Source organism: Tursiops truncatus, chromosome 13 (assembly GCF_011762595.2).
Source record: "Tursiops truncatus isolate mTurTru1 chromosome 13, mTurTru1.mat.Y, whole genome shotgun sequence".
Taxonomy (NCBI): domain Eukaryota; kingdom Metazoa; phylum Chordata; class Mammalia; order Artiodactyla; family Delphinidae; genus Tursiops; species Tursiops truncatus.
This window is the reverse complement of record NC_047046.1, coordinates 50,562,119-51,537,357: the sequence shown is the minus strand read 5'-3', so window position 1 is coordinate 51,537,357 and position 975,239 is coordinate 50,562,119. Positions and strand designations below refer to the sequence as shown.

The following is a 975,239-nucleotide window of genomic DNA, read 5'->3' as shown; positions in this document are numbered from 1 at the left end:
AAGTCCTGGCCAAGATGACCCAGCATCAGGGTTCCAGCCCAGGTCTGTCTGCAGAGCTCTGCTCTTAATGTCAGCATCTTGTCTCCCTCAGTTGTAAATTCTCTGCACAGTCGCTCCCCTCCAGCCCTTCTCTTGTGTCTCCCATCTCCTTTCCCTCCTTCTCACTTTTTTTCCTCAATAATATCAATTCTACCTTTAGGGAATGGCATCGCCCCTACTGACTTAGGTACCTGTCCTTTTCTTCCCTCCTCTCCTTGATTATCTGGGCTGGTCCGGAGCTCTTAAAGGTGAGGGAGTGCAGGTGACTGAACGTGACCCTCCCCGCCTGTTGGTGAGGACAGAGGGAGCACGTGGAGGGAGACAGAAAAAAGACCCGGTTAAGCTTTTATTATGAACAAGGAGAGGAAATTAAATTGAAATAGATGGAGAATTTGTTAACATTTTATGCAGCTACCTGAAGTTCAAAACCCTTTTGAGCTGTGTCAGCACGATTTTCCCCAGCACGGTAAACTCTGGAAAAAACTACAAGCACATTGTTAAGATCAGTGCAAACTCGTTCTCCATCACTAAAACTCAAGGGGAAATTGTAGCCAATCCTGAATGCCCCACGCTCCACTAACTGAGGCGTGAAGATTCCTCTCGTCTCCAGAATCTCCACGTGAATCATCTTTGCTGTTGCCCTTCTCTCCCCACCTCCTCCTGGGGCCTGGCTCCGGGAGCCGTGGGCATGCGGGTGGCAGGAAATCCAGCGCAGCCAGGTGCTGTCAACCTGCATCCCTTCCGCTCCCTGAAGAGGGGCTTCGGAAGCAAGGCTGCCATGGGGCATTTTCACTCTGCACAGGCAGCTCCTGGGAACTAACACGAGGGCCACCAGACAGACCCACCCCCTGCCCCACTGCACTCCAGCCCTGCTCAGGGCCTGGGATCCCATGCTTAGTTAGGCCTTTTTCTTTGGGTGAGACTTGGGCCTCAATTAGTTCTGCTTTTTTAATGAACATCACCTTGGGATGGGGGTGTACATGTTTCCGCACCTGCTCAACCAAGTGCACATACCAAGTGCCAGCTGGGGGTGAGGATCCAGGGGTGGGGTGATGACGACATACACACGCAGCTGCCTCTGGGCACAAGGCCGGGTGTGTCGTGGGTGAGCTCTCTACTCCCGGGAGCCGTCCTGCAGGGTGCTGCCAGATGGCCAATCAGAGGCTTGGGGAAGGTAAGTAACTTGCCCCAAGTCACACTGCAAAATCAGCTGCGCTCGGGCTTCCCCGGTGGCGCAGTGGTTGGGAGTCCGCCTGCCGATGCAGGGGACACGGGCTCGTGCCCCGGTCCGGGAGGATCCCACATGCCGCGGAGCGGCTGGGCCCGTGAGCCATAGCCGCTGAGCCTGCGCTTCCGGAGCCCGTGCTCCGCAACGGGAGAGGCCACAACAGTGAGAGGTCCGCGTACCGCAAAAAAAAAAAAAAAAAAAAAAAAAAATCAGCTGCGCTCACCCCTCCCGTGGGGTTTTCTGACAGGTAGAAGGCAGCTTCAGGACGATGTGATAAATTGCGCAGGGGCCCCAGGGTAGCCCCGAGGAGGGAAGCCCAGTAGCCCAGGCTGGGGAGGAGGAGACCCTTGGGCCGAGTGTTGGAGGGTGTGCAGGGGTTAAACAGACCCCAAGGGAGGGGGACATGGAGGAGCAAAGGACCCCAGACCTGAAGGAGTGCAAGATGTCTCAGGTAGGTGGGGAATATGCTGGGGAAGACACAGGGCCTTGTCTAAAAAGACTCCATTACTGATTGCCCAGGCAGTGTCCCGGCTACTTCACCGACACCATCCCAGTTAACCCTCCCAAGAAGCCTTGACCCAAAACTAAAAATAGAACTACCATAGGACTCAGCAATCCCATTACTGGGCATATACCCTGAGAAAACCGTAATTCAGAAAGATTCATGTACCACAATATGCATTGCAGCACTATTTACAATAGCCAGGACACGGAAGCAACCTAAGTGTCCATCGACAGATGAATGGATAAAGAAGATGTGGCACATATATACAATGGAATATTACTCAGCCATAACAAGAAATGATATTGAGTTATTTGTGGTGAGGTGGATGGACCTAGAGTCTGTCATACAGAGTGAAGTAAGTCAGAAAGAGAAAAACAAATACCGTATGCTAACACATATACATGGAATCTAAAAAAAAAAAAAAAAAGGTCATGAAGCATCTAGGGGCAGGACGGGAATAAAGACGCAGACCTACTAGAGAATGGACTTGAGGACACGGGAAGGGGGAAGGGCAAGGTGTGACGAAGTGAGAGAGTGGCATGGACGTATATACACTACCAAACGTAAAATAGATAGCTAGTGGGAAGCAGCCGCATAGCAGAGGGAGATCAGTTCGGTACTTCGTGTCCACCTAGTGGGGTGGGATAGGGAGGGTGGGAGGGAGACACAAGAGGGAAGAGATATGGGAACATATGTATATGTATAACTGATTCACTTTGTTATAAAGCAGAAACTAATACACCATTGTAAAGCAATTATGCTCCAATAAAGTTTAAAAAAGAAAAAATAAAGAGAAGCCTTGACCCTGTATTATAGGTGGGCTTAGTGATGTGCTGGAAGTCACATGGTTTGGCAGAGCTGGGGTTTGAGCCCTGGTCCCCGATAGGAGGTTCCACGCTTGTAATCACTGTATTACTTTGGAGGGGGCACAAGTGTAAGAGCTCTTCGCTTGGAAGCCTCTTACTGGCTATATTTCCAAGCCTCAAACAAAGACGCACAGCCTAACTACAGGACAGGACAGTGGAGGCGGGACTGGCCTGGAAGCCTCAGACCCCTGTGCCTCAGTTTCCTCCTCTGCAAAGTGAGGTCTCAAGGATTCGGCACAGCGCCCACGTGCCCAGAGCTCTCTGCTAAGTGCCAGGAGGGAGAAGAGGGAGGGCAGAGGAGGGATGCCCCGAACGCCCTCAGTCAAGCTCTCGAGATGAGAGTCACCTGGATGAGGGAACTGAGCACCTGGGTGAGCAGTGCTTTACCCACCCCGCTGTTCCACTCTCGACTGGCAGATGACACGTGCTACCTTGTCCCGAGTGCAGGGTGACCTGGAGAGGCCTCTGGGCTTGAGGCATCCTCTTTAATCAAGAACCACCTGAGAGCATTTTGTACTTTTAGCACCGAACTCAGTGCCCAGCACAGAGCCGATGCCCGATGACGTTTGCTGAATGGACGAGAAGAGGTGCAGGGTTGGGAGACTGCCTCTTGTGAGCCCCTTCTGAAGCACCCAGCGCCTGCACCCTCTCGGCAAGGCCCCTCTGCCCTACCTTGCCCAAACTCTGACCAGAAATCAGAAGAAAGCCTGGTCTTCTCAGTACCCGGGGAGCTCCCGGGATGACAGGGGTCCTCCTGGGATGAGGGTCCTACCGGGGCCCTCAAAGATGGCTTAGGACACAGATTCTCCTGTTTTCCCAAGTTTCTGACCATTCAAATTCTCCTGCCCTTAGTTCAGGGACCGTCTGCTCCAGGGGGGCTCCAACTCAAACTGAGCACCTATTTTCTGACTTCCTGTTGCCCTCAGAGTGGGGACCACTTCACTGGGCCCTTGTTCACACTGTTCTCCGTTGCTCTGAGTGTGTAGCTCCCTCCTAGCTGAAGGCCCTGAGGATAAGCATTGTCTCCTTTTCCAACCTGTCTCCTAGTGCTGGGATGGTCAAAGAGGGCAGTGGGAACACAGCAGAAGACTACGGACTTAAATGGAATGTGCCCAGTCGTCCTCAATGCATGCTGAAACTCGTGGGTCAAAGGTAGATGAGACATGGTATTTACATAGTCTCAAGTAACCCCCTCCTGACACACACACAAGATTCTTATAAATTACACAGGGAAAGGTAGTGATTTTACAGTGGAGTGACCTGGCAGACATCGCTTTAACCTGGTGATCAAAGTTAATATCACCTGGAATGAAGGAAACAGCCATCATGGGCCTCCTGGTATAATCACTGAGAAGGACACAACATCACCTATTCTTGCTGAAAATGCACAGCTGAATTTGGCCATAAGAAAATAAACAAACCCAAATTGGGGAACATCCTACAAAATAAGTGGTTTGTACTCATCTAAAGAGACATGATGACTAAATACAACTTTTTTTCTTTAAGTTTTTATTTTATATTGGAGTATAGTTGATTAACAATGTGATAGTTTCAGGTGTACAGCAAAGCCACCCATACATATACATGTATCCATTCTCCCCCAGACTCCCCTCCCATCCAAGCTGCCACACGACATTGAGCAGAGTTCCCTGTGCTATGCAGTAGGTCCTTGTTGGTTATCCTTTTTAAATATAGCAGTGTGTACATGTCAATCCCAAACTCCCGGTAACTATCCCTTCCCTTCCCCCTTCCCCCTCGGTAACCATAAGTTCATTCTCTAAGTCTGTGAGTAAGTTTCTGTGTTGTAAGTACGTTCATTTGTATCATTTCTTTTTAGATTCCACATATAAGTGTTATTATACGATATTTCTTTCTCTTTCTGACTTACTTCGCTCAGTATGACAATCTCTAGGTCCATCCATGTTGCTACAAATGGCATTATTTCATTCTTTTTTATGGCTGAGTAATATTCCATTGTATATGTGTACCACATCTTCTTTATTCATTCCTCTGTCAATGGACATTTAGGTTGCTTCCAAGTCTTGGCTATTGTAAACAGTGCTGCAATGAACATTGGGGTGCGGTGCATGTATCCTTTTGAATTATGGTTTTCTCTGGATATATGCCCAGGAGTGGGATTACAGGGTCGTATGGTAGCTCTATGTTTAGTTCTCCATAGTGGCTGTACCAACTTACACTCCCATCAACAGTGTAGGAGGGTTGCCTTCTCTCCACACCCTTTCCAGCATTTATTGTTTGTGGATTTTTTGACGATAGCCATTTTGACGACTAATGCAATTTATGATCGCAGATTTGATCCTGGCTAGATTTTATTTTTCTTTTGTCGAAAAGGATATTTGAGGGAAGGAAATTAAAAAGTTAAAAAGGAAAGTTGGAAAAATTTAAATATGGTCTGTAGATTAGATACTAGTGCTCTATTAATGTTCATTTCCTGATTTCAATCATGGTCCTGTGGGTATGCAAGAGGATGTCCTTGTTTTTAGGAAATACATACTGAATTATTAGGAGAAAGAAGAGTATTATGTCTGCAATTTACTCTCAAATATTTCAGAAGAAAAGTAATAATATGTGTGTTCGTTTATGTATGTGTGAGAAAGAGTGAATGATAAAGCAAATGAGTTAAAATGTTAACACCGGGGAATACGGGTGAAGGGTGTACAGGAGTTCTTTGTATTATTTCTAAAACTTTTCTGTAGGTCTGACTTCAAAATTAAATGTCTGAAAAAAAAAATGTGGCCAGTTTGAGCATTAGCTGGGCCAGCCTGGGGACAGTTGTCAGCCGTTTGGACAGGGTGCTCCAGGGACCAGCACCCCTCCCACCCCTTCTTCCCCTGGAAACGTCCCGGGGATCTGAAAGGAGAAGCCCTCCGACATGGACATGAGCAGCTGGTGTCACGGCCTGCCTGATGGGGCCACTGTGGCTCCTGCCTGTAGGTCACTGAGAAAACACTAGCCAGCCCTGGCTCCTGGCGGTGCCTACTCCCACCCTCATCGCCAGGAGCAGCCTGACTAGCAAAACAAGAAAACAACATCATCTTCAGTTCTGAAGGGAGACGGGACAGATTTGAAAATACTAGAGGTGGAGAGTGGAGACGGGCGGAGAGTGGAGACGGGCGGAGAGGGAAGGGCTGCGAGCCACTCACAGGCGCCCTTATGGAGGCGGGCGGACCGCAGCCCCAGGGACCCCTCTAGAACAACTCTTGACTCTGTCTGTTCCAGACAGCTCTGAAGGCTGGGATCTGGAGAGTCAGGGCTGTGGAAGCAGAGGTGGCCAGGACGCTGCATAGGGTATGAGGTGATGAGAGCACAGTCCCGACCCCCAGGCTGAGGGGAGAGATCGAGGTAAACAGTATTCTGAAGTAGGCAGGTGTGCAGTGTGCTGCCCTGCTGGAGACCAAGGAGGGGGGGCTGGGAGCATCAGTGAGGTGGGGACCTGCAGCAGGTAAGCAAGACGGTGGGGGGCTGGCCATCCTAGGTTTGCCTGGCTGCCATGGAACCCGCAGTTCTCCGTGCTCCGAAGGGGCCCGCTGCCCCTTGCCAGCCTTCAGATAAATGACAAAAGCACCCGATATGTAGAAAGTGCTTCTCAGTGGTTTACTCAGCAGATGCCTGAGCATCCTTTCGCCGCATCCCCATGTCGTCTGTGGGCCAGCCGTGCACGAGTGTGCTGCCCTACATTTGGCAGGTAGAGGCACTGAGTTTGCACTGGTGAAGGGACTTGCACATGTCACACAGCTACGGTGGCACAGCAAGGACCTGAACCTCAGCCTCTGACGGAGCACTAGGTAAACTGGAAAACTGTTGCTGAGTAACGGAGTCTACACAGTTCTCTTTCCACTGGGCCCTGCTGCTCTCCAAGTTTAAACACTAGGCCTAGCAATGAGCTCATTCATCTTGGGGTCCCTGTCTCCATGCCTTTGACACAGTGTTCCTCTGTCCGGGGCACCTTCCTTCCTTCCTTCCTGCCCTGGCCCAGCAACAATATCTTATCTTCCAGGAAATTCTGATTGAAGTCCCCCTCCTAGGGGCTACTGTTCAGGCCTCTGGGGCTGCGCCGACTTCTGGGCACTTTAATTGCAGCTCGACACAGTTCCTGGGTGCTGCTGGAGGCCAGGAACCACATCACTGGACTTTGTCTTGTACCTAGTGGACAGTTCAAAGACGCTTTAGAGTTTCCTGAAGACCAGTGATTCCTGAACTCTTTGGATTACAGATTCCTTTGAGAATCTGATGAAAACTATGAATCCTCTGGTCCAGCCAAGTGAGGAGGGAGGTGAGACAGGTAATGAGAGAGGGCTGTACGCAGGGCAGCTCTCTAGCCAGACTAATGCTTTTGGAAGGGATTTCACATCATGGGAAGAGAGAGTTTTCATTTCTAATAGAGCCCCACTCTAACACCGCCCCCTGGACAGGACAGAACAGAAGGCCGCTGGAGTCCCTGGCCGCATTTCTCCGTTCAGAGGCTCAGCTGGCAGATTTCAGGGAGGCGCCCCTAGCCAGGCCCTCTCGGGCTGCGTCCGCACGTGCTGCCCTTCCTGTCGGGTGAGAAGCAAGCAGAGAGGCGGGGAGAAGTTCTGCTTGGGGGTCACGCTCTCAAGTCCCTTCTCAGACTCATTGCTACTCAACTTTCTTTTTTCTCCAACTCAGTAAATCTTCTATTATTCTCCAAGTTGATATAGTAAGCTGTGTCATTTTGAGAAGAAATACACAATGGTATATTAGAGGAATCATGGATCTCCTCATTCATGCTTAGAAAAAATTTATTACAATGTAAGAAAGTCTGAATAGCATGAATTTATTATAATGATTTAACACTCCTGCACTTGAGTTAAAAATGCCCCTCCATAAATAACTTTCCCTGGAAAACAGCAAATTTACACAGTTTACCATTCCTCAGTGTTATATAAATCCAGCAAGCTTAAATCACTTCCAGCCGGTGGGTGAACACCACCCACTGGGGCCGAAGCTCATCCTGTCTCAACCGGCAGCCACAAGAGGCAGGAGAGCAAACTCCCCTTCCTGCAGCCCCTCCTCTCAGCACCAGACAAGCCCACCGCAGAGCTTAAAGTGGCTCAAGTATGCGGAAGAGAGGGACAACCAGGGGGAAAACCAGAGTTTATAACTGCTGCACAGGTGAAGGACAGTGGGCCCTGGGCATCCCCGCAGCCGTCAGGCCGTGGGCCGTGGTCTGCGTGCCGGTGCCAGGGCGGCGCCTGCCAAGGCCGCCAGCCGTCGGCTGCGGAGGAGGGGGCGGGAGAGGCCAGCGCCACACGCTGCCCAGACCTCAGACGGGGCCTGGTCTTCTGGCCAATCACCTCTTCAACTCCTCACAAACGCAGCCCTGCGCTTCCCTCCTGGGCCTCTGGTTCCTCCTGTTCCAAGGAGCCCCTCTCAGAGCCTCCTCTGGCCCCACTGGTCGCCCTGCCTGCCCTACTTTCCTGGACGCTTTGGCCTCGTCATTCTGGCTTTCCTCTGGGCTAGTTTCCAGGGCTAGGTCAGCATGCCAGGCCCCAAACTTGTAAGGTAGGGATATCATCTCCATTTTTGCAAATAATTTTCTAAGTTATTATACCTGAGGCTTAATGGGTATGAGTAACTTGCTTAAATGTACACAGCTCTCAAGTGGTAAGGCTGGGTTGATTCCAAGGTCAATATATGCTGTATTTAGACACTTAACATTCTAATAGGGAGGACAAACGGTGCACAAAACAGTGCAGCACGGTTTGAGGTGGGCTGTCACAGAAGGGCTCTACAGGGTATTGTTGGAGCCCAGAGAAGAGCTGATACTGATGTCTGGGGGAGGGGGGCGGAGAGGAGAACATGGCAGCTATGACGCTGGAGCTGGCTCTGGGAAGATTCATCCCAAAGGAAGGGCCTGCAAAAGCCACGCAGGCAGGAAAGAGCGGCGCACCTTCCGGAGACACCAAAGGCTGTGAGGTGCCAGGGAAGCAGAACGAAGGGAGGGCGGTGCAGGGGAGGGGGATGTGGGCCAGGCGCGGGGAGCCTGGGACGTCCCTCTCAGGCGTGTGCTCCTTGCCCGAAAGCACTGCTGAGTCCTTGGATTTTAGGCAGGGAAGTTACAAATCTCAGATTTGTTTCGGAAAGAAAAGCCTAGTCAGTGTGGGGACGCAGTGGAGGCGTCCCAAGCCCCACTCTCCCCCAGGCTTCTCAGCACGGTCCTCTCTTCCTCATGAGAGACTTGCAAGCAGCCTGGAATAGTGCCAAGAGTGCTGGACTTTGGAAACACAGCTCTGTTTCATTTCTTCCCTCCCTCCCTCCCTTCCTCCCATGCACCTTACCTATCCATCTGTCTGATAAACAATGAATGAGAGCCTGCAATGTGCCAGGAACCATGCTAAGCTCTGGGGAGTTAGTGATAAATGAGACCGACAACTTAGTCTGACTGTATAGTCTAAAGGAGGAATCAGATATATAGGTAACCCAGCACAGTAAATGTTACTGTGTGCAAAGGGATAAAGGATGCACAAAGGGCTAAAAGAGCTCATAAGACAGGAAACGAACATTACAGTGCCTTTAGGAACTAAGAGAAGTTCATGGTGGTTGGAGGACAGAAGTCAAGAGAAAGAAAGCAGGAAAAAGGGGCTGGAGGTCTCCAGACTGCAGTGGAGCCTGTGCACTGCGCTCGGAAATCCAAGCTCTCTCTTAAGGGCAATGGGAAACTACCTAACATGCTAAGCCGGGGTGTGACATAATGACGACCCTGGTAGTTTTCTGGAGAATGGTAATAACAGGTAACCCATATTGAACGCTGATTTATTCTCTGCTGAGCACTCTTCACACATTAGTTCATTTAACCTTCACAGTAACCCTGTGAGGTAGGTTCTGTTATGGTCTCCATTTAAAGTTAAGAGTGAGGCAGAGCGAGGTGAGGTCACATACTGAAGGATGAATCCAGGCCACCTGACAGGAAGGTCAGTGAAGAGACTGTTGTACTAGAGAAGCGTCAGCAGAGACAGAGAGAGAGCAGTGGGCAGGCTGAGAAGTAGGAGGACTTGGTGCTACTTGGAAGCTGAGGGGAGAACGGAAGGAGTGAGAAATGACCCTCCCAAACCCCCGTTTCTGAGTCTGAATTCCATTCATTTGGAATGGTCTAGCGGATGACCTTGGTTAAGTCTTGGTTAAGTCTTTCATTATTGGTGCCAAAGATATCACCCTCAGATTTTAGGTGTGCATCGATGTAGCCTAGCCTCATTCCATAAAGGATTTGAGGTGGCTCACAAGAAAAACCCCATATAATGAAATGATTTTTTTTTTTTAAGTATGAAAGGAGGCCCGTCTCATAAGGATTGAATAAGACACACAGGGCCAGCCCAGGGTCTGGTGCCCAGTAAGTGCTTTGTGAGTTTCTGATGTTTTCCTGGCACCCATCGGCCTCTACTCACATGCCTGATGTTCTGTATTTATTCCTCCCTTTCTGGGGCAGGGTCTGGGTTTCCATCCGTCTTTCCTGGCTCATTCTGTTCCTCCCACGTCATCACCCTACAGTGACGTTATTTTTGTTCCCCATCTCTATTTCTTCCTATCCATGGCTTTGTTCTCCCCTTTGTTTGTTGAAAGTAGTCCCTGATTTTTGCATCTCCAAGGAGCCCCTTTGATGATACCCCCATGTACCCCACGTTGGGAAACGATCTGTTTCCTGAGACGCATATATAGATTTATCTACCCGTTTTTATTAAGCACAGATTAACGTGTTGTGCATATAGATATGCCAACAAATCAGAGGTGACCCCCCCCGCCCCAATAACTGAGGTCATCACAACTTGATAGAGTGATTTCCAGTTGAACAAAAAGAAGTAATGTTACAGTTGGCCTGTGCAGCTTTTCTCCACAGACATGCAAGGTTTCCATCAGTCTTTCTAAAATCATGAAAACTGCTCACGGATTACTGGTAACCCCTGTGGCGACCAGGCTGGGAATCAAGGGGAGGCCCCCACCAAGTTGGAAGAGTGCCCTGTAGCCAGCCCGAACTTTCACTTCCATCAACCATTCTGGTCTCGCCTTCCTTTCACAGGCTGATTTCTAAGATAAGCGGTCCTGGACTCACTCTCCCCTAACACCTTGCAAAATGGCTTCACCCAAGCTCAGTTCAGAGCCATAGTGATCAGGTGTTTACTCTTGACTTTCCAGCACTCCTTGGCTGGCCAGCAACCAATGCCCATAGACACTTCTTCTGTGATAGCTTTATGAGATCTAATTCACATACCATACGATGTAGCAATTTGAAGGGTACAGTTCAGTGGTCTTTAGTATATTCACAGTTATGCAACCATCACCACAATCAATTTTTAGAACATTGTCATCACCCCAAAGAGAAACCCCATACTCTTTAGCAGTCACTCTCCATTACCCCTATTTACCCCTGCCCTAGGCAACCATTAATAGACTCTCTGTCCCTGTAGATGTGCCTATCTGGACATTTCATATAAATGAAATCATACCATGTGTGGTCTTTTGCGACTGGCTTCTTTCACTTAGCATGATTCATGTTGTAGGACATACTTCATTCCTTTTTATTGCCAAATATTCCACTGTGTCTATATGCTACATTTTGTTTATCCATTAATCAGCTAATAGACATTTGGGTTGTTTCCACCTTTTGGTTATTATGAGTAATGCTGCTATGAATATCCATGCAAAAGTTTTTGTGTGGACATATACTTTTATTTCTCTTGGGTATTCACCTGCGAGTGAAATTGCTGGTCATATGGTAACTTTTTTTTTTTTTTTTTTTTTTTGCGGTACTCGGGCCTCTCACTGTTGTGGCCTCTCCCGTTGCGGAGCACAGGCTCTGGACGCGCAGGCTCAGCGGCCATGGCTCACGGGCCCAGCCGCTCCGCGGCACGTGGGATCTTCCCGGACCGGGGCATGAACCTGTGTCCCCTGGATCGGCAGGCGGACTCTCAACCACTGCGCCACCAGGGAAGCCCCCATGTGGTAACTTTATGTTTAACTTTTTGAGGAAATTACAGACTGTTTTCCAAGGCAGCTGTACCATTTCACATTCCCACCAGCAGGGTATGAGGGTTCATGGACATTTCTTACTTTCCTTTAAGATCTTCCCCTTTGACACTACTGGGGTTTAGCACCTTATCAACCCTCCTGTCTACTGCTTCCGTGAAGGGAGCTCCACTGGAGCAATTTCTGACTTCTTTCCGTATCTCCTGCTCATCGCTCCCTCCTCGATGCTCTATTATTTATCTTTTCAGCCAGTGGCAATCTGACATTTGGTGCACATTCTCAACTGAAGCAAGGCTGATCTAAGCGCTGCATTCGAGGTCTTTCTTTCCAACTCAGTCCCGGGCATGTGACGTGGATCCTAGGTTGTCTGATCTGCAGCCCCTACCTCTCCTTTGGGTGGGTCGTCACAAGGTCCACACTTGGGAGGAGGTATTAGCAAGCCTGATGGTAGCGGTGTATCAACTCTACACCCTTCTATCCAGTCCTGCGGACGAGGGGTGGCAATCTCTCAACACCTCACCTCACCTGACCTATGGCAACAGCTTTGTAACGATTGGTGTCTCTGCCTAAAGTGCCACCCGCTTAGGCTGGAGGAAGGCTTGTACAGTAGAAAGAGCACAGCTGTGGAACTGGACAGCTCCAGTCTCCAGGCCACTTACTAGCTCTGCCATTTAGCAGCTGAGGCCCAACACCTAGCCTCTCCAAGATCAGTTTCCTTACCTCTAACAGGGGGATACTGCCACCTATGTTTTGGGGTTGCTGTGTGGATTAAATGAAATAAGGTATCTATGGACCTTGCTCAACACTTAGTAGGCACACAGTAGATGTTTCCTTCCCAACCTTATCCCATCCCCTCTGATAGAGCCTGACACTACTGCAAGGTAGATATTTCTAAACAAGTAATTCCAAAATAGTTTACGGATTTTGTTGCTTGAAGGATGGAACTCCGCTGCCTGACATTTAACATTCTTCACAATTTGGGCCCAGCATATTTCTCTCAGTGTAGGTCGATGCCTTCTCTTCTGGAACCTCACCTACTAGCTGTGATCTCCTCACCTTTCTTTCAAAACACATCTTGATCGTTGTTGCCAATGAACACTCAACTTCTGCACTTTCCCACCCCCCAAGTCCTTCCCCACTCTCCATCCATCTTAGATACTCTAAGCTACTCCAAAGCCTAGGTCAAATCTCCCTCCTTTTACTCCTTCTCCCACAAATCCTAAGTAAACTCAGCCCAGCAATTTGCTCTCTGAAACCATAGTGTTTACAGCTTCCTACCTGTTGCTGGAAGACACACTGTAATGGCTTCTGTTTTATTATTGTTAAAAATTTGAAGTACAAAGCTTTGTCTTCTATCTAGTCTGTAAGTTAACTGAGACACAAATGATAATCATGATAGCTACCATTAGTGGAACACTTTGTATGTGCCAGGTACTATTCCTAGGCCCTTCACATACATTATTTCACTGAATTTCACCCTTACAACCATCCTATGATGTATGCATTATCATCCCAATTTTATAGATTAAGAAATTTAGGTTTAGTGTGGTTCATATATTGCCTAAGATTATTCAGCTAGGAAGCAGTGTAACTGAGATTTGTATAAGGTCTACTGAGTTCCACAGCTTGTGCTGTTAACCTCTTCCTTAGTGGGATCAACAACATCTAACACAATGCTGGGCCCAGGGGAGCCACTCAACTGGCCAACAGCACTGATGAAGACAAGCCTTGGGTTCTGGCAAGTCATGGTCAACGCGGTAGCCCCACTGGCAACATATGATATAGGTCATTCCTGCTGGTTTTACTAGCCACCTCCCCTACCAGTTGAAGGTGTGCCTCACCCTAATTTTGGCCACTGTCTTAAGAAGTCTTAACTAGGGCTGTAACAGCCTGTATTATTTAGAGAAGACAGTGATGTCCATTATGCCACCTGGAGAGATTTACCTTTTTCCCAGGGATGTTTCTTGAGACAGCCTTCCCATGGCCTCCGCCTCCACAAACGGAAAGCAGCTCCAGACGGTGGCACCTGAGGGTTACTGACCTAAACCCCCCGAGGAATGGACACGCTGCATTTTTGCCCCCTTGGCCCGAGTGGTTTGTGAGAGATCACTTCTAACAGATGGTGGTAGAATGTTCAGTCCTAGTTGAGATTCTTAAAAATGTTCATCTTGGAACACCAGATCAAGGTAGTGATGCCCTGCAGTGGGGAGGGTAACATCTTGGCAGCCAGACTGGCCACTGACAGGATGAGAGCTCACCTTTCTCTGAACTTTATTCATCTGTAAAATGAAAGTGATGGATTCCATGGGCTCTAAGGTCCAATCCAGCCACAGAATTCTGTGACTCTGGAAGGTGATGGGATTATGGGCGGGGGGCAGTAAGGAGTGGAGGTAGAAAAGGCCCTGAGCATTTTCTAGGTGCTCACTCAATTCTGAGTGTGAATGTGGTGGAGGTGGATGGGAGGGAGAAAAGCTATGGAGCTGAAGCCTGAGAGGGTAGAAAGTCCCAGTCCTAAATGGAACAATGGAGCCCAAGAGGCTCAGGAACAATCCACTTTGAACAGCAACTCTGAGAAGCTCTGAGGAACTGTGTAGCTGGCTACTCATTTATGAACCTGGCTCTCTGGCTGCCAGGTTACTCTTCCTCTGAGGACCAGGGTGTCACCCTCACCCTACTCATCTCTAGCTTTGTTCCTAGACTCAAGGGTTATCTTATTACAATCGGGGCAACGATTACTTAGCTCATTTTCAGCTTGGGAGCCAGCTGAGTGATTTTGTCCTTGCCACCTCTGTCTCTGAGGGGAGCTGCAAACCTCCTGGCTCAGGGGAAGGTGTCAGGCTGACTGCGGGAGCAGGGGCAGGACAGGGTCTCTGGCTGTCTTGGTTGAATCCACAGAACTGGCTGTCTCGGTGATCTCAGAACTGGGCATTTCAGGTACCCAAGCCCTCGCCTATGTTCTCCCAGCACTGAAAGCCAACTAGGCAGCACTATTTTTCCTGTGTCAAAGTGCCGAGACATTTCGTTGCTAAGCAGTTTTGGGGAAAAGCACAAAGAAGGGACTCAGAGGTGTGCAAAGATGAAACCTCCCATTCTAGTGACCACACAACCTAGAGGAGGCTTGGTGTTCGTGTGATGGGAGTGAACCGGACTCAGCCATGTAGGACGTGGCAAACTACTTCCTTTCTTTCAACTGACCATAGGTTCCTGTTGTTTTAACAAATACTGAGAGAAGTAACATTTTGATAACCTGAGGCTCTTCTCTTGCTTTCAAGCTATACTCCACTTATCCGATGGGGGATGTTCAAGGAACAATTCAATATCCAAACCACATGGGGAGGGCTTCCCTGGTGGCGCAGTGGTTGAGAGTCCGCCTGCCGATGCAGAGGACACGGGTTCGTGCCCTGGTCCGGGAAGATCCCACATGCCACAGAGCAGCTGGGCCCGTGAGCTGTGGCCGCTGAGCCTGCGCGTCCAGAGCCTGTGCTCCGCAACGGGAGAGGCCACAACAGTGAGAGGCCCGCGTACCGCAAAAAAAAAAAAAAACACATGGGGAAAACAGCCACTGAAACATTGGCTATGACGTCAGACTTCGTCCAGCTCTGCTCCTTTAGGCCTGTTCCCTCCCCAGAGTTTCTGACCAGCAAATCTCTCATGTGGACAATGGTGCTGAAAACAGCGCCAAGTGGAAGGAACGGCTCTGGGGGAGGAGAGAGTCCCTCCATCCCCATGACATTTGGGGAGCTCTGGACAATTCCCCTCACGGAGGTCAGGTTTGTAAACACAAATGTGCCTCCTGGAAGGGCGGCTGTCAGAGAAAGCGTCTCCTTGACTGACTTTGGTCTTCTAAATCAAGCACTTTGGGCCCTGCTTAAGGAGCTTCCATGGGCGTTTGTCCTGCCCCGTTTTGTAAACACTGATTGGTCTTTCTCTCCCAGAACAGTGGGAAGCAGGGTAGGCGATGTGGTAACACAACCTGCAGCATCGCCAACACGTGTCCCGTCTTGCTTTGGGGAAATGGCTGGAGGCTGGGCAAGCGCATTACAGCCACTCACTGTTGGGAGCGCTTAACAGGGAGGAAAGGCAGATTCCTGTGTGCCAGGCCCTCTCCCTTGGTAGGTTAGTCTTCAATTAGGTCAAGCCTCTAGGCTCCACAAAAGCCTCGAGGCTCTAAAACAACCTTTAATACATATATATAGATCTCAAAGTGAGACACAGATTAAAATGTTAACATATATTGTTCAATTCATAATGAAGATGTTAGACTAGACACAAATTCACATCCTATTGCCCTGACGACCAGAAAATGCCTACAGGATAGAGAAAGGCAACTGGCGGGGGCAGGGAACGTGGCATATGAAAAATAGGTTGATTGATGCTCTGCTGAAAATCCATCTTTGCTCTTCCAAATTGCTCATTCAGGAGAGGCAAAGAAGCAGTTAAACTCCATCTTGTGGCTTGTGACCCCCCAAAGCCTTTACTTTAGGTCCTGTTTATAATTGTTCTAAGGCAAACAAGCTTCTTGAAGAAATCACAATCCTTTTCTTGGTCTTTCTGGCATCCTCTTACTCCAGAGAGCAGTAAGGGCACTGGTGTCCAGAATAGGAAAGTGTGATTATGGATGATCCGAGGGAGCTGGGGGTACTTAAGGTGGTCATGACACGTGGGGCAAGGAAAAGGTAGCTCTGGAAACCTAACTTTAACTGAGAAAATGGTCAAGGGCTCTCCGTTTGTTTTCACCCAGTTTTTGGCCACACCAAAGAAAGCTCTATTTTCCAAAGGCTTCTGGAATGGGATGAAACTGATTCAGTTGCTTTCTTAGGGGTGAACTGTAAGAGGAAATTGTAATCTGCAATAATTTTCGACCCTTCAACTGAATGACTACAACTGGTTTGTCCTGACCTGATATCTACCTCAGATTAAGAATATAGCATGGACATATATACACTAACAACCGTAAGGTAGATAGCTAGTGGGAAGCAGCCACAAAGCACAGGAGGATCAGCTCGGTGCTTTGTGACCGCCTGGAGGGGTGGGATAGGGAGGGTGGGAGGGAGGGAGACGCAAGAGGGAAGAGATATGGGAACATATGTATATGTATAACTGATTCACTTTGTTATAAAGCAGAAACTAACATACCATTGTAAAGCAATTATACCCCAATAAAGATTAAAAAAAAAAAGAATATGGTATTGGTAGGCTATATTCTTCTCTCCTCCAAAGAACAAAAAGACCCAAGTGAAGGAAGGTTGGGCAGAGGTGACAGGGCCTCAGTCTGAAGAGACAATGAGATGTGGATTTACCCAGACAAGGAAGTTGCTCCAGAAGGCTCTTGCAGGCTGAAGTAATCTAGTTTTGATAAAGACTTCAGGGAAGCCGTGCAGTCTCACTAAGTGCCGGCTGCCCTGCATGGTCTGACGTTAGCTACCAATAATGACTGACAGGCCAGGGGTTGGTGAAAGGGAGACAGAAAAAAGCAACCGCTCCACACCAAATAAAGTCATCAAGTGATGCATATCTTCCCCTGGCTTCCAATGACTGGCAAGTGTTAAACTCACTGGCTCTACCAGGCTCATCATACTGCCCACAAGCTTGAGACGCCTCTAGAGCCCACTGTAAGCTGAGGGACCCGTCTCAAGAGCCCTGCCGAACAGGAGAGCAGAGAGTACGTTTCGAGTGTACTTCTTCCACAGGCTTTCTCTGTGAGGCCTAGTGCGAGAAAGGGGGAGACTCTGCGTGGGGTGGTGGAACATTATCTGGCAAGTGGAGGTGGTTCTCTGGGGCCATGAGACAGTGGTCTTGAGCAGAGCATGCGCAAGGCCTGGTCAATCAGGGCCTTGACTCCACATGGGGAGAGAAGGGAGGCCAGGGGAAGTCTGTCAGCCTGTAGCAGCTGATGGGAAGTTCACCAGTAAAACAGACACTTGGGGCAAGAAAAAATACTGAGAGAGTGCTCTTATTTACCCTGGGAAATGGCCGACCATAGGACAAGCATTTCAGGCCAGTGCCTCCCCTAGGGCAGTACTCGCTTGTGCAATCTAATGCTGATTTCTAAGGGTTGGGAGGGCCTCCCTCTTGCTCATTAAGCCCTTTTGGTTATAGGGTGGGCAGCGGCCAGGCTGATGACTGCTGAGACTGACTCACAATTGGCCCTCAGTGTTGCTTGTGGTGGGAGAGGCACCACCAACTCTAACTTCTGAATTAACTGACTGACTTAGAAAGAGGTAGGTGGTAAGAGAACAGGGTGGAGAGGTAAAAGGGTCTATCTTTCTGAAATTGCTTATGTTACAAAGGGGCTACGTTTAAACTAGAGGGATCTCTCAATGGAAAGGTTTTCCTTGTGTACAAAAGAGAGCCAACCTTTTCCAGCAAAATATTGAGAAGGAAACACTCTTGAATGAGGCTGAGTATGCAAAGGCCTCTGCCATGCAGAAAGTGTCCCATGTTAATGTTCTAATCTCTGCTTGGCATAGAAAAGCTACTGTCCTCCACCCCCATCCATCCTTAATGTGTTGTCTACTGATTGGTCTGATCAGAAACACCCTGGGTTGTTAGAATGATTTCTATATTCGACACGTAACAGGATGCTAGTGAGATAGGTCCCTCCCTGTGAAAGGAGAGACACAATTACGTTGCAGTCAAATAATTAAAAATCCTGGATCAGTATATAAAAACACCCACTCATTTCTGACGGAAATTTTGCAGCATGTGCTTCAGTGTCAAATGAAAAAGATATCTTCCAGAATTTGATCCTCCTCCAGGTCTTCAGGGGTCCTGCCTGCCCCGGTCTTGTTCCAGGTTGATTTCAGAGGACTGAGTAGGCAAGTACTGTGATGCCATGACCCATCTTCTCTGGAGCGATGGGGCCGCGGTTTGGAAGCAGTCTTGGGACTCAGAGATTGAACCAAATCCAGTAGAGATGTCTCATACCTGTTAACACATACAACCCAGACAGAAAATGATCAGATCAGTAAAACATTAAAATCCAAAAAGCCCACAGATGGGCTTCCCAGGGCAAGAATCAGACCACAGATCACATCATACGCAGGAGGGCCTTCTAGGGGAACTTTAGGGAAGTTCAGAGGGGCTCTGCTGTCTGTCTGTCTCTAAGCTCTTCTTTTCTGCTGACTACTAACATTCTTTTCTAACCTGTGAAGACAGACCGTGGGGTGGACAAAGTAATCATGATAACAATAACAGTATTAGTAGCAACATTTATCGCAGGCTTACTAAAGCATCAGGCACTGTTCTCAATGCTTTACATGTATTTCACTTTCATTTAACCGTCTACATAATCCTATGAGGTAGGTCCTGTAGTACTCTGATCCCCATTATATACACGAAGAAAGCAAGGTTCAGAGAAGTAACGTGCCTAGCAAGAAGAAGACACTACACGGCAGGGTCAGGATTTGAACCCAGGTCATTTGCTTCCAGCCCTTGTACACAGGACACTATGCTGCCTCTCAACTTCTTTGCAGCCAGACAGACTTGGCTGAAATCTCTGCTCTACCATGTGCAAGCTCTGTGACTTAGGGAAAGTTATTCAGTCTCTCAGTTCAGTTTGTCATGTGTAAGGGACCAACAGAAATCCTGTTAGGATTAAATTAATGAGTTGGTATAATTAACCTGTGATAAGTACTCAAATGAAATGAACCACCACCAACCACAACAAAGACCGGTTTTCACCCAAAGAAGGTGATGTTGTGTATATGGTGGGACTGGAAGGGAGTCCTCTATTATGAGCTCCTTCAGGAAATCCAAACAATTGATTCCAACAAGTACTGCTCCCACTTAGACCAACTGAAAGCAGCACTCGACAAAAAGTGTCCAGAATTAGTCAACAGAAGATGCATAATCTTCCATCAGGATAACGTAAGACTGCATGTTTCTTTGAAGACCAGGCAAAAACTGCTACAGCTTGGCTGGGAAGTTCTGATTCATTCATCGTAATGGAAAATATTTCAATTCCCTGGAAGACTGTAAGAGGCACCTGGAACAGTTCTATGCTCAAAAAGATAAAAAGTTTTGGGAAGATGGAATTATGAAGTTGCCTGAAAAATGGCAGAAGGTAATGGAACAGAAGGGTAAATACGTTGTTCAATAAAGTTCTTGGTGAAAATGAAAAATGTGTCTTTTATCTTTACTTAAAAACCAAAGGCAGAGGAGAGGGGGAAGACGGCGGAAGAGTAAGATGCAGAGATCACCTTCCTCCCCACAGATACATCAGAAATACATCTACACGTGGAACAACTCCTACAGAACACCTACTGAATGCTGGCAGAAGACCTCAGACCTCCCAAAAGGCAAGAAACTCCCCACATACCTGGGGAGGGCAAAAGGAAATAGAATAAACAGAGACAAAACAATAGGGATGGGTTCTGCACCAGTGGGAGGGAGCTGTGAAGGAGGAAAGGTTTCCACACATTAGGAAGCCCCTTAGTGGGAAGAGACTGCGGGTGGCAGAGGGAGGAACTTAGGGGCCGCAGAGGAGAGCACAGCAACAGGGGTGCGGAGGGCAAAGCGGGGAGATTCCCGCACAAAGGATCGGTGCCGACCGGCACTCACCAGCCCGAAAGGCTTGTCTGCTCACCCACCAGGGCGGGCGGGGCTGGGAGCTGAAGCTCGAGCTTTGGTCGGAGCGCAGGGAGAGGACTGGGGCTGGCAGCGTGAAGGGGTTAGTGCGCCACAGCTGGCCGGGAGGGAGTCTGGGGAGAAGTCTGGACCTGCCGAAGAGGCAAGAGACTTTTTCTTCCCTCTTTGTTTCCTGGTTAACAGCTGATCTTTCAGCAGAAACTCTGCAAGCCAGAAGGGACTGGCAGGACATATTTAAAGGGATGAAGGAGAAAAACCTACAACCAAGATAACTCTACCCAGCAAGGATCTCATTCAGATTTGATGGAGAAATTAAAACCTTTACAGACAAGCAAAAGCTGAGAGAGTTCAGCACCACCAAACCAGCTTTACAACAAATGCTAAAGGATCTTCTCTAGGCAAGAAACACAAGAGAAGGAAAAGACCTACAATAACAAACCCAAAACAATTAAGAAAATGGGAATAGGAACATACATATTGATAATTACCTTAAATGTAAATGGATTAAATGCTCTCACCAAAAGACACAGACTGGCTGAATGGATACAAAAACAAGACCCATATATATGTTGTCTACAAGAGACCCACTTCAGACCTAGAGACACATACAGACTGAAAGGGAGGGGATGGAAAAAGATATTCCATGCAAATGGAAACCAAAAGAAAGCTGGAGTAGGAATTCTCATATCAGACAAAATAGACTTTAAAATAAAGACTATTAAAAGAGACAAAGAAGGACACTACATAATGATCAAGGGATTGATCCAAGAAGAAGATATAACAATTGTAAATATTTATGCACCCAACATAGGAGCACCTCAATACATAAGGCAAATACTAACAGCCATAAAAGGGGAAATCGACAGTAACACATTCATAGTAGGGGACTTTAACACCCCACTTTCACCCATGGACAGATCATCCAAAATGAAAATAAATAAGGAAACACAAGCTTTAAATGATACATTAAACAAGTTGGACTTAATTGATATTTATAGGACATTCCATCCAAAAACAACAGAATACACATTTTTCTCAAGTGCTTATGGAACATTCTCCAGGATAGATCATATCTTGGGTCACAAATCAAGCCTTGGGAAATTTAAGAAAATTGAAATTGTATCAAGTATCTTTTCCAACCACAACGCTATGAGACTAGATATCAATTACAGGAAAAGATTTGTAAAAAATACAAACACATGGAGGCTAAATAATACACTACTTAATAACGAAGTGATCACTGAAGAAATCGAAGAGGAAATCAAAAAATACCTAGAAACAAATGACAATGGAGACACGATGACCCAAAACCTATGGGATGCAGCAAAAGCAGTTCTAAGAGGGAAGTTTATAGCAATACAATCCTACCTTAAGAAACAGGAAACATCTTGAGTAAACAACCTAACCTTGCACCTAAAGCAATTAGAGGAAGAAGAACAAAAAAACCCCAAAGTTAGCAGAAGGAAGGAAATCATAAAAATCAGATCAGAAATAAATGAAAAAGAAATGAAGGAAATGATAGCAAAGATCAATAAAACTAAAAGCTAGTTCTTTGAGAAGATAAACAAAATTGATAAACCATTAGCCAGACTCATCAAGAAAAAAAGGGAGAGGACTCAAATCAATAGAATTAGAAATGAAAAAGGAGAAGTAACAACTGACCCTGCAGAAATACCAAAGATCATGAGAGATTACTACAAGCAACTCTATGCCAATAAAATGGACAACCTGGAAGAAATGGACAAATTCTTAGAAATGCACAACCTGCCAAGACTGAATCAGGAAGAAATAGAAAATATGAAGAGACCAATCACAAGCACTGCAATTGAAACTGTTTTTAAAAATCTTCCAACAAACAAAAGCCCAGGATCAGATGGCTTCACAGAAGAGCTAACACCCATCCTCAAACTCTTCCAAAATACAGCATAGGGAGGAACACTCCCAAACTCATTCTATGAGGCCACCACCACCCTGATACCAAGACCAGACAAGGATGTCACAAAGAAAGAAAACTACAGGCCAATATCACTGATGAACATAGATGCAAAAATCCTCAACAAAATACTAGCTAACAGAATCCAACAGCACATTAAAAGGATCATGCACCATGATCAAGTGGGGTTTATTCCAGGAATGCAAGGATTCTTCAATATATGCAAATCAATCAATGTGATACACCATATTAACAAATTGAAGGAGAAAAACCATATGGTCATCTCAATAGATGCAGAGAAAGCTTTCGACAAAATTCAACACCCATTTATGATAAAAACCCTGCAGAAAGTAGGCATAGAGGGAAATTTCCTCAACATAATAAAGGCCATATATGACAAACCCACAGCCAACATCGTCCTCAATGGTGAAAAACTGAAAGCATTTCCACTAAGATCAGGAACAAGACAAGGTTGCCCACTCTCACCACTCTTATTCAACATAGTTTTGGAAGTTTTAGCCACAGCAATCAGAGAAGAAAAGGAAATAAAAGCAATCCAAATCGGAAAAGAAGAAGTAAAGCTGTCACTGTTTGCAGATGACATGATACTACACATAGAGAATCCTAAAGATGCTACCAGAAAACTACTAGAGCTAATCAATGAATTTGGTAAAGTAGCAGGATACAGAATTAATGCACAGAAATCTCTGGCATTCCTATACACTAAGGATGAAAAATCTGAAAGTGAAATCAAGAAAACACTCCCATTTACCATTGCAACAAAAAGAAAAAAATATCTAGGAATAAACCTACCTAACGAGACAAAAGACCTGTATGCAGAAAATTATAAGACACTGATGAAATAAATTAAAGATGATAAAAATAGATGGAGAGATATACCATGGTCTTGGATTGTAAGAATCAACATTGTGAAAACGACTCTACTACCCAAAGCAAGCTACAGATTCAATGCAATCCCTATCAAACTACCACTGGCATTTTTCACAGAAGTAGAACAAAACATTTCACACTTTGTATGGAAACACAAAAGACTCTGAATAGCCAAAGCAAGCTTGAGAATGAAAAATGGAGCTGGAGGAATCAGGCTCCCTGACTTCAGACTATACTACAAAGCTACAATAATCAAGACAGTATGGTACTGGCACAAAAACAGAAAGATAGATCAATGGAACAGGATAGAAAGCCCAGAGATAAACCCATGCACATATGGTCACCTTATCTTTGATAAAGGAGGCAGGAACGTACAGTGGAGAAAGGACAGCCTCTTCAATGAGTGGTGCTGGGAACACTGGAACACATACTTTTACAGGTACATGTAAAAGTATGAGATTAGATCGCTCCCTAACACCATACACAAAAATAAGCTCAAAATGGATTGAAGACCTAAATGTAAGTCCAGAAACTATCAAACTGTTAGAGGAAAACATAGGCAGGACACTCTATGACATAAATCACAGCAAGGTCCTTTTTGACCCACCTCCTAGAGAAATGGAAATAAAAACAAAAATAAACAAATGGGACCTAATGAAACTTCAAAGCTTTTGCACAGCAAAGGAAACCATAAACAAGACCAGAAGACAACACTTAGAATGGGAGAAAATATTTGCAAATGAAGCAACGGACAAAGGATTAATCTCCAAAATTTAGAAGCAGCTCATGCAGCTCAATAACAAAAAAAACAAACAACCCAATCGAAAAATGGGCAGAGGACCGAAATAGACATTTCTCCAAAGAAGATATACAGACTGCCAACAACACATGAAAGAATGCTCAACATCATTAATCATTAGAGAAATGCAAGTCAAAACTACAATGAGATATCATCTCACACCAGTCAGAATGGCCATCATCAAAAAATCTAGAAACAATAAATGCTGGAGAGGGTGTGGAGAAAAGGGAACACTCTTGCACTGCTGGTGGGAATGTGAATTGGTACAGCCACTATGGAGAACAGTATGGAGGTTCCTTAAAAAACTAAAAATAGAATTACCATACGACCCAGCAATCCCACTACTGGGCATATACCCTGAGAAAACCAGAATTCAAAGAGTCATGTACCAAAATGTTCATTGCAGCCCTATTTACAATAGCCAGGAGATGGAAACAACCTAAGTGTCCATCAACAGATGGATGGATAAAGAAGATGTGGCACATATATACAACGGAATATTACTCAGCCATAAAAAGAAACGAAATTGAGCTATTTGTAATGAGGTGGATGGACCTAGAGTCTGTCATACAGAGTGAAGTAAGTCAGAAAGAGAAAGACAAATACCATATGCTAACACATATATATGGAATTTAAGAAAAAACAATGTCATGAAGAACCTAGGGGTAAGACAGGAATAAAGACACAGACCTACTAGAGAACGGACCTGAGGATATGGGGAGGGGGAAGGGTAAGCTGTGACAAAGTGAGAGAGTGGCATGGACATATATACACTACCAAACGTAAAATAGATACCTAGTGGGAAGCAGCCGCATAGCACAGGGAGATCAGCTGGGTGCTTTGTTACCACCTAGAGGGGTGGGATAGGGAGGGTGGGAGGGACGGAGACGCAAGAGGGAAGAAATATGGGAACATATGTATATGTATAACTGATTCACTTTGTTATAAAGCAGAAACTAACACACCATTGTAAAGCAATTGTACTCCAATAAAGATGTTAAAAAAAAACAAACAAAAAAAAAACAAAGGCAGTTTTTGGCCAACCCAATAAAATCTGATGGGACAAGGGAGCATGTGCGTGAACAGAGGAGATATGCCAGGCATGTATATGTGGGTTCTGGCCCACAGCACAGTGTGTATGCCAAACAGTTGGCTGCTTGCTTGGTATGCACATTCATGCCAGAAGCAGCCTGGTGTGGTGCAGGGCCCCAGATTAGTGATGGTGATGGTGGCAGAAGCAGCAGTGGTGGTGGCAGTCGTGGGAGGCTGGCTTGCCTATCTTCCCAGAGCTCATCCCCAAGGCAAAAATATTAGCTCTCTGGCCTGAGCACTGGGATAAGAACTGCTAGTGTTTAGGCAATAAACGTCAATAAATTATTACAAAATAAAAGCATACGCATGGACATTATAATATAGCATATCAAAGAGATATCAGAAATCTTCAAAGAGTTTAGAATCTCTGGTTTTAAAAACTGCTGCAACATTGCAAAGCAAATATCCACAGGCTGAGAAACAGAAATTAAATATAAAGATTGTTGCATTTGATGGAAAAGAACATTGTTTTTATATACAGCTTCAAATGAACCAATTAATGAGGAATACAGTTTTAAAATTATTTTTTTCTTTATAATTTAAGATACAGTAATAGAAAGCATAATAGGCATTTTGAATTACCTACAAACCATTAGGTGACTTTCGGTTTCTCATATGACCTCTACAAGTTACAGAAAATGCCAGAGAAAACATTAAAATGTCATTGTACAAATTTAAATTTATACACATACATGAAACTATGTGTATGAATAGTTAAATCTTTTAAAAAAATTGTTCCATAAGAACCATCAGTTCTAGATATACCAAAATATACTATTTATATTTGTATAATATACAAAATATACTATTATATTTTGAAATAATTTATCAGAAATCTCTCCGAATGTCACAGCTTATAAAATATCCTTAACAGTTCCAGTGTCAGTTGCCTCAGCAGAAAGATCTTTCTCAAAATTAAAAATTACCAAAATTTATCTTTCATTTGCCAAGAGCAACTAATCTGCTTTTAAGTATATCACTTAAAATAAAGTTGCTAAAAGTATAAACTTTGATGATCTAATAAATGAATTTGAAAAAACAGGAACCAGAAAAATCTTATGATCAACCAAGTTATCACATTAATAAAGTATTACTATTTATTATATTATAAAAAATTATAACATCAAAAATATTTTTTTTGCTGTCTGCAGGTTTATATTACTCATGTATCACCTGTTATTTTATAAATTTCTTCTTAAAGGAAAATGCTTTGTAGTTTAGTCCCTTTAACTGCATTTTTCATCCTACCTTTTGAACAAGGGATTTTCATTTTGCACTGGTCTTTTAAGTTATGTAACTGACCCTGCCCTTAAGTCCCAGGCAAGACCCTGAAATGAAACAATTTCAAGGTCCAGTGCATAAGCTGCACTGGATGAAAAGCTAAACATGATGCAGGAGCTTTCCCTTCCCACTCTCTTTTTTCACCTTTGGTGATTTCAGTAGACCTCTCCCGATTACCCTCCTCTTCTCTTACCTTTTAAATGATGGAATGTCCCAGGGCTTAATCTTTAGTTCTCACGTCTTAGGTAATTCCATTCATTCTCATGACTTTTAATAACAGCAATATGTCAATGACTCCTAAATGTACAGCTCTACCATCAGCCTCGCTCTCGAGCTCCAGACTCATAACACCCAACTGTTGCCTGATACCTCCACTTGGATGTGCGATAGGTATCTCAAACTATCTAAAACAGAACTATTATTGTTTTTCTCTAAATCCCACTCCTCTCCATCAACGCAGCTGCTCAGGGTTGCCAAAAACCTGCTGGTATGCTTGATCCCTACCTCTGGGCCTGTGCGTGTGTTGAATCCTCTGCTTAGGATGCTCTTCTCTCAGATCTTACTTGCTTTTATCTTTCAACAGTTACAAGAGTAGGGTCATTATTTTGTTTATGTTATTATCTCCAGTGCCAAGAATGGTATCTGACCCAAGGTAGGAGCTAAATATTTGTTGAAAAAATGAATGGTTCTATGGTTCAAGTTTTAGCCCCTTCCTCCATAGGCAGCTTTTTAGATCTTTGGACAGCTAGTCTTTTAAAAAATTACAATATATTTCAAACAGTATGGAAGTATTACTCATCCAATTATTCTTCTTGTTCTTTTATAAAAAAGGATAATATACATATGGATTGTATAAACTACTTTTTCACTTAATATATTGGGAATATTTTTTCCATATCAATTTTTTGTAACATTATTTTTAATGATTTCAGATTACTTTGTCTCCTGGAAGCACTCTTAATTTAGTTAACCAATCCACTATTGAAGAGCACTTAGGTTAGGTCCAAGGTCTTTTGAGACTAAATCAGCTATGTCTCTCATTCCTTTTTTCAATCAGTCAATGCCCAAAGGGTATTCTCTACCCCAATTCATCATAAATTAGCAAAGTACTGCTATCCCTATTACGTTCTATAGTTTTACTCTCTTTTTTTCCCAACACTTCCCATCTCCTATTTTAACTGAAACTTGATTTTCCTTCCTGAGGTCAATGTTTCCCTTACATCCTTCTCAGTGAGAATTGTTAATACTCAATATACCTTATATATTTCAGGGCCAAGAGGTAGTATTTGGATCATCACTGCTTCCATTTTTGCTTTTTGATCATTATTTTCCCTGTCTCTCATTAAACTCCCAGTGCTCTAAGGATTCTGTCATCTGCTCTACCACCTTCAACTTCTCTTCATCTGTAACATCTATTTACCCATTCACTCTCAATCACTGATGATAACACTTGATTCAGTTTTCTCCTTCAACTGTTACCATCATCCCTGCTAATGTCAACATTACATGAATGACACTCAACCAACACTCTGACTTAGTTCTTTGACCTCTCAGGTCAAATACTTTCTCAGTAAGTCTTTCTTTTTATATCTAGGAACTTGTGACCAATTAAACAGCATCTCTTCTGAATTCAGTAATTCAAACATCCTACTACTTCCTGATGCCCACATCTTACCCTCAAGCTTGTTTTTTCAACTATTCCCACTATCTCTGCCCATTGGTCTCAACAAACCATTAATTCAAACAATCATTGCTCTAAGAACTGGGAGTGAAGTGGTGAATAAGATAGCTCAAATCTCTGTCCTGTGGGACCATTAATAGCTTACCTTCTTCCCAACCCTTTACTTCTTATTGAACTTGAATTTCATGGTCCAGCATTCCAAACACTCGTTTAACAAAGCTCTTAAAAACATGTCCCCTGTATATTTGTCCCCTCCCCTAAATCTGGCAAAATCATAATACTGCATGAATCCAAATGTCTGCCTTTTCTGTGAATTGTAGTTGGGAAACTTAGTGTAAATAAAACAAAATCAAAGAAACAAGAAAGAAACAAAGAGCAGATCCAATATAGATTCCTAGTCACTAACCTTAAATGGGTGCTAAACATTTTCTTTTTTTTTTGCGGTACGCGGGCCTCTCACTGTTGTGGCCTCTCCCGTTGCGGAGCACAGGCTCCGAACGCGCAGGCTCAGCGGCCATGGCTCACGGGTCCAGCCGCTCCGCGGCATGTGGGATCTTCCCATACCCGGGGCATGAACCCGTGTCCCCTGCATCGGCAGGCAGACTCTCAACCACTGCGCACCAGGGAAGCCTGCTAAACGTTTTCTGACAGAGCTACTGTATTTCTCTAATCAGCTGTTCTGCTCTCTTCATTTCCCCTTCTCGCAATTTATGCTAAACAGATGGCCTTGCTTCCCACATCAGAGAAAGGAGGTCATTAACGAGAAACTGTCGTCACTTTGTCACAAGTCTTTCAGCACCTATCATTTCCTCCTTTTACACTGAAGGAAGTGATCCTTCTCTTAGACAAGGCTAATCACTCCATTTGTGCTTCTTAGGAACCTTTTAGTATTGACTATCCACTCTAGAACCTTCAATCTTTTCCTGTTTACTAGATAACTAAGAGCACTTAAGACATTCTTTCATTTCCATAACCACACCATTTCTCAATTTTTTCCAACCTGGCTTTCATCTTCTGTACTAAAATTGAACTCACCAAATTTCACCAGTGACTTCCATGCTGCTAAATCCAATGGACATTTTGTAGTCCTTGTTTTAATAATGTCTCGTCAGCATTCAATGTGGCTGATTGCTTCTTTATAAACTTTAAACTGTTTTATTGGGGTAAAATATGCATACATAAAAGTACACCTATTTAAAGCATTCAGCTCAGTGATTTTTAGTTTAACAGAGTTGAGCAACTACCATAATTTAATTTGAGAACATTTCATTCCCCGCCTCCCTCCCCCGCCCCGAGAAACTACCCATTAGCAGTCACTCCCTATTACATTCCTTTTTTTGCCAAATAATATGCCACAGTATGAATATACCACATTTTATTTACCTTTCATCACATGATAGACACTGGATTGTTTCTATCTTTTGGCTATTGTGAACAGTGCTGCTATGAACAGTCATGTATGTGTTTTTAGTAAACATATGTTTTCATTTCTCTTGGGTCGATACCTAAGGGTGGGATTGCAAATTCTATGTTTAACCTTTTAAGGAACTGCCAGACTGTTCTCTAAAGTGGATTTGTCACTTCATGTCGGTATTTGGAGGTCTTTTTTCTGGGACTATTAAGCTTCTTCAGAGAAGAATCTTTCAGTATTCTGGGAGGGAGATGTGGTCTACTTCTGGGACAGGGAAGGAGGTCGACTTTTTCCATTTTTATACTTTGAATTCATCCCATTTTCAGTGCTCATCTAATCTTCCAAAGTACATGACATTCCTGTGTCTTCTCTTCTCTGTTGAATTTCTCCAGAGAATTCATCTCCAGTCTTTTTGTCTGGGACTAATATTCCATATATGGCACTGTGGCAGGAGTACTGGGTTTTTTGATTCTTGCTTCAAATGTCCACCTCATTTCTAGTTCTACCTCATATCACCACTCTTTACTGTTCATGTTGCTTCCAATTCCCAAACTTTTACAAAGTTCTGTGACATCAATCTCTTTTCATTTGAATACCCTTCTCAGTGCTTTCTATGTGGTAGCTTCCTCTGTCCTGTCTAGTAAGTTACTAACCCTACATTCATTTTCCATTTTCCAAAAATGTGTATAGATGTCAGGTATATTGATGACTCTTCTCCCATTTATTCTTGTGGATTTACACCTTTAAAAACATTAATTTACTCTCATCTTACTGGTGTCTCAGGAAACAGAAGAGATAAATACAAGTTCTCAATCATCTTAGCTAGGAAATACATTTGCAGAAAGGTTCCATAAATTTCTAGGTTTATTATTAGAAATTTCTGAGTTTTTTCATCGCTATTACAAATGAATTTCCCCCTCCCCACTTTATCTTTCAAATAGCTAATGTTGGTATCAAGATTTATAGTAATTGAGTTTTTTGATTTTTTTTTTTTTGGCCACACCACACGGCATGTGGGATTTTAGCTCCCACGTACTCAGCACTGGAAAAGTGGAGTCTTAACCACTGGACCACCAAGGAAGTCCCTACAGTGATTGAGTTTTGTACATTATTGAACTCTCAGTTCTTTATTTTTTCAGTTGATTTTTATGGGTGAACAATTACAAACCTTATAATCATAAGGTTTATGTGTTCTCCCATATTTGTATTATTTTTTCTTATATTATTGTATTGGCTAGAACTTCCAGGGCAATACAAGTTTTATAGCCACCTTTGTATAATTCTGATCTAAACAGAAATTATTCTATTTTATCACTATTAAGTATTTCTCATCTAGATACTCTTTATTATATTAAAAAGTATTTTCTCTTTTGGCTTACTAAAAGCAGGAATGAAAAATTAATTTTACCAAGTAACTTTTAAGTATATACTGAGACGATAATACACTTTTTCTTTTTTGGCATATTGTTAAGAAATATTCTATTTTTGGCTTCCAAAATAGTAGGCATATTTTAATTATTAGAATACATTCTTCCTGGTTATATAGTATTATTCTTTATATTTACTCAGATTTTTATGATTATTTTAGGGTTTAAAACATCTATATTTATAGGAAATATTTGTTCATAATCCTTCTTATGGTTCTTTATATCCCTATATATTAGTCTTACCTCAGTGGGAGAAAAGGAATAGTACCAATTTAAGAAAGAATGAATTTATAAAGAAGGTAGAAGGATAACCAATTACCACACTGGACTAGGTGACCTAAAATAGGTCATCTCAGGAATCCTAAAACAGTTCCTCTCAAAAGTTTCCTACTTTTTAATTGCTAAAGCAAACCTAGACTGGCATTCAGGTTTCTGAAAAATAGAAGATATTGCATATTTTATAAGTGCTTCCCAATCATCTGTCAAACATCACCAATAGGTTAGTTAAGAAAAAAGCGTGGTCTTGAACCTGCCTATGAGGCTGCAGATCTCATAGAAGAACTACTCACATAGATGGAGAGAAAGTCAGATATGTGCAGACACAGAATTGAGGGTAATACTCAGAAAGTTACCTTTCTATTTCTTGTTCTCCATTCAACAGAGGCGCTGTCACAAAAGGACTCTGCTAATCCTAATTTAATATATTTCTTCTTGAAGCGCATATAAGCCACAGAGTGAATACTATGCAAAGTCAGTGCACCTTGGAGGGAGGCTAAAGAATTTACCAGAAAGTCGACGGGTATACGGGAGATCCTCTAATCAAGAACAATTTTAATATAACATATTAAAAGGCACAAATAACAGAGTAAAATCTTTTAGTCATGTTATTATTTTATATTTTTGTATAATATTTACATTTTTATCTAAGACTCCGTTTCTTACAGGGAAGAAGAAGGAACCACAATAATTGTAGTATATTGTGTGTAGCCACAATAATTTTGAAGAAAAGAACAAAGCTGGAGGGCTCATATAACATGATTTTAAGACTTACTGTAAAGCTACATTAATCAAGACAATGTGGTATTAGTGAAGAATGGATAGACAGATCAATAGAAAAACAGACAGAGTCCAGAAATATACCAACACAAATATGATCAACTGAGGTTTTTACAGATGTACAAAGTAAATTCAGTGGAGAAAGGATAACCTTTTCAACAAATAGTGTTAGTGTCTAGTTTCAACAACTAGACATCATATGCAAAAACAAACTTTAGCATAAACCTCATAACTTATACAAAAATTAACTGTACATTCACCAAGACAGAACACATTCTGGGCCATAAAACACATCTTAACAAACAGAAAAAAATAGAAATCATATAAATCATACAATGTCTGCTATTAGACCACAATGGAATTAAATTAGAAATCAATAACAGTTATCTTTATAACTGGAAAATCCAAAAATACATGGAGAATAAACAGCACACTTCTAAATAACAAATGGGTCAAAGAAGAAATCTTAAGATAAACTTAAATATATTTTGAATTAAATAGAAATGAAAACATAATTTATCACAGTTTATGGGATGCAGTGAAAGCAGTGCTTAGAGGGAAATTTATAGCATTGAATGCATACATTAGAAAAAAAGAAAACTAAAATCAATCAGAAATTTATAGCATTGAATGCATACCTTAGCAAAAAGAAAACTAAAATCAATCATCTAAGCGTCCACTTTAGGAAACCAGAAAAAGAAGAACAAATTAAATCCAAAAAGAGGGGATGTATGTATATGTACATCTGATTCACTTTGCTGTACAGCAGAAACTAACACAACATTGTAAAGCAACTATACTCCAATAAAAATTAACAAAAAAACCTAAAGTAAGCAGAAGAGAAGAAATAATGGGAAGTAGAGCAGAAATCAGTGGGACTGAAAACAGGAAATCAACAGAGAAAAATCAATGAAACCAAAAGCTAGTTTTTTGAAAAGATCAATAAAATCGATGTCTTTAGCCAGGCTAATTAAAAGCAAAACAAAGCAAAACAGATGGCACAAATAACTAACATTAGAAATGAAAGTATATCACTACAGATCCTATGGACATTAAAAGGATAATCAAAGAGTTCTATGAATAACTCTATGCTCATAAATGTAATAACCTAGATGAAAAGGAACAATTCCTTAAGACACAATTTGCCAAATCTCACACAAGAAGAAATAGACAATCTGAATAGGGCTTTATCTATTAAATAAATTGAATCAATAATTAATAACCTTCCAAAATAGAAAGCAGAGGCCCACATTGGTTCACTGGTGAACTCTAGCAAACATTTAAGGAAGAAATTATAAGAATTCTCTACAAACTTTTTCAGAGGACAAAAGAGAGGGAATTCTTCCTAACACATTCTATGAGGCCAGATTACTGTAATACCAAAACCAGACAAAGAGATTACAAGAAAAGAAAACTACAGACCAATATCTTTTATGAGCACAGATGGAAAAATTCTCAACCAAGTGGGATTTATCTCAGTAATGCAAGGCTGATTGAACATTTTAAAAATCCATTAATGTAATCCATCACATCAACAGGTTAAAAAAAACCACATTATCATATCAATAAATGTAGAAAAAGTATTTGACAAATCCAACACCCATTCATGGTAAAAACTCTCAGTAAACTAGGAATACAGGGAACTTCCTCAACTTGATATGAACATCTACAAAAAACCTACAGGTAACATCATACTTAATGTTGAGAAACTTGTAGCTTTCCCACTAAGTTCAGATACAAGGCAAGAATATCCTTTCACCACTCCTTTCCAACATCATACTGGAAATGCTAGCTAATGATTAAGATCAGAAAAGGAAATAAAAGGTATACAGATTGGAAAGGAAGAAATAAAACTGTCTTTGTTCACAGATGACATGATTTTCTATGTAGAGATCCAAAAGGATCAACAAAACCCTCCTGGAACTAATAAGCAATTATAACCAATGTTGCAGTATACAAGGTTGACATACAAAAGTCAACTGCTTTGCTATATAGTAGAAATGAACAGATAGAATTTGAAATAAAATTAGCACCCCCCAATGAAATGCTTAGGTATAAATCTAAAAAAATGTATAAGATTTATATGAGGAAAACTACAAAACTCTGATGAACAAAACCAAAGAAGAACTAAATAAATGAAGAGGTATTCCACATTCAAGGATAGGAAGACAATATTGTTAAGAAATCAGTTCTCCACAAGTTGACCTACAGATGCAACATAATCAATCCCAATCAAAGTCCCAGCATGTTATTTTGTGGATACTGACAAGCTGATTCTAAAGTTAATGTGGAGAGGCAAAAGATCCAGAATAGACAACACAAAAATGAAGGAGGAGAAAAAAGTTGAGGAGTGACTTTACCTGACTTCAAAACTTACTATAAAGCTACAGTAATCAAGACAGTGTGGTACTGGCAAAAAAAAATAGACAAATAGATCAAAAAAACAGAATAGAGAGCCCACATAAGTATTGATATAATCAATTGATCTCTGAAAAAGGAGCAAAGGCAATGGAGCAAAGATAACCTTTTCAACAAATGCTCAAAGATGGCCTGGAACAACTAGATATCCATATGCAAAAAGATGAATCTGGACACAGACCCTACACCTTCCACAACAATTAACTCAAAATGTAAAATGCAAGAGTATAAAACTCCTAGAAGATAAATAGGAGGAAACCTAGAAGACCTTGGGTATAATGATTACTTCATAAATACCACGCCAAAGGCACTATCCATGAAAGAAATAATTGATAAAATGGACTTCATTAAAATTAAAAACTTCTGCTCTGCAAAAGACAATCTCAAGAGAATGAGAAGACAAACCACGGACAGGGAGAAAATATTTGCAAAACCCACATCTGATAAAATACTACTAACCAAAACATACAAAGAACACTTACAACTCAACAATAAGAAAACAAATGACCTGATTAAAAAATGGACCAAAGATCTTAACAGACACCTTTCTGAAGAAGATACACAGATGGCAAATAAGCATATGAAAAGATGCCCACATCTATGTCATCAGGGAAATGCAAATTAAAACACCAATGAGATACTACTACACACTTATTAGAATGGCCTAAATCTGTAACACTGACAACACTAAATACTGGGGAGGATGTGGAGCAGCAGAAACTCTCATTCATTGCTGGTGGAAATGCAAAATGGCACAGCCACTTTAGAACACAATTTGGCAGTTTCTTACCAGACTAAACATATTCTTACCCTATGATCCAGTAATCATGCTCCTTGACATTTACCCCGAAAAGCTGAAAACTTATGTCCACACAAAAACCCGCACGTAGATGTTTATAGCAGCTTTACTCATAATAGCCGAAACTTGGAAGCAGCCAAGACGTCCTTTAGAAGGTGAATGGACAAATAATGATGTGAATGAATGTGGGACATAAAGACAATGGAATATTATTCAGCACTAAAAATAAATGAGCTATCAAGTCATGAAAAAACATGGAGGGGCTTTACATGCATATTACTAAGTAGCCAATCTGGAAAGGCTACATACCAAATGATTCCGTCTATATGACATTCTGGAAGAGGCAAAACTACAGAGACAGTAAAAAGATCATTGGTTGCCAGGGGTTGGGGAAGTGGGATGAATAGGCAGAGCACAGAGGGGTTTTACGGCAGTGAGAACACGCTGTCTGATACTATAATCATGGATACATGTCATTATAAATTTGCCATAACTCATAGAATGTACAACACCCAGAGTGTACCATAATGTAAACTATGGACTTTAACTGATTATGATAGGTCAATGTAGGTTCATGCATCAGTTGTAACAAATGTACCTCTCAGGTAGGGCTTGTTGATAATGAGGGAAGTTATGCAGGTGTGGGGGCAGGAGATATATGAGAAATTCCTTTATCTTCCTCTTAGTTTTTCTGTGAACCCAAAACTGCTCTAAAAAAATAGTCTTTTTAAAAAGTTAATCTAAATGGATCATAGGTTTAAGTGTGAAACATAAATTGTAAAACTTTTAAAAGAAAATATAGGAAAAACATCTGTGACCTGAAGTTAGTCAAAGAAATTTTAAATACGATATCAAGAGCACAATGTATAAAATAAAAAATTAGATTTTATCAAAATTAAAAACATTTTATCTGTGGAAGATACATTAAGAGAATCAAAAGACAAGTTCTATATTGGAAGAAAATACTTGGAAATCACATATCAAACAAAAGACTTCTATCCAGAATATATAAAGAAGTCTCAAAATGATACCGGATAGAAATTTGGACGGACACAAAGTGGTGTATACATATGTATAAATTAAATGTATAATAAAAATAGCACAAAAGCTGGGAGGGGGGAAAGTGAGAGTATACTGTTGTATGGGTCTTATACCATACATGAAATGCATGATGTTACTTAAAGGTAGACTGTTGCAATTATATGGAACTATCGTGAATGGCATTGTTGCATTAATTTCAGTTTCCAATTGCTCTTTGTTAGTAAATAGAAGTACTATTGAATTTTGTGTGTTGGCCTTTTATCCTGCAACCCTTAATAAAATCATTTAGTTCTAGGAACCTCTCTGTAGAGTACATGGGATTTTCTATTGGGATACTCTGTAGAGTACATGGGATTGTCTATTTTCTAGACATCATTTCATCTTTGAACAGGGACAGTTTTATTTATCTTTTCCCAATACTTCATCTGAAGTACTTTTAGCGTTTCTTTTAGAGCAGGTCTGCTGTTGATGAATTCTGTTCCCTTCATCTGAGAGCTTCTTCATCTCACCTTTATTCGTCAAAGATATTTTCAATGGAGACAGAATTCTGAGTTGAGAGGTCTTTTCCCTCAGCGTTTTATAACTTCTACTGTCCTTGATTTCTGATGAGAAATATATAGTCATTCGAATTGTTGTTCCCCTGTATGACATATGTCCATTTTCTCTGGCAATTTCCAGTATTCTTTCTATATAGTTTTCACAAGTCTAATTACGATGGGTCTAGGAGAGATTTCTTTGAATTGATCTTGCTTGGGTTTGCTGAGCTTTGTGAATCTTGTGTCTTTTACTGAATACATTTTCTTCTAATATTTTTGTACTTTATGTTTTTTCTCTTTCTAGTATTCTCACACAATTTGATGAGGCTCTGTTTCTATATCTTTTTCAATCTTTTTTTTTTCCTGTCTGTTGTCCAGACTAGATAACCTCCAGTGATTTATCCACAAGCTTACTGATTCTTTCCTCTGTCATTTCTATTCTGCTATTAAGCTCATCCAGTGGATTATAAATTTTCAGTTACTTTACTCTTTATTTATTTTTTTTCCAGTACGCAGGCCTCTCACTGTTGTGGCCTCTCCCATTGCAGAGCACAGACTCCGGATGCGCAGGCTCAGCGGCCATGGCTCACGGGTAAAGCCACTCTGTGGCATGTGGGATCTTCCTGGACCGGGGCATGAACCCGCGTCCCCTGCATCGGCAGGTGGACTCTCAACCACTGTGCCACCAGGGAAGCGCCCAGTTACTTTACTCTTTTAGTTCTAAAATATGCATTTGGCTCTTTATATTTTCTATTTCTATGCTGATATTTTCTATCTTTCCATACGTTTGAAGTCTGTTGACCCTTACTTCATGAAGCATGGTTATAATAGTTGCTTTAAAGTTGTCTGATAAATGCTACATCTGTGTCATCCCAGGTTTGGCATCTATTGATTAAAAGACAATCAAACTCTTGGGAGAGGAGATTTTCAAGGTTCTTCATATGCTGAGTAATTTTAGACGGTATCCTGGACATTTTGAATATTTATGTCACCTAGGTATTGTTTAAATCCTAAGGAGATTGCTGATTTTGTTTTGTTTTGTTCTATTGTAGCAGGCATTAAACTAGGATTGGTTCAGGACACAGTTCCAAATGGTTTTCTTAGTGTTGCTATAATGTCAGTTAAGTTTTCAAAGTATTTGCAGTGTTATTTGGATAAGTCCTATCTGCATCCTACCCAGCAGACAGTGTGGGATCTGGGCAGTGGACAGTACTCTAGTCCAATGCCTGTGATTGGCTGTCCATGGGAGGGGTCAGACATGTTTTTCTGTAAAGGACCGATGTAAAGTAAATATTTTAGGCTTTGTTGCCAAGAAGCAAAATCCATGAGAAGCTTTTCTTACATAACAAGGGAGAAAACAAATTCCACGAAGTTTATATTGGCAAAATTAAAAATAGAATAATTGAGTATACTTGAAAAATTTTTCATTCAGGTCCACTAATGAGAAGACTAGAATTCTTCTTTTTTGGAGGGGGAGGGGAAATAATTTCACTTAATTAGGGTTCAAAGTTAATGTTCCCTATCATCCAAATTGAAAATGTTCATCTGTTAATGCTGATCTGTAATGAGATTTTTAACATTTTAATATACATATAAATATATATGAAATATATTTAATATATGTAATATATTTTATTAAATATGTTATATAATAAATATATAAAACATTAAATAATATTAATATTATATTTAATTATATAAGTATAATTATACTATAGTTATATATAATTATAATATATAATACATAAAAAATGCATAATATATAAAATATAATACATATAATATATAATATTATAATATATAATTATTATAATTATATATAATCATAACAAAATTTATAATTATAATAAAATTTATTATTAAATTATATACAGTTATAATTTATAATTGTATATAAAGTATAAAATATATAAAATATAATACCTAACATATAATAATATTATATATAATACTATATAACATATTATATATTATATATATTATAACATTCAAAATTACATATAATATATTATATATTATACACTGCAATACATATATTATTAATATGATGCATATAATGTATTATATACATTATATTTACTATATTATAATATATAATATATATTATGTTATATATACATTATATATAATATATTACAGTATATATTAATATAATGTGTATAATATATAGCATTAATATTATTATCAATATGTTATATAGTATTATATATAAATAATATATTTATATGAAATAACATAATTATTATATATTTATAGTAATATATTTATATATAATATATAAAGAATATATTTATAATATTAATGTTATATATGATATATATTATTATATTAATATATATTAAAATGTATAATATATATTAGTATATTAATATTATACATTATGTGTTATATAATATATAAACTTGAAAATATATAATATATTGTTATTAATAATATATAATATACACCATATATTAATAATTATATAATACAAATAATTATTATATTATTAATTATACAATAATTAATAATTATCAGCAATATATTAATATATTATACAATTTAAATACTAATATTTACTATAATATATAAAATTATATTTATATGTTATATTTAATATATAATATATATTTAAAATATATGAAATATATTTTAAATATATTTCATATGTGAAAATGCAGACTGGTATTGTCAAATAGTGATATTAATCCACAAGCATATGATTTTAATTTAATATATATAGAATTCTATTAGACTCTTCTCTTAATATTTGCCTTTTAGCATGTCATTACGTTGAAGACTAATCACTCCAATTGATGGTTAGGCAGAATGGCACAGTTAAACGAATTTTGCAATGTAGAAATATCCTTTCTCTGCATTTGCATCCAAGTCACAAAAACGTTCCCAGAAGTGTAGGTTGAGCTCAGAAATCATATCCATGACAGATTTTTATGAGAATGAACGTCTCACTTCTTTAGGTTTTGACAGCATGAGAAGCCATAATTCAAAAAGAGTCATGTACCACAATGTTCATTGCAGCTCTATTTACAATAACCAGGACATGGAAGCAACCTAAGTGTCCATCAACATATGAATGGATAAAGAAGATGTGGCACATATATACAATGGTATATTACTCAGCCATAAAAAAAAACGAAATTGAGTTATTTGTAGTGAGGTGGATAGACCTACAGTCTGTCATACAGAGTGAAGTAAGTCAGAAAGAGAAAAACAAATACCATATGCTAACACATATATATGGAATCTAAAAAAATACAAAAAAAAGGTTCTGAAGAACCTAGGTGCAGGACAGGAAAAAAGATGCAGACGTAGAGAATCGACTTGAGGACACTGGGAGGGGGGAGGGTAAGCTGGGACTAAGTGAGAGAGTGGCATGGACATATATACACTACCAAATGTAAAATAGATAGCTAGTGGGAAGCAGCCACATGGCACAGGGAGATCAGCTGGGTGCTTTGTGACCACCTAGAGGGATGGGATAGGGAGGGTGGGAGAGAGATGCAAGAGGGAGGGGATATGGGGATATATGTATACGTATAGCTGATTCACTTTGTTATACAGCAGAAACTAACACAACATTGTAAAGCAATTATACTTTAATAAAGATGTTAAAAAAAACTGTGTAAAAACAACAACAAAACAACAACTTGATATTACTTGTGATTCACAAAAGGTTAGTTCACTGAAATGACTATCACAGTACAAATTTCTATATAAGCATCTGTTTTGCCTTTTAAGTTTAGGTTGAATTTATTAAGAAACATTGTCAAACCTGCAGCAAAAGCTAATTTTCAAAGTGAATCTCAGTAATAGAAGTCAAAGGGGATTTTTCTCGTTCAGAAAAATTTCAATTTCAGTCCTCAAAAAAATCACAAAACTGGGCTTCCCTGGTGGCGCAGTGTTTGAGAGTCCGCCTGCCGATTCAGGGGACACGGGTTCGTGCCCTGGTCTGGGAAGATCCCACATGCCGCGGAGCGGCTGGGCCCGTGAGCCATGGCCGCTGAGCCTGCGCGTCCGGAGCCTGTGCTCCGCAATGGGAGAGGCCACAACAGTGAGAGGCCCGCGTACCGCAAAAAAACAAAAACAAAAACAAAAAAAACTCATGGAACTGATGATGGTTAAGACCATGAGGACAAATGAAGTTTGCCATTGACACTACTGATTTAATAACCTGTAATAAATTAAAATATGTTCCTCAAAGTAGCTGCTGATGAATAAGGTGATGAATAACAATAAGCTTTAAATACCTTACATTTTTCACAAGCTTTATAAATTGGGTTAATTAAACCTTTGTCTGCTCCATACATAATTTTGCCACCATCAGTTGTAATACTAGAGGATTCCACTTAAGGTTGTACTGAAAATATATTTTCTCAACTTCCTTGAAAATATTCTTGCCTGTAATTTTTCCACATAGACTATTCACAGAAGGTAATTCTTCAGTCACTGGTACAAACTTGGCACTTGGCACTGACTCCAACAGAACCCAATCTGTAATATGAGTCAACTCATTAAGAGTCAAGGAAAACCACCTGAAATCATTTGCCTTGTTTTTAAATTGACTATTGATGCTCCTTCTAATGTTAGCTTTTTAAGCAATTTTAGACACTACAGATATCTACAGCTCTCTCTTTTTGTAGCTCTCTCCTGTTCACTCCTCTGCCCTGCAAACACTAGCCATCTTGGTATCCTCAGACTCCCAGCTCTGCCTCCTCAAGTCAGTGAACTTGCTGGGCTCCACGGAGGTTCCTGATTTGTGGCCTAGAAATGTGATTGTAGAGCTAACCTCATTTATTTCTCCTCTTTCATGGATAACTGTCCTTGACGTACAATATCTGAAAACAGTTGTTTCATGTATTTTGTCTGTTTGTTTTCTTGTTCAGGTGGGGGAATAAATCCAATCCCTGTTACTCTATCTTGGCTGGAAAAGGAAGCACCTTGATAGGACCTAGACTTGAATTTTAAGAGCAAGCTTTAAGAATATGCTCTAAGTCACATCATAGACAAAAGTAAACTCAAAATGGATTAAAGCCTTAATGTTAACACCTGAAACCATAAAACTCCTAGAAGAAAACATAAGCAGTACACTTTTTGACATCATGCTTAGAAATTTTTTTTTAGGCAAGGGAAATAAAAACAGTTAAACATTTTTTTGATATTTTGATTGATTAATATAAATCAATGAATTAAAATTGCTTGTATATTAATTTAAAAAATAAAATCAATTGCAAGATTAAAAAAAGCAAATATAAACAAATGGCACTACATCGAAATAAGAAGCTTTTGTGCAACGAAGGAAACCACCAACAAAAGGAAAAGGCAGTCTCCTTAGTGGGAGAAGATATTGCAAACAATATATCCAATAAAGATTTAATATCCAAAATACACAAAGAGCTCATGTAACTCACCTAATTTATGACAAAGGAGGCAAGAACATACAGTGGAGAAAAGACAGCCTCTTCAATAAGTGGTCCTGGGAAAACCAGACAGCTACATGTAGAAGACTGGAATTAGAATACTCCCTAACACCATACACAAAAATAAACTCAAAATGGATTACAGACCTAAATGTAAGGCCAGACACTATAAAACTCTTACAGGAAAACACAGGAAAAACACTCTTTGACATAAACCACAGCAAGATCTTTTTTGACCCACCTCCTAGAGTAATGAAAATAAAAACAAAAATAAACAAATGGGACCTAATTAAACTTAAAAGCTTTTGCACAGCAAAGGAAACCATAAACCAGACAAAAAGACAACCCTCAGAATGGGAGAAAATATTTGCAAATGAAGCAACGGACAAAGGATTAATCTCCAAAATATACAAGCAGCTCATGCAGCTCAATATTAAAAACAACGAACAACACAATCCAAAAATGGGCAGAAGATCTAAAGAGACATTTCTCCAAAGAAGATACACAGATTGCCAACAAACACACGATGCTCAACTTCACTAATCATTAGAGAAATGCAAATCAAAACTACAATGAGGTATCACCTCATGCCAGTCAGAATGACCATCATCAAAAAACCTACAAACAATAAATGCTGGAGAGGGTGTGGAGAAAAGGGAACACTCTTGCACTGTTGGTAGGAATGTAAATTGGTACAGCCACTATGGAGAACAGTATGGAGGTTCCTTAAAAAACTAAAAATAGAACTACCATATGACCCAGCAATCCTACTACTGGGCATATACCCAGAGAAAGCCATAATTCAAAAGGACACGTGTACCCCAATGTTCACTGCAGCACTATTTACAATAGCCAGGACATGGAAACAACCTACATGTCCAACAACAGATGAATGGATAAAGACAATGTGGTACATATATAAAATGGATTATTACTCAGCCATAAAAAGGAACAAAATTGGGTCATTTGTAGAGATGTGGATGGACCTAGAGTCTGTCATACACAGTGAAGTAAGCCAGAAAGAGAAAAACTAATATCATATATTAACGCATATATGTGGAATCTAGAAAAATGGTACAGATGAACTGGTTTGCAGGGCAGGAATAGAGACACAGGCATAGAGAATGGACATGTGGACACAGGGGGGAAGGAGAGGGTGGGACGAATTGGGAGATTAGGATTGACATATATACACTACCATGTGTAAAATAGACAGCTAGCAGGAACATGCTATACAGCACAGGAAGCTCAGCTCGGTGCTGTGATGACCTAGATTGGTGGGAGGGAAGTCCAAGAGGGAGGGGATATAGGTATACATATAGCTGATTCACTTCATTGTACAGCAGAAACTAACACAACATTGTAAAGCAATTATACTCCAATAAAAAAAAATAAAGGAAAAGGCAGCCTCCTTAATGGGAGAAGATATCTGCAAACAATATATGCAATAAGGATCTAATATCCAAAATATACAAAGAACTCATATAACTCAACATTGAAAAAAACAAACAACCCAATTAAAAATGGGCAGAGGATATGAATAGACATTTTTCCAAAGAAGACAAGCGGATGGCCAACAGACACGTGAAACTATGCTCAACATCACTAATCATCAGAGAAATGCAAATCAAAACCTCACTGAGATACCACCTTACACCTGTCAGAACGACTATTACCAAAAAGACAACAAATAATAACTGTTGGCAAGGATGTGTAGAATGCTGTTGATGGGATTGTAAATTGGTGCGGCCACTATGGAAAACAGTATGAAGGCCCCTCAAATCATATGATCCAACAATTCCACTCCTGGGTATTTACCCAAAGAAAACAAAAATACTAATTTGAAAAGACATATGCACCTTAGTGTTCACTGCAGCATTATTTACAATAGCCAAGATGTGGAAGTGACCTAAGTGTCCACTAATAGATAAATGCATAAAGAAGACGTGGTATACATATACAATGGGATGTTACTTAGCCATTAAAAAAAATAATAAATTTGCCTCTAGCGACAACATGGATGATTCTAGAGGGTATCATGCTAAGTGAAATAAGTCAGACAGAGAAAGACAAATACTGTATGATCTCACTTATATTTGGAAACCAAAACCAAAACAAAGAAAACAAAATGAAAACAGACTCAGAGATACAGAGCACAAATGGGTGGGTGCTTGATGGGAGGAAGATGGGAGGATGGATGAGATAGGTAAAGGGGATTAAGACGTACAAACCTTCAGTTATAAGATAAGCCACGGGGATGTAACATACAGCATAAGGGATATGGTCAATAATATTGCAGTAACTTTGTATGGGGACAAATGGTTATTAGACTCACCGTGGTGATCATTTCATAATGCCAAATCACTATGTCCTACACCTGAAACTAACATGATATTATACATCAACTATATTTCAATTAAAAAAAATAATATGCTTTAAGAGGGTATCCTGCTTCCTTATGGTATTTAGGTTTTGCCACTGGAGGTATTTAACCGTGCCTGCGAATGTTAATTATTTTGCTTAAAATAATTACTATTTTACTATTTACTATGATTTTACTATTTCCAAGAGTAACACTTTTGGAAATATACTTAGCATTTGCATTCTAGAGGTGCCAGAACATAATGCAGTTATTTCCCCAAATACCCAGATTAAAGTTACAAGAAAAAAGCTGCATGAATTCATGTAATGGCAATCCACACTTCCAGTTTCTCAGGGACCAAAAGGATAAGTAAGACATTCACAGGGTGAAACAGATCTCAGAGGCAAACAATCACGTTTTCAAAAATGTATATCAGTGTGATCCAAATCAACATCAAGAATTAACTAACAAGAAGAATCAGGCTAAGGTCTCAGGAAGGAACAGAGAAAACACAGACAGAACTGTATATTGGAACAAATTCTTGATTTCTTCTTCCATCAAAGAGATTAGACAGCTTTCAGGAGTTCCTTTGAAAGGTAAGATTTCTAAGAAAAAGTAATTTTAGTTTGAGGGCTCCAATAAAGCCATTGGCATTACAGGAATTTTCACAGTTTTTTTTTTTTTTAAAGTTGTCACTAAACATAAAAGCAAAATTAAAACTTTTGCTCCCCTACTTCCTTCCCCCAATTTCTCCACCTCCTAGTCAATGACTTTGCTGTGTACTTCCTTGAAAAAATATAACCACAGGGAACTAAGGAAACTAAATTACTCTTCTGATCACCCAATTACCAACTTCCTTGCATCTGCATCTGTCTTGTTTCTTCCCTCCCTTACAATGGAAGAAGTGGACCATCTCCTAACAAAAGCTGATCCTTCCTTAACTGCTCTGAATCCCATCCCCTGTCACCTTCTTGGGGATCATCATCATTTGATCATCTCTTCTCTCTTCTTCAGTATCAGTTTTTCTCTCTCTACTAAATCATTGCCATCAGCATTACCTGGTACCTTCCAAAATTAAAAAACATCCTTAAAGTCCTTCTTGTTTTAGAAAAATCGTAGCTTATAAATGAAGAGGGAATAACAATAGAAAAACTGTCATTTTGCAGCCCCTAATCTAGTTAGCAGTCATCAATGGCTGCTAAATTCCTAAGTGAAAGGTCAGTAGTGACCTTTATAATAGATGGATCAGGATGACATCATCTAAGCACACTGATACATCTTAACATCATGAAAATAGGACAACCAGTAATTATTTTCTTCCTAATATACTACAACAGGAAGTACACAGCATCACCTATGAAGTATTCTTACTATAGAACAATTAGACTTTAAACTAATCAAACCTCTCCATCTACTTTGTCAATTTGCATGAAATGCAAAGTACAGAGGAAGAGGCTAAATGATATAAGGATGTCATTATCTAAGTCCCAGAATATGTGAAATTCTACAAAACAAATGACTCAGCTACTTCAACAAATAAATGTCATTACAAAAGAAGGGAAACCTGTTATAGATTAAAAGGGATTTAAGAGATCCATCAGCCAAAAGCAGTAGGTAGACTTTAATTGAATAGTGATTAAAAAAATCAATGATAGATACGTATGTTTGAAACAAATGGGGAAAAACTGAATATGGAGAGAGTACTAGATGATATTAAAGAACTTTTATTTTGTTGGGGGCGTGTTAGTGGTATTACGGTTATGTTTTAAAAAATAATTATCTGTTAGAAATACATATTGAAGTATTTATTGGTAAAATGATATGATGCCTCGGATTAAGAGGGAATAGTGAACACTGAAGGTTGCTGAAACTCAGTAAAGCATATGGGTCCATTATATTCTCTCTATTTTTGTGTGCATTTGAAAACTTCCATAGCACAAAATTAAAAAGAAATCCTCCCTTAACTCATATTCCCTTCTGCTTCTTTCTATAACAAGCTTTTTCAAACAGTAGCGCGCACTGTCACTTCTTCCTCACCTCTCATTTGGTCAGCAATCACTTCAACTTGGCTTTCTCCTGACCACTTTCTTGAAACCATTCTTCCCAAGGTCACTAAAAAACCTCCATTTTGTCAAATCCAGTGGACATTTCAGTTATAATATTTTGACCTCTTAGATTCATTCTACAGAATTGACCATATCCTCCTCCTTGAAATACTTTTCTCTCTGTTCTTGGTTTCCATGACATTACAAACTCCTGAATTTCTTCTGGCCTTTTGGGCCGCTTCTCAAAATAATTTGCTAGCTCTTTTTCTTCCATCCAACTTAAAAATACTGACATTCCTCAGGGCTTAGGTCAGAGGTCTCTTTTCTGCTTTTCTCCTTTTACTCTTCCTTTTGAGCCAACCTCAGTATTATATAACATCTCCGTGCCAATTCTTGAATTTATTATCTTTAGTCCAAGATCCAAAATCCAATCATTTACATGATGTCTCCACTGGACATCTCAAAGCATCTCGAACTTAACTTTCCCTAAACCAAAGTCTTCATCTTTGCCTCATACCTACCTTCTCCTCATGGCTAAATTTGCTTCCTCCTCTCCCCGTTTTCTCATTTCAACAAAAGCTCTTTCATCCACTCCATTACTAAAGCCAAAACCTAAGAATCATCCTCGACACCTCCCTCTCTTTACTGCCCTCTCCCCTGTAAGGTCCTGTTGGTTCTGCTTCCTAAATATATTATGGCTTGATTGTTCTTATTCCATTTCAACCTTTGGGTCCCAGTTCCTATCATCTCCCATCTGTATTACTGCAACAGCCTCAATGGTTTCCCATTTTACTCCTGTTCTCTTCCACAGAGCAACCAGAGTGAACTTTTACAAAGTCACAATGGATCCTGTCAATCCCGTTCAGGGACAGCCCCTTGCACTTAAGTATAAAATAGCTAACAAGGGCAGTGTGATGGGTAAGTTATGTGTCAACTTGGCTAGGATGTGGTACTCAGTTGTTTGGTCAAACAGCAGTGCAGAAAATATTTTTTAGATGTAATTAACAATTACCAGTTGACTTTAAAGCAAATTATCTTTGCTTTAAAGCAAAAGATATCTTTTGCTTATCTTTGTGTGTGTGTTCTTAAGGGCGGCCTTAAGAGCAAGGATTGAGGTTTCCTAATGGAGAAGGAATTCTGTTTTCAGACTGCAGCATAGATATTCTGCAGGAGAAGGAATTGTCTTAAGACTGCAACATAGATATTCTGCCTAAATTTCCAGCCTGCTGACCTGCCTTACGGATTTCAGTGTTAAGACTGTAAACATCAACTCTTACTGAATTTCCTCACAACTCATGAATTCCTTACAATAACACCCTCTATATCTCTCCTAATTGGTTCCATTTCTTGGGAACAAGACCCCGAATGTCCTGTCTCCTGCCCGCTTCTCCTTTCTCATTTCACATATGACTTTCTGCTTCACTCATTACAATCCAGCTACAATGGCCTTCTTTCTATTTCTGGAATGGACAAGTTATTTCCTGCTTTAAGACCTGCATATTTGCTCTTTCATCTGTTAGGAATGTTTTCCCTCTCTCATTCTCTTTCCTTTCTCTCCCTTTTTTTACTTTTTAATACAGAAGAGTGCATATAGTATTTTATGTATAGTTAAGAATAATAACAAGATAAACACTTGTATATCAACTATCTACCTATTTTTCTCCTGTAAAACTGTAATTCATCCTACTGGATATCAACTGAAATATCACTGCTTCAGAAAAGCCTTCCTTAACTCCACTATCTAAATTAGATTGCCCTAGTTATTTTTTTCTCATAATAATCTTTTTTTTTCTTCCTAGTATTTATCACAATTTGTAATTATTTATTTGTATGTGTTTATTTGTTTAATGTCTGTCTCCCTCATTACACTGGAAACGAGGGCAAGAAACATTATATTCTTGGGCTTCCCTGGTGGCACAGTGGTTGAGAGTCCGCCTGCCGATGCAGGGGACACGGGTTCGTGCCCCGGTCCGGGAAGATCCCACATGCCGCGGAGCAGCTGGGCCCGTGAGCCATGGCCGCTGAGCCTGCGTGTCCGGAGCCTGTGCTCCGCAAAGGGAGAGGCCACAATAGTGAGAGGCCGCGTACCACAAAAAAAAAAAAAAAAAAAAAAGAAACACTGTATTCTTAATGTAAAGTATACAATAAATAACAAATGAAACTACCTTGTCACAATTGTTTTCTTAATTATAATTGCTCAAGTAATATGAGTATGTTTTCATTATAAAAATTCAAATATATAGAATTATACAGAGAAAAATAAAATTCCCTTCAACATGTTATCTCCTACCAAAATACAAATCCCATTCTGTTTCCCAGAAATCAGTGTAAATAGTTTAGTATATATCCTTCCAAATCTTTTTTATACAATTACATGCTTATATGTGCATACACAAATAAACATACATTGACACACATGTATTGATATTTAAAAACTTAAATTGAGCCATGCTTATGTGTTATGATCTATGATCTGCTTTTTCACTTAACAGAATGTTTTGGAGATCATTCCACAATAATGCATATAGATCTACCTAATTCTTGTAAACTACAGCAGTATTATATTTTATGGAGATGCCATCGCTCTAATTTTATTAAAGAATCCCCATAGCTTTTATTATCTTACTCTAGCTATATTTTGTATTTATTCTGTTATCTGAAGAAAAAAAATCAGTATTTGGTCATTAGTGTTGATTTAAGGACAGTTTGCTTGAAAATATTTCCTTTAAAGTATGCTTTTCTTAAACTTCCTTTCTACTACCTTCATATAAGATAATGTCAACATAACTTGCTTTAATGAGCAGAAATAAGATGAAAAGACACAATGAAGGGTTCAGGAAATCTCAGCTAAAATAGTTCTAATTAGGTTTGTTTTACCATGCCATAATCTAGCCAGGTTCATAAAGATCTAGCTAGCATCTATCTTCCTTTCTGAGATAGTGAATTCAGACAGGCATCAGTGATCCGCATGAGATAAGTACTTTTTTCTCACATTCATGCCAACCAGTCCCCACAGTCTATAAGCAAGGTGTGCGGAGCCCAGGCATCATTCTGGTACAGGCACTGGAGAAATTAAGAGTTCCTCCAGGTTCTCTTCTGCCTTCTTAATGCTGTTAGTTCTATAGTATCAGTTAAACTGAAATTATGTTGGCTGAAAAGTTTAACTCCTATTTCGTGATCTCAACCTCTAGATCTACAAAGTCAATATTATCTGTTGTGTTAGGGCTTTTAAAAGTGAATCCAGTTGATGAAACTGTTACTCTGATAAGTCATTACCACTTAAATAAAGTTGTAGCTAGAGACTTTCAGCAAAGTAGAAAAATTCAATGGGCTAAATTCATGAGTATATATACTTCTAATAGATGACAATTCTATTTTATCTATTTTAAATGGCATGGCTTTTCAGACACCAGTGGGAAACAGGCAATAACAAAGTGAATAAATATGGAAAAATTTGGAAATCTTCATGCCCAAGACTTTTCTATTCAAGGAGAATAATATCTTAGACCTCCTTATAGGGCTGAGCATAATCCTACTATAGCATTTCTGGTAATATCTCCAAATTTATATTCTTTATTAAAACACTTCATTCAAGGTAGTGGTAAGAGCTCAGGCTCCAAAGTAAAGATGCTGTATTTGAATCCTGGTTCTACCAATTTCTAACTAAGTGATTTGGAGCAAGTTGCTTAGTTTTTCCAAGCTTCAGTTGCCTCACCTTTAAATTGGGGATAAAGACAATGTTTATCTTTGGAATTATGATAATGTATGTAAAGTGTTTAGCTCTATGCCTGGCATATAATAAGTGCTCAATTAATGAAAACTATTACTATTACTATTTTTTTTGAAGTATTGTTAGGAAGCAGGATATAGGCAGAGAAAGGGAGACTAGCTAGAAAGATTAGAAAAGAACTCTGGATAAATGTGCCATTAAAGCTATCATAACAAACTATTACATGAATGAATGCAGAGTGAAACGACTGAAGACAAATTAAAGGTAGAATCAGCTGAAAGGGTCGTGAAAAGTAATTTGTATGGGAGAGTTTTCTGCACGGGAAAAAATGCCATAGAACCCAAGTTAAAAGATGAAAGAGAAGCTGGGAAAAATGTTTGTAACATGTTACAAAAATAACTACATTTTTTCACATATAAAGAAAATGACTAACATATTAGTGGAAAAATAGATAAAAAATAGAACAATAGTTTATAGAAAATACAAATGACTCAAATATAAAACTTCACTCATAACAAGAAAAATGTAAATTATAACTAAAAGATACCATTTTCATCTCTCAGATTGGCAAAGAACTAAACTTTTTGATTATACTCTTTAAAGTATAATAAAACAGGCACTTTCAAATATTGCAAGTGGGAACATAAGTTGTACAACCTCTATTAAAGCAATTTAGCAATATCTATCAAAATTTATAATGAATTTATCTTTGACCCACAATTACATTTCTAGGAATTTATCTTACAGATATCCTCACACATTTATAAATGACATGTATAGGAATATTCATTGCAGCATTATAGTCTGCAATCATGAAAGACTGAAAATAACTCAAATATTCATTCACTAGTGGGCTGGCTAAATGCACTGTGGTACATTCATACAATGGGACATCGTATGGATTTTAAAAACTGGGGTAGTTTTACAGTGCACAGATTCATATACATAGTCAATATTGTATATGTATAACTATCCCTGAAAAGACACACAGGAAACTGAGAGAGGTTACATCCAAGGAGGGTGCTTTGGCTGGCTGGGAAACTGGGGTGTGAGAAAGCCTATTTTCACTAAATATCCCTATGAATTTTTATTTCTTGAATATGACAATAATTATAAAAGCAATTTAGTTCAGTTCTCTGTCTCTGAAGGTGAATATTTAACCCAACTGGATTTGAAATTCCTTAATGGGTTCCTCCTGAAATCTGTATAGCCTTTATCTAGGAGAACAATATGAAGATATAAGTTAGAGAAAAGCAGAGACAATGCCTTTTATGGAGATTCCTGAACTAGGAATAAATAAAATAAAATGGTGATGTGGGCCCAGAATCCTTATCTGTAATTGTGATATCTTTTTTTTTTTTTTAATTTATTTGGCTGCACCGGGTCTTAGTTGTGGCATGTGGGATCTTCACTGTGGCATGCGGGATCTTTAGTTGCAGCATTCAGGATCTTTAGTTGCAGCATGCTGGATCTTTAGTTGTGGCATGCAGGCTCTTAGTTACAGCACGTGGGATCTAGGATCTAGTTCCCTGAGCAGGCATTGAACACAGGCCCCCTGCATTGGGAGCACAGTGTCTTAACCATAGGGAAGTCCCGTGAAATCTTAAGAGTAATGAAAAGTGAAAGTTTTTTTCATAACCTTTTTGGTAGCAATATCTGACCTAACCCAAATCTATTTGGTTGTAAAATCTGACCTGAACTGATATGAGGCTATTTATTTACTGTTTATTACATTTAATGTGAATAATCGTACATCATGTTGTATCCCATATGGTATGTAAACCATGTTAGCTTAAAATTTTGTTAATTCTGAAATACGTTTGGCTCTAAGAATTTTGGATGAAGGACTGTGGACCTGTAGATTTTCTCTCCTGGCTGTCAGTCCTGAGTTAAATCTTCAAACAAAAATATTATCATTACCAGAAAGAGCCTTCTGACAGTTATCCAATCCTCTTCTTCAACAATACCCACCACTCAAGGTTTATGAGATGCCTACTTTTGGCTTTTTGTTCTTACTCTTTGGGAGTTTTGGTTAAAGACTATCACTATGCAAGCAACATACCTGATCTCAGAGATTCTGATATGGAAAGAAAATTTGGGCAAATCTGATAATTTATGCAACTATAAAAATGAAATTCTTTAAGAAGAATATATTTTCTTTCTGTCATTGTAGCAAGAGTTACACACAGGTTAAAAAGAAAATTACCACCCCCCTCCCCATGCCTGTACTTTTCAGTATTGGGAAACTTAAGATATCTTAATTATTTTCTAGTGTCTTAATCATTTTGTGAAATCATGAAGTTGGATAATGGTCATTTAATATAAAAATGTTCTATTTTCTGTGGAATTGTAGCTTCTTACTAATTATGAATTAAAGTCTTATATAATATGGCTGGAAGCCAGAATGACAAGTGAAATTTAGAGACCTCAACCTTGGTTATCTTGAGAGAAAAGCACTGTTAGATAGTTTGGAGTCAAAGAATGTTACCTTCTAGGCTCCAGTTGCAAAAGCAGTAAGCTGACTTCCGGAGAACACAATGCAGAAACCAAAACCGAGAGGAGAAATACCTGCTTGTGAACTCTACCAGGCTGAAGTGATGCAGGTTACCCTGTTTATTAGCCTGCAGTTTAGAAAATTCAGGGCACGTATGGATATGCATTTATTCCATTGTATGCTACACATTACTGAAAACACATTCTACAATATAACATAATTCATCCACGCATTGTTTGAAATTTAAGATTACAAAACTAAATGGTAGTGTTTTGTTTTATGACTGCCTGTACTTTCAAAAAGAAAGACGATATGGGTAGATTGACTTTATAATTTTTATATGCACCTATTAGGGAGAACAACACAACAGAAAAGAAACAACCCCCAGCCCCCCCCCACACACAGTTTCCCTATGTGTGTGCCACAGGCTGTTACCTTTAGTTTAGGTAAAACCAGGTGTTCAGGGCTGTGTTAGTGGGGAGAGCATGAGCTGGAGATTAAGGTGTTCTGCTTGTTCTCTGTGCCACAGCTGAAGCTGGGAGACTTGAACTGATTGGAAGCAAGTTGGAATGGAAGTTCTTTGGAAGGAAGGGACCTCAGATTCTTCCAGTTTAATATAGCAGATTATACTCTTTCATCCTTTGGTCACAAAGAAGGTGATACAGGTTTGGCAGAGGGCAAAGTCATGAAACAACAGAAACTGGAGGACATACAGTTAAAGAGCTCACGCACTTTGTTGATAAGTATAGGTAGCTCCCAGAAGAGTCACTACTTAAATGGTTTTTCAGGATTGTGGACTCAGACTATTTCCCTAATTCTGGACACAGCTGCATAAAGAGGCATGTATTTTTTTTTTTTTTTTTTAACATCTTTATTGGGGTATAATTACTTTACAATGGTGTGTTAGTTTCTGCTTTATAACAAAGTGAATCAGTTATACATATACATATGTTCCCATATCTCTTCCCTCTTGCGTCTCCCTCCCTCCCACCCTCCCTATCCCACCCCTCCAGGCTGTCACAGAGCACCGAGCCAATATCCCTGTGCCATGCGGCTGCTTCCCACTAGCTATCTACCTTACTACGTTTGTTAGTGTGTATATGTCCATGACTCTCTCTCGCCCCGTCACAGCTCACCCTTCCCCCTCCCCATAACCTCAAGTCCGTTCTCTAGGAGGTCTGCGTCTCTATTCCTGCCTTACCCCTAGGTTCTTCATGACATTTTTTTTTTTTCTTAAATTCCATATATATGTGTTAGCATACTGTATTTGTCTTTTTCTTTCTGACTTACTTCACTGTGTATGACAGACTCTAGGTCTATCCACCTCATTACAAATAGCTCAATTTCGTTTCTTTTTATGGCTGAGTAATATTCCATTGTATATATGTGCCACATCTTCTTTATCCATTCATCCGATGATGGGCACTTAGGTTGTTTCCATCTCCGGGCTATTGTAAATAGAGCTGCGATGAACATTTTGGTACATGACTCTTTTTGAATTTCGGTTTTCTCAGGGTATATGCCCAGTAGTGGGATTGCTGGGTCATATGGTAGTTCTATTTGTAGTTTTTTAAGGAACCTCCATACTGTTCTCCATAGTGGCTGAACCAATTCACATTCCCACCAGCAGTGCAAGAGGGTTCCCTTTTCTCCACACCCTCTCCAGCATTTATTGTTTCTAGATTTATTGATGATGGCCATTCTGACTGGTGTGAGATGATATCTCATTGTAGTTTTGATTTGCATTTCTCTAATGATTAATGATGTTGAGCATTCTTTCATGTGTTTGTTGGCAGTCTGTATATCTTCTTTGGAGAAATGTCTATTTAGGTCTTCTGCCCATTTTTGGATTGGGTTGTTTGTTTTTTTGTTGTTGAGCTGCATGAGCTGCTTGTAAATTTTGGAGATTAATCCTTTGTCAGTTGCTTCATTTGCAAAAATTTTCTCCCATTCTGAGGGTTGTCTTTTGGTCTTGTTTATGGTTTCCTTTGCTGTGCAAAAGCTTTGAAGTTTCATTAGGTCCCATTTGTTTATTTTTGTTTTTATTTCCATTACTCTAGGGGGTGGGTCAGAAAGAATCTTGCTGTGATTTATGTCATAGAGTGTTCTGCCTATGTTTTCCTCTAATAGTTTGATAGTTTCTGGCCTTATATTTAGGTCTTTAATCCATTTTGAGCTTATTTTTGTGTATGGTGTTAGGGAGTGTTCTAATTTCATTCTTTTACATGTACCTGTCCAGTTTTCCCAGCACCATTTATTGAAGAGGCTGTCCTTTTTCCACTGTACATTCCTGCCACCTTTATCAAAGATAAGGTGTCCATATGTGCATGGGTTTATCTCTGGGCTTTCTATCCTGTTCCATTGATCTATCTTTCTGTTTTTGTGCCAGTACCATACCGTCTTGATAACTGTAGCTTTGTAGTATAGTCTGAAGTCAGGGAGCCTGATTCCTCCAGTTCCTTTTTTTGTTCTCAAGATTGCTTTGGCTATTCGGGGTCTTTTGTGTTTCCATACAAATTGCGAAATTTTTTGTTCTAGTTCTGTGAAAAATGCCAATGGTAGTTTGATAGGGATTGCATTGAATCTATAGATTGCTTTGGGTAGTAGAGTCATTTTCACAATGTTGATTCTTCCAATCCAAGAACATGGTATATGTCTCCATCTATTTGTATCATCTTTAATTTCTTTCATCAGTGTCTTATAGTTTTCTGCATACAGGTCTTTTGTCTCCTTAGGTAGGTTTATTCCTAGATATTTTATTCTTTTTGTTGCAATGGTAAATGGGAGTGTTTTCTTGATTTCACTTTCAGATTTTTCATCATTAGTATATAGGAATGCCAGAGATTTCTGTGCATTAATTTTGTATCCTGCTACTTTACCAAATTCATTGATTAGCTCTAGTAGTTTTCTGGTAGCATCTTTAGGATTCTCTATGTATAGGATCATGTCATCTGCAAACAGTGACAGCTTTACTTCTTCTTTTCCGATTTGGATTCCTTTTATTTCCTTCTCTTCTCTGATTGCTGTGGCTAAAACTTCCAAAACTATGTTGAATAAGAGTGGTGAGAGTGGGCACCCTTGTCTTGTTCCTGATCTTAGTGGAAATGCTTTCAGTTTTTCACCATTGAGGATGATGTTTGCTGTGGGCTTGTCGTATATGGCCTTTATTATGTTGAGGAAAGTTCCCTCTATGCCTACTTTCTGCAGGGTTTTTATCATAAATGGGTGTTGAATTTTGTCAAAAGCTTTCTCTGCATCTATTGAGATGATCATATGGTTTTTCTCCTTCAGTTTGTTAATATGGTTTATCACATTGATAGATTTGCGTATATTGAAGAATCCTTGCATTCCTGGAACAAACCCCACTTGATCATGGTGTATGATCCTTTTAATGTGCTGTTGGATTCTGTTTGCTAGTATTTTGTTGAGGATTTTTGCATCTATGTTCATCAGTGATATTGGTCTGTAGTTTTCTTTCTTTGTGACATCCTTGCCTGGTTTTGGTATCAAGGTGATGGTGGCCTCGTAGAATGAGTTTGGGAGTGTTCCTCCCTCTGCTATATTTTGGAAGAGTTTGAGAAGGATAGGTGTTAGCTCTTCTCTAAATGTTTGATAGAATTCGCCTGTGAAGCCATCTGGTCCTGGGCTTTTCTTTGTTGGAAGATTTTTAATCACAGTTTCAATTTCAGTGCTTGTGATTGGTCTGTTCATATTTTCTATTTCTTCCTGATTCAGTCTTGGCAGGTTGTGCATTTCTAAGAATTTGTCCATTTCTTCCAGATTGTCCATTTTATTGGCATAGAGTTGCTTGTAGTAATCTCTCATGATCTCTTTTATTTCTGCAGTGTCAGTTGTTACCTCTCCTTTTTCATTTCTAATTCTATTGATTTGAGTCTTCTCCCTTTTTTTCTTGATAAGTCTGGCTAGTGGTTTATCTATTTTGTTTATCTTCTCAAAGAACCAGCTTTTAGTTTCATTGATCTTTGCTATTGTTTCCTTCATTTCTTTTTCATTTATTTCTGATCTGATTTTTATGATTTCTTTCCTTCTGCTAGCTTTGGGGTTTTTTTTGTTCTTCTTTCTCTAATTGCTTGAGGTGCAAGGTTAGGTTGTTTATTCTAGATGTTTCCTGCTTCTTAAGGTGGGCTTGTATTGCTATAAACTTCCCCCTTAGAACTGCTTTTGCTGCATCCCACAGGTTTTGGGTCGTTGTGTCTCCATTGTCATTTGTTTCTAGGTATTTTTTGATTTCCTCTTTGATTTCTTCAGTGATCACTTCATTATTAAGTAGTGTATTGTTTAGCCTCCATGTGTTTGTATTTTTTACAGATCTTTTCCTGTAATTGATATCTAGTCTCATGGCGTTGTGGTCAGAAAAGATACTTGATACAATTTCAATTTTCTTAAATTTGCCAAGGCTTGATTTGTGACCCAAGATATGATCTATCCTGGAGAATGTTCCGTGAGCACTTGAGAAAAATGTGTATTCTGTTGTTTTTGGATGGAGTGTCCTATAAATATCAATTAAGTCCATCTTGTTTAATGTATCATTTAAAGCTTGTGTTTCCTTATTTATTTTCATTTTGGATGATCTGTCCATGGGTGAAAGTGGGGTGTTTAAGTCCCCTACTATGAATGTGTTACTGTCAATTTCCCCTTTTATGGCTGTTAGTATTTGCCTTATGTATTGAGGTGCTCCTATGTTGGGTGCATAAATATTTACAATTGTTATATCTTCTTCTTGGATCGATCCCTTGATCATTATGTAGTGTCCTTCTTTGTCTCTTTTAATAGTCCTTATTTTAAAGTCTATTTTGTCTGATATGAGAATTGCTACTCCAGCTTTCTTTTGGTTTCCATTTGCATGGAATATCTTTTTCCATCCCCTTACTTTTAGTCTGTATGTGTCTCTAGGTCTGAAGTGGGTCTCTTGTAGACAGCATATGTAAGGGTCTTGTTTTTGTATCCATTCAGCTAGTCTCTGTCTTTTGGTGGGAGCATTTAGTCCATTTACATTTAAGGTAATTATCGATATGTATGTTCCTATTCCCATTTTCTATATTGTTTTGGGTTCGTTATTATAGGTCTTTTCCTTCTTTTGTGTTTCTTGCCTAGAGAAGATCCTTTAGCATTTGTTGTAAAGCTGGTTTGGTGGTGCTGAACTCTCTCAGCTTTTGCTTGTCTGTAAAGGTTTTAATTTCTCCATCAAATCTGAATGAGATCCTTGCTGGGTAGAGTAGTCTTGGTTGCAGGTTTTTCTCCTTCATCACTTTCAGTATGTCCTGCCACTCCCTTCTGGCTTGTAGGGTTTCTGCTGAAAGATCAGCTGTTAACCTTATGGGGATTCCCTTATGTGTTATTTGTTGTTTTTCCCTTGCTGCTTTTAATATGCTTTCTTTGTATTTAATTTTTGACAGTTTGATTAATATGTGTCTTGGCGTATTTCTCCTTGTATTTATCCTGTATGGGACTCTCTGTGCTTCCTGGACTTGGTTAACTATTTCCTTTCCCATATTAGGGAAGTTTTCAACTATAATCTCTTCAAATATTTTCTCAGTCCCTTTCTTTTTCTCTTCTTCTTCTGGAACCCCTATAATTCGAATGTTGGTGCGTTTAATGTTGTCCCAGAGGTCTCTGAGACTGTCCTCAGTTCTTTTCATTCTTTTTTCTTTATTCTGCTCTGCAGTAGTTATTTCCACTATTTTATCTTCCAGGTCACTTATCCGTTCTTCTGCCTCAGTTATTCTGCTATTGATCCCATCTAGAGTATTTTTAATTTCATTTATTGTGTTGTTCATCGTTGCTTGTTTCATCTTTAGTTCTTCTAGGTCCTTGTTAACTGATTCTTGCATTTTGTCCATTCTATTGTCCATTCTATCTCCAAGATTTCGGATCAACCTTACTATCATTATTCTGAATTCTTTTTCAGGTAGACTGCCTATTTCCTCTTCATTTGTTAGGTCTGGTGCATTTTTATCTTGCTCCTTTATCTGCTGTGTGTTTTTCTGTTTTCTCATTTTGCTTATCTTACTGTGTTTGGGGTCTCCTTTTTGCAGGCTGCAGGTTCGTAGTTCCTCCTGTTTTTGATGTCTGTCTCCAGTGGCTAAGGTTGGTTCAGTGGGTTGTGTAGGCTTCCTGGTGGAGGGGACTAGTGCCTGTGTTGTGGTGGAAGAGGCTGGATCTTGTCTCTCTAGTGGGCAGGTTCACGTCTGGTGGTGTGTTTTGGGGTGTCTGTGGCCTTATTATGATTTTAGGCAGCCTCTCTGCTAATGGGTGGGGTTGTGTTCCTGTTTTGCTAGTTGTTTGGCACAGGTTGTCCAGCACTGTGGCTTGCTGGTCGTTGAGTGAAGCTGGGTGCTGGTGTTAAGATGGGGGTCTCTGGGAGATTTTCGCCGTTTGATATTATCTGGAGCTGGGAGGTCTCTTGTGAACCAGTGTCTTGAAGTTGGCTCTCCTACCTCAGAGGCAGAGCCCTGCCTCCTGGCTGGAGCACCAAGAGCCTTTCATCCACACGGCTCAGAATAAAAGGGAGAAAAAGTAGAGGGAATTAGTAGACGTATGAGGAAAGAAAGAAGGAAAGGAGGGAAGGAAGGAGGGAAGGAAGGAAGGAAGGAAGGAAGAAAGAAAGAAAGAAGCAAAGAAGGAAAAAAGGCAAGAAGGAACGAAAGGAGGGAGGGAGGGAGGGAGGAAGGAAGGAGGGAAAGAAGGAAAAACAAAAAGAAAAAAGATACAGTAAAAATAAAATAAAGTATAATAAAGTTATTGAATTAAAAAATTCTTAATTAGAAAAAAAAAAAGGACGGATAGAACCTTAGGACAAATGTTGGAAGCAAAGCTGTACAGACAAAGTCTTACACAGAAGCGTACACATACACCCTCACAAAAAGAGGTAAAGGGGGAAAAATCATAAATCTTGCTGTCAGAGACCACCTCCTCAATTTGGGATGATTCGTTGTCTAAAGGAGGGAAGGAAGGAAGGAAGGAAGGAAGAAAGAAAGAAGCAAGGAAGGAAAGAAGGCAAGAAGGAACGAAAGGAGGGAGGGAGGAAGGAAGGAAGGAGGGAAAGAAGGGAAAACAGAAAGAAGATACAGTAAAAATAAAATAGAGTATAATAAAGTTATTGAATTAAAAAAATTCTTAATTAGAAAAAAAAAAAAAAAGGGACGGATAGAACCTTAGGACAAATGTTGGAAGCAAAGCTGTACAGACAAAGTCTCACACAGAAGCGTACACATACACCCTCACAAAAAGAGGTAAAGGGGGAAAAATCATAAATCTTGCTGTCAGAGACCACCTCCTCAATTTGGGATGATTCGTTGTCTAAAGGAGGGAAGGAAGGAGGGAAGGAAGGAAGGAAGGAAGGAAGAAAGAAAGAAGCAAGGAAGGAAAGAAGGCAAGAAGGAACGAAAGGAGGGAGGGAGGAAGGAAGGAAGGAGGGAAAGAAGGGAAAACAGAAAGAAGATACAGTAAAAATAAAATAGAGTATAATAAAGTTATTGAATTAAAAAAATTCTTAATTAGAAAAAAAAAAAAAAAAGGGACGGATAGAACCTTAGGACAAATGTTGGAAGCAAAGCTATACAGACAAAGTCTTACACAGAAGCGTACACATACACCCTCACAAAAAGAGGTAAAGGGGGAAAAATCATAAATCTTGCTGTCAGAGACCACCTCCTCAATTTGGGATGATTCGTTGTCTAAAGGAGGGAAGGAAGGAAGGAAAGAAAGAAAGAAAGAAAGGACGAAGGTAAAGTATAATAACGTTCTTAAAATTAAAATTGATTATTAAGAAAAAAAATTTTAAGAAAAAACCATGGACGGATAGAACCTAGGACAAATGGTGGAAGCAAGACTATACAGACAAGATCTCACACAGAAGCATACACATACACATTCACAAAAAGAGGAATAGGGAGAAAAATCATAGATCTTGCTCCCAAAGTCCACCTCCTTAATTTGGGATGATTGGCTGTCTATTCATGTATTCCACAGATGCAGGGTACATCAAGTTGATTGTGGAGCTTTAATCCGCTACTTCTGAGGCTGCTGGGAGAGATTTCCCTTTCTCTTCTTTGTTCTCACAGCTCACAGGGGCTCAGCTTTGGATTTGGCCCTTCCTCTGCGTGTAGGTCGCTGGAGGGCGTCTGTTTTTTTGCTCAGACAGGACGGGGTTAAAGGAGCCGCTGATTCGGGGGTTCTGGCGTACGGAGGCCGGCGGCGGGGAGGGAGGGGCACGGAATGCGGGGCGGGCCTGCGGCGGCAAAGTCCGGCCACCAGCCCGAGGCCCGCCGTGGGCTCTCCCGGGGAAGTCGTCCCCGGATCCCGGGAACCCGGCAGTGGCGGGCTGCACAGGCTCCGCGGAAGAGGGGAGTGGAGAGCGACCTGCGCTCGCACACAGGCCCCTTGGTGGCGGCAGCAGCAGCCCCAACGTCTCCCGCCCGCCTTGGGGTCCGCGCCTCCAGCCGCGGCTTGCGCCCGTCTCTGGAGTCAGCGCCCTCAGCCGCGGCTCGCGCCCGTCTCTGGGGTCCGCGCCCTCAGCCGCGGCTCGCGCCCGTCTCTGGGGTCCGCGCTTTCAGCCGCGGCTCGCGCCCGTCTCTGGGGTCCGCGCTTTCAGCCGCGGCTCGCGCCCGTCTCTGGGGTCCGCGCTTTCAGCCGCGGCTCGCGCCCGTCTCTGGGGTCCGCGCTTTCAGCCGCGGCTCTCGCCCGTCTCTGGGGTTCGCGCTTTTAGCCGCGGCTCGCGCCCGTCTCTGGAGTTCCTTTAAGCAGCGTTCTTAAACCCCTCTCCTCACGCACCAGGAAACAAAGAGGGAAGAAAAAGTCTCTTGCCTCTTCGGCAGGTGCAGGCTTTTCCCCGGACTCCCTCCCGGCTAGCTGTGGTGCACTAACCCCTTCAGGCTATGTTCAAGCCGCCAACCCCAGTCCTCTCCCTGCGCTCCGTCCGAAACCGAAACCCTAGCCTCAGAGCCTCAGCTCGCAGCCCCGCCCGTCCCGGCGGGTGAGCAGACAAGCCTCTCGGGCTGGTGAGTGCCGGTCGGCACCGATCCTCTGTGCGGGAATCTCCCCGCTTTGCCCTCCGCACCCGTTGCTGTGCACTCCTCCGCGGCTTCGAAGCTCCCCCCTCCGCCTCCCGCCGTCTCCGCCCGCGAAGGGGCTTCCTAGTGTGTGGAAACTTTTCCTCCTTCACAGCTCCCTCCCACTGGTGCAGGTGCCGTCCCTATTCTTTTGTCTCTGTTTATTCTTTTTTCCTTTTGCCCTACCCAGGTACGTGGGGAGTTTCTTGCCTTTTGGGAGGTCTGAGGTCTTCTGCCAGCCTTCAGTAGGTGTTCTGCAGGAGTTGTTCCACGTGTAGATGTATTTCTGGTGTATCTGTGGAGAGGAAGGTGATCTCCGCGTCTTACTCTTCCGCCATCTTCCCTTACTCTCCAAGAGGCATGTATTGGTTAACATATGACCCCTAACTAGTCAACAGTCTGTGATGGCTTGGATGAAAATTAGAGATGGGGGAACATCTAGCGTTTTGGGGTGACTAAGGGCAACAACAGAACACAGTATGTATCCTGAAAAAGGCAATTGCCCAACTCTCCTACTAAATGGAACACCACTGGTACAGCAGCTGATATGCTGTGAATGCAAGTCGTGTTGGACTGGCGTTACTGTAACCAGGATGTTCTCCTAATGAAGATGCCTGTGACCCAGACCACCATAAGAGATGTGATTAGAGTACACCTAATGTTCTTCCCATATTGCTTTGTTACTGGGGGGTGGTGGTGGGGAGGCAGGTATGGATAAGAAATAATGCAAGAAACTATGTCTGATTTACTGTTCTAACTTCTTTCAATGGGCTTTACTGATGCTAGGAAAATTAGAATGATTCAGTAGAAAGAGAGGAAAGGAAGGGGAGTCAACAGAGGAAAGAACAAAATAGGATGAAAATATTTCAGTTGCTGTAAACACATGGAATGGAAAAAGCAGAAACTGATGGGGAAGAAACCAGAGTTTTGACAGAGCATTAACAAGACTGGGGAAGCCACTGGCTCCAGCAGTAACAAGACCCAGACAGATCAACTATCTATCCCAGTTTGGAAGAATTTAGAAAATTGGATGACAAGGAAAAGCACAATAAATTTGATATTGAAATACAAGAGGTGTCAGTAAGAAAGACTGAAACTGATGAAGACTGATGGGAAGGCCAGGATCTCCTGGCTCATTAGAGCTGGCATGGAGCCAGTATAGTAACTGAACCTGACGTCCATTGTTTGGGTCAAAGTTAATGATAAAATGTAGGAAAGGAAGTAAGAGAATAAATAAATGGTGTATGCTAAGGTGAAATCCAACCTTACTTTGGTGTCTTAAGAGAGGCTAAGAGCAAGACAATAATATTCTTTCTTAGCTCAAACTCCAGATGCCTGGAAGGTAAAGCAATATGGCTTACCAAAGCTGCCTCTGCTTCTGAAAACTTGCAAAACAGCATGGCGACTGGCAAATAGGAATGGTATCCTCCAGCAAACACCTTTGTCTCGCATTACTCCTAACCAGGAAGATTACATTTAATCACTCTTTTTTCCTCTACAAAGAAATTCATTCTCACAGTGTGATTTAACTTTAATACATATTTTTCTCATCTAAAAGGTAGACATGGGAGTCATGTTTAGAATATACCATACGTTTATAGCAGTGATTTATACTTCTGATTAAATTTGTGTATAGATCCAACAAAGAAGAAAAAAGGAGGGCAGTTTTATTGGAAACACAATCACATTGTAGCACCCCTAAGGTAACTTATGAGAGAAACATGTACATTCTCATTCCAACAATCAACCTTGCTAACAGGTCTATCTATGCACTTTTATTTAGCACTGCTAATTCTCGCCTACCTCTTTCTTATTTATTCATGGAATGGTTAACACAAAGAAGAGTTTTTGCTTTTTAAACTTCCAGATATTTCGCAATTTAGAAATAGTCTAAAAAAAGGAGAGGTATATAAGAAGTGAAAGAAAAAAAAAAGAATTAGAAGGAAATATACCAAATACTAAACTGTTAACAGTGGGTAGAAGGATTATAGGTGGTTTAAAATATCACTTTTAAAGATATATATTCCACCACAATTGTCCCAAGTAAGCACAGGTGCTTAAGCAATTATTGCCAATTCACTGGTGTCAGTTTCTTTAAAAACAAATTAGCAGAGAGCAACAGCCAGCACTACCCACCACCAGTCCCTCCCATCAGGAAACTTGAAGAGGTCTCTTAGATAGCCTCAAACACCAGAGGGCAGACAGCAGAAGCAAGAAGAACTACAATCCTGCAGCCTGTGGGAAAAAAACCACACTCACGAAAGATAGACAAGATGAAAAGGCAGAGGGCTATGTACCAGATGAAGGAACAAGATAAAACCCCAGAAAAACAATTCAGAATAATGATAGTGAAGATGATCCAGGACCTAGGAAAAAGAATGGAGGCAAAGACTGAGAAGATGCAAGAAATGTTTAACAAAGACCCAGCAGAATTAAAGAACAAACAAGTAGAGATGAACAATAAAATAACTGAAATGGGGCTTCCCTGGTGGCGCAGTGGTTGAGAGTCCGCCTGCCGATGCAGGGGACACGGGCTCATGCCCTGGTCCGGGAGGATTCCACATGCCGCGGAGTGGCTGGGCCCGTGAGCCATGGCCATTGAGCCTGCGCGTCCGGAGCCTGTGCTCCGCAATGTGAGAAGCCACAACAGTGAGAGGCCCGTGTACCCAAAAAAAAAAAAAAAAAAAAAAAAAAAAAAAAAACTGAAATGAAAACTACACTAGAAAGAATCAAAAGCAGAATACCTGAGGCAGAGGAATGGATAAGTGACCTGGAAGACAGAGTGGTGGAATTCACTGCTGTGGAAGAGAATAAAGAAAAAAGAATGAAAAGAAATGAAGACACCCTAAGAGAGCTTTGGGACAACATTAAATGCAACAACATTCGCATTATAGGGGTCCCAGAAGGAGAAGAGAGAGAGAAAGGACCCAAGAAAATATCTGAAGATATTCTAGTCAAAAACTTCTCCAACATGGGAAAGGAAATAACCACCCAAGTTTAGGAAGCGCAGAGAGTCCCATACAGGATAAACCCAAGGAGAAACATGCCGAGACACACAGTAATCAAATAGGCAAAAGTTAAAGACAAAGAAAAATTACTGAAAGCAGCAAGGGAAAGAAGACAAAAAACATACAAGTGGGGATTCCCTGGTGGCGCAGTGGTTGAGAGTCCACCTGCCGATGCAGGGGACACGGGTTCGTGCCCCGGCCCGGGAAGATCCCACATACCGCGGAGCGGCTGGGCCCATGAGCCATGGCCGCTGAGCCTGCAGCACGTCCGGAGCCTGTGCTCCACAACGAGAAAGGCCACAACAGTGAGAGGCCCGCGTACTGCAAAAAAAGGAAAAAAAAGAAAAAAAAATACATAAAAGGGAACTCCCATAAGGTTAACAGCTGATTTCTCAGCAGAAACTCTACAAGCCAGAAGGCAGTGGCATGATATACTTAAAGTAATGAAAGGGAAGAACCTACAACAAAGATTACTCCACCTGGAAAGGATCTCATTCAGCTTTGATGGAGGAATCAAAAGCTTTACAGACAAGCAAAAGCTAAGAGAATTCAGCACCACCAAACCAGCTCTACAACAAATGCTAAAGGAACTTCCCTAAGTGGGAAACACAAGAGAAGAAAAGGACCTACAAAAACAAACCCAAAACAATTAAGAAAATGGTCACAGGAACATACATATCAATTATTACCATAAACGTGAATGGATTAAATGCTCCAACCAAAAGACACAGGCTGCCTGAATGGATACAAAAACAAGACCCACATATATGCTGTCTACAAGAGACCCATTTCAGACCTAGGGACACATACAGACTGAAAGTGCGGGGATGGAAAAAGATATTCCATGCAAATGGAAATCAAAAGAAAGCTGGAGTAGCAATACTCATATCAGAAAAAATAGATGTTAAAATAAAGAATGTTACAAGAGACAAGGAAGGACACTACATAATGATCAAGGGATCAATCCAAGGAGAAGATATAACAATTATAAATATAAATACACCCAACACAGGAGCACCTCAGTACATAAGGCAACTGCTAACAGCTAGAAAAGAGGAAATCAACAGAAACACAATAATAATGGGGGACTTTAACACCTCACTCAATGGACAGATCATCCAGACAGAAAATTAATAAGGAAGCACAAGGTTTAAATGACACAATAGATCAAAGAGATTTAATTGATATTTATAGGACATTCCATCCAAAAACAGCAGATTACACTTTCTTCTCAAGTGTGCACAAAACGTTCTCCAGGATAGATTACATCTTGGGTCACAGATCAAGCCTCAGTAAATATAAGAAAATTAAAATCATATCAAGCATCTTTTCTGACTATAACGCTATGAGATTAGAAGTTAATTACAGGGAAAAAAACATAAATAAAACAAACACATGGAAGCTAAACAATACATTACTAAATAACCAAGAGATCACTGAAGATATCAAAGAAGAAAACAAAAAATACCTAGAGACAAATGACAATGAAAACACGAAATCCAAAACCTATGGGATGCAGCAAAGGCAGTTCTAAGGGCTTCCCTGGTGGTGCAGTGGTTGAGAGTCCGCCTGCCGATGCAGGGGACACGGGTTCGTGCCCCGGTCCGGGAGGATCCCACATGCCGCGGAGCGGCTGGGCCCGTGAGCCATGGCCGCTGAGCCTGTGCGTCCGGAGCCTGTGCTCCGCAACGGGAGAGGCCACCACAACAGTGAGAGGCCCGCGTGCCGCCAAAAAAAAAAAAAAAAAAAAAAGCAGTTCTAAGAGGGAAGTTTATAGCAATACAAGCCTACCTCAAGAAACAAGAAAATCTCAAATAAACAACCTAACCTTACAACTAAAGGAACTAGAGAAAGAAGAACTAACAAAACCCAAAGTTAGCAGAAGGAAAGAAATCATAAAGATCAGAGCAGAAATAAATGAAACAGAAACAAAGAAAAAAATAGCAAAGATCAATAAAACTAAAAGCTGGTTCTTTGAGAAGATAAACAAAATTGATAAACCATTAGCCAGACTCATCAAGAAAAAGAGGGAGAGGACTCAAATCAATAAAATTAGAAATGAAAAAGGAGAAGCTACAACAGACACTGCAGAAATACAAAGCATCCTAAGAGACTACTACAAGCAACTCTATGCCAATAAAATGGACAACCTGGAAGATATGGACAAATTCTTACAAAGGTATAACCTTCCAAGGCTGAACCAGGAAGAAATAGAAAATATGAACAGACCAATCACAAGTAATGAAATTGAAACTGTGATGAAAAATCTTCCAAACAAACAAAAGTCCAGGACCAGATGGCTTCACAGGTGAATTCTATCAAACATTTAGAGAAGAGCTAACACCTATCCTTCTGAAACTCTTCCAAAAAATTGCAGAGGAAGGAACACTCCCAAACTCATTCTATGCGGCCACCATCACCCTGATACCAAAACCAGACAAAGATACTACAAAAAAAGAAAATTACAGACCAATATCACTGATGAATATAGATGCAAAAATCCTCAACAAAATACTAGCAAACAGAATCCAACAACACATTAAAAGGATCATACACCATGATCAAGTGGGATTTATCCCAGGGATACAAGGATTCCTCAATATATGCAAATCAATCAATGTGATACACCATTGAAGAATAAAAACCATATGATCATCTCAATAGATGCAGAAAAAGCTTTTGACAAAATTCACACCCATTTATGACAAAAACTCTCCAAAAAGTGGGCAGAGAGGGAACCTACCTCAGCATAATTAGGCCATATACGACAAACCCACAGCAAACATCATTCTCAATGGTGAAAAACTGAAAGCATGTCCTCTACGATCAGGAACAAGATAAGGATGTCCACTCTCTCCACTATTATTCAACATAGCTTTGGAAGTCCTAGCCACAACAATCAGAGAAGAAAGAGAAATAAAATGAATACAAATTGGAAACAAAGAAGTAAAACTGTCACTGTTGGCAGATGACATGATACTATAGAGAACCCTAAAGATGCTACCAGAAAACTACTAAAGATAATCAATGAATTTGGTAAAGCTGCAGGATACAAAATTAATGCACAGAAATTCTTGCATTCCGATACACTAATGATGTAAAATCTGAAAGAGAAATTAAGGAAGCACTCCCATTTACCACTGCAACAAAAAGAATAAAATACCTAGGAATAAAACTACCAAGGGAGACAAAAGACCTGTATGCAGAAAACTATAAGACACTGATGAAAGAAATTAAAGATGATAAAACAGATGGAGAGATATACCATGTTCTTGGATTAGAAGAATCAATATTGTGAAAATGACTATACTACTATTGCAAATGACTATGCAATCCCTATCAAATTGGCAATAGCATTTTTTACGGAACTAGAATAAAAAATCTTAAAATTTGTATGGAGACACAAAAGATCCCAAATAGCCAAAGCAGTCTTGAGGGAGAAAAATGGAGCGGGAGGAAGCAGACTCCCTGACTTCAGACTATAGTACAAAGCTACAGGAATCAAGACAATGTGGTACTGGCACAAAAACAGAAACATAGATCAATGGAACAAGATAGAAAGCCCAGAGTTAAACCCACGCACCTATGGTCAACTAATCTATGACAAAGGAGGCAAGGGTATACAATGGAGAAAAGACAGTCTCTTCAATAAGTTGTGCTGGGAAAACTGGATAGCTACATGTAAAAGGATGAAATTAGAACACTCCCTAACACCATACACAAAAATAAACTCAAAATGGATTAGAGACCTAAATGTAAGACTGGACACTATAAAACTCTTAGAGGAAGAACACTCCTTGACATAAATCGCAGCAAGATCTTTTTTGATCCACCTCGTAGAGTAATGGAAATAAAAGCAAAAATTAACAAATGGGACCTAATGAAACTTCAAAATTTTTGCACAGAAAAGGAAACCATAATCAAGACGAAAAGACAACCCTCAGAACGGGAGAAAATATTTGCAAACAAATCAACGCACAAAGGATTAATTTCCTAAATATATAAACAGCACATGCTGCTCAATATTAAAATAACAAACAACCCAATCCAAAACTGGGCAGAAGACCAAAATAGACATTTCTCCAAAGAAGACATACAGATGGCCAAGAAGCACATGAAAAAGCTGCTCAACATCACTAATTATTAGAGAAATGCAAATCAAAACTACAATGAGGTATCACCTCACACCAGTTAGAATGGGCATCCTCAGAAAATCTACAAACAACAAGTGCTGGAGAGGGTGTGGGGAAAAGGAAATGCTCTTGCACTGTTGGTGGCAATGTAAATTGATACAGCCACTATGAAGAACAGTATGGAGGTTCCTTAAAAAAACTAAAAATAGAATTACCATATGATGGAGCAATCCCACTACTGGGCATATACCCAGAGAAAACCATTATTCAAAAAGACACATGTACCCCAATGTTCATGGCAGCACTATTTACAATAGCCAGGTATTGGAAGCAACCTAAATGCCCATCGACAGATGAATGGATAAAGAAGATGTGGTACATATATACAATGGAATATTACTCAGCCATAAAAAGGAACGAAATTGGGTCATTTGTTGAGACGTGGATGGATCTAGAGACTGTCATACAGAGTGAAGTAAGTCAGAAAGAGAAAAACAAATATTGTATATTAACGCATATATGCGGAACCTAGAAAAATGGTACAGATGAACCAGTTTGCAGGGCAGAAATTGAGACACAGATGTAGAGAACAAACGTATGGACACCAAGGGAGGAAAGCAGCAGGGGGGTGGTGGTGGTGGTGGGATGAATTGGGCGATTGGGATTGACATGTATACACTGATGTGGATAAAACTGATGACTAATAAGAACCTGCTGTATAAAATATAAAATAAAATTCAAAAATTCAAAAAAAATACATTCTGGAGTAAATTTTATCATCTGTGAATTATATCTCAATAAAGCTGCTATTAAAAATCGAAACAAGGGCTTCCCTGGTAGCGCAGTGGTTAAGAATCTGCCTGCCAATGCAGGGGACGCGAGTTTGAGCACTGGTCTGGGAAGATCCCTCATGCTGCAGAGCAACTAAGCCTGTGCACCACAACTACTAAGCCCGCATGCCTAGAGCCCGTGCTCTGCAACAAGAGAAGCCACTGCAATGAGAAGCCCGTTGCACTGCTCCCGCTCGCCACAACTAGAGAAAGCCTGCATGCAGCAACAAAGACCCAATGCAGCCCAAAGTAAATAAATTAAATAAATAAATTTTTAAAAAAATTAAAAAAAACCCCGAAACAAAACAAAAAAAAAACAAATTAGCAAACATATCCTTGAATGGCTCTCCCCTCGCCCCTACCCAACAGCCCTCTAAAAGGTTACAAAAATAAATAAATAAATAAAAAGGATTAGAGTTGGCATGATGAGGGAGTGAGAGTTGGGTGCCTGTGTCATAGCCAATTGATCTCATTCAGTAGTTAAACCTGACTGGACTATAGGCTGCAGGTGGTGGCAAGAAGGTAAATTTGAAAGAGTTCATTGTAGGCCACACAGTATTTCATAATTTTTGTAAAGGCTAAATGAATATATCTCTTAGAAGTTAATGTTAAATAATCTATGATAGTAAGCTACAATTCTAATTCTGTGATATCTTTGATCTTCAACCTCTGATATGGAAAGCTTCAGGAGGTAAGCTTTTTATTTCATCTAAAAAATTCGTTTTAATCAAATATCCAATTTAAATAATAAGTTCCGATTTGTTTCCACCTGGTTTGCTATTAACTTATTCTAGACATTTCCTTATACTGACAGCTTCCTCTACTACAATGTTTCCTTTTCTCTTTCAAATAAATAGTTGCGTGAAGGAGAAATTTTGATTTCTTTGCCAGCAATGACTAGCTAAAAAAAGATCTTGGGGACTTCCCTGGTGGCGCAGTGGTTGAGAGTCCATCTGCCGATGCAGGGGATACGGGTTCGTGCCCCGGTCCGGGAAGATCCCACATGCCGCGGAGCGGCTGGGCCCGTAAGCCATGGCCGTTGAGCCTGTGCGTCCGGAGCCTGTGCTCCGCAACAGGAGAGGCCACAACAGTGAGAGGCCCGTGTACCGCCAAAAAAAAAAATGTATAAAGGATGAATTCTCCATGTACGCTAAGAAACACAACTGCCCGCAAGGCTTTTACAAGACAAGCAATTGTATACAAGGTTGGTCTGCTTTCTAAATAACTTGCCATCCTGGTATGAGGCTGGAGCCTTCTCGGCTCTAATGATTGGCTCTGGTTTTCAAGTAGCCCATGTCCTGTGACAGGGAAATCCTGAAGCAGCGTCCCTATTCTAATACAAGTCACAATCCACCTCAGAATCTTCCAGCTTTCCCAAAGGAAGAAACAGCCTCTCATGTATAATAGTAATTACTCTCTCCTTGCTGGCCAAGAGGCTTACATTCCAGACAAGTTGATCATTTTATAGCATTTAAGGACAAGTACAAAGCAACGAGATGATGCGCTTTCAATCTCAGTAATAGTCTTACTTTAGTATGCACCCACGACAGAAAGAAAATCAACGAAATGCTTGGTAAGTAAACAGGTAATGCAATGGCCAATTACTCTTGAGCTTCAAGACCAACTTGGACTCTTTCTTTCATGGATAATGTTAGGATTTGTACAGCAAGTGGCTCATTCATATTCCCTATAAAGATATAGAAGACATATCCCAGAAGTCTTAAGGCTAATGAAAATAATTAGCCTTAATTACACATAAACACATAAATTAACTACACATAAATTATTAGCCTTAATTACATATAAATAAACACATAAATAAAATATTTAACACATAAATAAACACATAAATTAATTACACATAAATAATTAGCCTTAATTACACATAAATAAACACATAAATAAAATATTTATGTGTTTCCCTTTATTATTTACAAATAACTTTCATATGTACCTGTCTCTTAACCTGTCTCTTGTGGTTAAACTCACAAAAGTTTACAGGTAATACAAAATGTTAAAATGAATTTCTCCACAAGAAATAAAGAGAAGGTAGATTGAAAGAAAATAAAGGACTGTCATATCTTTTTGGGGGGCAGCTTATTAATATCAAAAGCAAATAATTTATGGGGAAAATATGAAAAGTGTTAAATATGTTAAAAGTGGTATATATACACATATCAATACATATATTTGAATATATAAACAGTGTACAAAAGTGTCCAACTGAGCTGAAAATGCATTATTAGTCAATGACCATTAACTACTACATTATTCTGTTCTCTTCACTGTAAGTATTCTCATTGATAATGTCTTTGATTTACTCAGTGGCATACTTGGCACTATCATGCACGATCCTGACCATTCTTTTCCTAAGGCAAAGCATGTAGCCTACACTAATATACAGTAACCTTTTTCAATATGACTAATGACCTCAATTTGGACTTCAAGGGGGACTAACTTCTTTCTGTTTTTCTCCTAGTGTCCTTCCTAAAGTAAAATCTAATGTTTTCCAGACACAGTTTCGTTTAAACCTAAAAATGAAAAAACCTTCAGTAAACGCATGTTCACAGAGCATAATCTCAGGAAACGTAAATTATACCTGGCCCCCTGTCAACTGGGAAGGCCAAAGATATCCGAGGAATGGCTCTTCCCTGTGCTATGAATGACGTGGTGCCAAGTTTGCTCATCTACTTAGCATTTCTAAACTACCGGCCAGCGGAAAACCCAGAGATTTCAAAGAGAAGTTTAAACCATGTTATTCTGAAATCAATTACTTAATTTTTTAAAATTAATTAATTGTTATTATTATTTTGGCTGTGTTGGGCCTTTGTTGCTGCGCATGGGCTTCCTCTAGTTGCAGCGAGCAGGGGCTACTCTTCATTGTGGTGTGTGGGCTTCTTATTGCAGTGGCTTCTCTTGTTGCGGAGCACGGGCTCTAACCCGTGTCCCCTGCATTGACAGGTGACTCAACCACTGTGCCACTAGGGAAGTCCATATTTAATTATTTTTGAAAATACTCATCTCTTTATTATTTTCTCCTCAAAATGTGTAAATTACTCTGAAATCGAGAGATAGATGTACATGTTTTCATTTTGATTTCATCTCTAAACAAAGGGTATGGTTCAGACATAGGATGGACAGCTGGAAAACTGAGGTTCCATGTAGTCAAGGGACTCTGCCAAGGCTTTGCTACTGCTAAGCTGTGAGGCAGGATGAATACAGGTCTTTGGACTTTAATTCTCAAGGCCTTTCCTGTAAGCCATGTTGCCTGTCTACATGCAAGGATTTTTAATTTGAGAAAACCAAAACAAAGAACTGGCCATAGGCCTAAGTAGAAGAAGCTCTATGATACGGCTGAACACAAGATAATGGAGTGGTATATATTCTATACTAAGTGAAAACAATTGTGAGATGTTATCTAAGCAATCAAATCCCAATGCGGGGACTTCCCTGGTGGCGCAGTGGTTGAGAATCCGCCTGGTTCAATTAATCTGGTTCAATGAATCCAGGTGAGGCCTAGAAACAGGTACTTTGTCAAAGGTTCCTAAGCGATTTCAATGTGCAGATAGAACCACTGCTCTGAAGGGAATTAAGCCCTTTCAGAATTTTTACAAAGAGCTAATTATGAGAAGAAATCCATTATCAATAACTTTGAATGCAGGGTTATTCAGTTTGCTTCTAAGCCACATTTCTGCACAACACTGTCACTCAGTGCATTTGGCAAGGGGGAGCCTGTGTCATTCACATGTACTGTGCTCCAGGTGCCCCCCAAAATCTTGTTGCCCAGAGCATAGAGAAAGAAGCTAACACTGAGGGCACACTGTGGCCCAGAACCAAGTTAAGGCTTTGGATACCTAGTCACGTTTAATCCTCTGAGCAAATTTGCAAGGCAGTTACTAATACTCTTATTTTCGCATGAGGAATCAGGTTCAGGCATGTTTGCAAGCATGTTTCCATGGTGAATATTAAAAAATACAACCCTATCGCCCACCTCTGAGATGAGTCTAACCCTATTCCTAACCTTTTGTCAGGGAACGCACATAGAGTTTAGAATTACAATAGCAAGGTCCAAATCTGAGCTCTGTTTCTTATTGCTTGTACGGTCCTAGGAAGTTCTACAATGACAACTACTATTAGCCAGGTACCAAGACTCTGCTAAGTACTTTATATAAACTATGTTGCTTAACCATCATGACCAGACTATGAGGGAGATATTATTACCCCCATTTTATAGATTAAACTAAGTGATTTGTTCAAAACCACATAGGCTAGCATTCAAACCTAGGCCTATAAACCTAGGTGTTATAATTATTACCCCTGGGCTCTTAAATGTTCTATTGCCTCTCTGAGCTTTGTTTTCTCATGATTGTGAGGATCACATTAGGTAACATACATAAAAGAATTTTTTTTTTTTTTTTTTGCGGTACGTGGGCCTCTCACTGTTGTGGCCGCGGCATGTGGGATCTTCCCGGACCGGGGCACGAACCCATGTCCCCTGCATCGGCGGGTGGACTCCCAACCACTGCACCACCAGGGAAGCCCCCATAAAAGAATTTTTATAAAAGCATTTAAGTGCCTAGGACAGCAAGTGGCACTCAACAAATGTTTCTTAACATTGAAGTGAAGGGAATTTGATAATCTTGGACCAAAGGCACAAGTCTAAAACAGCGTTGACGAGGCCAAAAACTGAAATGATAGCAGGGACTGGCAATACTGAACAGATGTCACTAATTGCAGCATTTTCCAGAATTCAGTGCCCTGGAGAAGATCCACCAGGAAGCATAATCCTCACCTACTGCTGGCTCAACAAAGAACATAATTATGTCTTATGTTCCAAGGGTAACCTTAGATTTTTTGCAACTACTTGGAACTACAGAGCATAAAATTTTGAAATGGGTTTACCTCCTATAAATGTGTGCCCTTTGTTTCTTTTTAAATATTGTTTTTAAAACTACGTAATACATTGTTGTTATAGAATATCTGGAAGATATAGAAAAGTGTGAGCAATAAAATAGCTCCTATAATCCCTTCCCCTAGAATTTAGAGAGATTTCCTGAAGCCAAGGACTAGAACTCTAAGTGGCTAGTAAGCATAAATTGTTGTAATGTACACTTTCCCTACTGTAAGTTCATCCTATGTCAAGAGTGTCTTGACAAGATTCCTCAAACTGAATTCATTTCTTGGAATTATACTGTGTCTTTATTATTTCTACTTAGCCTATTTGTTTCTGTTTTCTTAATTCACACACTCTATAAGCAGTGTTTGCAAGAGGAATGGATGATTATATTAACGGCTTTTAACAGTGGGAATTATTACAGTAACACCCCCAAATCATGGCTTAATTAAAAGGAACATCTTTTCATCAAACACCTAAAAATTTCCATGCATTCAGCTGTTCTTGGTAGTAATGTACCTGCCAGCAGGGAATTTCAATTTATCAACCTAGCTTCAATAAAAATCCTTTTGAATGGCTGGACTTTTCATCCTCCTGATATGGAAGACAGGTGTATTTATAACTTGATATTTTCTTTTACATATTCAACCAATTATTTTCTGAAGTTTTTGGATTATCCCTTTTTATTGTCATCATTTATGTGCAATATATCATTCAATTTTGTTTTAATTTTGTTATTTGCAATATACACAAAATGGAAAAGTTATAGTAAATAGCATTTTGATTGTGTGTAGTGTGTAAACTATTATTCGGAGGGCATATAAAGCTAAAATGATAGTTCTTGGCCTAGAAGCCCACACTTGTGGAAATCATTTTGAAAAAAATCTAAGAAGAAAATCTATCTAATACTTTGAAAATGAATTTTAATAGTCATTAAAAAGAGCTTTACAATGATACGTAATTTGTATAAACATATATTGTGAAAGGACATAGCTGAACTTGCCCAACACAAGATCTGATACATAATAGGCATTCAGTGAATAGTAGCCAGTATTGCCACATATGGTCACCACTCATGTGCTCTATTGTATAGCAGCAATGAGTTCTGCTATTCAAACCTACCACATAAACCCAAGTAGTGCCTGTAAGGCCCTAGTTTGAGGTTTGGGATTTTAATTTAGTTCCTCTTTCTCTACCTTGGAAGGATAGCACATTATGTGCTAGGCACATGAGGGGATCTGGTTAAGTTCTAAAAATATTTGTGTGAATGTACAGGTGAGAAAAAAGTCTGATTTTTTAAAAAAAGGATTTTGTTACAGTTAGGATTCTGGGCACAAGTGCAAGAAAGCGTTGCAATTTGGCTGTTGTGTGTAATAGAAACACAGCACTTCCCCTTCTGTGTAAGACTAAGTTTCTTCCTATCAAGTTATAAAAACAAATTCTAGGGCTTCCCTGGTGGCGCAGTGGTTGAGAGTCCACCTGCCGATGCAGGGGACGCGGGTTCGTGCCCCGGTCCGGGAAGATCCCACATGCCGCGGAGCGGCTGGGCCCGTGAGCCATGGCTGCTGAGTCTGCGCGTCCGGAGCCTGTGCTCCGCAACGGGAGAGGCCACAACAGTGAGAGGCCCGCCTACCGCAAAAAAAAAAGAAAGAAAAAAAAAAAAAAACAAATTCTAACTCTTAAAGTAAGCTTGTCGGATTCCTACTCTAAATCAGAATTTTATAGGCTTAGTGCCTACACCTAAGAACAAAATTCAAGTTTCACACAGTGTGAGAAAATGAAAAAACAATGAAATTTGGGATGAGAAGAAAGAAAGAAGTAAAAGACATCCAAATAGTTAAGAAGTAAAATTATCTCTTTGAATGACATGGTTTTATATGTAGGAAACCCTAAAGACTCCACACACACAAAAAACCTGTTAGAACTAATAAATGAATTTGGTGAAGCTGCAGGATACAAAATCAAGATACAAAAATAAGTTGTGTCTCTTTACACCAACAATGATCTATCAGAAAAGGAAATCAAGAAAAAAAATCTCATTTATGATAGCATAAGAAAGAATAAAATACTTGGGAATAAATTTAATCAAGGAGGTGAAAGATTTGTACACTGAAAACTATAAAACATTGAAGAAAAGAATTGAAAAAGACACAAGTAAATGGAAAGAGATCCTGCGTTCATGGATTAAAATAATTAAAATTGTTAAAATAACCATACTACCCAAAGTGATATACAGATTCAATGTAATCTCTAACAAAATTCCAATGAAATTTTTTGTAGAAATAGGAAAAACAACCTTAAAATTCATATGGAACCACAAAAGACTCCGAATAGCCAAAGCAATCTTGAGAAAGAAGAGCAAAGTTGGAGGAATCCCACTTCTTGATTTCAAATTATATTACAAACAGTATGGTACTGGCATAAAGAAAGACACATAGACTCACTGGAGAGAGTCAAGTGCCCAGAAATAAACCCAAGCATAAATGGTCAGTTGATTTTCAACAAGGGTGTCAAGATATGCAACGGGGAAAGGATAACCTCTTCAATAAATAGGACAGCATGTGGGAAAACTGAATATCCACATGCAAAAGAATGAAACTGGACCCTCATCTTACACTATACACAAAAATCAACTCAAGGTGGATTAAAGCCTGAAATGTAAGATCAGCGACTATAAAACTCCTAGAAGAAGACACAGGGAGAAAGCTCCTGACATTAGCCTTCAAAATGATTTTTTGCGTGTGACACCAAAGGCTCAAGCAACAAAAGCAAAAATAAACCAGTGGGACTACATCCAATAAAAAAGCTTCTGCACCGCAAAGGAAACATTCAACAAAGTGAAATGGCAACCTACAGATTGGGATTCAAATATCTGCAAGCTATACATCTGATAAGGGGTTAATATCCAAAATATATAAGGAACTCTTACAACTCAACAGCAAAAAGCAAAGAGTCTGATAAAAAATGGGCAAAGGACCTGAATAGACATTTTCCCAAAGAAGACATAGAAAAACACTGTCTTCCAGACAGAAGTTTAAGTTTTAGATTGCAGGGTACTTGGATCCTTCCAGCCTGGGTTGGCAGAGTGTGGTCTCAGGTTCCCAATATTCTGAGCCTGGGTCCCTCAATCTCAAACTCAGTGGGCAAGGAGTCTCCACAAGCCACCTTCAAGTCAGCCGTGTGTGAACAGTTGCCTGTGAGCATGACTGTGCACTGGGAATTGCTCTATAGAAAGCTCGGCAAGGTGGAAACTCACAGCAAAAATTTCAGAACACATAAAGCGTATGGTCTGACAGCAAAGGAACAAGGTCTTAAAAAAAAAAGAACAAATTAAGCTATTATTTTTTAAAAGTTCCCCAAATAAGCTATTAAGTCCTTCAAAGCACATACACAAATATTTTCCAACCTCCCTCAACAAAAAAAACAAGCTCTACAAAATCATCCCTCTTGACATAGCTCAAAAAACAAACCAAACAAGTAAAACAAAAAACATCAACTTGGTGTTGTGATAAAAACGAATCTTTCTGAAAAAACCTAGAGTAGTGAGGTGAACAGTGCTTCCTAGAAATAGGCTAACTACAGTTCCAGTTCCAAAAATTCACTAATTGGGCATGATTTGGTGAGATCAGTCTTTCTCTCTTCACATCTCACAGGGAAAAATAAAAAAAGAGGTCAAGAGTACCAGTCTTAACTCTTACGAGTCAGGAAAGAACAGAGAGAAGGAGCCTTAGTAACCTTTTACTTCAGGGGCTGAGCGTGTAAGCCTGCTGCTGCAGGCCTGGTATTTGCCTCTGTCTATCAGTTTGGAAGGAATCATTATTGCGCTGTCATTTGACTGAGAGATAGAAACTCCACCGGTATTTTAAAAAGTGACAAGATATCTGTTTCACTGAACAATCCCAGAAGATAGTCTTCATTTTAATATAAAATGTTCCAGATTTACATATCTGAATAGAAAAAAGACACCAACATAGAAAAAATATACTGCATGCAACAGACTTTTCTCCTTGGTCAAATTTGAAATAAAAGATTTGAAGATCCAAAGCTACCTTAATGCAAATATCTGCCTGTTGCAAGTATACTGTTTGATGAAATTGGCATACATCAAGTACAATTAGAAAGCTTATTTATAATGAAGAAATACATAATTCTGCATCTTAATGGGGATGACAATTACAGCTGATGGCTGTTAATTAACGTTAACTTCTTTTGCTCTGGGTCTCAGAGATTTCTTATAAGGTCTGTATGCCGGCAATGGACACAACTAATTCTGCAAGGTACAAAAGGGGTAATTATCAGCAACATTTGTGCTCATAACAAATTCATTGGTAACTTGCCCAGCTCTGGCTCCACACTGGAGACCTGAGGATCAAGTAGAATTGGTAAACTCTGACTCAGTGTCATGGCAGGAAAGGTATTTGTTCAACTTTCTGAGCAAAGGCTCACCTACCCACCAGGTGTTCAGAATGACAGAGAAAAGCCCCTCCAGTTCTCTCTCCTGGTGGAATGGTCTGTGGGTGTTGCCTGTTCCAGGCAAGCAGAAATGCAAGGCATTGTTTAGTTCAGTGGTGCCACCCTCCTGTACCGAGATGCCCACTGTGCTTACTTTCTTGGACAGCTCAGGGGTGTGTGATCAGTATTGGAGGCCGGAAGTAAGATGGAAAGGGAGAAGCACTGCAGGTCTCAGCACAGAAAACTATTATAAAGCCCTCTTTGCTTGTGCTGTAAATTACATATTTATTTTGTTAGCATGAGATAGATGAATATTTCCACATACAAAGGTGCCCTGCTAAAATCAGGATAAGTGATATTAATGTCCTCTGGTCAGTATTATCGAACCTCAAAAGCAATAAACTTTATGCGTCAATAAATATTACATTTGCAACATAATTAACATTCCTTTACTGTCTCTAGCACTTATTACACATTGTAACCACAAGTCTACAATACATTATTCACATTTGGGGTGTCACCAAGTGATGGATTGCTGTAGGAGAGGCTGTCCTTTAAATAAATCAACAAATAAAAATGCAAATGTTAACATTTTCAGCCACAACTTCTCCCATCTTGAATGCAGAATGAAAATTTCACATTACATTGACACGCAGCAGAGAGAACAATTAACAACGTACACTGTGAATGAGAAAGATGACTTTGCCAAGCTAGGTTTTATCACCTGCACATGGACCCACATGGGACTCTTATAGATGCCAGCACTTTTCAGAGAACAAAGGAAACCTGTCGCCCACTGGCATCTGTCCCATCCCCATCCTTTTCTGCAGGTCTTGAAAATTCTTGGAATTTAGGGTGGACAGGGAAAGTACTTTTATTCTTGCTCTCTTCAGTACTTTCAAAGGTTTCTTGGAATGAAGAACAACAGGCTTTCCTCTTGTGTTAAGAGTTTATATGTAAAAGCAGTCTATAAAAAATGCCTTTTCTACACTTTGAAATAAAAATAAATCAAATAATCTTGATTCTGAAGTCTGGAAAGCAACCACTGTGCCTTCCTGCTAACTGATTTTCATAGTACTGAATCTTATTCTTTCAACTCTGCACTTTGTATAATAGACCTATAATAGGCCATCAAGCACTTCTAAGGATAAAATCTGGTGTGCTGCACATTGTTTTGTTTAGCCAAATGCTCATTATTTAAGAAGCTTCTGAGAATCTGTATTTAGCTGAACTGCAGCATTAAGAACTAATAGATAAAGAATCCTTTTTTTAAGGTTTGTAGATATGAGTCTTCACAGCAATTTTAACCTGGGCTTGTAAAACTCTACAAAGTTGATATGGCCATTTCAGAAAATGTGTGCTGAGGATGTACTATAAAACGCTTACTGGGGAAACATTTTATTCTTTTTCATGCTTTCCTCTAAACTGAAGTGCAATCATCAAAAACACATTAGAGTAGTGTTAAAGATCTCATTGAAGATCTTAGGGTCAAAGATAGGAAAATTCATTAAGTTTGAAAATCCAGATTGTCTTTCCTCTTTACCTATAACTCCTCCAAAGAAATCCCTCAAGATGAGCTAGGATGGATCCTGTCTGAGCACAAGCATTCATCCACAATGTTAAGTGGTCCAAGGTGGAAGCCCCATCAACCTTTCAGAGCCACAACTCACTGTAGGTCTTTGGCAAAATGCCATGCATGGTAGCATTAAAAATAAAGGAGTAATGGACAAAGAATGTGGTAAACTAGCTAAATTTTCTTTTGACTGTGGGTGGCTTCCAAAATAGGGACGTTGTCATTGTCAACTATTATAATATTTAAGATCATGGGCTTTGGAGTCTGAAATGCTGGCTCTACCTCTTACTAGCTATGTGACCTTAGGCAAGTCACTCAATCTCTCTGAACCTTAGTTTCCCGATTTTTAAAATGAGTATGATAGTAGTACCACCTCATAGGCTGTGATGAAGATTAAATCAGATAATGCGTACAAAGGGCTGGGCACATAGTAGATGCTTAATAGATGATAGCCATTATTATTATCCTCTGTGTTAAGAGTCATTTCCCAAAAGTTCTTAATTAAGTCTTAAAATCTGTATTTATTTGATAAGATGCTAGGAATTTAAGTGCTCAATCATATGCCCAAGGAAACATAAACCAAGCCCTTTTGGTGTTGATGTTTATATATTCAGCCTTAAATGTATAATATGGGAGTTGGCTTATTAGATATGAGAAATTTTAATAATGTAGTTCTTTTCCTGACTCCAGAAAAGGCTGGTCAAAGTATTAACTCCTCAAATGTCTCTGGTATAAGTAAATGTTGACAGTCACTTAACTGTAGTACAAAACCCACTACAGTTTTTAATATCAATGAATTCAGTTAGTTAAGCTTACAGTCCAAGTGTATAACCATTCCATGATAAGTTGGGAAGGACCTGCTGCTAAACAGATTTTTTGATGAAAGGCAGGATTAGCTTTGTGTTTCTGTGGAAATCCTTGTCAATTGCCATTATCAATTAAGGAAAAGCATGCATAAAGGAAAGGGCTCCATGAGTTCAACCTGGTCATATCTAGATGCTTCCAAATAAGGGCCTTTCTCTTGAGTAGGAGGCATTAACAATTTTCAAGATTTTTCAATACTTATTAAATAACTCAAAAAAAGTTCTTATCTGCAGAATATTAAAACAAAGAATCCCTGAAACTTACCGGGGAGTGTCATGTTGCAATGATGCTGTGGTTGTGATTACAAGCTCCTTTTGGCTTCCTGTTGTCATAGGAGATGTGGACGCATCTTTTCTTACTTCTGCCGTTGTCCCTGCATGAACAATAAAGGAAATAATTTGGGCACTTAATAAAAGGAAAAGTCTATTCTGAGTAATATATTCGTATAGGAATCCCCAAGCTTTAGAAGCAAGCCATTTTCCCCCATGAAATGAAACAATGGCAGATGGAAAACTCGGTGAGTTGTTTCGGTTTTGTAAACATCAGTGATACATAATATCTTGTTTTTAAAAAAGTGCATTTGTGCAATAACAGACTAACTAGAGATTTTGTTTTTAAACCTGATGGCCTATCAAAGTCCTGCTGATTTGGGTTTATTGTAAAAATGCCCAAGGAGGTAGACTGGTTTATTTTGTTCCTTTTAACTATCAATATCATAAGAAAAGTTCTTTCCTCTCTTTGACAAAATTGATAATTCCAGCACTTTGTACTTCTACACCCTCCAAATTAAATTGATCCTAACCCCAGAACTTTCAAGGTAGACATAAATCTTGAATATTTCTTTTAAAGAACTCAACATGTAAGATGCTAAACAAGTAAGATGCAAAAACAAGTAAGATGTTAAAACAAGTAAGATGCTCAACTAACCATTCTAGGGTTGATTTGGCCTTTGTTCCTTTCTAGCAATAAATGTTTAGTTGATAATTACTTTCTTCTTCTGGAGTGCTCAAGACTAAGATGGCATGGACAGAAAGACCTTTTGTTTGTTTTATAATTATTATTATTTCTAATAATAAGAAATTTATCCTCCTTTTTAAAAAAAATAACAAAATTGCCAACTTTTTATTCATTAAAAATACAATAAGGCTTTTTCACATATCAAATTCTCATGTTATAGCTGGAAGAGACCTTGGACATCATCTCATCCTGCTTCTTATTTGATAGATGCTTTTTGTAGGATGAGCTTCAGTAATGTTTTATTTTTTAAAAAAATTTTATTGGAGTATAGTTGATTTACAATGTTGTGTTAGTTTCTGCTGTACAGCAAAGTGAATTGGTTATACATATACATATATCGACTCTTTTTTAGATTCTTTTCCCATATAGGTCATTACAGAGTATTGAGAAGAGTTCCCTGTGTTATACAGTAGGTCCTTATTAGTTATCTATTTTATATATAGTAGTGTGTATATGTCAATCCCAATCTCCCAATTTATCTCTCTTCCCTGCCTCCCCACTTTCCCCCTTGTAACCATAAGTTTGTCTTCTACATCTGTGACTCTGTTTCTGTTTTGTAAGTTCATTTGTACCATTTTTTTAGATTCCACATATAAGTGACATCATATGATATTTGTCTTTATCTTTCCGACTTGCTTCACTCAGTATGACAATCTCTGGGTCCATCCATGTTGCTGCAAATGGCATTGTTTCGTTCTTTTCCATGGCTGAGTAATATTCCATTGTATATATGTACCACTTCTTCTTTATCCATTCCTCTGTCAATGGACATTTAGGTTGCTTCCATGTCCTGGCTATTGTAAACAGTGCTGCAATGAACACTGGGGTGCATGTATCCTTTTGAATTATGGTTTTCTCAAGGTATAAGCCCAGTAGTGGGATTGCTGGGTCGTATGGTAGTTCTATTTTTAGGTTTTTAAGGAACCTCCATAGTGTTCTCCACAGTGGCTGTATCAAGTTACATTCCCACCAATAGCACAAGAGGGTTCCCTTTTCTCCACATCCTCTCCAGCATTGGTTATTTGCAGACTTTTTGATGATGGCCATTCTGATTGGTGTGAGGTGAGGTATCATTGTAGTTTTGATTTGCATTTCTCTAATAATTAGCAGTGGTGAGAAGATTTTAATGCGCTTTTTGGCCATCTATATGTCTTCTTTGGAGAAATGTCTATTTAGGTCTTCTGCCCATTTTATGATTGGTTTATTTGTATTTTGATAACGAAGTGCATGAGCAGCTTGTATATTCTGGAGATTAATCCCTGGTCAGTTGCTTCATTTGCAAATGTTTTCTAACATGTTTTGGGTTGTCTTTTCTTTCTGTTGATGGTTTCCTTTGCTGTGCAAAAGTTTTAAGTTTCATCAGGTCCCATTCATTTATTTTTGTTTTTATTTTCATTACTCTAGGAGGTGGATCAAAAAAGATATTGCTGCGATTTATGTCAGAGAGTGTTCTGCCTATGTTTTCCTCTAAGAGTTTTATAGTATCTGGCCTTACATTTAGGTCTTTAATCCATTTTGAGTTTATTTTTGTGTATGGTGTTAGGGAGTGTTCTAATTTCATTCTTTTACATGTAGCTCTCCAGTTTTCCCAGCACCACTTACTGAAGAGACTATCTTTTCTCCATTGTATGTTCTTGCCTCCTTTGTCATAGACTAGGTGACCGAAGGTGCATGGGTTTACCTCTGGACTTTCTACCCTGTTCCATTGATCTGTATTTCTGCTTTTGTGCCAGTACCATACTGTTTTGATTACTGTAGCTTTGTAGTATAGTCTGAATTCAGGGAGCCTGATTCCTCCACCTCTGTTTTTCTTTCTCAAGATTGCTTTAACTATTCAGGGTCTTTTGTGTTTCCACACAAATGTAAAATTTTTTATTCTAATTCTGTGAAAAATGCCATTGGTAATTTGATAGGGATTACATTGAATCTGGAGATTGCTTTGGGTAGTCTAGTCATTTTCACAATATTGATTCTTCCAATCCAAGAACATGGTATATCTCTCCATCTGTTAGTGTCACCTTTAAGTTTTTTTTCATCAGTATCTTATAATTTTCTGAGTACAGGTCTTTTGCCTTTTTAGGTAGGTTTATTCCTAGGTATTTTATTCTTTTGGATGCAATGGTAAATGGGATTGTTTTCTTAATTTCTCTTTCTGATCTTTCATTGTTAGTGTATAGGAATGCAAGAGATTTCTGTGTATTAATTTTGTATCCTGCAATTTTACCAAATTCATTGATGAGTTCTAGTAGTTTTCTGGTGCCATCTTTAGGATTTTCTATGTAAAGTATCATGCCCTCTGCAAACAGTGACAGTTTCACTTCTTCTTTTCCAGTTTGTAGCCCTTTTATTTCTTTTTCTTCTCTGATTGCTGTGGCTAGGACATCCAGAACTATATATCTTCTTCATGGATTGATTCCTTGATCATTATGTAGTGTCCTTCACTGTCATTTCTAATTTAAAATTCTATTTTGTCAGATATGAGTATTGCTACTCCAGCTTTCTTTTCATTTCCATTTGCATGGAATATCTTTTTCTAACCCTTCACTTTCAGTCTGTATGTGCCTCTAGGTCTGAAGTGGATCTCTTGTAGACAGCATATATATGGGTCTTGTTTTTGTATCCACTCAGCCAGTTTATGTCTTTTGGTTGGAGCATTTAATCCATTGACATTTAAGGTAATTATTGATATGTATGTTCCTATTGCCATTTTCTTAATTGCTTTGGGTTTGTTTTTGTAGGTCTTTTTTCTTCCCTTCCTCTTTTGTTCTCTTGTGGCTTGATGACCATCTTTAGTATTGTGTTTGGGTTGCTTTTTCTTTTGTGTGTGTGTTATCTATTGTAGTTTTCTGGTTTGCATTCCCCATGAGCTTTTGAAATAGCAGTCTATATATATACAAGGTTGTTTTAAGTTGCTGGTCTCTTCATTTCAAATGCAATTCCCATTTCCTGCATTTGTACTCTCCTCTGCTCATGGCTGCTGATTTAGATATCATATTTGTGTGTGGATGATTTCCTCCTTTTACTGTATTTTTGCCTCTACCAGTGAGCTTTCCCATTTGTGATTTTCTTATTTCTAGATGTGGCCTCTTTATTTTCCTCCCTGCCTAGAGAAGTTCCTTTAGCATTTGTTGTAAAGCTGGTTTGGTGGTGCTGAATTCTCTTAGCTTTTGCTTCCCTGTAAAGCTTTTGATTTCTCTGTTGAATCTGAATGAGAGCCTTGCTGGGTAGAGTATTCTTGGCTGCAGGTTTTTCCCTTTCATCACTTTAAATATACTGTGCCACTCCCTTCTGGCCTGCAGAGTTCCTGCTGAAAAGTTAGCTGATAACCTTATGGGGATTCCCTTGTATGTTATTTGTTGCTTTTTCCTTGTTGCTTTTAATATTTTTCCTTTGTATTTAATTTTTGACAGTTTGATTAATATAATACAATATAATATTATAATTAATATATAATCTCAGGCCCTTTCTCTTTCTCTTCTTCTTCTGGGACCCCTATAATGTGAATAGTGGTGAGTTTAATGTTGTCCCAGAGGTCTTCATTTCTTTTCATTTGCTTTTCTTTATTCTGTTCTGCAGAAGTGATTTCCACCACTCTGTCTTCCAGCTCACTTATTCGTTCTTCTGCCTCAGATATTCTGCTATTGATTCCTTCTAGTATATTTTTCATTTCAGTTGTTCATCTCTGTTTGTTTGTTCTTTAGATCTTCTATCTCTTTGTTAAACATTTCTTGTATCTTCTCAGTCTGTCTCCATCCTTTTTCCGAGATTTTGGATCATCTTCACTATCATTACTCTGAATTCTTTTTCAGGTAGATTGCCTATCTCCTCTTCATTTAGTTGTTGTTGTAGGTTCTTTATCTTGCTTCTTCGTCTGCAACATATTTCTTTGTCATCTCATTTTGTCTAACTTACTGTGTTTGTAGTCTCCTTTCTGCAGGCTGCAGGACTGTAGTTCCTCTTGCTTCTAGTGTCTGCCCCCTGGTGGGTGAGGTTGGTCCAGGGTCTTGTGCAGGCTTCCTGGTGGGAGGGAATGGTGCTTGCCCTTTTGTGGGTGGAGTTGTGTCTTGTCCCTCTGGTGGGCAAGGCCATGTCGGGAGGTGTGTTTTGGGATGGCTGCAAGCTTAGTACGACTTAGTACGACTTGGACAGGCAGCCTGTCTGCTGATGGGTGGGCTGTATTCCTGTCTTGCTGGTTGTTTGGCCTCAGGCATTCCAGCACTGGAACCTGCAGGCTGTTGGGTGGGGCTGGGCCTTGGTGCTGAAATGGGGACCTCTGGTAGAGCTCATGCCAATTAATATTCCCTGGGGCCTCTGATACTAGTGTCCTCACCCCCACGGTGAGCTACATCCAACCCCTGCCTCCCCACAAGACCCTCCAAGACCCCTAGGTAGGTTTAGCCAGGCTCCTGTGGAGGTACTGCTTTGTGCTGGGTCCCAGTGCATTTGAGACCTCGTGTGTGCCCTCCAAGAGTAGAGTCTCCATTTCTCCCAGCCCCGTGGAGCTCCTACACTCAAGCCCCACTGGCCTTCAAGGCTAAATGCTCTGGGGGTTCTTCCTCCCGATCCCAGACCCTTAGACTCTCTTGAAGGGCTATTTTTATATGGGAACATCCCTGTGTAGCCTGCATGGGTTTGATATATATATATATATATATATATATATATATATATATATATATATATATTTATTTATTTATTTATTTATTTATTTATTTATTTATTTTCGGTGCAAGGGCTATGTTTACTATGGATGTCTGCTCCCTCTTTCCTCAGTGTATGCTGGACGTTATCCCCTTGATAGGGGTTTGACTGGTGTTGTGGTGACTAGAGCCTGCCCTGGGTATTGTGTGGGGCCTCCCCTTTGCTCTGTGGTTGTCGGGGTGGGGTCTGCTCCCTAGTTGGAGTAGAGACCCCAGATCTGTTTCTTAGCTGTGTTTCTGATCTGTGATGCGAGGTAGGTGGGATTGGAGCAGTCCCACTGGAAGAGAAGCCACTGAGTATTCCTCCTCTGGAGCTGTTCACCTGTGAGCATGCTATGTTGTGTCACCTTCCACCTGTTGTGCGAGCTCACAAGTTACTCTGTTATTGGCACTATTCTCAGCCCCATCTTAACTGTGGGTATGCTGGCAGTTGGCCCTGGAGTCTCTCAGGCGTTGTTTTTACCAGGCCACCAACACAGATACACTGAAGTCACGTCCCAAGATTGCGGTAATCCTGGATCTGGACCCACTGTGGCGCTATGGGCGCTATGGGGGCAGCTCTAACTCTGACCTGGACTAACCCCTGCATGTACGTGCCCACAAAGTTCACACCTGCTAAAGCCAGACCCACCTCAGTTGCAGGAGCACTTGTTGTCTGTTCAGATGTTCTGCAGGCACTGAGTTTACCAAGCCAGTTGCAGGGTTTTAATCTGTGGTTTGTGCAGGTAAAAGGAGAGATTTCAGCTCTTCTTCCTTAGTCACACAGCCCCTGGGGCTCAGCTTTGGTTTCAGCCCCACCTCTGCATGTGGGCCATCCATAGGCATCTGCTCCCTGCCCAGTCGAGAGTGGGTGGAGGCGGTGACGGGGGTACACTGGCATGCTTTGGTGGGAGGGGGCAGAGGTGGCGACTGATGGGGACGTGCGAACCCGCTCCAGCAGGAACCCCTCCTACTGCCTCTGGGGGCGGGGGCCGGAGGGCGGGGAGAGAGACTGTCATGGTGACCCTGCCCTTCACATGTCATTTAACAATGGCGCTTCACTTCCATGGTGGTCTGGGCTTCCTCCAGGAGCATTCCCAGTTGTGGAGTTCCTCACTCCCATCCCTTCAGGCTGTCTCCACACAGCCCACAGCAATTCTCTCCCCAGTTCTGCTCTCCAAACCCCACATTCCAGCATCTAGCCCCTGTCCACACCAGCAGACACACAACTCAGGCTGGGGCATGCAGGGCTGTGTCATGGACCATCTGTGTAGGTCTCACTCTGTCCTGCCTGCCACAGACTGGCTGCTGTGCTCTCCTTCAGGCCCCTGACGCTCCCCTTCTGTCTCAGCTGATCTCCCCACTGGCAATGGGGGTTCCCTGGGTGCAGGGACCTCTCCTCTCCTTCAGCTCCTCCCAAAGCCCCCACAGGGTGCAGGTCCCGTCCTGCTTCCTCTTTTCTTTTTTTCCTTTTCTCTTTTCCGTCCCCCCGGTTATGCGGGGATCTTTTCTTATCCTTTTCGGTGTCCGAGGTCTTCTGCTAGTGTTCAGCAGGTGCTCTGTAAGAACTGTTCCATTTGTAGATGTATTCTTGATGCCCCTGTGGGAAGAGGTGAACTCTATGTCCTCCTACTCTGCCATCTTCTCCTTCTCCCCACTGCTTCTTAATATTATTTTCCACATAACACAAAACATTCCTGTCTTTTTCTTGGAAGACTATAAAAATCTCATTCACAATTTTCTTCTGGTTCCTAGGAAACTGTTGCCCAGGCTACTGAAAGAAGTTATTTGGGAAGAGTCACTATTTCTTTGAGAAAAGGGTGAATATTCAAATGACCTGAAATCAGCTTTGGCTCTGGAATACCAGATCAAGAATACCACGTGCTAACTCTGGGAGTGGCACAGTTTAAGTGTGACCAGAGAAAATCAGGTCTGGAGAAGGCAAGAGTCTTATATCTGCAGAGATTAGCATCAAAACAATCACCAAGATCCTTGGTATTCAAAAGTCACACTCAATATTGACTGTTCTCTATCATGTAGAGATATAAAAGACCAGTCATCCAAATGTACAATTCAGACTTATATACAAACCTGTGGGACCTTCAACCTAAACCAGTACTTTCTCATACTAGACACAAACTCCATTAGTTCATACAATGCATTCAGTCAGTAAATGTTTACCAAGTACCTAATGATTCACAGGGGCTGGTGCTAGGATTAATCTCAGGCTTAGTTTATGGAGAGGGGAAGGAAGATGTGAGAGTAAGAAATGAGATACTGTGAACAATCTGGTAAAGAATCATAAATAACTCAAGGCAGTACAAGGTAATAATAACCGCTAACAGATATAGTATGCTTAGTATGTGCCGGGTACTATTCTAAGCCTTTTCCATATACAATGTATTCTCTTAAAAAAAGTAGCTTTATTGAACTATAATTTGAATACCATAAAATTTATGCCTCTTAAGTGTACAGTTTGATAAATAGTAGTAAATTTATACAGCTATGAAAGCATGGCCACAACCCAGTCTTTAATATTTTTGTCATGAATTTACTTATTCACTTTTGTAATTCAGTTTTAGAATATTTCATCACTTCAAAAAGTTCCCTCATGCCCATTTGTAGTCAATCTCTTCTCCCTGTTTGGCCTGCTCCCATTACCCTCCAGCTCTATCTTTATAGTTTTGCCATTTCCAGAAATAGATACTATTTCTTAATATATAATTTACAGATAAGGAAAATAAGCAGTAGGGGACTTAAATGACCTGCCCAAGATCACAAAGCTAGTAAGTGACCAGCAGTCATATCCAGCCAATCTGATCCCAGGGTTTTTACCATTATGCTATACTGCTGTAAAAAATAATAGGAAAAGTCTGAGGAATTAAGAAGTGGGAGAGATCACATCTGGCTGTAGGATTAGGGAAGATCTGATGCAGGAGGTGAACTTTTGAAAGAAAGGAATAAGGAGCATGGAATTAGCAAAAGCATTAAATTAGAAAACCTTAAGGCTAAATAATGTATTCAGGAAATATTTATTAAGCATCACTATGTCCTTTTAGCTTGCTAATCAGTTTAAATCACTTTACCTGCATTATCTCATTAATCTTTATAGCAGTCCATAAATTATATTATTGTCCTCAATTTACAGATAAGGAAGTGGAAACTGTGAAAAGGTCAAGCAGCCTGTCCAATATCACATAGGGGCTGGTCGGAACAAGGCTGGGCTTTGAATGCAGTCAAGGTCTATTTGCCTCTGAATTGCAAACTCTTAAACATTGTGTTAGTTGAGCTCTAAAATAAAACAAAGCAGCAACAACAATTAAAAAACCCAAACTGGGACTTCCCTGGCGGTCCAGTGGTTAAGACTCTGTGCTCCCAATGCAGGGGGCATGGGTTCGATCCCTGGTCAGGGAACTAAGATCCTGCGTGCCACATGGTGTGGCCTAAAAAATAAATAAATAAAAATTAAATTAAAAAACAAATAAATGAATAAATTAAAAAAACCCAAACTGATCTTTGGGGAGATTATTCTTGTGGCAGAACTTAGAATAGAGTGGAACAGAGACAATGGAGGCAGGCAAAGCAGTTCACTACGACTACAACTGCTGGGTGGAATCTTGGGTGACAGAAGGGGAAATTAAAATAGGTAATAGGAGGAGAAACAACTGGAAGGGATTTGTGGCTGAGGTGAGAGGGGAGAAGAAATGCCTGGTAGTGAGAAGAAGAGAAATATCTTTTTAGTCACTATCATGGAAAACCTGAACATCAGTCTTTTTTTTTTTTTTTCTGTTTTGATACTTCTGTCAAAAACTTGGTTGAGACAATTGATATTTGATGGGGAAAATTTTAAAAAGAAATTTTAACAGAGCGTGCAGGGACTTCTATGTATTTCAGGAGTACGTAGAATTATGAGGAATCCCTCATAATTGCAGGCACAATAATGTATGTATACATGCTAATTCATTTTTCTGGGTAAAGAGACCATAGTTTTCATTATATTCTGAAAGGAACCCCAAAAAGTTAAGTATGATTGCTCTAAGGCATAGGGCAAGTTTATTCCTTTTTCTTAATTCTATAAGCTCTATTCCTTATTAAGTTTCCAGAAAGCTATATATCAGCTTTTAATTATATTTGTTCCTTCTATAAAATTTGATTTAATATTAGGTATACCAACAATTACATAGATAATGATAATGCATATTCATAGAATGACATATCTCTCTATATTTATACACACACACACACACACACACACACACACACACAACCACACACACACAAACACAATGTACACATTTTAAAAATAAAAGTGCTGGTAAGACTATCATCCACTAAGCAGATAAATCTCATGTATAAATGCATATGTTTATATATATGTAAATATATGTGAATATATTTATGTAAATAAACACACATATATTTTTGCATACACAGATGGAATTGAACATAATGGATCATGTCCCATTTATATAGAGCTGGTGGTATGTCTGCTCATCCATCAATCGACATCTCATGCTAAGAGAACTTCTTAGAGTTAACATTGAAGAAAACTCTGTTTCTTGACCCTTTGTTTCATTTTGCATTTTTAAAATAGCTAGCTATATTATAGCATTCAGTTTAGTTTAAAGAATAAATGATAAAGAAAATACCAGGGTGAGCCCTTTCTAGATCAAGAAATAAAATACTGGCAGCATACAACCTGGAAGCATCACCAATACCCATTCCTGATTACAATCTCTTCTCACATCCAAGAGCCAGCCACTATTCTCCTAAGTACTCCCTTTCTATTCTCTATAGTTTTACCACTTATGTGTGCATCCCAAAATGTGATTTAGTTTTGACACTTTTGAACTTTATACAAATAGAAATATACTGTATATATTCTTTTTGAGACTTTTTTTGCTCAGTATTATGTCTGTGAAATTGACCTGTGTTGATGATCTACGTAGCTGCAGTTTGTGTTCTTTGCTATACAGTATTCCACTGTATGCATTTATGACTTTTTATCCACCCTGTGATTGATGGACATTTGGAATATTTCTGGTTTGGGGCTAATGTGAATAATGCTGCTGTGACAGAGGCCGCTAGTTATCCACCAAAACACACTCTTCCCTTCTTCCGGGCTACACAGCTAGATTATATTCCTCAGTCTTCCCTGTAATTATGTACGGTCAGGTGGAAAACTAGTGGGCACTGCGTGGGCCATTTCAGGCCTGTCCTATAAAAACCTTGAAGCCTTTCACGTGCACTCTTCCATACCCTTCCTACTCTTTGTTGACCTGCTATGGCAGGGCCAACAGTTTCTTACACAAACTCTTTTAGAAAACAAAGGAGGAAAAAAAGACTTCCTGACTCATTAAAAAAGAAAACTGGTGAAATACACATTTACCATTTTAATCATTTTAATGTGTACAATTCACTGGCAATAGGTGCATTATAATGAATGTTGTAAAACCATTGCCACGCTCTAGTTCCATAACTTTTTCATCACTCTAAATGGAAACCCTGTACCAATTAAGCAGTCATTCTCCTTTTTCCCCTCCTCCTGAGCCCCTGTGAACCACTAATTTTTTTTGTCTATTCTGGATATTTCATGTAAGTAAAATCATACAACATGATTCCATCAACATGGCCTTTTGTATCTGGCTACTTTCACTTCGCAAAATGTTTTCAAGGTTCATCCACATTGTAGCATATATCAGAAGTTTATTCCTTCTTGTGGTTAAATTATATTCCACTGTATGTATATATTGCATTTTGTTTATACATTCATCTGTTCATGGACATTTCTGTTGTTCCCACCTTTTGGATATTATGAATAGAGTTGTTATGATCATTTCTGTACAAGATTTGCTTGAAAGCATTTTGTCAATTACTTTGGGTATAAACTTATGAGTGGAATTGATGAGTTATATGGTAATACTGTTTAATGTATTGAGGAATCACCAAAGTGTTTTCCACAATAGCTCCATAATTTTAAAGTTCTAGCAGCAATGTATGAGGGTTCTGCTTTCTCTGCATCCTCTCTAACTTATTTTACATTTTAAAAATTATAACAATCGTAGTGGGTGTTAAAGTGGGTATCTTATTTGATTGGATTTCCCTAACAATTAGGGATGTTGAACATCATTTCATGCTTGTTGGCCATTTGTACATCTTCTTCAGAGAAATGTCTTTTAATGTACTTTGCCCAGTTTTTAAATGGGTTGTCTTTTTGTTTTTGAGTTGTAATAGTTCTTTATATATTCTGGATACCAGACCCATGTAAGATACATGATTTTCAAATTTTTAACCCACTCTGTGGACTATCTTTTCATTCTCTTGATAGTGTTCTTTGGCACAAAAATTTTTAATTTTCATGAAATCAAATTAATCTATTTTTTCTTTTGGTTGCTTGTGTTTTTGGTGTCAAATCTAAGAAACCACTGCCTAATCCAAGGTCCCGAAGATCTGTACCTATGTGTTCTCTGAAGAGCTTTATAGTTTTAGCTCTTATACTTAGGTCTTTGATTCACTTTGAGTTAATTTTTATATATGGTATGAGGTATACAAATGAAGGATCCAGCTTCATTTTTTTCACATGTGGATAGCCAGTTGTCCCAGCATCACTTGTTGAAAAGACTATTCCTTCCCTATTGAATTGTCACAGCACTCCTGTCAAAAATCAATTGTATCAACTATCTATCTATCTATCTGTCTACCTACCTACCTACCTATCTATCCATCTCTAGCTATCTCCTTATATCAGTACCACACTGTTTTGATTACTGTACCTTTGTAGTGAGTTTTGAAGTGACGAAGTTTGAATCCTCCAACTTTGTTCTTCTTTTTGTTTTTGCGATACATGGGCCTCTCACTGTTGTGGCCTCTCCCGTTGCAGAGCACAGACTCCGGATGCGCAGGCTCAGCGGCCATGGCTCACAGGCCCAGCTGCTCCGCGGCATGTGGGATCTTCCTGGACCGGGCACGAACCCGTGTCCCCTGCATCGGCAGGTGGGCTCCCAACCACTGCGCCACCAGGGAAGCCCTGTTCTTCTTTTTCAAGACTGTGTTAGCTATTGGGAACCCTTGCAATTCTTTATGAGTTTTAGGATCAGCTTTTCCATTTCTGCAAAAAAGTGTTGTTGGGATTTTGATAGGAATTGCACTGAATCTGTAGGCCAACTTGCGGAGTACTGCCATCTTAAGAATAGTAAGTCTTCAAATCCATGACCGTGGGATGTCTTTCCATTTACGTCTTCTTTAATTTGTTGCAGCAATGTTTTGTACTGTTCAGTGTACAAGTCTTGCACTCAGTTAAATTTATTGCTAGGTATTTTATTGTTTTGATGCTGTTATAAATGGAATTGTTTCCCTGTTCTTTTTCATTAGTTCATTACTAGTGTATAGAAATACAGTGGATTTTTGTGTTAAATTCTTTGCTGAAACTTTGCTAAATTCATTTATTAGCTCTAAAAGTTTTTGTGCAATTAGCTGTAGTAGTTTTTGGTTTTCTTCTGCATTCTCTAGGATTTTCTATATATAAAATCATGTCATCTGCTAATGCAGTTTAACTTCTTCCTTTCCAACTTGAATATGTTTAATTTCTTTTTCTTGCCTAATTTTTCTGTCTAGAACTTCCAGTAAAATGTTGAATAGAATTGGTAAACGTGGGAATACTTAGCTTGTTCCTGATCTTAGAGGAAAAACTTGCAGTCTTTCACAATTGAAAATGACATTAGCTGTGGGTTTTTCATAGATGCCCCTCATCTAGTTGAAGAAGTCCCTGCTACTCCTATTTTATTATTGTTTCTATCATGGAGTGTTGAATTTTGTCAAATGTTTTTTCTGTGTTAAGATGATCATATTTTTTCTTTTTATTAATATGGTATATTGTATTGATTGATTTTCATATGTTGAAGTAGCTTTGAATTCCTGGGCTAAATCCTACTTGGTCATGATATATAATCCTTTTAATATGTTGCTGCATTCAGTTTGTTATCATTTTGTTGAGGATATTTTCATCTATATTCACAAGGGATTTTGGTCTGTAGTTTTCTTGTGATGTCTTTGGCTCTGGTATCAGACTAATGCTGGCCTCATTTTAATGATTGAGTAAGTGTTCCTTCCTCTTCTATTTTTTGGGAACAGTTTGAAAACAATTTGTGTTAATTCTTCTTTAATATTTGGTAGAATTCACCAGTGAAGCCATCTGGTCCTGGGCTTGCCTTGTTGGGAGTTTTTTGATTACTGATTTAATCTCTTTACTTGTTATAGGTCTATTCAGATGTTCTACTTTTCTTGAGTCAGTTTTGGTAGTTTGTGTATTTTTAGGAATGTTTCCATTTCATCTAGGTTTGTTGCCTTTTGGTTGTCTACTGTTTGTCTCAACTGTTATTTTTTACCCCAGGCGGCAGTGCTCATTTGGCTTTCAGTGTTTTCAAAGAATGTCCTACATGTAACTGCTTCTCTGTCCTGAAAAAGTCCAGAGGTAGGAAAAACAAAGGCAGTCTCCTTGTATCAGTCTTTTGGGAAATCCACAGACAGGTTGAAACAGACAAACACAACTCCTTGAGAACAAGGTCTGCTTCCTCTGGGACCAGGTACTCACACCTGGAACTTGGCTGCCATCTACAAGACTGCTGCCATGCTGTGGAAGGGGGCAGGGCAAGGATAAATTAAAACTTTATTAAGTTCTCCTATCATGTTTCAGTGGCCTTTTTTTCCGGTTAAGAATTTGCTTGGTTTCCATAAATCATTCACCATCTTTCAGAGCTCTGATAATGTTGGTTCTGACAGTATGTGCCAGGTTTTTCAGTGTTTCTGGCAAGGGACAAGCCCCTGGAAGTCCCTACTCTGCATTTTTGCTGACACGCTTCTGACTCATTTATGACACTAGTATAACTCTGATACCAAACCTGACAAGGTCATTACAAAAAAAAGGATATTACACACCAATATCTCCCAATCAGTGTAATTCATCAAATTAACAGAATAAGGAAGAAAACACATGATCATCTCAATAGGTGCAGAAAAAAAAGATCTGATGAAATTTAACACTCATTACGACAAAGGCTCTCAGCAAATGAGGATGGAACTTTCTTAACCTGATAAAAGGCATTTACAAAAAGCCTACAGCTAAAATCATACTTAATGGTGAAAGACTGTCTGCCTTCCCTATGACAGTGGGAACAAGGCATGAAGTCCACTTTTACCATTTTATTCTACATTGTAACAGAAGTCCTAGAGAGTACAGTGAAATAAGAAGAAATAAAAGGCATAAAAAGATTGGAAAGAGAGTAACTGTTATGGACTGAATTGTGGTGTCACCCTCCATCCCCCCAGCAATTCATATGCAGAAGTCCTAACCCCCGGTACAGCTCAGAATGGGACTGTATTTGGAGACAGGGCCTTTAAAGAGGTAATTAAGGTCAAATTAAGTCATATGGGTGGCCCCTAATCCAACATGACTCTTTGTCCTTATAAGAAAAGGGAGACACACCAAGAATGCACATTCACAGCAAAAAGGGCAAATGAGGACACACTGAGAAGGCAGCCATCTGCAAACCAAGGAGAGAGGCCTCACGGGGAATGACTGGAAAGGAACGTGAGGAAGTTTTCATGAATAATGGAAATGTACTATTTCTTAATTATGTAGGTATATCCAATTGTCAAGGCTTATTAAACTGTACTATTAAGTTCTGTGCAATTTTATTGTATATAAATTAAACCTCAATTAGAATAAAAGAAAATGAAAAAAAACCCACAGTTTTCTTGCCTCTCAAGCAGTGCTGTTTTTAAGACCCCACTCTACTCACTTTGACATTACCAATCAATCAGCATTAGGACTTTGAAGGGACCAGCACATACACTTCTTAAGCCACTAGATCATTGCAGGGACTGAGGTCAAAAGGTCTAATTGATTAGATCCTTGTTGTGGGAAAATGGGGCAAGGACACAAAAAGAAAAATTAATATTTATACAGTCAACCCTTGAACAACGTGAGGGTTAATGCGAGTGTAACTTAGAGTAGGCCCTCCGTATAGGCGGTTCCTCCACATCCGTGGATTCAATCAATCATGGACTGTTTAGAACTGCAGTATTTACTACTGAAAAAGCTCCGCATATCAGTGGACTCGGTAGTTCAACCCTGAGTTGTTCAAGGGTCAACTGTAATATATTAATTCATTAAACAAATACATTACAAAACAAAAACATTAATACCACATGTTAAGCAACATTCAAGGAAATGGGGAAACAAAAGTGAACATAAGGAGTTCTTATATTCTCATGGGAGAAGACACAAAACATACATAATAAGCAGGTAAATTATATAGTATTTTGAGATACTTGTATTGCAGAGGATAGGAAATGTAGAGCCTCTGGTTCAAGTTACTATTCGATATATAGCAACTTCAACTCTGAATTTTAGTCTCTTGCGTATGAAGTTTTTTTTTGAGTGGGCTGGGCAGGACGATTTAATCTACATGTTTAGGTTTATTCATAGCTCTGTACTATGCTTGTCTGCTGTGTTTTAATGATAAAGGTATCAATTTTTAACAAATCTTTTAGCTCAGACTACTGGGAACCAGAAGTAATATATTGTGGTATCTTTTCTAATGATTAAACATATAATGATAATGCTAATGCTAATAATAAAAGAAACATAAATAAATGTTCCTTAGAGGCAAGATGGAAATGGTTTCTGTACTTTAGATACTCCTACTTGCTTATTTCTTTAATCAGGACTGCAATATTAATCCAACATGGGCTACAAATAACGCTCACATCATTGCAAGCACAGGCTCACGTAGAGGAACAACTAGGAGCTTCAGAGATTATTTCTCACTTCAGATCATTCCTTCATTTCCAGTAAAAGAAAAATGTGTTTGGTAGTCTCTCAGGGAGTCTCAACCAGTGACAGCTGCTGTATGTTATATAACCTATAAAACCCCGAAAGACAAAATGAAGGGCATGGTCAATACCATCCGGTAAATCCAACTTACTCTAGGTTCAGCCTCTCTCATACCCTCTCAAAGTGTTAAGGGGAGTCAGAGATTGATGTCAGAGAAATAAACAGGAGGTAGCTCTAAATGTAGTATTGGGCTTTTAGTATTGGGTTAGTATTTTCCTAATTAATTCTGGAACATGCATGCTCAGTGGCCTCACAACCTCTGCCAGCCCATCAGCATAACAGGAAAAAATATTCTCCCAGCTTTGAGGGCTCTTATAAAAGAGAGTCAGTGATTGTTCAGGAAGGGGAGGTTCTAGGCAAGCTAGGAGAGAATAAAAATACTGCTGTGTAGGGAGGAAAAAAGAAGAATGAAGATTGGGTATTTTTAGATTTATGCCTTTGGCTTAAAAGTTCTTGACGCAAGTTTGGATTTTCCTAAGTAATGTCTCCTTGTTCCACAGAGCTCAATAAAAGCAACTAAGACAGAACATTCCAAGCATCTATGACTGGAAAACAATTTATATTTTAAGCATAATTCTGACAATACTGTACTGTACTGATATTTTTGCAATCACAAGGTTATTTCTTGAGACAAGAATCAGGTCTGTTTTTTTTTTTTTTACATGTTTAGTATTAATAAAGTCGACAGAATGGTGAGGAGGATAGGAGAGGTAAAGGAGAAAGAGACTGATAATAAAGATTAATGGTCCTTCAGTAAATGTCCTATGTAGTACTTAATGATTAAAGGACAACAAAAGTAACAAAGGATATAAAACAGAATAATAACATATTTTAAAACTTAGACATACTAAAGAGAGGAAAGCAATTAAGGAGATGCTAAACCAAGCAGTGTAACTTAGGTAATTGGTGTCAGGTCATTGACTCATGCTAAACAGGGGGTCCAATCCTGCTACAGCACACCTTGGAAAGTTGGTCTCCCACAAAAAATGCCAATGCAATAACTTTGCCCTGTACTGTGATCTGTGTATACCACCAGCTCTGCAACGGGCAGAATGGCTCAAAGGGGCAGTTTTAGCTCCTCAATGATCAGGTATACCATAATTTTGCTAATGGCTCCATATTAGAATAAAAGAAAAGAAAAATACAAGATAGCATTTCTTATTAGTAGAAGAAAAAGTTAATAGTTGCTGTGAATACCTTGAAACAAAACCCTTTTAAAAAGATGAAAAATTTTCCATTTTTCTCACTATAATGCTACAACCCTCCCCACCCCCCAAAAAAAGAGAAGGGAAAAAAAAAAAAACTAATGAAAAAAAATAAAACCATGAGTGAAAACTGTTCTTGAAAACTGCAGAATTATAACAGCTTTCTGTTGGTTAAATTGATTGGTATAGTAACATTATAAAATGACTATTAGGACTCATTGTGCACAACAGAAAGTGCTGAAATGTCAGCAGACTACACAGCAAAAAGTAATGGGTTCTGAACCCCTGTTAGTCAAAAATGATATTGTTTCAAATTAGAAATTGATTTTTTTTTTTGGACAAAAGCCCTTTCTAGACTTCTGGCTTCTGTAGCTGGGCCTGGGAGAGATTAACCTCCACCATGGCCAGGGCTGGCCTGATGATACCTTTCTCAAAGTGCCTTTTCAATTGCAGTTTTCTAATGTTGCTGCGGTCTCAACCAATAACACAAGTTATTTGTCCCTTTGCTATCACACTGTATTTTTCTCATTTTGCTATTTTATTTTACTGCTGACACACAATACAAATTTATTGTCAAGTTAATAGAAGACTATGTTGAGCCTTGCAGTGTAACTACCACACCAATTCTGACTGGTTCTCCACTCTCCAAAGTGCAATGACTAAGAATAGAGGGAGCCAAAAGTAAGAGTTTCCCATCTCTGAAGGACTATTAATAGAGAAAGTAGAGAAGATGCCATCTCAGATACTAAGTCTCCTCAATTTCAGTTTTGTTTCTGTTAGCAAAGTCTAAAAAGACAGAAGTTGTTCTAAGTTGTCCTAAAACAACAGAGGTCTGCAGAACTTTTACCCTATGTCAAACAAAAATGTACCTTTGCTTTTGTTTCAAATTGTGGATAGTCTCCCTTCTGAAGCTTGGACTAATTATCATCTCTCAGTTATCTGGGAGAGGACTAAGCGATTTCTAGATTAATCATAATTAAAACCAAAAAACATGACAAAGTTGGCAGCTCATGAGGAAAGGTAGAGAGTAGTATACCTGTAAGATCTCATAAAGCACTGCTCAATTCTCAAATAAATAAATGTGAACGTGGTTAGAGAGATTATGAAAAGTTGGTTGATTACCACTAGCAGTGGGCAGTGCTAGCTAGCCCAGTAAAATAAGAGGTAAACAAGGAGGAAATCAGGGTAAATGGTTGTGAGCAGGAACAAAAGATGTCTGGGAAAGAGGCGTGAGCAGAAGGGGGCTCTGAGACCTTTTGTGCCCTTTGTTTTCTGTACATCATTTCTGACTGATGAAGCTCAGACTTGTTCCATTCTGTCCCAGAGTCCCTCCTTTAACGATTCCAGGAGAGATTTAAGCCAAAAGTCACTCCAGAAACAACTGAGAAATGCAATTAAATTTGACTGCCTCACTCAACCTTTCACATAGTTATTTATAATTGATTTCTTTTAAAATATCTACGATATATAAAATAGGAAGGATTATTGGCACTTCAAAGACTGCTAGGCAATATAGGCTTAAGACGTATGAGATTCTGTTTTAGACGCAATGACCTCTCCTCCACCCTCCTTTTATTTCCAGTTAATCGAGGATTAACTGTAGTTATTAGAGTTTACTTTCCCAGCAAAGACTTATGTTCAGTTTCTTGTCCTCTTTATTTGCTTTAAGCATTATTTTATGTCTATGACCACATTTACTGCTTAATAATTCTTGCAGTTTGCTGTTTGCAAAAAGAGGGACACATTAGACAGTTTCTCATATGAGTGTTCTAAGAGAAATGTTGATGCAATTCACTGATCTAGGTGACGTGCTACCTTTGGCCTTGCAGGCCCATGTCAGTCTGTAACACATTTAACTCTTGTTCAGGGTTATAGGAAATCATCTGGAGCTCATGGCTAGCAGCCATCAGCAACCAACTGCCCCCAAGAGCTTCCTGTTTTGCTACTACAGATGCTGAGCTTACCTCTTTGGGGCTGATATGCATCTTTCTTTTGACCTGTCCACAGGTCATCATCTTCCATATGTGACTGAAACCCAACTGTCTTCTCCTTTCTATTCTCTCCATTATTAGTGAAGTCTTGGTACTTTTTGCTGGATGATGATGTTCCAAGCGTCCAGACATCACATTTTGACTTCAATAAACTGAAAAGAATAAACATTTATGAGCTGTAGGCAGCACAGCAGGGGGTATAGATCACACAAAGGCATATACATTCAGTATGAATTGAAATGCAATTCATGGCAATAGAAACTTTCTTTTTCTTATCTTTTATTGATGTATAATTTAAATAATTTACTGAAGGTCTATTTTGTGTTCTGCCAAAACAATTTTGGAGAAGAAATGGTTTTTATCCTCAAAAAGTTTATATTTGGGGTTGGGGAAATGAGACTCAGACCCTAAAACTGCTAATAAAGCCATAGAGTATGACTGAGAACCAGAGTATCTGTAAAAATAAAAAGTATGCTAAAAGAAGACTTGCATAACTAAAATGTTTCCGAGTACTAAAAATGAATGAGGGATGAAAATATCACCAATTTGCTTCAAAATGTATTTGTGTTTCTCATTTTCAATTGTTATAGTATTTATTATGTACTCAGGGTATGTGAGGAATAGTACTATAGTGCTTGTGGGAGAATTCGTCTCTGTCCTCACATAATTTCATTATAAAGTCAACAAGGCAGATATGGAGTAAAAGAAATTTTAATGAAAATAAACACATGTGCATATGTTTTTCTCTCCAATGGACTATGTTCCCACCATTAGCACAATTCCTCTTATAACATTTTATTTTTTAGAGAGAAATGTTATGATGATGTGTATCCCTTACTATTCTACCAGCCCCTTCCTTCTAATTTAAGTTCACCATAGACTCATGATACTTCAGTTTTGTCTTCCCCATGACCATAAACAAGGTGAAAATTAAAATGAAGAAAAATAATTTATTCAAAAACTAACATTCTAAAAACTAGGATATTTAAACTCCCCAGCAGCAGAGGCAATCTCTAGACAAGAATAGGTTGATGGAATATTACTGGATCCATTATGAATGCTAGGTGGCCCTTGACCAGGATTGAAATCACATAAACCCATCAAAGTCACTGGGCTCCTTTTGTGTGGATCAGAATTTTTAGTAATGTTTGCTCACATCATAATTTATTAATAAAAACCAATACATTAAATGGTTTTATGTTCAGAGTGGTGAAAAGAAACAAACTATTAGCTGTATGGCTTTACAGGGGAATAAAGCAGTGTATTAAGTTTATACACTTAAAATTTTTTTTACCAGAACCCAAGGATCACTTTCCCTTGTGGACCTACCAGTGGGTGCATATCTTAGCTAATGTAACTTCTACTCATGGGACAGGAAAATACAGAGAATAAAACTGTATTACTGTTAATGAAAGATAAGTTTACCTCAACCCAGAAGTCCCAAACCCTGGCAAATCCAACAACGACATCTCTACTTGTTCTTACAGAAAAGTTAATGTGACCAAGACTACTGGGTTTCCCAAAATCATACATTCTCAGGTCAGCCAAGCTCCCAATACTAGCCAATGTTGATCACTCCCAATACTGAATAGTTCCCTCCATTTTACACAGAAGCTTGTCTGTACCTTTATTCCAAATCCCATCCTGGGAACCTGGGTTCTAATTTCCCTGAAATAAAGATGACTATATAAAAAAATTTCTTCTTTCATTTATTTCCAACTTTACCCATCTACTATTCTTCTATTAACATCTCAGAAGGAAATCACACCTTTTACTCATACTCTTGATACCATTTTGGCCCCTTCCCTCTGTGACTATGGCCTGCCAATCATCTCCTTTTCTTATAACTTACAAACTCCTCCTCTCAAATGAATTCTCTCCTAGGATTACAAATAAGATCAGCCTTTCCATTAAAAATCAAAACCTAAATCTAAATCCCAAAACTATCCCTTAAGTGGAAAAGTATAATAATACTCAGTGTCAGTGAGAGTGCTGGGACAGGAGGATTTTAGTATAGTACTAGGGAAACTGCAAATTGGGATAACTCTTCTGTGAGTGATTTGTCACTACAAAATAAAAGTGCACCTAACCTCCTACAGTTTCACTTTTAAGAAGTTACCCTATAGAATTACATAAACAACAGTGGAATTAGAAAATTTTCTCACACTACATACAAAAATAAATCCAAAATGGATTGAAGACCTAAATGTAAGACTGGAAGCCATAAAACTCCTAGAAGAAAACATGGGCAGAACACTCTTTTGACATAAATCATAGCAATATTTATTTTGGATCTGTTTCTAAAGGCAAAGGAAATAAAAGCAAGAATAAATGAATGGGACCTAATTAAACTTAAAAGCTTTTGCACAGCAAAGGAAACCACTGAAAAAATGAAAAGACAACCCACTGAATGGGAGGAAATATTTGCAAATGACATGACTGATAAGGGGTTAACAATCAAAATATATAAACAGCTCATACAACTTAACATCAAAAAACCCAAACAACCCAATTTAAAAAATGGGCAGAAGATCTGAATAGACATTTTTCCAAAGAAGATATACAGATGGTCAACAGGCACATGAAAAGACACCGCTAATCATCAGAGGAATGCAAGTCAAAACTACGATGAGATATCACCTCATACCTGTCAGAATGGCTATCACCAAAAAGACAACAAACAACAAATGTCGGCAAGGATGTGAAGAAAAGGGAACCCTTGTATACTGCTGGTGGGAATGTAAATTGGAGCAGCCTCCATGAAAAACAATATAGAGACTCCTCAAAAAGCTAAAAATCGAACCAACATATGATCTAGCAATTTCACTCTTGGGTATACATCTGAAGAAAACGAAAACACTAATTTGAAAAGATGCATGCACCCCATTGGTCATAGCAGCATTATTTACAGTAGCCAAGCTATAGAAGCAACCTAAGTGTCCATCAACAGATGAATGGATAAAGAAGATGTGGTATATATATACAACGGAACACTACTCACTCATAAAAAAAGAATGAAATTTTGCCATTTACAACAACATGGATGTACCTGGAGGGTATTATGCTCACTGAAATAAGTCAGACAGGGAAAGACAAATGCTATATGCTATCACTTATATGTGGAACCTAAAAATTAAAACAAATGAATGCCTATAACAAAATAGAAACAGATTCACAGATAGAGAGAACTAGTGGTTACCTGTGAGGAGAGGGAAGAGGAGAGGGGCAGGATAGGGGCATGGGATTAAGAGGTACAAATTACTATGTATAAAATAAGTAAGCTACAAGTATATATTGTACAACACAGGGAATACAGTCTCTTTTATAATAACTATAAATGGAACATAATCTATAAAACTTCTGAATCACTGTCTCATACACCTGAAACTAATACAGTATTGTAAATAAACTATACCTTAATTTAAAAAAATAAATAGGGACTTCCCTGGTGGTGCAGTGGTTAAGAATCCACCTGCCAATGCAGGGGACATGGGTTTGAACCCTGGTCAGGGAAGATCCCACATGCCATGGAGCAACTAAGCCCATGCTCCACAACTACTGAGCCTGCACTCTAGAGCCCATGAGCCACAACTACTGAGCCTGCGTGCCACAACTACTGAAGCCCGGGTGCCTAGAGCCTGTGCTCCGCAACAAGAGAAGCAACCGCAATGAAAAGCCCATGCATTGCAACGAAGAGGATCCCCCACTTGCCACAACTAGAGAAAGCCAGTGTGGAGCAATGAAGACCCAATGCAGCCAAAATAAATAAATAAATAAATACATTAAAAATAAATAAATAAATAAAATCCTACTATCATCATTTATAAAATAAATAAATAAAATAAATGAAAACAGAGAAAAAAAGAATGAGGTAGTTCTCTATACTACTGTGAATAAACTTCATGACATACTATTAAGTAAAAAAAGGGCAATTTGCAATAATAGAATATATAATATGATCTCATTTTTGTAAAAACAAAAATATACAAAAAATATTTTTTAAGTTCTGGATGGATAAATAACAAATCAGAAAAGTAGAACAGAGTTACTGAGGGAACGATTTTTATAATTTAATTTATATACTTCTGAATGTTTAAATTTCTTCCAATAGGCATGCACTTTCGTAATTATAAAACAAAAAATTTCACCATCTCCTTTATGTTACCATCTTCTCTCCTTCCCTTCTTTGCCAAACTTCCAGAAAACAATAATTTTAACAGATATGCCTACTAAAACTATTTTTTAAAGAACAAATTTAGTGGCATATTCTCTTTCAACCATCTTGCTTGTTATAAGACTACTTCAAGGCAACTGACTCCTTCCTTAAAACTTATTTCCCTTGGAGTTCATGACATATATCTTGATTGGTTTTCTAGTTTTAGGAGGCTGCTGCTCATATTCTTTTATTGGGAGCTCTTGTACTTCCCTTCCCCTAAATGCAGACATTCCTGATGATTCTGTCCTTGTCCTTCTTCTCTTCCTCCCTTAGCACTTTCTTAGTGATCCCTGTCACACCACTGTATCTTCAATTATGATTTCTAAATAGATTCATCTAGCCCACAATGTTCTCCAAAACTGCTGACCTCTTCAAGTATCTGTTGAAAAGCTGTGAAGAGATGCCTTGTCCTACCTCCCAAAATCAACTCAGGCTAAAGCAATGAATAATCTTTATCTTGAAACCTGTTCCTTTATCTGTTTCCATTCTCATTTAATGTATCACCATCCTCCCTGCTACTCAGATGAAAAACTTCAGCTGTCTCAAATTCTGCTTTCCTTATTCTTGTTCAATAAATTGCCAAATCAATCATTCATTTATATATTCCTTAGATATTTATTGAGGACATACTCATATGTATGAAGGGGCTGGGGTGGGCAAATAGGGAAAATAAATATTTACTGAGGACTTGTTATGTGCTAGGTGCTAGGTATACAAACCAGCAAGACCTGGTTCCTGCTCTCCAAGTGATTTTAATGGCGGAGACAGACATGGAAACAGATTTTTTTTTAATATGATATGATACAAGTTATGACTCAGGAATATGTGTGGTGTTTAAGGGAGCACAAAGGCAGGGCATCTAACTGTATTTGAATAACTGAAGGGAAATTCCTGAAGCTTTCAAACTAAGTCTTGGTGGATAAGCAGGGGATAAGGAAGGATAGTAGGATGGAAGGCAGAAGAGAATAGTGTTAGCAACTATACTAATTAGTAAAACTTCAGCATATATTTTGGGCAAGTTAAATCATTTGGTATACTGTTAACTGTTATAGCATTGAGTTTGGGGTATTGGGTGGGGATAAGTGTGAGATGAAGCAAGACAGATGGGCTGGGTCAGAACATAAAAGGTTTGGTTTTCCATGTCAAGGGGCTTGAACTTTATTTTGTTGGCAAAGCAAAGTCATTGAAGGGCTCTAAGGAGAAAAATGACATGATACAACTTGAATTTATGAAGAATTGCCCTGGCACAATTTAGAGAATGGATTGGATGAGTGGGAAGGCTGCTGAAATAGCTGTGATGAGAGATGATGAGGGTCTAAATAGAGAAGCAGTGGTAGGAATGGGAAGGAGACAACTTTTAAAATACACTTAGGATTTAAAATTGGCAGAATTTGATACGTGTTTGAATGTGAAAAGTGAGGGACAGGAGTGAGTGAGAATGAGTGGCAGAATTTGGGTGGATAAGCAATATAGAGAAGGTGGTGGTGGGGGGATTAAATGTAGCTTGAGGTGCCTATGAAACATCTGGAAAGATATTTCAAGAGAGCAATTGGATCAATAACCCTGCAGTTTTTTGCTTGTTGGCTGACTGACTTGAGAAAGCATGTGCTTTACTTTCAATTTCATTGGTGAAGGAGGAGGTAAATTCATTCCTGTAGGTGAAAGAAATGGGTATTGAGAAAAGTGATGATTTAGAGAAGGTATTTAGGGAATTCAAGGTAAAAATGACCAAGAACAAAAACAAGACTGTCCTGCAACGTTTAGGGCTATAACAGAATTAGAAATCATAAATTTGTATCTGGGCTCAGGTGCACAGATGTAAAAGCAGAGAAAGCAGCCTGAGAGCTTGATCCAGGGTTAGGATTTTTTGTATAGGGTGCGGCAGACTAGAGGTCAAGGGAAACTTGTACGCTAATAAGGGAATAGTTTAGGTCAACCATTTGGTCCAGAATGTACATGGGGAAGAAAGTGAGACAAAGAGGGGCCCGAAAGACTGGAAAAAAAAAGGGGAGAAATGAAGGATTTAGAGGTCTCTTTAAGATAAAACAAAACAAGAAAAACAAACAAAACACTTGGTATAGTCTATATGAGAAATGAGAACATGAACAGACCCAAGTGAAAGAGGTGAACTATGAAGGGGGTACCAGCCAGCGATTTCTGAGATGGAACCACAGCAGGGGAAAGCAAGCTCCGGATGGGGCCAGGGACAATACGGCTAAAGAAAACGAGTGAACCACGGAAGACAAATCTCTTTAGCTATGGCAACGGAGAGATCAACCACGTGAATACTGGAATCTCACAGAATGGGGTTAGGAGATGTCGGGGAGGAAGTGACTGAGTGGATGTCAAGTTCCTAGTGAGATCACAATGGAAAACAAAGAAAAGGAAGGATGGACTGTAAGGCCAGATACCCTGAGATTCACATAAACAAGGAGGTTCACTAGAGAGTAAACTAGTTAAAAGTTTGAGATGTTGGAATGAGGAGAACAGGAAATGCTGGCACTACTGTCTCTGTTGTTTGCCAAATGTGACAGAAAGAATGGCCTGGATAGTAGCATTCTCAGAAAAGATGCCAAATTTAGGCAGTGATTCACAGCCTGCTATACATTAAAATTACGTGGGAAAATTTTTAAAAGAGCGATGGGCTGTCCTACCCATTCTTAGAAATGGAATGAATCCATCTGGAGTGAGCTGCATTATGTGCCTCCCTCTCTCACCCTCTCTTGTCCTTTTTTCTTAAAGCTCCACAGGTAATCCCAATGTCCAGTCAGTGCTGAAAATCACTAACTTATGGCCAAGAATGAAAATATTTTTTGTGTGTGAAAAGGCTGAGGATGAAAAGAGTTTATTTTCTATGAAATAGGTGTTTGGTAAGGCACCTTTAGGAAATCCTAGGGGCAGCAGGAAGGAAAGGGGTGTTAGGGAAGGAAAGGTAGACTTTTAAGAGAATGAAAGTACAAGAGAGAAAAATCAATACAAATTACTCAGATTTTGGCATGAGTCACTTAACAAAAAATGAAGGGGAACACGTCCTCGATTTAGAAGACTATAAAATCTAGGATGGGGAAACATGTATTAAATCTTTCCTTCCTTTTTCCAGTGGCCAAATTTGGGCGCTAGTCATGCCATGTCTAAACAATTGCTGTATCATCCAGTTTCTGGCTCAGTCATGGAATCAGCCATTTCTTCAAGGAGATCTAGTATCTTTTAGTTAAAAAAAAAAAAAAAAAAAAGAGCTAATGGAATTGGATTATCACTCTGCCTAAGTTCTCACAGAGCAAGAGACTATATGCATGTAGGTATGTATATACACATATGTTTGTTTATATATCTAGAAATATATTGAAAATCATGAGTTTACACTAATGTCTTCAATTCCAAACCAACAGGGTTCATTTTAGTTTTCTACCTTTCCGTATATGTAACTCCATTCTGTAACAGTGAAAAAACTTGGCTACTGTTTTCCTTAATACAATTACTTACTCATTTTGTATGAAAACCGTATTCCATCACCACTGCCATGATCCCTTCCCCTCCCTCCCTTGTCAGTCACCACCACATCGCTCCAGGTGTTTCTGCCAACACACCTCTGTATAGGCACTCTCCCCACTAAGCTCTGAGTGGGCTACCTCTGCTGTGAGAAAGCCCTCCTATCTCAGGCTCTCAAGACCCCATGCATGGCTGACCTCCACATGGATACCATCCTCATTTTGTTCAACCTCCAACACCCTACACCAATACAATCACCAGGATGAAAGCACTCCCCACCCTGCACAAGCTCTGACATTCAGTGCCAAGCTGCCCTCCTCTGTGGATCAAGCTCCAACCCCATGATCAAATAAATTTGGGGTATGATGTTAGGCTGGGTTCAAGGTTAATTTTTTTCATATCTATATGCAGTATATCCAGCATTATTTATTTAAAAGACTTTCCTTTTTCCACAGAATGCTTCATACCTTTGTCAAAACGCAGTCAAACATATGACTGTGTGAGTTTATTTTTGGACTCTATTCCATTGATAAATAGCTAATATATAGCTATCATATGAAAATAAATTTGATTTTTATACATTGAACTTGAACTCTGTGGTTGTGTTAAATTGACTTAATAATTCTAGCAGTTTTGGGGTAGGTTCCTTAGGATTTTTCTATGTAGACAATCATATTATTTAACAATAAAGACAGTTTTACTTATGTATTTCTAATATTTTTCATGCCCAATCACATCAGCTAGGACTTCTAGTACAATGCTGAATAGAAGTGGTAAGAGTGAACATCCTTACCTTATTCCTAAGTGTTCATCACTAAAGAGATGTATCTTTATCTATATGCTCTATCTGATTTCTAGCTTTATAAGAAGTCATTTTTAAAAAATGAGCATTGGAAGAGTTTTTTGCATCTGTTTGAAAAGGTGTTTTTCTTCCTTACTATGTTAACATGGCAAATCACATTGATTGATCTTCAAATGTTAAGCCAACTCTGCATTCCTGGGATAAACTCTGTTTAGTCAAGCTGGATTATATATATATTTATATATTCCAGGACTTAATTTGCTAATATTTTGTTAAGGAACTTTTTTTGTTTTGCATTTATGTTCATGAGGAAGATTAGTCTGTCATTTCTTTTCTTCTCATGCTTTTACCTGGTTTAGGTATCATAAAAGGAGTTGGGAAAAGTTCTTTCTTCCTCTAGTCCAATGGTTCTCAAGTGGGGTAGAAGAAGAGGATTTTGCCACACAGGGGACATTTAGCATTGTCTGGAGGGTTTTTGATTGTCACAGTTGTGGGGGTTGCTAATGGGTAAAAGAGAGGGATGTTGCTAAACATCCTGCAATGTACGGGACAGACCACCATCACCCCACAACCTCACCCCAAGCTATTATCTGGTCCAAAATGTCAAGAGTACCAAGGCTGAAAAACCCTGCTCTAGTCTTTGAAAGAATTTGTGTAAGATTGATATTTCTTCTTTAGGTGTTTGGTAGAATTCATGAGTGAAGTCTTATGGGATTGTGACTGTAGTTTTATTCATGGGACATTTCTTAATTAAAAATGAAATTTGTTTAACAGAGGGCTATTCAGATTCTCTAATTTTTTGGTATCAATTTTGGTATATCATCAATTTCAAGGAATTTATATCATTTAAGTTATCAAACGTGCTTACAAAAATTATTCATAATATTCTTTAATTACTTTAAAAATATTGTTAGAATCTATGGTGATAACTTCTTTTTCATTCCTGATACTGATAATTTGTTTTCCTCTCAATAATAGGTTGATCATCTTGAAAAGGCTTATTGATTTTATTTACATTTTCAAAAAGTCAACTTTTAGCTTTACAGATTTTCTCTATTGCCTGTTTTCTTTTTCACTGCAAGACTTAACAAACATTGGCTGCTACAATGATGAAAGCAGAATATAAATACAGAAATAATACAAATTGGGCAATGCTGAGAGAAACTGGAGTTCTGACCCAGAATGGAAGATACTGTTAATGTCCCCTGAGACACTAGAAAGTCCATATCCTGGATAAAGGCTTACTGTAAAGCTCTAACAAAGCCCAAAATCAAGCTATAGCAAAATGCACAGGGACAAAAAAGTTTGGAGATTGATTCTTACCAATTTAGAGGGGCTTGGGAAGCACTTCAGGCTTTCCAGAGAACTGTCCTTACAAAGTATATAACCAAACCTATCCAAGTTCAAGGTGAATAGGAGGTGATTGAATTGCTGAGAAGAGCAAAAATCAACATTCTTTAGAGAATGATAATAAAATCCGCATCTCTAAATGTATCATCCATAATACCCAGAGTACAATATAAATTGTCAGACACAAAAAGAAAAAATATGTGATCCATAGTTAAGAAAAATATCAATTAAAATCAACCAAAAGATGCCCCAAATGTTGGACCTAGCAGATAAAAGACTTTATTTAAACCAGCTGTTATAAATATATTGATGGACATAAAGGAGAACATGGTTTAAATGAATGAAAAGACAGGCAGTCTTAGCAGAAAGAGATAGAAACTCTCTGGCTGGAAATTAAAGTGACCGAAATAAAAATTGGAAAATGGAGATGAGAGGTTAAAGAATAAGTGAAATTAATGGAAGAATCAACAAAAATGACCCAATTTGAAGAACATAGGGAAAAAAAGATTGAAGAAAAATGATGAGTCCCAGAGATTTTAGAGACAATATTAAACTGCCTAACAAACATAACTGAAGTTGCAGAAGAAGAGACTGAGAATGGGGTAGAAAAAATATTTGAAAAAATATATGTCAAAGAAACAATGTCAGAATATTTCCAAATTTGATGAAAAAGTTTGACCCACAGATCACAGTCAAACTGTTGAAAACCAAAGATAAAGACAACCTTGCAAACAACCAGATGAAATGTCAATTACATAAAAAATAATGATTTTAACAGTTAACTTCTCATAAGAACAATGAAAGCTAGAAGATAGAACAATATCCTTAAAGTGCTAAAAGGAAAAAACAAAACAAAACAAACCCAAAGTGTCATCCTAGAATTCTGCATCGCATGAAAATAACCTTCAAATAAAGGAGGGAGAAACAACATTTTCAGATAAACAAAAACAGGGAAAATTTGTTGTTAGCAGACCTGCACTTTTGGGTTGAAAGAAAATGATATTAGATGGAAATCTGGATCTAAGAAATGAAGAGCATCAGAAATAGTACATATGTGAATAAATATAAAACTCTCTATGTTCTTATTCTTCTCTTAATGTCATTAAAAGATATATGAATGTTTAAAGCATGGGATTTATAATGCACTTAGCTGTAATGTATATGACAATAATATCAAAAAGAACGGAGAATATACCTATACAGTATAAAAGTTCTTACAGTCTACATAAAATCACACAATGTTAGTATTATATAATAAGACTTTAATAAGTTAGGAAAGCATATTATAATCCCTACAGAAATCACTAAAGGAAATGCAAAAAGGTATAGCTAATAAAATATTAGAGGAATTTTTAAAAAATTGAAAAAAATTATTATTCTCCCTTTCCCCTCCCAATAAAAGTAGAAAAGGAGAAACAGGAACAAAGAATAGATATGATTAGCAGGAAGGAAAAAAAGAAAAGCAAAATGTTAGACCTAAATCCAATAGTTTCAATAATAAATTAAATCAGACTATACTACAAATCTCCAGTAATCAAGACAGTACGGTACTGGCACAAAAACAGATATATAGATCAATGGAACAGGATAGAAAGCCCAGAGATAAACCAACGCACATATGGACACCTTATCTTTGATAAAGGATGCAAGAATATACAGTGGAGAAAATACAGCATCTTCAATAAGTGGTGCTGGGAAAACTGGACAGGTACATGTAAAAGTATGAAATTAGAACACTCCCTAATACCATACACAAAAATAAACTCAGAATGGATTAAAGACCTAAATGTAAGGTCAGACACTATCAAACTCTTAGAGGAAAACATAGGCAGAACACCCTATGACATAAATCACAGCAAGATCCTTTTTGACCCACCTCCTAGAGAAATGGAAATAAAAACAAAAATAAACAAATGGGACCTAATGAAACTTCAAAGCTTTTGCATAGCAAAGGAAACCATAAACAAGACCAAAAGACAACCCTCAGAATGGGAGAAAATATTTGCAAATGAAGCAACTGACAAAGGATTAATCTCCAAAATTTACAAGCAGCTCATGCAGCTCAATAACAAAAAAACAAACAACCCAATCCAAAAATGGGCAGAAGACCTAAATAGACATTTCTCCAAAGAAGATATACAGATCGCCAACAAACACATGAAAGAATGCTCAACATCATTAATCATTAGAGAAATGCAAATCAAAACTACAATGAGATATCATCTCACACCAGTCAGAATGGCCATCATCAAAAAATCTAGAAACAATAAATGCTGGAGAGGATGTGGAGAAAAGGGAACACTCTTGCACTGTTGGTGGAAATGCAAATTGATACAGCCACTATGGAGAACAGTAAGGAGGTTCCTTAAAAAACTAAAAATAGAATTACCATACGACCCAGCAATCCTAATCCCACTACTGGGCATATACCCTGAGAAAACCATAATTCAAAAAGAGTCATGTACCAAAATGTTCACTGCAGCTCTATTTACAATAGCCAGGACGTGGAAGCAACCTAAGTGTCCATCAACAGATGAATGGATAAAGAAGATGTGGCACATATATACAATGGAATATTACTCAGCCATAAAAAGAAATGAAATTGAGTTATTTGTAGAGATGTGGATGGACCTAGAGTCTGTCATACAGAGTGAAGTAAGTCAGAAAAAGAAAAACAAATACCGTATGCTAACACATATATATGGAATCTAAGAAGAAAAAAGAAAAAGGTCATGAAGAACCTAGGGGTAAGATGGGAATAAAGACACAGACCTACTAGAGAATGGACTTGAGGATATGGGGAGGGGGAAGGGTAAGCCGTGACAAAGTGACAGAGTGGCATGAACATATATACACTACCAAACGTAAAATAAATAGCTAGTGGGAAGCAGCTGCATGGCACAGGGAGATCAGCTCGGTGGTTTGTGACCACCTAGAGGGGTAGGATAGGGAGGTTGGGAGGGAGGGAGATGCAAGAGGGAAGAGATATGGGAACATATGTATATGTATAACTGGTTCACTTTGTTATAAAGCAGAAACTAACACACCATTGTAAAGCAATTATACTCCAATAAAGATGTTAAAATTAATTAATTAATTAATTAAAGTGAATTAAACACTCAAATCAAATGGAAGGGAGATTGTCAGGCTAGAGAAAAATGCAAATCCCAAGCCATATGTTGTTTACAAGAGTCATACTTTATTTTTATTCTTTTTAACATGTCTATTGGAGTATAATTGCTTTACAGTGTTGCGTTAGTTTCTGTTGTATAACAAAGTGAATCAGCTATATGTATACACATATCCCCACATCCCCTCCCTCTTGCATTTCCCTCCCACCTTCCCTATCCCACCCCTCTAGGTGGTCACAAAGCACCAAACTGATCTCCCTGTGCTATGCAGCTGCTTCCCACAAACTATCTATTTTACATTTGGTAGTGTATATATGTCAACGCTAAGGAGTCATACTTTAAATGTAAAAGAATAAATAGGTTGACATAGAGAATGGAAGGTGATAAGCCAAGCAAACAGTACACATGGAAGGCTAGAGTGATTATATAATGTCAAATAAAGTAGATGTTAAGAAAAGGAGTAGAACCAGAGATAAAAAGATATATTTCATCATGATTAAAATATTTTATCATGATTAAAGGGGCAAATCATGAAACATCCCTAACAGCCCCAAATATATGTATCTAAAATAGTTTCCAAATACACATAGCAAAACTCATAAGGGTAAAGAAGGAAGTAAAGAAATGCACAATCATATTTGGAGATTTTAACATCTCATTATCAATTGATAGGAAAAAAATGAAAAAAATTTAGTAGGCTACATAAGATCTGAACAACACTACTTGTCAATTTGATTTAATTGACATGTACAGAACATTATACTCAATAGCAGAATATGAATATTTAAAAGTGCACATGGAATACTGACCAAGATAAATCATGTTGAGTCATAAAATAAATTTTAATATATTTCAAAAGAATAAACACTTATAGAGTATGTAACCACAATGGAGTTAAATTGAAAATAAAAAACAAGATATCTAGAAAAATCTAAAGTATTTGGAAGTTTTATAACATACTTCTAAGTAACTCATGGGTCAAAAAAAATCACAAGAGAAACTAATAGCATTTTGAAATGAATGATAACGAAAATATAACCTATTAAGATTTGAGGGATACAGAAGGCAAGTGCTTAAATACTTTTACTAGAAAAGAAGAAAAGTTTAAAGTCAATGACATAATGGAACTTCCCTGGTGGTCCAGTGGTTAAGATACCATGCTCCCAATGCAGGCGGCACAGGTTCAATCCCTAGTCGAGGAACTAAGATCCCACATGATGCACAGCATGGCCAAAAAAAAGAAAGTCAATGACATAATATTCCATTTTATGAAGCTAGAAAAATAAAAACACACTAGATATAAAGCAAGTAGAAAGAAGGAAACAATAAAGAGTAGAAATCCATGAAATAGATAACAATAAAAATACAAAAGAAACATAAAAGTCAGCTCTTTGAAAATATTAATAAAATTGATAAACTCCTATCCAAGACAAACTAAGAAAAAGGGAAAATTTATGAATATCAAGAATCAGAGAGGGGATATCATTGTAGATGCTACAGATAGTAAAAGAATATTAAGGCTATCTCATAAACAACTTTATGCCACCCTATTCAATAACTAAGATGAAATGAAATGCACACATTGCTTGGAAAATATAACTGGTTAAAACTGACTCAAGAAGAACAGGAAATATATGAATAGCCTCATATCTATTAAAGAAATTAAATTCATAATCAAAACATCCCCACAAAGAAAACTGATCAGATAGCTTCACTGGTATATTTTATCATATTTAAGGAAGCGATACTACTAATTTTAGACAAGTTTTCAGTAAATAGAAGAGGAGTGACCTCTTCTCAACTCATTTTATGTTACCATGTGATACCAAAACCTGATTAAGCTATTACAATAAAGTAAAATTACAAACTAGTATCGCTCATGAACACAGACATAAAAATCCTCAACAAAATATTAGCATATCAAATCCAGCAATATATAAAAGGTACTACATCATGGCCAAATGAGTATTTTTCCAAAATGTAATGTTGGGTTAACATTAAAAAAAGTAAATCCACGGAAACTGTCACATTAAAAGAATAAAGGTGCAAAACCATATGATTATATCAATAAATGTAGGAAAAGCATTTGACAAAATAAAAACTCAGCAAACTAGGGAACTTATTTCACCATGAAAATTCTGTCATACATTACTAGTCCTACAGTTAATGTGTACTACCCTTCTTGAATGTATTTGGCAATATGTAGGTATCAAGAACTATAAAAACATTCACATAAAAAAAAGGAGGTGGAACTTACTTTAAGCTGATAAAAGGCATCTATCAAAAATTTATATTTAACATTATATTAATTGGTGAATTACTGGATGCCTTTTCCTTGAGAACAAAGCAAGGGTGTCTTCTTTAATCATTTCTCTTTAATATTGTATTGAATGTTCTAGTCAATGCAACAAGTTAAAAATAAGAAACACAAGGCACGAAGCTTGGAAAGGTTTAAAGCTGTTATTATGGCTGTTCATGTGATTATGAACTTGAAAATCCTAAGGACTCTACCAAAAAAACCCCCCAAAACAAAAAAACCAAAACAAACAAACCCCCTGCTAGAATACATGCATTTAGCAAGACTGTAGTATATGAGGTAAATATTTAAAAAATCAATATTCTTTCTATATACTACTAATAAATTCAATGAAAAAAGTGCAAGATTGTTACACTAAAAACTACATAATATAACTGAGTTAAATTTTTAAAGATCTAAATAAATTTAGAGATATACCATATTCATGGATTGTAAAACAATATTTTTAGGATGTAAACTCTCCCCAAATCGATCTAATCACAATTCCACTTCCTTAATAGAAATCAAAAACTGAATCTAAAATGTAAAGAAAAGAAGTTGGAATAGCAAAAAGAGTTTTAATAAGAAAATTATTTGGAAGACAATCTAATTTCAAGATTTTTCTATAATGTTAAAGTAATCCAGATTGTGTGACATTGACAGAAGAATGGACATGAAGATGAAGGGAATAGAAATCCATAAATGTGTGTCCATGTGTGTACATATCCAACTGATGTTTGAAAAGGCATCAGGCAATGAACGAAGAAAAAATAGTTTTTTTCAACAAACGGTGCTAGAATAATGGCATATCTGTACAGATAATGAATGAACCTTGAGCCCTATCTCACACCACACAGAGAAATGTATTTGAAATGGATCATAGACTTAAATATAAAGCTATATAACTTCTATAAGAAAATATAGGAAAATATCATTTTAACCTAGATCAATAAAAAGTTTTGCTCTTCAAAAACACCATTAAGGAAATAAAAGAGCGAGCCATGCCCTGGGAGAAAATATTCACAAAACATATACCTGATGAAGGTTTCATATCCAAATATGCAAAGAATTCTATGTGCAATAACTGAGTTGTTTACCCAATTAAAACTGATTAAATAGAGACTGGTTCAAGATGGCGGAGTAGAAGGACGTGCTCTCACTCCCTCTTGAGAGAGCACAGGAATCACAACTAACTGCTGAACAATCACTGACAGGAAGATACAGGAACTCACCAAAAAAGATACCCTACATCCAAAGACAAAGGAGAAGCCACAGGAAGATGGGAGGAAGGGCGCAATCACAATAATATCAAATCTCATAGCTGCTGGGTGGGTGACTCACAAATGGGAGAACACTTATACCACAGAATTCCACCCACTTGAATGAAGGTTCTGAGTCCCATGACAGGCTTCCCAACCTGGGGGTCGGGCAACGAGAGGAGGAATTCCTAGACAATCAAACTTTGAAGGCTAGTGAGATTTGATTGCAGGACTTTGACAGGGCTGGAGGAAACAGAGACTCCATTCTTGGAGAGCACACACAAAGTAGTGTGTGCATTGGAACCCAGGGAAAGAAGCAGTGACCCTATAGAAGACTGAACCACACCAACCTGCTAGTGTTGGAGGGTCTCCAAAAGAGGCAGGGGTGGCTGCATCTCACTGTGAGGACAAGGACACTGGCAGCAGAAGTTCTGGGAAGTATTCCTTGCTGTGAGCCCTCCCAGAGTCTGCCATTAGCACAAACAAAGGGCCTGGGTAGGCTCCAGTTTTGGGTTGACTCAGGCCAAATAACCAACAAGGAGGGAACCCAGCCCAACCCATCATCAGACAAGCAGATTAAAGTTTTACTGAGCTGTGTCCACCAGAGCAACACCCAGCTCTACCTACCACCAGTCCCTCCCATCAGGAAACTTGCACAAGCCTCTTAGATATCCTCATCCACCAGAGGGCAGACAGCAGAAGCAAGAACTACAATCCTGCAGCCTGTGGAACAAAAACCACATTCACAGAAAGATAGACAAGATGAAAAGGCAGAGGGCTACGTACCAGATGAAGGAACAAGATAAAACCCCAGAAAAACAACTAAACAAAGTGGAGATAGGCAACCCTCAAGAAAAAGAATTCAGAATAATGATACTGAAGATGATCCAGGACATCGGAAAAAGAATGGAGGCAAAGATTGAGAAGATGAAAGAAATGTTTAACAAAGACCTAGAAAAATTAAAGAATGAACAAACAGAGATGAACAATACAATAACTTAAATGAAAACTACAATAGAAGGAATCAATAGTAGAACAACTGAGGCAGAAGAACAGATAAGTGACCTGGAAGACAGAATGGTGTAATTCACTGCTGAGGAACAGAATAAAGAAAAAAGAATGAAAAGAAATGAAGACAGACTAAGAGACCGTTGGGACAACATTAAACGCACCCACATTTGCATTATAGGGGTCCCAGAAGGAGAAGAGAGAGAGAAAGTACGCGAAAAAATATTTGAAGAGATTATAGTCGAAAACTTCCCTAACATGGGAAAGGAAATAGCCACCCAAGTCCAGGAAGCGCAGAGAGTCCCATACAGGATAAACCCAAGGAGAAACATGCCGAGACATATAGTAATCAAATTGGCAAAAATTAAAGACAAAGAAAAAGTATTGAAAGCAGCAAGGGAAAAACGACAAATAACATACAAGGGAACTCCCATAAGATCAACAGCTTACTTCTCAGCAGAAACTGTAAAAGCCAGAAGGGAGTGGCATGATATATTTAAAGTGATGAAAGGGAAGAACCTACAACCAAGATTATTCTACCCAGCAAGGATGTAATTCAGATTCGATGGAGAAATCAAAAGCTTTACAGACAAGGAAAAGCAAAGAGAATTCAGCAACACCAAACCAGCTCTACAACAAATGCTAAAGGAACTTGTCTAAGTGGGAAACACAAGATAGGTACAGGACCTACAAAAGCAAAACCAAAAACAATTAAGAAAATGGTAATAGAAACATACATATCGATAATTACCTTGAATGTGAATGGATTAAATGCTCCAACGAAAAGACACAGGCTGCCTGAATGGATACAAAAACAAGACCCATATATATGCTGTCTACAAGAGACCCACTTCAGGGCTTCCATGGTGGTGCAGTGGTTGAGAGTCCGCCTGCCGATGCAGGGGACATGGGTTCGTGCCCTGGTCCAGCAGGATCCCACATGCCACGGAGTGGCTGGGCCTGTGAGCCATGGCTGCTGAGCCTGCGTGTCCAGAGCCTGTGCTCTGCAACAGGAGAGGCCACAACAGTGAGAGGCCTATGTTCTGCAAAAAAAAAAAAAAAAAAAGAAAAGAGACCCACTTCAGACCTAGGGACACATACAGACTGAAAATGAGGGGATGGAAAAAGATATTCCATGCAAATGGAAATCAAAACAAAGCTGCAGTAGCAATACTCATAGCAGAAAAAATAGACGTTAAAATAAAGAATGTTACATGAGACAAGGAAAGACACTACATAATGATCAAGAGATCAATCCAAGAAAAAGATATAACAATTCTAAATATATATGCACCAAACACAGGAGAACCTCAATACATAAAGCAACTGCTAAGAGCTAGAAAAGAGGAAATCGACAGTAACACAATAATAATGGGGAACTTTAACACCTCACCCAATGGACAGATCATCCAGATAGAAAATTAATAAGGAAACACAAGCTTTAAATGACACAATAGACCAGACAGATTTAATTGATATTTATAGGACATTCCACCCAAAAACAGCAGATTACACTTTCTTCTCACGTGCGCACAAAACATTCTCCAGGATAGGTCACACCTTGGGTCACAGATCAAGCCTCAGTAAATTTAAGAAAATTAAAATCATATCAAACATCTTTTCTGACCATAACACTATGAGATTAGAAACCAATTACAGGGAAAAAACCGTAGAAAACACAAACACATGGAATCTAAACAATACATTACTAAATAACCAAGAGGTCACTGAAGAAATCAAAGAGGAAATAAAAAAATACCTAGAGACAAATGACAATGAAAACAAAACAATCCAAAAACCTATGGGATACAGCAAAAGCAGTTCTAAGAGGAAAATTTATAGTAATGCAAGCCTACCTCAAGAAACAAGAAAATATCAAATAAACAACCTAACCTTACACCTAAAGGAACTAGAGAAAGAAGAACAAACAAAACCCAAAGTTAGTAGAAGGAAAGAAATCATAAAGATCAGAGCAGAAATAAATGAAACAGAAACAAAGAAAAAAATAGCAAAGATCAATAAAACTAAAAGCTGGTTCTTTGAGAAGATAAACAAAATTGATAAACCATTAGCCAGACTCATCAAGAAAAAGAGGGAGAGGACTCAAATCAATAAAATTAGAAATGAAAAAGGAGAAGCTACAACAGACACTGTAGAAATACAAAGCATCCTAAGAGACTACTACAAGCAACTCTATGCCAATAAAATGGACAACCTGGAAGATATGGACAAATTCTTACAAAGGTATAACCTTCCAAGGCTGAACCAGGAAGAAATAGAAAATATGAACAGACCAATCACAAGTAATGAAATTGAAACTGTGATTAAAAATCTTCCAACAAACAAAAGTCCAGGACCAGATGGTTTCACAGGTGAATTCTATCAAACATTTAGAGAAGAGCTACCACCCATCCTTCTCACTCTTCCAAAAAATTGCAAAGAAAGGAACACTCCCAAACTCATTCTATGAGGCCACCATCACCCTGATACCAAAACCAGACAAAGATACTGCAAAAAAAGAAAATTACAGACCAATATCACTGATGAATATAGATGCAAAAATCCTCAACAAAATTTAGCAAACAAAATCCAAGAACACATTAAACGGATCATACACCATGATCAAGTGGGATTTATGCCAGAGATGGAAAGATTCTTCAATATATGCAAATCGATCAATGTGATATACCATATTAACAAATTGAAAAAGAAAAACCATATGATCATCTCAATAGATGCATAAAAAGCTTTTGCCACAATTCAACACCCATTTATGATAAAAACCCTCCAGAAAGTGGGCATAGAGTGAAACTACCTCAACATAATAAAGGTCATATATGACAAACCCACAGCAAACATCATTCTCAATGGTGAAAAACTAAAAGCATTTCCTTAAGATCAGGAACAAGACAAGGTATCCAGTCTCACGACTAGTATTCAACATAGTTTTGAAAGCCCTAGCCACAGCAATCAGAGAAGAAAAAGAAATAAAAGGAATACAAATTGGAAAAGAAGAAGTAAAACTCTCACTGTTTGCAGATGACATGATACTACACATAGAGAATTCTAAAGATGCCACTAGTTTAAGTACAGGTAATCAATAAATTTGGTAAAGTTGGAGGATACAATATTAATGCACAGAAATCTCTTGCATTCCTATACACTAACAATGAAAAATCTGAATGAGAAATTAAGGAAACAATGCCATTTACCATCGCAACACAAAGGATAAAATACCTAGGAATAAACTACCTAGGGAGACAAAAGGCCTGTACTCAGAAAACTATAAGACACTGATGAAAGAAATTGAAGATGATACAAACAGATGGAGAGGTATACCATGTTCTTGGATTGGAAGAATCAATATTGTGAAAATGACTATACTACCGAAGGCAATCTACAGATTCAATGCAATCCCTCTCAAATTACCAATGGCATTTTTTAAAGAACTAGAACAAATATCTTAAAATTTGTATGGAGGCACAAAAGACCCCGAATAGCCAAAGCAGTCTTGAGGGAAAAAAATGGAGCTGGAGGAATCAGACTCCCGGACTTCAGACTATACCACAAAGCTACAGTAATCAAGACAATATGGTAGTGGCAGAAAAACAGAAACACAGATCAATGGAACAGGATAGAATGCCCACAGAGAAACCCACGCACCTATGGTCAACTAAGCTACAAGAAAGGAGGCAAGGATATACAATGGAGAAAAGACAGTCTCTTCAATAAGTGGTGCTGGGAAAACTGGACAGCTACGTGTAAGAGAATGAAATTAGAACACTCCCTAACACCATACACAAAAATAAACTCAAAATGGATTAGAGACCTAAATCTAAGACCAGATACTATAAAAGTCTTAGAGGAAAACATAGGAAGAACACTCTTTGACATAAATCACAGCAAGATCTTTTTTTGATCCATCTCCTAGAGTAATGGAAATAAAAACAAAAATAAACACATGGGACCTAATGAAACTTAAAAGCTTTTGCAAAGCAAAGGAAACTACAAACCAGACAAAAAGATAACCCTCAGGATGGGAGAAAATATTTGCAAACGAATGAACAGACAAAGGATTAATCTTCAAAACATATAAACAGCCCATGCAGCTCAATATTAAAAAAACAAACAACCCAATCCAAAAATGGGCAGAAAACCTAAGTAAACATTTCGCTATAGAAGACTCACCAATGGCCAAGAAGCACATGAAAAGCTGCTCAATATCACTATTAGAGAAATGCAAATCAAAACTACAATGAGGTATCACCTCACACCAGTTAGAATGGGCATCATCAGAAAATCTACAAACAACAAGTGCTGGAGAGGGTTTGGAGAAAGGGAACCCTCTTGCACTGTTGGTGGGAATGTAAATTGATACAGTCACTATGGAGAACAGTACGAAGGTTCCTTAAAAAACTAAAAGTAGAGCTACCATATGACCCAGCAATCCCACTACTGGGCATATACCCAGAGAAAACCATAATTCAAAAAGACACATGCACCCCAATGTTCACTGCCACACTATTTACAATAGCCAGGTCATGGCAGCAACCTAAATGCCCACTGACAGATGAATGGATAAAGAAGATGTGGTGTGTATATATATGTGTGTGTGTGTGTATACACACACACACACACACAATGGAATACTACTGAGCCATAAAAAGGAATGAAACTGGGTCATTTGTAGACACGTGGATGAATCTAGAGACTGTCATACAGAGTGAAGAAAGTCAGAAAGAGAAAAACAAATATTGTATATTAACGCATATATGTGGAACCTAGAAAAATGGTATAGATAAACTGGTTTGCAGGGCAGAAATTGAGACACAGATGTAGAGAACAAACATATGGACACCAAGGTGGGGAAGTGGCTGGCAGGGGGTGGTGGTGGTGGTATGAATTGGGAGATTGGGATTGACATATATACACTAATATGTATAAAATGGATAACTAATAAGAACCTGCTGTATAAAAAAATAAAATTAAATTTAAAAATACTGATTAAAAAGTATCTTAATGGATACTTTGCAAAAGAAGATCTATGAGTGGCCAATAACAACATTAAAATATGTTGTTCATCATTAGTAATCAGAGAACTGTGTGTTAAAGCCACAATAAAGTACCATTTCACATCCACTAAAATGGTTAAAATGAAAAAGTCTGACTATACCAAGCCTTGGCAATGACACGATGCAAATAGAATTCTAATACTTTGGTGGTAAGATTGTAAAGTTATACAACTCTGTATAATAGTTTGGCGATTTCATATATAGTTAAGAATAAAGTTAGAATATGATACAGTGATTCTACTCCTGTCTGGTTACTTAAGAGAAAGAAACCATGTCTACAAAAGATTGGTATACAAATGTTTATAGCAGGTCAGTTTTTCTGTTTTCTGCCCAAATCTGGAAACAATGTAAATGTCCATCAACAAGTGAATTGATAAACTTGTGGTATACTTATACAGTGCACTGCTACTGAGGAATAAAAAAGTAATGGACTAATGAAACATGCAGCAACATGCATAAATTTCCAAAACATATGGTGAGTGAAAGATGCCAGTTACATGCATACTGTATGATTTCATTTATATGAAGATTTAGAATAGGCAAAGGTATCTTAAGTGATAGAAATCAGATCATTAGTTGCCTGGGCCAGGGGTTTGTGAGGGGATTTACTGGTATCCATCTGGGACAATGAATGGATAAAGATGAATGGATAAAGTATCCATTTCCATCTGGGACGATGGATACTTTTTATATTAATTGGAGTGTTAGTTACACAGGTAAAAACACATCAAACTTCTTGTACATTTTATTAAATGTGTATTTCAATAAAGTGGATCAAAAAAATAAAGTTAAAAGAGTAAAAAAAATTTACCGAAGAAACTTTTTGACATGCTGAGAGAAAATCAAAATTAATAGCTATATTTTATTTCCAAACTTACACAGAATCAGGTACTAAGCTGAAGAACCATTCACTGTCCACATACTTTGTACCATTCATTCTCTATGTGAGGCACCATAAAGTCAAAACCTAATTGTCAGATGATCAGTGTTTCTCATCACTTCATACAGTCCAGACAAAATGTGTATAAAATTCATTGAGGGGCTCTAATCTAAAACATCATTTACTGATATGATGAAATTATTAGAAATAATTTTCTGCTATTCTTATCTAGTATCTGTTGGAGCTGTTAAAGTGATAGTAAAATGGTGAAAATCAAGATAGCAGAAGAGGTTAAACTCATGGCATTTAGGACTGCCACACTGTATAAGTCACTCTTAAGGTACTAAGATTTTATTGAATTATATCTCCATATTTTAACATTATAAATTACTAGATGGGAAACTTTGGTAGCCCTGATTTAGGATGGGGAAATAACAAAACATTTTCAGTTCTTCAAGTTCAATAAAATTCTAATAATCCAAAACTCCTTGAACTTTTCTATTTTGCCCAAATCTAATATCGCGATAGTCTGTCTGAACTTGAATAGTAAATTGTAGATGTCATTCAGGACCAACTGAATAACACTTGTATTTGCATTCCTTAAAAAGTAGAAAAACATTAACCTTTTGTTTTATTGAATTAAAATGCCACGGAAATGCTGATGTATTCTTGAGAGACTGGAATACTTTTACAAAGAAGAATAGCTGTCATTTATTAAACACAAAGAACAATTACTTGATAGGATGCCTTCTGACAAAAAGCAGATTGGTATTCTCATCATAGAAAAGGCATTATAAAAAAAAAAATCTAGCCCAGACCTCTGAGATTTGAATAATTTAAAGCTGCATTTGGTGCAATTTGAATTTTTCTTTAGGGAGGCAAAGTTAAATACCTTTAATTTGTTCTAATTATTTCAAATTTGCAAGTTAATTATGGCTGATCATTAAATAACAAAAAGGACTATCGTCTCCATAGAGTTTTACCTCCTACCCTCTGAATTACTTAAGCTAGATTTTAGTATGCATGAATTAACTTTCTAAATAATCACAAGGTTTGACTAAGTGGCTCAGTAAAATGAGCTCTGATCCTCAGAATAGGCATTAATGGACATTAGAAATGCTATTGGGACTCATGTTACTTACATTATAAGTATTTTTAATGGGGCTTTATTTACTAATCTTTATGTACTATTCAAGATAGAACACCAGATAGATACATTATTCTGCTTTACTGGAGGAAAAGTTCAATCTTTGAGACAATAAAAACAAATGTCCATTTAATACCAACTAAATTCATTTTAAAATTATGCAGGCATGTGACGATGGATTTTAACTTGTTTTAGCTGTTCATCTCAATGAATCAATCCAGCAAAAATGGTCTGCTTGGTCTGTAAATGGACTATTATGGATCTACTGATGCGCTAAGTAGCAAAAGGAGGTCCAATAAGCTAGTATTTAATTCCACCTGCTACTTCCAAAGAAAGAATTCATGATTTATTGTGTTGTGAGTTTCTAGTTATCATTTCTCTGCATACTTGGCTACCAACGAATGTGAAGCCAGATGGCACATAACCCTAATGCTTAGAACTCTTAAAAGTAATTTTTCTAAATGTCCCAACTAAATCTTTACACTCCCCAGAAATGGACCTGTCAATGAACAAAATATTCTGAGATCAAAGAGTTTAAAGAATAAATCTTCAAAAATGAGATATTCCATATACTGTCAGATCTTTATATTTTCCCACTCCAAATTATTAATACAAATTTTATTTCCATATATCCAATAAATATTATCTGAGAGCCCACTGTGTGTCAGTTCTGTGTTTGGGTATGGGAGTACACAAGGGAATAAGTGACTATACCTTTGAATATTTGCAAGTAAACAAGAAGAGACAGCTAGCTCGACAATGAACATACAATGGCAGGTGTCATGATGGCAGTATAAGCAAAGTGCTACATGGAGCTGAAAAATGTAACAGGAAGCTTGCAAGAAGGGAATAAGGGGTCATGAAGGGGATGAGGTAAGAAAAGTCAGTTAAAAGAAAAGATAAGTTTATCAGCGTATAATATAGAAAAGGCACTGGCCTGGTCCCTGGTTCCAAAAGTTGTAGCCATCCTAGTAAAGAATTTACTTATGAAAGGATGCCAAATCTCTCAGGTATGCTGGGTAGAATAATGGTGTCCAGAAGACGATAGGTGAGCAGAAAACACCTAACTTAGATGTGTATGGCACAGGAAAGAGAGAGTCTGACCCTAGTTAGCCCCGTGTAATAGTTCAGTATATTAGTTTGGGTCAGACAGAACTGGGTACTCTAGAGCTATTTATAAGTTCTTATAGATGTGGTTTCTTAAGCAAGTTACTTAAAGTTACTGAGCCTCATTTCCTCATTTATAAAATGAGATAAATAACAGTGTGTAGGATTGTTGTGAGGATTAAATGAATTAACATATGTAAGATACACAAAAGAGTGCCCAGCACATAAACACCACCTAAATGTTAGCTTCTATTCTTATCATTATTTCTATTACTATTAAATGAAGCAACACTTAAAAGACTTAGAGCAATATCTAGTACTTTGTAGTTGCTTAATAAGTTATTAGAGACTAGCTAAATAAATGGATGGTATAATCGCTCAGAATTATGGAGAAGGAGTAGGTCACTGGGGCAGTGGGAGAGATAACTAGATTAGATTTGAAAACCTTGAATTTGAGGGACCCTAAGTCATTTGGGCTAGATAATATTAATATTATCATGCAGTTATAAGGACAGGTTTGGACCTCAGGAGGGAAAAGCTGAGACCGGAGATAAAGATTCTAGAGTTATCAGCATGGAGATACGATCTAAAGTCATGGGAATGAATTAAATTTCCCACAGAGATATCTATTGAGAAGAGGGAAGAGAATGGAATTGTCACTACTTAAACAGTAGGTAGAGGCAAAGGAAACCATAAAATACTCTGGGGAGAGGGGAAGCAAATGCCAACAGGGAGAGAGACTCTCCAACAGGGAAATAAGCAGAGAAAGAAAGAATAGTATCTAGAAAACAAGTGAATGAAAGGTATATCAGAAAGATTAGCTGTGTTGCTAGCTATTGAGAAGTCAAGTAAGATGAGGATCGAAAAGTAGTAAAAAGATTTAGGAATTAGGAGGATACTTGTGACCATGGGAGCAGGGTTTTAGTTGCATGATACAGTAGAAGAGGAATAAATGGACGATGAGGAAGTGGAAGCGGAGACAATGTAGATTATGTTATCAAGAAGTTTGGAAAAAAGAAAGAGCAGTGCGGGGTTTTTGTTGTTTTTTAAAGAAGGATCTTTGAGCATATAGAAGAAGAACCCAAAGACGTATGAGAAGTATTGATGCAGTGAAATCGTTGAGAAAATGGGAAGGGGATGTGAACGAGGCACTGATGCAGGAGGTATGCGGATTTGAGATACACTGTGGGACCACTAAGCAGTAATGCTGTTGGGCACTTTAAACTATGAACTCTGGAGAGACGTCAGTGTTTCACACAAAGATGGGACCCTCACCATATAACTAGAAACGAGGGCAGACCTCATTTTTAGTGAAGGCACACTTTGTACTTAAAGATGTCACTAGATTGTAATTTGCTCCCTCACCAAAGGGAATGTAGCTGGATTTTCATTAATTATAATATCTTTATTTTAATTCTTCTCAGAAGCAGCAGCAACTGAGGGAGAATCAGGAAAAAGAGAATGGTGATGAAGCTGTGCTAAATAAAACACTACTGTATTCATCACCAAACCACTAATTTAGAGTTCTGTTGCTCTGATCCTAGAAATGCCTTCAGAATTTCTCTATGGCCTTCAATAAGGAAAATAGCTCTTTAAGCTAATTAATGCACATTTTAATGTAGATTGTACACTTTTTAACTTTTTAAAAGTATGTTTTTACATACTTCTACAGTCTTCTTTTGAAGATTGACAGTTGGGAAGATGAAAATGTCAGTTCAATATAAACTAAGAAACACAGGTATAAACAAAGATTGACTACTACACAATCAATTTCCTAAGGGCAGATTCTGTGCCCTCCTCTTCTTTGTAACCCCAGCAATGCCTTCTATGGGGATGCACACAGAGAAGAGGCCCCACATACATCTACTGAAGAAATGGTTATAATTTGGAAGGCATTTGTGGAATGAAAACAACAGAACTCTGAGTTAGTTAACTATTACCTCTTCCTTGCATTGTGGACCATTCATAGTCATTCCTAGATCTATAATCCATATTTTAATTTCATCAAAACGTGCACTTACAAAACTTCAAAAATCTGGTATAAGATGAGATTTGCAAAAATGTAAAGCAATGATACTCTTTTCACTAAATTTTTTTGTTTTGGAAAATATAGTTTTCATAAAAGTATATTATTTATATCAATATGCAATGGGTTTACTATTATTTTTAAATGAATAAATATTTAATTTTTCTGTTTTTATTTCTAATACAGTAATAGATATAATCCACATTAAATAATGTACATAAAAGCTCCTGGGGGAACTCCATAAAGTTTAAGAGTGTAAAGGGGTCCTGATATCAGAATATTTGAGAACTGCTACTCTATGTAGCATGATAAATGATGAGTCCATGGAAATAATTACCAACATGCTCTTTCAGAAGTTGAATTTGGCATCAATATGGAAGATTCTAGAGAATCAATGACAGGAATAAATTTTCCTGCAAAAAGTTTTAACTTAAATAGTATATAGTAAAATTGACTTTGGGGATAAGGTATATTTTCTGTGAATCTTAACACATACATAGATTCTTTAAAGCATCACCACAATGAAGATACAAAATCGTTCCATCACCCTAAAAAACTTCCTCTACTAGTCCTATGTAGTCACATACTCTTCCCATCCCTAACCCAACTCTGGCAACCACTGATATGTTCTCTATCACTATGGCTTTGTCTTTTCCAGAATACCACATAAATAAAATCAAACAGGATTTGGTTTTGTTTTGTTTTTAAGATTGGCTTCTTTCATTCAGCACATCTTTGAGATTCATCTAAGTTTTTGTATATATCAATATTTCATTCATTTTTATTTCTGAGTAGTATTCCATTGTATGAACTTACCACAGTTTGTTTATCCATTCACCCACTGAATAAACCATTGTGTGGTCTCCAGGTTTGGACTATAGTAAATAAAGTTACTATGAACATTCAACTAACTAAAGGTAGCTCCTAAATTTCAGTCAGAGGATACAGTAGGAAGTCTTCTGGCTCTTACCACTGATAATAGTATGTATAAAAAGGAGCCCTGTTCCTGCATTCTCAACAAAAGTTTTGTGACAAATTTCAAAAATACCATCCAAATTTTCCGAGATCAGACTACATCGTTTACATGAAAGGGAATTCCTATTCTCCATTTATTGCCTTCCAATAAACACCTTGAGAATTTATCACGAGTTCCAATTCCAATTTGCCCTTCCCTTTTGTCCATTTAAGAAACTCACATTAACCTTGCCTGATCAACAATCATCATGAAAATAACCCATTTTCTGGCATTTACAGAATCATGTGTTTTGGGGTCTGACTGCTGAGTAATACCAATTAGCAAGAGGTCAACAGGCTTTCTCATCTCCTTGGACCAAACAGAATGAAGAATCTCCCTCTAGAGCTTTGATTATTATATAAGGGGAAAACCAAACTGGCAATGTGAGACTCAGAATCAAACTTTCTATAAAAATCCTGGGCACATCAGCATGCTACAAGATCTTTTATGTTTTCATACACTCAATATGACCATAAGTATATACACACCATTCTCTACCACAGGGGTCTCAGAACTGGCTCACAGCCACTGACAGCAGGAAGCTTTGGGTAAATGAATAGCAATTTTGAAGTCCCTCCCCACCCCCCTTTTTTTTTTTTGCCAGTGGGTCCTATTCATAGAACCATCACCCACTGAAGTAAATGAGAATGTAAAAATAGAAAGCTGGCAAATAGAAAAGATAGCATTTTAGAGGGGTTTAAAGAAAACACTGAAAAGGACCCATAATTAGAGCAGCCAGCTTTGAGCTATAAAATTGTGGTTTTATTATAGTTTGTATGGGCCATGGCCTGGCACCCATTTGACCCAGAACCCTCCAACAGTATGAAAAGCCCCAGAGTATAAGGATAAAATGAAAGCCTTTAATTACCTCAGTATGACTCATTTAAAGGAAATCAATCATGCTACCTTAATGTTAATAGTTATATATAATTTACACAAAGACAGTCCTTTTTGCATGTTTTTCTCATATAACGTTTCTTGCTATTGGTGTTACTATATAGTTACCAGATGAACCATAGTTTTAAAATTCTGCTAAAATTTAAAATTGATCTCGGTTGAGTTGTGCTGTTTTGCAAAGGCTTCTGTGCAGTATGTTTCATCAAAAACCTTACTGCTAGGTGTCATGCTGAATCTCTTGTTGGCGATAAGTGAGAGGTCAGAACAGGGAGTTGCTAAGTATGAACATAGCATAACCACTTGGCCATGAAAAACAAATCATGACAGCTTATTATGTCTATCAGCTCATTCATTTAGAGATGCAACTTCCTTTTACATTGCTCAAAGGCTGTGCAAGCACAAAATCAACGGATGAGAAGCCATGGTTCAAAAAAGGTTGACTTCAGATAGCACTACTCAGCCACCTTTGGCACATACCTGTTCTGGAAAGAAAAGGCAATTCTGATACAGCTTTGAATCTCTAGTGGTCATAAAAGTATGTAAATACTATTTGCTAAAGATAATGACAATAATAGCATTATAATAAAATGTTTACTGTTCATCAGTTACATTATAGTAGGACATGTAAGAATTATAAAGTAATTCACGTAACAAGCACAACCTGAGCATAGAAAGGATTTTTCTCTAGTTGGTTCCCAAACTAGACAGCAGAATCTCCTGGGAGCTTTCTGAAAATACAGATTCCTGGGCCCCATCGATGGATACCGTGATTTAATAGGCTGGGGTTGAATATCCTTAGTTTCCTCCGTTATTTCTCCTGTAACATGGATTTTAGTTCCCATACCTCCATGAAAGGACTAAATAACACCTATCTATAAGATTACCTCTAAACACTGTTTTATCTGCATCCCACAAGTTTTAATATGTTGTGCTTTTACCTTCATTTAGTTTTATATTTTCAATTTTAACTGTGGAGTCAGCTTGCTTTACAAAACAATCTATATTTTCACCAGATATCATATTATAATTTTCCCTGCAGCCCTACAAGCATGGGTGTTATCATTCTTTAATTTTTATCAGTATACAAAATGAGAAGTGACAGTTGACTGCTTTTTCCTTGATGAATAAGAAGCCAATCATGTAAGAATCTAGGAACAGACCATTCCAGGCAGAGGAACCTGCCAGTACAAAGGGACTGGGGTGAAAATAAGCTTAGCATATTTGAGAAACTGAAAGGCCACTGTGGCTGGAATATCCTGAGCAGAGTGACAGCTGTATACAACGAGCTCAGAGAGGTACACAAGGACCACTTCGTGTAGGGCCTTGCAGCGTTTGGATTTGTATTTCAAGTATAATTGGAAGCCATTAGAGGGTTTTCAGCAGAGGACTGACATGATTCTGACATATGCTCTAAGAAGGATGGGTTGTAGGAGTTTCAAGCAGAAATAGGAACATCAGTCAGCAGGCAACTGCAATAATCTGGGTGGAAGTGGAAATGGTGGTAGTGTGGATTAGAGTAGAAAATGGAAATGGAGGGAATTTGACAGAACGTGGATAATTTTAGAAGTAGGGTCAATAGGACTTACTAATGAACCAGATATGGAGGGTGAAGGAAGAAGGGAAATAAAGTCAAGGTGGTTTATGTAGTTTTTGACTTGAGCAACAGGACACAAATCTACTTGAAATGGGTAAGAAGAAAGGTATAAATGTGGGTTTTCCAAACAACTCTTTTGGTCACCTTAGTGGTATTCTGTAGGAGAGAGTGGTAACCATGTATTCAATCTAATTTCTTAGATCATAAATAATTTTATAATTAAGAATCATGTTCAGAATCAATGTCTAGTTCATTGGCATATGATATGCAGAATCCATCGTTTTAAAAATTTTTTTTACTGAACTTTAACCGTCTAGCCTCCTGGTACCTCCAAAGTTTTCCATAAATCTTCAAGGTTACCAATTAACATTTAGCAGCCTTATTTACAGGAACTTTTACTACCCTGAGATGTATATAAACTAAGCTGGAAGAGTTGAATTTATACATCTATATCCAAGTATGTATGTAAACTCCTCACCTATCTTTTGCTTCAGTTTTCATGTACGAACCATTGTTCTGCTCTTTCTAGACCAAAGATCATTCATCTTGTGAAGAAAAATAGTAATGGGGTAGTGTAATAATAATACATAATAATATTAATAATTATTATTATAAAAAATATAGTAATAGCAACTGGAACACTCTTTGCTATGTGTTAACACATCATAGGTCCTAAATAATAAGGCTGTTCTTGATTTGCCCTTAATCCTTTAAACAAAATCAAATAAGCTACTCCAGTCATTCATGACATGTTTTAAAATCTTAAACGTATTTTGGACTTTAGTATATTTTACAGTATTCTTACTGTTCTTTGAAATCCTCTTAAACCTTACCCTTAGACATATCTTCCTATTTTTGCAGTCATGATCTAAAGAATCCTCTCTTAATTCCTCAAATAATTACATTTGAATGGTTAGAATTATACTTTTGATAGTTTCCCAGCTCTTTCAACTCTTATACTTTTGAATTTCAGATCAGAAGAGCATGCTTCTCTTTTCTCTGCCTTTCTTAAGTTTTGGTTACATAACTAATTATTATGAATTTTTCATTTGTCAGAAGTAGGATGACTATGTCAACTCTACTGGTTGTCTTCATCTCCTTTTAGGATATGAAATGCTAACATGAGGCAGTCAAGACATCTTAGAGTGAAATAAAATTTCCAGGGTCCTTTCTCTTTGATTTTAACCAAATGCTCTCCAGTATAACGACAACAAGTGAGAGTGCCTTTTCTCTTAAATCTGACCTATAGTCATACTTTCACACAATGAATAAATAGATTTGAAAAGTCTCAACGGGTTTATTTTTAATAACAGTATAGACAGAGGTTCTAATGATAGCCTACTTTCTTATGAACTATGTCAATTCTATATACCTCCAAATGAATATAAGAGAATCATCAACTAACCTGATGAACTCTATTCTCATAGAAGACAACAGTAGATTTTCTTGATCTGCTAGAACTTAAACATTTTCTTTACTGCTTTTGTGATTTAAAATTGTTGGACATATACCTAGTGGTAACTGAATTTATTCTTTCTCAAATTTCTTTATTTAGTTTACACACTGATAAAATGAGATTTGGATTATGCTTCTACAGGTTCTTTAAGCTCTAAAACTGTAAAATTCCATCTTTATACTCTGGTTTTTATTATTTACTTATAACTTTTCAAGAAGCACAATTTCTCTCTCAAAAAACTAAAAATAGAACTACTGTATGACCCGGCAATTCCACTCCTGAGTATATATCTGAAAGAAACAAAAACACTAACTCAAAAAGATAGATGCATCCAATGTTCATAGCAGCATTATTTACAATTGCCAAGATATGGAAGCAACCTAAGTGTACATCAACAGATGAATGGATAAAGAAGATGTGGTGTGTGTGTGTGTACATATATATATACTCACACATATACACACACACACACATATATATATATATATATATACAATGGAACACTACTCAGCCAATAAAAAAGAATGAAATTTTACCATCTGCAACAACATGGATGGACTTGGAGGGTATTATGCTAAGTGAAATAAGTCAGACAAAGAGAAATACTATATGATATTACTTATATGTAGAATCTAAAAAATACAACAAAATAGTGAATATAACAAAAAAGAAACAGACTCACAGATATATAGAACAAATTAGTGGTTACCAGTAATATATAATACTGTACATCAAGTATACTTCAATAAAAATAATAAATTAAAAAAAAAACCCATAGGAAAGCCAAGGTAAGAAATGCTATCTGACTCACTTAAAAAAAAAAAAAAAAAGGAGTATAAACATATTGATTGCCTCCAATTCTAAAATATACATTTTAACCTTAAAAAAATGTAAAATTTCTACTGTATAAGTATGGTAGAACAGAGATTGTTTTTCCTCTTTATATGGACATATTTTTCTACTTGCCACCTACCTGATAGTGCTTTTCACGTTAAGAAAGGAGGAAATTTCTAAAATCTACATCCTTGCTTGGAATCTTATATTTCCAGATTCCTTTTATATTAGTTTCTTCTTTTTTTTTGTTCTAGAAGCTCATCAAACTTTCTAATGAGGTAGAGTTTAAAATGGTATCCTTTTCTACTTTTGCCTCAAAGACACTTGCTTTCACATAAAACACTTATGATTGAAAGACAAATAGAGCAAAATTTCTACAATTTATCAGAATAGTAAACAACCTCATGCCTAAAACTTTCACTTTCAAGCAGAACTAGAGCCTTTTCTGGTTCTCTTTATGAGTTCCTGGGCTGGCTCTCTGGATGAAATGCAAGACCTTTTGATTTCTTGAATAAAACCATTCCTTTCTTACACCATCCAGAATTTTTGCCCTTTACTTTACTAACAAAGAACAAAGATTATATAATCCCTTTACCAAGCCACAAGGAATTAGAAATAATTACTCATCTTTCTCATTCTCCATGAGCAGTAAGCTCAAGTTGTGCTTTTTTTTACCCTTCCAGCTCAGCCAAACTAATTTCTGTGTATCATTTTACAAGTAAGCAAATAAGCAAATAAAAACCAAAACACTTTACATTAATATTCTATGGAGGGCATTTTAGTAAGTGTCACTGAGATTCAGTGCATTGAAGTTCTGTTTACAATCCCACGTTTTCTTATTGCTAAAGCAGTGCAGCTACCATTAGATCACACTAAGAAGTCATGGACTAATTAATACACTGTAAAACCAAGATGAATTTTTTTTTTAAAACCTATGCTTTCTGGAGGGTTTTTATCACAAATGGGTGTTGAACTTTGTTGAAAGCTTTTTCTGCATCTATTGAGATGATCATACGGTTTTCCTCCTTCAATTTGTTAATATGGTGTATCACATTGATTTATTTGCGTATATTGAAGAATCCTTGCATTCCTGGGATAAACTCCACTTGATCATCGTGTATGATCCTTTTAATGTGCTGTTGGATTCTGTTTGCTAGTATTTTGTTGAGCATTTTTGCATCCATGTTCATCAGTGATATTGGCCTGTAGTTTTCTTTCTTTGTGACATCTTCATCTGGTTTTGGTATCAGGGTGATGGTGGCCTCATAGAATGAGTTTGGGAGTGTTCCTCCCTCTGCTATATTTTGGAAGAGTTTGAGAAGGATAGGTGTTAAGCTCTTCTCTAAATGTTTGATAGAATTTGCTTGTGAAGCCATCTGGTCCTGGGCTTTTGTTTGTTGGAAGATTTTTAATCACAGTCTCAATTTCAGTGCTTGTGATTGGTCTGTTTATATTTTCTATTTCTTCCTGGTTCAGTCTTGGAAGGTTGTGCTTTTCTAAGATTTGTCCATTGCTTCCAGGTTGTCCACTTTATTGGCATAGAGTTACTTGTAGTAATCTCTCATGATCCTTTGTATTTCTGCAGGGTCAGTTGTTACTTCTCCTTTTTCATTTCTAACTCTTATTGAGTCTTCTCCCTTTCTTTGTTGATAAGTCTAATGGTTTATCAATTTTGTTTATCTTCTCAAAGAACCAGCTTTTAGTTTTATTGATCTTTGCTATCATTTCCTTCATTTCTTTTTCATTTATTTCTGATCTGATCTTTATGATTTTTTCCTTCTGCTAACTTTGGGGGTTTTTTTGTTCTTCTTTCTCTAATTGCTTTAGGTGTAAGGTTAGGTTGTTTATTTGAGATGTTTCTTGTTTCTTGAGTTAGGATTGCATTGCTATAAACTTCCCTCTTAGAACTGCTTTTGTTGCATCCCATAGGTTTTGGGTTATCGTGTTTTCATTGTCATTTGTTTCTAGGTATTTTTTGATTTCCTCTTTGATTTCTTCAGTGATCTCTTGGTTATTAAGTAGTGTATTGTTTAGCCTCCATGTGTTTGTATTTTTTACAGATTTTTTCCCTGTACTTGATACCTAGTCTCATAGCATTGTGGTCAGAAAAGATACTTGATACGCTTTCAATTTTCTTAAATTTCCAAGGTTTGATTTGTGACCCAAGATATGATCTACCCTGGAGAATGTTCCATGAGCACTTGAGAAGAAAGTGTATTCTGTTTTATAGGATGGAATGTCCTATAAATATCAATTAAGTCCATCTTGTTTAATGTATCATTAAAAAAAATTTTTTTTAATGTATCATTTAAAGCTTGTGTTTCCTTATTTATTTTCATTTTGGATGATCTGCCCATTGGTGAAAGTGGAAAAAATAATAAATAAATAAATATTGTTACTCATTGGGGGGGAAAAACTGATAAATTTGACATTAAAATAAAAAAAAAAACCACTTTCTCTGATTCATTTGCATATTATTATGTCTTTATACTTTCCTGTTTTAAAAAATAAAGTTTTTAGCTTGGAATAATTTTAGATTTCCAGGGGAGTTTCAAAGACACACAGATCAATGGAATACAATAGAGAGCCCAGTAATGAACCCACACTTATATAGGCAATTAATCTATGACAAAGGAGGCAAGAACATAGAATGGTGAAAAGACAGCCTATTCAATAAATAATGTTGAGAAAACTGGACAGCTACATGCCGAAGAATCAAACTGGACTACTCTTTCATACCATGCACAAAAATAAATTCGAAATCGATTAAAGACTTAAATGTAAGACCTGAAATAATAAAATTTCTAGAAGAAAACATAAACAGTATGCTCTTTGACATCAGTCTTAGCAATATTTTTTTTCGGATATGTTTCCTCAGGCAAGGGAAACAAAAACAAAAATAAACAAATGGGATTTTATCAAACAAAAGCTTTTGGACAGTAAGGAAACTATCAGTAAAATGAAAAGGCCACCTACTGAATGGGAGAAGATATTTGCAAATGATGTATCTGATGAGTTAATATCCAAAATATACAAAGAACTCATACAACTCAACATAAAAAAAACAACCCAATTAAAAAATGGGCAGAAGACATGAATAGACATTACTGCAAAGAAGACATACAGATGGACAACAGACAAATGAAAAGATGCTCAAAATTACTAATTATCAGGGAAATGCAAATCAAAACCACCGTGAAATATCACCTCAACATGGCTATTAATAAAAGATGCCAAATAACAAGTGTTGGCAAGGATGTGCAGAAAAGGGAACACTCATGTAGTATTGGTGGGAATACAACTGGTGCAGCCACTATGAAAAACAGTATGGAGATTCCTCAATAAATTGAAAATAGAACTACTATATGATCAAGCAATTACACTCCTGGGTATATATCTGTAGGAAACGAAAACACTATTTGAAGAGATACATGCACCCCTATGTTCATTGCAGGATTATTTACAATAGCCAAGATATGGAAAACCCAAGTGTCCATCAATAGATAACTGAATAAATAAGCTGTATATATGATGGAATGTTACATAGCAATTAAAAAGAATGAAATCTTGTCATTTACAACAACATGGATGGACCTAGAGAGTATTGCGCTTAGTGAAATAAGCCAGACACTGAAAGACAAATACTGTATGATTTCACTTATATGTGGAATCTAAAAAACAAAACAAATGAACAAACATAGCAAAAGAGAAATGGAGTTATAGATACAGAGAACAAACAGGTGGTTGTCAAAGGATGGAGGTTGGGGGAAGAAATGGGTGAGGGAGATTAATACGTACAAACTTCCAGTTCCAAAATAAATGAGTCACATGTATGAAATATACAATGTGGGGAATCTAGTTAATAACTATGTATGGTGACATTGTAACTACACTTGTTGTGGTGCTCATTTTGAAATGTATAGCACTACCAAATCATTATGGTGTGTAAGAGGAACTAACAGTGTTGTATGTCTATCATACTTCAAAGTAAACAAAGAAACAAACTCTTAGATCAGATTTGTGGTTCCCAGAGGAGGGAGGTGTGTGTTGGGGGGAACTTGATGAAGGCAGTCAAAAGGTACAAACTTCCAGGTAAGACAAACAAGTACTAGGGATGTAATGTACAATATGATAAATATAATTAACACTGCTTCATACATAACACCATATGTTATACATGAAAGTTGTTAGAGTAAATCCTCAGAGTTCTCATCATAAGAAAAAATTTTTTCTATTTCTTTGAGAGGATGGATGTTCACCAAATTTTTGTGATAACTTCATGATGTATGTACGTCAAATCATTATGATGTACACCTTAAACTTATACAGTGCTGTATGTCAATTATATCTCAATAAAACTGGAAGAAAACAGCAGCAACAACAACAAAGCTATATTAATCAAGATAGTATGTTAATAGTATTAAGAAATTGATCTAATTTAACAGAATACAGTTCGGGGGAACATAAACAAACAAACAAATAAAAGGTTTTTAAAAGTTAACATCTTTTGGTAGTATATATAAGTCCATGCCACTCTCTCATTTCAGCTCCGTTCTTTGTGACCACCTAGACAGGTGGGATAGGGAGGGTGGGAGGGAGATGCAAGAGGGAGGGGATATGGGGATATATGTATATGTATAGCTGATTCACTTTGTTATAAAGCAGAAACTAACACACCATTGTAAAGCAATTATACTCTGATAAAGATGTTAAAAAAATGTTAACATCTTACAATAGTATGGTACATTTGTCGAAACTACAAAAACAACATTGGTGCATAACTATTAACTGCATCCTAGACCATTTGGATTTCACCAGGTTTTACACTTACTGTTGTTGTTCCAGGATATTCCACACTGCATTTAGTCATCATGTCTTCTTAGTTTCCTTTGGCCTGTGATAGTTGCTCAGTCTTTCATGACTTTACTTGACCAGTTTTGGGGGGAAATGGTCAGGTATTTTGTACAATGTTCCTCAAATTGGACTTGTCTTTGTTTCCACCACCATAAGTACAATTGTATTAGTGTTTGGGAAGAAAACTACAGAGGTGAAGTTCGTTCCTTATCACAACATATGAGGGGTTACATGATATCTACATGACTATTCATTGGTGATGTTAGTCTTGATAATTTGATTAAGGTAGTATTCACCATATTTCTCCACTGTAAAGTATGGCTTTCCTCCTTTCCAAATCCTTCTTATTCCTTGGGTGTGAGTCACTAAGTTACACTCAAGCAGAGTGAAGTTCAAGCTCTACATCCCAGAGAGGGAAGTATTTACTTAAATTATTTGGAATTCTTCTGAAGAAAGATCTGTCCCTTTTCTTTCATTTACTTATTCATTGATCATCCATTTATATCAGTATGGTCTCATCTACGGTTATTTTATACTTTGGGTTGTAATCTAGTATCACACTATTTGATTTGTTGATCAAATTGTTCCACTTTGGGCCATTGGAGGCTCTTTTAGGTTAGCTCCTCTGTCCCCTTGACATTCCATCATCCTTTTGATTTTTGAGTACTTTCTTTCTTTCTGGCTTCAGGCTCATCTTTTCTTTGTCCCATCCTTCGAATTAGGCATTTTTCTTAGGAGTCTTGGTTTATTTTACTGGAGAATGGTATTTAGAAACCAAGACCTATGTGCTGGGTGTGCTCATTGCTACTCTGTATCACTGCTTCCAGCCAGGACCTCTCAGCACGGGAAATATATATTATGTATACTAACCTATATGTGTATGTGTGTGTATATATATATATATATATATATGTACACATCCATCTCTGTGTGAACACACACACACACACACACACACACACACACACACAAAATGAATTATGTCCCCCTAAAATTCATATGTTGAAGCCCTAACCTCCAATGTGATGGTATTGGTATTTGGAGATGGGGGCCTCTGGGGAAGTAATTAGGTTTAGGTTATGAGAATGATGCTCTATGATGGGAGTAGTGCCATCATAAGAGGAGACACCAGAGATCTTGCTCACTCTCTCTCCACCATGTGAGGACACAGTGAAAAGGCAGCCATCTGCAAGCCAAGAAGAGAGCCCTCACCAGAACATGAACATGCTGGTACTCTGATTTCACACTTCCAGCTTCCAGAACTGTGAGAAAATAAATTATTTTTGTTTAAGCCACCCAGTCTTTGGTATTTGGTTATGGCAGCCTGAACAGACCAAGACAATACATAAACATGTATATATACTAATGTCTCCAACTCTAATCTAGTACTACAGTATTCATTCTAGCCTTATGCTTTTGTTTATGTTTAATTTTTCCCTCTATCTTTTTTCAAATTATAGATTGTAGGTATCTAGTATTAGTAGCTGTCAGGGGGCTGGAGATATATCTTACTGGAATAGACATTTACTCTAGATATGGATTTGTCTTCTGTGCCCACATTGCTTATACCAAAATTACCATCCATGGATCTACAGAATGGTTTATTTATCATCATGGTATTTTACACAGCATTGCCTCTGATAAAAGAACTTACTAAAGGGAGGAAAAGTATTCATTGTATATCAGTCAAGGTCCAGTGAGGAGAGAGACATTATAGAATTATTTGAACAGGAAATGTTTAACATTAGGAATGATTAATTATAACATGGAATTGAAGTCATGAGTGATTGGCTAGCAAGAGGTACATGGAACTCTGGAGAATATAGAAAGAGTAGATAGAAAGAGCAGTTACCACCCCTAGGTGCTGAGCTAGACTCATGAAGATGAAGCCTTCACTCACAGAGGTTAGATTCATATTTTATTGGAGGGAGCACGGCCAACAGAACTTTCTGGAAATCTGACCTATGATCTTGCTAGAAATCCATCTTCTCGGACAAGGCTTGGCAAACTTTTCTGTAAAGGCCAAATGGTAAATATTGTAGGCTTTGTGGGACATACAGTCTCTGTCACAATTACTCAGTTCCGCAGTTGGAATGCAAAACTTCCCGGTACTGACTAGAGGAATGGCTGTAGCTAGGTTTCAGTGAAACTTTACAAAAACACCTGGTGGCTCGATTTGGCATGCAGGCCGTAGTCTTTCAATGCCTCCTCTAGAGTGTCTGGGAGTTCTGTTCAAAGGATGATGTCTCACCAGAGGAACTCTGCTACAAAACAGCCTAGAGGGGAGAGGGGAGTATTGGGGAAAGCTGCTGGCTGCTGAGTGCTGCTTGGAGCCTGATGCTCGAGAAGCCCACATTGCTAAGGGAGCTGGGTGCTGAGGAAGCTGTGCGTGATGCAGGAATCACTTATTTGTCCAGTGCTCCCCCCCCAAAAAAGGGCCTTTAGAATTCTATTATAAGTTTTATATTTACAGTATTTTCATTCCTATAATACATTTGTCTCTCATAGCTCATGTTTATTAATAAATTATTAAATATTCCTTCAAAAAAAAAACTTACTTCACAGCAAGTTAAATAGTACAATATGCCCATGCTTATGGAATTCACTTGTCTTAGCATATCCCCCATTATCCTGAAACAGCTATCCTGAAGAACAATGAAGTGGCCTTTAATGACTTGCAACAATGCCAGCTTGGAGGCAATACCTTGTGGGGCTGAAGAAAGGTCCTCCAGGATGCTCTAAATATGCTTTAAATCAGTATCCAGTATGTGGCGCTGTTTCTCCCATAGCCGTGATTCACAAGTCCAAGAAAGAAGATGGAAATGGAAGTAGCCCACTCACCACTGACCAGAGTGATCCGTTAGCAAGTTTTTTGCTTTCCTTCCCCATGAACTTAGGGTCTATTGGTCTAGAGGTCTTAGTTCCAAAGGGAAGAATGTTTCTACTAGGAGACACCACAGTGATTCCACTGAACTGGAAGATGACACTGCCACCCAACCACTTTGGGCTCCTCATGCCTCTGAATTATCAGACAAATAAAAGGGTTACTGTACAGGCTAGGGTAACTGATCATAACTACTGAGAGGGAAATGAGCTGCTATTACACAATGGAGATAAGGAGAAATATGTTTGGAATACAGGAGCTCCCTTAGGGTGCCCTGTGATTACAAGTCAATGGGAGGCTATAGAAATCCAATTCAGGCACGACCGTTAATAGTCCACCCCTTCAGGAGTGAAGTTTTGGGTCACCCCACCAGACAAAGAACCACGACTAGCTGAAGTGTTCGCTGACAGCAAAGGGAATATGGAATGGGTAGTGGAACAAAGTAGTTATAAATACCAGCTACAGCCATGTGGTCAGTTGCAGAAATAAGGACTGTAATAGTTGAATATTTCTTCCTTATTTTGTTATAAATATGTTTGTATACGTATATTAACCAAATATTTTTGTTTTCTCTCCTATCTTATCCCTTTATCACCTAAGATGCGTTAATAATAATTAACTTTACATCACAACATTGAAATGAAAGGATATCAAGGAGAAGAGTGACCATCACCGAAGGACTTCACAGCCTCTTCTGGGGAAAGGATGTTCTGAGTTGTATTTGGGATAGTTGTATCACATTATGTGGGAGTACTCCTTTTTTATTATCTCTATTTAGAGATTAAATACAGTTTAAGGAGATGTGTATGGGTGCCAAGTTGACAAGGGGTAGACTGTGATGGTCTTATTTATATGTCAACTTGGCTAGGCTACAGTTCATAAATCAAACACTAAACTAGGTGGTGTTGTGAAGGTATTTTACAGATGTGATTAAAATCCATAAAATCTTAGGTAATCTTGATGGGTGTGATTCAATTTCTTGAGAAGCCTTCAAAGCAGAGTTGAGGCTTCCCTGAAAAAGAAAAAAATCCCCACTGTGGACAGTAGCTTCAGCCCTTACCTGAGATTTCCAGCTTGCCCTTACTGATAGCCTGCCTTATGGACTTCAGACTTGCCTTAGCCAGTTCCTTGCAATACATCTCATAATACATACCTCCTACTGGTTCTGTTTCCCTGGTTGTCCTTGACCTATACAATCCTTCACCATACCACATGATATAATAAAGAAAGATTCTCTTTCCATCAAATAGCTAAGGGTTCAGATTCAAGGTTAAAGGATTAAAGCTTGCACACCCTATTTACCAAAAGAGAAAATGCCAAATAGCAAAAGCAACACAGAAATCAATCCTTTTCACCACTGGAGAAAGAGAAAAACAAATGAGTTGAGTTCAATATAAAATTTTTTTTCTGTAGATTATCAAAAATTAGCACCGTTTCATATGTAATAGCCAGTTCTTCTGAGACAGGCATCCACCTACAGCAAACCACCACAGGATAATCAAGATCATAACCATATCCGCAGACACTTTATGATCAAAAGGTATGCTCAGAAAGTCATTATTTCTTTTCATCTTACCTTCAAATAACCCCCTAGTTACCCGATCTACCCAGAGTTCCTGAATACACACTTCTACAAATAAAAGAATGCCTTGATTTTTAAACTTTTGCATTTATATGTGTTTGTCCTCTGCATATTCAATTGTCCTGAATCCAAAAATCAGTTTTTAAACTATATCCAGGCAGTTAGAAAAGCCACCCGAAGCTACTGTTAATTAAAAATAAAAAAACTTTTACGGCACCTAAAACCTTTACATCCTTTCAGAGAGAACTGTTGGGACTGCTGAAAACAAGAATAAATAAATTGACCTAATAATCACTAGCCTTAATCTTGCTGCCTCCACTCTTTTATAGGCATATAAAAGTCTTATATGCCATGGTGGGGGCTTCCCTGGTGGCACAGTGGTTAAGAATCCACCTGCCAATGCAGGGGACACGGGTTTGATCCGTGGTCCAGGAGGATCCCACATGCTGCGGAGCAACTAAACCAACACGCCACAGTTACTGAAGCCCGTGCGACTAGAGCCTGTGCTCCGCAAAGAGAAGCCACCGCAATGAGAAGCCCATGCACCGCAACGAAGAGTGGCCCCCGCTTGCAGCAACTAGGGAAAGCCCTCTTGCAGCAACGAAGACCCAGCACAGCCAAAAATAAATAAATTAAAAAAAAAAAGGTAGCATGATGGTGTACTAAGGACACAAAGAAAATAAATCAGAATCAGTCTTTTAGTTATTTATTCTCTACCTGTGTTTCATTGTTTTCTTAGAACCTTTTTTCCAATTGATTGTGTAAAATTCAATGTATAAAATTTAAAAAAGGACATTTAATGTATCTTTAAAAAAAAAAGTCATATGCCAATGTGACGCTTTTGGTAAAATGCTTTTGGCTTCCATTCATTTTGTCTTAGCTCTTACTCCCTCTTCCCTCTGCAAAATATCTTATGTGCAAATACTTCAACTGTACAGATGAAACACAGATTCCTTTCATAGAAAAATATTATGTATTTGTAGAGAGATTCACAGATTCCTTTCACAGAAAATATGTTCACAGATTCCTTTCATAGAAAAATATTATGTATTTGTAGAGAGAAAGAAGGACTCAAGAATGGACATATTTTATCAACTAGGTAATAATATCCAGAAACAGTCCTTTGTATTCTACCAAAGATTTGATATGATAATTAAATCTGCATTTGTAGGCTTCATACTAATCTCCATTTATTGGGGCTTGCAAAAAATGCTAAAAAATAAATGATATTTTTAAACCAACTGACACCTCTAGCACAACTGTTTTTCTCTCTCTCCTGGGAAACAATGTTCACTATCCAAGATGCCACCTCTGTTCCATATTGTGACAAGAACCCATATGTTTCAGATTGGAACAGGACAGGCAGTTACTGTCTAAAAAGAAATCAAATAGCTCTTATTCTAAATAAATCTGGGAATGAGGTTATCAAAGCAAGCTGCACTGAAACTTCCAATTCCCCAATCCCGCTAATATTGTTGGCTGTGAGAAAATTATTTTCACAAAGATTTGTGTAAGTATGTTAAAGCAAAAGGTGGAAAACCACCATGTTATTCATTTGTGTGCAGCTGATAAAGTGTAAATATTTATACAATTTGTTATCCAGCTCCTTGTATTTAACCAGTGGTAGGGGTAATATTCTTCAGATTTTTCTAATTTCTATAGATGATGCTCTCTATCCTCTACCCACATGTACATATAAACCAGAGCCTGGGAAAATGCTATGCAGCCAAATAATCTAACACCCTGAAAAATCGATGACTTGCCAGTTCAGAAAATACTTATCCCACAAATTCATTATGTTCTAAGATGACAAATGTGATTTAAATTATCCAGAGCCAAGAACATGTAGATATCACACATGAAGAAGCTAATTCTAAGGATATGCTATACAAGGGGCAAAGGTTTGTCTTTTCCTATTTGAGTGCTATCAATCTGCAAAGTAACAAAGCATGTGCAGACAATAGCTTGGGAGAACTCTAAGTAGCCTTATGTTTCAATCTATAGCTATTATTTGAAAACCTGTGTTTGTGCTAAAGGTAGAGAAGGGAGGACACTAGTATGGAATGTAAGAAGGAAGCTTTGCTCTTGAAGGCTATGTAAGGTCATGGTAAGGCACGGATAGAACAGGCACCAGACTGAGGGATGTGCTTCCATCCCCATAGTGCTTAAAATTAAGAAAAAGGAAAACTTGGTTTAATAAATTATATATTTATCACCAGTTTATCTTTTAAAAATGTTTGGTTATATAGTTTTTTAAAACAAAATTGTCATTCACCAGGAAATAGGTCTCATAAATAGAATTTGAATAGTATTTGCTCCTGCTTGTCATATCATTGTATCTGTTATAAATAAAGAATGGGATGCCATCTTGGAGAACTAAGTTTTAAAAAGCAATTCCCAAGTACAGGAAGGGGTAAGAAAAATCTTGAGGAGAAAGACAGAAAGGCTGATGCAGTCTGAAAGCAAACAAAGCTTTGTACTATCTCTTTTGTTCTTAGCTATCTTTATTTTGAATATTGAAACATACTAAAAATGGAAGACAATTTTTTAAAGTTTTACTGAGATAAATTTAAACATATACTATAAAATTCACCCATTTAAAGCAATTCTTAGTAAGTTTAGTAGGTGCACTTAGTAAGTGCAACCATCACCACAATCTAACTTTATAACAGTTCCAACACCCCAAAAAGAAACCTCATGCGTTTTGCAGTTCCTCCCCATTCCCACCACCCGCATTAGGCAATCACTAATTTACATTCTTTATTTATAGATTTGACTTTTCTGGACATTTCATATAAATGGAAAGACACAATTTGTGGTCTTTGTGATGACCTTCTTTCAGTTAGCATGTTGTCAAGGTTCATCCTTGCTGTAGAATGTATTAATATTGTGTTCCTTTTTATTGCCAAATATTACATTGTATGGATATATGACATTTGTTTACCTATTCACCAGCTACTGGACATTTGGCTTGTTTTTACTTTTCGGCTATTCTGAATAATGATGCCATAAGCAGTCACGCAGAAGTCTTTGTGTGGATGTATGTTACCTGGGAGTGGAATTGTTGGGTCATATGGTAATTTTAAGTGATGATTTTTATATTTATCAAAAAGGTGAAGGATTTAAAAAGATTAAAATGTGGGTCTAGAAGAAAGTACTGAAGAGGAAAGAGATTTTTATATTATAGCTCCAAAAAAAATTGAGAGAAGATATGAAGATCACAGTCTAATCCCTGAAAATTTCTCTATTATCAAAGCTATGTAATATTCAACTAATAGGACAATTTTTTCTCATTTTACTTTAGTTATGCTTTATGCTGCAATGTCTCTGAGCCCTATTTTATAGTTTTACTGATGATGTCTAATGTGTCTAAGGTAGACAGCAGTGATCCCCACCCACGTTAGTCAGACATGTTGTTAAAGAATTTTAAGAGAGATAAATGTTCTCTTTTTGCATGAGTAATTCTTTAGGCCAAAAGGTTATCTATGAGTTACAAAGAGCAAAGAAATGAAGAGAAGTTAGAAGGCAGGGGAAGATAATCAGAAGGGGGGTTGCTATGCCAAAAATAATTGTAAAATGATATTGCCAAATTGACCACCAAAGTGGCTCTAGCAATTTGCATTCCTACCAGCAGTGTATCAAAGGGCCTGTTTCCCCACAGCCTTGTTAACACTTGATATTATTAAACTTTTCAGTTTTGCCAATTTATTGATTTAAAATCAGTTTAAATTGATCTTAAAATTTTACTTTTGCTGTTTTTAATTTTCATTTTTCCAAGATTAGTTGTGAGAAGATTTTATATATGTACTGGCTATTTGAGGTTTACTTTTTGGAGAGTTGCCTATTTGGGGTAGTTTATCTTATCAGATAAATCAGAAATTCGAGGGAATTTCTACATTATAGATGTAATACTTCTTATTCATTATCTTTTGATGACTTCTTCCTATACCTTCTTTTGAGGCTATTCCAAGCATCCTCCTACCAGATGCTATCCTTACTGTCACCATTTTTAGTAGATGATCTCCCTTCTTACTTTACTGAGAAGATTGGGATCTTTAAAAAAACCCATTCCACAAATATTTTATAAGCACCTACTATATGCTGAAGATACAATCTGCATAACATGTATAAGATATATCAACGGTAACACATATTGTGATCTATGCACTCATGAAGCTTAAAGTTGGGTGTTGGTGTGCGGGACTTCAGAGTACTGAAACAGGGAGCAATGGGAGACATGCTTTTTACATAGGGTGATCAGGAAAACACCCTCTCAGGAGATGATATTTAAGCTCTCATCTAAATAGGTTAATAGAAGGAAGAACAGGGTTAAGAGTGCTGAAGGCAGCTACACATATGATGCAGCATGCACTAGAAACTGAAAGAAGACCAACGCCAATGGTTGGAACATAGGATGCAAGGAAGAAAGTGCAAAGTCAAGATAGTAGAGCATAAAGGGCCCTAAAGGCCATGGTAGGAAGTTTGAATTTTAAGTAAAATGGGTGTAGGGATGACTACGTGTTTAAGACACAGAGTGGTATGAGATGAGATAAGTAGAAGCCAGATCATGTAGAACACTCTAAGCCAGCCAAGGAGTTCAGATTTCATTCTTTGTGCACTGAGGGCTTTGAAGAGTTTAAAGCAAGAAAGTAGATTGATATTTTTGAATGATTTTTCCAGCTGCTGTGGAAAATGGATTATCGGGGTGGTAAGAACAGAAATAAATAAAGTGGACTACTTAGGAAACCTCTGCAGAAGTCCAGGCTTGGACTGTGGTGGGAGGAGTGCAGATATTTTGGAGGTAGAATAGAAACAAAAGAATGCTTATACATTGTTTGGAGGGGAGAAGGAAGGAAGGAGAGAAATCAAGAACATTTTTTGACTTGAGCAACTAATATTAATTCTTGAGATGGCGAAGTCTGGGATGGGGTGAATGTGGAGTGGATGGTGGAAAAAGGCCACAAGATTTGTTTTAGCTTTGTGATCTGTGAGATGTCTATCTGTGAGACAGTCTAGTGGAAGTTGTGTGGACAAGATCTGTGGGTTTAATGCCTTGAGGAAAGGTCAGGCCTGTAGAGATAAATTTGGGAATTATTAGCATATGGATGATATTTAAAGTCAAGGGCCTACATGGGAGAATGTGTAGAAAGAAGAAAGAAGGTATGGGTCCAGGTACAAGCAGAGAAAGAGAAGCCAGCACAAATAATTGAGAAATTGACAAGTGATTTGAATTGATCCCCCTACCTTTTCTAGGACTACACTCCATTAATTACGGAATTTCTGTAATCTCTTCCTTAACTAGCCACTTCCCCAAGATTATAAAAACGTTTAGGTCATTCCTATTCTTAAAATTATACTCCCTCAACCAAATTTCTTTCCAAAGTACCATTTCTGCCTTTTCTCCTTTGTCTCCATGACACTGCCCCAGGCTGCTTCTTTCTCAACTTTTCACATTGTCACTCTTCTTCTTTCAGATTCCCACATGTAGGCATTTTCTAAGGTTCTGTTTACATTTCTCTATAAACTTTTTCCCAGAAATTAGTATCTTTTCTCACAGGTGCAACATCAATGCAGATGACTCCCAAATTTAAATCTTTAAATTCAATTTCTTTTAGGAAATTTAGATCCAAATTTCTACTTATATCCTCCCCCACTCCTGCCCTTCCTCCTCCCCCTCCTCCCCCAGGCAAAGATAGCTTTGCTGGAAACCTGTTTAATAATCATGAACTGTTAGAGATGGAAGAAACTCTTAGTAAAATCCAGTTTAACTCTCATTTACAAGGCAAGAAGATTGAGGCACACAGCAATATTTTTAAAGCCACACGGCTAATTATTAGAAAGACTAAAACCTGGAATTCTTGATTCTTATTCCAATGGTCTTTAAATCAACTTAATCTTCTTCATCACAAAATCAGTTCTTTTTTCTTAGTTTTTTATTATTCCAGTCACACAGGTCCATAATCTTTGGCCTGAGAGTAAAACCCTTTCATAATCTAATCTAATTTACTAATGTAATCTTTGGTTTCATTTTCCCTAACTCTTCTGGTCATACTAAAGCATACTTACTGCTGTGCCTCATTGTGTGATGTCCTTCCTTCACTCAGACTGTTTCCATGTCTTCTCCCATCAGAAACACACACATACACACACCTCTATATATATCCCATAGCTTATCAAAATTCTACCCTATATTTTAGGACTTATCTTAAATATTACCTCTTAGAAAATCCTTTTTCTTAATTTCTTTGTATTTCTTTCATAGCTCTTCTATTCTTTAAAGATGATAAATATTTGTATATTTGCCTTACTCTACTGTTAGGGGCTTCTTACATTTCCTACAGTACTTAGCAAGCCAGATTTTTAAAAATAATAGGTGTTTAATAAACTTTTTGTTGAATTGCTCATTATTACATGAAAATACAAAAATGGTCATATTTTTAGAAATCTGCAGATTTACAAAACTAATGTTAGTTTATAAGGGTCATCTTTGCATAGCTGACGAACAAACATCAAGCAAACTAAAAAACAAACCAGAGAACCTATGAGCAATCAGAATTGCTCATGACTTTTTGAGTCTTTACCATCTTTCATGTGACAGTTACCTTCCAATGGTTTGGCTCAGCTGTGCTCTACTATTTGCTCATATTTGTCATTCAGGCCTCACATATTATTGATTCTCATTCTATAGCATTAATGCAGGAAAGCAGCAATGTGAGCTCCCTTGACTGTGATTCTTCCCACAGATAATAGAAAATAAGTTGCAATTAGATTTTGCTAATTGTATATAATTAACTCAAAATGAGCTGTTAATTATAAAAAATGTTTTTCACTTCCTCATTATCTCATTTATTTTAGTTCCAAATTCTTAATGCCTCACTTGAGTGATTTAATATTTTAAATACACAGAGCATTTTTAATACTGAGATAATTTAAATTTCCAAATAAAGAAAATTCAGCTTAAAATTAAATTTTATCTAGGGAGTTCTACTGGCAAAATCAAAGAGCCTGCAAGGTAGAAAAAAGGTCATTTCCCATAACAATTCTTGATTACATTTTTTAAAGTCAGCAGACATTTTCATTTAAATAATTCTACAAAGCCTGCTCAAGGCTGTACACTATTCTCCCTGGACTCATCCCTACCTCTTTCTTAGGTTTGGCTATCATTTCCATAGCCAAATGAATCAAGAAGACAAATGAACTCATTGTCTCTACTTCTTTTAATCTCACATTAGATTAAGTAATTTAAGGGCTGCTGAGTGACAATTCTTGGCTTCCCAATGACCGTCAGACTTCGGAAACAGTTGCCAGAGTTTCTTCAAACCCTTATACTACATATTAAAATTTTAAAAGATCTATGATCTTATCGAAGACATATTAGGGAAGACATTTTTTGGAAGCAGTGCATAGTCTTACCTTATTTTTGTCATAATTATTTGAATGTAGGACATGCATGCCCAGATGCACTAAAGTTTAAAGCACGTCCATCTCTTAGATTGGAGCACTAGTTTCTAAAGCATTTAATACATCTACCTGACTAACAGTGATGAAAACTTTCATAAATTGCAAGTGTGAGTATGAATTGCTATAACCTTTTGGAAAAGAAAGTTAGCATGGATTATTATAATTGTAAATTATATAAAATAGCCTAACATAAAAATAGCCTTTGACCTAGCAATTTCATTTTTGGAAATTTATCCTAAAATAATAAAAGTACCAGAACACAAGAATGTAAGTACAGTTATGCTTATGACAGCATTCTGTGCAGTGGTAAAGAACTTGAAACAATATCAATGTCTGACAATAGAAGTGCTGAATAACTTACAGTGTATATTATTTCATGTTTCTATAGAAACCAGGAATGATTATCCATTTATAGGAAATAAGTTAGTATTTGTATTAACTTTGTATTGCCAGTATAACAAACTACCACAAATTTAGTGACTTAAACAACACAAATTTATCATCCTATAGTTCTGTAGGTCAGAAGTCTGACACAGATCTCACTGGGTGAACACTGAGGTGTCGGCGGGTCCTATGTTCCTTTCTGGAGGCTGTAGGGGAGGATCTGTTTTCCTTGCTCATTCAGGCTGTTGGCAGAATTCCGTTCCTTGCAGTCTGAGGACTGAGATTCCCACTTCCTTGCAGGCCAGCAGATGAGAACTGTTCCAAACTTCTAGAAGCTACTTATATCCCTTGGCTGGTCATACATCCTTCCTCCATCTTCAGAGCCAGCAAAGGCAGGTTGAGGCATTCTCTGCTTCATATCTCTCCTCCTCCTTTGTCTTACCTCTCTGACACAGCAAGGGAAGGTTCTTCATTTTTCAGAACTCATGTGATTAGACTGAGCCAATACAGATAACCCAGGATAATCTCCCTCTCTCAAGGTATGTTCCCTTGATCATAACTGCAAAGTCCCTTAGCCACGTAAGGTAACATATTCAGAAGTTCCAGGGATTAGAACACTGATGTCTCAGAGGGACAATTATTCTGCTTACTACAGTTCTACATCTAAGAACCTGACAAATGACCATTAAAGCACCATTAAGTGGAATAAAAAAAGATTAAGTGTGCCCATCAGGACCCGGGGAAAGGAGCAGTCATGCCATAGGAGACTGAACCAGACCTACCTGCTAGTGTTGGAGGGTCTCCTACAGAGGCTGGGGGTGGCTCTGGCTCACCGTGAGGACAAGGACACTGGCAGCAGAAGTTCTGGGAATTACTCCTTGGCATGAGCCCTCCTTGAGTCCACCATTAGCCCCACCAAAGAGCCCGAAGCCTGCAGTGCTGGGTCACCTTAGCCCAAACAACCAACAGGGAGGGAACTCAGCCCCACCCATCACCAGACAAGCGGATTAAAGTTTTACTGAGCTCTGCCCACCAGAGAAACAGTAAGCTCTACCCACCACCAGTCCCTCGCATCAGCAAGATTGCACAAGCCTCTTAGATAGCCTCATCCACCAGAGGGAAGACAGCAGAAGCAAAAACTACAATCCTGCAACCTGTGGAACGAAAATCACATTCACAGAAAGATAGACAAGATGAAAAGACAGAGGGCTATGTACCAGATGAAAGAACAAGATAAAACCCCAGAAAAACAACTAAATGAAGTGGAGATAGGCAACCGTCTAGAAAAAGAATTCAGAATAATGATAGTGAAGATGATCCAGGACCTCGGAAAAGGAATGGAGGAAAAGATCGAGAAGATATAAGAAATGTTTAACAAAGATCTAGAAGAATTAAAGAACAAACATCTAGAAGAATAAAAGAGCAAACAAACACAGATGAACAATACAATAACTGAAATGAAAAATACACTAGAAGGAATTAATAGCAGAATAACTGAGGCAGAAGAACGGATAAGTGACCTGGAAGACAGAATGGTGGAATTCACTGCTACAGAAGAGAGTACAGAAAAAAGAATGGAAAGAAATGAAGACAACTTAAGAGGCCTCTGGGACAACATTAAATGCACCAACATTCGCATTATAGAGGTCCCAAAAGGAGAAAAGAGAGAGAAAGGACCTGAGAAAATATTTGAAGAGGTTATAGTCGAAAACTTCCCTAACATGGGAAAGGAAATAGCCACCCAAGTCCAGAAAACACAGAGAGTCCCATACAGGATAAACCCAAGGAGAAACACAGCAAGACACACAGTAATCAAACTGAAAAAAAATAAAGACAAAGAAAAATTATTAAAAGCAACAAGGGAAAAACGACAAATAACATAAAAGGGAACTCCCATAAGGTTAATAGCTGATTTTTCAGCAGAAACTCTACAAGCTAGAAGGGAGTGGCACAATATATTTAAAATGATGAAAGGGAATAACCTACAACCAAGATTACTCTACCCAGCAAGGACCCATTCAGATTCAATGGAGAAATCAAGAGCTATACAGACAAGCAAAAGCTAAAAGAATTCAGCACCACCAAACCAGCTTTATGACAAATGCTAAAGGAACTTCTCTAAGTGGGAAACACAAGAGAAGAAAAGGGCCTACAAAAACAAATGAAAAACAATTAAGATAATGGTAATAGGAACATACATATCAATAATTACCTTAAATGTGAATGGATTAAATGCTCCAACCTAAAGACACAGGCTGCCTGAATGGATACAAAAACAAGACCCACATATATGCTGTCTACAAGAGACCCACTTCAGACCTAGGGACACATACAGACTGAAAGTGAGGAGATGGAAAAAGATATTCCATGCAAATGGAAACCAAAAGAAAGCTGGAGTAGCAATACTCATATCAGATAAAATAGACTTTAAAATAATGTTACAAGAGACAAGGAAGGACACTATATAATGATCAAGGCATCAATCCAAGGAGAAGATATAACAATTATAAATACATATGCACCCAACATAGGAGCACCACAATACATAAGGCAAATGTTAACAGCTATAAAAGAGGAAATCGACAGTAGCACAATAACAGTGGGGGACTTTAACACTTCACTTACACCAATGGACAGATCATCCAGACAGAAAATTAATAATAAGGAAATACAAGCTTCAAATGGCACAGTAGACCAGAGAGATTTAATTGATATTTATAGGACATTCCATCTGAAAACAGCAGATTACACTTTCTTCTCAAGTGCACACGGAACATTCTCCAGGATAGGTCACATCTTGGGTCACAAATCAAGCCTTGGTAAATTTAAGAAAACTGAAATCATATCAAGCATCCTTTTTGACCACAATACTATGAGATTAGAATAAATTACATGGAAAAAACCATGAAAAACACAAACATATGGAGGCAAAACAATAACCAAGATCACTGAAGTAATCAAAGAGGAAATCAAAAAATACTTAGAGACAAATGACAATGAAAACATGATGATCCAAAACCTATGGGATGCAGTAAAAGTAGTTCTAAGAGGGAAGTTTATAGCAATACAATCCTACCTCAAGAAACAAGAAAAATCTCAAATAAACAATCTAACCTTACACCTAAAGGAACTAGAGAAAGAAGAACAAACAAAACCCAAAGTTAGTAGAAAGAAAGAAATCATAAAGATCAGAGCAGAAATAAATGAAATAGAAATAAAGAAAATAATAGCAAAGATCAATAAAACTAAAAGCTGGTTCTTTGAGAAGATAAACAAAATTGATAGACCTTTAGCCAGACTCATCAAGAAAAAGAGGGAGAGGACTCAAATCAAAAAAATTAGAAATGAAAAAGGAGAAGTTGCAATGGACACTACAGAAATACAAAGCATCCTAAGAGACTACAAGCATCTCTATGCCAATAAAGTCGACAACCTGGAAGAAATGGACAAATTCTCAAGTAACGAAATTGAGACTGTGATTAAAAACCTCCCAAAAAACAAAAGTCCAGGACCATATGGCTTCACAGGCGAATTCTACCAAACATTTAGAGAAGAGCTAACATCCATCCTTCTCAAACTCTTCCAAAAAATTGCAGAGGGATGAACACTCCCAAACTCATTCTACGAGGCCACCATCACCCTGATACCAAAACCAGACAAAGATATTACAAAAAAAGAAAACTACAGACCAATATCACTGATGAATACAGATGCAAAAAACCTCAGCAACATACTAGCAAACAGAATCCAACAACACATTAAAAGGATCATACACCATGATCAAGTGGGATTTATGCCAGGGATGCAAAGATTCTTCAATATACGCAAATCAATCAATATGATACACCATATTAACAAACTGAAGAAGAATAACCATATGATCATCTCAATAGATGCAGAAAAGGCTTTGGACACAATTCAACACGATTTATGATAAAAATTCTCCAGAAAGTGGGCACAGACGGAAACCATCTCAACATAATAAAGGCCATATATGACAAACGCACAGCAAACATCATTCTCAATGGTGAAAACTGAAAGAATTTCCTCTAAGATCAGGAACAAGACAAAGATGTCCACTCTTGCCACTATTACTCAACATAGTTTTGGAAGTCCTGGCCATAGCTATCAGAGAAGAAAACAAATAAAAGGAATAGAAATTGGAAAACAAGAAGTAAAATTGTCACTGTTTGCAGATGACATGATACCATACATAGATAATCCTAAAGAGGCCACCAGAAAACTACTAGAGCTAATCAATGAGTTTGGTAAAGTTGCAAGATACAAAATCTCTTGCATTCCTGTACACTAACAATGAAAGATCAGAAAGAGAAATTAAGGAAACAATCCCATTCACCACTGCAACAAAAAGAATAAAATACCTAGGAATTAACCTAACTAAGAAGGTAAAAGACTTGTACTCAGAAAACTATAAGACACTGATGAAAGAAATCAAAGATAACACAAACAGATGGAGAGATATACCACGTTCTTGGACTGGAAGAATCAATATGGTGAAAATGACTATATTACCCAAAGCAATCTACAGATTCAATGCAATCCCTCTCAAATTACCAATGCCATTTTTTACAGAACTAGAACAAAAAATCTTAAAATTTGTATGGAGACATAAAAGACCCTGAATAGCCAAAGCAATTTTGAGGTAAAAAAAACAGAGCTGGAGGAATCAGACTCCCTAACTTCAGTAATCAAGACAATATGGTACTGGCACAAAAACAGGAATATAGATCAATGGAACAGGATAGAAAGCCCAGAAATAAAACCACACACCTACGGTCAGCTAATCTATGACAAAGGAGGCAAGGATATACAATGGAGAAAAGACAGTCTCTTCAATAAGTGGTGCTGGGAAAACTGGACAGTTACATGTAAAAGAATGAAATTAGAACACTTCCTAACACCATACACAAAAATAAACTGAAAATGGATTAAAGACCTAAGTGTAAGACTGGACACTATAAAACTCTTAGAGGGAAACATAGGAAGAACACTCTGACATAAATCACAGCAAGATCTTTCGTGACCCACCTCCTAGGGTAATGGAAATAAAAACAAAAATAAATGAATGGCACCTAATGAAACTTAAAAGCTTTTTCACAGCAAAGGAAACTATAAACAAGATGAAAAGACAACACTCAGAATGGGAGGAAATATCTGAAAATCAATCAATGGACAAGGGATTAATCTCCAAAATATATAAACAGCTCATGCAGTTCAACATTAAAAAACCAAAAAACTCAGTCAAAAAATGGGCAGGGGCTTCCCTGGTGGCGCAGTGGTTGAGAGTCCGCCTGCCAATGCAGGGGACACGGGTTCGTGCCCTGGTCCGGGAAGATCCCACATGCCGCAGAGCGGCTGGGCCCATGAGCCACGGCCACTGAGCCTGAGCGTCTGGAGCCTGTGCTCCGCAATGGGAGAGACCAAAACAGTGAGAGGCCCGCGTACCGCAAAAAAAAAAAAAAAAAAGGGCAGAAGACCTAATAGACATTTCTCCAAAGAAGACATACAGATGGCTAAGAGGCACATGAAAAGATGCTCAACATCACTAATTATTAGAGAAATGCAAATCAGAACTACAATTAGGTATCACCTCACACCACTTAGAATAGGCATCATCAGAAAATCTACAAACAACAAATGCTGGAGAGGGTGTGGAGAAAAGGGAACCCTCCTGCACTGTTGGTAGGAATGTAAATTGATACAGCCACTATGGAGAACAGTATGGAGGTTTCTTAAAATCCTAAAAATAGGATTACCATATGACTCACTACTGGGCATATACCCAGAGAAAATAAGAATTCAAGAAGACACATGCACCCCAGTGTACTTTGCAGCTCTACTTACAATAGCCAGGTCATGGCAGCAACCTAAATGCCCATCGACAGATGAATGGATAAAGAAGATGTGGTACATTTATACAATGAAATATTACTCATCCACAAAAAGGAACGAAATTGGATTATTTGTAGAGATGTGGATGGACCTAGAGACTGTCATACAGGGTGAAGTAAGTCAGAAAGATAAAAACAAATATCAGATATTAATGCATATATGTGGAATCTAGAAAAATGGTACAGGTTTGCAAGGCAGAAATAGAGACACAGAGGTAGAGAATAAATGTTTGGACACCAAGGGGGGAAAGCCGGGGTGGTGGGGTAGTGGTGGTAGGATGAATTGGGAGATTGGGATCGACATATATATATTAAGAGGGATAAAATAGATAACTAATAAGAACCTTCTGTATTAAAAAAATAAAATTAAGAAAAAAAGATAAAGAATCAAACTGCACCAAACTTCTTAATGCCAACACTAGAAATTAGAAGATAATGGAACACAACCTTCATTCCCTTCTGAGGAAACTTAATTACCAACCAAGAATTCTATATGCAGCTAAACTATACATTAAATGTGAAGATACATGTAAGGCACTTTCCAGGGGCATGAAGTCTCAAAAAATTTGTTGCCTCTGTACTCCTTGTCAGTAAGCTATTGAAGGACATGATTCAGGAAGATACGTATAAACCTAAAAGAGGACATGTGATCCATCAAAAGAGGAGGATAGCGAGAAAATTAAAGAAAATTTCCAGGATGATGGATAAGGAAAATTTCAGGATGAAATCTCTAAATAGCAAGCTTAGAGAAAAATCAGACTAGAGCAGAATCATAGAGGGCTCCAAGAGGATATATTTTAAAAAATGAAGAGATATGACAGAATAACTGATATATCTGAATATATTCAGATAATTATACTTTTCTTGGGTGAGTTTGTAAATGGAAAGACACAAGAATTCTGGCCAGAAACTTTGGTGTTTTGTTTACTGCTATATTCCCCCAAAGTCTAGAAAGTGGCTAGCACATGGTGGGAAACTTTATAAATATTTGAGTGAATTAATAAATTAATGAGTGCATGGAAAATTAAACAAGGCTTTTCTAAACTCTGGAAAAACAACTTATTATATAAAAATTAAATTTAATAATTATATAGTAGATGGCTCAGCTGTGTAGAAATTATCTATAGTTTTATTGTAAACAAATTGTGATAGCTATATTGAGCTATATTGAGAAGACAGAAGAAAGGAAATAGCGTGTGTGTGAGTATGTATGTTAGAGAGAGAGAGGAAGGGGAAGAGAGAAGGAGCGAGAAGAAAGAAGGGAGAGAAAAATGAGAAAAGAGGGAGACAGAATGTAGATCGTTATCTGTGAGAGCTAAGTCATCTTTCATAACAGAAAGTCAGTACTTAATGCTACTTAAATCTGATGTTAACAAACATGGATACAAATAGTAGAATAAACAGATTAAAACACATCTAAAACAGTAAAAACTTTTATCTCTAAAGAGTGGAAATTTGGAGTAGGTAGGAGTTGTAGAGGAGGCCACTATTTTTGCATAAACCTTGTTGAACAACTGACTTTTTAAAACTATGTACATGCTTGATTTTAATAGTAATAAAATTAAATTAAACTATAGCAAGTCACAAAAAGACAAATACTGGGAACCTACCTCAACATAATAAAGGCCATATATGACAAACACACAGCTAACATCATACTTAACAGTGAAAAGCTGAAGGCATTTCCTCTAAGATCAGGAAAAAGACAAGGATGTCCACTCTTATCACTTTTATTCAACATAGTTTTGGAAGTCCTAGCCACAGCAATCATAGAAGAAAAATAAATAAAATGAACCCAAACTGGCAAAGAAGAAACAAAATGATCACTGTTTGCAGATGACATCATACTATACGTAGAAAATCCTGGGGTTTCCCTGGTGGCACAGTGGTTAAGAATCCTCCTGCCAATGCAAAGGACACAGGTTCAAGTCCTGGTCCAGGAAGATCCCACATGTTGTGGAGCAACTAAGCCCATGCGCCACAGCTACTGAGCCTGTGCTCTAGAGCCTGCGAGCCACAACTACTGAGGCTGTGTGCCACAACTACTGAAGCCCGTGCACCTAGAGCCTGTGCTTCAGAACAAGAGAAGCTACCACGATGAGAAGCCCTTGCACTGCAACAAAGAGCAGCCCTGCTTATTGCAACTAGAGAAAGCCTGCGTGCAGCAGCGAAGACCCAATGCAGCCAAAAATAAAATAAATAAATTTATATGTAAAAAAAAGAAAATACTTAAGTCGTTACCAGAAAACTGCTAGAGCTCACCAATGAATTTGGTAAAGTTGCAGGATACAAAATTAATAAACAGAAATCTGTAGTATTTCTATACATTAACAGTGAAAGATCAGAAAGGGAAATTAATGAAACAATTCCATTTACCATTGCATCAAAAAGGATAAAATACCTAAAAATAAACCTACCTAAGGAAACAAAAGACCTGTATTCTGAAAACTATAAGACACTGATGAAAGAAATCAGAGATGACACAAACAGATGGAAAGATATACCATGTTCTTGGGTTGGAAAATTTAATATCATCACAATGACTATACTACCCAAGGTAATCTAAGATTCAATGCAATCCCTATCAAATTACTAATGGCATTTTTCACAGAACTAGAACAAAAAAAATTTTACAATTTGTAGGAAATACAAAAGACTCTGAATAGGCAAAGCAACCTTGAGAAAGAAAAATAGAGATGCAGGAATCAGGCTCCCTGGATTCAGACTAAGCTACAGTAATCAAAACAGTATGGTACTGGCACAAAAACAGAAAAATAGATCAGGATAGAACACGATAGAAAGCCCAGACATAAACCCATGCACCTATGGTCAGTTAATCTATGACAAAGGATGCAAGAACATACAATGGAGAAAAGACAGTCTCCTCAATAAATGGTGCTGGAGAAACTGGACAGCTACATGTAAGAGAATGAAATTAGAACATTCTCTAACATCATACACAAAAATAAACTCAAAATGGATCAAAGACCTAAATGTAAGGCTGGATACTATAAAACTCTTAGAGGAAAACAGGCAGAATATTCTCTTACATAAATCGCAGCAATATCTTTCTGGATATGTCTCCTAGAGTAATGGAAACAAAACAAAAGTAAACAAACAGGACCTAATTAAACTTAAAAGCTTTTGCACAGCAAAGAAAACCATAAACAAAATGAAAAGACAACCTAAAGAATGGGAGAAAATATTTGCAAACAAAGGACCAACAAGGGATTAATCTCCAAAATATACAAACAGCTCATAAAGCTCAATATCAAAAATACAAACAACCCAATCAAAAAATGGGCAGAAGACCTAAATAGACATTTCTCTAAAGAAGACATATAGATGGCCAAAATGCACATCAAAAGATGTTGAACATCACTAATTATTAGAGAAATGCAAATCAAAACCACAATCAGGTATCACCTCACACTGGTTAGAATGGGCATAATCAGAAAATCTATAAACAACAGATGCTGCAGAGGGTGTGGAGACAAGGGAACTCTCTTGCACTGTTGGTGGGAATGTAAACTGATACAGCCACTATGGAGAACAGTACGGAGGTTCCTTAAAAAACTAAAAATAGTATTACCATATGACCCAGCAATCCCAGTACTGGGCATATACCCTGAGAAAATCATAATTCAAAAAGACACATGCACCGCAATGTTCACTGCAGCACTATTTACAATAACCAGGTCATGGAAACAACCTAAATGCCCACCGACAGATGAGTGGATAAAGAAGATGTGGTACATATATACAATGGAATATTACTCAGTCATAAAAAAGAACAAAATAATGCCATTTGCAGGAACATGGATGGACCTAGAGACTGTCAGACTGAGTGAAGTAAGTCAGACAGAGAAAGATAAATATCATAGGATATCCGCTTATATGTTGAATCTAAAAAAAAGGGTAAAAATGAACTTATCTACAAAAGAGAAATAGAGTGACAGATGTAGAAAACAAACTTATGGTTAGCAGTGGTTAGGGGTAGGGATAAATGGGGGGACTGGGACTGACATATACAGATTACTATATATAAAATAGATAACTAATAAGGACCTGCTGTATAGCACAGGGAACTCTACTCAATAGTCTGTAATGGCCTATATGGGAAAAGAACTTAAAACAGACTGGAAATATATATATATATATATATATATATATATATATATATATATATATGTATAACTGATTCACATTGCTGTACACCTGAAACTAACAAAACACTAAATCAACTATACTCCAATAAAAATTAAAAAAAAATATTAACAGAAAAAAAAAAGAAAGAAAAGATACGTGTACTCCAATATTCATTGCAGCACTATTTCCAATAGCCAAGACATGGAAGCAACCTAAATGCCCATCGACAGATGAATGGATAAAGAAAATGTGGGGTCTGTGTGTGTGTGTGTGTGTGTGTGTGTGTGTGTGTGTGTGTGTGTGTGTGTATACACACAGACACATACATATACATATATAATGGAATATTACTTAGCCATAAAAAAGAATAAAATTATTTTTATTTACAGCAATGTGAATGGACCTGGAAATTATCATTCTGAGTGAAGTAAGTCAGACAGAGAAATACAAATGTCCTATGATATCACTTATATGTGGAATCTAAAAAATGATACAAATGAACTTATTTACAAAACAGAAATAGGCTCACAGACATAGAAAACAAACTTATGATTACCAAAGAGGAAAGGAGATAGGGATGGATAAATTAGGAATTTGAGAGTAACATATACACAGTACTATATATAAAACAGATAAACAACAAGGACCTACTGTATAGCACAGGGACTATACTCAATATCTTGTAATAATCTACATGCGAAAAGAATTTGTAAAAGAATATATATATATATATATATATATATCTGAATCACTTTGCTGTGCACCTGAAACAAACATAACATTGTAAATCAACTATACTTCAATAAAAATAAATTATTTTTATTTATTAAAAAGACAAATACCGTATGATTCCAGTTATATGAGGTATCTAGAAAAATCAAAGTGTAGAAACAAAATAAAATGGTGGTTGCTAGGGGATGGAGGTAAGAGGAAATGAAGAGTAGTTATTAATGGGCACAGAGTTTCAGTTTTGTAGGATAAAAGAGTTCTGGAGATTGGTTTCACAACACTGTAAATATGTTTACTATTATTGAATAGTATACTAAAAAATGGTTGAGATGGTAAATTTTATGTTATGTGTATTTTACCACAATTTAAAAAATTAATTATGGCAAAATTGTGCTAAAATAAGAATTCTTGGGTTCTGATAATGGCTGAGTAGCTCCTATAGGATCAAATCTACACATAACAACTATAAACTCTGGGAGGAAAAAAATAACTTGAATGCACTGAAAAGTGGCCAAAAGGAAGCAGAAACTGTAAGAGGATTAGCACTTAAAAGAAAACAGTGGCACTGGAAGAGTTCCTGACTTTTTTTAATGGCTTTTAGCTGAAAGTAGGCTTAAAGAACCAGAGGATAGAGTCTAGGTTGACCAAAGTAGCTAAAAAGTGAAAAATCTTGGAGTGGAAAGAGAGAAACAGGAAAGCCTCAAATTCTATGCAACAACCCTGCCAGTTTGGGCTGACCCCTGAACTACACATGAACTACACATGAACAGGGCAGACTTAAGCAACCTAATTAAAGTTAAAATAACTCAATAGTGATTATCGCTGCCACTTACTCCAGGGAGATAGAGCTTGGAATCTGAGTTCAGTTAAATTAACTGCCCACTAGCACACAGAAAATTAACATTGTTCAGAGAAATACAGGCATACCTTGAAGACACTGTAGTTTTGGTTCCAGACCACCACAATGAAGTGAATATTGCAACAAAAGGAGTCACACAAATTGTTTGGTTTCCCAGTGCATATAAAAGTTATGTTTACACTATATTGTAGTCTATTAAATGTGCATAAGCATTATCTCTAAAAAAGAACCCCACCTTAATTAAAAAATACTTTATTGCTAAAAGATGCTAACCATCATCTGAGCTTTCAGCAAGTCATAATCTTTTTGCAAAGTAAAATCAAAGATCACTGATCACTATAACAAATATAATAATAATGATAGTAACAACAATAATAATATTAGAAATATTGTAAGGATTAGGAAAATGTAGCATAGAGATACAAAGTGAGCAAATGCTGTTGGAAAAATGGTGCCGATAGACTTGCTCGACACAAGGTTGCCACAAGCCTTCAATTTGTAAAAACCACAATTATTTGTGAAGCATGATAAAGTGAAGCATAATAAAATGAGATATACCTATATAACTGAATTCTAGAGTTACTCACAATGACCAGGAAACAATCCAAAATTACTAAACATACCAAGAAACAGAAGAACGTGACCAACACTCAATAGAAAAGTCAATTAGTGGAAACAAACCCCAAGATGAACCAGGTGTTAGAATTAGCAGACAAGGATTTTAAAGGAAAAAACACACCTGTAACGAATAAAATAGAAAATTTTAACAGAGAAATAGAAATTATAACAAAGATCCAAATGGAAATTCTAAAACCAAAAAAACCAACATCTGAAATTAAAAAAAATCATTGTATGGGCTTAATGGCAGATTAGAAATAACAGAAGAGAGTTGATGAATCTGAGGATAGATCAATAGAAATTATTCAATACGAAGAATAAAGAAAAATAGATTTTAAAAAATTAGCAAAGAGCCAGGGACCTCTGGGACAATAAACTAAAGCTCTAATATACATGTAAACAGAGTTCCAAAAGGAGAGGATAAAGAGAATAGGGAAAAAATATATTTGAAAAAACACTGGCCAAAAATTCTTTATATTTCATGAAAACAGCATTCTCAAACATTGATTTTGGGGTGTAAACTGATTTAACTTTTTATGAAAAGCAATTTGGCAATGTGAACCAAGAATCTTAAAAGGGGGGAGAGGGGGAAGATGGCGGAAGAGTAAGACGCGGAGATTACCTTCCTCCCCACAGATACATCAGAAACACATCTACACGTGGAACAACTCCTACAGAACACGTACTGAATGCTGGCAGAAGACCTCAGACCTCCCAAAAGGCAAGAAAGTCCCCACGTACCTGGGTAGGGCAAAAGAAAAAAGAATAAACAGAGACAAAAGGATAGGGACGGGACCTGCACCAGTGGGAGGGAGCTGTGAAGGAGGAAAGGTTTCCACACACTAGGAAGCCCTTTCGCGGGCGGAGACTGCGGGTGGCGGAGGGGGAAGCTTCGAAGGCACAGAGGAGAGCACAGCAACAGGGGTGAGGAGGGCAAAGCAGAGAGATTCCTGCACAGAGGATTGGTGCCGACCGGCACTCACCAGCCCGAGAAGCTTGTCGGCTTACCCGCTGGGGAGGGCGGGGCTGGGAGCTGAGGCTCAGGCTTCCATCCGCGCGCAGGCAGAGGACTGGCGGCGTGAACACAGCCTGAAGGGGTTAGTGCACCACCGCTAGCTGGGAGGGAGAACGGGGAAAAGTCTGGACCTGCTGAAGAGGCAAGAGACCTTTTCTTCTCCCTTTGTTTCCTGGTGCGCGAGGCGAGGGGATTAAGAGTGCTGCTTAAAGGAGCTCCAGAGACGGGCGCAAGGCGCGGCTAACAGCGCGGACCCCAGAGACAGGCATGAGATGCTAAGGCTGCTGCTGCCGCCACCAAGAAGCCTGTGTGTGAGCACAGGTCACTCTCCACAACTCCCTTCCGGGGAGCCTGTGCAGCCCGCCACTGCCAGGGTCCCGGGATCCAGGGACAAATTCCCTGAGAGAACGCACGGCGCGCCTCAGGCTGGTGCAACGTCACGCAGGCCTCTGCCCCCGCAGGCTCACCCCGCATCCGTACCCCTCCCTCCCCGCGGCCTGAGTGAGCCAGAGTCCCCCAAGCAGCTGCACCTTTAACCCCGTCCTGTCTGAGCGAAGAACAGACGGCCTCCGGCAACCTACATGCAGAGGCGGGGCCAAATCCAAAGCTGAGCCCTGGGAGCTATGCCAACAAAAAAGAGAAAGGGAAATCTCACCCAGCAGCCTTAGGAGCAGCGGATTAAATCTCCACAATCAACTTGATGTACCCTGCATCTGTGGAATACCTGAATAGACAATGAATCATGCCAAATTGAGGAGGTGGACTCTGAGAGCAAGATTTATTATTTTTTCCCCTTTTTGTGAGTGTGTATGTGTATGCTTCTGTGTGAGATTTTGTCTGTATAGCTTTGCTTTCACCATTTGTCCTAGGGTTCTATCTGTCCGTTTTGGTTTGTTTGTTTTTACTTAAAAAATTTTTTTTTCTTAATAATTATTTTTTATTTTAATAACTTTATTTTATCTTACTTTATTTTATTTTCTTTTATCCTCTTTCTTTCTTTCTCCTTTTTCTCCCTTTTATTCTGAGCAGTGTGGATGAAAGGCTCTTGGTGCTGCAGCTAGGAGTCAGTGCTCTGCCTCTGAGGTGGGAGAGCCAACTTCAGGACACTGGTCCACAAGACACCTCCCAGCTCCACATAATATCAAACGGCGAAAATCTCCCAGAGATTTCCATCTCAACACCAACACCCAGCTTCACTCAATGACCAGCAAACTACAGTGCTGGACACCACATGCCAAACAACTAGCAAGACAGGAACACAACCCCACCAATTAGCAGAGAGGCTGCCTAAAATCATAATAACTTCACAGACACCCCAAAACGCACTACCAGACATGGACCTGCCCACCAGAAAGACAAGATCCAGCCTCATCCACCAAAACACAGGCACTAGTCCCCTCACCAGGAAGCCTACTGAACCCACTGAACCAACCTTAGCCACTGGGGAAGACACCAAAAACAATGGGAACTATGAACCTGCAGCCGGCAAAAAGGAGACCCCAAACACAGTAAGATAAGCAAAATGAGAAGACAGAAAAACACACAGCAGATGAAGGAACAAGATAAAAACCCACCAGACCTAACAAATGAAGAGGAAATAGGCAGTCTACCTGAAAAAGAATTCAGAATAATGATAGTAAAGATGATCCAAAATCTTGGAAATAGAATAGAGAAAATGCAAGAAACATTTAACATGGACCTACAAGAACTAAAGGTGAAACAAGCAACGACGAACAACACAATAAATGAAATTAGAAGGGATCAATAGCAGAATAACTGAGGCAGAAGAACGGATAAGTGACCTGGAAGATAAAATAGGGGAAATAACTACTGCAAAGCAGAATAAAGAAAAAAGAATGAAAAGAACTGAGGACAGTCTCAGAGACCTCTGGGACAACATTAAACACACCAACATTCAAATTATAGGGGTTCCACATGAAGAAGAGAAAAAGAAAGGGACTGAGAAAATATTTGGAGAGATTATAGAAAGAGATTATAGAAAACTTCCCTAATATGGAAAAGAAAATAGTTAATCAAGTCCACGAAGCACAGAGAGTCCCATACAGGATAAATCCAAGGAGAAACACGCCAAGACACATATTAAGTAAACGGTACAAAGAAAACATATTAAAAGCAGCAAGGGAAAAACAACAAATAACACACAAGGGAATCCCTATAAGGTTAACAGCTGATCTTTCAGCAGAAACTCTGCAAGTCAGAAGGGACTGGCGGGACATATTTAAAGTGATGAAGGAGAAAAACCTACAACCAAGATTACTCTACCCAGCAAGTATCTCATTCAGATTTGATGGAGAAATTAAAACCTTTACAGACAAGCAAAAGCTGAGAGAGTTCAGCACCACCAAAACAGCTTTACAACAAGTGCTAAAGGATCTTCTCTAGGCAAGAAACACAAGAGAAGGAAAAGACCTACAATAACAAACCCAAAACAATTAAGAAAATGGGAATAGGAACATACATATCGATAATTACCTTAAATGTAAATGGATTAAATGCTCTCACCAAAAGACACAGACTGGCTGAATGGATACAAAAACAAGACCCATATATATGCTGTCTACAAGAGACCCACTTCAGACCTAGAGACACATACAGACTGAAAGTGAGGGGATGGAAAAAGATATTCCATGCAAATGGAAACCAAAAGAAAGTTGGAGTAGCAATTCTCATATCAGACAAAATAGACTTTAAAATAAAGACTATTAAAAGAGACAAAGAAGGACACTACATAATGATCAAGGGATCGATCCAAGAAGAAGATATAACAATTGTAAATATTTATGCAACCAACATAGGAGCACCTCAATACATAAGGCAAATACTAACAGCCATAAAAGGGGAAATCGACAGTAACACATTCATAGTAGGGGACTTTAACACCACATTTTCACCAATGGACAAATCATCCAAAATGAAAATAAATAAGGAAACACAAGCTTTAAATGATACATTAAACAAGATGGACTTAATTGATATTTATAGGACACTCCATCCAAAAACAACAGAATACACATTTTTCTCAAGTACTCATGGAACACTCTCAAGGATACATCGTATCTTGGGTCACAAATCAAGCCTTGGGAAATTTAAGAAAACTGAAACTGTATCAAGTATCTTCTCAGACCACAATGCTATGAGACTAGATATCAATTACAGGAAAAGATCTGTAAAAAATACAAACACATGGAGGCGAAACAATACACTACTTAACAATGAGACGAGCACTGAAGAAATCAAAGAGGAAATCAAAAGATACCTAGAAACAAATGACAATGGAGACACAATGACCCAAAACCTATGGGATGCAGCAAAAGCAGTTCTAAGAGGGAAGTTTATAGCAATACAATCCTACCTTAAGAAACAGGAAACACCTAGAATAAACAACCTAACCTTGCACCTAAAGCAATTAAGAGAAAGAAGAAGAAAAAAACTACGAAGTTAGCAGAAGGAAAGAAATCATAAAGATCAGATCAGAAATAAATGAAAAAGCAATGAAGGAAACGATAGCAAAGATCAATAAAACTAAAAGTTGGTTCTTTGAGAAGATAAACAAAATTGATAAACCATTAGCCAGACGCATCAAGAAAAAAAGGGAGAGGACTCAAATCAATAGAATTAGAAATGAAAAAGGAGAAGTAACAACTGACCCTGCAGAAATACCAAAGATCATGAGAGATTACTACAAGCAACTCTATGCCAATAAAATGGACAACCTGGAAGAAATGGACAAATTCTTAGAAATGCACAACCTGCCAAGACTGAATCAGGAAGAAATAGAAAATATGAACAGACCAATCACAAGCACTGAAATTGAAACTGTGATTAAAAATCTTCCAACAAACAAAAGCCCAGGACCAGATGGCTTCAAGGCGAATTCTATGAAACACTTATAGAAGAGCTAAGACCTGTCCTTCTCAGACTCTTCCAAAACATAGCAGAGGGAGGAACACTCCCAAACTCATTCTACGAGGCCACCATCACCCGGATACCAAAACCAGACAAGGATGTCACAAAGAAAGAAAACTACAGGGCAAAATCACTGATGAACATAGATGCAAAAATACTCAACAAAATACTAGCAAACAGAATCCAACAGCACATTAAGAGGATCATACACCATGATCAAGTGGGGTTTATTCCAGGAATACAAAGATTCTTCAAAATACGCAAATCAATCAATGTGATACACCATATTAACAAATTGAAGGAGACAAACCATATGGTCATCTCAATAGATGCAGAGAAAGCTTTTGACAAAGTTCAACACCCATGTATGATAAAAACCCTCCAGAAAGTAGGCATAGAGGGAACTTTACTCAACATAATAAAGGCCATATATGACAAACCCACAGCCAACATCCCCCTCAATGGTGAAAAACTGAAAGTATTTCCACTAAGAACAGGAACAAGACAAGGTTGACCACTCTCACCACTCTTATTCAACATAGTTTTGGAAGTTTTAGCCACAGCAATCAGAGAAGAAAAGGAAATAAAAGAATCCAAATCGGAAAAGAAGAAGTAAAGCTGTCACTGTTTGCAGATGACATGATCCTATACATAGAGAATCCTAAAGATGCTACCAGAAAACTACTAGAGCTAATCAATGAATTTGGTTAAGTGGCAGAATACAAAATCAATGCACAGAAATCTCTGGCATTCCTATATACTAATGATGAAAAATCTGAAAGTGAAATCAAGAAAACACTCCCATTTACCATTGCAACAAAAAGAATAAAATATCTAGGAATAAACCTACGTAAGGAGACAAAAGACTTGTATGCAAAAAATTATAAGACACTGATGAAAGAAATTAAAGATGATACAAATAGATGAAGAGATATACCATGTTCTTGGATGGAAGAATCCACAGTGTGAAAATGACTCTACTACCCAAAGCAATCTACAGATTCAATGCAATCCCTATCAAACTACCACTGGCATTTTTCACAGAACTAGAACAAAACATTTCACAATTTGTATGGAAACACAGAAGACACCAAATAGCCAAAGTAAGCTTGAGAACGAAAAACAGAGCTGGAGGAATCAGGCTCCCTGACTTCTGACTATACTACAAAGCTACAGTAATCAAGACAGTATGGTATTGGCACAAAAACAGAAATATAGATCAATGGAACAGGATAGAAAGCCCAGAGATAAAGCCACGCACATATGGTCACCTTATCTTTGATAAAGGCGGCAGGAATGTACAGTGGAGAAAGGACAGCCTCTTCAATAAGTGGTGCTGGGAAAACTGGACAGGTACATGTAAAAGTATGAGATTAGAACACTCCCTAACACCTCACACAAAAATAAGCTCAAAATGGATTAAAGCCCTAAATGTAAGGCCAGAAACTATCAAACTCTTAGAGGAAAACATAGGCAGAACACTCTATGACATAAATCACAGCAAGATCCTTTTTGACCCACCTCCTAGAGAAATGGAAATAAAAACAAAAATAAACAAATGGAACCTAGTGAAACTTCAAAGCTTTTGCACAGCAAAGGAAACCATAAACAAGACAAAAAGACAACCCTCAGAATGGGAGAAAGTATTTGCAAATGAAGCAACTGACAAGGGATTAATCTCCAAAATTTACAAGCAGCTCATGCAGCTCAATAACAAAAAAACAAACAACCCAATCCAAAAATGGGCAGAAGACCTAAACAGACATTTCTCCAAAGAATATACACAGATTGCCAACAAACACATGAAAGAATACTCAACATCATTAATCATTAAAGAAATGCAAATGAAAAGTACAATGAGATATCATCTCACACCGGTCAGAATGGTCATCATCAAAAAATCCATAGACAATAAATGCTGGAGAGGGTGTGGAGAAAAGGGAATACTCTTGTGCTGCTGTGGAAATGTGAATTGGTACAGCCACTATGGAGAACTGTATGGAGGTTCCTTAAAAAACTACAAATAGAACTACCATATGACCCAGCAATCCCACCACTGGGCATATACTCTGAGAAAACCATAATTCAAAAAGAGTCATGTACGAAAATGTTCATTGCAGCTCTATTTACAATAGCCAGGAGATGGAAGCATCCAATGTGTCCATTATTGGATGAATGGATAAAGATGATGTGGCACATATATACAATGGAATATTACTCAGCCATAAAAAGAAACGAAAATGAGTTTATTGTGGTGAGGTGAATGGACTTAGTGTCTGTCATACAGAATGAAGTAAGTCAGAAAAATAAAGACAAATATCGTATGCTAACACATATATGTGGAATCTAAGAAAAAAAACTGTCATGAAGAACCTAAGGGAAAGACGGGAATAAAGACACAGATGTACTATAGAATGGACTTGAGGATATGGGGAGGGGGAAGGGTAAGCTGTGACAAAGTGAGACAGTGGCATGGACATATATACACTACCAAACTTAAAACAGATAGCTAGTGGGAAGCAGCCGCATGGCACAGGGAGATCAGCTCGGTGGTTTTTGACCACCTAGAGGGGTGGGATAGGGAGGGTGGGAGGGAGGGAGATGCAAGAAGGAAGAGATATGGGAACATATGTATATGTATAACTGATTCACTTTTTTATAAAGCAGAAACTAACACACCACTGTAAAGCAATTATACTCCAATAAAGATGTAAAAAAAAAAAAAAGAATCTTAAAAGGATTTATACGTACTTTAAGCTAGTAGTTCTGCATACATTAAAAATGTATGTACAGAAATGTTCCTCAAAGCATAATTTATTGTATAATAGTAAAACCTTATATTATCCAATAACAGGCTTATTGATAAATATTGAGTAATATTCGTCACATGATAGATATTGGTTAAATGAATTAATATCATGTTTTCATAAAAAAGGACATCAGAAACTGGGATACACAAAAAAAAGCAAAAAATAAAATTCTGTATAAGCATAATCCCTATTATGATATAGAAATTATTATTATGAAAGAGAGAGGGGAAAAGGCCTCATAGGATTGTCTCTGAATGGTAGGATTATGAATGATTTTTATTTTCTTCTTTACACTTTTCTATATTTTTCAAAAATTTATAATGTGAATATATTTATTCATATGATCAGAAAACTGGATTCACCAATATGAAGCTATACATATATACCAACCATATCCTTAATATCTGTGTGCTACATATTTTGCCTTCACCGACCACCCAAGTTTACCTTGGTCCAGAGCCACTCTCATTCATATCCAGCCTCAGCTCTCGGGGTGTAGTAATGTCTTTATTAGCAACCAGTTCTCTTGACTTAAATACAGCTTGAGTTCTTAACCTGTAAAAATAGATTTAGACATAGAAATAGAACAACCAATACTAAAATTTGTATGGAACCATAAAAGACCCTGAATAGCTAAATCTTGAGAAAGAAGACCAAAGTTGGAAGCATTACATTCTCTGATTTCCAACTATATTACAAAGCTATAGTCAAAACAGTACTGGCATACAATTCAACACTAAAACACCAAATAAACAGGTTAAAAAAATGGGCAGAGGATCTGAATAGACATTTGTTCAAAGAAGACATACAGATGGCCAACAGGGACATGAAAAGATGCTTAACGTCACTTATCATCAGGGAAATGAAAATCAAAACCATAATGAGATATCACCTCACACCTGTCAGAATGGCCATTATCAAGAAGACAGCAAATAACAAGTGTTGACAAGGATGTGAAGAAAAGGGAATCCTCGTGCACTGTTGGTAGGAATGTAAATTGGTGTAGCCGCTATGGAAAACAGTACGGAGATTCCTCAATAAATTAAAAATAGAACTATTATATGATGTAGCAATTCCACTCCTGGGTATTTATCTGAAGAAAACAAAAACGCTAATGATTCAACAGAAAAGATACATGCGTCCCTGTGTTCACTGCAGCATTATTTACAATAGCCAAGATACGGAAGCAACCTTAGTGTCCGTCAACAGATGAATGGATAAAGAAGATGTGGTATATGTATATAATGGAGTATTACACAGCCATACAAAAGGATAAAATCTTGCCATGTGCAACAACATGGATGGACTTGGAGGGTATTATGCTAAGTGAAATAAGTCAGACAGAGAAAGATAAATACTGTATGATTTCACTTATATGTGGACTATAAAAAACAAATGAACAAACATAATGAAACAGAAACAGAGTCATAAATATAGAGAACAAATAGGTGGTTGCCAGAGGGGAGAGGGGTCAGGGTAGGTGAGAAATAGGTGAGGGAGATTAAGAGGTACAGTACAAATTTCCAGTTGCAAAATAAATGAGACATGGCTATGAAATGTACAGTATGGGGAATATAGTCAATAATTATGTAATATCTTTCTGTGGTGACACATGACAACTAGACTTATTGTGGTGATCATTTTGAAATGTATAGATATATCAAGTCACTATCTTATATACCAGGAACTAACATAGTATTGTAGGTCAATTATACTTCAAAAACAAACAAAGAAACAAACTCATAGGAAAAAAAGGTGAGGTTTGTGCTACCAGAGATGATAGGTAGGGAGAAGGGGAATTAGATAAAAGTAGATAAAAGGTACAAACTTCCAATTATAAGCTAAACAAGTACTAGGGATGTAATATACAACATAATAAATATAATTAACACTGCTGTATGTTATATATGAAAGTTGTTAAGAGAGTAAACCGTAATGGTTCTTATCACAAGGAAAAAACATTTTTTTCTATTTAATTTTGTATCTATATAAGATGATAGATATTCACTAAACTTATCTTGGTAGTCATTTCATTATGTATGTAAGTGAAATTATCATGCTGTACACCCTAAACTTATACAGTGCTGTATGCCAATTATAGCTTAATAAAACTAGAAGAGGGGCTTCCCTGCTGGCGCAGTGGTTAAGAATCCACCTGCCAATGCAAGGGACATGGGTTCAATCCCTGGGCCGGGAAGATCCCACATGCCACGGAGCAAGTAAGCCCGTGTACCACAACTACTGAGCCTGCGCTCTAGAGCCCACGAGCCACATCTACTGAGCCCATGTGCCACAACTACTGAAGCCCGCACGCCTAGAGCCTGTGCTCCGCAACAAGAGAAGCCACCGCAATGAGAAGCCTGCGTACCACAACAAAGAGTAGCCCCAGCTCACCGCAACTAGAGAAAGCCCGTGCACAGCAACAAAGACCCAATGCAGCCAAAGATAAATAAATAAATAAATAAATAAATATATTAAAAAAAAAACTGGAAGTAAAAAGAGTAAATCAGAAATAAATAGAAGTGAGAAAAATACTAAATCAAAATACAAAATCAAATGAGTAGACACACCCACACATACAAACTGACATATAAACAGTCACAAAGACCAATAAAACAGAATAGAAAACCCGGAAATAAACCCTTGCATATGTGGTCAACTAATCTTTGATCAGGGCACCAAGAATACACAATTGGGAAAGGATAGTCTCTTCAATAAATGGTTTTGGGAACAATGGACAGCCCCGTGCAAAAGAATGAAATTAGACCAGTATCTTACGTGTTACACGTCACATAAGAATTAACTCAAAATGGGTTAAAGACTAGAATGTAAGACCTAAAACCATGAAACTCCTAGAAGAAAACATAGGTGGTAAGCTCACTGACATAGTCTTGGTGATGATCTTTTGGAGCTGACACAAAATATAAAGGCAACAAAAACCAAAAATAAATAAGTGGGACTACATCAAACTATAAAGCCTCTGCACAGCAAAGGAAACCACAAACAAAATGAAAAGGAGACCTACCAAATGGGAGAAAATATTTGCAAATCATATATCTGATAAAGGGGTAATATCCAAAATATATAAAGAACTTATATAATTCAATAGCAAAAACCCAAACAATCCAATTAAAAAATGAGCAGAGGATGTGAATAGACATTTTCTCAAAGAAGGCATACAGATGGCTAACAGATACATGAAAAGATGCTCAATATCACTAATCATCAGGGAAATGCAAATCAAAACTACAATGAGATGTGACCTCATACCTGTTAGAATGGCTATTATCAAAAAGACAAGAAACAACAATTGTTGGTCAGGATATGGAGAAATGGGAATCCCTATATATTCTTGGTGAGAATGTAAAGTGGTACAGTCATTATGGAAAACAGTATGGAAAATCCTCAAAATTTAAAAATAGAACTACCATATGATCTAGCAATTGGGTATTTATCTTAAGGAAATGAAATTTGTATCTTAAAGAGATGTCTGCATTTCCACGTTCATTGCTGCATTAATCACAATAGCCAAGATATGGAAACAACCTAAGTGTCTATTGACAGAAGAATGGATAAAGAAAATGTGAGATACACACACACACACACACACAAACATACACACAATGGAATATTATTCAGCCAGAAAAAAGAAGGAAATCCTGCCATTTGCAACAGTATGCATGAACCTAGAGGACATTACGTTCAGTGAACATACCAACATACCAAAATATGTGAGACTAACAGTGCTGAGAGGGATATTTATGGCCCTAAATGCTTCCAGTAAAAAAGAAGAAAAGTATCAAATCAATAATCTAAGCTCCCACCTTAAGACAGAAAAAAAGAACAAGATAAATCCAAAGCAAGCAGAAATAAGGAAATACTAAGAAATGAATCAATTAAATAAATGAGACCCGTATTATCTTGATACCAAAACCAAAGCCAGTATAACAAAAGAAAACTACAGACCAATATCCCTCATACATATTGATGTAAATATCCTTAACAAAATATTAGTAAATAGAAATTTGTAGTATATAAAAAGTATTATACACTATGACCAAGGAGATTTATTCCAGGGATACAATGCTAGGTCAATATTAAAAAGAACTGTCAATGCAACCCACCATATTGGCAATCTAAAAGAGAAAAATCAAACAATCACGTCAATTAACACATAAAAGGTATCTGACAAAATTCAACAGTCATTATGGAAACTTTATATCATCTACAATAAAAAAAATCAAACTTCATCAAAATTGAAAACTTTTGCTTTGTGAAAGATCCTTTTTGAGACTGAAAAGACAGGCTACAGACCAGGAGAAAATACTTGCAATCCACCTATCTGACAAAGGACTTATATCCTTTGAATATATAAGGAACTCTCAAAACTCAACAGGAAAACAATTCAAACAATCCGGTTGGAATATGGCAAGAGATATTAAAGGGACAATTTACCCAAAAGGATGGAAGGAGGGCAAACTAGCAAATGAAAAGATATTCAATATCACTAGCCATTAGGAAAATGCAAACTAAGACGACAATGAAATATCACTACACACAGATTAGAACATGTCAAATAAAAACCTGTGACACTATCAAATGCCGGAAAGGAGGTGGAGAAATGATCTTTCATATGTTACTGGTAGAAAAGTATTTTAAACTTAATGTGGTATAAGTTAAGTATGATCTTATCATAAGATTTAGCAATCTTACTCCTAGTTTTCATTTGTAGAAACAAAAACCTTAGGCCACACTAAAACTTGTATTAGAATATATAGCAGCTCTATTTGTAGCAGAAAAAAACTGAAAACAACCAATTGTCCTTTAACAGATAAATGGTTAAACATATCATGGTATATCCATATCGTGGAATAGTACTCAGAAATCAAAAGGTACAATATATGCGACAACCTAGATGGATGTCAAGAACATTATGCTGAATGAGAAAAGCCAATATCAAAATTTCACATACTGTATAATTCCATTTATATAACATTTTCAAAATAACAAAATTATAGACATAGACAACAGATTAGGAGTCTCCAGGGGTTAGGGATGGGGGCGCAGAGAGTGACTCTAACAGGAGAGTACAAAGGAAATCTTGGTGGTGCTGAAATAGTCCTGTAGTTTGATTGTGGTGGTGGTTACACAAATCCACACATGTGATAAAATGGCATAGAAATACACATACACACTGTACCAATGTTAATTTACTAGTTTTGATAATATATTACAGTTGTATAAAATGTAGTCATTGGGAGAAGCTGGTTTTTGCAACTTCTATCAATCTAATTATTTCAAAATAAAAAGTTTTTAAAAATCTCTATACATATGCATAAACGTTTACAATTTATATACACAAAACTTGTTCAAAATCTGTGTTTCATAGCTCTTTCATCTAAGCTGGGGTGATCAAGAGAACAATAAAGACTTTATTATCATTATGCAGCACTATTTGAACATACAATCCTGTTCAAATGAACATGATGCCTAGTCTAAAATTACCCATTCTCCCCTGCTAGACTGTGACCTCTTTAAAGACCGCACTTGAAATTTTTTTTACCTATCCCAAGTACCTAGAACCATTCCTCACATAATATAGGCATTCGATAAATGTTTGTTGAATGAAGTTCTCAGGAGAGACTACACATTAACTGGAGTATTAGAGATTGGGGTCATAAAATTGAAGCAACATTTCAGCCTTTGGTTACAATCTTGTTACAAGAGACTTCATTTTCACTTCCTTTAAAAGCCTCCAGGTTTCAACAATGAAGAATAAAACTGATCATGAAGAGAAAGAGGAAGACCACTTTTGCTTCCTAGAAGAGTCAGTATTACACTGAGGGAAAAATGTCAAGATGGAACTTTCAAAGAAATTAAAATTTAAAAAATATTAGGCAAGATCTGAAAATGAAAGAAAATTAACTCCAAGAAGTAAAAGAAAATAACACTAGTATTAAGTGTGTCTGTATAGGATCTATGTGTCTAAGAATGCGTACAAAGGGGAAATGGTATGTTTGACCAAGGAGGAAATGGCAGGGAAAGACACGCACACACACACACACACACACACACACACACACACACACACAATTCCCTATGAAAACTTGAAATTTACTTTTTAAAAAAGACATAAATGCCATATTTTCTTGTGTTTAAAATACAATTGTGTCTGATTTATTACTATTTTTAAACTAAGATAACAAACTTTATGACTCTGCATGTAAAACTATGCTGAACACTACATGATATAAAACAGGACTTTAGCTTTTGAAGCATTGTTCTCAGGGAAAAATTGTTAGAGGAAGAACAGTTTAAATGTGGGTAAGTGTATAAGAAACTGGTTATTGAACAGGCTATGCTTCATGACCAGAAAAGACTGAATTTAGAAGGTTCCCATCATTCGTTGCATGGAATGATGACAGCTAGCCATGCTTCGGTCTGATTTCACATCCTGAAATCTCATACTTTTACTTAATGGTAATATTCTCTACAATGACATCAAACAGCAAAGGATTTTGTGTAACGGTAATATTTAAAAATACTGTCTTTCGAATCCAGCAAAAATTATACTGGACTGCTGAGAAGTAGATATTCTAAGCTAACATTTTGGAAGACAAGGTAATCTTTCAAGTCTTCCCCAAAAGACAGTGCAATTTACTTGCAAGTCATAGCTGCTGTGCATCTTGAGCAAACCAAAGTCCCGAGGAACTTCTGTTCCTACACATCTGTTATAGTAACACAGCTGTCATTTTATACTGTGTTTTCCAAGCTATAGATACTGCTGAAAGAACAGGTAGGACTCACCAGTTATAGTCCAGTCGAGACTGATGAAGCTGCTCCTGCTTTAGGAGTAGTTTTGTCTCCTGCTGGGCCAGTAGATGCTGAAGGCGTTCCTTTTCAATTTCCAGCTCCATTTTCTGAAGCATGAGTTGCTGCCTTCTATCTTCTGAGAGCTGCTTTTTGACATCAGTTTCACTAGGCTGCAGTGCCCCTTGGCCACGCATCTGAGATGCCCAGGAAAGCCCACAATACCTGCATGATTCCAGATGTGTCTTGGAATATTCAGGGACCATGTTTGTCGGATGGCTCTCACGAACATGATCCGCATTTTCAGAAAGTCTGTGACCACAACACTGACTAGGTGGAGTAGCCTTACGGTGTTGGCATTCCTTCACGTTCAGGTCCTCTGGTGGAACTTCCTCTGTAGGGACTGCATCTACTAGTTTTTTCCCTGGGGATCCATAATTACATGTTCTGGTCTCTGATGGCACCTTGTCCACATCCTCTTTGGGATAATGAAGGGCTGCTTGTTTCAAAGAATTATTCCTAAATTCCGCAAGGGATTCTGAAGCTGAGTCCTGATTTGCAGACTTAGGCCTTTGCTTGGTTTGAATGTGGGTTTGTGGTTTGGCTACACTCAAGTAGGAACCATCCAGTTCCACAGATGAAGACCAGAGAGTGCTTTTCCTATCGGATACCTAAAAGGAATCGCAAGATCACTTGTCAAATAAGAGCACAACAGGAGTTCTTTTGACTTTTCAGAAATCAGTGATATATGTTTACCAAGACAAAGCTGTGTTTTTGTCTTCTTAATTAATAAATGATAGTAGTCACATAGCTAAACAGACATGTGCCATAAAGCTAATCTCATTTTCAAACAATCTACATTTCAGTAAATCCACAAGGATGAGAAAAAGAAAGTGTTGCTGCTCGCTGCTTAAGCAAGATTTCAGGAATTGCAAATAATGAGGGGTATATAGCATCAACTTTGAGAAGAAGAAAAACATTGAATGTTAATGCCTTAAAATGTTTAATTTTGAATACTAAGCCAAGAAATCCATTCAGCCACCTTAAATATCTTTCGATTGGCCATTACATAGCATGAGGTTTGATGTAGAACATTTCACCTTATACTGAACAGGATGTTAGTTACTGCTAGAAATTTGATGAGTTCTTATAAATATCTTTACAGCACACAGACAAGACCAAGCACTTTCCACAAAATATGATTCTAATCAAAAGCGGTTATTTAAATACAAAACATATTTAATTTCAGCTGTAAACGTAACTGATTTTTCAATTAAGCTGTTCAAGTGATTATAGTCTGATAGAACTCAGGCAGAAAGGAAGAGTTGCAAACTACCTTTGACAGGCCAGTAGAGTGAGCTTTCCCAGCATTTTAGCCTCAACCCTGTTTCATCAAGGAGAGCAAAACTTAGTTTATATCAATGACTCTCAAACTTTAGGATGTATCAGAATCACCTGGAGGGCTTGTTCAATGTGAATTGCTTGGCTTATTCCCCAGAGTTTCCAATTCAGTAACTCTAGAGTAGAGTCAGAGAATCTGCATTTTTAACAAGTTCCAATCTGGAACCACACTTTGAGAACCACTGGTCTGTACCATGGGCCATTGGACTGCCCCTTTGTCCCTCTTTTAAGGACCACTTTGATTACATCGGGCCTACCCATGTAATCCTGGCTAATTTCCTCATCTCAAGATCCTTAACTTAATCACGTCTGTAAAGCCTCTTGTCATACAAAGTCGTTTGTGCCATATAAAATGACATTTACAGGTTCCAGAAATTAGGACATGGACATGTTTGGGAGGCTATTATTCAGTTTGCCCCAACTTCTTTTAAAGTAAGAACTAATTCATAAACAGTTGAGATGGTTATGTATTCCAGAGACATGTACTCTAGAATGAATGAATAATTGAGATCCCTAGCAGAGGGGGAAAAAAAAAATCCCACCAATTTACTTTGCAATAGTTGAAAATGATGAACTGATTGGTAAAAAGTGTCACCTAACATATATATAGCAATACAATTTTTCCTCTCCTATGATAAAAGGGGGCTATTACAATGACTCTTTTAAGATTTTGAGTTTCTAAAGCAATGTTAAAGGAGTTCTGTTTAAATTAGAATGAGCCACATCTGGGGAGATGACTTGGGCCTCTTCAAAGAAGCCATGTAAATTTATATGCTGAGCAGATGACACTGAGCAGATGACAAGCTACATAAAGGGAACTAGTCCTAGGGCAAACTTTATGATAAACTACCTCATTAAAAAAATTAACCTTATTTTACACCTAAAGGAAAACTCTAGTCCACATTCATCTCCCCTATTCTGAACTTCTGTAGCACTTATTGTCAACAGAAATATTTAACATTTATCACCTGCTATTTTGTATGATAAACCATCTTCTTATAGATTATACTTTTAAAATGAGAAATAAATTTTTTAAAAGTCCAGAAACTTAAATCAACTATTTTATATCATCTTAGTTTCTAATCCATGTATCATTAATGTAACAGTAGATATAGCATGTATATATTATTTTATATTCTCATTTTTGTTCCTTAACATTATTTACATATGTGCATTTTTAGGTATTTATATAGCTTACACTTACTTTAATGGTGTTGAGTGTTACATTATTCACAAATGTCAGGTATTTGGAATATTTCTAAAATATTTCGTACTTAGCTTTTATGTTTTTGAGAGGCACTACAACTTAATGATTTCCATGCATGCTTTGCTCAAAGAGAATACTGCTTTGTCAATTACCTGCTGGGTGACTGTGCAACTTGGTAGACCGAGTTCTAAGATGGTCCTCAAGATTCCCATCCTTTTGGTGTCCCCACCCTGTATTATCTCCTCCCCTTAAGTGAGGGTAGAACTTGTGAATATGATCAGATCAATCCTGTGGTTATGTTACCTTATATGGCAAAAAGGACTTTCCAGATGTAACTGAGGCTCCAGCTGACTTTGAATTAATAAAAAGGGAGATTATCTCATGCGGGCCAGACCTAGTCAGGTAAGCCCTTTAACAGAGGGTCTGGTGCCCTCCCCAAGATCAGAGATTCTCCTGCTGGCCTTGAAGAAATAAGCTACTGTGTGGTGGGATGGTGGGAGGGCTTTTTTTTTTTTTAAGATTTTATTGAAGTAGAGTTGATTTACATGTTGTGTTAATTTCTGCTGTACAGCAAAGCGACTCAGTTACACATATATATTGGGTTGACCAAAAAGTTCGTTCAGTTAGTGAATACATTGTTCCATAAAATTCTTGGTGAAAATGAGTCTTTTATTTTTACTTAAAACCGAACGAACTTTTTGGCCAACCCAATATATTCTTTTTCATATTCATCATGGTTTGTCACAGGATATTGAATATAGTTGCCTGTGCTATACAGTAGGACCTTGTTGTTTATCCATCCTATACATAATAGTTTGCATCTGCTAACCCCAGACCCAGATATAGAGAACCGTCTTGTGGTTGCCAAGGGGCGTGGGGGTGGGGGGAAGGAATGGGAGTTTGGGATTAGCAGAGGCAAACTATTATACATAGGGTGGGATGGCTTATGGAGGGGCTCATGTGGCAATGACCTCTGGAGCAGAAGGCAGTTTCCAGACAACAGTGAGCAAGAAAATGAGGCACCTACCATACATATGCAAGGAAATAAATCCTGCCAACAACCCACTGAATGTAGCCCAGCTGGCATCTTGATTGCAGCCTTCTAAGACCCTGAGCATAGGACCCAACTAAGCTGTGCCAGACTCCTGAACCACAGACACCGTGAGATAGTAAATGTGTGTTGTTTTAAGCTAAGTTTGTAGTAATTTGTTACACAGCAATAAAAAACTAATATAACATTATTATCCAACTTGCCTGAGCCTCAGGTTCCTCATCAGAAAACCAGGGATTAAAAATAGCAGCTACATCAAAACTGAACGCGGTGGTGAGACAGAAGAGCAGTTATCAAGGGTGCTAATTTATAAGGGTACTAATTTACAAAAAGGAAACACAAACCTTATATTTACCCAACTTCTTTCAAGGAGAACATTGTGGTGTATGTGTGCGGGGGGAGTGGGGTGGGGTGAGATCACCAAGGGGCACATTCAGTTACAACAGATTATCTCTGAACTGTCTTCAAGGAAAATGAGTTCAGTTATCTATCTTCATTTTGCTACAGCGAGGTTTGTAGTTGGGCCAGAGTTGAATTGCTTGAGATAATAGAGAGGTTCTTCATCTTTCTCCTTCATATAAAGGATGTCAGTCTTAACACTAACATCTTGCACTGCCTCTTAAGGTTGCTGTGATGATTAGATGAGATAATTCATATAAAGTGCTTTGGATGGGGCTTAATTTGCCTTTGCGACACACGGAAGTCACAGTGGGCTTAAATGAAACTGATGCATTTTTCTTTCTGGGGCTGCTCCATGCTTTCTATATGATATTTACAAATATAACTTCTCTTAACTAAGGCTTAGTTAAGCCTTAACAAATCTTAACAAATCCCAAACTGCTGTCTCTGGTATATGGGTTTGACATGCATTTTTCAGATATATAACACTAACTTAGAAACCATTAGATATTTTTTTAAATGGAGGCATAACTTATACATAATAAAATGCACATACCTTAAGTATACAGCTTGATGAATTTTTATACTTGCATTTACCCAAGTAATCATCACCCAGATCAAGTTATAGAACAATTCCATTACCCCAGAAAGTTCCTTTGTGTCCTTTCTAGTCAATATCACATCCTCACACTCCCAGGAGTAACCATTATTCTGATTCTTATGATCATAGATTAGTTTTGCCTATGTTGAACTTCATATAAATGGAATCATACAGTATGCTACCCTTTTGTACCTGATTTCTTAAGCTCAACATAATTTTTGAGTATCTTCTGTGTTGTTGTGCATATCAATAGTTCATTCTTTTTTACTGCTGCATAGTACTTCATTGTATGAATAAAGCAAAATTTGTTTATCCTTTTATTGGATTAGGTTGTTTCCAGTTTAGGGCTATTATATATGAAGCTGCTATGAATATTCTCATACAAGCCTTTTTTTTAGACATACACATTTGTTTCTCTTGGGCACAGGGTAGGCATATTTGACTTTATTAGGAACGCCAGTAAGCTTTCCAAAGTGGTTATTCTGTTTCACACCCCCATCCGCAAATTAAGAGAGTCCCAGTTGCTTCACATTCACAGCAACACTCCCTAGTGTGTTTCATTTTTAGACAATCTGGTGCCTGTATAGTTAAATAACACTGTGGTTTTATTTTCCATTTCCCTGATATGTAATGATATTAATGAACATATGCTTGATGGTCATTTGGATATCTTCTTTTATGAAGTTCTTGTTGAAACTAATATATTTAAATAATTCAAAATAATTTTTAAAGGAGTGAAGATGAGAAATGAAAAATGAAGGTCAGGGAAGACAATGTCATGCAAATTGTTTCTGATGAGATAACTTGGCTCTAAATGGTCACCTTCATTGACCACTGAATGCAGAACATGCTCCCAGAACACCCTGTCACTTTGGCTGCTCTCAACTCAGAGTTTACCATATACTGTGCTAAATGTTTTACATATTCAACCTATTATTCTTAACAACAATTCTGTAAGGTAGTTATTATAATTAGCATTTTACAGATGAGAAAATGAAGTTCAAGGAATCAACACAACTTTCCCAAGGTCACATCAATACAGTATGTGAGACATGGGGCTATGCCTCACTCCAAATCCATAATCTTCCATTGCTTCCTGCTGTAGATCTTTTTAAAAAAATTCTTTAATATGAAATACATGAAACATAGAAAAGTACACAAAACAGTTATGAGCAAGGCAATGCCCAATGTAACTACCATCCAAGATACAGAAGACGACCCTTGTCTTCTGTACTCAGAAGACCCTGATGGCCCTGAGCAATCACCACTCTCTACCTCTCTTGCCAAAGGGAATGACTACCTTGACTTTAATGGGAATCACTTCTTTGCTTTAACACTTCTCTGCTTAAATATCCATCCTAGAGTTCAGTTTTACCTGCTTATTTTTAAAGTATAAATGAAATCATATGATATACATTCTTTTGTGTTTAACTTCTTTCACCCAAAGTTATATTTGTGAAGTTCATACATAGTGCTGCATGTGGCTGTATTTTCATAGCTTTATAGCAGGGGTCAGCAAATTTATTCTGTAAAGGGTCTGACAATAAACATTTTAAACTTTGCAGTCCATACAGACTTTGTCATAACTACTCAGTTATGCTTTTGTAGTGTGAAAGCAAGAGATAATACATAAATGAATAACTATTCTAGGAAAACCTTATTTGTAGACACACTGAAATTTAAATTTCATATAATTTTCCTATTTCATGAAATATTCTTTTTTTCCCAACCATCTAAAAAGCTAAAACCATTCTTAGCTCATGAGTTGTACAAAACGATACAGTTATCTAGATTTAGCATCCCACAGTTTGCCAAGTGAACTTGATAATTACGTTGCGTGCTCTTCCATTTAAAGGAGTCTATGAATATCCTAAGATATGGTCAAAACTCAATAAGCAAACTGAACAATATGACTTGGGATGTGCTATCTATTTACATGTTTTCTGTGTGATGAAAATGAGTTGGACTGAGTGCTTAATTAGAAATAAACATAAAGCATGTAGAAGAATATACCTGGGCAAGTCACACACATTGTATAAATTAAAAAAAAAAAAGTTTAGACAGAAAATGATCTATGGAAAACAACAGATAAAAATGTTAAGTTCAAAATGGTAGCATATTAGGATTTGTCTTATATAAAAGGTACCATAACCTTGGCTACATCTTTAGACTCTAGATGTGGCAGAAATGAAGCCATAAAATCTTTGACAGGGTATGCTGTGGGATTTACTGTACAAAAGAAAGATGAGGAGAAAATGCAGGCAATACTTGGCTTATGACAGAGTAGAAGCATAATATCTCTTAATTTGGGTAGACACAGGCCAATGACTAGATAAAAAAACACCAATGAGAAAAGTATAAGGTTTTAAAAAAAGTGTGAGAGACTTATCTTGGACACAAAGAAGAATTTTCTGATACTGAAATTTAGTAAATTTCTGAGTTGGAAGGTTTTCAGAATCTTTAAGATACTCTTTTAAAATATGACAGATATTTTTAAAAGACTTCATAGAAAATAAAGGATGTCTATTTTATAAACATTTATGATATGATCTTGTATGCATGCATGGAAGCACACACAGGTGTGTAGGTACATATATGAACATACACATTCCTATGGTAATCTAGGGCTTTCTGGTGTTCTCACATAATAAAAAATAACTGCAGTATTGCTTCGTGAAACACCATCAACAAGTAAACAGTGATGTTTTATAAATTTCTGCAAATCATTTTTGCAGGCCTGGCCAATCTCTGCTATGAGCCGTAAGGAGAGAGCCAAACTAAACTGCAGTAATTATTTCCTGCAACAGGTTGTTATTTATATAATTAGGAAGAGATTACTTACAATGCATTTATGAGTTGTTAACTACAGGATTAGTCAATAGCACCAACAGATCTTATTGGTATTCATTTCTCTAATGGTAAATAATAATTTACGATCCTGGCAAGCACCCTATTAAACAATCCTCATATTCCCATGGACAGCCTTATAAGAATAAAAATCTCAATTTTGTAACTTCAGAATTTCCCCCTATCCTCTTTATTTTATGATGGAGTCAGAAATTCAAGAGCTAGATAAATATTTCTAAACCTAAACTACTGTGTGTGGGGCAGGTCATTGTATTACCCAGAACATTTGGAGTTAATATAAAATAAGGCACAGAATGACAAGCTGCATTTTTAGTCAAGCTTACATGAACCAGTTGTCAAGCTGACAGAAGCTACGTAATGCAACAGCTGCACTGTATGGTTTGCCAAAGTCTCATCCCAAATAAATGTTCATTCTCCCCAGTGCAATTAACTCTCCTATACTGGCAGATTTTGCTAGATCATCAAGGTAGATTACCTTCTAGTGTTATGAACTAAATACTTACAGGTGTTATATCATCAGTTATAACTTACAAACTTTGGCATTTAGCAAGACATCCAGGCAAATGAATCATCTAATTTATGAATTATTTATAAGAAATTCACAGCATGCTCCTGGCATCATCCATGGCCTTTTCCAGGTCATATGACACCAATTAGAGCTGAATTTTAAATTATTCAATAACCTGAACTCTCTTGTCATTTAACATATAGATATCAACGCAGCAAACAAGTTAAATCTAATGGGCCCTCGAGGTTTAAGCTTCTCCACTGCACAATCGCTAAAGCTGTAGGCCATCAACGGAAGTAACAGAATGCAGCAGTCAAACACATTTGCAAGGCTCTAATAACTTTTTCTATTTCCCAGGGACTGTGGCACAATCTAGGATTATTGAATCTAAAAGGCACTGAAGCCAATAATTATGAGATTTAAAAAGTATAGGCACACAAGATTGTACAAAAGACAGAATATTAGCAACAGATACCAAATGCGGTACCAACTCTTAAGATACATACACTATAGGCCTGCCAAAATTTTTAACAGTAATTACCAGACTCAGAAAAGGCTAAACCTCATATTCTTTAATCATTACTACATTTCCTGAAAGCTGGAATGTGTTGATTTGCTATAAAAATGAATACAGAGCACAGAATAATTGACAGTATACTTAAGGTCAAAATACCTTGATTAGAATTCCAGTACAGCTACTTGGGAATTCTATTATTTTGGGCAAGTCATTTTACATCTCTTAGAGGCAATTTAGATGTTAGTAAAATGGTTGGGTTTGATAAGCTCTATAGTTTATGCTATCCTTAAGTGCTGAAAAACCCTGGGATTGGGTTGTTGTACCCCAAGGAAATGAGAGAAGAGAAAAGGATAGATGAGAAATTATACCAATCAGTAAATGTTCACCTATCAACTAACAGACATACTAAAAAATTACTGAATGCCCCTTGGTTCTATTTCCCCTAGCAAATTCTGTGTTTTAACATTACTGCCTTATATGACTCACATGCTCAAGAACTTAAATCAGCATCTTAATTTATCTATCTGGTCACTAAATCTGAGAGAGACACAAATGAAGATTGAGTAAGACAAAAATACAATTGTGAGGAGAGTCCTAAATATTTGATGGGATTTAAATATTTTGATGGGATGGGACAATCATTCACCATAGAAATACATAACAGTAGTACTGATTCAAATCACTTCCACGTATATGATCATAATTGCTAAAAGAAAAAAAAAGGAGCTTTATACATGGTTTTCTAAATCTACAAGAGGAAACAGATACCCAAGGCTAGCTTTAATTATTTAATGAAGATCAGAAAGAAGCTAAAATAATTTTTATAGAGAAAACGAGACAAAGACAAATTAGAAGTGGTGAGGACAATCTTCACAGGTACAAATGAAAACAAGACATATTGAATAATAAAGCCAAGGGCACTTGGATTCAGTTAGGGATGCAGCACATGAAAATGATCCAAAAGAGCTAACACCAGTTTTCCCCTGCCACTCCCTTGGCGCTACGTTTGGACAAAGTATCCTGGGGCTCACTGTCCTCTCATATATCCCTCTAGTAACAGCCAGGCTCAAGGATGGAAACAAAAACTGCATGTAGGCAAGATGTTTCAATGCAGTTTTTCTTCTTAAAGGAAGCAAACAAGATTAGTTTGTGTCAAATGAAGGAAAGCTTTAACAAAGTATTCTTAATACACCTTCTAGAAAACATAAAGTTAACACTATTTGAATGTGACCAACTCTCCCTGAAGGGGAAATCAGAATGCATTTATGTTGTTGGTTGAGGGGAAAAAGTATTTGTGTTATATTTTTGAGACTAGAAAATAAAAATAAACTCTCTTGAAAAAGAGCATTTACAAAATACCAAGAAATATAACCTATAGCCTACTTGCAGGAAATAGGAGGAAGGTAAAACTAGGCTCTTTATTATATCAAGATGTCCCAAAGTGAATCACAGCCCTTTTACTAAAGATTAGTGTCTTCCATATTCATTTCTTCCCTATATAAATGGCTGCAGACCGGAAATGTTGAAGAAACCTATGAGAAGCATTTCTGAATGAACAAAAAACTACCAAACCAAAGAGGTGGTCACCCTTAAAGGGCAAGCTCTCCCTGGGAGCTCAAGATTTTTTAGAATTCTTAGTCCTTTAATTATATAGTACCAAATCCCGACTTTTAAAAATTTAGAACATTTTTTACTAGCTATTTTAGTTTACTGTAAAAAACCAAGAGAAAAGATTTCATGTAGAAACTGATAAAAGATAAAATGAGTGATGCAATTTCCTAGTACTCAAATGCCCTAACTCCTTTTTCTATGCTTTGAAAGTCTACTCTTGTTTTAAGGCTGGCTTAGTACCACTGCCTCCCACTGTAGTTCCCTCACTTCCCAAGCACAGATAAGCTGTGCCTTCGCCAGGAGGCACCCAAGGACAACTCTGTTCAGTCCTTTATTGTCATATTTATTTCATCCTGCTCTATCACAGTTAGCTGTTTTCACATCTTTAACTTTCTTTGTGATGTGTAAGAATGTACATTTCTCCTTGTGAAAATTGTGAAACCTTTGAGGGCAGTGACCTCAAAAGATACCATCACTTTCATTCATTGCTGTATCTCAATAAGAGATAATAGGTGCTCAATAATTTTTTTTTTGCATACAGTTTGGCCCCTCTCCAGTACACGTTGTACGGAACTTGAGGAGAGGGGCAATTTCATATTTCAATGACACTGGTCTTTATAAATAAAAGATACTTAAAGTAATAAATATTTGTGGAATGAACCAGTAAGTAGGAAGCAGGAGCAGAAACAGCTAAATGACCTAATTTGTATCCTAAGGAATTTGATAACTTAGTTTTACTTATTATAAAATATATTGTACTTTTTGCAGGAGCCACTTACTTCTTCTATAAGTACTTTTTTCCAATAAGTCTTTAAAAGTTAATAAAAATTCTATAAATGCAGGAAAAATTCCAACTATATCTCTATATTACACAGGGTCAATAAACATAGGAATCTCAATGCCTTATTTGGTTTGGATCTATGAAACAGTAAATTACAAGAGCACTTTTTGCTTTTCAGATGAGAATCTAAACTTAAAGCACACCATTATATTACTTTCTAAAATGTTCAATGAAATGGTTTTAAAACAAGAAACTATGTTGAAAGACCACAAAATGTGTGCTTTATCAACTTAGATTAGGGATAGGCAAACAGACTGGTTGTAAGACACACCTGAGAATAAAAGGCAACTAACTGCCTCAGGATTCCTACTTTGAGTTATTAAAAAAATATGTCATGACATAATTGACTTTCATATCATAAACAAGGCTGACATATTTTGAGAGAGACAACATTAAGTTCAGAAGGAAGATTTATGAAAATTTTGGACAAGCAGGGCTTTCAAAAATGTAAAGTTAATTGTGTTTTCCCTCAATCCTTTTTCAGTTAAGGGTGTCCTCCAATTTGTAAAAGATACTCCCAAACAAATACAGTATAAAAAAATACTTAAAATAATACATTATTAAGCAATATACATAATAAACAATAATACGTAAATAAGCAAAACTTTTGCAGCTAAAAGTCAAATCTTGCGTATTTGTTTAACAATAGAAGGGAAGAGTATATATAAACGAAATACTATGGATAAACACATTTGGTATTATTATCCTCCTCCTGCTCTATAATTTTACCCAAAGGTATAGGCTGTCACCTTGGGGTGAGTGAGGAGGACGGGCATCTGGAAGTGTCCGTGAGATACTGTCCTAGCTGCCGGGAATACAAAGTTTGATGAGAATCCCAACATTCATGGCTCTCAAATTTTGGCTAAGGAGGAAAACATTTTATGTGATAAGAGTGTTATTGCAAAGAGTTGAGGACCATTAGTGATGCGACCTTTGCCTTTAGTGGGGGGAGGGGAAGTTGGGGCATTTTCATAATAGAGGGGACATTTAGACTAAATTATGGAAGATTGGAGTTTATTAATGATAAAGGTATATGTGAAGGTGTATAGTTTATGTAGGGTAGGACATTTCAGGCAGTGGGGAGAATATGAGTAGAAAACCAGAGATTATGAAAATAAATATGTATGGTGAACTCTAAGTAGTCCAGGGCATGGTGGACAGGGTGAGGCAGAATGAATGAAGCCAAAATGTCAGAGAGGTGGCAGAGTACAAATGGTGTAACTGCCATGTTAAAGAAGTTTCACTTTAAATTGTTTATGCCCACCTAATACAGAAGATGGCCAATAAGCCATCTGTGGTGGGCAGTTGGAAGCAAACGAAATAACAAAAGGCGAGATAATCTACTCAGTACTTAAAGGAATCGAGACATGAAATATAAATGGGAGATAGTAAAAGACAAAAAAGGAAAGGAAGACCTATCATAGACCAAGACATTAACTAAACAAATTAGTATAATTAAAATTAAAGTGTTTAGATCTACATATTATATTGAGTGATCTTTATAGAGAGTAAGGGGACTCGGTAGAGAGTAGGTGCCTAGCCAAGGCACAAAAAGGAACTATAGCAGGAGGAAGTTACCAACAACCTTTCTACAATTTGTTGATTAAGTACCCTATAGAACTCCATCAGGATCCAGTACCTCCAAATTCTCAAAAGGGTTGGACAGAATACACTGTAGATTAGTTTGTTTTAATCCTCCCTTCATGAATAACTATGAGAACAAAATATATTTAAAAATCTGTTTGAAGGCATTGAAGTGTTACCAAGGTAGTGAGGACATGAAGGGGTCAAGATCCCAGATCAAAGGTAAACAAGAAGGAAAGAAAAAAAAAAAAAAGACAATTGCTCAGCAAGATAACCCCTCCCCCCAAAAAAAAGGTAAACAAGAAAAGTTAGCTTTACATTAGTTGCCACTCTTCTGTTCAAGACAGAAGGAAGTGCTGGCTGAGAAGCTGAGAAGAGCTTTAAGCAGTGTCACAGGGGTGGAAACAAAATTTAGACTTCAGAGCCTTCCAAGAAAGAGGTCCTGTCAAAACCCCCAGACTCTCAGTTGAGACCCCTAAAAAGCTAGTAATAAGAATGTAATAGAAAAGCCCATACTACAATTGGACTTCAAATCCACTCAGTCTAAAACTGGGTTAAGGTTATTTGAACCATGCTAACTGCCTGCAAGAAGCAGCAGCAAATTCTCTCTGGAGAAAGATAACATCAAACAGAAACTCATATTATATCTAATTTTTCCACAGACAATGTCTAACATTCAATAAAAAATAATGAAGCATGCAAAAAGATAAAAATAACAGACTTACAAGAGAAAAAAAAAGTCAATAGGAATAGAGCCACAAGAGGTTTACATATTGACATTATCAAACATGGACTTTACAATAATTGTGATTTATGTGATTAAGAAATTAAACGATATGATGAAGATATTGCAGAGAACTGGAAACTAGAAAAAATCAAATGAAAATTTTAGGACTGAAAATACAATGAAAAACTTATCAGCAGATGAGATATATCTGAGGAGACAATTAGTAAACTGGAATAAAAGTCCAAAGATAATATCTAGACTAACATGAAGAGATGGACATAAAAGGATGGAGAGATATAAAAGAATGTGTGAAACATGATGAAAAGAGCCTAAAATAAATGTAATTATAATACTAGAAGAAAGGAAAAAGACAGAATGAGGAGGAAGTAATATTTGAAGAGATAATGCAGAGAAGTTTTCAAAACTGTTATCAAGCCACAAATTTAAGAAGTAGCGTGGGGCTTCCCTGGTGGCGCAGTGGTTGAGAGTCCGCCTGCCGATGCAGGGGACATGGGTTCGTGCCCTGGTCCGGGAAGATCCCACATGCCGCAGAGCGGCTAGGCCCGTGAGCCAGGGCCGTTGAGCCTGTGCGTCCGGAGCCTGTGCTCCGCAATGGGAGAGGCCACAATAGTGAGAGGCCCGTGTACCGCAAAAAAAAAAAAAAAAAAAAAAAAAAAAAAAGTAGCGTGAATCCAAAGGAGGATAAATACAGAGAAAGCCAAAATCCACCACAGAGCACAGCATAGTAAAATTGGTAAAAATCAAGGACAAATAAAAAATTCTCAAAAGCCAACAGAAAAGCAGGCACTTCACAAACTTCAAGGAGACAATAATAAAACTTACAAATGACTTTTAAAGTTAAAATAATTCTATTACCTAACAAAAATATTCACTAAAAATGAAAGCGACAGATTTTTGCTTCCAGTCCTGAGTAGGTCAGAAATTAACCTCCAAACTGAAACAAGAAAAACTGATCTCAAGAAAAGAAGAAAAACCTATCTCAAGAGTAGGAAACAGGTAGCAGAGATTGTGTTGTCTGAGAGAAAAGAATAAAATTCAGTGAATTCAACAATAGTCTATGTTTTTTGCCTGAAGGGAACTTCTAAATTGCAGCACAGAGGAGGAACACAAATGGAGCCGAGCAATCTCACTGAGTTGAGGAATCAGAGATTAGAGTTGGGGGAAGCAGAAATGGCTAGTATATGAGGGACTAAGTATCCAAGGGAAGGGAGCATAAGGGTCTGCTTGAGTCTCTGGCTGAATACCAATCTGTGCATGTGCAGGATGAAAACTCATGAGGAACTCCAGGGAAAGAACAATTACGGGGAAGCTGCAAAAAGAACAATTCACAAAACTCAAGAGATGGGGAATTCATACCAGTCAGAGTGGAGAGGTCTCAATGAATACAGCAGCATTCAAGACAGATCACAAAAGGGCCACACCTTAGGTGTGTGGCAAAATTAACCCTGGAGTAAAGGCTAAGCTAGAATTACTCTAAAACTGCTTAAATAAAGGCCTTGAATTGATCAAACTAATCTTAAAGCAAACTTACTGCTGTCCAGAACAAACCTCAACACTTTGTAGAGGAACAAAACCAAATTCAGCACTGAACAACAGAAAATTCATAATGTATGACATTCAATTACTAGACAAATGAAGAAACAAAAATGTGACCCATAACCAGAAGAAAATCAATCAATAGAGGTTGAAAAATAACAGAAATGATGGAATTATTTTAAAAAGACCTAAAATGAGCTACTACAAATATTTTCAAAGATATCATGGAAAACATGATAAGGAGAGAAATGTAAGAAATATGTTTTTAAACATGGAATTTCTGGGGAAGAGAAATATAACATGTTAAATGAAAATTTCACTTTATGAGATGAACAGTACATTAGATACCTGCAGAAGAAATGATCAGTGATCATGAAGATACAGAATGACAAATTATCCAAAATGAAGCAGAGAGAAAAAAAGATGAGTCAGTGAAAGAGAAAGGGGAGGGGAGGGGAGAAAGAAATAGAATATTGGTAACATTTATAAAATATGAAACAATCTAATGTTTTTATGTATGAATATTTGTGTTTCTATATATATACATGCATATATGTATACATACATGTGTACATACTCACACATACTAAAGTGCCAGAAGAAAACAATGGGGGTACAACAGAAAATATACTTGAAGGGATAAAAGCCTAAAATTTTTCAAATTTGTTAAAGAAGCTCAATAAAGCTTGTGTGGGAGAAATATAAGGAAAACCACATCAATTCACATCCTAATAAAATAACTGAAAACTAGTGATAAGAAAAAAAATCTCAGTAGTAACCACAGAAAAAGGAAACATTACATATAGAATATAAAGAACTATGGCAGACTTCTTACTAGAAATTATGCATGCCAAAAAACAAAGGCATGATATCTTTAAAGAGCTTATAGAACTATCAACCTAGAATTCTATATTCAATGAAAATATCCTTCAGAAATAAAGAAGAAATGATTTTTTTCCCTCAGAAAAACAAAAGCTACGATAATTCACTGACAGCAAATCTGCACTGCATTAAATGTCAAAGAAGTTTTTCACACACAGGCAAATGACACCAGATAGAAACCTGGACCTGGTAAAAGAAAAATAAAATGTTACAAATAGTAAGTTAGTTACAAATGATCACCAAGCAGATAATATAAAAGGCTTTTCTTTGTCATTAATTGATCTCTTTAAAAGATTGTTTAATGCAGTAATAATAACAATGTATCGATATTTTAAATATATGTAGAAGCAAAATGTTTCACAACAATAGCACCAAGGACAAAAGCATATTGATATAAGGTTCATATATTCTATATAACACGGAATGATAGTATTTGAAAGTAGAATGTAGTAAGTTAAAGGTTAACATTATAAAACTTAGAACCACTAAAAAACAAAACATAGAAGCATAGCTAATACGTCAATAGGAAATCCCAAAACATAATCAATTAACCTAAAAGAAGAGAACAAAAAGAAAAAGTACAGATGGGACAGAGAGAAATTAAAAAGCCACATGGTAGATTGAAATACAAACATATCAATGATTACAACTAATGTAAATGAATTTAATGCCCCAAATCAAAGGACAAGATTCTCAGACTGCATAAAAAATCAAGACTGAATTATATGCTATCTACAAGAAACTCACACAAAATATAAAGGTGAGGACAGATTAAAAGTAAATTGAATAGAAAAGAATGTACTATTCAAACATTAGTCAAAAAAAGTTGGAATGGTTGTTAATTTCAGACAAAGTAGACATCAAAACAATAAAACTGCCAGGGAAAATGCAGACATTTCATAATGATAAAGGGTTCAGTTCATCAAAGCATCAAAGTAATCCAACTGAGTATGCACCTAACAACAGAGTTTAAAAATATATGAAGGAAAAATGACAGAATGGAAATGAAAAATAGAATAAAAAACAATAAAAGTTAGAGATTTCAACACTCTTCTGTCAGTAAGCAATAGAGGAAGAAGAAAAATCAATAGGGTTATAGAACACAAATGAGACTATCAACCAATTCAATCTAATTAACATTCATTTTAAGTGCACATGAAAAAGCTACCAATATAAACTATATGCTGAGCCATAAAACAAGTGTCAGCAAACCAAAAAGAACTGACATTGAGACAAAGAAATTAAACAAGAAATCAATAACAGAAAGCTATCTGGAAAATCACCAATTATTTTAATATTCAGTAGCACACTTCTAAATATACTATGGGTCAAAGAACTCATAAGGGAAATTAGAAAATATTTTGAACTGAATGAAAATGAACACATAACACATCAAAATTTAGGGGGTGCAGTTAAAACAGTGTATAGAGGGAAATTTATAGCTCTAAACACCTATTTTAGAAAATAAGGAAGATCTCAAATCAATACCGTGTTTCCATATTAAGAAACCAGAAAAAGAAGAATACACTAAACCCCCATAGCAATCAGGACAGAACTAATAAAGATTAGGGCAGAAATGAATGAAGTATAACATGGACAAACAGTGAAACAATGAAAACAAATCCTTTGAAAAGGTAAAACTTTAGACAGATCAAGAGAGAAGACAAACTACAGTATCAGGAATCAAAGACAGACACCACTACACATCCTAGTCATTAAAAAGATAAAGAAATATGCATAACTTTATGCCAATAAATTTGACAACGTAGATAAACAAATTGCTTTAAGGACACAAATTACCAAGACAGATCAAGACATAATAGAACACTTATTAGCTCTAAATCATTTAAACAAATTGAATTTGTAATTAAAAACTTCTCATAAAGATAGCTTCAGGCTCAGATGGCTTCACTGATGAATTCTCTTAAAATTTAAGTAAAAAGTAATACCAGTCTACACAAATTCTTTCATGAGGTAGAGGAAAGAGGAACATTTTATGTGGCTGATTAAAAAAAAAAAAACCAAAGGGTTTACAAGAAAAGTATAAACCAAAATCCTTTATGAACATGAATGAAAACATTCTTAATAAAATGTTACCAAACTAAATATAGCAATATGTAAAAAGAGTAATATAAAATGACCAAATGGGATTTATCACAGAAAAGGTAGATTAGCCTAACAATTGAAAATCAATCCACTATATTGATAGAAAAAAAGATAATTATATGATCACATTGATATAAGCAAAAAAAGCATTTGAGAAAACTCAACAACCATCTAGCAAGTTATAAAAAGAAATTTCCTCAATTAGATAAAGGGTACTTACGCGTAAAAACCATAGCTACAATTAGACTTAATGATGAAAGAAATAATGTGTGCCATATGAGATTGGGAAAAACCCCAAAATGCCCACTCTCAGCACTTCTCTTTGCATCTCCTCTGTATCGTATTGGAGATCTTAGCCAGTGCAATAAGGAAAATGAATGAATAAGTGAATGAATGAATGAATGGCATAGAGTTCAGAAATTAGAAAATAAAACTGCCATTATGTATAGACAGCATGATCATATATGTAGAAAATCATAAGGAATTCAGAATATCAAAATTACTTATTAATTTTAGCAAGCTTGCAGGGTATAAGGACAATATATACAAATAAGGTATATTTCTATATTAGCAAATAGAAATTGAAACAAAAATAATATTTATAGTAACATCCCAGGCATGAAATCACTTAGAGATAAATTTAACAAAATATATACACTATTATACAGTGAAAATTAAAAAGTACTACTGAGAAAAATTGAAAAAGACCTGAATATATGGAGAGAGAGATTGTGTCCATGGATCAAAAGACTCAATATGGTTAAGATGTCAGTTTTCCCCAAATTGATTTATAGATTCAGTGAAATCCCAGTATATTCTTTTGTAGAAGTTGACAAGCTTAATCTGAAATCTATATAGAAATTCAATGCAACTAGAATAGCAAAAACAATTTTGAAGACAAAGAATAAAGTTGAAGAATTTACACTGCCTAATTTCAGAATTTCTTATAAAGCTATGTAATAAAGACATTGAGGCACTGGTATTAGGATTAGAGAGATAACTGGAAAAGGGTAATGAGTCCAGAAATGGACTCACATATAGGTGATCAATCGCCTCTTGACAAAGGTACTGTATTAGCTTTCTAATGTTGTGCAACAAATTACCACAAAGTTAGAAGCTTAAAACAACATACATTTATTATCCCACAGCTTTTGTTAACTGGGGTCTCTGCTCAGAATCCTAAAAGGCGGCAATTAAAGTGTTGGCTATGGTCAAATATGAAGCTTGAAGTCGTCTTTCAAACTCACGTAGTTGTTGGCAGAATTCATATCCCTGAAGTTGTGGAATCCATGGAGGCTTGCTTCTTTAAGTCCAGCAGGAGAGCTCTTTACAGAGAGGGCCCTACTCTCTCTTTCAAGGGCTTCTGCTTGATTAAATCAGGTTACCTAGGTTCTCCTTTTTGATTAACTCAAAAGCAACAAATTTGGGACCTTAATTCCATCTGCAAAATTCCTCTACCTTTGTCACCTTCTGTTGGCTAGATGCAAGTTACAAGTTCCACTCCCATTCAAAAGGAAGGAATTGTACAAGGACATGACACATTAGTGGTCACCTTAGTGTGTGTCTGTCACAGGTAGGAAGGTAACTCAATGGGGGAAAAGATAGCGTATTCAACAAATGATCCTGGACAACTGCACAGCCATAAGGAAAAAATAAAACTTCAATCCTTACATCACTCCATACACAAAATTAACTCAAAAGGAGAATATAAAAAAAAGAATGTCCATATGTGTATAATTGAGTCACTTTGCTGTACAGCAGAGATTGGTACAATATTGTAAATCAACTATACTTCAATAAAAAATAAATTTAAAAAATAAAAGGAATTATAGACCTAAATATAAAAGCAAAAACTAAAATTCTGAAGAAAACATGAGATAATCTATGCAACTATATAGTAGGCAAAATATGGTTTCCAGATTTAGCAAATAAAAATACAGGACTCCCAGTTAAATTTGAAATTTAGATAAACAACAAATAACTTTTAGCATACATATGTTACATTACATAGGACATACCAATATTTTAAAAAATCCACACATGGGTTATTGGTGGGCTCGGGTAGTTAAATCGGACACAGACTATTCCAGGTGATTTTGAAATCATGACTGAGTCATGAGCTGCAGACTAGTTTTGTACTAAAACCATGGTATAATGTGTTATATTTCAAGAATAGTTTGTCATTTTTACCCCAAAATTGTATTAAAATCTGAGAAAATTTTTTAATTACATGATTTTTACCTATAATAACTGAGTTACTGTAGTAATACTGTTTTAATCCTTTATTTTTTTTGGAGTACACGGGCCTCTCACTGTTGTGGCTTCTCCTGTTGCAGAGCACAGGCTCCGGACACACAGGCTCAGCGGCCATGGCTCACTGGCCCAGCCGCTCCGCGGCATGTGGGATCTTCCCAGACCGGGACACGATCCCGTGTCCCCTGCATCGGCAGGCGGACTCTCAACCACTGTGCCACCAGGGAAGCCCTAAGCCTTTTTTTAAATAAATTTATTTCATTTATTTATTTTTGGGTGCGTTGGGTTTTCATTGCTGCATGGGGCTTTCTCTAGTTGTGGAGAGCAGGGGCTACTCTTCCTTGCAGTGTGTGTGCTCCTCATTGCGGTGGCTTCTCTTGTTGCGGAGCACAGGCCCTAGAGCACGTGAGCTTCAGGATTTGTGGCACGCGGGCTCAGTAGTTGTGGCTCACAGGCTCTAGAGTGCAGGCTCAATAGTTGTGGCACACAGGCTTAGTTGCTCTGCGGCATGTGGGATCTTCCTGGACCAGGGATCGAACCTGTGTCCCCTGCACTGGCAGGAGGATTCTTAACCACTGCACCACCAGGGAAGTCACAATACTGTTTTAATTCTTAATCAATCCTGTTTCTAAATTGTGATTTTATATTATTAAATTAGGGAAGTAATATTTTACTTATTTATTTACAATTTTATTTTATATGTAGTGAAACAAGCTTCACTGGACTTTTTGGTCAAGAAAAGACATCCCTTTTTTTTTAAAAAAAATTGAAGTATAGTTGATTTACAATATTGTGTTAGTTTCAGGTATATAGCAAAGTATGGTCACATATGTATTCTTTTTCAGATTCTTTTCCATTATAAGTTATTACAAGATGATGAATGTAGTTCCCTGTGCGATACAAAAAATCCTTGTTGTTTATTTTATATACAGTGGAATGTATCTGTTAAACCTATACTCCTAATTTATCCCTCCCCCCGCCAAGACATCCCTTTTCTGAATACAGAAGTAGTTTATTACTATAAACCAAATGATGATGATGGAAGTGATTCTAAAGAAATAAAGGCCAAGGGGTCATACTAGCTTTACTTCATGCTAGTTTTACTTAGAAGTGTGATCCCTCATATACTGAGTTCAGTTTTGTGGCCATAAATGACAGTAAAGTGCTAAAACCACAGTGTGTTACCCACCGATATATTCTGGCTAAAGAAGCAATGAAATTATCAAAACTTAAGAAGCATTTACATACATACATAAAGAAATAAGGGATTTTGAAATAAAGAGTACTGATCCAACAGAAGCAGTGTACAATATTCACATATAATCATTACTATTTTGTAGGCTTATAAAGTAGCAATTTGGTTTGCTAAGAACACAAAGACCATGTACAATTGTTGAAACATTAGTTCAAGACTGTATCAAAGGTGTATGCGTGATGTTGGGTAAATTTGTAGAAAAGAGAGTAGCTCAAGTACTCTTTTCTCATGACACTATAGCTTGATGTGGCTATGCAGGAACTAGCTAGTAATTCAAAAACAACTCCATATAATAAAACTAGCAAAGTGTTTGTCATTGGAAGCTGAAGAATGCAAATATTCCACTAACATGGCAGTTTTTCTAGTACACATGCATTTTAAAAATCATAACGATATGAAGAAAGAATAGCATTTTTTGGCCTCATTGACAACAAACATAACCAATTTTGAACAGTATAAAACTATGAAGGCTTACATTATCCATAAATGTCGTTTGACAGCACAGCAGCAATAGGAAAATATTCTGGACCATGAACCAAATTATAAATAAACATATTAATTCCTTCATCTAGAATGTTTTACTATTTAAAAAATCAGGTGAATTAAATAGTGTGCTTAGCAACATGTTAAAAATGTGGATTTTATAAAGGCAAATGCATAAAATTTGAGTTTATTCTATTTATTTCTAATACAGAAGCCAACCACTAACAAATTACATGCTGAGGCATGATGGCTATAGAAGGGAAAAGTTTTGTTGGGAATTTGGAACAAATCTTAAGTGTTTCTGCAATGTAAGAAACTAATTTGGTCACAATTTTTATAAGATAGGAACTGGAGAGCCAACCTGCCTTATTTGACTGATATTGTTATTTTTTTTAACTGATTTTTAATACTTCTTTGCAAGGTTGAAATCCAACATTGTCTTCAATGGCAGATCAGATTGAAAAGCAAAAATGAATGGCAGTACTTTGGAAGAGCAGCGTCACTATGTATTTTTATGTCATATTCCATAATTTCAATAAAATTCATTTGTGATGATTTTTTTTTTTTGGCCCCACTGTGTGCCATGTGGGATCTTAGTTCCCTGACCAGGGATCGAACCTAGGCCCCAGCAGTGAAAGCGCAGAGTCCTAACCCCTGGACCACCAGGGAATTCCCTATTTATGATGATCTTGATACTGAACATCTGTGAAAAATTATCATTGAACTCCTCTCAAATTAGATGTTTCAAATTTTATTTTCCATCAAAATAAGATCCATGCATAGAAAATCCATTTCTTTCATTGAAAGAATTTTAAATTTAACTATAATTTTAAAGAATTGTTGAAACTGGTTAGTGATAAAGGGCTAGAGACAAATTTTGAAAACATACCACCACTTCCTTCATTTTGGACAAAAAGTTAAAAGTTTAGAATGAATAATCAAAGCCTATTGAAACTGCTTTAAAATCTTTTCCATTCCTAGCAATATACTGTTGTGATATTTCTCTATGTGAGTGTTAATAAAACAAAACAGAAAGAGTTTAAATATATATGTTATCACCTGTGAGTATCATATCACCTCTCCAAACAAGACTGCACAGGTTATAAATGAAGGAGCAACCTTGTGTATCACATTAAAAACTTTCAATGTTAACATACATAGTACTACTGATATAGCTGGCGCTCATTCAAAGTGTGTACAGGCACTTATTCTGGGGGAATTGTGATTTCACACATACTTTTTTTTTTTTTTTTTAGTTATGATTGCAAACAAGAAAAAGTTATGTAATAGTCATTCTCTGTATTAATCACCTGTATGCATACTTTCAATGAAGCTTTTTATCATTTTTTCCTATGTTGTGTCTGTTCAGATTATGTTTATTAAAATATAATCTGCCTATTGAACTTTTAATAAAAATGTTGTCACATTTCATTTTATAGTATTTAATTTTTAATAAATTTTTTAAAAGTTTTAGTCCATGGAGATGGACAAAAATAATCAAACCTGGTTCTTCACCACAGATAATTTAGGAAGCCCTGACCCAAATCATCTAGAACACAGTGAGTCTATTAGAACACTACTTTGAAAAGATGGATTTGTTCCAACATGATTTATATATTAGGGAATAATCTGAAAATAATGCAAACTTCATGTTTGCTCCTGAACAGTTCTTTTTATGAAACACACTATGTGAACACAGAAAACTGCACCCAGCTGAACTGGTCCATGTAGGAATTTACACAATGCACACACCCACACACCTGAAACAACCATCAGTTATCTCAGTTCCTCAGGAATGTAACACTACAAGGTTGTGCTTTGCTATCCTTTTACATTGTGAACTTTTCAATATAAGAAAACAATCTCCTAAATGTCTAAGCATCCTAGTTCAGAAACATCAAGCAGTACATGCAAAAGCCAAGTTTCAAGTATTGAGGAGAAGCTTGATATAATAAAGTATTTGGAAAGAAACATGGGAATGTGCCATTCCCTGAGCAACGAGCATAAAGGAATCCACATTGAGGACCATCAGAGACAATCTGCAAAAAAGTCTATGGCTGATATAACTTCAAGTGCTACAAAGTCATTAAGAACACCGCCTAAAGAAAAAAAACAATGGAAAGACTGGTGAACATTTAGATTGAAGGCCAAACAGCAAAATAACCAAGAACAACCTTTTTCACAAAGAGAAAGCAGTATCAATATACAATGACCTTCAATGTGAATCACCCAAACCTGTAGAAGTGGCTCCTTTTCATGCTAGTTATGGCTGGCTTAATGCTTTCAACTACCACTTTATCTGTCTCACAAAGCTCATAAATCCAGGGACTATTGCTATTTATTTTAAAGAAATTGAAAAGGGATACTTTGCAACTGAATAATGATATGTCTGAGAATTCCTCCTTTCCTCAAAAAAGTAAATGCTAAACAGTTTTAAATAAAGTTAGAAAGCAAAATGCGTGAAATGTTATAGTGCATGAATTATGAAGTTAAAGGTCAAAACTACTACCCATTTTGTTTGAGATGTCTTCAAATATGGTACTTGCTTCCTATTTTGAGGGATTCACCTTATACAATCAAGCATATGGAACCAACAAAGGTGCCATTTTGCCTGCCATTGGTAGCTTAATTTTAAAGTTTTTTACATTACTACTAGCTTAGAAAATAGCAACATGAAAAGGCATGGCAGACAGTGAAAGCATTCCCCAACTCACAAACATCCATTGGCAAAGGGTGGAAGCCATATTGACTCAAGGTATTTGAGCACAACCTATCAACAATCATTAACTATTTGCTAATTAAGTTATGTTGACTCAGCACTGTCCCCTATGAAGCTAGATTTAAAAAGAAAACAGGAAAAGGTTGAGCAGAGACATCAGTGGACACACATTGAAGGGAAATATATTCTACAGAATTAACACAGGCAAGTCACAAAACAAACAAACAAAGAAAAGGACAGCAACAAAAATAGCCTTCAATAAGAAGCCAGAGTTGCTACAATATATTACATAAAACGTCCAGTTTTCAATGAAAAAATTACAAGAATTTCAAAGGAATAGGAAAGGGTTACCCATGTTAAGAAAAAAAAAGTCAACTGTCTCTGAAGGGTCCCAAATATTGGACTTACAAAGCTTTCAAAAGAGCTATTATAAATATGTTGAAAGACCTAAACAAAAACACATTTAAAGAATTAAAGGAAAGCACGATATTGACAACAAATGGAGAATCTCAGCAAAGAGATAGAGGGAAAAAATATATATGAAAGAACCAAATGGAAATACTGGAATTGAAAAGTATAATGAGTAAAATGAAAAATTTAGTAGAGGGGCTCCTCAGCAGATGTGAAATAGCAGAAGAAAGAACAGTAAGCTTAAAAGTAGGTCAACAGAGATTATTTAATCTGAAGAGCAGAAAAAGAAAAAAAGGGATGAAGAATAATTAGTCTCAGAAACCTGTGGGTAACCAAGAATACCTACATAGATGAAATGGAAGTCCCAGAAAGAGAGAAAAGAGAAATGGGGGAGAAAAATATTTGAAAAAAGAAATGACAGTCAAAATATTTTTATTTTGATGAAAAATATTAATCCACAGATCCAGGAAGCTCAACAAGTTCCAAGAAGGATAAACATAAAAGATCCACATTTAGACAAGTTATGGTCAAGCTGTTTAAAGCTAAGCAAAAAGAAAATCTTCAAAGGAGTAAGGGAAATGATTTATTACATATAGGGAACAAGAACACATTACACACACTACACACACACGCGCACGCGCGTGCGCAAAGTAATCAAGGAAGACACAAATAAATGGAAAGATACTGCTAAAAAAAAATATTAACAACTAACAGCTCATCAAAAACAGTTGAACAAAAAGGCAGTGAGATGGTACAAAGTCCTAAAAGAAGTAAACTGTCAACCAAGAATTTTATATCCATCTAAACTATCCTTCAAAATGAAGGCAGAATAAAGATATTTCTATGTTTAAAAACAAAGCAAAGCAAAACAAAAAGACTTAGAGAATAGTTGCTGGTAGACCTGCTCTATAAGAAATGTTAAATGAAATCCTTTAGGCTAAACAGAAATTTACACCAGTTACTTCATTGTACAGACATAAAGGACACCAGAAAAGATAATCTTGTAGGTAAACATATAAGAATTTGTATATGTGTGAATTCTTAACTGCTTTATAAGACAATTACATAAAAATCACAGTTATAAAACAGTATTATTGGGCTTTTAACATGAAAAGATTATATGTATGACAACAATAGCATAGTAGAGTAGGGAGGAAATGTTATATTGGAGCCAAGCTTATATTTTACTGGAATACTGTTAGAATTCATTTTAAGGAGATTATGGTAAATTAAAATGCATATTGTAATCACAAGAGCAATGATTTAAAAAATAGCCAAGGAATTAAAATGTTACACTACAAAACATTTATTTAACACAAAAGAAGGCAGTGAAGAAGCAGCAGAGGAACAAAACCACATGAGATATAAAGAAAAAAAGGAGCAAAATGCAGGATATAAATCCAACCATATCACAATTACATTAAATGCAAATGGATTAAACTTTCCAAGAAAAAGGCAGGGATTGTCAAACTAGATAAAACAACAAGATCCAAATGTATGCTATCTATAATAGCCACACTTTAGATTCACACATAAATAGCCTGAAAGTAAAAGGATGGAAAAAGATATACCATACACATAGTAACATAAGAGAATTAAAGTAGCTATGCTAATATCTTTAAGTAAAATATATTACTAGCGATGAAGGACATTTCCTATTGATAAAATGATCAATTTATAAGAAAAAAGTGATTATAAACTATTATATGAACCTAACAGCTGAATTCTCAAGGCACATGAATCAAAACTTGAAAAAAAACTGAGGGAGAAATAAACAATTTAATAATAAGAAATGGGAGACTTCAATACTCCATTTTCAACACAAGGTGGAATAATTAAACAGAAAATCAGCAAAAACATAAAAGAACGATAAGTCAACCAACCTGACCTGACATCTATAGAACATTCTATCTAACAACAATAGAAATCATATGAAACATTCTTTGGGGAAAAATTTTTTTTTGCTACAGCATAAAACAAATCTTAACAAATTTCAAAGGGTTGAAATTATGTGAAATATATTTCCTGTACATAATGAATTTAAATCAGAAACCAACAATAGAAAATAATTTGGGAATTCAAATGTTTAAAAATTAATGCATGTCTAAATAAATCATGGATCTAAGAAGAAGTCAAAAGGTGTTACTACTATGATTATGTTATGTTATATGGCAAAAGAAAGATCATCTGGATGGGTCTAATCTAATCATAGAAGTGCTTTAAAAGGAAAGTTTTCTTCAGCTGGTAGAAGAAGGGGAAGTCAAAGAGATTTGAAAAAACAAGAAGAAATCAACATGCTGTTGTTGGCTTGAAGATGAACAGGGCCAGGTGATTAGAAATGTGGGCAGCCTGTCAAAGTTGAGAGTGGCACCCAGATGACAGTAAGCAAGGAAAAGGGGACCTTAGTCCTACATTGCAAGGACCTGAATTATACCAAAACCTGAATGAATTAGGAAGTGGATTCTTCTTCAGAGTGTCCACAGGAGAGCCCAGGCCAGGGGACCCCTTCATTTCAGCCTTGTGGGACACTCAGCAGAGAACCCCATCAAGATCAACCAGGCTTGTGACCTACAGAACTGTGAAATAATCAGTGAATGTTGTTTTAAAGTGCTAAATTTATTATAATTTGTGACACATAAATAGAAAACTAATAGAACTCATAACTAATAAGGAAACTGAACAAGCAATAAAAAAAATCTTTCCACAAAGGAAAGTTCAGGCCCAGATGGCTTCACTGATTAATTCTCTCAAATATATAAAGAAATAATAACCCCCATTCACAAACTTTCAGGAAGTAGAGGAGGAAACACTTCTCAACACATTCTATGAGGCTAGTATTACGATAATATCAAGCCAAAGATATCTTAAGAAAAACAAGGATCAGTCTCTCTAAGAATGTAGACCTAAATATCATCAACAAAATATTAGTAAACCAAATCTCACATAAGATAAAAGAACTTATACACAATGATCAAGTGAGATTTATTTCAGGAATGTAAGGTTGGCTTAACATCAAAAAAATCAAGTAATACAGTGTATTCATAGAATGAAAAACAAAAACCAAGACCACACAATTATCTAAACAGAAGCAGAAAAAACGTTTGACAAAATTCAACAACCATTCACAATAAAGACTCTCAGCAAACTAGGAAGAGAACTTTCTTAACTTGATAAACAGTATCTATAAAAAAACCTATAGCTATAGGTTTTATTTAAGAGTACTTAATGGAAAAAGATCAAAACCAAAATATGCATGTCCACTGTCATCTCTTCAAGTCAACACTATACTAAAAGTTTTAGTCAGTGCAATAAGGCAAAAAAAAAAAAAAAGACATTATGGAAAGAAAGGAAAACTTATTTGTAGACGTCTTGATCCTTTATGTGGAAAATACTGAGGAATCTACAAACAAAACAGAAAAACTACTAGAATAGTTAGTTCAGCAAGGTCACAAAATACAAGATCCATATACAAACATCAATTTTACCCTTAAACAACACAGGGTTTGAACTGTGTGGTTCCAGTTACACAAGGATTTTTTTTCCATGAGAAAAATAACTCAATTTAAAAATGGGTAAATAAATGGGCAAAAGATATAGTAGGCCTTTAACCAATGAAGACATACAAATGGATAATAACCATATGAAAAGATGCTCATCATTATTAAACATTAGGAAAGCTAAAATGAATAGCCTGGGACTTCCCTGGTGGCGCAGTGATTAAGAATCCGCCTGCCAATGCAGGGGGACATGGGTTCGTGCCCTGATCTGGGAAGATCCCACATGCCTCAGAGCCACTAAGCCCGTGCACCACAACTACTAAGCCTGTGCTCTTGAGCCCGTGAGCTACAACTACTGAAGGCTGCGCGCCTAGAGTCCGAGCTCTGCAACAAGAGAAGCCACTGCATTGAAAAGCCCACACACCACAACAAAGAGTAGCCCCTGCTCGCTGTAACTAGGGAAAGCCCGCACGAGCAATGAAGATCCAACACAGATGAAATTAATTAATTAATTAATTTTAAAAAAATAAAGTGAATACCCTGTTAAAACCAAGGAGAGAAAGTACTTCACATCTACTATAATGGTGATAATCAAAAATATAGAAAATGAGGAGTTGGAGAAACTGGAATTCACATATACTGTTGGTGAGAATGTAAAATGATATGGCCATTTGGGAAACAGTTTAGTAATTTCTTCAAAATTTAAGCATAAAATTAACATACTACCCAGCAATTTCTCTCCTAGGTACCTATCCAAGAGAAATGAAAACATATGTCCACATAAACACTTGTAACACAAATGTGCATGATGACACTATTCATAATAGCCAAAAACTGGAAACATTCCAAATCTCTGTTAACTGGTGAACTGTGAAACCAAATGTGGTGTATCTCTAAAATGGAACAATAAAAAGAAGTATTCAGCAATAAAAAGAAGCAAACTACTGATACATGCTCCAACATGGATGAACCTCAAAAAATGATGCTAAGGGAAAGAAACCAAATGTAAGTGGCTCTCTATTGTATGACCCTATTTATATGAAATGTCCAGAAAAGGCAAATGCATAGAGACAGAAAGCAGACTAGTGGTTGCCTAGGGCTGAGGGTAGTAATAGGAATGACTGCAACAGGGCATGAGGGATCCTTCAGCAGGCATGGTCCTTAATGGACCAATGCTGGTTGGATGTCATAAAACTGGATTGTGTGATGGTTGTATATTCTATAAATTTATCAGCATCATTCACCTTTAAAATGGGTGAATTTTATAATAAAAAGACAACATTCATTCATTCACTAACATTTACTGAATGCATACCTTGTACTAAATACTGATCTAGGTACTACGGAACCATCAAACATAATGAGCCTGCTGTAATGAAAATCCACATTTTAGTGGAAAGAGACAAATTAGTAAACAAACTAATTACAAGGTCATTTGTCATTTTTTAAGTAGTATAAAGACAATAAAAATCAGGCTTTTTGATGAAGAATAACTGGGGTGAATGACAGAGGCTCAATGAACCCTTTCCACTTCTTTTACTTGCCTCAAGATTTCTTTACAAGGTCCCTTCTGCTATGATAGACAACATGTCATTAATACAGGAGATCCACACTTCGTCTTGTTTCAGGTGGGCCTTTAGAGCCTATTGGCTGGAAAGTAACTTGATTTGGGAGAGATTTATTACACAATGCCCTAAATACTTAATGACAACATATAATTAGAGAACAATACAATTTGTAGAAAACAGGTGGAAAGAGGTAAAGTTAACTATAATGACAACAAAAAATACAAGTGGGGCAGATGTTGCTTACTTCACTGCTGAGAGGGAGTGAAGATGAATACTCAAATCAAAAATTAATCACTGCACAATTTATAATATATAGTTTCTTTAGGGCCTGAAAATCATTATGATATACTGTATACTGATAACTTTTGGACATATTTTGGCTGAGATCATGATTAGGATGATTATTTAAGCTTGAAACAGTCTAAAGAGCACAAAAACTTAAATTAGTTCTTTAGACTAAGTCTAGAAAGTAGGAGAAGCCCTGCTCACAGACAACTGTCCTAAAATGCTGCTGTGGAGGAGGGAAGGGGTATGGGTAGCAACAACACAAACCTGAATTCTCACAGCACTTTTCATGTAGGATGGAAGGGAGTGAACCCAGGCATTTAAACCAGGCCATTACTCTTGGCAATGATTCCAAATATTGGCTTGGCAAAAAAGTTCGTTCGGGTTTCCCATAACATCTTACAGGAAAACCTGAAAGAACTTTTTGGCCAACCCAATACAAAAAGCAGGTACCTGTGAGCACAGACTGGCCTACTCGCAACAGTCTTCATGTTTCTACACGTCTCAACAAGAACTAAACAAGTCAAATTGTATGGAATATCTGTGCATGCCATCATCTGTTCAACACAGCCGATCCATCTAAATGACCTGTATGTAAAGGGCTTCCACCAATAAGTCTCACCTAGGAAGACTGGCACAACTTGGGTAGGCACAGACAGCATCCTCAGTCTATCAGGTTTATTAGCGGAGTCCTAAACACCTAGTAATTTAAATGACACCACAGTCAACGTGATTTTGATTAATCTCTTAGCGAGAAGGACAGGACAATCGGCTTCTTCCCAAGAAGTATTCAAACCTGGAAGTCTTGCTCATTAGTATAATATTAGTCATAGTTATAGTTCCTCTCCCAGTTAATATTTTTCAGGCTGGTGCAATGGGTGTCCAGCATAAAGTGGCTGCTAATCCATAAGGTATTTAATATATTTCTTGGAAATACAAATAAACAACTGTACATGTTTGTTAACTTGGCTATGAAAGACTGCTCAATCAGCCTACTTTAGTCCGCAAGAAAGGCATTTTCCTTAGTTGTCACAATGTTGCCTTCCAACGCTCTCTGGAAATCACTCTGACCAAGTGTGGTTTCTTTCACAGGGCAGCCAAAGTTGCTAGGCAGCACCAAACACACCTGCAATCAAGTGCTTACAAAACAGAGTGAGAATTTTTTTGGCACTATTAAGAAAACAGAAACAGTCATTAACATAAGACCTTCCTAATATTCGTAAACCCAAACCTGACACAGAACCTCTCTTCTCCTCGGAAGGCATACTTTGAGGGAAAGGCAGAGGGGAGAAAGCTGAGGCATCGTGGAGAAGTAGAGAGGAACAGAGGGGAGCAGAGAAGAGTAGAGGAGAGAGGAAAGGAAGAGCAACACTGAAAAAATAACACTTTAGTACAGTTCATACAGGTTTTTAAAAACTATTTTAAACTCAAAGGACTCATTTTTGTGTTAAAAATTGCATATTTGATTACCTCACTCCAAACCAAAATTAGTTTAAATCCTTCTATCTACACAGAAAAATCATAGAAAAAGGACATAAAGAATGGATAGAAGTGATGATAAAGAGACTTGTCAGTTTCCATCTTATAGACTTTTCCTGTTTTCTAGTACTTGTGTGATTAAGCACACTGATCATTTCTTCAGACAGAAAATATTTCTAACCTATCTGTACCAAGAAGATAATTCAGGAAGATGTATTTATAAAACACTGCATGTGATAGGACTCACCAGCAGTTTGATTAACAGAAGACATTTATTTCTATTACACTAGCATAAATATTCTCCAACTTTAGTGTTCATAAGAATCACCTGGAGGGCTTGTTAAAAATGCAGATTTCTGGGTCCCACTGCCAGAGTTTCTAATTCAGTAGGTATGAGTTAGGTCCTGAGGATCTGCGTTTTTAGAAAATTTCCCAAGTGATGCTGATGCTGCTGGTCTAGGAGACACATTTTGAGAACCACTGTGCTACCAAATGCCTCTGACTTGACGAATGTGTTCCATCTGGCTGTGGGAAGTCAGTGTTCAGGTATTTTTCATTCCCTTACCTCATACAATGGGCCAAACACAATTTCCTTTCCTGCTCTGGTCTCCTCCTCTATGACTGGTTTATACCTAAACATTTATTATTTATCCTCTTTTTGTGAATATTGGAACAAATAATTCTTTCCCATTAAAGTGGGTACCTTCTGTCCATAAAGTATCTTTTTCTCAAAAGTCTCTGTGTGTTCTATATGTAACTAATAGAAGAAAAGTATATTTGGAGTTCTTTTCACTCCTTTTGCTCTCCCCTTTATTCTTATTTTATATCCATTACTTTTCAGCATCTTTTAGTTCTGCACAGTAGCAGATGAACCTCATTCAGCTCTTCTGTTCAACAATGTTGATTAAATTTTCTACTTCCTACCTTATCTGAATTTGCTTTTATTTTAAGACCAAATCTACTGACAAGAGCACACATAAACCTTTGGGATGCAGAGGATAATTAACCTATCCGTAACTACATTTCATTTCTCTATCCTTTCAGGGTATTAACAGATTTTCACAAAGTACTGCATCATACAGAAGGCACATGGGATATACCTGATAGAGCACCTTTTAGTGGGTGAAGTCACAGTTTATTTCATTTTATTTTTTTAAAGAGAATTCTTTCTTTATTTATTTAATTTATTTTATTTTTGGCTGTGTTGAGTCTTTGCTGCTGCATGCGGGCTTTCTCTAGTTGTGGAGAGCGGGGGCTACTCTTGGTTGCAGTGTGCGGGCTTCTCATTGCGTTGGCTTCTCTTGTTGCAGAGCATGGGCTCTAGGCGCATGGGCTTCAGTAGCTGTGGTGTATGGGCTCAGTAGCTGTGGCTCACGGGCTCTAGAGCGCAGGCTCAGTAGTTGTGGCGCATGGGCTTAGTTGCTCTGCGGCATGTGGGATCTTCCCAGACCAGGACACGGATTCCAGTGTCCTGCATTGGCAGGCGGATTCTTAACCACTGCACCACCAGGGAAGTCCCCAAAGTTTATTTTGATTAAGAGTTAAATCTGATTCCTATAAGGAGATGTTAATAAAGCTCAAAGACATGCCCAAAGTAACTGAATCTAGAGCCAAAACCATGAAGTTTGGTTTCCAGCGTGAAGGCCAGATATTTATATTTCTGTAGTTCTTATTTAAATCTCTATTTCTCTTTTATTACTTTGGACCCTCAAAATAAGTATTCTTTACAAGATTACTATTACACATCAATTTGGGCTTTAATTACAAGTTACAATAAATCTGACAACAATGTATCTTCTCTTCCCTTAAATTTTCTCATTTAAGTATTTTTCTGGTCCATAAGGTTATATTTTTACCTTCTTTAAAAGAGCAAAAAGCATTCAATACTGTATCTCCTATAAGGTTTTGTTACTGTGCCTTTGTTATGCTCACAATACACTTTCTCCCTCTCATAAAGCCTCTTTGTTTTCTTAAGAATACCATTAAATTTGTATGCTAAAATTTAAAAACTACATTTAAAAGATAGTTTCAATGAAAATTTCCATTTTGGGGTATTATAGAGGGGGATACACTTACCTGTCCACTACAAACTAGAAAAAATCTATAAAACAACTGTTTTCAGACATTGGACAGCAGCTAGTAAAGGTATATGATCCCTGGAAGAAGGCAAACAAATGAGCTAAGCCATACAATGGTCCTTCATTTCTGTTTGGACAAACATCCCAGACTACGCTAGAAGGAGGGTAGTCCTAAGCAGAACACAAAAGTCTTGGTGAATTACGGAGACAGAGATCGGAGTTCAGGGAGGCTGAGGTGGCTAGAAGTTACAGAACAGAGTCCCAGAGAAGAGAGAGCTATTCAGAAAAATAGCTGAGTAATCGGCACATAGGCCCGTTTGAGTTTTTGCTGAATGCCAAGACTGCACATGTGTAGAGTTAAACTGCGATAGCCTGGGAAAAGAACAACCAGGGAGTTGGAAGTAAAACAGTTCCCAGAAGTCACACAGAACAGGGAGGTGTACAAGTTTTGACCAGTCAGAATGAGAAAGTCATAGCTGATCCCAGGATACTCAGTCCTATTGAGAACCCAGAAAGAGCTAACTAAATTGTTGTTAGAGAAAAATCTAGCCTACAGACTAGTCCTAATAAAGCCTAAACATAAGCTTCTAAGAAGTCAAGATCTACCAATAACTTAAATGCCTGCTAGTACACTCTACAAAGGAAGACAACAAAATCTAGATACTCATTAGTGTAACATACAAACTAACGAACAGCCCATAAAAAATTACAAGACATATGATGAAATTTGACTAGTCAATCAAGAGGAAAAAACCCAGAAATGACAAATTAGCATATGAGAATTTTAAAAAATCTATTATAAATAAGCCCAACGTAATTAAAGATTTAAAGAAAAACATGAACATAATAATAAGATATAAAAAATAACCAAATGATAGTCAATAGATGAAAAATGACAAATCTAAAATGTTAACTCCATGCAGTAAAAGTTTCAGGAGATTAGATGTTGCTTAAGGAACTTGAAGACATAAAAATAGACACTATCCAAACTGAAACACATAGAGAAAAAAATTAAGATTGGGGAACAAAGCCTTAGTAACTTGTGGAATGATACAAGTGATACATGTAATTGCAGTGACAGCAGAGGTGAAGATAGAAAAAATATATGAAGAAATGATGATTTAAAATATTAAATTTAATAAAATCTATAAACCCACAGACCCAAGAAGCTCAATGAAACTCAAGCAGAAAAACACAAAGAACACAAAGGGGCACCGTTATCAACTTGCTAAAAACTAGTGATAGAAAGTTCTTGAGCAGGAAGATTAAAAAACACATGACATACAAAGAAACAGAATAAGAATGAATCTTATTTAAAAATCTCATTAGAAAAAAACATACCAACCAGAAGAAATTATAGAATATTTTAAAAGTGGTGAATAGAAAACAAAAACTAAGCCAGAAGTGTATAAAAATTTCCTTTAAATTGAAAGTGAAATAGATATTTTCACACAAACAAAAGATAGAAGAATTTATTACCAGATAATCTGTATGGCCATAAACAAACAAACAAACATATATCTTCAGGTATAAATAAAATAATACTAAATGGAAACTTGGAAACAAACGAATAAAGACTTCCAGAAAATGGAAATATAAGCAATATCTTTTCATATTTAAAATTTACCTAAAACAAAGATAATGAACCCAAGCTTTTCCCATAGGAGCCGCCAGGTCGAGAGGAGCGTAGTCTTCTCCTCTCACTGCCGTGGCATGTGCTCATCCACTGATATCAGTGTTCTCTTAAAAGGAGGAGTCATCTGGCATAAATGTCACTTTACCTGCTGTGTTCAAGGCTCCTGCTCAACCAGATATTGTGAACTCTGTTCACACCAACTTGCACAAACACAGCAGATAGCCCTATCCTGTCAGTGAATTAGTAGGTCATCAAACCAGTGCTGAGTCTTTGGGTGCTGGCTAGGCTCTGGCTCAAGTTTCCAGGGTTCGAGGCAGTTGGACTGACTGTTCTGGCCAGGGTGCCTTTGGAAATAAGTATCATGGGGGCCACATGTTTGTGCCAACCAGAACCTGGCAACATTGGCACCGCAGAGTGAACACAACACAGAAGCGATATGCCATCTGCTCTGCCCTGGATGCCTCGGCCTTATCAGCACTGGTTATGTCTAAAAGTCATTGTATTGAGGAAATTCCTGAACTTCCTTTGGTGGCTGAAGATAAAGCTGAAGGCTACAAGAAAAACAAGGAGGCTGTTTTGCTTCTTAAGAAATCTAACAGGCCTTCTTAAGGCATGGAATGATTTCAAAAAGGTCTATGGCTCACAGCAAATGACAGCTGGCAAAGGCAAAATGAGAAACTGTGTCATATCCAGGGTAGGGAACCCTGCATCATCTATAATGAGGACAACGGTATCATTGAGGCCTTCAGAAACATCCCTGGAATTACTCTGCTTAGTGTAAGCAAACTGAACATCTTGCAACTTACTCCTGATGAGCAGCACATGGGACATTTCTGCCTTTGGACTGAAAGTACTTTCCACAAGTAAGATGATCTGTATGGCATTTGGCGTGAAGCTGCCTCCTTCAAGAGCAACTACAACCTTCCCATGTGCAAGATACTCAAAACAGACCTTTGCAGAATCTTGAAAAGCCCAGAGATCCAAAGAGCCCTCAGAACACCACACAGATTCATCTGTGAGTCCAGAAGAAGAATCCACTGAAAAACCTGAGAATCACGCTGAAGCTAAACCCATATGCAAAGACCATGCACTGGATGGACATAATTCTTCTCTAGGAGAAGAATCACAAACTCTGGATGGATAAGGCAGCAGCAGCGTTAGCAGCCACATCGAATGAGGAAGGGGTTCCAGGCAAGAAGCCTGTGGCGGAGAAGAAAGGAAAGAAGGCTGCTGGTGTTAAGAAGAAGGCTTTTGTGGGGAAAAAGGCTGCAGTGACCAAAAAACCACCAGCTGAAAAGAAGCCCACAGAAAAGAAACCCACCACAGAAGAAAAGAAGCCTGCTGCATAAACTTTAATTTGTGCATTCCATAAAGGTCAGATCATTTCGGACAGTTAATTCTGAATAAAGACCTGATCAAAGAGGCAAAAAAGAAAAGAAAACAAAAACAAAAAAATGAGCCCCAAGTAGAGATAATGCTAAAACTGTTGACATATATACATTACTATGTATGAAATAGATAACTAATGAGAACCTACTGTATAGCACAGGAAACTCAGTGCTCTGTGGTGACCTAAATGGGAAAGAATGGGGGACATATGTATATATACAGCTGATTCACTTTGGTGTACAGAAGAAACTAATACAACATTATAAAGCAACTATACTCCAATAAAAATTAATTTAAAAAAAGGCAGGAAAAACTAAAGAAAAACTGAAAAATTGGTGAAAAACAGAAAATAAATTACAAGATGGTAGATTTAAACCCAACCATATTGGATAATTAATCAAGTGTAAAAGATACTAACACTCCAATAAAAAGCCAGGGACGTCAGACAGGATTATAAACCAAAGCCAACTACATGCCAAATCCAACTATGAGAACCCTACTTTAATTATAAAGACAAAGATAGGGAAAACTAGAAGGATGGAAAAGAATATACTCTACAAATTCTAATTATAAGAAAGCTGGAGTGGCTATATTAATATCATACAAGGTATTTCAGAACAAGTAATATTATCAGGGACAAAGAAGCATGTTACAAAATGAAAGAACTTAATGCACCAAGAAGACATTACAATCCTAAATGCAAAGGCATCTGATAACTGAAATTCAAAATATGTGAAGGAAAGATAGAAATAAAAAGAAAAATAAATCCATAATCATATTTGGAGCTTTCAAAGCTCTCAGTTAATGACAGAAAAAACAGACCCCAAATCAGTAAGTATATAGAAGACCTGAACAAATACTATAAAAACATTGACCCTATTGCTATATATTGACTACTCCATCCAATAATTGTAGATTAGGTTACTTTTACATGTGGATGAACTATTCAGCAAGATAGGTCGTATCACAAGATATAAAACAAGTCTCAATAATTTCAACATATTGAAATTGTGGAGACTCCATTTTCTGACACAGAGGAATTAAATTAGAAATAAATGTCAGAAAGTTATCTGAGAAATCTGCAAAAATTTGAAATTAAGAAAAATTTATAAATGATTATAAACCGTTCAAAGAGGAAAACACAAAGGGAATTAGAAAATATTTTGGGGCTTCCCTGGTGGCGCAGTGGTTGAGAGCCCGCCTGCCAATGCAGGGGACACAGGTTCGTGCCCCGGTCCGGGAAGATCCCACATGCCGCGGAGCGGCTAGGCCTGTGAGCCATGGCCACTGAGCCTGCGGTCCGCAATGGGAGAGCCCACAACAGTGAGAGGCCCACGTACCGAAAAAAAAAAAGAAAATATTTTGAAAAAAAAAAAAAGCACAACATAAGAAAGTGTGGGATGCAGGTAAAGGAGTTCTCAGAGGGAAATTTATAACATTAAATGTTTATAACTTTAAATGTTTAAATGTGTAAATCTGTAATTTTAAATGAAAAGAATAAAGTCCCAAACCAATGATCTAAATGTCAATCTTGGAAGTTAGAAAAAGAAATGCAAATTAAAACTGAAATAAATAGAAGGAAAAATTAACATAAGGCCAGAAATAAATGATATAGAAAACAAACAATAGAGAAAATCTAATACAAGCTGTTTTGTTAAAAAATCAATAAGATTGATCAAGAAAAAAAAGATACAAATCATCAAAATGAAAAAGGGGCACACAGATGCAATGCCACAGACATCATCAGGTTGAAAAAGGAACATTATGAACAACTTCATGCTACTTATATGACAACTTATGAAATGTACAAATCCCTTAAAAGACAGAAATTACCAAAACTGACTGAAGACAAAAGAGAACATCTTAATACCTCCATGTCAATTAAAGAAATTATAATATCACAAAGATAGAAAATAGAAAAAGGAAGAAACAATTTCCAATTCATTTAGTGAAGCCAGAATTACCTTAATACCAAACCAGATAACTACTAGGAAAAAAAAAAAACCTACAAATAACTTCACAAAACATAGATGATGTTAAAATGTTGGGGAAATAAGAAAAATAAGACAATGCAGAGATAACGAAATGGTCAGTTGCTCCTTGCCAACTGCTGCCACAGTCTCCACACACAATCACTGTCAGCTGTAAACAAATTAAGCCCAGTGGTTCACAGGTGTTCACAGTCATAACACAAAACTGAACCTTCCTTCAGAAATGTAGCATTTAAAAGTTCTGAGGTGGAACTAAGAAAGATAAAAACCAGAATCAAGTGTACTGCTTGCTACCTTATGCTTCACTCCAACGCAGATTTTAAGCAGTCTCCTACTGGTATGAAAAAATATGATAACCATCTGCATTTAAATGTTAGCAGTGGTATTCAAAGAATGTATTAGAACTCGCTTGTTTACTGTTAGAGTCGTACAGCAACATGATCAAATTATTTGCCTGATGGACTATGGAAACTTTATCCTAAGCCAGTAGAATATGTATGATGGCTTAGACTTCCATAATTATTTTTTCATCTTAACATAACTCTCATCTCCCAAAACCACTTCTTAACAATTTAATGAGAATAAAACCACAGTAAGATAATCTCTATTTCTTACATTCAGATTAAAAATATAAAACGACAGAAGTAAAGGAGTAAACTTGGAATTCCAACCAGTCTCCAGATTCCTTAAACTGCCATGTGATGACAATACTGTGTACCAAGCAAAAGCGTAAAGTATGTTTTAAGAGATTTTCCACTGGAAAATATACACAATTTAACATTCAAAGGTCTTTAATTTCCCACGGCATTATCAAATAGCAGCCTTTTCTCAAGGCACTTTGCTATCTAAACAGAAGACAGCAACAGAAACAACCCGCCAGTCCCTGAGCAGTGAAGTTCTCCTAAGACTGCAGTACCACCCTGAGACTTTAGCCACCTTTGAATTTAAAGCCGTCATTCTAAAATTTTAATAGGGAGTATAGTGGGTGATAGAGGATTTAAATCGGGGCTCACTCCTAGTAAATTCTCATTATTATATGAATTTTGAAAAATTAAAATTATATCCTCTATCTATACTCCATTAATAAATTTAACCAGAAATTCTACACGATCAGAAGAGAAACTGGTAATTCTTATACTCCTGAGTGTCAACAGCAGCTCTGACCTCAATTTCACTGAAGCACACACCTGGGTGGGTCTCTGCCAGGTCAAGTGCCAACTAAATTCTTCAATTATTAAAAAAAAAGCGTTTAAGGAACATTTATGCACTCACTGCTGCAAGGTAACTTTCAGGAAACTATCTTAACACCAAAACAAACACAAAGAAATCCTACCAAATAATTTTTAGAAACTGTGAAATGCCATCTCTAGAGTCAGAAGTTGGTAGTTGGTAGCTGTGTTAAGGACATTTTTCCTCCTTAAAAAGAAGTTTCTTATACAATAGGTTTCATTACAGGAATGTATTGATTGAAACTAGTTTCACTACCACTAATGTTCTGCTTAATTTTAAAGATAACATAATACTGAACAGAATAATGTGTTCTATTAATAACATTTTATTGAAACAGTAGACTGATTTATTGCATGTTTGTCCAAATAAACACCCAGATCATTTGCCATAAATCTTCTTGAGTCTAAACAGAAGGCTGAGATGCAACTTGATAAAAATAAAAAGTTATCATAAAACATAATGAAAAATCCAATCTGAAAATTAAACAGTGCACTGCCCAGCTTCATGCTTTGTTTAGGGTCTGATGCTTGCAATGAAGATGAAAGAATTGCTCTAGTTTACTTAAAATGGCTGTTGTGAGTCTTCATTTGGGAAAAACTATAAAAATAATTAAAATCTGTTAGAGGAAGTTTGGCCATTTAGTTTCTGAGGCAATTCACTCTAAGCGCATTGCTCGTACACTTTAAGATAAAATAGCTTATTTTTTATTTAAAGATACTTTTTAACTTGAACTTTATTTTGTGGGGGTGAGAGAGGGCCGAACTTAACAGGCTTGTGTTCACGAACTAAAATACTTCTCCCCGGAGCTTTAAGTTTACAGTGAGTCTACTCAGACCCATTCCGGTGGTGTACGTACACACAGGAGTGTGCATGTACACCAGCGATGTCGTAGGTGATATGTGAGAGGATGCCATCAGGGCATTCCTCTGAGAACAGTGATCCACATGCCACTTGGAAGGCAACATTTGCATTTCACAGCCAAGAGATAAGGCTGTGTTCTACTACATATTCTACATAAACTTAGTCCTTTATCTGTAGCTGATCTGCCTCATGTAGAGAGTTGTTAAAGATCTCTTCTATATTATTTACCATTTCAAAAAATTCTTGTTTTCTAAATTTATGTATGGCATTCTCGATATTAGGAAGCCTAACTTGTCCTGTAATCTTTCAAATTAATTTTGAAAAAGAGAAGTTATTTAACTATCTTAAAGAAATAGCAATGTTTGCTACACAAATTTAAAAGTAGGATTATAGAAACTGCAATATATTGACTTCAGTACAGTTAGATGTAAGAGTTCTATATTTAAAGCACCAGAATTTATTAACCAAGACTCAACAGTGCAATTATATACTCCAGCTTACAGAATACCCACCACCTGGGTAAATCCTTCATCTACTGTATAACATATCATAATTCATTAAGCAGTCCCTTATTGATGGAAGCTTAGATATTGTGCTGACCACTGATGCATGGCTTACTCCACCCTCCATTTAATTATAAAATGTGGGAAACTACAGACTCCCTTCTATTAGCCAGAGCTCTGGATGTCAATTAGGTTCTGCTTATTTCACATGATTTTGGGGGTCTTCTTTGTTTGTCTCTGCTGGCAAGGACAATGGTGAAAACATGAGAATTCTCTCCAGCATTAACAAAATAGGGAACATTTTTCAGTTTTTGGGGGTAAGAAGCAGCAGTGTGGCAGCAGCAGAAGCACCAATGGCTTGTTGACCTGGCTTCCTAACCTTTTGGTCTCACTGGTGGGAATCTGTTCTGTGGTTTCCTGGATGTCCAGAGACCAGTGCAGCAGCAGTAGATGCTTTGTTCTGGATTCCAGCATAGCTCCAGTGATGGTCTCAGAGCATTATGCCCTGAGTATATAAGTTCTATATTGTTCTGAAGTCACCACCCGAAGTCCAACATAAAATCGCTTCTTAGGCCCTTCCAAAGCTTTTATTCCTACTATATAAAATTCCTTCTTGTTTAAAATATCTTGAATGGTTTCTGTTTCCCACACTGAACTCTGACTGACAAGTCTGCTATTACTAACAATGAATTCTTTTTTTTTCTGAATTAAGATACAATTTATGTACAGTAAGATTCATCCTTAAGTCTATGGTTTTTCAAGTTTTAAGAAATGAGTACAGTCGGGTAAGCACCATAATAATCAAGAAAGTTCCATCATACCAAAAAAACTCCTCATGCTTTGTAATCAGCCCTAAAAATTCTTGATTTGCTTCTGTCTCTGTAGTTTTCCTCTTCAGGAATGTCATATAAATGGACTCACTCTTTGAGTCTCGCTTCTTTCACTTAGCATAATGCATTGGAGATTCAGGTATGTAGTGTGTATGTTAACAGTCCGTTCCTTTTTTTGCTGAGTAGGGCCATGTGGATTGTTTCCAGTTTTTAAGGAATATGAATAAAGCCACTGTAAATACTCACATATAGGTTTTCATGTGAATATAGGTCTTCATTTCACTTGGGTAAAAATCTAGGAGGTAATCCTGGTAAAAAGTGGACCTGAACTAGGGTGGAAGCAGTGAAGGTGGTAAGCAATGGTATTAGTTGTGATATGTTTAGAATGGGCTGGATTTGGTGATGGATTGGCTCTGGGGGTGAGAGAGAAAGAAAAATGTCAATTATGACTTCAAAGATTTTTCCTGAGAAACAGAAAGAATAGGAATGCCATTTACCGAGCTAGGCAGATGAGAGAGTTACAGGTTTGGAAGGGAAATCAAGAGTTCAATTTTAGTCACACTAATTTTGAGATGTTAGTGGACAGACCCACTATATGTTTACTGTTAGCTTCATTAGATTGAAACCCTTTAGGGTACAATCTGTATCTTTTACTGATATACAATTTCCCACAATAGTAAGGGAATGGATTAGAAGGTTTGGGGGTGTTTTTCACCCCTAGAATTCTGCAGTGAGAATCAGGCTGTCACAGGTATAAATTTACAAGTGCACTAAGTTTCCTGTATTCCACAAATGGCTACTTAAAGGGTCCCTATAATTTAGGTAAATATGGCATCGCTCTGCGACAGCTTCAAACCAGCATTTTTAAAGCAAAGAAATACCATTTTCTGGAGAACATGAGGCAATTTCATGGTTAGGGAATTTTTTATGTTGAATCTTCCATTTTTTGTTTCCATCAATTATTGCTATACCTCTATCCTAGTTTTGGTCAGAACAAACAGCTTTAGTTCCTTAGATCTTAGTGTGGCATGATTTCAAATGACAGCATCATTTTAACTGAATTCCAAGGCTAGACATGGTGTTTTAGCTTTGATGTTGCCCCCATAATCAGAAAGGGATCCCCCAAAGCTCAACCAACATTACCTCTTATTCTTCCATAGTATATACAATGCTTAACCTCCATCACTTTCCCTTTAGTGGATCTGCAACCCCAGGCAATGGAGACTCAAGTAGTTAAGTCCCTATGTGATCCAAGCTAACCACAGATCTAGTGGAAGCTGAGGAGACCAAATTCTGGCACTAGAATGAAATATGTTATAGTAACAACAGAAAAGTTCTTCATTAAAAAAACCCACAGAATGGTACAACTCCCTTCAAGATAATCTTTAGAAAAAGATACTTTCTTCAAATGCCTCTTTGCCCAGATAAACATAAGCTCTTCCTTATTCTTTTCAATACCTAAGACCTCTTCATTACTATTTATATTTTAGCTGCCCTAATCTTTATGACTAACAACTTCTAAATAAACACTCTACCAGTTAGTAAATGAGTAAGGAAAGAGAAATCCATTAGCTTAAATAAATTAGGTGTTTTCTTTTTCTTGTAATGAAGCCTCTGGAAGAACACAGTCTGCAGCTGTTACAGCAGTGTCACAATGTCTTCAGGACTTCAGTTCCTTCTATATTTTTGTTCAGACATGGACTTGCCACCTTCTACTCACAAAATGGCTATTTAATCTGCAACATCAGGTCAGCACTCCATAGAGCAAAGCTTCTCAATCTGGCCTCTTGACATTTGGACAAGATGATTCTTTGTGGTGGGAGACTGTCCTGTACGCTGTAGGATGTTTAGCAATACCCACGGCCTCTACCTGCTAGATGCTGCTAGCAACTGTCAGTTGTAAAAACCAAAGATGTCTCCAGACATTGCCAAATTTCTCCTGGGGGTCAAAATCATCCCTGGTTGAGAACCGCTGCCATAGAGGAAAAAGAGACTGGACAAAGGATGAAAAGAGGCATAAAATCGAGTGTAGCAGACAGTGGAGCCTGCTACACTCCCACCCCACCCCCACCCCCGGGCCCTCTTAAGGGAGTTTCTTAGAAACCCCATGGCACAAATTCTACTTACATCTCACTGGCCAGACCTGTATCCCAGTTACACCCCATCTGCAAAAGAGGCTGGGTAATGCGGGTTTTATCCTGCGACACTGTTACTCTCAATATGACTGGCATTCATTTAAGAAGGAATAAGGGAAGAATAGATAATAGGTAGGCAACTAGCATTCTCTGTGACAGAAAATGTTTCAGTACTTTATTTGCAAGACAATTTTGTGCAAACTGACATTCTTGAGCATATCCTTGCAAAGGCTCCCAAGATTTTAAAAAGAAAGTTTACCTTGATTTGTGTCTTACATAAAAGACTTACTCTTTTTTGGCAGAGGCTGCCTTCTCCCTTAAGAATTGGTTATTCTTTCCAGCTTTTTGTACGTAATCTTTTTCTTCCTTCTGGACATAAGTTAGGTTTTAAGGCTCTGTTCATTTTTTTCCCCAATCTTTCTTTTTTCTTTCTGTTTTAAAAGTTGAAAAATATCGATTGATCTATCTTTAAGTTTACTGACTTTTTTTTCTGTCACTCCACTATGTTGATGAGCCCACCCAGTGAATTTTTTATTTCGGATACTGTATTTTTCTGGTTCCAAAATTTCCATTTGGTTGTTTTTAATAGTTTCTATTTCTCTACTGAGAAATTAATTTAAAGTGTTTACATTTATGCCACGGAGAATTGCTATAAAAGCTTCTTCAAAGTCTTTCCCTGATAATTTCAAAATCTGGGTGACCCTGGGGTTGGCATCTCTCTTTTCCTTTGAGAATTGTTTATAATTTCCTGGATTTTTTGTAGGCAGCATAATTTTGAATCATACCCTGGACATTTTAATGTTATGCTGTATTGGCTGTTAGTCCTTTGATCTTTTATAATCTGCTAGAGGATTTGTTTGTCTGTTTTAACAGGCAATCAGGTCAGTTAGGTTCAGACCACAAGTTCTTCCTCACCTCCTCTGAGGAGTGGTTCTAACTGAAGGCCAGTTCTCAAAGACTGTGGTATGCTGTTGTGGGTTTGTCTGACACATGCACAAACTAGTACTTGTGCTGGTTATACACAAAATGAGGGGACACCCTCCCCAGCTCTCTTTTTTTCTACGATGTCCTCCTTAGTCTTCATCACAGATGCCCCTTTCTGGGTTATCTGGCAGGAAAGACAGGGTTTCTCTTGTAGCACTTCTACTATAGCTGCAGCCTTGCAACTGGGTCTGTCTTAGGAGCAAAGCTGGGAAAGGTAGAAAAAACATAAAGATCCCTCCCCCATACTATTAAATGCAGGACCCATTTTCTTGATTTCTCTGGATAGAAAAATGAGGTTTCTATCAGAGTTTTAATTGCCAGAGCCACTGTTGCCCAGCTCCATAACTGGGGGCAAAACCACGGGAGAAAAGAAACAAAACAAAATAAAACACTAGGAAACGCACCCCAAACTAGTTGCCCCTCCAGGTTTTAATTTCCCAGCACCAACTGTCTGCTTTTGATTATTTATGTAGTTGCTTTTATATTTTGTCCAGAGTTTTTAGTTCTAATCAGCAGGAAAGGTAGGCTATAGGGGGCTTACCTCAACGAGGCAGGAGTATAAACTTTCTAAAATGTCTTTTATGAGACACAGAAGTATAAGCTTCTATGAAAGTCATAGGAACTAGCTGCACAAATCACAAAACCTTAGCAAGTTAATAACAAAAAATAAAGAGCAATTAAATACATTCATTCTTAAATCAAAAGTGTTAAAATAAAACAATAATCAGGATGAAAAAGGAATTTTTCATAGCCAAGTGTCTGAACTAATAAAGTCAGATTGTCAGTGGGTCAATCTGGTTATGGAGAAAGAGACCAAAATACTTTTATTATTCTTCCTTTTAAAGCAACTTTTTGGGAGAGGGAGTGAGGGGAGAAGGGGACAAGCCTAATAAGAAGCAAGGCATTTAATACGGCAAAGTCAAAGCATCATCCAGGAACCCTAGAGTGGCTTCCTCCTATATGAATGTCTTACAGTGTCACAGACATAACAGGAAAGCAAAGCCAGTGTGTATGTCCAGGTTAGACACAGGCAGTACTCGAACAGATCGAAATGTCTAACTCTAGACATAGGAGTTTTCTCCTAAAACATTGCCAAGATAATGCATGCTATCTTCAGCCTCTTGGTATAGTTAAGGATGGATGAAATATATATTATAGTCTCTCTTGGAATTACAAACAACATTAAAGAGTACAGCAAAATAAACAGGGTACTTCAGAGAAAATTCTTGAGCTTTTCTCAGTCTGCAAATGTTAATGCCAGAACTCTAATACAAAAACACCTCCCCTTTCTCCTGCTCCCCCACTATTTAATTACGTTTTCTTGGTAAGGGTTGGTATACTAACTAGAAACCTTAAGCTGTGGCAAGACGTTTATTGCTTCATGTTATCTTCTCATAGCTTTAAAGAAAAAAGAACCCAAATATTTATTTACTTTCTGTTTTTAAAGTTTAGAGCCCTTTTAACGGACTCAGCAATCAATGAGAACAAATATAAACATTCTCATCTACTCCAATAACAACCAAACAACTGTCTTAGAATCCTGGTCCACATCACTATAGCCGTAACTAATTGACCTTCAGCAAGTTACTTACTCTCCCTGACCTCCATAGAAGAGGATAATGATGGTGCTTACCTCATAAGGTTAAGGGACGAGAATTAAATATGTCAATATACATAAAGAGTATAAAACAGCATCTAGTAGAGACTATGTGCTATATAACTATCGGCTATCATTGTTGCTGTTATTAAAATAGTATGAGTCTAACAAGGTGGAAAAGTGGGAAAAGAATGGATTTTAGAGTCATTTGATAATGTGCCCAACACTCACTGTGTAACCTTGGGCAAATTACTTAACCTTAGAAAAGTTATTTCATCCTTTGTAAAAAGGAGTAAATAATAACTACTTATGGTAGTTTGAGGATTAATAAAAGACACTGTTTATAAAATAAATTGCACACAGAAGCAATCAATAAATAATAGTAATTATTATTATCACCATCACCCAGCTTCTCCCCAAACAATAAGGAATTCTTCTGCCCTCTGTAGAAATCACACATTTTACTTTGACTTCTTCAAAAGAAACCAGAAAGATGCAACTTTTCTTGCATTGAAAACCACTAGAACTTTCCTTCATTCCAAAAAAGGAGAAGTAGGAGAAAGGTGTATTTAACTAAAGTTTTTGCCAAATCCAATCCTCTGACAAAAGAATGATTCTCTTGTTAGAGGTCTAGGTCAGAACATATCAACAAAGCAGTTTCATCATTATGCACGTCTCATTTTAAGAGCAGTCACTTCATGTTGTTGCTTTACTAATGCATCAGTGATTATTCTGGTATGGAATGGTTTTTTAGTTGACACTTGTAAAAATAAAACTGGACCTTAGATTAAACTTGGTGGATTGAATAGTAGAGGAATGGCAGGAAAGGAATATAAAAAGGTATAGACATACTGAGAAAAAAACTGGAAAAGATACCAACCAAATTTTGGATGTTAGAAAGCAGGTGGATGAATCAGTAACTGATTTAGCATGAACAAAGCAGAAACCTCACTCAGAAGCAGGCTGACTGGTAGTAGCTCAGGAATAGGAAACACTGGGTATTACCAAAAATGAGAGAAGAAGTGAGGCTGAAAAGAGAAGGACTGATAGAAAATCTCTTCAAGGATACACTAAGTTTTAGGAGGAGAGTTTTTAAGAGTTCACTCAACAGAAACCCACTGAGAGCTTTCCTATACAACATCTTAAAGCACATCAGGGACAGGCATAGAAAAATAACAGTATGAACTTACTCCACTCATGAATGTCTGTCAAATGAATGAATGTATCCATGTATTGTCATGAGTTGAATTCTATAATTCAAATTAAGTAGGTTTATTTCTTATTAAACTACTATATGGTATAAACTTTCTTGATATGGAAAGTTTATAAATGGACTCATAAGCTATATAACTAACACCCCTAAGTCTATCATTGTCCCACTAACTGATTTGACGTTGATATTGCTGTTTCCCACAACTGTCTTAATTATCCCATCATGGAGTTATAGCTTCAGCTTTCCTTTTTTAATCTATTTTCTATATTATTTGGAAAGTAATCAATAAACACAGAACTAGAAATACCAACATTTAAAGGAGGAAATAAAATGAAAAATAAAAACATCTCCATTCCCTACTACCAATCTCACTCCTCAGAGGTAAACTTTCTTCTCTATTTCTGACTTCAGTTATTCAGTGTTACCTCCAAAACTTTAAATTATATGTTTAGACCTCTATTTCTTCTGTAATTACAGTTACAGATTTGTTAAGGAAAATCCAGTATTTTCCTCCCTATGAAAGATATACAATTTAGCTCATTTACACTACATCCTTTAAAGTTTTTCTTAGCCGTGTTTTTATCTTTAGTTCTTCTGTACATCACCTTTCTAACGTTGAATAATAATTATAATCTCTACTTGATCCACTACTTTAGATTGTATCTCTGTAAAATGAGAAAGTCAGTATCCATACTTTCTTCCACCTCCATGCATCCCCTTCCCTATCTAATTCTAAGGACCAATGAATAAATGGAAAGAACAAATATGAATGAGGAGTCAGGGAAACTGTTAATTTTTTTAAGTTCTAGAAATCACTATTAACTGTTTACACAAGGAGCTACCTCAAGTGAGGGCAAAGCAAAGCCTGCCATTCCCACTGTCAGTATCTACTATTAATGTTATGAGTTACTTTTTTCTCTCAACAAGCACCTCTGATTTCTCAGTATCTACCATTTAAATTTTTTTTTATTCTTTGAGCACACATTTCCACTTTAGGGAATAGAACTTGCAAACGCATTCAAAATTATGTGTACAAGGATATTCACTGCAGTATATTTTGTAATAGAAAATTACAAATAACCCAGACATGTATCAATAAGGGATTGAATAAATAAATTGATATATCCGCACACTAAAATGCTGAATGAACATTAAAAAGGAGGCCGTTAATATATACATGTAATCCCCTGGAAAGTACAGGATACATATTATTAAGTAAGAAAATAAAGTTGTAAAAATTATATGTATAGTATTAACCTACTATCCTAAAAATTAAAGTATTAGATCTGCATAGAAAAAAAAACTGGAGTAATATACAAAGTTAACTAGTTACTGCTGAGGAAGGAGAATACAGAGGACTTGGAATTAATACACCGTACATTTTTGAATTGCATGAATATTCTAAGGCCAGAATATATTTGCTTAACAATAACAAAGAAACAATAAACAACCTTAAAATACAATATACTAACAATAAACCATCTTTAAACATTTTCTGTTTTTCCCGGCTCATGTTCACAATGACTAAATACTAATCTCCCCAGATATTTCTGGAGTTCTTGGGACAGAACCTCTTTCCTAAATGATTTAAAGAAACCAAAGGGGGCTTCCCTGGTGGCGCAGTGGTTGAGAGTCCACCTGCCGATGCAGGGGACGCGAGTTCGTGCCCCGGTCCGGGAAGATCCCACGTGCCGCGGAGCGGCTGGGCCCGTGAGCCATGGCTGCTGAGCCTGCGCGTCCGGAGCCTGTGCTCCGCAATGGGAGAGGCCACAACAGTGAGAGGCCTGCGTACCACAAAAAAACAAAAACAAAAAACCAAAGGGCCATGCTGGAATGAAAAGAAAAGCACAAAAGTATTAAAAAAAATTTTGGGTGAGGCTTCTGTTAGTTCTTGTAGATTTACCCATGTTCTCTCCTTGAGAACCTATCCAAGAGCAAATGCTAGTCTAGATGGACCACAGATCTAAGCTTAGGCAGTAATTCTCAGGAACTCAAATAACAGTTGAACATAGTAATCCATTTTATAAAGCACAATTTTTCCTTGTGCTTTAAACCAAATGAATACTGGTGGCTACAAAAATTTTATTCCTAGAAGATTAAAAAAAACCCCTTTATTCATCAATCTCAATTTTATTCTCAAAGTGCTCAATCTGATGAATTCAGTACCTCAGGACCAACAGAAATGAAAACCAGGTGTGATAATCCCTAAATTGACATAATAATTCTGACTGAATGTCATAAGTACAAAAGATGAATAACTAAACATAAGGTCATTCCCAAACACATGATATTTTTGGTTTCCACCAGAACCTACTACACAATCACAATAAAATCAATTATAACAATAAATGATGATACCAACTGGAAAGCTAACTGTTATATATTACTTACTGCATGCAAGGTACAGTTCTACTTGCATTTATTAACTTTTCAATCCTGAAAGATAATCTATGAGCTATATTCATTACATTTTCCCCATCTTTCAGATGAAGGAATTGAGGCTTACTGATGTTAAATAACTTGCCAAGGTGGTAGAGTTTAATATATAGAAACCCAAGCATTCTGGATCCAAAGTTCATACTCTTAACTGGCATTCAGAAAGAATCCTTGAGGAATGAGCAGAAAAATATCTTGTCCACCAAATAGCAAGCCCTAGAGCAAGACTATAATTATAAGTAAACATCCCCAAATATGGCTTAAGGAAGTAGAACGCTGTAGCTTATCCAATGGTCACTCAAAATCTTTCACACCCACACAATATTTAAAGGCCATGAACTATATTCTAGGGTACAGCCAAATGCCTAACATTTCTAACTCATGGTGATGGTTGTCTATTTATTGGTCAGGAGGGAAGTAATTTATTGCAGAGTAAACAATGAAGTGTGCACAATACCTAGCTATATCATGTTAACAGTCATGGTAAAAAAGAATTGAAACATGGAAATTTCAGGTTTTATAGCTACTTCTTCAATCTATATTCACTTATATAAAGATGTCACAGTCCAGGCCTAGTCCTCTGTTCTCTGGGGGCCCCCGCCAGGCCATGTGGACCCTAGGGGTGCAGGAGGGAGGTGGGGGGCAAAGAGGAATGGTGGGCAGGGAGGGGCTCTCCAGGATCAGAGGATCAGGAGAGGTGTGGAGGGCCTCCAGAAAGTGGGCAGAGACGGAATATACCTCAACATAATAAAGCCCATGTAAGACAAACCTACAACTAACACCATATTCAACAGTGAAAAGCTGAAAGCATTTCCTCTAAGACCAGGAACAAGACAAGGATGCCCACTCTCGCCCCTCTTATTCAACATAATTTTGGAAGTCCTAGTCATGGCAATCAAGGAAGAAAAAGAAAGAAAAGGAATACAAATTGGAAAAGAAGAAAACTGTCACTGTTTGCAGATGACATGATACTATATATAGAAAATCCTAAAGATGCCACAGAAAACTATTAGAACTACTAATCAATGAATTGGTAAGGTTGCAGGATACAAAATTAATGCACTGAAATCTCTTGCATTCCTATACACTGACAATGAAAAATCAGAATGAGATATTAAGGAAACAATCCCACTTACCATTGCAACAAAAAGAATAAAATACCTAGGAATAAACCTACCAAAGGAGGCAAAAGGCTTGTACTCAGAAAACTATAAAACACTGATGAAAGAAATCAAAGATGACATAAACAAATGGAGAAATATACCATGTTCTCGGATTGGAAGAATCAATATTGTGAAAATGACTATACTACCCAGAGCAATCTACAGATTCAGTGCAATCTCCATCAAATTACCAATGGCATTCCTCACAGACTTAGAACAAAAAATTTTACAATTTGTATGGAAACACAAAAGACCCTGAATTGCCAAAGCAATACTGAAAGAGAAAAACGGAGTTGGAGGAATCAGGCTCCCTGACTTCAAACTATACTACAAAGCTACATTAATCAAGACAGTATGGTATGGCACAAAAACAAACATAGATGATTGGTACAGGATAGAAAGCCCAGAGATAAACCCACACACATATGTTGACCTAATTTATGAAAAGGAGCAAGAACATACAATAGAGAAAAGACAGCCTCTTCAATAAGTGGTGCTGGGAAAACTGTACAGCTACATGTAAAAGAATGAAAATTAGAACACCACCTAACACCATACGCAAAAATAAACTCAAAATGGATTAAAGACCTAAATGTAAGACTGGACACTGTAAAACTCTTAGAGGAAAACACAGGAAAAACACTCTTTGACATAAACCAGAGCAAGATCTTTTTTGACCCACCTCCTAGGGTAATGAAAATAAAAACAAAAATAAACAAATGGGACCTAATTAAACTTAAAAGCTTTTGCACAGCAAAGGAAACCATAAACAAGATGAAAAGACAACCCTCAGAATGGGAGAAAATATTTGCAAATGAAGCAACGGACAAGGATTAATCTCCAAAATATACAAACAGCTCATGGAGCTAAATATCAAAAAAACAAACAACCCAATTAAAACATGGGCAGAAGACCTAAATAGACATTCCACCAAAGAAGACATACAGATACCCAAGAGGCACATGAAAAGCTGCTCAACATCAATAATTATTAGAGAAATGCAAATCAAACTACAATGAGATATCATCTCACAGTGGTCAGATGGCCATCATCAAAAAATCTAGAAACAATAAATGCTGGAGAGGGTATGGAGAAAAGGGAACACTCTTGCACCACTGGTGGGAATGTAAATTGATACAGCCACTATGGAGAACAGTATGGAGGTTCCATAAAAAACTAAAAATAGAACTACCATATGAACCAGCAATCCCACTACTGGGCATACACCCTGAGAAAACCATAATTCAAAAAGAGACATGCACCACAACGTTCATTGCAGCTCTATTTACAATAGCCAGGATATGGAAGCAACCTAAGTGTCCATCAACAGATGAATGGATAAAGAAGATGTGGCACATATATACAATGGAATATTACTCAGCCATAAAAAGAAACGAACTTGAGCTATTTGTAACGAGGTGGATAGACCTAGAGTCTGTCATACAGAGTGAAGTCAGAAAGAGAAAGACAAATACCATATGCTAACACATATATATGGAATTTAAGAAAAAAAATGTCATGAAGAACCTAGGGGTAAGACAGGAATAAAGACACAGACCTACTAGAGAATGGGCCTGAGGATATGGGGAGGGGGAAGGGTAAGCTGTGACAAAGCAAGAGAAAGGCATGGACATATATGCACTACCAAACGTAAGGTAGATAGCTAGTGGGAAGCAGCCGCAAAGCACAGGGAGATCAGCTCAGTGCTTTGTGACCGCCTGGAGGGGTGGGATAGAGAGGGTGGGAGGGAGGGAGACGCAAGAAGGAAGAGATATGGGAACATATGTATATGTATAACTGATTCACTTTGTTGTAAAGCAGAAACTAACACACCATTGTAAAGCAATTATACTCCAATAAAGATGTTAAAAATAAATAAATAAATAAATAAATAATAATTAAAAAAAAACCGCAATGAGGTGTCACCTCACACTGGTCAGAATGACCATCATCAAAAAATCTACAAACAATAAATGCTGGAGAGGGTGTGGGGAAAAGGGAACCCTCTTGCACTGTTGGTGGGAATGTAAATTGATACAGCCACTATGGAGAACAGTGTGGAGGTTCCTTAAAAAATTAAAAATAGAACTACCATATGACCCAGCAATCCCACTACTGGGCATATACCCTGAGAAAACCATAATTCAAGAGGACACATGTACCCCAATTCATTGCAGCACTATTTACAATAGCCAGGACATGGAAACAACCTAAATGGCCAACGACAGATGAATGGACAAAGAAGATGTGGTAAATATATACAATGGTATATTACTCAGTCAAAAAAAAGGAACGAAATGGGGTCGTTTGTAGAGATGTGGATGGACCTAGAGTCTGTCATACAGACTGGCATACAGTGACGTAAGCCAGAAAGAGAAAAACAAATATCGTATATTAACACTTATTTGTGGAATCTAGAAAAACGGTACAGATGAACCTATTTGCAGGGCAGGAATAGAGACTCAGACATACAGAATGGACATGTGGACACAGTGGGGAAGGGGAGGGTGGGACGAACTGGGAGATTAGGTTTGACATATATACACTACGATGTGTAAAATAGATAGCTAATGGGAACCTGCTGTATAGCACAGGGAGCTCAGCTCACTGCTCTGTGACGTTCTAGATGGGTGTGATGGTGGGGGAATGGGAGGGAGGTCCAAGAGGGAGGGGTTATAGATATACATATAGCTGATTCACTTCATTGTACAGCAGAAACTAACACAACATTGTAAAGCAATTATACTCCAATAAAAAATTAAAAAATTTTAAAAAAAGATGTCACAGTTAAAGACATTTAAAACTCAAATTATCTGGAGAAAAGATTCATATAAAATTTATTTTTAGAAACTGATATTCAGCCTTTTGCTATCGGAGTTGATTGCTCTTATATGTAAACTTCATTTTAGTTTTTGCACATTTGAAAATACAAAGACTGACATTTAAAGCCTGTGTAATGTGTCAGTAAAAAGAAATTCAAATGGGAACATTTCTACTTTGTCAGGAATATATAGTTTGTTAGGATAGTGGCTATACTAACTGCTTACAAGTTTGAGTACTAAATATATCATGAACTGTTAAGTATATTACAAGGGAAAAGATAAAGCTGAAACAGGGCTAGAGAATTTGTTCTGATCCCAATGAGGCCAGGCAACTAGAATGTTAAAGGAAGACCATGCAGTTTTCCAAAAAGATGCTTTATTGAGGTATAATTGACATGTAATAACCTCCACATATCTAAATTGTACAAACTAATAAGTTTTGGTATATGTACATACCCAGGAACCATCATCATAATCAAGATAATGAACATATCCATCACCTCCAGAAGTCTCCTTGTGTCCCTTTTTTTTAAAATTAATTTTTATTTCATATTGGAGTACCATTTATTTACAATTGTGTTAGCTTCAGGTGTATACCAAAGTGATTCATCTATACCATATACATATATCCATTCTTTTTCAGATTCTTTTCCCATATAGGTTATTACAGAATATTGAGTAGAGTTCCCTGTGCTGTACAGTAGGTTCCTGTTTCCTGTGTCCCTTTGTAATCCTTTCCACTTACTCCCCTACCCCTGCATCTGCCCAACCAGACAAGCACTAATCTACTTCCTGCCATTAGAGATTATTTTGATTTTCCTAGTGTTTTATATTAATGGGATTATAGTATGTAATTTTTTAAGTCTGGATTCTCTAACTTAGCTTAATTATTTTGACATCTATCCTTGTTGTGTGTATCAGTAGTTTCCTCTCATTGCCAAGTAGTATTCCATTATATAAGTATACCATAATTTATCAATGCACCTGCTAATGACATCTAGGATGTTTCAAGTTTGGGGCTATAAAAAATAAAGCTGTGAAAATTAGTGAGTGGATATATGCTTTTACTTCTTCTGGATTAGTAACTAGTAAAATGGATGGAGCACATAGTAAGTGTATGTTTGGCACTTTCTTAAATAAACTTTTGTAAGTTGTACAATTTTACATTCCTATCAGCAGTGCATGAGAGTTACAGTTCCTCCACATCTTTGTTTGACAGGGCTTTTAACATTTTGACCAATAGCCAAATGTTGAATAGAACATTTTGACCAATAGCAAGCTTTTAACATTTTGACCTATAGCAAGCTTTTAACATTTTGACCAATAGCCAAATGTTGAATAGGTGTGTAGTGGTATGTTATTATGATTTTTATGTTCATTTCCCTAATTACTAATGATATTGAGCATCTTTTTAAGGTGCTTATTTGCCATCTGTACATCTTCTTTCATGAGGTATCTGTCCAAATATTTTTCCCATTGTTTTAATTCAGTAGTTTGTTTCCTTGTTACTGTGTTTTATGAGTTCTTTATGTATTCTGGATGAATTTTTATCAAACATACTTTTTAAAATATTTATTTCTTTAGGCTGCTCCAGGTCTTAGTTGTGGCATGTGGGATCTTAGTTGCGGCATGCAGGATCTTAGTTGCGGCATGCGGACTTTTTTTTATAAAAATTGATATACTTTATTTTTTAGAGAAGTTTAAGTTCACAGAAAATTGAGCAGAGTACAGAGTTACCATATACCTCCTTTCTCCCAACCTCAGTTTCTACTGTTACTAACATCTTACATTACTATGGTGCATTTGTTACCGTAGCTGAACTAATGTTAATACATTGTTAATAATTAAACTGCATAGTTTACGTTATGGTTCACTCTGTTATACTGAAAGTTCTATGGTTTTGACAAATATATAATGACAGTTATCCACCATCACAGCATCATAAAGAATAGTTCACCGTGGTAAAAATCACCTCTGCTACCTATTAATTCCTTCCCTGAACTCCTAACAAAGAGTGATCTCTTTACTAGTAATCTTTTTACTATCTGTAAGTTTTATCTTTTCCAGAATGTCATATAGGCAGGATTATATACTATGTAGCATTTACTGACTGACTTCTTTCACTAAGCAATATGCTTTTTTTGTTCCTCCATGCCTTTTGTGTCTTGAGAGCTTGTTTCTTTTTATTGCCTATTAACATGCTCTGGATGCACCACAATTTACTTATCCATTCACCCTCTGAAGAACATCTTAGTTAATTTTAAGTTTTGCAAATTCTGAGTAAAACATTTACGAACATTTATGTGAGCGTTTTTGTGTGGACATGTTTTCAGCTCATTTGAGTAAATACTTTGGAGCATGATTGCTGGATCATATGGTTAAGAGTATATTTCATTTTTTTTAAAACTACCAAGCTGTCTTTCAAGGTGGCTGTGCCGTTTTGCATTCCCACCACCAATGAATAAGAGTTCCTATAGCTTCACCCTCACCAGTATTTGGTGCTGCCAATGTTTGCAGATGTTCTTTAGCAAATTGAGAAAGTTACCCTCTATTACTAGTTTGCTAATGTTTTTATTATACAGCGATGTTGCATTTTGTCAAATGCTTTTTCTACATCAATTGATATAATCATGATTTTTATTCTGCATCCTGTTGACAGGATGCATTACATTGATTGATGTTTGAACATTGAACCAACCTTGCCTACTTGAAATAAATGCCACTTGGCCATGATGTACAATTTTTTATTCATTGTTGTATTTGATTCACTAATATTTTGTTGAATATTTTTGCATATGTTTATGAAATATTGGTCTGTATTTTTCTTTTCTTATAAAGTTGTTGCTTGGTTTTAGTATTAGAGTAGTGCCGGCCTCATAGAATGAGTTGGAAATTGTCATTCATCACTGCTGGGAGAGTAACACATCTATGATTCTATGGAGTGAAGGCAATGGGAGTCCCATATTTGGTAAATCTTCTGGATTCTGTCCTAGGTGCTTACTCTCTTGGCTGATTTGAATCTGTATCCTTTCCTTGTAATAAAACATGTAATAAAATTATAACCATGCTTTTTAACAGCTTTCAGTTATTTTTGTAGTCTTTCCAGTGAACTGTCAAACCTGAGAATGATTTGGGGAATCCACTGAACTTGCAATTGGTGTCAGAAGTGAGGGCAATCTTGGAGACTGTTCTCTCTAACTGCAGTGGGCCTAAACTCTATACACCTTCTTTTTTCATGTAAAAGCTTTTTTTAAAAAATAAACATACATATATTTAAGGTGTAAAGCATGATTATTTTATATGTGTAGTTTAATGACTGACACAGTCAAGCTAATTTTCATATCTTCTCACACAGCTACCATTTGTGTGTGTGTGTGTGTGTGTGTGTGTGTGTGATGAGACAACCTGAAATCTACTCTCATAGCAAATTTCTGGTATTCAACACAGAATTATTAACTACAGTCATCGTGCTGTACATTAGCTCTCTAGACATTCATCTTACATAACTGCAACTTTGTGCCCTTTGTCCAGCATCTCCCTGTTTCCCTACCTCCCCGCCCATGATAACAACTGCTCTACTCTCTGCTTCTATGTATTTGACTTTTAAAAATTGCACATGTAAGTAGGATCATCTTTTTGTTTATGCCTACCTTATTTCACTTATAATATTCTTTTTATTTCTCTTTTGGCTAAACAAACATTTATTTCTCAAAGTTCTTGTCAATATCTGTAAGTCTGCTTCTACTTGTTTTATTCACTACTTCACTGTATATTTTAGATTCCACATATAAGTGATATTATACAGTATTTGTCTTACTCTGTTTGACTTATTTCACTTAGCATAATGCCCTCCAAGTCAATGCATGTTGCTGCAAATGGTAAAGTTTCATTCTTTTTTATGGCTGAGTAATATTCTATTACTTACAGTTGGGTGCATGTATCTTTTTGAATTAGTGTTTTTGTTTATTTGGGTATATACCAAGGAACGGAGTCGCCGGGTCATATAGCAGTTCTATTTTTAGATTTTTGAGAGACCTTCATATATTCCACAGTGGCTGCACCAATTTACATTCCCACCAACAGTGTAGGAGGGTTCCCTTTTCTCCACATCCTCACCAACGTTCGTTATTTGTGTTCTTTTTGATTATAGGTATTCTGACAGGTGTGAGATGATATAGAGACTACTACAAACAAGTACATGCCAACAAAATGAACAATGTAGAAGAAATGGACAAACTCCCAGAGAGGCACAATCTCCCAGAGTGAACCAAGAAGAAACAGAATATATGAACAGACCAATCACCAGTAATGAAATTAAATCAGTAATTTAAAAACTCCCAACAACCAGAGGTCCAGTAACAGACGGCCCCTCAGGCAAAATCCACCAAGCACTCTGAGAAGAGCCAACACCCACCCGTCAAACTACTCCAAAAATTTCAGAGGAAGGAACACTTCCGAACTCATCCCACGAGGCCAGCATTGCCCCAGTTATCCAAACCTTGTATTTGTCAAAAAGTTCTTTTTATGAATCTTCTTGAAGATCTTTATTTTACAAGAGCATCAGAGTAAAACAATAATTGTTCTCATCACCCGCTTGGGCATTAGCACAAGGTGGGAATCAGCTGCATTCTTTATTTATCCCTCTGATTTTTCTGGAACCTTTCCTTTAAGGAGAAATCACTGGGTTCTGCGGAAACTGTGAGTGGTGACCATCAGGTAAATCTGAGACCAGACCAAGTTCAACCAAAGTTGTCATACTTACTTCCCTTGTAGGATTCCACATGGTATTAAGAGGCACTGTGGGAAGAGCATATTAGTAACTGCCATGTCTTGGGTCCTGTGGATTACCTCTGCCCGGGGAGAAATTCCAGTGGCAGGTATGGGTGACACATGCTCTTCCTTAGCAGATAGCAGCCTGGGAACTCGTCTGACACTTTGACCTCCACATGGAAAAATCTTTTCTTTTTGTGAGTAAAGGTGGCCTTGGAGGTCCAGATTTCAGGGAACTGGCCCACAGTCCCCAGGAGGGTCGCGGCTTCAGCCGGTGGGGCCTCTCCAGAGCCGGCAGTGTCGTGAGGCCGCCCTGCCCTGGGGCTGCAGGGCAGCCGGCATGCGGACTTCTTAGTTGTGGCATGTGGACTCTTAGTTGTGGCATGCGGACTTTTTAGTTTTGGCACGCATGCGGGATCTAGTTCGCTGACCAGGGATCAAACCCCGGCACCCTGCATTGGGAGCAGAGTCTTATCCACTGGACCACCAGGGAAGTCCCTATCAAATATTTGTATTCCAGATGTTTTCTCTCAACCTGTGGCTTGTCTTTTCATTCTTTTTAACAGGGTCTTTTGAAAAACAGAAGTTTTACATTTTGATGAAGTCCAATCTCAATTGGTTCTTTTATGGATTGAGCTTCTGGTGTTGCAGCTAATAAATTTATAACTGATTGCAAAGATTTTCTCCTGTTTTTTTTTGTGGGGGGAGTTTTGGGTTTTTTTTTTTTTTGCAGTACGCGGGCCTCTCACTGTTGTGGCCTCTCCCGTTGCGGAGCACAGGCTCCGGACACGCAGGCTCAGCGGCCATGGCTCACAGGCCTAGCCGCTCCGCAGCACATGGGATCTTCCCGGACCGGGGCATGAACCCGTGTCCCCTGCATTGGCAGGTGGACTCTCAACCACTGCGCCACCAGGGAAGCCCGGGGGTGGGGGAGTTTTATAGTTTTAGGTTTTCATTGTTAAAAAGGAGACAACCGGCTCAAAATGAAGTCACTTGTCCAAAACCCAGGTCACCAAACTGAGACTTAACACCTAACTTTTACAGTTTCAACCTTTCCCAGGAGAGGACTCTTAATCCAGTCAATCCAAAATTACCTATGAGGGGACTTCCCTGGTGGCACGGTGGTTAAGAATCCACCAATGCAGGGGACACGGGTTCGAGTCCTAGTCTGGGAAGATCCCACATGCTGCAGAGCAACTAAGCCTGTGAGCCACAACTACTGAGCCTGAGAGCCACAACTACTGAAGCCCGTGCACCTAGAGACTGTGCTCCGCAACAAGAGAAGCCACCACAACGAGAAGCCTGAGCGCTGCAATGAAGAGTAGCCCCCGCTCACCGCAACTAGAGAAAGCCTGCATGCAGCAGTGAAGACTGAACGCGGCCAAAATGAATAAATAAATAAAATAAATTTATAAAAAAAATTATCTGTGAGGTAATGCACCTGATAGATCCCTGCCCTCCCCCAAAGGATGGTGACCTCACCTGAAACAATGCACTCTTTACTAGTAACTTTCTTGTCCTGCTCCCTTCTGCCTATTAAGAGTCTTCCATGTTGTATAGCTCCTCAGAGCTCCTTTCTATTTACTAGAAGGGATGCTGCCCAATTCATGAATTGTTGAATAAAGCCAATAAGATTCTTAAAATTTACTTGGTTGAATTTTGTTTTTTAACAACATTTAGGTCTATGATCCATAAGACATGATTTAATGGGAATACTCTACCTAATGCCCCAAGAATTATAAATTTTATCCCTCTGGTTGATAGGAAGTTACTACTCCCAGTTGTTATTTTACTAATATGAATTCTAAAATGAAATGGTCACTTTCTCTGAAAAGTTCCTATCACTTGTTCCTCACCAATTAGGTTTTCCTTGTTAGTTGGAATTAACTCAAAATAAGAGTACTTCTCACTACCTCCTTCCCTTCATCTAGACCAGTCAAACATCATTACATATTCCAAACTGACAACAGTGAGTGTTCTAGCATGTACCCAATATTATACATTTAGAGCCCCTATTGCTATCTTATTTCTATGCCAAACTTTACTGTTTTTTTAGGGCAGCATTATCTACTTCCTATTCTGTGGACTCCCACAATTATATCACTTCCATATTTCTTTTCTATTGTCTTTACCCAAATGCTCTCAACTATGATTCCACCTGAAGAATAGAAAGGTTTCGTTATTCTTAAATTCTTAAATCACTTGGAAGTATGACTTGACATTGATTTAGACTTGATTTAAAGGCCCAATTTATATTTCTCAGTCTGCTCATATACTGGCTACAGTTTATATCCATGATAGACACAAGGGCGTCTCTAAGATGCTGCAGTTCAATTCTAAGGTTTCTAAGTCTCAAGAAGCATATCGATAGGCATTCATGCAATACTAGCCTGGAGCTTTAGGGGAGAAAGAAATCTGTGGTTAAAGGCTCAGATGCAACTTTGAGACCATACTCTTGAAAAAATGAGCAAAGCAAATCCAAAAAGAAAAAAAAAAAACAGTGGCAAGGATCAAGAGGAAAGAGGATTAGGTGCTCTAGCCTACAAGAAATTGAAATGGCTCCATTCGGCAAAAGTAGGTGTGTAGTACACCACATTTCCATTAATCTCTAAGTGATCTAATGATCAACAAAAAGCCAGTAAAGAGACTAAGAAAAGTTAAAAACAGATTAAAAATTCCAAGTCTGAATGGTGACCGACGCATACCCAGATGCAGAAGAGAGTTAACGTAGCAGGCTTGAGACTGCTCTCCTTAGAAGAGCCTACTTACAAGGCTGGCCCTTGGATGGCATTTGGGAAATTGGATTTGGGGAATATGCCCACCATGTCCTAAGTGATAAGAGTATTTTATTGTGCCTAAATTGTTTATACAAGCAATATGGTTTATACTGAATAAAACTGGTACATGCTAGACAGAGGATGCCAGCATGACCAGCTTCCAATGAAGACCTTGGGCACTGAGTCTCTAATGAGCTTCCCTGGTAGAGAGCACGTCACATGTTTCATAATTAGATGCTGGAGGAATTAAGAGTGTAAATAAGTTAGCAGGTCCCCTGAGAAAGAGAACCAGGAATGGCTTTCTTGACATAAGAGAAGCCATTTTGGCCTAATTCATTTTGTTATCTAAGCCCAGCCATAATGCCTGCCCTTGAACAGGTCTCAGTAATTAATGATCGTAAGGGAACAAAGGAACGCAGGAACAGAGAAAGGGCAGCCAAACAATAGTGCAGTGATGAAGCAGAGTCCCAGTTCCTCCTCAAGGGATATACATAATATATCTTTGAGTTCTGCAGGAACAAAGGTCCCCACCCAGGTGGAAGATGGAATGATGAAGTGGACCTTCCTGACTTCAATCTACTAAAGCTTGAACTCTGTCGACCTCTGCTCCAATTCTCCTGTGCTCAAGCTCTTCATGAATATGCATGTACCCTCAGCTTAAAGCTTGCCCAATTTTGCTGTTCAGTGAGACACTGCTTTGGTCAAGATCTCTGGTGTTCTCCTTCCTTGCTGCAAGCAATAATAAACCCTTCCTTCTCTTGATCTTTGGCTTGATTGTGTCTACTGGCTCAACACCCACCAAGAGGTGAACCCAGTTTTCGGGTAACAAGTGAATCTGGTGTGACTCCACTTCGACAAAATTCTTATAAGGCTGTACATGATTTTCTCCAGACTTCACCCCATGTACCTTTTCCCTTTGTTGATTCTGCTTTGTATCCTTTCACTGTAATAAATCTTAGCCGTGAATATGACTATATGTAGAGTCTAGTAGGCCCTCCTACCAAATCACCAAATCACCTAGTGGGGGTGGTCATGGGAACCTGATACACTCAGTTTCTGAGTTTAATAGATTAATATGGTCCCTTGCTTTAAAAATAAAAAAGAGTGATATGAAGGTGGCACATAGTTCCAGCTGGGTGTGAGTGCTGTGAGAACTCAGGCAAATGCTGAGAGCAGAGGTGCCAAGCAAGAATCATTTATGTAGCAGAGTGAGGGTAGATGGAAAAACAGCAGTCACTCAGCCTGCCAAGCAGGTGGCTTTCATCAAACACTTACTTCATGCCCAAGGCAGAGCAAAATGTTTAAGCCTACACATCTTTTGAGAACTTTGAACACTGTGCAAAGATTTAAGCCACACAGAGCAATAGATTACAAATCAACAAAGCATTAAACTTAAAAAATTAATACTTTGACTCAGTCTGGAAGGAGAAATGAAGCTACCAACATGTTTAGCTAACCACCTAGAACAGTATTACCTCCCAATGCCAATGTAAGGCCTTACTGATACACAGTGAAAGACAGGAACAATGGACTGAGAGGTTCAGTGCTTAAATAGTGCTGTATTTGGGAAGACACATAGGTTACCATTTATGTTCATACCTCCTTCTAGCCTATTCTCTCAACATGTTGCCTCTATAAGTAGTATATTTATATCTGACTGATTAAAAAGCATGCCTATCACTGTTTAGAAAGCTATTAAAGTAACCAGGAAGATACCATACTCTAGAGAGTATTTATCAGAGCGTTCTGTTAATCAGTACATTGGTTGAAATGAAATAAATTTACTTAGCAATACAGAAATCATTCATATAGTATGGGAGATTACGATCATATAACAACACCAGTGAAACACTGAACTCCAAATCCTAAACTAATCTGACTGCTCCAGTCTCAGAGATTTCCTCCTGCTCAATATTCTTCAGATTTAGCATCACAAAAGTTAGAGCAGGGAAACAACCTTACGTAACATCAGGTCTGTTCACATTTGATAAAACAGACTTAATATAACCCTCCTGTGGCATTTAGAATAGAATATCTTGCATTGTTTTCTTGTCCATCAGACTATCCATCTTTCCTTCTCTTCTTTCCTCCTTTTCCTCCCTATGTATCATCTGTTAAGTCTCTTTAATCAGAGTAAGTCATTAAAAGGGAAGTCTTGCATCTACTTTGGGTTTTTGGTGGCAAATGCTGTAAACTGTAAAATGAAGACTTGCAATAATTATACTTAATTTTGACATTGAAATTTTCATTGGGTTTGATTCACTATTGTTCAACAGTAAATTTTTCTACTCGTATAAAGGTATAACATATGCAATAACATATCAGAGAATCTTTCTGAAAAGGATGGATCTTACTTAAGCTAACAAGCCCAGCAGTATTGATCTCTTTAAATAATCAGCTTATTGATTATGGGAACTTATAAACTTCTCGTATCCAGGCATTAATCACCACTCCCGAACTGCACTATTTAAAATGGCAGTCACTAGCCATGTGTGCCTACTGAAACTACACTAATTAAAATGAAAAGTCCAGTCTCATTACCCATATTTCAAGTGCTCGATAGTCACACTGATGATGTGTTACCATGTTGGACAGTGCACACTAAGAACAGTTCCATCAGCACAGAACTGATGGGACAGTTTTATGGGACAGAACTGCTCTAGGAGTTGTTTTACTTCTTCTATTAATAGGGAACTTGGATTTACAACAGATTTCTCAGTCTCTCTGTCTGCTTTACTTATATTCCATGATGTGCCTAATCCAGAGGCTTTCTATCATGAAAAACAGTAAGCATATATGTATCCTTACATAAAAAAATCATAGTTATAGAAATAAACAGAGTATTTAAAGTAGCCATGTCATAGAACTTTAAAACTATTATTTCTCTAAAAGATACAGGATTGGCCAGTGATTCTGCGATGGACAAATGCTTTAACTGGTCTTAAACATTTTTTTTAATTGGAAAAGTTATTTAGAAACTATCATTTGGTTGAAGGTGGTCAAAAAGGACAAACTTTCAGTTACGAGATAAGTTCTGAAGATATAATGTACAACATAATATGGTTAACGAGACCATACTGTATATTCAAAAGTTGCTAAGAGAGTAGGTGCTAAATTTTCTCATCGCAAGAAAAAAAAATGTAACTACGTGAGATGATGGATGCTAACTAAGCTTACTGTGGTAATCACTTTGTAATATATACATATATCAAATCATTATGATGTACATCTTAAATTTATATTATTTTTATGTCTTTATATCTCAATAAAACTGGAAAAAAAGAAAGAGAAAAAAGGGAAACAATATCAAACAACAAAAAAGTGTAAAAATAAGGTATATTAACACTCATATGCCCTTTTCCCAGATTTACATACTGTTTACATTATACCCCATTTTACCATTTGTACAGATATTTGCACACATACATATGTAATATTTTTCTGAAGTATTTGAGAGTAACTTACATATATCATGACCATTTATCCCTAAATACTTCACTGAGCATTGCTTATGAACAGGAATTTTCTTACATATATAACTACAGTACAGTTATCAATTTCATAAACTTTATCTCACCTATCATCCACATTATGATTTTATCAGTTGACCTAATAATATTTTTTATATTATATTCCTCCCAACGTGGTTAGACACTGCATTTAGTTTTCATATCTCTTAATTCTCTTTTAATCTGAAATATTGCCATAGCCTTTGTCTTTTATGACATTTCCATTTTTGAAGTATACAATTCTTTTCCTCCTTTATTTAGAAGAAAGTTTGTCAATTTGTGTTTGATGTTTCCTTGAGATTTAGATTCAGGTTGTGTACTCTCACTGGGAACACTGAATAGGTGATGTGTTCTCAGAGTTTAATACCTGCAGACATCATCTCTCCATGCTGTATAATTACTGTTTTCTTTTTCTTCCTTACAATTAATAAACAGTCTTAGAGGAAACACTTAAAGACCGTGAAAATATCCTGCTTCTCCTCCTCATTTCTCCCTAGATTTAGCAGCCACTGACGACTCTTGCTTGATTCAACCTTTTCTATGATGGTTTCAAAATAATGATTTTCCTACTTTAGCACTCCTTCCACATTTACTAGCTGACCTTGCAAAATTTTACTGTAAATAACAACCCTACTTCCTCCCCAGCCACCCACACATATATGTATATATGTATCTGCCTGTCTGTTTGTCTATCTATCTATCTATGTCTCTATCACTGATATACACTCATGAATGTCTATTTTCTCCCCAAAGTATATAATTAATTCATTACTGTTCTTAATTATTTAGTTTATTTAAGTAAGTTCTTATTAAGTAAGATAGTTCCTATATTTGGTGATATTATTTAAAAATGAAGCAATGACTGGGTTATTAACACAATGCCAAACTGGCTGGAAATGTCAGGCCTGATGCCTGACCACAAGGAAGTGGGGGAGGAGGAGAGGAGGGTAAGGGAAATGGAGAAGGCTGGATGGTGTGGAAGTGTTCCCACGTGGACATCAGACTCACGAAAGAAGGGTAACTAGAATTAAAGCAGCCACAGGCTTTCCAACTATACCTGTTAGTCGCAAATGGAAATGTCCTATTTTACATTTTGAAAATTGACTTCCCTTTAAGGGAAAACATATGGTTAATGACTTAAGCTTCTGTGCAAGAAAATTCCTGAGAAATTGTGATGCACAAAAAAATGGGGCTAAAATAAATGTAAAAGAATGACAACAGTGGCAGCACTAGTTGAACATGAATAGAATCAGGACTACAATTAAATATAAAAATATGGTTATAGCTACTCTTGTAATTCAGCATCTCCACAATTAGTTTTTTCCTCACTAGGACTAAAAAGTATGCAGTGCTGTCTTGCATCCTCCCCTCCACTATCCAATTCAATCAGTGCTCAGAGATCCTAAAGAAATGTGATTTTTTCCAGTGGTTAATTTGGAGCTGTTGCAAAGGGCAGACTTATCATTAAATAACTACCCTTGAATAAAAGAAATCTCAGGAAGTAAAAGAATGAGAAGACAACTGTTTCTGCATGTGAAAATTTAGAAATAAGTTTTCCAGCTAGGTATGTTCAAGATGACAATCATAACAATTGATTTTCAGTTTTAGAGTATGGTGTGCTTTAAAGACAGAAAAAGTAGAACTGGAGTGACAATCCCACTGGTGGGAGGACAGGAAAACAGGGCTGCGGCCAGCAAGGAAAGCTTACTAGGCAATCTTCTGAGAGTTTGTGAGGTACATATGTCACTCAATAGAGACAACTTTCATACAACAACTTGACTCACAGGAGAGTTCATTGATGGTAAAAAGAGAAAAAGAGGGAGAAAAAGGTTGAGCAAGGGGCAGGAAAAGTGAAGGAGAACTGAAGGATAAAAAATAATAGAAAGTTAGAATGAAAAGGGCTAGGGTCTTTCTTCTTTCCTTCTACTTTCTCATTTTCTATCTGAGAAAATGGAAGATGAGAGAAATTAAATGACTGAACCAAGTTCACACAACTGAATAGTAAGAAGAGCAAAAATTAGAGCTCCAAACTCATTTTCAACCAAGCAGCTGAGGCAGAATAGAAAGAGCACTGACCTTCAGATTACAGAGTCTGGGTTTGAATCTTTACTACCACTGGCTCATTCTATGGGCCTAGGCAAAGTCATGGCATTTCATGAACACTTTGAAGAAACTCATTGGCAGTCTAAGAAAAGTGAGTTAACAGAGATTTCTGTGAGTGGAGACTAGGGTAGCATTAGCAGCTAGCTGTTAAGTCAATGTTAAGAGGTCCCCAACACTGAACTCTGAAATGTAAGTAGTGAGACCTATAGAAACCAGAGAGAACCTATTACCTCAGTGTACACAAGAGATAAAATTCCAAATAGTACTGAGGATATTTTAAACAGGGTGAATTTGGAAAAAATACATTTGCATTTTCTTCTCTGTTCTCTCTGCCTTTGAAACCCAACAACAAAGTTCTAGAAGTAGTAAAGGGCTAGACTCTTAGTTTCTCTTCCTAATATTGAGTTTTGAGAGTTCTTCATATATTTTGGATACAATTTATTTTTGAAATTTTGAATTTTATTTTTTTTTACAGCAGGTTCTTATTAGTTATCTATTTTACACATATTAGTGCATAATGGGATACAATTTTATCAGATGTGTGATTTAAAAATATTTTCCTAGAGTCTGTGATTTGAATTTTCACCCTCACCACAGTACCTTTAGAAGACTAGTTCTTAATTTTGATGAAGTGCAATTTATCAATTTTTCTTTTATAAATCATGCTTGTGGTATTGATTCTAAAACATTTTCCCTTAACCCAAAGTAAAAAGGTTTATTTTTTTTCTTTTGGTTGGTTTTTTTTTTTAATGTTTTCTTCTAGAAGTTTCATAGCTTTAGGTTTCACATTTAAGTTTAGGTATAATATATTATATATAAGTCTATATATAATATATATATTATATATATATATATATAATATATATAATTAGACCTTAGACCTATATAATTAGACCTATATATAATATATATAAAGTCTAACTCTGGATGCTGTATTCTGATGCATTGATCTGTTTATCTTTACCATATTGTCTTAATTACTGTAATTTAAAAATAAGTCTTATTTGACTCTTTGGATTTTAAAATGAATTTCCAATTCAGCTGTCTATTTCTACAAAAAAAGCATGCTGGAATTTCAGCTGGTATCAGTTGAATCGTTAGGTCAATTTTGGGAGAATTGACATATTAACAATATTGGTTTTCTGATCCACAAACACAGTATATCTTTCCAATATGGGGTGTTAATCTTTTGCAGAGCAGCTATCAGAGTACGAGTCACATTTATCCCTAAGTATTTCATATATTCTGATGCTATTATAAAATGGTATTTTAAAAATTTAACCATTTAAAATGTTTTTAAGTTTTAACATCCTACTTTGTTGTTAACATGTAGATATACAATTGATTTTTTAAACTTTTTGGGGTAAATACACATATGATTTTCCATCTTAACCATTTTTAAGGGTACAGTTCAGTGGTATTAAATACATTCATAATGTTGCATAACCAACACCACCATCCATCTTCATAGCTGTTTTCACCTTGTAAAACAGAAACTCTGTATGAATTAAACAACAGCCTCCCATTCCCACCCTACAGCCCCTGGCAACAACAATTCTACTTTTTGTCTCTATGATTTTGACTATTCTCAGTACCTCATATACGTGTTATACAATTGGTTTCTATAAATTGATCTTGTACTTTGCAACCGTCCTAAACTCATAACTTCTATTGGCTTTTTTTGTAATTACCTGCAAAGTCTGTTTGTACACTTATGGTTTATGGTTTACATTTTGATCATGTCACCTTCAAATAAAGATAGTTGTAGTTCTTTTACAATCTGTATGTCTTTTTCATGACTTACTGCACTGGCTAGACCCTCCAATACAATGGTGAATAGAAGAAGTGAAAGAAAATAACCCTGTCTTATTCCTAACCTGTCACCATTAAAAGTATTATGCTAACCACATGTTTTTCTGAGATGTACTTAATCAGGATAAAGACATTCTCTTCTATTCTTACTTTTTGAAGCTTTTATCATGAATGGAAGTGGGTTTTCTCAAATATCTTTTTTGCATCTACTGAGATGAGCATATGTTTTTTCATTTTTAGACTGCTAATATGGTAAATTACACTGACTGATTTTCAAATGTCAAATCAACTTCACATTCCTGAGGTAAACACTTAGTCATAATGTATTATTAGTTATATTTTTTGAATGAAATTGCTAAAACTGTGTTGTATTTTTGCATCTATTATAACTGAGAAATATTGGTTTGTAGTGTTCTTTCCTTGTAATCCTCTTGTCTGTTTTTTAATCATAGTGTTGGCCTCATATAAGGAGTTGAGAAGAATTACCTCTTGAATTTTCTGGAAAATGTGTGTAGAATTAATACTATTTCTTTTTTTTTTTTTTGCGGTACGCGGGCCTCTCACTGTTGTGGTCTCTCCCGTTGCGGAGCACAGGCTCCGGATGCACAGGCTCAGCGGCCGTGGCTCACGGGCCCAGCTGCTCCGCGGCATGTGGGATCCTCCCAGACCGGGGCACGAACCTGTGTCCCCTGCAACGGCAGGCGGACTCTCAACCACTGCGCCACCAGGGAAGCCCAATACTATTTCTTAAATAAATAATAATGTTTGGCAGAATTCACCAGTGAAGCGATCTGAGCCTAATGTTTTCTTTGTGGGAAGGCTTTTAGCTACAAGTTCAATGACTATTATAGGGCTATCCAGTTATCTATTTCTTCTTAAGTAAGCTTTGGTAGTTTGTGTCTTTCAAGGAATTTATAAGTTGTTAAATTTATCAACACAAAGTTGCTCATTATACATCCTTATTTTCCTTTTAATATCTGTAGAAACTGTAGTAATGTGACATATCTCATTCTTCCTGCTGGTAATTAGCATCCTCTCTTTTCTCTTTTAAATATTTATTTATTTATTTTTGGTTGCGTTGGGTCTTAGTTGCAGCACGTGGGATCTTTCGTTGCAGCACACGGGCTCTTCACTGCGGCATGCAGGCTTCTCTCTAGTTGTGGCACGTGGGCTCCAGGGCGCGCAGGCTCAGTAGTTGCAGCACACGGGCTCCGGAGCATGTGGGCTCTGTAGTTGTGGCACGTGGGCTCTAGAGCACATGGGCTCTGTAGTTGTGGCATGTGGGCTCCTAGTTGTGGCGCATGGGTTCAGTAGTTGTGGTGCGTGGGCTTAGTTGCCCCACAGCATGTGGGATCTTGGTTCCCCGACTTGGGATTGAACCCGCATCCCCTGCATTGGAAGGCATATTCTCAACCACTGGATCACCAGGGAAGTCCCACTTCTCTCTTTTTTTCTTGAGCAGTTTGCCTAGAGGTTTATCAACTTCACTGATCTTCTCAAAAAACCAGGTTTTGATTTCACTTTTTTTTAGTTTTCTATTTCATTGATTTCTGCTCTAATCTTTATCATTTCTTATCTTCTGCTTACTTTGAACTTAATTTTCTTATTGTAGTTTCTTAAGGCAGAAGCTGAGGTCATTTACTTGAGACCTTTCTTTTCTGATATAGATGGTTAGGCCTATATGCTTCTAAGTACGGCTTTATCTGTATTCCACAAATTTTGATGTGTTTTCATTTGCATTCAGTTCAATATACTATCTAATTCCCTTTGATTTTTTCTATGACCCATGGGTTATCCACACTTTTGTTATTTGCTTCCAAATATTTGGTGATTTCACAGATAACTTTCTGTTATAGATTTCTAAATTAATCCTACTGTGGCCAGAGAAGTACTTTGTATAACTTGAATTATTTTAAACATATTGTGACTTGTTTTATGGTACACAATATAAATTATCTTATTAAATGCTCTGTGTACACTTGAAAGAATTGTATTAGATTATTGTTGGGCAGAGTTTTAAATGTCACCTTAAATTGGCTGATGTAATTCTACTTTTTTACATCCTTACTAAATTTTCTGATGAATTGTTCTGTCAACTGTTGAAAGAAGGATATTAAAATATCTGACTAAAATTGTCAATGTGTCTATTTCTCCTTGTAGTTCTATCATCTTTTGCTTTACATATTTTGAAGCTCTGTTATTAAGTGCATAAACATTTAGCATTATTATATTCTCTTGATGAACTGAACACTTTATCATTATGAAGTGGTCTTCTTTTTCTGCAAATATTCTTTGCTATGAAATATACATTGTCTAATATTAACACAGCTACTCCAGTTTTCTTTTTATTAATGTTAGCATGGTATATCTTTTTTTTCCCCATCCTTTTAATATTGTTTTTTGTTTCCTAGGTGTCCTTTCTGTTCTTTGTTCCCTTTTCTCTCTTCTTTGGCCTTCTTTAGGATTATTTCTCATGATTCTAATTGATCTACTTTGTTGACTTATTAGCTATAATGTTTGTCTTATTATTTTGGGGATAGATTTAGAGTTGCTAGCATATATCTTTAACTTATCAATCTACCTTCAGGAGATATTATGCCACTTCAGACATCATGTAAGAAACCTTACAACAGTATAACTTATTTATCCTCACCCAGTCTTTGTACTACTGTTATACATTTCGCTTCTACATACCTTATATATTCCACATTATATTATTTTTTTTAAATGTGTAAACTGTCTTTTACACTTAAACAGACATAAATAATATGAAGAATATTATTTTATATTTATGTTTAGTGCCTTTCTTCTTACTGGCTTTTCTTTCTTCACACAGCCATCTTGTATCTCTGCTCTGCTTTTTATATTGTTCTCAAAAGGCTCATTCATGTATGCCCTGCCCAATTATTTATCATAAAGCACTTGTCATTATCTGAAATTTCAAAAATTTAATTTCTTTTATTTTTTGAGATTATAAGGTTCATGAGGGCAGGATCTGTACCCACATAACTCAGAACAATGAGCACATAGTAGGTGCTCTATAAACATTTGCCAAATAATTCCATCTTTACCTATTTGTTCCACTTATCTTTCTTCCATATTAGAAAATTAATCTTTACACACTGACATGAACATTAAAATCTCAAATCAGATAATGAGCATTATAACTGTAATGACAGAATTAATCAAATAATGTACCAAGGCTCAAAATCACATTCATTTGAAGAAAAGCAACAAACAGGCTAGCAAAGGTTCAAAAACAGTTAATAATTAAGGGAAGAAATAATTTAATGTTCATTGAATAATGAAGACAATAAAAATCAGGTGGCAAAAGTATCTGAAATTTAATTTAGCTAACAGGCACTTGAAGGAAGATAAGTTATAAGAAGGTTTGACTCCATAAACAGAAGCACAGTCAAATGTTACATTTTTGTGTTTACCTGCACGGTGCCTGTCAAATTGCTTTGTCAGTAATGCCTGATATATGAATTTCAATATTCCCATACAAAATGGGGGGAAGAGTATTTAGGACTTCTTCCAGTTTAGAGAGGCTCGGATCAACAGCTTAGCTTTGAAAGAGTCCAGATGGATACCAGGCGATGTCAATATAATATTGAAGAGTGGGCTAGATCTCACGCTCTGATTTCTTATCTCAGCATGCTGATGTTAACTCTGCAAAATCAAGTACTACTAATGTGGCTGCTTATATACCACAACAGAACTGGTTCCACATCAAGCCTTTCTGCTGCATGAGTAAACATTCATTCATACTTTGGCTGAGACAATCTATCTATTTATTTTTAATTGTGGTCAAAACCACAAACATAAAAGTTATCATCTTAACCATTTCTGGTCTGCAGTACAGTAGTGTTAACCATATACATTGCTGCATAACAGAACTCTAAATTTTTCATCCTGCAAAAGTAAAACTGTCTATTCATTGAAAAGTAACTCCCCTTTTCCCCCTTCCCCAGCCTCTGTCATCCACCATTCTACTTTCTGTTTCTAAGAATTTCACTATTTTAGAAACCTCATATAAGTAGAATCATTGAGGCAATCTGTTGAGTACTAGATTCCCTTTCCTATCCCATGATGCTCTATGACAGATGGCGCAGTCTTAGAGCCAAAGCTCATTTGAAATAAATGAACAACATAACTAGCTTTCTGTGATCTAGGGTTGAGAATCAATATCAAATAAATAGTCAAATATAAGGACAAACATTCTTGACTCCAAAAAGAACGATCATGAATCTAAATTTGTCCTACACAATTTAACCACTGTATCCCAGTCATACCTAATGTAGAGAACATACAAAGTTTAATATTATTAGTATCATATTATCAGTTTAAACACCTTTCAGATTTCATTTTGAATCTATAAACTACTAGTATAAAACATATTTCTTCAAGTCAATAACCAGGTATCAATGTCTAGACTGCATTTTTCAATAGATTTTATGGTTTGAAAAAATATTTGTGGAATATGCAAGTATATATAAAACTGTGCACCCAGTACCAATTTGATTTGAAACAATTAACATTAAGACAATAGTAAATACATGTCTAAAATGTTGATTTGGTTTTCAGCTATTATGATACTTGTAGTATGTCACCAAATAATTATTTATTATTATTAAATTTAGCCTGATTCGAAGATCTGGAGTAGGTACGCATGACTTTCATTGGAGTTTACAGAGGCTTATCCCTTCTCTCACACTGGTAGCAACTGGTCTATAATAATTTGTATAAGTGTCCAAATAAATAATAAAAAGGAGATGATAAATAACTGGTAAAACATACAGCAAAGTAAAATATTTAAAACCTAGTAAGAATAATTCATTCTGCAGACTGGTCAGCTACCACGACAACATCTTCAACATAAAATTCCCATACAGTTGACCTCTGAACATGGATTTGAACTGCGCGAGTCCACTTCTATGTGGATTTTTTCAATAAATATATTGGAAAAATTTTTTGAGATTTGTGACAATTTGAAAAAACTCACAGAGGAACCACATAGCCTAGAAATATTAAAAAAAAAATTAAGGAAAAGGCATGTCATGAATGCATAAAATATATGTAGACGCTAGTCTATTTTATCATTTACTACCATGAAATATACATAAATCTATCACAAAATGTGAAAATTTATCAAAATTTACACGAACATACTGTACATGGCACCACTCACAGTTGAGGGAAATGTAAACAACAATAAAGGTTTAGTTTTAAATCATAACTGCATAAATGAACTATACATGCTGTAGTACTGAATAACTTCTCAGCCACCTCCTGATGCTACTGCGATGAGCTTGTGTTGCAAGTATGAGTATCCGCTTAAAACATCATGTGACACTTATCATCTCTGCATGAATAGGTTGCCTCTCCAGTAAACTGTGTAACTCAGTAAAAAAGTGATCTCTTGTGGTTCTCGTGTATTTTTCATTGTGTTTAGTGCAACACCATAAACCTTGAATAAAACCATGGGACCCATACAAAGTACCACTAGCAATGCTGGAAGTGGTCCCCAGAGGCAGAGAAAAGTCATGACACTACCAGAAAAAGTTGAATTGCTTAATATGTACTGTAGATTGAGGTCTGCAGCTGTGGCTGCCTACCATTTCAAGATAAAGGAATCCAGCATAAGGACCATTGTAAAAAAAAGAAAAGGAAATTCGTGAAGCTGTTGCTACAGCTACTCCAGCAGACACAAAAACCTAACACTTTTGCGAAATATCTTTTTATCTCATACTGAAAATGCAGCGTTTATATGGGTGCAGGATTGTTATAAGAAAGGCATACCAATAGACTCTAACATGATTTTTTTAAAAAGTGAAGTCATTATATGACAACTTAAAACAAAAGGAAGATAAAAGGTCTAAAGCTGGAGAATTTAATGACAGCAAAGGATTTTTTTTTTTTTTTTTTCCGGTACGCGGGCCTCTCAGTGTTGTGGCTTCTCCCGTTGCGGAGCACTGGCTCCGGACGCACAGGCTCAGTGGCCATGGCTCATGGGCCCAGCTGCTCCGTGGCATGTGGGATCTTCCCGGACCGGGGCACGAACCTGTGTCCCCTGCATCGGCAGGCAGACTCTCAACCACTGCACCACCAGGGAATCCCCAAAGGATGGTTTTATGACAGAGCCAATCAAGGAAATCATGAAAGAGATTGTGGATATGGAGGGGAAAAAGGTGGGGGTGTGAAGGGTTTTAAGACAAAGATCCTGGAAAAATTCAAGAGATAACAGACAACACACCAGAGGAATTAACAGAAGACAATTGGATGAAGATGAGTGCTTCTGAACCAGTGCCAGATGATGAGGAAGAAGACATAGAAGAAACAGTGCCAGAAAACAAATTGCATTAGACAGTCTGGCAGAAGGGTTCAAATTATTCAAGACTGCTTTTAAGTTATTTTATGACATGGACCACTCTGTGATACAGGCACTGAAACTAATGCAAACAGCAGAAGAAGGACTAGTACCATATAGAAACATTTTTAGAGAAATGAAAAAGCAAAAAGGTCAGACAGAAATTAGGATGTATTTCCATAAAGTTACACTGAGTGTGCCTGCCTCCCCTTCTACCTCCTCCATCTCCCTCACTTCTGCCACCTGAGACAGCAAGACCAACCCCTCCTCTCCCTCCTCCTCCTCAGCCTACTCAACATGAAGACAAGGATGAAGACATTTATGATGATCCACTTCCACTTAATGAATAGTAAATAATCATCTGAGTTAATAAACAAACTAATCTGTTGGATATGTGTGTGTGTTCCTGTGAAAATCAAATAAATGTACAGTAAGAACTGTGTGAGACCTTTTTGTGTCACCATCATAATCACCTAAGTTTTCATGATATAGAACATCATGTGCAAGACTTGTATTGAAGTGGATAGCCTTTCCTTACATAGGCATAAGGTGAGTGATATTTAATATAAAATTAATAATGTTTTAGTTTTCTTACTGTCTTACAACTTTGCTTTCAAAGAATTACATTACCATACAGTATGCCTCTCTCATACTTCGAGTAACTGTGTATCAGTCTATCATCACGGGTAAGTGTTTTTTTAAAAAAAGTAACAATGTTTCCAATACTATATTATGAATATGACTATAATACTGTATGCCATAAAAATTTTATTTGACAATGATTCATTCATTAGTGTATAGGCTAGGCTACCTTGAAGCAATTGTTATCGATTATACTAGGCTACCATAAACAATTGTATTGTTGTTTCTTCATTACCAATGGATAAGTCGTTATACCTGTAAATAAAGATGAATTTCTTTTTCATTTTGATTCCAGTGCTAGTGTTATATGTATAACATCTACAGGGTTTTGTATCATATAAGACAATGTTTATATAGGTACTGAGAGACAGCCAATTCATCTTGTAAACAGATGACATAAACTTATGGTATTGATAAATACAGTACAGTACTGTAAACATATTTTCTCTTATGATATTTTTAAATAATATTTTCTTTTTTATAGCTTACTTTGTTATAAGAATAGGGTATATAATAAATATACAAAATATGTGCTATTCAACTGTTTATGTTATCAGTAAGGGTCAACAGTGGGCTATTATCAGCAGTTAAGTTCAGGGGGAGTCAAAAGTTATATGCAGATTTTCAACTGTGTGTGGGTTTAGCACTGTTTCTAACCAAACAAACTTGGGACCAGGATATAGAGAGTAGGCTATGGCCAGAGCTACAGTGGGTCTGCCCTGGTTTAAACTCTGTTCCAGCCTAACAAGGAAAAATTGGCTGGTTTGGGGTCTCTGCCTTTGCCTTTAAGTCCTGATGTAACTTTCTTCCCCCAAGGTTCCTAATTAAAGAATAATAATAAAAAAAAAATCCAATCCCCACATTGTTCAAGGGTCAACCGTATTCAGATATCAGAGAAATCAAGTATTTAGAAAACAGGAAATAAAGATGTAAAATTCCATAAAACAAAGTAGAATCTAACTAGAGAAATATGTCCTAAGAACTAATTTCCAAATACTCAAATACCACTAAGGCATACAATTTACTTAACTTTGCCTCCTGTGGCAGGCAGGCAGCTTCTCAGATGGCCCCAATGATCACAGCCTGTCTCCTGGTACTGGTGCCCTTGTGTGTGAACATCTGCCCCGGCATGTAGGCAGGACCTGTGACTTGCTTCAAATACAGCAAAGGTGATGAAATGTCATTCCCACAATTAGGTTATACAAAACAGCAACTTCTATCTTGCTAGTAGACTCTAGTGCCTTCTTGACTCACCTGTTTTGATGAAATAAACAGCCACACTGGTGAGGTCTATATGACAAGGAACTGAGGTTGGCCTCCAGCAAAGAGCCAGGTAGGAATTGAGGCCTGCAGTGCAAAAGCCCACAAGGAACTGATTCTTTCCAACTACATGTAAGAGTGGAAGTGGATCCTCCCCCAGGCTGTTAACACCTTTGTTGTAGCCTGTGGAAGACCCCAAAGCACAGAAACTAGCCAAGACTTGACTGGATTTCTGACCCACAGAAACTGTGTGTTAGGTGTGCTTTAAGCTGCTACTTTTGTAGTAATTTGTAACAGAGAATAGAAAACTAATACACCATCTTTAAAGTAGAGATATCTCAGAGTCTTATGACATTAATTAAATGACTTATTGAAGATGGCGGAGTAGAAGGACATGCTCTCACTCCCTCTTTCGAGAACACCAGAATCAAAACTAACTGCTGAACAATCAACGACAGGAAGACACTGGAACTCACCAAAAAAGATACCCCACATATAAAGACAAACGAGAAGCTGCAATGAGATGGTAGGAGGGGCACCATCACAATAAAATCAAATCCCATAACTGCTGGGTGGGTGACGCACAAACTGGAGAACACTTATACCACAGAAGTCCACCCACGGAGTGAAGGTTCTGAGCCACACGTCAGGCTTCCCACCTGGGGGCCTGGCAACGGGAGGAGGAATTCCTAGAGAATCAGACTTTGAAGTCTAGCAGGATTTGATTGCAGGACTTTGGCAGGACTCAAGGAAACAGAGACTCCACTCTTGGAGGATACACACAAAGTAGTGTGCGTGTCGCGACACAGGGAAAGGAGCAGTGACCCCATAGGAGACTGAATCAGACCTACCTGCTAGTGTTGGAGGGTCTCCTGCAGAAGTCGGGGGCAGCTGTGGCTTACCCAGGGACAAGGACACTGGCAGCAGAAGTTCTGGGAAGTACTCCTTGGTGTGAGCCCTCCCAGAGTCTGCCAGAGGGCAGACAACAGAAGCAAGAAGAACTACAATCCTGCAGCCTGTGGAACAAAAACCACATTCACAGAAAGATAGACAAGATGAAAAGGCAGAGAGCTATGTACCAGATGAAGGAACAAGATAAAACCCCAGAAAAACAACTAAATGAAATGGAGATAGGCAATCTTCCAAAAAAAGAATTCAGAATAATGATAGGGAAGATGATCCAGGACCTCGGAAAAGCAATGGAGGCAAAGATTGAGAAGATGCAAGAAATGTTTAACAAAGATCTAGAAGAATTAAAGAACAAATGAACAGAGAGGAACAATACAATAACTGAAATGAAAAATACACTAGAAGGAATCAATAGCAGAATAACTGAGACAGAAGAACGGATAAGTGACCTGGAAGAAAGACGGGTGGAATTCACTGCCGTGGAACAGAATGAAGAGAAAAGAATGAAAGGAAATGAAGACAGACTAAGAGACCTCTGGGACAACATTAAATGCAACAACATTCGCATTATAGGGGTCCCAGAAGGAGAAGAGAGAGAGAAAGGACCCGAGAAAATATTTGAAGAGATGATAGTCGAAAACTTCCCTAACATGGGAAAAGAAATAGCCACTGAAGCCCAGGAAGCACAGAGAGTCCTATACAGGATAAACGCAAGGAGAAACATGCTGAGACACACAGTAATCAAACTGGCAAAAATTAAAAACAAAGAAAAATTATTGAAAGCAGCAAGGGAAAAATGACAAATAACATACAAGGGAACTCCCATAAGGTTAACAGCTTATTTATCCTGAGAAAGTCTACAAGCCAGAAGGGAGTGGCATGAAATATTTAAAGTGATGAAAGGGAAGAACTTACAACCAAATTACTCTACCCAGCAAGGATCTCATTCAGATTCGATGGAGAAATCAAAAGCTTTACAGACAAGCAGAAGCTAAGAGAATTCAGCACCACTAAACCAGCTCTACAATAAATGCTAAAGGAACTTTTCTAAGTGGGAAACACAATAGAAGAAAAGGACCTACAAAAACAAACCCCCCAAAATTAAGAAAATGGTCATAGGAACATACATATCCATAATTACCTTAAACGTGAATAGATTAAATGCTCCAACCAAAAGACACATGCTTTCTGAATGGACACAAAAACAAGACCCATAAATATGCTGTCTACAAGAGACCCACTTCAGACCTAGGGACACATGCAGACTGAAAGTGAGGGGATGGAAAAAGATATTCCATGAAAATGAAAATCAAAAGAAAGCTGGAGTAGCAATACTCATATCAGATAAAATAGACTTTAAAATAAAGAATGTTACAAGAGACAAGGAAGGATACTATGTAATGATCAAAGGATCAATCCAAGAAGAAGATATAACAATTATAAATACATATGCACCCAATATAGAAGCATCTCAATACATAAGGCAACTGCTAACAGCTAAAGATGAAATGGAGAGTAACACAATAATAGTGGGGGACTTTAACACCTCACTTACACCAATGGACAGATCATCCAAACAGAAAATTAATAAGGAAACACAAGCTTAAAATGACACAACAGACCAGATAGATTTAATTGATATTTATAGGACATACCATCTAAACCCAGCAGATTACACTTTCTTCTCAAGTGCGAATGGAACATTCTCCAGGACAGATCACATCTTGGGTCACAAATGAAGCTTCAGTAAATTTAAGAAAATTGAAATCATATCAAGCATCTTTTCTGACCACAATGCTATGAGATTAGAAATCAATTACAGGGAAAATAACGTAAAAAACACAAACACACGGAGGCTAAACAATACGTTACTAAATAAGCAAGAGATCACTGAAGAAATCAAAGAGGAAATCAAAATATACCTAGAGACACATGACAATGAAAACACGATGATCCAAAACCTATGGGATGCAGCAAAAGCAGTTCTAAGAGGCAAGTTTATAGTTATATAAGCCTACCTCAAGAAAGAAGAAAAATCTCAAATAAACAATCTAACATTACACCTAAAGGAACAAGAGAAAGAACAAACAAAACCCAAAGTGAGCTGAAGGAATGAAATCATAAAGATCAGAGCAGAAATAAAACAAATAGAAATAAAGGAAACAATAGCAAAGATCAATAATACTAAAAGCTGGTTCCTTGAGAAGATAAACAAAATTGATAACCATTAGCCAGACTCATCAAGAAAAAGTGGGAGAGGACTCCAATAAAATTAGAAATGAAAAAGGAGAACCTACAACAGATACTACAGAAATACAAAGCATCATAAGAGAGTACTACCAGCAACTCTGTGCCAATAAAATGGACAACCTGGAAGAAATGGACAAATTCTTAGAAAGGTATAACCTTCCAAGACTGAACAAGGAAGAAACAGAATATATGAACAGACCAATCGCAAGTAATGACTGAAACTGTGATTAAAAATCTTCCAACAAACAAGTCCAGGACCAGATGGCTTCACAGGTGAACTCTATCAAACATTTAGAGAAGAGCTAACACCCATCCTTCTCAAACTCTTCCAGGAAATTGTGGAGGAAGGAACACTCCCAAACTTATTCTATGAGGCCACCATCACCCTGATACCAAAACAAGACAAAGATAGTACAAAAAAAGAAAACTACAGACCAATATCACTGATGAATATAGATGCAAAAATCCTCAACAAACTACTTGCAAACAGAATCCAACAACACATTAGAAGGATCATACACCATGACCAAGTGGGATTTATCCCAGAGATGCAAGGATTCTTCAATAAACGCAAATCAATCAATGTGATACACCATATTAACAAATTGAAGAATAAAAACCATATGATCATCTCAATAGATGCAGAAAAAGCTTTTGACAAAATTCAACACCAATTTATGATAAAAACCCTCTAGTGAGTGGGCACAGAGGGAACTTACCTCAACATAATAAAGGCCATATATGACAAACCCACAGCAAACATCATTCTCCTTGGTGAAAAACTGAAAGCATTTCCTCTAAGAATAAGAAAAGGATGTCCACTCTCACCACTATTATTCAACATAGTTTTGGAAGTCCTAGTCATGGCAATCAGAGAAGAAAAAGAAATAAAAGGAAAACAACTTGGAAAAGAAGAAGTAAAACTGTCACTGTTTGCAGATGACATGATACTATACATAGAGAATCCTAAAGGTGCCACCAGAAAACTACTAGAGCTAATCAGCTTTGGTAAAGTTGCAGGATACAAAATTAATGCACAGAAATCTCTTGCAATCCTATACACTAATGATGAAAAATCTGAAAGATAAATTAAGGAAACACTCTCATGTACTACTGCAACAAAAAGAATAAAATACCTAGGAATAAACCAACCTAGGGAAACACGAGACCTGTATGCAGAAAACTGTAAGACACTGATAAAAGAAATTAAAGATGATAACAACAGGTGGAGAGATATACCATGTTCTTGGATTGGAAGAATCAATACTGTGACAATGACTATACTACCCAAAGCAATCTACAGATTCAATGCAATCCCTCTCAAATTACCAATGGCATTTTTTACAGAACTAGAACAAAATATCTTAAAATTTGTATGGAGACTCAGAAGACCCCAAATAGCCAAAGCAGTCTAGAGGGAAAAAAACGGAGCTGGAGGAATCATACTCCCTGACCTCAGAGTATACTACACACCTACAGTAATCAAGACAATATGGTACTGGCACAGAAACAGAAATATAGATCAATGGAACAGGACAGAAAGCCCAGAGATAAACCCATGCACATACGGTCTACTAATCTATGACAAAGGAGGCAAGGATATACAATGGAGAAAACACAGTCTCTTCAATAAGTGATTCTGGGAAAACAGGACAGCTACATGTAAAAGAATGTAATTAGAACATTCCCTAACACCATACACAAAAATAAACTGAAAATGGATTAGAGACCTAAATGTAAGACCGGACACTATAAAACTGTTAGAGGAAGACATAGGAAAAACACTCTTGGACATAAATCACAGTAAGATATTTTTTGATCCATCTCTTACAGCAATGGAAATAAAAAGAAAAATAAACAGATGGAACCTAATGAAACTTAAAAGGTTTTGCACAGCAAAGGAAACCCTAAGGATGAAAAGACAACCCTCAGAATGGAAGAAAATATTTGCAAATGAATCATCAGACAAAGGATTAATCTCCAAAATATATAATCAGCTCATGCAGCTCAATATTAATAAAACAAACAACTCAATCAAAAAATGGGCAGAATGCAGTGGTTGAGAGTCTGCCTGCCGATGCAGGGGACACGGGTTCGTGCCCCGGTCCAGGAAGATCCCGCATGCCGCGGAGCGGCTGGGCCTGTGAGCCATGGCTGCTGAGCCTGCGCGTCCAGAGCCTGTGCTCCGCAACGGGAGAGGCCACAACGGTGAGAGGCCCGCGTACAGCAAAAAGAAAAAAAAATGGGCAGAAGACCTAAGTAGACATTTCTCCATAGAATACATACAGATGGCCAAGAAGCACATGAAAAGCCGCTCAACATCACTAATTATTAGGGAAATGCAAATCAAAACTACAATGAGGTATCACCTCACCCCAGTTCGAAAGGGCATCGTCAGAAAGTCTACAAACAACAAATGCTGGAGAAGGTGTGGAGAAAAGGGAACCCTCTTGCACTGTTGGTGGGAATGTAAATTGATACAGCCACTATGGAGAAAAGTATGGAGGTTCCTTAAAACACTAAAAATAGAATTACCATATGACCCAGCAATCCCACTACTGGGCATATACCCAGAGAAAACCGTAATTCAAAAAGACACATGCACCCCAATGTTCACTGTAGCACTATTTACAATAGCCAGGTCATGGAAGCAAACTAAATGCCCATCGACAGATGAATGGATAAAGAAGATGTGGTACATATATACAACGGAATGTTACTCAGCCATAAAAAGGAATGAAATTGGGTCATTTGTAGAGACATGGATGTATCTAGAGACTGTCGTACAGAGTGAAGTAAGTCAGAAAGAGAAAAACAAATATTGTATATTAACGCATATATGTGGAACCTAGAAAATGGTATAGATGAACCGGTTTGAAGAGCAGAAATTGAGCCACAGATGTAGAGAACAAACGTATGGACAGCAAGAGGGGAAAGCGGCGGGGGGTGGGGGTGGGGGTGTGCTGAATTGGGAGATTGGGATCGACATGTATACACTGATGTGTATAAAATGGATGACTAATAAGAAAATAAATAAATATTGAAAAAATGACATTAAATAAGTAAAACTAAATTGCCTAAAATACAGATATTAGATGGTTAGTTCTACTCATTTTCTAGTTAATTAACTTGTGGCATTCCAACCAACAGCTGGAAGAATATAGTTTGTTTAGAATATAAAACAAATTTTGGTAGCAAACAACTTTATAGTAACTTAAACCCTGTACTTTATTTTCATTGTATTTTTAAAATTAATAGACTTTTTTTTTTTTTTTTTTTTCCGGTACGTGGGCCTCTCACTGTTGTGGCCTCTCCCGTTGCGGAGCACAGGCTCTGGACGCACAGGCTCATGGGCCCAGCTGCTCCACGGCATGTGGGATCTTCCCGAACTGGGGCACGAACCCGTGTCCCCTGCATCAGCAAGCGGACTCTCAACCACTGCGCCACCAGGGAAGCCTCAAAATTAATAGACTTTTTAAGAGCAGTTTTAGATTTAAAAATTGAGCAGACAGTTCCCATATAATCCCTCTCTCCCCCTCATGGTTCCCCTGATTTTTAACATCTTCCATTAGCGTAGTGCATTTGTTACAATTGATTAACCAGTATTGATGCGTTATTATTAGTCCATAAAATCCATAGTTTAATTAGGGCTCACTCTTTGTGTCTTGTGTTATACAGTTAGTTCTATGTATTTTGACAAATGTTCTAGCTATTCATCCCTCATTCCCTCTCCCTGACTGCAGGCAACTACGGATCATTTCACTGTCTGCATAGTTTTGTCTTTACCCTACACTTTGGGTTGTGATCTCCTACAGTAATATAGCTTACTCTTTCCACCAGATAATATACAATGAGTCAGAGCCAGTAAATGTGACTCAGTATTCATGCTTCTCATGTTCCCTATTAGAGTTATTCTCATGTTCTTTATTAGAGTTATCCTCATTTACATTTCAGCTAATTCTTCTGCATTTTGATAAAGCATTACCTTCTTTGGTCAGTCTCTCTCTCTCTCTCTCTCTCGGAGAGAGAGCCTTAACTATTTTCTTACAATAAATTGTTTAAATTGTCACATTTTAAGTTTACTTTCTGGGTAAAGGACATTACAGTAGCAGACAAGCCAAAATTCTATGCACTGGGCTTAAGAATATATTTGATTGGGGCTTCCCTGGTGGGGCAGTGGTTGAGAGTCCGCCTGCCGATGCAGGGGATGCGGGTTCATGCCCTGGTCCGGGAAGATCCCACATGCCGTGGAGCGGCTGGGCCCGTGAGCCATGGCCGCTGAGCCTGCGCGTCCGGAGCCTGTGCTCCGCAACGGGAGAGGCCACAACAGTGAGAGGCCCGCATACCGCAAAGTAATAATAATAAATAAATAAATTTTAAAAAAAAGAATATATTTGAGTGGTGGTGGAGGGAGACACAGAACTGCCTTTCTAACTGTTTGTTTAGCCCAATCCTCACAGTTCACAGTGACACAGAAATTCAATAAGCATAATCATCTTAGGATTCAGAATTCATATGGCACAGTATGCTATACGCATACAACAGGGCCTTGCCTGCACCCAAGACCTTCATTATCATTATGACTCATGCCACTGGATCACATTTTAAATAAATCTATGTCAAAATGAATCCTACAAACACTTTTAATATTAATTCCTATTAAACTGAGAATCTTTGCAACATAACTGATATAATACCAGATTTATTAGGTTCACCCATCTGTGAAGAGTAGCATTTCCTTGGCTATTAAAAGTATATATTTTATTGACTAGGATTGTTTATTGACTTAAGGGTACAGCTGTTAAAGTGATCTGGCAATCGATCCTACAAGCACACTGAATTTATCAGCAAGATACCCAGACATTCGGAAATGGTCTTAATATTACGGCTCCAAAAAGCAAAGCTTCAGGCACTATTCTAGGATCTCTTGAAATTTGTAGTTACTTGAATACCAGATCATTCACTGGTCTTTTTTTTCTTATTAAAGATTTCATGTACCATAAAAGTAATACTCTATTCTTTTTTTTTTTTTTTTTTTGTAGTTAAATAAGTTGGATTTATTATTTGCTGCAGCGAGGGGAAACACACACCTTGGGGAAACATGGATGTGTTAGGAAGATCCTACTATATAGGATTTGGGCTTTGACTGAGTAATTTGAGGGAAGCAGGTGGGAGTTTGCTCTAGATTGGATGCTGTCAGAAAACAGGGATGATTCTATGAGTGGATATTTCAATAAGTTTTATCTTTAGGGAGGGGAGACTCACAAGAGGATAAGCTATAATTGGTAGAGAAGTAGCAGTCACTCATTTTGGCCAAAAGAGGGGATGTATGGTAACTTGTGGGCTGCACAGTGACCTTGGTTTTGTCTGTATTTAGATATAATTATGAAGTGGCCTTGTTTTGTCTTATTTTATCATGGTCTCAGAGTAACCTTGCATGGGGTTAGTGTTCTGTGAGATTGTTTCTGTTCAGTAGGGGAATAACATGGCCCACAGTGAGTGCTAGGCCAGTTTTCAAGTGTCACGTACCGCCCCCCTCCTCTTTTTTTCCTTTCTCACAAGTTCCAGGTGATGCTGATACTACTGGTCAGAGACCACCAGCCTTTGAGAACCACTCTCTGAGAGGGTAAAGAGACCTGAGACCTATGTTTGGAACAGGTACATAATAAAGTAATACTGTATTCTTCTTAATTAAAGGCAGTACTTCTGGTTACTATTAATTACATAAGACTAAATGAAATACGGCGATCAATGTTCAAGTTCAGGTGGTCACTGTAATATTCATAAAAAACACTGTACCTAAAGAAGAACAAAAACTGGTACTGAGAAAAATCAATATATGAAGTTAGGCTTCAAAAAGGGTGTCTTCAATGTTGGAATAATGTTGAAGTTAATTTTTGTGCATGGTGCAAAGGGTCTAAATTTATCTTTTCTGCATGTGTCCAATTGTCCTATCAATGCTTGTTGAAAAGATTATTTTTTCCGCATTAGCACCTTTGTTGAAGATCAGTTGACCATAACTGCTAGAGTTTATTTCTGAATTCACAATTCTGTTCCACTGGCCTAAATGTCCATCATTATGGCAGTACTACATTCTTGGAAACTGTAACTATTAGTTTTCTATTTCTGTATAACAAATTACCACAAACATAGCAATTTACAATAACACAAATTTATTACCCCACAGTTCTGTAGGTCAGAAGTTCAGGCAGGCTTGGCTAGGTTCTCTGCTTAGTTTCTCACAAGACTGAAATCAAGCTATCAGCTAGGCCAGGTTCTAACTGGAAATACCTGAGGAAGAACCTGCTTCCAAGCTCAGGCTGGTGACAGAATATAGTTCCTTGTGGCGGCAAGACTTAAATCACTCTTTTCTTGCTACTGGTCAGAGACAGCTCTCAGCTCCTAACCCCTTCCATCTTCAAAGCCTGCAATGGTATGTTGAATACCATTCTTATGCTTTCAATCTCTCTTTCTCTTTTGCTCCCAGCTGGGGAAAACTCTCTGCTTTTATCATGTAATTAGGTTAGGCCCATCTAAATATTATCTCCTTTTTATTATATAACATAACATATTATGGGAGTAAAACCATTTCGGCAGGGGTCAAAAGTCATAAAAGTAAGGTTAAAATTCTATCTACTATACTGTACCTTTAGAGTAAACATTAAAATTAGAAAGAGTGATCTTATACTTTACTGTTCTTCCTCAAATTTTTTGGCTATTAGTATTACTCTGCATTTCCATATAAACTTTAGGATCATCTTATCAATTTCTGTAAAAATGAAATTATCAAAATTTGCTGGAAATCTGATGGAGATTGCAACAAACCTATAGACTAAAATTTGGGGAAAATTGCCATTTTAATAACATTGAGTCTTGCAACCCATGAACATGGAATAATATCTTAGATCTTTATTTCTCTCAGAAATGTTTTGTTATTTTAAGTGTTTTTATTGCACTGCTTTTATTAAATATATCCATTTTTGAATTGTTCACTGGAAGTAAATAGAAATAACATTGACTTGCATACTGATCTTGTATCCTGCAACTTGGTGAACTTATTTATTAGTTCTATCATGTTTTTGTGTGTGTATGTGTTTGTGGATTTCTTAAGATTTTCTACATATAGGACCATGCTGTCAATGAATAAAGACAGTCTTATTCTAGTAATATAGAGAAAATTTTCTCCAACAGTTCTGCCTTCTGTCCTCCTCCCTTTGTGCAAGTACACATACACACACACACACACAACGTCTTTATATCTTAGAAGCTCAACAATACAGTTTTATAATTATTGTTTTATTCAGGTGTCTTTTAAGTTTTCTATTTAAGAAAAGAGAGATATGCAATTACTTTTACCAGTGCTCTATTTCTTTATGTGAATTTGAGTTGCTGGCTTATGTCATTTTCTTTCATCTGAGCAGACTTCTATTAGTATTTATTGTAAAGCAGATAAGCTAGCAATGAATTCTCTCAGTCTTTATTTATTTAGGAATGTCTTTATGTCACTTTCATTTTTGAAGGATAGTTTTATTTGATTGCCAGTTTTTTTTTCCTTCAGCTCTTTGAATATGCCATCCCACTGCCTCGTTCCTCCACTGTTTCTGATGAGAAGTCAGCTGTTAATCATATCTTTGTTCTATGTACAAATCTTTTATGCCACAAGGAGTTTAGTAGTACATTTGAGTCAGACATATAACATATCCAAAGGGCATAACATTTTTGATTTGGCTTCTTTGTCAGTTAGAAGTGTGGTGACACTTCTGGACTGCCAAGCAAATCTGGGCTTCTTATAACAGACTCAAAGATAGCTTAGTATAGATAGAATTAAAATAAATATTACACAGTAAATACACATTAAAATGCATAAGTAGGTTAGACAGAATTAAAATGGTAAGGAGCTCTATTAGCACATGCCTACATGAGGCAGTTAAAAAATGTTTAACCAAAAGAATACATGAAAATAATCACAGAATAGGAAATAGTCCCAAGACACTGTGGCCCTAAGCACTACAAAAACTCTTTTAACAAACTATAGAGACAATAGTAATGGAAACCACCCAGAAACAATTAAACATGCACTCAGCAATGATTTACCTATTATAATTCAGATTCTGTCCAGTCCATGACCTAGACCTAAATAAAGACAGAACAAGTAATCATAGGAAAAATGGAAATGTTTCTATAAAAGGCCTTTTACTAGATCAGAACAGCATGGATTCATTAATATCCATTGCCCATGGCTGAAAAGAAATGATGATTTTATCCATTTTAGAGAAAAGGGGGAAATCTCAAGATGAATCCAAATCTACCTTTTTATATCTACTTGGCAAAAACATGGAAGAGTTAAGAAAAACATTAAGGCAATCTTGCATAGAGACATTTTCAAACTGCAGTGGGAAAAGCTACTCAAAGTGCTGCCTAGGCTTTCTCTTAATATAAAGAATACTGTGGAAATACCATACCTCTCCTGAAATGATACAGCCTATCAAATAAAATTAAAATAGAAGTTATAAGCATCAGAGTTTAAGGTGACATTATTTAAGTTCAGATTCACACACACACAAAATAGTAACACTCAACTGTGACAAGAAGAGCTATATTCTAAAATGTACTCTGGTTAAAACTATGGTTACTAGATACTCCCATGTCCAAGAACAAGGTTATACTGTGGGTAAGTATTGTTTCTTAAGATAAGGAAATGGAGTAACAGACACACATCAGTGAGGTATCTCAGTCTAAATAGAACAAGTGAAAAATCTTTCTAGATTCCACAATGAAGAACTTGTAATGCTGAACAAATTACAAGATGAATGGAGAATGCATTCATCTTTGAGGCAAAGCAAGAAAGAGGATGGGGGGAAAAGCAAGGAAAAAATTCGCTCTGTAAATGGAGCAACTTCTTTTCAACCAAATGGCAGAAGTAAAAAGAAAACCATAAGCTAGCACATTCTTCTGAAGAACTGCAAATTTAATAAAATTATAAACAAAACCTATAATGAGCAAGTTGAGCCACATGGCAACCAACACAATGAAGAAACAAAAGAAGTCTCTTAAAGTCAAATGAATGCCTCATGAAAAATGAACTACTGCATCTCTATCACAAAATCTGAAGGTGAGTTTAAAAAAACCTTATTTCTTTTTGCTTTTTATCTATTTATCTATCTATTTATTTATTTATTAAACATCTTTATTGGAGTATAATTGCTTTACAATGGTGTGTTAGTTTCTGCTTTATAACAAAGTGAATCAGTTATACACATACATATGTTCCCATATCTCTTCCCTCTTGTGTCTCCCTTCCTCCAACCCTCACTATCCCACCCCTCTAGGTGGTCACAAAGCACCGAGCTGATCTCCCTGTGCTAAGCGGCTGCTTCCCACTAGCTATCTATTTTACGTTTGGTAGTGTATATATGTCCATGCCTCTCTCTCACTTTGTCACAGCTTACCCTCCCCCCACCCCATATCCTCAAGTCCATTCTCCAGTAGGTCTGTCTTTATTCCCATCTTGCCCCTAGGTTCTTCATGACTTTTTTTTTTTTCCTTAGATTCCATATATATGTGTTAGCATATGGTATTTCCTTTTCTCTTTCTGACTTACTTCACTCTGTATGACAGACTCTAGGTCCATCCACCTCACTACAAATAACTCAATTTCGTTTCTTTTCATGGCTGAGTAATATTCCATTGTATATATGTGCCACATCTTCTTTATCCATTCATCTGCTGATGGACACTTAGGCTGCTTCCATGTCCTGGCTATTGTAAATAGAGCTACAATGAACATTTTGGTGCATGACTCTTTTTGAATTCTGGTTTTCTCAGGGTATATGCCCAGCAGTGGGATTGCTGGGTGGTATGGTAGTTCTATTTTTAGTTTTTTAAGGAACCTCCAGACTGTTCTCCATAGTGGCTGTATCAATTTACATTCCCACCAGCAGTGCAAGAGTGTTCCCTTTTCTCCACACCCTCTCCAGCATTTATTGTTTCTAGATTTCTTGATGATGGCCATTCTGACTGGTGTGAGATGATATCTCACTGTAGTTTTGATTTGCATTTCTCTAATGATTAATGATGTTGAGTATTCTTTCATGTGTTTGTTGGCAATCTGTATATCTTCTTTGGAGAAATGTCTATTTAGGTCTTCTGCCCATTTTTGGATTGGGTTGTTTGTTTTTTGGATATTGAACTACATGAGCTGTTTGTGAATTTTGGAGATTAATCCTTTGTCAGTTGCTTCATTTGCAAATATTTTCTCCCATTCTGAGGGTTGTCTTTTGGTCTTGTTTATGGTTTTCTTTGCTGTGCAAAAGCTTTGAAGTTTCATTAGGTCCCATTGTTTATTTTTGTTTTTATTTCCATTTCTCTAGGAGGTGGGTCAGAAAGGATCTTGCTGTGATTTATGTCATAGAGTGTTCTGCCTATGAAAAAACCTTATTTTGAGAACAAATAAAATTTTATGTTTACCTGACATTTTGGCTACTCACAGGAAAATCAAATAGTTTCCCACAATCTCTAGTGTATTTGTGCTCTGGCATTCAAAAAACTGGATTTCAGATTAAGATCCAAAAGAGGGTTGGTCATAGAAACAAGGGCTTGTAAAGCAAATTTTCAATATTTTTTAGCTATCTCAAAGTTTTCTTGTCTTTCTCTCTTCAAGAAAATATGGAGTCAGACTGTTTAGGTTCATATCTTGATTTCCTAACTTGCTACCTGGATGACAAGGCAAGTCTCTTTTTCTGCCTGGGATTCCTCCTCTGTAAAATGGGGATAATAACTTCATTGGGCTACTGAGGGACTAAACGATTTAATGTGTGTTAAGAGCTTAGAACAGTACCTGGAGCACACAGTATTTACCATATTAAATTTTGTTAAATAAAAATTAAAACTTTATTAGGCCAACCTATATTAGGTTCTGAGTATAAAGAAACCAACAGGATGCTGTTTTTAAGAAAGCTTGGTGAGAGAGGTGGATGAACAAACAATGATTACAAAAGAACAAGAACAGTGCTATGATACAGATGAGTAGTCTATTTGTGAGCACATAAAGAGGACCTCTAACTTTACCACATCCTCATCCAGAGTGTTCACAATGATGCCCTTCCTGACAGGAAGTAGATTTGTCCACCAAATCCACCCAATTCCCATGAGGGTGAGTGAGAAGGTGCTTACCTTTGCTTAGCTAAGAAAAGCCTGTCACAAAGAACAAATCAGATAACAAAGGAAACGGGTGACAATCTCCACTTGGTATTCAACAAGAAACTTATTTTTCCTCTCTAGGTTCAAATAGCAGAGTCTACAAGTGCTCTCAATTTCATTTTCATTGTATGTACAATATAATCTAAAGTCTGACCACCGGGCACTTCCTGAAAACATGGTTTTAAAATTTTCTCATGATTAAGTCAAAATGAAAATTCAAAAGTATCTCCTTTTTTTTTTTTTTTTTTGCGGTACGCGGGCCTCTCACTGATGTGGCCTCTCCCGTTGCGCAGCACAGGCTCCGGATGCGCAGGCTCAGCGGCCATGGCTCACGGGCCCAGCCGCTCCGCGGCATGTGGCATCTTTCTGGACCGGGGCACGAACCCGTGTGCCCTGCATCGGCAGGCAGACTCTCAACCACTGTGCCACCAGGGATGCCCCCCAAAGTATCTCCTTTTGAGAGTATACTTTCTCCATACCTGTGACCAACAGTTTCTTCCTAGTATTTGTAATTTTTTTAGTTTTGCTCCTCAGGGTTGAGGTTAAGAGAGGCAGTGTTAACTATGATTGGTCTCTAGGGAAACCTCTAAGAATCACTCTTTTAAACATAAAACACTACCCTTTAGAAAGTTTTATTTTCCCCTCATTTCAGCAGTAGATAGAAAAAGGGCTAGGCCTCCTTATCTAGATGTCTTTAAACTCCCTAATGACTATTTCTTGACTCTCAGTCTATATCCTTAACTACTGGCAATTGAAAAGTCCCTCAGCCTCTCCTTCACTACCCTTGGCCAACGTTTTTGTGCCCTTTAACATCTGTCATAGAGACAGAGGGAGTGGCAATGTAAAGACTAAAGTCAGAAATCTGATCGTCATGTTATAATTTTCTCTAACCCGACCATGAGAGCATTAGGAAAGTGCCACCTTAAAAACTGCCTGCCCTTTTCAAAGTGGCAAAACAAATCCAGATAAAAGTATTAGCTTCCACCTTCCTCTGCCTCATTTTATAGCACAGGTTTTCAGAAAACAGAACAAAAGAAAGTATTTCCAGTTAGAATACAAATTAACCATTCATACTGTGGTTCTTTCTTATAAATATTGTGACTTCAAAAAAAAAAAGGGAGGGTACGTTAAAAGTCTAAGCTATGCCACATTCCAGCAAAATTATTATTCTTTCTTTTCTTTTTACTTTTCCATATGTCCAAACTTGAGGTTTAAAAATGGATCTTCTTAGCCGAAACTCTTAACCCATCTGAGACAGGTGCCTCTAGGTTGAACAGAACAGTGTTCTTTAGAAGGTTACAGAAAACCATTCAAGACCTGCTACTATTCAAAGGGAGAGGATAACCCTTTAGTTAGTACATTATCCATGTTTTAATAATAATATGAATGACTCTGACACTCTATATAGTTTTTTCTACAACATTTTAATATGAAAGCTATCCTCATCCATTTAAATTCATTTGGATATGAAAAAGACAACCAATGTCACTTGCTAGAGGGCAAGAAGTAAGTCTTCAGAACTTGTTTCACATCACAACTGGCAGGGTTCTGAACTTTCATTTAATTATATAATATATACTATTTGATGATATGTATATAAATGTTAATATGCAAACACTCTCATATATACTTATGTGATTAATACATATATACAAACACAAAATCATGCTAAATGTTCCAGTTTTCTCCAGTTAAAGCTTTTACAATTTGCCAAGACACTTTCATTACTCTAAAACTCTAAACATGAGTTAGAAGAGGCTTATGAGTAAAAAAAAAGAGCCCACCTGACCTTCATTAAGTAACAAGAGCAGTGGGTTTTCTTTATCACTCCTGCTGTGCTTTCATACAACCAGGAGCTTCCCTCCTGACCCAGAGCCTGCTTCAAGTAATCATTCCTGACCTCTGGGCCCCAGGAACAGAAGAGGAAAGGGAAACAGGGAAGTAAATGAAGCCAACTCAATCACATGCTGTAACTGTAGGTCTAAAGACAATGTTGTATACAGTGAGACAAAGTAAAAGGCAGATAACTCTTCTGACATCTTGCTGATCCATTAAAGACAAGAAAAGGTAAGAAAAAAGATGCTTACCTGTTGTTCCTGAATTTTAGCAGCACCAAGTTCTGAGAGAGACACAGTGAGCTTCTCCTGCTGTTCTGATAGATATTTCTGATAGAGGCTTAGAAGTTCTTGGCATTCTTTATACTGTAGCTGAAGAGGTGAGATTGCAAATTAAGGGAAAAAGCTAATAAATGGATTTAAACTGCATATATTGGTATTGTTTTTCAGATTTCAACAAACAAAATAGAGACAGAAATGTAACCATACTTGGTGAGAGTGCAGGTAAGCTATAGTCTTCAGATGAACACAGCATATGTGCCCCCCTCAAAATCATGAAACAATAATTCACAGGGAGTAACAATGTTTATCCTATTAAAATTTTTCTTTCTCAAGTCTTTAAATTTGATAAAAACAAACACATGCACAAGAATGAAGGTGGACCCCCATCTCACACCATATATAAAAGTACCTGAAAATGGATCACTGACCTAAATTTAATAGCTAAAACTATAAACTTTATAAAAGCAAATCTTTGTGACCTTGGATTAGGCAATGGTCACCTAAAAGCACAGCAATGAAGAACAAATAAATAAATTGGATTTCAAATTTTAAAACTTTGTGCTTCAAAGGACACTATTAAGAAATTGAAAAGACAACCTCCAGAATGAGAGAAAATATTTGCAAATCATACAAATGATAAGGTCTGGTATCCATATATATGTAAAGATGTTATGTGACTCAACAATAAAAACTATTACCTAATTAAAAATGGGCAAAGGACTTGAATAGACATTTCCCAAAATAAAATATACAAATGGCCAAGCAGCACAAGAAAAGATGCTTTACATTGTTAGCCATTAGCTACTAGGAAATGCAAATCAAAATCACAGTGAGATACCACTTTGCATTTACTAGGATGGCTATAATCAAAAAGACTGACAATAACAAGCACTGGTAAGAATATGGTGAAATTAGAACCCTCCCACATAGCTGATGGGAATGTAAAATGCTGCTGCTTTGGAAAATAATTTTGCAGTGCCTCAAAAAGTTAGACACAGAGTTACCATATGACCCACAATTCTACTCCAATGCCCCAAGATAATTGAAAATATAGTTTCACATTAAAAACTTATACATGCATATTCAGAGCAACATTATCCATAACAGTGAAAAAGTGAAAACAATCCAAATGTCTATCAAGTGACAAATGGATAAACAAAATGTGGTATACCTATAAAATGGAATATTATTCAGCCATAAAAAGAAACAAAGTATCCCTACATTCTACTATATGAGTAAAACTTGAATATATTATATGCTAAAGAAGCCACACACAAAAGGCTACAAATTCTATGTATGTTGTTGTTTAAAATACCTCTTCCAATGAGCCAGGGAAAAGAATACTTAGTTCTAAGTATACCAGATCACAAGTAAGAGTTACATTCATCCATGTTCACTTTCTGTCCTCCTCTCCAATTTTCTGAAGTACCCATTATGTGAGAAAAGCTAAATGGGGAAAAAAAGAGAAATGTCCAGAACAGGCAAATCCATATAGAGAGAAAGTATATTAGTGGTTGCCAAAGATGGAGAAGGGACACAGGGAGCACTTGCTGATGGGTATGCGTTTTCTGGGGGAGGCAATGAACATGATCTGGAAGTAGAAGGCTGTCTTTGCACACCTTTAGGAATATACTCAAAACCGTTGAATTCTATACTGCTAAAGGGTGATTTTTATTGTATGTGAATTATATCTCAATAAAGCTGTTACTAAAAAATTCAGGGTAGAAGTGATGATACTGTTCTGGTCAAAGTAATTACTGCCTAATTTACATAGGAGGTTCTAACTATATTAAACATAACAGGAGCCCGCCCCTGGTGGGGGAGTTGGACGGGAGGAGTGGGGGAGAGGAGAAACGAATAACTGAAGTCTCTCCAGTTTACAGCTTTAAATTTATTTATTTTGACGTGGATCTACTCGGCGCCAACTTGTTGGTGCTTCTCCCGCTCACCCCGGGCCAGGGCGTGTATTGACTTCAGTGTTGGCCTCGTGTTGTTGGTATTCACTATCCGATCCAGACAGGGAAGTGGTCAGTGTGTTTGTTGGGTGGGGTGGGAGGGTTGAGGGTGGAGAGGTACAAGTGGAAAAAGATGTACTGAAGGCCTGGAAATTTTCGCAGCAGGAAGTCAGGAGATTGACTCAGTCTTGCAGCGAGGCTCGGAGCAGACCAAGGTCGCAGGTAGAGGTCACACATGTTGAACCATGGGAGAAAGGAAGCAGGAAAACAGCTGGCCAAACAGGGATGTGCAGAGGGGTTCAAGGTGTTGGGACAGGAGGAATTGTTTCTACAGCTTTTTGCCTGTTATACAAATTATTTACTCTGAAGTTAACTCGCAAGCAAGTGATGGGTCTTATAACACACACAGACTCTCCATATATTAGAGCCCTTGGATTTATGTATATAAGGTACACACAGCCCCCTACAGATCTATGGGATTGGTTTGAATCCTTCCTTCATGATGAAGAGGACCTAGATGTGAAGGCTGGTGGAGGCTGCGTAATGACCATTGGAGAAATGCTACGGTCTTTTCTCACAAAACTGGAGTGGTTTTCCACTTTGTTTCCAAGAATTCCAGTTCCAGTTCAGAAGAATATTGATCAACAGATTAAAACCTGACCAAGAAAAATCAAGAAAGATGGAAAGGAAAGCGCTGAGGAAATAGACAGACATGTTGAACGCAGGCGTTCAAGGTCTCCAAGGAGATCACTGAGTCCACGGAGGTCCCCAAGAAGATCCAGAAGTAGAAGCCATCATCGGGAGGGCCATGGGTCTTCTAGTTTTGACCGAGAATTAGAAAGAGAGAAAGAACGCCAGCGACTAGAGCGTGAAGCCAAAGAAAGGGAAAAAGAAAGGCGAAGATCCCGAAGTATTGATCGGGGGCTAGAACGCAGGCATAGCAGGAGTAGGGAAAGACATAGAAGCCGTATTCGAAGTCGTGATAGGAAAGGGGATAGAAGGGACAGGGATCGGGAAAGAGAGAAAGAAAATGAGAGAGGTAGAAGACGAGATCGTGACTATGATAAGGAAAGAGGTAATGACTGAGAAAAGGAGAGGTCAAGAGAACGGTCCAAGGAACGGAGAAGTAGGGGTGAGGTAGAAGAAAAGAAATATAAAGAAGACAAAGATGATAGGCGGCATAGAGATGACAAAAAAGATTCCAAGAAAGAGAAAAAAACATAGTAGAAGTAGAAGCAGAGAAAGAAAACATAGAAGTAGGAGTAGAAGTAGAAATGCAGGGAAACAAAGTAGAAGTAGGAGCAAAGAGATATCAAGTAAACATAAAAATGAAAGTAAACATAACAGGATTATGATTAGATTTTTGTCCTATTTGTTTGGTTTTGCATAATGTCAATTTAGTCAATATTTCATTAATAAAAGCATCATCAGGAAATTTTCTGCCCATATACCTCCCTACATGTTTTACAGTCTAGTATGAAGAACATAGCAACCTAACTTGGGGTACCCTCTCTCACAGCTCCTCAAACTTGCAAAGTGCTCAGGAAGAAGATACTAAACTGCACAGATCGGGTGTCTGGAAGACAGGGAGCTCTATCCAAGGGAGAGTTCTCTGTTCCTCATTTCTCACTGTGGTAATTTCTTCCCAAGGCTCATTCTTCTCTCAGATCATTTCTGAATCTCCCTGACACCTAATTATATATGCTGTTGTATAAAAATTACTGTCCAATAAGATTATTCTGTATAAATACTTTTATAACAGGTCACCATGATTAAGGGTGGGAATAGTATTTCTTAAATGTCAAAAATGGTGACTGGCTTCAGTGTTCTTCTTAACATTTTCATAACCATATCATTGCTTCTGGGCAGATTCCTATTCTAATAACTTTTGCCAATCCTGACTGAATAAATAACCAATTGCTTCATTATTCTCATTGTTAACCTTTAACAAAAACCAGAGATGGCTTGTAGAAGAGGAGCTGGTTCATAATGAAAGGATAGGTTACTAAGCTAAACAATACATTAAGTAGAAGAGCATGTTTAATACTCAGCATCTTAAAAACAACCACAACAATACAATGAACAGTGGTCTAGATAAGCTAATATGTTTTCAAAGCCAATCTATATCAGACCAGGTTGGTTTTACATCTCCATGCTTTTCCTCAGCAAGTTCAAAAAGACAGGAATGATTTGTGGTGGTCCCAAGAGCCTCTGCCAGCTATGATGTATATAAAAAGAATTTTTTATTCTAGCTGTTACCATAGGCAATAATGTCTGTAATAGGTGAACATATTAGCCTGGACACAGAATATGAATTTGTCTCGAAAAAGCCAGCACAATTATACAGTCTAAGAGTTAAATGTCAGCATTTGAAGACAAATTATAGGCAAATTCATTTAAACACATGCTATGTGGCAGAATATAAAAACAAGCAGTCCTATCTTTATCAATTTTTTATATCTGTATTGATTCACCAGATTTTGAAATGCCCTCCCCTTTCCTGTAAAATCCAAAATATATGTACATGCAAAACAGTAATTTTCCTTCCTCCTTAGCACAATGAGACTTCAACCCTCCATCTGGAGAGAGAGATTTATGTTAGGAAAATGTACGTAAAATGCCTTCTTAACTGATTTGGGGGAGGGAGTACAGTGAGAAAGAAGACATATTTAACTCAAGCCTGGCCAACTGACAGAAAAGAATGCAACAGATGAAGGAAATTGAACCTAAGGGAAGGTGTGCACCAACCATGATGTGAACCTAGCATACTGCTGGTCTGCCCAACGACCATCAAGAACTGAGAGAAACTGCAGTCATCACAGCCTCATCAAAGAAAGCAAGCTTCGTAAGATAACAGAAATAAATATAAATTAATATTGAGCAACATCACATCAAAACCTAAACATATCAAATTAATTAGCTGAAATGGATGTTGGAAATGGTCATTTTGCAAAGCTTAAAGCCTTAACTCCAAAATGCATTATATAGAAAAATAAAACTAAAGATTGAAGCAGAATGAATAGGGAGATGAAAGAATAAAAACTGTGTGAGAAAAATCAGGGGTGGAAGTAGAAGGACCAGAAGACAGAATATACTAGTAGTATGCTGTCCAAGTGATTGTCTTAAACTGGAAGAATTCCTCTGGTGGAGCAGAGACCACTCCCATCACCCCATCTCACCCTTGCCTCAGGTATTTAGGATACTTGAATCTGGTAGTTTACTACATAAATCCTGATCTAATACAGAATGAAATGAAGAAAGGTCTCCATGAGAGGAGAAAAGGAAGAATAATCAATTTTTTTAAAACAACTCCATTTTGGGAACCGACTCCTCAGAAAAATGGCTGATTCCCATTCTGGGGTAGGGAAAGTACAAAATGAGCTTGAAATTCTTGTTATTTTAATGTAAGAAAGTGTTTAAAGACGAATAGATGAGGGCTTATCAAAAGGAATAGCAGCAACCCTGAAGGGGACTCAGCCAAATTTGGGACAATCTGAGCATCAAAAGGAATGACTCTAATTAATAGCAATTTAAATAAATAAAAATCTACCAGTTCAGAGTGATACTTCAAAAGAAGGGAAGAGTGAAAGTGGAAAAAATTGAAGTTCTTCTTTATAGAAAAATGCTAATTATTTAGAAGGAATGGTCAAATTTTAAAAATCACCACTTTGCAATCCCCAATGTAATAACTAATTCAGGTGAGGATCATTAATTGATATTAAAACCAGTACGTAAAAGGTTAATAAATAACATATTCATAAGGTGTCAAGATTAGTTATTTATAGCAAAGAAGAAAATGTACCTTTAAATGGTAAAATCTGGTAGTCATCACCTAAACAAAGTAAATTAATGTAGGATTACTAATAGTGAAAAAACCAGACATTATGTACCTCTTAATGTCTGAAGCAGGCAACATCACCTAAGAAATATTCTTGCCAAGAATGTTTTACCTGAATCAAACCAAATCTGTAAATCTAACTCCCACTGCACAGGAATTAAAAGAAATAAAGGAACAAATTATATTATACCACAAGGAAACAATCAGACAAATCCATAATGTGGGAGATTTTGCAAAGCACTTGACCTGAACTCTTCAAAAAGTAAAGTCATGGGGGAAAAAAGTGGGTAGGCCTATTTTAGATTAAGAAAGCAAAGACACAACCAAATGTAAGCCATGAATCAGACTGAATCCTGGCTCAGGAAGAGAAACAGCTATAAAAGACATTCTTGGGACAACTAGGGGAATTGGAATAGGGACTCAATACCAGTTGATATTATAGAATTACTGCTTATTGTCTTAGGTATCATAATGGGGCTTATAAAGATTCTTATGAATGTGAAGTACTTAGGGGTGACATATGACACCAGCCACTTTAAAGTAGTAAAAAAAAATAAGCAAAATAAATTTTATATATGTAAGTAAATAAATTTATTTACTTATATAAATTAAACATAAATATGTATATAGATTTGTATATATATATACATATATATGAGGAGGCAAAGCAAATAGAGCAAAATGTCAACAACTGTGGAATCTAGGTAGCAGGTATATGGTGGTTCATTGCATTATTCTGTCAACTTTTCTATATATTTGGAAACTGTCAAAATAAAAAATTGTAAAAATACTTTTTTTTGTTTTTGTTTGTGTTTTTTGTGTTTTCTTCTTCCTACTATTATTCAGTCACTTCTTGTCTTCCTACTCCCACCATAAGTTATCATGAAAGAAGCAGAAACCTAAACATCAGGTCAGACTCATAAGAGCTCTACAACTCCATTTATCTGTGGTCATTAAGTCAGGTGACTAACTCTCAGTATGGTCTAATGATACACTAACTGGAACCGGTCATTTGAGCGAAGAATAGGCACATCCATGGCAGCAAAAGGCCATATAAAAAAGGCCCATTAAGGTTTCTTCCAGTTATTTAACAAAGGTACTAAGGTAGAATGAGTAAAAGCACAGACTTAGGTGTCATCCAACACTCTTGGCTCAAATCTTAATTCTGGTACTTAGTAATGATATAACTTTGACAAGAAACTTCTCTGACACCCTCACCTGGGAATAATAATACCTACCTCACTTCACAGGGCAACTATGAATATGAATGAGCTAATAAAAGAAAAGAATTTAGTATAGGGCAGAGCACAAGCATACATTCAATAGACTTTTTACATCAAGGGAACAAGAGATAACAAGTGCTGGTGAGGATGTGGCGAAAAGGGAACCCTTGAAAACCACTGATGGGAATGTAAATTGGGGAAGCCAATTTACAGTATACTGAAAAACAGTATAGAGGTTCCCCCCAAAATTAAAAATATGATCCAGCAATTCCACTTCTGGGTATATACCCGAAGGAAATGAAATCACTATCTTGAAGAGATATGTACACCCTCATGTTCATTGCAGCATTATTTGCAACCGCCAGGACATGTAAACAACCTAAGTGTCTGTCAACAGATGAATGGATTAAAATGTTATACACAAACACACACACACATATACATGTATACGATGCAATATTATTCAGTATTAAAAAAGAAGGAAGTCTTTCCATTTGTAACAACATGGATAAAAACTTGAGGGCATTATGCTAAGGGAAATAAATCAGACAGGGAAAGAAAAATACTGCATAATCTCACTTATATGTAGAATCTAAAGAAACTGAACTCATAGAACGGAGAGGAGACTGGTGGTTGCCAATGGCTCAGGAGGGTGGGGGAAATGGGTGAGCGTGGTCAAAGTATACAAACGTACAGTTTTAGGATGAATAAACTCTACGGAATGTAATGTACAACATGGTGACTACAATTAACAACACTGTATTGTATACTTGAAAGTTGCTAAGAAAATACATCTTAAATGTTCTCCACACACACACACATGTAATAGGTGTGTTAACTAATCTTATTGTGGTAATCATTTCACAATATATACATATTACACCTTAAACTTACATAATGTTATATGCCGAATACATCTAAATAAAGCTGAGATAAAAAAGACATCAAAGAGTTTAGAGAAAGATTTAAATAAATAAGGATAACATGTTCTGGGAGAGACATTTAAACAAAGGGTACAATGAACTTTTTTAAATGGGGGCAAGTAGTCACTTTGACAACACTGAGAGGAAGTCAGAAAATGTTTCAGAGAAGATGTGACCCTAGAAATGAATTCTGGAAGAGGAGTTTACAGATGCACTGGGTAGGAAGGGAAGGGAGTACCCTTGGCTGAAAGGTCATCAGGGGCAAAGGCATGGAGAAATGAAACAGATTTGCACATTAAGGGAACTGCAAATAGGACAGTATGGATGGTCAACTGGTGGTGAGTAGGGAGAATGAGTGAAGAGGCTGCAGAGACAAACAGGGGCCAGATCTTGAATGTTACACTAAGTTGTTTGGATTTTATTTCTATATAACCCATTGATGTCTTACAACCTATTTGTATGCTGTAAAGATACCTTTGGTCAGAATGTGAAGGGTGGAGTGGAGAGCTTAAAGAGAGAATGAAAGCAACCAATTAGAAAATGGCTATAACAGTCTAAAGCTAGAGATGAGAGGGGTCTGAATTGAAGTAATAACGGTAGGAATTAGGAGGTGACTGAGTTGAAGAGGGAAATTTAAGACAATGTCAAGTTATAAATTGGGTAGCAAGATGTATGACCAGTTGTATGATGCACAGTTCCATTTACCAAGACAGGGAATGAAGAACAAAGAAGAGGTATGGGGGAAGGGGTGCAGCTTTAGACACACTGAGCTGGAGATGCTTGGGGAGCATTTAGTTGAGATGGCCAGTTGGGACATTTGAATCCCTAGGCCTGGAATTCAAAGAAGAGGTCTCATTAGAAACAGATTTGGGAGTTAATCACTTTGTAAGTGGTGGCTGAAGACACAAAAGTGTTTAACATTGTCTAGGAAAGTATTCAGTTTTGTTTTTTTGTTCATTCTTTCATTCATTCAACAAATAAGCACCGTTAGGCCAGGAATATTTGTCTGTTTTGTCTACTGCTGAATTCCTTAGCTTACATAATAGGAGCTCAATAAACACTGAATAATATTTACTGAGTACATTAACACCAGAGACTGTGCCAGGTGCTAGACATACAATGATGAACAAGACCAACACTGTCTCCTGCAGGGAGCTTACCTCCAGCAAGGAAGGCAGGTAATCAAGCACATACTTAAGATAACAAATGATGAAAGCAATAGCAAGAACACTGATGTAGTTCTATGCAAGCACTTCCTAAGGGGACCCAGATGATGGAGGAGCCAGGGAAAGCCTTTTGGAGAAAAAAATGTTCAAACTGAGAGAAGAGAAGAGGGCCAATGTAACAACATGTAAAGGGCAGGCAGAGAGGAGGAATCAATAGAAAGATGTAGTCAACTGTGCCCAGTGGTGCAGAGGCCACACTAGTTAAAAGATGACATTGAGGACGCTACAGTGACCCTTGCCAGAACACAAGTTTGTTCACCATTTCCCCCACTGTTTGGCTAGATCCTGTTTTCCCATCAGAGAGAAGCTCCTGAACAGAAAGAGCTATTTTATTCAGGGTCCCTCAAGGTAAAGACAGCTGACCATGTGCCTCCCACTCTCACGCAGTCCATTAGTCATGAGGCTCTCAGGGGATCTAGAACTCAAAGAGCTTCACTAGGGCAGGTCCTCCTTTTACTCTGAACACCTACATACTACTTAATATATAAAGACAGCACATACTCAGTATTCTGCTTCAAATGTTTTGCCTACCCCCAGTCCTACGCAATTCCTACTTATCCTTTCAAATTTAGCTGTATGTCAGCTCTTCCTCCTAACTTTGACCTCCATGCAGAATTAAGCACTTCATTATAGTAAACAGCATAGATAAAATTATTTGATTATGTTACTATCACCTGAAGTGGCCTGTGAGTTCCTGAAATCATAGTATATTAACCTTGATCTCTCTCTATCACAGCAGGCACTTTAGAAATGAGAAATGAATAAAGGAATAAAACTAAAGGAGCACCTACTGAATTTCATGTGAGGTTTGGATTTGGAATCAAAGCAAACCAAAGATAGGCTATGTGGTCTTTAGCCAAGAAGACACCTAAAAATACCAATTCATTAAAAATTTTAAATTGTTCTAACCTCACAGATTTTCCTCTCTTGAAGCAAATAAAGTTTCTGATCATGTTATATTTGTTACTGCACAATCATTTCCTTTTTTCCCTTTTCAACAAAAGAACGTATTTTCTGAGATAAACAGTGAGGTCCAAATTATATATCTAGTTTGGCACTCAATGACAATATGTGCAACTGAAAACAGATTACTGGTAAAAGAAAAACTGATACCAAGATGAACTGACTAGCAGAGCTAGACAAGAATTTCATATGAATGTTTATACTCTTTTATTAAGTTGTGATCTGTACGGGGGTACAAACCACTGATACAAGTCTGAAATTATCCATTTAATTAAAAGAGGAATTTATGGGAAATTTCCGGACAACAGTAACCTGTTGGGAAGGGAAACAAATCTCCAAATCAAACAGGGGAAAACTCAATGCTCTGGACCCTTACAAAGGGAAGAAGAGGTAAATGCCTCACCCATCTTCTTCTGGACTCTACTCATTCTGTTTGAATAATAGCAACAAAACAAGAAGCCATGGAAAGATACCTAATTAGAATATATAACTAGCTGTATAAGAGTTTTCTAAGCCTTACGGTCTTTACCTTGTTTCTTGCAGAGTCACAGAACAACATGGGGCAGAAACAGACTTGGAACTAAGATGCTTTACATCATGTATTTCGCTCAGATCATTGAAGCCTGAGGTTTTCCAGGAAACCAGCTATACAATGGAGACACAATATTTATTTCTCCAACTTTAAAGGCAAGGACCCTTATTTAAAAGTTCATATGCAGATATCTTAAAAAGCAGGCTATCAATGTAGCAGGTTGATTAGAATTTTGAATTCTTTATACTAGTTTCCTTTCCACATAACACTCTAAGGATATACATTTTTTCAAGCATTCATAGTAGATGTTAAAGACAAGGTTACAAAAACATTTCTAATGAAAGTCATGCATTTTATCTTGCTTCTAACCTGCCTAAAAATGTATCTTTTGCATAAGGATCCCTGTTTCAGCTAGACCTGAAGTATTTTCTCCATTTGGAAGGCTGCTTTAAATCAATACAACCTTTTTTTTTTAACATCTTTATTGGAATATAATGCTTTATATTGCTTTACAATATAAATATTGTATATAATGCTTTACAATGGTGTGTTAGTTTCTGATGCATAACAAAGTGAATCAGATATGCATATACATATATCCCCATATCTCCTTCCCCTTGCGTCTCCCTCCCACCCTCCCTATAGCACTCCTCTAGGTGGAGACAAAGCACCGAGCTGATCTCCCTGTGCTATGGGGCTGCTTCCCACTAGCTATCTATTTTACATTTGGTAGTGTATGTATGTCTATGCCACTCTCTCACTTAGTCCCAGCTTACCCTTCCCCCTCCCTGTGTCCTCAAGTCCATGATCTACGTCTACATCTTTATTTTTGTCCTGCCCCTACGTTCTTCAGAACCATTTTGTCTTTTTTTTTAGATTCCATATATATGTGTTAGCATACGGTACTTGTTTTTCTCTTTCTGACTTACTTCACTCTGTATGACAGAGTCTAGGTCCATCCACCTCACTACAAATAACTCAATTTCGTTTCTTTTTATGGCTGAGTAATATTCCATTGTATACATGTGCCACATCTTCTTTATCCATTCATCTGTTGATAGACACTTAGGTTGCTTCCATGTCCTGGCTATTGTAAATAGAGCTGTAATGAACATCATGATACATGACTCTTTTTGAATTATGTTTTTTCTCAGGGTATATGCCCAGTAGTGAGATTACTGGGTCATATGGTAGTTCTATTTTTAGTTTTTTAAGGGACCTCCATACTGTTCTCCATAGTGGCTGTATCAACTTACATTCCCACCAAGAGTGCAAAAGGGTTCCCTTTTCTCCACACCCTCTCCAGCATTTATTGTTTCTAGATTTTTTTGATGACGGCCATTCTGACCAGTGTCAGGTGATACCTCATTGTAGTTTTGATTTGCGTTTCTCTAATGATTAGTGATGTTGAACATCCTTTCATTTGTTTGTTGGCCATCTGTATGTCTTCTTTGGAGAAATGTCTATTTACGTCTTCTGCCCATTTTTGGATTGGGTTGTTTGTTTTTTGGATATTGAGCTGCACGAGCTGCTTGTACATTTTGGAGATTAATCCTTTGTCAGTTGCTTCATTTGCAAATATTTTCTCCCATTCTGAGGGCTGTCTTTTCGTCTTCTTTATGGTTTTGTTTGCTGTGCAAAAGCTTCTAAGTTTCATTAGGTCCCATTTGTTTATTTTTGTTTTTATTTCCATTTCTCTAGGACGTGGGTCAAAAAGGATCTTGCTGTGATTTATGTCATAGAGTGTTCTACCTATGTTTCCGTCTAAGAGTTTTATAGTGCCTGGCCTTCCATTTAGCTCTTTAATCCATTTTGAGTTTATTTTATTGTATGGTGTTAGGAGGTTTTCTAATTTCATTCTTTTACATGTAGCTGTGCAGTTTTCCCAGCACTACTTATTGAAGAGACCGTCTTTTCTCCATTCTATATTCTTCCCTCCTTTATCAAAGATAAGGTAACCATATGTGTGTGGGTTTATCTCTGGGCTTTCATCCTGTTCCATTGATCTGTATTTCTGTTTTTGTGCCAGTACCATACTGTCTGGATTACTGTAGCTTTGTAGTATAGTCTGAAGTCAGGGAGCCTGATTCCTCCATCTCTGTTTTTCTTTCTCGAGATTGCTTTGGCTATTCAGGGTCTTTGGTGTTTCCATACAAATTGTGAAATTTTTTGTTCAAGTTCTGTGACAAATGCCAGTGGTAGTTTGATAGAGATTGCATTGAATCTGTAGATTGCTTTGGGTAGTAGAGTCATTTTCACAATGTTGATTATTCCAATCCAAGAACATGGTATATCTCTCCATCTGCTGGTATCACCTTTAATTTCTTTCATCACTGTCTTATAGTTTTCTGCATACAGGCCTTTTGTCTCCTTTGGTAGGTTATTCCTAGGTATTTTATTCTTTTTGTTGCAATGGTAAATGGGAATGTTTCCTTAATTTCTCCTTCAGATTTTTCATCATTAGTGTATAGGAATGCAAGAGATTTCTGTGCATTAATTTTGTATCCTGCAAATTTACCAAATTCATTGATTAGCTTTAGTAGTTTTCTGGTAGCGTTTTTAGGATTCTCTATGTATAGTATCATGTCATCTACAAACAGTGAGAGCTTTACTTCTTCTTTTTCGATTTGGATTCCTTTTATTTCTTTTTCTTCTATGATTTCTGTGGCTAAAATTTCCAAGATTATGTTGAATAATAGTGGTGAGAGGGGGTAACTGTGTCTTTTTCCTGATCTTAGTGGAAATGGTTTCAGTTTTTCACCATTGAGAATGATGTTGGCTGTGGGCTTGTCATATATGGCCTTTATTATGTTGAGGTAAGTTCCCTCTATGTCTACTTTCTGGAGGGTTTTTATCATAAATCGGTGTTGAATTTTGTCAAAAGCTTTTTCTGCATCTATTGAGATGATCATATAGTCTTTATTCTTCAGTTTGTTAATATGGTGTATCACACTGACTGATTTGCGTATATTGAAGAATCCTTGCATTCCTGGGATACACACCACTTGATCATGGTGTGTTTTCCTTTTAATGTGCTGTTGGATTCTATTTGCTAGTATTTTGTTGAGGATTTTTGCATCTATGTTCATCAGTGATATTGGCCTGTAGTTTTCTTTTTTTGTGATGTCTTTGTCTGGTTTTGGTATCAGGGTGATAGTGGCCTTGTAGAATGAGTTTGGGAGTGTTCATCCCTCTGCTATATTTTGGAAGAGTTTGAGAAGGATAGGTGTTAGCTCTTCTCTAAATATTTGATAGAATTTGCCTGTGAAGCCATCTGGTCCTGGGCTTTTGTTTGTTGGAAGATTTTTAATCAGAGTTTCAAGTTCAGTGCTTGTGATTGGTCTGTTTATATTTCTATTTCTTCCTGGTTCAGTCTCGGAAGGTTGTGCTTTTCTAAGAATTTGTCCATTTCTTCCAGGTTGTCCATTTTATTGGCATATGGTTGCTTGTAATAATCTTTCATGATCCTTTGTATTGCTTCAGTGTCAGTTGTTACTTCTCCTTTTTCATTTCTAATTCTATTGATTTGAGTCTTCTCCCTTTTTTTCTTGATGAGTCTGGCTAATGGTTAATACAACCTTTTTTGAGTTACAGAAGCTAGCCTAGAATTGTAGAAGAAAAGGCTGTTATCACACCCCTCCCCTCGTCAGAAGCTACTTTATAAGGCAAACTGCAGTAACAACGATTAACAGTTGAAAATTTCAAATTTCAATAGGGGTAAATTCCTGACAACACAGACCACTGAAAATGGTCTGCACACTAAGCTCTCTAGACTGTGAAAGGCCAATAAGTGAAGTTAGGTGTATAATGCTTTGTGAAGCTGGGCTAAACATACCAAGCCAGGGCCTACTATCTCCAGCCATGAGGAACAGGGTAAAAGCACCTTAGAAAGAAGTCATCTCATTCTGCTCCCTACCTTCAAGAAGAAGAGTCTTGTTCTTGTCATTAAATTAAAACCCTTCATCAACTATCAATATCAATATATACAACACCTCTCTCTCTTCATACACCTCTATTTGTGTACTTGAAGTATTTATGCTGCTGTGTAAGATCATCCATTTCTGAGTGGAAATGTAAAATGAGTGGAAGAGGTCCCTTAATCTTCTCTTCTCCAAACTAAATAATCCAGGGGCATTACGCTTCCCTCATATAGTTCATCTTCCAGCCCTTATCAGTTTTGTGCTTGTCATCTCTTCCTTCTTCAGTTCCTCATTAGAGTTCTTTTGTAAGAGTCAGACCACCATCGCCTACTAAACAATTAAATGTTTATCACCAGGAATAGGTACCTGCATTAGAATATCTGAATATGGCTCAGTATAACCTCTACTTGGGGGTGGGGTACTTCTAAGTGCTTTAAATAAATTATATTTAACCCTCATCAAAAGAAAAAAACATAAAGTACTATTATTACTATCACTTTACAAATAAATTTGCAGCACAAATAAATTTGCAGCACAGAATGGCTAAACACTTATGCAAGGTTAGTTACTCTGCCAGTGAGCTGGGATTTGGAGTATAGTATACACAGGTATCACCTGTGAATCTCGTTAGAAAGCAGACACTGATTCAGTAGATCTGAGGTAGGGCCTAAGGTTCTACGTTTCTAACAAGCTTCTGAGGGATGCTGATTGCTGGTCCAGGGACCACACTTTCAGTGTGCATAACACCTCCCAGAACCCTCCCTACTCCATATCAGTGGGAGGAGGCCCATCCTCCTTCCTTACGTTGAAGTGTAATACATTATTGGACTCTGTTGCTTCCTCCCTTTAATCTATCCTTACAAATGATGATGCTTTTTCTCTTTTTTGGTCAACTGTTTTGTTTTGGAAAGAAGCATACAGAAATACATTTCTATTGTGGCTGACTACTGAAGTCATAACAATTAGCAAGTATTAACTGTAAGGCTTGACAATCTATATTGGGGAAGAGTCCACAGGAAAAAACAAACAACCACATTTTGTCTCTTCTACTTTCAAATAGATATCCAACCCCTACCTTGCCCAAGCACACTTTTAAGCCTAACTTTATAGTATAACTTCTGAATTCAGTTTAACATTGCAGACCATTAGCCTTGGGGAATAGCACTCTCACCAAAGTTGCATGCACTTTTTAGTGCAGTATGAAAATATGACCAATATAATAATTCTAAGTAAAAAATCAAACAATTTCCATAAAATAGTATTCATAACTAGAGTAAAAAAGGAGAGTTCTTATAGAATAGAATCACATCTAACATTTTAAGGTTAAATTGGAAGAAGCAGCAGGAATATCTCATTTCTTCCCTCTTTGAAAATGACTAGGGCTACTGCTCACAAATGTAAATTACTGCACAGAGAAAAATTAAGTAACATCTATGTGCAGGTTTATTATCTAAACCCAGCAAATGCTGCAAAAACCGAAGGTAATAAAGCATTTTATGAACAACTTCACTTCACTGGTTCCTAACCTAATTGAGCTTACGTGAACTGTTTAACAGAATGATATTTAAAAACCTGTTAAAGAACCAGATTATTTACTTGACCCTCCACTCAAGAAAAGTTATAGAGAAACAGCCCAAAATATTCAAGGAGAAAAGTTTTACAGTGTCATTAAAATCAAGAAGTTAGGTTTTTGACTTACTATTTTTTAACAATATTGACTATGAAATAAATTAATCCAAGAGGCCACATTTAAAAGAACAATCCCTGAGACCTGTGTTTTTATCCACATATGCTTAACAGAGAATTGAAATCTACCATAAAATTCAAAAGTAATGAACTGAATAGCCAATGATTTATATTCTATTTTTTGACTAGTTTAAGAAATTCTACTAGGAGGCAGAAACTTTATATATTTAGTTTCTGTCTAGTAGTGATATTTTTTTTTGAAAAATCAATTTTAGCTAAATCAATTCACCCATGTCTGCACTGGGAGGGAAAATATCATCTTATGGACTAAGGTAAAGTGTCTAAATACAATAGGATATGTTCAGAAAATTGAGTCAATTTAAGTAGCCAGAAAAAAAATTTTAAAGAAAAAAGTAAAATAAGTATAATGGGATTTCTGGTTCCAGAGAAGATGGCGTAAACATAATTTTCCCTATCTCTTTCACTAATGGTAGTTAAAAGTCCTGGTCATGATATACAATATAAACATAAGAAGACTCTAAAAGATGGAGAGGCGGTAGAATGGCTAGGAGTCTCAGAATCTGGTGAACAACACAGAGGAGAGCTGCCTAGTTTTGTTTTTAACCTCATATATCCAGGACTGAGTGCTGGAGAAAACAACAACCCAGAAATGGCAATGGACACAGACAAAAAGAAAAATCCAAGAGAGGCCTGCTTTCACCAGCCAAAAGAAAAAATGGCGGGGGGGGGGAACCTAGCAAAATGTAAACCTTTTAGACAAGAACTGCCTTAATCGAGCCAAACACCACAGAAAAGATTGCGACACTACCCCACCTCCATCAGCAAAGGCTCAGTGAGGAACTTAGACTTCTAGGTGTCCCTCTATTCCCCCACCCCTCTCTGCTGGGGTGGTATCAGAGAAGACTGAATGGGGAAGACTGATGGTAATGACTCCCTCCCCTACCTCTTTCACCCTCATGATTATCAGCAGAGGTCTCTTAGTTTGGACTTCCACTCCCATCTACCTTTAATGAGGTATCCTTCCCTACTGGGGTGGTGTCAGAGGAAGCTGAGTGGAAAGCCAAGAATTTCATGACATATCAGCAGTAACAGTGGAGGCCATTTGGGAAGCCCCTGTCCAAGCCAGGTGGTGTCAGCAGAGGTCTAGTACAGCACTGAACTTCTATTCCCCACCCAGCAGTAATTAAGTGCCCACCTCACCCTGGGTGTCAAAAGAGGCTGAGTAGGGACCCTGGACTTCCACCTTCACCTAAATGTAATGAGGTGGAGCCTCCTCTTTCCCCACTAGTGTGATGTCAGAAAAAGTCTGCTAAAAGAGATGATTTAAATAAGACCATAACATAACACTCAAAATGTCTAGAATACAATTAAAAATCACTTGTCATACCAAGAACCAGGATAAACTTGAATTAGAAAAGACAATCAACAGATGCCAATACTGAAATGACACAGTTGTTGGAATTATCTGACAAGAATTTTAAAGGCGCCATCATGAAATGCTTCAATAAGCAATTACAAACACACTTAAAACAAATGAAAAAAGTCTCAGCAAAGAAATAGAAAATATAAAGAACAATCAAATGGAAATGTTAGAAATGAAAAAATAATAACCAAAATAAAAAGCTTACTGGATGGGCTCAACAACAGAATGGAGGGTACATAGGAAAGAATTAGTGAAGTTGAAGATAGAACAATACACCTTTTCCAATTTGAATATCAGAGAGAAAACAAACAGACAAAGAAAATAAACAGAGCCTCAGGAACCTGAGGGACTATAATAAAAGATCCAGCGTTCCAGTCACTGGAGTCCCAGAAAGAGAGCAGAAAGAGGGTGCAGCTGGAAAAATATACAAAGAACCAACACCTGAAAATTCCCCAAATTTGGCAAGAACCATAAATCTACAGTCCAGAGGTCAAGCGAGGGACTTCCCTGGTGGCGCAGTGGTTAAGAACCCATCTCCCAATGCAGGGGACATGGGTTTGATCCCTGGTCCAGGAAGATCCCACACACCATGGAGCAACTAAGCTTGTGCACCACAACTACTGAGCCCGTGCTCTAAAGCCTGAGAGCCACAACTTCTAAACCCACATGTCACAGCTACTGAAGCCTGCGTGCTCTAGGGCCCCTGTGCCACAACTACTGCACGTGCATGCTGCAACTACGAAAGCCTGCACCCCTAGAGCCCATGCTCTGCAACAAGAGAAGCCACCACAATGAGAAGCCTGTGCACTGCAATGAAGAGTAGCCCTTGCTCGCCACAACTAGAGAAAGCCCGTGTGCAGCAATGAACACCCAATGTGGACAAAAAAAAGAAGTCAAGCAAACCCCAAACAGAATAAACCCCAAAAAAATCCACGCCAAGAAATATTATAATCAAACTTCTGGAAACTAAAGACAAAGAAAACCTTGAAAGCTAAAGAGAAGCAACACCTCATTTAAAGAAGGAAAAAATTGAATTATAGGACTTCCCTGCTGGTACAGTGGTTAAGAATCTGCCTGCCAATGCAGGGGACACGGGTTCGAGCCCTGGTCCAGGAGGATCCTACATGCCGTGAAGCAACTAAGCCCGTGCTCCACAACTACTGAGCCTGTGCTCTAGAGCCCGTGAGCCACAACTACTGAAGCCTGTGCGCCTAGAGCCCGTGCTCCACAACAAGAGAAGCCACCGCAATGAGAAGCCTGTGCACCGCAACGAAGAGTAGCCCCCGCTCGCTGCAACTAGAGAAAGCCCGCATGAAGCAAAGAAGACCCAACCCAGCCAAAAATAAATGAATTAATTAATTAACTTAAAAAAATTTTTTTTAAATGAATGACAGTGGATTTTCATCATAAAACATGAAGGGCAGAGGAAGTAACACATTCTTCAAGTGCTTAAAGAAAAGAACTATTGACCCCAGAATTCTATATCCAACAAAAATATCCTTCAGAAATGCAGGAGAAATCAATAAATTCTTAGATGAAAGACAGCTAAGAGAATTTATATCTATTCTAAAAGAGTAGATAAAGATTCTCTAAATAGGAAGGAAAAGATGAAGGAATTTTGGAACATCAAGAAGGAAGAATGGAAAGAATACAAATATGGATAAACAGACTTTCCTTTCCCTCTTAAATTTTCTGAATTATGTTTGACAGCTGAAACATAACATTGTCTGATGTGAATTTAAAAAGATTTATAATGGAATGGTAATGCTTTAAGCAACTGTGTCTGGAAGCAAAAAACTTACTCATTTTTAAGTACATCGTATTTCACTGAAAAGGCAGATGGCCAACATGACCTTATTAAATATCCCCAACTTCCATCTCAACACATCATTCCCTCAGGTCTTGGCATTCAATAAATGTTGAAAGAACGAGTGAATGAATGAATGCTTTCTAAGACAAACTTCTCCATCTGTATTTCTGACTTCACCTTCTTCTATATCATTCAGACACTGTCCTATAAATTATACTATCTTTCTCATGGTCTCAACAGATTTTGGCTCCTTCCCATAAGTCTTCAACTAAGTGCATCTTAAGAAACTCCCTCCTCAAATAAACCTCCTCCTTGAACAGCCAACATCTCTCTCTCCTCCCCATTACCAAAACTCTAAAAAATTAATCCATATTCATTATCTCTATTTCTCATGTCCAATTTAATTTTGGCCCAAAACAATGTTTCCCTGTCTTCTCAGTTTATTTATACTGTATTCTTGACAAATAGCCTCTAATCTATTAATTTATAAATATAACACCCTGATTTTATCTTCCTTGCTGGCCACTTTTTCCCCTCTTCAAAGGATCTCCTCTTCTGGTTTCTGAGCTACTGGCCCATTCTACTTTTTCCTTACTGATTTCTCCTTTTTAAATCTCTTTCACTGACTTTCCCTTGCTTATCCTTAAATGCAGATATTCCCTAAGATAATGTCCTAGAACTTATTCAGTACCTTTTCCCGTGACCCTATATAATACCATAGCTTCAAATTCAATATATATGCTGGTGATCCCCAAATTTCTGTTTTTTAGCTATTCAAGAGAAGTGACTATGCTTCTATAGCAGTCCCATGTTACAAACATGATTATTATCCAGTAGAGTACATGCACATACTTGGCACTATGTTTTATAAAATATAGGTAAGATATTTGTTAAACTTCTAATTTCTGAAATCATTTTCAGTATTTTCAAATCATAATGTTGAGTTTTCATATTTAAATAACCAAAGTTAGTGCTCCAAAAAAGTTTTCACATCCTACTATCATTTAGAGCATCATCATTATATTGTTGAAGGATGTCACTTTATTATAAAGTGCTAATACATACCAGTTTCATTTGAAGGAAACATGAAGTTTACTTTACTAGAGAATAATATGGCACAATCAGTTCCTGACTTGATTACCCTTTGAAATGAATCCAAAATGACATATGCTATAATACAAGTGAATTAAGTTAGGGTACCATATACAACAAAAAAGAAATCACACTGAATAAAATTAAGGACTATGTTATCCATCAATATAAAATTTTTTTCTTTTTCTCCAACTGGTGTCAATAAGATTACAGTAATATTCAGGTTTCTAACCCCCAAAATTAATTGTTTTCTAATTTCATCTATACCACTTGTGCAACAATTGTTTTAAAATGACTTAAAAGCAATGAAAAATGCTAAATAACTCCCCACTCTGATAAAATCACTGATATGACTTATTTATACTAATGGAATAAAGATCACAAGCACTACATTACTTCACTGAATTTAACATTTTCAATGATCAAGCAGTTTGTGTGTATCTTCTCCCCAGTTCCGGTAATGGCCCTGAATATACAGACCACGTAAAAATGATAGGCTGTGTTTTAAGATACAGAGATCACCATATGGGTATCAACAGGTATTAATGCTATGCAAGCCAAGAAAATATGTAAGGAAGACTTAATAACAAACGAAATTGTGTACTTAAATAAATACTACAAACAAAATTTGCCTTTACTCAAGGCAAATCCATTGTTTTATAATAGAGATGTATTCCAAGTTGGATACCTGTGGAATTTCACACGAGTGTTAGGTACTGATTTTCTGACACTCCCTTTGAATATACAAGTCCCAAACAACCAAGGTAGGCACTCTGAACATCTTTTCCCTGGCATGTTCCTTCAATTTAAAAAAGGGTTGTATGTATAGATGCCAATGGGCCATGATGCTTATAACCAGCAAGCACTCTAAGTAGCACTGTACCAAATCCTGTTAGCGCTCAGGGAAGTAAATTTGCTTTGGCATCATTTCTAGGGATGCCTCCTGGAATAAAATTTGGGAATGTTCTGTCTCTAGGAAATGGTGGAGGATTTTTAAATTTACATATTTTTCAATCTAATTGCCAGCAAAATCTCCCTTTTAGTAAGCAGTAAGAATTATGATAATGCAGCTGAAAACAACACTCCCCAGAATACAGACATAACCTCTCAGCTGTGTGCTTCACTTTCTATCATACACAAGAGATCCGTTAAAAATGAAATGCTAGCTCCACTGGGTGGCACATGACTAAGACATAAGAAGGGTTACTCCTACTACTAAAAATTATTCTGCCTTTTGTTTCCTCATGAAAAAAATATTTAGATTACCAAATTAAAACAAATAAAAGTAACACTGCATAATTTAGCTGTCGTTTTCTACCAAATTGCTTATAACTGTAACCATAAAATGATAATAATCTACCATATGTGCAGCTGCAAAACTAAGAAAAGCACTGGTCAGTGCTGCTGAGAAGTGTGAACCTACTACTCTCCCTGGTGCCTGTGCAACTGAATTGCAATAAAATCAAAGTTTCATTTCTCCAAGTAGGAAATTTTATATACTGTCAGTTCTGCCATAAGGCTTGTTTTGAAAATACAAATTTGTTTCAGTGCATTTGATGTATCTGAAAATAATCTGAGCAGAATGTGACTCTCAACTCATAAGAAATGCTAGGTGCAGGCAGAAAATGGCAGCCAGCTGACTCAAGCCCAGTAGGAATACACAAAAACACACCCACACACCTCACACCTCAAACATCTACCAGCTAAGGTAGTTCACCCTGTGTTATGGCCACACACACACACACCTAGTGTTAAAACTTTCTATACAATCTCAGTAACTCTTCTTCTACCACTTTACAATAACTCACAAACTGCAACCCTTTTCAGTATCCATTTCCATCAGCATACTTCAGGTATTTTCAAGGTAAAGCACCATGTTTATTGCAGTATTTATGCGTTTCTTAATTAATATTTGTAAAACTGTGCTATCATTTTTATTAGTTTCCTTTAAAAAAGTGTTGCAATGATGAAGTTTTGAGTGTTGTGCCCCTAAACACATTTTTGCCATAAGTGGGGTTTTGGGGGCATGATTTTGCAGTGTGATTTTTAGGAACATGTATGTCTCCTTTTAGCAGAACTAATTGTATAATAAATAGTAAAATGTATGCCTCTACTATATTTGTGTATAGGACAAGAGTAAATATAAATAATTATTTAAATTTTGTAACTTAAAAAATGTGTTTTATGTGTTTATTTTCATGAGAGTATTACTGACTTCTTCTATCTCCTTTTAGAAAATCTCTTTTCTCAGTTATAGACCTTTATAAGAATTCAGGAAGGAAAAAGTTTTACATATATACATAATACAAAATTTATTATGTGTGTGTGTGTACACACACACACACACTGCCACTTTTCCCATTCAAGCTATTAATCATACCAAATAATTTGTGCTCCTGCTATGACTTGACAACCAAATTCTTTCCAGAAGTCTGAGGTGAGAAAAGGTCCAAATGACTCAGAAAACAGACAGGATGATTCCTTGTTTTGTGTTCGTATGTCACTTAAAACCGGAATTAACCAAAAAGTTGCATAAGAAAGTAAGCAATCCATTAAGGAGAGAGACTGGGGTTCAAGGCAACACAAACAGCCCAAAGAGCTGTTCTCACCAATGATAAATGCAGTTTCTTATAATAGGTTTTCCATTTTTCTGAAAAAATACCCGCATTGTATTCAGATAAAAGGGAAGTCACCATAACCTTTAGGAATTCATAAGCCTTCACTTAGTTAAATACTCTTGCTTACATCCAATGCTTCTCAATCACAGCAAGGTTTGTCAACTGCATACCTTCCTTATCAGAGTATATACTTCAACATTAGCAGTTTGTTCAAGGCAACACAAACAGCCCAAAGAGCTGTTCTCACCAATGATAAATGCAGTTTCTTATAATAGGTTTTCCATTTTTCTGAAAAAATATCCGCATTGTATTCAGATAAAAGGGAAGTCACCATAACCTTTAGGAATTCATAAGCCTTCACTTAGTTAAATACTCTTGCTTACATCCAATGCTTCTCAATCACAGCAAGGTTTGTCAACTGCATACCTTCCTTATCAGAGTATATACTTCAACATTAGCAGTTTGTCTACATCGGGTTTAACCTTTTCACATTATCAACCTACTGTAAATAAAGAAAAACTTACTGTCAGGCAGGAAAGTCTAAGTGTGGGGCATGGAGCATCGGTATCACCTGGGAGCTTTTAAGCAATGCAAAATGCTGGGCCTCTCTCCAGATATGGCTTAGTCTGCATTTTATCAAGCTGCATAGGTGACTGATGTACACATTAAAGTCTGAGAAGCACAGGTCTAAACTACTGTATGACAAACTCCCAGGCTCCATTTCTGCCTGTTTTGCACTTCTATGAAGTTAAGAAAAACAGATTTCCTGACACCAAAGTATAAGTCTTTTACAGTGAATTAACTGGAACGCTAATTTACAAAAAATATGCTGCCATTTTGTTAGTCTTTCTAACCTTGTTAGAACACAATCTGTTTGGATCACAATGGATAAGAATGGAGAGTATGGCCACAAAAGATATGTGAGATAAAACTGATTAAATATGACTAAATATTAATGCCTAAAAAGGCAGAATTTTATATATAAGTATATACAAAACATTTTTTTTTCATTTTTACATGCAAAACAGTAGACATGTGTGCGATAAAAACGCTAGCAACTCATGCTTATGTCATATGCCTAGGACATATTTCATTAATTAGACAAACATTTAAAAAACTACAGAGAGTTAATGTTTCTTCCCCAATTGTATATAAAAGCACTAAATTGAGTGACCTGGTTACAATGAATTAAAACCTACAGAAGAAATGGTTTAATAATGGTACCTTTATACAATTCAATGTGATAGGACAATTTATCACAGATTTTTACTGAAAACCAGTATATAGCTCATTAATACATGCATATTGCCATATAATTTTAAGTGCTAAGCACCCAGAAATTCTCTGGTAAAATGTCCCCTGTTATCTCAGTCTACCTCCTTTGACCTCTAAATAGGCACACACACGGTATACATTTGACACAGACTAGCCTGGCTGCTTCATTAGGACAAAGGGCTGCAAAGTGCTGAGGGATACAGCCTCCACTTTCCCTATTTTTGTGTGTGTGTGTGTGTGTGTGTGTGTGTGTGTACGCATTTATTTTTTAATTGAAATGTATTTGACATATCACACTGTAAATTTAAGGTGTACAAAAAACATGTTAATTTGATAATTTATATATACTGCACCAATATGATTGCATTACAGCGAGAATTAGCACCTCTATCATGTCACATTATCATTTATTATCATTTCTTTTTTGTGGTGAGAATATTTAAGACCTATTCTCTTGGCAAGGTAATAATTATAATGCAATATTGTTATCTATATTCACCATACTGTGCATTAGAGTTCCAGGACTTGTTTATCTCCTAATCGCAAGTTTTCCTCTCTCCTTGATCTGTTTCTTACAAGTCCATGACAAAACCAAACCAAACTAAAACCAAAATCCCAACTACGCAAATATATGGTTCCAGATAACATAATGAATCAGATGGTCATATGCTATCTGGGATGGCAAAGATGGCATTATCTGGGCAGCTATTCACGAGCAGGGGAGATGCCCTTTTCCTTAAAATATAAACTGAAAGGCTTATACCAAAGGAGCTCCAAATTTGCTATTTTTAGTAAGTGACTTCAGGTCTGGGTAAGTGGGGAAAGGGAAAAGGGAATAGGAGAATAGAATAAAGGAAAATGCAGCAAGGAAGAAAATATGTATGCTCAGGCAAACAGACTAACCAGTAAAGGTCAAAAACAAACAAAAGTGCAAAAAATAAAACAAAAAAATTTCTTCCTAATTCACTGGGAGAATTATAATGTCTTGCTTTCCTCAGAAAGATAAGGGTACAAATTCTTGAACTGATATGTTGGAATTCCAGATATAAGTAGTATTAAAAATCAGATTCAGCAAGAGAAGAAAGACAAAATAAACTATGCTAGCTAATAAAAGCACAACAATAGAGATTAAGACAAAAAAGGGAGACCTGTTTGGATCTAGAGATTTCATTTAGGATGGATGCTTTCCACCCAAACATTGGCAAACTTTTTTTAAAGGTCCAGATAGTATTTCATGTTTTGCGGGCCATACTGTATCCCACAAATGAACAACTCTGTGATTGCAGTGTAAACATAGGTAATACAGAACCAAGTAAGCATGGCTGTGTTCCAAAAAAGCTTAATTTACAAAAGTAGGCAGTAGCTTGGATTTGACCTGTAGGCTGTAGTTTGCAAGTACTGCTATAGCCTAGCTTAGAACTAGAAAAACTATGGCTGCAACTTTCCTGGGGTTTTATGAGAAACAGAAATGATGAGTGAGAGTCACTTGGCCTCCAGCAGGAAGTGGTCTCTAAGATCTCTGTCACTGATTTTGAGAGTGATTAGCCCTTTGAAAACTAACTTGGGCTAGTATTTATATAGTTATTACAGACCTTGTTCTATCATATTGCAGTGACATATACTTTTCCTTTCCCTAAGCTTCCTTCTTGTTATTTTCATAATAATAAAAAAACAATTTTCCACTGGAAGTGCTAGCCAGAGCAATTAGGCAAGAAAAAGAAATACAGTTGGCTGTCCATATCCACAGGTTCTGTATCTGAGAATAGAGGGTCAACTGTACAACTGTACAATACCCATCTTGAGGCAGACTCAAGATGCCTATTAAAAATATGCTCCTGGGCTTCCCTGGTGGTGCAGTGGTTGAGAGTCCCCCTGCCGATGCAGGGGACACGGGTTCGTGCCCCGGTCCGGGAAGATCCCGCATGCCGTGGAGCAGCTAGGCCTGTGAGCCATGGCTGCTGAGCCTGTGCGTCCGGAGCCTGTGCTCCGCAACAGGAGAGGCCACAACAGTGAGAGGCCCGTATACCGCAAAAAAAAAAAAAAAAAAAAAAAAAAAAGCTCCTATCCTTTCATTTCAGCACTGCTACTACTATTTTAAAACGTACTACTATTAGCCTCAAAGTTAGAAAAGGCAGTTCTATATGTGATGTATTTCTTCTTAGAGCTCTTTAACTCATATATAAAAGATAGGTCATGATTATAAGGGAGGTCCACTCTGCTTAGAATGTAGAAAGTCTCAAGAGGTTACTCCCACACTAATGATGAGAAAGAGCCAGAGAATCTGTAGACCTTTTTTGCACCCATCACAGTTCATGTCACAAGAACTGAACTCCAAAAGTGACAAGCCTCTCCAAGGAGAGACAGGACACAGAACTCAGAGGAAGAAGTGGTCATCATAAAAGGCAGATAAGAAAAAACAGCTGAAAAATTATAAAATTTTAATAAAGGCTGAGTGTGGGCTAATATGACAGCTTACACATTCCTGGGAGCATCAGACATAGAAGACATAGGAGAGTATGCATTCCCTCACCAGATTTTTCTCACAGGCCCCTACCAGGGGCTTATAGGACATATAATGAAGCAAGAGACCTAAGAGAATTCCCATCAGTGATGCCTATGTACAAAACTCTGCCTACTTCTTGGATCATTCTCTTATAGAAAGCAAAAGCTAGAAGTTTCTATGAGGTCAGGAAACACTGCTGCCCTACCTATACCCAGAGAGACCAGGAACACTAGGAAAACCCTGCCAGTACTCCAGAACCCACAATAAGCACAAGGTAGCAGAAGCCCTCCACTAGAGAAATTTCAAGTCTGGTGCACTGAGGATAACTACAGTAATAATAAGACACGAATCCAACTGAACAATTGACTAGAATGACTCAAAGCACATACTAACTGCCTGCCTGATAGAGGAGAGAGGTGCCTTTTCTGAGCATAAATACTATTGACCTCAATCTCTGCTGTTCTTTAGCACACAATATCAGGTATTAAATAATAAATAAAGAATTCCTTGGATGGCTTTATCAGCAGACTTGATACAGCACAGGAAACAGTCAACTTGAAAGTAAGGCAGCAGAAATTAGCCAAAATGAAACACAAAGAAGATAAAAAGAACAGAGCATCCCAGATCTGTGGTACCATCGCAAACATGTAATACCAGAATCCCAGAAAGAGAAAAGAGAGAGAAGGGGATGGAAGGAATGTCTGAAGAGATAATGAATGGTCAAGAACTTTACAAAATTAATGAAACACAACAAACCACAGACAAAAGAAGCTCAAGGAACTCCAAGCAGGATAAACACACACACATACATACATACACACATACATACATACACACACACACATCCCTCCCTAGACATATCATGGTCAAATTGCCGAAAACCAAAGCCAAACACAAAATTTTGGAGACAGCAGGAAAAAAGCATTTTAAAGTATTTTAAAAAGCATATCACAATAGCAACCATATTCCACATTTGTGACTTGATAGTTATAAATAATAAAACAGGAATATCTAACACTTACTGAGTACTTATTACATGTCAGAAACTAAGTGTCACAAAACCCCTATGAGGTACATTTAATATCTTATTTTACAGATGAAGAAACTGAGATCCCAAGAGGTTAAATAAATTGCTGAGGGGCTTCCCTGGTGGCGCAGTGGTTGAGAGTCCGCCTGCTGATGCAGGGGACACAGGTTCGTGCCCCTGCCCGGGAAGATCCCACATTGAGCCCGTGAGCCATGGCAGCTGAGCCTGCGCGTCTGGAGCCTGTACTCCGCAACGGGAGAGGCCACAACAGTGAGAGGCCTGCGTACCGCAAAAAAAAGGAAAAAAATTGCTGAGGATCACAGTTAGAATCTGTGGAATCAGGGTTCAAGTCCCAGCAGTCTAGCACCAGGGTCCATGCTCTTAATCAGTATATCATTCTGTTTTGGTCAAGATCTTTATCTCCACCCCATTAGGGTACCATTAACAACAATAATTAATACACCATGACTACCACCACCATCCACATTTTGCCCTGTCGGTGCTCCTAAAAGAGAAAGCAACACTGATGTATGGAAGAACAGAAAGTTCTTCTATCACTACTGCGGTTGGCAGTGAATGTTAGTATAGTTTACACAGCTCCTTCTAAATTAGGTAAATACTTCTGGGCAACAAGAAATCTGGACTTTAAATGTACCGCATGAATATATTTTGGTGCTGAATTGCACCTACTTGTCCTTACAATGGCACTCCCATTTGAAACCACTTTTCTCCTTTAGAGGACAGTGAACATAATATCAAGGAAAAAGTTATTACTATTTCTAAATTGTCTCTGCTCACAGCAGGCAGTCTTCAGGCAGCAATTTTGTCATAGCATTATGATTAATTTATTTTCAATAGGCTTTATTTTAGAATAATTTTAGATTTATAGAAAAGTTGAAAAGACACTCTCCTCCAATTTTCCCTATTGTTAATATCTTATATCACTGTAGTGTATTTGTCACACCTGAGAATCCAACACTGTTACATTACTATTAACTAAACTCCAGAGTTTATTCAGATTTCACTAATTTTTCCATTAATGTCCTTTTTCTATTCCACAGTCCTATTCAGGGTACATTGAGTTTATCATGTCTCCTCAGTTTCCTGTAGTCTGTGACAGTTTCTCAGTCTTTCCTTGTTTTCCATGACCTTGATAATTTTGAGAAATACTGGCCAATCTCCAATCTGAGTCTGTCTAATGTTTTTCTCATGGCTGGAGTGGGGTTATGGATTTTGGGAAAGAATGCCACAGAGGCGAAATGCCATTCTCATCCCATCACAGCAGGGGTATCTGAGAGCCACAAGATTTTGGTGATGTTAACCTTCATTACCTGGTTAAAGTAGTGTTTGCTGGGCTTCTCCATTGTGAAGTTATTATTTTTCCTTTCATTCTCTATTCTTTGAATGCAAGTAAGTGAGACTATCTCAGGAGCAGAGGATGGAAATTAAGCTCCACCTTTTGAAAGGGGGAGTATCTACATTTATTACTTGAAATTCTTCTATAAGAAAGAGTTGTCTCTCCTCCCCCATTTGACTAATTTATATTTAAGCTATTGTTTAACATGGGTAAAATGATCATATAAAGTACATGTTTTTAGCTGAGATTTCACTCTATCTTAAAGCCAACGAACAAGCCCCTAGCCCACTTTTCAGCCCAACTGAAAAGAAACAAATTTAAAGTGTCACAGTTGAGTAAACAATTTTGCCCAGCATCTGTATAACCTTAGGAAAGAAGCAAAGTTCATTCAGGGTATGCTTTGAATGGAGGAATATGGAACAGGACTTGGTATTCTCATCACTGAGCAACCAAAGTCTGTCTCCATTCCTCCCTCCTTCCCTCTCTCTCCCTTCTCCCCCTTCGGAGTAGAGGTGTTCCTCTTTCCTAATAATAACACAAAGATGCCTCGTGCTGGCATCTGCTAGATGCTGCTAGAATTTATATCTCTAGAGGCCAAACAAGGCATGATAACCAGATATATTAAAATAAGAATTTCAATTATTCTTGGTTAGACTATAAATAATTTCTCAGATAATCTATCCTTCATCCTATCAGTTAGACCCCAGGAAACAGAACTCCTTGAGCAAGGAGCTCACCTCACGGTAAAATGAATGTGAAACTGCTTAGAAAACCGCATACCCAGAAGACCTACACTCAAAAGCTACAAGAGCTGAGGGTTTCAGACAACAACAACTAAAACAGTAATAAGAAAAAAATAAGGGTTCAGAGAACTTTTAAAAGAAGAAGAAATCAAAGGGGAGAAGAGAGAGAAGAAGAAAAACTAGATGAAATCAATATAACCCTCGAAACTAAATCATTGGTAAGAAATACATAAGAGTCAATTTTTTTTTTTTTAAGCAGGCTAAATTGTAACTAATGTAACTAGCATGAACATATCTAAGGAAGAGTGACCTGTTTGCACAGTACAAAAAAGGCTTCAAACTTGTTTAGTGTATTCTAGATCTGCCCAGGAAGAAGGCATTCAGCCAAATGGTCCGCTAATCACAAATATTCTATTTCTCTTCCTCACTCAGTCCAGCCTTACTCTTTTGTCTCATAACTTCACTGTTCATACGATTCTAATTGGTCCTCCAGAATCTCTAATATTCTACCAAGATATGTCTTGGTGTCTTCTGGCTTTACCTAAAATCCTCCCTCCCATCTTCTTAACCTTCAATTAAACATAGATTTCACCTAAAAGTAATCACAATTCTGTAAACTTAAAAAATAAACTTTAGAGTTTACAAAATACTTTTTCTCTTATTCCCTCACTTGATCTTTATAATAATAAAAACACCATGGTATATTATCATCTTACAAATAAAGCAAGGGTAACTTACATGGTTGAAGTTACCCATATCAGTTCTGTTACTCCCAATGACCCTTTACAAATTCACCTGAAGTGAAGACCTGAATTCACTTGGTAGTTCAGCGTACTGTAATTCCTAAAGGTCCCTAGTGACTTCTTGTTCAACGAATCCAATATATACTTTATGGTTCTCCTTATATGACTTATCTGTACAAGTAACTCTCTTGAAATGCTATTTTCCTTCAGCTCCTTCTGACCCAACTTTTTATTAACACTATTCCCTTGTCTCTATTCCTTCTCATCCTCATTCTAAGGCCCTATCCCTTTACACCTAATAAATGTTAGGGTCTGTCTTTGGCTTTTATCTCTCTTCATGTTGTATGTTCTTCCTGGGCAATCTCACCCAAACTCTAAGCTTCAAAAGACAATTATATTCTGACTCCCAGAAGTACATATCTAGTCCCAAATTTTATTCTCAACTCCAGACTCTTATCTGAATTAGACTGGGCCTATCTTCTAAGTTAATGTGGCCAAAATTAAAGTCATAACCTTTATCTCTTTTTAAAACCTGCTTTTCCCCATATATGTCCTATCCCATCTCCCTACATGCCTAACCCAGAAATCAGAGCCACCCAGATTCTGTTAGCTCCACAATCATCACACCTACTCTACCTCTAAACAGCTGTCAAGTCTGTCTCCCCCTTTCTATCCTCATCATCTCTGATTTAGCTCAGATTTTAGCATCTCTCCCACCTGGACTACTGCTCTACTACACAGTAAACTTCTGAACACTAATTTCACCCTTTCAATCGGTCTTTTGTCTTGCTGCCTAAAAGATTCTTTTACGACACCAATCAGATCAATTCACCAGGCCCTACCTTCAATTATCAAAAGTAAACACCAAACGTCTCCCCTACCCCAAGCTGATAAGGGTAAGCCCAAATACCCTGGCCATTCAAGACCCTCAGTGATTTGGACTAAGCTTACCTTTCCAGCATCATTTCCCTCCACCTTGCCTTTGCAACTTCAACCTCACCATTGCAACCTGTACTTTCAGTAAATCAAACTCCTGAAATTTCCTAAACACATTATGACAGTGCTGTCCAACAGAACTTTCTGTGATGATGTAAATGTTCTATATCCATTCTATACAGTACCAGTCACATGTGGGCATTTGGGAACTTAAAATACGTTGTGGTGACTAAGGTACCGAGTTTTTTATTTTATTCAATTATAATTAATTTAAATTTAAATTGTCACATGTAGCTAGTGGCTTCCATATTAAAGAGGGCAGCTCTATGCTCTCTATAACTCTATATCTTGGGATGCCCAGAATGTTCCTTTCTTTACCCCTTACTTGCAGGCATGGTCATTTTCTATTCACCTTTCAAGCCTCAACTCAATGACTATTTTATTCAAAGTCTTCTTTGCCCCATCAACTCCCACAATCCCTTATGCCAAAAAAAAGTACCATTTATCATATTGTGTATATTGTGGTCATTCTTTCAAGAATTATTTACTCAGGATCTGTTATGTGTTAAATGCTGTGCAAGACACTGATGTCACAAAGAATAAGTAAACATTTTGTAATAAGAAATTCATTGTTCACTAGGACAAACAACTGCAAGCTGATTAAGAGCTGCTTTACTGGAATTATCTGCCAATACTGTTCTCTGAATAATGCCATGCTTATTTACATCTTGATGCTTTTTCACATGCTTTTCCTTTTGTGTGACATTCCCTCCTTTGCCTTCTCTATTTGATAAATTCCTTTGTGCTTTAAGATTCAGATCAAGAGTCAATTCCTCTGGGAAGTCTTCCTTAATCCCTAGCCTCTCCTCTGCTCTCTGAAATCTCACCCTGCAAATATCTCTATCATAGACTTAGCACACTGCATTACAAATATCTTGTTTGTTTCCCCCATACAACATGTCAGACAGTGCCTAGTACATAGCTGGCACTCAAAAACTGTTTGTAAAATATATGTCTACATACTAAATAAGATATTATCAATTAATATTATTCTTACTTTCACTTCTGCCAATAATATATATATACACAACTCTGACTTTTCACCTGAGCCTTATAGGCAAATTTCCATTTACTACTTTGGTAAATGGACATATTCCGAAAGACCTACACACTAGTCAAACTGAACACATCCAAAATTTATTTAACTTATCCCAAACTACCTGAGCCTTCTCCTGGGTCCCTGTCTCTTCAGGGGACCAATACCTACAGGGAAAAAAAAGGATTTTAAGCATTTTGAAACCAAGTACAATATATGTTAAACATGGTTCACCTTTACTCAAAACACTACAATCACCTAACACTATTTTAATCTTGCACCACCTCTCCTCTTAAATCAAACTAAACAACTTAAGGATCACAAAATGGCCATTTTATAATTTTGGTTATATATGCTCAGAAGAGTTTTAAATCAAAATGGCATTAATATCTTCCAGAGAGTTTCACAGAGCAAAACCAAAATTACTCAAAAGAATATATATTACTTTTATTCTTTATCCCATTATCCACAATTCCTATTTAAATATGAAATTAAATAAAATAAATGATAATAAAACAGCAGGGGAAAAAAAAACCACAGGAAAAGAAGTGTCCCACCAAGAAAAATAAAAATGTATTTGTTGCACTTAAGTATTAAAGTTCCATACATATGTGAAAGTAAAGAATCATAAATCAATTTAAAATGATGATTTGGAGTTCTAATTCCAACTACCAGCCTTGCTTCTAATCTTAACTGGAAAAGTATAAAATCTTCACATTTAAGTATGAGTGTAAATTTTTCATAAATACCCTAGAACAGGTTGAAGAAATTCTATTTCTAGTTGGCACAGACACTTATAAGAAAGGGATGTTGAATTCTGTCATATTTTTTTCTCCATCTATTGAGATAATCATATAGGTTTTTCTTTTGGTTTTGGTTAATATGGTGAATTGCACTGATTGATTTTTGAATGTTAAACCAGTCTTTCATTCTAGAAAAATTTGGTTATGATATATTATGGATTTTCTATATTGTTGGATTTGATTTGCATATATTCTATTGAGAATTATTGCACCTATAATAATAACAAGGAATGCTGGGGACTTCTCTGGTGGTGCAGTGGTTAAGAATCCACCTGCCAATGCAGGGGACACAGGCTCGAGTCCTGGTCCGGGAGGATCCCACATGCTACGGAGAAACCAAGCCTGTGCGTCACAACTACTGAGCCTGCGCTCTAGAGCCCGCGAGCCACAACTACTGAGCCCGTGTACCACAACTACTGAAGCCAGTGCACCTAGAGCCTGTGCTCTGCAACAAGAGAAGCCACCACAATGAGAAGCCCACGCACCACAATGGAGACCCAATGCAGCCATAAACAAACAAACAAACAAGGGATATTCGTTTGCAATATTACTATTTCTTGTAGTATCTTTGTCAGGTTCTCCTATCAGGAAACTGTAGGTAATGAGTTGGGAATTTTCAGAAATATTTTCAGAAAAAGTTTGTGTAGGACTATCTGCAAGGCTTGATTTGCTCAAATCTTGCACATTTCCAGAAGTGCCTGATTTTGTGACTGGCTCTTGGCTGACTCTTGGGAACTGAACTCTTAGAATGCTCTAAAAAAATTGTTTTGCACGTTTGGAGTCTTGAATGGCACTGTACCAGTATGTCAATTTGTCTAGATAGTTTATGCAAACAATGTGGTTTATAGTGAATACCTGGCTTTCAGTAACTACAGTGGTCACACAGGCACTGCGTGACTGATCTCCAGTAAAAGCCCTAGATTATTAGGATCAAGCAAGATTCCCTGGTAGACAGCACTTATACATATCACTTTTGCTTTGTATCCTTTTGCTTTTTTAAAAAAAATGTCCCTATGAGTATGATGACTTCTGGGTCCTAGGGATCCTTGCAGCAAATCACTAACCTTAGAGGTGATCTTCGGGACACCCAATACAGTGTGATACTGGGGACCACTGAAAGACACTAGTAGTATTTTCTCCTTAAACACTTGGCATCATTTACCAGTGAAGCCATCAGAGCTTGATATTTTCTTTATAGGAAATTATTTTCCTCTCTTAATTAACAGACTTTATCTTTTAGAGCAATTTTAAGTTTATAGAAAAACTGAGCAGAAAGTACAGAGAGCTCTTATACAGTGCCCCCCACCCCCAGTTTCCCCTAGTATTAACACATTGCATTAGTGTGGTACATTTGTTACATTTGATGAACAAATCTTGATTATTTCTAACTAAGCTTAATAGTTTACATCAGGGTTCACTCTTTATGTTGTACAGCTCTATGGGATTTAACAAATGAATAATGTCATGTATCCACTATTACCTTATGATACAGAATAGCTTCACGGCCTTAAAAAATCCCCTGTGCTCCACCTATTCATCCTTCCCTCCTTCCCGACCCTGGGTCCCTGGCAACTACTGATCTTTTTACTGTCTCTATACTTTTGTCCTTGCCAGAACTCATATATTTACAATCATTCAGTATGTAGCCTTTTCAGATTGACTTCTATCACTGAACAACATGTATTTAAAGTTCCTCCATGTCTTTTTGAGGCCTGAAAGCTCATTTCTTTTAACAATGAATAATATTCCACTGTGTAAATACACCACAATTTGTTTATCCATTCACCTATTGAAGAACATCTTGGTTGTTTTTTTTTTTTTTTTTTTTTTTTTTTGCGGTATGCGGGCCTCTCACTGCTGTGGCCTCTCCCGTTGCGGGGCCCAGCTGCTCCGCGGCATGTGGGATCTTCCCGGACCGGGGCACGAACCCGTGTCCCCTGCATCGGCAGGCGGACTCTCAACCACTGTGCCACCAGGGAAGCCCTTGGTTGCTTTTTAAGCATTAGCAATTATGAATAAAGCTGCTATAAACATCTCTGCGCAGGTTTTTGTATGGATGTAAGAGTTCAATTCATTTGAATAGCAAGGAGCATGATTGTTGAACCACATTTTAAGACTATGTTTAGCTTTGTAAGAAACTGCCAAACTGTCTCCCAAAGTGGCTGTACCATTTTGCACTGCCATCACCAATGAGTGAGAGTTCCTGTTGCTCCACATCCTCATCAGCGTTTGGTGTTGGCAGTGTTTTAGATTTTATCCATTCTAATAGGTGTGTAGTAGTATCTCATTGTTGCATAAACTTGCAATTACTAATGACATATAAAATTGAGCATCTTTCCATATGCTTATTTGCCAAGAGTATGTCTTCTTTGGCGAGGTGTCCGTTCGTATCTGTTGCCGATATTTAAAACTGAGTTATTAGTTTTCTTACTGTTAAGTTTTAAGAGTTCTTGATATAGTCTGGGTATAAGTCTTTTATCAGATAATGTGTTTGCAAAGATTTTCTCCCAGTCTATGGCCTGCCTTTTCATTCTCTTAACTGTTTTTCACAGAGAAGTTTTAAATTTTAATAAAGTCCCACTTGTTAATTTTCCTTTCGTGAACTGTGCTTTTGGTGTTATATCTTAAAACTTATCACCCAACCCAAGGTTACATAGATTTTCTCCCATCTTCTAGAAGTTTTGTTGTTTTGCATTTTATATTTAGGTCTATGATCCATTTTCAGTTAATTTTTATGAAAGATATAAACTCTGTGTCTAGATTCATTTCTTTGCATATGGTTGTCCAGTAGTTTCAGCACCATTTGTTGAAAAGACTGTCTTTTCTCCATTGAACTGTTTGTGCTCCTTTGTCAAAGATCAGCTCACTATATTTGTGTGGGTCTATTTCTAGGCTTTCTATTTAGTTTCATTGATCTATTTGTCTATTGCCAATACCACACTCTTTTCATTACCATAATTTTATAGTAAGTCTTGAAGTTGGGTAGCATCAGTCTTCTGACTTCATTCTTCTTCAAAAATGTGTTTGCTATTCTGGGTCTTTTACCTTTTTGTATAAACCTTAGAATCAGTTTGTAAATATCTACAAAATAACCTGCTGGGGTTTTGATTGAGATTGCATTGAATCTATAGATCAAGCTGGGAAGAACTGACATCTTCCAAATGTTGTCTTCAATATCTGAACACAGAATCTCTCAAGTATATTTAGTTCTCCTTTGCTTTTGCTCATCAGAGTTTTGAAGTTTTCCTCATTTAGCTCTTGTATATACTTTGTTAGACTTATACCTAGGAATGTATTTCTTTCCCTTTCTCTCTGGCTGTGAATATAAATGATGTTATATCTTTAATTTCAAATTCAATTGCTCATTGCTGGTATATACGAAAGCAATTGACTTTTGCATATTAACCTTGTATCCTGCAACCTTGCTACAATTGCTTATTAGGTTCCAGGAGTTTGGGACTAGATTCTTTAGAATTTTCTACAGAGACAATCATGTCACCTGTGAACAAAGGCAGCTTTTTATTTCTTCCTTCCCAATATGTATACCCTTTCTTTTCTTGTCTTATTGAACTAGTAAGACTTTTAGTAGGACATTCTGTAAGAGTTTTAAACTACAAGTTCATTTTTAAAAATAGATATAGAGCTTGGTAGAAGTCACCTGTGAAGCCATCTGTTCCTGGACTTTTGTTTGTTGGGAATTTTTTAATCATGGATTCAATTTCAGTACTTATAATTGGTTTGTTCATATTTTCTATTTCTTCCTGGTTCAGTCTTGGGAGATTGTACCTTTCTAAGAATTTGTCCATTTCTTTTAGGTTGTCCATTTTATAGCATTTAGTTGCTTTTTACTTATGGCATATAGTTGCTTAGTAGTCTCTTGTGTTCCTTTGTATTTCTGTGGTGTCAGTTGCAACTTCTCCTTTTTCATTTCTAATTTTATTGATTTGGACCCTCTCCCTTTTTTTCTTGATGAGTCTGGCAAAAGGTTTATCAATTTTGTTTATCTTTTCAAAGAACCAGCTTTTAGTTTCATTGATCTTTTCTACTGTTTTCTCTATTTCATTTATCTCTGCTCTGATCTTTATGACTTCTTTCCTTCTACTAGCTTTGGGTTTTGTTTGTTCTTCTTTCTCTAGCTGCTTTAAGTATAAGGTTAGGTTGTGTATTTGAGATGTTTCTTGTAAGCTGTCAAATTTATATGCATAAAGTTGTTCACAGTAATCCCTTATTCTTTTAATAACTGTAGAACGCAGAAATGAGACCTATCTCATTCCTGATCTGGCAATTTGTCTCCTCTTTTTCTGCCTGATCACCAGTATGACTAATGTTTTATCAAATTTATTATCTTCTCAAAGAAACATGTTGGCTTCACTAATTTTTCTCTATTGTTTTTCTGTTTTCTGTTTCATTGATTTCCTTCCTGGTCTTTATTATATTATTTCCCCTGCAAAGTCCTGATTTTATTTTTTTTATTTTTCTACTTTCTTAAGGTGAAAGCTGAAGGTACTGACTGGAGACTTTTCTTCTTTTCTAACATAGGTGTTCAGTGCTAAAAATTTCCCTCTAAGTACTGCTTTAACTGCATCCAAGTAATTTTAATATGCTATGTTTTGATTTTTGTTAAGTTAAAAATACTTTCCATTTGAATTTCTTCTCTGGCTCATGGGTATTTAGAAATGAAAAGCAAGAAAAAGGGGAAAAAAACCTCAGTCATAAATGTCTTCATTACTTTTTGACATAGAGGAAGCACCATCTCTTCTAAAAAACAAGGTTAAGAATTATATTCCAAGGGTTGATATAGTTTCCTTCACTATAACAAGTTCTATATCTAAATGTTATACATACACTTTAAACCAAGAGATATCAAAGGCATTTGTGCTAAGTACCACTTAAATAGTAAAAGATTTGTAATAGGGGACAAATGAATGAAGCAGGTAATACTGCAGACTGAAAGAAAGAGATCAAAGAAGAGTGCAAAAATATCAGATGAGTTTATTCGATGGGCTGCAGGGGAGGGGGATGACAAAAGGATATTCTTTTTGGGGGGGGGGGGGCTACGCAGTCCTCTCACTGTTGTGGCCTCTCCCGTTGCGGAGCACAGGCTCCGGACACGCAGGCTCAGCGGCCATGGCTCACGGGCCCAGCCGCTCTGCGGCATGTGGGATCTTCCCGGACCAGGGCAAGAACCCGTGTCCCCTACATTGGCAAGTGGATTCTCAACCACTGCACCACCAGGGAAGCCCCAAAAGGATATTCTTTCAAACTAATTTACATATATGAGAATAAAAATGGGAGTAAGATAAATGTCCAGCAATCGATCTATAAATATATTAACATATATATTGCAATACTATGCAAATAATAAGAGTAGAATTACGATAGCAAACCAAAAGGCAACAAGATTCCTCTCAGGGAAGTGTGTAAAATGTTCCCCAAATAATCTCTATTATGAGAAACACATTTCCAACCTAAGTGACTTAAAGGATGAAACCTGAGTATAGTCATATGCTCATTAACCCAACACTTGTGTTCTCTATAAAATATGAAACAGTCTACCTTTTTTAGACTTCTATTGAGCTAAAAAGTTTTTCCCTTTTACAAAGGCATGCATAAAAGGAAGAAATATTACCTCAACAAGTCCAAATGTAAACATTTTTAGATGTAAACAACTCAGAAGGGCATTCACAGGCCAGCCTACTAAATTTGAACTAATGAAAAAGCAGCCTATTAAGTTTTAACAGAGAACCACATTTAACCCCTGTGGCAAAATACCAAGAAACTTCTCAATACCTGAATCAGAAGGATAACATGTAACATGATGGATTCTTCATGACTGAATTTCCAGGATGATGCAGACCCCAAATATAAAATCTTAAATTACTGAAAAATAGCTCACCAACTCCACCCTTAACTTAAAGAGGCAACCAAATTGCCAACTGAAAGCTGGGGTTAGGAGAGGTAGGCAAACATGTTTGGACTAAATCAAAGTATGGTACCATACAGAGGATGAAAGGAAGAGAAAGCAGACCCTGCCTACTCAAGGATTCTATGATCAGGAGGTAAGTGTAGACAATTAACATTCAAAACACAGCAAACAAAGACAATGGCATCAATGCCTGAAAAAAACCTAAGAATGGTGTTAAATGCTATCCCTATCCTGCTGAGATCTATGTAATCTTCTAAAATATAAAATAAAATGAAATGCTATGACTTGACTCAATAATACAGGTTGTCTCTATTAAAAAGTATTCAAAAATTTCCAAACCACATCTGAAATAAACTAAGTGTAAGTACTTTGATAAAAACGTGAATAAGGGAAAATGAGCACTAGGAGTGGGTTCCTAGAATAAAAATGCAACCATAATGAGGCAGCTTGTCAAAATCCAATAATTTATATGAATCTTGGAAGATTCTGATAGTGAAAAGAATGGACCAGACAAGTCATACTAAACTTGTAAGCTGGATATCTGTTAAATTTAAGACCTTAGATGACCTAAGGTAAAAATATATCTAGTATTTCATTCAACCTGAACTACGAAAAAACTCTCTGGTTATCATGACCATAAAAACTGTCTTTTCAGGGACTTCCCTGGTGGCGCAGTGGTTAAGAATCCATCTGCCAGTGTAGAGGACACAGGTTCGAGCCCTGGTCCGGGAAGATCTCACATGCCGCAGAGCAACTAAGCCTGTGCACCACAACTACTGAGCCTGCACTCTAGAGCCTGCGAGCCACAACTACTGAGCCTGTGTGCCACAACTACTGAAGCCCACGCACGTAGAGCCCATGCTCTGCAACAAGAGAAGCCACTTCAATGAGAAGCCTGTGCACCACAACGAAGAGTAGCCCCCAACTGCTGCAACTAGAGAAAAGCCTGTACACAGCAACGAAGACCCAACGCAGCCAAAAATAACAAACAAACAAACAAACAAAACCTGTGTTTTCAGGAGCTTCTGCTTCTACCCATGAAGGAAGGGTTGGGACAAAAATTGCCCTCCTGTCATGAGTAATTAGAAAAGAGGACAAAATATATGAAATAACTGTGTTCAGATGATGGACAATGGACAGAGCAGGATTACAGTGCCAGGGAAAAGATTTTAAGTTAGGTAAGCCCTATACTTACCTAAGCCTTCTGCTTAAAGGAAGTTGCCAGGCCACAGCACAGTGAGAGGAAATCCCTATTGAACACGGCAGGCTTGCTGAGTTAAGTAAGAGACTGACATACAGGGAGGCCATGGATGCTAGTATTCACATGGTTAGTACCAGGGAAGAAGAAGCTGCACAGAGAGAGTGTTCTGGAGAGCTGCAGAGGGATGCAACCTTTGGCTGAGTACTAATCTGCATACTGATGAAGTGAAACACCATGAAGTCAGTGAAAGAACCACTGGGAAAGCAGAAGGCTGGACAATCCCAGAGATCACACAGGGATGAAAACAGGCAGCATTCCCATCAGCCAGAGTAGAGAAAATATGTAATACAAAAGGTATTTGATAGGCTCCTCAGAGAGGTCACACCTTAATAATGGTGACTTAACCCTAGAATAAAGGTTGACATAAATATACTCTAATAAAACTTAAAAGCAAGATTTGAAAGATGTAAACTATTTCCAATAACTTATTTTAGTGTCTGAACAAAGACCAAAACTTTTTATGATCTACAAAAACTGAAACAAATTAACGTACACAAGGTAGAGCGTAAATGTTATTCTACTTTTGCAAGGTTCCTTTAACAAGAAATAGTACAATATTAACTCTATGTAGATTTTGATAATTTAATGTTCATACTGTAATCCCTAGAACAACTTAAACAATAATGTAAAGTGGTAAAGCTAAAATTCCAATAGAGAAATCAATACAATATACTGAATATTCAACTAACTCAAAATAAGGCAAGAAAGCTGCCTCAGAGACAAAACACAAATATAACAAAGGGTAAGCCAACAGCACAATGGAAGACCTAAATTCAACCATACCAGTAACTAAATAAATATAATAGACTAAGCACTCATGATTAAATACAGAGATTGTCAGACTGGATAAAAAAATACCCAACTATATGCTATATATAAGAGAGGCACTGGAAATAAAAGTAACAGATATTATAGATTGTAAGTATGAAGAATGAATAAGATATATTATGGAAACAGTAAGCTTAAGAGAGTTGTGACCATATCAATGTCAAATAAAATAGATTTCAAGAGAAGAAGTATTACCACAGATACAGAAGAAAATTTCATAATAATAAAAGGATAAATCCATCATGCACATATCACTGCTTCAAATGATACCATCAAGCACCTTGATCCAACTGACAATTAAACTGAAAACACTGTAACAACAACTGTAAAATATATATTCTTAACAAATGCACATAGAATGTTCTTCAAAATATACTACATACTGGGCTGTAATACAGGCATACCTCAGAGATACTGGGGGTTTGGTTCCAGACCACTGCAATAAAACAAACATTGTAATAAAGCAAGTCCAACAAACTTTTTAGTTTCCCAGTGCATTTGAAAGTTATATTAACATTATACTGTAGCTTATTAAGTGTGCAATAGCATTATGTCTAAAATAACAAAGTATATACCTTAATTAAAAAATACTTTATTGCTAAAAAATGCTAACCATCATCTGAGCCTTCAAGAAGTCATAACAGTAACATCAAAGATCACAGGTCACCATAACAAATATAACAATAATAAAAAAAGTTTGAAATATTGTGAGAACTATCAAATGTGACACAGAGACATTAAGTGAGCAAATGATGTTGGAAAAATGGCACTGATAGACTTGCTCGACGTAAGTTTGCCACAAAACTTCAATTTGTAAAAAATGCAATATTTTTGAAGCGCAAAAAAGCAAAGTACAATAAAATGAGGTATGCCTGTACAAGTCTCATTACATTTAAAAGGGTAAAATTATACAGAGTATGTTCTATAAGCATAAAGGAATTAAATCAGAAATCAATACAATACACTTCTAAATAACTCACATGTCAAAAAAATATTTTTTTTAATTCAAGAGTATTTCAAACTGAATGATAATGCAAGTACAGTATTTCATAATTTGTGGAATGCAGCTAAATCAGAGCTTAGATGGGTATCTATGTATTTAAATGCTTATGTTAAAAATGAATGAAGGCTTAAAAACAACGATCTCAGTTTCTATCTTCAGATGCTAGAAAACGATTAGCAAATTAAGTCCAAAGTCAGTGGAAGGAAAGAATAAATATAAGAACAGAAATCAAGAAAATAGAAAACAGACATGAAAGGAAATTAAGAATGCCAAACACTGGCTTTCTGAATATTAATAAAATTGGTAAGACCTTTGCAAAACTAACAGAAAAAAAGTAAAAACACTAATTACCAATATAAGGAATAAGAGAAGAGGTGTCACTATAGATGTTACATAAATCAAAAGGAAAATAAGGAGAATCCCACTTCCCGTAACAGTGAGGTAGTTTGATTTGAACCAACCCTCCTAGAGATAACAAATTAAAGCTCTAAAATTAGAACACTCCCTAACACCATACACAAAAATAAACTCAAAATAGATTAAAGACCTAAATGTAAGACTGGACACTATAAAACTCTTAGAGAAAAACATAGGAAGAACATTCTTTGACATAAATCACAGCAAGATCTTTTTTAACCCACCTCCTAGACTAATAGAAATAAAAACAAAAATAAACAAATGGGACCTAATGAAACTTAAAAGCTTTTGCACAGCAAAGGAAACTATAAACAAGATGAAAAGACAACCTTCAGAATGGGAGAAAATATTTACAAACGAATCAATGGACAAAGGATTAATCTCCAAAATATATAAACAGCTCATGCAGCTCAATATTAAAAAAAAAAAACAACCCAATCTAAAATGGGCAGAAGACCTAAATAGACATTTCTCCAAAGAAGACATTAGTGATGGCCAAGAGGCCATCACTAATTATTAGAGAAATGCAAATCAAAACTACCATGAGGTGTCACCTCACACCAGTTAGAATGGGCATCATCAGAAAATCTATAAACAACTGCTGGAGAGGGTGTGGAGAAAAGGGAACCCTCTTGCACTGTTGGTGGCAATGTAAACTGATACAGCCACTATGGAGAATAGTACAGAGGTTCCTTAAAAAACTAAAAATAGAATTACCATATGACCCAGTAATCCCACTACTGGGCATATACCCAGAGAAAACCATAACTCAAAAAAACACATGCACCCCAATGTTCATTGCAGCACTATTTACAATAGCCAGGTCATGGAAGCAACCTAAATGCCCATAGACAGACGAATGGATAAAGATGTGGTGTATATATATACAATGGAATATTACTCAGCCATAAAAAGGAACGAAATTGGGTCATCTGTAGAGGCGTGGATGGACCTAGAGACTGTCAGAGTGAAGTAAGTCAGAAAGAGAAAAACAAATATCGTATATTAACGCATATATGTGGAATCTAGAAAAATGGTACAGATGAACTGGTTTGCAAGGCAGAAATAGAGACACAGATGTACAGAACAAATGTATAGACACCAAGGGGGGAAGTGGGGGGTTGTATTTGTGGTGGGATGAATTGGGAGATTGACATATATACACTAATATGTATAAAATACATAAGTAATAAGAACTTGCTGTATTAAAAAAATAAAATTCAAAAAGAAATAAAGCTCTAGACATCAAGATTCTAGATATTAAAAAACAAAACAAAACAAAAACACTATCTCAAGGCACTAGAGGTTAACCAGAAGCAGAAAAAATGGAAGGGGAAATGACAATCGGAAGAAGGGTGCACTGCGTGAGCTTCCTGTTCTTAGGAAAAATAGCTTAGGAAAAAGCTTCTTAGGAAGCTTTTTACCAGAGTGCAAGTCCCAGTAGATGTTCAGCAGAATTGATAGATTTTAGAGAAATCATCTTATCTGTTATTAAATTAGAGAACAGAATTAAGGATGATTATGGCAGCTTGAAACTGAGGAGGAATATTCCAGGAAGGAGAAAGGAAGTGCACAAATCCTATGTATTAAACTCTGTTTAAATCTCTGGGCTGACACCTGAACTACACATACAGTCTCCAAGCAGCCCAGCTAGGACTAAACGAACTGAGCAAGGATTTCAGCTACTGCCCAATGTTGGAGAGTTTAGAGTCCTAATTCAGGCAAAACAAAACAAAACAAAATTCAAAACTCTTTAGAGTAATATGATAGAATACTAACTGTCTACAATGTATCATTCATAATATGGAGGAGATAATCCAAAATTATAAGAAAATGTGACCCATAAAGGCAATCAATGCAGATCTTACCCTAAAATGACCAAGACATTAGAGTTATCTGACATGGACTTAAAGTAGCTATTATAACTATGTTCATAATTAATAAACAGATGAGGAAATCTGCACAGAGGAAGAGAAAATGCAAAAATTACAAAACAGATGTTTTAGAACTGAAAACTTCAATATTTGAAATGAAAATTTCACTAAATGGGCTTTAAAAAACAAATTGGAGATGTCAGAAGAATGAGTCAGTGAGCTTCAAGACATATCAATATCTATCATCTAATCTAAAAAGCAGAAAATAAAAAGATCTTAAAAATAAACAGAGATTCATTGGACTTTGACACAGTAATAGAGGGACACATACATGTAAACTGAAGTCCCAGGATTAAAAAAAAGTGAAAGAAAAAGTTAGAAAAATTTTTTGAAAACCTAATGGTTGAAAATTTCCCCAATAATTGAAAAATATAAATGTGTATGTTCAAGAACCTCAGTGAACCCCATATAGGAAGGAAAATCACACCTAGACATAGTACAGTCAAACTATTTGAAAAACAGAGAAAGGAAAAGAAAACATTACATACACGTGAAAAATGACATCAATCATAACTTACTTCTTATGAGAAACAATGTAAGTCAGAAGAAAATAGAATAACATCTTTAAAGAACTGAAAAAAATGAATAACGTATTATGAACTACTTATGCCAAGAAATGCAGTAAAATAAAGAAAAAGGAAACTCCTTAAAAACACAACTGACAAAAACTAAAATAAGATGAATTAGAAAATATAAATAGTTTTTAACATATCAAAGAAATTTAAAATTTTTTATTAATTTTAACAAAGACAACTTCAGGCTAGAAAGCTTCACTGGTGAATTCTATCAATGATGTAAAGAATAAACACAACCAATCTTACACAAACTTTTTGGGGAAATAGATGAAGGAACTTTCCCTACCCACTGTACTGACTTCCATAACAATAAAACCAAAACCTGAAAAAGATATTATAAGAAAACTATAGAACAATATACTTCATATGTTAGAATAAAAATTCTAGATAACTTTAATCTGGTGATATATGCACAAGACTCTCCATCATGATCAGGTAAGGATTATTCCAGGAATACATTTCAAATTAATATTTGAAAAATCAATCAATGAAATCCACCATATTAACTGAATAAAAGACAAAGACTATATGATAGAATCAAATAAATGCAAAATAAGCCTTCAAGGTAGTTTAATCCATTCACAATAAAAATATTCAGAAAACTAGAAGTTATTCAACCTGATAAGAAATCTATGAAAAGCTTACAGCTAACATCATAGTATATATTATGAAAGACGGAATGTTCTCACTAGTATCAGGAAGAAAGCAAGAATGTCTGCTCTATTCAACACTGTACTGAATGTCCTGCCAGGAAAATAAACTATGAGGAAAATTAAAGGCATACAGATTGGTAAGGAAGAAATGCTTCCATCTGTAAACCATTTAGGTAGAACACCCCAAGAAATCAACAAGTAAACCTGTTAATTTCATTTAATCAGTTGAGGAAGGTCTCAGTATACAAAATCAATGGACAGACATTACTTACGTTGTTCTTTGCTAGCAGCAAACTGGAAAACAAAATTAAAAAAAAAAAATCTTTCACATATAACAGTATCAAAAAACCAAGTACTTAGGAATACATTTGACAAAAGGTATGCAATACCTTCACACCGAGAACTTTAAAACATTGCTGAGAAAAATTAAAGAATAACTACATAAATGGAGAGATGTAACAATTTTAGAGATTGGAAGACACAATATTAAGATGTCAATTTTCTGCAGATTAATTTATGGATTCAAGTCTCCTAATCATAATCCCTGCAAAGTTTTTTCTTTTTTTAAATAGAAAACAACACGTTGATTCTGCAATTTATATAGAAATGCAAAGACCTAAATAGCCAAAACAACCTTGGCAAAGAACTAAATGGAGGATTTGCATTACCTGGTTTAGACATTTACTATAAAGCTACAGTACTCAGCACAGTATTGTACTGGCATAAAAATAAAAAATACATCATATGGAGTCCAGAAATAAACATTTATCATCAACAAAGATGACATAGCAACAATGTGATAGATATTTGCATGTTGATTTTGTATCCTGTAACATTTTAAACTCATTTAATAACTGTAGTTTTTTTAAAGACTCTGTGAGATTTTTATGAAAGTAATCAAAGTATTAGAGCTTAACGCTAATACCTAATCCTCTCTTCCACCACTATGTCCAGGATTTTTTGCTGTCTCATCAAAAGGCCTTCCTTTATGGATCACATGCTTATGTGCTTTGGCACACAAAGAAAGAGACCGACTCAACTGAGCAGTCTTTGTTTCTTACATTTCTTTACTACATCTGTATTATACTCTAAAGATATTATGGTAGGAAAATGAAATGCTCAAGTGATTTCACAAGATCACCCTAAGAATTTATCATGAGACAACCTTCCTGTATTTTTTCAGCTAAAATTTATACTACCTGGATGGTATAAGATGACATTCCAGATTATACAGAACACCCAAAAGGGACCTGGAAAAAACCCCAAATCTACTTTGGAAAAACCTAACATTATCACAAACAAATCTCAAAGAATTCCCCAAAATAAAATTGCAAAGCAAATAAGTAATTCACAGCCCCAAATTCAGTAACTACACAGCAATAAACACCATGAGTGAGAATCAGCAAAACAACAGACAGCAGATATACACCTACAAAGGCTTCACAAGGCTTCACATTTTGAAATTATTTCTCAAGGAATGTAAAATAAAACATATTTAATAAGCCTAATAAAAAAAATGAAAATATAAACAGAATAGAGAAAACGATTAAGAATACCCAGAAAGACTTGAGGACCTAATAACACTTTTTAGCTACGAAAATATAATGACTGAAATTTAGAATTTCAATGAATGCATTTAACACAGTAGCTTCGACAGAAATAAAAAGAGAAATAGGTTTTAAGAGAGATCTGAAAAAGTTAGCTAGAATGCTGCATAGAAAAACAAAGAAATAATATGAAGAGAGATGAAAGTATAAGAAGGATGGAATGAAGTGATCTAAAATATATCTACTCAGTTTCCTGAAGGCAAAGAATGAAATAAATGAGCAACAGTAATATATAAATAATTAACTAAAAATTTTTCGCTAGCAATGAAAAAAAATCTACAGATTTAAGATAACAAATGAATCCTAAGTAGAATAAACAGAAGGAAATTCATACCTAGAGTCATCACAAAGACGCCACAGAACAAAACAGATAAAGAAAGGAGAACTGAGAATTATGCAAACAGACAGCTCTATAAGAACAAAAATAGAAGCCATAAGACAGTGGAGTGTTATCTTCAATGAGCTGACAAAATGTAACTGTCAACCTAGCATTTTAAAAATGAAGGTAAAATAAGAACATTTTTAGACAAAAGTGTAAATGAACACCAGGAAATCCTCACAAAAAGAAATGCTAAACAACATACTTGAAACAGAAAGTAAGTGATGCCAGGTAGAAGGTCTCAGATGGAAGAAATAATTTGTGGGAATGTTTTTTAAGCTATAACTCAAAAAGCTTTTAAAAAACCCTATAACTCAAATTATGTAACAATGACAACATATAACTCGAGAGCAGTTAAGAGAATTAATGTGTTCTATTGAAGAAGGAAAATGATTAACTTTAAACTTTGATAAGTCAAATATATATGTGAAAATCTGTGGAGGAACCAGTAATAAATAGATACTTAAAAACAAAGTGCAGAACTTTCTTTTTTCATGAAAAATATTTATAAGTGCACACAATTTAGTATAAATATTTATAATTAATAAAGAATTTCAAAATAAGGGCAAAAACATCTCCTAATAGTGTGAATTAGGGAACATTAATTTCTTTGGTTAGTAGGGGAGAGACTTAGCTTGACAGAGAATAAACAGTGTTGTAGCACAGAAAACAGACAACATGAATAAATAAAAGGAAAGAAAATGGGTGAACTAACGAGAAGACCTGTTTTAGGATAAAATGGCTACGTAACATGGGAGTCAACTAATGCAAAGACAAATTGCCAGACAGAGCATAAATAAAAATAAGCCAATGAAGTATTTGAAACTGTGTAAAACTGACTTTTATGCTCTTAAATGTACTAAATGACTATTTGTATATAATGGAAAGATTACAATCTGTAGCTGTCAATATAGAAGAGACTGCCACTTAAACATTAATCTTTGTAGTAACATTGGAAATTAGAGGAAACTCTACTTAAACATTATTTTTTTGAGGCATGCAAAATAAAAAATATATATACAGATATAATTATAACCAATTAGACCACCTTAATTCAATACAATACATAAAATACGTTACCTTTTAAATTTTTCATCTCAAAGCCAACTGCTTCTTTAGTATAAAAGTGTCTCTGGCAGAGGGACCTTCAAGATGGCAGAGTAGTAAGATGTGGAGATCACCTTCCTCCCCACAAATACATCAGAAATACATCTACATATGGAACAGCTCCTAGAGAACACCAACTGAACACTGGCAGAAGACCTCAGATTTCCCAAAAGGCAAGAAACTCCCCCACGTACCTGGGTAGGGCAAAAGAAAAAAGAAAAAACAGAGATAAAAGAATAGGGACAGGGCTTCCCTGGTGGCGCAGTGGTTGAGAGTCCGCCTGACGATGCAGGGGACACGGGTTCGTGCCCTGGTCTGGGAAGATCCCACATGCTGCGGAGCGGCTGGGCCCATGAGCCATGGCCACTGAGCCTGCGCATCCAGAGCCTGTGCTCCGCAACGGGAGAGGCCACAACAGTGAGAGGCCTGCGTACTGCAAAAAACAAAAAAACCCAAAGAATAGGGATGGGACCTGCACCTCGGGGAGGGAGCCGTGAATGAGCAAGAGTTTCCACACACGAGGAAGCCCCTTCACTGGCAGAGACGGTGGGTGGGTGGGGGGGAAGCTTTGGAGCCACAGAGGAGAGTGCAGCAACAGGGGTGCAGAGGGCAAAGCAGAGAGATGACTGCACAAAGGATCGGTGCCGACCAACACTCATCATCCTGAGACACTTGTCTGTTCACCCGCCAGGATGGGTGGGGGCTGGGAGCCTGAAGGGGGCTAGTACACCACAGCTAGGTGGGAGGGGGTCCGGGAAAAACTCTGGAACTGCTTAAAAGGCAAGAGACCACTGTTTCGGGGTGCATGAGAGGGAATTCCTTCCCAGTCTGCCCACAGAAGGCAGAGCACCACCTACGAGCTCCAGAAATGGGCACGAGATGTGGCTGTCAGCTCGGACACTGGAGACAGGCATGAAGCTCTAATGCTGCCACTGCAGCCACCAAGAATCCTGTGTGCAAGCACATGTCACTATCCCCACACCCCCGGGAGCCTGCGCAGCCCACCACTGCCAGGGTCCCATGATCTAGGGACAACCTCCCCAGGAGAACACACGGTGCGTCTCAGGCTGTTGAAACATCATGCCGGCCTCTGGCGTCACAGGCTCGACCACATTCCAATTATAACTACAGTAGCCCTCCCTCCCCCCATCCCCCCACATGAGTGAGCCAGAGCCCCCTAATCAGCCGCTGCTTTAACCCTGTCCTCTCTGGGCAGGAACAGATGCCCTCAGGTGACCTACACGCAGAGGCGGGGCCAAACGCAAATCTGAACCACAAGAGCTGTGCGAACAAAGAAGAGAAAGGGAAATTTCTCCCAGAAGCCTCGGGAGCAGCAGATTAAATCCCCACAATCAACTTGAGGTACCTGCAACTGTGGAATACATAAATAGACAACAAATCATCCCAGAATTGAGGAGGTAGACTTTGGGAGCAACGGTAGACTCATGGATAGCTGTCTGTGACTGACTTGTTTCTGATTTTTATATTAGTATAGCATTTAGGGCTTTTTATCACTGGTGGATTTGCCTATTCGTTTAGTTGCTCTCTTCTATTTTTTTTTAATTATTATTACTTTTAAATTTTTTTATTTTAGTAATTTTTAAACATTTTTTTTATTTTAATAATAAAAATTATTTATTTTTTTTTTCTTTCTTTTTTTTCCCCCTTTCATCTGAGCTGTGTGGCTGACAGGGTCTTGGTGCTCCAGCCTGCTGTCAGGCCTGAGCCTCTGAGGTGGAAGAGCAGAGTTCAGGACATTGGACCACCAGAGACCTCCCGGCCCCATGTAATATCAGTTGGCGAGAGCTCTCCCAGAGATCTCCATCTCAATGCTAAGACCTAGCACAACCCAACAGCCAGCAATCTTCAGTGCTGGACACCCCATGCCAAACAACTTGCAAGACAGGAACACGACCCCACGAATTAGCAGAGAGGCTACCTAAAATAATAATAAGGTTACAGACACCCCAAAACACACCACCAGACGTGGCCCTGCACACCAGAAAGAAAGATCCAGTCCCACCCACCAGAATACAGGCACCAGTCCCCTCCACCAGGAAGCCTACACCACCAGTGAACCAACCTTACCCACTGGGGGCAGATACCAAAAACAACGGGAAGTATGAACCTGCAGCCTGCAAAAATGAGACCCCAAACACAGTAAGTTAAGCAAAATGGGAAGACAGAGAAATATGCAGCAGATGAAGAAGAAAGGTAAAACCCCACCATACCAAACAAATGAAGAGGAAATAGGCAGTCCACCTGAAAAATAATTCAGAGTGGGCCTCCCTGGTGGTGAGGTGGTTAAGAATCTGCCTGCCAACACAGGGGACACAGGTTAGAGCCCTGGCCCGGGAAGATCCCACATGCTATGGAAAAACAAAGCCAGTGAACCACTAACACTGAACCTGAGCTCTACAGCCCACAAGCCACAACTATTGAGCCCACGTGCCACAACTACTGAAGCCTGCGTGCCTAGAGCCCATGCTCTGCAATAAGAGAAGTCACAAAAATGAGAAGCCCGCACACCGCAACAAAGAGTAGACCCCACTCACCACAACTAGAGAAAGCCCGCACACAGCAACAAAGACCCAACAAAGCCAAAAATAAATAAATAGATAGATAAACAAATTTATTATAAAAAAATAAAGAATTCAGAGTAATGATAGAAAAGATGATCCAAAAATCGGAAACAGAATGGAGAAAATATAACACACGTTTAACAAGGACCTAGAAGAACTAAAGAGCAAACAAACAATGATGAACACAATAAATCAAATTAAAAATTATCAGAAAGGAATCCATAGCAGAATAACTCAGGGAGAAGAATGGATAAGTGACCTGGAAGATACAATAGTGGAAATAACTACCACAGAGCAGAATTAAGAAAAAAGAATGAAAATAATTGAGGACAGTCTCAGAGACTTCGGCGACAACATTAAATGCACCAACATTCAAATTATAGGGGTCCCAGAAGAAGAACAGGAAAAGAAAGAATCTGAGAAAATATTTGAAGAAATTACAGTTGAAAACTTCCCTAACATGGGAAAGGAAATAGCCAATCAACTCCAGAAAGCACAGAGTCCTATACAGGATAAATCCAAGGAGAAACACGCTAAGACACATATTAATCAAACTATCAAAAATTAAACACAAAGAAAAACTATTAAAAGCAGCAAAGGAAAACCAACAAATAACATACAGGGAGTTCCCATAAGGTTAACAGCTGATCTTTAAGCAGAAACTCTGCAAGCCAGAAGGGAATGGCAGGGCATATTTAAAGTGACGAAAGGGAAAAACCTACAAACAAGATTACTCTACCCAGCAAGGATCTCATTCAGATTCGATGGAGAAATTTAAACCTTTACAGACAAGCAAAAGTTAACAGAATTCAACACCACTAAACCAGCTTAAAACAAACGTTAAAGGAACTTCTCTAGGCACAAACAACAAGAGAAGGAAGTCACCCACAATAACAAACCCAAAACAACTTAAGAAAATGGTAATAGGAACATACATATTGATTATTACCTTAAATGTAAATGGATTAAATGCTCCAACCAAAACACATAGACTGGCTGAATGGATACAAAAACAAGACCTGTATATATGCTGTCTAAAACAGACCTGCTTCAGACCTAAGGACACATACACACTGAAAGTGAAGGGATGGAAAAAGATATTCCATGCAAACGGAAATCAAAAGAAAGCTGGAGTAGCAATTCTTGTATCAGACAAAATAGACTTTAAAATAAACATTATTACAAGAGACAAAGAAGGACACTACATAACGATCAAGGAATCAATCCAAGAAGAAGATATAACAACTGTAAATATTTATGCACCCAACACAGGAGGACCTCAATATATAAGGCAAATGCTAACAGCCATAAAAGAGGAAATCGACAGTTAAAACAATCATAGTAAGTGATTTCAACATCCCACTTTCACCAATGGACAGCTCATCCAAAATGAAAATAAATAAGGAAACAGAAGCTTTAAATGACATAATAAACAAGATGGACTTAATTGATATTTATAGGACATTCCATCCAAAAACAACAGAATACACTTTCTTCTCAGGTGCGCATGGAATATTCTCCAGGAGAGATCATATCTTGGGTCACAAATCAAGCTTTGGTAAATTTAAGAAAACTGAAATCGTACCAAGTATCTTTTCTAACCACAACACTATGAGACTAGATATCAATTACAAGAAAAATACAGTAAAAATACAAACACACAGGGGCTAAGCATACACTACTAAATAACCAAGAGACCACTGAAGAAATCAAAGAGGAAATCAAAAAATACCTAGAAACAAATGACAATGAAAACACGACGACCCAAAACCTATGGGATGCAGCAAAATCAGTTCTAAGAGGAAAGTCTATAGCAATACAATCCTACCTCAAGAAACAAGAAAAATCTCAAATAAAGAACCTAACCTTAAACCTAAAGCAATTAGAGAAAGAAGAACAAAAATCCCCCAAAGTTAGCAGAAGGAAAGAAATAATAAAGATCAGATCAGAAATAAATGAAAAGAAGAAATAAAAGAAACGACAGCAAAGATCAATAAAACTAAAAGTTGGTTCTTTCAGAAGATAAACAAAATTGATAAACATTTAGCCAACATCATCAAGAAGAAAAGGGAGAAGACTCAAATAGAAATGAAAAAGGAGGAGTAACAACTGACACTGCAGAAATACAAAGGATCATGAGAGATTATTACAAGCAAGTATAGGCCAATAAAATGGACAACCTGGAAGAAACGGACAAATTCCTAGAAAAGCACAACCTTTTGAGACTGAACCAGGAAGAAATAGAAAATATAAATAGACCAATAACAAGCACTGAAATTGAAACTGTGATTAAAAATATTCCAACAAACAAAAGCCCAGGACCAGATTGTCTCACAGGTGAATTCTACTGAACATTTAGAGAAGACATAACACCTATCCTCCTCAACTCTTCCAAAATATAGCAGAGGGAGGAACACTCCCAAACTCATTCTGCGAGGCCATCACCCTGATACCAAAACCAGACAAAGATGTTACAAAAAAGAAAACTACAGACCAATATTGCTGATAAACATAGATGCAAAAATCCTCAACAAAATACTAGCAAACAGAATCCAACAGCACATTAAAAGGATCATACACCATGATCAAGTGGGCTTTATCCCAGGAATGCAACGATTCTTCAATATAAGCAAATCAATCAATGTGATAAACTGTATTAACAAATTGAAGGATAATAACCATATGATAATTTCAATAGATGCAGGAAAATCTTTTTACAAAATTCAACACCCATTTATGATAAAAACTGTCCAGAAAGTAGGCATAGAGGGAACCTATTTCAACATGATAAAGGCCATATATGACAAACCAACAGCCAACATTGTTCTCAATGGTGAAAAACTGAAACCATTTTCTCTAAAATCAGGAACAAGACAAGGATGCCCACTCTCACCATTATTATTCACCATAATTTTGAAAGTTTTAGCCACAGCAATCAGAGAAAAAAAAGAAATAAAAGGAATCCAAATTGGAAAAGAAGAAGTAAAGCTGTCATTATTTGCAGATGACATGATACTATATATAGAGAATCCTAAAGATGCTACCAGAAAACTACTAGACCTAATCAATGAATTTGGTAAAGTAGCAGGATACAAAATTTATGCACAGAAAACTGTTGCATTTCTATACACTAATGATGAAATATCTGAAAGAGAAATTAAGGAAACACTCCCATTTACCATTGCAACAAAAAGAATAAAATACCTAGGAATAAACCTACCTAAGGAGACAAAAGACCTGTATGCAGAAAACGGTACGACACTGATGAAAGAAATTAAAGATGATACAAACAGATGGAGAGATATACCATATTCTTGGATTGAAAGAATCTACATTATGAAAATGACTATACTACACAAAGCAATCTGCAGATTCAATGCAATCCCTATCAAACTACCAATGGCATTTTTCATAGAACTAGAACAAAAAATTTCACAATTTGCATGGAAACACAAAGAACCCCAAATAGCCAAAGCAAGCTTGAGAAAGAAAAACGGAGCTGGAGGAATCAGGCTCCCTGACTTCAGACTATACTACAAAGCTACAGTAATCAAGACAGCATGGTAGTGGCGCAGAAACGGAAATATAGATCAATGGAACAGGATACAAAGCCCAGAGATAAACCCACACACATATGGTCACCTTATCTTTGATAAAGGAGGCAAGAATATACAATGGAGAAAAGACGGTCTCTTCAATAAGTAGTGCTGGGAAAACTGGACACGTACATGTAAAAGAATGAAATTAGAACACTCCCTAACATCATACACAAAAATAAACTAAAAATGGATTAAAGACCTAAATGTAAGGCCAGACACCATCAAACTCTTAGAGGAAAAGATAGGCAGAACACTCTACGACATAAATCACAGCAAGATCCTTTTTGACCCACCTCCTAGAGAAATGGAAATAAAAACAAAAATCAACAAATGGGACGTAATAAAATTTAAAAGCTTTTGCACAGCAAAGGAAACCATAACAAGACTAAAAGACAACCCTCAGAATGGGAGAAAATATTTGCAAATGAAGCAACTGACAAAAGATTAATCTCCAAAGTATACAAGCAGCTCATGCAGCTCAGTATCAAAAAGCAAACAGCCTAATCCAAAAACGGGCAGAAGATCTAAATAGACATTTCTTCGAAGAAGATATACAGATGGCCAACAAACACATGAAAGGATGTTCAACATCACTAATCATTAGAGAAATGCAAATCAAAACTACAATGAGGTATCACCTCACAATGGTCAGAATGGCCATCAACAAAACATCTACAAACAATAAATGCTGGAGAGGGTGTGGAGAAAAGGGAACCCTCTTGCACTGTTGGTGGGAATGTAAATTGATACAGCCACTATGGAGAACAGTATGGAGGTCCCATAAAATAATAAAAGTAGAACTACCATATGATCCAGCAATCCACTACTGGGCATATACCCTGAGAAACCATAATTCAAAAAGAGTCATGTACCACAATGTTCACTGCAGCACTATTTACAATAGCCCGGACATGGAAGCAACCTAAGTGTCCATCGACAGATGAATGGATAAAGATGTAGCACATATATACAATGAAATATTGCTCAGCCATAAAAGGAAACAAAATTGAGTTATTTGTAGTGAGGTGGATGGACCTAGAGTCTGTCATACAGAGTGAAGTAAGTCAGAAAGAGAAAAACAAATACAATATGCTTACACATATTATGGAATCTAAAAAAAAAAAGAAAATGGTTCTGATGAACCTAGGGGCAGGACGGGAATAAAAATGCAGACGTAGAGATTGGACTTGAGGATACGGGGATGGGGAAGGGAAGCTGGGACAAAGTTAGAGAGTAGGACTGACATACACACACACTATCAAATGTCAAATAGACAGCTAGTGGGAAGTAGCTGCATTGCACAGGGAGATCGGCTCAGTGCTTTGTGACCACCTAGAGGGGTGGGATAGGGAGGGCGGCAGGGAGATCCAAGAGGTAGGGGATATGGGGATATATGTATACATATAGCTGATTCACTTTGTTATACAGCAGAAACTAACACACCATTGTAAAGCAATTATACCCCAATAAAGATGTTAAAAAAAAAATAGGCCACAGATATTATCAGACACCTCACCAGAGAACATAGGTGACAAATTAGCATATCAAGACATGATTAAAATCTAATGTCAGGCTTCCCTGGTGGCGCAGTGGTTGAGAGTCCGCCTGCCGATGCAGGGGACACGGGTTCGTGCCCCGGTCTGGGAAGATCCCACATGCCGCGCAGTGGCTGGGCCCATGAGCCATGGCCACGGAGCCTGTGCTCGGCAACGGGAGAGGCCACAGCAGTGAGAGGCCCGCGTACCGCAAAAAAAAAAAAAAATCTAATGTCATTAAGGAAAGGCAATGAGCTACCACTGCATACCTATTAGAATGGCTAAAGTCCAAAAACACTGAAAATAACGGTACTTGGTGAGAATGCAGAGCAAGAGTAACTCTAATTCACTGCTGGTCATAATGTAAAATGTTGCAGCCATTTTGGGAGAGAATTTGGCAGTATCTTACAAATCTAAACATATTTTTACCATTCAATCCAGCAATCATTTTCCTAGATATTTACCTAATTGTTTTGAAAACTTATGTCCACACAAAACTTGTCTGTAAATGTTTATAATAGCTTTATTCATAATCACTAAAAAACAGAAGCAACCTAGATATCCTTTAATAAATGAGTAGATTAACTAACTGTGGTACATCCATACGATGTAGTACTATTAAGTGATAAAAAGTAATGAAGTATCAGGCCCTGCATAAACATCAGTAAGTACTTACCAGCAATGATGAGATGTTATTCAATAATTTGCAGATATGGGAGTCAGTGAATGAGCTGTGCTTAGAGGCAAAAAGGAAGGTGGTCAGTAAGACAAAGGGCAACGACGGCTCATTGGTAGAAATGACTGTGTAATGATAGCAGAGCAACATTTTTAACGAACTTAAGGGAAAAAACTTTAAAAATGAAGGAAAAACAAAGACTTTTTCATATATTCAAAAACAAAGAATTCATACCAACACTAATTGTTAATGGAAGTCTGTCAGGCAGAAGGAAGTCGTAACAGAAATATGGACTACATGAAGAGCACTGGCAGTAGTTATAAGGGTAAATATATGTTGTCTTATTATTTAAACCTCCTTAAAGATAACCGATTTCTAACACAAAAAATAAGGTATGGGTATAAAATTAAAATGTATCTTGACAACTGTACAAAGATCAGGGAGTGAGAAATGGTATTACACTATTGTAAGGTAGTTAAAATGGTATAATCCATCATTGGAAGGTTGACTGTTAATAGTTAGGTGAATATATACACCTTAGAGCAACCAATACCAAAAAGAACAAAGTGATAACTAATAAGCCAACAAAGGAGATAAAAATTTTTAATATTCAATTAATCCAAAGGCAGAAAAAAAAGGAAAAGAGGAACAAAGATCAAATAAGACAAATTGCAAAATGATAAACTCAAAACCAACATATCAAGAATCATAAAATGTAAAATGGTCTAAATACCCTAATTAAAAGGTATATATGTCAGATTGGATTAAAAAGCAAGACTCACCTATGTCCTGGCTACAAGAAATGTGCTTTAAATATAAAGACACAATTAGGTTAAAACATAACGGATACAAAAAATATACCATGATAACACTAATCAAAAGAAGCTGGAGTAGCTCAAGAAATATTAGTCAATGTAGATTTCAGAGCAAAGAATATTACCAGGAATAAAGAAGGTCATTTCATAATGATAATGAGGTCAATTCATCAGGAAGAAATAATCTCTAACTTCTGTGCAACTAAAAGCAGATCTTCCAAATACATGAAGCAAAAACTGAAAGAACTTCAAGGAGAAATAGATAAATCTACAATTATATTCAGAGATTTCAATTCCTCTTTCACAGTAATTGATAAAACAAGTAGATGAAAAATCAATAGGCATAGAGAAGCTTTACAGCACACATCTGACACTTGTAGAATAACCCACCTAACAGCAGCAGAATACAAGTTAATACAATACACTCCTCTCATATACACATCCCTTCATTATCCAAAGATATTAATTGGAAAGTGAGAACTGAGAAAAGAGAGCAAAAGCTTTTATTTATCCACTGCTCATATCTCTTACACTAAACATTCCTTATTGAAAGAAATTAGTACAAATACTACTATACAGGGGTCTTGTTAAAATGCAGATTCTGAAAAAATAAAATCTGGCATGAGGTCTAAGACTTTGCATTTTTTTTTTAAGATTTTTTTTTTTTTTTGATGTGGGCCATTTTTAAAGTCTTCACAGAATTTGTTACAATATTGCTTCTGTTTTGGTTTTTTGGCTCCGAGGCATGTGGGATCTTAGCTCCCCAACCAGGGATCAAACCTGCACCCCCTGCACTGGAAGGCAAAATCTTAACCACTGGACCACCAGGGAAGTCCCAGATTCTGCATTTCTAACAAGCTTCCAGGTATTGCTGGGGATGCTGACATTACAAGTCCATGGAGTATGCTTGGAGTTGCAAGGGACTAGAATATGAGAGGAAAGTGAATAAAGCAAGCCAGGATCACTTTAGCATTGCCTGCTTCTCGGAAGTTTTCTGAGTGATTCTAATGTGGTTAGTCATATGAATTATTTCATTTAACCTTCAAAACAACTCCTCGAAATAAATACTATTATGATCCTCACTTTTCAGAGAAGGAACCTGAAGTTTAAAGAGTTATTTACACACATCACAGAGCCATCTAACCACCTGGCTTAGTAAAGCACAGGTGTTCTGTGCAATATATGAGCTCTATGGAAATTTTTTTTCCCAACATTTCCCTTAAAATCACATCAATTTCAGATTTCTCTTTCTTTTGGGTCCTCCCCCACCCTCCTCACTTGAAAGACCTAAGCATAACCACAAAACTGAGCAGAGAACTTTCACAAATACCATTATACAATTGAACTGGCAAGTATTACTGTAAATATATACCATTAAACATATTTTGGCTGGCTTTTCTGTTGTGCTTAAAACAGATGTTTAATATTTTACCTTAAATAATATAATTAATTCATACAAAATTAAAGGTAAGAGAGCTAAAAAATTCTTTCATTGTAATGTCAAGTTATATAAACCTATATACAAGTAGCTACTCAAGTGATGATTAAATGATGAACTAGGAAAACATGAATACACCACACTGATGATTTCAATAAAGCAATATTCTGCATTATTCCAGAATATCCCATAACGTACATGTATTGTTTTTGAAATCAGGAAAAACAGGTTAAAAGTTTTTAATTAAGTAAGGCATTAATTTTCAAGTATTCCAAAGCTCCCCCATGTCCTCAAATACTAGCACTAATCATATAGCTGAGGAACGATTAACAGATATTTGTAAATATCTCAGGCTAGACAATTTTAAGAGTAATTACTGTCATACCCAGAAATGACAAAATAAATAAAATATACGAGCTGAAAAATCAAATACCCTAAATTAAAGTTTCCTTAAACAGGTGTAACACAGTGGATGCTGAAGAGTCCCTGCAGTTTTGCACAACATGTGGCACTCAGGCATCTCACAGTGCTTGATGTTTATTTCAAAGCACTTGCACCTCTCTATAAGGGTGGTGGTAATTGTGTTCCCCCAGCCATAAAAGAGAAAATAAGTATAACCAAACAGGTAATGTCCTCCTACTGGCTGGCACATTATGGAAAATACCTGACTTGGTCTCAAATTTTTAACTTTATAAGAAACCTACAAAGAGACTGTCGTAAAACAAAATTTAGAATTCTTTTATCCTCTCAAGTCAGGGCTTGGAAACCAGTCACATAGCACTTAAAACACACCTCCTTTGCCACCTTGAAGGTAGTAACGTTCTACAGCAACAGAGACATTCAGGGGCAAGTTGTCAAAATTAACTATCATGACACTTTAAAACTGAATAGGCGGATGAAATTTTCATTTCATCATTAAATCTCTTTCCAGAAAAGAGAGAAATGTGCACAGGGAGGAAAAAGATAAATGGTATTTTTTGATGACAGGGAATGTATTTCTTTAGTTTTGTGAAAAACTGCACCCCACCAAAAAGAGTTTCGTTGATAAAGAATGCAATCACAAATAGTTTTATAAATAACTGAAAATATCGCCTTGCTTATAATAAGGCTAGATTTTAAGAACTTTCTAAAATTTTTCACGTACAGTGTCTACCTGGCAACTATGAAGGCTACATTTTCCCTAGGCAGAAGGGCATGACCAATGTTTTCAATACCATAGTTCAGAGGATCCCATTGTTGTGAGAAGTACTAATCTCAGAGAAAATTCATTAAAAAGTTGGGGTAAAACTGAATAGCTATGAAACTCCACCTCCATAGTAGTTTCTTCACAGCCCTATCATCCTTCTTCCCTGGAAATTTCCCCAAATTTCAGTTGCCTCCTGACCTGTTTAAGCCAAATAACATTTCTATGCAAATAATCCTTTTATGCTACATCAGTTTTATGTTCTATCAGTTCTAAAATATTTTTAGCAAGTAATTTGGGGCAAGAGCTCTTGAAGATTTTTCTTTAGCCTATCTTGCCAGAATGCCAACCTTGCATTTTGAACTTTGCAGAGTCAGCTCTGGCACTGCAGGTCCACTAAGAGTCAACAATAAAATGCCACCTTGAGCTGTAAGAACACAAGAAAAGAAAGGGCTGGAAAAAAAAAAAAGTGGTAATCCCCAAAAAGACCTGAATTAACTCCCAAAACAATTCTTTAATTGGTTGCTCCTGTTTAAACTTTTCCAACCAGCTGTTCAATTGACAGCATTCACAAAAGCATCCACAACGTTGGAGAAATAAAAGCTGATAGTACACATAGATGTCCAAAAGGCACTGAGTTTTTTCAGAAAATCTGTCCTTTCATATTAGTTCTGCTACCTCACTGACATGCTCGTGGCATCCCATCCTGCACCCCTCCCCCACCAAGTGACTTTTTTACATTGAGCATTTTCTAAGTGCATACAAAAAGCTTAGGTGCCCAAGAGCATTAACATAACAGCTTCCACCATGAGCTATTACAATCTAGGTTCTGAAACTAAAGGAACAAAAATACAGGGAATACTTTCAAAACTAACGCTGTGGCCTGATATATGCAAAGGCACTGAAAAGCGTGCATCTCAAGATCAACATTTCAGAAGCAGAATTCTAAATATTCATAAGCAACAAGATCTTTACTAAGACTCATATCGCCTCATTCAAGACAACAAAACTAACCTTAGTCAGGTAAATAGCTATTCATAATGAAGTATTTTGAAGAGAAAACCAGATTATAAAAGTTTTATTTCATAAACCTATTTATATGGAGACAGACTCTATATCTAAAAGTGCAGATTTAAAAAATTTCCTTTGCCATTGGGGGGATGGAAAAGCATCCCTGATTTGTATATTAAAGCACAAGCATCTGTCCTACTGATGATATTCTAGGGAAGCACATTAGCATAAAATTTAACGATGTCAAATAAGTGGATGTGAAATAAGGACTGCGTAAAGACACTATTTCCAAGGCTGACAGAAACATCACTGTTTAGAAATGCAAATGAAACCATTATGTTCAATAATTATATGAAAATATGAACAGTTCAGCATGTTTTCCAGCCCTGATGGCAGTTAATGGGATGTACGCTTATGTAAATAACTACTATTAAAGCTAATGCTGAAAAAAACTAATAAATTCATACTAAAGCAACTGATTTAGTATGCTTTTAAAACCCAGCAGTGCTCACTTATTAGAAAAGAGTGCATTATTATGTTTAGAACTCATTACTGCTACAAGTCACTGCAGCTCCATCAATTACCATGCATTAATGAAAATGGGACACATACAAAAAAAAAAATTATCGCCTCTCAGCAGTTTTCTTTAATGACAAAATCTAGGGGTATTACCATCATGGGGCCTTGTAGGGAACTTATCCATACTATAATCTTTATTACTAAAACAGTACTCCCAATACTATTGTCCTCGGGTATTTTGATCATAAGAAGGGCTAACCTTCATGTAAAAATATCAATATTTTACAAGATTGACCATTTAACATAAATAAGAAAGTTTTAATATTTGAACTGCACTTAAAAAAATTTATTAACATATATGTGGCACATGGTTCTTTATTTTTTATGGAGGCTAAGAAGTGAAAATACACATTGGTAATCATACCAGTATAGAGGATAGACAGTTTCATTCGAAGATGCTGCCTGATAAAACAGATAAATCCCACTCAGTTCTACATTTATGTCTCAGTGAATTCCATAGAACTAATTCTACAGAATTAGTTGGATTGGATATTTAAGAACAAACCTAAAGTTTCCTTCTTGGCCGTAAGATGGACTTTCTTGAAATATATTAATTATTTAGTGCAAGAAATTAAGAAGCTGGAAAATCCCTGTTGTTTAAAATTCAAATTTGGCTAACACCTAATAGCAAGGAAATGCTGACAGAGCAGGAATGCAAATATAGAAATGCCTTTGCCCTCACTCTACTTGTGTCAACTTTCACAATTTATTCTGTTTCTTTAACATGTGTAATTAAGCTGATCCTTCAGTCTTTTCTAGCATCCAGGAAAAGAGAAAACACTTCAGCACCTACCAAATGTGAAAAATATTTGCTAAATCTCAGACACAGTCTTGTTATATATAATGAGTATATGTTTATTTGAAATTATAACCAGCACATCAGCCCAAGCATTTGCAGTTTTAGTTCTCGTAAGTTTATTCACCTCCCAAGAAGCTTTTACTACAATTTGTATATATATCACCATGTGGCGATAAAGTGCTATGATCATTCAGTTCCAGCAGTAAAGTACAAGTTCTCTCTTCAGAGTCTGATCAAGCAACTCATGTATGTTTAAAATTCGTTCATGTAACAAGTATTTTTTGAATACATACAGAGTACCAGGTACTATGCTAGACTCTCAATGTACAGTAGTGCACAAGACAGAAATGATGTCCCATGAGGGAAATAGAGAATAAATAAATATGTAATCAAATGTCAAGTACTATGAATAATCAATGTTCATTGACAACTTAAGAATGAAAAAAAAAACTTTTAGAAAACTAGATATAAAATAGAAATTCCTCAGTATGATAAATGGCACCCATCAAAATACCATACAGCTAAATCAATCTTAAGGATGAAATATGTATTTCCCACTAACATGTGGAACAAGACAAGGATGTTCTCACTCATCATTTCTGTTCAGTACCTAACTGGAGGTACTGCAATAAGGCAAGAAAAAGAAATAAAAGGCAGACAGAGTAGACAAAAAGAACTAATTGCTTTCATTTGCAGATGACATAATTGGTTGACTATAAAACCCGAAGAAACCTGTAAAACAACTATTACAATTAACAAGTGAGAATTTAGCAAGGTCAGAAGATATAAAATCAATATATAGAAATTGACTATATTTCTAAATCCAACACTGAAAATTAAAATTAAAACTAAATTGAGAACAAACTTTTCAAAATTAACAGACTCCTTCCTGCTGATTAGAATGTGCACACGATGGCTGAAGCTTAGAATGCCAAGATAAAAAAAGTTGTGGCTCCCCAAAAATCTAGAGTCATCACATCTACCTCAAATTGCCAAAACTCAGATGTCTTTTACATGAAAACTAAATAAACATATATCCTGTTTCGATTACTGTTAACTTTGGCATTTCTTGTTATATACAAGGAAGCTTAATCTTGACACAGATTCACAAAATATCCTTAAGTAGGTTCCATCTAATCCTAGTCTTTTCAGCTTTGCTTCTATATTACTTTCCTTGTGATCTCTTCTACACCTTGTCAGAACAGCATGAGATTCCTTAGCAATTCCTACCTGATTTCTCTTAACAAAAAACTTCCTTAAAACAGCTTTAAAAATTTTAAAGCACGCTCACTCATATAATCAAAAAACATTTTGCTTCAAAAACTATATTGTCTCTTCAAAAACTAGAAACCTGGACACCCTTTGGGCAACAGAAATCTGAATGAGAACTCTAAAGGCAAACAACAACAACAGCAACAAAAACTTCAAATAGAAGACAGCATCTGAAATAAAAGATAACTTTTGAAAGATTTATAATACAAAGTGATTTCAGAAACATGGCAGGATGAAAAACTACTTTTGTCTCCCCACTTTAATCTACAACCAGTAATACAACCACAACTCATCAAAGGTGCCTCTGCCTGACACAACAGGATGCCGAAGAATTCCACACATCTGTACGTCTAAAGGTGGGTAGGCTGAAACACACAGAGAAGGCAGAACCAAGGGAACAGCAGAGATGATGCTTGCAATCCTGGCCCTCTGACCATGGCAGCAGAGCCCACAGCTACAGAGAACCTAGTAGCAGCAGGGAAGGCGGTGCACACAACTCCGGCCACCAAACGGCACCAGTGACCATGACTGCAGGTAACCTGGGCAGCAGCAGCAGTGGGGCCTGGGACCCTACCTCTCCAATGCTGAGGTGCCCATGACCCCAGCCTCTGCCCCACCATCCACAGTGGTGGAACCCACAAACCTTACAAACACAAACACGGTGGAGGTGCCTGTGCAATCCCAGTTCCCCCACCAATGCACCACTCAGCCCATGGTGTAGCCTGTGTCTCAGGGGATCCCAGACAGAAGAAAAGAGCCCACCATCCTGATGGATGACAGTGGCTCTGGAAGAAGCAAGGCAGCAACAACCCAGGTGGCACAAGAAGCAATAATGGAGGCAAGAAGCCACACCTCTTACAGAGATGGTAGAGGTTGGAAAGTGCCACTCTCAAATATAGAGGCAGTGCAGGTAAGAGAAGCCAAAAACTTGTGTGATAGTGCCACCTACCAGAAAACAAAAGAAAGGAAACTAACTCTTAACCTGTCATTTAACTTCAAATGAGCAGGCAGAGGAACAATTCAAGCAACATGAAGAACCACGGTAACACCATACCACAAAAAGAAAATGACAATTCTGCAGAAACTGAACTTCAAGTCATGGAATATTGCAATCTAACTGATAGAGAATTCAAAATAGTTGTCATGAAAAAACTCAACAAGATACTAGAAAACTCAGAAAGGCAGTTTAATGAGCTCAGGAATACAATTAATTAACAAGTGGAATACTTTACCAAAGAGACTGAAACTCTAAAAAAGAATTAAACAAGAATCAATCAAATTCTTAAGCTGAACAACACAATAAACAACATTAAGAATGCATTAGAAAGCACTGGAAATAGAGCAGACTATATGAAAGAGAGTTAGTGAGCTGGAAGATGAAATATAGAAATGATACAAGTGGAAAAGGAAAGAGAAATAAGATGTAAAAAAGAATATAAGGAAATCCTATGAGAGTTGTTCATCTCTTTTAGAAAGAGCAACATTAGGATAATGGGTATCCCAGAAGGAGAAGAAAGGGAGAAGGGAGCAGAGTTTATTTAAAGAAATTATAGCTGAGAACCTCCCAGATTTGGGAAAGAAACTGGATATACAAGTCCATGAAGCTAAGAGAACATTTAATTACCTCAATGCAAAAAGACCTTCTACCAGAAATATAAAAAAATTGTCAGAAGTCAATAACAAAGAATTTTCAAGGCAGCCAGGGAAAAAAGGATGATAACCTACAAAGAAACCCCTATTAGGCTATCAGCAGATTTCTTAGCAGAATCCCTACAGGCCAGGAGGGAGTAAAATGACACTCTCAAAATACTGAAAGCTGTCACCCAAGAACACTCTATTCAGCAAAATTATCATTCAGATATGAAGGAGAAATAAAGACTCTCCCAGACAAACAAAAGCTGAGGGAGGTCATCAACACTCGACCTGTCTTACAAGAGATGTTGACAGGAGCATTTCTACCAGAAACAAAATGGAAAAAATATACAAAACTTTGAGCAGGTGATAAATAGACAAAACTGGAAAACTGCATCTATCAGAATAGATTTTAAACACTTTATTATAGTATAAAAGTTAAAGGGGAAAAAAAGAAAGTAAAAGAATAACTATAGCTATCTCCATTTGGTAACAAACCCACAACATAAAAAGGGATAATTTAAGACAACAAAAACGTAAAAGGTGAAGAGGAAAAGAATGGAACATGAATCCATTGCATTTCTATATGCCAATAATGAGCTAGCAGAGAGAGAAATTAAGAAAACAATCCCATTTATAATTGCAACAAATACAATAAAATACCTAGGAATAAATTTAACCAAGAAGTGAAAGACTTGTACACTGAAAACTATATGACATTATTGAAAGAAACTGAAGAAGACACATATAAATGGAAAGATATTCCATGCTCCTAGCTTGGAAGAATTAACATTGTCAAATGTCCTCATTACCTAAAGCAATCTACAGATTCAATGTAATCCCTATCAAATAACAAGTGTTGGAGAGGATGTGGAGAAAAGGGAACCTTCATAAACTGTCAGTGGTAATGTAAATTGGTGTAAATACTATGGAAGACAGTATGGAGATTCCTCAAAAAAAAATTAAGACTAGAACTACCATATGATTCACTAGTCCACTCCTGGGTATTTATCCAAAGAATATGAAAACACTAATCCAAAAAGATATCTGCACCCCCATGTTCATTTCAGCATTATTTACAATAGCCAAGATATGGAAACAACCTAAGTACCCATGAACAGATGAATAAAGAAGATATGATATATATATATATATATATATATATATATATATAGTAATACTACTCAGCCATAAAAAAGATGAAATCTTGCCATCTGCAATAACATCGATGGACCCTGAGGGTATTATGCTAAGTGAAATAAGTCAGACAGAGAAAGGAAAATACCATGGGATGTTGCTTATATGTGGAACATAAAAAACTAATAAACAAAGAATAAAATAAATGAACAAACCAAACCAAACAAAAACAGACATGTAGATACAGAGAACAGAGTAGTGGTTACATGGGGGTAAGGGGAAGGGCAAAATGGGTAAAGGGGATCAACTGTACGGTGATGAATGGAAAATAAATTTTTGGTGATGAGCACATTGTAGGGTATACAGAAGTAGAAATATAATATTTTACAGATGAAATATAATGTTATAAATCAACATTAATAAAAACAAAATAAAATATATGATAACTTGAAAAAGAATTATAATAGCATTTGCTTTGGTACAAAAAGAGGCTTATTTAAATTCACAGCATGCTTGAAATGATAACATTTTAAATGTGTGAGGGAATATAATAAAGAATAAAAATCAAATGACTTATCAAATATATCTTCACATCCATTTGTATGTTGTAAACTTTTTCAGGGAGAGAAAATATTTTTGTAGACTTCAAATTTTTATAGAACTTTTACAATTTTGATCACCTTTTGTGGTAAACAGTTCAGATATTATTAACATGTTAAATACGATAAAATTCAGACTTGCAGAGGTTAGTTTATCCAAGGTCATATAGCTAGTTTAAAGGTAAAATGAAGTCAAGATTTCAAGTTTATGATTTTCGTGTTCTTTCCAAAATACTACAGTGTTTTTATTATGTCACATATTGAGATAAGCCATATTTGAGACACCCAATTGCTAATTAACTAAAAGTTTACAAAAGAATTGTTCATATAGAGTTTTTACTTAATAAAGATAAAAAAGCTGCCTTAGCAGCATAAAGCACTTCTCTGCCATCTCAAATTACTGTATAATACTATATGAAGAATATGCTTATAAAGGCTGTGATATCTCTAAATGATTACACTATCACACTAAAACCTCCTCTCACTCCCTTTGCCTCTAGACTGTTAAACTAGTCCTTGTGCTTTTAACCTGGCACACGGATGCCTTGGGGTTATTATGTGAAATAGAGGTAGCTATCTGGCGACTTTTCCCTGCACTCAGCTAATAACTATTCTCTTCTATCACCATATCCTAGGCTCTCTTCTCAATTGTCAAACTTTCTCTAGTACAAATTTCTCATTAGGGTAATTTCTATGATTTCTAACCTTCTTTTGTATTGCTTTCATCTTTCTTTTTCTCTCCTTTGCCTGTTGCCATTTTTCCTGTGTTTATCAGCCTTTGTGTAGATAAAGGTCTTTTAAAGGTATGGCCAAAAAATAAGACACACACATTATAACTACTATTAGGAAAACTGACCAACTGGAACACCAACTGGAAGATAAACAAGTATCATCTTTAGATATTTAAGTTTTCTAGGTCATATTTATTTAGAAATTCAAGGAATGTGTAAGACTTTTGTTAGGAAGGTTCTTTCTCCATTTTTCACCAGCCTGAGCATTCAGGAAAAGAGTTGAACAGCCTGCGATTTCTGTATTAACAAAAGATAATGAAATTGGGAGAAGGTGACAATCCTTACCATCTTATCTATAGGGAGATCCATTTCAGATATTCAGTTAATTTTTGTCATTACATGACTATACCATAATCAGATTTACTACATCTGAAAATTTAGAGTTGGAAATGTAAAATCTTGGGTATAAGTATAAAAATAAAAAAGGAAATGCTATTGTATAAGTCTATAACTGAGGTGAGAATATTGCCATCTGAATCATTTAACTATTCAAAAGTGAAGGCCATACTGAGGTTAAGAACACTTAAGACAAATTTGCTACTGGTCAATAATAAAGTCATTCATCATATTCTTCAAATCTAAAGCAATTACAAGCTGTGGTATGGCAAATGGATTTAGCTGAAGAGATTACATCAGAACAGCCCTTTAAAGAAGATCAGTTAATGTAAAAGGCTAAATGAAATAATGAACTCTCCTCAACAATAATTATTATGGAATTGATTTATCAAAAGCCTACTTCTTCATGCAAGAACTGTTGAAACTTCCCAAAGTAATTTTAAATTATGCTAAACAGATTAACTACAGTTTATCCAGTGCAGAACTATTACTAAAAACAAATTTAGTTAAACAGAAATGTAGAAAATAAATATTTTTGAATTTCAGTCTGCTTAGCTTATTTACATGTGGGCATCAAAGTGAATACTTTAGCTACTAGGGTAGGGCTATTTTAGAAGCCCCAATCCACATCTATTTGAATTCCAGTATCACTTACTATAAAGCAACACAGAAATTGCTCTCTGGGGGTGCTCAGGCTCCACATCTAGAGCCTTCAGCAAGTCAAAGAAATCAAAACACTGTCAAAACCAAACCTGCAAAGTAAAGCTATTTGTTTTATTATAAAATGGTACACCACAGATATTAAAACGATCTCAAACAATAAGGCAGAAAAATCCTTAAAAGCAAATCTCATTAAAAAATACAAAATAATATCTTAAAAATTAGTGTTCAAAGTTCAATAATACCCAACCAGGAGACTAAAAATAAAGGAAAACTATCAGAGAATGATATCTGAAACCACACTAATTATTTAGAAATTTAGAAACATTACCCTTCTACAGATACACTGAAAGGCTTTTTCAACATATACACAGAATAAAAATACCAAAGAACTAAGTACACATTAAATACTGTCTAAATCTGCTCAGGCTGACAAAATACCACAGACTGGGTGGCTTAAAACAGAAATTTATTTTCTCATGGTTCTAGAGGCTGGAAAGTCCAATCAAGGTCTCAAAGGATTTGGTTTCTGGTAAGAGCTCTCTTCCTGGCTTTCAGATGGCTACTGTGTCCTCACATGTGGGGGATGCAGAGAAGGGAGGGAGAGAGAGAGATCTCTCTTTCTTTTCTTATAAGGCCATAGTCCTATTGGATTAGGAACTCATCCACATGACCTCATTTAACCTTAATCACCTCCTAAAAACCCTTCTCCAGATAGTTACATCGGGGGAGGGAGAGAGGTGTTAGGGGTTCAACACACGAATTTTGGAGGGACACAATTCAGTCCATAGCAAACACTAAAATAACAAACACATACATACGTAAACAAATGAACCTTGCTAAGCCCAGAATAGAGGGCAAAGTGGTTGAAAAGCACAATCTTATATCTTAATACTCCAAAACATCTAAGTTTAACAGTTAGATATATTTATCACGATTTCTTTAAGACTTGTTTCATTTTCACAGAAGAAAAACTAAAAATCAGAAAAGGTACTATGAGATGGAAAGCAGATCTTAATCATTTCCTAGAACATTTGTTTCAACATACAAATATACTCAACATTCTTTTCCAGCCTTAAAACAAAACAAAAAACATTTCTTCAAATATAGATACCCTTTGGCTAGATAATATCTCCTTTTCTTCACAGCCTTCACTTTCTCTACTACTCAAGTCTAAAGCAACTAAACTGGCTTATTCTCCTAAAATGAAATTGACATGGTCTTGCATTCAATGACTGTGTAAAGTCACAAAGGTATAAATTAACTGATCCAAGACTGACGTAAATTTTCTTATTCAAAACCCAGTACTACTGAAAGAGCACTACAGTTGCCCAAGGAAGCACAAGATGCACAAGTTAGGGCAGTTGGTATAGGTATGAAAGCTTGAAGAGTTCTAAGAGTTAAATACTGTTAAAAAAATTTCAGAAAAATGTCCTGAAGTCTCAAAGAAAACTAGCGAAAGGAACAATGACAAATAGAAATAAACTGTAATAAGTACGAAAAACTAATGAATTTTTCCTACCTAGTATGTAGGTACTACACAAGGGAGTCATAAAAATGAAGGTCACATGTGTTACGTGATATCAGTAACGGAGGGCTTGAACGTCAAAATTAAGAACACGCATTTGATATTTTAGGTCATAAGAAGCCAAAGCAAGTTATTAAAAAGACAAGTGATGCGATAAAAATAGTCCTCAAGAAGGATTAATCTGGCAACAGTGATGAAATGAAGTCAAAGGCGGCTGTAGATAATGGAGATGGGCAAAAGGATACTACACAGGAATGCAGTGAAGTGTCAGTGAAAACAGCAAAAGACAATGGGTTCACAACTTCTTTATCCATATATACAATGGTATATTACTCAGCCATAAGAAAAGAACAAAATAATGCCATTTGCAGCAATATGGATGAACCTACAGATTCTCATGCTGAGTGAAGTAAGTCAGACAGAGAGAGACAAATATCATATGATATCACATGTGAAATCTAAGAAAAAGGCTACAAATGAACTTATCTACAGAACAGAAACAGAGTGATAGATGTGAAAAATAAACTTATGGTTACTGGGGAGTAAGCAGGGGGAGGGTAAAATTGGAAGATTGGGATTGACACATATAAAATACACTACTATATATAAAATACATAACTAATAAGGACCTACTGTATAGCACAGGGAACTCTACTCAATACTCTGTAATGGTCTATATGGGAAAAGAAGCTAAAAAAGAGTGGATATATGAATATGTCCAACAGATTCACTTTGTTGTATACCTGAAACTAACACAACATTGTAAATCAATTATACCCCAATAAAAATTAAAACAAAAAAGACAATGGGTTCAGAATAACATTTCAAAGGGAAAAATGATAAAGACTTGGTGACTGAATAGAAAAGCCAAAATACAAGTGAATCTCAGGAACATTCTACATACCTGGATTTCTGGATAATTAGGTTACACTCTATTAAGTAATGCTCCCCCCTCCCATTTTTTTTAACCAACTTTGGATAAAAAGCACTGTAAAATCTAATTTTTTGATAAAATTGTGCTTTAACTATAAAGCAGGTTAGAAAAGTAAGGCTTATTGATATTTGTATCAGTCACTGCTGCAGAAATAATTTGGTGTAAAGACAGTTGGTGTCAAAAGATTTCACTCTTAACTCTGCAATGGGCTGTTTCAGTTACCTCTCCAGTCCTATATCTTTATCTGTAAAATAAGGATATGAGTATCTGCCTCACCTAACTTAATCAGGTTATTGTGAAGATTAAAAAGTATAAGTGAAAGTACTCTGTAAATAGAAAACCAACACACAAATGTAAGATGTCTTACTAACAGAAGTACTAGAAGTACCAAGAAAAGAGAATGGGATAAAAACAATTTAGCATTATTTTGATGCCTTAGAATAATCATTACAAGTGTTAAGTACATCATTTAATATATGATGGCCTTGAGATATACCTAGGTGGGGAGAAGCTCTAAACTGCTGTGCATTTTCAGTTTTTATGTCATTTTTAATAGTTTTAATAGCTGACTCTCCTGTCAGCTTCAATATTCTCACTGTAGCTCCTTTCCCTACTTCTAATTTTCTACTTCTAATCTACAATGGACTTACAAACTAGATACCAGATAATGAGTTTATTATTATACATGTGACAGCCTCAGGAATTTTCATATAAGCAAAGTCCATATACAGGGGACCAGAGCAGGTGAGGAGTACTTCTTTTTATTCTTATTCTTGGATGAGTTCCAGAAAAGTAAAGTGTAAATATAACTCACTACCACAGAGTAACTCAAACCCTAAAGGCTTATTGAAATGAAGTTGTATATAGATAAAATTTTAATATATTTTTTTACTTTCTGCAAGCATCTATCATTAATTTCTCCCTTCAGTTAGCATTAATATCTAAGTATTTTTAAGAGAACAACATAATCTTTAAGAACAGCTTAAAGGGACTTCCCTGGTGGCGCAGTGGTTGGGAGTTCGCCTGCCAATGCAGGGGACGCGGGTTCAAGCCCTGGTCCGGGAAGGTCCCACATGCCACAGAGCAACTAAGTCTGTGCACCACAACTACTGAAGCCTGCGTTCTAGAGCCTGTGCTCCGCAACAAGAGAAGCCACCACAACGAGAAGCCTGTGCACCGCAACAAAGAGTAGCCCCCGCTCACCGCAACTAGAGAAAGCCTGCACGCAGCAACGAAGACCCAACACAACCAAAAATAAATTAATTAATTTAAAAAAAAGAACAGCTTAGGCAACAATAATACTAGTAATAACTAGTTCTTTCCTTAAGCATGCTTACTTCTTTGTAATACAAATGTAAAGGGTTATTTAATCTGTTATTATGATTTATAATGACATTACAGGACAATATACAATAATAATGGTCCAAAACCTGCTTAAGTTATACAGCATCACAGAGCAAATAAAATGGCCCCCAAAAGCACAACTTCTACAGTACTAGAGATAGTTATTAGATTAGTAAAACAATATTGTCTAGCACTTGTTGAATAGAATAAACTGACTATCCAAGTGCACAGAATATATCCTACCACCATAAAATTCAATTTGTAAACATAAAAAAACAAAAACCCAATATTTATTCAAAACCAAAAGGCTGATAAGGTGTTGGGCAACATACTTTGCTATATTCATATACCACATTGCCAGACACCACAATACCCTCTCCTCTGCCTATAGGCTTCTTCACTAAGTTTAGATTTTTAATTCTCCCCAAACTATTTCCAGGACTGGAGAATCTCCTGCCTTTTCTTATGAAGGATCAGAAAGATTAATTAGAAAGGGAAAACGTACCCTTTCTTTTGAAATTCATTTCCTTTCTCATGAAACTTATTTCTATTTACTATCTTTTCCCACCCTGCCTACCCACCCAAGACCACTGCATCCAGATCTATGATAGAGCTTCCTACAGTATGGTTCCTATTCTTGGTAAAAGTCTATCAGATCGTGGTAGTTCAGCTCATGTAGCAGAGATGTATATAGTTAAATGGAAAGCTTTGAATACCTCTGAAGTATTATTGCTATTTGCACAAATGATTTCTTTTCACATAATTAGATAAAATTCTTGTGAATTTTCTCTAGTCTAATTTCAGTACAGACATACTGAGACCTTTGGCTCATTCTAAAACATTCCTCAAAAAGGTTAAGGTTGGTTCCTTTAAAATTCTTTCTTCAATGGGCTTGAGAATCTAAGCTCTAAGTACCTCTAAACCTCTTCAATTTACTAAGTCTCAATCAGAGAGACAATGGAAACAGACCAGAAGGAGAAAAAACCAAACATTTCTGTCAGTCTGGTTTATGGGAGAGGAAAGTAAGACCTGGTTTGTTCTCAATGAGCACCTAACTGGTATATATGATGCAGAAAGGTTTCCTCTTTCATAGAAATAGAAGATAAAGCAGAGAACAGATCAATTTCACTCTCCTACTGGGCCTCTAAGCAGCCTAAGCACCTGCTTAACCTAATGAAAACCATCAAAACCCCACTGAAGAAAGGCACAGAAGTGAGAAACAGAGAAGCTAGTCAACTCATCCCTCATCCATATTAATAGTAGTAATAACGAGAATTGCTATCTTCTTTTCAGTGTCCCAAAGTATGAAACACTGCTAGATTCTTTACACACACAACACAAAGAGTCTGCCAAATTTCAACAAGCCTGCAAAAAAGGCATTATTAGCTATCCATATATTATAGATGAAAAAAGAGACTTAGAAAAGTTCAGTAGCATTCCCAAGGTCAGACAGCTAGGCAGTGCTGAAACAATTTTGACTCTAAAGCCCATTGTGCTTTCTTCTCTGTCACTTCCCTTGCTCTGTCAGTTAAAACAGTGAAATCAGAAAATATCAAACTTTACTTTCCTTCTGTAAGCTTTTGATACCATCCTGACCTGACACCTATGTTCTGGAAATACAATCAGCTCAAACATTAATCAACTTTTGTAATGGCTGCATCCTCTGTGTCTTATACTATTACATGCTAACATCTTTTAGAATTATTCCTATTGGACTTATTTCTCTCTACATTTCAGATTTATCTCTCCATTCATACTCATTTAGCTAGGCAAAAATCAACTAGGTTCATCAGACTGCTTGACTTTGTAAATGGCATATTCATTTACATAGTTAATTTCTCAAGAAATAAGCTTTCTTTGTTCAAAGACTGAAAACTACCAAGGATTTTTATGTTTTAGTAATAAATTCTCTATTTCATGTAAGAACAAATCCTTCAAAAGCCTGATCCAAATGCAAATATGTAAAATATCTTTACTCTTTTCTACTAAGGGACTGGACTGGTCTGGGTCCGTATAGTTGACCAATAAATCCTATTAGAACTTTTAAAACAAAAAACCCATAAATTAGGATAGCACACCTTTAAAATGCCAAAAATCAGAATCCATATAGTTCCTCACACAGAAACAGGCTTTAAAATAATTTGAAATGATCTGATTTCATGCATGAGTCTGAATCATTCATGTACGAGAGGTTAATGTATCTGTAGTTAAAACTGTATTGTTTTAAATCATATCCTTGTTTTATGTTTCTAAGTTTTACAGAGTTTTATGTACTGTAAAATCATCTATATTATCCTTTGACAAGTTTATACTGGTAAAGGGGATTTGTACTTGAGCAATCTACTTGGAATAAAAACCATGGATGTCACTGTTTTTTAATCATACCTTTCATTCTCTTTTCTTTGACAAATTCTACAAATACCACTTATCTTTAGGTGATTCAAAAAATCTTAAACCAATTATACTAACTAAACCATTTTAATTTTTGAACATGGTCTAATATTTACTCCAATCTTCACTCACAATAATAATAATAAATGCTCAAATCAAATCCTTTTATACCAAATGCAAAATTGGTCTAACTACAACACATGTCTAAGTCTTTGACTTCTTTACATGCCTTTTCCTTTACTTTAATCTTATAAGGTAGATGGGGGCGAGCAAACTTTTCTGCTGAGGGCCAGATATAAATATTTCGGGCTATGTAGGCCACAGGGTCTTTGTTGCAACTGCACCACTTGCAGCTGTAGCGCAAGAACAGCCACAGAAGATACATAAATGAATGTGTGTGGCTGCACTTAGCTGACACCCTGATAGATCTGGCCCATGGCAGTAGTTTGCTGACCTATGTGCTAAGAAAACAGGAAAAACTGTGTCACTACAACCACCTGGGGGTATCTTAATATTCATCCTGATAGAAGAAACTATTCTGCCCATAACCATGCTGAGTTTAGACTGCTTTGACACTAAATACAATTAATCTTGATCCAGAAGAGTGCTAAATGTAATAGTCCACCAAAGTTAAATTCTGCTTTACCAGACAGCCACACATTTTTGTGTGTGTTTTGTGTGTTAGGTCGCACCCTAACTGTGGCCAGGATTTCTAAATTGTCTGCTACCTCCTCCTTCTCTCACTTTATTTCTCCAACTCACCCCAATTCCACTTAACATAATATTTATTTATTTATTTATTTATCTTGTTCCGGGGAGATCAAGGTATCACCACCTCCTCTGTATTTAAAAAGTGATTTCAGGGACTTCCCTGGCGGTCCAGTGGTTAAGACTCCGTGCTCCCAATGCAGGGGGCATGGGTTCGATTCCTGTTTGGGGAACTAAGATCCCACATGCTGCATGGAGCAGCCAGAAAAATAAAAATTAAAAAATTTTTTTTAAAAAAGTGACTTCAATTTCCCCTACTTCTGCTACCAGAGTTGGAGGCTGACTTCATTTCCAATCCCCTTCCCTGCTGCCTCCCACTGTCTAAATTGGATAAGCTAAACGCTCACTTCCTCAGCCTCCCTTGCAGATTAGCATGCCCATGTGATAAAGTTCAGGACAATAAATATCTCATGAAAGACTGCTGTGCGGCAGCGTCGAGGGAAATGCCCTGAGAAAGATTTTATGTATTTTGAAAAAGGACAGGGAGTCACAACTACCAGAACATCTTCCTTCTCCTTTCTTTCTGCCTTAATGCAAATGTAATACCTGGAATTGGAGTAACCATCTTGAAACCTGGAATCCTGCAACCATTAGAAGAAGCTAAGAGAACTGTACGGACCCAGCACTGAAAACTTTAAGCCACTGAACCAATGCCAGAGGCCACTTATCTCCAGAATTGTTATGTGCAAAGAAATAGACCCTGTAAAGTGAACTTCTGTTACAAATAAAAGCATTCCTAGTCCACCTTTTCTTGAAAGTGCTAGGGTCCTGAGTCACTATTCCTTTTGCAAAGTGAAAGACTAACACTGGCTGAGCACAGACGTGAATTCTGAATAAACAGTGCTATTTTAACCAAGAGAGAAAAGTAGCAAGAAGAAAATCACAGAGGTAGGGGCGTAGGCTGAGAGTTGACAACCCAGCGCAATAAAGTCAAAGAAAGCAAAGAAAAGAGAAGGCCCAAGATGATTATTCAAATGCTAAAGAAATATAGAAAAAAAAAATTGAAAAAGTACTCCTTTCAAACTGTGGGGCCCATAAAACTAAAAAATGTTCTACTCCACAAATCAAATCGGAGAATTCTGATTCTATTAATTTGCAATCATGCACTCCCACTGTTTGAAAAATACAAGTTCAGAACTCAATTTTTATAGTTATTTTTTGTGCTTTTTTTTTCCAGTGAATTAATTTATCTTTATGCTTCTATTTCCCTAGTTTTCACAAAGGTATAGTTACTGTCAATACATGATCATTTTTGACACTCAAAGAATCTTCAAAAAAATTATTAAAATCAAGTAAATGGGGGACTTCCCTGGTGGTCCAGTGGTTAAGATTTTACCTTCCAATGCAGGGGGTGCGGGTTCAATCCCTGGTCGGGGAGCTAAGATCCCACATGCCTTGGGGCCAAAAAACCAAAACATAAAACAGAAGCAATATTCTAACAAATTCAATAAAGACTTAAAAAATGGTCAACATCAAAAAAAAAAAATCTAAAAAAAAAAATCAAGTAAATGATGCTACTGACAATAAGGACAATCGTTCCTTTAAGCATTCACATACTCCTTTAGCTGGCAGATCCTAACTTTAGGGACAGTCACTTCTCTTTTATACCAATGTCACTGCAAAAAAACACCCAAAGATAAGTATCTACCCAGTCAAAACAAACTTCAGAAATATGCTTATTTCAACTCACATATCCCTTAAAGTACAATTCTTAAGTTAAAACACCATTTTTAATTTTACTTTCTTACAAATAATGAAATTATACATATTTACACTCACACACACATAACCCTCTCTCTAATTCTAAACCCAATAGTTTTCTCTTCCATGAGAATAGTTTGGTAGTATTATGTTGCAGTATAAACATTTATCAATTACAACATCTATAAGTTACAATGGATTTTTTTTATTTTTATGATTTCAGAATAGAATTCCTTAGAACTGTCAAAGCTTTAGCTAGAAAGAATACCAAAGACAAAGAGGGTTCAGGCTCAATTACAGTAGTGGAACGGAATTTAATAAAGTTCCAACACTACATTTTAACGCCCAAATTTCTTATTGTCTCTTTGAATTGACAAATGTGTGCTCCACAGTATAACAGCAGCAGTGGAACAGCTGGACGACTGTATCAAGCACAAAGGAAGCAACAACACATGCTGTTAAGTGTCGTTCTGATTGCCTAAAAATGGCAGCCCATGCAGATTTACTCTCTGTTATAAATTAAAACAATTATTTCTCTGGAGTTTACATTTTCTTCATGAAAGAGTCAAACTTTCTGCACGTTAAAAAAGAGGACTTTCAAAAAGGATATCTTCCCTTTCTTTTATGATCAGTTCATTCTGTTCTTCCAACTGCCTGATCTTCTTCTCAAATGATTCCTGCTCAGCTTTGAGTCTTTCTTCTGTTACTTCCTTTTCCTCACTTACTCTGAAAGAAATATAAGAGAAAAGAAAATGCCCATGAGAATAAAATAAAATATGTGCCTACAGCTGTGGTTTACCAAAACTAGATTTATTCCAGAGGTATGCTGGTTTCTTCAGGGATAATTTATGTTTTTTGAATTTTTTAAAATTAACCTTTCACAAGGCAATATTCCACACCTTTGTAATAAAATATGCATGTGGTTTTTACATCAAGAACTTTTGCAATAATCAGAACTGTCTTAAATATGGAAAGTCCTATACTTCATGGGTTCCCAATTATGATCCAAGACTGAAAAATATCGAATTTTTAAAACAAAGGTTTCACCTCTTCATTATCAAATAAGGCACAATTTATTTTGATTTAGATCTTTTTCATACTTCTATTTAAACCCTGTCAATAAAATAAACAACATATATACTACGTAAATATTGCATTAAACATACATAGGTGATTTTACTTTTTCCTGGTACTAATACCCTGCAATCTTCAGTAGCATATAAATAACTGGACTGGAATTTTTAAATGGCATTAAGATAAAAAAAGGTTTGCACATTTATTCTTAGTTCAAAAAGGGGTTATAAAGTAAAAAACACTGACCAAAAATATATATCTTTAATGCTTAACTCTGAAAGGTATTCCAACTCAATCCTATCAAAAATGGGTGGTTTCTGATAAGAGCACAGAGGGGTGAAAAAAAACTAAACATTAGAACTTACCTTAAAATGACAACCCTAATTTTCATGTTACTCTGTGAACAGAGATGCTAGCTCTGAATTTCTGTCACTGGTGATTAATTCTCCAAAGAGAGTACAACACATTTTATTCTATAAGATCACACAGGGATATGTGTTAGTGAAATCCACAGGGAAGCCAAATCTTTTCTTTGAGCATCTAAATTTATTTCCTCCCACACCTGTACTCCACCAGAGCAATTTCTGAATAACATGAACTCCACAGCCTTTCCTTTGTTGCTAGCTTTCTGGTGGAGATATTAAGATCAATGAAATAACAGAATGAAAATTAGAATTTTGAATGTTCAAGAGTTGACTGCATCTTGTCTTTGAATTAATTTGTGTGAAAGTGCAGGGCATATAGTAATGTTCAAAAAATAGCTTTATTTTTTCTTGCTTATCATGACATTCCAATCATTTTCCCGACTCCTATTATTTACATTTAGCATACTACTAGGCTCATGTATGGGACTCAGGACCTTCTTTCTACGAGCATAATCTCTAATACTGATACAATTACAAGGAATCCACACAACTAAACAAGGAACAAATATACACATACGTAGAGGATTTATAATCTGGTCTCAGGTTAGCCTGCTCCCTTGTTGCCATCTCTTTACAATGCCTTCGCTATTCTTGTCATTATCCTCAACCACATTTATACTAACATCTTTCACAGTAATTCCCCACTGCCTCTTAAGTTTTTTCTAAAATTGTCAAACATTTGAACCATTAATTCATTCTATCATCCAAATCACTCCTCTTCAATCTGTCAACTGGCTTCTGAAACACCTTTGCTAGGAAACTGTTCCAGATCAAGTACACCCCCAAACTGTAAATCAGAAAACCACGTACATATGGTGACTGTGGCAAAGCATGCTTATTTCTCTGGGCATCATTACTCCCACTCATAAACAAAAAAGGCTAGACAATTTTAAAAATTCCTTCCAGCTTAAGTTCTATAATTTCCTTTACTATACTATAAACATACTGGAACTATATATATGTCCTTTACAAATATGGAGAGCATTTGTAAAGAAATAAGAAAGAAGTTAACAAACATCTGGTCAGGGTACAAGGCATACAATACTGTAATCTATGCAAAAGCTACAGCCATAGGATGAAAGAGGCAGTGGAAGAGGATGACAAGAGAAATATTAAAAAGTGTAATGATGCAAAATTTCGCATGAGGTTAACGTAAAACAAAAGAAGTGATGAATCTGTAGGATTATGCATAAAAGAAAGATGAAATAGGTAATGCTATATATTGTAAGGAGAGAATAAACACTGTCAAGGTGAGAAAATATGTGGCAAGATCTCTCCCTGTTTAGATTGGTCAAATCTTAAAGATGAGACTGAAGAGGAAAATCCATAAGCAGATAAGAGAAGATTTATTTTCATTTACTTATTAAAAAATATTAACTGAATGCCTACTATAGGAAAAAATAATCACAGTAAGTTTATCCAGTTATGGGATATCCGAAAGGAACCTCACAATGGCCCCTGTCATTTCAATTCCATTCATAAAAGCCAAATAAATATGAGGAATGACCCAAAGATTTGTTTGTTCAAGAAAGCAAGGCTTCCAAGGTCATAAAAACAGTAACAACAAAGTACACTGCCACATTTACCTAACATTAAAGTAAATGAAGAAAGTATGTCTAGAGACTGCCAGGTCAGAACATATACCCCAGCATTTACTTACTCCCTTTGTCAAACCTGAAGAAAATCCATGAAAACTCTAGGGATCACTGACAGCAAAAAATGTTTGTACATATATTCAATAATGCCAGTGGCTATGATGAGCTTCTCCCAAAACTAAAAGTGCTCTATCCAGAAAAACCACTCTTTCCTAAATTTAGTTTCTAGAGATATTTGAAAATTTTGTTGCTACACTATTTAAACAGGGCTTTTTTTTAAAAAAAAAGAAAATCTTTTCTGTTACGCTGCTATGATTAGACTACCCGTTAGCAATTATTATGCTCTGGAAGTCTATAAACTTAACAAGCTGTGTTAAGCACAAAAGGCAACACTTCTATAGGCCTATCTAAAGATATGCATGGCTTCTCTGTGGTCTATTAGCATAGTTAATAGGAGCAAGTGTATTAATACAGCCTTTAAATGCAAAGGACTTGCCAATAAAACAAACTCGAGATTTTATATCCACTCTGAAATATGTCTTCCTGTTTAATTTATGTTCAATAATATTTCCCATGAGGTGTATGTACGAGAAATTATCTGGTATCATGATCTACATTTTTTATCAAAGCATTCTCAGACCACAAAGTAACATAAAAATACCTAATCCTCTATCTCATTTAGAGTACAGCAATAAGCTAGTTAACAAAATGAGAATGTAAACACAAAAAAGGGAAATATTTGACTAATAGGATAGAAAAGTTGAAAACTCTGGTCAAGAGGATATTCCCAGTGTTGATTTGTTAATTATTTACAAGGAGGACAATAGTCTGTTCATAAAGAAATAATCATTTCAGCATTTATTTAACATCTCAGAGTACTTCTCAATTATGTCCACAAACTATACTCTTATCTAACAAGGAATGATAATTCATACACTTAGAGTTGGGTGGTTCAGCTGAAAACCATGGCAAAAAACCTGAGTTTCCTTGAAGGCTTATGTTTTAGCTTAAACATCCCTGCACATTCTGTATTTTTCTCCATAAAACAATCTTTTCTGTTTTAATATAAAAAGTTTCCCCATACCCATCTATTCTAAACTTTTTAGTAAAACTAATGTTCTAGGAAGAGATTTATTTTATGGCTTTACATATCCCCAATGTTCTTCTAGGTACTCCAGAAATGTCTTTCTACTGTGAAAGACAAGGTCAAGGCAACGAAGCTTCTATCCCAAAGAGAATTAGTTAGAGCTCACCAATGGTCAACCAGATAAATTTCTTTCCCTGATTGACATCTCACATTTGGAAGCAGAAAATGCTGGTAGCATTCTATAAATTCTCAATATTAACTTAGTGGATAAGATTTAGAGAGATTAGATGTCCTAGATTTCACAGGACATCTAGCAGACAGAAAGGGATATACTGTTTTTAAGCAAATGTAAATGCATGGTGAAAAAGAAGAGCTTTCATCATTAAAAAAATATATTTATACAAATATATATATATATGGCAGTGAAATCATCTTAATGCCCTCTTTACAAATTCTAACATTTAACTGTAATTTAAAATGTACTGTCTAAAGGAACAAAGGTGCTTTAAGAAACGAGAAACACAGCAATCTATGTCAAAAGAGCTCTAAGAACTACAAAACAACAGCAAATGAATGTAGATGCAAAAATCCTCAACAAAATACCAGCAAGCACAATCCAGGAACATTTAAAAAAAAAAAAAAAGGATTATACATCATGCCTAACTGGAATTTAACCCAGGAATGAAAAGTTGGTTTAATAATCAAACATCAATTAATGTAATATACCATATCAATAAAATAAAGGACAAAAACCACATGATCATCTAAATAGATGCAGAAAAGGGTTTGAAAAAATCCAACAATGATTCATGATTAAAAAAAAAAAAACCTCAGTAAATAGGAAGAAAAGGAAACTTTCTCAACCTGAAAAAGACCATCTACGAAAAACCCACATCTAATACCATATTTAATGGTGAAAGACTAAGTGCTTTCCCCCTGTGATCACAAACAAGTCAAGGATGTCTGCTCTCGCCTCTGCAAGTCAACTCTGTATTAGAGATTATAGTCAGGGCAATTAGGTAGGGAAAAGAAATAAAAGATCTAGATTCTAAAGAAAGAAGTCAAACCATCTCTATTTTACGTGACACAATTTTGTACACAGAAAATCTAAAAAATCCACTTAAAAACTATTACAACTAATAAAGGAGTTCAGCAAGGTTACAGGATAAAAGATTAATATACAAAAGTCAACTATATGTTTATACAATGATAGTGAACAACCCCCAAAAGAAATTAAGGAACCAATTCCATGTACGTCTGCATCAAGAAAAATAAAATACAAAGGAATAAATTCAACAGAAGAAGCAAGACCTGTACACTGAAAACTATGAAAACATTGTCAAAAGAAATTAAACACCTGTATTAATGGAAAGACATTCCATGTTCATGACTGGAAGACTTAACATTGTTAAGATGGCAGTACTCCCCACATTGATCTTCAGATTCAACTCAATCTCTATTAAAATCTCAGCAGGTTTATTTGCAGAAATTAACAAATTGATCCAATCCTAAAACTCATATGGAAATGAAAGGGACTCAGATAACCTAAAATATTCCTGAAAAAGGAGAAAAAGATGGGGATCTCACCCTTGCCAATTTTAAAACCCACTACAAAACTACAATAATCAAGAGTGTGGTACTGGCATAAAAACAGACATATAGATGAATTAAACATAAATAAACACTCATTTTTATAATAAACTGATTTTTCAACCAGGGTAACAAGAAAATCAAAGGGAAAGAACAGTCTTTTCAACATGCAGTGCAGGGAGAACTTGCTATCCACGTGCAAAAGAATAAAGTTGGGCCCCTATAACTCACAGCATTTACAAAAATTAACTCTAAATGAATTAAAGACCAAGATGTGAGAGCTAAAACTATAAACTCTTGGAAGAAAATATTGGCATAAATCTTCACAACCTTGAATTAGGCAATGGTTTCTTAGATATGACACCAAAAACACAAGCAACAACAACAAAAATAAATTGGACTTCATCAAAACTTAAAAACATTTGTGCTTCAAACGACACCATCAAGAAAGTGAAAAACAATGCACAGAATGGGATCAATTTTTGCAAATAATATATCTGATAAAGGACTTGTAAATGGAATATATAAAGAACACTGAGAACTCGACAATAAGAAGACAACCCGGACTTCCCTGGTGGCACAGTGGTTAAGAATCCACCTGCCAACGCAGGGGACACAGGTTCGAACCCTGGTCCAGGAAGACCCCACATGCCGCGGAGCAACTAAGCCCTGTTGCCACAACTACTGAGCCTGCACTCTAGAGCCCACGTGCCACAACTACTGAGCCTGGGTGTCACAACTACTGAAGCCCGCATGCCTAGAACCTGTGCTCCGCAACAAGAGAAGCCACTGCAATAAGAAGCCTGTGCACCACAACGAAGAGTAGCCCCCACTCGCTGCAACTAGAGAAAGCCTGAACACAGCAACGAAGACTCAATGCAGCCAATAAATAAATAAATATTAAATAAAAAAGACAACCCAATTTAAAAGGATCTGAATAGATATTTCTTCAAAGAAGATACACAAATAGACAAAAAGTACATGGAAATATGTTCAACATCATTAGCCATTATGTAAAAGGACAGATAAGAACCTTCACAGATTTCTGGTGGAAACATAAAACGGTGCAGCCTCTCTGGAAAACAGTCTGGCAGTTCCTCAAAAAGTTAAACAGAGTTACTATTTGACCCAGCATTCCTAGACATGTACCCAAGAGAAATGAAAATGTATGTCCACACAAAAACTTACACACAGGGCTTCCCTGGTGGCGCAGTGGTTGAGAGTCCACCTGCTGATGCAGAGGACACGGGTTCGTGCCCCGGTCTGGGAAGATCCCACATGCCGCGGAGCGGCTGGGCCCGTGAGCCATGGCCACTGAGCCTGCGCATCCAGAGCCTGTGCTCCGCAACGGGAGAGGCCACAACAGTGAGAGGCCCGCGTATCGCAAAAAAAAAAAAAACCTTACACATATATGTTCACAGCAGCATTATCCATAATAATAAAAAGTATAAATAACCCAAATGCCATCAATAAATGAATAGATAAGTTAAATGTGGTACTGCCTATAAAATTTAATATTATTTGGCAATAAACAGAAATGAGATACTAATACATGCTACCACAGAAATAAACCTTGAAGTTATCATGCTAAGTTAAAGAAACTAGTTTAAAAAGACTACATATTATATAATTCTATGTATATGAAATATCCAAAATAGGCAAATTCATTGAGACAAAACTAAAGAGTGGTTGTCTAGGGCCAGGAAGGTTGGTGAGAAGTGAGGAGTGACTGCTAATGGGTACAGGATTTCATTCTGATGTAATGAGAATGTTCTAAAATTGATTGTGGTGATGACTGCACAACTCTGTGAATACACTTTAAAAAAACTGAAAAATAAATCAAAGGAATCCAAATTGGGAAGAAAGAAGTAAAACTGTCACTGTTTTCAGATGATATGATACTATACATAGAAAATCCTAAAGATGCCACCAAAAAACTACTAGAACTCATCAATGAGCTCGGTAAAGTTGCAAGATACAAAATTAATATTCAGAAATATGTCACATTTCTATACACAAACAACGAACTATCAGAAAGAGAAAATAAGGAAAAAATCCCATTTACAACTGCATCAAAAAGAATAAAAAACCTAGGAATGAACCAACCTAAAGAGGTAAAAGACCTGTACTCAGAAAACCATGAGACACTGATGAAAGAAACTGAGGACAACACAAACAGATGGAAAGATATGCTGTGTTCGTGTAATGGAAGAATTAATATTGCTAAAATGACCGTATTACCCAAGGTAATTTACAGATTCAATGCAATCCCTATCAAAATACAAAGGACATTTTCACAGAACTAGAACAAATAATTTTTAAAAATTGTATGGAAACACAAAAGACCCCGAATAGCCAAAACAATCTTGAAAAAGAAGAACAGAACTGGAGAAATCACACTGCCTTACTTCAGACTATACTACATAGCTGCACTAATCAAAACAGTATGGTGCTGGCATAAAAAAAGACATTTAGATCAAAGGAACAGAATAAAGAGTCCAGAAATAAACCCATACACTTATGGTCAGTTAATCCACAACAAAGGAAGCAAGAATATACAATGGAGAAAAAACAGTCTCTTCAGTAAATGGTGCTCGGAAAACTGGACAACTACATGTGAAAGAATGAAATTAGAACATTCTCTAACATCATACACAAAAATAAACTCAAAGTGGATTAAAGACCTAAATGTAACACCAGAAACCATAAAACTCCTAGAAGAAAATACAGGCAGAACACTCTTTGACATAAATCGTAACAATATTTATGGATCTATCCCCTAAAGCAGAAGAAACAAAAGCAAAAATAAACAAACAGGACCTAATTAAACTTAAAAGCTTTTGCACAGCAAAGGAAACCATCTACAAAACGAAAAGACAACCTACCGAATGGGAGAAAATATTTGCAAATGATATGACTGATAAGGGGTTAATATTCAAAATGTATAAACAGCTTATACTCAACATCAAAAAAGCAAACAACCTGATTAAAAAATGGGCAGAAGATCTGAATAGACATTTTTCCAAAGAAGACATACAGATGGCTTACAGGCACATGAAAAGATGCTCAACATTGTTAATCATCAGGGAAATGCAAGTTAAAACCACAATAAGATATTACCTCACACCTGTCAGCATGGCTACCATCAAAAAGAACACAAGTAACATGTACCTCTGAAACTTATACAATATTGTACATCAACTATACCTAAAATAAGAAGTCTGAGATGAAAGGTGGAATGTATGATTTCCCCTAAAATTAATATAATAGTTAAGACATCAAAAATGGAAATGACAAAAATGAATCTGAATACAGGAAGAAAGATCAGGTATAGAGAAAACTGATAAAAAAAAACATGTTGCTTTAAAAGAATAAAACACATTTTCCAAGGAACAAAGCATAAGAGGCAGCATGATATGTAATACTTAAAGCTGTGAGATGTCTGACAATTTAAATTCATGTTTAAATTTGAACCCCCCAAAAGTTAACATTCTAATATTCACTGGTTATTTCTTTCAGTTCAAGTATATACTCATTTTATGAAGCAGCCATAATAATTTTCTTTTTTTTTTTTTTTTCGGTACACGGGCCTCTCACTGTTGTGGTCTCTCCCGTTGCAGAGCACAGGCTCTGGACGTGCAGGCCCAGCAGCCATGGCTCACGGGCCCAGCCACTCCGCAGCATGTGGGATCTTCCCAGACCAGGGCACGAACCCGTGTCCCCTGCATCGCCAAGCGGACTCTCAACCACTGTGCCACCAGGGAAGCCCCATAATAATCTTAATACCAAAATCTAACAAGGACTTATGGAAAACAAAAATTATAGTCCAATCTATCTAATAAATATAGCAGAAAAAAATCCTAAAAAACAATTAGCAAAGCAAATCCAGTGTTACAAAAAGAAAATATATCCAAGTTCAGTTTAGCCCAGGAAGGCAAGATTTATTTAAGAGTTGAAAATTAACTGATGTAATTCACCATATTAATAGAATAAAGGAGAAATCTTACATAATCATCTCTAAATGCAGAAAAGGCATTTGTCAAACTTCACCTTATTCATAATAAAAACTCTTCTACAATCTAGGAACTGAAGGAACTTCTTCAATCTAATAAAGAACATCCATGAAAAACCTCCAGTATCGTATCTATGAGGATGAAAAAAGAGCACTTTGTCCCTTTCCTTGTACTTTAGGAATAAGGCAAGAGTGTCAACTATTACTACCTCTATTCAATAATGATTGGAGGTCCTAGCCAGTGCAATAATGCAAGAAAATAAAATAAAATGCATACAGATTGGAAAGAAGTAAAATTTTATGTGCCAATGATATGACTGTTATGTAAACAATGTTAAGGAATCAGAGAAAATATATCAGAACAAGTAAATTTAGGAAAATCACAATGTTATTGCAGTAGCCAGCCTCTAAAATGGGTCCTGGTGATCCCTGTCTCTTGCTATTCATGTCCTTCTTTAATTCCCTCCCCTTGAGTATGGACTGACCTAGTGATTATCAAAGTTAACTGAATGTAACTTCTGAAACTAGATTACCAAAATATAGTGACTTCTGTCTTGATTGTTCTTGCTTACTCTGATGGGAGCCAGTTGCCAAGTTGTAATCTACCATATGGAAAGGCCCTTGAAACAAGAAACTAAGGGAGGCCTCTAGCCAATAGTCAGCAAGGAACTGAGAAACTCAGTCTCAGGAAGACATAACTGGAAATTGTAGGAAGGAGAAGTAATACATGTGATGGTAGAAAGTTTACCAACATCCTTAGAAATGTGGAAAGGAGGAAATGTGCCTAATGAACTGGGTAACTAATCTAAGGAGATTTCCAAGTAAAGTGTTGAAAGTGCTGCCTGGTTTCTTCCTGGTGTTTACAGTAAATTGGGAGAAGAGAGAGATAAGTTGAAGGAAAGACTATTAAACCAAAATAAGGCAGGATTTTCATAGTTTCAAAAATTCTCAGCCTCTCCAGATAGCAAAACTGCTAAAATTAAGAAATGTCTTCTGAGTAGATTTCAAAACCAGGACACTGCCAGGAAAAACAAGCTCTGGAGATAAAGACTAGGTAATAACTTCTTTTGAAGACCTCAGAAACATCAAAGTTGATGCCTCAATAGAGTCAAAGGAAAAGCACTTTAAAGACATTAAGGTTGGGTCTCACAAATTCTCTCAAACAATGGGGCCTCTGGGAAGCTTACTAGTATTTTAAATGGCTAAAATTTTGTGATAATGTTAGGCAGCCATAGATAACTAATACAGATTTTAACATTAATCAGTCACTTTAAACTCCTCATCAGATCATTCCACCTGCATCTGCTGCTTTATCTCTTTCCAACATGTTGTTTCCTCTTGCCTTTTCATATACTCATAGTTTTATTAATATCTGGATATCTTGGGTAGGACAGTAGTAACTGAGGCAAATAATTTCTATGCTTGGTAATGAGCAGACTTTTCCTTTGGCCAGGTGTTTAGGGTAGAGGTTGTATTTATCTAATCACATGTTAGGCAGGTTTAAGGTTTACTGTTGCTACGGTTACCCTCAGTACACCACAGGCTTCAAATTCCTCTAGGCACAATCACCCCCTCAAGTGGACCAGATGTTTTCTTCAATGTCTGCTCCACCCTTAGCTTTCAGTTTTCCCCTCTAGAGGGTCTGTCTCTTGTGAGGTTCTCATTAGTATTCAACTGCTACTTTTTTTTTTTTTTTTTTTTTTGCGGTATGCGGGCCTCTCACTGTGCGGCCTCTCCCGTTGCGGAGCACAGGCTCCGGATGCGCAGGCTCAACGGCCATGGCTCACGGGCCCAGCCGCTCCGCGGCATGTGGGATCTTCCCGGACCGGGGCACGAACCCGTGTCCCCTGCATCAGCAGGCGGACTCTCAACCACTGCGCCACCAGGGAAGCCCTCAACTGCTACTTTTATTAGACACTTATTAGTCTAGGGATGGGGGTCTGGATTGGAGTGGTATTCTCTATTATTCTAATTAGGCTTGTGCTAATCAGACTGTATGCCTGAGTCTTACAAGTGCTCCTGTCTCTCCTCCATAGTTCTGTGATCAGCATGTAACCCTGCCCTCCCACCAAGTTATTTTCTGCTTACCCCCAACTTCAGTGTTGGTTTTTTTTGATCTTTTTTCTTTATTTTTTTATACAGCAGGTTCTTATTAGTTATCTATTTTATACATATTAGTGTATATATGTCAATCCCAATCTCCCAGTTTATCCCACCTCCACCATCCGCTTCAGTGGTTTTTACCAGTGCCATATAGGCTACATTTTACAGAATCCCTCTTCCTAAACTTACGGGTTTTGTTACATAGCAAAGATACAGAAGGATCCATGAAATATTTTGCGCACTTTCCATAACAACTGTTGTTCCTCCTCCCAGGCCTGTACCAGGAGGGATGCTTTATCAGGACTCTCATCAAGTGGGGCCTATGGAGAAAAAGTTTGCAAGAGAGTTCAAGCTGCCCCTATACTTGCTGCCCTAGGGGGCTCCCTATTCTTACCTGCCCACATCTGGCCTCTACCAATTTGTTGCCTATTGTAGCTGAAATGTTCTTACCCATTTCCAGAGGTGTCTGCCCCATGTAAGCTAGTGCTCACACCTCATCTTTCCCTGTAGGCACAGGTCTCTCCTGAGATTTTGAGTTAACTGGTTGAACTGAGCGTTCTGTTTCAAGAAATGTCCAGAGCTTGCAGTTTGTTCCACATTTTTTTTTTTTTTTTTTTTTTTTTTTGCGGTACGCGGGCCTCTCACTGCTGTGGCCTCTCCCGTTGCGGAGCACAGTCTCCGGACGCGCAGGCTCAGCGGCCATGGCTCACGGGCCCAGCCGCTCCGCGGCATGTGGGATCTTCCCAGATCGGGGCACAAACCCATGTCCCCTGCATCGGCAGGCAGACTCTCAACCACTGCACCACCAGGGAAGCCCTCCACTTTATTTTTAAGTGTAAGGTTGGGAGCAACATTCTTTACAGTCATGTAGACTTAGCTACATAATTATTTATACATATTTATATATTAGGTTTTGCTCCTGTTAAATTAAACAAGGAGGCCATTAGACTGAGGTGCTTCTCGTACCTTAGCAGCCTACTTAAGCAAACCAAAACCTATGCCTATAATGTGCCAAGATTAAGAAGTCAAAACCCAGGACTTACCTGGTGGCGCAGTGGCTAAGACTCTGTGCTCCCAATGCAGGGGGCGTGAGTTCGATCCCTAATCAGGGAACTAGATCCCACATGCTGCAACTAAAAGATCCTGCATGCCACAAGTAAGAGATCCTGCATGCTGCAACTAAGACCCAACATAGCCAAATAAATAAATATTTTTTAAAAAAAGAAATAAAAACCCAAGAACAACCTGTCACAAACAGCCACCTAGGTTTTCCCAAATAAGGCAACTGCTTAAGCTACAGCCAATCAAATACTTTCCTTGCTTTGCTTCTGAGCTTGCTTTATAATAAAGTCTCTCCCCTCACTCTTGTGCGTAGAGGGCTCCCAACGACTTCCGGTTCAAGGCTGCCCTATTTGATTTTTGCTCAAATAAAGTCTTAAAAATGTGATATGCCTCAATTTATTTTTGAAAACTCTTATTTTCCTCCCAATTTTCAAAGCTGGAACAATTTTAGCAACAAAATAACTATAACATTAGATTATAACCCATAGAACTATGATATTTATTAATGTTAAAAGATAACCTGAGGCATTATTACATTACCCACAGGAGCTAGGAAAGAGATTTTTACAGAGAAGGGGTGGAAGCCAAGCAAGGAGAGTATTTTCCTGGCTACAGTGTAAGCAACTGCCTTATTTAGGAAAGCCTAGGTGGCTGTTTGTTATGGGTTGTCCTTCGGTTTTGATTTCTTAACCTTGAGGCATTAAAGGTATAGGTTTCGGTTTGCTTATTTAGGCTGCTAAAGCATTAAAACCTCCTCAGGCTAATGACCTCCTTATTTAATTAATTTAATATTACTTTAAAAGGAGAAAAATAGCTTCACAGTGAAAAAACCTGGCAGAAGCTACCTTAATCATGCGATCAAGGTTAATATCATCAGTAAAAAGACATATTAATTTCAGGTAGCCCCTGCTATGACATACTGGAAAGGCACATCACTTCTGTGATATTCTTGCCAAAAATGCATAATCTGAATCTAATCAAGAGAAAACACTAGATAAATCCATATTGAGAGACATTGCACAAAATATGTGATTATTGCCAAGGTTATGAAAGACCAAAGAATTATCACAGATTAGAGAAAACTAAGGAGATGTGACAACTAAATATGATGCAAGATACTGAACTGGCAATTGGATTAGAAAAATGTTACCAGTGACATGACATTGGTGAAATGTGAATAAAATCTATAGTTTAGCTGACACTACTACATTACTGTTAATTTCTTAGTTTAGATAACTGTACTATGATAATGCAAAATGTTAACAGTATGGAAAACTGAGTAGAGAATATATGGAAATTCTATCTTCATAACTTTTCTGTAAGTCTAAAATTATTTCAAAATAAAAAGGTTAAAAAGAAACAAACTCAACCTAAACATAAACAGAGTGTGTATGGGAAGTAGGGAGAGTGTCAAAGAGGGATTTTACTTTATTGCAGTTTTTTTTTTAATAAGATGATAATTTTAATATTTGTGTAATTACATTAAAATTAGGAGGAAAGGTATACCATAAAGTGAATAAAGATGCAATTTCTGGCTCTGTAAGAGTGAATATAAAATATCACTCAATATTATCCAATTCCCTTTGTTGTGTCCTAATCAATTAATTTAAAAACTACTAGAGACACCTTCAAGATGGCAGAGGGGTAAGACATGGAGATCACCTTCCTCCCCACAAATACATCAGAAATACATCTACTTGTAGAACAACTCCTACAGAACACCTACTGAATGATGGCAGAAGACCTCAGACTTCCCAAAAGGCAAGAAACTCCCCATGTACCTGGGTAGGGCAAAAGAAAACAGAAAAAAACAGAGACAAAAGAATAGGGACAGGACCTGCACCTCTGGACGGGAGCTGTGAAGGAGGAAACGTTTCCACGCACTAGGAAGACCCTTCACTGGTGGAGACAGGGGGTGGCGGTGCGGCGGGAGCTTCGGAGCCATGGAGGAGAGTGCAGCAACAGGGGTGCAGAGGGCAAAGTAGAGAGATTTCCACACAGAGGATCAGTGCCAACCAGCACTCACCAGCTTGAGAGGCTTGTCTACTCACCTGCCTGGGTAGGTGGGGGCTGGGAGCTGAGGCTTGGGCTTCGGAGGTCAGACCCCAGGGAGAGGACTGGGGTTGGCTGCGTGAACACAGCCTGAAGGGGGCTAGTGCACCACAGCTAGCCAGCAGGGAGTCTGGGAAAAAGTCTGGAGCTGCCGAAGAGGCAAAAGACCATTGTATCAGGGTGTGCGAGGAGAGGGGATTCAGAGCACTGCCTAAAGGAGCTCCACAGGCGGGGCGCTAGCCGCGGCTATCAGCGCAGATAGTAGAGACAGGCATGAAACGCTAAGGCTGCCAGCAAGAAGCCTGTGTGCAAGCATGGGTCACTAACCACACCTCCCCTCCTGGGAGCCTGTACAGCTCACCACTGCCAGGGTCCCATGATCCAGGGACAACTGCCTGGGAGAACGCACGGTGAACCACAGGCTGTTGCAATGTCACTCCGGCCTCTGCCACCTCAGGCTCGCCCCGAGTTCTATGCCCCTCCCTCTCCCGAGCCCGAGTGAGCCAGAACCCCCTAAACAGCTGCTCATTTAACCCCGCCCTGTCTGGGTGGGAACAGATACCCTCAGGTGACCTACATGCAGAGGCGGGGCCAAATCCAAAGCTGAGCCCCTGGAGCTGTGAGAACAAAGAAGAGAAAGGGAAATCTCTCCCAGCAGCCTCAGGAGCAGCAGATTAAATCTCCACAATGAACTTGATGGATCCTGCATCTGTGGAATAACTAAACAGACAACAAATCATCCCAAAATTGAGGTGGGGGACTATCAGAGCAACAGTAGACTTGGGGTTTGCTGTATGCGAATGACTGGTTTCTGGTTTTATGTTTATCTTAGTTTAGTATTTAGAGCTTATTATTATTGGTAGACTTCTTTATTGATTTGGCTGCACTCTTCCTTTTTTGTTTTTTTTTTTTTAACATATTTTTTTTTCCTTTTTCTCTTTTTGTGTCTATGTGTATGCTGCTTTGTGTGATTTTGTGTGTATAGCTTTGCTTTTACCATTTGTCCTGGGTTCTGTCCATTTTTCTTTTTTTAAATATAGTTTTTAGTGCTTGTTATAATTGGTGGATTTGTTTCTTGGTGTGCTTTCTCTCTTTTTTTCCTTCTATCCTTTTTCTTTTTTTCTTATTACTTTTTAATTATTTTATTTTATTTTTAATAATTTTCTTAATTTTTTATTTTAATAACTTTATTTCACTTATATTTTTTCTTTCTTTCTTTCTTTTCTTCTGAGCCATGTGGCTGACAGGGTCTTGGTGCTCTGGCTAGCTGTCAGGACTATGCCTCTGAAGTGGGAGAGCCAAGATCAGGACACTGGTCCACCAGAGACCTCCCAGCTCCACATAATATCAAATGGTGAAAGCTCTCCCAGATATCTCCATCTCAACGTTAAAACCCAGCTCCACTCAACAACCAGTGAGCTACAGCGCAGGACACCCTATGCCAAACAACTAGCAAGACAGGAACACAACTCCACCTATTAGCAGAGAGGCTGCCTAAATTCATAATACGGTCACAGACACCCCAAAAATTACCAGTGGACACGGGCCTGACCACCAGAAAGACAAGATCCAGCCTCATCCACCAAACACAGGCAATAGTACCCTACACCAGGAAGCCTACACAACCCACTGAACCTTAGCCACTGGGGGCAGACACCAAAAACAATGGGAACTATGAACCAGCAGCCTGTGAAAAGGAGACCTGAAACACAGTAAGTTAAGCAAAATGAGAAAACAGAGAAAACCACAGCAGATGAAGGAGCAAGGTAAAAACCCACCAGACTAAACAAATGAAGAGGAAATAGGCAGTCTACCTGAAAAAGAATTCAGAATAATGATAGTAAAGATGATCCAAAATCTTGTAAAAAGAATGGAGAAAATACAAGACATATTTAAGAAGGACCTAGAAGAACTAAACAGAAAAGAAACAATGATGAACAAAACAATAAATGAAATTAAAAACTCTCTAGAAAAAATCAGTGCAGAATAACTAGGAGAAGAACAGATAAGTGACATGGAAGATAAAATAGTGGAAATAACTACCACAGAGCAGAATAAAGAAAAAAGAATGAAAAGAAATGAGGACAGTATTAGAAACCTCTGGGACAACATTAAACGCACCAACATTCGAATGATAGGGGTCCAAGAAGAAGAGCAAAAGAAAGGGACTGAGAAAATATTTGAAGAGATGATAGTTGAAAACTACCCTAATATGGGAAAGGAAATAGTAAATCAACTCCAGGAAGCGGAGAGAGGCCCATACAGGAAAAATCCAAGGAGAAACACGCCAACACATATTAATCAAACTATCAAAAATTAAATAATTGAATATTATTAAATAATTATAAATAATAATAATAATTAAATAATTGGTAATTGATATTTATAGGACATTCCATCCCAAAACAACAAAATAAACTTTCTTCTCAGGTGCTCATGAAACATCTTCTAGGAAAGATCATATCTTGGGTCACAAATCAAGCCTTGGTAAATTTAAGAAAATTGAAATCATATCAAGTGTCTTTTCTGACCACAATGTTATGACACTAGATATCAATTACAGGAAAACATCTCTAAAAAATACAAACACACAAAGGCTAAACAATACACTCCTTAATAACCAAGAGATCACTGAAGAAATCAAAGAGGAAATCAAAAAATACCTAGAAACAAATGACAATGAAAACACGACGATCAAAAACCTTTGGGATGCAGCAAAAGCAGTTCTAAGAGGGAGGTTTATAGCAATACAATCCTACCTCAAACAAGAAGAAACATCTCAAATAAACAACCTAAACTTATACCTAAAGCAATTAGAGAAAGAAGAACAAAAACCCCCAAAGTTAGCAAAAATAAAGAAATCATAAAGATCAGATAAGGAATAAATAAAAAAAATGAAGGAAACCATAGCAAATATCAATAAAACTAAAAGCTGCTACTTTGAGCAGATAAACAAAATTGAAAACCATTAGCCAGATTCACCAAGAAAAAAAGGGAGAAGACTCAAATCAATAGAATTAAAAATGAAAAAGGAGAACTAACAACTGACACTGCAGAAATACAAAGGATCATGAGAGATTACTACAAGCAACTATATGCCAATAAAATGGACAACCTGGAAGAAATGGACAAATTCTTAGAAAAGCAAACCTTCCGAGATGGAAACAGAAAGAAATAGAAAGTATTAACAGACCAATCACAAGCACTTAACTTGAAACTCTGATTAAAAATTTTCCAACAAACAAAAGCCCAGGACCAGATGGCTTCACAGGCGAATTCTATCAAATATTTAGAGAAGAGATAACACCTATCCTTCTCAAACTCTTCCTAAATATTCAGAGGAAGGAACACTCCCAAACTAATTCTATGAGGCCACCATCACCCTGATACCAAAACCAAACAAAGATGTCACAAAAAAAGAAAACTACAGGCTAATATCACTGATGAACATAGATGCAAAAATCCTCAATAAAATACTAGTAAACAGAATCCAACAGGACATTAAAAGGATCACATACCATGATCAAGTGGTGTTTACCCCAGGAATGCAAGGATTCTTCAAATATGCAAATCAATCAATGTGATACACCATATTAACAAACTGAAGAATAAAAATCATATGCTCATTTCGATACATAAAAAGCTTTTGACAAAATTCAACACGCATTTATGATAAAAACCCTCCAGAAAGTAGGCACAGAAGGAACTTACCTCAACATAATAAAGGCCATATGACAAACCCACAGCCAACATCATTCTCAATGGTGAAAAACTGAAACCGTTTCCACTAAGATCAGGAACAAGACAAGGTTACTCACTCACACCACTATTATTCAACATAGTGTTGGAAGTTTTAGCCACATCAATCAAAGAAGAAAAAGAAATAAAAGGAATCCAAATCATAAAAGAAGAAGTAAAGCTCTCACTGTTTGCAGAAGACATGACACTATACATAGAGAAGCCTAAAGTCTCTACCAGTAAACTCCCAGAACTAATCAATGAATTTGGTAAAGTAGCAGGACACAAAATTAATGCACAGAAATCTCTTGCATTCCTATACACTAATGATGAAAAATCTGAAAGTGAAATTAACAAAACACACCCATTTACAATTGTAGCAAAAATAAAATATCTATGAATAAACCTACCTAAGGAGACAAAAGACGTGTATGCAGAAAATTATAAGACACTGATGAAAGAAATTAAAGATGATACAAATATATGGAGAGATATACCATGTTCTTGGATTGGAAGAACCAACATTGTGAAAATGACTCTACTACCCAAAGCAATCTACAGATTCAATGCAATCCCTATCAAACTACCAATGGCATTTTTCACAGAACTAGAACAAAAATTTCACAATTTATACAGAAACACAAAAGACCCTGAATAGACAAAGCAATCTTGAGAAAGAATGCTTGAGGAATCAGGATGCTGGACTTCAGACTATCATACAAAGCTACAGTAATCAAGACACTATTGTACTGGCACAAAAACAGAAATATAGATCAACGGAAATGGATAGAAAGCCCAGAGATAAACCCATGATCATATGGTCACCTTATGTTTGATAAAGGAGACAGGAATATACAATGGAGAAAAGACAGTCTCTTCAATAAATGGTGCTGGGAAAACTGGACAGCTACATGTAAAAGAATGAACTTAGCACACTCCCTAACATCGTACACAAAAATAAACTCAAAATGGATTAAAGACCTAAATGTAAGGCCAGACACCATCAAACTCTTAGAGGAAAAAAAAAGGGAGAACACTCTTTGACATAAATCACGGAAAGATCCTTTTTGACCCACCTCCTAGAGAAATGGAAATAAAAACAAAAATCAACAAATGGGACCTAATGAAACTTAAAAGCTTTTGCACAGCAAAAGAAACCATAAACAACATGAAAATACAGCCCTCAGAATGGGAGAAAATATTTGCAAACGAAGCAACTGACAAAGGATTAATCTCCAAAATATATAAGCAGCTCATGCAGCTCAATATCAAAAAGACAAACCACCCAATCAATAAATGGACAGAAGACCTAAATAGACATTTCTCCAAAGAAGATATACAGATGGCCAACAAACACATTAAAGGATGCTCAACGTCACTAATCATTAGAGAAATGAAAATCAAAACTACAATGAGGTATCACCTCACACCCGTCAGAATGGCCATCATCAAAAAATCTACAAACAGGGCTTCCCTGGTGACACAGTGGTTGGGAGTCCGCCTGCCAATGCAGGGGACATGGGTTCGTGCCCCGGTCCAGGAGGATCCCACATGCTGCGGGGCGGCTAGGCCCGTGAGCCATGGCCGCTGAGCCTGCGCGTCCAGAGTCTGTGATCCGCAACTGGAGAGGCCACAGCGGTGAGAGGCCCACGTACTGCAAAAAATAAATTAATTAAAAATAAATTAAAAAAAAATTTTTTTTTAATCTACAAACAGTAAATGTTGGAGAGGGTGTGGAGAAAAGCAAACCCTCTGGCACTGTTAGTGTGAATGTAAATTGATACAGCCACTATGGACAACATTATGGAGGTTACTTAAAAAACTAAAAACAGAACTACGATACGACCCACCAATCCCACTACTGGGCATACACCCTGAGGAAACAATAATTGAGAAACAGTCATGTCCCACAATGTTCACTGCAGCTCTATGTACAATAGCCAGGACATGGAAGCAACCTAACTGTCCATCGACAGATGAATGGATACAGAAAATGTGGCACATATATACAATGGACTATAACTCAGCCATAAAAAGAAATGAAATTGAGTTATTTGTAGTTAGGTGGAAGGACCTCAAGTCTGTCTATTCAGAGTGAAGTAAGTCAGAAAGAGAAAAACAAATACTGTATGCTAACATATATATGGAATTATATTTAAAAAAAAGGTTCTCAAGAACCTAGGGGCAGGACAGGAATAAACACGCAGATGTAGAAGCAAGAAGAACTACAATCCTGCAGCCTGTGGAACAAAAACCACATTCATAGAAAGACAGACAAGATGAAAAGGCAGAGGGCTATGTACCAGATGAAGGAACAAGATATAAGCCCAGAAAAACAACTAATGAAGTGGAGATAGGCAAGCTTCCAGAAAAAGAATAGGAGATAGGCAAGCTTCCAGAATAATGATAGTGAAGATGATCCAGGACCTCGGAAAAAAAATGGAGGCAAAGATCGAGAAAATGCAAGAATTATTTAACAAAGACCTATAAGAATTAAAGAACAAACAAACAGAGATGAACAATACAGTAACTGAAATGAAAACTACACTAGAAGGAATCAATAGCAGAATAACTGAGGCAGAAGAACGGATAAGTGACCTGGAAGACAGAATGGTGGAATTCACTGCTGCGGTACAGAATAAAGAAAAAAGAATGAAAAGAAATGAAGAAAGCCTAAGGGACTTCTGGGACAACATTAAACGCAACAACATTCACATTATAGGGGTCCCAGAAGAAGAAGAGAGAGAGTAAGGACCAGAGAAAATATTTGCAGAGATTACAGTCGGAAACTTCCCTAACATGGTAAAGGAAATAGCCACCCAAGTCCAGGAAGTTCAGCGAGTCCCATACAGGATAAACTCAAGGAGAAACACACAGAGACACAGAGTAATCAAATTGGCAAAAATTAAAGACAAAGAAAAATTACTGAAAGCAGCACGGGAAATACGACAAATAACATACAAGGGAATACCCATAAGGTTAACAGCTGATTTCTCAGCAGAAACTCTACAAGCCAGAAGGGAGTGGCATGATATACTTAAAGTGATGAAAGGGAAGAACCTATAACCAAGATTACTCTACCTGGCAAGGATCTCATTCAGATTCGATTGAGAAATCAGAAGCTTTACAAACAAGAAAAGCGAAGAGAATATGGCACCACCAAACCAGCTCTACAATAAATGCGAAAGGAACTTGTTTAAGTGGGTAACACAAGAGTAGAAAAGGACCCACAAAAGCAAAGAGCAAACAATTAAGAAAATGGTCATAGGAACATACATATCGATAATTACCTTAAAAGTGAATGGATTAAATGCTCCAACCAAAAGACACAGGCTGCCTGAATGGATACAGAAACAGTAACCTATGCTGTGTAAAAGAGACCTACTTCAGACCTAGGGACACATACAGGCTGAAAGTCAGGGGATGGAAAAAGATATTCAATGCAAATGGAAATCAAAAGAAACTTGGAGTAGCAATATTCATATCAGATAAAACAGACTTTAAAATAAAGAATGTTACAAGAGACAAGGAAGGACACTACATAATGATCAAGGGATTAATCCAAAAAGAAGATATAACAATTATAAATACATATGCACCCAACATAGGAGCACCTCAATACATAAGGCAACTGCTAACAGCTAGACAAGATGAAATCGAGAGTAACACAATATTAGTGGGGGACTTTAACACCTCACTTACACCAATGGACAGATCATCCAAACAGAAAATTAATAAGGAAACACAAGCTTTAGAGGACACAAAAGACCAGATAGATTTAATTGATATTTATAGGACATTCCATCCAAAACCAGCAGATTACACTTTCTACTCAAGTGTGAATGGAACATTCTCCTGGATAGATCACATCTTGGGTCACAAATCAAGCCTCAGTAAATTTAAGAAAACTGAAAACATATCAAGCATCTTCTCTGACTACAACGCTATGAGATTAGAAATCAATTACAGGGAAAAAAACGTAAAAAACACAAACACATGGAGGCTAAACAATACGTTACTAAATAAGCAAGAGATCACTGAAGAAATCAAAGAGGAAATCAAAATATACCTAGAGACACATGACAATGAAAACACGATGATCCAAAACCTATGGGATGCAGCAAAAGCAGTTCTAAGAGGGAAGTTTATATTTATATAAGCCTACCTCAAGACAGAAGAAAAATCTCAAATAAACAATCTAACGCTACACCTAAAGGAACTAGAGAAAGAAGAACAAACAAAACCCAAAGTGAGCTGAAGGAATGAAATCATAAAGATCAGAGCAGAAATAAATCAAATAGAAATAAAGGAAACAATAACAAAGATCAATAAAACTAAAAGCTGGTTCCCTGAGAAGATAAACAAAATAGATAACCATTAGCCAGACTTATCAAGAAAAAGCGGGAGAGGACTCCAATAAAATTAGAAATGAAAAAGGAGAAGCTACAACGGACACTACAGAAATACAAAGCATCCTAAGAGACTACTACAAGCAACTCTATGCCAATAAAATGGACAACCTGGAAGAAATGGACAAATCCTTAGAAAGGTATAACCTTCCAAGACTGAACAAGGATGAAATAGAAAATATGAACAGACCAATCACAAGTAATGATTGAAACTGTGATTAAAAATCTTCCAACAAACAAGTCCACGAACAGATGGCTTTACAGGTGAATTCTATCAAACATGTAGAGGAGAGCTAACACCCATCATTCTCAAACTCTTCCAAAAAATTGTGGAGGAAAGAACACTCCCAAACTCATTCTATGAGGCCACCATCACCCTGATACCAAAACCAGACAAAGATAGTACAAAAAAAGAAAACTACAGACCAATATAACTGATGAATATAGATGCAAAAATCTTCAACAAAATACTAGCAAACAGAATCCGACAACAAGTTAAAAGCATCATACACCATGATCAAGTGGGATTTATCCCAGAGATGCAAGGATTCTTCAATATACGCAAATCAATCAATGTGATACACCATATTAACAAATTGAAGCACAAACACCATATGATCATCTCAATAGATGCAGAAAAAGCTTTTGACAAATATCAACACCCATTTATCATAAAAAACCCTCTAGTAAGTGGGCACAGAGGGAACCTACTTCAACATAATAAAGGTCATATATGACAAACCCACAGCAAACATCATTCTCAATGGTGAAAAACTGAAAGCATTTACTCTAAGATAAGGAACAAGACAAGGATGTCCACTCTCACCACTATTATTCAACATAGTTTTGGAAGTTCTAGCCACTGTAATGAGAAGAAAAAGAAATAAAAGGAATCCAAATTGGTAAAGAAGAAGTAAAACTGTCACTGTTTCCCGATGACATGATACTATACATAGAGAATCCTAAAGATGCCACCAGAAAACTATTAGAGCTAATCAATGAATTTGGTAGTGTTGCAGGATACAAAATTAATGCACAGAAATCTCTTGCATTCCTATACACTAATGATGAAATATCTGAAAGAGAAATTAAGGAAACACTCCCACTGACCATTGCAACAAAAAGAATGAAATACCTAGGAATAAACCTACCTGAGAGACAAAAGACCTGTATGCAGAAAACTATAAGACACTGATGAAAGAAATCAAAGATGATACCAACAGATGGAGAGATACACCATGTTCTTGGATTGGAAGAAGCAATATTGTGAAAATGACTACACTACCCAAAGCAATCTATAGATTCAATGCAAGCCCTATCCAATTACCAATGCCATATTTTACGGAACTAGAACAAAAATCTCAAAATTCGTATGGAGACACAAAAGACCCCAAATAGCCAAAGCAGTCTTGAGGGAAAAAAACGGAGCTGGAGGAATCAGACTCCCTGACTTCAGACTATACTACAAAGGTACAGTAATCAAGACAATATGGTATTGGCACAAAAACAGAAACACAGGTCAATGGAACAAGATAGAAAGCCCAGAGATAAACCCATGCACCTACGGTCAACTAATCTATGACAAAGGAGGCAAGGATATACAATGGAGAAAAGACAGTCTCTTCAATAAGTGGTGCTGGGAAAACTGGACAGCTACATGTAAAAGAACGAAATTAGAACACTCCCTAACACCATACACAAAAATAAACTCAAAATGGATTAGACACCTAAATGTAAGATCGGACACTATAAAACTCTCAGAGGAAAACATAGGAAGAACACTCTATGACATAAATCACAGCAAGATCTTTTTTGATCCACCTCCTAGAGTAATGGAAATAAAAACAAAAATAAACAAATGGGACCTAATGAAACTTCAAAGCTTTTGCACAGCAAAGGAAACCATAAACAAGACGAAAAACAGCCCTCAGAATGGGAGAAAATATTTGCAAATAAATCAACGGACAAAGGATTAATCTCTAAAATGTACTGTCAGCTCATGCAGCTCAATATTAAAAAAACAAACAACCCAGCCCCAAAATGGGTAGAAGACCTAAATAGACATTTGTCCAAAGAAGACAAAAAGATGGCCAAGAAGCACATGAAAAGCTGTTCAACATCACTAGTTATTAGAGAAATGCAAATCAAAACAACAATGAGGTATCACCTCACACCAGTTAGAATGGGCGTCATCAGATAATCTACAAACAACAAATGCTGGAGAGGGTGTGGAGAAAAGGGAACCGTCTTGCACTGTTGATGGCAATGTAAATTGATTCAGCCACTCTGGAGAACAGTATGGAGGTTCCTTAAAAAATTAAAAATAGAATTACCATATGATCCAGTAATCCCACTACTGGGCATGTTCCCAGAGAAAACCATAATTCAAAAAGACACATGCACCCGAATGTTCATTGCAGCACTATTTACAATAGCCAGACCATGGAAGTAACCTAAATGCCCATCAACAGACAAATGGATAAAGAAGATGTGGTACATATAAACAATGGAATATTACTCAGCCATACAAAGGAACAAAATTGGTTCATTTGTAGAGATGTGGATGGATCTAGAGACTGTCATACAGAGTGAAGTAAGTCAGAAGGAGAAAAAGAAATATCACGTATTATCGCATATATGTGCAACCTAGAAAAATGGTACAGATGAACCAGTTTGCGGGGCAGAAACTGAGACACAGATGTAGAGAACAAACCTATGGACACCAAGGGGGGGAAGCGCCGGAGTGGTGGTGGTGGTAGTGTGATGAATTGGGCGATTGGGACTGACATGTATACACTGATGTGTATAAAACTGATGACTAATAAGGACCTGCTGTATAAAAAAATAAATAATATTAAATTTAAAAAAAAAGACACTGATGTAGGGAATAGACTTGAGGACACGGGGAGGGGAAAGGGTAAGTTGGGACGAAGTGAGAGAGTGGCATGGACATATATACACTAGCAAATGTAAAACAGATAGTTAGTGAGAAGCAGCCACATAGCACAGGAAGATCATCTCGGTGCTTTGTGACCACCTTGAGAGGTGCAATAGGGAGGGTGGGAAGGAGATGCAAGAGGGAGGAGATATGAGGATACATGTATATGTATAGCTGATTCACTCTGTTATACAGCAGAAACTAACACACCATTGTAAAGCAATAATACTCCAATAAAGATGCTAAAAAAATAAAAACTACTAGAAAATATTCAGCATAATATATGACAAGAATTGATTACCTCTTCCACAAATGCTTTGAAAAAGTAGATCATCATGTAGCAAATACTCAATAATTGTTTTTCAATAAAAACTGGGTAATTAATATGGTTAGAATAAACACTTCCAGTTATAAAGTACTAACCTAATACTCAAATCTCAAATGCCATAATTCAAGCTATAGTTCCAATTTTGAGACACCAATCTAATAAAATAGTTGTATAAGAATTTCTGGTAATCTATGCTCTTCACTCTTCCCTTAGTTCAATGTTTTCCTTTCGCCTGTTGATTTCAGATGTAAGAAATCTGAATCCATTAAAACAGGCATATAAAAAAAAGAGAATAATCAGCATATATAAAGACTCTTGGTAAAAAAATAAAAATTGCCTGAGAAAAGAATGAAAAGCTACTGCATATACTTACATATCACATGTACCTACAATTGTGGCCTTTCAACTTTTCATAACCAAACTGTGGCCCAAGCATAATTCTGAGTAGGTCAAGCAGGCATAATTCTGCATAGATCCAGCAGGGTCAGAGGAGCCTGTCCACATTCAAATGGCACTGTGCATGCTTCCAGAGGCCATGCAGAAGGGAGGAAACAAATGCTATAGAAAAATTAACCTCTTTTAGGAAGAAGTATCCAGCCAGAACCAAGAGAAAGATTGTACGCTAGTCACTCAAAAACTGTTCTTTCAATTCTAGAGCTCAGAATCGACAATCTGAGAATGCATTTTGGCATATTAACTGTTCTACAGCATGAAGATACACTAGAGTTCAGAGAATGCCTTTTTAACTAAAGCAATTTAAAAATTCCTTATCTTTTCTTGAAATTTACTATATAATCCATAATAAATTCTATTTATACCCCACCCCAAGTCCATAAAGGCTTCAAATGGGAAGAAAAAAAACGGAGTCACTGAAAAATTAAAGTCTAACCTTCTTATTGTACTGCAACGTACATTTAATTATGACCCAAAATTATGATTGGTTTCAAAAAATAAAAGACAAGAATAAATATAAAATAATGATGGCCTACTCATTTTACAATGGGAACCTAATGGTGCTACACTTTCTATTTTTCTTCTGAGAAATGTTAAGTAGAAATAGCAAACTGTCCTCTAGGAAAAATCAGAGTATCTGAGCCTAGAAAAGAACCCTGTCCTCAAATGAGTTAGCACACAGGTATTCACTAGGGAACCATGCACTATGTGACAGTGTGGGCTCAGAACACGAAACAGTGGAGGTTTTCTAAGGCTTCTTAGAATATGGCTCATATACATCAAAAACTGCAATTGTAGCCAAGATTATTTTAAAACTTTTTTTTCCCTTTAAAGAATGAGCTATAGTACGGTTTGTGCATTAGTCTATGGTACCCCTGCCCATCTTAAAAAGTCGCAGTAAAAAAAATGCAAATGCGTAAATAAAGAACTGTCACCATCTTTCAGCACAAGCTACAATAGTTTGCAGAGCCATTCATTTTTCAAGTCCTCATAAATTAACTACTTTTCCCATCCATGCAAACAATTCATTAATTTTACTGTAAAAGACTTTCTGAGGTCACTTAATTCAGCAATCTTGAACAAAAAGAATTTTCTCTAACCTAATACCTCTTAAAAATATTAATCAATATTCCACTTATCCTTCTGCAAATGTAAATCAATGCTGGACACCTCAGGGAAACCCTTTTATTTACTTGAAACTCATTTATCAAGCCATGTCTTATACTCTCTTTTATAAACTAAATAATATATAATATTCCTAATTTATCTTTGTGGTATGTGTTATCCATTAGCCTGTAAATTTTGATTTGTATTTGTATTCTATTATTTTATTAGTGTAGTTAACACAAGTGAAAAAGTTCTCTGAGCATATACAGATTATTAAGGAGGCATCTACGGATTAAAAACTCATACCAAGTGTTTTTATCTATTTGTTTTCTTGCCAAATAGCATAATATTGTTTGCTCATGTTCAGGTTAAATTTAACTAGGAACCATGCATTTTTTTTCTTTCACTCACTGGGCCTAACCAGTAAGCCTCTCTCTAAAATGAATTTTTTTTTTTTTTTTTTTACGGTAAGCGGGCCTCTCACTGCTGGGGCCTCTCCCGTTGCAGAGCACAGGCTCTGGACACGCAGGCTCAGCGGCCATGGCTCACGGGCCTAGCCGCTCCGCAGCATGTGGGATCTTCCCGGACCGGGACACGAACCCGTGTCCCCTGCATCGGCGGGCGGATTCTCAACCACTGCGCCACCAGGGAAGCCCCTAAAATGAATTTCTAATTTATTTTTATCCTAGGCACTTAATAACCTGTACTTGTCACTACTGTCTTCTATCCTGCTTGAATGAAACCATTTTCCAAGCTCTTATACCAATTCTGAATTTTATTTATATTTTCTATTAACATTTACTTTCATTTAGAAACAGCAATAAATCTTATAGGCATCTTTTTTATTCTTTCATACATAACACCGATAAAGATACTGACTAAAAAGGACCTCACAGCTAGATTCTCAATGGATCCCCCCAAGATATACGTAAGCCAGTCTTAGAATTTGGATATATTTGGTTTTCCCTCTTATACTGATAAAGTCAAGGCCATGTTTTTATTAAAAAGGCTATGCTTTGGTAAGAATGCTTTTCATCTCAAAGGCAACATTAAAAAAAAGATACAGTTATCACTTTGCCTTTATATTGCATGTCACTCTGTAATTGCAAACACGCTGTTTGTTTTGTATGTTGTACTGAGAGTTACTGAATACTACAGAATTCTGAAAATAAGCTTGTTAATGGTCAACACTGGGTGCTAAGCACTCAGTGACTTCTCTCCTAAAACAATGTTAGTAGATCTGCACAGTAGCTGAAATTCTTAAGCATACTATACTTGAATATGACATAGGAATACGTAAGATTTCCTAAATCTTCCAACACTTTCCCCATTTGGTTTGACCTTTATCACAACCGAAACAACCTCCATTCTTTATGCCTAATTTTTACTGAAAAAACATGAATTGAAAACAACTTTCAAAACTTTAGCCTCCTAATAACCCTCTATTAATACATTTTCATTATTCTCTATTTATTCAAAAGTATATTAGTTTTAAAAAAGCAATAGGGCTTCCCTGGTGGCGCAGTGGTTGAGAGTCCGCCTGCTGATGCAGGGGACATGGGTTCGTGCCCCGGTCCGGGAAGATCCCACATGCTGCGAAGCGGCTGGGCCCGTGAGCCATGGCTGCTGAGCCTGCACGTCCAGAGCCTGTACTCCACAACTGGAGAGGCCACAACAGTGAGAGGCCCGCGTACCGCAAAAAAAAAAAAAAGCAATGTACCAGGCAAGGTAGGCAGAACACAAAAGAATCAGAGTTTTTGTCTTATTTTATATGACACGAGTTGGAAAGCAAAGTATATAAATATAAAACAATGTGTTTCTTCAAGAATAAGAAAATACATCTAAATGTCCTTTACGCAAAGAGAAAACTTTTTTCTCTTCTAAACTGAACATTGAGTTTTCATTTCCTATTTCTCTTCTTCATTTTCGACTTTCCTTTTTCTTCCTAAACAATTAAGTCCTAAAACCATGACACAGGGCAGAGTCAGAATCAGAGTGACATCAAGAGGTGCACAGAAGGTCTGCCCAGTGGGATGTCACTGGCCAAGCTAGTTGAGGGCATCAACAAGTGAGGGTAATCGAGCACGGACAGCAGAGCCTCAACGAGATGAGAAGAGCATCCATGTGGAGGGGTAGCCCAGCATGGGTGTCAGAGCCTAAGTATTTGAGGTAGTTATCCTTGCAAGAGGATGGGAGTGATCCAGCATCGAGATTCAGAGTCCCAGTATGGTGAAGAGGGGTCTATGCAGGGGTTGGGAGTGGGTGCTGGTGTAGAGTAGTCTACAAAAAGTAAAGAGAGCATCCACACAGTGTTAACCTGAAGCAGGTTATCACAGCCCAAGGAGGATGAAAAGGACACACACTCAGAGGGCAGCCCAGTGAGTAGTATCAGAGCCCAGGCAGAGTGAGAAGGGTCAATCTCAAGACGGGGCAAGCTGGTGAAATGTCAGAGCCAAGATGAAGAAGGAGGGCATCCACACAAGGGAGAGGACCAGCATGTGGAGGTCAGAGCCAGAGAAAGGTAAGGAGGACATAACTGCAAAGGGGTGGCTTGGTGTAGGGTGTCAAAGCCTAATCAGAGGAAAGAGGAGAGGACATCCAAGGAGTGGAGACATCTCAACATGAAGAGTCAGAACCAGAGTGCAGTGAAGAGGACATTCAGGCAGAGTATGGCCTGGGTTGGTGTGCTGGAATGTAAGCAGAGAGAAAGGGCATCCTTGAGGGAAACTGGTGGACGGTAATGGGGAGTTCAGCCTCCAGCAGGATGAGGTGGCTTCTGTGCAGGAGAGGGAGTAGAGGCAGAGATGGAGGATTAGTTACATACAGGATGATCAAACAAAAAAAGGAAATATATTAAAGATAATATAAACCAGGTTTTTCAATGTAAACTGGGAGAATTACAATTATAAACATTTTCTTCAAGCACTCATGAACACTCATCAAGATCAACCATATCTTGGGCCATGAGACAAACCTCAAAAAAATTTTGCAATTGTACTCTTAGCATAAGAGAACCAAACTAGAAATCGATAACAGAAAGACAAGGGGAAAACCTCCAAATGCTTGGAAATTATACAGTGCAGTTCTAAATAATCCATGGGTCAAAGAGGAAGTCTCAAAGGAAATATTTTTTAAAAATACATAGTAGTGAATGAAATGAAAATACAAAAAATCAAAACATGTGAGATGCACTGAAAGTAGTAATGAGAGGGACTAAATAGTTATATCAAAAAAAGAATAGTCTCAAGTTCCTATTTTAATAAACTAGAAAAATAACAAAATAAATATAAAATAAGAAGAAGGAATAAAATAACAAACATAAGAGCAAAAATCAATGAAATTGAAAACAGGAAAAATAGAGAAAAAAATCAATGAAAGAAAAAGCTGGTTCTTTGAAAAAAAATCTCTAAAACTGACAAGCCTAGCAAGACTGACAAAAATAAGAGTGAAGATACAAATAATATCACAAATGAAGCACTATAGACCCTGAAGTCATTAAAAAGATAATAAGAGAATACTATGAACAACTTTATGGTGACATAAATTAGAAGAAATGGAACAATTCTCAAAAGTCACAAACTCCCAAAACTCAACCAAGACAAAATAGACAACTTAAATAAACTTATAATCATTAAACTAATTGAAACTGTAATTAAAAAGCTCTTCAGAAAGAAATATCTAGGCCCAGATGGTTTCACTGGAGAATTCTATTAAATATTTAAAGAAGAACTAACACCAATTTTATACAATTTCTTCCGGAAAATAGAAAAGGAGAGAATACTTCCTAACTCACTTTATAAGGATGGTACTAAAAGCAGACTAAGGCAATAAAAAAAGAGAAAACTACCATCTAATACCTCTCACAAACTTTGATGTAAAAATTCCAAACAGGGAATCCCTGGCAGTCCAGTGGTTAGGACTCACCGCTTTCACTGCTGGGGCCGAGATTTGATCCCCGGTTGGGGAACTAAGATCCCGCAAGATGCGTGGCGTGGCCAAAAAAATAAATAAATAAAAAAAGTAAAATAAAAAAATTAAAATTCTAAACAAAATACTATAAAAGCAAGTCCCGCAATGTAGAAAAACAATTATAACAAGTGAGATTTATTACAGGTATGTAAGGCATGTCCAACATTTAAAAATCAATTAAGATAACCCACCAAATAAATAGCTAAAGAAAACTCATATGATATAGAGGCAGAAAAATGTATTTTACAAAACCTTGCATGGAATCATAACAAAAACTCAGCATAGAGAGAAAGTTCCTCAACTTTAAAAAGAGTATCTACAAAAAATCTACAGCTAACATCATACTTGATGATAGATTGAATGCTTTCCACATAAAATCAAGAACATAGTAAACATATCCTCTCTCAACACTCCTATTCACATAGCACTGGGAGTCTTAGCCAGGACCATAAGAAATAAAAAGCATACACATTCAAAAGAGAGTAATAAAACCGTCCCTATCTACAAATGACATAATTGTCATTGCCCCAAAGAATCAACAGTAAAACCTCTAGAACTAGTGAGTTCAGCAATGCTCCAGGAATCAAGATAAACACGGAAATTTCAATCACATTTCAAACAGCAAACAAACATGAAACGACAAACGTGAAAACCAAAATTTAAAACACAATACATTTATAATTGCTCCAAAGAAAATTAAATACTTAAACATAACTGTGAGAAAACACATACAGGATTTATATCCTGAAAATTATAAAATGCTGATGAAAGAAATCAAATAGCTAAATAAATGGAGAGTCTTGCCATATTCATAGATTGGAAGACTCAACAGAGTAAACATGTCAATTTTTCCCAAAACTGATCTATAGTTTTAATGTAATAGCTATTAAAATACCAGCAAAGTTTTTTTAATAGACATTGACAATCTTCTAAAGTTATCATGGAAAGGCACAGGACTAGAAGAGCTACAATAATTTTGAAAAAGAATAAAATGGGAGGAATCATTCTATCCAATATTAAGGCTTACTATACAGCTACAGCAATTAAGACAGTTGGCAGAAGGATAGAGACATAGATCAATGGATTAGAAAAGAGAACTGAGAAAGAGACATATGCAAATATGTCCAACTGATGAGAAAGAGACATATGCAAATATGCCCAACTGATTTCTGACAAAAGTATAAAAAAGATTTCAACAAATGGCGCTGGAGCAATTGGACACAGTAGGCAAAAAAAAAGGAAGCTCAACCTAAACCTCACACCTTATACAAAAATTATTGCAAAATGGATCATGCACTTAATACAAAACATAAAACTATAAAACTTTCAGAAAAAAACAGGAGAAAATCTTCAGGTACTAAGGCTAGGCAAAGAGTTCTTAGACTTGACAATAAAATCATGGTCTGTAAAAGGAAAAAACTGATAAACTAGACCTAGTTAAAATTAAAAACATTTGCTCTATGAAAGACCCTACGAAAGGGATGAAAAGACAACCTACAGACTATGAAGAAGTATTTGCAAACTACATATCCAACAAAGGCTCTCTATATAGGACATATGAAGAACTCTCAAAATTCATCAATAAAAAAACCCAAATATTACACAGGAAATGGGCAAAAAGGATGAACAGACATTTCTCTGAAGAAGATGGCAAATAAGCACATGAAGCAATGTCCAACATCAATATCCATTAGAAAAATGCAAATTAAAACCACAATTAGGTCTTCCCTGATGGCGCAGTGGTTGGGGGTCCGCCTGCCGATGCAGGGGACGTGGGTTCGTGCCCCAGTCCGGGAGGATCCCACATGCCGTGGAGCGGCTGGGCCCGTGGGCCATGGCCGCTGGGCCTGCGCGCCCGGAGCCTGTGCTCCGCAACGGGAAAGGCCACAGTGGTGAGAGGCCCGCGTACCTCAAAAAAAAAAAAAAAAAAAGCAATTAGATAACACTAAATACCTATCCAAATGACTACAATACAAAATAATTATAACAAACGTTGGCAAGAATGCAGAGGATGTAGATCTCTCTTGCATTGTTGGTGGGAATGTAAAATGGTAAACCCTCCTTGAAAATAGTTCAGCAGTTTCTGACAAAACTATATATGCATTTATGACACAATATTCCAAGGAAATGAAAATGTTACGCTCACACAAAAATCTATACATTGAATATTCACAGCCGTTTCATTTCTAACAGTCTGAAGCTGAAAACAATCCTTTAACAGGTGAATGGTTAAAGAAAATGTAGTACACCCATAGCATGGAATACTATTCAGCAATAAAAGGAACAAACTATTGATACATTCAACAACTTGGATGGATCTAAAAAGTACTATGTTGAGTGGGAAAGAAAGCTAATATCAAAAGGTTACATACTGTATGATTCCATTTATATACCATTCTTGAAATGACAAAATTATAGAGATGGAGAGTGGATCAGTGGTTGCTAGGGATTAGGGAAGGAGAAAGCAGTACAAAGGAAAATAGCTATGTTTATAAAAGGACAGCATGAGTGACTCTTGTAACAAAACTGTTTTGTATCTTGACTGTGGTGATGGTACACAAATCTACATATGTGATAAAACTGCACAGAACTAAATATACACACAGATAAGTACATGTGAAATCTATACAAGGTTGATGAATTCTATCAATATCAATTTTCTGGTTGTGATATTGCACTACAGTTAATCAAAATGCTACCATTGGTGAAAACTGGGTAAAGGCGACATGGACTATCTCTCTGTATTATTTCTTACCACTGCAGATGAATCTATAATTACCTCAAAACAAAGTGTTCTTTTTTTAAAATGTACCACTGTGCTACTCCATTTTTATTTCTGTGAGTCCTGGATTAGAATAAAATAAAATGTCCATGAGTCTGGTAATGATAAAAACAAATGGGACAAATGAATTTCCACATGCAAAAGAACTAAGTTGAACCACTACCTCTTACCATACACAAAAATTAAACCAAAATGAACCAAAGACCTGAATAAAGAGCTAAAACCATAAAACTCATAGAAGAAAACATAGGGTTAAATCTTCATGATCTTTGATATGGCAGTAGTTTCTTAGATATGTCACCAAAAGCACAATCAACAGGAGAAAAATTAGAAAATTTAGACTTCATCAATAGTAAAATCTTTTATGCTTCAAAGGACACAATCAAGAAAGTGAAAAAACAACTTACATAATGAGAGGTTATTTGTAAATCATGTATCTTTTAGTGGTCTAAAATCTAGAATATGAAAAAAAATCTAGAATATGTAAAACTATTACAACAACAAGACAAACAACCCAATTAAAAAATGGGCAAAGGACTTGAATAGACACTTCTCCAAAGAAGACTTACAAATGTTGACATCATTAGCCACTAGGAAAATGACAATCAAAACCACAAGCAGATACCACTTCATACTTACTAGGATGGCTATTATCAAAAAAATGAAATACAACAGGTGTTGGTGAGGATATGGAAACACTGGAATCCTTGTACACTGTTAGGGGGAATATAAAGTGGTTCAGCTGCTGTGGAAACGATTGGTAGCTCCCCAAAAAGTTCAACATAGAACAACCTAAGACCTAGTAATTCCACTCCTGGGTATATAGCCAAAATAACTGAAACAGGTGTTCAAACAAAAACTTGCACATGAATATTCATAGCGCACTACTCGCAACAGTCAAAAGGGAGAAACCCAAATGTCTATAAACGAATGAATGGAGAAACAAAATGTGATGTATCCACACAATGGGGTATTTTTCAGCCGACCTTGAAAACATGCTAAGTGAAAGAAATCAGACACAAGAGGCCACATATTGTATGATTCCAGTTAAATGAAATATCGAGAGTTAGCAAATCAATACAGACAGAAAACTGATTAGCTATTGTCAGGGGTTAGGTGGAAAGGGAGAATGGGTAGCAACTGCTTAATGGGTACAGTTTCCTTTGGAGTGAAAATGTTCTGGAACTTAAAAGTGATGGTTATGCAAAACTGTTAGTGTACTGAATGTCACGACAGGTCAATTGTACGTTATATGTATTTTACCACATTATGGTAAAAAACACAATGATTTGACATATATACGAGGTTCTAGAATAGTAAAACTTGCAGACAGAGAAAGTAGAATGGTGACTGCCAGGGGCTGGCAAAGGGAGGAATGGGGAGCTTTAATGGGCACACAGAGTTTTAGTTTTTCAAGATGAAAAGGGTTCTGGAGACTGGTTGAACAACAACGTGAATACATTTAATACTACTGAACTGTAGACTTAAAAATTGGTTAAGATGGTAAAATTTATGTTATGTGTATTTTACCATAATTAAAACATAAAGTTAAAAAATATATAATGACATTTCATGAAAACTACAAGCATTTCTCATGTTACAAAAATCTCTAATAAAATATTAGCAAATCAAACTCAGTAATAGATGAAGAACAAAACCAAAAACCACCATGACCAAATGAGGCTTAGGCCAGGAAGGCAAGGTAAATTAAGCATTCAAAAATCAATCAACATATTTTACCAGAGTATAACAGAGAAAAAAAACCATATTATCAGCACAGTAAATGAAGAAAAATCATTTGACAAAATTCTACTCCTATTTATGACTAAAAAAAAAAAAAAACCTCACCGAACTAGGGACAAAAATAAATATCCTCAACCTGATAAAGAACATCTACAAAAAACCTATAGCTTACATTGTGCTTAATAGTTAAAGATTTAAGATAACAAAAAGAAGGCAAAGATGTCCACCCTCGTCACTTTCATTCAACACTGTCCTGCAGGTTCTAGCCAATGCCAAAGGGCAAGAAAAAGAAAAAAAGAATCTATAGATTGTCAAGAAAAAATAAAACTGTTTTTATCTGTAGATGACATAATCTTGTATGTGGAAAATCCAAAGTACTCTGGCAAAAAAAAACTACTATAACAAGTGAATTTTAAGAAGTTGATGGATACCAAGTCAATGTTAAAAAATCAATTCTGTTTTTTTTCAAATTAGAAATAAAATTTAAAATCCAGTGTACAGTGTAATATAAAATTAAAATTACACCATTTATAATAGTATCAAAAAACATAAAATACTTAAGGATAAATACAACAAAATATGAGCATATTTTACACACTGTACCCCTGAAAACTACAAATCCTGCAGAAAAAAATGCAAGAAAATCTAAAAAAATAATGGAGAGATATGACATATTCATAGATTGGAAGACTCAGTGCATGTTAATTTTCCTCACTTTGATCTGTAAATTCAATATACCCCAAACAAAATTCCAGGAGGCAATGTTCTCTTAGGAATTAATAAGCTGACTCTAAAATTTAGTGGAATGCAAAGGACCTCAAAGAGCCAAAACAATTTTCAAAAAGAACAAAAAATCATTAGGATTTACCTGATTTCAAGACTTACTATAAAATGACAGTAATCAAGTTACTGTGGTATTGGCATCAGGGCAACATATAGGTCAGTGGAATGAAATAAAGTGCCCAGAAATAGGCCATGCATATATGGTCAACTGATTTTTGACAAGGAGGCGGAGGTTAATTCTGCAGAAAAGATATAGTCTTTTCTAACATAGGAAAAAATCTTTGCTACTGTGGGATGGGCAAGATTTCTTAGATGGAACACTAAAAAAATCAACCATAAAAAAAAAAAACTGATGAAGTGAACTTCATCAAAAGAAAAAAAAATTGCTTTTCAAAAGAAAATATTAAGAGCATTAAAAGCAAGCTGCAGGTTGGGAGGAAAAAACAAGTATTTGAAAACTTACATCCAGAATATATAAAGAACTCTAATACTTCAATGTCAAGAAGGAAGCGGGTGAGTGAAAAAAAAAAAAAAAAAAAACAGGCAAAAGATTTGAACAGACACTTAACAAAAGACTGGCCAATCATCACATTAATCATTGGGGAAACACAAATTCATTCCACAAGGAGATATCACTATACTCATGAGAATGGTCAAAATGCAAAGAAATGATAATACCAAGAGTTACTGAATATGCAGAATGATGGAACTCTCGTAAGTTCCTAGCGGGAGTGTGAAATAGCACAACTACATTGGGAAACAGTTTGGCAGTTTTTTATAAAGTTAAATATACACTTAACATATAACTGAGTAATTCCACTCCTAAGTATTTACAGAAGAAAAATAAAACATCATAGCCACACAAAGACTTGTACATGAATGTTAAAGTAACACCATTCATAAAAGGCAAATACTGGAACAACCCAAATGTCCATTAATAGATGAATAGATAAACGAATTAAGGTACAGGCATACAATGGAATACTACTCAATGATAAAAAATGCATTACTCCTATACAAAACAAGTTTTTAAAAGTCTCAAAAACACTATGCTCCGAAATAAATCAGATACTAAAGGACAAATATTATATGATTCTACTTATATAAGGTATCTAGAATAGCCAAATTCATGAAGCACATAGAACAGTGGTTACCAGGGAGTAGGCAGTGGGGAGAGTGAGGAGTTATTTAATGGGGACAGAGTTTCAGCGATGAAAAAGTTCTGGGAATGGATGGCAGAAACGGTCACACAGCAACACGAATGTACTTAATATCACTGAACTGTACACTTAAAAACAGTTAAGATGGTAAATTTTATGTTATGTATATTTTACCACACACCAAAAATCATTTTGCTGAGGGAAAAAAGCCAGACAGAAAAAAGTACATACTGTTGGGCCATTTATACTGGTGTGTCAGATATAAAACTAAGCAGTAATAATAGAAATCACATTAATGGCTGCCTGGGATGGAGGATAGAGGAGGGGACTGACTGTAAAAGTTCTCAATGTAACTTTCTGGAGTAATCTTACATTTGTCAAAACTCAGTGAAATATATAATTAAAACGGGTACATATTATCGTATATAAATTGCACTTCCATATAGTATATTTTAAAATAAATGAATAAGTTTCAGGAGGGAATGAAATGCAACAGAGTAGAAAACAGTATTATAGATATTACAGACTCTTTTCTAGGAATGAGGTTATGTTGTAGTACAAAGAAGGTAGTAGCTAGAGGGAAATATCTGGTCAAAGGAGTATATACTTTATTTCTCAAGCTGAAAGAGAAATGACTGTATTTAATGCCAACAGGAAACCAGTTATTTGAAATCAGGTTGAAAATTCAGAGGTAAAAGAACATGAAGGCTAGAAATGTTTTGTTGCCAGTGTTTGAGGTACATGGAATTCTCTCTACTTTCCCACTAGCACAAAACTGTCTTGAAAAAAAAACAGTTTGGCAAGTATGAGTAGAAAAACATAGACTGAAATATCCAGCAGAGGAAACTTAGCAAATTCAAGGAATCAAGAATACATTATTCCCATATACCTGTATGTTAATAGTTAATATAGTAATAACAGGGGTTTTTAGCAGTCAAATTTGTACTAATATTAACCTTGTACTAACACAATGACCTTCTACCGAGAATTGAGCACTTTGCTAGAAAGCAGCAGTTTACTGAAACCAAAACAATATACTCTAAGATGTCAAGTACTCTCTAAGCCTGGTAGCTGAAAATGTATCAGTCAGGACAATAATGGCAATTCAGGACCAGTATATATGAAGTCAAACTAACTGTAATTGCTTTAAGGACATCCACATCCATCTTCGTGGTAAAAAGCCTTGTGAGATGATCATAAATTAAATGTTTAACAATTAAATATTTTCCCAATACAAAAAACACTACTTGAGATCATGAAAACTCTACTTCAGGGAAGAGAACAGTCAAAGAATTCTAGTGAAAGAGGTTACTGCTTATCTCAGGTGGCATATCACATTCAGACTAAGGCATGTACTTTGAAATCTCAGACCTTGTAACCTAAGCCCCCAAAACATCACTGCTTTTTGTCATCTTTTATACCTGTGATTCTATGATTTAATAAGGTAATTTTTAACTTCGGTCTTTCTAGAAAAGCCTCTACAAACATTCTTTTAAGGTCTCAAAATGAAACACTTCATGTAGTTATCGTTAATTAAAAATAGAGAAAGAAGAAAAAGACCTACTATTTCCAAACATGCAATTCAATGATAAAAATAAATATAATTTTATCAGTTTTTAGGTATGGCCTTCCCCTAAACTTAACTTTTATAATTTATATTAACACATTCCTCTATAAGCATCTTCATTTATTATTTAAGACCCCAAAACTTGACATGTATATTAACAAAAAATTATACAAAGTAAATATTCTTCATATACATCATTAATAAACTGGAATAGTTTATTCCAGCTAAGAACAGCTAAGAACTCTCATTCTCAAAATTTAAAATCCCTTACTTGAAAGTATCAGAAGTTAGCAAAATGACAACTAGTATTCTTGTGAAAGATGACAATAAAATGAATGTTCTTTTCTGTTTCAGATACTAAAGCAAAACCAAAGTGCTATGCCTCTGATTACAATATCAACCTACATCAATAGCAGAGCTAAGTTTCAAAATGTTCCCTCTCGATAAATGACTGCTGCAGATATTTCCATGAAACAATTTGGGGAAATTAAACCAGAAAACATAACTGGAGAGTGTTTCTTTTCCATTTTACGTTTTCTTCTACTTTTCTTTTTGGCACCACAGGATACCTTTTATTCTAAAAGTCACTGCTCCCATAAGATCAATGACACAATGACACAATGACATGAGAACATATTTGTAATTTTCTATTTTCAAAAAAAACCACACTCTCATAGAGTAATGCATTTCATATAAGGTTTTGTCTCACCTGGCCAGTTCTTTAATTAAGTTTGCAATGCGTCTTTTGTCTTCAAGACATAAATCCTTCAATGATGCACTCTTTATTCCTCCCCTGCAGAAATTCTTAAAAAAAAAAAAAAAAATCCTTCTGATCAACTTTCACAAAAAACAATTTTTAAGACTTTTTGAGAAATTTCTTAAAATAAGCACAGGAGATGAAATTTCTTGGAGCTCTTTTATCTGGTAAACTAGAACACTATTTACCCATTTCATTTAAACCTACTGTGAACTCAACACAGGCTAAGGAACTATCTGTCCACCAGGGGACATCTGAAATTTACACAGAAAGAACTCTTAGGCGGAAATGTGCCTGCTTAAGTGTTAGGGAGTATTAAGGAAACAACTTTCCCTTGATGAATGTCACAGAAACAAACACCTAATGGAAGATACTGAGAATCTTTCCTACACCATAGCCGCACGGCTGCTTAAAGATGTACTAAGGCTGGCAGCAGAAGCACCAGTTCTAAGCTCTCAATATATCCAAAGGTTCATTCCAAAGGGTACTAGACCAAAGAGTAATAGTAATAGATAGTAATAGATAGTAATAGATAACATTATACCTAGTATTATTAGGAATATTCTAAGTATTTTATAGATATACTTATAGTATACTTATACTTATAGTAATAGATAGTAATAGATAGTAATAGATAACATTATACCTAGTATTATTAGGAATATTCTAAGTATTTTATACTTATCCATTTAATTTTCACAATGTTATTAGGTAGGTATTATTCCTATTCTACGAGGAGGTTACATATCTTGCCTAGGAATATAGCAGTTAGGTAGCAAAATCAAGACTCAAGCATTGATTCCAGAGTCTATGTTCTTACCCACTGTACTATCCTATCTCTTATGCTATAAAAAGTTCTCCTAGTTATTGAACATCAAAGGGGGGCTTTAAAGACATGAAACCTAGGGATTCACAAGGGAACTGGAGGCAACATGTAAAAGGAACATGTTAAAAAAAAAAAGAATCCTTGGCATTTGCGTAACCACGAAGTAGGTTAGTCCAATTACTTCAGGTGGCCAAGAATAATCCAAGACCCCTAAAATGAATCCTGGAATTACTGCTACCCAAATATGGAAAAGACGGGAGAAAAAGGAAATGAGAAAGAGGATATGGTAAAAAAAAAAAAAAAAAAAAAATTAAATGGGTTTGGCTTTAGATATTAGATATGGTCAATTTAAGATGCCAGGAGGATATTCATGTGGAAATGTTTAGTCAGGAAGTTAGAAATGTGGGTCTGGTTCTCAAGTCAGAGTTTTAAAGATTTAAAACTCAGCCATATGTTATTATTGATAATGTTTAGATTTTTATTATTTTCTTTACACTTTTCTATGTTGTAAAATTTTCCTTAAAGTTAAGAAAAAAATATTAGTTTTTAAAAATCATCTCCTAACCGAAGAAAATACACTAAAATTGGTTTTTGAAAAGACAAGAGGAGAATCAGAAGCATACGACACTGTGGGAGAAAAAAGTTTCAAGAAGAATGTGGGGTTAATGGTGCTAATGATCAAAAAAGTTAAACAGAATATAAAAAGAAGTCACTGGATTTGGCAATGTGAAAAATTGCTGAAAACCCTTTAAAAGAAATTTCAGTAAACAAAAAAGAGAAACGCTTGCACATAGGCAAGAACTTCAGCAGCATTGTGTTTAGGCAAAAACCTGAAAACACAAATGTTTGTCAACCAGAGTTAAACTGTGGTATATTTATACAATGGAATTCTGTAGCTACTGGTTGTTACGCTGTTGACATTCATCTTCAAACCCATCCCCCACGCTCTGTTTTGCGATGCTGAGGCTGAGACTCTGGAAACTTCATTTCTTCTTTGCCACAACGTTCTGTTAAACTCTGCCAACAGGAAGAACCAGAGGCTCTTAGAGGAAGAAAGGACACATTCCTTTCTCTTTGCTTCCTGTTTCTATCAGTGCCACCCCTGTCAGAGATCTTTACCCTGGCAAGAACAGCTGATTCCAGTTGGTAATTCTTCTAGCCCTCATAGAACCAGCCTTTATCATATCTGCTTGGGGATAGCAATACCAGTCAGGCTGGTTTCCCATCATCGAAGGTCAAAGTTCCAGCTCTAAGTGGCTCCCCCTCCAAGCTTCTAGGTTTTAATAGTTCCAACTTGTTCTGTTTTCCCAGCCCTAAAGATGGTGGTTGTTTCTGGCAGTTACTACCTACACGATAACCTAGTGTGCCCCTTTTGCTTTTCAGTTCTCCAGCACCAATTTAACAAGTCTTTATATTAAATACTCTCAGTTAAAATAACTGACTAAACCCTGACTGAAATATCAGTGAAAGGAAATGAAATGTAACCATATGCAACATAAATAAATCTCAGGAACATAATGTTGAACAAAAAAGCAAATCACACAATACGCGATCATTTATATAAAGTTTGAAATATATATAAAACTAAACATTGTTTAAAAAATAAATACATGTTTAGACCATATAGGACAGGGGTTGGTAAACTATGACTTCAAGCCAAATCTGGCCCAAAGCTTGTTTTTATAAAAAAGGTTTATTAAAACACAGCCATGGGGGACTTCCCTGGTGGCACAGTGGTTAAGAATCTGCCTGCCAATGTAGGGGACGTGGGTTCACGCCCTGGTCCAGGAAGATCCCACAAGCCATGGAGCAACTAAGCCCATGCACCACAACTACTGAGCCTGCGCTCTAGAGCCCATGAGCCACAACTACTGAGCCCACGTGCCACAACTACTGAAGCCTGCGTACCTAGAGCCCGTGCTCCACAACAAGAGAAGCCACCGCAATGAGAAGCTTGCGCACCACAACAAAGAGTAGCCCCCACTTGCCGCAACTAGAGAAAGCCCACGTGCAGCAACAAAGAGCCAACAGAGCCAAAAATAAATACATTAATTAATTAAAAACAAAACAAAACACAGCCATGCACATTCTTTTATACATTGACATACATAAGGCTTTTTCCACACTATAGTGGCAGACTTAGATAATTAAGACAGAAACCATGTGTCTCACAGAGGCTAAATATTTTCCATCTGGCCCTTTACAGAAAAAATTTGTCAACCCCTAATATAGAAAAACAAAAGAATGACAAACACAAAATTCAGGATAGAGATTACCAAAAAAGATGCTATGCTATAATAAGGGAAGGATACATCTCTACAGACAGACACTACCTCAGACTGCAAGGAAGTCTGAGACCCTTCCTAGTCAATCTTTCTTTCTTTCTCCTCTCACAGTTGCCAGACTTGTGGTGAAATTTTAAGTCTCTCCTTGAATTACAATAGCATCATGGTAATTCAATGGGGAAAAGAATGGTCCTCTTAATAAATGATACTGGACCAACAGACTATCAGTATGGAAAAGTGAACTTGCTATAAAGTTTGTTGCATTTTTAAATCTCTTTAGAAGACAGTTGAAATAAAAGGAATCGAAACTGAAAAGCGGTATGTAAAACTATCTCTATTCACAGATGGCATGATCTTATATATAGAAAATTGTAAGGAATTTACCAAAAAACTATTAGATTAGAACTAATAAATGAATTTAGAAAGGTAGCAGGATAAAAAATCAACTGTGTTTCTGGACACTAGCAGTGAAAAATCCAAAAATGAAATCAAGAAGACAACTCCGTTAATAGTAGTACCAAAAAGTATAAAACACAATACTTGAAAATAAATTTAACAAAAGGAGTATAAGGCATGTACACTGAAAACTATAAAACATCACTGAAAGAAATTAAAGAAGACCTAAATAAATAGAAAGACATTTTACACACCATATTCAAGGACTGGAAGACTTAATAGTATTAAGTTGAGAGTACTCTCCAAATCGATCTAAAGACTCAACACAACATAGGGGTGGGGGAGTAGGAAATACAAACTGTGGGGTGTAAGACAGGCTCAAGGATGTATTGTACAACACGAGGAATACAGCCAGTATTTTGTAATAACTGTAAATGGAAAGTAACCTTTAAAAATTGAATTAAAAAATTTTAAAAATTAAGAAAAAAAGATTCCCAATCTCCTAATTTATGAGATTAACATATACACAGTACTATATATATATATATATATATATATATATATATATATATATATATATATATAAAACAGATAACCATCAAGGACCTACTGTATAGCACAGGGAACTAGACTCAATATTTTGTAATAACCTATAAGGGAAAAGAATCTGAAAAGAAAAAATATATATACACATATATAATATATAGGTATATATACAATATATACATAAAAAACTGAATCACTGTACTATACACCTGAAACTAACGTAACATTGTAAATCAACTATACTTGAATTAAAAACTTTTTAAAATTTTTTTTAAAAGATTCAACACAGGGCTTCCCTGGTGGCGCAGTGGTTGAGAATCTGCCTGCTAATACAGGGGACACAGGTTCGAGCCCTGGTCTGGGAAGATCCCAAATGCCGCGGAGCAACTAGGCCTGTGAGCCACAACTACTGAGCCTGCGCGTCTGGAGCCTGTGCTCCGCAACAAGAGAGGCCACAACAGTGAGAGGCCTGCGCACCACGATGAACAGTGACCCTCGCTTGCCACAACTAGAGAAAGCCCTCGCACAGAAACGAAGACCCAACAAAGACAAAAATAAAAATAAATAAATTAAAAGAAGGTTCAACATTAAAAAAAAAAAAGATTCAACACAATTGCTACTGAAATCCAAGTTGACTTTTGTGCGGAAATTGACAAGTTGATTCTATAATTCTTATGGAAATGCAAAAGACCCAGAGTAGCCAGAACAACCTTGAAAAGGAAGAACAAACTTGGGAGTATTTACACTTCCTGATTCCAGGACTTACTGCAAAGCTACAGTATACTAAAGCAGTGTGGTACTGCGATTAAAATAGAAATATACATCAATGGAATAGAACTGAGATTACAGAAACAAACACATTTATGATTAACAGATTTTCAACAAGGGTGGCAAGACAATCAAAGGAGAAAGAATGGTCTTTGCAACAAATGACGCTGGGACAACTGGAAATCCACATGCAAAAGAATGAAGTTGGGTCACTACCCATAGCATGTACAGAAATTACATCAAAATGGATCAAAGCCTAAATGTAATATCTAAAATTATAGAACTCCTAGATATTGGTATAAATCTTTGAGACCTTGGTTTAGTCAATGATTTCTTAGATATGACAGCAAATAAATAATTAAATAAATAAAAGGAAAACACTGATAAGCTGGACTTCATCGAAAATTAAAACTTTCAAGCTCCAAAGGACACCAATAAGAAAGTGAAAAGAGGATTTCACTTGTGGCACAGTGGTTAAGAATCTGCCTGCCAATGCAGGGGACACGGATTCGAGCCCTGGTCTGGGAAGATCCCACATGCCGCAGAGCAACAAAGTCCATGTGCCACAACTACTGAGCCTGCGCTCTAGAGCCAGCAAGCCACGACTACTGAAGCCACCTTGCCTAGAGCCTGTGCTTCGTCCACAACAAGAGTAGCCCGCACAACACAACGAAGAGTAAGCCCCCATTTACCACAACTAGAGAAAGCCCACGCACAGCAGTGAAGACCCAATGCAGCCAAAAATAAAAATAAATAAATAAATAAATTTTATTTAAAAAAATAAAGAAAGTGAAAAGACAATTCACAAAATTGGAGAAAATATCTGCAAATCATATATATGATAAGGAACTTGGAGATGGAATCTATAAAGAACTCTTACAACTCATCAATAAGAAGACAACCCAATTGAAAAAGATCTGGATAGACATTTCTCTAAAGAACACATACAAATGGCCAAGAAGCACATAAAGAGATGATCATTATTGGCCGTTAGGAAAATACAAATCAAAACCACAATGAGATACCACTTCACACTCACTACGACAATTATAAATAAAAAAGATGGATATAAAGTGTTGGTGAGAATGTGGAGAATCTGGAATCCTCATACATTGCTGGTGGAACGTAAAATGGTATCGCTACTTTGGTAGTTCATCAAAAGGTTAAACAGAGAATTACTATATGACCCAGAAATTCTACTTCTAGGTGTATACACAAGAAAATTGAAAACATACATCCACACAAAAACTTGTACATGAATGCTGACAGCAATATTATTGATAATAGCCAAAAACTGTAACAACCCAAATGTCCTTCAACTGGTGGTTAAACAAAATATGTATTGAGCCATAAAAGGAAATGAAGTAAAGATACATGATACAACATAGATGAAACTTGAAATCACTATACTTAATGAAAAAAGCCAGTCACAAAAGGCCACATGTTACATTATTCCAGTTATATGAAATGTCCAGAACAGACAAATACAGAGACTAAAAGCAGACTAGTGGTTGCCAAGAGCTGATATGAATGGGGAATAGTTTCTGTTCACTATAAAATACACAAACTATTATATGAAAAAATACTTTCAATTTTTGATAAGAACTTGCAAATTCAACTATTCACATCCTAGTGTGAAGTGTACACACTGGGGATATAAGTAACATAGGCAGGCTTTTTGAGCTAATCACAGTTAAATCCTGTAGATAACTAAACGTAAAACAGTTGATCCTTAAACAACATGGGTTTGAACTGCACAAGTCTACTTACAAGCAGATTTTTTTTCAATAAATATATTGCAAAACTTTTTGGAGATTTACAACAATTTGAATAAGCTTGCAGACGAACCACAGAGCCTAAGAAATATTTTTTAAAAATTAAGAAAAAAGGTGTGGCATGAATGCGTAAAGTGTATGTAAATATACATATAACATTCAAAATATGTGTTAATTGACTATTTATGTTATCAGTAAGGCTTTCATTCAACAGTAGGCTATTAGTAAAGTTTTGGGGAGCCAAAAGGTATACACAAATATTCAACTGCCCGGAGTTCAACACCCCTAACACCTGTGTTGATCAAGGGTCAACTGTAATTAGTAACAAACTAGACATTGAAAATTTCAATATCTGAACATAAACCAGGGACTGAAAAACATTTTTTATATAGAATTCGATAGCAAATGATTTTGGCTTTGTGAGCATTCATCTTTACAGCGCCTCTGCCATTGTAATACGAAAGTGGCAATAACATAACACTAAAAGACTGAGAGTGGCTGTGTTCCAGTAACACTTTACTCACAAAACAGGAAGAAGCAGATTTGGCCTACAGGTCATAGATTGCCAAACCCTGAGTTAAACTCTGGTTGGGGAGACAAAATATAACAAAAAGTAAAGTGAAATAAACCAATCAGATAGAGCATATACCAAAGGAATGTACAGACACTATTAAAGAGGCGAAGAAAGACAAAGGAGAAATCAATGACTGAGCTATAAAAATAAAGTCTTTATGATATTATTTGCCAAACGAAGGAAATAATAACAATAATAATACAGGCTAATTTTGTTTTAATAAAGCATTTTCTTATATACAAAGGTTTATCCACCATCAACTAACAAATTCACATGAACAAAAGTCACAAAGGACACCTAATAAAAGAAAAAAATTGTCAATTTGATTTACTAACTCCACACAGATCAGGATTTAAGTCTTTGGAGACATACTAAGACAATAAATGTTTCTTAACTAAGGCTTAAAGCAAGCCTGGACATTTTGGAACAAAATGAGTAACACACATTTTATATTCATACTAAGCAAAGCATCCTAGAATCCTCTGTATCTTTAAAAATGCTTGTAGATCATCTAATGTTCTTTCAAGGGCTCCTCTACCCTTATCTATCAGTTATTGGTCAGCATAAAAAAATGACTTACTGGTTAGCATTTATAAAGACTGGAGAATAAGGAAAAAAAAAAAAAAAGAAAAAGAAAAAAAGAAATTACTGACCTGTTCATCTACTGAATCCCCTGCACCTTTTAAAGACTCCATGGAGACTGAAGTAGCAGTCACCCTGGAAGTCTTAAGTTTAACATCAGCTTTTGGATTCACCATCTTGTGTCTTGATCTGATATTTCCTCCTGTAGAAATTCCTAAGGATTTCCATCAAACAAGATTTCAAAATTATATCTTTTCATTCTCTTAAACCCTCCCCCCATCAACCTCTTCCTTGATATCCTCTACTTATGGCACTTGATGGGGAAATCTCTTACTTTATAAACTTCATTTTAAGGCTCTGTTACTAAATAATGAATCATGAAAAGATGATGTTTTGCATGCAAAGATTCAACTGAAGTATTTTTAAATGGGGATGTGAACATCCGTAAGTCACATTAAAACCAATAAACTACAACATACCATACATACCTTAACTTATTGAAAATTAAAAATCTGATTCTTCACACAATTAGGATGCCTCCAGTGGTTCAGTTTTACTACTCATCTCTTAACAACCAGTAAGTAAGCTTTAAAGTCTATTACATAAACACTATATAAAGAAGTTTTCACATTTTTTTGAAATATAAAATTTAAACTATTATTTGTAATATGACAAGAAAAGAATCTCTTGCTCTTTAACACATGAATGAAGTATTCTGTAAATTCATCAAAAGCTGACTTGCCCAGCCAGCCCCTAAAATAAGGCAGTATTTCAAACCTTAGTGGGGTCATACCAAACATTAAAAAAAAAAAAAAAAAAAAATTAGGTTCTGATGAACTGTTCTGCATCTACTTATACCTGCAAAGTTATCCTAATGTTTTTATTTTCTCCTAACTCTTAAGAAGCAAAGGAAGTTTACCAAATTAATGCATAAAATCATACCTGGAACATACACTACTGACTGTTCTTCATCAGAAACTATGCAGGAAGACATAAAGGAAAATACTAGAAAAGATTATCCAACATCCAAACATTGCTGTTCTGTATTTCTGTTATAATTTGTAATTTGTTTTGACCTGGGAGTTTATAACTAGCTTTTAAAAACAAAACTAGAAAGCACCATAATTAAAATAAATGTAGCAAAATTAATAATCTTTTAAAGTTAATCTTTATACATTCACAACTATCTGCTTTGTAAAAATTTTGGAAGGCCTTGTTCCATAAAAGTTTTATCCATGCTTATTCCCAAGTGAGATACACTACAAATTAGTTTCCTTTCATTTTCTTTCCTTTCGTAAACAAGGAGTTAAATACTCCATTTTGCTCATCATCGGTGAATGACAAGTTATTTTAGGCATGAATTCGTAATTTCAAAGGGAGCTTTAGCTTTTAATTTTAAAGTAAGCTTTAGCATTGACATATATACAGTACCAAATGTAAAATGGATAGCTAGCGGGAAGCTGCTGCATAGCACAGGGAGATCAGCTCTGATGCTTTGTGAGGACCTGGAGGGGTGGGATAGGGAGGATGGGAAGAGGCTCAAGAGGGAGGGGATATGGGGATATATGTATACTTATAGCTGATTCACTTTGTTGTACAACAGAAACTAACACAACATTGTAAAGCAATTATACTCCAAAAAAGATATATTAAAAAAAAAAGAATCTGTAATTTCAAAGTGAGCTTCAGCTTTGAAGAACAAACACTGTTTGGGGGCAAGTCAATCATGCCAACACAAAAAACATTTTTTATTCTTCTGCAGTATATTCATGAAATGCCTCAAGAAGCCCTACTATTTAACAAGTTGAAGAAATTTAAGACAAAAAGGACTATTCTGAATTTCAAAAGGAGAAATTCAGAAAGGCTAGAACACTGCTATAGAAAGGGAACCAATATAATAAGAAAGTTTACTTTCCAGAAATAAAATTTTATTCAGAACTATATCTAAATCCAGGTATGTCCACCATTTGATAACCTTCTATTACACTTCCAGGAAGTAAGTGTCTAAACAATTTTTTTCAAATGATCTAGAAAATACTAAAGTTTTGTTACTTTATAAAACACTTTCTTTTCCAAAATTTGTAGACAAACCAATTATTAACTATTTCCTCCTGGGAAAAGGCTGGAATAAAACAGTGGTTTAATAACATGTTAAAAAATCAATATATTTCAGTTCAGAATCAATTCTAGTAATGGAATCTTTTCAAGGAATGCTGATTGGAAATGCCTAGAATCCCTATGGAACACAAAGATGGTGCTTACTGTCTGAACTGCCAGGTGGTTTCTAACAGCTCTCTGCAGCACTATCACAGCTTCAAGCTTTTGGCTGATAGGGCCTCTAAAAACTTTAAATTCCCTTACACATCAGGGATGGAGCTTAGAAAATCTTAGGAGGCACATAAGACAAGTAAACAAGCAAAAACTTAGACCCCACAAGTCCAAGGAAATTGACTGCAACTAACACTGGAGCAGAGAGAGAATTTCTAAATTCACTGACATACAATCCAAAAAAAAATCCTTACAAAATGAAATTGTGCACGCTCTTTAACAGCAGATTCATTTTTTACATCCCTTGGGACTGCACACACTGCAGGTGCTCAATAAATGTTTAATCATTTGCTGTTGGAAATATACACATGGGAGAAAGTACCCAGTGGAAAAAAGTCAAGATGACCCAGGACATGTTCCATACGGCAGTGTCTTCAACTACAGTATAAAGTAGTGATGAATTTGCAGAACATTCTCCATCTCCAAGGATGACGTATGGAAAGACTGACATAACAGAGTCCTGGAAAACATACTACACTTCTCTGGATCATTCACAAAGGAGCCTGCTCAACAGCTGGAAGAGACCAGCCACTAAGGACCCCACTCAGCTGCACCTTGATTTGGAAGCTCATCAAGTATTTTACACTTTCTCCTCTCTTCTCAAACAAGATGCCACTTCCCCCATCCTTACTCTAAGCTAATAACTTTGCTTCCTACTTCTTTAAGAAAAACCAACTGTAGAAGCCTTCCACAAGCTTCTGTTTGCAGATCACATGATACTACATATAGAAAACCCTAACGACTCCACCAAAAAACTGTTAGAACGAATAAATAAATTCAGTTTGTTTATAAACAAAAGTTGTAGGATACAAAATCAATATATAAAAATCTGTTGCATTTCTATACAAGAATAACCAACTATCAGAAAGACAAATTAGGAAAATAATCCAATTTACAAATGCATCAAAAAAGAATAAAATATCTAGGAATAAACTTAACCAAGGAGGTGAAAGACCTATCCACTGAAAACTATAAGACATTGATAAAAGAAAATGAAGAAAACACAAATAGATATTCCATGCTCATGAATTGAAAGAATATTGTTAAAATGTCCATAAAGCAATCTACAGATTCAATGCAATCTCTATCAAAATTCCAATGCCATTTTTCACAGAAATAGAACAAACAATCCTAAAATTTGTATGGAACCACAAAAGACCCCAATTAGACAAAGCAATTTTGAGAAAGAAGAATAAAGCTGGAGGTATCACACTTCCTGGTTTCAAAATATTACAAAGCTATAGTTATCAAAACAGTACAGTACTAGCATAAAAACAGACACAAAAGACCCCCATGATAGCTACACTTTTCCTGCTTTATTTTTCTCCATGGCACCTGTAATCACTGGACATATAATATTATTTTACTTATTCATGAACTCATCTCATTTCACTAAAATGTAAGCAGCAAGCGGTGAAGATTTGCATCGTTTTGTTCAATGTTGTATCACCTAAGGTCAAAGCATGCCTGGCTCATGGTAAACCATCTATGAACGAATGAAATTGATATTTATTTAATCCTATGAGGCACTGTCCAACAACTCAGTGTTATCCTTCTCTTTTTGTCCTATTCAAAATATGCACACAAAACCCACTAGCTACATCCATGCCAAATTTCTTTTCAAGTATAAAAACGCTAAATAAACAGACCTTAACAAAAGTTTTTATAAATAAGACAGAAATATTTGAAATTGCCTCCATCCAACCTATCCTTTCTAATCATTTGTAATCTATCTTCAGCTCTTTATCTTAAGAACCCAAATATTTACCTTCTTCAAATACAAAGATTCCCAACAAATATATATATTTTATGGCAAAGTCAAAGAGACACAATATATACGAAATGTATATTGGACCTCTTATTGGGTTCTATGTGCCACCTTAGTTCTACTTGGTTCATTTGGAAGTGCCTCAATAAGACAAGTACAGCAAAATTATAAAGAGTCTTTAATGCCCAAGTTTCCGGAATTAAAGTAGTAATGAGAAACCCAAGGCAGAAGTGGTAGAGAGAAATAAGTATACCTACCCTAACCAGGATCTCAAGAAAATAAACTTAGTACTTCCCACTCTACCCTAACCTTATGAGTTTGAATCACTTACCAACAACGTGCGTATTATTACTAACCACAACTATTTTCCTGACTAGTGTATTATTTTAACATCAACGTAAAGTCTCTATTTTTAATTAAAAACTCAATGGCAGAGATTATAGCTACTGCAATGTTTTGACCAGGTCCTTTACGGTTCTAACTAACATCAAGTTCATAATATTGTTAATGATAATACACTTGAGTGCACTTCAGCAAATTTAGATACTGAAGAAACACTAACTTCTTTTGATATTACCAGGAGCTATAATGAAGGAGGAAAGCAGTTTATGGCCGAAGGGGCATATTCTACTTGCAGATTTAAGCCATAAATGACAACATGGCATACTCATTGTTTACACATTGGGTATAAAGACATACCTTGTGCAAAACAGCACTGCTGAATCATATTGTGCAGGAGATACATAACTCATAAGAACAACAGTATGAAAAAGGTGATATTCAGTCACAGATGATCTGTCCTCAGATGACGGAAACATCCAGGACTAGGAAATCGCTCAATCATATTTCTCTAATTGCTTAGGTGAAACACTGAAAATCTTTCAATAGTGTGAAAATAATACCAGATTATAGGTGCGTAATTTTTGGTCTTTTTCTATTGAAAGTTCTAATTATAAATGCTTTGGGGTGGTCTGGGAAGTCATCATTGTGACAAGAAAAGAGATCAAGATCAAAAGACACGTGACTAAATCAAATGATTGATAATTATTGTTATGCTTTTTAGCAAAGATTCAGTAACAAATTTATATTTGACATTGCTTTTATGTCCTATAGAGATTAAAATGAAAATATCTGAGTCTGGATATTAATTGGTCATTATGTGGAATAGGAAGGGTGATAGTGGTAACCTTGCAATTCCTTTCAAGCATCTGAATTTCTACAGAATGTAATCATCACCATTTTCCCCATATAATTTCAACTCCCCACTTTGAATGGGAAGATTAGTATTTTACATAAATGTTTAGAGTAAGGGAGAGTGTAAGAGAAAAGGAAGGCTATGTGACTTCTATATGAAATAGGGAGTAATATGACTGCACGAATAACTGAGAGTACAGGGTTGCTAAGACCAGGAGCATAGATTTAGTTTACATACCTATTAACTTAATCAGACCCACTGCAACAGACTGTCTCCCCTCCCCACGCCCCACACACATTCTATATCACAACAATATTCTTACATATTCTGTATCAGCACAATAGCATTGGTTATACAGAAAGTTAAGGAATAATAACCAAAGCCACATGGATGGTTATGAAAATGATTACACTAAAGAAGCACATTATAAGCTAATAATCTTCAAATATCTCTATCACAAAATTCTAACAATGCAGAGGTAATGTTTCATGAGAAAGTATGACTCATCCCAATTTCCTAACTTCCTAATTCAGCCCACTTGTTCCCAGTGTACATATTCTACTGATAGGTAAAGAAAAAAATATTTTATTTGCACAGTGCATCAGTGTGCTTTTATCCACCGTGTACACGATTTCACTTGATTCCCACCGACCTATCACACACAAGTGTAATTATGTTTAGAAAGTGCATAACACTAAACACGGAGCAACAAGAAATGCAAAAATATCCCACTCTCCACGGCATGACACTTTAATCCTAGTAATTCAACAAGGGTAACTGATAATACAACTTTCTAAGTTTTACTGAGAGCTAAGCAGAATGTGCAAAGAAAGATTCTGCCAAAGTTAAGAGCAATGCTTCCAACAATGCCATCACCAATCCTAGTAAACAGACAAAAAGACTTGCCTCTGCGGGCACCCAATACACTGAATGCCTTCCTTTCAGGTAACACTCCTTTAACATGAAACAAATTATCAGAACCAAAGATCAGCCTAGAACAGTCTACCTAACACAGGGAAAGAACCAGTTTTGTCAGACATCTCATCATAGATACTAATCTGGGAATACTACCGCAAGGATAAAAGCGCCACAGCTTCTCTACCATAAAACAACCCAAGAACTTCAGTCCTGCTAGTGGGACCCGCAATCTACATGCAAATCAACACCACTTCCAGGCCCTAAAATCTGCATCGCGTCCTATTCCATAATCATCATCACCAGATCATGTCCGCGTGAAACCAAGTCCACACTTCTCCAAAGATCTCAGTATGAAAATAAATCACCACTGACAGGCCTTCTAAGTCCGACAAGGTCCTGACTTACTCTTAACAACACAGACTGAGGACACTCCTAAACCAAGACAAAAAGCTCTTGGACCACCCAACACCATGCACTCCTCCACAAGCTCACTCCGAAGAGACTAGGCCGGCCGGAGGTCATCCCGGGCAGAGGGACCCTTCCAGCCCCAGAAGAGGCCAAGACTCTAGGCCATCTTTCCAGAGCTCACCGCCAAGGAGGGCTGGGAAACATCTGTGCCGAGTCCCCACGCCTGAACTCCAGCCTGGAGACAGTGCAGGCTCTCTGACACCTAATACCCAAGCAAGAGCATAGCCCAGCACCCGGACGGCGGCCGGACGAGACGGCCCCGCCACCGGGGTCCGCGGCAAGCTTCTTCCCTGCACTCCGCGTCCCTCGCGACCGTTCGCCGCACCGGGTAAAGCGCCGGCGCCCCCTGCCAGGCGGGCAAAGGATACAGTCGCGGCTCCAGAACGCCGCCGCGCCGAGTCGGGAGGGGCCCTCCACGTCCGCCATCTTGAAACAACCGCCACTCGGGGCGTCCCGCCGAGGCCGTCCAACCCCGGCCTCCAGGCCCGGTCCCGATTGGCCGCACTGCGCAGAGGCCCGCCCCCGCTTACGCAGCCGGCCCCGGCGGGACGGGAGGGTCCGGGCGGTGGAGTCGCCGTGTCCCGGCGGCGTGGTGTGGAGCCCCCGCCGGGGCGGCGGGAACGAGCGCCTCGTAGAACTGCTACTCCCAGAGCAGCCCGGGCCCCCCATCTCCGCCCAGCCGCGCTCTCAGGCTCCGAGCACTACAACTCCCGGCATGCCGTGAACTTGACGGCCGCGCCTCCCGGGCGGAGTCCGGCCCTCCCGGCCGCCCGGCTCCCCCGCCCTGTCCCAGCCGCTCCTCAGACCGCGCGCGGAGCTGGGATGCAAGCCATGGAGGAGACACCGCCCCCGTTGCTGGGCAGCAACAAGCCGCACCTGGAGAAGCTGACCTTGGGGGTCACCCGCATCCTAGGTGAGTGGGACGGGGGGGCCGTGGGGGCCACTGCGGGACGAGGGGTGTGCCGTGGAAGCACGGAGGGAAGGCAAGAGCCGGACCCTGTAGGCCAGTGGGCATTGCGGCTGTAACTTCCGTTGTTAAGGGGGAAATTGGGGAATGGGGTGCTTGACTAGGCCGGGGAAGGGTTTGCGGGGAGTGTGGATACAGAGATGTGAAGCTCGAAGGTCGCCCCACCCGAAGTCCCACAACAGGGCCCAAGAAGGTCGGGCATAGATGTTCAAAGGGGAGGCAGCAGGCACCTGACAGTTGGGGGGTTGGCTGTCCCGAGAGGCCTTCTTGGCCTCTGGTAGCAGAGAGAGCTGGGGGAATGTTGCAGCCAACCTCCCAGGGTACCAATTCCCATGCGCCTCCCCGTACATGGTACCTGAAGTGGTCCAGAGGAATCAAGGCTGGCACCATTGAATGAATGGGTGGTTTTCCTTTACTAACCTTTAATAAGCACTAACCTTTACTTAGTACCCACCGCTATGTTACATGCTGGGGCAACAATAAAATAAAATGAAATGAAACACAAACACAGTTCAGTAATCTGTTATCGCTCAGAAGTAGCACACAGGAGGAGGTGATTGACCTTACCTGGAGAGTTAAGAAATACGTCCCACGGGAGATGATGCTTAATTTTGAAAGACAAATGGGAGTTAGCCAGATAACTAAGGAGGAAGGCAATCTAAGCAGGTCGGAACAGTATGCTTCAGTGCCTTCCCATCGCATTCATAATAGAATCCAAATTCTGTACCATGGCCCACAAGTCGGCTATAATTTGCCCTCATCTGTCTTTCTGACGTTATTTTCACTCTGGCTTTGCCGCAGTAGCCTCCTTGTACCATTAGCACACTAAGCTTATTCCCACTTAAAGGCTTTTGCGATTTACTAGACCTTGCATCTGGAATTCTCTTCCTGTCAATGTCTGTCTCCGACTTCATTCAGATCTCTGATTGAATATCATGAGCTCAGAGAAACCTTTCCTGAATATAGTCTTAATAACACCCTTCCCTATTACTCTGTTCCCTTAACCCACTTTTTTTTTTTTATCCTCACGGCTTTGTCACTACTTGAAATTATATATTTTACTTGAAATTATATATTTATTTGGTTGGTTTTTTTGTCTGTCTTTTTTTCTGTAGTAGAGGTCCATGAGAATAGGAACTTTGTATTGCTCTTCCCTGTATTCCCCAGTGCCTAAGACAGTAAATGAGGCATGAAACATCCTGATGTGTTTGGGAGAAGTGATAGATTTTAGAAATGAAATTATAGAGTAGGGCAAGGAGAGGTCTAATCATCAAGATCACCCATATCCTATCTCCTCATTCTTATCCAAACTTCTGCCCTGTTGCTTCTTGTACTCCTGGGCTTAGGCAGGTCTTGCTATTCCACAGGCATGCTTCATTAGTATCTTTATAAGTCTAGGAAGTTTTCTCTAAATAAGAAGTTATTTTCTTTTGATAAATGTTTAATCCACTTAAGTCAAGCCAACTAAATTTCCCTTAAGCTGTCAGCTCGATTTAAAGACCTAAATAATTAAGTGACTGTAAACATTTTAAATTTCATTTATGCATTTAATATATTCTATCTATTAAGCATTTCTCATGTCTGGCAAACTGGTAATAGCTACAAGTCAAAAACTACGTGAGGAATTAACTGACTCTGTTAAACTTTTAGGAAATCTAGCCTCCTGTAAACAGTCTATTTATAAACTTAATCAAAACCTAATAATTTCAAGTTAAAAAGCACAAGTCGAAAATCATTTGCAGATACCTCAGAAATGTTGGGGGTTTGGTTCCAGACCACTGCAATAAAGTGGATATCCTAATAAAGTGAGCCACACAAATTTTTGGTTTCCCAGTCCATATAAAAGTTATGATTACACTATACTGTAGTCTATTAAGTGTGCAATAGCATTGTGTCTAAAATAAATGTATATACCTTAAAAAAACTTTATTGCTAAAAAATGCTAAATATCATCTGACAATGCAGGGTTGCCACAAACCTTCAATTTGTAAAAAACACAATACCTGAGAAAAACAATTTTACTGCACAAAAAAGTGCAGTAAAATGAGTATGCCTGTATATTATTTTTTCACATTTGTTTTTTGTTTGAAAAGATAATATATTAAGGGGATTTTTTTTAAAACAAGGCAGCTGAAGTCAGTGGTGGGTGTATGGTAAACAACCTCCCTAAAAGATATGAAATGACTCCACAATTGCATTTTTATCCAAAACCAAACTCTCAGCATTGCTTAAAGACAGAGAATACCATCTGTTCAGAATGGCCGAATAAAAAGAGAAAAAGCAACAAATCACAGGGCCAGACCCTAATTGTTCCTGCCACACTCCCTCACTACTAGAAGGCTCTGTGACAAGCAGACAGACCCATGAAGAGGCTAGTTGGAACAATCAACAGAAACTAGAAACTAGCGTCACTAACCTAGAAATCTTTTTAAACAGCACAATAATGCAAAATGAAGGAGAGAAAAGTAAAACCCATAGAGAACTAATGCTAAAATCAGGAAATAAAATGTCCAACAGACAGCTGAGGAAAACTCTTAACCAAAAACCAACTGTGAAGCAGAAGACAATGGTAAGTCTAAACTCCAGACAAAATTAAAATACATGAACAAGTATAGAAAATTCAATGAAAGAAAGTGTGAACCAAGGATATAATATCTAGCCAAACTGTCTTTAAAATAAAAGAACTTAGGGAATTCTATACCCATGAACCCTTCCTGAGGAATCTACTGGAGGATAGATTTCATCAAATCAGATATAGCTTGGGAAACCTTCAGCAAAAAAACTGATGCTGAGCATCATTTTCATACAGACACATACACGTGAACATACATAAATACATACACATAAGACTAAAGCAAAGGTGGGAGAAGAGTGGAAGAATGATGTACCAGTTGTTATCTATTATGACAAATTAAAAGGGCATTTGAAAGGGTATAAGTACAATGTAACTGGTGGGCAGATTTCTTAGATGACCTCCAATGCCACCTACCTGTGTATAATACTTTACTCTTGAAAATGGGCAGGACCTGTGAAGATGATGAATGTCATTCTACGGCTTAGGTTACATTATATGACAAAGGCAGAGATTTTTTGGTGTATGTAATTGAAGTACCTAATCAGTTGACTTTGACTTAAAAGGGACATTATCCTAGGTAGGCCTGACCTAATCAGGTGAGCATTCTAAAAGAGGGTATAGAAGTCAGACAGATTTCCTCCTGGCTTTGAAAAAGTAAGCTGCCATGTTGTGAGAGATCCTAGGAGAGGACCAATAGCAAGGAACTGCTAGTGGCTTCTAGGAGCTGAGAGCAGCCTCCTAGCTCATGGTCATCAAGAGAACAGGATCCTCAGTCCTACCACTGCTAAGTGTGGTAATTTGTTATGCAGCATAGAAAACTAGTACATATTTTATTACCTGGAAGTGGGTGCTTCTGTAACATATACCTAAATGGAAGTGTCTTTGGAACTGGGAAGTGGCTGGAGGCTGGAGGAACTTTCAGGAACTTGATAGAGAAAGTCAAAATCACCATGAAAAGACTGTAATAGAAATCTGGACTATAACAATATGGAGAATACTGCTGGTGAGGACTCAGAAGGAAATAGCATAATGGCAGAAATAAATCCTACCTTATTAGTAGTTACATTTAATGTAAATAAATTAGACACTCCCATGAGAAGGCAGAAATTGACATAAGATTTTAGAAAAACAAAAACATGATTCAAATATACCCAGTCTACAAGAGACACATTTTGTATTTAAAGACACAAATAGTTAAAAGTGAAAAGATGGGGGAAAAATATACCATGCAACTAGAACCCAAAGTAGAGCTTGAGTGGCTATACTAATATCAGGCAAAATAATCTTTAAAACAAAGTTCATTATTAGAAACAAAGGAGGAGGGCTTCCCTGGTGGCGCAGTGGTTGAGAGCCCGCCTGCTGATGCAGGGGACACGGGTTCGTGCCCCGGTCCGGGAAGATCCCACATGCCACGGAGCGGCTGGGCCCGTGAGCCATGGCCGCTGAGCCCGTGCGTCCGGAGCCTGTGCTCCGCAACGGGAGAGGCCACAACAGTGAGAGGCCCGCGTACAGCAAAAAAAAAAAAAAAGAAACAAAGGAGGACAGTTCATAATGATAATAGGTGTCAATGCTCAGAAAGGCAAAACATTTATAATCTATGTGTACCTACAAAGGCCCAAAATACATGAAGCAAAAACTGACAGACTTGAAAGGAGAAGTAGACAATTCAACAATAATAGTTTGATACTTAAATGCCCTACTTATAACAATGGATAAAACACCTAAGCAGGAAGTCAACAAGGAAATAGTAAACTTAAGCAACACTGTAAATCGACTATACCTAACAGACATCCATAGAACACTTTACCCTAAAAGAGTAGAATAAAAATTCTTCTCAAGTATACATGGAGTAACCTCAAGAATAAACCATATGTTTGACAAGCTGAAATAAATTTTAAAGGATTGATGTCATACAAAGTGTTCTCTGATGATAGAACACATCCAAACTGTGGGATAGAGTGAAAACATAAAAACAAATCAGACTTCCTCAATCTGATAAAGGGCATCTATGAAAAATCCATGGCTAACATTATACTCAATGGTGAAAAACTGTATGATTTACCATTAAAATCAGGAAAAAGGCAAATATTCATGGGATCCCCAGCACCACACCAGGTTTGACAGTTCACTAGGAGGATTACAGGACAGACAGTCATGTGATTTATTACAGCAGAAACAAAGGGAAAGGTGCATGTGGGGAAATCAAGGAAACCAGATGTAAGTTTTCTCTCAGTGAAATCACATGGGACACAATTGTTCCAGCAACGTGTGACAACACATCTGAAATGTTGTCTACTAGGGAAGCTTATTTGAGCCCAGAAGTCCAGACCTGTTGTTGGAAATCCATCATTCAGACATCCTCTACCTAGTATGTACCAAATTTGAGACTCCCAGCGGAAAGCTTGTGTTCAGCATAAACCATATTGTAACAACAGGTAGGTACAATGAGCCATTCTTTTTTTTTTTAAATAAAGTGAGCCATTCTTACCAGGCAATGGTGGGAACCCTCCTGAAATCCAAATTCCCAGATGCCAGCCAAGAACCAACCTTACAAGCAGGCCTTTCTAAATATTGCAGTCTCAGGCATGCTGTGTTCACTCTTTTTTGCACATAAGAACTCTCCTCTTACAACTTCTATTCAGCATTTTACTGGAGATTCTAGTCAGAACAATTAGACAAGAAAATGAAATAAAGACAGGAAAATGAAATAAAGACATACAATTTGGAAAGAAAGAAGTAAAGAGCTATTTGCAAATAACATGCTCTTGTATATTAAAAAAGTCCTAAGAAATCCGCCAAAAAAAGGGAAAAAAAACCCTACACATTAGCAATGAACAATCCAAAAATAAAATTACAGAAACAATTCAATTTACAATTGGGTCAAAACAGTAAAATACTTAGTAAAAAGTTAAATTAACAGAAATAAGGAGTGAACGAGCACATTAACAGAAGTGCATGACTTGTACACTGAAAACTACAACACAATATATAAAGAAAGAGCACCTAAATAAATTGGAAGACATCTCATGTTTATGGTTTGGAAGTCTTAATACTGTTAGAATCCCATACTCCCCAAATTGATCTAAATCTACAATCCCTATGAAAATGTCAGCTGCCTCTTTTGCAGAAATTGACAAATAACCCAGTCCTAAAATTAATATGGAAATGAAGGACACCCAGAATAGCCAAAACAATCTTGGAAAAGAGGAACAAAAATTAGAGGACTTAAACTTCACTATTTGAAAATTTACTACACTTGGGATAATGAAAATGTTCTGCAGATGAATAGTGGTAATAGTTGCACAACAATGTGAGTGTACTTAACTGTACACTTCAAAATAGTTAATATGGCAAATTTTATGTATATTTTACTATGATAAAAAAATTTACTCCAAAGCCACAATAGTCTTCACTGTGGCACTGGCATAAAGATAGAAATATAGATCAATGGAATAGGATTGAGACTCCAAAACTTAACTAACACATTTATGGTCCACTGATTTTCAACAAGGATGGCTGTACAACTCAGTGGGGGGAAAACAATCTTTTCAACAAATTGTTTTGTGACAACTAGATAGCCACATGCAAAAGAATGAAGTTGGACTCCTACCTCAAATACAAAAATTAACTCAAAATGGATCTTAGATATAAATGTAAGTGCTAAAACATAGACCTTGGATTCCTTTTAATGACTTTGGATTAGGCAATAGATTCTTAGATCTGATGCCAAAAGTACAAGAAACAAACAAACAAAATAGATAAATTGGACTTCATCAAAATTAAAGATGTTTGTGCTTTTAAGGATACCATCAAGAAAGTGAAAAGACATCCACAGAAAAGGAGAGACTTTTTGCAGATCACATATACAATGAGGGACTTATGGGTGGAATCTATGAAGCTCAACAAAAAAAGTCAAATAACCCAATTTAAAAGGATCTGAATAGATAAACATTTGTCCAAAGAAGACATACAAAGGCCAATAAGCATGTGTAAAGATGGTCATCATTGATCATTAGGGAAATTCAAATCAAAACCACGGTGAAATACCACTTCACACCCACTAGGATGCCCATAATCAGAAAGACTGACCTAAGTGTTGGTAAGGAAGTGGAGAAACTGGAACACACACATACACCACAGGTGGGAATGTAAAATGGCACTCTCACTTTGGAAAACAGTTTGTCACTTCCTCAAAAAGTTAAACATAGTTACCATATGACCTAGCAGTTCCACTTCTGGTTATATACCCAAGAGAAATGAAAACATTTACATGCAAAAATATGTACACAAATGTTCTTAGAAGCATTATTTGTAACAAAGTAGAAACAGTCCAAATGTCCATCAACTGATGAATGGGTCTAAAAAATGTGGTATATCTATACAATAGAAAATGTTGGCAATAGTAAGGAGTAAAGTACTGATACATGCTACAATATGGATGAACCTTGAAAACTAAATGAAAGAAGAGTTATGAAGCCTATGTGTTGTGTGATTTCATTTATATGATCTATAGTAGGCAAATCTATAGAGACTTAAAGTGAATTAGTGATTGCCAGAGGATGCTGGAAATGGGAAAGGGTACAAGGTTACTTTTTCAGGAAAGGACACATAACTCTGTGAATATACTAAAAACCACTGAATTACATACTTTAAAAGGGTGAAATTTATGGTATGTGAGTTATATCTCAATAAGGCTTTTTTTTTAAAATAAAAAGGAATCCTAAAAACAGCCCTCCAAGATTTCCTGCACCAGGACTGTGAAACTGATGAGATATAACACCTGTGATTTGTTGTGTTAAATGGCAAAAAGGGAGATTATCCAGGTGAGCCTAATCTAATCACATGAGCCCTTTACAACATGCTGTTAACAGAAGGGGGAGTCAAAGAGATTTGAAACATGAAAGATTTGTTATGCTGTTGCTGCCTTGAAGGTGGATGGGAACACATGGGAAAGACTACAGCTGAGAGTGGCCCCAGGTGACAGCAAGCAAGGAATGGAGACTTCATTGCTACAACCACAAGGAGTTGAATTCTGCCAGTAACAGGAATGGAAGATGACCTGGAGCACCAGATGAAAACAGAACAGCTGACACCTGAGCAGTCAGTGCACCTGGCTTATGGACTTCAGCCTCAGCAGAGAATCCAGTCATGCTGTGCCAGACTTCTGAGCTACAGAACTGTGACCTAGGTGTTGTTTAAAGCTGCTAATTTGTGGCAATTTATCATGCATCAGTAGAAAATGATACATTCCCCCAAATATTTTAAAGAGAGGAATGAATGATACCCACCATCTCGAAAAGAAATATGTGTAATATAATACGTATAATTATAAAATATTAAGATAAAGCTGAGACCAGACATATCCCTCATAGCAACAAATATGAATGGGCTTAAGTCACCTAGTAATAGAAAAAGATTTTAAATCTAGCTTACAAAACCCAACTTTTTGCCGTTTCCCAAAACTAAAACAACTAAAGCAAACTAATTCAGAAATATTAAAAATGAAGAGATGGATACATGTTTTGGGGTCCCACAACTGTCCACAAGTTCAGTGATTCACTAGAAGGACTTACAGGATGCAGACAGGACTCCCAGCTATAGTTTATTATATCAGTCAGCTGGTGCCTGGGAATCTGACCTTTGACATATCAGGTGGCATCTAGAGGAAGCATGTATAGACTTCTGCAGTTTTCCCTGCTGCGAGTGGTCGCATAGAATACACTCCTTCCTTAAGCAGTGAAGTGCTGCAATATGTTTGCAGTGTTTCTGCCCAGAGAAGCTTGCCTAAGACTCAAATTCCAGAGATTTTACTGGGGCCTGGTCAGGTAGGCAAAACAACCAGCCACAGCTATTGTTACCAACCCTTTGAGTTAGGCCCCAACAAGGGTCCTTCTGCCCAGTATCCTTAGAGCCAATAGAACGAGACCGAGTTTGGTTCAGAAGCACAGGAAAGTTTTATTCTTTGGTCAAAGAATGGAAAGGTGCCAGCTCACACTCTAGAGTCCAGCTCTCCCTCACAGGCTGTGGGTGGGGCTGCTTTGTAGGGTTCTAGTCAGTGGGGAGGGAAGCGGGTAGAGTTCTCACACGGCAGCACAGCTGTGCTGTTTGCGCTCCAGATCGCAGTGCCAGGCGCAGCCTCTCTGCCCACGGCCCACCAAGGCCATCTTGAGTTGAGGTGTTACACACAGAGCTGCACACAGTCCATTGAGGTGTCTGCACAGCCATTTTGCACCAGGAGCTCTGGTCTGAGGTGCTGGGTGCGAGGCCTCTGCACACAGTACCCTATGAACAAGTGAAACAAGATGAAGCACAAAGGAAAAAGAAAAAGATTAGACTTTATTACCCAGATTCTATTTTTTATTTCCTGGGAATTGTTAATTCTGGCTTTGCGGGTGACAAACCCCTCCTCTGGTTTTTGTCCTGCTCCATTCTTGAGGGGCGCTGAGGGGTGCAGGTCTGTCTTCTGTAACTACTTCCTGCTGATTTCAGGCATTGTCATCACCCCGGGTGGAGGAGTGGAAGTCGCCAGCTGCCTTTAGATCTGTGTGGTTGTACCTAGGCCTTGGCCCTGAGCAACCACCATTTGTCTAACCTTTTGGGAACAAAGGACTTCAGACAATTTAAGATACATGGCCTAAGAGAACAGTGGTTACATGTCAAATGACAAGAGAATAATGGTGATATGTCAAATTTTTCCTAAAAATGAAAATATCTCAGTCTTTGGCCTGTGGGCAAGTCTGCCCTGATGTCAAGGCTCAGTGCCAGGGCTGCGTCTCCCTGGTCATGCTTTTTTTGTTTTGCAGGAGAAAAGCTTAGGGTCTTAGAGAGGATCACACGAGTAGTCAGGGGCGCCATTGCCCCATGTTGTGTCTCTGCAGGTTGTGGCTCGGGGGTCTCTTCCCTTGAGTGCAGAGTCCCCGTGGAGTGACCCCTGCAACTTCAGGGCAGAGTGGGTGGTTAGGCTCACCAAGTGGGTTCTGTCCCACTTAGCCGTGAGCTGATCTTGCAGCTGCTGGGTTTTGAGATTTTTAGGTTCACCCAGGCCCCTGGCCAGAAGGGGTGGAGGGCCAGGTCAGTGGGTGTGGGCAGCACCTGGTCACCATCTTCTGTGACAGCTTTCATTATTTCTCCTACCTGGAGGGCATGCTTGAGTTGTTCCATTTCAAGGGGGCTAAGGTGTCCCTTCTCTTGGACTTGGGGAATGGGTCTACCATACATGAGTTCAAATGGACTTAACTTTGATTACCCCTTGGGGTAACCACATGCAGAGCAGGGCTATCGAAAGCAACTTAATCCAGTGTTCTTGAGTTTCCTAACATAGCTTGGCTCAGGCTGATTGGACCTTGAGTTTCAGGGTATGATTGGATCTCTGTCCTTGATGATTGGGGTCTCCAGACTGAGTGCAAGGTCCGTTTTATGCCCAGGGCACTCATTACCTCCTTCGTCACTTGAGACACAAATGCTGTACCATTATTGCTTTGCAGGGATCTTGGGAGCCCAAACCTGGCGATTATATCTTTTAGTAATGCCTTAGCCACTTCAGCTGCCATTTCAGTTCTAGCAGGGAATGCTTCTATCCACTCAGAAATTGTGTCTACTAGCACCAAGAGATACCTGAAATTGCCCAGTACTCTTGGCATGACGGTGAAATTAATCTGCCAGTCTTCTCCAGGATATGTCCCTCTGGTCTGAATGGGCCTGATCTGGGGGCCTCTGGAGGGTCTGGTTTGGGGGGTTGTTCATTGTGCAGATGGGGCATGTCTCATCTATCCGACTGATTATACTTTTCATGCCAGGAGTTACCATGAGCTTAACTAACCAATTATATAGGGCTTCCTTCCTGTAGTGAGTCTTTTGATGAGCCTCTCTGATGGCTTGACAAGCTATAGTTTGGGAAAAGAAGCATTGACCATGTTCATTAGCTAGCCACCCATGGCCTCCTAGGTCTCTGTTGAAGCCCAATTTTCAGTCTTTGTCTAATTTTGTAGATTTTGTACAGTCTTTGTGTAGATTGGGGAATAATTGGATGGATCTGGCCTTTGAGGTATGAGGGGTAGTTGACAAGTTACAGTTTCTAGGACCACCCTTTTGGCAGTTGCATCCGCTTTGTTTCCCTTTATTACCTCTGTATTCCCTTTTCGTGAGACCTACAGTGAATCACTGCCACCTTTTTTGGAAGCTGTACTCCTCCTACGAGCTTCAATATGCTTAAGCCACGTTTCACCTGTTTATTCCCTGCAGTAAGCATACCTTGTTCCTTCCAGATAGCCCTGGCTGTGGGTAGGATGGCATACACATACCTGGGAATCTGTGTAAACATTTAAGATTTTCCCTGTCCCGTGCTCTAGGGCTCAGGTGAGGGCTATCAACTCCACCTTTTGGGCGGAAGTCCCGGTGGGGGGATGGGGGTGGGTAGCTTCTCACTTCTATGACTTGGGTGTGGGAGGTTACTGCATGTCCCACCAGCCTTTTCTCCTCTCCCATAAAACTACTCCTGTCTGTGAGCCATTCCTCTTTGGCATTTGGGAGAGGCTCACTTCCTAGGTCGGGGCAACTGGAATAGACTGTGTCTGTGGTTTCTATACGATCATGCTCCAGGGGCCCTGTTTCTGTGGGTAGCAGGGTGGCAGGATTTAGTGTGTGACAGGTTTTTGTGGTAGCCAATGGGTTGTCTAAAGGCATAGCCTGAACTTGAATCAACCTTCCAGGGGATAACTATTCTGTTCCCTTAGAACTTCCTAAAACCTGAACCTGGTGTGGAGTCAAGCTGAAATGTCAGGTGCAGCTGCTTTGCACTAGGAACTCTGTTCTGAGGTGCCAGTACAAGGCCTCTGCAGGCAGTACCCTATTAAGGAAGTGAAACTAGACCAAGGCGAAAGGAAATAAAAAAGATTAGACTTTACCTTATTTTCCAGATTCTATGTTTATTTCCTGGGAATTGTCAATGAGCTTTGCCCATGACACTATGGAAATTTTAGACTCCCAAAAGGATAGCAAATGTTTATTGGTTTAACCAAAGATGGGCAAAACAGCCTTATCAATGTAGAACACGTGCAAAGGCCAGATTACGAGGCACCAGCTACAGGTGAACCCTACAAGCTGGTCCTTCTAAAGATATTAACCTCAGGTTGGCTATGTGCAGTCCACCCTACTCCACCCCCAGCCCTCCAGATGCCTCACCTTCAAGCCCTGGCTTCATGTATTCTTCTTACCCAATTCTTTGATTTGTGTAATAAACTGTTAACTTGTTCTCTTTGAATAATCTTATGTAGTCTTAAGTTTTATTTTCTGACTCTAAAGGCCTTCAGTGTCATATCTTGGATTCCAAAACCTCTCACACTTTTTGTCTGGTTCCGTGGCCACAATTTTTAAATCATATAAATGACCACTTCCTCTGACCTGCACACATTCACTTGTCCTGAAAGTGAATCTACAGATGCAAACTGTCTGTGTCTATCAGGGTTCTTAGTGGCAGACCATAGAATACATAGCTAGTTTAAGGCTAGAAGTACACTCTAGCTAGTTAAGGCAGAAGGGGCCTGATTAAGGGGCATTAGCCCATAAAATCATTGGAAGATTAAGCGGAACAGATTCTAAGCTGAGAACCAAACTGAAAAGGGGATGCTAAGTGGGGCGTACCTGCAGCTAGTGTGGTTAGGAAGCTGCAGAATTGAGAAATTGCTGCTGCTTCTGCCACACGACAACTCTCAACCCCATGAGATCAAAACACCTTTGCAACTATGACTGTGAAAAGAGCCAGTCTCCCCATTTGCCCCTCTACCTCACCTGCTCATTCCCTCCTTCCAGGTTTTATGGGAGTGGTTTTCCCTGCAGAAAGCTTGGCCTCCAGTGGGTGCCTAGCTGCAGTGGAATCTGGGAAATGTAGTCTTTAGCCAGCCAGTCTCTAAAATACAGGAAAGCACACTGGAAGGAGCAGGAGTAGGTGTTAATTAAGCCAATCCGCAGGAATGGCCATGTCATCCTTCAAGGCCCATATCAACTGTGCATAGTTTGTGACAGCAGGTCCTCATGGAGTACCTCAGGGATTATTGACTCAGCGACTGTTTTCTACTAGGCAGTCTGTTCCAGTTATTTATTCCTGGGTAACAAACCACCCCAAAACAGTGGTTTGAAACAGCAGTTTACTGTCTCTCCCAGTCCTGTGGGTTGACTAGGCCCAGGTGGGACTATTCTCATTTCGAGTCTCTCAGGTGTATGCAATGAGATAGCAGATAGGGCTGGAATTATCTGATGGCTCAACTAGGCTGGAAGTCCAAGATGGCTTCTGCACTCACATGTCCGGCCCCTCCGTGCTCCTCAGCATGGCCTCTCTGTCCAGAAGAGTAGCTTGGATTTAGTATGTGATGGCCCAGAGCAAAAAGAGGAAACGGGAACCTGCCAGTCCTCTTGAAGTCCAAAACTTGCATGGTGTCTCTTCGCCATATTTTGTTGGTCAGGGCAGTCACAGGCTAACCCCTGTTAACGTCTCTTCACAGAGGCAGAGAAATAGACTTCACCTTTCATTGGAGAACTGGTGTGGGCAGGGAGTGAAGGAAAGAAGTGATAGCACCCAACTTTGGAGTAGGCTACCACAGAGAGTTTTCATCTGTGGCATGTCATAGTTACCTAGAGCAGACTGTGCTGTGTCTGAAACCCTGACCTTCATATCTTCATTCAGTATTTCATTTCATACTCTGCCATACAGATTATTCCAGCCAGGCAGCTCACAAATGCTTGTCATTGGTCACAAAGGCAGGAGAGTAGGGATGGCTATATCTAGTCAGATACTACTTCTCATGTGGCATATTAATAAACCAAACACAACTTGTTATTGCTATTGCTTTCTAAACATCCTCATGATGTTTTTGGTTATCTGTAGTATTATGATTTATAATAAACATATATTTAGACTTCATCCCTGTTTCAGGCAGAGTTCCTAAAACCCCTCGAATTTCCTAAGTGGTAGGAGAGAAGAATGTGTCTTTTGTTATGTTAATTAGGTGACTTGGAAAGTTCTTGGGTAACCTAAAGATGGGGCTGGTTCCCAAGGGAACCAACCAGGATTAGAGGGTTGGAACTTTCACTCCCCCACCTGATTTCCAGGGAGGGGAGAGAGGCTGGAGGTTGAGTCATTTGCCAACGGACCAGTTATTTAATCAAGTGTGCCTATGTAATGAAGCCTCAGTAAAAAACCAAAAGGAGAGGGTGCAGAGAGCTTCCAGACTGGTTAGCCAGACACTTCCTCATGCCACTGTGCCAGGCCCCAAACTCAACGAGGACAGAAGCCCCTTTGTTCAGGACCTTGCCCTATGTATCTTATCTCCCTGTTGATCTGTAATATCCTTTATAATAAACCAGCAACCTGGTGAGTAAAGGGGTTTCCTGACTTCTCTAGCAAACTTATCAAACCCAAGGAGGGGATCATAGGAACCCCTGATTTATAGCCAGTCTGTCAGAAGCACAGGTAACACCCTGGACCTGCAATTAGCATCTGAAGTAAGGGCAGGTTTGTGGGACTGAGCTCTTAACCTGTGGGATCTGATGCCTTCTCCTGGTAGATAGCGTCAGGATTGTGTTGAATTGTAGGACACCCAGCTGGCGTCTGAGAATTGCTTGGTGGTGAGGGGAGAACTTCCCTTCATGTTGGAATTAGCTACTAAGGCAACATGGTAGCAAAAGCATTAGGCTTGGTATCTGAGGCTGTGGTCAGAGATTTAGTTCTGTGAGATTAGTATCGCTGAGCCTGTTTCCTTATCTTTAAAATAAAGTCACGATGCCTGCTTCACACAATTGTTGAAAGAGTAAATGAGATAACTTATACCAGTTCCCAGAAGTAGAGCATTATACAAATGGAATTTATTGTTCGTCCCTCTCTTCCTCATCCCCAGCACCTCCTCCTTACCAGTGCTGAAGTATTGGGTGGCGGGGTCTCTGTAGCAGGTATTTCCTAAGCAACTTGTTATATGAAAGTTCTTAAAGTCAGTATGTTGACCAGTTGTCCTATCCTGGAGGTGTTCAAAGGTTGAAAGTGAAATGTTCTCATCTGAAGTGTATCACAGCAGTTCTGTCTGAGCCTGTAGCCCCTCCACGTAGGTCTGTTATAAACTGAAGAAGGGTGTGTTGTGTCTGTCTCAGCTTATTGATAGTGATGCTGTTGGCTAGGAATACCTGAGGCACTCACCTAGGTCTGTACTACTTGGATGAGCTCTACAGACATTTCCCTGACTGGAGCTGATGTTGTGGCTGGACCAGCCATTGTGGTTTTTATTATGATTGAAGATACACCTCAGCAACAACTGTCAGGGAACTTTGAAAAAAAAATTTTTATTACGCACGGGTCCTGGAGGATACATGGTATGCCCAGGGCCACACAGCCAGGTAGCTGGGAGTGAGCAAGCAGAGCTGGGTCTTTGTCTTTATTAGGGTCCAAGGACTTGGTGTCTAGGGTTTTGTGGGTTCACTCTTTATTGGTGAATTTAAAACATAAGAGCAAGAATTAGGGCATGAGAAGGGAAAAGGTGGGCGACCACTCAAGTGGTCAGTTACCCAGGGCTTTCTGAAAGGGGAACTCCATGGGTGGGGTGGCCTGGTTCCTTACCTAGTTACTTAGTTAGTAGCTGTGTCATACAGCTACTGTGGCAATTTGTTTATTCAAGATGGATGTATTTGAAATGGATGCCTCGGCAAAACTTAATGTCAGGCGCTTACATTAGCTGTGTGTCCTCTTGCAACCCTAGACACTAGATTACCCTGTGAGTATAGTCAGATGACATCCCTATGTGACCAGGTGGTTTGTTGGCAAGGAATTCTATATTCTGTCCCACTGCAGGTGGAGCGGTAGGATGCTAAGACTGATTAAAGCTAGACTCTGCATTTGCGTAGGATTACTGCTTTAAAGGGCTGTGCCGAGGGGCATGTAGTGACTTCTGCACATGCTCTTCATTTCTCAGCTAGACCCATACTTGGAGTCAGAGGCTTGGCTTTGTGGCTTTACCTCTCAGGCTCAGTGTCCTTGCTGTAAAATTGAATAATGACATTTATTAATCACTATCTTGGCTTTCGTGGAACAGTGCCAAATAGGACCACCCTTGAAGGGCCAAGACAGTGTCTTCCATCCTAACCAATCATGGGGATAGCCAGGACTCACCCCAGGTCAAATGGCTTGAAGCTCACAGTGGTTTTCTACCACAGTACCATGCTTCCGAACATATTAGGAAGAACACTGAACAGAAGGCAGAAAAAAAATTGTGTATGTGGTACTTTTTGCTTTTCCAAAGCACCTTCATTTCTGTTTCCTCTGCTTCGCTTATCAAGGAAAGTATTATTGTAATTCTTGTCTTACTAAATGCAAAGGGGAGTGAGCACTCATGTAAGGTTACACAACTAGTGAATGCATAAAGCAAGACTAGGATAGGTGCAGTCCAGAATTCTAAGCTGGTATATTGGACTATTGCTGCATCCCAAGATTTGAGCCTTCTGAAAACTTAAGGGAAACTTTATGATGCATAGAAAGGATACTGGCATAATTATTACCAGGAAGACTACATGGTCTTAGGTTATGGGACCAAGTGCCTTTGAGGGACCAATTGCTTTTATCACAGGGGTAATAAATGCTCCTCAGAGGGATCTGGTATTCCTAGAGCAGTCTTCAAGAGCTAGTCAACCTCTAGTGTAGAAACACGTGAGAATGGACCAACTGAAACTCTACAGACTCTCTCTTTCCTCTTTCAGAATCATCCCCAGGTGTGACAGAGGTGACCATCATAGAAAAGGCGCCTGCTGAACGTCATATGATTTCTTCATGGGAACAAGTAAGTGTTGCCCTATTGAATCCTCACCTCCCAACAAAGCGAGGTCAACTCAAATGCCCCTGAGAAGGAAAGATTGGACAGGAAACCTATTCTTATCTCAGGCCACAGCCACCTTCAAGGTAGAGTTCACCTTCCTCTCTGTTCCTGTTCAGGTTGTTTAACACTCCCTTCCATTCCATGCCATCTCCCCAACACAGAGCAGCTCCTCTGAGCCTGTCATATGGAGGCAATGGAACGTTTGAAGTTGTATATACAACAAAGCTGAAATCCAGCAAGGAAAGGAAGAATTAAATATTAATAAGTGTGCGGGGCAGAACGTTGTTAAATGTTGCAGAGAAGTATCAATACTAACCAGATTAATAGCGAATGCTTTCCAACCCTCCTCTGAACTTCCATTCATTCATTTATTCAATAAACGTTTTAGGCCCCTAAAATGGGCCAGGTATTGTGCTTGATGTTGAGTCCTGGAGAGTCAGTGATAATCAGAAAAGAGCAGTGTCTTACCTCTTGATCTTACTGTCTAAGGCATAGTATAAGTCATTCCAAATATAATTACAAAGCAGATCAAGTTCTGTGAAAGAGAGGTAAAGGGAGCATTGTCAGGAGGCCTGACCTAGTCTGGAGGTTGAGAAACGTTTTTCCCAAAGAAGTTATGAGAAGTTGTTAACCAGATAGGTGAGATCTGGGAATAAGGGGCTTTTAGCCTGTGTGAAGGCTTCAAGATAGGAAGGATTACATTTTTCGAGAGCATAAGGAAGGTCCATGTGGCTAGAGCACAAGAGAGCAAGGGAGAGAGGTTGACAAGGACCAGGACATGCAGGGCTTCGTAGATCATCAGGATTTCGTTCTTTATCTTTGGAGAAAAGGGGAGCCCCTGAAATGTTTTAAGTAGAGAAGTCAGATTTCTGCCCATGAATGGAAAGTGGTCCATGGACTCCTTGAAATATGTGTTAATTTATGAAGTATGTACATTTTTCTGTGGAAAGATCTTTAGATTCTGAAAGGGGCTTGTAACCCCATAAACCTTAAGAACATGTTTTTGTATGATTTTTTTTTTTTTACATTCAAACTAGAGGCAATATACTATGTGCCGTTTTGTCATTTAAGCAATGGAGAGCAGAAGTTTTGGTCTGAAACTCACCCGCCCCACTTCCTCACCCGAGGGTTAACTGAAGAGCACATTTCCACAGGAGCAAGCTAGGCAGGGCCCCTCTGACTCGTGCCTGCTCCCAGAAGTACCTGTACCAGAGGAGCAGGAGGGCCCCAAGGAGCTGGTAAGTCCCTTCTCTAGGGGACTGACCCTTGAGAACTGTGTCCTTGGAGACGGCCCAGCCAGAGCACAGCCATCATGTGGTAAACCTGCTGTCTACAGATGCATCTATATAGCCAGATAATATTTTTTCCTTCCAAGAAGAGGCCCACTGCCTCTGCCCTGGGAAACCCACTGAGATAAGATAATGGTGAGGCTAGAGGCACTGATGTGAGGAAAACAGCCTAGAGTAGGAGTCTTGTGCCAGCTCAGGCCCTTGGCTAAATATCATAACTTCTCTGTGTCCCCTGTTCATCATCCATAAAATAAATGGTTTGACATTAGTGTTATTTTTTTTTAATTTTATTGAAGTATAGTTGATTTACAATGTTGTGTTAATTTCTGCTGTACAGCAAAGTGACTCAGTTATACATATATATTCTTTTTCATATTCTTTTCCATTATGGTTTGTAACAGGATATTGAGTATGGTTCCCTGTGCTGTACAGTAGGACCTTGTTGTTTATCCATCCTAGATACACTAGTTTGCATCTGCTAATCCCAAACTCCCAGTCCTTCTCTCCTCCCTTGCCTCCCCACTTGGCAATCTGTTCTCTATGTCTGTGAGGCTGTTTCTGTTTCATAGATACGTTCATTTGTGTCGTATTTTAGATTCCACATATAAGTGATACCATATGGTATTTGTCTTTCTTTTTCTGACTGATATGATAATCTCTAGGTCCATCCACATTGCTGCAAATGGCATTATTTCATTATTTGTGGCCAAGTAATATTCCATTGTGTGTATGTATGTGTGTGTGTGTCTCTCTCTCTATATATATATACATATAGACACACATACATACCACATCTTCTTTATCCATTCATCTGTCAATGGACATTTAGGTTGTTTCCATGTCTTGGCTATTGTAAATAGTGCTGCTATAAACATAGGGGTGCATGTAGTTTTTGAATTATATTTTTGTCTGCGTATATGCCCAGGAGTGGGATTGCTGGATCATATGGCAACTCAATTTTTAATTTTTTGAGGAATCTCCGTACTGTTTTCCATAATGGCTGCACCAATTTACATTCCCACCAGCAGTGTAAGAGGGTTCTCTTTTCTCCACCCCATCTCCAACATTTATTATTTGTAGACTTTTTTTTTAAATTTTTGGCTGCATTGGGTCTTTGTCGCTGCGTGCTGGCTTTCTCTAGTTGCGGGAAGTGAGGGCTACACTTCATTGTGGTGCACAGGCTTCTCATTGCGGTGGTTTGTCTTGTTGTGCAGCACGGGCTCTAGGCGCATGGGCTTCAGTAGTTGTGGCACGCAGGCTCAGTAGTTGTGGCTCACGGGCTCTAGAGCACAGGCTCAGTAGTTGTGGCGCATGGGCTTAGTTGCTCCGCGACATGTGGGATCTTCCCAGAACAGGGCTTGAACCCCTGTCCCCTGCCTTGGCAGGCTGATTCTTAAGCACTGTGCCACCAGGGAAGCCCTGGAGACTTTTTGATAATGGCCATTCTGACCAGTGTGAGGTGGTACCTCATTGTAGTTTTGATTTGCATTTTTCTAATAATTAGTGATGTTGAGCAGCTTTTCATGTGCCTCTTGGCCATCTGTAGGTCTTCTTTAGAGAAATGTCGATTTAGGTGTTCTGGCCGTTTTTCGATTGGGTTGTTTGTTTTTTTATTATTGAGTTGTATGAGCTGTTTGTATATTTTGGAAATAAAGGCCTGTCAGTCACATCATTTACAAATATTTTCTCCCAGTCCGTAGGTTGCCTTTTCATTCTGTTTATGGTTTCCTTTGCTGTGCAAAAGCTTGTAAGTTTGATTAGGTTCCATTTATTTATTTTTGCTTTTATTTCTATTGTTTTGAGAGACTGACGTAAGAAAACATTGGTGCGATTTATGTCAGAGAATGTTTTGCCTATATTCTCTTCTAGGAGTTTTGTGGTGTCATGTCTTATATTTTTAAGTCTTTAAGCCATTTTGAGTTTATTTTTATGTATGGTGTGAGGGTATGTTCTAAAATCATTGATTTACATGTGGCTGGCTGTCCCACTTTTCCAACACCACTTGCTGAAGAGACTGTCTTTACCTCATTATATATTCTTGCCTCTTTTGTTGAAGATTGTCTGTAGGTGTGTGGGTTTATCTCTGGGCTCTCTATTCTGTTCCATTGATCCATATGTCTGTTTTTGTGCCAGTCCTATGCTGTTTTCATAGCTATAGCTTTGTAGTATTGTCTGAAGTCTGGGAGGGTTATGCCTCCTGCTTTGTTCTTTTTCCTTAGGATTGCTTTGGCAATTATGGGTCTTTTATGGTTCCATATAAATTTTAGGATGATTTGTTTCAGTTCTGTGAAAAATGTCATGGGTAATTTGATGGGGATCACATTGAATCTGTAGATTGCTTTGGGTGGTATGGCCATTTTAACAATATTAATTCTTCTAATCCAAGAGCATGGGATATCTTTCCATTTCTTTGAATCATCTTCAGTTTCCTTTACTAGTGTTTTGTAGTTCTCAGCATATAAGTTTTTCACCTCCTTGGTGAGGTTTATTCCTATTTTTTTTTTTTGGATGTAATTTTAAAAGGGACTGTTTACATTCCCTTTCTGATATTTCATTGTTAGTGTAAAGAAATGCAACTGATTCCTGTATGTTAATCTTGTATCCTGCTACCTTGCTGAATTTGTTTATCCGTTCCAGTAGTTTTTATGTGGAGTCTTTAGTCTTTAGTTTTCTATATATAGTATCACGTCATCTGCATATAATGACACTTTTACCTCTTCCCTACCAATTTGAATACCTTTTATTTCTTTTTCTTCTCTGATTGCTGTGGCTAGGACTTCCAATACTATGTTGAAGAGAAGTGGTGAGAGTGAGCATCCTTGTCTTCTTCCAGAATTTAGCAGGAAAGCTTTCGACTTTTCACCATTGAGTATTATATCGGCTGTGGGTTTGTCGTAAATAGCTTTTACAGTAAGTCCCCTACATATGAACAAGTTCCATTCCAAGAGTGAGTTTGTAAGTCCAATTTGTTCATAAGTTCAACAAAGTTAGCCTAGGTACCCAACTAACACAATCAGCTATATGGTACTGTACTATAATAGGTTTATAATACTTTTCACACAAATAATACATACATAAAAAACAAACAACCACAAAAAATAAAGAAAACACTTTTAATCTTACAGTACCTTGAAAAGTAAAGTAGTACAGTACAACAGCTGGCATACGGGGCTGGCATCAAGTGAACAGGCAAGAAGAGTTACTGACTGGAGGAGGAAGAGGAGGTGGGAGATGTTAGAGCTGAAGGATCATCAGCAATAGGAGACGAGGGCAAGCTGCAATTTCACTCATACCTGATGTTGATGGTACAGGTTCTGGCTTTTTGCTGGATTCAATTCTATCCACCTTCTTGAAAAAATGATCCAGTGATGTCTGGATAGTACCTCTTTTTTTCTCATCATAGATGGCCCAGTAGCACTGGATTGCATTCTGAATGGCTCCTGCAGCCTTTGTGTACCATCCTATGTTCGGGTCCTGTGCCTCAAAAACTAACAGTGCCTCCTCAAATAGAATAATTTATGTGATTGGACATGCAAATGCATGTTTGCATCTTTGAAAGTTCGCAACTTGAAGGTTCATATGTCGGGGACTTACTGTATTATGTTGAAATATGTTCTCTCTGTACCCACTTTTGTAAGAGCTTTTATCCTAAATGGATGTTGAATTTTATCAAATGCTTTTTCTTCATCTATTGAGATGATCATGTGGTTTTTGTCTTTTGTTATGTGGTGTATCATGTGATTCAACACACGCAAATCACATTGATTGATTTGTGTTTGCTGGAACCATCCTTGCGACCCTGGGATGAATCCAACTTGGTTGTGGTGTATGATCTTTTTTATGTGTTGTTGGATTGGGTTTGCTAATATTTTGTTGATAATTTTTGCATCTATATTCATCAAAGATATTGGGCCGTAATTTTCTCTTTTTGTAGTGTCTTTGTCTGGTTTTGATATCAGGGTCATGGTGACTTCCTAGAATGTCTTCAGGAGTGTTCCTGCCTCTTCAGTCTTTTGGAAGAGTTTGAGAAGGATCAGTATAAGTTCTTCCTTGTATGTTTGGTAGAATTTGCCTGTGAAGCCATCTAGCCCTGGACTTTTGTAGGGAGGTTTTTTTTTTTTTTTTAATTACAGATTCTGTTTCACTTCTAATCATCAGTCTGTTCAAGTTATCTGTTTCTTCTTGATTCAGTTTTGGTGGGCTGTGTGTTTCTAGACAGTTGTCCGTTTCTTCTAAGTTGTCGAATTTGTTGATGTATAATTGTTCATATAATTGATATATTAATTGTTCGCTTATAGTTTTTTGTATTTCTGAGGTATCAGTTGTGATTTCTCCTCTTTCATTTCTTATTTTGTTTATTTGAGTCTTCTCTCTTTTCTTCTTGGTGAGCCTGGCCAGAGATTTGTCAATTCTGTTTGCCCTTTCGGAGAACCAGCTCTTGGATTTTATTGATTTTTTTTTCTATTGTTTTTTAATCTCTATTTATTTCCTCTCTGAACTTTATTAGCTCCTTCCTTCTGCTGACTTTAGGTTTTGTTTTGTTCCTCTTTTTCTAATTCTTTTAGATGTTGGGTTAGGTTGTTTATTTGAGACTTTTCTTCTTTCTTAAAGGCCTGTGTTGCAATGAAATTCACTCTAAGAACTGCTTTTGCTGCATCCCATAGATTTTGTATAGTTGTGTTTTCATTGTCATTTGCCTCAAGGTATTTTTTAATTTCTTCTTTAAATTAATCATTGACCCATTGGTTTTTAAATAGCATGTTGTTTAGTCTCCATGTAATTGGTTTTTTTTGTCATTTCTTTTTCTGTATTGATTTCTAGTTTCATGCTGTTGTGGTCAGAAAAGATGCTTGAAATAGTTTTTATACTCTTAAATTTGTTGAGGCTTGTTTTGTGTCCTACTGTGTGGTCAATCCTAGAGAATGTTCCATGTGCACTTGAAAAGAATGTGTATTCTGCTTTTTTTGGATGTAATGTCCTGAAAAAATCAATTAAGTCTAACTATGCTATTGTATCATTTAAGATGTCTGTTGCCTTGTTGATTTTCTGTCTCAAAGATCTTTCCATTGATGTGAGTGTATTCCTATCAATTTCTCGCTTTATGTCTGTTAGTAATTTTTTATGTATTTGGGTGCTCCTATATTGGGTGTATATATGTTGATGAGTATAATATCCTCTCCTTGTAGTGATCCTTTTATAATTATATATTGTCCTTCTTTATCTTTCCTTATAGCCTTTGTTCTAAAGTCTATTTTGTCTGATTTGAGTAGTGCAACCCCGCTTTCTTGTCATTTCTGTTTGCATGAAATATCTTTTTCCACCCCCTCACTTCAATTTTTGTGTGTCCTTTTCCCTAAAGTGGGTCTCTTGTAGGCAGAATAATGTAGGCTCTTGTTTTTTTAATCCAATATACCACTCTGTGTCTTTTGACTGGAGCATTTAGTCCATTGACATTTAAGGTAATTATTGATAGATACGTATTTATTGCCATTTTAAACTTTATTTTCCCGTTGCTTTTATATTTCTTCTTTGTCCCTTTCTTTTTGTTTTTCCTTTTTTGTGTGGTTTCATGAATTTCTTTTGTATTATACTCATGTTCTCTCTTTTTTTTGTTTTTTTTTTAATCCATTGCATGTTTTTGCTTTGTGATTACCCTGTTTTCAAGTATGTTAACCACTTCCTATATCTACTTGCCTTATTTTTTTAAATCTATTTTAATTAATTATTTATTCATTTATTTTGGCTGCATTGGGTCTTCGTTGCTGCACACGGGCTTTCTCTAGTTGCGGCGGGGCGGGTACTCTTCATTGAGGTGTGCAGGCTTCTCACTGCGGTAGTTTCTTTTGTCGTGGAGCACGGGCTCTAGGCACGCAGGCTCAGTAGTTGTGGCTCACAGGCTCAGTAGTTGTGGCTCACGGGCTCTAGAGCTCAGGCTCAGTAGTTGTAGCAGGAGAGCTTAGTTGCTCTGTGGTATGTGGGATCTTCCCAGACCAGGGATCAAAACCGTGTCCCCTGCATTGGCAGGCGAATTCTTAACCACTGCACCACCAAGGAAGTCCCTCTACCTGCCTTAGACTGGTAGTCATATAGGCTCAAACACATTCTAGGAAAAAAAAAATCTACATTTTATTACTCTTCTCCCCCACATTTTATGATTTTGATCCTCTTTTACATCTTCATTTTCATTCTTTTGCTGTTCATTGTGGTTATCATCACTTTCACAGAAGTTTTTTGATTTTTTGTTTTAATCAGTGTACTGGGTTATTTAAGTGATTTACTCTTTCCTGTAGATTCTTACTTCTTTTCTATTTAGAGAACTTTCAATATTTCGTTTAGGGTAGGTTTAGCATTGCCGTATTCTTTTACTTTTGCTTGTCTTTATCTCTCCTTGTATTCTAAATGATAATTTGGCTGGGTATAGCATCCTAGGTTGCAGTTTTTTCCTATTCAGGACTTTGAATATATCTTGCCACTCCCTTCTGGACTGCAATCTTTCTGTAGAGAAATCAGCTGATAGCCTTATGGGGGTTCCCTTGCAATTAACTTTTTGTTTTCCTCTTGCTGCCTTTAGAATCCTATCTTTTTTTTTTTTTTTTTTTGCGGTACGTGGGCCTCTCACTGTTGTGGCCTCTCCCGTTGCAGAGCACAGGCTCCGGACATGCAGGCTTAGCAGCCATGGCTCATGGGCCCAGCCACTCCGCGGCATGTGGGATCTTCCCAGACCGGGGCACAAACCCATGTCCCCTGCATCGGCAGGCAGGCTCTCAACCACTGCGCCACCAGGGAAGCCCTCTATCTTTAACTTTTGTCATTTTTATTATAATATGTCTGGGTGTAGGTCTGTTTGCATTTACCTTGTGTGGGACCGTCTGTGCTTCCTTTACCTGGATATCTGTTTCCTTCTTTAGGCTTGGGAAGTTTTCAGCCATAATTCTTCAAATACATTTTCAATCCCCTTTTCTCTTTCTTCTCCTCTGGGATCCCTATTATTTGTAGATTGGCATGCTTTATATTATCCCATAGGTGTCTTATATTGCTTTCATTTTTTTTCATTTAGTTTTCTGTCTGCTGTTCTAATTGGGTGATTTCCGTTATTCTATCTTCCAAATCACTTATTCATTCTTCCACATTATTCATTCTGCTATTCATTACCTTTATCTCAGCTTTCATCTCGGCGAGTGAATTTTCTAATTTTTCTTGGCTCCTCCTTATAGTTTCTACAGTAGTTCCTTTTCATAGTAATCTGCATTTCTATCAATAGTCCTTCTTAATTCCTTCAGTATTTTTATTATCTCCTTTTTGAACTCTATTAGACTGAAGAGGTCTGTTTCATTGTTTGTTCTTTCAGGGGAATTCTCTTGATCTTTTAATTGGGAGTGGTTCTTCTGCTTCATTTTACTTATATTTCTCTTGCTCTATGAGTTTAGGAGACACAATTATCTACTGTGGTCTTGGAGGGCTACTTTTATGTGAGAGTATTCCTGTATAGCCTGTGTGGGCATAATATTTTTTGGTGCGAGGGCTCTTCTTAGTGTGGACGTCTACCGCCTCTTTCCTCAGTATGTGCTGGCCATTATCCCCTTGATAGGAGGAGTGACTGGTGTTACGGTGACCAGAGCCTGCACTGGATATTGAGTGGGGCCTCCTCTTTGCTCTGTGGTTGTCACTGCCCTGTCAGGGGCCGGGTCTGTTCCCTAGTCGTTGGAGTAGAAGCCCCCAGATCCATTTATGAGCTGCAGTGTGAGATAGATGGGATTGGAGCCCTCCCACTGGGAGAGGAGCCACTAAGTATTCCTCTGCCAGAGCTGTTCGCCAGTGAGTGTGCTTTGTTGTATCACCTGTCACCTGTTGTGCGGGCTCACAAAGTACACTGCTGTTGGCACTGCCTTTGGCCCGTCTCAACCCTGGGAATCCCGTCTCAACCTTGGTGTCCCTCAGACATTGTTTTCACAAGGCCACCAGTGCAGATCCACCAAAGTCAGGTCCCAGGACCTCATTAGTCACACATTTGGACCCGCTGTGGGAGCTATGGAGGCAGCTCAGACCCTGGCCCAGCCCAGCACCCCCATGCGCGTGCCCACAAAGCCCACAGCTGCTAAGCCAGAGCCATCCCAGCTGTAGGCACACCTGCTGTCTACTCAGATGTCCTGCAGGCACTAAATTTACAAAGCCAGTGGTGGAGGTGTAAATCTGTGCCTCGCACAACCTCAGGGTGAGATTTCAACCCTACTTTCTAAGGTGCGTGGCCCCTGGGGCTCAGCTATTGTTTCAGCCCCACCTCTGTGAGTGGGCAGCCCGCTGGCATATGCTCCCAGTGCCCCCGCGGCAGCAGCTGGGGCATGCTCTCACAGAGCCCGCGGAGGCGGGGCCGGCACATGGAGAAGGTGGCTTTAATGGCAGCCCCGCCCCTTCCTTCATGCACCACTTAACAGCGACGCTTCACTTCTGTGGCAGGCCCAGGCTTTTTCCGCGAACACCCCTGTTCCAGCTATGCCACACTCCACCTCCTTCAGGCTGTCTCCGCGCAGCCAACAACAGTCCTTTCCCCGGGTCTGTTCTCTAAACCCTGAGTTCCAGCACCCAGCCCCACCCATACCAGCAGACGTGTCCCATGCTGGGGCATACAGGGCAGTGGCGCGGACTGTCTGTGCGAGTCTCTCTCTGTTCTGCCTGCTACAAGCTGGTTGTTGCATTCTCCTGTGAGCCTCTGAAGCTCCCCTTCTGTCCCAGCTGATCTCCCCACTGGTGAAGTGGCTTCCCAGCGTGCGGGAACCTTTCCTCTTTATCCGCTCTCCCCGCCACCCCCCGGCACAGGTCCCATCCTGCTTCCTTTTGTCTTGTCTTTTTTTTCTTTCTTTCGTTCTACCCGGTTACATGGGGATCTTTCATGTCCTTTAAGGGGTTTGAGGTCTTCTGTTAGTGTTCAGTAGGTGTTCTGTGAGAATTGTTCCATTTGTAGATGCATTTTTGATGTATTTGTGGGAGGAGGTGAGTTCCACATCCTACTCTGCCATCTTGATTGGAGCCCTTGACATTAGTGTTATTGAAGGATTCATCCACTTCTAATATTTCGTGATTCTTTGCTGCAAATGCAGAAGAAAAGGTTGAAACTAAAACCTAAATGACTGTATACCTGCTGCAGTCTCCTAAGGTTAGAGAAAAAAAATGCACAACCTCTTTTTATTTTAATAAAAGGCAGTTTCAAACTGCCTGGTTTTGTGCCCTTACATGATTCATGTTCACTGTGCCTGCTACCTGCCTTTTGTAATGATGGTAGTTAGTAAGACGTAATGTCTACACAAAGCTTTTCATCACTATGAAAGCATCTGCCTCTTAATCCACACAGCATCCTGGGGTCAGGAGCGTTCTGTTATTAAACATTTCAGTGACATTTCATAGTTGCAGAGTGCTGTACAATTCTTGATTGGTTAGACTTTTCAATCCCCAGATAAAAATTCAATTTACTGGCGGTGAAACTATGGCCCAAGAGACCAAACAATTTGGCAGAATATCCCCTCTCTTTTTAGCCTCACTTTTTCTACAGTCTGCAGAGAAGAGAGTGGGTTCTGAACGTTCTTGCAAACGTGTCCCTCACATGCCCCTGCTATGAATTTATTCTAAGCACCCCTGGTGGGAGAGAGCAGCCTACAGCATCCTTTCACTATGGAACCCCTCACATTGTGCTCTCACTCTGCCCCAGTAGCTCTTCTGTGACGGGTAAGCCCCCTCTCTCCAGTGCCTCACTTCCTCCCTCTGCACCGACAACTGCCCTAGAGGGTCTTCCCCATCTCTTTAAAATTAAAAACAAAAACAAAACTTTCAACCTTACGTCTCCCTCTGGCTGCTTGGCCATTTGTTGCTTTGCACAGCCAAGCATGTAGGAAAATGGTCTAAATCAGGGGTCAGCAAATGATTTCTTTAAAGGACCACATAGTAAATATTTTTGGCTCTGTGGGCTGTACAGTCTGTATCTCAACTACTCATCGGCCATTGTAGCACCAAAAGCAACCATGGATAGTACTAAAATGCATGGGTGTGACAGGGCTCCGATTAAACATTATTTACAAAACCAGGTGGCAGGGCAGAGACCCCTGGTGTAAATTACTGCCCCCTTCCTTCACTTCCCAATCACTTCACCCTTTTGCATACTCTGTTTCTCCGCCACCATTCCGTGGACACCGCTGTGTCAAAAATCACCAGGGGCCTCTTCATTGTTAAAGCCATCTTCTCGCTTGACATCTTTCCTGCATTTCTTGCTGTTAACCACCCTCCTATACCTAGCTATCTCCTCCCTTGGATTCTGTAGCTCCACCCTCCCTGATTCTTGCCCTGCCTTCTGACTGTTCCTTCCTAGTTATCTCTGCCTCTACAGATCCACAACACTCCTCTGTTACACATTTGTCTCTGGATCAAGTAGGAATATGTTTGGCTCAAAGAGGTATAATATTAAACTAAGGATAGCTTAAACAAATGGTAGTTAACTTTTCTTACATAGCAAGATCTGAGGTAAGCAGTTGTAAATTGTTCATTGGCCCTGACAGTGTTCAGCCATTATCTCTGTAATTCTTTTGGTCTTTTCCTTTATGGTGGCCAAACGACCACTAAGGCCCCACCTGTCACCTCCAAGCTCAAGGCAGGGAAAAGGTAAGGGATGTTGCCAGCTATACCTGTCACGTTTTAATCAGGAAGTGATAGTTTCCTAGAAACCCCGTCATTGGACTTGGGTTTACATTTTAATGTCCAGCACTAGTTACAGAGGAGGTTCTGAAGACAAGCATTCAACCAGGCACATTACCGTCTCAAACAAAATGAGTGTTCTGTCAAGGAGGAAGTAGAGGAAGATGGATTTGAATACACAACCCATGTGTCTGCCACAGTTTTCTCTGCACCTTGCCTCATTCCTTTCTGTTTCTAGTGCCCAACACAGTATTTATTCCACAACAGACACGAATAAATGTTGAATGAATGAGTGAATTAGGTAAAACACAAAGAGGGGAAAGAGTGTGGAACTTACCCAAGGTCACCCAGCTTCTTTTCCATAAACAGTTCTTAGTTGAGTCCCGAGAGTGAGGCCGCCACAGCCACCATCTCTGGAGCAAGGCGGCCGCGGGTGCAAAGGCTTCCCCCACCAATGTCCCCGTCTGTAAGATCCTAAGGACTAGTTACGCCTGGGGGCATTGCTGTTCGGAAGATTGTCTTGGCTGATATCTGCCTTATACAGAGTTTCACCAAGACATGTGGTGCCCCAGACAGACCAGTATTTATATTCTTTTTTATCATGCATTTTTAGAGGGAGACTGATGGTTGTGTGGAGAAAGGATTTAGGGAAGAGTATGCTGCCTCTCCTCTGCGTCTTAGGCAACTCAGCTCTGTCCCCAAAGTGTTATACCTGCCCCACCAAGACCAAAGGTTCGTTAACCAGGCCTTCCCCCTCTCCTTAGGAAAGAGTTTGAGAATATACTTGAGACTTCTCCTGAGGATCTCACCCCATCCCTCCACAGCCCATTCGGGTTTTCCTCCATTGCATGGGACATCCTCCCTGAGAAAAGTTTCAGTAGATGCAGGTGTCCTCACTCTCTCACGTTTCCAGTTAGATTTTAGTGCTCCTCATTGATGGGCATTCTGGGCAACCCTTCCTCTGCTGTTGTTGCAAATGGACTCATGGAGAGCCTGTCCACTGTGGATAAGCACCTACAGAAACATTAATTTCCATGCTCTGGCCCCTGGCCTCTTTGCCAACCTGATCCTGCATCTCCCCACCAGCCCACTTCCCTGGTGAAGTGGCCTCTGAAAGTGAGGGAACAGTGAGCCACAGGATTCTCAGAAGTACAGCAGGTGAGCAGGAGGCTGTGGACGGCCCTTACCCCTTCCCTCAAGGCTCAGGCAGTGCCCAGGAAGGCTCTCTGGGAATCCAGCTGACGACTCCTAAAACGTCAGAGTGGCTCTACGGTCCAGCTGATGAAGCAGTAACACAGCTTGTGGTGGACTCTTCCTAGCATAGCTTAAGGAAACTATTGCAGATAGCCTCCTCAGGAGGAGGGGGAAAAAATCAAAAGTTGGGAGTTATGTGACAGAATCATCACTGGGGTGCAGGGAGATTGCAATACCATGTTGATGCCACTGTTATTTCAAACACTGGTCAGCAGTGTTCCTCTCCCTTCTTGACTTTCTCCCAAATCCTCTCTCTAATCCTTACACCCCGACTTCCATTTGCTTTCTTCCAGTCTTCTTCCTTCCCCTTCTTTTTCATCCCCTCAAAATAGAGACTGAGCCTGAATCTGGCAAGAGAAGCCCTCTGAAGCGGGCAGATTACTCTCCACAGAAGAGCAGTCTTTTCCCACACTGTGCAGGAGAGAAATTAAAACAGCAGCAACTCTGAGTTACTGGCCAGGGTGTAGGAGCACCTAAAAGTGGTGCCCTGAAAGCCTCACTCAGAAGGAAGCCCCACCGTGCAGGCTGCCCACCATGCAGGCTACAGCAAGGAGGCAGCACAGCTGGGCCACGGTGATTTATATGAAAATGACAATGTAGGTTTAATGTTTTTTTATTAACTTGGTTTACTTGACATTTTGCATGTTTATGTTATTATTTGAATTGTATTAAATATTTTATTTTACTGTTTTTTCTATTTTTATGAATTTCAAATATTTTTTAAATACCAGTATAAAGTATTACCAAAATTTCTTTCTTGAGTGAAATCAATACTGTAATAAATGTTATAGTCACTATTATTGAAACTCTCCAGCCTAACTTAAAGGTGAACAATGGCTACCAGCCCATCTCGGCTGGGATCTCATGGAATCTGGGTTAAGAAAGACTTACAGACAGTAGTTTCCTTGTCTCTACCACTAGATGGCACTAGTGACCAAAATCTCACATTGGATGCTGGCCTTTGGGGATGACAGAGGGAGCAAGAACTTTGTCAGAACACTGACAACTATAGGCTTCCTGTGCTAGGGTCCCAGGGATGGGAGAAAGGCATTCTGTGTACATACTTTTTCTCTCGGAAAGCACAGAGAATGTATCATACTTGGAAGCATTAGGAGAAAGCCCTAAACTGCAAATAACTTAATGAGCAGGAAAATAAATGTTTAGCCCAAGGAGTCAGAGAGTTCTTTGTGTTACTCATCTCTGAAATTGAGAACTAGATGGTGAAGAGAGAAAAAACAAAAGAAGATCAGAATGCATATTTTAGTTCTTAGATCAAGAAAATGCAAAACCTGTTTCATTAAAATGACAACTATTTTATATTTAACAATATAAAAACATTGCTTACAATTACCTGCAAGCTTGAAGCTTGCTTCTCACATATAGTTCTTGAAGATGCTATTCCCTAAAACAATAATAATTACCCTGATTACCTAATCTCTCTTCCTCCCAGGCTTCCACCTCCTCCCACCTCCAGTGTTTTGTAGACTCAATCTTAGAGATTATTCTTGAACCTGGATTCACAGAGTTTGACACTCAGGGTCACTCAGCTAGTGGCAGAAATGGGAAATAAATTCAGATCGTACTGCTACACTCAACTTCCTCACACATTGGGTACCTGGAATTGACTGACAGTATGACCTAAAGCAAACTTGATATAAGCAATGTTCAGTAGTACATCTCAAAAAGGTCCAATAATCAAAAAGTTTGGAAATTGCCCCTCCACCTGTATAAACATAAGACATGATAAGAAGTCAGAAAAGTAATTGGAGAGCTCATCCTTCTGTACTCAGTGGTTTGATTGGCTAGAGAAGACTGGCCAGACATGTGCACAGATGTGAGTTACTTAGAATTTAATGCGTGCTCCTAGTACCTCCTAAAAGGAATCAAAGCTGTTCCTTTGTTCTTTCCACACCAGTTTGGATGATTTGTTGTTCGTATGAAATATTTTTTTATATCCTATTGTGCTTCTTTACTTTCTAAGAACTTTCAGAACTGTTAGGTTCATTGCATTAAATGCTCTAGAAGTATTTACTTTTTACCTTTAAGATGTTCTCATTGAGCCAATAATTTGTTTCAGGAAATAATTTATGAGCATGGGTCTGAAATTTACAGAAGTGATTGCTTTGCTCCAGCATCATCAAAATTTTGTGTAGGATCTCCTCTCACACCACGTTTCCCTAGGTCTCCTCCTCTTCTTCCCTTGATCCCCTTTCTCCAGCTAACTCTTCAGAGAGGCATTACCACAGCAGAACACACACCTACTCTGCCTTATCAGGTGAGGCAAAAAAGAGGTCAAACTGGTGGCTCTGCTCTGTCTCTCTAATAGCATTTTTTTGTTGTTTAATTTTTATTGCAATATAATTGACATATAACATTTTATTAGTTTTATGTCTACAAAATAATGATTTGATATATATGTGTGTGTACATATATATATACACACACACACATATATGTTGTGAAATGACAGGTGTAATTAACACCCATCTCAAGAGTTAACAGACTTTTTTCTTGTGATGAATAACTTTAAAGATTTACTCTCTTAGCAACATTGAAATATACAGTACAGTATTGTAAACTGTCATCACCTTGTTGTACATCACATCCCCAAGACTAGTTTATCTTATAACTGCAAGTGTGTACCTTTTGACCACCTTCACTCATTTCGCTCACCCGCACCCCCCCACCTCTGGCAACCACCAATCTAGTCTCTGTAGTTATGAGTTCAGTTTTCTTTTAGATGCCACATATTAGTGAGGTTATATAGTATTTGTCTTTCTCTGACTTACTTCACTTAGCATAATGCCCTCAAGGTTCATACATGTTGCCACAAATGGCAGGATTTCCTTTTTTATGGATGAATAATATTCTTTTGTGTGTGTGTGTGTGTGTGTATATACACACACACACACACACACACACACACACACACACACCCCATATTTTATCCATTCATCCATCGATGGACACTTAGCTTGTTTCCACATCTAGGCTACTGTAAATAATGCTGCAGTGAACATAGTGGTGCAGATATCTTTTCAAGATAGTGATTTTATTTCCTTCATATAAATACCTAGGAGTGGAATTGCTGGATCATATAGTAGTTATATTTTTAATTTTTCAGGAACCTCCATACCGTTTTCCATAGTGGCTGCACGAATTTACATTCCACTAGCGAATGCACCCTTTTCTCCACATCCTCACCAACACTTGTTAATTTGTTGTCTCTTTTGATAATAGCCCTTCTAACAGGTGTGCAGTGATATCTCACTGTGGTTTTGATTTGTATTTCCCTGATGATTAATGATGTTGAGCATCTTTTCATTTACCAATTTCATCTACCAATTTCATACAATTGGCCATTTGTATGACTTCTTTGGAAAAATCTGTCCATTTTTTAATCAGCTTGTTTCATTTTTTCCTATTGTTGTATGAGTTCTTTATATATTTTGGATATTAACCTCTTATCAGCGAATTTTCACAATCAGTGAAAATTGTGAATATTTTCTCCTGTTATCTAGGTTCTCTTTTCATTTTGTTGATGGTTTACTTTGCTATGCAGAAGGTTTTTAGTTTGATATAGTCCCACTTGTTTACTTTTGCTTTTGTTGCCTTTGTTTTTGGTGTCAAATCCAAAACATTATTGTCAAGACCAATGTCAAGGAGCTTGTACCTATGTTTTCTTCTAGAAATTTTATGATTTCAAGTCTAACATTCAAGTCTTAACTCGATTTTGAGTTGATTTTTGTATATGGTGTAAGATAGTGGTCCAGTTTCATTCTTTGGCATGTGGTTGTCCAGTTTTCCCAACACCATTTATCGAAGAGACTGTTCTTTCCCCATTGTGTATTTTTGACTCCTTTGTCATAAATTAATTGACCATGTATGTGTGGGTTTATTTCTGGGTCTCTGTTCTGTTCTGTTGATCTGTGTGTCTGTTTTTATGCCAATATACTGTTTTGATTACTCTCCCTTCCTAGTCCAGTTTGAAATCAAGGAGAGTGATTCCCCCAGCTTTGTTCTTCTTTCTCAAGATTGTTTTGGCTATTTGAGGTCTTTTGTGGTTCCCTACAAATTTTATGATTGTTCTATTTCTGAGAAAAATGCCATTGGAAGTTTGATAGGGATTGTATTGAATCTGTAGTTTGCTTTGGGGAGTATGGACATACAATATTAATTCTTCCAAAACATGAACATGGAATATCTTTCCATTTATTTGTATTTTCTTCATTTTTTCCCCATCAATATCTTATAGTTTTCACCTCCTTGGTGAAACTTATTCCTAGGTATTTTATTCTTTTTGATGCAATTGTAAATGGGATCATTTTCTTAATTTCTCTTTCTGATAGTTGGTTATTCTTAGAAAAGCAATAGTTTTTTTTTTTTTTTTTTTTTTTTTTTTTTTGCGTTACGCGGGCCTCTCACTGTTGTGGCCTCTCCCATTGCGGAGCACAGGCTCCGGACGCGTGGGCTCAGCGGCCATGGCTCACGGGCCCAGCCGCTCCGCGTCATGTGGGATCCTCCCGGACCGGGGCACGAACCCGTGTCCCCTTCATCGGCAGGTGGACTCTCAACCACTGCGCCACCAGGGAAGCCCCAGCAATAGGTTTTTTTATATTGATTTTGTATCCTGCAACTTTACTGAATTCGTTTATTAGTTCTAAAAGTTTTTTGGCGGAGTCTTTAGGATTTTCTCTATGTAATACCATGTCATCTGCAAATAGTGATCATTTTACTTCTTTTCTAAGTTCGATGCCTTTTATTTCTCTTTATTGCCTAATTGCTCTGCTTAGGACTTCCAATACTGTGTTGAATAAAATTAGCAAGAGTGGGCATCCTTATCTTCCTCATCTTTGAGGAACCACTTTCAGCTTTTAACCCTTCAATATGATATTACCCATGGGCTAATTATATGGCCTTTATCATGTTGAGTTATGTTCCCTCTATACCTACTTGTTGAGAGGTTTTTTTAATCATGAATGGATTTTGAATTTTGTGAAATGCTTTTTCTGCATGTATTGAGATGATCATATGGTTTTTATCCTTCATTTTGTTATGATTTATTGCAGATGTTGAACCATCCATTCATCCCTGGAATAACTTCCACATGGTATATGATCCTTTTAATGTGTTGTTGAATTCAGTTTGGTAATATTTTGTTGAGAATTTTTGTATCTATGTTCATCAAGGATATTAGCCTGTAATTTTCTTATCTTGGAGTGTCCTTGTCTGATTATACCAGGGTAATGCTGGCCTCATAAAAGGAGTTTGGGAGAGTTCCTTTTTTCTGTGTTTTGGACTAGGTTGAAAAGGTGTTTAGTGTTATTTCTTCTTTAGTATTTGGTAGAATTCACCAGGGAAGCTATCTGTTTCTATAATTTTGTTTTTTGGGAGGTTTTGATAACTGATTCAATCTCCTTACTAGTAATTGGTCTGTTCAGATTTTCTATTTCTTCATGATTCAGCCATGACAGGTTGTGTATTCCTTGGAATTCATGTATTTCTTCTAGGTTGTCCAATTTTTTGGTGTATCATATTCATCATAATCTCACAATCCTTTGTCTTTCTGTGGTATCAGTTGTAATGTCTCCTCTTTGATGTCTAATTTTTTTCAGTTCTTTTTTTCTTGGTGAGTCTTGCTAAAGGTTTCTCTGTTTATATATATTTTTAAATATCAGCTCTTAGTTTCATTGATCTTTTCTATTATCTTTTTAGCCTCTATTTCATTTATCTCTGCTCTGATCTTTGTTATTGCCCTCCTTGTACTAATTTTGGTCCTAGTTTGTTCTTTTTTCTCTGTTCCTTGAAGTGTAAAGTTAGGTTGTTTACTTGAGAACTTGCCTATTTCCTGATACAGGCACTTATTGCTATGAATTCCCCTCCAGAACTGCTTTTGCAGCATTCTGTAAGTTTTGGTATATTGTATTTCTATTTTTTATTTGTCTCAAGATATTTTTTCATTTCTCTTTTGAGTTCTTCTTTGACCCATTGGTTGTTCAGTAGCATGTTGTTTACTCTCCACATATTTGTGAATTTTCTTGTTTCCTTACTATAACTGATTCTAGTTTCATACCATTTTGCACAGAAAAGATGCTTGATATGATTTCAGTTTTCATAATTTTGTTAATAGTTATTTTGTGGCCTAACATATGATCTATTCTGGAGAATATTCCATGTATACCTGAGCAGAGTGTGTATTCTGCTGATTTTCGGTGGAGTGTTCTGTAAATGTCTGTTAAGTCCATCTGGTCTAACATGTCACTTAAGTCCATTGCTCCATTGTATTGCTGTCTTTTTCTCCCTTTACGTCTACTAATATTTGTTTTATATATTTAGGTGCATCTGTGTTGGATACATAAATATTTATAAATATTATATCATCTTGTTGGATTAACCCCTTTATCATTATATAATGCCCTTCTTTGTCTCTTGTTAGAGTCTTGTCTTAAAGTCTATTTTGTCTTGTATAACTTTCCCAGCTTTCTTTGGTTCCATTTACATGGAATATCTTTCCATCCCTTCACTTTTAGTCTATGTGTTATTACATCTGAAGTGAATCTCTTGTAGACAACATAGTTTGGCCTTAGATAAGTCCTTTCTTATCCATTCAGTCACTCTTTGTTTTTTGATTGGAAAATTTAGTTCATTTACATTTAAAGTTATTGTTGATAGGTATGGACTTACTGCCATTTTATTCATTGATTTCTAGCTATTTTGTAATTCTTCTATTTCTTTCTTCTTCTCTTGCTTCCTTTGTGATTTGATGATTTTTGGTAATGCTGTGCTTAGACTCCTTTTTCTTTATCTTTTCTGTGTCTGTTATGGGCTTTTGCTCTGTGATCACCATGAGGATTATATTTAAATGTAACAGTCTATTTTAAGCTGATAACAGCTTGTTTGAATGCATTTTAAAGCTTTACATTTTTACTCTTCCCACCACACATTTTAAAAGGTGTCACAATTTACATTTTTTTATCTTGTGTATCCATTAACAAATTATGGTAGTTATAGTTTTTTTTTACTACTAAAATATAGTGTATTTTACTATAGTTACTTTACTCTGTCTTTTAATCTTCATGCTATATCTATAAGTGATTGACCCACCACCATGACAACATTAGATTATTCTGAATTTAACTATACATTTACTTTTGCCAGTGAGATTTATATTTTCATATTTTTTCCTGTTACCAATTAGCACCCTTTTGTTTCACCTTAAGGAACTCCCTTTAACATTTGTTGTAAGGCTGGTCTAGTGGTGATGAGCTCCTTCAACTTTTGCTTATCTGGAAAATTTTATTTCTCCTTAAATTCTGAAGGACAGCTTTTCCAGGTAGAGTATTCCTGGTTGGCAGGTTGTTTTTTTTTCTTTCAGCACATTGATTATATGTGCCACCCTCTTCTGGCCTGCCAAGTTTCTACCTAAAAATTTGCTGATAGTCTTATGGGGGTTCCCTTGTACATAACAAGTTGTTTTTCTCTTGCTCCTTTTAAGATTTTCTCCTTTAACTTTTGACAATTTAATTATAATGTCTCTTTGGATTCTTCTTTTTTGGAACTCTGGGATTCCTGGATTTATTTCCAGGTAGTCTGTTTCTTTTCCCAGGTTAGGGAAGTTTTCATCCATTATTTCTTCAAATAAGCTTTCTGCCCCTTTCTCTCTCTCTTCTTCTGACACCCCTATAAATGTGAATATTGATCTGCTTGATGTTGTCCCATAAGTCCTTTAAACTCTATTCACTCTTTCTTATTCTTTTTTCTTTTAGCTGGTCTGATTGAATGAATTCCAATACACTGCTTCTAGTTCCCTGATTCTTTCACGTCATCTAGTCTTCTGTTGAACCCCTTTATTGAATTTTTCAGCTCAGTTATTGTATCCTTCACCTCTGTGGTTTCTGTTTAGTACTTTCTTATATTTTCTTTTTGTTGAAATTCTCACTTTGTTCATGTATTGTTTCCCTGACCTCTGTGAGCATCTTTATGACATTATTTGAGCCCTTTATCAGGTAAAAATTATTTATCTTAATTTCATTAAGGTCTTTTCCTGGGGTTTTATCTAATTCTTTCACTTGGAATATATTCCTCTCTTTCTTCATTATTTTGACTCTCTATGTTGGTTTCTATGCATTAGATACAATAGCCAGTCTTGAAGGAGTGGCCTCATGTAAGAGATGAACCTTATTATTCAACCCTTCCGTGGCTCTTGGTTGTCTCTCAAACCTTTGTCAATGTCCAGCCTACTTTGTTCTTAGTGGCTCCCAGTAGTTGTGGGTATACCAAGACCTGTCAGTGTCCCAAAGAGAAGGATCTCAGCACCTAGATGCAGGCTGATTGGAAGCTGGACACTCAGGCAGCAACTTTTAAAGTATGCCCGTATACCTCTTTCAGGGGAAGACTGAGAGATGGGCATTCTGTCTGCTCCCTCTGCACTGAGCCCTAGGGGGATAGCAAGTTAAGAACTATTTCTTTGTTTGCTACCATGCAGTTGAGCCCATGAACACAAGCCGTGCTGCTCACCAGAGCCAGATATCAAGGGATGTGTCCTCTGAGCAGCAGCCACAAAAGCTGGAGCACCAGCTGTTTGCACAACCTCCATTCATAGAAACACTGGTGACCCAGGGCAGGGCAAAGGGAGAGCGCAGAGATGGCACCCACTGGCCTCCCCAGTCTCTGGAGAGGATTGCAGTTGGCCCCTAGATGTTGTTAAATTATAAGCCTGACCCTCAGGCTGCAGTTAAGATCTATGAATAGGCCTCTTTCACTTACATACTGGGCATTTCAGTCTGCTGCCTCTGCCCTGTGCCCTGGTGGCATAGCTTAAGATCTGCTACTCTGTTTATTAGAGTCCTGTGGGACCCAGGAACATAAGCCTTGTTGGCCAGCAGAGCCAGGCAATCAAGAGGTATGTCCCCTGGGCAGTAACTGCAAAAGCTGGGGTGCCAGACGTGTGTATAAGCTCCTTTCCAGGAGATACCTGCTAGTGAGGCAGAAGGAGAGCATGAAGATGGTATGGTGCCCACTAGCCTCCCTGGTCTTTGGAGAGGATTACAGTTGGCATCTAGATGTGTACTAAATTAAAAGCCTGCCCCCTCAGGCCAAAGCTTTTAAGATAAGCAAATAGGCTTCTTTAATGAAAAGACTGGGCATTTTAGTCTGCTGCCTCTGTACTGGGCCCTGGGGGTATGTCCATGGTAAGTCCATGAGAGCCCATTAAGAACTATCTCTTAGTTCACTACAGCCTTATGAGTCTCTTGGACCCAAACCCCACTGGCTTTCAGAGCTAGATGTTATGGAAGCCCATCTCTCAGGTGGAAGTCTTAAAAGTTGGGGTGCTAGATGTAGGGTCCAAGCCCTTTGCTCCTCAGGGAGAATCCAGGAGTTGTGAGTTCCCTCCTCGTTGCGTGTCGCCCTGCCGGGAGTGGGTTTTATAGCAAGGTTGTGATCAGCCTCTCATACCCATTTCAGTGTGTCTTCTTGTTCACTCGATGCGTAGGAGTCGCTCAGCTAGTTTCTGGATTTCTTTCAGAGGGATTGTTGTTCAATTTGTAGCTGTAGATTCAGTGTGTCAGTGAAACGAGGTGAGTGGAGGAGGCTGCTTTGTTGCCGTCTCAAACCAGAACTCTCCAATAGAGTTTTATAGGTAATTATTCAGAGTTTTTCTATTTTGGGGATCTGAAACACAGTAAATAGCATCCCCAGATGCTTTGAGGCATAGCCCTATGCCCTCCTTCCCAGCCCTGACCTAACAGTCTGCTTCTTGGTGGTTCTAGAAAAATAACTGTGTGCTGCCTGAGGATCTGAAAAACTTTTACCTGATGACCAATGGCTTCCACATGACATGGAATGTGAAGCTGGATGGTGAGTCAGCCTCCTTGCTGTAGGGGAACATTTCCCTGGCTGAGAGGTTAGATGAGACAACTCTGAGGGCCTTTACAACTTATGAGTCTGAATCTGGACAGTTTTTGTGGGTTCTTCTAAAGTGCAGTGTCCAGAAGCTGTGATTATCTCCCAAAGCTAACACATGCCATCATTGCATCACCCACTGCCTCCCCAGCCCCCGTGCCAGGGTCTACCCAGTACTTAACTGGAAGCTCAATTTAGAGGCTTCTTGTTGGCATGAGGTGGAGGGAAAGATTAGTCACTACACAAAAATCCTGAGCCACCTCGAACTTAAATCCTCTGAGGATTCCACCTTGGAGCAGTCTCCTCAGGATGAGCTGCAGTGACAGCCTCTGGTGGTCATAAGAGGGGGGGCTCCTTCCTTCATTCCCAGCATGGTGGAGACCTCAGGGCTCCGAGGTCTGGACCTCTGACCCTCAGACCAGAGCCTTTCCTTCTCTGCCTCACATCTCCTCAGCCTGAGTCATCAACCGCCTTAGTTGACAGGCTATCATCCTTGGTATTAAATACATCCAGGATAAACATTTCTATCGTGAATGTGGGAAATCGCACCTTGGTACATGTCAGAGATTCAGGTACTATGCAGGCATGAAAGTCAGTGCTGCGCATTCAGGTGAAGACTCTAGTAACATTCCACAGACTAGGAAATCCAGATCTAGCCCCTGGAGTCCAGCTCATTCCTGACACAGACTGCCCTGTCCTCAAGAGGACTTTATTATCTCCAAACTGCAGCCACATCCCCAGATCTACTTTGGTCCTTGGGAATCAGCCTATACCTCTCCTTGCTGCCACTAAGAGTGCAGTCACTTCTGTGACACAGCAAATCTGCAGAACTGACTCCTCCCCTTCATTGCTGCTACCTCCTAGGTTCCCTTGTTTTGGTGACTCCCCAAACCTTCCTGTTTTTCTCGCAGCTGACCAGGGGCATATTTCATAGCTTACTACTAAGCATTTAACATGAACTTTTAGCTTAGAATCATTTCCTCCGATGGTCTAGAAACCATTGTTGTCACCAATATCAGAAACCCTCATGGCCATGGCCTTTGGAGTCTGGAGCAACAGAGAGAGTGGACAGAGGCTAGAGTGACTGTCACGTTTTCCCTTGCCCACATCACGGAGACAGACTAGCCCCTTCAGAAGCCTGCATCAGAAAAGAAACATTTCATGAAGGTTTTATGAATGAGTCCCTATTCATTATTAATACTTTTTTTAATGTAATCCTCCCAACCCATCTTCTTATCCTTATCCGCATTGCTGTACCCATTCTTTACTGGATGGCTAAAATCATTATCAGAAAAGCCAGCAAAGGCAGCTTCCAATGTTTACCTCCTTAGTGGTCTTCTCTTGGACATTCCATGGTCTGTACACCAGCTGTTTTATTGCCTTAAGTTATTCCAGTTTTTTAGCAGTCATATGTCCAAGTCTTTGTGTGCCATCCCATGTCCAGCACCCTATATTATAAGGATTCTGTATGATAGATAAGGAAAATACATAGTCTGCCTATTTCTTGTTTATACCTGAATTACAGAAGACTGAACCAAGCAAGAAGCCTTTCAAGACAGTTTGCTCTGTTGAGTAAGAAAAAATGATAAGTAGAGGGGGAGATAGTTTCCATAGTGAAAGCTTATGACAAGAAGGGTAGAAGCAGTCAGTTATATAATCAAAGCTGTTACTCCTTTGGAAAGTATAACCCTTCATTCAAGGGATGGCGGGAGCAAAAACATTTTTTAAGTCCTTTGCTCTTCAAACTAGGGCCCCTACCCTAGAATTCCCAGTTCTTTTTGAGAATCCCCTTTTAAAATTTCCTTTGGTGCTCCACCCTAACACATGCAGTGGGGACTCTTCACTCATGGCCCCAGCTGTTTGCTTTTTTTTTTTTTTTTTTGCATAAAAGGCTGGTGCTTTGGAGCATGTAGTGCATTGATTCTCTCCTTTCCACTTTCCATTCAATTCCTCAACCCTGGGATCAAATAATAGCTGGGCTTAAGTTAGTCAAGCAGAAGCCCTTCTGATGACCATGGTAACTAGCTTATTACTCCATGTAATTCTTTTTGTTAACATTCCCATAGAACATACCATTCCATTGGGCAGCATGGCAATTAACAGCATCTCAAAACTGACTCAACTCAACCAGTCTTCCCTGTACTCACTTCCTAACGCACCAACTCTTGCAGACCTGGAGGACGATACACAAGAAGGTAACTGGAGGGACTTCTGCTTTGAGTTAGAAGTCAGCCTGCTTGTTTCCATTTTATAATGTTGAAAATAATAGGAAGAAATTGTGGCATTGTTACATGTTCCCCTAAACCCAACCCTTCCCATTTATGGCTTCTCTGAACCATGGGAGTAAGGTTAAAAAAAAAAAACAAAAAAAAACAGCCTGTATCAAAAAAGGAAATTTTCATGAAGAAAATGCCAGGGTTGGGATCTTTGTTTCCAGCACCCACTTCAGTCCCTGGCACATAGTAGGCAGTTAATGAATACCTGGTAAGTGAATGAATGTTACAGATTAAACTTCACTCCACATTTCAATATTGAGAGGTTTCAGGGACCGTGGCAGTCTAAATGCAGCTCCCTTCCTCCCTTCAGGCTCTTTGCCACTTCTGATTGAAATGGCTTATAATTCAAATGGCTGCTAAAGCTATGATCAACTATGTATAAGTGAGGACTTCAGTCAGAACTGTGTTTGGCTGCGTATAACAGACCCCCATTACAATGTTTAAATAGTTTATTTTTCTCATAATAAGAAATCTGGAACTAGGCTGGTGTAGCTGCTTGAGAAACTCAATGATAAAGTCTCCCTCTGGATTCCTGGTGCAACAGCCTTTGTGTTTGTTTGGTTTTCATCCTCATGTTTGAAGAATGTGGGCTCTACCTCCAAGCTTCAAGTCTATGTTCCAGGCAGGAAAAAGAAGAGTAAAGGGCAAAATAACTGTCTCTTGGCAGAATAGTTTCCTTTTTGTCAGAAAAATAATAGTTTTTCCAGAAGCCCCTCCCAATAACCATTCGCCAGAATAGAGTCAAAAAGGTTACCCATAGTGCAAGTGAATTTGAGGAGGTAAGTATTTTTAGCTGTGTAGTATTGCCTCATCAAACAGAACTGGAGTTTTAAAAAGGGAGAATGAATATTCAGTAGGCAACTAGTGTCTCCAATACTAATGCCTTGGAGTGCATTGAAATTCTGACAGAGAGAACTGATGCAAGGCTTTCTCTTTCAACTGGACAAGCAGCTGCACAATAGGAGGAGGAGTCCAAGAGCTGAGCCTGTAAAGTGTTGGGCCCTGGGAAGAGTTTATCACTTAGAAATGTGTGGAATCCTCAAGGGTGGGAAAAAGGTCACATTTGCTTCATATGTGTATACTGGGGCTCTCTAACCCCTAAAAGGCAAAGGAGTTGTTAAATAAGTAGAATGGGTATACCCTGCTTTTGAAGCTGGTAGATAAAGGTAGACTAGGATTTCAAGGGACCTCAGCAAAGGACAGGTAGGGGTAGAGACCACACTGTCCTACATACTGATGGGGATAAAAACCACGTGGGCTTCTGGCACCTTCTGAGTTCATGCTTTTTAGGATAGTCCAACAATTAGACCTAAGTTTCATTAACTTAAGTAGAAAAATGCTGACTTTTCTCAGGGGACTCAGCAGTTAGAAAGAGGACAATCAGGAAGCAATATCAGAATACACAACCAGAGAAGTAACACTGCTAGAGGACACAGATGAAAACCTAAATAAAAACAAGAACACTTAAGGGCATTTAAGACAGCACAAAGACTTCCTATAGAAAAAAAGTAAAAATTCTTGATTAAACAACTGACTAGATGAATTGAAGACAAGTATAAATATTGAGACCTGAGTTAGTAGCCTGAAAAAGCAAGTGCAAGAAATATCTAAAAGGACAGATAAATAAATTTTAAAAGGAGAAATGAGTGAAAAGGTGGAGGGTGAGAGAAATAGAAAATACATCCAGGTGACCTTCCATTGGAATTATAGATGCTCAAAAAGAGAAAAAAAGCTGGAAAGGGAATAATAAATAAACAGTAATAAACAAAAACTTTTATTCAATCTGCAGATTGAAAGGGCTCTCCTAGACTCAAATTGAATTCAGGAGAAAACAGACACCTAGGCATTACATGATGCAGAAAAAAATCACAAGCTTCTAGGCAAAAATAACAAATTACTTGTGAAGAGAGAATAATCAGACTGACATCAGACTTCTCACCTGCAACAGTGGAAACTAGAAGGCAGTAAAAAACATAAACAGGTTACTGAGAGAAAAAGTGAAAATCAAGAGTCCTATATATACAGATGAAACATACCTCTCAGGTTATTAGAAGAATATTAAAGGATGTGTAAAACTTTAAGAACATAAATACTCCAACCAAAAGACAGATGAAACGGAATGGAGATCTCAAGATGCAGATATATAAAGAGGAAAGGAAACAAGAGATTAGTGAACCTCCTATGAAAGAGAAAGACTTAATTAAATCTTAATATCCAGAAATATATACAACTTTTACATAAGAACTCTTGGAAAAAAGGGGACATAGTGCATAGAATATGTTTAAACATATACCCTCAGCTAAACCTAACAGAAAGGAGAGAGGCAAGGTATAAGAGCTTTATGCGTTAAATTGTGTCCCTTCCCCCTGGAAATATTCATATATTGAAGTCCTAACCTCACTCCCTCAGACTGTGACCTTATTTGGAAATAGGGACATTATAGAAGTAAGTAGGTAAGGGGAGGTCATACTGGAGTTGGGTGGAGCCCTAATCCAGTATGACTGACAACCTTTTAAAAGGGGAAATTTGCAGATACAGATATAAAAGAAAGCCATGTGAAGATGAAGACAGAGATGGGGTGGTACTTCTACATACCAAGGAAAGCTAAAAGTTGCAAGCAAACCACCAGGAGCTAGGGGAGAGGCATAGAACGGATTCTTCTCCACAGCCCTCAAAAGGAACCAACCTTGACCTTGGATCTGTGGCCTCCAGAAGCGTGAGATAACAAATTTCTGCTATTCAAGCCATTCAGTTTGTGGTACTTTGCTACAGTAGCCCTAGCAACTAATACAAGGAATGTTCCAGAGAGTCCTTTTAAAAGAAAATGTAGGACAAAGAGGAAAGGAAGTAGAAAGTGGAAGCCCTCATCCTACTCTAGGAAAGAAATAGTATGCCTTGTTGGGGGAAACAGAGTGTCTTGGTGTATTGGTTTTCTATTCATGTATAACAGATTACCAAAAATTTAATGGCTTGAAACACTACAAATTTATTATCTAACAGTTTTCATGAGTCAAAAATTCAGCTACAGATTAGTAGAGTCTTCTGCTTAGGATCTTATCAGACTAGAAACAAGGTGTCAGCTGGTGCTGTGATCTCATCTGAGGCATAGGGGCCTCTTCCAAGCTCACCGGGGGTTGACCTTATTCAGTTTCTTGCAGTTGTGGGATTAAGTCCTTGTTTTCTTGTTGCCTGTTGGCCAGGGCTCACTCTTGGCTCGTTTAGGCTGCTCTCAGATTCTAGCCACAAGACCCTTTCACAATATGGCCACTTGCTTCTCAGCCAGCAGGAATATTTCTCTCCAGTCTGCTACAACAGAGTCTCATAATGTTACCTAATCAAGGGAATGACTACTCCATCATATTATAGGTCCTGACCACACTCAGGGGAGGAGGTTGTACAGGTGTGTATACACACAAGCATGAATCTTGGAGGCCATCTTAGAATTCTGCATACCACATTTGGTTAGAGAAACAATGGCATATTGTTTTCAAGTAAGGGTAGAATCATATGGATCCAGTCATGCAAATACATAAAAAAAGGAAGATAGGGCTTCCCTGGTGGCGCAGTGGTTGAGGGTCTGCCTGCCGATGTAGGGACGCGGGTTCGTGCCCTGGTCCGGGAGGATCCCACATGCCGTGGAGCGGCTGGGCCCATGAGCCATGGCCGCTGAGCCTGTGTGTCCGGAGCTCCACAACGGCCTGTGCTCCACAACGGCAGAGGCCACAGCAGTGAGAGGCCCGTGTACAGCAAAAAAAAAAAGGAAGATAACCATTAAAGGAACAAAAAATTACTTTAGAATCTCTAACCTAATAAAGGAATGTTGAATCACATGAGTAAAAATAAGAAAAAGGGAAAAGAAACAACATTATAAAATAAGCAACAAAACATTAAGAGGAATAAAATAAAACAGATAAATCATTATGTTAAGTGTGCTGGGATTGAATTTCCCTTTTGAAAAGCAGAAACTATCAGATTGATATAAAAAGCAAAGCTCATCTATATGTTATTTTCAGAAGCATACTTAAACTGATGAAGAGGCCTCCTGGTAATGGCAGATAGGTAATTCAGAGCAGTCTTCCTGCTGAAGACAACTGAAAAGTCAGGGAACATATAAAAATCATCAAATAAGAGCTAATAAGATGATGAGATAGCACCAGATCAACATCCAGAAGAAGACAGAAATCCAGGGAAGAGGCTCAATGTTTAGGGTTGCTTTTGCCTAGGATACGTTGTCATTTTCAAAAGAGGCAATGAGGCTACTCAAAAGCTGAGAATTTGACCCATATGTGAGACTAGAAGAATAAAATGGAGTCTAGAACCTACAAAAGATGGCACCCATAAAAACTACCCTACCCTTTTGGTTAGCACCATGAGGAGCTATATACTGTAGGAGATAGAATGAACCAGAAATAACCACTCTTCACATGGACCGAAGCCCAAGTATAAGTCACCTGTGCATCCCAGAAAATGTTAAATCCCAAAATTGGACTAATTTGATTCCAGATTACTAATCTCCCCAGGGGCCTGGCAGAAAAAAACAGCAATTCACGCCAGAGAAATGAACTAAAATTGACTGTTTATGGTTGCACAGCTCTAAATATACTAAAAACCATTAAATTGTACACTTTAAGTGAATGGTATGGTAGGTGAATTATATCTCAGTATATAACTCATATAAAAAAAAATTCTTCCCTAGAGGAAGAAAACATTATCCTAGACCTCATTGTTTTTATAAATAATTTTTCAAAAATAATCCTACTTAAAAAGAACCAGGCACATGAAGAAACACAACACCATGAACAAGAACCAGCACAAATAACAGGTAACAGAAAGATATCCACTGTTATTCCTGAGGGTGAAATTATTAGGCACAGACTGTAGGACAGTGTGCTAATGTGCACATGGAGATAAAACCAAACTAAAAATTCAGTGAAGAACTAATAACAGTGACATTGTAGATTTGACCTTATGATTCTGGCCATATGGCATACTACCTTTTACCAGATCAGGACTTGTGCAGATAATACTCTAAACTCTGGGGAAACTTTTAAAATAATTACCTAAAAGGACTGGAGAGTAACCAAAAATAAGCAGAAACGGGAGTGGCATCTACAAATGGCACAAGGGAACCACACTGAATGATTTTCCTATTTTTATAACTTTTCACCTGAGGGCAGACCCCAGTCAGCATCAGTCAAGGCTGCTAAAACTTGGTGGGAGCCTACAGTCTGGACTTTTTATTTCATCCAAGATGGAATAGTAGAGGCCAGATTTATCTTCCCACCTGGAACAACAAAAAAAACCAAAAACAGACAAAATATATAAAACAATGGATGTTGTCAAGATACTGACCACCAGACAGGGAAGAATGTTGAGCTCTGAATGATGGGAAGCAAGTGAGGTGAACCCTAGCTTATTATCTGAAAGTTTCCAGTCGACAGCATAGAGAAGGGAACCCAAGGAGAACCTGTTGTACCTGTTGAGAAGACATAACTAAGAGCCCAGCTGGATGAAGACAGGTAGAGTTCACAGGACTGAGTAACAGAGAGGAATGAGCTGCATAGAGAGAGAACTGCAGAGATCTGCAGAGTGTCCTCAAGTATTCAGGAAAGAACTGATGAGCACACACGTGTGAAGATACTACCCAAGGCCAGGGACAAAACCACCCAAGAAGATTAGAGGGAAAAATGCCTGGTACTCACACTGAAGCAGGAATAGTGTCCGTTTCTACCGTCCAGGTTGAAACACCTCATGGCTTACACAGAATTAGGTAGAGTACTCAGAAGGGTCCTGCCTCAGTAATGGGGAAAAAATTAGCCCTAGGTTAAATGCTGCCTTGGGTTCTGCCTGTCAAATACTAAGCACAAGACCTGAAAGTATCTGTTTTCAAGTAATTTAACTGTGTCACAGAACAAAGTTCAACAATATTTATAGAAATATAAAAATAGCAAGCACTCAACAATGCAAAATTAACCATTTCTGGCATCCAATCAAAGATTACCAGGTATGCAAAAAAGCAGGAAAAAAATGACCATAATGAGGAGAAAAATTAATTGAAACCAATCCAGAATTGAGATACAGTTTAGAATTAGCAGATACAGACTTTAAAACAGTCATTACTATATTCTATATGTCCAAAAACTTAGTACAGACATGGAAGATAGGAAAAAACAAATCCAAACTTAACTTTTAGAGATGAAACTAGTTTCTGAGATGAAAAATACACTGGATGGGACTAACAATAGTTTAGATATTGCCAAAGAAAAGACTGGAGAACTTAAAGACATAACAATAGACAGTCCAAAATAACACAGAAAGAAAATAAAAAATTATTTTAATCAAAATAGCATCAGTGAACTGAGGGACAACAAATGGTATAATGTATGTATAATTGGAGTCCCTGAAAAGTGGGGGTGGACCAGGAAATACTATTTGAAGAAATAGTGGCTCAAAACTGTACCAGTTACTTGGAAACTTAAACCATATCTAAGAAGCTTAACAAGCCAGGAACAAGAAACATGAAGAAACAATACTAGGAAACATAATCAAATTGCTTAAAATCAGGGATAAAGAGAAAATCTTAAAAGCAGTCAGTGGAAAAAGACAATTCCATACAAAGGAGCAAAGATAAGGATAATAGCATATTTCTCATTGGAAACAATTCAATCAAGATAAAATACTCAGGGAAGGGGGAGGGATAAATGGGGAGATTGGGATTGACATATACATACTACTATATATCAAATAGATAACTAATAAGGACCTACTGTATAGCACAGGAAACTCTACTCAATACTCTGTAATAACCTATATAGGAAAAGAATCTAAAAAAGAGTGGATATATGTATAACTGATTCACTTTGCTGTACACCTGAAACTAACACAACATTGTAAATCAACTATCCTCCAATAAAAAGAAAGAAAGAAACAATCAGAGGAAAATCTTGCTGTTAGACCAGAATAAAAAATAAATACATTAAAAATTTAAAAATAAAATATTCTTTAAGCAAATTCATTTGATTAAAAAAAAGTTAAAATACTCAAAGGAAAAAATTGTCAACCTAGAATTCTATACCCCATGAAAATATCTTTCAAAAACAAAGGCCTTTTCAAAAAGCAGTCTGGCAATGTCCATTCTATAATACTTCAGGGTGTCTAGCCATATAACAAAAGCACCAGAACAAAGGGACAGGTACAGAGATGATTACTGTAGCATTTGTAGCAGAATAATATTGGCCCCCTATCAATAGGTGGCTCACAGGATAAATTAGGGTGCATCCGCTCCCACAAACTGTCAGGCAGCCATTAAAAAGAATGCATTAGAGTTACATCCCTTAGAGGGCTTTCCACATTGTATTATTGTATAGAAAGTAAGATTCAGGTAACATGTGTGGTATCCCATTTTTATATAGTAAACGATCTCACAAAATTTAAATGTATACCTATATGTCTGCCTAGGACCATATGAGATGAATATGAAGGTATAACTGCCAGGGGAGGGTAAAACCATGTTAAAGAAACAAAAAAAAAACACAAAAAGTCTTCTTATTTAGAAATGTAAATATTTATGCATTTATGTAAAATTATATGTATGGGTATATGTGTAAATCAAAAATATTATTTTTATATACTCTGTTTTATCCAATCTCTCCTAGGTTTGTTAAACACTTTCTACCCTAGTCACTAATGCTAATCATTATTGCATAATTGCTGTAATGAAAGAAGCAGGAGAGAAGGTTTCTGATGGTTGCATTTCTAAGAATTTATCTTTTTTCTGTTACATCATGGTATTTCGTTTCTAGGTAGGTATTTCTAACAGAGCCAGACTTAGCATTAATTATAATGTTATAATTATAATAGAAATAAACATAACATGCCACGAATATACATTTTAGACAGAGGAAAAAGGATTCTAATCAAAAGATCATGAAGTGCTATAAACGAGGGAAAACCATGTATCTGGGGAAAAAGAAAAAAGTTGTTCAGATTACTCTGACTTATGTAGTCCCACTCCCAAGAAGTTCAGTTTGCTGTCCTCATGCCCCCTTCCCCAGATTCCATGACACTCTGTTGGTGGTAGGGGAGCCCAGACAGAGGCTTAGACCATGAATAAGACCCAGGACATTTAGAGTATAGAATACATTTGGTCCACATTTGAAAATAATAGTTAAGAATATGTTTGAGATAAGGCTTTTTTTCCCTCTGTTTTTTTCATCCAAGCAAAGCTGGATGAATAAGTATGTTTGAGCTGAGTGTGTTTGAACATTACCATTAACTTCTGGGTTTGCAGCTAGTGAGAACCAGCCAGAGAAGCCTCACTTTGATTCTCGCAGTGTAATATTTGAGCTGGATCCTTGCAACGGAAATGGGAAGGTTTGCCTTGTCTACAAAAGAGGGAAACCAGGTAAGAATCATGGCAGGCATGGTCCTGTAGCTTGGGAATGGCCTTGGCTGACCTTGCTCTCCAGCCATCACACAAAAGGCATGCTCTTCCCTGACCTCCTGAGGTGCTGCTGGGTCTCTTGTAGATGCCAAGACCCAGAAAACCCCTTTGGTCCTCTCTGAGCATCCCCCTCCAGGCCAATTACTAGAGTCTTTTTAAGCTATTGTCATTTGTGTCACTTGTGAGTTACTGCAAAATAATAAGATTAGGATAATAAGTGAATAAATGCTAAAAGAAATAGTCATTCTGTTTATAACTCCTCCAGCAGGCTCATGCATTAGAAAAGCATCCAGGAAAAACATTGTCTTTTACACGTATTTATGTAGGCCAATTAACAGCAATAAAAATCTGAATTACTAGACCTCAAACTAAGATCCCAGATGGGAAATCAAGAGAAGGCGGCTCTGGCTTCTTGAGCAGTGGGCACCACCTGGCCCTCTAACAGCAGTTCAGTCCCTAGGAACTACAGAGTTGGACAATGTCCAGCCCTCTTCAAGTAGCTTTCTGCCTGCAAAGGGTGAGAAGACACACCAGGGTTTACCTCTGGGGGAAAGGAGAGATCATCTCCAGCTGGAGGAGTCTTTGTGAAGTAGCCTTTGAGCCGCATCTTTTTTTTTTAAAAAAAATATTTATTTATTTATCTATTTGGTTGCACCGGGTCTTAGTTGCAGCATATGGGGCCACAACTAAAGAGCTCGTGTGCCACAACTAAGGAGCCAGTGAGCCGCAACTAATGAGCTGCATCTTGAAGTATAGGTCTGAATGAGATATGGGGGGTGTGGGGTGTGGGGCAAAAGGGGGCATCCAAGCAAAGGGATATGGGTAAAAGCTATGCCATGAGAGAATGCACCTGATTTGGGGGGAATGACAATTCCAGTTCATTGGCCACGTGGTTCATCTTGTGGATGAGGAGGAGATGACACCAGAAGCCCTGTGATTCCCTTTCATGTGGAGTTTTGAAAGCCAGGTGAAGGGGTTTGGATGTTACGTGGAAGTAGGTGGGGAGTCAAGGTTATTTAGCAGAAGTATGGCAGGATTCAAATGAAAATGTGACCACAAGCAGAAATGGAAGTGGAAGGTACTGGAGGATGGAGGCCACTTAGGGAGATGTTACAGCCATTAGACAGGAGATGAAATAGGAGAGGCCTAGGAGATGAACTAGGAGTACTAAGAATGGACGGTCAGAAGCAAGCGTGAGGCAGGAGCTGGTACAATAGTGCCTGCTTCAGCTCAACCAGCACATCACACAGCCGCACAGGCAGGAGTCCCAGGAGAGGAAGCTGGTCTGGGCTCCTCCATGGTGGTTTCTCACAGCACTTCTAATTCCTGACAGACCTCCTGAGAAAGCCAGAACTGTTCAGACAGAGTGCCTCTCCATCAGGAAGGCTGAGACCACAGTATGTACCTATTGGGGGAGGGGGAGTGTTGAGTCCGCACAAGAAAGGAGTGCTGCTTAGATAGCCTGAATGCACAGATGGCCAAAGCCCAGCAGATAGATCAGTCGACTGACTGATCAAGAATTTGTAAAAGAATATAAAGAAGCCAGTAACAGTGGTCACTGGAGAACAGAACTGGGAGGTTGAAGGGAAAAAAGGGAACTTTTACTTATAGTTTACATTCCTTCTACTATTGAAATTTGTTTTAACCATGAGTAGATGTTGACTTTATAGATAAAAGGAAAAAAGTGTTAAGCCATCCCTTCCTTTATGTCCTTTGCTATTTCAGCATTAGCACAAGACACTGAGATCTGGTTCCTGGACAGAGCATTATACTGGCATTTTCTCACAGATACCTTTACTGCCTATTATCGCCTGCTTATCACCCACCTGGGCCTGCCCCAGTGGCAGTATGCTTTCACCAGCTATGGCATTAGCCCACAGGCCAAGGTAAGGGGGGACCACCTGTCATCTCAAACTGTAGAATGTATCAGAATCTTCTGAGGAAATGCTTAAATTGCAGATTCCCAGCTTCCTCATCTGATGCAGGAGATCTGGGGTTGAGCCCAGGAGCGTGTATTTTCAATAAGCAAGGCAGGTGCTTCCAATTTAGGTGGACAACCTCACTTTATACTAATCTAGTTAAATGGTTCCCAAACTTGGCTGAGCCTCAGAATCACCTGGGGAGTTTTTAACTTCTAATGAAAAGGGGTTGGTGGTGGGGGGAGATTAGGTTTGACCATTCATTTTGGATAGGCAGTACATGCATACAGGAACAGTGAAAAATCAGTTATTCACTGGCCAGCTTCCCCATCCACTTCCCCACAGGGAGCCACTGTTAGTTTCTCTTGTGCCCTCACTGAGATACTTTATTGGATAGAAAGCATGCATGCATGCATACAGTTTTTGGTTCCTTTTCTCTAAATCACAAGTGCGATATACTATTCACATTGTTCTGCACCTTCTTTGCACTTAACTCTATGTTGGAGCTCATTCCCTATCAATATATAGAGAGAGCTGTCTTTTTCAATGATACAGAGTATTTCAAAGTATGGATGTGCCTCATTTCTATTATAGATCCAGACACCATTTTAAACATACAGATGTCAGGTAATGCTGATACACTGCCTGGTTTGAGAACACCAGGTGTGTCTAGAAGAACTTTTGACTGGGTGGCAAAAAATGAGGGACTCGATGAATGTATTCATCAAGTGGACCTCACTTTCCTCAAATGTCACATGACAGTGACATACATCCAGGCAACATAGTGGGTGGTTGTGATCAATGAAAATAAATGTAGATGCCCTTTGCCCTCAGCTGCCCAGAAAGCCTGTAGGGAAGAGAGCAGGCAACTTCCCTCAGTAGAGGCCTGCTCTGGCCTCTGTCTGCTCCTTCCCTGTGGGAAGGATGCTACCAAGTCCACCTGATGGGCAGTGGCTGGTTTGGAGGCAGAACAATTAGGACACTGTACCCTGATGATTTGGGACCTAGCATACCAGGCTCAGTGCATACTAGGTTAGAAGGAAGCACATTTACTCAGATTCTTAGTCCTCATGTTTAAAGGTTATGAGACCCCATAAAGCAATGTGTGTCTTCCCTTTTACCTAAAGGAAGTGCTAATAGATTTTAGAGGCAGTTTTTCCTAAAGTCTTTTACTCTGCCTCATCTCCCCAGCTCTCTATCCCTGTATCTCCCCTGAAGAGCATAAACACATACTCCTCTCCTTTGAATTGTGACCCTCTCTCCTAATTCTGCCTTACAGCAATGGTTCAACATGTATAAACCCATCACCTACAACACAAACCTACTCACGGAAGAGACCGACTCCTTTGTGAACAAGCTGGATCCCAGCAAAGTGTTCAAGAGCAAGAACAAGACCTTAATCCCCAAAAAGAAAGGGTCTGTTCAGCCTGCATGTGGCCAGAAAGGGCCTGCAGGTCCTCCTTCCACCTCTAAATCCTCCTCTGGCTCTGGAAACCCTGTCCGAAAATGAGCACCCCACCTCCAGCTCCCTGCCAGCCCCACAGCGATGATTTCCATGCACAGATGCCCCGGGCGTGGCCCAAGCCTCAGATTCTGTGTGTGGAACCATAGTCCCCTCCCCGTCTGAGTGACAAAATCCTAGGCCTTTTTTACTGCCATTGGCTTGAGCCAGGACTTGGAAAAGCATACTCAGGTCTCCCCAAGAATCCTTCCCTCATACCCCTTACAGCAGGTTGTACCACCTACTGATTCTGGAAGCTGTGGAGAATGTAAGGTGCTGTGTAAGTGACTAAGTAGATCTGTTAAGAGCTTTCTTCTCTTTCTACTCCAACCCCCTACCCCTCAACAGTAATTAGAGAAGTCCCCCATAGAAACCACTGGTTTTGACCTATGAAGCATTACAACTATGCTGCTCAATTGGTAGCCACTTTTTAAAGCAGCTAAATTTAAGCCATGTTAAAAATTCAGTTCCTCAGTTATATTAGCCACAATGGGAGTATTCATGTGGCTAGTGGATTCTGTATTAGCACAGAGATGATCAAACATTTCTATCAATCATCACAGAAAGTTCTATTGGGCAGCACTGCATTAGAATACTTCTGCATTACCCTTCCTCAGATCAGTTAATTTTTGTTAGAGAATATTAATACCTTAATTTGATGGGTTATAATGATGTTCCATGAAAAACCTTGAATATACATTTTTATGTTCTTTATAGCCTTCACCACAAAGATCTTGCGTTGCTCATTTTCAGTTTCCTATAGTTTCTCATCTTCATCGGTTTCCTATAAAGCTTCTTGTTTCCAGTTTTGTGATGTGATATTTGCACATTTGCCAAAATTATCATCTTTCTCACTTGTTTTTAAAAGAAGAGGTGATTCTGCTGTACCATTAAAACCAAAACAAAATAAAATCTCCCAAGCATTGCTTTGCCAGGACTCTTCATGCAGAGTTTTGATGAGATCAGTCACTGTTGACAAGAGCCTCCACCTGCTCTACCTACTCACAATTGCTTAACAATTCACTGGGTAGCAGAAAAGAATAGAGAGGAACCAAGTTGTCAAGGATAATAATAGCTGAGGTTTAGTCTTCCAGAAGCATTTTTCTGCCAAAACTCATCAAAGAGAACCAGCAGTGCCAGATAAGAGATTCCAGCATTTGGCTGCTTCCCCAAGTCAGGGTTAGAAGGGGATTGAGAAGTTGTGTCATCTTCCACTGTGGCAGGTGTCCTTCCTCTAGAGATCATGGAGCCCCTGAATTATTTCTTAAGTCCTGGTCCAGCTCTGGATTTCATAAATGAAGCAGCAGAGGAGCCACGAAACAGTGGCGGCCTTCAAATCAGTGACAATCAGGTGGAATCCCCAAAGGGCTGTAGACAGAAGGGGGTTCCAACAAGGAAAGATTTGAGACCTGCCTCAGGAGGAGCAGAGCACTCAAGAGCGGGAATGGCTACCCAATATATAGGACCCAGTGCAGAATGAAAATGTGGGGCCTTTTCTCCAAAACTCAGATAAACTACCATTAAAAGTACTGGACTTCCTTGGTGGCGCATGAGAGTTCACCTGCTGATGCAGGGGACACGGGTCTGGGAAGATCCCACATGCCGCAGAGTGGCTGGGCCCATGAGCCATGGCCGCTGAGCCTGCACATCCGGAGCCTGTGCTCCGCAATGGGAGAGGCCACAACGAGAGGCCCGCGTATGGCAAAAAAAAAAAAAGTACTAATACGGAGTAGCAATTCTAATATTAGACAAAATAGACTTTAAAATAAAGACTATTACAAGAGACAAAGCCACTACATAATGATCAAGGGATAAATCCAAGAAGAAGATATAACAATTGTAAATATTTATGCACCCAATATAGGAGCACCTCAATACATAAGGAAACTGCTAACAGCCATAAAAGGGGAAATCGATATTAACACAATAACAGTAGGGGACTTTAACACCCCACTTTCACCAATGGACAGATAATCCAAAATGAAAATATAAATAAGGAAACACAAGCTTTAAATGACACATTAAACAAGATGGACTTAATTGATATATATAGGACATTGCATCCAAAATCAACTGAATACACTTTCTTCTCAAGTTCTTGTGGAACATTCTCCAGGATAGATATCTTGGGTCACAAACAAAACCTTGGTAAATTTAAGAAAATTGAAATCATATCAAGTATCTTTCCTGACCACAACGCTATGAGACTAGATATCAATTATAGAAAAAAATCTGTAAAAAATAAAAATACATGGAGGCTAAAAAATACACCACTAAATAACCAAGAGATCACTGAAGCAATCAAAGAGAAAATCAAAAAATACCGAGAAACAAATGACAATGAAAACACAATGACCCAAAACCTATGGAATGCAGCAAAAGCAGTTCTAAGAGGGAAGTTTAGAGCAATACAATCCTACCTCAAGAAACAAGAAAAATCTCAACCTAACCTTACACTTAAAGCAGTTAGAGAAAGAAGAACAAGAAACCCCCAAAGTTAACAGAAGGAAAGAAATCATAAAGATCAGATCAGAAATAAATGAAAAAGAAATGAAGGAAATGATAGCAAAGATCAATAAAACTAAAAGCTGGTTCTTTGAGAAGATAAACAAAATTGATAAACCATTAGCCAGACTCATCAAGAAAAAAAGGGAGAAGACTCAAATCAATAGAATTAGAAATGAAAAGGAGAAGTAACAACTGACACTGCAGAAATACAAAGGATCATAAGAGATTACTACAAGCAACCATATGCCAATAAAATGGACAACCGGGAAGAAATGGACAAATTCTTAGAAAAGCACAACCTTCCAAGACTGAACCAGGAAGAAATAGAAAATATAAAGAGACCGGTCACAAGCACTGAAACTGGAACTGTGATTAAAAATCTTCCAGCAAACAAAAGCCCAGTACCAGATGGCTTCACAGGCGAATTCTATCAAACATTTAGAGAGGAGCTAACACCTATCCTTTTCAAACTCTTCCAAAATATAGCAGAGGGAGGAACACTCCCAAACTCATTCTATGAGGCTACCATCACCCTGGTACCAAAACCAGACAAAGATGTCACAATGAAAGAAAACTACAGGCCAATATCACTGATGAACGTAGATGCAAAAATCCTCAACAAAATAAAGGAAACAGAATCCAACAGCACATTAAAAGGATCATACACCATGATCAAATGCAGTTTATCCCAGAAATGCAAGGATTCTTCAGTATACACAAATTAATCAATGTGATAAACCGTATTAACAAATTGAAGGAGAAAAACCATCATCTCAATAGATGCAGAAAAAGTTTTTGACAAAATTCAACACCCATTTATGATAAAAAAAAAAAAAAAAACAACCCTCCAGAAAGTAGGCATAGAGGGAACTTACCTCAACATAATAAAGGTCATATATGACAAACCCAAAGAACATTGTTCTCAATGGTGAAAAACTGAAACCATTTCCTCTAAGATCAGGAACAAGACAAAGGTGCCCACACTCACAACTATTATTCAACATAGTCTTGGAAGTTTTAGCCACAGCAATCAGAGAAGAAAAATAAATAAAAGGACTCCAACTCGGAAAAGAAGAAGTAAAGCTGTCACTGTTTGCAGATGACATGATACAAAACATAGAGAATCCTAAAGATACTACCAGAAAACTACTAGAGCTAATCAATAAATTTGGTAAAGTTGCAGGACACAAAATTAATGCACAGAAATCCCTTGCATTCCTATACACTAATGATGAAAAATCTGAAAGAGAATTTAAGGAAACATTCCCATTTACCATTGCAACAAAAAGAAAATGCCTAGAAATAAACCTACCTAAGGAGACAAAAGACCTGTATGCAGAAAACTATTAGGACGCTGATGAAAGAAAGATGATACAAACAGATGGAGAGATATACCATGTTCTTGGATTGGAAGAATCAACATTGTGAAAATGACTAGACTACCCAAAGCAATCTACAGATTTGATGCAATCCCTATCAAACTACCAATGGCATTTTTCACATTTTCAGAACTAGAACAAAAAGTTGCACAATTTGTATGGAAAAACAAAAGAGCCTGAATAGCCAAAGCAATCTTGAGAAAGAAAAACGGAGCTGGAGGAATCAGGCTCCCAGATGTCACACTGTATTACAAAGCTACAGTAATCAAGACAGTATGGTACTGGCCCCAAAACAGAAATATAGATCAATGGAACAGGATAGAAGCCCAGAGATAAACCCATGCACATATGGTCACCTTATCTTTGATAAAGGAGGCAAGAATATACAATGGAGGAAAGACAGCCTCCTCAATAAGTGATACTGGGAAAACTGGACAGCTACATGTAAAAGAATGAAGTTAGAACACTCCCTAACACCATACACAAAAATAAACTCAAAATGGATTAAAGACCTAAATGTAAGGCAAGACACTATAAAAGTCTTAGAGGAAAACATAGCAGAACACTCTATGACATAAATCAACCGTAAGATCCTTTTTGACCCACCTCCTAGAGAAATGGAAATAAAAACAAAAATAAACAAATGGGACCTAATGAAACTTCAAAGCTTTTGCACAGCAAAGGAAACCATAAACAAGACGAAAAGACAGCACTCAGAATGGGAGAAAATATTTGCAAATGAAGGAACTGACAAAAGGATTAATCTCCAAAATATACAAGCAGCTCATGCAGCTCAATATCCAAAAAGCAAACAACCCAATCCAAAAATGGGCAGAAGACTTAAATTGACATTTCTCCAAAGAAGATATACTGATTACATTAAAGGATGCTTAACATCACTAATCATTAGAGAAATGCAAATCAAAACTACAATGAGGTATCACCTCACAATGGTCAGAATGGCCATCAACAAAACATCTACAAACAATAAATGCTGGAGAGGGTGTGGAGAAAAGGGAACCCTCTTGCACTGTTGGTGGGAATGTAAATGGATACAGCCACTATGGAGAACAGTATGGAGGTTCCTTAAAAACAAAATAGAACTACCATACAACCCACCAGTCCCACTACTGGGCATATACCCTGAGAAAACCATAATTCAAAAAGAGTCATGTACCACAGTGTTCATTGCAGCTCTGTTTACAATAGCCAGGACATAGAAGCAACCTAAGTGTCCATCATCGGATGAATGGATAAAGAGGATGTGGCACATATATACAATGGAATATTACTCAGCCATAAAAAGAAACGAAATTGAGTTATTTGTAGTGAAGTGGATGGGCCTAGAGACTGTCGTACAGAGTGAAGTAAGTCAGAAAGAGAAAAACAAATACTGTATGCTAACATATATATGGGATCTAAAAAAAAAAAAAAAAAAAAAAAGGTTCTGAAGAACCTAGGGGCAGGACAGGAATAAAGACGCAGACGTAGAGCATGGACTTGAGGACACAGGGAGGGGGAAGGGTAAGCTGGGACGAAGTGAGAGAGTGGCATGGACATATATACACTACCAAATGTAAAAGAGATAGCTAGTGGGAAGCAGCTGCGTAGCACAGGGAGATCAGCTCGGTGCTTTGTGACCATCTAGAGGGGTAGGATAGGGAGGGTGGGAGGGAGATGCAAGAGGGAGGAGATATGGGGATATATGTACATGTATAGCTGATTCACTTTGTTATACAGCAGAAACTAACACACCATTGTAAAGCAATTATAGTCCAATAAAGATGTTAAAAAAAAAGTACTAATTTGTTTTACCTTTCTTCTGTGGTCTCTCTCACAACTTGTTACAGTGTTTTATCTGTTTGCTACTTGATGCTGTTCTAGGAAAAATTAGAACTTTAAATTATTAGTGTTAATTTTATCATTGCTCTTTCTATTGTGCTATTCCAGTTTTTAGTGCAGCTATAGAGCATTTAACTCATGTACAGCATCACCAAAATTTACACAATTATTACTTTATACCTTTTGTATGCATATATGTTTCATTCTTATCAGAACAGTGGAAACAACACGCAAAAGTAGCTCAACTGATATTTCACTTCCTGATATGTACACATTCTATCAACACTCTGAACTTACTGATGACTAAGGAAGGACTGAAAGAGAAATTTTGAGCTGCCCTATGTTTTCCTTCTGTGTCATCATTTCAGCGTAAGTGGCTGGCTAATACAGGAAAGTAACATGAGTAAAAAAGGGAATGTTTGGGTGCCATGGTCATTCATGCTTCCTAGAATGCCATTACCTTCTTTTTGCATTCAAATCAAGTCTGGTTCAAATAGAAAGTATGACCTTTTGGGGCCCTTGTGTCCCCATTTTCTCAGTTGTAGACATAACATGCTTGCCTTGTACTTAACTCTGAACCTCCCTGGACTCTCATGTATGGTGGGCCCACTAGAATTCTGTGCTCACGAGAATCACGATGGCTGTAAATGAAAGAGGTGGTAAGGAACAGTGGACACACATATTGCACATATCTCCTCTGCTCACGTGTATGCTTGTCTCATCACGCTTGACTTACAAAACACAAGTTCAAAGATAAAACTAAGAATTTCAAGGCAGTAACAGGAGAGCATTAAAGCAAGTGTGAGGCCTTCTGAGTGTGGAGCTCTGTGTGACTTCACAGGTCACATGCCCATGAAGCTGGCCCTGGTGAAGGGGGAAGGGAGCATTCCTGGCCAAAGGCTTCAGACAATGCATAGGTTGAGTGGGTTACATGGGGAAAAAGCTCACAAGGATACTAATGTTTTGAAACTAAAGCAATTAAAGTGGCAATAGGCGCTACTATAAATCAACTGCCCAGGAAAAAGACTCTATGCTGGAATTACAGAAAGAGAATAAATGGCAGGATGCTTCACGATGCCTTGACGTAGGTAAGACTGCGTGAAGTGCCACATCATCATGCTGCTTGCGTCCTACAGCAGGGAAGTACCCAAGCCAAGGATAGGCATGACAAGGGGCAGCCTGCATAGGATAATCCACAGAATATGGGTTATTCCTGTGCTCCCCAAAGGTGGGCATGCATCAGTGTCACTGGAATTGTGTGTAGAAAATAAGATGCATAGATCCCACTCCAGACCTACTAAATCAAAATTGCAAGGAAAGATTCCAAGCATCAGGGCTTTTAATCAACCACAATGACGACAGTAATGTTCACTGACTCTGAAACTTTCTACTTAATGGGCCTGGGTGGTTTTGCTTTCATTGCAGGAGAAGAACTCAAAATGTTTTTAATCCAGTGAAGCATATACAATGACTGGAAGAGAAGAACCAAGGGACCTTTTAGTTTCTGTATGAAATACATCCATTTTTAAAACTTTATATTATGGAGAATTTTAAACATTTACAAAGATAGAATAGTATAATGAATCCTCATGTATCCATCACCCAGTTTCAACAATTATCAGCTTATGACCAATCATATTTATCTATACCCCTGTGCTTTATCCCTTTAATTTTAATTTTTAAATAATTCCATTTTAACTTACCTGTTGATTTAAGTTATACTTCTGTGCATTATATTTTAGCAGTTGCTCTAGAGATTACAATATGTATTCTTAACTTTTTTTCTGTTCAATACAGTAGCCATTTATATATACATAGGGTCCCTGGTAGCCATATTTGTGTAGTATAACTCTGCCTCCTTGACTACAGTTGACTGACACTGGGAGAGTACCAATCCAAATTGGAATCTTGTGATTAATTTCCTTTGGCTTAAGCCAACGCAGACTGGATTCTGCTTTTCCCACCAAGCATTCTCTGATTAACACATCAGCCTTCATTATGGAGTTACTGTGAAGATTAAATACACAGGTAAGAACTCAAAGTTTAGTCCCTTCTTCCTTTGTAACGCGACTGTAACCTTTCTTTCTAGCCGTTAACTTTCTACATGAGCCATCTGGCTCTGCCTACTGATCCTCTCACTTTGCTTCCTAAACACCAGTGGGGTTCTCCTTCTGTGACTTTATACCTATAATTTCCTACCTGCCAGTGCTAGCCAGTTGTGCCACGACTTCCTTCCAAGGTCCAGCTCCAGTCTACCTCCACCTCAAAGCTTCTGAGAAGCTGAGCTCACAAGGAGAGCCCACTCTAGGGGGGAGCACTTCATGCCTGTACCACTCAGTTAACTTTTAATCATCTTGCCTTGTTTCCTCTGTGTCCTCAGTGGTAGTTGAGATGGGGGCCTTAATTTACCAGTGCAAGCTGTGCTGCTTATTGTGAAACCACGTGAAATATTAGATTAAACTTAATTCATAATTTTGTGCTAAATCAGGAGCTGCCACATACTTAAATCCAGGATAGACCAATAGAACGGACTACCAAATAATGAGAAGAAAAGTTGTGAAAATGCTGTTAGTTTAAATGTTCATTTAAATCCTCAAAATGCAACCAGTGCTTTATTTTAGAGGCAAGGCAGCTCAGAGACCACCTCTCTCAGGAGACCCTGTTATGTGATATGTTGCTGCTATGCCAATGTTTTGGCATCCAAACAGTCTCTTCCAGACTGCCTCTTGCCACTCACTGGCTGTGACTCAGAAATCTTTTATCAGACAATGTCCCTCTGTTTGTGGTTTCAGAAGTGGGATGTTTGTGGGCACACATCCTTATGTTTCGTATAGCACCCAACACCCAGGCCTTGTCCAGTACCCACCTTGGTAGAGGCAGCACTTCAAATAAACGCAGCCATCTAACTGGATGTTTGCCAATATCCAACCAATTCGTCTCACGTGGACAAACTCATATTGAGAGAAGGCCTCCCAGATGATAAGGGTGAAATGCAGTAGTGAGGACCATGGTGAAAGCAATACAAGAACGAAGTGATGCTTTGTAAAGCTTTATTACAGGGTGGATTTAGCTGTTGGAGATGTGTTCTTGGCCACGGCGTATATCACTGGGTCACGCGTACAGCCTTGATGTGGACTCTGCTGAGGAGAGTGCACATCCTCTAGGTGGGGTATGTAGGGAGAGAAGAGTGCGTATCTGATGGCAGTGAACATCAATCACAGAATTCTCCACTGAGGACAAGAACTCCCAAGGCTCAGGGCACAATGTAGGCAGGCAATGGACATAGCTTCTTAGACACTGTACTTAAGTTCTTGATAGAACAGCAGTCCAGAGCAATTCTATACACAATTTCACATAAAAACTTCCTTTTTGTAAAATGAATAAACAGCAACAAAGTACATAAAAGGATGTGATCTCTCAGACCTGTGATATCCAGTACTGTACAGTAGTGACTAACCACAGGTAGCCATTAAACGTAAATAAAATTCTGCTCGTCTCTCTAGTCCCACTTCAAGTGTTGCGTAATCATGTATGTCTAGTGGCTTCCATATTGGAATAGGGCACATATAGAACATTTCCAGCATCACAGTTCTGTTGGGCAGCCCTGTCTTAGACCACGCATGGCTTGTTTTTACATAACAAATCTCAGAATAACTGCTGCAAAGCCTTTTCATAACATGCTATATTCAACAAAGAACAGGGACATTTACTCGATTTAATATACTTTTGTAAGATACAGCATCCTTTCATCCTTTGTTTTTACAACCCCTGGCTCACATGGAAGGCCAGGGATGAGTCAGCATGCCACTGCATACCTTGGAAAAGGGCCCATTTCTCTGGCTGCAGAGTGGCCAGTGTGGGTTCTGGGCTTTGCCCCACATTGTAGCCAAAGGCCCGGGAGCAGCTCAGCCTCTAGGGCTCTGCACGGTCTCCAGCATGGAAAGCTGAGGTAAATAAAGGTACAAATTTTCTACATCTTAAAGCAGTTCATCTCCTCTGCCCTCCCAGGAAGCAGGTGGGCCTGACTGAGAACACACTCCCAAGTTCAGAAGTAATCACTCAAGAAGTCACATTTCTCAAATCACTTTCTCTTCCTCTACAGATCAGTTACCTTTTTCTTTTTTCACAGCATGAAGAGTGGCAAAGAATACCTCGGAGAGCAACCAGAGCAGGGACACAAACAGCCCTCAGAATAGTTCAAGACCAACATAGACACCTCGTCCCTCAAGCAAAAGCTGCACAGTGAGGGGCAATCTATTAAGGGCAAGATTAAACCTCTGGGAAAACAGCTTACCTTTACCAAGGCTCCAGTTCCCAACTTTATACCTTTAAACTGTTTTTTCTTTAAATGAGGTCATCCCTTGGGAGAGACGGAGACACAGATTACACTTGAGGATCTCTGTTTAAATCTCTGGTGGTTCCTGAGGCACACCTGCTCCCATAGGTGGCTCTAGACCATGGCCACACAGGTTCTAGACAGAGTGTTGGGATTCTAGAATATAGGCTTGTTGATTGAACAACTTAATAAGAAAAACTATTTTCCTTTAAACATGAGATTCTAAAACAGACTGCTGTGACCTTAATTACCATCCTCACAAATCACGTTTTTGGCCATTTAAAAAAATGGGAAATCACCTTCAATATTATAATATCAAGAATAGGAAAAATTCAATCAAGCACAAGACAAATTTAAAAATTAGTCTTACAACATTCTTCTATAAACACAAGCTTATAAAGCTTAATTTAACCCAAAGGTGAACTTCCATTTACAGATGTTGATTTAGGGAGTTGTTTAAACTTCTGTAACCTTTACAAATTTCAGGACAAGTTCTTCTTCCATAGAGAGACAAGTTGTTTTTTTATACCACCTACTGACGGGCTTCTAGATCAGAGCCCATCTTCCACTGAGACTGCATATCTGAGGATGGTTTACACTGGGAATGGACTCCTTTATTCCCTTGTCACTTCCAATCTTAGGCCTAATGTTCTGAGCCAAGAAGCGCTCTGATGTTGGTTGAATTCCTCTAATTCTGTAGCCAGGTCTACCACCAGCTGCTGTGTGCTGAGCTCCAGTCAAAATGACCTAAATCAGCATACCATCAAGGACACCATTTTTTTCTGAGGCTGGATAGAACAGCTACAAAAGCTTGCCCAGGCATCCATCTCTTTCTGTATAGCAACATTTTAGATTCTTATTTGAAACTTGGGGTTTACAAAAATATAATTTTTCCATTGGGTAGTCAATTCAAATGTTTTTTGGAAGGGGTGACTGCTTCTGTCTCCTAGCCCACTGCCGTGCCCAGAAGTGTCTGGCTGTCACCCTGTGGAACCCCCCTCCCAGAAAGCAGCACAGGGTTAAAAAGCATTTCTAGGCAGAGTCTCTCTGAAGGAAAATGAGACTTCTGGTCTGTTTTCTGAAAGAGCAATAGCCAAGGCCTCTGCTTAGCTAGGCCAACTGAATAGTCCAAGTACTGCAGTGACCTATCGCAGTCCAAGAAAGCCTGCCTCTCACAGAGGAACAGAAGGTGTCCTACTTACCTCGTGGTGGATTTAATGCCATACCTTTAATGTGCTGCGCCAATCCTCTGTGGAATATCTTTATTTTCTTCCAGTTTTATTTAGATATAATTGACATATAGCCCTGTGTATGTTTAAAGTATACAGCCTAATGATTTGACTTACATACATCATGAAATGATTACACAGTAAGTTTAGTGAACATCCATCCTCTCATATAGATGCAAAATTAAAGAAACAGAAAAAAAGTATTTTTTTCTTGTGATAAGAATTCGTAGGATTTACTCTCTTAACAACTTCATATATAATATATAGCAGTGTTAATTATATTTATCATGTACGTTACATCCCTAGGACTTATTTACCTTATCTGGAAGCTTGTACCTTTTGACTGCCTTCATCCAATTCCTCCTCCCCCCACCTGCTGCCTCTGGTAACCACAGATCTGATCTCTTTTTCTAAGAGTTTGTTTTGAAGTATAATTGGCCTATAACACCATGTTAGTTTTTTCCTAGTGTACAACACAGTGATTCAATATTTCTATACATTTCAAAATGATCACAAGTCTAGTTACCATCTGTCACCATACAAAAATATTATGTGATTATTGACTATATTCCCCACACTGTATATTTCATACCTGTGACTCATTTATTTTATAACTGGAAGTTTGTACCTCTTAATTTCCCTCACCTTCCCCCAACTCCTTCCCCCAACTCCTTCCCCTCTGGCAAACACCTGTTTGTTCTCTGTATCTATGAGTCTGTTTCTGTTTTGTTTGTTCATTTGTTTTCATGTATAGATTTCACATTAAAGTAAAATCATATGGTATTTGTCATTCTGTCTAACTTATTTCACTTAGCATAATACCCTCTAGGTCCATCCATGTTGTCACAATTGGCAAGATTTCATTCTTTTTTTATGGCTGAGTAACATTCTATTGTGTGTGTGTGTGTGAATAAATAAATATATATATATATATATATATATATATATATATATATATATATATATATATATATATACCACATCTTCTTTATTCATTCATCTATTGATGGGAACTTAGGTTGCTTCTATATTTTTAGCTATCGTAAGTAATGCTGCAATAAACATAGGGGTGCATATATCTTTTCTAATTAGTGTTTTTGTTTTCTTCAGATAAATACCCAGAAGTGGAGTTGCTAGATCATATGGTAGTTCTACTTCTAATTTTTTGAGGACCCTATATACTGTTTTCCATAGTGGCTACATCAATTTACATTCCCAGCAACAAGGTTTCCCTTTTCTCCACATTCTCCCCAATACTTATTTGTTGTCTTTTTTAGGGTATATCTTCTTTTTTTTTTTTTTTTTTTGCGGTATGCGGCCCTCTCACTGTCGTGGCCTCTCCCGTTGCGGAGCACAGGCTCCGGACGACGCGCAGGCTCAGCGGTCATGGCTCACAGGCCCAGCCTCTCTGCGGCATGTGGGATCTTCCCAGACCGGGACACTAACCCGTGTCCCCTGCATCGGCAGGAGGACTCTCAACCACTGCGCCACCAGGGAAGCCCCTGTTGTCTTTTTTTTAATAGTTATCCTGACAGGTATGAGATGATATCTCATTGTAGTTTTGATTTGCACTTGTCTGATGATTAGTGATGTTGAGCATCTTTTCAGGTGCCTATTGACCATTTGTATGTCTTCTTTGGAAAAATGTCTATTCGGGTCCTCTGCCCCTTTTTTTAAACTGTTATTTATTTATTTTTGGCCATGCCATGCAGCTTGTGGGATCTTAGCTCCCCAACCAGGGATCGAACCTGCACCCCCTGCATTGGAAGCATGGAGTCCTAGCCACTGGACAACCATGGAGGTCCCCTCTGCCCATTTTTTAATCAGGTTTTTTTTCTTTTTTTTATGTTGAGCTGCAGGAGCTCTTTGGATATTTTGGATATTAACCACTTATCAGGTATATTGTTTGCAAATGTCTTCCCACACTCAGTAGGTGGTCTTTTCATTTTGTTCATAGTTTCTCTCCCTGTGCAAAAGCTTTTTAGTTTGATGTAGTCCCATTTGTTTATTCTGTTTCCCTTGCCTGAGCACAAAAAAAAAAAAAAAAAAAAAAAAAAAAAGTCAAAGACCATACTGCCTGTTTTCTTCTAGAAGTTTTATGGTTTCAGGTCTTACATTTAAATCTTTAATCCATTTTGAATTTATTTTTGTGCATGGTGTGAGAGTAGTCCAGGTTGATTATTTTGCATGTAGCTGTCCAATTTTCCCAACACTATTAATTTAAAATGCTATATTTTCCCCATTGTATATTCATGCCTCCTTTGTTGTAGATTAATTATGACAATGTAAGTGTGGCATTTCTGGGCTCTCTTTTCTGTTCCATTGATCTATGTGTCTGTTTTTGTGCCAGTACCATACTGTTTTGATGACTGTAGCTTTGCAGTATAGTTTGAAATCAGGGCGTGTGATACTTCCAACTTTGTTCTTCTTTCTCATGATTGTTTTAGCTATTCAGTGTCTTTTGTGTTTCCATACAAATTTTAGAATTATTTGTTTTACTGCTGTGAAAAATGCCATTGGTATTTTGATAGGGATTGCAATGAATCTGTAGATTGCCGTGAGTAGTATAGTTGTTTTAACAGTATTCTTCCAATCCATAAGCATGGTATATCTTTGTGCACCCTCCCCTCCATCCCCAAATCCCTCAGTGTTATTTTTTAAATAGAAAGTAAAAACCTTAAGACTCCAAAGAAACCAAAACCCAGGCATCTTTAAAGTATTTGCCTTTCTTTACCAGCAGTTTTGTAATTTCAACCCAGATTAAGAAATAGACACAAGAATATATATGGTGGTGACCAGCACAATTAGCAACAGCATCTCACAAGTGTGAAGTATCATTCACTTTAATGCTTCTCAAAAGTCTTTTAGAGAAATTTAACCTCTTGAATTAAAAACACTAATAGAGGCAGCCAGAATGAGTGGCGACAAGGAGAGAGGAAGTGAGCAATAGAAAAAAATCCTTCAGATTCACTAAAAACTACTAAACCAATTCCCAATAAAAAGAGACACGCTTTACCTAGCTGTAACCAAGAAATTAGTTGACCTAGCTTACTCCCTCTAAGAATTTTTTAATCCCTAAAATAAAATTAACATTAGATTTATTCAGTCACTTCCTTCCAAATGTGACCTTTTATTCTAAAGCAGTAACTCTCAGCAGAACACCAGGGGCCCCCGGAAGGGCATCAAAGTATTTGTTCACTAAATGGTGAAAAAAAAAAATGCGTCTTCCTTCTGCTTGCCCATCACAATCCCCAGTGATACAGATATTCCACGTTAATATTCAGTGTCGAGGCTCTCATAAACTACTAAACCACATGCAGAATATTATACGTTATTTAGAACCATAAGGAAATAAACATTGATACTCTATGCACCCTTTTCAATAAAGTGATTAAATAAACTCAATTGTCTGGAATATACAGACCTAACTCTTGTAGGTTCCACACTGGGGGGCTCACATGCATCATGTATTATTTGACAAATGCCCGCTTGAAAGAGCTCCCTGTCTCCCTGATAGTGGAGATGCAGAAGATGGGGGGGGGGGGACAGTCACAGAAGCCTGTGGGGTGAATATATTATCTTCAGCTCTTTAGACTATAGGACTGCATCCTGTCTCTAAATCACATTTGCCCAGATTCAGGAATGCACGGTCACAGAGGTTTTGAAAGTGAGGCACAGGGGACTTCCCTGGTGGCATGGTGGTTAAGAATCTGCCTGCCAATGCAGGGCACACAGGTTCGAGACCTGGTCCGGGAAGATCGCACATGCCACGGAGCAACTAAGCCCGTGTGCCACAACTACTGAGCCTGCGCTCTAGAGCCCACGAGCCACAACTACTGAGCCTGAGTGCCACAACTACTGAAGTCCGCATGCCTAGAGCCCGTGCTCCACAACAAGAGAAGCCACCACAATAAGAAACCCGCGCACCGCAACGAATAGCAGCCCCCACTCGCTGCAACTAGAGAAAGCCCGCGTGCAGCAACGAAGACCCAACGCAGCCAAAAAATTAATTAATTAATTAATTTTTTAAAAGGCACAGATAGAATTGGTGACCTGATGATATTTTGGCACCGCCCCCATTGAATACCTGCTGCAATTGTTGACCCTTCCCTATTTTCAGAGGCAGAGTTTCTTCACAGGGAGCCATGTGACCCTGGGCTGAGGGTCTCTGTGGAGGGCTTGGCCACCACCTGGGCATCAAGCCCCTCAGCGTGGCTCTGCGGTTGCTGAGAGCTCCTCACTGCGCCTTGCCCTCTGGACACCTGAGCTGCTGATGACCTACACTTGAGTGCCAAGGACAACACTTCTGAAGTTCTCTGCAGGCAAAGCTTTAAATTTTCATTTTGTTTTGGTGACTTGGTAAATTTTTTTGAGAAAATGAATTTTTACATAACAAGCAAGTGAATGAGTTGCAGAACAGTTCAGATTTTTAAAATGCTACTCTAATTTTTGTTTCTACATCACGAAGGAGCAAAAACAAAGCACACGGGTAAGGCAATACACGTGAGGTTATTGCTAACTTGTACTGCCACGAAGATTGATGCCTAATTAATCTGGAGTTACAAAGAGCACATGTCAGTGCTTCTCACTCAATTAACAACAAAAAAAAAAGGAAACCCAAAGGGCCTGGAGGCCATTCCGAGCCACGGTCCTTCTGATGAACCCGAGAAAAGGCTAATTCAGAAGGGGGCTAGCCTATGGAGCCGTTTAAAGTCCTGCACCAGGAGAATGAAAATTTCCAGTTATGGCATTAAACTCTATTTATTTAGTATTTGAAACATGGTGTACATTTCTGAATTTGTATAAACATTTAGTACATCTAAAATCCACAACTGGTAGACAACCTGTGTTTTCTTTTGTGTACAATTTCGGAGTTTACGTCTGGATATTCTGGTGTTATGGAGAGACCCAGTCTGTGAACCTAATCAAACTGCCTCATGACCATAGTAACTGTGACAGAAGTGATTTGCTCCTTAAAAGGGCTGTTCCTTGCACAGAAAAGGTGTCACGCTTTGGAACTACTAAGCCAGGTGTCAAGGAAACAAGAGAAACACAGCTGACATGATGAAGAAAGTCTGTGAAGGGGACTCCAAGATCCATGTCAGTGCACAGCGGGCTACGCAAGTCAGTCGGTGACACCTAGGCATGGGCACCCCTTTCAGAACCTTTGGGTGTCAGAGTCTCCTCACCTCCCACCGGAGGGGTTCCTTCCAGCAGGAGCTTGCACTCTGCACGGGCACACACCTTAGGGCACCAGGGGGTCACAGCTGCAGCTCTGAGGTGCCCACCAGGCCCAGGGCTCTGGCTTCTTCCGGAGTCAGGCCGCTCTTCAGGGTCCTCCGCACTGCAGCGGCGCCGGCAGACCAGAGGCGAAGGGACAAGAAGAGAAGGCGGTGTTAGCAACCAGGCACGTGGCAGTCAGGCCACAGGCCTCCTTCCCCCGAAGGACTCCCAGAGGAGTCACAGCGCTCACGGACACTTGGTCCCGTCCTACTCCTGCTGAAGTGCCCTGGCTGGCTGGCCACCAGGGCAGGGAAAATCTAGGGGCTGCCAGGGACTGACCTGAAGATGACACAGGCACTGACCTGGAAAGTCAGGCAGATAGGGGACCTCGTAAGAGGAGGGGGTGGGGAGGAGAGGCCCACCCTCATGAGGTGTCTGAGAAATGGTGCAAACTACAAAATGCAGGTGGCATGTTGAGAGCTCAGCCTTTCCCAGCATAAGGAGCGTATCAGAGCTGGAAAAGGAATTACTGAGCATAGGAAAATGCAAATTCCAGTGATGCAAATTAGGTAAAATAATCCCGCAAATCTGCAGGGACATACCTCTGTAGAGGCCCCGCAGCAAGGCATTAACGGAACCCGGCGCAAGGGGTAGCTGTCAGGATGAGCTCTCCACGAGCATCAGGGTCTTAGTCTCAACTCATCAAAGGGCCTCTACAGAGAATAACCAGTGACTCCTCGTAGACTGGATGCCAAGGAGCAAACTGCCAAACTTCTGAGTGGATTTGGGGGATGTTCTCTGTGAAACACACAAGGCTCAAGGAGGACCAGTGACCTCCCCGCCCTGAGGTTTACAACTGGCAGCTGGAGGCACACTCATATTTAACTGACTTAGAATTGGCTTATGTTTAGCCTGACATTATGGGTTTTCCATTGTTTAGTGTTGATCAATTTCGATGTCAAAATAAAGGCTGAATAAGGCTGCACGATGAGGCAGCTGCCCCTTCCAAGACTGGTCCTTTCATTTGAAAGGTTCCTAATTACATTTTCCTTAGTTGATAAATTGTATTTGGCCTACTCTGTATGGAAGTCATACAGAGTTTTGGGTATTCTATTTTCAGAAGAGATGTGTTACAGATCTACCATCTACCATAAATCCTCAGTCAGCTGGAGTCCCTGAGATCCTCAGGGAAGGCCCTTGACCAGAATGTGGAGAAAGTAAAGCTCACCCTTAGTGTTTTCCCACCTTCCTTGCCAGACCTAATTCCCCATGCCCCCTCTATGACAAGAGGGCCTGTGTCCTCCGAGGCCTCCCCAGAGGTGAGGGTCCCACCTCGTGTGTCTGCAGCAACGCCCAAATCGACGCCTCCCCTGGGCAAAAGCCCACGTAGCCCACGGACAAAGAATCGGAAAGAGCTAGGCCTCTGGTAGAATAAACAGCGGCTAATATCTACTAATAAATACTTTCTTCTCTCCCAGGAGTCAGCACTCTGATTGGGAGCCAACACCCGATCCATCAGTCTGTCAGTCAACAAATACTTCATGGAGAACCTATTGTGCGCTCAGCACTTTAACTCAAAGAATGGACACACTTAGGGAAGATTCACAGACATTAAGCATGGGTTTATAGATGCACAAAGCTCTGTGGTGAGGGGTACCCTCAGATCATGCCACCGCACGTTGCTGTATTTTCAAGCCCAGCTCAGGGCCCTAGAGCCACCCGTCCGCAGCTGCTCCTACACTGGCTAACCCTCCCGCAACCCCGGACCCCTTGGGCTCCAGACTGAGTATTTAACTCATCCAGACAAAATGTTTGGCTCCAGAGCCTTGGCTGGAGGCAGACTGCATTTAACTGAGTAATGGAATTCGTTCTATGGGGCGGCAATAAAAATACTAGTTTGTAATACCCTTTATGTTCTTTAAACACTCCTTCAAGTGTTTGTTAAAGAAAGATAATAACTTTAATGGCAGAAAACAAGATGAAATATTTCTCATCCTTGACAAGGACTGCTGAGACCTCTTATCCAAGATCCAAAATTCTGCCTGAATAAGTCCATGCTGCACTAGGAGGGCATCTTACGTTTCCTTAGCAGCAGGAGGTGGCACGGGCTAGGAACCACACCTTTGTGCCTTGAGGTATACACACGTGGCCAAATGACCACAGAAGACTCCACGAACTGACGGCATTGAAAGATGCCTCTTACAGTTCTGTTCACATGTCTGCTTTAGCCCTAGAACTATAGGGTTCAGTTCATGTAAATACTTGAGTGAGGACCCTGGCACCTTACGGAACAGGCAATAACCTGCTAATAGATATGGGCATCGGGCCAGCCTGTCTGGGACCAGCTCAGAGAACAGAACAAAGGTTAATGGTGCTGCACCAGCCTTGCTGCCCTCAGCCTCACGGTCTACTCGCAGCTTTGATGCACGAGACCCCTGAGGACCCTCCTGCCCACTCCAGCCTGGGCTTTCCTCTGCTGTGGGGAAAAGCCAGTATAAGTGAAGGTCCCTTTGCTTGCCAGATGTGTCCCTGAAAGGCAGGTATTCATAGAAAAATCGGCCCCGTTTATGGAGCCCTACTTTCTGTGGGCCTTCACGACAATTCAGATAAATTCTCCCAGAAATACATTAACCCTGAAAAGGACCTTAAGAATTTGAACCCTTCCCTTGTTAAAGACTCTTGAAAGAAGGTATGAAATGAAGGTAATCAGTTGAAATCAGTTTTGTACCCTGATTCCAGTCCTGCATGCAAAGGGCCTGTTACGGTGTCTGTCCATCTACCTGCTCGTCAGTTAACTCATTCATTCAATAGACGTTACATGAGCCTCCACCTTGAGCCAAGTGTCCCACCAAGGAGGCCGGGAGCTGACAGGAACACGGAGTGAGGGGAAGGGCGCAGGGCAGCAGACCCTGTCCGCACAGGAGTTGGCTCTCACGCAGAAAGTTTCCAGAAAGCAAAAAAGGGCTGAGGACATATGAGAATGAGAGGACCAACACGCAGGAGCTGGCAGGATATGGAACATGCACAACAGGAACAAGCCTTCCATCAGATAGGGAATTCTCAACTAGCACTTCTCAAATGCTGGCAGGCGGGGGGCAGGGGGGAGGGGTGCAGGGGGGAGGGCTGGCTGACGTCTGATAAGATAACGTCCGGGCCCCTCTCCACTGCTCCCCCTTCCCGCTTCCCACTTGAATGCCCTGGCTGCAGCAGAGCTGCTCGCCAGCCTGTCACATGTGACAGCCTCCCCGCCCCGCAGCTGCTTAACAGAGAACAGGCCCTGGAAATGTTTATCCCTGTCTGCCTCGCGCTCCTTCCATAGATGGCATGGGGCACTTTGCCGGCACCAGCAGCCACTCGATGCCCCAGGCGCTTGGGACGGCTCTCACGATGTCAGCAGCGGGGTCTGACACAGAGGTGCCTCTGCTGTCAACACGCAGCACAGGGGGGTCTGGGGCTCACGGAAGAATCATAAGTTCGTTTTCTCTTACTTTCCCCCCTCCCTTGAATTGAAAAAAAATGTTTTGATCCTACAAAGTGCTCCCAGGCAACTCTTTGCTGATGTGCATCTGAGAATAATGGCAGTGGTGGCTGCCATTTCCTGAGCACTACCATGGATTCTCTCACCCTGTATCTGTGGAAACCCTATGAGATGGGGACTGTGCTCATCTCCCCAGGGAACGAGCAGCAGCGGCATAGAGAGATCGAGTCTCTGGCCCCTACGTACACAGTAAGGGGAAGAGAAGGATTGGGGCCAGGACGTTTGAATCAGAGCCCACCCTGGAAACAACTGTGCCCTGACGCGCCTGGCAGCACATGTTCTGACAGTCTTTCATGTTGATGGCAAATGGACCGAGTTTTACTTCCATGTGACGGAAACCCACATGTGTGCTCTTTCACCTTTGGATCACTGACAGGGTTGTTTTTTTTTTTTTTCATTTTTTGCACATAATGTCAAGCAATTTGGAAATAAGTTGTGTGTGTGTGTTTTGTTTTGTTTTGTTTTGTAATCCCGAAGATCCTAAAAATTGTTCTATCGAGTATACTAAGAGCACTGTGTCTAGGATGACAGGGGCTCATATCAGAACTTGAAGATGTTTGCTTCTTGGGATTGGGAGGTAACTGGCCCCACTGGTATTCAAATGCTGCTTGTCGATTTGTGCAGCCCTTGTTCCTGGAGGGACCTGTTTGCGACTGGAGAAAAACGGCAGGCCCAGTCCTGCCTCTTTGGACTTAAATACTGGGAATCGTTTTAAGGTGTATCATTCTTAGTGATTCGATGTTAGATATTCTATGGGATTTTCATGGGTTTGGGTTTTTTTGTTTTTTTGGTCAACGTCAATTATTTAACCATTTGGGTTATTTTTCTTACTTCCACCCTCCGTCATAAAATCCCATCCATTAAAAGAAGAGGTTTCCCAAATTGACAGCATTCTACAAACTAACTCACTGACTGGTACTTTTCAAAAGTGTCAAGGTCATGAAATGTCCTCCACAGATCAGAGGAGACTAAGGAGACAGGACGACAATGCAACGTGGGACCCTGGGTGGGATCGTGGAACAGAAAGAGGGCATTAGGGGGAAAATGCTGAAACCTGAGTCAAGCCTGCAGCTGAGTTAATTTTCTGATGCATTGTCCGACCGTGTGCAGGGTGTTAACATGACGGGAAGCTGGGTGAAGGATGTAAGGCAACGCTCTGTGCTATTTTTGTGACGTTTTTGTTAAGTCTAAAATTCTTTCAAAATCAAAAGCTAAGAAAATAAAACGTGGAATAATAATGACAAGAAGCCAAGGTTCCCAGACCTGGTTGATTTAAACTCGACTTCTTAGACTCAGCCTGGGCACAAAGACCCAAGGTCCCTGGGAGAGGCCCCGACAGTGCATTCTAACCTCCCCAGGAGATTCAGATCCCTGACTTAGAACACTGCCATCTGAGTGAGATGCGGGGAAAGGGGGCCGCTCATGAAGGCAACGGCCTTTGTGGTGATAGGGCTGAAGTCTCCGAATTCTGCCTAACCCGGAACTAAGTTCACTCATGCTGAGATGGCTCTCGGCAATATTATGGTATCAGGCGCTTTCTACAGCCACTGGTCCGGCCACGGTCTTGGCTGCGCAGTGCCCCTACCCCACTTCCCTCCTACACCTGTGGCTACGTTCACACCCAGTGCTCCTCAATAATCTCTTTGGTTCCTAGGTAAGCACTGAACAGAAAGCAATCAGTTGGAATGCAAAAGCAGACTGCTTCTTATGAGTCACGTTGTTGGGGAGGACAGGGAGAGGATGGAATCTGGCCTGGGTGGAAAGAAATGAAACAGTTCTCTCCATTGCTTTCTGAGCTCAGAGTTCTCAGCATTATTGCAAGTCCTGGGCAGGACAGAACTGCCTTCCCCCTTTCCAGATGAAGTCTAGCTGTTTAGTGCTTACTGGGATGTCACAACAATACTAGACACATACATTGCTAACAATCCAGGCTTCCGTGCACAGGGGCAAGCCATTGCACCAGTGTCCTGGGGGTAAAAAGAGAGGGGAAGATGGGTCTGGTCTACATTTACAGCAGGCCAAGTGAGGTGGACAATGGTGGACGAGGAGCCAGGAGGGTGACGGGAGCAAAGTGATAAGGGGGCAGGTGTGGTTTCTGTGCACAGGCTCATGGGTGACTTCCCTGGCAGCTCCTAAACGCTTGCAGGCAGCTTCACATTCCTACCATGTTTGGGACCCTTGGACAGAAGTGTGAAGGGAAGGAGGGTGCTGAGAACCCGTCATAGGTGCCCCGCTTAACCCTCAAAACCATCCCGGGAGGCTGGCACGACCGCCTTCACTGTATCAAAGAAGACTGAGGCTCAGTGAGGCCAAGCCATTTATACGGGAACAGTCTCCTCGGCTGTATGACTGTGCAAATTCCCAAGCATGGAACTGGATTCCATCTGAACTTGGCAGCAAAGGCAATGAACTACTGTAACCCCCTGCCAGTAAGGTGCTTGGCACTTTCCAAAGCACCCTTCCTAGAACCCTCTACTTTGCTCTTACGCAGGAAAGGCAAATTCTCAGGTTCCTCTTGTTTACTGATCCTCCCTCCTCCTCTTGAACTTCCACTCTGGGGAAAAAGGGTGCCTGGCATACAGACAGACACAGTGGAGGACACACAGCCAGCCTCCTTTTTCAAAGTGCTAGTTCCCAATTTGGAAGGGAGATTTGTCCGAAAATACAACAACCAGAGAGCCATTCAGGGCAGTGAGACCCTTCCAAGCTCTTCCGGCACCACCTGTCTAACCCCAAAGCTTCTACCTAAGCTTCTTTCCACATCAGAGTCCTGGCTACCAGCCTGACCCTGCTCTAGAGCAGGGGGCTGCTTCCACCCCCTTGGGCTTGGGTACAAGGCCCGTACACCCTTGTTTAGGACCTGTCTCCAGGTGACTTGGAGTCTGTTCTGATAGCACCTGCTCTGATCTGGGCCTCATTTCTCTCACCTGTCCACAGACTCAAACCCCTTCACAGTCCCTTTCCTGTGCCCATCCAGCCCGGCCTCCAAGACCTTCCCAATGCAGACCCAGGCTGCAAATGCCTTCCTTACTTCCCCATCTTCCTTTTCTAGTGACAAGGGCTTGACACCCACCATAGGTTTAAAGTCAGCCCCAGTGAATCTTAGAGCCGCTGTCAGCTCCATCCCCTCTGGTCACTGTAGTCCCGAAGCCTTACGTTGTTCCTCTAAAATGCAGTGACTCTCCACCTGGGTTTAGGGAAAAGATTTTGATTCTCTCTTGGACTTATTCTATTTATCCTCCTGTCATGTGTCCTGTACACAAGGGTGGCTGCCCTTAGCTGTCTTTAGAGGAGGAATCAGTCCAGCTTTAATGAGCTCGAAGAATAATGAGGCACTGAGTAAATAGTAATGATGTTGAGAAGACAAAAATTTGATTGAGAAACTTTGGTCCTTTCCACTAACATCTTATTTTACTGTATTCTAAGAGCATCCGTTTTAAAGTCTCTGGCCCATTCCATTGTCCCTATAAAAGAATATAAAATTTTTAAGTAGGGAAGAACTATGTAAATAACATGCAGGGAAATTTTTCTTAATGGGATTAGTGGGAAAATTCCTGAACATTTTCAAATACCACTTTGGAAAATTAGAGACAACTAAACTAAGCTGAGTGCTGATCAGTTCCAGGGATCAAGCTAATATTTTGTGAGGCATATCTCCCATTTTCCCTAAAACAGATTCAATATTTTTTTTTTCAGATTCGTTCGTTCTCCTTCTCCACGGAATCCTACTTAACAGATAGCATGGCAACACCCTCAATATTCTGTAAAATAAGATTTTAGTTATATCGAATCAACGTGAATATGTCACATGCCTTTCAAGAGGACTGTCGAAGCCTCATAAGAGATGGGGTGAGATGAGCGCCTGAAGTCAAGTCAGAGTTCAGTGTTCCTTTCCTAGCAGCCCCTAGAATCAGGCTTCTGGCCCTTCCCATTGAGAAACTGTTCTTATGTCGCTAAGACACTGTTAGATTATTTGTAGGTCACATCGAAGTGATTGCATTTTTAAAGAAATATAGCCCTGAGCCCAAAACTGCATGGTCACGTCACAGGTGGGGCCCAGACTCCCCTTGAAGAGAAACTCAACAGGAGAGGGGGCATTCAGCCTCTCTAGCAGGAAAGAGAAAAAGGCCAACTATGAGTCCCTAATCCCTGCTCTGCTCTGTGATAGTCCAGGGTAATGGCTCCATGCAGACAGCCAGCTGGGCAGGGACCCTCTTCCGAAGTTGGGTCCCACAGAAAAGAACACAAGGGGTCCTTTTCTTCCCCAGGCCCCAGGCCCGTCCTGCAGAATCACAGTGGGAAGGAGATCTCAGATGCCCGTCAGCTTCAGGGTTTTCTAGGGAAGACCAACATCCGGGAGGCCTAAGAGAACAAGTAGCCCCGGGACAAAGGACTTGCCCCAGTATGATGAAAAAAGAAACCCAAATAAGAAGAAAACAAAGAGCTTGGAGAACGCTCTCCTTGGCCATCTCCACCAGCCGACTCGAGAGCCGTGGCCAGAATCTGGGGAAGCATATGAGGCGTGTTGTGTTGACATTTCACAGGCTAGAAATCAACTGGACAATTCGCAACATTTTACTTAATGAGACCCCGATGGCACCAGCTGGGAAAACAACAGAAGGGGCAGAGCCTGGGAACCTGCGAGTCCATTACGGTGCCCTCGGTGCGTCCCAACTGGCTGCATATTTCAGGCTTTAAGCAGGACATTTGGTGGATGTAGGCCTAGCCACCAGCATCAAACACAAAAGCAGATGTTTTAAGCATCTCAGAGGATTCTTGAGGGGCTTGCAGGTCATACATTTCTAGGTTATGAGCTGGATTCTGTTTGGTTTCTTACAATAGCTGGACTATTATTGTCTTTAGCCAAATGAGGTATAGCCCAAATATGCTGGTTATTCGTTTATCCACTTGCCACATGGCCACCATTACACAATCAAATCAAACGCAGCATCGTTTCAGGGTGAGGCCCCAGCCCAACACTTCACATCGATTTTGCAAACTGTTTTTTTCTCATTCCTTTAACTTCTTATGAAAAGCTAGAGTTTACATCCCTTTATATTAGAAATCAAAGTAACTTCCCCCATCTTACATTTCTGTGGATGGTGCCATTACTAATTAATTAAACCTGCTACAGATAAACATTTACATACATGCAGTGCTGTATTTGTTGTAGTAACTGCATCACAGGACAAAATGTGTTGGGCTAAATAAAAAGAATATAGGGCTGTTTTGCATAAGATTGGAATGGAAACGATACCACAGGAAATTATTTTATGTCAACCACAAAAACAGGCAAAATTTCTCTCTGGCCAGCTTGAAGAGGAAAACTCATTATGACTGTGTTATTGTTCCCAGTGACATTCTGTGTCTCTCTAAGAATCTGGTTCTCTCCAGACCAGAGGGCAGGGCCAACACTCTTTGCCAACACAGACATGTAACCTATAGGAGGAGTACATACCCTGGGCCAGGCCCCTCTCAGGCAATCTCCTTTTCTGAGGTCCCTGACCCAACCCTGCCCACCTTCTGGAGGGCACTCCCTGACCTGGCATCCTTTCTCAACTCCTCTCCCGTGGTCTGATTCCCCACATGCTTTTCCCAGCTCCTCCCAGTGGAGACTCTTGCACTAAGGTTGCCCACTGCAGGAAGGCCAGGCGTTAACTGGTGCAAAACTCCTGCCCACTGCAGGAAGGCCAGGCGTTAACTGGTGCAAAACTTCTGCCAATGGTTTAGAGGAGGGCAATAAAGGGCAAATGCTGAAGATAATCTACTTAAGGCACCTGAAAAAGCCTCTCATAAGTTTCATTTAAAAAACTATTTAAGAAAGAGATTTCTGTTCACGAAAAAGAGCAAGAGAAAAACAGGCAAATGGTATGGACAAGCCATACACAAAAGAAGAGATGCAAATCACGAGAGGCTCGACCTTCCTAGTACACTAGCAGGGGAAAGTAAGCTAAAACCATAAGGAATACTATTTCACACGCTTCAGACAGGCAAAAAGCCAAGTGCTTTGCTGGCCTGGCCTGGAGCATGCAGTGTGGAGAGAGTGTGGGTCAGCCTCACCCCTTTGGAGATGAGTTTGCTCCCCAAGATGTGCACACCTGGGGATCCTGCAGTTCCAGTCCTGGCCTCATACCCCGTTGACCCCCTCCATGTTATCGTGCATGGGGTCCCCTGGGGATCTTGTTAAATGCAGATTCTGAATCAGTTGCCCTGGAGAGGTCCCCATGAATATGCATTTCTAACCAGCCTCCAAGAGGTGCCCATACTGTCTGAGGAACAACTTTAAATAGCAAGTCCCTAGCCAAGTTCTTACATGGGAGCACCAAGAGAATGGCAAAGAATTCACAGCAGCACCAGGAAATAGTGAAATGTCGGAAAAAATAAATGTAAAGGTCTTAGATATTGATGTTGGAGCCCACAAACATATTTCTGAAGATGTAAAAAGCCAGTGCCCCTGAATGACAGTTTTCCATTCAAGAAACAGAGGGAATGCGGCAGGGGGCGCACAGAGTGGAACAAGAGTCCTTCTCCTAAGGCCACTAATCACCCAAGGGGCCTGGGCAGGGCCCAACCGCAGAGGTTCTCAGGTGGTCAGCTTGGGTACAGCCCAGACATCTGGAATTTTTAAAGCTCTGCAGAAAGTTCTAATGTGCAGCCACGGTTGAGAGCCACAGTTCAAGAAGTTACTCAGGGGCTTCCCTGGTGGCACAGTGGTTGAGAATCTGCCTGCTAATGCAGGGGACACGGGTTCGAGCCTCGGTCTGGGAAGATCCCACATGCCGCGGAGCAACTAGGCCCGTGAGCCACAACTACTGAGCCTGCGCGTCTGGAGCCTGTGCTCCGCAACAAGAGAGGCCGCGATAGTGAGAGGCCTGCGCACCGCGATGAAGAGCGGCCCCCGCTTGCCACAACTAGAGAAAGCCCTCGCACGGAAACGAAGATGCAACACAGCAAAAATTAAAGTCTTTAAAAAAAAAAAAAAGTTACTCAAAGTGTGTACCAGCAGGATGGACCTCATCTAGGAGTGTGGTGAAAACAGACTCTCAGCCACCCATCTCACTGAATGAGAATCACATCCCCCAGTCCCAGCCCCCAAGTTCTGTGGTTTGAGAAACTCTGCTTCTCCCTGGTGGAAGCGTCAAGTGATACTTTCTTTTCTGGGGAAAAATCCTGTCAGAATCTAAAGCCAATGATATGAAAGGAGCAGGGTCCGAGAGTCTGCAGCAATTTGGTTTAGTGTTCTTTACCCTGGAAACAAGCATGTCAACGGGTCAAACAGAACCAAGGCGTCCAAAATATGCAGCCCAAAACTCAGTCACCTCTTGTACGAATCTCAAAGGTGGCAGCGCCTGGGGGGCTCTGAGTATGAGTTCTTACTGAACTCCTGCCTCCTGACAGCCACTCTCCCTCCTTTCATTTTTGGGAGCCAGGAAATGAGGAGGCAGCCAGATTTCCTCTTTACAAAACATCATAAATCCCTGTCCTAGGGATTGACCTTCAGTGACCAGCACCAGACCAAAGCCTGGGGGCTGAGGTCTCTTCTGAAATGCACTAGGGCCACGGCCATGAAGGCAGATGTCAAAGGTTCAGAGAACCCTGCTTCTCTACAGTGAGCCATCCCTGTGAGAGTCAGCATGGTGCCCACAGAGGCAACTCCACACCCGTCATTCGGCGGATAGGGGCAGGTAACAGGCTGAGACTACAAGGGCGAATAAGTCGCTTTGAATCCTCTGTTTGGTAGGAACAAAACACAACTGGTGAACCTAGGCTAACATGAACTATTTTAAGCATCCTAAGGACCAAAAATCGCTTGCTACCCCTGGTTTCACCTTCAGCATGTTCATGAGCAGCAGTGAACCCCTGGGGGAACAGTCTCCAGCCCAGAAAGTAGCCCCTGATGCTGGGTGAGGGACAATAATATGGCCTCAGCAAAGCATCCAGGGCAGTACTTGGCAACGGGTCCCACTGTGCCCACCCCTGCACATCAGAGTCATCTAAGGGCCTTCCACACCTTCCTGGGGACAAAGTGTGAATTGGGGGAGGCCTGACCAGAAATAGCAAATACACTGGACAGGTGGCTGCAGCATCCCTCCTCCCTAGTGGCCAATGCCGACTGTCCAGCACGAACTCTTTTGCCGATGGGCACAGGTGGGCCCTCGGGGCACCACTGACAACTCACCGGAGCCCACCCCTGAGTCCCTGCCCTTCCTGGGTCATACAGAACTGGAGGGCTGGTCCCTGCAGGCAGAGTCCCACATCCCAACTCCAAGGCACTTACGAGACTTCCGGTTGGCCCGGGAGCGCTTCCTCTCCCGCGGCACCACTCGCTGACTGGGCACTTGGGTGGCTGACTTGACGATGCGGTCCATGATCTCATCAGCTGCATCATCCGTGACATTAGGCGAGTCATCCATTCCCATGGTCCACGAACTAGTGGATCCTGAAGAATTAAACAACCAGAGAGCACGAGGTACTCAGAGAGAAGGAAAACACAGCACTGCTCCTGAAGCAGCCAAGCTCATCAGCCACAGAGCACAGCAGAGGCCAGAGCCAGGGTTGAGCCTCCTGATGGATCTAAGGGTGTTCCCCCGTCCCCACTGCAGGGGCACCACAGTGACCTGTGACCATCACCCTCCAGATTCTGACCTCCCATGAGTCCATACCTGGGGCCCTTACGTCATACTACCCTGTCACACAGCTGTGTTGTCATCTCTCACTGTCGTGGATGTGCCTCCACCTGCCAGGTCCTGTGGTCGTGGAAGGGCAGACTTCCCACGCCGTGTGCCGCTATGTACATCACAGATACCCAGTAGAGTGCTTCCAGAAATGTCCAGAGACATTTGTTAAGTCAGCTCCCCATCTGTGGTTGTATGTGCCTAGTGAATGTCAATTAGCCCTAATTTCTCATTCGGTTAAATAAAAATCAATGGATTTTGTAACATATAGCTTATCTTTGGATTAACTAGCCTTTAAAAATAATAACAGGATTGCCCTCTTCTACCAGGAAAAGGGAGTTAACACAACATTTTCTTTGGTACATTCATCTGCTCCCTGACCAGAAAAAAATATGTTTATAAATAGCTGTATGTTAAGACAGTCCAAGTCTGGCATAAAAGCATCTGCCCTTAGACCAGCAAGAAGAAAATACCACAAAAACATGGGTTCCCGAGTCATATGAAACACTTAGAAATGAATGCTATTTTCATTCATCAAAAACTGTGCCTTCGTGACTGATCAACTTCCTTGTGAAATCTCTTCTCTAAGATGGGAAATAGGCTTCTGTAAGAAGAAAGATGTACAGTGTGCTCAAAATTGTGAATTTCCTCAACCTATACTTCTCTTTGTAATAGACATACAACTTTAAAATCCTGCAGGTGAGTGTTCTCAGACTTTTATGTTTATGGAACACAGGTACCTGAACTTGTCCAAGGTCCAGCTAAAGCTGAAGAACAGTCAGCTTTTCTCAAACCACAGGTGAAAAAATGTTAGTAAATATATATCTTAAATTTTGAATTCTATATTTCTATACTAATTTTTCAAAACTTTCGGTGTTTGGATATTGATAGAAGTAGTTGGGAATAGTTGATTACAGTTCAGTAGACGGCACATTTTATAGACATGTGTTTGTGGTTGAAAGTTCACTGCAAATATGTAATATGCTATAATTTAGTCATAATTTCTGCTAGTAAAGTTCACATGACTGAATTAAATAAACACGTTGCAAAAGGAGTACCAGGATTCCAGTGTTGGACCACCTGCACTATTTGAGACCTGTGGCCACAGGACAACAATGCTTTCTGATGACGACGTTTTTGTTGTGGTCATTTATAAAAATCGTTTTGCGTTACGAGCGGGAGCAGGCCTACAACACTGGGATATACAAAGTCAGGACATTTTACTTTTTCTGCTTGTGCCCAAGGGAGTTTGATCTACTTGCTTCCATCAGAAGACTAGCTTTTTCAGCATCATAAAACCCTTTAAAAATATGTTCTTCTCAGAAACGAATATTTGAAATTGCTGAATTTTTCTGCATTCTCAGGCTGGTCCAGGTGTTCAAGCTGGAGGCAAGAGGCCTCATAGTGGCACAGCTCTCAGGCTGGGGCTCTGCAGAGCCTCTGAACCACGGCCCTCCTCATAGCAGAGCCATCAATACACCAATTGCTTTTTGCCCAGCAATTTCCTGTTTTCCCTTTTACCTACTGATTTATAATTCTGTGCCTCATTTTGAAATGCCAAGCTACCCTTCCCAAAACACACAAAGCTCAATCAAGTGTCTTTGCTCATAATATAATATAATTTGCTCCTGATGAGCCAGAAATGAAGGCATCATCTGATCTTTCCATGAGAATTACCTATACTTTCATCTTATACATTCCTGGGAATCTGCTTTCACTGTGATGGGTCAGGAGATGCTTACAAGGAACATCTTGCCATTTGTCCAGGACTGTCAGACTCAGTTTTGTGATGCCATCATTTTCTCATGACCTCATTCTTGGTTCTGCTTTCTTATCCCCTCTCCCCTTGGTTACTGTTGTCACTACCCGATTACCATTTATGCCCATTCTTCTTGGTCGTGTATATGCTTCTCTTTCTGGAACCTCTGCACTCACATACAGCCACAGGAGAACACTGCCCATAACTTACAGACTCCAAGGGGCCATTTGGCTCCCCATGGTCTCCCAAGTGTTAGCCAGGCATTTATATATACTGAGATGTCTATAAAATTATTATATATAATATATATAGATAGAGATATGGTGGAGGGGATAAAGCACTATAGACCATGATAGGACTATATCACTTTATTTGAATTTTACTTTTGAAAATACGTAAACTGTAGTTTGAAAGAAAACACAGTAACTAATTTTTCCCTTAAAAATCTAACTTAAAGAAATAGTCTAAAAGGAAAATAATTATATCCAAATAGATATTATATTAATGTAATAAACTCTTACCTTTGTTTTTGAAAGAATTTCCCTGGGTATAGACTTCTAGTTTAGAAAGTTCTCTTTTTGGCAATTTAAAGATGCCATTCCACTTTCTTCTGACTTCCATAGCTTCTGTCAACAGTGAGTCATCATTCTTACTGTTGCTCCTTAGAAAGTACATTCTTTTCTCTCTGGCTGTTTTAAAGATTTTATTTATATCTTTGGTTTTTGGCAGTTTGCCCATGGTATGCCTAGATGTGGTTTTCTTTGCGTTTACTCTCCTTGGATTTGTTACGTGTTTTAAATATGTGGGTTGATATCTATCATGAGCCTTTGGGAAATTCTCAGCCATTGTTTCTTTAATTTTTCTTCTTACCCATCTTTTCTTTCTGGTACTCCAGTTACAGACACATTAGACCATTTGACTGTGTCCCACATATCTCTTACATTTTGTTCCATTTTTTCTATTTTTTCTCACCATGCTTCAGTTTGTACATTTTCTATTAACCCGTGTTGTTTGAATTCACTAATCTCTTTTGCTGGGACCAGTCTGCTGTTAAACCCATGATATCAGTTAATCATGTCAGATCTTTCTTTTTTTCAGTTCTAGAATTTCCATTTGATTCTTTTTTATAAATTTCAACCTTTTTATCAATTTGTCTCTATTTTCCTTTATTTTTGTTAACACTTACAAATGGTTAAATTTGACTGCAAATTTCAACATCTGGATCACCTGTGGATCTGCTGCTCTACTTTTCTTCTTGTCAGCCATGTTTTCATGTTCTCTTGGCTCATAATTTTGACTATGCACTGGACTTTGTGTAGAAAAGAATGCAGAGACTGAAGTCGGTGTCATTTTTCTCCAGTCTTTACCCTTTCCTGTTAAGCAGACACAGTGAAGGACTGAGCAGGGTTGGGGCCAGATAGCAGTTTTCATTGAGTATCAGTCCACCCCTGTCTTTAAATATTCTGTCTTTAACTATCTGTATGCATTTGTTGAAGGCGCTTACTCTAGCTTGTCTTTGTTTCCTCAGAACTTCAAGACTGTAGGAGATTTCCTGCAGCCTTTCTGGCCCAGCCTCCCCCTCCCCATGCTGCCCCAGCACTTAGCAAATGTCTCATGGAGAAAAATGTCTGCATTTGAAGCTCCTCTAGCTCCAACCTCTCACGCCAGCTCACATGACCACTAGAAGTCCTGCTGGCTTCTCTTTACTGTTAAAGTCACTCTGCGCATGGCAAGTCCAATTCTCAGCCTGTGCCCAGACTTGGCAAATGCTCTTAGAGAGGTGCTCTCAGCTCACCTAGAATTCTAGTTTGTCTAGTCCTCTTCCCTTTCACAGTTCCCTGATGGATTTTGAGAGAAAGCTTTTGTTATTTTATTAAAGTTTCTGGTTATGGCAGCAGGAGTGGTGGCTTGTTCCTCCCTACGACATGCCACCTGGAAGCAGAAGTCTCTGCATGTGCAGAGAAACTGAATAGCTTTCCTTTCTAATCCCTTTCATCAATTAGTGAAAAGGAACCCATATTGTACAAACCTAGCAATATCTTTTTCTCTTTGTCCTTTCCAGTCAGGAAGGATTTTCTATTTTCTCTTTTAAAATTAGCAGAGCATGTTACGTTCCATTACAGATACTGGACTCCATCTCCCAAGGTGGCTTTCATTGCACTACCCTTGCATCCACGAAGGTACAGTGGCTCAAGACTCCTGATGGCTGGGGTCACTGTGGCGCAGGTACTAATGCTGCCCTTGATCTCCTGGTGTCCACGGTTAGCCTAGCAGACAAAGCCTGCAAGAGCTGCTGAGGCACAGACAGACTCATGCATGGGATGTCCTAGGCCTTTTGGGAGACCAGTGATTCCCATCCCCATACCCCCCAACATTGCAAAGCTGCTTTATTTTATTTTTATCCTTGTTTTACACTTTGTCTAGACTGACAGTCACTACTGCTCAGCATTTAATGCTATAATTTTCTTCAACTTCTGACCTTCCCCACTTTCTTCTCTCCTCTTATATTCTCTCCTCTTATATTCTCTCCTCTTATATTCTGCCTTATTTACACACTCTTTCTTTCCTGTCCCTTCTTGGTTTTTCTGAGAAATGGAGGCGTTTTATAGACAGCACTGGCCAAGAAGAGGGCACCTTTCTTTCCACATAGAAAACCAGACGATCAGAATGTCCCACACGAAGTGCTCAGGACTGTGGCTTGTCACAGCTGTGTCTGTCTGATGTTGGTCACCAAAAGTCTGCCTTTGTGTTGCCAAATCGTAATTTATTTTCTTTCCCTAATTCCACATCCAAAACTACCTACAAGTCAGAGGGTTTGGAAAGACCAAATCCCAGAGAACCTAACCTGTGATTCTTTGATGTAATAATAATACCTGCATGTATTTGGGGTATAGTCTGGGAATCAAGACTGTAGTAGGAGGGATGACTTTTCTACGTATCATCTGTGTCTCAGGCAGGATAACACTGGGGAAGGGTGGGTGGAGGCGGCCCTTTTTCCGGCATAGTCTAAGCTGTATATCACAGAGTAAAAGCCCTGTTAAAGGTCCAACGTTGAGAAGAGGAGAAGGAACTAGATTCAGTGACACTGCACTCATGTGAAATAAGAAAAACATTTGGTCATTTATAAAATAGCCTGAAGTGCAGCTCCAATTGGGAATCCCGTGTAAACCTTACGGATCTAGAACTCAGCCTGGAAGCCCCTTCAACCCTCCTCCTCTAGAGCAGCTTGTGGCCCTTGGTTCACAAGAAGCTACAAGAAACCATATGCACCACGTGACTCCCTTCCTGCCAAAGAACACCTGGAACTGCCTTTGTTTTTTCTTTTATGCTAAAGTTGTTATTCCTATCATCATTTTTTAATACTTAACATAGTTGACAACAGCAAAATTAAAATTAAAAAAAAAAAAAAAGGGCAGTCAGCAAAGCTAGATAGAAGTCACTGTTGGGTCTTCTCAGGAGTTTCTCCAGATCACAGCCCTCTAGATCTTGGCTGCCTTTCTAACATCTCGTGAGCCTGGATGTTCGCTGGAGCCTAGCAAGGGCCTGATGGGCGCTGCACACACTCATTCGTTACTGAGGTTCTGTGACGTGTAAGGTAACCCATGATCCAGTTCACCCGGACTGCACAGTTTTATTTATTTTCCCACTGTAATTACTACTTGAACCCCTTTTACACACTAAAACATTCCAATGTGGGCAATAAATACATGGTTTCTTCTAGCTTGTGTGCTAAGCAAACACCAAGAGGACAAAGCTGGTCCTCCAGGAGTTCATCCTCTTTAGTTATAAAGTTTTTAGGTTCCTGAGACCTAAACTGGGGTCTCAGGAGTACGTGGCAAGGCAGAGAACGCGGAGGAGGTGGATTCTGGAGGTGAAGAGGGGACAGGCAGAGGAGAGGGGACGGGATGAGCAACGGCAGGGGCTCAGGCAGACACAGGGTGTGCAGAGTAGGGCACTGCCCACAATGTGGGGCTGAGTGAAAGCCAAGTGTGGAAGCCAGGAGGGGACCAGACCCCAGGGAACCTCAAACAACAGCATGAATCGAGTGGGCTGGATCCTGCAGGCAGCGAGGAAACTTAGGAAGGTTCATGTGGCATCAGACTAGACCAGGGAAATACGGGTAAACATTCTCAGATGCAAAGTGCATCTCAATTCTTAATTAAAACAAAAAGTCCCTTCCAGGTTATGAAACAAACCTGGAAACTCTTATCTGTCTTTACCATCTTGAAGTTTTAGTTTTCTCTCTGCCTCCAAGGATTTCAGAAGCAAAAAGGGATAGCGTTTTAATCCAAGGGTCATCAAACTTTTTCTGTACCCCGCCTGAGAGTAAAAACATTAGTCTCTATGGTCCCTGTAGTCTCCGTCGCAACCCCTCAACTCTGCCACCTCAGTGCAAAAGCACCTAGACAACACACACACAAGGAAGGGTGGCTGCGTTCCAAGAAGACCTTATTTACAAGAATAAATGGCTGGCTCAGTTTGGCCTGGGGGCTTTAACCCATGAGGATTCGTTCACAATGCTAATTCCTCTTGTTCGAATTAAGTTGTGCCTTTGGGAAGGGCTGCTTGTTTTTGAGATGAAGCTACTGAAGGTGGGTCACAAAGGTGTGAGTGAAGGAAAGTATGATGACGTCAGCACGGAGGACCCTGGGGAGTGGATGGCCCTGAGCAGCCACTTCCTGGGCACAGTGATCTGTACCCTGTGGCGGGGACAGACACCATGGGGTGGCCACCCTGGGAGAGGGCATTACCTCGGCTTGCTCGGCTGCGTGTGCGGACGCCCAGCACGGGGGTGACATCCTCCAAGGCAGGGGACGAGGTTTTCAGCACAGCCTTCATGTTCTCATGCTCGGCAGCATCCTCGGCATAGCTCAGGCCTTGGGGCTGGCTCGGGGGCGCCGGGGAACCGCTGGAGAACTTGCCAGACTGCAAGAGCAAGGGGGGTTAGGGCGTGAGGTGACTAAAAGCCAACTCGAGCTTAGAAAACCTTTAGTTGAGGAAAGCCTTCTCTTCTCTGTCTTTTGTTTACGTGCATTCTGCAAACAAGTTAGTGATGGGCAGTCAATGAGGGGTCAATGAACTAATGACAAAGCATCTGCATATCCAGGAAGTTCTCTTATCAGAAAGAGAAGCTTGGCCCCAGAAGGACCACACCCATCCCTCCAGGTAGTGGGTCTCCCAGCTCACTGCAGATCCCCTCAGCGGGAGCCAGCAAGGGGCAAAAGACTTCAACTCTGGGAAAAATTCAGAAACCAAATCTGTTTCTAACACCACAGCCTTGATAGGAGCATTGAAATATGCTTGTTTATCAAATATAGTGAGGTTTATTTTTTAAAACGTAGTGCCAGAAAGCAGTTAGGAGTTTCTCATATATCGCTTAAGATGGTACAAGTTGAAAAGTGGGATTCAGTTACAGAATCATACAGTGTTAGGAGTTGGGAAGGATTTTTCCAGAACTAGTCCCACCTCACTTTACAGAGAAGGAAACTGAGGCCATCCAAGATTAAATGACTTGCCAAAGGACCCAAAAGGCTTTGATTCAGGGCCCAGATCAGAACATGGCACAGAAATTCATGCTGAAACTGAGTTTGGCAACACTCACTACTTCTCCTTGTGTCAAAAATTTAGTTGTTTTCACAAGCATTACACTCACATGATGATATTCTCTAATTCTAGCTGAACAAAGACAGCATATATGTTTTACAAGAGGTATGCTAGAATATCAGGCCATATGCACACAATGCCAAACATCTGGATGAAAAATAAAAAGTCGGTTAGAATAACGTTTGCAAAGAGCAGCTCCATAGACTTCTGGCTCCCTCTTTGTATCCAGCGTATGAGCCCTGGTGCTAGAGCCTGGGACACATCCGTGACTTGTACCATCTGCACAGCTCCTTCCTCATCCTTCAGGGCTGAGCAGCCCTGCCTTGGTCTCTGGTTCTGGCATCTGCACGAGGGTCAGGGGGAGGAGCTGCTGCCCATCCCACCCCTCTGTCCATTTGTCCATCAGTAGGAAGAGATCTGCTGACCCTGCCACTTCTGACAGGGCCTGGAACTCAGGGACAGCTTGGAAAATGCAGTTACCCTTCAGTCAGTCCCTGGCACACACATCATGATAAGAACCCGTGTAAGGGGGTTAGTGATCACATGGAAACCCAGCAGAAAACAGTCATGCAAGGTTTAAAGCACTGAACGGGGCTGACACTTCATGCTGCTTATGTCAGGTTAGATTATACGGCACGCTTGAGAAGGTCACACGTGGCATTCTTTGTGTTTATAAACATCCTACCTCAACTTCATCCTCTTCATCAGTCTACTCGAGAGGAAAGGACAGGACAGGACAGGATGGGAAAGACAGAGGGGATTCTTAGAAGGCACAGAAGTCAGCAAAGATGAGATCATCTGACTGTCACATCAAATTCCAAATAAAGAATTCAGCCACCACAACCAGGGTGCACCCTGTTGATTTGGGAGCTGCTGAGCCCTGCCTGCGAAGCCCTCCTGTCTGGACATTCTCTCCGAGAGCCCCAAGACCGGTCCTGACCAAAGTCAGGAGGGACTTGGAGCTCCAGGCCCGTCTCCTGAGGCTGCCTAGGAGGATGATAACCGGCTTACCTGGTCCCCTGACCATTACAGACCTCACTCTGTGCCCTGCCGCTCGGCTGGCCATGCTCCGTGAAACCACCACCTGCCAGCAATCAGGACCTCAGTTTGTTTACCAGCTTCCCTCTGCCTGTTTCCATCCATCAGCTGTCGCCCCCACCTCTCATCCCAAGTGCTGGACCTCTCCCTTCCCAGGCTGCTGGGTCTGGGTCCCCGTGAATCCTTCTACAGACAGGCCAGACAGGACAAGTGGGACAACTGCCGGGCAGAACAGGTCCTATTACACTTTCCACAGAAACATGAAATTCAGTTCTTTTTAAAATCTTACCTGTCCTTCATGGAGGCTGTCTGAACTGACACGCCATTCTTTTAATTATCACCAGACAAACTGCTTTACGTAACTAAATACAATATCCCTTTTCCAAAAATAAATTGAGGGTGAAAGTCATGTCAATTTCTTAATTTTAAATCAAACACACCCTCAATTGAACTTGTGCTTCCACTGAGGTTACAAGCCAGGCCAGCAAATCAGGCACAGGCTTTTGAGAACTGACTAAACTTTTGGGAGCTGAAATGACAAAATGCTTCCAGTTCTGCACTGCCTCTAGGCAAATGGCCTTGTGACAAGAGATGACTTTTTTTTTTAACCTTAGAGCTTTTTTTTTTTTGAATTTTTGAATTTTATTTATTTTTTTATACAGAAGGTTCATATTAGTTATCCGTTTTATACATCTTAGTGTATACATATCAATCCCAATCTCCCAATTCATCCCACCACCACCACCACCCCCGCCACTTTCCCCCTTTGGTGTCCATACGTTTATTCTCTACATCTGTGTCTCTATTTCTGCCCCTCAAACCAGTTCATCTGTACCATTTTTCTAGGTTCCATATATATGCATTAATATACGATATTTGTTTTTCTCTTTCTAACTTACTTCACTCTGTTTGACAGTCTCTAGATCCATCCACGTCTCTACAAATGACCCAATTTTGTTCCTTTTTATGGCTGAGTAATATTCCATTGTGTATATGTACCACATCTTTTTTTTTCTTATTTTTTATATTATTTTTCTTTAATGGAGTATAATTGCTTTACAATGGTGTGTTAGTTTCTGCTTTATAACAAAATGAATCAGCTATACATATACATATATCCCCATATCTCTTCCCTCCTGCATCTCCCTCCCTCCACCCTCGCTATCCCACCCCTCTAGGTGGTCACAAAGCACCGAGCTGATCTCCCTGTGCTACGTGGCTGCTACCCACTAGCTATCGGTTTTATATTTGGTAGTGTATACATGTCCATGCCACTCTCTCACTTTGTCCCAGCTTACCCTTTCCCCTCCCCATATCCTCAAGTCCATTCTCTAGTAGGTCTGCATCTTGATTCCCATCCTGCCTCTAGGTTCTTCATGACCGTTTCTTTTTTTTTTTTTTAGATTCTGTATATATGTGTTAGCATACGGTGTTTGTTTTTCTCTTTCTGACTTACTTCACACTGTATGACAGACTCTAGGTCCATCCAGCTCACTACAAACTCCTCAATATCATTTCTTTTTATAGCTGAGTAATATTCCATTGTATATATGTGCCACATCTTCTTTATCCATTCATCTGTCGATGGACACTTAGGTTGCTTCCATGCCCTAGCTATTGTAAATAGAGCTGCATGAACATTGTGGTACATGACTCTTCTTGAATTATGGTTTTCTCAGGGTACCTGCCCAGTAGAAGGATTGGTGGGTCATATGGTAGTTCTATTTTTAGTTTTTTAAGGAACCTCCATACCGTTCTCCATAGTGGTTGTATCAATTTACATTCCCACCAACAGGGCAAGAGGGTTCCCACTTCTCCACACCCTCTACAGCATTTGTTGTTTGTACATTTTCTGAGATGCCCATTCTAACTCGTGTGAGGTGATACCTCATTGTAGTTTTCATTTGCATTTCTCTAATAGTGATGTTGAGCAGGTTTTCAGGTGCTTCTTGGCCATCTGTATCTCTTCTTTGGAGAAATGTCTATTTAGGTCTTCTGCCCACTTTATGATTGGGTTGGTTTTTTAATATTGAGCTGCATGAGCTCTTTATATATTTTGGAGATAAATTCTTTGTCTGTTGATATGTTTGCAAATATTTTCTCCCATTCTGAGAGTTTTCTTTTTGTCTTTATTTATTTTTTTTTTTTGCGGTACACGGGCCTCTCCCTGTTTGGCCTCTCCTGTTGCAGAGCACAGGCTCCGGACACACAGGCTCAGTGGCCATGGCTCATGGGCCCAGCTGCTCCACAGCATGTGGGATCTTCCCGGACCGGGGCACGAACCTGTGTCCCCTGCATTGGCAGGCGGACTCTCAACCACTGCGCCACCAGGGAAGCCCTTTTGTCTTGTTTGTACTTTCCCTTGCTTTACAAAAGCTTTTACGTTTCATTAGGTCCCATTTGTTTATTTTTGTTTTTATTTCCATTACTCTAGGAGGTGGATCAAAAAAGATCTTGCTGTGATTTATGTCAAAGAGTGTTCTGCCTATGTTTTCCTCTAAGAGTTTTATAGTGTCCAGTCTTACATTTAGGTCTCTAATCCATTTTGAGTTTATTTTTGTGTATGGTGTTAGGGAGTGTTCTAATTTCATTCTTTTACATGTAGCTGTCCAGTTTTCCCAGCACCCCTTGTTGAAGAGACTGTCTTTTCTCCATTGTATATCCCTGCCTTCTTTGTCATAGATTAGTTGAGCATAGGTGGGTGGGTTTATCTCTGGGCTTTCTATCCTGTTCCATTGAGCTATATTTCTATTTTTGTGCCAGTACCATATTGTCTTTATTACTGTAGCTTTGTAGTATAGTCTGAAGTCAGGGAGTCTGATTCCTCCAGCTCCATTTTTTCCCTCAAGACTGCTTTGGATCTTCAGGGTCTTTTGTGTCTCCATACAAATTTTAAGATTTTTTGTTCTAGTTCTGTAAAAAATGCCATTGGTAATTTGATAGGGAACGCATTGAATATCTAGATTGCTTTGGGTAGTATAGTCATTTTCACAATATTGATTCTTCCAATCCAAGAACATGGTATATCTCTCCATCTGTTGGTATCATCTTTAATTTCTTTCATCAGTGTCTGATAGTTTTCTGCATACAGGTCTTTTGTCTCCCTAGGTAGGTTTATTCCAAAGTATTTTATTCTCTTTGTTGCAGTGGTAAATAGGACTGTTTCCTTAATTTCTCTTTCAGATTTTTCATCATTAGTGTATAGGAATGCAAGAGATTTCTGTGCATTAATTTTGTATCCTGCAACACTACCAAATTCATTGATTAGCTCTAGTAGCTTTCTGGTGGCATCTTTAGGATTCTCTATGTGTAGTATCATGTCATCTGCAAACAGTGACAGTTCTACTTCTTTTCCAATTTGTATTCCTTTTATTTATTTTTCTTCTCTGATTGCTGTGGCTAGGACTTCCAAAACTATGTTAAATAATAGTGCTGAGAGTGGACACCCTTGTCTTGTTCCTGATCTTAGAGGAAATGCTTTCAGTTTTTCAGCATTGAGAATGATCTTTGCTGCGGGTTTGTCATGTATGGCCTTTATTATGTTGAAGTAGGTTCCCTCTATGCCTACTTTCTGGAGAGTTTTTATGATAAATGGGTGTTGATATTTGTCAAAAGCTTTTTCTGCATCTATTGAGATGAGCATATGGTTTTTATTCTTCAATTTGTTAATATGGTGCATCACATTGATTGATTTGCGTATATTGAAGAATTCTTGCATCCCTGGGATAAATCCTACTTGATCATGGTGTATGAGCCTTTTAATGTGTTGTTGGATTCTGTTTGCTAGTATTTTGTTGAGGATATCTGCACCTATATTCATCAGTGATATTGGTCTATAATTTTGGATTTTTGTAGTACCTTTGTCTGGTTTTGGTATCAGGGTGATGGTGGCCTCACAGAATGAATTTTGGAGTGTTCCTTCGTCTGCAATATTTTGGAAGAGTTTGAGAAGGATGGGTGTTAGCTCTTCTCTAAATGTTTGATAGAATTCACCTGTGAAGCCATCTTGTTCTGGATGTTTGTTTGTTGGAAGATTTTTATTCACAGTTTCAATTTCATTACTTGTGATTGGTCTGTTCATATATTCTATTTCTTCCTTGTTCAGTCTTGGAAGGTTATACCTTTCTAAGAATTTGTCCATTTCTTCCAGGTTGTCCATTTTATTGGCATAGAGTTGCTGTAGTAGTCTCTTAGGATGCTTTGTATATCTATGGTGTCTCTTGTAACTTCTCCTTTTGCATTTCTAATTTAATTGATTTGAGTCCTCTACCTCTTTTCTTGATGAGTCTGGCTAACGGTTTATCAATTTTGTTAATCTTCTCAAAGCACCAGCTTTTAGTTTTATTGATCTTTGTTACTGTTTTCTTTGTTTCTATTTCATTTATTTCCACTCTGATCTTTATTATTTCTTTCCTTCTACTAACTTTGGGTGTTGTTTTTTCTTCTTTCTCTAGTTCCATTCGGCGTAAGGTTAGATTGTTTATTTGAGATTTTTCTTTTTTCTTGAGGTAGGCTTATATTGCTGTAAACTTCCCTCTTAGAACTGTTTTTGCTGCATCCCATAGGTTTTGGATCACCGTGTTTTCATTGTCATTTGTCTCTAGGTATTTTTTGATTTCCTCTTTGATTTCTTCAGTGATCTCTTGGTTATTTAGTAACGTATTGTTTAGCCTCCATGTGTTTGTGTTTTTACGTCTTTTTCCCGGTAGTTGATTTCTGATCTCATAGCGCTGTGGTCAGAAAAGATGCTTGATATGATTTCAATTTTCTTAAATTTACCAAGGCTTGATCTGTGACCCAAGATGTTATCTATCCTGGAGAATGTTCCATGTGCACTTGAAAAGAAAGTGTAATCTGCTGTTTTTGGATGGAATATCCTATAAATATCAATTAAATCTATCTGGTCTATTGTGTCATTTAAAGCTTGTGTTTACTTATGAATTTTCTGTTTGGATGCTATGTCCATTGCTGTAAGTGAGGTCTTAAAGTCCCCCACTATTATTGTGTTACTGTCAATTTCCTCTTTTCTAGCTGTTAGCAGTTGCCTTATGTATCGAGGTGCTCCTATGTTGGGTGCATATATATTTATAACTGTTATATCTCCTTCTTGGATTGATCCCTTGATCATTATGTAGTGTCCTTGTCTCTGGTAACATTCTTTATTTTAAAGTCTATTTTATCTGCTATGAGTATTGCTACCTTAGCTTTCTTTTGATTTCCGTTTGCATGGAATATCTTTTTCCATCCCCTCACTTTCATTCTGCATGTGCCCCTAGGTCTGAAGTGGGTCTCTTGTAGACAGCATATATATGGGTCTTGCTTTTGTATCCATTCAGCGAGCCTGTGTCTTTTGATTGGAGCATTTAATCCATTCATATTTAAGGTAATATCAAAATGTATGTTCCTATTACCATTTTCTTAATTGTTATGGGTTTGTTTTTGTAAGTCCTTTTCTTCTCTTGTGTTTCCCACTTAGAGGAATTCCTTTAGCATTTGTTGTAGAGCTGGTTTGGTGGTGCTGAATTCTCTTAGCTTTTGCTTGTGTGTAGAGCTTTTGATTTCTCTGTCAAATCTCAATGAGATCCTTGCTGGGTAGAGCAATCTCAGTTGTACGTTCTTCCCTTTCATCACTTTAAGGATATCATGCCACTCCCTTCTGGCTTGTAGAGTTTCTGCTGAGAAATCAGCAGTTAACCTTATGGGAGTTCTCTTGTATGTTATTTGTCGTTTTTCCCTTGTTGCTTTCAGTAAGTTTTCTTCGTCTTTAATTTTTGTCAATTTGATTACTATGTGTTTCAGCATGTTTCTCCTTGGGTTTATCCTGCCTGGGACTCTCTGTGCTTCCTGGACTTGGGTGGCTATTTCCTTTCTCATGTTAGGGAAGCTTTCGACTATAATCTCCTCAAATATTTTCTTGGGTCCTTTCTCTCTTTCTTCTCCTTCTGGGACCCCTATAATGTGAATGTTGTTGCATTTAATGTTTTCCCAGTGGTCTCTTAGGCTTTCTTCATTTCTTTTGTTTCTTTTTTCTTTATTCTGTTCTGCAGCAGTGAATTCCACCATTCTGTCTTCCAGGTCACTTATCCGTTCTTCTGCCTCAGTTATTCTGCTATTGATTCCTTCTAGTGTAGTTTTCATTTTAGTTATTGTATTGTTCGTCTCTGTTTGTTTGTTCTTTAATTCTTCTAGGTCTCTGTTAAACATTTCTTACACATTCTCAACCTTTGCCTCCATTCTTTTTCCGAGATCCTGGATCATCTTCACTATCATTATTCTGAATTTTTTTTTTTTTTGGAAGGTTGCCTATCTTCACTTCATTTAGTTGCTTTTCTGGAGTTTTATCTTGTTCCTTGATCTGATGCATAGCCCTCTGTCTTTTCATCTTGTTTATCTTTCTGTGAGTGTGGTTTTTGTTCCACAGGCTGCAGGATTGTAGTTCTTCTTGCTTCTGCTGTCTGCCCTCTGGTGGATGAGGTTATCTAAGAGGCTTGTGCAAGTTTCCTGATGGGAGGGAATGGTGGTGGGTAGAGCTGGGCGTTGCTCTGATGGGCAGAGCTCAGTAAAACTTTAGTCCACTTGACTGCTCATGGGTGGGGCTGGGTTCCCTCGTGTTGGTTGTTTGGCCTGCGGCCACCCAACACTGGAGCCTACCAGGGCTCTATGGTGGGGCTAATGTTGGACTCCAGGAGGGCTCACGCCAAGGAGTATTTCCCAGAACATTTGCTGCCAGTGTCCTTGTCCTCACGGTGAGCCACAGCCATCCCCCACCTCTTCAGGAGACCCTGCAACACTAGCAGGTAGGTCTGGTTCAGTCTCCTATGGGGTCACTGCTCTTTCCCCTTGGTCCCGATGTGCACACTACTTTGTGTGTGCCCTCCAAGAGTGGAGTCTCTGTTTCCCCCAGTCCTGTCCAAGTCCTGCCATCAAATCCCTCTAGCTTTCAAAGTCTGATTCTCTAGGAATTCCTCCTCCCGTTGACAGACCCCCAGATTGGGAAGACTGACCAGGGGCCCAGAACCTTCACTCTAGTGGACTTCTGTGGTATAAGTTTCTCCCGTTTGTGGGTCACCCACCAAGCAGTTATGGGCTTTGATTTTATTGTGATTGCGCTCCTCCTACCATCTCATTGTGGCTTCTCCTTTGTCTTTGGATGTGGGGTATATTTTCTTGTGCGTTCCAGTGTCTTCCTGTCAATGATTATTCAGCAGTTAGTTGTGATTCTGGTGCTCTCACAAGAGGGAGTGAGCACACGTCCTTCTACTCCGCCATCTTCAACCTTAGAGCTTCTTTATTTCACCAGTTGGCTGGCATTTTGTTGGCAATTAGCACACATGCAAGGTGCTGCACATACAAATCTCTAGCCCTCTTGATATCCCCCAGTCACTGGCATTTCATTTTCATAGAAAAGGAAGCTGGGGTTGGGAGAGATTAAGTCTCACCCAGGATGACCACGGTCCTTGGCTGGGCTGTGGGAATCCTTGGATGGATAGCCTGCATTCTCACCACTCATCTGGGGTGTGATGACGGCAGAAAAGGCCACACTTACCTTGTGCTGCCTTGTCTGTGTCACCATTTTGCCTGGAACTAGTTTGGGCCACAAGGAACAAGGAATGACTTAGTTTCTCACTGAACCTTACATGGCAGGACTCCTGGATTGTAAGAAAGGAAGCCTTCTGCATATTCAGAAACAGAGAAAGAAGAGGAAAGACAGGCACACAAAAGCAGATGTGGGGCTACGAATGCAGGGTCTTCAGATTTTACCCAGACTTCTCTGTGTCTTATAAAATAATGTTTTTTCTAAAGTCATCTCTGTTTAATTGCAACCACTTCCACCATCATTATTCAGCATCTATATTAAAAATGACTTACTACAGTTTTCTCTAAAAATCACTTCCAGCTCTAATGCTCAGGGGCTCCGTGATTCTCTATTAAGTGGTTTTGTTTTCAGTGGTCTAAGTTGTGCATATATGTTGTTTTCTACCCAGATCGTGACATCTTTGGGGTACAAGCTTGTCTGTTATTGCACTCACATCTTCCTAGGTGCCCTGTGCCACTTTCTGGGCACACGATAGGTGCCTAATTGAGAGCTGGAAAAACTTGAAGCTAAGTACTTTGCTTCGGGTGACAGTGTCCTAATTTTCCAGCAGATGGCAATCTCTCTACATGAATGGTGCCACTTGGACCACTAAAAACAGGGACTACCTTGAGGATGAACCCTAAAAAAGCCTGCACTGTCCAGACTTTAATGAGGATTTAAGTATTTTTGAATCCAGTTCTAGAAACATTTACCCCTGTTTATAAATAGTAATACTGAATATTTTCAGAGAAGGACAGAACTTAAAAATTAGTGGGATCTGTAAAAAATCTCAAGAATTTGGCAAGAAATTCTGGTGTGTTTTCATAACTATAAGCATATGCATATTGGTCTTGTATTTTTCACCCTCCAGTATGTTTCATTTCCACAAACATAAGCACTTCCCTTTTAAAACTTTTAAAAATAATACTTTGGAATGAAATGTGGGCTATAGTTTGCCCAAATGGATTCAGTTTGCTTCCTTAGTTGCTGTCCTCCAGGAAGCTGAAGATCCGATTGAACCCAGATTTCAGGAGAGGAGAGAGAAGACTCAGCTGATGGCACTGGCCTTCAGAACAGTCTGTAGAGAGGGTCCCTTCTGCAGAAAAGTGATCTGAGCGCTCGCTAAGGGTCCAGAAAATTCCAAGGAAACAAGGGATCAAGGGTGGGGTGAATGGTGAGGGGATTAGTCCCTGGTTCTCCTTAGAAATGCCTTAAAATGGTAACAAAATTGTAATGCATCCAAGAAAGTTACACCCTCAGGAACATGGATAGTAACCATATGTCTTCTGTTTCTCCTACAGTGTGAACGAACACCCGTCTGGCACATAAGGCAGCCTCAGTGAGTTCTTAAGTGATTTTATTCCTCCCGGAAGAAATCTGCCTGACTTGGGTTCGGCAGAGGTTTGCAACCCCAGGATGATGCCACTCCCTATGGCTTACTCCTTTGCCTATCCAGTCCCTGGATCACTGAGAGGCAATATGACGCTCAGATATATATAAAGATGGGCTAAACTTCATAAAGGCTCGTTAGAGAGGCATCTGCACTGTGTGTCTTTGTCTGTCTCTGGCATCCGTATGCATTGCTTTGCCTTCCACTTACAAAGCATCTCCCATCTGATGTTTTCCCACTGCACCCGTGGTGTGGGTGGGCTCAGGGCTGAAGTAGAAGAGATGGGGGAAGAGCCCAGGAGCAGGGGAGGCATGCAAGTGTGCAGGGCCCCCCCAAGGGGCTACTGGGAACTCCTGCTGAATGAATTCACTGTCCTCTGGGCTCTCCTTCCACCCTGATACCCTCAAACTCAAGGGACTGCCAAGAGCCCATCAGATTATGTCTTTGAGCAACCACATCAATTATTTCTCCATTCGGATGCCTAGAATGGGTGGTCCATGTGTCAGCTGATTGGTTACATAGTATCATTGTGATTATTAAAATCCTGAATCAATTCCCAAATCAGTACATTTGTCTTCCTATTATAAGTGCCGTTATCTTTTGTATTTTATTTTTTATTTTTTGCTGTACACGGGCCTCTTGTATTTTTTCTTCTCCTCTTCCATTCTATCCACATTGCAAAGGTTGAAAATGGAATCAAGCATTTAAAGTCATCAGCATCATACAACACACCGAGTTAATTAATTGTGTGGTGGGTTAAAGTTCCTCCACCAGCCACGCATCCTTAATTTATATCTTAGTTCTATGTTTTTGTTTCCTTTTTTTGGCCGTGCTGTGCGGCATGCAGGATCTTAGTTCCCTGACCAAGGATTGAACCCACGCTCCCTGCACTGGAAGCGTGGAGTCTTAACCACTGGACCGCTAGGGAAGCCCCTGTAGAGAGGTTTATGGTTGATCAGACTTTCAGAAGAAATGAAATAAAGAAACTGGTTTCATGAAACTTACATCAGTGATCATCTTCCCTCGGGTCTTATTTCTCTCTCTGTGGTTGGCCCGTTTCTGTTTCTGCTGCAAAACTCTTTCCCTGGTGGTGCGATACTCCAGTGCAAACTCACTGATGATCCTACAGAACTTGTTTATGTTCACTTCCCGAATCGCATAAGGTGGGTGACCCATAAAGAGCAGAAAGGAGTGGAACCTGCAGTGAAGAAACAACGGTGGCAAGGGCTTGAGGTTTAAGGAACAAAAATCAGCTGCCTGCAAACTTTCAGTAAAAAACCAATCAGCCAAAGACACTGCTCTTCATTCTTGGGGCTCTGAGGTTGAAGAATGAAAATGCAACCAGAAATCAAGTTCAACTCACTTTCTCACTGACAAAGGTGGTGGGATTTCAGGAGATTAATTACCTTTTCTTCGTGCTTATCTGTGTTTTAATGTCTTTTAAAACTGGGGTGTAAAACTTATTTTTTTATAAATTTATTTATTTATTTATTTTTGGCTACAATGGGTCTTCATTACTGCACACAGGCTTTCTCTAGTTGTAGTGAGTGCAGGCTACTCTTCATTGCAGTGTGCGGGCTTCTCCTTGCAGTGGCTTCTCTTATTGCGAAGCACAGGCTCTAGGTGCATGGGCTTCAGTATTTGTGACTCGCGGGCTCTAGAGCACAGGCTCAGTAGTTGCGGCGCACGGGCTTAGTTGCTCTGTGACATGTGGGATCTTTCCGGACCAGGGCTCGAACCCATGTCCCCTGCATTGGCAGGCGTTTTCTTAACCACTGCGCCACCAGGAAAGTCCCAAAACTGGTGTGTAACACTTTTATAAGAAAAATGATAAAGTGAAAAATATTGCATAGTTTCTAGATCATCTGAAAACTGAATAAGGGATAAAGAAATGTTGCTTAGCAATTTTTTGGGAACCCACTTTAATGAATACGTGGAATTGACATGAACATATTTTGAATAACATGTTAATTTGTGACTTATAAAAAGATGCTTAAAGTAAATATTTTGAAATATTTTCTTGCAATATTATATGCAATCTTAATTTAATTAGGACACAACAAACAAGCAGCCCTAAATCAATTTATTTCAGCTATTTAGTATATAAATTAAAAATTACTGGATTCTATCTACTTAAAACTTTTGGAAAAGAAATTAAATGAACAAAGAAGTTCCCAATTTTTAGGTATTAAGGAAATGAGAAAGAAGATAGTAGGAGACAGAGGATAATTTTTATGTTGAATAAACAGTATTATATAACGGATACCATTAATTGTATAAAAAAACTTTTCTGATCACTCTTATTTGTACAGCTTGAATAGGGGTTTGGTTTATTTTTCAAATGAAGGACAGTGGCTTATTCTTTTTGTGAAAAATACTAAAGGAAAGCATATGACATGCATTTAAAGGGGGATAAAAAATGCTGTTTAAAACCAAAAATGCTAGCTAAAACTATAAAACTCAGAAGAAAACATAAAGTATAACTTTTCATGAGTTTGGATTAGAAAATGATTTCTTAGATATGATACCAAAAGCATAAGCACCCAAAGAAAAAAAATAAACTGGACTTCATCAAAATCAAAAACTTTTGTGCTTCAAAGGATACTCTCAAGATTGAAAAGACAACCCAAAGAATGGGAGAAAATATTTGCAAATCACGTCTGATAAGGGGTTTGTATCCAGAATATATACATAAATCTTACTACTCAACACTAAAAAGACAAATAAAAATGGACAAAAGATTTGAACAGACCTTTCCAAAAAGATTATTGGCAAACAGCTAATAAGTAAATGAAAAGATGCTCAACACCATTAGTCATTAGGGGAATGCAAATCAAAACCACATTCAGACACCACTTCACAATCACTACAATGGCTGTAGTAAAAAAGACAGACAATAACAAGTGTTGGTGAGGATGTAGAGAAATTGAAACCCTCACACAGTACTGGTGGGAACACAAAATGGTTCAGCTGTGGTTGAAAAGACACAGTTCTAAAGAGTTAAACACAGAGTTAACCTATGACCTAGCAAGTTCATTCCTATACATTTACTCAAAAGAAATGAAACTATGGGTCCACACAAAACCTACACAAATTCCATGGCAGCATCATTCACAATAGCCAAAAAGTGGAAACGACCCAAATGTCCATCAACAGATGAATAAACAATATGTGGTGTATCCACACAAAACTGGCCCCGCTACCTCTCTGACCTCATTGCCTAGGACGCCAGACACACAGGACTCCTGGTGATTCCTTGAACAAGCCCACCTCAGGGCCTCAGGCCCCCAGTGTGGTGTGTAGGGGACCCTCGGGGGACACAGCTGAGCTGAGAGCCTGCAGGGACTCTAAGGAGGGGCGGGGTGGCCACTCCACTGGGAGGACCACAGGCCCTAACAAGGCATCCAGTGCTAGCTCTTCCCTACGCCCAGAACATTCTTGCCACAGACAGCTGCCTGGATGGCTCTCTTACCCCACAAGTCTCTGCCCAAATATCACCTCCTCAGAGAAGCCTCCCCTAACTGCCCTGCATAAAACAGCATGTCCTTATCACTCCCTATCCCATTTACACTCTTAATTTTTCTTCCTGGCTCTTATTACTGCCTGATATTATATACTGGAGATATGGCATGATATTATATATATTAGGATAGGATAGTGTAATATACACATGCATTGCCACTTATCACTACTCAAGATCTGTGTGTAAGAGGAATCAAGGGAGGATCAATCAGCCCACAGCTGGGTCCTCTTTTATACATAAGTACTACTCAAGATTCCTTATCCTCTGCTTTCCAGAACATTGTTTTTATCTAGAGGGGATCCAATCTTAACATATAAGTTGGAGATATGATTCAAGTACAGTAAGTCCCCTACACACAAACCTTCAAGTTGCTTTCAAAGATGCGAACATGCGTGCCAGCCCCTGTATGCAGGCTGTTGTACTGTACTATTGTACTTTTCAAGGTACTGTACTGTAGGATTAAGAGTGTTTTCTTTGTTTTTGTGTTTGTTTTTTATGTATGTATTATTTGTGTGAAAAGTATTATAAGCCTATTACGGTACAGTACTATATAGCCGATTGTGTTAGTTGGGTACCGAGGCTAACGTTGTTGGACTTAACGAACAAACTGGACTTAGGAATGCACACTCGGAACGGAACTCATTTGTGTGTAGGGGACTTACTGTATATATTTTGTAAACAGGGGAGTAATAAGCAGCAAGTAAAATTCACACCTGAAAAAAGATTCAGATGTACCTTTGAAAGGAAAGAAACTGTGGCATTCCTTCAGAAGAATAAAGTGGGTATGCCTTTAAGGGAGTAAAACATTTCTGGGATTTTTGTTAGTTGAGTTTGTAACTTTAATAACACATGACAAGAAGGTCTTACGGTTATGGAGGGGCTGGTTCCCCTCATCAGTGTCGTGAGGCACGAGCCAAACATCTGTGATATGTTCCACCTTCCGCCCTTTTCCTCATGTGTGCCACTGAGTAGGGTGTCTGGCCCGGAGGGGTGGATTTGGGGGCACCGGGGGGAAGCCAGTGTGGGTGTTCGCTTGTTTTCCACCTGTCTCTCCCCGAGGAATGCCAGGTCCTTGCTGTAGTTCTCCGTGCCTCTCAGGAAGGCATTTCTCCCCACTCTCACCTGGTCCCCTCTGCAGTGCCTGCCACGGTGTAACTGCAGCCCAGTGACTCCATGGGAATTGGCAAGTCAGTTTGTACATCCAGAGTGGGACTGGCTCTCACTGCAGCAACGCAAAAGGGCAGGTTACTCTGCAGGTTTGGACATCCAGAACAAGATGTTCTTAGCCAGGCAACAGTTTGAAAGTCAGGTTTTGCCTAAAGAGAATTGTCTAAGTTCTTTTTTCTGCTCCTTTATTAAGAGGGGTCACTAGAGTCACTAAGCGGGGGTGGGGGGGCGTCAGACAGGAAAGGGAGCTGGAAGCACCTGCCCCCATTAGCTCCATGACAGAGGGGAGCAAAGAAGGTGGGCGGCCAGATGGGTGTCCAATAATGAGCATCAGGGATCCAGGTCACACAAGAGCAACCAGCATCTGGGCAACCAGCTTACCAGGGAGAAAAGGACAATCAGAGCAAACACCATATGCATAACATACATATTCGCACATGCCATATATATACACACACACATACACACACACATACACACACAGACACACAGACACACACAGACACACACACACACACACACACACACACACACACACACACACACACACACACACACACACACACACTAGCTTAAGGAACAGATATATCACCAAGCTGAGTCTTAAACTGTCTGGGATAAGATGGTTACTGTGACCAGGCATAATAACTTTACAAGACTTTCATAAAACTGCTCCAGTTTCCTGCCATTCCAAATGGAAACTATTTGTTTATTTGAGTAGTTTTAAGTTGGAAATTGCTTGTATCATACAAAGCCTGGAGGGCCAAAGCAGCTTACACTCTCTGTCTCCCCTTTTTAGCCATGTTAAAAGCAGGGTGTACTTTGCTTGTAGTAAGAAATTTGACAAAATCTCTGATAAGATCCTCCTACCCCGAAGGCAGCTGTGAGGTCCAGATGAAGTACAGGGAGGGGGATTTACAGTTGAACAACTAAATTCCAAAAGTACTGAGTAATGGTTAGTTGTCAACCTGGAGGGAAGATTCTGTTCCTTATTCCTATCCAGTCTAACATTTAAAGACTACCCTCACCACCCCCCGCCCAGAAAAGTCTGGATCAAGACCCAGGAGGTGTGATCACCCAAAGAGCACGTGACACAAGCTGAGAGAGGGCTCACAGGCAGACAAGAGAATGAGGTGTTTTAAAAGTTCTGTATGGGTTCAAGAAAGGTGAAGGAAGGAAGGAAAGACAGAGTACGGGGCAGGGGGGAAGAGACAAAAATAATAAAAAATGTGAAATGTACAGGGATAAATGAAAATACCATACATTTGTTTAAAAATAATAATAAAGTACTCAAGCACAAGAGTGGGAGTGGGCTTGAAGAGCAGTTCTCTGGGGAACGCCTGTGGTTTAGATGACCCCAAGGGAGGGCTCCCTTAACAGAATTGCAAGGAGGCCTGTTTCAGAGGGTCTGTTATCAGAGCACCTGCTCCAGGGAAACCGCAGCCTGTAGGCCTGAACATTTGCTCACCAAGGCACAAGGCCCAGCACACAGCACGCAGACCCAGACACCAGGGTGAGGGACCGGCAACCATGTTCTGTGACAAGACAAAGGGGAAGAAAGTGGGGGATGCCTAGTAGGAAATGGCTTGACCTGGGGAGTTGGAAGACCTAGTCCTGGTGCTGCCACCACTTACAAGGGAGACGGCCCCGGACAGCCATGGAGCTGTCCCAGACCCCAGCCAGCCTCCTTGTAGTCAGGCAAGGCCTGACACATCACTGCTGTGTCTCCCAGGGTCCTCATGGATCCTGGGACTTGAAGGAAGGCTGATCCAGAGGATGGGACCCATGGTGGGACCCAGGCTGTCTCTAGGAGGGCTGCAGCACGGAGCAGCCATCCGAGAATCGGTGAGAGAAAGGTCTCAGAAGGCAGGCTGTGCTTGATATGAGGAAGGAACCTTCCTAACAAGTCAAGCTGCCTTCCAAGGATGTGTACTTTCTGCAGGCAGAACTGTTCAGGCAGATGCAAAGATGCAGGGGCCAACTTGCCAGAGATCTTACAGATGCAATTCCTGATCGAGTAGGATTTGTGGATGACAGCATCTGTGAGATTCCTTCCCATCTCAAGATTCAACGGCATCATATTATTGGTGTGTGTGTGTGTGTGTGTGTGTGTGTGTGTGTGTGTGTGTGTTTGAGAAAAATTAAGCGCTCATGAAACAAAAAAGGCCATAAAAGGTGCACTTACTATGTACCAAGAATTTACAGGACGATGTTAGTAAATTTAACCTTCAGATCTTGGTTTGCAGAATATCTTCAACATGCCGTTTTACTGATGTTTGCATAAGCTCCTCAATCCACTCACCTGTTAATTATTCTTCTATGGACAATCTTTAAAATTATAATTCTCTCTGCACAGTCTTTTAGGAACTCTGACATTCGTTGTTTTAAAACTGGTTTCATTTCATGTTTTGCAATTGCCTTGAGGTGATCCCATGAAGCTTTGCATCGTCTCTCCATCTGACATAAATTATCCTGAAGTTGATCAAAGTCAACCTGAAAATCGGAGAGAGAACATTACCAAATGCAATGAAATAACCGGACATCAACCTGACCCAGGAAACGGAACTGCCTCTGGGAAGAAACAAACATCAAAACCCAATTTACATCTTGAAATACAAACATTTTTATGGCCTAAAAATTATCCACATGTCTTGACATCAAATTATTTAGTGATAAAACTTCTCCAAATGAACTCAATGCAGTGTCACCTTTTTTTTTTTTTTGCCGTATTTGGAAAGAAATCTTAAGAAAGTCTTTGGGAACTGTAAATTAAAACAGGATATCAAGGAATCTAGTACAAGATGAACTGAGCAGATATCTCATAAAATTTTTCAGAGCTCTCTTTTTCTTTAGATATTTCACTTGAGGTTGGAGGAATGCACCATAGTCCTACACGGATGGCCTTGATATGCTGGGGCCAGTTAAGGGGCAGCCAGAGCTTCCCTTCACCATGATCATTTTTACATTGTGGGACAAATTACTTTATTTATCCATTCATTCTCTCATTCAAACAACACTCAGGGAAAAACTAGTGCATGCCGGTCCCCCTCCCAGGTATGAAGAAGACAAAGATCAATGCGGAAAGAGACCAACATGCTGTTCCCAAGGAGGCTCATAGTACAGACAGGTGGTCACCGAGCTCTGAGCATGTACAGAACCCACCAGGCCTCTGTGTCTGGGTGAGTATCGGGGTGTGTGGTCCATCCCATCTGCCAGCAGATGCAAACCACGTGTACAAAGAACAGATGTGACAGAACATTCACTTTGCTCTTCAGGGAAGTGGGACTAATTTGGATTGACTAAAGTGGACTGAGATGAAGCTTTCTAAAAGAATGCTTTGATAGAATTTCTAGACTAAAAATTATGGGAATCAGAGAGTTAGCCGTGAAATAATACACTTGAGGGTATTTAATGGAGGGAGATGTGAGATAGGGGAAAGAAACTGAAAAGACTAGGAGGGGAGGAAGAAATAGCTAAATTGGTGAGCTGAAGGGAGGGGACTGAGGTGGATGGAGAGTGAGAGATGGTGGGAAAGGGTGAGAGCCTGGCAAACAAAGGTCAGGAGGAGAAAGAGAAGGTGGGGAGAGGTAAGCCGCCATCGCTTAGATGCTGTGACTGTGGTCACCAGAGCAAGGCTTGGAGGCGAGTGCCCAAGGGGACTGGCTGGAGTGACCTCAGACCTCCAGCTCCGCCCTGAGAAAGACAATGGAGGAGGCCAAGTCAACAAAAGTTGAATCCGTGAGAAGATCTGTCACCAAACAGGATGAAGGTACGCTGAGCATAGGAGATGCCCAAGGGGCCAGGCAAGACTTCACACGTCCTGGATTTCTTGGGTGCTATGGTGCCAAAACCAGAAGGCAAGTTGAGGCAGAGGCTGGGGATTCAGGTAAGCGGCGAGCACTGTGGAACTTTGAGAAAAATAATTTGCCTGAAAACAAAGGAATTCTGGATCCAGATTAGAAAAGCTCCATTTTCCTATGATACGATGGAGCTGAGAAAAAATCTGGCATCTACCTGAAAGAAAACGGAATGCAGGTTTCGAAAAGAAGGACTGAATATTTCAAAGAATAAGTCTAGAAAGGGTTCCAGATGGTCTGGGATTGACACATAATATCTAAGAGGTCTAGGAGATTTGATGCCAATTGTAACAGGTCTAATCATAGCTTCGCCACCTGTCCTCATTTGCATCTAGCAGCAACCTTGATCCGCAATGTCTGTAATAACTTTAATAAGCGTAGTAACTTCAGTTCAGCTCAGAATGTACTGAGCAGCTTGGTACAGTCTAACCAGGTGACGCCTGTCCAGCACTGCAGTGGACACAGGCGGTCGGGCAGAAACCACGTTAGAGATGGTTTTCAGGGAAGAGAATCCACTGTGAGCCTTTAAAGGTAGTGGCAGAAAAAAGTGACCTCACTGCCAATGGAAACCAGGTGGAGAGCCTTTGACCGGAAGGTGTTTGAGGGTAGAGCTTAAGGTAGCACCTTTTGAGGAGACCTAGAAGGCTGCCTCAGCTGGCTGTCTCCTGGGGCTGATGAAACCACCATGATCTGAGTCTTCACAGTTACTTCATGGCCTCAGATTCTGTAACTGGCCCCACTTCATGGGGGAGAAACTGTTGCACAGAAAGGTTAAGGAACTTGTGAGAGGCCACACAGCGGGTTAGTGGTAGAGCTGGGATTTGAACCCACATCTCTCTGGCTCCAGAGTCTAAGTTCTCAACCGTCATGCCTTAAGCCTAGGTTTGTCCCTAAAAAATTCCACCCCAGGGAGAGAGCTGGCCTGGCCTTCTGTTGTGAGAAGGAAGTCCTCACCAGGAAGCCCTCTCCTGAGGACTGCTCCACATGGGCCACCTTCCGTGTGTAGGAGGACACGGAACCATGCTGTGAGGTAGTCAAGTCTTATCAAGTTAGTCTGGGGTGGAGCGGGCCAACTCAGGGACGAGAGCCAGGGCTGCAGAAGGGATGGGGCAGGGAAAACACACAGTATGAGTAGCCTGGTGCTTTAACAGCAAATTCTTTGACACTCAGCCCTTCGGAATGTAAAGCCTAAAATCTTTCCCCTTGAATGTGAGCCAGCTTTAGTGACCTGGTTCTAACGAATAGAATGTAAAAGCTAGGTCATAAATGGGGAAGAGCTTCTTCCCGGAGGTCCTGTGTGCTCTGTCTCAGACCACATATTTGGGGAAAGACCATCTGCGAAGTCATGAGGACATTCAAGGAGCCCTGGGAGAGCCCGACCTGGGAAGGAACTGAGTCCTCTCTCTAAGAACTAACAGATGAGAGAGCCACCATGGGAAAAACTTCCCAGCCCCAGTCGAGCCTTCGATGACTGCAGCCTCAGCTGACATGTTGACTGAAACCCCAGGAGAGAACCTGAGACAGAACCACTCATGAAATAATGTTTCCTATTGCCAAAATTCATATGTTGAAGTCCCAACTCTCAGTACCTCAGAATGTGTCCTAATCGGGAAATAGGGTCATTATAGATGTAATTAAGTTAGGATGAGGTTGCAATGGAGTAGGGTGGATCCCGATCCAATATGACTGGTATCCTTATAAGAAGGGGAAATCTGGACATAGACACACAAGGAGAACACCATGTGAAGATGAAGGCAGAGATGGGGGTTATTTCCAGCAAACCACCAGAAGCCAGGAGAGAGACATGGCACAGATTTCTCTCTCAAGAGAAACTGACCTGGCCAACACCTTGATCTCAGACTCCTGGCCTCCATAACTGGGGAACAAATTATTTCTGTTTTTCTAAGCTACCTAGTTCGTGATACTTTGTTACAACAACCCTAGGAAACTAATACATTATCCTGAGCCACTAGCTTCTGGAGTGATTTGTCACACAGCTGTAGATAACTAATACATGCGGGTAAAAATGTAAGGAAGAAGAGCCTGCACGGTCACCTGCCTCCACTCCTGGAGCCGTGGGGTCAAGTCAGTGATCACACTTCACTGTCGCTCTCTGAAAGCTAACATAACTTGTCAGCACTCTGCACAAGCCTGTGAGTCCCCCCCCCCCCGCCCCGCTGCCCCTCTAGGAGCAGCCAGAGCTATGCCCACCTCCACTCATTTCCACCAGCCCCTGGTGGGACAGTTTTCTTCCAGATGCCAAAGTAACCTGCTCTTTGTGGGTTGCAGTGAGGACACCCAAAGTGACACACCAGGGGACGGAATGAATGCAGCTGGGGCTGGGGGTCCTTGAAGCTGATTTTGTACCTGTCTACACATAAGAGCCCCTCAAAGCCCCCAGGAACTTTGGGAGTAAAGGCTAAGAAGTGGTGTTAGATGCCATCTTGGCGTCCTGTTGTAAGTCACATGGACCTGGGTCAACAGTCATCCTTCGTAATTGCCGAGGTTAATGGGGAGAAGCTACCTGCAGGTCTGGCTTGTGTAGCCAGTCTTTAGGCAAGGAAAGGCCTGATACTGAGGGGGCCCAGGGCAGCCACTGGGGGCCAGCCTGGTGTCAGGGCCCCTAGGCCAGGGCGACTTTCATCAAAAGCAGGCTCCACCCAGCAGAAGGCCCTGGAAAGAACAAAGGACTACTGATTTGTAAAAAGGGAACTGATTCGTTCTGGAAACAGGACCAAATGAAGGGGATCCAGAAGCCCTGTCTCAAGAATTATAGGCAGACTCTATCTCAAGAATTATTACTAATAAAGTGTCTTCTGAGAAGGTGCTCATGGGGCACCTAGAAGACCCCCGTTGGGACACTCAGAAGGGCTTTTGGAACACTGAAGTAATATTTCTAAAGACTTCAGAACAGTGCCTGGCACAGAGTACATACAGAGAGAGCGCCTGTGAAACAGAAAAGTCTGTCCACTCTCAGAGCTGCAGGATCGCTGGCCTTGCCTGTTTCTGCCTCAAGGCAGGGCCACCGTCAGGCTGGCTCAGGGCGCCCAGCTCAGTGGATCTGGCAGCTGCTGGCCTGAGACAGGTGAAGGAGGGTCCCAGGCCCCCGGTCCCCACAAGCCAGCTCTGTGGGAGAAGGCAGAGAGAGGGAAAGCTCCCTGAAGGGGAACCTAGCAAAGCCCTTTCCCCACTCTGCCCACCACAGTCTCTCCTATGTTCATCGCTAGATTCCAATGTGTCTCAGAGCTAAACGTTGTTCTGCTTTCAGCTCCCCAGCCAGGTTGTATTTCTGGGAGTTTCTTCCACACTGACCTGGCCCTACTGAAGCCCATCCCTGTGAGTTCCCTGTTGCTTCCAAGACCCTCACATCTCCCAGTTCTGTTGTGTTTGGGATCCCTCTGGGGTTGTTTGGCCCCAGGGATGCTCCTGCAGCGGGGCAGCTGGCTATCCAGCTCTTACAACTAAGCCATAAGCTCATGAAGATTTTAACTCTGCACTCAGTTTAAGAGTTTGCAGCTGAGGGGCAATGCTCTACGCTGATTATAGCCCTATAAAACTGTTCCCTCGGTGTAAGATCATAGGCAGGGCCAATCTGTAGGGGTCAGCGGGCCAGGCGTGCCCTCAGTTTCCTGGCTCCGCACCTCACTGCAGGGTCCTATGGAAGTTTGAGGAGGAGGCCAATTGCATCTTGTGCACATTTTTGCCCACCTAAAACCAGCTGGGTGATTTCACTGCTCTGGAGAAGCCAGCCTGGTGAGTAACGCAGCTGAACAGGGGACGCCAGGGTTAGGACTGACTGGAATGGCAGGCTTGCTTCACATACCTCAGCAGGAAAGAATCTGACAGAGAACCAGAGATGGGAAAATGATCTCAAAAGTCCATTAGACATGGCACGAGACGAGTTTTATTCACAAACTCTAGAGCAGGGGGTGCAAGCATTACTTGGGCGTTTTAGTTAACAGAGCCTGTGCTCCGCAGAGATGACTGATGCAGAGCCAGCCTCTGGGGACAGGCTCGCCCGCTCTTCCGAGCCCCGGACATACCTTGGCTGACCTGGTGACGGCCCCAATCTCTGAGTACAGATCAGAGCTGTCCGGGAAGTTTTCCACCACCATGGTGCACACGTGGTGGAGAAGGGACTGCTTGTGCACGGTGTCTTTGACTTCTGGAACCTTCTCGAGGTAGCTTAACTCAAACGCTTTGGCCTGTTTGGGGAACATTCAATAAAAGACAGGAAGAACAAGTTTCACGCAGGTTCTCAGAAAGGTCCAAATGGTTTCAGAATCAATGCTGTCTTGAAGGAGCCCAATATTCAGTTCCTCTGTGAGCGAAGCATCTCAGGCCACACGCTCCATCATCCTTAGCTGATTCCACACGGACCAGCCACCCTGAGAGCAAAATGAGCCTCCAGCCCTTTCCCACCACGCCCATCAGCCACGGACTATCCCAGGGCTCTGCTCCTAAATCAGGGTGCCGGGATGGGGCGAAGGGGGCGGGGTCTCTGCCATGTAGGTATCTACAACTTCCCTAATCCCTTCCCTGCTGCTTTTCTACTTCCTGGCCGAAGCGAGACCATTAAAACAAACAAAAAGAAGTTTGTTTATAATGTGTATGAGTACAAATATTTAAGTGATAAGCTCAGGGGAAAAAAGGGAAAAAGAAAAAAACAGGGTAGAAGAAAATAGCTCCAAAGTCAATTTTGGGAGGAGCCAAGCTTCACAAGGAATAAAGTGCTTATTTTTCTAAGTTTTCTTATTTATAGCAAGATACAGGCTTGAATAAATAGGCCCTGATATTTTAAGGACAAAACTTCTAGATTTTCACCAAAAAACACAAAAACTGTTTGTTCAATTGTGCTTTGGAGGACCAGAGGTACGACCTCCACTGGCAAGTGAAGGGCAGGGATTTTGTGAAGAAAGCGATGGGAAAGACTTACATTAGTTCCATTTAGAAAGTTCCCAATGGCTAAGAGAGTAGACAGGATAAAGCCCAAGGTTTTATTGTTCTCCAACTGGTCTATTCCTTCCTTCAGGTCCAAAAGTGGTTCTGCCACTTCCTTTCAATTAAAAAAAAGTTAGAAGAAGGTGATAGAGAGCGTAAATTTTGGTTTTACTTTGTTCTTTTTAATTTTTGTACAAGGTCATTACCAGTGGAGTTCTCCCAGTATAAGGCAATCCCATGTGATGGGCACATGCTCCCAGGTATGGAAAAGAGCAGAAGGGCAGCAGGAGAAAGTCTAGCCCCAAAGTCTCCTCAGTGCAGACCAACTGGGTACCTGTGGCTCACAGGAGCTTGGTTGGGTGACATCTGCTCTGTCATCCCCTGTTCCTGCCCATCTCCCAAGTTCAAGCAGGACCCTCAGGTTATACTCTCCTCCCATTCTCTCTTCTGACCATGGTTGATGTCTATGAAACTCTTCACCTGCAGGTTCCTTCAGCATCGGAACCAGTCTTCCTCTTTGCCTTTCTCCTCCCAGGCAGATGACACTGGAAACTGTGGCCTCATTGTCCCTGGACCCAGGTCTCCTAACCTCCCCTCTAGGCACTCTGTGGCTGGCCACCTCTTGGCCTGGGTTACTTTCTAGAAGGCCATCATCCTCATTACTCCAACTTTCTTCAAAACTCCCATTCTCTCAGGTGTCTAGCCTGCCCTGTGGCCTCATGGCCTCAGTCTCCCCTTCCCTCTGTCTGGTCATTCTGTAACCACCCCCCACCTCAGCGTCCTCACTGAGGCTCTCCCCACGCATGGACCCCAAAGCCAGAAGCTTCAGCTGCATTCTCTTCAGCCTCGCTTCTGCTAGGCAGGCCCTCCCAGCCCCTGGCCAAGGCTGACTCGATGACCTGTTTTCTCCCTGAAGTTACCTCACTTTTCTCCAGAAAATCATCTGAACATGCTGACTAGTTCTGCAACCACGTCACCCTAGCAGTTCTAGGCTTCTTCAGCCCTGCCTGATTCTCGAATAGAGTCAAATATAGCAGTTTCCTCCTGAAGCAGCCTTAGCCCACTGCTACCTGCCTGGCCCTCAGAAAGGACCGTGCTCCCTCCCTTGCGGAAAGAGGAAGACCACACATCCTCTCCACTTCCTCTGGGCACTTACTCTCAGTCAAGCTCACCTCCAGCTCACCATCCCTCCCTCCCTTGTCCTCTCCATGGTTCCTTCTTCTCAGCCTGCAAAAAATACTCACCTCTCGCCCATCCGGAGAGGACACCTGCTTCTTCTACTTTCTACTCGGGATGAGTGTTCCCATGCCTTCACTTTCCTTCTACTCTCCTCTCAACCTCTTGAAATCTGTTCATCTCAGATTTTCTACTGTGATACTCTCTCAAAGGGACCCAGTGACCTGCTGGTTGCCACAGTCAATGGCAGTGAGGTGACCATCATCAGCTAGAAGGATTGCAAGTCACTTCCCATATTGTGTCTTTCTGTACTGTCTAAATTTTCTACAATGAGCATATAGAGTCAGAAAAACATTTGATAGTTTTTTTGTTTTTTTCAAACAGTCAAGTATCTGAGGCTGGTGCCAGACAGACACTTTAGAATAAGCCCTCACTGGTAGGCTGCACATCACTCGGTGTAGACACGACCCCGTCACGATCAAACCCGCACCCTTCAAACCCTGTCTCAGGAATGATACTTCACTATGTTCACCGTTAAAAAAATGAACATTCTCAACTCTGGGGACATAGGACTGGCTGCCTCTCTTCCTAAGTGCTTACCTTTTCTGTAGTTTCATAATCCATTTTGAACGCCCAGAGGTGGAGCCGAGCTGAGAGCTCGCTGATGGAGCACAGTGTAAGGAGGAACTGCTCTGCACTGCCCAGGGGCACCTCAGGGTTGGCCAGCTGCGCTTCCTGGATTTTCTGCTTCTCTTCTTCAGTGGGAATCATGGTTAGAATTTTCTGGAAAGATGGAATGATACAGTATATTCTTAGTGATGGACCCCTCGATGTTTCCAAATTCATATGGTAACTTCCCAACCAGGTAGTAGAGATGTTCTGCTGTCAGTGCTCTTATCATATACAGCTGCTATATACCAAATAAACTTTAGAGTGGAAAAGCCCTACGTAGCATCTAAATTTACATTCATTTGTTTTAACATTCTTTCCCTTTCTTTAAATCTCCAGTTCCATAAGCAACTTGCCCTAAATTTCCTGGTCTTGTACATGAAGGACATTCTAGGCAAGAAAGGGATGGGGGCGTGAGAGAAAGGTGAAAGAATAAGATAGAAGATTAGAGAACAGCTCCCCGTTCCCTAAGAAATAGAGTAAAATGTGTGAAGCATATAATCTTCTCACAGATTAATTTAAGAGCTTACAAAAATAAATCATTTACCAAGAGCTCAGACTAACTTTTGTACATGGGCCATATTATAACTTTCATTGTTTTAAATATTTCAAGTATATTTCAAATTTTATATAGAAATGAAAACATCTTAACATCAGGCTCAGCTCAAGTCTGACTGAGGAAAAAATGATGGTGGTACTTATAAAGAGCAATACTTACCTACTAATGGAAAGAGTATCACTTTCTGCTTTTATTTGTTTCTGGTAAAAGTCAATTGTGCAAGGCAGAGGGAGCAAACAGGCATCAGAAGGACTCTTATAAGTTCAAATTCCTTAGTGATTACATTTTAAAAGAAGGTAAAAATTCCCATCACGTGACATTTAACATACAACATTACGAAAGAGGAGGTGTCATTATTTTTCTCTCATTTATCAAATGAGAGTATCAAAGCAAAGAAATATACATTGTGCCATACTTTTCGGTAACTTACGTTAATTCATTAATTCTAAGTGGCTTTGGTTACTGCTCTACAATAGCAACCATCTGGATAAAGTGTGGGAAGGAGTTCCGGTTCTGGGGGAGATAGATAGAGTAAGCAATACTCTGTCTGTCCCACTAAATGCAACTATACACCCTGGACAGCAGGCATGGAACAGGTACTTGAAGACTTTTAAAAAAAGAAATAGTGGTAGGTGGATTGAGGAAGAAGACCAGAACTGAAAGTTCAACTGAACTGGTAATGAGTTGACCATTTTTCCTCTGGTATTCCCTAGCCTGGGCTCAGGTAGCCCAAAAATCTGGAAGAGGGTATCGGGTGCAGACAGAGAGAACGCCAGGGGAGCCCTCTAGTTCTGACTCGAGGTGTGGGAAAGGGCCTCCTAGCGGTGGCAGCAAGGTTGGCAGGTCCTAAAACTCAGATGAAGTGAACATTCCTCTCCAGTCAGTGGAGCTGTGTTCCCAAGAGATGGGGCAAACCCCTTATGCTTTTCTTTTCTATCTTCTCTCTGCTTGGCCCCAGACATGGGCACAGTCATAGCAAGTGCATGGTAAAGTGAGGTAACTAAAGACCTAGCTTTCACTGGAGGACTAAAAAGGAAGGCCCCAGAAAACCAGAAAGCAGTGGGGAGGTCATGAAACATGAAGAGCCTGCAAAGCAAGGGCACAAAGCTGTTTAAGAACTTCTGAGCTTCTCCTTGAGCTGTTCATGTATGAATCTGACCTTCAAAAGCACATTAAAGACTTTGAGACCTGAACTGCTCTTTGAAAACTTTGAAAACTGAGCTGACGCTGGAACAACAGTCCACAGAAGGTGGGTCAGAATCTGTGGCTTGAACTCCAACAAGTGATGGAACAATTCTTAATTCTTTTTATGAAACCAGAATGACCATGATACAAAAACCAGACAAAGTTAATCTAGTCGAGAAAAGAAAACTACATGCCAATACCCTGATGAATCAGATGCAAAAATCCTTAACAAAATATTTTAAAGTATATAAATAAATGCCAATATATTAAGATATATAAATCTGTTGCTATATTTCATATAGCAATATATTTTAAAATAGCCACAAGGTTGGTTCAATATGAAAAAAAATTAATCAATGCAATTAATCTACCTGATTAACAGTGTGAACAAGAAAATTCACACAGTCATTTCAATTGACTCAAAAAAGTTTTGATAAAATTCAATTTCCATTCATGACAAAAAAATCTCAGCAACCCAGTAATAGAAGGCATTTCCCCCACCTGATAAGATACATTTATTAAAAAAAAAACCTACAGCTCATTTCATACTTAATGGTGACAGAGAGAATGCTTTCCTTGTAAGAATGGGAACAAGACAGGGCGTCCACTCTCACCATTCCTATTTAACATTGTGTGGAAATCCTAGCCAGGTATATAAAATTTTAAAAATACATACAGATTGGAAAGGAAAAGGTAAAACTCTTCCTATCACAGATGGTATAATTGTCTACATAGGAAATTTTGAGGCATCTACAAAAAACTTATGAAACAATGAGTTAAACAATGTTGCATAATATAAGGTCAATATACAAAAAAATCCATTTTATTTCTATATATTACTAAGGAGCAATTACAAACTGAAATTTTTAAAAAATGCTGTTTACAATGAAATACTTAGGTATGAATCTAACAAAGCACGTGTAGGATCTGCATTTGGAAAGTAGAAAATGCTGATGAAAGCAATCTAACCGTCTAAAGACGATCTAAGTGAAGAGAGAAGGAACAGTGTTCACAGACGGAAGGACTCAACATAGTCAAGATGTTAGTCTTCCCAAAATTGATGTATAAATTTAACTCAATTCCAATCAAAATACCGTGATTTTTTTGTGGATATAGACAAGCTGATTCTAAAAATTATATGGCAAGGCAGAGGACCAAAACAGTCAAACCAAAATAATTTTGAAAAAGAATACCCTTGGAGGAGTCATACCACTTGACTTTAAGATCTACAATAAAGCTGCGGTATTAAGACAGTGTGGCATGGGCTGAATGATAGATACAGTGGGACAAAACGGGGCACCCGGAAATAGACTACACAAATATGGCCCAGTGATTCTGACAAAGGTATGAAGGCAGTTCAGTGGACAAATGGTAGTGTTTTCAACAAATGGTGTTGGATGGACCAACTGGAATCCATATGTAAAAAGTGAACCTCAACTTAAACCTTCCACCTTCTACATAAGTTAACACAAAGGGGATCATAGATCTACAAGTAAGAAGCAACACTACAAAACTTTTAGAAGGAAACACAGGAGAAAATTTTTGTGACACAGGTTATGCAGTGAACCCCTAGACATGATACAAAAAAAGAATAGGTTGATAAATTAAACTTCATCCAAATTAAACGTTTTTTCTCTGTGAAAGACACTGTTAAGAGAATGAAGAGACAAGTTACAGTTCCTCAAAAGATTAAACATAGAGTTATCACATGACCCAGCAATTCCATTTGTATTTACCCTAGAAAAATTAAAACAGTATTCACACAAAAACGTGTACATGAGTATTTGTAGTAGCTTTATTCATAACTGCTATGAACTGGACCAAGCTAAATATTCTTCAACGGGTGGATATTTATATCTACAAACAGCCAGTGGTACATCCCTACAACGCGATGATACTCAGCAATAAAAAGGGACCAACTGTAGATACAAACTGCGACTTGGATGAATCTCAGAGGCATCGATCATGCTGAGTGAAAGAAGCCAATCTCAAAAGGTTACTCGCTGTATGATTCCTTGTGTATGACATTCTCGGAAAGACAAAACCATAGTGATGAGAATCAATCAGTCATTAACAGGGGCTAGGGGTGGGTTAAGGGTGTGACTAGAAAGGGACAGCACAAGAGCTTTTTGGGGAGATGGGACTGCTTTGAATTTTGACTACAGTGGTCATTGCATGAATTTATATATGTTTTAAAACTCAATAGACCTGGACCCCCTCCAAAAGTCAACTTTACTCTATATTAATTAAAAAAAAAAGTCAAAATAAAAGACTGGACACTTGACACCAGACTCAGCAAACATGCAGATATCTACATGATTGTGCCTTAGGATGTATCTGGGTGGGGTAGTAGTTGTCCTAGGCTTCTGAAAGTGTTATCAGGGAGGGCTGTCTCAGGAGTTTATCAGAAGCCAGTGATGACAAACTGTATTGAAGACCTGTTTTGGGCTGTGGTCAGAGTGAGGTCACAGGTGGTGAGCCCTAGATACCTCTTCTTCCAACATCCTCTTCATCACGACCCCAAACACAGATTATGTGGGTGGAATGGAGCACTGGGGAGACGTTCAGTGACGATCCTCCTTGTTCTCCCACAGGCTGATGCTACTGATTCCACCTGTCCACACAGATGGCATTTAAAAAGGACCAAAACAATCCAAGCAGATGTCACTTCTTCCAAAACACCCAGCATTTGAACTCAACTGGTTTTCAAAAGAAAAACTTAAGTAAGAATTTGTATTTTAATTTTCTTAATGCTCAAATTGTTTTAAGCATGTACAAGAATTCCGAAATATAAAGTTGTCAACGCTTTTCCCCCTTCCTCAGAAGGCATTTTCCTGGGATGATTTTTGTTTGCTTTTTTCCTTTGGGAAAGTAATCAAACACTCTTTTGTTTTTCCTTTCTCTAATTTAAACCATTTGTTCACTACTGAAGATTTATGAGGTTACCATCTGCCAGTTTATTTTACTTATTTTTTACACATCACTGACAATAAAAATAGCCGTAAGACGGGGACAGGAGGTCAACGCTACCTCCTATGAGGTGATGGTCCCTTTTTTCCATGAGCAGATGACAAGGGAATGAGCATACCTTTAATTTGCTCTTTACCATGTCAGTAGATTTACTGATGTTTCTGTGATGACCATTTGGTTTCACAAGGAGGAAAAACATCAAACAGGCCCATGACATAATAATCTCAGTGTTTTTTTGCTTTCTTCCAAACAGTGTTTCTCCAGCACTGCTTTAACTATGCTTGCTTTTGTATCTGAAAATCATATTTCAGATGAAAATTCATAAGTCTGACTTATTTTTTACAGACCCAAATGCTTTGGGGTTTGGCCATCTCATTCACTTGCAGATGAGACCATACTAAGTAATTATCAAGTCTTGTGAGTTCTTTTTTTTTTACCATCCTTATTGTAGTATAATTGTTTTACAATAGTGTGTTAGTTTCTGCTTTATAACAAATTGAATCAGCTATACACATACGTGTATCCCCATATCTCCTGAGTTCTGAACAGAACCCTGGCTACGACTCTGGATGAGAACCTAACAGCAGAAAGTTGGAGCCTTTATGCAGGGCTTGGATGCAACTTGCAGTCTCATGAGACAATGGCATTCTCTTCATGCACTTCATCTCAGGGAGGGGCTTTTTTTTTTTTTTAGTTAACTCCTCAAGTTTATTTCTTGATAGTATCTTCTTTCGTTCTTATGATTACTCAAGTGAGGCATGTAAGGCAGAAATTATGCACCAAATTTACAGATGAAGATGCAGTGCCTGAAGCTAGGCTGGATAACCAAGGTAGCGCTGGAGAACCACCCAGGGGCTCCTCTTACTTTCTAGCACCACCTCCATGCTCATGGCGATTCCACAAACTACCAGTGTGGGACATTCTCATTCCTGGCACTGTGGACCCACTGATGGGCTCCTGCACTCAGGCTCATCTGCGCGTGTCCAGCGCTCACTCAGGGACCCGTGGACGGGGTTCCCAACACAAACTGCTTGAGAAGATACTGTAGCTTTGTACAGGTGGCCAAAGGGAAATTCTGTTTCTAGGATGCTGACTGGCCTGGCAGCCAAGCAGGGCCAAGTTAAATGTCGTTTGGGGCCATTCAATTGTGTTACCCTCTGAGTAAACACAGACTCTAAAAATGAGAAAAGCAAGGAGAAAAATGAAAACCCTTCCTACTTCCATCTGTGATACCTCAGCGATGTTTTACTTGGGAAAATACCATTAATAATACTTACAGGTGCCCCCAAACCATATTCTAAAGTTTAATACTCTTATGAAAAACGACTTCCTTAATGAAGTTACTTGCTCCCATGGGTTTTCATGATGAACCAGATACAAAACATGGGGGTGACAAACAGGATGTCAGTGAATACATCCTAATCACGTCCAGGTACACAGAGGTTTCGTTTCGAATGACCCCATTAAGCCGTGGTGCCACGCTACAGGGCCTGCATCCAAGAAGCAGACGGCTTGGCAAAAGGCCATTTGGGCATAAGCTGGAAATCATATTAGTGGAGATCTGTAAGGACGCAACTTACATCTCTTCTCAGCCCTGACTTAACTCTTGAACAACAAGCCTAGACAATAAGCTTTGGGGGAGTAGCTCTGCACTTGGATGAAGACCATCTCTACCCCTTGGGCCCCTGGGATCAGTGGCCAGAGACAGCAGGTAACAGCTGGGAGGGCCTGGGTTCTGTCTTCCCCACAAGGACTGGTTTCTTCTGGATTCTCAGCTACAGCTGACAAGAGTTGAAAATATACACAGTCTCTGGATTTGCCCAGGCAGCTTCAGATGAGGGGTTCTCAATCAGGGTGATTCTGTCCCCAGGGTATATTGATGAAGTCTAAGAGGCATTTTTGGTTGTCACCCCTGGATGGGTGCCACCGGCATCTTGTGGGCAGAGGCCAGGGATCCTGAACACCCTACGTTGCACAGGGCAGCTCCCACAATAAAGAACTGTCCAGCCCAGAATGGCAATAGTGCCAGCTGATAAACCTTGCTTTCAAAAATGTGGTAAAAATGTGTAACTCCATGTCTTGTGACTATATATGAGTTTACCGAGCACTCATGACACAACAAGCTCTCAGGAAGGGTTAGGCAGTGATTTCCATGGCTGTGTCCTCTCACTGTACCTCATTTCATATGCCAGCTACTCCCAGAGGAAAACCATAGGCAGCGCTGTGATGCGGACTGCGTTGCCTCATGCATCTTCTCACTCCCCTTCCAGATTCCCTCTTATTCTTTTCGGTGGGTGAGCCCAGGCCCAGACAGCCCACCCGGGCTGGCCGCCGCCAGAGCTGGCCTGTGGATTGCACTTCCGGCTCAGGCTCTAGAAATCACATTTCAGCTCGACCTCTTACTGGCTTGTGAGCTTGGACACAGACAAACGTTGGAACTCATCCTCTTCATCTTTAAGATGAAGAACATAATAGTATGTACCTCGTAAGGGTCTGATGAGCGTCTGTGTGAAGCAGCTACCTGGTGTCTGGCCCAAAGGAGGAAACCTAGGAAAGTCAAGTTTAGTGCTGTGCTGCTCCCATATCCGTCATCATTATTGTACCTATCATCATTCCTTCCTGGATTGAAAAAACCAGTCAGAAAAGGAAAAAATAATTTGATTCATTCTAAAATCTAACTAACTTATTGTATCTGAAACTCTCCCCACCCAGGGAGACTGACATTTCAGGAAAGAAAAAAGGCAAAACCAAAGGCATCCACCTCTCCTGATGGACTTTCAAGTTCTCATGGCAATAAGGGGAAATATTTTTAAAAGGGGAAGTTGTCATTTTTTCCTTCAATCAAGCTGGCCCTGGCTGCATTTAGAGGCTATGTACGAATCTGAAGCTTTTACAGTCTTTAAAAGATCCTGTGAAGTAAATAGGATGGCCAGAATGTGCGTTAGGACCTCCTACTCATCTGTCCTATGTGAGAGACACTTTGCACTTGGTTCGTCCCGCTTGGCAGCTCCCACCTGCCCAATGCCCTTCTCTCTTGCTGCTCTGTGCGTCCCAGGGTGGAGGTGCCTCATACTGAGGCTGGGCCTGCTCCCTTCTTTCTCGCTGTCTGGCAGCTGCCTCAGTGTCCCTCTCTGTATTTGCCTACTGTCACCTGCTCTCTCCTTTTTACACCCTCCCCGGTGTGCCACATGCCCTCACTCCCTGGCTCTGCTGACCTGCTGTGCTGCATGGCCTGACTCCAGGGCTCGGGCTCCACCTCCTCTCCAGCCAGAGAGAAGTACCACTTCCCTCATCGTACCTGCTCCTGGCACAGGCTGTGTGTGTGTTTCTCAGGGCAGAGTTGCTTAGGCCTCGTACTGGTTTCCTAGGTTTGCCATAACAAAGCATCACAAATTCAGGGGTTCCAAACAAAGGAAATTTATTCTCTCACCGTTTGAGAGACTAGAAGTCTAATATCAAGGTGTCGGCAGGGCCATGCTCTTTCTGAAGACTCGAGGGGAGGATCTTTCCTTGCCTTGTCCTCGCTTCTGGTAGTTGCCGGCAGTCCTTCATGCTCCGCGGCTTGTAAACGCTTCCCTCCAATTTCTGCCTCCATCATCACACGGTGCTCTGTTCTGTGTGTCTTCCTGTGTATCCTCTGTGTTCCCATGGCATTCCCCTCTCTGTGTCTATGTCCAAACTTCTCTCTTCTTAGAAGGATATCAGCCAGTGGAGTAGGACCCACCCTAATCCAGGATGACTTTATCTTAACTTGATCATGTCTGCAAAGACCCTATTTCCAAATAAGGTCACATTCTGGGGTTCTGGGTAGGCATGGATTTTGAAGTTTGTACTCAATCCAGTACAAACCTCTGGAACACGGCTTTTCCTGTGGAGGTCTGTGCTTTCCAAAGCACAAAGTCACGGCTGTCCTCCTGGGTTCAGGCGTCACTTTGCCCCATGGGCCCCATTGCCCCCTACCACACTCAGGGCTGGAGACGCGTAGGGCACAGCCCCCCAGGCCCTCCTCACTTTCAACTCTCCCGCCAAAGCCCGCTCTCCCTCCCTGCAGCCAGCCTTCATTGGCTTCCTTCACTCTCGAGGCTTTCAAATAAGACTGGGTATGAAGGAATCTCAGATATGGAGAGCCTTTAAAGGAACCCAGGGCTCTTTGCCAGTAGAAGGATGGGGTGGGTGTCACCCAACGTCACGAAGCAGTGTCTTCAGATCCCCACTCTGACCCAGTGAGCCTCCAGGCCATCCACCCATCTGTAGGAATCTGTGGGCTGAGCCATTGGTTTCACGCTCTCTTTCTCTGTTATAAGAACAGGAGATTTAACTTCCTACAGACAGGCACCAGCCCACAGCGAAGGGTGAGCAGGGCCTGGTGGAAGGGCACTGGGCCCTGGCATTGCAGGGGAGCTGTGGTGCCAGCTGGGCCGCCTGCCAGCCATGTAGTCACAGCCAAGGCACCCAATCTCTCTCCACTTGTGCCACTCAGATTAACAAATGCTGCAGACTCAGTTGGCTTGGGTTTTCCAGCTGATCAAATGAAACCCATCTCTACACACCCCGAAGGGTGCCAAGAGAGAAACAAATCCACTAACACGGAGTGAGCACGTATGGAAAACCCTACTTTTGAGACTGTTCATTAAACGTATTTGGTTTGAAATGATGTGAAAGAAGGCATCCCAGCCCCACCCCCGTGGCGGTTGTCAAATTCTTCCACATCGAGGCAGGTGGAATGTGGTCAGAAGGAAGTTAGTAAATGAACCAGAGTGAGGATCTCTGAATTTCCTAGGCAAAGTGGGGCTTCTTTTCCCCCAGAAGTTAAAAAACAAGATGTGAGAATTATTAACATTATTCAGAATCTGGCTGAGACAGAAAAATGGCAAGCCACCCTGTGGAGAAAGTCACATTGGACACAGTAATGTTTACATATGCAACGTATTACAGAACACAAATAACGCTCCACAGAGCTCCCCTTACCTCAATCCCTTCTTTGTTTAAGGCATATTCATCAAAATTCAAAATGGCTATCTTAATCGTTCTTGGAGGGGGCAGTACCGTCAGACCGATATTAATAGCATTGCTCCTCTTGGAATCCAGGACGATGATCTCCTGCTTTTTTCCATCTGCAGCAGTTTTCTTGTGATAAAATAAGGAGAATCCAAGATTAATGCATCATCTTTGGTCCTCTATTAAGAGCAAACTCACAACTTACTTAGACATGAAAACAAATGCCCTCAGTTTAGCTCAGGGAAGGACTGGCTACCTCTCAGCACAGCAGAGATCAGGGATTAGTTCCAAGAGGCCGCCAAGAGCAGGGCAGCAATGGAACTTCGCGAGTCAGACACGTTACAAAATAAAATTGATTTGCCTTCAATTGGGAAAAATGTGATATTTTGCAAGGAAAAAAAAAACTGTTTTTTTTCCATAGAAGCAGTGGAAACAAAACTCAAACCTCTCAGAGTTCCCTTCCTGCAGGCTGCAAGGTGTCGGAATGTGCCTTGCTTGGCCCTGGAGCGTGTGGTGTGTGCCCAGAGATGGAGAAAGCTGGTCTGCGCACCGAGGAGACGGGAGCCAGAGGGGAATCCGGCATCGCTGGCCGGTCAGCCCTTCTGCATCTCAGGAGCTCCTCTCATCATTCCAACATCCTCCGCCCCGACACCTGAGCACTTCCGCCTCTCCTGCTACACACAGCCATCTGGGCAGCTGCCCAGTGGGTGGGAGAAGAGGAGTGAGGGATAAACTGGCAAAGAGGCTGAAGAGGGGGACCAAGTCCCCACAGAGCCCTGATGTATGTGGCCTCCCTTCTGGCCTGGCATCCTCGGGGCAGTCCCTGCGGCCAGCCCCGGGCTGGCACACGGCCAGAAGCCAGGAAGGTGTGAGGTGCTGAGCCAATGCTCACCTCTGCCCAGAGCTGTGACAAGGCCCCCAGCCTTCCCCTTCAGCTCTCGGGAAGTCAAGGGCGGGTGGCAACTGGGACAGGTGGAGGGGGGTCGGCCAGCAAGCTCCCTGTGCTGCACAGCTTCCCTTGAGGCCACAGGGCTGGGAGGATGATGATTTTGATTCATGAAACAAGCCTGGGGTGACGAGGATGGGTAAGACCCGTCCAGCACAGTGATGGGGTGTGCTCACCGTGTGAGGGACCCAGCTGTGGGGTAACTAACTCACCTGGTGGTGGAGGGGGTTAGGGTCTGGAGAAGCTGCCACCTGAGCTGGACCCTCAAGACTGTCTAGGACTAGCCTGGGGCTGGGAGAGAATATAAGGAGAGAAGTGCCTTTGTCTAGTTCCAGGGAACTGCCAGGGATGAAGCTGGAGGTTTGGAGGCCATATGGGGGAGCTCCATGAATCAGCTGCTCAGAAGCCCCCTGCAGGCAGGTCCCAGCTGAGCAGCTGACAGCTGAGGCCTCAGCCCCTCCTCTGAGGAAGGGAACCAGGCTGGGCCTGGGAGCAGCTGAGCCGCCCAGGGAAGCTGGTCGCTGTAGCACAGGAGGTTGGGAGCTGGCAAGGAAAGATGGCTGCGGCCCCTTAAGTCCTACTGAGCCCTTCCAAACTCAATTGCTAACATTCTATTTTAGGTCCTTAAATATGCATTTGGGAATAAATTACAATTTCTTCATGAAGAAAATAACCGAAAGCATCCCAGCTGTTTGGCCGCCTGGAAGCCGGGAGGAACAATTCCTGTGGGTGTGCTCGTCGGCTTGGAACCGTGAGCTCCCAGGGACACGCGGCATAAATGCACCCTCACTCTGTAGGGCAAGCTTGTCTTCTATATATTTAAGCAAATAAGCTTATCAGGAGCCCCTGAAATTTAGCTGAAATCTACTTTAAAATATTATTTTGTGTACAGAAGGCTAAGAAGGAATGAGAAAAGGTTTGACAAAACGCTGATTACAGGCAACGAAGACAGATGTGATGACTTGCGATGCCCACGTTAGGGTGCGGGGTGTCCACCCCTCCAGGTGCTACAGGGAGCCTGTCCAACATCCATTCCCTCTTCTCTGCTCACCGACAGGGACTTGATTTTTTTCAGGCTGGTAATAGGTCAGTGAAATCAGCCACCTCCCTGGACCCTTGGCAGGTAAGGCTGGCAGTTTGGGTTTTTGTTTTCCTGATTGAAAAGAGATAGACCCAGTGAGCCATGCCTTTTGCCTTTCCTCCTTCTTCCTGCCTAGAATGTGGATGTGAGGCTCAGAGAGACAGCAGTGAGACATCTCACGAGCATAAGGAATGAAGCCACATGGACGGCAGCATGGAAGATGGAAGAAGCCTGGGACCTGGCACTGGAGAGGCAACTACCCACAGCCAGGCTCCAGCGCAGGAAGCATTTATGGGAAGGCAGGGGTTCCCTGGGAATCGTTAGCCCTTAGCCCCCCATCTATAGAGTCTCCGTCATTCTAGGAGCCTGCAGAGATGACTGAGCAGGTCCAGCCCAACTGCAGCCTTTGTGCAAATGAGAAAAAGATGCCCACCTCTAGGGAGACACAGCCCCATGGCAAACAGCTTGAGAGGGAAGCACCGCTCAGATTTCAGCCCTCCCCCCTCAGCCAGCGTCCACGTGCAGCAAGCAACCCACACAGACTCAGGGGTGGCTCTGAGCCTGAGATGTCCTTGCCCCCACTCTCAGTAGAACTCAGTTCACACCAACGGACACACCCACACCCACACCCCCATAAGTCGGGAAGAAGCAAGCTGCTGGGCATCCTGAGATAACGGGGAAGCTATCTTCACAAACGACGCTACATGTTTTCAGAGCACTTCCCACCACTTCGCAAAGGAAGGAATAAGAATTAAAGTCATATCTGAAATTGAATTGTTAAATCTCTGGATTTTAGCCAAGAGGTATTTTAAATGCTCTTCTTCATAATTAAAACAGACTCCACTGGATGCTACTGACCCCTCAAGTGCCTTGGCGGCTGTCCTGCCCGACACGAGGGGTGGGTCATGCGGGCTCATCCAACTCTCTCCTCCCCTCCCACAATGAACTGGAGCAGCGCCTGAAAGAACAAGCCAAAGTTCTCCGTGCCGGGAGGCATGCGTCCTGTCTAGGGATTAGCCATCATCAGTTCTGATCCATTTCAATCCTCTTTCAGGGTCAAAGCCCAGACCAGCAAGAGTGACCTTCACTACGTCCTTCACCTGGTCCTGTGTCTGAGTCACCGTCGCCCATCCTCTTCCACAAATCCTCTCGTGCCCCGTCCTTCATTCCTGCCACCTGCACTCTGAGCCTGACCCCTGGTGCCAGCCTCCCAGGGCAGCCCACCACGGACCTCCTGCTTCCAGCCTCTTCTCACCCCCAGCCCAGTCATCCTACTCTTGCTAAGAGTCTTTCTCAGGCACTCATCTCCTTATTGCACTTCTTTGATCAGACAGTCTGTGACTGTCCATTGTTTGAAATGAGAAAAATAGGAAATTGGTCAATGATAGAAAGAGGAGATAAAGCAGATAAGACACAGTGTTCCCTGTAACGGAGGTTAGGAAATGTTAAATGACCCTCTAAAGGCATCTGGAAAGGAAGGGCTAAGATGTGATGGGACAAAGGTGGAACAGGGTTGGGAGGATGACAGGAGGTGATACTTCTGGGCAGGAGATGAGAAAGTTGTTTTGCATTTTACTTGAGCCCGGACACACCCCCGAAAACAACACACAAACAAGGAAACAAAACGCCCAAACCTCCTGAAATATCAGTACAGGGCCTACTTGAAGGAACTGACAACACTTTCTTGAGAGAAAAAGAAAAAGATGTGCATAAATGAGAAACATCATGTTCCTGGATAGGAAGCCTCAGTGTTGTAAGGATGTTCATTATCTCTCATCATGGAATTTATATATAAATAATATATATATTTAAAATGATTCTAATCAAATTCCAACAAGATTTTTTTGGAATTAAAAAATATTCTAGAGTTACTATGAAAGAATATATGTGTAAAAAATCCATAAGTAGAAATATATATAATATCTACCCAATTAGCTCTAAAAAGGTATTATAAAACGGATATAATTCATGTGTAGCACTGGCACTAAACAGCTACAATGATAGAACAGAATAGAATGAAAGTACAGAGAAAGCTCTCATACAGCGATCCAGGGCATTCCAACAAGAGCGCAAGATCAGTGAGTCACAATCCATCATGAAAGCCCAATTCTAATACGGAACCAAAGAAAGTAACTTTAAGTCAAAAGACTCAACATGGTAGGTTAACATCATGACAGACTGGATTGACTGACATCTTCCTTCTTTAAAAAAAAAAAGCCAGCAGAAAGCAAGAACACAGGCTGTGTGGGAATGGCCAAGAGTCATCATGGTTGGAGGATGCCACACCCCATGAGACCCCTCTGCTGATTGGCTGTTAACAGCGACGGTCCATGACAGCAAACCCTGAGCAGGAAAAGAGGCTGAGAAGCAATCTCAGTCCTTCAACTGCCTCTTGCTGGTTGGCAGGGTATCTTCCCACATTTATTTATTTTTTGCCTTTCTTTGATATAGATCTCATTTCCTGAGTACCTGTTAGGCTCCTACACCTTGAATGGGGACATTTTTCATGGAGACCAACAAAAATGTGGGGGGCCACGATGCCACCGGCAGCAATGGTCGGTCCTGGGACAACAGGAAATAAGCATTTCTGCCTCAATTCTTTGATAAAAGGTCTATCAGCCAAACCTCTGCCCTCAGTTCTCAAGAATTCACAGGGCAGAAAGGATGCTGAGGGAGGCTCCTGTGGGTGGGGCTTCAGGCACAGGATGCTGGACTAGGGAGCTGCTGGAAGTGAAAATGGGAACAACTGTCTCTGGGGCAAGAGAGTTGCCCCAGCAACAGCGTGGAAGTGAGCAGAGTTGGGGGAACCAGGGTGGGGATGTCTTTGAACGTGAAAGTTCCCCACGTACATCCAGAAGTTCTCAAGGTAAAAGAGGAACTTACTTCTTGAAGGGGCAGGAGGCACTCTAGGAAAAGGCCAGGCTCTGATTTGCTTCCAGAAAGCCTAGTGAAGCTGAACTTCTGAGCTGAACGAGGCAGCAACACCCAGAACCTCCTTCAAAACAACAACTATCAGGGAGCCTCCAACCTGCCAACAGTTGCCCTTCCAGAAATACAGTCTCTGGAGAAATGCTTCTGGTTTGCATGGAATGGAGGGCTTCTGTTTGTTTTTGACTTGGCCAAGAAGATTGCAGGGAGTGGGGAGAGGGTGTAACAGCCAAAAGGGTGAGAGACTGAGGTTACCCTCTATAGCAAGAGATGCTGTCAGGGCCAGCAGAGACCTCTTAGAGAGAAGGGCCAGGAAGGAAGTCACCAAGGCAGTTCAGCTCCTTTCTCCCAAGCTGTCCAAGAGGGCTGAGGGTCCAGTTCCAGGAGGCAGAAGTGAGCTCCTCCAGGAGGAAGCTTCAAACAGGCGGTGCCCATGACCACAAGACTTACAGAATTTCTAAGAAGCAAAGAAGAGGTACTCAATTTAAGCAGTGAGTGCTAACTGCCAAGGCTTAGGGGTAAGGGCTGTGACTTTCCTCTGCAGCCCTAGATTCACCTGGTGGTCAGCTCCCTGGGTGGGGGCCGTCTCTCTAGAACCAACCAGCTCCAAGAGGTTGGGCCCTGCAAACTCAGCCACTCCAAGGGGCAGAGAGTCACATACGACAGGAATATTTTTTAGAACGGTTAAACCACCTATTCAGGTCTTCTCAGGGGGACTCCGGGGCAATGCCAATCCTGATACAGAGATGGATGACCACAGGCCTCGCAGGGAGGAGACATGCAAGTCAGGTTTTTGGATAGAACAAAGTATTGCCTCCAAGAACAAGTCTTTTAGAATCTGCAAGTAAAGAGACAAACTTGATTCTGAATGGTTATGGGGTGGGTGACCGCCATATAAGAGTGACCACAACCTGACAGCATTCAATATCCTGAGGACGAGACCATTACTTCCCCTCGTAATCATTCAGTTTTGGAAAAGAGAAGGGTGAATATTCAGGCAGCAGTTAGGAAAAAGTGGAAAGGAAAACTTTAACGCTAAATAGTAGTCATTAAGCTTAGAGGCTAATTTAAAATCTCACATCGGAATCTCAGGAAAGTCACGTTGAGACAAAGGCTAAGAAAATCAATAGCATAAAAAAAGACTGACCTGTTAACACAGCACAAAAGCACATTCTCCCCTGTTGCACTGGGTCTACCGAACAACCCTGGGAGGTCAGGCACACAGGATCACGCCTGGTTTCTTTCTTTTTTTCCCCCCATAATCAAAACCAGGCTCAGAGAGGTTGACCGACTTGCTCAAGGTCACACAGTTAGAGGTAGAGTCCAGACCAAATGAAATTTAAAGTTTCAGTAGCAAAGCATACAGATCATTAAGGAGAAAGAGAGAATCTTTTTTTTTTAAAAATGACAAGATTTAAAAATCCCCAAGGGAAGAGCACGAGGAAGTGTTCAGAGCATGAGCTTGAAAGTAGCCGAAACAAAACGTCATCCAGGGATGACACGAACAGATTCAGGAGCCCTGAAGGGTAACTGCAAATATGCAGAGCATCAAGTCACCAGGGGGGTCAGCTGGGGTCTGACCCATTCACAGCCTGGAGACCTTGCCAAGTCACTGAATCTCTCTGTGTCTCCTGTCCTCTCTGGGACCCAATCTCACAGGGTTTGTTGTGAGGATGAAAGGAGACAATAGATATAAATCAGTGAGAACAAGGCTTGGCCCCTGGTAAGCACAACAGAAGTGTCTGCTGGGACTATTAGAAGAGTATTGCTGGTATTGATACATGTAAAGTATTCAGGACAATACCTGGAAAATAGTGCTTTCTAAGAATTAGCTCTTAGCTTTTTTCACTACCAATGACTCCTTTTTTTTTTTTTTATCATTTTAACCTAATAACATTGTATTTTAAAAATATATGGTTTACCAAAGTGTATTTTTCATAACTAATGCATCTACCACGCTTACTGATCAAAGGCACCTACATAAACAGGAGCGTCAGATCAGACCGGTGTCCCCACCCTGAATAGTGATAGTTGCAGGAGACAGTGCAGGGACTTGATACTCAGTTTAGCCTGCAGAGCTGCTTCCCGGGGACATGGACAACTTGCCTGGGGCTTCCTGAATGAATGAAAAGAGCTTACGGATGCTCATTAGAGTCTGTGCCGACTCCCAGGCACGTGGACAGTGCCTGGTGTGGGAAGTAGATCTAGTAAATGAGCCGTGGCACACCATGATAAAGACGGCCAAGGTCCAGAGAAGGGCCACCGTGAAGGCATAAAATTCCACGTGGGAGGAGAGGACAACGTGAGCAGAGTAGGGAGGGGAGCACGGGCAAAGATTGTGGAGGCTCACAGTCTGGGCAGGTGGATAGGGCTTGCCTTCCAAGTTTTCTGAAATGTTGACACGGAGAGTCACCCCTTTGAATTTTTAAAGAGTAATTTTACTAGACACAAAGGATGCAGTTTTTAAAAAGTAGTTATTCAGCACACAGAACTTGTCATCACAGAGGGTGCTGTGACTGAAAACAGAAACTGGGCTAAGGACATGATTTATTAAGAGAACTCAGAGTCTTGGAGAATACCGCTAAGTTTGAGAGCATTTCCATGAAAGGCGACTGACCTCTCAAAACGCTTGTCAGCATCACTGTCACAGACCCTGGGGCTGGCTCAGCAAGGCATGAGCTCTAGAAATGGTAAATCATTCCTCCTCGTTCCCCGCTAACTGCCAAGAGTGATGCTACAGGATATTTTCGAAACTGTCCATTGAGAAAGTGACAGTGACAGTGATGCCACAATACAGATGTCATAAAGATGTGACTGCTATGGAATTTCCCTAAGTCCTGTAACGAGGGAGAAGGCCATATACATGGGAAAGCATTAAGGCAAAAGACAACAACAACATCGAAAAGCCAAAGATACCCCACATCCAAAAGCCAAAGAAACCTAAATAAAAGCTGAAAAGCCTTTAGTTAGGAATAGGGTTTCTGAGGACCTGGCCCGAACAGGCTTGCTTATTGGTAAGTTTAGGAAAAAAATGTTAACTTCCCATATTTGTTCTTAGAGTCTTTTACAGCAGAGGCCAACGGAAAAAAAAATACATTTCCAATGTTAATGTAGTTTATCTAGTACCCTAACCAGCAGACTTTTGAGAGGGGAAGCGAGTACTCTTAATAATTATGCTGGGACCTCCACACACACCAGGATCATCTTGGATACACTAGGGTGTGTGATCACCCCAGATAAGCTCCAAAGTTGGGTTTGGAATTTCCAGGGAGAATTCAGGTTTTCTGAGGGTGCTGTTCAATAAAATAACATACTTCCTTATGATCTGAACTTGAATATAAGGTAGGAAGATTTTCCTCTCTTCTCAGGAGAATAAAATGGAGGTGGACGTGAGGGGCCAGTGAAGGAGTCAATGTGGAAAGTGATGGTGGGAACAATGCCCCCCTCAATGGTGCCTCATTTTTCACCTTAAATCAATGGTTCACAACTTTGGCTAGGACCCTGGGGAGATTTTCAAAATAACCCAGGTCAGGGCTTACCTCAGACCAATAAATCATCATCTCTGATTTCTTAAAGAGTCACTGCTAATAGTTTCTGATATATTTCGAAACTTCAAGGTAAATAAAGTTGAACAAATTTCTCCAAATCCATTCCGGAGCCCCCTCCCCTTAATAAAGCAATGAACCCAGGTGAGTAAGACAGCAATGAGTCCCCAAAGGGGAAAACAGGACCCTTCTTCCTTCTGTGTGCCTCTTCCACTCCATACCTTTTGTGGTCTCTCTGGATCTGAGAGTATAAAAGCTGCCCTTTGGGGGCAAGAGGGAATTGGCTGTCCTGAATTAGGCACAGGGGTAGAAGGCCACTTCCTGAGGCTCCTCAGACTGATGTCAAGTCCATGGAGGGTACCTCCCCACCCCCAGGGGCTTTCTGCCCTGACATCCTACGCTGGGGTCATTTTAATCACCTCTTATGCCATTCTCCACATCTTAGACTGGCAGAAGAGACACAACATGATGAAATTTAGTGCAGGATTTCTGTCTCTTTCCTCAAAATATAATTAAAATCATCTTACTAAAAAGCTACATAGAGAGATTGGTTCAGGATGGTGGAGTAGAAGGACATGCTCTCACTCCCTCTTGTGAGAATACCAGAATCACAACTAACTGCTGAACAATCATCGACAGGAAGACACTGGAACACACAAAAAAAGACATCCAAAGACAAAGGAGAAGCCACAATGAGATGGTAGGAGGAGCACAATCACAATAAAATCAAATCTCATAACTGCTGGGTGGGTGACTCACAAACTGGAGGACACTTATACCACAGAAGTCCACCCACTGGAGTGAAGGTTCTGAGCCCCATGTCAGGCTTCCCAACCTGGGGGTCTGGCAAGGGGAGAGGAATTCCTAGAGAATCAAACTTTGAAGGCCAGCGGGATTTGACTGCAGGACTTCAACAGGACTGGGGGAAACAGAGACTCCACTCTTGGAGGGCACACACAAAGTAGTGTGTGCACTGGGACCCAGGGGAAGGAGCAGTGACCTCATAGGAGACTGAACCAGACCTACTTGCTAGTGTTGCAGGGTCTCCTGCAGAGCGGGGGTGGCTGTGGCTCACTGTGAGGACAAGAACACTGGCAGCAGAAGTTCTGGGAAGTACTCCTTGGTGTGAGCCCTCCCAGAGGCCGCCATTAGCCCCACCAAAGAGCCCAGGTAGGCTCCAGTGTTGGGTCACCTCAGACCAAACAAACAACAGGGAGGGAAGGCAGCCCCACCCATGATCAGACAAGTGGATTAAAGTTTTACTGAGCTCTGCCCACCAGAGCAACACCCAACTCTACCCACCACCACTCCCTCCCATCAGGAAACTTGCACAAGCCTCTTAGCCTCATCCACCAGAGGGCAGACAGCAGAAGCAAGAAGAACTACAATCCTGCAGCCTGTGGAACAAAAACCACATTCACAGAAAGATAGACAAGATGAAAAGGCAGAGGGCTATGTACCAGATGAAGGAACAAGATAAAACCTCAGAAAAATAAATGAAGTGGAGATAGGCAACGTTCCAGAAAACAATTCAGAATAATGATAGTGAAGATGATCCAGGACCTCGGAAAAAAAATGGAGGCAAAGATCGAGACGATGCAAGAAACGTTTAACAAAGACCTAGAAGAATTAAAGAACAAACACCTAGAAGAATTAAAGAACAAACAAACAGAGATGAACAATACAATAACTGAAATGAAAAATACACTAGAAGGAATCAATAGCAGAATAACTGAGGCAGAAGAACGGATAAGTGTCAGAAGACAGACACAGAATGGTGGAATTCACTGCCATGGAACAGAATAAAGTAAAAAGAATGAAAAGATATGAAGAGAGTCTCAGAGACCTCTGGGACAACATTAAATGCAAAAACATTCGCATTATAGGGGTTCCAGGAAGAGAAGAGAGAGAGAAAGGAGCTGAGAAAATATTTGAGAAGATTATAGTCGAAAACTTCCCTAACATGGGAAAGAAAATAGCCACCCAAGCCCAGGAAGCACTGAGAGTCCCATAGAGGATAAACCCAAGGAGAAACACACTGAGACACATAGTAATCAAATTGGCAAAAATTAAAGACAAAGAAATATTACTGAAAGCAGCAAGGGAAAAACGACAAATAACATACAAGAGAACTCCCATAAGGTTAACAGCTGATTTCTCAGCAGAAACTCTACAAGCCAGAAGGGAGTGGCATGACGTATTTAAAGTGATGAAAGGGAAGGACCTACTACCAAGATTACTCTACACGGCAAGGATCTCATTCACATTCGATGGAGAAATCAAAAGCTTTACAGACAAGCAAAAGTGAAGAGAATTCAGCACCACCAAACCAGCTCTACACCAAATGCTAAAGGAACTTCTCTAAGTGGGAAACACAAGAGAAGAAAAGGACTTACAAAAACAAACCCATAACAATTGAGAAAATGATAATAGGAACATACATATTGGTAATTACCTTAAACGTGAATAGATTAAATGCTCTAACCAAAAGACACAGGCTCGCTGAATGGATACAAAAACAAGACCTGTATATGTGCTGTCTACAAGAGACCCACTTCAGACCTAGGGACACATACAGACTGAAAGTGAGGGGATGGAAAAAGATATTCCATGCAAATGGAAATCAAAAGAAAGCTGGAGTAGCAATACTCATAGCAGATAAAAATAGACTTTAAAATAAAGAATGTTACCAGGGACAAGGAAGGACACTACATAATGATCAAGGGATCAATCCAAGAAGAATATATAACAATTATAAATATATATGCACCCAACATAGGAGCACCTCAATACATAAGGCAACTTCTAACAGCTATAAAAGAGGAAATTGACAGCAACACAATAATAGTGGGGGACTTTAAGGCCTCACTTACACCAATGGACAGATCATCCAAACAGAAAATTAATAAGGAAACACAAGTTTTAAGTGACAAAATAGACCAGAGATATTTAATTGATAGGATATTCCATCCAAAAACAGCAGATTACACTTTCTTTTCAAGTGCACATGGAACATTCTCCAGGATAGATCACATTTGGGTCACAAATCAAGCCTCAGTAAATTTAAGAAAATTAAAATCATATCAAGCATCTTTTCTGTCCACAACGCTATAAGACTAGAAATGAATTACAGGGAAAAAAACATAAAAAACACAAACACATGGAGGCTAAACCATACGTTACTAAATAACAGAGATTTCTGAAGAAATCAAAGAGAAAATAAAAAAATACCTAGAGACAAATGACAATGAAAACACGACGACCCAATACCTATGGGATGCAACAAAAGCAGTTCTAAGAGGGAAGTTTATAGCTATACAAGCCTACCTCGAGAAAGAAGAAAAATCTCAAATAAACAATCTAACCTTACGCCTAATGGAACTAGAGAAAGAAGAACAAACAAAATCTAAAGTTAGTAGAAGGAAAGAAATCATAAAGATCAGAGGAGAAACAAATGAAATAGAAACAAAGAAAACAATAGCAAAGATCAATAAAACTAAAAGCTGGTGCTTTGAGAAGATAAAATTGATAAACCATTAGCCAGACTCATCAAGAAAAAGAGGGAGAGGATTCAAATCAATAAAATTAGAAATGAAAAAGCAGAAGGTACAACAGACACCGCAGAAATACAAAGCATCCTAAGAGACTACTACAAGCAACTCTATGCCAATAAAATGGACAACCTGGAAGAAATGGACAAATCCTTAGAAAGGTATAACCTTCCAAGTTTAAACCAGGAAGAAATAGAAAATATGAACAGACCAATCACAAGTAATGAAATTGAAACTGTGATTAAAAATCTTCCAACAAACAAAAGCCCAGGACCAGAGGGCTTCACAGATGAATTCTAAGAAACATTTAGAGAAGAGTTAACACCCATCCTTCTCAAACTCCTCCAAAATATTGCAGAGGAAGGAAAACTCCAAAACTCATTCTATGAGGCCACCATCACCCTGATACCAAAACCAGACAAAGATACTACAAAAAAAGAAAATTACAGACCAATATCACTCATGAATATAGATGCAAAAATCCTCAACAAAATACTAGCAAACAGAATCCAACAACACATTAAATGGATCATACACCATGATCAAGTGGGATTTATCCCAGGGATGCAAGGATTCTTCAGTATACGCAAATCAATCAATGTGATACACCATATTAATAAATTGAAGAATAAAAACCATATGATCATCTCAATAGATTCAGAAAAAGCTTTTGACAAAATTCAAAACCCATTTATGATAAAACTCTCCAGAAAGTGGGCACAGAGGGAAACTACCTCAACATAATAAAGGCCATATACAACAAACCCACAGCCAAGATCATTCTCAATGCTGAAAAACTGAAAGCATTTCCTCTAAGATCAGGAACAAAACAAGGATGTTGACTCTCGCCACTATTATTCAACATAGTTTTGGAAGTCCTAGCCATGGTAATCAGAGAAGAAAAATAAATAAAAGGAATACAAATTGGAAGAGAAGAAGTAGAACTGTCACTGTTTGCAGATGACATGACACTATACATAGAGAGTCTTTAAGATGCCACCAAAAAACTACTAGAGCTAATCAATGAATTTGGGCAAGTTGCAGGATACAAAATTAATGCACAGAAATCTCTTGCATTCCTATACACTAATGATGAAAAATCTGAAAGAGAAATTAAGGAAACACTCCCATTTACCACTGCAAGAAAAAGAATAAAATACCTAGGAATAAACCTACCTCAGGAGACAAAAGACCTGTATGCAGAACACCATAAGACACTGATGAATGAAATTAAAGATGATACAAACAGATGAAGAGATATACCATGTTCTTGGATTGGAAGAATCAATATTGTGAAAATGATTATACTACCCAAAGCAATCTACAGAGTCAATGCAATCCCTATCAAATTACCAATGGCATTTTTTTACAGAACTATAACAAAAAATCTTAAAATTTGTATGGAGACACAAAAGACCCCAAGTAGCCAAAGCAGTCTTGAGGGAAAAAACAGAGCTGGAGGAATCAGACTCCCTGACTTCAGACTATACTACAAATCTACAGTAATCAAGACAGTATGGTACTGGCACAAAAACAGAAACATAGATCAATGGAACAGGATAGAAAGCCCAGAGATAAACCCACCCACCTATGCTCAACTAATCTATGACAAAGGAGGCAAGGATATACAACGGAGAAAAGGCAGTCTCTTCAATAAGTGGTGCTGGGAAAACTGGACAGCTACATGTAAAAGAATGAAATTAGAACACTTCCTAACACCATACACAAAAATAAACTCAAAATGGATTAGAGACCTAAATGTAAGACTGGACACTATAAAACTCTTAGAGGAAAGCATAGGCAGAACACTCTTTGACATAAATCACAGCAAGATCTTTTTTGATCCACCTCCTAGAGTAATGGAAATAGAAACAAATATAAACAAATGGGACCTAATGAAACTTCAAAGCTTTTGCAAAGCAAAGGAAACTACAAACAAGACAAAAAGACCACCTTCAGAATGGGAGAAAATATTTGCAAACAAATCAATGGACAAAGGATTAATCTCCAAAATATATAAACAGCTCATGCAGCTCAATATTAAAAAAACCAACCCAATCAAAAAGTAGGCAGAAGACCTAAATAGACATTTCTCCAAGGAAGACATACAGATGGCCAAGAAGCACATGAAAAGCTGCTCAACATCACTAACTATTAGAGAAATGCAAATCAAAACTACAATGAGGTATCACCTTACACCAGTTAGAAAATCTACAAACAACAAATGCTGGAGAGCGTGTGGAGAAAAGAGAACCCTCTTGCACTGTTGGTGGGAATGTAAATTGATACAGCCACTAAGGAGAACAGTATGAATGTTCCTTAAAAAACTAAAAATAGAATTATCATATGACCCAGCAATCCCACTACTGGGCATATACCCAGAGAAAACCATAATTCAAAAAGACACATGCACCCTAATATTCATTGCAGCACTATTTACAATAGTCAGGTCATGGAAGCAACCTAAATGCCCATTGACAGACGAACAGATACAGAAGATGTGGTACATATATACAATGGAATATTACTCAGCCATAAAAAGGAACAAAATCGGGTCATTTGTAGAGACGTGGATGGATCTAGAGACTGTCATACAGAGTGAAGTAAGTCAGAAAGACAAAAACAAGTATCTTATATTAATGCATATATGTGGAACCTAGAAAAATAGTACAAATGAACTGGTTTGCAGGGCAGAAATTGAGACACAGATGTAGAGGACAAATGTACGGACACCAAGGGGGTAAAGGGGGTGGTGGTGGTGGTTGTGGGATGAATTGGGAGTTGGGATTGACATATATACACTAATGTGTATAAAAGGGATAACTAATAAGAATCTGCTATATAAAAAAAATAAATAAAATTCAAACAAAAAGCTATATATATATTATACCTATATATATATATCTCCTGCTGTGAGATAAAAGTAGATCCAGTTCCAGAAACTACTTGGAAAGGAAATCAAAAAGCACACCTTTCCGTCCTTATCATTTCCATTAAGTGGTCACCCAGCCTTGCATCTGGCACATGGATCTTTAGAGGTAACTCGGTTGGTCATAACGATGCCCTGTATCTCTAGTCTGGTGTAAGTTTTCTGATGGAAACTACAACTGATTCCCTTTGCTCTGTGCTGCCTTGTGAAGTCTATTTTATTTTTGATGCACTCTATCGCGTTTAATGAAAAACTTCTCATGAGCCAGAATTCGGAAGTGGCTGTTTACAGCTGAGTTTTATGAAAATCACAGTCAAGGATTAGAAACAGAAGTAAAATTGGTTGTACCTGTATGGGTAACATACACATAACAGGTTCAATGCTCCAGTTTGTATTCTCACCTTTTGTAACATTTATCAATTACCCCCTACTCACATTTCCTAGCCTCCCAAGATGGTCTCCTGGGTCTCACTGTAGAACATTCTGGAATCAGTTTGGTAAATTTTTCAATATATTACTTTTCCTCTTATGCTCTCACTTTATAAAAGCTAGGCGAACATTTGTCCTTAAGCTGGGAAATAAAGGATTTTAAGAGGTTGCCACCTACTTCAAGCACGACTGGAACTTTGGGCTACTGAGAGGGCAGCAACCAGGCTCTTATCACCGACCACAGTGGGATCAAGAGGAGGCGGGGGAGGTGAACCCATTTTCTGTATTCTCAAGGAAGCTTTTAACTTTGCCATTTCCTTTGTAAAAATGAAGTCAGAAGTGCCTTCACTGCCAAACTGTTACTCTTTTATTCTTCCCACCCTGAGTCAAGAGCCAGCCTCCCCGTCAGCAACCTCCGAGGCTGAGGAGCAACCAGGGAAAGCCCAAGAGGGTGCAGGCAGCCACGCGGGACGATGGAGACGGGCCAACCAGATCAGCGTGTTGGAGCGTGAAGGGAGTGAGGGCACATCCTAGGTAACTCCCGGCCACCACGTCTGCTGTTTCAACCCCGCCAGGCCAGTTTTCTCCCAGATGCCAGGTCTGACAGTAAGAATTGAAGGGGGCATGAGGGTGGCTCATCACCACACGTGACCAGTCCTGGGAAGTCAGGACACAGAGACACCAAGAGCAGGTGCCCAACATCACTTCTCTTAGTGTCATTTTCTAGAGAGGACAAGAGGGGGTCTACTTCCAGTTGGAGGAGAGGACTGGTGGCACGATTTTCTCTATTGGATCCTAGCAGTTTGATTTGTAAACAGGAGAAAACTTTAATCTTGACTTGGGGGTGGGGTGGGGTAGGGCTGGAAATGGTTTAGATTCACATCCTTGCTGGGACTGGGCAGAAATCATTGCAAGGGTAAAAGCCAACTCAGGAAGAGCAGCAGGTAGATCCAGACCCCCAGGCACAGGTTTTAACAGGAAGTTGACTGCTTACAGCTCCCGCCCTAGCCTTTCAGCATCACACAGTGGTGACAGGAGCTAACTCCATCACTCGGTCCTCGTCTGAAGGATACTCCTGTCCTGAGGATGCTGCACATACTTTTTGATTCAAACTCAGTGCTCGATTGGCAGGTCAGGGAGCCCAACTCAGGCATCTTTATACTCACCCAATACGATGCTAAGTGAAGCAACCCATGGAGCTGGAATTAATTCACGATAATAAGTTCTTACATGTTTAAACTATACTTTACAAAGCATTTTCTCTTACCCTTAGTTCCTGAGAAGATAGTCTTAAACCTGTTTTAAAATTGTAATATACCCAGAATCACAAGAGTTTTTTTTTTAAAAAACCAGTTCTTTAAGATATGTAAAGGAGACCCTATTAATGCAGTGAATTATAAGAAATAAAATCTGTGACAGCATCATGCAGCCTCTTCCTCAGTGTTCATTAGCCATGACTTTACCTTTGATGTCCAGTAACTTCATGTACAAGCTTTCCATTTATAAAAGTGGATAGAATATCTGTTAAAAATATCACAGCAGCAATGCCTACAGGGTTCTCAAACATCTATGAAAAATAAGAAATCTAGATACATGTGTAATGTTTACAGGATGCTAACTATATGGTTATTTGGAAATATCTAGATAGTTGCAGCATGCTGACTCAGCCAGGGGGTTATCTGAAGAAATGCCACGCGGATTGCCTTTGTGAAAGCACTGTGTGGTTACAGCTGAGGTTCAAACTACTACTATCAACCATAAACAACAAAGGTTACGTGTGAATAAACACATCCCCGGGACGAAGTCAGTATGTTTGATTAATTAGCAAGCCTACTTTCCTCTAGAGAATGTCAACATCTGCTGTCGGGCCATACTAACATTCCCTGGGTAACCCTTTTGTTTCTTCCTCAAGGTTACTGGGTTCTGTGAAAGCTATTTCGCCTGTTGGTGTTAGTAAGCTGCTGTCCATGTTAGCAATGAAGTGTCCCTTACGCATTTAGCTCACACCTAGCATGTGGCACTGAGAGTACTGTATTAAAGGTTAGATTTTTATACCAACTCCCTTTTTTAGCAAATAGCAAGAGCAACATGAAGGGCATTTTATATAGAACAAATCTCTCCATTCCACCCAACAGCTGAAAGTAACTGCAAATCAAGAGGCATGCTGGATGCTAGCGGTACCTTGGAGACAGCCAGTTCCTTCGATTTAGACTCAAACAGGTGCTCCAGCTTGGAAGTGTCCACCTTAATAGGTTCCAGTTTCGACCACAGGAATTCTCTGCAGCGGCCGTTCTTCTTACACGGCCACTCAAAAGGCCGCACTTCATTCCAGAACAGACGGATGGTCTTCTTTTTCTTGGTGAATGCTGGCTGACCCCTGGGTACCTGGGGCCACCCTAAGCCCTGAGGAGGAGCACTGAATACTGGAGGAGGAGCCAATAAATTACCGGGGACTGGAGGGGGAGGCACGCCGTCCAGCAGGGGTGGAGGGGGAGGGGGCGGCAAACCGAGAAAGGTGGGCGGGGGTGGGGGAGGCAGCCCCGGGGCCTCCCTGTGACCCAGGTCCACGTCCAGGACGTCAATGTCGTCCTCCTCTCCCAGGTCAGTGAAATCCATGTCTTGGATTCTGAGCTCCCGCGGATTGGCCATGAGCTGGTCCCAGATGTAGTCAGATTCCGTCTTGGGCTGTGCTGACACCTTCTCCGTGACCTTGTCATTGGGCTCGGCATCAGGGGAGACGGACCCTCTCCCTAGGTCCCCACTGTTGAATTTCTCAGCAAAGGCTTTCACGCTGCCCCGATTGTCCAGACAGCCAACGTCCACCCTCCTGACGCTCTCATCCTGGGCCAGAGAGTTGGCCTGCAAGGTGGATATCCGGCTGGCCAGGCTGGCTACGGCCTCCGCCCCCTGCGCGGTCCTCGTGGTCTCGCCCTCCCCCTTCTCATCATCCGTGGGCTTTCTGTTATGGGCATACAGCATGTCCAGCATGAACCGTTTGCTGGTAAGGATGTCGCCACACTGCTCATTTACACCGGCATCCTGAACACCCGCAGACCACAAACCTGAAAAGTTCACAGGAAAACAAAAAATGAGAACGTGGCATGGGCCTCAGTACTATGAGAAAAGCAGCTAGGCAACATGTGGGCATTGCACACAGAGGGATTCAGGAAGGCACAGAAATAAAGCAATTGGAGAGGAAGGTGGTCATGCCTGACAAGATGCTCTTGATCAGAAAGAGATGCTACATCAAAGAGCCAATGACCCACTCTAGGACCCAAGACTCTTGTAGGTATGACACCGCTTGTGGCTCTGGCCTAGGCTCATGGGAAAAATTTTCCGCACCTTTGCTGCCCACCCATGACAGCTGGTCAGGACCCACCCAGGATAACTAAGGGGCTTCTGCCCTAACTACACACAGGGAGGCAAGGAAATGCTCCCTCACCCGTGGCAGATGTTGGAAAGGCTGTAGAGTTATCCCCCTTTCTCCCCCTACTCCACCTCTGCACCAGGGCAGCCAAAGTGTCTGGAGAAATGCACAGACCATGCCATTGGTCACACTTTAAGTTCATGGCCACCAGTCTTCAGGTGATGCTGCCTGGCGGTCCCATCCATGACCTCTCCTAGATGACTTTTCACACACCTCCACTCTCCTCTAGCATCCCCCACCCATCTCATCCTCTGCAAGCATGGCCTTGTTTCCTGTTTCAAAAACTTAATAGACAAAGTCAGAGATCTTCCAGGGCCTCCATTCTGCCTCCACCCACCCACCTGCACCTGAACCCTGACCATGGCCTCTGTCCTGTGACACTGACAAACCGTCCTCTTAGCAGGGGTCAACCGCTCCACTCGTGCATTCGGAAGCCACTCCAGCAATTCTCCATCCTGCATCTCCCATGCTCCCCCTACTAGGCCTTCCTACTGGCATATAAACATGGTATAATTTTACCCATGAAACAAAAACAGAAAACCTCACTTGATTCCACTTATGCCTCCACCTATAATCCAAATTTTCTCCTTTCTTTTAAAGGAAAGCTGCTTATAAGAGTTGTTTTGCTATCTCCAATTTCTTTCTTTATTCTCTCTTGAAGCCAGTCTAGTGAAGTTTTTGCTCCCTTTCAAAGATGCTCCTTTCCAGGTGACCGATGACCTTGCTGTTGCACTAGACGCAGCTGTCGCTCCCTCATCCTTGACTTATGTCCTTCACTTGGCCTCCCAGACATTGCACTCACTTGCTTTGCCTTCTTCTTTTTGGCTGCTCCTTCTCAGTCTCCTGGGTTGGTTCCTCCTTGTCTTTAAGTGTCCCTGGACCTCTTCTCTCCATCTACTCTCACTTTCTTAGTCACCATCTCATTCAGTCTCAGGGCTTGAAATACCACCTTCTGCCCTCACTCCCATCCACTCACTGAAACTGCTTCTCCTGCAGTCATTTCCTACCTCAGACATGGCTACTTCACCCATCTTGCTGCCAATTCCAAAAGCCTCAGAGTCATCCTTGACTTTTATCCTGTTCTTTCACCCCACACAGCAGGGCATCCTGTTAGCTAAATCTTCATGTTACATCCGGAATCCAGCCACTTTTCTCGTCACCACTCCTGCCATGACCCCGGTCCGATCCAGCATGGTTTCTTGCCGACGGTATTGCAGGGGAGCCCCTAGCTGGTCTCGGCTTCCACTCTTGTCCCTCTGCAGTCAGTTCTCAACACCACAGCCACGTGATGTGTTACAATGTCCGATCGTATCTCTCTGCTTAAAGTCTTCTAATAGTGCCACATTTCACTGAGACAAAAAGTCAATGACCTGTCAATGTTCCCAAGCCATGTGTGATGCCACCTTAATTTTCTTTCCTCTCCTACCACCACCTCTACCACTGCCACCACCCCAGATATACACACGTGAACCTCTTCAGCTACAGCAGCTTCCTGACATTCCTAGAACTCACCAGGCGTGAGGTGATCCAGCCTCAGGATCTTTGCCCCTCCTGGGACAAACCCAGGTAATCACACAATTTGCTTCTCAACTTCCTTTAGGTCTTTGCTCAAATAATATCTTCCCAGTGAAATCTTCCCCGATCACCTTATTTAAAATTGTGCAAACCTCCCTCCCCCCCCCAGTTTCATCCTTTCCTGCTTTATTTTCTGCCCAAGCACTTCTTACTGTCTAGTCTTCCACACGTTTCCCTTTTTGATTTTACTGTTGCCTCTGCCCCATCACTGGAATGGTTATCATTACTTGTTAAGCTGTGCTCCTCCTTGAAATGTAAACGCTACAACAGCAGGGATCTGGGTTTGTTTTCTTCCCTGTTGTATCCCCAGCACCTAGGATGAATGAATGAATGAATGGTCACCAATGTTATCCCTCTGAATTTGCTTCCTAAGGGCCAGCAGGGCTGTGCAGTGGGCATTTCAGGATGTGAGTTCCATCAGATATCTAGGGCCTGTGTGGATACTTGTTTGGGGAGGGGGCAGAAGACCTAGGCCGTGGACATGAGCATCAGGAGTCTTCTTTCTACCAAAGAAGAGCCAGATCAAACGGGCTGGGTGGGGGGACACTGGTCTCTCCCACATAGCTGGGCCTTCATCTTGAGGAGGTATTTACTGGGGAAGCACAGAGGCCCCCTGGTGCTCCATTTTTTCCTGTGTAGCTTTGTCCTCTATGTTCTCCTCGACAGTGGCCTAAGCTCACCAAGCGACCAACAGCAGAACAAGGAGCTCTTAAGCCCTCTTGTAGGTTGGTTTCACAAACAAAATACACTTAGGCGATAACCACCATCAAAGAGAGAAGAGGTGGCATTTGAGGACACGACGGAAAAACTTCTACAGCTGGTCAGACAGTCCTGTAAATAGGGAGACTGCTTTGATGCCAGGAAGCTGTGGCAGATAAAGTGGCTGAGTCTCTCTGAACAGACTACCTCACTCTCTCCATTTATTGGGAAATGTTGGCAGTTACTTATTTTGGCAACAGGGGAAAGAGCATAATCAGGTAACATTCTGAATGCTGGTTTTCTCGTTTACATTCTTCATTCATTTAGGTCTTTTTAAAATCATTATGTAGGGTGCTTCTTTGTCCCTAGTAATTTCCTCTGCTCTGAAGTCTACTTTATCTGATATTAATATAACCACTCCAGCTTTTCTTTGATTAATGTTGGCATGATATCTTTTCCCAACTTTTAACTTTCCATCTGCCCATGTCATTACGTTTGAAATGAGTGTTGTATATGATAGCATGTAGCTGGGTTGTGTTTTTATACACTCAGCAAATCTCTGTCTTTTAATTGATATGTTAGGGCTTAAGTCTGCTGTTTTATTTGTTGTGTTTGATCTCTTTGTTTCAGTGTCTGTTTCTCCTTTCTCGTCTTGGGTGGATTACTTGAACATTTTTTAGAATTTCAACATGATTCATTTAGAGTGTTTCTGAGTACATGGCTTCATGTAATTTTCTTAGTGGTTGCTCTAGGTATTACAATATATACACTAACTTATTTAGTCTATTGGTATTTACTACTTTGAAGTGTAGAAACCTTACTTCCATTTCGATCCCACTACCCTCCCACTTTTAAAAATACAATTGTCTTAAGTACTTCCTCTACATGTACTGAACACCATATATCAAATGTAATTTTTGCTTCCACTAACAAATATGATTTAAGAAGCTCACGAGTAAAAAGAGAGCATTTTTTAATTTACCCCTATTTTTATCCATTCTGTTGTTCTTTTCTTTCTGGAGTCCCAAGCCTTCTTCTGTCATCATTTCCTTTCTGTTTGGAGAACTTCCTTTAGCCATTCTTCAAGGGTAGGTCTGCTAGTGTCAAATTCTCCTAGTTTTTCTTTAACTGAGAATGTCTTTACTTTCCCTGCATAGTTAAAGGCTACTTTTACTGTATATGTAATTCATGGTTGATAGTTCTAGTCTTTTAGCACTTGATAGATGCTGTGCCCCTTCCTGCTGGCCTCCATGTTTCAGATGAGAAACCTGCTATCCTTTGAATTGCTGTTCCTCTATAGGTACCACGTTATTTCTTTCTTTCCAAAAACTATTTTTTTGGTTTTTAGTTTTCAGAGGTTTGCCATTTGTCTTGGTGCAGATTTCTTTGGATTTATCCTTGTTAGGATTTGCTCAGCTTCTTAAATCTGTAGATTTATACCTTTTGCCAAACTTGGGAAATTTTCAGCCATTATTTCCTCAAATATCTTTCCACACTGCACTCTCTCTCCTCTTATTCTCAGACTCGGATGAAATGAATGTTAGTTTTATTGACATAATCCCATGGGTCCCCGAGGCTCTGTTCATTTTTTCTAGTCTATTTTTTTCTCTGTTATTCAGATTTGGTAATTTCTACTGATCTGTTTTCAAGAACACTGATTATTTTCTTTGTTGTCTCCAATCAACAATAAAGCATGTCAAAAATTTTATTTCAGTTACTGTATTTTCCAGTTCTATAATTTCCCTTGGGTTCTTTTTTAATAACTCCTGTTTCTTTGCTAAGATTTTTTTTCGTGTATTTCCTGAGTCCTGAGTGTTTGTAACTGTCCACTGAAGCATTATTTTGATGACTGCTTTAAAATTTTTGACAGATAATTCCAGCATCTGATTCATCTCAGTGTTGGCACCTGTGGATGGTCTTTTCCCATTCAAGATGTGACTGCCCTACTTCTTGATATGATGAGTGATTTTCGATTGTATCCTGGATATTTTCGGTATCATCTGACAGACTCTGGATAATATTTAATCTTCTCTTTTAGCAGGTAGTCACCCTTTTGGGGTGTAGCATACAGGGCTTGGTGCAGGTAGATGTTCAGCTCCCTGCTGGGTCCCACTGTCACCACCCAGGAAGAGGGCTGACTCACACTCCCTCACTGCAGATGGGTAGGTTGGAGGTTCAGCGCCCCCTTGACCCCACCAGCATCTTCCCAGTGGAGGTGAAGCACTAACTCACGTTGGCTCATTGCCTCCAAGTGAGGTGAAGGCTCAGCTTCCCACCAGTCCCCACTGATTCTGGCTTGGGGAGAACAGAGTGCAGACTAGTACCACCTCCAGCCACATCATTCTACCTTGTTTATACCAGATGGCGATGGAAGCTCAGCTCTCTGCTGTGCTCCCATCAGCATCAGGGACAAGGATGGTGGTGGTGGGGACAGAGAATGCTATTAGTCCCCTCTCCACTCCTCATTAAGTCTAGCTCCTTCTGGGTGAGGGTGAAGGCTCAGATCCCCACAGGACCCCATAGACACTACGCTGTTGGAGGAATTGGGACCCACTTGCTTCTCCCCTTCAGGGGACAGACTGAGCTCCCCATTAGGCCAACACCACCCCAGCAGGGGAACTGGAGCACTACCTGCTTCTACCGGGCAGGGGATAGAAGACTGGCTCCCTTCTGAGTCCCGCTGACACCACAGAGTTGAGGAGGGGAAGGAACGGCAGAATTGTCACTCCTATCTCTATGGGGGTGCTGTATAGAAAGCCACTTCCTCTTCAGTCTCACTGAAACCACTGGGTTAGGGGGAGAGGTGGGACAGTGGCAAATTTTCCATTAGACCTTATTTAGGATAGAGCACTTATTAACAGCAGAAAAGATTTTCTGTTCTGTTAGGCAACGCCTTTTCCGATCCTTTGGCTAAGGGAATCGGCTTTCCTTGAAGCTGCACTGCCATGTCATTCAAGTCTAAAGCCTCCTAGGCAGTCTGCTTCATTCTTTCCAACTTTCAGAGTCCTCCTATGATTGGCTGTTCTGTTACATCCAGGGTGTTGGTATTTTAGTTGTAAAACGGAGGACCTGGGAGCAACGGGGGCGTCTCCATCTTAGCCAGATTCATTCATTTATTCATCAGTGGTTTTATGAGCCCCTACTATGTTCTGGGCACCCAGCCAGGAAGTAAGAACTCACAATGAATAAGATAGACAACCCCATCCTCACAAAGCTTACATTCAAATAGAGACAAAGGACAGTTATACAAGTAACTACAACAAAGTGTGATGAATGCTACAGTAAAGCCTCTTACTCTAATGCCAGGGAGTGGAACACATGAAAACAAAGAAAAATAAAAACACACATCTGCAATAAGTTGGGTCTCTTTCAAGCCCTACAAATTCATTCTCAAGTAATAAGTACAACTGTGAGAAATAAGACTGGGAATCACTTTGATTGCCTTTGTGATTTAATTGAGAAAATTCTGAAAAGCAAAAGCTATGGTGAGAGAGCTTCTCTGTCTCCACAGCGGCTGATGTGCCCATGAGCAGCGGGAATTTTTAGGAACCAATAAGCTACAACAAATAATCATGGTCACATCTCTTAACAGCACCAGACTGAAGCAGAAAAGTCACTGCAAAGCTCCAATTCCTGGACACCACCAGCTTTTGGGAGAAAGTCAATGGTTCTTCACTGGGAGCAGAGTCTCCATTTTTGGAAAGTTGTCCTTATTTGGAAGGATATTGGGCAATCTGATCCACGAAAGCTCTGTTCCCTGGCTTATTTTTACTAATCCAACTTGTTTATATGTTTTAGGCCTGCTAAACCTAGTTATGATGAATAATACTTCAAGCTACTCGTAATAGAATAAAACACATTTAAGGGCAAATGATCAAGCAGACTTACCCGACACCCTGTACTGTGACCATAATTACGTTAAATGTGAATAACGACAAGTAGAATTTGAGAGTGTAACTGTAATCTGACTTTGAAAGAAATTTAGTATCAATATACGTAATCCTTTTAGCACATACATCTTCAACCAGACACAAGATTTTCAATGCAATAATTCCTAAGACATAAAGTATTTTAAGTCCTCCTTTTTCACTATATAATGGTGACCAGTGATATATAGAATAAAATCGAATAATATAACTGTGAAAACTCAAATATTAACTATTTAGACTAAGCCATTGATTGACAGGTCTCCTAGGAGACATTATGGCTTCATTCATTCATTCAATCTTTGTTCACTCATCCAGGCTTCAGGGACAATGTATTCTTAATCTGTGAACTAACATATCATGCCTGGGTTGTGCCACTCATTGGCAGGCCCTTGCAGCTGCCCTTTGGGCCTAAGATGTAAGTTCCTTGAGTCTGTGTCACTGTGTAGCCTTAATGAAGCCTGGCCCATAAGACATGCCTTCACTGGTGAGGAGAGTCAGTTGAAAGAGGTGGCTTCCTGCCACCCTGAGAGTGTACGGATCATGGGTAGGAAAACCAACTCCATGGTGTCACATATGAATCATAATTCAAATGATTATTTGAATCGTTTACAATTTCTAGAACCCTCTGTGGCACCCTCCCCAAGTCCCTAGTGAGGACTAACATTCCATTTGATCCCTAAACATAAAGTCACCATTAAACAGGAGAAACTGAACGAATATTGGGGATAACACCAAAAAGGTATGATTCCATAAGAAAAAGCACGTACTTAGTATCGAAGAAAAGAGTGGTCCTGAGCATATTGCGGAAAATTACCTAAAGGACATACATTCCAGCTGAGCACATCAAATTGATCTCTGCATGCTGTGAACTGGCAGGTTTTCAAAGTACTCATATGATTCATTTCACCAAATCTGCTCTGGTCTGCAATGTTCAGTCATAGTGGCTTAACACACTTCCTTGCAAACACTCTTTCAAGGGAGTAGACAACAACATGACATGTCTCTAAATTTAAATCAGAAAAAAGCCACACTTACTACTCACAATTAAACAGTTAGAAGGAAATGAGGAATTTCTCTTCTGGGGTTTGTTCCTCAGGAAAAGTCCCTTGTTGCCCTCATTATCAGGGCCTTTTCCCAGCTGTAGAAGTGATGGTGCAGCCTTGTGGCAGAGGGTCAGGGCCCTTCTGCAGGGCAGGAAGCTGCTGGCTGGCTGAGTGGGGCCACACCCCGCTCCAGACACTGGGGGACAGTCTGGGGAGTGAGCTGGGCCAGCCGGTCAGCTCAGAGGCCAGCAAACCAGGTCCCCTGCCCCGGCATTCCCTGGGATGTGTTCACGGGGAAAGGGGGCCTCCTTACCGGTCCCCCTGTCCCGAGAGAGCTTGTCCTCCTTGTCCTCCCTCTCCAACGTGCTGCTGGAGGACGAGACGCTGGAGGCCGAGCAGTTGTCCCGCTCGTTCACTGCCTCATTCTGTTGCTCCTTCTCGCTCAGGGAGGCTCGCTCTTCAGCCTCTGGCTCCAGGGCCCGCTCCACCTCGCTCTCTGCTCCCACGTGGGCAGGGGCTAGTTCCCGGCTGGCCTCATCGGCCACCCGTCCCGCCTCTGCCTCTGCCTCTGCTTCTGCCTCTGGTTCGGGCTCAGGATCCCCGGTGCTCGCTGAGGGAGATAACAGTGGAGATTATGAGCAGGACAGGAATTTCTAGGAAGCGTCGAGTGAGGGTGAGATTGAACATGAGGCTGATTTCTTCGTGCTGTCTGAGGCAGGCAGAATTCTAAACTGGCCCCTGAGATTCCCGTCCCCTGGTTATTCAGTCAAACACAGACTGAGGCACTGCAGGGAAGGGGCCGTGCAGCTGGTGTTCACGTCTCAAGTCTCTTGACCTTAAGATACGGAGCTTATCCAGGTAGGCCTGATCTAACCTGGTGAGCCTTTTAAAAACAGAGTGTTTTCTGGTTAGCATCAGAAAAGAATGTCAGAGATTAGAAGCACAAGAAATATTTGATGAAGTACTTCCCTGGTGGCGTAGTGGTTAAGAATCTGCCTGCCGATGCAGGGGACACGGGTTCGATCCCTGGTCTGGGAAGATGCCACATGCCGCAGAGCAACTAAGCCCGTGCACCACAACTACTGACCCTGTGCTCTAGAGCCCACGAGCCACAACTGCTGAGCCCGTGTGCCACAACTACTAAAGCCCGTGTACCTAGAGCCCACGCTCCGCAACAAGAGAAGCCACCGCAATGAGAAGCACGCTCATTGCAACAAAGAGTAGCCCCCAACCTGCCGCAACTAGAGAAAGCCTGTGCACAGCAACGAAGACCCAATGCGGCCAAAGATAACTAAAATAAATAAATTTATTTTTTAAAAAAGTATTTGACACATCAGTGCTGGTTTTAAAGATGGGGGGGGGGGCGTGTGATGAGGAATGTGGTGGCCTCTAGAAGCTGAGAATGACTCCTGGCCGACAGCCAGCGAGGAGCAGGGACCTCGGTCCTGCAAGCACAAGAAACTGAATTCTGCCAACGACCCGAATGAACCTGGAGGTGGACTCTTGCCAGGGCCTCCCGATAAGAGCCCAGCCAGCCACAACCTTGACTGTGGCCTTGTGATACCCCCGGCTGAGAACCCAGTTAGCCATGCTGGGCTTCTGACCTATGGAAACTGTGAGATAATATAAATGGGTGCTGTTTTGAACAGCTATGTTTGTGGTAACTTGTTACACAGCAATAGCAAACTAATACATGATCCTTTTGCCTCTTCAGGGAAAGAGGAGAAAAGTCCATGGTGAATCAAGCTGATAAGCAAAGAGCAGCCTGATGTTCTATCAGTGGCTAAACCAGTGAGGTCCATCACCCTTTGCTTGAATTACGTTTGCTCGTAACGTGAAGTTATTCCATACACTTGAAAGTGACTTAGAAGAAGCACTCACGGGCACAGAACTCTGTAAACCTGTCGGGGCTGGAGATTTGCTGCTCAGTCTCCGTGGGTGTCCCCTAGGAAGCAGGGAAATGGCACAGTCTGCCGTAGGCATGTTTTTGCTGAGCAACCCTCTCAGATGTGAGCTGTGAATGGGTAGCAAAATGATTGGGAATTTAAAAAAAAAAATGTCATCTGTGAAGGCCAGAGGAGGACGAGTCACTCCTGAGGGTCTGACCCTCATGGCTTAGCAGAGCCACATTGCTGGAATCCTGGCAGTGCCACCAAGAGCATGTGCTCCAGCCCTACGTACACACTGCTCGAAGCAATAGAGATTCAGGCAGGATTGGTGCATGTAAGGGGCCTGCCCTGACCCTATAAGAACAGGCGGATCAGAGGGCTCTCTCTCTCTGTGGAGATATCCTGCCAGCTCAGGTGAGCAGGGATGGCTGGCAATGGGGTGCCCAGAGCAGGTCTCCCAGCAGGCCAGGCCTCACTGGGCAGGGGGCCCACCTGCCCTCAGCGTCCCTGCAAGAAGTCATTCTGCCAGGACTCACTGGGTCCAGAACCCCCGCCCCTCACCTGCTCTCAGGCTGCCTTCCTCAGAGAATGAGTATGGAATTGTGGGGTGAGAGAGGGAGGCAGTGCAGAGAATGAAATGCCAGCCTCTCCTTATATCCTGGGTAACTTCCAACCTCCACACGGAAGAAATCCTCCTCCGTGGGAACTGCACCAGTGCCCTTCAGGTAGGAACTGGGTGTAGAGGACAGAGGGACTTCTGCCTGCCCGGGCTTGATGACACATTATACGTCTTCTGCTGGGGACTCCAGCCTAGTACATGCACCTGCTTCCTGGGGAGAATGGGGGAAATGAGGACGGGGTGGCAAAGGCCCTCTGCTGTCTGCTGGGTGTCCCCAAGAGGGATGGTTTTGGAACTGGTGATAAGAGAGCAAAGTTTCCAGGCTGAGATGCACTGGCTGGCAGTAGCAGGAGGAAATTGAAGGGCACACGACTGTGAACCCGTGTGCTCAAGATGGGTGTGTCAGGCATTCATCCTTCCTTCCTTCTTTCCTTCCTTCATTTATTTATTTAGGCTGCGTTAGGTCTTCGTTGCCACGCATGGGCTTCCTCTAGTTGCGGTGAGCAGGGGCTACTCTTCGTTCTGGTGCCCGGGCTTCTCAATGCGGTGGCTTCTCTTGTTTTGGAGCTCAGGCTCTAGGCGTGTGGCCTTCAGTAGTTGTGGCACACGGGCTCAGTAGTCGTGGCACACGGGCTTAGTTGCTCCGCGGCACGTGGGATCTTCCCGGACCAGGGCTCAAACCCGTGTCCCCTGCATTGGCAGGCAGATTCTTAACCACTGCGCCACCAGGGGAGTCCCAGGCATTCTTCCTTAAAAGCAAAAACCAGGCTGGGTACAGGGAAAGAGTGAAAAAACCTTTGAGAAAAATTCCCTTTGGTGCTGAAGGACTTTTTATGGTATTTCTTTTTCATTTGATAATAGAGCATTTAGCAAAGAGAAACAGAGCCCCATCGTTTTACTAGCACGGCAAAAGCATAGTTTTAGCAACAGCAGTGTCATCGTTTGGTTGACAGAAAGCATATGTTCTTGCACACATTTACTTCAGAATAGCCACATCAAAACGAGAATGTGTTTCCAACAGCCTAGCATGTGGCGTGCATTGAAGTTTTAATTGGTGAGCATATGGCAAAACTGGCAAGGGTGCCTCTGTGGGGCTTTACCACTGACGGGGAGATGGGTGCAGTTGGTTGCCATCAGCCTGAGTCTACTCATCATCCCCAGGAGACTGGCAGACAAAGCAGGAAGGATCCACGATTTGATGGCTGTTTTGACTCCAGCCTACATGCATGTTTCCTTCCACTTCAGCAGTGACTCTGGCCCCTGATCAGCCGGCAGTTGCAGGAACAAGTGAGGCAATGGACATGCAAGCTCTAGAAAGCCACACATTCTTGGGAATTAATAGTGTAATTTCATCCCCCTACGTTCCAGCCTTACTTCCTGGAGTCAGACATTTAAATGTGCTCTAGAGCCGCTGGGGTAGTTTCTCTCTTTCATCACTGCTGCGGAGGAAATCATCTCCAAAACTACCTCTTGACCAGAATGCAGGCTCAGTGTCCGCAAGGCCTCACTGCACTTCTGCAGGGTGTGAAGCTGTTCTAATGATGAACAAATTAAATAAAATTCACACACAGTCAAGTCGAGCCAAGCCACCAAAGATGGAGCATGGAGCTGAGAGAGCAAACACGTGTGGCTGCCCATTCCTGACACCCTCTGCACTCAATACACCAGGCGACGCATGTGTCAAGGGCACAACACACACCCCTGCTTTCAGAGGGCTCACCGCTTGGCTAGTGACACGGGACATAAAATCCTATCAATGGGGGTCACGGTGGTGTGCGGCCAGGCACCCAAGTGAGGGTCCTGGGTACCAAGCAGCAGGGAGTCCCTGGAAAGGACCCACGGCTGAGCCCTCCTCGAGCTGTATTAATCAAACACAGGACTGACAAGGCACAAGTTCTCTGGGGACCAAGACTCTGCCTTCCTCTCACGTCCAAGGGCCCCCAGTGTGGTCTTGGGGCCAGCATCTTCTCACAAAGTTCTCATGGACACAGGAAACACTGTGAGACTACACACTGAATTCCCGAACGTTTCTGCCCGCCTTCCTATTCTCTTTCATCAGGACCTCGGTCACCAGCAGTCCCGTCCACATACTCACAACCATTCCTTCAGAGTCACTGCCCTGAGCCACACCAGCTGCCCTCTCAGCAGACCTGGTTTGAAAAAGTATCATCTACCCTTGCCGAGTCCCCTGGAAATACGAGGGACCGTGAAAGTCTGCAGGAAAAGTCCTCAAGGGAGCTAAGATATTTGTCAATACCAAGGGATGAAAATTGCTCACAACTTCTCACTGATACCCAACAACAGTACCAGTGGTGAGAGGCACATGGACACACAAGACAGACCCAGGTCTTGTTGCTATGGAGGTTACAGGGATGCTAAGAGATCCTACATGTCACCCGTGGCCTCAGCACGGCAAAGGTGGGCAAACCCTAACACCAACGGACACAGGGAAATCCCAGCCCCTCAGCTCCCACCAGACACAATAAAAAACATTTATAAACATGATGGATATTCTAAGAGCAAATTCATGTTGCCCTGAGAAGGTCTGGCAAGGGTTTTTGCAAAGCCTAGGACGGGTCATGAGTCTCTGTGCCAAAAGGACATTTAAGCAGAGTCTCCAAGGATGAAAAGGAGTTTAAGAGGGAAAACTGGACACAAATGTTCTGGGCAGAAGGAAAGAGCACATGCAGCCGGGAGCACAGGGTGGGCAGGAGGAATGAAAGCTGTCCGGCGGCAGTGGCTGGGGCAACGGGCCTCATAAGGTGAGTTAAGGACCTGGGGCTTTACACAGAGGGCAGTGATGGCTGCTTCACGGAGAGACAGGCCACATTTCACTTTGTCTGAGAGGACCCCTGACGACACCCAAATCACAGGCAAACCACACTTCTGGCTGGGACAGCTGAGGTGGGCCTGTAGCTTCAGAGGAGGCTCTTAGTCAGTGTTGGGTGAGCATTCGGGAAGCAAACCCCACAAAGAGACTGAGGAGGAAGAGGTGAATGCCAGTCAGGGGGGCTCAAGAGAAGAAGATGAATAAATGGCATCAGTGGAAGAACACATGGGCAAGTGACAGAGATTCTGGACAGTGGGAAGCAGTTTTCCATCCCAGGATCCCCTGGAGGAAGCAGTGTGTTTGCATTCGAGGAGAGCAGGGGTGCTGCAGGCCTGTGGCCCCCTTTGGGGCGCTGTTCCTGAGCCCTGCGCACCAACTCTCTACTAAACCCTCAGACCCCTCTGTGGGGAGGGGTCTCTGTGGGGAGGGGTCTCTTACCGCCCTCAGAAAGCTGAGGCTGGGAGGGAACAGCGAAGGCCCAGGCCCAGGTGCCCAACAGCCCTTCTCCCCACGGTGGGTGCGAGCTTGGAAGTGAAATGAGGACATGGCAAGAAATGCCTGGCAACATAGAAGGCGTCCAAAACTGGGATCTGTCTTGCTGGACCACAGCCTGAGAGAGCAGACTGATGGGATCTTGGCATTGAGAGAACATACTTAGCAAAGGCCAGAAAAATGTATTTGGCCAGAACCTGCACTGACCTGATTCAGAGAACTTTAAACTAAATTTTAAGGTTGGAGGTGGGGGAGTATAGGGAGGAGAAAAAAAACCCAACAAAACAAAATTAAACTGTATAAAAGGATATGGTAAGGGATAACTCATGGAATGTGGGAGATATAACAGGAAGGAAGAGGTCCACGGTACATTCAGAAGGAAGTAACAAGGAACCTGGCTGCTGCCAGCCTGTGGGGAAGGACCCATAACCTGAACACGGCCACTAAAGGGAATTCTTTAACCAAAGGAAATAGACATTACAGGAGAGAGAGGCTGGGGAGCCAGGGTAGGAGCCCATCAACGTGAGAACCACAGTGAAAGAGGAAAAACCTAAGTGTGTTTGTTGAGAGTAAAAAAGGGTGCCCCGTCTGATGACTGGGACGTCCCTCATGCAGATCACAACACTGGGGTGAGAAGAGGAAAGAGCAGGCCTTGAGGACTTCAGCTCATCCCCTGTTCCAAGTCAGCCGGGGCAGACATTGACTCAGACTAGCTAGTTCAGCACCAACTTCTCATCTGATCCGCAAAATCTTACTCGACATCAGGCCCCATTTGGCCTTAAGTGAAGTAAAAATAAATGCTACCGTCTATAGAGTGCCTTCAACACACTGGTGCCGTCCTAGGAACTATAGACACATCACCCTATTTGATTCTCATGCCAACAATATGAAGATTAATGTTCCCATGTGAGAAATGAGGAATGATGTTCGGAGAGGTTAAGTAACTTGTCCAGGGCTACAGAGCATACTGAACACTCTCGGCCTGCTCTTCTAGACCCATTCTTTGTGCTGCTTTGTGCCCTGGGAGGCTGGTCTCTGCAGAGTTTGCGTTCCCTCTCACTTTCAGACAGGTCGGCCCCGGGAGGTACCTGCAAAGCTAGGAGGAAGGAGAGGCTGGCGTATTTATGGGGGGCCACTTTGGCAGAAGGTGCCAGGCCAGCTTTTCTGTCCCCAGGGCTCCCTCCCAAGGCTACAGCTCTTACCAAGTCCTAGCTGTTCACTAAGTTTTTCCAGGCCTGGAGGCAGAAACAGTGTTGGCAGTTTCCCACTGCTGCTAGTCTCTGGGTGCTTCCCTGCCCTCTGATGGTCCCGCGACCCTCTCCGCACCTCTGCAAACCGTCCCTTCACTGCCTGCCTGCGGGCACCCTCTGAGCATGCGTCATCTACTTCCAACAGAACCTTGCTGATGAGCAGAGCTGGGATTTGAACTTGGATTGGCCTGATAGAAAAGCCTGGGCTGTTAATCATGATGTTACACTGTGCGGTGGGTGACTTAAGCCGCAAAGGACAAGTATATAATCATTCCTGAAAGAACAAAACAACACAAAACAAAAAGTGGGCACAAATGTTCCAGCTCTGCTTTCATCAATGTCCCTGACAGCTGAGTCCAGAGTGTCCAACTGGAATCTCCTGTCATGCAATTTTTCTTTGAAGAGATAAATTGCTGGTAGAAAGATCTGAACTTAATAAGTCTTTGGGTGGCTTCAATTGATTTCAGTCTGTGATGGTGTCTCGATGACTTTGCCAGGACTTGGCTTTCTGGCAGGTCTTATGAAACTGAGGGCTGGGCCAGCCAGTTCTATAATAGTTGCTCCAAACTGTGTAGATTCCAGGGACCTCCCCCGTTCAGAGCTAATAACTAACACCACCGACTTTAAACTTGTGGTTTAATCATATAAATGTGAAAAAGGTCCCATGAGATGAAGCTCACAACTTTGAAAATTCTTTAGATTTTGCTTTTGGTGTTGGGCCAATTCTTGCAAAGCTGTTCACTCAGATTCACTCTAGAGCAGGATTTCTCAGACTCAGTACTTTGGATATTTGGGGTCAGATAAGTCTTTGTTGTGGGTGGCACTGTATCCTATTATCCTGTGCATTATGGGATATTTAGCAGCACTCCTCGCTTCCACCCACTGGAGGCCAATACCACTTCCTCCCCAGTTGTGACAACGAAAAATGTCTTCAGATGCTACCAAATGTCCGCTGGGAGCAAAAAATCACTCCTGGTTGAGAATCATTGCTCTACAGGAATAGTTTCATTAGGATGGGCACAAATTCAGCCTACTTCAGCTTTCCCAAAAGACACTACCTGCAAAATACTGATTCATGGGTCTAATGAATTTGTATGCCTTTAAAATTAAGCCCAGCTTTGTCCTCAAAATTAGAGCTAGATCTTCCAAACAGGTTCGGGCCTAAGCCACCTCTTAAGATGAAAACCATATATGGTCAAGATTACCTTCAAAAGTCCTTTTGGAAGATGCCACCTTGTAGGATCCCACACCCACCCTCAGAGTTCTGACAATCCAGGTTTTCACTGAGTTTCAGTGCAACGCTGTAAGAAGTCCTGGGCTTATAGTCACGGGCCATGTTATCTCCAAATACAGGTTCTTAAACTCTTAAATCACACTGGGTGCAGCAAGTTGTTCAAATGACAAGAGGCACATGAGAGTCAGGAATGGCTCAAGAACAAAACAGATCCATGGCCCTCATGTTGTGTTCACCTGGGGACACACACCTGAGTTGTATGTTAAGCAGGATTACAAGCACTATTTAAATTGCAATTTTCACTCCCCCCTTTTGGCCCTCAGATTATGCTCCTGATTAAATTCACTTGGTTAAACATGTATATGATATAACTCTACTGTAATATCATACAGGACAAAAAAAGAAGAAGCCAGTTTCAGGTGCAATTACTGTAATATTGATTAATATATAGATTCTATTTCACACTAGAAACAGAAAATGAAAAGCAATTTAAGATGACCATATCATTTACTGCTCTGCTGTTACCTTGAACTCAAACCATATCACCCCAAACATCAACCCACAGTTACAAAGACCTCCTTTGAGCTTATTTAAATTCTTCTTCTAAAGTCAGATAGATAGGCCTTGTCTTGGTTCAGTGTCAAACAAGGATAGACTCCAATATGCGTTCATCCTTCCATTCCCAGTAGGGCTGGAGAAGCTCCTGGGTTAATGACATGCCCATTTCCTTACAAGAGCAAATAGAAAGACAAGCCCTTCCTCAAGGACAAAGACACTGTCTAATTCCAAACCGGCAATGCATTTCAACAGCACCCCTAGCTCCTGTCAAGTCCCAGACAGAAACAGCAGTGACATCAAAACCCAAACTGCTATTGTGGAAGAGATACACTAGCATTAAAATGGATGGTCCTGAATAATAACAGCTAGCAAAAAAGTGATCAAACTTGAGGGTTTTTGCTAATTCAGGCTTACCAGGATGTAGCTACTCTTAATGAGATGTTCTAATGTGATTAGTAGCAACACTCATTCATCCTATAAATACTTACTGAGACTTCCCAGGCGTCAGGCCTTGTGCTAGGCACAAGGAAGTCAGATGTGAAAAAATATCTCCCTAAAATATTTTTCAGGCTAAAGTGGCCTCTTAGGTAATATCCAAGAGACATTATAAGATCAAAACAATTAATATCTAAAGAAAATGTTAGCTCTTCCTGCCAGTAGAGTCTGGCCAAGCCTAAGCAGAGCCAGCTGGCCTGCAATTGGTGTATGACTAGAAATCCCACTTTTAAATTCTCATCCCTAAAAGTTGACCCTTCCTCACTTACGTCTAGTCACTAATGGATGTGGCTTTCCACTTAGCCAGTAATTCAGTTTATTTGCACTTGTTAGCAAATTTATTCACAAAGAAATGGAGAAAAGTTCACTTAAAATAAGGAGTATTTTTAAAGGTAGTTGAAGGAATACCTTAATTGTCAATTTGTCAAGAGTCATCCTCTGAATTTTCTCCCTCTTTTAGAGTTAGATCCTGAGAAAGAAATGGTCTACGTACATTATGTTGACTTTCTGCCCGAGTTCTCTGTCTACATTAGGCCACCAACACTTCTTCAGTCTTTACAGAGGGGCCTATATAGTCAAAGATGTGCCCTCCGTCATGGTCCATGCGATAAATTTCTGCATACAGGGGAAACAGCTATCTCTGTAGATTAATGTACTTGCTTACCTTTTTTCATTTATTAGCTCATAAAACATTTCCTGAAGGCTTATTCTGCCTCAAGCACTGGAAGATAACAAAGGTGAGTACAGGCACTAGCCCTCCTCTGAGAAGCACACAAAGGAGAGAGGACCACTTGTTGTGTATACAGTGAAATAAGTCCTATATCCCAGGCATGCACAAGATGTAAGGAAAACACAAGAGAGGGCTCAAAGAGGCTTTAGAGAAGATGCTTCAACTAGATGGATAAAAGTCCAGTGGGCACCCCATGGGTGAAGGCACTCAAGTACAGAAGCATGCCTGAGAGAATAGAGCACTTTTCCATGACTGAGGGTGGTTTGGTCCTGATGGACAGTAACATGTACAGGTGGTTATGGTGGTAAGAGACTGGCTGTAGGACTGGATAACCAAGAGTCTTGAGTGCCATGCAAGATCTTACCTTCACATTGTAGATGATGGAGAGCCACTAGAGGATTTTAAAAACAAGATACAGACATGATTCTTTTTTTTGGCTGGGCTGTAAGAAGAACCCGGAAGAGGTGAGATATAGTAGAAGCTACTGAAATGGTCCAGATGACATATGGTTAAGATTGGGACTAAGGCACTGACAATGGGGAGGCATGGGAGGGGGCTGATTTGAGAGAAAGGAGCAAATAAACATTTGATGATTGACTTGATGTAGGGGTGAGCATTGAGGGGGGAGGCAAAGTTACATGTCTGCTTCCAATTTAAATAACTAGGCCAGGAGAGATGGTCTTAACCAGATGAGGACTAGGAGGTATGAGAAGGTTAGGGGTTTTATGGGTGAGAGATGAGTGACATCTCCCATCGAAAAGCCCCCGAATGGCACTTGGTAAGTCTGAAGTGTCTAAGGAGCATTCAGATGGCGATGCCTAAGGAGACTGGATACATGTGTCCTGAGCTCAAGAAGGCCACGGCTGGAGATGCAGACCTGGCGGTTTTCAGCACTTGGTAGGTAGTTAAAAATTCACAGATGGGGATGTGGAGGTGCAGCCAGAGGGTGTGGCATGAAGATAGGGGGTTGCTGGGGAAGGAATATTGGAAAAATCTGACACTTAGGGGGCAGCCAGAAGAAGAGTCAGTAAGAAGACTGAAACAAGATGCTGAGAAAGGTTGAGACAAAATGATGAGAAAACAATGATGACAGAAGTAGAAGACATGAAAGCCCGATAACATGTTGAGTCTAGAGATTATCTAGAAGATACACAAGGATACAGAGCTGCTGGATCTAGAAAGTCAACAAAAAGCTACTGGAACTTCCCAAAGTATCTGGTGGAGGCAGCTTCTTCAGAAGACATTACAGCTTTGGAAAGCTCTGAAGATTCACTGAACCCAGGAATTCTCTTGAAAAAGCACACTTTTAAGGACTGGAAAACCAATGTTTGATTATCTTGCCACACTGCCGGCGTTGTATCATTCTGTACAAATGCTTTATGGGAGTGGGTGGGGGAAAGACAGGGGTGTGGGGGAGGCAGAGGTGCTGGGGGGAAAAGAGGAGTGGTGGACATGGCGGAGTACAGTTTGAGCACAGATAAAGATGCTAGAAGAAACCTGAGAGTTATTCTTCTTTGCTATTTCCGAGCTCTCAGTCACTGACTCTGGAAATGTGAAGTACCACACTGACTTAAGAATGTTCACTGTCCCTACCTGTGGAGGGCCTTCTGACTATACCTGGAAGCATTTACCCAAGGCTTTTACCTGGGATGAAAGGCACTGATGTCCTTGCAGATTCCCCGGTAGCACCTCCAGATGCAGACAGTGCCTGCTCCAGACTGGGCTTTACTGCTCCTGATGCTCTTTCTTTTTGTCAAATAAGAACAAACAAGGTAATGGCTGTTTAAAACTTGAATTTTTTGTTTACATTAAACAGATCTTAGGATGAAAATCTGATTGTAAAAGTTGGTTGAAAACCATTATAACCCAAAACTTGGAAATAATTCTCCACGGGTCTATCATGTTTCTGGGGTCTTACAAGCTGATGCATTGAAAGCCTTTGTTCTGGACTATTTAAGGATGTGTGCATAGCAAATAGCCTTGAAAGACAGAGAAAGAGTCTCCCTCTGGAGCTAGCTACTGCCTGGTTTATTGCACACTGTGATCAAGATCATGTTTCCCTCTGGGACAAAGGGAAGACACGCTTACTGCCCAATATAAGATTTGAGGTCCTTAAACTCAGGGTTCCATTCAGTGTGTGTGCAGGTATCACTTGGGCTTATTCACATCACCTGGTGGAAACTGGGGCTTGGAGAAATGGCAAAATGCTGGTATTTTGGCTACTACTATTGCTATGAGTAATAAAGTCCTTTGTTTCTGACCCAGGAGTTTCGTGTCTTCTGCCAACATCCATGAGACAAAAGCAGGCTAATTTACTAGCTTATAAGTAGGGTAAAGTCTCGGATCTTTCACAGATTTTGATGCCTATTTGCCATCTATGAAATTATCATGCTGATCATATAATATCCTTCTTTAAAAACTTTCCCAATAAGAAGAACTACAGTCCTGCGGCCTGTGGAACAAAAACCACATTCACAGAAAGACAGACAAGATGAAAAGGCATAGGGCTATGTACCAGATGAAGGAACAAGATAAAACCCCAGAAAAACAACTAAATGAAGTGGAGATAGGCACCCTTCCAGAAAAACAATTCAGAATAATGATAGTGAAGATGATCCAGGACCTCGGAAAAACAATGGAGGCAAAGATCAAGAAGATGCAAGAAATGGTTAACAAAGACCTAGAAATATTAAAGAACAAACAAACAGAGATGAACAATACAGTAAGTGAAATGAAAACTACACTAGAAGGAATCAATAGCAGAATAACTGAGGCAGAAGAACGGATAAGTGACCTGGAAGACAGAATGGTGGAATTCACTGCTGCGGAACAGAATAAAGAAAAAGGAATGAACAGAAATGAAGAAAGTCTAAGGGACTTCTGGGACAACATTAAACGCAACAACATTCGCATTATAGGGGTCCCAGAAGGAGAAGAGAGAGAGAAAGGACCAGAGAAAATATTTACAGAGATTATAGTTGAAAACTTCCCTAACAGGAGAAAGGAAATAGCCACCCAAGTCCAGGAAGCGAAACGAGTCCCATACAGGATAAACTCAAGGAGAAACACACCAAGACACATAGTAATCAAATTGGCAAAAATTAAAGACGAAGAAAACTTACTGAAAGCAGCAAGGGAAAAATGACAAATAACATACAAGAGAACTCCCATAAGGTTAACAGCTGATTTCTCAGCAGAAACTCTACAAGCCAGAAGGGAGTGGCATGATATACTTAAAGTGATGAAAGGGAAGAACCTAAAACCAAGATTACTCTATCCGGCAAGGATCTCATTCACATTCGACGGAGAAATCAAAAGCTTTACAGACAAGCAAAAGTGAAGAGAATTCAGCACCACCAAACCAGCTCCACAACAAATGCTAAAGGAAATTCTCTAAGTGGGAAACACAAGAGAAGGAAAAGACATACACAGAAAGTGGGCTCAAGAATGCAGGATAGAAGGGAGATTCGGAAGATGGCGGAAGAGTAAGACGCGATCACCTTCCTCCCCACAGATACATCAGAAATACATCTACACGTGGAACAACCCTAAAGAACACCTACTGAACGCTGGCAGAAGACCTCAGACCTCCCAAAAGGCAAGAAACTCCCCATGTACCTGGGTAGGGCAAAAGAAAAAAGAAAAAACAGAGACAAAAGAATAGGGACGGGACCTGCAGCAGTGGGAGGGAGCCGTGAAGGAGGAAAGGTTTCCACACACTAGGAGCCTCTTCGCGGGAGGAGACTGCGGGTGGCGGAGGGGGGAAGCTTCGGAGCCGTGGAGGAGAACACAGCAACAGGGGTGCAGAGGGCAAAGTGGAGAGATTCCCGCACAGAGGATCAGTGCCGACCGGCACTCACCAGCCCAAGAGGCTTGTCTGCTCACCCGCCGGGGTGGGCGGGGCTGGGAGCTGAGGCTCGGGCTTCAGTGGGAGCGCGGGGAGAGGACTGGGGTTGGCAGCATGAACACAGCCTGCAGGGGGTTAGTGCACCACGGCTAGCCAGGAGGGAGTCCAGGGAAAAGTCTGGACCTGCTGAAGAGGCAACAGACTTTTTCTTCCCTCTTTGTTTCCTGGTGCGCGAGGACGAGGGATTAAGGGCGCTGCTTAAAGGAGCTCCAGAGATGGGTGCAAGCCGCAGCTAAAAGCGCGGACCCCAGAGAAAGGCATAAGATGCTAAGGCTGCTGCTGCCGCCACCAAGAAGCCTGTGTGTGACCACAGGTCACTATCCACACCTCCCTTCCAGGGAGCCTGTGCAGCCCGCCACTGCCAGGGTCCCGGGATCCAGGGACAACTTCCCTGGGAGAATGCGCGGCGCGCCTCAGGCTGGTGCAACGTCCTGCTGGCCTCTGCCGCCGCAGGCTCGCCCCTCATCGTGCCCCTCCCTCCCCCCCGGCCTGAGTGAGCCAGAGCCCCCGAAGCAGCTGCTCCTTTAACCCCGTCCTGTCTGAGCGAAGAACAGACACCCTCTGGCAACCTACACACAGAGGCGGGGCCAAATCCAAAGCTGAGCCCTGGGAGCTGTGAGAACAAAGAAGAGAAAGGGAAATCTCTCCCAGCAGCCTCAGAAGCAGCGGATTAAATCTCTACAATCAACTTGATGTATCCTGCATCTGTGGAATACATGAATAGACAACAAAAAATCTGAAATTGAGGAGGTGGACTTTGAGAGCAAGATTTTTATTTTTTTTTCCCTTTTCCTCTTTTTGTGAGTGTGTATGTGTATGCTTCTGTGTGAGATTTTGTCTGTATACTTTTGCTTTCACCATTTGTCCTAGGGTTCTATCCGTCCGTTTTTTGTTTGTTTTTACTTTTTAAAAATTTTTTTCTTAATAATTATTTTTTATTTTAATAACTTTATTTTATCTTACTTTATTTCATTTTATTTTATCCTCCTTCTTTCTTTCTACATTTTCTCCCTTTTATTTATTTATTTATTTATTTCTCCCTTTTATTCTGAGCCATGTGGATGAAAGGCTCTTGGTGCTGCAGCCAGGAGTCAGTGCTGTGCCTCTGAGGTGGGAGAGGACAACTTCAGGACACTGGTCCACAAGAGACCTCCCAGCTCCACGTAATATCAAACGGCGAAAATCTCCCAGAGATCTCCATCTCAACACCAACACCCAGCTTCACTCAACGACCAGCAAACTACAGTGCTGGACACCCTATGCCAAACAACTAGCAAGACAGGAACACAGCCCCATCCATTAGCAGAGAGGCTGCCTAAAATCATAATAAGGCCACAGACACCCCAAAACACACCACCAGACGTGGACCTGCCCACCAGAAAGACAAGATCCAACCTCATCCACCAGAACACAGGCACTAGTCCCCTCCACCAGGAAGCCTACACAACCCACAAGCCACTGGGGACAGACACCAAAAACCATGGGAACTACAAACCTGCAGCGTGCAAAAAGGAGACCTCAAACACAGTAAGATAAGCAAAATGAGAACACAGAAAAACACACAGCAGATGAAGGAGCAAGATAAAAACCCACCAGACCTAAAAAATGAAGAGGAAATAGGCAGTCTACCTGAAAAAGAATTCAGAATAATGATAGTAAAGATGATCCAAAATCTTGGAAACAGAATAGACAAAATGCAAGAAACATTTAACAAGGGCCTAGAAGAAAAGGGAAAAAAAAGGATCCAAACTGGAAAAGAAGAAGTAAAGCTGTCACTGTTTGCAGATGACATGATACTGTACATAGAGAATCCTAAAGATGCTACCAGAAAACTACTAGAGTTAACCAATGAATTTGGTAAAGTAGCAGGATACAAAACTAATACACAGAAATCTCTGGCATTCCTACCACTAATGATGAAAAATCTGAAAGTGAAATCAAGGAAACACTCACATTTACTAATGCAACAAAAAGAATAAAATATCTAGGAATAAATCTACCTAAGGAGACAAAAGACCTGTATGCAGAAAATTATAAGACACCGATGAAAGAAATTAAAGACGATACAAATAGATGGAGAGATACGCCATGTTCTTGGATTAGAAGAATCAACATTGTGAAAATGACTCTACTACACAAAGCAATCTACAGATTCAATGCAATCCCTATCAAACTACCACTGGCATTTTTCACAGAACTAGAACAAAAAATTTCTCAATTTGTATGGAAACATAAAAGACCCCAAATAGCCAAAGCAATCTTGAGAATGAAAAACGGAGCTGGAGGAATCAGACTCCCTGACTTCAGACTATACTACAAAGCTACAGTAATCAAGACACTATGGTACTGGCACAAAAACAGAAAGATAGATCAATGGAACAGGATAGAAAGCCCAAAGATAAACCCACACACATATGGTCACCTTATCGTTGATAAATGAGGCAGGAATGTACAATGGAGAAAGGACAGCCTCTTCAATAAGTGGTGTTGGTGCAGTGGTTGAGAGTCCACCTGCCCATACAGGAGACATGGGTTCATGCCTCAGTTTGGGAAGATCCCACATGTCACAGAGCGGCTGGACCCGTGAGCCATGGCCACTGAGCCTGCGCATCCAGAGCCTGTGCTCCCCAACGGGAGAGGCCACAACAGTGAGAGGCCCGCGTACTGCAAAAAAAAAAAAAAAGTGGTGCTGGGAAAACTGGACAGGTACATGTAAAAGTATGAGATTAGAACACTCCCTAACACTATACACAAAACTAAGCTCAGAATTGATTAAAGACCTAAATGTAAGGCTATAAACTATCAAACTCTTAGAGGAAAACATAGGCAGAACACTCTATTACATAAATCACAGCAAGATCCTTTTTGACCCACCTCCTAGAGAAATGGAAATAAAAACAAAAATAAACAAATGGGACCTAATGAAACTTCAAAGCTTTTGCACAGCCAAGGAAACCATAAACAAGACCAAAAGACAATCCTCAGAATGGGAGAAAATATTTGCAAATGAAGCAACTGACCAAGGATTAATCTCCAAAATTTACAAGCAGCTCATGCAGCTCAATAACAAAAAAACAAACAACCTAATCCAAAAATGGGCAGACGACCTAAATGGACATTTCTCCAAAGAAGATATACAGATTGCCAACAAACACATGAAAGAATGCTCAACATCATTAATCATTAGAGAAATGCAAATCAAAACTACAATGAGATATCATCTCATACCAGTCAGAATGGCCATAATCAAAAAATCTAGAAACAATAAATGCTGGAGAGGGTGTGGAGAAAAGGGAACACTCTTGCACTGCTGGTTGGAATGTGAATTGGTACAGCCACTATGGAGAACAGTATGGAGGTTCCTTAAAAAACTAAAAACAGAACTACCATATGACCCAGCAATCCCACTACTGGGCATATACCGTGAGAAATCCATAATTCAAAAAGAGTCATGTACCAAAATGTTGACTGCAGCTCTATTTACAATAGCCAGGAGATGGAAACAACCTAAGTGTCCATCATTGGATGAATGGATAAAGAAGATGTGGCACGTATATACAATGGAATATTACTCAGCCATAAAAAGAAACGAAATTGAGTTATTTGTAGTGAGGTGGATGGACCTAGAGTCTGTCATACAGAGTGAAGTAAGTCAGAAAGAGAAAAACAAATACTGTATGCTAACACATACATATGCAATCTAAGAAAGAAAATGTCATGAAGAACCTAGGGGTAAGACAGGAATAAAGACACAGACCTACTAGAGAATGGACTTAAGAATATGGGGAGGGGGAAGGGTAAGCTGTGACAAAGTGAGAGAGTGGCATGGACATATATACACTACCATATGTAAAATAGATAGCCAGTGGGAAGCAGCCGCATAGCACAGGGAGATCAGCTCAGTGCTTTGTGACCATGTAGAGGGGTGGGACAGGGAGGGTGGGAGGGAGGGAGATGCAAGAGAGAAGAGATATGGGAACATATGTATATGTATAACTGATTCACTTTGTTATAAAGCAGAAACTAACACACCATTGTAAAGCAATTATACTCCAATAAAGATGTTTAAAAAAAAGATAAGGACCTACAAAAACAAATGCAAAATAATTAAGAAAATGGTCACAGGAACATACATATAAATAATTACCTTAAACGTGAATAGATTAAATGCTCTAACCAAAAGACACAGGCTCACTAAATGGATACATAAACAAGACCCATATATATGCTGTCTACAAGAGACCCAATTCACACCTAGGGACACATACAGACTGAAAGTGAGGGGATGGAAAAAGATATTCCATGCAAATGGAAATCAAAAGAAAGCTGGAGTAGCAATACTCATAGCAGATAAAATAGACTTTAAAGTAAAGAATGTTACAAGAGACAAAGAAGGACACTACATAATGATCAAGGGATCAATCCAAGAAGAAGATATAACAATTATGAATATATATGCACCCAAAATAGTAGCACCTCAATACATAAGGCAACCGCTAACAGCTATAAAAGAGGAAATTGACGGTAACACAATAATAGTGGGAGACTTTAACACCTCACTTACCCCAATGGACAGATCATCCAAAATAAAACTAAATAAGGAAACAGAAGCTTTAAATGACACAGTAGACCAGATAGATTTAATTGATATTTATAGGATATTCCATCCAAAAACTGCAGATTATACTTTCTTCTCACGTGCACATGGAACATTCTCCAGGATAGGTCACATCTTGGGTCACAAATCAAGCCTCAGTAAATTTAAGAAAATTAATATCCTATCAAGCATCTTTTATGCCCACAATGCTATGAGATTAGAAATGAATTAAAGGGAAAAAAATGTAAAAAACACAAACACATGGAGGTTAAACACTACATGACTAAATAACCAAGAGATCACTGAAGAAATCAAAGAGGAAATCAAAAAACACCTAGAGACAATGAAAACATGACAATCCAAAACCTACGTGATGCAGCAAAAGCAGTTCTAAGAGGGTAATTTATAGCTATATAAGCCTACCTCAAGAAACAAGAAAAATCCCAAATAAACAATCTAACCTTATACCTAAAGGAACTAGAGAAAGAACAAACAAAACCCAAAGCAGCAGAAGGAAAGAAATCACAAAGATCAGAGCAGAAATAAATGAAATAGAAACAAAGAAAACAATAGCAAAGATCAATAAAACTAAAAGCTGGTTCTTTGAGAAGATAAACAAAATTGATAAACTATTAGCAAGACATCAAGAAAAAGAGGGAGGGCTTCCCTGGTGGCGCAGTGGTTGAGAGTCCGCCTGCCGATGCAGGGGACACGGGTTCATGCCCCGGTCCGGGAAGATCCCACATGCCACGGAGCGGCTAGTCCCGTGAGCCATGGCCGCTGAGCCTGCACGTCCGGAGTCTGTGCTCCACAACCGGAGAGGCCACAAGAGTGACAGGCCCACATACCGCAAAAAAAAAAAAAAAAAAAAAGCAGAGGACTCAAATCAATAAAATTAGAAATGAAAAAAGAGGAGTTATAACAGACACCACAGAAATACAAAGTATTCTAAGAGACTACTACCAGCAACCCTATGCCAATAAAATGGACAACCTGGAAGAAATGGACAAATTCTTAGAAAGGTATAACCTTCCAAGACTGAACCAGAAAGAAATAGAAAATATGAACAGACCAATCACAAGTAATGAAATTGAAACTGTTATTAAAAATCTTCCAACAAACAAAAGTCCAGGACCAGATGGCTTCACAGGTGAATTCTATCAAACATTTAGAGAAGAGCTAATACCCATCCTTCTCAAACTCTTCCAAAAAGTTGCGGAGGAAGGAACACTCCCAAACTCATTCTATGAGGCCACCATCACCCTGATACCAAAACCAGACAAAGATACTACAAAAAAAGAAAATTACAGACCAATATACTCATGAATATAGATGCAAAAATCCTCAACAAAATACTAGCAAACAGAATCCAACAACACATTAAAAGGATCATATACACCATGATCAAGTGGGATTTATCTCAGGGATGCAAGGATTCTTCAATATATGCAAATCAATCAATGTGATACACCATACTAACAAATTAAAGAAGAAAAACCATATGATCACCTTAATAGATGCAGAAAAATTTTGACGAATTTCAACACCCATTTATGATAATAACTCTCCATATAGTGGGCATAGAGGGAACCCTACCTCAACATAATAAAGGCCATATATGACAAACCCACGGCAAACATCATTCTCAATGCTGAAAAACTGAAAGCATTTCCTCTAAGATCAGGAACAAGACAAGGATGTCCACTCTCACCACTATTATTCAACATAGTTTTGGAAGTCCTAGCCACAGCAATCAGAGAAGAAAAAGAAATAAAGGGAATACAAATTGGAAAAGAAGAAAGAAAACTGTCACTGTTTGCAGATGACATGACACTATACATAGAGAGTCTTTAAGATGCCACCAGAAAACTACTAGAGCTAATCAATGAATCTGGTAAAGCTGCAGGATACAAAATTAACGCATAGAAATCTCTTGCATTCCTATACACTAGTGATGAAAAATCTGAAAGAGAAATTAAGGAAACACTTCCATTTATCATTGCAACAAAATGAATAAAATACCTAGGAATAAACCTTCCAAGGAGACAAAAGACCTGTATGCAGAAAACTATAAGACATGGATGAAAGAAATTAAAGATGATACCAACAGATGGAGACATATACCATGTTCTTGGATTGGAAGAATCAATATTGTGACAATGACTCTACTACCCAAAGCAATCTACAGATTCAATGCAATCCCTATCAAATTTCCGATGGCATTTTTTTACAGAACTAGAACCAGAAATCTTAAAATTTGTATGGAGACACAAAAGACCCTGAAGAGCCAAAGCAGTCTTGAGAGAAAAAAACGGAGCTAGAGGAATCAGACTCCCTAACTTCAGACTATATGACAAAGCTACAATAATCAAGACAGTATGGTACTGGCATAAAAACAGAAACATACATCAATGGAACAAGATAGAAAGTCCAGAGGTAAACCCACGCACCTTTGGTCAACTAATCTATGACAAAGGAGTCGAGGATATACAATGGAGAAAAGACAGTCTCTTCAATAAGTAGTGCTGGGAAAACTGGACAGCTACATGTAAAAGAATGAAATTAGAACACTCCCTAACACCATACACAAAAATAAACTCAAAATGGATTAGAGACCTAAATGTAAGACCGGACACTATACAACTCTTAGAGGAAAAACACAGGTAGAACACTCTTCGACATAAATCACAGCAAGATCTTTTTTGATCCACTTCCTAGAACAATGGAAATAAAAAAACAAACAAAAAAAAAAAACAAATGGGACCTAATGAAACTTTAAAGCTTTTGCACAGCAAAGGAAACCATAAACAAGATGAAAAGACAATTCTTAGAATAGGAGAAAATATTTGCAAATGAATCAATGGACAAAGGATTAATCTTCAAAATATATAAACAGCTCATGAAGCTCAATATTAAAAAGACAAAAAACCCAATCCAAAAATGGGCAGAAGACCTACATAGACATTTCTCCAAAGAAGACATACAGATGGCCAAGAAGCACATGAAAAGCTGCTCAACGTCACTAAGTATTAAAGAAACGCAAATCAAAACTACAGTGAGGTGTCACCTCACACTGGTTAGAATGGGCTTCATCAGAAAATCTACAAACAACAAATGCTGGAGAGGGTGTGGAGAAAAGGGAACCCTCTTGCACTATTGGTGGGAATGTAAACTGATACTGCCACTATGGAGAACAGTATGGAGGTTCCTTAAAAAACTAAAAATAGAATTACCATATGACCCAGCAATCCCACTACTGGGCATATATCCAGAGAAAACCACAATTCAAAAAGACACATGCAACCCAGTGTTCGTTGCAGGACTATTTACAATACCCAGGTCATGGAAGCAACCCTAATGCCCAACGACAGATGAATGGATAAAGAAGATGTGGTACATATATAAAATGGAATATTACTCAGCCTTAAAAAGGAACAAAATTGGGTCATTTGTTGAGACGTGGATGGATATAGAGACTGTCATACAGAGTGAAGTAAGTCAGAAAGAGAAAAACAAATATCGTATATTAACGCATATATGTGGAACCTAGAAAAATGGTACAGATGAACTAGTCTGCAGGGCAGAAATTGAGACACAGATGTAGAGAACAAATGTATGGACACCAAGGCGGGGGAAAGCGGCGGGGGTTGGGGGTGGTGGTGTGATGAACTGGGCGATTGGGATTGACATGTATACACTGATGTGTATAAAATTGATGACTAATAAGACCCTGCTGTATTAAAAAAATATAAAATAAAATTAAAAAAAAAACTTGCCCAACGCCATTCTGTTCCTTATCTTTACTTAGGTATACTTCAGGTAAGATTTATACTTTGCTTTAAAAAAACTCAAGACTATTTAATGTTTTAAAATTTGGTACAAGAGAACACACTGTAGGCAACTGTCGTTCTCTATAGCAGGAAAAAAGGGAAAGTTTTTGCCTTTTTCCATTTCTTAGAGACAGAGAAATGGCAAGCAGAAAAACCCAATGATTTGTGAAGGCTCTCAAAAAAGTTCCACAGCAGGTTTTGCAGGCAGGGCCTTGGCCTTGGGTTGAGTTCCTAAGAGATTCTGTCTCACTGACCAAATGGCATTAAGTAGCAGCAGTCAGGTGAGTTATGGGGAGCTGGGGCGGCCCTGAGTCATAGAACCACAAGGAATCTAGTTTCCTGCCAATTCATGAAATACTAGACTGGAGGTGTCCAAAAGCTTTATGCAAGGGGACCAGCACGCATTAGGCTGATGATTGACAATATTCCATCGCTACCGTGCCCTTTGGAAATAGGATGCTAGACGTTTCCGATTTCTGCCATGTGGACTGGGTAACCTAGGAGAGTGTCTCTATACCTGAAGGAAACTGAAAACATGTTACACAATGAAGGTGACAAGGATGCTCAGTCAATGACTGGTAACAATGACAACAGCCGTGATGATAAATGAAAATGATGAAAAATGATTATTCATTTAAATAAACTGATAACTATATGTCTGTATTTTATTTCCAGGTGTGACGATCAGGAAGCTAGAGGAACTATCATATTTTCCAGTACTTTAAACGTTTGGATCTGTGAGAGAAAATATTAGTATACCATGTCCGTAATATCTGTAAGTGCCTCCTGCTGAGTGCTGGTGAAGAGGCCATGGCCATATAAGCCATATTTTATATCTTCGGGGCCAAACAATGAGATATTTGGAAATATCTAGGAATTGATTACAGGTAGAAAAAAAAAATCACTGTCGAACATATTTATCCTTGACATAAAATTAATAGAGTATGGTAAAAATTTTAAATGCATCTCTAACATTATTTCTGTGTGCAAAATAGAGAGTACTGAGCTAAAAGTAAGAAAAATAATCTAGCCATGATGTATGCTTTCATGGCTGTATCAGTGAGTGAAAGCACCTCATAAACTCTTGGCAGCAGCTTTCTTTTACTGGGAAATGGTCATTTCTCTCCATTTGGCCTCAAGAGGGACTCAGGTATGCAAGCCAGGGAACCTGGAAAGAACACAGTTTTAGCTTCCACAGAAGGCAGTTCAACCTTGGAACACCCTGCAGGGACCATCTTCAACCTGGTTTTGAGATGACTGGTTTTCTCCACTTTGTTTCCACAATATAGGTTACCTAGATCTGACACCCACTGGCACGATAGGTTACCTTGCTGTATTGACATCACTGTGGGTCCAGAGATTATCATTATCTTTAATCCTCAGAATAACCTCCTCAAGAGTCACATCGAAGAACTCTAGCCCAATAAGAACACTGTGCCTTTTTCTCTAACTAGTGAGAATAACTTGTTTCCAGAGTCATCTATAAGTTTCTTAAAATAATAGGAAGTAAACTTATTATAGAAATTCTGATGGATACCACCAGGCTCAGTGAAAATAAGGAAAGGGTAATTAAAGCAATGGATGAAGAGTGAGGCCCTTCCATGTTTACCTAAAATGGGGGCTAACTGTCTCGGTTAATTAGAGCACAGTGAAAATGAGAAGACATGTATATGTTTGTTCATCACTTGGGCCTGATAGTTTCACACAAAGGAAAAATATTCAGACCCTCACCACCAAGCTTAGGCACCAGTGGGACAAACGCCTGCTGTGAACCACAAGAGGGCCAGGTGAAAAATAATTCAAGCACACGCTGACTTGATGGTGGGAGCAGTGGCATAATTTACACAAATGTTACAGCTGGGAAGGTTCTGGGCTGAAAGATCTCGCTAGATGGCACATAACGCTACAGGTATTTGACCATTAGCCCTCCCCTCTTTGTAAATATATTTTGTAAGAGAAAAGGTAAAGAAAGCTTTAATGTTTCCATATCTTCTGCTATCAAAAGTTCTCCAGAATCCAAGTAAGCACTCACCAAGTGACGTTTAACCCTGAGGTATATCTAATTCAGGAACAAATACCTGCTTTCCCTTTTTTTTTTTTTTAACAGATGTAATTCTGAAATGTAGATCACAATTTTTACAGACACTGGGGAGAGGGTCAGCAAGGGGATGGCGTGGCATTCAGGGGAGCACCACCACGAATGTCACGGCACCGTGATGCCCTGATAAACGGCTTGGTTGGAAGTCAAAGCAGTGGTTTTACTCTCAGCATGGCATCAACAAGATCTGAAGCACATCTTCCATCTACTTGAGCCTCAGTAAAACACGGATAATAGCATTTCCCCTACTTACTGAGATGCACCACAAGGTATTAAATAGCAGCATTTGGAAGGAAGGCACTGAGCACTACAAAAATGTGAGATGAATTATTAGCATACGAGTCCACAAGGATAAAGAGTGAAAAAGCGAGTCAACCCCCGGCACGTTTGGACCACGTGCCAGGTGTTTGGTGCAGGACAAACATCTGGATGTGTGATTATATTTTGTATTCTTCCTTCAGCTGTTAGAATATTCTAAATATTAGGGATCAGCAAAAAATTACTTTGAGCTTTGAAAATGGGACGTGGTGAAAAGTTTAGACTATTAATTGGGAGCTGGCAGAATGCTTTCAAGAATGATAACAAACCAGGTTGAGAAAAACCTTTCTGTCATATATACAGAAAGGCTTCTGTCGTAAGGGCAAAGGCTCCAAATCAGGAGGAAGCTTCAGCAGTTCTCTTTGCCAGCATCCTCTTATAGCATTTCTTTTTCTACCCTTAGAATTTCCAGTTGTATAATTCAGTTATGTATTAGGACAAGGTGTTAGACCACTTTGCGGGTTCCAACTGATTTGGATGATAATGAGTTAACATACAATGGGCAGCACTTCTAGATTCTACAAGAGTCACTGCTTCCCCCCTCCCCCCAAGGAAAAAGCAAACGTCAATGCTACTTTATTAATTTTTAATTATGTCTAAATTGAAGCCCAGTATTCCTTTTCCTGATGCAGATACCACTTATGGTGTGATTTCAGTCAAAACATTTTCTTAGTCTCTATTAATCCCTTCTCTGTAAAGGAAAATGACATTTGCTATTTATCTCTCTGAAAGCATACTGAAATAACTTTATTTTCCCCAAATGCATATTATGTATACACAAAATAAGTATTTTCTATGTTCTTACTGAAGTTTAAAATATTGTCTTTTTAATGGGATAGGATGGCCTCAAGTTTGACTATAACTGTACAAAATGCTCGAGGAACTGTCTTTTTGCCACAAACATCAAGCAGATTAAAAATCTTGAGGACAAACAATATTTACAGATACTGACAATTCCTTCTCAGCTTGGGGCCATTCTGTACTTCACAGTTTGGACAAAACCATTCTGTAAAGTGCTGCAGATACAACTCTTAGAGTTAAAAGTCCCAAGATTAAGTCCTGAGCCACAGCTTTGCAGGGGAATATTTTTTATATTGCCTCTGGAAATACCACAATTTAGATAGAGCAGTGATATCAGACAAAGTTAAAAAGCACACTGCTGTTACAGAGCAGTCTGTTTTCCTGATTCTCAGAGCCTTAATATTTTAAGACTGACATTACTCATTATGACTGAGCCATCTGCCCGCGACAATCTTCCATGGCTCAGGGACCAGGAGTGACTGGATGTGATGGGAAGCTGGGGTGCAACCAGCCTGCTCAAGCAGATTGAGCCCTGAGGCTCAGCGAGCCAGCAAAGAATTGGACAGACAAGATTATTCCATTACATCCAGTTCTGCTGAGGTCATGGAGTCCTGCCTTGTTTAAATTAGACTTTACGCCATATTTAGTCAACCCTCATAGAGTTAAAAGTTTAGTGTCTCTGTTGTCTTCAGTTGGCTAAGTCTACATCAGGCTGCAAGCCATAACACTCAATTAAACCAAACAGTTCTGGCTGCAGAGCTAGTCAACACGCAGTGTTAGGTGCCTGTAGCCGAGAACCATCCTCCCTGATAATGTGAAAGAAAACGGACCCACAATTCACAGAGCCATCAGGAAAAGTGCTGATGCTCTAAGGCTGCAGTGTACAGTATCATCGTTTTTCTCCAGATAAGCTAAGACAAGAGGGACTTTCTCCAGGGAGAGCCTGTCTGACTGCACACAGGCATCTACACCCGCCCCACACCATGTGCCAATCATCTTTACTATAGTCTATTTTTTTCTTCTTCGATATTTAACTTCTATTTTCACGAGGTCCACGTTTCTTTGCTCACTTTGATTAATTTTATCCTCCATCAGTTTAACTTAAACCAGACCAATAATTCTTACGGGAGAAACATTTAAGAGGGGTCACTTTATCAGGCAGATCCAATAGATAAGTAACATGCAAATTACAGAGTAATAAATTAATCCTAACTTATTACCCTGTGAATTAGGATTGAATGTCAAAGTAAGTCTTATTTTTGGCATTCTCCCTTTTCAGTGATCACACACTGCAATCTTCACAATAAATAATTTTGCTTTAGTAAGTGGCTCTGCAGACCCCTGGTTATTAGGGACAGCTCAGGTCACAGTCACCCCCGAAGCCTCCCATCAGTTGCCTCTCAGTATGAGTTTGCATGTAGGAATGGTTACTGCTGCCCAGAAGAAGCCTGTCTGATGTTAATTAACTCATCAGTTCCCCTCTACTCTCCCTGCACTCACCTTGGGGATGCTGAGCTGTTCCTGGGGAGGAAGATGATACCGTGAGAGCCTCTTGCGAGTCTAGAGATGAAGGGCAATGGCTCAGGCGGGTGGGTGAGGCAGGGGCTGCCGGTGAGGTCAGGTCCAAGGAGAGGTCAGCTCTGCCCCGGCTCACACTTCGGCTTCTCAGTTCCTTCTCATGCGCCTCAGCTGCCAACTGCTCCAAGTATTTGTATCTGAAAGTTAAATTCCAAAGGGTTTCCGTAAAAAGAAAGAGGAGCCCGTGGCTGATGCTTGTTTATGGATGAAACACCTGCAGAGTGAGCTGGTTTCCTGATGCACAGAGTACAGTGCAGGGCTGGCTGGAGGGCCCGTCTGCCAAAAACACCCAGCAAAGCCAAGATGCTAATGATTAAAAATCCTGCATCATTCATAACCAAACAAACAGGGGGAAGTGGCAACATCACAGTCTCCAGATACTAGATCCCTGCTGCAGAATCCTATTTTGCTCTTTTAGGAAACATTTGTACCAGCAAGCAAAACAGCATTAATGACCATCAAAAAGCCCCAGCAGTGACAGCTGAAAACCACACTCCCTCAGAGCTCGCAGCTGTGAAATGCGAGGGTGCCTTGGTGCGGCAGAGAGGAACAATGCCCCAAAATACCAAAAGGTTGTTGGACGAAGCCCTCTCTGGATTTCTGAACCTGCTTCAATGCTAACAGCAATGTGGCTGGAATTCACTTTGTTCTCTCGGTGTCGACCATGGAAAGTTTTTTATATTCTAAAATATTTCTGAGTAGGACTCAGACATCCAATAGCTTGGACCTGACGTCACATATAGTTTATTCATCAAAGTCAGTTTAAAAGAACAAAGATACATCTGTTTTGCATTTCAGGCAGGCAGAACCCAGTAACTGTTTATTAAGACCAGCTACCAATCATCTTCCTCATAGTGTGCTTTATAGATCAGACCAAAATAACTTTGAAATATGTGCCTCTTCCAGATGTCTGCTAATTTTACCCACCATTATTTGTTCAGGAATAAATTTATGAACTCAGCTGTAGCAGGTTTCTGACTATCGTACCCTCCATGAAACTTTGAGACAGCTTATTCCAGACCCTCCCTCACATCCATCCAGGTTCACTGCTTCAGTTTCTTCCAATGGGCAGGCCCCCACCCCCAGACACTGCACACCGCACTTTTACTTCAGCCTGATAAGAAAGGCAGAGCGCACAAGTAAAACCTTTCAGAAGGATGCATTTAAAAAGCACGTGTTTCTTCGTCCATCCTTCGGGGGGCGTGGCCCCCCACATCTGTAGTCATCACCCCTTCTCTCTGCCAGTCCCAAGGCAGTCAGTCTGCCCTTCAGGACAGGCTTGCACACGCGTCTCCCTCCGGGAGGCCTGCCTTGACCACCACAGCTGGAAGTGATCCTGGCCTTGCCTCTGAACTCATGTCGGATATGTAGTCCATTCAACTCAGATGGCATTTTACATTTACTGCCCGGCATATGTAGTCGTCTTTTCACGTGTGCAGGTCTGTTTTCAACAAACAGATAATAGGATTTTTGAGACCAGGAAGGTTACCATCCTTTGCCCTTTCCTTCGGCACTGTGCATTCGTTGGCCGACGGGAAGCAGGCAACGTGTGCATTGAGGGACCTGCCAAGCAGTAGCCTACCTGTACGTCTCCCTGCAGCCCAGGGCACCAGGGGGCAGAGCCAGCTGACTGCACTTTCCTGGGGAGTGAGTGTACTTTCATGGTGAATCTCTGATAAAAGACGTGGGACGGATCTGCATTTACAAACGTCTGCGTCACCCTTACCGGGTGAAGCTAGACCCAGAAAGAAAGCTTTAGAAACTCTGGACTTTCCTTGCCAACAATGTCACCTCTCGAACAGCGCGAGAGGGGCCAAAAGGAAGATATTTCTGAACTTGAATCAGACCAGCAAGGAAAAAACACCTGGCTGTGGAAGTGACAGGAAACGTGGAAGAAAGTGTTCTTGAGGGCAAGAGTCAGAGCCCATATTTTAAAAAGTCTGGGGGCAAACGGAAGGCCAGGAATGCTACGAGCCCAGGAGGAGTTCCTGAGCACAGGTGTCCCCACATGGAGTCCAAGCCGTCTGCGACAGGATGGGGGACAGGAAGGAACAAAGTGCAAACCAAGGGGCCTGCACATGTCCAGGAGATCGGAATCCTGGAGGAGGGAAACAGTGCCCTAACAAAATCAGAAGGGTCCAGGGAGAGAGGTAAGAAAGCCTCACACAAAAGACTTCAGGCCAGGAGGACAACCGATCACTAACCTCCATTCAGCTGGCCTGGCCCTGGACCTGGCCTCTCCATTCCCCTCCCTGTGGGCAGCCAAGCTAGCAGGTATGTACTGGCAGCCAAAGGGTTCACCCCATTTTCCGGGGGACCCCAGGGGTGGCTCATCCAGGTTCTGGGTGGACATGACTCGAAGACTACTCCTGTGCACCCCTCGGCTCACAGATGTCATCCCTGAGGATCCTTTAGACAGGGGGAGAGTCAGGGGTTGAAGCTGAATCATTCCGAGGATGTTTACATGGTAAACAAAAATGGCAGGGGAAGGGGCACGGGGCCTTACTAAATGGGTAGAAATTTTCAGTTCTACAGATAAAGAGTTCTGGAGGCTGGTTGCACAAATACGTGAATGTATTTAACACTACTGAATTATACACTTAAAAATGGTTAAAATAACAAATTTTATGTTATGTGTATTTTTCCACAATTAAAAACTTTAAAAAATGGAAGGGGTGGGGAGGCCCAGGTGTCAAGAACCACTAAATCTTTCAGTGTTCCCCCGAGATGGGCCAGAGTGGGGAGGGTAAACGGGCGTGCACGGGGAAAGCCAGGCTACCCGGCATGGAGAGCTATCTCCCACAGAACCTGGGGAGGAAGCTGGACCTATATCCCGACCTTCCCTTAGACAGTGACTCTAAGTGGTACTTGATCTAGGAGCCCGCCAGCCCATCTGATGACTGTCACATCTCTGGCTGCCTAGCAACACCACCCCCAACCCACAGACTCTGATGTAGCCTCCCAGGTACAAAGCACTGGGTTTTCTATCCACAGACCACAGCCCCCCAAAAAAGACTTTTTCACCTTTGCTACCCTTGTTGAAACAGTCTCATTGTCCTGCCTGTCCATGTCTTTGTCTTTTCATTATTTATTAAATGTTCTGTTGCGTGCCTGTCATGTGCTAAAAACTGCAGTAGGCACTAGAGATTTAATAATACATAAGAAAAACCCCACCTTCTTGGCACTCATAGTTCAGGCGGAGGTACAGAAACAGACTTTGGTATGAGCTCAATACCCAACAGGGTTGCAGGTGGCAGGGCTGGTACTGCCATCAAGGGCACATACGATCATCTCTTTTCGCAGGGTCCAATAGAAACTCTGCTTGACTTTCAACTATACCGACTTACTAATGACTCTTCCTGCCACCCAACTACTCGGAAATTCTACCTTACATTAAATCAAAACCTGGCTCCCTCTAAGTTCTACTGTGTCCACAGACCGTGCTCAGAACCCTCTCTTACTGCTTCATGATCACTTTCAGGCATAATTTCCCAAATCCTTGCCCAGTCCCAACTTCCTCCCTTGCACTCTGTCCTCAGAACCTGTTTCCCATAAGGTACCTCCTCTCCATGTCCCGCTGTCTCCCTCAGACTACTCTCCACCCTGACCCCCACCCCACTCCAATAGTTCCCAGCCTGCATCTCATTCCTTACCACATCTAAAAAAGGATTATTCATGAATGTCAAGTCAATCAATATCAGAGAGATCCTCTCTTATAATACTTTAAAAAAATTAGAAATAAACCTAACAGAAACTTACTCTGGGTTTGCACCATTACCAATAAAACACTGCCTGAAATTATGGAATGAGATGACATGAATTGAAATTTTAAAATTACAAAATTCATTACCCCTCAAAATAGCAAAATGACATTTATCTTGTTACACTCGATGATATGAACCTCAAAAACCCTCTGCTGTGCCTCTTGCTGTCTTTTTGAGTCTTTGCATTAGGGGACAGAGTCATGGGACCAAACAAATATGAAGAGTTATAGAGTCCTCTTCCATGTCTCTTTCCACCTCTGATCTCCATTAGTTTCCCCATCCATTTCCAAATTCCATTACACTTGGAAATCTTATCTTTTCCTGGCTTAACAGGAATTCCCAACTGCTTTCCAACAAGGGATGAAAGTATATCTCCCTCACTTCCATCTTTACCAGGTAATTCAAGCACCCAACTAACCAGGAAAAGTGGCTGGTCCAAATCAAAGGAAAATGCTTGGCTGCTTCCCCAAACCTCTGGGGAAACAGGGGTGGGCTGTAAGGAAGGAGTCCCCCGTGGAGCCATGAAGAGCCCACTCCTGCACCAGCTAAGAACGCCCAGGCAGATGGGTGGTGTGGGGCTGAGGTCGGAGAGCAGAACAACAAGGGAGAGAAGAGGAGTGGAAGACTCCTCTGCATAAATTTTCCAGGTATAAGTGATGCTCCACTTTGGGGGAAAGAGCAGTAAATAATACTCGGAAAGAGGTAGTAGCCCTAAGTGATTTGGGAAAAATTTGAGGTCAGTCTGAATCAATTCAGACCTTGACACAGCACCTGGTCATCTCTCCAGGAGCTTTGAGGACTTGCCTGTGCAGACATAACATGACATTCAAGTTGTCCAAAAGTTCAAAAAAGTGCAGAATCTGGTGGGGAATCTAAAAAATAAAATTTGATTTCTTAAACCTGGGTATATACGTCATGTCCCCCAATGTCAAAAACAGGTACTAATTAGACACAAAAAAGTCTCTTTGTTTCTTTGCCAGCAACTTTCACTCTAAACTTGCTGTGGCCACAACTGATTACCAGGATGGCAACAATCTAACAGAATGCCGGAATTAAAGCAATGCCATGGTTTTGTTTATGAGGCTGACGTAAGCATCTAATTTTTAAATTGAACACAGGCAGTATCCACTCTTCCCTGCCTCAGACTGTCCTGATCTATTTAGCTGATGGTGTCTAAAAAAAATTAGCACAATTCCACTTTTTATTGGCATAATTCAGAGACTGTTAGGTTCCTGACTGGCTCTGGCATGAACTCAGCCTTTCAGCTCTCCATGCAGTAACCCCATCTGGTGGTGGAGGGAATAACTGCAGGCTGTACAGTGCTAGGGGGTAAACTTGCCTTTTGCTGGTCTACTTCCAAAAACAATTTCCTGTGCTTATCTAAGTTTACCAGACACTGAATACATTAACTTGGCATGGTTTAATGGGATTCAAAGTATGTTGCTATTGAAATGAACATTGAAATGGTTTACAGCTTAAATATTTTAAAGCTGTTGGTTCTTTTGCTCATTTATCCGATACATCCTTCTTAAGTGCCTGCTATGTGCAAGCCCTGTGGCGGGCACTGGGACACCAAGGAAAATCAGGTATGGTTCCTGCCATCCAGGAACTGAGTGCGGTTCAGTAGGAAGACAGGCAAATGATCAGGCATCTCCATGGAGAGGCTCAGGAGGGTGTGGCACCCCAGTCAGTGCATGGCATAGTGTGTGTGCTCAAATATTTGTTGAAGAAATGCTGAACAAGTGACTTGGAAACACACAGGAGGGACACCTAACCCAGGCTCAGCAGTGCTGGTGCAAAGCATTTAAAATATATACCATATGCCAATATGCCAAATGAATATGCTTATTTGGTGAACAGTTTTGGAGGAACAGACACATATCTCACACCATGAGGGCACTAAATAATAAATCTGTACTTTCTTGGAAAATTGAGATAACCAGGACACTCTATTCTGCAAAATGCCAGGTACCCAAGGTCTTAGGTGTCTTAGGTGAAGCTGTTATATTTTAATTAACACAGTCTCCTCTGCATGCCTGGTTGAGTGCAAAGTCACGTGCCATTTGGTTACAATGGGAAAGAAACAAATACAAATACAAACCTTTCTTCTCTTGCTTGTCTTTGCTCTTCTCTTTTGTCTAAATATTCTCGGCTAATGGAAATATGCAGAAGAAATGAAATGGGAAAGGAAAAGAACAGAATTAGATGCTCATAAAATTGCCAAGAAATCATTAACAGAGTATATAATGAAAGCCCACTATCGTATCAGAAATGGAAAGTGGTTGTCATTGAATTTTTAAAAAATAAATATAAAGGCTATACTTTAAAAGTACTAAATATAATGAGTTTTCGATAAGATCATAGGGATGAAAACATGGGATTACTGGATTCACTCAGAGACTTTGCTAATTACTCTTCAGAAAGAAGACTAAGTATACGAGGGGAGGGGAGATAAAAACACTTTTAAAAGTTAAAACAAGTCATAAATAAAATATGGCAATGACAAGCAAGCAACAGCTTTCAGAAGTGATTAACACATAATCAAGCTCTGGTAACTCCCCAACATTCATCTCAAGAATTAAATCTGAGTGGGCCCAAGTGTCTTGGCCATTTTGTGTTGCACTCTACAGTTTGCACGTTCCTTCCAGGGCCCAGGATTCTTTCTCCGCATCCCTCACATTCTCGGTTTCTAAGCAGGGATCACTGGAAGCTCTTGCTTTGTGCATTCTCTCTTGTCTTTATCCACAAGATGTCCAAATTTGTCTAATTTTAATGTTTGTTTTTCTGTTCCTACTGGAGAGGTTCCAACTTGAATCTAAGTTTAAGACTGTGTGGTCAGTCACTTCTCAGTTAACCATTTGTTTTCCTGGAGAATTCTGACATCACAGTTTTCTACCTCACAAGGTAGCTTAAGTACTCCACCCCTCTGTGCACTGATAACTGGATATAAAGGGGCACTAAGTCAGAGCAACTAAAGCAGGTTAGGAGAGGGAGAAAAAGCAACAAAGACACAAATTTGTTATCATTTATAAACATCCATTCTCATCACTTACCACTAGAAATAATATTTCCCATAACCCAGGAAACTTAAGATCATATTCGACAAAAATAACAACAGATAAGAATGCTTTGCAAAGAAAAAAGCACAAGGATCATGAGTAACTTAAATCAATGAAGTGGCTGATAAAGGATCAGCCATTTGGGTAATCCCAGGGACTACTCTATAAAGCTTTTCCTATTTCCTTCTTTGAATTTCTTTTCATTCACATCCTCAGATTTTCAGAATGGAACTGAAGTCATCATAATAAATAGTTCTCTGCAGTCTTTACTGACGATCAGCATTCCTTTCTGGACAAGGATTATTTTGCCAGGGTCTCTCTATGCTCTTAAATGACGAGTGAGATCCTTTTATGACCAAGAGGAAATAGTGAATAGCTATGAACGTGATCTCTGAAGACAGGTTGCCCGGGTCTAATTCTCACTCTGCCAACATGTGTGCTGAATATATATTACAATGCACTCTTGTCCTATTCTTCTGGGACTTCAAAGATATAAATACTAGATGTATTGTTTCACAGGTCCATGAGGCACTGTTCATTTTTTTCAATATTTTGTTTTGTCTTTCAGATTGGAGAATTTCTGTTGTTTTAACATCAAATTCACTGACTCTTTCTTCTCTCATTTCTATTCTGCTGTTGAAACCATTCAATGAATTTTTTATTTTGGTTATTGTATTTTTCAGTTCTACAAGTATTTCCATTTGGTTCTTCTTTATATCTTCTATTTCTCTGCAGAGACTTTTCATTTGTTTCCAGAGTATTTGTCTTTATATCTTAGAACATGTTTATAATAACTGCTTTAAAGTCTTTGTCTGATAATGACAATATCTATGTCCATTTGTGGTTAGCACATTTTGATTCTCTTTTCCTTTAAGAGTTTTCCTGTTTTTCTATGACAAGTTGTTTTGGATTGCATTCTGTACATTTTAGGTATTTTGTAATGAGACTCTGGACATTATTTAAATTCTATGAAGAATCTTGATTGTTTTCTTTTAGCAGGCAATCAACTAAGTCAAGCTCAGCCGGCAAGTTCTGACTGCCTTCTGATATCGGTTCCAATGTTAGCTCAGTGTTCAAATATTTTTAGTGCTATTCACATCAGGCCCTTATATGCACCACCCAGTGGCCAGTCTGGGACCTGAGTGTGTTCCACTCAGTACTTAGTTCTTAAAGCCTGTGGTATGCTGTTTAGGTCCTGAGCCACATGTGCACAAAACTAGAGAGGATCTCAGGATTGGTCTCTTGATGTCTCTCCTCTTTGTGGCTTTCCCATCATTTTCTGGATTCCCTGGGTCTCCCTTCCTGGTCCTCTAGCCAGAAAGCTTGGGCTTTATTTTCCCTGCTCTGCTGCAGACTTTCAGTAATTCTATCTGCATATAGGGCAATGAAGCAGGATGACACAGAGGAAAAAAAGTGCTCTTGCAGTCATGCTCTTCTGATCACAGGAAGGGTTCCCTCCCTCAGAGTTTTAGGCGCCTGCCTGGACACTGCTGCCATCACTGTGCTTCTGTAACAATATAGCTTGGAGGCTGGGGTAGGAGAGAAGAAAAAAATAAGAGAAAACAGGAGACTTCTCAACTCTCTGACCCTCAGGAATTCCTTTTGCAGCTCCCCAGTCCAGAAAAAGAGGGCTTCTTTTACAGCTCTTTCAGTTCACACTTGGTATGTGATTCTGAGTTTTGGAGTGCTGTTGAGTACATGCCATGTGATATTGGAGGGAAAAAATGGTAAACTCTCACTGGTTTGGTGGAGCTTCGAATGCTAGTCTCCATCCCCAATTCACCTGCTCCCTTTCACAGTTCAGAGTTCTCAGAGCTCCATGCTTTAAATCTGTCCATGATTTATGGTTGCACTGAATGATGTGGTAGAAGAGACAGGAGGGAGTGTGCTGATTCCATCTTTCCCAGAACTGGTACCCTGTTTTAAGAGGTTTTCAATCAAAATCTTTAGATGTGTCAGCTAATCTCTGAATTTTCCATGTGTTTCAGTCAGATTCTCTGCTGCTATTTGGTGGTGAAATATGTGAATCTCTCAGAAGGCACTGAATCAGGAAGCATTTAACCTGTTCCAGTGGTTTTACAAATCGGTCTTTCCAAAAGTGACAACTTCCAGAGCTACCTCATGAGAAATGGTGCATACAGGTCTGGTCTTTCCATATATCATTTGGTAGAAATCTGACAGCTCAAGGTATATACCACACAATTATGGTATGAGAAGGATGTTGGTTTACTTCACGCAGCCCATTAGCCCCATCTTACAAAAGTCGGGATTAATGTTTCACCCACAGACTTGGGATACTTCTTTTCATATAGTAGTGAGTTACGGTCAAGGCAAGCTCACAACTCTGCTCATGTTTTGGTCATTTCTACAATTATACGTACTCTTCCTGGCTGCTGGAAAAAAAAACATTATTGAACTTGTAAATCCTCATTGACAATGCTTTACATTCTTTGTAGATTTCACTGGGAGTAATCGATCGGAATACTTTTCCCAAAAAAGTGAACTGAGGAAAAAGGAAGTGGAGATGGGAGAGAAATAAAAAAAAGAAAGAGTGTGGAACCTATGGGAGAGGTGAATGGGAAGATGAAGGAGGGGGAAGGAAGGAGATGGGGAAGGCAAGAGGGAAGTAGGGGAAAGATAAAGGGGACAAAAGAATAGTAGAAGGTATGAAATGTGTAAGGAAAGTGTCTGGCGTTTTATAAAGCACTGCCCAGCTTGAACCCAGGCAAAGGGAGTGTTAGAAGGTTGACCGGGAAGATGGGGGCAACGGGGACAGCTGATCTGGCTGAAGGAGAAAAGGAGTGACGCTGGACTCAGCGGGGCAGACAGGCCAAGACATGGAAGCTGGAGTGGGCCACACCAAAGAACACATCCTTGGAGCTGGACAGAGACCAAAGCGATCAGGGGGACAATGGGCTGGGAGTAATCAGCACAATGCCTCTTTCTCCCCCATAGAAGGAAAAATTATTGCTTAAAAAATATGAAATATTGCTACAGGGAGTAAGAAACAAACCAGAAAGTGGGAAAAGCATCTTCTTTTAGGCGTCCAATAAAATAAGTATTAACCATATGCAATGGTGAAGGCATGTGATTTAATTTTCAGCTCATTCTTTAAAAAATCTTAAAATCTGTCTTACCTGAATTTGTTTCTTTCCTCCCGTTCTATTCTCTGCAACCTTTCTTCTCTCTCCTGTCGCCGCCTCTCTCTCTCTGCCGCCAAGGACTCTTGGTGCTGCCTAAAGGATGACGTGAGAAGACCACTCAGTGATGACCTAAAGATACAATGAGTTAATGTTTGATTGGCTTGTCCAGTGATTAAAAGTACTAATGCAGGAATCAGTGAGTCCTTGGTTAGAACTGAGGGTCTGCTAGTACCTAGGTAATACGTGGGGAAAATTAATGAGTGTCTCAGGTCTTCTGTTTCAAGATCTTCATCTGTAAATGGAGGTAAATAACCTGCTTCATGTGCTCAGAGGACAGAAATGTGATAATGCATATAAAATACTAAGCAACATGCTTGGCATACAAGCAGTCATCAATAATCAGTGCTATTATTATCAATAAGTATTCTAGGAATATACTTAAAATATATATACATTATTCTCTACACACACACACACATTTTAAAACTGGTCTATGATAAGACTTTGATGAGCTGGAATCAACATTCAATCTAAAACTTTTCTATTTTACATGTACTAAAAATATTTTGCTATACACCAGTTTCTCAATATACCTCCAAAAATAGTTATGTCATCTTAAAACAAGATGTTGGGATGACAGATAAGGAGAAAAAGACAGCAATGGTCTGAAATCTGAATGCAATTAAGGAAGTTTCATTCCATGTCAAGAAGCATCCATGAACATGCAGCTTATTCAGGGGACGGCACTTGACTCTGGTAATACCACACAAACAATCTGGACCGTTCACTGAAGATGCTGTGTCGGGGAAGGTCAGCTGTGTGACGGCCTCAGTGAAGAATCACAGGAAATGTTAAGTCAGGAGAATGGGTAGAAGGCAAAATTAGATAACTACATGGAAAATAAAGAAGAGGGTTAGCTGGTAAGAAGAGTCTGTTGGACCCCTGGGGAATAATAAACATAATCTGTTACAGACAATTGGCCCTTCATTTATTGAGGGGGAAAAAAAAACTTCTAAACTAAGACACAAATATTTCTAATATATAGCTTGGGTAATAGCCTACTTGAATTTGATGAAAATATACCTGTCTGGTGGGGAACACAAGGTCCTCCCAGGAGAAAGATGTGACTCTTGCATCACATACATTCTGCCGTAAGTCACACAGCTGCTCTCCCTAGAAAAGGTGAGTCACCTCTGGATATCAATCAGAAGTGGGAGGAGAAGTAGAGGGAAGAAACCACTATCCCCAGTAGCTACAGGGAGGGAGTAACCAAATCCTATGTAAGCAGCTTTTGGCAGGAAAGAGCTCTCTGCAGGAGAGAGCTCCTTTTGTCTTGTCACTTTAGCAAAGCTATATTGTAACTAACCTTAAACCAGGAGCCCCCATGCCCTACTCATCTCCGGCCCAAGCATACGTTTTAAACCTTTTGATCACACAATACCTTGCTTAACCTGTTGGTTCTTTCCTTAGATCAAAGAAGTAAAAATGAAGAATAAGTAAGTAACAGATGACTAAATCTTTTCCCCAGCTTCCCTGTCAGTAATCCTATGAACAAACTGTTAAAACAAGATAGCATCTAAAGAAAGATTACAAGGAGTTGACAAGCCTGCATGCAATGGGAGATGGCAATGAAGCTGACCCCCTATCTCAATGATTGAGATTACTCCCCCTTTTTCCCTTTAAAAATGTTCATGGCTGAGCAAAAGCTTCAGAGTTGGTTTTGAGACATGAGTCCACCTCCTCCCCAGGATGCCGGTTTTCTGATTAAAGCAACCTTTCTGTTTCTACCAGCACTTGAATCTTTTCTTTTTAATTTTAATTTAATTTTACTTTTTAAAATTAAGTTTTATTGGAGTATAGCTGCTTTACAATGCTGTGTTAGTTTCGCTGTACAGCAAAGTGAATCAGCTATACGTATACACATATCTCCTCTTTTTTGGATTTCCTTCTCAGTTAGGTCACCACAGAGCAATGAGTAGAGTTCCCTGTGCTACACAGCAGGTTCTCATTAATTACCTATTTTATACATAGTAATGTACATATATCAATCCCAATCTCCCGATTCATCCCCCTTCCCCCTTCCCCCTCCCCCCACCCGGGGGGGACATCTGTTCTCTACATTTGTGTCTCTGTTTCTGCTTTGCAAGTAAGTTCATCTGTATCATTTTTCTAGATTCTACATATAAGCGGTATTGTACGATATTTATTTTTCTCTTTCTGACTTACTTCACTCTATATGTCAGGCTCTAGGTCCATCCACATTTCTGCAAATTGCACAATTTCGTTCCTTTTTATGGCTGAGTACTATTGCATTGTATATATGTACCACATCTTCTTTATCCACTCTTCTATTGATGGACATTTAGGTTGTTTCCATGTCCTGGCTATTGTAAATAGTGCTGCAATGAACATTGGGGTACATGTATCTTTTTGAATTATGGTTTTCTCCAGGTATATGCCCAGGAGTGGGATTGTTGGGTCACATGGTAGTTCTATTTTTAGGTTTTTAAGGAACCTCCATACTGTTCTCCATAGTGGCTGTATCAATTTACATTCCCACCAACAGTGGAAGAGGGTTCCCTTTTCTCCACACCCTCTCCAGCATTTATTGTTTCTAGATTTTTTGATGATGGCCATTCTGACTGGTGTGAGGTGATACCTCATTGTAGTTGTGATCTGCATTTCTCTAATGATTAGTGATGTTGAGCATCTTTTCATGTGTTTGTTGGCCATCTGTATCTCTTCTTTGGAGAAATGTCTATTTAGGTCTTCCACCCATTTTTTTGATTGGGTTGTTTGTTTTTTGATATTGAGCTGCATGAGCTGTTTGTATATTTTGGAAATTAATCCCTTGTCAGTTGCTTCATTTGCAAATATTTTCTCCCATTCTGAGGGTTGTCTTTTCATCTTGTTTATGGTTTCCTTTGCTAAAGCACTTGAATCTTGAGTATTGACTTTTGAGCAGAGAGCAGCCAGACCTAAGTTCAGTAACACCTATATTCTGGGCTCACTAGGCAGCTACTATAGCACCTTGGACCTGTAGGCATAGATAGAATTTTATTTATCTTTCATATAAACAAAGTCCAGACTAGCTTGTGTAATTTCTATCTTATTTAAGATACTGTTACCTATTTATTTTTCTGTTATATACAGCCAAATCTAATCCACGATCAGAGTGGAGGGGTTTCTTATGCCACTCACACAGTGATTGAGAGAAATTGTTATGAATGTAACAGACTTGTTTAACTTGATTAATAGGTTTAACCTAGCAGATGACCATATATAACCTGGTGCCCCAAATTAAAGAAAATGCAATCTTCTCAAATACACAGGAACTATTCAAAAACTGATGGTCAATCCTGTGACAAAGTTCAAGCGTGAATGAATACCAAGAATTGGTTTTCATGTGGGCTACCTTCCTAATCACAATGCAGTTGAGTTAAAAATAAATAATAAGAAGATACATCTGAAAAATCCATATAATTGGAAAAATTTAAAACCTTTCTAGTTAACTCAGGTCAAAGAAGAAAATTAGAAAACATTCAAAGAGTATCATAATGAAAAGACTATATATCAAAACTTTTAGGATGCTTCTAAAGCGTAATGAGTGAGCAACTCAACAATTTGAAAAGCAAGAATGTAATAAATTCATTACTCTTAGGAATAGAAGAGAGCTTTCTAAACCTGACAATGGGTATTCAGTAAAAAAAAAAAAATTTTAACTATGGTAAGCGTCATTCTTAATGCTGAAACATTAAGAGCAGTTTAACATTAGAAGTGATACAAGGATACCCCCAGAATTGCCTGTATTTGAAGTTATTCCTAGCCAGTACACTAAGTAAAACAAATAAAAGCATAAGGAAGGGAAAGAAATATGTCATTATTTGCAGATAATATCAGCTTTTTAGAGAATCAAAAAAAACCCTACAAGTTATTAGAATTAATAAGAGTCTAGCAAGGTTCTCAATATAAAACGTACAAATAGCAATTGTATTTTCATATATCAGCAACAATTTACCAAGTTAACCACAAGGTAACTATGAATTACTTAATTATATGAAAGACATTTATAAAACTTTATTAAAAGACCCAAATGAATGATAATTATATCACATTCACACATAGAAAGATTCAATACAGTCAAGATGCCAATGCCAATTCTTTTTCAACTTATACAATTCTAATACAATTCCAAATCAATTTTATTCAACATTCCAAAAGGATTTTCCATGGAACGTTACAAGGTGGCTCCAAAATTTTTATGGAGGAACTGAGATCCAGGAATAACCAAGACAATTTTGAATAAGAACAAAGTGGATCACTGGCCCCACTGTATATCAAGCCCATTCTAAAGCCACAATGATTAAATGTGAATGTGGTCTTGGTGCAAGAACAGAAACATGGAATGACACAGGCTCATACACATACGGAATCTTGATTCATGATAGATGTGTCATTACTTATCAGCAGGAAGGAAATGAACTATTTAACAAATGGTGCTGAGACAACTATTAGCTACATAAGACAAAATACAGTTAGCCCTTCCTCATACCAGACACAAAAATAAATTCTAGGAAGTTTAAGTGAAAACGTAATAAGCAAAACTTTACAACTTCTAGATATTAGGATAAGAATTTTTTTAGACAAGAAACCCAAAAGGGAAATCAAAAAGGGAAAATTTAATACATATGCATATGTTAAAATTTAAAATTTGTATACATTGAAAGACTAGGGATAAAGAAAAGCCACAGCCTGGGAGAAGCTAACTATAACACATACAAACCACAAAGTATTAGTAAACTCAATACAAAGAGAACCCCTCTAAATCAGTATGAAAAAGACAAACTACCCAGGGGAAAAATGGGCAATGGAAAAATGAGCAAAAGATAATGGGCACTTCACTGAAGAAGAAAATTAAATCGCCAATAAATATATGAATGCTACTCATCTTCACCAGAAATCAGGGAAAGGAAATGTAAGCTAAACCCATAGTGAGATATTGTTTCACACCTCTCAGGTTGAAGATCGACAAAAATTAGTGCCTGATGACACTAAGCACAGAACGAGACAACAAGAACTCCTATATATTGCTTCTGGGAGTCTAAGTTGATAAAATCATTTTGGAGAAACTTAATACATTTGAAGATGTGCATATCCTGCAACCCAGCAATTCCACTTCCAGGTTTATACTAGAGTAACCTTTGCATGTATAAGGATGACAGACATGTACAAGAATACAAAATATTACGCCGTTTTGTACTGTTAATAGCTAATAATTAGAAACAGCATAAATATCTACAAATGGAATACTCTATACTTGAGCAAATGAATGAAATACAGTGATACGGACTAACTTGGATGATTCTCAAAAGCACAATATATTGATAGTGACAAGTAGTTTGAAGAACATGAACAGCATGCTATCATTTTTATGAAGTTTAAATACATGCAGAGCAAAACCACACACTATTTAGGGATACATGATATTTAGAAAAATATAAAAACATATATGGAAATGGTAAACACCAAATTCAGGGTAGTGGTCATCTCCAGAGAAGAAGAAAAGAGATGAAGTCTTCAATTTTATATATAATGTTCTTTATTGCTCTATAATTTCTGTAATTATCTACAATTTTCTGTAAGCCTGGAATACATTTTTAAAATTCATTCCACTTCTCTTTAATAATCAAAAGTCCTTGGGTAGACAAATAGCTCACAGTTAATATAAAGTATCTTTGAAGCCCCAAGCTAGCTGAACATTAAAAGTTATGTTCAATTACAAAATTTAAAAACAAAACAAAAAATAAGGTACCCTACATAGGACAATTATTTTAGGCGAATCTGATTCTAGCTCGGCTCCCAGCCTGCCCTGTGTGGTGGTCTTCGTAAGGATCAGCAGCTTCATCTCTTGAGTTCTCTTTTCAGAGTGAGGAGAGAGAAGCTCTTGGGTGAGGAGCCAAATAAGGACCTTGCCATTTCCCCTTATGCTTCTGACTTTAAATTTGTTCTTCTAACTATATCAGCTTGTTTCAAGAAAACTTCATGCATGGTAACTTAATAATGGGTCATTAGTGGCTATGCTAATGAGGTCACAGTGAAGCTTCTCTATATCATTCATTAACATCCTTTCCTTGTTTCAAATGAGAATATTGCAGCTTGTTTAAAATCAGAATAGTATTAGAACTTGAGAAGGTAAAAAGTGTTCAATCTTATCTAGTGGATGCTGTCATTCCTTCCTGGGTGCCTCTAAGGAAAGGGAATGCAGATGATCCCCTGTCCACTGAGACGCTGCAAAGGCAGACCTCGTGTTGGCTCTGAGGCCAGTGTATACCAGTGAACACACAGGCAGGCAGTGTTGACAACACGTGGAGGCTCTTTCCTTTCAGAACTGAGATGTGAGCTGCTAATGCAAAGCAATGAAGACTGGTTCCTCTTTTCCTAAAATGCAGCAAATGCCTTCTACAATTCAAGATCCATTCTTTTGGGTGCCCTAACACAGATTCCTATAGCAGGAAAGGGCAATTAAAGGGCCTCACGAACATACAATCTACTTTGGTCATACTGGGAACAAAGAGTTATACATATAATATTAATAACTTCAATTCCCCTCGATCTCCCTCTACCTAGATAAGCCAAACATGTAAGAGTATAAACCCTGGCCTTATAAATCCTATTTCTGGAAATAAGCTTACCTATAATACCAATGCTGGAATGCATTCAAACCATACAAAGGGAATATCCCAAATCATTGCTAGAAAAAATTAAAAGAAAATACCCAAACACCAAAATTCAAGGTAGTATGGTGAATTTTTCTCTTTATAAAGGCATCTTTAGCAGATTTTTATCTTTCATATTCAATCTTTCAGGAAAATGCCTGTAGTGATTGGAAGTTGCTGCATTGTTTAATCTTGGCCAGGCTGGGGACAAGCTAGGGTGTAAAGGAATAAGCACAAGGCTTTGGATTGAGAAAACCTGAGTATGGCCAGTCATTTTTACCTCTCTGAGCCTCACTTTACCTGCTTGTAAAATGGCGATAACAATACTCCCAACTCATGAAGTACTACTGGTTTACATGAGAGTGTGCCCATGAGTTTGCTTAGGACAGCATCTGGGCCACAGTAGACACTGAACACACATCACTTTATGTTGGGAGTCTAAACTCTACAGATGCAGGGGAGTTCCAGCCTGAGGTTCCCAGCCTCAGGGGCCAGAGTGGGATGTGGGTTTGATCTGAACCTTCCCATCATGGCTACAAGCTGGGTCCATCATCAGGACTGCGTGCCACCCGGAATGCACCTGGAAAGTTGAAGTCATCTAAGTTACACCCAAGGCAGCTGCAACCAAATGAAGCCACATAAGAATGCGGGTGGCCAGAGGCCAGAGAGATTTTGCAAGGGAGTGGATGATATACTCTGAGTGAGAGGAACTGCAGTATTTAATCTTGGCCGTAAAAGTCTCCAGGAACTGCCCCAGAAATCCCATCTGGTTCAAGCCTCCCTTGCTGGGACGTCTGGAACAGGAACTCGATTGCACTGAAATATGGTTGATAATAATAGTTAACATTTATGGAGACAATACACTGTGCCAATTATTTTACACAAAATGGCTCTTTTAATCCCTACCACTTCTTGTACTAAGTTCTATTATTATCTCCTTTATAGATGAGGAAATTGAGGCACAGCAAAGTTAAATTTAGGATGTAGCAGAGCTGAGCTTTTAAACAGGCCTATCAGGCCAGAGCCCCCATATTGACCTATATTCCTTCTGTCCCCACACCACGGGTACTTAGTAAAGTACCATCCCTGTAGTACTTGCCACAGTACATGTCTCAGCTTAAATATTTACTTTTTTTCATTTCTTTCCTAAAAATGACCACTACCCTAAATTTGGCCTTCATCGTTTCCATATATGTTATTATATTTCCTCTTGCAGTCTAAGTTTCTGGGTCAGATCCTATTTTCTCATTCATCTCTGCATCCTGGCACTTAGAAGAGCTGCATGACTAGTCACCCAATGAATCAATTAGATACTGAATAATGAGGATGTATTAAGTCAGAGTAATCTGTATATGTTAGTCTGCATGTGACTACATCCCCAGCCCATTCTCTAAGGGAAGATACATGATGAAGACCTGCTGAGATAATGATTTTTGCATAGGACCCTGTGCCCCTGGCAACAGCTAAGTGAATACAGAGTGGGTTCCTGCCCCAAAGGTAGCTCATCCAGAGGCAAGCTGTCTAGCGGTGTGTGAGGCTTCTGGTGTAGAAGGACAAGCTAATCATAGTCGTGCATCCAGGACTTTAAACTGGAAAGCAGGGAGAGATTATGTAGCTGGGAGAAGCAGAAGCCAAAGGGTCAGGGGGCATCAGTTAAAGTTGTAAGAAGTAAAATATTGGACTTTATAAACATAGCTCTGGTCCTGCCTAAAGCTAAAAACATGAGGCCTGCAAGGATCAAACTTTTATTTTATTTTATTTTATTTTGGCCACATTGTATGGCATGTGGGATCCTAGTTCCCCAACCAGGGATCGAACCCTCACCCCCTGCATTGGAAGCATGGATTCTTAACCACTGGACCACCAGGGAAGTCCAAGGATCAAAGTTTCTGAATGAATCACATCGTAGAACAAAGCTCAAGAATATTTATAGGAATCCAAAAAAAAAGATAATTTACAAGGTGTGGCATCCATTAAGAAATGACCAGGCAGGCGAACAAGGAAGAAAATACAACCCATAGAGAAGAAATAAAATCTATCAATTGAAAACAATCCAGAAACGACATAGATGATAGAACTAGGTGACCAGAACATTAAAAGTTATTATGACTATAGTCCATAGATTCAAGAAGTTAAAGAAACTATGAACATGTTAAGACATGAAAGGTATAAAAAAGAGTCCAGTTCAGATGATCTGAATAGACATTTTTCCAAAGAAGGCATAAAGATGGCCAAGAGGCACATGAAAAGATGTTCAATGTCACTAATTATCAGTGGGATATCAGCTCACACCTGTCAGAATGGCTATTATCAAAAGGACAAGAAATAACAAGTGTTGGCAAGGATGTGGAGAAAAGGGAACCCTTGTTCACTGTTGGTAGGAATATAAATTGGTGCAGCCATTATGGAAAACAGTATGGAGGTTCCTCAAAAAATTAAAAACAGAACTACCATATGACCCAAAAATTCCACTGCTGGGTATGTGTCCAAAGGAAACAAAAACACTAATTTGAAAAGATATATGAATCCCTATATTCATTGCATCATTATTTACAATAGTCAAGATGTGGAAACCTAAATGTCCACTGGTGGATGAATGGATAAAGAAGATGTGGAAAAAAAAAAAAAAAAAAGAAAGAAGATGTGGTATATATACACAATGGAATATTATTCAGGCATAAAAAAGAATAAAATCTTGACATTGGTGATAACACAGAAGGACCTTGTGAAATAAGTCAGACAGAGGAAGACAAATATCACATAATTTCATTCATATGTGGAATCTTAAAAAGCATTTTGAACTAAGTGAAAATAAGAACACAACATGTTAAAAATATGTGGGATGCAGCTAAAGCAATACATAGAGGAAAATTTACAACACTAAATGCCTATATTAGAAAAGGCAATAAGTCTCAAATCAATGGCATCATCTTCCAACTTAGAAAAATAAGAGCAAATTTAACCCAAAGTAAGTAGAAAAAAAGGATATATAGAGAGTAGAAATCAATGAAACATAAAACAAAAATATTAGACAATTAAGTGAAACCAAAAACTGATTCTTTAAAATCAATAAAATTGATAAACCTCTAGCCAGACTGATCAGGAAAATAGAGAGAAGACAAAAATTGTGAACTTTAGGATTGAAAGAGATATTAAAAGAATAATAAGGGAATATTTTGAACAATTTTATGCCAATAAATTTGACAACTTAGATGAAATGGAAAAATTCCTTGAAAGACAAAAACTCCTAACAGTCACTCAAGAAGAAATACATGACCTGATGTGGATTGATAGCAGATAAACATCTATTAAAGATATTGAATTTGTAGTTTAAAACTTTCCTATGAAGAAAACTCTACTCCCAGAGAGCCTCCCTGGTGAATTCTAAGAAATATTTAAGGAATAAATAACACTAATGCTATGCAAACTCTTCTAGAAAGTTGAAGAGGAAGGAAAGATATTTCATCTCATTTTATGAGGCCTACATTATTCTGGTATGCAACCATTTTGGAAGGTAGCTTAACAATTACTTACAAAGCTAAACATGCACCTACCATATGACTGAGCCATTTCATTTCTAGGTAGTTATCCAAAAGAAATGAAATCAAATTTCCATACAAAGACTTGTACACAACTATTCATAGCCAAAACTGGAAGCAACCCAAATGTCCATCAACAGGTAAACAGATAAACTGCAGTATATTCATACAACTGAGTACTACTCAGTAATAGAAAGGCATTTACTATTGAAACATGCAACAAAATAGAGGAGTCGCAAAACAATTACACTAATTGAAAGAAGTCAACCCCTCTCTAAGAGTACTTACTGCACGATTACATTTACATGAAATTCTTTTTTTTTTTTTTTTTTTTTTTTGCGGTACGCGGGCCTCTCAGTGCTGTGGCCTCTCCTGTTGTGGAGCACAGGCTCCGGACGCGCAGGCTCAGCGGCCATGGCTCACGGGCCCAGCCGCTCCGTGGCATGTGGGATCTTCCCGGACCGGGGCACGAACCCGCGTCCCCCGCATCGGCAGGCGGACTCCCAACCACTGCGCCACCAGGGAAGTCCACATGAAATTCTTATAAATGCAAACCAATCGATAATGACAGAAGGCAGACCCATGGTTCCTTGGGGATAGGGAGGGGCAGCCATAATCACAAAAGGGCATGAAAAAAATGCTTAAGAGTAATGAACTTGTGCATTATCTCAATTGTGGTAATAGTTTCACTGGCAAAACATATGTCAAAACTTATGTGCAGGGCTTCCCTGGTGGTGCAGTGGTTGAGAGTCCGCCTGCCAATGCAGGGGACGCGGGTTCGTGCCCCGGTCCGGGAAGATCCCACATGCCACGGAGCGGCTGGGCCCGTGAGCCATGGCCGCTGAGCCTGCGCGTCCGGAGCCTGTGCTCCGCAACGGGAGAGGCCACAGCTGTGAGAGGCCCGCGTACCGCAAAACAAACAAACAAACAAAAAAAAAAACTTACGTGCAGTTTTTTGTATGTCAAGTATACTGCAAAAGCTGTTTAAAAATAAATGCTCTTTTGGTAAGTTTGAGTTAAGTAAAATCTTATTTGTGAAAGAAGCAAATCTTCAACATTCCTTATTTTAAAAAATTATAATCTCTGGTTAAATATTAACAAAACCCAAACTAAGTTCACAAATTGATATTGGAAAGTATCACTTAATTCACAAGTAGGTAATTTAATATGAAGACTCAGAGGTCAATAATAATAATAAAATGGTAATTCAATGATGCAGAATGGCTGTCTTTACAACCTGGCTATGAAACTGGGGTGACCCAATCTAATGATCACAGGACAAGAGGTAACTCTGGGTTGTGCCCGGTTATAAAAGGCACTTTGCTTGCCTTGAAACAAGAAAATGGCAGAACCTTTTTCACACCTTCAGGGTCACATCCCAGCTTTCAGGATGAAACGAGCAAGCCCCAGAGGCAGCCTCAAGAAACACGCAACTTTCCTTCATCGTCACTGCTACAATCCTGGAGACAGCTGTCATCAAAGATGGGGATGTGGATTTAAAGGTTCCTTCTGCTCTCCTTCTCCAGCCTGTCACACACCATTTTGGTGCAGGTCTGAGCTTCCCGGCCACAGGAGGAAACAGCAGGGCTCCCAGAGCTGCAGTAGAGACTGGTCCCATGGGCTATCTCATGGACTGTGCTGGCTCATGCCTGAAGCATGAAGCCCTCCTCCATGCCTGGCTGGCATCATGCTTCAGCCTGTCCACCTGCCCCTTCTGCAGGCCCTGAGCCCAAGCATACAGCAGTTCTTGCCAGTTCCCTCTTACTTCCCACACTACTGTCCAAGACCAAGTGAGTCCTCCAGCCAGAAGGAGGTCAGGCCTCTCCTGTCACAGGTCCACCTCGATTAGGCTTTATAATTAACCCATTCTCCTGACAGCTTCCAAAAGCACTGATTGCCACCAGCCCCTCCTATGTCCTGCAGTTTCTGGGCCTTGCTGGCTCGAACTGAAGCCCATCTTTCCAGTCGTCCCCCTTCCTCTCCACTCCAGGCCAACTTACCCCTCCCCTGCATGCCCGCCTCTCCTCTGAACACCAAATGTCTTCCAAACACAATCTCCCAACTCTTCCAGATCTTCAGGATCATGACTTGAAGAAAGATGTGGAATCACTCTATTTTCTTATCTCCCTCTTTACCTCCCTTCCCCACCCTCGCCCTCCCACCAGGCAAACCTAGGGACAAAGTGCAATTTGCCTTATATTGGTGACTCAGTTTCCCAGACCTCTTACTGGAGGTGTCAATCATGAGGATGCAGGACCGGTGCTAGGCTCCCCACACTGACGGCCTCTCTTTCTCCAGTTCTTCTATGACGGTTCATTTTCTTCACAATACTGTCTGCTGATGCTTTGCTTACCTTCTGTTTCTGCCACTAGAGTGTAAGCTCAATGAAGTCAGGGACAGGGTCTGATTCAATCAATGTTGGATTCCCAGGCCAGCACTCATGGCACACTGTGAGCACCTGATAAACACTCACTGAATGAAATGGATGAGTATGTAATGTGTGTGTGCATGTGTGTGTGCATGTGTGTGTGCATGTGTGCACGTTCACAGCACCTAACAGTCAGGTTTCCAGTTGTCACTGGCTACCATGGTTTTGCACTAGCATTGTACAAAGACTAGAGAGTGAAAAAGGGTAGGAAGGGGTGTGTGTTTCTATCTCTATCTATCTAGATATCTATCTATATTTCTATCTATATATGTGTGTTTACACACACACTTTCCAAAATCAACCCAGAAACCCAGTCTCTTCCACTATAATAGTAAAGCTTACTCACTCGTGGCCTGGCTTTGTGGGAAGGAGCAAGGAAATGGGACCAGGGACCCAGAAACATTTTCTGAAGGAGAAATCTTCCCCATCCTTCCTACCCATTTTCTCTCTGTGATCTTCTTACAATGCCAGTGCAAAACCACTGTAGCCAACGACAACTGGAAACCTGGCCGTCGGGGGCTGTCCCACTGGGAGAGGTGCCCAAGCAGGGATGATGGCGCAGGGCTAGGGCTCAGTTTATAGCGCAAACAACTGTAAGTGTCTCCAGGTCTGTTGTGTAGCTGTTCTATCTGCACTATTTTGATGAATGATATTTGCACTTCCTTGTTACAGAGCTCACCTACCTCTCTTACACACACACAATGTTCTCACTTCCAAACAAAATTACAGTATATACCTCTTAAGGTTGCTATAGATGCCCTTTAAGTAAACAAGGGTGAGAGAATTGTCTAATTTAAAAAAATCTATTCCTGGGAATTTCCTGGCAGTCCAGTGGTTAGGGCCTGGAGCTTTCACTGCCAAGGGCCCAGGTTTGATCCCTGATCGGGAAACTAAGATCTTGCAAGCTGCACAGTGCAGCCAGAAAAATAAAATTAAAAATTAAAAAATCTATTCTAACCCCACTTTCCAAAGGAAGGAAACAGGATTAGAAGAGATTAAAACTGCTTATACATTTGTTCGCCTGGTTATTTGACAAAGAGGTAGGGGGCAGGGCAGTGAGGAATAGGGAATCTCATGCTGGAGAGATGTAGAGAGGAGACGCCCAATAGCAAAGCAGCCAAAAGGCTGACAAAAAGGAACATAGGACGAGCAGAAAGTGCTTCCCTGCAAAAGCAAACACTTTTATCTTTACAATTCACATGTATGTGGATTCTCCAGTCCTGCTTGTCTTAAGGATTCCTGAATCTTTAAAAAAAATGGCCAGTCCAGAAATGTGAACCATCTTTATCCCATGGCTTTGTGGAACCCAGGTTCACTACCCTCAGACCACTGTACGTTTGTGACCCTTATTTTAGAAACAGAAGGATAAACACATAATGATTCAAAGGGCTGAGAGCTTAAATTGAGGTATATGAGCCCATAAGAATGTCACAATTCATTCTGCCTGAGGAAGTCAGAGGAGTTTTACAGACAGATGTCACCTACTTGGATCCTGGAGGATGAGAAGGAATTGACTGAATGAAGAGAGGAGGAGGCTGGTCAGAGGACAGAGCAAATATGAAGGAAGGGGCCTCAGGAGAGCCTGGTAGCACTTGTGTGCAGTTGCAGTACAGTGAGGATGGGGACGCTGATGGCTGATGAAGCTGCAAGGTGCATGCAGGACCCAAACGCGAGAGATCCTAGCGATGAGGTTAATCAGGTTAGGTTCACAGATAGGCAGTGGGAGGCAAGGTTTCTAAGCAGGAAATGTCAGATCCATATTTCAGAAAGGATGGGAGACATACATCACTGCACTACATAGTCCAGGCATGACACAGATCTCGGACTAAGTCTACGGTAGTAGGAACGGTGAGAAGAAGTCGGATCTAAAACCCACGTGGGCTACCGCAGAGCCCAGGTCCCCTAATGCCCACAGTCACTGTATGAAGCTGCCATCAGGGAGCCAGACCCTACTGTAAACTCATTCCGTCAGTGGACCAGCACGTCTCCTCTTGTGCACTCTGGATGTAACACAATGGATTAATCAGGACCACGTTGGGCCTTCCAGGAACTCATTGCTTGTAACAAGATTGCTATCAGGAACTAGCAGCAGGCGAGTAGGAAATTTACTTGGTGCAGAGCACCAGGAGCACACAGCTACACAGCCTCTTGGTTTGAACCGTAGGGAATCTGTCCCTGTTGGTATCTTTTTCCTTCTGTTGGCCATTGTGGGCTCTATGCCATTAACTGTGATCACAAAGAAAGGCAATGCCTTTTATCCCACTTTACATGCTAATCAGGATTGTCTCTGATATTTTTTAAAATCTACTTTGAGCAATTTAAATTAAAAATAAATTAGTTATCCATTTTATACATATTAGTGTATATATGTCAATCCCAATCTAATAAGAACCTGCTGTATAAAAAAATAAATTAAATAAAATTCAAAAATTCAAAAAAATAAATTAAAAATAAAAATTTAACTAGAGCCCATTGGACAATGGAGCTCTCAACTCTACTGACACAATGTTTGAAAAAGTACTGTGTAGACCAAGAGATGGAACACAGCCAGCAAGTGCTTGGGATCCAGAAAAATACATGGATCATATATTTGGAAAAAGCAGTGATTTGAAAACCAGACAAGTAGAACCTCAAGGCATACGTAGATACTAGCAAAGGCCAGAAATAATAAAAGCCAAAGCAGACTAGAACAGAAAGACACAAGCACCCAGACACCCATACAGAGCAGTCCACATGGAGGAGAAAATCAGGATGAGGGAGACACAGGTAGCAGCAAATTATACTCGGGGCAATGGTCATTGGGCCTGCAAGCAGCTAAGAACTACAAGAGTGAAAGTAACCAAAGATAGGCAGGAAATGCATGGAAACGGAGACTTTCATTCAGAGGGAGGAGTTATGGTATCAGTGGTAGGGACGGGTGTCCTAGGGGGTCACAGGAAGTGAGGGGGCCTTGAGCTCAGTACAGCAGGCTCCCACTCTCCTCGTCCTAGCTGCTTGGTCCCAGCTTCCCCAGATGTTCCCATTCTCTTTATCGCAGCACAGTCAACCACCATACAAAACCCCACAACAGCATATGACAAAAATAACGGACTATTTCAAGGTAGCACATGATACAGTCATATTCCAAAAACTGGGAGGAAGGGGGGCTCCTGACGGCCTCAAACAGTTGATCCATCCGAGAAGGTGGGCACCAGAGGAGATGGGAAATGCTCCTATGGGAACAGCTTGCACAGACACATGAACGAGCCCATATTCCTGTTGGTATATGACAAATCGATAGGGAAGTGATGGATTGTTCACTAAATGGTACTCAAACAAGTGAAAAAATGTAACTTGGATCTCTGCCTCATACCATATGCCAAAATAACTTCCAGATAGAGAAAATATTTCCATGTGAGAACTGTAGCTATAGAAATAATAGAGGAAACCATGGGAGAAAAGGCTGTCCTCATAAGGAACACTAAACCCAGAAGATAGAAAAGATTAATAAACTTGATTCCAAAATTTAAACCGTTCTGCGTGGTAAAAACACCATAAACGTTGTAAAAAGATCAACGACTGAGGAAAATAATTGGTTCACCTATTGCAGTTTATAAAGAACCTGTATACCTCAATAAGGAAAAGAACAGTGATCGTGAACCAAAAATTCACAGAAAAGGAAAGGTACCCGGACATATGAAATCATGCTCAATCACATTCATAGTAAGAAATGCAAATTTAAATGTTAATGACACACAACTCTTCACTACTGGGGGAAAATGGTTGACTAGTTGAACACCACCTCTTTGGCAGAGGTGTGGGGAAAAAGAGCTCTCTCACACACCTGTGGTTGAGAACCAAAACTGGTACAATCTTCACGAAGAGCAACTTGGCAAAAATCGATCAAAATTTTAGAAATACAAAAACTTGACTTACTGAATCTATTTCTGGGCTTTTATCCTAGAGATAATCACACATGTGCAAAATGACACATGGACAAAAAGACACATGGATAAAGATTACACTGCAGTATCGTTTGTAATAGCAAAAGATTAGGGCCCATCATTACAGGACTAGGTATGTGAAGAAGCGCCCAGAGAACAAAGTATTAAAAAGAATGCAAAAGCTACAAGGATTGCTGTGGAAAAAGAACCTAGATATGTTTTTAAGTGAAAAAGCCAGATGCAGAGTAGTTTGTGTAGTGTGTTACTATTTGTGTAAAGCTATATTAAACACATATATGCTGATATTAACGTAAAATATCTCTGGAAGTACACATAAGAAATTGCTACGAGTGGTTGCTTCTGGGTAGGAGGAAGCTTCACTTGCACTGTGCACCCCTTCACACCTTTCAAATGTTATACCGTGTATACAGTACATGCTAAGCCCATATAAACAGTAATACAACAGAATGAAAGTTGCAACCTTTATTCATCCCTTATTATCCATTTATTCCCAAAGGACGTGTCACCACTAATATCTGGGCTTATAGTCTTCCAGGAAGTCAGAAAAACTCTGCTGGGACGACTATACAAGGCAGACAATTCCCAAACTTCTAAGGACTCCTGACATTAGTCTGTAAAACAGGCAGGTGATTGCCATTTACAGTAGACAACAGCGCTATTGTAAGGGGGAAAGAGAGCAGAGTCAATGCTTACGGCACATACTGCCAGGTCTACAGGGAAGTCCTCCCTGGCCTCCTAAAATCTCCAAGGTGTACCCACTGAGCTCTCAGCATCTTCACCTGCTCATCCCCCCCACTCCAGGGGGGCCTCATTCCCAGAGCACTTACTTCCTAGCCCCAGCACAAAGACTGACCCGCGTCAAAGCACCTTCAACACCACCCCCACCCCCCCACCCCCGCCCCGCACTAGATTTACCATTCCCCCAAACTCCCTCCGTAACTGCTGTCACATCACCAGACAAGCCTCCAGCTGCCACTTCTGAAAAGGCCACCAGATGGGGATGGCGCCGCAGGGATGGAGAGAGGATGAGCTCTGACCAGAGCCGCAGTGACTGTGCTGTGATTATTGTTTGCTCGTTTGTTTCATTTGAATGTTTGAACGTGAATGGTTCAAATAGTCTTGTAATTTTGTTTTCTTTTAAAAAGAAAATATTTAGAACATTTAGAACTCAAAAATCACATTTTCAAAATTGAAGCATTTTAAAAGTCTGCTTTCATTAGACAGTTGCATCTTGTATCCCTGAGGGCTTTTGCAAATAGTTCCGGTTTTCTTATTTTGTTTTGTTTGGGCACAACTCAAGTTGCAATTTCACGAAAATCAATGCTATACTCTCTGTTTCGAGAAGAGCCCTATAAGTGAAGCTGTACTAGGAGATGTGGAGATGGATTTGTTTTAATACCCCTGCCTTGATTTAATTTATATATTGTTTCTTCAGTTCTTCCTTTCTAGGTTGATTTATCATTCCGAGTTTTACTAACATCCAACACACTCATATGCTTGGGAAAAAGATGGAAAACTCCAAACTCACAGTGATGCCCAGCTGTAGTCCCAAATCGGGCTGACTTGCCTGAAGGAGTGTTTTAGTTGGCCTGATTTTCCTAGGACTTCAGAGAAGTAAGACTTGCTTCCAAATCAAGGGAAAGGATTTCTAGAACTGCCCGGTACTGCATGGGGCCCTGTCATGCTGTTTATTAGTCAGGAGTGTTCTGACAGAACATGTGGGTTCTCGTTGCAAATTTGCAAGTGTTCATAATAGCTCAATGTCTTTCCTAAGAGTTTTCTTTTCAGTTTCAATAATTATGGGTATTATAAAACACCTCAGTGATAAATCTTACAAACTCTACTGAAGTATATACCTCGGTAAAAACAATCATGTATCTTAATAAGGCAGAAAATATTTGTAAATGTAAAAATGGATTATGGATGACATCCAAAGAATCCTGTTATTAAATAGGAAAAAGAAAAAAATAAACTATGAAAATATACATTATCATAAATACAACTGACATAATATGCTTGGGTGGTAGTATACAAATATGATTTGGAGTTGGGGCCCCTTTGATTTTTCTTTTCTTTAATAGTCACAAAACATAAGCTAGCAAGGTAAGAGTAAGAAGTGATGATGCAGCCCGGCCTGGTGGCTTCCTGGCCTTAATGAAATGGCACATCTGATGTTTCAAATGATCCATCACATGGTTTTTCAAAGTTGCAGATGGTGATAGTTGAAAAAATCATGCAAATGGAAAGGAAGTAGGGAACTCTTTGAAGCTTTCCTTGCTAGTGGATACAGTGGATGTAATGAATTTCCTATGGTGGAAGTGCACAGTAAGAGAGAACAGGACGGGCCCCTGCTGTCCCCAGTGACTGGGTCTCAGCATGCAGGCTCCCTCTAAGGAATCTTAACCCAGTGCCTTCTTCAAGCCGAGGACCACTGAGTTCTCACCTCCCCAGCTCCTGGTGCATCTCCCTGGGTGTCAGACAGACCCCTCAGGTCTTGCGTGCCCCAAGATGAACATCTCCATCCTCGATTTGCTTCTCTTCCAGTATCTTCTACCTCAGTTCCTCGTTTCTAACACCCACAGGCTCCCGCAAGCCTGAACCCTCACTTTGCTTCCCCTGCTCCCACCCTCCCGGCAGCAGCCAACCCGCTGATCCTCTCAAGCCCCAAGGCCTCTGCCCTTCTTGGTCATGGTCACCTCTCTCAGACTCAGAGGCAGCTTCTGGCGGTCCCTGTCTCTGCAGCCTCGCCCCACTGGCTCCTTCTGCACTGTTGACAAATTAGAGAGCATCACCAGCTGTTTCAAAACTCTAAAGCCCCAGGGCCTTAGGATGAAGACCAGCCTCCCCCCAGGGCACTCTATCCTCTCTGCAAACCAGCCCCTTCCTTCCTCATTTAATCCCCCAGCAACCCCAGGGGACACTCCGCCAGCCCCCAGCAGGGAAAGAGACACAGACAGCAGTCCTTCAGGGGCCTGCACTCCTGGAACAGCCCAGCTTGGACCTGGGTTTCCAGTAGGCTGAGGCTGGGACTTCCGTTAGGACCTGGGAACAATGTCCCCCAAAGGCCAGGGCTTGGGAAACCTGCAGACCTTCTATCCTTGTAACTTCTCAACTTCAGGGACCTCCAAACTGTTTTCCAACCAATGAGTGGATAATTCACCTGGATACTTCAACTCTGCCACAGCGCAGCCCCAGGTACCATGGGGGACACAGCAATGAATGGAGCCTGGTTCCCTGCTCCCAAGGAGCTGGCAGCCAAGCACGTGCGAGGTATGTGATGTGATATCAGTCCGACTCTCATATGCCTCACTTCAGCCCCAAATCTCACATCTAATAGGACAAGGGTTCTCTTTACTGGTGACCTCTCTGGGAGCACAGGCAACCTCAGCTGATCCCCAGAAGAGGTGCCCTAGGGTAAAGGGCAGAGAGTGTCTTCAGGGTAATCAACTTGTTACCTTATTACCAAGACCAAACTGAGCCTAAATATGGCCAGCCCAGCACCACACTGGACTGTGGAGCCTGGGATTTTGACACCATGGGGTTTATGCACCATCTTAGAAGTTACAGGTGATGTGTGGCCAGGTAAACCCCATTGGACAGCCCTTCCTCCTGGGGCTCTGTATCCCAACCAAACCCCCAACCACCAGCAGCGCTCAGCAAAACACACTTCAGAATGCACAGGAGACGATTGGAATTTGGAATACAGATAGAATTTGTTTTAAATTCGGGATTTGAGGCAAATGACTTCTGTGAATTGCTCATGTCTCAATATCTGATCAATCACGAGCTGCTGGAAGTTATATCTCATCATCATACATTGTCGCTTCCCGCTGGACCCACACGGTGGGGTTCACACAAGGCTTTCATGTGTACTTTTTCATCTGCTCATCAAAACCAGCCTCTAAGGTAAGGGTTGGCATAAGGGGCATCTACCCTCAGGGATTAAATAACTTCCCACTGAGTGAGCTGGAACCCTAGCCTGTGTTCTCTAACTCAGCACTCTTGCCATATAAGGGTACCTGTTTTTAATTGTTCTAAGATTACAGGTCTTCCCTTTCCCTTGTAAACACATCCTGTGCAATCATTCACTTCTAGGAGTAATAATCAGTTCATTTCTGGTGGTCTAATTAATACTCTTGCCAAGTTACATTCCTTCCATGGACCCATACAATTTGTTTCTCTTCTGGTAGGTCCTGGATTAATAACACAACACCTTAACAGGCCCATTACCTCCTGATTTACATAAAATGAATCATTCAGAGATGAAAACTGATGTGTATAAGACAAATTGCATGGTTTACACAAAATCTAGAACAGTTTTTAAGAGGTGAATAGAAACATTCACATTTAAATATTTTAGAACAAACTGGTATACCTATCTATAGTATGTAGGGAGATGAGACAGTATTACCGATAAAATATCACCTTTAATAAAATAGTTACTTAGTACACAGTGCGAAAGAGACAGAAAAGATTCTTACCTTTGGGCTATATTCTGTAAAGGGAAATATTTCAGATTATTCTTTTCATTTACACTTTTCCTTTGGGCCCTCTTAATCAAACTGATTCCCTTCACTTGAGGACAGGGAAGTCATCACCATGCTTCTTCTAAAACCCACCTTTCCAGCCCGGGCTCCTGTTGAGGTGAAAGAGGTGACGTGAGGGTGATGGGCACATTGGATCCAGACGAAGGCCTCGAGGAGTGATGAGAGTTGTTGCCAAAGTTGCTGTATCTGGAGAGTGCAGAGGTTTAAGTTGTGGGGCAGGAAGGGACAGAAAAATGAGTACCAGTCAATAAATGAATAACACGTGGCAAACTATGCTAATTTTTGCAAGAAAAACAGGTCTGGAAATGCTAGCACTGTTAGTGATTACCCTAACTTGAAGAAACTAGTAACTTCTTTGTTTTATTTCTCATCAGAAAAATTTCCCAAAGTCGAAAACTGTTAGGCAGCAGGGTTTATGACAAAGGGTTTAAATAAAACCCTCATATTTCCTTTCTTTTTAAGTGTACATTAAAACTAGTTGCTAACATAAATCAAGAATCCAAATTACTTTCAATTGAATCTGAAGATTTTCTTGCCTCTCGTGGTGGCGCAATTAGCATTAATTGCATCAAAGGCCTGCAGAAAATACCAGATGATTAGCTAAAGAAACATCGGATTAAAAATTCTCCTTTAGGTGTTTCTGAATCAATTTCATCCATTAAATGCTATAATCTCATCACATGCCCAAGGATCAAGGAGAAACTGTCCCCAGACCTTCTAGGCTGGCCTGCTGCTTAGAGGTGCACGTATTCAATGTTTTCATCCAATATTTCCCTAGAACCAAAACTATAGCCACTAGGTTTAAATGAGCTTTTATCATTTCCCAGTCATCTCTAACAAGTTTCAGGATTTGTAAAATTCTAGAGTTTTCTTTGTTTTTCAGAATAGCTGTTCTTTAGCTATCTATTTGTATTTAGCTATCATGATCAGAGCTTTGCCTCACAACCTCCTCAGCTACAGGGTAGGGCCGACTCCTTCTTCTAAACTGGTGAGGACACAGTACTGGAGTGTGTGGGACCCCAAGGGTCACTATGATATAAGTGCACAAAGACCTTCCCCCATGCAGTGAATCCAATATAAACTCCCACCAACTAACCTAGAATTGCTAATTCTAGGAAGCAATTTGACCTCAAAATGTGGATACCCCTTGACCAAGTAGGTCTACTTTTGAGGCGTTAACATAACTTTATGGTTATTTATATACTAAAATATCACACAGGAAGATACTCACTGGAGCCTCATTGAGATCATGGCAAAAACCCAGAAACTACCCAACCAGGTAACAATGTGAGAATGGCTAAGAAAGTATGATGTAACATTCGTCAATGGAAGATTACACAACCATTAAAATGATTGCCAATTTATAAGTGATAACATGGCAAATGTTTATAATGTACGTGTACGTGAGAATGTGTGTGTGTATAAATATACACACACACACTGCATGTAACATCAAGATATAATATTACCCATTGAGTTTGACCACAATTGTAAAAAATATTCTTAGAGGTTAAAAACCACGTGTAGAAAAATGTAAAAAAACAGGCCATCTTTTTTTTTTTGGTGGTACGCGGGCCTCTCACTGTTGTGGCCTCTCCCATTGCGGAGCACAGGCTCCGGATGCGCAGGCTCAGCAGCCATGGCTCACAGGCCCAGCCGCTCCACGAAATGTGGGATCTTCCCAGACCGGGGCACGAACCCGTGTCCCCTGCATCGGCAGGCGGACTCTCAACCACTGCGCCACCAGCGATGCCCAGGCCATCTATTTTTAAAACTGGAATACGGAGGTGAAATTTCAGTTTTCCTTAATAAATTACATTATTATAATGGGAAATAAAATACTTACATTATCCCAAATCTATCCTGTGTTGCTAAGTCTGGTGTGTTGGCTGTTGCTCTTCTAATTTGCTTATTTGGTATCATGTGTCAGCCTCTGCTAAGTACCAAGCACTCTGGCAGGCAGATGGGGACTCACAATACTCCCCCACCATCCTCCCCTGTTAACATACCACCTTCGTGGGACTTGGTTTCTGGACACTCATCTTCTCATCTCTTAAAGTCCCAACACTCTACCTGTCCAACAGGTTGTTTACTGCTTCTCCAAGTGAGTATTGGTTTGATTTTTTTGAGAGGGCCCCCAATTATACAAATATTGAATCACTACGCTGTACACCTGAAGCCAATATAACATTATGTCAATTATACCTAAATAAAAAAATTAAAAGAGAGGGCCCCCAAAACCACAGGCCACAGAGAAGACAGAAAAGCAAAGGATGAGAATATACAAAAGAAAGGAAGCAGCAGAGAGGGGAGCACAAGCTCAGCAGGGAAGAGAGCGAGAGAAGCAGGAGGCAGTGGGCCCCACTTGGGAGGGAAGGACGCTGCCCAGGACCTCCAAGTCCTCAGAGACAGACCCTGGGCTCCAGCGTCAGCCCTGCATCACCCAGCTGCCTGGACACTAAGCTTGTTATTCTATGCAAACATCTAAAACCATCCCCTTCTCAACCAAAAGTGGGCATCCCAGAGAATGTTTTAACAGGATTACTTTACTAAAATTATGTTTCGATGATGTTATGGAAATAAAACAAGCATAGTGTCGTTCTCCCTCTTTTGGTTTTTCTACTGGTTGAGCAATTAATTGAACGACCTCGTGGTCTAATTTTGCTTCTGAATTTCAGCCAAACTCACTGGATCATACAATTCACTACAAGGCGTTTTTTGGTTTTGTTTGTTTGTTTGTTTGTTTAACATCTTTACTGGAGTATAATTGCTTTACAATGGTGTGTTAGTGTTTGTATTTTTAAAAAATTCTTTTTAATGACTAACTGGTTGGTCTCTATTATAACCCATTCAATTTCAGTCAACCACTGAGCAGTCAAATCTGTGGCCATACAGACCTCTGAAAACCGCAGTGAGTGAACATCAGAAAATTAATTGGTATGAACGATATTTATACAATATTCAAATTCCTGTCAAATAATTTAAAAAATTGTAAACTTTTCTCAGTGAAATCCAAGCCAATCTTCATTTACAAACATGCAGATGCTTTTCTCAATTTATGTGTATATTCGTTTTGTCCATTTCCATGTTTCTATTGCTCTCATCCCCCAGGACTGTCAGTGGTACTGAAGCCTGGGGACCAAGTGGGAGGGACCTGGGTCCCAGGAAAGCCCCGTCAGAAGCTGTGAGACCATCACCATCCTGGGCTAACACCACCCTGCTGGGGAAGATGAGGTTGCCAAGATATTTTTTCTTCCGGTCAAATGTGCAGCTCCTAACTTGTACACAGATACTGTTCTTGGGGAACATGAGAGCTATGTTGGATGCATTTCATGAAAACTGTGTGAAAGATCACAATAACTGAGAATTTTAGACCTAAAAGAGACTGGTAGAGGACTTGTAGTTTGGAGGTGTTCAAACTGGAGGCCACGTACTCCTGATGGTATACAAAGCCATTCTGGTAGACACCACTCCCCACTTACCCAACCTCTCTGTGCCTCAGTTTCCTCACTGTATATAAGGGCTAGAAATAGAACCTACCTCTTCAGGGTTAAGTGATACTTTAAAATACAGGGCTTGGCTCTCAATAAATGTTAGCAATTATTATTGTTACTCTTAATATGGGAGTGGCCATCAGTCAATACTGACTTTTATTATTGACTTTGGACAACTGATTGTTTAAAATATGCAAACCCTCTGTTCCCCATTCCCCGCTCTGCAGAGAGGTCCTGATCCAGGCATCGGTGAAGGGCAGGCACACAGGCAAGCTGACAAGCACCTGCTGAAAATTCCCTGTGCCCTTCTGATCTGCACACCTCCCTCCCTCTGCCTCATCTCCGGTTTGCATAAGAATCATTGAGGTGTCCATACTTAAATAATGTAATTATACTAATGCCTGTGAAGTGATTCAAACTGCAATTGTTTGCCATCTCATGAGAAGCTATGAGCAATGTCTGAAAGAAACTTACATACATTAGAATAAAAACAGAAAGCTATAGAAAAGGGAGAGGAGATAAAGAAAAGACACCCACCTATTGGAAGAGAAAGACCGGAAGTTGTAAGGCTCGGAGGCAGAATACGTGCTCGGATGGAGAGAATCAGAGGAACTGTTAAACGAAGGAAAACCCCACTCAAAACGCTGCCTGGAAAGCTGACAAAGCACCTGGCTGCCTTCCGCAGATCAAAAGAGAGCCCGTGCTAGAGAGATGGGCTTGAGATGTGTAGATTTTGACAGACTGTGCAAATTTTTATAAACCTTAAATTCAAAAATCCATCTTTAGTAATTACATTATAACACAAGAGCTCCTCAATTCAAGCAGCGGGAATTTTCTCTTCTGCCTTTTGCCTACATACTGGTAATTAGTGAGCGCCCAGGGAGCTCACACCACAACTGCCCTCTGCTCTGACTGGAATCTCCGCAAACGCAGGGAACGAAAGACAAGCCCGAGGATGCAGCTAAGGCGCTGCGTCACCGTCCCCGGGTTAGCCTCGCACAGGCCATCACGTGGGCCGGATCTACCTGCTTTCCTGCTGGGATTCGGCTTCCTTTTCCTTGGTGGACAAGGGCGAGTCCTCAAAGTCATAGGAGAAGAGGTGGAAGGGGCTGTGAAGCACATAGGGCAGCTTTTCTACGGTTGGTGACGCCTGCGGGGGGCCGGGTGCGGCGCGGAAGGGCTGAGAAGCCGGGGAGGGCGTGGAGGGCGCCCGCAGGGCAGGCCCTGAGGACCCTCTGCGCAAGGGGGTCCCCGCCGCACTGCCGGCCGGGAGCTGCTTTCCTGGGGAGGAGGCACTGGAGGCCGCGGGGAGGGCTGGACTCTCGCGAGCAGCATCCTTTCCGGCGGGGACCTGCTCTGAGGCAGGGCTGGCCTCAACCCTGGGTCAGCACGGAGGAGAGCAGGAGAGGAGGAGGGGGAAGGAAGGGGAGGAAAAGAGATTTGGGAGAGAGGGAGCAAAAGTTAGGAAAGAGAAAAAGACACGTCAAAGCTCACTACTGTTAGGGACGCTCACTTAAGAGTCCAGCTGTGTTTCTCGACCTGCAGCATAAAAGCCAGAAGCCCTGGTTTTCCCAATAATCCTGGCGCCCTGGGCTTGCCTATCTGGGGGGTAAGACCCATCTGGCCTCTGACCATACAAGGGCATTGATGAGGGGATTTAGTGGAACCTCAAAGGCTCTTCTGCACCTGCCCCTCAATCCCCAAGTTTCTCCCCACTGGTTGTGTCGGCACCGGAATTTCCACAATTTGAACTTCATTTCTTTGTCTTGATCAAACAGGGGATCTGCCCTCCTCCTGAAACACCCAAACTTGAGGATGAGGTATCCCACAAGCCCCATACTTACAGTCACTGCTTTCAGATCCTTTCTGGAAAGCAAGTGTGGAGAAGGAGAAAAGATGCCAGCAAGAAAGGCAAAGAGCTGGAAATGAGGGGCGGGCAGAGTGAAGACACATTTTGCTCGGTTCACACTTTCCCCAGGGCCTCCTCTACCACTAAGCCCTAGATGTCTAGACTCCTGCAGGCATGCCTCATTCTGCCACAGATACAGTTATGAAGACTTTCCATCTTCAGGGGACTGGATTTAGACCACTTAGACATTTTGAAGCCTACCTTTGTAACAGCAGAATCTACATTAAACTCTGCAGTTTTCAAAACCATAGTCCTTTCCCCAGAGAACTTGACTCCCAGCCATGCCCACTTGGGAAAGGGATGTGAGCTGTTTTGTTTCCTACCTCAAATCCAGAGCTCCGTCTGTATATAAGGGCAGGGACATACAGGTTTCCCTGGCTCAAGGGGAGGATGGGATGAGACCACACTGCAGTGCCCAGGGCAGGCCTGGCAAAGGTGGTACACACACACAGGGGGCACACGTGGTGGGCACACATGGAGTGCAAACACACGGAAGCAGCCAGCAGGAAGGGGAAGCAGTGGAAGACACCAAGCCCACAGAAGTAAGCAGAATCTTTCCCACCACTTTTAAGTCTAGTAGGTTGACATCAGGGAAGAAATAACATCCAGATCAATGTTAATGAACACAGGGTTTGTTTAAGGTCAAACCCTGGTGTTTAATATGCACACCTTTGCTTCCTAAAACCAAAAAGTCTAACTGTATCATCTCTGATGAAGACACCCTCCAGAATCAGTCATATAGTCACAGACACTGCAGAGGACAGGATAAACCACCATCTACCGCTAATAACAATCCCATGTAAAGACAGCACGAGTCAGTAGGGACGCCTTTGGAGGCTGCTCTTTCCAGCCAGGTTCCTCCATCTGCTCTGTAGGTACTGCTGAACTGTTTGAGTCCCTGAGGGTGAAAAGTTTGTGGGTGGGACATACCATGCACATTTAAGCACGTGTGGAGCCACACCGATGTATTTATTGAGGGTCCACAAAATTTTCTGTGACTCATTTTTGACCTTAAGGTGGGACTGTCAATTGAACCTCCTCCCTTCCCAGAGCATCCCTAACTAAAGGCACTACCCCCAGGCATGGCACTCGGCATGGGTGGGGGCCCTTGGTTAATGCCGACCTTTCTCCCAGACATTTCCAAAGGGCGGAAGCAATCAGTTCAGAGAGGATTCCATGACCCCGGGAGGGGTGGGCATCTCAGCACGTCAAATGAGCCTGTCTGAGAACTTTTACTTGCACCGGTGGCCCCAAGAATGAGGCCACAGCAGCAAAGAATCACATTAACTTTGAACTTGGTAAGAGAAAGATTTTACCCTAATTCATCCAAGGTCCTTTTGACTTTGCTTATTTGTGGAAAAACTAACAGCAACAGTATCAGTTGGCAGCGTACTCAATCAAGTGAAGGAACCCTTCAGTTCTAGAATTATTTTTGAATATCAGAAAATGAACTTACCCATGATCAATTTTTATTTTTCAGACAGACATCATTTGGGGAAAATACCACAAAATTTACACGTATCTGCAAGGTGCCTGTGTCTGTTCACACTGCCCGAAGACAGAAAGGATGCACCTTGGAGAGGTGAGTGGAGGACAGAAAACTCCCCCAAAGGGCTGTAGAGCTATGGTAGTTATTCTAGGCATGCAAATAAATGCTGGGAATTTTTTCTATGCTACATGGGGTGAAAAGTGTTCCTGTCCATTTGGATAAAAATCAAAATGCATTATCCCTCCAGCAGTCATCCACACATTATAGATAACATTGTACTGGTAAAATTAGTAGCAAGAAGGGGACATGTGGAATTATTCTTCCTACAGTGCAGACAGGGTTAAAGTTTTCTGAGCAGAGAGGAACATCCCGTTAGTTACTGTCAATCTGACTGAGCCGAAGCACTCAATGAGGGAGGGGACAGTGGGGAGAAAAGCTCCTGGGTGTGTCTCCCATAAAGCAAGGTTAGGCAAAGCAGCGTCTGCGTAAAAAATACGGCTCTCTAGGGAAAACGTGCTGTTATTTCTATAAAACTAGTCACTCTGTGGCTCCGTGTAAACGTTTGCCGGTGGGAGCTAGTGAGGAAGGGAGGAGGCTACTGCAGGGCGGCTGCAAACTGTCCGTTAGGAAGGAGACTCCAGGCTTGTGGTGGGAGCCGGGGAGTGTGCAGCCCTCGGTACCTGTCCGTGCCCGGACAGGGGGCATCATCATCTTTCTCTTCCTCTGAATTGGGCTCCGTGACTGGCTGCTCCTCTTCCTCCTCCTCCTCGACCCTGAGGCAAGGCCAGGAAAAGAGAAATGCACATAGAGACAAGATGGGAAAGCAAGATGAGCGTTACAGACAAACAGGAAGATGAAGCAGAAAAACTCCAGCTGGCTGAAATGAAAAGAGCACACTTAGAGGAGGCAGTTGTGAGATGGGGAAACCTAAGTGTGGGCTGGAGATGCGATAACCCAGCACAAGCCAAATTTCTTTGTCAAGTTGGCTGGATGCTACTGCCTGCAACCCCCGACCCCACTCCTCCCATCCCCCTACCACACATGATTCACAACAGCTTCTGGCCTTGGGCAGGCCTCCCAGGTGGTTCTCCTTCTGCATACAGAGTCATGCAGTGGCTGTTCTCAGGGCTGCCCAGCGCCTGCAGCGAGAAGTCCTCATGTCTTCACTGCATTCCTTCCTGCACCACCCTCTACAGTGGACGGATGGTTTTTGCATGTCACTCCCTCATTCTCAGTCAATGTGTTTGGGGGTGAGGGGCTGATCCCCCCCCACTTCAAGGGTTAACACATGGTCCAGGTGGAGTCAATCTGGGCCACCCCTGGGATTTCTCCTGGTGCCTTCAGGGATGAGAAGGTACAAGGACACCCTAAGTCTAGTGGAGGAAGGCTGCCTGTGAATGACCCCGGCCCAAGAACAGCAGAGTTGGAGAGAGAGGGACGGACATGGAGAGAGAGGAAAGCAGTCTCCATGACAGTTTTAACACTTGCATCTAATACTTCTGAAGCTTCACCCTGGCCTTTCACTAACAGAAGATAATAACTTTTCATTTTTGCTTAAGGTAGTTTAACTTGGGTTTTGCCCTTGCAGCTAAACAAATACAGACTTTGATAACTGAATCATTACCCTCCTTTGGCCTCTAAATCCTATCAACACGTGACTTATGTGATGCAAGTGTTCCATGTGGAACACTTACCCAAGCTTCTCAATCCCTTGCCAAAGGGATTAAAACTCCTGAACTCCAATGACCTTCATCTTTGTTCACTTCAGGCCCTCACAGGCTGGACCTCACCATCACACCTAAGTAGCCCACCTTGGAAACCTTACATCCAAACTTCTACCCCCCGACCACAAGCCCCCATTCCCCCAAATCTCTCATTCCTCTCCTCCCACCGTAACTCTTCTGCAATCTCAGTGTCCTCCTCTACTTCCTAAATGTCCACCAGCTCCTTCTTGCCTTCAATCCTTATGAATCGACCGTTTCCCACTGTAGGCATCATTCTGCCAAAATCTGTAACTCTTTTGCCCCACTCTCCTTCAGTTGGTTTTTCTTTTTACTGAAATATAAAATACATACAGAAGAGTACACGAATCCCTGAGGTTTCACAGAACAGAGGCATCTACATAATGAGCATTCCTTTAATGCTCCCTTTGAACTGCTTCCCTCCCCTACTGGAAACAGCACAGGTCAGCTTTGCCTGATTTCCTTCTCCATCTAAAAGGAATCATACTGTATCCAGCTCCTTTTGTTCAATATTACACTTGTGAGATTCATCTATATTGTTATAAGTACTTGAAGATCATTCTTTCTCATTGCTGTATAGTATTCTCTTACACGAATATACTATAATTTAGTTATCCATTCTACTGTTGATGATAATCAGGTACCTTTCAGTTTGGGGTCATTTTGAATAGGGCTGTTATAGATATTGGAGTACATGTGTTTTAGTGTTTTGGGTCATGAGATATGCTTAAATTCATCTTTATTAGAAACTGTCAAACAATTTTTTTAAATGAATGAATGAATTTACATTCCCATAGACAGTATATGAGCATTCTGGTTCTTCCACACCCTTGCCAAGATTTTATATTTTTGTCTATTTCATTTGCTATCTAATCTGTGTGTGATGATGTCTCATTGTGGTTTTACTTTGCTCTCCCCGATGACTAATGAAGATGGGCACATTATCATACTTTTAATGTCTATTTAGATATCCTCTTTTTGAAGTGTGTAAGTACTTTGCCTTTAAAAAGGAAAGAAAAGGCTCGGACTTCCCTGGTGGCGCAGTGGTTAAGAATCCGCCTGCCAATGCAGGGGACACAGATTCAGTCCCTGGTCCAGGAAGATCCCACGTGCCGCGGACCAACTAAACCCATGCACCGCAACTACTGAGCCTGTGCTCTAGAGCCCGCGAGCCACAACTACTGAAGCCCGAGTGCCTAGAGCCTGTGCTCCGCAACAAGAGAAGCTACCACAATGAGAAGCCTGAGCATCACAACAAGGAGTAGCGCCCACTCGCCACAACTAGAGAAAGCCCACGCGCAGCAACGAAGACTCAATGCAGCCATAAATAAATAAACTAAAAAAAAAAAAAGGCTTTTTATTTGTAGAAATTCTTTACATAATTTGGACACAAGTAATTTGTCATATTCTAGTGTTGCAAATATGTTTTCCCTGTGGGTTGCCTTTGCATTCACTTCATGGTATCTTTTAATAAACATACGTTCTTAAGCTTAATGGGGCCCTATTTATCTTTTTTTCTTTGATGGTTAGTGTCTTTTTTGCCCTGTTTTTTTTTTTTTGATTACACCAAGGTCTTAAAGGCATTCTCTTATGTGACCCTCTAAAAGCTTTATTATATAACCTTTCACATTTAAATTTGCAGTCCATCCGTAATTTATTTTGTGTATCATATGAGATAGGGGTAAGATACATTTTTTCCCCACGTGGACATACAATTGGCCCAGAACCATTTAGTAAAAAGGCCATATTTGCCCCATGTTAGTATCATCTTTATCACAAATCAAGTATATATCTGTGGGTTTCTGGACTTTTTCTCATCATTAGTCAATTTTTCTATCCTTGCGTGAATACTCTGCATGAATCTTTGCATGAATATTATCTTAATTATTACAGTTTTATGATAGAACTTGACATTGCAAAGTAAGTCCTTTGCCCTTTATACTTTCATAGAATTTTTGAATCAGCTTGTCAATTTTCACCAAAATCTAGATGGACTACTAGTTGGGATTTTATTGAATTTATACACAAATTAGAACTGACAATTTTACATATTGAGTCTTCCAACCCATGGCTGTGGTATATCCTTTATTTAGATTTAATCTTATTCCAATATTCTTTCATTTCTTTTAAAGCTTTAAATTTTCAGTAGAGGTCTTATATATTTTCTGTTAAATTTATTTCTAAATATAAATTTTAATGCTATTGTACATGTCATCAATTTCCAATTTAATTTTCTATTTATTTGATGATATATAGAAATAAAATTGATTTTGGGGGTAAATTTACCTTGTATCCAACAACTTTTCCAAATTTATTAATTGTAATACTTTTTATATAGACTCCTTTAGATTTCCTATATAGACAGTCATATCGTCTGTAAGTAACGACGGTTGTATTTATTTTGCTCCAATTCTTATGCCTATCTTTTTCTTGCCTTATTACACTGGCTGGGAACTGCAATATTACACTGAACTGAAGTGATGACAGTAAGCATCTTTTCATTGTCCCAAATATCAAGAGGAAATATGAGCTTTGCCACAGATTTTTTATTCTTTATCAGATCAAAGAAGTTTCCTTGTTTGCTAAGAGTTTTTACCATATATGAGTACTGAATTCTATCAAATGCTTTCTTTCCATTTATCAAGATAATCATATGATTTTCCCCTTTATTTTTGTAAATGCAATGAATTACAAAACTGCTTTTAAAAGCTTAAACGAACCTCGCATACCAGCAATAAACCCCACCTTGTTATACCATGTTACCCTTTTTATAAACACCTGGGTTCTATTTGTTAATATTAAGAATTTTTTAAATTGAAGTATAGTTGATTATAATATTATTAACAATTTTTTACATATACTGGAAAGAGATTGATCTATAATTCCTATTTCTTAAAATGTGCTGATCAGTTTATGGAATAAAGGTTATGCAAGCCTCATAAAGAGGTAGGGCAGAGAGGGTGACAGCTGTAGAGCTAAAGAAAAAGAGATGGATCCGAAAAAAATTAAAACAGATTTAGCTGAATTTGGTGACTGGTTAGATGTGGCAGGAAAGGAAGAAAGAAGTATTGGTACAACCCCATGGTTATATACCCCATACCTGGATTGAGGGGTGCTTCTGTCAGAAACAAGGAAGCCAGTGGAACAGTGAAGACAGCATTCCTCCTGTAATGCCACAAGCCACAAACGAGCACACCTCATCTGTCCTTCCGAGCCTGGTACAGCTCACCCTCACACAGCACAGTCCTTTTTGTTGGCAGTCCTTTTCTGCTCTAACAGCAGTCAAGTTAAAAACTGTACCCTCAACCCTCAGCCTGAGGCTACCTTCCCTCATCTTGATCAGGAATTTGCAAATGTTATTACTTCTGGTCTGCCCAGAACCCACAGATCTCTACCCTGCCAACCAATGGGTCTCTCCTCTTTAACTCAAAACAGGGAGCCCCATCCTCCAAAATGACTTGACTTCATTTGTTCTCCCAGGTGGTAAAGTCATTTAGAAGCAAAGTCTGCTGGAGTTGGAGAGGCTCGGAGCCAACTGCCTGGGTTGTACTCCAGCTCCATAATTTACCAGCTGTGTGACCTTGGGCCCCACTTTCCTCATCCCAATTTAGGATATCAACAGTACCTACCTTCTAGGAGGACTGGGTTAATATGTAAAGCACTTTGAAAAGGAGCAGTATACAGTGAACAAATCAATTTGTTTTAGCTATTAGCTCTCATCATCATCATCACCATCATCGTCACTGGCTTTGGAGCCTTCTTAGGAAATCTCTACCATCCCCCACTAATGGATACTCAAGAACTCAATAATCAAGAACTCAACAATCAATAATCAACTCAATCAATTACTCAATAATCAAGAACTCTGCTTGATTCACTAAGGAAGAGGACATAGTACTGGGCAAAGCATTCCCAATCACTGGCAGATAGTAACACTTTCCCCTTTATAGCTTCCACCTGTGTAAGCTGTGTATTTCTGATCCTCCTCTCTTGCATGTAGCTCTCCTACAGATGTGTGAAGACAGTGATTCTGATCAACATCCCAACCTGTTTCCTCTTTGGGCTCAACATCTCTGACCCTGCAATAAATCTTCTGATGACTTGTGTATATCATAGCTTTGCTATCATGAGTGGCAGAGCAGGACCAAGGGCAGGCAGCACAATGACTCACTCAGGGAATCCACTTCCAGGAAGTCCCATGGTCAAAGCACTGGCCTTGCCCTACAACTCAGATGCATGAAGAAGGAAATACCCTCTCGTAGGGCACGGGACTTTCTATGCTTGATTTTATTTGGTTTCATCCTAGTAGAATTAGTCAAATGGAATGATATTTTATGCTGCCAATATTTAAGACTGAAGAATTAGTTCAGACAATTTTGCTTTTTCCCTAGCTGAACTGTCTCTTAAAGTATAACTTAATTTTGTTTATACTTGTTCTAAGGCATTCTGGGTCTTTGGTCTCTGGCTTTCAAATACCTCTAGGGGTATTCTGCTTGTTTGTAATTGATAGGGAGTTACTCTAGGGCACAGGCCTGTTCTGAACCCATCAGGTAGTCTCCTTTTAAGCACAAACAGTCCCAGACTGGAGGCCACCCTCTTCACGTTGGAAAAGCAACAGGCCCACCGCCTGACCAATTCTGCAGGGCACAGTTTCCTTCAAAGTCAAATTAACTTTCTCAAATTCGGGTCTCAGGCTGACGTCACGTATCTTAGGCTTCAAAAAACAAGAAGGAAAATGGATGTTGCTGAGATGTTCTAAAAGTACAATAGAAACATTTAAAACAGTATTAAAGTGTATTCTAGGACCAAAGTAATCAGGATGAGGAAGAGTTAAGCAACACATCTGGAGCAGACATTTCAAGACATCTAATAGACATAAACTCAAATCAGGAATATGAAAAAAATATATTTTAAAAACCAGTAGAAACACAACTATAAAAGTGAGCAAAATATACAACCATGGCCAATACATTTATATGAAATGATATTTTAAAACCGAAGTTTAAATATAAATCAGTCAGAGTTTAATAGAACTCAATTGGAACTACAATGAGATACCATTTTTTATCTGCTTGGCAAAATTAAGACGTGTGAAGATAATACTAAGCACTGAAGAGCATTTAGACCAACTGGCTCTCATATACTGCTGATAGGAGTGTGCATCAGCATAATGACGCTGGCAAAATAATTGGCACTATCTCATAAAGTTAAGCATTCATATCATGAATATGACTGACATCACCTAGAAGTGGCATTGCTGTAGCCTGGGGCAGTGGTTCTGAACCAGGTGATTCTGCCCCCTAAGGGACATCTGTCAATGTTGGGAGACATCTAGTCTTAGATGCTGCATCCTACAATGCACGAGGCAGCCCTCCACAACAACATTTGCACCGAATACTTTTGGTCCAAAATGTCAACTGTGCCGAGGTTGAGAAACCCTCTCTAGGGATGCCGAAGTATGTGCACCAGGATATGAGTCTGAGAATATTCTCAGCAGCACTGTCTGTAATTACCAAAAAATGGAAACAACCCAAATGCTCACCAGTGGGAAAAAGGATAACTAGATTGTGGTATATTCCAATCAGAGAAAATGGAAGACCTTCAGCATCACATGACCATATGGATGAACACTGGAAGCAAGATGTGGAGTGAAGACAAGTGCAAAGAGAAACTACAATATTCTAATATTTTTCATAAAGTTCAAAGAGGCAAAATTGTATAATATACTATTGTTTTATATATATATATATATATATATGATAATACTAAAAACAAATAACAACAAACCCATAAGACAACACTAAACGATATTTAAGAGTGCTGGTTACCCAGGTTCAGAGATGTGAAAGTTGGAAGCTCATAGTAAGTTAAGGGTAATGCTCTGGGTTTCTAGCTAGACCGTAGTCTCATGGATGTTCTTTATATTAATATTTATATAACATTAATAATTAATATTAATAATACTAATCATGTTTATAATATTTATATTTATAGAAAATAAATAAACTAGGAGAGGGCCACACATGGACCAATGATGTCAGTGTATCATGAACTAAGGATTATGATTAATTCAATTCTGGAAAATTAGAATTTTTTAAATAGATTTTATTTTTTAGAGCAGTTTTGGTTTCACAGCAAAATTGAGCACAAGGTACAGAGATCTCCCATAATAAGTAACAATACAAACATTTTTTAAAAGTGAAGAAGTGTAACCATGGGGCAAGGGCTCTCCATTTACCCAACAATTATTTATTGAGCATTTATTATGTGCAAGATGCAGGGGTACAGTGGTTAGTAGAGGTTCTCACCCTTAATGTTTACAGGTCTGTAGGGGAGAAAGACATTAATCTAATTGTACCAGGAAGTACTCAAGTGAGAAAAATGTCCACAGTGCTCTTGGGGCAAAACTCAGAAGGCCAAGCAGGAATTGACCAGAGGACAAGATGGGACTTTACACATGACACTCTCCTGCTCCAACACGTACACACTAACCTTAGGATTAAGTCCAACTTGCTCAGCTAACACCCCCATCATCTCGCTAACTTCATCTCCCTCTCTCCCTTCAGCAACTCCCCCACCCTAGTCTTAATCAGCCTATTGAGCTGTCCACCCAACACCAAGGGCATTTCAGCTTGGGGTCCTCAAAGGAGCCATTCTCCCTGCCTGGAGTTACTCCTTCTGCTCTGTTTCTCTAGTGGACCCAGCCGCCAGGGACGTCCAGTAAGTACTCGTTGCCTGTTGCAGACCTGTGGTCCAGTGGACCTCGCATGGTGCTCAGCATGGAGATACTCGCTATGGATGGTCAACAGACAGAGTGGCAAGAACTGGAAAAATGACCTTGGAGATCTCCCCACGTTGCAGATAAGAAAGACGAGGTCCAGAGAAGGCAAGATCACACAACCTGCCAGTAAGAACTGGCGACGTCATGAACCTGAAGCAGAATCTAAACTGGTTTCACTGCTCCACCGTCACTGCACATTTCCTTCTATGCAACAGCACCCTGGATGGCGCTTCTCAGTCCTCCCTACACAGGGCATAGACAAGAACATCTGCACAGCCCACCAGAGTAACGGACAGGAGACCCGCCCAGTGCCCCAGTCACCCCAGACCTGCCTGGCTGCCCTGGGGGGGGGGGGGAAATCAGTGTCTTGACACAGGTGTGACCCATTTGTGGCAACTAGGTAGTATGTTCTGTATTAAGGTTTAGATAAGATGCAGGCATTTTAAATGCCCCATTTAGTTCTGTAAAATGCATACGGCATACTATAATTAGATGAAAAAAATATGTCATAGAAATAGTGTGTTACTGTGAATGTAATTATGCCACTAAATTGTACAATTAAAAATGGTTAAAACGTTAAACTTTGTTATGTATATTTTACCACAATAAAAAATTTTTAAAATTTACAATTTAAACAAACAAACAGATAAACAGAAGAAATAGTGTTAAATTTCTGTCAGACAAAATGCCCCCTTGGGCTCCATCTGTATCCCTCAGATGGAGCAAACACTGCATCCCTCTGTGAGAGAGTACACTTCAACTGGAGTTTGAACTTAGCCTCCTGGTGACTCATACTTTCTGCTCACTTCAAGGCTGTTTCTAGGTTACCAAGGCCCCAAGAAGAGATTTGAAAATTTCCAATTAGTTATCTTAATCAGTTAAGACGTATATCTGACCAACTGAAGCAGTGATTTCATTCAAAAATAGTTTTGTTATCCACATAAAAAAAAAAAAAAGAAGCTTCCCTCAAAAGATTTTTGCCAGCTACTAAGAGAGTGAAAAGACGTTTAAGAGAGCCCAGCTGTTGCTCTGACGTTTCCATGGTGAGAACCCAAAGTTAGACAGGAAAGTATTTATTGTCCCTGTAACACTCAGAGTTTAGAAGGAGCATATTTACTGGCCATGGATACTAAATATACCCAGGAACTGGACAACTGGCCAGAACCTTAATGCACGAGCCATTATTTTGCTATTTTGTTTTAGAATAAAATACTAATGGATCCAGCACATTATTTCTGCGGAAAACATGGAGCAGTTTAATATAATGGAATTCCAGTCTGCATAGCCTAAAACCAATAGGAAGAAAAACACAATTAGTAGCCTGGTTGCAGGTTTATTTAGGAGTAAAACAAATCAATCCAGGGATAACTGCGGACTATGAGGTGTCTCACTACTTTCTTTTGTGGGTACTTTGATTTTATGTTTAAAAAAGACTTTATTCCAAGCCAGAGATACTACCGAATTGCCTTAAGTGTCTATTAGAGGCCTGACAGAGCAGAAGAGAAACTAAGATGAAGGTAGACTGGAATTCTCTGTGACCTTTTGGAAACAGCAGGGACGCCAAGCACAGACCCAGGCTGAGTTTTCAAGATGGCGGCCTCCAGAGGTGAAAGCAGCACTGCCTGCGTCTGGCTTGGCTCCATCCTGAGACCCGGAGGCTCTCTTATGTCACCCATAAAATACAGTGGAACAGCAGAACAGGAGCCTTCATCTCTGGTAGTCTATGATAGCTGACGAAGTGAAATTGTGTGGACATCAGACAAGTTCTCTCATCTCCAGAAGTTGTACAACTATTAGTCAAATAGCGTGCTGTCTAGCCAAGCTCACTTTTAAACGTTTCGAATAACAGAATTCCTTACACACATTCTGTTTCATGTTTTCACAAACAGGAAGGCAATGATACTAAAGAATGAAAGACTCCAAGTTAGAAAGAGACATGACGTGTGTGTCTTTAAGAGGCAGATATCAAATGTAACCACCAAGAGGAAGCCAACCCCATTTCAGAGTTTTGTGTGTAGGTCCATCTTTCAAACTCATGACTCAGTTTGATTCTAGAACTCGAGTTGCCTTTTCACATGCTTTGGACTTGGACACACCACCATCAGTCATCCTTCAGGACTCAGCCCAAATGCCTGAGGAGGCTTTTTGGACCCCCCCACCCACCGTGCCCCATCCCACTATCCTCTTTTCTAAAAAAATCTTTTAAATTAATATTTAATTATAAGAATTCATACTCCCTTTGAAAAAGTATAATATTACTGATAAAAATTAAGTCCCCTTTGACCAGAGGTAACCACGGTTATAAATTCGGTGGGTAAATTTCCAGATTGAAAAAGAACGTTTTAACATATATTATTCTACAGTCCTTTGAATACAGCAATTGATGTGGCAAGTATGTTGGTACTTCTGGTGTGATGCATTTCTTATAATTGCTGGTTGCATCCCATCGTGTGGCTATGCTATGTTTTCCTTATCTAGCCACTCCCCAAGTTGCTGTTACAAGTGACGCTGTAATGACAACACCTGCACATGCCCTTGTGAGCTGCACGTTACTGTCAAGTGCATATCCTTACATCCCTGCTACCTGCACACAGCCCTGTTTGCAGCCTTCAAAAGCCCTCTTCCAAAGCTACACACATTTACTTGCTACAATATTTATGTGCACACTGTCTTATGAGGCTGGAAGAGTCATAAGGGTCATGCTAACCACTATCCTCAGAACCGAAAATCTGGCATGTACAGGAAAATACAAGCTGGTGAATAATGAAGGAATGAACGAATATCATTTTGTTCTCCTTTGGCTCATAAGCTACTATTCCTGGCTCAACAAAATCAGGGCAGTAATCATAACATCAAAGTTCAGAAAATGTCAGGACTGACTAAGAAGTCTATCCCTGTATACTTACTGTGAAATAATATACTCAGTGCTGGGGTTTCTCCTATAGAGAATTGGTGGCTTGCTCGTTTACTTGTGGGCGTGAACTATTATGGATGTGGACTCAAGTCCCAGCCACGTTTTAACAACCGCAAAGTCACTTCTTCTTTTTCTTTTTTTAAAATAAATTTATTTTATTTATTTTTGGCTGTGTTGCTCTTCATTGTTGCACGTGGGCTTTCTCTAGTTGTGGCGAGCTGGGGGCTGCTCTTCGTTGCGGTGCGCGGGCTTCTCATTGGGTGGCTTCTCTTGTTGCGAAGCACGGGTTCTAGGTGTGTGGGCTTCAGTAGTTGTGGTGCGCGGGCTCAGTAGTTGTGGCTCGCGGGTTCTAAGAGCGCAGGCTCAGTAGTTGTGGTGCACGGGCTTAGCTGCTCTGCGGCATGTGGGATCTTCCCAGGGCTCGAACCCGTGTCCCCTGCATTGGCAGGTGGGTTCTTAACCGCTGCACCACCAAGGAAGTCCCAAAGCACTTCTCTGCTTCATGATTTTTTCCCCTTTTCACAATCAAAATCATTTACTCTTCTAACTCAATTTTGCAAAGCTTGTTATAAGTGAAAAAAATATAGATAAAGAAAGAAAAATATCTTCCTAAGTCCAGTAAGTATTTGCTTCACTTCGGAAGGCCTGCCACTGGCACGAAGCCCTGATACCCTCCACCCGCTCGCCCTGTTCTGTCCCAAGACCTCTAGGAGACCAAGGCCTGCACTCAGCAGGTCCCGACTGGCCACTTCTTCATGGGGGCTCATCTCCAGTCAATGTTTAAACTCATGTTTATAAAACCAGAACTGCATGACTGGGAAAAAGAAAAAAAAAACAAACCTCAGGAATTAAAATAATTTCTCTGGAGGCAAACGTGATTACTGTAATGGAGTATTCCTGAAGTGTGATATAATTGTCTCTGATTCCTCACTGAGTTACTGTGTCTTTGGGAAGCACGCTTTATCAGGACGTTCAAATGGCACTTAGGCTGCAGATACCCGTCCCAAATGTGCCCAGGCTTCCCTGCTCTGCAGGCCACTCTCCCAGGGCAAGGGGTAGGCTTCCCTCTATCTGGCTTGGCTCTGCCTCCTGTTTCTCTCCAGGGAAATCAGACTCTCACTGGGCTGGGGGGGTGGGGGTGAGGCTGCAGTCACTCATTTATTCTAGTTATTTAACCAACTCTCTGACGGGTGCTCTCACGCAAAGCACTTTACAGGGTTCACCCCTTAACTCCTCGCAGGAACTGCTGAGGTGGTACTATTACTACCCCATTCACAGCTGAGGAGCTGAGGCACAGAGAGGTTAAGGAGCTTGCCCAGAGTCACAGAGCTAGAAGCCGGGATCTGAACCCAGGTAGTCCAACCTTAGCATCTAAGCTCCTGACCATGATGCTCTGCTACCTCCACTATGATCATTTCTTTGTGGCTGGAAATAAATGACTCTTCTCTTTAAGGACTGGAAGAAGCTGTGAATCTTTCTTTCTTTCATATTCTTTTCATGTATTCAAGTGTATAGGGAGTCTACCAGTTCTCATCCCTTGCCCATCTCACCGAGGCCCCATTCCACCATGAGGAGAATCAATGATGCCTTGATATAGACAAACTTGGACCACGACTATAGCCCATGTTAACCCTCATCAGTCTCTGAGACATCAACATTACCTCCCTTAGAAATCAATGTTTTTTTCTACAAAGATATGATGCTTCTGTGATCACTGTCAGCTCGCTGAACACATGTGTGAGACAAGAATGACATTAGGCCAGGTCTCTCTTTCTTTGGGTCTCTCCTCGTCAATTTCCAAAGCCTATTCCAAAGGGGTCCCTTGCAAAATGCTTCACCAGCATCACAGTGGTCCACTATAAACACCTTTTTTACCATGTCAGATTTGACCTCCTCAGCCTACATTTTCAGGGTTTTATTTCCCTGCTAATTCAACCTTCATCACTGAACAGTTACTACCAGGCTCCCTCCACAGACTCTTGTAAAAGAGACAATCTCATTCTTCCTTCCATGATTGGATTTAATCGACTCAGTTTAGTAATCATTAGAAAGCCCCTGCTCCATCTCCAAAGGGATCCTGGAATTGCCAGGGATATAAAGAGAGAGATGCTTGCTCTCCAGAAGGACCACCCACACCCATACCTGCATGAACCGCCAACAAAATCAGCTCTACCAGGAAGGGCTGTGAACAGTCAGGACATGGATGGGAAGACATGTATTACAGAAAATGGAGAGTTTGCAAGGTCAAGGGCAAGCAGGCTTGACACTGAAAGAAAATACCCAAAGCAAGTCAAAGATGTAACTAGAAACAAAAACCTTTCCTTCTCTATGAAGCGTGTTCACCACTCCCACAGTAAAGGGCTGTCTCTTCCTGCAACATCACACCAAGTAAGGCCCTCTAGCTTGAGAAGCATTCCCACTTGAAGACAACCAATATCAAGGTTCATTGACTTGGGAAGTGAGTGAACTTCTCAGTTTCAGAATTTCATGACAATTCTACACTTTATCCATTCACTTCTCTACTCACTTGGTTTGTCTTCCCTGGGTTATGGCATCTAAGCCCAAGCTTAGAGTTCCAGAGGCGCCTATCCAACTGCCTATGGGACGTTCTACCTGTGACCCAGATATCTCAAACTGAAAATGCCCACAGCTTACTCAGTGGCCTGAGAGCCATCCCACGACCATAAGTTAGTGGTTGCCTAGGGATCACCCCGGACTCCTTCCTCTTTCTCACCATACAGTCCAGTCACCATCCCACAAATGATGTCCATCCTGTATCTCATCACCTTCTCCTGTTGCCATTCTCCCTGCCACTGCCTGTCGGGCCTTTCCACCTCTCTCCAGACTGTGGCCCAGGCCCCACCAGGCTCCCTGTTTGCTGTCTGCTCTCCTCCCATGCGCTCTCTGTGCTGTTCCCACAGGGGTCTTGCTGAAATACCACCCCGATCTCACTTCTTCACTTAAAATTCATCAGTAGCCCTGTTCAGTTTTAAAGTTTTGCCATTTTCTTCAGAATCTAGAAAAACCCCCCAAATTCAATTCAGCAAAGTCCAAACCCCCAAAGAAATCTGCAATCTGATCACAGTGAATCTTCTGAGAAACCAGAAGTCCTATGCCAGAAATCAGGAGCTTTTGCAAAGTGACCTCTTCCTCATACCTTTTGCTCTGTCCTTTCTTGGAGCAGGTGCTCTCAGTTCCAAGTTCACAGCCCTCTGCCCAGCCCCCCACCCCCCAGCCATCTCCCCTCCTATCCTGCCTTTGCTGTTCAATACTCAGGACACCACGAAGGGCTTCGGGACATTAACTGGTAAATCTGAATCACTGGCTGTATTCTAATCATACCTACCTGAGGAGGTCACATCCCTTGCTGGTGAATCCCACTGGTCATGAACCATCACCGTCAGATCAATCTTCCCAAGTAGCTACTTGCCGCTCACGGTACCAGTGGTCGTTAATCTAGTTGTGGGAAATCCTCTAGCATGGTTATGCCAGTGCACAGAATCTTCTCGCCAGTTCACGTTCGTATTTATTTAACGATTACCTTCTTTAATAGCACAAAATCCGGGAAAGCTCCAGGGCATGGAGTGACTGCAACACACTGAGCTAAGCCCACATTTGCGCTGCCTCTCGTGACTCCCCTGCCACTCTATTAAAGCGGCATCAGCGCCCTGAGTTTACAGCGGAGGAGACCGAGGCCAAGCCTGAGGAGGACGTGGGAACTGCAGCTGGAAAGGCCACGCCTGTGCCCTCAACAACCTGTGGCTGCTCCTGTTCTGCACTTGGCCAAACCTTCCCCAGGAGCCAGGACTGAGGTCACCTGGGTCGTAACTTCTGTAGGTTAACACCAATGATACAACCCCTACCGTAATAGAGAAGAACAAACCTGACTCCGTATTGGATCTAGTCCTTTAGCTCTAACCTCTGTGCCCTGTTGCCTGTGCTTAGTCTTGCTGGTTCTGTGCCTTTATAAAAGAATGTTGTCTATAGCCTGAAATATACATGGTAGCCCATTCTCAAAGCTCTGCCTCCCAGGCTTGACCTTTAAAGGTATAACACTTGTCACACACATAGACATAAAAAGTTGCAGAACAGAGAATGATGTTTGTCTTGTTGGAGGTTTCCAGCAACATCGTGACCAGACCTACATGGACAGCTGCAAGAACAAAAGATTATCACATCCCCTCTGTCTGGCCGGCTCCAAGAAGTTTGCAGCAACCAGTCATACTCCGTCCCCTTTTAGTATAAAAGAAGTCTGAATTCTAATTCAGGTAACATGGCTCTTTGTGACACCAGTCCACCATCGTCTGGGTCTGCTGGCTTTCCGAATAAAGTCACTGTTCCTTGTCCCAACACTTGGTCTCTCAATCTATTGGGCTGTTGTCGTGAGCTTGGACTCCATAACACTACTATTTATATAACAGGTTTTTTGCTTGCAAATCGATTGTTCACTGCCAACTACTTCCAAGAAAGACAGAACTAGGGCTACTCTGCTATTTCTGCTGCAGATCCTGCAGCTAAAGGAGGGGTGGAATCCGTAAGCCCTGGCAATGAAGCCCTGTGGACAAGGCATGACACAGACCAGAGGGCAAGGCACGGCCCCGGAACTAAGCATCCAAATATGCCTCCTTCCTGACAAAATGCAGGAAAATGGCCTCCCCAACCCTGCAGAGTTTCAGAGTTAGGCTCTCCCATCTGCCCACTGGTTCCTGGGGCTGGCAGAAAGGTGCCAATACCCTTTCCTACTCCTGCAGGAAAATAGAAAGCCACACCCTCTCCAACTGCCTCCCTCCAGCTCCCACCCTGGAGGCTCAGCCCCAAGGCTTGTCTCTCTTCTGCCCACCACCCACTGGGCCACTAACCGGTGCACATCAGGTACGATCCCCCAAAACGTGAGGACAGCTTAGCCTCCGATAATTGATAGTTAACTGTGGCTTCCTCTCAACCATGAACTTTTCTTCTCTATACCTTCTTTCCTGCTCCCATCACCAAGATTACGGCTGGTTAGTTATGATTAACTGGGAAGGCTGTTCCGGTGTTGCAGTTACTGCTCTGAACATTTTCAGAACTCGTTAGGAACTGTCTTCAGTGCCAATTTATGAGAAAAACAAGCAAACCAGTATGATTATTTCAGGATCAAAATCTAACAGTGATTATAAACAACACAGCTCTTGGGATGACCAAGTTCCAATAAACATTTGCTCTGAATGATTTTTTGCTTTCTCAACAAATTCTCAACTAATTCATCCTCAAAAGAGAAAAACTTGTTACTACAGAACACATTCTATAGATTCAGAGACTAGTTCCAGGGATGTTTAGCTCTGAGTGCAGGCTCTGGACTAGGACTGTATGGTCTGGGTTCAAACCCAGCTGTGCCACTTACCACCTGTGAGATCTTGTGCAAGTTCTTTAACCTCCCTGTGCCTCAGTTTCCTCATCTGTAAAATGGGGAGAATACTACCACCTGCTTCATGGAATTTACAACATATGTCAAATCGCTTAGCACCATAGTCAGCACAAAGTAAGTGCTCCACAAATGTGGTTCCTGCTATCACCTCTGCCGCTACTACTCACCTCCTAGAGAGTGAAGGAAAAATAGAGAGCATTCTCCCAGGACAACACAGAGAGGCCGCAGTTAGAAAGAGGACACACTTCCCTGAGTGAGCATGACGCCTAAAAGCCACACAGGAAAAGACTAACAGATTGGACACTATAACAATATGTTTTATGCATATATCAAGAGATGCCATAAAGTAATTTAAAGACAGTTAAAATATAGGGAGAAAATGTTTGTGACATAGTTGTTCAAAAGTTAATACCTATAATGTATTAAAAATACTACATTCTACTTTTGTATCTGAAAATTTCCACATTAAAAACAGAATGGCTGTACACCAATTAAAATGCTTAAACCTTTCAGGAGACAAATGAGCCAAGGATATAAACAGACAATACTCAGAAAAGGAAATGTCCACAGCCAATGAAGCAGCTGCAGATGAATAACCTCTGTAGTAATAGAAAAATGCAAATTAAAATGCTGAAGCACTCCATTTTACTTTTCAGCATTATAAAACTTCTGAAAAATTCTTAACATCCAATGCTGGTGATGGTGTGGGAAAATGGCCAATCACATGCTTATGGTAGAACAGCCAGTTGATACGGCCTTTTAGAGAGCAATATGGTTGACACCAATATGTAATACAATATTATAAAATGTAAGTGTCCCATGATCTAGGGGATTTCACTTCTAAGAATCTCTCCTGAAAGAATGTTAATGTATGTGCACAAACGTGTGTGTGTGTGTGTGCATGTGTGTGCGTTCATTACAGAAAGTTTGGTATTAGGAAAAAAACTGGAATCAAGCCATAGCAAAATGAATGAAGGCACTACGGTATGATGGTATATCCTTACAATGGAACACTAAGTAATAATTTTTAATGTATTGTAGTAATTTTTTAAATGTACTGACAAAAAACTAGAACTAATAATATAGAAGAATGGCAACATGCATTTGATAATTGCTTACTAATTGCCAAGTACCCAGTATATCTGTTTTATTTCTACAGAATCATAGGGGGAAAAACAGGGTAGTTTAATAAAATGGTGACGGGCAGAGACTCCGGATCCAGACCACCTGAACTCTAAAACCAACTCCACATAGATTAGCTGTGGGACTCTGGACAAGTTACTTCAATGTTCTGTGCCTCAGTTTTTCCTCCTGTCACGTAGAGATAATAACAGTACGTATACCTCATAGGGTAACAGTGAAAAGCGTAGTACACTAAAGTTCTTAGCATAATGCCTGGCAGATACTTAAGCGCTCAGTACATTATTTGAAAACATAAAAGAGCTGCTCTTTATTCTGTTCTCACTCTGTGCCAGGGGCCATGTCTAAATGGGTACAGGGCTAGTAGTGGCAGAGCCAGGCACCTCCATTCTACGTCCTGTACAGCAGTGATTCCAAATTCCACGCTGGTGAGAATGTGTGCAGACTGAGTTTCTGCTGCTGGTGTCCACAGTCTGTCCCCACACCACACCCTGCCAGGCTCCTCGCTGCAGCATGGGTGGGCTAGCTACCCCCGTCAGTACCCGTGGCCTGTAGCCCACATGGGCATGGTCCCTCCTGGTCTCCCCTTCTCCAGGACCAAGGGGGCCAGGCCACAACCTCCCTGTGCTGCTGGAGGGTCAGGCATGTCTGTAGGTCAAGCTACTGCATCCAGTCCTTCCCAACTGCAAGCTCCAGGCCTGGCCACAACCCTTGACTCCTGGTCAGTCTGTCTACTTCCTGATCACTTTCAATGTATTAGAATGAGTAGTTTTGTACAACAAATATTAAGCCTTTTTTCCTTATTTTTACCCCTAATCTAACCTCCATGGATGAAATCGCAATTCTTGAATTTAACTTTTTCACTTCTGGACCCTCAGCTGATGATACCATCAGTCGAGAGGAGGGCATCCACCTCTCCTCCTCGAGCTGAGTTCTCAACTCCACCCAAACACCTGTGAACACTGCGTGGACAGAGGTGGCTCTAGTGAGCCTGTCCCCTGTGTTCCTCTTCCTCCAACCAGGTTCCAGAGCCTGGCTGCAGAAGACCACACCTTCTGTCATATCATCATTTTTCTGTCTTGCCATTTTGTTGTATGCTGGTGTCACATTCCACTACGTCAGTATTTCTGGAATGTGACAGGTGTGAAGCTGATTACAATTGGTTACGCTGGGCACTTCAGCTACTGAGAAAATCATGAGATTTAGTCAAACTTCTGGTTCTCAAAGAGGGCTTAGCATATTCCCTGAGAATGTGAAGTAGAAAACTTTGCTAAATGGAGTTAAAACCCAACCAGAACAAAACAAAAAAGGGACTCTACTGTACTATCTATACAGTAGCCCCCAAATTGAAGAATTATATTCTCTGGAAAAAAAAGTCAGTTTTGACCCACGCACATGAGCATTTAAGATAGGTCCACAAAGTTCAAGAAAGCTACCCTGCTTCCAACAGTCGAAAGACTCCCTGCCTCAGCAACGTCCCAAGGAGGTGAAAACCACAACCAATTACGTGCCTTCCCCTAAGGCAGGGTTGACATTTTAGAACAGATAATTCTTCATTGCGGGAGGCTGTCCTTGCACTGTAGAATGTTTAGCAGCGTCCCTAGACTCACCCACCGATGCCAACAGCACTCCCCACCCCAGCTATGATAACCCAAAAAGTGCCAAGGCATTGCTCAGTGTCCCCTAGGGACAAAATCACTTCCGGTTGAAGACCACTGCCTTTCGGGGCCACTGAGACTGGTCCCAGACTGCCTCTACATCCCTGAGCAGCACATCCTTTTCTGGGCTCATTGCCACACGCCCTCCCCCGCACTGGCTCTGTATGTCCCCCTAGTCTGACTCTTCTCCACCCTCTCCAACCCCCTCAGCCTCCCACTGGGAACGCATGAGCAGCCATCAGCAAACAGCCTCCACACCTTCATGGAATATTCCTTGCTCTAACCCTGGACTTAAGGATGCTGTTCCCTAACAGACTTCGCATATGGCGTGACGGGTTCTTCTCTCTTACCCACATACTCCTCTTTGCCAACTCCAAACCACTTCCCCTGCAACTTCCCTCAAGAAACGCAGCCCCTTAGAATATGGGTTGGCAAGCCTGTGGGCCCAATGTGGCCCACCACCTGCTTTGGTACAGTCTGTCAGCTAAGAATGATTTTCACATTTTTTTTAATGGTTGGGGGAAAAATATCTAAAGAATATTTCATGACATGTAAAACTCAAATCTCAGTGTCCATAAATAAAGTCTCAGTGGAAGGCAGCCACACTCATTCTCTAGCCTGTTTTCTATGGCTGCAAAAGCAGCCACAGTTGCAACAAAGACTGTCTGGGCTGCAAAGCTTAACATATTTATTACCTGGCCCTTGACAGAGAATATTTCCAACCCTTGACTTTGAGGAATGTGGGAGTCGTCTGTACCATCTACTTCCCAGCTGTTGTCACCATCCACTACCCGCCAGGTCACTCTTCCGTGTGTGTTAAAATATACACATGACTGAAAGCTGGATGGCACAACTGCTGACATGAACGACTAAATGAAGTTCAGAATTACCTCTACGGGTTAGAATGTTGTGTGGAACTCAACAGGATGAAATTAAACTTTATATATTATATTAAGTCCCATGCCAAGTTCATTGTCAGAAAGATGGATATACAGAGCAGGAAGAAGACCCAGTGTGTGTTGACAGAGGTAAGAACCAGGATGAATAGGGAAACATTATAGGGAAATTCTATCCATATAGTGAAAGGCTAAGCACCAACAGAGCTACCACATCATAGAGCAAATTTAGACCAGGTGACTTTACTAACAAGCCAGGAAGTCCAAGGATAGAATGGGGTGCCTCAGGGAGGAGAATGTCTGAGGCTGAGTACACGGAAAGGGCTTCTGGTCTGGGCTTGACAACCCTGAAGACGTTTTAGTCCTAACAGTATATACTCTTACAATTTAAAGCAGAGACACTGGCTCTTTTGATGATTAGATGCTAAAAATAACTTTCTTGGTAAAACAATGAAAGCACCAACATTTTTCTTCCAATCAGATCTGTAAATTTAATTGCAAAGGTGAAACTCACTATGGCACACACAGTCACAAGAGGTACTTTTAGGTGGCGGATGACCGATAAACTCACACCTTATTTGGTAAATGCTCACTGTGGACTTCTATTTCTTCAGAAGAGCAATGTGAGTTTTGAGGCTTACTCGTCCTTATTAAAGCACACAGCCTAGCCGGCCTAAGTCTGTAAGAAGACTGGGGGATTTTCTCCTGTTCAACTCTCCTTGATTTTTATATTAACCTGAATAAAAACACACATACATGGTATGTAAACAAATTCCCTGTCTACAAAGTCAGAAGGACAAATCTCCCTCAATGGCTATGTTTAGGAACGGGAGGGTGGCAAGTGGTTCTATACGATTCGGACATTGAGCGGCAAAGGCCAAAGACTCAGGTTGAACCCAGGGCTTAGCTCCCTAGTCCTGAGATTCATCACACGCACCAAGCCCCTGACTGTTTTCCCATCTGTAATGTGAGGGTAATGATACTTGTCCTGCCTGGATCCTACAGAGGACCATCATGAGAATCCAATTCAAGTGACAGAGAAGAACCACCTGAGTGGAGAGTGCCAGATACAGTTTAGGACAACATGAATCTCTAACCTGTAACATAGCTCTACCTTCTTTTCAGAAGTATTGGCATTAGTTGGGACACAGAGTAATACAATTCAGCCTAAAATTCTTCATATGTGACGTAGGCAGGCATGTTGCTACAAGTTAGCGGTAAGCAGGGCCGGAACGTTCGCATAGATGAAGAGTAATCTAGGTCAGGCATGCGTCTGTGTCTTTCAAGGTCTACGGGGAATAGAGCACAATGAACTTCTCGATTCTAAGGTAATGTTTTGAGGCACAGATGCTGAGCAGGTGACTAAGCTATGCATTAAGGGACTGCTTCCCAACTTGCTTATCATCACACTTTCCCTCTATCCTACTCCCACTTCTGCCAAAATTACGGTGTCATCTTGGGGCCACAGGGCAAAATCCCTCCGACAGGCTTCATGGATGAAGCCACTTCCTAATCATCAATCTGAAAACCTTTACCTTTCTTGGTAAGCTGGAAAGTGTAGTTTTCTTAAACAAATGCTATGAAATTTACATTAAAGTAATGATTTCATTAAAATGAAAAATCAGTCCTATTTGAAAACACCGAGGCAGGAACATTCAGAGGAGCATCTGTGGCCTCCTGTTCCAGATCCCACCAAGCCCAGAGGCTCAAAACTGTGCCCAGGAAGGTCCACTCCACTGCTGTTACCTGTGCCAACGTATCACAAGGTGTGGTCACCTGAACTCACAACACAGGGACCTTTGAAAAGTGTAAAAACAAGAAACAGAACAGAAACAAACATGACACAAGTCAGACAGAGCAAAAGAACACCAAATGCTGCTAACAAGGCCTCCTAACTCCTACCTTCAGCCTCTTTGGTGGTTTTAAACCGATTTTTCAGCCCACTGTGTACACTTTCCTTAACTCTCTCCATGTTAATTTCTCAAGCTATTAGCCAGAGGCAGCACTACAGAGAGCTTCCAGGGCCCTCTGAGCACTGCCTGAGTTTCTTGAAGATCTTAGATGACAAAGTACAATGTTCATAGTAGAGGTTCTCATTCCTCAGTCAGTTCAGAAGTTTTGGTCCTCTTTTCACTAAAACAGAGATTGCTATACACAGACTCTTAGAGACAGAAAAACCTGTAGATGGAGGGCTAGGTGATGGAGAAGGGTGTCAACATGGACCATGCCTTGCACATCACTCGCAGACCGATGTCCTCCTTCTCCTTCTGTAATAGGGGCACCCAAAGGCCTGGACCGGTTAATGTTCCAGTGATCCCATGAGTACCAGACTGCTCAAGTCACTTCTTGGTAGTGGTGGGGATGGGGTGGGTGTCCCCTTAGGGATAGAGCGGAAGGGACATATGTGGATAGTGACAGACCTCACTATCTTAAGGTCACACCACTTATTCTGAGTTATATTCTTCTACACCAAGCAGCCTCCTGACCTACATTTGGCTCCCAGGTGGATCTCCATGATGGGGGGAAAATGCTTCAGTCAAGCGATGTGAGCAGGGTTTCCGCCAGCAGCAGGAAGAGGTGCACTGGCAACCAGTGTATCTGTCAGCCTCAGTGGAGTTGGCTGGCATGGACTGGTCCACAGAGTCCCACCATCCTAGTGAACTGAGAACATCCATTTGGGAAGATATAACTGGACCCAGGCCCCAGAGCAGCATGGCCATCCTTTTGCTGTTTTATGGAACCACTTCTGAGCTCCTATAGATTTTGTCAAATTTTATATTTTGGACATACATAATTTCTCATGGGATTGTCAGTCTATTTCCTTTTATGTCCTTGTCTTCATTCTTACCTTCTCCCTGCCCAGATGGGAGGTTCACAGGAATGGAGATCATACCTTTTCTATTTATATGTCTTCACGGTTTCAAACAGTCCTGGCCTATAACAGACACTTAATAAAAAAGTCTGCTGCATGACTGACTGAATGAATGATGGCATCAGTATTTACTGAAGTTATATGAAAGCACATATCTGTTCTATTTAACTCAACCTCAACCATGTATTATCATGAGTACCTCAGACTCTATCGATCTCGCATTCGTGTGGTGGCATACCATTTATTTCTAGGCCAAAGTTTTGTGTTTTGGATTCTTTTCTAGTTGGTAAAGCACAGCATTTCTACACAGATATTAACTGAGATGCTAAATAATACGAAAACACAAGTGGGTGAAGATGAGTTCACGGCGTTAGTAAGACCAAGTCTACGCATGTCACCAGGGCCACCTCGCCCCTGGGAAGTTCCGGGGGAATTAGGGGTGATGATTTAATGGTAGAGAAGAGGCAGGGAGCAGGAGAGGCGGGGATGGTCAAGGGCACCGGTGGGGTTGTGGCCTCCCTCCCTCTTTCCGGCATCCTTGCGCCCCTCTCCGCGGCTGGGTTAATACTTACTTTTCACGGAGATCTCGCACTTGACTGGCCTTGAAGTCGGGAACCGACGGGGAGCAGGGGCTGGACGGAGGCGACAGAGGACTCTTGATGTTCTGCACCGAGTGCCTGCGGCTCCGCCTGCGGTCCAGGCCCTGGTGCTCGCTGCCCGTGCCGGAACACACACTGGCCCTCCTCCGGTCCCGGCACCCGCTGGGGGGTGGTTCAGCCGTCTCGTCGCCATCCTCGAGCCTGAGTGCCACCTGGAAAAGCAGAGAGCGCCCAGCGCGAGCTCAGACCTGACAGCCTTTCACAGTCCCACCCCAATGAGCACTCTACGCCGTCTCTTCCCATCCTGTGGCTGCGGCTTCTGCACAAGGTCATCACAACCACACGCACCCTAAAGCGCCACCTGCAAACCAAAAGATGCTCGCCACTGTGTGACTTTCCCAAACGGATACAAAAAGGTCAACTGATGTCACGAGAAGACCTGAGAAATATTTTGTAATTAGATGGGCTCTTCACTCTGCGGCCCAGCACTGCCCTTTCCGAGGTCATCTCTCGTGCGCGCCCCCCGCCCCGCCCCCACTGCCTTTGCTCTTCCCTGGTCCAGGAGGCGGAGTCTCTCCTGACGCCCAGCGGCAGCCGGAAGCCCTGGAGCTCCTGACAGTTTCGGAGCTCGCCTTCCCAGCTAGGCTGTTCAGAAGAGCACAGCAAGGAGAAAGGCGAGAGCCGCAAACTAGGTGAGCCGAACGGCCTCACCTGCAGGTCTTTTGAGAGGGCTGACTTCAGATCCCCGCGCACCGCGGCTCTCAGGGAACCCTCTGCAGCCTGGTCTCAGGAGCCTGCTTGTACTTGCGGTCGCAAAAATATAGACCAGAAATACACTGGACCTCTGGAATTCCGTTTTTTAAAAAAGTTTCCTCTTAAAAGCACTTACACTAGGAGCCCTGCTCCTAGTTGGGTGGTACCGTGTCCAAAGGTCCAGCTCGGCCCTCTCTTAATCTGCTCTATCCTGGACCCTACTCCATGGCTCTCTCGGTTCACATTAACACCCACCATCTCTATGCATACGCTCCTCTTTATTGGAGCTCACTCTTCTCAACCATAGGTGTAACAGATAGGTGTAACAGATAGGGTTACACCTATCTGTATCTCCAGCTTCTTTAATTATTTTTATACCTACCTTCTCAAAAACGACACGGTCAGACGAGCACAAGTTATTGTTGACTAGACCTCTGTGTGGCTGCCTGTGCCACTAGTGGACCAAGGGTGACCTGCAGCAAATTGCTTGCCTGAGAGCCTCTCTCTCGGCAAATGAGACTAAGAGGATTGCATTTTCAGGTTTTTGGTAAGAAAACTTATCTAACATATATAAAGCAGCTAGGGTAGGGCTTTCCCTGTGGCTAGTACTCAATGAATATGACCATTCTTCCCCAACATAGGCCCTCGGATGAAGGGGCCTAGGATGCCCACAAATTCCTCCATCACACAGAACTGGCAGGTCAGGCCACCTCGCACACCAGGTGGGCCAGGCCAAAGCAAGTTCAGCAGTCTCTCTGATTTGGCACCCAAGGACCCACATGGTCCCCCGACCCCAACGGTGCATATTTTCCAGCCTTGTGTGTGCTCTTGGTTACATTTCACAACGTGGTCCTGACAAGTGAGAGAATGGAGAAGTAATATAAAGACCCAGATGGCTAACCATGCTACTTGGCTTTGACATCACTCACCTGTCTACATAAAACCTGGCTACTGCAAAATCAGTGGTCTCCTCTGTCCAAAGCATTGATGCCAACTGTGTTCACATAGCAAGGCGAGCCTGGCTTAGTCAGGGCCAGACTGGCCACTCTCATCCTGTTCACGAGGATGGACACCTGAGATGCACGGCCTGTTTCTCAGGAGTGCAGCCTCCCTTGATCTGCTCCATCTCCAGTTTCCTCCAGTTCTAGCTTTTGGGTGAGACTGATTTAGTGAAAACTCTTCTATCTACATGCCAGATACGTACTATAACAAACTCCCAGATAGATGAAGACAATTTAATAATATTTTGACTATTCTGTTCCCTTAGAATTTACAAGTCAGACATAATTTGGGGAGGTTTGAGGTAAGAATTGATAAGAGTTCAGGAAAAGCTCCATTGTTACAAAATCTCACTGGAAAGTCTATTTCCTGGGGGAGGGGGGTGCAGCGCAGGGGGGTCTGTGGTATAACTGCAAGAACTAAGAAAGAAGTTATGTATTTGGTTAACCACTTTTATCATCTCAACTTTAGCACTTTAAACGGCATTCTCTGGGGAAAGTTTGAGAATGATTATACACCTAACCAAGGAGAGTATTTTAAAATATTACTAGCCAATTATTTTTTCTTCATTTTTAGATGTACAAATTCTAGACCGTTTGAACTTATTCTGACCTGAAGTATTGATTCTGCTTCTAATTAAGCACACATTTGGAATGATAAGATTAGGGGATAAAGTAGAGTTCAGATATTTCTAATTCCTTGCCTAACCTCAGAGATGCAAGGATCAAATAGCATTCCACTCACAGTGCCTTTCAGAGAAGTACACGGAGTGTGCACAACGTGAAATCTACTTTAACTGCCTTTTGTCAAGGAAGATGGAGACAATCAGAAAGTTTACATGAAAAGTCTTGAAAGATTATCAAAATGACACCATAAAAGGGAATTCAGTGAGGGCTGTCTAAAGTTCAGATCCTCAGCAAAACATCCATCCCCTTAAACAAAGAAAAGGGGGCATGGGGGCGGAGGGTAAATGGGGCTCAGAATCCCAGGAGATCCAATGGCAGTCTCGAGCTTGGCAGTCAGGAATGCTGTAACACGAAATTTGGGGCTGGTCTTCACTCCTGGTTTTGTTTGTACAAGAAGAATTTTAGAATCACCAGTGTCCACTGATGATAGGAAGAGAGACGCACTTTCTTCAGATACTAGGGAGCACTATGGATTAGAGTCAAGTCCACTAAGGGCTGGAAAACACCTGGAGAGAACAGCACTTATCAAGAGACTTATTCAGAATCTGTGGTGCCAGATCTAATTAACTACAAGTTCAGTGTCCTCCATGGGACCCAAGGTGAGATCAACCATGTCCTGAACAATCTCTAATCTCACCCAAATGATGGAGTGTTTTGTTTGCTGGACCCGTCGTCAGATACCTTCCGACACTTTTAGTCAAATGTAGAACATGGGCTTCCCTGGTGGCGCAGTGGTTGAGAGTCCGCCTGCCGATGCAGGGGACACGGGTTCGTGCCCCGGTCCGGGAGGATCCCACATGCCACGGAGCGACTGGGCCCATGAGCCATGGCCGCTGAGCCTGTGCGTCCGGAGCCTGTGCTCCAAAACGGGAGGCCACAGCAGTGAGAGGCCCGCGTACCGCAAAAAAAAAAAAAAAAAAAAAAGTAGAACACTGTCTGTAAAACCAGGATGTGGAGCAAGCAGGTTCCTCCTCCAGCACTGATTGCTTGCACATCCCACCCCATCTTATCAAGAAAGCAGTGAGGAGCGGACTAAGGTGGCATCTGTGACAACTTCCACCAGTCTCTGAGGCCACTGAATGATCTAAACATTCTTTTTAAATTTTTGTGGAAATTTTCAAACATATACAAAGACTTTTGTGCTCATCACCTATGACAGTTCAACAACTATCGACCCTGGCCAATCTTGCCTCATTTACTCCCTGCCACCAACCCCACAGCCAGATTTTTTTTTTTTTTTTTGCGGTACGCGGGCCTCTCACTGTTGTGGCCTCTCCCGTTGCGGAGCACGGGCTCCGGACGCGCAGGCTCAGCGGCCATGGCTCACGGGCCCAGCCCCTCCACGGCATGTGGGATCCTCCCAGGCCGGGGCACGAACCCGTGTCCCCTGCATCGGCAGGAGGACTGTCAACCACTGCACCACCAGGGAAGCCCAGCCAGATTTTTTGGAGATAAATCCCAGATCATATAATTTCACCCATTAATATTTCAGTATATATCCCTAGAAGATAAGGTTTTCTAAAACCCATAACCACATACCACTGTCCTGCTTAAAATAATTTCTTAGTATCATCAAACATTGAACAATCTGACCATTCTTAATGGAGGTCAAAATCTACTAACATTTCTTTGAGTTTACGTTGTGATACTAATACTAACCTCCATGACAGGCAGCCATCTTTACACAGCAGATGTTATCATTTTCCAAATTGCTATCCCACATTTTCTTTTTAATTCATACCTATACATCTTGATTCAGCTTTTAGGTGAAGTGGATGCCAGTGCTAGTACCATTTCAAGAAGAAACTATGCTGATGACAGGTTGTGGCAGATGATTATAGCACTAGGTTCCCAGGGAATCATGCCTCTCTGTTTCCTTATCCTTGTGTAGCCCTCTCCTACAATGAGTCAACAATTTTCCATGTGACTTGCTTTGGCCAATGGAACATCAGAAGACATAGATGCCTCAAAAGTGTTTGCACTTTGAGACTTGTCCTTCTGAAATGCTGCTACATGTGAAGAAGTTCGGGCTAGTCCGCTAAAGACATATGGCCCAGCCAACAGCAGCACCAAATGCCAAACCAGGTGAATGAGACCATCTTAGACCATTCAGCCCCAGTCAAGCCATCAGATAACTGTAGCTCCCTGAGAATCTTTCAGGTGAACGAGGCCCAAATCTCTGACCCACAGAATCACGAGCAATAATTGCTGTTTTAAGACCACTCTTTTTGGCATATTTGTTATACAGCAAGAGCTAACTGATACACATTTTAAAAATCACCTATGATAAAGGAAGAATTTTAAGAGATTGGATCTATAAGTTATTTATTCCTGACAGTAACAGTCACCCCCTCACCCCCAAAGTCTTCATCCCTAAGATGCCTTTGCCATTACTAGGACCACATTTTCAGAATCAAAAGCTAGAACACAATCTGACAAAAGACTTTTTATTTTGATTCGTGAATTTATGTATTTGAAAAATCATTCAAAGCTATAAAAATTCAAATGAATTTAATTAAACATGGATTAAATCACCTTTCTAAAATGGAATTAAATTACATGGAATTGGGCATTCCCAAGAAAGTCCAGGACACATGGTCACCAGACATCCTCCACTATTAAGAAGAATTCTAGAAACCCAAGCAAGGTCTCTACAATGGCTTGAAAACATTCAGAGTCTATTGTGAGGAAAATATTGGCACTGCTTATAGGCCTCCTTGCTGCCCTTGCATATAATGAACTTAGTTGTCCTGTGGCACTAAATATTTTAAAACTGCATTAATTTTCAGAAAGGAATAAAAATCCTGACTCTACCTGGTACCCCAAGCATTCAGTAATCACCTTGAGTGATTACTCAAAGCATCTCCCCTTTAAGGTAGCTGATTTCTGATTAAATCATGCCCTTCCTTCAACCCAGCATCTGTTAATAAAATGTGTGATATTTAAAAGAGACCTTCATTCAAGTGCTCACTGAACTTCTACTCTGGGCAGGTGCGCTGCTGGGCACAGGGGTTAGAGAGGAATGAGACAGATGACAAAGGCAAACAGATAGACAAGCGCGACCTGAGGACTGTTCAGTCTGAGGTGTGGACACAGACAAGTGCTCCTTCCTGGGTTATAAACAAAGTGCAGGCGACAAGTAGCAGGAACTCCTTTTACCTTGTCAGGGAGGCCTTGCGGACGAGGGGATATCTGAGATGACTCCTACAGGAGGAGGAGGAGTTTGCCAACCTGAGAATGGGAAGGAAGAGCACTCCAGGCAAAGCAAGGAGAATGGATAAAGGGAAGCTCCCTGATGACCTGCCTTTCACGTTCAAGAAACAGAAGAAGTTGAGTGTGGCTGAAACTTCAGAGACATCTTAGGAATGACCCGAGACAGGCCACAGAAGCACGAAGGCCACAGACGGTGTTAGCTCTCGTACCAACTCAAAGAGTTTGGGCTTCATCCCACGGGCTGTGAAAAAGGTTTTAAGGTTTTTCATTCATTCTTCACTCCTGTTTATTTCCTTAAATAGAGGAATGGCGTAGTCAGATCTGACTTCCAGGAGGATCCCTTGTTTTCAGTTGCAGGGAGTTAGGAAGAGGGAATAGGCAGAGAAGCCTCCAGGGGATGCCACTTTGCAGGTGCCAGCCTCTCCAGGCCCTGCCCGTCATCACACCTCCTTTCAACCCTTCACACCTGCCAAACCTGAGCTCCTCCACTACTCTCCCCTCTGTCACTGTCCTTCTTTAGGCCACCACCTCAGATGGGCCTTCCTCCCCCTGCCTCAGTGTCTCACCTCTACCTCATCCTGTCTCTTTTCTTCATAGACACGCCAGCAATCTTGGATCCTCAGCTTACTCACATACTTTGATCACTGTCTGCACCCCATGAGAATGTGTATCCCCTCAGGACACTGGCCTTGTCTGTCTAGTTTGCTGCTGTGTCCTGGGGCCTAGAATAGTGCCTGGCACATAGTACGTGCTCAGTAAAGTTCTATTGAATGAATGGATTCACAGAGGAACAAAAGAATGAGAAGGTATTGCAATAATCCAGGCAAGAAATGATGAGGGCCTGAGCTAGGAGAATGGAGAAGAAATCACACACAGTCTTCAGCAATCAGACTGCCGAGCATGGGGACAGAGGAGAGAGGAGGGAGTCCAGGACAGCTCCGGGTTTGTAACTTGGGAAACTCTGCTCTTTGTGGAGATGGAGAAATGAACAGATTGTGCGGGATTTTTGTTTTTGTCATGGGAGAAAAATAAAAGGTTTCATTAGGGCTGGATACATGTCACGTGCAGCCTCCAGGTGGCTGTGACTGACATAATCTGAGCTCCTCTGGCATGTTCCATGTCCCTTCTTGTGCCATCACATTTAGCTGCTGGGGGAACCAGCCACCTGCTTGTCTTAGACCACAGAATGAAAGTTGCTTGGGGCAGGGACAGATCTTCTAGCTCTGTATTTTCAGCCCCAGCAGAGTATGTGACATACCCTCAATGAATGAATGAACGTAATACAAAAAGACAAGCAGGCAGAGGGTCAGGCAGCCAGGAGTCTTGGCAGGAAGCTCAGGGTCAAGGTATCAGCCACCAGCCTCCAAAGCTGCTGAATTCACTGGGTGAATCATAGTGCAGGCTGCATGTACTGAGAGAGGAGGAGGTCTGCTAAGGAAACCCCAACACTGAAAGGGAAGAGACAGAGAAGAAAGATCCACGGGAGGACATCGAGGAGGAACAATCAGAGAGGTACCCTGGAGACATCCATAGACATAGTCGCCGGGAGTGCATTCTACAGGAGCAACATACAAAAGTGGTTTCATGACCACCAGCATCATCTTTTTATGATGCTAGCATAACAGTGATGCCCAAGCTACTAGGGACGGCATACAGAAAAGGAAGAAAGGAAGAGGGGGGAGGCTGAGAGGGAGGCCAATCTTACTTACGACTATTCGCGTAAAAATCCTAAATAAATTAGTATCCAACAGAATTCCAACAGCACACTTTACAAAAGAACACATCATGACCAAGTGGGTTACAGTCCAGGAATGCGAGGATGGTTAAAGGGTAAAAGGAAATAAAGTAAATAAACAACTTAAAAATCTAAAAAAAAGAACAACAAAGTAAACTGAAAGAAAATTAAAGAAGGAAATTATAGAGATAAAAACGTTTTGGGTTACAAAACAGAAGAGCACTGAAAATCATACATAAGTCAAAATTAACAACAACGACAAAACAGACAAACCACTAGTTAACACAGAGGAAAAAAAGGGAGAAATTGCAAACACAAAAATTAACAAAGGAAAATAACTTCTGAACAAGAGGAAATTAAAAACATTCCTAAGAGACTATTTATATATCTCTTTAGTAATCAGTTTAAAAATCCAGATAAAGTGGATAATTTCCTAGGAAAATATGATTCAGAAAAACTGATCTACATAAAGATAGGAAGTCTAAATAGACCAATACCCATAGAAAAAACATAGTTACCAACGATCTCTTGCCTCCAACACACACACACACACAAACACACACACTCCTCCTCTGCCCCATCATCATCATCATCATCACAGGTCCACCCAATTTCCCAAGGGAATTATATCAAATAATCAAAGACCAGAGACAAGGGCAGAGAGAAAGAAGAAAAACTTCTAAATATTTTTACAAAGCGAGTATAGAATTGATATGTAAACATAAAGAGTATTGGGCACGCGCGCGCACACACACGCAGAAAAGAATGGTCATGGTAGCATTGTCATGGCAACAAAACTGTAACCAGCCGACATCCATCAAGAGAAGAGCAGATAAATAAATTGGGATATATTCATCAGCAGTGAAAGTGAACAAACTAGAACTTCACATAACAACATGGGTAGGTCTCAAAAACAATAAGCCAAAAGAGAAACTGTAGGAGGACACCAAAGGTATGGTTCCATTTATAAAAAGACAAAATTAATATGTTGTTTAGGGATACAGACTGGGAGGAAGGAGTTAAAACAGCTGGGCTGTGATCCCTCCACTCCTTTTGTAGTAGTGATGCTTCTGCGGAAAGAAAGAAGACAATGACCCCATCTAATCTTTTGTAAATATGCTAATAACTAGACTATCTAACAAACAGCCTGATGATATTTGCTAAAATGAGAGTTCTTGTTTCTGGAATGCCCTTAATTAGCAGGGTAGGATTGGCTAAGGATCACCTACACTAAATAAACACAGAATTCATGGATTTATACGCCATGACTCTCTGGACTATGTAGTAGAGAGCCTTCATAGTTATGAAGCAAATTACTCACTGGGCGAGGTGACGCGTGAACCACACTTGGAGACCTCATCTATTGTTCTGGGTCAGAAAGCACACGTCTGATATACGAATAAAAGACCTGGGAGTCACAGGTCTCTGCACCTCTGCATTCTGGAAATTATTAGCCTAGATAGATTAGTATAGCTCTGCTATAGGTAGCAAGATCTCAGATCTGTCAACTCTTATTTGATAATCTGATCCTTTGTGTTAGCTCACAGAATAAGTTATTTTCAGACAAAATTATTAAAAAAAAAAAAAGAGAACAGTGCTGGAAATTAGTTGGATGACACCAGGAAGGACCATCAAGGACACTTCCGAGTTACTGGTAATATTCTGCTTCTTAAATGCATGAGTGCATGAGGGCTCTCCAAAGAAACAGAGCAAATAGGATATACATGGAGATTTAGTGTAAGGAGTTGGCTGACATGATTATGGCAGCTGAGAAGTACCAAGATCTGTGGTCCAAATGCCTGCGAACCAAGGGAGCCAATGGTGTTAGTTCTAGCCAGAGGTCAAAGGTAAGAAGCAAACTATGTCCAGCTCATTACCATCAGCAGAGAGTGAATTCTCTCTTGCTCAGCCTTTTGTTCTATTCAGGCCTTCAGTAGATTGAATGAGGCCCACCCACATGGAGGAGGGCAATCTTCACTACTCAGTCTACCAATGTGAATGTTAATTTCATCCAGAAATACCTACACAGACACAGAATAATGTTTGATCAAATATCTGGGCACCCCGTGGCCCAGTCAGGCTGACACATAAAGTTAACTATCACAATGGGTGTTTGTTTTGCTGTTCTTTTTTCTTTTTTTTTTTTTTTTTTTGCAGTACACGGGCCTCTCACTGCTGTGGCCTCTCCCGTTGCGCAGCACAGGCTCCGGACGCGCAGGCTCAGCAGCCATGGCCCACGGGCCCAGCCACTCCGCAGCATGTGGGATCTTCCCGGACCGGGGCACGAACCCGCGTCCCCTGCATCGGCAGGCGGACTCCCAACCACTGCACCACCAGGGAAGCCCTGTTTTGCTGTTCTTTGAGTGAAACATATAATCTACATTTGTGAATGATATGTTCTTAATGTTAAAATATTAAGCAAATGGGACTTCCCTGGTGGCGCAGCGGTTGGGGGTCCACCTGCCGATGCAGGGGACACGGGTTTGTGCCCTGGTCCGGGAGGATCCCACATGCCGCGGAGCGGCTGGGCCCGTGGGCTGTGGCCGCTGGGCCTGAGCGTCCGGAGCCTGTGCTCTGCAACGGAAGAGGCCACAGCAGTGAGAGGCCCGCGTACCGCAAAAAAAAAAAAAAAAATTAAGCAAATGCCATTTGACAAAAGGAAGACTGTGAACACAGGACATCTTTTAAAACGTTTGGCATGAATGGAAAGAGGAAGATGGGGAGGTAGCTTGAGAGTCAGGTAGACTGGAGAGAAAGTATGCCCTGAAACCAGAAGTAGTCTTCTGGGGGAGGTAACCAGGCTACTTTTCAAAATGCTCTCCCAGTTGGTTCACTAGTAGGAAATTCACCTGCATTATGCTATCTTCTGATATACACTGACCACACAGAATCCAAAGCTATGATAATATAAGCCCCTGGTTGAGCAGAGTCTCAGAGACTGGAGCTCTGATCAGGGGGAAGGGGGTAAAGAAAGGGAGGTATATGTACTGGGAAACGTCCTTCTACCTTGATGTGAGCCAACTGTCTTTAGTCCCTTCCTTCTCCATCTTTAGTATTCTTACTTAATTCCTACCTTATCCTGTCTCTTAGGAGCCATGAGAACATACTCCTCCACCACCCACTGATAATAAAACATGAAAGTGTGAGCAGATTACTGGGTAAGTGAGGCTTCATTAGAGGAGAAGATGCCCAGAGCAGGGGCAAAAGAGCTGGCCAGCTGTGGGAAGCTTTATGCTCTGACAGCAGATCTCTCTGGCTCAGTTTCCACTGATTTTTCCTAAGATCATACAAAGATAATTCTGTTCTGTTCCTCAGCTTGTCACTTATTATGACAGTAACTTTAAGGAAGTAATGAGTTACATGTCAGTTTCTCCACTTCTACCCAGTGAAGATCACAATGGAGCCATTCAGCTGGGAAATATCCCTCCTAGGACTCTAGCTGTGCACACAAATTTATGAATAAAGCTGTTCATTATAACAGCATTTATCATTTTCAAAAACTTGGAAGCAATCTAAATCTGAGAAAACGGGGACTGGTTATATGTATTAAGGTTCTTGCAGACAGACAGGCTATCATGTTCCTAATAAAATGAAATTCTTGAAGACGATTCAATGACAAAAGTAAATGGGTCCAAAATATTTACTAATAAAGATTCAGTACACAACACTGTATACACACTATTATCTCCAGAGTTAATAGTCTATGCATTTACAAAAGACTAGAAAAACAGACCAAAATGTTAACCATGGTTAGTAATAAAATCATGGGCGGTTTCTTTCTCTTACACTTTTTGGTATTTTCCAAATAGTCTTCAATGCGTACATACTTTTAGCAAATAAAAAAAAACCACCATGACAAGGTGAGAGAGAAAGCAGAAGAAAGTGAAAAGTTTAGTATCTTTAATAGCACTTTTTCCCCGCATTTTCATTTTGCACTGGACCCTACAAATTATGTAGACCCCTGCCGAAAGTTCCACCCCTATCCGAGGATAAGAAACACGATCTATGTGCCTCCTTCCCCACCACCCCTCATTCGGAATGAATGTTCTTTAAAATAAAATAGCAATTAATCAATCTGGGCCCACCCTTGGAGTTTCTGACTCAGCAGGTCTGGGGCAGAGCCTGAGAGCCTGCGTTTTGGCAGTTCCAAGGTGTTGCAGATGCTGCCACATCACACTCAGAGCCACTGGTCTAGAGTATGTCTCCCTCAGCCTTTGACGTTTGTCCAGGCTGTATGAGGCCCTACAAAAGGCATACACATATCCTGTTACCTCATAGATGTTCAACTGCTCCACTAAGTCCAGGTCAGTCCCTTTCTTGGTCAAGTGCCGCTGGGACACAGCTGCAATGCCCAGCTCCTCCAGGCAGTCCACCACATCGTAGAAGGTGTCTTGGTCTGGCAATCCTGACAAGGTCTGGATGCAGAAAGAACAGGACACAGACATGTCTTAGGGGACGGTCACAAGGCTCTCAGGGCGTTTTTTGCATGGTAGCCAGTGGCCACGAGTATAACAATGTGGGGCAAAGCAAACAGATGCTAAGTTCATTTGAGAAAAAGCTTCTCCAGTGTGGTAAGCAGAATGAACCCCAGGATCCCGCCCCCTGGGATACAGGTGCTATACAATTCCCTCCCCTTGAGGGTAGGGAGGACACTCCCATGATCATGATCAGGTGACATTATATGGCAAAGGTGAAAGCATTCTACAGATGTCATTAAGGTCCCAAATCAGTTGATTCTGAGTTAATCAAAGGGGAGAGTAGCCGGGTGGTCCTGACCTAATCACGTGAGCCATTTAAAAGTGGGTTTAGGCCTTTTCTGAGCACAGAGACTAGAAGAGAGATTGTCCTGTTGTCCCAGAAGCAGCAGCAAACCGCCATGAGTCCCACAGCTGCAAGGAAGTGAGCTCTGCTCACAACCACAGAAGCTCGGAAGGGGGCCCCAAGCTTCAGACGAGACACCAGCCCTGGGTGACACCCTGACTGCCGCCCTGTGAGACTCTTGTGAGCAGAGGACCCAGCGAGGTGGTGCCTGGACCCTGCCCCACAGAAACTGTGAGGTGATAAGCCTGGGATGTTTCAAGCTGCTCAATTTGTGGTAATGTGTTCCACGGCAATTGAAAACTAACATACCCAGTGATCAGAAAAACTCCCGTTAAGATTGATCTACCAACAGCTGGAGTGATGACAACTGAATGACTCCCTTTTCTTTCAGTTCGGCAGGCCTTCCCCTTGGTCTAAGACATTTAGGAAAACATGAGAAATTTCAAAGCGGCAACCAAGAGACAAAAAGATAACCCAAGAAAGGAAAAGCTGACTTCTCTGTGAGTTCTGCTTCTCTTAAAAGAAGGATGATAGCTCAGATCAGGCCTCTGCTTAGAACCGGAAGGACCCTTGAGGTGATTTACTCAAAGTCCCTTATCTTATAAACGAGGGAGATGAAATCAGGGGAGGGAAGGATTCGCCTGAGGTAACAGGAAGTTACTAAATAATAACTAATAAAACCCTGCGCTCAGACCTGCTATTCCGGTCTCCTTTCCTCACACACCTGTGCCATCTACACAAACTACTCTGGCCTGAAATTTCAAGGTCTCGACTCCCTATTTATTTCATTATTATTGCATTTCAAAAATACTCTAAACATGGTGACTTGCCTTGCAAGAAAAAAGACCAGTACTTTCTTAAGGATCATCTCACAGCACCAACTTCTTTTAACACTTCTATTTTGGGGCTATTAATATTGGAAAGAATGTCTCTACTCATAACCCAAATAACGGCTGTTTCCCTTCTATGCTGAACAAACAGGATACAACTCACTGCTGTTGAGACCAGACACTGAAGAAAAAGAACTGGGATGCGACAGCTTAATCCATCAGGGGCCCCAGCAAGGAAACAGAACAGGAGGCTGTGAACCAGTCAGCAGCTGTAATAAATAAACAGGTGCTCACACCTAAGTGGCCAAGTGTGGAAGCACACATAGGGGTCTGCAGATGCCGGGCAAGGCAGTCACTGCTGCCTTAGCAGATAGCAGTCCACTGAGTTAACTTAAAAAGTACACACCTGTCCAAAGAACCCTCTTATCAGAACAAGTCCACCTTTTGGTTTTAGTGAAAACTCCAGAACTTGTTAAAAGATGAGGAGAGGGAAATGGTGATACAAACGCCAGGGCAGGGCTAATGATTGGAGGTGCCCTGACTGACCGCTGACCTGCCAATCACAGGTGAGTAGACATTCAGGGCTAGATTCAAAACTTTCTACACCGCAGTGTGGGGTTGGGGGTGGGGGGTAGGATGGGCACAGAGAGGGGCCTCTGGCAGTCTCCCCACCTCCCCGTTCCCCTCCTTTCTTCTTCCCTTTTTTCCCTGCTGAGAGTCAACTGAGGTTCCTTCTCTCAGAAGTTTCCAGGAGGTTAAATTCCTGGACCTAGTCCCCATTGCCTTAGCAAGCCCAACCATGATGGGTTGGTGGGGAGATTTCTATTAAATAATTAGGTCTGTAGAACCAAACAGATCAGAGAGCCCTCGCTTAATAAGAGGCCCAGATCTGAGGGTATTGACTGAGAGGACATCTGTTATTTCCACGGTGAAAATGTGGGCTTGAGCCACACCCACGTCCCACCACCTCTCATGGGTGGCTGCAGGGGAGCTGGCCTTCCACCACGATCAAAGACAGCTTCTCTAGTCCATGGCCATACCACCCTGAATGCACTTGGTCTTGTCAAAGACAGCTTCGTTCTCCGCCTGCACGGGGAGGGGACTGTGCAGCCCAGAAACACACTCACCTCTTTTCAGCTGATTCTCTGACATGTTCAGCAAATGCTGCCTGCCACACTCCCACCCCTCCTGGGCCCTGTCCTCCCATTTCTACCCTGACAATCACTGCTAAGGTGCCTATTTCTGGCAAAGGAGGCAGCTACTCCAGAAAAGTCTGTGAGGAAATGTCTCTTGACGCCTTCACTCTCAGACGACACTCAGGACCCCCTTCCTGGTTTCTCTCAGACCTTGTCTTGCCAGGGTTTGTGACAAGTAAATCTTTACAGCCTCTCTCAGAGGGAGAAATCTCTGTCCTAAAGGACATTTTATTTTCCAGTCCCTGGGTTTTCACTGATCCCATCAAATCTTTCTCGTGGGGTAAAACCAGTATGGTGAAAGCCTGTACACAAGTGTTCATAGCAGCAGCATCTGTGAAAGCCAAAAGCTGTGAGCACCCAAATCTCCTTCAGTGGATGAAGAGATAAAAATTGGAGGCATATTTATATTATACAATGGCACACTATACAGCAGCAGAAAGGAGCAAACCATTAATACGCGTAGTAACATAGATGAATCGCTAAGGCGCTGTGCTGAGTGAGAGAAGCCAGCCTCGAAGGGTCACATCCTGTATGATTCCCATTTTTTAAATAATAGAACTATAATGACAGAGAATAAATCAGTGGTGGCCAGGGGCATGAACAGGTGATCAGGACGTCATTATAAAAGGATAGCATGAGCGAGATTTGAGGGGAGATGGAGCCGTTCTGTATGCTAATTGTGAAGGTTATCCATAACTATATATGTGTTAAAACTTACACAGCTAAATACCAAGAGAAAAAAGTCAATTTTACTATATGGTAATTAAAAACAACAATATAATCGAATCTAAAAACAAATGCTCAGTGTGAATCCCATCAGGTAACTCACCCGCTGGCTCCGCTAGAGCAGCTTCCCTCCCCAGGGCTCCCTGGGCTCGCCTTTCCTGAACGCTCCAAGCCAGCCCCATGGTAATGGCTCTTGTAACTCATGCCCCGCCCCCAACCTGCTTCATCTGATTCTACAAGGTGGTCAATATCTGAGCCCCCAAAGCGGGGAATCCCACCTAGGAGATTGCAGCTGGATCAGGACAGGGCACCATGCAATTTCAGCTTGCACGGTGAGAAACGGTTCGTTTCTGACGCTCCCTCAGATCTTCTGAAGACATGGTTTGGGGGTGTGGGGAGAGTTCAGGGGGGCGTTAGTCTGGATCCTGGAACCCCTCATTAATCTCCCTGTTTAACAAGGGGAGCAGACTTCAGTTTCAGAACCATGAGCAGGCTAGAATTTCATACCCTTGTTTTGTCATAAAAATGTTAATGTTTTGAATTCCATGTTATTAGGCCAGCTTCCATCTTGCTGAAAGAAAAGTTAGAAAAGCAGTATAATTTCCCACATTTCAGAGTCTGAATTTTTTCCAGACCCATATTAGCATTTCAATGTGTTATGATGTTTGGGATCTCAGAAGATGTTACTCACTGGAACGATAAACGTGACTAAAATTCAACAAAAGAAAACAAACCCAGTGTGGGTGCCAGCGGCCTGCTGACCTTTTTGAGGAAAGGATGACACTTAGAATCATGTCCTCAGGACCTTCCTGGACTTCCCCTGGCCCAGAACAAAAGATGAGATGGAACTGCCAGAAGAGAAAGAGTAAGTGAGGAATTCCTGGACGTTAGATGCCTTATGGTGCCAAGGAGAGTGTGACACGTGCTGGGTCCTTGCCAGTGATTGGCAGCAGGATGCCCACGCCATGCGGCTGCTGCTGGGATCGTTACACAGCCAAGCATGGCCTCTACCACTAATGTGGAGAGCATTACAATGAAAACACTGTGCAAGAGTGAAAATGCCATTTTTGCTGAATTTAATGTTTTCCGAAACAATGGCATTGACTGAAAACGACAGGAAATAGGTGACCTTCATCTTCAAAAACCAACAGAAAATTGCTTTCAAATTGCATGGTAAAATCAACTCACAAAGAGCTTTGAAAATAAAAACCGAATTCTTAGGATTATCTTCCAGAAAAGTGATGCCCATTCCCCACCAGGACTGTAGGAAATTTCCTGTGACCTCATCAACAAACGGCATTTCATTAAAAAGCAATCACTGCCCACGTGACCCGGAGAAAATGGCTTGTTGTTTTACTATATATTTCTTTTAATCTTAGTAGGGTTAATGTCATTCATTTTTCAACTGAGTTCTTAATATATTTAGGATAGTATCATTTTCTGCCCAGTTTTTTGCAAACAATTTCCCAGTTTGTCACTTGCCTTTAGTTTTTGTTTTGGATTTCATTTTAAAATAAGATGTTTTATAGTTTATAGTTTTATACAGTGAAATATTTAAGTCCTTTGTTTTGGAATCTTTTTGGCTGGTTTTACTATTTTATTATTCGGCAACTAGAGACCAGTTAATCTTCACCTCTAGTTTTTCCTCAGTTTTCTACAGTTTGATATGTTACACTGAACTCTTCAATCTACCTGAAATTTATTTTGGTATACAGTCAAAGTATGTTTTTGTTTATTTCCATTTATCAAAACCTCTCCCAGTCATGAATAAAGCTGACCGGCCCTATGGATTTCAATCACAGGGTGAGTCATCCTGTGCACTGAGGTCTGTCTCACAGCCCCTCTGCTCCAGCCATCTGCTGAGGAAAGAGTCAAGACCACATTGTTTTAATCCTTAGAGTTTGCACAACATTTTAATATCTAGTAGAATTACTCTTCATAATTATGTTGCTTTCTACTAATTTGTCCCCAGTCATCAGGGGAAATGTTTCTCCAGTTACATTTCAGGAAGAGATTCTGGGTCCTTTCTGAAGAACTAATGATCACTGCAGTTGGTCCTCAGGCTTGCACCCGGCAGCCTGGGGCACAAAAAGGGAGGATCTTGGGGTGGCTGATGTAGCGTCTGGGGTCCAGGGAAGAGAAACAACCCCACCCTCCCTCAATTATTAATGAGGAAGGGGTCCAAGCACCGGGATGAAGGAGCTCCAGTCCTGACAGTGGGCTGTCCCAGGTCAGCATGGGACCCACGGTCAGAGCACCTCTCAGGACGGACACAAGCTGGTGACCAGGGAGGACGTAATGGGAGGAAAGGGAGCACAAGGGTGAGGTCACCATCACAGGAGGAGGACTGGACCCGCCCTCAGGAATCCATACCTCGCCCCCAGCAGTCAGAAGTCAGTAAGACGTGGAACAGAGTGCTTGCTTTTCTGTCTGATTGTGAATGATTTCCTTAGAGTAAAACTTGCTAATCTATATTCTTAAGGGAAAATGTTTTCAAGGGGACACCTTGATAGGGCGAGTAGCCATAAAATTCTCGCTACCCTCTTTCCGGTTTCATTGGAAAGAACCAAAGCACAGAAAGCATGCAGACTCTCAGGCCTTCACAGGTATGAGCACCAGCACACATTGCAGACATGCCACACGTGGGTGTAAAGGGTTTTCTCTTGCAAAGAGGCATGCTGAAGGGTGTTCCCGCCATGGGGGTGCACACGATGTGGTTCTTCTTCAGAGGGCAAATTTTAGATTTTCACATGTACTAGTTCCCTAGGGCTGCCATAACAAAGTACCACAAACTGAGAGGCTTAAAACAACAGAAATTAGGTATGGAACTTGGTAAACTGTAAGCTGAAGACCAATCACATTTGCTACACAGGCTGCCTGAACACTGTGACCATCTCTCCAGATGGATCCCTCCGTGCTTCTGGAGGCAAGGATGGCCAGGCTAAGCTGTGGGACCTCAACGAAGGCAAGCACCTTCACACGCTAGATGGTGGGAACCTCATCAATGCCCTGTGCTTCCGTCCCAAATGCTACCGGCTCTGTGCTGCCGCTGGCTCAGCATCAAGATCTGGGACTCGGAGGGCAAAATTATCGTAGATGAATTGGAGCAAGAAGTTATCAGGACCAGCAGCAAGGCAGAACCACCCCCCAGTGGACCTCTCTGGCCTGGTCTGCTGATGGTCAGACTGTTAGCTGGCTACAAGGACCACTTGGTGTGAGTGTGGCAGGTGACCCTCGGCACCCACTAGAAACATGGCAGAGCTTTAAAAATAAAAAACTGGTGTTTTGAAGAAGAAAAACACCCAGAAATTTATTCTCTCCCAGGTGGAGAGACTAGAAGTCTGACGTCAAGGTGTCGGCAGGGCCGCGCTCTCTCCGATGGCTCTAGGGTAGGATCCGTCCTTGCTTCATCCGGGATTGGCTGCTGACAACGCTTAGCATCCTTTGGCGGTCCTCAGCTTATAGACGTATCACTCCAATCTCTGCCCCTGCTTTCACTGGCTGTCTTCCTCATGTATGTGTGTCTAACTTGTCTTCCCTCTATGTGTATCTCTTTTCCTCTTCTTATAAGGACACCAGTCCTATTGGATTAGAGCCCACCCTAATGACCTCATCTTAACCTGATTACATCTGCAAAGATCCTATTTCCTAATAAGATCACATTCACAGGTACCAGGGGTTAGGACTTCAGGAACACATCTACAGGAACACATCTTTTGGCGTGGGGGGACACAGTTCAACCGGTAACAAACATCAACCGACCTTGTTCACTAAAGTCATTGCATAAACCAGCAACTCCGTGTCGACCCCATCCTTTTCCTCCAGGATTTCCATGATATTTGACCAAGGTTTGACTCCTAGAATAAAGCAAAAATCATTAGAAACAGCAAGTCAACACTCCTTGTCCAATTCACATCACAGTTTATCCAGAGACTTATCACCCAATGATGGCAGTGCCTTTCAGTCACCAAATTTCAAAGCATGACACAATTCTTAGGATGGACTTGAATATGTTTCCAATTAGGTGACGATATACCATGTCATCCTTGTCTACTTGAAAACGTATACTCTTCAGTGTCAGGATGCCTATCAGTTTGTTTGAAAAGTTCCCTTTATACTAAATAGGTGATTTTTTAAAAATCCATTCATATGCAGCTTTTTTTAGACCATGCATTTTACTCTCCAAGTGTGGAAATTCTTTGTAAGTACTCTCTGTATGTCCATCTCCTGCAAGGAAAGGGGACACAGGAGAGCTTTACAGTCACTCTAGCAATGGACTTCAAACAATAACTGTGAAACGTCCATCTAGCAAACATTTCAAGAACAGAAGTATATTATCTGTATTCAATCAAGGCACAAATAACTATTTAAGCATCAACCAGGTACCAAGGAACTGGGTCTCTGGGAGTCTGTCATCAAGAGGTTATAATCAAATGGAACAGTTAGGCATAAGTACAGGAACACACCTCAGCACAGGGTAAAAGCACTTAGAAGGCAAAGCGCTTAGCCAAGCCTGTCACTCAGCAAGGGAGGTCTGTCTCTTGCAGTGCGATGGTCGAGGAAGGTTTGGTGCAAGAGGTAACTCCTCAGTGGAGCTCCTGGGGGAGGCTCCTGGAGGCTGTCCCGTGGCTCCAGGGAGGGCAGGGAAACCCTCCACGTTCAGGATCGCCAAGCCAAGGCCAAGGCCACAAAGGGTACACGACATCCTGATGTGATTTCCTACGCTGGAGATAAACATCTGCAGTGAAGTGTTGCCTTGCCCTTGGCGTGGCAGTGTGGAACGTGCAGCTCTTTCCTGCTTTCTCTATAAAGATCTCAAAGGGACATGGCTTATTTTTGCTGAAAAAGTAAAGTCTGAAATAACCTAAAACCAGCGGGTTCCAAATGCTGATTCATGGATGGATTATGTCAGAGCTGATTTCCTGGCCTTGAGAACAAAAGCTCCCCAAGGGCAGTGATGTGTCCTGTCTTATCTCTGTGCCCTTGGCAGAGTGCCCGGCACATAGTAGGTGCTCAAGAAAATGTCTGACTAGTGACTGGAGACCCCTGAGAGGGCATGGGTGGGTTAAACTGGGGCAGTTTTAAAAGAGCCAGAGGGTTAAATGCACACAGTAAGAAAAGAAGAGAAGACAGGAGAATTTTAAAAGGAATAGGCACCTACTATACAATATGAAAGACACAGATGTAGTTTGATGTACAGGTCTGTTGGTGCTCCCAGCCAGGGAACAAAAAGCCTTTTCCTTTGGACTAGCTGTCCAGTTGTTCCAAACTATGAACCTATGGACTAAGCTTCTATGACCCTTTGTTACTGTGAACACAAAAGCATGATCCTTTGCCTGCTAACTGTTGAAAATTCTTGAAATTCTTGAAATTCTTGAAAATTATCTTCTTGCTGATCTTTATCATCAAACTATTTTGAAGTCCACACCTGTTCTCCAAAGCCCAGCAAAGTAACTGCTTCCGCCCTCAAGACAATCAGTGTGGTCAGTAGGTCATGGGTCTCACTGTCCAGGAATCGGTCAAGCATTCCAAGTGCCTTTGCTCATGTTTATAACAAGGACAACTTCCGTCATTCACACTCACACCCGACCTCAGTACAAAACACGAAAACACGAGTTCTACTGGGTTCCCCACATATGCGTAAAGAAAAGCCTATGCAAGAGGGAGAGCATCAGTGCGAAGGATTCCTAGTGGGGCTCGGGGGTCCAGAACTGCTTCCTGGTTCCTTACTTTGGGGTCACACATGTCAAACAGGGCCTGGGGAAGGAAAAGCCAAGAAGCAACCACAGGCATCCCAGAGAGAGGGATGTACCTGGACTATCTCCTCTCTTCCTCTCTCTCTCATGCAGACACACATATCTGTGCACTAGTTTATCCATTATAATGAAAACACTCAAACACCGTGTTTCAAACACTTAAAAACTCTGTTCTTCAGCTGTAATATCTGACTCCCTTCTTACCATTTAAGGATTTCAAGACTGGAAATTTGCATGTATTCATACACTGTTGGGATAAATGTTCACTGTCCTTTGACTGTTTGGGGACCAGAAAATAGAAACTTTTTAGAAGAATGAAGGGGAAGGGGAAGAAACCTTCTAGTTCAACACAAATAGCCCTGGCAGGGCTCCAGCTGGCCTGTATCAAGCACCAGCAGTCGTAACTGTCCCAAGAGCTGCCACCTGTCAGAACTAAATGGTCCAGTTCACCCCCATCACCATCACCTTTGTTGCTCCATTTGGGGTTTACGTGTGTGTATGTGTAGGTAGGGGATGGTCCTGTATTAGAATCATAAACCACACGGTCTTCCCCCTTCACATAACAGAGAACGAAACCGAGCCCCAAAGTAGTGGAATGAACAGAGGCTAGAGAGACGCGTCTAACCTGGAGGGATCGGATCCACCCTAGAGGCTCACTGTGAGGTGTCATGGAGGTAGAGCACTTTGTCGATTCTCCTGAGCCCTGATGGAGAACGTCAGGAGACAGTAATTTCCTTCATCATTATCATCCGTCTCCCTCCAACTCCACCTCCCCTTCCTCCACCCCAAACACTGCAGTGAGTGTAGGTTCCATGACAGCCTGGCTTTTCTCTGATGTTTGCAAGCACATGGTTGGCACTTATAAATTCGTCAAACAAATGAGTTTTATACGAAGAACGCTTAGAACAGCGTCTGTTGCGTGGCAGGCACTCGAACAGCAGTAGCCGCCACTGCAGTGGTGGTGGGTGGAGGACACCCACACGGACCCATAGGCCTTCCACACAGGCTCCCAGGCCAGAGTCCTCCTCCCACCAAACCGCAGCACTCCTCCCTCAACCCAGAATAAACCGCTCAGCACTTCTCCCTCTTACTCTCCCCACGAGTCTCTGTATTAAACCCAAAAGAAAAGAGTAAGCTATTTTGCACGATGCCTTGTACACAAGTTGGTCTAACGCTCAAATACAAGGTCCCAGCGGCACGTTCCAAGCCTTTCAGCGTGATCAATGAACACTTAACAGGTATGCTTCTGCTCTAAGCAGCAATGGAAACAGAGCTTGAGTTCTGCCCACTCTAACCTCCACCATGCTCTGTGCATTCTTCACAGAGCAACGTATCCTTGAGCAGAAGTCAGAGACGGGATCGCTTGAAAAGACGGCTGGATTCTTTTTCCCCTGTTAATCATGTGTTAGACACATGTTTAAAAATTATGTCATATCTCATCACCTCACATTCAAATGAAAAATGGAACTTCTTCAAAAGCAGTGCTGAACCAAATTAGCAGGACTCAAGATTTATGACTGAAATTTCAAAATAAGTTACCCAGTCTGTGGGTAACAAAATAAGTGCCGCCCCCTGTGTCTGAGAGGCAAACTCATACAGTCAGAGGGAGGGGTACCCCACCCAGGGGAGCAGAGGGTTCTCGACCAGTTTCCTATTGACCACCACAGCGAAGGTCCCCAGTAAAGGAAGTCTCTGATGATAGCAAAATGACAAAGAAAGGCCCTCCCGTGGGCTTCCATGAGTGTTTACTGCCCTTCTCTCTTCCTGCCTGGCCCCATCCACTAGGAAGGGAAACTGACTTGAAGATGCAGGCAAAACAGTTGCCCCTGGGACTTCCCTGGCGGTCCGGTGGTAAAGAATCCGCCTTCCAATGCAGGGGACGCGGGTTAGATCCCTGGGCAGGGAGCTAAGATCCCACATGCCGCAGGGCAACTAAGCCCGCGCGCCACAACTACTGAGCTTGCGCGCCTCAACTAGAGAGACCGCGTGCCGCAAACTACAGAGCCCACATGCTCTGGAACCCGTGCACTACAGCTACAGAGCCCACACGCTCTGGAGCCTGTGCGCCATAACTAGAGAGAGAAAAAAACCCTGCATGCCACCATTACAGAGAAGCCCGCGTGCCGCAACGAAAGTTCCCTCATGCCTCAACGAAGATCCCGCATGCCACAACCAAGACCCCATGCAGCCAAAAATAAATAATAAATCTTTAAAAAAAGAGTCTGCCCCTGCAGTATGTGCAGACAGGTGTGACACTGAGCCATGCCCTAGAGACTAACTCCAGTCCACCATTTCATTCTAGCCCCTGAACCAAAGGGGCAGTTGCCGGGATCAAATGGGGCCCGTTTAATTTTCATTAATTCATGCATATTTATTAGTCTCTATGAAACACCTAGATCCCTCAGCTTTTATTGCTGCTCCCTAACTGGCCCACTCTTGGCCTAACAGCAGATTGTCCATCCACGCTCACAAATGAACACTTCTGGTTAACCCACGTGTGGGATGTGCGATGTTTATAAAGCAACCAGAGGAATCTGTTCTCAGACAACTTCATCTGCCGTAGGCGGTAGTAATTTTTGAGGTCTTTTAGCTCGTTTGTTGATTTTCTTTGCTGATTCTTTAAACTTAACAGTTTTCATCATCCAAAAGAATTCCTTTCTACTAAAAAAGTCTATAACATGCCCATTCTCCACCCTATCTCCCCCAAAATGAGTCTAAAGCCACCTTGAGGAGTCAAATTTATGGCTTATTTATAAACTTGTGTGGAAATGGACGTACTCGGCTGGCCCTCAGTCACCTCTGGCACGTCTGTCTACTTGCTGGTCCAGCTGAGAGGGGACTGGAGAGTGAGAGCAGCTTCTAAGCTTGCCAGGTGGAAACACACCTGCTAGTCATGCTGCTTCCTGCAGAAGAGCATGACATATTTAAGATTTTTTTTTCTTTTTTTTTTTTTTTTTGCGGTACGCGGGCCTCTCACTGCCGCGGCCCCTCCCGCCACGGAGCACAGGCTCCAGACGCACAGGCCCAGCGGCGATGGCTCACGGGCCCAGCCGCTCCGCGGCATGTGGGATCTTCCCGGACCGCGACACGAACCCGCGTCCACTGCATCGGCAGGCAGACCCCCAACCACTGCGCCACCAGGGAAGCCCGAGCATGACATATTTAGATGTCCAATTCCAGCACAGGTTCAGGAACAATTCTACTAGCAGTAAAAGAGGATGATGTTATATGTATATGTTAGAAAATCATGGCCGAGACCACACATGCCATAGAGAAACATGGGAATGAACCACACGTGATAAGCTCTGGATGAGTTTTTCCATTAGTGTTGTTCCTTTCTGTTCTCAGCCACTAGTGCTCAGTAGCAGACAGGTGACAGCATTTGCCAGAAGCTTAAGAAATTTTACAGGCAAAAATCGTGACGTTGAAGAAACAACCCCTTGGCTGTTTTGATTTTATATTTTTACAAATTGGGGAAAGATGGCCATTGTTTTGTCTTGGGGGAGAGAGTAGAGCTGACAGCCTCTGACTGGGCCTGCAGGTAGAGTCTTGGGGGTAGGGTGCCCTCGGGATCACTCCTCTACGTCCACAACATGCCCTCCATGAAATGTGCAGTCCAAGGAAGGAAGGTCACAAGAAGGTTGTCCCCTCTAACATGGCGCCCATGACAAGGGCCCATGGGTTACCTGAAATTTAGGACAGGAAAATGAAGAGTCCGCTAATTGTCCTAAAGCAACCCCCAGATTTGGAGGATGGAGTATGAATCTTCCAAGGACAGATGAAAGGACTGGCCTCACTCTCTCCACAAATACCCACCTTGGCCTTAGGCCTCATTGACTGGCCCTGGGAAAGCCCGGCCTGGCTTCTGAGCCATTGACAGCCTTCATTAGGATTCTCAGGGAGTGCCATTGATCTGCTCCTGAGGCCATGAGGGTCTTCATGCTCGTGCTTCAGATGGCAACAGGCTGTGGCAGAAAGAAACCTGCCCCTGTCTGGGATCCACTTTCCAGACTCACAGCCCCCGACCACACACTAGGGACTGCCTCTGTGATACACCTACACACAGGCCTGGAGTCCCCTCCAGCCTGCAATCCACCGAACTGGGGACTGAGGTCTGCCTGCGTGTTTGTGGGGAAAGTGCGGGAGCCCAGCTCACGGTCCTGGATGGCTTTCATTAACTTATATTCAAACTTTCAAAGCAACTAGTGAGCTGCTTTCTTTCATCTTTGGATTCAGCGCTGGATGTGGCTCTCTGAGCAATGCTAAGTCAGAGACACAAGTGGTTTGAATCAAAGAGGACTATTTAGGCCTCTCGTTCCTTTTTGACGGTTGTCCCTCAGCTGACTTGTTCATAAACGTGTGTGTGCACATGCAGACACACACACACACACACACACATACACAAAACCATACACCAACATGTTAACAACAACTCTCTCTGGTGAGATTAGAGGTGATTTTTTACGGTCTCCTTTACATTGTTTTTTCCAAATTTTCTACAGCGTGTTACTGTTATAAAAAGAAAAAAAATAATGTTATCAAGTTTTTGTTCTTGTTAGAGTCTTTGTGGGGATGATAATATTAATAAAAATGTCCTACTGAGGAACAAAACCAAAATATTTTTAAAAGAACAAAACAAAACAAAACACCCCATTTTAGCTTCAGGCTTCACAGTATTATAGGAGCCACGGCCTGCTTTACAGTAAACCGAATCCAAAGCTCATTCGTCATCAAGTGTGTACAGCAGGCCTGCCTGCTGTGGGCCAGCCAGGTGCTGGGACACCAAGAAGAGACAGCCACCCTGCCCTTGAGCAGGGCACACATTCATGGGAGATGGGCAGTGACAAGAGCACAGCGGAGAATAGGGACGCGTGAGGGCTTTGAGAGCATACGCCCATCTGATCCAAGATAGGGAGGGTGTGCTGCAAGCCGGGTAGGAGGCGGAGGTGACGGGTGGACAGGGGCTAGATGGCGAGGCGTCAGGTCCTAATCCTGTGGGCACCGGGAAGCCACTGGCGGGTTTTAGATGGAAAACGATGTGGCCAAATTTGTGCTTCAGAAGAATCCTCCAATAGCAGAGGGGAGGGTGGGCATGCCAGGGAAGGGAGAACATTCAAGGAAGCAAGGGATGCCAGGTGAGATGGTGAGGGTGTGGGATGTCGGGAAGCGAGAACATTCAAGGAACATCTAGGGGTCAGAGCCAACCAAGCAGGTGTGAGGGGAAGAGAGGAAGGAGTCAGAGTGATCCCAACAGGATGGGAAAAGAGGATAAGGAACTGGTTCTGTGTGTTCAGTCGCGGAGGCTGAAGACAGCATAAAGATAAGCTGGGTTAGCTTTATGGGTTAGCCCAGCAGTGCTTTTCTTTCACTGTTCCCTCCCTAACCTAATCTTTGTACACTTAACTATCCTAAAATATACGTTTCCTGCGGTGGGAAGTCCACACAAAGGGAATTCTGTTCATTCTTAATTCTGTTTTGAACACGTAAAAAGTGGAAGCCTTCTTTCATTAGGCGCTTCTACTTCGACGACGTAGTGGGCAGGGACCACTCACCCCTTTTTGTGTCGACAGCAGAGACGGCCTGAATCAGAAGAGGTGCATTGGACTCCGAGTACTCCACAAACACCAGCAGCAGCTTCAGGGCCGTCTTCACCACCAGGCGGAACTGCAGAGAAAAGATACAACCATCGTGTAGCTGCAGACACGGCGGGGATGCCTGAAAGCTTCGTCCTAACAGCAGCTGGCACCCAGCCCCTCTTCTCAGCAATTACACAGATTCCTTCACTGGACGCCTCAGAAGGCAGGCGTTAGTATAGTCTCCATTGCACAGGTTAGGAAACTTGAGGGCACAGAGGCCCCTGCCCAAGATTGCACAGCTAGAAATAGAACCAGAATTTGAACACAAGGCCTTTGGCCCCAGAGCTCACACCAATGGTCTCTCAACAGACGAGGTAACAGCTGCTGGGTTGGTTACTTCATTTTATCCAGACTAGATCATTCTGAAGTAGAACAATCGATTCTCATTTTTCTGGCGAGGAAGCAGGCACAGCAGGTTAAATGACTTGTCCAGGGTCACAATAGGTCACCTGAACCAAGTCCTGCACTTAAAACTGCAGAGAGGTCTGCCTGGGGCCTCACCCCACAGTCCTGGGCCCAGAGCACTGCACGCACGAGGAGCCCCACGGAGCCCAGGGCCCCTCCTTCACGCGGGCCGAGGGTCACCCACCCAGAGAAATTCCCCAACCTCCCAGCTGATGCTACCGCAGATCCCTAACTCAGCTCAGCAGCTGGGGGACTGTGGCAGCCTGGGGGCTCCAGCTCAGCTCCCTGCCCGCTCCTGCAGGTGCTGCAGCTGCTACCTCCACCCAGTCTCCTTTCCTGCACCCCACTTCCTTCCAAGAACCTCCTTCTCAGGGAACTCACACACCAAGTTCCTCCTGGAAATGGGTTCAAATCTTGCTTCTGAGAAACAGCAAACCTGCCTTGGGGCTGCTCCTCCCACCCGCAGCAGGTGGTTGGGCAGTGCCCCGCCCCCCACCGGCAGAAAGCACTTTCTAGGGGACAGGGGCTGATCTGCATCGTGTCTGAAGGGCCTGGAACTACACCTGGCACAGAATGGGCTCAGCCATGTTTGCTCGCTGAATGAATGGATCAGGTAAGGACCAGCCAATCAGCCCACGCCCCCTCGCCCCACCCCCGTGGCCATGGAGAATCGGCTCCAGGCTCTCCACTCACTCTGCAGCGCAGAAAGGCCCAGAGCCCCCGTAGGCATCAGCTCACATCGAATTATTAGGGGCACGTGTACGCAGTAGGGGAGAACTGGAGCCCTGCACACGCCGCGGGAAACAGCGTGAAACCACCACCCACCCACAGTCATTTCTCCAAATACATGCACCTCCCTCTACCCCTTGCCCCTTCTCCTCTGTCCTACTTCCCTAGTAAACCAGCTGGCTTTTCCTACATTCCACATCTCTCTCCAGCCAGTGCCCTGGTTCCCAGCTCCAAGTTATAGGAAAACATTTCAAAAGAGTTGTCACCCTCCCTGGCGCCCCTTCCTCACTTCCCATGGACTCCTCAATCCAATGTGACAGGGCTTCTACCTCCACCGCGCAGATCACATTACTCTTGTCAAGGCTGCTGATGACCTCCGCGTTGGTCAGTGCTTACTCTTCTGTGCTCACTTTGGCTCAACCCTCAGCAGCACGTGACACGATCAACGGCTCCCTCCAGAAACAATTTCCTCTCGCCATGGCCGACCACAGTCTCCTACCTGGGTGGCTCCTCCTCCAGGAGGAGCTCAACCTCCAGGTGTGGGAAGGCCTCAGGGCTCACTACTCCCCCGGTCCCTTGCCGTGCGCTCTCTCTAGGTGAGCTGATCCAGGCTCTTAGTTTTAAGTCCCATCTATGACTCAGTGCTCTCCAGGCCTGGCCCCCGACATCGCCACTCAAATGCTTACAGGCCCTCAAATTCAATATGGCCCAAAGAGGACTCCTGATTGGCACGCATGCTCATTCCGTCCCACAGACCACTGCCAGCATGTTCCTTCCACAGCCCCCACCTCAGGACAAGGCCCCGCCACCACTGAGTGCAAGTGGGAGTCACCCTGCCCTTCCCCACCCAATCCTACGATGACGCCATCGTCCAGGGCTGTCAGCGGCTGTCCTTGCCCTGACTCCCTCCACATCTCCATCTCCCTGTCCACCATGACAGCCTCCTAAGTACTTCTGGGCTTGTCACCATGAAGTCCATTCTCCACGTTGCAGCCCGAGTGACCTGGGCACTCTCAACCCTCTATTCGCTCTGCGTCACATTCAGGGTGGAATCCACCCCTGTGGGCTTTACGTCTCTGCCAAGCTCTCTGACCTCATCTCCTGTCACTCTCCCTCTGCCCAGGGAGCTTCCATTAGCCACCTTTCTTTAGTCATGCGACCGTGCGCTTTTCACACACTGAAGCTTGTGCATGACTCAGTCTTCTCATTGGCTATTCCTTAACCAGTCACCACAGGACTGGCCTTTCCTTATCCTCCAGGTCTGAGAAATTTCCCCTCATGGGAAGTGGCTTCCTGACTACTTCATCTAAAGGAGCCCCCTGGTCACTCACATCACCCTGTTCTATTTTCTTCACATCCTTTGTCATGAACTGAAATCGCTACATACAAGTTTGTTCACCTGATGTTCCTCTGTTGCCCCCAACTAGAGCAGAAGCTACCTGGTGGCGGAGATATTACTTTATTTGACACACAGGAAACAGCGTCTGCCCCGAGGAACTACTGGGTCAGTATTACACACGAAGGGCAGGCCGGCGCGCCCTTTTCACCGAGGTTTGCTCTGCACACCCAACCACTAATGTACGTGTACCCAGCCTTGTATCCCCGACTCCACGCCCCGACAACTTCACGGAGGACAACCAGCGTATTGGGCTTCTGTCCTCACGGCGACATCCTTATCGCAGTGGCACCTGAGTTCCTGTGAGGGCTTTGAGCTCTTTAGAAGTTTTCAACTTCATAACCTGAGTCCCACATTCTCTGCTCTCCCTGACTGAGAACAGACTAAATTCCAGAGTATTTTTCTCAGCAGCTACAAGGTTGGGGGCAGGAGGGGAAGGCATGGCATGATGAACTGTGCTATCTTTGTACGTTGAGAGCTGAAAAAAATTTCTTCAAGTAAATAAAACAACCCAGCAAGCCCAGGCTTGGCGCCCTCCTCAGTGGGTACACTATTATTATGTGGTTTAAGCCTCCTCAGTGCCTTCGTGGGAAAGAACCTGGCTGCTGCCCAGCCCACTCCCCCATCAGCTGGTCTCAGCAGGACCCCCTTCTGGGCATCTCTGTGGTCACGGGGCCTTGGCCGGCATGGTCCCAGGGACCCACTCTCCCATATGAGGCTCTCTAAGTAAGAAACCACTGACTGTTTTCTCAGGGAGCCTTCTTTCTCTATTAGTCTCAACATGCCTATTCATGTCATCTTCTTTGCAATAAAGGCTCTGTTTAGAGATCTTTTGGCACTGTTATTTTATTTTTTTTAAATCCCTAAACTCTTCTGATTCATGATTTTAGGTTTCTACAAATTTGGCTTCTACTGAGTCTAAGCGGACATTTATTTATGTTTGGAAGACTTACTATGTGAAAGTAATCACAAACATATTAGACAGTTAAACTACTTTAGAAAAAGAGCATCAGCACGTTAATTTTATGGAAATGAATGGTACTAATTGCAAGCATGTCCCAACTAACCATCAAAATACATCCAGCAGGACTCCTCCTGATAAATACCTCACTAACATTACTGCACAGACTTGAAAGTAATAAAAGTACCTGACTTCAAAAGATTTCTACATCAAACCCTTATTTTTCCAGAAATCACTTAATTTGATGCCCTCCAGAACCTGGAAAGCTATCAAAACCCTCCAAAACCTTGGAATAGCCACAGTGGAGGCCACACAGCCATTCCTCCAAGTCCAAACACGCTGCTCATCTCAAAGCTCTTAAAAATCCACACCTGGTGCCACAGCACTTATCCTAAGACACATGCTAACGGGAGCGGCCACTGAGCTTCCCGACCTGCTGAGAAGAGGCAAACCAGAGGCCAGTGATGGGTAAGGAGAGGCAGGCCCACTGTGGCGGCAGGAGCAAGGACCGCAAATGAGGGGGCGGGAACAAGCGGCTCGGATGCCAGCACACACTCCACCGCGTGGCTCAGACACTGAAGACTTCTCAAAGGGCAGTGACACTCCAAGGACATTTCATCTCTGCCTGGTGCTCCTTCATGTTCTAATGAGGGGTTTCATTGCAATGACTCACAGGCTCAAACACCGGCCTATCCATCTAGCACTGAGGGAAAATCAGTAAGAATAGATTCTCATTCCGGTGGAGCATCCATCGCTTGGGAAGACAAAGCAACTGGTCACAAAACAGTTAAACACGGCAACATGGAGTCAGCCTCAGAAGCAGTGGCTCTAAGACCAACCAGATGCTGGGGTGGTAGATTCCCCACATCCAGAGGTTCTGAGTGGCCCTTGCTAAGGCTATTGCAGAAGGAATTCAGAACCCGGATGGGGGTGAACTGGCTGAGCCCATTTAAAGTTCCTCTGAATCCCAAGAGGCTCTGCTTCTTCTTTCAATGTCTTGAGTGCCTTCCAGATGCCCAGCACCAGCGAGGTTCCCTGAGGGAGTCAGGAAGCTGTAGCCCTGCCTTTAAGGAGATGGTCATCCTGCTGTGGAGAGAGGACTCAGAACACCTCCATACCACACAACTGAGAGCATTACCGTGTTAAGGGCCCTCCGAGCCAGGCTGCTGAGAACAGAGAGCGCTTCCCAGAGCAGGGCCCTTGCAGTGGGGAGAAGAGACAGCTGGACAGGCTCAGGGCTGATCCAGCCGCCCTTCGGGGCCTCCATGGTGCAGAAGAGCCGTGTGACAACCTGTGGGTTCCTGCTAACACAAATAAGCCCTCTTTTTTAGGGTTGGAGGAAACACACTGGGGGTCGAGATTCAGCCTTTGGGCTACACATTACCTACTTTTTATATACAGTTGACCCTTGGATAACCCTTTGAATTGCGCAGGTCCACTTATATGCAGATTTTTTTCAAAAGTAAGTACTACAGTATTACATGATCCATGGCTGGTTGAATCCACAGGTGCAGAACAATGGATACAGAGGAACCACAAATACGGAGAGCTGACTAATTCATACGTGGATTTTTGACTCCTAGGAGGGTCTGTGTCCCTAACCTCTGTGTAATTTAAAGGTCAACTATAATTACATTCTAGGAAAAACTAGTACTGTAGTCTATTTTAGCGCTGTCCATTATAATAAATTATGCTTTATATTGCTTTAAAACATGCAACTAAATCACAGTATATGACAGGAATCTGAGACAACCCCTTTGCACAAGGACAGGCACATGCAGGCAGCACTGAACTGTGCTTCTCACAAGTATGAGCCTTACTCTTGGCTGCAGCTGTCATTCTCGCTCTCTGCTCCTACACAGCGTAAAATAGGGGCCATGAGGCTTCAGAGGAACAAGGATGCCTGATGACCCAGGGATGCAGCACTTGTCAGGTCAAGCCTCAGTCAGGGACCGAGCTTCCATGAACAACTGCACGAACAACTCGGGACTCCCGCGTCACCTCCGTGTCGGGAGGCAGGGACTGAGAGTAGGAGGATGGTGTCCACACGGTGCTTGGCTGGATTTTGTTGTTGTTTTTTTTTAATTTTCCGAGTCAACCCACAGGGAGGGTGTGGAGTCAGCCTGTACAGAACCCGGGTGTCTAGGTTTTGGATAAAATGTAACCACCAGATGTATGGAAAAGAAATAAAAGGCAGCTTCTCAATAATTCTGCACTTAAAAGCAAGCCAGAACTCCCTTCATGTTTTATTGTACTTAGAGAAAACCAACAACTACACTTAGCAGGTCAAATATGCTGTTTATTAGGTAGAAATAAATATTCCCCGAAATCTCCAAATTCCTACTCCTCTTCTAAAATTCAGCAACCATAAAAAGAAAACAATTTCCAAACCTCAGGATTTAAATTACAAAGGGGGTTAGAAAGACATGCTTCATTCTATTTTCATTTTCCACTAAAAAAGGATAAATATGTTATAGAAGGGGATGCTGGTTATTAAAACTGAATTAGAAATTGTAAGGTTAACTGGATCCACAAAGCTTTGCCACTTTGTTTACAAGCTTACCAGAACTAAGAATATACTAAATATTTTAACAACAACAAAAAATTCAAGTGACTTAAGATACTTATCTTTAAGAACTTCTCTTAAACATATACTTAAGCTCAGAATTCCTAAGCGAAAAGCTCAGAATGTGCCCGGAACCTTTTGTAACTGGTTATCAAACAGATACCTTGGACTCCAAATCTTTCCCCTTCTGTGATGTTGTCTGCAAAATGAGGTGGATCTTATCAGAAATAAAGTATGGGCCCAAATATATTCCCTGAGTCCAGAATTCTGAGCTGTGGCTTTCAGGTTTCTTGAGGGAGGGGTGAACACACTAAGGTTGGCACCTCTGCCAGGACAGGAAGTCACCTGCCTCAAACCCTGATGGCCGACCTGTTTATGACCCAGTGCAATGTGCAGAAAGGGAACCAACTTGGTGATTAACGGAGTAGCCAAGTGTGAGGCTGGTAACCCCTTAAGTTTTTACTAGTCAGTGGTAGGAAATCTTACAGAATGTAAAATACAGAAGACTGTTCAAAAATAATTCAAATAAATGTCAAAATAGTAAATAATGCTACAAATGAACATGTTCTATTGAGATAAAATTCTGGGGTTTAGCTGGAGGTTTCTTAAAGAATAATGACTAAAAGTGGACAAGACCAGAAAGCATTCACTGTGCTAACTTTCCCTTAGGAGACTCAGTGTAACTATGAAGAGTTAGTTGGTAACAGGTAACATAAATCCACTGTTGTTAACTAAGCACTACCGGAAACCCTGCACTGAAATACTGCCTGAAGGAACACCTTGATAGTATCTGATGAAGGGGGGAATCAACCAGGGTGGGGACTTTTCCCATGAGTGATATCTCCACCTTCAGATGCAAAATCTCCTGGTCTAGGAGGCTATGTGACTTCTCACACAGCTAATTTCTGGAGGAAGTCAAAGAAAAACTAGGCCTATCTGATTCTTTCTACCATACTATAGGGAACCCCATCTTTCCCTCTGGTGCAAAAACATAAGCATTGGGGAAATGTGACATATATCCTTCTCCAAGGAATAATCAAAGTTAAAGAACTTTCTTATATAAATAGCTAGCTCTGGAAACATGACAGTGGACAACAAGCAAACCTCAGGAATGGTGAATGTGCTACTGGCAAGAATTCGGCCGTCAGCTCACATCTCCTTGGATGGGTGGAGAAGGTGGGCAGGTGAGTGCTGGCAGGTGGAGAGAGGCTGCGGGGATGCGGGTGAGCGGTGCTGGCAAAGGCAGACCTGAGCTTGTAGGGCTATTCCCAGGGCGGTTCCAGGAAGCCTATGCTTCTCCCAGTCCTCCTGTCCACCCAACTCTCTAAGAACATCTCTTCCTAAGGAACGGCACATCGGCTACCGTGGGGTTTTTACGTCACCCCAGATGTCTTCCATATTAGAACCACCCATTCTTACTCTCTCCAGCAGCTAGAACACAGCTGCTAGTCCTTGGCCACATGTCCTAAAAGGGCAGAAGAGTCAAAATCCCACCCCTGCTCCTGTGTCTCCCATTTACGTTCACAGGGGAACTTGTCTGTGTAAAATAGTAAGCTGCCGTTCTGGTTTATCGATAAGCCTCTGGAGAGCTGTGGTTCCTTCCACATATCGGCTCCCTGAAGTAGATCATCTCAGAGTGGATTGAAGAAGCTGCTGTTCCAGCTTTGTGGCTGGAGACTCATCCTGGACCACGGGGTCCCCTCAACCTGCTGGCTCGTTTAAGGTCTGGCTTGAACTTCTGGCCTCTCCCTCTTCCCAAACAATGACTAGTAAAACTTCCTTTTTTTTCCCTTCCACTGAGATTATCTGCATATGGGGGCATCCAAGAGATCAAATCAGTGAGAATTAGTTTTCTGGGTGTATGGAGCCAAATAACCAGCAAAAGAGCAATAGTTATAAAGGGGAGGCTGGCTCTTTGCACCCATAATATCTCTGATACACATATTACTTGAACCTGCCATTACAACTTGTGGAATTTAAAAAATCTTACCTAATGAAATATTGATAAACATGGAAAAAACTGAAATACAACCTCATTCACTAAATGTGTTTTCATGAAGACACAAAGAAGCTCTATAGTGCATAATTAGAAACAATTTGATTTTACAAAATGAGAAAAATCAAAAAAATTATAGTACACTTGTATGATTAAATATTACATAGACATGTTTTGAAATGCCATAAAAATACAGGAAAATGCTTATAATATATTTAGAGTTAACTACGTAAGAACATTTCAAAGAAAAAGAGTAGAAAGAAATGTACAAAGTTAACAATCTTTATATCTATATAGTAGCATTTCAGGTGATTTTTACTTTTTTTTTTGTATTTCTAAAGTCTTATACAAAGAGAATATATTACTCTTATTATCATAAAAAAATCAGTAAAAGTTTTTAAAGGTTATTTTTTAATATCAAGATTTCATATTACACCAATAAACTTTAGCTATTTTTTCTTCAATCTGTTATCATTAACTGCATCATGAAATTAGTTTTAATCCAATTTTCTATTAATAAAATACATATTAATTCAAGTAATTTGGAAAGATTAAACATAAAAATCTGATAGAATTCATTGCCTGAGTAGCTCTCATGGTATTTTATTTATCGTGTTTTTAAATATACAAAATTGAACCTCTGGCTCCTACTCAGAAAGCTACAAAGAGTGTTCCTCCAAACCTAACAAGAAAAAAGGCCAAATAATCATTAAAATCAACTTTTCTTGAATCCACTAGAGAGATGGGATTTCAGGGCAACCAAATAGCATGAAAGCTAAAAAGGAACAGTTTTCCTTCCACCAAGAAAAGGTGGGACACAGCAATGGCCCATATAAGTAGAGCAGAGTAGGAAGACGGAGCCACCATACTGAGAAGCAAGTCAAACTCAGATCATAGTTGCAGCAAATGGCCAAGGATAGACTATCATGAGAGTATGGTACCCCCTGGGAGCTACAGACACAGAGGGATTCAGCATCCACTCACAGCCGCTGTCCAATGACCTCCACGGCACCACGAGGAAGATCGGGCAAGGATGGAGACCTAAGAAAGTCTCCCCGTGGTGCAGGCTGGGGGATGCACAAGCAGATAACGAGAACGACAGCAACCACCCCATAGGAGGAGGGGAGCAGCTACCACACCACCTGGACAGGCAGGAAACTACACCCGAGTCTTCTCCTCTATGAGACAAAAGCCGTAAGCCGCAGGGAAGGACAGCAAATCTTGTTGCCCCTGACGCACAGGGGGCGTAGGAGAAGGGAGAAGAATAAGACTCTGTGCTGCTGCGGCAGGAGCAGGAAACCATCCTCAGCACAGAAGTTTAGAGGTCCCCTACTACCGAGGGAGGTACAGGATCACTGAGGTAGTCCCCGCCCCGCACCCCGCCACCAAGACCCAGGCACACTGACCCTTCTGAAGACCAACGTCGAAAACAAAGATGATGGAGAAAGCCCGGTCCAGGAAGTGTCACTGGTGCTTGTCGCTAGCAGAGGGACAGGAGCATGGAGAGAGACCCCCTCTGAGGCTCAGACGCATAAAAAGGTCTCAAGCTGACAGTGAAAAAAGGAACTTTGAGAAAAACCCTTTGGCAAACCAGTCCTCACCTCAAGCACAAGATAATGCCTTAAGGAACTTGAAAACTGGTGGTGCAGGAACATACCAGAGCAACAGCAAAATCCAAACCCTGCTCCCCTCGAGAGCAGACTGACAACCTCTCAAATAGCCTAGCGTTAGAGACTTGCCCATTTATAGGCATAAATACTACCTACCGCAGTCTATACTGTCCTATACATGATACCAAGCTTTCAACCAAAAATTACAAGACGTACAAAAAAGCAGGAAAGCTCCAACTCCCCACCCCTGCTATCAAGAAATGAAGCCATCAACCGAACCAGACTTAGACTTGACTCAATACTGGAACTATAAAATTCACAATGATTAAGATGTTAAAAGCTAGTGGAAAAGGTACACAACTTGCATAAGCAGATGATATATTTCAGCAGAGAGAAACTAGAAGAAAGACTCAAATGGAAATGCTGGAAATAAGCATTAAAGGAGATGAAGAATGTGTTCAGAAGTTCATCAGGAAGACTCAACACAGAGGAGCACAGAATCAGTTTCCTTCATGATAAGTCAGTAGAAACTGCCCAAATGAAACATAGAAGACAAAAGAGTGAATAGAAGTTTTACCCATGCAAGACATATTTTGGACGAATGTGTCATGAGCACTTAGAAAAGAGAGGGAAACAGCCGGGACCAGCAGTTTCCAGGTGAACAGGTCCTGGCAAGCTGAGTGCATCTCTTTTTTTTTTTAAACAGGAGGTGGTAGACAAGTGAAAAAGAGTTTTTAACTCACAACACTGAGCACTTAGGTGCAGGTACAATGCTCAGTGTTTTACATATTCTTCATTATTATTATCCTCATTTTATAGATTATTATCTCCATTTTATAGAAAAAAATAATAATCTACCCAAAGGATCACACAGGTTGTCTGACCCTAAAGCTCTTACCCTTACCACCAGTTTACCTTGTAAACTCAATGAAGAAACGAGGCTGGATGATCATAGAGTTAGATGCCTTCCCACTAATTGCACTAAAATGGCCCCAGTGCCCTAACTGATCAGTGCTGACCTGTAGGCTGCACTGCCTTACACATTCCTTGCCTCTGTCGACATTTTGGCCAATGACACAGAAACTCTGCTTATTCAATTTACGTTAAATAAAACTAAGATTAAGAGTTAATGTGATGAATGGGCAAAGTTCAAAAGTATATTGAGGCTGAAACTCTGGCCTGAAATCAATGGGAAAAAATGCAAAGTTCTGCACTTAGGTGTAAAACGATCACAGAGATGCAGAATGGAAGAAACTGGCAAACGTGGATGAGTGGGGGAAAAAAAAACAAACCTGGGAGGTATAGTGAACTACCAGTTTGATTTGGGCCAGCACCCAGGGCTGCTGCTGAAATCAGAGGTAAGATTTGTAGAAGGGTGACATCGTATCCCAGGAGCCTACCATATTACTATTCTTTGTACTGGGTAGACAGAAAAATTAGTAACCCATATGATGAGGATTTGCAAACTACATCCCCAAGGACTATCTGTGGAAACCACCGAGTTTAGTTTGGACAGGGTGGCATGATAACTGCCTTTAAAAACTCAAAGAGCATCATGGGGAAGTGAGTGTGTGTTGTTCAAGAAAGCAGTGCACAGCGTTTGGTTAATTACAGAGACGCCGAGGTGGGTCCCAATAAGGAAGGCTTTCCCTCAATTCCAGTGTCTATTAATGGCTATTGGGGGGAAATGGCACTCTCTCTGCCGGAGTATCAGGAATGTGGCTGGTGAATGTCAGGAACACCTTGAACAAGACTTTGCCATCTCTTCAAGGCTAGGATCCTATTTTATATTATGTAACTCAAAAAGCACTTCAGTGAATCTTCAGATAATTCTGCTGAGTGAAAAAAAAGCCAGCTCCAAAAGGTTACATGCTATGCACACTACCATTTATATAACACTCTTGAAATCACAAAAGTGTAGAAATGAAGAACAGATGAATGGTTGCCAGGGATGTAGGTGGGGGTGGGAATAGGAGGGAAGTGATATTAGGGCTCCTGCTGGTAATGGATATATTCTGTCTTTTGACTGTACCAAAATATCAATCTCCTGATTTGAGATATTGTAGTACAGTATTACACGATGTTACGTTTGGAGAAAACTGGGTGAAGATTACACAGGACCTCTATGTATTATTTCTAACAATTATATGTGAATCTACAATTATCAATTATCTCAAAATAAAAAGTTTAACCAAAAAAAAAATTAAGAAGCGCTTCAGATCTCACCCACATGTAGGTCATCTCAGTGGATCACACTGGCAGTGACATGCCAATGACCATGACCAAAGGGCTCACGGAAGGTCCTCTCCTCCACAACGAGGCAGCACTTCCCGGAGCACCTGGCACCCTGGACACACCTGCTTAGCTCTCCTGGGAGACACTGCCTTCATCTCACAACCAGTATGCCAAAGCTTTCCTGCTAATGAACCCCAATATCCAACTTTTCTACTCCTGCCAGAGGCAATGATGTATTTCTAGCTGCCCAGATTCAAAACTATGACCCTAGCTTTGATTCTTGATTTTGTTTTTCTACATGCAGGAACCCAATCCTAGGAAGCTATTCCTCAAAATGTCTCCAAATTTTCATCGTTCCGTTTCTGCTGTGATTCTTAGCCAGGCCTCACCTCAGAGATTTGATACTGTGCTAGCCCCCCAGCTTCCCATCCCTGTCAATTTCTCCCCAACCCACCCACCTCCATCCTACACACTGCACCGTTACTTCTCATCCTACCATCCTACCATCCTAACGAAACTTTGAGCAGTGTTCCCAGTGTGTGTGGGGGGTGGGTGGGGGGGTAGGGAGAAGAGGGAGCATGGCTCTCTAAGGTGTGTAAGAGAGAGAGAGAGAGAGAGAGAGAGAGAGTGTGTGTGTGTGTGTGTGTGTGTGTGTGTGTGTGTGTGTGTGTGAAAGGGGGCTGTGGCCAGAGCTCCCCTAGACTCAGGTTTAGCAACTAGGCTACATGGGAGTCGGGACACAGGGCCATCCCCACACAGTACAGAGAAAGTCTGGAGATCTGTGACCAGCAACCTCGGGCACAGCTGGAAGAATGAGCTTCAGTGGGGCAGACAGAAAAATGCAGAAATAGCAACACAGAATGGGCGGATTTCATGATGACATCAGGAGGTCATGAAACCCACAAGGAGGTGGACAACCCCTGCGGCCTCCCCCATGGCCAGAAAGGGATCCATACGGATACAGAGAGGCAGACTCTGCGTGAGGATGACGAAAGGCTATGCTGTACAAGCTGAATCACCTTACCCCAACTCATGAGACTTCCAGATACACTAAAAGAAAAAGTCCATACTGTGTGGAAAGCCATGGGTTGAGCATCTGCTTCTTACCTCTGACTGGGAAGTTTAAAGATGGATTTTTGTAAATAGAATGAAACATGTTACTGAAAACACTTTTTCTTTCTTTTAAAAAGTAATTATTTAGCTGCAAATGTAACATTTTCTCCTCTGTCTGTAAGACTCAAATATCTGCAAATATTGCATAATGGCCCTCTGGCAGACTCACATCTTGTTGCCTTTCATGGAAGGAAAATGAAGAATTATGAAAATAGAATGACAAGGTTTCTCTAACCCAGGATTCCATTATCAACTCTGTGCCTGTTTAAGGTGAAAACAACAGGACCTCATGGTTTCTGTTCTTTAGGTTCCGAGAAATCTTCATCAAAAGAAAACCCTAGGACCTCTGGCTTTCCTGATTTCTTAATTTAATTTGAACCAGGAAAACCACTGTGGCTGTACTGACCAATCTGAAGGTTGAAGGAGGGGCCCGAGGCTTCCTTCTCAAAACCTAAGGGTTTCATGCTGGTGCATCCAATCATCTTTGCAGATTCCTCACTGTCCAGTCATGGGGGCGAGGGGGAGTGTTGAGACCACCATACTGGTTTTGTAAAGACAAGTGATCTCATTAGAACTGCACTGAAGATAAACGCGGTGGCTGCTACCACTGCTGACTTTCAGCCACTAGCCTGGAACCGAGCACCCCTTGCAGGGTCAGGCGTGGACACGGGCTGCGAGCATCACCCACGGTCCCCTTTCTAACAACGCCATAAGCTCCAAGGCTTAGGCTGACCTTTGACTCTATTTTCTTTTCCTCAGGGTGACTGGCCTGGTATTGAACACAAGAGCTGGAGACTATTGTGGACCTTCCTTCTGGAAAATGAACGATGGAGAAAGAAACCAGCACTGATCTGATGCTGATGCCCCAGGTGGCTGGGGAGGAGGCTGGGGAGACAGAGGCCCTGAGGAGAGATGCCCAAGGTCCCAAACGCTGTGTGTGCTACACAGGGAAAGAAGTGGGGGAAGCATAATTCCTACAAACTCATTCTTAAGGACTTTTAATTTTGTGATTTCTCCATGGTATTTAGAAGTCAGTAAGGATGTCCCTGTGCATTCCTTTTCCTTGCACAATGATTCCAAAGAAAAACTGACAGGATGCTGTTGCAACACTGAAGGCTCTGAGCCTTCCTCCCATCTACTGAGCGGACAGAGGCACTTCTGTTAGGCCCACTTCCTTTTTCTCATCTCCTCTTTTTCTTCCTAGCCCATGGTCTCTCCTCTCACCCTTTCCCCTCTCTCTCTTCTCTTCTTCCTGCCTTTGCCATCCTCTCTCCCCTCCCACTCCCACCACCGGGACCTTGCCCTCCCTCTACTCCCTTCCTGGTGATGAGCTAAAAGGTTCTCACTTTTCCTATCACAAGCACAGCTGCTAGGTTTTATTCCCTTTTGGAAATAGGGCTGCTTGTTGGTGTTTTATGATGACCATAATAAAGTCAGTTTTTATTGCAAACTCTCCCATCTCCCTAGCTTTTGGGGTCCTCGAGGCCATGCAGAGAGCACAGGGGAGGGAGCAGCTTCCAAATGAACATGAAGGTTAGGGAAGGCTCCCAGCAGAAGGACAGAAAAATCAGAAAACGCTGAAACAGGATATGAGATACACATCATCCCTCAGCCTGGCTAAATCAGCCTATTAGGCCCAGAATTCCACTCAGCTTGCAAGGTCACCTACAGCAGTTTGTAAATAGAGCCATATCCATTTTCCATAGAAAACAGAGCCAAATTTTTAAAAAGAAGAACAGATTTTCAGTCTCCTAAGAGAAACCATGGCTGTTTCTATTATAAAATGGGACTGGGGGGATTCTATCATCAATAATACTGGGAAAAGGAAACTTGAGAGGAAGATGTAACCAAGGACCTGGGACCCAGTGGGTATTGCACACCGAAGCCATCCAGAGGGGAAAGGCCCTCCCACCCACACAAGGGCACCATCACCAGTCTGGAAGGAAGATACAGCCTCAACTAGATCTATTCTTGTCATAAAGTCAAATCAAGGCTGAGTGCTCCTGACATACAGCAGGGTCCTCAGGAAGCAGGTACTTTGAGAAGCGAGGCCAAGGGATGTGACTCATTGCTTAAGAGCATGGCACTGGTGCCTGCCAGCGTTGGCAGGCTCGCCCAACTGGGGGTGGCAGTGAACATAGGGATGGGAAGCCTGGGATGACCACAGGTTCTGCAGGGACCCCTGGGAAGCTATGTTGATTCTGTGACCGAAGTCAGGCTGAAATTCCCCACCCAGGCCCTCGATGCCCTCCCTGCCTGACCCCGTTGCCTCCTCTAGTCACCGTGGGCTCTGCTATGGTGCCTCACCCCACAAGCTGACCATACTTCAGCCTGGCTTCAGTAGCATCTGCTCAGGACAGGATCCCTTCTTACTTCCTCCAAATCCACACCACCCCGCCCCCAGCCAGGTACCTCCCAGTCCCACCTGAATCCAGAGAAGACCACACCAGAGCCTCACTCAACTTCCAGCACCCCTTAGGTACCAGAGTGGATCTTCCTCCTTACGGCAGCACCCCCAGAGTGTGGGCACTCACAGCCGAGGCACGGCCAGCCAGACGTAGGCCAAGATCCGTGGGGGAAATTAGATAGATTCTCATAACCAAGCACTATTTCCTCAACTACAAAATGGGGATGGCATTATTTACCTTAGAGCGGTCTTATGTGGATTAAAGGTGATAATGCTTGAAAAGCACCTACTATGGTGCCTGGTGCCTAGGTAAATTGTTAATAAATGTTGGTCACTTTTATAATTGATGGCAGAGTTGAAAGGTAATCTCAAATTCATTCATCTATGTATAGGAATATGCATATACATATGTATAACATATAAGTATGTACTTAAGTAACTGAAAGTATTAAACATGAAATAGTGTGTAATATTAATACTCTATCCATGGCATAATGTTTTAATTAAACATTAAAAACCAGAGGTGCCAAAAGCATTTGATTAAGCCTTAAAAGGAAAAAATAAAAATACATTAAAAATTCGTAAGCTCTTTGCAATTTGAGTGAGTTTTTTTTTTTAATCTATAAAACAGTAGTCCTTATTTGTACTGTGACAGGGCAGGAACAAAGCTGAACAGGACTTCTTTCTGCAAAACCATCTCAGAGAGGGTAACAGGGTAAAAAGACAGGTGTATAACATGCAAACTGAATAAAATGTTCAATCATAACCTCCTCTTACCTTTGACCCAATGAGCGTGTACAGCCACTGAATGGTTTCATTGTGGTTTATTACTCCATTCATCCCATCCACATACAACATAATCTGGCCCAAAGCTACAGAAGAGAAGAGAAAAAGAAGCAAGGAGACGTTATGGTTTATATGTAAATATAAGCTCCAATGATCATAATGTCAAGTGAGATTTTCACACTTTAAGTACACTGTATGTTAAGAACCAAATCTGCAGAGAATCCCTGAGCTCTGAAATTAGCGCAATCTCATTGCAGAAAGTGTTGATCACTCCAGAAGAAATAAGGGTTATCCTGGTGTCTGGAAGATGCAATTAAGGCACCAAAGCCAGTGATTGTTGTTTCTCTGTGCCTTGATGTATAAATGCATGTTTTTACGTTTCTATATCTGTATGTAGTCTCAGACGAGGCAGAGATATCCATGAGATGGCGTCTGGGTCATGGCCTCCCGCTGGGGCCAAGAGGGTGCATGAAGTTTCTAAAAACAACTTGTCTGGTGCCCCAGCCTATGGTCAGGCAGGTCCCTGAAACTATGGAACCATTTTGCGCCAATACAATTTGAACCCTTAAGATAAGGAATAAATATGTATTTAAATATTATTTGTAATCCTTTTAAAGACTTTCAGGTTTTAAAATGTCAGAAATCATGAAAACAGAGGGTAGGGGTGGGAAGGGGGAACAGGGAGGTTAGTGTTTAATGGGGACAGAGTTTCAGCTTAGGAAGGTGAAAAATTCTGGAGATGGTGAGAGTTGAAAAACAATGTGAATGTACTTAGTGCCACTGAGTACATTTAAATATGGTTAAAATAGTATGTTTTATATTATGTGACTTTTACTGCAATAAAAAAAATTTAAAAAAAGAAATCATAAAAAAATTGTTGATACCAAGTCCTAAATTGTTAGTTAAGAAAAATATAGTCACCACAGATTGTTATTATTCACCAAAAAAAACCCAAAACAAAACAAAACCAAATAAAACAAGCCACATTATTACCTTTAAAAATATATATATTAACTCTATTTTTTCAGTTCCCTTGGTATCAAAATAATTTGGATTCTAGAATACGAACAAACAGAAGTTACATACTCTTAAGTAAATAGGCTTCCTTGAATCAGGTCTGACCTCCTATCTTACTGCAGCCATAATTAATTGGAATGGCATTGGCATTTTTAGGTAACACTTTTTTTTCTGGTAATATTAGGATGTCTTATTTTAGAAAACTGACAACAAGAGGTGTAAAATGAAAATAATTCATAATCTCATAGTTTAAAGAATTATTCTTAACATGTTGATATGTTTTCTTACATTCTTTCTTTTATGCTTTACACACACACATACGCACAACTTTATACGTAGGTCGTGGGAACAGTCCAGATAAAATGGCGATGATTGAAAAGAGCAAAGCACAAAATAGTGAGTGTACACTAATTCCAAGCATACAAATACATGTGTTATGTTAGAAAACTCACTATTATACTATCCAACAAAAGATCAAATGACAAAACCACAGCACCATTCTGAGAAAAAGTATGCTCCTAAATATGTAAAAACTCAAATTTTTTTTTGAATTTATTTTATTTATTTATTTTTTAACATCTTTATTGGAGTATAACTGCTTTACAATGGTGTGTTAGTTTCTGCTGTGTAACAAAGTGAATCAGCTATACATAAACATATATCTCCATATCTCCTCTCTCTTGCGTCTCCCTCCCACCCTCCCTATCCCACCCCTCTAGGTGGACACAAAGCACAGAGCTGATCTCCCTGTGCTACGTGGCTGCTTCCCACTAGCTATCCATTTTACATTTGGTAGTGTATATATGTCCATGCCACTCTCTCACTTTGTCCCAGCTTACCCTTCCCCCTTCCCGTGTCCTCAAGTCCATTCTCTATGTCTGCATCTTTATTCCTGTCCTGGCCTTAGGTTCTTCAGAACCATTTTTTTTTTTTTTTTAGATTCCATATGTTTGTGTTAGCATAAGGTACTTGTCTCTCTCTTTCTGACTTACTTCACTCTGTATGACAGTCTCTAGGTCCATCCACCTCACTACAAATAGCTCAATTTCATTTCTTTTTATGGCTGAGTGATAGTCCATTGTATGTATGTGCCACATCTTCTTTATCCATTCATCTGTCGATGGACACTTAGGTTGTTTCCATGTCCTGGCTATTGTAAATAGAGCTGCAATGAACATTGTGGTGCATGACCCTTTTTGAATTATGGTTTTCTCAGGGTATATGCCCAGCAGTAGGATTACTGAGTCATATGGTAGTTCTATTTTTAGTTTTTAAGGAACCTCCATACTGTTCTCCATAGTGGCTGTATCAATTTACATTCCCACCAACAGTGGAAGACGGTTCCCTTTTCTCCACACCCTCTCTAGCATTTATTGTTTGTAGATTTTTTGATGATGGCCATTCTGACTGGTGTGAGGTGATACCTCATTATAGATTTGATTTGCATTTCTCTAATGATTAATGATGTTGAGCATCCTTTCATGTGTTTGTTGGCCATCTGCATTATCTTCTTTGGAGAACTGTCTGTTTAGATCTTCTTCCCATTTTTGGATTTGGTTGCTTTTTTGATATTGAGCTGTATGAGCTGACTGTATATTTTGGAGATTAATCCTTTGTCCGTTGATTCATTTGCAAATATTTTCTCCCATTCTGAGGGTTGTCTTTTTGTCTTGTTTATGGTTTCCTTTGCGGTGCAAAGCTTTTAAGTTTCATTAGGTCCCATTTGTTTATTTTTGGTTTCATTTCCATTTCTCTAGGAGGTGGGTCAAAAAGGAGCTTGCTGTGATATATGTCATAGAGTGTTCTGCCTATGTTTTCCTCTAAGAGTTTTATATTGTCTGGCCTTACATTTAGGTCTTTAATCCATTCTGAATTTATTTTTGTGTATGGTATTAGAGAGTGTTCTCATTTCATTCTTTTACATGTAGCTGTCCAGTTTTCCCAGCACCACTTATTGAAGAGGCTGTCTTTTCTCCACTGTATATTCTTGCCTCCTTTATCAAAGATAAGGTGACCATATGTGCGTGGGTTTATCTCTGTGCTTTCTATCCTGTTCCATTGATCTATATTTCTATTTTTGTGCCAGTACCATACTATCTTGATTACTGTAGCTCTGTAGTATAGTCTGAAGTCAGGGAGCCTGATACCTCCAGCTCTGTTTTTCTTTCTTAAGATTGCTTTCGTTATTTGGGGTCTTTTGTGTTTCCATACTATTTGTGAAATTTTTTGCTCTAGTTCTGTGAAAAATGCCATTGGTAGTTTGATAGGGATTGCATGGAATCTGTAGATTGCTTTGGGTAGTATAGTCATTTTCACAACGTTGATTCTTCCAATCCAAGAACATGGTATATGTCTCCATCTGTTGGTATCATCTTTAATTTCTTTCATCAGTGTCTTATAGTTTTCTGCATACAGGTCTTTTGTCTCCTTAGGTAGGTTTATTCCTAGGTATTTTATTTTTGTTGCAATGGTAAATGGGAGTGTTTCCTTAATTTCTCTTTCAGATTTTTCATCATTAGTGTATAGGAATGCAAGAGATTTCTGTGCATTAATTTTATTTCCTGCTACTTTAGCAGATTATTTGATTAGCTCTAGTAGCTTTTTGGTAGCATCTTTGAGATTCTCTATGTATAATATCAAGTCATCTGCCAACAGTGACAGTTTTACTTCCTCTTTTCTGGTTTGGATTCCTTTTATTTCTTTTTATTTTCTGATTACTGTGGCTACAACTTCCAAAACTATGTTGAATAATAGTGGTGAGAGTGGGCAGCCTTGTCTTGTTCCTGACCTTAGTGGAAATGGTTTCAGTTTTTCACCACTGAGAACGATGTTGGCTGTGGGTTTATCATATTTATCATGTCGGGTAAGTTCCCTCTATGCCTACTTTCTGGAGAGTTTTTATCATAAATGGGTGTTGAATTTTGTCAAAAGTTTTTTCTGCATCTATTGAGATGATCATATGGTTTTTCTCCTTCAGTTTGTTAATATGGTTTATCACATTGATTGATTTGCGTATATTGAAGAATCCTTGCATTCCTGGAATAAACGCCACTTGATCATGGTGTATGATCCTTTTAATGTGCTGTTGGATTCTATTTGCTAGTATTTTGTTGAGGATTTTTGCTTCTATGTTCATCAGTGATATTGGTCTATAGTTTTCTTTTTTTTGTGACATCTTTGTCTGGTTTTGGTATCAGGGTGATGGTGGCCTCGTAGAATGAGTTTGGGAGTGTTCCTCCCTCTGCTATATTTTAGAAGTAAAAACTCAAAATTTTAAACACTTAATTGAACATATCCTTGACACAATAAACTGTACATTTTTGAAAATAACAGTTTCATATGCTATTTAGTGGTGAAACACTGGAGATACTCCTATTAAAATCAGAAAAAATTTTTAAATGATGCCCATTAATCTCATGATTATTTAGTGCCATGCTACAAACTTTCAAGCAAATTTAACAAGACATGAAAAACAATTAAAGGTAGGATGTTTAGAAATGAATACATAATACTGTCATTATTGCAAGAAATATTATAGACCCAATAAAAAACTCATCTACAGAATTTATAATGAAGAGATCACAATTATAACCACTTTCTCATCTTAATGAGAAATAAGTATGTAACATACAAAGGAAATTAAAGTTTGATATAAAAATATACTAGATAAATGATATGACAGCATATGATAAAGGCTTAAATGATTTATTGCATAAACAATTCATACAAGTTGATAAGAAAATACTAAATGCCAATAGAAAAAAACTAAAAGCATTTCATAAGAGAGATGACAAGCTGGTTTACAATAACAAAGTTGTTCATTCTTACTATAATAAAAATGCAAATTAAAACAATAATGAGGTAGAATTTTCACTTAAATCATGAAAGATATTTTTTAAAGAAATGATTAGGTTATCAGTTGCTGGAGAGGTTAAACCAGTAACTTCATACATTCCTGGTGGTGGGGCAAGTTGGTACAAGTCCTATAGTAAGGCTATTTAATGCTATAGTTGTTTTAAAAATAGTTACCATTTAGTGTCTATCATGTCCCAAGGTCCAAGGGTGGGACTATATACGTGTTATTAATACAACAGCCCTGCTGTGAGGCAGGTATTATAACTCCCGTCTGACAGAGGGAAAAACTGAAGCTCTGAAAAGTAAAGGAATGTGCCCCCAAATCCCATCACTACCAAGTGGCGGAGTCCACCTCCAGCCAGGGCAGGCGAGCTCCTCCATGTCTGTACTCAGAGCCTGGAAGTCCTCTCTAGGCTCTTCCCAAGCCAATGTGATTTCGGGAATCTATCCTAAGGAAATAACCCTAAATTAAAGGGGGAAAAAAAAGGATGAAGCAAAGATACTCACTGGAGTGTCATCTATAACATCAAACTATCAACTGAAATCTAAATATGTATCAGATCTAGAACTCAGCATACACAGCAATTTATCAAAGCTATGTCCTAACCTGTGAACCGTTTCTGATAAAATAATTAAAAAGTAGAAACTTATAACGATTATGTAATTCAGTAAAACACTAAAATCTCAAGCACAGAAGGAAAGGGAAACCCATGACATATTAAGCACTATGATTGGTTACATGTTCTTTGGATGTATTTTTTTCTACTTTTCCCTGATTTTCATTATGAGCGTCTATTAATTTTATAATTGGGAAGTAAAGAAATATACAAAAAGGAACCAAATAAGACTGTATAATGTAAAGTGTTAGGTGCTTCTCTTGGTTGTTAGAATTTTTTTACTAGCCCATCCCTCTTGGCATACCCCTCCCTCCTTCAGAAAGATGCAGCACCCACTTCATGAAAGAGTTCTGAGAATTCAGCACATTCTGCCCACTTTTCCCTTTCCCTTTTTCTTTCCTCCTCTCCCTTCCAAAACAAACTTGCAAATCTCCAGGGAAGAGGACTTTGTACCACAGTCCTTTTCCCATTCAAGTTGCACTGCTGAGGAAGCAAATCCAAGGCAGATTTAGCATCTTCTAAATCAGCAAAATGGCACAGGGAAATCAATGTAGACTGTTCAGCCTCTGGAAGGTACACTCCTTGGGGAGACCTTCCCCCCAAGGCTGAAAAGCCAGGAATGAAAGTCTCCTCCCTAACTGCTCAGGGCCTCTGGTACTGCAGAAAGCCCAGCAAGCCAGGGCACCACTACAAAAAGGGAGTCAAAGTAAGAATTTCTATAAGTTTTCGCTCTATGATGTTTCCCTTCAAGGTTCTATTAACTGCCCACTTTGGAGGAAGAAAGTCACCAGAAAGTCCATGTCTAATGGAATTCAACTTTCTGATCATACTGATTTGTCATAACATTGTGACAATCAAGAGCTTTCAGGCTAGATCTTTTGCACCCTAGCCCTAAAGCTAAAGCACTCCATCCTGCAAAACCCACTGCAGACACAAGATGGCACTAAATAGATTTAAGTGGGTTAATGTCTCACTAAGCTTCCGCAGCAAAATACCACCAATGTAAATGAGGGCCTGTGAATAAAACTCGCCCAGGAAAAAAATAAAAAAAGAGAGAGAGTGGCATGGACACATATACACTACCAAACGTAAAACAGATAGCTAGTGGGAAGCAGCAGCATAGCACAGGGAGATCAGCTTGGTGCTTTGTTACCGCCTGGAGGGGTGGGATAGGGAAGGTGGGAGGGAGGGAGACGCAAGAGGGAAGAGATATGGGAACATATGTATATGTATAACTGATTCACTTTGTTATAAAGCAGAAACTAACACACCATTGTAAAGCAATTATACTCCAATAGAGATGTAAAAAAAAAAAAAGTAGATGGCCTGGGTCACAGGAACCACGAAAATTAGTGATTTCCATTTCTAAGAAGGATGAGGAGGTTGAGAATGTCAGAACACAGTGGTGGGTAACAATAGCACAGGTCTAAAAAGAGATCAGGTCCTTGGTTTTTATGCTGCTCATGGAATTTACTCGAGGCATTTTTATTAATTTTCTGTGCTTCAGTTGCCTCATCTCAAAAATAAGATAGTAAGACTGTACTACCTGCTTTTCAGGGGTGTTGTAGGGACTGAGTTAGAGCAATGCCTGACTCAGAGTAGGTGCTCAATGAACATTAGTCATATCAGGTACGTCACTGAAGTCACATCAGTTATCTACTGGACAGAAGCACGCAATGAAAGACTCTCCAAGACACACAGTGGGGGAGAGCCCTCTGCCCAACTCAGTCACAATGATTTTTTCTAAAAATTTTTTGTTTTACTTTTTATATTTAGATATATGCTCCATCTTGAGATATTTTTTGTATAAATTGTGAGGTTTAGATTGATATTCTTTTTTTTTCACATAGATGTCCAATGGATCTAATACCATTGTTTGAAGAGACTATCCTATCTTTATTTACTTTTGCAAATTTGCCAAAAATCAATTGGCTATGTTTGCATGGGTCTATTTCTGGATTCTCTATTCTGTTCCACTGATCTATCCGTCTATCCTTTGGCCAACACCACAGTATCCTGATTACTGTAGCTTCATAAGAAGTCTTAAAATCAGGTAGTATAACTCCTACAATTTCATTCTTCCTTTTAAAAATTGTTTTGGCTATTCTTGTCCTTTGGCCTTTTCACATAAATTTTAGAAGCAGTTTTTCTAAATCTGCAAAAAATCTTTCAGGAAGTATTATGGGAAATGCATTAAATCTACAGATAAATTTTGGGAGAATGACATCTTTACTACATTCAGTCTTATAACCCATGATCCTATTATGTCATCATTTAGATCTTCTCTATTTTCATGAGTGTTCTGTAGTTTTTAACTAAAGATTCTGTATATGGCTTTCTGCTAAATTTATAAGTATTTCATATTTTTTGGAGCTACTGGAAGTATTTTTAAAACTTCTCCATTCCCAACTATCTATTATTAGTTTATAGAAATAAAAATATTTTTTTTGTTTTGACTTTGTATTCTGTAACTTTATTAAACTTATTAATTCTAGGGGTTTGGGGGTTATGTTTTTGTAGATTCTCTGAGGTTTTCTACATAACCAGTGATGTTGTCTGTGACCTAGAACAATTTTATTTCTTCCTTCCCAACCTATATCCCCCACCCCCACCCCACCCTTTATTCCTCTTTGCCTTATTGCACTGGTTAAGTATTTCAATAGGGGTGGTAGGAATGGACAACTTTGCCTTTTTTCAGTATTAGGGGGAAAGCATGTAAGTCTTTCAGCATTGATTATGATGTTAGCTATAGGTTTTTGCACATTGCCCTTTATCAAGGTGAAGACGATCCCCCCCAATGTCTAGTTTGTTAAGAAGTCTTTTTAAATCATAAATGGATGCTGAATTTCGTCAAATGTTTTTTCTATATCAATTGATATTATCAAGTGGTTTTTCTTCAGACTGATAATGTGGTGAGTTACACAAAGTGAATTTCAAATACTGAACCAGCCTTGCATTCCCTCTTGGCCATGGTGAATTATTCTTTTTATAGATTGCTGAATTTGATTTGTTGATATTTTGCTGAGGATTTTAGCATCTTTGTCCATGAGACATATTGGTCTATAGTATCCTGTCTCCGTCTTGTTTCATATCATGGTAATGCTGGTCCTATAAAATGAGTAGGGAAGCATTCCCTCCTCTGATGTTTTCTGGAAAAGATTACATAAAATTGGTTTTATTTTGTCTTTAAATGTTTGTCAGAATTACCAGGAAACCATCTGAGCCTGGAGATTCCTTTTTCAGAAGATTGTTAACTACAAATCAAATTTCTTTAATAGTCATAGTTAATAACATTTATAGTAATAAGGCTAGTCAGGTTATCTATTTCATCTTGGGTGAATTTTGGTAATCTGTGGTTTTTAAGGAACTGGCCCATTTCATCTAATTATCAATTTTATATACCTAGAGTTGTTCATAGTATTCTTTTATTACTCATTTAACGTCTGTGGAGTCTGTCATGATAGCCCATCATTACAGATGTTGGCAATTAGTGTCTTCTCTTTTTCTTTGTCATTGTTGCTTATTATCTTCCTTTTCAAAGAATGAGATTTTGTTTCATTGATATCGACTCCGTTATTTCTCTGTTTTCAATTTCATTAGTTTTTACCCTTATCTTTATCATTTCTTTCCTTCTACTTGATTGAGTTTGTTTTTCCTTTTTTATTCTAGTTTCTTAAGGCAGGTGTTTATATTATGGATTATTTTCTTAGAAACATGTAATACTATAAATTTCTCTCCATGCATTGCTTCACCTGCATCCCACAGATTTTTATTTGTTTTTCATTTTAATTTAGTCCAAAATATTTTCTAACTTCCATTTGAGAATTCCTCTTCAACATATGGATTATTTAAAAGCATGTTGTTTAATTTCCAAGCATTTGGAGATATTCCTGTTACCCTTCTGTAATTGATTTATAGTTTAACTCCATTATGGCCAGAAAATATAACATATGATTTCAATTCTCTTAAATTTGTTATTTTTATGACCCAGGGTATTACCTATCTTGGTGAATGTTTTATATGTACTTGAAAAGAATATGTATTCTGCTATAGTTAGGTAGAGTACTCTAAAAATGTCAGTTAGAACTAGTTGTTGATGGTGCTGTTTAGTTCCACTATAGCTTTGCTGATTTTCAGTCTACCAGTTCTATTGATTACTAAAAAAGGAATGCTGAAGTCTTCAACTACAACAGAAGATTTTCCATTTCTTATTTCAATTCTCTCAGTTTTTGCTTCATGTATTTTGAAGCTCTATAGGTTTTCCATTTCTGGATGAATCAACTCTTTTATCATTATAATGTCCTTCTTTATCCCTTGCTATTTTCTTTACTTTGGCCTCTGCTTTCTCTAATGTTAATATGGCCTTCTTTTGATTAGTGTTTGTATGATATATATTTCTGTATCCTTTTGCTTTTAAACTAACTATAGCATTATAATTAAGGTGGGTTTCTTATAGGCAGCATTTAGTTGGGTCTTGTTTTTTGTATCCATTCTCATAATCTCTGTCTTTTAATCACTGTGATCAGGCCAGTTACATTTAATATAATTATTGGTACATTTGAATTTAGGTCCATCATTTCCTTCCTGCTACTGAGCCCATCTAGTAAGATTTTTATTTTGACTGATGTATTTATCATTTCTAAATTTTTCATTTGGCTCTTATTTATATCTTCTGTTTCTTTTCTGAGACTTTCTATCTTTCCATTCACTTCAATAGTGTTCATCCTTACTTCTTTTTTTTATAATAGCTGCTTTAAAGCATTTGACAAATTCAGTCAATGTCACCCTGGCCCTGGGGTCTACTGATTTCTCTTTTCCTATGCAAGTTGAAATCTTCCTAGTTTATTGTATGTCAACTAATTTTGGCTTATATCCTGGACATTTTGAAAATTATAACTCTGGATTTTGTTTAAATATTAGAGAAAATGTTTACATTTTTGTTTAAGCAGGGAATTTAACCTGTTCCCTTTAAGCCACAAGTTCTGACCTGCCTTTTATGGGCTGTGGTTCCAATACCAGTTCAATTTTCAAAGTCCTTTGTTGTGCCATTTGGATTGGCCCTGCATGTCTACCACCCAGTGGCTAGTCTGGAACCTGGGCAGCGGTCTACCTTGTTGTTCAGTTCTCAAACTCTTTGGTATACTGATTAGCATCAGATTCATGCGTGTAGTTTGTGGTGAGCTCAGGGGCTCATAAAAAACTTTGAAGGTCACTTTCCTGAGCTCCTCTTTTTCCATTATCTCCCTGATACTTGCTTTTAGGTTCCCTGGGGCTCCCTTTCTCGGTCTTTCAACCAGAGAGCTGGGCCATTATTTATCCTGCTCTGCCACTGACTTTTTGTGACTGTGTTCACATCTGGGGCCAGGCAGTGGGAAAACAGAGAGGGAAAAATACAAACGGAATTCACCCCAACCCCCTTGTGACTACAACTCCTCTCAATCAAAGCAAAAGTTTATGCCTCCTTCCCTCAGAGTTTTAGGTGCCTGCAGGTTCCTGCTGTTCTCACATTATTATCACAGCTGTTCTTACCATGGGATTACCTGGGGGCAGGGGTTCAAGATAACAGAGAAAAGACTAAGAAACACCGGGGTACTTTTGCACTCTTGAGTGTTTGGAGTCCCTTTTCCTCCTACTCAAGCCAGAAATAGAAGGCCTCTTCTGGAACTCTCTCTGAATACATTGATGGCCACTTTTGGGTTTGGGGCTGATTTGAGTCCAGACCAGGAAATACTAGAAGAAAAATGTTAAAAGCACCATCACAATGCTATCGTCCAATTCTAGTCTTCTTCTCCAATCTGTCCACTACCGTTTACTCTTCAAAGTCCTCAAATAGTTGCTTCACATATTTTTTTCCCAGGTTTATAGTCACATTCAATAGGAGAGATAGTTCCAGTGTGCTTACGCCCTCTCAGGCAGAACTCCTCCCTCTCTGCTTTTAGAATAAGAACTCTAGCAGCAACATGGAAGGTGGCCTGGAGTGAAGTCCTGTGTCTGGGTCTGCTCAGAACTTTGCCTCAACAGTCTAACCACATGGTTTTCAATCCTTTTTCTCTTTTTCATTTCTCCTCTTCTCCCTTCCTCCCTCCTTTTTATTTTCCTTCTTATTTTCCTTTCTTTTTTGAAGCTGGAAATCTTTTAGTCCAAGGATCTTCTAAAAGGAACAATAACATACGCCACAGATAACTCCCAGATGCTTTGCTGGAAGCAGGACTGGTGGGTTTTAAGTGCTTCCCCCTTAACACTTGACACTCCTCACCCTGCCTACTGCAGTGAGTCCCAATGGGGCCTGTTAAAAGCATCCAATCACCCAGGCTACACACTGGAGCTCACTGCACACTTGCATTTTCAAACACCACAAGTGGGTTAGGAAATCAATTTAGTGAGTCTAGACCGGCAATTTATTTTTTCAGGAAACAAAACAGAATAGAAAATAGAGTGCATTTCATTTTAGGTAAGGGCTGTTTCTATTTTTGTTCTATTTTATATAAATACGAAAACTTTTCCTATAGATCTCAGCCACAGAAGTTTGGAATCTATCATTCCAAACTCCTTTCCTTCCCTTATCCTTTGCCTCCAGTGAGTCATCTAATTCCCTCCATTTTCCTCTGAAACAGGCCTCAAATTCACCTTTTCTTCCCTCCATCACTGCCTCAGGTCCAGCTTCCATTGTCTCTCTCGGATTATAGCAACTGCTGACCCAGCCTGATTCCCACTCTTTTTCTAATCCATGAAAGATGTCACCACTGAATTTTCTAAAACATTAACCATATCAGCTGAAGCTGGAAGACCTCCTAGCTCCCTCCCATCCCCAGCCTCCCACCCACCTTTCAGCTTCCTGTCCACCCCATCTGGGCTCCTGTGTCTCTGAACCTTCTGCTTCCATTAAGGGCTTCCTAAGACTGTCAATCTTGATTTAGTTACATGTGCCTTGCTTTTAAAGAGAAGTTCTTACATATAAAATATATATTCATTCTACAAACCAGAGCTAGATGTAATTTTTTTAAAAAAGAAGTTCTTACTCATCGGAGACGACCACCCCAAGAAAACAATCCCATGTAGGTTATCTGCCTGCTTGTTCATGTCCTTTCCTTTGGCCAAAGATGCCAAAAATGCCATGGAAGAAATTGAAAGGTAATTCCTTCCTGGCAGAGTCATCTGACTTTTTAAACAAAGAGCTCTTAAACACTGCTGCCCTGAGTAGTCTTTTAATAAACACCTCATCCATTCTTTCCTTTCACTCGATATTACAGTGAAATTACAGGTCACATGTACTCTGTAAATGGGCTCGGAGATTCCAGAGCTGCATTACCTTCTTAAGGGAATTACACAGTTTAGGCTGAAGTGTTTTTAATGCAATGTTGTTGGGTTTTTTAAAAAGCACTGAAATAACTATAGGCATATCATACATTTGACTATAAACTAGCCCTTTTCTTATGTCCTGGACAAGGCTTTCACTTGCAAACTAAGTATCCACTTGCATATCTGACCGTAGAGTTCCACCATGAAACAAAAGATTTCCCCCACTGAAGTCTGAGTATTTCAATTTACCTTTGTACATCACCTCCCCACTATATATATATATATATATATATATGCATCTTACGGTAACTTTTAATTTTGATACAATTTCAAAATTACAAAAAAGTTGCAGAAATAGTGCAAGGAACTCTTGTTTACCCATATACATTTTACCCAGATCCATTAATTGTTTATATCGTGTACCATTTACTTTATCATTCTCTCTTCCTGAACTTTTAAAAATATTTTTTAAATAAAAATTGTGTATATTTAAGGTATACGTCATGATGATGTGATACACACATACACAGTGAAATGATTACTTAGTCAAGCTAATTAACATATCAGCTCCTCACAGAGTCACAGTTGGTGTGAGTGATGTCTACTCTCTTAGCATATTTCGCTAATTCAATCCAGTATTGTTAACTATAGTCATCGTGCCTGGACATTAGATCTCTAGACTTATTCAACTGCATTTTCCCACTCTTGACTTGGCTTTCTTTTGACAAAAGCAATAGGAAGAAAAGCCTATTCTACACCCATTCCATTAGATCAGAGATTTTTACCATCTGAAAATGTGACTGCAAATAATGCCTACTTATTTCAACCAAAAGTACAGAAAAACTAGACTGGATGTATGAAAAATTAAAGAAAAATTACCTTACCCACAAGGGCAGTTTTTTGCTACAAACCGTTACCAGTGGTCACTAGGGTTGGTTTGGGTTTGGGGGGGTGGTTGGTTTTGCTGTTTTGTTTTGTTTTGGAGGACGGTGACCTGCGACTTGCCCATTGGGAGTGAAGACGGATTTTGCTGTGTTGCTGGATACATTCACTACCCCCTGGAGGCCATGGAAGCACAAGATCATCGACACTACTTTCTTTTTTTTTTTTTTTAACATCTTTATTGGAGTATAATTGCTGTACAATGGTGTGTTAGTTTCTGCTTTATAACAAAGTGAATCAGTTATACATATACATATGTTCCCATATCTCTTCCCTCTTGCATCTCCCTCCCTCCCACCCTCCCTATCCCACCCCTCTAGGTGGTCACAAACCACCTAGCTGATCTCCCTGTGCTATGCGGCTGCTTCCCACTAGCTATCTATTTTACAAAATTGAGTTATTTGTAGTGAGGTGGATGGACCTAGAGTCTGTCATACAGAGTGAAGTGAGAAAGAAAAAAAAAATACCGTATGCTAACACATATATATGGAATCTAAGAAAAAAAAAAAAGGTCATAAAGTACCTAGGGGTAAGACGGGAATAAAGACAGTACTTTCTTAAAGCAGAACACAGCAGGGGCTCTGACAATCTGGGGTGCGAGTTCTTGAATCAAAGTTATCTCCCGAGAGGGAAAAAACCATGACTATCACTAAAACCTTATCTCCTGGGATGAGCTAATTCATCTTAAAAACGGATTTCAACTTATTTTAATCAGACCATTAAAAGTTACTCTTCTTAACTCTGAAATGGATTTGCCAATTCCCAATTTCCACTATGCACTAAAGCCTGCAGTAAATATTGAAAAGTGATTGATAAGGTTGACATTTTTGGAACTAAGTGGAGACCTTGGAGTCTACCTTATTAATATTCTCTTCCACTTAACCGCCCTAAATAACAAGCCCAGGCCCAGTTTTACCCAAGGGCAACTGTCAAAGAAATAGTCTTTCAACACTGACTACTGCATGAAAATTAAGGAGAAAAAGCTGCCAATTCTAGACTGGAGACAAGAATTTAATCAGCACAAAGAGCTCCAACAAGGTGTCAAAGTTTGGAGTCCCCTGCTGACATTCAGCAGTTTTTGCAATGCAAATTTTCAAAACCATTCTTGGAATAATTACTAACCTCTCTCTACCCCTGAAAAAGGTCCCTAAGATAAATTTTAAAATAAATCAGGCTTAAGGGCCTCTCTTCACATTTGCAAGCCTAAACAGTAGCTCTCAGAGGAGGGAGGACCCTCCACCCAGGGCCCTTAAAACAGGATCTTTTGTGTGGTTCTTTCTGATGGACCTTCCCACCAGGACATTAGGTAGCCAAGCTCTCTGCATCCTCATCTCCCATCTAATGCCACACATAGGACGGATAAGTTTCTACACCATTCCTTCACCTTCCCACCGGCATCAAAGTTTATATTTCAGATTTCTACACTAAAGGTTTAAAACTAAGCCTTCATGAGCCACCAGTACAGGAATAGCCTTATTACTGCTGGGCCTTTGTAGCCTCAATTACACCTATGCTCAATCTCTCTCATTCCACTTTCTCCCATTTTTTAGATAAGGAGGAACAAAAGGAATGAAGAAAGGTTTAATAGATTAGCAGGTTTTGAGCTTCTAAAAAATTTGGCAGACTCCTTATTTCTCCATGAAAAGAAAAACAGTCATTTTAATCATCTGTTCTGTAATGATCTCCAGGACTTACATCCAGTGAAATACCAGTGGAAGCACACAGCCTTCCCAAGGCACCTCAGAGCCAGAGATGAAATGAACCAGAAAAGGACTCCACAGGCTCAGCAGTGACTGGACCGTCCTGCTCACCTCATGGACTCAATCTAATCCTGCTTTTCCCATAAGGACCTGGGGTGGCATCATGAGTCAGTAACAAGGGCTCCCTTCACAGTGACCCTAGGGGAAGCAGCTCCTCCCCTAACCTAGGGAGGGGACACACAGGAGGCATACACATGGGGCATCGCCTCCTGAATGGCTTTCCTGGATAAGCCTTTGTGACAGAGGCAAGAGGTATGAAGCTTGGAGAGAGCAATTAAGTCCAAGCGGGGTGGGATAGAGCTCATAAAATACCCAAATTCAGAGAAGGGTGGGGTTGGTATGAGCCTGAGTAAGTAGAGGAGGTTTCACGGGCAAGGACAACAGAGCCATACCTTAAAAGCTGGCGCATACTTAGCTTCGAGAAGACAGATGAGCTCCCAGGGCACGAGAAAAGGTACATCAATGGTTCTGCTGATTTCTGCTTTCAGGACAGCACAGCATCAAGGAAAACTCACAGGACTTGGACCCAGGGAGAAGCTGGCTTTCATGTTGCCTCCACCATTTCCTAATTCTAAAAAAGTGCAAGATATGTAGCTTCCTGGGCCTCAGTTTACACATCTGTAAAATGGAAGATGCATCCAACTTGGATTCCATGTTGTCAGCATGAAATGAGATTACATATTAGCACACACGGCTGATGGTCAGCCAGTTCTTGTTGATGATGTTATGCTACTTAATCTCTCTAGACCTCAACTCCATCATCTGAGAGATATAGGGTTTACCCTGAAAACCTCCAAAGCCCCCCAGCTCCAAAGTTCTGTATTTCCATAACATTATTCTAAAGCGCTTCATGAGGATGTAATATGAAGTGTCTGGCACTAGGCGGCGCTCTTCTAATAGGTGTTTATACCTCCAGTCCTGGAATCCCAGATGGGACTTCATAAAAAAATTCACTTTGGGGCACTAATTAAAGCAATCAGAGTATTTTTCAGTATATTAATTCTGTATTTCTCTCTATTTAGGATTTCAACATATTTAGAATTTTAACTTCCTAAAATAACCTACCTTACTCAACTTCCTAGCTTCCTCAAATTCTAGCAACTGCTAGTGAATCCGCATCTAGACAGGATTTGCTGCTGGCCCCCCTGCAGGGTGCTGTCTCTTTCCAGGGTGTCCCGCTGCCCCCTGAAAAGGGCCTGAGTCCTGCGATTACCTTGGCTGCCAGCATCCAAGGTACTGACCCTACTCGGGGTTCTCAGGGGAAAAAAATCATTGCCTGGGAAGCCTTAAACCACACCTCCCACCCCTCTTCAGCCCCACCTCCAGCACCTGATTTAATTGGTTGTGGGCGTGATCCTGGCCTCCCTGGTTGTCAGAGTTCCACAGGTGATTCTCCTGCACAGCCAGAGACGGGAACCACTGGTCATTGCTAAACCAAACCACAACCTAAGGGTTGCGCCTGGTTAGGTAGGGCTCTCTCCTAGCTTACTATCAGCACCTGCTTCTAATCAAACTCAAAGGCAAACAGAGGGAAAACCAATTTCCCACATCCTGACGACCAGTTTCCGTGCTCTATCACTGGGGCAGTGATGTGGCTAGGGACCAGGTAGGTGGCGCTGGTCCCCACCAGCCCAGCCTGCTTCCCTCAAAACTCCAAATTGCTGGAAATGGCTTCCGGGCCTCCCCATGTTTGCCAAGCTTTACACGGGTGCCTGTTTGACACAGGTTCAAATTTTCACTTTTAAACATTATTTTAAAATCAGAGCATCATGGAATACAAGAAAATAATGTTTTTAAATATGACGGGGCTTCCCTGGTGGCGCAGTGGTTGAGAGTCCACCTGCCAATGCAGGGGACGCGGGTTCGTGCCCCGGTCCGGGAAGATCCCACATGCCGCGGAGCGGCTGGGCCCGTGAACCATGGCCGCTGAGCCTGCGCGTCCGGAGCCTGTGCTCCGCAACGGGAGAGGACACAGCAGTGAGAGGCCCGCGTGCCGCAAAAAAAAAAATTATATATATATATATATATATATATATATATATATATATATATATATATATATATATATATGACAATCCCTTCGTTTCTTCTCAGAGGACTGTTACTTGATTGTGAACCTCCACAGTGGGATTTCAAAGACTTTTTTAAACTGTGGATCCTGTGTAGTAGTCACTTGCCTACAACTTACTTAAACCTGAATTCTTTAGAAGTATTACACGCTTGCCAAATGTATTTTATGATAATATTTTATCTGTATTTTGTAATCTAGAACAAAACCAAAATATGCATAGTAGTCAAAGAATGAGAAACCTTCCTATTGTGACTCATTCACACCTATTGGCTATAAGTTGGTGATGTTCAAAGAAAAGGAGAGAAAAAAATAATAAGCTTCCCTTAATAAGAGAAAAATAAATAATAAATCTCTCCGTTGGTTGTGCATGTCTATCTGCATCCAAAAAACTGAAATATGCGTGAATACATTTAACATATAGACACATTTAAAAATCATATCAGATATGTGCTCCAACATGAGTGAACCTTGAAAAAAAATCATACTGAGTGTAATTAGTCAGACACAAAAGGACACATATTGGATGACTGCATTTCCATGAAATATCTAGAATAGGCAAATTCATAGAGACAAGAAAAGGGGGTGGGGGAGGACAGAGTGGGGAGTTACTGTTTAACGGGTACAGAGATTTTCTTTGAGATGACGAAAAAGTTTTGGAAGTAGTGGTAATATCAGTACAACCTTGTGAAGGTAATTAATGTCACTGAATTGTACAATTAAAGAGTTAAAATGGCAAATTATACGTTGTATATATTTTACTACAATAAAATAAGTAAAAATAAAATCATATCAACACACTACTTGACTAAAAACCAATGGCCTAATGTCCACAGCAAGAAATCCCAAAAGCAACTAAGACGATGTCTCCGGGGCCAAGTGTGTTCTCTAACAGCACTGGGCAGTTCCCTGAGCACAAACAGGTCTAAGACCAGTGCAGCCTCTGCAGAGCTGACGAGGCCACAAGGCCATGTGTCCGTGAACTTCACCATCACCCATCCCATCTCTGTAGCCAACACATTAGACTCACATTTATGTAATAGCTATTTTCTGGCAGCTGTAATCACATGTTCATCAGAGCTGACTGTTTTGCCATATGCTAATAGTCATTAGGGGCTGTCACTGGCAAGTACTTTGTTTTCATTTCTATAAGTATATGAGCATTTCACATGTCACCAGCTACTGAAACTGAATAAACACTTTAGACCCTGCATTCTCAAAAGGGGCAAGAACCAAGAAAATTGGTTCTTGGGGGCAAAAATACCTTAGATATATATTCCAATGGTTTATGGTCCTCTACAGGGACATGGTACATAACAGATATAGAGTATGTCTGTGGCATTTAAATTTCATTGGGGTGGAATGACGGTAGTTAAGGAAAAGATGTATAAAAAGGCTCGGGGAGGGCAGTAATCATTTTTAAAAATTGACAAACATGGCTTTATATTCAATGATTAAAGATGTTCCTTAAACCAAAAAGAAGCAAACCAACCGCTCTTTACAATTGAAAAAAAAGAAAAGAAAAAAAAGAACTGTGCAAAGTGTTAATTGCAGGCCTCCCTCTAGTCTTAGCAGCACATTGGGCAGTGATCTGTGAGGGGTACCGCCCTCCATTCGGCCCAGACTCTCTTGGCTTTTCCCAGGACTGCCACATGCATTCATTCATGCCAGCAGCCAACCACGAGCATCTGCTAAGCAGCAGGCACCCTGCTAGGCCCGTTTGGGTGGACCCACCTCGTCCAGATGGACAGAGCCCCGCAGCTGTCAGGAATGGAGAATGCTTGGACCCCTCGCCCCACATAAGCCTTGGAAAAAGAGAAGCGGGGGTAGTCCAGGGAAGTGGTCGCAAGCCCGGGCCCTGAAGCCAAGAAACCTGGGTCTGAGACCAGGTGGCACTGCCTCTTACCAAATGAGCAACTTTGTGCAAGCGGTTTGACCTCTGGTGCTTCAAATTCCTCCTCCGAAAAAAAGAGGTCGTGATGTTTCTTAGGGGGACGCAGTGAGGACCGAGTGAGAGATGACAGTACACGTTTGGCTCTTACAAGCTCGAGTGACTACTGCTAATGCCTTCCCAAGTGAAATAACAGGACGATTAGAAAGTATACAGCTACCTGCCATGATTCCCACGAGCAGATTCTGTGTACAACACCCTCACCACTCCCGCTGGGGCCCTGCAGCTACCTCTTGGGGCGAGCTCTGGCTTCAAGGTCAGCTCACAAGAGAACAGGCTCTAGCAGGCGACATGCAAAGTCCAGCCCGAAGTGGCAGGGGCAGACTGAAGCAGCAGCAGGCTGGGTTTCTAAGTCAGTGAAGAACTTCAGCAATGTTTATCCCCCTTCACACCAGTTCATCTAGCCAAGATGAGACACACTCACTCCAGGTGCCCAAGGACACACTGAAACGTGTCACTTCCCACAAGCTCAGACTCACAAGCAGGTGAAGAAGTCTGCTGCATGTGAGGTATGAGTTCAGGAGCCCCAGAAGGAACAGGCCTTTGCAAAGTATGCCTCGCCCCAGCTTGCTGGAACTTTCTTTTTCAGTAGATACATGCTTCCTTTCCACAAAAAACAGTAAGGTTCAAGCATCCATCCCCTAGGAAGTTAATAGAATTCATGCTATGGGACATAAGTTATTAGCACCAGAGCCCTCACTCCCTCAAGCCCCTTCCCAGACCTTGGGAGGGGCCCTAGCAATGTGTTCTGATGGCCCTATATTTTCACGTAACTTGCAAAAGGAAGGTACACAATCACTTAAGACCATGGTCCCTACCCGTGTCGGTTCCCTCTATCACACTTTCTCACATGGCAGATGGTAGAATTCTCATGAGCATTTGGAGGTTCTAGCTCAGGGGAGTGAAGCAGGGGGTTGGCGGGATGCATTTACATGGTTTACCATGTCTTCGGTGTACATTTAGCTTTTTGTTAGTTGTCCTGATGAAGGAGTAATTCCATGTAATTCCATTACCCAATGTGGTAACTCAGCGGATTGTGTGACCTGAGAGGCAGACCAAGAGCTCAGACTGCAATATGAATGTGATCTAAGCGTGAGGTACCTCAAGTATGTGATTGGAGGAAAACCAGCACTTCAGATGGAAAGAGCTGGAAGCCTGTCTGTGGTATATACTTCCAATTCCTACAGCTCCTATATGAAAGAAAACTAATAGAAGTTCCCCCCCCATTTGCAAAAATCCTAGACATTTCCAAGAGATTACCATAAATGACCTGTGAAGATGAAAGAAACAGCCTAAAGCAAGAGTTGGCAAACTATGGTCCAACAAATTACAGCCCATTGGCCAAATCTGGTCCACTGCCTGTTTTTATAAAGTTTTGTTGAGATACAGCCATACCCATTCATTTACATATTGTGCAGGGCTGCTTTTGCACATAAAGACAGAGTTGATTAATTGCTACAGAGACCATGTGGCTCCCAAGCCCTAAAACATTTATTAGCTGATCCTTTACAGAAAAAGTTTCCTGATCCCCACTCTAAACTATCAATAATATAAAACAAATTTCAATCAGTCACACCAGGACAAAGACTGAGTTATCTTCCTGCTTTTTCTATAGTAAATGCAACAAAATCACTGCAGTATTAAGAGAACAGAAAGCATTCAGTCAAAAAATGCAGGAAAAACTGTATCCTAGAGGCATGTTAGTGTAATGAGTAATAAAAATATTAAGATTTTTGTGGGGGGGGTTTGAGATGTCTATGGTATCTGTCGGCCTTTAATAATCTGTAATTTGTTGTGATTCATCTTCTCATTCTAAAATATTCACTTTTATACCCCAAGTCATATAAGCTTCAGGCCAGACAAACGCTGCATATGCTCCTACTACTGTATAAAGAAGTGACACCTGACCATTTCTGTGGCCCTCAGTCACCCCCATACAGAGCTGTCCTTGACGTTTTGGGGTGTGGGGTGGAGGTCAGGGACTGCTAGGAAGGAAGAGGCCTATAGAGGAAGCAAGTTGGACACAGGAGCTCAGAATAAGACAGTGATGAAGACCAAAACACACACGTCTTCGGGGAGCATCACCAACCTTACACAGGGAGGAAAAATCACTGTGCGGATCGGTTTAAAACATGAGTGTGTTCCGTCCAAGCAAAGTGCTAAAGAGGTACAGAGGAGGTGGGGGTATTGGTAGGGACTGCAGCTGGATGGTATGTAATTAGTAAATAATAATCGCACGCAAGTTGCAATCTATTAGCAATGAGGAAAGAATAGTCAGCTAGTCTTACTTTAAAAGCTTCCTTGAGGGGTGGGGGGGTGGGGATCGATGCCACAGCAGATGCTGCTGCTTATGTTTCCCTCCTTGCTCTCTCTGCTGAGTCAAGAGAGTCAGAGGAGAGGGACAGGCTCTGGGAGGAGAAACAATGCCACTGGGTCATCAGCTGGTAGGTGGTCTTGTATTACTGAGGTGATCAGAGGCGGAGGGCTTTGAAATCTGGCTGTTCTACATCATCCTGCCCTGAAAAGCTGAACCAGCCCCAGAAAAATCCACCTCCCTGACACCATCAAGGAACATTAGGAAGTGATGGCTGGCTGTGGTCCAAAGAGAAGGTCAGCAGAGAGAAGACAGTACTTTACAACAGGTGAAGATGAGGGAGAGGGCTGGAGACAGGTGATGCTTCCTGTCCCGTGAAAACATTGGTGGCACAGGACAGGTTGCCAGAGGAGCCAGGGTTGACGGCTGAGCTGAGCACAGGGGTCTGGATGAGAACGTGGGCACAGACTGGAGGCGCTGAAGCTCACAGGGAGGCCACTGAGGTGACTTCCGCCAAAGGTGGGCTAACAGGACAATCCCAGGAGTCTCTCACAGAGTGGTTTATGCATAAGGAATCATTTATCAATGGTGCCAAAATCAATACTGAAATTCTTAAGGGACTCCCCTGATTCTAGATAACTAAGGCATAGCAATATGGATTAACCAGGAAGGTTCCAGATTGTCATTTAAATTTCAGTACATCTGTTTAACAATGCAATTTATGGTGCTTTTCTTTTAGAATCAAATTAACATGTTTTTAATATATACCGGGAGATATAAAGCAACCCTTCTTCTGGAGAAAGGTAAAACGAGAAAGGTTATGAAACCTAGCTCCATCAAACGTAATTATCAACCTCACAAGCCTATGACTTCTGTCACACCAACATGCTCTAGCCTAGAGATATTCTCATATACGTGCACAAGGACATGCATGCAAGAATTTTTATAACGTCGGTGTTTGTTGCATTGAATAACTGAAGCAACTTAAATGTCCATCATCAGGAGATGGCTCATGAAACTGTGAGTATCCACACACAAATATGCCACGCTATGATGCAAATAAATACACAAGGATGAGTCTTAATCTTGTTAAAGCACAGAACACATGTAATACATTTATAAAAAGTTTGCAAACATACACACAGGACTGTAAAAGGATTAGAGATTAATAGGGGCAGTAGTTGGGACAGTGGTCACCTCTGGAGGGAGAAGAAAGACGTAACTGCCAGGTGCTATGCAAGGCAGCTTCAACAACACTGTTAATTTTGATTTCTTAAGGTTAATAGTGTGTCCACAGGTATCTTATTTTTCTTTATACCTCTTTTTATACTTTAAATATTTTGTAATAAATTTAGAAGAATAATTCTCAAATTAATTCCAAATTGACGGATTCTAATACAATGATGAATTGATTCTTTAAGGTAGAAGAAAAATACTCAATTCAATCTCCCTAAAATGCTGTCATTTGGTGTATTCTCTTTGAGGCTTTATCCATATGAATGTTTTATGAGGTTGTAATGATGATATTAATGTGCTATATTAATTACCATATCATTAATAAAGTTAATATTAAATATTAAGCATTTTTAACATTGAAAATCTTTGAAACTATCATTTAAAATAACCCCTAATATTTCAGTGCATAGATATGCTGTAATTTTAACCACTCTCCTATTCTTAGATTTCTTCTAACTTCCCATTACAAATAATGCTGTACAGACTATTTTTGTGTGCATAATATCTTCTTCCTTTTTAGAGCTACTTAAGTTATGTGCCCAGAGATAGGATTTTAGGTCAAAATCTCTGATCATTTTTTTGTGAATCATTATACATTATCAACACATTTTAATATTAATAGCTGCAAAACTTCTGCTTTTGGCCAAGTTTAAGGAAAATGCATCACATTTCCCCTTCTGCTTAAGACATACAAAACCCTGCCTTACTGCTAAATCCCAGGCCATGACACAGCGAAAAGGATCCTAGGCAGAGCTAGGGAGTCATCAGATGCCCTGAGTTGGGAGACCTGGGAGAGCAAGGTAGGTAGAGTTCACAGGGCCGAACACGAGTGTGTGGCCCAGAGAAAAGTACCTGGAAATCTACAGAGGGTCCCTTTGAGTATTCAGCAGAGGACTCAGTGCATGCAAGCACCTGAGGCCAGGGAAAGAACCACCCAGATGGTTAGGGGGAAAAATACCCAGTGCTCATACTGGGCTACTCCCACCGGCCAGACTAGAATTTCATAATTCATGGGACGTATTGCTCAGAAGGATCTTGTCTTAGTCATGGTGAATAATTAGCTCTACACTAAATGCTTTTCTGATACTACCTAACTAATCTTAAAAGCAAAACCCAAAGTATCAAACTGTTTCCAAATAACTTAACTGTGTCCCAGAACAAACATTACAAATTTTATAGGAATACAAAAATATCAGCATGCAATCAGGTAAAATTCAGCCTGGAATTCAATTTTAAAAATTACTAGGCATGGAAAGAAGCAGGAAAATATGTTCTGAGTTTGGAGAAAATAATTCAAAACTGAAACAGAACTAACAGAGATAGTAGAATTATCAGACAAGGACATTAAAATGAGTATTATAACAGTATTCCATGTAATCAAAAAGTTAAGTATGGACATGAAACTATTAAAGAGTAAATTGAACTTCTAGATGAGAACCACAATTTCCAAGATGAAAATTACAACAGATGTGATTAATGGCAGATTAAACAAGGAAGAAGGAAAGATTGGTGAAACTGACATGGCAATAGAAACTATCCAAAATTAAACACAGAGAAAAAAGACCAAAATGCTTCCTACAAAAATCAAACTTTTCCTATAAAGATAAAAATAAGCTAAAAGTGAAAGGATGGGAAAAAGAAGATAAACCATGTTAATGCTAATCCAAAGAAAGCTGGAGTGACTATATATCAGACAAGATAGGTCTATGATAGATAAATGAATATTGCCAGGGATGAAGAATGTCATTTCAAAACAATAAAGGGGTCAATTTATCAAGTGGAAATAACAATCCTAAATGTTTATGCACATAACACAAAGCTTCAAAGTATCTGAAGCAAAAATTGACAGAAGTGAAAGAAGAAACAGAAAAATCCATCATTACAGTTGGAAACTCCAACACTACTCTCACAGTGTTCTATAGAATAAGTACACAGAAAATCAGTAAGAACAGAGATGACTGAAACAAAACTATCCATCAACTTGACTTAATTGACATTTATAGAATATTCTACCCAAACAACAGTAGAATACACGTTCTACTCAGTCCCAAGGACAACTGGATTCTAGCCTATACAAAGAGTCTCAATAAATTTAAAGGGATTCACATCATACAAAGCATGTTCTTTGACCACACCAGAATTAACCAATAACGGAAAGATCTCTGGAAAATTCCCAAATATTTATATAATAAATAACATACTTTAAAGTAACTCAAGGGCTAAAGAAGAAGTCAAAAGGGAAATCAGAAAGTATTCTAAAATGCATGAAATGAAAACTCAACATATCAAAATGTACGGAATGTAGTACTTGGAGGGAAATTTATAGCACTAAAAGTCTGTATTAAAAAGAAGAAAGGTCTTGAATCACGGACCTCAGCTTCCACCTTTAGCAACTAGAAAAAGAAGAGCTAGTTAAGCCCACAGTGGGCAGGAGACAGGTATAATAAAGATCAGAGGAGAAATCAATGAAATGAAAAAGGAAAACAATAAAGGAACCAATCTGATTTTTTGAAAAGGTCAATAAAATTGATATATCAGGCTAATCAGAAAGTGAGAGAAAGAGAGGACACAAATTACAATACCAGAAAGGAAACAGATGACAACACTACTGACTCTGCAGATATTAAAATGATGATAATAATCTATTATGGACAACTTTATGCCAAAAAAAATTGACAGCTTAAATGAAAATGGACAAATTCCCTTAAAAACATAAACTAACAAAACCTCACTCAAGAACAAATAGATAACTTGAATGGTCCAATGTCTATTAAAGAAATAGAACTTGTTAAATTTTTTCCAGAAAGGGATCTCCAGGCCCAGATGGATATATTGGTGAATTCTATCAAACATTTAAGGAAGAAAAATGCCAATTCTACACAAACTCTTTCAGAAAACTGAAGAGGAGCAAATTTTCTCAATTTACCCAATGAAACCAGCATTATCATGGTAACAAAACCAAACAAAGACATCAGAGGAAAAGAAAATGATAGACCAATATCTATCATGAACATAGCTCTCATGAATAATAATTTTAAAATTTTAGCAAATCAAATCCAACGATTTATTTGTAAAAATACATCATAACCAAGTAGAGTTTATCCCAGTTTAACAATTTAAAAAATGGATCAATGTAACCCACCATATCAACAACAAAAGAGACGATCACCACAGATGGAGAAAAATCATTTAACAAAATCTAATGTGCTTTTCTGCTATAAACTCTCAGCAAACAAGGAACAGAAGGGAACTTCCTCAACCTGATAAAGGATATCTATAAAAAACTTATAGATAACATCATACTTAATAGTGAAAGACTTTTCTCTTGAGACGGGGAGCAAGATAAGAATGTCCACTCTTATATCTTCCATTCAACATTATTCGAGGGAATTCCCTGGCGGTCCAGTGTACAGGACTCTGCACTTTCACTGCCAAGGGCATGGGTTCAATCCCTGGCCGGGGAACTAAGATCCCACAAGGCACATGGCATGGCCGAAAACAAAAAAACAAACAAAAAACATTATTCAACCTTATAGTCAGTGCAATAAGAAAAAAATTAATAAGTAATTTAGATTGGAAAGGAAAAAGTTAAACTGTTATTATTCACAAACAACATGATCATCTAGGTGGAAACTGCTATGGGATTCACAGAAAAGCTAGTAGAACAAATAAATGACTTTAACTAGGTTGCAGAATACTAGATCAATACACAAAATTCAGTTGTATGTCTATGCAGTACCAAGGAAAAATTAGAAATTGAAATTTTAAAAATACATCAAAAATATGCAATGCCTAGGCATAAACATCATAAAAATATGTAATGCCTACATACTGAAAACTACAAAACATTGCTGAAAGATATTAATATCCTAAATAAAGAGATACACCATGCTCATGGATTAGAAGACTAAATATTTTGAAGATGTCAATTCACCCAAAATTGATCTAAAGATTCATGCATTTCTAATCAAAATCTAAGCAGGATTTTTTTTTTCTGGAAATTGACAGACCAAATCTAGAATTCATATGGAAATGTAAAGGGTCTAATACAGTTTCTTTGAAAGAGAAGAACAAAATTGGAACACTTACACTACCTGACTTCAAGACTTACTATAAAACTACAATAATCAAGAGAGTGTGGTATTGGCGTCTAGATAAATACTGTATTGTATATTTGAAAGTTCTAAAAGAGTATATCTTAAAAGTTATCATAAGAAAAAAATCTTGTAACTATGTATGGTCATAGGTATTAACCAGACTTATTGTGGTGATCATTTTGCAACATATACAAATATCAAATAATTATGCTGTACACCTGAAACTAATATAATGTTATATGCCAAATATACCTCAATTTAAAAACCTAAAAAATAGACAAATAATCAAGGGAAGAGAATAGAAAGTCCAGAAATAGACCCACATATATATGGACAACTGGTTTTTAACAAAGGTTCAGAGTTAATTCCATAGAGAAAACATAGTTGCTATTTTTTTTCCCAACAAATTGTGCTAGAACAGGTGTTTATACATAGGAGGAAAAAAAAGAACCTTGTTCCACACCATGTGCGAAGATGAACTCAAAACAGACCTTAGGTATAAATTTAAAATCTGAAACTATAAACCTAGAAGGAAACATGGGAGTAAATTTTTGTGACCTTGAGTTAGGTAAAGATTTCTTAGATATGACACTAAATGTACATTCCATGAAAGAAAAACACTTGATAAATCAGACTTCTTTGAAATTAAAAATGTCTCCTCTTTCAAAGACACCATTAAGAAAATGAAAAGACAAGTCACGTACTAGGGGAAATATCTGCAAATAACATATCCAATTAAGGACTTGTTTTTTTTTGTGTGTGTGTGTGTGTGGTATGCGGGCCTCTCACTGTTGTGGCCTCTCCCGCTGCGGAGCACAGGCTCCGGACGCGCAGGCTCAGCGGCCATGGCTCACGGGCCCAGCCGCTCCGCGGCATGTGGGATCTTCCCGGACCGGGGCACGAACCCGTGTCCCCTGCATCGGCAGGCGGACTCTCAACCACTGCGCCACCAGGGAAGCCCCAACATGGGTGAATTTCAAAATAATTATGCTGCATCAAAGAAGCCAGACAATAAAAGAATGCATACTATATGATTCAATTTATATAAAAATCTGAGAAAATACAAACTAATCTATGGTGACAGAAAGTAGAACAGTGGTTGACTGGGGAAGGGATGGGTGGAGTTGTGGATGAGAAGAACTATAAAGGGGCACAAGGAAACTTTTTGGGGTGGTGGGTACCTTCATTATCTTGATGGTGGTGGTGGTTTCATCTGTGTATACATATGTCAAAATGTATCAAATTGCACACTTTAAGCGTGTACAGATTATTGTATATCAATTTGACCTCAAGAGTGGTTTTGAAATATCAGTGGTTGAACCTAATGAAATAGAAAAAGGAATATTCTATAAAACTGAAAGAACACAACTGCATAACAGATACACTCATCTCAGTGAATGAACAAACTTTAGTTTTAACTCATCAAACCCAATTTCATTCTTCTGCTTTAATCCTTTTTTTGTGTGTGCTTTAAAGCCTAAGTTCAAAACTACCTACTTCATGAAGGAACTGGCTACCAGGTGCCCTCACGCCGGGCTCACGCTGGGGGCTGACAAGTCACCACAGGAAGAAAGGTCACAGAATGTATAAAGCTATCAGCAGGTGACCAGTTCCCACAAACGTTACTTCCTTTTCTGCATTTCTCTATGGTTTCACCATCCTGTGCTCTTTCTCCCACCTTTTTTGTCTTATTGTATCTGTGGAGATAACTGTTCAAGGTCTTTGTCCTGGTTTTTAAAATTAGATGGTTTAGGGCTTCCCTGGTGGAGCAGTGGTTGAGAGTCCGCCTGCCAATGCAGGGGACACGGGTTCGTGCCCCGGTCTGGGAAGATCCCACATGCCGCGGAGCGGCTGGGGCCGTGAGCCATAGCTGCTGAGCCTGAGCATACGGAGCCTGTGCTCCGCAACGGGAGAGGCCACAACAGTGAGGCCCGCGTACCGCAAAAAAAAAAACAAAAAACAAAGACACTTCATCTTTCAAGAGAAGAAACTGGTCTCGTAATGACCATTCCAGTCTGCCCCCTCCCTTCCTGTTGCTGGAGACAGAACACAGGGAACTTCCCAGCGTTGCTCATGAATGCCACTGTCCCTGAAGAAAACGACAGACCAACATCTGAAAAATCACCAGGCTCCTAGGACCGCCATTCCCTGTTGATACCCCAAGGCTGAAAGTCGCCAACCACCACACACCAAGTTGCTTTAAGGCTGCCCAGGCGTCAAGTTTTCAATGAAATATCAAAACTCAGAAGCATAAGCAACAGGAGCTGGTACAAAGAAACAGAACACTGTTGAGTAATACACAACGTGGAATAAAAACAGCCCAAATTCCACTAAGACCCTTAGCAGTAAGTATATCCTGGGGGCAGGGGGGCGTGCAGTAAGCAAACCTGATTTATAGCAACACTGAAAGCAGCGTATTACCAGAAACATCTAGAGATGAAGCGTGGTGGGATGACAGCCTAAGGAAATGCAGCCTGAGAGGGATTTCTTCTTCCTGTACACCTACAAAAAAGGGCTTCTAGCACATTTAGCCCCAGCACTTCTTATTTCTCCAGGAAGAAAAACCTGATGTCACACACACACACACACACACACACACACACACACACACACAGACAGAGACACACAGATATCACACTGGCTGTGTTCCAAAAGGCAAGCCTACAGTACACACAAAGGGTCCTTCCAGGAAACAGGAGCCCAAGGAAGACCTCAGCACCTCCTCACAAGCAGTCACCTCTGTACCCTGCTTTGCTAACAGTTGTAGGGGCATAAAACTGGTTTTAAACAGCATTTTTTTATACCAATGTAGCAGATTTTTTTTTTAAAAAAAGACAGAGACATGTAAAATTTTTACCTATTTCCACAGGTTAAAGAAGCAACAATTCAGTAGTTCCTTTCAACCACTACTTGAAAGAGTAACAAACAGTAGCACCGCCCATATTCTCTACCGTCTACGTAAATTCTGCTAAATCATGCACAATTTCTTTCTCTTCTTTCAACAGTGTCTTCACAAAGATAAAACACAGTCCACGCCAAGGAAAAGGCACCTTTGCCACACACATCAAAAACAAACATACACACGTACACACACATACACATGCACAGAGATGCAGACACTGTTTCCCAAACTTAAAAACATGTCATGATAAACATCTCTGAGCTAATATGCTATCAGTAGCATGACTGGTTGCTGAGGATTCAGGAAACATCGCCCTACATAAAACAGAATCTGCCCACCTCACATCCGCCACCCTCCATGGCCAAGTCTCGCTTTCTCTCTCTTCACTCCTATCATTATTACATATACCCTTTACATGCTCCTGTCTACTGCCTCGGCCAGAATGGAAAGTTCCATGAGGCAGGGCTGTATCTGTCTTGTTCACCACTGTATGCCCTGGTCCTGGCTCACTGGTCACAAAATGAGTTTTTGTTGACCAAAGCAGGGCAGAGAGGGGTGAAGAGAGGCGGAGCATGGATAAACATTAAATTCTGAAACCTCAAGTAAGAGTTGACACTTCTAACGCCAATATCGTGCTAGCATCTACAACACTGAGATACCTACAAGCATTGCTTCCTTGAATCCTCATGACAACACAGGCAGATAATATTATCATCCTAATTTTATTTTATTTTTTGGTCATGCCGCACGGCTTGCAGGATCTTAGTTCCCTGACCAGGGATCACGGAGTCCTAACCACTGGACCTCCAGGGAATTCCCTAACATCCTAATTTTCGAGATGAGAAAACTAGATTGAGAAAGTTTAAGTTATTTGCCCAACGCTTTAAGAAATCCCAACTTTTGAAGATAGGCTGTATTTGGTTTAATTTTTAAAGTTAAAATCAGCTGCATATTTTCTCTCTTTAGAGCTTTATAGATAGCTGGAAAAGTACCCATCACTCTGTTCAAAGAAAATGCCTGGGGAAGACATCGCGGGAGGAAGTTCAGTAGGAAAGGGGGGGAGCGGCACTTGGCTTTCAAGCCCTGACTTGTCCACCGACACTCACCTGGCTTTAGGTTTCCTCTGATGCGTATTTGCTGCACCACAACCCTGGTTGGTTTTTCTTGGCTCTTTTCAGTCTCTGGCCAACTTCTCAGCTCGCCAAAGCCTTTGCAAGTCCAGAGGCGCTGGGGTAGCCGGATGCCGTGACCATGACCGGCACTGCAGCATCGGCAGCCAGCCTCCGAGTGACTCAGGTGCGGAGGCACCTGACGGCGAGAGCTGACTCAAGACAGAACCTGATTCATCAGGCTTAGAGGATGCCTGGGCTTTGGCCCCAGCTCATAAAGCACTTACCCACAGACTGGATGCAATTAGATGGGGAACAAACAAAGAGAAGTAAAAAGGGAAGTCAGCACGTGATGAGCACGTGGTGTATGATCTTCCTCATGAACAAGCCCTGAGTGGGCCCAGTGAAGCACTGCAATGGGGAGCGTGTCGGGGCGCTGGTCAGGGAGACCGTGCCAGCTTCCAGCACGGATTCCACAGCCCACCTCTCTCACCTTATGCAAGAGTCTGGTCAGGTGCCTCTTCAAGTGTAACACCCGGCCTGCTCTGATAGTCAAAGACTGCATTACAGAAATTGATAGGGATCTACCTCTCGAGGGAGCAGCCAGAGAACTTCTCATTCACGTGACATATTTAATGAACATCTACTATGCGCCAGAAGACTAAAAAAAGACATTAAAACTATTTTGTGTTTGGCATGAAGATTTGGCTAAGCTATATTCAAACCCCTCCTCCTGTCCTGGACAATTCAATTCCTCTGGGATTGTAGCCATAGAGCGACCGGCCCCCATCACAGAGATAAATGAAAGAGATTAGAAGCATGATCTTTTTCCATAAACGCGTTTATTTTAAGAAGTAGAACTGTTTAAGCGCTGGCAATATTACCAAATACTAATTCAAAGTGGACAGAGAGCAAGCACTGGGGAGAATAAGCATGTTGTGACATTTTGGTGCCTCTCCCCACAGCACTCAGGTGGACCTCACCTTAATGCCAACACGCCAGGCCTGTTCCTTTACTTCCACCAGAGTCCCTGGTGGGCAGCAGGGCTCCTAGGTCTTCAGAACCTTAGCCCAGTTGGCTTCAAAAGCTTTTCAGCATCTGCAAACTTCAAAAATGTTCTCCTTGGCTCACCCTGGGCAGAATGATTAGACTTTCTTCTTGGTTCAATGGGCTGCTATTCCCCTGAGTGCCCTGAACTTTCCTCTCTGGATACAAGCAGGAAGGGTGCCTATGTAATGGTGCCTGGTCCAACCAGGCTCTCAAGGAAAATGCCATGCAGTTAAATTTGTGATTACAGATTTCTCTGCTGGTGGATGTCTCCAAAGGCGGAGTGTTTAGTCAGTGTTCTCCGAGAAACAGAACCAGTGGAAGATAAATATATATAAAGTATATATATAAAGACACATACGCACACACATATATATTGTATATATATATACACACACACACACAAATATGTATGCATATATGTATACGTACATACAGAGATTCATTTTAAGCAATTGGCTCACTGAAGCTGGCAAATCCAGAATCTACAGGGTGGGCTGGCAGCCTGGAGATCCAAGAAGAGCTGATGTAACAGTTCAGATCCAAAGCCCGTCTACTGCAGCTCCTCCTGCTTGAGGGAGGCAAGTCTTTTGTTCTATCCAGACCTTCAACTGCTCGGATGAGGCCCAGCCACAAAATCATCATGGCAAGCAGTCTGCTTTACTCAACGTCCACTCACATGAATGTGAATCTCATCCAAAATCCCTCACAGAAACATCCAGAATGGTATTGGACCACATATCTGGGCAGTGTAGCCCTGCCAGGTTAATACATTAAAATCACCAGCACGGGGAGCAAATCCCCCTCCTCACTTTTTTTGTGCTTCCAGATGTACTAAATGTTGTTAAAATACAGTAACATGTCTCTTGGCAATACAGGTGCCCCCGGTAACTTTGAGGCTTCAGAAACCATTTTTGACAATTTACAAATTCACCCCTTTTACAAAGGAAGTCACACAAATATCAAGTTTAAAAATTTGTTTTCTAAATAGGTCAAATTTGGGGGAGAAAAAATATCAAACTTTTGAAACTGGAAAAAAGTGTTTTCAGACAGAGTGGATTTTTTTCCAATATAATTCCTTTTCATCAAGTTGATTCTGGGAAAAAGATGAAAATTCAAGGTGCACCGTGTATATTTGTCAGGCGGAAGGATAAAGTCCAAAGCCAAGAATACAGAATACACAGTGTAACTAGAGTGGCCTCTCCTTTAACATCTTTGTTTTTAGTTTTAGAAAATATTAGTTGAAATGGTTGCCCATTATTTTTCTTAGAATTTACCAAAAACTGATGCTAATTTTTTAATCCTTACATATAAAAGTAAATTGAAGAGACTTGAGTCTATAAAAAAGATAAAGGCACCTCCAACCCTATCCCCCCTTGAGATCCATGAGATGAAAAGTGCATTAACTGTGGAAATCATAATGTGTTGTACTTTCTGTTTGGGCTCCAGTTCTGATCTAATTTTCACAAGGCATCTGTCATCAGAAAAATACAAGGATGGTACTAACTCTACAAAGAGCTGTGAGGAAACCCATTAAAATCATCCTCATTAAAAGAGCTCTATCCTTGATATGTCAGCCTTTTAATTCCACTGTTATAAACTGGGATCCAAGTTCCCATTTGTTAAACAGCTTTGATGGGGAGCTAGTGAGTACTGGACTGGCAAGGGGTAGTTCCCGGGAACCTTAGATGCTGGCATGTATCTTCTACCTCCCACTCAAGCTAGTATACGAGCAAAGGGTACTTTATAAGCATCGAGTATCATTATCTGAAGATCTCTAAGTACATAAAAGAGAGGGCATTAATTTCTCAGAATTCTCAAGGGGGATGACCTAGAGATTTAGCTCAGCTCAATTTGAGGTTCAATTCCAATTCTGTCCCACAAAGACACACATTAGATTAAATGCCAACTTTAAAAAGATTTTAGGGAACTATGGATCCGGACTCTCAACGATGTAACAACTTTCCTGTAATCCTAATGTCCCAGAGCTAGTTCTACATTTTACATTTTACCTGCTTAACTTCCCACTCTATTTTTTTTTAGTTTTATTTTTTTTTTACTTTAATTTAATTAATTCATTTTTGGCTGCGTTGGGCCTTCATTGCTGCGTGTGGGCTTTCTCTAATTGCGGCGAGAGGGGGCTACTCTTCGTTGTGGTGCGCGGGCTTCTCGTTGCGGTGGCTTCTCTTGTTGCGGAGCACCGGCTCTAGGTGTGTAAGCTTCAGTAGTTGTGGTGCGTGGGCTCAGTAGTTGTGGCTTGTAGGCTCAGTAGTTGTGGCTCACGGGCTCTAGAGCGCAGGCTCAGTAGTTGTGGCGCATGGGCTTAGTTGCTCCACGGCATGTGGGATCTTCCTGGACCAGGGCTCGAACCTGTGTCCCCTGCATTGGCAGGCAGATTCTTAACCACTGTGCCACCAGGGAAGCCCCACTCTATTTGGAATGAGTAAACACACATATACCTCTATGTCTTGCTTCAGATTTCTGGCTGCTAAAACTGAAAACAAAAAAATAAACTTATAGCAACATTTCTTTTCAGAATCTTCGTTTGAAAAGTGACATTAATAGGAAAAGAAACAAAACAGAACCAAATACTTCCTGTTGGTGAGGGCAAGCCAGCCTAGAGAAGAGGGTTAGGGGAAAGAGAGGCCAAGTGAATGGGAATGGGGTTAAGTGTCCTCTGCCCCACCGACCAGGGCCTGGAAGCAGGGATGCCACACCGAGTGACCACAGCGCTGATATTAGGATGGGCTACTTCCAGTTCTTCCCCTAGAAACTGCTTCCTAGGCAACCAGCCATTCCTGTTCCCCCTTTTGTGAGAACTCTCCCTCCTCTTTCTACACTCTTCCATCCCACCCGCTCCCCCACGCCTGTGTAAATCATTGGATTGTCACTCAGTAAACAGAACTTGGTCAGACAAGAATGGCCTGGATACAGCAGCAACTGTCAATTATGTTACTTCAAACGCATTAACTTCATGTAATCAGCAAACCCCCAACGTCTCTAAGTTGCATTTGGCACCCTTCTGCCCAAGCCCACCTTCCAACTGTCTATTAAAGTTTTAGCTCGGGTGACCCCAAATTCCGGTCGTGAGGGTACCTGACATGGCTATGAATGATTTCTGTTTGTAGGGTTCTTTGTTCTATCAATTACCTGCACTTTTAGCCACCACAGTTCTGAGAGTCATTCCAAGAAGAGGAAAGTTTGATGGAAACTATACTGCATGCAGATGAGTATAAATGAAGTGAGTAATTAGATAGCGCTGCCTTGGCATTCAACCTCACCCCCATAACTAGAACCTGGCCCAATCAGACATCCTTGATTATGCAGAATGTCCTCCTTTCTTAAAGGCCCTACAGACCTGCCTAACGTTTCATGGCAACTCCACTCCACGCCTGCAGTTCTGTGTGTGTCATCGAGGAATCTGCTCTGATCTGTGGAGAGCATGCTCGTTGGAGCAACATAATGAAAGGGATTATTATTTAAATGCAGGTTACATGAAGCCAGAGGCAGCAGAGAACCTTCTGCAGGGCCTCTCTTAATGCTTGAGTCCAAGGCTTCACAGGGATGTGTGGACCTGCAGCCCCATCACCACAATCAAACTAGGCCTCTCCCCGAGATGCTCATGTTCTGATTCCTCTGAATGCTCTCCATTCTGGGGGGGCTTTGACGAGCACATCACCCTCAAATCTCACTCAAACCCAGAGCCATTCCTACTCTGGAACTAGTATTCTAATGGGACCAAAAATAATCCCAGAAAATTATGCTTTGGTTTTAATTTTCTCAAAATAGTGAAGATTGATAAGTGGTCCATTTGAAGGTTTTGTCATCCCTCATTCCATTCACCCAGCAATGGGGTTTCTTTAACCACAACTTGACCAGCGGCTTTCGTGTGCTGTCGAAAGGTGCCAGGCAGTCCCCATTTCTGCCACTGCAGTCACCACCTTGACGGCATCCCCGGTGGATGTCCACTGAGTCTCAGCTCAGCACTCCAAGCTGGTTTGAGCAGCTGGAGAGCAGCAGCCCGTTCACCTCCCTGGACAGTGACTGGTTTCCTTACACACTGAGGCCCAATCTCATCCCGGATACCTTCCATCCACTGGCCCTGGTTTTGGCCTCAGGGCCTAGACACAGCATAATTTGAACTACTCAAATAATTAAAGTCACAGCCTGCCCTCCCTGGCAAATCTTACCCAGGTTCCCTCAACTACCTCATGTCCTGAACTCCAGCCAGGCCAGCCCAGTCTAAAGTGCAGAATGCACGCAAGCTGTGTCGAATCGGCATAGACAACGTGAAGACATGATGTCCCTTCATCAGATGCAACAAATCCATTAACACAGCCCATGCTAACTGTGGATGATTTTTGCTGGGGACAACGGAAGTGGTTTTATAGTAGCTGAGTGACAGATGATGCCCTGATCTTTTCTCAACTTTTTATTTGAAATAAAAATACACAGGCAAATATACAGGTACTGCAGAGAGGTCCCAGGCACTCTTCACCAGTTTCCCCCAACGGTAACAGCCTACACAGCTATAGTACAATATCGAAACCAAGAACTTCACCCCGGTATTAGGTGTGTGGATGGCTCCATATCGTTTTATCACACGTGCAGATTTGTGTAACCACCACCATAGTCAAGATCAAGGGCTACTCTGTCACTACAAAGATCTCCCACGTGCTACCCCTTTATAGCCACACTCACACCATCCCCCCACCCCGCCAACCCACTACCACCATCTCTAAGTCCGGCAACCCATGTTTCTCATTTCTATAGTAGCGCTGTTTCAAGAATATTACATAAACGGAATCAGACAGTATGTGATCTTTGGGGACTGGCTTTTTCCAATCAGCATAATGCCCTGCAGATCCATCCAGGTTGTGTGGGCCAGTGGTCATTATGTTTTTATTGCTGAGTGGTATTCCATGGTAGGACATATCAGTTTGTTTAACCTTTCACCCACTGAGAGGGACAACTGCTCCATTTAACTGAAGGTGTCAAATTTGTGTGTGTAAAGCTGTTTGTGGTGTTCCCTTATTATCCACTTGATGTCTGCAGAGTCTGTCAGGATATCTATCCCCTCTTTCATTCGTGATATTAGTAACTTGTCTCTTCTCTCCTTTCATCATTCCTGCTAGAGATTTATCAATTTTATGGATCTTTTCAAATAACCAACTTTTTGTTTTATTGATTTTCTCTACTGTCATTCTATTCTCAAGTTCACTGATTTCTGTTCTTGATTATTTTCTTCCTTCTGTTTATTTTGGGATTGTTTTGTTCTTTCTCAACTTTCTGGAAGTAGAAACTGAGATGATTCATTTGAGGCTGTTCTTATTTTCTAATGCAAACATTTCGTTCTATAAATTTCCCTCTCAACGGTGCTTTAACTGTATCATACAAGTTTTGATATGTTGTTTTTCATTTTCATTCGATTCAGTATTTTTTTTTAATTTCCCATGAGACTTTCCCTTCAATTCATGGATTATCTAGAAGGGTACCATTAGTTTCCAGGGGCCTGGAGATTTTCCTGTCATCTGTCGTTGATTTCTAGTTTAATTCCATTGTGATTTGAGAACACATGCTGTATGATATCAGTCCTTTTAAATGTATTAGTATATGGTCCGTCTCGGTATATTCCATGGGCCTTTGGTTCATCTTGGTATATATTCCATGGGCCTTTGAAATGATTACGTATTTCGTTCTTACTGGTTGGACTGTTCTGTAAATGTTTGATGGTGCCATTAAAGTGTTCTATATTCTTGCTGATTTTGTCTAACTCTGTTCTATCAATTGTTGAGAGAGGGGTATTGAAGTCTCAAGCTATAACCATGGGTTTGTCTATTTCTCCCTTCAGTTTTATCAGTTTTTGCCTCATATATATATATTATATATATATAATATATATATATATATTTTTGGCTTCATTGGGTCTTCGTTGCTGCACGCAGGCTTTCTCTAGTTGCAGCGAGTGGGGGCTACTCTTCACTGCGGTGCGCGGGCTTCTCATCAAGGTGGCCTCCCTCGCTGCGAAGCATGGGCTCCAGGCACGTGGACCTCAGCAGTTGTGGCTCACGGGCTCTAGAGTGCAGTCTCAGTAGTTGTGGTGCACAGGCTCTTAGTTGTTCCGCGGCACGTGGGATCCTCCCGGACCAGGGCTTGAACCCATGTCCCTTGCATTGGCAAGCGGATTCTTAACCACTGCGCCACCAGGGAAGCCCTGCCTCACGTCCTTTACAGCTCCATTGTTTTGTGCATACACATTTAAGCTGCTATGCCTTCTGGGTAGACTGATCTTTTCATCATTATGTAATGTCCTTCTCCATCTCTGATAATTGTCTTTGCCTTGTTTCAACTGAGCAGTAGTAAAAGTCCTGACTGTCTACCTGGCCTGCTCTGGCACCATCTCAGCAAGGAGGAGGAAGGGCACCTCATTGCCCCCAGGGAGAGGTGGTTGTCCAGACTCCCCACGCAGTCTCCACTGACTCCCTGGGCGAGGAGAGGGGGTAGGGAGACTCCTTCTGTCAGAAAGGGATGATCGTCCCAGCTCCCCATCTGAGAACAGCACAGACAAAGGTCAGGAGGAAACCAGATGGGGTAGTGGAGGAACCAAGAGAAGCAGCCTGACGAGATGGTGACAAATGGGGAGGCCAAGAAAGCTGGAGGGCTTGGGGTCTTCCGCCCACAGCGAGTGCGAATGATGGGGCATCTCCAAGGACCTCCCAGGCCACAGCCCGCACCCTGACGTGCAAATGTGATGTTGTGGGAGGGGGTGATGTGTCTGCAGTGTAGACCGGCCAGTGTGACTGCCCTACACGTGAGCTGCAGCCTGGAGGCTTGAGGTGATGCAGCAGGCAGTGCAGGCAGAGGCCTTGGCTTCAAAACAAGACAGGGAGAGGAGGGGAAGGGGCCTCCACTTAGGGGAAACCAAGGCCAAGTCAAATTTTCCTCAAGTTAGAATGTTCTAATCAGCTCTACTCTGATCCAGTAACTTTACCTTTCTCTACTTTTGTTTTTCTTTCCTTTTTTTCTTGTTATTTCTAGAAAAGCTTCCATTTGAAAAATAACAGTATTTTAGCTGAACTAAGGGGGGAAAGGGAATATCTCCTGAGCATTTGTATTGGGGCCAGAATTGCCAGCCGAGTTAGTGGGTCCCGACTGGCTGTGATGGCGTCTCCTTGCGGCAAAAGCAGACAGGAGCGTGGGAACACGGCCTCCCCCCACCTCCTCCCTGCTCTGATCCTCACCAGGATGCTACTCAGGCCCCCTCTGCTCCGGCAGGGAGTCTGTGCTCAGGGCAGCCTCTCAGGCAGGTGGCCTGGATGGGGAAAACACACGTGGAGCCACCTGTGCACATAGTAGGACGAGCTCAGTGAGTGATCCCTGTGCACAGCAGACTATAAAAGGCCTAAGTGGGCGCACAGGGACAATGACTGTCTCCAATCCATGTTTGTTAATGACAGGAAGTCACCAAGACTTATTTGTAAAACTACACAAACACACAAAGCAATGGTTTAAAATCAAAGTGTCACAAAGTTCACATTCAGAGGCCATTACATTTAGATAAAATTGTATTTTGTAAGACCAGACAGACAGTTATCTTGGCCCCATTCGTGGGGAGGGAGGACAAATTTTCTAAGCAAATCATTTGTGTAAACCAGGGGTCGGCAAACCACAGCCCACGGGCCAAACCTCGTTCACCACTTGTTTTTGTACAGCTAAGAACTGTTTTTTACACATAAACACTGGTGGTCAATTTGACAATAGGCAACACTAATTTTGAGTCTCAGTTAAGTGAAATGTTATTTCTCCCCACCAAAATTCCATTTGTATCATTAGTAAACCTGAGTTATAAAAATACGGTACTCGATTACTATTACTTTTTTTTTTTTTTTTTGCGGTACGCGGGCCTCTCACTGTTGTGGCCTTTCCCGCTGCGGAGCACAGGCTCCGGACGCGCCGGCTCAGCGGCCATGGCTCACGGGCCCAGCCGCCGCGCGGCATGTGGGATCTTCCCGGACCGGGGCACAAACCCGTGTCCTCTGCATCGGCAGGCGGACTCTCAACCACTGCGCCACCAGGGAAGCCCCTATTATTACATTTTGAACTTAATAAAAAGTCTGTGCAAATTCGCTTTCTCTCTTATCACAGAAGTAACTACTCACTATCCTCGGCTTGCCTCGTGGTCCAAAATGCCTAAAATATTTACTTTCTGGCCCTTTACAGAAAACGTTTGTTAACCTCTGGCATAAATTAATAATATAAACAAAATGGCCAAAAACTTTCTCTCTGAAATGGTGTTAAAGCTGCCAAAGAAAACATGTGTTTACATAATTACCTATTCATTGAAGCCCAAGGAAGCACCACCCAATTTACCTCTGTAACTCGAAGACTTAAAAGCGACGGGCACGTTTACCTTAATCTGTCCTCTAACTCAGACTTTTTCTCTGTAAGGGCCTTCTGTTTGCAGGGAAAGGAAACGAACATGGGACCTGATTCAAGGGATTCCTGATAAATGTGTGCCTCAGTGACCCAGCTTTTTACTTTTCATGAACTTCAAGGGTTCAGAGCTCAGGTTAACCCTTTACTTCTCCTGTAAGCAACTAGGAAGGGACCGTAGTGGGCAGAGGGGCGAACGTGGGGAGGGACAGGCAGCAGGGAGAGGGAGAGTGGGCTGCCTGCCCCAGGCAAGCAGGGTGAGCACCCCTAAGCAGGGACCCATTCTGGACCTTCCAATCTAGGATGAAGCCATCAGTCTAGGGCATGTAATTTTCGCTCCTAGATTGTGCAAATTGCACTTTTAATTTAAGCAACTGACCAACATATTGAGTCTTGCATACTAGCTCACAGCCCAAAGTCACAGGCAACACTGTTTTGGTATGCTAAATTTGTTTGTTTGTAACACTGATACTTTATAATCTGAAAAAGTGGGCTTCCTACAGTAGCAGTGGGGTGGAGTTTGAAGGAACAAATGGGACAAGAAACACAAGAAGAAAAACATGATAAAGACATTAAAGTGGCCCAGCAGGGTCTCTGTACCTTGTTCTGCTCCCCACGGTGAGGGTCAACTTTCACAGATGGTCCTGAGTATTTTGAGTGGCCCTCCAAGGACAGTAAATTTATATTGTCATGTAAAAGCTAGACCTGGGCTTGACAAGTGAGCACCAGGGAAACAAGCCCTCTCTTGTGCTAGGGGCTGTCTTGGGAGCCACTGGTTCAGGACAGTTTTGCAAAACAGGGGAAAGGTCAAACGAAGAGGCTAGACTCAGCTTCCCCACATCTTTTGAAAGTACTAATCAACAGTAATAACCCAGGGCAACTAGACAGGCAGGTGCTGGACCTATGAGCCACACTAATCAAATTCCACCTCGGACGGTCACCCTAGTGGGGAACGGCCCCTCCCAGGACCAGCTGCAGGAGCGTCCTTCCTCCACATCGCCAGTGCTGTGCACCCACCCTCCCCAGACACAGCTGGCCGTGAGCGGCCGCCCTCCTTCCTCACCACTGGAGAAACAGTGCAGCCCTAAGGAGGGCCAGGCAGGAAGACCACACCCTGACTCAGCTGTGGATCTATCTTCTCCTAGCCCCGGAGAAGAGGAGGCTGCAGGACTGTGACCCTTGTCTCTGGACATCTGAAGGGCTGTCACTGGGATGGGGATTAGAGTTGCTGTGTGTCCAGGGCCAAGAGCAGGATGTTACAATGGTGCAGACTTCAGAAAGGAAGGACTTTTATTAGTCAGAAATGTCCAAAACGAGGATAGTCCCCACTCCAGGGGGGGACGTCTCCTTTCACTGGAGGTAGGAGGCCCACTAGCCGTGAATGAGAAATCAGTCCAGATGCCCCTGTAATCCTGGCATTCTCAGATTCTTCACACTAATGGGGAAAGTATTTCTCAACATACAGGTATTTTAGATCTCAGATCACACTATTCAGTTTTCCCCTTCCCCACTCCTGTCCTACACACACACACACACACACACACACACACACACCCTCAGGGAGACTCGGCTGTCAGGTTTTCACAATTTGTCTGCAACCCTGGAGGGCAGGCCAGGCTGTGCTATGGTTTCCTCAATAGCTAAGACATTAAGCCATCTCCCAGGAGACCTTCACAAGGTGGTCGGCCACCATGAGGTGGTCAGAACTACCCACCCATCACTGAGCCCCTCTCCTTCACGTTGTGAAGCTCACCTGGAGAGCACCAATAAGGCCCTCAGACCTTTACAGGAGCCACTGGGCGTGGACCAGCAGCTTGCACCCCTGAACTCACCCTGTGCCACCCACACAGAGCACAGCTAACAGCCCACTCAGAAGACAGCATTCTGCACGGGGCTGACCCAGCAGCCTGCCCCGAAGACAGCAGACGCTCAGTCAATCTCGAGGAGGCAGGCTGGCCTGTAGGATCCAGCCTGAGCCCCATCCTCCACCCCGGCCCTTCTTCCAGAAGTGCCAGGAGTAGAGCGAGCGTCTCTACGGCCCTTACTGTGTGCTGGGAGGAGTCAGCTTTTCCCCAGTCTTTCCCTATTCCTCTGGCACTGGGAGCACGAGGGCATAAGACTAAACACCCATGGCTCCCGGGCAGCTCCAGACAGCTACAGTGACATGGTGTCGGGGGGACCACTCCCAGGAGGGCAGCTTTGGGGAATGTGCACAGTGTCTCCACGCTCGAGCCAGGGTCCAGGCTCTTAAAATGAAGAAGTGGGTGGGAGACGTCCATAATGGGGCGAGGACCACGACTGCTCCAGAACCCCATCTTGGACCCACAGGCACGGACCTAGATCCTGAAGGACATACCGGGCAGCAGGCACAACACTGTGCAGAGGACACGTGGGTCAGCTTCACGCAGAGTGGGCAGGGGGAGTCCTTACAAAGACCCCAGCACCAAGGGGAGCCCAGGTGGACAGGGCGCCAAGCAGGCATCGTAATGGAGACCCAGTACGGACGGCCTTGAACGACAGGATGAAACACCGCATTTCATCTCATCTAACAACAGCTTCTGACCTTTAAATGTTTTAACAACCAAATCTCTCCCCAAAGAACTCTATGCATAACCCTGAAAATAAAATGGACCAAGTGAAGGCTTGGAGGTGCTTCCGGGTGGGGTGGGGCCCCCTGGGGTCTCAAAGGGAGCCCGGGGTTTGTGGAATAACACGTGGAAACTCCTGGCTCCTCGTACAAATGGAAGTAGGGGAGGCTCTGAAGAGGTTCTCGGGAAAGTTTTGGGTTCCAGTCTCCCACTAAGAGCGGAGCAGGTGAGACTCTCAGAAGTGTTTCTGACGGGGAGGGAGAACCACAAGTCTCCCACCCGCTACTGAGCTGAGATCAAGCCCAGCGCAACAGCTCCTTCCACCAGCCACGAATCCCCAGAGTTGCCTCGGCTGGTCAATCCCGCACTAGAGCTTGTAGAAGCCACTTCAGTGTCTCCCCTTCCTGCCTTCTCTCTTCCAGGGAGTCTGGGACCAGAGAGGGCGGGTGGGGGAAGAGGGGAACGAGGGTCCTGGAGTTTCCCAAACGTGCAGACCAAGACTAAAGACTTTCCGAAGCGTGGCAATCACTGCTCTGTGCGCACGGGATACCTGCTGAACAAGAGCCATTCCGAACCTTAGCATACTTCAAGCATTAAATTTACAGAGCTCTCTGATGTCCCAAATTATAGTTATGGAGAATACACGTTGATCTGGGGCACGGGAGGAACTCAGCATTTTCCTTCAATGATGCATAAAAGAAGCATGGTAGGGGGATTTCCCCAGAGGCGGAGAACAGAAGCAGGCAGGCAGCGAGGTCAAGGGTTGGTGTGAGAGCAGAGGGGAAGGGGCAGAGACAGACCTACATCAGCAAGAACGTGCGAGACGTGGGGAAAGGAGAAAGGGAATGCAGGGGAGCCAGGCAGGGCAGGGGACCCCAGGGCACACACGGGAAAACCCAGGAGGAGCCAGGAGCCATGGGCAGCAACTCTGAGTTGGGGCATCTGACTGAACGGATGGTAGGCCGTAGACAGCTGAGGGTGGGAGAGGAGCTGGATGAAGAGCCAGCCCCGAGATTCTCATTTTGGAGACATTTTCCTGACTTACATCAGCTTATAACCTGTTCCTCTAAGTTTTGTTGCATCAACAGGACATTCAAGGCACAATTTTGTTTTGTTTTGTTATTTGGGTTTTTTTTTTCAGTTATATAATATATATTTTCAGATTATTTTCTACTGTAGAGTATTATAAGACACTGAATATAATTCCCTGTGCTATACAGTAAATCCTTGTTACTTATCTATTTTACATGTAGTAGTTTGTATCTGTTAATCCCATACTCCAAATTTATCCCTACCCGCCTCCCTCTCCCCTTTGGTAACTATAAGCTTGTTTTCTATCTGTGAGTCTGTTTCTGTTTTGTATATAGATTCATTTGTATTATTTTTTAGATTCCACATGTAAGTGATATCATATTTGTCCTTCTCTTACTTCATTCAGTGTAATATTCTCTAGGTCCTTCCATGTTACTGCAAATGGAATTATTTCATTCTTTTTTATGGCTGAGTAATATTCCATTGTGTGTGTACATATCACATCTTCTTAAGCCAATCATCTGTTGATGGGCACTTGGGCTGTTTCCATGTCTTGGCTATTGTAAATAGTGCTGCTATGGACATTGGAATGCATGTATCTTTTTGAAACAGTTTTTGTTCTTTCTGGATACATACCCAGGAGTGAAATTCTTGGATCATATGATAGTTCTATTTTTAGGTTTTTTAGGGAAACTCCATACTGTTTTCCAAAATGGTTGAACCAATTTACATTCCCACCAATAGTGTACAAGGGTTCCCTTTTCTCCACACCCTCATTAGCATTTATCACTTGTAGACTTTTTGAATTATAGCCGTTCTGATCAGTGTGAGGTGATACCTCACTGTGGTTTTGATTTGCATTTCTCTAATATTTAGTGATGTTAAGGATCTTTTCACGTGCCTACTGGCCATGTGGATGTCTTCTTTGGAGAAATGTCTGTTTATGTCTTCTGCCCATTTTTTGATTGGGTTGTTTTCTTGTTATTGAGTTGTATGAGTTGTTTGTATATTTTAGATATTAACCCCTTGTCAGTCACCTCATTTGCAAATATTTTCTCCCATTAAGTAGGCTGTCTTTTCATTTTGTTGTTGATTTCCTTTGCTGTACAAAAGCTTTCAAGATTAATTAGGTCACATTTGTTTATTTTTGCTTTTATTTCCATTGGTCTAGAAGATGAGTCCAAAAAAATATTGCTGCAATTATGTCAAAAAGTGTTCTGCCTATGTTTTCCTCTAGGAGTTTTAGAGTATATTGTCTTACATTTAGGTCTTTAATCCATTTTGAGTTTTTGTATATGAAGTTAGAGAATGTTCTAATTTTATTCTTTTATATGTAGTCTGTCCAGTTTTCCCAGCAACATTTTGTTTGTTTGTTTGTTTTTGTTTTTCTGCGGTACGCGGGCCTCTCACTGTTGTGGCCTCTCCCGTTGCAGAGCACAGGCTCCGGACGCACAGGCTCAGCGGCCATGGCTCACGGGCCCAGCCGCTCCGCGGCATGTGGGATCTTCCTGGACCAGGGCACGAACCCGCATCCCCTGCATCGGCAGGCGTACTCTCAACCACTGCGCCACCAGGGAAGCCCCTGAAGAGGCTCCTTTTAAACCAAGAAGTTCATGTAACCGGAGGTGCTACAAATATGTCCTGGAGACATCCTGTCCCTCCCAATGACACAAGAAGTGCTTTTCAGAGACCAAAAAGGGGTTAGGGGCTAGCTGGTGAGAATACAGGAAGAGGGAACGGTCTGAACAGCCAGAGTGGCTGTGAGCACTGAAACAAGTCACAGCTGAAAGGAAAAACAAAGGGACAGACTGTGACAGCAAGGTCACCAAAGAGAAAAACATCACCAAGGGGAAGGAGTGAGGGGTGACTGTGTGCGCCGGGCCACACACTTATCTGAGGTCAGGCCATAGACATGGAAGGTGCAAGGGAGGCACAGAGGGAGACAGAGGCTCTTGGTGCCCGTCCTCATCGGGGCTGTCATTAGTGTTTTGGAAAGCACCCTGGTCTGGGACATCCACAGCTCCGAGGCCATGGCCAAGTCACCTCCACCCTCCAGACCTCATTTTCTCTATGGTGCAATGAGAAGGGCCAACTAGGCAGCTTCTAAGGCACCTTCTGGTTCTAATATCCCTTGTCTAGGCAGGCTGGCCACTGGATGGAACACTGAACTAGGCAGCACGGTGACAGGGGAAAGGTCCTGGGGGCCAGTGGAAAGTGGCCAAGGAAAAGTCTCTTCTAGACCAAAGACTCCAGTACGAGGCTCACCAGCCACTGCAGTCACATGGTCACTCACCACCGCGGTCTTGGGAAGAATAAGACTCAATACAGAAGCCAAGAAGGGGCTTCCCTGGTGGCGCAGTGGTTGAGAGTCCGCCTGCCGATGCAGGGGACACAGGTTCGTGCCCCGGTCTGGGAGAATCCCACATGCTGCGGGGCGGCTGGGCTTGTGAGCCATGGCTGCTGAGCCTGCGCGTCCGGAGCCTGTGCTCCGCAACGGGAGAGGCCATAACAGTGAGAGGCCCGTGTACCGCAAAAAAAAAAAAAAAAAAAAAAAAAAAAAAAAAAAATATATATATATATATATATAGTAAAAGCCAAGAAGCAAGGACGTGGATGCAGGACGCCTGGGTTCAGTCACAGCAGTTCACACAGCATGTTACAGAATAACGTGAACATCCCTCGACCTAGCAATCCCACTCCTCTACTTACACCCTACAGGAACTCACACCCATGCACAAGGAAACAGAACGAGAACGTGCGTGCTAGCCTTGATCACAATTCCAGAAAACGGGACACCACTTAAATGTGGACCAATCGGACAGCTGATAAATAGTGGCAATACATTCACCCCGTGGAAAACCACCCAGCGGTGAAACAGACCAGGGGCACATTCGCAGCTTGTAAGTGTCTCACATAGTTATGCTCACTCACCTTCCAAGCACTCACAGCACGAGACTCTGTGCCGAGGCTGGTCTAGGCATGGGGGACACTTGATTGAACAAAATGGATGAAGTCCCTGCCCTAGTGGGTGGACAGAGAAAAGAAAGCACCACCCAGTAATACAGGTTGTGCAACAGACTACGTGGTGTCCTGCAGAGAAGCATGAGGGAAGGAAGAGCAGGTGCTATTTTATGCAGTGGCCAGGTAAGGCCACATCACGTACTGGTGATGTTTCTTATCTTAAGCTGGGTGGTGGATGCACACAGGTTCCTTTCTGTTACTCCTTATGCCTTTATCTGTTGGATATATTTCAAAATAATCTTAATTACAATTAAGACTGATAAGGGAAGTAATTAACAGATGAGTATATATTCTTCTACCTTAAACTTAAAGATATCCCATCCTCCTGACCCCGGCCATCTGTCCTCTCCCCCCACCTCTCCCTTCCTGCCTTTGGTGGTGCGAGCACAGACATGGCAGGCCACCGTTCCTGCCTTCCACCCCCAGAGAACCAAACCTCCCACACCCAGGGAGGCTAGTGTCTCTCAAGAAGGAGAGGCTCTCAAGGTCGAAAGCGATGCTCCCAGAATCCAGCCAAACCTCATAGCGCCTGCCAGTACCCAGCCCAGCAAGAAACCTCGTCAGAGACCTGACTTCCAATGTCGGACAACAGACTTTCACTCCAAATTACACGGCTTTTCAGGCTTTAGACTGCCTCAGTCTTCTTACATCTTTTAAATACATGGGATATGAAAGTACTCCCCCCAAACCCTATGTCTCATTAGTCCTTAATATTGAAAAGAAAGATCAGAAAGAAAGATACATTTATTCAGTGAAGGCCCTCTCCCCCGGAAAATATAAAGTGGCTGAAGTAGACCGCTCCCAAATCTTAACCATGAACAAACTGGAAAAAGACATGGCCACTGCCTCACTGTCTCATAGCGGTCAGCTGAACAGGAAAAGAACAGACAAAATCACACGTCAAATTTTATCAGTCTGATAAGGAATTTGAATTTAAACCCATCTGTCCTTGAATGCTGCTGCATTTCCAGAACCACAGGAACTTCCAATCACCAAGATATTCAGAAGCAACATCAGAGCTGGCCTGAATATCACCGACAGCCACACCCACTTATAAAACTCCAAGTAAGAAAGCTGCCTCCAGACCCCCTCTTTATAGCAAATGATGGTGATGTTTGCTTGGGGTCAGAATCCCCTCTGGAAAGTCTGAGGAGCTAATTGTGATGGACGGCGTTCTGTCCAGCTGACACCAGCCCATTAAGTAGGGTAGTGAGGGTGTACGAAGCGAGGTGAATGGTGATTCGGCACAGCACACTGGCAACGCAAGCCGAGGTGGAAATAGGTGAGGTCATGTGCACCAGTCCAGGTTTCTAAAGGGACAGAAGCTATGCAATGAAGTCCATTTTTTCAGCACCCAAAACCTTCAAGCCATAGTCCGACAAATCAGCCGTGTTCGCTTTCAAGAAGTCCAGCTAACAAAGAAAGCCAGCGGCATTCAGCTGAGCCTCGCATGTAGTCCAGGCTCCACATACACTGAGCAAATGCAATCACTCACTACACCATTCTGCAATTGCCCTTTGCTTCTCTCAGCTGTGCCCTTTGCACAGGAAGAAGGGAAGTACGCGACAAAAAGGCCGACTTCGTTCTTGAGAAACACAGGGCTCTAGATCGGGAATGCAGAGCACTCTTTTCCCAGCAAAGCCTTCCAAATGCCCAAGACGGGGCTCATTTTCTCAGGTTCCCATCGTCTAACATGGCAGCCTGAATGCGACAAGCCAGGAACACCGAGGTTCCACCTAACTGCCCACGTGTGCGTGGACATGGCTTTGGCAATAATCACGTTCATCTCTTTTGGGTCTTTCCCTCTGCTTTTCTAGCTTTTGATTCTAAGACTTCTCTGCCTTATCCATGTTGCACGGATTTGTTCTCTCCCTGAGACCCTCTGGACAACAGTCACTCGTTGAGTCCTTTATTGAAAAGCGTTGCAAGCACCACGCTCTTTTTGAGCTGCCTGCTCAGAGTGGAACATGGAGGATCCAGGTGCAAATAAGAGTGTTTGGTCCATAAGAAGGACCCCACCTAGTCGGGGAGAAGGACAAGGGGACAAATGGTTACAAATATTCTGTGAGGTGGGAAGACCACATCCCAAGAGGGCTTTAGGGAGGGTCCCCCAAGAAGGTATCACGGGAAGGGTGTCAGTGGAAAGGTGTCACAAAGGGTAAAGAGAAATCCTGCAGTAAGACGAGGAGGAGGAGAAGAAGGGTCAGCGTGCACGAAAAGGTCAAGTACCCAGTAGATGCAGACACTTGCACGCAGCTCAACCTCACGTACCTCCCAACACAGAGCCAGAGTGGAGGCCATCTTACCCCCTTACCCCTTGTCAAGATCAATATTCATCTTCTCACTTCCACGGCCGTAAGCCAAGCAAGTGAATGGGTCCCATGGCTGGAACATAGACTGTGGCCCAAAGGTGCTCATAATGGTGGCTTTCAAGAGACAGCACTGCACTCAGATGACAGAAGACCCAGAAGCTGACAGAGCCAGCAGGCTTGGGAAGCTCTTGTATGCCCACAATCCTTGCCATCAGCAGCATAGGGAGAGAAAGCCCCAAACCACTGCCCCCTGCAAAGAAGCACTAGCCATTGTTCAAGAAGTCCATCAAGTTACAAGACAGGCAGCACTGCTATCATCTCTCAAGGTTTGGCAGGTGAGAGGAATGCTCACAGGTACTTGCTGTACATTCTAAAGAAATCCCTTTTCATGAGAAATTAGACTTATTTCTCAATGCATGACTAGTCAGAAAACCTAATTTAGACCAGATGATTCAGATGACAATACGCCTCTGCCTTTTGACTTAAAGAGTCCAACAGCAACCACCCTGCTCAACGCTGACTGGGCACAGCTCCCCGGGGGAACAGCTGGAACGGTCTTACACGGGATCACGCTCCCAGGAGCCCTCTGCAGGTACCGAAGAGCATCAGCCATTGTTCCCACCCTCGGTGCCAAGGCGTCCAGATGAAGCCTCCACGGAATATCTGCTTATCCAAGCAGGTGGGGAACGAAGTGTGCTTCTTAGTAGGCCTGGAAGGTTCCTACTATCACAACTGTAATTTACAAAAAGGTCAGCCATTCTTGGTTCCAAGCACCATTCACATTAGAACTTCAACTGATATCAGAGGGATTTTGTAATCCACATGGAATTTAGAAACAAACCCTAACATTACATATTTCCTTTATTTTCAAGCCTGATAATGCCTAGAAACCTTAGTGCTGTGTTTTGCCTACAAGAGAATGAATAATTGATTCAAGTACCACATTTCATGTTTTATGAAATTCCCATGAAACATGATACATTAAGCTGATTCTTTTTTTTAAAAAAAGCTGAATTTTGAAAAGCAAACATCTTGAATGACTGAGCAAAGAATAACTGAAAAACAGTTTTCTGTGTCTTTGAAATGGATTCTATAGGACTGAAGTACTTAAAATTTATCAACCACCTTTGGAAACATAATGCTGATGCAAGCAAAGTTGAGAGAAAAAACAGGATTTCAGGATTTTCATCCAAAATCCAACTTAATACAGTGTTTTTGTGTATATCCATCCTTACTTGATGGCTCCTATCCTCAGAGCACTGCCAAGTTCCTTGCGGTGAGGGGCCTCAGCTGGAGCCCTCCCCACCCCCCCACTGCTGCTCTCTGCACAGGGCACGTGCCGGATGCGTGAACGTGTGAAGGAGCGAACGGTGTGGATGTGGAAGAAGATGAGCAAAAACCACTTCTGAAGACTTGCCCCGGAGCCCCTGTGCCCGGTCAACCATCTCTAATTCATGGGCAAGATGACCCATGTGATTGCTTTTACCAACTTCCCTTTTCTTCCTAAAACTCAGCCCAGGGACTTCCCTGGTGGCCCAGTGGCTAAGACTTCACACTCCCAATGCAGGGGGCCCGGGTTCGATCCTTGGTCAGGGAACTAAGATCCCGCACGCTGCAACGAAGATCCTGCGTGCCGCAACGAAGACCAGGTGCATCAGGTACCACAACGTTCACTGCAGCACTATTTCAATAGCCAGGACACGGAAGCAACCTAAGTGTCCATTGACAGATGAATGGATAAAGAAGATGTGGCACATGTATACAATGGAATATTAGCCATAAACAGAAACGAAACTGAGTTATTTGTAGTGAGGTGGATGGACCTAGAGTCTGGCATACAGAGTGATGTAAGTCAGAAAGAAAAACAAACACCGTATGCTAACATACATATACATGGACTCTAAAAAAAAAAAAAAATGGTTCTGAAGAACCTAGGAGCAGGACAGGAATAAAGATGCAGACATAGAGAATGGACTTGAGGACACGCAGAGGGGGAAGGGTAAACTGGGACAAGTGAGAGAGTAGCACTGACATATATACACTACCAAATGTAAAACCGATAGCTAGTGGGAAGCAGCTGCATAGCACAGGGAGATCAGCTCGGTGCTTTGTGTCCACCTAGAGGGTTGGGACAGGGAGGGTAGGAGGGAGGGAGACGCAAGAGGGAGGGGATATGGGGATATATGTATATATATAGCTGATTCACTTTGTTATACAGCAGAAACTAACACATCATTGTAAAGCAATTATACTCCAATAAAGATGTTAAAGAAAAAACACTCATGTTTTTTTTTTAACATGTAAAGATGTTAAAAATAATAATAATAAAAGACATGATGCAGCCAAATAAATAACTATTAAAAAAAAGAAAAATAATACTCAGCCCAATCTTTTTCAGACCTCCATGTCCTCTCCTGATGCTGGCATACTGGAAACACTGAACTTTCTCCTGGATCACCCTCTCCTTTAGTTGCCCATTGGTGTGCAGCACAGAGCCCTTTAACTGCACGGGCCTGGACTCCACCAGTAGTTGAGAGGTCCCAGGAGCAGCCAGCACCCTAGCGAGGGGTCTGAGGAAAGCGTGAGAGACGATGACTCCAGCAGCCGCAGGGCACCGTGGGGGGCTCAGCTGGAATGGGCGGCGGTCATGTGGTTGCCCGTAAGGCCCAAGAAGAAAATACAAAGTCCTTGTCCTCATGAAGCCTTCCCCTAATGGCTCCCCAAGACGTCGGCCTCTTGTGAGGTCACACGGTATTTTGTACCAATTTTAGCCCATCCAGATGGCTTTGTATGGCGATCGTTTGTATGTAACTGTATTCGCTTCCTTTTGCTGTATAACAGCTTACCACACGCTTAGCAGCCTAAAACGACACATATTTATTATCTCACAATTTCCATGGGGCGGGAGTCCGGACACAGCTTAACTGGGTCCTCTGCTCAGGGTGTCTCAAGGCTGCAGTCAAGGTGTCATCTGGGGCTGTGGTCCCATCTGAGGCTTGGGCTTGCCTTCCAAGCTTATGTGGTTGCTGGCGGCATTAGTCTCCTTGCAGCTGTAGAACTCACGGCAACTTGCTTGTTCAAGGTCAACAGAATGAGCTTCCTTTTAACGGGTTCAAATTCAACTGATTTGGGACCTTAATTACACCTGTAAAACCCTTTCGCCTTTACCACATAATGCAACCTAATCACGGTTTTGTGATGTTCACACATCCATCATAATCACAGGTCTTGTCCACACTCAAGGGGAGAGGATTATACAGGGCACAGACCGGGGGAAGGAATCTTTTGGGCCATCTTAGAACTCTGCCTTGACCACTGTATGCCCGTCATTTTCCCAACTAAATTTAAGCTCACTCTCCTTAGCACCTTATTCTTGGACTTAACAGCACAACCTGTAATTATTTAGTTCGTATCGTTCTCTGCTTCTCTATACTCAGGCCCCAAAGTGACTGACTCAGGTAAGGTAATCAGGTCACACTCACTGACGAATGAATGAACCAGCCCAACTCCATTTACTGAGGCCTCCAGCCAGAGACAAATTAGAGCCACAAACTAACCAAAAGCAACGAAATATAAAATTAGGAGGGGGTCAATCTTCTTGCAACCCTCCAGTTAAGACCTGGTGCAAAGGACAGGAAGAGCATCTGGAATGAAGGGTGTGGGGCAGCTAGGCGCACACAGGGAGAGAAACTATTTGGACGAGGGTGGTGGTATGGAGTGATGCCAGGGAAGTCAAGAAGGCAGCCAAGGAGGTGGCCCTGTCGTGGGCCTGTCCTCATAGCTCCCAACCCACTTCTCCAGCCCGGCCATGTTTAAGTAGTGAGTCCAACCCATGATGTTTCTGTGAGTCCTCTGAGCTCCCAGGCCTCAGGCTCTGGAGAAACAGCAAGGCCACCACTGTCCCCTGTGCTCCTGACCTCACCATGTACAGATGAATTCCTGGGTAGAAACCAACACTCCCCCTGCTAATCCTTCAAACTCTTGCAGATAAATTGGAATGCTGGCCCCGAAATGACTAAGGGCAGTTTATCTATCTATTCAATGACTTGGCTGGAATCTATGCCATGTAACCAGACGGTCTTCTTTGAAATTTTCTGGAAAAGGACAACATAGGCTTGGTGGTGGCCTAGGGAATCCTATAACAACTGCTACAGAACATGCAGAAGAGGGAGAGTCAAATGGCTCTGCTTCCATCCCTTCTGCTTTTTATGTTTTACTTAGAATCACAGAAATCTCAGAGCTGGAAGGGATCGATGAGGTTACCCAGTAGCACCCTACCCAACCCCAGCAGCCCTAACAGGTCATCAACCTAGGCTCTGGTGGAACATTTCCGATGCAAAGCAGTGTGTTCTGTGGTGGGAAAACTAATCGTCCCACACACCTGTCTGAAATCAAGTCTACAAACATTCCGAAAATGCCTAGTGTCCCCCAGAATAAGCAAATGCCATATTTGGTATCCTGCTCTCACTCCCCACGTCTCAAGCCGTTGACAGACATCACTAATCAGTCATGGCACTCTTTCTGCTGATGCTGGATGTGGCTTCAGAATCCTCAGCAGAATGCCCCAGAAAGTCACCACTGATCAGTTTACACTGGCAAGAGAAATCAACTCATCTTCCAACTCTCTTCTTGGAGCTCGTCTTCAGTCAAAAACCACTTTCCTGTAACTCCTACTCATTGCTCCTAATCTGCCTTTAAAAGCAACAATTTTGTCCCTTCCTCCAAAAACACCCCTTACTTATCTAACTACATCTAAACTTATTCCCTACTTAAACCCTTGCAGGATCAAGGCCAGCTCCAAGGACAGGGTCAGCTGAGAGAGAAAGGAGTCGAGCTCTAATTCTGGGACGGTCAGGTGCCCTCATAGTGTTTCAGGAAACCCTAGAGCCAAGAAGGCACCAGGGGCAGAGATGAGTGTGTGCAGCGTGGGCCACGGAGCACTGTTCTGCCTGCGGGAACTGACTCCAGAAATGAGTCAGGCCAGCTTAGCACAGGAGTGGCTTTGGCAGAGCCTGGCTTTCAGGAGCTGGGGAAAGAAGAGGCAGCGGAAAGGAAGCAAGGGATAACGCGGTTGATGTAACAAGGGTACCAAAAACCAACTCAGAGGAAAACCCTCCAAATCACACTTCATCATTTAGCATATGACTGCTGTCCCCCCATTTCACATCTTCTGCACACTTACCCACAATCACTCAGAATACAAGACAGAGCTCTGTGTCATGTCTCTGGAGACTCTCCTTTCTCTCTCTCTCTCTTTCTTTCTCTCTCTCTCTTTTCTTTCTTTCTTTCTCTCTCTTTTCTTTCTTTCTTTCTTTCTTTCTTTCTTTCTTCCTTCCTTCCTTCCTTCCTTTCTTCATCAAATAGAGCTCTGTGTCATGTCTCTGGGGACTCTGCTTTCTCTCTCTCTCTCTCTCTCTCTTCCTTTCTTTCTTCATCAAATAGACAGAGCTCTGTGTCATGTCTCTGGGGACTCCCTTTTCTCTCTCTCTCTCTCTCTTTCTTTCTCTCTCTCTCTCTCTCTCTCTCTCTCTCTCTATCTCTCTCTCTCGTTCTTTCTTTCTTCATCAAATAGACAGAGCTCTGTGTCATGTCTCTGGGGACTCCTCTCTCTCTCTCTCTCTCTCTCTCTCTCTCTCTCTCTTTCTCCCTTCCCTTCCTTCCTTCCTTCCTTCCTCCCTCCCTCCCTCCCTCCCTCCCTCCTTTCTTTCTTTCTTTCTTTCTTTCTTTCTTTCTTTCTTTCTTTCTTTCTTCCTTTCTTTCTTTCTTTCTTTCTCTTTTCATCAAATATCTGTCAAAGATCTACATGACACCAAAGAGCAGGCTGGAGCTGGGGCCACAAAGTCTGTGAGTTCCTGACACCAAGGAACTCATAACATATCTATTTTGGTGGCAGGTACATAATTCCTTGAGAACCAAAACCAGTTATAAAGTATAACCCATTTTTGTGTGTATTTTATCTCAGGAAATCATGACAAATTTAAAATCAAGATATACACTGAATCTGAAAAAGAATATATATACACACATATATATAACTGAACCACTTTGCTGTACCCCTGAAACCAATACATTGTAAATTAACTATACTTAAATAAAGAAAATGGTAAAAATATCAAGATATTCACTATACTGATGACTGAACTAGTAAGCTTATCAAAAAGAAAAATTCAATAATTTGGTATTTTTTTCTAACTACCAAAAACAAATCAACGTGTGCTGTAGTGCTTCCAAAACAAGAAGATCTGGTGAGCTAAAGCTTCAGATTAGCAAGTCCAGGCTCTGTCGAGTTCTTAGTACAAACCAGCAGCTTCCTCAAGCACTGTGAGTTCTCTTCCCTGCAGACATTCTATCATTCATCTACTCTCTCCTTCAGCTGCTTTTCACTGAGCTCCTAAAATGTGCCTGGCATCAAGGATGGGAACTGACACGAAAGCAGCCAAGTATGGTGCAGGGAATTAGCCTAGGGTCTCTGGCCTATAGTCTATACTCAACAAATATTTATTGTCAGTGAGGTGAGTGTCACGATCAGGGTATACACAATTGTAAAGCAATTATAGTCCAATAAAGATGTTAAAAAAAAAAAAAGATCAGGGTATGCAGAGAGCGCCAAGATACCAGAGGGGCAATGGAAGGTCTCCTGCAGAATTCTGTATCTGAGCCTCATCCTGAGGACAAGCAGGAAGCAAGGGATAAAGCGTGAACCAGGTGAGGAGGGGTGAGGCTGAGGCCAGGCAGAGAGCTGAACAGGTACACAAGGGTAGGACCAAGGTGGGCGCTACCCACGTGGGAGGGCCAGGACTTCATCTGAGGATGAGAGAAGCCACTAGCCGTGTACGCCAAGGACCAAGGAGAGAAGCTGGGCACTGTAGAAGGTCAACCGGGCAACAGGGGGCAAAATGGACCATGGAACGCAGGGTTGAAAGCAGAGAGACTAGTTAGGGGGCTAGGAGAGCAGATAAGGAAGGAAAAGAAATGATGGTCTGACCTCAGACTCTAAAACTGGGAATGAAAAGAGATGCAAGGACTTGAAAGCCGGTGAAGGGTAGAAGAGCCCAAATTTGATAGTTGATGATTACAGAGAGTGAGTGAGAGAGAGGGGTCTGGGAGGCCCCTAATAGTACCCGAATATGATGGATGACTGTGCTCTTCATCCATATGCTGGATAGAGCCATGGGGTGCTGGCCGGGGGGTGAAGCTGTCGGGTTGGGGTTTGGACATGGTGCACTGGGGACACCCAGGACGCGCCAGCTCCACAGATCTGAAGTGCTGCAGAGTGACCTGGGCTTGGGGACCTTGTGCACATCACTGGCTGGGGAAGTCACAGTGCCCAGAGAAAGAGCAGGAAACAACAATTGTGATTCAAGGTACACCTCGTCAGCAGTTCCTCTGGAAAAGTCCACTGAACAAGGAGAGAAGAATGGAGCGCAGAGGCACATCTTCGGTGTAAATAAAGTGGAAAAATTCCTGATGAACACAGAGCAACGAGATTCAGTCGCGGAAAATTCCACACATAGGAATGGCCAAATAACACTGCTTTTCTTTTTTCCTTCTCATCTCATAATAAAGAAGAAGATGGGGGCTGCGAATGGAGAGGAAAATTCTGGAGAAATCTCTTTGGCTGAGACTATGACAGGGTGAAGTGCTTTTAGGGGGGTTTTGGCGAGTGGGTTGGGTTTTTTTTTTTTTACCTTGGTCTGCAAACTGGCCTGAATTTCTGGAGGGCTATGACTCTACACAGAACGCGAGGTGAATTTTAAAGAAGCATCTTGTCAATCCAGGAACAAGTCAAGCTTAAATTATGATAATAATATTAAGTTAAACCATTCAGCTTTTCCATTTCTATGGTAAAAAAAAAAATGGTCATGGACTTCCCTGATGGTCCAGTGGTTGAGAATCCGCCTGCCAATGACACGGGTTCGAGCCCTGGTCCGGAAAGATCCCACAAGCCGCAGAGCAACGAAGCCCGTGTGCCACAACTACAGAAGCCCGTGTGCCGCAACTACAGAAGCCCGCGCGCCTAGAGCCCGTGCTCCGCAACAAGAGAAGCCACCGCCATGAGAAGCCCGCGCACCGCAACAAAGAGTAGCCCCGACTCGCCACAACTAGAGAAAGCCCGCACATAGCAACGAAGACCCAACACAGCCAAAAATAAATTAAAAAAAAATTTTTTTTTTAAATGGTCACATATCGGCAATTTCACATGATTTGGCATAATGATGCTCCAGGTCGGGGATAATGTTGACCAGGTAGTCCTAGCCGTGTATCGCTTCATGAAGACTATCCTGTGAAGTGCTTCTGTTACTACTTAACAGAATTGAGCAGAATTAATCACTGAGTTTTACTTCAGAAAAATTAAAACTTGAAAGAAAAGCCTCATTCGTTCTAAGGTAAACTTACCAAAATAAGTGTCATCTAATTATAGGGAAAAAATACCTTGCAAGGGAGTGAAGAGGAAAGCCAAAATCATGTTTAAAGCTGGAAGTACTCATCTAGAGTTAGATGTTAAAGGCAGATACCCTGCTTGCTGTCCAATGTGGTGAGGGGCTCAGGGTCATGCATGTTGCCTGCCTCACCTGTGGTCTAACCCAGCACCTGCCTCTCTCACCTGAGAACCCAGAGGAAAAACAAAGGGCACTTTGTCCCATCGAAGTTCAGGACCCGGCTCTGACCTTCCCTCGCTCCCTCACCCACCTGACCCCACGTTCCTGCACGAAGTGCTGAAGACTGAGGGCCTGGCAGGACCCAGAGCATAAGCAATGATGATTCTGATGAGTTTGCACTTCCAGAAAAGTAGCAGCACAGGCAGAAGCCTCCAAACCCCCTTCTTACCAACCTACCCAAATGACCAATGAGAAGCACAAGTGAAGAAGAGATTCCACGAGCCCTGAGACTGGGGTAACAACCACACACCACGGCCTTTGAGGGGTCCGTCTAGACACACCAGAGACTGCAGCTGGCCGTGGGGAATGGTATGTCCAGCACCAGCTCCCTCTCCTGGGAGAAAGTCCTGGAGAAAAGCTGGGCAAGTCCACAGTATCCGATGGTCATGTGGGCCACGGGAAAGATAAAGTACCCCAGCATGAGTCCATTTTTGGCCCCTGTGCCTGAACAGGCTGGGAGAGGAAAGACATAAGTGCAGCTCTAGACTCTTCTCTGACCCTGACACAGGGTGAGGACGGCAAGGGTGGCAAGAGGGGCCACAGATGGGACACTCAGAGCACTCGGGGTGACCCTTCTGTCATCACACACCACCAGCAGCGGCAGGAGTGACTCAGCCTCCCTCCCCAAGCAGGGCGGTCTGTGGCTTTCCTGCCCTGACCAAACCCCTCACAGCAGGTGTGTGGCTGGTTCAACCTGGAGGCCATGTCCCCAACAGCGTGCCAGTCTGTGAGCAGAAAGGTCAGGCCGAGGTGAGATACACCAGGGCACAGAGAACATTAGACACCAAACGCAGAGGTCTCAAAAACTACAGCGGAGAAGAAAAACAAATACACAAACAAACTGCGGAGACCACGTCCCACGGCTATGAGTGGCCCAGCTTCTCCAGCCATTCCCAGCCCACGTGCCACAGCTGGTGAATGCCCGGAACTGACAGACCAAGTCTCCAGCAGGCGTGCTACTCATCCAAGTCCCCAAAGGAAGAATTTCGCCATGCAAACACAGAGGAAGAGGAAGCTAACTCTCCCTCAGGGAAAAGGACCTCACCCATGAGCCTGACTGACTTAACCAAGCGGTTGCCACAACTGAGGAACCCAGGCCCCAAGACACAGAGTGTCCCCTGACTGAAACAAAACGGGAGGGCAAGAGAGACCTTTCTTAGATGACATTCCCAAACCAAGTTTACAAAAGAAACAGGAAAAAGACCCAAGAGAATCCTTTCATCCTTTCATGTGGTAAATACCAGACCTAATTCAAAAATGAATAAGAAAAACAAAATACAAACACACCTGGGGGGATATGCATAAAATTCTGTAACAAACAAGAAGGAAATGGACATCGCACACAAGAGTTAGATGGAGAACTTGCAAAGGATTTGTCCCGGGCCATGAAAGAGCATGCCCGCAACAGTTTTGAATTTTTAAATAAGGATGTCAATTCTTCCCAAATTAATGGACAAAATTAACACAATGACAACTAAAATTTACAAGCCACTTTATAAAAATGACTATAAAATTGGTCCATAGGAATAAGTGCACCCTAATGACCAGGAATGACAAAGATTACCAAAAAATGATCACCCCCAGCCTGGGGTAGATAAGCAGAAATGGAGGTCACTGGTGGAAACATAAACTCACACATCCCTAGAGGGCAATTATTCAAGCAAAAGCAACACAAAAATGTACAAACCTTTGAACCCAACAACTCTAAGCAACAGATATTTACTTCTCACAGTTCTGGAGGCTGAATGTCCAAGCTCAAACTGTCCACAGAGCTGGTTTCTCCTGAGGCCTCTCTCCTTGACTTGTAGATGGCCGTCTTCTCCCCCTGGACAGATCTGTGTCTCAATCTCTTCTTCTTATAAGGATACCAGTCATATTGGATCAGGGCCCAATGATCTCATTTTAACCTAATTACCTCTTTAAAGGCTCTAACTTCAAATGCAGTCATGTTCTGAGGTATTGGGGGGTCCGATGTCAACATATGAATTTGAGGGGTGCATAATTCAGCCCATTACAGGTACTGCATTAATATCATTGATTATTATTGATAACAACTGTCATACCTACAATTCAGTCTTTTACTTAGACCTTTCTATGAGCTCTTTAAGCTTCACAACACTCCTATAAAGAAGGTATTATCTCCCTTTTACAGGTGAGGGAGCAGCGGTTTAAAGAAGTTACAGAATTGTGCCAAGGTCTAGGAGCCATCACAAAGCCAGCTGCCAAGGTCCACTGCTCCCTTCCAGGCGACGAGGTTGCAACATATGTACAGGACACTTCATTTCTGTAAAAGGCATGTGCAAAGCAAGTATGTACATGGGTGGGTAGAATATGGTCTTCGTTTTGTGGGATTATGGGTGATTTTCATGTTTTTCCTTTTTATGCTGTTTTTCAGACAACTGTGTGCTCACAAATTATACAATAAAAAGTTATAAAAGCTATTTCTGTTTTAAGAAAAATATCTACATCACTCAGTTTTTACAAAGTTTTCTTGTCAGCCATGTCCATCTTTGGCCACCTTTACGTCACTGGCCTTGATGCTCTGACACTCTCATCTCTGCAGGTTCAATTTGGCCCAATGGGTTGCTAATTTGTGCCAGCCAACATGACTCCTCACTGAAAACGGCCCCTGTCACATTGACTGACCAAGAGGAGAAACATCAAGTGAAGGAAGATTCTGCCCTTGACACTGGTCTCAACTTCCCCCTCCCCGGGGGGCTGGGGACAAACACTACTAGGACACTTGGGCTGCCGTGCCATCCACACAACTGGCCACGTGGTGCACCTCAGGACTAGGGTAAGGGGGTGGAGGAGAGTCAGGCCAGGCTGGAGGGTAGAAAACACAGTATCCAAGAGATGCTTGATTCAGGAAGTAAGCAGCTCTCCCCCTCCTGTGCTCATCTCCTCACCTTGGTGCCAGTTTGGGCCCCTCCCTCCCCTCCCCATCTACAGTCTGAACCCACCCTCTGCTCTCCTCTTTCGCTCTGAAATGTCAAAAGATAAACTTTTAAGTTTTCCTGGGATGGAGGATGTTAGTTTAATCATCATTTGATTACCATCTGATCACTTTGTGTCACTGCCTAGTTTCTGGTGCTGTAGATGCCAACAAAAGCTATCTGACCACAAGCCCCGATCCTCATTAACAGACCCCCTAATACACAAGGCATTTCCCCCCTATAAGTTTAAGTGATATTTGGCAAGGCACTGAAATTCTCTGGTTCCGGTTTTTCCAAGGAGACCTGAAGTCTGGATTTTTTTATGTCAAATCTCCCAATTTTTAAATGTTGACAACCATTAAAACGTTTTTTAAAACCACAGAAGCAAACAAAATATCTGCAGTTTTCTTCTAAAATGCAAGGGTTGAGCTAAAGGAGCTCTAAGATCTTATCCAGCTCTGATGATGACTAAGGTGCTTTAGGATTAATGGGTACTTTGCTTTAGGTGAAATAATCAAATCTAATTTTTCCATGTAAAACTAGCCCTTAAGAGGCAGCTTCCCTGGAGGTACAGCCAGAAAAGGCAACTGGTCTCACTGATCCTACTTATCTCTTTCTCTTTTCTTCCCCAAAGCAGATCACCTATATGCAATTTCTAAACACGTAAGACGTTTTCAATACAGCATATAGTGGTTCAGAGGCAGCACCTCCCAGGGAGCTTCTCCGGGGCAGAGCTGCATCCTGGTTTTATCGGCTCATTCCCAGGGACTGACAGGGCCCATCGTGAAGGCTCAGCATGTGTGCAGAAAGTTTAAGTTCCCAGGAATATAGCTCTCAAGGTCCTACTTCAATAAGAATAACTGTGAGATATAAAATTCCACTATTGATATATATTAAATACTGGTGATCACACACACACAAACCCTTTAGAGCATTAGCTATAGCCATCCAAAAATAATGTCGGATAAATATTATTTCTACATGTGGTGCATTTAAGACCTCTTCCCAGCAGCCGGCTCACATCTTTGGAGAGCGCTAGGCTACACCATAACTCAAAACCTATCTTTACCTCTCAGCAGACACATCCTCAACACAGAGCAACAGATTCCTGGGCCTTAAAAAAAAAAAAGAGCTGACAGAGGGCTGAGTGCAAAAATAAAGATAATTTAAACGAGTCCTAAAAGCAGATGTGGAAAGGACTGGGTCCTCCAAATGCTCTTGTTTCCTTTGCATCCGGGGGCCTCACACATGGTCACACAGAAACTGAGGAAACTTCATGAAGGGCATGCTCCTCCACAGCACTGTGACAACTGGCCCACCTTACGGCTTGTAAAAGAGTTTTTCAACGCGGTCTGGACCCAGTTTTGAGGCTCTGCTTAGAATTCAGTCAGTCCCCTTCTCCAGCAGCCCAAGCCCACTCTCCCAACCCGCAGGCATGTGGGCTTCTCACACGCCAGAGCCCCGGGGCCCACTGACATAATGCAAACTGGCCAATCCTAAACCTGCTCACCCCGCCTTGTGTGGAAACCACAACAGAGGTGCCTGCCCTCGCCCTCCACTCCGCTTCCCCCGAGTGGCCCAGAGCGGGCATGATGTTTTCTCCCCGGGGAACGGTGAGTTACAAAACTAAAAACCTCCTCCCAGTTTCTCTCTCTTGATCTGCAACAGGCCTCACCATCCTTCACCCAAGGTAATTTGGTTAAAATGAGGTGGGACAAAGAGGCAATTCAAAGGTTGTCCTTGATTGTAAATGTCTGGTGGCTGCCGGCAGCTGATCACAACCTGAAAAAGCCTACATGCCTTCAAGGTCAGGAAGGGGTAACTCAACATGTGGGCTGGGGAAAAAACCGATAGTTTCCTTGTATCAAAACACAAAGGTCACAGCCTAAGAAATGTGTCCTTTACATCCCTCAGAAGTACACTTTCCTGGCACGGGCTTCAGTCAGATACGTCCAGATGTGCTGACGTGTGTGCACACAATGCCCTGGTTACCCCGAGTCTTCTGAGACTCAGCGGAAGTGGGGTGGGCGTGCAAAGGCCCCTCGGCTGCATGGAAAGCAGGACATCTTGTAATAACCTGAAAGGGAGGGAGTACCCGCTCGTTTCCCAGGTAACAGATGGTAGCCGTCTGGCCTCCATTAAATAGACATCACTGGAAAATCAAAATCAGAAGGCAAGGCCTTGGTGGTGGCAATGGAAGCTCAGAGGCTAGGAAGGGTCTTACCTCGGTGGCATTTTCTTCAGGGACAGAGAAGCAGCAGGTGGCTGGCAGGGTTCTCCCTTGGCTGTGCTTGGGAGTTCTGATTCTCAAGCATTCGTTAACTGCTTTCGGTGCCTTTCCAGGGCAGATCAGAACACCGCAGATTAATAAACCACTGCACACACTGGGGCGGAGAGCCTAGCTGAAGCATCTGTGTCAACACCATCTTTCATTACCGCCAAGTACCACTGACACAACTCACCATTTGGGACCTTGCAGAACCATTGGGCTTACCCTGCCCCTATACGATGATGCACTCAGTGGCAGGGAGGCCCTCTCTCCCTCCAGCCAGACCACCACGGGGCTGCTTACTGGAAGGCTTTCTCCGCTGGGCTGAGTTTTTCCTTCCCAAGTCCCTCTATGTGGCACGCACGAGTAACCTGCAGGCACAAAGGCAGGCCTTTCTCTCTTGCCACGTCCCCTTGGAGTCCAGGAAGCCAAACACCCACTGTGCCAGCCTCCCTAGCAGCTACAGGCGGCCATGCAACCCAGTTCTAATCCATGGGAGGTCTGCAGGGGGCTCCTGATGAGAATTTTGCTTTCCTGATAAGGCGGGGCTGACCACCGCTGGCAGAGCCACCCTCCTCGCCACAGACTTGAATGCAGATGAACCAAGATGCTCACACTGATGATGGCTCTATAAAAACGCACATATAGGGCTTCCCTGGTGGCGCAGTGGTTGGGAGTCCGCCTGCCGCTGCAGGGGACGCGGGTTCGTGCCCCGGTCCAGGAGGATCCCACGTGCCACGGAGCGGCTGGGCCCGTGGGCCATGGCCGCTGGGTCTGCGCGTCCAGAGCCTGTGCTCTGTGGCAGGAAAGGCCACGGTGGTGAGAGGCCCGCATACTGCAAAAAAAAAAAAAAAAAAAACGCACATATACACTCCTAGGTAAGGGTCAGAAGAATAAAGATAAACATGTAGATGGTTATTAGCTCCATACAGGTGTGTGTAGGTCTGTGCATTCCTACCAGCACCCACTGGGGAAGACTTTTTTTTTTTAAGTTAAAATGATGCATACTTTAAACCCCGCAAAAAATACGCTGTGAATTTGGACCCATTATTCAGAATTAGGCCATTTTAGGTGTATTTCTTTCCATGTGGTTCAACTTATAAGCATCCATGGAAAATAAAATAGAGGAATTGCTCCCACCCTTATTCCTGTGCCGTCCCCTCTTCCAGGTGTTGGGCCAGTGTGGATGGAAATGGAAGGATGAGAATCAAGGCTTATATGCATTTCTTCAGACACAGAAGGACAGCTGTATTCAGAGGCAACACAGCAGGACAAAGTTTATGGTTAATTTGGTACACGTGCCATGAAAGTTTCCATATAAATGTTTTAATCATACTGAGACTAGAAATCATAAAATTCATCCACAAAGCATCTCTGCTGACAGCTTATAATGAGGACCTACCACACACCCAGGGAAAGATGGAAGGTAGACAAAAGGAGGTGCCTCCCCAGCCTCACAAACACCGTGGAGCTGAGAAACTGAGGCTGAGGGACCCTCTCTCACACACACACTTGGCGTTTATCAAAATGAACAGAAACAATTAACACTGACTTAAAAATACGTCCCCCCCCCAATTTTTTTAATGAGCCGTCAGTTTTCCCTTTTGCTTTTGCCCTTGTTGCAGTGGCTCTCCAGGAGCAGAGAAAATGGGGAAGGATTCAGAGAGTTCGAGGTGCTGGGTCACAACTCAGAACGTAAGGAACCTTCTCAGGGTAAAACACAACAGGACACTGCAGGAGACTGTTTCGTTTTGCCTGCCTCATTCAACTCTAACCAAGGACATTTGATATTAAATCACACGTTTCGTGTATTTTTCCTTCGTCCAAGGGAAAGAAAAGGAGGTATTTCTTTTTCCTTATATGAACACGGAGTTGTAGAGTTACAGGCATAGATGCAGAAGGGGGAACAGAACCTTGATCAGTCATGATGTGCCCCAGTGCCTGGCCACGGTCCTTGCTCGACTTCACCCTAGAGGAAGTGATTTTTTAGGCAAACACTCAACCTCTTTGAGACTCAGATTTTTCAACTGCAAAATGAAGATAATATTGAACTATATTAAATTTTTCATTTGGTAAGTCAAAACTGTTGATAACAGCTATGTCATATGGTCCAACCTAATAATTCCTGCCCTGCCTATTCACAGATTTTACGGAATCAAATAAAATTATTTATAGGAAGGTGCACAAAAATACTCGAACTCTGAAAAGAGCATTAACTTTATGAACTGGAACGGTAATCAGTGCTTCAAACACCACACACGCACCACTTTGTAAAAAATGAAATTACGGAGGTAGCTTTCAGCATCCTTCTTTAAAATGCAAATTCTGGGCCCACCCCAGACCTACCAAGTCAGAAACAGGAGGACCTGGTGAGGAATGTGCGCTTCCTACAGGAACTCCCAGTGATAAGCCAAGTCGGTGACCATATTTTTCCCAGGAAATAACTGGCCTCTTCGGTTTTGAGGGGCTTTCTGTTCAAATGCAGGCCTTACCCAAGCCCACTTGGTGTGCACCTTTCCTCACCAAATAAAGGAGATTATAAAGAACCTAGTGTGCAGAATATTCTTTTCTTAATAACTGGGAAGAGGGCTTCCCTGGTGGCGCAGTGGTTGAGAGTCCGCCTGCCGATGCAGGGGACACGGGTTCGTGTCCCGGTCCGGGAAGATCCCACATGCCGCGGAGCGGCTGGGCCCGTGAGCCATGGCCGCTGAGCCTGCATGTCCGGATCCGTGCTCCGCAACGGGAGAGGCCACAACAGTGAGAGGTCCGCGTACCACAAAAAAAATAAAAATAAAAAAATTTAAAAAAATAACTGGGAAGAGACTACAAGTAAAGTCAGTAAAATGAACTCAGTCACTGATTAGTTACGAGGAATCGATAAAACCTGAAGGGGTCTTCTTTTGCTACAGGATGTCTTCATCTCCTTACTCCGTAACCAAATCTTTCAAAAAGTTCTCAGTATCGAAGTTCCTGGAGGTGATCCCAGACCCTCCTTGCAGCAGGGGCTGGGCCGCCCCATGCCCGGCGTCACTTACCCCTCAGAATGTAGTTCTGATAGTTCTGATCTGCCTCAGCTCCCACCTTGATCAAACACGTCAGACCTTCAGCCACTACAAATTCATGCACCAAATCCTTGTCATCCTGGCAGGAAACAGGGAAAGAGAGAGAGAGAGAGAGAGAAAAAAAAAGACTTCAAATACTGTCCCGGTCCATCCTCCATCCAGGCTGTTCTGTGAAAACTATGTACAAGCCTTTGACGCCAGACCGCGACCTCTGAAGATTGTTCTGCTCTATTCAAATGAGGCATCTTAACTGTTGCCAGAGGAATTTTACAGCCAGTCTTCACATCGTTGTTTGCCAAAGACCAATTATTGCCTTCTGGGCAATCTAATAAAGATAAGGCAAATGAATCCCCCGACTGTCAGGAATACTTAGAGTGATCTGTTTTTCATTCTTTAGAAATCACCAGGCTCCGTATCCCCACAGGTCCCAAGGGACCAGCCACATGAAGCCTGCTGGGTTGCAACACAGGAAACACTGGGCTGCAGCACAGACCATCGTGTAAAGGATTCAAAGCAACTCGTGTGTTTCAAAAGACGGTCCCTAAAGACGGTTACGAGCGTCTTGCAAATGGTATCTGAGAAAGTAGGGGAGCAGTTTCTCCACCTCCCAAGTCGTGCAGCTTGCAGGACAAGCAAGGAGGCAGAGCACAGAACCGGCCGTGTGTCTGGACCAGCAGCTACACTGTCGCTCAGAAGAGCCACGGCGGTCAGCCTGATGACCGGATCACAGAAGGCAAGACCTGGAAGGAACCGCAGGAGTCATCTAATCTGGTGGTTCTCCAAGAGAGGTCTCCAGACCCACAAGCACCTAAGCATCACCTGGAAACTTGTTAGAAGTGCAAAATACCCAGCCCCACCCTGACTTACTGGATAGGAAACTCCACTGTGGAGCCCGGCAACCTGTGCTTAAAAAGCCCTGCAGGGGATTCAGAGGTGCTCAGATCCTTCTCACCTCTGACTCCCTCACATCAGGATCATCTGCAGAACTTAAAAAAGGGACAGGAAGCAGGTCCCTGCCCAGATGGGTTTAATCCGAATTTCTGGGGTGGGGCCCAGGCTCTGCTATTAAATTCCCAAGGAAATCCTAAAGGGCAGCCAGTTCAAGAACCACTGATCTAATCCTACCTTCCCTTTACAGATGAAGATGCAAGAGGGGCAAAACTTTGGCCAAGATGACCTAACTATGGTCCAGCCAGCCCCCAAATCCAGTCCTTTGCCTGGAGTACCAAGTTCCATGGAGCTCTATAAGAGGGATTTTTCCACTACTGTTTCAGGAGATTTCCTCAATTGGACACTGCCTTGTCTCAAACACAGCTAGGATACATTCATCTTCAATTATAACAACAGAGCAAAAATAAAAAACCTCAGTGATGTAAACAGTAGAAAGCTTAATGGAATAATGGAAGGTTATTATTATAGGAATGGTCAGCAACCATGGTTTACCTCCAAGAAAGAAAAAATAATTTAGACAAACTGGTATAATTCTCCCATCTCCACATTGAAATCAGCCCCTCATTTTAATTTTATGGCATTTTCCAATTATATGGAAGGAGGACGTGAGGTAACGGGGAGGTGGGGAGAGGGAAGCAGGGGGCAGGCCAGGCGAATGCTCCCTTTGAACCAAGAACACACTCAACATTCAGAGGGCACTGGGGGGAGGGGGGAGCACTGCTGTGCCCCGAAGGTAATGAAAGACAGCTGTGTTAACTCAGACTTTAAGATAATCATGGCGTTGGAAGCAAGAGAAAATGGGACAGTATCATGAGTTTTTGGAAAATTACTTTACACTCATATGTATAAAGGAAATAAAAATAATTCTCCCTCCATCCATATTCTTTTCCACCAGCATATGTGAAAAGTGAACATTTAGATGAGCTCATGTCTAGTCAGAAAGTTTTTCCAAGCATGTAACAAATGTTTATTACTTTAAAACTAGATTCACACATGACTTCATGGTGAAAAAGTGAGAACAAGCTCTCAAGAAACCACTCAAGCTAATCACTAATATTAATATAGCAGAGAGCTGACTGTCTGGAAAAGGCACTTGGAAAAAAACACTGGACAGTGTTTATAAAAATAATTCAGAACCCTAACTAATATTTATGCACATATGTAGATAAAGTATTTAGAAAATAAAAGTGTACGAATGATTAATGTAGAAAATATCTTCCAAATTGGCAACGCAGAAGATTTTGAACACACATCTTGAAGTACACAGGCATTAATAAATGATTTTTAAAACACTGGTTTCTAACTAGAGTGAAGTCAACATGTTAACACTAACTGATATGAGATTATCCTTGAATTTCAGAATTCTCTATAATAGCCATATTTTAACCTGTGATCATTTTTTTAAAATGCCTATTAGTCAAGGAATATTCAACTCAATCCAAATGACCAATGGTTCTGTTTCTACATCCTTACACTCTAGTTCCAAAAAGAACCTCCACATCCAGAAAACATAAGACATGATGGAGGTGCAGACCGGTGCGTGTGGGAGAAGGTGATCTAAGCCCCAGACAGCCTGCAGCCTGTGGAATCCACCCAATACCGAAAGCAACCCTGCCCTGTGTGTTAGAGCTGTTTTGTGCACAGGCCTGTGGTCTTCCAAACAGATTAAACTTTTGGTAGCAAATGGCTTCTTCCTTGCCTGCATAATGCCAACAAAGGCTGCTCAAGAATATTTGTTTGCTGAATAAGTGGTGGAAACAGCATCCCTGAGAATTCAGAGAGACAACACAACAGAACAAGCATGGTGAGGGGATGTGAAACAAGACCGACATGTGTTTATCTTTTAACTTTGTCACCATGGAAAACTTGAAACATATACAAAAGAAGACAGAATAATTTAGTGAACCCCAGGTGCCAATCAACTCATATCAATCATGCTCCATCTATCACCCTACCCTGTCTGCTGCCATATTAATTTGAAGCAAATCCCAGACATCATATCATTTAACCCATAAATATTCCAATACGTACCTCCAAAGGACAGAAAGTCTTTTCAAAATTATGTACTCATAATAAAAAATTAATACTTTCTTAATATTATCAAATGTCCAGTCGGTGACCAATTCCAACTGTCTCGAAAATAGTGTTTTAAATTTTGTAGTAGGATCCAAATAGGAGTCACATGTGGCAATTAGCTGATATAACTTTTAAATGTCTTTTAATTCATCTCTTTTTTTCCCTTGAAATTTGTGTGTTGGAGAAACTAGATCATTTGTCCTACAGAGTAGTCTATATTCTGGATTTTGCTGATTACATGCCTGCTGTGTGGTTTAACATGTGCCTCTGTCCTAGATCATTTGTAAATTGGTTACTGCATAGAAAGGCAGGATCCGATCCAGAGTTGATTTTGTTGGCTTGACCACATCCTCAATGGCAGTGCAAGTTTCCATGAGAAGGCATGTAATATCTGATTGTATCTCACTTCCATCACGTCAGCAGATCCTGATGCTTGATACCTAGATCCATTATTTCATTCAGGGTTGCAAAATTCTGACATTCTCATTGATACTCTCATTATATCACTCCTTCTTTCTTGCTAGCTAGAATATTTTTGAAAGCGAAACTTCCTCTCAACTGAACTTTTGATTATCCTAAAGTTCATTCAGGAAAAAGTTAAGCTAAATGTCTGATTCTAAAATTTTACCCGTTTTTCAAAATAACGTGCTGGTTCACCACCATCTTCCTTCCACTGGTGACCAATTCATTGTCATTCTTTAGTATTATTATGAACTCATCAATGCAGATTAACCTGATGTGTTTTAATCCACTGTAATTATCATCCTTATTGATGCTTAATTGTCCATCTTCAGCCAGCCAGTGGGAGACCCTTCAAGGTGCTCCCGAGTCCCTTTGGCAATAATCCTAGTAGTATTTGATAGCTACCTTGCTATCTGCATAATAATATGTTCCAGGTTTATTTTACTATTTATTTTATTCTGGTTTCCCATGCCAGACTTGGAGTCAGCTATTTCTCCAAGGAGCTCTGGTCCCTTTCTTTATTTTAAAACGGCAATCTCAGTGCCAGTGGTGCTTTTTGCTCATGGGTTCGCCATTGCTTCTAGTCCTCTTCAATAAACTTAGTGCTAGAAATATGCTTTGTTGCAAGTTTGTTAAGATAATAAACACCCTGGGTTCATTCCGATCCTTCCAATTAAATTCAGGAATCCAGAGTTTTTTAACCTAACCCTTCTATCTTTCTAGCCACTTTCTTCCACACACCAAGAATCCAAATCCTTAAGAACTCTAAGAATGACAAAATTAGAACACACACACACACACAATTATCAGAAGAGCAATACCAACACTACCCCCAGCAATATGATTATTATAAACAGTTGATTTTCGTGTGTGTGTGGTTCTCTTTCTTCTTAGAGTATATCCTACCCAGGGTACAAAAACTGCAGTGTTTTAAAGCCACTCGGAACGACTCTTCTCTGTGTGGTTCTGCCACCAGCTCAATGAGGTGAACACAGGTTTCAAAAGAAGTCAAAGCTGAACAACGGGGCTTTCCTGGTGGTGCAGTGGTTGAGAGTCCGCCTGCCGATGCAGGGGACACGGGTTCGTGCCCCGGTCCGGGAAGATCCCACATGCCACGGAGCGGCTGGGCCCGTGAGCCATGGCCGCTGAGCCTGCGCGTCCGGAGCCTGTGCTCCGCAACGGGAGAGGCCACAACAGTGAGAGGCCCGCGTACAGAAAAAAAAAGCTGAACAACGGAAGCAGCAGGCAGGCTGAGGGGCTGCACGAGCTGGTGTGAGGAGTGGCAGGAGTGTGGTCCTCCGTTGGCACGGTGAGAGCCCAGCCCAAGTGCAGTCAGGGATCTGAGTTCGAGAGGAGGAGGTTAATGGAGGGTGAAGAAGTTCTGTTTTGTTCAGCTAAGAAGCAGGGAGACACAGATGGATACGTGGGAAGTGAAGCTTTGGGGCAAGTAATTAGCGAAGCATTTACTTAATTAGAGCCAGGAAAGACTGAAGACAGACACCTGTGAGAGGAGTATTCCGTTCGCCCAATTCATTCATCTATTGCTTCAGTGGCACTGGCCACAGCGTGAGGCCCCAAAGACCCAGTGATGGAATTCAGGGAGCTCACAGATGACCAGACTCAGGCACGCACCCTGTGGTATCTTAAATTCCATTCCAGAGATGAGCACAGAGAACTTTATAGAGGAGAACCCTTGACTTCAGTGAGGGCTCATCTGGAGGATCTCCCTGGCAGGAGGAGACACCAGATGGGAGACAGAGACATGGGGAGTGGATGTGGGGCAACAACGCATCCTGAGATAGAAGCAACAGGTCCAGGGGCAAAGGTGCAGAGGAGACTTGCCCCCAGAACACAATCACAGGGGAGACAGCTGCAGCCAAGGACAGGGAGGTGGGCCACAGAGGCCAGGTCCAGAAGGGCCTCAATGTTACACTGAGAGATTCAGACGTAACTCAGACGGCTACACGGAACCAGCATGAGAAGGACTTGGTCAGCCCCTCTGGTGGGAAGCTAGAGGACAGACCAAGCAGCAGGTGGTGCCCATGACATCTGTTACAATTTTTCCAGAAGAAACGGCCTGAATCAAGGCCAACCCCAAACCCCAAGACACTTCTGAGACATGCGGCATGAGGCAGCAGTGGTGACTCAGGGTCACGCCTGTAGCTGTGGGAAGATGAGAAATGAGGACTCATCTCCAGAAACACTGTCACTGAGAAGGGCTCTGCTCTGGGAAAAAGATGAGGGCATGCTTGGTTGAACAAGTTTAAAAATGGGACAAGAACGTGCAGGTGGGATGGACTGTTGGCCTGCCTTTCTGCCAATCCCCCTCAGACAGGAAGGCACCCATGAAGGGGACAGCCACTCGGCTAGAACTACCACAGACGGAAAATCCTTTAAGTGTGTGAAGGAGACGGGAACTGAAGAGATGTGGACCGCACCCTAGAGTCTAAAATCATGCCAGAAAGTACGATGAACCTACGGAGACACAAGCTCCATCTTCTCCACGAAGCCTCATCCTGCTTCTGCTGACCCTGCCCTGCTTGGCACAGCGGCCTCACCCTCCTCCCCTGACTCTCTGTCCCTCTTCCCTGTGGGTGACAGCTTGGAGTTTGCCTACACTCCTGTCCTAGCCCTCATCGCTAAGCTTGTGACTTGCCCAGGGGAGAAGCAGAGGGAAGGTTTAGGAGAGAAGGATAAGCCAGAACCCGACAAAGATGCTTGCACACGTGCACAAGGCGGCTTGTCCCTAACGGCACGGTTTGTAACAGCAGAACCCTGGAAACGAACCCAACTGTCTGCCAATAGAAGATGAATAAGGCAAATTTGTGCTTCCTCCGTACAATGGTTACTCACTCAGTTAACTCGGTCACGCCCACACCTATCCCGCTCTCACTAAGTAAGCCGCAGCGTGATACACACAGCATGATAACACGCATATACAGTTCATAGAAAAGAATATCACATATTGTTGGTGAATATGCACCATTAGTATGGAAACGTGCATTTGCATGATAAACACTACATGTGACATTCAGTAGAGAGGGGACCCGGGGTGGAGTAGGAAGACAGTGGTTGATATTGAGCAGAACACAAGACTTCATTTACATCCGTAGTAGGAATTTTTTTTTTAATCTGAAGTAAATAGGGAAAAATATTGTGATTTGATAACTTTTTTTACTTATTATGCTTGAAATATTTGGTATGGTAAAAATACTCAACTGACATTTTGACAGAATTTACATTGTACTCTAAAGAGACTTTTCTTTTTGTAATCAGTAAAAGGTATAAACTTGTCTGCATCTAATTCCACAAGCAATGCAAAAACAGAACCTGAGAGTACTTTTTTCTTTTTTTTACCTGAAATATCTGCTTCAGGGAGAAAAGGGCCCTTCTTAAATCTCGTCCACCGGAGTTGTACAGTTTTTCTGAAATAAAGAATACAACATATACAATTAATTGAACTGACTCGACAGATGGCAAAAACACAGAGAGGATATGAACAACTAATGAATTTCCACTGGAAAGGTGAGTAAAACAAATTCATTTCATGCAGGATATCGACCTTACCCCCAGGGGTGCAAAGGACAGTCCAGCTGTTGCAGGACGCAGGAAGAGGAGATTGCAAGTTGTGGGAAAGATGCCCTGATCTGCACCCTCAGTCCTCAACTCCCTCTCTCCAGAGCTCTATTTCCAGCTGTTTACAGACTACTATACTTGGTAGCCAACTATATCTGGAAAGTTAACACAGCCAAAACAGAACCTCCTTCCTTGCCTCACAGCCCCCGCACCACCATGCTTTCTGCAGTTGGGCTCAGAAAGCTTCAAGTTGCCTCTTTTTCCCTGTGATCCAATGATCCAAGAGCAGCAGAGTGGCTCTAAGGACTGACTAGCTCCCTTGGTGACGGCCCACTTCCAGCAGGAACCCAGCCTTAGCTCTGCCTGCACCCAGGCTCTCACTCATGTGAGACGGGTTCAAGGATGGGTCCTGGCCCAGAGCAAGGCAGATGGAGAAGCCCCTGTCAGTACCCTGGGGCTCGACACCGAGACCAACTTCTACAGGACCCACCTTCCAGAGGTCATAGTGAGGCAGGAGAGGCAAATGAGTAAGGCACAACTCCCCACTGGTCAGTGGGGTGGCACTGCGATGCCCTGAAGGAGTGTCCCATTCTTCTGGTGTATGCATACTCCCAGGAGCGTGGATTCCACTCAGCTTCCCAGAACCCAAGCTTGGCCCTGACCCAGGTGGCTCAAGTGCCTGGGGTTGGGTTCCTAACACTTTATGCCAGACCGCCCCAAGGTAAATCATCCAGCACATATCTACTGAGCGCCTGCCAGGCACTGAGGGTACAGCAGTAAAGAGTGAACTTACAGCATAGACTAAGCAATCAGAGCCTGCAGTTCAAACCTGTGTCACCACCCACAGCTATGTGATCTTGAGCAAAGTATTTCATCTCTCTCGGCCTTGGACTCCTTATCCGTAAAATGGGAACAGACAATAATAGATTTAGAGGAAAATGGTTTTGCATTCAATCAAGCACTGATATTATGGAGTAGAATGCAAAATATTGAGAATAATAGAGTTCAAAGCAATGTCACATGCATGGCCAGCAACCCTGGGCTTCAATGACAGCCTATGGGGGGGGGACTTGAGGGGGGGTAATGGACAGAGCCACATTCTCCTCTTGTGTGAGTGGCATGGACTTGAGTGGAAGGGCGTGGAACACTCAGATCTAAATGACTTAGCAGAAGTCTGGTTGTGAGAAGGACATGCCTGCTTTGCACTATGGCTCGAGAAGAGAACAGGCTTCCATCTGAGAGGCACTTAAAATGACAGAGTGGCGAGGCTCAGCATGTGAATGGCAGTAGTTTCCTCGAAGGCCTCCCCGCGGACATCCTGCCCGCTTCCCTCTTCCCATCTACCCTCCAGACCAAGGCCAGAAAGACTGGGTGGAGATGACCACCTGACGACATCACTGTCCCCATTTAAACCTTCAGTGGCTGCCCGCTGCACTGAGCAGGAAATCCAAAATCCTTTAAGGGGCCTGTCAAGCCCTTGGTCACGCAGCCCCGGCGCCCCTCCCTCTCTGTGCTGCAGACACCCTGGTCTCTCGCTCCTGAGGCGGCGAGGCTCCTCCAGACTCAAACCTATACACACAGCTTAAGGGGCAGAGGCAGGATTCTGGGGGGTTGGAGTCTGGGGGGTGGGGTCTGACCCCAAGGCCTCCTAGCTGTCTGCCCACCATGGAATCTCCCACCTGTAAATACAACATGCAGCCCACAGTCACTTGTTAATTATGAAGCGTTTCGATTAAGAGAGAACCCCTCACCTTCCTGAACAGAAGGAGCCGGGAAGACTCCAAAGGAATCCACCATCCCCAAACTGAATGTCTAATTCATCATAGACCCTAAACATTGAGGCCCAATGACTCACGAGCTGACCGGTAAAGTGTATGCGTGGCCTCAAAGGACATGAGTAATAAATAGAGTGGACTGCATCACCCTGCAGTAGAACCCAGGTCCCTGGGGAGATCACTTCTTCCTCCAGTTTCTACAGCGAATGTCTCAGAATTCTCAAATGCCGGAGGAACAGACTTTGTTTTTAGCCAGTGCCACTTCTAATAAGAATAAAGCTCTCAGATGCCAAGCATGGGGCTACGTATACCCTGAAGAACAAGGGCACATTTAGCTTATCCAGGAAGAGCATCAGTAGAGAGTCAATTCCAGGTACTTCTTTATAAGGTAATAAAGCTTGCATTACTTTCTTGCTTATATACCACCAGACGACAGGCAGAAATATGTCTTACAGAGATTCACAATATCCCAGTTAGAGTCTCCTTTAGTTATCAGCGATCTGTCACGGCTTCCAATTCATGCGAATGAGAATTATGGTTTGTTGTGCTCTGACTGCTAAGGTTTTACTACTTGGTGCTATAATCAAAATAATCATTTTTAAACAAGGATTAAGCATTCTTTTATTGACGTATAGTTGATCTACAATGTTATGCTAGTTTCTGGTGTACAGCAAAATGATTCAGTTATACACATATATATTTTTTTTTCATATGCTTCTCCATTATGGTTTATTACAGGACATTGAATATAGTTCCCTGTACTATATGATAGGACCTTGTTGTTTATTTTATATATATATATATATATATATATATATATATATATATATATACACACACACATACATATAGCAGTTTGCAACTGCTAGTCTCAAACTCCCAGTCCAACCCTCCCTCGCCACCCCTCTCCCTTGGCAACCACAAGTCTGTTCTCTGCATCTGTGAATCTGTTTTGTAGGTAAGTTCATCTGTGTCATATTTTAGATTCCACATATAAGTGATATCATATGGTATTTGTCTTTCTCTTTCTGACTTACTTTGCTTAGTATGATAATCTCTAGGTCCATCCATGTTGCTGCAAAGGCATTTTTTCACTCTTTTTTAGGACTTAGTAATATTTCATTGTATATATGTACCACAGCTTCTTTATCCATTCATCTGTGGATGGACACTTAGGTTGCTTCCATGTATTGGTTATTGCAAACAGTGCTGCTATGAACACAGGGGTGCATGTATCTTTTTGAATTATAGTTTTGTCTGGATATACGCCCAGGAGTGGGATTGCTGGATCATATGGCAACTCTATTTTTAGTTTTTTGAGGAACCTCCATACGGTTCTCCATAGTGACTGCACCAATTTACATTCCCACCAACAGTGTAGGAGGGTTCAAACAGGGATTAAGTATTAATAGAAAAAAATTCAGCTGAGAATGACAACTTTTGGTTGAGGATTTTTGCATCGATATTCATGAGGAACGTTAATCTATAGTTTTTGTTTCTTGTAATGTTGTTGACATTGAGGCAATGCTGACCTCATGAGTTGAGAGTACTCCCTCCTCCTCTACTTTAAGAAAAAGTTTGTGTAAACTTGGTATTACTTATTCCTTAAATGTTTGGCAGATTTCTCCAGTGAAGCTATCTGAGTTCTCTTTAATAAAAGTTTTTAAACTATGGATTCAATTTCTTCAATTAACATAGGGCTATTCTAATTATATATTTCTTCTTGAATGAGCTTTGATAATTTGTATCTTTCAAGAAATTTCTCGAACTTCCCTGGTGGCGCAGTGGTTAAGAATCTGCCTGCCAATGCTGGGGATACGGGTTTGATCCCTGGTCCAGGAAGATCCCACATGCCATGGAGCAACTAAGCCCATGCACCACAACTACTGAGCCTGAGCTCTAGAGTCCACGAGCCACAACTACTGAGCCCGTGTGCCACAACTACTGAAGCCCACACTCCTAGAGCCTGTGCTCCGCAATAAGAGAAGCCACCGCAATGAGAAGCCCGCGCACCACAATGAAGAGTAGCCTCTGCTCGCCGCAACTAGAAAAAGCCCACATGCAGCAGTGAAGACACAACGAAGTCAAAAACAAATAAATAAATAAATAAATTTATTTTTTAAAAAAGAAATTTATCCATTTCATCTCAATTGTTAAATGTATGGACATAAAGTTGTTCATAATAGTCCCTTATCCTTTTATTGACTATAGCAACCTCCTCTCTTTTAACCTTGATATTGGTAATCTGTCTTTTCTCCATTATGCTTGGTCAGTCAGGTTAAAGATGTATAAATTTTACTGATCTTTTCAAAGAATCAGCCTTTGATTTCATTCCTTTTTTCATTGCTTTTCTGATTTCTATTTCATTGATTGCATTTGGCTTAATTTGCTCTTTTTTTCTAGTTTCTGACGGTAAAAACTTAACAACTAATGTGAGACCTTTCTTCTTATCAAATATAAGAGTTTGATGCTAAAAATTTCTCTCTAAGCACTACTTCAGCTGCATTCTACAAATTTACATATATTGTTTTTATTTTCATCCAATTCAAAATTGAATGAATCTTGAACATTTCTTTCATTTCAAAAGGGAATAACTTAATCCTGTGGGGTTTTTGTTGTTGTTAACCTCTGGTTTATTTAGAAGTATACTGCTTAGCTTCCAGATATTTGAGGATTTTCCAAATATCTTTCTGTTACCAATTTCTAGTTTAATTTCTTTATGGTGAGAACATAGACTTTGTATGATATCAATTATGTTAAACTTATTAAGGTTTACTTTATGGCCCAGAACATGGTTTATCTTGATGGCTGCCTCATGTACACATGAAAAGAATGTGTATTCTGCTGTTATTGGCTGAACCATCCCGTAAAAATTCACTAGGGTCCAGTTGAATGATAGAGCTGTTCAGGTCTTCTTCTCTTACCAAGTTTCTGTTTATCTGTTCTATATTTTACTATGAGAGCAGTATTGAAATCTCTATTATACTGAATTTGTCTATTCCTTCCTTCAGCTTTATGAGTTTTTGCTTTAGGTCCTTTGAAAGTCAGTTGTTAGGTACACTCACAATTAGGATGGCTATGGCTTTTAGGTTAAGTGACCTTTTATCATTTGTAACGTCTCTCTTCATCCCTGGCAATATTCCTTTTTAAAGTCTACTTTTCTAATACTTATACAGTTAGCCAGTGTTTGGTTAGTGTTTGCATGGTGTATCTTTTTACATCCTTCTATTTCTAACCTGTCTATATAGAGTTTCATGTAGGTACAGTTGCAACTTATTTTCATCCGATCTATCTTTTAATTGGTATGCATTCTCTGTATTTTTAACCTCTAGGACATCACAAATGACTCCTCTGTGGCACTAGAACAGAAGACCTCAGGGAGGCCTCACCCTTTGATGAGAAACATCCTTGTACAAATGCCAAAGATATCTTTGAGTGGTGCCAAAAGTCTCTCCCCCTCCGTTTTTTGCCAAGTGTCTTAATTAAAACAAACAACAATTTCTATTCAAGGAGTAAGTACTTTTCATCCCAATTGTCTTTAATTTTTTTAATTAATTTTACATTTTATTTAAATAATCGTATATTTCAAACAAAGCGGAATTAAAAAATAGTACGGTTTCCAAATAATTCTTTCTTTAAAGTGAGAAAATTATCACTACCACTTCAGAGAGCAAGTTATGAATTTTAATGTAGTTTTGTTTTTTTTAATATCAAAGCTCAACAGATCACCTAACCTATATAAGAATATTACATATTTTGGCTGAAATGTCCTTTAAAATACTTCATTTTTTAATTCCATAAGCTATAAAGCACTAGGTGAGGTCTAAATCAGAAATCCTTCCATCTGGCATGTGTTAAAATAGTAGCTTTTTTTTTAACCTTTCATAAAAGTGATTGACAGCAAAATTTCATTTTTATGGCCATAGATACCCTCTCCCAAAGTACTGCAAACCTTTCCATTTTCTGTGCGATAAACATTTTAATAAATGTCATGAGTTGGTCCCCATATTATATGAGAACAATACTGGAATTGTCACCATTTCGGTTGAAATTTAAATGACCAAATACTCACTCAAAGAAATATTACTCTAGAGTACTGATTTTTTTTGGAAAAGGCAACTGATACTACCTCTCTAAAATGAACCAACATCGTGGTATAAAATGAAATCACAATGCTTAATTAAAATTCAAGTGCTTCCCTAGTGGCGCAGTGGTTGAGAGTTCACCTGCCGATGCAGGGGACACGGGTTCGTGCCCCGGTCCGGGAAGATCCCACATGCCGCGGAGCAGCTGGGCCCCGCAACGGGAGAGGCCACAACAGTGAGAGGCCCGCGTACCACAAAAAAAAAAAAAAAAACCTCAACATTACCATCTATCTTAAAAACATAGGGTACCCAAAAGCCTCCATGCCCTACCTGACTTGTTCTGTTGATACTTGATATACGTCTTAGGAGACACCACTGTTTACCTAGAGGTTAGGAAGGATTGGGGATCAAGGATGTTTGTAAATGACATATAATTTGTCATTTTATGAGAGGTACCATTCCTGCTGGTAGAAGAGCAGCCAGCAGGTGTTTTACCAGGTCAGATACCACACCCAAACCAAAGACTGCTGACAGTCCTTCAATAAGAGGAGCCTACACAGGCCAAAGGAGAGGTACTACTTCCCACAGCCCAGGTCCTGGCTTCCTTGCTGCTGGGCTAGCCATGCTGCGGGTGGTGTGGTCTGGAGCTTTAACTGCTGGGGGACCCTCTGAGTTCAAGGAATTGGGTGTTCCGTTTACATCTCATCCAGGCCTCACCATACAGAAAGTCAGACTCACCATGGCTGTGCTGGCTTCCTCTTCATCTTAGACTAGAGTGTGAAGGGCTCACCTAGGAACAGAGGATGGCCTGCCAGCTTCCCAAGGGTGTGCTTGATGTCTCTCCTGGATGCATGTCCAACAGAACATCAATCACACCTTTAGAAGTAGTCTGTCTATTCGGGTGTGATTCTCAGTCCTGGGTTACATAGCGAATCCAAGGCTTCCTCAGTGAGTAGGATTGATAACCTTGGTGTGCCCTTGGTCTGCCACCAGTGTCTGCAGGCTCTCCTCTCTCTACGTGGGGCTCACGTGTGTGTCTCTGAGTCTGTGTATATAGGTGCAGATGCACCCTTGGCTTCAGCCCGTGGATGGTGGAGCAGAGCTTGGAGTTCCTCTGATCCTCCTACTATACCCAATACACTGTGTGAACTGTCTTCATGGGTCCCAAGTCCCAAGGGAGGGAATTCTATGTGTGCACATTGCCTGAAAATCAGGCAATTCAAAAGAAAAAAAGACCTCAACTGCTGAGCACAGGGAGGGACGTGGAGCCCAGCCTAAGTCAGCAAGAGGGCAGCTCCAGAGGCTCCACCTGTATGTGAACTTCACACTTCTCCCAGGAGCTCAGAGGTGCTCCCTTCTCCTTGAACACCTCAGTCGTGAATGCATGCTGACGAGGTGCAGCCCCTCCCGGGGGTGGGGGGGGCATGTAAGGAAAAAGATGGTTCTTGCCACCAAGACCTGGCTTGAGAGTCCCAGGTCGGAGCATCAGGGAAAAAGGTGCCTGGGGGACTAAGTAGTGAAATGTGGGATACTTCCTGGCAAACATCAAAAGAGCACAGCCAAACTCAAAGCAGAAGCTTCATATGTAAAATGTAAGGCTGGGATCAGATTGGATTCTCAAAGGTTTGCCATTCTCCCGAAGCTTTGACACTGCCAGGTCGGAAGTGTGCAAAGAAGTCCCCTCCCACCAGCACAGCCCGGGGTGGCCTGTAGCTCAGGAGAGCTCAGGCTGCAGAAGGTCCCATGGAAGAGGCAGCGCTGGTCCCAGCAGCTGGGGAGAAGCTGTAGGTGGGGGCAATTAAACATTCATTATTTTTAGGTCAAGCAGACAGAGCATGCTTGGCCAGTAAATGAATGTGCACATTCATTCTCCCCACCTTTCCAGGCTGAATCTGCCTGGCGTGCAGGCATTCGCCTTTGAGTAAAGGGCAGTTGGGAGCCTACAGGTGGTGGGAAAGGAGGTGTTAATCAGAACATTGTTTAATTCTCTATAAGCCCTCCCATCTTTTCTCTCCACAGTTCTTGCCATTTAAAATGAAATATGTTCCTTTAAGAGATGTAATTAGTGTATTACATGCTAAACTAGCTTATAATAACAAGGGGTTGAGGGCAAATTAAATAAAGGCCATCAGAGACCATTCCTGCTCTGTCTTTGGGAAGGAAACCTGCATGGCTCGAAAATCTCAGTGCTGAAAAGCACAACCACAGAGGTCCCACGCTTCCTGCTCAACCAAGAGCACAATGAAGAAAACCTCAGTGTGAGGGGAAAGACCAGAACATGAGAAGGCACCAGTGAAAAAAACAGAACCAACTTACATGGGTGGAAGAATGTGGAGGGGAAGAACCAAAGGCATCTGTGGGTGTGTCTGGGGAAGTGGGCTAGTGAAAGATGCATCTAGAATATCATGCTTTCAGGTCCATAAAAGTCACTGACTTTAATAATTACAGCACACCCTTTTCTCACCAAGAGGCAAACTCAGTAACCAAGCACTCCATGGGGAACTGGGACCAAGACACAGGGATCCCTCTTCTGCACGAGGAGACAATAACTTTCCTCCTACCCTTGGGCTACTACAAAAGACATCACACGTGGAGATTTATTCATCAGCTAAATGCCATGCCTACATTTAAAAATCTGTTCGCCCCAGCTACAGAGGATGCAACCAGCATGGTTTTTCAGACGCAGCGATGAGAAATGAGCTCCTGCTTTGCCTGGATGTAGCTGTGACATTTGCTCTTCAGACTCCCCACTTAGAACTGGTAAAACGTGACAAAAGACAACCTGAAGGTGGGTGGCCAAGCTTGGCTTATGCTTCTCTCCCCAGCCAGGAGCCCACAGCCCAAGTTACTGTCAACACTGAGTGAGTCAGAAGAATTCAACTCTGGAAATTCTTCCCATGAATTCTAATGTGCCACACGATACACTGATGACTGGGAAGTATAACGCATTTCAACCTGAAACTGTTACTCAGTATAACAAGTTGATATTTTAAAGAAAAAAAAAAGTGGCACAGTAGAAACTATTTTTCAGTGAAAAAAACTGCTGGGTCAGATTTTGGAAGCCATTTTTTCCAGTGATTGGAGTCACACTCTTTGAAAATCATACACAAGTCACAAAAAGATGTTCAGACACACAAAATGTTAATAGTTTCAGAGAGTATGGGTACCCAGAAGCTCCCTATGGGCCTTCAGGAGATTCTATGGACCAAGAGGTAAGAATCCTTGATCTAATCCAACATCGTCATTTCACAGGAGGAGGAACCAAGGCCAGAGAAGCGACATCATCGCTGGCCCCAGCCCTGGGACTACAGGCTCTCAGAAGTGGAGGAGAGTAATGGAAAATGCCTAGCAGAAATGGAAATGGCCTTATGTTCTGTTTGTACAGTAGAAATAAACAATTGGGCCACTGACATTTGCTCACATCCTAACCATGACACTCCTGTCACCACGTAAATTCAGAAGAAAACACTCACATAAAAGCAACGGCTTCTGTTCTGGGGGACCGACCGTGACAAGTGCCACTGGTGATGATGGTGAATCGGGATGCATGATGCCCCAGTTACCCGAGGGGCAGCCTCCTCAGCCTGAGGGTGGAGAGGCTAAATGTGAATGATGAGAAGGTCCCAAGACCCGATGAGGCAACGCTGCTTAAGACGACCTCCTTTAATTCCAAATGCCCTTAGAGTGCAATCGCCCTCTACATATGTGTAACATCATCCTTCTAACGATCCTTTCCTGATTATCTACTAAGCAGGGAGCATGCCAAGCCCTCAGGTGACAGACGGAAATGAAGACACCCTCAGGCATAAAGAGTTGATGGCCAGCTGGGGAGGACAGACATGTCCCCAGATGATGCCACTGTCACGTGAGAAGGACATGATGACACTGAGGGGCCGCAGAGGAAGGAGCGGAAATCCCTGTGAAGCTGGGGCTGGAGACGGAGCTTCAGACGTGGTGACGTGGAACAGACTTCGGGGGCTTGAGTGAAAATCCACCGGTGTGAGAAGTGCTGTGCGGAAGGCGAATGTGAGGAAGAGAAGAGTAGTTGTGCAGCCCGCACGGCTGCGAAGTGCGTTCAGAGTGGACCACACTTCAGGGGGGCCAGGACACGGGCAGGTCGCGCAGGGAGAGCATCAGGCTGACGATACCCGGAGGGTTCACGCGGGCGGGCCCCGAGCTGCTGTGCCCTGGAGTTTCAGCTCCATGTCTCTCAGGCAGGAAGGAACCCAAGGAGACGGGGTTGTACAGACTTCACTGCCAGTCCGGTGAGTGAAGGCAGATAAACTGAAGGGAGTTAGGAGCAGGAAACCAGTTAAGAGGCCTCTGGAATCATGCCAGCAAGATGCGATAGGTCGATAGGTCAGGATAGAGAACAGCGGGGATGGAGAGGAGGGGTCGACTTGAGAGAGCTTTAGGGATACAGCTGACTGCGGGATCAAGCAGGTGGAAGACTCCCAGATTTCAGGCTTGGCCCACTGGGCTGGCGGCGGCGGGGTTTGGGGGGACACTCCCTGAGAGATGGGACACTGGAGGAGCTTGGGCATTCACTGTCAGCAAGCAGCGCCCCTGCCTTGAAATGGACCCCGAGACAGCCGAATGCCATCCTTGACTCTTTCAGGGACGATCTGGGGTCAGGAGAAGCCTCACTCTCCGGCCTTCATGCTCCGACAGGGAACAGGGCTTCCCTGCTTCCTCCATCTCTCCCCTCCCTGTGTGCCAGGTCACCTCCTCCTGGAGACTTGAATGAATGAATGAATCCTGGCATTCACCCATATTGTCACACTTGTCACGCGGGCTGGAATGAGTTCTGATGATGGTGGTGGTTTTTAACCCTACAAATCGGCCATTGTCCTTAATTTTTCACAATCAGTGTTTGTTTAAATATTCCCAACATGTAATGATTCTTTTGCAATTCTACCCCCTCACTAAACTGGGAGCACCTTGATGTCAGGGCCCATGAATAACTTACCTCTATACCCCCAGGATCTAATATCTCAATAAATGATTGATTAATGAAATGACCAAGTTGACTCTGGGGGCTGGAGAAAGAACCTAGGAGGAACACTCACCATCCACGTTCCTAATACCCCCAACATCTGGCCTGGTTATGACTTTATAGGTTCACCCAACCTAAGAACATGCTAGAGTCTTGCTTTCTGTGAATGAGCCCAGCCCCCAAAGACACAGCCCCACTCTGCCATGACCCTGTGGCCACAGGGCCTAAGAAGACATGAAAAGCATATTCACAATCATAATTGCCAAAACTTGGAAGCAACCTTAGGGTCCTTCAGTTGGTGACCGGCTAACAAAATGTGGTACATCAGGCAATGGAATACTATTCACTGATAAAAAGAAATGAGCTATCAAGCCACAAAAAGACATGGCAGATCCTTAAATGCATGTTACTAAGTGAATGAAGCCAAACTGAAAGGCTGCGTGCTGTTTGATTCCTGCAATATGACAGTCTGGAAAGGCAAAACCATGGCAACAGTAAAAAGATCAGTGGTTGCCAGGGACTCAGAGGGAAAGAGAAATGAATGAATAGGTAGAGCATGGGGGAGGTTTAGGGCAGTGAAACTATTCTACGTGACACAATAATGGTGGCTACATGTCATTACATATTTTTGTCCATACCTATAGAATGTACAACACAAAGAATGAACCTTAATGTAAACTACAAACTTTAGTTAATAAAAATGCATCAATTGCTGTTGTGTTGCTGAAACTAACATACAACATTGTTAATCAACTATACTCCAACACAAAATTTAAAAAATTTTTAAATGCAGCAATATTATTCATCCGTTATAACAATGTACCACATTCATGTAAGATATTGATAATGGGGGAAATTGGGGGAGGCTGGAGGGGCATATGGGAACTCTCTGTACTTCTTGCTCAATTTTTTCTGTAAAACTATAACTGCTCCATCCAAAAATAGTGTCTATTAAAAGAAATCGTAACCAAAGGCGAGCCTACAGGAAGTGAAAGGCCACAAGCTTGGAGGTTGTGAAGGGCACTGCTTTTTCCCAACCACTCTGTGCACGTGTGGCCACAGGCCTGAAACTCGACATATTCTGCCACAAAGCATTACTGGTCTTTACACTCACACTTACGTGGATCTCCCCACTCCAGAACTAACTCGCAGCCATGCCAGTTTCCCTCTGGGCCCTGGCAGCAGCTGGCAAGGGGCCGGGGCTCAGAATACGTGGCTAATGGACAGATGTACGTGTTGTACTGCTTAAGGCCAGGGATCTGTTGACCTTGGATCCCTAAAAGAGGGTCCACAGAGGAGATTCAGGCACATCTGTGCATACATTTTTAGCCCAGGTTTGTAGCCTTCCCTGACTTCTGAAGGGCAGGGCACAGAGAACTTTTAGGACCCTAGACATCCCAGGATGCTTCTTTGTAGCTCTCAACAGGCTTTCCCCTTCCTTCAAACAATCACTGGCCACTTATTGTGCTCCAAGGGCCGTGCCAGGCGGGGGAATAAGAGAGACGCACAAGGCACGCCCCGGCTTCATGAAGCTTGCAGTCAGCGGAGATGACGTGTCAATAGCAGACAGCGGGGACACAGGCGCTGTGCTAGAGAGGAACACGAGAGGCCCCCCTGCAAGTGGCGAGCAGCGTCCAAGGAGCCGTGGACCAAAAAGCTGCACCAGACTTGAAATTATGCAATTACGTGCATGGTTGCTGGCCTGTCATCACCACCCTGCCGAGCCCCACCCAGCTCCCTGTTCTTTCTGCCTGTGACCTTGGGAACCACCCTTCTCATCTTCACTGAGGAAGGCAGCCCGGGCAGAGCCATGGACCTCTGGTTCTGAATCCCATCGTAGTGAAACCGCGTGGGACCCTATGGGACTCCTGGGCATGGAAGCCTTTCTGTCCCCCATTTCTTGTTTGTAGGGAATAGACTCCAGCCTCCAGGATGTTCCCTGAGTTCCAAAGGGCAGATTCGAAGAGTTGCTAATCAGAGAAGGGAGGGGATGCAGAGACAAGGGAGGCACAGACAAGAAACCATAGTGCAGCCTTAGGGCAGGGTCCTGATTCCGCCTCAAGGGATACACATAACAATATCTTTGAGCTCTTCGCAGAACTAGAACCCCCCAACAAATGGAAGTGTTAGCATTCTTCATTCCAGAGAAGACCACCTGAGGCCAGATTAAAGGAACCAGAGAAGCTCTTTAGGAGGAGACAGCCTCAGGCCAGATTAAAGGAGTGCAGGCACACACCCTAACCTTATCAGCAACCCCAGCCTTGAACCATTGCTATAAAACTCCTCACCAAATCCTTCTGGGTCGCGGACACAGTTTTTCAGGGGCACGAGCCCGCTGTGTCCCCCTTTGCCTGGCAAAGCGATAAAGCTATTCTTTTCTACTTCATCCAAAACTCTGTCTCCAAGATTTGATTCGGCACCGGTGCACAGAGGCTGAGTTTTTGGCAAGAGTAGGAAATGATTTTTCCCTCTGAACTTAGGGCACCAGCTAGCTTTGGGCCCCAGCGAAGGGCGCAAGGATACTTCCGTCTGCTCCCGTCTCTGCTTTAACAAAAGTGTCTCTTCTCAGAGGCAAAAAGGCCGGGGTCAGCTAGTGCAGGTCACTTAATGAATTGGAATTCTGTTTAAAACACGCCTTCATTTTTCCCCAGGATCAAAGAATGGTAGCTAGAGAAGGGTCCTCAGAGACCATCCCGCTCTTCGATCACTTGCCCAGCCACAGGACCCTGTGCAGGGGCCCAGGGGGCCTGCACATTGACACCACCCGCTGAAAAGGCTGCTGACCCAGGGTAATCCGATCATCAGCATCTGAAAGCAGCAGAAACACCCTGGTGTGAAAAACAGGTGATGGAGACCTTTCACTTCAGAGCTCCTCCCCTCCCTCCATCTACACGCCTGTCTCTCTCTCCCGCCATGGCTTGGCCCCTGCCCTCCTGCCTTTCCCCTCTCCTTCTCTCCTTCAACATTTCCTTCTTCCTTTGCTCTCTTCTCAAATTAGGAACCTGGAGAACCTCAAAACAGTTAATTTATAGGCTTTTATCATTCCCTTTATTTTAGAATTAAGTTGAAACGTTTAGATGGATGTGTTTTGTTTGTGTTTTTTCCCAAAATGACAATATATTTCTCTTCCTAGCTCCAACAACCACAGAGAAACTGCACTGCCAAGTGGTTTTGCTTGAATGTGGGGTGTTTTGCCCCCGAAATGGCCACAGCACATCGGCAGTCACTGACTGCAGCTCGGCACTTCTCACCCCCCACTGGCAGGGCACAAAGGGAAGAGAGGTTTCCCGATCAAACAAGCCCATTTTCTCTCTGTGCTTCTGGAAGCATCCAGAGTCCTTGGCGTTGTCCACAGGAGACCATTCCTCTCTATCGGGTATGAGGCCCAACTTGGCTTTACTCTCAGGGGGAAAAAATTTAGGAGAAGAGAACCATCCCAGCACAGTGGCCCAAAACCACATACCACAACCCCAAGCAGCCCCAGAGGACACACATCCAAACTACTCAACCTCTTACCCAGGCACCGACTGCAGCCAGGACTGTCCCAGACTCGGTCTCAGTGAAGCACCCTGTTATTCCCAGGCTTAGCTCACAGAACCTACCAGCAGTGTCCCCCAACCTCCTCTCGTGCCCACCGTCGGGGGCACAGTGCCCACTTCCCCTGCCCTCTCCTGCACTCCCAGCTGGCGAGGCCCTCTCCAGGCTGCACCGTGCACTGCTCTGGTTTGCACATGGCTTCCGCACCACTCTACTGCCATCCAGACTACTAAATCGATGTTTGCCTTTCGGAAGACATTCCTCTCTGTGCCTTGGTTTTCTTATCAGTAAAACAGGATTAAAAAACACACATTCCAACATGCTAAAGCAATGTGATAAAGAACACAATAACGTTGGCAAAGCACCTGGCACAATTCAGCGCTCAGTAAAGATTACTTTTCCTTCTCTCTCCAGCCCCAAAGGCTTCAATGATATTTCTAAAACATACCCAAGACCCTCCACAGAGTGACTTAGTCAGTCCTTTCACTCTGGGCTGCCAAGGCACCTCCTGTTATCTGTCAGGTCCTTCTTACTGTGCTGAGAAGGTCGCCTGAGCTCAGATGACCCAGGCTGGGCCCCAGGGGTGCCTCTCCAAGGCACCGTCACTCCTGCAAAGAGATGGTCTCTTCCTTCCTGGGGTCGATGGCTTTTGACAGGAAAAATGTTCACCAATCCCTGCCCTAAACACTCTGAAAAAGAGAAGTGAATGTCTAATCCTTGGAGAGAAGATAAGGATCATTAGCTGGGGTCAAAAGGGAACAGTCTGGCATCAATCATGTCACCAAACAGAGACGGCAAAACTCAGTGGTTCACCTGACCCACCCCATGGGGCCAGGCTCTTCCTTTAAAGGTTCTTCAAGATGGAAACAGCCATTAATCTACGGCGAGCATCACAGAACGCAAACCGAACTGCAGCAGAGGAAAGGGTTTTTAAAACAACTGTTTTGAATAGAGTTTATTCACTGACCAAGGGGGAGGGGGGACCACAGTCAAAGAATGTCGTGTTGCATTTTTACAATTAACTGCAGCAAACCTTAAGTATTGGTTATGTCATGGAGCAAACGCACGTCTGAACTGAATGTTTCTACACATCAAAAGGACAAGCTGCCTCCCAATCCTCCCTGACCTCCTGACACTCCGTCTGGGTTTATTTCTAGGCCGTGCCAAGGTCCTGTGCCCAGGACGGCTGAGCCGAGGGTGCCTGACATCTGCAGCAAGTAGTCGTAGTGAAAACTCGAAACGAGCCAAGCGTGACTGCTCGTCCCCTTGGTGGTAACGCCTAGGCGCGTCCAACGTACTGGAGAACCTAGTTAGGAAACAACGTGGATGCAGCTGCCGGCAGACTCCATCACAGAGAAGAGGGCCAGAACAACTAGGGCTGGGCGGCTCAGCGGAATCGGTATTTCTAGACCTGATACTTAATCAGTAGGCATTTTCTAATTAAATCAGCTAGCGGCCTAGGTGTAACTTCTCCCACGGAATAAAGGACCTGTACAGTGACCCATATAGAGAGGGGGGCTGGTGACTCTGAGCCACTCACAGGGAGTCACTTCGGTGGGTGGGGGGAGGGCACTGCCTCCGAGCCTCAAAGATGAACACTACACAGTGCTCCTGTGAGGAACCTGGAGTCTAACGGGAGAGAGAGACCACGGGTAGATGCGTTCAGTCCAGGTAAACTCTGGGAAGATCAGTCAGTTATTCAGGTGGGTAAAGGCAGGCACAGCTTTCCAGGCTGAGGGGCCAGGTGTGAGAGACCCCAGGAAGTGACAAAGCCTGGTGTTACTGGGGAAGCTTTGCAGTCCTGTGATGCCAAGGGGAGGAGCCATGAATGGGCAGCACCGTTCCGTCTCTCTGGGTTAGACACAGGCTGAGTCCTGAACCAATCACCATCACGCTCGCGGCAGGCTGGCTGAGCAAGGGTTTTCTGGTATTCACTCAACCAACACTATGTCACTATGTATGTCCCAGGCTCACTCAGTGTGCACGGTGACCTGCCACGGTGGTGCTGTGAGTCAGCCCGTGAAAGTGCTCCAGCTGCGCTCTCCCCCCGACCCATAGCTCCTCAGCCTGTGAGGCCCGCTTCCTGGATCAGGCTGACACTGACCCTGACCTCCTTGCCCCTCCAGGGCCTCGGCCTCCGGGGGAACAGCTCCAAGCAGGGGCCCACCTGATTCACCTGGTATCATTCAAAGGGAGGGCACTGGGGAGCCCTGGATCTTCAAGGAGCAGCGGAGAGGAGACTACGGTCGGGCGCTCACCCTCAGTGACTCCACCACCCATTCACACTGGGCTCTGAGCCAAGGCAGCCTTTAAAGGAAAGAGTCACGACCACAGGCCACTGAAGGGAAAGGCAAGCACGAGGGCATGCCCTCCCAACACCACAATGCAGTCGTCAAGTCCCCGTGACTCAGGGCAGGCCTAACACGGGTTGGATTATTTCAGGCAGGGAAAGTGAGTCAACTTCTGACTGTACATGACAATAGTCAGGGCGTGGGAGTGGGAAAGCGAAGGGGGGCTGAAAGTACCTTTGCAAGAGGTGGCAGTCTCTGGCTCCTGGCAATCTACCACCCGCCCGGCCCTAATGTCCAGGCTCCACACACACTCACCCCTAGACGCAGATGGCGGCCCCCTTCCCTTCCCAAGGGCAGCCAGTATTTCCAGGAGTAAAAAATGGGATAATGGCGTACGGGGCTCAGCCACACCCTCTGTCTGAACCGTTATCCGGGTGGCAATGCCAGGTGCAAGGCTGGGAGGGTGGGTGGCGACAGAACCAGGAATGGGAAGCAGGCAGGGCTGGCTTTCTTCGGTGCCCTCTCTGCGGTCTCCCTTGGGCTCTGCCCCGACTCCACACAGACCAGAGCCACAGGCATGGAAAATGTCCTCAGTAATCTTTGTGGTCGGACAGCAGGGCCCCAGACTTCACCACACCCCCTGATGGGCTGGAGCTCTTTCCTCAGGAAAGAGACATGAATACCCGTCATTATACCACACTTAGAGGCTCCCTGAAACACTGACTGCAGATAAAGGTGCCATTAGAACAAAACCAATCGCCCACACTGTTGCTTTGCCTTGCAAGGAAGCAGGGGTTTGTTTCATTTCTCTCCTAGTCTGAAAATTATGAGGCCTGTTTTTTCATATTCTCATTGGGACCTAAGAGGATTTTAGCCTCATTCCACCCATTTATACCTGTATTTAGAGGATATAGAAGCCAAGTCAGCCTTAAGTCGGGGAAGCACTTTTAGCATCTCCATGAGTCAAGTCAGAATTTAAAAAGCAACCCTTCCCTGTCCAGGCCCATACATAGCATGTGAGGGACACAGAGTGGGCCATGCCCCGTGCCTACCTTCAGTTGCAGAGCGAATCATCAGAAACTCGGGCTGCACATTTTCTGAGGCATATGTTGAAGGAATGAGACAAGTGAAGAGAAAAAAGTTTCAAGGAATCAGCAACAAAAGGGAAGCGATGAGAGGCGCGGTTGCCTGTAGGAGAGCAGCCTTCCTGATGGAGAACTAGCCACAGGTGGGGTTGTCACGTGATGTGAGGTGATTTATTTTAAAACAGACCAGCTGACGCTTGGTACCCTTAATCTTCTCACACTTGAATGTGCATAGAAATCACCTGGGGAGCTTGCAAAGTGCAGACATGGATTCAGTCCATCTGGGGTAGGCCTGAAATTCTGCGTTTCGACCAAACTCCCAGGGCCCAGGACCACACTGGGAGAAGCACCGACCTTGGGGGGCAGGTTAACACCTGAATTGCTAGGAGAGTCCCCACCCCTACCACCAGGGATGACCAGTTACAATCTGAAGGGGTCCACACCGAGGGTGGCTACCACAGGGGGCTCTAATCCTGCTAGACCTGCTCCTCAAAGCACAGTAACCAGCATCACAGATGATACAATGCTTCAGTGGTGAAGTGTACGGTATTCAAGATATGTCACTGACTAAGAAAGGCACCCCACCCTTTACCCGTGGATAACCTCTGAGCCAGCCCTTCATCGGAAGATGGGAGCAACATAGAACGCACCTGCTCCTGTGAAAATACTTGGGGAGGTATTTTACGTGCATGAATTATGACCTTTTCCACCTGGGAATGAAACAAGAAGGGCCAGTGGAGAGTGGACTCCTATGACACATACGTGATTCTCACGTTCAACAAATAAACCACAGCAAAACACACAAAAAATGACAGGGTAGGAAGAGGAGAGGGCAGGTGTGATGTGACTGCCGCCTCTCCTCAACCCCTCGGCTCAGAGACACTGACTGGCTGTGTCAAGTGGGGCGGCGAGCTGAGCTGGGTCACGGCCGGCAGTGCCCACACAAAACCGACCCTGCCCCTGCAGCAACCGCACTGCGCTGCTGGCTTATCCTGGGTTCGGGACACACTAAAAACCCTGGGTCATTTTCAGTGACTGGCCTTCCAACCAGAGGACACACCACCCAGCAAAATCCCAAATTCTTCCAGTCCCCCTCCCAAAGCAGGACATTCCGGTGGCTCTGGAGGGGGAGCCTGAGGGGCCGCATGTGAAGGAGGCCCCACCTCTCCTCCTGGTGTTCTGAGTTCATGAGCGCATCTGGTTGTCCCAGAGAAGAGCTCACCGTGGCCCGTGGCTATCATTTTGACCTCAGAGGAGCCACGCATTCTATGCCTGGTAGGTATTCGACAATGTTCTGTGTTTCTAAAGTGCTCATCTTGGACTAGTCAATTCAGTTCAAGTCAACAAACATTTACTGGACTCTTTGAGGTGTGAAGAAAGACAGAAAGGAACTAGGTTGGCTCTTAGGGAGTTGATAACCTAGTGTGGAAACAATTACACAAAGTAGAATACAGCACAAACTGAAAATCTTAGGTGACAGCCTCAGAGGTCACAGCAGAGGGACCATGGGGTCTGCATCAGATGCTCGGGCTAGAACCCTGAAGCCAGGCTTCCTGTTTCTCTCTCCTATACCCCTGATCTCATTTGGCAAGGAATTCCACATCCAACCTTTCTTACCACTGACCTGCTGCACCTCTGGCCTAAAGCAGTTCATCCCTCACCTGGGTCATGCGGTGGCCTCCTACCTGCTCACCCCGCTTCCCCCTCACATGCCTCCCATCTCATGAAATCATCCCCTTCTGGGTGAGATCTCCCCCGGCTCCCTATTTTTAAATCTCTGACATGCACTCAGATACACACATTTCAGAACCACATGCCTGTTTTTCTTCTCACAGCCTCGATCATTGTCACTCTCTATATTTATGTATTTACCTTGTCTACCGTCTGTCTCTCCCCACCCCACTGCGATGGAAGGTCCACAGGAGCAGGGATTTTTGTCTGCTTTACGCATTACGGTAGCCCAGGACCTTAAACAGTAACTGGCACATAACAGGTACAGAGTACATTTCTGTGAAGTGAATGAAAGTCGGTTCCCTCCCTCCCTCCTTTTCCTCTTATCCTATGAATAGAGTGTTTGAACTCCTTTTCCACCCCATTCTTTTTCATAATTTCCAAGAGCTAGGAATAACTTTCAGGATCTTTAAGACAGATTAAGTGTCACACACACCCACCCACCTTCTGCCTAATTCCTTAAGACTCCAACCCAGGTCTGGGCATAAAATAGTCACAGGCTTGCTTCACATCCTTGTTTGGAATTAAGGAAACATGAATTAATTTGTTCTCACTTTCAGCTAAATTAATGGCAGAAGTCGCAGATCCAGAAACACTGCCTCTGATTTGGTAGCATAAGGACTTTTTCCTTAGTGGATAGGAGGGGAAGGAACGCCATTTAAAAACGCCAGCCATCAGATAAAAATACCTTTGTCTTTGGTGATTTATATAATAATTGTGTTCAACCTATTTTCAAAACTCCCATGTCTAATTGACTTTGGAAGCAATAATAACCTGATAAAAGTCAAATTTTTATCATTTACATTTTATGTTTATTTTGAGGTGAGATGCTAATTCAAAATACCAAGACAAAAATATGTTTGGTATCTGTCCATGGTACCAGTAGAATGCAAATGCCCCTGTTTTCGGAAACATGTAAAAAGCTCTGTGTTGCAACCAACTTGGGTGGGAAGGGGCGAAAGAAAAAAGAGAGGGAAGAGAGGAGGGTGGTAAACTCTGCCTCCCAAAAAAAGCGGAGTTTTCCGCTTTTTTCCCAGCCTCCTTTACAACAACTTAAGGAAATTTCACAATCTCAATAGAAGGCCACATGTTAATACTCCCTTTCTTTTCATTGTCTCCTCCCAAGCCCTGTAGTCCTAGAGAGAGTGTTGGCTCACTTGAAGAGCTTGGTCCAAAGGAAGGCCTTTCAAGAGCAGATTAGAGCTGACTGCAGAAATTCCTGAGGCAATTTACTAAGAAAAGAGATGCAGAGCACAAACACGGAAAGCAACAATGATTTCCCCCCACTGCCCTCTTCCTTCAATCCTGTTGCTTTTCTCCTTCAGTGAAAGAAAAAAGCTGAAGGAAATTAAGGTTTATTTCCAACACCAGCTGAATAACACTTTAAAAGCTTTGAAAAAAAAAAGGAATTATGCTCTTCAAAAGCAAAAGGACTACCAATGGCTTCAGCCCAGTACACCACAAGAAAACTATAGCTAGAAATGACTTGAGTTTCCAGAGAAGTCTGAACGCTCTCCTAGGGCCACAAGGGAGGAAGGGTTCAATACAGGAGAGAAAAACTGCTGGGACCTCCACTTAGAGAAAGAAGCAGACTAGGTAAATGGGGGCAATTCACGGCACTCACTGCGATGATCCTTAAATGAGATCATTACTAATGTCTACTTAACGCATATGAAATGCAAGTCATTCACTCATATTGAAGTTGGTCTGTTCTACTGAACCTGGTTGCTACCAAGATAAAAATTAAGGACCAAATGCTGCTTGCCTGCTACGATTTATTTGTACACAACATCTGGTCACAAAATGATTAATGTCACTCTCCCACTTTTCTAGAGTCTGAAAACTCTAGAGGGTGAAACTGAAAAACTCCAGAATAAATAAGCAGGAAAGGCCTCTGAATTACTGAAATATTTGTCAACAGTGATAATGTCTTTGGAGCCATAGGCAACAGCCTCATGCTGTATGTTCCTTGAGCAGAAGGACCGGGTTTAAGTTTGCATCCACTGTCCTGAGTGGACATTTCAGCTCCCCGCCAGTTTTCCACTACGGAAACCCTTTTATGGACATTGGATAATGAACATCTATCTCCATGCGTGTGTGCAAATATTTCTCCACAGAATTAAATCAAATTTTGTCCGTGGCTCTCATGTGCTGGGTGACCTGATGTTTGAACACAGCAAGTGAGAAGCAGTACATAAAGTGAGGTATGGTTTGGGAAGCTAGGGGTATCTGGAGCAGCACGGGGGAAGAAAAGGCACCTGGCCACTGGACCTTGGCACTGCCCAAGGCTCAGAGGAAAACCATCTTCCATGGGGCCATCAAGGTGCCACCACATGGAAGCCGGCCAATTTGCAGAATGTCCACTTGCCTAAACCCAACTTGCAGAATATACTTGTTTCTCTTCATTATTTATGAAATTTTAGCAATTTGGTTAGATGTGATGGTTCTAACAGCTAATTCTGCCTACTTCTGGATGACTGGTTTTAGGAATGGTTAATTTGTTTCTGACCCAACCCCCTGCAGGTACAGCTGGGAAGAGCTGTGGGGAGAGTCGGGGGAAGGAAGTGGAGGCATGGACACTGCCTAACTGCGCAGCAGTCGACGGAGGGGGAGGCAGGAGTGGAAAGTGGGGGGGTAGTGCATTTTATATTTATGCATCCAGTCCTTTGGTTACAGGCATTCCCTCCTGATTTAAACTTTCTACAAATAAAGAAATATCTAATATATCCATTCAACACAGTAAAAGAAAGTTCTTAGGAATATATGTCTAAGAAAAGTGAATATTCATTTTCATCAAATACATTCCAAAAATTATATATTTTGAAAATGAACTTTTATGATGTGACCAACTGAATATTCCTTAAAATGCTGCTATCGGGACAAATGAAAGCGGACTTAAATGTGAGAAATTTTCAGAAACTACAAACTTTATGACAGTACCAACACAAGTGGGTACAAACTTAACAAATATTGAGGAAACAAGTATATCTGGAAAACTATTCTCTAGACAAAAAGGACCCAAAAGAACCTGAAGTTCATTATAATGACAAAGAAAGGGTCAAACTGTGAGTAGGTTTAGTATTCCTTATTTAACCAACAAAGGCATAAACAAGGAAGTGTATAGTACCTGTTAGACTTACACCAAAATCAGATAAACGTCTTTAAAATTTTGCTATTTAAGGGATAATCTTTAGTTTTCTTGAAGATTATATTATGTATACAGCTCACTCCCATCTTTGTAAAACAGAGATCACCCACTATATCTGTAACATGTGCAAACAACGGAACACAATGAAGATACACAGGAATGGCCACCAAGGAGGGGGTGGGTGGTGCACAGGACATGAAAAGATACAAAAGATGCTGGCATCATTATTTGAGCTTCATTGACTATCTGAAGTTGATAAAAGTCCACTAAACCTGATCTTTATACATGCAATATAAGCTATAATTAGAATTCTCCCTTTGATATGCCTACTGGAGAAGAAAAAAAAATACAGAATAGGGCTTCCCTGGTGGAGCAGTGGTTGAGAGTCCGCCTGCCGATGCAGGGGACACGGGTTCGTGCCCCGGTCTGGGAAGATCCCACATGCCGTGGAGCGGCTGGGCCCGTGAGCCATGGCCGCTGAGTCTGCGCGTCCGGAGCCTGCGCTCCGCAACGGGAGAGGCCACAGCAGTGAGAGGCCCGCGTACAGCAAAAAAAAAAAAAATTATATATATATATATATATATATATATATATATATATATACAGAATAAAAGCTCAAGTCCTAGTCCAGAAGATCAAAGGAGCAAAGTACCAATAGTTTGAAGGAGTGGAGGGGTTGGGGGAGGAGCGAGAGTTAAGGGTGGGAGGTTATCAGGAGTATCACAGCCGGGACTAATGGATGATATTAAGAAGAAGAGAAGATAAATGTTACAGAAAGCCACCGAGCAGCTTTAGGTGGAGAAGAGAGACACAACCCAATGCGTCTCAGAGAGATCGTTCTGACTACATTCACTGCGAAAAACCATTTGGACGGATCCAAGGGACTTGATAAATATTTGTTGAGTGGACAAAGGAAGGAAGGAAATCTGTTAAGTAGACACTCCATCCATTGAAAAATGAGGTAACAGTGGCCTGGATTAAGGTAGTTTGCCAACATTACAGGTGACAGGTGGACCAAGAAAAGTCACATTAAAAACCTTTATATCTTTCATTAACACACCAGCCTTACAGGCGACCAATTACTACTCACCTTCCAGAACCTTCTGCTCAACAACCCTTGCCCACTCACTGCCACCGGAACAGATTCTGCATCCTCCTACATCATCCCGGGGTCTCCCTCCTCCCTTTCCAGAGCCTCTGCCCTTCTTTCGTTTGTCAAAATCCTGCCCGTGTGTCAAGATCCACGCAGTGAGTTTGCTGGACCAGAGCATCCCTGCAGTCTGTTCAGCTCTGGCATCCCATGGGTCTTTGTCTTCCTGGACCGTTACAGTCCAGGGACTCTCCTGTCTCTGCCCTCACTTCCTGCCACGTGAGCCCATCGTCTCTAAGTGTGCTGCCGACTCTCCACACGTGTGTGCCTTTCCACTGGACTGTGAACGTGTCGGGGCCCCCAGGGACTAGGACAGACGTTTGCACCTCCCACAATACCTAGCTCAGTACCTAGTACATTCCTGGTATGCAACACACACACAGGACTGGGAACCAACACACATTTTGACTACTTTCATGTCACAAGATCGAAATCACTTGATCTCTTAGATCCCAGTCACCTCCTCAGTAAATAAAGTTAAATGCTCTCTTTGGCCATTTGTGGCCCTAAGATTCAGTGAAAAGTGATTAATATTCAAAGCCAATCTAATCTCCTTTACAATCCATTTCACCCAGTTATTCCCACTTTGAAAACTATCATTAACTCCATTTCCTGCCTCAAAGCAAATGTCTCCTGAGGAAGATTCTCGCCTTACTGAACTCTAAGCCAGGCTCCTCTGAGCCCTCTTCCTGGCCAGGCCTTAACCTTGGCCGATAAAGACTTGAACAAACACTAACATAGTTTCTAACAGCTCAAGGCCACATCCCTAGGATGACTCATACCCCACTTAAAGTGCCGACCTGAGAAAACTCAAGGCTGCCAAAGAATTTACTGTTTGTTCCAGCCAACACCTGAAGATAGGGCCCCCCCCTCCGTCTCCAGCCTCTGTGGGAGGGCAGGAACCTAAGCTGAATAAGCGCCAGTTTGTTTTTGTTTTTCGGTTTTGTTTTGTTTTGTTTTCTTGGCCACCCTGCACAGCTTGCAGGATCTAAGTTCCCCGACCAGGGATTGAACCCCGGGCCCTCGGCAGTGAAAGTGTCAAGTCCTAACCACTGGACCACCAGGGAATTCCCCAATAAGTACCAGTTTGAAAACCCAGATGGATTTCACATGGACCAACCTCCCTTCTCACTTTTTGTAATGTTTCACCTCCCTCACTCGACAGAGCCTGGCTCAGCCCCTCCCTAGCCCCTTACTCTCCTTAAACAGCCCAGTCACCTCCCTACAAATCAAAGTTGGGTTCAGGGCTTCCCTGGAGGCGCAGTGGTTGAGAGTCCGCCTGCCGATGCAGGGGACACGGGTTTGTGCCCCGGTCGGGGAGGATCCCACATGCCGCGGAGCGGCTGGGCCCGTGAGCCATGGCCGCTGAGCCTGCGCGTCCGGAGCCTGTGCTCCGCAATGGGAGAGGCCACAACAGTGAGAGGCCCGCATACCGCAAAAAAAAAAAAAAAAAAAAAAAAAAAAAAAAAAAGTTGGGTTCAGTTCACGCTGGCCTCTTCTCCCTACTACAACAGTGTATTACTGATTAAATCTGCCCTTGCCACTTTAACCAGTGTCTGGCTTTGTGTATCTTTGACATTCCGTCCAGCCTTAGGAACCCATCCCTTGTGGGGCCACTCCCCCTCGCCACCCACCCTCCTTCTCCACCTCAACAGAAAGGACGGATCTGACCTCCCTCATGCACACCCCACGCTCCACCCTCCTTCCTCCCCTTCTTCTCGAGCCCATTTTTCTCCTGTCACCAGACTCTACAGACCTGCTGTGAAATCCATCCTCATCCACAGCTCCGCTACTGCTCTTTCTCCCCTTTGAAGTCTCACCTCACATCACTTTGTATCACCCAATTCACCACTGAATTCCGACCCTGCATGGCGGTTGTGCTGTGTGCCATTCTTGCTTTCCCAACTAACGACGAGTATTTTTCTGACAAAACCCTCATCTTGTGCTTCGTCCATATTCTGGCAGCTCCAAGAACATTCCTTGGTAAAGAACGTGTTCAACAAGCCCTTTGGTTTAACTGAACCTCCATCCCCCCACGTTGAACTGTCTGCATCCAGTTTGGATCTTTACACTTAGGAACAGTCGGTTTTGGAAGGAAAAAAGGTCAAGAGATTGTTTTTCTTTGATGTATAATTCAATTTGCTTCCAGATTCCTAATTTTTTCCACAACTTGCTTTGAAGTGGCTAAAAGATGTGAAATGACTGCCTTTGATCGTGGGGATTCAGTGACTCAAACTGGCTTAAGATCTGACTTAAACATAAAAGTGCCAAGTATTCTGCAGCCCTTTCCTAGCTACAGGGGGCAAAAGACAGAGACCCTGCCCGAAGCAACATCTCGAAGAGTGATGCTTTCATCTGAAGATGGCTTACAGAAGAGGGCACGGAAGGAATAAAACACTATTGTACCATCCTTAAGAATCTGCTGCTTCTGGGCATCTCTGCCATTACTCTAGGCAGGTGGACCAGAATCTGAGGCCACATCCCCTTCCCACACACCCCTAGATCTCAGAGCTGTGGGAAAGGGGCCCACTCTGGGGAGCCTACCCTGGCCTCCCAGCTCACTCCTTCACACCCCATCAATGGCTTGTTCTTCACCGTATCCCGTCTGGCTGTCAGCGGTTCATGAAACATCCAGGCTTCACTACCTCCTCAGTTCAGAGGCTCAGTCAGGAGAAAAGCCATACAACCTTGATCTGGACACCCAGGGAATGTAGATATCACCACTTTATAACTAGACCACTTATTCTGGTCCAAAAGTCCTTATGAGTCCTTTTTTCACCTAAAGGTCATCAACCCATAAAAACAAACACAATAGTAAAGGAAAACTTGATGTCTTTCCTGTAATGAGGAATTTTTCAGAGGGAAAAAGAAAAAGCATATAGCACATCTGTATTTTTAATCAAGAATAAGAGCCTTCCAATTATTCAAATAAATATGGCAAGTAATAAAACATGATTATTTCAATATTATGACAACCAGGGCCAAGCAAAGGGGGGATTCAATGTAAACAGAAGAGAATTGGGGACAGAGAAAGTGTGAGGGGCACCAGGAGAGAAAGCAAAAGCCCCCACCAATCTCACCTCCCACGGGGTCAAGGTCCCTCAATCCAGCCCTTACAAAGGCGATCCCTTCCTAGGATCCCTCCTTGGATGACTCCAGCTTCACGGGCTCCGCTCGCCCCGGAACCAAGCCCAGTTTACCATGAGGGGAGCTACAGAATGACCCCCGCCCCCTCATTCACACGGCCATGCTCTCCTCTCTCTCAGTCTTGCTGTGCTGCCTGCCATTTGCCCTGTGTGGAGTAACAGGCTCCGCCCACAGTCCCGAACCCTGTGACCAACAGCGACATCTGTGGACAAGAGACGGAGATTCCTTCCGGCCCATTTGATGGCATCACCTTTCCCACCCCTGGCAGAGGTGAGCATGGCTTTCAGGCCCTCATCAGCCTGTGCAGACACTCCTTACAGCAGGACCCAGGGGAACCGGCGCTGTCGAAGTCAGCAAACCCATGTAAGTCTGGGAGGTCAGGCACCATGGCCGGGGTACCTCAGCATCCTCCGGCACTCAGCACTGTGACAAGTAACACGGTTCAATAAACGACTGATGGGTTGATGGATGGACCAGATGAGTGAATGAAAGAACAAACTTCATAAACTACAAATCACTGTATTAGTGAAATGCTTTTAAAAATAAATTTCTCTAGACCAATCTTTGGATCATGCTTTTCCTAACATACTTAGTGAACTGGAAGTTCTGACAATCACATTTTTTAACTCATAGGTTTTAGATAATGTTATCTAGGCCACAATTATTTTTTAATGTGTTTATTTTCTCTGAGTATAAAAGTAATACATTCCCACTGGGGGAAAATGCTATTATTATGCATAAAAAATTTAAAAACACTATAATTACATATCTGTATATGAAGTAAAAGCCTCCTATAATCCCACCCCTATAGATTTTGGTATATCGTCTTCCAGACTTGTTAAACTAATAGATTAACATCATATATACATTTAAACTAAGCAGTGTTTTTACTGGTTACTGCACCTAATTATGTTAGGGCAAGTTTCTCAGAAATCATGTTGTCAGTCTTTATTTCAACGGCAGGTTCTTCCCATTAGAATTCTCAATTCCCTTTGTGTTTCTTCACCCCTCTATGAGATTTCTACTTCTTGAGATGACTATTTAAAACATCCTCACGGCAGTCAATGAAGAGTAGCAGCCACAGCCTTCCTCACGCCATGGCTGGGCCTCTGCATGGACCACAGGGTGGCTGAGAATGCCAGCCGGCCGAGCTGCCAGGGCCCCGCGGGCACCATCCTTGCACATGACTTAGCCCAGGGGCAGCACCCAGCTGCTAAAGGTTCCAAGGACAGGTGAGCACCCGAGTCCATCAAAAATGGGGTCACAGCCACACATGGGCCAAGAGAGATGAACCACCTGGGGGCCAAGGGTGGCGTGAGGGAAACACTGCCATGAAAGGCACAATCTCCGACCTACACTGCAAGTAAAAACCCTTTATAGATTAAATAAGTGAATAACAAAATAGTCCCAAGGCTTTCTGTTCTCCAAGTACAAGGCATAAACCTTGGTTTTTTGGCTTGTTTTATTGAGATATACTTTACTTTATAGATCATAAAATTCATGTTTTTAAACTGTACAATTAAATGATTTTTAGTATATTTTTCAAAGTTGGGCACTCATCCCACTCTCTAATTACATTTTCATCACACCAAAAAGAACTCCCATACCCATTAGTAACCCCTCCCCACTCGCCCTTCCCCCCCAGCCGTAAGCAACCACTAATCTACTTTTTATCTTATGGACTTACCTATCCTGGAAAATTCATATCAACAGAATCATACAATATGTGGCCTTTCAATGTTTGGCTTCTTTCACTTAACCTAATGTTTTCAATGTTATAGTGTGTACCAGTATATCCCTACTTCTTATGGCTGAATAATATTCCTGTGTATGGATGGATATACCACATTTGTTTATCCATTCATCAGTTGATGGAGGTGTGAGTTGTTTCCACCTTCGGCTCTTGTGAATAGTGCTGTTATGAACATCTGTGTATAACTTTTTGTGTGGGCATACGTTTTTAATTCTCCTGGTTGTAACCTAGGGGTAGAACTGCTGGGTCACATGGTAACTCCATGCTCACATAACCCTGTTTTTTGTTTGTTTGTTTTTTGCGGTACGCGGGCCTCTCACTGTTGTGGCCTCTCCCGTTGCGGAGCACAGGCTCTGGACGCGCAGGCTCAGCGGCCATGGCTCACGGGCCCAGCCGCTCCACAGCATGTGGGATCTTCCCAGACCGGGGCACGAACCCGTGTCCCCTGCATCAGCAGGCGGACTCTCAACCACTGCGCCACCAGGGAAGCCCGCATAACCCTGGTTTTTGATGAATGAGTTTTCTCCAGCAAATCTCTGTAGTCCCCTCCTTACCAACACACACAGTTTTCATGATCGGTGGCCACAGCACATAAGACCCTGACATTTCACAGAATGCAGAGGATGTGAAATGCCCAGAAGACCTTGACCCCTGGAACATTCCAGAACTAACCCTATCCTCCTTAGAGCCTCAGGATATTCAACCTCCTCAAAAGACCCTGAAGACAGAGCTGAGCCCCAAACCAGCCAAGAACGGCCTGCAGCTCCAAGCAGCTTAGGCCTCAGCTTGAAGGGAAACTGGCCACACTTTCAGAAGTCCAGGGCCCCAACCTGCCAGAGGCCTCAGGGGTCTACTCTGGGCTAGGAGAGGGCTCAGGCCGAGTCAGAGTCAGAGGTCACTGAGCCAACCTAGGTAGACCTCAGCCGGCTCAGGGTCCTTCCCTGGCATTCCCAGGGCTCCCCTCTATCCCTAACCCCATTCTCTGACCCACTCTCCTCAGGCACCTGCCTTCTTGGGTTTTAGCCCTTCTGAGTCCTCCTCGCTTTCCAGGGAGTGTCCGGCTGTCAGCTGCCAGCTGCAGGGAAACAGCTCCAGCACTCAGTTTGCAGGCTGCCTCCTACTCTAAAAGCTCAGCATCCTAATTACAAGGGCACGGCCCAAACGATGGATGGGACAGGACGAGAATCCTCTTTAAGAGAATTTGCCGAAACCCGTGGAAGTAATATCGATGTCTCAATCCTAATTCCCTTCCTCTCAGTCCACACCCCCATCACTCTCGTGCCTCGTGGGTGCACCCCTCCTGTAGGAACTGAACTAACTTATGAGACAAAACAAAGGAAAACCATGTTCCTGCAGACATGGTGGAGTCAGTGAAACAGACAAACAGGTCTGTCTCCTGGAGTACAGTCATTCTTGTTTTACAAGATCAACCCAAAATCAAGAGGCCTCTATAGGGATCTCTAAGTCCCTTCCAAGGTCTTTTAACTGTGTTATGTTGCATAAATATTAGAAAAAAATGTGGTTTCCTCAACTCCATCTTTAACTGCTAGGGTCAATGGAAGAAGAAAGTCAGAAGTAAAGAAACCAAATATTAAATAGAGAACTTGGATGTCCCTGCCACGTGACCATAACATACGGGTAGGACGTGGGATCTACAACGCTGGGATCAGATTTGTTTCCCAAAATGGGCTCCAAGTTATGATGGTCAATTTTATGTGTCAGTTTGGGCCGAGGGATGCCCAGATAACTGGTAAAACATTATTTCTGCGTGTGTCTGTGAGGGTGTTTCTGGAAGAGATTAGCATTTGAATTGGCAGAAGGAGTAAAGATCACCCTCACCAACTCAGGTGGTATCAGCCAATCCACAGGCCTCAGGATAGAACAAAATGGAAATGGAGCAAATCTGCTCTTTCTATGCTTAAGCTGGAACATCCATCTTCTCCCGCCCTCAGATATCAGCACTCCTGATTCTTGGACCTTCAGACTCAGAATGAACCACATCCCCAGCTTTCATGGCTCTTCAGTTTGCGGACGGCAGACAGTGGGACTTCTTGGCCTCCATTATTGTATGAGCCAATTCCTATAACAAATCTCAGTTTCTATACGGGTATCCCATTGGTTTTGTTTCTCTAGAGAACCCTGACTAATACACAAGTGTTATTAATATCTGAGGATGCTTCTCAAAATATGTGTTCTGGAATAAAGAGCTCTCTTTCCCAAGGTATTCTCAGCCATTGATACATTCCAGGGGAATGGAAATTTTGCAGAGGGAGGTTAGACACCACTGGCCTAGGAGGGATTAGCAACACACTCTGAAAATGATGAAGAGTGATGCTAAAATATCTTCCTATTAGTTTTATCTATTCCACTGACTCAATGCAGAAAGGGTATTGGTTTCGCCATGTCTCACTTTGAGTCAGTGAGGAAGTTATTAAGTATTTTATAGAACATCAATGCATTCAGAAAATGTCTGGACGTAATATGGAAGAGAAAAAAATACCCCTAGACTAGAAATTAGGAAATCACGGCTCTAGCCCTTGCTGTATGACTCAGAAGTGCTTCTCAAACTTTAATGAGCTTACCTACTATTCAGGAATCGTGTGGAAACGCAGGTTCTGATTTAGCAGTTCTGGGTGGGATCTGAGATTCTGCATTTCTAACAAGCTCCCAGAAGAAGCTGGTGCTGCTGGTCCAAGGACCACACTTTGAGTAGCCAAGGTTAGAGGACCTCATTGCATTTCACTGGGCTGGTGTCCTGCCTTCAAATGAAGGAAGCTCAGTTGGATTTGAAAACAAATCTCTAAGGACTCTGCTTGCTGTAAAATCCTACTTTTCTTTGGAGCGGATTCAACGTATTAGTGACAGTCACATGCAGATAGCAGGGTTGTTAAGAAACAAGTTCAAATTCTAGCTCCTTCTGCCTATACAATGGTCACAGCAGTGTTGTTTAGAATAGCCAAAAGGTGGATATAATGCAAAATGTCCACCAACTGCTCAATGGGTCAATGAAATGTGGTAGACACATGCAAGGGAATATTATTCAGCCATAAAAAATAATGAGGTACTGAGACACAGATCAAACTCAAAAACATCATACTAAGTGAACGCGGCCAGTCACGAAAGACCGAATACTATGGGATTCTCTTGCATGAATTGCCCAGAAGAGGCAAATGCATAGAGACAGAAAGCGGATTAGTGGTCACCTAGGGCCAACCAGGGGAAGATAGAATGAGGACCGACTGCTAACCAGAATGAGGTTTCCTTCTGGGATGACGGAAATGTTCTGGAATTAGATACTGGTAATCGTTGTACAACTTTGTGGATATACCCAAACTCGCTGAATGGTACACTTTAAAAGGGTGCATTCTATGGTGTATCAATTATATCTCAATAAAGCTATTTTTAAACGTTCTGGTTCTTTCACTTCCTAAATATGTGACCTTGGACAAGTTAAATAGTTTTTTCTCATCCATGAAACAGGGATGATGTAAGAGTAACTCCCCCCTACCTCAGCGGGTTAGTCAGAAACACTACCAGACACTAATTTGGGCTTCAAAGTTCATACGTTGCACCTCTAATGGGAATCACATAGGCCACATAATTTATATGTTTAAGACTGTAACAAAATACGCACTATAGAGAAATGGGATTTGCACTTAACACTCTCTTCATTTTCATTCGAGACTTCCTTTTTTCCCGCCCCAAGCCACATCATTACCTGAGTTTGACGATTTTATCCTCTCAAATAACACTTGCTGAGGTCCTGAGAACCCTGGTACTAAAATGATTGGAAACAGCATTGTTTCTCCACCTGGTTCGGATTCTTTCACAGCTATTGTGTTACTGCCCACAAAAGCTATGAAAACCATTATTCGTATCTAGTTTATGTAAAACTCCCTGGGACAGAAAAAAAAATTGCACTTTGGAAGCTAAGCCCTTAAAACAAATAACCTTTCCAGGTGCTGCAAAGAAAATATCCCTTACACTGTGGATGGACAGACAAGCAATTGTGAGAGTAGCAGAAAACCGGCGACCTTTAAACTGGTGCATTTTCCCAAGAGGAGGTTTTCTTTTACTGTCTTTGCCCTGGTGATTCTAATTTCCTACAGCAAAACCTCAAGAAGAACTTTTCAAAGTCAGCAATCGGGAAGAAAGGAGCCTTTACTTGGAGAAGTGTTGAACAGACCATCGTTCAGATCCTAACTGCACGGACTACTCTTTGTTTGAACGAGGCCAGTGCTCAGGAGGAGACCGGGAGCAACTAGTGCAGGGCAGCTGAGGACAACCGCTCGCCACGCACACAGGGTGACCAAGGGAAGTAGAAGGGGTGGTTTCTATGCATAACAACCTTGTAGCCTTTGGGGAGAAGGTGCAACCACAGGAAACTCCGAGAGGGTGCATCGTGAAGCCGGACACAAGCCAGCTGGGGTCAGGTGGGAGCAAGCACTGGGGCTCGGGTGTGAGACTGCGGGTTCCCAGGAGGCAGCCAGGCTTTCACAGCTCCTGACAGCACCCACACGGCACGGGCTGGTGTTCCTCTACCTCCTGGGGCAGGACAGAGGAACAGGGGTAGCGTCCTCACCTTTTCAAGTCCATCCACTCAAAAAAGCACACATCCTCTGCCCTTCCTTCTATGGCAGAAATGCATTAACACTGTTGACTGGGATGTTGCAGTATCTGAGCCACAAGGGAACGCCAGAGCCAGGACTGAAAGCCCTCGGTCCCCGCTCAGAGAGCGGAAGTAGGTTGCCATGCCAGACACCATGGCCTCTCTATGGGAAGGTGTGTCACCAGTCCAGGGGAGAAGCTGCCAGCTACTCACCACTCACAAAACGCTTACCACCTGACAGCTCTTCACCTGGGACTTCACTTCCAACCCCATGACCTTGGCCTTTTCATCCCTATTGCCAGTGAGGACATCAGTGTCCAGGGGCTTCAACACTCTGCCTGACATCCCAGAGCAGAGCAGGAATCTGGCTAACTTTGTTGCATTTCATCCAGGTTCGGGGTGCTGCGCAGCGGAGGTCGGGGGAGAGGCGCTTCTCTCACTGCGCTCACCAGGAGACATGCGAAGTCAGGGAACGTCTCCAGGGTCTATACAGATCATCGAGCACTACCCCAGTTACAAGTCTCATCAGTTTTAAATATATCAATGATATGTAATTATAGAACCGCACAGGTTTTAGAAAGCACAGGACGGGAGAAGTACATACCCTGCCACCCCCTCCCCTACTTACCTGCCAAATCCGTGCCTCAGAAACCTCTCCGTAAAGCTCTCCTGTCCTACAAGACAACGGTCACAACTTGAATGACGAGATCCTTTGCCATCTCTGAGCTAATCCAGCTCCTCCGTGTTACGCCTGAGGAAGCTGAGGCTGCAGAGACCATGGAACTTCATTCACATCACTAACATTTATTGAGCATCTACTGTGTGTTGGGCGCCTGTTAAGCACTGAGGAAAGAGTGGTGGGCCCAAAAGGGTGCAGTTCCTGCTCAGTGGCAGAACAGAAACCCCATCCAGGGGTCTTCCGACTCTAAAAGCATATGCCAACTGCTGCCCGTGTTCATATCTGTTCTTTGTTCATCGTGTTCTGCATTGGACCTTTTCGGGGTCTAGAGGGACAAAGCAACACAGAGGAGGCCGCACCTTCTCCTACCGTCTGGAACTCCTGCCAGCTCTCCACTCCAGAATTTCCTCATGAACCAATTTCCTAAAGTTTTAGGTCAGTCTCTTGACAAAGTAGAGGGACTCGTTTTCCAAAGACTCCTTCCCACACATACGCGTTCCATAATTACACTGATCAGGACACCAGCGGAACTGTGCGTGAAAATGGCTTGATCTGTGGAAATGACAATGCTTATCCTAGCTTAGCCACAGAGCCCTGGACCTTCCCCACAGAGCCACTGCCACCCCCTGAACCTCCAACACCTTCCCTCAGGGCCTGCTAGAGCCCGCAGTCTGTATCACTCGAATGCCCTTAGAAGCTGGTGGGAGCACCAACTGGTTTCACATTATGATCCAACCCCATGCGACAAGGCCTCACGACCCCTTGTGAAGCCTGACGTTCCTGCCAAGTTATTTTGGGGCCGCATCAGCTGCCTGTCGGGTGGATGATCACTGAGAAGGCAGGGTTTGATTTCTTGGAGCTTTTGAAGCAGTTTGAGCTTTTTGTCTTAAACACGCCACTTGGCGCTCCCGCTGCTGAAGGACAAGGGGGTGGACACCTTGAGGGGAGCCTGGCCGACCTGCAGGGCATGGTGCCAGGGAGGATCAAATGCTCCAGAGCCACTGCCGACCCCCAATCGTAGCACCCGGGGAGGGATGGGGGAGAGCTGTCCACACCTCGGTCAGCCAGTCTGGCCATCAAGACACAGGGATCTCTGACTGTGACGCCCCTTAATCTGCACCCGAATCCACAGGACCTAACTCTGGGGGAAACGTCTCAAGTTTCACAAAGACAAGTAAGCAGTTACCCAGCCCTGCGAGGGTCAGTACTCACTGTGTGCAGCCCTGTACTGGGGTGGGGGACAGGGGCATATGTAAAGCAGAAAATTTCACCCCAATTCTCAGGAAGTGTCCTAGTGGTCACCATTCTAAGAGGAAAGACCCCCAAGTACAACAACGTCCAGAGGTGGGAACAGCTGCAGCCCCACGTGGCTCAGCTCCCTGCCTGACATCGCCCGAAAGCAGCAGCATCATTTGTTTGTTTACTGTCTGTCTTCTCTCCTTCCCCAAGTGCCCGGAAGGCACAGGCCTTCTCTGTTGTATTTCCCATTACACCCCCAGTGATAATGCCCAGACCTGCGGCCTAGAAGGGGCCCGGGCTCATCTGTGGGATGAGTAACGCCCGCACCCTGGCCAGCCCCACCTCGGGGTGCCCTGCGCTCCCCGTGTGGAGCAGAGGTCACAACCACAGGAGGGCCTGGCCTGGTGGTGGCAGGAGCCAGAGGGCTAGGGTGGGACTAAGCTCCGCCACCAGCTTTGAAGTGGTCCCTTCCTACCTCTGAGCCACAGATTTCTCCCACAGAAAGTACCGGGATGGAGGTTGGCGGGGAGACTGTAAAACCGCTACAACCCAGCTGGCTCCCAAATGCACGACTGCTCATGGCCAGCTCGCCCTTCCTCTGCACTGACTCGCACCCTCAAGGCACACCCGGCGGGCCTCTGGGCAGCTCTGTCGCCCACGGCTGTCAGGGCGCCCTGTTGACACCATGCTCCCACAGCCACCTCCAGAGCCCCAGCTGTGCATTCCTGTGTTGCAGCCCCTATCTTATCACCCTGTTCTTTCCCCACCACCTCCGCCTTCCCTGTCCCCAGCTGATGTCCCTGACCATCTGGGCCCTTATCTCCACTATTCTTAGCACCACATTCACCCCTAGAGCCCTGTCCTCCTTGCTCCTGGGCCTCCCTGCTGCTTTACCCAGACGAGGGTGGAGACGCCACCGCACGTGCAGCTCCAGTACTGCAGGGTCTTTAAGGTGGAAGGCATGGCAGAGACAATCCGGCCAGACCGGGGCCCTGCAGGGGATGAGCGCAGCTACTCCCGAGTCAGCACTCGCAGGCCGGTGTTTGCTGCTTCTCCTTCTGTTGCTCCTCCCACACCCGGAAACTTCACCCAGGAGCATCTGTCTTCATGCCAGTGTAGAGGGGGAGTGGGGAGGGGGGGTATGCGGGAGCCCAGGGGCCACCCTGACTGTCCAGCTGAGGAGAGGGTCAGGGCCTCCTCTCTGCCTTCAAACTGTGCAAATCTGTCGAGGTTTCTTGCCATTTGGATTTGTTTTAACTAGTGCCTCCATTTCCACCAGGTCTGCAGTGCAGCCACCTGTGCTACCGACGATGCCTGGTGTCATCTGCCCACCTGCCCGAAGCAGGAAAGCACCCATGTCTGGTGAGGGTTGAAAGTTAACAGGGCGGGGAGGCTGTTCATTCGGCAACACGAAGGCCAGCACAGCGCACTTCTAGGATGCAAGCCAGCGTAACAAGTGCTTTACACGTGCTCTGGGTCCTGTGAGGAGGGTTTTCTCAGTTTTATAAACGAACAAACTGAGAATAGGAAAGTCAGGGGACCCCTCCCAGCTATACGCTGACATTCCAGAGCTGAGAAGGAATCTGGCTAACTTTGTGGCCTTTCATCCCCGGGGAGCAAGGTGCTTCTTTCGCTGCACTGGCCAGGCAACATGCCAAGTCAGCGAACGGAAAAAGCCTCTGCCCTTGGCCCCTCGCTCCCTCCCAGATGCACCGTAGGGTCCGGGCTAGACCAGCTCACGCCGCTGAACGGGAAGGGAGAGGGACCGCAGGCTGGAGAGCCCCAGGGGGCAGCCACAGGGTGGACTACTGCCTCCTCGCCTGCACGGGGTTTCTGCTCTCAGGGATACAGGGTACACGGGAAAGGGCATTTCTAGCTGTAAATGTTTCTTGTTTTCTGTGGGGTTTTTTTTAACATCGTTATTGGAGTATAATTGCTTTACAATGGTGTGTTAGTTTCTGCTGTATAACAAAGTGAATCAGCTATAAGTATACATATATCCCCATATCTCCTCCCTCTTGCATCTCCCTATCCCACCCTCCCTATCCCACCCCTCTAGGTGGTCACAAAGCACCGAGATGATCTCCCTGTGCTATGTGGCTGCTTCCCACTAGCTATCTGTTTTACGTTTGGTAGTGTATATACGTCCATGTCACTCTCTCACTTCGTCCCAGCTTACCCTTCCCCCTCCCCGTGTCCTCAAGTCCATTCTCTAGTAGGTCTACATCTTTATTCCTGTCCTGCCCCTGGGTTCTTAATAAAAATTTTTTTTTTTTTTTTTTTTTTTTTTAGATTTCATATACACGTGTTATCTAGCTTTAAATGTTGACGACATTCTTCACACAAAGACCTTCCAACCCCTCCAGCAGAAGAACCATTCTGCAGAGTGTTGGCAGGATTGCTCAGTCACCAGAGGAGCAAGACAAAAAGCATGGAGGATGCGTCTGTCCCCTAAGACAAAAGGCGAAGTTGGGAGGCGCCCAGGAGAGGATGGGAAACGGCACTCTTCTCTTCTTCCTAGTCCCTCCCCTGGAATGCAATGTCTTCTCCACCTTCTTTAAGGAGCTGGACTTGCTGGTCAGCAGGAGGGGATGGGGTCTGGGAACACCAGGTGGACAATCCCAGACAAGGGCTCATCCAAGCTTAGGGGCAAATTCACTCATTTACAGTGATCTGTGTCCCTGCGGGGTGGCCTGAGGGTCTCCCTCTCCCTGGGAGAACAGGTGCTGAAGTAATTCAGCCAGGGGCAGGGCAGCTCTCTGTGGGAGAGGTGAAGAGTCTTCGTTTTCTCAGCAATGCCATCATTATGCAAGATTTGTACGTAATGTGAGATGGGGAGAAGGCAGGCACAATGGACATACAAGAGCGTGAGAGAGCCAGACTGTCTACAAGCAACTGACAAGTATTATGTACTTTGAGGGCCTGCTCTAATTTTATGCTTTAGAATTGAGGTCAGAGCCAATCTCAGTCTGAGCAGGTAAAATGTACCAGTGCATGGAAAAGAGAAGGAGGAAAATCTAAGTTTAATGTGTTATAGAAGGATTTAGATTAGAAAAGGAAAAAAAAAACCTCTTTCTCCCACTATCCTCATGGCAGGTACTACTTAAATGAACTCACCAAGCCCAGACACAACCTCAGAATCATTCTTAACACAGCATTTTTGGAGTCCAGTATCAATCAATAGGTGTTGCCCTTAAAATAAAACCTACTTAGGGATCCTTGGTTTAAATCAATGTGTGGATGGTCAAACTCTAACAGAAATTTGATGAACCTAGAAATATTAGGAGGACATCAGCCGAACCTTCTCCCACTGTATCCCTGGATGACACTGTCAGTGTTGGGATAATGAGTGAGAAGGACCTCCACAAAAGCTGGAGGGTGGTGCCACACTTCCTGTGCTAACTCTTGGTTCCCATCCCAATGCTCTGCAGAAGCAAGCCCAGGCCACAGTCTCACCCACAGTCAGCCTAGGCCTCTGGTTATCCTAGGTCACTTCTGGACCCACAGTTTCAGGAAGGTGGCCACCAATATCACTGCATGAGATCCTCTAAAGTTCTGAAATCCACGTCTATCTATTTTTGCCTACAAGTGTCACACCATTTTTTATTATGTATTTCTGCTTTACTTTTATTTTAAAAGTTTTAAACATTCCATGATAGTTTACCTCTGTGTGTGTGTGTATGTGTGTGTGTGTGTGTGTATGAGAGAGAGGAAGGCAGATGCACATGCAGATGCTGAAGGGCAGCTATCCTGTGTATGTTCAGGACCTATGGTACCAAAGAAAGAAAGAGGGAGGGGAAGAGAGAGACAAAGAAGAGGGCTGAGGGTCTTTGTTCTTGCTTCCACTGAAGCCAAACCACTACCACCTACTCCTCGGGGCCTCCCTCCCCCTCTATGCCTCATCCCGGGCCTCCTCCCCCGACAACCAGGGACCCATCCACATCTCCCTCCCTGACTCTACATCTCTGGAATTCTCTTTCTCCACTTGCACACAGATCCTTTCCACTTCTGCAAGTTATCTCACTGGCAGTCTCCAAAGGAAAAGAAACGCAATGTCTCTTAGCTGTGAGTTGAGGAATTTTTATCTTCCTGACCCAAGTTTCCCCGACTGGGCCTGACTCACTCTGCAGGAGCCAGTCCACCCCCAGCCTGAGCCTCCTGGGTGCGGGGGCCCAGGCTGCACTGCAGTATCACACACACAGCATGTGCTGAGCCCGCACAAGGACCCAGATGTCGGCCTGGCTGCACATCTCAAACAGCAGCTAGCAGGCTGCTGCCATTCAGAGCCTTTCCTGGAAGAATTTTAAGGGCAGCAAAATGTCCTCGGGAACCATTCGAATGTTATTAATGAAAGGAATGTTTATGGCTCTGTAACTGACTTGTCCTTTACTAATCCTCTCCCCAGATATCTTTTATCAGAGAGGCACACAGTTCATTTCTGCGACACGTCAATATCGACACACTCATCTGAAACCTTAAGTACAGTGGCATGTTTCCCAAGAGAATTATCAACCTGGCCACAGATATGGTCCCCGTCGAATGCCAGCTACTGAAAACAGAAGGCTCTTCTGATTAAACACAATTAGAGACATTGCCTTCTCCTATTTAATCTCATTGCAAACACTACCTGCTCTACCACTGTGAGAACATTTCCATCAATGTTATGGATTTCCTTTTAGCTTAAGAACCTATTTTTCTGAGTCAATTTTATGTCTCTGAGTATTTTTACAGTAAATGGAGACCCAAATAAAGAAAAAACTTCTTTTAAAGACCATAATTGTATTGTTAATCTATCCATCTATGAAGCACTTTTAAGGAATTACTGGATTTTAATTTCCCCAACTTCCAGTGTCTCCTAAGCCTAAACACACCAAGAAAGCACTGAGAACATTTATATTTTCTGCAGATAAATTGACACTTAGAGTAAATACTTGTCACAGACTGTAAGGCTATCAGAAAGGAATTCCTAGGTATTCAGTTCTGACCGTACAGGGATCATGGACACCGAAGACAGTTGCCTAACTAATTTGGATTTTGCTGAAATGGTTTAACTCTGGAGATAAAAATTAGTTAATCTCTGGAGATAAATATTCCCATTAACAAAGCTGTCAATCTTAAAAAAAAAAAACCTGCAAATCAGAGTTGCAATGGGTTGCTGTATAATGGACACATATTTGTCGCTGTCTTTAAACTACTAGGAACATTCTAGGGTCAACAACAGATAATCTGAAGTAATCTGATATAAATTACTTTTGGCCATGTAATACAGCAAAGACCAGAGAACTAAAGGAAGGCAGCTGGAAGGAAATCTTCCTGCTTGCACCCAAACCGCTCCACCAAAGCCACAAGAAAGTTCATCTCCTTTTTCTATAGCATCTGACCAGTGAGCACTGGGCACATGGGCCAGGGTATAGGAATAGTTAAGGCAGCCTAGCACTTTCCACTGGAAGAAAAAATAATGATAAAGTAATTTTAATAAAAACAGGTTTGTCTAAACTCATCTAAAAATTACTACAACTGCTTTCACTTTTGCACATCACTCTACAGTGGTGCGTAAGTTCTTAGATCTAAAAGGGATCTTCAAGATCTTTTAGGGCATCTTGATTTGATTGAAAAAACATTGAAAAGCTCAAGCTTGGAAGGGACTGGCTCAGGTTCCCCGTAATTTGTGACAGATCCATGACTGAGGCAGAGGTCTTCCAACTCCCAGGGCAGCACTCTTTCCACTACATCCCCCTTTCCTTGCTGGAATCCTGCTGTTTCTTACACAACAGACAGGCAGAACCCCAAGTCTGCAAGGCAAACTACCTAGGTTCCAAGAACTTATTGGTAAGTTAGTTACTTGAAATTAAAAAGAAATTTCCCTATGAAAGCAGTGTTGCCTGTGTTGGATGAGTTCCCAGGCTAGTCCACAAAAGCGAATTTAGAAGCTATGAGAAGCAGAAGCAAGTAATCCTCGAGCCTTCTGAGATACCTTAAGTGCTCAAATACCTCTAATTGAGGTTCCGGTGCCAAGCAAGCATTGACTCACAAGCCAGTCACTGTCAAACCGTGAAGGCAAAGTAGGTAAATACAAAGGCTTTGAAATGAGACCAGCCTGAGTTCAAGTTCAGGTTCACCCAACCTTAGCAGAGAGATATAGCCTTTATTTCCTCAGTAAGAATCTAATGGAAAAAGAGGAGAATGGGATGCGGAAATCCTCTTACTCTTCATGCATGTGCCTGCCACACTGGTGGGTTAGAAATCCAAATAGCCCTTCTCCCTCCAGGAACAAGCAAAGAGCAAGGATGGTGAAAAGATTATGGGCCCCAGAGGAAGGAGAGAAGTCTTCCTCGGAAGCAACGAATGGTGTCAGTGGAAAAGGACATGGGCAGCTGGCCCCAGAGCTTGGGACAGAAGCAGAGGACCATGTGAGGACTTGGAGAAAGACACCTCCCAAGCCTGCCCTCCTTTACTCTACAGGGAGGCCCCTGCCACCAGCCCTTCTGTCCCTCCCTCTCAATCCCCAGCCTGTGCACCTCCCAAAGGTCTCAGCCCCATCTTCACTTCCAATGACTCTCCTCTGCTGTGACCGAGGGGGCCCAACTGCACCTCAGCCTCCGGGGAGACTTGACTCTCCCTGGTTAGCAGGAGAGGGGGTGAGCAAGGGCGAGTAGGGAATTTAACAATCGTCCTCTCCACGACAGGCACTGGACAGGCACCTCTTCATTCACTTCCCACAACAACCCTGACACAGGTCTTCACGTCCTGATCCGACCAGTTAGACACTGATGGTCAGAGAGGTTTAGTGACTTGCCCAAGATTACATGGCAAGCAAAGGGGAATGAGGCTTAAATCTACAACTGTGTGGCCATATGGGACATGTGCCACTGCCCCCAGCTGGCCCTCTGAACGCTCGTTCCCATGCACCTCTGCACACAACTTAGGGGCTACTGCTCTGACCATCCACCTTGTGTGTTGCACAGGCCACTGGGCCTATTCAGGAAACGGCTCACGGCAAGGCCTGCCGGGAAAACGACCTCCAGGCTAGCATATAACACAATGCTTATATTAATGTCTCCCATGTGCATAATGATGTGTGGTTTACAAAACCCCTGCTCAAAAGTAGTACTGGATTATAATCCAACATATAAAATAAATCTCTGCAAGTCTATACTGATATAAATAAAAGACCAAATAAATCAAGGGGAAGAGTAGACAAATAAATGGAGCGTACCTCCCCACCCCCTGAGTTGGGGCTACATGTAGTGACTTTCTTCTGAAGAGGCCAGTTTGAAAAGGGGAGAAAGAGTAACCTCACAGTGGAGAAACCTGACAAACACTACCTCAGCCAGGTGATCAGAGATACACGTAGCTATAATAACGCATTCCAAAAACAGGTCAAGTTCCATAGAGACTGATTTTTTTTTTTTAAGGTTAGAAAGTACTAAAATATTTTTGAAGATTACGGGGAAAAAAAGGAGGCGAGAAGGACCCATGAAAACCAGTTTGACCAAGCCATCCATATGGTTCAATGGAGCCATTTGGGGATTTCATGGGGAGGAAGTTTGATTTTCCACCAAACCAGGACAAAGGAATGTGTTTTGTTAAAAGGCTTGAGGACTGTCCCACCTCCCCTCACAGCAGCAAAAGATCAACAGGTCAATGGAGGCAGGAAGGAGGCCCTCAGCAGAGGCGAGCACTAGTTTAACTCAGAGACACCCCAGCCTTGATTCTGCTGTTCCGTCTTCTCTGCAGCAACACCTGGTGTGCGGATGTCATCATAAAGGTGACGAGGGGTAGGTAGGTGGGTGACTGGAAGCTGCGTGCCACCAAAAAATACATTTTTAAAACTGTTCAGTCCTCTTTTATTTCGGTCCTCACGGAATTATAAAGGAGCAATGGGGTGCAACAGCCACCCAAGAGGCAACCACAAGGGCCCCCAAGACCACCCTCCGCACCTCCGTGGCTAAACCTAATTACTACATCTGCATGTCCATCTTTCTTTCTCATTCCACCAACCAAAGAGTCATTCCTGTGAGTCTGTAAATTCCCTTTGAACCTCCAAATACCCCCAGAGAGAATTCTGTGATTTGCTCACGCACGCCACATGCGCAATTGCTCTAATCCCCTCCTGCAGACGGAGCGCCCTTTGACACAGTGTGTGGGAAGAGGTGGATCACAGGAGGTGGAGGCGGCCATCCACTCCTCTAGTTTCTCCCTTCCTCTTTTTTAGGATTTTCAAGTGTTCTCCTCCTTCTTGGGGACTCCAGAACTTAGCCTTTAGTAAGCTCAGGACTTTCTATGTTAGCTGAATATTAAGTTAAGATGTTAATGAAATAACTCATGATAGACTGTGAGGCTGTAATTTGTCTCCTCAGACCTTTGCTTACTACATGGCCTATGATTAAGCAGAAACAAAATTATTTTATTATTTCCAGGCTGTGATGTCCTCAGCTAAGTTAACTGTACTAGGCTCTGGAGATCTTTCTGAAAGAAATCGAGAAAAAGCAGGAACTAGCACTATTCACAGTAGCCAAGACATGGAAACAACCTAAATGTCCATCAACAGATGAATGGATAAAGAAGATGTGGTATATACATACAATGGAATATTACTCAGCCATAAAAAAGAATGAAATAATGCCATCTGCAGCAACATGGATGCAACTAGAGATAATCATACTAAGTGAAATAAGTCAGAAAGAGAAAGACAAATACCATATGATATCACTTATATGTGGAATCTAAAATATAACATAGAGAACGGACTTGTGGTTGCCAAGGGGGTGGCATAGGGGAGGGATGGACTGGGAATTTGGGGTTAGTAGATGCAAGCTATTACATATAGAATGGATGGACAAAAAAAGTCCTACTGTATAGCACAGGGAACTATATTCAATATCCTGGGATAAACCATAATGGAAAAGACTATAAAAAAGGATGGATATATATGTATAACTGAGTCACTTTGCTGTACAGCAGAAATTAACACAACATTGTAAATCAACTATACTTCAATTAAAAAAAATTTACTCAGAAATCTCCCCCTGGGACTTCACTGGTGGCACAGTGGTTAAGAATCCGCCTGCCAATGCAGGAGACACGGGTTCAATCCCTGGTCAGGGAAGATCCCACATGCCGTGGAGCAACTAAGCCTATGTACTGCAACTAGTGAAGCCCGTGCGCTCTAGGGCCTGCATGCCACAACTACTGAGCCCGTGTGCCACAACTACTGAAGCCCGTGCACCTACAGCCCATGCTCCACAATAAGAGAAGCCACTGCAATGAGAAGCCCGCACACCACCATGAAGAGTAGGCCCCAATCGCCGCAACTAGAGAAAGCCCACGTGCAGCAACGAAGACCCAATGCTGCCAAGAATAAATAAAATTTAAAATAAAAAAAGAAATCTCCCCTGCCCTGCCAAAATAAAAAGGCAGGAACTGATTCAGAGAAAAAACAGTTCAAAAGCAAACACACCACTTTCCACCTGCTGCAGTAGCCGTTGTGGTTTTCTTTATTCTCATCCTATCATACAAGACTGTCAACCTCTATGGAATCAGTTTCAGCTCTACCAACTTTACCAATAAAGGCAAATTACAAAAGCTGTCTTTTTCTTTTTGAATACTCTGCCTTTTTACTGCTGGATTCAGACACCATTAGTATTTGAATTTAAGCCAAAATTCTTGCAAAAACCAGATGTTCTATACAGAAGCTTATGCTTACTACAGAGCTTTCTACCACATGTGAAGATGCTCTTCCCGGTGGACAATCCACAATGCTGAGGGCTACAACTTTCACCAGGAGGTCCACATGATGACCCATCCCAGGAGGACCCAGACCAAGATGAGTAACTGCCACAGCTGTGCCCAGCATGACACTGCATTCATTAAAAAAAAAAAAATGAAGTCCAACATGAAATGAATCCTCAGTGGATTTTTAAGTCCATAGTGAAATCTCTTGAACAGGCATCAACACACAGCCAAACACCCTCAAGGTTTTCTCCACCTGTCTCTCCACCCAAGTCACATGCATCCTGGCAGCTGTTCCCTTAAAACCTCTCTCCTCCCCAAACATTCTGACCCCTCGTCTCACGTCCCACTTCCCCACAGGCTGGATATAACCTGTAGCTCCACGCCCCGTCTAACCTCTCTCCTAGAGGTTTTCTCGTTCTCTTTTCTGTGCCATAAAAGCAAAAGTGCAGGTGCTAAAAAGGGAAACACGAGAGCCTTTAAAAGAAGATCCCCTCACGGGAGAAGACTTCCACACCGTCGTCTTCCTTCTCACACTCATATTCCTCGGCACTAAATAGCTGTGACAAGTCACCCCATGACACAGGGAGGGTGGTGCTCACAGTTTCGTGGCCCTGCTTCCCGTGGACGGGCAAGAGCCGGGCTGTATACAAAGCCCAGGCTTCAAGCAGGCCTCTCTCAGGAAGCGTCGTGCAGCCCAGAGAGCTCGACGCAGGAAGGCGGTAGAAGTGGGTCGCTCTCTGACCCCATCACAGACATTGTCACCCTTGGGGGGCCCATATGCTGGAAACCCCTCCCTATCCCTTCCAGCCACCCCGAAGGCACACTGAGAGCCTCGATAGGCTGGACAGCTCTAGGCTGGATGATGGCTACAGCTTTCCTGTTCCATCCTTACCTGTGACCTAAAAACGCACATTTGTTTTTACAAGAAATGACCATCTCTTTTCAAAATACCTTCTAATGCGTTCCAATCAACTACCCTTTCTCCCCTCTCTCAAGAAAGAAAACCATCCGGATAGCCAACCTACGACCTCCTGAGCTGGTGCAGCTGATGAAGTCTGCACCTGAACCCCGGTCCTCAGGGCAGCCTTCCACATGTATCGGAAAACTAAATACTTCCAGTCACTGTCAGAAGTTGACGCATCACAGACCATCAAAGGTTACACAGAGATGGAAAATCATGCATAGCTAAAGGATCTGTTTGAGGCCCATAGTTAATGCTAACTGCACCAGGAGCCCAGGAGCCAGACTCACCTGTCACTGTTCACTGCTCCGGACAAAAGAAATTCAACAGGACAGAGCCCCATTAACTCCACGGGGGGCCTGGAAAACAGTGGAAAAGTACAGGCCCTGGGGGGTGGCACATCCAAATGCCACTGCATAGCCGGGATGCACGAGGACTTGGCAGTATTTACATGCAGAGCTTCTGCACTGGGGCGCAGCACCCAGGAGCCACTCATGCCTGGCAGGTGGCTCCAGCTGTTAACACACCCCATGCAGAGAGACTGGGAGGGGAGGGGAGGGCAGGACCAAACCACAGATGGAAAGGGATGAGTCTGCTCCTCTCCTTAAGGCCGCAGCCCCATCTGTTTCTACATTTGCCCCAAATGGGAGCAGAAGCCAGGATCAAAGTGTGCGCAGTATTCACTGAAATGTTCACTCCGATACCTGCCGACGCATCTCAGAGCCTGAGGAAGGCGGAACTCATAGCATGGTTTACGTTTTTATTCTTTTTAATTCCTTGGCTCTTTCTGTATTAAATACATTTTCCTGTGATCCCTAGACAATTGTTATAAAAGACTGAAGTTTAACAAATATTGCCAACACCTGTCCAAATGAAAAACAAATCTCTCTTAATAAAATTTTACTTATAAGTTTTCCCCTAAAAGAATTATGATAGATACATTATCACTATAGAGATATAATAAAGCAAAACAAAAGACCTACAGTGAAACCCTGAGGATTCTTCCCCCTTCTCATTCTCCCCACTCCACCCCAAGATACCTCCCTAACAATTTCTGTTCTCAAATCCCAGTGATCCTTGACAGCAGGCTCTTCCTAGGGTCAAGGCTGATAAGGCTGGATGTAAACTAGCACCTTGGGTGGGCTCCATGCCTGAAGCAAGGACAGAAGACTGTGGCAGAAACTCTGCAGGGTGGAAGGTTCTGGAACAGTCACTTCAAGGCTTATACTGGGGAATCAATAAGAAACTGAAGTGACCTCCAGCTAAACCCAGCAGCTTGAACACATGCAGTCTCGTTTCAGAAATATTCCTGACACACCTGTGATGCTGTCATTTCCTCTCCAGTTTTCTTTGTTCTTGTGGATTTAGGCCTTTGTTCCACAAAACGTGGATCTCACATTAGAGGGTTTGAAGATCAAACAGAGATAAACGGGCATGTGCTCTGACTCTGCAGACTAGAGGAAGCCGAAGCCTAAGTGGGGCAGTAAGAAGTGGGTCAGTTCACAAATGTTCTTACTACAAAAATTTAAAAAATTAATTAGTAAACATTAGGATGCAGGAATAGCCACCTCTGGTTTTCTTTTGACTTTTCAAATTCTTTGGGCTTCTCTTCTTGACTCACACGGACAACCGACAACAAACGGTAAATGATTCCAAGCCTGACAGGCCTGCTGTGCAGGTGGACTCTTCCTTAATTCTTCAAGGAAAACTACTGTTAGACGCTGCAGCTCTGAAAGGGGACACAAGCACTGAGAAGGCTCGTGAGATGCCTTTACGGTTAAAGTCTTAATGTTCTCAGCATTTGTGGCACAAGAAATGCCAGCAGGCCTCTCCTGATTCTCGTAAGTCCTGATGACACCGAAGCTGCAATGACAGTTCACAAGGTGGCCCGTCACTCAACGGGGCAAGTGGGATCCACGCTCCCAGCCTGGCTCAAAGGAACTCGCAGGCAAGGGAGGCTGCTGACTGGGGAGCGGCTGAGGACACGCTTACAGGGGCAAACCTGGGAGAACACATCAAGGGCAGGAAAGTAAGGATCTGGGAGAGCAGGGTGGTTTGAGACTGAAAGGGAGCTGACACCAAGGCCAGAGGTGGGCCGAGCAACTGTGGCGGCCTGAGAATGCAGATTTCAATCTGTCCCAGGCTCATTCATTCTGTACACGTGACATCTCTGACAAACAGGTCCTACACGAGGATGGGACAGAACAGTTAGCGGTAACTGTGCGCACTCTGGCTCTCCTCCCGCCCCCTAGACCCCCACTCCCACAGAAAATCTGCACTTTGCCTTGAGGAGGACTCGGCTCCTGCCGGGTGGCTTTCAGATTATTGGTGTGCAGCCTCCAGGACATGGGGGGGAAAGGAGGGAGGCAGAAGTCTAAGGAATGACCACACTGGCTAAAGTGATCTACTTTCTGCAGTACTAACAGGTGGAAGGGAAAGATGGAGATGGAGACAACATGGTTGCCAGTGGGGAGGAAGGACAAGATTTTTGGCTTCTCCATCCAGGCAGTTTTGAGTTCTGATGAATATGGAGAGGAGAGAAAAGGGGACTTATAATCACTTTGAAGAAAGTCATGAACCAATTTTAGCGCTGCTGAAATGACTTTCAGCTGCCAGATCCTCTCTTTACCATGGTCCCACTCCAAGACAGGACCTGCTGAGTGCTGGCTTCCTGAGGGGACACACAGCACTGGTTCACCAGCTCTGTGATCTGTGGCCCTGGCTGCATATTTTAACACTATGCATAAACTAGTTTCCTCTTTCCTGTACCCATCACATTTCAGCTCATGATGACCACTACAGAACCAAGAGATATGCATTAGATTAATTTGGGAAGTCATAACAAGGTTATACGTACTTTGTTTCTCAAGTGATTTGGGTATTTTTCCCCCTCTGGGAATCACGAAAGAAATGAAAGTGGTTTGCTAAGAAAATTCATAATGTAAATGTGGGTATGTTTAGCTTGTAAAAGGGAACTAAATGGAAAGACTATTGTAGTAGGAGCAAGTAAATGAATGAAAGTGAGAAGTTATTCTTCTGTTAAGACCCCAGAGACTGGAGCCAGGTGCAGCTTTTCTGGGGTCACTGCCCACTAAGTGGTTATTTCACGTGCCCAAGGTTAATTAAATTTTTAAAAAAAATAAATGTGTATTTTCTAAACATTCTCTAAAACAGTGAATTTTCTTTAAAAAAAAAAAAAAAAAAGAATTATTGGGCTTCCCTGGTGGCGCAGTGGTTGAGAGTCCGCCTGCCAATGCAGGGGACACAGGTTCGTGCCCCAGTCTGGGAGGATCCCACATGCCGCGGAGCGGCTGGGCCCGTGAGCCATGGCCGCTGAGCCTGCGCGTCCGGAGCCTGTGCTCCGCAACGGGAGAGGCCACAACAGTGAGAGGCCCGCGTACCGCAAAAAAAAAAAAAAAAAAAAAACAAGAATTATGAATGATATTAGTCCAAACCCTCCCCTATTTTAACCACTTCACCTCAAAACACCATACATGATCTTAGCTGAGACCCGTGAAGTCCTCAGTCTTCTCAATCCCTCCAGGAAGCCCCACTGGTTGCCTTCCCTCTCACATTAATTCACTCCTAGATTTATCACTGGCTGCTCACCAAATGTAGATTTTTTTCTCCTTTATCAAACTATAATAAAAACTGACTCCAAAAATTCTCCCAAACCAGAATATGGTCATTTTCATCATGATTATCACCATACAAAATCTTTAGTGTTTATTTACCTACCCTGGGCACCTATTCAATAATGAATCAATAATTAAATTGGACTTAGAAAGCAATTTTTCCCTAATTTGTTCTTTAAGCTACATGTATCAAGAAAAAGTTACTGAACAAACTATTATGTATATTAGAACACAAGGAAAGAAATGTCATTTTAAAATTCCAAGAATTCTAGCCAAGCATAAAATGTTAAAAGTTTTTTTAGGTTTCACATTTTGTTGCTATTTTAGAATGCATTTAATTATCTCCTATAGTAAAATTCTGTAGAACAAGCTGGGGAGGAAGGGAGTAAAAAAGTGAGAAAAACAGTTAACACAGTAACGGAAGTTCTGGGGTTGAACAGACTTGGGTTCCAATCCTACTTTCTGGCTCTGAGACAGGAGGCAGGTGCCTTAAGCTCTCAGAGTCTCCTCCCGATAACATCAGCCATAACCTGTAACATCAGGATAACAAGGGCATATGCAGTATAAATGTAAAGTGAACATGTAAACAAAATAAAGAATTAAATAGTACTAAAAAGTATTCAAGCTATATACTTAATATTTTGTGCCTTCCCTGTATGCTTTATCTTAATAAACACAATAAATATTTAAAATATATATACGTACCATTTCCTTTCAATTATCTAGCAGTCAAGCCCAGTGATAGAACTGCCTTTAAACACAGGAAATGTGGGCAGTTTCCAAGTGATTTGAGGGTCAGCATGTCCCTGCAATGCAACCTGAAATTCTACCATTAGGGATTAATTGCTTTGATTAAAACACTGTACTCTTCAAGAATATTTTAAATGCAAATACCCCCATGAGGCCTCAGAGGAAGGGAGTTCTTCCCATCACTCCCAGAAAAGAGAGCACTGAGAAATGCTTGTCCTGAAAGGGCAAGCTGGCGTGGGAAAGTCAGGAGAGGAGAGGGAGCCCTGGGTTGAGTACAGGAGAACAGACAAAGACTGCATGTTTGGTCACAGAGAGTGCAAGCAGGTAAGTGGGGATAAGACCCCAGAGGGGTCAGGAGCACAGCAAGGAAAGGCACCCAAATTTCCCAACTGCAAGACCAGCTATGAGTGGCCCTCAGGGACAGCCAGAGGTCACTTTGTCATGTACCCCATCCTGAGTTATCCCACACTCTGCCTGGAGCATGACTGGGCCTAGCATGAGCGGGGGGAGGGACAGTGATTTAGGCCCTATCCCCGACCTGGGCCTGGGTGGGCAGAAGGCTGTCTAAGAAAACACTTCCTTGCGTAGGGAGAGGCAGGGAAGCCAGGTCAGCCTGGCCCCAATGAGCCACGTGGGAAAAGGTAAGGTTCACCACCTTCAGGCCTCCACACGAGCCAGCCCAGGCAGACGCATGTTCATAAGGAAAGAGATGCTGGCAGGGCTCGCCAGGGCTCTGCAGAAGATGGCTTGATTACGATAAAAATGGGTCTTCGTTATTAGAGTGTATGTGTGGCTCTGAAACAAATTAAAAATTCAGTCCAAAGTTCTAATCAAATTATTGTTACATACCTGTTGTTTTGCACTATATGAGATGGCTCCTACCCCATCTTTTATGCACCAACACAGGAAATCAGGAGGGGACCCTGTCTACTTTCTTCAACATTTGAGCAATTTCAGAGAAATTCTTTTTGTCACATATATTTCACACTTGCTCTTTTAATTCAAAATAATAATAATTATTATTATTATTATTTTATTATCATTATTTCTTATTATTTTAAGAAGCCTGGAGTGAAATGAAAACATTCTTCACGGCACCACCTAACACAGCCACTATCCTCCTTTTGCTGTATTTCCTTTCAGTTTTTACACATTTCTCTCTTCTTTATTATTTTTGAAAAAGAAATACATTCACATCGTATAAAAGTCAAAAGGCACAAAACCTCTCCCCTCTCCTGTCCCCCCGGCTGCCTGATTCCCCTCCTCAAAGGCAGCCAGAGGAGCAAGTTTCTTGTTCAGATATGCATTTAATGTGTTTCTAAATCAAGTCTGAAACTTGCTTTTATCTACCTTAACAACCCTGTTCCAGGTTGCTATGCAAAAAATGATGTTAATAACTGCGTGATTTTCCATGGTCGATAATGTTCTTACACTTAACCTGTTGTAACTAAACATAAAGGTTGCTCTCAGGTTTTCATTATAAATAATGGTGCAGTAGCCATCAGGGGACACTGGCTGGCTTTTGCCATATTGTGGACTTTTTCCTGAGGCTGGAGCTGTCCATCCCCCTCTCCATCTCCACCAATCATTTTGATAGTCGCACTGAAGGTAAAGAGAAGCACGTGGTCCACTCCACATGAAGCTCTGGAGTCCATAGTCCACACCAGCCCTGCCACCCTACTGGCTCATGTGGAAAAAACTAAACCTATCAAATTGGGCGGCGTCACGCTGACAACGCCCGGACACTGCATCACACACGACGGCCAAATCAAACACCGTGTCCCCAGACCGCCAAGCACAAAGGCATGTGTATGACAGCATCTTGAGAGATCCTCTGGACTGCTCCAACATGTGCTCATACCCCGGGATCCGCAGTGACACGGGTTAATCCACGGAGTTAACATGCCCCATCCTGAGCGTCATTCTTACCCAAAGGTTTGGGAGATGAAGTATTATTACATTTATATTAATCCTGATCCTTGGAAAGGGGAAGGCACAGTCTAAATGAGTTTCTAAAATAAAGCTCAGATAACAAGAAAAGATCTCAACAGCATTTTCCCAGAGGCAGGCAGTTTAGGCGCTGCTCCCAGGCCACCCTGAACTTGTGGTCTGAGGAGTGCTGCCCTAAGTGTAAACCACTTACTCTGACCTCCAGGTCCTTAAGACACTGAGGGCTTTGATAGAAATTCACCTCAAATCCAAAAGCGAAGGAGCTGCCATGGGTGCTGTGTGCAAGGCCTTTTAAGTGATCAGGCAGGAACAGGGCAAGGACCCAGGGGCTTTCTGCCACGCTCTCCATCTCCCCAGCAAGGGAAGGACCAGGCAGGCTTTCTTCACGCCTCCACCCCGGTAAGCCGTTCTCTTGCCCATTTGGATAAGCTTTTATTGAGGAAGCTTAAGGCCAGGTACGCAGTAGATTAACAGAGGAATAAAACAGTTCACCTTTCAATAATTACTCTTGTGGAGGGAGACAGATACATTAACAACTATCAAGCACCAGTTTACACCAAGGGCGGGGGAGCAACAGGAATGTGAATCGAGTTTGTGTATGAACTGGCCACGGCACACAGGCAGCTTTCCTTTAGGACCGACCTTGGACAGGATGTGAATTCATAACCTCCCCAACCGGGGCGCCTCCCTCAATTCTCTCTACTTACTTGCAGATCTCTACTGACTTACAAAGCCTTTCCGTTCAAAAGGGTTCAATCTGGGACGTGTGGATTAAAGTGAGGCGAAACTTGCCAATGAGGAATTATCCCCTGACCTCCCCGGGGGAGCGGTCTCCAATGCTGATGAGACAGCGTGCTGGAAAAAGGAAAATGCCCACAGAGGTTGATGTTGCTGAGTAGGAGAAATCAATACGTAGGTTTAAAACTGTTAAAAGACAGCCTGACTCTGTTGCTGGCTTCTAGTGTTGCTGGTGATTCCAGGCTGTTGCTAATAATGACCCATCATTCTGAAAACCCCCAGGGCCCTTCTGCACTGCAGGAAACCTAGGTCCCCAGAATTCTGGATCCCCAAGTGCCAGTCTTGGGTGACAACATCACATTTTTTTTTAATTAATTTATTTCTTATTTATTTATTTTTGGCTGCATTGGGTCTTCGTTGCTGCGCGTGGGCTTTCTCTAGTTGCGGCGAGCAGGGGCTACTCTTCGTTGCAGTGCGTGGGTCTCTCACCGCGGTGGCCTCTCTCTCTGCGGAGCACAAGCTCTAGGCACACGGGTCTCAGCAGTTGTGGCATGCGGGCTCAGCAGTTGTGGCTCACAGGCTCTAGAGCGCAGGCTCAGTAGTTGTGGTGCACGGGCTTTGTTGCTCTGCAGCATGTGGGATCTTCCCGGACCAGGGATCGAACCCGTGTCCCCCACATTGGCAGGCGGACCCCCAGCCACTGCACCACCAGGGAAGTCCAACATCACATTTTGAAGTCTGGTTTTCAAACACTTTGCTTACCCCACATGGATCAGTCCTGGATTTACAGCAGAATTAACTGTTGACGATTCTTCAGCAATTCTAAACCCTTTAAAATATCTGTTGTCCTAGCAATGTGTTCCAGTCCTTGAAGCCTCACCCAGTACGGGAGCCAGGGCATCAGTTCATCAGCAGAAGCCTGGAGGAAGGCTTCACTGCTTTGAATGCAACAAAAAGCACCGGAGAACCCTGGAAGAGGGTCGAGAACTCTTCATTAATTGACTTAGAAGAAATGTGTGACTTCATTTTCAACCTGACTTGTATTAAGATCCAGGAGACTACAATCATGATTGCTGTGGCTAACTGGATCAAACCTCAGTGGTACTGTCTGGAAACGCCCATTATTCCTGGAACCCACCAGCAGGGCATCCTCAACCAGAAAGAGGAAACCCGAGATGAGGCAGAGGCCCAAACCTTCATAATCACACCCTTAGCCAGGCTGTCAAATACTGAAGTAAAACAAAGCTTATTTTTATAGAGATTTTAAACACAGTCCCACCGTCAGTCAGTGAAATGATTTAGAATCCCTCTTCTTACTGCAAATAAATTGGACAGGATTGGGAAGTGGAGAGGGGAAGTAACGTTCACTGTGTGACACTCCATTGATGATTTATTTACTCTTCAGACCAACCATATCAACCCTACCAGATGCCATGAAATGCACTTTCCATTCATTAGTATTTATTATTCTAATTTTCCAGGGAAGTTAAATAAAATGCCTACTTAGGAGTCATACCACTAAAACTCAAGGCAGGATTCAGATCCAACAGTCTTTAACCCACCTCCCACCCCCACCCCATGCTCTTTCCCTAAAATAAAGGTCATTTCATTCACCACCATAAACAGCAGCCCATATGTCCCCCAGGTAGCCTGGAAAAGCATGGGTTATCTAAATCCCAAGCTGGCCTCTACTCTTTCCACTGTACTGTCTTGTTGCCCTAGAAGACAGGATGAGGGAACAGGGCAATGGGTCAAGCTCCCTACCCTCCAAGGGAAACACTTGTGCCCATCTCTACAATGGGTAAATGCCATCTCAGCTGCCACCTTTGACAAATACAGTTTGTTAAGCCTGTTCTATTCAAATTATCCTACCACAATCTTTCGAGGGGAATTTGGCAACATCCCAACTGTAGAGGTACTTTATCTTTTTGTTTTTTTAATTGTTTATTTATTATTTATGGCTGCGTTGGGTCTTCACTGCTGCTAACGGGCATTCTCTTGTTGCAGCAAGCGGGGGCTACTCTTTTGTTGCGGTACATGGGCTTCTCATTGCAGTGGCTTCTCTGGTTGTGGAGCAGGGGCCCTAGGTGTGCGGGCTTCAGTAGTTGTGGCGCACAGGCTTAGTTGCTCCGTGCCATGTGGGATCTTCCCAGACCAGGGATCGAACCCGTGTCCCCTACACTGGCAGGCGGATTCTCAACCACTGCATCACCAGGTAAGTCCCAAGGCACTTGACCTTTTGACTTATCTTTTATTTCTAGGGATTTACCCTGACAATACACCTCCCACAACGTGAAAATACACATGCACGAGGCTATTTATTGCAGCATTGTTCATAATTGCAACACACTGAAAACAAGCCAAATGCCTACACATCAGAGCACTGTTGAATAAACTATGGTACATTCACACAATGGAATACAACCCAGCTGCAAAAAAGGATTGAGGAAGATCTCTAGGAACTGATATGAAGTGACTTGCAGGACATTCTGTTAAGCAAAAACCGCAAAGTGCAAAAGAGTATCTATAGCGTACTACCTTTCACGTAAGAAAGAGGAGATAAAATATTCATGTACTTTCTCATTTGTGCAACGAGAAATACAGTACGGAAACAAGAAACTAAGGAGATCGGTTATCTACAGGGGGTGGGTGGGAACAAGGTGGAAAGAAGAGGGAAATGGGAAATTGAGAGGAGGTTAAGGAGGAAGTAACACTTCTCTGAGCAAGACTTTTTGAATGGTTTTGATTTTTAAAATCTTGCTTACGTCTCTGACATATTCAAAAATAAAAAACTAAAATCAACCAGGATATGACCGGAACCCAAAATGGAGTATAAGAAGAAACAAATGAATCTAACTGTACTACAAATAAATAATATAACAACACTGAAGGGGGTGGGGAAAGAAAGGGAGTAACTTTGGAAAATAGTTACTTTCTTGACTAGATACTAGAGTATAAATCTTTAGCTTTACAGTAAGTTTTTTCCACAGCCGCATGGGTTAACAATTTGGAAACTAATGTACTTTATTCTGTATTCATTCTAAGGTTGAGTAAATAAGTAAACATATTGTGACTAAAAGGAGCCAGGTGTCTCTCTGGTGCAGAAAAGAGTTACAAATAATAAAAGAGGGGAAGACTAAAATAAGCCCCGTGCAGGTAGTTTCGAATCAGTCATATCAGTAGAAATTCAAAGATTTTTGATAGACAGATACACAGATACATAGTCAGATAGAGGGAAGTGTGTGTGTATATATACTTTTTCTACCTCTGTGCTCTGAGAAGGTATAAAGCTCATGACACCCCAGTGTGAATGAGTACGTCTAGCCTCTAAGATCTTGGTTTCTAAGCACCATTCTCCGCTAAAGGAAACAGAGCTCCTTAGAGAAATGACTGCTTCCAGGACTGGGCAGGGAAAGTACAAAACGAGCATAAACATCTTTTGATACCATAAATGAAAAAGTCCAAAAAAATATGATGTGGGACTATCTAAAGAACACAGCAATCAACTTGAAAGGTCTCCTAATGGTCAAATCTGGAGCAATTTGAGCAACAAAATAAATGATGATAGTAATGGAATAAAACAAATATCCCTGAGTCCATACTGATATTAACAAGTAAATGAATAAATAAATACAGAAGGGAAGCTGTTTCTTACAGTAGAATTCCAATGCACAAATGCATATGGGATGACAGAAATAGAAAATTACCATTTGGCAAACATCATAGTAATGATCATCACAGGCAAGAATTATCAAGGGATTTCAAAGTATGATGAGAAGCAGGATATTTATGTAATCTCAAAGCACTTCCTGACAAGATGTTTACTAATTGCAAAGGGGGAAACAGTAACTTTTTAGTGGAGAAAGCTTACAGACAGCACCCTACCCAAGTGACCAAAGTTACCATCAGTAGCAATGAAACCTATCAGTATCACGCACCTCCTCACATGATTAACTGAGACAGACACAACCTTTCTGTGGTATTTTTTCAAAAATGCATAACTTAAACTCAGTCATGAGGAATCATCAAACAAACCCATTTTGAGGGACAGTCTACAAAATAACTGGCCAGTGCTCTTCATTCGTGTCAACGTTGTGAAAGAAAGAGACTGAGGAATGGCCATAAACCAGAAGATACCAAGGAGACGTGACAACTAAAATGAAATGTGTGATCCTGAATTGGATGCCAAATTAGATGCTGGAATTGTAAAAAGGGCAACAGTGGGACAAATGACACAATTTGAACAGGGCATCTTAGAAGAGTTAATAGTATCATAGCAATATTAATTTCCTGGTTTTTATGTCTGTACTATGGTTTGTCAGACGATAGTATCTGGGGAAGCTGGGTGAAGCACAGACACAAAGTCTGTGTAGCTATGTATTATTTTTGTAATTTGGGGAGTGGGGAGGAGGTCTGCAATTATTTCAGATAAAAAGTTAAAATATAAAAGTAAATGTAAAACACAAAAATTTCCATCAAATTCTCGTTTCTTGGGAAGTTGCCTTTTTCCTATGCAACCACATAAGGTGAGACAAGGAAACAGACTGAATGAAATATAAGCAGATTCGTGTACGAAGCCCACGTGCCAATGTAAGAAAGTCACGTGACCAAAAAAAGAAATCCAGTAGAGGAAATCCATGTATAAAGAGCTGAGGAATAGAATTCACTACTTTTGAGCTATATGTGGAAATATATTTGTGTGTATGATAAACATCATGTCACGAATACACCTTCAAAGAAAAGAAAAGAAAAAATAAACTGTTGGCCTCCGCAGACTACTTTCTGCTTGAAAAATGCCCCATACTCAGAGGACTGTTTGAACCACAATCATGCAAACATATTACATGAAACAGCACAAAGAGGAAGGGAGCTGGGGGTGGGGGTAGGGAATGGGATCAGGGAGGGGACGTTTCAAGAACACACGAGACGTCCAGTGTCTGGAAGTTTCTGAGTATTCCAGTTGCTGGCAACAACATTTCTAAATTGTGAAAAATAATGACATTAACACACCATGACTCACAGACGAAACACTCTGTAATCAGTAATTTATTATTCTATTCCTCAGCTTTACTCACTGACTTTCACGAACTGAAGTGAAAAATCCTCACTTAGCGGAACCTGACTTGGCCTTTCTGATGGGAGGGGAGGGGACACTTTATTTCCCAACATGCAATGTGTCGCTGTTAGTTAATCAAGGTCCCTTCTAGAGCTACCACACAAATTCAGTGAGTCCACAACTCTATGAGTAGGTACATTTTGTTCCACAGGCAGGCACTGCATCTAAAATGTGTTGGAGAGAGGCCGCTTGACTTTGCTGTCTATAACTAAGGCACATAAAGTCAACTGCACAGCCCAGCTGTTAGAGCGATCCTTCCCCTGTAATGTATGGTTCTCCAATGTAACATCTCTACAATGACCTTAGAAATCAAAATAAAAGAGCCACCACCAAACTCAAAGCCTAGAAGGATACTGCCAGCCAGGGTTCCACCCACTACATCAGCTGTCAGACATCCAGCCTGCAGCATAGCTGTCAGACACGTGTTGAAGCCTTCTGGATCCCAATTCAGGCCTCCCTGTCTCCAGGTGGACTTTCTTTAGACCCCAGCCTCAGTCTGGTCCTCTTCCTCTATGTCTCCAAAGAACCCTGTGCTTCCACACTTGCTAGCACTTCAAACAATGAAGTATAATTGGCCATTTTCCTTCTCTCTCTCCCAGCGGGATTTGACCCTGAAGGCAGGGTCCACGCACACCCTTCGGTACATCCCCAGCATCTGACACAATGCTTGGCCCATACAGGCACCTGACGCATGCTGGCAGGCAGGTGGCACCTGTGTAAGGCACGCCTGTTGTGCATGCAGTCCAGCCACGCAGCACGTGGTTATTCATGTAACTTACTTCACGGACCCCTGCATGCCAGCAGTGTTCTAGCTGGTGAGAACACTGGGATGACAGAGATGGAGGAGGGGCCAGCCTCTGGAATTGAGAATCTAGTGGAGGAGACTGACTTTAAACACACAGCCATGCAAATAATTATGTAATTACAATTGGGAGAAACACAGTAAAAAAGCAAAAGTATAGCAGGGCTATAAGATCATGTAACTAGATAACCTGACCACATGAGGTATGAATTTTAAAAGGTTACCCAAGGCAACAATGGAGGTTGGGGAGGATGGGGGCAGGGGAGAGGGGAATAAACTCAGCAGACAGTCACAACTCCACTATTTAGAATTCGAGGAAAAAACCTGGAGATGAGCCAGCTGCCAGCCTCAAGGGAATGGCTACACATGGCCTTACCCAGGCAACCGGAGGGAATGTAACTACTGAGCCATTTAAAAATGACAAGTATGTGAACTATGTTGATATGCGGGAAGATATTAATAGAGTTTATTATGGATTGGATTTTTTTCAACCATAAAGGTGCTTAGGTTCATTAACAAAAATTTTGGAACTCAGCCTCAGCCAATCCTGTCAAGATAATCTCTACACTCTGGGGGCTGGCAGCACTGGTGGCCCTCAAGGTCTTGGGGCAGAATAGAAGCACCAGGAGGGCTGGGGAGGTCCTCCAGTGGAGCCGTCATTTTCCAGATGCAGACTCAGAGTCAGCTGGTCAGAGCGCCCACCTGGGAGAGTGCTTCACTCCCCTTCCATCCCACGTGCGGCGCTTTCAAGGGGCTCCTCAAATAAGGAAGGGAGGCTGGAGATCAGGCGAGTAACCACATCCTGCATCGGGAAGAAAAGGCTTTCTCCCAGGCGGATGTGGAAAGGCTTCCTGAAATACCCTGGAGCCTGCTCTTACTACAGAAAATGACAGCTGGCCAGTCCTCACAGCAAGTGGCTAGCTGAACCTGAATGGCCCCTACATTTTTTTAAAGGTAAGGGGTTCAATCCTTAGCTATTGAAAGCATAGAGTCTGGACGAGCAACATCAGCATCACCCGGGAGCTTGTGTTTTTGTTTTGTTTTTAAAATTTATTTATTTATTTATTTATTTATTCATGGCTGTGTTGGGTCTTCGTTGATGCTCACGGGCTTTCTCTACTTGTGGCGAGCAGGGGCTTCTCACTGCAGTGGCTTCTCTTGTTGTGGAGCACGGGCTCTAGGCGTGCAGGCTTCAGTAGTTGTGGCATGCGGGCTCAGTAGTTGTGGCGCGTGGGCTTAGTTGCTCTGCAGCCTGTGGGACCTTCCCGGACCAGGGATCGAGCCCGCGTCCCCTGCATTGGCAGGCAGATTCTTAACCACTGAGCCACCAGGGAAGTCCCACCCGGGAGCTTGTTAGAAACACAGAACCTTGGTCCCACCCAGACCTACTGAAACATCATCTGCACTTTTTCTCTATTTTTTATTTATTTATTATTTTATTGGCTTACAGCTGCTTTACAATATTGTGTTAGTTTATACTGTATGGCAAAGTGAATCAGCTATACGCATACATATATCCCCTCTTTTTTGGATTTCCTTCTCATTTAGGTCACCACAGAGCACTGAGTAGAGTTCCCTGTGCTATACAGTAGGTTCTCAGTAGTTATCTACTTTATACATAGTATCAGTAGTGTACATATGTCAATCCCAATCTCCCAATTCATCCCACCGCCCCCCTTGGTATCCATATGCTTGTTCTCTACATCTGTGTCTCTATTTGTGCTTTATAAATAAGATCGTCTATACCAATTTTTTCAGATTCCACATATATGTGTTAATATACGATATTTGTTTTCTCTTTCTGACTTACTTCACTCTGTATGACAGTCTCTAGATCCATCCATGTCTCTACAAATGACCCAATTTTGTTCCTTTTTATGGCTCAGTAATATTCCATTGTATATATGTACCACATCTTCTTTATCCATTCGTCTGTCAGTGGGCATTTAGGTTGCTTCCATGTCCTGGCTATCGCAAACAGTGCTGCAATAAACACTGGGGTGCATTCTGGGTATATGCCTGGTGGTGGGATTGCTGGGCCATATGGTAGTTCTATTTTTAGTTTTTTTTGTTTTTTTTTTTTGCGGTACGTGGGCCTCTCACTGCTATGGCCGCTCCCGTTGCAGAGCACAGGCTCCGGACGCGCAGGCTCACCAGCCATGGCTCACGGGCCCAGCCACTCTGCGGCATGTGGGATCCTCCCGGACCGGGGCACGAACCCGTGTCCCCTGCATCGGCAGGCGGACTCTCAACCACTGCGCCACCAGGGAAGCCCTATTTTTAGTTTTTTAAGGACTCTCCTTACCATCCTCCACAGTGGCTGTATCAATTTACATTCCCACCAACAATGCATGAGTGTTCCCTTTTCTCCACACCCTCTCCAGCAATCGTTTGTAGATTTTTTGATGATGGCCATTTTTACTGGTGTGAGGTGATACCTCATTGTAGTTTTGATTTGCATTTCTTTAATAATTAGTGATGTTGAGCAGCTTTTCATGTGTTTCTTGGCCATCTGTATGTCTTCTTTGGAGAAATGTCTATTTAGGTCTTCTGCCCGTTTTTGGATTGGGTTGTTTGTTTTTTTGATATTGAGCTGCATGATCTGTTTGTATATTTTGGAGATGAATCCTTTGTCTGTTGCTTCATTTGCAAATATTTTCTCTCATTCTGAGGGTTGTCTTTTCATCTTGTTTATGGTTTCCTTTGCTGTGCAAAAGCTTTTAAGTTTCATCAGGTCCCATTTGTTTATTTCTGTTTTTATTCTCATTACTTTAGGAAGTGGGTCAAAAAAGATCTTGCTGCAATTTATGTCAAAGAGTGTTCTGCCCATGTTTTCCTCTAAGAGTTTTATAAGTGTCTGGCCTTACATTTAGGGCTTTAATCCATTTTGAGTTTATTTTTGAGTATGGTGTTAGGGAGTGTTCTAATTTCATTCTTTTACATGTAGCTGTGAAAGAATGAAATTAGGACAGTTTTCAATAAGTGGTGCAGTTTTCGCAGCACCACTTACTGAAGAGGGTGTCTTTGCTCCATTGTATAATCTGGCCTCCTTTGTCATAGATTTGGTGACCATGGGTGCATGGGTTTATCTCTGGGCTCTCTATCCTGTTCCATTGATCTGTATTTCTGTTTTTGTGCCAGTAGCATACTGTCTTGATTACTGTAGTTTTGTAGTAGAGTCTGAAGTCAGGGAGACTGATTCCTCCAGCTCCATTTTTGTTTCTCAAATTGCTTTTGCTATTCAAGGTCTTTTGTGTTTCCATACACATTGTAAAATTTTTTGTTCTAGTTCTGTGAAAACTTCCATTCGTAATTTGATAGGGATTGCACTGAATCTGTAGATTGCTTTGGGTAGTGTAGTCATTTTCACAATACTGTTTCTTCCAATCCAAGAACATGGTATATCTCTCCTTCTGTTTGTGTCATCTTTGATTTCTTTCAACAGTATCTGATAGTTTTCTGCCTATGGGTCTTCTGCCTCCTTAGGTAGATTTATTCCTAGGTATTTTATTCTTTTTGTTGCAATAGTAAATGGAATTGTTTCCTTAATTTCTCTTTCTGATCTTTCGTTGTTAGTGGATAGGAATGCAAGAGATTTCTGTGTATTAATTTTATATCCTGCGACTTTACTAAAGATCCCCAGAATAGTCACATGCACGTTAAGGTCTGAGAAGCACTGATTCAGTCCTAGAGTACAGGAGGATTCATTTACTCATTCCTCAAACATTCACTGACTTCTCTGCTAAATCCTGGGCAGATCCAAAGATCTGACTAGGCACCCACAAGGTCCAGCAGGAGAGAGAGCCAGGTGAGTGGGTGATGCAGCTGCCCTTCTGCAGCCCCAGGGAGAGGAAATCCATGGCTGAACCACTTAAGATCTTTTGAGAAAGAAGCCAGAGAGTCCAAGGCTGGAGATGGATCAATAAAAATCTTTAGAAAACTTATACATTAAATACAATGAAAGAGCACCCTTGATAAAAAACCATCAAGGGCCTTTTACACAACTTCCATCAGTAAGGTGCTGTACTGTTGCTTTACACTTTGCATCCTCTGCTGGCTAGAAACTTTCGCATTCTCTCTTGCCCACAGTTTCTGTGAGATGCTAGTAGATTAACTTTGTTGTGTTACAGATACTGATCCTGAACAGCCTGCATCAGCACTGACTGTGTTCAGCATGACTTGGAGTTCAAGGTGAACAGAGTCGTCCAAGGTGAGCCCAGACACATTCAGGCCAGGCTGCAAAGGCTCCGGGCCTCACCCCGAGCCCACAGAGAGGTCAGATCAGGATCAGAACTGGGTTTTTAAGAGAAAACTCAGATCCCCGAGTCGGGGAGAAGCTGGAGGAGAGAGCCTGGAGGCAAGAATGCGGAGTGGATGAGAGTGAGGGCCTGAGCCAAGGCAGGGACAGGACGGAGTTTAGAGAGTGAGGCTGGAAGGTTTCAGGCAGTGGATGCCAGGCAAGGTCTCTAAGCCCAGGTGAGTGGGCAGCGGGAGGGAGCTGGCCGGGCCTCATGGTTGGGGGTGAATGGTGAATACGCTGAGTCTGAGGGGCTGCGTGACATCCCATGAACTGACAGAGGTGCAGGTCAGAGAGGAGGAGCTGGGGTTTGTGCAGAAAGGCTACTGAAGCCACAGCTGGAGGAGAGCGGACAGAGTGAGACCAGAGGAAAGAGCCAAAGGGAGGTGTCATACCAGGAGCTAGAAAAGGACTCGGAGATGCTGCCAGAAAGAGGGAGAAAGCAGGGTAGCCTGTTGTCAGCGGAGCCAGTGAGAGAGGACAATTTAAAAATCACAGATGGCAGATAGCCTCCAGTGCTTGGGAGAAGGGGAGGACCAAAGATAAAAGGTCCTTGCAAATGCAAGGACCAAATCACTGGTGACCTGGAAACACATCCCCTGGCTGATGGCAACAGTGAAGAAATGCAGACAGAGGGCTGGGAGGCTGGCATGTCCTCAGAGCTGAGGCGACAGCAGTTGCTGACAACACCTGCCATGCTGGTCTGCTTGATAAACCTAAGATAAATAATATTTCCGGATAACGCCTTCTACTGTCAAATTTTCTTTGTGGAGCTACTTAAGGTCTTCACCAAGGGTCCCCACAGCCCTGTGGTGGAAACTGCTTGTAACAGGCCCTCCAAGCCACCTCTGCAGAGGTGGGAGGCGGAGGGCAGCCCAGGGGAGATGCCACCGAAAATAAATGCTCCCAAGGAGAAACCAGACATTAACTTCAGTGCTTCTCAAACTACCCAGGTTGAAGGAGTAGTTTGTCAGGTTGCAATTTCCAATCCATTGTTGACCAATGCCTTGGTAAATTACAACAAAAATGAACGACTAGTAAAGGACATAAAACAGGACATACAAATACATGCCAAATACTTTATCATTACACTCAATACACAAAATTCTCTCTTAATATAATCTAAAAAACGTAACTCAGAAAAAGAGAAGAGTTACACAATATAGCATATAAAAGAAAGCATACAGGCAATTAATATAGAAAGTTACAATCACTCTCACAACTTTGTTGTAGCGCAAACAAAAAGTTGCAAGTTAAATTGATTTGCCACACTAAAACCTAATACACACACTGAATAAAAGCTATGTGTTATCTGTATTCAAAGTCTTTAAATGGGAAAAACTACTCTAGTATTTGCTTGTTAACTTATCTATTCTAGGACAGATCTACCAAGCTACTCTCAGGGAATAATGTATAGCTAAGTTGTTTCTCTCTTTTGTTTTAATAACACTCATCATAGAAACCAGTCTTGCAGAGGTATGTTGATGGAAATGGGGGAAGAGATTTCAGCATACTTTTGACAAGCTCAGAACATTAATTTTTAACTTTTATCCAAAATGAAAGCAAATGATGCTGTATTTTCAAAATGCATCTTCAGTCCTTCAGTAGTTGCCAATTCCCCAACCTATCCTGTACAGTTACTGTTAAAATTAAATTATCTTTCGATGAAATAAGTAGAAATGAGATCCATAAATTTCCCAAGCTTGGCTTCTTCTTGATAGAAAATAAAATTCAAAATGCTCTATAAAATCATAAAGTATTCAGTAATAATGTTTTCTAGGCGTTCAATGTGAAGATCATTACCCCCTTCACTGATAGCTGTAGCTAAATCATGGAACGTAACATAGTAATCTGCAAACTCCGTTCTTCCAAACTTCTAACTTTTGTTTTTGTCCTTTGATTTTATCTGCCATTTAAAAATATGTTGCATTCCTTTGTTGCATGGAAGTTTTAATACCTAAGAGGTCAAACAACTAAGCAAGTCTGGCTAACTCATATCTTTAAAGAATTGAGAACAAGCTGGTTTCCTGTCTTCAAGAAATACGACAGCTTATTTTACAGTTCATTTTCCATAGACAACCACGATACCTCAGGATGCAATAACAGTTTGTAATAATTAGCATCCGTATTATCCCATATAAGGGAGGATAATCTTTAATGCCTTTGCCTTTATATAATTTACAATTTTTACATCATCACTAAGCACACTGTTTAGTTCAGATGACATCTTTCTGAACCACAACTTCTTTAATGGAGGAAGGAGTGGAGTGGTTTACACTGATGCAAGCTCCTTAATATTCTAATATTAATATTCTTAATATTCTAGAATATTCTCCCGTGCTGTCAGAACACACTCCCTTAAGCCAAACTCAAATTTCAAACTAAACTTGTTGACAGTGTAATTTTTCACAGTTTTATATAGTAGTTCAGAGTTAGTTGTGTTTATCAGCAATGAAGCTAAAAAGAATTCTTCCTATATCAACATCATATTCAAATTACACATTTACTAGAAGTGCCAATTAGTAAATCTGTGCATTCTTGAAACTATAATGAAAAATTCTCTACTACTTGTTCTGTGCCTTGGCTTTCTATATCAATAGCCAGTTTCTGAATACATCATTAGAAAGTGGTACATGAGCCATCTTCTTGGCCATAGATTTACTGAACATTTCCACATCAGCATTTTTGATGCAGTCCTTCACCACTGTCTGGATAAATGTATATTGTCTTTTTATTCCTAGTAAATCAAATTGTTATTTAATAAGAAGGCGACAGAATACTCATGTTGATATATGAAACAGTGAACACTTGCATCTGTCAGCTCTTTTTTGTTGTTGTTGTTGTTGTTTTTCTTTTGCGGTACGCAGGCCTCTCACTGTTGTGGCCTCTCCCGCTGCGGAGCACAGGCTCCGGACGCGCAGGCTCAGCGGCCATGGTTCACGGGCCCAGCCGCTCCGCGGCATGTGGGATGTTCCCGGATCGGGGCACGAACCCGTGTCCCCTGCATCGGCAGGCGGACTCTCAACCACTGCACCACCAGGGAAGCCCCTGTCAGCTCTTTTAATTGAATACTTTCTTTCAAAGAATTCTTTTTGTTTTTCACTGTATTTCTTTAGTTTATCTGTAAATGCTTTTTAAGAATTGATGGTCTTATCTCTTCATCAGCCAGTACTTCCTCAGAAAATAGCACACTGTGTTTAGCAGTTTATTTGGCTACTTATGGTTGCAAAACTGAACTGAATGTATGAAGGTTCATACAGTTAACTTAAACTAATATCAAATCTTTTGCTTTGAAGTGACTTCCATTGTCACCTTTTAGTTTACTACTACCGTGCATTGAGAAAAGGAGTCTTTTCTTGACAAAAAGAAAAAATATCCAGTGACATTTGCTTTGCCAGTATTAAATTAAGGTTAAGAATAATTAATATACATTTACTGACAAATAACATTTAGCTAATAATATTAAGCTATAAAGAAACTGAACACGTGAAGAACTCATAACTCAAAAAAGACAAACAATCCAATAAAAAAGAATGGGCAAAGGCTTTGGACAGATACTTCACAAAGAAGATATTTGGATGGCCAATAAGCATATAAAATGATGTTCAACACAATTTGTCATCAGAGAAAAACAAATCAAATCCCAAATGAGATACAATGACAAGCCTATTAGAACGGCTAATACTTAAAAGACTGGAATACCAAGTGTTGGCAAGGATATGGAGTCACTGGAACTCTCATGCACTGCTGGTATTAATGTAAAATAGCATAATCATTTTGGAAAAAACTCTGTCAGTTTTCCATTAAGTTAAACGTACACTTACCATATTACTCATCAATTCCACTTCTAGATATTTACACAAGAAAAATGAAAAATATATAAAGCTTGTACATGTATGTTTCCAGCAGCTCTATTCATAATGACCAATATTGGAAACAACCCAAGTGTCAATCAATATTTGACATTGATAAATAGATAAACTGTGGTACGTCCATACAATGGATTAGTCATCAGCAATAAAATCTAATATACTATCAATAACACACAACAACATGAATGGATCTTAAAATCATTATGGTGAATAAAAGAAGCCAGACAAAAAAAGTACATAGTGAATAAGTAAGTCCATTTCTGTGAAGCTCTAGAAAAGACAAACTCAATCCATAGTGACAAAAGCACATCAGTGATTACCAGTGGCTTTAAGGTAAAGGATGAAAAGGGGACAAAGCATAGAATGACTGAGAAGGGGCATAAGAAAGCTTTTTAGGAACATAGCCATGTTCTATACCTTGATGGTGCTAGTGGTCATTACATGGATGTATACATTTGTCAAAACTTATCAAATTGTCACTTAAATGGGTGCATTTTTCTGAAATGTAAGGTATAACTCAATAAAGTTGATTAAAAACAAAATCACACCTTACAACATAGTTCTAAAACACATAACTGACACACCACCTATGCCATACGTAACTTACCGCGTGAGTCCAACAACACCCAACGTGTTCTATACTCCGGTCAACACGGTTTGTCTACTGATCACTTGCGTGGATACTCTAACAATGTTAAATTATTATAAATGTTTCTAAATGCTTACTCTTAGGTCCTGTATTTAACTCACCGTGAACTGATAACAAACAAACAGTTCACAAACGAGCTGTAAGCTATAGATGACACTTTGAGTGGCCTTGTGCTAAATCACATGCCTAGAATATTCTAGATTCAGTAAAATTCCAACCTACTTTAAGGCTGAGCAAATTTCCTAACCTCTTCATTTATGCTAAAAGTAGTACTGAAGCTCATTCCCATACAGGGAGTTTGGTGAAATTCATAATAAAGTACTAATGACTGAACTTGAGGAGGAAAGGAATGTAAGGAAAAACTGTTACTAATCCTGTGCAATTCTTTGAGCCTTAAGTGAATAAATGTTTAGAGGAGTGTAATGGACAGAATTCTGAGATGGCACCAAGATTCCCTTTCCTGGTACACAAAGTCTGTATAATCCCCTTCCCTTGAATGTGGGTGAGACCAGTGAATATGATAGGCTATCACTGCCATGATTAGATACACTATATGACAAAGATGGCAGAATTTTGCAGATATTATTAAAGTCCCATATCAGTTTGAGTTCATCAAAGGGGAGACTTCCTAGGGAGGCCTGACCTAATCAGGCGAGCCTTTTAATAAAGGGTCTTGAGGTAAGAGGTAAGTAGCTGCAGAGGAGCTTTTCTGTTGACCTTGAATTAGCAACTGCCATGCTGAAGAGAGGACCACGTGAAAGGGAAGGGCAGGCAGCCTGTAGAAGCTGAGGACCTCAGTCCTACAGCCTCAAGGACTTAAATCCTGACAACAACCAGTGAGCTTAGAAGAAGAACCTAAGACTCAGATAAGAACACAGCCCCGCTGACACTTTTATTTCAGCCTAGTGAGACCCTAAGCAGAGGACCCATGTAAGCAAAGCTGGGATCTATGTAAACTGTGGAAAAATAAGTTGTTGATTTAAGTGTTAAAAATAAGTCGTTAAAAATAAGTGTGTGTTAAGGCCTAAGTCTGTGATGATTTACTGTGCAGTGATAGAAAACTAATAAAGGCAGAATCCAAAAATAGAGTTTATTTGTACATACAGCCAACTTTTGACAAGGTTCCACCCCAATGACATGCAAGTATATGGAGATATTGTTCTGAAAGGAAAGCAGATGTGACCTGGAAAAATTTTTCTAAATAGATAGAAGAGCCCCTTTGGAGGGAGGCTACATGGAAACAGGGTGAGAGGAGTCTCTGGAACAGACCAGATGTGGTTTCAAATTCAGCCTCTACTCCTTATTGACCCTATGACCTGTGGGAAATAATGTAATTTTTCTACACCTCATTTTTAGCATCTGAAAGACAGAAAAGTTAAACACCTACTAAATCAGTTAAGTTTCTGTGACTGCAAGCAAGAAAGTAACTGGCTTAAAAAAGAAAGAAAGAAAGAAAAATGCATTAATAGTATAAGAGCAGCTCTCAGAATCCAAAGAAAAGCTAATGGATGGGCCTTGGGAAGGGCTGGAAGCAGAACAGCCCTGGGGATGTGGGTAACAAATTATAAACAGTCTTTTCAGGGGCCGCTGCTGTTGCACTGAATCAGCTCCATCCTTGCGTCGCTCCCCTCAAGATCAGGATTCCAAGGAGGGAGATGCCCAGCGGGGACCCAGAGCCAGGGAAGTCTGGTGTAACTTGATTCACAGGCAAGCCTCCACCAGGACCACCCCACAACAGCACGCCCTGGGGGGAGGGTGGTCCCCCAAAGGAGAAGCAAGTGCTGCTACCAGAGAAGGTGGGAAAAGAATTTGACCCGTGGAAACAGCAGACAGCCCCCACACTTCCTCATGGAATGGAATGCATGAAAACAAGACTTTACACATGGCAAGTGCTCAAAATAGCAGCAATGACTAGTCTCACCCAATTTGTCAATGTCTCATAAAATATATTTGGAAACACAATCCAACTACACATTAAAGCTATAAGCTGCTAGACAATACTTGCATTAGCTTCTATAATTTGCAGGTTATCTTTTGGGCCCTGGTTTCTGTGTTCTTCCAAAATTCCCAATATATATTCTAAATGAAATATGCAGCACTGTACAATTTCAGTAGATTTATTTCATCCATCTTCCAATACACAAGTTTTTCTTCAATTTTATTAATCCAGTGATTAACTTGTCCACTGAGTATTTAAATTAATTTCTTTGGTTTTGATTTAAGTCTGCCTTTTCTTTTTTCATAACATCTTTTTATTCTTATGCTTTAAATACGTTCTTTCATGTTTCCAATAGTTTGAAACATACTTATTTAATATTCTCCATCCAGCAGTCTCTTATATAACTTTATAGCAGTCTAACTCCACTGCTGGCCATGTGTACTAAGCTTCGGGTGTGGTAGATGGTTCCCCCAGGGGGTCTTTAATTTCGGATTGTGAGCCCATCTTCAGAAACACTTGATATGTGGGAATTCTGTACAGCCTGAGTATAGTGTGTCCCTCAAGAAAAGCATCACCACCTTGGGACCCCTCTTATGCTAATTAATCAGAGTGAGGATTCTTACACAAGTAATAGCATTCAAACCCCAAACCCAAGTAAGAGTACACCTGAGATTATAAATCCCACCACACCCAGCCCCAAGCCAGAGGGGGTAAACTTCCTGCTAATCTCCCCAGTCTGGTGGGCGTATTTTCTGTGGCCTATTCTTTCACCAAGAATATGGTCCTGAGCAGCCTGGCTTTAAACAGAAATCCCCACCCTCCTCGGACCTAAGGTCTCATCATCTACCTCCGCAGCCCCCTAAGTGCCCTGTGGTCACCAAGACTGACCCACTTTCCCAAGGATGCTCTAGCATCAGCTCACACAGTTCTCACTCATGAAAAGGTTTTTGGACACTGGATTTCCTATGATTTCTTGGCATCTCTGCCATGCATTTAAAACATCGATGTTTTACAGCCAGCAGTACCAAGTGCTCTATAAGAGCAGGGTTTTCAAGATATTTCATCTACCATACTTCCAGGAACAGAAGTCCCAGGGTATACAGTCACTAAGTATGAGATATCCTAAACCAAGTATTTTTTTCCCTTACACTAGCTATGCAAGAAAAATAAATTCCCTTTAGTCTAGCCTCTCACCCATAAAAGATGTGACCTACTAGCTGCTGGAACAAGTCAAATGAACACACTTTTAAAAGATGCTGAAAATGCAGATAATTAGAAGAAGAAACAACACCAATCTCGCTACTATTAGACATCTATAGTTTGTTTACAGTATTTATTATTAGAATTCATTCTTATAAATAAAGCTCTATGTCTATGTTTTGTATTTCATAAGACTTCCTAAGGACTGATTCCTAGAAATTAAATTACTGGGACAAAGAGAATAAATCTGTAAAGGTCTTTCCTAATAATAACAAAAGTAATAGCTAAATACATGTTGCTTAATTGCTTTCCTAAAGGACTGTACTTCCAAAGCAAGAGCAGTTTAAGAACATCCACTTCACAGTGTCCTATTAAGTTTGGGTTATATGAGTGATTTCATTCAAGAGTCAATGTGTAAGCGTAAGACATTAAGGCGTTTGAACAATTAACGGGAACAAAAAACAGAAAGATAAGGCTTTAATCTAAACTGCAAAGGCAGAGAATCATAGTACCAAAAAGAAAAGCCATTCCCTCCAAAAAATACAGTCTGAACATATGATAAAGAACACTGAGCAAAGGTCAAGACACAGCCGTTATTAAGTAGGAGTTAAGCATTTGCTTTTCAAAAGCAACAAGAAGGTGCCATTTACTGCCCTCTGCGGTTGACCACGACCCACGAGTGAAAGTACCGTCTTGGTCGGTCCCACCTGTCTGCCTCCCTCCCTTCCACGTGTGACCCCGACTTGCCCAGAAAAGGACCAGTAGGGCAGGGCACACAGCACACACTCAAAGGTCTCCCGAGATGACAACTTCCCAGGCTGTAATCAGAGGACTAATTCCAGGGACCCACCGTTCCTTCCCTCATCTACAGAAGATGAAGCTGGAGGAGGCAGCCCTACCCCCTTTTCTAGGAAAAGACGTTTAACGTAAATCTTAAACTGGTGATTTTGTTTTCAACCTCCCCATCCACTGAAGTTAAGGAAACAGAAAGATACAGCACACCGATTTCAAAACAGCAACCACCAAAATTGACAGTCCAATTTAAAATTTAAAAAATAGAGAAAGAAAAGAAAGTCTTTAAACTAGCAACCAGCTGGCGCTCTGTAGACTCTTTGTAGAGTGGATTTTAAATTACAAATTAGAGTAAAACAACAGGAGCGAAAATAAAGAGTAATCAGGGTCACTTTCTGAAGAAAATCTCCAGGACAACCATGGTCCTGACGGGCTTCGGCTGCCCATGCCAGCTGTAATTGCTCTGAAAATCACAGCTCCCCGAGAGGCAGAGCTTTCTTGGTAAAACAAAGCTATGATTACTGGAAAGCAGAAATGCTCAAAAAGAATCACCAAAGGAAAAAAATATTTTTTTCAATCTTCAGATTTGCCATATGGAGTCAACCTCTAATGACTAAAGGCAAAATGCATTCTGGGGACACGTTCCCCATGCCACACATTTCCTAGGCACTCCCTGCAGTCACCACATGTTTTTCCAATAACATGTTTATTTTATTATCACAGTTACATTCAACAAAACTCACTCTCTGCAAAACGGTCCTCGTTTCTCTTGCTTCTCTGGAAACTTCCTTGAGCCTTCCCACTTAAAGGACAGTCCTATCACAGTTTCCTTTTATAGTATTACACAATCCAAATTATAATGATAAACTCATCTCTAAACCATATGTTAGTGACTCTGAAATTAAAACAAAATGTAGATTGCCCAGTACTGCAGAATCTAAGATTTGGAAGGGACCTCAGAGGGCACCAAATTCTACTCTCCACCCACTAAAGACGCACCCTAACTCAGCCTTTAGGCTTGTTCAAACCTGAGCCCGGTCTGTCCACCAGTAACCTCTACCCACAGAGGTAGTGCTACCCCAGGGAGCCACCCAGAACAGGCCCGCTCCTTCTCTAAGACAGTCATGAAAATTAGGAAGAGGCTCTTCACAACCCGGCCAGGTTTCTATACCAGGCCTCCCTAAGCCCTCTGGCTGCCCCCAAATTCTCCTGCGTGCTGTTCAGGACACCCTTCACAGAGTCATGGGCCCTCCTAAGATACTGCTCACAGAGTATTGCAGCCAAAGCCTTTATATCCCTTTGAAAGAATGTAAAGTTTTACAGGCCATCTCATCCATACAGCTTTATTTTCTGTAAATGTAGTCGAGTAAAACATACAGGTCATCTTTTATAAAAATGTTGTTTTTCCAGTATCTTTCTATACTCGTGTAATAAAATTTTACCCAAGAGGTAGGACATTTATTTCAATTATGTTTCCTCATTTTAGTTGGTTTCAACCTATTAACATCTCAACTTCATCATATAACATTAGGTATTCCTATCAGCCTTCTATCACTTTCAATTGTTTTGAGGAAGTCCTCCCAGATATAGGACGCTGATCTTTTTTTTTTTAGGTGAAGACGTGACAGCATTATGACATCCAGTGAGTCTGCCTGTCCCTTTCTGATGACTCAAAGCAAAAATAAAAACAAAAAACATCAACCAGATTGTTTTTAAATAAATGGTGAGTTCATCTTACTAACATCTAGCCCACAAGGATATTATGAGAATCCCTATCGAGTGTATTCCTAAAGTAAGATCCACCAGCCCAACGTCACCTCCATTCACTCTTAGCTAACCCATGACATTGGTTCCTTGTAATTTTGCAGTCATTTAGAAATTCTAACAATATGCTTATCAACTTGCCCCACATCTTCACTTCTGATTTAATAAAAAAATAAAGCTACTGATTATCAACCAGGTACTGTGTGGAATAGACTTCACTAGAGATTACTGTCAAGCTTGTGATTAAAATAAACTTGCTTATTTTCCATTTTTAAAAACTGGCTTATTTGCCCAACCCTACTCTTCTCGCAAATGGAGATCACGCACAATGAAATAACGTGTAATTTAGATCAACACCAATGAGCTGTCAAAGTGCCGTATCTTTGTTCTCTTTCAAATCAAGATCCTTCAATAGTAAAAAGGGACGAAAGCTTCTCCTGTGTCCTAAGGTCTTTCACCTTCACACCCAGAATCTCAAGGTCTCTGGACCCTGAGGTTTAGGGCCTACACAAGGCAACAGCACCCATTGGCATCAGCGAGCTCTTTGGTAGCTCTGAGGTCTGGTCAGGCTCTGCTCCATCATGAGAACAAGCCCCAGAGGAAGACACACAGGTCTGCCAGCAGGTCAGCTCTTCAGATGGCTGCTTCTCTACTTTTCTTGCTGCTAAGCAACAAGGTTCCTCTCCAGTGCTGGCAATGGCATGCTACCTTCTGGATGCTCCAGGGAACAGGGGAGGCCTCTCCCCTAAGAAGCCCCTCATTTCTTCCTGCAGCTCCGCCCTCAATTCTATTGTGCATGCCCCACTTCTTGCCTTGCATGGCGTTTGTCTCCTGTCAGAGCCTCAGACTCCTTTTCACGTTGACTCCTGATTATTTCTCCAATCCTAAGAATTCCTTAATCTGTGTTAACAGGCAAAAAGCAGAGAGACATTCTTGAAAGCCATTCTCCTTCCCCATAGCAAAGGAAGGAGCTTCATCTGTAACAGATGTAACTGATGCTGCTTTCAAAGCACAAAGGCAATAAATATGGAGGCCCCTCTGCAGTATTTCGGTTGCTTGTAAGAAGTGCATCCTGTGTGGCTCCTGCTGGGACCTGCCGTACAAAACTGGGTATTTTCTTCACCCATTTTGGCTGGGGCTCTGAATCTCATTAGGTATACATCTATCTAGTTCTTCAGCTCCTATTTCCTCCTGAAGTTTGCTAATTTTTTCAGATAGGTAGCAATTAGTACTGCGCAAGGTGTCACTCCCACCCACCTTCTCTAAACAGACACAACAGGTGCACACAACACCCTGAAAAACCTACGCCTCACAGCACTGCTTCTCACAGCAGAATAAGTTACCTACATGACACTCCAGCCACTGCTGGCCATGCTACTTCGTCAGAGTTCCTGGTGGCAGGGGCTTCTGGGAAAAACAATCTCTAATTTCTAATTGGACCTCAAAACCCTGCATGAGGTGACACTTCCTAGGCCAAACCTTCAGGCAGCAGCATGGCATGTCTCTCTCTTTATTCCAAGCAACGTTGGCACTTGGCCCCTTAATTCATTTAACATTCTCATCTCAACTGACTCCTCCTGAAACATATTTTAAATTTCACTAGACAAGCTCGGGATGCCTACTCAGACCACACCATCTTTTGATGATGTAGTCTCACTACCTTGCTTGAAAATGTTGACACCTGGTGACCCCATCTATCTGGCCACAGCTGACAGGACCAGGGAAGAACACCTGACCTAAGGGAACCAGTCATGTTCCTCCTCCTAAAAATTGATTCTGAAAGTGAGAAAGTGTGAAAATTTCTTATTGAAAGCCAGAAAGTGTAGTATGGTTCCTTGAGTGGCCATTCTGATGCCATGTTCAAAGAGCAAACAGGTCCAGTCGACAGAGAAAACTAGGGTGGGGCACTGGCCCCAGGAGAAGGAGGGACAAGAGACCATCTGACAAGACAGGCAGACAGACCTGTTGGCCGAGGATGTCCCATTGCCATACCCTCTCCCATGATGCCCTGCTCCTTCTGCCCTTCTGTTCCATGAGACACCCCTGCACCCTCACAGCAAACCCCCTCTACGGAAGCAGCCCTGAGTGGGGCTCTGTTCCCCACAAGTGTGAGCCAAGAACGGAAGAAGGGCACTTTCAACTTGCCAAGACAAAGAAAGAGAGGGATGGATTCAACAAAAATTTCCTTCATGCTTACTCCACAGACATGCTTACCACTTTACACATGCTGAGGGGTGGGGGGAAAGGATACATGTGACCCCTGCCCCCTAAATATTTATCATCTGGTTGGGCAATCAACAGTAACCCAAGACAGAATTAATGAAAAATAAAGTCATGACATATACCCTAGAAATGAATTTCAGAATAACTGACAACCACAGCTATGGACACTCCCTGAAGAGGCTTGTCGAGAGGGTCCAGAGCAGGTGAGCGGGCAGTTGCTCACAGGTTGAGAGTTCATCTGGGACCAAGAAGGATGACTAGGTTTTGGAGAGGCAGGAAAGCCAATGTGCAAAATTGAACACTTCCTAATTGTGATCCACTGGAAGATACATATCTGTAACATCTCCTGTTCAACACCTATTTTGCATCCTAATATCCGAAAACGATTACTTTTCAGAAACAATGAAAAAAGCAGTAATTACATTCATTGTGGATAAACAATTCATCCAGTGACTGTGGCTGCAAAACTTTCTAATTTAGAATAACTTATTAACCATGTATCGTATTTTTATGGGATAATTCAAACATTTTACACATTCATTCATCCATCCATCCACCTACCTATTGCACAGACACTTGACTGAGTGTACCAGACTCTGGGCCAGGCACCAGGAGCGTGAATGTGGAGAAAGGATAGCCTCAATCCATGACAATCCTTGAACTATGTGGACAGTCTGCCAGTGGTTGCAAACCAGCGTACTGAATGCATGAGAGTAAGATCGGCAAAGATATGGGTAACAGAAAACGAGACAACTAAATTTTGCCTGAGGGATTTTGAGAAGTCTTCCCCAAGGTAATAAGACTGAACTAGATTTTGCAAGAAAGAAAGGGGTGGTGCCCTTGGGAAGAGAGAAGAGCATTAACTGCATTATTATATGAAAACACAAGGGGTATTCAGCATTGGAGAGAGAAGCGCTTGTGTGAGTTGCCTGTGGAGGTGGCAGGAGACTGACCACAACAGCAGACATGCCAAGAATCATACTCCGCAGACAACAGGAACCAGGAAGGATTCTTTTTTGGTGGAACAGAGACAGGATCAGATCTGGTTTTGAGGAGAATCCCTCTGCTGGCCATGTGATCGTCCTTGTCTCACAGTTATATTTTAAATCATGTAAATTGTGGCAACTTGGTAATTGGTTTTTTTTTCTAAGTAGAAGATCTCCATGATTCTAAGTACACATGTATTTTTATTAAGCTTTGTAGGAACTTAAATATTTCGGTCTCAAATCTCCTCCCACATTTTTTCTAGAAGCACACCTCAGCGTGTGCCTTATTTATAATGGGAAAAGCAAAGACTGTGAAGACAGATCTGATTTCAGATCCTAACTGTGCTACTTCCTCGCTGTGTATCCTCATTCTAAAAATAATTGCCACATTGGTTGGTGGCTGAGGACTAAACAAAGCCACTTACTGACTGTGACTTTGTGCACATTCTTTTAGTTTTATGGAAAAGGAAGGTAATATGAGAACCAACCTCAGGGGTACTGTAAAGGTTAAATGAGACAGAAGGAGTAAAAGCACTTACCACAAAGCCCAGATCCAAAATCATTAGTTACCAGTACAATGTATAAAAAGCTTTTGGTCCAGCCCTTAGAATGAAGTTAAGAATTGAATAAATTCTGAAGGAAGGTAGTTCCTTCCTTCACGCAGTGTCTGTGCTTTCTGCTTCTTTGGGTGTGTGGTCTCCTTTCGATGTAGAAGGCACCTTCCAAAGCGCCTAGCCGATGGCTGAGACGCCCACTACATGAAGCAGTCTAGCACCTGCACCACCGCAATTCCTCATGCTCTCCTCACCTGGTACCAACCGCACTGTTCTTTCTTACTTACATCTCCATCACCCCCTCCTGAAGGGCAGGCCACAAGTTTTCTTAACTGGAATCACCAGAACCTAGGGTAATGCTCTCAATGCACGGAAGCATGGGCTTTGGCTCCAAAACCTGAGGTCCGCCACTCACCAGCTGCACAACTGTCACGAAGTTACCCTCTCTGGGCCTTAGTTTCTTCATGTGAAAGTTGAGAGTAATAGCTCCTACCCTATAGGGTTGTTGTCAGAATGAAATGAAATAATACACATACACTGCTTCCCATGATTGCATCACAAAGTTCCATGTATATGGATAAGTGTGTACACACATATACGTCTATATCTATAGTTCTAAGAGTTTTACATGCATACTCAATCCATGCCTTCATTTACTGAGCACTAACCATATACATATTTTAAACATACATGACAGGTGCTGAAGCAACGATGCACTGACTCTGAAATTTCAGTTAAAAAAAAAAACCTTGGGTCCTTCCTAACAACTGATCGAAAATATCTTTCTGGATTAAAAAAAAAAGTTCCTTTAACATTTATTAAATTATTTTGGAGTCAAACACCATCATTAGGATCTCTTCTTTTTCACTATTTTTACTAAATGAACATAACCCTTTTGTAGGTCTGACAACTTTGGCTATTATCCTGATTGTTCTTACTTTAATTGACTTTGAATACATTATTAGAATGTTTCTTCTCGAATCTAAATTTTAAAAAGCTCTGTGACCTTTACCCCAAATTTCCATCCCTGCCTCCCTTGATAAGCTCTGTCAGCCAAAGAGCCAGATGTGTTCGCCAAACTCAAATGCAATACTCTATCCCTTAACTTTAATAATCTCTTTTTTAACAGAACCATTCATTTGCTATTTGCAGTAAAAAAAATCTGGTGATTCATTCATTCAACAAATATTTGTTGAGCCCCTGTTCTGTGCCAGACACTGAGAAGATGCTGGGGATGCAAGAGTGAGCAAATGATCAGAAGGCCCTGCCCCCCATGAACTGATATGGGGGGGAGGTGCAGGGAGACACAAGACAATAGACAACAAACACAATAAGGTCGCGGTACTGATGCTGTCAGTTCTGCTGCAACACCACATAGGTGTTCCTGAAAATCACCATGCTATGCAAAGATCACTTACCAAAAACCAAAGGGCATAAGGGGGGAAAAAGACAGGAACCTAATAAACGCTATAGCACAATTTTATACATGCTGAATGGCTAAGAAATACATAAGCGCTACAATCACTGTGGCATTTTACTGAGGGAAAAAATCTGAAGGGTACTGGTGGAAGTGGTTACCAGAGGGGCTGCAGCTCGGGAGTCGTTGTGGGGTGTCAAGGAAGATGATCAGAAATCAGAGGAAAGCTGTAACCACATGTAGGCAGAGTGTGCCTCAGACAACAAGACATGAACTGAGACAGCTGGGAGGTGTCTGAGGCGTGTGCGTGTGTGCATTTTGTGTATTCCCACGTGGCTTGGCTCAGCTCAGTGCAGTTTTCTGAGCTTATCTAGTGCTTTTGCAAAGAAAATTTCACATAAGCAAATTTGAAACTCATGTTATACTCAAATTGTTCCCTAATATGTCAATCATGTTAGAACAAATGTATGTTTTAAAAACAAATGTTATACAGAACTGAGTGTATAACATAAAGAGATAATTGCTGTGAAAAACTACAGCAGGATAAGGGAAACTCAGAGTGGGGATTTTGTTTAAATTTTTGCTGTATTATTCAATACCACTATATTCATTCTATACCAGCTGTTCATAAAAAACGCATGTGCACTGCATTTATCCGTGAGCCTGTGATCATTCTGGGACGACTTCTACCTTCAGAAGCACATGCTTTTGTCACACGGCCTCAGACACTGTGCCCACCGCCTAAAGCCCTTCTATGGGGTCTCGAAGAACTTTCTACTATTATTCACTATTATAAAGCAATATGATTCAATGCATTGAAAAGACAGCAGAGTATTTCCAAATCAGCCCCTCTGTGTGATTAGTGACCCCGAATACATTCTTTGCATCCATCATCATTCTAATTCTCACTGTGTGTTCAGGGACTCTCATCAGATTCACCCTGGCAAAATGCAGTTAGGCTGCCTTTTCTTTACACTTTCCCAGTGGTCAAAAATGTGGTGAGATGATTTCAGCTGTTCCACATACTTTGAGAACTTCACCCAAATTGAACTCAGCCCATTTCCAACCTCCTTTCCCATGCCTGCTCATTCCTTCTTTCTAACCCAATCTAATCTCTAACAAATTCCAAAACTGGAATCACAGCTTTAAATCATAAATATTGCAAATTTTCTATCATCAATGTGAATTGCTCTTACTACTAGAAAAAAAATTTCATTACTTACATTTTAAAATTCATAGCAGAATGGGGATTTGGACACCATGCTTCAGGAGGTGGGGAAGCGGGCAGAGGGAGGGGCCTGGGGGGCAGATGCACTGTAAACCCCCAGGAGGCTGGGAATGGCAGGGAAGCTGGGGCAGTGGGAGACCCAGGAAGGCTCCCTGGGCTGATTTACCAACCCACCAACCCCAGCTTGGTGGTTTCGTGTCTCATGTTAAAATGATGTCAATGTTCATTCTTCTCTGTTCAGTGTTAAAAATACTAAAAGATGTAAGCTGATTGCTCATCTCCCTGACACATCCTTCCTACATGTCTGATAAAGACAGCTTCCATCAGTGTTTAATTTAATCAGATCTAATTCACCAAGGGCTTACTCAGGGACTCTTATGTTTTCTAATTTGAATTGGATCCTCTTTGTTTCTCAAAAGGCTTTTTCAGCCAGGGCTGCTGCTGGGGGATTAAAGCAAGGCACCCCTCTGGGCAGCCTGGAGGGCGACCTGGATCCCAGGCCGATCACACGCCATTGGGCAGGAACTACAAGCACTGCTGTCGGGGGGCGGGGGGCTGTCTTACACGAAACCAGGACTCAGCGGGTCCCCTGCACTCTTGGGAAGCACTGCTGTCACATTTCTGATGGTGCTTTCAAACCCGCACATAGAATATGCTTTTTGCATCATTATTTGATGCACGAAGACATATTCCAACACATTTGAATTGACCAACCTCAAAACCTCAAATCGTTGGTGGGAAATGAGAACAAGTCCTGTGGAAGGCAACTGGGCAAAATCTATCAAAATTATAAGCGCACAAACCATCTGACCCAGCAATCCCACCTCCTGGAATTTATCCTACAGATAAGCTTGTACATGGGCAAAATGGCACACATACAGTTATTTACTGCAGCATTGCTTCTTATGGCCAAGAATAGGCAACAAACCAAGGAGATGGATTCAATAAAGCTTCCTACATACATGTAATGGAATATTATGCATCTGTCAAAAAAGAAATAGGCAGCTCTTTATTTACTAGCATGATAAGGCCCTCAAAAAATACTAAGTGAAAAAAAAGTGCATATGACATGTTACCTTTATTATTTTAAGAAGGGGGATTAATTATGTATTCTTCATTCATGCATTAAAAACACAGGGAATTAATAACACTGACTACATGAGGTGGCAAATTGGTGAGCTTTGGGAGTGGGAGTAGAGAATGTAGCTGGGGTACGAGGGCAGGATATTTTATTATACATCGTTCTATACTTTTCAAAGGTGCAGCCATGTGGCTGTGCCACCTTTTCCCCAAAAGTTAAATTTAGAGTTTAATTAAAGAACTTTTAAAAATTAAAATAAAAATCACACACCTTGTTGAAATGCCACCCCGCTCCAAAACTGACAGTTGTACACTGATCTAGGAGTGAGGCTTGGGGTGTCCTGGGATCCATGAGAGCCCTGCTCCTCTCTTCCTGGCTCTACCCTGGCCCACAGTCTCCCCACCGATTCCTATACTGACCCCTTCAGAGTTCTCCTTCTTCAGGTAGCACACTCCCTCCTCCTGTTACCCGCTCCCTCTGTGCTTATCCGCACAGGTGCTGCCCCCCAGAAACCAGCATGGCCCGGCTGTCCCCTAGAACTGGCACGTGGCCCCAAACCACCATCAACACTCACAGCAGCCGTGGCCAGATATCAATGTTGCATGTCACTACTGTCTTCTTGTTGACTACTGATTCTGGAAAATTATTCCAGAAAATCCGCTAGCGACTCCCACTGGACTCAGACCCACACTCGTGTGCTCCACAGTACATATCACCTTTATTGCTCTGAAACATTTTCTCAAGGGAGAAAACATTGAAGCCAGTCACCACTCCACTTCTGTGCTCCATTCTAACATTTAACCCATACAAAAAATTCATTATATACAATCTCAGTCTTGTTTTAGACTTTAAGATCCTTACAGCGTTAGCTCCATAAACTCTTGGTTCGACTGAAGTTAAGTTTTCAGGGCCAATTAACTTTATCAAAATGAGAAAGGTCTCACAACAGGAGCTATCCAACTTCCTCACCATGTACTGTTGAATAAGTATTGATATTTGAAAATTTGAAGGCATCTCTCTTTTGTTACCTAAGCATAAAAGTTAGATTTAGTTTAATTGTGTGCATTTCCTCACACACGAATGTCACTTGGCAAATCAACCTAATCTATATTTTCATTTAAAAAAATTGTTCTAGTTTTTGAAACATGCTCAGGAATACTTTATTAGCTTATTATCAGAATACATTTTGATAATAAGCTATTAAACCTTAGTGAAAACTAAGACAGTTGAAAGGCCTGCATGCCGGTTCCAGGAGAACCTGTGACGGTGACACTCCTGATGGCCACTCCTGGGCCTGGGCTGACCCGTGGCTGAGTCATGGCCATATTTAACCTCTCCATTTGTCTTTTGGGTAAGAAAGGGATGGGGGTGAAAGAGACACGTGATAAACATCAAAACTCGAGCACTACTGGAGTCATCAGCTGAAGTGAAAGGCGGGTAAGACATGTCCCCACTTACTATTTATACCACGCCAACTACATACTGTCCTGAACTGCCACCAGACCTCAGACCCCGACGGTCATAAAGCTGCTGGAATGGGAAAAGAATTTATCAAGCATCTCAGCTAATCACAGATAAGCTAAAGGACACTAGCCAAATACTAGGGCTCCTGCCTGACCCGTTCCCAGAAGCTGGCTCTTACTTTAGGCCAACACTGCGTTTAAAAAACCCTCAGTGTGAGGGGGAGAAATATTTAACACCAAATTCTGTGGTTATCTAAAGTCTTGTTGATAAAACCAGCTGTCCCGCACTCACGAGGGTCAGCCACAGGTAAAACTGTCTCTGAGCTTCTTTGTTTAACAGATCCGTTCCCAGGCCCACCTCAGATCCTTCAGGGCCACCCTCCCGGGGCGGCACACACAGGCACCAGCCACCACCACGTGTGGGCAGAGAGGCACTTACAAGAGTGCAGTCACGCTGGAGGGGGCAACACTGCCCAGGTGGCCAGCGGGAGATGCGATCCCAGGTGGGCGCACGACATTCCCTGAGTGTTTGCAGCTGGTCCATGATTCACAGGCCATAAGGCTCAGTCTGCATGACACCTGACTGTACTTGACAGCCACAGACACCCCCAAATTGCGGCCCGTCTGCTTTCAAGTATGCACCGTCAATTAATTCAGCTCTGACGTGAGCCTGGCACCGCCGTGGCAGACCAAGGGGGTGCGGACGGATCAGTATAAACCCACGACAACTGTAAGGAATGTCCAGGGCCACATCCTCCCTTCCCAGCCTCTGCAGGACCGGCCTCAGGAAGAGCTGAGCCCCGGAAGAGACAGAAGAGTGAACCAAGTGTAACTTAACACGAGAGTCTGTTGGGAGCCGTCTGACCCCTCCGAAAGTCATGTAGGCCAACGTCTTCTTCAAGAAAAGGGGCAAACCCTTTCTGAGTCCTATTTTTAGACCTTCCCAGAAGCCTGTGCTCCAGAGCGAACACTCCCTGAGCAGGCGAATTCTGTGAGTCGAGCATCTGCTCTTCTTGATGTGGAAAGGAAGGCAAGACAGAATGCGCCTTCCTCCCCTCGGCTGTGTTCCTCCCTGGCCACCCAGGACAACGCTGGCCCAAGGAAGCCCTCCCGACTCTGACGTCCATCAAACGCACCAACTGGCTATTTACAGCCGCCCCGTTCACCCGTTACTCAGGCACTTAAAAGAGCATGACTCCTAATCCCGGGGGCAGCACAGATGCTGCTTTGCCTTTAGCCTGTGCTCTTACAGGAAACCTAAACATTAAAAATAACAAGCTGCTACAGGGTAACTACGGAGTATCAGCATTCTTTCCTTCCATGGTTTATGTCAACTCAGGAAAACATGTGTGAAGCATCTGCCTTCTTATTTAAACAGAAAGCAAGAGCTCAGATTGCCGGACTGTGGTATTTTATGCACAAACCCAACAGCTAAATTGGGAGCCGCATCCATGGGAGGGGCACACTTGACTCGGGCCACCACAGCTGCCCTGGCCACCAACTGCCCAGGAGGCCTCCACTTGAACCGAAGGGGAGACAGTCAGCAACAGAGCACAGCCAAATACACAAAGGAAAGAGTAAGACTTCCTGGTGACTGCACAGCCAGACAGCCAGAGTCCAAAGTCCTGTTGACTACGGAGAAGACAGCAAAGGATAATTATTTTAAAATTCCTTTGACTGCATCCAGTGCTGTTTCACAACATTTTCCTTGAATTTGATACTGGTAAGAATTTAATATGTGTATGGCCAGACCTATTTTAAAATGAATAAACCGTAATTTTAACATTAGAAGTTCTTCCTCCAGCTCTATACTTTTTCTCCCATTCTCCTCCCTCTGACACTGAGGATTACTTCCCAGACCGCTGTTTCAGCCCTCTTTATCAAAATGAAATTCCCATTTAGCAAGAGTGTGTGGATTCTGACTAAAGGGTCTGACTTGTGTCACACCGGAAGAGCCAGGCAGCAGAAGTAAATATGTCACATGCCTTTCCTGCACACCTTTTTCGTCATAAACGTAAACTTTCCTATCAATTCAGGTCCGCGGTAATATTCCCAAGCCCCAAAGTGTCTAGTTCTTGAGGACAAAGCGTCCGAACTCACATGAAATAAGTTTTTTTTTTTTTTGCAGTACACGGGCCTCTCACTGTTGTGGCCTCTCCCGTTGCAGAGCACAGGCTCCGGATGCGCAGGCTCAGTAGTCATGGCTCACGGGCCCAGCCACTCCGCGGCATGTGGGATCTTCCCGGACCGGGGCACGAACCTGTGTCCCCTGCATCGGGAGGCAGACTCTCAACCACTGCGCCACCAGGGAAGCCCCCTGGAATATCTTGAAATTGCTTTTACAAAAGCAACATGGATGCTTTCTAAAAAACTGCAGCAGAGGATAAAGCACTTTATTCAATCCTTCTACCCCAAAAGTCTTTACTTGGACTTAGACAAACATTCTGAATCCTAATCTCTGTGCAATTCCTCTTCAGAATACATGAAAATGTGGAGCCGTTGTGAACATCTAAACTCTTGAGAGAGCCACCACCACGCTGAGCCTAATCAGAAATGGGTACATTTGTCTAGATGGATTGAAGGTGCAGCATTTTCAAATACCAAATGACCACCCGCCTCCAAAGTGTCACTGAGGTGAAAACTAAGGAGTCTCATTTTTGGTGGGAAAACCAAAGAAAATGATCACATCTTACAATTCATATGATTATATGTGTCAATATGCCCAATGCTTTTCCTTTTTCGTTAAAAGTAACATTTTTCAGCCTAAATTTCATCAATTTGGTGGTAATTGTTATTTTTTTTAAAAAAAGCTCTGCAAACAGAAAAATTTTCCGGGACAGTTAATAGAAGTTGATTGGATTCATGTCCAGGAAATGGAAAGTTGGTAAAAGAAGTTAAGGCCAACATTATAATCTTCTCTAAGGCAGTTCATTTGCTGAGTGACTTTATATTTTTCCAAATATCTGGGGAGGGAATGTCACTGGAAGTTTCATATTTGTCTTCTTCGACAATATATCTGTCCTCTCTCGACAATCCTTTGCTGGCTCAGAAATATACACAACAGCAATAAAAGACAAAGCATGTGGCTATGGAAAGCGGTTTCTAAGGTACATAATCTCAAGAAACAAAGGCATGTGTATATATATTCTGGCTCCTCCAGTACCTCTCACCCAAGGGGGGAGGAACTGAAATAGAATTAAAGAAGTAGACCTCTCCGTTTTGAACTGCTTCTTGACAGAGATGACAAACCCAGGCAGCACAGGAGACAGGAGGTGGAGTGGCCACTGCAGGCAGAGGGAAGGGCAGGGGGAGTGGAGAGAGGACCCTGGCCGGCAAGAGGATGAGCCTGTACTGTACACCAGTCTGAAGGTAAGGCTGAGGGGTTCACCTAGAAAGCCTTTAAGCAGCAGAATGTCCTGGTCAGGGCTGCATTTCAGGGAGATCACCCTGCAAAGTGTGTGAAGGGCTGGCAGAGAATCCCACTGGAGGAGAGGGACCCCAGGGAGAGTGCCACAACCATCCTCCATGCCATACCTCCGTACCACCAAATTATGGTGGTATGGAGTGGAGAGAGAGGGCTCATGGGAACAACTTCACAAATCAAAATTATATATTCTTTTTTTTTTTTTGGCCACGCTACACAGCATGCAGGATCTTAGTTCCCTGACCAGGAATTGAACTCGTGCCCCCTGCGATGGAAGCACAGAGTCTTAACCACTGGACTACCAGGGAAGTCCCCAAAATTATATATTCTTAATAAGTAGAAATTAAAGATTAAACAAAATAAGCGCCATTGACCAAACAGTTGTGCAAGGATTAATGAGTAAATTACGGCTCACTCAGTCACCTGTGTCAGGTGAACAAAGATGTAGATGAAAATGCCCAGGACAGGGGTCAAGGACTCGTCACGCTTCCTAAGTGACATCCAACCCACCTTTTCATGTTTCAGAGTAATGACAGATGGTATCAACCTATATATATGACACTCAGACATTTATGTGTTTGAGATCTGTTTGAAAAGCAAATTTATTTAATTTATTTCCAAGTAAAACAGTAGAGAAGCAAAGAGATCACTTGATGATCGTTTGTTTGGATCAAACTTCAAAGAGACCAGATCCCTTTCTCTTTCTCTCTGTGGGGATGCTGTGACACGGAAAGGAGAAAGACCAGCCTTATTACGCAGTCTTGGAAAAACTTGTTAGTGAGACAAGAGCATCCGTCTGAAATTAAGAATATACAACAGAATGTGCCCCAGAGCTTAGTATTTCTTGTAGGACTGAAAAAGCATGCTGATCATTTTAATCCTGTTGGAAATGACTTACAATGTTACTGGAGCTTATGCTAAATATAGATATACTGCAGCCTGGTAAACTTGTAAAACATCAACCAATTAAATATTTATTGCCTGGATAAAACAGTTGGAATGAAATGAAGCCTAAAAGGAACCACTTGTCCTCAGGGACAGACTGAATCATAAGTTTTAATGATGTATGAATAAATCCCAGCACACCAAGAAGATTGTTAAAGGTCAACATTTCTTCTTAATCTTTTCTTCCCCTTTCACTTGCTGAATCAGTTCTCATCCTACACTGCACTTCTTGCCGCTGTGCCTGTGTATCAGAGGATCCTCAGTGCTCCCTTCTGATTTGACTTCGCTGATTTGTTGAGAACTAAGAAATGAGGTCATAAAGCTGACAGAAATACAACTGACCCTGGAACCTCACAGGTTTGAACTGGGAAGGTCCACTTATATGTAGATTTTTGTCTACAGTAAACCCTACAGCACTACACGATTCACCGTTGGTTGAATCCACTGATGCAGAACCACCTTGGAAACGGAGGAACTGGGGGCCGACTATAAATGACACTCAGATTTCCGACTAAGCAGAGGACTGGTGCCCCTAATCCCCACGTTGTTCGAGGGTCAACTGTAGAGGCAAAATAAGAATAAACAAGTGCCACATGAGAGCCTTTCCTCTGTGAACATGAATTAGCACTACACACAGAATTTCAACAGCTGACTTTTATTCTCCGATTGCCCTGGTCGTCAGGACCTGTCCCCACCTCCGCCTGTGCTCACATGAGACACGCCGCACTCAGCAGAGGCCCCGCATCTCCCTGAGACACCGTAAAGATCTCCCAGCCAGGAGGCCCAGAAATGGAGACCCTCAACATCCCTCCCCTGCAGTCCCTGCTCCCCGGGCCTGCAACTCCCCTCTCCTGATGGCCAGGTCCCTTGGCTACTCAGGCTTCTGTGTCTTGCCCGGGGCAGCAGCCTGGGAGTAGGCTCCCTGCCCCACCCCGACCAGAGCATGGGGCAGGTCTGCATTGCCCGGAAGTCAGGCAACCCCCCAACACGGTCCTCCAAGCCCGGTGCTGCCACCGCCAGCCAAGTGCTCTCCTGAAAGCTTCAACTTGACCTCTGGGAGCTTCCTTCTTCCCATGCTAAACCCACCTCTCTGGTGGAGTGTGCGAGTTAAAGAGAATGCTCGAGAACACCCCACCCAAGCCCAGCGCATAGAATGTGCTCAATAAACGTTAGAGGTAGGCAGGGCGGCTACTGTCACCCTCGTTGTCATCATCACAGGCAGCCAGCTGGGGCCCCTGGATCATCCCCCCACAGTCCAGCATGTGGCTGGCACCAGTGACTGACTGGGGATGAGCTGACGTGGGTGGACAAGTGTTTGGTGGCTTCAGGTGAGGAGGGGCTCCCCTCGCGCTTTCCCGGTGTGGCTCGTCAGTACTGCTTCCACCTTTGGCTCTGAAACTCACTCAGCTAAATATAATAATATTTAGAAATGCGTGGTCCCGCCCTTACAAAATGCCCTTTGCACACTCCAGAAGACAGAGGAGAGTAATAGAAAGAGATGGGCGTCTTGAGATCAGAAGGATTTGGTTTTCAGTCTCCATTAGTGACACAACTTTTATGTCAGTTTCTCAATGAAAAGCACTTTCTTTGTCTTCAAACAGGAATGGCTCTCTCACTTAGGCCACCGTGTGCAGCCGCTGAGATTGTGGACCTCCGTGCAGCTACTCCTGTGCACGACCTATGAAAACTCCTCAACAACTCAGTCACCCTCCTCCCATCTCCTGTTTGTCTCTCCCAGCAGCTACGTGCAAAGTGAAGCAGGCCTCCTGGTTTTGCTCCACTAAAAATCTATAAAACCTGAAGCACTCTTTTGAAACTTTGAACTCTTCTATAAACTTTGCTTCTCAGACCAGTTTAAAATAATTTTTTAAAACTAAATCTTAAAATGATAAGCAAATTCATAGAGACAGAAAAGAAGATTCCAGGTGAAGGGGAGAATGGGAAGGCATTGCTTAATGGTTACAGAGTCTCTGTTTGGAAACATGAAAATGTTTTGGAAGTAGCAGTGGTGGCTGCCCAAAATTTTGAAGGTAACTACTGCTTCTGAATTGTACACTTCAAATGGTTAAAATGGTACATTTTATGTTATATGTATTTTACCTCAGTAAAAAATTTTAATTATATGTAGGATGTGGTGAGCTCTGGAGAAGGGAGCATCTATCTTGGCCATGGATAAAATATATAAATCCAGCTGCCTAACGTTATGGGTGTGGCTCTGCTTGACAGATGAAGGGCTGGTGTTGGACTTGCTCCAAAAGCAACTCACCATCCCCAAGGAAAGCAGCCCTGGTCATCCCAGAGCCAAGCATAAGGGCTCGAGGCTCTGGTCAGCAGGCCTGGCCTCAGAACACAGCCCACAGAACACCTGGGGCCACGTTCTGAGGTTCCCAGTTAGAATGTGTCACACTTTCTACTGGTTTTGTCAGGGGAGACATTAAAGAACCTTCTAGAGGGACCACCATCTCACAGGGTCTCCGAGCATGTGCTCCAGCGGTGGATCTGAACATGTGTGGTACTGGGAAATCAGCACCCTTCCCTCTGGGTGGGTAGGATATCGCAGGCCACTCATCCCCAAGACACCTTTTCCTAAGGCCTCCTTCTCCAAACACAACTTGACAACAACGTTTGACTTATGTTAGAAAACATGAGAAGAGTCAGCCTTTTTGACAAGTTTCTGATGAATACTGCTGAAAACTAGGGTGTCTAAGTTATGTGACTGTGTTTCTAGGAGAAGTGCAGGTCTCTGGCTCCGGCCCTGCCCGTTGCTGGCTCGTCCATCGTGCATCTCACTGAACAAGGTTCACCACGTGCCCAGGGTAGGCAGTGGCCCGGCCAGGGTCCAGTAACACCTCACCAGCGACATGTCTGTGACATGCATTCCATGATGATGTGCCACCAGAACGATGAGAAAATGCTCATATCACACTTTCTTTTTTATATATTAGCTTTCTATGATCTTTTCACAGACTTCTGAACTTCACCAATATAGTTTAACCCTAATGTTATACAACAGTGATTTTTTTCTAATCAAAACAAAAAAATCCAAAATGATTGGGGCGAAAGGTATTCTGATTTTCATAAAACAATTCTAAGTGCAAATTCTTCTCTCTACCTTAAGTCTTGCTTTAGGGGGAATAAGTTCACCTGGGTAACTCTTCTCCAGAATCACACTGACTTTCACACGGGGAAAATGTCATGATAACCTAAGACATATTGATAGCTTTCCCAGCTGCTTAAGAATAAGTCTGATTTTACTCCTTGTCACCTGTCAATCACCCTGAGTTTAAATTATGTGCATTTAAGCAACACTTTTGTTTTTGTGTTAAGAATGATATCACCCTTTCCCCTTAGAGTTAGCCGTATTTCTATAAATTCGAGTTTAATTTTAAATACTAGAACTAAAGTAGTTTTTCATTTCTTGGTAAGTAGCTTTATCTCACATTGCTCTTCAATGTATATGTGAACATACACACGAAAGCCCTTGCCCTTGTACAGCCCTTGGTTCCTTTCTCCTTTTAAAAACTAACAACTGGGGCTTCCCTGGTGGCGCAGTGGTTAAGAGTCCGCCTGCCAATGCAGGGGACACGGGTTTGATCCCTGGTCCGGGGAGATGCCACATGCCGTGGAGCAGCTGAGCCCGTGTGCCACGACTACTGAGCCTGCGCTCCCCAACGAGAGAAGCCAGTGCAGTGAGAAGCCCACTCGCCACAACTAGAGAGGGCCCACTCGCAGCAACGAAGACCCCACGCAGTCAAAAATAAAATAAATAAATTTAAAAAAAAAAAACAAAAAAAAAACAAAAAAAAACCTAACAACTGCAGCATTCTACTGGACCACTCAGGCCAGGTTATGAAGATAAAGCCCTTGCCCTTGTACAAATTCCCTTATCACAGTTGTTCTAAAAGTACTAAAGAAAGGCCACTGGGTTGGAATAGCTTTTCTGCCCCTCCCCCACCATCCCCCTTAGGCAGTGGCTCTAAGCACTATTAACAATACCCCCTTGCCACACATGTAAGGTAGGGGTGGCGGGACTGTCCTGATTATAATTAGGCAGGCACAGAAGACACTTTATACAAAGGACTCAAATCCTACTCCACAGCTCCAGTGATCCATTGGTCACCCTGCAGATGGCTCACCAGGGAAGTCTCTATTTTAGGAGTGTGTGGATGGGGGTGAGAGAGGAGAGGACAAGGGAGCAGCCACTGCCTGGAGCAGGGGCTACTCAAAGGGAGAAAGTCAGCAGGCAGGCCAAATTTCCAGGCCCAAAACGGTGGCCATGTTTTTAGGATCAGAGGGAGGAGAGTGTCAAATAGCATTGGAATAAGAGCGCTCTCACTTTGAGAAGAGGAACCAAAATCTTGGTTCCTTTCTCCTTTTAAAAACTAACAACTGCAGCATTCTACTGGGCCACTCAGGCCAGATTATGAAGATAAATCCACTCGGTTTTATGCTCCAAACATTTTAACTGTAGGCACTCTATATCATACTATAAAAAGCAAAAACAAAAAAAGCAAATAAATATAGGAACCAAACAGGGAATAAGATGAAAAACCACTGAAGAATAAGAACAAGAAGGCAAGATCTTGGTGTGTTTTAAGAACTAGAATTCAGTGATTAAATATCATTTAGGTTAGTTTCAAATATACAGAGATATGAAATCAATTGATTCCTCACTCAGGATCACATAACAATAAGTAAATGTTGCACTTTGATGAATTACATTATTTTAATAACTTCCTTTATAACAGATCCCAAATTATCAAAAGCACTTAAGATAGAGAAGTGAAATTTAAAATATATTTATTAATTCATCAAAACATATGAGGACATGGTGCTGTAACTGCATATCAACAAACAAAAAATTAGGCTGAACCCCTACCTCACACCATATACAAAGACTAACTCAAAAATGGATCAAAGACCTAAATACGAGAGGTAGAGTGATAAAACTGGTAGAGGAAAACCTAGGTGTAAACCTTCATGAGTTTGGGTTAGGCAATGATACCTTACATATGACACCAAAATCACAAGGAAAAAAAAAAAAAACAGGTAAATTGGACTTCATCAAAATTTGAAATGTGGTACTTAAATGGTCATCAAGAAAGTGAAAAGGCAACACAGAGAGGGAAATATGTGCAAATCATAACCGATAAGGAACTTATATCCAGGATATATAAAGAACTCTTAAAACACAAGAGTAAAAAAGCCAAATAACCCAATTTTTAAAATGGCTATGGATTTGAAAACCTTTTCTTCAAAAACAATAATGTCTAATAGGCACATGAAGAGATGTTCAACATTATTACCCACAAGGGAAATACAAATCAAAATCACAATGAGGTATCACTGACACCACTAAAATGGCTATAATCAGAGACAGACAATAACAAATGTTAACAAGAATGTGGAAAAACTGAAACCCTCATACATTGCTGGTGGGAATGTAAAATGGTGCAGCTGCTTCGGAAAACAGTCTGGCAGTTTCTTAAAATGTTAAACATGGACTTACCATATGATCTAGCAATTCCAGTCTAGATATATACCCATGAGAAATGAAAACACATGTCCACACAAAAACCTGTACATGAATGTTCATAGAAGCATTATTCACAAGAGCCAAAAAGTGGAAACAGCTCAAATGTACATCAGCTGGTGAATGGACAAACAAAATGTAGTATATCTATACAACGGAAAATTAGTCAACCACAAAAAGGAATGAAGTGCTGAATAAACCTTGAAAGCATTATGCTAAGTGAAAAAGCCAGATACAAAGGCCACATACTGTATGATTCTATTTATAATGAAGTCTCTAGAATAGGCAAATCCACCGAGACAGAAAGTAGATGATTGGTTGCCAGGGCTGGGGAGGTTGAGGGGAAATGGAGGGGGACTATTAATGGGTGTGAAGTCTCTTTCGGTGATGAAATGTCATAAAATTGTGGTAATGGTTGCACAATCTGTCACTGTACTAAAAACTACTGAGACAGAGTGAATTGTATAGTATGTGGGTTATAGCTCATAAGCCCCTTTTTTAAAAAAGAATATAAGAGGTCATACTTCTGGTAGGTTCACAGCACCATGGCCAGTGTGTAGGGGGTGCAGCCCCGGGTAACGTCCCTTCCCTCTGATGGTGACTTTTCTCTTGAGCATTGTTGCTCTGACTGCTTTCTCCAACAGCAAAGAGTTGAACTGACAGAGGCCTTCTGGGAAGACAGGGCATTTCATTTTGAAGTCTGGGTAAGAATGGGATGATCCACCTTCCAAGCAGTGAGTGGTGCCTCTTCCTCAAGCTGCCACCACAGCTGCTGGAGCAGCCCCAGCTGGCCATACCAGCAGAGCTCTGGGACAAATACCAGAGTTTTGGCTTTTTCCAGCGGCCAAAAGTCTATGTTTAACAGTCAATGCTGGAGACTGAATACAAACTATGTCATCTTTAATCAATCACTCAATCAACATTTATTGAGCACCTACTGCATACCGAGCCCTGAAATGGACACAGTGCTTAGCATTGAGAGCACAAAGGTGAAAGACAAGTTCAAGGAGCACTGAGCCCAGTATAAGAGAAAGCAAGTCCAGAATAACACATGAGGGTAGCTGGGACACACATGTGGGGCACCCAGACCAGACCGATGAAATGAAGAAGGTCTGCTGGATGAGCAAGCACTGAGTTGAACAGTAAAAGACAACTGCAGCTAACCACCGAGGAAGGAGGGGAGCAGACGTGATGCCAATGGCACAGATGGAGAGTCTGTAATCTGTGTTGTCAGCACTCCTCCTGCCTGTCTGGCATATCAAGCCTGCATCCTTCAGACTTCATTCCTCCACGCCTTAGAAAGCAGGGGCTAAAGGAGATGAGCTTACCCCTCAGCCACACTCGAGGAGAGGTTACTCCGTCACTGAAGCTCTGACCTGGCTGCGCAGCTAGAGGCAGTAAGCAGAGTCCCAGGAGCCCCTCCCAGCAACAACAATGATGGGTCAACTTACCTGCATTGTGACCACTTGTCTCAGTCATGTCTTGTACCTTTTTTACTTAGACAGCGATTAGTGAGTCCCTTTAACAGCAGCCTGCCCTTTCCAAAGACATGATCCACCACACACTGTGGGCTTGGCTCCCGGGCTCTGGGCGGCCTCTGCCTTCCTCATGACGGACAACCCCCAGCCCTGCCCAGATCACTATATCTCTACCCTTGGCTCCTTCCTGACAACTCCTTGGCTGTGTTGGTGCCCATCCCTGGCTATCCAGCCCTCACTCCAGGTAAACACTGGCACTATATCCTGGGTGAGCCAACTCGTGTTGGTCTTGAGCTCCATTCCCTGGTGATGCCGCCACCTCTGTCTGCCAAGAAGTCTCTGGAAGGTAACTTCCCACTCGGTGCCAACAGAGCTCCCTCGGTGCCAACAGAGCTCCAAATCCAGCCCTTTATGCCTTTCACTCCTCTTTCTCAGCAACTCTCAGCTGCCCTGTAACACCTATCAGCCCTGCCCATACCACTCCCACCTAGAAGCATTAGGCTCTTACCTTCTCAAACAACCCTCTTTGGGCATGCAGGTCCACCCACTGGTGCACGTCCTGCCCCGCACATCCTGCCAACGGAGACTGAGTTTCACCAGGCTGACGTGGACATTATTCTTAGTGATCAAGACCATCTTTAAGATTCCACATTTACATGTCCCAATTTTTGTACACCATTCAGCTTTTTCTTTTCCTCTACAGCTGACCATAATAATAAACAAGTAAATTCCCTGTTATTGATTTTTTTTTAATTTTTACTTATTTATTTATTTTGGCTGGGCTGGGTCTTCACTGTGGCGTGCGGGCTTCTCTAGTTGCGGCATGCAGGCTCTAGATCGCAGGCTCAGTAGTTGCGGCGCGCGGGCTTAGCTGCAGTACATGGGTTCTTAGTTCCCCGACCAGGGATGGAACCCAGGTCCCCTGCATGGGGAGTGCGGAGTCTTAACCACTGGACCTCCAGGGAAGACTCCCTGTTATTGATTTTAAAGGTTAGTAAATGGACAGGGCAGAGAATCACCCTGGAGAAGGGGTCATCGAGTGCAGCTCCAAGGGCTCTACAAAAGGCAGTCCTCAGGGCCACAGGGGCCCCTCTCCACAGGAATACCACCAGTCAAGGCCTCAAGCTGCACACCCTCCTCCAGTCCCAACATCATCTGCCTTACGTCTTCGTTCCCTAATAAGATATCTAGAGACAGCACCGTGTTGCTTAAAAAAATACTGACCTACGTGAAGTCAGACAGAGAAAGACAAATATCATGTGATATCACGTAAATGTGGAATCTACAAAAATGACGCAAATGAACTTATTTACAAAACAAAAATAGACTCATAGGCATAGAAATCAAAGGGGAAGGGAGTAAATTTATACCAAGGGCATAAATGAGGAGTTTGGGATTAACAGATACACACTCTGTACTATATATAAAATAGATAAACAAGGGCTGACTTACAGAGCACAGGGAACTATACTCAATATCTTATAATAACCTATAATGGAAAAGAATCTGAAAAAGAATATATTGGGTTGGCCAAAAGGTTCGTTCGGGTTTTTCCACAACTTATGGGAAAACCCAAACGAACTTTTTAGCCAGCCCTATACATAAAGATAACTGAATCACTTTGCTGTACACCTGACACTAACACAACATTGTAAATCAACTATACTTCAATAAAAAAATGTATATTTGACAATCACTGATCATATACCAGCCTCCACTCGGCATGCAACAACCCTACAAGATAAGTACTATTATCACCAGCTCACAGATGAGGACGCTGAAGGACAGAAGGGAAGTAGGATGTTCAAGCTCCCAGCCAAAAAGTGGCAGAGCGAGGTTTCAAATCCAGCCCATTTGACTGCAGAGTCCACGCTCTGAATCCTATTCTTCATTGGATGTGAATTAACGTAGGGAGTCTGCAAAGCTCAAAGCAGAATTTAGTGAAGCAGCCTAACTCATGGCAAGAACATGCCTTTGGAGTCCAACAGACCTTGATTCACATTCCTGCTCTCCCACTTAAACCCGTGTCTTTGGCAGTCCATGAATCTCTTTAAGCCTCACTTTTTTTATCTGTAAAATGAGGATGATAACACCTATTTTGCAAGCCTGATAGACTTGAATTAAACTGAAATAATGAGCGTGAGGCTCCTAACACAGTGCAGATGTGTGACTAAAGCATCGTTATCGCTCATGAGCTCAGACAACAGGGAGAACAGTAGTGGGGAAATGCAAAATTAGGGAGGATCAATGAACTGGTAGAGATTTGGAGCAAAAGGAGAATCTGTAAAGCAGTAATTCTTAATTTGGCTACACACTGGAATCACCCAGAAAGCCTTACAAAAGCAGGCCTGCCCTACATCTGCTTTTTCGAAAGCCTCCACGGGTGACTCTGGACCACGCTCCTGCACAACCGGGAAAGGGGAACAAGGACAGTCCTGGGAGGAGGAAGATGAGGCATGGGTAGAGAGGGGGAGGAAAACCAGAGGACAGCAGACCAATATCCTTATTGCTGTGTGATGCAGTCAGACCAGGCATTTACACCCATATCAATGCCCCTTGAGGCCTCACTATGTGCAAAGCCCTGGACTCATACGTGACCTCATCCCTCAGCAGGACAGAAGCACGTGTGTTTAGTAAATGTTTACAGGTGAGTGAGTGGTGGGTAGATGCGTGGATGATGTGACAAACCCGGATGAGAACCTGCAGGTGGTCTGAGCACACCCAGTGAGGGCTCCAGGGGGACCACCATTAACATACAGCCTCCTGCCAACAGCCCTTCCTTTTTATGAACCCACGAAAGTGATTTATAGACTATTCGGACTTTTGAGCTCCCAGCCAGAATACGCATCATGAACTCCAAAATTCCTTAATATCACTCCAAACATAAGATCACCCAGTCCCAGTGGGCAGCCGATCTCGGGTCAAAGGTAATCAGATCAAACTCATTCGTTCCACGGTGAGAATGACTGAGAGACTAGACAGGGCAGCCTTTCAAAAAGAAGAGTTCGCTAATCTGAATGTACCTCCTCTCAATGTCACACATAAGAGGTATCTGTATCCTTCTCTTACCTCCCACCCACTCTGAAGCCTATGCCCGAGGGTCCCGACACAGACACGCTACTCTCATCCTCACACGTGTCCAAGGCTGTGTTTTCAGACACATGTAGAAACCCTCTGAAAGGAAAACTCTTACAAAGGTGTAACGTTTAGCTCTCAAAAAAATGGGAATAATAAACGAGGCAGGAAGACTGGTGGGTTTGTGAGCTGTCCCACTAAGAGAGCCTAAAACCACATCTCTGCAGAAGGCCACCTGTCAGCAAGTCCATCTACAGTGGTGACGCCCACTAGACGCCATGTACAGAGGACGTGCGACCCTGCACCAGCCCATAAGCGTTCCGTGGAAGGCAGCATTCCTTTCCCACTGCCTCTAAGTGTGTTTGCAGGTGCCATCTTGCTTTAAAATCCAGACAAGAGGCCACAATATGAACTTAGAGCAGGTCAAAGTCCATCAAAGTCCCCACTTCTGAAATGAATTTGCCATCTGGCCATTATCAAGAACCTACTGTGCTTAGTTAGCAATGCTGGGCACAGACCCCTGCACAGCTGATCCAACTTCTGGAACCCACAGGCAAATCTGACACACCATGTTTTAAATAGCCTCGCTTCATTTAACCAACAAAGAGGGAAAATAATTATTATGCAATTCCCAGCATCCATGAACCTTACAGCCACAAACAGGAGTTATTCCTCCATGTGGACAAGAAGCACATCTGTTCCGTATTTTGACATGTTCACAGTCGTATAAAAATGTCCTCACAGGGCTTCCCTGGTGGTGCAGTGGTTGAGAGTCCGCCTGCCGATGCAGGGGACACGGGTTTGTGCCCCGGTCCGGGAAGCTCCCACGTGACGCAGAGCGGCTGGGCCCGTGAGCCATGGCCGCTGAGCCTGCGTGTCCGGAGCCTGTGCTCCGCAACGGGAGAGGCCAGAGGCCACAACAGTGAGAGGCCCGCGTACCGCAAAAAAAAAAAAAAAAAAAAGTCCTCACAGCTGGCTCCTTGGGAACCTTACGAAGATGTAATCTGTGCTCATCCTGAGTTCTATAAATATTGGTCATGGGCTTTATTCCTCTTTGGTTTTTGACTGTCCTATTTTCACCTTCATTTTATATATTCAAAAAATAATTAAGATGTCACACATCCAAATAATGTAGGCAAAACAATTAAAACTTTAAAATTTAAATTGCATCCTGGGAGCCCTGCATTTCATGCTTATCAGTTTTGCTCCTAGCATCACATCCCACCACCACCACCACCACCAAAGCAAGCAGAGAGGGCAAGAGAGAGGAACGTCTCCAGAGCTGTAAAAATATGTTTTGGTCTTTGAACTAAATTCCTCTGCAAATTAAAACATTTTTCCTTAAAATATAATCAGACAAAATGGTGGAATTTGAGCCTCCAGATCATTTCCATTTAACAACCCAGTGCTGTGGGTACTGTTCGGCCCATTTCACAGATGCACAAATGAAGGGCTGGAGAAACAGCTACTAAATGGGAGCATCAGGAACTAAACCCTAAACTTCCAACCCCATGTCCATTTCTTGATCTGAGCTGATATGTTATAAATAATAAACAGCAATGACTTCACAAAAGCAAGAAAATGAAAAAGTATCAATGTGTTATCATTCAATAGTGCATTGATTTCACATCACAGTATTAATATATAAGTGATTTTATAATTCTAGTGATTGGTAACTGGAAGGACCAAAGAAATTCTACACAAAAGCTAGAAGCACTCACAGCCACGCTAGAAGAACAGCAAGGATGGCGCCCTCAGGTCTGGGAATGGAAGGGACAGCACTGTGAACACGTTAAGGACTCAGCTCGTCCTGTGGTCATGCCATCGGCACTCTGCTAGCTACTGTGATGGGTGCATGAGAATCCCAGGAGCTGATGACTTAGGCCTTGGTATCACTTAGAAACTTGGCAGAGATGCTGGATCTCAGGCCCCACCCCAGGCCCACCAAATCTATGTCCCGGGGTGATGCACAAGCACACTGAAGGCTGAGAAACTGCCCCTCACGCATTTGGGACCTGGGGGTGTAGGGCCACATTATACACAACCCTCGTCCTTTTGACGTGTCAGCTGCCTTGCCAAGTCCTTCATGCTTCTATCTCATTTAATCCCCCCATCCACACTATAAGGTGGGCACTATGATCCCTGATTTACAGATGAGGAAGTGGAGACCTGGAGAGGTTAAGTGAGGTCACAGAGCAGCAAGAGGTCAGGGCCATGAACCAACGTCAGCCCCAGAGCCTGCTGCCTCCACTCCAGGAGGTACGTCACCAACACTCCCAGCAGACAACCCCTTAGCACCTGCCTGACTTGGGGCTGGCTCTCCAGAGGGCTCAGCAGGATACAGGACAGCTCAGGAGGTGAGGGAGGCCTGTGCTGGGGTCCAGTACTGCCCAAACTTTCAAGAGGCAGCCTGGAGGTTGGGGGCCTTAAGTTCCTTAACGCAGGGAAGCTCAGTTTCTGCCTCTGTATGGAGGGGATAATGAAACCTCCCTCTAATGAGGCAGAAATGTGATCCCATAAGTCAAGCACTTAGTGCAGGTGGAACACAGGGCAAGGGTTCGGCTGCAGTTACCCTGAGGGCACTGAGAATCACCTGGGGAAGCTTTTAAGGGACACCGAAGCCCAGACTGAGCCCCAAGAAGTCAGACCGCACTGGCCTGCAGTGGGGTCCAGGCACCAGTTCTTTCTGGAAATTGCTCGGGTATCCCAATCCAGTGACTATTCCTACCTTAAATTGAAGTGTCTGACAGACAGACACTGGGAAAACTCTGGAACAATTTACAAAGTGACTTATTTTAATGAAGTCTGTAATTATTTTGCTAATATCTTATTATGATTTATTATTTTTATGTTTTTTACTAAACGCTCCAGTGTTTTTTATAACTAAGTGTGAAAATTCTGGGGTGTATCTTTTATTATAAAGATGAATAGTAAGGCCCCTGAATGATAATTCCCACTCTGAGAGCATGAATTTGTAAAAATGCCCTGGCACACACGAGGGCTTCTAATGTTCCAATCTCAGTAGGCAGCACAAAAGGAGGATGTGTCACTCATCTTGTAGATGACCTGAGATGTCTTTTTTTAAGGTGGGAAGAGAATCAGGGGGTTTCGTGAATGAATCAGGATTCTTCTTCCTACACCGACACACTCGTGGGTACGTGTCACCTTAGTGATGTCCTACTCTATTCTGCCAGTCTTGTTCCAAAAGGTGGGTTGCAGAGAGGCTGCGGAGGACAGAACACAACCCTGGCCAGCCCCCGGAGGAAACAGGAGGAGGGCGGTCCCAGAGATGGCTCCCAGCACCCTCCACCTGCCCAGGGCTTTCCACTGGGCCAAGGCCTGCTCCAGCTCTGGCCTTGGAGGGCATCACCCAGCAGTTCATGAGGAACTCAGGAGCCTGCACCCTGCACCACCACAGCCCCTTCCCAACAAAACTGTCCTCACAGATTTTCACTTCACTGTCATGACTTAGCAAAGTCTAACCAAGGAGAACTTTCCTACTGCCTTGCCAGCTGGAGTTTCTGACTTGCGTCACTGTTGGCCACAGCTTCAGGCCAGGCCAACATGCCTCTCAGCAGATGTGAAACAAAAGATGCTGCCATGTGTAAACGGTGGGTTTTCTGCAGCTGATGAAAACTCACTGTGGTTCCAGTTTAGATACTCCGAAAAGTGGAATATATTTGGTAAGGCCTTAAAATTCAGAGAGTTATGAAATTCCACTCTGCACAAAGCCATTTCCCCTTCAGACATAAAGGAAGGAGTTTCATAATGTCACCTCAAAGGAGAAGCAGTGAATGTCAGGGAAAGAGGATGGAACAAAGTTACGGAAAGGTGGACTCTAGTCTAGGCCTTGCTGGTTGCTAGCTGTGTGACCCTGGACAAGTCACCCTTCCTCTCTGGGGTACTTCCATATATATATATATATATATATATATATATATATATATATATGGAGATACTGACCAAGATACTATCTGGATATTGATCAAGAGGAGCACTCAGGTTCTTTGCAGTCATCAAAGTTTATGGATCTTTACTCAGAAAGGCCTCTTGGCCGCCATGATGAAAGGAAGAGCAAGAGATGACTGGCCTTCTTCACCCCTGGAGCTCTGTCAGGTTTTCTGCTTTGAAAAACTAAAAGGCAAAGCCCTGCCAACTCGGTTCTTTTCTCCTACCCTGTGCCTGCCCCAGAGGCCCCTGCTCCCTGTCATCTTCTCCTCTTCTCAGAGCTAAAATGAACAATCATAACTTCAAAGGCACCATGTAAAAGATTCCCGCCTAAAGAAACCAATAGACTTTTTGTAATGAATGTTAAAAGAATATATCCAAGAGAACTGAAAACATATGCATGTTCACCTAAACACCTGTACATGAATGTTCATAGCAGCATTAGTCCGAATAACCACAAAGGTGGAAACAACTCATATGTCCATCAACTGAGGGATAGGTAAGCAAAATGTCTAGAGCCATACAACGGAAGAGTGTTCAACCACAAAAAGAAATCAAGCACTGACCCATGCTATAGCGTGGATGAAGCTTGAAAACAGTGTGCTAAGTGGAAGGAACCAGACACAAAAGGCCACACATCATATGATTCCATTTATATGAAATTTCCAGAAGAGGCAAATCCTAGAGACAACAAGTAGGTTAGTGGTTGCCAAGGACCCAGAGAGGGGAATGGAGAGTAACTGCTGTTGGGTATTTAGGGAGTTGATAAAAATGTTCTGGAATTAGATAGTGGTGACGGTTGCACAATCCTGTGAATATACTGAAAAAACAGGGAGAATACTAAATGCTTTTTACAGGAGGGGGTAGTTTTATGGTATGTGTATTATCTCTCAATAAACTTGTCAAACATTGAGCGTATGTACCTAGCTATGTGGGATGCTCGTGTAAAAATCTTCACGAGTCTGCTGGTAGCATCACTGAGGGAAACCTGCCCTGTCCCACAGCCTCCAGTCCCTATGAGACAGGCTGATCACACTGGGCTCCCCGAGACAACGCCATCAAATACCTGAGTCATGTAGCTAATGAACCTCCCCCCTCACACCCATCTGCACCCCAGCTCCCAGCCAGCAGACCTGTGAGGGGAGAGAAGCCGGCCACATCTCCGTGAGCATCCTCTCCTGGGTGACTAACATATTTCTACACGTAAATCAATGAACTGGCCAAATGGGCGTTCAGGTTTGTTTAGCCAACTATGGCCAACCCGTGGTGCATCCCAGGTGAGGTTTCCTGCACAGATGCCTCATCCATAAAAGCTGAGGCCAGGTAAAGCTCCACGCTCACAGGTTTCCAGTACTTTTACTTCCTTAATTGCATCTGATCCTCACAAAAGCACAGAGAGCATGGGATGTTGTTGTGTCCATTTTATAGACTATGAAACCGGCAATCAGAGAGATGCAATGACCCAACCAAAGTCACACACTAGTAGGAAGCAGTGCCCAGGGCAAGAACACCCAGCTCCTGGCCCCACGCTCTCTTGAAGACACCTGCCTGCCCCCCCTTCCCACGTTCTCGGCGGTTGAGAAAAACCGCGCAACGCGTCATCTGAAACGTCCTGTCTCCATAGTTAGTACTCAGTGGCTCACCTGTGGAATGAAGAGTCACCCAGCTGTCCCCCCAGAGCAAGAGGCCAGCCAAACTGCCACCTTCACATCTGAGACACAGAGACGGAAGCTTGTGGCCCTGACAGTTCCCTCTGGCTTTCCTCCCTAAACCGTCTTCACAATCCCTGTTCTTTTCTGACCATCTGATTCTGGGCTCTGTTCTCTCCTCCTCTGTCCATGAAGAAAAAAGAAGGACTCCATCTCAAAAGAGATGGCTGTAGGCACCCACTTCCTGGGCACATCTGGTGAATCCTCTGCCGCCCAGCCACCCTCACTGTCCCAGGGCCGGTGCTGTTCTCATCTCTGTGGACGAACTGGGTGAGAAGAGCACTTCCCCATGCCTGTCGATTCCCCAGGCTGCAGGCCCACCGCCTCAGTCTCACAGAGGCCTCCCTCTCAAATCAACCAGAGCGACACTTCTCCGACTTGAATGCGTTCACCATTCACCCAGAGATCTGGGTGGGGCCTGAGATGCTGCATTCTAACCACGTGACACTGATGCTGCCGGCCTGGAGGCCACACTTTGAGTAGCAAGGTCCTGGGGTCTCCACTAAAGAATTGGGGCTGGGGGAGACAGAAGGCAACCAACCAGATTTAAAAGAAAACTGTCCCTCCCATTTAGAAGGGAAGTGGGCAGGAACAGAGTTTCTATCTCTTCTTTGTATGATTCCACTTCTGTGAGGAACCTAAAAGTCATCAAATTCATAGAGACAGAAAGGATATATAACTGATTCACTTTGTTATAAAGCAGAAACTAACACAACATTGTAAAGCAATTATACTCCAATAAAGATGTTAAAAAAATAAATAAAATAAAAATTAGTCTTCTATACAAAAAAAAAAAAAAAGAAAGGATAATGATGGTTGCCAGGGACTGGGGTGAGGGGAGGGAGAATGGGGAGTTATTGTTTCATTTGTACGCAGTTTCAGATTTACAAGATGAGAATCGTTCTAAGGATGGATGGTGGTGATAGGTGCACAACAATGTGAATGTATTTAATACCACTGAACTGTATACACTTAAAAATGGTCAAGATGGTAAATTTTATGTGAGTGTATTTTACCACAATTTTTTTAAAAAGCAGTGATTAAAGGGAGAAACAGTCAATAACTTGCTTGCAAACATGTGCGACTTGAAACCAGCTTGCAAACAAGCATGGCTTGAAGTGGAGGGAGGTATTTCAAAATACTGAAATTCTGAACAAGTGAAGGGAAAGATCAGGAAAGACAGGGCACAAGGGAAAATGACAAAACAGCAGAAACAATGGAGAAACTGAGAGCCAAGATGATGTATTCTTTTATTAGAGGTAAGTTGTCTACTTAAGAAAAAAAACGCCAAATTTTCTCTTGAAGATTCTGGGTATTTCTGACCAAAGGGCTTCGTGTTGCCACTGAAGGGCCTGAATAAAGGCCCCCTGCTCAAATGTTAACAGGACCTTAGTTACAGTGCAGCTTTAGCTGGGAGAAAATCAGATATGAGTAATGACAGTATTCAGAGCTTAGCATCTCTCCCAATTGAGCAGAACTTTTATTTTTAACCTTTTGGAAAGCAGCAAATAATTTTGAAACGAGCAATGACAAGATCTGCTTCGAAAATAAAATACGAAACCAAAAAATGTCTCCTATGAGTCTGAAGATTTTACTAAAAGGCAATTAACTTTAGCCTCAGTGATTTCACTTTACTTTCTTTTTGCAAAAGGCATATGGCCCCGCAGCACAACTACAAGGAAGTAACAGTTTCATTACAGGAGGTGAACACACAACTCCATGAAGTGCAGAGGAGGCTTCTTTCAGCCCACGTGGCATCACCTGGCCCACATGGAAATCTGACTCCAAAACAAAGACCCGTTTAACACATAAAGAATATCCTAGGATTTCTCCATTTAACGATAATGAAAGTAAGGATTCAAAAATACAGTGGTGGAAATTCATATCAAAACCACCACGAGATATCACCTCGCACCCACTGGAGTTACTGCTATCAAACCAAAATAAAAAATAACAATTGTTGGTGAGGATCTAGAGAAATTGGAACCTCATGCACTGTTGGTGAGAATGTAGAATGGTGCAGCCACAATGGAAAATAATATGGTGTTTCCTCAAGAAATTAAAAATAGAAGTACCATATGATCCAGCGACAACACTTCTGAATATATAACCAAAACAACCGAAAGCAGGATCTCAGAGACATATGTGTTCACCAACGTTCACAGTAGCATTATTCACAACAGCCAACACACACATGATAGCAATGAGAAGGTGAGTCTGTTTATTAACCAAGTCACCAGAGACCATGTTGGCTCGTCACACTTCGTACAACAGTGAGCCCGATACAACTTTTCCCAACTCAACATCAGACTTGGATTCTGTCAAATTCTTTGACTCTAGTACGTCAGCGAACTTCAAAAACTCCCATGAGGACATCCCAGCTTCAGTATGAAAATGGAAAAGTCATCCCTCACTTCTCCCCATGGTACTTATGTTTTAAAGGCTATATGGATGTTTACCAGTCTAAATAGACAAAGTTAGGAAGCCAAGGAGCCCTTTAAATCCACAGTCATCACAGCTTGGATATTCTCAGGGGTCAACATTATTACCACATTTAAAAGACAGTGAACTCTAAAAGGCACCTGGAACAGTTCTTTACTCAAAAAGATAAAAAAGTTTTGGGAAGATGGAATTATGAAAATTTGTTTTAAAAATGGAATTAAAAAAAAAAAAAAGACAGTGACTCAGGAAGTACGGCCAGAAAGGCAGAAAGAGGAGCCGTCTCTCCCCTCCCACCACGGCTGCCAAGAGATGAAAGATCTGCACTGACTGACAGTCCATCAGCGCCCTGAGATTTGTGTAAAAAGTTCAGTTCATACCACTGAATTGTTTTAATTTGCAAAACAGCATAAATTTAATCCGAAAAATATGTGAGGATTAAAATCGCATTCAAAATGTCCTTTTAACTTCTGACATGTTTATTCACTTTCTGTAAGTTTGTGTTCAAGCAAATAGAAGGAAAACTCTATTTGTTTCTGAGTTGCCTACCCCACCATTCACGCTCCCATTCTTTCTCAGGAAAAGAGCCCCAGTTTTACTTAGGGTGGCCCTGCAACCAGCTAAAAGAATTCATTTCCATGACTCTTTAGCAGCTATTGTAGCTACAGAACTAAATTCAGGGCAATCCAATGTAAGCAGAAACTTCCAGAAAGTCTCCTCAGACTCCCTCCTCTCTGCTGCCTAGAATACAGAAGTGATGACTGGCGCTCAAGCAGGCATTCTGGACAGGAGGGGATGTGCTAAGAATGACACAGCAACAAGAGACAGGGAACCACATCCCTGATGACCTTGGAACTACCGTACTAGCCCTGGAATGCAACCCCCAGTCTTCTTTTACACAATAGGAAAGGATCTACTATCTTTAAACCATTCACTATTGTTTTGGGGGGTTGGTTATACAACGTAAAACTGAATTTTAAGTAACAATTTGAAGGAAAATTTTTAAAAAAATCACCAGTGGAGAGAGGATTCCATGAAGATGGAGGTAGTAGCAGAGGCATACTTTTTGAATCTTCCAAAATCCCACATAAAAATAGAGAAACTAATGAGCTATGGATATATAGGTTCTCTCTGTATGACTCCTTATAACTGCATGCGAATCTGTAGTTAACTCAAAATATTTTTAATTTCTAAATACTATCTTAAAATAAAAATCAACCAGATAACAAAACAAAAACCTCATAAACAGCATTTACAATAAAATGACAAATGTCAAGTACAACTAGGTGAGAAAAAATTGCACAAACACTAAAACATAGGTGGATGAGGACAAACCACCAACTGCGTGGTATTGTCATCTGCTCGGCAGAAAATGGAGAGACGTGAGGTCAGAAGAACCCAAAATAGCTAACAGGTATTCACTGGAAAGTATGGCAGGCTGATTTGAGAATAGCAGCTGAAACTGAGAGGGGTATTGACCAATCCAACCCAAGGCAGGTCATGAGCCCACTGTTGGACTCAGAGACTGGAGCAGTGTAGTCCCTATGGACATTTAAAATTGGTCCCCAGGGCATCCTTCCAGGATAGGAGTGACTGCTGGGAGTGGAATCAAAATTGAGCAAGATAGGAACAATAATACAAAGGAAGGTGATGGTCCAATTAAAAATGAGAGATAGAAACAGAGCCCAGAAATCTCAGAATGTAACCAGCCATTTCTCTGAACACTATATTAAAATAGACGAGGAAGCTCTGTGAAGTTAGAAAACACATCTGAAACAAACCTCCTTCTAAAAGTTCAGGAAAACTAATTTCACATAAAAATGAGCAACATAAATGTATAAAGGTCAAATTGCATGCAGAGTTATTATAGGGAAAAAGTGAATAAGGAGCTGAATAACATCTTTATAGACAATGAAAGTGTGCCAGAAAGACATATCTAAAGAACAAATCAAATTTGTAACCTACTTTTTAAAAAATGTGATAAAAGATGTAGAGAAATGATATAAGATAAGAAAGAACAATATAAATCAGAATTAGGAAAACTTAGAAATGAAATTATAGAACTCAGATACTTGAAAGAAAAGAAAATCACTAATCTTCAGATACGGCTATTAAACTAGAAGAAACACAAGAGCAAATAAATACAACAGCTAATCCTTTAAGATATGTGGAAAGTTAAATGGAGATTTTTTTAATTCAAAAAGAAAAGAAGAAAATGATTCAAAAGAAAGTAAATGACTAAAGGTAGGCAAAGAAGCTCTAACACACAGAGAATAGGAGTCCCTGAAGAAGACAAGCAAAACAAGGGAACACAACTAATATTGAAAACTATAATACAAGAAAACTTTCCTAAAATTAAAGAAGTATATGTATTTGAAAATACATATTGAAAGAACACACAATGTACCTGAGAATACTGGCCCAGAATGACCTACCCCAAGACACAGTCTAATTGTTGAACTTTACAGAAGAAAGAAAAAAAATCCTTTGGGAGTCTAAGCAAAAAAAGTGACATGTAAGGGAAAGAAAAGTGGATCGTCACCAGACTTTTCAAAAGTAACACCTTATATAGAAGGAAATGGAGTAACAAGGAAAGAAAATGTGAGCCGAGGACATTATATACAGCAAAAAATTTAAGTATAAATGTACCAATAAACTGTTAACAACGTGCAAAACCCCAAAGCTTTTTCTAAAGAATCTACTAGAATGAGGGTCCTCAAATTTTTTTCTCCAACTCCTTACACTCTTCAAATTACGGAGGCGCCCAAGGAGCTTCGTTTATGTGGGTGATAGCCACAAAATTTACCTTTTAGAAATTAAAACAGAAAATTTTTAATGTTTTATTAATTAGTCAAAAATAACAAACCCACTAAATGCTAACATAAATAACATTTTAGGAAAAATAACTGTCTTCCTAAATAAAAATAATTTAGAGAAGAGTAGCATTGTTTTCATCTTTGTAAATCTCTTTACTATCTCCTAATACAAAACAGCCTGATTCACCTGTCTCTTAATGCATTCAATCTGTTATGATATCACAAATCACATAGTTTCTAGATAACTCCACTCTGCACCCGTGAGAGACAGAGAGTGGTGGAAAAAGGGGGAAATAACATTTTGGAATTATCATGAAAACAGTTTTGACCTCAAGGACTCCCTAACTGGAGAATGAGCTGCAGACATACAAAATGACACAAAATGAATATAAGGATTGATGGTGAACTTTAAACATGAAGGTACCTGTAGAGTAAACGAGGGCTAAAATGAAGAGAGGAGCTAAACATTCTGACACTTTAGATACTGATATAAAAAATGAAGAGAACAAATGCAAAAAGAAAATCTTAAGTCTTCTCAGTAATTATACTGCTGAGTCTTGTTATTCTGATACTTCTGCAAGTGTGACATAAAGTAAATGGGTAAAAATGGGCTATTCTATCCATTCCTGTGTTTGAGTGTAGCATCAGAGGCAACCCTACACTCATAACCCAACTTTTCCATCTCATGTGCCTCCAGTACCTTCTATCTAAGCAAGGTAACTTGTCCTTATTCTAGTCTGAACATGCCCAGAACTGAATACACAGACCATTTCTCCAAATCAGCTGCTCTTCCCAGTTCCTATGTTTCTTTTAGGGTTAGTTGTCCTCCCACCGTGCGGGGCTGGAAACTGCTGGATTTCCCCTGATTGGCTTTCTCTCCAGGTCAGCAAAAATACTCATAAAGAACATTGTCTGAACTGCCTCCAGACAGCCATTCAAAGTTTATGGGTCCTCTCACTCAACAATTCACTATCAGTGCATGGATTGGGGAGGGGCCAGTTAAATAAATCACTGTATCACCAGTCGAGCACTACATGTGCATCTGTAGGTGTGCTCATACTTGCTCACTCACACTTAGACCATCCCTGGAAAGATATACAAGAAATTGATGACACTGACAAGCTAAGCCAGGGTGACCAGGCAGGGTTGGGAGGGGACTGTTCACTCTTTGTGCCTTTTAATTTTCAAATTGTTTTATTACCTATTCAAAAGGATAAAATTACAGTTTCATTGCTAAATCAAGCCAATTTATTAAATGCGAATGACCCTGTACAGATAAAGACTTAGTTGATAATTCTAGGGAAACTCGGTTTATAAATACAAACCAATTAAAAGACAGAACCAGCTTTTAGTAGCTGGAAAAAAACAAAGTACGTGGATTCCTCTTCATCAAAACCCCAAGCCAGCCATCTGCCCAGACAGGCAGTAATTCTCGCCTGATAAAAATCCCCTGCCATATCCCATGCTGGAGACGGATGGACAATTGGTCACATCTATTCACTCTTCCTCTTGCTTCTCTGAGCCCTGCTTGGGTCTCTTCAAACCAAAGTGTGAGCTTGGTTCTCTGCAGAATTCAGCCTACACGAACGTCACCGAAACACATCCGTGCACCAGTATATCCCCTACAGCTCTTAGGGACCCTGGAAGAAACCAGAACCCAGACCTGCCATGCTCCATGGGCACCAGCTGAGCCTCAGAAAGGGTTTGGTAAAAACAGAAATGATATCATTCAGGCATCAATGAGGCAGGATTTTAAAAGGGGCCTCCATTTTTCCAAGGAGGCTCAATATAAGAAATACCCATTTTAATAAAATTTGGGTGGGTTTTTAAAACCTATAGCTACAAACATATTCTGTGCCTTTGTATGATGATCTAAATAAATCAGAGCCAAAATATTGGTTTCTTCCTCCAGACTATCTCAAAGGGATACCCCAAACAAAGAAAAACATCTGGGTTCTAAGGCAGTGGTCTCCCTTTACAACTAAACCACCAGGAGGTTTAATGACCAGCTGCAGTACCTAACTCATCCCAGATGCCTGGGACCATCTATTTCTTTGTTCCTTATAATCTTTCATGATCCATATTTATTTGATATACTGTTTTGTGTCGTTTTAATACTATATACCACTTCCAATCATTTTGGGAATCAGGAAAATGTCCAACAATATTCACTTAATCACGGGGTCAGGGCCAACCACGGCTTCCGCCAATCACACTTCACACACAATTATAACCCAGAGCCCCTCTCCACCACCAAGCCCCCCTCCAGTGCTTTGGTAGTGGGGGAAGCTGGTCAGCGACACCAGCCTCCTCTCCTCCACCCTGACCTCTTGGCTCTTCCCCAATTCATCCTATGTACCATTTCCAGAATATTCTTCCCCAAATCCTATTCCCATCATATTACTCCCCAGCTCAAAATCTGATTTCAGTGATTCTCTTATTTTCTACTTAGTAAGGTAAAAATCTCATTGTCTCTTTGTAAAGACTGTCTATGCAAAGACTTTATTAATAATCTTTATCTGGGCAGCACAATATTTAAATTGCTATTATCGTGTTTGAAACTAACAATGAACCCATGAAGCAGGTGGCATCCTCCCTAGTCGACAGCTCAGAAAACCCAGGTATTGGGCTTCCCTGGTGGTGCAGTGGTTAAGAGTCCGCCTGCCGGTGCAGGAGACGCGGCTTCGAGCCCTGGTCCGGGAGGATCCCACATGCCGCGGAGCAACTCAGTCCGTGGGCCACGGCTGCTGAGCCTGCGCTCTAGAGCCCGCGAGCCACTACTACTGGAGCCTGAGTGCCTGGAGCCCGTGCTCCGCAACAAGGGAAGCCACCGCAATGAGAAGCCCACGTACCTCAACGAGGAGCTGCCCTCGCTCACCGCAAGTAGAGAAAGCCCCTGCGCAGCAATGAAGACCCAACGCAGCCAAAAATAAATAAATTAATTAAAAAAAAAAAAAGAAAACCCAGGTATTTCATACCCACCCCACCCCCACCCACGTTGTTTCCTGCCCTGGTCTTCTGTCCAGGTAGGTAGGGTTCTCTCTCCTCCTGCTCTCGCCCAACTGCACGTCTTTTCTCCAGGAGCTCCCTCAGTCCCTCCATGTTACCTGCTTAAACCCTTCCAGGCGTTGACCAAGCCACTCACCTCCCAAGACCAATTTCTTGACTAATTGGACCATAGGACCAATCTCCTATGACCAATTTCTCTGTAGACCCCAGGCCTGTGAATCCAGATAGATTAGCTCTCTGCCCTCACGTGGGATCCCATCAGAACCCAGTTAGGAGCGAGGAGTAGGCCCAGTTAGTACAATTTAAGAGGAAGCCTTCTGGCCCCATCACAACACCCATTTTCTGAAACTTCTTAGAAAGCAAGGGTCATCTTCACTCACCTTTGCATTCTCTGGGTCTAACACAGTACCAGGCACACAACGTGGGCTCCTGACTTACTAGCTTCCTGAAGGAACGAGTCACCAGTTGTCCTGGTGCGGATCAGTCTATCAGACTCCTCTCAACACCAGTTGCGGTGGGCATGACCTAGGCTCCTGAGCACGGCGGTGGCTCTCCTGGGGGCACCTCCTGAGCCGTGGTTCTCAACTGGAGCCAGTTCTGCTCCCCAAGGGACATTTGGCAATGTCTGCGTCATTTTTCGCTGTCACAGCTAGGGGGGTTGCTACTGGCGTCTAGTGGGTAAAGGCCAGAGATACCAGTAAACATCCTATCACGCACAGGATGACCCATAACAAATAAGTATCTGGCTCAAAATGTCAACGCTACCGAGGCGGAAAAATCCTGCTATAGAGGGAACAAAACATTGACAGAGGAAGTGCCCAAAAGACCTAGGCCCTCCAGAAGAATTAATGGAAACATCACATTAGTCGCCAGATGCAGATCCATCGTAAATGCTTTCAACATGACATTTTGCATGATTTAAAATTAAGCAGCACAGGCTTCTGCCCCGCAGCCATCCCAGAAGCATGTGGTGGGCACGGCAGACACTCCGGAATGACCACATCACAAAGTACAAGAGCTGGCTGCCGCATCTCTGCCTACTAATTTTAATCTCTCTTTCTCAAAGGTCATGAATATTTTCGGACCTCTTAGCACATGCATATTGTGGGCAGACTTGATCTCTGCTGCTTCCAGTTGACAAAGCACTTCATTTGCCAGCACCCCGAGCTGAGTTTACAGGCTTAACTCTGTCCCTGTCACTCTCCAAGGGACTTTTTTTAGTCCATTATCCTAATTGGCAAATGATACGTAAGTGCCAGAAAGCTATGTGTCCGTAATTATATTTATAATGAAAGCTTAATCTCCAAAAGAAACAGTAATTCATTAAAACCTCCCTTCCCATCTGCCGTTACAGGAGCCAAAAGAGAAAGAATCGGCTTCAAAGTGAGGTACAAATTAGCTGCCGTAGCATGAAACGCAGACAAAGCCAGACAAAGAGAAGCAAGAGATGCATCCTGCCTGGTCACTGCATCTTATCAGCACTTCAGGGAAACTCCAGAGGGATTCTGGAAGAAAAGGCAGATGACTCCATGGCCTGATATTGCAGCTGGACTCTCACCATGATCCCAAACTCCACTCCCTTATTATTCATACGGCTAGATGAAGACCACCGTGTGCCTTGCGGCCGTGCATTGTGCTGGGGAAGCTGATCACAGCTGCCCCGTCATGCTTACAAAGCGCCAACTGTGTGCCAGATGGGGTTCTAAACCCCTGCTGTGGAACAACTCACCTAACCGCCAACAACCCTAGGACGGTCTCATTTTAACAGGTGAGAAAAGGGGCAGGGAGAAGTCGCTTGTCCAAGGTCACACAGCCTTTCAGTGGTGGAGCCAGGGTGTGAACCAGGTGAACTAGGGCAAGTCCAGCATCCCCGCAGCAGGACAACCAGCACTCACCACAGGCCAGGGGCCATGACAGTATTGACGTGCCCCATCTCACCTGTCAGGGACACGGAGGGCCAAGTGTCATCTTCCCTGTGGCGGGACACGTGAGCAGAGCCTGAAAGTCTGAGTAGGAATCAACAAAGGCAGACGCAGACCTGGAGTGGTGGGCCACAAGGCCTGCCTGGGAAGCCCCGCGGCCAGTCCTCCTGCGGAGCCCAGACCCCCAACCCACCTGTCAGGTAGGTGCACACAGTGACGACCGCCCCCCTACAAGACAGTCACCTGAGGCCTGGGGAGTTGAAATGACCTGCCCAAGGTCACACTGCTGAGTGGTGGAACCAGGCCTCAACCTGGGCACGTGTGCTACAAAGCTCTTGCTCTCAGAACTTCCGAAGACCCAGGACAGGCCACCCCGGGGCACTCCCCTGTGGCTGAGGCCCTGAACTTGCCTGAACTCCAATTCCCTGAGTTCGCCACTGTCCACAGCACCTCCTTTAGAACCTTCTGTTGTAAGGAAGCTTCCTGGGAAAGGCTGCCCTGACCTGGTTGAGGGAACCACGTGGACTACAGGATAATGCCCAGGTACCCACGAGCACTCCGTCAGGTGCAGGGATTCTAGCCCTTGTGTAGGATGAGGCCCAATCTTTGGCCAAATGGCTTCTCTTCACCTGTCCATGATTCTTCCCCCTTAAAAGTGGGTACACTCTGCCCTCATGCACCCAGTGCCTCTATGGTCCTCAAAACCTACTCCACAGAAAGGCCCTGAACCTCAGCACACTGCAGGCCTACACCTGGTGACAGTGAAGCACCCCTCCCGGAAGTGCTGGTGGCATCATCGTGTGAAACCAGGCCTTAGGCTCACGGAAAGATGCTCCAACATCAGAAACGGAGCCCTGACTGATCACTACAAGTTCCGGGCTCTCTGCCCTCAAATTCCTAAGTTCCCACTGCACAGGCAACAATTCGTTACAGGTGAACATTCACGAACCTTCGTTCATGCCCAAGAGGAAAGAAAGCTAAGGCAGTGCCATTCCCTGTCCACAGAAGTGGACTCTTGATCTGTCCACGTTGGTTTCATTCATGAATGACACATGATTGGTCCATGTGGTCCAGTGGTTATTTCCCCCCAAATCTGGCAATCTCTCCATAAATTCTATTACACAATTACACCAGGTACCAGGGTTTATTAGTTTACTAACTTCCTTCTTCCCCCTCAGAATGCTCTGAGTGGAGAGTCATGCCAGACATCACAGAACCACTGTCACCAGTGAACGTGTGTCCTCTGCTACATCAGTCACTCACAAAGGGACTTTTCTCAAGCAAATATGCTGCAAATCTCAAAACCATGTCTTGTTCATACCTTGATACACCAAGCTGCAGAGGCCAGAGTGTGATGGGCTAAACTGCTTTTTTACATTATTCAGACAAGTGTTAACTGAAAATATCAAGGGTATATAGGATGTGCTCCCAGAAAATCAAAACAGGCAGGACTCGGCACAGCGGCCACGGTGCACACAGAGCAGGACCCCAGCCCTGGAACAGGCGCCATCTCCTCCTGTACAGCAGCGAGCGCCAGGAGGGCATCTGGCTGCATGCCCCCGACAGAGTCACATTTTATTTTAGACTCACTCCCTCCCTTTAACCTCAAATGCTTTAGCCTTAAAAAGAACAAAACTCAGGGCATCTCCAGTTTTAATTTAGCCTGGCACAGACATCCTGCTCCGAGCCGCGATCCCTGCAGAGGAAAGAAAGGCAGGAGCAGCTGCCTGTCATCCCCGCTCTGGACACATCACCCCTTTCTTCCATGTACACAGCTCATCTCTCCAAGCTGCTTGACAATGCAGCTCCATGCCTTCAGGAGAAGGGCTAGAGCTAAAAGTACTCACATCCCCAACTCCTGAGCCCCGTCTGCAGAGACCTTCTCTGTGGGGCTAACGGGGTCCAGGGATAACACTGTGGACCTTCCCCCCTGAATTCAGAAGCATGTGGGAAAAGAGGCACACCAGGCAGACTAATGGAGCCAGAAGACCACTGACACAGCTCAGGAGAGAGCTGGCCTTGCACCTGGGGCCAGAGGGCTTCCTAGCAGCTCAGGGAATGACCACCGGCCCACCACAGGGGCAGGCTGCTCGCCTGGAAACTTCAAGCACACAGCTTCCAGTTAGAATCAAGAGTAGAGGGAACTGCTCCCAGACTTCAGACAATACTATTAAGGTACAGTAATCAAAACAGCACATGGTATCTGCACAAAAACAGACATATGGATCAATGCAACAGATTAGAGAGCCCAGAAATAAACCCACATATCTACGGCCAATTAATCTATGACAAAGAAGGCAAGAATATACAATGGAGAAAAGACAGTCTCTTCAAGCAAGTGATGTTGGGAAAGCTGGACAGCTGCATGTAAATCAATGAAGTTAGAACACTCCCTCACACCATATACAAAAATAAACTCAAAATGGCTTACAGACTTAAATATAAGACATGACACCATTAAACTCCTAGAAGAGAACATAGCCAAAACATTCTCTAACCTAAATCGTACCAATGTTTCCTTAGGTCAGTCTTCCAAGGCAATAGAAATAAAAGCAAAAAATAAACAAATGGGATCTAACCAAACTTATAAGCTTTTGCACAGCTTATAAAGGAAACCATAAACAAAATGAAAAGACAACCTACAGACTGGGAGACAATATTTGCAAACAATGCAACAAATAAGGCCTTAATTTCCATAATATACAAACAGCTCATACAGCTCAATAACAAAAAGACAAACAACCCTGTCAAAAACTGGGCAGAAAACCTAAATAGACAATGCTCCAAAGAAGACATACAGATGGCCAATAGGCACATGAAAAGATGCTCAAAATCGCTAAGTGTTAGAGAAATGCAAATCAAAACTACCATGAGGTATCACCTCACACCAATCAGAACGGCCATCACCAAAAAGTCTACAAATGATAAATGCTGGAGAGGTTGTAGAGAAAAGGGAACCCTGCTAACGCTGTTGGTGGGAACATAAATTGGTGCAGCCACTATGGAGAACAGTATGGAGGTTCCTTAAAAAACTAAAAATAGAACTACCATATGAACCAGCAATCCCACTCCTGGGCATATATCCAGAAAAGATGAAAACTCTAACTCAAAAAGATACATGTACCCTAATGTTCACAGCAGCACTATTTACAACAGCCAAGACATGGAAGCAACCTAAATGTCCTAAATATATATATATATATATATATATATATATATACACACACACACACACATACACACAATGGAATATTAGTCATAAAAAAGAATACAATGATGCCATTTGTAGCAACATGGATGAGCCTAGAGATTATCACACTAAGTAAAGTAAGTCAAACAGAGAACGATAAATATCATATATCACTTATATGTGGAATCTAAAACTGATACAAATGAACTTATTTACAAAACAGAAACAGACCCACAGACATAGAAAACAAACTTATGGTTACCAAAGGGGAAAGGTGGGAGGGATAAATTAGGAGTTTGAGATGAGCAGATATAAACTATTCTATAATATAAAATAGATAAACAACAAGGTCCTACTGTATAGCACAGGGAACTATATTCAATATCTTGTAATAAACTATAATGGAAAAGAATCTGAAAAAGAATATATATATATACAAAAACACACACGTGTATATATATGTGTGTGTGTATATGTCTGTATATATATATATAGCTGAATCACTTTGCTGTACACCAGAAACTCACACATGTAAATCAACTATACTTCAATTAAAAAAAATTTTTTTTTAAGTAGAGGGAATTGGTTCATATTTGTACTGCATTTACTATGTACCTATTTATTTCCTTTATAGCACTTCACACAGTGGTGGCCCCCAGGAAGCATTTCATAAATGTTGATGAGTTATTTTCTAAGTCAGATGGAAAGCTGAATATTTCTCACATTACAGTAATATAAATGACAGTGATATTTTAAATCCCACCCCTAAGTTACTGTTTAATCTTGACAGTAGCAGCAACAAAGCTCCTGTTCATGGAAATCCTGCAGGGCAGCTGGATGCCGGGTTCTTGAGCTAAGACGGCCTCCAGGCTCATCAGTCCTTTCACCAGCTCCGAAGGGAAACGCAAGGGTCTCCATTTATGAAGAAGTCAGTGGCATGTCCCGGGCCTGGCCCCCTGACGATGCTGGTACTGGAATCAGAATCCTGTCTCCCAGGGTTCCACCCTTACCTGCCAGCTCCCCTCAACCAGAACACCCCTGAAGAGGGACCAACACCCTCAGCTACAGTCTGGGCCCCCAGACCTCAGCAGGACCTCTCCAGGACACCTGCTTTTTTATTTATTTTTTATTTCTTATTTTGTCTTCTAAGCCATTTGTTTAAGAAAAATGAAGACATGCCAAAGGAGGATTATATAAAATAAAAACTGATATGTTTTAAATATTTAATCTTGGAGTCTAGGCAGGTGACATTTCAAGTCCTTCCCACAAGGCCCGACTGCCCTGCCCATGAGTGAGAACCCCACATTCCCTAAGCCCCCCAAGCAGGATGCCACAGCCTGGAGCCCCCTAAGAGTCCTGACAAAGGCCAGGCCTCAAGTCAGACTCTGGAAAGGACTGAACCCCAAACCTTGGAGGAGAGTCGAGGGGAGGCAGGGCTGCAACTAGAACCCCAAGGCCAAGTTGCCCCTGACTCCCCCATCCAGATACCTGCAGTGGGCACATACCAGTACTCTGCCCTCAAGAAGCCTGGCCTGAGTTGTTTCAGGCATTCTGGGAGGCCATCTCAACAGACACACTTCTCTTCAAGACTTCACTATCTTCTATCCAAAAAAAAAAATCTACAGCACAGGGCTTCCCTGGTGGCGCAGTGGTTGAGAGTCCGCCTGCCGATGCAGGGGACACGGGTTCGTGCCCCGATCTGGGAAGATCCCACATGCCGCGGAGCGGCTGGGCCCGTGAGCCATGGCCGCTGAGCCGCGCATCCGGAGCCTGTGCTCCGCAACGGGAGAGGCCACAACAGTGAGAGGCCCGTGTACCGCGAAAAAAAAAAACTCTACAGCACAAATGACATCAGTGATTCACCCAGCCTTGGCAATCCCTAGCCAGGCAGCTTTGTGAGCTCCTCTGTAGAGTCCCTAACGAGCTGGTAATTGTTTTTCTGGCTTTCTGATGAAGTGCAAAGCACTCCGTGGCACTCTGCACTGCTTCCTGGTGGCCTCAGAGTCCTCGGAGCCAACGCCTGGTGAAGGGGACAAAGGCCACCCATATCACCCTCACCAACCCAATCACCCACTCCCCACACCCAGGCGCCCTGAGCCACCAGCTCACTGCAGGGAAATTAGGGGCAGGAGAGGTCAGCACATGACATCATGGGACAGCTGCTTAAAGAAACCTAGGCCAAACAAGTCATTTTTTAAAATCCCCAGGATACTGAGTCAGTTGACAATATCACTGTTATATGTGTACTGAAAGTTTACCATCACTAGTATAGTTGTTAACAAACATACTGATTGTATTTTTAGATACAATTGGAACAGCTCATCTCTGAGCATTTTGTAAATGTCAACTCATATAGAATTTTTTTTACTACTTTTATGGTGCTTAGAGCATAATTTTTCAACCCTAAAATTATGATACAATGTAACTAGCACTAGGCATTATGTTATGGTGTTTTTATTTCTTTTCATACATTTGACTGTCTGATTTCTGAGAAGCTTTATCCTCTATTTCAGCAGTCCCTTCTGGAGAACACGATCTGGGAACACAAAGAATGGGGGAGAAAAGCTGCCTTCACTAACACAAAACCCACTTCATTTCAATGAAGAAGAGAGTTTTTCAGTAAACATGCTATTTGATGTCTGCCAAAACTGAAGCATTCAAAAATGTATCAAAACCGGGATAATTAAAGAGAAGAGAACCACAAAAATGACCCCAATGTCACTAGCTACATTAAGACTCAGAGTGGCCCTTCATTTCTCGGGTTGGCCAACTCCATTGTGTAATATCAAAGAGAATGTTAATGGAAATTTACTGACCTATAGTTTCAAATCTGCCAATCAGAAAAGGGCAGCGGGTAAAACATACTTTGAATACATTAGTTCGGTATTAGTTGCGTTTCATATTTAAGAGTTCTACAATTCATTGTTGCATTTTAACATTTAATACAACCCTGGGATCCAGTTCTGGATAAGGAACACAGGGTCATTCAAGAATTGGAGAGAAGACATGCATTTCATACAAGTCAGTTCTGTCTGAGAATAAATCAGACACCCTAAAGGTAATTTCCTTTAAGAACCACTGGATAATTACATTTCAATGGTGCTCTAACAAGCTGCAAAGCAACAAAACACAAACTTTGTGAAAATGACGATGATATTCACCACCATTTACCCCAGGTAGCATGTGCCGGGCACCATGCTTGGGCCTGTACACACACTATCTCCATAAATATTTACATCACTGCCAGGGGGCAGGCACCAGGACCCCCTTGTCCTCTCTGTCACAAATAAGCAGATAGACCTCAGAGGGTTGAGTAACTTACTCATAGACACACAGAGGCAGGGCTGGCATTCAAACCCCAATTTGTCTGATTCTAAAGCACATACCCGTTCTCTGAGCCCACAAATCAATACACGATATAAGCTTTGTTTTTAAAAACTGGATCCAGCACCAATGAAATATTTAATCCTCACGATGATGCTTTAAGGAGATACTATCATTCCCTCTTGATAAATGAGGACATGGAGGCTCAGAGAGGTGAGGTTACTTGCTGAAGGTCACACAGCTCCTCAGAGGCAGGTCTGACTCTAGAGCCTGTGTTCTCTCGAAGGGCTCAGCAGAGGCCTGGAGCACGGTGAGCATCCGATCAAGGCCAGCTAGCGCGAGGGCAGGCCCTGGAGTCAGGAAGACCCGGTGAGTATCTCAGCTCTGTCATATACTCCCCTCAGCACCTTGGCCAAGCAATCAGACCACGAGTGCCTCAGTCTCCTCCTATGTTAAATGGGAACAGTAATCCCCCTCAGAGGTTGTTGTGAGGATTAAAGGAGATAATATCTACAGAGCACTTCACTCAGTGTCTGGTGGGAAGGGAATGCAGTGGAAATTGCCCTTTCTGCTTTTATAAAAGAAAAACTTGGTAAAAAGTAACAAAACTGTACTGTTCCATTCAACAGTGGACAGATGTGGATTAGAATCCAGCTCTGCTGTCCAGCCCTCTGTCGCTGGGCAAGCTACCAAACGTCTTTGAATCTCACTTTCTTCTTCTGTAAAGTAAGGATAACGAATGTGTCAGGACGATAAATGACATAACCTATGTCAAGCACCCTGTACAAAGCAGGTGCTCAATAGTGGCAGCTGACAGGGCCTGGGGGTGACTCAGATGCAGCACAATGCCCCCCAAAACGCCCCAGGCGAAGCCAGCGTTTGTCCTCCTTCCCTGGACAACGGCACCGTGGCAGGGCGCGATTCATAATGACACTGAATCTGCTTTGTGATTCATAATGACACTGAATCTGCTTTCAGACAAAATCTTCAGACCTAAATCCCTGTGCTCTTTCCATCCATCCATCCATCCATCCCTAGGTGACATCTAGGGCACACACCTCACTCACCCAGGAAGGAGACTGCCAAAGAACAGGGGACAGTCGGGCTAGAAGGGCTCTCAAAAGTCGTCATATGCCGCCTGCACGGGTCACCCGCCAGGCCTTGGCTACACCCACTCTGAACAATCGGAACCAGCATGCCCACTGAGGCACACTCGACCACTGGTCACGGGAACATCCACGATCACCCTTCATGACGCTTCACCGTCTCCTTCATTTGTTCTTCAATGGTCTGTCATCAGCTTGTTACATTTGGGGCCAGGAGCATCCCACCTCATTCCTTAAAAGAAGTGATGCAGGCTCTGTTCCCCAGAGGAGTCTTATATCAGGTCATTAGCCCAAATCACCACCATCTTACCTCCAACCACAGGACCCAGACTTAAAGGTCACAGCTCCACGAGGGGCCCAGACCACCCAGGGTAGAGGGAGCGAGTGGCCCCTCAGGCCCCACTCACATCACTCTGCCTAGCACCCAGGCCACGAGCAACCACGGACTGTGTCTCTCCAGCTTCACACAAGACCTCACAGAACTGACAGTCCTCCTGGAAATACTCTTTAAATGACATTCTACCCACTTTCACAGCTTTGTTACTTTCTATTTGCTTTCACATTCTATTTACTGCCTTTTATTCTTCTTTCTGAGAAAATACCAAAGAAATTCATTTCTGAAGCAAACGAATTAAACTTAAATACACGTCAGTTCTGCAGTCTTCTCAGTGGCTCTTTTGGGTTCCTGGACCCAATTCCAACGTGTGTGTGTGTGTGTGTGTGTGTGTGTGTGTATGTGTGTGTGTTCCCCACACCAGCAAGCAATCCTCAGCCCACCAGCTGGGTGTCCTACAATTCACCTCAACGCTGACACTATCTACCTGGGCTCAGTAGTTGTCCTACAAGTGGTCCCACAAGACTGCCCCCACCCCACTTCAGAGGCCAATCCCAGGTCCAGGTTGTCACCCATGCTTCTGATCAACCAGCAATAGATCAGAGGTTCCAATGAACCACTCCTTGGGTTTGATTAATTTGCTAGAGCAGCTCATAGAACTTAGAGAAACATTTTACTCACTAGGTCACCAGTTCATTAGAGAAGGATGTAACTCAGGAACAGCCACATGGAAAAGATGCACAGGGCAAAGGAAAGAGAAAGGGCAAGGATCTTCCATGCCCTCTTCTCGCCTGCCACTCTCCCTGAATCTCCATGGGTTCACCAACCCAGAAGTTCTCTGAACCCCATCCTTTTGGGGTTTTTAATGGAGGCTTCATTATATGGTCATGACTGATTAGATCATTGCCCACTGGTGATTCATTCAACCTCTAGCCCCTCTTATCTCCCCAAAGGTCAGGAGGTAAATCGGAAAGTTCCAACCCTCTAATCACATGGTTGGCTCCACTGGCAACCAGCCCCCATCCCTAGATGGGGGTCCAAAAGTCACCTTGTTAATATAACAAAAAACATCTTTGTGGCTCTCATCACTTAGGAAATCCCAAGTGCTTTAGGAGCTCTGTGCCAGAAACAGGATGAAGACCAAATACACATTTCTTAATACAAACCACAATATCACAAGAGGCTTTATTTACTCAACAAATAATTTGAGGTCAGCTTCTGTAGGCTGGACACAAAACAGTCCACCTTCAATACTCAAGAGGTAGCCTCTACCCGACACAGAATCCCTACCTCATAGATCTTCCCAGATGAGAACCAGATCTCCAAACCAGGAACAGGAAGACTCATGGCTTCCAGCCCAGAGCCCTTCTGTTCCTTTTGGGCAGCTCCTAAAGCCAGAGGCAACCATTTCCAGGGACTTCCCAACACGAAGCCCAAAACGAGAGGCCATGTGTCCAGTGGGTCAGGATGTAGCCTGGAAGGGACCCAGAAGCTCCAACTCCATCTCCAGGAGTCGGCAGCCCAGCTCAGAAGAAGGGATTTTAACTGCATTACTAAACGTGGTCAGCTCTTGAAGGGTGAAATCCATTTCTCTGGGCTGTTTGCTTTTCCCTAAGACAATCTGTGAAGCACACAGGAACTCGACTGCAAGACCGTCCTTTGAAGCCTGAGGAAACTTCACTTAGGGAAAATGTTACCTTAGATGTTTCGGCAGCCTTTCTCAGACTTTTCAAACCAGAAAGTTGCATTGGTATCTGCAATCACATATCTAGAAAAGGGCTAAAGACTATATAAAATGGCCTAAAAAGAGAAGCAGCAGGCCAGGGCAAAGACCACCAGTCAGGGAATTGAGAGCGTCAAGCCTTACTCCCTGCACCTCCCAAGCACGTGGCCTTGAGAAAATGCCCACCTGTCTCAGCCCCTCCCGAGGCTCAGGAGGGCTAGTGAGGGTCCGTGAAACGTGGGTGAGAAAGGAAAAACTGCAACGGTGTCATTCAGTGAACGTGGTTCCCATGACCTTTTTTAAATGGCTGAGATAAACAATCTACAGTTTAGGGTTAGGGTTAGTTCTTCTCAAACTAATCATCTCTGTAGCATTTTACAACTTTTGAAATACTGTAGCTGCATTATCTAATTTTAAGATTGTTATTAAGTGGACCATTGAATCTAAAGTGGAGGCTTTCTAAAAGACTAGGAAATGACTGAAGTGTTAAATGCACACCTAGCACTATACTTCGTCCCACAAAGATTCCCCTACATCCTTGTAAAGTACACCCCCTTCCTGCCCACACCATCACAGTGCAGTTACTAGGATACAGATACATCATATCACCTCTGGGTATAATTAACAACAGAATTTGTTCTTTTCAGTGATGCTAACAAGATTTCAGTTATACTAACCTTAATTTTCTCCTTTGCCATTTCGTCGCTATGACTCTATTATGTGAACTGGAGACCAACAGCACTTTAACAAATTCTCCAACACCTTTTTTTCTCCTTTGAATTAAATCTTCAACTGGCTGCATGTTTTGCTGAACTACTAATGCTTTCCATGTGTTTTTTTCCAAGTTAAAATATTTCCCATTAGGTATTTCTAACACAACAGAAATTGGTAAAATGCCCAAAGAATCCGCCTCCCCAAAAATCTGTTTTCTCCAAGTCTCTCGGAAAGACCTGAAAAGTACATGAGTGTACACCCAATCCCTGGAGAATCTCCATGTAGCAGGACACTTGCAAGCCATCCATCTTACTTTTCAGCTCCCAAGCCCTCTGGATATCAATGTCTCTAGTAATGAGACAAAGCATTTGTTTCCTGACATACACTTTTATTGATCCATGGTAAGAACAAGTCTGTCTCTTCACGGGGATCGGCACAAGCGCAGGGAGCCAGGCACAAGAGTTTGCATTGCACCCCACATGCGGGGCAGACCTGTGAGTGGAAAGTATTATAGGAAAGACACTCTTTTTTAAATAATTAATTAATTAATTAATTTTGGGCTGTGTTGGGTCTTCATTGCTGCACGCGGGCTTCCTCTAGTTGCGGCGAGCGGGGGCTATTCTTCCTTGTGGTGTGTGAGCTTCTCATCGCGGTGGCTTCTCTTGTTGCAGAGCATGGGCTCTAGGCACGTGGGTTTCAGAAGCTGTGGCACGTGGGCTCAGTAGTTGTGGCTCGTGGGCTCTAGAGCGCAGGTTCAGTAGTTGCGGCTCACCGGCTTAGTTGCTCCGCAGCATTTGGGATCTTCCCAGACCAGGGATCGAACCGTGTCCCCTGCATTGGTAGGCAGATTCTTAACCACTGTACCACCAGGGAAGTCCCAGGACACTCTTGAAGAAATCGAAAGCACGGTGGCTTCTTTACCAGGGGTTGTTTTCTAGACAGAACTAAGGTGAACTTTGGAGTCTAACTGCCAGCACATGGTTTAAACTTGTCTTGTAACATCTGCTACAGGTGTCTCCACCAATACGACTACATTCTCCAGTGTCAATTTTTTTGTTGGCTAGAATTTCACTAGGACAATGCAAAGCAAACACAATGATAATGGTTCCAAGGCAACATTCAAATTCTATCATTCAACATCTAGAGATCCTTAGAGAGGAGAGGTAACAAAGTCCTATAGGGGCAATGAATAAATCATTTAAATAAGGTAAAATTCTTGGGTCAGGGGTGGAGAGCACAAACACGAAATAAACCTGCCAAAAGGGACCCTGATACACCAGCTTTTCTTGCCTGTGCAACTCACATTTGCTCGTGTGCATATTCCCTTTCTTGATGCCTCTTAATTTCCATAGCTGACCTGAGTTTCCAGCTGTACCTGGAAGGTTCTCGTGCTCTCTCATAGTTTGTGTCTCCTTTTCTTTATTCACCCCCATATTTATGTCTACCTGCATGTCTGCAGATGGTAGAGCCATTCTTTAAATTCATTCTCTAGCTGTTTTTAAATTTCTGGCAACAAATCCTTCCTGATCTATCTATCTACTCTATAGCATTTGTGACAGATATGTTGTTTGACAAGCTGGTGGTATGTTTCACATCCTTCCCATATCCTTTCTTCTGTTTTTGTCGGGGAGGGGGCACATCTGTCAATCACCGTTTGACTGTAAGGCACCTTAGAGGAGCCACCCTACACACAGAGTGGGGAGAGGCTGACAAGCCGACCTCCCCCAGCCCAGACCCAACGGCCTTCTAGACACATGGACATCCTGTGGGGTCTGTCATCTGGGAGCTGAGACAGATTAATAGGAAGCAGATGATAAGAAGTGTTTAATCTGATTAATCCAGAGAGCTTGTTTTTACCTAGAGTGCAGAACTCTGGGCAAAAATGGGTCACAGACTTGCTGGGGTATAAAAGGGAGGAGGTTTTAAAAAACAATACAGGCACCAGTCTCCTTCTGCAAAGGGAGACTCAGGATTTCAAACCCAGGCCCGTCTTGTGCCAAGACCACCGCCAGCCACTCAGGGCTCCGCAGAAAGACAGCAGGAACGGGAGTGGGCTCCAGGGTTTATGGAGAATCACTGGATCCCTACAGCAAAGGACAGAAAACAGGAATGTGACCCACTGCACCTAAACCCACTAGCGAAGAGTTTGGTCAGGACACGGTGAGTTTGGCCACTGTGACATCCACAAACAGGGCAGGAGGGAACCCCACCCCTAACCCAAGGCTGCAGAGGCAGGACAAGAACAGAACCGGCCTCCTGTGGGATGCGGGACACAGTCGGCAAGAAGCCCAGGTCCAAGACCTAGAGTCAGAGGAAGACGGGCAGGGGGCCCAAGAGGGGAAGGAATGACTCTAGAGGTGTCTCCTGCTCAGAGAACAGACTGTTCTACTCTGTTCCTGCAGATACCCAGTGGGCAGTGGGGGCCCTGCCACCTCGGGCAACAGGGCGCCAGCAGCACCTGTGCGGGCCTCCACCCCAGCACCCAGACGGGCTGGTCACCCAAGCTAATGCGTGTCACTGCACAGGCCACGGTGCCTCTGCATCCACGGTGCCAGGGGCTCCTCTTCTTCATTAGCTAATACAGAAGCACCACCCGGGTGCTACTAGGCCCAAGAGCGTCCGAAAGGCATTCTGATGTTAGCAGAAGGCCTAGTTTTCATGGGAGCCCCAAAGAGTCCACATCAAGAAGCAGTAAGGACCACATGGGAATCCAGGTGACACTCAGCAACCCGCCTGAGGGGTGAGGGTAACATGGGAAAAGGTAGCTGGAGGGGAGCCTCCCTGCAGGGCCTGGAGGGCCCAGCTCACACTGAGCAGAGAGGGAAAGACAGTGAGTCAGAAAGCTCGGCAAGGTGGAGAGGACGGAGGAGCCCTGCTCGTATTCACAGGCATAAGAAGCAAGGCAGAACCTGAGAAAGGGACTGGAAACAAGGTGGGTTGATGGCAGGGCTCAAGGATCACGGCTCCATTCCCCACCCTCTGCACGCAGAAGCCCAGGGCCCTTTACACCATAGCGAGAGGGGGTTCAGACACTGGACAGAAACTGTACCTCACCAGGAGCCCCTGAGCTGCTGCTGTCTGCACCACACACACTCACACACTACCTCCATCACCGCCAGTGAAAGCCGGCACTGAGACAGGGTCCTTCCCCATTAGACGCCACATAGCCTCAGGATCCTTCTCAACACTGTGCCCAGGGAGCCACCTTCTCTACATTGGCTGGCACATGAGCTGAATCCCCACAGTCACTCTTGTACTAGAAGGTTCTTGAAGAAATGCTCCACTGTTTGTCATTCGGCTCCTTGCAGTGACAGAGTAGTGCAAAGCACACAGCTGCATGACTTTGCCTGCGAGAGGAAAATGCTTTGCAAATGATATACTGATGCCTCGCTCTGTTGATGTTTCTGTTGCTGGAAAATGACTACATTTCTGATCAGTGGATGAAGCAGTCTTCTCCTACGTGGTTTTCTTGGCTTAAAAAATATCTTTATCCCTGTGATTTGACCTTTAATGAGAGATGAGACTCATCTCGTGGAGAGCTTAATCCCTTCGGCCACCTTGCCAGCTTCTGCCGAGCTCACCTCTATCTTACGGGCAGACCTCATCATCTCAGAGGTTTGGGGGAAATGCCTCTAAAAAGTCTAAAGACGCTTTGCACTGGGCTGTTCTTCCTGACTACGAGCACCAATGACACTTGGGAATCTTCAGCCAATTTTTTATCCTTTTGTTTAACTCAATGCTGGATGCTTAAAAGTGCCAGGGCTTCCTTGGTGGCGCAGTGGTTGAGAGTACGCCTGCCGATGCAGGGGACGCGGGTTCGTGCCCCAGTCCGGGAAGATCCCACATGCCGCGGAGCGGCTGGGCCCGTGAGCCATGGCCGCTGGGCCTGCGCGTCCGGAGACTGTGCTCCGCAACGGGGGAGGCCACAGCAGTGAGAGGCCCGCGTACTGCAGAAAAATTTTTAAAAAAAGTGCCAGCATTATGAGTCCCAGAGGATCAATCAACAGGGTTCATTTTCTTGATGAGAAGACAGGGTTTGCTTCAGACAACTGAAGCACAGAGGTTTTAATCCGAACAAAATGCCTTTGAAGTCAGCTGGTAGAAAACACTCAGATATTAACTTTAGGATTCTAATGACTTCAAACCTTATTTTTTTTTTAAATTCTCAATTCCATTCCTTACTCCACAATTCTTCCACTCCTTTTCTCTTCATTATGAGACTTAGTCATCAGAGCCAGTTGGCCCTCTGAACATTTTTCTGGTGTCTGGCAACAGGATCACTTGCTAGGACCAAAAAATTTATTTTCTCTAGCTAACCTCATTAAATGCAGACTTCACATACCGGTCATAGATTTTTTTATTTATATCTGTTAAGTTCATGCCCACAATATGACCATTGTTTTTTTGAGGGGCTGAAGCTAGATTAAGAAGGCAAGGTATGCACTGTTTGCTACCTTATGTTACATCAAGTGGTCATACTAGAGACTTCCCTGGTGACGCAGTGGTGAAGAATCCGCCTGCCAATACAGGGGACACGGGTTCGATCCCTGGTCCGGGAAGATTCCACATGCTGCGGAGCAACTAAGCCCATGTGCCACAACTACTGAGCCTGCGCTCTAGAGGCCGCGAACCACAACTACTGAGCCCGTATGCCACAACTACTGAAGCCTGTGCGCCCTAGAGCCCAGGTGCCGCAACCACTGAGCCCGAGTGCTGCAACTACTGAAGTCCGCGTACCTAGAGCCCGTGCTCCACAACAAGAGAAGCCACCGCAATGAGAAGCCTGCGCACCGCAACAAAGAGTAGCCCCCACTCGCTGCAACTAGAGAAAGCCCGCGTGCAGCAACAAAGACCCAACACAGCCAACAAATTTTTTAAAAAAGAAAAAAAATCAGGTTTAAAAAAAAAAAGTAGTCATACTAAAAATGTGCAAAGTAATACAGTGGAGAGGAGCACAGAGGTACAAAAAGCTTGAGGCCTCTCTCGGTACCAAAATCTCATTCCAGCTTCCTACTATCAGCAAAGACCTGTCTCGGCTGCTTGCGGGGACCATCAAAGCAGTGCCCCGTGGCCTTCATTTCTCATGAGGTTTGCCTGGTTGCTCACCACGAAGGCTCCACTCCACTCTCATCCCAATGGGTACAGAGGTCCAAAGGTAACACTGGAGAATTCCAAAGGCATGTCTCCTCCAATTCATCCACACGCTGTCCTGGATTCTAAACATTCTATACTTAATTAAATCAGGGACAAAGGAGAAGAGAATATAGGGTGAAGAAGACATTATTTTGGAGAAATTTACTTGACAGCATTTTAAGCCCATGAGCCTAAGGTGATCCTGGATCCTTCCGGTCCAATCGTGCAGTGGGAAGGTAGGTCTTTGGGGGAGCTGCGTATAGTGCTAGGCCTAAGACAGCAGTCACTGTCCCATGCCTATAATCACTCAATCATTTCTTAGATGGTGAGGAGGGGAAATACCTTGAAAGGAAACAAGGACCCAACTAACTGATGTGAAAAAGGTTTTCTCCCCTTGTCATGCTTTCCTTTGCCATTTCAACTGAAGATTGTTCCCGGTTTGGTTTTTTTTTTTTTTAATCCCAAAGAAATCTCATCTAATATTGCCATTGGGAACGGGAAAGAATATGTCACAATGGGGGCTGGTACATCACACATACGATGCATACATTCCTTTGTCTACACATAAACCAAAGGATAATATTTAATGCTATTATAATAAATCTATTCCAGATCTTGCCAATAACAGGAAGTGGAAGGGGAAAGAGGGTTTTTTAATACAAAGGAAGAACTTTGCCTTCTTGGGCATTGATGTTAATTCACACAGTCAAATCCTCTCATCCAAAACACTCAGGCCTGAACTAATTAATGGTGAAAACTGATTAAAGCAGAAATCTTTTAAAAATGACACATACACACCTGAAGACTTTAACTTGCAGCCATGGTGACTGACCGTCCTGTTTCTCTGGGATGAGACACAGTTGGTTGCCAGGCACACAGCACAGGAGATGCACCCTCACATCATTTGGGGCATGACCTTTCTTTGAATAAAGGTCTAATGGGACTCCCCGTGGACCTTCCTTCATGAACCACTCACATAATCCCAATCTCAGTGTCTTAGAACTTACAAAGACTAGAATCCTTCTGGATTTTTACAACATTCCCCCACCTTCTGTAGTTATCACAACCCACTCATGTTGACAGAAATGCTTTTGTAGTAACTAATTTTGAATCTTTTCCAATATACTCACAGCAGTGACTTTGTATACCTGTACTTAATCAGTTTATAAAACGTTCACATCCCATTTCATTAAATTACATAATTCCAATAGTAAGTGCACCTGGCATAAGCAGGTTTGAGAACAAACACGCTGATCCCGTCAGCACCCAGTTTAACCCTTCAAATAGGAAGACCTGGGCGTCCTGAGAGACAGTGGGCTGGACTGGCTGCTGGGGCTCAGGTGCCATGGAGATGAGATGTGTGTTTACATGCATGACATGGGACCATAGAACAATACACCAGTTAATGCGGTGAGTCAATAATGTGGAAGCTGGTTAGAAAAACCCTGTACTTCAAACATTTTAAGTGTATACTGCCAAAGAATGAATTTTGTTAAAAGGTAGTGAGCTCATTAGGATTTTGATCTAGCCAGTTTGAGCGTAAATCTGCTTTCCACAGCCTTACTGTTCCTGGGAAATACCAATTCATACCCATGTCCCAAATCTCAGCTGGTTATCAGCTATATTTCAACCAATATTCAGTATTGGTTGTATTCAGCACATGGTATGTGCCTGGATTCGTCCCAGATCCAGGATGAGGGTCAGAAGGGAATTCATCCAAAGTCATAGGTCACAGGCTTTTTCTTCAGGCAGACATGATTTATACACATAAAATAATTTGAAAAATATAAAGCAAGTAATAAAGAAAGCATATTTTGGTGCATATTTTAAGGTCACTCAGTGCTACAGGCAGTTGAGGAGCAGGGTCAGTAATGAAGGTCCTACAGATCTCGTTTTGTCTCCAACGAGATCACGAACCCTCCTGACGCCCTGACCCTCCAGCCCCTGAGGTTTACGTGTCGGCTACACAATTACTCGCCAACCACAGAGTAAGACAAACACTCCCTCGGGACACCTGCAGCCTCACCCACTTCACACCAAATGAAGTAAAATTACACAGCTTCCCCTCCACATCCAGCTGTTCCCTCATCCCATCCCTGGGTCTCCAACAGGAAAGCAGGGAGAAAGAAGAGGAACCAGAGACGATTCCCTCCACTCCACCCATGCATGCCACACTCCAGGTGTAGACTGGGCCTCGACAGGATGATTGACGCTCTGCTAATTGCAGGCCTGAATTAAGACCACAACATGTATTAAATAAACACAAAATGACTCAGATATGGAAAACTTCTATGCATAAAATGAAATTTAGTTCCTTTCTTTTTCCTTTTTATATTACATACTTGCCTCAACTTGGCCCAATGCCAGGAGGACACCTTCCCATGGAGACTGTCTACTTAGCATAAATTACCACTTTTGTTACCATTCAGCCCACGTGTATAATGGGGAAAGCAATGGGTCCCGGAAAATCAGTGGCTGCAGGAATGGGCGTCAGTGGGGTTTCCCGAGTGACCGCAGGCAAGCCATCTGAACCACAAATACGTCCGCTCAACACCGTATTGCTCTGCATCCACGTGTGCCCTGTCCTGCACTGACCTGAGGCTTCCCTTCAATCTCCTGAGACCACAGCCTGGAGCTTCAGGCCCCACTGCCCCACAGGGAGCTGCAGAGAGCCACCAGAAGGCACGTAAAGGTCACTTCAGATTGGGATTGACATGTATACACTGATGTGTATAAAATGGGTGACTCATAAGAACCTGCTGTATAAAAAAATAAATTTAAAAAAAAAAAAGGTCACTTCAACTGGCTGGAGGCACAGCCTCCAGGAAGAAGCCCATCTCTCCCAGCATTGCCAAAAAAGAACCTCATCACCGATGTGTCTGTCTTACCTCGAGCTCTGTTCACAAACCAAACAGCAAAGGCAGCCAGAATGAGACAGGGTTTCCAAACCTTGCCAGAAACAGCTTCCCTCAAATCTCTAACAATATATGACAGGGGCTAACCCCAGCATAGATAGCAAAATGGTGACTATTGCATTTCATTCCCGTAAGTGGCATTAATCATCACGTTTAATCACTGAGGGCAGATGACAAGCATCCCCTCCGGCAGATGTCACTCACCGATGCAGGCGTGGACCCTCACGGACAGCTGTGTCCTTAGGATGATGCTGTGCTTCTTGCCCCGCCTAACGGAGACAGGAGACAAAACATACATGGGCATCAGAGGAGTCAACAAGGTGACCCTACCTGCTGTCAATCAACTTGACGGTTCGCTTCGGACACCCACACCTGGTAGAGGCTCTCGATAAGCAGGAACCTACACAGAACAACAATGTATCCTGAAATGCTGTGACGTCACAGGGCTTTACGGGAAATAAAACAATGAAGTCTGACTCTGTTGGACTGGCACACACATTTCACTGCCAAACCCGGTCCACTCCACAGAGTTCCGTGTACTCGTGCCTGACCATGTTGGGAAATTTTTAAAATCTGTGCCCATGAAGTGAAATCCCTGGAATGTAACAGCACAAATCTGCTTGATCATTCCCATGGCTATTTTTACATGTTTTTGCATATCGGGAAAGGACACACATAGTGGGGTAATCAGAAAGAGCTGTTTTGCTGTGTATCAATTCAAGACATGGCTTTTCCCTGAAGACAGGAGTCAGCAAAGGGGGCGTGTAGGCTATTTGTCAGCAGAATGTCAAGGTACACCACACCTTGTCTCATCTTTGCTTCCTTTCACTTCATTTCTTATAAAGGAAGGAAAAGGATGGCCCCTCCCCAGTTCTCCTCCCATGAGGGCTCAGCCCGCTTTCACAGAGAAGGACCGAAGCCCAGAGCAGATGAGAGAAGATAAATGGGGAGAACATGAGTCCTGGCTACCTAGGGTAGCAAAGGCTTTGAGGTTGGAAGAAAGGGGGAAGCCAGTGGACAAAGGTAAAATGGAGCCAGGAACCAGCACAGGAGCGGGTAACCAGCTCAGTGGCTGAGTTCCCTCCCCATCAGGGCTTCATGTATACCAGTCTCGCAGTATTTTCCCGCTTCCTGGTTTTGTGGTTGTGCTGGAGCAGAAGAGGACAGAAATCTCACCAGGGCACACTTAATATTGTGATATGAAGTCACAGGAATTATATTATAGTACTGAAACAATCATATTTTTTATTCTTGAGACCAAATAAGGGGAAAGTATGGTTTAAAAAAATTTTTTTTGATTCTTTTAAAGGAGAAAAGAAAACCACTTGCATGGTCCTACAAAAACATGCAGCAGCCTGCAACCCGGCAGCTCCTCGTGGGCAGAGAATCTGCATTCACAGTGCCTTCAAATGCAGCCAAGACCCTCCTTTTTAGTTAAACTATGTGCAAGGTACTAGCCTCGAGTTTACACAAATACACAACACTCGACCCATCTTCAGAAGACAAGTTTGAGATTCCTATAAACACAGACTTCTTCAAAACTTTCTTCCTCACACAGAAAAAATCTTTTTCTCTCTTGACAGTCCTTTACAGGTGAGCTTTCCCATTTGGTATTTTTCTTGTTTCTAGTTGTGGCCTCCTCTTTTCTGTCTAGAGAAGTTCCTTTAGCATTTGTTGTAAAGCTGGTTTGGTGGCCCTGAATTCTTTTAGCTTTTGCTTGTCTGTAATGCTTTTGACTTCTCCATCAAACCTGAATGAGAACCCTGCTGGGTAGAGTATTCTTAGTTGTAGGTTTTTCCCTCTCATCACTTTAAATACATTGTGCCACTCCCTTCTGGCCTGCAGAGTTTCTGCTGAAAAGTAAGCTGATAACCTTATGGGGATTCCCTTGTGTGTTATTTGTTGCTTTTCCCTTGTTGCTTTCAACATTTTCTCCTTACCTTTAATTTGTGTCAATTTGATTATTATGTGTCTCAGCATGTTCCTCCTTGGGTTAATCCTGTATGGGAATCTCTGTGCCTCCAGGAGTTGGGTTACTGTTTCCTTTCTCATGTTAGGGAAGTTTTCAGCTATTATCTCTTCAAATATTTTCTCAGGCCCTTTGTCTCTCTCTTCTCCTCTGGGACCCCTATAATGTGAATGTTGGTGCATTTGATGTTGTCCCAGAGGTCTCTTAAACTGTCCTCATTTCTTTTCATTCTTTATTCTGTTCTGTGGCAGTGACTTCCACCACTCTGTCTTCCAGCTCAATGATTCGTTCTTCTGCCTCATTTATTCTTTTTTTGGGGGGGGGTCTCATTTATTCTGCTATTGATTCCTTCTAGTGTACTTTTCATTTCAGTTATTGTATTCTTCAACTCTATTTGGTTGTTCTTTATATTTTCTGACTCTTTGTTAAAATTTTCTTGTAACTTCTCGCTCTGTGCATCCGTTCTCTTCCCGAGTTCTTGGATCATCTTTACGATCATTACTCTGAACTCTTTCTCAGGTACATTGCCTATCTCCACTTCACTTAGTTGTTCTTCTGGGGTTTTATCTTGTTCCTTCATCTGGAACATATTCCTTTGCCATCTCATTTCGATTAAATTTCTCTAGACAGTCCTGATGTTGACATTCCTTCAATTCTTGTGATCATACTAGGAAGAAAGTTCCCATTAGTGCACTGAACTGAGCTGCTGAACAGCCTTTTGTGTGAATTCCCAGGAAAGGTATTCTGGGGTGGGGGCAGCAGCCACCAGGCTTGCAGCCTCACCCAGTGCTGAGCCAGGGGCTCAGCTGGGAGCAGAAACCAGTGAACCCCTGATGACGGCCAGACCCTAACTATTAGAAACAGCAAACCCAAAGTTCTTTAATCTGGAAGATTTTTTTGTAACTCATGTTATCAGCAGTTATGAATCAAAAATAAATACCAAATGGACAGTAGACAAAATACATGCTTTAGATGCCCAGAGGGGAAGAAGCACGAGATGGCAGGAGAAAATATTTCAGAATTCCTCAAGTTCTAGAGAAGTTCACAAGGGCCCATTGATAGCCCCACTTTTATCTTCAAACAACCGCAAAGTTGCATTTTGAGGAAGTGCTTCAGATTTCCCACAGAATTCTCCAGTCCCACAAGGACTGCAGACTGACCAGTCCCACAAGGACTGGTCACAAGGGATCCAGGCACCTGCATAAGAATTAGGACAGTGTTTCTGAGGAAGCCATCAGCACACCACTCTGGAGGTATCATCTTTTCTGCATTTTTCAATGTTTGTACATTGAGAAACCAGGCAATCAGACTGGTTAAGTTAAACCCTAATAGAATTTAGGAGAGCATAGAACAAAAAAGGCCTATTTTTAAGTAGTTTTATCACTTATAATTCCTCTGCTTCAATATATTCACCTCCTTCCCTGCCTGCCCCTGTACACAAAATCCTACAATGAAAGAAACCTGAGTGGAATTGGGGACCAAAGGCTGTGGAAGTCCCTCAACAGGGAATGAGGGTCCAAAGCCCAGGAGTCCCTGGCAAAGGAGGGGGCCTTCCAAAGCAGAGACCAGGGAGTGGTGGGTGCAGCCAGGTCCACAGAAGTTGTCCTTCATCTCCCCCTGCAACCCCTACTTTCTCTCCTCTTTGACGCAGGTACCACTGTTGTGCCCACTTTGCAGATGCGGGAAGCAAAGCTTGTAGTAATGATGTAACCTGCATAAAGTCACATAGCTAATGGAAACAGACCAGGGCTGAAAGCAGAGTGTCTGACTCCACCGTCACCCATACCATCCTGCCTTTTGCTGTGTAAGTGCCTCGCTATATCACCTTCTCCAGCACTTTCTAAGCATAAAAAGTGTCCCAGGTTTTTTAAAGAACTGATTTGACCTCAATACTAAAATCTAACAAAAAAGGACACAAAAAATTAAGATGAAAATATCTAAGAAAATATTAGCAAATTCTTATTCTAAGAATTCAAGAATTACAAGATGTCCATGTTTTATTTATCTATATCAAATATCAACGTATAGACGACACCCATCGTAAGGTCCTTTAAATTTGATAGCTTCCCTCCCTCCACCACAATATTTTGTAATTGGGTAATGCTGATTGTTATGTATTTCTTCTATATATGCCATCTTGCTGCTAATATGGATTCTAAAAATCGTTTGGCTTATTCTCTTGGCTTCTTTCAGGGAAATAATCATTTCATACATCTTAAAATAATCACTTTATCCCCACTTTTCTAGTAAATATGCCCTTGTCTTCTGTTTCCTGGCTAAAACTTTCAGAGGAAAATTAAATAATCATGGATATACTTTCCCCTGCCCCCAGTGGGATACTATGTCAGTCTGGGTTCAGAAAATAATAATCATAATAGTTGTTAACATTTATGGAATGCTTATCGTGTGCCAGATGAGGTTCTAAGTACTTTCTACAGATTTAGTCTTCAGAAAACTCCTAGGAAGTAGGTAATATTATTGCCAGTTTTAAAGTAAGGAAGTTGAGGCCCAGAAGAGTTATGCGACGTAGCTGAAGTCACACAGAAAGTGACAGAGCTCGGACCCAACCCAGGCAGTCTGACCCCAGAGCCCGTACGCCTAGCACCTCCCTGAAGCTGCCTCCCAGATGGGTGTTCCTTCATCCATTCCCTCATTCCACACATGTTCACTGGTGACTAGTGTGTGCTGGACTCTATGTTCGATCCACAAAGGATCGTCTGCCTCAAGACAGCAATGCAGAAATCCTGCCTGCTAGCCTGCCGGGCAGATTTTGGACTGAAGACTGCAACATCAATTCTCACCTGAATTTCCAGCCTGCTGGCCCACTCTACAGATTTCAGACTTGCCAGCCCCCAAAATGGTGTGAGCCAGTTACTGGAAGTAAGTCTCTCTAGACAGCCTAGCTGGATTAGATAGATTAAACTAGATTAGACTAGATGGATAAGACATATCTTATTGGTTGTATTTCTCTGAAGAACCCTAATACAAACATTGATTATTTGCCTTCATGGAGCGTCCACGTTCTAAAACTGAAACCAGTGGGAGGCTGTCAGTGTGTGTTCACCATAAGCACTTTAATGGTCCTTTTCTCCCCGATATTGGCTTGCTGTATCAGCAGCCTCTCCTTCCAAGTCGGCCTGTTTGCAGCAGAGTGAAATGGGGGTGCATCAGTTACTAGAATCTGGTGACCCAGAGGCAAAGGCAGTTTAGTTTGACCTAAAGCTCCCCACGGAGATCCAGATCCCATTCCTATCAGCACAGCCACTGCCAGAAAAGTAGCAGAGGCCTCAGAGACTAGCCACAGCCAACCGGCTGCCCATACCCAAGGTCAATGCTACCCAAGTGATGAGAGGACTAAAATAGATGCTCAGTTCAAGGAGACTCCAGCCGAGGCACACATGCCAGGGACTTGATGGCACTATCGCTGAAGGAACTTCCTGCAACTTCCCGGTTTCTCAGAACACCTGAGCTTCTCCTACAATAATGTCTATGGCCTTGGGAAAAAGATCTGGTGTAACCAAATACCACAGAACCAAGTCGGTTGGTTCTGAACCCGTGTGTTTCAGTCCTGTCCCTGTCTCTCAAGAAAATATTTTTATAAAAATAACATACAAAGTCTTCGTAATGTAAGAACAAGTGCTTACATTATTTTATTGAGTGGCATGGAGCCAAAGGCTTGAAGACTTTTTCGTGCAATCAACAGCAGAATCGATGCCCCCAAATATTCCTCCACTCAAATTAGAACTAAACTATGATTTCAGTCAACAGTAGAAAACATACGTTGGACAATGCAGCACAAGCGGAGACTAGGGCCCCCCAGCAGCTGCCCCAGGATAAGCTTCCTCTTGGTCAGCTTCTGAAACTGTGAGACTCAGCCCATGCTCTGCCTGAGGAATGAAGAGGATTTGGACCAGTCATCAGCTAGTAAAAGGAGAGTACTAGTGAAGATTAATTTGCTCAGAAGCTCGAAGTCCAAGAGAGCTGGTTGCCTCTACATTCGCCTCCAGATGCATTCTGGTCTCCCTTAGGAGATGGTAGTGGTGAAAAGCTAAACTCTGAAGTCATCTATGTGATCCTGGACAAGTTACTTAGCCTCTGTGAGCCTCAGCTTCCTTGTCTGCAACATAGGATAATATTGTGCTTGTGGTGTCATATCTAAGAAACGAAGACTTACTCCTGTTTTCTTCTAAGAGTGTTACAGTTTTAGCTTTTCCCCCTCAGGTCTCTCCTAGTGGGAATGAAGCCTCTGTTCAACCCATTCACAACTCGCAGCTCCTACACAATCCTGCTGTCTCTCCTCCTCAGCCCCACATTCTCCCCTTGACCTATCTCCACCTGCCTCCACCCCACTACTCTTCTGCTTCCTCTCTCCCCAAGGACACCACAAATCTCCTCCTTACTACACCCCTGGCCTTGCCTGGGTACTGTCACAACTTGATTTCTCCATGGCATAGTGTTCTTAACTGCCCCTTCTTTGAAATTTTCTCCTTGCTGAGGCAGACATTGCCAGTTACCCACCGATATGCATTTCCCCCTTCTGTCTTATAAAGAGAAGCTGATTTTGTTTGGGGTGACAGTGTACCCACCTAAAACTATATTTTCCAGTCTCCCTGGCTACTAAGAGTGGCCACATGACACAGTTCTCTCCAGTGAACTGCAGACGGAAATTGCTGGTGGAGGTTCTGGAAAAACTCTCTAAAGGGGGCAGACCCAGCTGGCACCAACATCTGTTCTTCACTCTTCCCATCTAAGGCAGGGACCTCATACCCTTAGTAATAAAGGTAGAGGGTTGGCTGGACACAAGCCCAAAATTCATGGTATAATCATGGACCTAAGTTCTGGACAATGGCATGTGACTGAAAGCTATGTGCACACAGAAGGGACATTCACCCCCTATGTCCACTTCCTTCTTCCTGGCAGCTGGGGTGCAGATGAGAAGGGAAAAGGTAAAGCCATCACTCTGGACACAGAGATGGGATTCTCATTTTCAGGACGGTACGGCTGCTCTACCAGTCCAAGGAAAGTTGTCTATATTTCGACTCTTACACAACAAAGAAATTTTTACCTTTATATTTAAACTCCACAATTTGGAATCTATCGGTTACATCAGAGAAAACTATACCCTAACCAACACATGACTTCCTGCCCTGCTGAGATGCTGGAGGGAGAGCAGCCATACTGTAACTATGATGAAGCATGAGAGATGAAAGCTACGTCATCAGGCTGGCGGAGTAGAAAGGTAAAAGGAGGCTGGGTTCCTACGAGCATCTTGTAATCAACATATTGTCTTCAAAACAGCCTAATTATCTACCTCTTTTTTTAAACAGACTTCATTTTTTCAGAGAAGTTTTAGGTTTTCAACTCCCTTCCTCCAAGGGGTCACCTCCAGTCTCGCTGGTCCTTGATGTTTCTCACCTGAGTGCCAGGCCAATCTTTCTCACCTGGCCACCTTGCACCTGAGCGTGGCTTGACATAACCTCAGAATAACATGTATAAACCTCTTCTCCCCCTCCCCAAACTGCCCCCCGTAACCTCACTACTTCTCTACGTAGTCCACCGTCCACACACTATCCACCTAATGGCATGTGTCCATTTTATCCTCCTGTTTCTCTCTGCTCAACTAGTATCACATCTCCAGATTCCCCCAATGGTCCAGGCCCCAGTCCACCTGCCTTCCTCAGCCACCAGGTTCAGACCCATTAGGTCACTCCCTTCCCCCATCACAGTGGGCCACACCGACTGCAGCCTCCCTGTTCAAGGTTCTGTCCCCTCACCCCGCCCTCCCTGTTACTGGAGGAGTTCTGTGAGGGCTCCTTCTTTGCAGGCCAGTCCTCTTCTGACTCCTACCCACACCATAGAGCCAAGCGCCCACGTGGGCTCCACCACTCCTACTTGACTCCATCTTTGTCCTGTCATACAATCTGGCATTTGAAGGAACTTAGAGCCATGCCAGTTCCACTGTCCACTCAGCACGGAAGCTCATCTGTCTTGTCCGGGCATTCCTAAGCGGCTTTCCCCCAGGGTATTTGAAGGCACTGGCCTAGCACTGACCCGGAGCAGGTGTGCAGGGGCCTCTGGGCTGCTCTGCTAAGCTCAGCACTGAACCACCCCGCTGCCCCACAGGGCACCTTTTGTCTGAAAAGGGCCAGTTCTCTCATCCACCATGACCGGAGCAGGGCTTGGTGGTCGGCAGAGTTAGCCTTGCACTGAGAAGACGGGAGACGCTTAATCCTTCGATGATTTGCCAAAAGAGCCTCAGACAACAACACACCTGCGCTCTCAGCTGCAGATCATCACTTACGAGGAAAAGTGGGGGGAGACCCTTCCCTGCGTCCCATCCACACCCTAACCAGAATCTCTCTTTTGTCCAGGTTTTTTGTTTGTTGTTCAGTTTGGTTCTCTGAGTTCAGCTGGTTTTTAGATTTAGGTTTAAAATGTATTTTAGGTGATTTCCCATCCTACCAGGTCCAGATGCAGAGGAAACCGGACAGAGATGTGACTGGATGAGGTTAACTATTGTATCAGACAGTAAGAAGGGAAAACGACTTCTTACTCCTTCAAACTTGACATCTGGAATGTAGAGAACTCTTCTGAGAATCTGATGAAAGGCGCTGAAACCCCTCTCCACCCCAAAACCCTGCATATCCACAAACTGCAGAAATATCAGGGGTTCTTGCCCCCCGACACACACACATGGATCCTCGGCGCTCATGAGCTGCAGGCTGAGAAGTTAGGTGTCTAAGAATCAAACCAGAGCTCTCCCCAAACCCTTTCGTCCCTCCAAGCACATCCACTGCAAGGCTGGCGGGGTCGGCGCCCACCTGCCCCTGCGAATGGGCTTCCTCACAGCCCTTCCCACGTCCAGGCTTCACATCCTTCGTCTCTGAGCCACAAGCCTCCCACTGTGGCTCCACCCACCCCACTCCACAGGTTTTCATCTGACTTTCCCCACCTCTACCTAACACAGTGGGGACAGGAATGGGTGTGGCGGGATGAGGAAGATCAGAGATAAGCACTATCTCAGCGCTGACCCTCTAGCGCAGGCCCGAGGGGAGTCAAGCCGAGGAAATGGTGAGCGCCCTGAGGTACTCCAGGTCAGGAGCACCTGGGGATGCGTACACCCCGTCCAACAACCACACTGGTCCTCACAGCATCCCTGAAGGCCCGTGCTTCTCAGGCCCACTCTGAGCTCTACCACACCTCAACCTACTGTCCTTGCTACCTTTGCAAAGCCCCACTCTGTCACCTTCAGAGCTAACCTCTAACCCCACTTCTCTGTGACAGTTCCCTGTGCTCCGGCTTCCTTTCAGAGGCAGTGAGGGTGGGACTAAGCAGAAAGGTCGGGGGGTGGGGGGTTGGGGAGGTAGAATCTGGCCCAGCTCTGCCCTGTGGGTAAGTCTCCAACCTTGGTTTTCTCAACTAAAGCAATGAGATCTCCCAGTGATGGACCTGCACAGACCCCATCCCAGGTCTAAAATCTGGTGATTCCCATTTCAGTGTATCATCTCAAATTCTGACCGTAATTATAGTAAGGGCTACTAGTTTGGAGTTTGTATTACATTCTGGGAGCCAGCTTAATGTTTTAGATGCATTTTACCTATTTACATTTAGATAAAATCATCACATTTGACCTTGCAACAACCCAAGGAGGCAGTATTATGATTATATTACCCCACTTACAAGGAAACTGAGGTATGGAGAGGTGAAGTAACATCCCCATGGCCACACAGCCGTAAGACTAACTGCAAAGCCCATGTCCCTAACCACCGTGCAGCGCTGCTCTCTGCTACGCTCTGCTTGGGCAACAGAGACCCTGGTGGGATCCCTGCTCATACAAGGAGGGAAGTGGGCTTGGTTAATATTGTCCTCATTTTATAAATAAATTTTATAAACTCCCATCAGAGGTAAAGTGGCTTGCCCAATGTCCCACAACGGCAGGGTCGGGAATAATAACCCAGGGGCTTTGGCTTCCGCTGTAGCCTGCTGTGCCTGCTAACTTCGCTGGCTTTGGAAGGCAATAAACAGACCTGGCCCTACTCTGCTAGCATAATAATTGCTTTGTCCTTCTACTTTTGAAGGTCTTTCTCCTCTTCTCCAACTAGCTATAGTCTGAGTGATCCTTCTAAACAAGGGGTAAGTTAAATTTTAGTCCAGCATAAAAGAGCAGCATATTGGACAAGAACAAAGAAACCAACTCCTCCACAAGGAAAACGGACTCAGAACACACTGTACCAACACCACCACCATCTCCATACAGCCTGCCACCCGTCTTCATAGGAAGGCCACAACATGAGCAGGTATTTTCCTATAATTTACACCAAAACATCAAGAGAAAGAATGGTTTCATTTGCCCTTTTCATTCCTCGACAGGGCAATTCTTAACTAGGAAGAAATTATAATTTAACTCCCATTCGAGGGAGACATGAGTTCTCAAGCACACAGACTTCGCCAAGTGCCACGCTTCTAGGAGAGGACCTAGGAGGGACACTCAGTGCAAGTGACACTGCAGATGTGCCCAGACACCTGCCACCTGTGCAGGAAATCTCCATCGGCAGGCTGCTTCCAGCCAGCTCCCAGTAACTTGCCATGTGCCACCAGTGCTCAGTGCTGGTAAATGACCTGGGGATCGCTAGGGTGACCCGGCAATGCCGGACAGCACCATCCTGGCGTGTCTTCTGCAACCCAGGCCAGGGACGGGGGATCTCCCCACCAGAGATCAGTAGAGGTAGATTCTTCACATTCTTCCAGACACAGAAGAATATCACCCTGAGTACGTTCCAGAGGACAAAGGGTGGGTCCCACAAATGAAGACTATTTCAAAGTCTGGGGTGAGTTTGGGACACAGCAGTCAAATGTGCGGCTACCCGACATTGTCTGGGTCACCTTCCCCTGTTTGCAGTTTCCCACATCGTGAGTCCTGCCTTCTCATCTTGCCATAATTCGTTTCCCCAGCATCCCGTGCTGTTGGAAATGTGGTGCAGAAATGTGATCAAGGCTGCATCTGTCAGATGAACCCATGGCTGGCCAGGTGGTAGTTCAGAAGGGAACAAAGTGAGAAGGAATGCCCCAGGATCCACTCCAGGGAGCTTGCAGTGGGCTCCCTGGCTCTTCAGGAACGGCCGCAAAGGGACTTCCAGCATCTGGACACTGGAGTTGACAGTGCGAGCTGTAGCGTCAGGGCCAGGTGACGGAGCAACCCTGCGGTGGGTGCTACTGCAGCTAGAGCCAGTGTGTCAGCCTGGAACTGAGGATGTCCTTGCAGGAACCAACCGTATGTCCCCACCGGTACGTATGTACATCTTCAGGAGAACCTGAAATGCCATTTCCCAGAAGCTCCTGGGACGGAGGAGGATCACAGACTTGGGAACCAGTCACACCTGTGTTCAAATGTGGCTCCGCCATCTACCGGCTCTGCCTCCCTGTACGTGTGATTTAACTCCTGGCCCTCGGTAGTTTCAAATGAAAAATGGGGACGATAAAATCCAATTCCATGTTTGTGATATTAACAGAATGAACTATTAAACAAACATACTGTGAAATAAGGTGCCTAACACAGTGGGTGGCATAGCAGGTGCTCCACAAAGCTTTATTTTCTTCCACTCTTAACTCTTGATACTGTTATCTAATATATTAACACTTTTTTCCTAAGCTGCCATCTCCAAACCGGTCAAGTTTTGTTAAGAAAGAAAAAATATCAAACAGGTCATGGTCTTCAAGCACAACACCACTAGAGACATTTTTCAAATCGGCAGTGATCTACTCATAACACTCCTGGGATCTGTTTGACCAATGAGACATGAAGTCATCCCATTAGACTGTCATCCAGCCTGAATGCTGACATGTTAAATAAAAGGATGTCATTATCAAGTACTTTGTAAAAACTACAGCAATGGATTTCCTCAAATCTATCAGTCTTATAATGTCAATTTTTTAAATGATGATGAGTAGAATCTGATGTGACTTAATAATGATACGCTTCACGTGTGTACAGCCTATGGCAGTTTCCAGGGTCTTCTGTGGCCCTTGGAACCACTCAGGAGACAGGAGGGGCATCCTCAGAGAACCTGCCTGGTTCCTACCAAGGACCCTGGTCTTGGTGCTCAAGTTCATGCCATTCAGGAATACATTCTGGGACCCTGCCATTCACCTGGCCACCAGTGCTCACTAAGTGCCTATAACATGCTGAGTAAACACTAGGCTGGATATTCAGACAGGCCCAGTTCTGACCTAGCAGAGTTTCAGTAGCAGAAAAGAGGGACAATTAAGGGAGAAAAGACCGTAAGTTGTGATGGGTGTTAAAGCAGGGGAAACTCAGGAAGTCATCGGTACACACTGGTGTTAGGTAGGAAACAAACACTAAGAAGCTTCCCATTTTGCCTCCTTTTTTTGAGCCATTCATGAAAAATCAGCAGTCTCAGATAATATTCATGTGACTGTAATATATTTTTAAGTCAGGCAAGGTAGCTTCAAAACAAATTTTGGGGAGGTCCTTGGACACCGATGAAGATGGCTGGGCATTATTTGGAAAGGAACGGGGAGCCTCTGAAGGTGTCTAAGGAGGAAGGCGATAAAATCAGAGATAAACTTGGCTCTGGATGAATGAGGAATAGAAAGGGAGGTGGGGGGCCCCCATCCAAACAGTATTTCAATAATCTAGTAAATATATAACAGTATCTTACAAATATTAATGTCTTGGTTTGGGCAAATTTGCCATGGTTATGTAATATGTTAACACTACGGGAAGCTGGGTAAAGTGTATTTGGGAAATATCAGTGCTTTATTTTCAACTCTTCTGGAAGTTAAAAATCATCTCAACGTGAAAAGTTTAAAAAATCTGGAAAAGGATAAAACAATTACTAGAAAAAATCATCTAATAAATAGGGGAATGGCTAAGTGTATGACAATATTCCTACCGTGGTTTTGCTTTCTGTACACATCTCTGATTTTTTATGTGGACTGCCTTATTCAGACTCAGAGCAATCAGAAATATTAAGCAATCCTATATGTAAGCTAAAAGTAACTTGATGTTAATTAACATAATTAAGAATTATTTTCTCCACAGTGGTGAATTCAAAAGATGATACAGTATAAAATGATCTGCAGAGGCATCTGTCAAGAAAACTTAATATCCAGTAATTGATCGTTAAAAACAATATATAGAACAGCTGTCAATCCACTAAAATTTGGAAAGTACTAATTTAAGTATATTTGGTTTAAAAAAAAAAACAGACTATTAAATACCATGTGCTTAATTAAACTACACCAGAAATTTTCCTACTCCTGAGTAGCTTCATCAAGAAGAGCTACTCCAATTCAAAAGGGTCTGCAGTTACTACTGGTGAATCACTTGCATCTCCCTTCTTTCTGTGTGACTGTGAGTGAAGACAAGGTCAAAGCTATGGTGGTTTCTCCAAGATATTTTAAGGCCTCAGTGACCCCCATTTCGTGGAAAGTTGGGACCAGCTGGGAGGGACAGTTGTCGCTCTTACCCAGTGTCATCCTGGAAACCTTCTAACTCGTCCCGTTGCTCGGCCAGGGTGGCCTCCAAGTCCAGGTAGGTGCCGTTGTGGGAGAGCTGCAGCGTGCAGTCATCTAGCTGCAAGAGAAAGAGTCTGTTATGCCCAGCCTGCTCCTGGGATGGGGATCTGTACAGGGAAATCACATCAGGTTGCCCTCATGTGTTTTTTAAAATCCAGCATTATTCTGAAATTTGGATCCTAACTGGAAGAAGTAGCATGTTCGTACAAATAGATTGGCAGCAAACCGCAAAACAGGTAGACAGAAATGGCACCTACTAAGGGAGTGATATTGACAGGGCGCCCAATACGTGGACAGGGGAGAGAAGTACCAGGCACTGGGCTAACGCCACTTTCCACTCTGAGGGGCCCAGGGGAAGCCATGGATTTGGGGAGTGGAAACCAAGATGCCGATGGGACCACTGATTGAGAGACACAGAGCTTAAAAGGCAAATCTGGTGGAGAAAACATGCTGTTTCCTTTGACTCAGCGAGAAGCCTACTTATTCAGAGTCTTTGGTCATACCTGGGCCATTATAATTAATAGTCGCTCAATAAACATTTTTACAATTGAACAAAAGGAAACATTATCCATCTGAATGACAATATATCCAAATTACAACACACCAAAGAGGACCTTAGGTCTCTTTGTTACTAGCCTCATTTTTCGAAAACTTATTTAACAAATCTTATATATTGTTAATTACATCCCATTCATAATTCTAAGCACTTTACATATGTTACGTCATTTGATTCTCACACAAACTCTTCACTTCTTTTGGTATCCCCATTTTACAATGAGGAAACTGAGGCACAGAGAGAGACTAAGTTACCTGCCCAATGTCACATCTGATAAATGGTGGAGCTGGGATTTGGATATAGGTGATTTCAGTCCAGGTCATGCTCTTGACCACTATGCTCTGCATCTTCTCTATGGCCAGAGACCTTCTAAGGACTTGAAAATATGCTTTCAAAACACAGCTTATGTCATCTGAGTGTTCTGGTGTGGCCCAGGTAACGCCACGTATTTACCAACCCCATTCCCTTTTCCCCCTGGGAACAGAGATCACATATCCCAGGCCTGTAGTTGGGCTACTACCATGTAACTGAGTGCTGACCACTGGAATATCAGTGAAAGGAAAGAAAGGTCCCAACCAGCCTGGCCATAACACCCCTGCAGAACCATCCACCTTTCTTCTCGTGTCTGTGGCTAGATGCAGAGGAGCCAGAGAAGACTCCCAAGTCTGGAAACCGACAGACCCTGGAGAGAAACAGCTCAGGTTCCTGAATCACTGCATGGAAGAGAGCATTCTGCTGCCTAGCCTCCACTGACCCATCCTGGACAGTGACAAGAGCAAGACGTGAGCCTTTGTGGCATTATATGACATTTAGAAAAACCAATACACTTAAAACTACAGGAAAGTAATTTTATCAAAGATTAACATTATGAGGAAATCCAAGTGTCTAACTTCATGCTTCGTTTCTCAGGCTGTAAGGACAGCTCTGATTATTCATCCACTTGGGTGAGTTAAGGCTCTTATTCCAAAATGCCAGGAGATTGAGGAAAAGTGGAGGCAAATACGTGGCCGCTTCAAAACATCTAGGTAAAGGCCTGATAATCCTCCTGGTGTAAGTGAGATTTCAAACAAGGAATTAGTCTCCTTTGATAGAAAAGCTTTGCTTATTATCCTCAACAAGAGAAACGCAGACTGTCAACTTGTCCAGAATCAGCATCTATAACAAGCTGCTAATTCTTGCAGAAACCCCGCAGTTCCGTGTTTCTGGTTATCCTCAACAGAATGAAAGGAATTTGTTCTTTATTATTTGTAAGAAATAGTTAAATCACTTGAAGGGGTTAATCCTATTTGATTCACTTGTTTTATTTCTCTAATAACAAACTATTAAAGGCGTGCTGGTGAGGGTCAGCATTCCTGACTGGCATTTTACAGATGGATCATCCCATCTGAGAAAGCAGAGACCAAACTGGCCAAACTCACTGTGCTGTGGTACGAGAGGTGTGCCCAGGGTTTGGGGGCAACACACAGGGGAGCTGGCTTCCCTGCCTGCGGAAGCAGCAGACAGGAAGGATTTCCTGCAGAAGGCGTCTCCTGGGCTAAGGGTCTCCTGCGGGCTGAAATCAGACTTTTATCATTGCTAGGTGGAAAATTCCACTGGAAACGGAACCCGTTACCATGTACACTGGACCATGTGTAAGTAGAGCTGTAATCACTGCAGCTCATCCTTGCTTTTAACTCCTATTGACATTTTCAACTAATAAAGCTTATGTGGTCCGTTCTGTTGATAGTATCAACACTTCTGCTCATTTTTAATCCCACATATAATCAACAGACTAGCAGATGGGGATAACAAAAGCCCTTTAAGCCATAACAATTTCTTTTGTCTCCATCCCTGGAAATGTTTGAGTCCAAAGAAAGTCCAAAGAAAGAAGCTTTTGGATAAAAAGTTTCTGCTTCCCCACTAGGGGGTCGAAGGCATTCTGAGGCTGTGGTCCACACTCAGGCCAGACAGAGAGAACCGAGTCCAAGAGGAAGTACTGCTGTGGTGTAGAGAGGCAGGATGTGCATGTGTATGTGGTATATATATTCCACCATGGCCCGTTTCAAGCTACCACCGTGAAGTCACTGAGCGTGGAGCTAAAAAAAGTTACACAGCAGCTCACCAGCATATAGTATTTTTATCATACAGATCCAGGAGATGTAAGTAACCTCCCAAGCATAGGTAGCAGAAAAATGTAATGAAACAATTAGGCAGTGACATGTTTTGAGTATTTTTTTTTTATTGAAGTACAGCTGATTTACAATGTTGTGTTAGCTTCAGGTGTAGAGCACAGTGATTCAGTTATACATATATATGTACATATATTTGAATACTTTTTACCTTTGTTTCTTTTTTTATAACTGTTTATTTTTATAAATATCTGTTTTTTGGGTTTTTTATTTTTAATTGTTTATTTTTATAAATATCTGGGTTTTTTTTAACATCTTTATTGGAGTATAATTGCTTTACAATGGTGTGTTAGTTTCTGCTGCATAACAAAGTGAATCAGCTATACATATACATATACCTCCTTTACCTTTGTTTCTAATGTAACTTTTATTCGTTATACATTTATGCAGGATAATTTAACTTTTAATAATGGCTATATTGAACAAAATTCCTGAGATTTATTGATCAGCCCTTTCGAGCCACCCAGGCCAGCCCCAGCACACGCTGCTTCTGGCCCTCCTGGGTCATGAACTTGAGGCGCCTCAAGGGGAGACTAGCAGGGAGCAGACGGAAGCCTGAGCGACCCTGTCCCGGGCTTTCAGCCCCCACCACCCCCCAGCCCTACGCTCTTCTCCTCAGTTGGGGCAGAGGTGGATCACTGGGGCCAGCAGATACAGCCCCATCCTTACTGGAAGCCGTGTTTATTTTCCACATCATCTCCACCCATAGCTTCTGATTTGATCCCCAGCCGCTGGGGCGAATATCTGGTTTGCCTCACCGCTCACCCTGGCGCGCCAAGCATCTGCCTCCACATGCCACCGGCGGCCCCAAATCACAGCAGGAAGCCCTACCGTGTCCCCAGCCTGCTGACCACAGAATCCCAAAACCTTAGCAGAACTGCCTGTTCTCATCATCCCTCTCCTCACAGCCAGGGCATCATTAACTATGCCACTTCCATAGTTCAATTTTAACAAAATTATATGTCAGGCCCGGGCTGGGCACCAAGGAACACATAGACGCTTCCTTCCCTCAAAGATCATTTTGTCAAGAAAGTATGACACACCAATAGAACACAGGAGCATAAAAAGTCATTTAAGCCAACCGTCCAAATGTGTGAAAGTTCATCCTCAGTTATATTCCTTCTGCTATAATTAGCAGCCACAGCCTCCGGAGACCCAAGCATCCTCTATAAAACGGCCCCATCCCCCTGCCAGGAGAAAGGCTCCCTTGACTTCCTAAGCCAGGTGTCACAACCCTACCTCCCTAATTAACAGTTGGGCAATTTGTACAAGTCCTTCAACTAAAAGAGGGACGATGACTCTGTGCCTTTTAACCCCTCAGGAGGTGTGGGGGGATCCTCAAGTATGCCTATAGGAAGGGGGCAAGGTCAGACACTGACCCCCTTAGCGAGCCGGGGCACGTGGGCACGAAGGGGTCCCAGCAACACAGGCAGCCCGTAAAGACACCAAACAAACAAACACACACTGCCCGCTCCGTTCCACAACATGAGCCCTGCCATCATTACACCCCAGACACACACGATTAATATTTAAACCATCACATGAGCCAAAGAGTAGGAATACAGGGCTCTTTGGCTGGACTGACACACAAAGAGTGAAATCCCCTCAGCACTTTGGGGTTCGGCTTTAGGTATCATTGTTAGAAACAAATTGATAGGTACACGCCAAGTGCAGTCTTCAATCTTGTCAGGGACAACTAAGTAACAGTTATGAAAGAACGCAACAACAATGGGAACAGGCAGCGAGTGGCGGTTCATTCCAATCTGTTTATTAGAAAGGTTTGGACAGAACTGTCCAGACTCTGCCTACAGAGTGAAGGACTCAGACACCTCCCTGCCAGACCAGTTCCTGACGGGAACCTCAATTCCTACTGACACGGAGGCAACCTGATCCCCTCCCTGGGCCTTTCATGTCAAATGTCTTGCCGAATGACTTAAGGGCCCTGGAATTTCCTGACTCCAGTGATTTTCGTGTCAACCCTCATATCCTGGGAGCACGTCCCCTGCACTCCTTTCTTGGCCCTGGGTTCGGTGGCCAGGACACCGCCAGGCACTTCAGGACATAAGACAAAGCCAGAAGTCCTGCGGAAGATAACATGGCAGGACGATCACAGGAGAGCGGTTAGGGTAGGTGAGGGGCAGTGAGAGTGGTGTGGCTGGAGGACCAGGTTGCAGGCTCTGAACCTGTAGCCAGGAATCGGGGCGGGGGCGGGGGGGGACAGGGTGCTGGGGAGGAGGTCAGTCACAGAGCCACATGAGGGACCCTTCCAAATACTTTGATATTTTGTGCCACTCCTCCGGGTCAAAACAAACCATTAAACGGGCCCTCGATCTCTGGGGACATGGAAAGAGCCCTCCGCTCCTGGCAGACAGCCTGGACAAGGTCACTCGTTTTCCTGACAGTTCCTACAAAGACAGTGCGTTCAAAAGGAAATGGCAGACTCACCATCCTGGGGAGGAACAATATCTGAAACAAGGCTGATGTCACGCCTCAACTTATACATTCTTTTCTTTCCTTAATCCGGTGAAGTGGCGTGTTTCTGGGTGGTTTAATGATTATCTGGGTTTGGCAGCAGGTCTAGAATAATCCTTAGTCTAGGCAATAAAGTTCTGTGGAACTCTGAAATAGATTTGCACGGAACTGTCCCATAAATATACATGAGGTCTATCCGTTAAGCTCATTTTGGTAAGAGTTCAGAAGTGGGAAAATATATGCTGATTTTTAAAAGAAAAAACCTAAAATAAATGCCATTTGCTTATGTCATTTCATGGGTTCCTCCCATCCCTCCATCCACATCCCTTGCATGTAATTTTTGCAGCTCCCTCCATCAAGAGGTGGATTCTTTCTCTGCTCCTGGAATCTGGGCCGGCCTGTGTCTAGCTCTGGCCAACATGGTAGCAAATGTGACACAGCAGAGACTTGAGAGGCACTTCCTCACTAGGGCCGGGCTCTCCTGTTGCTCTTGGAACTCTGTCACCACACGAAGAAGCCTGGGTTAGCCAGCCTCCAGGGTACCTGGTCGCTCCCGCTGCCCCTGCCAACAGCCTGCCAACTGCCACCCGCTGAGCGAGGCCACTCTGGGTCACCAAGCCTCCAGATGAGCCACCAGCTGATGACAGACACAGGAGGGAGCCAGCAGTTATGAGCCAAACTGGCCCAAAGCAGAACTGCCCAGCAGACCCACAGATTTGTGGGCCACTTTTCATGGCTGTTGCTTGAAGTCAATCTCCACTTCCCCTGAGCCTGCCTCCTCCACCCACAGCAGACAGGCGGCCCCCCAGGGGTTGCAATTTCACACTCGAAGTGCTCCGTACCTGGATCAGCGGTGGGTGAGAGGCTCACCCACCAAGGTGCCGCTGAACACACTATGACACTGCCAGCTCCGGGCAGGAATGCCAGCACCATGCCCAGCCCTCAGACGCCACAGAGCATACATGCCTGGCTCTGCCCCGGCCAGAGCCCAAGCCCCACCAGGGACAGAGGCCAGCAGCAGTTGCTGGGTAGAAAAGCCTGGAGCCCCAGGGAGCTGGGGAGCAGCCAGCGGCAAAGCCCTCCCGTGGACGCGAGGAGGCAGCAGCAGGTGAAACCCCGCATGAGTTGTGGCTCTAAGCCCTCGGAGCATGTTCCATTGTCCCATCATACAAAATGCACATTCAAAGGTTAAAAAGTATGAAGACTTTCAAAACAGCACCTGCAAGTGCAGGGCCCGCACTGGCCCCGCTCCTGGCTCGGAAGTGAAGCCCTGCTGTGGGCCCCATCTTGCTCCAGGGCCGGGTTCACTGTGGGCACTCTGAGTGCCCCCAATCCAGGCTCATCCCACTCGCAGAGCAGCACACAGGCCATGAGCGCGTCAGACGGTCCGTTCTAAGAGAGCTACACCATATCCTCCTCCAGTCGTGCTCTGGTCGCCAGGCAGTCATGTAGCTTATGGCTTCCCTCAACTTGGTGGTTCCTTCTAAAGGCAGCAGGACTACAGACTGGACTTAGCTGACAAGCAAAATGAGTCAGGAAAGAGAGCTTTCCAACAAGCAGGGCCGCATGTCCCTTTCATAATTCTTAATAAAACCTTCATAAAACCCTGGCTCAGCCATTCAAGCTTTTGTGGGCTTCGGTTGCCCCATATCCCATAAGTGCCACTGCCAAGGGACAAGGTGGAGGGCACACACGCCATTTCCTAAGACGGGCAGTGAGGACATGGTGCTCATTTCGTCATCCTTCAAACTATACACACCATCCACATTCACCCCCTTCACATGTACTAACACACTTCACAATAAAAAGTGAACAGTTTCTTACAAAGGTGTGATTTTACATACTTTAAAAATAAAAGTAACACTTGGTCAGTTTTCTTTCGAAAAAGACCAAATGAAACTGACTCACATGATATCAGAAGAAATCGGTCCTGTTGGCTAATCTCAACAAATCATATTTAAACTTCTAAATCTCTCGGGGCCCATTGAGCCTATTCGGAACAACGAATATATCATGGTACTTAATAAATGTTTTAGGGTCAAGGTCAAGGATATTTTTGAAGATCTAGCATATATGGGTTATGAAAAAATATGAATGTATTTACTTCGAAAGCGGTTGGATTTTACTTCCTCAGGAACCTTTTACAAGTTATGTTGTTTATGGCCAGCAACCTCAGGGAGAGAAGTAATGTCCTGAAATTGACTTAGGCAGTTTCCAAATCAAGCCCCACACTTCTATTTAAGTCAACAAAATTGCACAGCGCACCAACCAAAGGCAAAGACCTCTGCCAAATTCTGCAAGAAAGACAAAAGGCAAGTTTCCTCCCATTAAGAGCTTAAGCTGAGTGGGTGTGATAATCTGGGAGATATTTGGATTATTTTAAAGGGCCTTTCTATCATTAAATAAATAACCAAAAATGCATTAACTTTCTCTCTTGAAAAGGCTGAACTATATTTACTTGCGTTTACACGTACCTTTTTCCATTTCCTGTTTCTTTTCAGTCAAGTTGAAAAACAGTGTCAGCACCAAGTTTCAGTGTTATCCTTAATCTATTATCATTCACTCATTCGGATGAATAATGCTTTCCTATCCACCTTCTCTGTGCCAGGCACTGTGCTATGTCCTAGCATGACAGACCAGGCTTCAGGGCTGTGGATAGGACCAACCACCAAACAGGGAAATAAGGGCAAGGAGTTAGTCACCTTTCCTATTTCTGTTCTTATTTTCACTGGGGAAGGAGTGCAGGGATCAGGGAGCTGAAGTATGATGGATATAAAAGCCCTGACACAGAAGGAGTATGAGGAGTTGAGATACAAAACGAAGGCAGGCCAAGGGCTCCGGAGAGGGAGTCTTCCTGGCCACAGCAGATTTTAGACTTGATTCTAAGGCAACGAGAAGTCGTGAAATTGGTTGTAAACAGATGCATGCAGGATCAGCTTTGCAGTATGATGACGGAAGGGGGAAGACAAAGGAAGAGGCCACTGCAAGAATGGGGGGGGCGATTTGAAGGTGTCTTGGACAATAGTGGAAGCAGTGGAAATGGAGAGAAAAGAAGAGAGAGGGGTAATATAGGGAAAGAGGGGAAGGTAAGAAGGAAAAGTCAGAACGACTTGGTGATTGATAAGATGTGGAGGCATCCTTGCTTGAGAGTGTCTTGCTTCAGCAAATTAATAAATGGTGCTACCATTTACCAACATGGGAAACATAGAAAAAGTTGTTGGCGGCAGGGAGATAGGATAAAATTGGGATTTTTGTTTTTAAGATGTTATGTCTATAACAAGTGGAGGTGTTGAATAGAGAAATAGAGTTGTGGGTTTGGGCATGAATAAAAACATGGTGGTTGAAGTCCCACAAGTGCACTGGAGAACCTAAAGACAGCAGCTAACTTTTTGTGGCTTGAGGATCTGCAGTGGTGCCCCCTTTTTCATTCCTAAGAGTGGAAATTCGTGCTTTCCCTTTTTTTTCTCTAATAGAGGTCCTTTATTCACTGATCAGTCTTTTCAAAGAACCAACTTTTTTTTTTAACATCTTTATAGGAGTATAATTGCTTTACAATGGTGTCTTAGTTTCTGCTTTATAACAAAGTGAATCAGTTATACATATACATATGTTCCCATAACTCCTCCCTCTTGCATCTCCCTCCCTCCTACCCTCCCTAACCCACCAATCCAGGTGGTCACAAAGCACCGAGCTGATCTCCCTGTGCTATGCGGCTGCTTCCCACTAGCTATCTAGTTTACGTTTGGTAGTGTATATATGTCCATGCCACTCTCTCGCTTTGTCACAGCTTACCCTTCCCCCTCCCCATATCCTCAAGTCCATTCTCTAGTAGGTCTGTGTCTTTATTCCCATCTTACCCATAGGTTCTTCATAACATATTTTTTTCTTAAATTCCATATATATGTGTTAGCATACGGTATTTGTCTTTCTCTTTCTGACTTACTTCACCCTGTATGACAGACTCTAGGCCCATCCATCTCACTACAAATAACTCAATTTCGTTTCTTTTTATGGCTGAGTAATATTCCATTGTATATATGTGCCACATCTTCTTTATCCATTCATCTGATGATGGACACTTAGGTTGTTTCCATCTCCTGGCTATTGTAAATAGAGCTGCAATGAACATTTTGGTACATGACTCTTTTTGAATTATGGTTTTCTCAGGGTATATGCCCAATAGTGGGATTGCTGGGTCATATGGTAGTTCTATTTGTAGTTTTTTAAGGAACCTCCATACTGTTCTACATAGTGGCTGTACCAATTCACATTCCCACCAGCAGTGCAAGAGTGTTCCCTTTTCTCCACACCCTCTCCAGCATTTATTGTTTCTAGATTTTTTGATGATAGCCATTCTGACTGGTGTGAGATGATATCTCATTGTAGTTTTGATTTGCATTTCTCTAATGATTAATGATGTTGAGCATTCTTTCATGTGTTTGTTGGCAATCTGTATATCTTCTTTGGAGAAATGTCCATTTAGGTCGTCTGCCCATTTTTGGATTGGGTTGTTTGTTTTTTTGTTATTGAGCTGCATGAGCTGCTTGTAAATTTTGGAGATTAATCCTTTGTCAGTTGCTTCATTTGCAAATATTTTCTCCCATTCTGAGGATTGTCTTTTGGTCTTGTTTATGGTTTCCTTTGCTGTGCAAAAGCTTTGAAGTTTCATTAGGTCCCATTTGTTTATTTTTGTTTTTATTTCCATTTCTCTAGGAGGTGGGTCAAAAAGGATCTTGCTGTGATTTATGTCATAGAGTGTTCTGCCTATGTTTTCCTCTAAGAGTTTGATAGTTTCTGGCCTTACATTTGGTCTTTAATCCATTTTGAGCTTATTTTTGTGTATGGTGTTAGGGAGTGCTCTAATCTCATACTTTTACATGTACCTGTCCAGTTTTCCCAGCACCACTTATTGAAGAGGCTGTCCTTTCTCCACTGTACATTCCTGCCTCCTTCATCAAAGATAAGGTGACCATATGTGCGTGGGTTTATCTCTGGGCTTTCTATCCTGTTCCATTGATCTATCTTTCTGTTTTTGTGCCACTACCATAGTGTCTTGATTCTGTAGCTTTGTAGTATAGTCTGAAGTCAGGGAGCCTGATTCCTCCAGCTCTGTTTTTCGTTCTCAAGATTGCTTTTGGCTATTCGGGGTCTTTTGTGTTTCCATACAAATTGTGAAATTTTTTGTTCTACTTCTGTGAAAAATGCCAGTGGTAGTTTGATAGGGATTGCACTGAATCTGTAGATTGCTTTGGGTAGTAGAGTCATTTTCACAATGTTGATTCTTCCAATCCAAGAACATGCTATATCTCTCCATCTATTTGTATCATCTTTAATTTCTTTCATCAGTGTCTTATAATTTTCTGCATATAGGTCTTTTGTCTCCCTAGGTAGGTTTATTAAGTTTGCTTTCTATCTCATTAGTTTCTGTTATCTTTGCTATTTCCTTCCTTCCACATTCTTTGTGTTTAGTATGCTGGTTTCTTCTTTAGCGAGAGTGCATTGGCAACAAATTTTCTCAGTTCCTATTTTCTAGAAACATGTTTGTTTCACGTCCTTTTTTTTTTGTAACAGCTTTTTTGAGATATAATTCACACACCATATAATTCACCCATTTAGAGTGTACAATTCCCTAGCTTATATATTCAGAGTTGCCCATCCATCACCACAATAAATTTTAGAACGTTTCCACCACCCCAAAAAGAAACCATGTACCCATTGGTAGTAACTCCTCATTCCCACAAACACACCCCCTCTATACCTAGAAAGCACTAATCTATTTTCTGTCTCTATAGATTTGCCTATTCAAAACATTTTATGTAAATGGAATCACACAATAGTCTTTTGTGACTAGCTTATTTCAATTAGTATAAAGTTGTCAAGGTTCTTCCATACTATAGCATTTATCAGTACTTCATTCCCTTTATTGCTAAATAATATTCCATTACATGGATATACCACATTTGATTTATCCATTTATCAGCTGAGGGACATTGGGTTGTTTCCACTTTTGGGCTATTATGAAGAATACTACTATGAACATTTGTGTACAAGTTTTAACATAGACATATATTTTCATTTCTCTTGGGTATGTACCTAGGCGAAGAACTGCTGGGTCACATGACCTCTATATTTAATATTTTAAGAAACTGCCAGGCTGTTTTCCAAAGAGGCTACACCATTTTACATTCCCACCAGCAATGCATGAGGGTTCCAATTTATCCAAAACTTCACCAGTGCTTGTTTCTTTGTTTTTTATTATAGCCATCTTAATAAATTTGAGTTGGTATTTCATGGTTTCAATTTGCATTTACCTGATGGCTAATGATTGTGAGCATCTCTTCATATATTTATTGGTCATTTCTGTATCTTCTGTGGAGAAATTGCTACATAAATTCTGTGTCCATTTTTAAATTGGGTGATTTGTCATTTTGTTGTTGAGTTGTAAGAATCCCTTACATATTGCAGATACAAGTCCTTTATTGGTTATATGACTTGCAAAAATATTCTCCCAAGCTATGAGCTGTCTTTTCACTTTCTCAGTGGTGTCCTTTGAAGCACAAAAGCTTTTAATTTTGATGAAGTACAATTTATCTATTTTTCCCTTTGTTGTTTGTGCTTTCGGTATCATATCCCCTTTACTTTAAAGGATATTTTTGAAGGATACAGAATTCTAAATTAGCAGTTATTTGCTTGGAGTACAGGCATACCTTGGAGACATTGCAGGTTAGGTTCCAGACCACTACAATAAAGTGAATATTGCAATAAAGTAAGTCACATGAATTTTTTGGTTTCTCAGTGCATGTAAAACTTATGTTTATACTATACTGTAGTCTAAGTGTGCAATAGTATTACGTCTGAAAAAAAATGTACACACCTTATTTAGAAAATACTTTATTGCTAAAAAAATACTCACCATCATGGGACAATGCAAGGTTGTCACAAACCTTCAATTTGTAAAAAAAAAAAACACAGTATCGGGACTTCCCCAGTGGTCCAGTGGTAAAGAATCCCCCTTCCAATGCAGGGGACGCAGGTTCGATCCCTGGTTGGGGAACTAAGATCCCACATGCCACAGGGCAACTAAGCCCACACGCCACAACTACTGAGCTCGTGCACCTCAACAAGAAAGCCCACGTGCTGCAAACTACAGAGCCCACGTGCCCTGGAGCCTGCGTGCCACAACTAGAGAGAGAAAACCCACACGCCACAGCTGGAGAGAAGCCTGCATGCCGCAACTAGAGAGAAACCCAAGCAGACCGTGCCGTAAGGAAAAGATCCCTCATGCCTCAACAAAGCTCCCGTGTGCCACAACTAAGACCCAACACAGCCAAGAAAAATGAGGAAAATAAATAAATATTTTAAAAAAACCAACAACACAGTATCTGTGAAGCACAATAAGATGAAGTGCAAAAAAATGATGTATGCCTATACACACGAACTGTAACTCCGCTGTCTTCTAGCCTACATCATTTCAGTTGGAACATCAGCTGCCAGTATTACTGTTGCTCTTTTGAAGATAATCTATTTTTCTCAGGCTTCATTTAATATTTTGTCTTTAATTTCCATCAGTTTTACTATGAAATGCTTATGTGTGGTTTACCTGTATTTATCCTGCCTGGGGTTTATAGCACTTCTTGAACTTGTGGCTGATGTCATTTGTTAATTTTAGAAAATCTTGGCCATTATCTCTTCAAATATTGCTTCTGCCCATTCTTCTTTTTCTCCCATTCTAGGGCTCCAATACATATGTTTTAGACCATGACCCATATGCCTATCATGCTCTTTTCTGCATTCTCCATTTTTTTGCTCTCCATATATCTTAATATCTTCTACTGACCTACATTCCACATCATTAATTTTCTCTTCCTCTGTGTCTAATCTTCAGAGTGAACCCACCTACTCCATTCTTAATTTTTTGTATTTTTCATTTCTACATTTCCATTTGCTTCTTTAATTATATACATATATATATATATATATATATATATATATATATATCCATCCCTGTTTTGTTTTGTTTAAATTCTCCATCTTTCCTCTTTCGTTGAATGTATTTCTCATAACAGTTTTAGAGATTATATCTGGTAACTCTAGTATCTGGATCACCTATAGATATTTCTATGGTTTCCCCCAATCCTTGGTCATGTCTCTGGATATACCAGGCACATTTTATTGAATACAATCACTGTTTACAAGAAAAATTTTCAAGGCTCTGGGTAATAGCTTCCTTGCAGAGAGGATTTTCCTTTAGCTTCTGACAAACTGTAGATCACCTTAATCCAATTAATGACTGAGCTCACTCAAAACTAGGTTTCAGTCTTTGTATGCCTGGCCTGTTTTCAGTTAACACTGACTTCTAGGGTGTAACCTTTAGGGGGTCCTAACTGAATGCATGGAGTGTTTATTGGGATCCATCTATCTTGGTGAGCTCTGATCTCTGTTTCTTTTCTCCCCAGCACTATGAAACTGAGAGTAGCTTCGCTTAACTTCTCAGCCTCCTCACAGTCACTTTCTGCTTACCTTCATAGTCTCTGCACCTGCCATTGATGAACTGGTATACGCACCAAGGTGAAAAGAACTAAGAATGTCAGACTCATTGAGTATGACCTCCGTAAGTCTCCCTCCACTCTGGGATCTTGGCTTCCCAAGTCCTGGCTGCCTGGGAACTCTCTAGTGCCTTCAAAGACGTGTTTCTTGTCCTTTGTCTACCTTATCTGGGTGTTCTGGGTAGAAGTATTGGTCTGCTACAAGCTAGTGCATTATAGCCAGAAGTGTAACCAAGCAGGACCCTATGGGGCCTTCCTGGGACTGACCCGTTCCACATATCCTCTGCTGTGTCTCCTCTCTGAAGTACCCAGATAATAGTATCTCATGCATATTTCCTGAGTTTTTCAGATGCTAAAAACCACCACCAAATGGAAGAAATTAACTACTTGATGATCATGAACACATACTCCCAGACCTTCTGGCACCTAAGGATTGATAATGTTCACTCCCGTTATCTCAGCATCACAGAGAATTGTGCACGAGCTGATCACATATCCTGTGACGACCTCCCTCACCTTGCCTTTAAAAATGCTTTACTGAAACCCTTCAGGAACTTCAAGGTTTAGGGGGCATGAGCCAGCCATTCTCCTTGCTTGGCCCTGCAATAAACATTTCTCTGCTCCAAACCCCCGACATTTCAGTTTGTTTGGCCTCACCGTGCGTCAGGCACACAAGCTTCCTATCGGTAAAAGAAGCAGAAGCCCAAACATCTACTTAATAGTTTAAAACATTTACTATTCACTTGACATGAATTAACATTAATTATTTAATCCTCACACAAGGTATAAGGAAGGTACTACTATTATTCTCATCTTCTAATCAATGTAAAACTGTGGGGGCTTCCCTGGTGGCGCAGTGGTTGAGAGTCCGCCTGCCGATGCAGGGGACACGGGTTCGTGCCCCAGTCCGGGAAGATCCCACATGCCGCGGAGCGGCTGGGCCCGTGAGCCATGGCCGCTGAGCCTGCGCGTCCGGAGCCTGTGCTCCGCAACGGGAGAGGCCACAACAGTGAGAGGCCCGAGTACCGCAAAAGAAAAACAAAAAAAAACTGTGGAGCACAAACTCACAGAAAACTGTAATTGACCAAACAACTTGCCCAAGATGACCACAATTAGTAGCAACTCAACCCAGACAGCCTGGCTCCTGAAACTGTACTGTTAGCTACAAAAGTATATCTAATAAGGGGGGAAAGGCACAGAAGTAAGCCCTCTGCAATTCAAACATTTAGAGATTGCATCAGAGAAAAGGAGACTGAAGAGGATCAGCCAGAGGGACCAGAGGAAAACCAGGAGAAGGCTGTCTTATAAGCCAAGGGAGGAGAGTATTTTAAGGAGAACATGGTAAACTGAGACTGTTACAATTATCATTTGAAAATAACCAGGCCTAGTGTTATCAGCTGCTCATCCCTTCACACAATAAAAATTAAAACCTTTGCAGAGACACTGGCATATCCAGTCCTCACATCCCATCCTTCTGCAAATGGTCACAGATCACACGCTGTGTCCCCAGTATATTGTGCTCACCTGCCTGCCAAGGTGAGGTTGGGCAAAAGCACTCCTGAGAGCTAAACCACAGAAGCAAATTCATTCACTGAAAAGGGAACACTTCACAATTAGAGAAACCATGCAAATGTGACAGCGCTCACTGATGCTCTGTAAAGTCTTCAAAACTTCTACCTAAAATTTACAAGGGAATTTATATTATTGCCTCATACTTCAAAAATCTCCATTATTCACAGTCACTGAAAGAGAAAGACTGCAATGGGAAATGTAAAGAAAGTTGTCAACATGTGAAGACTTTGTATATTATGACAAGAACGAAGAGTCAGTGAAATGGGGAGAAAGAGAAGATCTAGGGGAAGGAGCGCCTTACTTCACTCCCATGAGCCACTAATAAAATAGATCCACTAAGAATAGGACTTATGCATAGGGCCACCTATGCCCACTATATAATTTGCAAGACCCAATGCAAACTGCAGGGCCCCATGTTCAATTCCTCTCTCAGCAGTCTCTCTTTCGACCTATAGAGGTGGCATTTTAATCTGCGATTTATTACTGCCCTTCCTTGAGCTCAGGGATACTCACTGGGCTTGTGTAGACCCTCAGCGGTGCCCACAACCCACCTGCACAACTCAGCACATGAGCACGTGCCCACCTGCACCAGGCCCCTGCTGGGGCACAGTCCAGCGGAAGTCACCGGGCGGGGTGGGCAGATGGCGCAGCCCGCATCAGAGACCAGGTGCTGGGGAGGCAGAGGCAGGCAAAACCGCACGTGAGCAGAGGCCTCAAGCCCCCCAGCGCATGCTCCCTCGTCCCATCAGACTTTGCTTAAAAGACACAAAATCAATAGTAAAATTAAGAATTTCAAAACTGTGACCGTAGAGCATGAAACCCCAAGTGCAGGGCTCTGTGCAGACAACAGTGTCACACACCCGTGAAACCAGTCCTGGGGTCACCACTTACCACTGCCCCCGGGGTTCTAGGTTGTGAGCTAGAACCAGCTAGTTGACCACCTGCTCCTCTGATCTACCCCCATCCCTGTGTGGTGGGGCCTTAGAACATAACTGGGAATCACAAGCCCTACTGCCCAGTGCCTCTGCCGTCCCTAGAACAACGGTCCTTAAACTTCTGTGTGCACACTAACCTCCTGGGGGACAGTGTGTAAGGGAGCTTCCGAGGTCACGCCCCAATATTCTAATTCTGAGGGTCCGGGTGGGCAGGGCTCAGGACACTCCTCATTTCCCACCATCCCCAGGTGATCTGATGCTGGGGCCTGGGGCTCCACTCCGAGAACAGGTGCCAAAGACACCTAACTTGAGCTCCCCTGGGGGAGGGCAGAAGTCTCAGATTAGGTTGAGCACCAAGAACAGAAACTGCAAGGGGGTTGGGGGGTGGGGGGTGGTACCGATCTCTCCGGAACTTTTCCCTCTTCACCCAGTCCCCAGTCCCGCTCTGCCATATTTGTGTGCAGTGTTTTTCACGCTGAAAAAGTATGTCTCGGGATCCAAGTGTGTGGGTATTAACCCAGTGCCCCAGGGAAGGTCCACTGACTAATATCCTAGGAAAACACACAAACGGGCCAAGAATCCAGCTCCATCCGGCATGTGTGACATGAACACCCAGGAAGAGAAGCCACACCTCAGGGAAGTCCAGCTGGCCGTGACTGTGGACTTCTAGGAAGAGATTTCAAGAACACTAGAGGTGAGCTGCCCACTAGCCAGGAAAACCAGAACGCCCGAGTCACTCCAGGGCGTCCCCAGAGATCGGCCTTGGGGGGAAAAAATATCAGCCTCAGAGACACAAGGCTGGGTCTCCAGGCCTGCAGCTGCCACCAAAGCAGCGGTGGAACGTGGGGCCAGCCAGTTACGGCATCTGTCGAGGGAGACCGGGGACACCAGAGTGCAACCTGCAACTTGCTGCTGCGCTCATTTCGGCCCACGTGGCAGTTTAAAGTATACATGTTTAGTTGCCAACGGTTAAAAGAGATTTACGTAAAATTCAGGTTTCCAGCATCTCTTAAAGAATGGGAGGATCTGGAAACCCGGGGCCATCCCTTCCAGGCCCAGGGAGGCCGGGCTGAAGCAGCACCCTCCCTTTATTTGGGGCAGTGCCATCCCAGTCCCCCGGGCCACCTGCCCACCTGGCTCATGTCCATTACTCATCTGGACAACCCTGGCTCAGGTGACTCCAAAGTCCTTTACCCTCAAACACTCTAGGATTAAATGTCCAGTTTCTTCATTTAGTTTCAACCATACATAACACCCATGTTCTTCTCAATAACCAGAGGATTTCAAAAATCAGCAGCGTGAAATCAGCAGGGTGTTTTACTCTACTTCATTCCCTTAGTCATTCATTAACTAGATGACCAGACAACTCTAGTTTAGTGATCAGCTGGAACCCCTCAACCAAACACTCCACTCTTCAGTAGCTCACTGAGGTCTGTGCCGTCTTTAAGATCCTCAGCAACCCAGGTACCCAAGTCAGCATCCACTGCCCCACTGTTTGCTCCTTCCTGTCACCAGAGCAAACAGAAAACCCCATCAAGATGCCTGAAGCCCCGGTAAGGGGGGCCTTGCGCAGCGGCGATGCCTCGCCACACCTGGCATGACGAAGAGTAGGGCTGGTGAGAGCTGTAATTAAAGACTGGTGCCTGTACGCTTTGCCACAATTTTTTAAATCCAATTTTAAAATCCGCAAGCATCCATGTTTTTCTACATTACAACTTGTCCATTTTTAATTGAAAAAAAAAAAAAACCCACTGTCCTGAGCAGTAGACCACACATGTCCTGGACAGATCCCTCCTGGGGCTCCCAGGCACTGATAGACAACCACAGGCAGGGGACAGCAAAAATGGAAAACTTCCATTTGTGAGGCCATATGCTCCAGTAAATTGTCCCTGAAAAACCTCCATATTGTCATCTTTAATTAGCGTTCGATAAATGTTTGAAGAGAAAAAAGTCATCAGCTCCTCTGAAGTTATTCACATTATACAGCAGCAGAAGCAGAGCTAACACTATAACCATGTCTGAAATATTTCGGGATCCCGTTCATTATGCAGGATACACATTTCTGGAACGAAAAATCAAAATTATCAGCACACGACTCAAGTATGTTCTGAGCTCATTTGAAAGTCTCAGACCTTCAATATATAAAAATAACTTTGAATCTAAGATGGTTGATGATCAAGTTTTGGAATCAATGAAAATTTTAAACATAGCACATTTTCTGGTAGTGAAAATCCCATGTGAAATTTTGAATTTATAGACTACTGCCTGTGAGATTCAAATCAGTCTTCAGTCATCTTTGGGGATCCAGAGAAACTTTACAGCTAAAAAGCATACTCCAATGTTGGCTTTTTAAAAAGTCAAAATCAGAATTTTCTTCAGGTCCCAGAAGCGGTTGCAGCGGCTTCAGCCAGAAGCCGTGGCACGTCTGTGACAGGCCCTGGCTCGGGTCCCTTTCTGGTTGGGCACTCAAGGTAAAAGGATGCAGGTGTTTCTGGAAAACAGTTCATCCCTGCCACTTGCACAGAGGTGCACACGTGAACCCGACTGCCTCCTTGTTTTTGTAATTCACCTAAACGTGGAGCTGCTCGTGGCCACCACACGGTTTGGTTAGGCAGAGAGTAACCGTTCCCAGGTGCTTAAGAGGAACACTCTGGCCAGGCTGACACTGCAGCACCAGATGTGTCTGGTATATGAACACGTCCTCCGTCCTGTAAGCTTGCCACCAACCCGCATTCTATTCTTGCAGCAAGAGGCCCAGACCATCGTCACGTGCACAGGCACACCTGCTTCTCACACACCTTCATGCACCCTCACGGAGGGTAGTGGCCAATGGGTGGGAGCCATTCGTGCTTCAGGCGCCCTGTGCTGACCCTTCAGAGCCGCCGCTCCCTAGCAACAGAGGACTGCAAGGGGCACCCACATTTCTGCCCACCTGGAGGCTGGGAACAGTGACGTGTGCAGCGACATCCCCGTGGAGCAAGCTGGGCACCCCACACACACCCCGAGACAGGAGAGGGCTGGAGCAAAAGTGACAAAGGGCTCAGAGCTGAGAAATGCTGGAATCCTTGACACGAAGACTCCAAGTTCAGAGCTTTTTCTGCTGGGTGACTCCCATGAGCCCAGAAGGGGTCCTGGAGACTCACAGCTGCTCCCAAGGCCAAGGAGGGTAGGGACAGGCCTCAGGCACAGCTACTGAAAGACAGGGGCACACGGCCAGGCATGCTGGGCTGAATGTGCTGAAGGTGACACTGGAATGCTTCAGAAAGCCTCTCCCCAGCTGTCGGGCCCCTTACAGGATTGATTAAATTAGCCCGGAAGCTCTGAGCCAGAGTGGCAGGCAGGACGATTCCTTCTCTCTCCCCATTCACACTGGAGAATTCTAGTTAAACATACAGTCGCCTTATCAGTTTTAGTTGTCAGGGCAAGTCAGAAAGTGGGTTTCCTGGTACAGAGCATCCCGACCATGACTGAGAGCGGCCTGCAGAGCTTCTCTGTCCCTCAGGAAAGCCAGCCATGGAGGTTTCAGACTGAGACATTCCGGTCACTGCGCCGGGACTTAACAGCCATAAACGCTCAGCCAAAAACTGCCTTGATCTACCTCTTTAATAGGCTGAGGACGCCAACTTCTAGAAAGGGGACAGTACCTTTATAGTGGTAGAGAATTCTTAAATTTCCTCTTTTATGTTTTTTAAGAGGTATTGAACACCTGGTTTATGCAAGACATGGTGTTAGCTGTTGTTGAAAGCGTGATTCCTGTCTCTGAAACAGGTCATCTGAATATAGTTCCTCCTAGAACAAAGGTGGGACGTTAATACTGACCCCTGAAAGTCTACTCATGTGAGTGTCAATTTCTGGGCTTTTCATATTTCCCTTTTTTTTCCTTGATGAATAAGTATTATTAAAATGTAATCAGTAAAAAAAAAAAAAAATTATTTCTTTTAGTACACTCAGGGTGGTCTGATCCGTGCTTCCTAGCCTTTAAAGTGGATAGGAATCACCTGCAGATCTTGCGAAATGCAGACTCTGACTCAGTCAGTGGGGCAGAGCTGGGATTCTGCATTTCTAAGGAGAGCCCGGTGACGCTGGTGTTGCCAGGAGGGGACGGTGGGCAGTGAATGGGGGTGGAGGAGGGAGGGCGAGCACACACCTGTTGCGAGACGGGGAGTCAGGCAAGGCCTCCTGAATAAAGTGACACCTGACTCTGGCCAGGAATATGGACGTGATTTCAAAAGGCCCTTGTGAAGAATGGAGGGATGGGTAGGGACAAAGTCTCAGAAGCCAACAAGAAAGAAAAGAAGAGAAAGTACTTGCTTGACTTGTGATGCACTAAGGCGTCCAGTCTGACTGCTGGGTAGGGTAGCAGTTCCCAAACATGAGCATGTAACAGTCATCTGGGGGCTTCTTCCAATACAGAACGCAGGCCGCACTCCCAAAGTTCCAGGATCAACAGCAGGGCGGGATTTGCACGTCTAACAAATCCCCAGGTGATACTGAAGCTGCTGCCCAGGGACCACACTCTGAGAACTGCTAGGATGAGGTTTGTCAAACAAAGACAAAAGATGCTCCACCCCTTTGGGATTGACATGTATATACTGATGTGTATAAAATTGATGACTAATAAGAACCTGCTGTATAAAAAAATTAATTAAATTAAATTAAAAAATTAAAAAAAAAATGTTCCACCCCAACCCCCCAGACATTCCAGGGAGGACAAGTGGACTGCCCAAAAGAGGCGGACTGTTCACATCTGGGAATGACCATGACAGCTCACGTTAGAGCCTGCCAAGGCAAAAATGGCTATAAACCCCAAAGGGCAATATCGTACATTCCTCTGGATTGGCTTTAATCCATCCCATCCAATTAAGTGGGGACTACATGGAATCCTTTGTCTGTAAATGAACTCCTGGAGAAGAATTCAGGTTGACAAATGACCACCCCTACACATCAGCGGGTCAAGTGTTCCAAGACCACATCAGTCAGTGGCAGCGGTCTTGGCCCTACAGCCATCCTCTCCAAGACTGATTTCCTCAGTCCCTCCTTCAGCAAGTAAAAATAGGACCCTGAAGAAGTCTAGAAAAGTCAGATCTCACAGGTGGAGACAGTGAGCTTCTGGAGCTGAGTCTGAGATAAACCCGGGGGCACCGGCAACTCCACTGACATCTGGGAACCAAGGGCTGGTCCGTGCAGGGTGAGTCAGGCAGAGGCTGCCACCGGCCAGGGACAGAGTGGGGGGCAGATGCACAAAGGGGACGACAAACCTGTGCCCTCAAGATGCTCCCAGGCAACAGCTGAGTGAGACGCACAAGCAAGTAAATGGAGGAGAGCGTGAGCCCGGGGGGCAGAGATTGATTCAAACCAAAGGGTCCTCTCCTTGGCAGCACCGTCAAGCCACATGGCAGAGCTGGCGGTGCTGTTAAAGCGTCACAATGCCAGAGGCCCACCTCAGGTCAACGAAGTCAGAATCTCCAGGAGCTGGGGCCCAGGCAGAGGGATACTGAAGGCCTAGGCCCTTCCAAACCTAAATCTGGCCCCTTAGCCCACAGGCCAAGAGCTGGATCCAGCCCTCGTGGTGACAGGCACAGAACATGCCATCGTGCCTGACCTGCACCAATAAAGAAACATTCCTTCCAGGAACTGCCTGAGCTGTGATGGGAATGGTGGTCCAGGACTGCAGAGACACACATCCTTCAAGTGTTTTGCCCCTCCAGTTGGCTTGAAGACAGAGGGGGAGAGGAAGACGCCCTCTGTGAGCTGTCAGAGATGCCACTGCCCCAACCACAAGGTCAAGTTAAAGTCCTAAACCACACACTCCAGCAGGTAGGAGCGCTGGCCTGAAGCAGCTCGGTTCCTGACACACACACACATATCCTTTCACCCCGAGCTCTGCCGCAGCCCTGTGAGACAGAGTCATAATCGTCCCCTACCGCTGCCCCAGCTGCCAGAGGAGAAGCTGCAGTCTTATATCCAGAGCCAGCCCCTGTGTGAGCCAGTCTTGAGGAGGAAGTGGGGGAGCCCAGAAGAAGGGGTACCCTACATCCTCACAGATGTCTTGGGGCCACGGGTGCTGCAGGAAAGGGGACCCAAGGAAGCCAGTTATCAATGTGTTTCCCTCTTAGCTCCAGATTCACCCTTCAATACATGCTGTGCAATAATGGAAGGACTTCCTTCAAGCATTTCTCCGTTACAGCAGCACAGTGTTAAGCTTTCTCAGCAGAAGGTGCTGGAGGGACGCTGCAGGAGGAAGGAGCTGCAGGGAGAGAGAGTTGATGGTAAGGGGATGAGGACAGCCAGTGAGCCTCTGCCCAGCCCCCTAGCCAAAACGTGCTGTCTCCCAGCATCCTCACAGCCCCTGCACAGCCCTCCCAGTACAGACCTCGGGCCCTCCAGGCTTCCTGCCCACACTAGCATCCTCATTCCCTCTGCTCACTCGTTGCCTCCCCCCAGTCTCATCTCCTGTGGTCCTCCTGACAATATGGCCTTCCAGACAGACACCTGTGCTCCAGCCTCCTGCACTGAGTGCCCCCTCCCACTGCACACCCACACCAGTACCACAGCAGCTCGCCCACCCTGCCTGAACCCTGGAGGCTTGCTTCCTGTTTGCCCAGTGACTGAAGACCAGTGAAACCAGCGAACTTGTCTGCCCTCCAGCATGCTCAACTACACCTTCTCCAACAAGGTGTGAACCCCTTCCCAATCTGTCCTTCCTCGGATGCTCTCCCTCAGCCCTGGGGTACCACAGAGAGTTTTCATTTATCTTATAGTTACTCTTTCATCATAGTTTAGTAAATCCTTGTATTCAACTTCCCCTGTTTAAATCACTGTGTGGTTTCTACCTCCTAACTGGATCCAGACCACTACAACAGGAGAACTGTCCCTGACACACACCCCACAGAAGCTACACAGTAATAGAGGGCATCACCCAGGCCAGCAAACCTTGCATCATTCATCTGCTGACATCGGTGTACTCAGAGGGACAAGGGACCCCCTAGAGACAGCCTAACTTCTAGTGTAGTTTGTGACAATCAGTCCTGTTTCTTTGTCAATTGAGTACCTACGGAAGCCAATAAGAGTGGCTCAGACCCTCTTCTTGAAAATTCTTAAATTATCCACCAACTCAAAAGTTTTCTGTATGCTTACTGACAAAGGGTATTTCGCAGCCTATTTCTATCAAACACCAGAAGGGAAAGTCATTTGTACCTTATTGTTTATAATTTTTCACCCTTTTACAAAAGAAAACAGGAAATAATTGGATATACACCTCTTTGGAGGAAATCAGAAGCAGCAGAGTCTTACAAAGAAATTAGTACTCAAACTTTGTGATCTGGATGTAACAGGTATTAAAAGGGCAGGGAAACAGCTCAGGAGGGAGCAGAGAATATCTCCTCTCGAGGGCAGGGGGAACGTCAGGCCAGCTCCAGAGTCTTCCCAGCAGACAATCATTTTTCAGTGACTAGCCTGCCTCCCCATATGAAGCCAGCTCACACAAGCACTGGAGGCAACAGCCAGCTTTTCACAGGTTGGATCCCTACTGGACAAACTGCCCACCAACGTGGTGGACCACAAGCCCCAATCGACCACTGGTCACCACCTTCAGCCTGCCCTCACCAGCAAGGACCTTATCCAACTCAGGCAAAGCCCATCCTCAGAGGTTGTCTTCAAGTTCCAAGAGGAGGAAGTTGATTGTAGGAAGCAAGAGTAATAAGGAAGTCTGTTCTGTAATTGTCAGCATCATGGCTTAGCTGGTTTTCCTCCAGCAACGCATAATAATAAATCCTTACATTTATAGAGCATCTTACAGCGCTCCAAATACTTTCACAAACGTCATTCCTTTTGGTGAAGGAAATCTCCTGCTACTTGAGATATTTTTTTTCTCTCAAATGCTTTGTTTTCACCTGGTCAGAAGCTTCTGTGTAATTCACTCCATGATGTAAAACACAGACCACAACATTAAGGGTCACCTCCACAGCACGAGGAGAAAACCTACGACTTTTTAAAAGCTAATACATTTGGTTACTTTGCACTTCACCTGGTTAATTTCAAGCCAGATCTAACTTGGTGGGTGCCCACTGAATGATTCCCCCCCACAGGTAGATGGAGAGCGCCAGCACTCCTACACTCAGGGCAGCTCTGTCAAGTTCAGAAACACCCTCAGGACCAGAAGCAAAGGCAGCCCCATGAACTCCTGGTAGACATGACTAATCAATCATCACATTCATTGTCCTGAGACCTGACCTCAAAATTGCACCCCAGGCAGGCATTATCAGTTGACGTCACTTGGCAGAAGCAAGAGAAAGCTATTTGCCCTTCCTCAGTCTCAGGTGGCTGGGGGCAGGCCCAGCAGCGCCCTGGGCTCCCTGTTTAAATTACTCCCTGGGATTCCCTCTCTTATTGGGACGTGGCTCGTGGGTCCCTGCAGGCATCCCAAGACATCTGTAGCCTTCCTGGGAACCTGCTCACCTTTGGACAAGACCACAGTGCCAGCTGGCCTCACCCCTTCTTCAGGTCCATTCCCATCCTTCACAGCTAAAACTCAACTCATCCACTCTCTCTTTCTACGTCTCCCTAATATGGAAACATCTCCAACACCTTCTTCATTATCACGAGGGAATATTTTTTAGAGATGTCAGTCCTCACACACAACGATTTACATCTCTCTAGAATCTTTTTATGTCTTCAGCACAACGGCTATATATTTATGAAATAATGATGGGCGAGGGAGTGTTGTACTTCCTGGTGGGAAGAAACATGGAGACTGAGGACAGCTGAGGACAGCAGCAGACTTCACTTTGCTTTGCCCACAGGCAGACTGTGGGCCAACAGTGTGGGAGGACAGAAGAGAGGCTAGCACCCACACACTCTCTTGCAAGCTGCACACACACACACCAAAGGTTTCAGAGCGGAGGGACATGGCTGGTGTTGAGCTCCAGGAATCCTTGTAGTTCCATAGACCAGCAGTTCCCCAACCATTTTGGCACCAGGGGCCGGTTTCATGGAAGACAATTTTTCCATGGACCAGGGTGGGCAGAGCGGGGAAGATGCGGTGGTGATTTCAGGATGATTCAAGCACGCTACATTTATTGTGCACTTTATTTCTATTATTATTACATTGTAATACATAATGAAAGAATTATACAACTCACCATAATGCTGACAGGAGGTGGAGCTCAGGTGGTAACGCGAGCGACGGGGAGCAGCTGTAAATAGAGATGGAGCTTTGCTCGCTCACCCACCGCTCACCTCCTGCTGTGCGGCCTGGTTCCTAACAGGCCAGGGACTGGTAGCGGTCTGTGGCCCAAGGGTTGGGGACCCCTGCCGTAGGTAACAGACTAGGAAGGAAGCTATCAAGGTGCTTTTAGGTAAGAGTCTTGAGGTGTGAAATTGGCAAGGGCCAGGGATGAAGCAGGAGGGGGCGATGGCCTCCAGCTTAGCCCACCGTTTCTCTGCACTCACACCCTAGGCAATTCCAGCTCACTCCTGGCTTTGATGACCACCCATCCCTTGCTGACTCCCTTCTGTAGAGCCCCGACTTAAACTCCAAACTTACAAATGCATTGCCTACTTGAAATCTGCACTTGGGTATGAACTGACAGCCCCAACTTAACACATCCAAACTGATCTCCTCACCTTCCCCATAAACCTGCTCCCACAGTCCTTCCATCTCAGCAAAGGGCAGCTCTGACTTTCCACCTGCTCTGGCCAAAACCTCAAGTCAGCCTCGACCCCTCTGTACCTCCCACATCCTACTCAATCTGCTGGGAAAGCATTAGCTCTGACCTCAGAATATATTTAGAATTATGGGCTTCTCCCACCATCCTCCTCCTAAATGGCTCCCAGCACCCACCTCTTCTCACCCTATAGACTCTCTCCACCCAGCAGTTCCAAGGGATCCTCTGTTCCACGAGTTGGATCATGACACTCTGCTGCTCAAATGCCCCCCTGCAAGGGCCACTCATTATAAAGCCCTGCTGTGACCTACAAGGCCCTACGTGAACTGCCCCTTATCTGTCTGCCTCTCTCCCACCACTCTTTCCCTCATTCACTGCACACCAGCTACTCTGGATTCCCGGTTGTTTCTCAGGCATGCCAAGCGCACTGCTGCTTCAGGGCCTTTGCACTTGCTGTTCTCTCTGTCGGGAACACTCCCCCCAAGACAGCCACGTAGTTTACGCCTCCCTTCCGGTAGGCCTCTGTTCCAGTGTCACCTTTTCAGAGTCCTTCCTTCACTGTTCCATACAAAACAGTAGCCCTGTCACTCTCTAGCCCCTTGCCTTCTTCTTCTACCCTTCACCACCTGACATACACTTGTCTGTCTTCCCCACCAGATTGTCAGTTCCATGAGGTCAGGAACTTTGTAGAATGTGGGACTTTGACAACTGAGCAGATAGAGTAGAAGCTTCCAAGAAGACAGACAGAGAAGCTGGAGCACCCAAGGATGTGAGGGTTTGAAGAGAACAGAAGGGAGCATGGAATAAAGCAGGGGTCAGCAAACAACAGCCTGCAGGCCAAATCCAGCCCATCACCTGTGTCCGAAAATAAAGCTTTATCCAAACATAGACATACCCATTTGTTTAAATATTGCCCATGGTGTGAGCTGCAGCAGAAGAATTAAGTAGTTGCAACACAGACTGTATGGCCTCAAAAGCATAAAATACTATCCGGTTCTTTATAGAAAACACTTGTCAACCTCTTGCTCAAAGCAGTGTTTTTCAAACTATAAACTCAAAGACAACCCTTCTAAGAAAACGTCTACAAACCTTCCAGGAGGCCCAGACCCCAACTGAGAAATAGTTTCAGAGAGACTATGGTGGTGGTGGTGGTGGTGGTGGTGGTGGTGAAGGAAGAAGACAGACTTGGATTCGGTCCCCAGCACTGCCACTCAGCAGCTGTGTGAGCTTACATAAATCACTTAACTTCTCTGAAGCTCTTCTTTCTTATCAATAAAATAAGAACTACTACCAACCATCTTGCAGAACTATTGTGAGGAGTGGAGATTCTGAAGATAAAGCATCTAGCCGTGGCTAGCACACGGTACACGACTAATCATTTTTTGAGAATTTACCATATTCCAAGCACAGTCTAGATGCTACACATGTACCAACATCTAATCCTCACAAAACTCTAACTGGGCTGTGCCAACACCCAGTGGATTTTACTTATCTTTCACAAATACAATTTTTTAAAAACTTTTTGTAAATAAAGGTGATGAAGTCCATGGTTTCAGCATTGTTGTGGGAAAAGTCTGACTGGGGAACCAGGGAAAGACCTGAGCTGCCCTGGGGAGCAGTGTGGATCCCAGGGACACTCGGAACCTCTGTCCGTCTCCTCAGCTGCTTCCCAGATTAGCAGGAAAATCTCCCAATTCAAAGAAACCTCGTGACACACTTTGCAGAGATACCACACAAAGCAACAGATTTTGTGCCTATTTTTGGCTGGTCCAGATAACGGGTCGTTGCAGACTCTTGAATCACTGGATTAAAATGCCAGACTCAGCACAGAGAAACGGTGGGGTGTGGTGAAGACAACTCCGCTAGGCACCTGCTCCTGCTAAGTCTGTGTCCTAAACCACTGACGTTCTTTTGACTTTTTTACAAACCAAATAAGCTCAGTATTATTTTCTCAAGAAGTAGAGCAATTTAAACTACAATTATTAGTGTGAAATCTGTGGAGAAAATTCTACACCATTGAAACACACTGTCTGTTAAATCAGAGAAAAGAAGTTTCAACTCCCACTTGATATATGAGAAGCAGCACTAATTAAGACTGAGAGCAAATTCTTTTATGATCACTTTTTTTAGGAGTAAATAAGACGTTTTAATTTATTTGGTTAGACTGAAAACAAGCAAAATTTAAAGGGAAACGCTGATTTGGAGGTCAACCTGATTATGGTACTGGCATGCATATTTGAATCTTTCTGTTCCCAGAAACTCAAGTGTTTCTCATTTCTTTGCTTGACTTTTCTCGATACCAAGATAGGAACAGGCTGGAAACCTTAGTGCTTACAAAAGGCATTTTTTTATTTTTTTATTTTTTTATTTTTTTTTTGCAGTACGCGGGCCTCTCACTGCTGTGGCCTCTCCCGTTGAGGAGCACAGGCTCCGGACACACAGGCTCAGCGGCCATGGCTCACGGGCCCAGCCGCTCCGCGGCATGTGGGATCTTCCCAGACCGGGGCACGAACCCGTGTCCCCTGCATCGGCAGGTGGACTCTCAACCACTGCGCCACCAGGGAAGCCCCAAAAGGCATTTTTTTATTTCAACGTGACCACCATGCTCACAAAAGATGGACATGGCTGGGCTGCCACATGGTCCCAGCCAACACTACTCCGCAGATATATATCCACAGGGAAGAGGCAACTGCCCCAGCTTGCAGGAATCAGAGCCGATAAACCAAATTAAGTTTTATTTCCCTGTCTTAGTCAACTCGGGCTGCTATAACAAAACACTGTAGACTACATGACTTTAACAACAGAAATTCACTTCTCACAGAGGCTAGGAAGTCCAAGATTAATGATCTAGGAGATTCAGTTCTTGGTGAGGATCCTCGTCCTGAATTGGGGGAGGGGGACAAAAACATTCAGCCCATAACATTCCCTGAATAAAATGTTTAACATCTTTTCATTCAGCTTCTGAAAATGGAATTCTTGCCTTCTCAAAGCGGTCCTCTCTACTGCCCACTGGGTCGAAGTTCCACCACATTCTGAAGTCTTAGCATTTGTGTCTCATCTACAAAATACTAATTTACATCTGTCCTTTTTCAAAATAAATGTCCTTCTGTCTTTTTCATCTGTGGGTGTGGGCTCCCTAGCAAGAATTCTGACTCTCTGCAGCAGAGTAAGAGAAGAGGAGGGGGCGGGAGTGGGGAGAGAGGAGGAGAAGAGAGAGGAACCAGCATCTCTGGTTTCCTGCCTCCTGCACACTGCATTCCACACACTGCCAGCATCATCTATTATGGATAAAGCGGAGACGATGGAGCCCTAGTGTCTCCAAGGAAGACAAAGGGCCACAGAAATGGATACTTCACTACTTCCTGGTCCTCGGGCTCCACAGGGACCACCATGCTGAAGCACTCACTATGCTCAGGAATGAGCATAAGTCTGGAACTTTATCATCTCCTCCCTCTTTTCCAGATAGCCAGTCCTCAAATGGCAAAAGCCAAGAGATTCTATACCAGCCTCTTCCATCGTCTGTGTCTTTTTAAGCAAGTTTTTAAAAATTATTATTTAAGTTTCACATTTAGAAAAGGATACAAATCAATGAATTTTCACAGTGAACACACCCATGTAACCAACACTCGGATAAAAAAAATAAAACATTACTGGTACCCCAGGAGCCCAACCAGCCACTGAAACCTCCTTATCACCAAAGGTAACTGCTTTCTTAACTTATAAAATCATGAACTAGTTTCCCTGTACTTGAACTGGATATAAATTACAGTAGGTAATCTCCTGTGTCTTCTTTTACTTCTCTCACTCAACTATATATCTGTGAGATTCAACCATGTTGTTACATGGATATAACAGTACATCTTCTGTGCTGTTTAGTATTCTATTGTAGGAGTACAATTATCCATTCCACTGTTGATAAACTTTGCATTATTTCAGTTCTGTTTTGCTACCACAGAGATTGCTACTGTGGACATTCAGATATATAGATAGCTAGCTAGCTAGCTAGCTATAGATATATACACACATACATATATATACATATGCATGTGTATATATCTGTATATCTTTGGGGACATGTATGTATACATATCTGTTGGGCCTCTATTTAGGAGTGAAATTGCTGGGTCCTGGAGCATGCAGGTATACGGCTTTGTAACTATAAAAGAGTACTGAAGAGTGAGTATGTGAGTGTTCCTTTGATTCCACATCTTTGCCAACTATTAGTATTATCATGCTTTTAAAGTTTAACCATTTTGGTAGGTGTGCAGTAGCAACTTGGTTTTAATTTGCATTTCGCTGATGAACAAAGTCTATGGGCCATTTGGATATCACCTTGAGGTGCCTGTTTAAGACTTCTGCCCATTCTTCTGTTAGATTGTGTCTTTTCTTATTTATTTAGTGGAAGTAGAAGCTCTTTATAAATTTTGAATGTGAGTCCTTTGTTGAATACATACATATACACAGATAGAGAGCACAAAATTATCTCCTCCCATTTTGTGACTTTCCGTTTCATGTGTATTGATGTCTTTTGATGAACAAGATCTTAACTTTAATGTACTCCAAATTATCACATTTATTCCTTTATGGCTGGTGCCTTTTTACCTTGTCTAAAAATCTTTGCCTACCCAAAGTTGTGAATATATTTTTCTTTGTTATTTTCTAAGGGCTTTACTGTTATACCTTTCACCATTAGATCTGTGATCCAACTGGAATTGAATTTTGAATACAGTGCAAGGTAAGGGTCAACATTCATTTGCTTCCATGTGGATATCCAACTGACCTAGCACTGTTTACTCAAAGAACAAACTCTTCCCACTACACTGCAGCATTATCTCTGTCATCACCAATGAGTGTGTGGCTATGTTTGTGGACTCTATGCTGTTCCAACACTCTAGTTATCTATCCCTGAACCAATACCACAATGTTTTACTTACTGTAACTTTAAAAGAAGTCTTGATCTCTGGTAGTGTAATTGCTCCAACTTGGCTCTTTTCAAGACTATCTTGGCCATTTGGGGCCTTTTGCATTTCCATACACATTTTAGAACACATTGGTCAATTTCTACCAAAAGAAATCTCCTGGGATTTTTACCTGGGATTATATACATCAACTTGGGACAAATGACATCTTTACAATATTGAAGGTTCCAATTTATGAACATTTTATCTCTCTCCATTTAATTCAGTTTTTTTAAATATCCACCATATCTAAGTAGAGGTCTTGAATACCTTTGGTCAAATGTATTCCTAGATACCTGATGATTTGACTCCTGTCATTTTTATTTTCTAACTTTTGTCACTGGGATACAGAATAAAGTTTGATTCTTGCATACTGACTTTGTATCCAGTGACTTTGCTAAATTCATTTGTTAATTCTAATTGTTTAACTATAGATCATTTTGAATAATCTCTGTATTTAATCATGATGCCTACAAATGACAATTTCATTTTCTTTCAAATCCTTAGACTTTTTATTTCTTTTCCTTGCCTTGTTGTACCTGTAAGGACTTCCTGCAACATGTAGAAAAGAAGTGATTATAGCTGACCTCCTTGTCTCAATTTCAGGACTTTCAAAATTTTACAATGAAATATGATATTTGCTCTATTTTTTAAAAGAATATCTGCAGTTCACTGAGATCCAAGTTTTCTAAGATTGTTTTTTTATCACAAATGGGTACACACTTTAGCAAATGCTTTTTCTGTATTGTGAACATACGATTTTTCTCTTTCAGTCTGTTAGTATATTGGATAACACTGAATTTTGAATATTAAACCAAATTTTCATTCCTGGAATGAATCCAACTTGGTGCTCTGTCCTATCCTTTGAATAAATTGTTGAACTTATTTTGCCAATATTTTGTTTAGATTTATATCTTCACTTATGAAAGAGATTGACCTAGGCAGTTTTCCTTTCTTGTAATGTCCTTGTCAGGTTTGGGGTTCAAGGTTATGCTAGGCTCATAAAATGAGCTGCAGAATGTTCAACTCTTCTTCCATTCTCTAGAGGATTGGTATAAGATTGGTGCTATTTCTTCCCTAAATATTTGGCAAATTCACTAGTAAAGACATGTGAGCCTGAGATTTCTTTATAGGAAGGGTTTTATTTACGAATTCAATTTCTTTAAGACCCAAATATGCTAAATTTTGGTAAATGTGCCATGTGAACTTGTAAAGAATGTGTATTCCACAACTGTTGGGTGTAGTGGTCTGTATATGTCAGTTAGGATATGGTTATTAGTATTCAAATCTTCTGTAGCCGTATAGACTTTCTGTCCACTTCTGCTATTAGTTACTAAAAAAGTATGCTAAAAACCCACTTTCATTATAAATTTATCTCTCCTTACAATTGTCAAAATTTGTTTTATATATTCTGTTAGATGCAAACAAATTTAGGGTTTCTGGTGTCTCCCTGACGAATTGTCCCTCTTTGTATCTAGCAGTGTTTTCTGTCTTAAGGTCTACTTTGTCTCATTTGCAATATCACCTTATTTTCTTGGTATATCTTTTTTTTTAAGTTATTATTTATTTATTTTTGGCTGCGTTGGGTCTTTGTCGCTGTGCACAGGCTTTCTCTAGTTGCGGTGAGCGAGGGCTACTCTTCATTGTGGTGCACGGGCTTCTCATTGCGGTGGCTTCTCTTGTTGCAGAGTACAGGCTCTAGGGCACGGGCTCAGTAGTTGTGACTCACGGGCTCTACAGCACAGGCTCAGCAGTTGTGGTGCATGGACTCAGTAGCTCTGTGACATTTGGGATCTTCCCAGACCAGGGCTCGAACCCATGTCCCCTACCTTGGCAGGCAGATTCTTAACCACTGTGTCACCAGGGAAGTCCTTGGTATATCTTTTTTTGCATTCATTTACTATCAGTCTTCCTGTGTTTCTATATTTAGGAAATATTTGTAAGCAGCATTTAATTGGATTTTGCAGGGGTTTTTTAAATTAAATTTCACAGTTTCAGAGTTTTAATTGGAATATTTAGCCCATTTTCATTTAATGTAGTTACTGATAGATTTGGATTTAAATCTACATTCTATTTGTTTTCTATTTGTCCTACATGTTCAATGTTCCTTTTTCTCTCAATTACCTCAATTTTCACCTTCTTCTGGATTAATCATGTATTTTAAAATATTCCCTTCTCTATTAGGTTGTTAATTATATATTCTTTTACTACTATTTTAAGGGTTATCACGTAAACAACATCCTTGACTTACAATTGACTAGCACTTTTCTATTCTCCAGAAAATAAAAGGGCTTCAATCCTATTTACCTCTCTTATTCTTTTGTACTGTTCCTTGTTGTATATTTCAATCTTACATGTACTTTAATCCCATGAGACATTTGTAGAATCAGTAGTTCATTTAGATTTACTCATATATTTACCTTATCCATTGATCTTCATTCTCTTCTACGTTTCCATGCTTCTATCTGTGATCTTATGCCTCTTTCTGAGGAACTCCTGTTAGTATTTTTGGGGTGTGTCTGCTGACAATAAATTCAGTCTTTACTTGTCTGAAAATGATTTTATTTCATCTTTACCTCTGAGGAAAATCTAGATATAAAATTCTACTTTGGCATTATTTTTCTTCAACAGTTTAAAGATATATTTCATTGTCTTCTGGATTTCATCATTTCAGTTGAGGAGTCAGTCGTTAGTCCTGTTATTTCCTTGAAGGTAATATGTCTTTTTTCTCAGGCTGCTTTTAAATTTCCTTTTTGTCTTTGGTTTTCAGAAGTATTACTGACACATCTCTGTTTTTCTTTATCCTGCTTGGTGTTTATAGTACTTCTTTAGTCTATGGCTTGGTGTATTTCAGTGGTTTTGGAAAATTCTCTGAATCTCTTGGAATATTGCTTCTTCCATTATTTTTCTGGGATTCCAATGGCAGGTGTATTAGACCTTTCCATTATGTATCGTATATCTTTGGTGACTATTTCCTTTAGTTTTCATCTTTTTTTCTCTCCCTGTTTTAGGCAGGATATTTCTACTCACCTATCTTCTAGATCACTAAATCTCTCTTCAGCTCTATCTAAGTCACTGTTAAATCCACCTACTTACACTTAATATCACTGATTCTATTTCAGTTCTAGAATTTCTATTTGATTTTTTATATATATAAATAGAATCCAGTTCTCTTAAAACTCTCCATCTTGTCATTTCCGTTCTTGAACCTATTAATCACTGATATTAAAGTCTATCAGATAATTACAGTATCTGTATCACCTGTGGGCCTGTTCTGAGTGTCTTTTTCATCTCTTGATCCTGCCGCTTCATATGCCTGGCATTTCTTTAACTGAATGACAGATGTTTTATATATATATTTAAAACTATAAAGGATCTAGATGTTGTTACATGATTTTCTGATTTTCTTTAGTTTGTGGCAGGCAACTAGATCAGGAAGAGATTATCTTAATCCAGTCAGGGGTTGAGCTGATTCAAGGCTTCGTCTCATTCTTTATAAACTTGGTCTATTCTGGTCAGCTAATTTGAGATTGGGTTTCAGTCTTTATAAAGTTGACCTGTTTTTAGTAAGCCAGTTCTTCTAGAATACAGTCTTTCAGGGCTCTTAAATGAAGTAAGAGGGTATTTATAAGCATGAGGTATTTCCAGGATCTCTCCATCTTTGTAAGCCCTTACCTGTCATTTTTATCTCCTCAGCATCTCAGCCTGTGCTGCTTAAGAATCAACTTTTTTTTTTTTTTTTTTTTTTTGCTAGGGGACCTTAGAGACCAGCCAGTAACACATGAGGAATTAAATTTGAAATGGAACTGATCTTTACAGATTTCATCTTCAGTCACTTTCTAAAATACACACCAGAAGCCTATAACCAGGATGGAAAGATCATCCAAAAAAATAAAAAAATTAATACTATAAATCTGAAGGAAAGAAAATAAATGGCTGAGAAAGTGTTGGAGGAGGCAGTGGCAATCACTTTGGGGGATTCAAAGATGATTGAGAGCAGGATTCTATCCAATGAGCATCCCTCCTCTCCCGAGGCAGAAGAAATTCAAAAACATTATCATAATCTAAAGGGTAAGGAAAACCTGAAAAAGTGGAGACTGGGGAGGCAAGCAGGAGGATGGTTACTTCTGGCCAGACTCAGCAGAGCAGACTCCATGGAGGCCACAGCATCTGTTAGAGCCAGACCCTGAAAGATAGGAAGGTTTTGGGGTAGCTGATCACTGGTATGGGGGGTAGAGTGTGGCTCAGTCAGAGAACAACTCAGGAGGGAGGTGCAGATGCCTGAAACCAAGTTATTTCCTGCATCCCCAAACCTACCTTCACTAATGTATACAGTTTGGAAAATACACTAGGACACAAAGTCCCAAAATGATCTTCCCTCTATTTACTGCCAGGGACCTCTGCTTATGGAGTAATATAGTTATTGAAAGAGGCAGCCTGCATAGGGGCAAGAAACAGCTTGTGATCCGTGTGTCAGGGAATAGTAGGACAAAGACAGGCTGAATTCAGGTTGTGGTGAGCCATGAATATCAAATTAAGAACATCAAATTACTTTGGCTTTCGGCCACAGGATCCAAAGCAAAACTGTTCTAACCAAACCATCTTTCTTCTCTCAACTCAGCTCAACACAGTTCTCTCTGGGCACCATTCACCCAGGCCACAAAAGATGGGGAGCTGGCAGGAGCAGGCAAAGCAGATGGTAAGGAAAATTTAGAACACAAAGTCCTGCAATGGGGTGCACCAGCAAATTCTTCCACATAACACTATGGTAAAGAAGACACTTTAAAAAACTGCACTGGATGGGATTGTCTGTGAGGCAAGATTGCAGATAATGAGAGACATCAACTAGCATGTTTTATTACTCATAAAATGCAGCCCTTGCTGGCTTGGGGGTCACAGCCCAGGCATATCAGAATGCCTCTACCCACCCCTTCTAGCACCCCCAGAGTTTCACTGTGACCAGGCAAAGTGAAACTTTTGATCCCCGTAACAGAGGACCTGCATCCAGGTTCCCAGCACTGAGGCACCTGGATGGTCCCCTTCTGCCCTCCACCCCAGCCCCAGGTCCTCTCGGTGGAGTATTCTGAGGGTGCTAAAACTACTTCTCCCCAAATACGTTCACCCCTCAATCATCACAGTAGCACACAAGATCCTAATTGCCAGTTTAACTGTTTTTCTAGATTATAAGTAATTGGCAGATATGAACTATCTAATACCTCCCTGGATATTTAGTCCATACCTGACACTCACAATACATTGGCTTCATTTTTCAATTTGCTTGAAAGCCTTGGAACTTGACCCCAGATCTGCTGATCATGAGGACTCACTATGGATGGACCAAATCCTGGTTACAAAAGCCAAAACTTGGGCCCGGCATCCCAGGCCCTTCATAAACTGGCCTCTACTCATCTCACACTCCCCGCTCTCCAAGCCTCTAACCCACTCTCCCCTTCCCCATGCACCTAAAGCCACCTCTGCTCTCCAGACTTGGCTAAATCCTACCTCCTTCTTGAGGTCACCCCGGACGACATCAGTCTGACTCCCACAGGGGAAGGGACCCAGTCAGGGAATCCCAACCCTGTGATGATACAAGAAAGACAAGCAGCCTCAGAACAGCTCCCTTTCTCTGAGTGGGCCAAGCGCTGTGCTAAATGCTTTCCAGGTGCAATTCCATTTAAGGCTTGCAACCATCCTCTAAGGAAGGTATTATTGTTCCCATGTTGTAGATGCACAAATTGAAGCACAGAGAGATGGGAAGCATGTCTGTGGGATACAAGGCCTGTGCTTTAGACCATTATGCTGGACTAAACAGAAGGCCAAAGGCGCACTCACAAGGGGCACCTACATGGCCTCGAGGGCAGTGGGGGGGTGGGGGCGGTGGCAGGTGGCAGCACCCAGCAGCCACATCTGACACTTAACAGGCAGCAATAAGTGTTCGTGGAATGAATGAGGGAGTTTGTGCCAGAGTCGTCTGTTTAAGAAGATGAGGATGACCCAGCCAGGAGAAGGGGAAGGGGGCGGGATACCGAGGGAACCCAAAGCAAGGGCAGGCAAGCATGAAGAAGCGAGGAAGGTGAGGAACTAAGGCAGTCGGACTACCGAAGCATAAAACATGAGATGGAAAATGGAAAGGGACAAGACTGGACAGAGGGGACCCTGCCAGGTCACTGGAGGCAGCACCCAGGCCTCCAGGTGTTGGTGATGAGCCGTAACAAAAGGGGGTGGCCGGCTGGACCCCGCAGTTCCAACTCTACGTGCCCAACACCAAACCTCCCAACTGCCTCGTGAAACTTGCCCTTCCTTTCAGCTCCACAGGCTCCAGGGCCGCCCCAGCTTCCTCTGGTGCCTCTGCTCCCGTCTTGCCCCTGCATCCATCCCCCACCCAGCTGCAAGGGGGCCAACCTGGGGTTCAGCAGTGAAGAAAACAGACACAGTATCTGCCCTCCTGGAGATTCCCCAAGGATGTCCCCCTTCCCGTCACCCTCTCAAGAGGAAGCAGTGTGTCCCCTTGACCATTCTCCTGGCCCAGTACACCCTGGGACTACTGGAAGGTGGGCAGTTTCCGGTCACCCGCTGCTCTTTCATTTTCAAGGGTGGAGCCACCCAGCTCCACCATCCCTTTTCATACCTGACCTCGAGGCCCTGGCACCCTCCGCCCCAATTTCTGCCACCCTCTTGGAAGGCCCTGCCCCTCCCCCCGACCTCAACAGCCTAGCACCCGGTTCCTCAGCAAGAAAGAAGTGGAGGAGACACACACGTACTGGGTCCTGGTTACCAACCACACAAACTCACTCACTTCCTGGGCTCCCAGCTGGCCCCCGAAGAGGTGCTGGCTACTCCCCACCTTCTCACTCCTTGCGCCTGGCCCAGGGACTGACCGTAACTGTTTGATTTAAACTGAGGGGAAAGCAACGGTTCTATATACTCCAGAAGTGCAATACTTATTGATGAAGATCAGCAGTAGTTCCATTCTCAGAAAGCCCTGAGCCAGGAGAGAAAAGACAAATGACTTCAGCCTCATCATCCAGCAGCTGTGGAGGCTGAGCTGAGAAGACCTGGTCCCTCCGTCCTCTCGGGCCTCGCCAGCCACCCCACACACCCCCAGGGAGGGGAGCGCCCATTCCTGTTCACCTGAAAGCCTTCCCACAGTCCACACGTAGGAGCACCGGGCTCAGCGAAACCCACAGTAGCAGGGGTGGGTTCCAGCCTCATCCTGCAGAGATGACGGAGTCTCACCACTCCCCGCTGGACACCTGGAGAGCCAAACACCCAGTGTCACCAAAAGGAACAATGACACTTGCTGGAAACGCTTCTGTGTTTTTAGGAAGAATACCTGTGGGTAAGAGGGCCTGCTGTATCTCCCTGCGAAGCGATGCCGAAAACACGTAAGGAAACCTAGAGAAGAGCTGGCAGGGAGGAACGCTGGGGTGAGGCCCACGTTTCTTATTTTACAGACCTGCACCGATCACCTTCTAACACCTGGTTAACTTGCTATTCTGCTTTTTTTATTATCTCTCCCTGCATCTCTCCCACTAGTATAGAAACTCCGAGAAGATTAGGATTCATGCCTGTCTTGTCCACTGTCGTTTCTCCAGTGTTTAAAACGGAGCCTGGCACATTTTTTGTTCAAGAAAAATGTGGTGACTGAAGGGATACATGAGTAACATGGTGATGACCGGGGTTCACGAGCACTGTGCTGTGAGGACATCACAAGGCTCCTTAACACGCCGCCAGTTAGCATCGATCCCAGGAGAAGCAGTAGCCTCGCCTAAAACTGTGCGTGAAGCCCGCGCCCTAAAAAGGCTGGTGCTGCAGCAGGCGGGGCGCAGGTGGGCAGTGCAGTTTGCCGTCGGGGTTCAGCCCTCAATCCACTGATTGGAAAGTGATTGGAAATTATTAAAACACTAATGACACCTAAGGCCCTTCCATCAACAATGACTGATCCACGTGACCCAAATACACTGTGGAATATGCACAAACAGCTCCATAAGGTCAAAGAGCGGAGCCTCTCCTGCATCAGACGGATTTTTAGCCCCAGTGACCCTGGCAGTAGAATCAGAGCAATCCCATTGTTGCCCGAGAACAACTTAAACGCGGCAGAGCCCAACCTTCTCCCACCCGCTCGAGAAGACAGAAGCAGAGCAGGGTCCGGGTGTGCGGTGGGCAAAACCTCTCCTCGACCCTCACCGATTCCCCCTGCTTTGGCAAACTCTAGTCACCAGAAAAACACTGCCCAGAATAATGAAATTTAAACTGTTTAGACTTCGCAGAATTGGGTACATTGATTTAATGGAGCTGGCATGTTCCGCTTCAGGGACCGGGCAGGCCTAGGGGCTTTGAAATGAAATGAAAGCAACGGCTCTCCAAGAAAGGGTTAGGGGAGAAAAGAAGCTTACAGACCCCAGAGCCCGAGACACAAAGAACCTCCCCTCCCTTCCCGCTCCTCGGCCCAGAGGATTAGCTCTCATCTCACTCCTGTCTCACCAGCATCAGGCATGTACAGCCACGGCAGGCAGGGAGCTACCACTTCCTGGCCTGGCAGGTCACAGCCGCTGGGGGCAGCTCACCAAGGAGAAGACAGGGGACACACACGCCAAATCAGGACACCAAAATCATGCTTCCAAAAATCACAGTGATGACAGAAGTGACAGGGACTTTGCCTGGCTGAGCACTGCTGGTGTTCGCAGAGAGAGCGCAGAGCAGGGGGGCCTCCCCACCGGCAGGCGCAGGGCAGGAACTAATGAGGTGCACGTGTGAGCACCCGCAGGTTTTGGGTTTTCATCTCAGTGCCCCACCTCCGCACTGCTGCCATGAGGCCGGGCCTCTAACCGAAAGGCTGTTCACAAACTCTACTGTTACGAGCAAAGTTCAGAATCTCGGGATGTGCCAGAGGCCCCCGGGTCCACCTTAAGCCCTACATCCCCTCCGAAGAAGCCCCCCACTTTCATCTGTAAGGGAACCCGGTGAAAGTTTCTGCACGCTGGGTGAATGAGGGAACCAAGAGGCTCGGGGTTAGGAAGATGCGTTAGAGGGGAAAGACTTGGGTCATGAGAGGCGGAATCTGGAATACAAAGCTCTTGGGTATCCAAGGAAGTGGGCAGAGACCAGGAAAAGCCCGGGAAGGAGGGGGAGAGAGAGGGGGGCTGACTTCTCAGGGACGCAGCTAAGAGGCACTGTCCCAAACATCCTGGCACAACCAAAGGGCAAATGAAACTCACCTAAATAAAGGCCAATCACAATTGCCTGCATAAGCACAGTCCCCAACTTACACCAGGGTGGCCTTCACAAGTCCACTATGGCTTGGCTGTCTGGAGCTCTGAACGCATTTTCCATAGGAATGAAGTGATACCTATGGTTAGGATATCAGGCCAGCTTGTCACCATCATGGCCTGTGAGTTCTGGGCAACATGGCCCATGCTTTATTCTTCCTTGATTTCCAAGTGCACCACAGAGAACCTGACAAAGGACAACTCACATCCGTGCAGGGTGAGTGAAGGACTCCTGCACAGGTCAGGCACGATTTCATATTGAACTTCCTTTTCTCAAAGGATGAACATGGTGACATCTTCAATTTCTAAAGGTACTTGGAGAATTGCACAGAACTCCCCTCTTTAGGTCCTTGACCTAATTTACGTACTCTAATACCCTCAGGACAGTAGGTATTCCCAGGTAACCCTGCAGAATGGAAAGGGAGCTGAAAGGGGGGCTCTGTGTATTTCAGGCAGGCCCCCAGGCAGGGAGTTTCATCCAGCCAAGCACAAATGGGATGAGTAGGAAGCCCAGATGAAGAATGTGGTCCTCCACTGAGAGCCACCTTGAGGCCTTGGCAACCTTCTGGACATGGAGCTTTCCCTTAGTAAAGAGGTCAAAGATATTCGGGAACTGGACTTTTTATATTATAGCCTCAGAACTTAAATATGTCACTCTTCCCATTGTTCCTGCCGCCTCCCTCACTTCAGATCTGGTCTCTGACTTGGCAGAAGAAGAGAACCACATCCTTAGCCCTCTGTGCCCCTCGATTTCTGCTTACTTCATCCCTATGCTCCACCATCCAAGTGCAGTTTTCATATGCTAACATTCTCCAAGGCTGCTCTTCGTTTATTTACAGTATTTTGCCAACTGGTAGAACTTCTGGTGATTTGTGCTGCAGGGGTCATCGTCCCTTGGTAAAGCTGCCGGATGAGAGTGTGGAGCAAGTGCTGGGTGACATCAGGGCGATGAGGCTGAGGGGGGACACCGGGATTCCTCCACAACACAGCCTCGAAGGCTGGAGAATAAAGAACAGTCAAATAACTACAAACAATGACTTTTCAATGAAGGGTCCTTTCTGCAGGCAGTGTTTTCAAAAGTAATTATACTCTGAAGTCCAAAGACTCAAATAACAAATTCTTCTGACAAAGGGTAATTTGCCCGATAAGTAAAAACCTCCTGACAGTCCTGCTAAGGAGAGGGGCAGGTAATCCTCTGCCAAAAAGCCTTCCCACTTCTAGGAATTTATTCTAGCAAAATGAAAACTTACGTTCCATAAAATCTCTACACAAATGTATAGAGCAGGAAAGGGGGTGTGGCGTGGCAGCGAAGAGATCAGCCTCCAGGCCAAATGTCTACAGCCGCTTTGTATGTAAGCACTGAAAACTGGAAACAACACGAATGCCCTTCAACAAGTGAATGGGTAAACAGAATGGTACATCCATTCAATGGATACCACTCCTCATTAAAAAGGAATGAATCAGGGATGCACCCTTAGGTGGATCTCAGGGGCATTACGCAGAGCGAAAGAAGCAAGTCTCTAAAGGTTACATACTAAGTGGTTCTATTTATATGGATGGCATTCTGGGAAAAAGCAAAGCTATAGGGAGAGAGAACAGATTCGTGGTTGCCAGGGATGGGGGTGAGGGGATGACTAACTACAAAGGGGAAGCCCTAGAGAATTCTTCTGGTTGCTGGAATTGTTCTGTATCCTGGGGTAGTTACAAGAATCTAGGCATGTAGTGGTACATAATCTACAAAAATATCGAATCACAATATTGTACTCCTGAAGCTATTATAATAAGTCAATTATACTTCAATTTTTTAAAAGCCTAAACATATGTTAAAACTCAAAGGATTGAACACCAAAAAACAAAAGTGAATTTTACTGTATATAGATTTATTTTTTATTAACTTTTTTTTTTGGCTGTACCGTGTGGCATGGGGGACCTTAGTTCCCTGACCAGGGATCAAACCCGTACCTGCTGCACGGAGTCTTAACCACTGGACCACCAGGCAAGTCCCTAGATTTCTTTTTTAAAAGTTCACAAATTCTTTGACACTCTTCCCAGGAAACAATGGTGTCTAATTCCCCTGCCCTTGAATGTGGGCCAGGCTTGGCGACTCCCTTCTAAGGAGTACAATACAAGGAGAGCGATGGTTTAAAAAAGCGATACGACATCCCCCGGCCCTGGCCCTCACTCTTTGGAGACCTGAGCAGCCACATAAGAGGTCTAGCTACCCGGAAGCCACCACGCTAGAGAGTCCTGATGTGAGACCACAGAGACATAGAGAGAGATGCCCAAGGAGCTCCCAGCCCGGACACCAGACTTGTGACTGAAGAGCTCCTGAGTCCATCATCTGGCTGCAAACTCAAGAGAGACTGAGCCAGAACTGCTCAGAGCTGCTCCCAAATTCCTGGCCCAAGGAACTGTGAGTGATAATAAAAATGTTTTAAGCAACTAGGCTTTAGAGCGACTTGTTCACAGCCATGGATAACTAATATAGGCACATTTTTTGAGCAACTGCCATGCGACAGACACTTTCTCATATATTATCTTGTCTATTTTTCATTCATTTCATCATTTACCAAGCACTTTCTATATGCTAAGGGCTATCTATGGAATGGGGAGAGAAGTGCTGGAATCAGACTGTGAGGGCTGAGAGATGGGGTCAAAGCCAGGGGGTGATTCTTGGTTTGGGCAGCTGGCTGGATGGTGGAGTTCCACACTGAGGCAGGACGGGTCTGTGGGAAGATAACACGATGCCTTCCATCTAGACACAGTGCACCTTCAACATCTGCGGGACCCCCAAGAGGAGCTGTTCAGGGGGCAGCTGGGTAGTTGGCCTCAGGACCAGAGAGAGCGCTGGGCCCCTGATGCCAACCAGGGGGTCGTCGGAAAGCCCTGGAAGCCGCCCAGGAAAGGAGCTCCACTGCAAGAAGAAGGCCTGGTCCTGGAACAGAGCCAACATGCAAAGAGCAGGAGGGAGCAGAAAGTTAGAGGAACAGAGGGAAGGTGGATCTCTCACCATCAAACTTAGAACAGCGAGCATTCCTCGGAGGAGATGACCAGAAACGGCAAGTGTTGCTAAGAGATTAAATAAGACAAAGAGTGGAAGGTGTCCACGCCGTGAATGACAAGTGCCTCAGTGAGAGCAGTATCGCTGCGCTGGGAGGGAGGGTGCCGGATAGAGCAGGAGGGAAAGTGAGGCAGACGGTAGGGCTCAGACAAGGTCTAAGACTCAGGTTGCTCAGAGGGGTGAACGTGGAAGAAAGATAGATGCAGGGAGGAGGGGATTTCTGGATAAAGGAGGCATTAGCCTATCTGAAGGCTAAACGAGGGATCCCAGAGGGAAGCAGTGGTTGAAGGTCCAGCGGAAAGGGGCCTGGCTGGTCCAGGAGAGGGGACACAGCTCCCGTTAGGAAGGAGGGCGGGCACATGGGGGCAGATGGACAGGCGGGTGGGGACAGGAGCTGCGTCTGAAGGTTCTGCTTTGTCTCTGCAGTGGCGGGCAAGGCAGGGTGAGGGAGGCCAGGGAAACAGGAGCACGGCCTGCCGGTGCCCATCGGGCAGCGGGACTGGAGGCCACGAAAGCCAAGTGATGCCAACATGCAAGAGTAGGATCCTTTTTTTTTTTTTGCGGTACGCGGGCCTCTCACTGCTGTGGCCTCTCCCGCTGCGGAGCACAGGCTCCGGACGCGCAGGCTCAGCAGCCATGGCTCACGGGCCCAGTCGCTCCGCGGCATGTGGGATCTTCCCGGACCGGGGCACGAACCCGTGTCCCCTGCATCGGCAGGCGGACTCTCAACCACTGCGCCACCAGGGAAGCCCAAGAGTAGGATCCTTTTTTTCGTTTTGTCCATGACAGCCCCATAAGGGAGATGCTGTGTTCAAAGATTTGAGGAGAGGGCGTGCGGAGCGCGCGGGCTGGGCCGGAGCTGGGGCCCACCCCATTTCACCCACCCTTGGTTTCACTCATTTTGGTTCCTGTGTTGGCCCTAACAGAGTCTGACACTGAGCAGACACCCCATGAAAGAGAGGAAGGAGGGAGAAAGGGTCACATCTTAAACCCTCATGGGCTAACACCTCAGCCCACCAGGAATCAGCAGCAAGTGGGGCCCTGGGCTTCGGGACAGCCTGCGCCCTGGGCCCAGGGCAGGCCCCTCCCGGGCGGCTTGTTTCTGATGCTTTTCCTCCTCCCACGCATCGGTCATAGATGGCTTTGCAGTTACTGCCTGTCCATCCCTCTCCTCTCTTCTTTGCCCTGGTTTTCCTTCCCTCAATTTTTCTCTGTAATCATTTTCTTCCCAAATTTGTTATTTATCTCCTTTTCCCTTCCTTCTCCTTTGTTTCCACTACATGGAATGGAAGTAACTTCTGAAACAGTTTTGCGCTCACTGTTTGTACCAGCCCAGCCCCGTGGCCCACAGCTGTAGGTCACCACCTTCCGGCCAGCCACTCTCACTCGCCCAGAGCCGTCGTACCTGATCCCAACGCCCATCCCATCTGCTTCTCACCTGCATGGAACACCCTTCCCCTTTCCTTTCAACCACTCACACCCCACCCACTCTCTCCAGGAGGCTTTCTGGACTGTGCAGTCCACGTGGATTTCTTCCACTTCTGACATTTCTATAGCCCAGGCTGCTTGCATCACACTTAGACGTGAGTCATATGCTGCCTTCAGAGGTTACTTCACTTTTTGTTATGTTTCTGACTTATTTCCCCAACCAATCATGACAATAAAAGGGTTAATGATCATGTCCTGGGATCAGTGGCATTGATAGAAATAAACCTTCCCATTTAGCCAAGCCTGCTCCCTTGTAAAAAATAATCACCAGGTGGTTACATGTGACGTCTATAAACTCAGCTGAAATTTCCCTGATTGTGCTCGTCTATCAATACAAACTTCCCTGGGTGCCAGCATATGTTCCTCACACTTACCTCTGACAGACTGAGGCGGGGAGTCCTTGTGGGAGACTGTTGGGCCTGAGGTCAGAAGATGTGTACCTGAGTTCTAGCCCCGCCACCTTTGTGCGTCAGTCCTGAAAGCAACATCATTTTCGTTTTCTGAACTTGGAGACAGGGCCTAAATGCCCCATCTCCCTCTCCTGCAGGGTTGTGTGAGGATCAGCCAGGCGAACCTATGTCCCAGTGCCTTGTGAACTGCACAGACACGCCGGGGCTCTGTTCCTGGCGTATTCGGTGATGAATCACCGTCCACAAAAATGCACCCAGTTCTGGGAACAAAAAACCGCTCATATCCTTGACTATTGTTCTGGACAGGATGCCCAACAGCTCTCTTTTCCCTGCCCCCAGACAGACACATGGAACTGCTGAACTTGAATGCAGTACCCCGGGAAGACTGGACAGCCTCTTCCACCTCCGGGCACTGGTCATTCAGACACTAGCCACTCGGGACCTACCAAGTCCTACAGAAGCCAGAGGGCTGGTGATGTACGGAAGCTGGGATCAGGAGCCAGCCCGAGCACTCCTGTGTCCTGCAGCTAGGATCTGATACAGCAAAGGGGTAACAGATCCCCCTTAGGTGAGTGCCATCACCTGAAATAAAATCTCCCCAGAGCCTCCAAGGTTGGCAAAGGGCTGAATCTCCCCAGTGGAGAGAAGGGCGGTTGGACTCCGCGGGTAGCACTCCAGTCTCCCAGATCCACCCCCTGCTCAGAATTTCCCACTGCTCACAGCTGCTGTGGCCACCTGTGCCCCCCGCGCAAGCTCACAACTCTCTTCACCACATAACTGCCACGCTCAGCCTGGGCAGGAACGGTAAAGGAGGCCTGCAGAAGGCTCAGGTACAGCCAGGAAAGTGGGAGGAGGCAGCGCTTCCCCATCTTGCACTGCAGCCCTCAAGCCTGGCCCCATGGAGCAGACCTCATGGCCCCCACCCAGGAGGGCCCCAGGCTTGTGCCCGCCCCTCCAAACGCAACAGGAAATGACCCTGACGGATGGCGGGCCTTCTTCTGCCAACCTGAGGATTCCTGTCCGAGGACCTAGCCTGGGCCTAGTGCGGAAGAGGCCAGAATACAAGGATTTGAGACTCTGAAAAGCTGGTTATGCCCCACTCACCCGCCGTTTGTGAGGGAAATTATAACATGCAAATCATGTTTATGGATTAGGAATCTGACAAAGGTTTGAGGATATCTTCTATTCTTTTTTTTTTTAACATCTTTATTGGAGTATAATTGCTTTACCATGCTGTGTTAGTTTCTGCTGTATAACAAAGTGGATCAGCTATACATATACATATATCCCCATATCTCCTCCCTCTTGTGTCTCCCTCCCTCCCACACTCCCTACCCCACAAAGCACCGAGCTGATCTCCCTGTGCTATGCGACTGCTTCCCACTAGCTATCAATTTTACCTTTGGTAGTGTTGCGATCATCATGTATATAAATATATACTGCACTTTTTTCACTTAACCTTCTTTCAGATAGTCAAAAACTATTTATTAGGGCTTACTGTGTATCAGGCACTGTTCTAGGAACTCTGAACTGAACGGTGAGTTGAAATGCACTTCCTGCTACTGAGGGTTTACAGCTGGTGGGAAGATGGTGACATGGGATGAAATAAGAACCAGAGTGTCACAAGTGGGAGGGGGCTAGGAGCACAGCCTGCACAGACCAAGGGGAAGGGCTGGCAAAGCCCAGCAGAGGTGAGCCTCAGACATGGTCTCACCCCAGGCTGGAGGATGGAGGGGCAGTCCAGGGAGAGGTAAGACATTAAACTACCATCCAGGGCAGCCTCTTAGTGAAACTGCAAGCATTTTAGCACAGCCAGGGCTCGGGAGGGGCGGGGTGGGGGGAAGGACAGTCGGGGCAATGTGGGAGTGGCAGACGAGAGGCCAGGTCCCAGAGAGCCCTGGGTGTCCTTACGATGAGTTGTGATTCTACCCTGTCAATAATGGGGAAGCACCAGAGTAAAGGAGGAGGAGGCAGGGAAAGTAGGTTGGGGGATGGGTCACTTTCATCTGGAGCCGGGAGTCCAAATGAGAGCCCGGATGACTCGGCAATGGAAGGGTGGGGACTGGATGGGTGCACAGGAACCAAGGCTGACAAGACGTTCTCATGGTGTTTCCAACGAATGAGATGCAGAAGGGGCGTGGTGAGCAGGTCTGGGAGAAAGAAGTTACTGGTCTCATCTTTAACATTTCTTACCTACATGTCCGCATGTACAATTTCATGACTCATGCAGGGTGTTATGAATTGAATGTGTCTCCCCAAAATTCATATGTTGAGGCCCTACCCCTCAATATGATGGTATTAGGAGGTGGGGCCTTTGAGCGGTCACTAGGTTTAAATGATGTCATGAGGGTAGGACCTCCATGACAGGATTAGTGCCCTTATAAGAAATATAAGAGACACCAGAGCTTCCTCTCTGCCATGTGAGGTCACAGCAAGGAGGTGGCCATCTGCAAGCCAGAAAGAAGGGCTTCACCAAGAACCAAACCTGCCAGCACCTCACCCTTGGACATCCCAGCCTCCAGAACTGTGAGAAATAAACGTCTGTCGTTGAAGCCCCCCCAGTCTATGGTATTTTGTTACGGCAGCCTGAGCTGACTAAGGTATGAGTTATTTTAATAGCTATCCAATATTCTAACCATAATAAAACATAATGACTTAATATCTCCCTTGTTGTTGGACATTTTTTAGCTTTTCATTATAAAACAATCCTCAAATATCTTTATGCATATAGTACTTTCATCATTTTTATATATCTCTTCAAATAATTCCTGTAAGTAGGGTCACTGGGTCAAAAACAATCATTTTTATGACTTGTGTATATTGCCAAGTCTCTAGAAAGAGGCAGGGTCATCGACTACACTACCCACAGGATATGAGTGCCCCTGTTTTCTCAAAGCATTAACAACTAATGAGATGTATCTTTGTCTTACTAATATCATATTGTTATACTGAACATTGAATACGTGCATTCATGAAATGTAATCGATCTAACTTTAAAGTACAGTCATGATTTTGTCCCTCAAAACAGGGAGAGGCAATGGGATACATACACATAATTTATTCAAGGTTTTCACAATCTTCTCTGAGTACCACCGGGTTATCTTCCCAGAATTCAAATGTCACTCTCTGCTATGATACCAGCTGTACCTGCAAGAAGGAGGTAGGACTGGAGCTGGGCTTCCCATCCTGGCCCAGGTCTTCAACAGTCCTATATGGACTTAGGGACCATCTTCCCAACCATCGCCAATGCTTAAAATGGGGGAAACTGCTCCCATCTAAGATGAATTCTTTACCCTTCTACTCAGCAACTAAACATCTAATAATTCATCTTAAGGAAGCAATCAAAGCATAAAGATTATTTTTTCTGCAAGTATATATATAAAACAGCATTATCTGCATTTTTTTTACTGGCAACTGACTAAACATCCAATGGTTCATTCATTCATATATTCATTTAATGAAGATTTATTAAGGACCAACCACAGATAGGAAGGGTGGGAGGGAGGGAGACGCAAGAGGGAAGAGATACGGCGATATATGTATATGTATAGCTGATTCACTTAGTTATAAAGCAGAAACTAACACACCATTGTAAAGCAATTATACTCCAATAAAGATGTTAAAAAAAAAAAAAAAAGGACCAAGCACAGGAGAAATGAACATTGAAGAAGACAGAGCCCTTTCCCTCACAGAGCACGGGAGCAATGCTTACATCTGGGCCATAGTACATGCACAGGCTGGATCACCATGTTGTCATTAAAGATGATACACTCCAAGAATATTTAATGACTTTGGAAAGTATTCAGATATTTATATTTTTATCAAACATTTAAAACATTATAAATGTTTGAAAACATTATATATTTTAATTCTGGTAAGATGCAAAAGTGTTAAGAGTGGTTCCCTCTGGGTAATAAGGAAATGATTTCTATTTCTTCAGTGTACTTTTCTGTAGTCTCAAAATTTATACACATGTTCATTCTGTGATGGGAACAGATACTTTGTCTGTTTTATAAGGGTAGACTCCTTGCTTCCTGGCCTGTCTCTCATTGAACCTAGCTTTGTTAGCCGTGATCTCTCCCCAGCAATGTCTCCCTGATTCCACACGAACAGTTTAAGTTCACAGTAAAATGGAACTGCAAGTGTGAAGATGCCTTAGGGTACCAGACCATATACATATCAAGATACATACACTGATTTGAGTAATAAAAACAATCCAGATGACTCAGCTTTAACACGAAAAGAAAGCAGCTTTTTACTTCTGCCACCACAGGGAAAAGTATACAGACTTTCTGCAACTCCCTCCAGGCACTATCTGCAGGTCCCAGGTCCCAGGTCACTCTACTTACCAAACCCTGAGGTCATGGTTCTTCTGTCTTATCCATCCTATTTCCATCCTCTTGGGCTCAGTCAGCCAGTTGATGGTCCAGACCCACTTCCATCCCCATCTGTGGGGATATGAGGATTCACCTTTCCAGGTGAAAATCAGGGACAAATAAAGAATAAAGTCTAGCAAATAAAGTTCAAAAATGGATAAACGCCATACTTGAAAGGAGGGGACCAACTGCTCTCTATCATACATGAAGAAGCAGCTAGAATGTGTTTGACCAGAGGCTTTACAGAAGGGACTTCTGCATGGAGACAGCTGGGGTAAGGAGACCGCTCTTTTTTCCCTCCAACTCTAAAGTGTGTGATAATTCACTCGTTCAACACCTATTTACTGTATACGCATGATGTACCAAGCACTGTTCCAGGCTCTAGGGCTACACCAGTAAACCAAGCAAGCAACCCTCATGGAGCAGCAGGCCAGCCACTCAAGGGCTTCGGAGTAACCCTGAATGGCAGGGGGCCTGAGTGAGGTTTTAGAGCAGAGGAGTGACATGCTCTCTCTTTCCTCTTTAGCCAATCACACAGGCCTGATTCCTGAGCTGTTCCCTCACATTAAAACCCACTGAATGGGGGTTTCCCTGGTGGCGCAGCGGTTGAGCGTCCGCCTGCCGATGCAGGTTCGTGCTCCGGTCCGGGAAGATCCCACATGCCGTGGAGCGGCTGGGCCCGTGAGCCATGGCCACTGAGGCTGGGCGTCCGGAGCCTGCGCTCCGCAAACGGAGAGGCCACAGCGGTGCGTGGCCCGTGTACCGCAAAAAAAAAAAAAAAAAAAAAACCCACTGAATGGACCCTATCTCTAACCTTTTACTTTTTTCCTATTAATGGCCATGTTCCAAGGCAAGGAGGGAACCTTCACCCTGCCCCATCAAGACTTGCTGTAAACTACAGTGAGACAGTGAGAGGGGTGTTAGACCAAGAACACACTGCTAGATAGGGGAGCAGGGAGGCCAGAAACACCCCCTCGAGGCTGTGGATGCAACGGAAGTCGGGGAGGCAGTGGAGACTGTGCTCCGAGTGACTCAATACCCAGTCTTCAGTCGGCTGCTTCCCCGGGGGTCCAGCACCTGCACCCCCCAGCTGCCTGCAGCCTCCGTGATGAAATCAGAGGACCAGACGGAAGTGCCCTCACAATGGTCATAAGGGTTAAAAGCTAGGTTCCCAGGCTGTAGCACAATTAATAGTAAATTTTGTTTTCATTTAATAAAACTACAGATATGGGGGCGGGGGGAAGCACTGCTTAAACCAGCTGTCTCCACCCCAGTACCACCGCTCACTCATGCTTTTCATGAATTGTGAGGGATGTTACCATCAACTCTGGATTAATCAATTATAACCAGGGGAGGGTTGGAGAAGGTGACCTCAAATCACAGATAAAACAAAACTCCCCCTAAAGTGGTATTGGTATAAACTTCTTTAGTCAAAATTGTGGCCAGTTTTAGGCAACCGGATGAATGGCTGCAATGCTGTGTGTGACCCTAGTTGAGCCAGAAGGACCTCCTTCTCATGTCCTCTCTGAGGACCCACTGCTCTGTCTCCAGCCTGCTCTAAACACGTCAGCATCTGGCCACTCAGGAGTGTTTGCCCATCAGCATTTTCTATGAACCCCAAGCCACTCTTGGGATCTGATAAACCAGTCAGAAGATGCATCAGTTAGTTACCTTCTATTCTGAGAACTTCACAATAATCTTTGGCTTGTCCTGTGCACTCTGGTTAAGACCCTGGCATTTCATTCCCTGTGGTAATACCAGCGTATGAAGAGTCCAAGTAGCCTAATCAATAACAAAAAAGTCTTCTTCTGGGTTTTCCTCTTTCCAAGAATGCTAAAAATATTTGATGAGGTGACCCACAAACTAATTTTTCTGTGTCATTCTTGCCAAACCTAGGAGTATTAGTCTGTATTGAATTGCAAGTTCTTTAACATTTTCCCTTTTCTCAACATCTTCAACAATTTTGAGATTTCTTTTTTTCTAACATTAAGTTCTAAACATTTTCCCTTGGAGTCCAACTTTTTAATTTCTAGGCTCCAAATCTAAGTGGGGAAGAGAAGGTATGTTTCCAAGTTGTATATAGATACAGTGCAGATTCTGTTTGTCACTACGTGGGTCTAAAAATAGACAAACTTCTGGGTGTATAGATAATTTTGCTGATGTGCGGTAACTTTATTTTCTGAATGAGCTAAAATCAAAAGTTGCCCGTGATGCTGAGTGCCAAGGTACACAATCAACTTACATTTTCATATGCATTACAACATCACTGCATTCACTGCATTCTGAGATCCTCTCTCGAGGCATACTGAAGATGGAGGCCAAGCTGACTCACTAGGAATGGGGCACGACCCCGGCGTGGCCAAGCAAGCATGTCACAGCCTCCAAGAGCCACTGGGAAACTCAGCACTTTTATATTGATATCGTTAATTATAGCCTTAGCAACTTCTCAGTTTAGTGATAAAAATTTAGATGCATGTGCTCCATGTATAATATCTCTACCATAACACTTTTTACTAAACTAACAGTTTATGTAACTGATGCCTGCTGAGTTCATCATTGGAATTGACTGAGCCGAGAAAGATACTCTGAACATGAAAAGACTGATGTCCTACGTTTGTTTTTCAAAAATCCTAAGAAGAACACGACTGTCAGGGTGGGAAGGAAGGTATCAGTGGAGGCACTACAAAAAATTTACTGATTGGCCATCTCAGCCACAGCAAACACACTAAGGACACACGGTGACACTTAATGAAAGGACGCTGATCCCAAAGGGAACATCAGAACTCATAACCTAATTTTTTAGCTCTTTTATTTAAAAAAAAAAAAGTTCAACATATGCAAAAGTACAGAAAATAGTATAATGACTCCCCCACAGACCTATAATCCAGCTTTAACTCAAATTCTATCTTGTTGCCTCTGTACACTCACCCACCTATTTACTTGCCCCTCATCCAAGATAATTTTGAAGCAAATTCTAGACATTATATAACTTCATCTGTAAATATTTCAGTATTTATCTCTGAAAGATAGACTTTTCCTTAAACATAACACAGTAGTATTATCACACTTTAATAATTTTAATGTTAAATATCTTTATTAATTTTGTTTTAATTTTTTATTTTTTTATTAATTTAACTTCAACAATTTTTAATATCAAAAAGTCACTATTCAGGTTTCCCCAATGGTCTCAAATATTTGTTTACAATTTTTTTTTTGGCCGCACAGCTTATGGGGATCCCCGACCAGGGATTGAACCCACCCCCTTGGCAGTGAAAGTGTGGAGTCCTAACCACTTGACCACCAGGGAATTCCCTACAATGTGTTTGTTTGAATCAATGTCCAGTTAGAGCCACACATTGCAATTGGTTGATATATCTCTTAAATCTCTTTTAATCTAAGGTTTCCTTCCATCTCCATCTTTTTTTCCTTTACAATGTATTTGTTGGTAAAACTATAATTTCCCACAATCTGTATTTTGCTGATTACATCCCTGTGGTGAGGCTTAACATTCACTATAACTTAATTTCCCCCATTCTTTCTTACTTAGTTCAGAACAAGGCACAGAAACACATCCCAATAAAATAGCTAAAACAACAAAACAAAACAAAAAGCAGTCTGCTTGTCTCTGGAAAGGACCAGATGCTGACAAACCCAAGACTGAAAATGCCCCACAGACACGGAATCAGCTACATGGATTAGAAAGCCAGGTTTAAATCGGGGACATTCCTGAGCTGGCCACAGTAAACAGGGCCATCACCTGCAGGTGACACAGTGTGGAGGGTGCAGGAGTGGTGACTGTTTTCTGTCTGAGGACAGAAAGGTTTCCAAGGTTCAAAAGTTTCATCTTCAGAGAGAAATAAACCATGGAGGGGAAAGGAGGCTGGGGGAGGGGTGCTCCTGAGTTGGCCTTAGCATGTTAATCAGTTTTAAATCTGCCACCACTAAAAACTAACATTTCAGAGTCCAGAGGAGGGCAAAGGCAGTCCTGTTGTTTTCCAGAGGGAAGCAGGTTGGACTCTGAGGACAAGAGGCACAGACTCCCAGAGCTTCTACACTGGAAGGACAACCAGAGCACAACCATTTAAGTCACAAACTGTGACAGGCAGCAGCGTGAAAAGGCAATGCAGTCAGCCCCCTCCCCCCACCCCTCCCCCTGCACAGAAAGCATGTGCTCTGCTGGTTTTCTAATAACGGGACACAGTTGGCTACAAACCCTGGAGGAAAAAAAGACTTGACCTTAAATCCCAGCTCCTCCACTTAAAAGCAGTGTGACCTTAGATAACCTGCCTAACCTCCCTGTGCCTCAGTTTCCCCATCTGTTAACTGGAGATACCATTGTCTGTCTGCTAGAACTCTCGTGAGGGTCAGTGAAGTTATTCGCCGAGGCCCACAGTACAGTGCCCAGCACAAGCTCATTATATGTTAGCCCTTTGCCCCCAAAGATTTCTACCAGGCCACCCCAACCCAAACCCTTGCAGGGAGCCAGGACAGCACCTGCTGGATGTCTAGCTGCGTTACCAATGCGGTCTGTGGCCATGCATGAAGCAAAGCCAACTGACCCATAAAGGGTTCAATCCCATGATCCTGATCTCAATAGCACGGCTCCAACCAACTGAGCTAATTACGGTACAGTCGGATTCGACTCAGCTTGCACGGAGACACTCTTAGCTGTTCATACAACATTCTTAAACAGTTTTGTCCTAAGATGCTATGTGACACAACACACTTGCCAACTTTACTAATGACCTCATCTTTAAAAAATCTTAATGTAATGTAGCAAACAGATGTGTCCCTTAAGAGGATTAAGGTGGAAATTCATTAGAGCAATAATACCAGTGGATTTGTGTTCTAAAACTAACACCCATCAATCAACTTAGTGCACACTCCATCTTAGCACTGCTCAGCTTCCAGGAGAACCCTGGAGAACTGGACAGCCCAGGTCTTTACCCTCGAGGAAGTTATCTGTGAACAGGGGAGACGGAGAGAACCCTCCTAGCCCTGTACTGAGTCTGACCTAAATGACCTCTAATCCATGCTGCTCAGACTGCAGGAATCACCAAGGCATCTCGGGGAAATGCACATTCTGCTTCAGCAGGTCTGGGGAGGCCTGAGAGTGCATTTCTAAGAGCCCAGGTGATGCCCAGCCCACACTGAGAGGACCAAGGTTCTAATCCTCACAGCAACTGGCTATCTGACAGGTGGGATAGCTGAGGCAGCAAGGGAACCACAAAGACAAAGGTAGTGAGAAAGGAATGAACAGGGCACAGTCAAGGCTAATCCAATGAGAGCATGGAACCCTGAAACGTGGGCAGGCTGCCTGGAAGGAAAAAACTCAAGACACAAAAGTAGTAGAGTCATTAAGGACTCAGACCTGGTGCCAAATGCCAGCTCTAGAATGTCCCACTCGCATGGCCCACCGACTTTTTTATGCTTTGGGCTCTTCTGCTGTGAGATGCAACAGTACCAGCGCCCGACCCACGGGGTGGCCGCGGGCTTGGCAAGATGATGCGTGTCTGGGACGGTGCTTGGCTCGGGCACGTGGCCAGGACCTGGGAACTGTTATTACTCTACTCTCTGGTCCGCAGCAGCCACGGAAACATTCCCTGAATAAAATTACTAGGTCATAATTGCTGTTTTGACACGCAAGCTAGTTACCAGTTTTTTGGTACCACCACAATTCCAGTTGTGCCTATCAAAAAGAAGCAAGAATCCTTACAGCCTTCACTTTTGGTGTCAAACAATCCAAAGACATCTAAGCTTCGAAAGGTCTAGGATTCTATTAATTCTACTGCACAGTTTTTTCTAAATTATAAGTCCTGTAATTACAATTATTTTTCTTCTTAAGACACTGAACCAGAAATAAACACCTGTTTATGCAGCATTTGAAAACAAAAGGCCTTACATAGTCCAGATAAAACATATAACCACCAAAATAAACATCTCCCTCAGTGAGAATACGGTACCTGTTCTGACCTTTCTGTTATCAGACTAATCATTTATTTAATTATTCTCTTAGAACTACTATAAAAGGCTGGGGTGGTTTTTTTATTTTTCCATCTAGCAGCTTGGGGAAAAACATGATAAAGCATTATAAGCACATGTTGTTTTCGTCCAAGACAATGGTTTAAATGAACAACTAACTTCAAATGGAGTCAGCAAACATGAGATAAATGTATACATATTTCATTAGGTTAGGAAAAGATGCATAGACTCAAGTTTGGGCTGGAAAGGACCTAAGAGGTTAACCAGTTCAAAGGTTCCCAGCACAGGAGAATCTCTAGGGGAGCTTTACAAATTAAGACCCTCTGCAGGGGCCTTTTAGGGGGCTTGTTACACAGGTGTGTTCACTTAGTGACAATTCATCCAGCCGCTCACTTAGGCCCTGCACGCTTTGCTGTGTGTACCATCTCCTTCAAGCAGAAGTCTACACCCCCAGGCAGGACGGCTGAGGATGCTGAAGTGTCTGCATGTTTCACAATCACGCTTCTCCCCTCTCACCACCCAGAACGCCCCATGCCCCAGGAACTCCTCCTCTTGCCAGGCTGGGCTCCATGGGACATGGAAACCGTACCCATGGCAGGGGCTTGCCCATTCCCTCACTGTTAGCTAATTCACAGCAGGGTTCGTAACTATTTGTTCCCACCTCTGACTGTGAACCCTACCAGGCTGGAATTCTGTCTCAAGGCTCTTACTCATGCTTGTAACACCTGCCCCAGGTCAAAAAGTACCTGGCCTAGGAAGCTGATTCAGGAAACTCCCCAAGTTAATGGAATGGAAGCCCGAGGAGATGCGGCTTCTGCCCACAGCCAAACAGCTGGTCCAGGGAGCAGAACAGCAGTGGAGTCTCAAGCCGCACAGACAAGGTTTGAATCTCAGCTCCCCACTCGTAACAGAGAAACTAGGTTATTTAATTGCTCTCTGCCTCAGTTTCCTCATCCGTAAAATAGGTATAGTAAAAGTCTGCACTTCACAGACGTCTGTAATATTAAATGAGATCCTGCACTGACATCCCTAATAGAGTACAAACCTACATACCAAGTGCTCAAAACTCATTGGCTCTTTCTATCGCAGATGCATCATCCAATCCAGCAGATTCCCTGCTGGAAATTAACTAGCATTTTACAATATAAATGTGCACCTAGGCACATAAACGCCCTGAATTCTCCTTTACAGAACGCTGCTAACAGAACTAGCCAATCGGTCGGCTCTAGATGTGAAAAACAATGCCAAACATCTGACTATACTGCAAGGGTCTGCAGGCAAAAGACTCAGACTGAGCATGGCTGGGCCCCCCGCAGGACAAGGAGTCAAGGGTCTCTGTGGGACGTATTTGGGTTCCCTTTATTCTACAAGGGCCATCTCAGAAAGTCCTGTGAGCCAGGGCAACTGCTGTGCTGTGGCTTCTAGGGGGTCGGGGGCAGTGGAGGGGGTGGTGTAATGCTGGAGCATCAGGATCTCCTACGAGACCAGGAACACTGGATCAAGGCTATGGGGCTATTCCATGGAAACATAAAAATGTACTTCAGGTTCCAGCTTGAAAGGTCAGCCGGTGTACATAGGGCTTGAAATCCAAGGAAAGTACTTCAAGGTCACAGGACCACAATTATGAGTCTTCTGTGGTTTCAACAAAAGATCACTGTAATCAGAGACCATAATGAATGAAATAACCATGATGCTGAGGAAGCCCTTCGAAAACTCTTAACTGAACCCACTGGTTGAGAAGAACCAAATAACTGACAAAAGTGATTCTGATAAGCTGAGTCCACAATAAAAACATCATTCTCCCAATCCAACCTTTTATGGCCAGAGAGGTTCCCAGGAGCAGTGACTGTATCCATCCTGCACCAGCACAGAGAAAAGGAGATAGAACTGCCCCATTCCTCATTCCTGAAGACAGGTTACTCATTAAGAAGTGGCGTTTGGGGTTGGGGGGTGGGAGAAGCAGTGATATAATAGACACCACTGCCAATGTTCAGCAGTACCCACACCAACCTCCCTATTTCCAAGGCAGGTGAACAGCATACAGAAGTCTAAAAAACATTTTAAATCGATTTTGTTCTTTTTGGCATCAAGGGTTATCTCTTCCAAATATTTATCAGTGTTGATCCTCAAGGAATAAATCATCTACAAGCTCTGATATGAACCCTAAGCCAACAAAAAAATGTACGGGGGAAGTAATTCTTCAAGGTGCAGTCACTAAGTGGGAGGAAGGGCTCTCCTGGGTAACTAAATGCTTGGCTTTCAACGCCCAGCTCTTCGCAGCACACACTTTGCAAGATGCCTGCCCTGAAAAGGGTTAAAAAAAAAACTATCGGGTGGACTGAGAAGCCATTCTTCCCAGGGGACACTCATTTGGGGCTCTGTGCGCGCGCCGCCCCTCCGCGCCCCCGCCCCTCCTCCCACAGCCACTGCTCCTCCAAGGTCCCCCAGGCCACCTGCTTCTTCTAAGGAAGGAAAAGGGGCTGCTCCGAGCACTATCGTAGCGCGCGGGCGGCGCCCTCCGCGGTGCCCCGCAGGGGAGGAAGGAGAGGTGTCCCCGGGAAGCGTGCTTTGTCGCGAGGGTCGCGCGGCCGCCCGCAGCGGCCCCAGAGGCCTGAGAGGTTTCGTCCCGCGCGTCGCTCGGGTCTCCTCTGCGAAGGACCAGAGCCCCCCGGGGCCCGGGTTCTTTCCGCGCACCGCTCGGCGCCCGCCCGGGTGCGGGGACCGACTGCCGGCGTCCGAGCCCCACCCCGCCCACCCGGCCGAGCGAACGGCGCGGCGTGGGGAACCTTCTCCATCCCGCCTCCGACCGGCGCCGCACCTGTTCTGCCCAGTCCGCCGCCCCCCCGCCCCCGCTCCGGGCCGGAACGCGGGGCTGTCCTCCTCGCTGGCCTAGGAGAACCCGAGCCAGCCGGCGGGCGCCCGGACCCCTCTGCCTAACGGAGAGGGGGGAGGTCTGCCCTTGGGCGCTTGTCTCTCGGCTGCGCCCAGCCCAGCTTGCCCGTGGCGACCCTACCCCGGCGCGCCCCGCAGCAGGGACTGCGTCCCGGGGGCCCAGCCCTCCAGCGCCGGGCCGTACCTTGTGTGGCGCCCGCAGCAGCCGGTGGACCCCGGCCAGCTGGGTACCGAGCGCGAGGTCCTCGCGGAACGTGAACAGCGGCGGCCGGCTGGGCTCGGGGAAGTTGGTGCTGTTGAAAGGGTCCGTATCGTCCAAGAACTGCACCCGGCAAGCCAGCGTGGCCATGATGCATCCCTGCCCCGGGGGGGCGCGGGCCCCGGGATGTGCGGGGCCGCGGACCGGGACGCCGGGGTCACCGCGAGCTGTGGAGGCCGCGGCCGCAGCTCGCTGGCTCGCGGGCTCACAGGCTCCGGCCGCGGGGGGCGGGGCGGGGGCGGGGCCGGCGGGCCCCCTCCTTCCTCTCGCTCTCCGGCTCCTCCCCTCCGGCGTCCCCCTTGTGCCCGCCCGGCTGCCGCCGAGACCCACGCGACCCGCCGCGTGGAACAGGAAAGGGAGGATGGCTCGTGCAGTATCCGCTGCCCTGCGCCAAGTCCGCTGGCGGCGGCGGCGGGGCGGAGAACCCCCCGACCCCCGGCGGGCAGACCCCAGCAGCGCGGACACCGCCTGGGCCACCGGCTGCACGTGCGCCCCGAGACCGAGGGAGCCCCGGCCGAGCTGCACCCCTCGGGGCTCGGGGAACCGGGGTATGGGGGCGGGGCGGGGGCATAGCCGTCCCCTGGCTGCTTATCCATCTGGGAGAGGGCTTAACTCTTTCCAGATGAAGGCGGCGGCGGCCGGGCTCCCGCTGCCTGGACTCGGAAAACCCCAGCTGGACTCCAGGAGGCGAGGAAGCCGGCCCCCGGCAAGCAAGCGGGGTGGTGGCAGGCACCTGGAGCCCTGGCGAGGGTTCCGGGGGAGGTTTCCCTTGGGGAGAAGGAAACTACAAAGGAGGAGGGTGAACCGGCGAACCCTGGTAGCTGTTCTTAAGAGACAAGCCCGGGGGCGCCAGGCGGGAGGCCTGGGGAGCTGCGAGGCTCCGCTTCGACACCCCAGCGCCAGGCCTGACGCCCTGGTTGACCCTCGGCATGACTGCGGCCTCTTAGCCAGTTAGGTCTTCGAAAGCCCTAAACGGAGCTAGTGGGGCCGCGGGGGGCGCTTCCGGCGAGGTCACCGAATTGCACGGAGCCGGCAGAGAGCTAGGGACCCGCTGGCAACCGAGGGACTTGCAGGGAAGGTTTGCAGCCTGCCCGCCTTGGCCTGCCTGAGCCTCGAGACTCCTGGCTGCTCAAGGGTGACCCCCTTCGTTTCCAATAAGAACTCCCGGTTTTCTCCATTACCAGGCTGTGGCCAAGGTCGCGGTTCTCCCTGTATCTTAAGTAGGTCTTATGGAATATACCCAGTCGCTCTCACATCCGCGTCTTCACAAGGCGACTCAAGAACATGTCTCTCTCCTTTTCTTCTGGCTTCAAGGCAAGAAACACTCATCCCATACTTAGCCTCTTCACCCGCACCTTTAACCTTCTCTCTCTATGGAACCTCCCAGTCACTCGTGAGGCTTACGCCTGTTCTTAAAATAACAATGATCCATGACACCTGCTCATTCCAGCAGAACTTCTAGTTCTCCTTGCATTTGCTAATCAACTCTCTGCATGAGTCCTTTAGACGGGCCAGTACACCAACTTCACCATCAGCTCTTGGCCAGAACACTAAACCTGAAAATCCCATTCCTTTGACCCCCACTTCCTACCCTCCCATTTTCACCACCACGTTCGCCCCTCCTCAGTGAGGGAGCCCTCCAGTCTTTCTGGCCGCCCGATTTCTCATCTCTGTCCCAACATGAATGCCACCCCATCAGCTCAGAGGCCTCCTTACTGTACCACTTTCCCGGCCTCACCTGTCAGTCCCTAGGTTGCTCCCTCCCCATCCGCCAAGTGCCTGCTGGCAATAGTCACTCTCAATGACCTATACACCCCAGGTTCCTCAGCACTGCTCAGTGTGGCCTCCCACTCCTCTCAGGCTGCCACACACTTCTGCCACTTTCCTCTACCTACAGATTATTCAGTAAAGAAAATCATGTCTCCAGTGTGAAGTCCTCCCCTTCCAGCACTCCCTCCTTTCCATCTTCCATCTCCAGCCTATACCTCCTCCATCTCAGAAGATGACCAAAGCCCTGATTTTCCTCTTGCTCAAGGCTCTACCTCCATCTGGACACTGAGTCCCTCTCTTCCCAGTTGCTCTGTCACTGATCTAGCCTCCTTCTTCCTTCCTTCCTGGGCTCCTTCCCCTGAGAATCAGGACTGGCTTCCTGGCATGAAACTTGGGCAGTCACATAGATCCCCGCACTTAGAAGAGCCCCACACTGGTTTCACACTCTGCTGTTGCTGTCTTAAAATTCTTAATGATTTAGGGCTTCCCTGGTGGCACAGTGGTTGAGAGTCCACCTGCCGATGCAGGGGACACAGGTTCGTGCCCCGGTCCGGGAGGATCCCACATGCCACGGAGCGGCTGGGCCCGTGAGCCATGGCCGCTGAGCCTGCGCATCTGGAGCCTGTGCTCCGCGGCGGGAGAGGCCACAACAGTGAAAGGCCCGCGTACCACAAAAAAAAAAAAAAATTCTTAATGATTTAACAAGAGGACCCGAATTTTCATTGTGCACTGGGATCCACAAGTCATGTAGCTGGTCCTGATGAGAATAAATACTCAAGTGTTTTCCATCTTAAAAGCTACATCTTTATGAAGCTTGCCTCTCAGTAGCTTATCTCTTCTTCACTTCCTGAACAGCTTCTGAACGAAAGAGCTATATTCATTTCTCAGCATCCTCACCACCTCTTTGCTGGTGAGGATGACCATCTCACCACCTGGCGGGCAGCCCTCCCTGCTGTTCTGAGATCATCAATGCCATCCTAATTGCCTTGTCTGGGGAACACCTCAGCTCTGCTACCCACCTTCTCGGCAGCATCTGTCACTCTGGACCACTCCTTTCCCAAACTCTCTTCCTCTCAGCTTCATTAGTTCTACCCACTCTGGGTTACCTTCTCCCTCTTTGGCAGCTTCTCAGTCCCTCTGGGCTCTGTTCTCCTCTTAAGAATAGAGCATCACAGCTACCGTTACTGTTAATACATCTCTCTGCTCCCACTAAACTGAAAGCTCCTCTAGGGCAGGGACCATGTGGTATTCAACCCTAAACCACCACCACCCCCCGCCCAGTGCCTGGCAGAGTGCCTAGCACAGAAAAGGACACAATAAATGTCTGATGAATGAGTGAACATCAGAGTCAGCTTGCGTCCTGGATCTTGCTGTTGGTCACTATGACCTGTCACTGAATCAGCTTTTGAAATATTTCTCAACTCTCCCCCTGTCTAGCCCTCACTTCCTATGCTAGACTTCTAATGAGCCTCTCTTCCCCAGTCTTGCAACCTACATTTGATCTTCTACTGGTTTCCCCAGAACCAGTGATCATTCTTAAATGTGCATTAGATGTGTCATATCTTAGGGTAAAATCCTTACATGCCAAACCCCTTCGCATCACCCACAAGACCATCTAAGATCTGCCCCACTCTTAGGCTCCAGGCTCACCTCTGGTCAGTCCCCACTTCACATCCTGGCCACGTTGAACTTGTTACCCTTTCCTAGACATGCTGAGATTTTTCATGGTGAGCTTCTCAACCTGAAATGCTTTTATTGATGCCTATCTAGTTGGCCAGCTGAATCCATTTATCCTCCAATGCACATTTCTAAGATCAGCTCTTCTAGAGAGCCATCTCCAGCTTCACCCCAGACAAGAACGGTCTCTCTTTCCTCTGTGGTCTCAGATTACTTTCTACCTGTCTCTATGGTAGCTCTTTTCATATTGCACTGAAAATACTTGCTTACCCATATGCCTACTCTACCAAACCATAAGACTTTTAGGATTGGAATTTGTCTTACTCAATTTTAGTTTTAAAACTTCAAATAGCGACTGGCACCTAAAACGAAACCTTTTAAAAATTTAATCATATAGGTCATCCTCAATTCTTTTGAGGATTTCTGCCCTGACAACTCCCTTGAAACTGCTCCTAGCAATAAATTTTTCCTCTGATTAACAGCCGATTTTTTTCTCAACGTATTTTTTGAAATCATTCTGTTTTAGTAATGTAATGCTTTCTCTTAGTTTAAAAGGTTAAGAGTAATAAAAAGTTATAACAAAAACTATCAGCCCCTGTTTCACAATCACCACCCACATCCCACCCCACTTCCCAGAGGCACTCACTTCTAAATAATAAGGACACTGCTCTACTTTGATCAAGGAATTTTAGAGAATACACTGACTTTCTTACCTGCTAAAATTACAGACCACTTCCCCATGGTTATGTTACTCTTGTTCACTTTTATGTCAAGTAGTGCACATGATTACATGGCCTTTCTAGTACAACTTTTTGGTTTTTTCTGAAGTTAATATTTGCCTCAATTTTTTTTTCAGTTGCTTATTTTTTTCTTGAGCAGCTGGTTAGATTTCATATCCTGCAACAGCTCTGAAAACTCCTCTTTTAATAATGTCAGATAATTTCTCAATGCTATATTTTCCCCCTCAGACATCCCTCCCAGAAGCATTCCTCTGGCAGTCCTCCATCCTCCTGCTCTGATTTGGAATGCGGCTCTCTCAGCCCTATCCTACTTGAAATTTCCTTGTCATCTCTCTTGTGTGGGAACCCCTGGTTCCCAGGTCACATGTCATATTGTTTTTTGGTTTACTGTCTCAATTTTTGTCAATACATAGCCCAGTAGCTTCCTGAGAAAACATACGTTTTTGAGAAATTTTATGTCTGAAAGTATTTTTATTCTCTATCCTCACTCTTGCCTTGGTGTGGTTGTTTTCTTAGCAAAGATGGCCACATCCCTTCCCATCCCTTTTCCCCCCACCATTTTGCAATATGACTTTGCCACTTTTCCCATCAAAAGGCAGGGTCTATTTCCCCACGGCTTGAATGGGGATGGCTGTGTGACTTACCTTGATAGAATATGTTGGAGGTGGAATCGTGTGGCTATTGAAACTAGACCTCAAGAATCCTTACAGCATCTGCTCTCACCCTCTCGGCATATGGACTTGAAACTACCATGTGAAGAAGCCAGGTCCTAGGAAAAGTGGTAAGAAAATTACTACTGAAGACTGGGAATATGGTTACCTGTGTTATGCAGCAAGAAAACAATTGCCCACAGTAATTTGGAAGATAGAAAATGTATCTGATGAACTTGTAGACTTGACTAAGGAGATCTCTCCTCCTCCATCCAGTAAGTTAGACCTGGCTTTTTCCCATTGGCAGTCTTAGGGTAGCATGCTAAGAGTTCAACAGCAAAACCTGCAGGGTCTCTTGAACCTTGAGCTCAGAGTTTATGCTGTGTCACATTTGCCACTGCTTTTTTAACCAAAGTAAGTCAAGGCCAGCCTAGATTCAAACAGCAGGGAAAGAGAATCCACTCCCTGATGGGAGGAGAAGCAAAGTCACATTGCAGAAAGGCATCACTCCCCACATATAAGTGACTCTTGCAGTCGTCTTTGCAACACATAATTCTAGGTTGAAAATGATTTTCACTCAATTTTGAGACATTGCTTCATTACTGCCATTGAGACGATGTGTGGTCTGGTGATCACCTACTTTGTATATGTAACATTTTCTTTTCCCTCTCTCTGGAATATTTTGAACCTTTTCATTATTCCCAATATATTGAAATTGCATCATAAATTACCCTGGAGGGAGTTCATTTTCATTCATCATATTGAGACTCCATTGCTATTTCTAGCCTAGGGATCCTGTTCTTTGATTTGTGGGAATGTACTTGAATCATGTCTTTGATAATTTCCTCTCCACAGTTTTCTCTGCTTGCTCTTTCTGGAACTCCTATTATTTGGATATGGGACACTAAACAGACCTTCTAATTTTCTTAACTTTTCCACCCTGTTCATCTCTTTGATTATTTTGTTCCAATTTTTGTGAGATTTTTCTCAACTATATGTTCCTTCTCTTTTACTGAATTTTTTTTTTTTTACTTTTTTTTTTTTTTTTTTTTTTTGACTGCACAACATGGCATGTGGGATCTTAGTTCCCCGGCCAGGGATGGAACCCGCACCCACTGCACTGAAAGCGCAGAGTCTTAACCACTGGACCACCAGGGAAGTCCTCTGAATTTTTAATTTCAGCATTCACGTTTTTAATTTTCAAGAACTTTTTTATTGTTCTCTGATTTTCCGTGTTATTCTTGTTTTCAGGATTTCCCTGATATTATTGATTACATTTTCTCTAAAGTTTTCATTTCGTTGTACTGTTTCTATGTTCTTTGAGGGTTTTTTTCCCTTCTCTTTCCTTCAGCCTTTTTCTTTTATAGTAGAATTTATCCTCAAATTCCTGTGATCCTTGGCTGTTAGTTCATATTAAAAACTGATTGGGGGCTTCCCTGGTGGAGCAGTGGTTGAGAGTCTGCCTGCCGATGCAGGGGACACGGGTTCGTGCCCCGATCCAGGAAGATCCCACATGCTGTGGAGCGGCTGGGCCCGTGAGCCATGGCTGCTGAGCCTGCGCATCCAGAGCCTGTGCTCTGCAACAGGAGAGTCCACAACAGTGAGAGGCCCGCGTACAGAAAAAAAAAAAAAAAAAAAACTGATTGGAAGCTTTGAGGTATAACAGAGGCACTTTGCCTGGTGGGCTTCACTGCAGACAAGCTGGTGGACAGATGGCTTTTTCCATGAGTATCTTCAGGTCCTCTCTCTGGGGTAATTTACTTTATCCAGGAAAGTTCTTACCAGTACTTCTCTTAGCCCAGAGCAAGAGGGGCCCCTGCCTTAGGCTCCATGCATTAGAGAGCCTCACTCTGCCCACCCCTCTCTAAAGGGCAAGGAGTCCATAGGTCCAAGTGTTCATGCCCACCTGGCACCCAAGCTGCTCTCTCTTCAGATTGGTCTCCAGGTACCTGGAACCACAGAACCCTCTGCCCAAATGACCTTGAACATATTTCCAATGCTTATGTGTGTCTCTTCCCTGGGTGATCCCCTTAAGGGTGGCCCCTGCTGCTTCCTGGCCTAAGAAGAGGCTATGGAGTGGTTGTTTGCAATGGGGTATGGGCAGAGTTCGGACGTGCAGGATCTGGTGGCCACACTTCTGGAGTTCATGTCTCAGGGGTGGGAGGAGAAAGGATACCGCTATGGTGGCAACCAGGGACTTGGCCAGCTCTCCTCATGCCATCCTTTTCCTGTGTGGAGTGCCAAGGAGTCAGAATTCTAAATTCAGATCTGTCCTTCCAAGTCGTTATGAAGGTATATTTGTCAACGTAGGAAGAGCACATTTTACTTAACATTTTGTTTGATTTATGAATTTTAAATATATTTAGATGTATGCATTATGGGCCTCCATTTGAACTTTTGCCTTGGGCCACACATATGTTGGGAGGGGGCCTCGTTAGCCTCACTGGAACTGGGCCGGGGGGAAGGGGTGGGATCACTCCATCCACTCTGCTGTTTCACTTACCCTCCCCCATCTCCCACTGCCAGGCACACTCCTACCTTCTCCAAATCCTGAAGCCACTCTGGCTCATTTCTTCAGACTATGCCTGCTGCCTCCTTGGAGCTAACAAGTTGCCTACCACAAAAAAAATGGGCTAAACCAAGGAAGAAATGGAGTGTATTTTTCTCACAATACATCCAGGACCCCCAGTCCAGGGAACCTGAAATGCCAGGTCCAGCATGCTACTGAAACACTACAGTTATAAGTCAGTACATTTCTACTGGAAAACATTATAACAATACCTAACAATA

General features: G+C 41.3%; 3 protein-coding genes, 3 long non-coding RNA genes and 2 pseudogenes across 26 annotated transcripts; 5 read left to right on the top strand and 3 right to left on the bottom strand.

The window, feature by feature from the left end:
* Positions 1–15,799: 15,799 nt before the first annotated feature.
* On the bottom strand, positions 15,800–407,765 carry KIAA1328 (KIAA1328 ortholog). Of its 9 annotated transcripts, none has more exons than XM_019930365.3 (12): positions 407,465–407,765; positions 401,362–401,397; positions 400,491–400,633; positions 392,620–392,714; positions 352,544–352,659; positions 273,191–273,318; positions 178,822–179,495; positions 172,462–172,569; positions 101,225–101,403; positions 81,730–81,838; positions 63,073–63,168; positions 15,800–18,565 (listed from the first exon to the last, which is right to left on the bottom strand). In XM_019930365.3, exons 1-12 carry the CDS (start codon positions 407,763–407,765, stop codon positions 18,355–18,357), a joined length of 2,196 nt encoding a protein of 731 aa, XP_019785924.3. In that variant the 3' UTR covers positions 15,800–18,354. The 9 variants fall into 9 exon arrangements, 8 of the variants coding, with proteins under 8 accessions (XP_019785924.3, XP_019785929.2, XP_073646771.1 ...); XM_019930370.3 differs by lacking the exon at positions 407,465–407,765 and adding an exon at positions 405,215–407,196; XM_073790670.1 differs by lacking the exon at positions 407,465–407,765 and adding an exon at positions 402,682–405,173.
* LOC101333292 (large ribosomal subunit protein uL4 pseudogene) lies at positions 212,220–215,697 on the top strand (annotated as a pseudogene).
* LOC117307724 (uncharacterized) lies at positions 275,435–276,565 on the top strand (annotated as a pseudogene).
* Positions 297,596–331,148, bottom strand: LOC141276200 (uncharacterized). The gene is made up of 3 exons (XR_012325384.1): positions 331,016–331,148; positions 322,597–322,817; positions 297,596–319,824 (listed from the first exon to the last, which is right to left on the bottom strand). It is a non-coding gene; the product is annotated as an uncharacterized lncRNA (long non-coding RNA).
* Positions 407,766–407,835: 70 nt separating the features above from the next.
* TPGS2 (tubulin polyglutamylase complex subunit 2) lies at positions 407,836–485,592 on the top strand. Of its 6 annotated transcripts, XM_019930376.3 has the most exons (7): positions 407,861–408,009; positions 424,370–424,449; positions 447,476–447,563; positions 449,675–449,803; positions 458,175–458,288; positions 460,053–460,213; positions 461,526–462,672. In XM_019930376.3, the coding sequence occupies exons 1-7, from the start codon at positions 407,919–407,921 to the stop codon at positions 461,754–461,756; spliced, it is 894 nt and encodes a 297-aa protein (XP_019785935.1). In that variant the 5' UTR covers positions 407,861–407,918; the 3' UTR covers positions 461,757–462,672. The 6 variants fall into 6 exon arrangements, 5 of the variants coding, with proteins under 5 accessions (XP_019785934.1, XP_033693574.1, XP_073646773.1 ...); XM_019930375.3 differs by lacking the exon at positions 458,175–458,288 and having other exon boundaries at positions 407,836–408,009; XR_002175403.3 differs by lacking the exons at positions 460,053–460,213; positions 461,526–462,672 and adding an exon at positions 457,540–457,686 and having other exon boundaries at positions 407,860–408,009.
* On the bottom strand, positions 473,944–967,806 carry FHOD3 (formin homology 2 domain containing 3). 8 transcript variants are annotated; one of them, XM_073790659.1, is made up of 26 exons: positions 967,538–967,805; positions 920,907–920,938; positions 908,955–909,061; positions 895,701–895,765; positions 764,164–764,231; positions 757,291–757,396; positions 690,782–690,876; positions 674,503–674,614; positions 666,957–667,051; positions 659,893–660,036; positions 648,209–648,447; positions 617,410–617,523; positions 596,158–596,292; positions 592,063–592,113; positions 586,120–586,334; positions 559,285–559,581; positions 550,480–551,360; positions 532,860–533,018; positions 523,109–523,291; positions 521,328–521,447; positions 520,435–520,596; positions 514,837–515,027; positions 508,850–509,042; positions 496,988–497,162; positions 490,081–490,242; positions 473,944–478,385 (listed from the first exon to the last, which is right to left on the bottom strand). In XM_073790659.1, exons 1-26 carry the CDS (start codon positions 967,707–967,709, stop codon positions 478,303–478,305), a joined length of 4,356 nt encoding a protein of 1,451 aa, XP_073646760.1. In that variant the 5' UTR covers positions 967,710–967,805; the 3' UTR covers positions 473,944–478,302. The 8 variants fall into 8 exon arrangements, with proteins under 8 accessions (XP_073646760.1, XP_073646761.1, XP_073646764.1 ...); XM_073790660.1 differs by having other exon boundaries at positions 596,158–596,256; XM_073790663.1 differs by lacking the exon at positions 496,988–497,162 and having other exon boundaries at positions 967,538–967,806.
* On the top strand, positions 621,833–627,982 carry LOC141276199 (uncharacterized). Its single transcript, XR_012325383.1, has 3 exons — positions 621,833–621,970; positions 624,221–624,322; positions 626,939–627,982. It is a non-coding gene; the product is annotated as an uncharacterized lncRNA (long non-coding RNA).
* Positions 823,864–834,429, top strand: LOC117307697 (uncharacterized). Its single transcript, XR_004521567.2, has 3 exons — positions 823,864–824,248; positions 827,425–827,504; positions 833,685–834,429. It is a non-coding gene; the product is annotated as an uncharacterized lncRNA (long non-coding RNA).
* Positions 967,807–975,239: the final 7,433 nt, after the last annotated feature.

Bases quoted from the DNA above. Each gene is read 5' to 3' on its own strand.
- KIAA1328 (XM_019930365.3), bottom strand. From the start codon at position 407,765: ATGGGGGGCCCGGGCTGCTCTGGGAGTAGCAGTTCTACGAGGCGCTCG. The intron at 352,660-392,619 runs GTGAGACAAAAC...TATTTCTTTCAG, and splicing joins TTAATTAAAGAACTGGCCAG to AGTAAGTGAGGAAAAGGAAG. The intron at 179,496-273,190 runs GTAAGCATCTTT...GATTCCTTTTAG, and splicing joins CTAAAATTCAGGAACAACAG to GTATCCGATAGGAAAAGCAC.
- TPGS2 (XM_019930376.3), top strand. From the start codon at position 407,919: ATGCAAGCCATGGAGGAGACACCGCCCCCGTTGCTGGGCAGCAACAAG. The intron at 424,450-447,475 runs GTAAGTGTTGCC...TGGTGGTTCTAG, and splicing joins TGATTTCTTCATGGGAACAA to AAAAATAACTGTGTGCTGCC. The intron at 460,214-461,525 runs GTAAGGGGGGAC...TCTGCCTTACAG, and splicing joins GCATTAGCCCACAGGCCAAG to CAATGGTTCAACATGTATAA.
- FHOD3 (XM_073790659.1), bottom strand. From the start codon at position 967,709: ATGCATCATGGCCACGCTGGCTTGCCGGGTGCAGTTCTTGGACGATAC. The intron at 764,232-895,700 runs GTGAGTGACATC...TCTTTATTTCAG, and splicing joins GAGGGTCCACGCCTGCATCG to AAAAACTGTACAACTCCGGT. The intron at 509,043-514,836 runs GTGAGTGGATTG...TCTTCACTGCAG, and splicing joins CATAGAAGAATAATTAACAG to GTTCCACTCCTTTCTGCTCT.